This window comes from Pleurodeles waltl, chromosome 2_2, assembly GCF_031143425.1.
Source record: "Pleurodeles waltl isolate 20211129_DDA chromosome 2_2, aPleWal1.hap1.20221129, whole genome shotgun sequence".
NCBI lineage: Eukaryota > Metazoa > Chordata > Amphibia > Caudata > Salamandridae > Pleurodeles > Pleurodeles waltl.
In genome coordinates, this window is record NC_090439.1 from 668,218,177 (window position 1) to 669,371,609 (window position 1,153,433).

Below are 1,153,433 nucleotides of genomic sequence, written 5' to 3' on the forward strand. Positions count from 1 at the left end.
GTTTTAAGATGTCATAGGTAAAGTACAAAGATAGATGCGTTTGAGGTTTAGCTTTGATCCACAAGGATGGGGTTAAAAAGAAAACCTCCCTGACCTGCCCTCTTATAGGAAACCTCATGTTTACCTTAGAGATCAATGTTTCACAACTTGTGTTTCTTTTAAAGTACTGTGCTCCACATACTGTTGTGTTGCAAGCTGGTCCATTTCTAAAGGAACTGGTACCTTTTTATCTTGATATTGACAGAATGATGAGACCTCAGCCACTGGCGGGAGACTTCCTCTGTACCTGCAAATAAAGTTAAAAGATTGCCTAGATACTTTTGGACTAAAACTTATTACATCTTCTCCTACCCATCTAGCAGGACATCTACTAGTCACTATTTTCTCTAAATGGAACAACATAGAAATCAAAGAACCCAATCCAATAGCCTGACCAGACCAATCAGCAATCCCGTTCTTCTGTTCTGGACTTTCCTCTTCTCTGGTGAAAAATATGGAGCGTAATACTATTACCACCCACTCTTGGAAAGCATTTTGTCTCTGTACAATCAGCCAGATAATTACTTTTAACAATAGTCCTCTAGGGGCTTCATAGATGATGCCTGACACTTGAAAACCTGAACAGTAGTAAAAAAGGAACTATTTACTCCCACTAAAAAGATTAAACAAATGTAACCTTAAAGGAATCGATGATTCCTTATAGAGCTCACAAAGGGCCAAATGCAACTTCGCATGTTATACAGCTTTAGCCATAGTGTCTTTAATCTACAACCAACTCTTTTTACTCTTAATCGGGAAAGCAGCCCCCAGGTTTTACATTAGATATCTACTATGCTGAATATTTCCATCATCCGTTTATAAGCACACAAATAGGTCAAGCAATGGTAGGACCACTGATTAAAAACAACACTCACTGGACCCAACCACCGCAAGCAGCTTCCAGCCCATTGCCTTGATGCCTTTTCTCTCAAAGAACTTGCAAGAATAGTCTTCCTACAACTGCAATAGTATGTGAAACCAAATGCTCTCTTAGTCAAACCAACAGGTCGAGTTCCATCTAAGTCAGAGTACAGAGCTGGTTGAAGTTTCTGCCCTGGATGATGTCCATAGGATGATGGATGCCAGAGGCCCAGTTGCCTTAGTTCTCTTGGACTGCTCATCAGTATTCAATACCATAGATCATACAAACCTACCGAATAGGATATCTGATATAAGTATCACCAGTGTTCCACTATCCTCGCTGCTTTCGTTCCTCTCCAACTGGAAATAAAAAATATTCACAATACCTTACATTTCAATTCGAAAGGAGGTTGGGTTTGCTGTGCTGCAGGGAACTATGCTTTCACTGCTCCTGTTGAACATCTACATGCGGCCACCACCTCATCTGCTCAGAGTAATGGTGCAAAGCTGCTTATCTACGTTGTATCCACAAATCAAGGCTCAGATTCAGATCCCTAAGCAACCTCACTTTTATGTGACAGCGTAGCAGTCACTCGCTGATGGATCAGAAGATTATTTAAAACTGAACCCATATCTTCTGGTAAACTCCTCCAGCATAAATCTGCTAGATCTTCATTACCAGTCTCAAATGGGTCACACCTCCATGCCTGCTAAATCGATCTGCAATATAAGGATGTATGTTGATTCTAACCTTGGCATTGATACCTAGCAGTAAATGCTATCATTCAATCCAGGCTAGACTACGGCAATGCAATTGTCTTAGGAGCCCCAAAATAACTTACCATTCAAATACAGTTGATTCAGAAAGCAGAACTGTATCTTAACTGTGGTCTAAAAAGGTGACTAAGTCAAACATGGTAGAAAAGCCTTACATTGGCCCCAAGTTCATTCCAGATGTATTCTTGAAACTATGACTATAGCACATTAACACAGTGTATTTAGATTCTCCTGATTTCATGGCAAAACATATCCTGTCATACTATTCTAGGAACCTCAGATCTAATCAGTAATTCCTCTTAGAGACTTCCAAAACCTACTACTAGATCAAATGATATAGTCTTTTTGATGAGCACAGCAAAATATTGGAATCCTGTGCCCTTTGCTCACCACAGTCAACTCCCCATTGTCAAATTCAATAGGGTCTGAAAACCTTTCTTTTCAGCTAGCAGCAAATAGGCCCAATAATGTTTCTCTATTCTGCACCAAGCAACCTCTTTAGGTGAATGTGGAGCTATGCAAATATACTTGAACATGAACTTTGTAAAAAAAAGTGTGAACAAATAGGTGGGTAATGGTCAGGAGCCAGTTTGGGGAAATATGAAAACTGCTTCTCAGTCATGTGAGTAAAAGAATGAAGACCATCAAGTGACAAAGGCTGTGAGGGATTTCTGAAGGTGGACCACAAAGGGGGTTATGGGAACATTGCCACTGGGTTTTCAGGGAGGACAAAGGGAAACAGAATGGGAAAGAAGCAGATGTGAGGTGGCAAATGGAAGGCTGATGGAGGATGATGGTGGATGCAAGTTGAAGGGTATAGAGCAAAATGACAAATATCTCACAGACATTTTTGTCTTTGTGTTAATTTGGTGTGAGGTCACTGTGCTGGCCTCATTTTTCTGAGACTGGTTTGACACTAGACACTTGAAGGGGCTTAATTGATGCTGCAGGATTTGATAGTGCATGAATGGAAGGAGCTGATAACACAATGCATCAAGGTTTCTCACAAATAATAACTTTTCTAATGATCAAGATGCTCCACAATCTGTACTGACAGACCCTAAATTGGATAAATTTGAATCAGTACACAGTTGACAAGGAGGATGCTATTCATAGTGACACCACTGATAGAACATTAGGCAGCTCACCACAACAAAACATGCATAAGTCTGAACCACGGTTTAAGGGAAGTTCAGTTCATAAGGAGCGCCTTCTAATCACTAGTTCCAGAATTATATGCTTCAACACTGGCATTAAAGAAAAAAACATTACATAAAAAAGGCTTATGCTGTTTTAGTAGCAAGCATAATAACACAGGTGCACATCCTCGTCAATGCTTTATTCATAGTCTGATTTGTTTGGTAGCTGTGGGAGGGGCTTTTATAGTAGTAAGGTTCCAAGTTGAGATAAGTGTCTGGAAAATTGAGCACAAAATAATGGTGTTAGGCCTGGCATACTTGGAGTGGTCTCCCCTGTCTTTTTTGCCTCTGATTTCCATGTTTTGACTATGTGCTGGACTTTGTTTCTGCTGTTTTTGGTAATCTGGGTACTTTACCACTACTGATCAGTGCTAAGGTGCAAGTGGTCCTGTGTAAATTGTATGTGTAATTGGCTTTTCAATGATTGGTATATTTGATTTACTAGTAAGTCCCTAGTAAAGTGAACTAGAGGTGCCCAGGGCCTGTAAATCAAATGCTAGTAGTGGGCCTGCAACACCTATTGTGCCACCCACATGAGTAGAACTTTAAACATAGCTCAGACCTGCCACTGCAGTGTCTGTGTGTGCAGTTTAAACCTGCTAATTCAACCTGGCAAGTGTACCCATTTGGCAGGCACAACCCTTCCCTTGTTATACATGTAAGGCATCCCCAAGGTAGGCCCTAGGTATCCCCATGGGCAAGGTGCAGTATATGTTAAACGTGGGACATGTACTGATGTGTTTTACATGCCCTAACAGTGAAATCTTTCACTGTTGCAAGGCCTATCTCTCTCATAGGTTAACATAGGGGCTGCCTTTAAATATCCTTAAAGTGCACTTTCCCTTGGAGAACAGATAGAGAAATGGAGTTTGGGGTCTCTGAACTCACAATTTAAAAATACATCTTTTGATGAAGTTGGTTTTTGGATTACTAGTTTGAAAATGCCACTTTTAGAAAGTGGGAATTTTCTTCCTTAAGCAATTCTGTGATTCTGCCTGCTTGTTTAGTCCTGGGTCAGACTGTTAGTTGGGCTGTTTGTGAATCCCCTCTAGACAGTCACACAAAGGGAGATGGGGTGCAGCCTGCATATCCTGATGAGCCATCTGAGCTAGAGGGGAGGGAGGAAGTGTGACTTACACCAAAATGGGCTGTGCCTGCCCTCACACAATGCAGTCTCCAACCCCCTGGTGAGTGCCTGTTGCCAGGCCTGGGCAAGGCAGGATCTTGTTAACAACAGATACTTTCCTTTGAAGTTTGCCTACTTCAAAGGCAGAAAGGAGTATAAGTAGAGGACCCCAAACTCCAGATTTGTAGATCTATATCTGGAACCAAGAGGAACCTCTGCCAAGGAGAAGAGCTGAGAAGAAGTGCTGCCCCTGCCTGTGACTGTGCTTTGAAGGGCTATCCTACAGTTGATGCTTCTGCCTATGAAAGGGGACAAAGACTGGACTTTGTGATAAATTCCTACTTGAGAAGAATGTTCAAGGGTTTGGACAGAGCTTGCCTCCTGTTTTGAAGTCTCAGGGCCATCAAAGACTTCTTCTGCAGTACTTGGACTCTCTACTGAGGCTCCTGCCCTCCCAAGTGGTGCCCCATCCAGTCCCTGGGAGCTTGAGAGGTGAAGATGGCAGAACAAGGACTGAAATCCATGTACAGGACACTGTCCAGGGAACATTTTGAAGCCACTTGAAACGCAGCTGAAAAACAACGCGCCATCTGCTTTGCAGCTGAAATCGATGCACCACCTGCATCGCAGCTGGGAAATCACCTACATCACGGCTGGAGAAACAACGCAACAACCACTGGCGGCAGCAGATAACAACGCAAACCCCAGGCAGCATGGTTTTCCAACACCGTGTGGACAGATTTCTCACGCATCATCGCTGGGCATCAAAAATCAACGCAAGCCTGCTCGGATCCGATGTGCCCTGTCCAGAAATTGACACACCGCCCTCCTGGGGAGAGAAAAACTATGCATCGCATGCCCTTACTGAAGAAGAAACAACATACGGCCTCACTTGCGAGTAAGGAATTGACACATCGCTAACTTTTTCGATACACGCAGTGTGTATCTCTCTTGCTCTATCTAGAATAGGGGTTCCTGCTTGGACAGAGTGCAAACTGACCGCCAACCAGAGACGCCATTTCTAACAAATGGCATCCAAAGACTCCAACCTCTGGAAACAGACTTTCTGGACCTCAGTTGGATTGGTTATAACACTAACATTCTAAATAAATAAAATAAAAAATAAAATAAAACACTCTTTCTTTTGTTGGAAATTCAACACATTTGACATTCACTTGAAAGTTTAAGGAGCTACAAAATTTGAGGCCAATTATCCTAGAGCGCAGGGTGCTTATATGGGAGACTGTATGGTAGGAATGCTAAATCCAAACCTTGCTCTCCCACATTGGCAGGAGGCCCTTCTTGAATACAATGCATCAAATGTGAATGCCTCACCAGGAAGAAAGTTAACAATGCCTTTTATTGAACTATTTCAAAGAGTGCCAAATGTTTGTCTCTTAATTTGAAGATACGAGATTTAGTTCCACCCACTTCTGTTTGATATAGGTGTCCTGGCCATGTCCTGGATAGAGATCCCTGTAAACCGAGCTGTTTATATAGGTACTGAGGATCTTTTGGGCAGTAATTATTCTTGAGTGCTTAAGGGGTGGTTAAGGAAGGATAGAGGCTGGGTGCATACTCTTTGAACTTCCTTGTCCACAAAGATATGTAGAAAGTAGTGGGGCTTCAGGCATATAATACTTTTGGAGTGCCTGAACACTTTTGTAGAGATTTATTCACTTCAAAATGGACACCCTATGGCATATAATTTCCATGATCCTACTTAGGCCATTTAAGATATCTAAGTATCTGAAGAATGACATGCATATTTACACATTTATATGTACATCCAGAATGAGCATTAACAGTTTCCAGAACTTCCAGTTCTTTTCCCTGATGCCTAGCTGCAGATTATGAACTCTGGGCTAAAAGAAAACTCTGGCATTTGGGGTACTACACAAACACAGGATTGCAGTGTACCTTTACCTAAATATGTGAATGATGCATACCCCTCTAGGAAGAAGGTGGAGGCTTTCCCATATAGTTGACAAAATCACAGCTTTGTGGATGTCAGGACCTGCATAGAAGCCCAGTTGCAGACCAGTTGGGAACAGTCTACTTTCCTGTTATCTAAGAATTTGAACACTTTTAAAGAAACAGGCTCAGTCTTTCCAAGAGTTTGAACGCAATATGTGTCCCATCAATCACCCCAATAATATTGGGGATATGTCCGATTGCATAGAATCCAGCCTTCACAGTGGCCAAACCTTCCACCTGGGAGAAAGCTATGTAGCAGCACATGTGTTTTACCAGGGCAGACAACACTCTTGCCAGTACGATTGAGAACATTGGGTGTGACATTGCTGCTGCCAAGCCCACTGTCACTTGGAAAGAACCAGTTGCCACCAGGAAATGGAGAACTGATAGCACTTGCACAAGAGGGAGGATCTCAGTCGGATGACGGATAGATGAGATCAGGTCTGGCTCCAACGGGGCACATAGCTCTGTGATTGTGGCCCTGTCCAATCTATGGGTGAGGATAATGTGCCTGCCCTCCAGTGTAGCTAAGTCCACCAGTAGTCTGTACACAGGGGTATGTCTCCATCTCCTATTCATCCCTAGCGGTAGGTATCTAAGGGACACAAAAGTGAGTAGGCTGTCACAATTTGTAAAACTAAACCACAACAGCAATCCACATCGTGCACTTATGTATTGGGACAGTGTAAATTATGAAGTATGTGCCTATTTATCCAATGACGCAGCAATTCTCGATAGGCCTGTTCACCGCCCCCCCGAGATGGCGACTGCCTGTTCTGTGTGGATGAACAGGTGGAAGTGAGGTGATTCCGCAGACATTAGGCATCATGGCGGTAGGTGGTGTTGCACCGCCGTGCAATTGCTCATTGGATAATATTGGGCCCTATGGAGTACAGTGACCAATGGGGATGTACATCGGTGGTGATGATGTACATCGCTGCGGACGTGACTGCCATTTTCTATCTGATTCCTCATGTGTTTCCTGACCTTCAATAGGAGAAGACCTACACTGCATGTGTGACTTGTGTCTGGAACCTACCATTGCTAGTGTGACCGGGGAAAGGGCCCCAGCTTTCACTTCGGAGGAGCTGGAGTGACTGGTGGATGGGGTCCTACCCCAGTACGGACTGCTGTATGGGCCTCCAGACCAACAGGTGAGTACACTGTGGGCCCGATGCATGTGGCATGGATGCATGGAGATGTGTGTGAAGGCATAATTTAAGGGGAAGGGGTTATCTGTTGGCGGTGTACATGTTGTGAGCTGGGCTATGTATGTGCCAATGGTGATGGAAAGGGGTATGGTGGGCCATGTGTGTGACAGGCTGGACTGTTACTCTAATGGTGTTCTCCTATCTTTATTGCCTCTGCAGGTCAGGGACCATCAAAAGAAGGGGTTATGGTGTGCCATCGCTAAGGACATGCGGACCCTTGGGGACTGTGCAGACGGAGCACTCACTGTGAGAAACGGTGGGAGGACTTGAGATGCTGGGCACGGAAGACCGCAAAGGCTCAGCTGAGGATGGCCTCCCAATGAAAAAGGGGTCCTGTCGTAACCTGACTTCCCTGATGGCCCGCATACTGGCGGTGGCCTACCCTGATCTAGATGGGTGCTTGAGGGTATCACAGCAGCCACAAGGGTGTGAGTACAGTGGGTATAATATTTGGGCTGGTGGGGTGGTATCTGGGTGGTGGTTGTGTATTAGTGGGTGCCCCTAAGGCCAGGACAGACATTGCAGCGTGGGTCATCTCGAGGGCAATGGTTGCATGGCAAATACAGAAACCTAGCTTGTTAGTAGTCACTTTCAGGCAGGGCATTGTGGGTCCCAGGTGTGCTGCAGTTGGCAGTGTGTGCTCCTCACCGTGACTAGCCATATCACTGGTAGTGCAATGCATATTGCTTACGCCTGCTCCCTGTGTGTGAGGGTGCTGTGTACACAACAGTTGTGTTGGTGCAGTAATTTACCCAGTGTTTCCTTTGTCTCTCTCCCCCCATTTTTGTTCTGTCGTCCTGTCCTTGTGTGAATTAGCATCATCTGGCAGAGGAGCAGGGGCACCGGTGACAGAAGGAGCTGCATCCCACAGGACCCTGGAGGCAGAGTCCAACGATGCTAAGGGAACCAGTGGGATGGAGGGTGAGGGAAGCACGACGGCAGAGACCGGAGGAGACGACACAGACTCAGATACCTCCTCCAATGGGAGCTCCCTGGTGGTGGTGGACACCTCTGTGACCACCCCAGCTGCAGGTACAGCCACCACCCCTGTACCAGCACCGCCCTCCCAGTGGCCTCTCAGTGAGCTTCCCGTGCCTGCTCACCCATAAGGGTGGGCATCTACTTCGCCCCAGGCACCTCAGGCACTGCCCCAGTGAGCCCTGCTGCTCAGAGTGAGGAGACTATTGATCTCCTGATATCCATCTGTCTAGGGTAATCAACCATTGTGAATGCCATCCAGGGAGTCACCCAGATCCCAGATGCAGCAATGCAATGCATTCCTGGAGGGCATTCACGGTGGATTGGCGGCCTGACAGAGATTGATTCAGGCTCTTGCCTCCTCTCTGATGGCAGCCATTGTCCCTGTTTCTACCAATCCCCTTCCAACTCCCACTTCCCAGTCCCAGTCCCACTCCTCTCACCCCCAACCCATCCCAGGCACACTTACAGACGAGCATGCACACAAGGGAACACTCAAGAGTGGCACAGGTAAACACAAGCAGCACAATTCATCCCACAGGCACTCACACAAACACCATACAGTTGCAGACACGACAGCATCCACTGCCTCCACTGTCTCCCCCTCCTGTCCCTCCACCACCTCGCTCCCAGTCATGTCCACACTCAAACCTGCATGCACTACATCAGCATTCACTACCAGCATCACCACACCAAGCAGAACACACACCTCACTAGCAGACACCTCCATAACATCCAGGCACTCATCTCCTGTGTCCTCTCCAACCGTGTCTGTCCCCTCCTACTAAATGACACACATGCAAGCATTCACACACCCAACAGCCACCCACATCACATCAGCATACTGCCCATGCACCTGCACCCAAGTCCAGCAGACACACACCTCCAACAACCACTCCCTCTTCCTCCACTCCCATTACTCCTCTCACCCAAATGTCCCTAAGAAGCTTTTCCTTTCCCAAATTGACCTTTTCCCTACCCCTCCCCCCTTCCTACACGTATGGGCAGGGTAAAAGGACACAGCCCAGCTCCTCAGCCAAACAGTCCATGGGGACATTGGTAGCACAACATACTCGTGGTGGTAAGGATACCAGACCTCCATCACTGAAGGGGAAGAAGCTAGCACCACCAGGGAAGAGTGTGTAGGGGCCTACAGTACCAGGGAAGAGTGCGAAGGGGCCTGAACCACATGTGAAGAAGGGAAAAAGGGGCCTGCAACACCTGTGAAGAAAGGGAAGGAGCCTGCACCACCAGGCAGAGAGGGGAAGAGCCCATCCACACCTGTCAGGAAAGGTTAGGGATCCACCACCCATGTACAGGAGGAGACGAGGCACTCTACACCAGCGGAAGCTGTCAGGATGACACCACCACCAGCTGTCACAGGGCCCCCATTGCCAGCTGTCGAAGTGCAGTCATCAGTGAGTGCAGAGGCTGCCCGGGAGGCTCCTCCAACCTCCACCACAGTGCAGCCATCAGTGAGTGCAGAAGCTGCCTTGAAGGCTCCTCAAACTACCACCATAGTGCAGCCATTGGACAGTGCAGAGGCTGCCCAGGAGGCAACTCCAACCACTACCACAGTGCAGCCATCGGACAGTGCAGAGGCTGCCCAGGAGGCTCCTCCAACTACCACCATAGTGCAGCCATTGGACAGTGCAGAGGCTGCCCAGGAGGCAACTCCAACCACAACCACAGTGCTGCCATCAGACAGTGCAGAGGCTGTTCAGGAGGCTCCTCCAAACATCACCACAGTGCAGCCGTCAACGCCAGCGGACACCATGTAGGCCACCCTCCAAGGGCTGCTGTGTGGGCTGCCCCTCCAGAAACAGTGGCCAACTCACCCACTTCTGAAACTGTGGCCTTGCACTCCCCAGGGCAGATAAAAGGGCATGGAGTCCCCTCCATAACCAGTAGGAAAGTCACCCACTCCAGAAACTGTAGCCTTGCGCTCCTCAGGACAGAGAAATGGGCCTGGAGCCCCTTCCAGACCTAGTGTGAAAGTCACACAATTCAGAGACTGTGACCTTGCGATCCCCAGGACAGAGAAATGGGCATGGAGCCCCCTCCAGAACCAGTGGAAAAGTCACCTACTCCAGAGACTGTGGCCTTGCGCTCCCCAGGACAGAGAAATGGGCATGGAGCCCCCTCCAGAACCAGTGGGAAAGTCACCCACTCCAGAGACTGTGGCCTTGCACTCCTGGGGACAGAGATATGGGCATGGAGCCCCCTCCAGAACCAGTGGGAAAGTCTCCCAAGTAGGCAAGACACCCACATCAGGGACTGTGACCTTGCGCTCCCCAGGACAGAGAAATGGGCATGGAGCCCCATCCAGAACCAGTGGGAAAGTCACCTACTCCAGAGACTGTGGCCTCGCGCTCTCCAGGACAGAGAAATGGGCATGGAGCCCCCTCCAGAACCAGTGGGAAAGTCACCCACTCCAGAAACTGTAGCCTTGAGCTCCCCAGGACAGAGAAATGGGCCTGGAGACCCCTTCAGAACCAGTGGGAAAGTCTCCCACTCCAGAGACTGTAGCCTTGCACTCCCGGGGACAGAGAAATGGGCATGGAGCCCCCTCCAGAACCAGTGGGAAAGTCACCCAAGTGGGCAAGTCACCCACATCAGAGACTGTGGCCTTGCACTCTCCAGGACAAAGTATTAGGCATGGAGCCCCCTCCAGAACCAGTGGGGATGTTCCCGTATTTGGCTAAGGTGCCCCCATCCTCCTGAGGTGCCTTCCCACTTGCAAAATGATGCCCCTGCAGTGTTCTCTCCAGCTGTGTCAGGATACAGGTTGGGCCTTGGATTGTGCCCTGCGGCCTTGTTTGCCCTCATGACTTTGGGCTGGGTGTTGGCCCTTTATGGACATTTGTATATATTTGGTTTGTGTGGTGGATTTTGCTATGCTAATACATTGGTGTTACTCCAGCATTGTAGTCCGTGTTTTATTATGCCCTGTGTCGTGTGCCATTGGATTACATGTGCTCTGGTTGTGTGTATGGTGTGTGTGTGTGGTGTGTGTTGTGCGTGTCTCTGTTGTTTTCCTCCCTCCTTCCATTGTGTGCTAGGCGACTGTACTCACCGTCATCGTCTTCATTGGCGTTGTTGTTCCAAGTAGAGCATGACGTAGAAGATCATCGGAAAATTTTGCAGTTCGGGTTCCATAGCAGTGTGGTTCATCCCTGTGTCTCCAATGGTGAGTCCTTTCACTTCTGAGCTTCTGTCAGGCTTTTGTTGGCGTTTGTACCACCTCGGAAAAAGTGGCGGTTTTGTGTGTCATTATATGGTGGGCGGTACTTTGTCTCCCGCCTGGCTGTTGTTGACTACCGCCGTGGTGACTGTTGTTTCCGCCATGGCGGTTGGCATGTTACATTGGCTGTCTATGGGAGTTATCGCCAACATGATCTAATTTGGAGGAACTTACCTCCAGGCTGTTGGCGGTATTGCCGCCACTTTATCACTCACCACCAGGGTCATAATGAGGGCCATAGTCTAGGGAAACCTGGTGCCAGAGGAGGTGAATAGCATAAAGATGAAGCAACAAATATATGTATAAAATGTGAAGAATACATGTCATGAAAATACAGTAACCACAACACTGAAATTATTGAATGACTTCTCATAATTATCCTTTCTATTTGAGATTCAAGAACAGTGTTGTTTTGTCCTATCCAATGAATCATGGATCGCCCATTTTTACCTGAATCAAAATGAAGCATTAATGACAAATCTCTGCAAGAAAGAAGGCAGAGTTTCAGATGTATGTTTTTCACATTCTCAAAATACATTGATGTTTTTCTTTGTCATGCTCTGGAATGGCATGTCTGTCATGTCATGTCATGTGTGCACCACTTATTATAAGATTACATTATATTATTCCTTTTTCAATAAAGTTTGAGTGTGAGATTAATCTTTACACAAAGGTGAAATCTTACATAAATCAACATGGGGCATATGCTTTAGGTCATTTACAACGATCCCTGTTCAGTTCAGTCTTTGGATTTAGAAACATATTTTCCATCTTAGTAAATCATGCCAATGGGTAACAATTTGGTGAATTCAAAGTAAACCGTATTTTCCCCTCGTCTCACAGTCTTTTGCACCCAATTTGCACCAGAATTCTCTAGCTCGATATGCATATCGGTAGATGGTTAGTTTACATTTGGACAAATTTCCTCCCGTCCCAGTTATTCCACACATGTAGGATAGCACCCAGATGGAGAAGACTGTATTGATTGTGGAACTTTCCTTCTCAATGTGAATGCCATCGGTGTCTCTGGCATAAAACATGCCGATGTCACTAAGTTGACTATTTACAGCGGCTTGCTCTTTGATTCCTCAATTGTTTTAGACCTTGCATATGACACTGCACTTAGCAGAGCAGAAACTGAGAGGAAATTACTTCAATACAAAAGTTTTGCAGGGTTTGACTTTCTTGGAGGTGCTACTTTTTCACATCACACAATCAATTTGGATCATCCTTACTGTCAAGTCATGAATAAGAGTGTTCAGTTTTAGCATTCCTTGCCTTTCACCTATTGTATCCTTTTGGTTATTACATCTGCTAGGAGGCTCTTAAAGTTGAGTTGCTTTGTCTTTAGTGCTCTGTCTTAGCATTTATTAGACAGAAGATTACTTAGGCATTGTCTTGCTCCTTTGGTGTTCCAGTTCAGTTAAGTGTACCATTCTAAAGTCCCATAACAAGAAATAACAATCATCAAATTCTGAAATGTTGATTGGCGTAATACTCTCATCACACTTGATTCCAGTTTACACATTGCATTAAGTTTCATAATGAAACATACTAAAATCTCACTCAGCACAAGTTCCTAATCTTATGTCCACATTGACTACATATTATCTTTGGTTGCCAAATGGCCAAACAAATTAATGACCATACAATCTAGTTGTTCTCTCTCAACTTCTTTGGACCAGAAACTGAATATAATTATATGTGAGTACCAAAATATTATTTTATAAAGTTCTCTTCTCCCATATATCATCAGGGATCCCTCAATGCACATAAGAGAGCAGGAGTCTTAAAAAAAGGTTATACAAATAATTTGTACCTTCACAATGTAAATCATCATAGAACCATCTGCATGAGGAATCTGTGATACAATTCTATCAACTGCTTCAACCATGGCTGTGTTGTGTAACAAAGTCATTGTTGTTCCCCAGAGGCTATTATGCCCTCCTAAAAAAACACAGACTCTCTGTGTGATCTAACCTTCACCAATATACGTTTCACCAACAGGTCTATTGAAAAGCCACTGATATTTATCAGGCAGATCCCTTCAACATTTGTACGCCCCGAATATCAACTGACGATGTTACTAGGAGTTTATCCCCACCGACCTTGCCATTATAAATCCACAGATATGCCAATACTCGCATCAGTTCAGTACCCCTCAGGTTAAACAAGGGCTAAGGTGCCAGCATTAAGACATTTATTTTCCAAAAACTACCCCTAATCAATTCCGTCATTATATATTTTGGCAATTAAAAATTAAACTTTCATCATGTCACTAAAACTTGCCCACTACCAATGTGTTTAGGAGATGTTCATGCACAAAAACCTTGAAAAGGCACATCATGTATTCGTGCCCGCGTCATTATCAAACAGTTCTTCGCTTTTGTCCTTGCAATTAGAGACTCATAGATATAAGAACCCTCATATCCCCCCGATTGTTCCTCATACCTAGCAAAAGTGTCTATCGCAATTTATCTGTCTTTTCTTGGTGTCTTGCCACAAAATTTAAGTTTCTCATCCTGTTTATCGCTTTTCTTTTATTCCTGTTTTTCTCTCTCTGACATTATACTCTAAACTTGTCAATTTGCTCAATCACTCCTACAGGCTGTTACCCCACAGAAATGGATAGATGGGCCATTTTGACCATTTATATGCATGGTTAACCAGAACTATGATACAATAGGGGTATCACAAAACATTTTTGACTTCTGCTGTTTTGTGTGCTGTGTGGTAATTTTAGACAGCTTTTGACACAAACAAGTTTTACCACAATAATATGAAAGCAGGTTTCTGGAGGGAGTAATTTGTGACAAAAATGTTTGTGCACGTTTGTTGTGTGGTATTTTGTTGTGGTGGTGATGTGTTCCGTTTTGGTCTGTCTTTGCACTGCTATGTATGTTTTGTGCTGCCTTATTGCAATGTGATGTGTTAAAATGTGGTTGTGTTAGATTCCCGTTTAACTGGATCTGTTAAGCTCTGGTATGTTTTAATTGTATTGTTCTGTTGCTTTTTGCAAGTTATTGTGTTATTCTATTGTTTACTTTACATATGTCAACAAATGCTGCTAAATTTACAACCACAAAAAGCCCATGACTTTAACTTTACAATGATAGGCAACCATTTAGCCCTTTTGAGTGTTGTAGGATAGCAATGGTCCACCTCTTCATCTACTTAAGACATCTGTAAGCCCAAACAGTGGCAGAGATCATAGGACACATTTTTCAAGACTTTGCAATGCTGCAAAGTCACACAACGTGCTGCAAAGCAGTGCAAAGTTGTAATAGGATATTTATATTGAAGTGCAAAACCTTTCTTGCATTGTAAAGTTGCCCTTTTGTAGTGCATGTGGTGCTTTGTGCTAAATTGCTTCACAAAGGCATTTGTTTTGCTATACCTCAGACTAAGACAAGACAAAATTAAAAGAATGCCAATAATGCAGCACTCTTAGTCTAAGTAATAAATTAATTAAGGCACTTCTCAAGGTTAGTACAGAGAGAGCGTGCAGGTCAAATGCAGCAACACAAGTACACTTCTGAAAATAATCACAGCAGTAAAATAATAATGATCATAGAAACAAACAATGAAAATACACTACTTTAATCATGGATAATATATCTACAGAGATTACATACATTCACAACGCAAAGCTAAAAATAAGAAGTAAAAGTGCATCACCATGGGGCTTGACCGTGACATCGTCTCTTTGCCAACTTCAAGTCAGGAACCCAACCAACTGATGAAAGAGAGAAAATCACACTCAGTGGGAACAAGGCAAAGGTGTCCCCTTCCTGGAATGAGTTCTGTCTAACTCCAGTCATCAAGCTTCCCTCCTAAATACCTTAAACAAGCTGGAGAGGAGAATTCTAGAAACTTCCCCCTCCCATACTGTAAGTTGTTGTTCAAACTTCACTGTACCGGTCTGTGTTGAAAGAGCACATTTAGAGATTGGCCACATTCCAAGGTGCGCTCCCAAAACCGAATTGCTCCCTGCTGTACCTTACACTTTCTCTGGTACATCCTTATCTTCCCCTCAATCCTCTGAGCTATGTCCCTGCCTTGGTGAGAAAGAGAGTGAAAACATGTTGCAAAAGCTGTGCGCGGAAAAATACCTGATGATGTATGAAGCTAAGCTAAACACAAAATGGAGTCAGTGGTCAAGATGGAGCTGGTGGTTAAGTGCAAATAGCATTACAGTGTTCCATGGGTGGTATTCGAGGATTCCAATGCTACCATCAATGGCCAGATATAAAACGTTTGTCAGGCCTAGTTTTCAATCACAAAATAATGCCTCCTTGAGCCGGCCGCAAAGTCAGAGAAATGTCTTAATTTTCTATCATTGCACCATTTCAGGGTGCTGCACTGTGCTACTGTTTTGTAAATTTTCATCCTGTGCTACATTAGCACTTACAGTGCTCACTCAATGTAATATATTCCTAGAACTGTTATGATTTTCACATTAAATTGACATTTATTTTGCATTTGGTCCACTGAAAACATGTGGGAGCCTCTGCTGTTTATTCTGTAGATAACAAGCTTATCTATTGCATCTACCACACCATTTTCTTACTAATATGCCATATGATATAGTGGCCATCTTTATTAAGCTTTTGGTGTGACTTGCTTTAAGTGTTCAAAAATCCTTTGCATGTTTAGGTCATTGTTAAAGTTTGCTAAGCCCCTGTTCTCTTAATTATATGATTCTTCGCATATTCCAAAGATAAAGTACCCCTTGAAAACTCCTGAGGTTGACAGAACCTGTACAGGTTGGTGTACAACAGTTGACGATTTGAACCAATCACCAAATATAACAGCAGTGAGGTATTTTTCTTTTCAAAACACAGCTTTTTTATTTCAGATAAATCATTATTTCTGAGGAAGCACCAATTTACTTTTTAGTGCAATGCTTATCTTTCTACGCAATTGGTATTGGTACTACTTGAGCTACCTTGCATGCCTGTAAGAAAGTGGATTATTGTTTAGGGCATGCAACTGCCCCCTCAAGGAATAATAGCACTACTTGTCAGGGTGAACCCTCACAGTCACTTAATTAACCTGAGCGCAACCTACTGGTAGCTTTGGCATAGAGCAGATGGGTTTAACTTAAGGCAATGTAAACTATTTCTCTAATACCAAAACTGTAATAAAGTTAAGACAACAACCAATAGAGATCCTATACCAAATTAGTAAACTGGAATAGGACTAAATAAACAAAATGACACAAAACATCAACAATCCAATTAAGACAACCAGAGTTATTTGTTTTTACACTTTGAGGTGAGACTATATACATAAAATGCAAAGCAGTCAATAGTTAGTCAATAGGAAGTCAATTGTTGGGTAGACTGAGACCTAGGCATGATTGGAAGCCAACCGTGATGGAGTTCAAGTGGGATACACCAAGAGGATTGGTCCCAGTAAAAGTCTGGAAGTCACAAAAAGTTTATGAAAAGTTTCTACGTCCCACCTCAGAAAGGGACTTTGTCACTTATTGACAAAAAAATTATCTCTGCACAGGACATTGGTGAATCTACACCCACTGCTGTAATGGAAGTAGTTCTTGATTATCTTACTGCAAACAGGTCCAACATGCAACGTGTTAGGGCAATGTCAAGATGATCTCCAGCCATACTAAGCCTGGACGCTGAGACTCTGGATGTGGAATTGCTAGAAATTCCTAGTGCCCCCTCCCCCACATCTAACACTAAAATCTAGTTTGTAGCTCGTCCTGCCTCCACATCAAAAAATTAGATAGTCAGGTAGAACAAAACAGAGCAGTTCAGCATACAGGGGATGCACAAGAACTATAATCTGGTCCTTTTGATCCTGTTCACAGGTGCTAAACTTTTATATGTGTTTCTGACAGGCCTTTCAGTTGCAATTTGGCATTGTTGCACAAATAGGAATGTTATACAGTTATACCGAGATAACGGTCATTGATAACCAAGAAGAAAATGTTACAAATCCCGTCCACATAAGCAGAGCGAGTAATGAAATTATAATCCACAAATAGGACCATGGAAGGATCGGATAATTGTGTTTCAGCCAATGAAGAAAATAAGGTACACTATGAAGTGAAGTGTGGGAAAAAGCATTAGAGAAATGGTCAATGTCAACAAAATAACCAGAAAAAATCTGAGTGAAGACAGGAGTCTCAACAGTTGAAGTAGAACTGGTAGACACTTCCAAAGATGGTTCAATATAGCAACTCTGTTGCTTTGAATATCAGTAGAAAACTGTAGACCTACGTCTGATGTGTTTCTTAAATTTGCTAAGGTAAGAGTAATCAACAAACCTTCCTTCTTCGCCAATTCCCACAACAGGGGGAAATAATATTGGTGTTGGCTGCTCCTTCACTGCATCAGTGGCAGAACATCTGAGCTCATCTAAGACAGTGAAACAATAATTTATGTCAAAAGGTGTGTCTGCCGCCACTGTGCCAGGACCATTAAGATCTGGATAGTACATCTGGATTCCAAACAAGACCTCGTATAAGGTCTGTCTACTCAAGATCATGTAGGCAGAGTGTTTAAGGCTCTCAGGACATATAGGTGATGGATCCAACTAGGACTTAAACCCAATATTGTAGCTGTCATTAAGGATTGCTTTAAGTCTTGGATTTTCCTCTCCACAATTGAGTTTCCCTCAGGGTGATATGTTGAAGAATAATGTACAGCTACACCCAGGATTCCCAGAGTATCCCTTTAAGTCTTAGAGGCAAAAGCAGGAACCTGGTCCGAGTGGAATGCAGATACTACATATGTCCCGATGAGTTCTTGCAAATCTTTAATAGCAGTGCGAGCATCAGCTGATCACTGTAGCCACACCCAGAGGAATCTGGAGCACAAATCTACAGCAATTAGTATGTATTTAAATGCACCATCTGAATTTCAGGGGCTGCAATGGTATAGATACATTTGAGTGGTTTGTTTGAAACTAAGAGGGGTGTCTGTGGTGGGCGTACAATGGTGGGACCTTTAATTTGGAGATAAATGTCACAACTAAGGACATTTTGTTTTGTCTGCTTGTACAAACCATGCCACCAATAGCCCTTTTGTAACAGGGATATTGTCACGCCATAACAGCATAGGCATATGCTACATCCTCATGTGCAGCTTTAATTAATTTTAGCCTGCGGTTTAGGTTGGGTATCCCCACCCCTCGGAATGGTAGCAAAAGGAATCTTTTGGGCACTCAAGTGGTAGGAATATTTTGCTAGGTATGCTTTTGGTAAAGGGGTGCTGTTGCCTGAAGCACTAATGGCAGGCATGATATTTTCATCCACCCTCATATGAGTATGAGAAATTGCAGCTACAGTTGCAGTCTGAACTTCAGATTTGGCTTCTTCATAGGCATTGAATTCTCTTCAATGTGCATTCCAACAAGCTGATTTCTCGATGTGTGAATTACATGAGCACTTGACAGACTATCTTTAAGTTCTGCCACTTTTCCCTAAAGCAATTTATGCTTTATAGTATTCTCTTTTGAACCTCTGAATCGTTTTAGGTGCCAACAATGCAATTTTTTTTTGAAAGACTGGACACAGTAATACGAATCACACACTATCAGTATGGGGAATTCTGGTTCCGCCTATTCTAGTGCCAAAATCAAAGCTTTCAATTGAGCCAGCTATGCAGTGCAATCCCTTAAAGACTGTTTGAAAGTTTGTTGAGGCTGGGATTGTCCATCCCTCATTACTCCATATACAGCTGTGCAAGATGCAGAATATTGGTGTTTGGTGCAGATAGCAGGCTGGGCTGAACTCTCAGTATAAATTATATATGTATACTGGTCTCGAGGTGGCCGATGAAAGAGCCATCTCTACAAGTACAGAATCTATCAGAGTGTGCACCAACCCCAGAGACCTGCAGTTAAACTGCAAATTTATTAAATTCTACACAATGGCCCTTAGTCAATCAATCAATCAATCAGTTTTTGTAAAGTGTGGCTACTCACCCGTAAGGGTTTCAATGCACTGGGGGAGAGGGGCCTCATCCAAAGAGCCACATCTTTAGGTTCTTCCTGAAGATGGTGAGCGATGGACTTTGTCTGAGGTGCAGGCTGTGCCGGCTCTTTGCTTCGATGTAAGTGAAAGATCCTCCTCGGGGAGGTTTCACAAATGTGAGGGATGGTGGCCAGGACCAGCTGGGCAGGGCGGAGGGATCTGGCGGGGTGTGGAAGGAGACACGGTGGTTCAGGTAGGCTAGGCTATGTTGTGGTTGGGTCCTCAGGTGTTGGGAGATATGTTCTCGGCTGGGAGGTCCAGGATGTGTCTAGTAGTGGGGTTCTAGATAAATTGTAGTTTTGTGTTGTTTCTAGTCGAGGTGCCCACATGGAGGATGTTGCTGTAGTTGGGCTTGCTTGTGACTAAGATGTTAGTGACTGTCCTGCAGCAGTCTGCTGGGATCCATCTCAAGATCTTCCAGAACCTGCTGAGTGTGTGCCAGCAGGAGGAGGCAACTGAGTTTACCTGGCGGATCATGGATAGAGAGGAGTCGAGGATGATGCTTAGGTTGTGGGCGTGTTCAGTCAGTGTAGGGGGAGTCGTCCCAAGCTGAGGTGGCATTTCCAAAGATGATGAGCTCAGTCTTCTTGGAGTTGAGCTTGAGGTAGCTTTCTCTCATTCAGGTGGTAACGGCTTCCATTCCTGAGTGGAAGTTCTCATTGGCCCTGCCCGGGTCTTCTGTGAGAGAAATGATGAGTTGTGTGTCATCTGCATCGGCATATGACATGATGTTCATACCGTGGCTTCTGACGATGGCTGAGAGAGGGGCCATGTATACGTTGAACAGTGTGGGACTTAGTGAGGATCCTTGGGGGACCCTGCAGTTGACTCCTGTGGGTGTCAATGGGGTGAGAAGCCTGGGGTCAGTCAAATCCCATAAAACTGGCCTGGGTCATATCCATGGGGAAAAGAAGTTCCAAAGTGGTCCAGTTTATTTTGCCCCAAATTAGCAAATTGCTTGTGGTAACTCAAATTTTCTAAAACTGGCCTGGCTTGTATCCACGGCAAAAAGAAGTCCACAGTCGTCTGGATTATTTTGCACATACATTACTCCAGTTTCTTGAACTTGACCTAGCTCCTTGTACCTCTAATAGCTAATGACTAGGATGAGTGGCTGCCCAGCAATTACTGCCCATGAAGGCACCGTGTTAACCAATTTTAATTTCATGGTAGTCAGTTTCATCTGTAAATGTTTAAGTTTGAGAAGGGTCTATATATCCCTCCAGCACTAAATCTGTAATTTATTTTAAACTTAACGGCAGCAGGAAACATGTAAAGGTCAAAGTTGAATGATTTTTTGCATCCCCTTGGACGTACCATTTTAATGTCTGCCTACTTTGCAAACAAGGGCCACATTTTTAATTAATTAATTTACTCTAAGATGTATGTTAGCAGGAAACAAGCTGAGTGACCTGTTGAAATTTCTCTTTTGGATGCACCTTTGATGATGTTTATGAATTTTAATGATGTATAGTTCTAATCTGTGAAATTGTTATGGATTTAAATAACTGAAACAATAAAAAAAATGTAAGTTGATTATGAAGTGCTGGCCTAGAGGCATTATGAATGTGGGTATGGGATGTTCTTGTTCATACTGGAGAAATTCTTGTGTTTGTAAGGTAGGGTCAAAAACATAGTCTACATCAGTAGCCATCAAGGACGTCACTCATGTATGTATCTAGGTAGGAAGGCTTTTGCATGCTGGACCCTGGCCTTTGTGACACCCTCTGACACTGAGAGGGGAGTAACCACAATTATTTGCTTCCCTTGAGCCAGTGGTCTTTCCTTTATGAGAGCCATCTAAACTGCAGTCAGTAATTTTTTGGTGGATGTAAAACACATTTATGCATTGGAAAATAGATGTGTTTTATGTGCAATTGGCACTGTGCAACCTTCATTAAATGTGATGTAGGTGAACCTAAGGGTACCCGGTATTACACGTATGACAACATTTGTTTTGTTGACACGTGTATATAAGTGTCATGCTGTTGACATGTGCATGTAAGTGTCATGCTGCAAGCATGTCAGTCTGTAATGATCTTAGTATTTATGTTCTGATTTTTAATGTGTACTGGAAAAATATGGACAAATCAAATCGTATAAAGGTTTCACCCGTTGTGCTAATATGGTATGTATATTCCCCCAAAATTGAAAAATCTTAACAAACATTGCTAGATTTTTAACAGTGTTGGTGGTTGTTATAGGGCACAATTCTCTAAGAAGTGTGGTGCCAGGTTATTTCCCTCATTTGACAACTCATAACCTAAAAATAGGACACTGAGAAAAGCAATTTTGTATTTTTGAAATTTAATTTGTAGCTATTTTCAGCCAATCCCATACAATGCAATCTACTCTGGCTAGATGCGTGTTTAATTCATCATCCATGAGAAATATATCTGTTCTTATACTCTTGAGGTAGCCGACAAAAATGGAGTTGAGGGCAGAGCGTGGAAAAACTGGTTAAAATCCTGCTTTAAGGTGCTATGTTTTGGCAGAAAAACCTACTGGAAATATCCAGAGTCTTTATGGACAGTATTGTTCATTGATTCTGTACTGGTTAAATTTTGTATAACAAATGCGCATGTATGTCTGTTTAGTTGTCCATAATCTAAGACTAATCAATAGGTGTGATCTGGCTTAGCTACTCGAAACAAAGGGTTCTTTATAGCTGATTCACATGGTTCAAGTACTCCCTAGTTCTCGATCTGTGTGAAAATTTTGCTCACTGGAGCTTTTTACTTCATTTTTAAATGAATATTGTGGTTGTTCTTGCGGCTGGACCGTATGGGTATTACATGATAAGGTGAGTCCTTGTCCAAGCCTACACGGTAGTGGTATAATGCTGGGGCAAGAGCCCATTCTCCAGCATACACTTTTTTAACTTCGTCAGTAACAAGGAAAGAGAAAGACGGTATTATTACGTCTTGCACCTGTGGAAGTGTTCTAACAAACTCGGGTGGCCAATTTTTTTCAGCCTAGAGAATGTGATAGTTAAATGTTATGTTTTTCCAGAATATGTGACCCTCAATCTGTATGTTTAACTTGTACGGTCTGTATGCAGGGGTGACCCACTGATCTGGAGTTTTGACTTCTATAAAGTCATTAGTTTCTTCTGCATCCAGAAAATCTTGAAGATTCTGGTGAACTGTTGAGACCTCTGCTGCACTGTTCTGAAGGAAAGTTCTCAATAGGTGTGGCATATTTTGCTGCAAGTCCAAGAACACCTTCTTTTTGAATTGGGGTTTTTGTTGAGGAAGTGTCTCTTCCTTTTTCATGATGATGTCAGACGAGTGTTGTGAGTCCTTTTTTGGTTTCACATACTCTCATTGTCTGCACGCTGACCACACCAGCTCTTTCAGAGTGCTGAAAGTAAAAAGAAGGATGTGACTCAGTACACTGATACCTATAAGGGTGTTTTAATCTGGCACAGTTACGTATATCATAATGCTTGTCAGAGATCTCCGGCTGCAGAGATTCTCCCTGCAATTTTACTTTATCTTTTGTTTCGCCTATCCCAGCATTTGTTAGAAGACTCGGGTGCTTGCTAGGTATTGTCCTTACCAGAACTACCCTTAAGCTGTGGCTGTGGCTTATTTGGTCTGGCCCCAAAGTTATCTCAACCTATGAAAGAATAGGTATAGGTGTTCTCAACAATTTTTGGTAATTTTGCTCCTGGTCTTCTAGTGGAACCTGCTGGAGCCTCTGGAACATTGTCAATGCTGCTGATTCCCCTTTAATAATTTCCAAAATAATTGCAGATAATATGGCAATGTTTCCAGTTAGTTGTGTCCCCAAGTACAGGGCAGAGGCAGACCCATATTCCTTTTTAATCTGTTTTAGCACATCTGACAAAACAGCAAGTGATGGCCTATCTTGAGTTATGGTATATATTGCAGCAGAGACTGTATCCCATGTGGCACAGTCATCACCAGAGTGAACCCTCCCAAGAAGTAAGCACTTGGTGAGAATTTTATGTGTATCTTGGAGTCCCCTATTGGGAAATACTGCTTCAAGCTGATTTGTTTTTTGTTCTTTTTGAGCTATTCAGAATGGAATTCCTTCTTATCTGGTGGGTATCTTACCCATAAGATATTGATAGTTACTGGGTTAATCACAGGTGTAGCCAATTGTGGTTGGGCAGCTTTAACAGAGTGTGCTGGGCAGTTTTTATGGTGTTCAAAACAAACAGAGTTAAATGTCTATATAGTCTAACAAAATTATTATCTAAGGGGCGTAAATCCCCCACAGTTAATTGCTGCTAGTTAGGATATGGTGTGTAGCCACCTAGAACTGACCATGTGGCCCCATCAGTGCTCAAGGGACCCATTCTAACATTTTCTAAAACATGTGGCAAGTCACTTTGGAACCACCAATTCTGATGTTCCTGAAATGTTAATTGTAGTTCTAAGTCTTGACATGCTCTGTAGTGACCCAGTGCTTTAGCTTCAGTGTATGTGTAGAATGTGTTTGTACTTGCATCTACTGCCGGAAAAGTGACCCATGTGTAAAATATTTAATTTTTGTGTGCATTGTGAGCCTCAGCCACAAAGTTAACTTCTCCACCCCCCACTAAGTAGCCCACGTAAATGTGCTGTAACAGCAGGCCTGCAGTTTGCAGGAATTGCCATTGCATGCACCCATTTAATATTTGAAATTCAGAGAGGGAACTACTAGGGGTATCCTTTGAAATTTTCAAGCTTGAACAACCTACAGACAAATGTAGGTGCTTCCTATAATGCTGAGGAGGATTTAAAACCTACCTCCATAGATGTCTCCTTTTTAGGTGAATAGGGACCCTGGGCACACAAGAGAACTACTCAGGAGACTCATTAAGTAAGTACCTCACCTGTGAATGTTGGTGGCACCATGTTATACGGGTCCTACTAAAATATTAGGGCTACATATTAGGATGACAGACATTCAGAATGTGGGTACTGAGTCTGCCCACACCACCAGAAGCTGTCGTCCCTATTCCTGGTCAGCTCACAGTGCCTCACCAAACCCCTAACTTTTAGTTTCACCGGGAGTGGATGGTGATTATGGCAACCTGAACATGACACTCTGATCTCCAAGGGAATCTTGAAAACAGATCTTATACTTTTGTTGTCTTAGTCATGCATGCCCAGGGAAAACACAAGAGAGATACAAGATAACTGTTCAATGCATTTATCAATACAACCATAGTCTTGCATGGAGAGAATGAGCTGCGATAGTTAGGAAGATACAACAAAGCAATGAAATCAACATTACGAACATGGTGAAAAGAATGAAGATACCAACAATGATAAATGACTTCTACATATTCCTACCTATCACTAACCCTATACTGAGAGTGAATGTACCTTCGGCCTTTGCCCGATCTAAGAGGATAACCTTAGCCCCCATACCTGGAGAACTTAGTCAGGAATCTGCCTGTAGTGTAGATAGCACTCGTTCTATATGAACTGTAAGATCAGTGCCACCAGAGCTGCATGTGGAACACAGTATTTGCCCCCAAAAGGTTGCAGCTGGAGTGCTCCTCTGATACCCCTGGGTCAGTGCATCATTTATATAAGCAGAACCAGACTGTATTAGAGGCACAGCTCTCATGCAATGATATGTCTAGATGTTAGAAGCTGTCTCTGAATGGGCAACACAAGCACTAGTATTTCCTGTACTGTGCTCCTAGCCTTGAACCGAATGTACATATTACATGTCGATAAAGGCTAACTAAAAACAAACACCATTTACAATATATTCTTAGAACAATATTGTGCAAACCTAAATGTGTTAAATGTCACTGCTAATCGCGGTCAGCTAAAAAGTGTAAAATGTAACATATAAAATGAAGCTTGCATGGAGAACACAACGTGGGTCCAAGAGGGCCTCACTGCAGGAGGGGCAGCAGCCCTCACTCTGAATGTCTCTCGCACTCAGAGAAATTATCTCTGAACATTGTGGTCAACCTGTAAATTAAAGTGGTCTATTGTATGACTCCTAGAAGTAATTTCACTCCTCTTTCAAGGCTAAGAACATGCTGGGCAACTTCTGGAGAGCAAATGCAAATTAGCCTTCAAAAGAGTCAGGCATAGTAAAAGTAACTTTTCTAAAAGTTATTTTTCATTAATGCTTAATAAAAATCGAAATTCACCATTAAATTGGATTAAAAATAGATGTTTCATTATTTTAGTAGCTGGTCCGAAATCCGACACAGCAATATTATTGTTTTAGTCTGTACTCTGTCTTTTGATTAGGACAGCCAGGTCTGCTACAGTAAAAATCGTTTTGGGGGTATTTTCACTGTAGGGACATAGTGACATTGATTTTCTACATGCCCCTACCTTGTGGGCTGCAAGGCCCATATATAGGAGTGACATTAGTATTTAAAAGGGAAGTCTTTGCCTGTCAAGAATGTTTATTTTGACAGGTTGCACTGCATGTTTTACCTTGAATTGGCAAGTTACAATAGTAGACCTGAAGCCATGTTTTGTAGGCCCACCCTGTGGATGGCACAATAGGTGCTGCAGTTGAATCTCTAGGATTCCACAGTGCAAATGAGACAGCTCAAGGCAATAACAACACACCTGAAAACCTCCCAATGTCTTGCATATGGTGTAAGGGAGGAAGGCCTTCTGGAGTTCTGAACTAGTCCATCTAAGTGCAGGTCTCTGCTTTTTAAACTCCTCCTTTCAATTTTTACACCAATAATACCAACCTCTCTGGAATTGGGATCCAGAATTGAAAAGGAAAAGGGAGAAGAGGAATCCTTCAAGTAGCAACAGGGGACATGCATCTCAGAAGGGAGGGAACCATGATTTTCTGGACCAGATCAAACTACCAGAATGAAACTACTAGAGCTACTGGAATCTCCACTGTGTACTGTCTCTAAATATAGGCTAAGTATGGGAGAACTGATGCCAAATCAGTATTGAGGCATACACTTTGATGATCTTTCTGATGAGGTCCTCTACTAAAACTGATGAACGTGAACATACTCCTTGGTTGTATATAGCTCTATGGATGGGGTATCAAATCTCTTGTGCAGCTCTTGAAAGATTGATGAAGGCAAAACTAGATTCTGAGAAAAATGAAGCATCTTGCTCAACTGTCTCTGGTGCCCGCTCTGCCCCATATTGCCTGATCTTATGCACACATGATGATAATGTTTGAAATGTTTGAGTGCCCTGAACACCGCAGGTAACTCTCTCCAATTACAGGAGCAGCAAGCTTCCAGAACAGACAACTGACCCCTGAATTGATTCAACCTTCAACTTAGCCACCCATTCCAAGAATTTTACAAGAGTTGATATGGTTTTCAGATAACTGGGATGCAGAGGTTTTTGGCTTCAACCAAGCAGATTACCCTAAAATCTTCTAAGGTCTTGGATTTTTTTGCAACATACAAAAACAATCTTCTAAAAATAGAAAAACAGACCGGCCTCCAGATGAAGCTGAGCTACCAGAGGAAAACCATGAGAGCTGCCCGAAAACCAAGTTGCAATTCTTAAAATTGGTAATGTCTCACTTTTACACAAAACTTTAGGAACCATTGACGTCTCATTGCTATTGGTATATGAAAGTCCTTGCTCATAGAAAAGCTATTCTTTGTACAGTCTGCATATTCAAATGGGTCACTCTCAGTCACCGGTTGACTTCTTTTGGATCAGTCAGCCTTTTGTACCCCCCCCCCATGCCTCGAAATCTTGAGTACAAGAAAAATGATCACACATACCGCTTTCCTCTTTTCATCTTTAGGAACATAAGCAACTGCTTTTTCCAACTGGAGGTCATGAACTGCTTGGGAAAAGGCTTTTCTCTTCCCATACAGCAACGTCATAGGGTCTTTCTTGACTGCTGAGTCTGGGAGAAAGAGTTTAGTAACCGTCCCTAATTACCTAAAGAACGCAACCAATAGTAGTGGATTCCTCTAATATTTCCTTTATGAAATGGATCTGGCCTCCTACTGGCAACTCAGACACATCTTCAGCGTAGTTAGGACTTCAATGACTTCTCACTAGGGTTCTGGTATTACTTTTGAGAAGAGCTCCTTGAAAACCCTCTCCCAGAAGACATTGAGGAAGGGCATTGCTCCTGACCTTGTGAGCGTTGCCAAAAAGATTCCCCTACTTGTGAAAAAGTAGAAGTTGGACTACTTTGTTAGAGAACATTTACTCTCTTTGAATAACATACCCCATCTTTACCAAACAGATGTATTCCCTCAAAAGGCATACACAATGCAGAGGATTTTTGGGAAAATATCACACTAAACAAATACCCCTTCGCTGTTAACTACATTTCTTAAATAATTAAACAATCAAAAATATTTTCGGTTCCAAAAATGTTTTTTATAAAAAGAGAGCAATAGAAAATTCACAACTACTTGTTTAATTATTTACATATAAAAAGGGCATACAGATGCCCTTTATGTGTCCCCATGAGTCATAGTAATAGAACCCCATCAGACATTCCTACTAAAAGTACATAGACACACAACAGCTAGACAAAATAAAAGCCAAAGAACATATAGAAGTGAGCCTAAGGGCCAGAGGATAATCTATCCAGAGATTTCAAAATGAAGATCTATTGTGTTCTATAGTCCCGGGGTTTTGCTGCCCTGTTGAGTACTTAATCAGCTGATATTTCTTGGGGCCATCCTAAGGAGTAGATAGAGGTCCAAAGATTATAGAAAATGAAAAAAATATATATTAACACATCTACAAGCCTTCCAATAATGTCATCCTACGTGTTGGTAAATTGATGAAGTTGCAAAAAATCTAGTCCATGTACTTCTGTTCACAACACAATCTGCTGTTGTTAGAAATGGGGTCTTTGGTTGTCAGTTAGGTTACCCCCTGTCCAAGAAAGGACCCTCACTCTAGCCCGGGTAAAGGAGAATCACAGTCAGTTAACCACTACTCACCCCCTTGGTAGCTTGGCACGAGCAGGCAGGCTTAACTTCAGAAGCAATGTGTAAAGTATTTGTACCAACACACACAGTAATACAGTGAACCACTACAAAATGATACAACACAGGTTTAGAAAAATAGGTAATATTTATCTAAACAAAACGACCAAAATGACAAAAACCCAACATACATAAGTCAAGATATGAATTGTCAAAAGAAAAGAGTCTTATTCCTCAGAAAACAGTGAGAATGCTGTTGTTACACAAAGTACCTGGTTAGTGCCAAAAATAAAGCCGCACGGGCGAGCGTGCATCGGAAAAGTCAGTGATGCATCGACTCCTTACTCGCAAGTGAGGCCGTGCATTGTTTCCTTCTCCGGTTGGGTCAGCGATGCCCACGGACGATGTATGAAACATCTGGTCGCACAGTGTTAGAAATCCATGCTGTGTGGGGTTTGAGATGTTATCAGCCTCCGTAAGTAAGTGTTGCACATCGTTTCCCCAGCTGTGTTGCATCGGTCTCCCAGCCACGATGCAGGTGGAGCACCAATTTCAGCCGTGAAGCCAGCAGCACGTCATTTATCTGCTGCGTCATGGAAGGTGCGTTGTAAATTTCCCTGCATGGCGTTCTGTGCATGGATTTTCAGTTCTTGGCTGCCAGCTTCAACTCTCTAGGGCCCAGAGACTGGATAGGGCACCACTTAGCAGGGCAGGAGTCTCGGCAGAGAGTCTGGGTGCTGGCAGGGGAAGTCTTTGATGGCCCTGAGACTTCAACAACAGGAGGCAAGCTCAGTTCAAGCCCCTGGAGATTCTTCTCAAGCAGGAATGCAGAACAAAGTCCATCCTTTGTCCCCTTTCATAGGCAGAAGTAGCAACTGTAGGATAGCCCAACAAAGCACAGTTACAGGCAGGGGCAGCATTTTCTCCTTAGCTCTTCAGCTCTTCTCCTTGGCAGAGGTTCCTCTTGAATTCAGAAGTGATCTAATTTTCAGGGGTTTTGGGTCCACTACTTATATTCCTTTCTGCCTTTGAAGTAGGCAAACTTCAAAGGACAGTCTTTCTTGTTTGTAAGATCCTGCCTTGCCCAGGCCAGGCCCCAGACACACACCAGGCGGTTGGAGACTGCATTGTGTGAGGGCAGGCACAGCCCTTTCAGGTGTGAGTGACCACTCCTCCCTCCCTCCCAGCACAAATGGCTCATCAGGATATGCAGGCTACACTCAGCTCTCTTTGTGCCACTGTCTAGAGAGAAGTGCAAACAGCCCAACTATCAAACTGACCTAGAACGGGAATCCACAAACAGGTAGAGTCACAGAATGGTTTATGCAGGAAAATGCCTACTTTCTACAAGTGGCATTTCCAAACACACAATCTAAAAACAAACTTTACTAAAAGATGTATTTTTAACTTGTGAGTTCAAAGACCCTAAATTCCAAATTTCCATCTGCTCCCAAATGGAATCTACACTTTAATAATATTTAAAGGCAGCCCCAATGTTAACCTATGAGACAGATAGGCCTTCAACAGTGAAAACTGAATTTGGCTGTATTTCACTGTGAGGACATACAAAACACCTTAGTATATGTTGTACCTTAAACATTCACTCTACCCTGCCCATGGTGCTACCTAGGGCCTACCTTAGCGGGGCCTTACATGTAAGAAAAGGGAAGGTTTAGGCCTGGCAAGTGGGTAAACGTGCTAAGTCGAATTGGCAGTTTAAAACTGCACACACAGACACTACAGTGGCAGGTTTGAGCCATGTTTACAGGGATACTCATGTGGGTGGCACAACCAGTGCTGCAGGCCCACTAGTAGCATTTGATTTACAGGTCCTGGGTAACTCTAATGCACTGAACTAGGGACTTACTAGTAAATCAAATATGCCAATCATGGAATGCCAATTACACATACATTTTACATAGGAGCACTTCCACTTTAGCACTGAATAGCAGTGGTAATGTGCCCAGAGCGACAAAAACAGCAAACACAGAGTCCAGCATTACTTTGTTAGACCATGGTCCGAGGTTCAACAATGAAATAACACAAACAAAAACAGACTGAGACAATAATTATATAAGCAATTATTTAACAATGCACTGCCTTTCTCACACCAGTTCTTCTGAAATAGCTTGAACACAAGACAGATTAATGAAAAAACATATCGCCATATTTCCAATCCTGGTTGTGTCACTCTTGCATTAGGTAATGTGGTGCAAGAGCGAAGCAACTCCTAAGGCACAATTATGAAGCCACGTAAGGCCACCTTGTAGTGGCCTTGCGTGGCTTCATAAATCTGGAGTATCACAATGCAGCAAAAACACTGTGCTTTGTTACTCTGTCCTGGGAAGGCATTCATTGGGTGTTGCATTGGTATTCCCACACTCCTCCTGTTGATTTTGAGGCATTCCCAAATTTACAAGATGTTGTAGACTTGGAAATGTGACACAATGCTATGCACTTCTTGAGGAGGCATAACGAGGAGAAATGTCTTTATCTCCCCTTGTTACTTCATTGTATTCTGCAGCTTAGGCAGAGGAATATGCCTCTATTGATTGCTTTTGTCCAGGAAGGTGTCCCTTCCTGCACAGAAACAATCTTGTCTGTGACACAGGCTTCCTTGCACCATGGTGCGGGGTGCCTGCATCTGTGCTAGGCAGCCCCTTATGCATCAGTACATTGGGTGAGGACAGAAATGTGCCTTATCTTGCATATACAGTGCATTTCTGCCCTTTCTTTGAGGGGCAGAACAGTTCAGCAAGGTCACTTGCTGAGCTGCCCTGCGCCAGGAGGCTTACCCATAATGTAACTATGAATTGAGATGTACATTCCATTATCTGATATGTCTTCATACCCCCCACACAATCTTGATTACCTTACTTAACGGTCCAGTCATCTCATACAAATAACACACTTTACAAGGAACACCAACACTCATCTCAGTACACATGTATCCATAACCTAAATATTGCAAGGACATAACTGCAATCTTTTTTGGGAAGCATTAGTGTACTTAAGGTGTGGATTCTTCTGGATGCAACAGAACCACCACCTGTTAGGGTAGATATTCTGATGATGTCACTTTATATATCTGAAAGGAATTAAATGTTCTTCTCCATTCCTTCCAGCAATGCTGGACATTCTGCACTTTTGGACACAACTTTAAGCAATTTCCTAAAGTCATCTATTACTGACTAGGAAGAATATGCCCTATAGAGGCTTCCTTCAAGGTCAAAAGGATTCCCAAATATTCTTTCTTTAGAGCAAAGTCAATATTTTTATCTGCCACCTCCTTTTTTATTGCTTCGGCAGCCAAAGAAGTATTCCCTCCTAGGCAGCCCAAAGTCGAATCTAGCAGAACAGAATCCATGACTGTAAAGTTCATGTCAACCAGGGTATAAAGGTGTTGCATAAACTCCATAAGGCTATTTTTTTCTGCAATCTTCCTTTCCCTCGTCATATCTAAAACATGCAGATGAACCAGGGGACCAACTGATGGAGAACTTCTTCTAAACAGAGAAACACGTATTTTCCCTAATGTGGTTTACCATATCAAGACGTAAGTCCTTGCCAATGTATTTTCCCTCTGCTCCTCAGCAGTTACGTGTAATTGTTCACTTTCATCCTCAGAAGCATCTTTGAAAAAAAGCTGGCATCTTTCAAATGTTCCAAAAGTGTCTGACTGAATTTCTTCTTAAAATAGGCTGGGGTTTCAAAAACCATCTTTCTTACTGTCATCTCCTTAGGATCTTTTATACCAGTTTTTCATTTTTTTTTTTGTGAGAGGGAACAGGGACCTAGATCAGGAGCTGGATCAGAAAGACTGAAATACAGGCTTCCTTTTCTGTTGTGCTTCTCTTTGTTAATATCAGCTAGTCGGCTAACAACATTTAGATAAAAAATACTTTCCAATCAAGTATTTGTTACAATAGTTCTAGCTTGTGAATCCCAAGCCTTTATGGAAGAAAAATGATCCCATCTTCCATGGCTCAAAGTAAAAGTTTGCGAATTAGTGATAAACTCGTTCATAATAGTCTTTCGTCTAACATGACCAAAGAAATGCTACTTCAGAGGAAACTTTTCGGAATCTTTTAGAAGTGTGAAATTTCTCCATCTTATGCACACAATGAGAAGGCAGTAAGAATCAAATCTCCTAAAGACTTTAGTATATCACATCTGCTGTGGATCAGATCGCTTATTCTGCCCAGCAGTTAAATTTGATGAAACATTTTCTTCTCCTCCGATGCCAAGCAGGGAAGGAGCTTTGAAAGCGCAGATGGAAGTCAAAGCCCGGTAAGAAACTTTCACACACACTGCAGTCCTCATCAAGGTCAGCGGCGGAAAAAAACAAGAGGATGCCGGGAATGTATGTCTCCTCATTGCTTCCAGAGAGGGTGGGCGAGGCTTCCTTTTTAGTGTATCTTGGAGTTTGCTGCTAGTCACCTTATAAGTAATGACTGGGATGTGGGCAATAGACAAGGAAAAACAGACCAATTGGTTTTCTATTTTTACTTGTTAGACAATGCCAGACAAGGAGATACTGCCATTTGGTTTTCTATTTTTACTAGTCAGAAAATGGCAGCTAATTTTGTACTCCAAAAAGTCAGTCTGCTGGTGAGTTTCCTACTTTCAAATTAGAAAACATAGTATTTTTGTTTTGCTACTGCACATCATTTGATAGGCCTAGCATTACAAAATAAACATAGGTGGGCTTATTTATGATAGGCTTGTGCCACCGAGCATCACTTTTTCTGACACTTTGCTGGTGCAATCCTCTCAGCTATATATATATGAGGCCATGTAAAGCCACTTTGCATGGCTTTGAATGGCCTCATGGATATGCAGTAAGGCAAAGCGGCGCAGGTTGCTGCGTTGCCTTACTCTGCACCAGGGATATGTTCCATGTGTGTTGGGGTGGGTTTTCCCATGCATCAGCAAAAGATTTTGATGGTGCCCCAGATTTATTTAATCACGTAAACTGGGGAAGCACCAAAAACTTACCCCTCCCAGGGCAGATGTAAGAAAGACAAATATTTGTATTTCTACTCACACATAGAAAGAAGAAAGTGACTCTCAGAATTGTTTTTGTGCAGAAAGGTGCAACTTCCTGCACTAAAACAATTCTGCATACAACACAGACACCCTTGCACTATGGTGCAAAGGGGCCTGCGTTGGCGCTAGGAAGCCATTTGTGCGTCAGCACGGGGGGGAGAACAGGAATGCACCATATTGCATATAAATGGGGCATTTCTGTCCTTTCACATTGGCGTACATCAGCGCAACAAGAGGACCTGTGGCGTTGTCCTAAGCTAACTCCCCATAAATAAGCCTCAGGGGTTCTGTGGGCGGCCGTTCTCTCCTTTCTCTGTATAGTATCACTTCCTCACTAACTGATACCTTTTCCCTCTCCATTCCTGGGTAAATAGGGCAAGTGACTACCTTCAGGGCGCCCTAACATGCACTGAAACCTGCATAAAAACCTGAGTAAATAAATATTAAAGTATATACATTAGCAATTGGTACTTTAAAGGAACCTATTTTCTGTCTATGCACCACCTGGAACTGTGTTTCTATTTTCAAGAGCAATATCTGTTTTCATTTTGTTTTGTCATTGTACTAATTTAAACTCCATTTGTTCCAAGTACAAATATGACCAGAAAAGCAATTGCACTAACTGCAAAGTAATTCACAAAAATGGCTTTTTCCAGTGAATTCCTCTTTGTACAGTAAATTGGAAACCTTTTCTCTGGCAGAAAGTTATGTTCAGTGCGAAGGAAATCTCGAGCCCTTGTGTGAATTTCTTCTATATTTCAGCGCAGTGTTCTGGTGCTAATTTGAAAGCAAATGGCACACCTGTCACAAAAGACATAGCTTTCACATTTTCTGCAGCCTACCGAACAAGTGAATTGATGGACAGAAGAGTATATGTGGGCAGCATTATTCAATGTGAGGTGAAAGCTGATGACATGTTGCAGCTCAATCATGTTTTATCAATAGCAACTAGGAACAGATTCTTATAAACAAAGCAATTGAGATTGCTAGCTATCTACTCCCCTTCTTCTCTCCGCCCTCTCCCCTCCTAATTCTGCAGCTCAAGAACAACCACTCAAAGCAATTTATCCATATAAAAACCCGGGAATCTTCAAAGGGATACCTGATGCTTTATGAATGCAAATAAATAATATTTGATCTAATTAACATCATAGCACCGAAGTAGCAAGCAAGAAAATAGCCGAAATAGCTGCAAATCCATTCCATAAAGGGGACATATATGTGCGCCGGTTATAATGTGCAAACGCAGGAGTGGGGACCTCTGGGTTTATATATTTGCCCATTGGGGTGGATGGCCAGTGGGAATAGTGTGTGTATTATTAATTCATTAAAAGCCAATTAGGCGACGTTCACAAATGGCATCTGCCTGCTCAGAGAAACCAAATATAACCACTTGAATGCATCGAATGAACGTGGCAAGCCATTATTCCGTACGAATCTCTTTACTTGGGCAGGAAATGGAACAATTGCACTGTATCTAATGGGGCTTTTGTTAACTGTTTGTTGTCTGCACTGCACTGACGTGGAGGAAAGGGGACTGCAAACTTAAATAAAGGGATACATTATTAAAATGGTGAGGCATATAGCTTTTGAAAAATATATCTACTAATATGTGACGCAAATGATTTCATGCAATACAATAGATAATGGTACACTTGCTAGCTGAAATGCTCTGCTAGAACGTAGACATGGATGAGTAAGCCATTTTCCACATGAGATAAATGGGCCTGATTCAGCGTTTGGCGTATGAGTTTCTCCTTACAAACTATCCCATCTGCCTCATCACAAGTGCATTATATTCTACGGCACTTGAAATAAGGTGTACGTGGTATGCGTGTAGTTCGTGATCTACTAACCCTTCTACCAACTCTAAATCAGGCCCAGACGGGGAATAGTGAATTATGTTTGTTCCTGCACTATCATGTTATGGTATGGGATTTGTACCATTGTCATGACATGTGCTCATGGGACTTGTTAAAAAAGGTGTGGTATATTGTTTCAGCACCAAAGATTCATAGCTCTTTCTCAGTTTGGCAAGCTCCAGGAAGAGAAAGGGACAGAAAGAGTGTTTTTCTGTGTGTTGAGGCAATTCTTGGGTAACTGAATGTGGGATTGGTGGTTTAAATAATCTTCTTGTCATTTTATTGAGTATTATGTTGGACCTGGTGTTTCTTTGCTATTAGAGGTTTTTGTTACATGCACTAGATAAATTGGTACCCTAAGATCATGGAATAAAGGCATTGTGCTAAGCTTGGGTGTAGAGAAGTACATTAATGATAGAAGACAGGGGAGATTGGTTGTGTGATTACATGTTTTTTATTAATTGTGAATGACTGGCCGTTTTGATGAGCTGTTGTTAGCAGGACTTGTGACAGTATATAGATTCTCTGATCAAAGCTATATCTTTTTATAACATATTTTTATGCATTAAAGTAATGTACAGCTGTATGTTGATGGCAGCCAGAATTAGGATGTTTGCTAACCTGACTTTGACTTTAATCAATGTAACAAAGACTAATATCCTCTACAAAAAAAACCACTGTTATCAGAAGTGAGCATAGTCATAATTGTTGTCAACCACAAGTGTGTGAGGCTTTATTCTCTAGCTAACTCAACGTCATATCTGCCAACAACAACAATTTCATCCTAAATAGAGCACCTTGCCATTAATAGAATAAAATTACACAGAACCTGATTACGTGTCTGGTGGTCTCGCAGTGGTGGTCGGTCTGCGGCGGCTGTGGCGGTCTGACAGCCACATTATGACCCTGGCAGTCTGACCGCAAGGGGGCCCCCGTCTCCGCCAGAGTCTCTGATCCTGATGGGATGACAGATGTCTTGGTTATGATCAGCCAGGGCAGCAATGAAGTCAGCACCCCCCTACTGATTACAACTTTGTTGTCCGCCAGCCTTTTCTATGAGCCCTACATACAGGAGTCCACAGTTAAATACGTTTTTGAGTGCTATACTACCTATAAGATAAGACATCCTGCTACAACCCAAATGATACCTGTGCAGTCATAATGTTGGCAAATGCCTTTCCATCTCTGAACTGTCAGAGTATTTAAGAGCTCGTGACCCATGTGGAAAGGTACTTAGCCAACACACATGACAACAGTGACAGAACTGTACCAGCAGAAAGTAATATAACAATGACAAGCATTGCACAAATATGGGACTCAAAAGTGTGCCACTCCATGCTCAGGTGGGCAAGTGGGTAAAGCACAGACTATTAACATTTATTGTAGCACTCAGAACCATCCACTAACACCATGCTTGCACATTTTCCATATTCTCATGACTAACTACCACATTTGCTGTATGAAGTAATGGTTGTTAGTGCGCAGCTTGTACCTCATTCCCTGGAGGTTGTCTTTGTGACTGCAAAGAATATCAGCACATTACATGTCTTAAGCATGTACTAATTCTGTTGTCACACTGAGAAAAACAAAAATGTGATGGGTAGATAGCTTGAATTAATCTGTCACTAGTAATCAATCCGGTCCACAATCCAGTCCATCTTCTGTTTGCAAACTGTGCCTCCACAGACAGAAACCAGCCATGTGCAAATTAGCCTCAGTCCCTATGTCTGAACTGTCAGCATGAACTGTCAGATGAGGCCCCCACTAAATGTCAGCATAAGCAACCTCAGACTGGATTCAGCCTATTTGGGCCTTGCCAGTAGGGCACAACTTAAATTCCATTGCACAGTGAGAACTTGGCCCACATCTAGGCATATCCATTGTACTTAGGGCGGCGCACTGCAGAAAAACAAACAGTGATGTTTGGAACGATAGAATTGATCTCAAAAGCTGGAAATAATTCTGGATTGCAATCTGGTGTGTTGTTTTTGGAACCACAATGCCATCTTATACAGGAACCAGAAAAATGCAAATCACACATGGTCCTGCTTAAAACAGGAACAACCAAAGTCACAGTGCCAAGCAAGTTCCCCTCTAAATGGGAAGACAAGCATCTCCTGACTTGTCTTAGTTAACTAGGACCTTGCCAGATGGGTGCAACTTGAGTCCTATTACACTGTAAGCACAGCACCCACATCTGGGCATCACATTGAGGAAAGCAATACAGTGATGGATGGACTGACTGAATTAATCTCATCCACTGGTAATGACTCTAGGCTACAGTGCAGTCCCTTGTTTTTTTCTCACCATGGTATCTCAGACAAGACCAGCCATATGCAAATCAGCCTTGGTCCTGCTGCAATAGGAATAGTCTTCCCAGCACCGCCAGTCCAGGCTATATCTGAATAGGAACACAAGCAATTCAAGACCAGTTTCAGATCATTGGGCCTTGTCATTAGAGTGCAGCTTGAGTCCTTGTGCACAGGCAACCAACCATCCACGGCTGGACATACTCGTCTCACTTAGGGCACTGTTCTGAAAAAAAAATGATGCATGGACTGCTTGAATTAATCTCAGCCATTAATAATAACTCTGGGCTGCAATTCAGCCCATCCTTTTTTGGCTCACCTGGTTCACAAAATCCAGTGATAAAGATATCAGACAATTATGGATATGTTGGCTAGTGCTCATACTTCAGCAGATCTAACATTACCCCTAATGACTTAAATGTTATGAAGAAACGCACCTTTGGCTCCATGCCCTAAAGAAGAATAAGTAGTTACAGAATCAAACTCAGCATTTTTCATGTTGACTAAATGAGATTAGTAATGTCTTGCCATCTCTGATAATTGAAAGGGTAAGTATAGTATATCAGTGAGATATTGCCAGACTCTTGTATGCTAGGAATCACTTGTCAAAAGCATTGCAACCGACTACTGTGACACTAGGTGCAAAATGATCCTAGAGCCCCAGCTTCAGAAAATTGAATTAGATGATAAGCACAAAGGGAGATCATGCTGGATCATTTAGAAAACGCAGATACAAGGGAAGCTTAAGCATATGTAGCATATGATGTCCCTGTCGAATGCACCGAGACTGGCTTGGTTTCATTATCAGGTGAAGAGAGCAGACCTCACTTGAGTGACTCAAGTGCCCCTGCCACTACTGCTACTTCTCTGCATGATACACGTGGCATGAGTCCAGTGGGAGAGCCACTGACGTAATGTGAATTAAAGTGAGAACGGTGACCACTGCTCATCCGTGCAGCTTTGGAGGCTCTCAGTTCTTCACCGGGCAGTGCCTACTCAGTGTGAGTTTTCAGGCTGGCTGGTGACACAGACATGGACAAAGGAACACACCTGTCGCCCCGTGGCATGCAGAGGCTCACGTTTCTGGATCTATATCAGCACATTAACCCACAATCTAAGGACGTTTTCAACTTCAGCATCAGTTTTGACTGACACATTATTCAAATTGAGGCATGTGGATCAATCGCTTTCTATGAATGCACTCTAAGCCTAACAGTTTACTGACCCAGCTGCTGCAAGATTTCGTTATTTGTTATGTGCTGTGCACTACAGCGACGGAGTGCAGGGGCGCAGGAAACATTAGCTGGCGATGATTGTTCCACAGTGCAATGAATAGCAGACTAATGCACGTGTGTTTGTATTGTTGTGAATAATAGAAGAAGGCTTGGTATCTACCATCCAGATGTAATTATGAGACACATACATAGCTCTCTCTCTCTCTCTACATATATATATATATATAGATATATATATGTTGAGCAAACACCTTACCAAATTCTCAGAAATATATGCATAAAATGTGCACGATATTAGTAAATCTATTTCTATAGTAGTCCTGATTTGTCATTTCTTTCTTGGTGCTTCTAGACCATCCTAGGCATATGGTACTACATTAAAACTAAAGTATTCAAAAATAACATATGTAATAAGAGAGCATAATAGCTGCATGATATGGTGCATGCCCAGCATCAGGATAAATAATGAAATCAATGTCAGTGATGTCCACCGAGTTCACATGAAATGAATTTGAATATTAGTGACAATACATATGGATCCAATTAACTTTTCGTGGTTTATAATTCAGTACCATGCTCGTAATATGTGTCTGCTGTGCTAGTATGACGTTATAAACAATATATGAAAAGGCAATGTATTTTATAAATTCACCACCTTACATTAAACTATATACTCTTATAAATAAAACGGCTAACAAACTATGGCTTCTCTTTAGACGTGTAAGGTCTTTTATGGAAATTCTGTTTATGAGTGAAAGTACACCCACCATCAGTAATACACTACTGAGTATCATGTGACATCAGATAGCTCAAGTCACCATTAGCTCTATCAATGTAATGTCTTCTTAACCTTTTTCCCAGAGGTTAACACTGTTTTATTGAGACAGACTTTAAATCGGTACAAACACTGATAATTGGAAGTGCATTGTGCTTTTGTCCCTTTGTGATGGAGCCGTGGCTGCCATGGTTGCAGGGAACCAGCCCATTGCATGTTTGCACGAAAAGAAAGGGCAAGGGGCTGTGTAGTGTGCAAAGGTGTCACGATTTTGTTGGACAGAGTCACAGTTTTTAAAGCATTTACACTGGCAAATTTCAGATAATTAATCATTTGCTTGGGTTTTCAGAGAGGATCGTCACAGTACACAGGAAAGTACGTTTTCATATTTCCAGTGCAGAATTAGTCGGAAGCCCGTAGGAGAAAGTACGTTAGTTAATACAATCAATGCATGTAATTCCTCTTATTGCTTCATTGTCTTTGTTTTCTACGTTGGTATGCACTGTGAAGTTAAGTCATTCTGTTCCTCCTGGTTGATGAAGAATGTTAGACCGACTTCTATGTTTATAGAGTGTTCTAGTTTGCAATTTAATTTTCAAAATGTAGGTGACTAAGAGGGACAAGCTTCCTATTCTACAACCTGGTAACTTGAAACTTGCCTTCCACTATGCACACCACTCTGCTGCCTTGGGCAAGTTCTGCGCTTTTGAAAATGTATATACGCACGTGCATGCAGAAAGTGAAACCACCTCTCTGCATGTGAACATGTGCATTATGTTAGGATTTCTTTAAATGAGGGCTTTTCCCAAAGGCTATTAGTACCCATCATCCATCTATTCAAATTGAGATAGTGATGTGAATGCCTATATTAGGAAACATGGTCAATTTAAAGAAAGAGTCTCACACTGGAGATACTGGTTTAGAATGGCACCAACAGCATCTTAAGATCTTCACAGAGCCACTGCTCTGTAATCTTTTACTAAAAACAAAACAAGACAAAAAATTAGACCCAAAGCGGGACAGCCAAACTGGCTGGAAAGACGCCACCACCATGGATTCCAGCGGCCTGACTTGGCTGACCGGTGGAAACCTTGAAATGGAGAGTTCCTGCTGGTCTGACCAGCGGAAACAGTGGAACAAGACAGCACTCAGCTCCCTTACAGGAGCAGAGTGCTATCTCATAGCACAGAGGGGGCCCTCCAGCACCAGCAAAGCAGACAGTTTGCATTCCAGTGTTGCTGGGCAAGAGGGGCCCTGCATTGCCCCTCTGTTGCTCCCAGTACTTGTTCTCCACCAGCCTTTTCATGGTGGAGAACAAGGTTGTAGTCATGATGCCAGCACTGAGTTCAGCGCCGCACTGACTGATTGCAACCAAGACTGCCCTCACCCTGTCAGGATCTAGGATCCTGGAAGAGATTGCAGTTGGATGGTGGTCATAACTCACAATGTGGCAGTCGGACCGCCACAGCTACGGTGGTCTGACTGCCACCAGGAGGCTGGTATCTTGCCGCCGTCAGCCTCATAAAAAGGCCCAATGAGAAAGTAGACTAGAATACCAATCACACAGATAATAGAGAATTAATCTGTTAGTGTCACTGTTATAAACTGTTCTAAAGAACCGATTCCTTCAGAAGTGAACTGGGTCTGGAGTTTCTCTTCTTTGTGCTTGGCCTCTAATACAGAAGGATGAACATTGTAATGGGGAGGTATGCAAAAACAGCAAAAAGAGCAGGTTTACTAGGTAAGCACTCCTTGACCCGTATCATTATGGCAAGACATGTAATATAATTACCATCACATCTGAGGAGTCGGGACTAAAACATGTAGCAATCGGATACAGATACAAAGAAGGAAGTGTGCAGTATCAGCAAAATTTCTACTATACTTTAAAATCACCTCATTAATCAATATAAAATGTGTATCAACAGAATTGGGTATTCACCTACAACTCATGGTGGGATTTAGCAGGTGAAGGTGGCAGATAATGAAGGGACGAACTCCCACTTAATAAATGAACATGTCATAGGACACCTTAGCATAAAAAACGAGTCTGAGTTATGATAAATCATATAATGAGCTGGTCCAGCATGGCTACTGAAGTTATGTTCCAGGGAGTTGTTTGCCCTCTACGCAGGAATCACTGCACACGTCCAACAGATACTTCAGACCATACAGGATGCCACAACCAGAATCATCCTCAGCCTTCCCTGACAAACCCACATCGCAACCCACGTCAAACAACTTAATTGGCTCCCCGTACAGAAGAGATGCCAATTCAAGCTGCTGACCCATGCACAAAAGGCTCTACACAACCAAGGACTCGCACACATTAACCACTGCATGAACTTCTAGCAGCAATAGAGAAGACTACGCTCTGCCTCCCTTTCACTTGCCCATACTTCTTGTATCTACTGAAGCAGAAGTGGAGGACACTCCTTCTCTCACATCACAGCAAAAAACTGGAACAGCATCCCTGCGTGCTTCTGGACCATCACCTCACTTCTGAAATTCCGAATTGTCTTCAAGACCTGGCTGTTTGAATAAGTCTCTGGGACCTGCAAGTGCATGAATACCCTATCGGGTGACTAGTCACGCTCTATAATTTCCTAATTGATTGATTGACACAACCCATTTAATCAGACTCTAACACAAAGATACATATCCTGAGATACCTATATGTGTGAGGACCAGTAATTGACCATTATAGAGTATGTATCTACCATTTTTACTCCATGCATGCTTGATACTGCAGTAGGATTTGCAAAAAACCAATGCATATATAACTGCACTCCTAGGGACTTTTTACAAATGTGGAGGTCTAAAGACCACCACGCTAGGGGTGGGACCACCGCACTCCTTGTGGTCCCAGCACCACATTACAACCTGGTGGGTAGGACTGCCTAAAGACCACCGTCACCACAGTGCTGATTACAACTCAGCTTTCTGCCAGCCTTTCCATGGTGGTCAGCCTGCCATGGAAAATCTAGCGGAAAGCCTGTGCTGGTGGTCCCAGGGGGGCTACTGCACTTCCCATGAGCACGGCATTGGCAGTGCAGAGGGCCCCCTGCCCAGCACCCTCTGAATGTGCACTGTCTGCTATGGCAGACAGTGGGTATTCTGAGGATGCTGGTGTGCTATGGTATTGGCCTCTGCTCCCTTACGGAAGCTGAGGCCCATACCATACCACTGTTGCCATTGGTCAGCCCAGCAGGAACGTTGTAATACAATGTTTCCTTTGGTCAGCCTGTCAGGAACATGGTAATATAACTGGGGGGACGCTGCTGGCATGGCGGTGACGTCCTCCCTGTTGCCAATGTCGTAATGAGGGCCCTAGTTTACACACACACACACACGCACACACACACACACATGCACATAGACCCACATGCAGTGTCGCATAGTGATGCCATTCAACAAAAGCTGCTCTTCCATCCTCCACATGGAAATGAAACATGAAGTAGGGTGGAAACAACACCTTCCTATAGCCACAAAAACAGATCTATTAGACAAAACACATGCCTTTTTTACCTATGGCACAAAAATATGAATTCTAGGCAATGACGCAAACCTGGAAGAAAGAGGTCTGAGGATATTTTGGAAATGCTTCAAGCACTGCCTCAATTAATACCCTTCCTCCTGTTCGAAGCCAAATACAACCATTTCCTAAATCATGGAAGGCAGCAGGGAGTATGCACTAACATGGAATTGGTCCAGAGGCAGAAATCATATTGATATATGCTGGGCTGAAATGCTCTCAGTGAATCCCCCACATTCGCACCACAGAATGATAGAGCAGGAAGTGTCCAAACTAAGGGCCTCATTCCAAGTCTGGCAGTCTTCAGACCACCAGACTTGTGGGGGTGGTTGGACCGCCGCACACCAGGTGATCTGACCGCCATATTACAACCCTGACAATCAGACTGCCTCCACCGCCAGGAACATGGTTCCTGATGGGGTGGCAGCAGTCAGAGTGATGGTCAGCCATGGCGGTGCTGAGTTCAGCACCACTGTGCTGATCACAAGTCCCCTTTCTGCCAGCCTTTTCATGGTGGGGTCCCTGCCATGAAAAGGCTGGCAAAAAGGAAGTGCTGGGGGACACAGAAGGGCCCCTGGACTGCCTACAGCCAGCTATGGCAGACAGTGGCCCTCATTACAAATTTGGCGGGCGGCAAATTCAACATCCCCGCTGGGCCGGGTTCCGCCCACCGGACCAGCAGGGATGACGGCCGCAACATGGGAGCCGGCTCCAAATGGAGCCGGCGGTGTTGCAGCGGTGCGACGGTGCGACGGGTGCAGTTGCATGGGGCTCTGCCAGAGGCCAAAGGCATAGGCAGTGCAGGGGCCCCCTGGGTAATACACTAGTACCAACTATTTCTTCCAGCCATGAAAAGGCTGGCGGGAAGGGGACTCGTAATCCCCTCGGCAGCGCTGCAAGCAGCGCTGCCCTAGAGGATTAAATCCGCCAGAACCAACGTGGCGGAAAACCACCGGTCCCAGCGGTGCGACCGCAGCGCTTCCGCCGCAGTCGTAATTCCCAAGATTGCACCGCCAGCCTGTTGGTGGTCCAATCGACAAAACAGCCCTGGCGGTCTTTGACCGCCAGGGTTGTAATGAGGGCCAGTGTGTTTATTCTGAGGGGGCTGGTGGCACCCACTGGGCAATAGCAATGGGAGCGACTCCATGAAGAGCTGAGGGAGCTGAGACTAATGCCACCACGTGGTTTCCACTGGGCTGACAGCTGGAAACCTCCGATTTCTGAGATTTCTTCTGGCCAGCACAATGGAAACCTTGTAATAGGGCTGGGTGGGAGCCCACCAGCCTCACAGCTGTCTCCTCCCCACGTGTCTGGCGATCTGGGTTTCAGACTGCCAGACTCGCAATGAGACCCTAAAACTCTACTTTCACCTCTGCCATCTGATTGTGGTCTATGTACCAAAAAATATCTCAAATAACAAATTGATTCTGAGTTGTCTGTTTTCAGAGTTAAGGAGAAATATGGGTGAATGGTGAGGACAAAAACTCTTCCTTGGAGTGGAATATTGGAACCCACAGCAAAATTGAATGATTTTCTAATTACAACAAGAGTCTCAACTTCCTGGCTTTGTTTTACTGATGGAAACCTGCTGATTACAAGGCTCATGTGAAGAATATTTGAAGTAGAAATTGCCACTTCAGATTTGGACTTATCACTTCTGGCAGATCAATAGCCACACGTTTCAAAGTTACTTGCAATCTTTTTCTTTCGGAAGTCCTGGAGATCAGGGGCATTGGCAGTGCGAGTGAGCCAAGATGGCTGCTGCTCGATAAATTCCATCTGGTCTCCATTTTCAAAGGTATACAGATTATAAAAGAACCCCGTTTTTGGCAGTTTTTGTGGCTTTCCACAGCTGAGTTGATGAGTCCTTTTTTCTGACACAGCTGAGCTTTCCCTGGTTTAGCTATGGTGGTCTACATACAAACTGCAGCATCTGAGATAACAAGCTTGCCACCTCACTCAGCTAATATGTTTCAATAGAAAAGGCTGGCCTCAGCTAGCTTTACAGGTTCACTGACACAATACCAAAACCCTAAATATTGTGATATGAAAATATCATGTCAAAAATATTTAAACAAAAATATTGTTTTCAGATACATACAATGGAAAGCACAAAAATATCGAAAAAATATATTTTTACACTAATATCAAAAATATATACAAAATATTGTTTTTTAAAATATATATAGTTGAAAATAGTAAATATTAAATAGATCAACATGTAACAGTAATATAATGTACAATAAATATAGTTAAATAATATAAAAAATACAGTTAAATATATACTTATTCAAACAAACATGCACATACATGTATGTGCGTATGTTTATTTACATATATATAATGTAAAGATATTATTAAATTCATTGTAATGTATAGTATAATTTACTCATTTTAAAATAAATGTCATAATACCAACAAATATACATATATTATATATATACATATACACACATACACATATAAATATATAAAATTAAAAAAACATAACAAATAAACTAGAAAAAAATAAAAAATACCAATGTATTTACACTTATTTACACATAAAAAACTAAACAATATAAAAAATAAATTTTACTAAAACTATGTTATATATTGCAACCGTTGCTAATTAAAAACATAATTTAAAATACAGAGAAATATAATAATTACAAATTTTAAAACAATATAAACAAGACATTTAAACTTCTAGGAATCTTATATATACTAATCCCACTCCAGTCTCTGCAACAGTAGGGAAAGCGTTGGACACAGGAGGAATATCATTTACTATTCTTACTTCAGCCAGTGCAACAGTAGGAAAAGTGTTGGACTCAGGAGGAGTAAAATATACTATTCCCACTCCAGTCAGTGCAACAGTAGAGAAAGTACTTCACTTCAATCACATATCTTCTTTAAATACAAAAATTAATTTAATAAAATTATAAAACTATTGACATAAAATTAATTACATACATTAAAAATATTCAAACAATTACAAAATATATAATTTTCAAAATAATTAATATAAGAAAAAAGTTAAACATTTATAAAAATATTTTAAATAATTAATTCATTAAATTCCCACACTATAGTCACATAATTGACCAAATGTCTAAATTAAAAAATCCATAATAGTAATAAACTTGACATAATTAAATAACAATTAATTACTAATAAATACTGATTTATAATGAATCAATTATTGTTTAATTAATTTCACGCCCTATACCTCTACAAGCCCAACAACCTACACCTAAAATGTAAATTAAAATTTACAATAATTGCACAATTTATATAATAAATTAACAATTTATTGATAATAGTTTATCAATAATTAGTAATTAATAAATTATTATTTAATTATCTTCCTACCCTATACACCTACAAACCCAACAACCCACATCTAAAATATAACTTAAAAATATTATTTATGGAAATATATAATTTAATTATATTTAATTAACTACCTACTCTGTACCCTACAAACCTCACAACCTGCTAGAACACTATCATTTACTATTTTACAATTAAATTAAAAATATAAATAACTTAAAATTACAAACCATATTTAAAAACATCAACAACAATTGCACAAACAATATAAAACATATATAATTATTATATCAATACACAAAGGAACTTAAAAAAATAATATTTCTTACCTTTAAAAAAATCAATATTTTTATCAACGATATTTTTGTACACAATATTTCTGTGTCACAATATTAAAAGTAAATATTTCTTCAACTCAATATTTTTTTAATTTATTTTTTGGCTCAACACCAGCATTGCCAGCTGCACCAAATTTGCACCATGTTTGCATTTGCTAGGATTCCTTCAGAAAATGTTGTGGCTTGATAATATAAATGGCTAATAGGCTTCCTTCCATCTGAAATATTGAGATAGCCAATAAACTTTGCAAAAAACGCATGTTATCAGTCTTTAGGTTGGTATCAGACCTAAAAACAAAAGTTTTTTTTTACAGTAAAACACTTTTTTAATATCATTTCATTTGATACTAAAATCAGGCCATTCTGTCAATTTAAAACACTACAGAAACTCTGAGTACAATACTTCAAGATTAAGGGGCCAATAACGAGTTCAGAGGATAGAAGACCCTTCCGCCGAACTTCTGACAAGGAGGTTGCTGCTTTGCAGGTGTTCCCCCCACCGAACCCATTACTACTTTCCTGCTGGGCTGATGGGCGGAAGCCAAGTTTTCTGTCCATCAGCCCAGCTGGAAAGTGGACTGGGGACACCAGCACCCTCGTAAGGTGCATTGGGCATGGGCAGTGCCGTCCCCCCCCGTAGCACCCTACACCTGTTCTTCACCAGGCTAGCTGAGAACCAGGTTGTAATCAGCAGGGTGGCTCTGAGCTCAACATCACCCTGGCTAATTCTAACCCACACCGCTGTCAGCCCATTGGGAACATTGTTCTTAATTTGGCAGTCGGACCACCAAACCGGCAGCGGTCATGACCACAACCTCAAGTCTGGCGGTCTGTTAACTGCCAGACTCGTAATGAGGCCCTAAATATTTTTCCTACAATAGTGTCATTGTTTCATCTGGCATTGCAACTTGATATATTGACACAATAATGCCAAATAAAAGAAAGCTGGCTTCTTCTCCATCTCCTGTATAGTTGCTGAATTGTAAGAAGCTTCACTTTCAAACATTTTGGAAGAAATCAAGTCAATTCATACCAATTGAGACACTTTACATTTAAAGGTTTAAAATATACATCAAGAGCTAGCAGGACTCTCCATAAACATGCTTTATGATGAGATTAAAATGAAAGTCAATAGGAAAAGGCTTGACTATATTTTGTCCAATATCTACCAAGTTGCTTCCAATAAAAAAGTGTTAAAAAACAGGAATAGGCAATACAGTTTTTGTATTTTTAATCTACTTGAACATGCTGAACAGAAAAATTATAAATTGTACTTGGAAAACCTTCCAAAACTATCAAAGATTAACTACACTGAAATGTGAAGAACTCATTAAGTACCATCTCAATGTAAATTTTATTCTAAGGCTAAAAAAATGATATTTTAAGTATTATGCTATCATTACTTGGTTCTAATTTGGAAAGCAGCTAGGGAAAACCCTTCATTTATTGCAGAAGAAAGTGAAATAAACATTTATCAGAATTTTATGCCAGGAAACTGTGTCAATTCAGAAAGAAGTTTCTTCATTCTTTCGTAAATTAAAAGAGGGTAGTTATAAATATAGACTATTTGATCCTTCAACTAGGAGAATTTGTTAGGCATAATATCAAAATAATTTTCCTCACTGGCTGATTTGACTGCACATCTAGAAGCACATACTATCAATGGAATTTCAAGATGTTGAAGATAAGTGATTTTGCAACTTAATAATGTGAATTTATCCTGAATATATTCCCCATTAACTAATTATCACACATACAGTTTACTGCAGGTATTTCTTTAATGTCATTCTTGGTGCATTCCCCTGCATTTCTTTGTCCATTATTTTTGTGGTCCGTGGTTCCTTTATAGAACCATATATATATATATATATATATATATATATATATGTATATATATATATATAGTTGTTTTGGCTGTTCCTTTTTATGTGCATGTGTTATTTTATTGTTTCATTATTTTCGGACTGGCCCTTTCTCTTAATTTATTTAAAGCATTTTTTACAAAATCAAAATGGCCAGTTTTTGGGAATTTACATTTGAACACAAACAATATACATTTTATTCTACTTCACATGCTTCTTATTCAATAATTGATTATTTCTTTCTTGAATCTTTTATAAATCAAAACTTAACTAAAATTTAACATTTTGGGCCTCATTACAACTTTGGAGGTCTCACATTAAGACCATCACGAATCAGTTAACAAAAGACCGCCATGTTGGTTGTCATCCGACTGCCGTATTAAGAGATTCACAGCTCAGACTGCCCAAAAACAGCCAATTTTCCGATGCTGCCAGGACACATGCGGGCAGAAAAAAGTCGGTCAGACCACCAGCACTGCCAGCCCACCAAAAATCAACTGATCTAATTATGATTCACAAATCACAAGAACGGTTCCTCCATGACAGAAAACTATTGATGGTGAGAACCGTGGCGGTCTGAACTCACATCAGTTAGAACACCGCTCCACATTGGACAGTTCGAGTACCCCAAACCTGACACACGTTCACACACCCAACACATGACACAACCCACAATCATTTGCAACCAGAACACCACTCACACCCAGAGAATAGGATAAACCAAACGAACTAGCAAAACAAACAATAGGCACCACCATAGCAGTCAGCACACATCCTACATTTGCACAACAGACACAACACACAATTTACAAACCCACACAATATAAAAAAATTGTCACCCAATCACATCACAGCACCCACACCTCTTCAGAAACATCATTCATCCTTCTATTCACTACCTCACCCTCTTTAGCACCACTACCATGTCCCCACAAAAACACCCATATTTCACTGATGATGATTTGAGGGTCATGGTGGATGAAATCGTCAGGGTAGAGCCATATCTTTTCAGAGCTCAGGTCCAGCAAACATCAATAGCCAGGAAAATGGAGATGTGGTAAGGGATCGTCGATAGGGTGAATGCAGTTGGCAGTTACCCACGCACAAGGAAGGACATCAGATAGAGTTGGAACAACCTCAGGGGAAGGTATGTTCCACGGCATCCACACACCACCTGGCAGACCTCAAGATTGGTGGTGGGCTCCCACCTCCTCCCCCACAGTTCACATCATCGGAAGGTTCTTGGACATCCTGCATCCTGAGGGCCTGACAGGAATACCTGGGGGAGTGGAGTCGGGTAAGCAATACCAACATCCATGTCACCAAAGAGTTACGTCTTGCATGCCACTCATCACCTTTCCCCACTTCAATGATCAAACCACCCTCCACCCCGTCCAAATCTCCAAACTGTACTCAGAGAAAACATGCATAATAATGTGATATTCTCACCTGGAGGACACCTAAATGGCAAAGTGGACATACTTGCAGTACATCCAGGCAGAGGCCCAGGGCAAATTGTAACACCAATTTTGTGCGCTAGCTCTGACACCATTGTGCATTGTGGAGGGTATTTGCAGCCATTTAAACACAAGCATACTCCAAGAGGATGGAGCATGTTGCATGTAATTTCAAATCTCTGTGTCCAACATCGCACTAACCCAGATTAAGTAGAAGCTGTCATTGCCATGTTAGGGGATCATGTAAAGGCAGTGTGGGCATCTCATATACCATGTTTAGTTGTCTCACTGTGCCACTGGATTCAAGCTAGCCTGGCTGATGAGGGGTGAAACCCCGAAACCGGTCCCAGGATGCTTGTTTCCGGTCCAGGGAGAACCTGGCCTGGCAGTTCGGGCTGGACTGTTCCCATGAGGAACAGGGTCAAGACTGATTTGCATATGGCTGGGTTCAAACTGGGGTGGCATGGTGAGCAAAATAATGGATGGATTAAACCCAGATCTGTGACTGGGGGTGAATGTTTGATTGGTTCTGCATTGGCTCTGCATTCCGTCCATCCAGTTACGCTATCCCACAGCGTTTGTGTTTTGCTTTGCTAGTTGTCTAATCGATACATCACTTGTTGCATCACATAAACCAACTGTGTGTTCCACTTCTCCTACAGGTAACCTTGCCATCCCCAACATGTAGAGGATACAAGAGACAGACACTGCCCCTCTGGATGTAGGCCCCAGTGAGAAAAACAGCATTTGATGCTGGACACTGTCTGTCAACAACTGTCAACCTCACCCTGCCCACAACGGCTCCACCGAGACGTGTTGCAACTACATCACAAGCAACCATTCGCCCCCAAACCAGTTGCCACTCACCTATGTCAGTCTTCAGACACATGCACATTGGTCTGCACATTGGTCTGCAATGTGGGGACACACTGACAGCTACGCACAAGTTAGGTAACATACAACACAAAACATAATGATGGTGAAGAGTCTGGACACAGACATGCCACCATGTGAGCCGCCTCCAATCAAAACAGGTCTAGTTTGTGGAAAAGGACACTTTGAAACCACTGCCCTGACAGTCTGGGCATAGAATTCACACATCACACATCTAATGCAAAACAGTACCTGGTCTAATCCATGTCCACTGCTCATGTCAGTCTGCAAATCCCATCTGCCAGTGACACTGTCTGACAATGCCAAAGGAGGATGAGCTAAGCAGCCAATCTGCAAATCTGTTATTGACAAAGAGAAGGTATAGGCCAGAGTGGAACAAAAATATCACATTATCTATGCATAACCACAAAAGTTACTTTGATGCATTTGCTGAATGATAGACCATGTACATTATAATCTCTCAAAGGAGCATCCAGCATGCATATCTGAGTCATGTGCTTTGGAGCTACTTAAGACCACTCTTATGGTGGAAAGAAGCACATTATATGACATGCGTTACCTCAACGATGCCCTATGGAATCTCATTAGTAATGTCACATCACATACCTTGAGTCAGTTGAAGTACTGATTGATGACATCTACACTGATGTCTCCGGCTTCATCATCATCATTCTCATCCTCACTTGGCACATCTGAATTCCCACCCACAGGATCTGCAGGCTCCCCCTCATCTGGTATGAATGGTATCTGACGTGTCAGGGCAAGGTTGTGGAACATGCAGCAGGCAACAATTATTTGACATACACTGTAGGGTGAGTAGAGGAGAGCTCATCCAGATTTGTCTATGCAGCAAAATCTTGCCTTCAGGAGCCCAAAAGTCTGCTCCATGATATGCCTTGTCCTTCTGTGGGCCTTATTGAAGCCGACCTCCCCTGGCATGGTTAGGTACCTCACTGGTGTCAATAACCAAGGATGGTTTGGGTAGCCAGAGTCCCTGTAAGGTATAGTTACAACAATCCAAACTTTAATCTTGGGCATCCGCATATATGGTAGCAGGAAAAAAGAGACAGACACACAAGACATACATGACTTACCAACCAGCCAAGCCCTCTCTGTGTATAATCAGCAGTGGGATATTGCTGTTCTGCATGAGGAAGAAATCATGGACTGATCTTGGATACTTTGCACAAACCTATGAAATGTAGAGGTCTGCCAAACAGACCACTTGGACGCTTATGGAGTTGAAGTTTTACCTGTTCCTCTATACCTGTTCATTTTCATTTGGGGGAACCAAGGCTTCATGGGTTCCATCTATGGCTCCAACCACATGTGAAATGTGTCCCAAAGCATAGAAATCAGCCTTCACCTGGGCCAGATCTTCATGGTAGGGAAATCTGATGTAGCTGTCTAGGTGTTTTAACAATGCAGATAGTACAGCCTTCAAAACCAGACTGAACATGGGCTGAGACATCCCTGCAGTAAGGGTCACTGTATTCTGAAAGGACCCAGTCGCCAGGAATTGCATCACTGACATGACCAGAACGATGGGAAGTATGCTATTAGGATTGCAAATGGCAGGCATCAGATCTGGTTCCAACTGACGACATAGATCCATATTTGTATGCCTATCGAGGCGATGTATTTGGATTACATGTTGTGCCTCCATGGTCTGCAGGTCTGCTAGTGGACGATACTCTGGAGGTTGTCTTGCTATCCTCGGGCCTGGGTAACTAGGTGGGAAAAAAACGAAATGAATTATATTGGTAAGGGCAGGTAAGTACCTATGCTTAGCAACAGGCCACTAAACTCCATTTAGGTCCAGTTATGTCTCAATAAATAAAACCCAGCTCAACCCATAGTAGCTTGGCAACGAATGACAAGCGCATAGAAGCAACTCAAAGGGTAAAAAAAGGTCATACTGGAAATTAACAAAGTCCAGAGTTCAGGTCACTAACGAGGTAACACTGTTACACTTACTTTCAGAAGTGTTTCTTGATTCAGGAAAGTGGTCCACAGCACCAGCCAAGGGTTCAGAGGCTCTGGTTTGCCTCTTGGGGTCTGGGACTACAACTCCCACAATGCACCACTTTAACTTAAGGAGTTGCTCCAAACGTCTCAAAAATTCTGGATCTTCTTTCATAAGTCCTTTTTGGGTCCCTGAAGTGTCCATAACTTGGTCCAAGGTTCCAGAAGCTCTGAGTTGCTCCTTGGGAGTTGGGACTACAATTCCCAGAATGCCCTGGTCAGAATCCTCAAATGACCACTTGACACTGGTCAGCTGGGCTCTGCTTGCAGGACTCAATGCAGGGGACTCTGGGCAGCTCTTTTGTACCTGTAGCAAACAGGGAGTCCCTTCTCGAAGCAGTAGAAGACAGGCAAAGTCCTTTTAGTGGTGAAGCCCAAGTGTGCAGCTGGAGCAGTCCTTCAGGTGCAGGTCAGGGGTCCAGCAGGGCAGTCCTTCTTCTTCTGACATTCTTCCTTGTTGGAATCTGGTAGGGAACTGAGGTGTGGGTGCAGCTCTGCCAGTTTTATACTTGCTCCTGGGGTCCAGGTTCTCCAATCAGATGCAGGGCCCTCCCCCCGTGATGACCACTTCCTGGGAAGTGTGGCAAAAATTAATCCCAGGGAGCAACATTCCACAAAAATCCATCATGGCTGAAAGTGATTTTTGGAAGTTACAGCTGGTTGAGCCCACCCACTGGTGTGGCTAAAAATCTTAAACACACCCTTCTCCTGCCCTCTCCTAATCTAATCAGGGGGGCACCTAATTGCCTGGGTTTGCAGGATGTGAGGGAGTTGCTGGGCTACTCCAAATGTCCTTCCCTGCCTTTGAAGGCCAGTTTGGCAGCCCTCCCGCCTTCCTGCTTCCCCATCTGCTGAGGGGAGACCTCCTTCCACAGGCACATTCCTTTGTGTTGTTCAGCCCACAATACTTCACACCTCATCAAGGCCTGGCCAGGCTGCCAGATGCTGGCCAATCAGAGCAAAGCGCTACAGGGCTAAAATTGGCAACCTTTTAGGTCAAGTTTACAACTCTTTCACTGAACAAGTTATATTAAATCCAACAATTGTAAGTTGTGGAATTTATTATTGCAATTAATTTGATACCACACCTAAGGTATCTGACACTTAAGGAGACTTTATAAATTAAAATAAAGTCTCCCCATTCTAGCCTATGGAGGCCATTCATTAACATGAGTGAGGGAAAAACGAATTTGGCTGTTTTACCTCACCAGGTCCTATAAAACTACTTTTATAAGGTCCCTGCTTATAGTTACATGGCACCTAGCTCTGGGGCATATGGGGAACACCTTAGGGGTGACCGCTATGTAAAAATAAGGTAGTTTAAGACTTTGGAACTACTTTTAATCCCAAAGTCGAATTTGCATGTAACTTTAATTTAAAAGCAGCGCGCAAGGCAGACCTGCCTTTAAAATGACACTGGGCACCTCAGCAGTGCACCTACGGGTGCTCCACCTATGCTGGGGTCCCTAAACCTGCATGCCCTACTCTATACTTATAGGTAGGTTGACTTAGCCAATTATAATTAGCCTAATTTGCATACTCATTTTATACAGAGCAGAGGCCCTGGGACTGGTTAGTAGTGCCGAGGGCACCATCAGAGTCAGGAAAACAACAGCAAAAAGTGAATAATGGGGCCTAAGTTAGGGGACTTCTGCAATCAGCCCTGTTTTCTCCCAGTAGGTGTGCGATAGGTGGCTTAGCTGGTATGTGACATTGTTGTAATGTAGGGGTGTAGGTAGTATCTAGTTATGACATCATGTTGACACTGACCTGGTTCTATGTGGGGGTAAATTTCAAGTGGTTGTAATGTGATTGATGTGTACAGTGTGATGTAAGTGATTGAAAAGAATGTGATGACCCTAACTCTCTTTCTTTTTCCCTGCAACAACATTGGCAAGTGAAGGAGATGGTGCACAGCAGAGGGGGGAAGCTGCTGGCCACAGGACCTCAAGTCATGATACCACCAACACTGAGGGATCCAGTTGCCCAGACTTCAAGAGGAGTGCCATGGAGTAGACAGGACCCAGTTCATCATCTTCGGAATCCTCCTCCAGTGGAAACTCCCTGGCACTGGTGGACCAAAACGTGACCACTCCAGCACCATCTATGTCTACCACCTCTCTTTCTACAACTGCCCTCCCTGTAGCTCCCCATCCAGCTGGCCATGCCTGCTTACCCAAGAGGGTGGGCGTCTCCCTTGCCGCAGGTACCCCTGCCCCAGCCCTTGTTAGCCCTGCTGCCCTCAGTGAGGAGGCTATTGACCTCCTGAGGTTGATCTCTGTGTTTCAGTCGACAATGGTGAATGCATCCAGGGACTTGGAACTCAAGTCCAAAAGAGTAATGCATTCCTGGAGGGCATTCGTTTTGTACTGGTTAGCCTACAGAGATCCTTTCAGGCTCTGGCCTCCACACTGATGGCAGCCAGTGACCCATTGCCTACTGTCCCCCCTCCACCTTCCTCTTCCTCTTCCCAAACCCCTCTTTCCCGACCCAGCCAAAGCACACAGCAAGACAAGCATGTATCTACCTATACATCTAAGTGTAGCTCAGACAAACTTAGGCACCACAAGACACATCACCGGCATGAACACAAGCAACATACAGATGCAGACACAGTAAAGGTCACAACCTGCCCTGAAACCTCCACCACCCTCAGCATCACTGACACTACACCTGACACACCTGCAGACACCACACCAACATTCACAGATCCAGCCACTGCACCTATCCTGCCCATAGGCAGTAAAACATTAGACCCTCAGACATCAACCTCAGTCACCAGACCTGCAGACATCACAACCACTGACATTCCTACATGCAGCATATCCACCATACCAGCAGTCACCACCCCAACAGTCGCCAACCATCAAGGCATCCCCTAGCACCTCCACACCTCCTCAGTCCTGTACACATAAACACACTCACCCACCAACAGACACCCACCACCCACAAGCATGCCTCCCACAAACATGCACCCACAACACCCTCACATACATGTCAGAAAACCACTCCCTCACCCGCCACACCCAAGCCCCCTTCTGGTGACCATTCCCATGTGTCAAAAAAGCTTTCCTTTCATGTTTTGACCTCTTCCCTACTCCTCTTCTCCCTGTGAGACCCAGAAACTCTCCATTTCCCTCCCAGGCCTTTCCCTTCCACCTCCAAAGCCTACCCTACCTGCAAGTGCGCATGCTCCACCCCAACCAAGAAGTCTAGCCCTCCCAAGAGACTACAAACCTCCCCTGAGCCTAGACCTAAATACCCCCCTCCCAAGCCCAATCCCAAAGGACCCCTTTCAAATCCGTGGCTCAAACACTACCTCCATCCCCACCACCTCCAATAATCCTTGAGGTGCCTGCTTGCCTCCTTGATGCCCCTACCTGTCGAGGTTACATGGCAGTCAAGAGTCAAGTTCAGGGCACACAATTGTGCATTGAGGTCATGTTGCATATTTTCCAATTGAATTGGCCTATGGCCTTGGACATTTGAATAATATTTCAAATTTGTAATACATATTTGGATGTACCAGTTGTTGGTTTTGATGTTACATGTTTGTCCTGCATTTCTTTTCTTAGGGCAGATTTGTTCATGGCTGACATTGTTTGTGTGTGAGTATTTGTGTGTAAGTGTTGCTTGGGCTACCTGTTTTGTCTGGGCAGCATGTGAGTTGTGTGCAGTGATTTTGTCCCCCAGTGATGGGTGTGTGTTATGTGATGGGTATGTGGGGACATGTTGTTGTCATGGTATTGAGTGGTGTTTGTGTTGACATCTGTTTGTTGCAGTGTTGTGTGGCTCTGTGTGCATTGACTGTGTGCATGTGCATGTTTGGTGCATGGTATGTCAGATATGATGTGCTATGTGTTTGCTGTGTATGTCGATTGCTGCATTGTATGGTTGTGTGATTGTGTGCGTTCGTTCCCTGTTGGTGTTACATTGTGTTGTATATATGATTTGTCACTGGATAGTGTCTGTTTTAGGTGTTTGCCAATGCATTGATGGTGTTGTGGTATTGTTGTGACATGTTGTGTGTAACTGTGCCTCTGCAGTGTTTCTGGGAGTTGGTGTGTGTTTTTGACATGTGTGTGTGTGTGTAATGGCTGTAGTGTGTGTATTGTGTATGTGCAGGTGTGTATGTGGCTGTCTGTGAGTATGCATGTCAATGTGAGGTTACGTGTGTGTGTCACCCTTGGCCCCAATTCCCGGTTGTATGTTGCATGAGCGTACAAACTTTGGCAATATACAACGGTGACATTTAAGTGTGTGTGTACTGTTGTAATCTTCGTTGATGTTGATTCTGGAGTCTCTGGGTGAGTAGTAACAGCAGGATGATGTCTAGTTCTGGTTCCATAGCTGCATCGGATGAGTATGGCTCCCTGAAGGTGAGTGTCTCCTTTAATGCAGTATGTTTCCGCCTGCGTTTGCATTGTGGTGCGACCACGGCGGAAACCTTGGCAGTGTGCAACCTTTTAATGTGTCCTGCAGGTTCCTTCTGACATCCATGGCGATCTGACTGCAGTGCCGGTGCCGGCAGTTCATTGACTGTATTCTGTTGAGAGTAGCATCATGGTCATAATTTGGCGTCCTCGTGCCGCCAAACTCATGATGAGACCCATAGACATTTCTAACCACACTTTGATTTCATGTTGCATTTCTCTTAGTAACTTTCCAGTTTAATGTTTTTGATGGAGAATAAATGCAGATATTGGGCCTCATTATGGGGCTTGCAGTCTTAAGACCGCCAGCCTCAGGGTAGCGGTCAGGACCGCTGCTGCTGTGGTGGTTTGACTACCACATAAGGACCCTGGTAGTCAGACCGCCAGGGTACCGCCGTCTCCTCCGGAATCAATGATACTGACGGGCTGATGGTGGCAGGGGTCAGAATCACATCGCTTCCCTGCTGATTATGACCTGGTTTTCTGCCAGCTGGCAGAGAACAGTTGCAGGTGGCCACAGGGGGGGCAGTGCTGATGCCTCTTACAGCTGTGGCATTGCCACCAGCTCCATTATGAGCCAGCGACAATGCTGCCACCACTTTCTTACTGGGCTGATAGGCAGAAACCTTGGCTTATGCCCATCAGCCCAGCAGAAAAGTCATAATGGGACCAACGGGCAGGATGCCAGCATGGCAGCAACCTACCTGCCGGAAGTTCCGCGGATGGGTTTTCCCATTGTGCTGGATGCTGATAATACAGATGACTGTATGAATAACATTAATAATTAATTTATTTGCATTTCACACATATAAAATACTCCATTGAGTTCTTTTTAAAGCATTTATTTGTGGTGCATCAATATATTTTGGCATGAGGCAAGAAAGCAAACATTTTAATTCTCTGATCTGTCAATTTGAAACCAGATTGCTCACTATTAAATATTACATCAGATGACCGTACATATAAGTTTATTTGCAGAAATACGTATTTAACTCATTGTCATGGCGGACAGTTGGTTTACAATTATCTAGCAAAAAGGTAAAGTATTACTATAACTCTAATAGACCTGGCAAATGTCTGTCCAATTATCTGTACATCAAAAAAGATAAAAATCATGGTGATGCCATATGATCTTCTGAAGGCAATTTATTAACAAGCACTGCTGACATGTCTGAAGCATTTATGTCTTTTTATACAAAATCGTATGGGAAACCTGCACCTATCTGAAATAAGTTTATAGATGATTTTTTAATGCCATGTATTGTTCCATGTGTATCATCTCAGGATAAAACTTATTAGAATTACCAATGTCATTGGACAAAATTCCTGTGGTAATTAGGTCACTTACATTTGTAAAACACGTGGACCAGGTGATAGTCCAGTGAATTGCATAAAAATGTGCAGATTTCTTAACTCCATTTCTATTGTCTTTTATTCTGAATTTCAAAATATTATTGCTGTTAAAGGCTCGTAAGAGGTAACATATATTTTCAGCTATCAACTTTTTCTCTTTATTAAATCAAAATTCTAAACTTTTTCATGTTAGCATCTAGTAGACGTTCAAAAATAATACATGCTATTATTCACCAAGATCAAACTAGTTTAATGAAAAGTAGAAAATTATGACACAATACTAAAAATATTTACCCTGTTCTGTTGAATCACAAGTTGTATAATTCTACCATAGGTTTGCTGAAAAAGGATTTGACAAATTTATTGAAATTTTTTATTCAAAGTAATGCATTTCTTTCACTTTGGTGATAGATATATTAATAGGGGTAAAGCATTATATGTTAAGATCAGTGACAGAATATTTATTAATGAATCCATTTCAAATTACTTCAGTTTATTTGAACACACTAGGCAAGCATGTCCTTTATCTCCCTTACTCTTTCTGTTAGTAACTGAAACTCTATTATATTTGTTTCACAATTCTATGCTCAACTCCATTGGTGCCGGCGTCGGCCACCGGCCGATGCCCGCACTACCTCCCTAGTGCGGGTCACGACCAGTGGCTGACACCATAGAGGGGGTTAAAAAATCCACAGGAGGATTTACTTTTTTTCGTTACCCAGGGAGATGCGGAAAAGAGAATATTTAAAAGAAAAAAAAAAAGAAAATGTTGGGGTCAGCCCCTACGGGGCAATTTTTTTATGCATGTGTGCATTGCCATGGAGTCATGATCGGCCCCAGGGAGAAAGTTATGTAGAGAGTCAAATGACATCTCGTTGGATGACTACTGCTCAAGCCCTAACTCAGGTTATGAAGGATAGCTCCCAGGAAGGATCAGAGACTATGGCATAAAGCTGTACATGCTATGTGAGAGCTCGTCTGGCTATGGGTACAGCTTGAGAGTGTATACAAGGAAGGACTCTAACCTAAACCCTGTAGGTTGCCATCCAGCGTTAGGGGTCACAGATAGGTTTGTATGGGAACTTGCCCAGCCACTCCTTCACAAAGGTTATAACCTTTATGTGGACAATTTCCATACAGGAGTAGAGCTGATCAGTGAGCTCTACAAAGCTCGTACTGTGGCCTGCAGTACAGTTCATTTTAACCGCAAAGGATTCCCTCAGGAGCTTGTTTCCAAGAAGCTCCAGAAATCCCAGAGTACTGCGTTGCATTCCAACAAACTGCTAGCAGTCAAGTTCTTAGATAGGTGTGATGTTTTCATGCTCACTACAATTCATGATGAGAGCACTTCTCCCATCACGGTTTGGGGTCAGATGGCTGAAGTCCACAAGCCCATCTGCATACTTGATTACAACAAGTACATGAGCGGAGTGGATAAGAATGACCAGGTCTCAACCATACAATGCATGCCGTAAAACTCGCACTTGGTACAAGAAACTGTTTACCCACCTGATCCAGATAGCAACATAACATGCATTTGTTGTTTACCGTGAGACAACCACAGGAAGACTCATGACTTTTCTTGACTTCCAGTTGTCTGTAATTGAAAGCCTCACTGCTGTTACAGAAGCAGCAGCCTCCACCTCATATGTTCTGGGAGATTTGGAGAGGCTGCAGGAGCGACACTTTGCTGATCGCATTCCTAAAACACCCAAAAAGGATTGTCCTTGTTGTCGCTGTAAAGTGTGCTTGAAGCATGGAAAGTTAGTATTACTGTCCCCAGTGCCCATCTCAACCAAGCCTCTGTGTCCCTACTTGCTTTACATTGTATCATATTAAAGCAAAGTTCTGGGAAATCGAAGAGGTGGATCTGCCGCTGGGTAATCCTTTTAGTGTCTGTGTATGGATACCGAATTTCCAGGGGCCACTGCTTTGTTAGGCAAGCAGACACATAATTTTACTTCATCTACTTCAGAAAATCATGGACTTCCTCATGCTCTGCTTGACACCTATATCCACCGTCAGAACGTGGTAGGTGTTCTGTTCAATTAACATGCATTATAGTCTCCATACTGCACATACTAGTGGACAGAACAGATGCCATATTGTCAGGGAGTACTCTGTGTGGCAAAATGTTAAAGGCATGACTGCATTTTTAAGTACTGGTTAGGGAACTTATATATGCTACACAAGGACCACCATGATTGTCAACGATAACCAGAGTAAGTGTAATAAGTCAAACAAATGTCCTGTCGGGCAAATTCACCAACAATTCTACTTATTTGAAAGTGTGCAAACTCAATTTGTAGCTTCACTTTCAAAGCAAGAGTAGAAGTGTTGGTAAATGAATTCCACATGATATTTGTTCGACTTTTTACTTTAGAGACTTTAGGATTCCTTCACCAGCATGTCTGCCTTAGTTTCAACAGTAGATATGTTCTCTCAGTTCGAGCATCCACAAACTAGTATAGGTTCACTTGCCAATTATACAGGATTAGTCAGGACTATGATGAGGACAGACATGAATCGGTAAGGAAAGCTTATGATAGGTGTGCCTTCACAGGGATATTGTATAGGTAGAAGGCAGATAGTAAAGGTAGTACAGATGTACATAATCTACACCTATAGATTCAAACCCATTGGTGCCATCCCTGCATTAACGGAAAATGACATGTATGGGTCAGTGTTTGACCTGCTTTTCATGTTCATCCTTCATCAGAACTTAGTAGACGTTCAATTTGCAGTATGATAAGTGCATTACAGTCACAGCACTGCACATCATGTTGGCTGGTACATATGCTATGTTCTCACAGATTCCCCTGCATGCCAAACACTACCCTTTTTCATAGCCTATTACCTTCTCTTTAGGGAACACCGCGGGAATTCCTCAGCATGTCTGCCTTCGTTTCAAAGGTACATATGCTTGCTCAGTTCAAGGAATCGCTTTGTATGGCATACTCGGACACCCCCAACTTGCATCCACCAACTTGAAGGAGTTGGATTTAGCACAGTAAGTGCGCTAAAGGTGCATGAAAAACATATCTTCCTGAGCCTCAGGTGGCTGTCATGGGAGTCATTAGTAAAGGTTCACTACGCATGCCTTCGGTAATGTTCAGGAAGAAGGAGGCGGTTACTTGACAGGTGGTAAAATATAGTCAAATGTATTCCGTCCTGTGGCGTATGACTGTGATGGGCCCTTGTTTGGCAGTGGTTAGTTAATGTGAGTGCAGCGATTGGTTGGATTGGGCCCATGGCCGGAGGTATGAAAGGATTGTTTGTTGTGCGTGAATGGCGTGTGAATGGACCATAAAGAGGTTGGTGCCTGGACACGTCTTTATGGTCCACCTTCAAAAAGCTTGGTTTCAATATTCAGATTCTTTGATAAGTCTTAATGCTTTGAAACCATAATTTCTGGAGGTGCTAAAACCACCAGTGTGAGTGTTGGATAAACTTTAACATACTAGTGCCAGGGAAGTCCAAGGGTGCAGGACTTGCGTGGCTTTTACCAATTTTCCTTCACCCAGAATCCCCTTGAAAACACTAGGAATGTGCAGGGATCCACAAGATTCCTACCACCCAGTGTTTCTCCACTTGTCCTGATAAAAACACAACCCCACTTGTGTGCCTGTGCCTGCTGCCTGCGTCAGGAATGGATCACTCCAGTGTTAACAGTAGCCCTCATGCAAGGACTACCATTGACCATTGTGTGATCTATTCCTGTCGCAGACACTAGTCTACCCACACAAGTGAGGAACCATTTTTATCAGGAGACTTGGGGGAACGCTGAGTATATGTTTGCTAGGTTTCACTAGGTGCCGTCTGAACTAGAGGCCAAAATCCACAGATAGGCACATAGATTTAAATGTAAAAATGTGAAGTATCCATGTTGCTTTTTGGGCCATTTCCTGTCGTAGGCACTAGGCCTACCCACACAAGTGAAGTACCATTGTTATCGGGAGACATGAGGGAACACAGAATAGAAGAACAAGTGTTAGTGCCCATTGTCTTTGCCTACATTTTCTCCTTCCAAATGTAAGACAGTGTGTAATAAAGAAGTGAATTTGAGAAATGCCCCTTAATTGACATGCTAGCATGGTGACCCCCAATTTCAGAGATGTGCAAATAACCACTGCTTTTCAACACCTTATCTTGTGCCCATTTTGTAAATTCAAAAGTTTCCTTGATACCCATTTTTCACTCTTTATATTTCACCACATGAATTTCTGTCTACCCGGTATACAATGAAAACCCATTGGAAGGTGCAGCTCGCTTATTGATTCTTGGTACCTAGGGTTCTTGATGAACCTACAAGCCCTATATATCCCTGCAACCAGAAGATTCCATCTAATGTAATGGGGTATTGCATTTGAAATTCTGACCTCATAGGAAAAAGTTACAGAGTAAAACGTGGAGAGAAATGGCTGTTTTGTTCACCTGAATTTCAAAATTCTTTATTTCAGCTGTTATTTTCTGTAGGAAAACCTTGTAGGATCTAAACAAATGACCCCTTGCTGAAGCCAGAATTTTGTCTACTTTTCTGAAATGTTTAGCTGTCCAGGATCCAGCATTGGTTTCACACCCATTTCTGTCACAAGCTGGAAGGTGGCTAAAAGCCAAAAAAATAGTAAAAATGGGGCATGTCCCAGTGAAATGCCAAATTTGTGTTGAAAAATTTGGTTTTCTGATTCAAGTCTACCTGTTCTTGAAAGCTGGGGAGTTGGAGATTTTAGCACCGCAAAGCCTTTGTTGATGCCATTTTCAGGGAAACAACCACATGCTTTCTTCTGTAGCCCTTTTTTCCAATTTTTCTGAAAAAAATAAAATGTCAGCTGTATTTTGACAAATTTCTTGGTCTCCTCCAAGGGAACCCAGAAGCTCTGGGTACCTTTAGAATCCCTGGGATGTTGGGAAAAAAACAATGGAAATTTGGCGTGGATAGCTTCTATGGACGAAAAGGTATGAAGGCCTAAGCGCAAACTACCCCAAATAGCTAAAAAGGGTCTCATCACGGTGGGGGGGGGAGGGGTAGCAGCTAAGGGGTTAAAAAAACTATTAATGTAGTGTGTATAAATTCAAAATGTTTGCCTTATGCGGATGATATTCTTTTGTTCATTCATAATCCTGCTGATACTATACTGCATACACTGAAAACTATTGCTATGTATTCCAAGGTGTCTGAATATGGTCTGGGAGAAAAATGTATTATGTTGCAGTAATCGGAGTAATTTTGGTAACTTCACATTACTCTTTTGATGCAGTGATTACATTGTTTTGCATAATTATGAGTAATCTGGCACAGATCCAATTAACTTACCAAGCACAAGGGGCTGCTGGCTGCTGAGGTTCAAGTTTTGTCACATTCAGCAGTATTTTCTTAGTGCAAAATGCATTCACTGGTCCAATTTGGAAGATAATATAGGGCCTCATTACGACTTTGGCAGTCCTGTGACCTCCATGATGGCTTTGGCGGTCTGACGGCCAAGAGGTTGGCAGAGAAGGCCACCAAATTATGAGTTTGGCTGGATTTCATACAGAACACTGCCAAAGCACCGCCAGGCAGGACATACCGCTGTGGTCGAATGGAGGCACAAACAGTCCAGCGGAGAACATGTTTCCACCAGACACATTTTGAGGTTGCACACAGCTAACATAACTGCTGCGGTTGAACCACCATGGAACACCAGGCAGAAATGAACAGCATAAAAGGAGACACTCCCCTCCAGGAAGCCACACATGTCTGGTGCCACCATGGAACCACAACTCAACATCATCCCACTGCTCGCAGAAAGACAAAGGAATCATCACCGACGAAGATGACAACAACCGTAAGCACACACACTCACCTGTTACATTTGAAATTTGTCAAAATCTGTACAGTTATATAACATACCACAGGGAGCGGGTGCGAGGGCTGCACTCACATGTTACGGTACAGTGACACACACTCACATACTGCATCAAAGACACCCGCACACACACAGTACACACACTGCAGCCAGCACACACGCCGCACATCAATTAAACACAGTCACGCACGGCAAAACAGCACAGGCCCAGCCTCACACATTCCCATACAACGTACCAACACGCCACAACAACACTACAACCGCACATATAGAAACATATTTCACACACTCAGAACCAACACTGGCCAGGGACTCAACACACATACAACACGATGAACAACCATCTGTGATGGAACACACACAATTACAACATAATGCAACCTAGCAATCGACACACAAATCAGCACATCGAAACCATAATGCCATGTACAGTAAATCCAGACACAAACAGTCAAAACACACAAAGCCACACATCACAACAAAAACATATCAACACAAACACAACACAATAGCATGACAACAACATATTTCTCTACATATACATAACCCATCACACACCACACTCCCTATCCCCGGGAGACAAAAGCACTGCCCACAACCTCACCTACTACTCTAACAAAACATGAAGCACAAGCAGCACACACACACACGCACAAATACAAGCACACTACCAATGACAGCCAGGAGCAACTCAAACCTAGGAAAGGAAATATAGGACAAGTATATAACCAAAAGACCAACAACTGGTTGGCTTTAATATAAAAAAAAATGTCCATGAATAGGAATGTCGAAGATCATAGGCCAGTCCATAGTTATAAATATTGACACCAAAGGCACATAATGGTGCCCCTACTTGACACCTGACTGCCATGTGTCCTCCACAGTAAGGGGCATCAAGGGGGCATACAGGCACTTCAGGGATTCTCAGGGGGACATGGGGGAGGGGGTTTGAGCTTGGGTTTGAGAGGGGGGTTTAGGCTTTGGTTTGGGAGGGGGTGGGACCTTTTTGGGAGGGGTCCTGGCAGGGGGGGTAAGGGAGGCCTTGGAGGTGGAAGGGATGGCCTTGGGCAGGGAAACAGACCTTTTAGGGGTGTCACAGGGGGAAGTGTAGGGAAAAGGTTAAACTCAGAACGGATTTTCTTTTTTGATACACAGGGATGGTCATCAGAAGGGGGTTTGGGTGTGGAGGCTGATGGAGTCGTTGTTTGACATTTATATGTTGATGTCTTGGGTGCATGTTTGTGGGAGGTGTGCTTGTGGGTGGTGGGTTTCTGTTGGGTGGGTGAGTGAGGGAGTTTATGTGTTGTGAGCTGAGAGGGGTGGAGATGCTTGGGGAAACTTTGGTGGGTGGGTGGCTGTCTGGTGGGGTAGTGACTGCTGGTATGTTGGATGTGCTGCATGTGGGTGTGTCAGTGGTTGGGATGTCTGCAGGTGTGGTGACTGGAGTGGATATCTGAGGGTCTGCTGGGGTAATGTCTGTGGTTAGGATAGGTGTGGTGGCTAGATCAATGAATGTTGGTGTGGTGTCTGCAGGTGTGTCAGGTGTTGTGTCTGTGAAGCTGGGGGTGGTGAGGGTGTCAGGGCAGATTATGACTGTTGCTGTGTCTGCAGGTGGATATTGTCTATGTATGTGCCTTGTGTCTTGTGGTGCTTATGTTTGTCTGTGCTACCATTTGATGTTGAAGTAGATGCATGCCTGTCTGTTTGTGTGCTTTCACTGGGTCAGGGAATGGGGGATTGTAACTGGGAAGAGGAAGGTAGAGATGGGACGGTAGAAAAGGGGTGACTGGCTGCCGTCAGTGAGGAGGCCATAGCCTGAAATTATCTCTTTAGGTCAGAGATTGCACTGTGAATGCCCTCCAGTAAGGCATTGCTCTGTTGGATGTGGGTTGCCAGTCCCTGGATGGCATTCATGATGGCCATCTGACCCACAGAGATAGAACTCAGGAAGTCACTAGCCTCCTCATTTAGGGCAGCAGGGCTAACAGGCGCTGGGGCAGAGGCGCCTGTGGCAAAGGAGACTCCCACCCTCTTGGATGGGTGGGGACGGCCAACTGGGTGGGGAGCTACAGGAAGAATGGTGATAGAAAGGGTTGTAGTGGACAGGGAGGGTACTGGGGTGGTCCCAGACAGATCAGCCATCACTAGGGAGTGGCCACTGGAGGAGGAAGAAGATGTAGTGGATCTGGTCTCCTCTCCAGCACTCCCCTTGCCCTCCCAGCCACTGGGTTCCTCAGTGTCGATGGTGTCGTGACTGGTGGTCCAATAGCCAGCAGATTCCCCACTTGGCTGTGCCCCATCCCATTCACCTGTTAGTGCTGATGCTAAACATAGATTGTGAAGTAGGGTCATCACATTCACAACATAACACTTCCATCATATATTACACTTAAGTCCCATAACATCCTGTTCACTAAAACCCTCAGGAAGTGCCAGTATAGTGCCAAATTCATGTCACAACAAAATATGATATATGTCCCTCAAATTCTACATTGTGACACACCAGCATAGCTATCCAATAGACACCTACATTACCATGATTTAAGTTGACCAATCACTCTGACCATACCACGACAAGGTGACTATGCCACTAAATGCAGGTTCTCCATCCAGCACAACATAGTCAGGCACCCATCAAGCAAAAGTTCAGAAATCTGATATAGCTTTCCACAATTCCAACAGACATATTTAACACACAAATGCTTTACCCTGATGTTGTGTACCAGCCAATGACAGATGTTGTAAAGTTAAGGCAAGCAATCCTTGTGCAAACAAGCCATACATTCTTCATGTCACAAGGTACTATCATACACTATGGATAATTGCCAACATGTAACACCTCAAATTGACACACATGTCAAATTTAAGTCTAGGAATCAGAACACATGTCACACACACATGCACCAATTGAGATGTACATATAACAAGAGTGATAATACATTGTGGACTAAGTCATCTAGGACATTGGTCTCCAGAAAACAAACATTTTCAGTCATGTAAGGACCAAGTAAGCTCAGATCAATGTCGCACACACAATCACAAGTTGTCTATAAAGTTCATGTAACAAATAGAGTATTGTACTGTGCAGGAAGGTGAGAACCAGACCCGGGTAGCTAAGCAATTAGTTCATCAATAGGCCACTCACTGAGTGACAACATCACTACTGATGACGCAGAAATGAAGGTTTTACATTTATTAGCGCATAAACGTAGTGCTGCAATAATCAAGTGTGACTTTAACCGAACTAATAAAGATTGTACGGGGACAAATGTGCCCTCAGAGTAGTTTGCCAACATTTATAAGCGTGCTTTATATAACGTGATGTATTAAAATTGTACTAATCTGACATAACCGTAAACGTGTGCTATGATTTGCTTGTTTGAAATGTTTTAACTTAGCATAACTTTAGTGGAGGCTTCGGCCTAGTTGCCTTGTCTCACGGTTTAGATGCTCGTGTTTTTCTAATGTGCTAATAAAACGTGTATTCTTGCTTGAAGCTGTACTTTTCCAGTGAGATCGGTTCACATGCTTATCTTTAAGGTTTCGTGCCAGCCTGGCATCTTCTTCTTTGCTCCAAGGTCAATCTGCAGGTGCAGACAATGGACGCTCTGAAAGTGAGTTAATTGGTAAAATATGTTGCAACTTACGTTCCCGACTCCAAGGATAATGTATGCCTAGGTAGAAGCTTGTGAACTGTAGTTTTTGATTGGACAATTTGAAGCCAACCTATGAACTCTCCAATGGAAGACCCTACTGGATTTGAACTGTTGTCTATTTAAACCTGGTGCACAAGAGGAAATTAGCCTTTACGAGCCATTACCCGCCTTTTGCAGGACATTGCAGACATTATGGTCCATCTTGCCGACTTCGTCATTTTTGCCATCTTCTACGATGCCAATTGATGTTCGACGCCATTTTGAATGAGACTTTGATGCTTTCTCTAATCGAGAGAAAGAGACTTTAAGTAATTCTCGCCCTAGAGACTTTAACTTTGATTCGTCCCTTTGCATGAAGTAGTAGTTTTGTTCTTTTTGCCGCTGTGAGGCAATTGCCCCGTCCACCCTGCCCCTTTGCCCCGTTCCATGCTGATCGGAAACCGGTACCTGTGAGACGAAGACTTCCTTGAATGCTGATTGAATTTGGTAAATATGAAAGGAAAATGTACAATTGCATTGTGTTTCTTTTAGGTAACCAACTGCTGATTTTTGATAAGAGCCCTAGTTAGGAGTTTTCCAAATTAATGTTGCTAAATTGTTTTTGCATGAAGTCCCACATGCAGATGCTAATTTGAGGTTAGATGAGGATTCATTTGTTGCACGATGCAATTTGAGACCTTGTTATGCTGACTAATGTATGCAATTAGCTCATTACAGATTATAGTTTTAGTGGTTTGCATTGCTATTATCGAATGCATTGTTATTCAAATGCTGCATAGATTGCATCTGTTTCGTTGTTATGGACAGCTATTAATGTTCATTTACATATATCATTTGGTGTTGAGACACATTTATATTGTGCTAGCTTTGTTAATATAGGGAAATAAATTCATTAACTTTGAATAAACTGGTGTGGTTATTCATGGCCGAAAGGTCATGGTTCGCCGAAATGTTTTCTGGATTAATTGTGAAGTGTTATGTTGATCAGGGCATTGCTTATGTTCGTTATTGATTATTGATTGATTAATTGACTAATCTCGGGTGAAGAGAGCCCCACATGGTCAAAAGATTCATCGACCTAAGAGCGTCCAAATACAGGTAATTTATTAGTACGGAACGCTCTATCAGTAGATGGTAGCAGAGGACGGTTTGGCATTTTGGGACCCCACCCGAGAAGTATATGGTGTTGAATTCGATTTTTCTTGGGTAAAACAGATTGAGAGAATGATGATGGGCTAAGTCCCCCGCGACTTTCCCGGGATCTCAGAGCTTGCGAATGGAGAGAATGGAGGTGTGGAATCGGCGTTGGCGGTACTAGTGACGGTATGAGTGAAGTTAGGATTTTGCGCTTGCACAGCTTATTGCCGCAGATTGTTTGAAAAGGTTGCGAGGATTTTAGAGAATAGCGGAGGTGCGACTCCGAGTGTGAGAGTAGGGAAGTCGTCGAACTTCATGTGCATGTGGCGCTTTGTGCAGAAAAAGGTCCACGTGGTTGTTGTTGTTGAGACGGGCCCTGCGAGGTCAAGAGACTCCGGAGTATGTTGAAAAGTGTATGAGACACTTGTTTTATGTTGTGGTCTGGTCGGTTTAATAGGTTGACCGGGCGTGGTCAATGAGTCGGTACGTGTGTTAAGGGAGTGAAAGAAAACTTCGACTTCGGGCTTTGACAAATTCTAAGTGCACTAGAATAGATCATTGACAAGTTGAGAGCAGATCTGCGGGTCAGATTTGCTTGCGAAAGTGGGGACCGAGAAAGATGGAATAACTGCCGAGGCTAGTGAAAAATCCCTAAGGTCCTGAAGCGATTGTGTTACCCTTCCTGTAGTAAACCAACAGATCTGTTTTATTATTATTTGGTTGCTCGCGATATCTGCTAGAAGTTGTTACGAGAGGAGCTGAGTGAAGGAGGACTAGCCGCGAGGCTTTGTCAGCCGCAGTGTGTGTGACGTCACTAGGAGCCGCGCTGGGATAGGTTGGTTGCAGAGAAGGGTCGCGCACGGATTGGACGCAGTCCGTGGGGCTCGATTGGAAGGGGAAAGGCAAGCGAAGAGTATTCCAGGAATTAAAGTCACCTATTGATTACAAATTTTGTGAAATAAAAGACGAGAAAATGAAATTTTTTAAAGCATTAAAGAGTGCGATGAAGGGGGAGTCTTACATTAAAGCGAGCGTAGGAGAGGAGACGCCACCCGAAGGTACACCAGCTTACATTGTAATGGAGGAAAGGGGGGTAGCTCCGTGCCTTTGGCTAAAGCAATGGCACAAGCTGACAGAGAAACATGGGAGCGTAGCGTTCCCGATCCATGGGACATTCAATATAAGGATCCTAGAGAATTTGAGATTCGCGATGTACGACATGAAGGTACCTCCAAGGCCAGCACAGTTTGAGGCTCTAGCGATTTGGGAATTAATGGCTAGACAGCAACAGCAAAAGAAGTTCGAGACCAGGATAAGAAAGGCAGAAAAGACACTAGCGGACGCTAGGTGGGATAATGCACAGAAGGTGTGGAGGTCAGATATATTGCAGGGGATAAAATTGTTTCCCGCAATTGCTAAGGAAGAAGAGGCGACAGGCAAGAAAGCTACCTGTAAGACAAACAGGAGGTGTTCCAAAGATAGGGAAGACGAATCAGATGATGAGGAGTTCATCATGCAATTGCTGAACGACCGTCCACCACCTTATGTAGAGAGTGAACATGGTCCAAGTACCAGTTCTGCCCCTCCGGCACCGGTACAGAATAATGAAACTCCGAGTTCAGAAACGCCATCGGGATCTAAGGACCCGAGTTTACTGTTTACCCCGCAGATACCGCAGGTTAGGAGAATATATCCAGATGTGCCTATATTGAAAACAGCAGAAAATAATCAGCCGCAGGTCCCAAGGTACTACAGCAGTGACAACAGTACGGGAATGATTCTAGATCCAACCGTAATGAAAGTACAGAATGGTCGCAACCCAACATTGGCACAAGCTGAATCAACCCAGTTTTTGATGCCTCAAAAGCAGACACAGGGGGGAACAGCACATGCTCAGATGACGGGGAGTCAGACGGGCATGCCGGCAATGATGACCCATAGTGTGGGAATGAACATGCCTCAGAACTTAGGGAATGGACAGAACCCAGATGCGATATCCCTACCCATTACTGTAGGTCCACCGGTACCTTTGTACATTCAGCCTAACTCAGGTACGAGCGGTCAAGGGTCAATGGTGCAGAATGGGACGGAAAGGAGGTGCATAGAAAACACTCCAGAGACAACTCCGATAGTGGCTCTGCCAACTGGATCTGGGTCCTTGATGGAGTTTAGTCCCATATGTGCTCAGTCAACAGTGGTGAGGTCGAGTCCCCCACTGATGATACCGCTATCATCGAACACTGAAAAGTTGCCGCAACCATCAATGGCAGTCGATCTGAATGCTACACTGATGGGGTTGAATGCGCAACAGCTGACACAGTGGTTCAACAGTCTGAATTCCACACAAAGCTCAGCCAGTGGGAAGGGAGAAGACTATCTGAATAGGGTCAGGTTGAACATGGAAGCAGAAGAATTGGTGGAAGGGACTATGGGTGTGAATAGGTTAGAGTCCTACTCGGAAGAAGAGCTGAGGTATCTATGTCCCAGGATTACGAGAGAAGTGAACAAGGTACATAGAAGGTTGCAAGAAATAGCTGACAAAAACGGGGTTGAGATAGACAAGACAAAACACTTGAGCAGGACCTATAGATTGGATTTTGGGACCACAGACTTTGAACACATGAGGTCAGCAGGCATGAAAACACACCTTAGAGAATTGCTGCAGAGTGCACAAGTGTGGAGGTGCTTAGACAAATGGGAGAGCAGATGGGCAAGGAAAAAGGAAAAGAAGAAAGACAGTGTCCCAGAGCATAAGGAGAAAAGACCACAGAGTAGTGATGCAATAACTATGTTACCAATGAGGGAGACAGCAGGGGGAAAATTAATACATGCACCGTGGCACAGAAGCGACATTCAGTCTTTTACGGATGATTTTCCCAAACTGAGAGAGAAACCGATTGAATGGTATCAGCAGACTGATAGGTTTGTGAAGCTTGCAAAATGTCTTTGGGAAGACCTGAATACCCTCTTTGAGATTGTGGTTCCGGCAGATTTGTGGGAAGACTGCAAAAGGGCTGTAGGTTGGCCGACAAGTGAACCAGAGAGAGACAGGGATACGGGTGCACCATCACCTATGGTAATGAGCTTGTACTATAAGGTGATTGAGCACTTGAAGACGAAGGTCGCCGCGAAAAATGTGGATTGGCAGAAGATTGATCGAACTGCCCAAGAGGCTAAAGAATCGATTCACGGTTACTATGAGAGGTTGTTGAAGGCGTTCAAGAACTACAGTGGCACGGAAACAATAGAGGCGAAGGACATGCTTCATTTTGTGTTTAGATTTGTGGAAGGGCTGAGACCAGAGATAAGTCAGATGATAAAGACGCATTTGATTTGTTGGCAGTCGAAACCGATTGATGAGGTGTTGAATTATGCGAAATACTGTAGCGACGAAATTGAAGTGAAACAGAAAAGGTTGAAGGAGAAAGTGATGGTGATGCAACTTAAAGCAGCTCAGACGGGTCTGCAAGGGTTGCAAGGGTTCCAACAGCAGATACCGCAGCCGCAGGGAAATATGGTGTTTCAGCCACAGGCGAGAGGCAGAGGCAGAGGAGGTTTTGGGAGTAATGGTCCGGATTTGAACACTGTTGTGATTCCGAATGGTGTGCAGGCAATGAAAAGGGTGATGCCGTGTCACGTGTGCGGAATCGTCGGACATTGGAAACGCGAGTGCCCGATGGTGGTGCAGGAAGGTGCAGGTGTTGGTCACCAAAACAATGATGTCAATGCATTCCAGACAATGAGAGGACCGAAAATGAGAGGTCCAAACCCAAATTTTCAGACCATAAATCAGCTGCAGGGATTACAGCCCATGCAGCCGCAGCAGATGCAGATGCCCCGTATGCAGATGACGCAAATGCAGCCAATGCAACAGCAGTTACCCATGGTACCTAATCAGCAAATGCAAATACCTTTGGCACCAGTGAGTCAGCAGCAAGTGATGGTTCCTCCACAGGTCTCGGGTCAGGTGATGAATACAAATGGCACAGTACAACAGTTCCCATTACACAGTGAGAATGGAATAAACAATGTATGGGAGAGTGAAAGTTCAGATGAGGAGGGAAATTGTGTGCTTGCAGCATCCTTGGAAGTTGATCAAAAGGGTCCATATGTGGAGGGAAGAGTTATGGGTCATCGTGTTTCGTTCTTGGTTGACACAGGAGCCACACGTTCAACTGTTAGGAGCATTGAAGTACCAAATTTGCCACTCTCAGGGAGAACAGTTCAAGTAGTGGGAGTAGCAAACAGGCACCTGACGAACCCAATCACAGATCCAGTACCAGTCAGCATTGGTAACTATCAAGGGTTACATAATTTTGTGGTATGTGACTCAAGCCCGATAGCACTGTTAGGGAGAGATCTATTGTGCAAATTGGGATGCTCGATTATGTGTTCACACGATGGAATTAGAATTCAGACGAGCAGTGATGGGGAAGAAGAGGACAGTGTAGAAGGGGATGAGATGGAAACTGTCGATGAACAATATCCTCTGATTAACCTTTTCCCGATGATAACTGAAGAAGATATTCCAGCTAAATTACGGGAAACAGTCGGAAAGGAAGTGTGGGATATGACAGGAAAAGAGGTGGGATTGGTGAAAGGAGTGGAACCAGTGAAAGTGACCGTAAAACCCAATGTAACCTTTCCCCAGACCCCACAATACCACATGGCACAAGACACCCTCATGAAAGTCGCCCAGCTCATTGATGAGTTTGTAAAACAGGGAGTATTGAAAGAAGTGTTAAGCAGCCCATGTAATTCACCAATCATGGGACTAATAAAACCGAGTGGAAAGGTCCGAATTGTGCAGGACTTGAGGAAAATAAATGACATCATAATTAAATGCTGCCCTGTAGTACCGAATCCAGCTGTGATAATGTTTCAAATTCCTTGCGATGCCGAGTGGTTCTCAGTCATCGACTTATCACAAGCATTCTTTTCGGTGCCTCTTCATGAGGACAGCCAATTTCTCTTTTGTTTCAAATTCTTAGACAGAGTTTACAGTTGGTGTCGAATTCCTCAAGGGTTTTCGGAGTCACCGTCAATTTTCAATCAGATTCTAAAGAAAGACTTGGAAGCGTTAGAATTGCCATTCGAGTCAACCCTAGTACAGTACATTGATGAATTACTGATTGCATCCAAGACAGAAAGTGGCTGCACAGCCGACACCATTGCTCTACTGAACCATCTGGGAAGGAATGGACACAAGGTGTCTCCTTCAAAGTTGCAGTTCTGTCAGAAGAAAGTAAAATACTTGGGTCATCAAATAGAGAAAGGGTCACGGAGAATAATGAAGGAAAGAATAACAAGTGTACTTCAAATGAGTCCACCAAAGACGAGGAGGGAGTTGAGGAAGTTTTTGGGGATGGTGAGCTACTGTCGCCAGTGGATTCCCAACTTCTCAACTCTAGCAAAGCCTTTACTGAAACTGACCCAGAAGGATGCCTTGGATGAAATTGAGCTGAAAGGAGATGAGATGGATGCTTTTATTGAATTGAAAGAATGCATGTGCAGGGCTCCAGCTTTAGGTATGCCTGATTACACAAAGCCTTTCACATTGTTTTGTCATGAACGTGATGCATGTTCTTTGTCTGTCTTGACCCAAGCCCATGGTGGCATAAACAGACCAGTAGCATATTTTTCAGCTACTTTGGATCCGGTCGCAGCAGCACTTCCAGGGTGTTTGCGCGCCGTAGCAGCAGTTGGTATCAGCCTCACTCAGAGTGAAGGAATAGTGATGGGACATCCATTAACAGTCATGGTCCCTCACTCAGTTGAGATACTTTTGACCCGCTCCCGAACGCAACACATGACTGGAGCAAGACTCACAAGGTATGAAACAATAATTCTGGGCTCACCGAATGTGCAGCTGAAAAGGTGCACTACGTTGAATCCAGCAACCTTGCTTCCCGGTGAAAATGCTGAAATTGAGAACGCTGAAGACGTCGAGCATGACTGCCTTCAGGTGACTGAATTTTGCACAAAACCTCGACCTGACATTAAGGATACTAAGCTTGATGAAAATGACCAAATTGTTTTTGTTGATGGGTCATGTTTAAGAGATGCATTGGGAATTTTGAAAGCAGGATATGCTGTATGTACTGTAACAGGTGTCTTGGAAGCGTCCTGGCTTCAAGGAGTCTATTCCGCACAAGTAGCAGAACTTGTAGCCCTTACAAGAGCATGCCAACTGTCTACCTTGATGAAGGTTACCATTTACACTGATAGTCAGTACGGGTTTGGAATTGTGCACGACTTTGGGCAACTATGGTCACAGAGAGGTTTCTTGACCTCTTCAGGGTCCCCAGTGAAAAACGGGGAGAGAATAAGGGAATTGTTACACGCCATTCAAATGCCAGCCGAAATTGCAGTGGTAAAGTGTAGTGCTCATACAAAAGGACAGGACTATGTTTCCCTGGGAAATGCATATGCGGATCAAGTCGCAAGATTTTGTGCCTTGAACTGTATATTGCTCAGGGATGAATGGAATTTGATAAGTGAACCAGAACTCGAACCAGCTGAAGCATTTGCCTTGAAGGTCGTGGATACAATGGATGAACTAAAAGCATTACAGAATAGCGTCAGGGAGGATGAAAGAGTTTCCTGGATTAAGTCACAATGTACAAGGAGACCAGATGAGTTATGGGTTTCAAATGAGGGAAAAAATTTTTACCAAATAGTCTCTTATCGCAGCTAGCGCGGTTCTATCGTGGGCAGGCTCACCTAGGGAGAGATGCCATGATAAGATTGTTCAAAACTGATTGGTTTAACCCCAGATTCCGTCAAGTTGCAGAAGCAGTTTGCCATCGTTGTGTCATTTGTCAACAGATGAACCCAGGAAAGGGAACGGTTGTGAACGTGAGCCACATTGGTAGGGCGGGTGGCCCATTCAGCAGAATGCAGATGGACTTTATTGAGATGCCTGTGCATGGAGGTCTGAAGTATGTGTTGGTGATTGTGTGCATTTTTAGTCACTGGATTGAAGCATACCCCACACGTAGAAATGACAGCCTTACAGTTGCAAAACTATTGTTGAGGGAGTTGATACCACGTTTCGGATTCCCGATCTCTTTAGAATCAGATAGGGGAAGTCACTTCAATAACGAGGTGATAAAGTTACTTTGCGCAGCGCTGAACATTGAGCAAAAACTGCATTGTAGCTATCGCCCTGAAGCCTCAGGACTGGTGGAACAGATGAATGGTACACTGAAATCAAGAATGGCGAAAATATGTGCATCGACAAATTTGAAATGGCCTGACGCATTGCCTTTGGTGTTAATGTCAATGAGAAACACCCCTGACAGAAAGACTGGATTGTCCCCGCACGAAAATCTCATGGGCAGGGCCATGAGACTTCCTGCAGTTCCCGCAAACGCGCTTTTGAATATTACAGATGATATGGTGTTAGACTACTGCAAAGGTCTGGCTGACGTGGTTCGCTCTTTCTCTCACCAGGTGGAAGCAACCACCTTGCCACCGATCCAAGGTCCAGGACACACACTGAAAGCAGGTGACTGGGTCGTGGTAAAGAAGCACGTGAGGAAGTCGTGTCTGGAACCCCGTTGGAAAGGCCCTTTCCAAGTGATCCTGACGACCACTACCGCTGTGAAGTGTGCGGGAGTTCCCAACTGGATTCACGCCAGTCATACAAAGAAAGTGTTGTGTCCCACAGATGAGGAAGTTGAAGCGCTGAAACTGCCAGTTCCTGATAACAAAGCGCCGAGCGCTGAGACAGAGCAAAACAGAACTAGAAGCGAACAGGCAGAAATAGAGGAGAGAGAAATATTCTCTGAGGACGAAGCAACCGATTCACTTGGGGAAGACCAAGGAGAAACCTCAGACAGCGACGAAGCAGCTGAAGGTAACAAAGAGCCTGAAGCAGCTGAAGGTAACAAAGAGCCTGAAGCAGCTGAAGGTGACAAAGAGCCTGAAGCAGCTGAAAGTGACAAAGAGCCTGACGAAAGTAACGGTGACAAAGGGCTCGAAAGAGGTGAAGAAGCAGGAGAGCCTGATCAGAGGAGGGCTTTCCCAGAAGCAGACGGTACAGAAAAAGAAAAGGAACACCTGATTGACTCCCCAGAAGGAGGGGACAAGGCAGAACAGAACGAAACTGTTCAAACTTCTTCAGAAGAGATCGCAGGTCCATCAAGTGGACACAGTGCAAAGAGAAGACCAAGTATATCACCAGTAAAACTCAGAACTAGAGAAACGTTGAACGACAGTGAAGGGCCAAGAGTGAAAGAGAAAAGAAAGGAAGTGTCTGTCGTGGTACCAACATCAAGTAAAGAGAAAGACTTGGCCAAAGAGGAAAGTACCAGTGAGGCAGAATCAAAGAGAGATGCAAAATTGAAAAGGAAAAGGATACCAAACAGGAGATATTCCGGTCCAGAATGGGCATATGCAGTCAATGACGAGTGGACTGACGAATTTGTATCTCTTAGCCTCGAGAACGAAGAAGAAGAAATACCAATAGAAAAGAAAAGTTTTATGGACACTATTGACTGAAAAAAAAAAAAAGAGCTGATAAATGACATTGCTTGCTATAATCTAACGTGATACAACCAGCTGAGACATTGCTAAACCGGAAGAGACATTTGCTAACTTGATAAGACTTTGATAACTTGATTGACTCTTAAACCCGATTTGAGACAACGTTGCTAACTGAAAAAAAAAAAAAAAAAAAGGACTGAGTTATTGCCGAATTGAGACAAATGCTGCTAACCGATAAGTGACTGAGCTCCTGAAGAAAACTGTGTGGCAAGCCTGACATCCGTCTGTGGAGGAATCCTAGAGCCAAAGCATGTGTGATGCTAGCATGACTAATACACCAAACATGATGCAAGCCAACAGCCTGGACACAATTACCAACCTACTCAAAGGTGTATATAAACTACCACAAATGCACCAAATAGGTGCCATGGCAAACATGAGGTTCCAGTACTGCCTGGCCTCATTTGACATATCCTTCATAGCAACAGCAGGTACACATTACAAAAAAAAAGTTGAATCATGACTGAACCTTTCCATTGATACATGATGTTTACAAATAACTCTCGGGCCATAACTGTGAATAGGCTACCATTGCCAATATATCATACCTACAACAGTATGCCTATGGCCAAAGCTGTGTGGCCACTATCTACTATTAGAACATTAGCATGGTAGGCACATTCCTACCTCTGATACCTATATATGTGTACCAATAGAATATTTGCAACACCTCAATGGTATCCAACATGTATATTGTCTACTCTGAGGAGACATCAACATTGTCTATATACATCCCTCACTTACCAAGGGGATAACCTTGCAACAGGTGTAAAGATGTGAACCTTGTATGTCAAGTGACATGTCATATGGACATCACAGCCTCACATGATGCTGTCACTTCTCAGAAACCCTTAGATAAATAGAGATGACTTCAATAAGTCTGACTCTATGTTGCACATAGATATGAATCTTGCGACATTGCATGGGACAGGGAGCAAGGACCTGCACACGTTAGCATTGTGACTTTGGGAGGATTTACTTGTTGGATGGAAGTAACAATTACTAGGATAGAAGAAGCTGGATAGTGGTACACATATGGCACAGTCATGTGTCCACCATTATGTTCCATTATACTGAGGGGACAACATAGTAGTGTAACATGTCTTAAAATACATTTGTATGTGCACACCTGGCTACTGTACATCAATGTGTTCACAGGAGATCTGTGACACTTTGCACTTACCATCTTGAAAGAGCTAACTTTCTGTAACATCACTCAGTCACCTGCTAAAGGGGCTGTGCTGCCTTCAAATGGCCATCAAACTCAGATTAGGCCACCGCCAAAATGCAGGCCATTAGGGGGCTCAGGGTCTGACGGGCACCCCATCATCGTTAGGGATAAATCCCCAGCTGGGCCTCTGTGGTTTTCCGGGGCCAGTGTCTCAGGTCCTCCCATATGTTCTGACAGTAGGCACTCCGCCGTCTGTGGATCTCCAGGGTCCGCACTTTCTTGGAAATGGCACGTCAAATCCCCTTCTTCTGATGGGCGTTGACCTGCATGGATGACATAGACAATAAAGAATGTCACTTCCACATGTACCACACTAAAACAGCAGAGTTATGTACAACTTAGTACAGAAAGCCTAACACAGACTCCCTTGTACATCCTCTCCAGTGATAGCAAATCATATACATTGAGGACATATGTGAGCTCCAAACAGGCAGACAACATGCATTTACAACACCAGCAATCATGTTATCACATATGAACAGACACCATACTCATAAGAATATGGGATTTTCAGGTCGATTATGGCATTAAACTTCCAGTGAGCATGTGCTATAGTCACAAGGTGGGTCAGGGAACATACATGACACACTCCCAACAATGGCTCAGGAATCTAACTCTCTCACCAACCGTAAGTACATGCCCAGGAAATCACCAATTCTAGCACAACTTTAGTACCCAAAAGTCTTCAAAGACACAGTCAGGAGCATTGCCCATCACTCTTTGCTTAGCATATCAAAGAAAAGAAACGCTAATGAGACATATGTGCACATGGTTCACTTACCTGCTCTAGATCATGAAAAAAGGTTAAAAAAAAGGGGGACTGGGAGATTAACTGGTCCAGTGCACGTTCTCCCACTGTATGATATAAAAATAATGAGTGCACAGTTCCAAAAAGCTGGAGAGTATTCAAACCTCTCAACACAGGCACACACTCTTTCGGAAGCAATTGCCCTCATGCATCATCATCGGACTCTGCTCCATGTCAGACTGGTACTGCAATGTCTGACGGGATCCTACTTTGGACCATTTAGCCATGAAAAGTTTTTTATGTCTTAGTACCAACAAATCTTAGGTTACTAAGTAACAGCTGGAGAGATGGAAAATGAAAAATAAAATTGGCTCGGGTACCTCCTCAGTATAAAAATATTTAACAAATGAGCAAGGACCTGGTCAAGATGAAAAATATTGGAAGAGTGAAGGGGAATTGATGATCCCACAATTTACATCCTCTAAAAGTCAAGCACAGTAACTTTGACCACTACAAAAAGTCAACATGTTTCGCGCCTAAATAATTGTCCAAAAAGGATCCACTGGCGCTTCATCAGGACTACAACAATCTTTCTCCAGAACATCAAAAATACAAACACAATATGTTCATTCAAAAACGGAGAGTAAAAAGGATTTTTTACTCACTCCAGGTCTTTGTCAACTTGCACAAAACTACTGGTAACCTGTAGAAACAAAGACATGTATGCCAAAAGTAAATGTGAAGCACATCAGAAATGTGATATTATCAGAAGTCAAAAATGACATGGACATAATTGGAAGTGCAACACTACAACAACACTCAACTTGATATAAATGGCTCAATAAAATGAGTGCTTACCGGCCATTGTCAGAAGAAGAACCACTTTCCCTGGAGGCATGAACCAAAAATCATTCAGGATATCTATAGGGTGTTTAAAAACAAAGAGCTTATCCTCATAAAATATGTATGATACAAAACACTAGGAGATAGTATATCAGAGTACGTACTTATGCAGATGTTAATATTCTCATTGTCTAGTAACACAATTCATAGAAATGTACTACCTGGAATAGTGCAACTACATTGTAGAGAAGGACAAAAAGAGAAACAAAAGTGCAAATAGTGACATTGCACTATATCTAATCCATAAATAGGACCGTTTAAATCTCAGTCTGCACAATAGTCACAAAATATGAAGGAACTAGTGACATATTCTAATAGACCCCCATGACGAGCCACGATAAATAAACAGCCTCAATTAGGTAGAAACCTCGTTGTCACTGTGGGAAACTAATCAAAAAGGAAGTACCCAACCTGATTGTTGAAGATAAGGGATAAAACAAAACTAAACTTAGTCACGCGCCGTAAGAATCAACAAACGCTGTGTATACTGTGGCCGCGTTTTCTTATATTGAAGAATACCCGCGAGCCAAACGCAGTATAAGAGTGATAGGCTGTATAACAATCAGCCAATCAGGACGGACATCCAGGACTTCCTGGTTACGCATTTAGATATCGCATCTCACAAGAAAAGAAAGAGAAAACGGACACGATAATACATGTTTGTTTTCCTAACTTGAAACGCGTCTACAACATTATTGCAGAGAGGCGTCCTTCAATGATCAAATTAGAAGAGGGACCCTCAGTATCACATTAGAAGGTGGAACACATTGGGGGAATGCAGAATAAAGTATATTCATACTGAAAGTGAATACTGATGTGAATGATAAGACTTCTAAATCGGAAGCACTGATAAAACCAAAAATGAAAAAATCAACAGGCAAACTATTAAAAGATGAACTTGTTTTATAGATGATACGAATAATAGAGAGACCAGAGTGCAGGAAGCTCCAGAATTATATGCACAAAGTACATTCTCGATCCAATCGACCAAAAAATAAACAAATCAAGAATTAAAAATAGAGATAACATTAAAAATTGTAATAATAATTTTGTGAAAAATAAAAAATAAAATATAAAAATTATTTTTTATATATAAGGACTATGGTTAGACTCACCTCTAGCCCACAGTACAAAACAATTAGTGAAAACCAAAAACTGTTGATAAGAGGTGTGAAACACAACTGGATCTTCTGAAAAAGAAATATTTGTTCAAATATCATTCTAATAATGCATATTGTTAATTGGGATAAGATATGTCAACATAAAGTCACATCAGTGTTTCAAGTGATGAATGTCACAGCAGCCCTCGGTAAAGAATTGTAAAATAAAGGTCATCTTTGATGAGATGAGACATTCATCCAGGGTATATCATCGTTCAGTCCCTGGATATGGGTACCTAACTTGAAGACCCAACATTGTTCAACTTCAAATGAAGACTTGTTAGGAGATTTCAGGGTCTGTAGTACAATCCACCACATATCATTTGGGGTGTGTTGTACCTCTTGATAATGAATACTCAATTTCGTAGTCATCCGTCCACATCTTATATTGCTCCGATGTTCATTAATTCTGATTTTCACTGGTCTGGATGTCATACCTATATAACATAAGAGCAATAGTACCCATGCGTCTAGTAAGGGAGCATACATGACAGTTGCCAAATGCAAAATGTCCCTTCACTGGGGCAAGTCCCCAGTAGTGTGATCTGGTCAGGTACACTAGTGGGCATCGAACGCCTTTCAAAAAGGTGGATGACTGCGGAACAATAGGTTGTAAGAAACAATCACAAAAAGTTGAAAGGGGTTCCAATACTGAGCCTATACCTGAAACTATACGGTGTCCTGGTGGAGGTATGGTGCCTGTGTGAATTTTAGGTAAACAGTAGAAATAAGGGATACATGGATTGTTAGTATCCAACAATTCGGCCTCCTTCTGGGATATCCAAACATTAGATACCACTTCATGGATCAGTGGACGAATCTGCGCTTGTAACCTATTAATGGGGTCACGTGCAATCGGTTGATGATATGTGGGATCACTCAAAAGATGGAGACCTTCGGCTCTATACACTTCCGTATCTAAGCTCACAGTAGCCCCTCCTTTGTCAGCTGGTTGAATGACAATACTCTTGTCTTGTCACAATAGTTGTAAAGCGTTTCTTTCCCGTGTAGTAATGTTGGTAAAGACGAAGTTGTTGGACATCTTTCATAATTGCTTTTTCGAAGGTAAGTACTTCACTTGGCATCGAAGTTACAGGAGGTATAAAAGAGGATGGATTTCTCAGTCCTGTATCTGTTTGTTGCAATTCATTGGGATTATCTTAAAAGAAAAAGTATAATCGGATATTCCTCAAAAAACAGGACAGCTCACAATTGATCTGAAAAAAATCGTCTCTAGGGGTAGGGACAAAACCCAAACCATTTTTCAAAACAGAGTTCTCATCTGCAGTAAGTTGTCTTGAAGAGAGATTTACAACTAAATTCTCACGGGGGGTTCTTGCTGTTCCCAATGTACATGTCTTCCTCTTCCTCTCCGCCTGCCTCTTCCTCTGCCCTGGCCTCTGCCTAAAAAGGCACATATGGTACCATTGGACATGGCTGAAAAAAAGGAAAAGGAGATTGCCAAGCTGGAGGATGTTGTCAGTGTGTCAAATCATTGTGGCCTGCTGCATGCTCCACAACCTCGTCCTGAGATGGCAGATCCTATACATCCCAGATGAAGGGGAGCAAGCAGTTCCACCGGGCGAGAATGCAGAAACGCTAAGCTAGGATGACAGTGATGAGGATGAAAGTGGAGACATCCGGGCAGATCTCATCAATCAGTACTTCAACTAACTGTAAATATGTAAAATGATAGACTCCTTAGGGCATGGCTGGGTTAGGTATGTTTAAGAAGGGTTTTTGTATGATCATCAGACCGGTTATTTGCTTAGCAATACATTGCTCAGGTTTTCCAGCAAAATGGTGAATGAAGTTGTGACAAACCTGGTGATCTCTTTTGTTAGTGTTTGTCATAATGCACAATCAGAGTTTGGGACATGTATCTCTCGGTCATGATTACCATTACTTGCCTAAACATTTTGTTCTACATGCTTACTTTTCATATTTTCTCACAATGCCATCCTCACATGGAATTTTCTGAAGTGTGTCACTGGCAGGTGGGTTTAACAGGTCTGAAATGTGAAGTGGACATGAATTGATCCAGATACTGGATGACATTCTTTTGCTGGTGTCTGAGTGCACTGTCCAGGCTGTCAGGACAGTGGGATGGCGGTGTTCTATCTCATACAATAGACCTGTTTGCTTTGGTATGTGGTTTCAATGGTGTCATGTGTGTGGTATTGTGTCTATGACATGTCTTGCTTTGCAATCTATTCCCTCAACATTCTCATTGGTTTGATAATGATGACAACTTGCTCATATGTAGCTGTCACTGTGTTTCCACATTGCAGGTCACTGTGTGTGGAAGGCTCCCTGACTAGGGACAGTTGTACAGACCTCTGTCTGTATTATGTGGTATGTCCATTTGGTAGAGTATGGTATAGGTAAGTGATGAGGGTTTAGCTGATGACACATTGCATCAATCTGTTTGTCTATTTAGATAAAGTCTGCCATGCACCTTACTTCAGTGGTCTGTGGGTGGTTGGTTGACAACAGCTATGCTAAAGCACATATTTGTGAAGATGTACTTCACTGTGTGATCATTAGCATGTGGTCATCCTATGCGCAATACTGTGCTATAAATGTTGATTGATGATTGTCCACTTATATAATTGTGTATGTATTGAACCCAGAATCAATATTACATCTGACCTGTCACTTCCCACATTTGCTACATTTGTGTATATCATGTGTAAGCAACTAATTTCACAGTTAACATAGCTAAATAGATGAAATATGACTCTCAAACATATGTTGTGGTTTAGGTGTGTTTATTTACATGTGCACAGTAAATAATAAGAATGAGATCAAAGCAATAAAGTGCTAACGGTGAAGGGTTCAGTCCTAGTGGATGTAATCATCAGGGTAGCTTGTATAACATTTGGAGTCTCAAGCCCAGTGGCCTACTATCCTTTATACCTCAGCAGTGGTTGTAGAAAGGTCTACAGGGTGTATCAGTTGGGTACAAGGGTAACCAGTCTGTAGAGGATCACTTCCTGGCATTGGTTGTAGTCTTGGCATCTGCTCCGCCTGGTTGTTTGGGTGGACATCCACGTTTGCAAGGGGGTTCTTCAGCTACAGAGACAGGGGTGTCTGAGGCATGCCCTTCCCATGGCAGAGCCTCCATTCAACTGGCTGCCACAGAGGTAGAAGGGTCTGATGCTACATGGCTAATGGAAGGAGTCTGTTGCTGTGGACATACCCTGCTCAGGGTGGCGGTAATGTCTCTCAGCACCCCTGTTAGGGAGACTATATTGCCATTGAGGACCTCTCACTGTTGCATGACTTCCTGGTGGTTGTCCCTTTCCAGATGCTTAATGTCCCCCATCATGGCAAGTACCTGGCCCATCACGCCTTGGGACTGTTAGTAAGCTCCCACGACTTGGGAGATGGTGTTCTGGTCAGTTGTATCCTTAGCAGCCTCAAGCCACTGGCCCACACCATCTCTCCCACGCACCCTACCCCCACATGCCTGGGCACTTGCTCCAGTCTGCCCACTGCCACTGGTGAGAGGTCCTTTATTGTCAGGGTTTTCTAGTTGTAACTCCGGGACCTGTACTAGGGGGCACATGATGGTTGTAACAGTCCTTGGGACACAGGTTTGGGGATGATTGGTTGCTTGGGATGTAGATGCAACAGAGCTGTGAGGAGTCGATGTAGGCAGGGTGAGGCTGACAGTTGTAGACTGACCAAGTATCCCAGATGGACCAGAGTAGTCCTCATTGTTCACACATCCAGGAGTGTTCTCCTCACTGAGGCCTTCATCCAGGGGTGAACTGTCTGTCTCAGGTGTCCTCTACATGGTCACAATTGCAAGTAGACCTTTTTAAGAGTTGGAACAGACAGTTATTGAGTTATGTACATAAAGGCTTTGCCTGATCCCCTGGTATGACAGTGACACCTGCTTTCAATTCTGGGGAACGGCTGTATTTGGTACAGGGAATTCCTATCTCATACACCTTGCTACAGGATATTAGAGTATCTTGGCATTTGGATGTCTGGTTACAGACTCATATATTGTCTGCTGTGTAGTGTTCTAATGTTCATGTTACCTCCCAGTTAGAGGATTTCAGTACTGAGTCACCGGACAGCTGCACAATGTAAAGAGGATACTGACCTCTCTATCAATTTGGGAGCAAGCATTCCACCTATCCACATGAGTGAGGTTACACACACTGCACATATGTGTGTTCCTCCCAGGTGAGTATACTTCAATAGGTCATGGGAGGTAGTAGGGCCAGTTTAGGTGAGGACACAACTGTAGCTGTGTGTTGGTGTGTATGTACTGTAGTTGCCCATAGCATTGCTGTAATTGCCATAAAGTGTACAATTGTGGAGCATTTAGGTGGCTTTAGGTGATTGTTTAGTTGACATGCAAGGCAATTGTGATACACTGTTCTGGATTTCTTAATGGTGGAACAGTACCTGCTGGGAGTTGTAGTGCTGTCAGTCCCTGTACTGCCCCTGTCATACACAGACACTGTGGCCCCAGATGAATTAGGTTGACAATTGGGATGCCAGACAGGGGTATTGGGACAGTTGGACACAGGGGTGGTGAGAGGGTTGGCTGTTAAATTATCAAAAGGTGAACTTTTGGGTGCCATTTTTGCTGTTGTGCCTTAACTGGTGCCTGGTGGCCATGGAACGTACCTTCCCCTTGAAGTCATTCAACCTCTTCCTTATCTCCTCCATTGTGCATGGATAGTTGTCTATAGAATTGACTATTCTTTGCCACATCTCCATTTTCCTGGCGATAGAAGTTTGCTGGACTTGGGCTTCAAATAGGTGTGGCGCTATTCTGATGATTTCTTCCACTATGACCCTCAACTCATCATCAGTGAAACAGGGATGTTTTTGTGGGGAGGTAGTGGACTACACAGACCAATAAGAAAAATGGATGATGAGGTGTGGGTGCTGTGTTGTGAGGGGGTGACGGTTGGTGCCTGATGTGTAGGGTACTAATTTGTGTGTTATGTATGTTGTTCAGGTGTGGGATGAGTGGTATTTGAAGTGTTGGGGGGTGCCTAATCTATGGTTTGTAAGGTTTATGTGCGAGCTCTATCTTGCTGTGTCTGGTCTTCTGTCAACAAAGGATTGTGGTGTGTGAAGGTATGTGTTTTATAGTGCAGTTTGTCAATGTGTCCGGTGTGTGGGATTCAAACTATCCAATGTGGTGTGGCATATTACGTTGGTGACCTCCGACCGCCATGTACCTCACCGCCATTGTTTTCTTTCCATGGAAGAACCGCTATTGTGATTTGTGGGTCCTAATAGGCTTGATGGTTTTTTGACGGGCTGGTGGTGCTGGTGGTGGAATCGCCTCTTTCCTGCCCTCCAGAGTCCTAGCGATGTTGGAATTTTGGCTGTCTTTTGGCTGTCCTGGCTGTGTGACTCATAATAGGGCGGTCTTATGACTGCCAACATGGCAGTCTTTTGGCGGCTGCCACCATGGCGGTCTGGCTGTCAGACTGCCAAAATGGAAAGGAGGCTAGAGTGCTAAGTGCTGGGTTCTTCTAACCAAGATAGTGAATCTTTTGTCCTCAATCATACAAGTGATCTTCCCAGTCCCTCTATCAGGCTTTGCAAGCTCTACAGAGACTGAAGATTTGATGTCTAAACAAATGTCTTACTTCTAAGATATAGGTTAATTCAGTCCAGAGTAAATTAGGCATATGGTTAAAGGCTCAGAACATTTTCCATAATAAACAGCTATGTCCTTCAGTGTAAAAATTGTAATTTGTTTTGTCAATGATGCATCATATCTGTTAGCAATGCCAAGCAGAGACAGGATAGTTTATTAAAATGTATTCAACTGAAGAGAATTATCTATAGTATGAAAATGTATGCAAATTGGTTATCATTCTATATTATTTTCCTTAAAACTGTGGAGTTAACTATCAAGTGCACATATATTACTTTCTCACCAAAAACCTCCAAACCAGATTTCCCAAAGCCACTTAGTGGTTGATTACGATCTCTGCAGCATTACCGCCAAGACATTAATACAGAGAGAGGTGAGGCTACCAACAAGACCTTCCTGAGGCGCCCAGCACTGGCTTTCCGTGAGCCTTTCCATTGAGGTACAACTGCTGTGGAAAATCTAATGGAAAGTGAAGTCATGATCAGCACAGTGGTGCTGCCATGGGCATTGCTGCGGCTGACCACGACTTCGACTGCCGCCAACCCATCAGATCACAATCTGGTGGTTGGACTGCCAGGTGTGCGGCGGTCCGACCGCCACCACAAGTTAGGAGGCCTGTGGACCGTCAAACTTGTAATGAGGCCCTAACTGAAGAGGGAGGGAGGTGGGAAGTTACATTGGGGAACTTTGATATGTACTTTTCAGAAGTGTGGAATTACCGTGGGGATTGTTAATTCAACACCTGCTTCCCACACTAATTCCTGCATACTATGTTATTTCACCCTGAGACCTTAGACTTTGCACACTTGGAGAAGGTGGAGCCACTTCACAAAACAAACCAGACATGTGAGTCTCATTATTAAAACAGGGTTTATTGCAAAGGCACCAAAAGCAGTCCCTAAATAGCAGTTAAAGCAACACTTTAAATTACCTAACAAGAGCTAGTACTTATAATAAGATAAAAGGAAATGCTTTGATGATTTACTAGTAATCCACAATAAAATAGCACTATTTTCCTTGACAGAGGAAATGTGTTTTCTAACCAAAACAGATGCTAACACTGAAAATGGAAACCAAGGGGCATATTTGTACTCATTGTGTGCCGAATTTGCGTCATTTTTTTTTACACAAATTCAGTGCAAACCTAACTCCATATTTATACTTTGGCGCTAGACCTGTCTAGCGCTAAAGTTATGGAGTTAAAGTCATTTTTTGGACGTGGAAACCTACCTTGCATCAATGAGATGCAAGTCAGGTGTTCCCGTGCAAAAAATAACTCTATGGCCTCAACGCCATGTTTATCCCCCAGTGCTAAAATCACGCTTTGCCCCATTATTTAACGCCTGGGTCAGGGCAGGCATTAGGGGACCTGTGAGCCTATTTCCATGGTGGAATGCCATGGAATAAGCCCACAGGTGCCCTCCCCAGGCCCCAGGGGCACTAGCCCCCACACCAGAGGGACAGTGAAGGATGGGGGACTCCCATCCTAGGTAAGTATAGGTAAGTACAGGTAAGCATTTAATTGTATTTTTTAAAGTGCCATTGGGGGCCCTGAAATGCCCCCCCCCCTACATTGCACTGGGTGCAATGGCCACTCCCGGGGGACACTGGTCCCCTGTGCTGGCCATTGGGGTGGTGGGCATGACTCCTGTCTTTTCTAAGACAGGAGTCATGTGGTATGGGTGGTTTTGCGTCACAAAATGACACTAGGCTGGTTAGCGTAATTTTCTTTTACTCTAACCTGCCTAATGTCATTTTTTTGGTGCTAAACCCCCTTCTCCCACACCGCCACCCCCACTCGGCTAACATAAAAAAAAAAATCCGCTAGCCCACCCTTTGCACCGGCTTGCATCATTCAAGTATGGTGCCCGGCTGAACCTCAGGAATGGTGCAAGCCGCTGCAAAACGTTTTGATGCAAAACTGCATTAGTTCAGTTTTGCACCAAAAAGTATAAATATGTCCCCAAATCCCTCCCACTCATTTTGGTTGCCATAAGTGAAGCTTGCTTTCCTAGAATTGCCCTGGCCCTGCCATGTCTCCTGTGTGCTGATGGCCAGCCAATGGGATGATCATAAGGGGCTTAAGTTCGTTGGGGCTTCTTCCTGAAGGGATTCCAGTCAATCTTCAAAAGTAACTGAAAGATACAGACTGTATAGTTATTGGTTTACAATTTCTAATGCATTCTAGCTTATGATTTGGAAAAGCTGAATCCATCCATTTGATCATCATAGGGTTATAGGGTGTCCTGTTCTGAGGACCCTGACCTTCCAAACTAGACAACAAGGAATGCACTGGCATATTTTCCAGTACAGACTTGCTTAACTCCCAAAAGTCAAAGAAATTAAACATGCCACATGGCAAAGATATTTAAATCAGATCTCTTCACTTTCATAAACAATGCCATTTACACTTATGTGATGAAGGACAAACATGTGTATATCCTGCAGAAGGCCACAACACAGAACCAAAAATGTATCCACAACTTCTAGAGGCATAAATCATATACTAATAAGAGGTACATAAAATACACAAAAGGCGATGGAGGGGGGATCGTAATTCTACCCTGAACACTTGCCAGTGGTTAGAGAAATTGCAAGCATTCCTCCCATCACCTTTTGTGTATTTGATGTGCCGCCCTAAGGGGCAAGGGTGTGTCTAGGTGTGGTTCTTTGCCCACTGTGCCCCCTAGATCCAAGCTACCCCTGCTTAATCAGGGCAAAACCAGACCTGGGTTGGTTGTGTTCTGGCTTAGGGAGGACCTGCCCTGGTAGTTCAGGGTGGACTGTTCCTATTTGAACAGGGTCAAGACTGAGTTGCATATGGCTGAGTCCAAACTGAGGTGGCATGGTATGTAAAATAACAATGAACTGGAAATGCACCTGAGTAATTATCTGTGGCTGAGACTAATTAAAGAATCCCATCCATCACCTTTCTGTATACTTCTGAATGATCGTGGAGTCAACTACCACCAGTGCTCTGTAGATTCACTAGAGAGTTAAATAAGTCGAAGATGTAGACTTTCTTGAAAACTGCCAAATTCAAATCAAATCATGGATGTCTAAATTCAAACCGAGCCAAAACCCACCCACAGCAGAGTTCATACCAATAGCTCCATCCCTTAATAGATTCACAGCACTTTGCTTGCCTCCCTTGCTGCCCTTGGAATTACCCTGAGTCTAGTAATTAAGGTCAAATCTTTGGGATTCGTCGTAGGTAAGAGACTCCAGCAGGACAAACACATTCAACATATTGCTAGATGTACCCAACTCCAATTGAAGAAGATGACAGCATTGAAACCTTAAATTTCCAAGTAAGACACGGAGCAGGACGTACAGATCGTGCAAAAAAGAGCTCTTAACAAAGATAATCATAACACTGCCCTCTTGTTTGACCTTCCTAAATTCAGGCTAACCCTCATAAAAGCAATAGCCATGACACTGCTCATCCTGTGATGTGATGCCAGCCACAAAGGCCAAATCCACCCAGTGCTCACTGATTTCAAATGGCTGCTGCTTGAAGTAGTATGCTCCTACAAATTAGCATGCAGTCTGCTTAAACACAGATTATGCCTGGCACAAAACTCAAAATATCTGGAGGGAGCCATGCCCCCAAAAGTTAAAGAGGTCTGCTACCCAAAGTCAAGAACATTTTGAAATACGACTTGCAGATACGAAATGTAGGTTCTCCTTACCGCTCTCCCTCTAGCAAGTATCTACGATCAAACTTTCCATGCACAAGCTCAAAAACTATGTTAGAAACTAGTTTCTTCCTTCTATTGTTCTGAATGAACAATGCTTTCCTCAAGATACTGGACTGCCCGATCTCAGCAGTATATGTACTCATATCTTGATTTGTTTTTCTTCTAACCCTGACTGTAGAACTTATTTCAACTTTGTAATAAGACTCCAGAAGTGGGACTTGCCTCGTTCGATCCCTGTGAAGCGGTTCATTCTTTTTTCAAAACTCTTATGATGGCATCACTCTTTCCGGGCATGTACTGCATTTTCTTATTAGTAGAGCTCTGCTTTCATAGTTAAATTTTGTGTTCTTCGTTTCATGTATTAAGGTTATCAATCATAATTTGTAAATGTCTTTTTTTATTACAACACTCTGGTGTCCTGGAAGCTTTTTCCGCACTTAACTCATGTAAATAACACAAAAGCATGATCGTAATCATCCAAATTATTTCACATCGACATTTGGTGTCATCACATATTTGAGGGAGTGTGTCATTTGGGGGTGAAAAGCAGCCAAACATTATCATATTTTGCTTCTTGTATTGGGAAAATATTTCTTAAGCTGAAACGCACAAACAAAGGAAAATGTCTGGAAAGCTTACTTTTGTGAATTGTCCATTTGGTAGACCATCCTCACTTGTAAACATAGGGCAGTAGGAGTGTGTATAAAATCTACAATTGTGTAGGGATTGGTTTCAATCCCCTAAAAGCCAGAAGCCTACTCAGCATGCATAGGGCCAGATCTACAAGAAACTGATGCAACGCAGTGCTGTGCCAAAAATAGCAGCGCCGTGCTTTACCAGTTTTGAAAATCAGGGATGCGCCATATTTACACGAAAACGGCGCACCCTGCGTTTCTCCTGCACCAGCGCTAGACTAAGCAGCCTGTGCCAACGCAGGCATCCTTGCACCATAGTGCAAGGGTGTGTGCATTGAGGGGAGTGATTGTTTATGTGCATGAAGGTGTCCCTTCCGGCACATAAACAATCTAGAATGGCGATTTGGCACTTCTATGTGTGCTGCAGCAAAACGTAGGACATGTATGGGAGTGTTTTACATGCACTGATAGTTAAATACTACTAAATTCGTTTTTCATAATTGAAAGGCCTATCTTTCCCAAAGGTTGACATGGGGATTGTCTTGAAATATCTTTTAAGTGTAATTTCCCCTTGGGAACACATAGAGAAATGGAGTTTGGGGTCTCTGAACTCAAAAGTTTAAAAATACATCTTTTGGCATAAGTATTTTTTAAATTGTAAGTTTGAAAATACCACTTTGAGGAAGTGGCCATTTTTCTTGCTAAATCATTCTGTGCCTTTGCCTGGCTGTGGAATACATGTCTGGGTCAGAAAGACAGTTGGGCTGTTTGTGAATTCTTGACAGTCAAACAAAGGGAGCCGAGGTGTGCCCTGTATAATTCTGATGTGTCTTCCAGAGCTAGAGCAGAGGGAGGAGCTGACATTTGCAACTGAATAGAATTCTGCCTGTCCTCACACAAATCAGTCTCTAACCCCTTGGAGTGTGTCTGGGGCTAGGGCAGGAAAGGCAGGGCCTTGTGCACTACAAAGACTTTTGTTTGAAGTTTGCCTGCTTCAAAGGCAGAAAGGAGCATACGTTTTGGGCCTCTGAGACCACAACTTCAGAACACGGCTGGACTGAGGACATTCTGCCAGAAAGAAGAGCTAGTTACCATAGGAAGGACTGCTACTCTGCCTGTTACTTTACTGTGCTGGCTTGCTGCTTCTGTCCTGGGAGTAAAATGACTAAACTTTGCTTTCTACATTCTGTTTCCAAGGTTCTCCAAGGGCTTGCACTGAGCTTGCCTCTTGTTAGAAGTTTCAGGACATCAAAGATTTCATTTGCCAGTGCCTGGACTGTCCTGCTGAGAGTCCCGACTTGTCAAGTGGTGCCAAATCAAGTCCCTGGGCCCATGGAAGTGAAAATCCACTTATCGGAACACCGCGGCTGAAAGGCAATGCATCACTTGGCTTGCGCCTGAAGAACTGATGCAGCACCTGCCTTGTGACTGAAGAATCAACACAGTCTCTGCCTTGCAGTGGAAGGACCGACGCAGCGCCTGTAGGATCAATGCAGCACCTGTTCCACCACAGCTCTATTACCACTGTGCACCTGAATTTTCCCATGCATCGTCACTGGGTGCCATTTTCACAATGACACTGCAGCAAGGAACCAGGGTTGCCTGGCCAGAAACCGATGCATCATCTCTCCTGTGGGGAGAGAACTGACGCATCCACAGCCCCTGCCAGTAAGGAACCGACACATCACCTCCCCTGCCAGTAAGGAACCGATATATAATGCTCCTGCAAGGAGAGAATCAACACATCACCTCCCCTCTCAGTACGGAACCGACCCATCACCTCCTCTGCGCAGCAAGGAACTGCTGTTTTTTGGTGCCTCGCCTCCTCTGCACCCGCATCACCTTTGTTTTTGACGCATCCCATGTACTGTGTGTTAAAAAGAGACAACCATTGATTCCTCCGGATTAAGACCCTTTGGAACTTTTTAAAAGTGATATATTTGCTTGTGTATGTATGATTTTTGTCATTTTGGCCTAGTTTTATTCAGATAAATATTGGATATTTTTCTAAACTGGTGTGGAGTCCTTTTATTGTGTTTTCACTGTGTTACTGTGTGTGTGTATAAATACTTCAAACATTGCCTCTGAGATAGGCCTGACTGCTCGTGCCAAACTAACAAGGGATTGAGCAAGGATTATCTTAGCTGTGTGGCTCCCTCACCCTGTCTAGAGTGAGAGTCCCTACTTGGACGGGGTGCAAACCACTGCCAACTAGAGACCCCATTTTTAACACTCCTCTTACCTCTCTAGCAAATTTCTCTAAGCTTGTCTGCAGCCTAGACATTTGATGTTTGTCCTTTCAGCATCTAATGACTTGTGTTTGCTGTGTACGCTTGTGTGGGAGTGAGATGTCATATGTAGGCATGATAAATGTTTACATGTCTACTGAAATGCCAATAAGGACTACAGTTGTTATAAAGAGGCCCATCATCAAAACTACCACAGGGTCTGATTTTGTAGCTTTGCACACTTTTGTCACATGCACTGTGGGTATGACAGAGGTGCCATAGGTGTGACATGGAGATAGTTGTGCAGTTCAGCATGGTGATATCACTGCAGATTTTTACTGCAGCAACAGATTCCTGACACAGAGGTATTGCTGGTGGATGGCACAATATGGCAGAGGCAGCAGTGGTGGAGGCAGATGTTGTCCCCACAGTACTTACACCTGTAGCAAAATGGCTGCTGCTTTGCTGACAAAAGTGCACACTGTCTTGGGAACTTTGGCCCTTATTTATACTTTTTGGTGCAAAACTGCACTAACTTAGTTTTGCATTAAAAAGTTTTGCACCGGCTTGCACCATTTTTTAGCACCAACTGGGCACCATATTTATGGAATGGTGCAAGCTGGTGCAAAGGGTAGGCTGGCGTGCAAAAAAATGACGTTAGGCAGGCTATCGTCAAAATAAATGACTCTAACCAGATTTGCGTAATTTTTTTACGCTAAGGGGCATATACTCTGTTTGCACCGAATTAGCATCTTTTTTGTTTACTCTAATTTGGTGCAAAACTAACTCCATATTTATACTTTGGTGCTAGACCCGTCTAGCGCCACATTTATGGCTTTAAAGTCATTTTTTGGAAGTTGAAACCTACCTTGCCTTAATGAGATGCAAGGTAGGTGTTCCCGTGCAAAAAATGACTCCATGGCCTTAACGCCATATTTATACTCCTGTGCAAAAATGGTGCACAGGAGGGAGGAGGGGTCAAAAATGCTGCAAAGCTTGCTTTGCCCCGTTTTTTAACTCTTGGGTCAGGGCAGGCGTTAGGGGACCTTAGGGCCTATTTCCATGGAGGAACACCATGGAATAAGCCCACAGGTGCCCTCCCCAGGCCCCAGGGGCACCCCCACCCACACCAGAGGAACTCCGGAGGATGGGGGACCCCATCCCAGGTAAGTAAAGATAAGTACAGGTAAGTATTGCATTTTATTTTTTAAAGTGCGATAGGGGGCCCTGAAATGGGCCCCCATACATGGCATAGAGTGCAATGGCCATGCCCAGGGGACCCTTGTCCACTGTGCTGGCCATTGGGGTGGTGGGCACGACTCCTACCTTTTCTAAGGCAGGAGTCATGTGGCATGGTAGGTTTAGCACCATAAAATTACGCTAATCTGGTTACTCTAACCTGCCTAAAGTAATTTTTTGGTACTAAACCCCCTTCTTCTATGCCGCCAGCCCCACCCGACTAAAGTCATTTTTCTTTATTCTAGCCTACCCTTTGCACCAGCTTGCACCATTCCATAAATATGGTGACCGGCTAGTGCACCGAAATGGTGCAAGCCGGTGCTAAACTTTTTGGTGCAAAACTGAGTTAGTGCAGTTTTGCACCAAAAAGTATAAATAAGGGCCAATATTTTGTAGGTTTGCGCCAATTTTGTGTAAAAAAAATGATGTTAATGCGGCGCAAAAAAAGTCTAAATCAAGGCATTGGTGCTAGACGTGTCTAGCACCAAAGTATAAATATGGAGTTAGTTTTGCACTGAATTAGAGAAAACAAATGACGCTAATTCAGTGCAAACAGAGTATAAATGTGCCCCAGAGTGGAAATATGCCCCTAAATATGGTGTTAAGGCCATAGAGTCAATTTTTGCACGGGAATGCCTATTTTGCATCTCATTAAGGCAAGGTAGGTCTCCACTTCCAAAAAATGATTTATGAATGCTGGTACACATTGCCGTGCAATAATAATTTTGATGGACACAATTATGGGTCTTTATAATACATATATGACAAAAGACAGAGATTATATTGTTGACTATGGGTACTTACTGTTATCTTGGTTTTGTACTACATTATGTGACATTATTTCAATGTACAACATTTATTATGCTCAGATGGTACACTGATGCCTTGTCTTACACAACCCAACAATTTCCACATTGACCTCACATGTCCAGACTCTTTCCACCACACACAATGAATGATGCATGCAGTTCATTACCTCACACAGCCCATTCTATATTAGTCTCTCCATGTGTAAAGTAAACTATAGTCATGGCTGTAAATTCTTTGATGCCTCTATCCTCTACTCTTGTAGCAGGGCCCTCTATTCCTTCAAGTGGGTGCTGAGTACCTTTTCTTTGCAGAGCTTTTCATATATAGCTGGGCAGTTAGTCCTCTACCTGTGGCCAAGATCTCTTGTTTGTATTTCAATACAATATCCTGCATCCAACTTCTAAGTTGTTGTGTCTTTTTCATACATCCCCAACACCTCAGCATAAAGTTGCATTTTCAAGTAATAAAAAGACTATAGTACTGCCTAGAACAATTTAAGATTAGGCTGTTCTTGTTACTTCTTTAATCATCAAACAAATGAAACCTACACAACTGTTAAAGACCTTGTTGGAAATTGCCTTTTTGCAGGGTCACCCCCAATCTTTTTGCCTTCCTCCTTCTCTTTTTCTGACCTCATTTTTGCTGGCTATAGGACTCTGCACACCTTGCCATTGCTAATCAGTGCTAAAGTGCATATGCTCTCTTCCTAAAACATGGTGACTTTGGCTCATACCCAATTGGCATATTTAATTTACTTGTAAGTCCCTAGCAAAGTGTACTACACCTGCCCACAGCCTGTAAATTAAATACTAATAGTGGGCCTGCACCATTGGTTGTGCCACCCACATAAGAAGCCCCAACCATGTCTCAGGCCTGCCACTGCAAGGCCTGTGTGTGCAGTTTCACTGCCACTTCGACTTGGCATTTAAAAGTGATTGCCAATCCTTAAACTCCTCTTTTTCTACACCTACGTCACCCCTAAGGTAAGCCCTAGGTAGCCCATTGGGCAGGGGGCTCTATAGGTAAAAGATAAGATATGAGCATGTGTGTTCTATATGTCCTGGTAGTGTAAAACCCCTAAATTTGTTTTACACTGCTGTGAGGTCTGCTCTTTTCATAGGATAGCATTAGGGTTACCCTCACATACTGTTTGAGTGGTAGATTCTGATCTGAAAGGAGTAGCCAGGTCATGTTTAGTATGGCCAGAATGGTAATAGAAAATCCAGAATAATGGTGATGTTGGATTACTATTCTTGAAATGCCACTTTTAGAAAGTGAGCATTTCTCTCCATTTAAATCCTTCTGTGCCTTTCAGTCCACATCTGGCTGGGTTAGTTGACAGCTCCCTTGTGCATTTCAATCAGACAACCACAAACACAGGATGCTCAGTCACACCCTGCACACATCCGCATTCTGAATGGGTCTTCCTGGGATGGGAGGGTGGAAGGCCTGACACATATATGTCAAAGGACAGTGGCCTGCACTCCCACAATGGACTGCCAAACCCCCTACTAGGACCTTGGCAGACAGGATGGAACTGAAAGGGGACCTTGTGCACCTTCTAAGCCACTACTTGAAGTCTCCCCCACTTCAAAGGCACATTTGTGTATTTAAACCAGGTCTCTGACCCTACCAACTTAGACACTTCAGAGGAAGCTTCTGCAGACACTTCTTTACAAGATATTTACTCGGAAAGGAACTCAGAACCAGAACCTGCAACCTGCTAAGAGAAGCTGCCTGGCTTCCCAAAGGACTCACCTGACTGCTTTGCTGAAAAGGATTGCTGCCTTGCTGTTGCCCTGCTGTCTTGCTGCCCTCTGGCTCTGCTGAGAAGTGCTCTCCAAGGGCATGGATTGAGCTTGCCTCCTGTTTTCTGAAGTCTCAGGGCCAAAAAGACTTCATATCTTCCAAAACTCCTTGTGCGGCAAAAATCAACACACAGCCTGCCGGAATCGATGCACAGCCTGCATCGCAGTGAGAAAATCACCACACGCTGAACCGGAATGAACCAGCCTGGCTCCCCGAGTGGAGATCGACACAGTGCTAGCATTGATACTGGAACTTCGACGCACAGCCCACTGGATCGACACATAGGCCCTCATTCTGACCTTGGCGGGCGGCGGAGGCCGCCCGCCAAAGTCCCGCCGTCAGGTTACCGTTCCGCGGTCGAAAGACCGCGGCGGTAATTCTGACATTCCTGCTGGGCTGGCGGGCGGCCGCCTTCAGGCCGCCCGCCAGCCCAGCGGGAAAGAGGCTTCCACGATGAAGCCGGCTCGGAATCGAGCCGGCGGAGTGAAAGCTGTGCGACGGGTGCAGTTGCACCCGTCGCGTATTTCACTGTCTGCGCAGCAGACAGTGAAATACATTTAGGGGCCCTCTTACGGGGGCCCCTGCAGTGCCCATGCCAGTGGCATGGCATGGGCACTGCAGGGGCCCCCAGTGGCCCCGCGACCCCCCCCTACCGCCATCCGGTTCCCGGCGGGCGGACCGCCGGGAACTGGATGGCGGTAGGGGGGGGTCGGAATCCCCTCGGCGGCGCAGCTAGCTGCGCCGCCTTGGAGGATTCCAATGGGCGGCGGTACACTGGCGGGTGACCGCCAGTGTTGCCGGTCCGACCGCGGCTTTACCGCCGCGGTCGGAATGCCCATTGGAGCACCGCCGGCCTGTCGGCGGTGCTCCCGCGGTCCTCCAACCCGGCAGTCATGGACCGCCAGGGTTGGAATGACCACCATAGTCTAGCAGGAATGACACAGCCCGACTTCCTGCAAGAGGAATTGACTCAGCACCTGCCGTGTGACAAAACTTTCCCCACATTGCCCACCAGATCTACGCAGCTCCTGTGACTTCATCCTGCATGCCCAGGAATTCTCTGCATCATCCCTCGGGCATCCAAATACCCCGCAACTCGAAGAGGATTCAAGCCTGCGCGACAGAAATCGAGTAACATAAAAACTAGTGGATGAGAAACACCAGCTAGGATGTCAGGTGTACCATCTACTTATGGTGATCACACAGGAACAGCAAGGCAGTGACAGCAAGGGTGAAGAACTAAAATAACCATCCATGATAGACATGGAGCTAGAGAGGAATAGTCTTTAAATGAAATAAAGGGAGAAACAAAACACACTGGGAAACTGGAAGCTAAACAGCAGAGTTAGGAAGGTAGAATAGTGGATTGGCAATATCTCAGGAATCATGAACTATGGAAACAAAGGGAAATCAGAGGCTTAAAAATGGCTAATGATCACCTGTCAGAACCTGTGATCATACTAGCACCTGTCAGACAAAGATGTGCTGATTCCTTCACTTATCCTAATCCTTCAAGAGCAGTGATGAAGCTGTGAGCAGGGACTTCTAGAATTAGAGAGCCTTGCCAAGAAGAGCATACTGGCTGTCACAAAACCCAGCATAGATCTAGAATGTGAGTTTAAATGCAGAACCTTTTCCAGGAAGATGTTTATCAGTTCCGTTATAAATCACAAGGCCAAGAGTTCTGAAAAATGCAGTGTTTGTAAGGAAGAGCATACTGGCTTTCACAAAATCCAATATGTATCCAAAATGGGAATTTCAAAATATTTTCCACGTGGCAGGGAATTAGCATGCAGATATAGCAAAAAGTCAAGGCGTTTAGTTGAACCCTGGAAAGTCCAACAGATATGCTCCCTAGTGGTCGGCACAAAAGCACTGACAGCCAATCTTGACCCTGTTATTGTGAGGTAGGCTTGTGTAACCATTGCCTTGAGGGAAGTCATAGAAGGGAAAATGATTAGGTGTATGGTTGAAGTATTTTTTAAATATAATAGCCACTATTCACACGCCAACTTCTATCTATTAACTCTCAGAAGTGCATACTGCTCAGAATGAGATGGTGAAATTGCTGCAATATCAAATGTATGTAAATTAGTTAAAAAAAAGATCTATTGCATTTCCTCTGGCAGAGCTTTAATTTACCAATGCTCATCAGCAAGATACTCAAACACACATACATATCATTGCATCTCATTAGGGACTGCTAAGTATGTAATCAATGTTCATAGAAATAGCTAAAATGTGCACTAACCCAGTCAATTGTAACACCAGTGCAGGGACTCCAGCAAAATCCGAGGTTTTAACGTATTGTGAAGTAGGCGAAGCTGTCACCCACGAAGATCAGATTTTCATCTCACTGAAGTAGTCCTATGCTCATCAATTTATATCTTTAAGAAAAGGGCAAAATGTCAATGTTTTAATGACTCTTTTTGCTCACATTTGTTACAATATTCGTTGCATGTAGATTGATGGGCAATCAGTTAACTATGTGGCAAAGGCATGGTTGTACCTTTCTCTTTCTCACTGCACAAACTTCAAATTATATGAATGTAATGTTTTTCGCCATCATGATTTATTGGATAGGCGTACAGTAACAAAAAGTCATCCCATCACAAAGAATTCTGCATTTCAAACATCACATTGCAGCATTTTTATCTAAAAAGAGACACAAATAGATTATCAAATGTATTAAATATTGATTCCGAATTGTACAACAGCTGTCATTTGATAAACCAGCAACCCTCATATGTTAACAAAAAGCTTTTTACTCTGGTAAGCAATGAAGACTGTTTCAAGAAACGGCCAACCTTTAGGGCAAGATGAGAAGGAAATTGTGGAAAGACCACTAAATTGATCAGAGGAGTCAGTATAATCTTTTCAAGAAAGAAACATTTGGTTCTGTAACACCAAGGAACATTGTGAAATTTCTATTTTCACATTTCAGTAATACCTTTAAACTTATTTTCCATCAAATTGGTGTGAATACCCTGTCACAGACGGAGCTAAAATGAAAAATAATTATCCTTTGCATGTCCAATTTGACCCTTCCTTTCATCACAGCACTGAGGGAAGAGCAGAAACAGCAGACTACGCTAGAAAATCCAGAAATTCACAAGATAATGATAGGATAATTTAAAGAAAGTAAAATGGCTCTGGTAGCTTTTATTGCACATTCGACCGCTGTAGACAATTCAGTTATGTAAGAAAGAGACTGATTTTAATACAATTGGCAGCGCCGCGCTGTGTCACTTTAGAAACACAGGCATGAGCTGTATTTAATGAACTACAACGCACCACTGTGTTTCCCCCTCTGCTGGTGCTAAGTTTAGCTGCCAGCGCCAATGCAGGCATCATTGCACCCTCGTGCAAGGATATCTGTGTTGAGGGGTGTGATTGTTTATGAGCAGGAAGGTGTCCCTTCCTGCACAAGAACAATCACTAATGGTGCTTTGGCACTTCTGTGTGTGTTGCATAATGCAGCACACACAGAAGTGCCAAAGCGTCATTTTCAAATGATTGTTTATGTGCAGGAAGGGACACCTTCCCACAACAATCATTTCTGGCATTTTGCTTTTTCTATGCATGCAGCAGAATGCAGCACGCATAGAAAAAGCAAAAAACAAGGAGTAATACAAATATTTCTGCTCACTGCACCCTGCTAATGCCACCCCTAGGGGTGGCGTTAGATTTTGGCGGTACCTCACGTTTACCAAATTTCATAAATAGGAGGCTAAATGCAATGGGTGTTGCTGTGGCACGCCCACAGCAACACCCATTACACGCCCCTTCCACGCACAGTCCTGGGTGGGAAGGGGCCATATTTACAAGGTGGCGTTAAGCCACAAAAAGTGGCTTAACGCCACCTTGTAAATACAACGATGTGCTTAGCGCCACAGGAGCGTCACAAAAAGTGACGCTCCTGTGGCGCTAGCACCCTTTAAATACGGCCCTTGATTTCTCTTTTATATTCTAGTTGAAACCTCACGAATCACTTGAAACATGAACGTTACATTAGCATGCTGCAGTAATGATAACTTATACTTCCTTTGTGATGCCACAATGCCTTTTCCGGAGGCAGCTGACAGTTCTAAGGGCAAGACACTGTGGATGATTACAACTGTCACATAGACAACTGGACAGCAAGCTTTTCACCTGTCTTTTGCCCGAACTAGTTTGTCTTGGAAATTCAGGGCCAGATGTAGCAAAGGGTTTTTCCCATTCTGTGTCAATGGGACAATGTGTTCGTACATGTGGCCCTCAGTCTTTTGTTATTAAGGAAACAATACAACACTGATTACTAATTGATCCAAGAATGAAAGTCTCTGCTGATCTGCGCACCTATAAAATCCACACCATTTCATGATTTTACCCCTTTACCTCAAAGAAGTCCTGCTATGCTTGGATTTGATATCTTTCGGAGGAATCTGAACTTGAAAACCCACGAAACCTCAGATCTTGGTCCCCTTGGGGACACAATTGGATGTGCTCTCTATAACAGAGAATACTCGCAATGTAGTGGGGTGACATTCATACCTCTAGAAAAGATACCAGGGGGAATCAAAAGAGAAGACAGATTTAAGGACAAGATAATAAAAAATGGGAAAGACTTGAAAGAACAAGAAGAAGAAAGAAAAGAAAAAGGATGTAAAAAGTTTGACTGAAGAAGGGCAAAATGCTTTTAGCAGGAAGAAGGACCCCTATAGTTAGAGGAGGAACACTGGCTGCGACAGAAGGATATAATTATACAAAGGTGCCAAAACAGTCCTCCCACAACTTCTGCACCAGAGAAAGCCTTGGATGCTGATCCTTTCTTGGAAGCATGAGACTGACAGCCCATGAGTGAGGGCTGACCTGAAGTGAACAGGAGAAACTCGACGAAGACTAATGTAAGGAATGGTGGAATACCGAAGAGCCCATCAGCTTACACCAGTATTATCACCACAGCCCCGGGATAGGCTGTGGTATGACCTTGTACATAGAAGGGGTCTGAAGTTTTAGCTTAGCAGTAGGAGTGATTGAAATGGTAAAAATCTTAAAACATAGAATAATGCCAACTTAACATTTTTAAAATGGTTTTCTTTTCTTTCACAACGAATAAATTAAGCACTGCTTTACCTAACAGAAAAGAGGTGGGGATGGACTCAACCAGAAAGAAGCATATGGACCAGAGAAAGAGAGTGTTACATGAGACAGAGAAAAAACTAGGCAAACAATGAAATAAACAGAACAATGGAAAGAAAATCAATAAAGAATGCAAGATGCCAGTCCGTGAAAGAGAGACAGAATCAAAGACATGAGAAATCAAAACAGAGGTTGAAAGAAGAATGAAGCATCAACAGACATTTCTTAAGAGGGATAGCAAAAAATGGCAGACAAGCATAGAAGTCTAAAGCCAAAAGAGTCATATGAAGAGAATTGTTTACGTTCATAGTTTCTTTTTATTATTTATTTCTCGTATGTGCCTATTTTCTCGCAAGGATAATGCTGGTCCGAGAGGCGAAAGGGAATCTTAGGACCACCTGACGTTTGCTAGAACTTAAGAGTGAATTTGGACTTGTGTGAGGCAATTATCTTTTGGAAACTCATAAACTTTATACAGAACTACCCTGAGAGAACATAAGAACAATAAATACCCAGTTGTTCAACTGCATCCTCTGACTAGTATTGTATTAATTGAGAGTACCACGTCACAAAATCAAAAGGAAAGATAGGCATGGGTGAATTGCACCATTATAGGACTTGGGTACTGAGGATACACCATAAGTGAGGCCTACTGAGCCCCGCTTCTAAATTAAACCAAAGGACCAAGCAAAATGTGGGTCATGGCACATTTAGTTTTGATATCATTGAAAATATTTGCAAACATTATGTTGAGTGGTTTTGCAATAATGTTAGAGGCATGACTTTACCTTCACCCGTCACTTCAGGTATATTGATAAATTTGTTTTTTGTGAAAACAGGCAAAGGTTTACAACTTTGCAGATGGACTGTTTTTGGACTTGCTTTTTGCACAACTAAACAGTTTAACCAACGTTGAATGTCACAACTTTAAAGAGCATAACAAAGTAGATGTAGATCTAAAATTACAGTTGGTGAATGCGGCAGGAGGCGGAGCCTGGGGGTTGGCAGGGCATCTCTACTGGCCTGTTGCTGCATAGTACCCTGTACAGAGAAGTCTTCTTGCCGCTTGGCAATCATGTACTGTCCTCATAACCGGGCCTGACTCAGGCCATTTGCTGCGCAATATCCTCTTGCAGCCTTATAACCCTGTATTTTTACCGGATTCTTCTTCCTTGGCCTCCCCCCCCACACACACACACACACTCTTACCTAGGCTTGACAAGAGTAAGTTGTTATTTTCCTTTTTCAGTCATCGGGGTGAGCATGTATATTGGTTGCATGTTTTTCCTGGCTACCCTTCCTTTCAGGATGTCCCGATATCCTCACTAGCCCCAATGAGAACCTTTTACCCTATTTTGGGTCGAAATGTCATTGATAGCTAATTGCACTGACAAACGGACTGCTGTTCTATTTTTAAAACAAAACATTTACTAATCTATTCATTGGAGTTGTCATGTGCTAAACAAAAGCTTTGTACATTATCATTATTAATTAATATTTATTTTGTGGCCTTCCCACTAGGGACACATGACACATTGGCCCATATACATACTTTTTTAGCGCTGCATTTGCATCATGTTTTGACGCAAAAGCATCGACAACTTACAAAATACAATTATATTTTGTACGTTTGCGACGCTTTTGAGTCAAAAAATTCCGCAAATGCGGAGCTAAAAAAGTATACATATGGGCCATTGTCTTTGCTAGGTTAGGGTGCTATTAATTTTGTCGGGATGAGTTTGCGTGTTCACATAATTATGATGTAATATATTCTTTAATTTCTCCAGCCAGTGGTGCCTCGTTTTATTTTTGTCTCGTTGTTATGTTTAATGATCTTTGATAATATTTTGTTCACTTAATATACTGTTGTGTATATATCTATGTGAACCATTGTTGCACTCTTTAATTGTATACCCAGGTTCTCATGGATTTAAGGATTGCTCCTATGGCCTGACTATTGGGCTGGTGCTCCCGCACATTGTGTAGAAAGAGTAGGAATGTTGAGCTATAGCAACCTGGGAGGGGAGGCTAGAGCGATGTGGCAGGGGGACAATAGAGTGCCTGAGGTGGAGCAGAGGGCTGATGAATGACCACAGTCCATTTTCTGCCTCTCGCATGAGCATAATGTTCTCTTTCTTCCATAAAGTGCAGCTGAAATTGCTCCTCTCTTTTTAACATTGCGAGGGTTTGCACTAAGTGAAGCTTGGGAGCTCTAAAAAAGACATTTGTTATTTGTTTTTCGAGCCGACGAACTTTATACATTTGTACACCCCTAGAAAACGATAATGATCATTAGATTGGCAGCACATAGGAGATACCAATCACTGTTGATGCACCTGCCATATGAGTTATCTTTAGCTCATTGCAAACATATTTTTGTGAGAAAATTAAAGGTGGATGCTGATCTCAAAGACGTCCCATCCTCCACTTTTCAGTCGTCTCCTTTCATTTTGCCTTAAAGACCTGTCTTAGAAGAATAAGCAAACAGTTCAACCAAGGCAGGACAATGGAGGCTGTACATCACCAGCTGCCCCTAGGTTGTGGTCAGCACTATGCCATCTGGGAAGAGGGCATGAGATGTTCTTCCCAAAAGCCCTTTTTAGGAGGATAAGTCTGTGTCAATCAAGTTGGGTGGACTTTTGAACAGCAAAGAATGCACTGTACCTGATTGGCAGTAAGCTGCCCCCATTTGTTAGGGCTCCAAATCATTGATCTAGACCTATGTTTGACCCTGCTGTGGTGATTTCAAAATGTGGAGATGGGTGCTATCTATTTCCTCTTCATTCAGAAAAGTTAAACGGTCCTGCTGAATTTGTGTTGCCTACCCTGCTGCTAACCTTGCCTGTGTGGATGCCTCCAGGGAGTTCCGAGATGCAAACACAGTGCCCAGAAACCCTCTGCACCAATCAACAGAGTCCATAGGATATCTGCTTTAGACAATTATGTAGGTTGTGTTCCTAAGCCCAATTTTGAGAGGACATATGGTCACTTGATGCACATAGCTAAAAAGGAGCAAGATCCCTCACCCACCAATAGGTGGCATGCTTCATCATCGGGCATGCTCCTCGTTGGGCCAGCGGGCAGTGGTCGGCGGGCCCTACAATGGGGCTTTTTACTGTAAATCTTTTTGAATGGTACTAGCAGGAACAAAAGGAGTAAAGTGGACCCTAATGTGCTATATGGTGAGAGACCAGAAAGTGTGGGGCTGAAATTGAATAGGTACTATGGTTATCATTTACTATAAACAAGGGTGGCTATGTCAAGCTTAAAAACAAAAGTGGAAAAGGCTACAGAGGTAATGCTCCGACTTTCCCCTAAAAATATATGTGTATAGGATTGTAATACTACAGAATGCTGGACAACATGTTTCACCCCTCAAAATCCCATACAGATCAAGTGACATTTCTTCAGGACCAAAAGATCTAGCCCTCACTAAAAAAGAGTAAAGTTACTCTCAAAATAAAGTTTCTCTGCATACTAGTGTCACTTACACTAATATATGAATTCCTTATGTTAGGTAACCTGAAAAGCACCACAAAAAACATAATACTGTAATATGACAATTTAGGTGATTTGAACCATGTCCATTCACAAGTGGTATCCACATGCACACACACAGTGAGCCAATTAAAAGTAAATAAAATGCCAAAACCATGCCATCATTAGGAGAGTAATTATATGTTGTGTAATAGGGTGTATCATCACAAACACAGAGCAGTAGTCTGACCTTCATGAAGTAAGGAATTGGGCCCTTGGAAAATCGTGGGCCAAACAGGTTCTGCAAAATTGAAAAAATAATATAAATAAAGGAGATAAAACATACACAAATAGCATACTGAAAAATCAAAGGTGGCTTCCAAGATATATTGAAGCAGTAACTGAGTAAACAATGAGGGCTGATAACTGAATTGCAGCCCCAAGTATTAACCCTTTCGCTGCTAAGGCCTTGCACCCCCATGCAAAGCTTTTTTGGGCTATTTGGGGTAGTTTACTCTAAGGACCCCATTACGTTTTGTCCACATAAGCTATCCACGCCAAATTTGGGTTCTTTTTGTCCGACATCCTGGGAATTGTAAATGTACCCATGGTTTGTGGATTCCCCTGGAGGAGACCAAGAAAATGGTCAAAATATAGCTACATTTTGAGTTTTTGGGGGGGAATGGGACAAATGTGCTGCAGAAGAAAGTTTCTGGTTTATTTCTTGCAAATGGCATCAACAAAAGGTTTGCAGTGCTAAAATTATCATTTTCCCAGTTGTCAGTCCCAGGCAGACTTGACTCAGAAAGACACATCGTTCAACACAATTTTGGCATTTTACTGGAACAGAGTCAATTTTTCCTTTTTTTGTGCTTTCAGCCTTCTTACAGCTAGTGGCAGAAATGGTGGATCCCAGAAAGCTATAAGCTTCTGAAACATTGACAAAATTCTGAGTTCAACAATGGGTCATTTGTGTAGATTCATCAAAGTTTATGTATAGAAAGGACCAGTTGAAATAAAACATATTGAAATTGAGTTGAAAAAACAACAATTTTTGTCCACATTTTCATCTGTAACATTTTCTAACTATGTCAGATTTTCAAAAGCAATATAACGTTATGTCCACTGGACCCTTCTGGTTGCAAGGATATATAGGGCATATGGGTTCACCAAGAAACCGAGGTACCCAGAGCCAAAGACTAAGCTGCACCTTGACATGGCTTTACATCGTGTACCTGGTATACAGCAGTTCATATGGTAAAATATATATAGTAAAAATTAGTTATCAGGAAACCAAAGTATTTCTGAAATGGGCACAAGTAATGGAGTCTAGAAGCAGGGGCTATTGGTACATCCCTGAATTTGTGGGTACCTATACCTGCATGTGAATTAGAGAATATTTCTCAAAATGAATTCTTTCTTACACATTGGCTCTCAGGGGTTGCATTCGGACCGCAACATTACAACCCACGGCAGTAGAGCAGCAGGTCGACCACCAGTTATCCTCCACAGGATAATCTGGTGGTGCTGGCGATCCTAATCCATTAGGGCAGTGCTGCAAGCAGTGCCGCCCTGGGGATTACAACTCCCCTGTCTGCCAGCGGTTTCATGGCAGTAACCCTGCAATGAAAAGGCTGGTGGAGATGGGGTACAGGGTGTCCCAGGGGGACCCCTGCACTGCCCATGCACTTAGCATAGGCAGGAAGGGCCCCCTGGTCAGCCCCATTGCAAATTTCACTGTCTGCTTTGCTGACAGTGAACTTTGCGACAGGTGCTGATGCACCCGACGCACTACAGCGTTGCCGCTGGCTCTTTTACGAGCCAGCAACAATGCTGTAGACCATTTCCTGTTGCGCCAGCAGGTGGAAACAGTCTCCACCCGCTGACCCAGTGGGAAATTCGTAATGGGGAAGCAGAGAGGCAGCCGCACAGGCAGCAACCTACCCTTCAGGAATTCGACAGAGGGGCTTTGCTGTGCTCCAAAGTCGTATTGACCCCCATTTTTCACATTTGGAAGGCGCAAATGCAGAAAAATACAATTGGTAATGGCACTTGTTCTATTCTTCTGTGTTCCCCTAAGTTTCCCAATAAAAATGGTACCTCACTTTTGTGTGTATGCCTGGTGCCTACGACAGGAAACAGCCCAAAACACAACTTGGATACATACATTTTTTGCATGGAAAACTGACTCGTTTTTTGCAAAGTGGGTAGCTGCAGTTTTTAGGCCCTAACTCAGCCAACACCTAGGAAACCTAGCAAACCTAGCAAACCTAGCAAACCTGTAAATTATTTAAAACTAGACACCTGGAGAAATCCAGGGAGGGGTGACCTGCATGGATCCCATGAGTGTTTTGTTACCCACAATGCCCTGCAAACTTCAAACTTTGTCTAAAATCATACACTTTCCTTACATTTCTGCGATGGAAAATTCCGGAATCCAAGGAATCAACAAAATTCTTATCATCCAGGATTGACCTCCTTTTGCCGATACAAATGCTGCACCACTTGCGTGTTTGAATCTAGTGCCAGAGACAGAAACTTATCAAACCAAGGACATTCGGAGCCCTTTCGTGGGGACTCCTGTTGACATTGGCTGGACCCATTCCTGTAGGTGGCACCAGGCCCAACCACACAAGTGACACAGCATTTTCATCAGCAGAAGTGGGAAAATGCTGGGTGGTAGAATTTTGTGGATTCCTGGGGATTCCAGAAATTTCCATCACAGAAATATGAGAACAAAATGTATGCTTTTAGTCAACATTTGAGGTTTGCAGGACATTGTGGGTAAGAAAGTGGTGTGGGATGAATGTGAAGCACACCACTCTCAACTTCCTCAGTTGTCTAGTTTGCAGAACTGTCTGGGTCTGGTACGTTTTTCCAGGTGGTAGCCTGCCCAAGCCCAAAAAGTGCAGCAGTTCACCATTGCAAGTGGGATTATACTGGGAGTAACTCTCCTGTCCTAATTTGTAAAAACAGCATCCATCAAAATCACATCTCCTCTTGCCTGTCATTGGGGGGAAATACTTTAGTGAGCAGGGGAGCAGAAAAACTTTTTCCCCATATTTGATAGGGTGAGGACATGGTCATGCCCCTGCTGGGCACCTCCAACCCCTACAAAAAAAGCAATGCCTGGTGTCTAGCGGGTTTTCTGCCCCAGCTGGGGGGGGGGGAGGCAGATGGGGGTAATTGCTCCCGCCTGCCCCCTGAGGGAGCAGAAAGATGGTTCCAATTTTTGGGTGGGGGGCATGGACATGGCCATGTTGGGCAGCCCCAACCGTTATAAATAAATAAAAATACTACTGAGTGTCCAGTGGGGTTTCTACCTCCTTTGGGGCAGATGAGGTAATTGCCCCCTACTTTCCCCTGGGGGGGCAGGAAGACTGTTTCCTGTTTTTGGGGATGCATGGGCAAGCCTATGCTAGGCAGCCCCCACCAACACAAATGAAAAAAAGTAATCGCTGATGGCCAGTGGGCTTTCTACCACCCCACAGGGGGCTGATGGGTTAATTGTCCCCACCTACCCCCAAGGGGACAGAGAGACTGTTCCCATTTGTGTCTAGGAGGGGTGGGGGTATTGACATGCTCATTGTGGGCAACCCACTCCCCCTCTTTTATTAAAAAATAATACTCCCTGGTGTCTAGTGGGCTTTATGCCCATTCCAGGTGGAAGACCCATGGTAATAACCGCCATCTGTCTCCTGGGGGGGGTCACATTTTAGGCAGCCCCCTCCCTAGGTAATAAAAAAATAAACAATCCCTGGTGCCTAGTGGACTTTCTGACCCCCTGGGGAGGCATAAAGACTGAATAGGTTAGGAAATATGGGGCGGGAGGAGCAAACGCCCTTGCCCAAGGGGCCACTCCCCTTTTCCCGGTGCCTAGTGGGTGGATCTCCCTCCTGCGGTGATCCCGAAGCAGGGATCCACTAGGGAATGGCACCATGGGAAAGCAGATATTCTCCCCTTTCCAAAGAATATCTCACCCATCTGCCTCAGTGCTCAGGGGGCTGAAATAGCCTCTTGAGCACTAAGGCAGTGAAAGTGAAATGTGTTGACCAGATAATTTCACTTTTGCATTCAGTGAAATGATGTGATGCTCATCATTTCACTGAAAACCAAGAACAGCCTGGGGACCAGCGAAAGCTCTTTCCCAGCTCCTGAGGCTGTTTTTACAAAAAAACAAATCCATCTGCTGTAGACAGCAGAGGGATTTATTGCTCTTGTGATGAGGACAGAATGGTTCCGTCCTTCCACACGAGCACCGGTGCTCATGATGGAGCCGTTCCTTCATGCGCACCGAAGGGGTTAGAGAAGCTTTACTTGGAAACGTGATAGTGGTATGCAAAGGGTAACTGTCTATGTCTGTAACAAAATTGTCCATAGATCATACTTAATGAAAACTTATTTGGGAGAGGGAACAGCTGTCCCCAGGGAACACTTATGAGTGTCTCAACTAGTCATACAAGGTCAGCAAAATGATAATGCAGCATATGCCAAAAAATGAGCTAATGGTGGTCTTGTACCATTTGGAGTACTCTCAAAACTTATTGATATGAGCACAGGTTAACTTTGTCAAAGTACCCGTAGTAATAATGTTTTCTCCCACCTGGTGGCCTCTATTATCCATGTGAGCATTGGCGCGCATAATGACACCAGTACAGTGTTAATGGAAAACAAATATAAAAAAGTAAACATGCTCCCACCCTGGGATGACACAAGGACACAGTGAGGCTCCACTGTGCATGGTTACTGTATGCTTAGGAGCCCACGTCCATCTGGCATAAGTTGCCACATGAACTGTTGTCAGCATCAAGGCAGAGGTGAGAGCGTGCATGATGCCGCTAAAGAAAGTACCACAGACACTGCGTTGCTATAGTTAAATGACTGGATGCTCAGGTAGGAGTGTGCACCCATTGGGGTCAGTGCAGCTCAAACTAACACTCAGGAGCATCAGAAACATTCTCTAAAGAAAGGGACCGTGAAGTCCCACTTACTTGTTGCTTTGTGAGCTGAGATCCTTGGATCTACACGCCAGCCATGATCCTGGAAGTAACCCTGGACGTGGTGCGGTGTCTGTTAAGACCTCGGCGGTGGCAGGGTAGTAATTTGATTAAATGTCAAGCCAGATCATGTATTAGTCATCGCAAGGCTACCTAAAAGGGGCCCAGGGATTCATAATATATACTGGGATTAGTGACCACTATTTCACTATATGGTGTTCAACCAAATGCTCAATGAGGTCTTTAATCATGACTTATAAAAGCTCCTAATACTAATGAAAACTAGAAGGAATTTAATTGGGGAGTCACTGATAACCAAACAGGTATAGTATATGTATATTCCGAAATGAAAAACTAAAATGGAAATATAAAACCTGGCACTATATTGCAAGAAGCACTGTCAGAAAGAGTGTTGGGAGCAGCAAGGATAGGAAATGTGGCAAAGTGTACAATTGGTATCAAAAGTGTACAAAAGTGACACTCCTGTGGCCCTTGGTTTCTTTTTAATATTCTAATTGTAACCTCACTAATCACTTGAAACATGAATGTTACATTAGCATCCTGCAGCAATGATTTCTTACACTTCCTTTGTGATGCCACAATGCCTTTTCCAGAGGCGGCTGACAGTTCAAAGGGCAACATTCTGTGGATGATTACAACTGTCACATAGACAAATGGACAGCAAGCTTTTCACCTGTCTTTTGCCTGAACTAGTTTCTCTTGGAAATTCAGGGGCATATTTATACTCTGTCTGCACCGAATGTGCGTCAAAAATGTTGACGCACATTCAGCGCAAACCGTGCCCCATATTTAAGCTTTGATGCCCGAGCCCTCGGACGTCAAAATCCCGGCCTGTGCGGCATTTTTTGGATGCGGCAACCCGCCTTGCGGTAATCATATGCAAGGTAGGCTTTCCCGTCCCAAAAATGACTTAAACAGCCGTGCGTCGTATTTATGCTTTTGGGCAAAAAATCCGCACATCTGGGAGGCGGAGCCAGAAAATGACGCACAGCCCGATTTGCATCAAAATTTGACGCCTGGGTCAGGGCAGGCGTTAAAATGGGGCAAACACACCTGTATTTAATCAGAACACACAGAAGCAACAGCAGAGCAGCAGAGCAGCAAAAGGGAGACTTGGAGGTGCTTCTCATCCAGCATGCACGCAGACGCAGAGCCCAGCAACAACAACAGCAGCTACCACAACACCAGCAGGGACCCCAAAGGCAGCGCAGAAGGCAGAAGAGGATATTCAGCACCAGAACAACCCTTCATGGCCTCAGGGAACATGACATCATCCAGAGGTAAAGGTTGAACTGGCAGGCCATTCAGCAGCTGCTGCGCAACATTGAGCCACAGTTGGCACCCACCTTGCTGACACCCCTCACCATCCCAACAGAAACCAAGCTGCTTGCCCTACTTCACATGCTGGCAAGTGGCTCTTTTCAAACAACTGGTGCCCTGGTTGCCGGAATATCACAGCCATCATTCTCTGCCTTTTTGCCCAAACTACTGGATGCCATCATTGGTCTCACACCCCGCACATCTGCTTCCCTAACACACTGCAGAAGCAGCAGGAAACAAAACAGGGGTTTCCCACATGTCCTTGGTGCAATCGACTGCACACATGTACATCTTGTGCCACCTGCTGCAACTGAACACCTCTACTGCAACAGGAAGCACACACATTCCATCAATGTGCAGGCCATTGTCGATCACCAAGGATTGATCACCAACATCGTGGCAAAATATCCTGTGAGTGTCCATGACTCATTCATCTTCCATCACAGCACCATCAATCAACACTTCCAGGATGGACGGTATGGCAATGGACTACTTGTTGGTAAGTACAGAAACCTACCTATATACACACTGCACAGCAACCCTCTAGGACACACAACACATACACCACAACAGGAACATGTCGACAGGAACACACTGAGGTCGTGACATCGCTAGCCATGTTTCATAGGTCAGCATTGAACCTGTCACACATCTAAAATTAGTGTACAGTCTAATGTTAAGACGTCAATGATCACAACGTTTGGAGTGGTTTGCCTAATTGTCACCTTGCAAAATGTAAGCGCCTCAATGATGTTTAAATTAATCCTTTGCATAAGTCTAAAGGTATGGGATGTCCAGGATACATTGATATGAACGTGTTAACAACACTGTCAAATTGAACCTGTGTATGGAACTATCATCTCACCCTCAGTGAAGACACAGGGACACCTGTATCACAAGTCACAATGCTATGGAGTGCACACTGTACTACAAATCCCAAAACATACTGCTGACAACCGGTCAGCAGCCAAACACTTGTTCAACCAAGGAAACAACACAATGCAGATGGTACATCCTACAAGCCTAGGATGCAACACAATAACACAAAAGAGTCACAGACAACACAAGACAACTACTTCCATGCAAGGTGATATCAATGGGGCAAGCTACATCAACATGATCCCATTCATTTTCTCTTTCAGCTGATCAGGGGCATCGGATCCAGCCATGGATAATGAAACCATTTGGCAACCCAAGCACTGCAGCAGAGCGTGCCTACAATAATGCACAGAGGAGGACACGCACCATAGTGGAGAGGACCTTCGGTATCCTCAAGTCGAGATTCAGGTGCCTCGACATCACTGGTGGTAGCCTCCTATATTCCCCTGAAATGGTCTGTAAGATCATTCTAACATGTGCCATCCTGCACAACATTTGCATAAGAAGGAACATTCCCCTCTTGAAACCAGAGCCACACATGCCTGAAGAGGAGGAAGAGGAGGATGGTGGCCTGCAACATGAGGGGGAACAATAAAACACGGCTGCTGGATTGCGTAGGTGCCAACATATTGTGAACAATTTCTTTTAAAAATAATCACCATCACCACTGTATGAACTAATGTAAATAAACACCGATAATAATCACCATAGCATGGTCTGGCTAATCATTTTTGCTCACCTTTATCTCTAACTATCAGAATAAGAGTGTAGCCTCATGGAGCACTGCTGATATACCAATCAGGACACAGAAAATCCCATGGCAATTGTGATCAGTATCATACAACGGGCACAAACACAAACACTGTAAATGACACATATCCAGTACATTTCACCATTGAAGGGCAATAGCAGAGGACCACACCTATTTCAAACATACATGTTGGAAACATGGTTTATTGCAGCATATGGCACACAACTAAGACACCATCACTCAATAAGGGGAAAACAAGCCTTATTCATGAAGCAGTTGATGTGCTATTGCATTGACAGGAATGTATGACCAGACCCTTGACAGCAGTAAGTCCAACTGCATCCAATCTTTGCAAGGACTATCTGTGACTAGAGTTCCATATAAGCAGAACACAGACAGCACAAGTGCCACACATATGACAAGCATTGCGCACATGACATTCCATGTACATGTCAGCCCATTTCCTAACTCCTGACACACCCATGCTCCTGGTCACAACCCACCTGTCTGAAGAGGTCCCTGGAATAGTAATATGTGTACCCTGATATTCCCTCCTCTACACACACAGACAAACAATAGTAATCCAGTGTGCTACACTTTCCTATGGTATACCATTGTTATAGTACATCTGACTGCATGGACGTCAGGTCAATTAATACACTGGCTTGTAGTTACTAAGCCCTGTTAGCACCTGTAGATTGCTTCCCATGTGAAAGGTACTGTTGGCCATTTGAATGCAAATCTCACATACAGGACTTGTGAGAAACAGATGCAGCACACACCTGTGATCACCTCCATGCACACCACCCATCTGAACATGCACTGCCCCTGCTGATGCCTGGAACAGCATAGAAGTTGCCATTTTGTCAAATACACAGTTATGCATTGCTAGTAATTAGGCCGTGTAACACAGCCCTTGGGTTCATGTGTCACCTTCAAAAATACAGGACATACACAGTTTTCCATGTCAACTGTCTTGTTCTTCCTCCGACCAGTCTTAGTCAGACCACTGATTATGTAACTTGTGAAATTGCTGGATCCTGATTGACCCTGCATCCTTTAAACCTGACTGGCACCTGTCTGCGCGTTACCCTAAAGATTCCTTGTGGCTACATATGTACCAAACTTGCTTTACCAAACCTCTCATTCCTCAGAGGGTATTTTGTCATGTGCTTCATCAATGCATACCCAAATACATTGTATAGCATCATCTGCCTTTTAATTGTACCCTATTTGTTAAATTGTCTTTGAAAACCAAAATCTTGGCCCATCCCTTGTCTGGGTCTCATGTATGCATGAACGACAAAGAGTGACAGTGTACCAGGGCCGTATGCAGAGATTGGGTACGGTGCCTCCAGCAGAACCAGCTACCTCTGATAATGTCCATGAAAAGTCCACACATGTTAGGACCCTGACAGTTCACACGCTGAATCACATTGCTCACAACATATTGATGGGCCGTGCGTTGTGAAAAGCTGCAAGAATAATCAGCACAGAGGCTATGATGTTGCCAGATGCAGTGGGAATTTTAGAGGCCAACCTGTGTACAAATGTTGTCATGAATCCTGCTGGAAAATGACACCTGAGACAAAATCTCACTCAGCACACCAAGGTTGCACTGTTGACAGTCTCATAACACGTCTTCAGTGACAGGGTGGGACCATCCCCATGTAGGTTCTCATGTCCTCATTGACTTTACTCACATTGATCTCCGAAGGATACTCAGTAGGTACAGGAATAGCTGCCACTGACTCATGATGAGACCTGGACGTAAATGTGACAACATACACCCCTAAAAATATACAGGATCAACACTGGACCACACACATGAACAAGACACCTATGTGCAATTGATCACTGGACAAATGTGGACACGTGCTGCCTCGTCTGCTGGTCCACCACAGCCACTGGAGAGTTGTGGCTCAGTTATATGACCTCAACTGTGGCGTCATATTACAATTGTGGTTCACCTTTGGCTGTCTGGGTCAATTACATGGTACCCACTTCGTCTATGCATGTGCCTGACTCACTGTGGTATTCACCAAGTGCCTAGGAAGCAGTTACCAAAAATCTAGGACATGGGATGGCCAACTTGTGGACCATTGACATGAACAAGCGTCTGCCATCTATCTGGTGCATGCTTTGTCATTTGTGGTGTCTATGTTACCCAGAATCTTGGAAGTGCACACAACGGATGTTGCTACATGTATGATTAACACATGTCGTCTCTCATTTCCACAATGACTTGCATCTAAGGTTTGGACACATTGACTTCACATTCATACAAGCATATTTGCAATAATGCATCTTGTGATGCACATACACTGGGTCGACAAATACATTAGTAGCCACTGCACACACATTGAGCCATAGGCATTGAGGTATTGTACTCATGTGTGTCACCTTGCTCTCCTCTCCTGATGCCAAACATGCCCAAATTGCGCAATACATATATGTAGGCCACACATATGGCCATCTAGTGTGTCAGCCAAGCGTCAAAATCCTGTTAAGGAAGTAGCGGGTCATGGTCCGTTGCAGTATGATGTCTCACATGTGAACATACACCATCAACACCAAAGTGGGTGCAATCAGCCTATCTCAGTTGTGTCCCAAATGTAACATAACATAAAAATGGAAAAAATCCCCAAAACCAGTTCATGCCCTGAAATTTCGTCATTTTTATCGTTATGCGTAATATTTTTTCACGCATACAGATTGTGCGTCATATTTTTCGACACACAGGAGAGAAAATGAGGCCACATCCAAATAATTGTAAAGACTATTTACTATTATTTGGATGCAGCCTAATTTTCACTCCTGTGCGTCGAAAAATATGACGCACAATCTGTATGCGTGAAAAAATATGACGCATAACGATAAAACGGTGGCCATCTTATGCCGGAAGTGATGTAGTAGGATATCCTGTGTACGGAATATGTACAGTGGGTGCACTTTCACTTTCACTTTGCAGTCTGTGAATATTCTAGACTGTGTGGCTGTGTTCAGAGTGTTTTCCAGTGATTTTGTGCTTTTGTGTCCTGTGTGCTATCTTACTTGTGACTTTGTGAAATAAATATTGTTGTTGTATACTGTCTGAGGGTGTTTTGTTTACAATTGTCCGGTATTGTATTGTATTTGTTGTTTGTGGGAGTCTGTTGTGGGTGGTGCTAGTTTGGAGATAGTTGGTCTCTTTTAGTTGTTAAGTTTTCTTATTTTCTGTACTTCTACTTTCCCCCTTTTCTCCTTTCTTCTTCTTTATCCCCTATTCCCCTTTTCAGTGCTGAGATGTTGGGTAGGCCACGTCTTGGCAGGATGAGTGAGGGAGAGCTTGGGGGGTCTATATGGCTGGTGTGCCATTTCCTCCCACTCATGATCGAGGCAGGGTGATACAGGGGTATCACACTGAGGCGCGATGAATCCAGTGGGGAAAGGTGCTGCTTCACTTGCAGCGCGTGTATGGGAGCCAGAGGAATGACCACCAGCTGAAGCACCGCTGGGCTGACAACATCACCAGGGAGCAAGATCTGCTGGACCACTTGGGAATAGTGATTGGTGGCACTGTTGGTGAGTACAAATCATGTAAATCTGCACAATTAAAAACTCTGTAGTGACATCAGATGATTTGTACAATATCTGCCGGCTAAGTTTCTGACTGTGTAAATGCTGCGGAAACATACAGGGTCATTGATGGACTATGTGAAGGACCACAATTGCTAGCTGTAATTTGGTGCCGCCTTTGTGTCAGACAGCAACACAAAATAGGAGCCAGTCATCTCTATATAGGTCACATTTACAGTGAAGTATAGATTTACTAAAATATTGGAAACCTTTGTTGACACAATAGCTAGACTGACTTCAGAAACACTACATGATGCACAAAATGAGTGCTGGCTTCATGTCAATTGATGATAGCAATGTGGCCCAGACATATGTCACATGTGTGTCTGGTGAGTGTGTAAGGAAAGCGTTTTTGGAAGTTCTATGAATGTTAGGGATTATTTTGGTCCTTCATCTTTTTGGATACATGTCAGATCTGGATTAGAAAACATCGGGAAAAGGTGTAAGGTGTCCTCAGCTAACATCTTACACTGGTATTTGGAGCTTGTTGTGTGACATTCCAATTAGGGATGGCAGTCCAAAGGTATGCACATTGGTTCATATCTCTATGTTTGGTGCAAATCACCATTGCTGGGCCACATCAAATGAAGAAACTGTAACAACATGAGGGCTTACAAAAGTCCCTGCCCCTCTGTACATTGTACCTATGTGTCATTAATGTGTCATGGCCACATAGGCTGATTGACTGGTAATGCAGTCCTCAAGTAACCAGGCTTTGGATGTCTCTCTTGGATGCACATGATGAGACGATTACACACCATTATCATTTCTGCTCACTAATGAAGGAGCATGTTTGCCACCACATGATAGTTAGGGCCACTGCATGTGTGCAGATATGTGTGTAATTGTCACAGGAGACCCATGCTATGTACATGTTAGCTGTGCTATATCAGATGCAGTATCATCATGTCTGAATGGCTTTCATTACTTATGTCATCTTACACATTGTTTTTGTCTTTGGAATTGTTGGTCAGTGCACAGATTTTGAGCACATTTCTTCCTTCCATGCCTTACAGGTGGACTGGCACCGTACACTGTGGGAGAGGTGGCTTCATTTGAGGACCCCAACCACTCCAGTAAGTGTTGATATGTCTGTTATGTGTTGTGTTTGCTGGTGATGTGTGATGGACTCCTGTGTGTTGAACACATAGCAAGGTGTGATGTGCTGGCCAATCATTTGTCTTGTTCCATGAGTGAGATTTCAGTTTCTCACCATTTTTGAGTTAGCCAATACTTATCCTATTGTATTATCTAGGGGCTGTAGGTCATTCCTGTAGGCCCCGCAATGAGAACTGGGTTGGGTCATGTGGATAACACTTGTATCAACAAGAGTCGCACTGGAACTCATCTCAGATTTAGTCTGCCTGTCAGACCCACATTTTCCCAGATTGGGACTGCAAATCGCTTTCCAACGGACTTCTGCTTCCCTATTCACCAAAGTACTTATTAAAATGTAGGTTGAACTTCCTAGCAGCATGTAGTTCCACATGTAGTGCTACAAGTATGTGGCACTTGAGTGCAATGGCCTATGTGTCCATGGTGTTGGGAATTGTTCATTGTTTCTTAACCTCCCCCACCCTCACACACAGGCATGGGTTTGTGAATAGGGTACCTAGGACTTATGCTACCAGTATGTTACACAGACATGTGAATAAGTGAATGTTTGGTCGAAACCTAGTATACGCACTCAGGTATGGCACATGAGTACTATACTAGCAAGTCCAATTACAACTTGCAGATCATGTGGCTTTAGATTTCCATCCTGTACACTGACATCTGTAGCCCTGGCATTGGTGGAGGATGTGCAGCATGATTGTTAGCTGACAACTGGCAGAACTCAGATGCCAAAATCATGCCAGTTGTTACCCATCTTGTAGGGTTTGGATGTGCTGTGTGTGACATGACCAATGTAGGGTGCTCTGCCATGTACTTCCTCAGGGACATTCAATGATCTGTATGATGATATGAGCTGTTACTTCTTGTGCCATTTCACACAATGCAGTTCCTAATGTAAATTGTTTGCCTTTGTCTTCACAGCTGCGAACATGACACCCATCCAGGTCCGTGAGTTCCAGAGGTGGGCTATGAGGTACCAGCATATCCTGCTGGTAGAGTCGGGGTTCAGATGGATGGCCCGAAGATTCCGGAATTAACGGGGCTCCGGAGCATGGAGGGCTTTCCCACAGGGTGGACATACTTTGCCCACCACAGCCACCACCAGCACAACCACCACTTCCACCCAGGTGGCACCACCCCCAGCTGGGACGGTTGTCCCAACGTCTGCAGTTACTCCAGGCCCCAGCAGTGGAACACCTTCGGGCAGCCCACAGGCATTGACTCTACACGCCCACACACATCCTCCGCCGGTACCCAGACTGCCCCAGCTGCTACAGTTGACCCTGCAGCTTTTCAGGCAATGGAAAGAAAAATGGACCGTGTGCTACAGAAAATCAGTCATCTGCAGCGGGATGTTCGACATATGAACAGGCGTGTGCGGTCCATAAAGCGGACCCTCCGGAGGGCCAACTTCTAGACTTTTAATATGGACCTGATTTCCTCCCTCCTCTTTCCTTGTTCTTATACTTAGTGGGCTTATGGGGCTTAGTGTTAGGTTAGTATAGGCTGTTAGTTTAGTTAGTGTTAGTGGGTGGGAGGCTGGGGTCCTGATTCTTTCTATTTTTACTTTTTGAGTGTGTGGGTGGGTGGGTGGTGGGCTATGTTGGGGTTCTTGTGTGTTTACAAAAAAAAAATTAAAAAATTAAAAATATGAAAAAAAATACAAAAAAATATATATTTGTTAGTATCTGTTGTCCTCCATGTGTCCCGTCTCATAAGGGGTGTGGGGGGTTGATGTGTAGAACATTTCGTTACATGTGATAAGTAAGTTTAGGTTAGGTTAGTTAGGGACAGTTGTGGGTAATGAGTAGTTAGGGTAGATTAGGGTAGGTAAGACTTTTCCCCGAGTTTCCTCTTTACCGTTTAATAAATATATAGTGAACCCTTTACAGTATGTGTTAAATGCTTGTTAATCAGGGCCTTGGCATTAGTGTATATTAATTTTGTTCTATTACATTTGTGTCCTATGCTACGAACAAATCCCAACTGAGCTGTAAGATTGGCAGCTACCCCAGAGCTACCTTGCAAAGATTCCACCATTCATTGCAACCACCAATCACAGTTAATATGGATCCCAAAGTGTTTTTGTCAATAATATGTTTTCAAAGTCACAAACAGTGCTTCCAGATTTGGTATTGGGGGAACTGTTTTAGGTGTGACTGCAGTGTGATATTGAAGGACACCCTTATAAGGTGAATTGTCTTAAGCACTCTTGGAGTATGGTCTTTATGACTCACAGAAATCATTTGTGACACTGTTCAGCATGATTACTTATTTGGATGTAAACTCAGACACCTTCCTTCATGCAGTTTTTGTAGTGTTGCTTAGATCTGTGGGCACTGTTATATGTGTTAGTATTGCATGGTGACAACATTTTGCTGCCACTATTTGATGACTTAGATACCCCTTGAGGAAGCATTATTCTGTCCAACACAGCATAATGGTGTATGGTTTCTCACTTCATCAGATATTAACCTCAGGAAGGGCAGAGTATGATGCAATCCTGGCAAGTGTGCAAATTTATCTGACTACATAATTTCAGGACAGTTGTATTGTCAAGCTGTGTAATTTGACAGGAGTCACATTTCAGTTATCTACTGCACAGTTGATGTGTCACAATACACAGAGACAAAGTTGTTGTGCAAATGCTATTTATTGAAAAGTGCTGTAGTGCTATATGTACATTGTCCATGATTGTGAGTCCACTATAGTGACATCTTCCATTGTGATCCTACACAAGTGGTAAATGAAAATGCTTTTGACATGCTGGGGTGATGTGTCAGAAAGTGCAGAGGGACAGGATTTGCCAATGAGTAAGTGAGAGACAATCACTAGGCAGGATGACAAGATTAACAGTGGTTTGCAGAACAGTCATTGAGTACAGCTGTTGTAAGACTGGCATGTTAGAAAGTGCTGGACCTTGGTAATAGTTGGCCATGTGGCAGGGACTAGTGCTTTCGGGGTACTTTTCTGTGTGAAGGTGATCTGTTCCATGTCTTCTTCTTCTGATGTGTGTGTTGCCTCCTTTGTCCTTGGTGGTGGTGGTTGTGAAGGGGCAAGACACACCTCAGTGTTAGAAGACCTGGAGTCAGACATCCCGGTCACTGCTACCTGTGAAGGTCTTAAGGGCAGTACTGCTGCAAGGAGGATCTGCTGATTCTTAAAAATAGCAGCCACATCGCGAAGGTAGGCAGCCAGGTCGGCCCTGAGGGGGTCATGATTGCATTTGTGCATGCGTGGAAGGTTTGGGGTGCGAGGAGTTGTGGCAACTCCCTTACTGCAGTAGTGAATTCCTTGACAGTTTCTTGTAGACCTTTCAGGATGGATGTTAGGGCTTGCATAGCTGCTGTCTGATCTGCAGATGACATCATGCACGAACGCACCCCATCTAGGCTGGCTGCCATAGTTTGCATCCCCACACGCACCTCCTTGGCCAGCTCTCGCTCTACTCCAACTACAGTTCTCTCAAAGCTGGTGCCTGTGTCGCCTGAGTCCTCAGCTGCATTGGAGCTGGCTTAAAACTGGGGTGGTGGGTGGATCCTCTGCGATGGCTGCTTGTTCTTGTGACTGAAGGTGGGGTCTGGAGGGTTCCAAGGACATCTTGGATGGTCTGCTGGGGAATGTTTGTCAGCTCGTCATCCATGTCATCAGGGTATTCCGGGACAGGCATATCCACAGGAGATCCATCGTCCTCTGAAATGAAATGGGGTACAATTAGTGTGTGTGTGATATGGCATTAGTGATGTGACATGCCTGCCTTGTGATGATTTCACATTGTGATCTTGTTTCCTGTTCATTGCTCCAGTCTTTCAGATGGGCATTCTCCCAGGCCTATGGCCCACCTGCATGTCACATGTATTGTATTAAGTTATTGGACTTGTCAGCATCATCTCCTCTAGTGTTGTGTTAGGCCAAATAATGAATTGTCACCTTCTTGTCCTACTCAACCCTCTGTCTACATCCATTCTCATGGTGAGACCTTTCACTGGCTGTGGGTGCTCTGATGGCACTGGCACCACACTTAACAATCTGGACCTGCCCCAGTCTCTGATCTTTCACATCCACTTATATGTAGTTGACATGTAGCGTATCCTATGCATAGCAATGTTATGGCACGATATTGGTGTTGGCATTGGTAATGTGTACAGCTGATGCTAGGGAATGTGTGGTACATTGGATTGCCCTGATAGTCGTAGCAGTGTCCTATTTCCTCCTCTGACTGTGCAGGTGTATGTCAGTGACCAGTTACATGTGTCCTCCCCCTCAATGCTGTTGTCTGAACAATATGACATTTGGGATGTTGCATTGTGACCCAGGCACAGGATGGACCCTGACATATGCAGCATGGGTGTGACCTTAGTGCTGTGTAGCTCCTAATGTGGATGACATTGGCTGATGTTTGCGACAACTATGGGCATTCACATTTGACAGGGCTGGAGCCATTGTCTTGTTTCAGGGGATTATTGAAGTTGTCATCCTCAACCCTCTAATTTAGGTGTGTATGATCCATGGGGATGTTACTGCCATTGGCTACTTGAGCTGCACACAGAGCGGAGGTGGTAGTGGCAACTGTTGTCACTGTTACATTCCAGTTGTCGGTATGACTAGAGGTTGTTAATTGGGACCTAGTTATTGTAGGGGGTATAGTGGCTGATGTGTGCCAGGATGTCAGTTTGACGTTGTGCCCTTCCCTCCTGGTGTGGCTTTACCTTTGCTCCATCGTTGGCATGGCAGCATGCCCCATGTGAATGTTGTTGATGTAGTGTTATGGTGTGCCCCAGCTTCTCTCTGTGCAGGCCATGCCCTGATGCCATACCCCTTTACCCATGCCACTCCATGTATATAATGACTTCCATGCATTTTGTGGTCCGTATCCCCCCCTGCTTACAGTTGACATTAGTGCATTATAATTCCCCATGTGACTTACCCTGCATGTGTGTTGTCTCCTGGTAGTCTGCGCTGTCCTGTCCTTGAATCCCTGTGACGATCTCCTAAGGGATGACGGCTGCGACCATCTCCTCCATGTGGTCCAGGGCCTCCTGGTGTGCTGGACTGCCACCTCCAGTCTGCAGTGCTGCCTTCCTGTTCCTCGCCATCTTTTCCTTGGTCCTGCGCTTGCAGTCATGCCAGCGTTTCTTGCACTCGATGACTGTTCTGCGTACTTCTGCCACACTGTTAATCTTGTCAACAATTTGTTGCCATATTGCCTCTCTCCTACTGATTAGCAACTTGGAGGTGACGAAGAGTTGGTACTGGTGTTCTGTCACCTCTTTAACCAGAATTTCCTGCTCCTCTGCACTGAAGCAACACTTTCTTTTCTTCTTAAAAGTGTCCTGGTTCTTGTGTGGGTCCTCGTGACTGGTTCCTGGTCTGTTGTCATCTTCCTGGGGTCTGTACAGGCATCTGGGGTCCATTTTGGCTCTCCTCTGCTGAAATGGCTGTGTTCGCTGGGAATTTTGACGCTGTTGCGTCAAAAAATGCTGCATATCCAGTTTGCAGTGTCGTAAATCGACCCACATTCATTTCCGCCGCGTTAACGCCGTTTTGCTTTACGACTTTGCGCTGTGGTGTGCGTAAAAAAAAATGACTTACACCTGTGGATTGCGCCGCCGTGTTTCAAAGTATACATTTGACACCTGCACCGAAATGGCGTTAGCCGGCGGTAATATTTTTTACTCAAAACTGCGCCGGCGCAGTTTTGCCTCAAAAAGTATAAATATGGTCCTCAGTCTTTTGTTCTTAAGGAGACAATATGACACTGATTACTAATTGATCCAAGAATGAAAGTCTCTGCCGATCTACGCACCTATAAAATCCACACCATTTCATGATTTTCCCCCTTTACCTCAAAGCTGTCCTGCTATGCTTGGATTTAATATCTTTCGGAGGAATCTGAACTTGAAAACCCATGAAACCTAAGATCTTGGTCCCGTTGGGGACACAATTGGATGTGCCCTCTATAACAGAGAATACTCACATTGTAGTGGGGTGACATTCATACCTCTAAAAAAGATACCAGGGGGAATCAAAAGAGAAGACAGATTTAAGGACAAGATAATAAAAAATGGGGAAGACTTGAAAGAACAAGAAGAAGAAAGAAAAGAAAAACTGTACAGAAAAGAATAGGGAAAGGGTGTAAAAAGTGTGACTGAAGAAGGGCAAAATGTTTTTAGCAGGAAGAAGGACCCCTATAGTCAGAGGAGAAACACTGGCTGCGACAGAAGGAGATAATTATACAAAGGTGCCAACAGCAGTCCTCCCACAACTGCTGCACCAGAGAAAGCCTTGGATGCTGATCCTTTCTTGGAAGCATGAGACTGACAGCCCATGAGTGAGGGCTGACCTGAAGTGAGCAGGAGAAACTCGACGAAGACTAATGCAAGGAATGGTGGAATACCTAAGAGCCCATCAGCTTACACCAGTATTATCACCACAGCCCCGGGATAGGCTGTGGTATGACCTTGTACAAAGAAGGGGTCTGAAGTTTTAGCTTAGCAGTAGGAGTGATTGAAATGATGTTATGCTCAAGGGTATTTTTCTTGTGGATCACAAAGTATACAAATCTTCAAACATAGAATAATGCCAACTTAACATTTTTAAAATGGTTTTCTTTACTTTCACAACCAATAAATTAAGCACTGCTTTACCAACAGAAAAGAGGTGGGGATGGACTCAACCAGAAATAAGCATATGGACCAGAGAAAGAGAGTGTTACATGAGACAGAGAAAAAACATTACAAACAATGAAATATACAGAATAATGGAATGAAAATCAATAAAGAATGCAAGATGCCAGTCCATGAAAGAGAGACAGATTCAAAGACATGAGAAGTAAAAACAGAGGTTGAAAGAAGAATGAAGCATCAACAGACGTTTCTTAAGAGGGATAGCAAAAAATGGCAGACATGCATAGAAGTCTAAAGCCAGAAAGTCGAGGAGTCATATGAAGAGAATTGTTTTAGTTCATAGTTTCTTTTTATTATTTATTTCTCGTATATGCCTATTTTCTCGCAAGGATAATGCTGGTCTGAGAGGTGAAAGGGAATCTTAGGACCACCTGACGTTTGCTAGAACTCAAGAGAAAATTTGGACTTGTGTAAGGCAATTTTCTTTTGGAAACTCATAAACTTTATACAAAACTACCAAGAGAGAATATAAGAACAATAAATACTCAGTTGTTCAGCTGCATCATCTGACTAATATTGTATTAATTGAGAGTACCACGTCACAAAATCAGAAGGAAAAATAGGCATGGGTGAATAGCACTATTGTAGGACTTGGGTACTGAGGAAACACCATAAGTGAGGCCTACTGAGCCCCGCTTCTAAATTAAACCAAAGGACCAAGCAAAATGTAGGTCATGGCACATTTAGTTTTGATACCATTGTAAATATTTGCAAACATTATGTTGAGTGGTTTTGCAATAATGTTAGAGGCATGAATTTACCTTCACCCGTCACTTCAGGTATATTGATAAATTTGTTTTTTGTAAAAACAGGCAAAGGTTTACAACTTTGCAGATGGACTGTTTTTGGACTTGCCTTTTGCACAACTAAACAGTTTTACCAAGGTAGAATTTCACCCCTTTGAAGAGCATAACAAAATAGATGCAGAGCTAAAATTACAGTTGGTGAAAGAGGCAGGAGGCGGAGCCTAGGGGTTGGCAGGGCATCTCTACTGGTCTGTTGCTGCACAGTACCCTGTACGGAGAAGTCTCTTTGCCGCTTGGCAATCATGTACTGTCCTCATAACCGGGCCTGACACAGGCCATTTGCTGCGCAATATCCTCTTGCAACTTTATAACCCTGTATTTTTACCAGATTCTTCTTCCTTTACCCCCCCCCCCCACACACAAACACACACACACTTTTACCTTGGCTTGACAAGAGTAAGTTATTATTTTCCTTTTTCAATCATCGGGGTGAGCATGCATGTTTTTCCGGGCTACCCTTCCTTTCAGGATGTCCCGATATCCTCACTAGCCCCGATGAGACCCTTTTACCCTATTTTGGGTCAAAATGTAATTGATAGCTAATTGCACTGACAAACGGACTGCTGTTCTATTTTTAAAACAAAACATTTACTAATCTATTCATTGAAGTTGTCATGTGCTAAACAAAAGCTTTGTACATTATCGTTATTAATTAATATTTATTTTGTGGCCTTCCCACTAGGGACACATGACACATTGGCCCATATATATACTTTTTTAGCGCTGCATTTGCATCATGTTTTGACGCAAAAGCATTGACAACTTACAAAATACAATTATATTTTGTATGTTTGCGACGCTTTTGAGTCAAAAAATTATGCAAATGCGGCGCTAAAAAAGTATACATATGGGCCATTGTCTTTGCTAGGTTAGGGTGCTATTAATTTTGTCCGGATGAGTTTGCGTGTTCACATAATTATGATATAATATATTCTTTAATTTCTCCAGCCAGTGGTGCCTCGTTGTTATTTTTGTCTCGTTGTTATGTTTAATGATCTTTGATAATATTTTGTTCACTTAATATACTGTTGTGTATATATCTATGTGAACCATTGTTGCACTCTTTAATTGTATACCCAGGTTTTCATGGGTTTAAGGATTGCTCCTGTGGCCTGACTATTGGGCTGGTGCTCCCGCACATTGTGTAGAAAGAGTAGGAATGTTGAGCTATAGCAACCTGGGAGGGGAGGCTAGAGCGATGTGGCAGGGGGACAATAGAGTGCCTGAGGTGGAGCAGAGGGCTGATGAATGACCACAGTCCATTTTCTGCCTCTCGCATGAGCATAATGTTCTCTTTCTTCCATAAAGTGCAGCTGAAATTGCTCCTCTCTTTTTAACATTGCGAGGGTTTGCACTAAGTGAAGCTTGGGAGCTCTAAAAAAGACATTTGTTATTTGTTTTTCGAGCCGACGAACTTTATACATTTGTACACCCCTAGAAAACGATAATGATCATTAGATTGGCAGCACATAGGAGATTCCAATCACTGTTGATGCACCTGCCATATGAGTTATCTTTAGCTCATTGCAAACATATTTTTGTGAGAAAATTATAGGTGGATGCTGATCTCAAAGACGTCCCATCCTCCACTTTTCAGTCGTCTCCTTTCATTTTGCCTTAAAGACCTGTCTTAGAAGAATAAGCAAACAGTTCAACCAAGGCAGGACAATGGAGGCTGTACATCACCAGCTGCCCCTAGGTTGTGGTCAGCACTATGCCATCTGGGAAGAGGGCATGAGATGTTCTTCCCAAAAGGCCTTTTTAGGAGGAGAAGTCTGTGTCAATCAAGTTGGCTGGGCTTTTGAACTGCAAAGAATGCACTGTACCTGATTGGCAGTAGGCTACCCCCATTTGTTAGGGCTCCAAATCATTGATCTAGACCTATGTTTGACCCTGCTGTGGTGATTTCAAAATGTGGAGATGGGTGCTATCTATTTCCTCTTCATTCAGAAAAGTTAAAAGGTCCTGCTGAATTTGTGTTGCCTACCCTGCTGCTAACCTTGCCTGTGTGGATGCCTCCAGGGAGTTGCAAGATGCAAATACAGTGCCCAGACACCCTCTGCACCAATCAACAGAGTCCATAGGATATCTGCTTTAGACAATTACGTAGATTGTGTTCCTAAGTCCAATTTGGAGAGGACATATGGTCAGTTGAGGCACATAGCTAATTAGGAGCAAGATCCCTCACCCACCAATAGGTGGCATGCTTCATCATTGGGCATGCTCCTCATTGGGCCAGCGTGCAGTGGTCGACGGGCCCTACAAGGGGACTCTTTACTGTAAATCTTTTTGAATGGTACTAGCAGGAACAAAAGGCATAAAGTGGACCCTAATGTGCTATTTGGTGAGAGACCAGAAAGTGTGGGGCTGAAATTGACTATAGGTACTCTGGTCATCTTTTACTATAAACAAGGGTGGCTATGTCAAGCTTAAAAACAAAAGTGGAAAAGGCTACAGAGGTAATGCTCCGACTTTCCCCTAAAAAATATGTGTATAGGATTCCAATACTACAGAATGCTGGACAACATGTTTCACCCCTCAATAAACCATACAGATCAAGTGATATTTCTTCAGGACCAAAAGATCTAGCCCTTACTAAAAAAGAGTAAAATTACTCTCAAACTACAGTATCTCCGCATACTAGTGTCACTTACACTAATATATGAATTCCCTATGTCAGGTAACCTGAAAAGCACCACAAAAAACATAATACTGTAATATGACAATTTAGTGGATTTGAACCATGTCCATTCACAAGTGGTATCCACATGCACACACAGTGAGCCAATCGGAGGTGTCTAGTGGGCTTTCTGCCCTCTCTTGGGCAGAACAGGTGTATTGACCCACCATCTGCCCCCCAGGGGCTCAGAAAGGTTGTTCCTATTTATGCCTGGGTAGGTGGGGGCATTAGCATGTCCATTGTGAGAAGCCCTCACCACTTTTTTAAATAAAAAAAAACAAACTGGTTTCTAGTGGGCTTTATGCCCATTCCAGGTGGAAGATCTATGGTAATAACTTTCATCTGCCTCCTGGGGGTCGCATTTTGGGCAGCGCCCTCCCTAGGTAATAAAAAAAAAAAATCCCTGGTGCCTAGTGGAGTTTCTGACCCCCTGGGGAGGCAGGAAGACAGAATGGGTTAGGAAAAATGGGGGGGGGGGGGTGCAAACACCTTTGCCCAAGGGGTCACTTCCCTTTTCCTGGTGCCTAGTGGGTGGATCTCCCTCCTGCGGTGATCCCAAAGCAGGGATCCACTATGGAATGGCACCAGGGGAAAGCAGATATTCTCCTCTTTCCAATGAATACCTCTCCCATCTGCCTCAGTGCTCAGGGGGCTGAAATAGCCTCTTGAGCATTAAGGCAGTGAAAGTGAAATGATTTGATCAGATAATTTCACTTTTGCATTCAGTGAAATGATGTCAGTGCACCGTGCATGATGCTCATCATTTCACTGAAAACCAAGAACAGTCTGGGGAGCAGCAAAAGCTCTTTCCCAGCTCCTGAGGCTGTTTTTACAAAAAACAAATCCCTCTGCTGTAGACATCAGAGGGTTTATTGCTCTTGTGATGAGGACAGAATGATTCTGTCCTTCGCACAAGAGCACTGGTGCTCATGATGGAGCCGTTCCTTCATGCGCACCAAAAGGGTTAAAGAAGCTTTACTTGGAAACGTGATAGTGGTATGCAATGGGTAACTGTCTATGTCTGTAACAAAATTGTCCATTGATCATATCTAATGAAAACTTACTCGGGAGAGGGAACAGCTGTCCCAAGGGAACATTTATGAGTGTTTCAACCAGTCTTACAAGGTCAGCAAAAGGTTCATGCAGCATATGCCAAATAATTAGCTAATGGTGGTCTTGTACCATTTGGAGTACTCTTAAAACGTATTGCTATGAGCGTGGGTTAACTTTGTCAAAGGTCCCATACTAATAATGTTTTCTCCCACCTGGTGGCCTCTATTATCCATGTGAGCATTGTCGCGCATAATGACACCTGTACAGTATTAATGGCAAACAAATGTAAAAAAGTAAACATGCTCCCACCCCGGGATGACACAAGGACACGGTGAGGCTCCGCTGTGGCATGGTTACTGTATGCTAAGGACCCATGTCCATCTGGCATAAGTTGCCACATTTAAGTGTTGTCAGCACCAAGGCAGAGGTGAGAGAGTACATGATGCCACTAAAGAAAGTACCACGGACACTGCGTTGCTTTAGTTAAATGGCTGTATGCTCAGGGGGAGTGTGCGCCCATCGGGGTCAGTGCAGCTCAAATTAACATTCAGGAGCATCAGAAACATTCTCTAAATTATAAGAAAGGGATCGTGAAGTCCCACTTACTTGTTGACTTGTAAGCTGAGGTCCATGGACCTACCCGCCGACCATGATCCTGGAAGTAACCCAGGACGTGGTGCAGTGTCTGTTAAGACCTCAGCGGTGTGGCGGAGTAGTACTTTGATTAAATGTCAAGCCAGATCATGTATTAGTCACCGCAAGGCTGCCTTAAAGGGGTCCAGGGATTCATAATATGTACTGGGATTAGTGGCCACTATTTCACTATATGGTGTTCAACAAAATGCTTAATCGGGTCTTTAATCATGATCCTGATTGAACTTATAAAAGCTCCTAGTACTAATGAAGACTAGAAGGAATTTAATTGGGGAGTCACTGATAGCCAAGCAGGTATAGTATATGTATATTCCCAAAAGAAAAACTAAAATGGAAATATAAAACCTGGCACCATATTGCAAGAAGCACTGTCAAAAAGAGTGTTGGGAGCAGCAAGGATAGGAAATGTGCCAAAGTGTACAATTGGTATCTTATTTGCCAATAGGGAAACAGTCACAAGGGGCCAACGTGAGTTGGGGCAGAAATTTGAATACTAGCCCCAAACAGGGAATTACTAATAAGCTGGCTATGCCTTGATTTGAGTTGCCCCCTGTTAAGTAAATAAATTTCTCCAGGGTACATCATCATTCAGCCCTGTGATGTGATCTGAAGTCTGAAGACCCACCTTTGTTTGTCCTCCAACAGTTTGTGTGCCATATTGAAGTGATTTGTAATTGTTTCAAGAGTGACCCAGCACAAGTGATATGGGGTATGCTGTTTTTCAATAAAGTGTACACTTAACTAGGTAGCAGCATGTTGGCATCTAAAGGTGCTGAGGTGATCACTGATCTGGATCTTAACTGGTCTAGTTGTCATCCCTATATAATGGAGACCACATGGAGAGGTGATCTGATTTATGCAGTTCCTGGTGTTATAGTTGATGTGTTTTCGCAGATTTCAAATTCCTGCTGGCCCTAAGTCTACAGATGTAGTTGTGAAAGTAACAGCGCTGATATTACATTAGCCCCCAGGGTAATGTCCCTTGACTAGGGGTAACTGCCACATACTGGGACAAGTCAATGGTGGCCTTGGTGTATTATGTTGATGTCCTGTGTGTACCACAGTATTGTTGGTGTTTTAAATCCTCTTTAAGGCAAACAGTGACTTGTCAATAATGTCACCCCCACTCCTTAGAAATGCCCAATGTTTGTTGACAATTCTTTTTAACTCGTTAGAAAACCAGATAAATGTAGTTTCACAAGTTGTTCTTGACTGTTCAGCTTTAGTGTAGGTGGCTATCAAAGCCTCTCTATGATTGTTACAAACTCTCTTCTGCGCCATGTTGACAATGTGCAGGGGGTTCAGCTGCTTCTGTGTCAAATCACTCACCTGTTTGTCCAATGTCCTCAATATGCTGCAGTTGCGCCTGAGGCTTAGGAACTGAATCTTTGTTTGGTCCTGAATGAACACCACTTGATCCCTGTGGAATACTAAAGTGTGAAACATGTCGACCAGCACTCTGTAGTATTACAATCCCATACACAGATTTTTACTAGGAGAAGGTGAGAGCATTATTTCCGGACCCTTCTCCACTTTTGCTTTTAATCCTGACATATATGCCCTTGTTTATAGTAAAAGATTACTACAGTACCTATAATACATTTTAACCTTACACCTTCCAGTCTTTCACCATATCACACTTCAGGATTCACACTACTCCTTTTGTTCCTGCTACGAGCATTCTAAAGGATCTCAGACAAAGAGCCTTCCTGTGGGGCCCATCAGCCATTGCAGAGCCATCCCAACAAGGAGCATGCATATGTTCGATAATGCTGCCATTCACTAAAGTTGGTGCATAGACTGTTCAATGCAAAACTTACTACAAGCAGCTCTGCAGGTCCTGTACATTCATCAACCAGAAGGGTCTTGCACATTGTGATTAGACAGACAATGAAGCTTATTTTACCTTCATTGACTCCATAATAAATATGCATGTGTTCAACTTGCACTGTCTTCATTGGATGCATCTGTCCGGGGCAGTGACTTGTTGGTGATGGCACAATCAAGCCAGTGATCTTTAAAGGGCGAATCCCTATGAATTCACAGGAGTATAACATAATATCGGAATCAGCACACCACTGATGCTTATCCTAACTGAGAACCGGATAGTGCATTTGTGAATTTGTCACTGGTGCATTACTCAGCATTTTTAATTATTTGAAAACAACTGATTAGTAAGATGATAACATCACAAATGCGATTTACAAAATGGTCACATACAGTGATACTATCTTGTAGAGCATTGGTACTATAATGAAAGTTATTTGCCCCCCTAAGGATGTTTTTTTCTGGTTAGAAATTGGGTTTCTGGTTGGCAGAGGTATGCACCCTGTCCAAGCAGGAACCTCAATCCTAGTAGGGGTCAGTCAATTACACACCGTAAATTAACCTGTGCTAACTTTTTGGTAGCTTGGCACAGAACAAGCAGGCTTAGCTCAGGAGGCACTGTGCAAAGTATTTGTGCAACACTTAAAAGAGTAGAAAAGTGAAAACATCACACAAAATACTATCCACACCAGGTTAGACAAACAGAGCTTAATTCTTTAACTAAACAAGACCAAAATTATAAAAATCCAATGAGTAGAAGTTGAGATATTGATTTTAAAGAACATTTGCAGATGCATTGCCTAATAGTTTAAAGCACCAACCAGGGCTGTCGGGTTACGCTAGACCAGGATGAATCCAAAGTTAAGACTGATCGTGATGGAGCGCATTCCAGCTTGTCCCACTAAAGAGTACCTTGCATGGAGGGTTGCGCTGACGTCATCATCAGGGTGTGCAGTTGTGGGTCCTCTGAGCAGTTATGTGGCATCAACGCCTTTGTGATGAAGGTGAAGCACTGTCATTGAGCCTCGAACCTGCCAATGTGAAGACAATGCGTCTGGGCTGAGGATAATGTGCTGGTTCTGAGCTGCTAAGCTGGTGCTGCAATGTCAGTATTCAGGAGAGATGCGGCGGTTCCGATCAGTGCAGTGATGACAATGCATGACTTTCTGTAGAAAGCAGCCGCAGAACCCACTTTGAAGGGCCCAAGACTGGATTGGCACTAATTGGCAGAGAAGGACTCAGAGTTGGGAGAGTCCACCAGCTGTAGTGGGGGTGAGTGAACTCTCTGATGTCCCTGAGGCTTCAGAACAGGAGGCAAGCCAGCAAGCCCTTGGAGTCACTTTGGTTCTGGGGATGTAGAAATGGACCAGTGCTTTTCACTCCAAGGCAAGGAGGGCAGCTGGCAGCAGGGCAGGAACAGAAAAGTATGAGTCCAACAAAGTCCTATAGAGTAAAGCAGAGTGGCAGTCCCTTCAGCACAGCAGTAGTTCTTCCTGGCAGAATGTTCTCAGGTCCAGAAGTGTACTTATTTGGTGGTGTCTGAGTTCCAGTACTTATACCTAGTTGTGTCTTTGAAGTGGGAGAGACTTCAAAGACAGGCATTTGAAGTGCAAACAGTTCCTGCCCTTTCTACCTTGTTTCCAGATACACTGCAGGGGTTTATGTAGCCCATAGTGAGGGATCAGTACCTAGCCCATCCAGGTGTAAGTGTTAATTCCTCCCTCCCACCCTACCCAGGATGGCCCAACAAGATGTTAATGGCCCATCAGGATGTGGATGGCCCAAAATGCACACATAAGCTCCCTTTATGTGTAGCTGTCAAGAAGAAATGCACAAGAGTCCAGCTGTCACCTACCCAGTTGTGTATTCAGAGACAGTCAGAGGCACAGAATGTTTAAAGTAAAAAAATAGCAACTTTCTAAAAGTGGCATTTTCAGACTTGCCACTTACAATCCAACATTACCATAAGTTGTGATGTTAAATTGAGAGTTCAGAGACATCAAACTCAAAATATCCATCTTGTCCCAATTGAAAATTACACTTATAAAATATAATAAGGCAATCCCAATTTTTAACCTGAGGGAGAGATAGGCCTTGCAGAAGTGAAAAAATGTAAGAGTTGTTCACTACCTGGACATGTACAACTTAAAAGTGCATGTCCAACTTTTTGAATACACTGCCCCCTGCCTTTGGGCTGTTCAGGACCTACCTTAAGGGTGGCATATGTTTTAAAAAGGAAGGTTTGGGCCTTTAAAGTCAGCTAACTTGACAGGTCGACATGGCAGTTTAAAACTACACACACAGGCTCTGCCATGGTAGGCCTGGGACGTGTTTGAAGAGCTACTAAATGGGTGACACAATCAGTGCTGCAGGCCCACTAGTAGCATTGATTTTAATGGCCATGGGTATGTGTATTGCACTTTAAAGGGGACTTATAAGTACATTAAACATACCAATGTTACTATGTTTTAGGGAAGGAGCACAAGCACTTTAGCACTGGTCAGCAATGGTAAAGAGCCCAGAATCCTAAAGCCAGCAAAAACGAAGTCAGCAAAACAGGAGGTCAGAAGACATAAAGTCCAGGGAAAACTACACCAAGGACGCCAGGTCTAAGAGTTCTTAGTAAATTACTACATAGGAATAGGATTAAGAAGAAGAGAAAGGGACAGAAGTAGTATTTGAAAAGTGAATTGTTTAGCTGGTCAGAGCGGCATCAGTACACCGTGGATTCTGAAAGAGTTTAGAGGTACTAAAAGAGATGACCTATCACAGTGGAGCTCACATAGGAAAGTCATGAAGGATATAAGGCTTGAGGTTCATGTACCTTAGGTGGCTTGTAGGACACTTTCATAAAATAGAAAATAAGTGCAGGATGTTTGATGGTTGTTAGCTCAATTTCTTTGCTTTGAATGGTAACTCATGACACACAAATTAGCTGTCCTTTTGTTTGTGCATTGCACCAGGACTTTAGCGAAAACGTGTTGGTTAATTTGGTTTCTGTTATGGTACCTATATGAGAAACAGTATTACCTAGGAGACTCTTGGATCACGTTGCCCTTCTCACCTCCTGATTAGCCTCCAATCTCTCTGCACTGCACCCCTGTCCAAGAGATGCATTTAACTTTGTATTTAATTTATTCTGGACAAATTCATATTTTGTGTGTACTTCTCAGCAAGTTAAGTAAATGTAGGGGCATTTGTTTTCTGTGGTATTGCCAGTGTGGTGTGGTAAACGAAATTACCCCTAAGACTCTTGTATCAAATTTCTCTTCCCACCACCCAATCAGCCCCATCTCCAGCTGAAACCATCCTCTGACCTAGCTGTGATTTTAACCGTAGGAGCCCTTAAAGAGGGGTGTTCAATTTATCTTGAAGAGAACTCCATCTCGATGGCACATTGCATCAGTACTTTCTCAATAAGAAGGGTTTGTTTGGTTTAAGTGCTGTTGGCTAGGTGGGACTCTGCATTACCCGAGAGACACTTGCATCAAACTGCTCCTCCTAAAATCTGACTAGTCATCAACCCAACCTAAACGCTCTACTGACCTAGTGATTTGTATTTAGATTTGGGTGCTGATGTGCAGGGGTGTTGTATTTATCAGAAGCCAAAGACAGAGGCTTCAAAGGCTGTCATTTAACTCTCATGGCAAATGGATCAGGAAAGACTCTAGGGAGGTAATAGTTTCTACTCTGCGGCTTTTGTTACAGATTTGAGGGGAAGCCTGTTTTAATGAGGAGGTACATCAACGAAATTAATCTGTGCCTTTTATTCATTTTAGGTTTAATATTTGTATACGTTGCTTGTAACTTCACTGCTTGAATCAAACTGACTGCTTTAATCAGTTGTCAAAATAGTAAACATTAGAGTTAATTTAGTCTTTGGTAGGACACCAGCACCGCCATAAAATTGTGGTGTTGCCGCTATGTATTATTTAGTGTCAGGGGAATGGCAGGGTTTCCAGAGGTGAAGCCTCAGCTGGCTCTGCCTTAAGAAACCATTGACCTCACAGCCTATCTGCACTGCCATACCCAAGTCTGCCATGGAACTGTCACTTTACTCAGGTTTCTCCTCAAACAGGTATTGTACAGAACAAGGCTCGGGTATAGTGTTTTTTACATGAAGTACACAGTGGTGGTTGCAAGGTTAAAGTCTGTGGAGGCAACCAGCTTTACATTGACACACGGAAATTGACTATAGCCATGCTACACAAAACCACAGACAATTGTGTTTTTAGGGTCGAGCCTGCGTTGCATGCGCTTGCGCATGCGTTTCGCTAAGCGAGACGTTTTAGTAATTAAAAAGGGCTCAGAGCCCTGTCCACGTCATGTCAGTGTCTGTCATTGGCTTGTGGGATTGCCTGTTAGAATCTGCTTGATTTAATTAGTGGAAGGCATGCACATGTCATGCCTTTTCCGGTGCATAGCCCTCCTCGAGCTCATCGACCAAGTACAGAAAACATGTGAGGCTCGCTGTTTTCTGTCCGGCTCGTGGACTACTTTTTCTCTATTTTCCCAGCGCGATCTCGCTTGGCAGAAGTCGAGCGCTTTGCACAGTTAATTGCACTTTTTCGGGTTACGTACATAAATGCACTTTTGCTGATAGGTGAAAAGTCGGGTTAGGAGTTTACAATGCTATCAGCTCTAACACGAGCAAACGCGAGACCCGTTGCATTGTAAATGCTTGTTTTACATACCAACATGGCCACCACTGTTCGCAGCTATTAGTAGGGGCTATGACAGGCAACTTAATACAATTTACTGGAAATCACTTCTTCTAGTAAGGAGGAGGGGGTAGATCTCTATTGCTGTGCAGTTGGAGCTTGAAGACACTTTTGACAAAAAAAAAGGATATAATATCTCAGAGGTTTTATGCATTCAGCAAGATCAAAAGGGAACATGTCAATTGCTCAGTAACAAGTTCATCTTTGTGTATTATACATTTTTAACATTGATGTTTTACTGATATATAGGTCTTTAACATACACAAGAAAAGAAAATACAAAATTGCAACAATAAACATCAACACAAAAAGCAGAATGCAATTTGTGTCATATGATATGTGTGACCCGTCACCAATATCTCATATCTTTACATCAGCATAATCGAACAGTTGGAAAGGCTAGAATAATGCCAGACCAGCCTATACATGATTCTAGGTACTGGGAGGCAAGTGGATAGTCATTGTGGTTCCTCTTCTCCTACTAAAGACATTGAGGCATGCAGACCTGGGCAGGTAAAACTTGCAACAGCCCAAAATGCAGGTAGGCCATTGGAATTTGTAAAATTTCCCATGTGTCAGAACCAATGACAATGTAAATAAAAAACACATGCAGGCCTAAGAGTTCACCTAGCCATCACCTTTAGCTATGCACAAAGCTGGTCACACCACTGAACTAACATTAGCTTGCAGGCTTGAACCCTAGGGCATGACTGTAGAACCAAAACTGTCATCATCAGCAGCAGTAACAGCGGAATTTAGCAAGCGTATGGCTCCCCAACGGGCTTCCACGGGCTTACATGATCACCTTGTCAGTAAAGTTAAGCAGTGATCAATCACGGCTGAAGGTGCCCAATCAAGAGGAGCCTCTGTCACACACATCAAGAAGCCTTCACCCCAGTGCAATCCTAAGCAAACAGTTCCGGAGACATTACTCAAAATCTTGCCCAACATCACAGCTATACTTGAGTGCCTTGGCAGAGATCTTATGAGTGGACAAGACAGTCCAATTATTTGGAAAGGAAACACAAGAGAGAGATTAGATCATAACTGGATGGGTCGAGTTTTTGTCAGTTTGCAGAAAGTGACAACATCTGGCTGTGTCTCTTTGCGCTGAGATGAGTGGAGCACTGTTAGGCTAAAACCAATATGGATTGGCATCAGTTAGAAGGAAGCAATTGTACAGAAATATATTCTAATTAACGAGCAGTAAATCAGATTTCATTAGTGGTGGAAAATTATAATTCCACATCAATAAATGGCACATTTCGTGATTTTGCAATTTCATTAAAGTGAGGAATTGTGATTTTTATTTATAACTATTCCTCTCTCAAACGTATTACGGGTAAATTATTATTTCTGTCAATTTCTTCTCCTGTCCCATAATTCAGAGAAACGACAGTCATAGAATTTAAGGAAACAAAAGCTGGTTTAGCACATCAATTGGAGACATCAACTTCTTCAGACTAGCTGAAATGATGCCAAGTGCCTAAGGTATTACTGAAGAAAGAGAAAAAAGAGAATCATGAATGATTGGAGGCCCACAAAATAATGCGCAAGTTATTTGGGGTTCGGTCGCAAAATAGGTTAAATGATCAGAAGCCGAGGGAGCACATGAAAGTGAAGTCTCGAAGTGAGCTGGAAGAAGAGGAAGGCTAGGGTTAAACCAAGTGAGGGGTCAGCTGTTTGACTTTTATAGATTCAAGATTTTAAATACTGTTACAAAGCTTGTTCTAAGGGCAGTTCATGCTGTGGAGAACGACGTAGAGTAAATTGAGCACTGTGGCCAAATTCAGGCCAGTGTCCCTTGAGCTGGGCTGTATGAATAAGCGCAGAAGTGAGCCAAGCCTGGTGTGCTGGGTTTTGGTTTAAGATGTCCAGTGGTGTAGCGATGTGCCACGGGCCCTGGGGACAAGCAAGGAAAATAGTCACCTCACAACACTGGTTGCGCAGTAAAATTCCAGGATAATATGGGTTCAGTTATCCTCTCATGTTTCTAAGATTTGGTGCTACCGCACCTGCTTCACCATAGCTGCGCCCCTGATTAGAAGTGCACGAGAATAGATATAATGTAACGACGAGCACTTGGTATACGTGAGATATATTAATTGTTGTCTGAGGGTCTTAGAAACAAAGCCTCAATTCAAACTCAAGGGCATGGTAGGTCACTCTGACATGGCTGCCATATATTTAGACGTACACGACTAGGCCAGTGTTCATGCCTCACTGACACAATGTTTTCACTGTCAGTTTGTCATAGCCTCTAAAACCCTCCTTTTAATTACCACCTCTACTCTGTACACGCTCGTAGACATCTCTGCCAGAACAAAGGCTGTCGGGATTATATAAATGGAAACAAGAAAACAGAGTCGCGAATCTGAATAATGAGCATTTTAAGGGCCCACGAAGCAACGCAACAGCTTAAAATGTAATTCAACCATAGCAAGTGATCGTTAACATGATGTTTGACCGAAGAGCAGAAGCGTAATGCATTTGTTAATCTGCGGTCGGTAATGGGGTCATCTCGTCCCTTGCCTCCCCCTTTCTCCTGAAGGCTCTGATTGTTTTAAGTGGAGGCCTCATTCGGGCTAACTGCATTACTGGAAGAGGGAAAATACATAAAGATGCATAGCTTTCATAATATAGATGTTGTCTTTTTCAAAGCCCGGTTGATTACGATGTGAATAGGTCAGCCAGCGCGCTTGACATTTCTTCTCTGTTTCCTGTGACCTTTTAATAAAAATGCCTTGATTTTTTGGAGTAGGAAGGAGGCGTTAGCTGTTCAGTACAGGGACTCTCCCTCCCACAGTCACTAAATACAAAGAAAGGACTCGGCACCAAAACACACAAAATGTGCTGCACTGACATATTTCCCCATCAGTCAATTCTGCATATGTATGCTGAAGTCAAATTATAGACCTCTTTCTAGAAAAAGCAATTCCTATTAATTCCCTGCAGATTTTGAAAGAGATTGGTGTACAGTGAAACAAGAGCTCCTTTATATTTAAGACAGTAAATTAATATTGCTTTTACCGAGCACATCTGCCTTGTATAATGTAGGGTTAAGTCGCGTGCTAATCTTGGGATGAGCTGCACAAAGCCTAGTTCAGCAATTTGTTGTTGGTAATGAAGCACTGAATGTTTTATGGAAATCAACCCTTGAATACATGGCTCATTAAATTTATCAATGGGAAAAAACAAAGAAACAAGCAAAGTTAAACTTAGCTGCTGTTATAATACCATAATATATGTTTAAAAAACGGAGAAATTCACTGAAAAAACACAAAGTGAAGCCATTGTTACAAAACAAAAAACAAAAACATTGAAATGTGCCCTGTCAGTTGAAATAACTGAGTGCATTTCAAATGATATCACTGATTACATCACTGATGAAAACATCAATTGGTATGAATGCTCTAATTCCCTTTAAGAAATGTATTTTTAATATTTACTATGTGTAAGAATTTGGTTATTGGTAGACCGGGGAGTGAGTCCTGGTCAAGCAGCAACCACAATCCTAGCCAGAGTAGGGCAAAAGCAAATCCCAAATTAACCTGTGCCCAACCCCCTGGTAGCTTGTCCGGAGCAGTTATGCTTAACTTAGAGCAGTGTGTACTATCAAACTTACTTGCAAATCCCCTAGAAAGTCTTGAGGAGAACCCAATTATAGTCACAGAAAAGGAGTAGGCACGCATCCTGAAGTCATTCCGGAAGGCTCAAATGGCCTACCTGGGAGCATTTTCAAGGAGAGTCAGGCATTTTGGGCACCTTATATCGTAGATCGTAAAAAAGGGGCCCAAAACTCACAATTATGGGCTAATTGCTCTATCAGATGTAGATGGAAAAGCCTTTGTGAAGGTGCTTTTGCATAAGCTGGAGAACTTGGATTAGGTGAAATGTCTTAACGATGGACAATGTGATAGCTCTTTCCTACCTGGGAGACAAAGCCATTGAAAACTCCACAACCATGTTCCATATCTGCTTTACTGTTTACAGCGCTGCGTTCAACGGAATTGACTAGAACATACTTTGGGCCAAACTCGCGGAATGGGGAATACCAAGGCAACTCCTGGCTATCACAACACTGTACACAGACACCTAGGTCTGGATCAAGACAAGTGAAACCTACACCACTGCAAAATCATACACAAATAAAGGTCTTAAGCCGGGGTGCCTCACTGCACCTACCTTGTTCCATCTATATACATCTGACTTAGGTTTGGAATTGTTGAAAGACAATATCTTCCCACCAAAACTAGGCCACATAGTGCTATTGGACTCTACACAAATTGATATGAAGAGGCCCCTGGGCATCCTATATTTGTATAAAGCTAAGAACCTCCTGCTCGCAAATGCTGCGAAAATTAAAGTTTTGGTTTTCGGTCAAAGAACCAAGAAACAACAGCTGAAATCGCAGTTGGGCCCCCCTAAGCATAAGCATTATGTGCAAATACAATTATCTCAGAGTCTGGGTTTCAGACACTGGCAAACCTTTTTGGCATATAAAGGTCGTGGGAGGAAAAGCAGCCAAAACTGCATTCACCTTAACCAATCTCCATCATAATCTACAGAGTCACACGGCTAAGCAGATCTGAGCCAAATTGCTACCCACCATAAACTACGGCCATCTTGCATTTCCTGGCATGCTCACAAAGACACCTAAGTGCTGCCATACAGCTGCATACAGAAACATATTCATCTCCCCAAAACAACCAGGCACACATTGATTGGATTAGAGTTTGGATTAGTCAAAACAGATATTGAGTGCAAAAAGGATCTAATCAAATATTACATCAAGTGGTCAGGGCAGGCTCTGATTCAATAAAAGGTGCCTTGTGTGTACTTTTCCAGGACGAAAAGAGCAACTGGTCAAGGCATCTTGGCAGTGCAATAGACAAACTGAACTTGACCAAAGAGTGCCTAACTGGCCGATTCTGTCGCGGTTCTCAATGGTCTTACCCTCGCAGCGGAGAGGTGTAGGGGAACGGTCCTTGTTCCGACGGGTTCTGCTCTGGCCGAGGTAGGAGCGTGACTATCACCAAGGAGTGTTGCAATGCAATGAACAGGCAGTTGAAATCCCCTTATATACCCCTAGACAGGAAGTAAAAAACAGGAAGTAGAAATGCCACCATCTTGAATTGGGGAAAAGAAAACAATAGTGAATCAGAAACATGCGTCTGACAATGCATGCTGGGCAGAGAGGAAGAGGTCAGCATGCTGGGAAGAAAAAGGGGAAGTATAAAGTGCTCCTTGTGTAATGGTTCGGGTTTGTTCCCAGGATATCGGTAAGTGAACATGCAGTAAATAAATGGTTAAGCGCATAAAGCGCTGTACGTTACCAAGTAGCGTCTGCCTTTATGGCAGAGCTTAAAATAAGGTAGGCGGTGAGTGCCGCAACCCGTAAACCGGCTCCTAGGAGCCTCCACGGCTCCTGCCTGAGCCGCGGTATCCCCCGCGACCCAGGCATCAGCCGCGGTGTCCCCTGTGGACCGAGCGCCGGTCGCGGCGCTCTCCGTGACCCGGGTGTCGGCCGCGGAGATATTGAGGTGCCGCGCCGCGGCACCCTGAGCCCGCGGCCTCGGTGAGCGCCGCGGCGAGAGCCGCGGCGTAACAGTATGCCCCCTCCCCGAGGCCCCGGGTTTGTGAGGGAAAAGCCGAAAAAAGCGGCGGATCAAAAGAGGAGCATGAACTGAGGAGGCATCCTCCCAGGAACATTCACTCATAGGGTAGCCCTTCCAATGAATAAGATACTGGAGGTGCCCATGGAAAAACCGAGAGTCACAGATCTCTTGAACTTCGTACTCAGGCACGTTATCAACCAACAGAGGAGGGGGACAGGGCAACTGCCTATGAAAAAGATCAGGACGGTAAGGTTTCAGTTGCGAGACATGGAATACAGGGTGGATCTTCCACGTCCGAGGTAGGCGAAGACGCATAGATACTGGGTTGATTTTCTTGTGAATGAGAAAGGGACCATAAAAGCGGGGTTTGAATTTGTTTTGGGTGAGTCGGAGAGGTAGGAATCTAGAGGAGAGCCAGACTTTATCATGGACCTGATATAGAGGAGCTGCACAGCGTCTCCTATCTGCCATCTTCTTCATACGGGACTTGGTGGACACAAGGTTGGAATGGATAATTCGCTGTATACCCCGTAGCCGTCGAACGAAAGAGGAGATGGCGGGAAGATTGGAGATGTCCCTCAGGGGAGTTAGGAAGGCCCTGGGATGGAAACCATAAGAGCCATAGAAAGGAGAGTGTTTAGAGGCACTGTGTAGAGAGTTATTATAGGAGAATTCTGCAAGCGGTAAGTAGGGAGCCCAATTACTTTGTGTAGCGTTACAGAAGCTACGTAAGTACTGTTCGAGACCCTGATTGAGTCGTTCCGTTTGTCCATTGGTTTGAGGGTGGAACCCGGATGATAAGGCTACCTGGATCCCCAAGATCTTGCAGAATTGATTCCAGAAACGGGAGATATATTGAGGAACCCTGTCCGATATAATAACTTGGGGTAGCCCATGTAGCCTGAATATTTCTTGAGTAAAGACCTGACTTAATTCCTTTGCCGTAGGTAACTTTCTCAAGGCTGTGAAGTGGGCCATCTTGGTGAAGGAGTCCACAGTTACCATTATGACGTGGTTTCCCATTGAGGAAGGTAAAGCGCACATAAAATCGGTGGATATGGTATGCCATGGGCCTGGGGGAACAGGTAATGGGCGGAGTAACCCCACAGGTCTGGTTCGGGGTGTCTTGGCTTGAGCACATGTAGGACAGGATAACACATATGCCTCAGCGTCAGCCTTGAGAGTCGGCCACCAGAAAGAGCGAAGCAAAAGATCTTGAGTCGCTTTCATTCCTCGATGACCTGCAATGGGGGAATCATGGCACATGCGTAAAGCTTCGATTTGCACTGTTTTAGTGGGTAAAAACAGGGCCTTATCATGATAATAGTAGTCACGATCTATGTGCAACTGTGGACGTAACCGTTTTAGTTCTGTTTCGTGTAGACGGGCATATTCAGACTTGACTTGATCTAAAAAGGTCTGTGTTACCCCTATGATTTTATTGTTGTCAAATAAGTTTTGAACCGCAGAATCACCGCACCCAGGATAACGTCGGGACAGGGCATCCGCCAGAATGTTCTGAGAACCAGGGATGTAGGTGATATAGAAATCATATTGGCTGAAGAAGAAGGCCCATCGAGCCTGCCGGCTGTTTTGGCACTGGAAATTTCTTAAACACTGTAGATTTCTGTGATCGGTCCGGGCTTCGAAGGGCTCCTTGGATCCCATCAAAAAGTGTCTCCATTCGGTGCACGCGACCTTTAAGGCGAGTAATTCACGTTCTAGCACGGAATAGTTTTGCTCGGAATCAGATAGTATGTGTGACAGATAAAATACAGGGTGTTCTAGGTCATCATCGTCTTGTTTTTGTAACAAGGCAGCCCCAATGGCTCTTTCTGAGGCGTCTGTGACAACAATGAATTGTTTGCTGGTGTCTGGGTGTCGAAGAATAGGGGCTTGAATAAAGGCTTTCTTTAAGTCCTGAAAAGCTGACTCAGCGCCTGGTGTCCAACAAAAACCTTTCTTTAGGTGTTCTTTTTTGAGGGTTTGGGTAATGAAGCTGGTTCTCTGGGCAAAGTCTGCTATGAACTGTCGGTAGAAGTTGGCTAGTCCCAGAAAACATTGAGTCTCCTTAATGGAAGAAGGAGATGGCCAATCCAATATTGCCTGTACTTTGTCTGAGTCCATGGCAACTCCGGTTTGGTCTATACAGTATCCCAAATATTTTACTTCTATCTGATCAAATTCACATTTTTCAGGCTTACAGAACAAATTATGTTGTCGGAGTCTCTCTAAGACTTGGCGGACGTGCTTGGAATGTTCCTCTGGATGGACCGAATAAATTAGGATATCGTCAAGATACACTACCACTGTTTGTTGCAAAAGATCAGAAAAGATAGAATCCATGAATCTTTGAAAGATGGACGGGGCATTAGTGAGTCCGAAGGGCATTACTCTATATTCGAAGTGACCAAAAGGTGTTCTAAAGGCGGTCTTCCATTCATCACCTTCTCTGATTCTTAGTAGATGATAGGCTCCTCGGAGATCCAGCTTAGTGAGTCTCTTGGCTCCTCTGACTGCTTCTAAGATGTCTTTGATGAGGGGTAACGGATACCGGTCTTTGATAGTGATCCTGTTTAACCCTCTGAAATCGATACAGGGACGCAGATCTTTGGTTTTCTTTGGTACAAAGAAAAGAGGAGCCCCGGCGGGTGAAGAGGAGGGAGTTATTAACCCACTTTGTAGATTCTCATCTAGGTACTCCTTCAAAATTTGTTTCTCTGGTTCGGTGAGGGAGTACATCCGCCCAAAAGGAACTACAGTGTCTGGCTCTAAAGAAATGGCACAGTCGTATTCTCTGTGGGGTGGCAATTCAGGTCTTTCTGGCTTCTGGAATACATCGATATAGTCCTGATACTGTCTGGGAACTCCCTGTAGGACATTAATGGATCCTCCCACCTGAGAAGGTGTTGTTGAGAGATTTTTTGGGGACCAATAATCCCCGGCCGGATAGCAGTGGTGTTGACAAAAATGGGAGGATAACGAAATGGCTTTTGTTTCCCAGTTGATGTAAGGATTGTGCCGGGTAAGCCATGGAATTCCCAGGATCATGACATGGTGTGGTGACGAGATTAAGTCAAACGAGAGAATCTCCTGATGTTTACCGAACTGTAAACAGAAGGTAGGGGTGGTGTATTGTACAGGCCCAGAGGCCAAGAGCGATCCATCAACGGTATGTACCTGTTCTTGTATTTCTTTGGGTATTCGTGCTATCTGTCGTTCTTTGGCCCAGGTTTCATCTAAATAAAGGCCACTGGCTCCGCAGTCCAATAAAGCCAAAGTTCTTGCTTCACGTCCATCAGTTAAATGGAGGGTAACTGGTAAGAGAAAAAGAGCAGTTCCTCCCTCCCTGGAAGAGCAAATAGAAGGTATATCACGATATCCCGTCCTCGCCCTTCTTACCGGGGACGGGAGTTGGCGTTTCCCAAGGGCTTGGTTGGACGAATGGGGCAGGCGTGAATTAGGTGACCAGCTGCACCACAATATAGGCAAAGCCCCTTCCTTCGTCGATGTTCCCTTTCACTGGCGGATAACGGTCCGCGAGCTGTGTCAATCTGCATGGGCTCTTCCTCGGTATTCCCTTTGGATTCAGGGCGGACTTCCTCGGAACGATGGGCGAAGGGACGAGATGGTACTGAGTGAGAAGGCAACCGACTCTTCTTTTTCTCCATTCTTCATTCACTCAACCGATACTCTATCGTTAGTGCCTGGTCCATCAACCCTTTGAGGTTTTCTATCCTGGCAGAATGTACTAGTTCATCTTTGATGTCCTCTCTTAGACCTCTACGGAAGAGTGTCACCAAGGTACTTTCCACCCAGGTTGTTTCTGCAGCTAATTGTCTGAAATGGGTGATGTATTGTAATACATCTTGACTCCCTTGTTGAACTTCGCAAAGAGCCTCTTCTGCTGACGCCTCGAGTCCAGGGCGTTCGAACATCTGTTTAAAAGTAGTGATAAAGGTGGAATAATTAGATAGACAGGGATCGTTTCTGGTTACTAGAGGTGTGGCCCAGGCCAAGGCTGGTCCTGATAAGGCGCTAATCAAATACCCCACCTTGGTCTTATCTTGTACAAATTGCGAGGGACGAAAGGCAAAGTACACCGTTAAGGCATCCAGGAATTCTTTTAATGTGGTGGGATCCCCGGAAAATCGAGGTGTAGAGGCGGCTACTGCAGGGACATCTGTGGTCCGGGAGGCAAAGGCTTGCCGATAAACAGTATTCTCAGTACGTAGTTGCTGGAGTTCTTGAGCCTGTTGTTGTATCGTCGCCAGTAGGTCCTGGTTAGCAGGTTCTGTGCTTGCCACTGGGTTATCCATAGTTCCGGACTGCAACTGGAATTGTGGGCGTTGCAATCTGTCGCGGTTCTCAATGGTCTTACCCTCGCAGCGGAGAGGTGTAGGGGAACGGTCCTTGTTCCGACGGGTTCTGCTCTGGCCGAGGTAGGGGCGACCCCTTCCGGTAGCCACGGTGCTGTTTGGTATGAGCGAACCACTACAGTCCGTGCCCTCCAGAAGGAGTCCCAGAGGAAAAACCCCAGTAGGGTAAAAAACCTCCACGGGAACTCCCTGAAACGAAAAGGAGGACACCAGGGTATTAGGACCGCAGTTCAGGAAGGCAGGAAAACAAGGCAAATCAGGAACAGACAGGATTCGCAGAAGGATATCAAATAGGAGCGTGACTATCACCAAGGAGTGTTTCAACGCAATGAACAGGCAGTTGAAATCCCCTTATATACCCCTAGACAGGAAGTAAAAAACAGGAAGTAGAAATGCCACCATCTTGAATTGGGGAAAAGAAAACAATAGTGAATCAGAAACATGCGTCTGACAATGCATGCTGGGCAGAGAGGAAGAGGTCAGCATGCTGGGAAGAAAAAGGGGAAGTATAAAGTGCTCCTTGTGTAATGGTTCGGGTTTGTTCCCAGGATATCGGTAAGTGAACATGCAGTAAATAAATGGTTAAGCGCATAAAGCGCTGTACGTTGCCAAGTAGCGTCTGCCTTTATGGCAGAGCTTAAAATAAGGTAGGCGGCGAGTGCCGCAACCCGTAAACCGGCTCCTAGGAGCCTCCACGGCTCCTGCCTGAGCCGCGGTATCCCCCGCGACCCAGGCATCAGCCGCGGTGTCCCCTGTGGACCGAGCGCCGGTCGCGGCGCTCTCCGTGACCCGGGTGTCGGCCGCGGAGATATTGAGGTGCTGCGCCGCGGCACCCTGAGCCCGCGGCCTCGGTGAGCGCCAGGGCGAGAGCCGCGGCGTAACAGTTTCGTAACAGCACAGCATCTAAAGAGGACCTTAAAAGAACAGGGTAAGCTGTACTTCAGGGTAAGCTGTAACCTCATCCTAGGGTAAGAGGATATTAATGAAATTAAAAACATCTCAAGAGTGAAAGGGCTTGACAAATCACATGAAGGTACTGGTTGCCAGCCATATCTGAGAGCAGTTATGGGAAGACAAGCTCTAAGAACATTCTGCTGACTAGACTTGTGACACTGCCTGTATGGGAATACAGGACCCACTGGAAAATTATCCAGAGGGTCACAGGCAGTGCAGGGTGTGCTCATATCCCTCAGAATACGTTGCACACATAGGGGGTCATTCCGACCCCGGCGGTCAAGGACCGCCGGGACCGGGGTCGGCGGGAGCACCGCCAACAGGCTGGCTGTGCCCCGCAGGGCATTCTGACCGCGGCGGTTTGGCCGCGGTCAGAACAGGAAAACCGGCGGTCTCCCGCCGGTTTTCCGCTGCCCTCAGGGATCCTCCATGGCGGCGCAGCTTGCTGCGCCGCCATGGGGATTCCGACACCCCATACCGCCATCCTGTTCCTGGCGGTTCGCCCGCCAGGAACAGGATGGCGGTATGGGGTGTCGTGGGGCCCCTGGGGGCCCCTGCAGTGCCCATGCAAATGGCATGGGCACTGCAGGGGCCCCCGTAAGAGGGCCCCACAAAGAATTTCAGTGTCTGCTTAGCAGACACTGAAATTCGTGACGGGTGCAACTGCACCCGTCGCACCTTCCCACTCCGCCGGCTCCATTCGGAGCCGGCTTCCTCGTGGGAAGGGGTTTCCCGCTGGGCTGGCGGGCGGCCTTCTTGCGGTCGCCCGCCAGCCCAGCGGGAAAGCCAGAATGGCCTCCGCCGTCTTTCGACCGCGGAGCTGCATATGGCGGTTCCCGCCAGGCGGGCGGCTACTGCCGCCCGCCAGCCTCAGAATGAGGCCCATAGTATGTTGCTGCCCAGCATTGCTCTTTCAAAGTCATTTACCTTAGGCCAATTTTCTCGCAGCAGAGCATAAGAACATGCAAAGAGGCAGTGACACACATCTTTTAATCTGAGATCCCAATGGAACTAGCACGTATTGGCAAGTGTTTTGCCATAGCTGGAAGGCTACAACAAGACACCAACCCACCTCTGGGGGCATCCCAGAATAGCAACAAGGAGGAAATTACTCAAACTTAAGCACGGTGTTGCTAGCTCACAGGTGTGATACAGCTGGACAATATGGTACTTGAACTTTGCTGCTTCATTGGTTTAGTGTATTGCGCAAGGGCCCATTGTTTTGAGTTATTGCATATGGCTTAACTTGGCACCTTGCACCCTGAATTATTTGCCTATCGACAAACACCATAAATTCTGCATGTGGCACTTTAGATTATTTGTATCTTTGTCTCTCATGCAGTTGGTTTCTGTTTGGAGACCCCACTGTCTTGGACATGGCTTGACAACTTGGCACCTTGCATTTTGAAGATCATGCCTGTTTATTAACTTCACTGGAACAGTTCACTTCTGACTTGTTTCAAACCACCAGTGATGCATTGTGTTTCATGCAGCTTCCTTTGCCTGGAGACCCCATTCTACATGCTTGCAACGTTTTAATCTTTTCTTAACTGAAACATTTTGGGGCATATTTATACTCTGTTTGCCCCAAATGTGCGTCAAAAATTTTGACGCACATTCGGCGCAAACCTTGCCCCATATTTAAACTCTGACGCCAGACCCTGCGGATGTCAAAATTCCACTGTGTGTGTCATTTTTTGGAGGTGGGAAACTGCCTTGCGTTAATGATTTGCAAGGTAGGCGTTCCCGCCCAAAAAATGACTTTAAGACCTGTGCACGTTATTTATACTCCAGCATCGTTTTGACGCACAGGAGGGGGTGGGCCTTAAAAAACGGCGCACAGCCTGAATTTGCGCTGTTTTTTAACGCCTGGGTCAGGGCAGGCACTAAGGGACCTGTGGGCTTGTAAGGAGTCCAGAGGTGCCCTTCCCAGCCCCCAGGGACACCCCCTGCAACCCTCGCCCACCCCTGGAGGACACCCATGGATAGGGGGACCCATTTCAGGTCAGTACAGGTAAGTTGAGGTAAGTATTTTTTTTATTTTTTTAAAGTGGCATGGGGGGCCTAATTTGCCCCCCCCCCTACATGCCACTGTGCCCAATGACCATGTATCATGAGTTTGCAGGAAGCCAGAGAGATATTTCTTGACATGTTTTTCCAATAATATGCTATCTACCGGTAGTAGGGAAATATCAAGAAAGGATTTGCCATGGATTTTTTTTAGTAGTGGTTTTACTATAGCATGTTCACACGCTGGTTGAATATTGGCACTTTCCAGGGACAGATTGAGGATGCCCATAAGAATGAACAGGAGGGCCCTTTCCCTAAGATGTTGTGAGGAGCCGGATGAAGCAGCTTTCCTGATTTTATAGATTTTAAGGTTGACTCCATAGTTTCGAGGCTATGGGCGGGAGCGTAGCCAAATTGGGTCCTGTCCATGGCCTTGCCAGGAAGATTGGATTAGGAGCAATGACTGTAGGCAAGAGGCTCAGAATTTTATTGATTTTATTGAGAAAGAAGTTGGCAAACATATTGCAGTGTTCTTCTGATGTTTGGAGACTTGTGGAGTTTGAGGGTGATTTCATAAGGCTGTTTACCACCTTAAACAGTTCCTTAGATGAATTGAGGGCATTCTCAATTTTTTCCTTAAAGTATGGAATAGTAGCCTGCCTTATTGCTTTTTTATATTTTTTATGGATGTTCTATAGCTGTCTTTGCTGTGGTCGAGGTATGCCTCTCTTTATTTTCTTTCCCCTTTTTAGCTTCTCTTTTAAGTCTAGTCAACTCTCGAGTATACCATGGAGCCTTCCCTTTTGTCCGATTGGATTTGACTGTAGAATGCATCTGAGGCTGTCTTCATCCAGGACCAATAGAAGTGGACAAGCCTGGCAAAGGTCTTGTCTTGTCTAGATGTGCTGGTAGGGTATGTCATTAGCCAAATCCTGAAGAAAGGTCCTGTAACACTGGGGGACCACCAGCACATGGTCTGCCCCAGATCCAGGAGCCTTAGGATCACAATGTTGGAGGTCAATCTCCCAATACATCATGTAATACAGAAATGTAATCTGCTGCCTGGGCCTCAAATTGCTGCCTCAAGTCTTCTAGAGTGGGACACTTCTTCTGCGCCTTGTAGAATTCCGACCCTAGTGAGCCCACCCTCGACTTACCAACCAGGAAGCTCAGGCAGTTCACCTAGGGTGGCAGTGTCCTCCCCAGCTGACTTTTGGGCATCCTCCTCAGGTGTCCCATCAACCTTGGTTAAGGGAACGTTAGTGGCTGGTTTACAGTGCCCCTTGCCCCCATCCTTTTTGGCAGCTGCCTGGGCCATTGTTCCAGGCTCTAGGTGCCCTTGGCTCCCTGCCCGGTTAGTAATGGGCCTTGTGGTGATACAGATCCATTCAGGTAATTATAACATTTTTAAGTGTGACCTGAGATCTTACTCCCTCCAGATGGTGAGCTCCAGGTCATTGCCCAATAGACAATCTATAGGTCACCAGCTGACACTTTACAGTAGTCATGCTGTCTCCTGTGTCCCTCAGAGCCTCCACCTTTTGCTCATTGATGGTGACTCACTGATTGTATTTAGAAGTATTAGCAATCATATGGGCTTTTGGCACTATCTATGTATCAACCAGGGAAACTAGGGTTACAGATGTCTGTGTCCCAAAGCTAATTAGGACTACTTCCTCCCTGAGCTCTACACTCACCAACCCAGGTGTCTGCCCACCAGTGGGGGGCTGTGTCCTCTTGGGACATTTGGGGTCACCCCTGGAGTATTCATACTTATAGCACTCAGTTCATTGGGGCACATGCCTCCCTGTCTGTTTGTCAAGAACCACTCCTTTTTGGGCTCAGCCTGGGACTGAATATCACTACTCCTTTGGGAATTATTTTGGGAGCCTTTAGAGAACTCCTTATTTTTAAGTTTTTCTTCTGCCCTGTTTCTTCTGGTGGGGCCCCTGACTTATTTTTAGGACACTCGGGTTCTAGCCAAGACCCCCGTCTCCTCCGCAAATGTCTTGGAGTTAGTCAGTTTGCTGTCAGCTAGGCTGTCTGGAAAACAAATACTGAGCATGTGTTCTTTCATGATTATATAGAACCCATTGTAACTTTTCTGCCCTGCACCCAACAATTGAGTGTTATGCTGGACTAGTCCACAAAATCTACCCAGGACTGGTTCGGGAGCTTCTGACAGTCTCGGAAAGGTTGGCTGTACTTTTCAGGGGTCAGTCCAAACCTAGCAATCAAAATGGCTTGCATGAGAGTGTACATGGTTTAGTCCCAAACTTCTAAAGTGAGAAGTGTGTCCCACCCCACTGTAGGCCTGTGTTCACACAAATCACGCTCCCCCATGCTCTCCTGGGATCTTGTGAACCTTTAGCACCACCTTATAGGCAGAAAAACACTTGCCAGTGTCATCTCCAACCACATTATTAGGCACCAAAACCTTGAGGATGTGGACCTTCATGTCTCCTCTTGGTACTGCAGGCATGCTGCCATCGATGCTGCTGAAATCTCCCTGCCTTGCTTTCAGTTCCAGCTTCTTAAGGCTCTTTTCATGAGCCCATGGCTCCAAAGCTAGCTTCTCCTTCATAGCTAGCTTTATTCTCCCCCATTTTCATCTTGGCCATTTGCAGCTGAAACTCCCTCTCCACCTTCCTATATGGTCTGCCAGCTCCTCTGGGGAAAGGGGGAAAGGCCAGGCGATGAAACACTGCTTCCTACTCTGGCAGGGGGATCCAACTCAGGGGATGAGTCCTCCCTCTCCACTGAAGACTGCATTTCATGGCCGGTGTCCTGTTCTTGATCCTGATTCTCCATATTATCCTCATCTTTCTGCTCCTCTGTGGCTACCATCAACTGGTTGACGTCTGTCCTGGCTCTCCGACCTTTCTGAAACCCCAACTTTGTGGTTACTTTCTTCATTTGTAGTTCCCTTTCCTGACAGAATTGTTTAAACTCAGCCACTGTGTAGCCTTCCAGGTTGGCCAGCTCAAACTCCATTGCTCCAGGTATGGGTTCAGACAGTCCAGTTGTAGAGTGAGTGTAAATTTAGAAAAGGACAAAAAAACAAGAGAAAAACTTGGATTGGTTTCAGATGATTTATCTGGGGTGGTAGTGTAACACAAGAGCACTGAATGGCGCAGCACAAACTCAAGTTCAATCATCACCGCTGATAACCAATGTTAGAAATTGGGTTACTGGTTGACTGAGGTGTGGGGCCTGGTCAAAGCAGCAACCACAATTCTAGTCACAAGCAAACCCCAAATTAACCTGTGCTCAACCCAATGGGAGTTTGTCACAGAGCAGTTAGGTTTGAATTAGAGGCAATGCGTAAAGTATTTGTGCAACACTTATAATGGTAAACCATTGAAACCACCACAATAAAGATACCACATGAGGTTAGAACAATAGAGCTTACTGTAATATACAAAACAAGACCAAAATGACAAAATTAAAATCCGCAGAACAGGAGTTAAGAATTTCCAAAGAAAAAACTGCAATATAGCACCTAAAAGCATAAAGTGCCAACTATGGCTATCTTGTTGTGCTGGACCGGGTCTAATTCAAAAGTTCAAGCCAAATGCAATGGAACGCAGGTAGGATACAGTCCCAGATTAGTTCAGCTGAAGGTTTACCTTCTCAAGTTTTGTGCCAAGAGTCATGTTCGCCTGGGAGAAGATCATTGGGAGCAAGGAAAGCATCACTGGCAGTGGTTGCGTTGGTGGGAGGAGCAGGTCGGGTGTCATGGACAGGCAGGCTGGAGCCTTGCGTTGGCAGTCCATGCAGGCTGATATTGCTTGCTGTGCAAAGAGATAGGGTTAAGGCGGCTGGCACAGATTTTTCTTGTGAGCAGTACACTTCTGGTTAGAATGGGCTTGTTCGCTGTCGCGAAGAGCCCAACAGCTCTACTTTAAGCCACACCAAAGGCCCAGGACCCGAGAGGTGCCTCTTGGGGCTTAATAACTCATTGAAGATGGGTCCAGAAGCCTGTTATGTCCCTGTGGCTCAGATCAAGAGGCCAGCAGACTAGCACTGTGAATCACTGTGGGTTCCTGGGTTCAAGATGAAGGTACAGGACCAGTTCTTCCCAAGGCAAGATGGTAGCAGACAGCATGTGGCTGCCTCAGAGGAATACACAAAGCCCAACTGTAAACTACATCAAGTCATGTGACCAAAGACAGGCTGTAGGCAACAAATGGCTAAAACAAGAACATTCCAGCTTTCTAAAAGTATAGTACAAAAAATGGCAACTCAGTATTCCTGTGTGGGCTTGAGTAATTGTATTATAGTGGATAAAATTGCCAACAAGGTATTTGTTTAAATACACAGTAATAATGATCATACACTTATTCAGTGATCTTCAATAGCAACATCTTAATGTAATCGAGTGCACTGTATACAAAGAACATAACATTTTATGAGAATAGTGACTAGATCACATAGGCAGGTGTACATGTGTTTTGTACAATTGTATTGAAAACTAATGTAATACAAATTGAAGGGGTTCATAATGAATGAAAACAAGTTTTACCTTGACAATGTGTTGTCTACAGTACAATCAAAGTCAGAATTTTCCATGACATGTGGCAATGTACTTAAAGTCCACTTGCTCAGTGCAACAAAAGAATGTCCCTCTCAGTGTGGAGACAAGACTTGTTGCAGTGAAGTAAGTATTCCAGAAGAAAGATAAAGTGTGTGTTGACATTTTGGTCTCACGCGGAAGTGGTCCAAGAAACCATATTCAGAACTAAGATGTTTGTGCGTTTGTGGAAAAAGGGACCCCATTTAGTGAGAGTATGGCCCAATATATAGACGTCTATGGAGCCGGCTCGAGGCTTGATTAAAGAACAAAGAACTAGGAGCAAAGCAAACTGCTCCATACTACTCATTTCCAGGTAATGAAAAACAACTCATGTTATAGAAATGCTGCCAGTTGGGCATGTGAAGGGCTACTGCATACTGACCTAATTTAATTATTTTAAGGGTGATGAGGCCAGACAAACTCTGCAGACCAGAGAGTTGGACATAGGATGTCCTTCTATGGGAGACAGAACAGTCAATGTACCCATAAAGGTGGGGGCAGACTTTCAGTCAAACTTCAAACTTTAAACAAGCTGGAGAGAATGGCAAACAGCACTTCCCACATTGCATCCAGAAATTGTGCGACACACAGCAACTGTCATAAACCACTGTAAAAGAACCAGCAAAGATACCCATTTCTCAATACCACACATGCTTGATCACAATCTAAATCAACCACCATAGTGTACCACAAAAAATACTATAAAAAGTAAAACACCCAATATTATATTGCAACATACATTACATGGTTTACATTGCATAGTTTACATCACAACACACCTCACATGGTTTAGAAATGCTCCCATTATATATAAGCACTCTGCAAAATCTTCAAATGGATTCTCATCGAAACCAGGAAAACTGTCACCCACTCCTTGGTCAGCAGCCGATTGGACTACCGAAATGCCCTAAATGCAGGAATATCAACCAAACTTCTAACAAAGCTGCAAAGAACCCAGAACGCATCCGCCCGCCTCATTCTGGAAGTCCCATGCTGCGACCACATTTCCCCCCACCTCAGAGATCTACATTGGCTACCAGTGTCAAAGAGGATCATCTTCAAACTCCTCATCCACGCACACAAGGCCCTCCACGACACAGGCCCTGCCTACCTCAACGACAGACTCACCTTCCACACCCCCACCCGCAATCTTCACTCCGCCAGCCTCGCCCTCGCCTCCATCCCCTGCATCCGCCGCACCACTGCCGGAGGAAGATCCTTCTCTCACCTAGCCGCCAGGACCTGGAACTCCCTACCGATCCACCTTCGCCAGACCCAAGACCTCTTGACATTCAGGAAACGCCTCGAGACATGGCTCTACGACCAGTAGCTTCCCCCCAGCACCTGGAGACCCTAATGCGTGACTAGTGCGCTCTATAAATCCTTCATTGATTGATTGATTGACCAGTAGCATACTATGACACATACAGAATTTACAATGAAAATCCTAAATCTGACTAAGAGATGCATAAAAAGACATATAATTATACACTGCCACCATGTAACATACAGTACAATGTACATTACATATTAACCACCAAGAACAAGCCAACATAATCAGTAAAAAAAACTATACTATACTTTAAAAAATATAGGCTCTCATGATATTGGCAGTGAGTGATAAAGTGGCGGTAATACCGCCAACAGGCTGGTGGTAATTACTGCCAATATTATGACCATGTGGTGATAACTGCCATAGACAGCCAATGTACCACACAAACTGCCAGGGCGTTAACACCACTGATCACGGTAGCTGTAAACAGCCAGGCAGAAGACAAAGTACCGTCCACCATATTATGACCCTGCAATCCGCCAGGATTTCCGGGGCGGTACCAATGCCTTCAAAAGCCTGGCGGAAACAGAACACAGAAGATCAAAGACTCACCATCGGAGGCACAGGGAAGAACAATGCCGCCATGGAACCGGAACTGCAAGTCTTCCCGATGGTAATCTACTTCATGCTCCACCTGGAACACCAAAGCTGACAAAGACGATGACGATGAGTACAGCCGCCAAGCACACAAGGGAGCCAGGGAGGAAAACGAGAGTGACACACACACACTCACGACACACACCATTCACACACACACACCATACACAAAACCAGCTGCAGACTAAAAACAATGGCACACGACACACAGCAGAATAATGCAAGAACAACAAGAATGCAGTAAGGGGAATATATTGATTGTAAACAGTTACCAAAAGAACAAATTGTCCGAAAAACAGAAATGTACAAATATACACAAAGGGACAATGCCCAGTCCAAAGTACTAAGGGCCCACATGGCCACAGTGCACAGACCAAGGCCCAACTCGAATCCTCACTTCATCCGGACAAAACTCTGCAGGGGCATCAGTTTGCAGGTGGAAAGGCACCTGAGGGGTATGGAGAGTGGGGGGGAACCTCAGCCAGATATGGGAACAAGCCCACTGGTTCTGGATTGGGTTCTATGCCCATTTCTCTTTGCTGGGGAGTACAAGGCCACAGTCTCTGGAAACAATGACTTTACCCATTTTTCTTTACTTGGGCGTACAAGGCCACAGTCTCTGGAGTGGGTGACTCTCCCACTCGTCTGGAGGGGGCTCAATACCCATTTCTCTTTGCTGGGGAGTACAAGGCCACAGTCTCTGGAGTGGGTGACTTTCCCACTGCTTCTGGAGGGGGATTCATGCCCATTTCTCTTTTCTGGGGAGTACAAGGACACAGTCTCTGGAGTGGGTGACTTTCCCGCTGGTTCTGGAGGGGGCTCCATGCCCATTTCTCTTTGCTGGAGAGTACAAGGACACAGTCTCTGGAGTGGGTGACTTTCCCACTGGTTCTGGAGGGGGCTCCATGTCCATTTATCTTTGCTGGGGAGTACAAGGCCACAGTCTCTGGAGTGGGTGACTTTTCCACTGCTTCTGGAGGGGGCTCCATGCCCATTTCTCTTTGATAGGGAGTACAAGGCCACAGTCTCTGGAGTGGGTGACTCTCCCACTGGTTCTGGAGGGGGCTCCATGCCCATTTCTCTTCACTGGGGAGTACAAGGACACAGTCTCTGTTGTGGGTGACTTTCCCACTGCTTCAGGAAGGGGGCTCCATGCCCATTTCTCTTTGCTGGGGAGTGCAAGGTCACAGTCTCTCAGGTGGGGAACATGCCCACTGCTTCTGGAGGGGGCCCCTTTCACAGCAGTCCCTGGAGGGTGGCCTACATGGCTTCCGCTGGTGGTGATGGCTGCACTGTGTCATCTGGAGGTGAGGGCTGCACTGTGTAAGCAGGTGAAGGTGCCTCCTGGGCAGCCTCTACTGGAGGTGAGGGCTGCACTGTCTCAGCAGGTGAAGGTGTAGCCTCTGCAGGAGGAGTGGGCTGCACTGTCTCAGCTGGAGGTGAGGGCTCTGTGACCACTGGTGGGGTGGTGGTGGTGTCATCCTGCCAGCCCCTGCTGGAGGTGAGGGCTGCAGTGTGTTAGCAGGTTAATGTTCCGCCTGGGCAGCCTCTGCTGGAGGTGAGGGCTGCACTGACCCAGCAGGTGAAGGTGCCTCCTGGGCAGCCTCTGCAGGAGGAGTAGGCTGCACTTCCTCAGCTGGCGGTGAGTGCCCCGTGACGACTGGTAGTGGTGGTGGTGATGTCACCCTGACAGCCTCCGCTGGAGTCGAGGGCCTCTTCGCCTTCATGGCAGGAGTTGTTGGATCCTTACTCTTCTGGCAGGAGTCGAGGGCTTCTTCCCCTTCATGGCAGGAGGTGCAAGCTCCTTCCCCTTCATGGCAGGAGGTGTGGGATCCTTAACCTTCTTGGCTGGTGAAGTGGGATCCTTCACTGACTGGCCACCACGACTAGGTGGTGCCACCACTGTCCGCGTGGACTGTTTGGCTGAGGTGCTGGGCTGGGTCATTGGGACGCTGCTCTTATGGGCAGGACAGGAGGAGGGGGAGGGAAGAGGTCAAGTTGGGCAAGGAAAAGCTTCTTAGGGATGGTGGGGCAAGATGTGGGAGGAGGGATGGGAGTGGAGGTTGGGGCGTGGTTGTTGGAGGTGTATGTCTGCTGGACTTGTGTGCAGGTGCATGAGCAGTGTGATGATGTGAGGTGGATGGCTTTTGAGTGAGTGAGTGCTTGCATTTGTGTTCTTTAGGAGGGGGCAGACAGGGTGGGAGAGGACACAGGGGATGTATGCATGGATGTTATGGAGGTGTCTGCTAGTGAGGTGTGTGTGCTGCTTGGTGTGATGATGGTGGTGGTGGATGTTGAAGCAGTTCATGCACGTGTGAGTGTGGATGTGACTGGGAGAGAGGTGGAGAAGGAGGAGGGGGAGGCAATGGAAGCAGTGGATGTGGTTGTGGTTGTGTCTGCAACTATCTGGCGTTTGCTTGAGTGCTTGAGGGATGAAGTGTGGTGCCTGTGTTTGATTGTGCCCCTCTTGTGTGTTGTCTTGTGTGGTTGCTCATCTGCATGTGTGCATGGGATGGGTTGGGGTGGAGGAGACTGGGAAGTGGTAGTTGAAAGGGGGACAGTAGGGGCAGGGACAATGGCTGCTTTCAGAGAGGAGGCCAGAGCCTGAATCGATCACTGTGGGGCCACCAATCCACAGTGGATGCCCTCCTGGAATGCATTGCAATGCTGCATCTTTGATGCCAGCCCCTGGATCGCATTCACAATGGTTGACTGCCCTAATGAGATGGATCTCAGGAGGTCAGAGCCTCTTCACTCAGGGCAGCAGGGCTCACTGGGGCAGGGCCTGAGGTGCCTGGGGTGAAAGAGATGCCCACCCGCCTGGGTGAGGGGGCACGGGCAACTCACTGAGGGGCTACTAGGAGGGCGGTGCTAGTACAGAGTGGTAGCTGTAACTGTAACTGGGGTGGTCACAGAGGTGTCCACCACCACCAGGGAGTTTCCATCAGAGGTCTGTGTTGTCGCCTCCTGTCTCTGCCATGGTGCTCCCCTCACCCTCCGTCCCAGTGGTTCCCTCGGTGTCGGTGTACTCTGCCTCCAGGGTCCTGTGGGATGCAATTCCCTCACACTGGTGCCCCTGCTTCTCCGCAAAATTATGCAAATCACACATGGACAGGATAATAGAAGAAAAAAGGGGGGAGAGAGAGAAAGGAAAGAATGGGTCAATTACTGCACCATCACCACAGTTGGCACACACAGCACCCTCACACACAGGGATCAGGATTGAGCGCTATGCATTGTACTGCCAGTGACTTGGATAGATGTTACGGCAAGATGAGGGCCACACACCGCCAACTGCATCCCTGTTGGTACCCACAAAGCCCTGACTGACATGGAATGCTAACAAGCTAGATTACCTACGTTTGCCAAACACCCATTACCCTTGAGCTGGATCACGCAGCAATGTCTGACCTGGCATTAGGGGCACCCACTAACTCACACCTACCACCCGGATCACATGCCACCTAACAATTATTGTAGTAATGCCCATTGTACTCACCCACTTGTGACTGCTGTGATGCCCTCAAGTGCCCATCCAGCTCTGGGTAGGCCACCGCCAGTATGCGGGCCATCAGGGGGTGTCAGGTTCCGACGGGCACCCCTTCCTCGTTGGGAGGCCATCCCCAGCAGGGCCTCTGCGGTATTCCATGCCCAGCGTCTCAGGTCCTCCCACTGTTTCCAACAGCGGGTGCTCCGCCTGCATAGACCTTCAGGGTCTGCTCGTCCTTGGCGATGGCACGCCATAATCTCTTCTTTTGATGGACACTGACCTTTAGAGGTAATACAGATAGGAAGACAGCATTACACATACAATCCAGTCTGTCACACATATGGCCTACCAATCCCGTATTGGTCATCATTGGCACACACATTGACCCAGGCACACCATGTACACCACCACATTACATCCCCCCGATGACACGATGCTTGCACATACATCTCCGTGCATCCTTCCCACATGCATCGTGCCCAAGGTGTACTCATCTGATGCTCTGGAGGCCCATACTGCAGTCAGTACTGGGGTAGGACCCCATACACCAATCATTCCAACTCCTCCGAAGTGAAGGCAGGGGCCCTTTCCCCGGGCTTTTGTAGGTTCCAGACACAGGTCACAACAGCACACACAGTGTAGGTGTTCTCCTGTTGAAGGTCAGGAAACAAGTGAGGATCAGATAGAAAATGGCTGTCACATCCACAGCGGTGTACACCGTCACCTCTGGCACAGATCCGCATTGGCCACTGTACTCCATAGAGCCAAATATTATCCAATGAGAAATTGTATGGCGGTGCAAGACCTCCTCTTGCCACAACACCCAACTTCGGTGGAGTTACGTCACTTCCACCTGTACCTACATATAGGACAGGAGGTCGCCATTTCATGGTAGCAGACAACGGTCATATCAACCTTAATTGCGTTAGCCTAGTTTAACATATACCTCACCATTCCCACTGTCGCATCGCATAAATGCACTATGTACACTGACGTTGTGGTTCCATTGTTCAAATTGTGACAACCTACTCACTCTTTTGTTCCTTAGATACCTACCGCTGTAGATGAATAGGAGAAAGAGACAAACGCTGTTTACTGACCCCTTGTGGACTTGGCTACACCGGAGGACAGGCAAATCATACTCACCTATAGACTGGACAGGGCCACAATCACAGAACTGTGTGCCCAATTGGAGCCTGACCTGATATCTATTATCCGTCATCCGACTGGGATGCCCCCTCTTGTGGAAGTGATATCAGTGCTCCATTTCCTTGCAGCTGGTTCTTTCCAAGTGACAGTGGGCTTGGCAGCACGAATGTCACAGCCAATGTTTTCAATCATGCTGGCAAGAGTTTTGTCTGCCCTAGTGAAACACATGTGCAACTACATAGCTTTTCCCCCAGGTGGAAGATCTGGCCACTAAGAAGGCCTGATTCTATGCAATTTGACATATCCCCAATATTTTTGGGGTGATTGACGCAATATTTTGTTAGCCCCCCCCCCCCGCCAGAATGAACAGGTGTTCAGGAATCATAAGAGTCTCCACTCACTGAATGGGCAAATGGTGTGCCTGGTGGACTAGTATATCTCCCATGTCTCTGCCAAGTATTGCATGACGCCTTTGTTCTGAGGAATAGTAGCATCCCAAATGTGATGGCCCAACTATAGAGGCACAGGGTGTAGCTAATAGGTAAGGCATGGTCCCCACCCACTGTATGTTAGTGCATGCCTTCAGGTGTCATCCCCATAGCATTGTGTGAGGCTAAATGTTGTCCCTCAATACTTGCAGTTGACTCTGGCTACCCAAACCTTTTGTGGCTGCTGCCCCTGTGAGGAATGCCAGGACAGGGGCTGAGGAACGTTATAATGAGGCACATGGGCGAACCAGAAGGATAATCAAGAGGACCTTTGGTCTCCTGAAGGCCAGGTTCAGGTGCCTCCATCTAACAGGTGGATCCCTGCACTACTCATCCAGGAAGGTCTGCCAGATAGTAGTGGTATGCTGCATGTTGCAAAACCTGGCCCTCAGACGGCATGTACCTTTTCTGCAGGAGGAGGAGACTGGAGATGCCCCTGTGGCAGCAGTGGACCCTGAGGACAATGAGGATGAGAAGGCAGAGGATGAGGATGTGGTCAACAGAACATCACTCATATGTCAATACTTTCAATGACACACAGGTGAGACAGTGCAACAGACTATTCTTCTGACTATTGATGTTTTCTGTGTGGCTGTAGCACGATGGCATTAACTCCTTTGCATCTCAACTTACTGTCACCTATGGCTTGCCATTTTACAGATGTTGGTGAGATAACAATTGTGTACTGATGTGATGACTACAGACAGCTACAGGTCATTATTTCTATGCTCTCACAGTGTTCAGATCATTTGCACTAGATGTGACTGTTTCCATAAATGCACATTTTCAACACATAAAATACTTAGTAATCAAGTTGTGTTCAAGGGTGTTTATTGTAGTGCTATGAAATTGAGAAAGTGAGGGAAAATTGCAATGGAATGGGGTGATGATGGAGGAAAGTCCAGGGTATTGTTCCAGTCTGTTTGTAGAACAGGTCCAGTGTCCAAGGGGCCATAGGAAGGGGTGCAAAGGCAGTTCAAAGTGGACAAGGTGACAGTGTGGGACACAAGGGGTACAATCAGGAGAGTCTTATTTCCTGGCGGTGGTTTTGGCAAGTGTCTCTGGCTTCTGTCTGGGTTGCAGGGAACGTTTGCGGGGTGGTTCACCTTCTGCAGTGGGAGGGGTGCTGGTGGCCTGTGAGTCCTGTGGTGGAGCCTCCTGCCCACAAGCTACAATGGAAGTGGAGGGCTGGTCAATGGACTTGCTAGTGGTAAGGGCCTGCTGGTGTGCTGTTGCTTCCCTCATGATGTTGGCCATGTCTGCCAGCACCCCTGCTATGGAGATCAGGGTGGTATTGATGACCTGCAAATCCTCCCTGCTGTTGTTCCTCCTGCAGTCGCTTGTTCTCCTGCACGTTGTCAAGGATCTGCTCCATTGTGTCCTGGGAATGTTGGTAGGCTCCCAGGATCTCGGTGAGTGCCTCCTGGAGACTCGGTTCCCTGGACCTGTCCTCCACTTGGTGTACAGCGGTCCTCCCAGTGTCTCTGTTGCCCTGTGTCTCTGTCCCCTGAACGGTGTGCCCACTGCTACTGATCCCAGGTCCCTGATTGTCATGGGTATGAGATGCTGACTGGGATCCCTGTACAGGTGGGCACACTGCTGATTGACGTGTCCAGGGGACAGAGGTGTGGGTACGCTGGGTGGGTGCTGTGGTGTTGGATACTGATGGAGGAGGCTCTGTGGTGGACAGTGAGTTGGCTGGGGTGACCGACTGTCGAGTGGTCCCTGATGGGCCAGGTTGTTGGTCCAGATCCTGAAGTCCAGAGTTACTGTCATCGCTGGGGCCATCTTCTGTTGTGGGACTGGATAGTCGTGGCACCTCCTCTCCACTGGGATTGGCTGGGGCACCTGTGGGATGTAAGTGATGTATTATGCTTCATGTCTGGGACATATTGTACATCCCTGGCTTCCCCTCTATTGTTGATGTTGTCCTACCACCTTTGTTTGTGTATGGTGATGTATTGTGTGATTATTAGTTTCCCTATGCTCTGCATGCTTTAGTGATTGGTGTCCATGCAGGGCTGGGACGGTTGTCCATGCATTGGTATGGCATGCAGGATTTGGCATTGTGGTTAGTCATATGTGTAGGTGCAGTGTGTGGGATGGAGTAGAGTGATGGGAGTGAAGGTAAGGGGGTGTGATGGCATGTAGGTATGGGGGGTGATAAGTAGTAAATGTTGACTCACCAGTGTCCAGTCCTCTGGCTACTCCATCAAGTCCCTCAGGATGCACTAATGCCAAGAATTGCACCTCCCGTGCTATGAACTGTGGGGGAGGAGGTGGGGTCCACCGCTAGTCCTCCCTATGGTGAGCTGATGCCTTGTAGTCACAGAACGTAGCTTCCCACATAGGTTGTTGCACCTCTTCCTGATGTCATCCCTTGTTCTTGGGTACTGTCCCATGGCGTTTACCCTGTTCATAACTCTCCGCCAGAGCTCCATCTTCCTGGCAATGGAGATTTGCTGTACCTGTGCTCCAAACAGCTGTGGCGCTACCCTGACAATTTCCTCTACCATGACCCTTAACTCCTCATCAGTGAAACGCGGGTGCCTTTGTGGAGACATGGGTGTTGTGTGGTGCATGTTGGTGAGAGTGTGTTGAGTTATGTGGTGGGGTGTGCGATGTGGGGTGCATGAGGGATGCATGGGTATATGTGGTGTGTGTCTCTGCGGTTCGTGTCAATCTCCTGGCAGTAATTGTTGTTCGTAAAGGGTTGTGGGTAATGTGAGTGTGTGTTTTATGGTGTTTTGGGTGGGCGGGTGCTTTGTGGTGTGTGTACGAGAGTCAGGTGTGTGTATTTGGTATTGGCCAATGTAGTGTTGTTTTGTATGTGGGTGTCCATTCTGAGCACTGCGATATGCACCCCCAATGGTTTACTGCCATTGAATGTCCAGTGTGGTGATTCATGGGTCATTATGTGGTGGGCATTGTTTTGTTGGTGTAACGGTATGGTTGTTTGTACCAACTCTTTAGCACTGACTTTTGGGCTGGCGAATTTCTGTATGTGGCAGTATTCTGTCAGATTGGTGTGTGTGTCATATTATGGCGAACGGATATTCACCACTGCAGCAGTATGTTGGTGGCCGTCACAGTGACAGTAAGCAGGATTTACCATCAAAGTCATAATGAGGGCCATAGTCGTCAATGAAATGGATTCAAAACAATTCATTAAAAAAAAAATTCACTCATGATAAATTTCATCAATCACATCATTAGAAAAGTTAAATCTATGTAAATAGCAGCTTATAACCATAGCTAATTATAACTAGAATTTGAGTAATGGTGGAAGCCAGTGCAAAGGGTAGGCTGTCGTAAAACAATGACGTTAGCCGGGTGGAGCTGGCGGTATGGAGGAAAGGGGGTTTGCACCAAAAAATGAAGTTAGGCAGGTTAGAGTAAAAGAAATTACTCTAACCAGCCTAGCGTCATTTTCTGATGCAAAACCATCCATACTACATGACTCCCGTCTTAGAAAAGACAGGGGTCATGCCCACCACCCCAATGGCCAGCACAGGGGACAAGGGTCCCCTTGGCATGGCCATTGCACCCAGTACCATGTAGGTGGTCCATTTCAGGGACTCCAATGGCACTTTAGAAAACAAAAATACTTACCTGTACTTACCTATACTTTCCCAGGATGGGGTCCCCCATCCTCCGCTGTCCCTCTGGTGTGGTGGGGGTGTCTCTGGGGCCTGGGAAGGGCATCTGTGGGCTTATTCCATGGTGTTCCACCATGGAAATCAGCCCACAGGTTCCCTAACGCCTGACCTTACCCAGGTGTTAAATAATGGTGCAAAGCACGCTTTGCACCATTATTTGACCCCTCCTCCCCGTCTGTGATTTTAGCATGGGGGATGAATATGGCGCAAAGGCCATAGAGTATTGGGAATGCTCACTTTGCATCTCATTGACGCAAAGTAGGTTTCAATGTCCCAAAGAATATTTTAACTCCATAACTTTGGTGCTAGACAGGTCTATCGCCAAAGTAGAAATACAGAGTTAGTTTTGCACCTAACTTGCGTAAAAGAAAGATGCAAATTAGGTGCAAAACAAGTATAAATATCCCCTCGCTTTTTCTTTGATCATGTACCACATCCTTGTACTTTTGCTTGTACTTACCCTCTTATTTATGACCAACCACTACTGCAAAGCAGGGGTTTGGTTGAGGACTTGACCTTTGATCAGTCCCTTTGTGTGTGCTCTGTGGGTGGGCAAGCCTTGCTGTGCCAGCCTTTGGCTGTGAGCGGAAAATATTTGGCTGCTGGGCCTATCTCTCAGCCAATCCCTGTGCCCAACATTCCACAAGTGGGCAGCCCCCACCGTATATGGCCTTTGGCTATGTGCAGCAGTTGTTGGCCTCAGGGCCAGGGCCTGCAGTCAGCCCTAGGTCAGATTCTTTTCCCAACAGTTCTTGGACAACTGATCCCCACTGCACATGACCTTCGCCATTTTGTTTTGTTTTTAATTTTTAATTTATTTTTGTCTTTAATTGTTTTTAATTTGTTGGGTTCAAGAACCCTTGCCATAGGCTGTTATCCTAGACATGATCCTTATCCTTGTATTCCCTCCAGTGGGAAGCAGAATTTGTCAACCTACTTCAGGGTCATGAACACCCACAGAAGCTCCAACTAGGGACTAGGACCTTTTGCGACATTTTCACCATTTTGTGATTAGGTTCTTGCAGACCTCTTGGGCCACTATGGAATTCAAGAATCTAGCTGCTGGGTCTGTCAAACCCTAAATATGATATACATTTTTAAACAAAGTGTTCTTTGGATGAGTTCCTTTGTAACCATACCACTGAATCAAGGGTATTCCTTCCCCCTTTGACTCCTTTCAGTTTATTTTGCATTACTTGGGAGCAAGCCCTGAGTCCTTAAAAATTGCTATACTAGCTTTATTTCAGCTGCATCCAGAAAATAAAAGAACTGCAGATCTGGTAACCTAGCTTTGGGTTTGCAGACCTGAAATGGTCATTGAGAGAAAAATCTCCCTTGCCCAATGAAGTTTGATTATTTTTTTACTCTTGTGCTCATTGAAGGTTCTCAAACCCGGGATTGCAGATCTTTCTAGATTTACAGTTCAGTTATCTCTATACATTAGCCTCTTCAGTCCAAATTTGAATACTTTTTTAATGCTTTTATTTTTTTAATTACTGAAAACATTTACACCAAACTAAGGGAAAAGTACTTTCTTTGGCAAAGTTATAATTTAATTCTAAGTTTGGTGTAATTGTGTTAAGATAGTTTTTTTAGTGGTGGAGAGCATATATCACATCAGATTTAAAATGAAACATCTAGTTTATTGGACCACCTAATTAAGTGTTGTTCCCCTTGACAGATTTTCATGAAGCTCAAAATATTAGGAGTTACTAAAGACTGTGCCAACTCTTTAAAACTGTTAACATTATTAGTAATTGAATTATTGTTTTAACCCCTCTATTTAACGCTTGGCCCATCCCAATACTGTCTGACTGAAACCTGGGATTCCTGCACCGTGGGGAACTCTTTTCCCAGAATGCAGTCAATAGGCTTCTGAGGACTAGCTATGACATGGGCAACTTCCCCATCCCTTTCTAGGGTGACCAGAACCATGGGTGGGCAAAGTCCTGCCCAAAACCTGACCCATTTTACACACCTGCCTGGTGTACTAATCTAGAGAAACCATTCACTGTGGGGTCCCATTCACTGTGATTAGAATGAAATGACGACTCCCACCCCCAGGAATCACCAACCTACCATCTGAGTCTATCTCTCAGCTTAGGGAGATTAGGGATGCTCTACCACCTGCCTCTGGGGACTACATATAACTAAGGCCACATTGGACAGTGAGGTTGAGCTCAAATTAGTGGGTAGTTCTTGGTATAGAGCAGGTCCCCTTGCTTTACCTCAACTTGGAGAAAAAAAGCATCTGGGTTGGAAATGGGATGCCCCAGGCCACCGCCCACCAGAATCTCTCCGGTTATTCTTGGAAGGGGTACAGGAACACTTTCTTCCCCCATTATTCTGGGGCCTGTCGGGAGCACTGTAACTTCCTCCTCACTCTGCTGTGGGGAATCTGAACCACCCCATTGGGATCACTCCCAGCTACCTCCTCAAACACTAAGGCATTTATCCAGAGGTCTGCCTCCTTTTCAAGGACCCTGGGGTTAGCGAGCTTGCGGTTAATCAGATGTTAGCATAGTTCTGGAAAACAATGACTGAACATGTGCTTGATTGCATTTAAAACTATACAGCCCCTCTTACGTATTTGCCTTGCTACCCTTCACCCAACCATGCAGTAGGCTCTGGCAGAATTTTTTATTCTACTTGCAAAATTGGAGAAATGTGGCATCTCTGCCAATCGCTTTGAGGTGAACTTTTTTTCTTGCTAGAGTAACGTAATGACAATAGTAACAATGTGAGGTTCGAGCAAGTGAGCTGATGAGTGTGAAAGAGATCTGGCTTCCAAAGCAAGATTTCCAGTCACTAGGAATCCTTCTGTTGTGATTTTCTAATGAGGTGGTTGAGAACAATTGTGGTCGGAGGGCTGTTGCCCGAGTAGATTTTCTACTCAAGAAGCAGCAAAATCAACTTGAAAATATATGTTTATTCAAAAAGAAGGAAGTCCAAAGAGACTCCAACTTTCTCTTCTTGTCCACTAGACTCCCCCCTCTGTCATTGTGTATCCCTTTGTAATTTTTCATTTAAGAGGAAGGGATTACTCTCTTTGTCTACAGTTCCTGCTGCACATAAGTTTTTTTGTGCAAAATCAAGCAAGTTAAATAACTTTTGGATACGTTTGTTGTTTGAAGGAGGGCATGTGCCAGTATGTTTTATCTTTTTTTTCTTAACATTTTTGAATTTGATTGTAGTTGACCTGGATTTACAGCAGATGGCTATTTTGTATCCATGTTTTAGTTTCTTTTTAAGGGAAAAGGTTTGCACATTTTTGAGAGGGCTTTTCTCCATTTTCTTGTGTTTTGTTTGTGAATTTTGTGCTATTTTGCTCATTTTACTGCCTAGACTGCCCATGAGCCATGGCCAGCCAGCACTACGCAGTGGTTGTACATTAAAATCTTTTTCTGTGCTATATGTTTTTTTTTTATCTATTAATTTATGGATCCCTTGGATTACATGAAAATGTGTTTTATTGTATTTTATGTTTTCCTGTAAAGTTTTCAAGTGTAATTTTACTTGGGTAATTTTTGATGCCTTGAGATGTTTTTTGTTTGGGGAATTTTTAAAACTGACCTAGTTTTCGGTTTTGGCATCACTGAATTAGTGGTAGTGCTTTCTTCTTTGTTTTCCATGCCTCCTTCCTTTGCTGGCCAAGTAGCCAGTTTTGTGTGGCCAGTGTGTGGTTGTCACATATGGCAGGGTGGCCATTTACTGTAGCCAATGTTCTTTTGCCATAGGCCTCCTTGTCCATGCCTTCTTGTTTATTGTTGTGAACAAGTGGCTGGCGGACATTTTATATAGTCTAGTCAGTGTGCTTGTGTTATAAACCTGTATGAGTTCTTTGTTGTCTTCTTGCTTGTTGTTGTGAGCATGTGGCTGGTGGACATTTTGTGCAGTCAGTGTGCTTTTGCCATAGGTCTGAATGTGTCTCTTGGCTTTGCCCATGGTGGCCATATGGCAGAGAATCAATTTTGTGTAGCCAGCGTGCTTTGTTTCTGCTATATGCAAAAAGAACAGTTGATGGACGGAATGCAGAACAAATCAAACATTCAACCCCAGTCTCAGTTCTGGGTTTAATCCATCAGTTATTTTGCTCACAATGCCCTTCCAGTTTGGACCCAGCTAGATGCAAATCAGTCTTGACCCTGTTCCCGATGGGAACATTCTAGCCCGAACTGCCAGAAAAGGTCCTCCCTGCAAGCAAACTTCAAATGCTATATTTCACTGGTTTATTCCATATGTTTTTGCCTTTAGGTACACAAGAAACATCACTCACAATACTGCCTGATAGAAGGCCAGCAGCAACACCACCTGAGTCCTCCTCTGCTTCTGCAGCAAAGAGGCAACTGCCAGAACTAAGAACTTGACGATTGCCCCAAAGAAGTGTGTTCCTACAAGAAAGTGGCCAGTGAGGAGGAGAAGGAGATTGCCACCACTGGTGTGCCACCCTCCACCTTTTATAGGAAATGTGGTGTACCGGCTGCACCTTCCTCTGGGCAGCAGAAGGCTGGGAACAGACCTGTATCAACTGCACCACCGCAATGTTAGGCTAAACCCAAGCCCATGTGTCTCGTTGATGCAGCCCCCTCAATGAGCAGTGAGTCTGAACTGGAGTTCTTAACCCCAAAGTAGCCAATCGTCACAGGAAAATGGATAACATTTTTCCCTGAAGTAGGAGCAGAACAGGAGGTTGAGCTTCCTGCTGAGCAAGAGTTTCTCTTCAGCCACTAGCTTCACAAGCTTCACAGTCTTCAGCATGAAAAAGGAAGGCTGCTCTACCATCTTCTCGAACCCTCCATCTGATGATCTGGGAATGGATTGGATCGCAGCTGAGTCCAAGACCAGCCACGAGAGAAAAGGAAAAAGGAAAGTTCCTGAAAGCCTTAGAATTCTAAAAGTGACAATGATGGTGAGCCATTGATTGTCAGTATAGAGGACAGTTCAAAGGTCTCTGCCAAGACCTACATCCATCACTACAACAGTCAATGTACGCCCAACAGAGAGGGAAACAACATATCCACCAACCATCAGTTCTTGGCAGTGGCACATTAAAAAAGTTACCCTCTCCAGATTGGTACTTCTTTACTATCAGTAAGCAGGAGGATAACATTGCAATGTGCTCCAATTGCCATGCAAGTGTTTATCGAGGTAGAACAGGTTCACATAACTGTACTGGAGGCCAAACACCCCATCCGAAAAGCATCATGTACTCTGGTAGGAGGAGCACCTTAAAAAGATAGCTGCTGATGTTGGTGATGAGAGAAGGGAATCCGCTCAGTTCCCAGTGATAGATAAAAACAAGGTGGTCATAAGGAAGAAGAGGATGATGGCATTACACATAGCAGCCCTGCCCTCATATTGTGCCAGCATCAACTGCATCAGCGCCCTTCAAATGGTACAAGACTCAGAAGCAGACACCGCCGCACACAGTAATTTCCACAAGACCCTCATTGAGTAGATCACATCCTCCTTATTTCTGGTAGTCACCTGTGACAGAGGCACCACAAAAGAAAACAATCCCAGTTACTATTACAGGAATGTTTAGGCAGGATCAAAACTATGAAAACAACCAATGGCATGTCTATATGATAGGAAGCTAGCTAATATGTTTGCACTGGACCTCCTCCCTTTTTATTTTCTGGAAGGAGTGGCAGTCATCTGCCCAAAATAAAAGGTTCCCAGTTGACCTATTGTGCCAGAGTTACTGTTCCAGTGCTCTATTGTGGCATGCTGCAATTGCTTGGTCAAGCTATGCAACAGAGTGCTGTTCAGACTATCCACCTGATGACAGACATGTGGACCATTTGTCAAGCAACTGATCACATATGTATCATTGCACATTGAATCTTTTTTGTGCGTGTTAGGCAATAGCTTTCTGCTGGTCTCAACCCTGAAGAAAGTTTTAAGGGAGTTTGGTAAACTGCAACAGCAGCAATGTTTGTCATTGAGAAACATCTTAGAAGAGTTTAACTTTAACAGCAAGGTGTTTCAATGGCTTTGACCCTGAGGTTTCACAACTGGATTTGTTGCCACTGGTAATGGCAGTAATATACTGAAGGCCATGGCAGATGGTGGATATTTCAGGGTCCTGTAATTTGCACATTGCATCAGCCTGAATGTGTAGAACTTTCTAAAAAAAAGAAGACATAGGGGGTCATTATGACCCCAGCAGTGAGTGTAGATTTGGCGGTAGTACCACCAACAGGCTGGCAGTACATACTGCCACATTATAAGAATGGTGGGTTGGCTTCTCCACTCACATTGCCATGGCAGTATCAGCAGCCGGGCTGGAGATGTCAATCTCCAGCCTGGTGGCCAGCATAGTACCGCCGACGGCATTAAGAGCCTGCCTACCACCATGGTTTTCGGGTAGGCCCTACCTTCCCTTTCACCGGTAGGCAGCTCACCCACCTCAACACACAGATTACACTCCCCTACCCTTCTCATCCAAAACCACACCCCACCCCACCCACATACACACAATAACCCCCTCACCCCTACATTCACATACACTCCCAACCCCGATCCAAATAAACACCCCCACCCCCTCCGATCCACACACACACACACCCTCCTATCCAAACACACACCCCAGCCTCATCTGATCCAAACACCCCCCACCCCCTCCGATCCAAACACACACACCCCCAACCCCCATACACACACACACAGATACGCAGCACGCATACACCAAATTACTCCCACTGGCATACACACATTCATACACACACTGGCATGCATGCATTCATATACACACTAGCATACACGCATTCATACATGCATACTTCCAGACATGCTTGGGCACATTCTTACAATGATCACACTGACATGCAGACACGCACTCACTTCACAATTCTTACATGCATTCACTCACACACTTACAACCACGCAAACAACACAAGACACACAGACGCATTCACACACTCGCTCACACATTCATGCACATCCGACACCCCCACCCTCCCAACCCCCTCCCCTGTAGGAAGGCCGACTTACCTTTGTTGAGGAGGCTTCCATCAGGGAAGGGGAACTGCTACCCCCAGCAGCACCCCACTAGCAGAATACAGCCAGGCCGTGTTACTTGTCATAATACGGCTGGCGGCGTTCTACTGGCGTGCCAGTGCTGGTCGTAGCTGTGCCACCGTACCACTCTCCGCTGGCATGAACACTGCCGGATTTCCGCCCTTCTTGTGGCGGAAGTCCGGCAGTCATAATGCCGGATGGTTGCCGCGGTGGGGGTATTTTGGTAGCGGTCACCGTGGCGGTAGGCGGTTTTTACCGCCAAAGTCAAAGTCAAAACCATAGTCAGCAACATACTGGTCACTGGCTGAAGAATCTGCACTTATTTCAGTCGTTATTTTAAAGCCTTGAAGAAGTTAAGTATCATTCAGCTTGTTAATAGAGTACCAGTTAAAGTTCGCAGACAGGAGGTGACAACATATTGGAACTCAAACTGCTACATGCTGTAACATCTGTTTGAGTAGTATAGACTGATTACCTCAAAGAGGTGGGGATACAACTGGGAAAAGCATGCCAATGGATGTGGACAGATGAGGGCTAGTAAGATCCCTGACACAAATATTACTTATTTTTGAGGTTTTCCACAGAAGTCAAAAAGAAGGACAGTACGATGAGCCAAGTTATCCCATTGCCGCATCTGCTGTAGGATCAGCTGGAAAAAGGTGCCACAAAGATTTGTCGGTGCAAACAAAGAAGGATAACAGATTGTGTTCTTCAAACAATACATATGTGCCAGATTATTTGATCCACTGTACATAAAAATACTGGCTACTTTAATTCATTTTTCAGAAAGGGATGTTTCACTTCAAGTGAGAGACTTGGAAGAAGAACAGCTAGAAGTTAGAGACCTGGGCATAAGTTCTAGAAACTCCAGAGAGGGCAGTGGTGTTGCCTCAAGGAAAACACTTTCATCACCAGCAACAGAAGAATATGACCCAAATAATGCAAAGATTTGGTTTCAAGTAGCAGGGCTTAGGTCAAGTGCAGAGGCGGAGGCAACAGAGATTGAACAAGTGGCAGCATCAATCCCTTTCAGAGGATGGTCCAAGGCTATCTGGATGACCTGGTCCACCTAAATCAAAACCCACTTGTTTATTGATATGTGCAGATAGAACAAAAGCCAGAACTGGCAATAAAGTTTCTGACTAGTCCGGAAGCCAGTGTGTCTTCTGAGCTTGTGTTCAGTACAACTGGTGCAGTTGCCACAGTCAGAAGGACCAGTCTCTCACCTCACAATGTGGAGAGACTGCCCATGATTAAAATGAACAAACACTTTATTCCAGAAGATTACACTGCTCCTGAAACAGCACAGGAGGAGGGTGAGGGCAATTGGTATATCTGATGTCGGGATTAAGCTTCTCCATTTAGTCACATTTATGGAGTTGACCATTGTGCACATATGAAGCCTCCATTTGCGAACAGGACATGAAGACAATGCCTCCCATCTCTATCCTTCTTTTTTCATTCTCTAGCTGGGCTGTGAACAAATATTGTTAGTTATAAAAGACTGCCCTTAAGTGTATTGCTTCCATGGGAAAAGAGATACTATGGACCAATGGCCACCATGCTTGGAACACTATTTCACCAATAATTGATATGAGTGATATATTGAGTGACTGGTGAATTATGTATTGGCTGAGAGGACGTTGTAACAAATTGTTAAGCTTGATTTGTAATGTTTGGGTCCAGGGAGATGATTCTGCCTGAATGCTTGCCTTACTTTCACACTTTACTATAATTAATTATATGGTCCTTTTGTGTAGTTCTTTCTTTTAGGTTCTTCTGAGAGGAGTCAATTTAGTTACCAAAACAAATAAAAGTATTTTGCTTTTCTTGTTCATCAACACTACAGCTCTATCTCAGTTAGGTCGGGAGTCAGGATGGGACTACTACAACATTTAGAAGAAGATAGTAAGGAACAATCCTGTTGGAAAATGGGTTATTGGTAAGGGCAGGTAGGTACCTACACCTAGCAACAAGCCACTAACCTCCACTTAGGTCCAGTTAGGTCTCAGTAAATTAACCCCAGCTCAACCCTTGGTAGCTTGGCAACCAGCGTCAAGGCTTAACTTAGGAGACAGTGTGTAAAGCATTCAAATATCACAAAACAGTAATTAAATAAAACACAGGAAACAGTTTAAAAATCCAAAACCAATTTATCAAAATATTTTATATTTTTATCTTTAAAATGACACAAAAACGAATAAAATCGGATAAAGGGAACCGGAGATATGAATTTTTAAAGAATTATTATTTTTCTAGCGCTTAGAAACAAAAAGCGCCAATCGGGTCATCTGGTTGCACCTCGACCGGGGCAAAGTCAAAGTTTCAGGCCGACCGCGATAGAGCCCTGCTCGGCTACAGGTCGCGGGAGGCCTCGGTTAAAGGTTTACCTTCACACTTAGGGCCTGATTCTGACCTTGGCGGTAAAAACCGCCAGGGCCGTGGTCCGCGGGAGCACCGCCAACAGGCTGGCGGTGCTCCTTTGGGCATTCTGACCGCGGCGGTACAGCCGCGGCCAGAAACGGAAAGTCGGCGGTGTACCGCCGACTTTCCGCTGCCCAGGGGAATCCTCCATGGCGGCGCAGCATGCTGCGCCGCCATGGGGATTCTGACCCCCATACCGCCATCCTGTTCCTGGTGGTTTCGGCCGCCAGGAACAGGATGGCGGTATGGGGTGTCGTGGGGCCCCTGGGGGCCCCTGCAGTACCCATGCCAATGCAGTACACTGCATTGGCATGGGCACTGCACACTACAGTACATGCACAGTACACTGCATGCACAGTACACTGCATGCAGTACATGCACAGTACACTGCATGGCATGGGCACTGCAGGGGCCCCCGTAAGACAGCCCCACTTTGAATTTCAGTGTCTGCTTAGCAGACACTGAAATTCGCGACGGGTGCTACTGCACCCGTCGCACCCCTTCCACTCCGCCGGCTCCATTCGGAGCCGGCTTCCTCGTGGAAGGGTGTTTCCCGCTGGGCTGGCGGGCGGCCTTTTGGCGGTCGCCCGCCAGCCCAGCGGGAAACCCAGAATAACCGCAGCGGTCTTTTGACCGCGCAGCGGTATTCTGGCGGTCCCAGCCAGGCCGGCGGCGTCCGCCGCCGGCCGGGATCAGAATGACCCCCTTAGTCTTTATTTTGAAGATTTTCTTCAGCGGGACGAACCTGCCAGTCCTATCCGACCTCCTGGAGCCCTTCTCCGGATACGCGATGCTGGAATCCTCGGTGGAGATTTTTACCTTCGGACTTATTCGTTTTTTCGAGGTGAAAATCCTTCGACCGGGGTAAACCTGGATCTTGATCCAACGTCCATGGAGCCCTTCTCGGATACGATGGCTGGGAGGTCCCGGTCAACTTTTTACCTTTGGACTTAGTCTCTTTTTCAGAGATTTTTCTTTACCGGGACGAACCAGCAAATCAGGCCGGGTCGCGGTTGAGGCAAGCCGGCTAGAGTTGCCGCGGCGGGTCGGTCCCTCTATGGAGCCTTTTTACAAAAATTCTCCAAACTTCTCCAAACTTCTGGGGCTTCACCCAGATGTCCTTTTAAGGTTCTTTTGGGGTCCACAGCTCACCCCAAGGGTCCAGAAGTTCTGAGATGGTCCTTGGGGGGTGCGGACTACAACTCCCAGAATGCAATTGGCGCAAACTCCTTTTTGGCCACTGGGCAGTGGTCAGCTGGTCGCTTTCTTCAGGAGTTGGTGCAGGGGACTCTGGTTAGCAATTTTTTCACCTGTAGCAAACAGGGAGTCCCTCCTTGAACCAGTTGAAGCCAGGCAAAGTCCTTCTTGTGGTGAAGCCCAAGTGTGCAGCTGGTGCAGTCCTTCTGAGTGCAGGTTCCAGGTACAGGCCAGGGGTCCAGCAGGGCAGTCCTTCTTCTCCTTTAGTTCTTCCTTGTTGGAATCTGATGGGGATCTGAGGTGTGGGTGCAGGTCTGCCAGTTTTATCCTTGCTCCTGGGTGAAAAGCAGGGGGGTCCTGGTTCTCCAATCAGGGGCAGGGTCCTTCCCCCTGCAAAGACCACTTCCTAGGAAGTGTGGCAAAAATCCATCCCAGTGGGCAACATTCTCTAAAAATCCATCATGGCTGAATCTGATTTTTGGAGGTTACATCTGGCTGAGCCCACCCACTGGTGTGGCTAAAAATCATAAACACACCCCTCTCCTGCCCTCTCCTAATCTAATCAAGGGGGCACCTAGTTGTCTGGGGTTGCAGGATATGGGGGTGTTGCTGGTTGCTCCAAATGTCCTTCTCTGCCTTTGAAGACCAGTTTGGCAGCCCTCCCCCTTCCTGCCTCACCATCTGCTGAGGGGAGATTCTCTCCCACAGGCACATTCCTTTGTGTGAAGCCAGGCCACTTCACACCTCATCAAGGCAGCTTGGCTAAGCTGCTACAGGCTGGCCAATCAGAGCACAGCAGCAAAAACAATGCAGGGCTGAAATTGGCAACTTTTTAGGTAAAGTCTAAAACTCTTTACCTGAACAAGTTATATTAAATCCCACAACTGGAAGTTGTGGGATTTATTACAACAATTAATTTGATACCAAATTCTTGGTATGCATCATTTAAGGAGACTTTAAAATTTAAAACAAAGTCTCCCCATTCTAGCCTATGAAGGCCATTTACTACAATGAGGGAAAAACGAATTTGGCTGTTTTTATCTCACCAGGGCTTATAAAACTATTTTTATAAAGTCCCTGCTTATAGTTACATGGCACCCAGCCCTAGGGGCACATAGGGGACACCTTAGGGGTGACTTATATGTAAAAATAAGGTAGTTTAAGACTTTGGAACTACTTTTAATTCCAAAGTCGAATTTGCATATAACTTTAATTTAAAAGCAGCCAGCAAGGCAGGCCTGCCTTTAAAATGACACTGGGCACCTCAGCAGTGCACCTATGGGTGCACTACCTATCCTGTGGTCCCTAAACCTACATGCCTATCATATACTAGGGACTTATAGGTAGGTTAACTTAGCCAATTATAATTAGCCTAATTTGCATATTGATTTTACACAGAGGACAGGCCCTGGGACTGGTTAGCAGTACCCAGGGCACCATCAGAGTCAGGAAAACACCAGCATAAAGTGGAAACTGGGGGCAAAAAGTTAGGGGGCCTCTGCAATCAGCCCTGTTTTCTCACAAATTCCTACTTACTTTAATGGGAAACAACATGATTCAAGGAGGCCTACTCCTATGGACTGGAGAGAGGTGCATTGAGTAAAGAAGTGGCACCAATATCAAACTCCAATGAAATTGTGGTAGCCTTGGGGTGACTATCAACTAATGCATGTCACATGATGAACTCATACAGTTAACTGATGACATCTGGGAGATTTATCAGCCAGGTACCTGCAGCTACTCGTCTGGGATTGGTGCTAAGAGATTATTCTCAGTTAATTGGCTATGACTGCACTAGCCTATGCTCTGCTCTCTTGATCCCCATCTATGATAAGCTTACCATGAATCTACAATATTGGCATTTCCTTTTTTGAATTCCACAGGCCTTCTCTTCTGCACAAAAGTTTCATAACACTTATGTTTCCTGGATTGGTTCAACCTTGCACCCAAGACAGACACTTTGAGTAGAAAAATGCAGATGCACTGCCAATTTTTGGAATTTATATATAGTATAATTATTCTTTTCTTAACAATAATAACTTTTAGAGCTGTGGGGGCCCTCTCTATTTTGCATTTCTCAACCGTAGGTAACATAACAATTAGATAACGTGGTACTCTGGGGCTGAATGACTTTTTGTATTAAGTAACTTAACTGTCTTCTTCCATCCATAAGAGATGTGATGATGTGCTGCTCATTAGCTTGATCAATGTTCTGTTTGTTTTTGCCTCACCTTTCTTGATTTCCCCCCTTCATATCCATTCATGATTCCCTAGCTCTCTTCCCACAGATTGTATGAGCTATTAAAGTGTGACTTAATAATTTACACTATAAAATTAATCACACTTGACAGGGCGGATGTGGTTAAAGCTACACCAACTTTTATGGGATCTAAACAATGACCCACACCAGCCCTAATACCCATCCAAGCATGAAAGGGACATCATCATAGTCAAGAGTCTTAGACCAATGTCTGTCCAAGGATAGGTAGTGTTAGTGTCCACTAAGGCCTGATTCACAAAGGCAAAGAGAACCTTTTGGTACAAGTTTACTCTTGTATTTTCACAGTCCTACTAGTAACTTTACTAGTAGTAACTTTATGAGTAGTAACTAACTAGTAGTAACTCCTTATAAAATATTAGGAGTTACTTACTGCTTGTAAAGTTACTAGTCATAAAGTTACTTATGGAAAAGCTACTCGTCCTAAACTTACAATGCAAGAGTAAAGTAACATCAAAAGTCTAACTTTACCATTGTGAATAAGGCCTTGTGTTGCTTACAAAATCTACGCAACATGGAGTAACTTTCTCCTGAGTCCCGATTCAAGGATTCTGTAAGTTTATTATTTTTTTTAAATAAATTAAATACGAGCTCTCCAGATTGCTTCCCAGTTATTGTTTGTTTTACTTTTTTGTCATGGTAGTCTCAGCCTTCGGATTATCAACGATCTCTGTTTTCTTTCAGTCTAGTTTCCTGTGATGAATAATCCTTCTGAATAATCCTACGGTTGGAATTCACCTCAAAAGCATCAATTGGAATAGGTGGGACTTTGATTTATGATATCCCCCTGTTAACTGTAGCCCACTACCACCAACATTAAGAAGGCAGTTTGGGAAACCCTGTAAAGGGATTTGGGAAGATAGAGAGAGGTAGCAGACATTGCTTAATTTAGTCAGGTAAGAATTAGTTCGGAACTTAGGCCCATGTTTATGAGAAGTGATGCAATGCTGTGTTGCACCAGAGGTGTATAAAAAAAAACTTGCACTGCAGAGCGCTACTTCCTTGCACCATGGATGCACCAGATGTATGGAACGGTGCACCATGTCGTAAGTTCCAAAGGAGCGTTAAAAAATTTTATGCATGAAGAAAATTATGCAAAGTGGTGTAAGGCAATGGGCCCCTTCATGACACAAAGCTGATTTGTATGTCGTAAAGCAGTTTTAGGTGCTGCAAATCAGCATTGCGTCATTTAGGAGTACATTGCATTGCGGAATGCTGGAAAAAAAAAACACATTACAGAAATCCGAACAGCAGACCAATACAAATGCAGAAAATGGATGGAGCACCATTTACAAGTCAGGAGGGCAACAATTCCAACCGCAACCAAGATAACCAGACAGCAGGCCAGGGAAAGAGGAAGAGAAAGACCAATTTTCAGTGAGGAGGAAAACCAAATATTAATAGCTGAGGTGACAAAAAATTAACACCTTCTCTTTGTCACATACAAATTGCCAGAAGGGAAGAAGGATGCCATTTGGCAGTCTATAGTGGATAATGGATTAACAGTATAGGTCAAGCAAAAAAGGAAAGTGACAGATTTAAAGAAGAGGTGGCATGACTACAAGTGCAGGACCAAGGAGAAACTGGACAAGAATCTGAGGGTAGGCAGGCGGACGTCAGGAGGACCTGAGGACCAGGAGGAGTTGGAAGTCTTAGAGGAGCAGGTGGCATCAGTCATCCCAACAGAGCTGGTGGCAGGCGTGGAAGGACAGGACAGTGTTGTGGTGAAGGACCAGGAAGATCTTCAGGGTAAATGTCAACAAGGGACAATATGGTGAAAAATATCATGTAGTGCAGTGCAGCAAGACACTTTACTGTGCTGCACAGTGCTGCACTGTACTGTGTGCAAGGGAAAAGGAAGAATGTATAACATGTTAACTCATACATCACATAAATATAAGTTTCTTTTCCACTGACAATCTTTCCAGCCCGGCCAAGTTTCTCATGTCCATGCGTGACGTGCTGCTTCAGTCCAGGTTGTCCTTTGCAACTTGTCGTCTAAGGTTTAACATGAGTGACCAAGACTACAAGTCCCACAATACAAAGCAAAAATCCTGGACTGGAGCAACACCTCATGCATAGACCTTATAAACCTGCCCAACCTTACCGTAACAATACAGGCCCCCTTGCACCATGACGCAAATGTGTTTGTTTTGGGGCTACGCAGCCAAAAGTGGAGTGTAATGTTATGAAATGGAATGAGGTTCCCAGAGGATTAACCTCTCACCTGAGAGTGGATCCAGGTGTTGAATAAGTAGAGAACCTCCAAGTCAGGTCATATAAAGAGCCACATGTACAGTCACTAACATGAAACCACATTGCACCCAGCTGTCCTTATGTGCTGGGTCAAATCTCACAGGTATTGCCTGCCATGTTTGAGACCACACTACCTCCTGTCTTGTAAAATTAAAATTTGGGTTGGGGGCGAATGCAAGTGATGTACTTCAGAGGTTCATGAGTGTGCGTCTGAAGCATGGATCGTGTGTGAGTTTGGTGGGTCCTTTGTAGTGTAGTGCCATGTGGGTGTGGCTGAGGACATTGAACTGGCATTGTGTCTGAATGGAGAGACATTTCATTTCAAGGAGGTGATGATGTGTGATGTTTGTGTCGCAAGGTAGCCTGAGTAAAAGTCATGCATAGCTGTATTTGATAGTGTTACACTTATATAGCAGCTATAAATGGATGTTGTAGAAGAAGGGAATAGTGCACTATACTTGACATGTGATGGGAACCTGGCAGAAGATGTAGCAGATGTCAGGAGGGAGGAGCAAAAAGAAAGGCCAGACTATGCTACATATATCAAATCTGGAGGATATGAAACAGGGAATTGTGAAGTGGCAGGATGAGCCAGGTATCCAGGATGATGGGAAGGTTTTGGGATGGTTGGGGGATGTCTGGGCCTAGTCATGTGGGTGACCAAGGTAGGTACATGTTACAGAATATCATCACTACTTTCTTGTGAGGTCCAGCATGAGCCATAGCTCTCACATACAGGTAGGGATGCTGATCAATTGCACAATATAACAAATGTTGGAAGGTGTAGGTGTCTCCTAAGAGTCAATCTATCAACTGGGTGTCATCAGTGTGTGAGATTACACCCAGGCCCTTATCCCAAACAATGATTGACAGAGGAGTCATGTAAAGGTACAAATAAATGGGGCTGAGTGAAGAGATGTGTGATACTTTGCAGAGTACCAACTTGGGTTATGACTAAACGGGGTGAGCTTCACTGGTTGCATATTTTCAAGTGTGCCGGTGCTTATCCCCTTCAGAGATGGTTAACAGTGCCTATTGTTCTGGACTCTTTAGATGACTGTGTGTGCTAGGAAATTACAGTAGTACACACAAATAAGTAAACCATGGTAAGCACATGCCCTCACCCATTCCTGCAGTGTAGCAAGGCTGCTTGCTATGTAGCATTGTATGGATGTGTGCCAAATATGAGCCCTTTGCCACATGAATGCACAAATTGCATGCAATACAGCACTGCAAGGCAGATCTGTGTGGTATAGGGGGTCATTCTGACCCTGGCGGTAATTACTGCCATGGCGGAGGTCGGCGGTAGCACCGCCAACAGGCTGGCGGTGCACCGCTGGGCATTCTGACCGCGGCGGTTCAGCCGCGGCCAGAAACGGAAAGTCAGCGGTGTCCCGCCGACTTTCCGCTGCCCTTGAGAATCCTCCATGGTGGCGGAGCGTGCTCCGCCGCCATGGGGATTCTGACACCCCCTACCTCCATCCAGTTCCTGGCGGTTCTCCCGCCGGGAACAGGATGGCGGTAGGGGGTGCCGTGGGGCCCCTGGGGGCCCCTGCAGTGCCCATGCCAATGGCATGGGCACTGCAGGGGCCCCCGTAAGAGGACCCCAAAATGAATTTCAGTGTCTGCCCAGCAGACACTAAAATTTGCGGCGGGTGCAACTGCACCCGTCGCACCTTCCCACACCGCCGGCTCAATTCTGAGCCGGCGTCCTCGTGGGAAGGGTGTTTCCCGCTGGGCTGGCGGGCAGACTTTCGGCGGTCGCCCGCCAGCCCAGTGGGAAAGCCAGAATGACCGCCGCGGTCTTTTGACCGCGGAGCGGTCTTTCGGCGGGAACCGCGTGGCGGGCGGCGACCGCCGTCCGCCGCGGTCAGAATCACCCCCATAGTGTGTTAAAGACAGAGTGATTGACCAAAACTAATAGATGACCAAAAAGCATCACTTTGTCAGGAGCTGTGGGCTCAGAAATGGCTAGAGGGAATGCAGGCATCCTGGTGACATGGTGAAATGTTCTCAGTACTAGTGCCAATAAGTGAGGATTACATCAATATAGCTATGACATGAAAATAAGCACAGCAACATGGTAAATGAGGGCCCTAACCTGCACTTACCCTTTCAGCCAGGGTGGGCCAGCAAGCTGCGTAACTGTCTTGCAATGCATGGTATGACACAAACATGTACCCCTTGTCACACAGTGGTTGTGTGAGCAATGTATAGGTATTACCATGTGCAAGGGAAAAATACTGTAACTTGCCCTTATTTACTGTTAGCTACAGATGTTCAACACATCTATGTGCAACATAAAGTGAAGATAATAAAGTCTGTTTGTCACCAAAATTACTATTGTCAACATCTAACATTGATCATCATTAACGTAATACAGTTTCATTGCAGAGGGAAAAACAACCCTTCCTTTCAAGCAGCCTGTCCTGGATGACTAGCCTGTTGGTGATGACATCCTGTCTCCCCTATGGATGATGACACCTTCCACCAACACTGGACTCCATAGAATCTGCTTCTCAAGACATGGCAAGGGCTGGCAGTGTTGCAAGGTCTCCAGAGGAACCGCCACCCAGAGGACATACCCCAACTGCCAATCAAAGCCCAGCTGCGTACTCTGAGGACCCCCAAGTTGTCTTCCAATGGCAAGCGTTAGGTTTCCAGCAGCGGATGGTCTATGAGGTGTGGATGGAATAGAGACCATAAGGGGAACCATAGAAGGAGTCTGTAGGTACCTCATTCCTAATAAGGATACATCTACGGCAATTTAAAGGCATCTGTACTGGCCTACATATTATGATTGAGTCCCAAGCTGACATTGCTTGTGTCACGAGGCAGAGGCGAGAACAACAGGCATGACATCTGACACCAGTGTGTCGCTACTAAGTTAGAGAGCATAACTAACACCATGGCAGCTATGGAGTACAAGGTGGACTTCTAAATAGCAACAATGGATGCCCTCGATTGAGATTTTGTTGCATTGTTAAGAAGACATCAGATCCTTGTCAGAGCCAGCCTGCTTTCCTTGCTGGCACAGACAAATGTTGGCAGTGAAAGGGGCTCACATCCCTGATATGTGTGTAAATCAGATGCCTCCACACAAACACTACTAACTGCAGGGGAGGTGCAACACCCATCAGAGGAGTAAGTTGTGGACATCCCTAATTCCCACAGGAGAACTGCCAGGTAGCATTTGTCTGTGTACCCTGGCCAGTTACCCAGTGGTCCTGTGTCTAACACCATGCCACTCCTTCGTCACCCAGTACTGCACCTTTTTTTGTGTACCTGTAAATTGTATCCACTTGTGGACTGTTGAAGAGGCCTACCCTCCCTAATGGCAATTTAGGCCTTCTTATTGCAATTCACCTCACTTCTACATGTCACATGACATGTTTCCCAAATGGACTTTCTATGGATATCCTTTCCTCGCTATCAGTGTTGATATTGTTGTCCCAGACACTGCAAAAATGCTCATGCTGACTCAGCCACATTTGGAAATAAGTTCACTCCTGAAAACTAGAGTGCTGTTTGTCTGTTGTAGAAAGGACACCTTTTACCATGGTGGATATGTATTAACAAAACCCACTTCATAGCATCTCAAGGAGAGTAAGCTAAAATCACTATCACCTGCTCTCTTTGTATACATCAAGTACATTATGCGGAATGTATTGCCTCCCAATGGTATGTCACGATGTGACAATAAGCTCCAGTTACTTGACAGGCGCAGAGCAAAAAGCCCTCACTAAACATACAAATGCCTATCGAGTGAAAAATGGAGCCTGTGTGGTATGGGAGCCAATAACAGTGTCTCTCATCTAAATATATCTAGATCAGTGAACATGAGGACAATCAAACACATTTGAGAGCCTCAGTGTTCACAATGAAGAGACCTTACATCTTATAAATTAGCATGCTTGCAATGATAATCTGTAGATACTCATACCCAGACTCCTTCTGAATTTGCATCATACGTGTGCAACACTAGGATATACTAGGTCAGTCCTATACCTTGAATGTCAGTATGCAAGAAATGCAAGGGATCAATTTTGAGGTTCTGTGTCAACTCATAAATGGTGTTTAAAGGCACTCTGTGATAAACAGGGTAAATGTGTTCCCCTGCACCTGAGAAGACTCACATGTTTTGAATGTGAGTGAAACCACACATAACATCAATTCCACAATATATACCCATGTCACTACATAGGAACCAGAGCACAGAGCCACGAGCAAAGAAACACCTCCCCCGGATAAGAGGATATGGGAGACTTATGGTTTTCAAACTTTGCAAGTAGTTGCCCAAAGTTACATACATGTAGTGTCACACTTAGCAAGTACTCAATGGCAAGGATGATTGGGGTTCTCCAGGCAGGTGGGTGACACATTCATGCTTTGCAATCTCCTAGCAACAATGACCTACTTGCAGAATGATGCAAGGGTGTGTGTGCTAGTGACAAGCACCAATGTGTGTCCCAGCACTGCCAGAAATCTGTAACCTGTAGTGACAAAAACATCCAAAAATGCATGTTGTATCTCTTTCACACAGTGCTACAGTAGATGACTATGTGTGTTGGGCTGTGTGCCAAACCACACTAAGATGACCACTTACACTTCATAGAAAATGTTAAAGAGTCCTTAAGTGACTCAAATGTGAATTACACTAACTCTTGTCCATAGGCCTCTCACAAAACAACTTATACCTTCAAGACTGCAGGGCAGTAGCTACATCATGTACTCAACTCAACCTACTGGATGATATAAACTCTTAATGTGCAATGATCACGAGGTTGTGAAAGTAGAAAACATCTGAATTCTACTAAATCTATGTAAGCAAACTACAACTACCTATCCTACACTGACTAACCTAAACACTACCTTACACTTTCTAAACTTATCCTAAACTACCTTCATCTACCTATCCTGCATAACTAACCTTAACACTGCCTTAAGCTAACTTAACTTATCCTAACCTATCTTAAAAACTAAACACAAACATATTAAACATTGACCCTCACTCCCCTTAACACAAATAGATTTGCACAATACAAATAGCAACTACACCCATTTACTAGCTACACATGTAAACCTAAATAAATATATATATTTTTGGTATTTTCTAATTATTTTTTGAAAAGTGTTTATACAAATACTACACATCAACCTCCCACCCACTAAAAACCTCACAAGCAGAAAAATAGATATAAAAACAATTACATATAAAAATATGTAAAACCTAAAACCTAACTACACTAAATCTACCCTAACCATTAACTTACTCTGCGCCTAACTACTAAAAATCCAAGCAAGAAAGGTAACAAAAGAATTAAATTGTCCAAGGTAGAGTCTACAATAGTAGTGATACCTGAACCACGGCCTCCTCCATTGCCTCTTTGTAATTTAGCACAACTTTCATAGTATTCAGTATTTAAACACGGAGTTGCATAAGATTCAGTATTTAAACATAGAGTCCCAGCTCCATCTGCGTCTTACAGCCCATGTGGCTGGGGGCTGTGTAGCTCTAGGTATACCCACTGGTACCTGTGGTTGAGGTGGTTTCTGTTGGCTTGGGCATCCATGGTTTGGATTGTGGTCGATGTAGTAGAAGCAGAAGATTTTGGTTTTCATGGACATTCCAGGACCCCTAGACCTTGCGCGTATAGCTTGCCCATCTTCCTGTATGCCTTGGAGACATTTATGATGTAGCGGTAATGGTCCTGGTGCATCTCAAAGGTTTTGGTCTCTTCAGCTGTCATGTTTTCTATGGTGATAATGTAAAAACAGTTGTAGCTTAAGCTGTACTTATACAGGATGTGTGTGAAAATATGTTGACATAGCAACACAATCAAATGTAACTGATCAGACCAACTCTAGAAATAGAGATGGCTTTATGGACAATATAATGTCACTACATAGACATCCCCTGCTTGTAGCCAAAAACATGGTGCGTCTTACTTAAATATGTTTCTATGCACACATCATTCCAAGCAGCATTCGTCTGCACATTTGCATACAATGCATCACAGTAGTGTATGTATGCATGCTGGAGTACTCATCTGACCAAGAACTTTGTTGCAGATAATGTAGGGACCCTTGCACTATGACTCTGAGGGAGGCTCAAGTACCGCTGAGGCTGGATTACAATCGTCATAACTCATTGTAGGCTAAAAAATTGAAGATCTAGATGTTTGTATGATAATGAACAAACACACAAACAGACACACATGTAGCCATGTCTTTTGTTGTCTGTCATTGGACAAATCCATTAATTATGAAGAATTTGACCCATCACAAAAACGTATGCCGCCTCTATCATAATCAAAATTGGTTATATTGTGATGGCTACCCAGCTGACACTGCCATACATGTTTTCCGTCTTTGTCTTTTCATTTGGCATACTGATACAGGGACAGGTATGTTGTCTACAAACAAATGAAGTATAACACAGCCGGTATTTGTGGTCATGCTTATGGACAGTCACACTGAAAAAGTTTGCAGGAGAGCTCAAAAGCATGCAGCTTATCTGAGCAAAGTCTGCTGCATGTTGTTGGAACATATGTGACATAATCATACAGGGTGTGTGACTCTGATTCCATGATACCTATGTTTTCGAAGCATTTCCTATGACCTCCCCTATTGCATCACTCTTGACATGGCTAGAGACATCACTGATGACAGAATTGACAACACCTCAAATACCATCACTGATGACATCATCCAGTGAGTGTGTTTCGTAAAAGTTTCTGAGACTCAAAGATATATATATTAAGCTGTTGCATAAGTCAAAATACTATTTTATCTGCATTACTGATGAAAGCTACTGTTTGTAACATATGTCAGCTGATCTATAATCCCATATTTAAAGAGGGTATACTATTTATCAGTGAACTAGCCTCCACACTGACATATGGCCCCTGATGATGTACATGTACAGTAGTGCTTTGCAATAGTCTAAGCTGTACATTGAGACTTCACTCCACAGTGATGGCTGAGTATAGTTCTGTTTTATGACATCTTAACCAGTTTCTTTAGCCCTCTCTCCTTGTGATAAATGACTGTGATAGTAGATCGCAATAAATTAATCTGTAACTAAGACCTTTCTGTAGGATGATGGCTCAGTGTAGTAGACATTTACAACAGACTGACGTCTCTGGTCACACCTTTCGCCTGATGAAGAATAATTTTACTGATCTGTGACACAGTGGGCTTCCCACTAAGACCTCTCTACTGGTTTTTTGTTAATGTGGTTTGTGTAAATCCCACAGTTGCATTAAAACATCTTTCCACAAATGGTGGTGGTGTTTTTTCCAATAGACTAGGGCCCATATTTATACTTTTTTAGCGCTGCATTTGCGTAATTTTTTTATGCAAAAACGGCGCAAACTTGCAAAATACAATTGTATTTTGTAGGTTTGTGCCGTTTTTGCATCAAAAAGCGGCGCAAATGCGGCGCAAAAAAAGTATAAATATGGGCCTAGGTGTTTTACTTTGGTCATTAGTGCTAAGAGTAGTGGTTAAGAAGAGACAGGATTATCCATTGGGAACTACCTTTTAGGTGATTAGTGAATGTAGTGGTTGATAAGGTTACAGAGAGCTCTGTGCTGTACGTCTCTCACTTGCGTCTTCTTATTTTAAAAAAATTTAAATGGTATTTTATGAAGCATATTGAAGTTTACTTTGCTGGTTGACATCATCAGTGATGTCATTTGAAATGTCAAAAAGTGATGTCACTGACCATGTCATGAATGATTTAATATGTGAGGTCATAAGCAGTGCATTGCGGGGCCATAAGTTATAGTTTTTGTAACCTTTATTTTTCCATTTTATAAGCAGTGCACATTGCAGCTCAATAGATATCAGTCACCGAATACAGAAAGCAGACATAAAGGGCATCACCCCAACTTATAATAAACAAACACAGGTAAATCATATGAGCAGATCATTTGGTGATAAACACTCACCTGCATACCGCCCTGGGACCCCTCTCAGAGGCGAGCCATCACTCAGGGTCTTCACTCGCCTCACTATCCCCTCTGCTTTGTGCAGGATGAGGGGTAAGAGCTGATCTCTCAGCTCTCACCACACAATAATATCCTCCTCCACATTTTCATCCTTCCTACTAAGCTTCATGTGGAACTTTTCTGCTAACATCAGTTCAGCAGCATCCCAGTGCCAGAGGACTATCTACAGGGCCTGCTGTCCCATCCAGGTGACGGCCACCTTGCATCTGGCTAGAACCAGAGCCAACTGCAAGAAATAATAGGCAATCATGTGACATTTCAGCCTTTGTACATCCCCTAACAGAAACCACAGTGGGGAGCCCAACATCTGTATCATAGTTACCCTTATGCAGTCAGCCACCACCCAGTTCCAGAAATCATACACTGCACCACAGCCCCATGCAAAATGAAGAAAGTTAGCTCCCCTTGCCCCACATCTAAGGCAACCATCTGAACAAGTGTTATCTAATTTAGTGTTACAGGAGTCAGGTAAGTGCACTGCAAACATTTTTAATGGGCATTGCAGAACACTGTCTGTGTAAGTAAGCAGACACATGCTCAATCTTCATTCTCCAAAGGCACTCCAAGGTTCCCCTCTCAAACCACCAGAGCCTGCACCCGGCTGCCCAGAAAATCCTCTCTATGGCCTTTACACAACAAGGTAACCAAGTGCCTGTCTGTCCCGCAGGCCAGCCGGGCTCCCAAAGTGCCAGAGCTCCTGGTGATGCAAGGAAGATGATCCATGTCTGCTTGGCAATTTCCGCTAGGTCAGCATAGTGCAAAAATGATCCCAGTATCAGTGCAAATTCTTTCAGGGCATTTTCTAGGGAGATGAAGCATCTATTGGCATATAGGTCCCCTGGCTGTCTTCATCCCCCCACCCTAGAGCTGGAAAGACATACTTGCAGCTATTTGTCATACTGACGCCAGCATCCACACTCGCAATGCTCGATCGAAGGGGAAGAGCCTCAACACCATTTTGACTAACTTTTGCCAATTTTGAGCCATCTACTGCACCATGAATGGGAGGTCACACATGGCACCAGCCCAGTGCATTAAAATCAATGGTTGGTGGCCTACATCTACCATCCCAGCCAGCAGGTGTTTCTCCCAGTTGTCCCCAGGGTCCAGCCATCTTGCAGTGTGCTGCTTATGAATGGCATAGTGATACAGGTTTAAGCGAGGCACTTCCAAACCGTTAGCTTCATAGCATCGGTTCAGGGAAGACAAAGCCACTCTGCTATGTCTTCCGGCCCAGAGGAGAGAAACAAGACTCAAGTTCAGCTCTTTGAATACCCTGGCAGGCAAAGAGCAAGGGTAGTTCTCAATAACACAAAGACAGCGTGGCAGGAAAGCTGTGTTAGAGATGGCCAGCTGGCCTATCAGTGATAGCCGGAGCATGTTCCAAAAAAGTGACCGAGGCCTCAACGAGTCTAGCAAACCCTTCCCACATTAAGACTCCTTTGTTGCACCCTCCTGTGAGTAACCATGACACTTAAGTACCTAAAAAGTGATAACTTCCAGCACAGGCCAGTATACAGTAGTGTCTGCACTGTTGTCTCGACTAGTGCTGCCATGGGGAACAACAGAGACTTACCGCAATAAATCCACAGCCCTCATACAATACTGAAGACATCCAAGAGTCGCAGCAGGATTCTGAGGGTGTCCTGGGGTGAGGCTTGGTAAAACAGCGCATCATCTAATCAGTCTAGTGTTGCCCAGCTAATTATCCCAGTCGCACAGTTCCCTTCGCACCAGGGGATCCATTGCTGGTGAAAATAAATGCAGGGATAGTGGACAGCTCTGGCATGTCCACCTGACCTAAAGCCCAGTTTTCCGAGTGGCACTGTCCCACCTGCACTCCAGCAGTGGGCTCAGTGTGAAGACACCGGATCCAGCCCTTGAATTGAGAACCAAACCCCATGACCCTGTGCACCTCGAGCACATAACCCTAGATGACAGCGTCAAAGGCGTTCTCCAGGTTAATGGAGGCCAAAGCCATATCCCTCTCATCATTCTCAAGCTTGTGCATGACATGCAACAAACCCAGGAGGTTCATCCCAGTGTTGAAACCAGGGATAAACCCACATTAGTCTTCATGAACAGAGTGGTTATAAAAGGAGTCAAACAGGCAGCCAACAACTTATACAGGATCTTCAGATCACAGTTTATCATGGTAAGCAGTCTATATACCGAGGGATCCGTTTTATCACCACTAGGCTTAAGCAACATACAGATGTCCCATTTTCTCACAGATTGTGGCAACTTCTCTGTCTCTCTTGCTTCAAGGTACACCTCAAGTCAGCCCTCTGTGACCTGGAAAACAGGGAATCTGCGCACCCCAGGAGCCTCAGCCCACGGTAAACACTTGCAGAGCTTCCTGCAACTTCTCCAGTTCTTTAGTTAAGTCTAGGCCCTGAGCTGCCATTTCCTTGAGCCTGGGGAGACCCAATCCATCCAGGAAATCCTTGAGCCTATCCGGAGCAATCCAAGGGTCTTCTCTGTATATTCCCTCCAGATGACTTTGAAAAGCAGACACAGTGTCCACTCTGGTCATCATAATGATGCTGTCAAAGGTCACCAGACATGTTATTAGAGTCATTCTCTTGGTGCAGGATCTGACTTGTTACCTACCCTATAAAACCACTGTCTGTAGTGTTTCAAAGTGTACTTGTCTAGACTGTCCCAGATATTGGTTATACGCTGCTGCTGTGCTATTTCAGCTCTTCAAAAGTCAGAACTTGTCAGGTTCCATGCCTGCTGCATGACCACTTCCACCTCCCCTGCTGCAGGATCCACCTGGAGCTATTGCCACACCCCACACATCAGTCTTATACAGGCTCCACACAGGACAGCTTTAAGTGCTTCCCACCCTGTGGCTCTACAGGCCGTGCTGCCCTAGAAGGTATACAAGTAATCCTTAAGAGCCTGAGGTAGTGTCTCCCTCCCCACCAGGTCCTTGAGCACATTCGCAGGTAGTTGCCAAATTGTCCCTCTCACATAAGGTAAAGTTAGCTCAGTTAACTATAACTGCTGAATTTCTATGGTTTTGTGTGTCTAAAATTCAAACCAGCTATAACATCCCTGTAACCTTTGTTTTTTTCAGTGAATGTATATGTATATATATATATATATATATATATATATATATATATATATATATATATATATATATATACATTTATGTATATTCACTGAAAAAAACACATACAAATATAAGCTCATCATTTTGAAAGATATATACACAAACATATATATCTATGTATATATATATATATAGAGAGAGAGAGAGAGAAAACAAGAGAGAGAGAAACAGAGAGAGAGCAACATATATAGTTTGACTGATAAACACATAGAGAATAGAGTGATAAAGACTAGAGTAACTTTTTTCCTAGATTTTATCCTGTCTTTTCAATATTACAAATTGTGGATGTTAGGGGAATGGACACAGTACCTTGAGGTCTACTTGTCGGTGTACTGATGAGCTTATTACTCCTTTTCACTTTGTATTAATGCAAATGTATGTGACTATGTATACATTTTCATGTACATATATATTTCTGTTGTGTACAGGTATGTGCATGTTTCTGTTTGTGTATATATATATATATTTCTCTGTATATTCATATGTTTATATTCCTGGGTGTAGCTGTAGGTGTATTGTACCGTATTGAATTATACTGCAGCATTTGCATATCACGTACTACCTTTATGATGGGTGCTGAAGCTCTTGCTAGTTGGGTAGCACACTACACCATGTACGGTGTGTGGTTAGAAGGATGTTGTCTTTATTTTGATCCTATGTGGAAAATATGTCCATGTCATGTCTGAGTACCACCAAGTTGTGGTTATCGTGTTAAGTGATCGCTTACAACTGTGATGGATGAAGAAGTGTTAGAGACAGATTTACAGTTTATGGTTTTCAGTAAGCTAGTAGCTTTAAAAAGCTCTGCAGGTCCTTTCATGTATTCATTATGATCACAGTACAGTTAGCTGGTTACTGCAGCAGGTTGTCCAGTCTGAGATTTTTAATTTAAAGTGTATGGTCCCGAGCAGGCATAGGTTGGAGAAGAGATGGAGAGGAGATCTGCTGGATGGTACTTTGTTACTATCATCTCAAATATGATTGTCACTGTGAGCTGTCAGGAAGAAGTTATAAAATGTGGTTAGTTGGGACCTTCACTGGTGAACTAAATTAGAGTACTCTGTTGGGCCATCGGTATGTGGCAGATTGCCTTAAGTTATTCCATGTCGGCTTATTGGTGATGGATAGGTTATTGTTGTAGTCTTGGACAGTACCCGTCATGACCATTTAAGGGTTTTGCCATATGTGAGAACAAACAAGTTAAGCACTTAAAGGTAATTATTATGCCAACTGTTTGAACTATAATTGGCTGGTTGACCACTGGGTGTTATGGTATTGATATTACTGCAAGTGAGTAGGTTATATATGAATGGACATTGCAATATAATTCCCTAACAAGAAATAGGTCAGCCCTTCATAACTTACCTGGACATTGAAAGTTGTGTGCTGGTGTTGCATATTTGTGGACAGTAGACTGTAAGACTATGGATATTGAAGAAGTGATTATTATTTTGGGTTCCATCCCATGGTTGTTATCTTGAAAAAAGCCAAGTTTTTACCTGTTTTCTGAACTATTTTAATGCAGCTGTCTATCAGATCTTAGATGATAGAAGTAAGTTTTTTTTTTAGCTTTGTAAATACCTGTGATGATCACTGACTATATCCCTGTCTGTATATTCCTGTGTGTGGGCAACTATCTTTCTCTACCCATATCTGTTTGTCTGTGTTTACTTTACTGTCATCGATACCTCTCCACAGTGCTTTCAGAAGTCCTTTGTGTGGCATAAAGCACTATACAGATAATTTGAAAAAAACGATGTGAATATACTGTTGTTTATTTGTGTGTGCATGCTAACATCTGTCTTTGCATAAGTTACACCTTTTAACATGCATTTCCAGTTTTACTGCTGTAACAATTCAAGTGACTATATTGTGAGCTGAGCCCAGTAAGAGGAGGCAGAAGGACTTCATATGACACAGAGTGCTCTCTTTCCTTCAGGTTCCCTCTGAAACCTCTGTCTTCCCATCTCTTATACCCTGCCCCAACCCCAGCAGCCTGCCTTTCTCCATCCTACTGCTGCTCCTGCACCTACCCCCTCCTCTCATGAGGAACTATGTGGATGTGCCTGGCGGTAAGACACACTGAGCAGGAGCCTGTTCCATGAGGGAAGTGAGGGGTGAATAGGAAACAAGAGGGGGTGTGGGAGTGTCTCTTTCCAGAGCCTCTTTCATTCCTCCCATCTCCTTGGCTTGCTCCTAGACGTAAACTGCTGCTACGGTCGCTGCTGTGGTGCACCAGGGCTGCACTACCCTGCTGGGAGTGGAGCAGGTCAGACACCTTCCTATGTAGGTGCTCTTTGAATTTCTTTTTTTCAGTCCTTCTCCCCTGCAAGACTTGAAGACAGACACCATGGACACAGCTTCTGCCTGAGTCACGCTGGGAGATTATGGGGCAGCACAGCATGGGCTCACTCGGGCAGTTATTAATCAAGATATGTCTAACTCTAACTTGTTGTGGAGTGGATGGGGTGAAGAGGGTGGGTGACCATTGATACTAAAGTTAATCCGCTGTGTAGTCACAGCTGCTGGGGTGTTCCTACTCCTCCGCTAGGGTCCTTCTGTCCCTCATCATAGATACTTGGACCCACTTATCCTCAGTGTGTAGTGCTATCACAACCTCCCTTTAGTAGCAACGGCTAGGGTTTAATAGACACTAGTCTTAAATACTAGGGCCCTTTGCCCCTTTGTTACCATAGCTATTCTAGTCTCCCTCTAGTCAGAGAGAGGCTAGGGTCACTATTGATGTTTAGATATGATATGATATAATATGATATGATATGATATGATTTGATATGATATGATATGATATGATACGAACAGTATTTGTAAAGTGCAACAGTTGCCCACAGGCGTCAAGACGCTGTAATCTTGGTGTTACAAACAATCGGGGAACAAAAAATCTAGACTGCAGAAGGGAGCTAACAAGATATACCTGTAATGTGAAAAGTGAGGTCTTTAAGGCTTTCCTAAAGGGAAATTGCAATTTTACGCACCACAGATGACGGTGGAGAGAGTTCCATAATCTTATCACCGCAACAGAGAAAGCTCTGCCTCCCCATCTCTTCTTTGTGATTCTAGGCACTACAACCTCATTAAAATGGGCTGAGCGAAGATTTCTCCCTAGAACGTACCAGTGGAACATTGCCTTAATTCCATCTGGGCACGTCTGATAAAGGGCTTTGTGCCCTATGCATAGGGCCTTAAACATAATCCACTTTTTTATGGGGAGCCAGTGGAGATCAAGTAGTTAAGCAGGTTAAAAAGCTGTTTAGGAGACTTTGGGCCTCATTATGACTTTGGTGGTCCGACCGTCGTATGACCAAAGTCGTGGGATTGAGGCAGGCAGCAACCCGCCTGCCTCACCCCCGTCGCACTACAATGTTTCCACCAGGCTGACCATTGGAAATGTCGTATTACGATGTTCCTGCCAGTCAGCCTGGAGGAAACAGTGCATCGGTATTGGCCTTGACCCCCTTAAGGGAGCTGCGGCCAATGCTGTCGCAAACTAGCACACTCGGAATGCACGCTGTCTGCATAGGGTGCTGGCAGGGCAGCTCCTACACTACCCACAGCATGGTTGTGGGCAGTGCAGGGTCCTCCCTGTGGCCTCCAGCACTGGCTTTCTGCAAGCCTTTCTATGGCAGTGAAACAGTTGAATCATGGTGCTGCCATAGGCACCTCTGTGGCTGGCCATAACTTAGACCACCACCAACCTTTTGAGATCCACGATATGAGATATATCTATATATATATATATACATATATGTATGTTACCTACTGGCAGTCTCCGTAGGTAGTTATAGTTATTACCAAGGGGCATATGTAAACTATGTTTGTGCCAAATTTGCGTCATTATTTTTGACGCACATTTGGTGCAAACTTAACTTCATATTTATATTTTGAAGCTAGACACATCTAGCATCAAAATATTGAAGTTTGCACCATTTTTGCAATGTGTGCACCTACCTTGCGTCAATTAGGTACAAGGTAGGCATTCCCACCTAAAAAATGGTGCTATCCCCATAGCCCCATATTTATCCTCCATGCTAAAAAGATGCACACGTGGTAGTAGGGCCAGGGCCAGAAGATAGTCCTTTTTATCCAGCTCTGAGAGTTTTGCAAAATTATCCTCCTCAGCCTCTGTTTTCTCCTCCTCACCATCCACTACATCCTCCATATCATCTTTCCCCTATGCTGCAGCTTTCATTCTGCGAACCTCCTCCCTGATTCTAAGGGTTATCTGATGCTCAAACTTTGGAGAGCTCTTAGATGGTTTTTGCCCCCTCTCCCTGAACAACCTTTTCAAGTCAACCATATTGTAGCTTTCAATTATGTCAAGCTGTGACTCCGTCTTTGCAGGCAAGAGTCACAGGTGTGAGCAGGATTTACATTTAAGATGGCCAATCAAGGAGACTTGAAATAAAAGTTGAATATGGTATAAAATTATTTAGATTGTATTTTTCTGTTACACAATCAACATATGATACTGCACAAACACAAGTATTGGACCCCACAACTGAACATTAATGCAGGAAATTGGGTGGTTGGTTGAATGGAGGTGAATCCTGTTCAAGCAACAGCCACAATCCCTGTCACGGTGAATCACTAAATCACTAAATAGATGATCAAACTGGTCCCAGTCTCTGCTCAATACTGAGATCACTTTTACCACAAAATCTTTTAATTCTTAAACATTATCTTTTGGCTATCTGGGCACCTTTAGTACCACCACCAAGGGATAAGTACTGGAGAGGCACCACTTGGGGCGTATTGGGGCAGGGTAAGGACTCACCCAGGCTGGGCAAAGGTGTGGGCTCAAGGTAGTTGGAGCCTTTTCTGTTCCTAAGGCTCTGATCAGGATGCCAGCCAAATAACAGTTGGAGTTCATCTGGTAGTCCTGGGTTCAGCAGCTGAACAGGGCTCCCACAGCAGTGCAGGCCTCTGAGGGTTCAAGGCAGACTTCAGGCGGCAAAGTGATATCTACAGGTGCAGCAAGGCAGGCTTCTGAAGTACACAGCAGGCAATCCTCTGAGAGTCACTTTGCAGGTCCAGAAAGTGAACTGAAGAGTGGTCTGCATCTGGTGCCTTATTTGAAGTAGGAGAACGTTCTAGAGAATTCCCTTTAAACTGCTTAAAGTTTCCTGCCTCACCTGCTTTGGCTACCTGCTCTTTGAAGGAACAATGCAGGAGTGGCAAGTTATTTGTGTGAAGGTAGGACACAGCAAGTGGGGCTAAGCCTAGCTGTGCCCCCCTCATCCCATCCACACATGGCTAATCCCTCTATTGTGTGACTGTCTGAGAGGAATAAACAAAGTCCAGCTGCCAACTACAACCAGTCATATGACCCAAAAACAAGCTACAGGCACCAAAATAGTTAGGGCAGGAAAATGCCAACTTTCTAAAAGTACAATTTTCTCAGACACCAAACGTGAAATGTTTACCTGTTCTCAATCAAACATTAGTACTGATTAAATTCAATAAAGCACCCCATTGTTTTCTGGTGTGAGAGGTAGGCCTCACAGTAGTGTAAAAAGGAAAGTATGAGTTTTTCATTACCAGGACATGTAAAACCTAAAAGTATGTTAGTGTTGAAGAGCAAAAACATTGTAGTTAATGTACACAAGAAGGGTTTTGCAAGCAATAACTAAACATTGCATTTAAATGAGGCTTTGAATTTGAAGCTTGCACAGCAACGTTTATTCTGTTTATCTGCTGACAAATATTTTTATTTCCTTCTCTGTCTTCCTTTCTTCATTGTTAAAGAGGGACCTGTGTCATGATTATAAGTATATCAGTTCATAATGCAAATGTCCTATGGTAACAATACAATGAATAGAGAGATTGCTAACAACATAGCTTCCTAAACATTGGACCAATGAAAAGAGTTACTGAAATGTTAGATTCATCTTAAACATCTTCTTTATGAATAAGTACTGTTAGAAAATCGTATGGGCATCGAAGTGATATCATCTCAAAGTGTATCACACTTACTTTGAATTGTTTTTACTTTACATTATAAACTTTGAGAAGAACTTCAGAATGTTTCATATGGTTTCTGAGAATGGGTAAATGTATTTTGTGTTTAAAATGTTCTTTGGTAAAACTTGCAAGATTGACAGAAGCTATCCTGTTCACATGAAGACAATGCGCATTGATTAATGGAACCAGAAGTTAACTATGCACGACTTGTAATTTGTTATATTGTTGAATTGTATATAAATATGTCTTCCCAGGCTAAAATGGGGGGCTCTCTGGAGAATTAATGGTGTTCACATTCATACAGATTGTTTGCTAGAGAGACTCTTTGCTTGAGAAAAAGAGCCCTCTGACTCTTTCTGACTTATCCTCTTTGCTGATGTGTCTTGGATTCATTCTGAGACCAACTATTATCCTACTTTAACATTTCTGAGAGATTCTATAGAAATTCTCAGTCTCCTCTTTAAGAGAAACTCTATTGGAAGACTATGGGGGTCATTATGACCCCAGCGGTCAGTGATAATGTGGCGGTAGTACAGCCAACAGGCTGGTGGTACATATTGCCACATTATGACATTGGGGGGTTGGCTGCAGCCAACCTGCCAATTTACCATTGCCACCGCCATGGCGGTAGCAGCCGCCGGGCCGGAGATAAGAATCTCCAGCCCAGGGCCTCTATTGTCCCGCCGGCGGCATCATTACCCTGCCTACCACCATGTGAATGCCACAAAAACCTTCCCTGTCCCTGGTAGGCAGCACACCAACCCCCCAAAAACTCCCCAGATGCCCCCAAACACCCTCCATCCACGCCCCCCCTTCCGATCACCCACCCACCCATTCACGCACACTCGCAGATACGCACCACGCATACACACACTCACTCACACAGGCATTCATTCATGCATGCATCCATTCATTCTCACACACATCCGTACACACATTCAAACTGACACGCAGACACACATTCACATTTTGATTCATACACACATTCTCACACATGCACACACACTTGCAAACAACACTACACACGCATTCACACACACACTCATATTCATGCACACAACCCCACACACATGTGCACAACCCCTTCCAGCCCCATCCCCTGTCAGAAACCCAACTTACCTGAATCCAGGGGGTCTTCTGGCAGAGAACGGGATGGGGCACTGCTACACCGCAGAACACCGCCAGGACATATTATTTGTCATAATACGGCTGGACGTGGTTTACTGGTGGGGTGCTGCTGGTGGTAGCAGTGCCACCTTAACACCATCTGCCAGTATGGCCACAGCCGTATTTCCACTATTCTTGTGGTGGATATCCAGCTGTGGTCATAATTTGGCAGACAGCTGTTAGCTGCGGCGATGGTCTTATGGCAGCTGTCGCCGCGGCAGTAGGTGGCATTTACCGCCAATCTTAAAATGAGGGCCTATGTGCTTTCACATCTGAAATATACAGTAAATTAAATATGCCAATCAAGTGTAAGCTAAATTTACCATGTATTAGGGAGTGGGCACAAGCAAACTATCACTGGTTAGAAGTGTTATAGTGCACAGAATCCCAAGACCAATAAAAACTCATCAAAACAGGAGGATGTAGGCAAAAACAGTTTGTGGGCAACCCCGCAGAGAGGGCACATCGCCAGACGTTCTCAGCTTTTTTCAGCTTGCAAATGGCCTGATTTGCAGAACTGGGCTGTTTGCAACCATAAAAAAGCATTTTCCTATGTACCAAACCCTATTTTGCGATTCAGTACCCTATTACTGAATCATTAATTGGGTTAGCGATTCAGTTTTAGCGACTCGCAGTAGTATGTATGAATGTTTTGTGGCTGAACTTCGGTCACAAAACATTTGCTTTTTACCACCAGATTCAATTTGGTAGTAACCCATTTGCAAATGGGAAGGGGTCCCCAAGGTACTCCTTCCCCTTTGTGAATGGTCATAAACATGTTTTTTAAGAGCAGACAGTGGTCCCATGGACCACTGCCTAGACTTAAAAAATTAAAAGAAAACGTTTCATTTTTGCTTTTAAAATGCATCCCGTTTTCCTTTAAGGGAAACAGGCCGCATTTAAAAAAAATATGTTGCGTTATTTATTAGCAAACACAAACATGGTGGTCTGTTGTCCCCCACAGGCCACAATCCCTGTCCTATTAGCGATTCCCAATGGGTTGCAAAATGCGACCTGCCTAATGAATATTGATGAGGTAGGTCAATTGTGACCCACTGGGAATCGCAAACGGTGTAAAAGACACTGTTATACATAGCTGTTTGCGATTTCCTAATAGCGAATTGCAAACATTCGCTATTAGGAAAATGCAAACCCAAAGCTATGGACATCTGGCCCACTGTAAGCATAGCTTAGAACGGGCTACTCCAACGAGTAGCTCATGAGCTACTGATAGCTCTCCAGCTACCTGTAAGTAGCTCCACTGTGTGCAGCCACGCCTACTAAATTAGACTCTTTTGATTGGCTGAATTGTAAGATAACTAATGTAATCTTCTTTGATGTGGTCACTGTTACAACACTACAACACTCATTCTAATAGCTTGTGAAGCTTTTCACTGAAACTGGGTAGCTCTTATTGAAGAAAGGATTGGAGACCCCTGGGTTAGAGAGTCTTGGAATACTTTTAGATCATCAAAGTGTGTTTTGAAGCTGGCTAGGTTGAATACCACAGATTGTATCATGATTTTGATGTTAGTTTTACCCATGTGCAGTTCACATTCCGAAGAAGAATATAATGTGTCAGCAATTTTGTTGTTTTTAAACCTTTATTTTCATTTTTGTGTAGAAACAACAAAAGCTTCATACACGAAGAGTAAAATTCTGATTACAAAGCCAATATGACAACAGATAGCGGGATAAGGAGTGGAACAATGTGGCTGGTACTCATGGGCATCCATGGGAATTTGTGACTATTGTATGAACAAGTGGTGAGGAATAGGGGCATGGCAGCGTGCGGTGTATCCCACAGCAAAAACACGTAACAGATTCATGAGGGCATTACATAGGGGAATGTAGTTAAGTAAGTGATGTCTATGTCAGAGACATCCCCGTCAAGAATTACCAGGTAGGTACACAGACGTTGCCAAATATCCTTGGACCTTGAAGATGGGGGTTGCAATGTAGAATATACCTCACTGGTAGTATCGCAATAGATTATGGCCCTCATTACAACCCTGGCAGTCGGTGTTAAAGCAGCGGTAATACCACCAACAGGCCGGCGGAAAAAAAATTGGAATCACGACCATGGCGGAAACCGCCATCATAGACAGCCACTTTAACACTCCGACCACCACGGCGGTAGAAACAAACACCGCGGCGGTCACCGCCAACAGGCAGGCAGAAGACAAGGTTCCGCCCACTGTATTACAACACACCTATCCGCCACCTTTTCCGGGGCGGTACCAACGCCATCAAAAGCACGGCAGAAAAGTCTTTCAACACTTTACGAACAACCAGGATGCCATGGAGCCCGAGTTACAGGTCCTGCCCGTGCTGGTCTACCTCCTCTTGTATCAGGAGCAGCAAAGACGCCGGCGACGAACACAGTGAGTACTGCACCTAGCACACAGGGGGGGGGGGAGGGAAAAGTGAGTGAAACACACACGCAACACACAACATCCCCACCCGCATCTACAACACCATACACACAAATACATGCAGCAACATTACACATACACCCCGTCACCTCCTGGAAGAACGCAAGGACAAAATGAAATGATTGTAACAAGTGTAATCATTGAAATATCAGATAGGCCAAATTCAAATATCAGTATATACAAATATGTACACCAACTACACAAGTCCTGATATGAATGAAATCATTGTCCGTGGATCAGTGTCCCAAAATGCATGGGCGAAGCCCACACAAGATACCTGACTCGCAACGGAGAGAACACTGCAGGGGCATCAGATGGAAAATAAACAGGCACCTCAGGGGGAAGTAGAGGGGGGCACCTTAGCAGGATGAACGGACGATGCCACTGCTCCACGAGGGGGCTCCATGGCCACTGATTGGTCCTGGGGAGTGCAAAGCCACAGTCTCTAAAGTCTCTCCAGTGGGTGGTTTGCCCACTGCTTTTTCCTAAGGAGTGCAAAGCCACAGTCTCTCAAGTCTCTCCAGGGGGTGGTTTGCCCACTGCTTTATCCTGGGGAGTGCAAAGCCACAGTCTCTCAAGTGGATGTCAGTCTCCACTGGTTACGGAGGGGGCTTTGTGCCCAGAGTGCTTCATCCGTCTAAGGACTGGGGCAGTGGATGTGAATCTCCACTGGTTCTGGAGGGGGCTTTGTGCCCAGAGTGCTTCATCCTGCCAAGGACTGGGGTAGTGGATGTGAATCTCCACTGTTTCTGGAGGGGGCTTTGTGCCCAGAGTGCTTCATCCTGTCAAGAACTGGGGTAGTGATGTGAATCTCCACTGGTTCTGGAGGGGGCTTTGTTGCCAGAGTGCTTCATCCTGCCAAGGACTGGGGTAGTGGATTCCTTTCTCCACTAGTTCTGGAGGGAGCTTTGTGCCCAGAGTGCTTCACCCTGCTAAGGACTGGGGGTAGTCGATGTGAAGCTCCACTGGTTCTGGAGGGGGCTTTGTGCCCAGAGTGCTTTATCCCGCTAAGGACTGGGGTAGTGGATGTGAATTTCCACTGGTTCTAGAGGGGGCTCTTTGCCCAGAGTGCTTCATCCTGCCAAGGACAGGGGTAGTGGATGCCTTTTTCCACTGGTTCTGGAGGGGGCTTTGTGCCCAGAGTGCTTCATCCTGCCAAGGACTTGGGTAGTGGATGTGAATCTCCACTGGTTCTGGAGGGGGCTTTGTGCCCGGAGTGCTTCATCCTGCCAACGAGTGGGGTAGTGGATGCCTTTCTCCACTGGTTCTGGAGGGGGCTTTGGGCCCAGAGTGCTTCACATGCAGTGTGGCAGGTCCTATTCCCTCACCTGGGTGTGTGTGCCACGAGATTGCCTGGGAACAGGTAGCATGATACTCCATGGAGGCAGAGACACACTCCACCATGTTGCGACTTTGCCTGCCACATGCAGGTACAAACAGTGCTGGGAGTCATGCCTCATGTACTCTGGGCAGGGTCCAGGACGTCTCCTGCAGTCTTGGACGGCTGGCCACTGGGGATGATTGCCATGTCAGCTGTTGTGGCACTGTCTGAGCACGTCGCAGGGCTGGTGGCGGTCGTTGCGGCGGTGTCTGTGGCGGAGGTGCAGGCGGTGGTGAATGTGTCTGCACCTGTTGAGGGACACAGCAGGATGTCCCCTGCAGCCTCAGATGACTGCCCACTGGGGATGATGCTGGGGACTGTTGCTGAGGCAGCAGACCTGCAGGTTGCTGTGCAGGTGGCAGTGCAGGTGGCAGTGCAGGTGGCGGTGCAGGTAGCGGTGTCCACCGCCATACAGGTTCATGTTCTGGTTGACAGAAAGGGTGACTCTGGTCCCTCAGCCGGAGCCTCTGTGCCCTGTCCTGACCTGCTCTTCAGCTTGTTTCCCTTCCTCACCCTTCATGTCGCTGCTGCTGCCTTGCCACTGTCCCCTTGTGGCTTGGAGGAGCCCTTGCTTGGTGGTAGGTGTGTCTTCTCCCTCCGGCATGTGGACACCTTCTTCACCTTGGCAGGTGGCGGAATGGTCTGCTCCTTGGCCTCGCTAGGTGGCACACTGGCAGTCCTGATGGGTGCTGCCCGCGATGTGACCGGACTTGCTGAGACCACTGTGCTGGATGATTTGGTGGCTGAGCTGCTGGGCTGGGACCTGGACAGCCTGGTCCTAGGGGAAGGACGGGGCGGGGGAGGTGTAGGGAAGAGGTCAAAGTTAGCGAGGAAGAGTTTCTTAGACACACTGGGACGGGAAGATGGCGGGGGTTTGGGAGTGGAGGAAGAGGTAGTGGTTGTAGAAGGTGTACGTCTGCTGAATTTGGGTTAAGGTGCATGTGCCGGAGGCTGTTGTGAGGTGGATGGCTGTTGGGTGGGTGTGTGCGTGCGTTTCTGTACTTTGGGAGAAGGGCTCACAGACACACTGGGAGAGGATACAGGGAATGTGTGAATGGTAGTGGGGTGGTGATTGCACATGAGCGGTGTGTGTGATGGGCGTGCTTGTGATGGTGGTAGTGGATGAAGATGTAGTGCATGCAGGTGTGAGTGGAGATGGGACAGGGAGGGAGGAGGAGGACATGGATGAAGGGGGACACAGTGGAGGCAGTGGATGTTGGTGTGTCTGCATGGGGATGGTGCTTGTGTGAGTGCCTGTGGGATGTGTGGTACTTATGTTTGCCATGTCCACTCTTGCGTGTTGATGAGTGTGCGTGCTGGTCTGATGGTGTGCTTGGGATAGGCTAAGGTACAGGGGATTGGGTCTGGGTAGAGGAAGTTGGAGGGGGGAGGCTGGACACAGGGACAATGGCTGCCATCAGTGCTGAGGCCAGAGCCTGAAATGCGCTCTGTTGGGCCACCACGTCAGAATGAATGTCCTCCAGGTATGCATTTGTTTTCTGCAAATGCCTCTCAACACCCTGGATAGCATTCAAAATGGTTGATTGCCCAACAGTGAGGGATCTCAGGAGGGCAATAGCCTCCTCACTGAGGGCTGCAGGACTGACTGGGGCAGGGTCTGAGGTGCCTGGGGCGAAGGAGATGCCCACCCTCCTGGGTGAGTGGGCACGGCAAACTCGATGAGGGGCTGCTGGGAGGGTGGTGCAGGTAGGGGGGCTGGCGGCTGTACCTGTTGATGCGGTGGGCACAGAGGTGCCCGCCACCGCAAGAGAGCTCCCTTCAGAGGAGGAGTCGCTGTCGCTGGTGTCTGCTCGTGTCCCCGTTGTGGAGCTCCCGTCCCCCTCCATCCCACTGGTGCCATCTGACTCTGTTACTTCACCCTCCAGGGCCATGTGGGATGCAGCTCCCTCCTGCTCCAGTGCCACTGTTCCTCCACCAGATGATGCTAATGCACACATGGACAGGGTGACAAAACCAAAAGGGGGGGTAAGATGGAAGAGACACATGGTCAATGCCTGCAACACCACTACCGTTGGCATACACAACACACGGGGAGCAGCCCTATGCACTAAGCCATGCACTGACAGGGCAGGGGAAAAGCACATGCCCATAGGGGACTCTGTTGAGAACCATTTTATGCACAGCTGGAAGCCATTGGAGCCTGACTTGGTGTAGAGGGCAAATACTACCTTTGGGGTATGACTGGGAATGAGGCTGAAAATCAATGGATCTACCTTTGCATGTCTGTCCTGGCCTAGGGGAACCCATAGCCACCCCCTCCACCCAGACACCTCGTCAAGCATGCAGAGTCAGCTGAATGAGAGTGTACTCACCCCCTTGTGGCTGCTGTGATGCCCTCAAGCGCCTATCCAACTCAGGATATGCCACCGCCAGCATCCGGTACATCTGGGGGGTCATGGTGCAACGGGCACCCCTTCCGCATTGGGAGGCCATCCCCAGCTAGGCCTCTGCCGTCTTCTTGGTCCAGCGGCGCAAGTCCTCCCATCTTTTCTGGCAGTGGGTGCTCCATCTATGGTAGACCCCCAGGGTCCGCACTTCCTTGGTTATGGCATGCCAAATCCCTTTCTTCTGGTTGGCGCTGACCTAGAGAAAAAGTGAAGTAAGAATGGATGTTACTCTGCGTACATTTTTTCTCACACATTGGTCACAAACCTCCCTCCCTGGCCCAGAAATACATACACACACCATCCTCACATGCTGGCCTGTCCCTCCCCTGTCTCTTCCATCCACGACACTCCATACAATCATGTGCCATCCACCACGCACACAGTTTTCTCACCTGTTTGTCTGGAGGACCGTACAGTTGCGTGTACTGGGGGAGGACCCCATCCACCAGTTTCTCCAACTCCTCCGAAGTGAAGGCAATGGCCCTTTCCCCAGACACTGTAGCCATTGTTGTTTCCAGACACAGGTCACAGCAGCACTTGCAGTGTAGGTCCTCTCCTGTTGAAGATCAGGTATCAAGTGAGGGAACTGATAGAAAATGGCAGTCACATCCGCAGCAGTGCGTACCGTCACCGCCGGTGTACATCGTCATTGGCTCCTGGAACCCATAGGGCCCAATGATAACCAATGCTGAATTGCGCAGCGGTCTTCGACCGCCTACCGCTACGGTGTACAACGCCAGCGCAGTTACCTCATTTCCCCTTGTCTCACTTTACAGGTCAGGCAGCCTCCATTTCAAGGGGCTACATGGCAGGCCAACTAACTGCATCACACCTATTTAGACCAGGAATACGGACAGACAAAGGCACATAGAGAAAATTTAACGATTGTGCTTAACAGCCTTGTGAAACCTATGTGGTGTATGACCCTCTGCTCACCGTTCTCCTCCATAGGGCACGTCCGCTGGAGCAGGTGATGAGATGCCATCATCCTCCGGTGTACAGACCCCTGGTGAACCTCTCGACAATGGAAGACACTCACATCATTATCACTTACAGACTTGATCGTGCAACAATCCAGGAACTGTGTGCCCAGTTGGAGCCAGACCTGATGTCAGCTATCCCCCATCCCACAGGAATCTCACCTCTAGTGCAGGTCCTGTCAGTACTCCATTTCCTGGCAAGTGGGTCCTTTCAAACAACATTGGCCATGGCATCAGGGATGTCACAGCCAATGTTCTCTAACGTGTTGTCCAGAGTGTTATCTGCCCTGCTGAAACACATGCGCAACTACATCGTTTTCCCTCAGGTGGAGGATCTGCCCACAGTGAAAGGTGACTTTTATGCCCTGGGACATATCCCCAACATCATTGGTGCCATTGATGATACACATGTGGCATTTGTCCCCCCCACAGGAATGAAAAGGTATACAGAAACCGCAAAAGCTACCATTCCATGGATGTGCAGATGGTGTGTTTGGCAGACCAGTACATCTCCCATGTGAATGCCAAGTATTCTGGCTCAGTGCATGATGCTTACATTTTGAGGAACAGCAGCATCCCTTATGTGATGGGACAACTCCAGAGGCACCGTGTGTGGCTAATAGGTGAGCCTAAAGTCCCCACACAGTTTCATTTGCTGTCTGAGTATGGGAGATTCCCTAATGTTTGGAGGATGTCTAACAGTTGTCCCTCGATATTTGCAGGTGACTCTAGTTGCCCCAACCTGTCATGGTTACAGACCCCAGTGAGGAATCCCAGGACAAGGGCAGAGGAATGCTACAATGAGGCACATGGGCAAACTAGGAGAATATTAGAGCACACCTTCGGCCTCCTGCAGGCCAGGTTCTGGTGCCTCCATCTGACAGGTGGCTCCCTATAAAACATCAAAATGGCCATGCGCTGTGTGCCTTGTGGTGCCTTTCATGCTGATTTATCAGCACAGAGCACATTGCAGGTAATTAATCACAGTGGGGACAGTCCGATGTGCATTTTTGTGCCTCTAGACAGAACTTTGCGTAATCTTGCTGAGTTTTTTAGAATCATAGAATGCCACAAAGTTAATTTCCATGAGTTTACCTACCCTTTGCATCCAATGCTTTACAAAAGTAGTCCACAAAATTCATCCAAGACTGTTGAGACAGTTTCTGACTGTTCCTGAACTTCCTCCTATACATTTCTGCGGTGATTCTATATCTTTTGATAAGGGTGTCCCTCATAAGGAGGTACTTCATCCTGTCCTCTTTTTCCTAGGCCTAATAGCGCATCCCTCCCTTCACTGGGAATGTGTCTCTTGAGACTAGTTCCTCAATACTCCTCAGTGACCCTCAGTATCTCTTGGGCAATAGCTTAGGCCTCAAACCACTCATTATGTTGTCCATAACAAAGTTAGGCACCTGGTCTTTGGGTATGTGGACACCCCTGTCTCCATTGTACATAGTGCAGTCACTGCCACCATTTCTGCTGGACTCAGTCCTCTCCATGATTCTCCTACTCTCTTCTCATTCTGGGGCCAGGACCAGAAGATAGTCCTTTTTCTCCAGCTCTGAGGCTTTTGCAAAATTATCCTCCTCAGCCTCTGTTTTCTCCTCCTCACCATCTACTACATCCTCCATATCATCTTTCCCCTATGCTGCAGCTTGCATTCTGCGAACCTCCTCCCTGATTCTGAGGGTTATCTGATGCTCAAACTTTGGAGAGCTCTTAGATGGTTTTAGCCCCCTCTCCCTGCACGACTTTTTCAAGTCAACCATATTGTAGCTTTCAATTATATCAAGCTGTGACTCCGTCTTTGCAGGCAAGAGTCACAGGTGTGAGCAGCATTTACATTTAATATGGCCAGTCAAGGAGAATTGAAATAAAAGTTGAATATGGTACAAAATTATTTAGATGGGATTTTTCTGTTACACAATCAAGATATGATACTGCACAAACACAAGTATTGGACCCCACAACTGAACATTAATGCAGGAAATTGGGTTGTTGGTTGAATGGAGGTGAGTTCTGTTCAAGCAACAGCCACAATCCCTGTCACAGTGAATCACTAAATCACTAAATAGATGATCAAACTGGTCCCAGTCTCCGCTCAATACTGAGAGCACTTTTACCACAAAATCTTTTAATTATTAAACATTATCTTTTGTCTATCTGGGCACCTTTAGTACCACCTCCAAGGGAGAAGTACTGGAGGGGCACAACTTGGGGGGCATGGGGGCAGGGTAAGGACTCACCCAGGCTGGGCAAAGGTGTGGGCTCAAGGTAGTTGGAGCCTTTTCTGTTCCTGGGGCTCTGATCAGGATGCCAGCCAAATAGCAGTTGGATTTAATCTGGTAGTCCTGGGTTCAGCAGCTGAACAGGGCTCACACAGCAGTGCAGGCCTCTGACGGTTCAAGGCAGACTTCAGGTGGCAAAGTGATATCTACAGGTGCAGCATGGCACGCTTCTGAAGTACACAGCAGGCAATCCTCTGAGAGTCATTTTGCAGGTCCAGAAAGAGAACTGAAGGGTGGGTCTGAGCATCCTATTTTACATCTGGTGCCTTATTTGAAGTAGGAGAACGTTCTAGAGAATTCCCTTTAAACTGCTTAAAGTTTACTGCCTCACCTGCTTTGGCTACCTGCTCTTTGAAGGAACAAGCAGGAGTGGCAAGTTATTTGTGTGAAGGTAGGACACAGCAAGTGGGGCTATGCCTAGGTGTGTTCCCCTCATCCCATCCACACACGCCTAATCCCTCTATTGTGTGACTGTCTGAGAGGAATAAACAAAGTCCAGCTGCCAACTACAACCAGTCATATGACCCAAAAACAAGCTACAGGCACCAAAATAGTTAGGGCAGGAAAATGCCAACTTTCTAAAAGTACAATTTTCTCAGACACCAAACTTGAAATGTTGACCTGTTCTCAATCAAACATTAGTACTGATTCAATTCAATAAAGCACCCCATTTTTTTCTGGTGCCAGAGGTAGGCCTCACAGTAGTGTAAAAAGGAAAGTGTGAGTTTTTCATTACCAGGACATGTAAAACCTTAAAGTATGTTAGAGTGTTAAAGATCAAAAACATTGTAGTTAATGTACACAAGAAGGGTTTTGCAAGCAATAACTAAACATTGCATTTAAATGTGGCTTTGAATTTGAAGCTTGCACAGCAACGTGTATTCTGTTTATCTGCTGACAAATATTTGTATTTCCTTCTCTCTGTTTTCCTTTCTTCATTGTTAAAGATGGACCTGTGTCATGATCATATGTATATCAGTTCATAATGCAAATTTCCTATGGTAACAATACAATGAATAGAGAGATTGCTATCAACGTAGCTTCCTAACCATTGGACCAATGAAAAGAGTTACTGAAATGTTAGATTAATCTTAAACGTCTTCTTTATGATTAAGTACTGTTAGAAAATGGTATGGACATCGAAGCGATATCATCTCAAAGTGTATCACACTTACTTTGAATTGTTTTTGCCTTACATTATAAACTTTGAGAAGAACTTCAGAATGTTTCATATGGTTTCTGAAAATGGGTAAATGTATTTTGTGTTTAAAATGCTCTTTGGTAAAACTTGCAAGATTGACAGAAGCTATCCTGTTCACATGAAGACAATGCGCATTGATTAATGGAACCAGAAGTTAACTATGCACGACTTGTAATTTGTTATATTGTTGAATTGTATACAAATATGTCTTCCAAGGCTAAAATGGGGGGGCTCTCTGGAGAATTAATGGTGTTCCCATTCATACAGATTGTTTGCTAGAGAGACTCTTTGCTTGAGAAATAGAGCCCTCTGACTCTTTCTGACTTATCCTCTTTGCTGATGTGTCTTGGATTCATTCTGAGACCAACTATTATCCTACTTTAACATTTCTGAGAGATTCTACAGAAATTCTCAGTCTCCTCTTTAAGAGAAACTCTACTGGAAGACTATGGGGGTCATTATGACCCCAGCGGTCAGTGATAATGAGGCGGTAGTACCGCCAACAGGCTGGTGGTACATATCGCCACATTATGACATTGGGGGGTTGGATGCAGCCAACCTGCCAATTTACCATTCCCACCGCCATGGCGGTAGCAGCCGCCGGGCCGGAGATAAGAATCTCCAGCTCAGGGGCCGTTATTGTCCCGCCGGCGGCATCATGACCCTGCCTACCACCATGTGAATGCCACGAAAACCTTCCCTGTCACTGGTAGGCAGCACATCCACCCCCCAAATCCTCCCCAGATGCCCCCAAAACCCCTCCATCCACGCCCCCTTCCGGTCCCCCACCCACCCATTCACGCACACTCGCAGACACGCACCACGCATACACACACTCACTCATACAGGCATTCATTCATGCATGCATCCATTCATTCTCACACACATCCGTACACACATTCAAACTGACACGCAGGCACGCATTCACATTTCGATTCATACACACATTCTCACACATGCATACACACTTGCAAACAACACTACACATGCATTCACACACACACTCATATTTATGCACACAACCCCACACACATGTGCACAACCCCTTCCAGCCCCCTCCCCTGTCAGAAACCCAACTTACCTGAATCCAGGGGGTCTTCTGGCAGAGAACGGGATGGGGCACTGCTACACCGCAGAACACCACCAGGCCGTATTATTTGTCATGATACGGTTGGACGCGGTCTACTGGTAGGGTGCTGCTGGTGGTAGCAGTGCCACCTTAACACCATCTGCCAGTATGGCCACAGCCTTATTTCCACCATTCTTGTGGCAGAAATCCAGCTGTGGTCATAATTTGGCAGACGGCTGTTAGCTGCGGCGATGATCTTATGGCAGCTGTCACCACGGCAGTAGGCGTCATTTACCGCCAATCTTAAAATTAAGGCCTATATGCTTTCACATCTGAAATTTACGGTAAATTAAATATGCCAATCAAGTGTAAGCTAAATTTACCATGTATTAGGGAGTGGGCACAAGCAAACTATCACTGGTTAGAAGTGGTATAGTGCACAGAATCCCAAGACCAATAAAAACTCATCAAAACAGGAACAGTTTGTGGGCAACCATGAAGAGAGGGCACGTCGCCAGATGTGCTCAGCTTTTTTTCAGCTTGCAAATGGCCTGATTTGCAGAACTGGGCTGTTTGCAACCAGAAAAAAGCATTTTCCAATGTACCAAACCCTATTTTGGGATTCAGTATTCTATTATCAAATCATTAATTGGGTTAGCGATTCAGTTTTAGTAAGGGGAGTGTTAAGGGCCTCCCTTCCTAATAGCGACTCACAGTAGTATATATGAATGTTTTGTTGCTGAACTTCAGTCACAAAACATTTGCTTTTTACCACCAGATTCAATTTGGTGGTAACCCATTTGCAAATGGGAAGGGGTCCCCAAAGTACTCCTTCCCCTTAGTGAATGGTCATAAACATGTTTTTTAAGAGCAGAAAGTGGTCCCATGGACCACTGCCTAGACTAAAAAAATTAAAAGAAAACGTTTCATTTTTGCTTTTGAAATGCATCCCGTTTTCCTTTAAGGGAAACAGGCCGCATTTTAAAGAAAATGTTGCGTTATTTAATAGCAAACACAAACATGGTGGTCTGTTGTCCCCCACAGGCCACAATCCCTGTCTTATTAGCGATTCCCAATGGGTTGCAAAATGTGACCTACCTAATGAATATTGATGAGGTAGGTCAATTGCGAGGAATAGGGGCATGGCAGCGTGCCGGTGTATCCCACAGCAAAAACACGTAACAGATTCATGAGGGCACTACATAGGGGAATGTAGTTAAGTAAGTGATGTCTATGTCAGAGACATCCCCGTCAAGAATTACCAGGTAGGTACACAGACGTTGCCAAATATCCTTGGACCTTGAAGATGGGGGTTGCAATGTAGAATATACCTCGCTGGTAGTATTGCAATAGATTATGGCCCTTATTACAACCCTGGCAGTCGGTGTTAAAGCAGCAGTAACAGGCCAGCGAAAAACAAAATGGAATCACGACCATGGCGGAAACCGCCAACATAGCCAGCCACTTTAACACTCTGACCGGCACGGCAGTAGAAACAAACACTGTGGCGGTCACCGCCAACAGACAGGCGGAAGACAAGGTTCCGCCCACTGTATCACAACACACCTATCCGCCACCTTTTCCGAGCCGGTACCAACGCCATCAAAAGCATGGCAGAAAAGTCTTTCAACACTTTACGAACAACCAGGATGCCATGGAGCCCGAGTTACAGGTCCTGCCCGTGCTGGTCTACCTCCTCTTGTATCAGGAGCAGCAAAGATGCCGGCGACGACCACAGTGAGTCCTGCACCTAGCACACAGGGGAGGGGGGAGGGAAAAGAGAGTGAAACAAACACGCAACATGAAACACCCCCTCCCGCATCCACAACACCATACACACAAATACATGCAGCAGCATTACATATACACCCCGTCCCCCCCTGGAAGAACGCAAGGACAAAATGAAATGATTGTAACAAGTGTAATCATTGAAATATCAGATAGGCCAAATTCAAATATCAGTATATACAAATATGTACACCAACTACACAAGTCCGGATATGAATGAAATCATTGTCCGTGGATCAGTGTCCCAAAATGCATGGGCGAAGCCCACACAAGATACCTGACTCGCAAAGGAGAGAACACTACAGGGGCATCAGATGGAAATTAAACAGGCACCTCAGGAGGAGGTAGAGGGGGGGTACCTCAGCCGGATGAACGGACGATGCCACTGCTCCACGAGGGAGCTCCATGACCACTGATTGGTCATGGGGAGTGCAAAGCCACAGTCTCTCAAGTCTCTCCAGTGGGTGGTTTGCCCACTGCTTTATCCTAGGGAGTGCAAAGCCACAGTCTCCCAAGTGAATGTCAGTCTCCACTGGTTACGGAGGGGGCTTTGTGCCCAGAGTGCTTCATCCTGCTAAGGACTGGGGTAGTGGATGTGAATCTCCACTGGTTCTGGAGGGGGCTTTGTGCCCAGAGTGCTTCATCCTGCCAAGGACTGGGGTAGTGGATGTGAATCTCCACTGTTTTTGGAGGGGGCTTTGTGCCCAGAGTGCTTCATCCTGGTAAGGACTGGGGTAGAGGATGTGAATCTCAACTGGTTCTGGAGGGGGCTTTGTGCCCAGAGTGCTTCATCCTGGCAAGGACTGGGGTAGTGGATGTGAATCGCCACTGGTTCTGGAGGGGGCTTTGTGCACAGAGTGCTTCATCCTGCCAAGGACTGGGGTAGTGGATTCCTTTCTCCACTGGTTCTGGAGGGGGCTTTGTGCCCAGAGTGCTTCACCCTGCTAAGGACTGGGGTAGTCGATGTGAAGCTCCACTGGTTCTGGAGGGGGCTTTGTGCCCAAGGTGCTTTATCCCGCTAAGGACTGGGGTAGTGGATGTGAATCTACACTGGTTCTGGAGGGGGCTTTGTGTCCAGAGTGCTTCATCCTGCCAAGGACAGGTGTAGTGGATGCCTTTCTCCACTGGTTCTGGAGGGGGCTTTGTGCCCAGACTGCTTCATCCTGCCAAGGACTGGGGTAGTGGATGTGAATCTCCACTGGTTCTGGAGGGGAATTTGTGCCCGGAGTGCTTCATCCTGCCAAGGAGTAGGGTAGTAGATGCTTTTCTCCACTGGTTCTGGAGGGGGCTTTGTGCCCAGAGTGCTTCACATGCAGTGTGACAGGTACCATTCCCTCACCTGGGTGTGTGTGCTATGAGATTGCCTGGGAACAGGTAGCATGATACTCCATGGAGGCAGAGACACACTCCACCCTGCTGCGTCTTTGCCTGCCAAATGCAGGTACAAACAGTGCTGGGAGTCATGCCTCATGTACTCTGGGGAGGGTCCAGGACATCTCCCGCAGCCTCGGACGGCTGGCGACTGGGGATGATTGCCATGTCAGCTGTGGTGGCACTGTCTGAGCACGTTGCAGGGCTGGTGGCGGTTGTTGCGGCGGTGTCTGTGGTGGAGGTGCAGGCGGTGGTGCATGTGTCTGCACCTGTTGAGGGACACAGCAGGACATCTTCTGCAGCCTCGGACGACTGCCCCCTGGGGATGATGCTGGGGACTGTTGCTGAGGCAGCAGACCTGCAGGTGGCAGTGCAGGTGGCAGTGCAGATGGCGGTGCGGGTGGCGGTGTCCACTGCCGTACAGGTTGATGTTCTGGTTGACAGAAGGGGTGACTCTGGTCCCTCAGCCGGAGCCTCTGTGCCCTGTCCTGACCTGCTCTTCGGTTTGTGTCCCTTCCCCACCTTTGATGTCACTGCTGCTGCCTTGCCACTGTCCCCTTTTGGCTTGGAGGAGCCCTTGCTTGGTGGTAGGTGTGGCTTCTCCCTCCGGCATGTGGACACCTTCTTCACCTTGGCAGGTGGCGGAATGGTCTGCTCCTTGGCCCTGCTAGGTGGCACACTGGCAGCCCTGATGGGTGCCGCCTGCGATGTGACCAGACTTGCTGAGACCACTGTGCTGGGTAATTTGGTGGCTGAGGTGCTGGGCTGGGACGTGGACAGCCTGGTCCTAGGGGAAGGACGGGGCGGGGAAGGTGTAGGGAAGAGGTCAAAGTTAGCGAGGAAGAGTTTCTTAGACACACTGGTACGGGAAGATGGCGGGGGTTTGGGAGTGGAGGAAGAGGTAGTGGTTGTAGAAGGTGTACGTCTGCTGAATTTGGGTGAAGGTGCATGGGCCGGAGGGTGTTGTGAGGTGGATGGCTGTTGGGTGGGTGTGTGCGTGCGTTTGTGTACTTTGGGAGGAGGGCTCACAGACACACTGGGAGAGGATACAGGGGATGTGTCAAAGGTAGTGGGGTGGTGATTGCACATGAGCGGTGTGTGGTGATGGGCGTGCTGGTGATAGTGGTAGTGCATGAAAATGTAGTGCATGCAGGTGTGAGTGGAGATGGGACAGGGAGGGAGGAGGAGGACATGGAGGAGGGGGGCACAGTGGAGGCAGTGGATGTTGGTGTGTCTGCATGGGGATGGTGCTTGTGTGAGAGCCTGTGGGATGTGTGGTGCTTATGTTTGCCATGTCCACTCTTGTGTGTTGATGAGTGTGCATGCTGGTCTGATGGTATTCTTGGGATAGGCTGAGGTATAGGGGATTGGGTCTGGGTAGAGGAAGTTGGAGGGGGAGGCTTGACACAGGGACAATGGCTGCCATCAGTGCTGAGGCCAGAGCCTGAAATGCACTCTGTTGGGCCACCACACCAGAATGAATGCCCTCCAGGTATGCATTTGTTCGCTGCAAATGCCTCTCAACACCCTGGATGGTATTCAAAATGGTTGATTGCTCAAGAGTGAGGGATCTCAGTAGGTCAATAACCTCTGTGTATGGACACTGACATGTCACTTTGCATTTCCATTTCACAGATCTGGGTCCCACTTTGTGCCCTCTGCTATGTTTACTGCTTGCCTACAACTGTGTAACATTGGTATGTGAACAGTACATTGACATTGCTATATTTCAGAGATGTTGCAATTACACATTTATGAAAGCACAGACTGACTCCAGATTGATTTGTGATTCAAGTGTGTTTATTTCTGTGCCAATAAGTGGAGGGGGTGTGCAATGGGCTGGGGTGATGGTGGAGGAATGTCCATGGTAGAGTTCAGTCTCTTGGTCTCACAGGTGCATTGTCCAATGGGGCATAGGAAGGGGAGCAAAGGCAGTTTAAGGTGGACAGGGTGACAAAGTGGGACAGAAGGGTGACATTCAGGAGGGTCTTATTTCCTGGCAGGGTCTTGGCAATGTTCTCTATCTTGTTCCTGGATTGCGGGCTGGTTCTCCTTCTGATGGCGGTGGGTGCTGGTGGCCTGTTGGTCCTGTGGCGGTGCCTCCTGTCCACTAGCGCTGGCAGAGGTGGAGGGCTGTTCATCATCCATGCTAGTGTCAGGGGCCCGTTTGTGTGACACTGTGTCCCTCGTGGTGTTGACAAGGTCTGCCAGCACCCCTGCAATGGTGACCAGGGTGTTGTTGATGTACTTCAAGTCCTCCCTGATCCCAAGGTAGTGTTCCTCCTGCAGCCGCTGAGTCTCCTGAAATTTGGCCAGCACCGTGCCCATGGTCTCCTGGGAATGGTGGTATGCTCCCATGATGTTGGAGAGTGCCTTGTGGAGAGTGGGTTCCCTGGGCCTGTCCTCCCCCTGTTGCACTGCAGTCCTCCCAGGTCCCCTGTTATCCTGTGCCTCTGTCCCCTGAACTTGGTGCCCACTGCCACTGACCCCAGGTCCCTGATTTTCTTGGGTTGGTGGGTTTTCCTGGGTTCCCTATAGTGGTGGAAACACTGCTGATTGACGTGTCCTGGGGTCAGAGGGATGGGTCGGCTGGGTTAGTGCTGTGGTGGTGTTTCCTGAGGGGGGACGTTCTGTGGTGGCTTGTGACAGTGGCAGGGGAACCGACTGTCGAGAGGTCCCTGATGGGCCGGGCTGGTCATCTTGATCCAGGCGTGGAGAGCTGCTGTCATCACTGTGGGCCTCTTCTGTGGGGGGATGGGATATGTCTGGCCCCTCCTGTCCGGTGACGTTGAGTATGGGTCCTGTTGTGGTGTAAATGCATAGTTTTAGTATCTGTGTGTGCCATCTTGTGCATTGGGTGAGGTACCCTCTACTCCTGTACTTGCATCATTGTATTTGCCCTTTTGTGATAGTTGGTTTTGGGTCTGTGTAGGTATCTGTACTGAACATGCTTTGGTGATGGTGGTCCATGCATAGGTGTTGCATGCAGGGCCTTGGTATTGGGATGTGTGGGTTGTGATAGTGGGACATATGTGAGATGATGGAGTGATGGGGTAAAGGTGCGGGTATGTGATGGCATGCAGGTGGGGTGAGGGGGATATAGTAGTAAAGATATGACTTACCAGAGTCCAGTCCTCCTGCTACTCCTGCGAGACCCTCAGGATGCAGTTTTGCCAAGACTTGCTCCTCCCATGTTGATAGTTGTGGGGGAGGATATGGGGGTCTACCGCCAGTCCTCTGTACAGGAATCTGGTGTCTGGATACCACTGAATGCACTTTCCCCTGTAGGTCGTTCCACCTCTTCCTGATGTCATCCCGTGATCTTGGATGTTGTCCCACTGCATTGACCCTGTCCACGACTCTCCACCATAGCTCCATCTTCCTAGCAATGGAGGTGTGCTGCACCTGTGATCTGAAAAGCTGTGGCTCTACCCGGATGATTTCTGCCACCATGACCCTGAGCTCCCCCTCTGAAAACCTGGGGTGTCTTTGAGATGCCATGAGGTTGTGTGGGTGATGTGTGAGGTGCTGTTGATTGTGCTGTGTGAAGTGTTGTGTTGGTGTGCATTGTTTGAGGTGCGTCGATGTTGTATGAGTGATGGTGTTGTGCGCCTGTGGATGCTGGTGTTGTGTTTGCTATTCTCTCTCTCTCTGCTTTTTCAAAAACTTCATTGTAAGGGGTTGTGGGTAATGTGGGTGTGTGTTTTATAGTGTTGTGGGTGTGGTGTGTATGTGTATCAGGTGTGTGTATTTTAAATTGTCCAATTTGGTTGTGTTTTTTAAATGTGTGTGTATTTTGAGCGTGGCAGTGTGTACTGCCATTGGATTACCGCAGTTGTAAGACCGACACATTGATTTATGGGTCGTGATAGTGTGGGCGTATTCTTGTTGGCGTGACGGTGTAGGTTTTGGTATCGCCAGTTTATCACTGACCTTTGGTGTGGCGGACTTGTGTGGGTGTCTGTATTGTGGCAGATTCTGAAGTGTGGGTGTCTGCATTGTAGCGGAATTCTGCCGCCGCAACGGTATGTTGGCGGTCTTCAGCACAGCGGAAAGCAGGATTTACCGCCAGGGTTGTAATGAGGACCTATATCTTTTAGCCAGTCTTCTGTGGCGAGTGTCTTGTTGTTACCCCAGTACAGGGCTATCTGGTGCTTGGCTAGCAGTAGCACAGTTACAGTGAAGCACCTAATACTAGGTGGGAGGGGTTTGACATAGCCCAGGAGGGCCTGCAAGGAATCAGAGTTGATGGTGAGTTATGTCATTGTTGCTAGCATGGTGAGGATCTGCATCCGGTAGGCTTGAATAAAAGGGCAGGCCCATGCAAGGTGTATAAAATCTGCTTGGTATGTGCTGCACTTTGGGCAGTTTGAAATCATGTGGAATCAGTTTTTGCCAGGCTTAATGGGGTGGCGTATGCTCAGTGTAGGAATCTGTAGTGTCGTAGATTATGTCTGTGGTTGGGAAGATGAGCTGTGTTTACACTCATTTCAGGGATAGACAAGTCGAGTAGAGTCAAGATACTAGTCTCATTCTATGTCAATTGGGTGAATTTGTCTGGCTCCATTGGGTAGGATGGTATTCTATTCTGTAGTATATCCTGTATCCATCTAAGGATAAAGTGGTCCATGGGGGTGGCTTCTCCAGAGGTTTCTAGAGCATTATGTGTTATTATATGACCACCCTAGAAGAGATCTCCCATGTTTTGAATATGGTGATTACTTATGTACCTTGTACTACTCGCTCTTGAGTCAATTGCAACCAGAGGTTGTAGATAAGGGGCAGTACTGGGGTAGAGCAGCCCACCTGCCAAATACTCGCATAGTTTTATCCAGGCCCAGCTAGTCGTGTAGAGCATTTGGATGTCTGTGGGGCCTCGTGGTATTCCCAGCAGTAAAATTGCAGAGTGGGATGTGTTCCAACTGGTCCTGCTCTAGTTTGGTATGGTATTCTGGCATCCTGGTGGGACACGTAGGGGCATATTTATACTCTGTTTGCGCCAAATGTGCGTCAAAAGTTTTGACGCACAATCAGCGCAAACCCTGCCCCATATTTATACTTTGACGTCCGACCCAGCGGGCGTCAAAATTCCACCATGTGCGTCATTTTTTGGAAGGGGGAACCAGCCTTGCGTTAATTATATGCAAGGTAGGCGTTCCCTTCCAAAAAATGACTTTAAGGCCTGTGCCCCTTATTTATACTCTGATGTCATTTTGACGCACAGGAGGGGGCGGGCCTTAAAAAACGGCGCACAGCCTGATGGGCGCCGTTTTTTAACGCCTGGGTCAGGGCAGGCGTTAAGGGACCTGTGGGCTCGGAAGGAGCCCAGAGGTGCCCTCCCCTGCCCCCAGGGACACCCCCTGCCACCCTTGCCCACCCCAGGAGGACACCCAAGGATGGAGGGACCCATCCCAGGGAAGGGGTCTGATTTGGGGCCCCCTACATGCCACTATGCCCAATGACCATGCCCAGGGGACATAAGTCCCCTGGGCATGGCCATTGGGCAAGGGGGCATGACTCCTGTCTTTGCTAAGACAGGAGTCATGTCAATGGAGGTTGGGCGTCAAAAAAAAATGGCGCAAATCCGGTTTGAGGTCTGAATTTTGCCTCAGACCTGACTTGCCCCATTTTTTGACGCACAACCCCCATTTTACCATACGCCGGCGCTGCCTGGTGTGAGTCATTTTTTTTTACGCACACAAGTCCGCAGCGCTGGCTAACGTCATTCCATAAATAAGGCGTCCGCATGGCGCTTTGGAATGGTGTTAGCCGGCGGTAAACTTTTTGACGCACAACTGCGTTGGCGCAGTTGTGCGTCAAAAAGTATAAATATGGGCTGTAGTATGCAAAATGACAATGTACCACTAGGTGGCAGAAATAAAAATCTGGTACTCCAAAGCCACCTCTATCATACATTAGCCTGAGCATCTCCCACCTGATCCTGGGCCTTTGGCGGGAACTCAGACCTGGCGGATGAGCAGACCTCTGATCATGGAAAAAACGGTTAGTCAATGAGATCAGGAGGCCCACAATTTTGATAAGTGGAAGCTTGATCCAGTGTTTGACCTCAGTGGTGAGTTTATCAATTGCTGACCCATAGTTTAGTCAAATTAGCATGTCTTTCTGTCGGTGTAGGAAAATACTGAGATAATTAGGGGAGTCATTGCACCATCTCAGTGGATATTCCAATGTGCAAGGCGTTGTGACATCTGGGAATGGGAAGACTTCCTATTTGCACCAGTTGATGGTCGGCCTAGAGAGGCGGAACATTTTGTGGATGATGGGGGGAAGGTGCATGGCTGGGTCCCTAATAAAAAGCAGAATGTCATCTGTGTATAGGGAATTCAAGAGCGGGCTGCACCAAAACAATAGGTCGTGGTGCATAAAATGTTCTTGTAACTGACGGATCGGGGGATATGGTGCAATAATGAACAGCAACGGTGAAAGGGTGCAGCCCTGTCGGGTGCCCCTGGTGATCGTAAAAGTATCTTGATTAAAACCATTCACCCTGAGTCTAGCGGTTGGTTCAGAATAGAGACGCTTGGCAGCAATTTCTTTTTGCATCATCACAAGCTTAGAAATGTATCAGTCCAGGCTATGGGGATAGGGGTGTAGAAATAAGTATGATCTAGGCACTCATTGTTTTAGCACTACAATATCTGCCTGATATCAGTGATTCAGGAATTTAGAGTAAGGCTTAGGGTTGTTCATTTCCTACAATACTTGTTGTTAGGCCTAAATGTTGATCATCATCAGTACAATATTGGTTAAAAGAACATTATCTAAAATATGAGGCTGGCAGCTCTTAGAACTTGTACTATGTGTGATAACCTGGATTAATAACTGGGAGGAGATCAATATATGAATGCTCACAAATGTAATAGCCCACTTCCCTATCAGTTAAAAAAAGTTTCTGATAGAAATGGGGTGTCTAGTTTGCAGTGGCTTGCACCCAGTCCAGACAGGGACACTCACTCTAGTCAGAGTAAGGGAGTCACAGAGCTGAGATAACCCCTACTCACCCCCTTGGTAGCTTGGCACGAGTACTCAGGCTTGTCTCAGAGGCAATATGTAAAGGATTTATATACACACACACACAGAAACCCAGAGAAAACACCACAAAAGTACTCCACATCAGTTTAGAAAAGTAGTGAATATTCATCTGAGTAAAACAAGACCAAAACGACAAAAATCAAACACACACAAGCAAAGATACAAACTTTCAAGGATTAAATCTTAGTAAAGCACTTAGAACCACTATAACTCCAACTTGAGCTATCACGATGTCTTGATGGAGTCATTCCCGACAGTCCAATGCCACTCGCAAGGGAGTGCAGGCCGGTCATGGAGTCGCACATACCCCAGCTACAGTATCTTGGAAAACGAGAAAACAAAGATGTTGCATGGAGTTGGGTGTGTGGGGTGTCGCTGGAGCCGGTGCGGCATCCATTCCTTCTTCAGCATTGGTTCCCTGGGCAATGCGTCTCCTCCAACCATCCTCCATGTAGCCTCGAATCTACGCCTTCCGATCTGCAGGAAAAAGAAAAAGGGACAACAACCCAGTTGTAACAAATATGTGGACTCACATCGTGCGAGGTTTGATTAACAACTTCCCAGCATGAACACTGTATGACTTATTCGGTCCTTTTTAGGAAAAACCATCAACTGCATAACGGACAATAATGTTTTGGTGAAGTTCTTGCAAGAAAGACTAAGTAGTACCAGAAACCTTGAGCGCATCAAATTACTGTCTTGTGTTGTTTGCGAACAATTGACACTTGTTGGACTGTTTTGCTTATTCGGGGACATCCCCAATCTTTTTGCCTCCTGCCTCCTATTTTTTCTGACCTGTTGCTGTTGGCTTTTGAACTCTGAGCAATTTACCACTGCTAACCAGTGCTAAAGTGCATATGCTCCCTGTGTAAATTGTATGGTTGATTGGTTTATCCATGATTGGCATAATTGATTAACTAGTAAGTCCCTAGTCAAGTGAACTAGAGGTGCCAAGGGCCTGTAAATCAAATGCTACTAGTGGGCCTGCAGCACTGGTTGTGCCACCCACATAAGTGGCTCTGTAATCATGTCCCAGACCTGCCACTGCAGTGTCTGTGTGTGCAGTATTTAACTGTAAATTTGACTTGGCAAGTGTACCCACTTGCCAGGCCTAAACCTTCAGTTTTCTTACATGTAAGGCACCCCTAAGGTAGGCCCTAGGTAGCTGCAAGGCCAGGGTGCAGTGTATGGTTAAGGTAGGACATTGGCGGTAAGTGCCGCTTACCGCCATGCTGACTACGCGCCAACATACTGTGACTGCAGCGGTATACCGCTACCAGTAATATGACCCACACATAGAAATCGGCCAGTACACAGACACACACACAAGTCCGCCAGACCAAAGGTCAGTGATAAAATGGCGGTACCAAAACCCACACCGTTACGCCAACAGAAATACACCCACAGCATCATGACCCAAGAATCACCGCAGTGGTCATTCAACTGCGGTAAACCAATGGCGGTACAGACCGCCGCACTCAAAATACACACACACATACAAAACTACACCACATTGGACAATTCAAAATACACAGACATACACACACCACACCCACACACCCACACCAAATAAAACACACACACACACTACCCACAACCCTTTACAACCCAAAGATGTTGGCAAGTGAGAGAGAGACAAACCAGGAGCACCCACTGAATCTGAGTCACAAAACACCATCACCCATACAACATCCACGCACCTCACAATACACACCCCAACATATCATCCTCACACATACCACTCACAATACACCCATGGCACCACAAAGACACCCCAGGTTCTCAGAGGAGGAGCTAAGGGTCATGGTGGAGGAAATCATCCGAGTAGAACCACAGCTATTCGGATCACAGATGCAGCAGACATCTATTGCAAGGAAGATGGAGCTATGGCGGAGAGTCGTGGACAGGGTTAACGCCATGGGACAGCACCCAAGAACAAGGGACGACATCAGGAAGAGGTGGAACAACCTATGGGGGAAGGTACGTTCCGTGGTTGCAAGACACCAGATAGCAGTACAGAGGACTGGTGGTGGACCCCACCTCCTCCCACACAACTAACAACATGGGAGGAGCAAGTCTTGGCGATCATGCATCCTGAGGGCCTGGCAGGAGTAGCAGGAGGACTGGACTATGGTAAGTCAAATACTTACTACTTTATCCCCCACCCTACCCGCATGCCATCACAAACAACAACCCCTACCCTCACCCCATCACCCCACCACCTCACATATACCCCACATCACAACCCACCCCTCCCAATACCAAGCCCTGCATGTAACACCAATTCATGGACCCCCATCACAGACCTGCATGGACACCCATCACCACAGCATGCACACTAGTGACAATCACTTAGCCAAACCAATCACAACTCACACAAGCCAAACCTGCCTTGCTAATAACAACCATAGAGGGAAACATACCCATACACAGGATGGCACACACAGAAACAATAACACTGCATTTACATCCCCACAGGACCCCCACTCAACGTCAACAGAGAGGAGGTGCCAGCCACATCCAGCCCCCCCCAGAAGAGTCCCACAGTGATGACAGCAGCTCTGCATGCCTAGATCACGATGACCAACCTGGCCCATCAGGGTCCTCTGGACAGTCGGTTACCCAGGCACAGTCCCAACCCACCACAGAGCCTCCACTCTCAGGAAACACCACCTCAGCACCCACCCAGCAGGCCCATCCTTTTGTCCCCAGGACACGTCAATCAGCAGTGTGTCCACCACTACAGGGACCCCAGGCAACCCCACAAACACAGGACGATGAGGGACCTGGGGTCAGTGGCAGTGGGCACACAGTTCAGAGGACAGAAGCACAGGACAACAGGGAAGCTGGGAGGACTGCTGTGCGACAGGGGGAGGACAGGCCCATGGAACCGACTCTCCACGAGGCACTCACCAACATCCTGGGAGCATACCACCATTCCCAGGAGACCATGGGCCAGATACTGGCCAAGTTTTAGGAGACCCAGCGGCTGCAAGAGGGACAGTACCTGGGGCTCAGGGAGAACCTGAGGGACATCCATACCACCCTGGTCACCATTGTAGGGGTGCTGGCTGACATGGCCAACACCATGAGGGAGGCAGTGGCACACCAATGGGCTCCTGACACAAGCCACACTGAAGAACAGCCCTCCACCTCCGCCGACGCTAGTGGACAGGAGACCCCCCCACAGGAACAACAGGCCACCAGTACCCCACCCCCTGCAGAAGGAGAACCACCCTGCAAGCAGTCCCTGCAATCCAGGCAGAAGCCAGAGAACATTGCCAAGGCCCTCGCGAGGACATGGGACTCTCCTGATTGTCACCCTTGTGTCCCACTCTGTCACCCTGTCCACCTTGAACTGCCATTGCTCCACTTCCTATGCCCCCTTGGACAATGCACCTATGATACAAATAAACTGGACTCTACCCTGGACTTTCCTCCATCAGCAACCCAGCCCATTGCAATACCCCCTCCACTTATTAGAACCTAAATAAACACCCTTGGAACAAATTCAAATATGGCGTCTGTCAATTGTTTGAAATATGTATTAGTTTCACAAACTGTAAACATTGCAATTCAAATGTACTGTAATATGTACATAGGTATGACCTGTAGTTGGTAACAGTAAACACTAAACCGGGAGCCAGAGTGGGACACAGAGATCTGAAAATAGAGATGCCAAAGGGTACAGTAAGTGGCCATAGAAATAGGGAAATCAGGCTGCCATGTTCAATGTCAAACATAAAACTGCAATGGAAGTTGAAGTTACAGTGTCTTACCTGTTTGTCACTGGATGTACTGTTGAATTAGTGTAGTCGTGTGTCCACATCTTGTTCCTCTGCCTCCGCTTCGTTACTGTCCACAGGCTACACCGCTGCCACACGACCATCCCCAGGCTCATCCTTCTGCAGAAAAGGCACCTGGCATCTAAAGGCCAGGTTGTGCAACATGCAACATGCAACGGTGATCTGGCACACCTTCTTGGGTGAGTAGTACAGGGATCCACCTGTCAGATGGAGGCACCAGAATCTGGCCTTCAGGAGGCCAAAGGTTCACTCAATGATCCTCCTTGTGCGCCCATGTGCCTTATTGTAACGTTCCTCTGCCCTTGTCCTGGCATTCCTCACTGGGGTCAGTAGCCATGAGAGGTTGGGGTAACCAGAGTCACCTGAAAATATTGAGGGATACCTGTTAGCCACACACTCACCCTTAGGGCCAAACCCACACCCATATAATTACATCAACTAGGTGGGGACCATGGGCTCACCTATTAGCCACACCCGGTGCCTCCGGTGTTAATACATCACATATGGGATGCTGCTATTCCTCAAGATAATGGCATCATGCACAGAGCCAGGATACTTTGCATTGACATGGGGGATGTACTGGTCCGCCAAACACACCATCTGCACTTTCAGAGAGTGAAAGTTTTTTCTATTGCTGAACACTTGTTTATTTCTCAAGAGGGGGGACAAATGCAATATGTGTACCATCAATGGCACCACTGATGTTGGGGATCTGTACCAGTGCATAGAAGTCAGCATTCACTGTGGCCAAATCCTCCACCTGGGGAATACGATGTAGCTGCGCATGTGTTTCAGCAGGGCAGACAACACTCTGGTCAGCATGTTTGAGATTATAGGTTGTGACATCTCTTACGCCATGGCCATTGTCTCTTAGAAGGAGCCACTAGCCAAGAAATGGAGCACTGATAGGACCTGCACTAGAGGGGGGATCCAAGAGGGGTGATGGATAGCAGATATCAGGTCTGGCTCCGATTGGGCACACAGTTCTTGGATTGCGGCCCTATCAAGTCTGTAGGTCAGGATAATGTGCCTGTCCTCCATTGTCGCCAGGTCCACCAGGGGTCTGTACATGGGGAATGTCTCCACCTCCTATTCAACCTCATGGGTTGAACTCTAGAGTGAGCAGAAGGTCATATTCACACATATTTCAACATTATCATGCAATTTTTGCTTTACAGAAACAGTATGTAAACTCGTAAGTCACTTGATGTGCCAATTTCTGCTGTGACGCAGTTAGGTGCCATGGCCTGTGCCCACGTGAAATGGCGGCAGCCTGACCTGTGAGGAGAGACAAGTGGAAATTAGGTAATTCCGCTGATGTTGTGCACCGCTGCGGTCAGGGGTCGATGACCGCCATGCAACACCTAATTGGTTATCATTGGGGCCCATGGGTTCCAGGAGCCAATGGTGATGTATGCTGGCGGTGACGGTACGCACCCCCCCGGACATGACTGCCATTTTCTATCTGTTCACTCATTTTCTACCTGACCTTCAACAGGAGAGGACCTACACTGCAAGTGCTGCTGTGACCTGTGTCTGGAAGCGACAATGGCTCGAGTGTCTGGGGAAAAGGCCCCTGCCTTCCCTTCGGAGGAGTTGGAGAGACTGGTGGATGGGGTCCTACCCCAGTACCCTTTACTCTATGGACCTCCAGATAAACAGGTGAGTACACTGTGAGCATGATGAGTGGGGCATGAATGTATGGATTGCTGTGTGTGTAAGCCTTGTGTAGGGGGGGTCTGAGAGGTCCTGGGCAGAGTGCTGCATGTATGGTGGTCAATGTATGTTCATAAGGGGATGGGGGAATATGTTGGGCCATGAGTATAACAGTCCGGACGGTACGACTAATACCTTCTCTGCTGTATCTTTTTCTGCAGGTCAGCGCCCATCAGAAAAAGGATATTTGGTGTGCCATCGCCAAAGAGGTGTGGACCCTGGAGGTCTTTGACAGGTGGAGCACCCACTGCTGCAAACGATGGGAGGACCTGCACCACTGAGCAAGGAAGATGGCGGAGGCCCAGCTGGGGCTGGGGCTGGCCTCCCAACGAGGAAGGGATGCCCATCGTACCCTGACCCCTTGATGTTCTGCATCCTGGTGGTGGCCTATCCGGAGTTGGATGGGCGCTTGAAGGCATCACAGCAGCCACAAGGGGGTGAGTACAGATTTAGAATTATTACTTTGCGCGTGTTAACGTATTACCTGGGTGGGGCCCCTAAGGCAGGGCGAACATGGCAGGGTATGTTCAGTGATGGGCAAGCTCAGATGCACTCCAACCCCAATAATGTTTGTGGGCATCTACTACTGGGCAGGGTCCTGTGGGTTTCAGGTGTGAAGCTAATGGTGTCAGGCATTGTACCCCATGGGCTGGTGACTAGCATTGGAACTGGTTGTGCATGGCCTAGTACATAGGGCTGTTCCCTGTGAGTTGTGCACGCCAACTGTAGTGTTGTTGCTGGCATTGACAAAGTATATCCTCTGTCTCTCTCTCCCCCCCTTTTTGTTCTGTTACCCTGTCCTTGTGTGCATTAGCATCATCTGGCGGAGGAGCAGAGGCACCGGTGACGGAGGGAGCTGCATCCCACATGGGCCTGGGGGACGAATCCACAGATGGTGAGAGCATCAGTGGGACGGAGGGCGAGGGGAGCACCTCAACGGAGACAGGAGGGGACAGTACCGACAGCGACACTTCCTCCGATGGCAGCTCCCTGGTGGTGGCAGACACCTCTGTGCCTACCCCAACTACAGGTACAGCCTCCAGCCCCCGTACCAGCGCCACCCTCTCAGCAGCCCCTCAGTGTGTTTCCCGTGCCCGCTCACCGAGGAGGGAGGGCATCTCCTTTGCCCCAGGCACCTCTGCCCCTAACCCAGTCAGCCCTGCTGCCCTCAGTGAGGAGGCTATTGACCTCCTGAAATCCCTCTCCGTTGGGCAGTTAACCATACTGACTGCTATCCAGGGTGTCACAGGGAATTTGCAACAAACAAATACACACCTGGAGGGCATTCACTCTGGCGTGGCAGCCCAACAGAGAGCATTCCAAGCTCTGGCCAACTCACTGACGGCAGCCATTGTCCCTGTCTCCAGCCTACCCCCTCCAACTTCCTCTACCCAGTCCCAATCCCCTCAACCCCAGCCTATCCCAAGCACACCTTCAGACCAGCAATCACCCAAATCAATACACAGAAGTGGCTCAGGCAAACACAAGCACCACACCTCATCCCACAGGCACTCACACAAGCACCATCTACATGCAGACACACCAACATCCACTGCCTCCACTGTGTCCCCCTCCTCCTCCTCGTCCACCTCTCTCCCAGTTGCTTCTCCACTCACACCTGCATGCACTACATCCTCATCCACTACCTCCATCACCAGCATGCCTATCACTACACGCCCCTCACTGGCAGTCACCACCCCCCATCCATGCACACGTCCCCTGTGTCCTCTTCCACTGTGTCTGTGACCCCTCCTCCCAAAGTACACAAATGCAAGCACTCAGACACCCAACAGCCATCCACCTCACAACAGCATCCAGCCCATGCACCTGCACCCAAACACAGCAGTCAGACAACTCCTACCACCACTCCCTCTTCCTCCACTCCCAAACCTTCACCCTCTTCCTGCCCCAAGGTCCCTAAGAAGCTTTCCTCGCCGCCCTTGACCTATTTCCTGCCCCTCCCCCAGTCCTTCACTTCGGGCCAGGGTGGCCAGAACCCAGCCCAGCACCTCAGCCACCCAGTCCATGGCCACTGTGGTTTCTGCACCAACTACAGGTGTGAAAGGCTCCAAGGAGGCACCCACCTGCCAAGGCCAAGAAGAGGACACCAGCCAGCAAGGGGAAGGAGGCACCACCAGCCAGCAAGGGTAAGAAAAAAGACAATAGCTGGCAGAAGCAGGAGGCACCACCATCTGCCAAGGGCAGAAGGGGCACACAACACTAGCCATGGCACTTCAGCCATCCGAGGCTGCAGGTGAAGGCCTGGAGGCTACCACCACCACTGGCACCACCACCACCTGCACCGCGGCCAGCACCACCACCTGCACCACGGCCAGCACCGCCACATGCACCACCGCCAGAAGCACCACTGCCAGCAGCAGCAGCCCCAGTGAGCAGCAGTCCGAGGCTACCACCACCACTGCCAGCACCGCCACCTGCAGCGCAACTGGCATCCACTGAGCAGCCGTCCCCGCCGGCTAGCAGTGTGTAGTAGTGACTACATGGGCTGAAGTGTATCCTGGCCCCTGCAACACCTGTCGGTGTGACACGCAGGTGACAGACTATTACCTTGCCCCATCCATGATGAAGCACACTGGGCACCAGGCCCAGTCCAGAACCAGTGGAAGAAGGCATCCACTCAGCCCCTCCTTGCCAGGATGAAGCACACTGGGCACAAAGCCCCCTCCAGAACCAGTGGAAGAAGACATCCACTCAGCCCCTCCTTGCCAGGATGAATCACACTGGGCACAAGGCCCCCTCCAGAACCAGTGGAAGAAGGCATCCACTAGAGAGACTGTGGCTTTGCACTCCCCACAACCAAGCAGTGGGCAAACCACCCACTAGAGAGACTGTGGCTTTGCACTCCCCAGGACCAAGCAGTGGGAATGGATCCCCCTCCAGGCCAGTGGCGTTGAACCATCTTCTGGCTGAGGTGTCCCCCATTCCCTGTCCCCCTGAAGTGCCTGTGTGTTTTTGACCTGATGCCCCTGCAGTGTTCTCTCTGTATTGAGGCAGGAGTCAAGTGTGGTCTTGGCCTATGTGTTATGGCCCAGTGGGCCACGGACATTTAGGAGTGGGCATTGTCCCTCCTTTTGTATATATTGTACATACTGTTTATTGCTTTACGAACGTATTTTTCTAAATGTATAATATTACACTCAATTTAATCAATTCGTTTTGTCCTTGCATTATTCCTGAGGATTACGGGGTGTATATGTAATGTTGTTGCATGTGTTTGTGTGTATGGTGTTGGGGGTGGGGTGGGTGTGTTGCGTGTGTGTGTCACTTTTTTTTTCCTCCCCTCTCCCTTGTGTGCTAGATGCAGTACTCACAGTGGCCGTCTTCGCCAGCGTTCATTTTCCTGGTGTATGAGAAGGTACACCAGCATTGGAAAAAAGTGCAGCTTGGGCTCCATGGCGTCGTGGTTCTTCCTTGAGTGTCGAGAGGTGAGTCGTTTCCCTTCAGTGTTCTGTTTCCACCGTGCTTTTGATGGCGTTGGTACCAAACTGGAAAAGCCGGCGGATTGGCCTCTCATAATACAGTGGGCGGTACATTGTCTTCTGCCTGGCCATTGGCGGTTACCGCCGTGGTGCTTCTTGCTACCGCCGTGGCGGTCAGTGTGTTAAAATGGCTGTCTGTGTTGGCAGTTTCCGCCGTGGTCAAAATTCAATTTTTTTTACCGCCGGCCTGTTGGCGGTGTTACCGCCGCTTTATCACAGACCGCCAGGGTTGTAATGAGGGCCATAGTAATGTGTTTTATATGTCCTGGCAGTGAAATATTGCTAAATTCGTTTTTTACTGTTGCAAGGCCTGTCCCTCTCATCATTTAACATGGGGGCTACCTTCAAATATGATTAAAGTGTAGATTCCCTTTGGGAACGGATAGACATGTGGAGTTTGGGGTCTCCGAGCTCACAATTTAACAACACATCTTTTAGTAAAGTTGATTTTAAGATTGTGGGGGTCATTCCGACCCTGGCGGTCATGGACCGCCAGGGCTGGGGACGGAGGAAGCACCACCAACAGGCTGGCGGTGCTTCAGGGGCAATTCTGACCGCGGCGGTAAAGCTGCAGTCAGAAAAGGGAAACCAGCGGTTTCCCGCCGGTTTTGCCCTGCCCTAGGGAATCCTCCACGGGGGCACTGCAAGCAGCGCCGCCATGGGGATTCCGACCCCCTTCCCGCCAGCCTGTTCCTGGCGGTTTACACCGCCAGGAAGAGGCTGGCGGGAACGGGTGTCGTGGGGCCCCTGGGGGCCCCTGCAGTGCCCATGCCACTGACATGGGCACTGCAGGGGCCCCCTAACAGGGCCCCATTAAGATTTTCAGTGTCTGCAAAGCAGGCACTGAAAATCGTGACGGGTGCCACTGCACCCGTCGCACACCAGCAACTCCGCCGGCTCCATTCGGAGCCGGCTTCATCGTTGCTGGGGCTTTCCAGCTGGGCGGGCGGGCGGCCTTTTGGCGGTCACCCGCCTGCCCAGCGGGAAAGTCAAAATGACCGCCGCGGTCATTTGACCGCGGTACGGTCTTATGGCGGTCTCCGCCCGGCGAACGGCCCCCGCCGCCCGCCGGGGTCGGAATGACCCCAGTGTGTTTGAAAATGACACTTTTAGAAAGTGGGCATTTTCCTTGCTTAAACCATTTCTATGACTCTGCCTGTTTGTGGATTCCCTTTCTGGATCAGTTTGACAGTTGGGCTGGTTGCACCTCTCACTAGACAGTGACACAAAGGGAGCTGGTGTGTAGTCTGCATTTCCTGATGAGCCATCTGTGCTAGGAAGGAGGGGAGGAGTGGTCACTCACACCTGAAAGGGCTGTGCCGGCCCTCACACAATGCAGTCTCCAACCCCATGGTGTGTGTCTCCAGCCTGGCCTGGCCAAGGCAGGATTTCACAATCAAGAGAGACTTTCCTTTGAAGTAAGCCTACTTCAAAGAGCAAAATGGGTATAAGAAGGGCACTCAAAACCACAGACTTTAGAACACTGCTGGAAACTAAGAGGAACCTCTGCCTGGAGAAGAGCTGAAGAACTGAGGAAGAAGAGCTGCCCTACCTGTGACTGTGCTTTGGGGAGCCCTCCTGCAGTTGCTGCTTCTGCCTGTGCTAGAGGACAAAGCCTGGACTTTGTGTTGTCTTCCTTCTTGTGAAGATCTGCAAGGGCTAGATTTAGAGCTTGCCTCCTGTTGTTTGAAATCTCATGGACAGCAAAGACTTCTCTCTGCCAGCACATGGAGCCTCTGGAGAGACTCCTACTCTGCCAAGGGGTGCCCATCCAGTTCCTGGGGCCCTGAGAAGAGCAGCTGTCAGCCCAAGAGTGAGAAGTCCACGCACAGACTGCTGTGCGGGGAAAAGATCGACACAACTCTGATCTGTGGATGAAAAATTGACCTACCGCCAGCTTCGCAGCTGAAAATTGACACTCGCCTGCAACGCTACTGGAAGATCGACGTCCGCGGCTGGAGAAACAATGCACAGCATCACTGACAGAGGCTGGTGAGATCGCAACCCGCGCTGCGTGGTTTTCGGACCATTGTGCAGCTGAATTTCTGACACAAACACCACTGGGCATATAAAAACAACGCAAGGCCTGCCCGGACCTGAGAGTGCTGACCGGATCGACACATCGCTCTCCTGCGGAGAGAAGAAACATCGCACTCTAACCCGACTGAAAGAGAAACAACACAAGGTCTCGCTCATGAGTGAAATCAACGCATCACAAGCCCTTTTTGACGCACACACACCCGTGCAGGGTTATTTCTGATGCACCCAAGGTACAGTTTCACGCTAACAACATTAGCGTTGTGTTTAAAATTACAGGAAGACTCTTTTTGAATTCTTAGAGATAACTTGACTTGTGTACTGTGGATTTTTGTCATTTTGTTCTTGTTTTGTTTAGCTGAATATTTTCTATTTTTCTAAACCTGTGTTGTGTCATTTTGTAGTGTTTTCATTAAGTTAATGTGTGTGTTGGCACAAATATTTTACACCTAGCACTCTGAAGTTAAGCCTACTGCTTGTACCAAGCTACCAAGGGGTTAAGCAGAGGTTAGTTGAGGGTGATTCCCTTTTACCCTGAGTAAAGTGCGGGTCCTTGTTTGGACGGGGGTAACCTGACTGCCAACCTAAAACCCCATTTCTAACAACTCTTGAAAAATTCCTGATTTTACATGTTTCAAACAATAATTGATCCTCATTGCTAACCAAGACCAAGAAACAGGAGCCCAGATTTGGAGAAAGCCTAAAGTATATTGTCTTTGAGGACACTGTTCACTCTATGGGCTGTATAAGACAAAAGTCATTATATGCGATGAAAGCCTCTATTGATATTTTAGGTACTCGAACCTATATGTGCTTTGACATGTTATGTTTTGTGGCATAAAATCAAAACTATGTTCAGAGTAACCTATACGCTAGTAAACTAATTGTGTCTCTTTTTACAGACCTGTTCCCATTCTGGAGTCCTGCTAACCAAGGGGGCCTAATGCCTATTACCACACATCCTGTTCACTCCCCCCAGTCCTCGATAAGAAGAAGTACTTAGACCCGAGTGGTTTATTTTTTCTCTTTCTCCTCCAAACCCAATCCCCTTTGGGGCCTCATCTGGTGCAGCGCTTAGCTGAAAGAATCACTGCAATTGCACCCAGGCCGTAGCGGAGTTGAGACCACACTCACCCCATTGAAACAACCTGGGAAATTCAGGTGATTGACTTGTGAGAGTGATGTGGCTTCGGAGGCGAAGAGTCGTCTCGTTACGGTCCAGCGAGGTGAATGATTCCAGCATGTCAAGACGAGAGATGTCGACTTCGAGGTGTCGCAGGCACACCACAGAGCCACAGTGCTGCGGCAGAGTCAGAGTCTTGTGTCACGGACGTCGTTGACACGGCATTCAGGACTCATGCTGTGGCGGGACTTTGGAAGCACTGTGGCAGAGTCTGACCTGCAGCGCTGGTCCCAATCATTGCACTCAGCAAGGACAACGGCTCCAGTGCAGTCAGCTGCATGGAGTCGGACAGCGGTGCCGGTTCAAAAGTTGCTCTAGAATAGATGTGCTTTGTTTCCTCTTGTTTACACCAGTACTCACTCTCCAGGACCATAGGGATTGGATTTGGCACCACTTGGCGAGTCAGGACTCTTCGCAAGAAGCCCAGATGTTGGCAGATGAGGTCTTTGATGTCCCTGAGTTTTCCTAACAAGAGGCAAGCTCAGTCCAAGCCCTTGGAGAACCTTTGGAAGTGGGATGCAGAAAGCAAGGTCCAGATCCTCCATTCCCAGAACAAAAGCAGCAAGCAGCAGGTCAGTACAGGAAAGCAACAGGCAAAGTGGCAGTCCCTCCTACAACATCCAGCTCTTCTTCCTGGCAGAATGTCCTCAGTTCAGAAGGATTCTAACTTTGTGGGATCAGAGGTCCAGTACTTATACCCATTTCTGCCTTTGAAGTAGGCAAACTTCAAAGAAAAGTATTTGTAGTGCATAAGACCCTGCCTTCCCTGCACTGTCCCCAGGCACACTCCAGGGGGTTGAAGACTGCTTTGTGTGAGGATAGGCAGAGTACTATTAAGCTGCAAGTGTCAGCTCCTCCCACCACTCTAGCTCATCCGATCAGGATGTGTAGGGCACACCTAAGCTCCCTTTGTGTGACTGGCTTGAGTGAATACACAAACAGCCCAATTGTCATCCTGACCCAGATATGTATTCCACAGACAGAAGCACAGTATGGTTAAGCAGGAAAATGCTCACTTTCTAGAAGGGCCATTTTTAACCTTACAATTTAAAAAACAACTTCACCAAAATATGTATTTTTAAATTATGAGTTTAGAGACCCTAAACGTCATATCTCTTTCTGCTCCCAATTGTAAAATACACTTATAATATATTTCAAGGTAATCCCCATGTTACCCTATGTGAGAGATAGTCCTTGCAGTAGTGAAAACCAAATTATGCAATATTTTACTATCAGGACATGTAAAATACACCAGTATCTGTCCTAACCTTTAAATACATTGCACCAGCCCATGGGGCTGCCTTGGGCCTAGGGTTGGGTTATATGTAGTAAAAGGGATGGTTTGGGCCTGGCATGTTGGTGCACTTGCCAGGTCGAAATGGCTGGATGTTTACAGGGCTACTCATTTGGGTGGTACAATCAGTGCTGCAGGCCCACGAGTAACATTTGATTTACTGGACCTGGACACACATGATGCACCATACTCGGAGCTTACTAGTAAATCAAATATGCCAATCAAGGATAAATCAATCATCAAAACAAATTAGACAGAGAGCAGTTGCACTTTTTAACCAGTCAGCAGTGGTAAAGTTCCCAGAGCTGTAAAGCCAGCAAAAACTAAATTCACCACAGGATCAAAAAATGGAGGTCAGAAACAAAATGTTTGGGGATAACACTCCAAAAAGGGCCATTTCCAACAGTTTCAATGAAAACATTTAGATTCAATCCCGATAGTTAGGCCACAAAATAAAAGGGCAGATTTTTAAAAAGTGGTGCTGCACCTAGTACAATGCCACTTTTCTTGCGCCCCTTAGTGCCCCCCCCAACGCCAGCATGTGTGTGCTGTATTTAACATACGGTGCACCATGATGGTAGTCAGGGGTACTAGTCTCATAATTTTGGATGCTAGTCTGTCGCTTTGCAGGATTAGAGTCAAAAGTTTTGACGCTAATCCTGCAAAGCAACCAGAGGCCCATTGAAAACAATAGAATTCTCCCTTTAACACCTGCTCTTAGCAGGCGTTAAAAATGCTGATAAAAATAAGAAATCTCTTATATGTGCTGGGAGGTGTTTAGAAGCCTAACGGTGCCCAATGTCCATCATAACAGTACATACAGTTAGAAACCTTCTCTATCATACATTTAGGACCGCATGATGGGTAGCCATTCATTCCAATTAGTCTGGCCAAGCAATATACCGCAACTAATGGAATTACAAATTCAGCTGAAAAACCACAGGTAAGTGTTAGTTCAACCTAAGATTTTACCTGCTGCAAGTAGGCAAAATCTTTGGGCGAAACACCAGGGAAAAGCAAAAGCATGCAAAAATGGGCATGGTGAACCTGATTTCTACATGTTATTCCCCCAAAACGTATAGGGGGTCATTATGACCCCAGCAGTGAGTGTTAATGTGGTAGTAGAATCCAGCCCGGAGGATGGCACAATGCCGGCAGCAGCGTTATGAGCCTGCCTACCACCGTGGTTTTCGTGGTCTTAGCAAGGCCACGAAAACCCTGCGGTAGGCCCTACCGATGACAGGGAATTCCTTCCCTGTCACCGGTAGGCAGCTGCCCCACCGCCCCAACACACAGCAGATGTTCCCATCCTCCCACATCCAAAGCCACCCCACCACCATACACACACTAACCCCCCACCACCAACATTCAAATACACCCACCACCCCAATTCAAACACCCCCCCACCCCTTCCAATCCTCTCACTCTCCCCCCACCCACCATACATGCACACACCTGAAAACACGCACCACGCATACACCCAATAACTCAGACTGGCATAAACGCATTCATACACGTATGCTTCCAGACATGCTCGCACACATTCTTACACACAATCACACTGTCATGCAGACATGCACTCACTTCACCATTCTTACACACATTCACTCACACGAATACAACCATGCAAACAACACAACACACACAGATGCATTTACACACTCACTCAGACATTCATGCACACATTCAGACACACACAGACAATACCCCCCACCCTCCCACCCCTCTCCTCTGTCAGAAGCCTGACTTAGGGAACGGGAAGGGGTGCTGCTACTGTTAGCAGCACCCCACCAGCAGAACACCGCCAGGCCGTATTACTGGTCATAATACGGCTGGCGGCGTTCTACTGGTGTGGCGGTGCTGGTGGTAGCAGCACCACCTTACCAGCGCCTGCCACCATGAACACTGCCGGATTTCCCCTCTTCTTATCGCGGAGGTCTGGCAGTGCTCATAATATGGCGAACGGATGGTAGCCACAGTGGTGGTATTTTGGTGGCCATCACAGCGGTGGTTTTTACTGCCAGTATCAAAATGACCATCATAATCTCTATTATTTCCACCTCATAATTTACAGGATCCTGAGTAACTGTAATTCTTGCAGAGAGAAATAACAGAGATTTTTGAGGGCCTAGTTCTTTCATTTCTGGGCACAGATAGAGAGGAAAACATGGTCAAATGTACTGGACACATAAGTAACATGGGCTGGAAATAATTTACGAAATGGACACTGAAATAGAGCAATGCTAAAAACACATTTCAATTTTTTAAGTTGATCTTACCTCTCTGTAGACGGGGCATTTTTCTATACATTTAAACCTTACCAGAATGTTGTTAGAAAGAGCAAAATATGAGCATATGGTTATATAGCAAGAGTGTAAAATGTATAAAAATGTGTTAGAAATATAATGGGTGTCAGTATTTTTAATCAATGTATATCTTACAGGAATTAAAAGTGTTTTGTATAACCATACTTTCAGAGGAAACTTTTAAGCTTGAACACATTAGAAATGGAAAGGTACTTGCAGTGGCTAGATGCAATAAGCAGGATGGCTTTTCTAAAACATTGTGAGCAATTTATCATAGTTGGACGATAAAGAAAGATTGAGGGATGGCGTGGATCATGGCTCCTCCTCGACCAAGGGCTGGGTGGAGACATGCCTGTCTTAAGGTCTGGATCTTTCGATTATGTTTTAAATATACGTATATATAGGAGATTTCAACAATACCTCTTCATCCATTGGTCTGTTGTTGTGTAATTCACCAACTATAGCATATAGCAAGGGCAGGCAAGGTGATGACGTTCTACCCTTTCACAAGCTTCACGTCTACACACAACAACCTTCTTGAGTCCAAGGTCTATTAAGGCAAAGTTCCATCAATTCGTAATGATGTGCTAAGTACATAAATCATGTATTAACATGTGTCTCTGTCATATGTGCACACATTGTGCTTGCGGCGTGTCTGTGACCACATCTGTGGACATTAGTTGTTGTGAGGATGTTCCAGAGATGAAGATGCTGCTCAGACTCTCTATCTGCAACCTACTTTCGAAAGGGTCTTTTGAGCACATTGCAGATGAGGGATAGAGAAGCTATAGTTTGAGAGTGTCCCAAGGGGTTTCTGGCCAAACAAGTCTTGAATCAGATTCCTTGCTGGCCTCTAACTCTGCTGGATTGACCTGTTGTCAGGGTGCTCCCAGGCAGACAGGGAGCCTGTGCCTGCTCAAACATGTCTGAGATGGCTGGCCAAACACACGTGCTCTGTTCGTCACCTCGTGGCCCCTCCCCTGTACAAGAAAACGATAATAAACACGGTTTATTATCGTTTTCTTGTAAAGGTTTTACAGCTGCTGCTGGAGGGAGGAGGGGGGGGCGACGCTCCTCTGCCCTAACGGAGGAGCCACCCCTGCAGTATGTTCCATGTAGCATATACCTGGAGGCTTCTAATGCAGAAGAATGATGCTGTGGGAAAATAATCCATGCCCTTGCTTGTTAACACGCTCGGTTACGTTGCAGTTTTCAGTCATAATAACTTGTCCTATGACAGTTTGATTCGTCCCATGCTTACAATTTCCATTTCTGGCTTGTACATTTCTAATTGAAGGTTTGCTTCTTGGTTGTTTCTGCACAGGCGATTGCTTATTCTCTTCGTTGAGCACAGTAATCTTCTTCAGAGTGCAGGCCCAAATTTGACTGCATTTACCTCTTCGTTTCTTTTGCTGTTGATGATTTGCTCCTGATCACTCTCTCCTGACTTTCATTTAGCCTATGTGCTAATTACACGTTGATGTCGAGTATGTGGTGTCTGTTCAATACCTCATTTGTCAATTGATTTTGTGTTCACTTTGATGATTTCGCCATTGAGTGATCACACCCGTGTTAAAGTGATCACTTCATTTTCATTCAATGGTTCTATGTCCTGTATAAGAATCATTTATACTGATAAAACAACATGTTGACTCGTGCTGTTTTGTTTTAAATGTTCCTCCAACACACTGTTTTCTCCGCAAAGAATATCATATTTCCACTTACACTGCAGTTTTTTCCTTTCGTACTTCTTGCTATTTGTTTTATGAAGAATGTTCTAATAGAAACCATCCCCCCCCAATGGCAGCAAACTAATTTTAACCATTAGTAGCCAAAATCAATGGTAAAGCCAAAGAGTTTGGCTCAAAGCTACAACTATTACATTTACTAGGGGTTTGAGAGGGCAAGTCAGTGGGATACCCTCCACCTATGCTTATCCTAACAACATATACGCCTCACATTTACAGACACGTATTTGTCAAATGGCCAAACCTGGTACGTAATACCCCAACACAATAGCAGAGTCATTCTCAAATACATATCCAAGGAGGAAGCAGTGAGGTGTCGTCTTACAGCTGTGAGTGCTTGGAAGTGCACTTACTTTCTTATCATCCATGCACTCACTCATGCATCCTTGAACTCATGCACTTGTTCACTCAGCTGTAGACTCAGATTTGCATTAATCTACTGACCCACCGACAATATCACACACAAACACGAATTTATCAAGCATTTTCTGACATCGGTCAGACATATTTACTTTGCTGCTAGTTATTGGAGATTTGAGACTGATTTTAGTACAGCATGGCTACGTTTGAGAGGTGGGTAGCAGTGTTGTCAGTGATGCGTGACTGCTAGTCAGTGAGGGCTATGAGACTGCTGACGCTATTTAGGGTGCTTTTCTTTTCCTCAATAACGACTTCAACTTTTCCCCTCATGTTTTCTTAGGGCTTGCTGAAAACAATTTAACAATGGGCAATGCGTTGCAGTATTTGTTGCTAAACAGTCTTCTTCATCCACATGGGAGGCTTGACTGTCGATTGTCACTTATTAGACTGCTCAAAGATTCATGGGGTGGTGAAAGCTGATGATCCAGCCTGTTACATTTTTTGCTTTTTAAAACCATTACCCAGTAACCACCGGCAAGCCACCTATCCAGGAAGTCTCAACATGGATCACTGACACCAAATCACATGCACAACAACTTAAGTTGACTAGTATTACAAAGCACCAGATACATTATAGGACAGAAACCCAGCCCCATCCTCCCAGACTCCTTAGAGCTTGCAGACACTCACCCTCTGCTCTGGGACTCCAGGCTCACATGAACCGCTCTATAACTTTTTCTAGCAGATAGTCTGCCTGATTGACACTAGTCCCTGTGTAACTCAATAGACACTCCGGTTTCCCTGTGTATGCCACCTCAGATTGCGTGTGTGCAGCACACGTGCCCCATACAGGCCGGGCAAACACGTTTTATAGTGCTCATAATGGGAGCAGCTGGTTCACCACCAGGCAGGACGCCATACTGCTGATGTGCCGAAGAACACATGCTCATGCATTTTTGTTCTGGATCAGGAGGAAATAACTACAGTGTGGGACCTCGATCAAGAAGTATTTACCCTGCCAATAGAGGTTAGTTGGCTTCAGTTGTGATGACTGGAATACTTTATCTGTGGTGTGCCGGGACCTGCTTACTAATGGACTCAAACTAAGCACCAAGTACACGCACCCTTTATCACTTGATTCTCTACATAGATCACCATAAAAACAAAACTTACTAAAGGAGGTGGATTAGGTTAGAAACCCCCAAAAAACTGCAGAGCACATAAAAACCTTAATACACCAGTGTCCCAACGTCCATCTACCTTTGAAGAAAACTCAGTTAAGGTCACACACAACAAAATTCTAAACGTGAAATTATGAATGTACAAAAACAAATCCTGATCACTCTATCCCATTCTAAATGAGAAATCCTTCTGTGAAGGTCTTTCAGTGCTAAACAATTAAAGAACTTCCTATGCTGTTTAGTTTGGTGCTCACACCTTCCTGTTGTATTTGTCAGTGAGGTCACAATGTAAGGCTCCTTCCTTCTGTGTTGGTCTATAGGGCACACAACACAAAGTCCCTTCTTAATATATTTGCAGTGGAAGAGGTACTACTTAGTAGGTGAATTAACAAACCCGCTGCCCAATCAAATGCCTATACATAGATACGTAAAAGCAGCCTTATGGACACCTTTCTATTAGTCCCAACTGGGCACAATGTTCAAGCCTTACTCAGGGAAGTGTTGTGGGTTAAAAAGTCATACCTCTGCAAAATACATCATAACACTTAGGCACATATTTATGAAACGTTTGTGCTGCCTTTGCATCATCTTTGTTACACAAAAACGGTGCTAACCTACCGCCACATTTATATTTTGATGCTAGACCCGTCTGGTGTCAAAGTATCTGAGTCAGCGTCATTTTTTTGGAAGTGCAAACCCACCTTGCGGCGTTTTGCGACAATGATATGCAAGGTGGACATTCCCTTCCAAAAAATTACGCTAGCCCGCCAGTGCCATATTTACATCAGACCAGGTGTTAACATGAGCCCCACACCCTACTACTTAGGGAAAACATGCAGAAAGAGCATTGGCACCCTCCTGGACAGCATGGAACTGTTAATGCTCCAGCTTGGCACACTCCCCAGATGACAGCTACGACAACAGGTCCCTCCAGCACCACCACAGCAACCCCAAATACCCCCATAGCAGCCACAAAGGAAGTGCAGAAGGCAGGAGAGGATATTTCAACAGTGTACAACCATCGTTGGGCTCAGGGAGCAAGATGTCATCAGAACCTACTGTCTGAAGAGGGAGTCCATTATACACCTGCTGCACCACATAGCGCCAGAAATCACTGCAAGGGTGGAAACTCCAACAAATATTTCACCCATGGCCAAACTCCTTGCTGTCCTCCAAATGCTGGCGTCAGGATCATTTCAGACAATGAGCGCACAAGTGGCTCCCAGCCATCCTTCTCGGCCTTCCTACCAAAGGTACTGGATGCAATCATCCACCTCATATCTCACCACATCTGCTTCACCAACACCCAACTACTGCAGCAGGAGACCAAGCAAGGTTTCTACCTAATTGTGGGTTCCCGCATGTGCTGGGTGCAATGGACTGCACCTGTGTCCTATTTGTGCCACCTGCAGCAACAAAACACCTCTACAAGAACCGCAAACACACCCATTCGATAAATGTGCAGGCCATTGTGGACCACCGTGGGCTGTTCACAAACATCCTTGCCAAATATCTTGGCAGCATCCATAATGCCACATATTCCAGCATCCCACCATCAACAAAAGGTTCCAGTATGGGCAATATGGCAATGGGCTACTCGTAGGTAAACCACCATACCAATCAGGACACAGACAACACACCAACCTTGTATGACAAACAAGAAATACACCACACTAAACACACAAGGGCAGGGTAACACAGATGTATAGACAACACATATGCCACATGCCACACTAAACCACATTCATTGCACATCTCACACACACATGCACCCATATGTACATAATACAGCCAGAACCTGACTGGCACACCACATGAAGGACAGGTGGAGCTATGTCCCCTTTGCATACAGAAGCTTGGCCTAAACCACTACAAGTGTCCACTGGATGACAACTAAATACAGATCCCACACACATTACATCAAACAATGAATAGCTCAGCTGTGTGAAAGGGATAGGCCTTGTCAATGTAAAGTAAATCACACATAGGCACAGTCCCACATTTGAAATGGTGTTCAAGCTTCTTCTGGCATCAATATTGCATGCCTCCAGAGTGTTGCCATTACAAACTACATATCACCTACACATACCTGATGTACCTGTAGTGTGCACCTTCACCTTACTGCTGCATTGTGCTGCACACATAAAAATACAACATCACCAGCCATGAAGTACCATGGGGCAGATAAATGAGAAGTGGTGCAGCATGTAGTCTAGTGCTACTTCACATGCGCCCCTTAGTGACCCCTAACTCCACCCTGCGTGTACTGTATACAAGAAATGGCCCACCATGGCACAGAGTAGGTGCAATACTGTAAAGATAATCAATGCCATAGTAGGACTCTGTAGAAGTATTGAGAACATACCTGACCTTTCATGCACTGTACATAGGGTCCCATGCAAAAATATGGTGTGCCCCCTCCCAACGCCTGCACTGTGCATGTGTTGAAAATGTCTGTGATAAATCAGGTATGGGAAGATTTGAGATTCCACTGCACCTGCTTTGATACTTGGCCAATTGTGTGAATCACACCCTTGTACACACCATGGGTGACACAGCCTTCATCTGCCAGAAAGGGTCACTAAGTGTCGCACTGTATGCGTACTGCCACATGATAACAATGAGGCCTGAGTTTGACTTTGTAGGGCTGCCATGATGTCAATACAAATGACACCATTGTGGTGCAAGGAGGTAGTAGGTTCCTCTAACAATAGGACACAGCCTTAAATATGGACATCACAACACATGTTTGGTATAGTTGAACTGTCAGTTTGGATTTATTTTAGACAATCACCAGGTCCTTGAGCCATAACCCATGATAGTAATGTCCGACAAAAACAAACCAGTGCAACCATACCAAAAAACAGGAACACACACAATACCAGAAGCAAGTAGGAGTCACCATTCCTCCTAAAACTAACATCTACCACAGAACATATGAAACCACAAATATGCATTACCAACACATGTTCTCTCATTCCTTTGCAGCCGACCAAGGTTATGGCATTCAGCCATGGGTGATGACTCATTTTGGCAACCCGACAACTGTGAAAAAACATGCATACAATGAAGGCACATAAGGACACAAAGGGGGTCATTCCGCCTGGAGGGAACCGCTAGAATACCGCTGCGCGGTCAAAAGACCGGCGCGGGTATTCTGGGTTTCCCACTGGGCTGGCGGGCGACCGCCAAAAGGCCGCCCGCCAGCCCAGTGGGAAACACCCCTCCATGAGGATGCCGGCTCCGAATGGAGCCGGCGGAGTGGAGGCTGTGCGACGGGTGCAGTAGCACCCGTCGCGAATTTCAGTGTCTGCTAAGCAGACACTGAAATTCAGGGTGGGGCCCTCTTACGGGGGCCCCTGCAGTACCCATGCCATTGGCATGGGCACTGCAGGGGCCCCCAGGGGCCCCACGACACCCCATACCGCCATCCTGTTCCTGGCGGGCGAACCGCCAGGAACAGGATGGCGGTATGGGGTGTCGGAATCCCCATGGCGGATTCCTGAGGGCAGCGGAAAACCGGTGGGAGACCGCCGGTTTTCCTGTTCTGACCGCGGCCAAACCACCGCGGTCAGAATGCCCTGCGGGGCACCGCCAGCCTGTTGGCGGTGCTCCCGCCGACCCCGGCGGTCCTTGACCGCCGGGGTCGGAATGACACCCAAAATGTGTGGAGGACATTTGGGCACCTGATGTCAAGGTTCAGGTGCCTGGCTCTCACAGGCAGGAGCCTGTTGTATGCATCACCCCTGGTATGCAAGATGATATCTGTATGTGCTATCTTGCATAACATATGTATATGGAGCAATGTTCCTTGGGATGAACTGGTAGATGTCCCCAACGAGAAGGAGGATGACAATGGTGTAGCACAGTTGGAGGGTGAACTACAAAACACTGCTGCTGCAGTTTGCAGGAGACAACAAACTGTACAGAACGTCTACACCTAGACACTACAAATAATATCACTTTGTAAATATTACCAACAAATTAATTTGCACCATAATGTCCATGGTGTGCTTATTCTCCACTACAAATACTATTGGAATGTTGCTCATATCTCAGAGAGCAGGAAATAAACACAACAGTTACAAAGATGGTTGGAACATAGGTTGTGATGTAAGAGAGTCTAGTGCCTCCCTACCACACATCAGTGTCACATAACTCACAGCAATGTGGCTCTCAAAGACCCAGATCCACGCACCACAAAAATACGTGGTGTTAAGTGGGCATTGTGCAAATTCCTACCCCTTTCCCCACATCATTCCCATGGCTGGCAAGATGTATGCGAACATACAGTAGGGGCTGTTTCCAAATGGTAGGCAAATGTAGGCAGAGTCTGTCCCACTCCCTATGTACATTCTAACATACTTGTCACACAAATCAGTTATCTTGACACATGCCTGTAGCTAATCCGGAAACACATGTGAAGACTGATGTACGGGTGTATGGCCTAGGAATTAAAGGTTTGGCAATACCCTACAATGGTTGACGTGTCAGCAAGGTTATCTAGTATAGCCTGTATGATACCATCACACACCACATATTAAAATTCACATTTCATTGACACTTACATGCCTGACCAAGAGAAAGTTACCAACAGTGACATAATTCCCAAACATATGTAGGTCTCCAACATGCTACTCAGGTGTGGGATGTGCAAGTATGTCTTCCAATGTCCAAACATGTCAAAGACCCATCCTAAAATGTAAGGCTCAAGAAGGAGAAAGATATGTTGCATGTGACAAATAAATAATACAGGGCTAAGATGATTTCACACATTAATAAGATATACTCATGGTGACAGTGACATAGGTTGCGGAATGCAGAATTTAGTGCATACCCATGTACACCAAAGGATGTGGAAGGACAGCTGAGAGAATCCCACAGATACTTGGAGATACAACATGGGGTGGTCACTTGGAGAATTCACAAGTGCTGTGGCAGGTGTACTGTCATGTGTATGTGTGTGTGTGTGTGTGTGTGTGTGTGTAAGTCATGTAATCTTGCAAAACCTGGAAATGGGAGAAAACTATAATGTAGCCAGTAGTATATGTGTACATCTTCAAATAACAGAGTCACACGTTGCATCCTGTCCACGTATGACTGGACAATGTTGCAGTAGAAGTTGTGTACAAAGTGTAAGCAGCCTAAAGAATGCCTGTATTGTAGGACCTAATTTATTCTAAACAATGCATACTGTAAATGATGGAGAAGGTACACACACATAGAACAATACTGACTGTGCAACACAACAATGTCACGATGTGATCACCCAACATATGCTCAGAGAGGATGCCTAGGTCAGTATATAATCCACTCATGTTTGCTACAACAACAACGTTGTAGTTGCCCATCGCATACAATTCTGACAGAAGGCAGTGACAAATGATATCATTTGTCCCCTGACTCATACAAAAAATACAAGTTATACTAGAGATACAGAGATAAACCAAGCAGCAAATGGAAATTACTAAGAATGTATTACAGTGTCTGTCAGACCAAGCCAAATGATGAGACATGTCCTACACGTTCAAATAGCCAGTCCTCTGTACATGATAGGAAAAGCCTGACATCAGGTACCCCAAAGGAAGATGAAAATCCCAGGCCATTTGATCACAATTGTGCATGTGTCAGTCTGCAAGGGACTGCATGTTGCTCTGCTGAAGAACTATCATGAGGAGGCTAGACCCCCAACCCCAATGCTGAGGCTACATTGACTCTTGACACAGTCAGGGGCCTGATGCATATGCACAGTGGAATGAGCAGAGTGGAGCTCCATAAACCTGTGCTAAAACATGGAACCATGGGTCTGTATGGGCATAAAAAGTCACACAGTACTAATGATTACTAGGCTGCCACATTGCCTGACTGCAACACTTCTACACAGTTGTTTGCCATTGTATGTGACACTCATAACAAACATCTTGTGGTCGATTGTAAGTACCTAGTTTGTGGCATGCATACATATGTCTGATGTCTTTGCACACCACACATGTACCACATAAATGGCACGGGCCTCCACTAATGAAAATGTATTTGTATCACATGATCGTTGACAGACGTAAACGACCATCAGATGGGTTCCAACATACGGAAACATAGGTGGGACTGATATAACTACACAGCCATTTCACAAAGTCCACCATGTGTCCATGCAGCAAGATAGATATGTGAGGTTTTATTTCCCATGAACACACTGCTGTGGTAAATTTGACACATGACACTACACATGTCTTTCCACACACATGACACATACCAACCTTCATTGACGCATATAAGTACCCCATCTCCTGCATCATAGATGCATGGGGAACTGTTAGACCTGACAGCCTTAGGGTGGTCATCCCTAACTTTTTGCCTGCCTCCCTCCATTTTTTAGATACTGTTTTTGCTGGTTTTAAGACTGCACACTTTACCAATGCTAACCAGTGCTAAATTGCATATGCTCTCTACCTCTAAACATGGTAAAACTGGATGATACCCAACTGGATTATTTAATTTACTTATAAGTCCCTAGTAAAGAGCACTATATGTGCCCAGGGCCTGTAGATTAAATGCAACTAGTGGACCTGCAGCACTGATTGTGCCACCCAATTAAGTAGCTTGTTAACTTTCTCTCAGGTCTGCCATTGCAAGGCCTGTGTGTGCAGTTTTACTGCCAATTCGTCTTGCCATTTAAAAGTACTTGACAAGCCTAAAACTCCCCTTTTTCTACATATACGTCACCCTAAGGTATGCCCTAGGTGACCCATAGGGCAGGGTGCTATGTAGGCAAAAGGCAGGACATGTACCTGAGTAGTTTACATGTCCTGGTAGTGTAAAACACCTAAATTTGTTTTTACACTGCTGCGAGGCCTGCTCCCTTCATAGGCTAACATTGGAGCTACCCTCATATACTGTTTGAGTGGTAGCTGATGATCTGAAAGGAGTAGGAAGGTCATATTTAGTATGGCCACAATGGTGATACAAAATCTTGCTGACTGGTGAAGTTGGATTTAATATTACTAATTTGGAAATGCCACTTTTAGAAAGTGAGGATTTCTGTGCACTTAAATCCTTCTGTGCCTTACAATCCACATCTGGCTGGGTTCAGTTGACAGTTCACTTGTGCATTCACTCAGACACATCCTAAACACAGGATACTCAGCCTCACTTGCATATATATGCATTTTGAATGGGTCTTCCTGGGTGTGGAGGGTGGAGGGCCTGACAATTAAATGTCAATGGACAGTAGCCTGCCCTCACACAAAGGGCTACCACACCCCCTACTGGGACCCTGGCAGACAGGATTGAACTGAAAGGGGAACTTGTGCACTTCTAAGCCACTCTTTGAAGTCTCTCCCACTTCAAATGCACATTTGGGTATTTAAACAGGGCCTCTGCTCCTACCAACTCAGACACTTACTGGAGAAGAGAACCTGAACCAGAACCTGCATCCTGCCAAGAAGACCTGCCAGGCTGCTGAAAGGACTCACCTGTCAGCTTTCTGTGGAGGACTGCTGCCGTGCTGTTGCCCTGCTGCCTTGCTGCTCTCTGGCTGTGGTGAAGAAGTGCTCTCCAAGGGCTTGGACAGAGCTTGCCTCCTGTTCTCTGAAGTCTCAGGACCAAAAAGACTTCATCTCTACAAAAAGGACTTCTTGTGCAGCGAAATTTGCCGCACAGCCTGCCAGAAACGATGCACAGCCTGCACTGTGGTAAAAAGACCTGCCTGGCTGTCCAAAGGACTTACCTGACTGCTTTCTGTGAAGGATTGCTGCCTTGCTGTTGCCCTGCTGCCTTTCTGCTCTCTGGTTGTGGTGAGAAATGCTCTCCAAGGGCTTGAATAGAGCTTGCCTCCTGTTCCCTGTAGTCTCAGGACCAAAAGGACTTCATCTCTACAAGAAGGACTTCTTGTGCGGCGAAAATCGATGCACAGCCTGCCAGAAACAATGCACAGCCTACACCGTGGTGAAAAATTCACCGCACCGGAATGACGCAGCCCAGCTTCGAAACGAGAAGATCAATGCAGCGCAAGTGTAGCGACTGGAAATTCAACGCACGGCCCACTGGATCAGTGCACAGCCGAACCAGAACAACACAGCCGGACTTCCAGAGAGGAATCGATGCAGCGCCTGTCGTGTGGTAGAAATTTCCACGCAACGCCCACTGGATCGACGCAGCCCCTGTGACTTTGTCCTGTCAGTGCTAGAAATCCACGCATCATCCCCGGGGCCTCCGAAAACCCTGCAACTCGAAGAGGATCCACGCTCGAGTGCCGGAAATCGTCGCACAGAAGTCCCTGTGTGGAAACTAAATGACGTATCGCCGTGTGTAGCCCTAGAAATTGACGCACGCCTCCTTGTTTTCCACGTATCTCCTCATCTGTGGTTCCTTGCGGAGATTTTGACAGTGAACCTGGTACTTTGTGCTTGAAAGAGACATTTATTGCTTTTAAAAGACTAAAGACACTTTCTATCACTTTTACAGTGATATATTAACCTATACTTATTGCATCTTAATCGTTTTGACCTGCATTTTACCAGATAAACATTACATATTTTTCTAAACACTGTGTGGTGTATTTTTGTGGTGCTATATTGTGTTATTGCATGATTTATTGCACAAATACACATTGCCTTCTAAGTTAAGCCTGACTGCTCAGTGCCAAGCTACCAGAGTGTGGGGACAGGATAATTTGGATTGTGTGTGACTTACCCTGACTAGAGTGAGGTTCCTTGCTTGGACGGAGGTAACCTGACTGCCAATCAAAGACCCCATTTCTAACATTGGTGATCAGCTGTAGGATAGGACTTGTATTTATGCAGTAACATACAATAGCTAAGTGTACACTGCCTACCCACAGTTGAAGGTCAACTTGATTTTAACTTTTTTAACTTTTTTCTGCAATCTCGTTTTTTCTTTTTGACACTGTTTAACTAAAATCCTCACTCAACATGCCACTGGCTGGGTCTCAAGCAGGAGATGAAGATTTTGATCTGGCCATGCTGGAGACCTACACTATTAAGCAGCTGGAAGGGTTCTGCAAGGATATGGGAGTACCCACCCAAGGTGCCTCCAGAATGGAGGAATTTCAAATAGCACTTAGGGCCTGGTCAGAAGCCCAATCAGAGGAGGAGAGGGTAGAGAGGATAGCTCCTCAGAGGATTTTTTGCCATCAGTGTAGGATGTTACCACTGTAAATGTGCCCCCTACCTAACCAGTGAGCAGTGTCTCTGACTGTGGCCTGACCGTAGAGGAAAGGAGGGAGTAAAGAGAATTTTGGTTGTAATTGGCGAAGTTAAACATAGAAGCAGAAGAAAGGAAAGCTCAAAGAGCAGCAGAGGAAAGGAGAGCTGAGACTGCAGCTGAGAGAGCCTTAGCTGAGAAGAAACTTTGGTTGGCTCATGAACTGAGTCTTAAGGAACTGGATATCAAGGTAAGACAGTCCGAGTCCAGCAGTGATGGTGGCAACATACATGCAGGACATGTTGGGGAGAGGAAGTTCCGTATACCCAAAAATTTGGTGCCAAGTTATGTGGTGGTAGATGACATTGATAAGTGGTTGGCTGCCTATGAAGTTGGACTGGGACCTCTGAGGAACTATGGGGGAGCGGCCTTGTGGTTTTATGTACCAGTAGTGGGGAGGGTCACATGCCTTACATTAGATCCACATGATCAGAATGTCTATGCACCCATGAAAGCCGCTTTACTGGCCAAGTTTGGGCTGACCCCTGAAAAATACTGTCAGGGGTTTAGGGACAGCACCAAACTTTCCACACAGACTAGGGCAGACTGTTTTGATTTCTCCAACAAGGCACTGAATGGATGGGTGTGGGCCAGCAAAGTAAATGATTACAAAGGATTGTATGATTTGATTATGAGAGAGCATATGCTGAGTATTTCTTTTACAGAGTGTTAGAAATGGGGTCTCTGGTTGGCAGTCAGGTTACGCCCCGTCCAAACAAGGACCCTCACTCTAGTCAGGGTAAGTCACACACAATCCAGATCATCCTGTTCCCACCCTCTGGTAGCTTGGCACTGAGCAGTCAGGCTTAACTTAGAAGGCAATGTGTAAAGTATTTGTGCAATAAATCATACAATAACACAAATAGCACCTCAAAAATGCACCACACAGTGTTTAGATAAATATATCATATTTATCTGGTAAGATGCAGGTCACAACGATTAAAATGCAATAAGTATATGTGGAGATATCACTGAAAAGTGATATAAGGAGTCTTTTAAAAGCAAAACAAAGTCTCTTTCAAGCACAAAGTACCTGTTTTACATGAAAAATCTCCGCAAAGAACCGCAGAGGAGGAGATGCGTGGAAACAAAGGGGTGTGCGTCGATTTCTCGGGCCGCACACAGCGATGCGTCAAGTAGTTTTCACGCAGGGACGGCTGTCTATTGATTTCCGTCGGTCGGTCATGAGTCCTCTTCAGGTTACAGGGTTTTCAGTCACCCTTGGGACGATGCGTGGATTTCCAGCACTGCTAGGACAAAGTCACAGGGGCTGCGTAGATCCGGTAGGTGTTGAATTGAATTTTCTACTGCACGCCAGGCGCTGCATCGATTCCTCTCTGGAAGTCGGCGTGCGTCGTTCCGGCTCAGCTATGCGTCGATCCGGTGAGGCCGTGCGTAGAATTTCCGGTCGCTACGCTGGTGCTGCATCGATCTTCTCGTTGCGAAGTCGGGCTGCGTCGTTCCAGTTTGGTGTGCAGTGAAATTTTCACCGCAGTGCAGGCTGTTCATCATTTCTGGCAGGCTGTGTGGCAAATTTCGCTGCACAAGGAGTCCTTTTTGTAGAGATGAAGTCTTTTTGGTCCTGAGACTTCAGGGAACAGGAGGCAAACTCTGTCCAAGCCCTTGGAGAGCACTTCTTCACCACAGCCAGAGAGCAGCTAGGCAGCAGGGCAACAGCAAGGCAGCAGTCCTCCACAGAAAGCTGACAGGTGAGTCCTTTCAGTAGCCAGGCAGGTCTTCTTGGCAGGATGCAGGTTCTAGTTCAGGTTCTCTTCTCCTGGAAGTGTCTGAGTTGGGAGGGGCAGAGGCCCTGTTTAAATACCCAAATGTGCCTTTGAAGTGGGGGAGACTTCAAAGAGTGGCTTAGAAGTGCACAAGTTCCGCTTTCAGTTCAATCCTGTCTGCCAGGGCCCCAGTGGGGGGTGTGGCAGTCCTTTGTGTGAGGGCAGGCTACTGTCCTTGGACATACAAATGTCAGGCCCTCCACCTTCCCAGCCCAGGCAGACCCATTCAAAATGCAGATATATGCAAGTGAGGCTGAGCATCCTGTGTTTGGTATGTGGGTGGGTGAATGCACAAGGGAGCTGTCAGCTAAGCCCAGCCAGATGTGGATTGTGAGACACAGAAGGATTTAAGTGCAGAGAAATGCCCACTTTCTAAAAGTGGCATTTCTAAAATAGTAATATTAAATCCAACCTCAGCAGTTAGCAGGATTTTGTATCACCATTCTGGGCATACTAAATATGACCTTCCTACTCCTTTCAGATCAGCAGCTACCATTCAAACAATGTATGAGGGCAGCCCGAATGTTAGCCTATGAATGGAGCAGGCCTCACAGTAGTGTCAAAACAAATTTAGGAGTTTTACACTACCAGGACATGTAAACTACACACGTACACGTCCTGCCTTTTATCTACACAGCACCCTGCCCTATGGGTTACCTAGGGCATACCCTAGGGGTGTCTTATATGTAGGAAAATGGGAGTTGTAGACTTGGCAAGTACTTTTAAATGCCAAGTCGAAGTGGCAGTGTAACTGCACACACAGGCCTTGCAATGGCAGGCTTGAAGCATGGTTAAGGGACTACTTATGTGTGGTGGCACAATCGGTGCTGCAGACCCAATAGTAGCATTTAATCTACAGGCCCTGGCACATGTAGTGCACTTTACTGGGGATTTATAAGTAGATTAAATAAGCCAATTGGGTGTGAACCAATGTTATCATGTTTGAAGGGAGAGAGCATATGCACTTTAGCACTGGGTAGCGCTGGTAAAGTGCGCAGAGTCCTAAAACCAGCAAATCAGTGTCCAAAAAGTGGAGGGAGGCAGGCAAACAGTGAGGGGTGACCACCCTAAGGCTGTCAGGTCTAACATGTTTTCCCCCCCAGCTGAAAGTGGGAAGAGCTACCCAACCTCCTGGGAGCTGTCATCGCTAAGGTGGAAATATCTGGAGAGGCCATCAGCATTGGCGTGGTCAATCCCCGAGCAATGCTCCACCGTAAAGTCCATCCCCTGTAGGGAAACGGACTACCTCAATAGTTTAGGATTTTCACCCCTCATCTGCATGAGCCATCTGAGGGGCCTGTGGTCTGTCTGAACCCAGAAGTGAGTCCCAAACAGGTATGGTCTCAGCTTCCTCAGTGCCCAGACCACAGCTTCTCTTTCAATAGCACTCCACCTCTGTTCCCGTGGTAATAGTCTTCTGCTAATCAAGACTACTGATTGGTCTAGGCCCTCCTCATTTAGCTGTGCTAGGACCGCCCCTATGTCATGTTCTGAAGCGTCTGTCTGCACAAAAAGTTCCTTGGAGTAGTCAGGAGCCTTGAGCACGGGGGCCGTGCACATGGCTTCCTTCAGGGAGTCAAAGGCTTTCTGACAAGCCTCTGTCCAATTCACCAGCCTAGGTTGATTTTGGGTGTAAGTTCTGTCAAGGGTGTCACCATGGTTCCATAGCCCTTGACAAATCTGTGGTAATAACCAGTGAGGCCCAAGAAGGCCCTCACCTCAGTTTGTGTTCTAGGTGGTTGCCAGGCCTTGATAGTTTCAATCTTGGCTTGGAGGGGCTGCACCTTGCCACCACCTACTAGGTGTCCAAGTACACCACCGAACCCTGCCCAATCTGGCACTTACTGGCCTTGATGGTCAGGCCTGCCTAATGCAGGGCATGAAGCACCTCCTTGAGGTGGAGCAGGAGTTCCTCCCAGCTGTCACTGTAGATGTTAATGTCATCCAGGTAGGCTGCGCAGAAGACACCCTTGCCAGCTAGGACCCCGTTGACCAACCGTTGGAAGGTAGTGGGGGCATTTTTCAAACCAAAGGGCATTACCCGGAATTGGTAAGGGCCCTCAGGTGTAGATAATGCAGATCTCTCTTTAGCCCCCTCAGTCAAGGCAATCTGCCAGTACCCTGATGTGAGATCAAAAGTACTGAGGAATTTGGCAGCGCCTAGACTGTCTACGAGGTCATCAGCTCGGGGGATGGGGTGAGCCTCAGTCTGTGTGACTGAGTTGAGACCCCAGTAGTCCACGCAGAACCGGAGTTCTGGCTTGGCACCCGGTGCACCAGCCTTGGGTCCAGAACCACAGGGCTGGCCCAAGGACTACTAGATTTCTCAATAACCCCTAGAGCCAGCATCTTGGAGACTTCTTCCTTGATGCTGGCCTTCACCTTATCTGACAACCTGTACATTTTGTTCTTTACAGGGGGACTGTCTCTCATGTCAATATCATGCACACACAGGTGTGTGCGTCCAGGGGTGAGGGAAAACAGGGAGGAGTAATGTTCCAGTAACCGGTAGCAGTCCACTCTCTGGTCTAGGGTCAGTGAGTCAGAGAGAATGACACCCACCACTGACCCATCACCTTCCTTGGCAGAGAGGAGGTTGGGGAGAGGTTCACTCTCCTTCTCCATACCCTCACCTGTCACCAGAAGCATGTTGACCTTCGTCCTCTCAAAGTGAGGCTTCAGTTGGTTGACATGGAGCACCCTTAGGGGGCTCCTAGGGGATTGGAGGTCCACTAGGTAAGTGGCTTCCCCCTTTCTGCTCCTTTACTTCAAATGGGCCAGACCAGTGGTCCTGGAGAACTCTAGGCTCTACTGGCTCCATTACCCACACTTTGTCTCCAGGTTGAAACTTTACCAGGGTGGCCTTCTGGTCATACCAGCGTTTCATTACCTCTTGACTGTCCTCAGGGTTACTTTCGGCCTTTTTCCAGAAGCGGTGCATCTGGTTGTGAAGGGCCAGCATGTAGCTGACCACAAACTGAGGGGGTGCCTTGGGAGCTTACTCACACCCCTCCTTGACAATGCTTAAGGGTCCCCTGACTTGGTACCCATAAAGAAGCTCATAGGGACTGAACCCCACCCCCTTCTGGGGTACTTCTCTGTAAGCAAATAGAAGGCATGGTAAGAGGATATCCCACTTACTCCTCAGGGCCTCAGGGAGGCCTGTGATCATGCCTTTCAAGGTCTTGTTGAATCTCTCCACAATACCATTAGATTGGGGGGTGATAGGGTGTGGTGAATTTGTAGGTTACACCACATGCATCCCACACAGACTTCATGTAGGCAGACATGAAGTTAGTGCCTCTGTCAGACACAATCTCCTTTGGGAATCCCACGTGGGTAAATATCCCCATTAGAGTTCTGGTCACCACCGGTGCATTTACGGTCCTCAGAGGGATTGCCTCTGGGTAACGGGTGGCATGGTCCACCAAAACCACAATGAACATGTTGCCTACAGCAGTTTTGGGGTCCAGTGGACCAACAATGTCGATGCCCACCCTTTCAAAGGGGGTGCCAACGACAGGGAGTGGGATCAGGGGGGCTTTCAGCTTTTTCCCTGTTTTCCCACTGCCCTGGCAGGTAGGACAGGACCTACAGAACGCATCTGAGTTTGTCCTCATCCGGAGCCAATAGAAGTGGGTGACAAGCCTGGCAAAGGTCTTGTCTTGCCCCAAATGTCCTGCCAGGGGAATGTTGTGAGCCAGACCCACTAGGAAGGTCCGGTAGCATTGGGGGACCACCAGCGCACGAGCTGCCCCAGTGGCTGGAACCTTAGGCTCACTCTAAAGGAGATCATTCGCCCAATATATATGGTGATCGCCAGAGGCTTCAACTGCTGCGTGGGCTGAGGACTGTTGCCTCAGACTCTCAAGAGTGGGACACTCTTTGTGTGCCTCACAGAATTCCTCCCTGGAGGGCCCACCCTCAACTTGCCAGCCAGCAAGCTCATGTAGGTCACCTAGGGCAGCAATGTCTTCCCCAGTTGGCTCGGGACCTCCTTCTCGGGAACCCATTCAACCACCGTGGATACTTCTGGGACTGGTTTCCCGCACCTCTTGCCCCTCTTCTTGGCAGCTGTCTGGGCCATTGTTCTAGGCTCCAGACGCCCTTGACTTCCCTCCTGGGCAGCCATGGGCCATGTGGTCATGCAGACCCATTCAGGCAATGCTAACATCTCCAAGTGAGACCTTAGCTCTACCTCCCTCCAGGTAATGTGCTCAAGGTCGTTGCCTAACAGACAATCTACAGGCATGGCAGGACTCACAGCTACTTGTAGAGTACCAGAGTCCCCCCACACACTCAAAGGGAACCAGAGATACCAGTAGGTGGCTCTCACAATTGTCGGCAACTATGACTTGGTGGAATGTATTTGGGAGGACCTGCTCTGCTGACACCAGCTGACCCCTGACAGTGAATATGCTGACTCCTGTGTCACGCAGAGCCTTCACCCTTTGCCCATTAATGGTGACCCACTGCCTATACTTGGAAGTATTGGCAGGCATGTGGGCTTTTGGCACCATCTCTGCGTCTCCCAGGGACACTAGGGTTACCTCTATCTGTCCCCAAAACTACCTGGGACTACCTCCTCCACGAGTGCTACACTAGCCAGCCTAGGTGTCTGCCCTCCTTTGGGGGGCTGTGCCCTCTTGGGACACTCGGAGTTGCCCTCAGAGGGCCCATACTTACTGCACTCTGCACATTGGGGTACAAACCTCGCTGTCTTATGGTCAATGACCGTTTCCTTTTGAATTCAGACAGGGACTGGTTACCACTATTCCCTTGGGAACTGTTTTGGGGCCTTTTGAGAACTCCTTGTTTTTAACCCCCCCCCCCTTTCTTCTAATGGGAACCCTGACCACCTTTGTGGGTGTCCCCCCCAGATACCTTTCTGGACACCACGGTACAAGTCCAGAGGTCCGCCTCCTCAGCAAGCTTCCTGGGATCAGTCAGCTTACTGTCTACTAGGTGCCGGCACAACTCTGTAAAACAAGTACTGAGCAGATGCTCTCTCAGAATCAAAGCATACAATCCTGTGTAATCATTTACTTTGCAGCCCCGCACCCATCCATTCAGTGCCTTATTGGAAAAGTCAAAGAAATCTACCCATGTTTGTGTGGACTGTTTGGTGCTGTCCCTGAACCTCTGACAGTATTTTTCAGCGGTCAGCCCAAACTTGGCAAGTAAAATGGCTTTCATGTGTGAGTATGTGTTTTGATCCTTTGGGTCCAATGTGAGGAGTGTGTCCCTCCCAATTGCTGGCACATACCCCCACATAGCTGTACCCGATTGCTCTTCGGGAACCACTAGAAGCCCTTTGTACAACTTCATAAGCAGCTAGTCATTTATCAATGTCATCTCCCAACACAAAACTGGGCACCACATTTTTGGGTATACAAACCTTCTTTTCTCCAGCAGGTCATGTCTGTATGCTGCAACCATTACTGCTGGACTCAGACTGTTTTGCCTTAAGATCCAGCTCTTTGAGACTCAGTTCATGAGCCAACATAAGTTTCTTCTCAGCCAAGGCTCTCTCAGGTGCAGCCTCAGCTCTCCTCTCTTCTGCTACTTTTTGAGCTTTCCTTTCCTTTTCCTCCATGCTTAACTTTGCCATTTGCAGTTGAAAATTTCTCTCCTCCGTCCTTTCCTCTGCGATCAGGCCACGGTCAGAGACTCTGCTCCCTGGTTTATCAGGAGGCACAATTCCAGGGGAAACACCCTCACTATTGGCAAAAAATCCTCTGAGGGGCCATCCTCTATGTCAACATCCGCCTCTGAATGGGCTTCTGCCCAGGCCCTCAGTGCCTTTTGAAATTCCTCCTTTCTGGAGGTACCCTGAGTGGGCATTCCTATCTCCTTACAGAACCCCTTCGTTTGTTTGACCGTATATGTCTCCAGTTTGGCTAGGTCAAAATCTTCAGCTCCTGCTTGAGACCCAGCCAAAGACATGTTGAATGAGTATTTAGTTAAAACTCTGGCAGAACAACAAAATTGCAGAAAAATGAAAAAAATCAAGTTGACCTTCAACTGTGGGTAGGTAGTGAATACTTAGCTACTGTATGTCACTGCACAAATATAAGTCCTATCCTCACCGCTGATCACCAATTATAGAAATAAGGTCTTTGGATGGCAGTCAGGTTACCCCTGTCCAAGCATAGACCCTCACTCTAGTAAGGGTAAGTCACACACAATCCAAATTATCCTGTGCCCACCCTCTGGCAGCTTGGCACATAGCAATAAGGCTTAACTTAGAAGGCAATATGTAAAGTATTTGTGCAATAAATCATACAATAACACAATATAGCACCACAAAAATACACCACACAGTGTTTAGAAAAACATATAATATTTATCTGGTAAGATACAGGTCAAAACGATTAAAATGCAATAAGCATATGCTGAGATATCACTGAAAAGCGATATGAGGTATCTTAAGTCTTTTAAAAGCAAAACAAAGTCTCTTTCAAGCACAAAGTACCTGGTTCACGTGAAAAATCTCTGCAAAGAACCGCAGAGGAGGAGATGCATGGAATCAAAGAGGTGTGCGTCGATTTCTCGGGCCACACATGGCGATGCGTCCTGTAGTTTTCACGCAGGGATGCCTGTGCCTCGATTTCTGGCGCTCAGTCGTGGGTCCTCTTCGGGTTGCTGGGTTTTCAGACACCCTGGGGACGATGCGTGGATGTCCCACGCTGCTAGGACAAAGTCACAGGAGCTGCGTCGATTTGTGGTGAATTTTCTACCGCACTACAGGTGCTGAGTTGATTCCTCTCTGGATGTTGGGCTGTGTCATTCTGGCTCAGATGTGTGTTGATCCGGTGAAGCCGTGTGTCGAATTTCCGGTCACTACGCTGGTGCTGCGTTGATCTCCTCATTGCAAAGTCGGGCTGTTCCGTTCCGGTTTGGCGTGCAGTGAAATTTTTACCTTGGTGCAGGCTGTGGGTAGTTTCTGGCAGGCTGTGCGTTGAATTTCACTGCACAAGGAGTCCTTTTTGTAGAGATGAAGTCTTTTTGGTCCTGAAACTTCGGGGAACAGGAGGAAAGCTCTATCCAAGCCCTTGGAGAGCACTTCTTCACCACAGCCAGAGAGCAGCAAGGCAGCAGGGCAACAGCAAGGCAGCATTCCTTCACAGAAAGCAGACAGGTGAGTCCTTTGAGCAACCAGGCAGGTTTTCTTGGCATGATGCAGGTTCTGGTTCAGGTTCTCTTCTCCAGGAAGTGTCTGAGTTGGTAGGGGCAGAGGCCCTGTTTAAGTACCCAAATATGCCTTTGAAGTGTGGGAGACTTTAAAGAGTGGCTTAGAAGTGCACAAGGTCCTCTTTCAGTTCAATCCTGTCTGCCACCCTCCCAGCCTAGGAAGACCCATTCAAAATGCAGATGTATGCAAGTGAGGCTGAGTATCCTGTGTTTGGGGTTTGTCTGAGCGAATGCACAGGGGAGCTGTCAACTGAACCCAGCCAGACGTGGATTGTAAGGCACAGTAGGATTTAAGTGCAGTGAAATGTTCACTTTCTAAAAGTGGCATTTCTAAAATAGTAATATTAAATCCAACTTCACCAGTCAACAGGATTTTGTATCACCATTCTGGAAATACTAAATATAACATTCCTACTCCTTTCAGATCAGCAGCTACCACTCAAACAGTATATGAGGGTAGCCCCGATGTTAGCCTATGAAGGGAGCAGACCTCACAGTAGTGCAAAAATGAATTTAGGAGTTTTACACTACCAGGACATGTAAACTACACAGGTTCATGTCCTGCCTTTTGTTCTGACAGCACCCTGTCCTATGGGTTACCTAGGGCATATCTTAGGGGTGACTTATATGTAGAAAAAGGGGAGTTTTAGGCTTGGCAAGTACTTTTAAATACCAAGACGAATTGACAATGAAACCGCACACACATACTTTGTAATGGCAGGCCTGAGACAAGGTTAAGGATCTACTTAAGTGGGTGGCACAATCAGTGCTGCAGGTCCACTAGTAGCATTTAATCTACAGGCCCTGGGCACATATAGTGCACTTTACTAGGGACTTATAAGTAAATTAAATAATTGAAATTGGGTATGATCCAGTGTTACCATGTGTAGAGGGAGAGAGCATATGCACTTTAGCACTGGTTAGTAGTGGTAAAGTGCGCAGAGTCTTAAAACCAGCAAAAACAGTATCTAAAACATGGAGGGAGGTAGGCAAAAAGTTAGGGGTGACCACCCTAAGGCTGTCAGGTCTAATATGTGTTCCCCCCAGCTGAAAGTGGGAAGAGCTACCCAGCCTCCAGGGAGCTCTCATCGCTAAGGTGGAAGTACCTGGAGAGACCATCAGCATTGCCGTGGTCAATCCCCGGGCGATGTTCCACCGTAAATCCATCCCCTGTAGGGAAATGGACCACCTCAAGAGTTTAGGATTATCACCCCTCATCTGTATGAGCCATCCGAGGGGCCTGTGGTCTATCTGAGTGAGTCCCAAACAGGTATGGTCTCAGCTTATTCAGTGCCCTGACCACAGCAAATACTTGTCTCTCAATAGCACTCCACCTCTGTTCCTGTGGTAATAGTCTTCTGCTAATAAAGACTACTGGTTGATCTAGGCCCTCCTGATTCAGCTGTGCTAGAACAGCCCCTATGCCATGTTCTGAAGCATCTGTCTGCACAATAAATTCCTGGGAGTAGTCAGGGGCCTTGAGCACGGGGGTCATGCACATGGCTTCCTTCAGGGAGTCAAAGGCTTTTTGACAAGCCTCTGTCCAATTCACCAACCTAGGTTGCTTTTTGGAAGTAAGTTCTGTCAAGGGTGTCACAATGGATCCATAGCCCTTGACAAACCTTTGGTAGTATCCAGTGAGGCCTAAGAAGGCTCTCACTTCTGTCTGTGTTATAGGTGGTTGCCAGACCTTGATAGTTTCAATCTTGGCCTGGAGTGGCTGCACCGTGCCACCACCTACTAGGTGTCCCAAGTACTCCACGGAACCCTGCCCAATCTGGCATTTACTAGCCTTGATTGTCAGGCCTGCCTGTTGCAGAGCCTGAAGCACCTCCTTGAGGTAGAGCAGGTGTTCCTCCCAGCTGGAACTATAGACAGCTACGTCGTGCAGGTAGGCTGTGCAGAAGGCATCCTTGCCATCTAGGACCCCGTTAACCAACCACTGGAAGGTAGCGGAACTAGTAATGGCCCTCAGGTGTGGAAAATGTAGATCTCTCTTTAGCTCCCTCAGTCAAGGCGATCTGCCAGTACCCTGATGTGAGATCAAAAGTACTGAGGAATTTGGCAGCGCCTAGCCTGTCTACAAGCTCATCAGCTCGGGAGATGGGGTGAGCATCAGTCCGTGTGACTGAATTGAGACCCTACTAGTCCACACAGAACCGGAGTTTTGGCTTGGAACCGGGTGCAGCACACTTGGGTACTAGCACCACAGGGCTGGCTCATGGACTGCTGGACTTCTCAATAACCCCTTGAGCCAGCATCTTGGCAACTTCCTCCTTGATGCTGGCCCTCACCTTATCTGACAACCTGTAAATTTTGTTCTTTACAGTGGGACTGTCTCCCATGTCAATACCATGGACACACAAGTGGGTGAGTCCAGGAGTAAGGGAAAACAGGGAAGAGAACTGCTCCAACAACTCGTAGCAGTCTCCTCCCTGATCTAGAGTCAGAGAGTCAAAGAGATTGACACCCTCTAATGACCCATCACCTTCTTTGGCAGTGAGGAGTTCAGTGAGAGGTTCACTCTCCTCTTCCATGCCCTCGTCTGTCACAAGGAGCATACTGACCTCGGACCTCTCAAAATGAGGCTTGAGTCGGTTGTAATGGAGAACCCTTAGGGGGTGTCTAGGGGTCATGAGGTCCACTAGGTAAGGGGCCTCCCCCTTCTGCTCCTTGATTTCAAATGGGCCAGTCCCGCGGTCCTAGTGAGCTCTAGGCTCTACTGGCTCCATTACCCAAACCTTGTCTCCAGGTGGGAATTCGACCAGAGTGGCCTTTCGGTCATACCACTCCTTCATCACTTCTTGACTGGCCTCAAGATTACTTTTGGCCTGTTTCCAGAAGTGTTGGGTTTGGTTGCGGAGGGCCAGCATGTAGCTGACCACATCCTGGGGAGGTGTCCTGGCAGCTTTCTCCCAGCCTTCTTTCACTATGCTTAGCGGTCCCCTGACAGGGTGACCATAGAGAAGTTCAAAGGGGCTGAACCCCACCCCTTTCTGGAGCACCTCCCTCTAAGCAAAGAGCAGGCATGGCAAGAGGACGTCCCAATTACGCCTCATGGCCTCAGGGAGGCCAGTGATCATGCCTTTGAGGGTCTTGTTGAATCTCTCAACAAGCCCATTGGATTGAGGATAATAAGGGGTGGTAAATCGGTAGGTCACACCACATTCATCTCACATGGACTTTATGTACGCAGACATGAAGTTTGTGCCTCTGTCAGACACAACTTCCTTAGGGAATCCCACACAGGGAAATATTCCCATCAGGGCTCTAGTCACCACTGGTGCAGTCACTGTTCTCAGAGGGATTGACTCTGGATACCGGGTGGCATGGTTCACCAAAACCAGGATAAACCTGTTAACCAAGACAGTTTTGCGGTCCAAGGGACCAATGACGTCGATGCCCACCCTTTCAAAGGGGGCGCCAATGACGGGTAGTGGGATCAGGAGGGCCATAAGCCTTTTCCCTGTTTTCCCACTAGCCTGGCAGGTGGGGCAGCCCCTGCAGAAACTATCTGAGGCTACCCGCATTCTAAGCAAATGGAAGTGGGTGACAAGCCTGGCAAAGTTCTTGTCTTGGCCCAAATGTCCTGCCTGGGGGATGTCGTTAGCCAGCCCCAGTAAGAAGGCCCAGTAACACTGGGGGACCACAAGCACACATGCTGCCCCAATGGCCGGAGGCTTAGGCTCACTGTAAAGGAGATCATTTTCTCAGTAGATATAGTGATCACCAGAGTCTTTACCAGCAGCTTTGGCTGCAGCCTGTTGCCTCAGACCCTCAAGGGTGGGGCATTCTTTCTGCACCTTGCAGAATTCTGCCCTGGTTGGCCCACCCTCTACTTGCCAGCCAGCAAGTTCAGGCAGGTTGCCCAGGTTAGCAATATCCTCTCCAGTTGACTCAGGGGCCTCCTCCTCTGGGTCCCCTTCCACCACCGTGGAATATCTGAAGCGGGTTTCCCGCACCTCTTGCCCTTCCTCTGTGCAACTGTCTGGGCCATTGTTCCAGGCTCCAGACGCCCTTGACTCCCTTCCCGGGAAGCCATGGACCTTGTGGTCATGCAGACCCACTCAGGCAAACCTAACTTTGCCTAACAGACAATCTTCAGGCTTGCCAGGACTCACAGCTACTTTTAGAATACCAGAGACCCCCCCACTCAAAGGAAACCAGAGCCACCGGTAGGTGACTCTCACGATTGTCAGCGACTATGACCTGGTGGAATATATTAGGGACTATGGCCCTCATTCTGACCCTGGCGGTCGGTGATAAAGCGGCGGCCAAGCCGCCAACAGGCCGGCGGTCTAAAATATGCAATTCTGACCCTGGCGGGAACCGCCAACACAGCCCGCCGTATTAACACTCCGCCCGCCACGGCGGTACAAACAAACAGCGCGGCGGTCCCCGCCAACAGCCAGGCGGCAGACAATGTACCGCCCACCCTATCACGACCCACCAATCCGCCACCTTTTCCGGGGCGGGAGCACCGCCGATAAGAACACGGCGGAAACAGACTACGAACGGGAAAACGCTCACCTCTACGCACTCCACGCGAGATTCCGGCAGTATGGAACCAGAGTTGCAGGTCATCCCCGCACTCCTATACCTGCTCATATACCAGGAGCACGCCCGGCGGCACGGAAGACATCGGTGAGTACTGCACCTACGACACAGGGGAGGGAAAAGATTACCGGCACACACCCACCCACACCCACTACAACACACACATCAATGCATTCCCACAGATCACTGTCACAACCCACAAACCCCCCCCTCCGAAATAATGCAAAGACCAAAAGAAGAGATCATAAACGGGCAGATATATTGAAATATGTACACCAGTAATCCCAATAAATAAATAAACTATGTACAAAATATACACAGCTACTAAATGTAGTCCAACCACTGTCCGTGGATCACAGGGGTCCTGTGCAAAGGGGCAAGGCCCAGTCCCACGACAAGAACTCCACGGAGAGAACACTGCAGGGGCATCAGAAAGAAAATAGGACAGGCACCTCAGGGGGAAGGGAAGGGGGGGCACCTCAGCCACTTGAGTACACGACGCCAGATCCACGAGGGGACTCCATGACCACTGGGCCATCCTGGGGAGTGCAAAGCCACAGTCCAAACAGTCCATACAGTGGGTGGCCTGCCCACTGGGCCATTCTGGGGAGTGCAAAGCCACAGTCCATACAGTCCATACAGTGGGTGGCCTGCCCACTGGGCCATCCTGGGGAGTGCAAAGCCACTGTCCATACAGTCCATACAGTGGGTGGCCTGCCCACTGGGCCATCCTGGGGAGTGCAAAGCCACTGTCCATACAGTCCATACAGTGGGTGGCCTGCCCACTGGGCCATCCTGGGGAGTGCAAAGCCACTGTCCATACAGTCCATACAGTGGGTGGCCTGCCCACTGGGCCATCCTGGGGAGTGCAAAGCCACAGTCCAAACAGTCCATACAGTGGGTGGCCTGCCCACTGGGCCATCCTGGGGAGTGCAAAGCCACAGTCCATACAGTCCATACAGTGGGTGGCCTGCCCACTGGGCCATCCTGGGGAGTGCAAAGCCACAGTCCATACAGTCCATACAGTGGGTGGCCTGCCCACTGGGCCATCCTGGGGAGTGCAAAGCCACTGTCCATACAGTCCATACAGTGGGTGGCCTGCCCACTGGGCCATCCTGGGGAGTGCAAAGCCACTGTCCATACAGTCCATACAGTGGGTGGCCTGCCCACTGGGCCATCCTGGGGAGTGCAAAGCCACTGTCCATACAGTCCATACAGTGGGTGGCCTGCCCACTGGGCCATCCTGGGGAGTGCAAAGCCACAGTCCAAACAGTCCATACAGTGGGTGGCCTGCCCACTGGGCCATCCTGGGGAGTGCAAAGCCACGGTCCATACAGTCCATAACAGACCCCACTGCCACTGGAGGAGGCAAGTTGGCCAGAGGACATCCTGCAGCCCTGCCCGAGATAGATCCTGCCCTGCCACGTCTGCCAAAGGGCCAGCGGTTCTTGCCTTGAAGGGCCCAGTTCAGCGGTTCTTGAGACGGCGGGGCCCAGTTCAGCGGTCCTTGCCTTGAAGGGCCCAGTTCAGCGGTTCTTGAGACGGCGGGGCCCAGCGGAGCGGTGCTTGAGACGGCGGGGCCCAGTTCAGCGGTTCTTGAGACGGCGGGGCCCAGCGGAGCGGTTCTTGAGACGGCGGGGCCCAGCGGAGCGGTGCTTGAGACGGCGGGGCCCAGTTCAGCGGTCCTTGCCTTGAAGGGCCCAGTTCAGCGGTTCTTGAGACAGCGGGGCCCAGCGGAGCGGTGCTTGAAACGGCGGGGCCCAGTTCAGCGGTTCTTGAGACGGCGGGGCCCAGCGGAGCGGTTCTTGAGACGGCGGGGCCCAGCGGAGCGGTGCTTGAGACGGCGGGGCCCAGTTCAGCGGTCCTTGCCTTGAAGGGCCCAGTTCAGCGGTTCTTGAGACGGCGGGGCCCAGCGGAGCGGTTCTTGAGACGGCGGGGCCCAGCGGAGCGGTGCTTGAGACGGCGGGGCCCAGTTCAGCGGTCCTTGCCTTGAAGGGCCCAGTTCAGCGGTTCTTGAGATGGCGGGGCCCAGCGGAGCGGTGCTTGAGACGGCGGGGCCCAGTTCAGCGGTTCTTGAGACGGCGGGGCCCAGCGGAGCGGTTCTTGAGACGGCGGGGCCCAGCGGAGTGGTGCTTGAGACGGCGGGGCCCAGTTCAGCGGTCCTTGCCTTGAAGGGCCCAGTTCAGCGGTTCTTGAGACGGCGGGGCCCAGCGGAGCGGTGCTTGAGACGGCGGGGCCCAGTTCAGCGGTTCTTGAGACGGCGGGGCCCAGCGGAGAGGTTCTTGAGACGGCGGGGCCCAGCGGAGCGGTGCTTGAGACGGCGGGGCCCAGTTCAGCGGTCCTTGCCTTGAAGGGCCCAGTTCAGCGGTTCTTGAGACGGCGGGGCCCAGCGGAGCGGTTCTTGAGACGGCGGGGCCCAGCGGAGCGGTGCTTGAGACGGCGGGGCCCAGTTCAGCGGTCCTTGCCTTGAAGGGCCCAGTTCAGCGGTTCTTGAGACGGCGGGGCCCAGCGGAGCGGTGCTTGAGACGGCGGGGCCCAGTTCAGCGGTCCTTGCCTTGAAGGGCCCAGTTCAGCGGTTCTTGAGATGGCGGGGCCCAGCGGAGCGGTTCTTGAGACGGCGGGGCCCAGCGGAGCGGTGCTTGAGACGGCGGGGCCCAGTTCAGCGGTCCTTGCCTTGAAGGGCCCAGTTCAGCGGTTCTTGAGACGGCGGGGCCCAGCGGAGCGGTGCTTGAGACGGCGGGGCCCAGTTCAGCGGTTCTTGAGACGGCGGGGCCCAGCGGAGCGGTTCTTGAGACGGCGGGGCCCAGTTCAGCGGTTCTGGAGACGGCGGCCGGTCTATGGCCAACTGCTCATTGCCTGGTGGTGCCCTCCTGGGCAGCGGGGATGGTGCTCCTTCAATGCCCACCTGGGCTGTGGGTGGTGGGGCCCTCCTGGCCAGCTGGGCTGGGTCCTCCCTGGGCAGCGGCTATGGGGGTGGTGGGCTCTCCCGGGGCAGCTGTGCCGGTTCCTCCCAGGGCAGCGGCTATAGGGGTTGTGGGCTCCTCCTGGGCAGCAGGCCTGCTGCCTGACCTCTCCGACTTGCTGCCCTTGCCCTCCTTAGTCGTGGGCCTGTGGCCCTTTCCTCCCTTTGGAGCTGTGGCTGGTGACTGTCTCTGGGTGGTGTCCGGGGGGGATGTAGAAGGCGGGCTCCTGCGGCGCCCCTTCCGCCTTCTGCTCCTCTTCCCAGGGGGTGGGCTGGCTGTCCCCTTGCTGCTGGGCGAAGATCCAGACATGCGGGCTGGCGGGCTCCAATACCCCTGCACCCTTGTCAAGGGGGCTGCAGGGCTGGTGGTGGCTGAGGTGCTCTTCTTACCCCGACGAGAAGGAGGGGGGGGCTCAGGGTCAGGAAAGAAGTTAGTAGTGGCGAGGAAGAGTTTCTTGGGACAATGGAGAGTGGTAGGTACAGTGTGAATGGGAGTGGAAGGAGAGGATGTGGTTGTAGGTGAGTCACGTTTGCTGTCTTTGGGTGCAGGTGCAGGAGGGATAGGCTGTCGTGAGGTGGATGGCTGTTGGGTGGGTGGGTGGCTGCGTTTGTGTGGTGTGGAAGAGGGGGTGACAGACACAGTGGGAGAGGACACAGGGGACGTGTAAATGGCAGTGGGGGTGGTGACTGCACGTGTGCGGACTGGAGTGGAGGGTGTGCTGGTGATGGAAACACTGGCTGATGGTGAGGTGAATGGAGGTGTGAGTGTAGACGTCACAGGGAGGGAGGAGGGAGACGAAGAGGTGGGGGTCACAGAGGTGGTAGTGACTGTTGGCATGTCTGCATCGGAATGTTGCGTGTGTGAATGTCTGCGTGATCTGTGGTGCTTATGTTTGGATGAGCTTCTCTTGGGTGTTGAGGTGTGTGCAGGCTGGTCTGATGGTGTGGGTGGGACAGGCAGAGGAACAGGAGACTGGGAGGAGGGAGTTAGTAGAGGGAGGCAGGAGACAGGGACAATGGCTGCCGTCAGTGCTGAGGCCAGAGCCTGGAACGATCGCTGATGGGCAGCCTGACCCGAATGAATGCCCTCCAGGTACGCATTGCTGCGATGAACCTCCCTCTCCACCCCCTGGATGGCATTCAAAAGGGTAGTCTGCCCAACAATGAGCGTTCGGAGGAGGTCAATGACCTCCTCACTGAGGGCAGCGGGGGTAACAGGGGCAGGGCCTGAGGTGCCTGGGGCGAAGGAGATGCCCGGCTTCCTGGCAGAGCGGGCACGGGGCGAACGCTGAGGGGCTGCTGGGAGGGCGGAGATGGTGCGCTGGGTGGCGGCTGTACCTGTAATGGCGGGGGGCACGGATGGTGCCACCCCCGCAAGGGAGCCCCCTTCCGAGGACGTGTCCGTGTCACTGCAGGGTCCAGTCGTCCCCGTCGTGGAGCTCCCCTCGCCCTCCGTCTCACTGGTCCAGTCTGACTCTGTGGCATGGCCCTCCTGGGCCATGTGAGATGCAGCTCCCTCCTGCCCCGATGCCACTTCTCCTCCGCCTGATGATGCTGATGCACACAAGCACAGAAAGACAAACAAAAAGGGTGGGGGAGAGAGAAATAAAGGGATATTGAGTACATGGATCTCCGGTACAGTTAGCGGACATGACAGACACAGATGCCCCCTGCACTAAGTTGCGCACTTGGGGTCCGCTACGCATTCCGTGGAACATGCCCTACACGCCTAGAGTTGACAACTGCACCCATGGATGACACGGCCCAGGGATGGCTGTACTGACAAACTACTGAGGGTGGTGGCTGGGGACACAGGGGCTTACGGGGGTGCCCAGCCTACAGATATCGCCCTGGCCTAGGGGGACCCCCAGCCCTCCTCCCCCACCCAGGCACCTCCACTGCGCGACAACAGAGTAGATAATGCTTGTACTCACCCCCTTGTGTCTGCTGTGCTGCCCTCACGCGCCCATCCAAATCAGGGTAGGCCACCGCCAGGATCCGGAACATCAGGGGGCTCAGTTGACGGCAGGCACCCCGCCTACGTTGGGAGGCCATCCCCAGCAGAGACTCGGCGGTCTTCTTGGTCCCGCGGCGGATGTCCTCCCACCTCTTGCGGCAGTGGGTGCCCCGTCGATGGTGGACCCCCAGGGTCCGGACTTCCTTGGCGATGGCACGCCAAATCCCGATCTTCTCATGGGCGCGGACCTATGTGACACGTACAGGGAGGGAGAAATACCACGTTCAAGTTTTTCAGCATTTTCCTTGCCAGTGGCCCAACGCCCCCCATCCCCGCCAGGCCCCCCGCCATGCCCCCCGCCAGGCCCAACATGCCCCCCATCCCCGCCAGGCCCCCCACCATGCCCCCCGCCAGGCCCAACATGCCCCCCATCCCCGCCAGGCCCCCCGCCATGCCCCCCGCCAGGCCCAACATGCCCCCCATCCCCGCCATGCCCCCCACCATGCCCCCCGCCATGCCCCCCGCCAGGCCCAACATGCCCCCCATCCCCGCCAGGCCCCCCGCCATGCCCCCACCAGGCCCAACATGCCCCCCATCCCCGCCATGCCCCCCGCCATGCCCCCCGCCAGGCCCAACATGCCCCCCATCCCCGCCAGGCCCCCGCCATGCCCCCCGCCAGGCCCAACATGCCCCCCATCCCCGCCATGCCCCCGCCATGCCCCCCGCCAGGCCCAACATGCCCCCCATCCCCGCCAGGCCCCCCGCCATGCCCCCCGCCAGGCCCAACATGCCCCCCATCCCCGCCATGCCCCCCGCCAGGCCCAACATGCCCCCCATCCCCGCCAGGCCCCCCGCCATGCCCCCCGCCAGGCCCAACATGCCCCCCATCCCCACCAGGCCCCCTGCCAGGCCCCCAAGCCAGCCAGTGGCCCCAAATCCAGATTGAATTAAACTCACTTGTTGGTCTGGAGGACCGTAGAGTAGCGCATACTGGGGGAGGACCCCATCCACAAGTTTCTCCAACTCCTCTCCAGTGAAGGCAGGGGCCCTTTCCCCAGGTGCAGCAGCCATTGTCCCTTCCAGACCGAGGTCACAGCAACACTTGCAGTATAGGTCCTCTCCTGTGAAAGTTCAAGTCGCAAGTGGATAAGTAGATAGAAAATGGCGGTCACGTCCGCAGCGGTGCGTACCGCGGCGGTGCGTCCCGCCACCGCCGGCGCCCTTCGCCATTGGCTCCTGAAACCCATAGGCTTCAATGTTAACCAATGCGGCTTCGCGCCGCGGTCTTCGGCCGCCGCCCGCCGCGGTGTGCCACGCCAGCGCATTGACCTCACATCCCATTGTCACACTTCACAGGTCAGGCAGCCGCCATTTCCAGGGCCCACATGGCTCAATTTCAACTGCGTCACACAGGCCTAGGCCTTGCATAGCCACTCAGACACGCCATTCACTGCATAGAGAATCGTTTACTGTGCTAGCTGTGAGTACGTACCTGTGGGTTGCTTGACTGTGTGCTCCATGTTGTCCTTCCTAGGCACCGTCCTCTGGGTTGGGCGAGGAGACGGATGAATCCTCCCGTGTACCGACCGCTGGTGGACCTGTCGACAATGGAAGAACGCCACATTATCCTGACCTACCGTCTTAACCGTGCCACTATCCATGAACTGTGTGCCCAGCTGGAGCCCGACCTGATGTCCCCCATCCGCCAACCCACAGGGATTCCCCCTCTGGTGCAGGTCATGTCAGTACTCCATTTCTTGGCAAGTGGGTCATTTCAGACAACAGTGGGAATTGCTTCTGGGATGTCTCAGCCCATGTTTTCGAAGGTGTTATCCAGAGTGTTGTCTGCCCTGATGAAATCCGTGAGGAGCTACATCATTTTCCCTGAGGTGGGCGAATTGGCTACAGTGAAGGGTGATTTCTACGCCCTTGGACATATTCCCAACGTCATTGGTGCCATTGATGGGACCCATGTGGCTTTGGTTCCCCCAAGAGACAGGGAGCAGGTGTACAGGAACAGAAAAAGTTACCATTCAATGAACATCCAGGTGGTGTGTTTGGCTGACCAGTACATCTCGCATGTAAATGCCAAATTCCCAGGGTCAGTGCATGACGCCTACATCCTAAGGAATAGCAGCATCCCTTACGTGATGGAACAGCTAGAGAGACACCGTGTATGGCTATTGGGGGACTCTGGGTACCCCAACCTGTCGTGGCTACTGACCCCAGTAAGGAATCCCCGGACCAGGGCAGAGGAACGGTACAATGAGGCCCATGGGCGTACTAGGAGGGTGATCGAACGCACCTTTGGCCTCCTAAAGGCCAGGTTTAGGTGCCTGCATATGACAGGTGGATCCCTAATGTACTCACCTAAGAAGGTGTGTCACATCATCGTGGCCTGCTGCATGCTTCACAACCTGGCTTTGCGCCGCCAGGTGCCTTTCCTGCAGGAGGATGGTCGAGACGGTGGTGTTGTGGCAGCGGTGGAACCTGAGGAGAGTGACGAGGAGGAAGACGACGGGGCTGAAACAGACAACAGGGACAGAATCATTGAACAGTACTTCCAATAGGACACAGGTAACATTTCAAAGATAATTTAGTAAATGTGAACTACTCTCCTGCATCTCTGCTGCCTGTCTATTTGCCCCAGTGTATGATGACTGAGTTGTGGCTTTTCCCTCCCTATTTCAGATCTGGGGTACCCACTATGAGTCCTGTGCTTCGTTTCCCCATGGACTACAGCTTTGTGGCAGCTGTTTGTTGACTTCACCATGTACAAGGACATATTTGCACTGTCATGTCAATTACAATATTTTGAAATCACAGCCAGACTCCAGATAGTTTTGTGCAAAATAGGTGTTTATTTAAGTGCTCAAAATGGGATGGGTGGTTTCAAGTGGGTGGGGGCTATGGTGAAGGAATGTCCATGGCAGAGTCCAGAGTAACAGTCACACAGGTGCATTGTCCAGAGGCCTGTGGAGAGATGGAGCATGGGCAGTTCAAGGATGGACAGGGTGACAATGTGGGACAGTGGGATGACATCAGGTGGTATCCATTGCTGGCGGGGGTCTTGACATCCTACTCTGTCTTCTTGCGAGATCTCAGGGCCCTCTTGCGGGGTGGTTCTTCTCCTGCAGGAGGTGGGGGTCTGGTGGGCTGCTGCTGTGCGGGGGCCTCCTGTCCACTAGCGCCGGCGGAGGTGGTTGGCTGTTCTTGGTCCAGGCTAGTGGCAGGGGCCCTTGGGTGTTGTTGAGTGTCCGCCCTGGTGTTGACGAGGTCCTGCAGCAGCCCTACCATGGTAACCAGGGTGGTGTTGAGGGCTCTGATGTCCTCCCTGTACCCCCGATAGTGTTCCTCCTGCAGTACCTGGATCTCCTGGAACCGGGCCAGTACCGTCGCCATCGTCTCCTGGGAGCGGTTGTATGCTCCCATGATGGTGGTGAGGACCTCATGGAGAGTGGGTTCCCTGGGCCCGTCCCCCCCCTGTCGCACAGCTGCCCTCCGAGTTGCCCTGTTTCCCTGGGCCTCTGCCCCCTGGCCGGTGTGCCCACTACCACTGCCCCCAGGTCCCTGTTGTTGTTGGGGTGGTGGGATATCCTGGGTGCCCTGTAGTGGTAGACACACCGCAGATTGACGCGCCCTGGAGACAGAGGCATGGGCCCGCTGGGTGGGAGCTGTGCTGGTGTTCCCAGAGGGGTTTGGGTCTGTAGTGGCCTGGGCCTGTGTGAGGGGAACCGACTGTCCAGAGGTCCCCGATGGTCCGGGCTGGTCATCGGTGTCCAGGTCGACAGAGCTGCTGTCATCGCTGACGGCCTCTTGGGTGGGGGGTGTGGAGAATTCTGGCCCCTCCGCCGCGGTGTGTTGACGGTCGGGTCCTGCAGGGGTATAGAGGTATGGTTATAGTTTCAATGTGTGGCATATGGGTGTATCTATGGGTTCTCGTGTCCCCAAGTGCTGGCATTCGTGTGTGGGGGCTTTGGTGAGGGTGGCTTGTGGGGGGGATGTGTATATGCATTGGGCATGCTTTGGTGATGGGTGTCCATGCTTAGTGGACGCATGCAGGCCTAGGTTTTGGGATGTGTGGGTTGTGATGGTGAGACATTGGCGGGGAATAGGTGTGCTGGGGGTGGGGGTGAGGATGGTGGTGGGGGTGAGGATGGTGGTGGGGGTGGGGGTGAGGGTGGGGTTCGAGGATGGGGGTGAGGGTTGGGGTATGATTTGGCATGCAGGTGGGGGGGAAGCAGTAGTGAAGCTTCAACTTACCAGTATCCATTCCTCCGCCGACTCCTGCGAGGCCGTCAGGATGCAGGATGTTCAAGACTTCCTCCTCCCATGATGTGAATTGTGGGGGTTGAGGTGGGGGTCCTCCGCCAGTCTTCTGCACGGCGATGTTGTGCCTGGATACCATGGAACGCACCTTCCCCCGTAGGTCGTTCCATCGCTTCCTGATGTCTTCCCGATTTCTGGGGTGCTGTCCCACAGTGTTGACCCTGTCGACAATCCTCTGCCATAGCTCCGTCCTCCGGGCAATGCTGGTGTATTGTATCTGTGTGCCGAACAGCTGGGGCTCTACCCGAACGATTTCCTCCACCATGACCCTGAGTTCTTCGTCTGTGAAGCGGGGTTGTCTTTGGGGTGCCATGGGGTGGTGTGTATGATGTGTGGGGTGGAGTATGTGTAGTTAAGTGTGTTGAGTGTGGTGGTGTGTGTTGTTTTGTGTGTGGATAGTGTGTGGGTGATGGTGTTGAGTGGCTGTGGCTGTTAGTTTGTGGATGCTGGTGTCTCGCTCTGGCCTTCTTTCAGAATTTTTTTGCGTAGGGGTTTGTGGGTGATGTGGGTGGGTGTTTTATATTGTATTGTGTGTGTGGGAGTGGTGTGTGTATGTGTATCAGGTGTGTGGGATTCAAATCGTCCAATGTGGCTGAGTTTTGTTCGTTTGTGTGTATTCTGACCGCGGCGGTGTGTCCCGCCAATGGAATACCGCGTTTGAATGACCGCCGCGTGGATTCGTGGGTCGTAATGGCATGGGCGTATTTCTGTTGGCGTGGCGGTGGAGGTTTTGTCACCTCCACCTTTCCGCCGACCGCTGGTCTGGCGGTCGGTTGTGGCTGTCGGATTTTCGGAGGTTTGCCTTCTGCGGGTCAGAATGACCGTGGCGGGTTTCCGCGGCCGCGGCGGTGTTATGGCGGTCTTCTGACCGGCGGTAAGTGCATTTTACCGCCGGGGTCAGAATGACCACCTATCTGCTCTGCTGACACCAGGTGACTCTTGACAGTAGTCCTCATTACAACCCTGGCAGTCGGTGATAAAGTGGTGGTAAAACCACCAACAGGCTGGCGGTAAATACCTCCAAATGACCATGCCAGAAAGAGCTCAGATAGGCAGTGACTTTACCACACCAACCGCGAGGGCGGAAACAACAGCCACCACAGCGGTAGCCGCCTACAGCCAGGCGGAAGACAATGTTCCACCCAACGTATAATGACAATCTCATCTGCCACCTTTGGTACCAACGACATCAAAATCCTGGCGGAACACTGCACAGAAGGGAAACAACTCACCTTTGGAGACACAGGGAAGAACCACACCGCCATGGAGCCTGAGCTGCAAATCTTCCCAATGATAATTTATGTCCTGCTCCACCACGAACACCAACGACGGCGAAGACAACCACAGTGAGTACAGCCGCCTAGCACACAGGGGAGGGGAGGAGGAAAAAGAGAGTGACACACACACACACACGCAACACCCCCACCCGCAACACCATACACACAATCAGATGCAGTAAGAAAACATATTTACCCTGTACCCCTCAGGACTAATGCAAGGACAACACGAATAGATGAAAGTGAGTTGTAATAATATAATACATCAATAATACGTACATCCAATCTAAATTATTTACATATGTACAATTCAAGGGACACTGGCCAGTCCTCAATGGGCGTGGGCCAAAGGGCCACATGACAATGTTGAAGACCCCACTTGTCTCCTGCAACAACACAGAGAGAACACTGCAGGGCCATCAGTTTGAAAATAGGCAGGCACCTCAGGGGGGCAGGGAAGGAGGGGCACCTCAGCCGGCAGATGGAGCAACACCACTGGTCCTTGAGGGGGCAACATGCCCTGTGTTTGGTCTTGGGGAGTGCAAGGTCACAGTCTCTCAAGTGGGTGACTTGCCCACTGCCTCTGGAGGGGGCAACATGCCCATTTTTTTGTCCTGGGGAGTGCAAGGCCACAGTCTCTCATTGGGTGATTTGCCACTGCTTGGTCCTGGGGAATGCAAGGCCACAGTCACTCAAGTGGGTGACTTGTCCACTGGTCCTAGAGGGGGCATTGTGCCCTGTGCTTCAGATCCTGCTGAGGATGGGGTGAGTGAGTGCCATACCCACTGGTTCTGGGGGGGGGCATCGTGCCCCGTGATGCAGATCTTGGGGAGTGCAAGGTCACAGTCTCACAGCTGGGTGCCATACCCACAGGATTTGCAGGGTGCAGGCTGCACAACAGCATATGGATGCAGGACTACAGACTGTCCGCCGGCAGTGATGGCTGTTCAGTGGTGCTGCTGCTGCTGGCGGTGGTGGTGGGGAAGCACCTGCCCATCCCCTGCAGCCTCGGACGGCTGCCCACCGGTGCTGCTGCTGCTGGTGGTGGTGGTGGGGAGAAGCACCTGCCGATCCCCTGAAGCCTCAGACGGCTGCCCACTGGTGGCGATGCTGCTGCTTGTGGTGGCGGTGGGGGGAAGCACCTGCCCATTCCCTGCAGCCTCGGACGGCTGCCCACTGGTGCTGCTGCTGGTGGTGGTGGGGGGAAGCTCCAACCCATCCCCTGCAGTCTCGGACAGCTGCACAACCATGGTTGGTAGTGGGGGCTCCGACTGAGTCCCTGAACCAGACCCATTGTCCTTCCTGCCTGCTCGTGCAGGCCTCTTGCCCTTACTGGCAGCAGCTGGGGATGGCTCCTTGCTCTTCAGGGCAGCAGCTGGTGCAGGCTCCTTGCTCTTCAGGGCAGCAGATGGTGCAGACTCCTTGCTCTTCAGGTCAGCAGATGGTGCAGGCTCCTTGCTCTTCAGGGCAGCAGATGGTGCAGGCTCCTTGCTCTTCAGGGCAGCAGATGGTGCAGGCCCCTTGCCCTTTCTGGCAGCAGCTGGGGATGGCTCCTTGCCCTTAAGGGCAGCAGCTGGGAATAGCTCCTTGCCTTTCCCGGCAGCATCTGGGGATGCCTCCTTGCCCTTCTGGGCAGCACTTGGGGCAGGCATCCTTTCCGTCAGGCCGCCTGGTGCCCTGGATCCTTTCACACCACGAGTTGCTGTGGACACTACTGGGCCCGTGGACTGGGTGGCTGAGGTGCTTGCCTGGGTTTTAGCCACCCCGGCCAGACGTGAAGGACGGAGGGGGTGAGGGGTAGTGAAGAGGTCAATGGTGGAGAGGAAAAGCTGCATAGGGACATTGGGACAGGAAGAGGGTGAATGTTTGAGAGTGGAGGAAGAGGGAGTGGGTGTAGAAGGTGTCTGTCTGCTGTGTTTGGGTGCAGGTGCATGGGCTGGATGCTGTTGTGAGGTGGATGGCTGTTGGGTGTCTGAGTGCTTGCATTTGTGTACCTTGGGAGGGGGGCACAGACACAGTGGGAGAAGACACACGGGACGTGTGCATTGCTGTTGGGGTGGTGTCTGCCAGTGAGGTGTGTGTTCTGATAGTTGTGCTGGTGATGGCGGTAGTGGATGAGGATGCAGTGCAAGCAGTTGTGAGTGTAGATGCAAATGGGAGGGTGGTGCAGGGGGAGGAGGAGGGTGACACAGTGGAGGCAGTAGCTGTTGGTATGTCTGCATCTGGATAGTGTTTGTGTGAATGCCTGTGGGATGAAATGTGGTGCTTGTATTTGCCTGAACCAGTCTTGTGTGTTGTTTTGTGTGCATGCTGGTCTGCCTGTGTGCTTGGGATAAGTTGGGGTTGAGGGGAATGGGAGTGGGAAGAGGATGTTGGAGGGGGAGAGTGGAAACAGGGATAATGACTGCCATCAGAGAGGAGGCCAGAGCCTGGATTGATCTTGTTGTGCCGCCAAGGCAGTGTGAATGCCCTCCAGAAATGCATTGATTTGTTGCATTTGGGATGCCAGCCCCTGGATGGCATTCACAATGGTTGACTGCCCAATGGAGATGGATCTCAGGAGGTCAATAGCCTCCTCACTCAGGGCAGCAGGGCTCATTGGGGCAGGGCCTGAGGTGCGAAGGAGATACCCACCCTCCTGGGTGAGTGGGCACGGGCAACTCATTGAGGGGCTGCTGGGAGGGCGGTGCTGGTACAGGGGTGGCAGCTGCAACTATAGCTTGGGTGGGCACAGAGGTTTCCACCACCACCCGGGAGCTTCCATCGGAGGAGGTGTCTGTGTCCGAACTGTCCCCTCCAGTCTCCGCTATGGTGCTCCCCTCGCCCTCCATCCCACTGGTGCCCTTATCATCAGTGGACTCTGCCTCCTGGGTCCTGTGAGATGCAGCTCCCTCCGTCACTGGTGCCTCTGCTCCACTGCCAGATGATGATAATGCACAAAAGGACAGGATGACAAAACAAAAAGGGGGGGAAGAGACAAAGGAAACACTTGGTCAATAGCTGCACCAACACCACCGTTGGCGTACACAGCACCCTCTCACACAGGGAACAGCCCTACGCACTGTGCAGTATACTACCAGTTTCAATGCTAGTCACCAGGGCATGGGGAGGGATACATACCGCCAACTGCAGCATACCTGGGACCCACACAGCTCTGTCCAGTAGTGGATGCCTACTAGCTAGGAATATCACATCAGAACCCTGCCCAACATGGGACCTACTCTGCGATGTCAGGCCTGGCCTAGGGGCACCCACAGACACATGCCCCCCACCCAGATACCACCCTACCATCCGTAAGTTGTAATGATGGGCTCTGTACTCACCCCCTTGTGGCTGCTGTGATGCCCTCAAGTTCCCATCCAGCTACGGATAGGCCACCGCCAGTATGCGGGCCATCAGGGGGGGTCAGGGTTCGATGGGCACCCCTTCCTCGTTCGGAGGTCATCCCCAGCTGGGCCTCCACCCTCTTCCGTGCCCAGCGTCTCAGGTCTTCCTACCGGTTCCGACAGTGGTTGCTCCGCCTGCCGTAGACCCACACTTCCTTGGCGATGGCTCGCAATATACCATTCTTTTGATGGGCGCTGACCTGCAGAGAAAATACACACAGGGAAAGGTATTTGTCAAACCGTCCTGCCTGTTAAACTCATGACCCACAATACCACTTCCCATCCAAATTTGCACAAACATGGTCCAGCAAACAAGTTGCACGTCGCCCAGGAGACATCCACTAACCCCCAACACAAGGCCTTCACACACACCCTCCTTGCATTCATGCCCCATGCATTGTGCTCACGGTGTACTCACCTGTTGGTCTGGAGGCCCATACAGCAGACAGTACTGGGGTAGGACCCCATCCACCAGTTGCTCCAACTCCGCTGAGGTGAAGGCAGGGGCCCTTTTCCCCGTCACACGAGCCATGGTGGGTTCCAGACACAGGTCACAAAAAGTACATATGTAGGTCCTCTCCTGTTGAAGGTCAGGTAGCAAGTGAGTGAACAGATAGAACATTCTGGTGACGTCCGTGGCAGAGCATACAGTCACCGCAGGCGTAAATCACCATTGGCCACTGTACCCCACAGGGCCCAATATTATCCAATGAGGCGTTGTACGGCGGTTTCCGACCACCTCCCGCAACGGCGCACAATGTCAGCGTAATTACCTCACTTCCACCTGTCCCTCCTCACAGGACAAGCGGAAACCATTTCAGGAGGGGGGGGCAGGCCCTGGATTATAACTGCATCACAGTTCACAATTGTACATACAGAGAAAATGCCACATATACATTTCAAAATAACATCTAGCGTTGTACTGTTGTGGTTAAAATGTACAGTTTATGACCGCCTCCTCACTCTTTTGCTCCATAGATTGCAACCGCTGTGGATGAATAGTAGATGGAGACATAGCCCCGTGTACAGACCCCTGGTAGACTTGGCATCAATGGAGGACAGACACATAATACTCACCTACAGACTTGACAGGACCACAATCACGGAGCTGTGTGCCCAACTGGAGCCTGACCTAATATCTGCTATCCATCACCCCACTGGGATCCTCCCTCTTGTGCAAGTGCTATCTGTGCTGCATTTCTTGGCAACTCGTTCTTTCCAAGTGACAGTGGGCTTTTCAGCAGGAATGTCACACCCAATGTTCTCAATAGTGCTAATCAGAGTATTGTCTGTCCTGATAAAACACATGTGCAGCTATTGTATTTCTCCAGGTGGAAGATTTGGCCACAGTGTAGGCTGACTTCTATGCAATGGGACATATCTCCAACATAATTGGGTCGATTGATGGAACACATATTGCATTTGCCCCCCGCAAAATGAACAGGTATTCAGAAATCGAAAGAGTTTTCACTCAATGAATGTCCAGATGGTGTGCCTGGTGGACCAGTACATCTCCCACGTCAATGCGAAGTATCCTGGTTCAGTGCATGATGCCTTTATCCTGAGGAATAGCAGCATCCCAAATGTGATGGCCCAACTACAGAGGCACAGGGTGTGGCTAATAGGTGAGCACTGGTTCCCACCCAGTGGATGTTGGTGCATGGGTATGGTGTGGACCATGTGGAATGGTGTGTGGCTAAATGTTGTCCCTCAATATTTGCAGGTGACTCTGGTTACCCCAACCTATCATGGCTACTGACCCTTGTGAGGAATCCCAGGACCAGGGCAGAGGAACATTACAATGAGGCACATGGGCGAACAAGAAGGATAATTGAACGTACCTTTGGCCTCCTGAATCCCAGGTTTCAGTGCCTCTATCTAACAGGTGGATCCCTGTGCCACTCACCCAAGAAGGTCTGCCAGATAATTGTTGCATGCTGCATGTTGCATAACCTTGCCTTGAGACGCCATGTGCCTTTTCTGCAGGAGGCGGAGGCTGGAGATGGCCGTTTGGCAACAGTGGACCCTGTGGACAGTGAAGATGAGGAGGCAGAGGATGAAGACAACGGAACTTCAGTGATTCAACAATATTTCCAATGACACACAGGTAAGACAGTGGTAATTCACATTTCATTGTCATTTTTTTGTTTAACTTTGTCACTGGCAGGATGTTATTTTCCACATCTGTGCCCACTCACTGTACCGTTTGGGAACTCTTTTTGCAGATGTTGGTGCCCCACTATCACTCCTGGTGTGTTCATTGCAGCCAACTACAGGTCTATCCTATGTGCACATTAGTGTACAGTTGATTTGCAATGTTTCTTCTTATATGAATACATACTAAAACCATTAGGCATACTCCATACTTGTATTTTTTCAAATTGTGTTTATTGCAGTGCTAACAATAAAAAGGGGAAGTGCAATGGGCTGATGGAGGAAAGTCGAGGGTATTGTTTCAGTCTACTTTAGCACAGGTGCATTGTCCAATGGGGGCATAGGAAGGGGAGCAATGGCAGTTCAAGGTGGACAGGGTGACAGAGTGGGACACAAGGGTGGCAATCAGGAGAGTCTTATTTCCTGGTGGGGTCTTGGCAATAGTCTCTGGCTTCTGTCTAGATCGCAGGGAACGTTTGCGGGGTGGTTCTCCTTCTGCAGGGGGAGGGGTACTGGTGGCCAGTGACTCCTGTGGTGGGGCCTGCTGTCCACTAGCGGCAGCGGAGGTGGAAGGTTGTTCAGATGTCTGGCTAGTGGCAGGGGCCTGCTGTTGTAAGACTGCCTCCCTCATAATGTTTGCCATGTCTGCCAGCACCCCTGCAATGGAGACCAGGGTGGTGGTAATAGCCTTCAAGTCCTTCCTGATCTCCTGGTACTGTCCCTCCTGCATCCGCCTGTTCTCCTGCACGTTGTCCAGGATCTGGCCCAGCGTATCCTGGGAATGTTGGTATGCTCCCAGGATCTCTGTGAGTGCCTCCTGAAAAGTCGGTTCCCTGGGCCTGTACTCCCCCTGGAGCACAACAGTCCTCCCAACTTTCCTGTTGTCCTGTGCCTCTGTCCCCTGAACCGTATGCCCACTGACACTGACCCCAGGTCCCTGATTGTCTTGGGTATGAGGTGTGCCCTGGGGTCCCTGTAGTGGAGGACACACTGCTGATTGATGTTTCCTGGGGACAGAGGTATGGGTACACTGGGTAGGTGCTGTGGTGGTGTTTCCTGATGGGTGACGCTCTGTGGTGGTGTGCGACTGCGGCTGGGTAACTGACTGTCCGGAGGTCCCTGATGGGCCAGGTTGGTCATCCAGATCCAGGCGAGCAGAGTCGCTGTCATCACTGTGGGCCTCTTCTGTGGAGGGACTGGATAGTGCTGGTACCTCTTCTCTGGTAACATTGGTTGGGATACCTGTGGGGATGTAAATTGCTATTGTTTCTGTGTGTGACATATTGTGCATGGGTGGGTTGCCCTTTTTGGTTGTATTTGCCCTGGCAGCTGTCGCTTGTGTGAGTTGGTATGTGGTAGGCTAGCTGATTCTCTCCAGTGTGCATGCTTTAGTGATTGGTATCCATGCAGGGCTGTGAGTGGTGTCCATGCATTGGTATAGCATGCAGGGCTTGGCATTGGGATGGGTGATATGTGATAGTTGGGTGTGTGAGAGGTGGTGGAGTGATGGGAGTGAGGGTGGGGGTATGTGATGGCATCCAGGTAGGGAGTGATAATAGTATAGAGTTGACTTACCAGAGTCCAGTCCTCCTTCTACTCCTGCCAGGCCCTCAGGATTCATGATTGCCAAGACTTCTCCCATGTTGTTAGTTGTGGGGGAGGAGGTGGGGGTCCACCGCCAGTCCTCTGTACAACCAGTTGGTGTCTTGCTGCAATAGAACGTACCTTCCCCACAGGTCGTTTCACCTTGTCCTGATGTCATCCCGGGTTCTTGGGTGCTGTCCCACGGCGTTGACCCTGTCCACGATCCTCCGCCATAGCTCCATTTTCCTAGCAATGGATATCTGCTGCACCTGTGCTCCAAATAGCTGTGGCTCTACCTCAGAGAATCTGGGCTGTTGTTGTGGTACCATGGGTGTTGTGTGAGTAGTGTGGGTGAGGGTGTGTAGGGTGATTTGTTGGGGGGGGTGTTGTGAGGTGCCAGGGTGCTGTATAGTTGATGGTGGTGTGTGGCTCTGGTCTTGTCTGTGGTCGTGGTGTCTATTTTGTGGCAGTTGTTTGTAGTTGTAAAGGGTTGTGGGTAGTGTGGTTGTATGTTTTATAGTGTTGTGGGTGTGGTGTGTGTATGGGTGTCAGGTGTTATTCAAATTGACCAATGTAGTGTAGTTTTGTTGGTGTATGTGTATTTTGAGCGCGGCGGTGTGTACCGCCAATGGTTTACTGCCATTGAATGTCCGCTGTGGTGATTCGTGGGTCATAATGTGGTGGGCGTTGTTCTGTTGGTGTAACGGTGTGGGTTTTGATACCGCCACTTTATCACTGACCTTTGGTATGGCGGAGTTGTGTCTGTATAGTGACAGATTGGTGTGTGTGTGTGTCATGATATGGTGAACATGGTGGAAAGTCGTATTTACCAATGATGTCATAATGAGGGCCTTCATCTCTACAAGAAGGACTTCTTGTGTGTCAAAAATCAACGCACAGCCTGACAGAAACGACGCACAGCCTGCACCGCAGTGAAAAATTCACACACGCAGAACTGGAACGACACAGCCTGACTTCGCAACGAGAAGATCGATGCAGCGCCAGCGTAGCGACAGGAAATTCTACGCACTGCCCACTGGATCGACGCACAGCCGAGCCGGAACAACACAGCCCGACTTCCAGAGAGGAATCCAAGCAGCGCCTGGCATGCAGTAGAAATTTCCACGCAATGCCCGCCGGTTCGACGCAGCCCCTGTGACTTCGTCCTGTCAGCGCCGGAAATCCACGCATCGAACCTGGGGCGTCTGAAAACCCCGGCACCCAAAGAGGATCCACGACCTAGCGCCAGAAATCTACATGTAGCCATCCCTGCGTGTAAATTAAACGACGCATCGCCGTGTGTGGTCCTAGAAATCGATGCACACCTCCTTGTTTTCCACGCATTTCCTCCTTTGCATTTCTTTGCAGAGATCTTGAACATGTACCAGGTACTTTGTGCTTGAAAGAGACATTTATTGCTTTTAAAAGACTAAAGATGCTTTTATATGACTTTTACAGTGATATCTCAACATATACTTATTACATCTTAATCATTTTGACCTGCATTTTACCAGATAAACATTATCTATTTTTCTAAACACTGTGTGGTGTATTTTTGTGGTGCTATACTGTGTAGTTGCATGATTTATTGCACAAATACTTTACACATTGACTGCTAAGTTAAGCCTGACTGCTCAGTTCCAAACTACCAGAGAGTGGGCACTGGATAATTTGGATTGTGTGTGACTTACCCTGACTAGAGTGAGGGTCCTTGCTTGGCCAGGGGGTAACCTGACTGCTAACCAAAGACCCCATTTCTAACAGGAATTATATGGCACACATGTAGCAGAGCATCATTAAGCCTGAATCTAACAACATCCCTCATAGTGGACACACATGCACTCACATTGCCAGACGTAATGTGAAATCAACCCAGCCGTTGTCTACTGCATCCTCTGAGTGCAATTTTCCATGAGAATCACATGCATTTCCATGTATTGGACATAACCCATCATATCTACTGTGTTGTTGTTAAATGTACATTTGGAAATCAGACATTACAATGTGGTAGACCCACAAATATGTGTTAGATCGCATATGTACGTTCCTTGTACACATATGGCAACATGTCTGTGTATAAAGCCTAGCAACACATGCACATAGTCAAATGGTATCAGTCATTGCAGGCATCACACACACATACAAACATAATGGTAAGACATACGATGCTACAGTTAAGATATGAATGAACATGCACACACAGGTAGCCACACCATTCTTACTTCATACATGCATAGTCCCTGTGACATTGTATGTGAATCTTGGTGCACTGTCAGCCTTCCCAACAAAATCCATGCATTCCTGTTCTGCGTCAAATATTTTGACTTAAACGGCAATATTCCATACTCCATACTATGCCAAAAATATGACTCCTGGCTCTTGTGCATCAATCGCAAGTCCACAGGCCTTGTCAGGCTTCATGGGAAGGAATACCACGCATGACCGGCATGCATCAATTTCTTTGACGCAAATGCCAATACTTCATACTATGCTAAGCAAAAAAATTATGCCTGGCCCCTGCGCGTCAATCACAAGTCTTGAGGCCTTGTCAGCCTCAATGGGAAAAAAAGGTGACTCATGACTGTCATACGATGCGTATCAGAAAACGTGACGTACAGGCCAAGGAAGTGATGAAACAGGACTTCCCAACTGCATACATGGTATAGTGCATTCACTTTCACTTCACAATCTTTATGTCTGTGACTGTGTGAGTATGTGTGCAGCTGGTGCTGTTGGAGGATGGGTATTGTTGGAGAGTTTTGTGCTGTGTCCTGTTGCTGTTGTGTGCTTTTTGTCTTTTTCCTCAGTCTTTTGTAGTGTTTTAGTTCTGTATTTGTCATTGTATTGTAGGGTGTTTGTCTAGGGGTAGCATAGTTTGTTGGGGTATTTGGGTTAGGTGGGGTTGTTAATTATGTTTCTATTTTTTGGGCTCTTACATTTGCAGTTTGCTCATACTGCATAATGTCCGGGAAAGGGAGGGCAATGAAGATGGTAGCAGATGAACTGGGAGAGTTAATTTGGCTTGTGCAGCATTACCTTCCTATGATGCTAGTTTTGGGTAGCGTGCAATACCAAATGCATGCATAGCACCACTTTGTTAAGCCTTCCACAACAGGATGGCTGCACCAGGCATCATGTTCAGGAGGGAGGGTTACCCTTGTAAGGGTGGCAATATAAATTGGGCAGGGAATAATTTTATTTATCTGTTAGACCTGACAGCCAGGGTGGTCAGCCCCAACTTTTTTGCTTGCCTCCCTCCACTCTGAATGAGGAGGGCCTAGACCAACCGGTAGTCTTTAATTAGAAGGGGTGGACTTTAAGGTTGGGCATCGCCTGGGACTGACCACGTCAATGCTAATGGTCTCTCCAGATACTTCCACCTTAGTGATGAGAGCTCCCAAGGGGTTGGGTAGCTCTCCCCACTTTCAGATGGGGGGGACACATGTTAGACCTGACAGCCTTAGGGTGGTCACCCCCAAGTGTTTTGCCTGCCTCCCTTCACTTTTTGACACTGTTTTTGTTTGTTTTGGGACTCTGCACACTTTACCACTGCTAACCAGTGCTAAAGTGCGTGTGCTCTCTCCCTTAAGACATGCTAAATGGCTCATACCCAATTGGCATATTTAATTTACTTGTAAGTCCCTAGTAAAGTACACTGCATGTGCCCAGGCCCTGTAAATAAATGCTACTTGTGGGCCTGCAGCACTGATTGTGCCACCTGCATAGGTAGCCCCTTAACCATGTCTCAGGTCTGCCATTGCAGTGCCTGTGTGTGCAGTTTCACTGCCACTTTGACTTACCATTTAAAAGTACTTGCCAAGCCTTAAACTCCCCTTTTTCTACACGTCACCCCTAAGGCAGGCCCTAGGTAACCTATAGGGAAGGGTGCTGTGTAGGCAAAAGGCAGGACTTATACTTGTGTGTTTTATATATTCTGGTAGTGGAAAACCCCTAAAAACAAAGCCCACTGCTGTGAGGACTGCTCGTTTCATAGGCTAACATTAGTGCTATCCTCAATACTGTTTGAGTGGTAGATTCTAATCAGAAAGGAGTAAAGAGGTCATAATTAACATGGCCATAATGATAAAAAAAAAATCCTGCTGACTGGTGAGGTTGGATTTTATATTACTATTTTAGAAATGCCACTTTTAGAAAGTAAGCATATCTCTCATTTAAAATCCATCTGTGCTTTACAGCCTGTCTCCAATCCATGTCTGAAATGGGCTGGTTCATAGCTCCCTTGTGCATTTCTCCCAGACAACCACAAACACAGGATGCTCAGTCACACTTGCACACATCTACATACTGAATTGGTCTTCCTGGGATGGAAGGGTAGAGGGGCTTGACACTTACATTTCAAAGGCTAGTGGCCTGCCCTCACACAAAGGACTGCCACACCCCGTACTGGGACCCTGGCAGACAGACATGTACTGAAAGGGGACCTTGTGCACTTCAAAACCACTCTTTGAAGTCTCCCCCACTTCGAACAAACTTTTGGATAATAAATGAGGTCCCTGACCCTACCAAATCAGACACTTCCTGGGACAGATACTCTGAACCAGACCCTGCAACCTGCCAAGATGAGCTGTCTGGCTGACCAAAGGACTCACCTGGACTGCTTTGCAGTCAAGGGCTGCTGCCTTGCTGTTGTCCTGCTGCCTTGCTGGGCTCTGGATCTGCTGAGAAGTGCTCTCGAAGGGCTTCGATTGAGCTTGCCTTCTGTTCCTCAAGTCTCAGGGCCAAAATGACTTCTCTGCAAGGAAACTCCTTGTGCGGCGAAAATCAAAGCACAGCCTGCTGGAATCGACGCACAGCCTGCCCAGCGGTGAAAGAATCACTACATCCCGATCCGGAATGACGCATCCCGGCTTTCTGAGTGGAGATCGATGCAGCACCAGCATTGTGACCGGAACTTCAACGCACAGCCCACCAGATCGATGCATTGCCGAGCTGGAACGATGCAGCTTGACTTCCTGTGTGAGGAATCAACACAGCACCTGCTGTGCAACAGAAACTCTGATGAATCCCCCACTGGATCGACGCAGCACCTGTGACTTCATCCTACACACCCAGGATTTCCACGCATCGCCCATGGGTGTCAAAAGACTCCGCATCGCAAAGAGGATTCAAACCTGCACACTGGAATTTGACGCAAAGTCCTTGCTGCATGAAAATGAATCCATGCATCGTCTGTGTGCATCCAGAAATCCCACGCATGCCTTTTGTTTTACCCACATAACCTCCACTGCAGTCTCTGTGCGTGTAATTTTGATGCATACCAGGTACTTTGTTCTTGCAAGAGACAATTGTTGCTTTTAAAGACTTAAGAATCTTCTTATCATTGCAAAAGTGGTATTCCTACTTGTACTTATCAAATCTTGATTGTTTTGACCTTAATCTACTCAGATAAATACATTATATTTTTCTAACCCTGTGTGGTGTATTTTTGTGGTGTTCTCATTGTGTTATTGCATGATTTATTGCACAAATACTTTACAGATTGCCTTCTAAGTTAAGCCTGACTGCTCAGTGCCAAGCAACCAGAGGGTGGGCACAGGATAATTGGGATTGTGTGTGACTTGCCCTGACAATTTATTTACAGGTGCAAGCGCATTTTCCAATGCAATACAATGTCCAGTTCATAGACCCCAGGAAAGATCATGAACCATTTGTTATACAATCAGAGTCCAGGGCTGAGGGACATGTCATGACATGGTTAGGAGAAGTGTGCATTAGTGAGAAGGTGTCCAAATTTCCTATAAGTATGATTTGAGACAAATACAGTACATAGCAGAAAAGTTCAACAGTGATTGTGTGAAGAGGGTACATTGCCAGCTGTCACAACACTGACATGATCTTATGCGCAGAACTAAGGAGATGCTGCCTATGTGGCACAGACTGATGTTACCGACTGATTTTTCGGATGAATGTTGTTTCTTCCACATCTTCATTCTCAGATGTGCGTAGTGCCTCCTGTGCCATATGCAGTGCTGTTGTTGAGGTTGAGGGGGGCACACACATATCAGGGGATAGAGATGTGGAGTCAAAGGTTCCAGCGGCTGTCATTTGTAGGAACACATAAGGCATCACTGCAGCAAGAAGGAACTGTTGATTTCTCAACACCGCAGCAACATCACAGTGGTAGGTAGCCGTGTTTTCCCGTAGGGAGGCCACTTCCCACTAAATGGACTCCTAGGTAATCTGCATAGCCCCCAGCCTGTTGTCTATCATGCTTCTGCAACTTTGGGAGGTCAATTGTTGAAGCCTCTGCCTCATGACAGCTGCTATGTCAGTGAGGGACTGCTGGAGTCTATGTAGCGGGAGTAGGTGCATCTGATGGCAGCTGAGTTGTCCTTATTTTAACTGAGGCACCTCTGCACTTTCTCTAGGCTGCCTGACATGGTCTCTATCCCCACCCTCACCTGCTTGGCCAGCTCCTGCTGGACTCCTGAAAGCTGATGTCTGGGCCCTCGGAATCCAGGGCTGTGTCATGACTGGCTGGTGCTGTGTGTTGGTAGCTGAGTAGTTCATGTGGAGACCCCGCACTGCTCTGTGTCCTCCCTGTGACTGGAGGTGGCATCAGGAGGGAACCTAGGACATCCTGGAGAGTCTCTTCATTGATGGTTAGCAGCTGGTCATCCATATAATCTGTAAAATCCAGGACAGGCAGGTCGGCAGGAGGTAAGACATCTTCCTCTGCAATGAGATAGTAATATGCCAATCTTTGACTTTGGTGGCTGTTGACATGGCAATCATTTAGTTGCTACTGGAGGCTCAGTGTCATGTTGCAGACCCCAGGTTGTAGTTGTAAACTATGTGCAGCATTGTGCATCACACTTGGAGCAAACTTTCAAGGTATTTAGTGCTTTGATCCCACACCACCAACTTCGTTGCAAGCTCCATGTCCCTGCCACTAACACCATGGTGGCATGTGATTCGCCTTCCTATTTACCATGGTGGACATTCTCACAGTAGTGTAATGTGTGCTGTCACTCTTTTGGTTCTATACTGCATGACGAATGATGGCACAAGTGCACTAGTGCAGCAAAGCAGAGGTCCATTGCTTACAATGCTTGTGTCACATTCTCACCTGCCTCTATTAGGCCCCACACATGTGCTAATTGGAAGGGACAGTCCAACCACTAGGGATTGTCTTCCCCATTAGTTTGTCTCTCCCTACATTTGGGACATTTCCATGTATACAGCATATCTGCTACATGCATATGTTGGGCTGAGAATGTAGAATGTGGATCAATGCATGCGTTTGGAGACCTTGTTGATTTGGCACAAAGGGAATGTGCAGCTTCGATCCATATGGGCAACTATTTGTATGATGGTACTAGGGCTAGTGACATTGTGCTGGTAGTGCAACTTTGATGCATTTGTGCGAGTTCTTCTGCATGTAGATGTCCCATTAAGCAGTACGCCAACTATTCACACAACACACTCAATCTTGTTACATTGTGAGATTGCAGCTAATTGTACAGCTGCACAAATGATGTTCACAGGCATGCCCCATGTGTTGCATGAGTTCACCTTTGTGTCCATTCCAAAATGGTGCATGGAGGTGTGTGAAGTTGTTGTTGGTCCACCCTGTGTGGTTTGTGTTCCACAGGTTGCACACTTAGGGCCTTTTTCTTAAGTGGCACAGCTCAGTGCAGCACCAATACATGATGCATGGTGCTGCACCAGTTTTGAACTGCAGGGATGCTCCATGTATACTGGAACATGGCATACCCCTGTGATTTCCCCTGCACCTGCCCACATTTGTCCTCCCTGCACCAACGCAGTCATCGTTGCACCATTCTGAAGGGGTGCCTGCGTAGAAGGGATAGATTGTTTATATGCGTGGAAGTGTCCCTTCTTGCACATGTACAAGTAATTAAGGCAAGATGGGATTTCAATGTGTGCTGCAGGATGCAGCACACATGAGAAGGGCAATGATGCGAGGAGGAAGGAAATCACTGGGGTGGTATTGACTTCAGTCCCAGTCTCTGATGAACATGTTGTGTTGAATCTGGGGCAATGACAATATGCACTGGGCGTTGTGGCACAGCCACAGCCTCACTAATTGCATGTCCCTTCCAGGCAACGTGCTGCATATTTACATGGTGGTGTAAAGCCATAGTAAGCGGCTTATGTCCACGTTGTGTGTATGTCAGAGTGCATTGTACAACCACAACGTCACTACAAATGTGGTTTTGGTGCCAATGGGGCATTTTGATTCAGGGCTTATGTTTCCCGATACAACCCTTTAGCTTCCATTGAGTGTGTCCTATGTGCCTCCCCCTTCTGCCATTTGTGACATTCTAGTTAGTTCCCCCTGCAACTTACCCTGCATTTGTGGTAGTGCTTGGTAGTCTGCGCCGTCCTGCGATTCCAGTGACCAGATCCTCTGGGATGACTGCTGCGACCATCTACTTTCCTTCCTGCACATAAACAATCTATAATGGCGATTTGGCACTTTGGCAGGGTGCTGCAAAATGGTGGCATTAGGGCCTCTTAAATCTGTCCCGTAATTTACACACAACTAAACAATAAACATGAAATCACAAATGCACACAATAAAAACAAGACTTCTCTGGGTCCTCCTAAAGAAGAAATCTGTGTAAGAAAGTCTTCCCATGTTAAAAAATGCAAAGGCCTTTCTTGAGTAGTTTTTCAGAGACTCCATGAAGTATCAGCGTTCACACTATCACGTGACTACTGACTGTATTTTCATGTCATTGACATTGTAAAGCCTATTAGTTTCTAATTTGCCATTTCACAATGTGAAATGACTTCCTATTGTATTTGTCAGAGAGTTCACAATGTAAAACCCTTGCTAATGTAATTGACAAAGGGTATGGCTTAATAATGGTTAGATAAGAGCAAATTAATTACTTGATCAGCAGCCTAACTTAACTGCTGCCACATCAAATGCCCATAAAAAGATATACCAAGTGGCATTCCTACAGCTCTGTGCCACTTTACTAATGGGCCCCTGCTGTGCGCCAAGTATACCCCCTCAGCAAGTGCCACTTAGCCTTGTAATGCATAACAGTCCAAGCTTTACTCAAAGAGGTGGTGTGGTTTTGAAGCTCAGGACTTCACAAAGCACACTGTTACACCTGATAAATAAATCAATGTCCAGTCTGCTTTTACTTTTACAAAGAGAAAGAACTGTGCTTTCATTTACGCACAAACTTTACAAATGTATTGAAAGAAAACTAGATCTCTCTAGCCCTCCTAAATATGTTCTTGGAAAAAGTCTCCCAGTGCCAAACGACATTGTTAGAAATGGGGTCTCTAGCTGACAGTCAGTCTGCACTCTGTCCAAGCAGTGACACGCACTCAAGTCAGGGTAATGAAGATACACACTTAAGATAACCCCTGCTCACCCCCTTGGCAGCTTGGCACAAGCAGTGAGGTTTATCTCAAAAGCAATGTGTAAAGTATTTGTACCAACACACACAATAACACAGTGACAGTGAAACACTACAAAATGGACACCATACCAGTTTAGAAAAATAGGCAATATTTATTTAAATCAAACAAGACCAAAAAGACAAAAATCCAACATACACAAGTCAAGATAAGAATTTTTAAAATAATAAGGCCCAGATTCATACTTTTTGCCGCAAAACTGCGCAAACCCAGTTTTGCTGCAAAAAGTATAGTGCTGGCTTGAGCCATTCCACAGCGCAAGTTGGGCACCATATTAAAGGAATGGCGCAAGCTGGTGCTTACCTTGGGCTAGCGTCTTAAAGCTAAACGGGTGGGGGTGGCAGTAGAGAAGGAGGGGGTTGTGCGCTAAAACATTACGCTAGCCTGGTTAGAGGCAAAAAAATGCCTCTAACCAGACTAGCACCATTTCCTGGTGCACAACCACCAAAAACATAACTCCTGTCTTAGGAAAGACAGGAGTCATGCCCACCACCCCAATGGCCAACACAGGTCCACAGGTCTCCCAACGCCTACTCTGACCCAGGCATTAAATAATGGTGCAAAACAAGCTTTGCACTATTATTTAGCCCCTCCTCACACCCGTGCATCATTTTAGCACGGGGGATAAATATGGGGATATGGGGATAGCACCATTTTTTAGATGGGAACGCCTACTTTGTATCTCATTGACGCAAGGTAGGTGCATGCATCCAAAAAATGGTGCAAACTCCTATATTTTGACGTTAGATGTGTCTAACGTCAAAATATAAATATGGAGTTAGGTTTGCGCCAAATTTGCGAGAAAGAAAAAAATGATACAATTTGGCATAAACAGAGTACAAATGTGCCCCAAAGAGTCTTACTCCATAGAAAAAAAGGGAAAAGTTGTTACACAAAGTACTTGGTTTGCGTCAAACATAAAGCTGCACGGGACAGTGTGAGTCACAAAACTCAGTGATGCGTCGATTCCTTACTCGCAAGTGAGGCCGTGCATTGTTTCTTCTCAGGTCGGGTAGGAAATGCGTCATTTATCTCTCCCGCAAGACAGCGATGCGTCAGTTTCTGGATGGGGCACCTTGAATCTGCGCAGGTTCATGATGACTTTGACACCCAGCAACGATGTTTGAGAAATCCATCCACACAGTGAAGGAAAACTGTGCTAAGCGGGGTTTGCAGCGCTTTCAGCAGTGGCAAGCTGGTATTGCGCCATTTCTCCATCCGCAATGAAGGTGATGCATCGAATTCCCAGCCACGATACAGGTGGTTCATAGATTTCAGGTGTGAGGCAGGTGGTGCATCATTTTCACAGTTGCGTTGCGGTGTTGCATCAAAATTATTCCCACATAGTTTTTTGTGCATGTATATCAGTCCTTGTTCTTCCAGCTTCACCTTTCAAGGGCCCACGGACTAGATAGGGCGCCACTTGGCAAGGTCGGAGTCTCAGCAGAGAGTCCAGGTGCTGGCAGAGGAAGTCTGAGACTTCAAAACAGAAGGCAAGGTCAGTCCAAGCCCTTGGAGATTCTTCGCACACAGGAATTTATGACAAAGTCTAGTCTATGTCCTCTTTCAGGCAGAAGCAGCAACTGCAGACCAACCCAGCAAAGCACAGTCACAGGCAAAGGGGCAGAACTCCTCCTCTAGCTCTACAGCTATTTACCTTGGCAGAGGTTCATCTTGGTTCTAAAAGTAATCTGAAAATCTGGAGTTCTGGGTCCACTACTTACAAAGGCTTTCTGCCTTTGAAGTAGGTAAACTTCAAAGGAAAGTCTCTGTTGTTCACAAAATCTGGCCTTGTCCTGGCCTGGCTCCAGCTCATGGTATTGAGGATTTCTTCCTCAGCTAAGTAGGGAGTGCCTAACTAATGCTGTAGGTTGTTCAAACTTGAACTCTAAAAGGATAATCCCCATTTGGTGTGCCTATCTCTGAACAAAAGTTACCATTCATTATGGCGAATCCACAACAGGTAGCAATTGCCGTCAATATGCGACCACCACTTACTGCTCATTTACTGACACTTGGCCTAATGGCCCATGGGGGTCCAGTCACATTTGTTGTTGAGGCTCGCTCAGCCTATAGAACAGAACTTTTTTATTCTTGGGTCACATTTCCAGTGGTTGATGGGAACACCAATACATTTCATCACTATACACCTGCAAATATACCTGCACAATACAAAGCATATGCATATCTAGAAATACCTCTATCTTATCAATAACATAATAATTGGCTTGATGGCGCCCTACCACACACAATTTTACATGTTAGGTTAGGTGCTCTAAGTAATGATGGCCCTACCTGGCCTTTATTGGCCACTTATACTCCTCACCCTGCTGTAGCGAACCTAACGCTAGCTGAAGTCCATCACTTATATATTGATCTGACGGCAATATACAGATGATTAGTACAGTTTGTTATGCAAACATTAAACACAAACCCAGCACGTGCTGCTCTGGTGCAACTACATGCAGTAAACCCAGGTATTAATCCTGTGACTGTACACTCGATCATGGGTAAAGTACCCACCAAACGATAAGGTATTCCGTTTTGGTTAACTCAAAAAAGAAATGCACTGGAAGCAGTATTTCCCTATACGGGACCTCAGGATAAACTGAATATTAACTATGTGTTTGCCATTTGGGATGGTTCCCACTATAGATAACTGTAATACATGGGGCACGGTATTTGCCACACTCTATACTAACGCACATGGTATACCGACACTTGCCAATTTACCGGAAGTGTTGAAACAAATTCAAGATGAATACGGGGCTGACGCTACCCTGGACTTGGGGATGCAACTAATTTGCAACTTTGCCACAATATCATCAATTATATTAAGTAACCTTTAAGGGGAAGGGGAACTATCGATGCGCATGCGGCTCCGGGATGTCCCTCCACAGGATCAAGAACGTGAGCTGCCAAAGATTATCGTGGAGACGTACTCTAGCATTGGTCGAGATAGTCTGGGGGCCTACCAACAAAACCACAATTTCAAGGTAAATCTAATAAACATTCTACAAAGCAAGCTCCTGAGGGTACTAAGAAACGCTGGGATAAAAAACAACAAACACCTAAAACAGAAAGGAAAAATCTCTGTATACGGAGAAACCACAGAATAGATATAGGCCCTCATTACAACATTAGCGGGCAGCAACTGCCGCTCGCCAAGTTGTATCTGCTGCGCGGCCGCCAATGCGGCCGCACTCCAGAGGTCGCCATTTCAAGATCCCCGCTGGCCCAGCGGGGAAGTTGGGTGCAACACGGGAGCCGGCTCCAAATAGAGCCGGCGGTGTTGCGGCGGTGCTGCGGCGGTGCTACGGGTACAGTTGCACACGTCACGCTTTTCACTGTCTGCTATGCAGACAGTGAAAAGCTCCATGGGGCTGTGGCAGGGGGCCCGCGACTTCCCTTTCTGCCAGCCTTTTCATGGTGGATCATACCGCCATGAAAAGGCTGGCGGGAGGGGGACTCGTAATCCTCTGGGCAGCGCTGCCCTGGGGGATTACAACCGCCGGGACCAACGTGGCGGGAAACCGCCGGTCCCGGCTGTGCGACCGCGGCGCTTCCACCACAGTCGACATTCCAAAGGAAGCACCGCCAGCCTGTTGGCGGTGCTTCCGACGAAACAGCCCTGGCGGTCTTTGACCGCCAGGGTTGTAATGAGGGACAAAATCTCAGAAATAGAGATAATATAAAAACGCCTGACAGATATCAATATACTGATACACGCCAATCTAGTTCATTTCAGGACTCACCGGAATAAGCAGTGAGAGAATTGGGCAGTCAGAACGAAGAAATTAGTTTGTGAAACCGAGACAAGAATCACAACGCTCAAAAGAAGTTTTGGTTAAAAAAGAAGAGAAACTTACCCAACAAAAATCCCAATTCAAAAAGAAAAAGGTGGCAGCAGTTGCAGTTTGACATGCCACTCAAGAAGAGGACTCTATTGAAGAACAGGCAGTGGGCATTAGCGCTATTAGACAGAGCAGCAGAGGTCACAATAGATTGCCAGAATCTTCTAGAGCATCTGGAGGTGAAAGCAACTGATGATTTCATACAAGTAGAGACTGCTGACGTGCATGTCTCCACGCCTGATAGGGTGTACAAAGTAACAATACAGTTAGAAGGAGACATTGAACGCACAATCGACGCAATCGTTTGGGACTGTGTCGTAAACATATATGATATTCTATTGGCTGAAAGGGATTGCCCTCCCGAATTTGTCCGTACCTGCCCATATGGGGAAGATGTTATCACACCTTCTTTCTCAGCTCTTGTTCACGAGGAGCTCGCATAACCCTAAACCATCGATTGGGCATTGGCGCAGGCACACGTGTTATATCGCAACCACGTAGGATGGGACAAAGATTCCCCCTATCATGTAATCCCTATTAAAAATCAACCCCAGCCACAACCCCAATATCCAATAAAACATGATACAAAAGCACCTGTGAGGGAAATCCTCACACAACTGGAGTACCAGGGCGTAATTGAACCCTGTGTTTTGCCAATGAATAATCCCCTATTCCCAGTAGCTAAACCGGACCATTTGTACAGAATTGTCTTAGATTACACACATTTAAACAGTCACACACGCACATACGCTCTACAAAACTCACGTAGCACAGAACTCATGAACAACGTAGTGTGCAAAAAATACAAAACAACACTGGACATTTCCAATGGTTTCTTCTGCCAAAATATAGCTCCTGAGAGTAGAGACTTAGGGGGTCATTACAACATTGGTGGTAAAAGCCACTTACCGCCATGCAGAAGACCGCCAACACACCACCGCTGCCGTGGAATTCCACCACAGTAATTACGACCCACTGCTCCGAATCCGCCAAAATTGAGACACCCACAGAAGTCCGCCACACCAAAGGTCAGTGATAAACTGGCGAAAACAAAACCTCCACCGTCACGCCAACAGAAATACGCCCAAACTATAACGACACACGAATCAATGCGGCGGTCTTTCAACCGCGGTATTCCATTGGCGGTACACACCACCGCGTTCAAAATACACACACACATACAAAACACAGCCACATTGGACAATTCAAAATACACACACCTGATACACATACACACACCCCTCCCACACACCCAATACAATACAAAACACACACCCACATCACCCACAAACCCCTACGACCAAAATACCGAAAGAAGGCCACAGAGAGACACTACAAACTACTACCAAGCATCCACAGGCACACAATACCATCATCCACATTACTTCCACGCACCTCACACAACACACCACTAAATATCACCCCACTTATCACAACACCCACCACCCCACACATCACCCACACCACCCCATGGCACGGCAAAGACACCCCAGGTTCACTGAGGAGGAGCTCAGGGTCATGGTGGAGGAAATCGTCCGGGTAGAGCCACAGCTAGTCGGAGCACAGGTGCAGCACACCTCCATAGCTAGGAAGGTGGAGCTATGGCGAAGAATAGTGGACAGGGTCAACGCAGTGGGACAGCACCCAAGTCATAGGGATGACATCAGGAAGAGGTGGAACGACCTATGGGGGAAGGTGCGTTCCGTGGTATCAAGACACCACCTTGCGGTTCAGCGGACTGGCGGCAGACCCCATCTGCTCCCCCACAACTAACAACATGGAAGGAGCAAGTCTTGGCGATTCTGCATCCTGAGGGCCTCGCAGGAGTAGATGGAGGAATGGACTCTGGTAAGTCAATATTTAACTAGTACATCCCCCACCCTACCTGCGTGCTATTACATACCCCCACCGTCGTCCTCACCCCATCACTCCAACTCCTCACAAATGTCCCAGTATCACAAACCACACATCCCAACACCAAGCCCTGCATGCAACAACAAAGCATGGACACCCATCACCAATGCATGGCCACTGCCCATACCCATACACCCCCCTAAAACACCATCACACAAGGTCCAACACAGGAATGCAAGCACTGGGGTACACGGTCACCCACCCATTGCACACCATGGCACACACAGATGCAATAAACATCCTTTTGTACCCCTGCAGGACCCCTACCCAACGTCACCGGACAGGAGGGTCCACACATGTCCACACCACCAACAGAAGAGGCCCACAGTGATGACAGCAGCTATGTCCAACTGGATCTAGATGACCAGCCCGACCCAGCTGGGACCTCGGGACAGTCGGTTCCCCTCACACTGGCACAGGCCACCACAGAGCCTCCCCCCTCTGGAAACACCAGCACAGCACCCACCCAGCGGGCCCATACCTATGTCCCCAGGACACGTCAATCAGCAGTGTGTCCACCACTACAGGGAACCCAGGCTCAACCACCACCCCAACAACAACAGGGACCTGGGGGCAGTGGGCACACGGTCCAGGGGACAGAGGCCCAGGAACACAGAGGAACTGGGAGGGCTGCTGTGCGACAGGGGGAGGACCGGCCCAGGGAACCCACTCTCCAGGAGGCCCTCTCCAACATCATGGGAGCCTACCACCATTTCCAGGAGACGATGGCAACTGTACTGGCCAAGTTTCAGGAGACCCAGCGGCTGCAGGAGGAACAGTATTTGGGCTTCAGGGAGGAACTCAGATCCATCAATTTCACCCTGGGCACCATCATAGGGGTGCTGAAGGAAGTCCTCAACACCAGGAGGGACACTGTGGCACAACAAGGGGCCCCTGACACTAGCCTGGATGATGAACTGCCCACCACCATCGCCGGCGCTAGTGGACAGGAGGCACCACCACAGGACCACCACACCAGCACCACCCCGCAAACGGTCCCTGAGATCCAGGACAAAGACAGAGAACGATGCCAAGACCCCCGCCAAGAAATGAGACCGCCCTGATTGTCATCCTTCGGTCCCACCTTGTCACCCTGTCCATCCTTAAACTGCCCCAGCTCCACTTCCTATTCCCATTTGGGCAATGCACCTGTGAGACTAATAGACTGGACTCTGCCATGGACATTCCTCCACCATCACCCCTCACCATTTTACAGCACCCTCTAATATTGAGCACTTAAATAAACACCCTTAAAGCACAAAACAATCTGGAGTCTGTCGGTGATTTCGAATTAGTGTATTAGCAATTACAGTGTCAAAATGCTCTTTCAATTGTAATGTCAACATTCCTATGTCACACAGCTCTAGTCCTTGCGTAAACAAAGCAGATGTCAAACAGTGGGACCCACATCTGTGACATCGTAAGGTAAAGTGACAACTCAGTGACCATACACTGGGTGAAAACGACAGTAGAGAGGTAGTAGTGTTAAAGTACATGTAGTAGGCAGGTGTGTATTCTTACCTGTGTCTCACTGGAAGTATTGCAGGATCACCGAGTTCCTGTTGTCGATGTCCTCTTCTTCTGTTTCCTCGTCTTCACTGTCCACAGGCTCCACAGCTGCCACAACACCTCCATCTGGACCATCCTCCTGCAGAAAAGGCACCTGTCGTTGCAAAGCTAAGTTGTGAAGCATACAGCAGGCCACGATGATCTGGCACACCTTCTTTGGTGAGTAGAATAGGGATCCACCTGTCATATGGAGGCACCTGAACCTGGCCTTCAGGAGGCTGAAGGTCCGCTCTATAATCCGCCGAGTTCGCTCATGGGCCTCATTGTAGCGTTCCTCTGCCCTTGTCCTGGGATTCCTCAATGGGGTCAGTAGCTATGACAGGTTGGGGTAACCAGAGTCACCTGCAAATGGTGAGGGACAACTTTTAGACACACACTAACCTGTAGGGATATCCTCAGACCCACACAAACATTCCCACTGACTTGCTTCCAGGTGCTCACCTAATAGCCACACACGGTGCCTCTGGAGTTGACCCATCACATAAGGGATGCTGCTATTCCGCAGGATGTAAGCGTCATGCACTGAGCCAGGGAATTTGGCATTCACATAGGAGATGTACTGGTCGGCCAAACACACCATCTGCACATTCATGGAATGGTAACTCTTCCGGATTCTGCACACCTGTTCACTCCTGCGGGAGGGTACCAAAGCCACATGTGTGTCAAAGCCCAGCTCACCTGAGTCCTTGTTCAGTTCTGATGGAGGTTGAAGACAATCCGACCCCACCCTAAAACTGCTTGTTCCAGCACACTAGTTTTTAAAACAGTGCACTAAGAACAGAAGCTCAAGGGAAGGGGGGAAGTGGATAAAATAAAATAAAGAGACAACACCGTTCTTGCGTTTCCACTGTTGAAGTGCTGCACAAATCTGCGGCCCTCTCTGACTTTTGTAGAAACTGGTGCCTAATGAAACATAAACAAAGAACAGATAAGTACAACCTATTCCTAACTGGGTTCCTGACTATCCCTTTATTTATTAGAAATTTTCTTCTAAAAGTACCTCTTGGATCCTGGTCTCTAGTTTCCAGGTTTGGAATGTGTTACTGCTCTGGGATGTGCTTTCTATTACTCTAAAGCTTCTAAAACATTAAACAAATACCGTTATCAGAATTACCAATATCAAACATTCATCTTAATATAACTAAAGCCTAAATTCCCAATAACAGACTCACTTTTCCCATATTTCCAGAATCTTTTAAAAAACAAATACTGTACTTTTACGTCAAAATACAGCATGTAATTTGTGCAAGTCCTTGATTTACTGTTTGCCTTGCTGTTAATGGTTTCCACGGTTCGATTCTTAAAAGTTCCATAAAAAAAAATAAAAAAATGTTTGCTTCACAAAGTTCCGCAAAGTATTCTTGTAACAAAGAGTTTGAAACACAATGTTCGTGGAAGGTATCTTGTCTCAAATTGTCTATACACGAATCCAGAAATTGATGTCAAAGTTCTTTCAGGTAATAAAAGTTTTGCACTTACTTGTTGCTGGCAAGAGATACTGATCAGTCTAACCTTGTCTTCTTTCTCTTTTGCAGGTTGCTTGTAGGAGAGAGGCTAAGGCAAGGAGGAACGGGAAACCGGAAGAAGGAAGAGCCAGCAGCTGCGCCCATTGAAGCCAATGAAAGTCTGTAGAGAGCAGGAGTGCCAGCGCCGAGGGATCTGTCCTCAGGTAAGCGGGAGGTAGACGAGCACAAGCACTGGGTGAGGCTCGGGGCTGCCTTTTATAGACAGGGCTGGGTGTGGTCCTCACATGCTGCACATGTTCTTGAAAGGTGTGCAGAGCTGGGTGTGGTTTGAAGAGCTGGGTGTGGTCCTCACATGCTGCACATGTTCTTGAAAGGTGTGCAGAGTTTCAGTTATTATGCAAATGAGTTAAATTAACACATGGCCTAGAGAGGAGTGTTTTAAAGAAGCCTTGGTAAAAGCAAGGCCCAATGTGTAAACAAAACAGCACATTAAACAACATACACAGAAGCCTAGGGGGGGGGGGAAGGTGAGATAACAAGAAAGGCTTTCAATAGTAAGTTTAAAAGGGAGTTATTACAGAACCCACTAGTGCAGTGAGAGGGGACATGCTCTTTGCTGTGCACAAACCCTAACAATGTGTCCCATCAATGGCACCTATGATGTTGGGGATATGTCCCAGGGCATAGAAATCACCTTTTACTGCAGGCAAATCCTCCACCTGAGGAAAAATGATGTAGCTCCGCATGTGTTTCAGCAGGGCAGACAACATTCTGGACAACACGTTGGAAAACATAGACTGGGACATCCCTGATGCTATGGCCACTGTTGTTTGAAATGACCCACTTGCAAGGAAATGGAGTACTGAAAGCACCTGCACTAGAGGGGGGATTCCTGTGGGATGGCGGATAGCTGACATCAGGTCTGGCTCCAACTGGGCACACAGTTCCAGGATTGTGGCACAATCAAGCCTGTAGGTGATGATCACATGTCTTTCCTCCATTGTCGACAGGTCCACCAGCGGTCTGTACACCGGAGGATGCCGCCATCTCCTCACATGTCCCAGTGGACAGTGTCTATGAAGGACAACAGCGAGCACAGAGTCAACCAACTCAGAGGTACGTACACACAGCTTACACAGAACACGAATCATCATCATCATCATTTAACTTTATTTCGGTAAGTAAAAACATACCATAAAAGTACAATACAAGCATCATAAATTGTTAATTTTTGAAATTGGTAGAACACTAAAAAATATAAGCACAGTAAAAATATAAAAGAGATAAGAAAGAGTTAAAATTCGAACAGAATGATCACAATATATATCTCCTAGATTTAGAGTGTACCACACAACAAGGACCCTATTCCCTATGCCCATAGGTGTTCAATAATGCAATAAAACAGTGTCTTTATATTAAAAGTTAAATACTAAAATCAGACATCAAAAAGTTAATTAAAGTGCATACATAGATCTAAAAATTAGCAACCCAGTCTTATTCTTTAAAATTGCTAGTCTGAGGCGCCAGATTGATTCGAGGAATTTTGCCACTGGTAAAACTACCCCGGCAGATGGATCAGATTTAAAAATTCTCTCAGCATACAAATGAGACCTGGCGCCTATAGATTTGCAAAGCGGGATAATCCAACAAACTCTTTGTTTGTGACATGCATGACAATAAAAGAGAACATGTGAAATAGACTCTTCACGTTGGAAGCCCATCGGGCAGAGCTTGGAACTATTAGTGGAACAATGCCAATTGTACGTTAGGGAACACAGAGGGAGGGACCCTATTCTGAATCTAACAAAAAGAGCTCGCGCAAATGGAGATAATGCTATATCCATATAAGGCTCAAATTCATAGTGGCATTTAAGTAATAAATAATTATCAGACATTGACAGCAGAACAATCTTAGTAAATTGCACAGTCTGAGCGTTGTGCCAAAAAGCATCCTTCAGTAGCTGCACAGCATTTTTAGGAATGGAAGAAGGGTCCAACCAATAGGACCCAAAACCTAGATAGAATAAGGATTCTTTGACATAGGTACACCATTTCGTTTTGCTGATAGTGTTACTGCCCACCAATTTGAGAAGCCCACAACGAAATGGAGAAAGTGTATCTGTTATCCAGAGCCGGATCCAATATAGCAAGGGCCTTAAAGCAGCAATCTGCGAAATAGAAAAAAGATTTAAATCCATACGGATGGGCAGAGATGGAGTGCTAGAAGGAACTTTTAAAAATGATTTCAAAAATTGATTTTCCGCCCTTTTCAAATCCACCAGGTTACAATGGCCCCAAAGTTCAGCACCATATAAGGCCCCCCCCGGGCTTGGGATTTATATATTTCAAGGGCGGGAGACATTGCAAACTTGGGAGATCTAGAAGCAAATCTTACAATGCCACCCGCCCTTTGCTTCAGGCACAATAAGGATTTCTGGCGGTGTGCATGCCAAAGGTGTGAGTCTTCCAGTTTGATACCTAAATAGTCAAAAGTGCCCACTCTTTCCAAGGGAGCACCATCTAGGTATACTGGTCTCTTCATTTTGCACCTACTGTCCCCGAAGACCATATACTTTGTTTTTGCTGAGTTGATTTCCAACCCATGGTCTTTGCAAAACTCCAAAAATCTTGATAGCAATCTGGAAAGGCCCATGGCAGTTCGCAAGAGTAACAGGGTGTCGTCTGCGAACAGTAAACAGGGGAACTTCTGGTCACCCAAATTCGGGGCATCACCATAACAATCTAAGAGGTATGGGATGCAAGCGTTAATAAACAATAGGAATAGGGAGGGCGCAAGGACGCACCCCTGCCTCACACCTCGCGTTGTAGAAAAAGCTGGGGTCAAGTCACCAGCGAGCCCCAGCGCACTCTGGCGTAATTGTCAGAGTAAAGATATTGGATAACATTAATCAAAGAACCCGGAACTCCAATATTGCTCAAGACCTCCCAGAGCTTAGCACGCGGGACAAGGTCAAACGCAGATTTCAAATCGACAAAGGCCACAAATAAATGGCCCTTGTCTGCATCTACAGTCTTCCACTTGATGGTAGTAAATCGGAAGACCTGATCGATGGTACTGACCTTGTCCCGGAAACTAGCCTGGAGATGGCTTAAAACCTGATTTTTTGTTATCCAGTGTTTTAATCTGGATAACAACTGGAAAGAGAATATTTTTTGCAGGTTATCTAATAGACTAATTGGTCTGTAGTTCCCAGGGGAGCTCTTATCTCCTTTTTTATGTATGGGGACGATAATAGCCACCTTCCACGTATCTGGGTAAGAACGAGTTATCAGAACAGTATTCGATAGCCTATTAATGTACTGGGTCCAAACAGATAAATCTGATTTATACAGGTCCGATGGGACACTGTCTAAGCCAGGAGCCTTCCCTGTTCTTTGAGCACGGATTGGCAGCTCAGTTTCTTTTAGGGTAAAGGGTGACACAGGGGAAAAGCACAGTGAAGAATCAATAGGAGAGTTGTTCGGATTGGGGCAAGACCCATAAAGTTCCCGAAAATGGGAGAGCCAGGATTCTGCATCAATGTGACATTCAGGAGTAGATGAAAGGGCGGGGTCTCTGCGTGAGACCAGGGTCCAAAAAAGTTTAAGATCACAGGCACTAGCTGCCTTCAGCAGCCGCTCCCACAATTTTTCTTCGTATTTAAGTTTAGATGACTTACAAGTAGAAGCATAGTTCCTTCTTGCATGTATGATAGCATCCTGTCTCTTTAACTTTAGAGCTTTGGACAAAAGGCTCTTAGCCTCCCGACACTCCTTATCAAACCACTTACAATTGGGCAAGGAGGAATTGTTTTGGGTTGAGGGGGGTTTAGTAAAAAGCTCCTTGAGATCCATAAAAAGGGTCGCATGAGAGGACATAACTTCTGAGGGAGATAAGACAATAGAGTCATCAAAAAGCTGGTGGCAAGAGACTAGGTCATGAAGCTTATCATTAAGCAGTTTAGATTTCAAGAACGAAGACCATCTCACCACACGCCTATTGCTGGATAATTCCAGCCAATCATTGGGAGCATCCAGAACATAAGGTGGAGTGAGCCCTGAAAAAAGAGTTGCATTATAATAAATTTGTAAGGGGGCATGGTCGCTAGTGTGCCGAGAACCAACCTGAACATTGATTATAAAGTGCCAGACTCGCAGATCAAAAATAACGTAATCCAGAGTGCTGCTATAGTGGCCTCTGTAGAAGGTGGGTCTAGAGTTGTCATTTAAAAAACAGCCATTTCCAAAACGCAGGCCATAAGTTACTACAAGGTCTATTATCTGCATGACCCTAAGGGGAGGAGTACATGGCACTGGTTGGATTGAAAGCGGGGGAAGATTCCATACTTCATCTTCGGCCTGGATAGACTCGACAAAAGCTGAATCGAATTCAATTTGGGCATTGAGGTCACTTGCAATGATAACACAATATTTAGAATAAAGATCGGATAAAAATTTGTGTAACAGATGAATAGTACCAGACTGACGGTTAGATGGACCTGGCCTATTATAAATATTAATACATAACACCGGAGTGCCTGTAATAGGCCATATTGCTATTGCAAGGATATCACAAGAGTCAACAGTGATTTCCTTTACCCTGCCCACTTCAGTCAACTTGACCCAAGTGCATAGACCCCCAATCGCCCTTCCCCTAGTGGACGGAGTCGCCTTTTTTGTAAAACAACAATAGCCTTGCCTATACGCTCAATCCATAGCCCAAGTTTCCTGGAACATACATATGGAAAAAGATTCAACATAAGCCCCCCAGTCCGGATCAGATAATTTGCTCTTGATGCCAGCCACATTCCAAGACAAAATTTTCCTTTTTGTAATGCTACAAGCTGGCATACAAGAGTCGGCATCGGGAGCAGATTTGTAAGTCCCATTAGTGGTGCAGGGTAAAGCCCTTATAGTATTGTCACCCAAACCGAGTGAAGATCTTGTAAGTGTCGTTGCCCAGACATGTGGAACATTATGTTTGCCAGAATTAGAATGAGATAGTCAATCCACATCAGATGTATCCCCTGAGGTGACGGGGTCTTGTATGAAGGTACCTTTATTGTTGCAAACCAAAGCAGCCCCGTCGCCTGGAAAAGGCAACAAGCCAGGGGAGACAGTTGAAACAGAGACATTTCGAGGAATTGGGTTGGCTCCGGGTGGACGCAAGGACGTGATCTTGTGACCCATAGCAGGCAGACTTTCTCTAAAAAAAATGTCAGCGTCAGATCTTGATAAATTACGAGCTTCCATCTGCAAGATCCCTTTAACTAAAGCGGGGCTGACAAGATGAAGTTTGATAGTGTCCCGCCCACCAGGGCCTCGCACACGAGAAGCAAATGCAATATCCGCATGGATGATAGAGCCACAACCCCTAGTGTGGCGAATCCAGTACGACAACTTGTTAATAAGAGAGGAAGTGTCTTCCCTCGTATGAGATGGGAGTCGAGGGGCGTTACACATGTCGATGCAATTTCGTTTGGGCACATGAGTAGAATGGGCCACCAATTGGCCCGGATAAAAAGGAAAGAGTGGCGAATTCGCTTGAGCAGCAGTCGAGTGATTTCCATGATGATGACTATAACTAGAACCCTTGAACGTTTCCTGTGGCAGTGGGGAATCTACTGGCAGAGCAACAGGAGCCAATGGCCGAGAAGCTTGTGCAGTGGCTGAGTTCGGGATAAGCTGAGGAGTTAGGTCAGGTTTTTGAGTAATTTAAGGACCTCAAATAAAAGACTCTTCAATTCCCCGACTTCACGCTTTAGACTAGATACCAGAGCTAAGACATCATCACTAGGAGGATCAAAAATGGGTTTAAAAGGCACAGGCACAGGGAGCGAAGGCTGTATGGCACTTGCTAATTCTGGTTGGTCCAAGACAGAAAACCGATTTGTACATGGAATCCCATTGACAATAGAAACAGAACGGATTATGTCCAAATTAGAACTAGTGCCAGGCGAAAGCAAGGAATTAGCCAGACCAGTCGAGCTGGGAGGGACAGCAACCTGGGCTAAAGTTTTCTGAGGCTGAATGGCAATAGGTTTAGTGGAGCTAGTCGTTAGAAATGGAAGTAAAGATCCTGATTTCAGTTTCTTACAGGCATTGTCCTCTTTTTCCTTGAGGATGGATTCCACTTCCTCAATTAAGTTATCAATTTCTCTAGAGATGCAATTAGAGTGAAATTGCGTTGCTCTGTTGGATTTAGAGCTTTTGGATTTGGCTATAGCCAAGTCAGGACTAGAGCGAACTTTGCGCTTTCCCATGCTGAATAGAGAATGGGGAAGAGAAAAAAGAAGGAAACTTATTCAACACCACAGGTCACCGCTGGTCGACGCAGCACAAAGACCGAAAGATTAAGGGGTATGGCCCAGCCCAGCCTCTTCCGGGCGCTGACGGGCGAAGGACGGGCCCGCCCTTGGCCCGGGCTCCGCCCGGGTGCCGCCCACGCGCGTCCTGCGACGGCGAGATTTTTAAAGGGCTCCTGCCCTGTTGGAAGTGGCTCCGCCCCCGGCACCAGCAATGCGCGTCCCGCGACGGCGGGAGTGCGAGGAGATTTTTAAAGGGCTCCTGCCCTGTTGGAAGAGGCTCCGCCCCCGGCACCAGCAATGCGCGTCCCGCAACGGCGGAAGCGCGACAAGATTTTTAAAGGGCTCCTGCCCTGTTGGAAGTTGCTCCGCCCCCGGGACCAGCAATGCGCGTCCCGCAACAGCTTACACAGGACACGAATCATAAATCAAAATTTGCATGTATAAGTGTTGCGGCAAGGCCTAGGTATGTGTGATGCAGTTAAAAATTAAGCCATGTGGGCCCCTGAAATGGCGGCTGTCTGACCTGTAAAGTGGGACAATGGAATGTGAGGTAACTGCGCTGGCATTGTTCACCGTCGCGGTAGGCGGTCGAAGACCGCGGTGCAATTCTGCATTGGTTAACATTGGACCCTATGGGTCCCAGGAGCCAATGAAGATGTACGCCGGCGGTGACGGTACGCACCGCCGCAGATGTGACCGCCATTTTCTTTCTGTTCAATTCCTCGATACCTGATCTTCGACAGGAGAGGACCTACACTGCAAGTGCTGCTGTGACCTCAGTCTGGAAGAGATAATGGCTCGTGCGTCTGGGGAAAGGGCCCCTGCCTTCACATCAGAGGAGTTGGAGAAACTCGTGGATGGGGTCCTCCCCCAGTACACGCTACTCTACGGTCCTCCAGACAAACAGGTAAGTACACTGGGAGTATGCTGTATGGGCTATGCCTGTGTGGAGTGGGGTGGATCAAAGATGGCGGTGGGGAGATTGAGGCGTGCATGAAACAACGGTGAGTGCATGTGCCACATGGCAAGGGTAGGGATGGGGGCCAATGACTGTGACGGTGCAGTTGGTAAGAACTTTTCTTTTTCCCATGTACAATTCATGTAGGTCAGCGCCCACCAGAAGAAGGATGTTTGGCGTGCCATCACCAAGGACGTCCGGACCCTGGGGGTCTATCACAGACGGAGGACCCACTGCTGTAAGAGATGGGAGGACATTCACCGCTGGAGCAAGAAGACAGCGGAGGCCCAGCTGGGGATGGCCTCCCAACGTGGGAGGGGTGCCCGTCACACCATGACCCCCCTGATGTTCTGGGTCCTGGCGGTGGCGTACCAGGAGTTGGATGGGCGCTTGAGGGCATCACAGCAGCCACAAGGGGGTGAGTACACTCCCATTCAGCTGATTCAGCGCGCAGTGGAGGTGTCTGGGTGGGGGAGGTGGGCTGTGGGTTTCCCTAGGCCAGGGCGAGTGTGCTAGTTAGATCCCCTTCTTCTGGCAGACCCTGTGGCACCCCACCCAACCTGTGTACAGTGCCAACTACGCCCAGTCAGGCTCCTGTGACATCCATGTGTGCAGATGTCGGCCATAGCCTTGTAGGCCATGTCCCAGGGATTGAACAGTGGACCCCAAGTGCACGGCGTAGTGCAGGGGGCTTCTGTGTCTGTTGTGTCCGCCAACGGTAGCGGTAATGCATGCACTCAACATGTCTTTCTTCTGTCGTCCCCCCTCTTTCTGTGGTCTCCCTGTTCTTGTGTGCATTAGCATCATCAGGTGGAGGAGCAGTGGCACTGGAGCAGGAGGGAGCTGCATCCCACATGGCCCTGGAGGGCGAGACTACGGACTCGGAATTGACCAGTGGGACAGAGGGAGAGGGGAGCTCCATGGCGGGGACAGGAGCTGAGGCCAGTGATACGGACTCGTCCTCTGATGGAAGCTCCCTTGTGGTGGTGGCCACATCTGTGCCCCCCGCATCTACAGGTACAGCCACCACCCCCCCCTATCAGCACCGCCCTCCCAGCAGCCCCTCAGCCTTTGCCCTGTGCCCGCTCACCCAGGAGGGTGGGCATCACCTTCGCCCCAGGCACCTCAGGCCCTGCCCCAGTCACCCCTGCTGCCCTCAGTGAGGAGGCCATTGACCTCCGCAGGTCCCTCACTGTTGGGAAGTCTACCATTTTGAATGCCATCCAGGGTGTAGAGAGGCAGTTGGCACAAACATTTGCATTCCTGGAGGGCATTCATTCTGGTCAGGCAGCTCTTCAGCGAGCTTTTCAGACTCTGGCCTCAGCACTCATGGCAGCTATTGTCCCTGTCTCTAGCCTCCCCCCTCCAACTACCTCCACCCAGACCCACACCCCTGTACCTCAGCCTACCCCAAGCACACCATCAGACCAGCATGCACACACGTCAACACACAAGGGAAGCTCTGGCAAACATAAGCACCACACATCCCACAGGCACTCACGCAAGCATCACACACATGCAGACACACCAACATCCACTGCCTCCACTGTGTCCCCCTCCTCCTCGTCTCTCTCCTCCCTCCCAGTCTCGTCTCCACTCACATCTGCATGCACTACATCTACAGCCACTACTTCCATCACCAGCACACACACCACCACATCCCGCTCACGTGCAGTCACCACCCCCACTACCATTCACACGTCCCCTGTGTCCTCTCCCGTGTGTCTGTGACGCCCCCTCCCAAGATACACAAACGCAGGCACACACCCACCCAACAGCCATCCACCTCACAGCAGCCTCCAGCGCATGCACCTTCACCCAAAGTCACCAAACGAACACCTCCTACAACCACAACCTCTTCCTCCACTCCCAAACCCCCTTCAGCTACCCGTCCCAGTGTTCCCAAGAAACTTTTCCTGTCCACCCTTGACCTCTTTCCCTCACCTCCCCCACCTGGTCAGTCTCCTAGGGCCCGACTCTCCAGGTCCCAACCTAGCACCTCAGCCACAACATCTCCGGGACCAATGGTGCCAGTAGTCACTGGATTCTGGAGTGCACCAGGCAGCAGGGCAGCCAGTGTGGCAAGGAGCCACAGCACTGACAGTCCCCCACCTGTCAAGCATCAAAAGTTGGCCAGTGCCTGGCGGGAGAGGGTGAAGACTCCAGCCACCAAAGTCGCTCCCGGGGTACAGGTGGGAGTGTGGAGTCAGCTGCGACACCTTCCAAGGTGGGGAAGGGGTACAAGAAACTCAGCAAGTCTGGGAAGAGCAGCACGGCGGAGAAGACCTCCATCAGCCCCGCTGCCCAGGAGGCAACGGCCATCATCCCCGCTGCCCAGGAGGCCACCGCCATCATGCTTGCTGCCGAGGAGGTAACCGCCATCATCCCCGCTGCCCAGGAGCCCACCGCCATCATCCCCACTGCCCAGGAGGCCACCGCCATCATCCCTGCTGCCCAGGAGGCCCCCGCCATCATCCCCGCTGCCCAGGAGGCCACTGCCAACATCACCGCTGGGCCAGACAGGACTGCCATCAGCCCCGCTGGGCCAGTCAGGACTGCCAGCATCAGCCCCGCTGGGCCAGACAGGACCGCCATCACCTGCCCCGCTGGGCCAGAAAGGACCGCCAGCACTGCTGGGCCACACAGGACCGCCATCAGCCCCGCTGGGCCAGACAGGACCGCCAGCACCGCTGGGCCAGACAGGACCGCCATCATCAGCCCCGCTGGACCAGAAAGGAACGCCAGCACCAGCACCGCTGGGCCAGACAAGACGGCCATCAGCCCCGCTGGGCCAGACAGGACCACCAGCACCAGCCCCGCTGGGCCAGACAGGACCGCCATCAGCCCCGCTGAACAGGACACCGCTGCCACAAGCACCACTGCCAAGGACACCGCCGCCACAAGCACCGCTGAACAGGACACCGTCGCCACAAGCACCGCTGGCAAGAACACCACCACCACAAGCACCGCTGGCCCATGAGCGCCAAGGGCACTGACGCTACTGTGTCCGCCACGAGCAGGATGAAGCACTCTGGGCACAAAGCCCCCTCCAGAACCAGTGGAGATTTACATCCACTACCTCTGTCCTTGGCAGGATGAAGCACTCTGGGCACAAAGCCCCCTCCAGAACCAGTGGAGGAAGGCATCCACTACCTCTGTCCTTGGCAGGATGAAGCACTCTGGGCACAAAGCGCCGTACAGAACCAGTGGAGAAAGGCATCCACTACCTCAGTCCTTGGCAGGATGAAGCACTCTGGGCACAAAGCCCCCTCCAGAACCAGTGGAGAAAGGCATCCACTACCTCTGTCCTTGGCAGGATGAAGCACTCTGGGCCCAAAGCCCCCTCCAGAACCAGTGGAGACTGTTATCCACTTGAGAGACAGTGGCTTTGCACTACCCATGATTGAACAGTGGGCAAACCACCCGCTGTAGAGACTTGAGAGACTGTGGCTTTGTTCTCCCCAGGATTGAACAGTGGGCAACCCAGCCACTGTAGAGACTTGAGAGACTGTGGCTTTGCACTCCCCAGGATTGAACAGTGGGCAAACCACCCACTGTAGAGACTTGAGAGACTGTGGCTTTGCACTCCCCAGGATTGAACAGTGGGCAACCCACCCACTGTAGAGACTTGAGAGACTGTGGCTTTGCACTCCCCAGGATTGAACAGTGGGCAAACCACCCACTGTAGAGACTTGAGAGACTGTGGCTTTGCACTCCCCAGGACTGAACAGTGGGCATGGGGCCCCCTCGTGGATTTGGCGTCGGGCACTCAACCGGATGAGGTGCCCCCCCTTTCCCTTCCCCCTGAGGTACCTGTTTTATTGCTATCTGATGCCCCTGCAGTGTTCTCTCCATCATGTTCGGGTATTGAGTGTGGGCCTCGCCCATGCCGTGTGACCCAGTGTTCCACGGACTTCAATGGAGTAATACCTGGATTCTTGGTGTATATATTTGTTAATAGTGTGCGTACTGGATTTTTAATATATTACAATGGTTACACTCATTTCCTTTTGTCTTTGCATTCTTCTGGGAGATTTGGGGGTGTAACTGTAATATATCATGCTGTATTAGTGTGTGTGTTGTAGTGGGTGAGGGTGCGGGTGGGGGTGTTGCGTGTTGCGTGTGTGTGTCACTTTCTTTTCCCTCCCCCCTCCCCTGTGTCGTAGGTGCAGTACTCACCGTGGTCTTCGCCACTGGCGTTCATGTTTCTGGTAGAGGAGCAAGAAGATAAGGGCAGGGAAAATGTGCAGCTCTGGTTCCATGGCGTCCTGGTTCCTCGTGGGGTGTGTAGAGGTGAGCGTTTTCCCTTCGAGGTCCTGTTTCTGCCGTGTTTTTGATAGGTGGCGGATTGGTAGGTTGTGATACTGTGGGCGGTACATTGTCCTCCGCCTGTCTGTTGGCGGTGACCGCCATGGCGGTCGGAGTGTTAAAGTGGCTGTCTTTGTTGGCGGTTTCAGCCACTGTCGTAATTCCATTGTTTTTCCGCTGGCCTGTTGGCGGTCTTACTGCCGCTTTAATACCGACTGTCAGGGTTGTAGTGACCACCTTAATAAGTTTCAGGGCACTAGGCTCCCAGAAACAATTCTGTTGTTTACCTCAGGGGTACAAGAACAGTCCAGGACTGTTAGCATCTCTTGTGACATCAATATTGCACGACATTGACCCTGAAACATTGTCCTATGTAGATGATATCTATCTCATGGATGATGAATTGCTGCAACATTTAAAATGGGTAGCCCGCATTGTTGTGGAATTTGCCGAATTTGGCTACAAATTCCATTTCAAAAAAGCAAAAATCGTCTTCCTTAGCATCCTGTTCTGGGATATTAACTATCAAGTGAAGGAAAGAGCCTAGCACCACAATTCTTGGAAAGATTCGTGCAGTTACAACCTCCAAATGCCATAAAAAACTCCAATTCCTATTGGGTTTCTTAAATTTTGACAGAACTTACATTCCTGATTATGCATCACGCATAAAACCTTTATATGACTTAATATGTCCATACTTCTCACGTAAATTTTGGACCGTGGAACACACATGTATTCTCAGAGCTTTGCAAACAGCCATGCTTGCAGCACAACACTTATGCACAAGGGACAACAAAAAACATCTGGTCATAAGAGTATTTCCTGGTGCCATTGGTTTCACCTATGTAACTTTCAATGAGGATGAGACAGTCCCAATTGCACACAAATCACATCTGTATTCAGCAGCAGAACCATGCTTTGCTCCCACTGAGAAAGTTCTCACTGCTATTCAGACGGCTGTCATTAAAGAAAGACCACTAGCCCAAGGCAAATGCATTATTGTCATCTCTCGAATCCCAGCCCTTGAGGCTGTTACCAAAGCCAGCGTTCCTAGCGCTAAAGCATTACATCCACGTTGGATTCAATAGGCAACATATTTGACAGCCACTGATGTTTACTACATTTTTGACCCAAAATTACAAACTCAAGAATTTTTGCAATATAAACTAGAACACCCAGTTCCAGCAAATACCCTGCCTATTGGTCAATATCAAAGAGTCATGTACACCGATAGCTCAGCACAACCTGCAATTGGCACAAAGCATCAATATTCCTCTGCTTGCGCAGTCGTGAGTGGCTACATGGAGGATAATACATTTTGTCCCCAACATACTTACAGGCAAACCCAAGGCAATTGCACACCACAATTAGCAGAGCTAAAGACTTTGGTGATGGCACTGGAACATACGGATCCTGCACAGTTAACACTCATTGTTTGTGATTCCTACTACTGTGTACACTCCTTAAATGAATACATGCATTACTGGCGCCAGAATGGGTTCAGAGATTCTAAAAGCAACATGATCAAACACAGACTTCTGTGGGGAAAAGTAGCAGATCTAAAGGAAATGCTGCCAAACGTCCATGTTGTACATACGCTTGGACACCAGCATGTTGGAATACACTTTGCTGGAAATACACTGGCTGATGAAGCCGCCAAATCAGCAGTAGCTACGGCTACCGTTGCTGCAGTAACCCATTCTGGAATGAAACCGGACAACGACATATGGGCTGCTGTGAAAGCCACGACTGAAGGCACGCCCTATCCAAAAGCATTTTCTGTTAAATATTCCTACCGAATGGGAGGCTGCCTAGACATCGAAGTAAAGATACCAGGCATGGGGGTTCGATTCATTCCCAACAAAGATATAAGATCAGAGTTGATTAACGCAGCGCCTGAGGGGATAGCATCTGCCCATACTGGTGTGGCGGCTACAATATCATTATTGCAAGCACGTTATTGGTGGCCAGGTCTATACAAACATGCCAAGCAGTATGTCCTTTGTTGTGACATCTTCCAACAAATTAAGGGTACCACCGTCAAACGCCCAACGCAGACACCCCTCCTAATTTCCAACACACCATTACAATCAGTGTACTTGGACCATTGTGGTCCCCTAACACTGGATAGTGCATACAAATAAATTTTAGTCGCTGTTGACTCCTGCTCAAGATTTCTATGAGTGTGGCCACAACGCTCAGCTGACGCTCAGACTGCTATTAAAGATTTGCGAGTCTTTATCGGTACGTATGCAGTTGCGGCTTTCTACTCAGACCAGGCCCCGCTTTGGCCTCAAGGGCATTCAGGGATGCCATGGCTTCATTAGGGGTCCGACTCCATTACTCATCTCCATTTCATCCTTGTGGAGTGACAAAACCATGATTTAAAGCAGTCCTTAACAGCCAGAGTCTTAGGTACGGGTCGTAGCTGGCTTAATCACCTGTATGGAGTCCAGAGAGCACTTAACAATCTGCTTAAAAGGTCCCTGGGACCAGTCTGGGGGGGTCATACTTCATACAAGTGCCTGTTCGGAACTCGAACATATGTTCCAGATCTTGATGGTCCTGGTGTGGAGGCGGCAGAAGACACCTTTGACATAAAAGAACGTGTCACTGTCTTACAGCAATTGCAACAGTTCCGTGACGACAACGCTTCTGCCAGTGCTGCTTCTACAGGAATTAAGGATGTACAAGTAACACCTACCAGCTGGATTCCCAAAGTTGGGGATTTAGGGGGTCACTCAGACCTTGGCGGACGGTGGAGGCCGTCCGCCAAGGTACCGCCGACAAATGACCGCACCGCGGTCAAAAGACCGCGGCGGCCATTCAAACATTTCCGCTGGGCCGGCGGGCGCTCTCAAAAAGAGCGCCCGCCGGCCCAGCGGAAATGCCCCTGCAATGAGGACGCCGGCTCAGAATTGAGCCGGCGTAGTTGCAGGGGTGCGACGGGTGCAGTTGCACCCGTTGCGTATTTCAGTGTCTGCAAAGCAGACACTGAAATACTTTGTGGGGCCCTCTTACGGGGGCCCCTGCAGTGCCCATGCCATTGGCATGGGCACTGCAGGGGCCCCCAGGGGCCCAGCGGCACCCCCTACCGCCATCCTGTTCATGGCGGGTTTCCCGCCATGAACAGGATGGCGGTAGGGGGTGTCTGAATCCCCATGGCGGCGGAGCGCGCTCCGCCGCCATGGAGGATTCAATGGGGCAGCGGTAAACCGGCGGGAGACCGCCGGTTTACCCTTTCTGAGCGCGGCTGAACCGCCGCGGTCAGAATGCCCTTGGGAGCACCGCCAGCCTGTTGGCGGTGCTCCCATGGTCGGTGACCCTGGCGGTCACCGGCCGCCAGGGTCAGAATGACCCCCTTAGTATGTGAAAAAGTTGCTATGAAAAAGGGCTTCGGTCCTTCTTATCATGCACCGGCCCCAGTCTTGGGAATGCACAGAACCAGAACTGTCATTCTACCACCGTTGGCTGGTGCTCAAGTAAATCATTTTGTATCTATCAACAATGTCAAGTTACACCATGTGGCCAATCCTACACAGCAGACCAAGAGGAACGGACAGTATTTCCCAAATCCCTCTCACTACTAGTCAATAAATCCCTCTACAGGTTTTGAGCAGCAACGCAGACACCCCTCCGAGCTTGGGGAGATTGGAAAATGATCTTGCATTAGTTCCACTAACATTGTTTACAACAAGCAATACTGAAAGCACAGATTGATTTGACACAACTTCAACACAGATTGATGGCGTCATTTACTATGAACCTCCACAGAAGACCCCTCCCAGTTCTCCACCTACAAATCCGGCTCCAGCTTGTGCACAAACTGCTTCTGGGTACTTCGCCGATGTCAACGACACTTTTTCAGTCTTATTTGCCTCTTCTTCATCTAAATTGTCAAAAACACGTAAGCTGATAAACTGGCTTAAAAAAAATTACTTTATTTTTCAATGGAACCTTCCTTAACTGTACTAGCTTTCCTTCTTTTGTCATAACATTCTTTCTATTGATACATGGTCATTTTCTTCCTGAGAGATCAACAGTTGAACTGGTGGATGAGGTCCTAAAATCCAATTTTTCTTCTCACAAGGTCCACAGAGACTTGTCTTTCCTGAACATTTCCGCTATACCAATTCCTAATGAGATTGTTTGGGATAAAGTTACATTTGATATATACGGCCCTACGGAGGTCATTCAAATACCATATGTGTTTAAACTTTCAATGAACGATGTAATTATACCCGGAGTTGTTTCTGATGACTGGGATGTGAAAACAGTTCATTCCATGATGACTGAATTGCAGTATTTTACTGTATTTGAAAGTGAGGATGTTTATCAATCCAAAGAGAATTATGGTGATTTGTTTTGCTATAATTATTATGAGCACCATTTCGTTCACAGAGCAAGTACCCCCAAAACTAAATCACACACAACAGGAACATTGTCAAACTCCACCACAGGGGAGTTCTAAAACATATTCGGAAAAGTTTGCATATTTTTCTGGGTACGATGTTAAAAATGTTGAGTAATATTATTTTAAATTGACATTGATGGAAAATTTACATATATTATTGACAGATACAAAGTTCATTTATTTGGATTCCTTTGTTTCCCGGTTGGCTATAGAAGGCTATGAATATTGGCTGAAGTCGATTGACTTACAAAGTGTGTGGGGAACAAAAAATTGGCAAATAAGGGGGAAGGAAGCTTTATTCAGAGCATGCCTGATACCTGTTGAAATGATATTTTAAATGAAACTGTACATTAAATTAGTTGTTTAGACTTAGCAAAGATGAAGGATTTGAATGTGCCCAGTATCCTTGCCCCTTCAAAATTTTACAAATGGCAAAAGTTTATAAATGTAACAGAAGATCAGCTTGATGAATGGGTCTAGAATGGCACGTTTAATGCTTCACTGTCATGTCCTGGTGGATGGTTATTGTGACCAATAGATACCAATGGGTGTCATAAATGTTTTATAAACTCCACGGCGGGGGGTTTAGAACTAGTAGGCCGGACCCTCGCTATGTGTCATCTGAACATGCGGGCACAGTAACAACATACAGTGTATGCCAGCAATGGTTGAAGTATTCCTCACTAGATGCTGTTAGAGAACACCTCAGTCTCCTGTCTAGTAACACTGATTTACAGGACTCCCTGTTAGGCCCCAGGAAACAATGCAGAAAGTGCTTCTTATATGCAGTATATCATGAAATTTGGAAGCTTTCCCAACAAGAAGCTGCTGCCCGGTTAAGGTAAATAGACAAGGAAATCTTACAGAAGGCATTGGCTGTTGTAGATAATGGGATTAATATCTTGTCCAACCGGACATACACCTTAAACAACATTGTTTCTTCTGTAATAGACATCATACAAAGTGATATGTCTTTGTTACACCATGGAAAGAGTCAACTAAGGCCCATTATATAGTTGGGTTGGAGACTTCAAACATTGAAGGCAGGTCGCGTTCCCTTGCAACACGTTAACACAAGGAACATATTTTCTATAGTTAATTTAATGTGACAACAACAACAACTAATAGCTAAGAAAGAAGCGACTTATGTCATGTTAAATATCGAAAAGTTAGAAAAGTTGCCTTTTATTGCAGCTGAAATCTGCTGAAAATCTGCTGAGTAGTTAAAACACAGGGTCATTAATCTGCCTATTTAAACACTCCAATCCAAGTCCTGTTTAAAATACATTCCAATAGGCAGATATGAAAGGCTGGGAGATAGTTACATCCATGAGGTGTGGGAGCTGCCCTTTTCGTACAAATGTCTCAGTGGCATCAAAGAGGTCTTTCTTAGTGGTAGTGAATGTAAGACTTCTGTCAACCATTCAATTGTTTGTAAACAGCTGTCCTTGCACGGGACGTGTAACGCTTCAGCAGTGAGCCTGGCTTGTTTTCTGAAGGGAGTTCCAGTCCACTTAATTAGACCTGCGTTCTAGGTGGTTTCAAATGGCAGCTATGTCCTCCGCAATAGTGAAAACTGTTGTGGGATGTGAGTTGGAATAGTTTATGTTGTTTCGGTCTCTAAGATTGTTACATGCTGCGGGAACGTACTTTTTCTTCTCACAAGACACAAGACAGAGGGAAGTAGCTGAGATTTGGCCCCATATTGTTACTTCTAATGTGAATTTTGACAAGTTGGACAGACTCAAGGCTTTATTGTTCCAAAAACATGTGACGCTCACATCTGCACGCAAGACCTACGCACTTCAGGTGGCAAGGTCATCAGCAGAGATACAGTCCCTTTTAAGTACTAACTTTCCAAAACACCTTGGTGAGCTAGTGGGACGAATATTTAATGCGTCCAGTACTACTGGAATCGCAAATTTCTTTAAGGCTGTTGGTTCTGGTTTCATCCACACCTTCTCCTCTATATTCGATTCAATACCATCAGCCATCCACTCAATATTCTCTAGCATTTTCGGGGGGTTTCTGATAACTTTGGCTATAACAGGTGGTATTTTGCTATTGCTACTTTTTCTGCGCAATGACTGTCCCGCCACAAAAAGGAGGAATGAAAGCGGTCCCACCAGCGCAGCTGTGTCGAGAACGCATAATGCAGTACTTTGGAGCAACACTCCTGGAGCAATAGGAGTGTGACTGGTCTCTGTCATTCAGACTGGTTTTGCATTGTGTGAAACCCATATTTCGGTGCCTGTGATGCTCGTTCTAACATGCACTGATAGTTTGTCTTTCTACGCAGCGCTTGCTTTCATTGGACACTGATCTGTTGATGTTCTCACTGAGGGTTCATTACTGGACACGCGCGTTGAGGGTGAGTTTGCTTCGGGAAGTTGCTTATGAGTTGCCCTTCATGGAAGATGCAGCTCTAAACTCATTATTGGGTACACCACGGAATGCTGCAGCCTTGGCTGATTCTAAAGCTTTGGAACACGAATGCTCCTCGGTTCTTCTTGGCGATTACCTTCTTGCTGCACCACCTGCCAAAGTGGAAGATTTCCTGTCTTCAATTATCCCAGATTCTATTGTCAATTTCCAAAATGACACTGGCTCTTGAAATTCGACCTTGTTTACGCCACAAGTTAACATTTTTAAATTGTCCTTTTGTTTATGCTCATGTGTCTTTTAACTTGTCATGATTGACATTCTTAAATATATGTCTTAGTGTGAATTTTAGCAGCTTTTATATAGTACTAGGCTTTGAACCACCTTTAAACTGGCAAGGGGAGGGTGTTGTGTAACCATTTTAGTTATAGCTCAGTGCACGTTATTTTAGCAAAACCAGGCCCACAGCTGTGCACTTTAACCTAGATATATTTTATTATTATTTTAACAATGGCCACATTTGCGGTGTTGCTTTATTTCTCTCGATCCAGCTGTTCTTTGCCTAGGCCAGCGCTGCATTCTTAAACAAGACATTTCTTTCACTCTGTGCTTCTCTCAAGGCTGCAGTGAGATAGGTTGCCGGTAAATGTGGTAACACTTTGTCTCTGGTATTTATAGAAATATACACATCCTTGCATAGGGACATTTTCTTGGAACACCAGCTGTTTTATTATAAAAACACTTCACTGTCCCGTGCACGCTAGAGGGAGATTCCAGCCAGATGACCACGACTGTAGGATGATTGCTGAACGCTTTGCTATAGCTGGTTATGCAGACTTCAGGCCTCTTGCTCAGTTATGGGGGATGATGTCTTCCCAGGGGAACCTGAAAGGCAGAACTAGAGCTTAAAATGCTGTGCTCTAATATAGCCTAGGTAGGAATTAGTTTAATGATTCTAGTGACAACATGGTAGCATTATTTTTATGCTTTAGTCTCTTCGTCAGTATTTTAGTCCTGTCGTGCTTCATCGTCCTAGTTATTGCAGTACATGCTTTATTATCTAAGATGCAGTTGATTCATTAAAACCTTATTGAAACATATACTGCCTCTGACTGTCCTTGTATATGTGAGACCAATGTAACTGAGAGAAACGGTTGTGATCTGAGTGACTACGATTTCCCTGAGGAGTCAATTGTGTCATGCGCTCGGCTGCCCAATCATCCCTGCTCTTCGGTAGAGATGAGGCACTACTAGTTAGCCGGAGCAAAACCTGGATTAGGCAGACAAGTGTCACCTGTAGTGGGTAAGGCTCAGTCCCCCACTCCGCAGGCGATTCTGCTGCTCAAATCCAGTAGTCTAATGAGAGCCTACATGACAAGGGGATTCACGCAGCCGGTCGTCAATGCAGGAAGTGCCTACTGAAGCAGAGGAGTGACTCCTTCACTCCAAGGGACATTCCTTCCTTCTTCTGGTAGAGGCTGAAGACAGGCTGTTCTCTGAGGATGCATGACTGGGAAAATGTGCAGTTGCTGGCAGGAACTGAAGATACAATGGTGCAGAAGTTGTTTTTGCTTCTTTGTTGCAGTTTGTAGAGTACCTGGAGAGTCCAGATACAGTTTCTTCAGTGAGAAGGTGAAGTAAAGAATGCAGAGGATTCCTGCTAGAGTCTTGCAATCCAAATCTGAAGAACCACAAAGAGAGAGACCCTAAATAGCCCTGAAAGGGGGATTGGTCAGCTAAACAGGTAAGTACCTATCAGTGGAGGGCTCTGACGTCAGCTGCTGGCACTGGCCACTCAGATGCTCCTAGAGTTTCCTGCCAACTTGGAATCCAAGATGGCAAGTCCCAGGGACCCTCTGGAGGAGCTCTCAGCACCACCACTGGCGTGTTGATGGACAAGGGAGTGGCTACTCCCCTTTCCTTTGTCCAGTTTCGCGCCAGAGCAGGGACTGGGGGTCCCTGAACCGGTGTAGACTGGATTATGCAAGGAGGGCACCAAATGTGCCCTACAAAGCATTTCCAGTGGATGGGAGAGGCTACCCCTCCCATGCCTGTAACACCTATTTTCAAAAGGAGAGGGTGTAACACCCCTCTCCCAAAAGAAATCCTTTATTCTGCCTTTCTGGGCTTGAGCTGCTCAAGCAACAGGAGGGCAGAAACCTGTCTGAGAGGTGGCACAAGCTGGGGCTGCCTGGAGAACCTCAGAAGGCTTGAATGGCAATACTGGGGGTTCTCTAAGGAGCCCCCCGAGTGCATGGAATCATACAACCAATGCTTGCAAAAGCATTGGGGTATGATTCCAACATGTTTGATACCAAACATGCCTATGTTCGGAGTTACTAGTATGTAGCTGGACGTAGGTAGTGACCTATGTCCAGTACACACGTAAAATGGCATCCCTGCATTCATGAAGTCTGGGAAAATGGTCCTGGTGGTTGTGGAGGCACCTCTGCTAGTGCAGGGGTACCCTCACACACAGGTGTTCTGCACGCTGCCCTCAGGGTTGGAGGGCCTGCTATAGGGGTGACTTATAAGTGACCTTGTGCAGTGCAAATGACAGTGAAAGGGTGCATGCACCTTTACACACAGGCTGCAATGGCAGTCCTGTAGAAGCCTTTGCATGGGATCCCTATGGGTGGCAAAATATATGTTGCAGCCCATGGGAATCCCCTGGAACCCCAATGACCTGGGTACCTAAGTATGGATACTAGGGACTTATAAGGGGGCACCAGTATGCCAATTTGGGGTACAATACTGGGTTACAAGTATGCAACAATAACATTTAGAGGAGAGAGAGCAGAATCACTGGGGTCCTGATTAGCAGGGTCCCAGTAAACACAGTCAAACACACTGCCATCAGGCAGAAAATGGGTGTAACCATGGCGAAAAGAGGGTACTTTCTTACATGTGGCCAACCTGGGGTGGCATGGTGAGCAAAAGAATGATGGATTAAACCCAGATCTATGACTGGGGGTGAGTGTTTGAAAAGTTTCAACATTCCGTCCATCATCCTTTTGTGTTGCTAACATTCTAAAAGTGGCATTTTCAAACTGACAATCTAAAAACCAACTTTACCAAAATATGTATTTTTAGATTGTGAGTTCTGAGACCCCAAACTCCAGATTTCTAACTGCTCCCAAAGGGAAACTGATCTTAAAAGATATTTAAACGACAGCTCCCATGTTAACCTATGAGAGGGATAGACCTTGCAACAGTGAAAACTGTATTTGGCAGTATTTCACTGTTAGGGCATGTAAAGCACACTAGTACATGTCCACCCTTTAACATGCACTCCACCCTGCTCATGGAGCTACCTAGGACCTACCATAAGGGTGCCTTATATGTATAAAAAGGGAAGGTTTGGGCCTAGTAAATGGGTATACAGTGGGAAGCAGAGGGAAAAAAAGACAGGGGAGACCACACCAAGTATGCCAGGTTAAATAGACGTAAACCTCTTCCATGATACTATATAGAACCCTTTTCTACTTTATTTGTCAAAGAGGTTAAGATGTAAACCCCTTTAATCTTCCGTGTTTTTGATAGGTGATCACATTGTGACACAAAGGGGGCAGTGGGGCGTTGAATGTTTGGGTATGGGGTTTTGGAGAGTGGAATGCCTACAACTAGGCACCAAGGTGATATTGAGAGGATAGGCAGAACTCATGGAATTTGACTCTGCTGAATTAGAAAAAAACTTCACAAGATTCCACAGAGTTCCATCAAGAGGCGGAAATAGGCACATTGCACTACTCACACTGTGATTTAGGACTGGAAGCTCATTCCTCGCTGAAAAAATAACACAAATGGCACCAGGTAGCCCACCAAAGGGCATAGCTACTCAAATTGATTTTGCTGCTGCTCGATCATAATTTCAACACAAGTGGTAGCCATCTGTCCATGAACAGTTGTGACTGGCCGTGACTGCCTGCGTTGGAAAAATGTTGCTGGATGTCCTCCCTGCAACAAAAAATTGTGCTAGGGGGCACCAAATCTGACTCATGCCCACCAACTTACTCTTTTGGCATGTACACGAGAAAAATTCTGCCGATTGGAGGGATTTGGCTAGAACTCTGTGTTACAAGATGTAGGAAGTTGGCTCTGTATGTACTATTTCAAAGTAAGAAATAATGTGCACAGAGTCCAAGGGGGTGATTCTGACCCCGGCGGTCCTTGACCGCCGGGGCCAGGGTCGGCGGGAGCACCGCCAACAGGCTGGTCAGAATGCCCTTGGGAGCACCGCCAGCCTGTTGGCGGTGCTCCCGTGGTCGGTGACCCTGGCGGTCACCGGCCACCAGGGTCAGAATGACCCCCTTAGTATGTGAAAAAGTTGCTATGAAAAAGGGCTTCGGTCCTTCTTATCATGCACCGGCCCCAGTCTTGGGAATGCACAGAACCAGAACTGTCATTCTACCACCGTTGGCTGGTGCTCAAGAAAATCATTTTGTATCTATCAAAAATGTCAAGTTACACCATGTGGCCAATCCTACACAACAGACCAAGAGGAACGGCCAGTATTTCCCAAATCCCTCTCACTACTAGTCAATAAATCCCTCTACAGGTTTTGAGCAGCAACGCAGACACCCCTCCGAGCTTGGGGAGATTGGAAAATGATCTTGCATTAGTTCCACTAACATTGTTTACAACAAGCAATACTGAAAGCACAGATTGATTTGACACAACTTCAACACAGATTGATGGCGTCATTTACTATGAACCTCCACAGAAGACCCCTCCCAGTTCTCCACCTACAAATCCGGCTCCAGCTTGTGCACAAACTGCTTCTGGGTACTTCGCCGATGTCAACGACACTTTTTCAGTCTTATTTGCCTCTTCTTCATCTAAATTGTCAAAAACACGTAAGCTGATAAACTGGCTTAAAAAAAATTACTTTATTTTTCAATGGAACCTTCCTTAACTGTACTAGCTTTCCTTCTTTTGTCATAACATTCTTTCTATTGATACATGGTCATTTTCTTCCTGAGAGATCAACAGTTGAACTGGTGGATGAGGTCCTAAAATCCAATTTTTCTTCTCACAAGGTCCACAGAGACTTGTCTTTCCTGAACATTTCCGCTATACCAATTCCTAATGAGATTGTTTGGGATAAAGTTACATTTGATATATACGGCCCTACGGAGGTCATTCAAATACCATATGTGTTTAAACTTTCAATGAACGATGTAATTATACCCGGAGTTGTTTCTGATGACTGGGATGTGAAAACAGTTCATTCCATGATGACTGAATTGCAGTATTTTACTGTATTTGAAAGTGAGGATGTTTATCAATCCAAAGAGAATTATGGTGATTTGTTTTGCTATAATTATTATGAGCACCATTTCGTTCACAGAGCAAGTACCCCCAAAACTAAATCACACACAACAGGAACATTGTCAAACTCCACCACAGGGGAGTTCTAAAACATATTCGGAAAAGTTTGCATATTTTTCTGGGTACGATGTTAAAAATGTTGAGTAATATTATTTTAAATTGACATTGATGGAAAATTTACATATATTATTGACAGATACAAAGTTCATTTATTTGGATTCCTTTGTTTCCCGGTTGGCTATAGAAGGCTATGAATATTGGCTGAAGTCGATTGACTTACAAAGTGTGTGGGGAACAAAAAATTGGCAAATAAGGGGGAAGGAAGCTTTATTCAGAGCATGCCTGATACCTGTTGAAATGATATTTTAAATGAAACTGTACATTAAATTAGTTGTTTAGACTTAGCAAAGATTAAGGATTTGAATGTGCCCAGTATCCTTGCCCCTTCAAAATTTTACAAATGGCAAAAGTTTATAAATGTAACAGAAGATCAGCTTGATGAATGGGTCTAGAATGGCACGTTTAATGCTTCACTGTCATGTCCTGGTGGATGGTTATTGTGACCAATAGATACCAATGGGTGTCATAAATGTTTTATAAACTCCACGGCGGGGGGTTTAGAACTAGTAGGCCGGACCCTCGCTATGTGTCATCTGAACATGCGGGCACAGTAACAACATACAGTGTATGCCAGCAATGGTTGAAGTATTCCTCACTAGATGCTGTTAGAGAACACCTCAGTCTCCTGCCTAGTAACACTGATTTACAGGACTCCCTGTTAGGCCCCAGGAAACAATGCAGAAAGTGCTTCTTATATGCAGTATATCATGAAATTTGGAAGCTTTCCCAACAAGAAGCTGCTGCCCGGTTAAGGTAAATAGACAAGGAAATCTTACAGAAGGCATTGGCTGTTGTAGATAATGGGATTAATATCCTGTCCAACCGGACATACACCTTAAACAACATTGTTTCTTCTGTAATAGACATCATACAAAGTGATATGTCTTTGTTACACCATGGAAAGAGTCAACTAAGGCCCATTATACAGTTGGGTTGGAGACTTCAAACATTGAAGGCAGGTCGCGTTCCCTTGCAACACGTTAACACAAGGAACATATTTTCTATAGTTAATTTAATGTGACAACAACAACAACTAATAGCTAAGAAAGAAGCGACTTATGTCATGTTAAATATCGAAAAGTTAGAAAAGTTGCCTTTTATTGCAGCTGAAATCTGCTGAAAATCTGCTGAGTAGTTAAAACACAGGGTCATTAATCTGCCTATTTAAACACTCCAATCCAAGTCCTGTTTAAAATACATTCCAATAGGCAGATATGAAAGGTTGGGAGATAGTTACATCCATGAGGTGTGGGAGCTGCCCTTTTTGTACAAATGTCTCAGTGGCATCAAAGAGGTCTTTCTTAGTGGTAGTGAATGTAAGACTTCTGTCAACCATTCAATGGTTTGTAAACAGCTGTCCTTGCACGGGACGTGTAACGCTTCAGCAGTGAGCCTGGCTTGTTTTCTGAAGGGAGTTCCAGTCCACTTAATTAGACCTGCGTTCTAGGTGGTTTCAAATGGCAGCTATGTCCTCCGCAATAGTGAAAACTGTTGTGGGATGTGAGTTGGAATAGTTTATGTTGTTTCGGTCTCTAAGATTGTTACATGCTGCGGGAACGTACTTTTTCTTCTCACAAGACACAAGACAGAGGGAAGTAGCTGAGATTTGGCCCCATATTGTTACTTCTAATGTGAATTTTGACAAGTTGGACAGACTCAAGGCTTTATTGTTCCAAAAACATGTGACGCTCACATCTGCACGCAAGACCTACGCACTTCAGGTGGCAAGGTCATCAGCAGAGATACAGTCCCTTTTAAGTACTAACTTTCCAAAACACCTTGGTGAGCTAGTGGGACGAATATTTAATGCGTCCAGTACTACTGGAATCGCAAATTTCTTTAAGGCTGTTGGTTCTGGTTTCATCCACACCTTCTCCTCTATATTCGATTCAATACCATCAGCCATCCACTCAATATTCTCTAGCATTTTCGGGGGGTTTCTGATAACTTTGGCTATAATAGGTGGTATTTTGCTATTGCTACTTTTTCTGCGCAATGACTGTCCTGCCACAAAAAGGAGGAATGAAAGCGGTCCCACCAGCGCAGCTGTGTCGAGAACGCATAATGCAGTACTTTGGAGCAACACTCCTGGAGCAATAGGAGTGTGACTGGTCTCTGTCATTCAGACTGGTTTTGCATTGTGTGAAACCCATATTTCGGTGCCTGTGATGCTCGTTCTAACATGCACTGATAGTTTCTCTTTCTACGCAGCACTTGCTTTCATTGGACACTGATCTGTTGATGTTCTCACTGAGGGTTCATTACTGGACACGCGCGTTGAGGGTGAGTTTGCTTCGGGAAGTTGCTTATGAGTTGCCCTTCATGGAGGATGCAGCTCTAAACTCATTTTTGGGTACACCACGGAATGCTGCAGCCTTGGCTGATTCTAAAGCTTTGGAACACGAATGCTCCTCGGTTCTTCTTGGCGATTACCTTCTTGCTGCACCACCTGCCAAAGTGGAAGATTTCCTGTCTTCAATTATCCCAGATTCTATTGTCAATTTCCAAAATGACACTGGCTCTTGAAATTCGACCTTGTTTACGCCACAAGTTAACATTTTTAAATTGTCCTTTTGTTTATGCTCATGTGTCTTTTAACTTGTCATGATTGACATTCTTAAATATATGTCTTAGTGTGAATTTTAGCAGCTTTTATATAGTACTAGGCTTTGAACCACCTTTAAACTGGCAAGGGGAGGGTGTTGTGTAACCATTTTAGTTATAGCTCAGTGCACGTTATTTTAGCAAAACCAGGCCCACAGCTGTGCACTTTAACCTAGATATATTTTATTATTATTTTAACAATGGCCACATTTGCGGTGTTGCTTTATTTCTCTCGATCCAGCTGTTCTTTGCCTAGGCCAGCGCTGCATTCTTAAACAAGACATTTCTTTCACTCTGTGCTTCTCTCAAGGCTGCAGTGAGATAGGTTGCCGGTAAATGTGGTAACACTTTGTCTCTGGTATTTATAGAAATATACACATCCTTGCATAGGGACATTTTCTTGGAACACCAGCTGTTTTATTATAAAAACACTTCACTGTCCCATGCACGCTAGAGGGAGATTCCAGCCAGATGACCACGACTGTAGGATGATTGCTGAACGCTTTGCTATAGCTGGTTATGCAGACTTCAGGCCTCTTGCTCAGTTATGGGGGATGATGTCTTCCCAGGGGAACCTGAAAGGCAGAACTAGAGCTTAAAATGCTGTGCTCTAATATAGCCTAGGTAGGAATTAGTTTAATGATTCTAGTGACAACATGGTAGCATTATTTTTATGCTTTAGTCTCTTCGTCAGTATTTTAGTCCTGTCGTGCTTCATCGTCCTAGTTATTGCAGTACATGCTTTATTATCTAAGATGCAGTTGCTTCATTAAAACCTTATTGAAACATATACTGCCTCTGACTGTCCTTGTATATGTGAGACCAATGTAACTGAGAGAAACAGTTGTGATCTGAGTGACTACGATTTCCCTGAGGAGTCAATTGTGTCATGCGCTCGGCTGCCCAATCATCCCTGCTCTTCGGTAGAGATGAGGCACTACTAGTTAGCCGGAGCAAAACCTGGATTAGGCAGACAAGTGTCACCTGTAGTGGGTAAGGCTCAGTCCCCCACTCCGCAGGCGATTCTGCTGCTCAAATCCAGTAGTCTAATGAGAGCCTACATGACAAGGGGATTCACGCAGCCGGTCGTCAATGCAGGAAGTGCCTACTGAAGCAGAGGAGTGACTCCTTCACTCCAAGGGACATTCCTTCCTTCTTCTGGTAGAGGCTGAAGACAGGCTGTTCTCTGAGGATGCATGACTGGGAAAATGTGCAGTTGCTGGCAGGAACTGAAGATACAATGGTGCAGAAGTTGTTTTTGCTTCTTTGTTGCAGTTTGTAGAGTACCTGGAGAGTCCAGATACAGTTTCTTCAGTGAGAAGGTGAAGTAAAGAATGCAGAGGATTCCTGCTAGAGTCTTGCAATCCAAATCTGAAGAACCACAAAGAGAGAGACCCTAAATAGCCCTGAAAGGGGGATTGGTCAGCTAAACAGGTAAGTACCTATCAGTGGAGGGCTCTGACGTCACCTGCTGGCACTGGCCACTCAGATGCTCCTAGAGTTTCCTGCCAACTTGGAATCCAAGATGGCAAATCCCAGGGACCCTCTGGAGGAGCTCTCAGCACCACCACTGGCGTGTTGATGGACAAGGTAGTGGCTGCTCCCCTTTCCTTTGTCCAGTTTCGCGCCAGAGCAGGGACTGGGGGTCCCTGAACCGGTGTAGACTGGATTATGCAAGGAGGGCACCAAATGTGCCCTACAAAGCATTTCCAGTGGATGGGAGAGGCTACCCCTCCCATGCCTGTAACACCTATTTTCAAAAGGAGAGGGTGTAACACCCCTCTCCCAAAAGAAATCCTTTATTCTGCCTTTCTGGGCTTGAGCTGCTCAAGCAACAGGAGGGCAGAAACCTGTCTGAGAGGTGGCACAAGCTGGGGCTGCCTGGAGAACCTCAGAAGGCTTGAATGGCAATACTGGGGGTTCTCTAAGGAGCCCCCCGAGTGCATGGAATCATACAACCAATGCTTGCAAAAGCATTGGGGTATGATTCCAACATGTTTGATACCAAACATGCCTATGTTCGGAGTTACTAGTATGTAGCTGGACGAAGGTAGTGACCTATGTCCAGTACACACGTAAAATGGCATCCCTGCATTCATGAAGTCTGGGAAAATGGTCCTGGTGGTTGTGGAGGCACCTCTGCTAGTGCAGGGGTACCCTCACACACAGGTGCTCTGCACGCTACCCTCAGGGTTGGAGGGCCTGCTATAGGGGTGACTTATAAGTGACCTTGTGCAGTGTAATTGACAGTGAAAGGGTGCATACACCTTTACACACAGGCTGCAATGGCAGTCCTGTAGAAGCCTTTGCATGGGATCCCTATGGGTGGCAAAATATATGTTGCAGCCCATGGGAATCCCCTGGAACCCCAATGACCTGGGTACCTAAGTATGGATACTAGGGACTTATAAGGGGGCACCAGTATGCCAATTTGGGGTACAATACTGGGTTACAAGTATGCAACAATAACATTTAGAGGAGAGAGAGCAGAATCACTGGGGTCCTGATTAGCAGGGTCCCAGTAAACACAGTCAAACACACTGCCATCAGGCAGAAAATGGGTGTAACCATGGCGAAAAGAGGGTACTTTCTTACATGTGGCCAACCTGGGGTGGCATGGTGAGCAAAAGAATGATGGATTAAACCCAGATCTATGACTGGGGGTGAGTGTTTGAAAAGTTTCAACATTCCGTCCATCATCCTTTTGTGTTGCTAACATTCTAAAAGTGGCATTTTCAAACTGACAATCTAAAAACCAACTTTACCAAAATATGTATTTTTAGATTGTGAGTTCTGAGACCCCAAACTCCAGATTTCTAACTGCTCCCAAAGGGAAACTGATCTTAAAAGATATTCAAACGACAGCTCCCATGTTAACCTATGAGAGGGATAGACCTTGCAACAGTGAAAACTGTATTTGGCAGTATTTCACTGTTAGGGCATGTAAAACACACTAGTACATGTCCACCCTTTAACATGCACTCCACCCTGCTCATGGAGCTACCTAGGACCTACCATAAGGGTGCCTTATATGTATAAAAAGGGAAGGTTTGGGCCTAGTAAATGGTTATACAGTGGGAAGCAGAGGGAAAAAAAGACAGGGGAGACCACACCAAGTATGCCAGGTTAAATAGACGTAAACCTCTTCCATGATAGTATATAGAACCCTTTTCTACTTTATTTGTCAAAGAGGTTAAGATGTAAACCCCTTTAATCTTCCGTGTTTTTGATAGGTGATCACATTGTGACACAAAGGGGGCAGTGGGGCGTTGAATGTTTGGGTATGGGGTTTTGGAGAGTGGAATGCCTACAACTAGGCACCAAGGTGATATTGAGAGGATAGGCAGAAGTCATGGAATTTGACTCTGCTGAATTAGAAAAAAACTTCACAAGATTCCACGGAGTTCCATCAAGAGGCGGAAATAGGCACATTGCACGGCTCACACTGTGATTTAGGACTGGAAGCTCATTCCTCGCTGAAAAAATAACACAAATGGCACCAGGTAGCCCACCAAAGGGCATAGCTACTCAAATTGATTTTGCTGCTGCTCGATCATAATTTCAACACAAGTGGTAGCCATCTGTCCATGAACAGTTGTGACTGGCCGTGACTGCCTGTGTTGGAAAAATGTTGCTGGATGTCCTCCCTGCAACAAAAAATCGTGCTAGGGGGCACCAAATCTGACTCATGCCCACCAACTTACTCTTTTGGCATGTACACGAGAAAAATTCTGCTGATTGGAGGGATTTGGCTAGAACTCTGTGTTACAAGATGTAGGAAGTTGGCTCTGTATGTACTATTTCAAAGTAAGAAATAATGTGCACAGAGTCCAAGGGGGTGATTCTGACCCCGGCGGTCCTTGACCGCCGGGGCCAGGGTCGGCGGGAGCACCGCCAACAGGCTGGTCAGAATGCCCTTGGGAGCACCGCCAGCCTGTTGGCGGTGCTCCCGTGGTCGGTGACCCTGGCGGTCACCGGCCGCCAGGGTCAGAATGACCCCCTTAGTATGTGAAAAAGTTGCTATGAAAAAGGGCTTCGGTCCTTCTTATCATGCACCGGCCCCAGTCTTGGGAATGCACAGAACCAGAACTGTCATTCTACCACCGTTGGCTGGTGCTCAAGAAAATCATTTTGTATCTATCAACAATGTCAAGTTACACCATGTGGCCAATCCTACACAGCAGACCAAGAGGAACGGCCAGTATTTCCCAAATCCCTCTCACTACTAGTCAATAAATCCCTCTACAGGTTTTGAGCAGCAACGCAGACACCCCTCCGAGCTTGGGGAGATTGGAAAATGATCTTGCATTAGTTCCGCTAACATTGTTTACAACAAGCAATACTGAAAGCACAGATTGATTTGACACAACTTCAACACAGATTGATGGCGTCATTTACTATGAACCTCCACAGAAGACCCCTCCCAGTTCTCCACCTACAAATCCGGCTCCAGCTTGTGCACAAACTGCTTCTGGGTACTTCGCCGATGTCAACGACACTTTTTCAGTCTTATTTGCCTCTTCTTCATCTAAATTGTCAAAAACACGTAAGCTGATAAACTGGCTTAAAAAAAATTACTTTATTTTTCAATGGAATCTTCCTTTACTGTACTAGCTTTCCTTCTTTTGTCATAACATTCTTTCTATTGATACATGGTCATTTTCTTCCTGAGAGATCAACAGTTGAACTGGTGGATGAGGTCCTAAAATCCAATTTTTCTTCTCACAAGGTCCACAGAGACTTGTCTTTCCTGAACATTTCCGCTATACCAATTCCTAATGAGATTGTTTGGGATAAAATATACATTTGATATATACGGCCCTACGGAGGTCATTCAAATACCATATGTGTTTAAACTTTCAATGAACGATGTAATTATACCCGGAGTTGTTTCTGATGACTGGGATGTGAAAACAGTTCATTCCATGATGACTGAATTGCAGTATTTTACTGTATTTGAAAGTGAGGATGTTTATCAATCCAAAGAGAATTATGGTGATTTGTTTTGCTATAATTATTATGAGCACCATTTCGTTCACAGAGCAAGTACCCCCAAAACTAAATCACACACAACAGGAACATTGTCAAACTCCACCACAGGGGAGTTCTAAAACATATTCGGAAAAGTTTGCATATTTTTCTGGGTACGATGTTAAAAATGTTGAGTAATATTATTTTAAATTGACATTGATGGAAAATTTACATATATTATTGACAGATACAAAGTTCATTTATTTGGATTCCTTTGTTTCCCGGTTGGCTATAGAAGGCTATGAATATTGGCTGAAGTCGATTGACTTACAAAGTGTGTGGGGAACAAAAAATTGGCAAATAAGGGGGAAGGAAGCTTTATTCAGAGCATGCCTGATACCTGTTGAAATGATATTTTAAATGAAACTGTACATTAAATTAGTTGTTTAGACTTAGCAAAGATTAAGGATTTGAAGGTGCCCAGTATCCTTGCCCCTTCAAAATTTTACAAATGGCAAAAGTTTATAAATGTAACAGAAGATCAGCTTGATGAATGGGTCTAGAATGGCACGTTTAATGCTTCACTGTCATGTCCTGGTGGATGGTTATTGTGACCAATAGATACCAATGGGTGTCATAAATGTTTTATAAACTCCACGGCGGGTGGTTTAGAACTAGTAGGCCGGACCCTCGCTATGTGTCATCTGAACATGCGGGCACAGTAACAACATACAGTGTATGCCAGCAATGGTTGAAGTATTCCTCACTAGATGCTGTTAGAGAACACCTCAGTCTCCTGTCTAGTAACACTGATTTACAGGACTCCCTGTTAGGCCCCAGGAAACAATGCAGAAAGTGCTTCTTATATGCAGTATATCATGAAATTTGGAAGCTTTCCCAACAAGAAGCTGCTGCCCGGTTAAGGTAAATAGACAAGGAAATCTTACAGAAGGCATTGGCTGTTGTAGATAATGGGATTAATATCCTGTCCAACCGGACATACACCTTAAACAACATTGTTTCTTCTGTAATAGACATCATACAAAGTGATATGTCTTTGTTACACCATGGAAAGAGTCAACTAAGGCCCATTATACAGTTGGGTTGGAGACTTCAAACATTGAAGGCAGGTCGCGTTCCCTTGCAACACGTTAACACAAGGAACATATTTTCTATAGTTAATTTAATGTGACAACAACAACAACTAATAGCTAAGAAAGAAGCGACTTATGTCATGTTAAATATCGAAAAGTTAGAAAAGTTGCCTTTTATTGCAGCTGAAATCTGCTGAAAATCTGCTGAGTAGTTAAAACACAGGGTCATTAATCTGCCTATTTAAACACTCCAATCCAAGTCCTGTTTAAAATACATTCCAATAGGCAGATATGAAAGGCTGGGAGATAGTTACATCCATGAGGTGTGGGAGCTGCCCTTTTCGTACAAATGTCTCAGTGGCATCAAAGAGGTCTTTCTTAGTGGTAGTGAATGTAAGACTTCTGTCAACCATTCAATGGTTTGTAAACAGCTGTCCTTGCACGGGACGTGTAACGCTTCAGCAGTGAGCCTGGCTTGTTTTCTGAAGGGAGTTCCAGTCCACTTAATTAGACCTGCGTTTTAGGTGGTTTCAAATGGCAGCTATGTCCTCCGCAATAGTGAAAACTGTTGTGGGATGTGAGTTGGAATAGTTTATGTTGTTTCGGTCTCTAAGATTGTTACATGCTGCGGGAACGTACTTTTTCTTCTCACAAGACACAAGACAGAGGGAAGTAGCTGAGATTTGGCCCCATATTGTTACTTCTAATGTGAATTTTGACAAGTTGGACAGACTCAAGGCTTTATTCTTCCAAAAACATGTGACGCTCACATCTGCACGCAAGACCTACGCACTTCAGGTGGCAAGGTCATCAGCAGAGATACAGTCCCTTTTAAGTACTAACTTTCCAAAACACCTTGGTGAGCTAGTGGGACGAATATTTAATGCGTCCAGTACTACTGGAATCGCAAATTTCTTTAAGGCTGTTGGTTCTGGTTTCATCCACACCTTCTCCTCTATATTCGATTCAATACCATCAGCCATCCACTCAATATTCTCTAGCATTTTCGGGGGGTTTCTGATAACTTTGGCTATAATAAGTGGTATTTTGCTATTGCTACTTTTTCTGCGCAATGACTGTCCCGCCACAAAAAGGAGGAATGAAAGCGGTCCCACCAGCGCAGCTGTGTCGAGAACGCATAATGCAGTACTTTGGAGCAACACTCCTGGAGCAATAGGAGTGTGACTGGTCTCTGTCATTCAGACTGGTTTTGCATTGTGTGAAACCCATATTTCGGTGCCTGTGGTGCTCGTTCTAACATGCACTGATAGTTTGTCTTTCTACGCAGTGCTTGCTTTCATTGGACACTGATCTGTTGATGTTCTCACTGAGGGTTCATTACTGGACACGCGCGTTGAGGGTGAGTTTGCTTCGGGAAGTTGCTTATGAGTTGCCCTTCATGGAGGATGCAGCTCTAAACTCATTATTGGGTACACCACGGAATGCTGCAGCCTTGGCTGATTCTAAAGCTTTGGAACACGAATGCTCCTCGGTTCTTCTTGGCGATTACCTTCTTGCTGCACCACCTGCCAAAGTGGAAGATTTCCTGTCTTCAATTATCCCAGATTCTATTGTCAATTTCCAAAATGACACTGGCTCTTGAAATTCGACCTTGTTTACGCCACAAGTTAACATTTTTAAATTGTCCTTTTGTTTATGCTCATGTGTCTTTTAACTTGTCATGATTGACATTCTTAAATATATGTCTTAGTGTGAATTTTAGCAGCTTTTATATAGTACTAGGCTTTGAACCACCTTTAAACTGGCAAGGGGAGGGTGTTGTGTAACCATTTTAGTTATAGCTCAGTGCACGTTATTTTAGCAAAACCAGGCCCACAGCTGTGCACTTTAACCTAGATATATTTTATTATTATTTTAACAATGGCCACATTTGCGGTGTTGCTTTATTTCTCTCGATCCAGCTGTTCTTTGCCTAGGCCAGCGCTGCATTCTTAAACAAGACATTTCTTTCACTCTGTGCTTCTCTCAAGGCTGCAGTGAGATAGGTTGCCGGTAAATGTGGTAACACTTTGTCTCTGGTATTTATAGAAATATACACATCCTTGCATAGGGACATTTTCTTGGAACACCAGCTGTTTTATTATAAAAACACTTCACTGTCCCATGCACGCTAGAGGGAGATTCCAGCCAGATGACCACGACTGTAGGATGATTGCTGAACGCTTTGCTATAGCTGGTTATGCAGACTTCAGGCCTCTTGCTCAGTTATGGGGGATGATGTCTTCCCAGGGGAACCTGAAAGGCAGAACTAGAGCTTAAAATGCTGTGCTCTAATATAGCCTAGGTAGGAATTAGTTTAATGATTCTAGTGACAACATGGTAGCATTATTTTTATGCTTTAGTCTCTTCGTCAGTATTTTAGTCCTGTCGTGCTTCATCGTCCTAGTTATTGCAGTACATGCTTTATTATCTAAGATGCAGTTGATTCATTAAAACCTTATTGAAACATATACTGCCTCTGACTGTCCTTGTATATGTGAGACCAATGTAACTGAGAGAAACGGTTGTGATCTGAGTGACTACGATTTCCCTGAGGAGTCAATTGTGTCATGCGCTCGGCTGCCCAATCATCCCTGCTCTTCGGTAGAGATGAGGCACTACTAGTTAGCCGGAGCAAAACCTGGATTAGGCAGACAAGTGTCACCTGTAGTGGGTACGGCTCAGTCCCCCACTCCGCAGGCGATTCTGCTGCTCAAATCCAGTAGTCTAATGAGAGCCTACATGACAAGGGGATTCACGCAGCCGGTCGTCAATGCAGGAAGTGCCTACTGAAGCAGAGGAGTGACTCCTTCACTCCAAGGGACATTCCTTCCTTCTTCTGGTAGAGGCTGAAGACAGGCTGTTCTCTGAGGATGCATGACTGGGAAAATGTGCAGTTGCTGGCAGGAACTGAAGATACAATGGTGCAGAAGTTGTTTTTGCTTCTTTGTTGCAGTTTGTAGAGTACCTGGAGAGTCCAGATACAGTTTCTTCAGTGAGAAGGTGAAGTAAAGAATGCAGAGGATTCCTGCTAGAGTCTTGCAATCCAAATCTGAAGAACCACAAAGAGAGAGACCCTAAATAGCCCTGAAAGGGGGATTGGTCAGCTAAACAGGTAAGTACCTATCAGTGGAGGGCTCTGACGTCACCTGCTGGCACTGGCCACTCAGATGCTCCTAGAGTTTCCTGCCAACTTGGAATCCAAGATGGCAAATCCCAGGGACCCTCTGGAGGAGCTCTCAGCACCACCACTGGCGTGTTGATGGACAAGGGAGTGGCTACTCCCCTTTCCTTTGTCCAGTTTCGCGCCAGAGCAGGGACTGGGGGTCCCTGAACCGGTGTAGACTGGATTATGCAAGGAGGGCACCAAATGTGCCCTACAAAGCATTTCCAGTGGATGGGAGAGGCTACCCCTCCCATGCCTGTAACACCTATTTTCAAAAGGAGAGGGTGTAACACCCCTCTCCCAAAAGAAATCCTTTATTCTGCCTTTCTGGGCTTGAGCTGCTCAAGCAACAGGAGGGCAGAAACCTGTCTGAGAGGTGGCACAAGCTGGGGCTGCCTGGAGAACCTCAGAAGGCTTGAATGACAATACTGGGGGTTCTCTAAGGAGCCCCCCGAGTGCATGGAATCATACAACCAATGCTTGCAAAAGCATTGGGGTATGATTCCAACATGTTTGATACCACACATGCCTATGTTCGGAGTTACTAGTATGTAGCTGGACGTAGGTAGTGACCTATGTCCAGTACACACGTAAAATGGCATCCCTGCATTCATGAAGTCTGGGAAAATGGTCCTGGTGGTTGTGGAGGCACCTCTGCTAGTGCAGGGGTACCCTCACACACAGGTGCTCTGCACGCTGCCCTCAGGGCTGGAGGGCCTGCTATAGGGGTGACTTATAAGTGACCTTGTGCAGTGTAAATGACAGTGAAAGGGTGCATGCACCTTTACACACAGGCTGCAATGGCAGTCCTGTAGAAGCCTTTGCATGGGATCCCTATGGGTGGCAAAATATATGTTGCAGCCCATGGGAATCCCCTGGAACCCCAATGACCTGGGTACCTAAGTATGGATACTAGGGACTTATAAGGGGGCACCAGTATGCCAATTTGGGGTACAATTACTGGGTTACAAGTATGCAACAATAACATTTAGAGGAGAGAGAGCAGAATCACTGGGGTCCTGATTGGCAGGGTCCCAGTAAACACAGTCAAGCACACTGCCATCAGGCAGAAAATGGGTGTAACCATGGCGAAAAGAGGGTACTTTCTTACATGTGGCCAACCTGGGGTGGCATGGTGAGCAAAAGAATGATGGATTAAACCCAGATCTATGACTGGGGGTGAGTGTTTGAAAAGTTTCAACATTCCGTCCATCATCCTTTTGTGTTGCTAACATTCTAAAAGTGGCATTTTCAAACTGACAATCTAAAAACCAACTTTACCAAAATATGTATTTTTAGATTGTGAGTTCTGAGACCCCAAACTCCAGATTTCTAACTGCTCCCAAAGGGAAACTGATCTTAAAAGATATTTAAACAACAGCTCCCATGTTAACCTATGAGAGGGATAGACCTTGCAACAGTGAAAACTGTATTTGGCAGTATTTCACTGTTAGGGCATGTAAAACACACTAGTACATGTCCACCCTTTAACATGCACTCCACCCTGCTCATGGAGCTACCTAGGACCTACCATAAGGGTGCCTTATATGTATAAAAAGGGAAGGTTTGGGCCTAGTAAATGGGTATACAGTGGAAGCAGAGGGAAAAAAAGACAGGGGAGACCACACCAAGTATGCCAGGTTAAATAGACGTAAACCTCTTCCATGATAGTATATAGAACCCTTTTCTACTTTATTTGTCAAATAGGTTAAGATGAAACCCCTTTAATCTTCCGTGTTTTTGATAGTTGATCACATTGTGACACAAAGGGGGCAGTGGGGCGTTGAATGTTTGGGTATGGGGTTTTGGAGAGTGGAATGCCTACAACTAGGCACAAGGTGATATTGAGAGGATAGGCAGAACTCATGGAATTTGACTCTGCTGAATTAGAAAAAAACTTCACAAGATTCCACAGAGTTCCATCAAGAGGCGGAAATAGGCACATTGCACGGCTCACACTGTGATTTAGGACTGGAAGCTCATTCCTCGCTGAAAAAATAACACAAATGGCACCAGGTAGCCCACCAAAGGGCATAGCTACTCAAATTGATTTTGCTGCTGCTCGATCATAATTTCAACACAAGTGGTAGCCATCTGTCCATGAACAGTTGTGACTGGCCGTGACTGCCTGCGTTGGAAAAATGTTGCTGGATGTCCTCCCTGCAACAAAAAATCGTGCTAGGGGGCACCAAATCTCACTCATGCCCACCAACTTACTCTTTTGGCATGTACACGAGAAAAATTCTGCCGATTGGAGGGATTTGGCTAGAACTCTGTGTTACAAGATGTAGGAAGTTGGCTCTGTATGTACTATTTCAAAGTAAGAAATAATGTGCACAGAGTCCAAGGGGGTGATTCTGACCCCGGCGGTCTTTGACCGCCGGGGCCAGGGTCGGCGGGAGCACCGCCAACAGGCTGGCGGTGCCCCGCAGTGCATTCTGACCGCGGCGGTTTGGCCGCGGTCAGAAGAGGAAAACCGGCGGTCTCCCGCCGGTTTTCCGCTGCCCTGCTGAATCCTCCATGGCGGCACAGCTTGCTGCGCCGCCATGGGGATTCAGACACCCCATACCGCCATCCTGTTCCTGGCGGTTCGCCCGCCAGGAACAGGATGGCGGTATGGGGTGTCGTGGGGCCCCTGGCGGCCCCTGCAGTGCCCATGCCAATGGCATGGGCACTGCAGGGGCCCCCGTAAGAGGGCCCCACAAAGAATTTCAGTGTCTGCTCAGCAGACACTGAAATTCGCGACGGGTGCAACTGCACCCGTCGCACCTTCCCACTCCGCCGGCTCCATTCGGGGGGAGCCTCTGGATTCCCTCTACAGGCGTTTCTGTGGGGGCTCAGGGAGGTCAACTCTGGCTACTCACGGGCTTGCAGTCGCCAGGGAGTCCTCCCTGTGGAGTTAGTGTTCTGCAGGTTGAGCCAGTGGTGTCAGGTGCAGAGTGGAAAGTCTCACGCTTCTGGAGGGAAACGTGTGGTCTTTAAAAGTTGCTTCTTTGTTGCAAAGTTGCAGTCTTTGTGGAATAGGGCCGCTGTCCTCAGGAGTTTCTTGGTCCTTTTAGATGCAGGGTAGTCCTCTGAGGCTTCAGAGGTCGCTGGACCCTGGGGGACGCGTCGCTGTTGCAGTTTTTCTCGAAGTGGGGAGACAGGCCGGTAGGGCTGGGGCCAAAGCAGTTGGTGTCTCCGTCCATTCGGAGCCGGCTTCCTCGTGGGAAGGGGGTTTCCCGCTGGGCTGGCGGGCGGCCTTCTGGCCAGCCCAGCGGGAAACACAGAATAACCGCAGCGGTCTTCTGACCGCGGTGCGGTATTCTGGAGGGGGGAACTCTGGCGGGCGGCCTCCGCCGCCCGCCAGAGTTGAAATGACCCCACAAGGGTTCCCCTTAGAGGTAAGATAGTGGCAAAAAAAGAGATCATTCTAATGCTCTATTTTGTGGTAGTGTGGTCGAGCAGTAGGCTTATCAGAGGGTAGCGTTAAGCATTTGTGGTACACAAACAGGCAATAAATGATGAACACACACTCAAAGACAATTCCAGGCCAATAGGTTTTTATATAGAAAAATATATTTTCTTAGTTTATTTTAAGAACCACAGGTTCAAGATTTACAAATAATACTTTAAATGTAAGGTATTTCACTCAGGTATCTTAGGAACTTTGAATCATCACAATAGCATGTACAGTTTTGGCAAAAATGGCATTAAGCTATTTTAAAATTGGACACAGTGCAAAAATCAACAGTTCCTGGAGGAGGTAAGTATTTGTTAGTTTCACAGGTAAGTAAAGCACTTACAAGGTTCAAAGTTGGGTCTAAGGTAGCCCACCGTTGGGGGTTCAGGGCAACCCCAAAGTTACCACACCAGCAGCTCAGGGCTGGTCAGGTGCAGAAGTCAAAGTGGTGCCCAAAACACATAGGCTTCCATGGAAATAGGGGTGCCCTGGTTCCAGTCTGCCAGCAGGTAAGTACCCGCGACTTCGGAGGGCAGAACAGGGGGGTTTTGTAGAGCACTGGGGTGGAAGCAAGCAGGCACAGAAAGTACACCCTCAGTGGCACAGGGGCGGCCGGGTGCAGAGTGTAAACAGGCGTCGGGTTCGCAATAGGATTCAATGGGAGACCCGGGGGTCTCTTCAGCGACGCAGGCAGGCAAGGGGGGGGGGCTCCTCGGGGTAGCCACCACCTGGGCTAGGAAGAGGGCCGCCTGGGGGTCGCTCTTGCACTGGAGTTCGGATCCTTCAGGTCCTGGGGGCTGCGGGTGCAGTGTGTTTCCCAGGCGTTGGGTTCTTTGAAGCAGACAGTCGCGGTCAGGGGGAGCCTCTGGATTCCCTCTACAGGCGTTTCTGTGGGGGCTCAGGGAGGTCAACTCTGGCTACTCACGGGCTTGCAGTCGCCAGGGAGTCCTCCCTGTGGAGTTAGTGTTCTGCAGGTCGAGCCAGTGGTGTCAGGTGCAGAGTGGAAAGTCTCACGCTTCTGGAGGGAAACGTGTGGTCTTTAAAAGTTGCTTCTTTGTTGCAAAGTTTCAGTCTTTGTGGAATAGGGCCGCTGTCCTCAGGAGTTTCTTGGTCCTTTTAGATGCAGGGTAGTCCTCTGAGGCTTCAGAGGTCGCTGGACCCTGGGGGACGCGTCGCTGTTGCAGTTTTTCTCGAAGTGGGGAGACAGGCCGGTAGGGCTGGGGCCAAAGCAGTTGGTGTCTCCGTCTTCTCTGCAGGGCTTCAGGTCAGCAGTCCTTCTTCATCTTCAGGTTGCAGGAATCTATCATGCTAGGTTCTGGGAGCCCCTAAATACTCAATTTACGGGTGTGTTTAGGTCTGGGGGTTTAGTAGCCAATGGCTACTAGCCCTGAGGGTGGCTACACCCTCTTTGTGCCTCCTCCTTGAGGGGAGGGGGGCACATCCCTAATCCTATTGGGGGAATCCTCCATCTGCAAGATGGAGGATTTCTAAAAGTCAGAGTCACCTCAGCTCAGGACACCTTAGGGGCTGTCCTGACTGGCCAGTGACTCCTCCTTGTTTTTCTCATTATCTCCTCCGGCCTTGCCGCCAAAATTGGGGCCATGGCCGGAGGGGGCGGGCATCTCCAGTAGCTGGAGTGCCCTGGGGCACTGTAACAAAGGGGGTGATCCTTTGAGGCTCACCGCCAGGTGTTACAGTTCCTGCAGGGGGAGGTGAGAAGCACCTCCACCCAGTACAGGCTTTCTTACTAGCCACAGAGTGACAAAGGCACTCTCCCCATGTGGCCAGCAACATGTCTGGTGTGTGGCAGGCTGGTAAAACAAGTCAGCCCACACTGGAAGTCGGGTATGTTTTCAGGGGGCATCTCTAAGATGCCCTCTGGGGTGTATTTCACAATAAAATGTACACTGACATCAGTGTGCATTTATTGTGCTGAGAAGTTTGATACCAAACTTCCCAGTTTTCAGTGTAGCCATTATGGTGCTGTGGAGTTCGTGTTTGACAGACTCCCAGACCATATACTCTTATGGCTACCCTGCACTTACAACGTCTAAGGTTTTGCTTAGACACTGTGGGGGCATGGTGCTCATGCACCTATGCCCTCACCTATGGTATGGTGCACCCTGCCTTAGGGCTGTAAGGCCTGCTAGAGGGGTGACTTATCTATGCCGTAGGCAGTGTGAGGTTGGCATGGCACCCTGAGGGGAGTGCCATGTCGACTTAGTCATTTTCTCCCCACCAGCACACACAAGCTGGCAAGCAGTGTGTCTGTGCTGAGTGAGGGGTCCCCAGGGTGGCATAAGACATGCTGCAGCCCTTAGAGACCCTCCCTGGCATCAGGGCCCTTGGTACCAGGGGGTACCAGTTACAAGGGACTTACCTGGATGGCAGGGTGTGCCAATTGCGGAAACAAAGGTACAGGGTAGGAAAAGAACACTGGTGCTGGGGCCTGGTTAGCAGGCCTCAGCACACTTTCAAATCATAACTTGGCATCAGCAAAGGCAAAAAGTCAGGGGGTAACCATGCCAAGGAGGCATTTCCTTACACAAGAGTAATGTGGAGTTGCCAGAATTCCACCAATCCTGCTGGCAGAACACAATATTTCACCCACCCCTAGCATTAGACTGGTGTACAGTTATTAGGAGTTCAGTAATGGAATATGATGCTTTCCGATGTTTGGGGTATTACACAGACACAGCCCCTGAAAGAAAACCCTTCATACTGTATTTGTCTCAAAGATACAACATAAAAGACCCCTTTCTGTATTTGACAAGTGGTCTGTCCTAACAGTACTTCTGTTGGTTACAAGCAATAGGAATACTTAATAGGTGGGCTAATATACTGCTGCTAAATCAAATACTCTTAAAGAAGAAGTCAACATTTGGGCAGAACACACCTCGCTCGCTATATTGCTGTTTAATTATTATGTGACTACCTGAGCTCATGCAAATAGCTAAAGATAAGTTATATCTTGGCCAAAATAGCATCTGATGTTAAAACTTTAGAAACATTATAAAAAGGCAAGCAACGATATGTATAAGTGCACAGTTATCTCCCTAAGAAAGCATTTTACAGCAGACCAACAGACAGCTATGGCTAGAAAGTCAAGTGTTCACCTCACAGTGTAATGTGGTGACTTAAAAAGTGGATTGACATGCATGCTTAGATAAAAGTATGTATTTCTTCTACAGGGTAGGGGGCAGATATGCACAGCTCTTTTGTGGCCACAAATTGGCAATTGGCAAAACCACGGAATTTGCAACAGCAAAATGTCTCTTCCTCTCAGTCTCCCAATAAAAATGATACCTCACTTGTGTGGATGGGCCATGTGCCTGTGGCAGGCAAGGGCCAAAAACATGCAGTGGTTGATGGGGAACCAAAGAGGGTCCAAAATAGTAGATTTTTTATATGTTTTAAGGCTGACTCCCTTGGGCACCCACACAAGGGAGGTGTCAATTTTTTTGGGAGACCGAGGGGAATGCCCGTGTGGTGATCCCACATTGAAATGTGAGGAAAATGTGTTTTGTTAGCTAAATTGAGATTTGCAGGGGATTTGGGGTATGAAAGCTTTGGGGGATCCAAGCAAGCCACACCTTCCTCCTAAATGTCTGAATTTGATAGGTTTCCTTAGATGGCCGCTGACCCCAGGACCAAAAACACAGGTGCCCCCGCAAAACCAGGTCTTTTTGTGATAGATAAACCTTTTGGGCCCTTCCCTGTCGTGGGCACTTGGTCTACCTACACAAGTGAGGTAGCATTGTTTTCGGAAGACTAAGGGAATGCTTAGTGGTAGGACATTTGTAGTTTATTTCTGTTTCTGGAAGAATACGGCACAGAAATGCAAGGAAAATGTGTAAGTATAGTCACATTTTGAGGTTTACAAGGCGTTGTGGGTAAGAAAACTTGTTGTGATCCACAAGAGGCACACTGTCCTGTACTCCCCTGGGTGTCCAGTTTTCAAACATATTTAGAGTTGGTAGATTTTTTCTAGAGGCAATGTACACTTTGACAGAGTAAAACAAAAAAGACAAATATAACTGCACAGCCATCTACTCCTCAATTACACACTCATACTGGTTGTATTTGACACGAGGGTCAGTGAAAGGTTCAAAATGTAGATTTTATTAACAAGATATTTCACAAAAAAGAAATGCACTTTTAATAATTGAAAGTTTAACAAAATGAACCATTGACTCACAACTTGTGAACTGTAAAGCCACGACAAGGCATCAAATGTTTTACAGGCCATTCACACACCTTTCATACGTGACACACACAAAACCTTTCACACCGCCTGTTGCAAGCCCAGCACATTACAACATTCACATCAACAGACAATGTAGAGACAATGTACACCCTGGCAGAGAAAGACAGAAAAGACAAATATTACTTCACAACCATGTTTTCCTTAAGTACACAAACATACTGGTTGGATTTGGCACGAAGGTGAGTAAAGGTTCAGAACATAAAATTTTATTAGCAAGAGATTTCACTAAAGTAAGATGCACTGTTAATAACTGAAAGGTCAAAAAACTGAACCAAAGATTCACAGCTCGTGAGCTGTAAAGCTGCGACAAGGCACCAAGGGCTACATGTACGTAGCATTTTGCACATCGCAAACAGCGAATCAGGCCGTTTGTGACGTGCAAAATGCACTTTGGAATGTTCAAACCCATTTTTGCGATTCGGTAAACTATTTACTGAATTGCAAAAAGGGATTGCAAGTCGCAATTAGGAAGGGGTGTTCCCTTCCTAATTTTGAGTTGCAGTCCCATGTATGATTGTTTTGTGACCGCGAATGCGGTCGCAAAACAATCGCAGTTAGCACCAGTGTGACACTGGTGCTAACCCATTCGCTAACGGGAATGGGTCCCCATGGGACCCCTTCCCCTTTGTGAATGGCAGTAAAAACATTTTTTCAGAGCAGGCAGTGGTCGTATGGACCACTGCCTGCTCTGAAAAAAATGAAACAAAAATGTTTCATTTTTAGTTTTTGAAATGCATCTCGTTTTCCTTTAAGGCTGCATTTAAAAAAAAGAAAAACTGCTTTATTTAAAAGCAGTCATAGACATGGTGGTCTGCTGTCTCCAGCAGGCCACCATCCCTGTGAGAACGGGCATTCCCAAGGAGGTCGCAAATTGCGACCTCCCTCATGAATATTCATGAGGTAGGGCATTTGCAACCCCCTTGTGAATCGCAAACAGTGTCATTGACACTGTTCAACATAAGGTTTTGTGACTCGCAAATTGCGAGTCACAAATCCAATCTTTAGTACATGTAGCCCCAACTGCTTTACAGGCCATTCACACACCTTTCACACTTGGCAAACACAAGACCATTCATACCTCCAGGCATGGGCCCAGCACATTACAACACTCACATCAACAGACAGCGCCATTCAAGGGCACATCATTTTCATACACCCACATGCCTGACACAACAATCACACTGGCTAACCGAGTATGTAGACTGGTATTTGGCCACCAGTGTGTGTAGTGACCAGCAGCAAGTCACTCCTCACACATTGGCAGCCAAGGGCCAGTCCACGCACACCGCCATGAAGTACCAGTTTACACACACTGCCAAGCAAGTGCCAATTCACACACAACCAGTCAAGCACCAGTCAATGCATGCTGCCACCCAAGCACCAGTTCACGCACACGGCCAGCCAAGCGCCAGTCCACACACCATCACATTTTGTTTTAACAAAAAAAAGAAAACACAAACCAATTGTAATTAGATGCAAAACTAGAACTCCAACCACAACAGCTCTAAGTAAACATAGGACATATGGGGGTGCACCACTCCAAGTTATCCAATTAGAAGGAAGTCAAAGTAGGAAGTTCAATAGTATTCGGTAAGTAACCATGCGAGGCTCTTGTGGATTTCTTCCCAAAGATTTTTTATTTAGTGTAGGAAACTTGATACAGCAAAGGAACAGCCAACACGTGTCGCCCGACACAAAAAGGGCTTCTTCAGGGCTGTAAAGTAACATATAACCACAACAACGTGTAAAGAAACAACATAAATACGGTGACAAGAAAAAGAAGATACTCTAAAATAGAGAAAGCTATCTTGTATATATTTAACAAACAGAAGATTACTTTTATAGGTATAATAAAAACAGAAAGACAAAATTCAAGCAATCAAAATGTCCCGACCAACGTCAGGTCATGCATAATTAATTTACCAGAACTTGCAAGGATAGGTGCATACAGTTGGAAATAAAAATGAAATAAAATAAAAAATAAATAAAATAAAAATAAGATGAAGTACAACGTAAGAAATTTGTATGTGCAAAGATAATAGAGTAATTCTTCCCATAAGGAAAGAAACAAGCATTGTGTTTGTATAGATGTAAGACGAAAGATCCCACTACCGATAGATCCAGATTTCCAAAAATTGCCAAAGAAGCAGAAAGTGAAAAAGCCAGAGGTGTTTTCAAGTTACAAAAGACATACCAGAGTCGTCCTCCTAATGGAGCAGGAAAAGGTTTGATTCGCAAAGAGCAAGTGCACAGGGGCATAAATTAATCCTAGTGAAAATAAGGAGAACAGAGAATAAAAGGACCATAGCAAGGTCTATAAAAGAGCCTATAGCAATATATGTAAAAAGAAAAGAAGAACAGGGAGGGGAGAAGTCATTTACAAAACCGAAGGAATAATATATGTAGTATTATTCTCCCCACAGAGGAAACCATTTTTGTTAATTTATTATATAATAAGGAGGGCAAAGAGACGGACATTAGATAGATCCATAAGTACCAATGATAAGTAAAGGGTTGTTCATTATAGTTACCATATTTGAGACACATAATTAGGGTAAAGGCAAATTGGGCCTTACCTGCGTAAAAAATTCTACAGTGTGTTGCTGCGCGGCAGAAATGTAGTGTTTGTAACTGGTAATTGGAAGCACAAATGGGCCAAGTCCTAGGCCGCCTGTCCCACCGTTTGGGAAAAAGACGCGGTAATGAAACGGCACGCAGCGCTTTGAATAGTATCCAAGGCCGGGATTCACAGTGCAAGCAGGCCCGGCCGTATGCCACCGGTTCCGCTGAAAGTTTCGGAGTTCGGCGTATCGTGCAGGTAAATTATAGAAAGGACGCCGATAGTTTAAAGGTCCCGCCCGGGCCAGGGAGAAGTTTGGAAATAGAAGATGGACTATCAAAAGATGGTCGTCATGTTTGATCGAAATGCAGCGGCCAAATTGGAATATTGGAAACGTGCCCAGAAATAATAAACCGAAAGTGTGGACAATTGAGGAAAGAAAAAAATATACAAAAAAGAGTATAAGTGAAAAAGAAATTAGAGAATCTACGGTGAGAGAATACATAATGAAATTAGTAAAGGATAAAAGTGAAAAAAGTGAAAAAATGGTGGGAAACGATAAAGAACCCAGAATAGAAAGGAGCACCACGTTAAAAGTATGAGAGCCAATGTTGGTCTCAGCAAAACAACAACATTATCATAACAATTGTGTCTTTAAATCCATAGAAAAGTGCAAAATTACAGAACAAATAGCAATACAATGCGAAGTTGTATCTAGAGAGAACCTATTAATATGATAACAAGAAGAAGGATTAAATGAATAATTCTTTGAGCAATCCCCCAAGGAAAAAAGGGGGAGAAATTATTTAAAGAGCTCCAAATTCCATTAACATAAAGAATAATTGTAACAACTTAAAAATATATTTCTTGTGAAGGATACATAGAGGGAGGTCATTAGGGACACATGGTCAATCAAAAGAGTTGAATACAGGAAACTCCAACATACAATAATCAGATAGAAGTAGGGGGGAGAATATATGTTATAGTCATCAGATAACACAAGATTTTGAAATATTCAAATATAAAGAGAACCAAAAAAACCACACTTATAAGTAATAATGGAGTTCATGATCTGTATTATGTCCCAGCTCAGCTGCTCGTAAGCGGCATATCCAAGCTGCCTCGCTCCTTCGTAATTGTAATTCTCTATTTCCTCCTCTGGGGTTTGGTGGAATATGGTCAATCCCTTGAAACCAAATTGTATTATCTTGAGAGTGGACCAGTGCCATATGTGAAGATAGTGGGTACCTAGTATCATTGTTCTTAATGGCACGTACATGTTCCTGTATCCTATGTTTAAGAGGTCTTATGGTGCTACCCACATATATTTTATTACATGCACACCCTACAATGCAGATCACAAATTTGGTGTTACAATTGATAAAGCTTTTGATGGTGTAAGTCCCAGTGTTGTTATAGCAAAAAGTAGAGGTTTTGTCAAAACCAAAAGCACAGACATTACATTTGTGGCATGTGTAAAAACCAGAGGGCTTGGCAGGAAGCCATGTAGTAACATTGGGTACAGAAATTTAACTAGGGCACAGATAGTCCCTCAATGTTTCACCTCTACGGTAGGTGATCTTAGGTGTTCTGTGAAGGGACCCTTTAAGTCCTGGCAAATCGACGAGCAATTGCCAATGTCGTTTAAGTATTTTGTAAATGCCTTGACAATGGACTGTGTACCTAGTCACAAAAGATAAGTGTTCAGTGTGATGAATATCATTTCCCCTATTCTTCACGACCAGGGTGTCCTTTCTAGATTTGTTCATAATACGTTGTTCTGCTTTAGAAAGGATCCTGGGATTGTAGCCTCTGTTACTAAATCTCTATTTAACTAGTCCAATTTGTTTGCGAAAATGGTCATCGGTGCTGCAATTACGTTGCACACGTATCATCTCACCAAAAGGAATATTGTTAATTACAGAAGATGGATGTGCTCTGGTCGCATGTAAGAGACTGTTACAGGAAGTGGACTTCCTGCAAAGAACACTTTGAATAGAGTTGTGGAGTATAAAAAATCTTATGTCAAAAAAGTCAATAGTGTCCTTACTATAGTGAAGACTAAGTTTTACATTATAGGGATTGTCGTTGAGAAAGGCATGATAAGAGGTAATTTGTTCTATGGACCCATTCCAAATCAAAATGATATCATCAATATACCTCCCCCAGAATACAATAAATTCCGTCCAGGGGGAGGCGTGTTTACCAGATGCATGAATTTTTTCATACCAGCCCATAAAGAGACAGCCATATGATGGTACAAATTTCGAACCTATCGCCGTCCCTTGTATTTGCTGGAACCACCTGGTATTATGCATGAAATAGTTTCTAGACAGAATAATGTCAATCAATTCAAGGAGCATCTGGTTATAGGCATAGTGATCAGCAGAGCTGGTGTTTAAGTAGGAGGTAACAGCTAGCAGTCCAAAAGATTTTTGGATACAAGTATAAAGACTGCTGACATCCATTGTAACGAATAAAAGGTCATCAGACCACGGAAAGTCCTCAGACTTATTGAGGATGTCTTTACTGTCCTGTATAAATGAAGGTAAGTTGCAGACAAACCCCTGTAAAAAAAAGGTCCACGAACTCAGATAGCTTCTCAGTAGGTGAATGAATCCCCGATATGATAGGTCTACCTGGCGGGAAGTTACCTTCTTTGTGTATTTTAGGGAGGATATATATGCACGGATATCTTGGATACTTCACGAGAAGGTATTTGTATTCATAGTCGGAGGGTAGGCCCCGTTCATACCACCCCCACAGTTTGTTATTGATGTATTCTGTTAATCCAAAGATTGGATCGGTGGTGAGGCATTTGTAACAGGCAGTGTCAACCAGTTGCCTATCTATTTCCTGAATATAATCGCTTTTATTCATATTGACTACGTTGCCGCCTTTATCTGCCTCACGAATTACAATCGATTGATCTTTTTTTAGGGCAGTGAGGGCCTTACGTTCTAATGTCGATAGGTTGTCTTTTTGCCGCCACTTAGTTTTGAGCGTGCTCACATATTTAAAGAGGTCAGATGACACCTTTTTCGCAAATAAGTCAATATTGCTATGTGTATTAATGGGTGTAAACTTGGACCGTAGTTTGAGACCACTGGTAATATTGAGATCCTCCTTAATGCCTAAGTCCATTCTGATGTCCTCAATAGGAATTTCTCCATCATCCTGTAAAGACATTAGTAATTGTATGTCATGTAAATCAGATATAGATTCCGTTACTAAATGAGTGTCGTCGCCAGTACGATCCACTGTCTGGGATGTAGGGACTGTACCACTTTGATGTTCACCAAAACGAGAGGAAAAGTAATTCTTTAGTTTCAATTGGTGGGTAAATTTGAAAAGATCAACAAAAATTTCCACCTGGTCGTTGGTCTGTGTGGGACAGAAACCCAAACCTTTCATCAGTAAATTACATTCCATTTCGCTCAGTAGACGGTCAGATAAGTTGACAATAGTCAGATCGCACTCTGGTTCACTTGCCTTGGGGGGAGTAGTTTCTAATCCTTCTTGGAGCGCGTGCGAACCCCCTGCTTTTCTGAACCTTTTTCTCCATTGTTTGCCACCCCTTCTAGTCTTGTATCTCTCCGGTTGGTTTTTGTGCCAGGACATAGTCGTTCCATTTCGACTAAAAAATTTATGGTATTTTGAGACTTTAACCTAGAAGAACTACTTTCTTTGGAAGCACCACTATCCAGTGACGACATGGAGCCACCACTACTAGAAAGATCCATATCACTTGAATGTGTGCCCCTATTATTCGCAGGTTGAGTAACTTTAACGTTATCATATTTTCGAGCAAAAGTATAAATTCTGCCTAATTTATAGTCAAGGTCATCCCATTTGACTTTACGTAATTTTTTGTCACGAAGATAGATTTGATAGTCATCTACTATTTTATTCAAAATCTCATAGTTCTTTTTAATAGAGTCTTTTTGGGGAAGTTAATCAATCTCTTTTTCTAATATCTCTATGTCATCCTGTAGTTTAGAGACTTTTTTGTCATTATGTTTAATTAGAATACGCATCATATTAAATGATGCATTTTGCAAATTATCTTCCCAGTCCTTGAGTACTTCCTCATCTAGGTCCTCATAGGTCGGAAATATCAAAATTCTAAGACCTCTGGGTACTTTGTGATTATCTAAATATTTTTGTAAAGTGATTGCATCCCACCATCTTGCTAGCTCTTGTTTTTTTTAATTTTTCTAGTCTTTGAAATTTTACCTTTAGACTGTCAGTCTGGCGTGAAAATATACTAGTTGAAACTGAACTGGTTGCGTGAGTGAATAGATCCCTTGCCAGTTCTTCACGATTATCCTTGAACCGTGACATATTGGGTGTGGGTAGGGAGTGCGTAGGGGCCTCAACAAGAGTTAAAAAAGAAGAACAGAATGCAGCAGGCCTAGCAAGAACGCAGCAATCCCTATTTTTACCCAGTAAATCACAATACGTGTAACAGTAGTAACGATATAGTCCTATGGTGTGCAGCTCCACCAAGGCCCCTGCTGCAAAAAAGGGGACCTAAGAGGCAAAAAAAGCCCCAACAATGTAGGACATATGGGGGTGCACCACTCCAAGTTATCCAATCAGAAGCAAGTCAAAGTAGGAAGTTCAATAGTATTTGGTAAGTAACCATGCGAGGCTCTTGTGGATTTCTTCCCGAAAATGTTTTATTTAGTGTAGGAAACTTGCTACAGCAAAGGAACAGCCAACGCGTTTCGCCCAACACAAAAAGGGCTTCTTCAGGGCTGTAAAGTAACATATAACCACAACAACGTGTAAAGAAACAACATAAATACGGTGACAAGAAAAAGAAGATACTCTAACATAGAGAAAGCTATCTTGTATATATTTAACAAACAGAAGATTACTTTTATAGGTATAATAAAAACAGAAAGACAAAATTTAAGCAATCAAAATGTCCCGACCAACGTCAGGTCATGCATAATTAATTTACCAGAACTAGCAAGGATAGGTGCATACAGTTAGAAATAAAAATGAAATAAAATAAAAAATAAATAAAATAAAAATAAGATGAAGTACAACGTAAGAAATTTGTATGTGCAAAGATAGAGTAATTCTTCCCATAAGGAAAGAAACAAGCATTGTGTTTGTATAGATGCAAGACGAAAATCCCACTACTGATAGATCCAGATTTCCCAAAATTGCCAAAGAAGCAGAAAGTGAAAAAGCCAGAGGTGTTTTCAAGTTACAAAAGACATACCAGAGTCGTCCTCCTAATGGAACAGGAAAAGGTTTGATTCGCAAAGAGCAAGTGCACAGGGGCATAAATTAATCCTAGTGAAAATAAGGAGAAAAGAGAATAAAAGGACCATAGCAAGGTCTATAAAAGAGCCTATAGCAATATATGTAAAAAGAAAAGAAGAACAGGGAGGGGAGAAGTCATTTACAAAACCGAAGGAATAATATATGTAGTATTATTCTCCCCACAGAGGAAACCATTTTTGTTAATTTATTATATAATAAGGAGGGCAAAGAGACGGATATTAGATAGATCCATCAGTACCAATGATAAGTAAAGGGTCGTTCATTATAGTTACCATATTTGAGACACATAATTAGGGTAAAGGCAAATTGGGCCTTACCTGCGTAAACAATTCTGCAGTGTGTTGCTGCGCGGCAGAAAGGTAGTGTTTGTAACTGGTAATTGGAAGGATAGACGGGCCTAGTCCTAGGCCGCCTGTCCCACCGTTTGGGAAGAAGACGCGGTAAAGAAACGCCGCGCAGCGCTTTCAATAGTATTCAAGGCCGGGATTCATAGTGCAAGCGGGCCCGGCCGTATGCCACCGGTCCCGCTGAAAGTGTTGGAGTTCGGCGTATCGTGCAGGTAAATTTTAGAAAGTACGCTGATAGTTTAAAGGTCCCGCCCGGGCCAGGGAGAAGTTTGGAAATAGAAGATGGACTATCAAAAGATGGTCGTCATGTTTGATCGAAATGCAGCGGCCATATTGGAATATTGGAAACGTGCCCAGAAATAATAAACCGAAAGTGTGGACAATTGAGGAAAGAAAATATATACAAAAAAGAGTATAAGTGAAAAAGAAATTAGAGAATCTACGGTGAGAGAATACATAATGAAATTAGTAAAGGATAAAAGTGAAAAAAGTGAAAAAATTGTGGGAAACGATAAAGAACCCAGAATAGAAAGGAGCACCAAGTTAAAAGTATGAGAGCCAATGTTGGTCTCAGCAAAACAAAAACGTTATCATAACAATTGTGTCATTCAAATCCATAGAAAAGTGCAAAATTACAGAACAAATAGCAATACAATGCGAAGTTGTATCTAGAGAGAACCTATTATTATGATAACAAGAAGAAGGATTAAATGAATAATTCTTTGAGCAATCCCCCAAGGAAAAAAGGGGGAGGAATTATTTAAAGAGCTCCAAATTCCATTAACATAAAGAATAATTGTAACAACTTAAAAATATATTTCTTGTGAAGTATACATAGAGGGAGGTCATAAGGGACACATGGTCAATCAAAAGAGTTGAATACAGGAAACTCCAACATACAATAATCAGATAGAAGTAGGGGGGAGAACATATGTTATAGTCATCAGATAACACAAGATTTTGTAAATATTCAAATATAAAGAGAACCAAAAAAACACACTTATAAGTAATAATGGAGTTCATGATCTGTATTATGTCCCAGCTCAACTGCTCATAAGCGGCATATCCAAGCTGCCTCCCTCCTTCGTAATTGTAATTCTCTATTTCCTCCTCTGGGGTTTGGTGGAATATGGTCAATCCCTTGAAACCAAATCGTATTATCTTGAGAGTGGACCAGTGCCATATGTGAAGATAGTGGGTACCTAGTATCATTGTTCTTAATGGCACGTACATGTTCCTGTATCCTATGTTTAAGAGGTCTTATGGTGCTACCCACATATATTTTATTACATGCACACCCTACAATGTAGATCACAAATTTGGTGTTACAATTGATAAAGCTTTTGATGGTGTAAGTCCCAGTGCTGTTGTAGCAAAAAGTAGAGGTTTTGTCAAAACCAAAAGCACAGATATTACATTTGTGGCATGTGTAAAAACCAGAGGGCTTGGCAGGAAGCCATGTAGTAACATTGGGTACAGAAATGTAACTAGGGCACAGATAGTCCCTCAATGTTTTACCTCTACGGTAGGTGATCTTAGGTGTTCTGTGAAGGGACCCTTTAAGTCCTGGCAAATCGATGAGCAATTGCCAATGTCTTTTAAGTATTTTGTAAATGCCTTGACAATGGACTGTGTACCTAATCACAAAAGATAAGTGTTCAGTGTGATGAATATCAGTTCCCCTATTCTTCATGACCAGGGTGTCCTTTCTAGATGTGTTCATAATACGTTGTTCTGCTTTAGAAAGGATCCTGGGATTGTAGCCTCTGTTACTAAATCTCTGTTTCACTAGTCCAATTTGTTTGCAAAAATGGTAATCGGTGCTGCAATTACGTCGCACAAGTATCATCTCACCAAAAGGAATATTGTTAATTACAGAAGATGGATGTGCGCTGGTCACATGTAAGAGACTGTTACAGGAAGTGGACTTCCTGTAAAGAACACTTTGAATAGAGTTGTGTTGTATAAAAAATCTTATGTCCAAAAAGTCAATAGTGTCCTTACTGTAGTGAAGACTAAGTTTTACATTATAGGGATTGTCGTTGAGAAAGGCATGATAAGAGGTAATTTGTTCTATGGACCCATTCCAAATCAAAATGATATCATCAATATACCTCCCCAGAATACAATAAATTCCATCCAGGGGGAGGCGTGTTTACCCCATGCATGAATATTTTCATACCAGCCCATAAAGAGACAGGCATATGATGGTGCAAATTTCGAACCCATCGCCGTCCCTTGTATTTTCTGGAACCACCTGGTGTTATGCATTAAATAGTTTCTAGACAGAATAATGTCAATCATTTCAAGGAGCATCTGGTTATGGGCATAGTGATCAGCAGAGCGGGTGTTTAAGTTTAAGTAGGAGGTAACAGCCAGCAGTCCAAAAGATTTTTGGATACAAGTATAAAGACTGCTGACATCCATTGTAACAAATAAAAGGTCATCAGACCACGGAAAGTCCTCGAACTTATTGAGGATGTCTTTACTGTCCTGTATAAATGAAGGTAAGTTGCAGACAAACCCCTGTAAAGAAAGGTCCACGAACTCAGATAGCTTCTCAGTAGGAGAATTAATCCCCGATATGATAGGTCTACCTGGCGGTAAGTTTCCTTCTTTGTGTATTTTAGGGAGGATATATATGCACAGATTGTGATTTACTGGGTAAAAATAGGGATTGCTGCGTTCTTGCTAGGCCTGATGCATTATGTTCTTCCTTTTTAGCTCTAAGGATATACATCACACTAATGTCAACCGTGAGATCTGAACAAAAAATATAAAACAACACAAACCAGTCAGTTTTACTTTTACGCTCATTCTTGCTACCAAAACTCTGTTGTGTGTGGTACAATTTACAACATGTGGGCACACATAGCCCAGGTTTAGAAGGACACTTGGGGCCGTACATACGACTCTCCTTCCACTCACCTCTTCGCATACAGACTCAACATTTCCTACTGGGAAAGTCTTTTTTGGGCATGGGAGGAATGTGACCAGCAAAGTGGCAATCTTTCAATCTAGCCAAATCCTCTACCACTCTAGGAACACTTACCTGTTCCACTTCAACAAGGCTGCCTATCACAGACTGCTGAAACTGAACAATTGTCATCTTGGACTCTGGAGAACAATCCTTGAATACAACAAAAGTATTAAACGTTGCTATATGGAATAAATGGATAGCCAACTTTTCATACCAAATACAAGCCTTACGAGCAGCAGTGTAAAGCTCCAACCTCTGGTCTACTCTATCTACACCACCCATGTGCTTATTGTAGTCTAAAATGCACACAGGTTTGTGCACTTCAGTAACTTGACTCCAAACAGGTGAAGGACTTTCATTATGGATGGTTGTAAGCATGTAGACATCTATACAGTCTAAAACTTTCACAGCTGGACGTTTAGCACTACAAAAAGCATCACACTGTCCCCTCTCAAGTTTTTTACAAACAAGCTATTTTGCGTAATCCTTACGGTTAGAGCAGATTGGGCCACTAGCACCAGTGTCCACTTTGAACAATGCCCTGAACAATTGCACAACAGTGTACAAGTTATCTACATATAAATGGTGACCTTTGTTAAAAAGTCCTCTACCAAGTTCCCACATAATTTTCTCACTAACTCCAAAAGTGGACAGACAACCAGTGGGGTCAATACTGGAATCCAATCAGTGTACACCCTGATAATATAGACATATCCAGCACTATTCTCAGAAAGCATATACATCTTATTTCAGTAGCATGCCCTCCTTCTAAGAATGTACTGCCTTAACAACAAAAGGCCCTAGAACAGGACCAAAGACTCATCCACAGCTATTTCTTTCCCTGGAACATAGATCTCTGAAAATCGATCCACGAAGTGATCAAGGACAGGCTAAATCTTAAAAAACACTCACAATCAGGGTGATCTCATGGCAATATTGAAGATTATCAATAAAATGCAGCATCCGAACAAGAAGCAAATACTGGTCACGACCCATGTTTGCATGAAATATAGCCGCTACCATCAAAGGACTAGTAGACCAATATGAAGATAGCGACTGCTTCCTTAACAAGCCCATCGAAAAAATTCAGACTCAAGATCTTTTTCAACTCATCTACATTTGTGGGAGTCCACAGGCTAGCTCTGCAGTGGGGCTTAAGCCTGGCACTGTTGTCCCTCAAATACTGTTCAGCATACAAAATAGACAAGTCAACAAACTCATCCAAAAATACATAGTTCATAAACAACTGAAAGAAATGTATAGGCAATAGGTTTTCAGTATTTCCTCTACACCCTGAAACAACACAAAAAGGCAGGCAACGCCAGCTGTACCATCTTTGGGGAAATCCAGTGTTTAGCTCTTCCAATGGGAAGCTTTTCAGCCCCAGGCTGCAATCCAGATGCCTCTTGCTGCACTATCAGCACATCAGTGTCTTCCTCTAAACTAGGCACTTCCTCCACAGTTAGAGTGGCTTCATCATCAGATGATTCCTCTTGGACAGAAAATTAATTGCTAGAATCCTGCACTTCCTCCTCTGCCTGAGATGCAGAGTAAGCCTCCTAATCATGGTCAGAGTAACATTAAAAAAACATATCAACAACCTGCTGAGCGGTGATCCAGCTGCTATCCATAACTCTTACTTATAAAAGTAACTTGACAAATGAGTCAACAATAACCACCACTGTGCAAAATAAGTAATAAACAAAGTGTGGCTTTATTACAAAGACCTACGTACTCAAAAACAATACCACCCACTTGCCAGAGACAGCTAGACTCACCAGCATCGACTTTGCACAGACACAGCAAGTACCAACAATATCCCACTAGAAAGGAACAGCAAAAGTAAATTACACACAAGCCACAGAATACACATCATTCACAAATCCAAGGAGACTTTCACACACAATAAAGCAAAAGCTAAATATGCTGCTAATATTACACCATTCACAGAAACTCATACATAGAGTAAGGCCAATCTGCCCTGGATGGAATGGCAAAACGTATACCAATTCATTTCCCTACTAGATGACCCAATGGAACCACCCCCAACATATCAAAAAGAAAATCCCTGGTGTCCAGTGGGCTTGCCCAAGAGGTCGCTCCCCACAAATGTATCAAATAAAATACCTAGTGGTCTAGTAGGTTTCGAACCCCCGGGGTCAGATTGGGTGAAAAAGCAGCTGATCTAGCCCTGAGGGAGATCAAAACACAGAAAAACATTTTCTCCCATGTAAGCAACCATCACCCAAGGGGTTTGCTCCATTATTTTGACTAAATAAAAAAATCCTGGTGGCCTAGTGGGTTTTGCCCCCCCAGGGGGTCCCAAAACATTGGAAAAACATTGACTCCCAGGGAGTGACCCTTGCCTCAGGGATCGCTCCCTTATTTTGCACAAATAAATAATCCTAAACTGCCTACTGGGTTTCGACCCCCCTAAGCGGCATATCAGCAGAAAAAACAGCCAATCTGCCCATGGGGGGGTGAAACACAGGGAAATGTCCTCCCAGGGAGTGACCCTTGCTAAAGGGGTCACTCCCCTAAAACACAAAATAAACCTCTGGTGAGCTAGTGCATTGATTCCTGCTATACGATCGTGGGCCTCAACCGCGATTGTCATTCAGGAATCAATTCAAAATAAGCACTGGAGGAAAGGAACAACTCCTGTCTTTTTTGAAAATCCAACCTCCGAGGCCTAGAGAAAGACTTATCAGATCCTACTCTTCACTGTGCTGTAAGCACAAATGGCTTCCAGCACGGTCATCTGCAGGTGATGATGTCGATGTGCCCACAGATCGTCAAAAGGTTGTGGGGGTGAGGGGTGGCAGTGGAAGAGCTTAAGCTGCCATCCCTGGTGGGGGTGGTGGAAATGGGCTGTTCAGTCCTCAGCACATAGTCACCACTGCTGAGGATAGACCGTTCCATCCTCACCATGCAAGGGGTTAAAGAAAATATTTCCTGTTTGTGATGGATGAAGGTCTGCTGTTCCTTGCAGGACATGCATTCGGAGCCCTTCATGGCAGGTCACAAACTGCAAACTGCTTACTTAATTCTTATTAGGCAGGTCGTTTTGTGACCCCCACTGAATGGGAAATTTGAGATGCAACCTATTAGGACATTAGCCAAATTGCAAATTACATTTCCATCTGCAAAACAGTTGGGGCCATATGTACAAACACTTTTGGCAATAGACACAGAATGGGTAAAAACCTTTGATACATCTGGCCATTGGTGTGCAAGTTGCACTTCCTTGCTTTGCAAATGAGAATAATACAATAGGTCTAAATGTTTTATTTTCACCATAACAATAATTTTAGAATCAACTTCAACATGATGTCTTATTATTAGACGTATTCATCTAGACTGTTATCCATTATAAATGCCATGTAACAGGCAAAATCTAGCTGAAGGTTTAGCACGCAAAATTAAACTTAAGGCATGCTAACACTGCAGCAAATAAAAGAGATGGCCATGATATGTAAGATTCATGTTGTGTCAATAGGGATGTTCTGCCCTGAAATGTACACTTTCCAATTAGGATAGGTGACACACTATGCCAGACATCTCCTATGCTTGCACATTTCATCAGGTCTTGTCTGCTTACATGCTATTGTGCATCAATTAACCACCAACACTTGGAGAGTGAACTGAAGCCCTGGCAAGGGAGTGCAGTGATAGGCACCTGCTTATCTCAATGGGAGCATAAAACAACATTTCACGGAATGCCCCAATAAGCCTCTTCATGCTCCCGCCCCCTTCTCAGAAGCTTGCTTCTTGTAGGCACCTGAGAGTTGTTCAGTCAGCATTGCTTAAGGGAGGTTTTCAGGCCCTTGTGCATGTACTATAACTGCACATATGTTAGAGCATATTGGATTTTGCTTCAATCACAATAGTAATGATTGCGGTGTAGGTATTTTATATAGTGGTATAACGAGTGGAATCCATAAAGTACAGTGCTTCAAAAAGCAAACAGACCTAGGTACATTGACCTAGAACTCTCACGGCAATAAAGTATTGCGTGGATGAAGGCGCCAGTGTGATCAAATGGGGCTGGTTGATCAAATTGGTAATAGGTAAAGAGATCAATGATGCCAATGATAGTACAAATGATGATGTGGCAAACTGGTGAGAAAAGTGGGGTTTTAGCTGGTTCAGGACTACATGTGAATGTGTTGTGTTGTGGGTGTAGCGGGAAAAAGAATGGCAGAAAGCATTTACTGAATGAACCCTCTCTGAGGCACGTTAGTTAGCAATTTGCTGTTGTCTTTAAGCATATCAGTTCTCTGCATTTGTTGCATACATTGATGTATAACCTAAATCATTGGATCCCTTTTTGTTTTATGCAGCTGTAGCTCAACCAGCAAAAGATACAATGTATAGCATGGAGTTGAATAGCATTATTATTTGTCATTGTGTACGTAATACTTAGAACCACCTGAGTTAAAGTTCAGAAACTTAGAGACATCACGTAGACCTCAACTGGGGGATAGGTACAAATCCTATTTGGCACTTTGGTGCCCATGGCACACCCCGTTGACGTTCACCTCAAGGGTCATTAAGTAATGTGCTGGAAAAGAAAGGCAAAAAAGGCTCAATAATCCAACAATGTTTACTTTCAACAGATACCATTTCCAAGACTCCCAGTAGCAGATAGGAACTGATAGTAGGGTGAAGAGTGCAATAGGCAGTCAACCATTTGATGTCAGCAGTGAAGGGGCGTATAACAGCACATTGGCTATTCCTGGAATCTTGGTGAATCTACATTCATGCTGAAGGTAAATAATAATGAGCTTCTTTCCAGTTCATTATAACTCAGCTGAATCATGTTGAAGTACTAGATAATGTGCTTTGGAGTGAAATGAAAAGAGCAGAAAACCTTGCACAGGCACTGTGAGAAATTGGGTTGTGTGTTGAAGGATGGTGTGAGTGCCCCTCAAGCATCAGCCACAATCCTTCTCAAGGTGAACCACAAACAAATCACTAAATTAACCTTCTGGTAGCTTGGCACAAAAGCAGTCGCACATAACTCAGAAGCAATGTGTAAAGTATGAATGTAGCACACAAAAAGTAATACAGTGAAAACACAACACAAGAAAAATCCCACAACAATTTAGAAGAGTAGAGTAAAATGTTATAAATGATTTGACACTAAAATGACCAAAACACAGTCAGTACAACTAGAGACTTTTTAAAGGTTTCAGGTAAGTATAGCACCTAAAAGCACAAAGTGAGACTCACTGTCAACTGGTTGTGCGGGACATGGTGAAAGCTGCAGGTTAAGGCTGACAGCGATGGAGTGAAGGCTAGGTAAAGGGATCATGTTAGTCCTGCTCTGAAAAAAGCTACCTTCTAAGGTTTAGCACAAAGAGTTCCATTCGAGGCGGAGGAGGCTGCGAGGAGCAGCAAGAGTGTTGTTTATGGTCATCACTGTAGCGTGAAGAGCAGGCTCGGCATCTTGGACTGTCATTGCTGTAGTTCGAAGATCCTGTCAAGCAGTATGAAAAGTCATATTTACCAGAGCTTCGTGCTGGTAGTCACAGCAGGCAGCAGGATCTTACGAAGAACCCAAAACTTTAGGATTTCTTCTGTTTGTTGAGGAGTTGAGGAGGAGCAAAACTGATGCCACACCAATGGTTCAGGATCTAGGGGGAGGCACTTCTTGGAGATCAGGAACTCACCCAGCAGATGACAGCAGAGCTCAGGCAGTTTCAGGGAGCTCCCGATGCGGCAGGTCAGCTGGGCAGTTGCAGAGAGGCCTCTGGAATATGTTGTGTCCCAGTAGCTCGGAAAAGGAGATCAGTCAGATTACCCTTGGAGTTACTTCAGCCTGGGATGAAGGGAGCAGATCCAGTCTTCCATCCCGGCAAGCAGGGTAGGCCTCAAGCAGCAAGGAATCCTTCTTCAATAGTATCCAAAGGTCCAGCAGTGCAACGGATAATGAGTCTCAGGGTCCCCCTTTTTATACCGGGTGCCTACACTGAAGTGGGAGAAGCTTCTGAATTTTTCCCCTTCAAAGGTGTATGGCATTCCCTGCCCTGGTCTCAGTCTGTCTGTAGGCATAATAGTCTGCAGTGAGGTTATTTGTGTGTGAGCTGGGCCAGTGCCTTTGAAATAAAAGTGTGGTAGGTGACAGCTCCATCTCCCTCTATCCTGCCAGAGATAGCCCATCCTGCCAAGCCCTAGACCCTCCATTGTGAAGCTGTTTTGGGGAATACACAAAGGTGGTCATTCCGACTTCAGCGGTCTTTACCGAAGACCTCCAAGGTGCCAAAAGACCTCCAGTGATGGCGGTCTGAAGACCGCCGTATTAAGAGTCATCAACACAACACCGCCAAAAAATGACACAGTCGGCCTAAAATAATGGGTAAATTTGTCCCTACCTGTTGACCATTTGTGTTGTTGGCGATGGCATGAAAGAGGCATCTGCACCACCAGCATCGCCACGCTGAGAACATCCCATCCGCCAAATCACAAATCACAAATCAGCACTGCGGTCTTAGCATGGCAGCAATCCATTGCCGGTCCGAACCACCTCAGGAAAAAAGCACCTCCACCAGAACACTGCACCACATTGGACAATATCAATACCACACACCTGATACACATACACACACCACACAAACACCTGACAACAGCACTACAAAGCACCCTGTTGTGATGTTCTTGTTACTAGCTTGAGCTAGGCCTGGAACCTCCCATTCTCCTGAGTTCCAGGATCAATGTTCTGGAGCCTGGAGACGTGAAGGTTCCAGGTGAGGGACGGTTGAGCTGGAGATCGGTTGAGGACAGAGACGGAGCACGGATCGATTTATGGGTTGGATAATCTTATGACAATAAATCTCCCTTTATATTGCCTTCCTTGCATCGGTGTTTCATTACAACACTGGCGACGAGTCACCAACCAACCCTGAACCCACGAACTTACCTTCTGCGTGGAAGCTTCTAGTAATTCTGGATTCGCGCTACCGTCAGCTGTCTTCTTTTCTTGTGGACCTGAAGACTGAGGTTGTCAGTTCAAGTTTCGTCTGGTCCTGTCGTGTGAGTGCCTCCGGGGCTTTGTTTTATTTCTGGAACATCGGACTGCCGTTATTCTTGGTGAGGCTCGCGCTTTCCCTCGCGCACCCTCGCGCTCTCCTCTGTGTGCGGAGAGCACAGAGAACACGCTTATTCTCGCATCACAACCGCAATCTAGAAGCTAGACCGCTTCTTTTTGTTCCGGTTTCGGCAGGAAGTGAAGAGTAGGGAAGGAAAAAAAAAAAAAAAAAAAAGAAAAAACAACTTGACTGCAACTTTTACGCCACAGTTTTACCAGGAAGTTGCAAAGTGTTCCCCAGGAGGAAATTGGATTGTAATAATTTTGTTTTTCTGCTTACAGTGGTGGATTATTATACGCCTCCGTTTGAGATGAACATATATACTTTCTCTGGTGGTTTTGATTATCTACTGGGCTGTATCTAACTTTTGTTATTTGTCTTTTTCAAGCCTGACCATTGTTTTACCATGGCTACACCTACAATGTCACAACCACCTCCCTTCTTATCGGACAAAGGTGACCCCATTCTTCCATGGAAACGATGGAAAAATCTTTTTGATTCATATATAATAGCCATTGGTGGGGAAAAGTTCTCTCCAGCCAGGAAACAAGCAGTTCTTCTACATAATCTGGGAATTGAAGGCAGAAATATATATGACAGCCTGGAACCTTTGTCTATTGGTGGGGCGGATGGTGAACCCAGAGACGTTTATGAGATGTCGGTGGTTATCCTAGCTGCACATTTTGAGTCCAAACTCAATGTGGTGTTAGAAAGACATAAATTTTTCGCCAGGTCTCAGGGTAATACTGAAAGCGTAGGGAATTTTGTAGCAGCCCTACGCGCATTAGCACGCACATGTGATTTTGGTGAAATTACAGACTCTCTTATTCGTGACCAACTTGTGCGTTGCACCAATAACAAAAAGGTTCAAGAGAAACTTTTGACAAAGAACCCTGACTTGAGAGAGGCGATTGCCATTGTAGAAGGAATGGAGAGTACTAGCAACTGGATCAAAGAAATGAATCATACGGAAGGGGACAGTCTCTCTACTGTGCATGTACCTAGGACCCAGGAAGAAGTCCTTAGGGTTAACAGTAGTAGTAAAGCACAAGCATCCATCCAAGAAAAGAAGAGAGACATTAAATGTTTGCGTTGTTACCGCTGTGGCAATGCAGGTCATGCAGCAAATAGTCCTAATTGTTTTGCACGAAATTCATTGTGTAGGAAGTGCGGGAAGAAGGGACATTATGCTAGAGTTTGCAACAATGATAGTAGCAATATAGATTGTATCACTGAAGATGTCAGCAAGATGGTATTATACGTGGGGCAGGAGATTGACTGTATTGAGCACAATACTGGCATAGTAGATGAGGGTCCTGTGATCATGCCTAAATGTACTATTAAACTGGATAATAGAACGGTTACAGTTTTAGCAGACTCGGGATCTCCCTACACCATGGTTGGTGATAAGAACTGGCAGGATATTTTCGGGGCATCTATAGGCTCCCTTGTCAAACCTGACATCAATCCAGTCAGTTATGGAGGTACCAGAATAGAGGTGATTGGGTATAGGGTCATGAAGATTCAGTTCCAAGATAAAGTTACCATGGGAAAGGTCTATGTAGCTAAACGTGGTAACAATTTGTTAGGATGGCGACACCAACGGGACATGGGTATTAAATTAGATCCCAATTCTGATAACCAAGTTATGGTGGTAAGCAATGGGGACGATTTGATGGAGATTTGGAAGGAATTCCCTAGTGTGTTTAGTGAGAAGTTAGGTTGCCTGTCAAATTTTGAACACAAGATTATTTTTAAAAAAAATGCAGTGCCGGTTGTTCATAAAGTCAGAAGAGTACCTAGGTTGATGTTGGAACCTCTCAAAATGGAACTAGACAGATTACTTAATGCCGGAGTAATTGAGGAGATAGAATCTTCGGAGTGGTTGGCCCCGGTTGTATTGGCACCCAAAGATAATGGGAAAAGTATCCGCATGTGTGTGGACCTCAGAGATCTTAATAAGCACATATGGATAGATCGTCAACCTTTACCCAATATAACAGAAGAGTTGTCGTGCCTAGGTGGGTCGAGGGTGTTTAGTGTTCTGGACTTATCCTCAGCTTATCATCAGATTATTTTGCACCCTGAGTCCAGACATCTCACCTCTTTTATTACACCTTTAGGGGCTTACCAATTTCTGAGGATGCCTTTTGGCCTGGCTTCTGCAGCCGCGTGTTTCCAACGAGTCATGAAAAAAATGTTGGAAGGGATATCTGGAACGTTGTGTTTCCAGGATGATATATTGGTTCATGGTAAAACAGTAGTTGATCACGACAAGGTATTAAGGAAAGTTTTGTGCAGTTTAGCAGAGGCTGGTCTTACTGTTAAGAGGGAAAAATGTAAGTTTGGAGTTACTTCGGTGACATACCTGGGGCATACTACTTCTGGCGATGGGATCAGACCGAAGTTGGAACTTGTTGAATCTATAACTCATGCACCTGAACCCAGAGACAAAGATGATGTAAGGTCATTCCTGGGGTTGGCAGAGTACTACTCTAAATTTATCCCCAACTTTTCTAGCGTGACGCAACCTTTGAGAGCACTTTTGAAAAAGGGTTATGAGTTCGGTTGGGAGAATGACTGCATGACTGCTTTCTCTTTTGTAAAGAACTGTATTGGGACGATGCCCACCTTAGGGCATTTTAATGTGTGTGCAAAAACGTACTTGTACACTGATGCTAGCATCAAAGGCTTGGGGGCTGTTCTTGTCCAGAGGGTAGGTCAAGAGGAGAGAGTAATAGCTTTTGCGTCACGATCTCTCAAGGAGGCTGAACAACACTATTCGGTCATAGAGAGAGAGGCTCTTGCCTGCATGTGGGCTGTCAAGCATTTTAAATTTTACTTGTGGGGTTTACCTTTTGTGGTGAGGACAGATCACAGACCTCTTGTCCAAATTTTCTCTCCTAGGAAAAATGAAGGGCTGACCCCGAAAATACGAAGGTGGACAGAGGGGTTGTTAGAATATAACTTTGTTGTAGAATATGTGCCTGGGCCGAAAAATATTGTGGCTGATTATTTGTCACGTTCTTCGGTGGATAGTTGCGAGGAGGTTGAAGATGAGGTTACTATTAATTGGGTTAGAGAGATGTCCCTCAGTGAAGAGGAGTGGAAATTGGCAGTGGAGAGAGACTTGGAAAGGCAAAAACTTGGAGAGTTCATTGTTAAAGGGTGGCCTGAGGTTAGGGACATGCCTGACTCTTTGAGAGGCTATTGGAATGTGAGAGATGAACTTTCCTTAAATAGTAATGAGTTATTTAGGGGAAGCAAATCTATACCTCCTAAAGGGGTGAGGAACAAAATTTTGAATCTGGCTCATGAAGGGCATTTGGGCAGAAGTTTAACCAAATCCAGACTTAGAGCCATTTATTGGTGGCCAGGGTTGGACAGTGAGGTTGAGGCTGTTGTAAAAGATTGCATGAGTTGTGCACAAAATGACAAAAGCAAGGTTGTGGTGAGAGCGCCGCTTTCCCCTGTTGAGATTCCGGAAAAACCCTGGGTGAAATTAGGACTAGATTTTATGGGTCCTTTCCATCTTTTACCACCAAATGAAAGTTATGTTATACTTATGGTGGATTATGCGTCTAAATGGGTGGTGACCAAATGTGTGAACTCAATTGATACCCGTACGGTAATTGAGTTTCTGGAGGAAGAGTTCTCTAAAGAGGGTATACCTAGTCATTTAGTTACGGATAATGGAGTACAATTGACATCACATGACATGAAGCATTTCCAGGATTCCCTTGCCATTGTACACTTGAGGACAGCATTGTATCTGCCACAAGCCAATGGTTTAGCAGAGCGTATGAATAGAATGGTGAAAGCTTGTGTGCAAGAAGCTATTGGAAGCAGGACTCCCTTAGCTAATCTTCTGAGAGATTTGTGGTGGGCACATCGTAACACTCCAAATAGTATTACAAAAATAACTCCTTTTGAGTACATGAGGGGAAGGTTGGGTTGTACTAAATTGTTCCCAGCATGGTTCAGTAACACTTTAGCTCGGGTTGATCTGGATCAGGAAAAAATTGATAAAGCACCCGGTCTCCGAGAGGAGTACCAACGTAATTACAAGTTGCGTTTTGATGCTAAGCATTGTGTTGCTAAAACGATGTGGAGGGTAGGTGACCTGGTGTGGGTGAAGAACCCGTGTTTTAAAGCCAAAGGTAAAACATCGTTCAAAGGTCCTTTCCGTATCAGAACAGTAAAGAAAAATATTGTGATTCTCGATAATGGGGATGCATGGAGCATGTCCAGAATTACGAGATGGACGGGTACAGAGGGTTCCTCTACCTTGAAAGATTTGAAAGAAAATCGTTTCTTGGGGATATCTAAAGAGTTACCACGTACCAATGTTTCATCCAGATTACATTCCAAACCAGTCTGGATGAAAGACTATATATCTTGACTTTCTGTTGTTGTATTTCTGTTTTAACACTGTATTTTTCCTCCTTTGGCATTCTTGTATTGGCATAGAGTTATTAATGTAAGGGAAGGGGATGTGTTGTGATGTTCTTGTTACTAGCTTGAGCTAGGCCTGGAACCTCGCATTCTCCTGAGTTCCAGGATCAATGTTCTGGAGCCTGGCGACGTGAAGGTTCCAGGTGAGGGACGGTTGAGCTGGAGATCGGTTGAGGAGAGAGACGGAGCACGGATCGATTTATGGGTTGGATAATCTTATGACAATAAATCTCCCTTTATATTGCCTTCCTTGCATCGGTGTTTCATTACAACACCCCCCCCCACCCTTTGCACCCAAAAACTTTGGCAGAGTGAGGCAAGAGCACACTGACAGAAAGAACTGCACCTAGATATCACAGGCACCTTCACACTGAACACACTCCACACAACACACAAAATCAAAAGAAACACAACGTGCAGATAAACACCACAAACCACATGCACCTTCTATCACCCCAGCTCACACTGATAAACAGCACATCCAGCATCCCTGCACAACACACACCCCACCACCCACAACACAACCACCATAGCACCAAATTAAAAAAACACGATTCACAGACGAGCTGAGGGTCATGGTCGATGGACTTGTCAAAGTGGAGCAGCAACTGTTTGGAGCAGAGGTCCAGCAGACATCCATAGCCTGGAAAAACGACTTATGGGAAAGAACCTTTGTCAGGGTGAACGCTGTGGGAAACCATCCACGCACAAGGGAGGATATTAGGAAGAGGTGGAATGACCTACGGGGAAAGGTATGGGCCATGGCTTCCAGGCACCAAATAGCCATCATGAGGACTGGTGGTGGGTCCCCACTACCTCCCCCAAAATTATCATCGTGGAAGGAGAAGGTCTTGGCCATCCTACACCGAGAGGGGCTGACGGGAATACATAGTGGACTGGACACTAGTAAGTCAACTACACTCCCCATGTACCCTTGCACAACATGTACCCCCACAACCCTTTCACAGCACCCTAACATGCACAAACCCATCATGGACCCAATACCCACCCTTGCATGCCACAGCTTCCTACTACACCATTCCCTCACAGGCCCTCCTAGTGCATGGATACCCCACACTGTAGCAAGTACTACAACTACCACAATGCAACACTCCCTACCCTTGCATGACTGATAAATCCATTTCACATCTCTGCACCTGCACGCTAAACCATGTCACCCCCTCTTCACCAACAAGTAATTGGAATGCACATCAGTACACGTCAATCACAGTAGCAAGACCAATGCCAACTATTGCCTAAAATAGAACCATTGCAACATTCCACTGATAGAAACACAAGCAGTAGTCTGGTAACTGTCAATGCCATTACTGCCCTGCAAATCTAGTCAGTGATGGCTTACAACCATGTGTATCACTTGTACAATACCATCATGTGACACAATACCTCTCGTTCCACAGGTCTCCCAAGTACTGCCATACAGCATAGGATACCAGTGACAGAAAGCCCAGTCCTGGAAGCAGGTCCAATAGAGGAGGAATCCCCTGACTGTCTGAATAGGTATGATGTACCTGTCCCATCAGGCATGGGTGGTCAATCCACCACCACCACCACCACAAGCCTCACTCTGACCACAACTGAAACCATCTCTCCTGTGGCGTCCATTGCACAGCAGAGTCTACCTTCCCAAACCTGTGTCCCAAGATCACATCAAACATTAGTCAACAGTACAATCCCAAGACAATGATGGTCCCGGTGTCAGTTTGAGGAGGCACACTGCACCAGGGGCACAGGCACAGGGGGCAAGAGCCAGTGGAAGAGCAACCATGGACCAAAGGACAAGGCAGCAACAGGACATGACTAGCCAGGAGCCCATCTCCAGACTCCTGGGAGCCTGGCAGAAATCCCAGGACAAGATGGGCCAGATACTCACCACCTTGAAGGAGACCAAAAGGCTGCTGATGGAATACCACCAGGAGGCCATGCAGTAGTGGCAGGTACTCAATGCCACCATGGCCTCCATGTTAGGGGAGTTCAAGGAACTCAACACCATCCTGCTTACATCCTCCACCCAACAGCAGGCCCCATCCAGTAGTCATACAACACCACTGCCTTCTACATCAGCACCTGCTATTGGAATCGAAGCCCAGCAGGAGGACCGACAGGCCACCAGCACCCCTACTCCTGCCGCTGAGTGACCCTCCCCTTAAAAGAGGTCGGCCATCCAGACATCCTGCAGGACCTGAGGCAAAGAGCAATCGCTGTTGGCTGTCCAATGCCAAGTCCTCATCATCCCAAAGCTAGTGGATACAGGACCTGTGAAACATACAGCTGGACCACCCACTCTGATCTTCACCTAAACCAAGTCCCCACTCCTCTGGACTGTGATGTAAAATACTCAATAAATACCAATTTGAACAAGTCATGGTGCATATGTTTTCATTTTTTAAAGTGGCATTTCTGTTTACAAGCAACAATCAGATACCCATAACAGCACTACAAGAATGTCAAACTGACAGATGTAGTAGGAATCTACAGCAGGTGTGTAAGTACACCCATATTGCAGTAACATCCAGTGTCAAGGATGCCAACAAGCATATCAGTAATCAGCTTGCAAACAGACATGTGACCTGAAGAGGGAAAATTGTGTTGTATTGTATTGTAATCGTATTTATATAGCGCTTACTACCCCTGACGAGGCGTCAAAGTGCTTTTTGGTGAGTAGCACGCTACTCTGGAACCCAACAAGAATTAGTGATGGATTAGTATCGGGAAATAATGAGTACAGTTTTAGTATTATTATGAGTTAATTTGAGCCGCGGATATAAGAGTTTGTTAGTTAGATTGTCTGGAGGGGTGGAGGAGGAAAGAAATCCAGAAGTGTTAATTGGGAGTATATCCTTAATTTACTCAACCCAAAGGCTTGGGATGAGTAAAGGGGGTGGAGGAGGGAAAAGTATGTGGAAGGGTTAAGGAGAGCATAGTAGCAGGGTGAGATAAATGCGGGAGAATTTAGTAGGGTTGTGTGGGAGGCCATGGTAGTAGAGTGAGGTTTGGTGAGTTAGATGTGGAAGCGGAGGGAAGAGCTTAGGCAGAGTTATTTAGGAGATGAAAGTAGTAGAAAGGATTTGGGATGAGTCAGAGTGAGAATGGAGGATAGTTTGAAAGAGACATGACATATGATGATGGGTGGATAAGTGTGATAAGATGAGAGCAGGAATTCACAGATATCTAGTTTAAGAACCCACCCAGGAGCCATGCAATGACCCATGAACATGCCAAGCACAGAAACAACATATACACATACATACATATATATACATACACACACACACATGAATACACACACATATGCACATACAATACATAATTAGAACAATGGGTAAAATATACTTATTCAAACAGGTTTAAAGAGTGTGTGTGTATTTTATTGTTATGACATAGTAGCAATACATATTTTCTAAAGAAACTGTAAATAACTAGAAATATACACATAATCTGAAAAAAATATTTATCAACATATGCATATGCAGTTCATAGTTGTTTGAATATTGTGGTTATGAAGGAAAGAGCCAACTCTTGAGTAGTTTTCTGAAGACAGGAAAGTTATCTGTGGCTCTTATAGTTGGGGGTAATGAATTCCATAGTTTGGCTGCTTGAACGGAGAAGAATGTACGACCTATAGTCTTTTTCCTTGTATGGTGGTGTTCTAAGGCGGGGTGCCAAAAAATGACATAGAATTTGGCACAATGTTGTGAGGCATGTACTCCATATTCATACATCAACAGTTGAACACAAACACAGGATGACTGCCCCAGCAGCTATGATACCACATATGTAAGGGTCTGCATTGTCACTCACACACATGTTTAGGAAAGTAAAGATTTCACATAGGTGACATCCTCTACCGATCACCTCCTTGAGTAGTCAGAAACAGGTAGTTGCCAAACAGCAGCTGACAATGCAGCATGATAGGCCTACATAGCAGTACAAGACTGATAAGTTCCCCTTATATTTACCCAAACAGTCAGACTGAGGATCCATGACCATTAATTTACGTATTTTGTGTGTGTGTATATGTGTGTGCTGGTACAGTAGTTTATATGCATGTGTGTGTGGCCTTCGCTGTCCGTGGCGAGAGTGTGTGTTATGTGTGGGCGTATATCACTGCCATTTCCTCCACTATCTGCCAGGCGTACTTACGGTAGTCGTCTTCGTCGTTGCAGCTGGCCCTGAAGGTGTATGGTGATACACCACTGGGAGGACTTGCAGCTCATTTGCCATGGTGGCCGTGTCTGTATACCTGGAGGTGAATATCTCCTTTTGTACTTTCCGTTTCTGCCAAGATTTCGTCACAGTCATCCCCCACCCTCCCGATATCCTGGCGGTCTGGTGATTTATAATATAGTGGGCAGGACATTGGTTTCTGACAGCCTGAAGTTGGCTACCGCTGCCGGCTGCTGCTCGTCGGCAGTGGCGGTTCTGGCGGTAAGTGGTCTGTGTTGAGTTGGGATCACTGCCTTATTCATTATATTCTGCACTGCCACCCTGGTGGCGGTCTCATCCCCACCACCGGCATGGCGGTCCGGTTACAGCCAAACTTGGAATGACCACCAAAATCTGACAACTATGCTTACTCATGTGACCCAAGAACATGCCAACTAAAAGTAGCATTTTCAAAATGACTTAAAATCTGGCTTTAACATTAAAAGGTGTTTTAAATTACAATTCCTCAGACACAAAATATGACTTTCCTACTGGCTCCCAATCAAAACTTATCAAGTATTAAATATAATAATAATAATCTAATGTTATCTTACGAGAGAGATAGGCCTTGCAATAGTGAAAAAGAAGTTGAAGCTTAAAACTACATGTCCAACTTTAAATACAATGCACCCAGTACTATAAGCTGTTTAGGGCCTACCCTAGGGGTGACATATGTTTTAAAAAGGAAGTTTTAGGACTAGCAGAGGGATTATTTTGCCAGGTCAAAATGGAAGTTTAAAACTGCACCCACAGGCTGCAGTGACAAGTCTAGGGCATGTTTTTAAAAGGCTAGTTAAGTGGGGGGCACAATTAGTGCTAGGGGCCCACTAGTAGCATTTTATTTACAGGCCCTGGGTACCTTTAATATATCTTTACTAGAGACTTACAAGTAAATTAGTTGTGTCAATTGGGTGTTCACCATGATTAAAGGAGAAAGTGCATTCGCTTTAGCACTGGTTAGCAGTCAATGAATAAATGAATGAATGTATTGTATATAATTAATTGAAATCTTTACAATACCCACACTAGAAAAATCATTCTAAAATCTTTACAAAATCCACACTAGAAAAATCATTCCACAAGCAATAGTTACAAATCCATTTTTCAATAGTCGAAAATTCATTTAAAAAAACAGTCCTTCAGCTGTTAGTGTCAATTTTAAGTACCGGTCTCTTAGAGTCAGCTTGTGATTTTTTGTGAAAAGTAAATAAATATTAACATTGGCAATCGGGACCATCCGGACCATCCTTAGTCTCTGAATAATCACGGCTTTGAAAAGGGTATGTCTTTCCAGAGTTTGTGCAATTTTAAGAAAGTTACAACAGACAGTAGAACTGTCAAGTCTGGGTTAGTTCTACATTTGAGCCAACGTAATTTTTTTAAAATGTCTGCATCAAACCAAGACCATACTGTCATCTGATTTAAAATAAAATATTAGAGCTTACTTACCAGTGCATATTATGTACAGCAAATATATGGATTTCAACAGGGGTTGGCGAGCAGCCCTGAATCATGGGCAGCGGAGAAGCAGAGGAGCAAAGGTTTCTTTGTTGTAATTACAGAATCTGCATGTTGGATTGGTAATGAAACTATCTCTCCAGTTTGATTCAAAGACATTTATTGGGAGAAACAGGGACCTAGCAAGTATAATTATCTGCCTACAAGCCTGACTTGCTGATTCTTTCAAGTAGTATTTTAAATGTAAATATACATATTATGGCACTGGTTTGAACTGTTCCAGTGACTCTAAGGTTTCTAGATCTGCATCTCTTGATTTTGCCTCTACCTGTTTTTTATCATCTGTTTCAGGGCAGCGTAAAAGAGACTGTTTGATCTAAGTTATCTAGACTCAAATCAAGGTTGGAACTTGCCATTTTTAAAGACACAGTCCATGTGTTTTCTGGTCCATGGAAAATGTCTTGTCTGTTTTCAGTGACTTGGGCTTGGCATGGATTATCTGTTGGCAGTATTTCAAAAATTAGAAAATGCATTCTAGATCTTGCTTTGATGATCCAAATTCCAGTCGAATATGAGCATGTCTTGTGTAACCTGGGAGTTGGAATATGCGTCTGTAGGTTATACATTGTAACTTGTCAAAAATGGAGTCCATTTTAGTTGGGAAGGCTTGTTGACCATGCAATATTGTAGGAACTAGTTTGACCCTCATTACTCATATGAAGGGTTCTGTTGATGGGATGTATAACATAGCATTTAGCCTGCATAGTGCAAATATTAAGGGGCATATTTATACTCCGTTTGCGCCGGAATTGCGTCGTTTTTTTTTAACGCAATTTCGACGCAAAACTAACTCCATATTTATACTTTGGCGTTAGACGCGTCTAGCGCCAAAGTCCATGGAGTTTGCGTCATTTTTTAGCGTGGACACCTACTTTGCGTTAATGAGATGCAAGGTAGGCGTTCACGTCTAAAAAATCGACTCCGAGGCATGTGTGACGGATTTATACTCCCGGGCAAAATTCATGCCCGGGAGTGGGTGGGTCAAAAAAAATTACGTACGGCCGCTTTTGCGCCGTTTTATAGCACCTGCAAAAGGCAGGTGTTAAGGGACCTGTGGGCTCTGAAGGAGCCCAGAGGTGCCCTCCCATGCCCCCAGGGACACCCCCTGTCACCCTTGCCCACCCCAGGAGGACACCCAAGGCTGGAGGGACCCATCCCAGGGACATTAAGGTAAGTTCAGGTAAGTGTTTTTTTTTTTTTTTTTTGTGGCATAGGGGGGCCTGATTTGTGCCCCCCTACATGCCACTATGCCCAATGACCATGCCCAGGGGACAGAGTCATTTCATTGGGGTTTGGGAGTGAAACAAAATGGCGCAAATCGGGTTGAGGCGAAAAAATTGCCTCAACCTGACTTGCCCCATTTCTTGACGCCCAAGCTCCATTTTCCCCTACGCCGGCGCTGCCTGGTGTACGTCGTTTTTTTTAACGCACACCAGACGGCGCCGGCGGCTAACGCCGGCTAACGTCATTCAATAAATACGGCGCCCGCATGGTGCTTCAGAATGGCGTTAGCCGGTGCTAATTTTTTTGACCCAAAACTGCGTTAGCGCAGTTTTGCGTCAAAAAGTATAAATATGGGCCTAAGTCCCATGCTTTTTTCTTCATTGATATTAAATGAGTTAGTGCTCTACTCATGTCTGATAGCCCTATCCCCAGATACTTATATGTTGCTGAGTAATCAATCTTGTCTTCAACCAGTTTTCAGACTGATTTCCACATAACTTGTCTTAGTGCCACTACTTTTGTTTTGTTACCATTTACCACCTGTTTGTTATCTAGGTTGTATTTATAGAGCTCATCCAACAATCTTTGTAGCTCAATTTTTGTTTGGTCCAAAATGACTAGGTCATCTGTGTATTCTAAGATTGGAATTTTGTGCTGCCCTATCCTCGAAAGGAATGATTTTACCTTTGTTATTGCAATCCACAAAACGTCAGTGTACAGTTTTAAAAACTGCGGGCCAATACATGACCTTGTTTAATGCCATTATTTTCAAGTATTTTCTCTGACACCTTATCTCCATAAACTCATTTGGCCATATCTGAATAAAGTGAAATTATTGCTTTCAGTAGTTTTGAGGTGTGTCTCAATTAGCTGATTTCTGCCATAGTATTTGCTGGTCTACACTTTGAAAGTCACAGAGTAGTAGGACAAGATTTGTGCCTTGAAAGGACAGTTCACTGTTGGGCCAGGTATAAAAATACAACAGTGTTGTCTATGGTTCAGGCTTTATGTCTGAATCCAGCCTGATAGTAAGGTATTAATTTTTTTTTCTGCTGCAATTTTCTAAGTCCTTTAAGAGAATTCAGCCGATAGTTTGACAGATCATATGTTACCTTTTTTGTGTATCAGTTGTTGTATGGATTCATGCCATGATTGTGGGTCCTCTCCATACATAAAGCATGCTTGGTGCAATGGTGTAAGGATATGGGTCTATAACTCCATATCAAATTTAATTTACAGTGCCTGGAGGACCATTTAGGCCTGGTGCCCCATTGTCCCATATCATTTCTGTTTTTTTTAAAGAATTTAGGGCCCTATTATGAGTCTGGTGGTCACGGCTGTGGTGGTCTGACTGCCACATTAAGACCCTGGCAGTTGGATCGCCAAAAGACCACTGTCTTCACCAGGATCTTTGACCCGGACAAGATGACAGTGGAAATGGTTGTAATCAGCCACAGCAGAACTAAAGTCAGTGCTGCTGTGCCAATTACAATCATGTTCTCCGCCAGCCTTTTTATGGCAGTTCAACCGGCATGAAAAGGCTGGCAAAGAACAAGAGCAGGGGACCACAGGGAGGTCAGGGGACCCCTGCCCAGCACCATCAGAATGTGCACAGTCTGCTGTGCAGACAGTGCGCATCCCGAGGGTGCTAAGGAGGTCCCCTGTCAGCTCCATGTAAAGCAGAATCCAATGCTGCCACTTGTTTTCTACTGTGCTGATCAGCAGAAAACTTGGTTTCCACCGGTCAGTCCAGTGGAAAACCTGTAATGGGGTCGGTAGGGAGACAGCCAGCACTGTGGCGGTCTCCTCATCTGGAGTTTGGCAGTCAGGTGTTTCTGACCGCCACACTTGTAATCAGCCTCATAGTCTGTTTTTCTGTTGCTTTATGCTTCACTTTCCTATTTCAAATGTTGCATTTATACATTTTGTTAGCTTTCTTTAGATCTACTTTGCATTTTTTGAGGGTTCTGTTGTACCACAGCTTAGGGGTTCCTAAGACCAAGCCTGGAAGTTTGATTGCCCCCAATGGAACATGGAGTTCCTACTAGCCAATTGTTTATTGAAGCAATTGTACCAGACCATCTTGTTATTATGTCCATACATTTTTCTAGGTTTGGTGGTGACTGTATTAGTACTGACTCCATTTGCCTCCTTTTGAGTCACGTATTGACTGTTTTGCACCATCTTATCACACCACAAATTCTGAACCGACTCAATACCAACTGTTTTTTACTTTATTCCTTCATCACACTTGAGGTTAAAACTGGCAACCAGTTTCACTTTTCTGGGGCATTACCAGTTGTCTGCAGAGCCCCAAGAAGAGTTTTGATTACCGAAATGGAGCCCAGTGTTCACCAGTTCATATGTGTGCTGTAACTGCTTGTTCTTGAGTTGAGTCCCACATAGCTGTCCTGAAGGGAGAAATGGCTGTATGACTGTAGAATCTGCTGTAATGTACCTCCACTTTTGTATGGACCGTTATGATTGGGATTCGTTTGCACAAAATTGTTCTTGTTAAAGTTGCCTAGGAGAGAATCTCACTGATTGGGGAACTGCAAAGTAGTTCTTCGTGCAAATCACAGACATTTCCTAGTGTTTTGTTTCATAAGTTCTATTGAACGATTTCAGGTGAGTGTTTATAAGTAATGTTTTACTTAGTGTGCCCAAGCTATATCTAGTAAAATGTATAGCCTGGAATGTTGAATTTTGTTCCACAATGTTTACATCTGCGTTTATGGCTGTAGAAACATAGAGCCTCATTATGAGTTTGGTGGTCAGACAAGTCGACTGCCAAACCCACAGGAAGCATGCCTCTGTCATTACCAGTGCGTCCCTCCCAGCGTATTACAATGCTCGCACTGGTCTGACCAACCGGGACATTGTATTACAGGTTTCCGTCAGGCTGACTGGCAGAAACAGTGCTACAATATTTGACTCGCCTCCTTTAAGGGAGCCGAGGCCAATACCGTAGCACACTAGCACCACTGGAATGCAAAACAGACAGTGTGCATTACAATGGTGCTGACCCCTGGCTTCCCACCAGCCTTTCAATGATGGGGACGCCACCATGGTAAGGCTGGCAGAAAGATGAGTTGTACTCAATATGGTGGCACTGAGTTCAGTGCTGCCTTGGTTGAGTACAACTCAGACCGCCTTCAACCCATCAGAAACAATGTTCCTGGCGGGTCTGCCTACCAGAGTTGTAATGTGGTGGTCGGACTGTCTGGAGTTCGGCGTCCCGGCCGTCACTGCAAGTGTGGCAGCCCTTGGAATGCCACACTCGGAATGAGGCCATAGGTTGCTAGCCCACCCGATGGTCTACAATGAGAGGTTTACTTTTTTCATGCTGGATAGTATGCTACCTAATATCTATCAATTGGTAGTGAATGCATCCTCTATGTTTCTGGTCCGCAAATGATGGGCCCTCATTACAACCCTGGTGGTAAATCCCACTTACCGCCGTGCAGAAGACCGCCAACATACCGCTGCGGCCGCGGAATTCCGCTACAGGTATTTCGACCCACAGCTCGGAATCCGCCACAATACAGACATCCACACAAGTCTGCCACACGAAAGGTCAGTGATAAACTGGCGATACCAAAACCGACACTGTCACGCCAACAAGAATACCCCCACACTATCACAACCCACGAATCAACGCGGCGGTCTTTCAACCGCGGTAAACCATTGGTGGTACACACCGCCGCACTCAAAATACACACACATTTACAAAACACAACCACATTGGACAATTCAAAATACACACACCTGATACACATACACACACCACCCCCACACACTCACACCACTATAAAACACCCCCCCACATTACCCACAAACTCTTACTACCAGACATTTGAAAGCAGGCCAGAGAGAGACACTACCTAAAACAACACCAGCATTCACAGACACACAAAACCATCACTTATACAACATCCACGCACCTCAAACAACACACACCAACACATCCCCTCACACATCACAACAGACACCACCTCACACATCACCCACACCACATCATGGCACCTCAAAGACACCCCAGATTCTCTGAGGAGGAGCTCAGGGTCAGGGTACAGCCACAGCTATTCAGATCACAGGTGCAGCAGACATCCATTGCAAGGAAGATGGAGCTATGGTGAATAATTGTCGACAGGGTAAACGCAGTGGGACAGCATCCAAGATCACAGGATGACATCAGGAAGAGGTGGAACGACCTATGGGGAAGGTGTGTTCGTGATATCCAGACACCAGATTGCTGGACAGAGGACTGGCGGTGGACCCCCACCTCCTCCCTCACAACTAACAACATGGGAGGAGCAGGTCTTGGAAATACTGCATCCTGAGGGCCTCGCAGGAGTAGCAGGAGGACTGGACTCTGGCAAGGCAAATCTTTACTACCTTATCCCCCCACCCCACCTGCATGCCATCACATACTCCCACCATTACCCTCACACCCATCACCCCAACAACCCACAGATACCCCACCAACTCAACCCACACATCCCAAAACCAAGCCCTGCATGTAACACCAATGCATGGACACCCATCATCCAAGCATGTCCAGTACAGAGGCTCACTCATGCCCCAAAATCACCAACCACACAAGGACCACGCCAATAATGCAAGCACTGGAGTACAGGGTCACTCACCCATTGCACACGATGGCACACACAGATACAATAACTATGCATTTACACCCCAACAGGACCCCTACCCAACGTCACCGGACAGGAGGTGCCAGACATATCCAGTCCTCCCACGGAAGAGGTCCACAGTGATGACAGCAGCTCTGCATGCCTGGATCAAGATGACCAGCCCGGCAAATTTGGGACCACGGGACAGTTGGTTCCCCTGCCACTGTCACATGCCACCACAGAGCCTCCCCCCTCAGGAAACACCAGCACATCACCCACCCAGCGGGCCCATCCCTCTGTCTCCAGGACACGTCAATCAGCAGTGTGTCTACCACTACAGGGAACCCAGGCATGCCCACTAAAACAGGACGATCAGGGACCTGGGGGCAGTGGCAGTGGGCACAGGGGTTCAGGGGACAGAGGCACAGGATAACAGGGAAACTGGGAGGACTGCTGTGCAACGGGGGACAGGCCCAGGGAAACCGACACTCCACGAGGCACTTTCCAACATCATGGGAGCTTATCATCATTCCCAGGAGACCATGGCAATGGTACTGGCCAAGTTTCAGGAGACCCAGCGGCTGCAGGAGGAACACTACCTTGGGATCAGGGAGGACTTGAAGTCCATTAACACCACCCTGGTCACCATTGCAGGGGTGCTGGCAGACCTTCTCAACACCAGGAGGGACACAGTGGCACAACAAGGGGCCCCTGACACTAGCCTGGACGATGAACACCCCTTCAACTCCGCCGGCTCTAGTGGACAGGAGGCACCGCCACAGGAACAACAGGACACCAGCACCCCACCCCCTGCAGATGGAGAACCACCCCACAAACGGTCCCTGAGATCCAGGAACAAGACAGAGAACATTGCCAAGACCCCGCCAGGAAATTAGACCCCCCTGAATGTCACCCCTCTGTCCCACTATGTCACCCTGTACATCCTTAAACTGCCATTGCTCCACTTCCTATGCCCCTTTGGACAATGCACCTGTGAAACAAATAGACTGGACTCTGCCATGGACATTCCAAAACCATCACCCCAGCCCATTTTACAACCCCCTCCACTTGTTTGCACAGGAATAAACACACTTCAGTCACAAAACAATCTGGAGTTAGTCTGTGCTTTCACAAATGTGTAATTGCAATAACTATGGAATATAGCAATGTCAATTTACTTTTGCACATACCGATGTAACACAGCTGTAGGCCAGGAGTAAACAGAGCAGAGGGCACAAAGTGGGACCCAGATCTGTGAAATGGATAGTCAAAGTGACAAGTCAGGGTCCATACACTGAGTGAAAATGACAGACTTATGCTAGCTCAAACAATAGTAAGAGATGTCCAAAGCAGTGACATCTTCTTACCTGTGTCTCACTGGAAGCATTGCATGATGATGTTGTTTCGGTTGTCGATATCCTCTTCTTCTGCCTCCTCTTCTTCACTGTCCACAGCCTCTGAATGTCACTCTTCTGTCCCACTTGTCACCCTGTCCATCCTTCAACTGCCATTGCTCCACTTCATATGCCCCTTTGGACAATGCACCTGTGATACAAATAGACTGGACTCTGCCATGGACATTCCTCCACCTCCCTCCAACCCATTTTATAACCCCCTCCGCTTGTTTGCACAGAAATAAACACACTTCAATCATAAAACAATCTGGAGCCTGTCTGTGCTTTCACAAATGTGTAATTGAAATAACCATGGAATATAGCAACGTCAATTGACTTTTGCACATACCGATGTAACACAGCTGTAGGCCAGAAGTAAACAGAGCAGAGGGCACAAAGTGGGACCCAGATCTGTGAAATGGAAAGTCAAAGTGACAAGTCAGGGTCCATACACTGAGTGAAAATGACAGACTTATGCTAGCTCAAACAATAGTAAGAGATGTCCAAAACAGTGACATCTTCTTACCTGTGTCTCACTGGAAGCATTGCATGATGATGTTGTTTCGGTTGTCGATATCCTCTTCTTCTGCCTCCTCTTCTTCACTGTCCACAGGCTCCACAGCTGCCACAAGACCACCATCTGGCCCATCCCCCTGCAGAAAAGGCACCTGTCATCGCAAAGCCAGGTTGTGCAGCATACAGCAGGCCACGATTATCTGGCACACCTTCTTCGGTGAGTATTATAGGGAGCCACCTGTCAGATAGAGGCACCGGAATCTGGCCTTCAGGAGGCCGAAGGTGCGTTCGATCACCCTCCAAGTTCGCCCATGTGCCTCATTGGAGCGTTCCTCTGCCCTTGTCCTGGGATTCCTCACTGGGGTCAGTAGCCATGACAGGTTGGGGTAACCAGAGTCACCTGCAAATGTCGAGGGATCTCTGTTAGACACACACTAACCCTTAGGGACAGCCCCATACCCAGACACCTATGACAACTGTATTGGGACTTTGCCCTCACCTATTAGCCACACACTGTGCCTCCGGAGTTGCCCCATCACATAAGGGATGCTGCTATTTCTCAAAATGTAAGCGCCATGCACAGAGCCAGGATACTTGGCATTGGCATGGGAGATGTACTGGTCTGCCAAACACACCATCTACACACTCATCGAATGGTAGCTCTACCGGTTTCTATACACCTGTTCATTCCTGCAGGGTGGTACTAATGCCACATGTGTCCCATCAATGGCACCAATGATGTTGGGGATATATCCCAGGGCATAGAGGTCACCTTTCACTGTGGGAAAATCCTCCACCTGAGGGAAAACGATGTAGCTGCGCATGTGTTTCGGCAGGGCAGACAACACTCTGGACAACACGTTAGAGAACATTGGCTGGGACATCCCTGATGCCATGGCCACTGTTGTTTGAAAAGACCCAATGGCCAGGAAATGGAGTACAGACAGGACCTGCACTAGAGGGGGGATTCCTGTGGGATGGCGGATAGATGAAATCAGGTCTGGGTCCAACTGGGCACACAGTTCCTGGATTGTGGCACGATCAAGTCTGTATGTGACTAGGATGTGTCTCTCTTCCATTGTTGACAGGTCCACCAGGGGTCTGTACAACGGAGGATGCCGCCATCTCATCACCTGCCCCAGCAGACGTGCCCTATGGAGGAGAACAGCAAGCAGAGTCATCCAACACTGAGGTATCAGAATTTGTTATTTGCAGAAACGTTATTAATCCACAATGTGCCGGTATCTGTCTATATTCCCGGCCTAGATAGGTGGGACACAGTTAACATTCATCCCATGTGGCCTCCTGAAATGGCGGCTGCCTGACCTGTAAGGTGGGACAAGGGGATATGAGGTAACTGCGCTGGCGTTGTACACCGTCGCGGTGGGCGGTCGAAGACCACAGCGCAATTCTGCATTGGTTAACATTGGGCCCTATCGGTCCCAGGAGCCAATGACGATGTACGCTGGCGGTGACGGTACGCACAAGCGTGGACGTGACCGCCATTTTCTGTCTGTTCCCTCACTTGATACCTGACCTTCAACAGGAGAGGACCTACACTGCAAGTGCTGCTGTGACCTGTGTCTGGAAGCGACGATGGCTACAGTGTCTGGGGAAAGGGCCCCTGCCTTCACTTCGGAGGAGTTGGAGAAACTAGTGGATGGGGTCCTCCCCCAGTACACACAACTGTACGGTCCTCCAGACAAACAGGTGAGTACACTGTGAGCATGCTGCATGGGCAATGTCTGTTTTGAGTGGTGTGGATGGAAGATACATGGGGGTCTGAGGCTTGCATGTGCGTCAGGGCATGGGTGGGAACTGGTGGGCAATGAGTATGACGGTCCGGACGGGTAAGTAATTTCCTTTCCCCCTGTACCATTCCTCTAGGTCAGTGCCCAGCAGAAGAAGGGTATTTGGCGTGCCATCGCCAACGACGTCTCGACCCTGGGGGTCTACCACAGACGAAGCACCCACTGCCATAAAAGATGGGAGGACCTGCGCCGCTGGAGCAAGAAGACGGCGGAGGCCCAGCTGGGGATGGCCTCCCAACTTGGGGGGGGTGCCCGTCGCACAATGACCCGCCTGATATTCCGGATCCTGGCAGTGGCCTATCCCGAGTTAGATGGGCACTTGAGGGCATCACAGCTGCCACAAGGGGGTGAGTACATTCTCATTCACCTGACTCTGCGTGCATTACAAGGTGTCTGGGTGGGGGAGGTGGGCAGTGGGTTCCCCTAGGCAAGGGCGAACTTGGTAGGCAAGGCCCCTTGTGAGGCAGGCTAGGTGACACCCCAACCCCACCAGTGGTAAGAGCCATCTACTCCTAGTGAGGCTCCTGTGACTTCTAGGTGTGCAGCAATTGGTCTTAGGCCTTGTACCCCATGGCCAGCTGAAAGTTCAAAGAACTGTCAGTGCATGGCGTAGTGCAGAGGGCTGCTCCCTGTGTGTTGTGTCCGCCAACGGTAGTGGTGTTGCATGCACTGAACATGTCTTTCTTCTGTCTCCCCCCCTTTTTGTGGTCTCCCTGTTCTTGTGTGCAATAGCATCATCAGGTGGAGGAGCATTGGCACCGGAGCAGGAGGGAGCCGCAACCCACTTGGCCCTGGTGGGTGAAACAACGGAGTCTGAAGCCACCGGTGGGACAGAGGGCGATGGGAGCTCCACAGCGGGGACAGGAGCAGACAGCAGTGACAGCGACTCCTCCTCTGATGGGAGCTCCCTTGCAGTGGCGGGCACCTCTGTGCCCACCACATCAACAGGTACAGCCACCACCCCCCCTACCAGCACCACCCTCCCAGCAGCCCCTCAGCGTCTGCCCCGTGCCCGCTCACCCAGGAGGGTGGCATCTCCTTCACCCCAGGCACCTCAGGCCCTGCCCCAGTCAGCTTTGCTGCCCTCAGTGAGGAGGCTATTGACCTCCGGAGATCCCTCACTGTTGGGCAATCTACCATTGCGAATGTCATCCAGGGTGTAGAGAGGCATTTGCAACAAGCAAATGCATAAGTGGAGGGCATTCATTCTGGGCAGGCAGCCCAACAGAGAGCATTTCAGGCTCTGGCCTCAACACTGATGGCAGCCATTGTCCCTGTGGCCAGCCTCCCCCCTCCAACTTCCTCCATCCAGACCCAATCCCCTGTACCTCAGCCTATCCCAAGCACACCATCAGACCAGCATGCACACACATCAACACACAAGAGTGGACATGGCAAACATAAGCACCACACATCCCACAGGCACTCACACAAGCACCATCCCCATGCAGACACACCAATATCCACTGCCTCCACTGTGTCCCCCTCCTCCACGTCCTCCTCCTCCCTCCCTGTCTCGTCTCCACTCACACCTGCATGCACTATATCCTCAGCCACTACCTCCATCACCAGCACGCCCATCTCCACACACCGCTCACGTGCACTCACCACCCCGACTACCATTCACACATCCCCAGTGTCCTCTCCCAGTGTGTCAGTGAGCCCCCCTCCCAAACTACACAAACGCAGGCACACACCCACCCAATAGCCATCCATCTCACAACAGCCTCCGGTCCATGCACCTTCCCCAAAATTCAGCAGACGTACACGTCCTACAACCACTACCTATACCTCCACTCCCAAACCCCCTCCATCTTCCCGTCCCAGTGTGTCTAAAAAACTCTTCCTGTCTAACATTGACCTCTTCCCTACACCTCCCCCCCGTCCTTCACCTAGTGCCAGGCTTTCCAGGTCCCAGCCCAGCACCTCAGCCACCACATCCCCAGGCACAGCGGTGCCACCAACTGCGGGGTCATCGAGTGCGCCACCCATCAGGGCTGCCAGTGTGCCAGGTAGTGAGGGCAAGGACATTCCACCACCTGCCAAGGTGAAAACGGTGCCCACATCCCAGAGGGAGAAGCCGAAACTACCAGCCACCAAGGGCTCAGCAAAAATAAAAGGGGATAGCGGCAAGACAACTGCGGCACCATCAAAAGTGGGGAAGGGCCAAAAGCAGAAGAGCAGGTCAGGAGAGGGCATGGTGGCACTGACTGAGGGACCAGTGTCACACCTTCTGTCCACGGCCACGCCAACCTGTACGGCGGCGAACACCGCTAGCTGACCCGCCACCAGAACCGCCACCTGCACGCCACCTCCACCGCCACCTGCACTGCCACCTGCACCGCTCCCGGCATGTCTACAGCCTCAGCAACTGTCCCCAGCCTCTTCCCCAGTGGGCAGCCGTCCGAGGCTGCAGGAGACGTCCTGCTTTGTCCCTCAGCAGGTGCTGACTCATTCACCGCCGCCAGCACCGCCGCCACAGACACTGCCGCAAGTATCGCTGCCACATACACCGCTGCCACAGACACCGCCGCAAGCACTGTCATTGGCCCCGTGGCATCCTCGGACACTGGCACCACCGCTGACATGGCTATCATCCCCAGTGGTCAGTCATCTGAGGCTGGAGGAGAGTTCCTGGACCCTGGGCAGCTTCCATGAGGCATGACTTCCAGCACTGTTTGCACCTTCAGGTGGAATGCGAATCCGCAGCAGTGTGGGGTATGTCGCTGCCTCCATGTCGTATCATGCTTCCTGAACCTCACCAATCTCGTGGCACGCACACCCAGGTGTACCAGCCACACTGCATGTGGAGCACTCTGGGCACCATGCCCCCTCCAGCACCAGTGGAGTATCACATCCACTACCTCAGTCCTTGGCAGGATGAAGCACTCTGGGTACCAGGCCCCCTCCAGAACCAGTGGAGTATCACATCCACTACCTCAGTCCTTGACAGGATGAAGCACTCTGGGCACCAGGCCACCTCCAGAACCAGTGGACACTGTTATCCACTTGAGAGACTGTGGCTTTGCACTCCCCAGGATGAAGCAGTGGGCAAACCACCTACTGGAGAGACTTGAGAGACTGTGGCTTTGCACTCCCCAGGATAGAGCAGTGGGCAAACCACCCACTGGAGAGACTTAAGAGACTGTGGCTTTGCACTCCCCAGGATACTGCAGTGGGCAAACCACCCACTGGAGAGACTTGAGAGACTGCGGCTTTGCACTCCCCAGGATAGAGCAGTGGGCAAACCACCCACTGGAGAGACTTTGGCTTTGCACTCCCCAGGATACAGCAATGGGCATGGACCCCCTTGTGCAGCAGTGGCGTTGTGCATTCATCAGGCTGAGGTGCCCCCCTCCGCCTGAGGTGCCTGTGTATTTTCGATCTGATGCCCCAGCAGTGTTCTCTCCATTTCCAGTCAGGTATTATGTGTGGGCTTCGCCCATGAATTTTGGGCCCAGTGGTCCACGGACAATAATTGGTACACTATCGGGACTTGTGTAGTTGGTGTACATATTTGTATATACTGAATTTTTGACTTTGGATTTTTCATGATTACAATCGTTACAATCGTTACAATCATTTTCTTTTGTCCTTGCGTTCTTCCAGGGGGTGGGGGGGGCGTATATGTAATGTTGATGCATGTATTTGTGTGTATGTTGTTGGGTGTGAGGGTGGGAGTGTTGCATGTGTGTGTCACTCTCTTTCCTCCCCCCTCCCCTGTGTTGTAGGTGCAGTACTCACCATAGTCGCCCCTGCCGCCGTTCGTAGTCCTGGTAGAAGAGGAGGTAAACCAACATAGGTAACACCTGAAGTTCGGGCTCCATGGCGTCCTGGTTCCTCGTTGGGTGTCGAGAGGTGAGTAGTTTCCCTTCTGCGTACTGTTTCCGATGTGCTTTTGATAGCGTTGGTTCCGCCCCGGAAAAGGTGGCAGAAAGGCGTCATGAAATACGGTTGGCAGTACTTTGTCTTCCACCTGTCTGTTGGCAGTTACCGCCGCAGTGTTTGTTTCTACCGCCGTGGCAGACGGGGTGTTAAAGTGGCTGTCGATGTTGGCGGTTTCCGCCACGGTCAAAATCCCATTTTTTTCCCCACCGCCTGTTTGCGGTATTACCGCTGCTTTAACACCGACCGCCAGGGTTGTAATGAGGGCCTATGTCCCCTGTCGTAAGGCATTCTGAGGTGTTTTTTTGCTGAATGCTACATTTTAGCCTCATCACATTCCATGATATTAGTGTAATATGTTTCATAAATGTTCTATTTTCCCTGTTCTTGCATGCACCATTGTTAGCTATGCAGTTGACACAAATTTAGATGCCAACCAGCTTAAGTCTGCCTTCCTTCTTAATTTGTGTGTATCAACTTCACACGTTTTCTTTTATTATTTGAGTTGAGGTAAATTCATACTTGAGCATTTTTACTTTGTAGTGAAGAGGAAGGACATTTTGCACCTTTGACAATACTGTTCTCTTCCACACTGCTGCTCTCTGTCCTTCTTAGCCTGTGAAGTACTGATGGACATCTCTCTACCTCCCCAGGCTTCATCACTATTTCTCATTCTCTACTTCCAGTGATGCCCTTTCAAATGGGCAGTAGTCTATGTCTTGTTCATATGTTTGGGTGTGCGTCCTGTATTCGCTGTGACTTATGAGATCCCTAGACACTCCTGAGATATTAAGTAATTTTTCTAGGTGGGAAGGGGTATTTTCATCTATAGTTCTGTGGGCAAGACAACAAATCATTAAAAAAATCCTGACTTTGGTAGGTAGCCAGGAAAGGTTGACAAGTATAGGGCTGATATGGTTGTGTAATAGCTTTGTAGCATGTTGCATCCCCTAAGGCAATAGAGCAGTGAAGTATAGAAATAAATGATATAAAATCTCCCAATAATTACATTAACAAATTTGTAATGGTATAAGCTAAATAATCATCAACATTTTTCTCTGTACTATTTTCATGGGAACCAACAGCAGGATTCAGAAAGCTAGCGACAACAATACAGAATGATCCAAAACACAAAACTTAGTCAATAAAATTATCTAAAACACACAATCAGGTAGATAAAGAATGATAGGATGTTCCCCCAAACAGCAAAATGTCAAACCAAAGCAATTTTCAGAATTATAGTTTGAACCGTCTAGCAATAAGTGAAGCCTGAATATAATGCATCCCATAATTATATTCAATAGTGATCTGTAACATAAAAAGAAAAGGAAAACAGAAGTGAAAATCTTAGAATCTTGGCAATCATCAGATTGATGATTTTATAAAATATTAAATAAGCCATTCTGTGATACATAAATATTGTGCCATGGATAGCAAAAGTATCAGCAAGCAGGAGTGTCAATGGTAGGAATATCATTGTGTGGTTTATATTATTGTTGTAAAGAATATTGTTTGCGAAACTATTTTTATGCAATGTGTGTTTGTAAAGTATGCTATCACAAGCTTGTTTTTATAGGTTAATTTATTAAAATTGTTTGCAATGTGTTTTATATTTGTTATATGTTAATTTTAGTTAGTATGTTTTTAAACATTTTCTAGTTATATGAACAAACTTGAAAAAATATTTTATTCAAAATGTTAAATTTGTTTTTGAGTGTCCCAAATTAGGTAATTGTGAATATAATTTACATATTTATGTGTGTGATCATAAATGATCATGTTATATATTAAAATGTATACATGATATAGGAATAATATATTTTAAATATTGTTTATAGTACAATAATCTGATTATAATTTTATTGTGATTTAATATAATATTTGTTTAATTATTTAGCTATACTATTAAAAAGAATGTATTATTACTTAACGTTATATATTAGAAACACATATTTAATATTATAATTTGTAATGTTAAATATATAGGCATATTCGACAAGAGTGTGTTAATAGTAATATTTGTATTTATTTGAAAACAATTTTATAAATGTTTTACTATGCAGTATGGTTAGTAAATGTAACCACTTTTGTGTCCAACACCTTCCCCAAAATAGTTTAGATGTGAATGGGAATGGTAAATTTAACCCTTCTATGGTCCTTCGTCTTCCCCAAAATGGGTTATGGCCATCGGCTTTGTGGTCAGACCACTGTATTATGATGTTGGCGGTCCAATAGAGCAAAGACTGCTCCTGTCCTGCCGGCATCACCGGACACCGCCGACAGCCTTTGTAACAAGGCAGAACAAACAGGCCAGCGAAGCCAGTGTTTCTGCCGGCCATATTATGATGTTGCACACTGCCTTTCTGACCATGGTAGTCCAGCCCCCACATCCCAGCAGGCGGAAACAGTGAGTATAAAGGGAACAACTCACCCACAGGCAGCGTTACAAATCCTGTGCAGCAAATCAGCCCATCACACAAGTATTTTGCTGCTCATCGAAGGTGCCCAAAATCCACACCACCGTGGATGCAACCGAAGGTAAGAACGAACACCTACCTGTGTCATGAAACTCATTAACAGATGTTATCCACATGGCATGGGGATCACGCTAAGGGCATCAAGGACATGTGTCATTGTGTCCACAGTGGGAGTCATCCACAATGAAGGACACATTCACAGTCATTAAACACCCCTTTTAAGCTGGCCACACTCCACAAAAACACATGTCTGCCCATCTCAGGCACAGGGGCAGTGAAGTGTACAGAACATTGTGTCACACAACAGCAAACCACAGCAACAACACACATATTTCAAATGACACCCACACATTGATCATAAGCCATGGACTGTTATTAGATTGAAAACACATATGTATAGATGTGTCATTTAACACAAACACGCCTCCCATGAAACAGCCCTGCAATGGACCCACACATCACCCACACTGCAAAACAATAGAAGGTCAATGGGATGCATAATTGTTGTCCAAATCTCACAATGCAAACAATACCGACACAATAGAGATGGGGGCATCAGGAACACTTATGGTAGGATACTGTCCTGGGACACATTAGACTTTGCACATGCCCGTAAAACAAAAATTGCTTAGGAACTGGCCCTTCATGTACCTGAGGAACAAACAGTAGTAGAGGCAAGCTACATGCCTACCTTCATAACATGTAAGTGCAAGTCAAGGAAGCTCATGCAACAACAACAGCATGGGCCTTACATCTAGATGAGGTAGCTGCAAGGTACACACATCAAAACGGACACATGCTCAGTCTAATGGAAAGGAAGTTAGCACAACTGAACACCCTCCATGTATGGACAAACAAAACTTAAGCTTCCACACATGAGACAAATGTACAATCCATATCAGGGGGACAAATCTAACACCATACATGCTGACATTGGACAACATAAGATGGAATACTTACCATACCAAAAATCACACAATGCAATGACACCCAAATTGGATTAACCCCCACACATCCATCCAGTCAACTTCTACTTTTGTCTTGGGTGACACCAAAACTGTCCACAAAGTCAGAAAGTTCAAAAAACAGCAAATGGATCAGCAATCAAGGTGAAACACACACAACTCTAAGCATATACCACAGGTTACTCAGGAACAACATAAATGTAGAAAAGTAATTGCAGGACAAATGTGTACCTAAAAAAACAACAACTTGAGTTTATTCAATCCAAAGGATTTAGAACAAAGGCCATTGGCCAGTCCATAGTGTCAATGCACATTAATGTGCCTACACTTGACTCCAATCACTGCCAGGAAGCCTGCACACGAAGGGGCATCAAGTAGTCAGGCAGGCATTTCAGGGATCATCCTTTGATGGGGTGGAGTCGGATTTGGGATGGATGGGTTCGGGTTTGCGAGATGGTCTTTTACTTTGGAGGAGTCAGCTTCTTTTTGGAGGGGAGAGGTATGAGTGCTTTTAGGGGGCAGGTGTGACAGGATGTGGAAGTGATGGGTTGGGATGTCAGTGGGGGCCTCTTTGGTTTGGGAGGGGGTTTGGAGGTAACAGGGGAAAGAGCAAAGTCAAAAAGGAAGATCTCTTTGGGAAAATGGGTAGAGTCATCAGAAGGGGTTAGAGATTTGGACGGTGAGGGAGTAGTCATCTTGTGTTTGGGTGTAGATAACTTGGCTGTGTGAGGTATGCTTCTGTTTGGGTGGTGTCTGTTGTATGTATGAGTGTGGCCATTTGCGTGTCTTGGGGGGCTGGGAGGCAGAGGTGCTGGCTGATGTGGGAGTGGTGGATGTGTGTGTCTGTTGGGGTAGTGTCTGTGGGTGTGCTGGATGTGGTGGATGTGCCTGTGTCTGTTGAGGTGGTATCTGCTGATATGGATGATGTGGTGGATGTGTCTGTGTGTGTTGGGGTAGAGTCTGCAGGTATGGCTGTTTTGATGGATATGTCTGTGAGTGTTGTGCTCGCGTTTGGGGATATGGAGCCTGAGGTGTGTGGGTCTGTGGGTTCTGAGCTATTGTCTGGCTGTATAGTGGGTGTGGTAGAAGTGTCAGTGGCTGTTGGGGTGGTGTCTGTGGGCATGATGCTGGATGTGGTGTGTGGGTTGGTGGGGGTGGTGAGGGTGTCTGCTGAAGTGGTAGATGATGTGGTGTTTGTGGGTGAATTTTGAGTGCCTGCATGCCGTTGTGTATTGTGGTGTTTGTGTAGATGTGTGCTCCTTGTGTGTGTTGAGTGACAACATGCAGTTGTGTCTGTGTGCTTCGGACAGGTACAGGAATAGTGGATTTGGATTAGGAAGAGGGAGGTGGAAGGGGAAGCATGTGGGGGGTGACTAGCTGCTATCAGTGACGAGGCCAGAGCCTGAAAAGATATCTGTAGGCCAGACATGGCACTATGAATGCCTTCCAGGAAGTTGGCTGAGCAATCCCTGGATGGCATTCGCAATGGCAGCTTACCCCACAGAGATGCTCCTCAGGAAGTCAATCGCCTCTTCACAAAGGGCAGCAGGGGTAACAGGGACTAGTGCTGAGGTGCCTGAAGCAAAGTAGACACCAACTCTCTTAGGTGAGCGGGAATGGTCAAATGGGTGGGGAGCAACAGGGAGGGTGGTGATATAACTGGGGGTGGTGGACAAAGATGGAACAGGAGCAGGTCTTGATGGGTCTGCCACCACTAGGGAGTGGCCACTGGGGGTAGAGTCCGATGATGATGACATTGATCCTGTCTTCTCCATGGCACTCCCCTCACCCTTTGGGCCTCTGGGTCCCTCTGTGTTGGTAGTGTGATGAATGGAGGTACCATGGACAGATGCTTCCGCACTTGGTTGTGCCCTGTCTCCCTCACTTGCCTTGGCCGATGCTGAAAATATAAAGAGGAAAAGAGCCACCACATGCTCCTGATCATATTTGAACAACAGCTGTGATTAGCAAACATTACCAATGTCAAGTAGGCCCCAGCAACAAACTATATCAATGTCCCTCCTACGTGTACCATACCATATGCATGCATGCATGCCATCTGAACTGTCAACAGTTGCCCACCGGAAAATCAGGATCTCAGACAACTACATTTGCATGGCGAAAGTTGTGCAATCACAGTAACCATTGAACACGTAGGAAACCACATCACCTTCAATGTTTTGCCTCATGCAGCATACCTCAGTTACCTGTTGTCATACAATAGTAGGCAAATACCAAGTTAATTCCCACAGATCCCACACAAGGTCAGACAGACATCTACTTGTCACATACACAATAACACAATGAGAAATGATGCTCCAAAACCTGACATGATGCTGACAGCTGTACAATAGCCTGAAGAAGGCAACAAGGAAATTCTCATGTCACACTGGAAACATATCAACAATGCACACTTCACCATGTGAGTCATGGAGGTAGTACTAATGTCGCTCAGATATGCTACATATTTGGCATGGAAATGTACACTGTAGACAAAATGTACAAATTGCCAGGGGGATAAGTCTCTAAAATCCACAACACAATAAATCAGCAAGCCCTAGGCACTAATATCTGGCACCCTCAACAATGACATACTCTGATTGCATCAGTAGATGCCATTAGTCCTTTCTATTTTGTAGCGGCCCAGAGATTTCAAGTACTTCTTGAAGGCCCTCAACATGTTGCCCAATGGGAAGCTACAGCACTGTCTGCATTTTGGTCCTGCAAACCCAGATGTCCATAGATGAATGGTTGTACCCAACCACATGTGAGTCTACCATAACTGCAAGTCATTCCATGTTGCTTGCAAACAGTCAGGTAATGAACCTTCCCCATAACACATGTGCAGTGCACTTTTCCACATCATACAACATCAATGGCATGGAAATGCAAATTGTGTGTAAAAACTCTAATCATATATGTCATGTCCCTCATTGCTACTGCAGTTATATATGCCTAATGACATTCTATGACAGGTGAGGGTATGTGTGAGCCAACAACCAATGGTGACACACTCCTGTCTGTGGTGCCACACGAAATGTAGCCCCATTGCAAATGTCCTCTTCCAAACACAGTTTGGGATGCACCTATATGTGAGGGAATACCAAAATCATCTCATGAACACAGGCAGACCGTGCATGAAACACAGTGTACACATTTTGCCAAAATAGAAAGGGACACATGCTAACATGTTGGCACAAGGAATGTTGGCAATGGTAATGGCACAAAAATCATTTCAATGGGTATTTCACACTTACCAAGGGAAAGTTTTGATCTGTAGTTGCATGCAAAGAACAATGTATGCTCTGTCAAATGTATGATGGCCAGCTTTACATAATAGCCAGTAGTGAGGCACCAGCACTCACCACACACTGAAGACAAGTGGCCTTGGGAGGCAGATGCCCAATTTACTCATTTGACCAGACACATGGCTGAGCACAGTGATCCATCACTTCTTTTTCTTTGGCCTGTAACACTGAGGAGTAGTGGTCTGTAGCATAGAATTTACAACCACTACAACAACAAACATTAAATGATTAATCAATGTGCACAGTCAGTTGTTGCCACTGGAGAGCAAATTGTTTGTCGATTGTACCCAGTTGTGTCCCTGGACCAATAGGCAAGTCACATCAGTATGCAGCACATCACAAATCTACACAAACAGTTGTTCATCTCCTGTATCATACATGGCCTATCCTTAATCGTCAGGGAGAACTGGCAGAACCTAACACGTCAACTTGACAATGTGACAGGCAGAATTATGTCCTGTGCTCACTCCCTTGTGGCTGCTGTGCTCCCCTCAAACGCCCATCAAGTTCTAGGCATGCCACCACCAGGATGCAGGACATTAGAGGGGTTGTGGTCTGATGTGCGCCAAACCCACATTGGGAGAACAGCCCCACTAGACACTTTTGTATCCATCTATAGACCAACCCACTACCCTGTTCATGGCCTACAATGACTAAGCAAGCACTATCCACCAATGTGGCTACCGAAGGGTAAACTTCTTAAGCCTGACTGGACCAACACATTTACATTCTGTAATACTGCATACAGTCCCTACAGGCAACTTCCATAGTACAGACTTCACCCTTACACTTGAGTGACAATGAAGGAGCTGGCATGGTGTGTACAGAAAGTGTCTTCCTTGCGCTTGTGTGGACATGTGGCCTACCAGATGCAGACCTGTGCCTCTTCATGGTGGGTTTCTGTAGTATGTACCTGCACCACAAAACACTCCTTTGGAAATATGTGTCTAAACTACAGAGATGGCATCCAATACACAAAGGTATGTATCGTACAATGTCTGCTATGTAACCAAGCTACTGAGTCACAGGCCATGGCTTCCCAGGAAACTACACACTGTCTGTACTGTGGTCTGTCATTTGTGCAATATGCCTGTACAGGACAGATATGAATTCTGTGAAAGTGGCAACAAAGCTGTGGGAACAAGGGACGTGCCATGAGTCAAAGACACATATTTACAATGATGCAAAATGTACGTATGGACTAGTTCTGGGATTTACCTCTGTACCCATTCCTAATCTAGTCAATGGACTGAGACATTCAGGGCAAGTGTTGCAACTAGCTAGAGCCTAATGTTGTCCACATGGCAGGATCTGCTGGTGCATGGGAAATGGACCCAGTTACACAGTTGCATAACCACAGTGACTCTTCCACAGACTGGACTATGTCTCATACTAGGAGATACATTTGTCAGGCCCTGGTCTCTGTAGGCTGAGCATACAGAACTTACATGACACTCACATTTCCAGCATTTCCATGCATGACAGTACATCATGTGACCATCAACAATGTGGCTTATGGCTTTTGTGGCAACCTGAAGGGCACAGTGAGTCATGGTATGCCTTCCAGACAACAGTTTGGCAAGGCAAAATGTGGGATGGAAGATCTGTGGCATATACACATTGTTTTGAAGATCGTCAAATGACTTAGACAATATGGATACACAGCTCATGCTATCATGCACATACATTTACAACCATCATAAAAAAAATGTCATTGCATGGCAGTAAAGTTTCCTTGCCGAGTTATGTGCATCCAACACAAGGAAGATATAGGACCCCAAAAAACACCACACAACACAATGTGAAAGAACACAACATACAGTACTGGTCACCAATAACTGCACCATGTACATTCCATTGATACCACACAGACTGCAACAACAGGCACACAGGCAGTCTGACTGGCACACAGGGTCACATTGAAGCCTGTGAGGAAGAAAAGGATAGAGTTGAACTGAGTCAATTGTGCCAATGAGGTACTTACATGCTCCTCTGATGAGCCTTAGAGCTGTCCATTCAGAGGAAGGACCTCTCACAAGCCTCTCCAGAGGCAAGGTAAGGGACCTTTCACCTGCTAAACACGACATGATTGCTCCCAGGGGCAGCACACAGCAGCTGAAGTGTTGTAGGTGTTGCTGGCAGCAGTCAGGAGTTGTGACTGATGTAACACAACATGTCAGACATGTACGTCATGTACATGGCCATCACTGCCGACAGACACAGCCATTGGGCCACGACCACCACAGGCACCAATGTTAGTCTATGGCTATGTCCGCCATGGTTGGAACTGCCTACCATGTGGCCAACTTCCACCAGTAGATGCTTGTGGTTCCTGATGTCTTATAGAGTAGGTCAGGCATCTGCCATTTTGGAGACTTTCAGTGCTGTATTTGACTCTGCAAAATGTGTTACAACAATAATATAAGTTTCATATAATTAGAACCATCTTACATCTGTCTTGTTGTGTAAGTCCATCTACACAACCACCAGTATGGTGTGTTGCAGGGCACTGATGGCTTATGTTGGTGGTGCACGGTACACCACCACCTAGGGTATTTTTGACAGTCGGAAAATACGGTCACTTTTCGAGGGGCAAATGTGCAACAGATAGTTGTATCAAGTGTACAGTGTGACTATTGCACTTCCTGGCCACAGGGTCCTTTCAACATATAGTGGCCCTATCTGCAGGTATGTCCCAATCTGTGTTCAGCCTGGTGTTGAAGGATTTTCTTTCTGGAATGTTGAGACACATTGACAGCTATATCAGGTTCCCCCGGCTTGGAGATTTAGCCAATCTGAAGGTTGACTTTTGTGGTTTTGCCCACATGTGATAGGGGATATTGATGGCACACATGTTAGCTTGGTGCAACTGAAGACCACTGTCTAGGTCTATAACAACAGAAAGAACTTCAATTCCATCAAAGTGCAAGTTGTCTCTTTGGTGGATCACTGCATCTGAAATGTGGTGCTCATTATCCAGGATCAGCACATGATTCCTTCATAATGCGAAACAGCACCACACCGCAGCTGATGTTACACTTCCCCCAGAGAGAGCCTGGCTGGTTGGTAACTCAGGTTTGGCCTGATTTTGTGTGAGCAATGTCAGGTGCTACAATCATGAATCAAGTGACTCATTCTTTCACTTAGGTCCCAAGTTTGTCACATCACTGTGGCATGCTGCATGCTGCATGCTCCACAACATTGCCCTGCAGAGGAATATCCCATACATCCCAGAGGAAGAGGAGCCTGCAGTGCCACCGGTTGAGAATACTGCCATGCCCACTTAGGATGACAGTGGTGAAGAGGAAGGAACTGACTTGTGAGAAGATCTCATCCACAGCTACTTCTCATGAGTGTAAGTATGTCATGTGATGTTCTGACTGTGACTATAGAATGAACTGTAGTTGTGAGGGTTTGTGAAGTAGAGTGTTTAGGAAACAGCTAGGGAGCTTAGGGCCAGATGTATCATAGGTTTTTGCATTCGCAAATGGTTCAAACTGGTAAATTTCACAGTTTGCGAATGCAAAATTGCCTTTCACGATGCATGAAAGGCATTTGCAGTGCAAATATAAGGAATCGCAAAAATAGCGATTCCGTGCAACTGCGACATGACTTTGCAGGTTGCATTCTGCGTATCACAAATAGCGACATGAATATGTAAATCACATTCTGCAAATTGCAAATTGCAACCTGGATTTGCAAATCGCAGAATGCGAATCACAAAATCATGTCGCTATTTGTGTTATGCAGAATGCAATTCGCAAATTCATTCTCGCAATGCAATGCATCAACAATTCGCAAATAGCGAATATTCACTGAATGGCCTTTTGCATCTGCAATTTACCATGAAGTGAAATCAGGTAGTGAACAGGTGCAACCTATATAAAGAGGCCCAGAATGACTCAGGGGGTCATTCTGACCCTAGCGGTCATGGACCGCCAGGGCCAACGACCGCGGAAGCACCGCCAACAGGCTGGCGGTGCTTCCTGGCCAATTCTGACCGCGGCGGTAAAGGCACGGTCAGAAAAGCGAAACCGGCGGTTTCCCGCCGGTTTTCCCCTGGCCATAGGAATCCTCAATGGCGGCACTGCAAGCAGCGCCACCATGGGGATTCCGACCCCCTTCCCGCCATCCTGTTCCTGGCGGTTCTTACCGCCAGGAACAGGATGGCGGGAACGGGTGTCGTGGGGCCCCCTCACAGGGCCCCATAATGATTTTCAGTGTCTGCTTAGCAGACACTGAAAATCGCGACGGGTGCCACTGCACCCGTCGCACCCCAGCAACTCCGCCGGCTCCATTCGGAGCCGGCTTCATCGTTGCTGGGTCTTTCCCGCTGGGCGGGCGGGCGGCCTTTTGGCGGTCGCCCACCCGCCCAGCGGGAAAGTCAAAATGACCGCCGCGGTCCTTTGACCGCGGTGCGGTCTTCTGGTGGGGGAACTTTGGCGGGCGGCCTCCGCCGCCCGCCGAAGTTGGAATGACCCCCTCAGTCTCTTTTCCACAATGGCTGCAGTCTACGTCATGGCGAGGAGGATGAGGATCCTGGCAGGTTTGAGGAGAGGGAGGAGGAGACAGGAGCTCATTTTTAGAGTGCGCATTACCCTATTTGACCAGACAGAGGAGGAGATATATGATAAGTACAGGTTAAGCTCAGCCATGATACTTGACCTGCTAGCTGATCTAAAACCCATATTACAGCGCAACACCCCTAGGACCAATAGTATACCCACCCATGTGTAGGTATTATGCTCCTTGCACCTATTAGCCTCAGGGAGCTATCAAGGGGTCATAGCAGCAGCTGGAGGGGTCTCACAGAGTGCACTCTCACAATTTTTCTGTGCATTTCACAATGCCATGCTTAGCAAAATTCAACAGCACATAAGATTCCCCAACACCTCACAGGAATTACTACAAACAAAATTCGATTTCTACCAGATTGCCCAATTCCCACATGTAATAGGCGCCATCGATGGGACACATGTAGCTATCTGTCCACCATCGGCCACAGAGTATGTTTATCGGAACCGTAAAACTGCACATTCCATGAACATACAAGTAATTGGCAATGCCTCCAACATTATAACTGATCTCGTGGCCAGATACCCAGGAAGCACACATGTCTCCTACATCTTTCAGCACAGTGGAATATTCACAAGACTATTTGCTGGGGAGTTTGGTGAAGGATACCTACTGGGTAATGTGATAGTTGACAATGTCACATTAATATATATCTGATGTCACGGATATCAATTACTCATTTTACTCTTCTGTCATTCCAGGAGACAGTGCCTACGCCATGCGGTCATTCATACAAACGCCCTACCTGAGTCCTGCAACGCCAGCCGAAAGGTGGCATAATGCTGCTCACAGGACAATCCACAGCATTGTTGAGAGGACCTTTGGCCTGCTGAAGAGCCACTTCAGATGCATACCCTAGAGTAGTGGTGCACTACAATACAGCCAGAAACAACATGCTAAATTGTAGCTACATGTGCTATGTTGCACAACATTGCTACAACAAGACACATACCTGTAGAACCCACTGAGCCGGACTCAGATGAGGATGAAGATCCCTTGGCACCCTTTCACCCAGCAGACAGAAGCAGTGCAGCAGAGGGAAGACAAAGATGTGCTGAGATCATGCGCAACTATTTCAGATGTAAGTAATGACAATACCACATCTATCTTATGTATTGCTGTAGGTAGCATCTTTATTGCCTTGACTTCAGGTAATATATGTGTAATTAGGACATAGCTATGCACTATAGAAACACAGGTGCGAGTAACAGTGTCACATTATTAGCATCATAGTATAACTGTTTTGCTACATGTTAAGCTAGTCCCCTGTACCCCTCAACATTACTTCCTACGTCCACGCACTCCACTTGAGTGCTCAGTTGGCTCAGTGGCACGTCTTGTAGCGGGTTCAAAGACAGTACTTTGTCTGGTACTGCGACACCTAGGATCCATCACAGGGGCTGTGAGACTGCTGAGGCTAGAGAGCTCCTCACTACCCCCACTACTGTTTGTAGCACTCCGTGCTGTCTGCATTGTCTCCAAAACATTGGTTAATTGCACCAATCCTTACGCAACATCCTGACTGCAATGTGCCATCTCCACTTGTAGGCCCACAGCATGTCGTGATATCAAGGCATTTGTGGTACTGGGCCGATTGACAGATCAGCAGAACCCATCCAACCTGTCCATCAATTGGTGATTGCGCTTATGGTGGCTGACATGCTCCTGCTGCATCACAGTGCAGTGTTCCCTAATGGCCGATGTCATCTCCTTTGCGTTTTTTGCTGCTGTTTGCTCTCCGTCATGCAGCTTGCACATGTAATCATTAAGAGACTCGAACTGCTTGTGCATTACTCCCATGTTTTCATTGAGAGACTCAAACTGCTTGTGCATTGCTCCCATGTTTTCTTGAGTGCATTCACCTGATAGTGCATCGTTCCCATGTTGTCTTGGTGAGACTCAAACTGCCTGTGCATTGCACCCATGTTATGAGTGATTGACACCAACTGCCTGTGCATTGACCTTATGTGTTTACATTGCAGGCACTGCACTTTCAGCATGGAAGCCTCAAGGCCGCCAAAGAGTGATGGGCCCTCCACTTCCTCTGTGCGTTCGCCACAGCCCCTGAGGGGAGTGGACTGACGCTGGGGCAGGGACTGCTGTCTTACTGTGCTTCTAGCCTCTGGGGGTGGTGTGGGTTCTTCATCTGCCATTTCATCAGAGTCCAGGTTATTCTCAGGGAGTACCTTTGATTCACACCCTCCACCGTATCTAATTACTACGCTCCATGGCCTCTTTTTCTACAGACTCTATCACCTTTTGCTTTGTTACATCTAACATCTGTGCAATGCTTCGTAACTTCTCATTGTTTATTTGTACTATTGCCCTTGTACCATGTCAGAGATCGACTCATCTGATGTCATATGCGTCCGTGGCAAATATCCGTGAAAACTTATATGTATATACCTCACTCTTCACGGGCTATGATATACCTGTATTTTAACATGTTTCTTTCTTTTTTCTTTTTTGTGTTTATTTGTACTATTGCCCTTGTATCATGTTAAACTAATACTTGTATTATGAACCCGTTTGTGTACTTACCATAACCATGTATCAGTACATTCCTTTAATAACCTGTACTATTAGTTGCCACTAATATCATATTTTCGTTACCTACCTCGGTTTTTACTCACACTCATTGCACCGACTCACTCCTCACCTATTGGCATGCTACCATTCGGACTGTTTATCTACCCCACCCTTCAGCTACTATATTCATTCAACCGATCTTTTACTCTACCCATGTTTTTTCCTCATCTATTCATGTGTCGTCTTATCTTTAATCTCCACATCTTATTATTTTTCTTTTGTTACAAGAATATTTTATTGCAAGCCCATTCTTCTCTCCTGCTTTCCTCCACCTTACAAGATGAACGCCTCTTCGACATTGCTTAGATCCACTTTTCTCCCTTATTCCTAGGCGCTAGTTCTTTCAATTTTCACTTCCAACATGGCCGCCACTAGGACCAGCTTTCCTAATTTAAGTCCTTTGTTTATTTTTACCACACTTCCTTCCGCGTTTTTTAAACGAAGATCTCACGTCCTCACGGACAAACACAACGCTCCGAATACTTGGTGCCACACTCCATACTCTTCAGGTAAGCCTTCCTCTTCTGTCCGTTTGCCTCTTTGTCCTATGCAATTGTCGCTCTTTTGCAAGTCTGTTTGGCGGTTCACTCACTTTTTCATCGCCTCAGTGCCAGCTTGCACTGTGCACTAAGGCGATTCTACGCTTACTAGTCATTAAGTTATACGCACACAACTCTCTGCTCCATCCCTAATTTACGGTTTTGAATGGGCAACATACGGCGCGGTTTGGTTTTCATATCTCACCACTTTTTCTCGTTTGGTTACTACGCGCTTTTTGCCGCCGACGCAGCCCTATACACACGGGCTGCTTTCCACTGATTTTCCTTCGCTCAACCCGCCTTGACTTTTCTGTACGTTTTGCCTGGTCATTAGGTTAACTTATCTCAGTTTTCATTACTGCGCTTATTTTTCACCTCACTTCCCTTTAACTTATTAAATATCCGCGCTGCTTGGTCATAACTGATTACGCCAGGACCAATTTTACCTTTATAGCAAGATCTCAGTGCTCACATCTCTATTTTCAAATCTCGCACTCCACACCGCTATAGCTGGACCTGCTTTTAAACCATTTGCTTATGTTCATGGTCTCCTACTGTAGTTTTATTGGCTCATTCCTCATTCCCTCTCCCCTCTTTTTTCTCTCCGCTACTGTTTTAGGCTCTCGACCACAGGCTTATCAGGGCCTTCCATCACTGTCCTTTCCTTACGGTTTCATTACCATACTCAGACACATTACCGCTAGGTCCATTACTACAAGGTATGTTTTGTTGTGACCTATTCCTCTTACTTTCTTACTTTCTCCCTCTCTCTTTACACACCGCTCGCTTAGACTTCTTCCTTCCCCCTGCTTGTTTTACTCTGTGCTTCTACTCCTATACTTTTACTCTCACTGTGCATTCTCTCATTTTCTCTTCCCTTCCCATGTTATCTTTCCTACCAGCTACAATTGACTTTCTGGAGCCCAGCTAACTGATCACGGGGCTCCCTCGCCACTCACCCATGTCACGTACCATTCTGGCCATTCGGCCCAGGTATGTTCTATGTACTTAATGCCTGCCAGGTTTCTATCTTTTGCTCCACTCACTTGATTTACTTATGTGCCCAAACTTATCTGTTTGTCGGTTCTCTCTCTCAGCCCTTCGCTTCTCTTATACTTGTTCTTTTCTCAGTCTATAGGCTCGTAGATACCACTCCAGAACACTCGTGTAGTTTTCTACCCTCAAACTTTGGATATACCACGCTTGTTACTTTAGTTCTAGGTTACACAACTTCCAGCCTTTGTTATTTACTTCCTTACTCACTGTCTGCACCTAGGGTCCCTTTCATGTACTTTTACTTGCAGCACTTTTCCATTATTCACCTACTTATCTTGTTAGTCCACTTAGTTCACAGATACATCACTGGATTTGGATTTCCAACCACTGTGAGTCTCTTTCACATGCTCACGCTCAATATGAGCTCACGCTTCACACCACACACTTATGTTTGCCGTAACATTAGCTTTTCTCTTTTTTGTTTTTCATTACTGTTTTGCAGCCTTGATGAAGTCACTTGTGTGACGAAACACGTGTTGGCTGTATCTCGTTGATGACACTATGGTCTATAGCATCTACTATTAAAGACAACATCTGCAAAACAAGAACTTGGACTCCAGTCTACCTTTCACTTCATTAATATAATATCAGGGTTGTTTCTCCCTGTCACACCATTGGTCTTTATATTCTGTGTGCTGTGGCCATCTTTTTCAAGATATTCTCAGGGAGAGGTTGCACTCTTGCCCTGCGTTTAGTTGGTGCATGAATAAAGGACTCACTGGTGTTAGAGTCGGACTGTGACTGAGTTTCGCTATCCCACACATTTCCACCTTCTGCTGCGTTGGTGCCCGGAACATCTGCAACAACAATGTGCAGCATGTCATTTTTGAATAGTACTCAAATAGTTGCGTAATAGTATTAAATGTACACTGGCATAGTATCACTGAGAGTCTTTTGTGTTGTTTCTCTTTTTGGTTTTACACTATCTTGCTATTTATGTGGTAGTTGCACTTTATGAGTGTGGACTACCACTCACATAAAGCATTGTTGTGTTTTATGTAAGATGTGGCATGAACCTCTTATCGCACTACATAGTGCCAATAGCTATTTTCTAAGGGGCATTTGTACATGCACTTTTGTGGAAACACATCATTACTGCCCTTACCTTTGCTGGTGCTGGGTGTGCCTGAGGTGTCAATGTCAGTGACACCACTGACAGCTTCAGGAAGCAGTGTTGACTCCACCATGTCTTCCATTTGTGTAGACGGTGTCTGGGTGGGTGGTCCTCCTCTGGTGCTCCTTGCCTTCTTTAGCCTGCTGGCTACCCTCTCTCTGGCATGTGAACGCAGGTCGTACCATCGCCTGCGTATCTCCTCAATGGAGAGCTGCGCAACACCCACTGTGCATATTTTGGTCTGATTGTCTGACCAGTTTCCTCTTCTCACTTTCAGGTACCTGTAGTGAGTTTTTCCCAAAGAGTTTGTCGCGGCTCCTGACCACCTCCTCAGTGAGCACCTCCAATTCCTGCTCACTGAATTTGAGCTTGCGCTTCCTGTCTCCTTTCTCCTTCACATTCCCATCAGTGGCCATGATCCTGTTTGGTCCTGGCTAGCTCTCAAGGCTGCCTCCCTGGTGCTTGGCTGGGTCTTTCTGCCTGCTCCTATGGGTGGGCCTTCTGGAAACAGCATGGGCTGACTCACTTCCTGGTTGTGATGTCATCAGGCTGTTCTGGGTTGCTGTTTTTTCAATTTGCGATTTGCAAATACCGATTCGCAATTTTTAGCGATTCGGTATTTGCAACTCACAAATAGCGATTGCGAATTTTAAGAAATCGCTATTACCGACTCTCAATTTTTATACATCCCATTTTGCATTTCTAAAATAGCGATTTCTTAAAATTCGCTAATTAAGAAATGCAAACCGGGAGCTTGATACATTTTACACTCTACAATAATCAGCTGAAGGCTAATTTATTAGATAGCTTTTGACTCATCCCCACCTGAATGATGTTGCTTTTTTGTGTCAGTTCCCTTGCAATGCTCTTTGTTTTCCAGATGTTTGCTATGTGACTTGTGTCATATGTATGGTTTCAAGCATATACTCCCTGTTTTGCTTATTGTACAAGTACCTTCACCATGACATCTTCATGTGGAGACATTGACAGTTATGTGATGCTCTCCTCACATACAAAGTGGACAGACATTGTTCCAGGTAATGTAGGTCACTGAGTTTTGGTGAATGAGACTTGCGCCGAGACAGCTTGCACAGTTTTTGGGTAGAAGATCAGAAGTGCCCATTGGACTTCTTTTGTGTGTTGCAGTGAGCCTGATGTCTCATGTGTGTTACCATGTGGCCATAAAATATATAGTCATAGATGGTGACCAAGTCATGTTCTCTTCACATTGGCTAACCACTCTTTTTGCATGACCTGTATATAGGTGTAGATGTGTTTCTTCATTGTACGTCAGAGTGCATGTGCCACAAGACTGACATATATTTGTGACATACCACCAGATGCATGATCATTGGATTATGATGGTCCTCTGATCAGGGACTGCTGTACTGTCATCTGTCTGTATCTTGGATTATGTGACGTTGAATTACTTTGGTGTGGTATGTGATAAGACTCAAGCTGGTGACATCAATCACTTCAATATTTGCCTATTCTAGAGGGCAATATCTGACAAACTCCTTCCTTCTGTAGTTTGCAGGACTGTACCTGTAAATATGTTCATTTACTTAGTATGAGGCAATCATTTTAAATATTTCAGACATGTTGGCAGGCTAAGTGCTGAACACTGTAATCATTTTTTTACTTCAATCAGACAGTTGTATGTATGTGTTTGTGTGGGATGCTTGTAATCCTGAGCTGGACACTGTGTACATGCATATATGCCATCTTGAGCAAGTACTTTGGATCACCATTGTATGGTTTACGTGGTCTGACATATCTTCATGGCTAAATATGAAATCAAAATCACCTGGGAAGATATCATTTGCATAGTGTGTGTAATGGAGTACTCTCACTGCAAAGCACAATAAGCAGCCTGTATCAGTGACTCCAAACACCAGTCCAGTGGTACCTTGTCCACATACTCTTGTTTGGGATCTCTCAATTGAAGTGTACTCACCTGGGAGGATATAATTTGTATAGTGTGTGTAGTAGAGGGAGTGATCTGACTGCACAGCACAATAGGCCCTGTTTCAGTAACTCCAACCACCAGACTAGTGTTCTCTTGTCCAAAGACCCTTGTTGGTCAATTCCCAGATGAAGTTTACTCACCTGGGAGAACAACATTTGTATATTGTGTGTAGTAGTGAGAGCGACCTGGTTGCAACTCCCAGCAGGCCCTGTTTCAGGAACTCCAACCACCAGCCTAGTGTTGTCTTGTCTAAAGACCCCTGTTTGTTAACTCCTAAATGACACTCACACACATGGGAGATAGCATTTTTTAAGTGTTGGGGAGTAGAGAGAGTGACATAACTGCAACTCCCATGAGGCACTGTTTCAGTAACTCCAACCACCAGCCCAGTGCACTCTTGTCAAAAGACTCATCTTTGTCAGCTCTCAAATGAAGTTTACTCACCTGGGGGGATACAATTTTTCATGTGTTGGAACGCAGAGTGAGTGATTTGACTGCAACTCCCAGGAGTCCCTGTTTCTGTAACTCCAACCACCAGTCCAGAGGTCACCTGCCCAAATACACCTGTTTGGGAGCTCTCAAATGAAGTGTACTAACCCGGGAGGATACCATTTGTCAATTGTTTGGAAGTAGAGGGAGTAAACTGACCACAAAGCACAATAGGCCATGTTTCCCTAACTCGAAATACCAGCCCAGTGTGCACTGCCTAAATATATCTGATAGTGAATGTGAAGAGACCCTCTCCCAAACTCCCTCCAACTCCCTCCTTACCTGGTAATCCAGCCATGATCCCCCATCTCCCGTCCTCTGCGGTGCAGTGCGCAGCCAGGAGCAGCTGAAAGGGAAGAAGGACAAAGTATTAGGGAACAGGAAGACAACTCAGGGAAGGTCATTGATACTAATGAGAGACTTGCCCTTTCAGGAAACAGGGGGTGGGGTTGAGTGCCTAAAATGAGGAACAGGTCAGCTGGGGAAAGAAACCACATGCTGGGATCATTGTAGGTGAAGCCGTGCAGAGAAACAGATGCTGGAAGAAGACACCAGAAAGACTCAGAGGAGCCTGGTGGGGAATGACGTATATAAGCCAAGTCCAGATCTGGCTGCGAGCAGGATGAAGAAGAAATAAGTTACCCTCACTACGCCCAGGACAAGGAAACCAAGTCTGGGACAAAGAACATGGAGGTGCCCCAAATCTTATGCAAGGACTGGTGGACACCGCCAGTGGAAGCCTCAGAGCCCGCCACAATTCTGGAGAGTTGTGGCTAGTGCAGTGAGTGGGGAAAGGATGGGAGCCAGAGAGTTTTATAAAGTAAAGAAATATAAGAGGAGGGACCTAAACTTAAGGAAATTTCAGTTAACTGGGCACTCTCATATACAAAGTAGGAGTACCCTTTTGCTTATTTGTATTTTTTTTTTCTGTGCAACCCTGAGTGCCTTTGAAGCACACTGGTGGTGACACTGAATGGGGAAAAGCCTGAAAAAAGAAAGAAACAGGGAAATTACTTTATCACTGCAGATTGAATAAGGAGAGGAACAGAGACATTAGACGCATATCAATAGAGGAACCCCCCCCCCCCCGGAACTTGGGCCACAGTTTATGCTGTATCTCAATAAAGAAACCAAGATTCAAATATCAACCAAGCCTCCAGAGCCATATTTACAGCCATCCCTCCTACAGTGAACTTTCCAATTAAGCTTACTGACCTAGGAGTGTGCAATATATAGTTCGTGCTCAACTCAGAGATGTGTCTGTCTACCGAGCTCAATTTTGACCTGGTATCCCAGGATTAAACTATTGAGAACAGGAATGACACCTTACCAAGCGTGTACACCAAGTATTCCTAAGACCAGAAGCTGCATCAGCAGATTGGTAGCATCAGCAAACGCATTGACACAGCACTGCACACATGATTACTGCAGATACAGATGCAAGAAAGGTGTGTGTTTTCCTGTCTCACACTGAATAGACAAAGGCACATGTTGCCGCTCCCCTATGTTGACTTTACTGTTGGCAAGATGTCATTTTCATTTTCTCATAAAAAATTGCAACCGATCAGCACATCTAATGAGCTGCTTGAATCTAATAGTTTAGGCAAGCTTCACAGGTCATGTCAAATACTCCTAAACCACAGTAACATGGCACAGAAGGCTAACCTCTTATGAATGTCCCATGTCTCTAATTAATATAACATAAAACCTTTGGAGGTAGATGTTAAACTACAACAAATAACAATGTACCCTTATACTCAAAAGGTCGAGCTGACACAGCCCCTGGGGAGGCCTCATCCACCGACCAGACCCAAACTCCACCCCCGGATTAAGCCCTTAGTGATGACGCAACTCCTGGACTTGTGGACATGCAGGACGGTCCTCGCACACCTAGACAACCTGATCAGACTGCAGCAGTGAGTCTCACTGTGCCTACAACAACACCTCTCAGCCCTGTTGCATCAACATCGCAGGCAACAACGCACAGCCCAACCTATGTACAGAGCACCATTTCAACCATCTTTTGTCCCCAGACCTGGATCTTGAGGTGCAACCCAACACTCCTGACACTGAGGGTCCAGGACCCTGTTAGAGAGGACACCCTGTACCAAGGGTACAGGCTTGGCGTAGGGTGCCTGGGAGGGATGCCATGAGCCAGTGGAATGAGACAACTGAGGCTGCTGTCGATCAGAATACTATCAGCCACGTCTTGGGGTCAATCAGGAGTTCCAAGGCATGATGAGTTATGTGTTAACTGAACTACAGTAAATGTAGCATCTGCAGAGGGACATGATCCAAAAAATGAATGACCGCAATTCAAACATAGGTACCCTAACAGGGGTGCTGATGGACATTTACACAACCCTGAGCAGTGCTTTTGAACCACCATCCACCCCTTCCTGTGGACTAAATAACTCAAGGCCAAATACATATGTAGAAGCCACAGGAAGGGAGGGCCTGCCAGAGGCACAACCACCCTTCGACACCCCTGCCTCTGCAGCAGCTGACCCTCCTTCACAAGCAGGAGCACCAATGCAAGAATCCTTGAGGTGCGGATGGCAAGACACTCACCACTGCCGGCAAGAAACCTCAACCTTAATGTCTTCCTTTGTGTGTCACACATACACTCTGTGCACTGATCCTGAACCACATTCTAGTTCAAATGAGGGGGGTACTCTGGACTTTGGGCTTCCAATGGGGTGGCATCTACTCCAATGATTTAATTCAACATGATACATTCAATGTACCTTTTTGTTTTTTTATGTCCCAAATTATTTTTCTGTATTAGCATTGTAATAAATTCACCAGGCACAGATTTATTGTCTGCTGTCTTAAAATTCACAATTAGCTAGTTAGATATGTATGGGAACCATGGGAACCACACAATGAAAATACATGCTACTTGTGCAAGCAGGGATATGTTGCATGTACAATGGGGCTTCTTTGTAATACCCTAGTGCCACCTTGCACCACATTAACGCCATTATTTTTCACATTAATGTGGCCCAACAAGGCTGGAATCCCAGTGCTATATTTACAGAGTGGCACAATGCATGCATTACGCCACTGTGTAACCCTTTGCGCTACATTATGCCTCTGCCAGGCAAAATGTATGCAAAGGGGGTGCTTCCTCATTAGGGGAGCCAAATAAAATGGCGCAAGGAAATCCCTGAGATTTTCTTGCACCATTCTTTACTCCACTTTTAACACCTGCTCAGAGTAGATGTTAAAAGGAGGCTTCCATTCTTTAGAACGGGCCCCTATGTACTCTGCAGGAGTAACGCCAACAGTTTGGCGCTACTCCTGCAGAGTACATCAATAACGTCATATTGAATGACGCTATTGCCCCCTACTCTGCACCATGGTGGGCTGTATTTTAAATACAAGGCACACATGGTGTGGGTAGGAGGGCACTAAGGGGTGCAGAGAAAGTGACACTGCACTCGACACAAACACAACAAATGTCAGTGATGGGCCACAGGCACTTTAGCCCACAATGGTGAAACACATTAACATCTGCAAACAGTTCAGACAAAAAGAGTGTTTAGCCAATATGTAGGGGAACTGAAATTATTTTGGTAAAAAACAACATTTTTACTGACCATATGATGACACACATGAAGCATCATGGGCACCAAACAACAACAAACAAGTTGAACTGAGTCTTCTGCACTTCTATCCTATCACTGTGTAAGCTGTCTTGGCACAGGTCTTCTAAACCTGAAGACTGTGAGATACATTCCCAGGAACAATCCAGGTCGACTTTGTAAGCCCCAGCAACACCATACATCTGCCAAGGTCACAATTCTGAAATGGCCAAATTAGGATCTCATTGTGAAGTATGTGAACAAAGAACAAAACAAGAAGTATAGTTAGGAAACCATATATATGACACAAGCCACATAACAAACGTCTGGACAACAAAGTCCATTTGGGAAATCTGATACAAACAGGGCAATATCATCAAAATGTGAATGTGTCAAAAGCCCTCCCATCAAACACCCTTTGCCAGATTTTCCCTGAGAATCAGCTCCCTATCTATTTCCAAAAATATACTCCACACATTATCACAAATACAGTTCATTGTGCAATCAAAGTAGTGACATCCTATTACATACTTATACTCATGAGAAGAAGCTGTCAATGAGATCTTGTCACAAATCGCCTCCTTCCTCTTCACCACAATTTTCTTCATTTGGCATTTCTAGATTCTCACTTGGTGGCACAGCAGGCCCCCCTCCTCTGGGATGTAAGGGATATTCCTCCACAGGGGTGATGTTATAATGCATGCAATGGTGCTCTGACACACCATCCCTGGTGAATAGAAGAGGGCTCCCCCAGTTTTGTCCTGTCAGCGAAATCTGGCCTTCAGGAGCCCAAAAGCTCCCACAACTGCCCGCCCTGTTCTTCCATGGGCCTTATTGAAGTGGAGATCCCCTGGTGTAGTTGGATTCCTCATTGGTGTGAACAACCAAGGATGGTTGGGATATGCTAAGTTTCTTTTTTGGAATGAGACAAAAGTGCCACAATGTGTCACTCACTTCATGATTATAGCACCTGACATTGCGTAGACAAAATCAGGACAGATGTGACTTACCAACCAGACAGACCCTCTCTGGTTGCAGCTGTGACATCAGCTGGGGTACGGTGCTGTTCCACATGAGAAAGGAATCATGGGTTGAACCTGGAAACAGGGCACACGCATTTGAGATGTAGAAATCTGACAAGCAGACAACGTGCTGGTTTATAGAAGGAAAGTGCTTCTCGTTGCAATAGACTTGGTCACTGGCCTGCAGAGGTACAAATGCAATATGACTGCCATCAATGCATCCCACAACAAGTGGGAGTCGACCAGAACCATAGGAGTCAGCCTTCACATTGGCTAAATCCTCATGCCTGGGAACATGATTTAGCTGTCAATGTGTTTCATCATTGCTGATAGCATGTCTCTTAACACACCACTGAACATGGGTTGGGGCATACCACCAGATATAGCCACTGCATATTGGAAGGAGCCTGTGGCCAGGATGTGCAATACTGGCATGAGTTTAACAACAGGTGGTATGCATGTTGGTTTGGTGTTTTTAGGCATCAGGGCCCATATTTATACTTTTTGATGCAAAACTGTGCCAACGCAGTTTTGCGTCAAAAAAATTTGCGCCGGCTAACGCCATTCTGAAGCGCCATGCGGGCGCCGTATTTATTGAATGACGTTAGCTGGCGTTAGCCGCCGGCGCTGTCTGGTGTGCGTTAAAAAAAAACACGTACACCAGGCAGCGCCGGCGTAGGGGGAAAATGGCGTATGGGCGTCCACAAATGGTGCAAGTCAGGCTGAGGCAAAAAAATCGCCTCAACCCGATTTGCGCCATTTCTTTTTCACTCCCAACCCCCATTGAAATGACTCCTGTCTTAGCAAAGACAGGAGTCATGCCCCCTTGCCCAATGGCCATGCCCAGGGGACTTCTGTCCCCTGGGCATGGTCATTGGGCATAGTGGCATGTAGGGGGCACAAATCAGGCCCCCCTATGCCACAATTTTTTTTTACAAAAAAATACTTACCTGAACTTACCTTAATGTCCCTGGGATGGGTCCCTCCTCCCTTGGGTGTCCTCCTGGGGTGGGCATGGGTAACAGGGGGTGTCCCTGGGGGCATGGGGGGGCACCTCTGGGCTCATTCTGAGCCCACAGGTCCCTTAACGCCTGCCCTGACCCAGGCGTTAAAATCCGGCGCTAATGCGGGTTTTTTAGACCCGCCCACTCCCGGGCGTGATTTTTGCCCAGGAGTATAAATCCCACGCATATGCATCAGAGTCATTTTTTAAGACGGGAACGCCTACCTTGCATATCATTAACGCAAGGAAGGTGTTCACGCCAAAAAATGACGCTAACTCCATGAACTTTGGCGCTAGACGCGTCTAACGCCAAAGTATAAATATGGAGTTAGTTTTGCGTCAAATTTGCGTCGAAGAAAACGACGCAAATTCGGCGCAAACGGAGTATAAATATGCCCCCAGATCTGGCTCTAACTGACAACATAAATCTACAATAGTTTGTCTATAGAGATTAAACTGTTTGATGATGTGACGTTCTTCCATTGTTTGAAGGTCTGGCAATGGATGGTATACTAGTGCTTGTCGCCTCCTCCCCCTTCCAGGGTATCTATTTGTGGAAGAAATGTTATTAGAGCATTAGTCACTGTATCCACACCAACATACATCATGAATAAGACCAAGATCATGTGAGAATGCATTACTGACTGGAAATACATTGCGCCCATTGTACATCAAAGCTGCCTACTATGCAAGGGCTAAATGTGAGTCCCATGGTTCTGTACACATGTGTCAAGAACATGGACTTGGACATCACCCACTACCAGCTCCTCATGCGCTCCTCGAAATTTAGCAGTCTGTTCAGGCTGCCAAAAATACTATTACAGCTGGCGGATAGTGCACCTTCATAATATGCCATCTGGGACCAGCAACACACTACACAGGTGACTGTGTAGGAGAACCTGCACAAAAAGACTGCTTTAGGTTATTTGTGATGATCAGACACATATATTGATGTTGTGATACATTTAACAGGGCCCAATACTGTATTTACAACTGCCAAAATGGCGGCTGCCTGACCTAGTTCAATGGACATTAGGAACCGCCAGCAACCGCCGGCAGAAGTTGACCGCATGGTGGGCAGTCTCAACTGGGATGGACACAGCCATAGGCTAATGTTGGTGACTGTGGCAGTTGCAGAACAATGGTTATGGCTGTCGGCGGCGATGACCACGTGTGTTGTGTACATGAACATCACATTTTGCTGAATCACTCACTTGACTCCGGACACTGCTGCCATCAACACCTCCTTCCAGAGGCAGCACAGTTGCTGTGTGCTGCCTCTGGGAGGAATCATGCCACACCAAACAGGTGAAAGGGCACTTTCCTTCTCTAATGAGGAGATGGAGAGGCTTGATGAGGAGATCATTACCCTAAATGGTCAGCTCCATGGCTCACCAGTGGAGAAGGTCAGAACCTCATAGGCATATTTGACTCTGGTCAACAACATCCTTTCCTTCTTCATAGGCTACAATATGCCTCTGAGTATCAGTGAGACGTTTAGGTGCCTGTTGTGCATTTTTTAGTCCATACATGGGATGTACAGGGTGCTGGTAGTAGAGACAAATAATCTATGTATTATTTCACATTACCATTGTGTTATGTGATAAGCCCTTCATCCTCCTTCTGTTGCATTCATATATCTAGGCAAGGATAATTTACAACTATACAATGACATATCTTTGGATATGATGTTTGTAAATGTAAAACAACATGTATGTGCATTACAACATGAGCTTTTTATGTATACTGTTTTAGTCATTTGAGGATCATGTTAGCAATGTATACAGTCCCACAGATCATTCAGCCCTTGCCAAACTGTTGTATGATTCCTGTAGAATGATATGAATATGCAATACTTCTGGAATAAATTCAAGATAATTACATCTACAGGTAATAATTGCAGATACATGTAAATATAAAAGAGTCTACACTTACAACTCCCTAAGTGCATGGACTTAATGAGCATAGATGATCAAACATCAGTTTTTTACAGAATCAAGGTTCAACTCAAAGGTTCCTAGGCTAAGTCAGCTTTCATCTTCCTGCATTCATAAACATACAGTATTGTATTAATCTAGCTCTGCAATGAGTAAGTCTGTACATGCACTAACAGCTACCTTAATATGAGTCCTGATTATATTTACGCAAACACTGCTGGAAACAACAATAAATATATTTTTCTTTTTTTTTACGAAATAACAACAAAAATAAATGGTTGACTTCACCATTTCTTGCAAAAGGATCCTATCAGATAAGTAATTATTTATTGTCTTTTAGAACAATTCGTAAATGTTAACAATGTACTAGTTGCCTGCTTGAAATTATGGCCCTCATTACAACCCTGGCGGTCGGTGGTAAAGCGGCGGTAATACGGCAAACAGGCCGGTGGAAAAAAAAATGGGATTACGACCGTGGCGGAAACCACCAACATAGACAGACACTTTAACACTCCGACCGCCACGGCAGTACAAACAAACAGCGCAGCGGACACGGCCAACAGACAGGTGGAAGACAATGTACCGCCCACCCTATCACAACAGGCCTATCCGCCACCTGGCAGAACCAACGCGAACAAAAACATGGCGGAAACAGTACACAGAAGGGAAAACACTCACCTCTCCACACCCCACGAGGAACCATGGAGCCCGAATTGCAAATATTGCAGATGATGGTCTTCCTCCTCTTCTATCAGGAGCACCAACGACGGCGGCGACGACCACAGTGAGTACTGCACCTACAACACAGGGGAGGGGGAGGGAAAAGAGAGTGACACACACACGCAACACGCAACACCCCCACCCACAACACCATACACACAAATACATGCAGCAACAGTACACAAATCCCCCCCCACCCCCTGGAAGAACGCAAGGACAAAAGGAATTGATTTGAAAGAATGTAATCATGTGGAATATCATTATCAAAGTTCAAAATCCAGTAAACGCAATTATGTACACCAACTACACAAGTCCGGATAATGCACCAATCTTTGTCCATGGACCACTGGGCCCAAAATGCATGGGCGAAGCCCACACATGCCACCTGACTGGAAACGGAGAGAACACTGCAGGGGCATCAGATCGAAATGAAACAGGCACCTCTGGGGGAGGGGGGTACCTCAGCCAGATGAATGCACGATGCCACTGCTGCACGAGGGGGCTCCATGCCCACTGCTGTATCCTGGGGAGTGCAAAGCCACAGTCTCTCAAGTCTCTCCAGTGGGTGGTTTGCCCACTGCTGTATCCTGGGGAGTGCAAAGCCACAGTCTCTCAAGTCTCTCCAGTGGGTGGGTTGCCCACTGCTTTATCCTGGGGAGTGCAAAGCTACAGTCTCTCAAGTGGATAACAGTCTCCACTGGTTCTGGAGGGGGCTTGGTGCCCAGAGTGCTTCATCCTGCCAAGGACTGAGGTAGTGGATGCCTTTCTCCACTGGTTCTGGAGGGGGCTTTGTGCCCAGAGTGCTTCATCCTGCCAAGGACTGAGGTAGTGGATGCCTTTCTCCACTGGTTCTGGAGGGGGCTTTGTGCCCAGAGTGCTCCACCTACAGTGTGGCCGGTACAATTCCCTCACCAGGGTGTGTGCGCCACGAGATTGCCGAGATACAGGTAGCATGATATGCCATGGAGGCTCCGACATACCCCACACTGCTGCGGCTTCACATTCCACCTGCAGGTGACAACTGTGATGTCAGTAATGCTTCATGGAAGCTGCCCAGGGTCCTGGAACTCACCACCAGCCTCGGATGACTGACCACTGGGGATGGTAGGCATGTCTGCGGTGGGGCCACTGTCTGAGGACGTCGCGGGGCCACTGGCGGTGCTTGCGGCAGTGTCAGTCGTGGTAGTGCTGGCTGTGGGGTCTGTGGTGGCAGTGCTGGCTGCGGGGTCTGTGGCGGCGGTGCTGGCGGCGGGGTCTGTGGTGGCGGTGCTGGCGGCGGGGTCTGTGGCGGCGGTGCTGGCGGCGGGGTCTGTGGTGGCGGTGATGGGGGTGGGGTCTGTGGCGGCGGTGCTGGCTGCGTGGTCTGTGGAGGTGGTTCTGGGGGCGGGGTCCGTGGCGGCGGGGCATGTGTGAGCACCTGCTGAGGGAGAAAGCTGGATGTCTTCTGCAGCCTCAGATGGCTGCCCACCGGGGAAGAGGCTAGGGACTGTCACAGCGGCTGTAGACGTGCCGGAGGCGGTGCAGGTGGCGGTGCAGCTGGCGGTGCAGGTGGCGGTGTTTGCCGCCGTACAGGTTGGCGTAGACGTGGACAGAAGGTGTGACACTGGTCCCTCAGTCGGTGCCACCATGCCCTCTCCTGACCTGCCCTTCAGTATTTGGCCCTTCCCCACCTTTGATGGTGGCGCAGTGAAAGTGCATGGGCTGGAGGCTGTTGTGAGGTGGATGGCTATTGGGTGGGTGTGTGCTTGCATTTGTTTACTTTGAGAGGAGGGCTCACAGACACTGGGAGAGGACACTGGGGATGTGTGAATGGTATTGGGGGTGGTGAGTGCATGTGAGCGGTGTGTGGTGATGGGCGTGCTGGTGATGGAGTGGTGGCTGAGGATGTAATGCATGCAGGAGTGAGTGGAGACGAGACTGGGAGGGAGGAGGGAGACGTGGAGGAGGGGGACTGTAGGAAAGTACCATCTTGCCTGGCATGTTACCCCCATTTTTCACTGTATATATGTTGTTTTAGTTGTATGTGTCACTGGGACCCTGTCATCCAGGGCCCCAGTGCTCATAAGTGTGCCTGAATGTGTTACCTGTGTAGTGACTAACTGTCTCACTGAGGCTCTGCTAATCAGAACCTCAGTGGTTATGCTCTCTCATTTCTTTCCAAATTGTCACTAACAGGCTAGTGACCAATTTCACCAATTTACATTGGCTTACTGGAACACCCTTATAATTCCCTAGTATATGGTACTGAGGTACCCAGGGTATTGGGGTTCCAGGAGATCCCTATGGGCTGCAGCATTTCTTTTGCCACCCATAGGGAGCTCTGACAATTCTTACACAGGCCTGCCACAGCAGCCTGAGTGAAATAACGTCCACGTTATTTCACAGCCATTTTACACTGCACTTAAGTAACTTATAAGTCACCTATATGTCTAACCTTTACCTGGTAAAGGTTGGGTGCTAAGTTACTTAGTGTGTGGGCACCCTGGCACTAGCCAAGGTGCCCCCACATTGTTCAGGGCCAATTCCCCGGACTTTGTGAGTGCGGGGACACCATTACACGCGTGCACTACATATAGGTCACTACCTATATGTAGCTTCACAATGGTAACTCCGAATATGGCCATGTAATATGTCTATGATCATGGAATTGCCCCCTCTATACCATCCTGGCATAGTTGGCACAATCCCATGATCCCAGTGGCCTGTAGCACAGACTCTGGTACTGCCAAACTGCCTTTCCCGGGGTTTCACTGCAGCTGCTGCTGCTGCCAACCCCTCAGACAGGAATCTGCCCTCCTGGGGTCCAGCCAGGCCTGGCCCAGGATGGCAGAACAAAGGACTTCCTCTGAGAGAGGGTGTTACACCCTCTCCCTTCGGAAAATGGTGTGAAGGCAGGGGAGGAGTAGCCTCCCCCAGCCTCTGGAAATGCTTTCATGGGCACATTTGGTGCCCATTTCTGCATAAGCCAGTCTACAACGGTTCAGGGACCCCTTAGCCCTGCTCTGGCGCGAAACTGGACAAAGGAAAGGGGAGTGACCACTCCCCTGACCTGTACCTCCCCTGGGAGGTGCCCAAAGCTCCTCCAGTGTGCTCCAGACCTCTGCCATCTTGGAAACAGAGGTGCTGCTGGCACACTGGACTGCTCTGAGTGGCCAGTGCCACCAGGTGACGTCAGAGACTCCTCCTGATAGGCTCCTTCAGGTGTTGCTAGCCTATCCTCTCTCCTAGGTAGCCAAACCCTCTTTTCTGGCTATTTAGGGTCTCTGTCTCTTGGGATTCCTTAGATAACGAATGCAAGAGCTCATCCGAGTTCCTCTGCATCTCTCTCTTCACCTTCTGCCAAGGAATCGACTGCTGACCGCGCTGGAAGCCTGCAAACCTGCAACATAGTAGCAAAGACGACTACTGCAACTCTGTAACGCTGATCCTGCTGCCTTCTCGACTGTTTTCCTGGTGGTGCATGCTGTGGGGGTAGTCTGCCTCCTCTCTGCACTAGAAGCTTCGAAGAAATCTCCCGTGGGTCGACGGAATCTTCCCCCTGCAACCGCAGGCACCAAAAAGCTGCATTACCGGTCCCTTGGGTCTCCTCTCAGCACGACGAGCGAGGTCCCTCGAATCCAGCAACTCTGTCCAAGTGACTCCCACAGTCCAGTGACTCTTCAGTCCAAGTTTGGTGGAGGTAAGTCCTTGCCTCCCCACGCCAGACTGCATTGCTGGGAACTGCGACTTTTGCAGCTACTCCGGCCTCCGTGCACTTCCAGCGGAAATCCTTTGTGCACAGTCCAGCCTGGGTCCACGGCACTCTAACCTGCATTGCATGACCTCCTAAGTTGTTCTCCGGCGACGTGGGACTTCTTTGTGCGACTTCGGGTGAGCACCATTTCACGCATCCTCGTAGTGCCTGTTTCTGGCACTTCTCCGGGATCTACCTGCTGCTGAGAGGGCACCTTGTCTTGCTCGATGTCCCCTCTCTCTCCTGACGCAATTTGAGACATCCTGGTCCCTCCTGGGCCACAGCAGCATCCAAAAACGCATACCGCACGATTTGCAGCTAGCAAGGCTTGTTGGCAGTCTTTCGGCGGGAAATTACTTCTGCACGACTTTCCACGGCGTGAAGGATCCGTCCTCCAAAGGGGAAGTCTCTAGCCCTTGTCGTTCCTGCAGAAACCTAAGCTTCTACAATCCAGTAGCAGCTTCTTTGCACCCGCAGCTGCCATTTCCTGGGCATCTGCCCATCTCCGACTTGCTTGTGACTTTTGGACTTGGTCCCCTTGTTCCACAGGCACCCTCGACTGGAAATCCATCGTTGTTGCATTGCTGGTTTGTGTCTTTCCTGCAGTATTCCCCTATCACGACTTCTTTGTCCTTTGGGGAACTTTAGTGCATTTTGCACTCACTTTTCAGGGTCTTGGGGTGGGCTATTTTTCTAACCCTCACTATTTTCTAATAGTCCCAGCGACCCTCTACAAGGTCACATAGGTTTGGGGTCCATTCGTGGTTCGCATTCCACTTTTGGAGTATATCGTTTGTGTTGCCCCTATCCCTATGTGTCCCCATTGCATCCTATTGTAACTATACATTGTTTGCACTGTTTTCTAAGACTATTACTTCATATTTTGGTATTGTGTATATATATCTTGTATATATTTCCTATCCTCTCACTGAGGGTACACTCTGAGATACTTTGGCATATTGTCATAAAAATAAGGGACCGTATTTATACTCCGTTTGCGCCGAATTAGCGTCGTTTTTTTCGGCGCAAATTCGGCGCAAAACTAACGCCATATTTATACTTTGGCGTTAGACGCGTCTAGCGCCAAAGTATGGGCAAATAGCGTCATTTTTTTGCGTGAACGTCTTCCTTGCGTTAATGAGATGCAAGGAAGGCGTTCCCGTCTAAAAAAAATGACGGCGACGCAAATGCGTCGTATTTATACTCCCGGGCAAAAATCACGCCCGGGAGGTGGCGGGTCAAAAAACCCCGCATTTGCGCCACTATTTAACGCCTGGGTCAGGGTAGGCGTTAAGGGGCCTGTGGGCTCAAAATGAGCCCACAGGTGCCCTCCCCTGCCCCCAGGGACCCCCCCTGCCACCCCTGCCCACCCCAGGAGGACACCCAAGGATGGAGGGACCCACCCCAGGGACATTCAGGTAAGTTCAGGTAAGTATAATTTTTTATATTTTTAATTTTTTTTTGGGTGGCATAGGGGGGCCTTATTTGTGCCCCCCTACATGCCACTATGCCCAATGACCATGCCCAGGGGACATAAGTCCCCTGGGCATGGCCATTGGGCAAGGGGGCATGACTCCTGTCTTTACTAAGACAGGAGTCATTTAAATGGCGTCTGGGCGTCGAAAATAATGGCGCAAATCGGGTTGAGGCGATTTTTTTGCCTCAACCTGACTTGCCCCATTTTAAGACGCCCTAACGCCATTTTCCCCCTACGCCGGCGCTGCCTGGTCTACGTGGTTTTTTTCCACGCACACCAGGCAGCACCGGTCTGCTAGCGCCGGCTAACGCCATTCCATAAATACGGCGCCCGCATGGCGCTTCAGAATGGCGTTAGACGGCGCTAAATTTTTTGACGCTAAACTGCGTTAGCGCAGTTTAGCGTCAAAAAGTATAAATATGGGCCAAAGTACCTTTATTTTTAGTATAACTGTGTATTGTGTTTTCTTATGATATTGTGCATATGACACTAAGTGGTACTGTAGGAGCTTCACTCGTCTCCTAGTTCAGCCTAAGCTGCTCTGCTAAGCTACCATTATCTATCAGCCTATGCTGCTAGACACCCTATACACTAATAAGGGATAACTGGGCCTGGTGCAAGGTGCAAGTACCCCTTGGTACTCACTACAAGCCAGTCCAGCCTCCTACAGGGACACAGTGGAGGAAGTGGATGTTGGTATGTGTGCATGGGTATGATGCTTGTGTGAGTGCTTGTGGGTTGTATGTTGCTTATGTTTGCCTGAGCCACTCTTGTGTGTTGATGTGTGTGCATGCTGGTCTGATGGTGTGCTTGGGATAGGCTGAGGTACAGGGGATTGGGTGTAGGAAAGTGCCATCTTGCCTGGCATGTTACCCTCATATTTCACTGTATGTATGTTGTTTTAGTTGTATGTGTCACTGGGACCCTGCCAGCCAGGGCCCCAGTGCTCATAAATGTGCCCAGTATGTGTTACCTTTGTTATGACTGTCTCACTGAGGCTCTGCTAATCAGAACCTCAGTGGTTATGCTCTCTCACTTCTTTCAAATTGTCACTAACAGGCTAGTGACCAATTTTACCAATTTACATTGGCATACTGGAACACCCTTATAATTCCCTAGTATATGGTACTGAGGTACCCAGGGTATTGGGGTTCCAGAAGATCCCTATGGGCTGCAGCATTTCTTTTGCCACCCATAGGGAGCTCTGACAATTCTTACACAGGCCTGCCACTGCAGCCTGAGCGAAATAACGTCCACATTATTTCACAGCCATTTTACACTGCACTTAAGTAACTTATAAGTCACCTACATGTCTAACCTTTACCTGGTAAAGGTTGGGTGCTAAGTTAATTAGTGTGTGGGCACCCTGGCACTAGCCAAGGTGCCCCCACATTGTTCAGGGCCCATTCCCCGCAGTTTGTGAGTGCGGGGACACCATTACACGCGTGCACTACATATAGGTCACTACCAATGTGTAGCTTCACAATTGTAACTCCGAATATGGCCATGTAACATGTCTATGATCATGGAATTGCCCCCTCTATGCCATCCTGGCATTGTTGGTACAATCCCATGATCCCACGGGTCTGTAGCACATACCCGGGTACTGCCAAACTGCCTTTTCAGGGGTTTCACTGCAGCTGCTGCTGCTGCCAACCCCTCAGACAGGTTTCTGCCCTCCTGGGGTCCAGCCAGGCTTGGCCCAGGAAGGCAGAACAAAGGACTTCCTCAGAGAGAGGGTGTTACACCCTCTCCCTTTGGAAAATGGTGTGAAGGCAGGGGAGGAGTAGCCTCCCCCAGCCTCTGGAAATGCTTTCATGGGCACACATGGTGCCCATTTCTGCATAAGCCAGTCTACACCGGTTGAGGGACCCCTCAGCCCTGCTCTGGCGCGAAACTGGACAAAGGAAAGGGGAGTGACCACTCCCCTGACCTGCACCTCCCCTGGGAGGTGCCCAGAGCTCCCCCAGTGTGCTCCAGACCTCTGCCATCTTGGAAACAGAGGTGCTGCTGGCACACTGGACTGCTCTGAGTGGCCAGTGCCAGCAGGTGTCGTCAGAGACTCCTTCTGATAGGCTCCTTCAGGTGTTGCTAGCCTATCTTCTCTCCTAAGTAGCCAAACCCTCTTTTCTGGCTATTTAGGGTCTCTGCTTTGGGGATTTCCTTAGATAACGAATGCAAGAGCTCATCAGAGTTCCTCTGCATCTCTCTCTTCACCTTCTGCCAAGGAATCGACTGCTGACCGCGCTGGAAGCCTGCAAAACTGCAACAAAGTAGCGAAGACGACTACTGCAACTCTGTAACGCTGATCCGGCCGCCTTCTCGACTGCTTTCCTGGTGGTGCATGCTGTGGGGGTAGTCTGCCTCCTCTCTGCACTAGAAGCTCCGAAGAAATCTCCCGTGGGTCGACGGAATCGTCCCCCTGCAACCGCAGGCACCAAAGAACTGCATCACAGGTACCCTGGTTCTCCTCTCAGCACGGCGAGCGAGGTCCCTTGAATCCAGCAACTCTGTCCAAGTGACTCCCACAGTCCAGTGACTCTTCAGTCCAAGTTTGGTGGAGGTAAGTCCTTGCCTCCCCACGCCAGACTGCATTGCTGGGAACCGTGACTTTTGCAGCTACTCCGGCCTCTGTGCACTTCCAGCGGAAATCCTTTGTGCACAGCCAAGCTTGGGTCCACAGCACTCTAACCTGCATTTCACGACCTCCTGAGTTGTCCTCCGGCGACGTGGGACTCCTTTGTGTAACTTCGGGTGAGCACCATTTCACTCCTCTTTGTAGTGCCTGTTCTGGCACTTCTGCGGGTGCTGCCTGCTTCTGAGAGGTCTCCTTGCCTTGCTGGCCCCCCCCCTGTCCCCTGACACAATTGGCGACATCCTGGTCCCTCCTGGGCACAGCAGCATCCAAAAACCCTAACCGCATGACTTGCAGCTAGCAAGGCTTGTTTGCAGTCTTTATTCAGGAAAACACTTTTGCACGACTCTCCACAGCGTGGGGCATCCATCCTCCAAAGAGGAAGTCTCTAGTCCTTGTCGTTCCCACAGAAACTTCAGCTTCTACTGTCCAGTAGCAGCTTCTTTGCACCCACAGCTGGCATTTCCTGGGCATCTGCCCATCTCCGACTTGCTTGTGACTTTTGGGCTTGGTCCCCTTCTTCCACAGGTACCCTCATTTGGAAATCCATCGTTGTTGCATTGCTGATTTGTGTCTTTCCTGCAGAATTCCCCTATCACGACTTCTGTGCTCTTTGGGGAACTTTAGTGCACTTTGCACTCACTTTTCAGGGTCTTGGGGTGGGCTATTTTTCTAACCCTAACTGTTTTCTTACAGTCCCAGCGACCCTCTACGAGGTCACATAGGTTTGGGGTCCATTCGTGGTTCGCATTCCACTTTTGGAGTATATGGTTTGTGTTGCCCCTATCCCTATGTGTCCCCATTGCATCCTATTGTAACTATACATTGTTTGCACTGTTTTCTAATACTATACTGCATCTTTTTGGTATTGTGTACATATATCTTGTGTATATTTGCTATCCTCATACTGAGGGTACTCACTGAGATACTTTTGGCATATTGTCATAAAAATAAAGTACCTTTATTTTTAGTATATCTGTGTATTGTGTTTTCTTATGATATTGTGCATATGACACTAGTGGTACTGTAGGAGCTTCACTCGTCTCCTAGTTCAGCCTATGCTGCTCTGCTAAGCTACCATTATCTATCAGCCTAAGCTGCTAGACACCCTATACACTAATAAGGGATAACTGGGCCTGGTGCAAGGTGTAAGTACCCCTTGGTACTTACTACAAGCCAGTCCAGCCTCTTACATTGGTTGTGCAGTGGTGGGATAAGTGCTTTGTAACTACTTACCACTTTTGTCATTGTACTTTTCATAAGAGAAAAATATACAAAACAAGTTCAGTGTATGTACACCTAACCAAAAAGTTTTGCATTTCTTTTCTCACTTCTTTTCTAAAGTTTTTTTTCTGTCTTTCTAAAAGTTCTGAAAAACGTTTTCTTCCTTTTTCTATCACTTCAACACTTTCTAAAATGTCTGGCACAGGCCAAACTGTTTATCTGTCCAAACTTGCTTATGATAACCTTAGCTGGAAAGATGCAAGGAGTCTCTGCATAGAAAGAGGTTTAAGTGTAAGGAAGAATCCCTCTAGAGAACTGTTGGTAAATATGCTTGTTGAACAGGATAAGGCCAGAGCTGGCACTCCTGTGGAAAAGTTAGCTGATGGTTCCCACTCTGATTCTGGGGCACCCCTAGCAAAAGATGTGGGAGGGAAACTTCCAAGCCTGCCCCCTAGCAAACCACCTAGCATAGCTGGTACTGATGAAGAGTCACACCATACTGATAGTGTTGTCTCACATCACAGTAAGAGTATCCCTTCTCATCATAGTAGAAGTGCTGTTTCTGTTAGTCAAGCTATTAGGGTGCCATCTGTTAGGGCCAGGTCTCCTTCTGTTCTATCTCAGCATACTTCTGTCTCTAGACATGCCTCACCCACCCACCCTGATGACAGAGTGTTAGAAAGGGAGCTCAATAGATTGAGAGTGGAACAAACCAGACTGAAGCTCAAGAAGCAACAGCTGGATTTGGATAGGCAGTCCTTAGAGGTGGAAAGGGAAAGACAGAAATTGGGTTTAGAAACCCAAGGTGGCAGCAGCAGTATTCCCCATAGTCATCCTGCAAAAGAGAATGATTCCAGGAATCTGCACAAGATAGCTCCCCCTTATAAGGAGGGGGATGACATTAACAAGTGGTTTGCTGCACTTGAGAGGGCCTGTGTTGTACAAGATGTCCCTCAAAGGCAGTGGGCTGCTATCCTATGGCTATCATTTAGTGGAAAGGGTAGGGATAGGCTCCTTACTGTGAAAGAAAGTGATGCCAATAATTTTTCAGTTCTTAAGAATGCACTCCTAGATGGGTATGGCTTAACCACTGAACAGTACAGGATGAAGTTAAGAGAAACCAAAAAGGAGTCTTCACAAGACTGGGTAGACTTTGTTGACCATTCAGTGAAGGCCTTGGATGGGTGGTTACATGGCAGTAAAGTTACTGATTATGAAAGCCTGTATAACTTAATCCTGAGAGAGCATATACTTAATAACTGTGTGTCTGATTTGTTGCACCAGTACCTGGTGGACTCTGATCTGACCTCTCCCCAAGAATTGGGAAAGAAGGCAGACAAATGGGTCAGAACAAGGGTGAACAGAAAAGTTCATACAGGGGGTGACAAAGATGGCAACAAGAAGAAGGATGGTAAGTCTTCTGACAAGGGTGGGGACAAATCTAAAAATGAGTCTTCATCAGGCCCACAAAAACACTCTGGTGGGGGTGGTGGGTCCAAATCCTCTTCAAATCAAAACAAAGAAAAGAAACCATGGTGCTATTTATGTAAAATAAAAGATCCCAGTTGTCCAAAGAAAAGCACCAAGCCTCCTACCACTACAACCCCTACTGCTACACCTAGTGTCCCTACTAATAGCAGTGGTGGTGGGAGCAAACCTACTAATAGCCAATCCAAGGGAGTAGCTGGGCTCACTTTTGGTAATTTAGTTGGGGTTGGTCTTGTTAGGGAGACCACAGAGGCTGTGTTAGTCTCTGAGGGGGCTATTGATTTAGCCACCTTAGTTGCTTGTCCCCTTAACATGGATAAGTACAAGCAACTACCCCTAATAAGTGGTGTTGAGGTTCAGGCCTACAGGGACACTGGTGCCAGTGTTACAATGGTAATAGAGAAACTTGTCCACCCTGAACAACAGCTACTTGGTGACCAGTACCAAGTAACCGATGCTCACAACAACACACTTAGCCACCCCATGGCTGTTGTAAATCTCAACTGGGGGGGGGGTTACTGGTCCAAAGAAAGAAAGTTGTGGTTGCCTCAGATTTACCAGTAGACTGTCTACTTGGGAATGATTTAGAGACATCAGCTTGGTCAGATGTGGAGTTGGAGGCCCATGCATCAATGCTGGGCATCCCAGGGCATATTTTTGCTTTAACCAGGGCTCAGGCCAAAAAGCAAAAAGGACAGGGTGACTTGGATCCTGGAAGAATGGAGCAAGTGCTCCCTAAAGCTAGGGCTAGTAGAAGTAAAGCACTACCTACTATCCCTCCCTCTACAGTGGATTCTTCTTCTGAGGAAGAAGAATTTCCACCCTGTGCAGAACCTACGCCAGAGGAGCTGGAAGCAGACACTGTTGAGCTTTTGGGAGAAGGGGGGCCTGCCAGGGAGGAGCTGAGTGTGGCACAGCAAACCTCTCCCACACTAGAGGGTCTAAGGCAGCAAGCTGTCAAACAAGCTAATGGGGATGTCAGTGACTCTCACAGACTTTACTGGGAGGACAACCTCTTGTACACTGAAGCAAGGGATCCAAAACCTGGAGCTGCCAGGAGATTGGTGATTCCTCAGGAGTACAGAAAGTTCCTCCTAACTCTAGCCCACGACATTCCCCTAGCTGGACAATTGGGGCAAATGAAAACTTGGGACAGGCTTGTTCCCTTGTTTCATTGGCCTAGAATGTCAGAGGACACAAAGGAATTTTGTAAGTCCGGTGAAACCTGTCAAGCCAGTGGCAAGACAGGTGGCACTCCAAAGGCACCCCTTATTCCACTGCCTGTGGTTGGGGTTCCCTTTGAAAGGGTAGGGGTTGACATAGTTGGCCCCCTTGACCCTCCTACTGCTTCAGGCAATAGGTTTATCTTGGTGGTAGTGTACCATGCCACCAGATATCCTGAAGCAATTCCTCTAAGGACCACTACAGCTCCTGCAGTGGCAAAGGCCCTCCTGGGAATCTTTTCCAGGGTGGGCTTCCCAAAAGAGGTGGTATCAGACAGGGGAAGCAATTTCATGTCTGCTTACTTAAAGGCCATGTGGAAGGAGTGTGGTGTGACATACAAGTTCACTAAACCCTATCATCCACAAACAAATGGAATGGTGGAGAGATTTAACAAAACTCTCAAAGGCATGATTATGGGACTCCCTGAAAAACTCCGCAGGAGATGGGATATCCTTTTACCATGCCTCCTTTTTGCTTACAGGGAGGTACCCCAGAAAGGAGTGGGCTTCAGCCCCTTTGAACTCCTATTTGGACACCCTGTGAGAGGTCCTCTAACCCTTTTTAAGGAGGGTTGGGAACAACCTTTAAAAGCTCCAAAGCAAGACATAGTGGACTATGTACTTGGCCTCAGATCAAGGATGGCTAAGTACATGAAAAAGGCCAGTAAAAACCTTCAAGCCAGCCAAGAGCTCCAAAAGCAATGGCATGACCAGAAGGCTGTTTTGGTTCAGTACCAACCAGGGCAGAAAGTGTGGGTCTTGGAGCCTGTGGCTCCAAGAGCACTCCAAGATAAATGGAGTGGACCCCACACAATTGTTGAGAAAAAGGGTGAAGTCACCTACTTAGTTGACTTAGGCACTGCCTGGAGTCCCCTTAGGGTGCTCCATGTCAATCACCTGAAACCCTACTATGACAGGGCTGATCTCACCCTGCTCATGGCAACAGATGAGGGACAGGAAGAAGAGAGTGACCCTCTCCCTGATCTCTTCTCTTCCACAGAACAAGATGCTCTGGTGGAAGGGGTTGTACTGGCAGATTGTCTTACTGCTGAGCAGAAAGACCACTGCATAAATCTCATGGGTCAGTTTTCTGAACTGTTTTCTACTGTGCCAGGCACCACTTCTTGGTGAGAGCACACTATAGATACTGGAGACAGCTTGCCTGTCAAAAGTAAGATCTATAGGCAGCCTGACCATGTCAGAGACTGCATAAAACAAGAGGTGCAGAAAATGTTAGAACTGGGAGTGGTTGAGCACTCTGAAAATCCATGGGCCTCTCCTGTGGTACTTGTACCAAAACCTCATTCCAAAGATGGAAAGAAGGAAATGCGGTTTTGTGTAGACTATAGAGGTCTCAACCAAGTAACCAAAACTGATGCTCACCCTATACCCAGGGCAGATGAGCTCATAGGTACACTGGCATCTGCCAAGTATCTAAGCACTTTTGACTTGACTGCAGGGTATTGGCAGATCAAAATATCAGAAGATGCAAAAGCAAAAACTGCCTTTTCAACCATTGGAGGCCAATACCAATTAACAGTAATGCCTTTTGGATTGAAAAATGCACCTACCACTTTTCAAAGGTTGGTGAATACAGTCCTGCAAGGGCTGGAGGCTTTTAGTGCAGCATATCTGGACGTTATAGCTGTTTTTAGCTCCAGTTGGGATGATCACCTGGTCCACCTATGGAAAGTTTTGGAGGCCCTGCAAAAGCAGGCCTCCCTATCAAGGCTTCAAAGTGCCAGATAGGGCAGGGGAAGGTGGTTTATCTGGGACACCTGGTAGGTGGAGAACAGATTGCACCACTTCAGGGGAAAATCCAAACTATTATAGATTGGGTTCCCCCTACTACTCAGACCCAGGTGAGAGCCTTCTTAGGCCTCACTGGGTATTACAGGAGGTTCATTAAGAACTATGGCTCCATTGCAGCCCCTCTTAATGACCTCACATCCAAGAAAATGCCTAAAAAGGTATTGTGGACAGCTAGCTGTCAGAAAGCTTTTGAGGAGCTGAAGCAGGCCATGTGCTCTGCACCTGTCCTGAAAAGCCCCTGTTACTCCAAGAAATTCAGTGTCCAAACTGATGCATCTGAATTAGGGGTAGGGGAAGTCCTTTCACAACTTAATTCTGAGGGCCAGGATCAACCTGTTGCTTTTATCAGCAAGAGGTTGACCCCTAGAGAAAAGTGTTGGTCTGCCATAGAGAGGGAGGCCTTTGCTGTAGTCTGGGCACTGAAGAAGTTGAGGCCATACCTGTTTGGCACTCACTTCATTGTTCAGACAGACCACAAACCTCTACTTTGGCTAAAACAAATGAAAGGTGAAAATCCTAAATTGTTAAGGTGGTCTATATCCCTACAGGGAATGGACTATACAGTGGAACATAGACCTGGGAGTACCCCCTCCAATGCAGATGGACTCTCCAGATATTTCCACTTAGACAAAGAAGACTCATCAGGTCATGGCTAGTCTTATTGTCCTTCGTTTGGGGGGGGGGTTGTGTAGGAAAGTACCATCTTGCCTGGCATGTTACCCCTATATTTCACTGTATGTATGTTGTTTTAGTTGTATGTGTCACTGGGACCCTGCCAGCCAGGGCCCCAGTGCTCATAAGTGTGCCCTGTATGTGTTACCTGTGTTATGACTAACTGTCTCACTGAGGATCTGCTAATCAGAACCTCAGTGGTTATGCTCTCTCACTTCTTTCAAATTGTCACTAACAGGCTAGTGACCAATTTTACCAATTTACATTGGCATACTGGAACACCCTTATAATTCCCTAGTATATGGTACTGAGGTACCCAGGGTATTGGGGTTCCAGGAGATCCCTATGGGCAGCAGCATTTCTTTTGCCACCCATAGGGAGCTCTGACAATTCTTACACAGGCCTGCCACTGCAGCCTGAGTGAAATACGTCCATGTTATTTCACAGCCATTTTACACTGCACTTAAGTAACTTATAAGTCACCTATATGTCTAACCTTTACCTGGTAAAGGTTGGGTGCTAAGTTACTTAGTGTGTGGGCACCCTGGCACTAGCCAAGGTGCCCCCACATTGTTCAGGGCCCATTCCCCGGAGTTTGTGAGTGCCGGGACACCATTACACGCGTGCACTACATATAGGTCACTACCTATGTGTAGCTTCACAATGGTAACTCCGAATATGGCCATGTAACATGTCTATGATCATGGAATTGCCCCCTCTATGCCATCCTGGCATTGTTGGTACAATCCCATGATCCCACGGGTCTGTAGCACAGACCCGGGTACTGCCAAACTGCCTTTTCAGGGGTTTCACTGCAGCTGCTGCTGCTGCCAACCCCTCAGACAGGTTTTTGCCCTCCTGGGGTCCAGCCAGGCTTGGCCCAGGAAGGCAGAACAAAGGACTTCCTCAGAGAGAGGGTGTTACACCCTCTCCCTTTGGAAAATGGTGTGAAGGCAGGGGAGGAGTAGCCTCCACCAGCCTCTGGAAATGCTTTCATGGGCACACATGGTGCCCATTTCTGCATAAGCCAGTCTACACCGGTTCAGGGACCCCTCATCCCTGCTCTGGCGCAAAACTGGACAAAGAAAAGGGGAGTGACCACTCCCCTGACCTGCACCTCCCCTGGGAGGTGCCCAGAGCTCCTCCAGTGTGCTCCAGACCTCTGCCATCTTGGAAACAGAGGTGCTGCTGGCACACTGGACTGCTCTGAGTGGCCAGTGCCAGCAGGTGACGTCAGAGACTCCTTCTGATAGGCCCCATCAGGTGTTGCTAGCCTATCTTCTCTCCTAAGTAGCCAAACCCTCTTTTCTGGCTATTTAGGGTCTCTGTTTGGGGATTTCCTTAGATAACGAATGCAAGAGCTTATCAGAGTTCCTCTGCATCTCTCTCTTCACCTTCTGCCAAGGAATCGACTGCTGACCGCGCTGGAAGCCTGCAAAACTGCAACAAAGTAGCGAAGACGACTACTGCAACTCTGTAACGCTGATCCGGCCACCTTCTCGACTGCTTTCCTGGTGGTGCATGCTGTGGGGGTAGTCTGCCTCCTCTCTGCACTAGAAGCTCCGAAGAAATCTCCCGTGGGTCGACGGAATCGTCCCCCTGCAACTGCAGGCACCAAAGAACTGCATCACCGGTACCCTGGGTCTCCTCTCAGCACAACGAGCGAGGTCCCTTGAATCCAGCAACTCTGTCCAAGTGACTCGCACAGTCCAGTGACTCTTCAGTCCAAGTTTGGTGGAGGTAAGTCCTTGCCTCCCCACGCCAGACTGCATTGCTGGGAACCGCGACTTTTGCAGCTACTCCGGCCTCTGTGCACTTCCGGCAGAAATCCTTTGTGCACAGCCAAGCCTGGGTCCATGGCACTCTAACCTGCATTGCACGACCTCCTGAGTTGTCCTCCGTCGACGTGGGACTACTTTGTGTAACTTTGGGAGAGCACCATTTAACTCCTCTTTGTAGTGCCTGTTCCGGCACTTCTGTGTGTGCTGCCTGCTTCTGAGAGGGCTCCTTGCCTTGCTGGGCGACCCTCTATCCTCTGACGCAATTGGCGACATCCTGGTCTCTCCTGGGCCACAGCAGCATCCAAAAACCCTAACCGCACGACTTGCAGCTAGCAAGGCTTGTTTGTGGTCTTTCTTCAGGAAAACACTTCTGCACGACTCTCCACAGCGTGGGGAATCCATCCTCCATAGGGGAAGTCTCTAGCCCTTGTCGTTCCTGCAGAATCTTCAGCTTCTACTGTCCAGTAGCAGCTTCTTTGCACCCACAGCTGGCTTTTCCTGGGCATCTGCCAATCTCCCACTTGCTTGTGACTTTTGGACTCGGTCCCCTTGTTCCACAGGTACCCTCGTTTGGAAATCCATTGTTGTTGCATTGCTGATTTGTGTCTTTCCTGCAGAATTCCCCTATCACGACTTCTGTGCTCTTTGGGGAACTTTAGTGCACTTTGCACTCACTTTTCAGGGTCTTGGGGTGGGCTATTTTTCTAACCCTAACTGTTTTCTTACAGTCCCAGCGACCCTCTATGAGGTCACATAGGTTTGGGGTCCATTCGTGGTTCGCATTCCACTTTTGGAGTATATGGTTTGTGTTGCCCCTATCCCTATGTGTCCCCATTGCATCCTATTGTAACTATACATTGTTTGCACTGTTTTCTAATACTATACTGCATCTTTTTGGTATTGTGTACATATATCTTGTGTATATTTGCTATCCTCATACTGAGGGTACTCACTGAGATACTTTTGGCATATTGTCATAAAAATAAAGTACCTTTATTTTCAGTATATCTGTGTATTGTGTTTTCTTATAATATTGTGCATATGACACTAGTGGTACTGTAGGAGCTTCACTCGTCTCCTAGTTCAGCCTAAGCTGCTCTGCTAAGCTTCCATTATCTATCAGCCTAAGCTGCTAGAAACCCTATACACTAATAAGGGATAACTGGGCCTGGTGCAAGGTGTAAGTACCCCTTGGTACTCACTACAAGCCAGTCCAGCCTCCTACATTGGGTCTGGGTGGAGGAGGTTGGAGGGGGGAGGCTGGACACAGGGACAATGGCTGCCATTAGTGCTGGGGCCAGAGCCTGAAATGCTCTCTGTTGGGCTGCCTGGCCAGAATGAATGCCCTCCAGGTATGCATTTGTTTGTTGCAAATGCTTCTCAACACCCTGGATGGCATTCAGAATGGTAGACTGCCCAACAGTGATGAATCTCAGGAGGTCAATAGCCTCCTCACTGAGAGCAGCAGGGCTGACTGGGGCAGGGCCTGAGGTGCCTGGGGCGAAGGAGATGCCACCCTCCTGGGTGAGCGGGCACGAGACAGATGCTGAGGGGCTGCTGGGAGGGCGGTGCTGGTAAGGGGGGTAGCGGCTGTACCTGTTGATGCGGTGGGCACAGAGGGGACTCCCACCGTAAGGGGGCTCCCATTAGAGGAGGAGTCACTGTCGCTGGTCTCTGCTCCTGTGCCCACCGTGGAGCTCCCCCCGCGCTCTGTCCCACTGGTGGCTTCAGACTCCGTTGCTTCACCCTCCAGGGCCAAGTGGGATGCAGCTCCCTCCTGCTCCGGTGCCAATGCTCCTCCGTCTGATGATGCTATTGCACACAAGAACAGGGAGACCACAAAAAGCGGGGGAAAGACATGTTCAGTGCATGCAACACCACTACCGTTGGCGGACACAACAGACAATGAGCAGCCCTCTGCACTACGCCATGCACTTATAGTTCCTAGATTAATCACATGCCCATGGGGTACGAGGCCTAAGCCCAATTGCTACACCCCTGGAAGTCACAGGAGCCTGACTAGCTGTAGATTGCTCTAACCACTAGTGGGGTTGGGGTGACACATAGCCTGCCTCACAAGGGATCTTGCCTACCAAGATCGCCCTGGCCTAGGGGAACCCACTGCCCACCTCCCCCACCCAGACACCTCGTAATGCATGCAAAGTCAGCTGAATGAGAGTGTACTCACCATTGTAGCTGCTGTGCTGCCCTCAAGCGCCCATCCAACTCCAGATACGCCACAGCCAGGAACCAGAACATCAGGGGGGTCATGGTGCGACGGGCACCCCTCCCAGGTTGGGAGGCCATCCCCAGCTGGGCCTCCGCCGTCTTCTTGCTCCAGCGGCGCAGGTCCTCCCATCTTTTCTGGCAGTGGGTGCTCCGCCTGTGGTGGACCCCCAGGGTCCGGACGTCCTTCGCGATGGCACGACAAATACCCTTCTTCTGGTGGGTGCTGACCTAGAGGTATGGTACAGGGGGAAAGGACATTACTTACCCGTCCGGACCGTCATACTCATTGCCCCCCGTTCCCACCCTTGCCCTGACGCACATACACTCCCCATCCGCACATGCAGGCCTCAGCCCCCCCCATGTATCTTCCATCCACACCACTGAAAACAGGCATTGCCCATGCAGCATGCTCATAGTGTACTCACCTGTTTGTCTGGAGGACCGTACAGTTGCGTGTACTGCAGGAGGACCCCATCCACTAGTCTCTCCAACTCCTCTGAAGTGAAGGCAGGGGCCCTTTCGCCAGACATGTGAGCCATCGTCGCTTCCAGACACAGGTCACAGCAGCACTTGCAGTGTAGGTCCTCTCCTGTTGAAGGTCAGGCATCAAGTGAGTGAACAGACAGAAAATGTCGGTCACGTCCACGGCGGTGCGTACCGTCACCACCGACGTACATCGTCATTGGCTCCTCGGACCCATAGGGCCCAATGTTAACCAATGCAGAATAGCCCGCGGTCTTCGACCGCCCACCGCGACGGTGTAGAACGCCAGCGCAGTTACATCATATCCCCTTGTCCCACCTTACAGGTCAGGCAGCCACCATTTCAGGGGGCCACATGGCATTAATAATAACTGCGTCACACCTATGTAGGCCTGGAATACTCACAGTTACAGGCACATTGCGGATTAATAAATTTGTGCAAATGACATTTTGGGATACCTCAGTGTTGGCTGACACTCTGCTCGCTGTTCTCCTCCATAGGGCACGTCTTCTGGGGCAGGTGATGGGATGGCGGCATCCTCCGGTGTACAGACCCCTGGTGGACCTGTCCACAATGGAAGAGAGACACATAATTATCACATACAGACTTGATTGTGCAACAATCCAGGAATTGTGTGCCCAGTTGGAGCCAGACCTGATGTCAGCTATCCGCCAGCCCCCAGGGATATCCCCTCTAGTGCAGGTCCTGTCAGTACTCCATTTCCTGGCAAGTGGTTCCTTTCAAACAACAGTGGCCATTGCATCAAGGATGTCCCGGCCAATGTTCTCTAACGTGTTGTCCAGAGTGTTGTCTGCCCTGGGACATATCCCCAACATCATTGGTGCCATTGATGGGACACATGTGGCATTGGTACCCCCCGCAGGAGTGAACAGGTGTACAGAAACCAGAAGAGCTACCATTCTATGAATGTGCAGATGGCGTGTTTGGCAGACAAGTACATCTCCCATGTGAATGCCAAGTTTCCTGGCTCAGTGCATGACGCCTACATTTTGAGGCATAGCAGCATCCCTTATGTGATGGGGCAACTCCAGAAGCACTGGGGGTGGCTAATAGGTGAGGCCAAGGACCCAATACAGTGTGAATAGGTGTCTGGGTATGGGGTTGTCCCTAAGGGATAGTGTGTGTCTAACAGTTGTCCTTCGATATTTGCAGGTGACTCTGGTTACCCTAACCTGTCATGGCTACTGACCCCAGTGAAGAATCCCAGGACAAAGGCAGAGGAACGCTACAATGAGGCACATGGGTGAACTAGGAGGGCGATCGAACGAACCTTCGGCCTCCTGAAGGCCAGATTCCGGTGCCTCCATATTACAGGTGGTTCCCTCTACTACTCACCGAAGAAGGTGTGCCAGATCATTGTGGCCTGCTTTCTGCTGCACAACCTGGCTTTGCGACGCCAGGTGCCTTTTCTGCAGGAGGATGGGCCAGCTGGTGGTCTTGTGGCAGCTGTGGAGCCTGTGGACAGTGAAGAAGAGGAGGCAGAAGAAGAGGATATCGACAACCAAAACAACATAATCATGCAATACTTTCAGTGAGACACAGGTAAGAAGATGTCACTGCCTCCCACATCTCATACAATTTCTGGAGCTCGCATAAGTCTGTCATTTTCACTCAGTGTATGGACCCTGACTTGTCACTTTGCCTTTCCATTTCACAGATGTGGGTCCCACTTTGTGTCCTCTGCTATGTTTCCACCAGGCCTACAGCTGTGTTACATCGGTATGTGCAAAAGTCAATTGACGTTGCTATATTCCATGGTTATTTCAATTACACATTTGTGAAAGCACAGACTGGCTCCAGATTGTTTTGTGATTGAAGTGTGTTAATTTCTGTGCAAACAAGCGGAGGGGGTTATAAAATGGGTTGGAGGGAGGTGGAGGAATGTCCATGGCAGAGTCCAGTCTATTTGTATCACAGGTGCATTGTCCAAAGGGGCATATGAAGTGGAGCAATGGCAGTTGAAGGATGGACAGGGTGACAAGTGGGACAGAAGAGTGACATTCAGAGGGGTCTCATTTCCTGGCGGGGGTCTTGGCAATGTTCTCTGTCTTGTTCCTGGATCTCGGGGACCATTTGCGGGGTGGTTGTCCATCTGCAGGGGGTGGGGTGCTGGTGTTGTGTTCCTGTGGCGGTGCCTCCTGTCCACTAGCGCCAGCAGAGGTGGAGGGCTGTTCGTCGTCCAGGCTAGTGTCAGGGGCCCCTTGTTGTGCCACTGTCTCCCTCCTGGTGCTGGAAAGGTCTTGCAGCACCCCTGCAATGGTGACCAGGGTGTTGTTAATGGACTTCAAGTCCTCCCTAATCCCAAGGTAGTGTTCCTCCTGCAGGCGCTGGGTCTCCTGAAACTTGTCCAGTACCGTTGCCATTGTCTCCCGGGAATGATGGTAAGCTCCCATGATGTTGGAGAGTGCCTCGTGGAGAGTGGGTTCCCTGGGCCTGTCCTCCCCCTGTCGCACTGCAGTCCTCCCAGCTTCTCTGTTTTCCTGTGCCTCTGTCCTGTGAACTGTGTGCCCACTGCCACCAGGTCCCTGATTTTCTTGGGTTTGTGTGGTTGCCTGGGTTCCCTGTAGTGGTGGACACACTGCTGATTGACGTGTCCTGGGGACAGAGGGATGGGCCCGCTGGGTGGGTGCTGTGCTGGTGTTTCCTGTGGGGGGAGGTTCAGTGGTGGTTTGTGACTGTGTCAGGGGAACCGACTGTCCCGAGGTCCCTGATGGGCCGGGCTGGTCATATTGATCCAGTTGTGCAGAGCTGCTGTCATCACTGTGGGCCTCTTCTGTGCAAGGACTGGCTATGTCTGGCACCTCCTGTCCACTGACGTTGGGTAGGGGTCCTTTAGGGGTTTAAAGGCATGATTATTGCATCTGTGTGTGCCATTGTGTGCAATGGGTGAGTGACCCTGTACTCCAGTGCTTGCATTCTTGGCTTGGTCCTTGTGTGATAGTTGGTTTGGTGTCTGTGTGGGTATCTGTAGTGGACATGCTTTGGTAATGGGTGTCCATGCTTTGGTGTTGCATGCAGGGCTTGGTATTGGGATGGCTGGGTTGTGATCGTGGGGCATATGTGAGGTATTGGAGTGATGGGGGTGAGGGTGGGGGTATGTGATGGCATGCAGGTGGGGTAGGGGATATGGTAATAAAGATATGTCTTACCAGAGTACTGTCCTCCTGCTACTCCTGCGAGGCCCTCAGGATGCAGTATTGCCAAGACTTGCTCCTCCCATGTTATTAGTTGTGGGAGAGGAGGTGGGGGTCCACCGCCAGTCCTCTGTACAGCAATCTGGTGTCTGGAGACCATGGAATGCACCTTCCCCCGTAGGTCGTTCCACCTCTTCCTGATGTCATCTGTGTTCTTGGATGCTGTCCCACTGCATTGACCCTGTCGACAATTCTGCACCATAGCTCCATCTTCCTTGCAATGGAGGTGTGCTGCACCTGTGATCCGAATAGCCGTAGGCTAAAGTGCCCAACAGCAGGCCTAGTTTGCTAAAGTAACGTGTATAAAATATGGCTAAAATAGCTATACAACAACCACACCCCCATTCCCACTGACCCACACACCACACCCACCATACCCACAGATACCACCCCAACATCCACAGACCCACACACCATACCTACCATACCCCCACACACAACTCCCAGCCCCACAGACCCACACTCCACACACACCATACCCCCAGACACTACCCTAAAACCCCCAGACACACACAGCATACACCATACCCCCAGACACCACCTAAACACTCATGGACTAACACAGCACACACACCATACCCCAGATATCACCCCAACATCCACAGACCCACACAACACACACATCATACCCCCAGGTACCACCCTAGCACCCACAGACACAGCCACCACTCCTACCTTAGCCATCCCCTCCACCTCACAGCCCCCAAGAAATGCAAATGCTCACAGTCACACATGAAACATATACCACCAAAACCCAACCATACCTATGACACACACACCAACAGCAACAACATCCATAGCCAAGACAAACATTTCCTCAACCGCCCAATCCCTAATCTGTTCTGCAGCCCCTACCTATTTTCCCAAAGAAGGTTTCCTGTTTGACCTTTCCCTTAGCCCTATGAATCCCCCTTTCTAAAGCCAAAAGGACCCCATCCACATCCCAACCCATCCCTTCCATGTCCAAGTCCTCCCCGTCACACCGCCCCACCCACCCTGAAACTAGCCATACCCCTCCCACAAAAGAAGAAGCTCACCCCTCCCAAAGTTAAGGCCACCCCTCCCAAAGTTAAGCCCACTGCTCCTAAAACCAAACCTACTCATTTGAAATCCGACCCCAACCTACCCAAAGGGGATCATTAAAATGCCTTGTATGCCCACTTGATGCCCCTTCTTGTGGAGGTTCCTATGCCAGTGGTCAGTTAGTCAAATTGTGGTGCACAGCAGTGCACAAGAACTTATATTTGTGGACTGGCCATTAGCCTTAACCCATATTCAAAGCTAATTTACTAAACCTAAGGTGTTTTTTTGGTACCCAGTTGTCCTCCCATTACTTTTCTACCTTTTTGCTTTTCCTGGGTAATTTGTGATGTATGCCTAGAGTTGTGGTTGATTCACCCAGAATGCTGGTTCTTTTGCAGTGGTTGGCAAGATCTGACTTTGGGAGCCAATATTGGTGTCACCCAGGACAAGGGAATGTGTTCAATTGAAGTATATGTGGATGGTAATCCAATTGGGGTGTCACTGCATTGTGTGTTGCTTAATACGATAAGTATTTCATCTTGGCTTGGCCATTGTCAACATCTATTGGGTTACATTTGCTCCCCTGATCTAGATTGTAAATCTGTATCATGTGTGCAAGCTAGAGTTGTGTTTGTCCACACATGAAGGGTGTCAATTGTGCTACTTTCCTATGTATTTGACTGACCATGTGTCCATTTTCATGTGTGTAGCTTCCAGCTACTTAAACTACATGTATGACCCATGCTGTTGCATTTGTTTTCTTGACTTGCACTTACACAATTGGCAGATAAGCATGTCACTTGGTTATACTATTGGTTGAACCTGAGATACATGAAGGCCCAGCTCCTGTACAAAAAGTATTTTTATGTATGTGCAAAGTAAAATGTGTCCCAGGGCATCATCCTTCCTGGGGTCCCCTAATGCTGCCATGCCTAATCTGCAGGTGTTGTTTACATTGTAAGCTTTGTATATTTATCTCTCAAAAGATTGTACATCCCATTCACCGTCCATTGTCTTGCAATGTGGTGAGACGTAAAGGCCCAATGCAGGGATTTTGAATAGAAAGTGTTGTTTGGGTTACATGACACATCCATATTTATGTGTCTTCAATACCATGACAGGCCATGGCATGTGAGAAATGTGAGGGCATCCGTTCATTTAGTAAATGTGACGTTGATGTGGTCTTGTTATTGTGTACAATGTTATATACAACTCATTGTCTCTGGAACTGGGATGTGCAGACATGTGTGGTTTTGGGGAGTGTGGCAGTGTAGTGTCAGTGACATGCCGAACAGGGGCATCATGGGTCATGATTGGGTCATAAATATTGTACATCTCCGACCCAGGACACACGAGAATATACTTGGTCCATGGAACACATCCCCCATACCTGGTCAATGTCAGCGTGTTGATTTATTGTGGTGATTGGGAAAAGGGTAGGTATTTTGTCTTACCTTTGGTTGGGTCCATGGCAGTGTTGATTTTGGGCTCTATCTGTCAGCAGCGGCAGGACATAAATGATCAACTCCATGTCAGCACAGGATGTGTGATGCTGCCTAGAGGTGTGTTCCTGTCTTTTATGCCTCCTTTTGCTCCAGCTGGAGCGTGGTGATTGGACCACCACAGTCATGTTGGCAGAAGGCAACATCATAATCTGTCCTGTGGAAACAGTGGCTCCGACTTCCTCATGTGCCTATTTCATGGCTGCAGAAGTCTGTGCTGCCTGGCAGTGGCAGCGGGACCACAGTAATCTTTGGCCTGTGGAACCGCATGCATCGTAATACGTTGAACCAACCACCAACCTGAAGGCGGTCCGGCCACCGTCATTGCATTTCATAGACAATCAATGGACTGTTGGTAGAAATCACTTTCTATAAGTAAGGTGTAGTGGTTAGCTACCTCTGTGAATGGGACATAGGCTAGTACAATCATATTTTAAATTGCAAAGACAAATTGGCTGTTTGTTGCACATTTTATACGCAGTGCAAATTGTTGGAGGAGTTTTCAAATGTTTGGTTACAATGGTAGTAACAGCCATGTATGGCTGTGTGTGGGTGAACATTTGGGATAATTGGTTTCATGATTTGTCAAAAGTGTTGCATGATTTTATGTTGAGAGCAGTTTTTTTTTTTGTGGTATAGAAGTTCGTTGTAAGTGCATCTTTATTAAGTACTAGGGTATACATGAATGGAATATTAGTGTTTTGATATTCACCATGTCTGGTGCATATCAAAATGAATAGTTTGGGCCACATGTTGAATGTTCCATCCATCATCCATGTTTGACAGTGGTTTAGTTGTAATACATTATCTGTTATAGAACATGTGACAATGTGTTTATCATTGTTAAGGCTATCATGTAAGAGAAAGGGTTCCTCATTATGTGCGGTGGTTAAATGTTCAGGAATTTTGATATCATTAGGGGCAGAAGGGTTTCCTTTGTGCTATTAAGCGGTTTGAGGTGGTTATAGCTGTTAGTTGGCCTGTGATGTCTTTGGTGACTTTAGGTAGTATATCATTCAGTATTTTAGTTGTGGGCTCTTGGGAGCTATTGCTTGCCTCTCTTAGATTTCGTAGTCAATGCTTACTTCAATGATGTTTGAGGTCGATGTGTTTCCTTACATTAGTAACAACGTCATCTTTTGTAGTGACCCTACCATAGCAAACATCTGAGTAATATTTAATATATTTCCAGTTGATCATTTCTGTGATTGTACGTTCTTTAATGTAAGTGGAGCCCAACTGAGAGTAATTGTTTCCCTGTCTGTGATATGATGCATCATGCTTTTTTCTGTCATGTCTGAAAATAATGTAACAATACAAATAATTAAATGTATAAAATTGATAATACATTGATTATTGACATACAAAATATGGTACTTGTTCCCTATTTTATACTTGCATATCTGTTATTGCTGGAAATTTCAGTCTTTATTTTCAGGTATCCTGTTGGTGGTTTTGTGATATGGGTCAGGTGACTCCTTTTCTGTTGGGGACATTTTTTTTTTAACATTTGTTTGTTGATGGGTAATGAGAGCTGAGGATGTTTAATTTTATTTTTACTGTTTTAGGGAGAGTTGGTGTTTAGTATTTTTTTTTTAAATAAGTTACTTTTTGAGTACCCTTTTCCAGGTATGTGACTGATGTAATTTTTGGGCCAAATAGTATTTTCTCGATGTAGTAATTTATTTGTAATATCTAAAGTTAAAGACATAAAAGCATAACAATGTTTTGTTAGATATTTGTTATTTTGCATTTTCATTAATTGATTTGTAAGTTGGCATACTTAAATGTTTTACATACTTTGGAAGGTAGTTGTATATATCTTTCCAATTCTGTTTTCAGATTGTGTTTGTAAAATCTGACTGTGTCCTGTTCTTGCAACTTTTGTAGTCATATTTTGTGTGCCTCATATATTGTTAGTTTCATTGCTTGTATAATTCTGTTGGTTAATTTGTTTTACATTTGTTTTTATTGGTTGGTGTTCTGTTAGTTAGAATTTTTTTCAATTATTGCCTTTCATGGTGAATGCTAATTAATGCTTATTTTATAATGATGGGTATGTATTGTGATGTTTTTGTTTTAATTTGGACGTATTACTGATGGATATATTTATCATTCTTTTTGTTTAATTTTTAAATGTTAGTGCTTGTTGAAAATAGTTTTTATTAACATGTTGATGTATTGAAGTGTATACTTTTTTGGGGGTGTTTTAGGCATGTTTTAGTAAGGGAAAAGTGTTATACTGTTGTTAGAATGTTTACATTCTTTAAATGTTACTTTCAAATTTAGTTTAATGTAAAATGTTGTTATGTTTATGCTTTGTAAATAAATGTATTAATTTATGGCAAAATTAATGTAGTTGATATTGTGTGTTACAATATTTTGGACTATTCATACATTTATTTAAAGGTAACAATATTTTTGTCTCAGATATTTTTGTTATCGTTGTAAGTGAAAATCTATATTTTTAGAAGCAATATTTTGATTATTGATATTTGTGTTTTCATTAGTTAGACACAGGACGGTGATAATGTTGTGATTAATATTATTTGCATCAATATTATGTCACTGATCCCATCAGAGGTCATTTCAGATTTTTCAAATCCTTTGCATAATATTCAAGCTCTGAAAATAAACACCACCATGAGTCTTGTCCCAAAAATGTCCTTTAATACTGTATTTTCAATATTTTCAGAACTAGTAATATACACTAGACCAAGCTTAAAGTGTTGATCTTTGGCGGGTTCAGTTTTAGTATTTTCATTCCAACACAAGCAACAGTAAGAAAACAGATAGATTTTGGAGTGTTCTGGGCTACTATTCCTACTCCAGCATTAGCAACAGTAGGGAACATGTTAAACTTTAGAAAGCTCAGATTTAATTTCGCCTATTAAATATTAATCCAAAACTGATTACATGTATATAAAAAATAAATAAGCATAAAATATATTTCCATTAACACATTCAAAAAAGTATTTCTTAACATTATATAAGTTATATAACTTATTAAAAACCAAAAACACAAAAATATCATACACAATTATGCATAGAGTATACCAAAAATTAACTCAAATTGACTGTGGCTTCTGAGTATCCATGACTTACAAAATGGTAACCACATTCATAAAATGAGGAACAAAAAGGACCTGATGTAGGAAAATTACATTTTGTGGTCTGTGATTTGTGACTAATACCGAATCTCAAATTCACACAATCGCAAAGGATGATTTACGTTCATCAACTTTCTCAAAGTAACAATTTATTACTGTTAGAAACTGGGTTTCTGGTTGGCAGAGGTATGTACCCTGTCCAAGCAGGAAACACAATCCTAGCCAGGGTAAGTCACCATACCCCCTAAATTAACCTGTGCTTCAACCCTGTTAGCTTGGCATGGAGCAGGCAGGCCTAACGTAGGAGCCAATTTGTGAAGTATTTGTGCAACACTGAGAACAATAAAACATTAAAAACACCAGACACAAAATAACACAGCTGGTTAGAAAAATAGAGCTTACTTTAATGAACAAAATAAGACCAAAATGACATCTATCTGGTTGCGCTAGACTGCGTCACATCAGAAAAGTCAGGCCAACTGCAAAGGAGCCCAGGACAGGTACATGGGCCAGACTTTGGCCTGCTGAAGCAGTACCTTGGTTCGGAGTTGTGATGATGTCAAGAACAAGATGCGAGTAACAAAGGAGGTGATGCATTGGTGTCAATCAGGATGATGTAGGCAATGTGTCAGCACCAGGCTGCACAAAGCTGCAGGATGCATCAAGAATGAAGATAATACATGGCGCAGTTGGCAATGCAGTGTTCCTGGGCCTGGCAGCAACAGTGATTAGCCGGGGTTGACAGCAATGCTATGTTCTCAATCCTTGCAGCAGCTGTTATTCATCGATGTTGATGTTGATGGAGATGCACCAGTTCCAAATTTTGCAACAGCATTGATGCATGGATTTTGGACTAGAGCAGCACTTTATGCCAACATCCGAGGGACCAGGACTGGATTGGCACCACTTCGCAGGGCAAGACCTCAGATGACAGTCCAGATTCTGTAGGTAATGAGATGTAAGTCTTCTGGGTCCCTCAGGCTTCAGAAGAACGGGAGGCAAGCCAGCAAGCCCTTGGAATCACTTTAGTTCTGGGTAGGAGAGGTTCAGGTCTAGTCCTTTATACTACCAGGCAAGGAGGGCAGCAGCTAGCAGGTCAACAGAGCAGAAGTCCAGCAGAGTCCAGGAGAGTAACAGTCTTTTCAGCAGCACCCAGGCCTTTTTCCTAGCAGAGTATCAACAGGTCTAGAAGTGTACTGAGTTGGTGGTGTCTGAGCTCCAGTATTTATACCCAGGTATACCTTTGAAGTAGGGGAGACTTTAAAGAGAGGCCTTTTAAGCACGCAAAGTCCCTGCCCTTCCTGGCCTGGCTCCGGACTCACTACAGGAGGGTATGCAGTGTGGGATCAGGACACTTCGTATTCAGATATGTGTCAGCCCCTCCCTCCCATCCTGACCAGGATGTCCCATTAGGCTGTTGATGGCCTATCAGTCTCACCTAAGCTTCCTTTGTGTGTGGCTGTCTGGAAGTAATGCACAAGCCCAGCTGTCACCCCAGCCCAGGCATATATTTGACACAGGCAGCAGGCACAAAATGGCTAATGTAAGAAAATGTAAACTTTCTAAAAGTGGCATTTTCAGAAATACAATTTAAAATCTAACTTCATTGTCAGTTGTGATTTTAAAATGTGTTTCCAGAGACACCACATTTGGGAGGCATATTTCTTCCCAGTCTTACTAATTGTAAATTAAACTTATAAAATGTAATAAGACAATCACAATGTTATCCTATAGGAGAGATAAGCCTTGTAGTAGTGAAAAACTAATTTAAGAGTTTTTCACTACTAGGACATGTAAAACTTAAACGTACATGTCCTACCTTTTAAATATACTGCACTGTGCCTTTGGGCAGTTTAGGGCCTACCTTAGGGGTGACTTACATATATTCAATAGGAAGGTTTGGACCTGGCAAGAGGGTTAACTTGTCAAGTCGACATGGCACACAGGCTCTATAATGGCATGGCCTTTGTTCTTGTGTTAAAGAAAAGCCAGCAACAAGCAGACAAGAGGCTGCAGCCACAGGTGAGGGACAAAGTACAGAGTCATCACAAACCCCTGTGGAAGAATTAAATAAGACCACCTTTCAGCCTGAAACCATCTCTTTGGGTTACACTATTGACCCATCAGCCCCTGTTTCTGATGCCCCAGGTAAGTTGTTGAAAATATCGTTATGTTAACATGTAATATTCAAACGTTATAAAATGTGAAATTAATTTAATATAATAAAAAAGGGTTGCAATGGTGTTTTCACGTTGTGCACATAGTGCACAAAATGTAAAGATTTTTTTTTAGAAAATACCATTTAATGTTGTAAAGTAATCCATATCAGGTCTTCACATTGAATAATTCGATGTGTGATGGGTAATGTAGTCCATGTGTCTCATACCAAAGCTTGTATTTATTTCTTTAGGGACTTCACAATAACCCAAAAATATATCTAAATCCAAAATAATTTTTAATAAGGGTGTTTCTTATCTGAAGGAGTTTTACAATAAAAGTAAACATAATGGTGGTCATTATGACATTGGCGGTCAGGTGACCGTCACGCCGGCGATGGCAGTAGTACTGCTGCCAGGCCAGCGGTAATGACCAACAAATTATGACCATGGCGGCGATCCCTACCATAGACAGCAAATGTACTACCCCAACCGCCAGTGCGGTATGACCACTCTTGTGCCCTTAGTGGCAGCTGAAGTCTTAGGGGGAGAACAGGGTGTGTTTTGGTGCTGGAGGTACTGGGCTGGGGGGGAGGGGGCTTTTCTCTTACGAGCAGGATGGGGGGAGGAAGAGGGAAGAAGTCAAGGTGGGAAAGGAAAAGTTTCTTATGACCAATGGGGTGGGGTGTGGGAGGAGGAATGGGAGTGGAAGAAGGAGGTGTGCTGGACTTGGTTGCAGGTGCATGGATAGTGTGTGAGGTAGATGGCTATTGGGGGTCTGAGTGGGAGAGTTTGTGTGTCAATGGGGGAGGAGACAGGGTGGGAGGTCAAACAGGACTGGTGGATGGATGTTGTGGTGTCTCTGCAGGTGAGGTGGTTGTGCTGCATGAGGTGGTGATGGTGGTAACTGCACATGTGGTGTGTGGGGTGGATGTCTGTGGGTGTGCTGTTGTGGTGACTGTGTGTAAGGCTGTGCATGTGGCAGGATCTGGGACTGTTGATGCTGTGCATGCAGGTGTGAGTGCTGATGTGACTGTGAAGGAGGAGGAGGAGGGGGAGACAGTAGAGACAGTGACTAATGTTGTGTATGCATCTGTGTGATGGCTGTGTGTGTGCTTTTGGACTGAAGTGTGCTGCCTGTGTTTGTCTGTGCGAGTGTTGTCTGTTGTTTTGGGTGCATGCATGTCAGGATGTGTGCATGGGATGGGTTTGGGAAGAGGAGACTGGGACTGGGAAGAGGTAGTTGGAGTGTGGACGGAAGGAACAGGGACACTGGTTGCAGTCAGAGAAGAGGCCAGAGCCTGAAACGATCTCTGTAGGGCCACCAAGCCACCATGAATGCCGTCCAGGAAGGCACTGTATTGCTGCATCTGGGATGCCAGCCCCTGGATGACATTCACTATGGTTGACTGCCCTACGGAGATGGATCTCAGGAGATCAATAGCCTCCTCACTGAGGGCTGCAGGGCTGACTGGGGCAGGACCTGAGGTGCCTGGGGCGAAGGACACACTCATCCCCCTGGGTGAGCGGGCAAGGCAACTGGGTGGGGGGCTACTGGGATGGCGGTGCTGGTACAGGTGTGGCATAAGATCCTGTAGCTGAGGTGGTCCCAGAGGGGTCTGCCACCACCAGGAGCTCCCATCGGAGGAGGAATCAGAGTCAGTTATATCAGCTCCGGTCCCCCCCTGGTGCTCCTCTCACCCTCCGTCCCAATGGTCCCCTCGGCGTTAGTGGACTCTGCCTCCTGGGTCCTGTGGTCTGCACCTCCATCACTCGTTGGTGCCCCTGCTCCTTTGCCAGATGATGCTAATGCACACATGGACAGGATGATAAAGGAGAGGGGGGAGAAGGAAAGGGAGCACATGGTCAATCACAAACAGCACAGGTGACATACACATCACTATCACTCACTAGGACTAAGAATGGGCAGTATGGAACTCACTGGCATACCATTAGCTAGGTACAACAGTAGGTAGGACCCAAACACTGCCATCTGCACACCTATTGGGACCAACTAAGAGCTGCCTGCCATGAATAGCCAGCTACCTTGCTATTAAAAACAAGCATAACACCCAAAATACCTGAGCTGGACCACGCAGCAATGTCCACACTGACATATTGGGGCATCCACTGACTAGAACCCTACACCCAAATCTCTTGGCAGGCAACAAATGATGAATGTCACACACACTGTACTCACCCCCTTGTGACTGCTGTGCTGCCCTCAAGCGCCCATCCAGCTCTGGGAGGCCACCGCCAGTATAAGGGCCATTAGGGGGCTCAGCCTCCGATGGGCAGTGCTCCCTCATTGGGAGGCCATCCCCATCAGGGCCTCTTCTGTCTGCTGTCTGCTGGGCCCAGCGTCTCAGGTCCTCCCACCATTTCCTGCAGTGGGTGCTCTGCTGGCTATAGACCCCCCAGGGTCCACACGTCCTTGTAGATGGCGCGCCACAACCCCTTCTTCTTATGGGCGCTGACAGAAGGACACTACGAACCATACAATCCAGCTTGTCACACATATAGCCTACATACTGCATTTACACCTCATCAAGCACACACATGACCCCTACCTCTTCATTCACACTGCCACCGGCCATACCCCCCCAAATGACACACTGCCAGCACACACACACCTCTACATGCAGCCATGTAGTATGCAACTTACCCATGATGTACTCACCTGTTGGTCTTGAAGCCCATGAAACTGCCCATACAGGAGTAAAACCCCATCCACAAGCCTCTCCTACTCCTCCGGCGTGAAGGCTGGGGCCATTTCCCCTGTAGCATGGGCCATGGCAGGTATCACACACAGATCACAACAGCACACGCACTGGAGATGTAGTCCAGTGGAAAGTCAGCAATCAAGTGAAGCAGTAGGAAGAAAATGTCAGTCATGTCCGCGGGGGTGAGCATCGTCACCGCCGGCGTTGATCTTCATTGGTTCCTGTACTTCATAGAGCCCCATGTTAGCCAATGAGGAATTGCACAGTGGTGCAGACCGCCTTCCGCCATCACGCCTAATGCTGGCAGAGTGTGGTCACTTCCACCTGTCCCAGCATACAGGACAGGTGGTTGCCATTTCCTACTGCTAGTACACATGTATTGATTTAAAAGTGCATCATTGGTGTCGACTGTACACACCTAGATAATTCTAGTGTCCAACATACATACATGCTCTGTGTAATCTGATGTTTTGTGTCCATAGTTCCTGTTGTCACTCCCTTCTTACCTTTGGGTCACTCAAGTACCAACCACTGTGGAGAATTAGAACAGACCCCTTGTGGACTTGACTACACTGGAGGACAGGAACATCATACTCACCTATTATCTCGACAGGGCCACAATCACAGAGCTGTGTGCACAATTGGAGCCTGATCTGCTACTTGCCATCCGTTGCACCACAGTAATACCCCCTCTTGTGCAGGTACTATTAGTGGTCCATTTGCTGGCAACAGGCTCTTTCCAGGTGACAGTGGGCTTAGCTGCAGGAATGTTACAGCCAATGTTCCTGAATGTGCTTGCAAGGGTTTTGGCTGCCTTGCTCAAACACGTGTGCAGCTACATTGTATTCCCTCAGGTTGATGATTTGTCCAATGTGAAGGCTGGATTCTATGCAATGGGACACAAACCTCATGTTATTGGGACCATTGACACACCCATATTGCCTCTGTCCTCCCCCAGGGCAAATGAACAGGTGTACAGGAATAGGAAGAGGTTCCACTCACTCAATGTCCAGAGGGTGTGCCTTGCTGACCAGTACATCTCCCACGTCACTACCAAGTATCCCTGGTCAGTGCATGATGCCTTTGTCCTGAGGAACAGCAGCGTCCACAGCTGATGGCACAACTGCAGAGGCACAGTGTGGCTCATAGGTGAGCCTGAGTCCCCACCCAATGTATGTCAGTGTATGCCTTCAGGAGTCATACCCCATGCCATTGTGCAAGGCTAATGTGTTTCCCTAACTTCTTCCATGTGACTCCGGCTACCCAAACCTGTCCTGGCTTTTGACCCCTGTTAGAAATCCAAGCACAGGGGCTGAAAATAGGTACAGTGATGCTTATGGCTGTACCAGGAGGATTGTTGAATGGATCTTCAGTCTCCTGAAGGCCAGGCTCAGGTGCCTCCATCTGACAGGTGGATCCCTATGCTACTCCCCAGAGAAGGTCTGCAAGATTATTGTTGTGTGCTGCATACTGCACAATTTGGCCCTCAGACACCATGTGCCCTACCTGCAGGAGCAGGGGGGTGACAATGCACCAGTGGCAAGAGAGGACACTGAGGACAGTGAGGAAGAGGAAGAGGAGGAGGATGTGGATAACAGGACACATATCATACAGCAGTACTTCCAATGACACTCAGGTAATACTGTTGAACTATACATTTCTCATTTACGTGTTGTGCTGTGTGGCTGTAGCATAATGCCAGTCACTACCTTTACATCCCAACTGACTGCCACCTATGCCTTTCCTTATTGCAGATGTTGGTGTGGTTACAAAAGTTTAGTGCTGTGATGTGTACAGACTGCTGAGACACATATATAGGATGGTTCAACACCTTACTGGGCATTTGCACAGGATCATGCAGTTCAATACAGTTCAATACATTGTACATTTCCTTCAGATAAAGCACTATTACTCAAGTTGTGTCCAAAGGTGTTTATTAATGAATTAGGTATACAATGCAAAGTGCAATAGAGTGGGGTGATGGTTGGGAAAATTCCAGTGTAGTGGGCCAGTCTGTTTGTAGCTTAGGTCTAGTGTCCAAGGGACCATGGGAAGAGGAGCAATGGCAGTTCAAAGTGGACATGGTGACACAGTGGAACACAAGGGGGATATTGTGGAGGGGCTCATTTCCAGGCAGTGGTCTTGATCTTGGCAACTGTCTCTTGTGTCTGTCTGGGTTGCAGGGAACGTTTGCAGGGTAGTTCACCTTCTGCAGGGGGAGGGGTGCTGGTGGCCTGTGGGTCCTGTGGCAGAGCCTCCTGTCCACTAGCTGCAGCAGATGTGGAGGGCTCGTCATTACACTGGCTAGTGGTAAGGGCCTGCTGGTGTGCTGTGTACGCCTGCATGATGTTGCCAATGTCACCCAGCACCCCTGCAATGGAGGCCATGGTTGTATTCAAGGCCTGCAATTGTTGCATGACCTCCTGGTGGTGTTCCCCCTGCAGCCGCTGGTTCTCCTGCATGATGTTGAGCACCTGACCAATCCTGTCCTGGGATTGTTGGTATGCCCCCAGCACATTTGTGAGTGCCTCCTGGGCAGTCAGTTCCCTGGTCCTATCTTCGCCCTGGCGCACAGCTGTCCTCTGACTGTGCCTGACCCCCTGTGCCTGTGTCCCCTGAATGGTGTGCCCACTCCCACTGACACTAGGACCCTCATTGTCACCCCTATGTGGTGTCTACTCCAGTCCTTTGTCCAGTGGGCATACTATGATTGACGTGTCCTAGGATCAGAGGTCTTGGGGTGTTGGTTAGCTGCCGTGGTGTTAGATTCTGAGGGGGGGCTCTGTGGTGGACTGGCTGTGGGATGGTGTAGCCGACTGACCAGTGGTCCCTGATAGGCCACGGAGTTTATCCAGATCCAGACCTCCTGAGTTGCTGTCATCGCTGGGGGCATCTTCTGGTGGGGGACTGGGTAGCCGTGGCACCTCCTCGATGCTGACACTGGCTGGGGCATCTGTGGGGATGTAAGTGATGTGTTAGGGTATTTGTCTGTGACATATTCTGCATTCCTAGCTTTCCCAATGATATTGATGTTGTCCTCCCACCTTTGGTAGTGTGTGGTGATGGATTGAGGGATTGGTAGTTCTACGTGCTGTGCATGCATTGGTGGTGGGTGTGCATGCAGAGCTGGAAGGGATATGCATGCAGTGGGTATGGCATGCAGGGCTTGGACATTAAGTTTGTTAATTTAGGTGGTGTACTGTGTGAGATGGAGTGAGGTGAAAGGAGTCAGGGTGAGGGGTCAAGATTGCATGCAGGTAGTCGGGGGTGATAGGTTATAAATGGTGACTCACCTGTGTCTGGTCCTCCACCTACTCCACTGAGTCCCTCAGGATGCAATATTGCCAAGACTTGCTCCTCCCATGCTGTCAGCTGTGGGGGTCCACCACCATTTCTCCTGATGGCGAGCTGGTGTCTTGCTGCAATGGAACGCACCTTCCCCACCTCTTCCTTATGTCGTCCCTTGTGCGTGGATGTTGTCCTATGGCGTTCACCCTGTCCACAATTCTCTGTCATAGCTCCATCTTCCTGGCAATGGAGATCTGCTGTACCTGTGCTCCTAACAGCTGTGACTCCACCCTGACTATTTCCTCCACCATGACCTGCAACTCCTCATCAGTGAACTGGGGGTGCCTTTGTGGAGACATGAGTGTTGTGTGGTGTGTGTGTTGTGCAGAGGGCACTGTGTGATGTGGCAGGGTGTGTGGTGCGTGATGGATGAATGGGTTTTTGTGGTATGTGTGTGCGGTTCTCTCTGGGATTGGCGTAGCAAGGTGTAGCAGTCTTGTCATGTTGGAAAAGGTTTGTGGCTGATGTGGGGGTGTGTTGGTGAGTGTGCGGAGTGTGTTGTATTTGTGTCAGGTGTGGGTTTTTGGTTCTGGCCAATGTTGGCTTATTATGTTTTTGGGAGGCCATATCCCCTGCGGCTGTGTGCACACCAATGGTTTACCGCCGTTGACTGTCTGCTGAGGTGATTTGTGGGTCATTATCTGGAGGTGTTATTTTGTAGGCTTAACAGTATGGGTGGTAGTTCTGACAGTTTATTGCGTTCAGTGGGTCTGGCGGATTTGTGGTTGTGGCTGGTTTCTGTCGGTTTTGTGTGTATGTGTCACAATATGGCAAACTGATGTTCGCCTCCTCGGAGGTATGTTGACGGCAGTCACCGCAATGGTTTTCGGTATTTACTGCCAATGTCATAATGAGGGCCTATACATTTTAACTTTGACAGCTCAAATTACTCAGATGACCACAACAGAAGCTAAGGATAATGCTGTATCCACCTATCAAAAGTAGAAACAACAGATAAAATTGCACTAATTGATTCACAGTAGTCAAACAACAATCCATGAAGAGACAGAACCATCAACAACTTTAAATTGTCCTCCATCACTATAGATTGGCAGTAAAATGACTTTGCCACTACAGAGAAGAAGTATGCTTACTGCCAATAAAATTGTCCGCCCACTGAATTGATATGCGGGAGGACCATAGTCTGGCTAGGGCAGAGGCTACTTTATCTCCATACCACAAACAGGACAAGACACAGCAGTGGATCTTCCTACCACAGCAGAGTAGACTCTACCACACATCAGGCACAGCTCAGCTATTAAAATTTGGCCTCACCCACTGTTCGTGTCATGCTTCATCATAGAGCATTTGCTTCCACATCCCCGTGCTAACCAACATCAGGGATGGAACAATGGGGGAGGGGAAACAGTACAATACAAAACAAAACAAACGGGGATCAATCATACAGAATACCACTGGACAGGTATCAAATCTATCTCATGGGTGCCCACACCTAATCTTTATTCCGGGACCACCTGGATAGGGTTAGAAAGATACATTCATAGCGATGATATTAGAATGCAATCACCCTTTGACCCCAAGTCTCTGCTATTAAGTCAACATGTTTTGGCCATTTCCATTGTTCAGATGGATCAGTCAGACTTCATCAGGACCATCGATCCCCTTTCAATTAAATCCCCTACCTGTCGTCAAAAAAGCTTCGATCAACAGGAGTGCCTGGGCTCAATTGTCTCTTATTAGTACACAGACTCTGGGATGTCAAGGTTTTATTATGTAACTCCTAAACTGGAGATCGGTGAGAGCACCTCCCTGTAGCCATACACTCGTCAAGGGACCGGTGCCTCTTATTAGTCACTCAGAGCTCCATGGAGACTTTATCTCTGCTATGGCCAAACGTCTCGACAGCTCAATGGAGTAAGGGTTCTGACCAAACTTTCCTGACAGCCCAATGGAGTAAGGCCATCAGAAAATTGGCTAGATGTTATCTCATTCAATTTAGATGGGCGGACATATCGCTGTTTTCTTTACTACCTGTCACCACCAGGCAAACCTTGGTGGTAAGAGGCAGTGAGAAACTTAAAATTCCACTCACCATGGGAGATGACTCTCATGACAAGAGGGCATTACTTTGTTTTTTCTTTTGAAAAAAAAACACTTTGATGTTTTGTTTTTGAAAATATACTACATGGTTCCGTCATGTTTGATGGAGCCATATGGTAAAGATCCAATACATTCACAAGAACCACATTGACAGCAGTTCCTGTAAATGGTAGAAATGTCTTTTGAGCTAATGGACATTTCGCATTTTGACATGCGGTTACTCTGTCAGGGCAATGAAGTAATTACTACAACTTAAAAATCAGCTTTTTCGTTCAGCCAGGGACTGTACTGTTACTCCACCTCAAATCTATGCATTGGAAAAATCAGTGTAAAAATAGCACCACATGGTTACTGCAGCACTGAGCACAAGTGTGGCACATTAAAGGAAATGCTGCCATTAGACCTGGCTTTAAAAATGAATGCTGGATGTGACGAATATGTGCAAACAAGTGTCTGAAGACTCTATAGCACACACACAACAACAGAGACACACGAGCAAATGCCTCCAAATATTTGGACATTCTCTTAAGAGGTTAGATAAAACTACTGCAACTATGTGTGTAAGAACTGAAAACATGCATTTAGAGCTAGTTCTTTGGAGTGGTGATTGATGATGAAGCCAAGCTTCAATTACAAACACTTTAAAAGAAATGCACATTTCTATTGCAGAAATTAGGATGCAAAGAAACACTAAAGAAGGCAGTATGTGTGAGCAGCATTTCTGGTGGAGCGTCAGCTACTTCAGGGTACATTGGAAGTCAGAGAAGAGAAGGATAAGGGAGTGCCACACATCATTACACGTAAAGACCAACTACTGGATAGCAATGATGTAAATTAAGTTAAAAACATATTTTTGGCAATTTATTCACATTTTAATAAGCAAACATTTGAGATATAAAGAATGTTTTCCAATCCACAATTGTATGTTCAGATTTACAGTATTCATCTTCTTAATTTAAAATGGGAATAAACAGAATACCTTTAATTTAATAATGAATATGTTTTTTGTATTTTAGATATCCTTCCAAACCAAGGGCAGCCTTACTCCAATGGTAACTTGGGTATACACTATCTTCAAAAGACAGTGGCTGTCATTGGCATTATTGTATTATAGAATCGTGTAAATTTGGTCAACAACAATAGCTATAAACAATTAATTTACTTTATAAATGATAAGGCCATGGCTCAAATGTATATGTCTCATAGAATTTTTTTAGCAATTTCTGCAACATATATAGCAAATGGCATACATACAAATAAACTTAGTAAAGCATAATTCATAAACAGGCTCTGGTGCATTTACACCCTTGGACTTATTTATTTGATGTGGTTTTTCTTTTTTCACAGTGGACACAATGCACTTGTTTCTTCTGGTTTGCTATGTATTTTGAAGAAAATGCTATAAAATATAATTGGACTTATGAATCTGAGTGATGGCCTTAGTGTTAGTAGATATGGCACATTTCTGCTTTCTTCATTTGATGTGGTGTAGAGCAACAAGTTGTCTTACTTCTTTGTGTTGTGCCAAATAGTTGTAAATCTGGGTCCTGGCACTTACCTGACATTGGGCCTGATTTAAATATTGGTGGAAGGGTTACTCCATCGCAATGATGACGGATATCCCATCCACAGAAATCTAAATCCCATTATTTCATATGGGATTTAGATTTTGGTGGACAGGATATCTGTTACAGTTGTGATGGAGTAAGTCTACCAAAATTTAACAGGAACAAAAATGAGCAGTCAACCTCCAGATATCCAGCTTTTAGGGGTGATAAGCACCACAATCTGCATGTTATTTCTATCTGTATGAAATAGGACTCAGAAATCATTGTTTGAATGAATAAATGCTGATCCCTAGTGTATTAGTATTGCTCAGTGCAGTCATTATTTCTTCTGTGAATCAGCCCAACATGTTAAAAGGAATGCAAAGAAAGCAGTGATTAACTTCCACTCAGGTAATTGGTATTTCCTGCATGCAGGAACATTTTGAAACCTATCAGGGTTTATATGACTGGTGTTCGGGTTTTTTTCTCTCAGAATTTCTCTGTCTTAGGGATTTTTGGAATTGGAATGTTATTGTACTTAACATAGTTTGTGCTTTTGACAAGGTAAGACATTTGAAGTACAATATGAGCCTTCAATCTTGCCAAAAATGAACTTGCTAAATTCCTTGTTGCAAGAAAAAAAGTATTTTTGTATGTTCACCCGTCCCACTTTTTGCCCCCATTTGGACTACCAGCTGCTGGTTTAGGACTCTGAAAGTGCACTGGAGCCTGCTAACCAGGCCCCAGTGCCAGTGCTCTCTCCCTAAGTTAGTATATGTGAATTGGTACCCCTAATTGGCAAATACATTAACCCTCTTATAAGTCCCTACTATATGGTACCAGTAGTTCTCGGGGAATAGATGTTAAAAACGTCACTAGGGCCTTAAGCACTGTTTGTGCCACCTTGAGTGAACCAAGCAAAACTACTGACAGAAGGCCTGCCATTGCAGACTGCAGGAGCAGTGCATGGTGCTTGAACTTCACTGTACCAACATCACGTGTGGCACAGCCACAGAACTGTCTTTGATATATGTCAGTCACCCCTAAGGTAGGTCTCCTGAAACCAGAAGGCAGGGTGCATTATATTAAAGATATGGATATATAAGTGCAAGCATATATATGTCCCTTTTGTGACCTTTTCTATTAAAGGCTACCATAAGTGAACGATGGTCCATAGGATAAAATACCCTGGGACCCGAAGTCACCAACTCCATTATGATACTACACTAGAGGGTCATGCTTGGTATCAAACAACATGCCTTCCTACCCCTGACTTGAATCTTGTGTTGAGGACAATGTGGCATGGACCCAGAAAACAATCTTAGAAGTTTCTCACTGAGTTACCCCTATTTTCCCTTGACAGAGGTGGAAACACTCCAAGGAGTCAGAGCAATGGCCTGAATGGGAAGGAGGTCTTACCTCCATTCCTCCCTCCCTCCCTCCTTCCCTCCTTCCCAGGAAGGCTTGTGAAGTTATATATCAAGGCTGTCTCCCAGTAGAGGACAAAGCTGCCCCTTGCTCCCAGGCACATTTGCACCCAGGCAGGTGGGATAATTAGTTAGCAGGAGGCGTACACCCCCAGAAAGTCAGCCACACCTCTAGGGTTGGCAGTCTGGTCTGTACAGCTAAAAAAGATTTCTGCCATCTTGAAAAGTTGAAGAGTAGAAAAAGTGCCACAGCCTACCAGATATGGTCATCTCAGGGGCGGATTAAACTATAGGGCTATTAGCCCATTGGCTACTTGCATTCACACCCCTAGTCCCCATAAATCTAGGAGTTGAGGGTCTCTCCTGGCACCAGAACCTCAGATCTGCAACAGCTTGTGACAAGAGGAAACAAGAAGACCCGCATTGACAACAATAAGAACCTGCACTAACAAAAGGCGTGATACCTTGGACCTGTGGCAACCTCCTGGAACTGCCCATCTGCACCTCGTCCTGAACCAAAGACTGTTTCCTCCAGCAAGAGAGAACCCTTTTTGAGCCAAAAGCAAGAACAGATTCTCCTGGACTACTAGTGCCACACTTCCCTTACCCACCGCAGGTAGAAAGTAGTCACTGGATCTGAAGAAGTGCTGGTCATTGAGTCCTAGGAGGGATCACCCAAAGACAGGTGATCCAGTGGATTGCTGGAAGCATAGTCCAGCTCCCTGCAAGATACAGTCAGCTATGGTTTCCACGTGACTGCCGGAAGATAGCTTCTCCTCTACCTTTCCACTGCCAAGGTTTTTTGATTGCCAGTCCAGCCATCAACACCTTCAGCTGACATTGCCTGTGGCACCTTTGTCAATTTTTTGCATTCCCTTGCACACATCTCAGTAATAACACCAGCAGCTACAGCTCTTGTTTAGTACCAAGGATAGGCAAGTACTCCTCTGCACACGAGATACAGAAACTAGGTGGAGTTCTGCCTGGTGAATCCTGGTACAGGGGCCCACACAAGCTTTGACTCCAGTGGACCCCACAAACTCGACCAGCAAGTGGCCACAAGTACTATTTTTCAGCACCCGTGGCTCTGGCACTCAGCATCAAGGACAGCTAGGACACCCCTGCACCCGGGCCCCATGAGCCAGGTAAAATTGGGAGCCGCACACCCTTTAACCAGAAGTGGGTTACTTCAAACTCACCTCACAAGTGACTGAGTGCCGCTAGCAACTATTCCCATTGACCGCAATGGGGAGATTTAACAGCTTATGAATGATTGTATTCATATTTTAAAATCTATAACTCTGTTTGTACATAACTGATATGCTTTGTCTAAAATATATGAACAATTGGTTTCAGATTTCTTTCAAATTGTGTCAATTACTTACTGCCCATGCTGGTGCCCTGAAATGCTTAACACATGTTCCGCTTGTAAAGCCTAACTGCTCTTTGCCACACTACCAGGACTGAGCTAAAGGTTTATTATTGTGAATCTGAGGTGCCATATTTAGTGTATTGTGTGAATATTACGAAGTGAAGCCTAACCAGCATTACTACATAATACTCCATTTTACCACACTTGTAAAGTAGAAAAAATAAAGATACTGTATTGAATTTGCACTATTTGTTGCCCCAGTACATAAACATTTATGTAGTGTCAATATCCTTTTATGAAAACGGAACTGCTGCAAAAAGCATCTGCTCTGTGTTTGCACTGCTGACAATTTTAATCAATCAAGTCCTACACATGTTTGAGTAGCACACAAGGTCCCTAGAAGGACCTAACAGAAAAGAATGCCTCATTTTCCTGATGAACAAATCATTAGTACTGCCCTCATGGCAGGTGATGAACTGCACCCAATTATTGTCTTAATCTAATGTGTGACTAACTGATACAACCTCGGGTACTTTTTGCTAAAGTAGTGCAGATACAAGATGCTATGTGATCAAATTATAATTTTTTTTTCTTATAAATTAAAGTATATGCTTCTATGACTAGAATTAATGCAGAACAATATAAAACAAAGGTAAATGCAGGATATTAAATATACATTAATACAGTTATACTCTGATCGAAGGGACTGACATGGAGATCAGTCTAATAGTGTGACTCAAAGCGTCATTCTATCTATGTAGAGAATCCATTTTTAGTGAGGAGAGAGTTCTCAGATGCGGTATTTTTATACTCTTACAGATACTCGCTTTCTGCTAAAATATCTGAACTGATTGGTAGAAATGCCTATAGTGACTGTTTAAACGTTTAAACAAAGGTGTATGGTGTGACTATAACACATGCTTAAATGTCATCTACGTTAGTTCATAGGTTAGCATATTAAGGGTTGTAGCTACCAACGGGCATTTTATATAAATTGCTGATATCTAATGTTTTTGTGATTGGATGTTCTTTCTTCGCCTGATTCTTCTGACCAATAGAAATTATATTTTAATTTTAATTTAATGAACTATTCACTGAAAGCTGGGGTTCATTGTTCGCTCTCTTTAGGACATTGATGCACGCTGACCGATTCTCATGGTGATTTGTCACTCTGACATTTCATGCTTTACCAGTCAGTCTACTGACGTCCTGGTACTTTATTATTTTCTAAGTTCATTATGCCTATTCAAATACTGAACTAATGCTCTGATGGTTTAATGATCTTACAGTCCAAATTCTAAACCATCCCCCTAACTCTGTTGTATTCTGAAGCTGACACTCCTGTCCCCCTGATGAAGCTGTAGCTGTACTGCTGACATTCCTTGGGGATAGGTAATTATGATTGATCTGTGCATTGATATTTGTCTTCTGTTTTTCAGGTACCAACTGATACTGTTTTAATACTGCTGATGTTTTCATAGTACCATAGTTAGATGTTTTCCAAATTAGTGTTACTAAATCTTTTGCATGAACCCCAACATGCTAATGCAAATCTGAGGCTAGTGAGGTGTTTATTTATGCCTATGAACTGATGTTAATTTGTCGGCTGATCAAATGTATTATATATCTCTTTCTCAAATATTTCTTCTATTAATGAGTGTTTTCGCTATTGAGATTATCGTTTTTGTTGCCTTATTCAAGTTAAGATTCTTAAGGCGATATGAACAGCCTGTGATGTTTCTTTATCTTTATCATTTGATGTTCAGACTGATTTTCGTGACCTTAGCATTGTTAATATATGGAAATAAACTTCCTAATTGATACCAATAGTGTGGTTGTTTGTGGCCAAATTGGTCATCAATCAATCAATCAGTAATTTGTTAAGCACGCTACTCACCCGGTAGGGTCTCAAGGTGCTCGGGGGGGGGTTCGGGGGTTCTACTGCCCATACGGAGGATCGTGTGCATTGTTTCAAAAGATTCTTCAAGGTATTATTTATGGGTTTTAAATACCTTGGAAATGCGGTTTGAAAAGTTTATTGTAGCGTTCCTCTCTGCGCATAGTTTGTTTAAAAGTTGTGTTTCTTTGCAGTTTTGACATTTTTGGTTCTTGAACCCGCTTTCTATGTGGTAGTCCTTGTCGTGTTTGATCTACTACGTTCAGGTAACTACAGTAATTCCCTGTTTGTGATTTCTCCAACCGCCTACGCATGTATGGGCTGAAGTTCTCTGTTCTTTTGATTGACAGCACATGGATTGGTATGGCTTTTTGGTATTATTTACCACACCTGCACTTAGCGTGTGTGTTTTTTGTTTGGTTCCCACACTCACACAACTGGGTCTCCACGCATGAGGTTTGATGCAATTGATGTACTTATATTATTTAATATTTTTGATATACGGGTAATTATGTCTGTAACTTACATATAGATTTAAAAAGATGATTGGATCCAGTGCCCTGATGAAGGTGGCCTATGAGGATTATGAACATTTTTAAAGGCATAAGTCCACTGAAACGCACGTCAGCAGTTTTGGCAATATTTGATGGCTCACTAAGGCAATCAAGATTATCTATCATCTGGCAGTAAGGAAGATTCACGAATTGATGATGAAATTTTGTTTATGAGACCTAGTATTCAAAGACTTACCAGATTGAATCTTCACGTATCTAAATGACGAAGAAATCTTGCGGATGAGAAGTTACCTCTAGAGACTAATTGAATTTACCCATAAGAGTTAGAATTTCTATCCTGACCACGAGTATTGACTCTTGCGATACGAATTTTATATTCACGCTATGGAATGATTTAAAGTTCATTATTGGAAAATAATTATGATTTATATATACATGAGTGTGATGTCCTAATTTCAACAGTTTTTTTACATTTAAATTTGAGATTATCAGTTTTCTTTTGTTGGAAAATATTATGGTGTTTGTAATGGTTTGTCTTTTCGGTGTTTGGTCATCATTTTTATGTTGATATTATATGTAGCTAAGTGCTTGTTGGTTTATGTGTGGTGAGTCAAATATGGATGAGTGAATGCCTTCTGTGTGAGAGTTACTGAGTGGATAGGGGGTGATTTTTCATTGTATAAAATGTATAGCTCTAAATAATGATGTATATATACACATGTATTTGTGTTTAGATTAATAAATATTTGAACTTCACTAAGGCTTTGTTTGAAAAAGGTTAGCTTGACTGAATGTATTGGAGAGTGATGCATTTTTTACTTAATGCTACTGCTCGAAGAGCCAGGTTTTGAGACGCTTCCTGAAGGTCAGGAGGTCCTGGGTCAGACGTAAGTTGGTGGGGAGGGAGTTCCAGGTTTTGGCGGCAAGGTGGGAGAAGGATCTGCCACCAGCTGTGGTCCGGTGGATGCGGGGGACGGTGGCGAGGTTGGCGGCACGCGGCTGGTGTTTCGGGATGTGGAAGTTGAGACGCTCGTTGAGGTAGGCGGGTCCGGTGTCGTGGAGAGCCTTGTGAGCGTGGATCAGGAGTTTGAAGATGATCCTTTTGTTGACCGGGAGCCAGTGGAGATCTCTGAGGTGGGCTGAGATGTGTTTGTGGCACGGGAGGTTGAGGATGAGTCGTGCTGAGGCATTCTGAATGCACTGAAGTTTTCTCTGTAGCTTGGCAGTTGTTCCCATGTAGAGTGCGTTGCCGTAGTCCAGTCTACTGCTGACGAGGGCGTGGGTGATCGTTCTTCTGGTTTCAATGGGAATCCATCTGAAGGTCTTGCGAAGCATGCGGAGGGTGTGAAACATGAGGATGTGATGGCGTTGACCTGCTGGGTCATAGTGAGCAATGAGTCCGTTATGAAGCCGAGGTTGTGTGCGTGGGTGGTGGTCATTGGGGTGGCTCCTAGAGTGGCAAGCCACCAGGAGTTGTCCCATGCTGATTTGTTGAAGCCGAAAATGATGATCTCAGTCTTCTCTGAGTTCAGTTTGAGGTGGCTTGCCTCCATCCAGTTGGCAATGTTGTGAGGTTCGGTGTGAAGGTTTGGTTTTGGCGGTTGCGGGGTCCTTCATGAGAGAGAGGATCAGCTGAGTGTCGTCCACGTAGGAGACGATGTTGGGGCCGTGGGATCAGACGATGTTGGGGAGTGGTGCCATGTAGACATTGAAGAGGGTGGGGCTGAGAGTGGATCCCTGGGGGACTCCGCAGATGGTCTTGGTGGCTTTTGATAGGAACGGGGGAGGGAGACTCTTTGGGTTCTGCCGGTTAGGAAGGATGTGAGCCAATCCAGGGCTCTCTGGCGGATTCCAGCGTCGTGGAGGTGTGTGCGAAGTCTGCGGTGACAGACGGTGTTGAAAGCTGCAGAAAGGTCAAGGAGGATGAGGGCAACGGTTTCACCTTTGTCGAGCCTGCTTCTGATGTCGTCGGTAGCAGCGATGAGAGCAGTCACACTACTGTAGTTCATGCGGAAGCCGGACTAGGAGATGTTGAGTAGGCTGTTGTCCTCCTAGAAGCGAGATAGTTGGCTGTTGACTAGCTTCTCGATGACCTTCGCAGGGGAGTAGGGAGATGGGTCAGTTGTTTTTGAGGATTTCGGGGTTGGCTTTGGGTTTTTTGAGTAGGGCATTGACTTCGGCGTGTTTCCAGCTCTCTGGGAAGATGGCGGTCTCGAAGGAGCAGTTGATGATGGTCCGGAGCTGGGGAGAGATGATTTGGCTGGCTTTATTGAAGACGTGGTGAGGGCAGGGGTCAGCGGGTGAACCGTAGTGGATGGTGCTCATGGTCTTGGTGGTTTCTTCGTCGTTGGTGTGGATCCAGGCACTTAGAATGTTGGTGTGGATGGGTTGCATTGGGGTCGGCATTGGCAGTGGTGGTGGTGGTCAGTGGTGTGAAGCTGCTTTGGATGTCTGTGATCTTGCGGTGAAAGAAGGTGACAAGGGAGTCACAGACGTCTTGCGAGTGTGGGGGGGTCGTCCGAGCAGGACTTGGGGTTAGAGAGTTCCTTGATGATGTTGAAGAGCTCCTTGCTGTTGTGTGCGTTGTTGTCAATTCTTTCTTTGTAGAAAGATCTTTTGGTGGTCCGGATGAGCTGGTGATGTTTGTGGATGGCAGTTTTGAGGGCGGCATGGTTGCTTTCTGATTGTTCTTGGTTCCAGATTTTCTCGGCTTCCCGACATTCCCGCTTGGAGGCCTGAAGGTCGGTGGTGAACCAGGGGGCTTTCTTGCTAATGCGGATGTTTGTGGTTATCCTGAGTGGGGCGAGGGTGTTGGCGTAGTTTTCGAGCCATTGCTTGAGGTTGATGGCGGCGGTGTTGGAGTCGCTGGTGTTGGGTGGCGGGGCGTGGGCGAGGGTGGAGATCAGTTGGTCCTTGGAGATCTTGTTCCACTTGCGGTGAGGGTAGACCTACTAATGGGGTGAATTATTAGGGTTATGTAGGCGCTCAGGATCCAAAATGGCAGAAACTTTTCACAACAAAGATGGGGTGCCAACACAAGGGAACTCACCCAACCCTCACAGGTTCAAATAGACCCCAACAAACAACGCAACAGTGTGCGGTACCCCATTTGCCAGCAGCAACAGTGAGTATTATCACAAGTAAATATATTTAAAGAAACAAAGCAATCAATTTAGATATAACTCAAAATTTTCAATCCAGTCCAAAGATTTATTGTAGCCCGTTCGTGGTAATATAATTCAAGCCAACACGTGTTTCGTCAAGGGAAGATTCTTTTTTACATCCCAAACCACTTCTTCAGGGCTAAAAATTAAAAACAGATAAATTGAGTTAAAAACCAGAATGCTCAAACTTCATGAAATGATTTGCAAAGATCCCAGAAAGAAACAAAAGTATGTAAGCACTTATCCCATGAGAGGAAAGCAATAGCAAGTCAATAGAAATTCAATTTTTCTCAAAAGAAACTAAACCTCCTGAGGGGATCACACTGAGATATCCACCAAACACCAAGAAAACTTATTATCCTGCCAAGCTTCACCAAAATTGGTATATATACGTGATAATATAATTCAAGCCTTGAATAATACACAACAAAAATTAAAAACTTCAAAAACATGCACACACACCCCTCTGTGCCACCACATTAATAACCTCTGTGTTACATATGCAACAGAAAGTAAAAGAAAGTAAATTTGAAATAAATATCGTGAGCCACCAACCAGTGTCCAAATAACTCCCATAATCCAGAGTGATACCTCGTAATTAAACAAGCCTAAATAATCCGATAATAATTTACCTTAATTAAGGAGTTGCTTATTACTCACCACTTTAATCAAAATCATCCAACTCTAAATAAAAAGACAAAAACCAAATCTACATGAAATAGCCTTACAACAAATGAAAACCGAACCAACAACCATATGATAGAACCTCGTTATAGACATGTAATCCCATGTAGAATACCTTGAATATAGAGTCCAAAAATAATATTGTCGAGGATTCAGAGTTCATAGAGCTTCATTCGCGTGCTATAACGCAAAACAAGATACAAATCCACATGAAGATATTGCTTAATTTATAAGCGCTCCTGTTAAGTAATTTTTCTGAGCAAGTGCAACGTGATAAAGGGGGATAACCCATTCTCAAGTGCTCACCTGGTTTAGACGAACAATTTCAGAGACGGCGTTAACAATCAAAAACGTCGAGCTGCGAGTACGCACAGCGCGTTACTATACACGGAAGCTAAATAGACTTCCGAGTTCAACCCTGAGCTAATGTCACAGAAAAAGAAAACGGACTAACGTCCGCTGCCAATAAATCGGCACTGAGCGTGACTGTGTTGAATAAACAAGCCTGCAGTGAACAAACGGATACCATTAACCTGCATGCCGGTATAACGTGCAAGTTATCGTGGCAGACCAAAAACACATCGGGGGTCATTCTGACCTCGGCGGTAAAAGGCGCTTAACGCCGGTCAGCAGACCGCCATAACACCACCGCGGTCGCGGTAAACCACCACGGTCATTCTGACCCGCAACTGGCAAACCGCCAAAAACCCGACACCAACAAAAGTCAGCCACACCAAAGGTCAGCGGGAAACTGGCGACGACCAAACCTCCACCGTCACGCCAACAGAAATACGCCCATACCATTCCGACCCACAAATCCCCGCAGCAGTCTTTCAACAGCAGTATTCCATTGGCGGTACACACTGCCGCGCTCAAAATACACACACCTTTACAAAACACTACCACATTGGACAAATCAAAATATACACACCTGAGACACATACACACACCACTCCCACACACCCAATTAAATATAAAACACACACCCACATCACCCACAAACCCTTACGACCACAATTGCGACTGAAGGACAGAGAGAGACAGCACAGCATAGAGTAGACCATCACACAGGGGCAAATCACAACATCACCCACACAATTTCCACGCACAAAACGCCATACACCACCACACTCACCACACTCTACAACATATACACCACCCCTCACCTCATCCACACCACCCCATGGCACCCGAAAGACACCCCAGGTTCTCTGACGCAGAACTCAGGGTCATGGTGGAGGAAATAGTTCGTATAGAGCCCCAGCTCTTCGGGGCACAGGTGCAGCACACCACCATTGCCAGGAAGATGGAGCTATGGCGAAGAATAGTGGACAGGGTCAACGCTGTGGGACAGCATCCACGCAATCGGGACGACATCAGGAAGCGGTGGAACGACCTACGGGGGAAGGTGCGTTCCATGGTATCAAGGCACAACATCGCGGTACAGAGAACTGGCGGCGGACCCCCACCTACTCCCCCAGAATTCACAGCATGGGAGGAGGAAGTCTTGCACATCCTGCATCCTGAGGGCCTCGCAGGAGTAGGCGGAGGAATGGACTCTGGTAAGGCAAATCTCCACTACTTCATTCCCCCACCCCGCCTGCATGCCAAATCATACCCCCACCCTCACCCTCACCCCCACCCCATCACACCAACTCCTTGCAAATGGCTCACCATCACATCCCACCCATCCCAAAACATAGCCCTGCATGCGTCCCCAAAGCATGGACACTCCTCCCCAAAGCATGCCCACTGCACACACCCATCACCCCCACAAGCCACCGTCACAAAAGCCCCCACAAGGGAATGCCAGCACTGGGGTACACGGCCACCCACCCATTACACGAAATGGCACACACAGAAGCAATAACCATACTCTTATACCCCTGCAGGACCCGAACGCCACCACACCACCACGGAGGGTCCAGAGATGTCCATCCCACCCCCAGAAGAGGCCCCCAGTGATGACAGCAGCTCTGTCTCCCTGGACCCAGATGACCAGCCCGGCCCATCGGGGACCTCGGGACAGTCGGTTCCCCACAGACAGCCACAGGCTACACCTGACCTAACCCCCTCTGGGAACACCAGCACAGCTCCCACCCAGCGGGCCCATACCTCTGTCTCCAGGACACGTCAATCAGTGGTGTGTCCACCACTACAGGGCACCCAGGTTGACCCACCACCCCAACAACAACAGGGACCTGGGGGCAGTGGTAGTGGGCACACCGTCCAGGGGACAGAGGCCCAGGGAAACAGGGGAACTGGGAGGGCTACTGTGCGACAGGGGGGGGACAGGCCCAGGGAACCGACTCTCCAAGAGGCCCTCTCCTCCATCATGGGAGCATACCACCACTCCCAGGAGACGATGGCTACGGTACAGGAGATCCAGGTACTGCAGGAGGAACAGTACATGGGGTTCAGAGAGGAACTGAGGAACATTAGTTCCGCAATGGGGACCATCATCGTGGCCCTTAACCAGATAGTCACCACATTGTGGGACCATGTGGCACCACAAAGGGCCCCTGTCACTAGCCTGGACCAGGAACAGCCTACCACCTCCGCCGGCGCTAGTGGACAGGAGGCCCCCACACAACGACAGGCCACCAGAACCCCACCTCCTGCAGAAGAAGAACCACCCCGCAAGCGGAACCTGAGATCTCACAAGAAGACAGAGTAGGATGCCAAGACCCCCGCCAGCAAACGATACCCCCTGATGTCATCCCACTGTCCCACATTGTCACCCTGTCCAACCTTGAACTGCGGGTTTCTTTCAAGAAAATAGTTCAGCAAGTCAATGAAAAGCGAACTTTATCGAAGCAAGAGCCCTCACTCACCATCCGGTGACATGCTTCATCATAGGGCCAGCTCCTCGTCAGGCCGGCACTGCAATGCCTGACGGGCCCCGCAAGGGGGCTCTTTGCCGGAGATCTTTTAAGAATCGATTGTGGCCGGTCGAGAAAGAAGTGAAGTGAAGGATTGGTAAACAGGAAAAAATTAAAAATGTCTAGAGGTAAAAATTAATAATTTTAATACTCATGACTCTACCTCTGACAAGATTAAAATCAAATAAAGCTGGGAATTAGTGGAATAATGTCCATAATTCCCATGAAAGCTAGGTAGGTATAAACGTCAAAAGATGGAGCACACAGGGTCCCCTGTGTCACTCTATATAGTTGGTCAACATGTTTCTCGCTTATTACCAAGGAATTACCTTATGCGATTCGTCAGGACCTAGTAACATACCTAATCCTTTAAATTGTGAAATTGTCACATATGAAAGTCAAAAAACCTAAAGAAATGTAGAAGGAAAGAAACCACAATTAGCACTGCATATGCTTAAACAGATAACAATACAAATGGTGTGCAACCCCAAATTGAAGTGCAAATTCACTCTAGTGCCAAGTGGTATATGAGTGATTAAGAGAAATACAAGTGCACAAGCCAATTTAGGCAGAGAAACATTCAAAAGGCTTACCCTCCAAAAATTAATGGTAGGGCCACGTCGGAGGAGGCCAGGCTAGGAAAATCAATTCTGATCTACATATACGCAGATAAGGGGACATAAAAAATACTTTCATTGAGAGAATCAGTAATTCATAAGATTGTTAGTGTAACACTTATAGAAATAATTAAAGTAATTTATTCGATTGAGAACCTATGATATCCCAGCAGGACATTAAGCCTGCAGAGGCAGGGGACTAACTTTGACATGGCCAGCAAAAATAAAATAAATGGCTTAAAATTAGTAGGTTAATGTTAGAGTAGGCATGGGCACAATCATTAATACATCTAGACTCTTAGCAAGGGGCAATGTGACCGCTGGACCCAGCACATGTATAAAAATAGAGATAGAAATACGCGTGTAAAAGTCAAAACGCGTGTCAATGTGCTGCCGAAATGAAGGAAGCGCGCGGCTGCTACGTGTCGCTCCTTCAAGTGTCTACGAGCGCGGAATGAAGAAATCATTAAAGGTCAAAACAGAGGGGCGCGTATAAATTAGGAACGCGTATCAATTTCGGCAAAAATATGCCGAAATGAAGGAAGCGCGCGGCTGTGACGCGTCGCTCCTAAATGTGTCAGCGTGCGCGGGCTGAGGAAAAAAAGATAACCTCAGGGCCTGGCGTCACGGATATCTGTACTAATGTATAGGTTAACGGTTTAGGGAAAACCGGCAATAACGACTTGGTGCTAAAAAAGCCGAGATCGCGGTGATGCCGGTTACTAAGACACAAAACTAGCACTCTTCGAAGATGGCACTTACTTTCAATGTACACGGGCACTGCTGGTAAACCTGCGCCAGGTTCTGCACCCCGGAATCATGGAGTCTCTGTCACCACGGGGTTTAAGAACAGTAAGGGAGAGCAGGGAAAAGAGAAAAGGGACTAAACAAGGGCAGAAAGGTGGCAGCCATCTTAGTATGTAAATACATGAACTAGAAGGCTAAAGGTGTCGGCCATTATTGAAGTATGCCAATAATCAAGTGAACAAATCTAAGCCCTATCATGAAAGTCAAAAAATAAAAATTTAAAGATGTAAATATATATATATCTATATATATATATAGCGAACAATGTCGCAGTTAAGTGTAGGGAAGCAATATTCAGTATTATTAAAGGAACTCCTAAGTAATGGATCATGTCCTGAACAACTCGAGGTTTGGTCATGGTGAGGAAAAGGAGTAAGGTGGTTAATGGATAAAGTTAGTCCACTGAATATCATCATTTAGACCAGCTATATGTGTCTTAAGTCTGAAGACCCACCGTTGTTCCTTTTCAAAGAGCTTCTTTGTGCTGTCAATGTTGTCTCTCATAGTTTCCAGAACAAACCATTTAATATCGTTAGGGGTGTGCTTTTTTTCGATAAAATGGTTGTTCAGTTTTGTGGATGATCTCTTACACCTAATGGTGCTCCGGTGTTCGTTAATACGAATTTTCACCATTCTCGTCGTCATGCCGATGTATTTCAGATTACACGGACAGGTAATCATATAAATACAGTTCTTAGTCCGACAGTTGGTATGGGATCTTAGTTGCCAAGTTTTTAGTTCCCCTATGTCCACTTCTTGAATGTTATAAGTCAGAGGGCATACATTACAAGAGCCGCAGGGATAATGTCCCTTTACTCTCAGCCATTGACTGGGGCCCAGGTGGTCAGGGGGCCGAACCACTGCGGGTCTTGTGTGTACCACCGAGTCCTTAATATTGGGAGTTCTTTTGAAGGCGAATAAGGGACGTTCTAGTGTAGCACCCGCACTGGTGAGAATGGGCCAAAGCCTACGGACAATACCCTTTATTTGGTTACTGAGGGGAGTGAATGTAGTAACACAGGTTAATCTAGTTTGTTGGGAACGAGTGTTATTAATCAATAATGTATCTCTGGGGATATTACCAGCCCTCTTTCTTGCTCATCGAATATTTAGTGGGGGGTAGTTCCGGTCACTCAGTTTACGACATAGAGTATTGGCTTGTGTATGAAAGTCATTCTTATCAGAGCAATTACGTCGTATCATCAAAAATTGGCCAAAGGGTAAATTATCTCGTAGGGCTTTTGGATGGTGGCTGTTGTAAAGTAAAAAACTATTGCGGTCCGTAGGCTTTTGGTATATAGATGAATTGAGGAGGCCATCCTTAAGTGTGATTCGTAAGTCCATAAAGGAGACTTCCTTGTTGGAGACAGTAGAGCTAAAACGCAGATGGGTATCCAAGGTATTAACCCAATGGGTGAAGGCTATTGCATGGTCCATCTCGCCCTTCCAAATTACCAAGATATCATCTATATATCGGCGCCACAGTTTAATGTTGGAAAAGAATGGTTGATCAGGAATCAAGATGTGGCGTTGTTCAAAGGTAAACATGTAAAGGCAAGCCAAACTTGGCGCAAAAGTGCTACCCATCGATGTACCTTGTATCTGATGGAAGAGACTATTCTCAAATTGGAAGAAGTTCTCTTGAAGGGCCACACCAGCACATTGCATGATGAAGCTCACTGGAGTGTTGTAAGTCCAATTGTCTGTCAGAAGCATTTCCTCTACAGCGGCAAGGGTAGCCTCTTGTGGAATGTTGGTGTAGAGAGCCTCTACATCTAGACATATCAGTATATCAGTGGTGCCTGCCTCATTTATGTCGTTCAATAGAACCAGAGTATCTTTTGTGTCCTTTAAAAAGGTGGATTTTCTCCGAACGATAGGTTGAAGGAAGAAATCACAAAATTTGGACAGAGGCTCCAGTAACGAGCCAATGCCAGACACTATAGGACGTCCAGGAGGAGGGAGACCTTTATGGATTTTTGGAAGACAGTAAAAGTATGGAATTCTTGGACTCTTAGTATCAAGAAATTCCACTTCTTGTTGAGTGATCCAACCGGATGCTTCTGCTTCCACAATCATGCCACGAATTTTACGTTGTAAACGTGAGGTAGGATCAGTGGAAATAGGATGATAGTAAGATGTATCACTAAGTAATCTTCTGCATTCCTGTTGGTAGTAGGTAGTGTCCATAACCACAATGGCACCACCTTCATCTGCTGGTTTCAGCACGATATCTGGATTGGAAGACAGAGAGTTAATAGCCACCCGTTCTGATTTAGAGATGTTCTGAAAAACTTTAGGGGAGTTAAGCTGTTGAATTTCATGCCGAACCGCCTTTTCGAAGGTAAGTACTTCCAGTGGGACCAAGGTGGTGGGGGGCATGAAAGTGGATGGATTCCTTAAATTGGTGTCGCCCCTTGTCTCCACACTTGGACGGTCTTTAAAGAAGAAATGCAGTCTGACTTTACGGAACAAGGCTGCCATCTCACAATGTAGTCTGAATTGATCCTCCCTTGGAGTGGGAACGAAGCCTAAACCTTTCTCCAGGACTGCCAGTTCCGATGAGGTCAGGACGGAACTTGAAAGGTTGACCACTAGGGTCTCTTTTGGCTTGTCGCACTGCGGCTTCTGGTGATCATCTGGGGCTCTTCCTGTGCCCAATGAACATTTCTGCCTCTCCTTCTGTTTCTTCCTCTGCCTCTGCCCCGGCCTCTTCCTAAAAAAGGATTGAAGTTATATTGGGGCTGTGGTTGAAAGTACGGCATAGGCATAGGTTGCCAATGTGGTATTGGCTGGTAAGGGAAAGGAGAGTTGAACTGGGCAGGTGGAGCATAACGATTCCGATTCGGTCTCTGTCCCTCATCTCCGCTCCAGTCATCCGAGCTGGAGCTGTTCTGTGGAAAGCGGGGTCTCCGTTGTGAGGTATCTGAATCATCTGAAGTCTCAGAAGAACCCTCACATTGATAGTCGTCTTTAGTATAAGGATATACTCTCTCTCTGCTAAACCGTTTGATGTCTTTCTGTAATTTGTTAATTTTCTGGCGTGTAAGGTATTCCTTGGACTCATTAAGTTCCAAGTTAATCTCGGCTAAGCGAGACTTAAATTGCGCAAGTTGAACCGTCATTTTCATGGCTGCTTCAGTAATGGAGATCTGAATGGTAATAGAGTCCGCCAAACGTTTAGAGGTATTGATGATAAGAATCAACCAGTCACGCGTGCATTTCCACGATATCTGTGACCAGTCAAGGCGGAATTGAAGATCTTGAAGGAAGATCCTAGGCACATTGGTGACAATAAGGCCATTTGGAGATATATTGGCCCTGAGATATTCAGTCATAATGGTGCCGTGTAAAATGGTCTTAATGAGTTCCTTTTTAAGAGCTGATAATTTACTCCAGTCCTCTTTGGTACCGCTCGTGGGACCACTGCTGTCATCCCCTAGGATAGAGGGGGTTTGTAGGATAGCCTGGACCATGCTATCGTCAAAGCTAAGACCCTGAAGGTCCGACATATTCCACCACCAGATATAGTTTATCGGGGTGTTGAGGAAAAAGAAAAGAAGGAATGGAGACGCCCCGTAGTCAAAGGCTACTCTAAATCATCAAAAAGCAACAAAGGAGGGGCATGAAAAATGGGATATTCGGAGAGTGACTCCTGGTCCCGTGTGTAAGGTTCCCAATAGACAAGAAATCAAAAAAGATTACACACGGTTCCACCTAATACTGAGGGTTTCTTTCAAGAAAATAGTTCAGCAAGTCAATGAAAAGCGAACTTTATCGAAGCAAGAGCCCTCACTCACCATCCGGTGACATGCTTCATCATAGGGCCAGCTCCTCGTCAGGCCGGCACTGCAATGCCTGACGGGCCCCGCAAGGGGGCTCTTTGCCGGAGATCTTTTAAGAATCGATTGTGGCCGGTCGAGAAAGAAGTGAAGTGAAGGATTGGTAAACAGGAAAAAATTAAAAATGTCTAGAGGTAAAAATTAATAATTTTCCTCATGACATTGGCTTGCCTTTACATGTTTACCTTTGAACAACGCCACATCTTGACTCCTGATCAACCATTCTTTTCCAACATTAAACTGTGGCGCCGATATATAGATGATATCTTGGTAATTTGGAAGGGCGAGATGGACCATGCAATAGCCTTCACCCATTGGGTTAATACCTTGGATACCCATCTGCGTTTTAGCTCTACTGTCTCCAACAAGGAAGTCTCCTTTTTGGACTTACGAATCACACTTAAGGATGGCCTCCTCAATTCATCTATATACCAAAAGCCTACGGACCGCAATAGTCTTTTATTTTACAACAGCCACCATCCAAAAGCCCTAAGAGATAATTTACCCTTTGGCCAATTTTTGAGGATACAACGTAATTGCTCTGATAAGAATGACTTTCATACACAAGCCAATACTCTATGTCGTAAACTGAGTGACCGGAACTACCCCCCACTAAATATTCGACGAGCAAGAAAGAGGGCTGGTAATATCCCCAGCGATACATTATTGATTAATAACACTCGTTCCCAACAAACTAGATTAACCTGTGTTACTACATTCACTCCCCTCAGTAACCAAAGAAAGGGTATTGTCCGTAGGCTTTGGCCCATTCTCACCAGTGCGGGTGCTACACTAGAACGTCCCTTATTCGCCTTCAAAAGAACTCCCAATATTAAGGACTTGGTGGTACACACAAGACCCGCAGTGGTTCGGCCCCCTGACCACCTGGGCCCCAGTCAATGGCTGAGAGTAAAGGGACATTATCCTTGCGGCTCTTGTAATGTATGCCCTCTGACTTATAACATTCAAGAAGTGGACATAGGGGAACTAAAAACTTGGCAACTAAGATCCCATACCAACTGTCGGACTAAGAACTGTATTTATATGATTACCTGTCCGTGTAATCTGAAATACATCGGCATGACGACGAGAATGGTGAAAATTCGTATTAACGAACACCGGAGCACCATTAGGTGTAAGAGATCATCCACAAAACTGACCAACCATTTTATTGAAAAAAAGCACACCCCTAACGATATTAAATGGTTTGTTCTGGAAACTATGAGAGACAACATTGACAGCACAAAGAAGCTCTTTGAAAAGGAACAACGGTGGGTCTTCAGACTTAAGACACATATAGTTGGTCTAAATGATGATATTCAATGGACTAACTTTATCCTCCTTTTCCTCACCATGACCAAACCTCGAGTTGTTCAGGACATGATCCATTACTTAGGAGTTCCTTTAATAATACTGAATATTGCTTCCCTACACTTAACTGCGACATTGTTCGCTATATATATATAGATATATATATATTTACATCTTTAAATTTTTTTTTTTTGACTTTCATGATAGGGCTTAGATTTGTTCACTTGATTATTGGCATACTTCAATAATGGCCGACACCTTTAGCCTTCTAGTTCATGTATTTACATACTAAGATGGCTGCCACCTTTCTGCCCTTGTTTAGTCCCTTTTCTCTTTTCCCTGCTCTCCCTTACTGTTCTTAAACCCCGTGGTGACAGAGACTCCATGATTCCGGGGTGCAGAACCTGGCGCAGGTTTACCGGCAGTGCCCGTGTACATTGAAAGTAAGTGCCATCTTCGAAGAGTGCTAGTTTTGTGTCTTAGTAACCGGCATCACCGCGAACTCGGCTTTTTCAGCACCAAGTCGTTATTGCCGGTTTTCCCTAAACCGTTAACCTATACATTAGTACAGATATCCGTGACGCCAGGCCCTGAGGTTATCTTTTTTTCCTCAGCCCGCGCACGCTGACACATTTAGGAGCGACGCGTCACAGCCGCGCGCTTCCTTCATTTCGGCATATTTTTGCCGAAATTGATACGCGTTCATAATTTATACGCGCCCCTCTGTTTTGACCTTTAATGATTTCTTCATTCCGCGCTCGTAGACACTTGAACGAGCGACACGTAGCAGCCGCGCGCTTCCTTCATTTCGGCAGCACATTGACACACGTTTTGACTTTTACACGCGTATTTCTATCTCTATTTTTATACATGTGCTGGGTCCAGCGGTCACATTGCCCCTTGCTAAGAGTCTAGATGTATTAATGATTGTGCCCATGCCTACTCTAACATTAACCTACTAATTTTAAGCCATTTATTTTATTTTTGCTGGCCATGTCAAAGTTAGTCCCCTGCCTCTGCAGGCTTAATGTCCTGCTGGGATATCATAGGTTCTCAATCGAATAAATTACTTTAATTATTTCTATAAGTGTTACACTAACAATCTTATGAATTACTGATTCTCTCAATGAAAGTATTTTTTATGTCCCCTTATCTGCGTATATGTAGATCAGAATTGATTTTCCTAGCCTGGCCTCCTCCGACGTGGCCCTACCATTAATTTTTGGAGGGTAAGCCTTTTGAATGTTTCTCTGCCTAAATTGGCTTGTGCACTTGTATTTCTCTTAATCACTCATATACCACTTGGCACTAGAGTGAATTTGCACTTCAATTTGGGGTTGCACACCATTTGTATTGTTATCTGTTTAAGCATATGCAGTGCTAATTGTGGTTTCTTTCCTTCTACATTTCTTTAGGTTTTTTGACTTTCATATGTGACAATTTCACAATTTAAAGGATTAGGTATGTTACTAGGTCCTGACGAATCGCATAAGGTAATTCCTTGGTAATAAGCGAGAAACATGTTGACCAACTATATAGAGTGACACAGGGGACCCTGTGTGCTCCGTCTTTTGACGTTTATACCTACCTAGCTTTCATGGGAATTATGGACATTATTCCACTAATTCCCAGCTTTATTTGATTTTAATCTTGTCAGAGGTAGAGTCATGAGTATTAAAATTATTAATTTTTACCTCTAGACATTTTTAATTTTTTCCTGTTTACCAATCCTTCACTTCACTTCTTTCTCGACCGGCCACAATCGATTCTTAAAAGATCTCCGGCAAAGAGCCCCCTTGCGGGGCCCGTCAGGCATTGCAGTGCCGGCCTGACGAGGAGCTGGCCCTATGATGAAGCATGTCACTGGATGGTGAGTGAGGGCTCTTGCTTCGATAAAGTTCGCTTTTCATTGACTTGCTGAACTATTTTCTTGAAAGAAACCCTCAGTATTAGGTGGAACCGTGTGTAATCTTTTTTGATTTCTTGTCTATTGGGAACCTTACACACGGGACCAGGAGTCACTCTCAAATATACCATTTTTCATGCCCCTCCTTTGTTGCTTTTTTGACAACCTTGAACTGCCCCTGCTCCATCCTTCCACAGGCATATGGACAATGCACCTGTGAGACTGAGAACTGGACTCTGCCATGGACATTACTCCACCATCACCCATCATCGTTTTACAATCATGTTCCTAAATGTAGCACTTTAATTAAATCACTTATTGCACTTAAAAAATCTGGGGTCTGCTTGTATTTTGAACAAATGTATTAGACATAACGGTGCAAAAATGTTCAGTTACATTGTGATGACAACATACCACTGTCACACAGCTGTAGTCCATGGGCAAACAAAGCAGAGGTCACGCAGTGGGGCCCACAGCTCTGAAAACGGAAGGGAAAGTCACAACTCAGTTAACAGGAACTGGGGGGGAACTCAGACAGTAGAGAGACAGGAGACTTTAAGTAAATGTAAAATGGCGTGGTTGATTCGTACCTGTGTGCTACTGAAAATACTGTTGTATCACTGTGTCCCTGTTGTCTGTGTCGTCCCCGTCGTCTTCCTCCTCTTCACTCTCCACAGGCTCCACAGCTGCTACAACACCACCATCTGGACCATCCTCCTGCAGGAAAGGCACCTGGCGTCGCAAAGCCAGGTTGTGAAGCATACAGCAGGCCACGATGATATGGCACACCTTCTTTGGTGAGTACATTAGGAATCCACCTGTCATATGCAGGCACCTAAACCTGGCCTTCAGGTTCTTTCTATAATCCTCCTAGTTCGCGCATGGGCCTCATTGTAGCGTTCCTCTGCCCTTGTCCTGGGATTCCTCACTGGGGTAAGTAGCCACGACAGGTTGGGGTAACCAGAGTCACCTATTAGCCACACACGGTGTCTCTGTAGCTGTTCCATCACATAAGGGATGCTGCTATTTCGCATGATGTACGCGTCATGCACTGACCCAGGGAACTTGGCATTTACATGGGAGATGTACTGGTCAGCCAAACAGACCACCTGGACATTCATTGAATGATAACTTTTTCTGTTCCTGTACACCTGCTCACTTCCACTGGGGGGAACCAAAGCCACATGGGTCCCATCAATGGCACCAATGATGTTGGGGATATGTCCAAGGGCATAGAAATCACCCTTCACTGTAGCCAAATCGCCCACCTCAGGGAAAACAATGTAGCTCCGCATGTATTTCATCAGGGCAGACAACACTCTGGACAAAACCTTAGAAAACATAGGCTGAGACATCCCAGATGATATGGCCACTGTTGTTTGGAATGATCCACTTGCCAAAAAATGGAGTACTGACAGAACCTGCACCAGAGGGAGAATCCCTGTGGGTTGGCAAATGGGGGACATCAGGTCTGGCTCCAGCTGGGCACACAGTTCCTGTATAGTGGCTCGGTCAAGTCTGTATGTCAGTATGACATGTCTTTCTTCGATTGTCGACAGGTCCACCAGCGGTCTGTACACGGGAGGATTCCTCCATCTCCTCGCAAGTCCCAGCGGACGGTGCCTAGGAAGGACAACATAGAGCACAGAGTCAAGCAACCCACAGGTATGTAACCACAGCTTGCACAGTACACGATTCCCTATGCATTGAATGGCTTGTATGAGTGGCAATGCAAGGCCTAGGCCTGTGTGACGCAGTAGAAATTAAGCCATGTGGGCCCTTGAAATGGCGGCTGCCTGACCTGTAAAGTGTGACAATGGGATGTGAGGTCAATGCGATGGCGTGGCACACTGTGGCGGTAGGCGGTCGAAGACCGCGGCGCAAAGCAGCATTGGTTAACATTGAACCCTATGGGTCTCAGGAGCCAATGACGATGTGCGCCGGCGGTCGTGGTACGCACCGCCGCGGGCGTGACCGCCATTTTCTAACTGCTTAATCACTCGAGACCTGATCATCCACAGGAGAGGACCTATACTGCAAGTGCTGCTGTGACCTCGGTCTGGAAGATACAATGGCTGCTGCGACTGGGGAAAGGGCCCCTGCCTTCACATCTGAGGAATTGGAGAAACTTGTTGATGGGTCCTCCCCCAGTATGCGCTACTCTACGGTCCTCCAGACCAACAGGTAAGTACACAGGGAGCAGGTAGTATGGGCTATGCCTGTGTTGAGTGGGGTGGATGTAAGATGGTGGGGAGGGGAGCGAATGAGGAGTGCAACGCACGACAGATGAGAGCATGTGCCACATGGCAAGGTTGGGGAGGGGGGGCCACTCACATCGACCATGCAGAAAAGTGATGATATTTCTTTTTCCACCCTGTACATGTCACATAGGTCAGCGCCCATCAGAAGATCGACATTTGGCGTGCCATCGCCAAGGACGTCCGGGCCCTGGGGGTCCACAACAGACGGGGCACCCACTGACTCAAGAGGTGGGAGGACATCCGCCGCGGGAGCAGAAAGACCGCCGAGGCTCTGCTGGGGATGGCCTCCCAACCTAGGAGGGGTGCCACACGGCAATTGACCCCCCTGATGTCCCGGATCCTGGCGGTGGCCTACCCCGATTTGGATGGGCGCGTGAGGACATCACAGCAGACACAAGGGGGTGAGTATCAGCACATTCTGCTATATTAGCGCACAGTGGAGGTGTCTGGGTGGGGGAGGAGGGCTGTGGCTATCTCTAGGCCAGGGCGGTTTCTGTAGGCTAGGTCCCTCCGTTTGGCATGGCCCTGTGCCCCCGCCCCCCACCTCTGTAGGGTGCTAAGTACAGCTATCCATGGTCGGGGCTCACCTATGTGTGCATTTGTCGTCCATAGACTTGTAGGCCAAGTCACAATAATTGAGTAGTGTACCCCGAGTGCGCGGCGTAGTGCAGGGGGCTTCTGTGTCTGTCCTCTCCACCAACGGTGCCGCCAATGCATGCACTCAACATGTCTTTCTTTCTTCTCCCCCCCCTTTTTTTTGGTTTTCCTGTTCATGTGTGCATTAGCATCATCAGGCGGAGGAGAAGTGGCATCAGCGCACGAGGGAGCTGCATCTCACATGGCCCCGGAGGGCCATGCAACCGACTCCGAGTACACCAGTGAGACGGAGGGTGAGTGGAGCTCCACAACGGGGACCCGTGGAGACGTCAGCGACACCGACACGTCCTCGGAAGGGAGCTCCCTTGTGGTGGCGGCAACATCCGTGCCCACCGCAACAACAGGTACAGCCGCCACCCAGCGCACCAGCTCTGCCCTCCCAGCAGCCCCTCAGCTTTCACCCCGTGCCCGCTCGGCCAGGAAGCCGGGCATCTCCTTCGCCCCTGGCACCTCAGGTCCTGCCCCAGTTACCCCTGCTGCCCTCAGTGCGGAGATCATTGACCTCCTCCAGACGCTCATTGTTGGGCAGTCTACCCTTTTGAATGCCATCCAGGGGGTAGAAAGGGAGGTGCATCGGAGCAATGCATACCTGGAGGGCATTCATTCGGGTCAGGCTGCCCATCAGCGATCGTTCAAAGCTCTGGCCTCAGCACTGACGGCAGCAATTGTCCCTGTGTCTAGCCTCCCCCTCCAACTTCCTCAACCCAGTCCCACTCCCCTGTTCCTCTGCCTATCCCTGACACACCTACAGACCAGCCTGCACACACCTCAACACCCAAGGGCAGCTCATCCAGACATAAGCACCACAGATCACACAAGCATTTACCCAAGCAACATCCACATGCAGACATGCCAACAGCCACTGCCTCCTCGTCTCCCTTCTCCCTCCCTGTGACGTCTCCACTCACACCTGCATGCACACCACCATCAGCCAGTACGTCCATCACCACCACACCCACCAGAACAGTCCGCACACGTGCAGTCACCACCCCCACTGCCATTTACACGTCCCCTGTGTCCTCTCCCAGTGTGTCTGTCACCCCCTCTTCGAAACCACACAAACGCAGGCAGCCACCCACCCAACAGCCATCCACCTCACGACAGCCTCCAGCACAAGCACCTGCACCCAAAGACACCAGACTTCACTCTCCTACAACCACATCCTCCACTCCCATACCCACTACAACTACCCGTCCCTGTCTTTCTAAATTGATTTTCCTTTCCAACCTTGACCTCTTTCCAACAACTGACCCACCCCCTCCATCTCATAAGACTCCAATCAGCACCTCAGCCACCACAAGCCCTGCACCTACTAGGACCATCGTTCAGGGTTATTGGAGTCCACCAGCTCCTAGGGCAGGAACATCGGCCAGCAGCAAGGGGACAGCCAGCCCACCCCCTGGGAAAAGAACCAAAAAAGGGAAGGGCCGGCGCGACAGGCCTGAGACGGCTGCCCACAAGGACACCACCCTTGCACCGTCACCTGGCCCATCCACAAAGGGAGGCAAGGGCCCCAGAGTTTCTGCCAAGGAGGGAAAGGGCAGCAGGGCGGACAAGTCCGGCAGCTGGCGAGCTGCCCAGGAAGGCCCCACCTGCCCCATTTGGGGTGTGACGGAGGACACCCACGGGCCCAAGACTCCAGCACAGGAGGGCCCCGCAAGCGAAAGGTCGGATGGCGACTGAGCGGGAATTATTGGCCAGATCTGGTTCCCTAGGAACACAAGACAAGCACCGCTGAACTGGGCCCCGCCAAGACAAGCACCGCTAAACAGGGCCCCGCCAAGACAAGCACCGCTGAACAGGGCCCCGCTGTGAGAAGCACCGCTGAACAGGGCCCCGCCGTGAGAAGCACCACTGAACAGGGCCCCGCCGTGAGAAGCACCGCTGAACAGGGCCCCGCCGTGAGAAGCACCGCTGAACAGGGCCCCGCCAAGACAAGCACCGCTGAACAGGGCCCCGCCGTGAGAAGCACCGCTGAACAGGGCCCCGCCAAGACAAGCACCGCTGAACAGTGCCCCGCCGTGAGAAGCACCGCTCCGCTGGGCCCTTCCTGTCAAGCACCGCTCCGCTGGACCCTTCCTGTCAAGCACCGCTCCGCTGGGCACCGCCGTCTCTGAACTGCTCCGCTGGGCCCTTCCTGTCAAGCACCGCTCCGCTGGGCACCGCCATCTCTGAACTGCTCCGCTGGGCCCTTCATCTCAAGCACCGCTCCGCTGGGCCCTTCCTGTCAAGCACCGCTCCGCTGGGCACCGCCGTCTCTGAACTGCTCCGCTGGGCCCTTCATCTCAAGCACCGCTCCGCTGGGCACCGCCGTATCTGAACTGCTCCGCTGGGCCCTTCATCTCAAGTACCGCTCCGCTGGGCCCTTCCTGTCAAGCACCGCTCTGCTGGGCACCGCCGTCTCTGAACTGCTCCGCTGGGCCCTTCATCTCAAGCACCGCTCCGCTGGGCACCGCCGTCTCTGAACTGCTCCGCTGGGCCCTTCCTGTCAAGCACCGCTCCGCTGGGCACCGCCGTCTCTGAACTGCTCCGCTGGGCCCTTCATCTCAAGCACCGCTCCGCTGGGACCTTCCTGTCAAGCACCGCTCCGCTGGGCACCACCGTCTCTGAACTGCTCCGCTGGGCCCTTCCTGTCAAGCACCGCTCCGCTGGGCACCGCCGTCTCTGAACTGCTCCGCTGGGCCCTTCATCTCAAGCACCGCTCCGCTGGGCACCGCCGTCTCTGAACTGCTCCGCTGGGCCCTTCCTGTCAAGCACCGCTCCACTGGGCACCGCCGTCTCTGAAGTGCTCCGCTGGGCCCTTCATCTCAAGCACCGCTCCGCTGGGCACCACCGTCTCTGGACTGCTCCGCTGGGCCCTTCATCTCATGCACCGCTCCGCTGGGCACCGCCGTCTCTGAACTGCTCCGCTGGGCCCTTCATCTCAAGCACCGCTCCGCTGGGCACCGCCGTCTCTGAACTGCTCCGCTGGGCCCTTCATCTCAAGCACCGCTCCGCTGGGCACCGCCGTCTCTGAACTGCTCCGCTGGGCCCTTCCTGTTAAGCACCGCTCCGCTGGGCACCGCCGTCTCTGAACTGCTCCGCTGGGCCCTTCCTGTCAAGCACCGCTCCGCTGGGCACCGCCGTCTCTGAACTGCTCCGCTGGGCCCTTCATGTCAAGCACCGCTCCGCTGGGCACCGCCGTCTCTGAACTGCTCCGCTGGGCCCTTCATGTCAAGCACCGCTCCGCTGGGCACCGCCGTCTCTGAACTGCTCCGCTTGGCCCTTCCTGTCAAGCACCGCTCCGCTGGACACCGCCGTCTCTGAACTGCTCTGCTGGGCACTTCCTGTCAAGCACCGCACCGCTGGGCACCGCCGTCTCTGAACTGCTCGGCTGGGCACTTCATCTCAAGCACCGCTGGCCCATTGGCAGGGCCGGATCTGTGTCGGGCAGGGCTTCACGAAGCAATCTGGCCAACATGCCTCCTCCATAACCAGTAGAGTCTGTAATCCACCTGATGGACTGTGGCTTTGCACTCCCCCGGATGGTACAGTGGGCAATCCACCCACTGTAGAGACTTGGAAAACTGTGGCTTTGCACTCCCCAGGATGATACAATGGGCAATCCACCCACTGCAGAGACTTGAGAGACTGTGTGCACTCCCCAGGATGGTACAGTGGGCATGGAGGCCCCTCGTGGATCTGGCGTCGTGGACTCATGTGGCTGAGGTGCCCCCCCTTCCCTTCCCCCTGAGGTGCCTGTGGTTTTATTATCTGATGCCCCAGCAGTGTTCTCTCCAATGGAATCGGGTCTCGTGTGTGGGTTTGCCCATGTGTTTATGCACATTGGCCCACGAACAATGGAATGTAGCCAATATGTGCCGGACTTTTGGACTATGTATATATTGTTCATGTTGTAATATATTTATTTGATAAATTTCATATTTCACTTAAGTTCAAATATGCTTTAATATACTTCAATTTTAATGAACATTTTATTTTGTCTTTGCATTATTCCGGGGGGTTTGGGGGCTGTCACTCTGACTTGTTGCTCTGCATTGGTGTGTAGGGATTTGGGGGGTTGGGGGGAGGTGTGTCGCGTATGTGTGTGCCCGTAACCTTTTCTCCTCCACCCTCCCCTGTGTCGTAGGTGCAGTACTCACCGTTGTCTTCTGCGCCGGCGTTCGTGCTCCTGGTAGAGGAGCAGGAAGACAATGGCTGGTAGGGTATTTAATTTGGGTTCCATACTGTCCAGATTCCTCGTGGAGTGTGTATAGGTGAGCGTTTTCCCGTTCGTAGTCTGTTTCCGCCGTGTTTTTATCGGCGGGGCGCCCGCCCCGGAAAAGGTGGCGGATTGGTGGGTCGTGATAGTGTGGGCGGTACATTGTCTGCTGCCTGTCTGTTGGAAGTGACCGCTGCGCTGTTTGTTTGTCCCGCCGTGGCGGTCGGAGAGTTAAAGTGGTGGCCTGTGTTGGCGGTTCCCGCCAGGGTCAGAATTCCATTTTTATTACCGCCTGCCTGTTGGCAGGTTGGCCGCCGCTTTAACACCGACCGCCAGGGTTGGAATGACCCCCATAATGTCAACAAGTAGCAACCTCTTATTAAAAATCTATCTTCACTTGAACCAGTTGATATTTTTTAATGATCATAAAAAACACACAATAATCCCCCTTGATGACTAAATCGTCTAAAAAAATTGGCAACATTCGGTATTAAACCCATCACTCCAAATGAGATAAACCTCAAATCCCAAATAGTAAAAGGAAAAGAAACCAAAACTGAAATATGATAATGGACGAGAGTCAGTGAAAGATTATAAGCTAGATTATTCACCATCCACATGACAGATACATCAAATATAGCCCCACACCAATGTCAGATTTACATACGTTGGAGAATTTTGGTTATTTAACTCTACCACATGTCCCACATAGCATCTAGTGTATTGACATATATTGTAATTGTATCATATACATATAAAGTGTAACAAAATTAACATAGAAAGATACCATAAATCACAGTTAATTTTCAGTCTCCCAAGAAGAACTCCAACTCCCTATCAGAGTTGAGACCTGATTTTACGACCCTTAGTCTCATGATCCATAATGCTTCTTTTTTACGTAAAGCTAATTCTCTGTTACCACCCCTTGGGTCTCTAAAGACATGTTCGAGTCCAAAAAATTCACGGAAATGTCGCGGAATTGTGGGTGGGGGCCCAGGGGTCTGTAGACAAGGGTTCCTCTCAGGGTGGTGTTGGCATTGACGTGGATCTGGAAGTGCAGGTGTTCTGGGTGCTGGTTGAGATCCTGATGGTGCTCCTGTGGACTATGGTGATTCCTTCTACTGGTTTGTTGGTGTGGTCTCTACGGATGATTTTGTAGCCCTCAGGGATGGCTATGGTGACGTTGGGTTCCGAGGAGGGGTTCATCCAGTTTTCGGTGAGGAAGGCGATGTCTGGGGAAGTTGATGTGAGCAGGTCCCAGAGTTCTATGGCGTGCTTGTGGATGGAGCGGGATTTGAGGAGGATGCAGCTTAGGTGGTTGCTGTGGGTGGTGTTGTTGTGGTGCTTGGTGGCTTGAGCGCAGGTGAAGTTGCACGTCCGGCACGAGAAGGGTCCATGGGTGTGCCTAGGGGAGGTCTGGATGCAGGCGATGGGGCGGCCAGGGATGCGCGTGTGGAGTTCCTTGGTGGTGTAGCGGAATCTGGGGGGGTGCCTGGGATAGGGGGACTGACGCTCGGCGCGGTCCAGGCGCGGACGGGAGCAGAAGGGCACAGCGGCCACCATTAAGAAGGGTAGGTGGGAGGGAGGGGCAGCTGGGAGGTGGGTGGCTTGGAGCGGTGGCAAATGGGTGCGCGCGGGGCCACAGGAAACGCAGCGGCGGGAACAGGAAAGAGGGAAAATCGGTGAAGACAGTGAACAAAAACAAGAAAGGCACTAAACAGAGTCAAACACAGGAAAGGCAACTAAGACAGAGTCAGAATAACCGAAAAAGGCACAGAATGTAGAAAAACAGCACAGATAACACAAAGGCAAATAACAGGACAAACAGACAATACCTACGGCAACCAATAGACACCAGGGATAAGGGGCAGGCGGGTGCCTGCAGGTGTTGGAGCGCCTCGAACTCGCAGCAGCAGCGAGTGCGGGGCATGGAGGCAGACAGGTGGAGCTGCGCAGCGTGTTGAGTGAAACCTGGCCTTAAGACAGGTCAGGGGTCATGGTGCGTTCCTTACTGACTCTCTATTATTATTGAATTGTTTTTATTGGTGTGCGTCACAACACCTAACAATAAATATTTAAACGAGTCAAAAGATTAATCGACCTTAAGCAAGGCTGAATGCTTACTATTTTGACACAAAATAGATAGGTCAAGCCCACGCTAAGGGATTGAAGACTGAAGATTGAGAAATTGAAAATCTTTACATTTTTTGTTTTTTATTTTGTTTTACAGCTCTGATTTTTGTTGCATAGTCATATTTCTATATTTGTTTCTACTTCTGACTCTTTACAGACCATGGATAACCAAAACCAGCAGAACATTAAGAATAGATACTGTAAATACATGAGTATTGGATTGGTGATTGTGCATTTGTATGTTTGATATTGATTGTAAGTGTAATTGTTTTTGATAAGAATGGAACCAACCATACCGTAGCTATAGTAGCTATGGAAACTGCATCTTCAGAACTAGTACCTACTCTTTCAGCAACAGATAGATTTAAAAAAGATGAGAAAGACTTGCATGTACAGGGAGAACTTTCTGCTAATATCTTCTATCACTTATTGCGTGGGTATGTCGATATAATGGATGTGAGAGATTGTTAAGTTTGCACACAGATTCCAGCCTCTGTTGAGGAGGGAATTGCCTCTCAGAGCCTGCCACTTACTTACTGCATAAGTTGTAGTCTTTTTCTAACACAGGTAGCTAAGGATAATGACATAGTAATAAGAAAGAGTTTCTTTGAACCTACTTTAACCTTTGGGACTGCATACACCTATAGGAATAAGCTAATCTGTTTACTTTCACCCTTAGAAAAGAGTTTTTTAGGTTATACAGAACATAGAAGAATAGAAATTATGGCTAAGATTAATAAGGTATTAGTTTCACATAGTCCTGAGATTGACTATGCATTTACTGACATTGCTAAACAAGGGAGACTAACTTTAGATGCACAACACGTAGGAAAGCTTGTATACATAGGCCACAATCTAGAGTTGATAAAATATTTGTGGGAACGAGTGAAAGTAGGCATGTGTTTTTTTCTGAGCCTAAGTGGACACTTATGTTGAATGGTCAGGATCTGCCAGTGCCCGGAATCTATAACATCTGTGTCATATTACCGCCTTCTTAGAGGATGGTATGGCACATGTTATTTGGGAATAGTCTTCCCGAAAATGTACCAACTTGATGACTTGAGTACATTTCCTAAAATGACTGAACTACAACCAAAGAGACAAAAGCGAGAATCATTTTCTAGCATTGTTGGAGGCATATTTGGGGCAATAATTCCTTCAGTGGGAGTAGCTCTGAATTCTATCAAAATTCAACAGTTGTCTTCGGTTGTGGATAACATGCTAACAAGTTATTCAGGAGCCATTGTCCTTTTGGATACTGAGATGGGTGCGGTAAGAGTTTTGACTCTTCAGAACCGCCTTGGGTTAGAAATTCTCTTGGCAAAAGAGGGCAGAGTTTGTAAATTGCCAGGTCTGCATCATTGTTGTTCCTATATACCAGTAAATAGTAAAGCAGTTAGAAGGTTGATTAACAATTTAACAAAGTATGTGACTGAATTAAAAGAACTAACTGAACCCACTATTTGGGAAAACGCTGGAAAAGGGATGACAGTTGTGGGAAACTGGATTGGCAACTTGGGAAAAGGGATGATAATGAAAACAATACAAAGAGTTTTAATTACTGTGACTTGTCCAATTGGAATATGGGGTATGTGTAAATTGTGCAACGTTATCAAAAGGAAAACATTATCCTGGAACTGACATTCCTGTACCCCTGATGAAGCTGTAGCCATACTGCTGACATTCCTTAGGGATAGGTACTTATGATTGATCTTTGCATTGTTATTTGTCTTTTGTTTTTCAAGTACCAACTGCTACTGTGTTAATACTGCTGATGTTTTGATAGCGCCATAGTTAGATGTGTTCCAAATTAGTTTTACTAAAACTTTTCTATGAAGTCCAACATGCTAATGCTAATCCGAGGCTAGTGAGGTGTTTCTTTGGGACATATGTACGAACACATTTTCCCATAGACACAGAATGGGTAAAACTCTTTGATACATCTGGCCCTTATGTCAATGATCAGATGTTAATTTGTTTGCTGAATAAGTGTATTATATGTCTCTTGCTCAAATAGTGTTTTCGCTATTGAGATTATCGTTCTTATTGCCTTGTTCAAGTTAAGATTCTTTAGGCGATATGGACAGCCTGTGATGTTTCTTTAACTTTCTAATTGATACTAATGGTGTGGATATTTGTGGCCAAATTGGTCATGGTGCGTTCCTTACGGACACTCTATTATTATTTAAATGTTTATTATTGATGTGCGTGACACCTAAGAATAATTATTTAAACAAGTCAAAAGGTTCATTGACCTTAAGCAAGGCCGAATGCTTACTATTTTACCTCAAAATAGATAGGCCAAGGCCGCGCTAACACCACCAAGGCCTGGGTTGACTGCCTGGTCCTTTGTGACAACAGCAACAAATGTTATGTCACACTCCAGCCCCCTACCTCATGGTCTAAGAACATCTGGCAGCTCCTCCTTAGTTTTCTCTCAATGGCTGGGCATTCTAGTCAGTCTCCAGCTTCACCCTCCTCCCATTCCTCTCTCTCCATTGCTTCCTCCCTTTGAAATCCTCTCTTCACTGCTTATTGATATTGTGACTGTGATTTTATTTCATTTTAGGTGTACTTCTAACTGAGATTTGCCCTACTTGTTTCTCTGATATGAATCACTGTACCCAAATGAACCAGTACTGTAATACTCATATATGCACCTTGTTTTATTTCTCTTTCTACATAATGTCACTGATATTATGTTCCTAAGTTTAAAAAGTAATAAATAAAGCTTCACAAAACCCATATATATTTTTTTACCACATAAACTATATATATGTACACATAACTCCACAAAATCTTCTTCTCACATGGGAAGAAATGTGTTTCACAAAAGTACTGCCAGATTTTACAAGACGATTTTAGATGTGGGCACCCATCTACTGCACTTCCATTGCTTTTTGGAAACTGGGTGCAAATAAAAAGTATAGTAAAACCTTTACACTATAAGGTCTATAAGCTAATAGAAGAATAAAAAAAAACTAACACAAATGTATCAAAAATCATATTAATAAAAGTGACCATAGAGAGCGAGAGAGCCTTATTGAAAGTTACAATGATGCTTTATATAGTCCAATATTGTGTCTTTAGCCCTCTAGACTCCCCTTCTTAATAATACAGGGCTCTTAAAGGTGCACCCTTTGTGGTTTATGGCACATGCTGATTATGCCATATGGAGTATGTTCACTGTTAGAAGATGGGCTTCTGGTTGGCACAGGTATGCACCCTGTCCAAGTAAAAACCACAGTCCTAATTCAGGGTAGGTTACAAACACACCCTAAATTAATCTGTGTTCACCCCCTGACATATTGGCACTAAATAGTCAGGCTTAACTTAAGAGGCATTCATTTACGTATCTGTGCAGCACCTCAAAAAGTAAAGCAGTAGAAGCACCACACACAAAGTTACCATGCACAGTTAGAAAAATAGAGCAGAACCTAATGAACAAAACGAGACCAAAATGGCATGATTCCTATAAGCAGAACCAAGGGTGTGAATTTTAATGAATAAATGAACTGTTTTGAAATAAAAGCATTAAGCACCAACTGGGACAATCTGAGTGCACTAGACCCTGTCAAATAGGAAAGCTTAGGCCGACCACAATGGACCATGGGTTGAATAGAGGGTCCAGGCTTGTTCCGCTAAAACAATACCAATACCTTGTTTGCATTGTCAGTGACGATGCAAGGTGCAGGAGAGGCAACGTATCATTTCGATCCTTGAGATGGAGGCGTTGCATCGGCCCCGAGCAGTGCAAAGTCAGAGATGCATCAGAAATGGAGGAGAAGCACCACACAGTCGGTGATGCACTGTGGTCGATCCTTGCAGCAGCAGCGGTGTGTTGGCATCAATGGAGATAAGTGGATTCCAAGTGGTGCAATGGCATCAATGTGGGATTTTTGTTTGAAGCAGCCCTTTATATGCACTTCCAGGGGCCCAAGACTGGATTGACACCACTTGCCAGGACAAGAATCACAGATAGTAGATGTTGGGTGCTGTGTCAGAAAAGTCAGAATTAATTTGTGTCCCTGAGACTTCAGAAAACATGAGACCAGTCAGCTGGCCCTTGTAGTCAATCTTGGTGTTGGGTTCAAGTAATGTGGTTCCAATCCTCCTCACGCAGGCAAGGAGGGCAGCAGGACAGCACAGCACAGCAAAGCAGGAGTCCAGCAGAGTAGCAGTCCAACAGAGTGGCAGTCCTTATAGCAGCACAGCAGTCCTTGTTGCTTGCAGAGTATCCACAGGTCCAGAAGTGTACTGAAGTGGTGGTGTCCGAGGTCCAGTATTTGTATGTTGGTGCCCAGGTTCTACAAGATGGGAGAAGGTTTAAAACCATGGCTTTGAAGTGCAAGGAATTCTCTTCCTCCCCTGCCCTGGCTTCAAGCTGGCTGGAGTGACAATGCAGGGTTTTTAAGCCATATGTGTGTTGTCAGGGCTTCTTAAGTGGGTGGAACAATCAATTCTGAAGGCCCACTAGTAGCATTTGTTTTACAGAACTCTGGGAACATGTAGTACACTTTAATAGAGACTTATAAGTAAATTGAACATGCTCATTTTGGATAAGCTAATATTTCCATGTTTCAAGGACTGAGCATGTGCACTTTTGCATGGGTTACCAGTGGTAAAGTGCTCAGAGTCCAAAAGCTACCAAGAATATGCCCAGCAAAAATGGAGGAGAGGCAAAAGTCTGGGGAAAGACCACTCTAAGGCTAACAGGTGTGACATTCACAATGCAAGAGATAGGGGGTCATTCCACGTTTGGCGGGCGGCGGTTGCCGCCCGCCAAACTTCCCCCGTCAAAAGACCGCTCCGCGGTCAGAAGACCGCGGGGGCCATTTCGACTTTCCCGCTGGGCCGGCGGGCGCCCGCCGGCCCAGTGGGAAAGGCCCTGCAACACAGGAGCCGGCTCTGAATGGAGCCGGCGGTGTTGCAGGGGTGCGACGGGTGCAGTTGCACCCGTCGTGATTTTCACTGTCTGCTAAGCAGACAGTGAAAATCATGCTGGGGCCCTGTTAGGGGGCCCCTGCACTGCCCATGCCAATGCCCCAGGGGCCCCACAACACCCGTTCCCGCCATCCTGTTCCTGGCGGTAAAAACCGCCAGAAACAGGATGGCAGGAAGTGGGTCAGAATTTCCATGGCGGCGCTGCATGCAGCGCCGCCATGGAGATTCAGCCCAGCCAGGGGTAATCCGGAGGGAAACCGCCGGATCCCCTTTTCTGACCGCGGCTTTACCGCCGCGGTCAGAATGGGCAGGAAAGCACCGCCAGCCTGTTGACGGTGCGTTCCGTCGGTCACGGCCCTGGCGGTTTTTACCGCCAGGGTCGGAATGACCCCCATAATGTTATGTTGGCAGCCAGCTGCATTCATTTCTGTAATTATTTAATTATGCTACTACATGAAAGAATGTCTGTAGTACCTCATGCTGCACTCTTTCTATATTCTTTCCAGGGTATTATGTATGAATCATTTCATAGTAGAACTCTTAGGACAGATAAGCATTAGTTTTTATTTAAAACATTTTCTTAAAGCGAACCTCCTTTTAGGTTGACCACTAAGGAGCTTTCAGAGCATGCAGGCCTCTGCCCATTGTTTAATGATATTTAAATGTTCTAGAATAATAAACAATTCTTCAAGCTACTGACCAATATTTCTCATTATTCACCTTGCAAGCAGAACTCTAGTCCATGTCCAACAATTCTATTAGGAAAAACTTTATTATTTATCAAGTGGACTTCTACTCGTATTCAAACTCTCTAATGGAAATATTTCTTATTGTTCAGCTTACAAGTTAATGTTTACCCAGTGAACAACAAAATATTAGCTTTTAATATAAACTGTCTTCTGTTCATTATGCAATGAATTACTTGTTTGTTAACCTGTAGGCACTTGGCTGTTACTTATGTCATGTCAATTAAGCAGCAGGATATATAAACAAGTGTCCTCTCTAGGGCGTAGACAGACACAAGGCACACACTGAAAAGGGAGGGATAACCCTTAGATCAGGGAAGCAGCATTAGGCTCCATAGATGAGTAACGTCGGTTATGGGGCATGCCTTGATAAGACCAGTATTCATTGCCAAAACTGATTTGTAGTTATTAGCAGATACATACTATGAGATAAGGTGCAAAGATGAGGAGGAGGGAGTTTGCTAAGTGAGAATGCTAGACTGCATCTGTTTCAGGACAGAAATGTAATTCTTGCTGCAGTAAAGGCAATACATAAAAAAACATGTGCACAATATTCTATATATTTTCACATATTTACTTTACAATATAATGCCTATACACTTGTATCTCTGTTTATAACTAATGGGCATATTTATTGACATTTAACGCAAAGTAGCACAGCAAGTGAAGTTGCTGCCCTGTGTTGTGTGAAAGAGAGAGGAGAGTAGCACCACATTTCATAAAATATGGGACAGTTCTGCTCTCTCATAGCACTGGCACATTTGTGGGTGCCTAGCACCAATGCAGGCTCCCTTGCATCGTTGCACCAGGATGCCTGCATTGTGGCCATGCCATTTTTGTGCAGGAATGAAAGCCTTCCTGCACAAAACTACAATTTAAGGCTTATTCCTCTTTGTATGAGCACTGCTGAATGATACACACATGCAGAGAGGAATTAACAAGGATAAAAATCAAACTATTTTCCCTCATTATGACAGCCTCGGGTAGGTGAACCATTTGTAGTAGATCAGCCAGGACAGCGTTGACTTTAAATGTATTTATTGAAGAAAGAGCAGAGAGCATAAAACCAGCGTGTGTCATGGAAAAGGGGCACAGAGCTCTCTGGCCCCAACTGTCACAATCAAACATGGAACATCATGACATCATGGTAATGATGTCAAGATGTTCCATGCCTGCCTACTCAGATCACCACATTATTTCCCCCTTTTTTTTTAAACTGAAAAATTGTAGGCTAAAATAAAACAACATTATAACCAACAAAAAAAACTTACTACTACATTACTGTAACTTGTCATAGTCCACATATGTAGATAGATCCAACTATACATAAAAATTTCATATCAATACACAACAAAATATTGAAATTTCTTAGGTTTGTGACAATTTCTGCTACTTATTCAATTTTTATGGTAACCACTACCTGGATTACTTGTTTTTCTGAGATGAGTATTCTCAAGCTGTTTCCAAGCAGCCGGGTCCAAAGCAACACGTGAAGTACTCCACCAACTCCCATCAGATAGTCTTACTGCATTCTTGCGTATTTCACAAATTTGTTGTGAGTCTTTAAATTTGGATAAGCCCTTTTTAACTAATATAGGATTCTTTACTCTTACCCAATCACCCACTTTCAACTCCTTAATCTTAAATTTGTTATTCTCTTCTAACCTTTGTAAACTGCTCAAATTAGAATCGTGTTCTGCAGCTTCCCAGACTTTTTTTAGGTCGCTACCATCATGAAATAACTTTATCATCCAAAAAGGACATATTTCTGTAGAAGCTAATCTCCCTCTCATCAGTTCAAAAGGAGTTTTTCCTGTGGCAACATGAGGTGTGGTTCGATAAGACCACACTAACTCCTTTATAGCTTGATCTACTGATGAGTGATTCCTGTAAGAAGCTTGGATACCGTCTACTAAGACATGATTAAATCGCTCTACCATGCCATTACTTTGTGGATGATAAAGTGGAGTTCTTATGTGCTTGATACCACATCTACCTAAAAATTGGAGCATCTCTGATGGTACAAATTGAACCCCATTGTCAGTTAATATTTGCTCCGGGAAACCTTCACGACTGAAGATTTTCTTAAGGCAGTTAATCACAGCTTGAGTAGTGGGAAACCTTACCTGTTCAACTTCTACCCATCTTGATAGATGATCAATTATAACCACAAAATATCTCATATCAGGAGGGAGAATGTGATAAGGGCCAAGAAAATCTAGCCCAAGCTTTTGCCAAGCTCTTGCAGGTGATGGAACAAATGCACTAGTCACGCCTTCAGTAGTTAACACCTTATCACTGGTGCAACATCTCGTACAGTTTCTCATAAAATCATCAATCTCTCTGTCCATCCCTGGCCACCAAAAATCTGACCTTAACCTTCTTTTGGTAATCGTGGCCCCCAGATGACCAGCATGTGATGCAGTAATAAAATTCCCCCTCAGACATAAAGGTGAAACAAGTTTCTTGCCTCTAACTAATTTGTCAACTTCGATGGACAATTCATCAGAGATCTTCCAAAATGGTTGTAGCTCAGGAGGTAAACACTTTTCCTTAGGCCAGCCTACTCTTACCATGTGCATTACTTCACACAATATTTTGTCATTCAACACCGCCTTTGACCATTCTTTTTCATCCAAAGGCATGTCACTTTCAGTTACACAAGCAAGAAAACATTCCTCTATTTCCGTTTCCCATTCCTGTTCCTCACTATCTTCTACAGGTAACCTAGATAAACAGTCTGCCCTCTTGTTTTTCGCACCGGGAATGTATTCGATTGTGAAAGTAAACTCCAGTAACTTGGCAGACAATCTAGCAATTTGTGCTGTTGAACGTTTCATTTTCCTTCAGGATAGTATTTCCACCAGAGGCCTGTGATCTGTTTTCAACGTGAAGGGTCTACCCCACAGATACTGCTTAAATTTCTCACTGCTCCACACGCAAGCTAAAAGTTATTTTTCGATAACAGAATATTTGCGTTCAACTTGTCTTAGTGTTGTTGAAGCAAAGACCACTGTACTTTCTCTCCCATCGTCAGATTATTGAGAAAGAACAGCCCCAAGATCACATTCGCATGCATCAATGGTTACCACAGTACTTTTTTTCTCGGAAAACGGTTCTAGAACAGGAACATCAACAATTTCACGTTTGATCTGTTCAAACATTCTGTTGCATTCATCAGACCACTTGAAAACAGAGTTCTTCAAAGCTACTCTAAAACATTCCGTGTTTTTTGCAAAATTTTTTCGAAATTTAGCATAAAATTTGCATAAACCAAGAAAAGATAAAAGTTGGTCTCTGGATTTTGGAGCTGGTGCTTCTAAAATGCTTTTAACCAAACTTGGTTTAGGCTTTACACCTCCTTCTGAAAATACATGACCAAGATACGCAATCTCCCTGGATTTGAATACACATTTGTCTCCTCTTAATGTCACACCTCTATTTTCTAAGGTACATAGAACCTCCTCTAGAGCCTTATCATGTATCAATTCATCACATGAAAACACCAAAATGTCATCTTGAAAGATTGCAACATTAGGATTATTAAAAAACATATCCGACATTAATCTTTGAAATACTGCGGCCGCCAAAGCTAAGCCAAAGGGTAATCTGCAGAATTGAAAAGTTCCATCGGGAGTAATGAACGCTGTTAGATGTCTAGAATCCGCATCTAAATCTACTTGGTGGTAGGCCGACTTTAAGTCCAATTTGGTGAACCACCTGGCCGAACCAATCTTAGTTATTAAATCATCAATTCTGGGCAGAGGATAACTGTCCACCCACATGGCCTCATTTACACTCCTCAAGTCCACACACATTCTTAAATCACCAGTTTTTTTCTTGGCTAAGACTATAGGAGATAACCATAACTTTGCTTCAACTTTTTCGATCACCCCTTGTTGACACATTTCTTTTAATAAATTAGACAACTCAGATCTGACACTCAGAGGAACATTTCTTAGTTTATGTTTGACAGGAACAGCATCATGCTTGAGTTTTATCCTATGTGTGTAATTGGTGATTTTACCTAGCCGTTCACAAAATAACTTTTTACATTTCTGTTGCCAATCATGCACCTGACTAGAGGCAACTTTGATAGAATTCGAGTTTTCCTTTTCCATTACAACAGGTTTATCTCGACCTGGCTTGATGATAAGATTGAATTCTGCTTGATGAAGCAGCCCTAAAACATTGATACCTATCTTGGCAACATAAATTTTACCTGGCAAAGTCTTATTCAGGATAGTCAATGATGCCCAAAAGTAACCTAATAAGTCAATTTTGCTGCCCTCAAATGCAACTGTGGCCACATCAGGAGGATAAATAATATTGGAGGCCCAACTTTCCTTGTACTTGTCTTGTGCTATTATAGTTAAACAGGCTCCTGTATATACTAATAATTTAATTTTAGTCCCTTCAATAATTACATCAACATCCGGATCAATGATAACCTTGTTGATACCAGTAACATCCTTGACAACTAAAACATACTCATTCATTCGTTCTCCCAGAACACTCTCAGCTTTATTACTCAATACACAGCGAATGTTGTTCTTTCTTGCACTCCTGCACACTCTCGCAAAATGCCCAGTTTTGTTGCAATTTCTGCACTATTGGTGAATCGCCTGGCAGTTCTTCAAAGATTAAACATGCATGGAAGAACCACATCTATAACAAATTGGTCTCTGATTAAGCTTATTCTTGACTGAAGTATTGTCCGTTTTTTTCTCAAAATGATCTTGTTTTTTGTTGTTACTGTTCTGCACATTAACAGTTGTTGCAAAGATAGTTGTATTGGACATAGAAGCTTCCAGTTGTTTGGTGTCTTCCATCGAACACTCAATACTTTTAGCAATGTCAATCGGTTTGTCTAACGAAGGATCCTTGCAGGTTAATAATTTCTCTTGAATCCTCTTTGAATGACATCTGGCAATTAACTGATCTCTGATGAGTTGCGAAGTGAAATTCTCAAATTCACACTTAGCTGCTAACACCTTCAATGCAGTAATGAAGGAGTCAATGCTTTCACTGGAGCTCTGTGATTTCGTAAAAAACTTGTAACGGTGCACAACAATGTTCTTTGTTTTAATAAAATATTTATCTTACTGTGCAATGGCCATTTCAAACTCATCCAGCTCTTCCTCTTCAGCCAATTCATAAGCCGGCAGGTGATCAAAAATGTTCTGACCTTCAACCCTTAAACGATAATATAATAAACTTTTCTTTCTTTCTGGTCTAAATTTGTGGCCATCTATGGCACCAAGATATGCCTTAAACGAGCGTTGCCACAATTTCCATTCAAGGGGTGGATCACCAGGATCTTGTAGAAAAGGTGCTGGTGGTAAAACGTTTTGCATATTTTTTCTTTATCTTAATATATTTGTATTGCTTCTTGCTGCTTATTATTATGATATGCTTGTTTATTTCTTCAAAATGTAAAGGCAAAGTCACCAACTAAAAGATGGCCGAAAAATGGATGATGAACAACATGTAAAAGTCCTTCTTCTATTGTAATGCTAAGGTTAAAAACTGAAACCCTTTTCCATGTTCATTACAAAACTTCCTTCCTTTTGTTTTTTTGTGTGTGAAAGCAGTGAACCGTGAAAATCTGGATGAGCGATCGCCGATCTCAGGTGAGTGTTTGTTTTAATTATTTCTCCTTCATCATACATGCTCGTAAAGAGGCGCATGTAGAAAGTTGAAATGTAGGCTGCTCGCGCTCAAACAGACGCGCGAGAGAAAGCAGCCAAGGTCTCCACGAGAAGCTGTCGGTTGTGCTCGAGCCCACACAATCCTGCTTGATACCACTAGCGCTCGTGCTGAGACACGAGCAAGTACGCGCAACGTAGTATGAAAGTCAAACTTTCCTGTGGAAACAGTGCACTGCGCCGCCCACATGCTCTGTGCCCCTTGCAGAATGAGGTAGTAATAAAAAGTAGCTTACATAAATATCGATGTTCAAGCTCACGTAAGCGTTGAAGAAAGCTTTGTGGAGACCGAGTTTCCGAGTACTAGAAAGAAGCTTTAAGCGATGACTTCTCAGAGGTTAAAAGTCCATTGTGACCTGCGCGCCATTGTAGTAGATCAGCCAGGACAGCGTTGACTTTAAATGTATTTATTGAAGAAAGAGCAGAGAGCATAAAACCAGCGTGTGTCATGGAAAAGGGGCACACAGCTCTCTAGCCCCAACTGTCACAATCGAAAATGGAACATCATGACATCATGGTAATGATGTCAAGATGTTCCATGCTTGCCTACACAGATCACCACACCATTCTGGAGCAAATCCATCTTTACAAGTCTCTGTAAATATGAGTATGTGTCAAAGTACTTGGGTGCATGCATGGGAATGCACATGCTCATATAACATCCCAAATGAAACAAGTTAACATTACATTAATTCTTTTTTTACAAAGTCACATAAAACGGGCTTTGTGTTGGTGTTGCAAATCACAAAAATAGATGTGCGATGGGGTTGTGCCAAAAAATTAATGCAACCCTGATGCAAAATCTTACCAAATCTGGACTATAAATGTATTGTTGCTATATTGAAGGTGTAAAGAGCATTACTAATGTGGTGATAAATGTATCCCATCATATTGTTCCACAACACAATTACTAGGAGCCTCTGTATGCATTTTATTACTGGGAGATGTATTTATGTATTGTATTTATGTGTTAAAGTGGATCTGATAAATGCTTTTCTACACTTGCTGGGCATTCCACACACAAGCAAGGTCACTTGAACTGTGTGGAAGTGTTTTGTGTTGGTAAGCTGAGTAACGATTTCGACCTTGACAGGTACAGCAGCTACACCAACCAGTGTTCCTTTAATTGTGCATTTGCATATTCTATATGTTTGAAATATCTCAAATGTTATAGGTTAGGTATTCAAATTTTGATCCCAAACGTAAAGAATTTTCAGATTGCTGAGCAATTGTTAATGGCAGCATTAGAGGAGGAATGTAAGCCAATACCAGTAATGCAGTAATGCAAGACGCACAGTGGTTATCCCAATGAACATGGAGACACAAGGACTGACCAGACACTCAGTACGGACATGCCCACATAATGAAAACAAAAAACAATATAACTGTAAAACCGTAATGTCTACTTCTACATGTATGTAATAAGACAAAGACTAATATTTAACCTGCATAATTTGCACTACCACAGAATTTGGACAAGTGTGCTATTATATATCAACATTTACTGCAATGACTCTAGCCATGTGAATTAGGAGGGAATCAGGTCGGGTGTGGCTATCTGCCCAAGATGGCAGAAGTGTAGTGGAGGGGCTCCCGGACTGGCCCCGGTTAATCTATATTAATCCGTCAGCCTCAGTGAAAGGCCGTCTGTAACAATAGTGGAACAGAACAACCCACTTCGAGAGCGCTGAAAAAAATAGCCGCTCTGGGGCTGGGCAGCAAGGAAAACCGGCTAGGCCGCCTGATGCTTGGCGCGGTCGCGTGGCCCTTCACTGACAGTTGCAGCTGTCCGGCTGCCTGAGCGAGGCCGGGTTGACCTGACCCGTAGTGGTCAAAGCTTGTGGTGGCTGGAGCCTGAAGATTTAGCGGGGATGAGTGGGAGTGGGTAGGCCCTCCAAGTCACGGCGCCCGCCGGTCTGCTCCTCACCTCGGCATAAGAGGGGGTGCCGGAGCTGCAGTTTGTTCAGTAATTGCAGTGCCTCCTGGTAGCGGAGGGGTGGAAGAGCCATCTGAAGCATGGCGGGAAGAAGGTGAGTGGGAGCGGAAGGGCCACTGGTCTTAATGGGCCCCAGGCAGCATTCCTCATCCCTCGCCGGCTGTGGCGAGGTCACCTGGGTGCCGGGCTGGCCTGCGGACCGTGAGGGTCTGACGGCCCGAGTGTGGTGCTCTAGGTTGCTACGTACTGCTGCTGTGAGACCCCGCTGTGGATAGGACCCGTTCTGGCACCTCCTTGCAAGCCCAGAGGTGAGTGGGAGTGGGCAGACTATTAGAGTCGACCGGCGGCCGCTCCTCGCCTCTGATGGACTCCGTGTGGCCGCCAGCTGTAGACTTCAACGTTGCTTTGTGATTTCCCCGACTCTCAGAGAGGCCTGGTTAGAGAGCAGTGGCTCTGTCAGCAGAGCGGAGCAGGACATGGGTACTAAGCCAGCCGCATTACTGAGGCGCAGGGCCCTTGTAGGCCAAGACATGGTTGCGAAGCGGGGCAGGATGACGCGCATGATCTGTACAGTATTCCTCAGGCCAGTGTTCTGATGGAGGAAACTGCACTGAGGGCACACATGCCAGTATTTATAACTGTAGAAATACGATGTGAGTGGTGATCGTTGAATAAAGCCACCTCTTCGGAATTGTGCAGGCTGATGGGCAGTTGGCGGCCGAGACGAGTGGGAGTTCACGTGCCAGTTTCTCAGTTTCATCGCACTCCTGTGGGTGGGGACCGGTGCCCACTGTTGGCGGTGACACTACTCACTGATAAATAATTTATATCATCTAGGCAGTAGCGGAATGGAGAAGTCTAAAGCGAATCCGGATGTCAGGGGTTCCCAGGTTCCTTCCTGCTCGTCGCCTTCTGCTGATTCCATGGCTCAGAATTCCCTGTCCTGTGCCCCCCCATGGCTCCGGAGCCGTCCCAGGACAAATTGGACCTGATTCTTTGGGAGATTTGGGAGTCCCGACTGGCCATCGAACAGAAAATAGGGGCTCTGACCACAGAAGTATTCTTGATTAAAGATGAACATCGCAAGTTAGTGGACAGCGTCAAAAGTAGCGAGGTCAAACTTGCCATCTTGGAACTGGCCAGCAGGTCCAGGGATGTGGAACTCAAAAAGATAACACAACAGATGGAGCTCCTGCGGGAGAGGGCCGAGGACTCTGAAGGACAGTCCTGCCGGAACAATTTCCGCATCCAGGGGCTCCCGGAGGGAGCAGAGGGACAGGCACCAACACAATAAATTAAGAACTGTCTCCCGACGGACTCTCAGATATATTTGTAGTGGAAAGAGCCCACATAGTACGGACAGAAAAAACAGGTCCTGGCACCCCGCCACGACCCATTTTCACAAAAATCTTAAATGATTGTGACCGAGATGCGCTGCTCTCGGCCTCCCGAGTAAAGTCACCAATTCAGTTAAATAATGCAAAAACGTTATTGTCTCCAGATTATACAGCCACAGTACAGAGGAGACGAGCCACCTTCCAAGCCATCAAAGGTGACTTGAGAATGGTCGGAGTTACTTATGCATTCATGTTCCCAACCAGACTACGCGTTCAGCATGACAAGAAAGTAATCTTTTTTGAGTCACCAAACATGGCGAGTACATGGCTCGATACCACCTTTCCGGGCTTCAACAAACCCAGTGGCGAGGCCTGGGAGCATCTGAGACCCAGAGGAGAAGGTGCTGGCTGCAGCCCCGACAGACTAGAACTCCCTAGAGGGCTGGTGGATGTCTGCCCTCCTCACAAGAGGCTCTGATGGGCCGCTTGGAGGCGCTTCGATCAGCTTCGCAACTGTGCGATGGTGTGACTCAGGATAGTGCAGATAAGTCGCTGGGGGGTGGCTCTGACTAGGACTCAGTGGGGAGTATGCCTTGTTTCTCTCTGTGACTCCACAGTTGGCACATGATCTTTAATTGTATCTATTTGGGTGACCGAACTGCTCTGATTTACTAACAATGGGAGTGGCCTTCATGTCTCATGAGTAGCAAGGGCTGTGGGTAATATACAGCGGGTGGATCATTGTTCATGTATTGTATTTGAATATTTACTGGTGCACACTTCAGCACATTAAATATATAAGATTGACCGGGTCTAGGTTGCTCTCCGCAGCAAATGAACAGAAACTACATTTAATAGCTTCTGTTCCCCACACAAGCAAAGGCACATGGGGTTTGGGGTACATTTGATTTTTGTTCCCTAAAAAGTTTGGTCGAACGAATACATGGTGCTGGACCGAGTAGTTCGTTTTTCAAAGTTTATAGCAAGTAGCAGGTTTCCTTGTCACAGCATGTCAGCGAGTACTATTGTATAAATTGTTTCACAACATTGCGTTGCCAAACACAACATAGCACAGGTGGAAATGGCTTCTTACACAATCCTGACCTGGAACGTCAGAGGCCTAGGCTTATTACATAAGAGGCATAAAGTACCAGCCCAATTACATAGAAGACAGGCACAGATAGTATTCCTCCAAGAAACTCATTTACTTACGTCAGAGACGCTTAGATTGCAGAGTAGATGGAGGTGGCAGTTTTTAATGCATCATACTCAGGATATGCTAGATGTGCTGCTATTTGGATCAGGGCTGGGGTTCCCTTCAAGGCCCAAGTCACAGATATTGATACTCAGGGTAGATATGTATTAGTCAAGAGCAGGCTGGACGGGGACCTCGTGGTCATGGGTTGTATTTATGCCCCAAATACGGACCAAGATGCCTTTTGGGAATGCTTAACAGTGATACTTAGCGACTGGGAACATTTCCCATGGCTACTGGAGGTGATTTGAATACAGTACTGGATAAGACCCTGGATCGATCCCATTCCCCGCTGCCTGGTGCGACAATGTCGCGACAGGTGGCTTCCCTACAACAGTAGGCATCAGGTTGGTCCCTCGTAGATGCCTGGTGAGCCAGAAATATAGGACTACGTGAATACTCTTTTTACTCGTATCCCCACAAGTTACATACGCGAATAGACACCTATCTTGCCAAGACCTTATCAGACCACAATCCCCTAAAATTGAAGTTGCAGTGGGGTAGATCCCCAACGGTCATACCCACCTGGAGATTACAACCAACGTATTTGGAAGATGCACCCTTTCAGAAAATGCTATCACAGGCAATACGTAATTATTTTTTAGAAAATATAGGAACAGCCACCTCATTAACACATGAGTGGGAAGCTTTTAAGGTGGTGATCCGGGGGGGCACTATTCGGAAGTTAATAGGGGTGCGTAATGAAATAATATGAGCCCTGACAGAAGTAGAAACATCAATGGTTCAGGCTGAATGAGTGGAGGCCAGGGGGGAGACAGAACCGGTGACCTTACAGGAGACTAGGGTGGCTCATGCAGAACACCTAAGCGCTTACGATTACAGGGCATATATCCAAAGGCCATCACAGAAGCAGACAAATCAGGTGCACTGCTGGTGCGATTAATACGCCCCACTCCTCCCTCAACCACAATTCTTGCTATTCATTCTGAAACGCAAGGAGTGGTAAGTACGCAACTGGGTATAAATACGGTGTTTTGAGACTTTTACGCTTACCTGTACACAGACCCCACATCTTCTCATGACACACTCCTGATAGAATACCTGAATAGGGCTTGCCTACCACAGATAACACCACAGGTCCGTGAGGAGTTGGGAGCTGCCTTTACAGTGGAAGAAATTAAGGGTGCAGTACGAGATATGTCACGTAATAAGACACCGGGATCTGATGGATTGCCCTTTGAATTTTATAGTACTTATATACACAAACTAGCTCCATAGCTGTTGAACTTATAATCACTCACTACAGGTGGGCACTTGCCTCCCACAACGTGGCAAGCAGTGGTTACACCTTTACTGAAACAAACTAAATCGCCACTGGAGTTGACCTCATATAGACCTCTGTCTTTTTTTAATACAGAATACAAAATTTAGAGCAAAATCCTAGCAAGGTGACTTCTTCCACACCTACCACAAATACTGCATACCGATCAAAACGGCTTTGTACCAAACCGTAACACTTTGTTAAACATACGCTGCTTATTCCATGTCATGCACAGTTCATGGGAAAAACACCCACATGCAGGCTTCCTTTCCTTTGATATAAGTCATGCCTTTGACACGTTGAGCTGGAAGTTCCTATTATCCCACTACGGAGTGCCGGCGTCATACATTGAATGGGTGCGTCTGCTATATTCTCTACCTACAGCAAGGGCAAAAACAGGGAGATGCATCTCAGAACTGTTTAACATCTCCAGAGGCAAGCATCAGGGCTGCCCCTTATCGCAATTGAACCCCTAGCACAATTACTAAGACAGAGCGCACCGCATTGGGGCATTCCGGTGAGAGGTGAGGTACAGGCTACTTCTCGCTATACAGATGACATGATAGTATATGTCAGAGATATGTGTCACAATATGTCCAAAATAGCAGGTGAACTGAGTACATTCGACAGACTCTCAGGACTGAAAATAAATGCGCTTTTGCATTTCAGCTGCTTTTAGATCAGCAGACAATAGCGTCGGGAGACAGCCGGATCCCAGTGGCAGCCCAGATGTTTCATTATATGGGGATCAATATATAGAGAGATCTGCAGGATCTCCTAGACAGTAATTTGCAATGTGTGATTAACTCCATTAGAGCACAAATAGCCTTCTGGATTACATTGCCCCTTTCATGGCGGGTGGACTGGCACTGGCGAAAATGGTCCTCCTCCTGAAACTATTGTATTATTTTGCTAATTTGCCGATGGTGGTTCCGGCCACAGTGTTTGCCGCTTTAAATGCATTATTGATCAGGTTTCTGTGAGGGGCAGGGCGTCGCAGAATAAGTTTGAAAAAGTTGCAGCTGCCAGTGTTGGACGGGGCAATGAGTGCCCCAGACCGCAAAGCGTATTGCATAGCAGCGCAATTGCAGTGGTTGGTGTATTGGTTAGCAGGTTAAAATGTACATGAAATGGGGTATACAACAGCACAGATACAAAATGGGCAACTACAGAAGCTGTTATGCCCTAATGCGGCCATACCGAACCGGGTCCCTATTCTGCTGCGGGTGGCCATGGTGTACTGGCGGATGTCCCTTAGATACGCACAGAGTGCAACTCCTGACGCTCCGCACATACCATTAGGAGGGATCCTACTAGCAATGGGAACCTTATCATCACAGAGGTTACAGCCTTGGGAGCGATCATAGAGTATGACTGTTTTCAAGCTATTCACGAACGGAGCACTGATGCTGCATTTGGACTTTGTACAGACACATGGCTTACCAGACACACTGTTCTTAATCCATGCAGGCTTAATTCGATATGTCCGCCACCACTGGACACCAGAAGGTATGGAACCTACGACATTTGAGTTCCTCAATGCATTGCATTGGGTGGGCCAGGGTACACACCTAATTCGGTGGCTGTATAGAGGCCTAAGAGCACACTTAGGAATATCGTTACAAACACTCTGTCAAATATGGGGCACAGATCTCAACCGTATGTTACAGGAGGCAGAATGGAAGAGATTGCTAGCAACCCCCAAAATTATACACAGAAATTCCAGGTTTAAATTTATACAATTCTCTATCCTTCACAGGGCAAACCTTACCCCACATAATATCAATAAAATATACCCAGGTGCAGGAGCGAGTTGCCCCTTCTGCCAGCAACTGGACGCAGATCTATTACACATGCTTTGGAGTTGCACACGGTCACACACATATTGGTCGGAAATAGAACAGATACTCAAAGGGGTAACAAAACATGACTTTGGCCCACACCTGACACTTGTATCCCACGTTTATACTCTAGAACAAGAAAGACAGAAGTATCTATGCGTTTTGCTGACTTGGCGCTCATATTGGCGTGCCGGGCCATCACACATTGCTGGAAGTCGCCTGTTCCCCCCCAGGTAGCACAGTGGAAACTGGAAGTGGTGGAACGGGGTCAGGCTGAGAGCAAGGCACTGCGCAGGGAGGAATATAGAGGTTTACGCAAATCCTGTATCTCTGTGGAGTGGGATATGCTCTTTGAAGACTTTAGATCATGGACACAGGGCGATACAGAGATATACTCTTGAAGTCACATACAGATGTACTATAATTCATGTACCCAACGACACAGGATATTCTGGACACAAGTGTGATACATAGCCTAACCAAGTTTGACTTATATCTCCTAAAAGACACTGCGGAAGATGTGTTGCCCGTTAGAGTGATGAGAAAGAGAATATAAGGAAACCGGAACCACTTTTGCTTGTTTGGGAAGTTAATGGGAGGGGATGGGAGTTTCAGACAGTAGAGCTCCAGGATACCAAAGAGTATTTGTTATGTGCATTGCGTATGACATCGGATCAATATGAGTCACTGTACTGTTATCATGGTTATAAAAAAATGCAATAAAATTATTTGTGTGAAAAAAAGGAGGGAATCAAGTCTCCGTGGCAGACCAAACAAATTTCATAATTTTCACAAAGGATCGTTGTGTCTTTCTGTTTCCCTTACAATGTCCCATGAGATCGCACTTGTAGACCATGCTGACAAACTGAAGAGAATCTCCACCAACACATTTTAAGTGCCAACCACCATTGACGTTTCAACATGCACCTAATGTGGCCACATTGTAACAAAATGATCCATTACTTCTCAACAATGCATTATCTGTTAGTAATATTTGTCTGAAAAATGGGCCACTATTTCTGCTCTAGAATAAAAACATTTTGTAGCCATGACACTGGGGCCCATATTATACTTTTTCAGTGCCTCATTTGCAGCATTTTTTGACGCAAAAGCGGCGCAAACTTACAAGATACAATTGGCCCATATTTATACTTTTTGACGCACAACTGCAGCAACGCAGTTGTGCGTCAAAAATTTTACCGCCGGCTAACGCCATTCCAACACGCCATGCGGGCGCCTTATTTATGGAATGACGTTAGCCGGCGCTGCGGACTGGTGTGCGTCAAAAAAAATGACTCACACCAGGCAGCGCTGACGTATGGGAAAATGGGGGTTGTGCGTCAAAAAATGGGGCAAGTCAGGTCTGAGGCAAAATTCAGGCCTCAAACCGGATTTGCGCCATTTTTTTTTACGCCCAACCTCCATTGACATGACTCCTGTCTTAGCAAAGACAGGAGTCATGCCCCTTTGCCCAATGGCCATGCCCAGGGGACTAATGTCGCCTGGGCATGGTCATTGGGCATAGTGGCATGTAGGGGGGCCCAAATCTGGCCCCCCTATGACACTTAAAAAAAATGAAAAAAATTCTTACCCCAACATACCTCAACTTCCCTGGGATGGGTCCCTCCATCCTTGGGTGTCCTCCTGGGGTGGGCAAGGGTGGCAGGGGGTGTCCCTGGGGGCAGGGGAGGGCACCTCTGGGCTCCTTCCAAGCCCACAGGTCCCTTAACGCCTGCCCTGAACCAGGCGTTAAAAAACGGCGCCCATCAGGCTGTGCAACGTTTTTTAAGGCCCACCCCCTCCTGTGCGTCAAAATGACATCAGAGTATAAATATGGGGCACAGGCCTTAAAGTCATTTTTTGGAAGGGAACGCCTACCTTGCATATAATTAACGCAAGGCTGGTTCCCCCTTCCAAAAAATGACGCACATGGTGGAATTCTGACGCCCGCGGGGTCGGACGTCAAAGTATAAATAAGGGGGAGGGTTTGCGCCGATTGTGCGTCAAAATTTTTTGGCGCACATTCGGCGCAAACAGAGTATAAATATGCCCCAATTGTATTTTGTAAGTTTGGGCCGTTTTTGCTCAAAAAGCGGCACAAATGCGCCGCTAAAAAAGTATAAATATGGGCCTGGGACTCATAATGCTATACGTGCTTCCTTCAGTTTTTCATAGACAATTACCACCGCCTTTTAGTTATTACCGGTGCAAAAGGGTAGCAAAGCAAAACAATATATGTAGTGCCAGTGAAAAAAAAATGTTCATGTTATTCCACATAATCTTGGCAAAACGACCTCAATTATGTGTTTTTGCATGTGTAACTACCTGACGGGTCTAAATAGCGCTTTGAGACAGACATTTGGTGTTTTGAAATAGATGAACAGTAGCACGGTAAGAATTGAATCGGTACATCCTCAGGAGCGTCGTACTTTATTTTAAAGATTCACAAAATTGAAACTTATATCTAAAAAGGTCACTTTGTTGCGCATCACTGCTGTTAAATACACAATTATATTAGATTTCCTGTAGGGCTGTGGTTAACATTTGCAAAAAAGGTTTCCTGAAATTAGTGGTTTGCTAATAGAATAATCATGTTTTACGGTTACGAAAAACACGATTCGTGTGAAATGAAACCATCTTAGTGTTCTGCCACAAGAATGTCAGAAGAGAAGTTCTTGAAAGTATCTTTAATTTAGCAGAGATGTAAATCTTAAAATGAACCCATACTCTAGTTTTCATGTGATTCATGACCACAAGTCACTATATCCAATGCATTTAGGGAGTGAATATATTTTCTATATAGTTTTATTTTCTAATGCATTTTGATCTTCATTTTTCTCACTGTAGTAATGATTCTGTAATCGAAACTTATGACTGATGAAAAATATGACCTTTAATTTCATGAAATGAGGCACATTCAGAAAACGGTGAAATTACAGAGTATGCTCTTGAAAAACATGTTTCTCTGCTCTCCCCAAAAAAAATTACATAAACCCTCATTTTAATTTAAGCAGTCATTTTACCTTTTTAGTTTTGCTCCAGAAAATTACCATAACAAGAGTTCGGGAGAATGAAGAATTACAAGTGAACCTGTTACTACTGTTTCTGAAGGATATAGAGGTGAACAATAATGGGCCGCTCAGCACTACATGTAAAGGCAATATTGTGAAAGCTCCAAGTGGTTTCGCCCATAAATCTTATACTCAGAACTAGATAACATTGATACATATTAACCTTCAATCACTCCAAGAAGTACGGGGTTCACTCATATACACTCATGATGTCTGTTTGGTGTGGTTAAAAACAAAAAATGGGACCCCTCCATGAGAAAACGGACTCACAGGGACACCTATCTAAAAGTCGGTTGCCAACATGTTTCTGCCCTCTGTAATGAGCCAAGGGAGGTCTCGGGGCATTCGACAGGGCCTCGGGTCCCTAATTCTCAACTTAGTGAGAGAGAGAGAGCACCTGCTCCAAAACTATGGAGAGTGAAGGAAAAATAAAATAAAAGGCCTACCTTACACAAGGAAATACCTTGAGGGGGCCCAATCCCTAAAGGCTATTGGCCTCTGGTATCCAGGAGGGGGAGTGTCCCCTTATTGTCAAACATGCTTCAAAGGGAGCGCTCGCTGTGCGCCTACACCGTCCTCTCCCTGGACCGCTTGCTTCACTCTTTCCTTGGCTCATTACAGAGGGAAGAAACATGTTGGCAACCGACTTTTAGATAGGTAACCCTGTGAGTCCTTGTTCTCATGGAGGTGTCCCATTTTTTGTTTTTAACCACACCAAACCGACACCATTATTAAAATTGTAACTTTACATAGGTGACTGGTTAGGTGTTTTTATTTATCCCCTAGGTTAGCTGGATCCAACATTTTTCCAGACCAGAATAAATTTACGCACTCCCTCCTGTTCTTTTAACAGTGAGGTCGAGTCCGCCCAGGTGGCACTGTCCTACCTGGGTGGGACTAGGTGGTCAAATGATGAAGCATGACACTATATAGTGTGTGAGACCACCTAGTCCGTAAAGGAAATTCCCCCACCTCTTTCCAATTCTACACAGCATCTCATCATCCGCATTCATAAGGACTAAAAGCAGCAGGGGGCCTAAGTGTATTTCTCCTGTGAGCACTCCTCTATATATGAATGAACCCCGTACTTCTTGGTGTGATTTTTGGTTATGTACAAAGGGAGATAAGTATGGTTACGTTCCCCCAGTTATCCTTCTCTCCCTTACTCTCTCCATGTGTTAAGACATATTAAACTTCACCACTCAAGGTGGAAAGAGGTACTGAAAAAGGTGTGAGAAATGATCTAACTCCGGGGACCTAGATGGTGACAATTGTGTGTGTAGATGAAGCACTGTTTGCCCAGTATATGGTCCCCTCTCTGATCAAGCACGTTGATGTCAAAGCAAAGTGTAAGTCAGAAGACAGAAGAACATGTACCGACCTGGAGTAACTCATGATAAAAATGTTATACATTGCAGGACCTGTGTGCAATGGTGTTATTAAAATATGTTATTATGGTAGTGAGTCAGACTTTGGGCCTCATTACACGTTTAGCAGTCCAGTGACCACCAACAGTCTGGCAGAGCGCACTGCCATATCACGAGTTTGTGGGTCGCAGAAAAAGATGACCCCCAGTGGTCTGCCAGCACCGCAAGACAGCACAGGCCACTAGGGTTCAGAGGAAACATAAACAGGCCGGCAGAGACAGTGTTTCTGCAAGACCCGAAACGAGGTTGCACACCGCCAATGTGACCATGGCAATCCAACCACCATGTACAAGCTGGGAGAAATGGACAGTATAAAGGGAGACGCTCAACTGCAGGCAGCTTTACATGTCTGAGGCCGCCATGGAGCCATTCAGAAACATCATGCAGCTGCTGCTGCTTGTCGAAACACCATGAAATCACCATCGATGTGGATGCCAGCAACTTTAATTACACACACCTACCTGTATCATCAACAATTAAAAACAGCTTGTAGCTCTGGCTAACACATCGTAGGAGGGAGATGCCACAAGCAGTAGGCACATGCTTCATACAATACACACCCACTGACATACAGCAACACGGACATGTACACACACACAATATTCACACTTTGGCCAGCACACTCATACTGCACTGCAACACTACACAAATGCGTTGGGCCACAGCCAAGGAACAGGGACACTGAAAGCTACACAACAATGTCACACACAGCAACAACAACACACCTACAGAATATATACAATTACAGATCAATCAACCACATTACACACTGGCCAGGGGCTGCCTACACATACAACACACATACCTATTGATGTGGCATGCAACACAAACACCACCAGTAAACAACCCTGCAGTGGACACACACATCACAGCACAATGGCATGCATAAAACACAGAGACACAAATACACCAAGAACAGCATAACAACCATACCTACACAATTTGGATGGGGTAATCTGGGACACACATGGAAGGAGACTGCACTGGGACATATAACACTTTCAACAGGACCCTCAAACAACATCTCCACAGGAAATGGCCCTACATGGGTCTATGGGACAAACAATGCCAAAGCCAATTGCGAGGCACATCTAAAAATGGGGCAGGCAAAGTCAACAAAGCACATACAACTCCCACTGCATGGGGCATACCTCTACAACAACCATTTGTAAGGAACACACACCTAAATGTACACATGCACAGGCAAATGAAAACAAAGGCAGCAAATATCAACACTCCACGTCTGCACATACACAACTCAAGATAACACACATCTCATGAATACATAAACCAGATCAGCGGGACAAGTCTCACATCATGCATGCTTACATTGGACATCACAGCAAGAAATACTTACCACACCCGTCAGTGCACAATGCCATTACACCACCATTGCATTCACATACACACCCACACACACTCATATACACACAACAAATACCCTTCGCCTGGGGGACAACAGCACTGCACACAAACTCACATACTACTGACAAAAGCAACTGGAGCAGCAAGCAGGCTCAAACACACACACACTCAGGAACAACAGAAAGCTAGAAAAGAAATTGCAGGACAAAAGTGTACCCAAAACAAAACAACTGTTGGGTTTATTGTTGAAAACTCTCAATATTGTCCAAAGGCCATGTGCTAGTCCATGACACATGCCAATAATGGCACACTGTAGTGCCCCAACTTGAATCCTGACGGCCATGTAACCCCCACAGGAAGGTGCATCAAGCGGGCAGGCAGGCACCTCAGGGATTATTCGGGGATGGATCAGATTTGGGAGTGGGGGTGGGTTATGGCTTGGGCATGGTGAGGGGGCTTCTTTCTGGGAGGGGTGGCCTTTTTTGGTGGGAGAAATGGCTACTTGCAGGGAGACAGGGGAGGCCTTGGAGGTGGAAGGGATGGACTTGGACCTGGGTGGGGTCCTTCTGGGTGTGGTTCTGGGAGGAACACAGGAAAGGCCAAGGTCACACAGGAAGAGTTGTTTGGAAACACTGAGGCTGTCATCAGGGGATGGGATTTGGAGGTTGAGGGAGTGGTTGTAGGCTGTGTAGGCATTGATGTCTTGGCTGTGTGCTTACCGAGGTATGCTTGTGTCTGGTAGGTGTCTGTTGGGTGGGCGAGTGAGGGTATTTATGTTTCTTGGGTTTGGGGAGTGGAGGTGCTGGGGATGCCATGGTGGATGGGTGGGTGTCTGTGGGGGTGGTGACTGCAGGTATGGTAGATGTGGTGGATGTAGGTGTGTCTGTAGTTGTGGTGTCTGCAGGTGTGTTTCTTGTGGTGGATGTCTGTGGGTCTGCTGGGGTGGTGTCTGCAGGTAGGTTGGGTGTGGTTGCTGTGTCAGTGATTGTTGCAGTGGTGTCTGCAGGTGGACTTTATGTCATGTGTGTGATGCTGAGGGTGGTGGGGGTGTCAGAGGCAGATGTGAGTGTTGCTGTGTCTGTGGGTGGATGTTATTTGTGTGTGGCGATGTGTCTTGTGGTGCTTGTGTTTGTGTGCACTACCTTTGTCTGTTGATGTGGATGCATGAGGAGCTGTTTGTGTGTCTTTGGTATGCAGAGGAAGGGGGATTTGGATTAGGAAGAGGGAGGTGGAGGGGGGACGGAAGCTGGGGGTGAATGGCTGCAATCAGTGTGGAGGCCAGAACCTAAAAAGATTTCTGTAGGCCAGACATTGCACCAGTAATGCCTTCTAGGAATGCATTAGTTTCTTGAAGCTGGCTTGCCAATCCCTTGATGGCATTCACAATGGCAGTCTGACCCACACAGATCATTCTCAGGAGGTCAATAGCCTACTTACTGAGGGCAGCAGGGGAAATAGGGGCTGTGGCAGAGATGCCTGCATCAAAGGAGATGCCCACCTTCTTGGGTAAGCGGGCACAGGCAACTGGGTGGGGAGCAACAGGAGGGTGGTGATGGAAAGGGGGTGGTGGACAAGGTTGGTTCTGGGGGATTCCCAATGGGTCCGCAGCCACTAGGGAGTGGCCACTGGAGGAGGAATTCGATGATGAGGATGTCGATCTCGTCTCCCCCTTAGGACTCCCCTTCCCTCCCCCTCCATGCCACTGGGTCCCTCTATGTAGAGTGGAATCTTGACCCATGGCCATATGCTTTCCCACTTGGCTGTGCTCCATGTCCTTCAACTGCCTGTGTGATGCTGCAAAATAATTCAATGTAGGGTCATAACAAATACATGATAACACCTCAATCAGAGCTCTGATTAACAAACAATACCATCATGTCAAGTAGGCTCAATAAAATCATTACATCCAGGTGGCATTTTCAGGTGCCATACCATATGCATGCATGCCATCTGGACTTACCAAAGTTACCCACAGGCCAAACAGGATATCAGACAACTACAAGTGAATGGCTGAAGTCTTGCAACCACAATGACCATACAACAACTATGTGAGCTCTCCACCCTCACAGCTGTGCCACATCCAGCAGACCTCAGTTCACGTGTAGCCAACCAATCCCTTGGTAAAGTAACTTCCCATGTTTCACACACAAGTTCATGCACACCTCTATGTGGCACATATATGTGGAACTAACATTTTGAGCCGATGCCAATGAAATCCAGCAATTGCAGATACAAAAGTGAAACATCCTGGAGTAGTTGACATAGAAATACCCATGTAACAATGGACACATTTCAAAAGTGTACAACACAAAAAGTGACACCTCTCCCAAAAGAGTCAAGGAGGCACTATCAATGTCACTCTGTTAGGTCCCACATGGGTCATTGAAAGGAACAACATTGATGTCATGTCTAACATGTCAGGGAGACTTGTCTCCAGAATACACACACCAATGAATCAGTCAACCTCAGGATAATCACCTCTAATGTCTAGATACATTACAAGGACATCATTTGATCGTGTCTGTGGTACACATCTGTACCTTGCATGTTGGAGAGACACAGAACTGTCATGGAAAAATAGAAGGACCCCAACCTGTTGTCCAATGAGAAGCAACATCACTATCCACATCTAAGACATGCCAAACCTGGTATTTGTGTGTGGACGAATGCCTGAACCAATACACATGTGATGTCAAAATCACTGTAAGTCACTCCATGATGCATGACAACAGTCAGGGAACAATCCTCAATCATTTGACATGTGCAGTACACTTTTCAACATTATTCCACATCAAGGACATAGTCAAACACAGAGTAGTTCCACAATGTGGGCCTACATATCATGTTCCTCATTGCTATTGCAGTCTTACATGACAAATGACATACTACGATGCATGAAGGTATCTGTTAGACAATAAACAATGTTGACACACTCCTTACTGTGACACGACATGAAATGGATCAGCATTGTAAATGAGATATTTCACAGTTTTCCATGCACATATATGTGAGGGAATACAGACATCATTGCATCAACATGAGTAGAACATGCATGAAATTTCAGTTTAAGGATGCTGACATGAGAGAAAACAACACTTGCTGACATGTAGGCACACGGAATGTTGGCTACAGTCATGGGACATGATTCTACTCAATGGACATTCCCTACTTACGAAGGAAAAGCACTTTGCTACAGCTGCAAACCATTAACCATTTAAACCATGTGACATCTATGCTGGGCACAAAGGCATCACAGACTGCAGTAAGGCACCAGCACACATCATATACTAAAGATAACTTGCTTTTGGGTGAGAGATGTCTAAATACACATATGAAGAGACACATGGAAGAGGACAGTTATCCATAATCTACTTATCTTTTGTCTGTGACTTTCAAGGGAAGTGACCTGTGGGTCAGAAATTACACCCACTACAACAACAATGAGTACATGAAGGGTCACTGTACACAGGCAGTTATGGTCCCTATAGAGAAAGTTGTGTGAGGATTGCCCCAGGTGTGGACATGATTCCTGGTTGAGAAGGCAAGGTAGACCAGTTTGATACGCATGACATTTCAACACAAACAATCTTCCATCTACTGACTGACACTTGGCTCATCTCTAATTGTCAGGTGGTGCACTCAGGTGCACACTTCTGACAAAGGGACAGGCAGGAATTTGAATCCTACTCACCCCCTTGTGACTGCTGTACTGCCCTCAAATGCCCATCCAGCTCTGGGTAGGCCACTGCCAGAATGCAGGCTGTTAAGGTGGTCTTTGTTCCATGGGTACCCCCCTCACATTGGGAGGACAGTCCCAGCTGGATCTTCTCAATCTTCGCAGCCCCACGTCTTAGGTCCTCCCACCTCTTTCTGCAGTGGGTACTCTGCCAGCTGTGGATCCCCAGGGTCCGCTCGTTGTTGGCAATGGCTCTCCAAATCCCTTTTTTCTGATGGGCTTTGACCTGCATTGGTGCAAAAGAGAAAACAAGAAATGCCTACAGGTCCCATCGAAAAAGTCACACACATGTCAGTACACAAAGTTATGAACATCCTTTTTGAAGCCAAACTTCTCAAGTGTGCCACATAGCAGCCACTGAGTACAGGCACATGACTACAAATACTTCTTAATCTGCAGACCTATCTACCACCCTGCTAAGACACTCCACTGACTAGGTAGGCCAACTGCTATCTTGTGGGACATATTCCAGCAATCTGAGAGCTGAGGAACCATGGGACACATCAAACCTCTACTGCTTCTGAATGTAGACTCCTTGGGCATGAAGGCATTAAAACACTCACACCCTGTGAGAACGATTCCTTGTATACAGTTCCGACTACTGTCAGACTACAAACTCACACATTGCATTGGGTGACAATGAAGGGACTGGCATGGTGGGTATAAAAGGTGTCCACCCTGCCCATATGTGGGTATTGAATTGACAAATAAATACTCATACCAGCTAAGGTGGTGGGGTTCTATATCATGTACATGTGCCACAGAGTATGCTTCTGGACATGTGTGTCCATCCTAGATAGATGACATCGAACTAACAAAGGCATGCATTGTCCATTATCTGCTCTTTGAGCATACCAATGAGGCACATGTCATGAGTTCCCAGGATCCCTCACACTGTCTGCATTATGGGACTATCTTATGTGTGATGGGTCAACAGAGCTGAGGGTCAGAGACACACATTGACAGTGATGCAAAGTGCACATAATACATTGATCCTTCTCTTTTCTATTTTGTATTTCTACATTTCTGGTTGGGGGGCTCCTTCTGTGGAGGAGCAAAAAGTGTCTTGATTCCATCAAAAATGTATTACTGTACTACTACATGTTTCTTTTTCTATATATTTGTTTTACAGCCTTGAGGAAGTCTTTTAGATGAAACATGTGTCAGCTGTTTGGCTGTTTTTTCATTGGACTCACTGTTGCTTTGATTTGAATCTCATGCCAGCGGATAAATAAAATCCTCATGATGCACCAAGCACAGTAAAGATTGGACTTCTTGGACTTTTCGGTGTGGCCCGGTACATATTCTCTTCAGAACCTACATGATGCTCCATTCCCTTCTTGTTCATTCATGACAGTACATCATGTAGCCAACAACATATTGGCATGTGGTGTGTATATGGTAACCTTAAGGACAGAGTGAGTCATGATATGCCTTCAGAATAACAGTCTATTAGGATCAGATGTGGTTTGAAATCTCACAGGCAACACACACATAGCTCATTTGACACACACTTGACACATACAACATGCATATACAGCTCAACCTGTCATGCAAATACACTTTGTCTCACATTGACAATATCCATGTGACAAGTGATGTCACCTCACCTAGTTTTGTGCATCCAACATCAGGTACACCCGGGTACACTCTAAACAGATACACACCAATGTCTAAGGACCCAACACCTGACACTGAACACAGTTACATGAACATTGACTCTCCCGTTGATGCCACACCGACTCAAACTCCATGGCCTTGACTTTTGCTACTGCACACATGGTCACAATCTAGCCTGTGAGGAGGGAAAATATGGTGAAGTACATTGTTAAGAAGTGGACATAAGGTAATAACCTGCTCCTCTGGTGCATCATAGAGCTGTCCATACAGAGGCAGGACCTCCTCCACTAGTTTCTCAAGCTTCTCTGCAGAGAAGGGAAGGGCACTACCACCTGTTGGATTTGGCATGATTGCTCCCAGAGGCGGTACACAGCGCTTAGGTCATGGAGGTCTTGCTGGCAGCAGTGTGATGAGTCAAGTAATATTCCAGAACATGGTAAGTAAGGGATATTCCAGAACATGGTGCTCAAGTCTGTCACGTACGCGGCCTTCACCACCGGCAGACACAGCCATTGGCCTGCAACCACCACTGGCAGCAACGTTACCCTATGGCTGGGTCTGCCGTGGTAGCAACCGCCTATCGCCATGACCACTTCCAACGGTGATTGTGGGTGGTTGATAATGTCCAGTGGAGTAGGTCATGCATCCGTCATTTTAGAGACATGAAATGCATTATTTGGCTAATTAAAATGTGTTACAACTCTGAAAATGTTGTTAATACCAATGATACGTGCTTGTCCTATCCTGTAATGTGAGATCTCGATTTGGATACCATTTTTGTACAGTGCCTGACACATGTGGCAACTTGCTTTGTGACACAGCCCCGCCTCCCAGGAAGTCATGTTTTGGGACATCAAGTCACAACCCAAGTAGCAATTATTATGCACACATCCTTGATGTCAATATAGTTCATGTGTACACATTTGTGGCAAAGCAAAGGGGAGACCTGTTGATTTTATGTCATTGGCAGTGTTGATGTATACTGTGTATCATGTCCTCAACTTATGACATGCCTTGTCACAGTTTGTCATTGACATGCCTAATGTATGTTGCAAGGGACAAATAGAGTGATAGATAAACTCTTTGCTTGTCCTATACAGTTACCCAGAGAGGGAAAGGATTAGACAGCCTCCTGTCTACCGTCCACTGCCAGACGGGCAGGCCATGGAAGAAAGGCACAATATCCAGATCTACCATATGATTTGGCAAGCAATCGTGTACCTCTGTCATCAGTTGGAGTCAGATCTGATGCCTGCCATTCGTCATCCATACAGCATACCACCTATTGCAGAAGTCATGGCAGTGTTGCATTTACTGGCCACATGATCCTTTGAAAATACAGTGGCTTTATCTGCTAGGATGTCCCAGCCTATGTTCAGTCTATTACTGAATGATGTACTCTAAGCAATGTTGAAACATCTGGTATCCACAATATGAGGATTTTGTCCATGTGAAGGCTGAGTTCTATGGTTTGCCACATATCCCACATGCTCCGGGAGCCATTGATGATACATTTGTTGCCTTAGTTCCACCGCAAGGCAATGAACAAGCCTATAATAACAGGAAGAACTTCCATTCCATCAATGTCCAAGTTGTCTGGTGGACCTCTACATTTCACAGGTCTGTGGCCGTTATCCAGGTTCAGTCCATGATGCCTTCATCATACGGAACAGCGCAATACCACAGCTGATGTCACGACTGTACGCAAAGAGGGTCTGGCAGGTTGGTAAGTCACATATGCCCTGTTTGTTTGTATGCAATGTCTGACCTACAATTCAGATGAGAGGGACTCATAGGTGCACATATGTCCCTTTCCATTACAGGGGACTCTGCATACCCAAACCGTCCAAGGTTGTTGACACCAGTGAGGAACCCAACTACACCAGGGTAAGTCCACCTCAACGATGCCCATGGAAGAACACGGCCTGTTGAGGAGCGCTCTTTTGGGCTCCTGAAAGCCAGATTTTGCAGTATGGGCAAGACAGGTGGAGCCCTCCTCTACTCACCCAAAAACATGTGTAAGATCATTGTGGCCTGCTGCATGCTCCACAACATTGCCCAGAGAAGAGATATCACATATTTTCTGGATGAGGGGGAGCTAGTAGTAATACCGGGTGAGAATCATGAAATGCCAAGTGAGGATGACAGTGATGAAGAGGAAGGTGAAAACTTGCGGGAAGATCTCATCACTCACTATTTCACTTGAGTGTAAGTATGTAATGTTATGTGATTCCTGTGACTGTATGATGAACTGTTGAGTAGGTGATTTGTTTCCTATTGACATGGGATGTGAAGCTAAGCAGTATGCAGCCAAGTTTTGTTTGCTGAGTCAGTCTTGAAAATATTGCAACCTTGATGATGTACTTTATTTGTGTCAATCTCCTTGCAATGTGAGTGGATCTGCTAAAGTTTGTAATGCGGTATGTGTCATATGTGTGATTTTTCATGCTTAGACTCTTTGGTTTGTGTTTTTTCCAGGTATCTTTACCATGACATCCTCATGTGGGCATTTCAGATTTGTGACATTGGCAGGTAGCTGTTACTGTCTGACATATGAAGTGGCCATGGATTGATCCAAGTAATGTTGGTCACAGATATGGGGTGTATGAGTCATGCACCAAAGCAGCTTGGACAGTAGGTGGATAGAATTCTGGAGTGCACAATACACTTGTTTGATGTGGTGAGTTGGTCCAATTTTCTCCTGTGTGTGATCATGTTCCCTTGAAACATACCATCCAGTGTGGTACCTGCATTCTCCCTTCATATTGTGTTGACAATCGTCCTGTATTAACCTTGTGTAGCTGTCGATGTGTTTCCTCATTGCAGGCCACGGTAGCTATGCCACAACACTGACATAGGTTTGTTTCATGCCACCAGATGCTTGCTCTTTGTAATAGAATGGGCCTATACCACGTACTGTTGTTCTGCCCTTCGTCTATGCCATGGCGTATGTTAAGTTGGCAGACATGGTTTGGGTATGTGATAAGGCGAAAGCTAGTGACAATATACACTGATCTGTTAGCCTATTCTTCGGGAGAAGGTCTGACAAAGCCATTTCTTCTATGATCTGAGGGACAGTACCTTTGGGATATCTGGCCTGTGTCAAGATGGTTCTGCCACTCTTGGGTATTACAGTCCGGACATGTTAACATCCGAGGTGCTATACTGTGCAATAAAATTAGTGTTGTGACCAGACACTTGTGTCCTTGTGTTACTAATTCTCCTCAGCATGACACTACCTGAGACATATCCCTCTATCTATTACCATTTTTTTTTTATTCCTTCTGTTTTTTAAATAAATGTACATCACATGGGTTTGCTCTTCAACCCGTTCAATATGTAGAACAATGGTAGTAGGCAGTGATTTTGTGATAGGTGAGGCTCTTTACATATATACAGGAAATAATTGTGGGACTCAACAAAAAAAGAAGTAAAGTGATGGAATCAGTCAAGGTAAATCAAATCAAATTATTAGATACAACATCATTTGTAGTTCAAAGCCAGTGTCCTACTATCATTGGAAAGTAGAATTGTTGTAATTTAGTAGCGATTAGATTAAGCATTAGCAGAAGACATCTTGTATTTAGCAACTATTGTGAACATTTCACGGAATCCATTTTGTATTCATGGCAGGCATTATCTCTGCCACATGCTGCCATGTGCTTGCCATGTGCTCTGTCCTACCTTCCTGTTAACTACTCTTGAAAATCTATCTAGTGACAAGTTATATTTAGCATCTCCCACTTTCGCACATGCCCAGTAAGATCTGCAGCTGTTAGAAATTAGTAACAGACAGTAATGTGTCAACTAGTCCTTGAAAACTGTTAGCCCCTCCTACCTGTTGACTGTGCATTTTCATATGACCTTATATGTATATAAGTCTTGCTTCTATAACTGTACCACCTTCTTTTTAGCCCCTGCATGGGTATAAAAGGACCTTGCTCTCTTTGTTCAGTGTGCTACTTCAAACATCGCCGAAGGGTGCCGTTTGAACTGTAGTACCACCTCTTGAGGTTTAATAAACTTTGGGCCTGATTACAACTTTGGAGGAGGTGTTAATCCGTCCCAAATGTGACGGATATACCACTAGCCGTATTACGAGTTCCATAGGATATAATGGACTCGTAATACGGCTGGTGGTATATCCGTCACTTTTGGGACGGATTAACACCTTCCTCCAAAGTTGTAATTAAGCCCTTTGTCTCTTATTTCAGTTTCTGTGCCAACTTCTTCCTATATGGTCTGAGGACTTTGTGCAGAGAAGGGCGAACCCCTTGCACTAGTAGGCCTTGCTTAGGCTTACTTCGACAAATTGGCGCCCGACCAGGGACTCATCAGTGACTCGGACGCCCGACGAATTGGTCGCAACGAAGGATTGGGATCTCGCTGCGGACGATCAATGCCTGAGGAGACCCGAGTCTTGGCAACCATGGCGTTTTTCCCTTCTTTCTGATTTGACCATCCAGGTGGCGCCGGTCCTTGACTGAGATCCTTTTTGTTCATTCGTCGTGCAGTGACCATTTGGTCGATTTTAGAACTTGGCAGTTGGAACCTGGACGCCCTGTGATTGGTAAGAGCCGTTTTACGGCACTTGCTGTGGGTTTTGATACCTTTGTTTCACCACTTACTGTGGCTCTCGTGTTTTTGGTGACTAGTCAATTTGTGTCCTTTGAATTGATATATAAATTGCAATTTTTATAGGCAGGTAATGAGGAGAATTTTCTCCAATTTAATTTTGATTTGAACGGCACCTTAAGTGCTACTTTGATTACAATACTGCATATTCTGTACTGTTTTTGGCATGCCTGTTTTTAGGGCACTTCGTAGGATGTGTTGCTTTTGTAATGGTACCAATTTGAGACTGGAATAATCGCAACCGGCACCCACAGAGGGGACTCCCAATAGAGATATGTATGTTAAACATGGTCTTTCTTCTATAATGTACGCACATTATGGAATAAATACACTCGTGCGGATCCTGAGTTACGTTGGCCCATGCATGGGTCATTTGATTTGCGAAAGATTGAGTATGTGGAACAATGTATGTGTAAGCGAAGGTCTAGGCAAGATACGTTTGACTGTGTACGAATGTGGGAGAAAGAAGTGCGTGGAGGAGTGAAGCGTGAGCAAGCCTTGCTTGAGAAAGAGCAGCGGAAGAATGTATATGTGAAAGCACTGGAAATGAGAAAGAAAGAAACAAATGACTTAAAGGAGATACAAGAGAAAGAACGTAAATTACAGGTAACTGGCCAATACACTGTTCAGCAACCTCTCTACCCTATCCTTAATAAACCGCACAATGATTTTTTGTTACTAGATCGCCCTCCACCTCCGTGTGTCGTTAGCTCATGAGTTAGCTGAGGTCTCCGGTATGGAGCAACAGAAGATACGAGACAGTTGCTCTATGTTGCCTGCTGACCGTGCCGTCTGAGCTTAGATCCATTGCTCGTAAAGCAATTCGTGGCGTTGTCTCTGCTTCTGAACTTTTAGACAACATGAAAGGGTGGACGGAAAAGGAGCAGCTATATTTTACTGAGGGATTTGGCACAGAAGTTATTGAACTATGTCGGAAATATTCTGATGAGTTAGAGCCTGATGATGTAGCAGCTGATCGTAAGCAAATGCGCAATGGTCTTTTTGTTTTCTCCCAGATAGCTGATGCAATCAGGCATTTGGTGAAATTATGTGTTTATTCAGACCGTTTGCGAGAGGAGAAAAGGGCCGTGGACGTAGTTGCACAGACATCTCAGACAGGCGGGGTGCAAGCTTGATAGTTCACGCGAAACCAATGCGGGAGGCCGCACCTTTCTATGTTCCTCCTAAAGGATCGGGTACAAGTGATGATAAAACTTCTGTTGATGCTAAGGGTTATTTTATTTATAATTGGGTGTATACTCCTTGGAATAGGGCAGATGTAATGGCACTCAAAACAGCATTACCTGACCCGCGGAAAAATCCAGCAGCCTTTTATGAGGAAGTTGAGGGAGCAATTAGCTCTTGTACTATGACTTTGGCTGACATTGATTTATTTTTCGGATTGATATTACCGCCAGACATATGGGGAACTGTTCGTAAAGTTGATAATCGTGTAGTTTTTGGGGTGTCATGGAAAGAATAAGAACAGATGGATGGGGATAGGGAACCTGCGAAAAAACTGTATCAGTTAATTCTAGATCTTCCCGCAGCCATATTAGTTAAGTTAAAAACGATTATTCCCCCTAAAAAAGATAGATTGGACTGTTTTAGCGTCTTGTAAGCAAAAGGCAGATGAATCGGTCTCTGATTTCTTTACACGCTTTGAAGAAGCATTTCATGATTTTAGCGGCCAGTTATTGTCAGATGATATGGGCAGACATTTGTTTGTCGATAAATATGTCGCAAATCTGTTACCTGGAATAGCTAGTCGTCTAAAAGCTAGTGAAAGTTCATGGACTACCTCTATTCCGGTTTCTCTTTTGACTATGGCTCAGTATTATGAACGTCAGGAATTAGAAGCAAAAGGTAGCGAGGATAAAAAGATTAAAGAATTAAAGACGAAGGTTATGTTGGCTCAAGCTTATGGTCCGCCTTTTAGAGGTAGTGATAGAGGTGGATGTGGGTCTTATGGTTCTTCTTACACTTCTTTCGAATTTGTCTGTTGATCAGTGTGCCTATTGTAAGAAATTTGGGCATTGGGCTGCCGATTGTACAGCACTACGTGTTCAGCAGTGTTCACGTGGTCGGGGACAAATGAGAAATTGCTCAGGATATTCAGGGCCTAGAAGAAGCACGAATGATCATGCTAGGTTTGATGCTAATGTACGAAGGCAGGATGGGTTTAACACTTTTGATAGACGGAACCAATACCAGATGTCTAACTATGTGCAGCCTGATTTCCAAGATTCTGCTTATGCATAGGATTGCCTAGGATGGGGTAAGGAATCAGTTGAAATTCCAGTAGATCAGAGGGGTCCCTATGTTACAGCACATGTTTTGGGTTCTACTGATCAGTTTCTGGTTGATACAGGAGCTACTCGTAGCGCTTGTCTAAACAATTGATTCCAAGGGCTCCCTTGTCTGGCTTAACCATTACATCAATAGGTTTCGATGGAACACCTTCCCCTAGCCCATTGTCATAACCACTTGCATTCCATGTTGATAAATTTACTGCTCCATGTCCATTTTTGCTTTCTCCAAATACACCAGACAATATTGTGGGTCTTGATATTCTCAAGTATTTCAGGGCTACAATACGATGCTCTCCTGAAGGGGTGCGTGTTATTTTGAATGACAATCATCCTGTGATGGAAAGAGTTTGTCTTGTTAAAGGAGATATTGCATTAGCTTCACTCCCTAGTACTTTGTGGGCTACTTCAGATACTGATGTGGGACAAATGATTATTCCACCTGTACATATTAGTGTCAAGGAGGGAGCTGTATTGCCACGTTTGCCTCAATACAAAATTTCACTGGAGGGCGAAGAAGCACTCACACAAATTGTGCATGATCTTATTGCAGTTGGAGTTGTTGAGGAAGTTCCGTATAATGTTTGTAACAGTCCGATTCTTCTTATTCTGAAAAAGGATACTGATACTAGGATTTACCGATTAATTATTGATTTACGAGAAGTGAATAAGATTGTGGTACCACAATATCCTGTGGTATCTGACATCACAACACTTCTTACTTTGGTTCCCCCGACAGCAACTATGTTCTCTGTGATAGACTTGAAGAATGCTTTCTTTTCGATCCCTATTCATCCTGACAGCCGATATTTGTTTGGTTTTACTTTGAATAAATGATCATTAAGATTTTGCAGAGTTCCTCAAGGCTATACTGAGAGTCCTAGTATTTATAGTCAAGCGTTAAAACAACAACTTGATTCTTTTGTTTTGCCTGAAGGTGTGGCTCTCATACAATATGTTGATGATATTTTGTTGGCAGCTGATACCCCTGAGCAATGTGAAAAGTGCACTTTGTCTTTACTTTCTTTTCTTGCTTCACACCATCATAAAGTATCACGAAAGAAATTGCAATATTGTAGACCAAAGGTAACCTATTTAGGTCACCTTTTGTCTAAGGAGGGCCGTGCACTTACATCAGATCGTATTCAAGCAATTTCAGACACACCAGTACCCTCTACTCAGAAAGATGTTTGTGCATTCCTTGGTCTTACTTCTTTTTGTAGGCAATGGATATTAGGGTTTTCACACATTGTCAAACCTTTGCTAGCACTTTTGACTAAAGATACTCCAATGCCCCTCCCATGGACAGATGAATGTGAGACTGCTTTCCAGCAGCTACAACAAGCCCTTTGTTCAGCACCAGTGTTATGTACTCCAGATTACATGAAGCCTTTTGCACTTTACGTACATGAGAAAGATGGATGTGCATTGTCAGTTTTAGTACAGACACATGGCGATAAGCAGCGTACCTGTGCATATTTTTCAGCAGTACTTGATCCTGTCACTCGAGCGTTGTCTGGGTGTTTTTGTTCAGTTGCAGCAACAGCTGTGTCAATACGTCAGACTGAAGGGATAGTTTTGTCACATAAGCTGTTGGTGTTAGTACCCCATGCGGTTGATGCTCTTTTAAATCAAATAAAGACGCAACATTTAACTAGCGCTCGCCTGACAGAATATGAATTGACATTGCTGGCTCCTCACATTACACTGAAGAGATGTGTAATACTAAATCCAGCCACTTTGTTGCCATATCCGGTGACTTAGCCTCAGTCACAAGAAACACATGATTGTATATTCCTTACCGAAGAACAGACAAAGGCGGTCATTCCGACCCTGGCGGTCATGGACCGCCATGGCCGGGGACCGCGGGAGCACCGCCAACAGGCTGGTGGTGCTCCCAAGGGCATTCTGACCGCGGCGGTACAGCCGCGGTCAGAAACGGAAAACCGGTGGTGTACCGCCGGTTTTCCGCTGCCCTGGGGAATCCTCCATGGCAGCGCAGCTTGCTGCGCCGCCATGGGGATTCCGACCCCCATACCGCCATCCTGTTCCTGGCGGTTTTGGCCGCCAGGAACAGGATGGCGGTATGGGGTGTCGTGGGGCATGGGCCCCCGTAACAGGGCCATGCAGACACTGAAAATCGCGACGGGTGCAACTGCACCCGTCGCACCCCTTCCACTCCGCCGGCTCCATTTGGAGCCGGCATCCTTGTGGAAGGGTGTTTCCCGCTGGGCTGGCGGGCAGCCTTCTGGCGGTCGCCCGCCAGCCCAGCGGGAAACCCAGAATACCCGCGGCGGTCTTGTGACCGCGCAGCGGTATTCTGGCGGCTCCCGCCGGCCCTGCGGATACCGCGGCCGGCAGGAGTCAGAATGACCCCCAAAGTGTTGTATTGATTTGCAAGATACGCCCCTTCCAGATGTAGATGGGGAATTGTGGGTTGATGGGTCTTGTTTGAAGTTGCCAGATGGTACGACCTCAGATGCATTTGCAATCACCACAATACACACGGTAGTGGAGACAGCTCGTATACCACAGAAGTCAGCTCAAGCAGCTGAACTAATAGCTTTGACACGACCATGTGAGCTTAGTACTGACTTATGTGTGAACATTTATACAGACAGCCGCTATGCTTTTGGAGTGGCTCATGATTTTGGTTTGCTTTGGAAGGAGAGAGGCTTTCTCACATCCCACGGGATGCAGATAAAGCACGGATAATTTGTGCATAACCTCTTGACTGCATTGACATATCCAAAGAAAATAGCTACTGTGAAATGTAGTGCACACAAGAAAGTGACCGATAAGATAGGGCAAGGTAATGCCCTTGCGGACCGTGTAGCACGTGAGACTGCGATGCAGAGAAGTGCTACTTCTATGTATGTAGTGAAGTCACAAGCTGAACGTTGGCATAATGCTAGACAAGACATATTAGATATACAGAAATCTGCTTCTGTGAAAGAACGTGAGCAATGGTCTGAAGAAGGAGAATTGGATGAGGAGGGCTGTTGGCGGAATAAGCAGATGGATAAATGGAAGTTGCCTATAGCTTTTGTACAACCTATGGTTCTGATGGCACATGGGCTGGCACATGTTGGAGCTTCAACAATAACGAAGTTGCTTACGCAAGTTTGGGAGCATCCAGAAATTTCCAGTACAGCTAAGAGAGTAGTGCAGTCTTGTTTGATCTGTTTACAATACAGTCCTGGAAAAGGGACACGAACTCCTGCGGGAGGGTTTGCTACACCAACTGCACCTTTCAAAGTTCTACAAATGGATTATATTCAGCTTGAACGCTGCAAGAATTTAAAGTATGTCTTGGTGGTGGTATGTGCCTTCAGTAAACGGATAGAGGCGTACCCCACAAAGGATAATACTGCCATTACCACAGCGAAGGTGCTTTTAAAATAATTTTTCCCTAAGTTTGGTTTTTGCAGACATTTATGGAATGATAACGGACCTCATTTTGTTGGGGAAGTTATTAAGTGTGTCCTGAAAGGATTAGGGATCAAACAGAAGTTCCATGCGGTTTTCCACCCACAATCAGCAGGGTTAGTGGAAAGGTATACTGCTACTTTGAAGCTGAAGTTAGCGAAGATACAGGCTTCCACATCTTTAACTTGGCCGGATGCATTACCGTTGGCATTATTGTCTATTAGGTCAGTGCTACACTCTCGAACTGGCCTTACCCCCTATGAAATAGTATTTGGAAGGCCAATGAACATTTGGGGAGTTCCTAAGCCAAATTCTGTATATGATGTACCTTGTGTCCTGATGAATGATTATTTGGCACAGTTAACCGACAATTTGGTTTCTATTCATCAACAGGTTCGAGAAGCACTTCCTGACAGATCTACAGGTGAAGGCCATGAACTCTGCCCTGGTGACCAGGTGATGATTAAGTCCTTTGAAAGATCAAGCAGCTTGGAACCAAGGTGGCGAGGCCCAGAGCAGGTGCTCCTTGCGACAAGGACAGCAGTTCGAGTGATGAACCGAAAGAATTGGGTCCATAGTACTCACTGCAAGAGAGTGCTACCCACTTTGGTGGAACCTGCTGTGCTGACCGATCATCAAGAGATTTTGACTACAGAGAAAGGCCGTGCTATATCACCTGACGAATCTGCAGAGTTCTTCCTGGACCATACGATTTCTGGAGTGTCGCGATGTAATTTGAGACGGAGGAAAGAATCTGTAGTGCTGGTAAAAACTGGTTGAGCTACCGTCCTGGGTTAGTGAAACGGAGAGCCAATGTGGCAAGGGGGGGGATCAGCCATGCGTTACAGTAGTGACACCCGTCTTGGCCCGTGGTGAAGAAATCAGCGGCGGCCCAGGGATTAGAGCTCCAACGATTGTTTTTAATTAATTTCTGAAAGGGTCGATTATCACTGTTGCTAAAATGAATAACAAAGTGATCATTAGTACTATGGGGTTTGTTGTTGTTTTGGTGGTTATAGCAATAATCACCTGGTTTGTTGAAAAGATGGCTCCTGCTCGTGAGTTTTTTGTTGCCACTACTCCAGTACCAGAGGATCACTATTACTTTACGCTTTCCTATCAGGAGCAGAAGCACCGTCAATCGTACTTCAATAATACTTTCATTCAGATGTTGAATCATACTCATAATGCTACAAGTACTACTAACTGTTGGGTATGTGGAATGATACCTGTGCATCAAAAGAAAGGAGGAACACCTTTCATTCCTCTTCCTTTTTCACACAATGGTTCTTGTCAAGCTTGGTATATGCTTTTGTTTGCATCTGGAAAATGTACAGAGGGCGGACTTCTTTTTCGCCTTAATGAAGTATGCTACCAGGACAAAGATGGGTATCCCCAAGTCAAAGGAGCTAAATGGGAATGGGAAGAGTATCAACCGGACAATGTTTCAATACCATATGTCTTCACAAATATAAGAGACTCTGACAAGAAAGAACAATTTGTGATTTCTGTTACAAAAACTAAAGCAGATTTATGTATATGTAGCATTGGGCGAATTCCAGTGGGGATAAGCGATTGTACCTTGATTTTAACTATTGAGGGGGTAAATAATAGTAGTTTTACAGCTTCACATAATACATATTTTGTTTGTGGTAACTATGGATATTACCAACTACCTGTTGGGTGGTCAAGTGTGTGTTAAGTATCTTTTCTATTACCCCCTGTGTTTTTGGCACCTGCATCATATCACCGAGATTTTAAACTGTTCAATGACATCATTAAAAATAGATATAAAAGGACAATGAGTACAAATGAGGTAGAACAAATGGACACTAGCCTGCAACAATATGTTGATTTTTATTTAGGGTTGTTCTCCTTTGTGGGTGCTGCATTAAACAGTAGGAAAGTGTGACGATTGACTAGGGTTGTGGAAGCTGTTACCAATCAGGCAGCTCTGGCACTTGGGAATATTATCGAGGAGCTCCAAATTGCGAGGATTGTAGCGCTCCAAAATCGTATGGTACTAGATGTGATATTAGCTGATCGAGGTGGTACATGTTGTATCATCGGTAGTAGTTGCTGCGTTTTCATTCCAGATCATTCACCTTCAGTATATGATGCAATATCTAAATTGCATAAAATTGCTGCAGAAATTCACACAGAGACTGGTACTTGGACTTTTTCTGGATGGTTTTGGGCTCTTGTTTCCGCCTGTGGCTGGAAACTACTGACTATCCTGTGTGTAATGATTGCAATATTTTTCACATGCTGAATCTGTATTGAGTGTGGTCCAATGTTCTGCTCCATGTGTATTACTGCTTGTATGCCCACCAAAAGAGATATTACAGAAATGAAAGCACAACACATGTTAGATAAGGAAATAGCTGAAATGATGTGCATAAATATACAAGATGAATATTTAGATTATCCCAGAAAGACGAATGTCTTCAGCTAATGCTGAAAGGGTCGTCTGTTGTAATTTAGTAGTATGAAGTGGCCATGGATTGATCCAAGTAATGTTGGTCACAGATATGGGGTGTATGAGTCATGCACCAAAGCAGCTTGGACAGTAGGTGGATAGAATTCTGGAGTGCACAATACACTTGTTTGATGTGGTGAGTTGGTCCAATTTTCTCCTGTGTGTGATCATGTTCCCTTGAAACATACCATCCAGTGTGGTACCTGCATTCTCCCTTCATATTGTGTTGACAATCGTCCTGTATTAACCTTGTGTAGCTGTCGATGTGTTTCCTCATTGCAGGCCACGGTAGCTATGCCACAACACTGACATAGGTTTGTTTCATGCCACCAGATGCTTGCTCTTTGTAATAGAATGGGCCTATACCACGTACTGTTGTTCTGCCCTTCGTCTATGCCATGGCGTATGTTAAGTTGGCAGACATGGTTTGGGTATGTGATAAGGCGAAAGCTAGTGACAATATACACTGATCTGTTAGCCTATTCTTCGGGAGAAGGTCTGACAAAGCCATTTCTTCTATGATCTGAGGGACAGTACCTTTGGGATATCTGGCCTGTGTCAAGATGGTTCTGCCACTCTTGGGTATTACAGTCCGGACATGTTAACATCCGAGGTGCTATACTGTGCAATAAAATTAGTGTTGTGACCAGACACTTGTGTCCTTGTGTTACTAATTCTCCTCAGCATGACACTACCTGAGACATATCCCTCTATCTATTACCATTTTTTTTTTATTCCTTCTGTTTTTTAAATAAATGTACATCACATGGGTTTGCTCTTCAACCCGTTCAATATGTAGAACAATGGTAGTAGGCAGTGATTTTGTGATAGGTGAGGCTCTTTACATATATACAGGAAATAATTGTGGGACTCAACAAAAAAAGAAGTAAAGTGATGGAATCAGTCAAGGTAAATCAAATCAAATTATTAGATACAACATCATTTGTAGTTCAAAGCCAGTGTCCTACTATCATTGGAAAGTAGAATTGTTGTAATTTAGTAGCGATTAGATTAAGCATTAGCAGAAGACATCTTGTATTTAGCAACTATTGTGAACATTTCACGGAATCCATTTTGTATTCATGGCAGGCATTATCTCTGCCACATGCTGCCATGTGCTTGCCATGTGCTCTGTCCTACCTTCCTGTTAACTACTCTTGAAAATCTATCTAGTGACAAGTTATATTTAGCATCTCCCACTTTCGCACATGCCCAGTAAGATCTGCAGCTGTTAGAAATTAGTAACAGACAGTAATGTGTCAACTAGTCCTTGAAAACTGTTAACCCCTCCTACCTGTTGACTGTGCATTTTCATATGACCTTATATGTATATAAGTCTTGCTTCTATAACTGTACCACCTTCTTTTTAGCCCCTGCATGGGTATAAAAGGACCTTGCTCTCTTTGTTCAGTGTGCTACTTCAAACATCGCCGAAGGGTGCAGTTTGAACTGTTGTACCACCTCTTGAGGTTTAATAAACTTTGGGCCTGATTACAACTTTGGAGGAGGTGTTAATCCGTCCCAAATGTGACGGATATACCACTAGCCGTATTACGAGTTCCATAGGATATAATGGACTCGTAATACGGCTGGTGGTATATCCGTCACTTTTGGGACGGATTAACACCTTCCTCCAAAGTTGTAATTAAGCCCTTTGTCTCTTATTTCAGTTTCTGTGCCAACTTCTTCCTATATGGTCTGAGGACTTTGTGCAGAGAAGGGCGAACCCCTTGCACTAGTAGGCCTTGCTTAGGCTTACTTCGACAAATTGGCGCCCGACCAGGGACTCATCAGTGACTCGGACGCCCGACGAATTGGTCGCAACGAAGGATTGGGATCTCGCTGCGGACGATCAATGCCTGAGGAGACCCGAGTCTTGGCAACCATGGCGTTTTTCCCTTCTTTCTGATTTGACCATCCAGGTGGCGCCGGTCCTTGACTGAGATCCTTTTTGTTCATTCGTCGTGCAGTGACCATTTGGTCGATTTTAGAACTTGGCAGTTGGAACCTGGACGCCCTGTGATTGGTAAGAGCCGTTTTACGGCACTTGCTGTGGGTTTTGATACCTTTGTTTCACCACTTACTGTGGCTCTCGTGTTTTTGGTGACTAGTCAATTTGTGTCCTTTGAATTGATATATAAATTGCAATTTTTATAGGCAGGTAATGAGGAGAATTTTCTCCAATTTAATTTTGATTTGAACGGCACCTTAAGTGCTACTTTGATTACAATACTGCATATTCTGTACTGTTTTTGGCATGCCTGTTTTTAGGGCACTTCGTAGGATGTGTTGCTTTTGTAATGGTACCAATTTGAGACTGGAATAATCGCAACCGGCACCCACAGAGGGGACTCCCAATAGAGATATGTATGTTAAACATGGTCTTTCTTCTATAATGTACGCACATTATGGAATAAATACACTCGTGCGGATCCTGAGTTACGTTGGCCCATGCATGGGTCATTTGATTTGCGAAAGATTGAGTATGTGGAACAATGTATGTGTAAGCGAAGGTCTAGGCAAGATACGTTTGACTGTGTACGAATGTGGGAGAAAGAAGTGCGTGGAGGAGTGAAGCGTGAGCAAGCCTTGCTTGAGAAAGAGCAGCGGAAGAATGTATATGTGAAAGCACTGGAAATGAGAAAGAAAGAAACAAATGACTTAAAGGAGATACAAGAGAAAGAACGTAAATTACAGGTAACTGGCCAATACACTGTTCAGCAACCTCTCTACCCTATCCTTAATAAACCGCACAATGATTTTTTGTTACTAGATCGCCCTCCACCTCCGTGTGTCGTTAGCTCATGAGTTAGCTGAGGTCTCCGGTATGGAGCAACAGAAGATACGAGACAGTTGCTCTATGTTGCCTGCTGACCGTGCCGTCTGAGCTTAGATCCATTGCTCGTAAAGCAATTCGTGGCGTTGTCTCTGCTTCTGAACTTTTAGACAACATGAAAGGGTGGACGGAAAAGGAGCAGCTATATTTTACTGAGGGATTTGGCGCAGAAGTTATTGAACTATGTCGGAAATATTCTGATGAGTTAGAGCCTGATGATGTAGCAGCTGATCGTAAGCAAATGCGCAATGGTCTTTTTGTTTTCTCCCAGATAGCTGATGCAATCAGGCATTTGGTGAAATTATGTGTTTATTCAGACCGTTTGCGAGAGGAGAAAAGGGCCGTGGACGTAGTTGCACAGACATCTCAGACCGGCGGGGTGCAAGCTTGATAGTTCACGCGAAACCAATGCGGGAGGCCGCACCTTTCTATGTTCCTCCTAAAGGATCGGGTACAAGTGATGATAAAACTTCTGTTGATGCTAAGGGTTATTTTATTTATAATTGGGTGTATACTCCTTGGAATAGGGCAGATGTAATGGCACTCAAAACAGCATTACCTGACCCGCGGAAAAATCCAGCAGCCTTTTATGAGGAAGTTGAGGGAGCAATTAGCTCTTGTACTATGACTTTGGCTGACATTGATTTATTTTTCGGATTGATATTACCGCCAGACATATGGGGAACTGTTCGTAAAGTTGATAATCGTGTAGTTTTTGGGGTGTCATGGAAAGAATAAGAACAGATGGATGGGGATAGGGAACCTGCGAAAAAACTGTATCAGTTAATTCTAGATCTTCCCGCAGCCATATTAGTTAAGTTAAAAACGATTATTCCCCCTAAAAAAGATAGATTGGACTGTTTTAGCGTCTTGTAAGCAAAAGGCAGATGAATCGGTCTCTGATTTCTTTACACGCTTTGAAGAAGCATTTCATGATTTTAGCGGCCAGTTATTGTCAGATGATATGGGCAGACATTTGTTTGTCGATAAATATGTCGCAAATCTGTTACCTGGAATAGCTAGTCGTCTAAAAGCTAGTGAAAGTTCATGGACTACCTCTATTCCGGTTTCTCTTTTGACTATGGCTCAGTATTATGAACGTCAGGAATTAGAAGCAAAAGGTAGCGAGGATAAAAAGATTAAAGAATTAAAGACGAAGGTTATGTTGGCTCAAGCTTATGGTCCGCCTTTTAGAGGTAGTGATAGAGGTGGATGTGGTTCTTATGGTTCTTCTTACACTTCTTTCGAATTTGTCTGTTGATCAGTGTGCCTATTGTAAGAAATTTGGGCATTGGGCTGCCGATTGTACAGCACTACGTGTTCAGCAGTGTTCACGTGGTCGGGGACAAATGAGAAATTGCTCAGGATATTCAGGGCCTAGAAGAAGCACGAATTATCATGCTAGGTTTGATGCTAATGTACGAAGGCAGGATGGGTTTAACACTTTTGATAGACGGAACCAATACCAGATGTCTAACTATGTGCAGCCTGATTTCCAAGATTCTGCTTATGCATAGGATTGCCTAGGATGGGGTAAGGAATCAGTTGAAATTCCAGTAGATCAGAGGGGTCCCTATGTTACAGCACATGTTTTGGGTTCTACTGATCAGTTTCTGGTTGATACAGGAGCTACTCGTAGCGCTTGTCTAAACAATTGATTCCAAGGGCTCCCTTGTCTGGCTTAACCATTACATCAATAGGTTTCGATGGAACACCTTCCCCTAGCCCATTGTCATAACCACTTGCATTCCATGTTGATAAATTTACTGCTCCATGTCCATTTTTGCTTTCTCCAAATACACCAGACAATATTGTGGGTCTTGATATTCTCAAGTATTTCAGGGCTACAATACGATGCTCTCCTGAAGGGGTGCGTGTTATTTTGAATGACAATCATCCTGTGATGGAAAGAGTTTGTCTTGTTAAAGGAGATATTGCATTAGCTTCACTCCCTAGTACTTTGTGGGCTACTTCAGATACTGATGTGGGACAAATGATTATTCCACCTGTACATATTAGTGTCAAGGAGGGAGCTGTATTGCCACGTTTGCCTCAATACAAAATTTCACTGGAGGGCGAAGAAGCACTCACACAAATTGTGCATGATCTTATTGCAGTTGGAGTTGTTGAGGAAGTTCCGTATAATGTTTGTAACAGTCCGATTCTTCTTATTCTGAAAAAGGATACTGATACTAGGATTTACCGATTAATTATTGATTTACGAGAAGTGAATAAGATTGTGGTACCACAATATCCTGTGGTATCTGACATCACAACACTTCTTACTTTGGTTCCCCCGACAGCAACTATGTTCTCTGTGATAGACTTGAAGAATGCTTTCTTTTCGATCCCTATTCATCCTGACAGCCGATATTTGTTTGGTTTTACTTTGAATAAATGATCATTAAGATTTTGCAGAGTTCCTCAAGGCTATACTGAGAGTCCTAGTATTTATAGTCAAGCGTTAAAACAACAACTTGATTATTTTGTTTTGCCTGAAGGTGTGGCTCTCATACAATATGTTGATGATATTTTGTTGGCAGCTGATACCCCTGAGCAATGTGAAAAGTGCACTTTGTCTTTACTTTCTTTTCTTGCTTCACACCATCATAAAGTATCACGAAAGAAATTGCAATATTGTAGACCAAAGGTAACCTATTTAGGTCACCTTTTGTCTAAGGAGGGCCGTGCACTTACATCAGATCGTATTCAAGCAATTTCAGACACACCAGTACCCTCTACTCAGAAAGATGTTTGTGCATTCCTTGGTCTTACTTCTTTTTGTAGGCAATGGATATTAGGGTGTTCACACATTGTCAAACCTTTGCTAGCACTTTTGACTAAAGATACTCCAATGCCCCTCCCATGGACAGATGAATGTGAGACTGCTTTCCAGCAGCTACAACAAGCCCTTTGTTCAGCACCAGTGTTATGTACTCCAGATTACATGAAGCCTTTTGCACTTTACGTACATGAGAAAGATGGATGTGCATTGTCAGTTTTAGTACAGACACATGGCGATAAGCAGCGTACCTGTGCATATTTTTCAGCAGTACTTGATCCTGTCACTCGAGCGTTGTCTGGGTGTTTTTGTTCAGTTGCAGCAACAGCTGTGTCAATACGTCAGACTGAAGGGATAGTTTTGTCACATAAGCTGTTGGTGTTAGTACCCCATGCGGTTGATGCTCTTTTAAATCAAATAAAGACGCAACATTTAACTAGCGCTCGCCTGACAGAATATGAATTGACATTGCTGGCTCCTCACATTACACTGAAGAGATGTGTAATACTAAATCCAGCCACTTTGTTGCCATATCCGGTGACTTAGCCTCAGTCACAAGAAACACATGATTGTATATTCCTTACCGAAGAACAGACAAAGGCGGTCATTCCGACCCTGGCGGTCATGGACCGCCATGGCCGGGGACCGCGGGAGCACCGCCAACAGGCTGGTGGTGCTCCCAAGGGCATTCTGACCGCGGCGGTACAGCCGCGGTCAGAAACGGAAAACCGGTGGTGTACCGCCGGTTTTCCGCTGCCCTGGGGAATCCTCCATGGCAGCGCAGCTTGCTGCGCCGCCATGGGGATTCCGACCCCCATACCGCCATCCTGTTCCTGGCGGTTTTGGCCGCCAGGAACAGGATGGCGGTATGGGGTGTCGTGGGGCATGGGCCCCCGTAACAGGGCCATGCAGACACTGAAAATCGCGACGGGTGCAACTGCACCCGTCGCACCCCTTCCACTCCGCCGGCTCCATTTGGAGCCGGCATCCTTGTGGAAGGGTGTTTCCCGCTGGGCTGGCGGGCAGCCTTCTGGCGGTCGCCCGCCAGCCCAGCGGGAAACCCAGAATACCCGCGGCGGTCTTGTGACCGCGCAGCGGTATTCTGGCGGCTCCCGCCGGCCCTGCGGATACCGCGGCCGGCAGGAGTCAGAATGACCCCCAAAGTGTTGTATTGATTTGCAAGATACGCCCCTTCCAGATGTAGATGGGGAATTGTGGGTTGATGGGTCTTGTTTGAAGTTGCCAGATGGTACGACCTCAGATGCATTTGCAATCACCACAATACACACGGTAGTGGAGACAGCTCGTATACCACAGAAGTCAGCTCAAGCAGCTGAACTAATAGCTTTGACACGACCATGTGAGCTTAGTACTGACTTATGTGTGAACATTTATACAGACAGCCGCTATGCTTTTGGAGTGGCTCATGATTTTGGTTTGCTTTGGAAGGAGAGAGGCTTTCTCACATCCCACGGGATGCAGATAAAGCACGGATAATTTGTGCATAACCTCTTGACTGCATTGACATATCCAAAGAAAATAGCTACTGTGAAATGTAGTGCACACAAGAAAGTGACCGATAAGATAGGGCAAGGTAATGCCCTTGCGGACCGTGTAGCACGTGAGACTGCGATGCAGAGAAGTGCTACTTCTATGTATGTAGTGAAGTCACAAGCTGAACGTTGGCATAATGCTAGACAAGACATATTAGATATACAGAAATCTGCTTCTGTGAAAGAACGTGAGCAATGGTCTGAAGAAGGAGAATTGGATGAGGAGGGCTGTTGGCGGAATAAGCAGATGGATAAATGGAAGTTGCCTATAGCTTTTGTACAACCTATGGTTCTGATGGCACATGGGCTGGCACATGTTGGAGCTTCAACAATAACGAAGTTGCTTACGCAAGTTTGGGAGCATCCAGAAATTTCCAGTACAGCTAAGAGAGTAGTGCAGTCTTGTTTGATCTGTTTACAATACAGTCCTGGAAAAGGGACACGAACTCCTGCGGGAGGGTTTGCTACACCAACTGCACCTTTCAAAGTTCTACAAATGGATTATATTCAGCTTGAACGCTGCAAGAATTTAAAGTATGTCTTGGTGGTGGTATGTGCCTTCAGTAAACGGATAGAGGCGTACCCCACAAAGGATAATACTGCCATTACCACAGCGAAGGTGCTTTTAAAATAATTTTTCCCTAAGTTTGGTTTTTGCAGACATTTATGGAATGATAACGGACCTCATTTTGTTGGGGAAGTTATTAAGTGTGTCCTGAAAGGATTAGGGATCAAACAGAAGTTCCATGCGGTTTTCCACCCACAATCAGCAGGGTTAGTGGAAAGGTATACTGCTACTTTGAAGCTGAAGTTAGCGAAGATACAGGCTTCCACATCTTTAACTTGGCCGGATGCATTACCGTTGGCATTATTGTCTATTAGGTCAGTGCTACACTCTCGAACTGGCCTTACCCCCTATGAAATAGTATTTGGAAGGCCAATGAACATTTGGGGAGTTCCTAAGCCAAATTCTGTATATGATGTACCTTGTGTCCTGATGAATGATTATTTGGCACAGTTAACCGACAATTTGGTTTCTATTCATCAACAGGTTCGAGAAGCACTTCCTGACAGATCTACAGGTGAAGGCCATGAACTCTGCCCTGGTGACCAGGTGATGATTAAGTCCTTTGAAAGATCAAGCAGCTTGGAACCAAGGTGGCGAGGCCCAGAGCAGGTGCTCCTTGCGACAAGGACAGCAGTTCGAGTGATGAACCGAAAGAATTGGGTCCATAGTACTCACTGCAAGAGAGTGCTACCCACTTTGGTGGAACCTGCTGTGCTGACCGATCATCAAGAGATTTTGACTACAGAGAAAGGCCGTGCTATATCACCTGACGAATCTGCAGAGTTCTTCCTGGACCATACGATTTCTGGAGTGTCGCGATGTAATTTGAGACGGAGGAAAGAATCTGTAGTGCTGGTAAAAACTGGTTGAGCTACCGTCCTGGGTTAGTGAAACGGAGAGCCAATGTGGCAAGGGGGGGGATCAGCCATGCGTTACAGTAGTGACACCCGTCTTGGCCCGTGGTGAAGAAATCAGCGGCGGCCCAGGGATTAGAGCTCCAACGATTGTTTTTAATTAATTTCTGAAAGGGTCGATTATCACTGTTGCTAAAATGAATAACAAAGTGATCATTAGTACTATGGGGTTTGTTGTTGTTTTGGTGGTTATAGCAATAATCACCTGGTTTGTTGAAAAGATGGCTCCTGCTCGTGAGTTTTTTGTTGCCACTACTCCAGTACCAGAGGATCACTATTACTTTACGCTTTCCTATCAGGAGCAGAAGCACCGTCAATCGTACTTCAATAATACTTTCATTCAGATGTTGAATCATACTCATAATGCTACAAGTACTACTAACTGTTGGGTATGTGGAATGATACCTGTGCATCAAAAGAAAGGAGGAACACCTTTCATTCCTCTTCCTTTTTCACACAATGGTTCTTGTCAAGCTTGGTATATGCTTTTGTTTGCATCTGGAAAATGTACAGAGGGCGGACTTCTTTTTCGCCTTAATGAAGTATGCTACCAGGACAAAGATGGGTATCCCCAAGTCAAAGGAGCTAAATGGGAATGGGAAGAGTATCAACCGGACAATGTTTCAATACCATATGTCTTCACAAATATAAGAGACTCTGACAAGAAAGAACAATTTGTGATTTCTGTTACAAAAACTAAAGCAGATTTATGTATATGTAGCATTGGGCGAATTCCAGTGGGGATAAGCGATTGTACCTTGATTTTAACTATTGAGGGGGTAAATAATAGTAGTTTTACAGCTTCACATAATACATATTTTGTTTGTGGTAACTATGGATATTACCAACTACCTGTTGGGTGGTCAAGTGTGTGTTAAGTATCTTTTCTATTACCCCCTGTGTTTTTGGCACCTGCATCATATCACCGAGATTTTAAACTGTTCAATGACATCATTAAAAATAGATATAAAAGGACAATGAGTACAAATGAGGTAGAACAAATGGACACTAGCCTGCAACAATATGTTGATTTTTATTTAGGGTTGTTCTCCTTTGTGGGTGCTGCATTAAACAGTAGGAAAGTGTGACGATTGACTAGGGTTGTGGAAGCTGTTACCAATCAGGCAGCTCTGGCACTTGGGAATATTATCGAGGAGCTCCAAATTGCGAGGATTGTAGCGCTCCAAAATCGTATGGTACTAGATGTGATATTAGCTGATCGAGGTGGTACATGTTGTATCATCGGTAGTAGTTGCTGCGTTTTCATTCCAGATCATTCACCTTCAGTATATGATGCAATATCTAAATTGCATAAAATTGCTGCAGAAATTCACACAGAGACTGGTACTTGGACTTTTTCTGGATGGTTTTGGGCTCTTGTTTCCGCCTGTGGCTGGAAACTACTGACTATCCTGTGTGTAATGATTGCAATATTTTTCACATGCTGAATCTGTATTGAGTGTGGTCCAATGTTCTGCTCCATGTGTATTACTGCTTGTATGCCCACCAAAAGAGATATTACAGAAATGAAAGCACAACACATGTTAGATAAGGAAATAGCTGAAATGATGTGCATAAATATACAAGATGAATATTTAGATTATCCCAGAAAGACGAATGTCTTCAGCTAATGCTGAAAGGGTCGTCTGTTGTAATTTAGTAGTATGAAGTGGCCATGGATTGATCCAAGTAATGTTGGTCACAGATATGGGGTGTATGAGTCATGCACCAAAGCAGCTTGGACAGTAGGTGGATAGAATTCTGGAGTGCACAATACACTTGTTTGATGTGGTGAGTTGGTCCAATTTTCTCCTGTGTGTGATCATGTTCCCTTGAAACATACCATCCAGTGTGGTACCTGCATTCTCCCTTCATATTGTGTTGACAATCGTCCTGTATTAACCTTGTGTAGCTGTCGATGTGTTTCCTCATTGCAGGCCACAGTAGCTATGCCACAACACTGACATAGGTTTGTTTCATGCCACCAGATGCTTGCTCTTTGTAATAGAATGGGCCTATACCACGTACTGTTGTTCTGCCCTTCGTCTATGCCATGGCGTATGTTAAGTTGGCAGACATGGTTTGGGTATGTGATAAGGCGAAAGCTAGTGACAATATACACTGATCTGTTAGCCTATTCTTCGGGAGAAGGTCTGACAAAGCCATTTCTTCTATGATCTGAGGGACAGTACCTTTGGGATATCTGGCCTGTGTCAAGATGGTTCTGCCACTCTTGGGTATTACAGTCCGGACATGTTAACATCCGAGGTGCTATACTGTGCAATAAAATTAGTGTTGTGACCAGACACTTGTGTCCTTGTGTTACTAATTCTCCTCAGCATGACACTACCTGAGACATATCCCTCTATCTATTACCATTTTTTTTTTATTCCTTCTGTTTTTTAAATAAATGTACATCACATGGGTTTGCTCTTCAACCCGTTCAATATGTAGAACAATGGTAGTAGGCAGTGATTTTGTGATAGGTGAGGCTCTTTACATATATACAGGAAATAATTGTGGGACTCAACAAAAAAAGAAGTAAAGTGATGGAATCAGTCAAGGTAAATCAAATCAAATTATTAGATACAACATCATTTGTAGTTCAAAGCCAGTGTCCTACTATCATTGGAAAGTAGAATTGTTGTAATTTAGTAGCGATTAGATTAAGCATTAGCAGAAGACATCTTGTATTTAGCAACTATTGTGAACATTTCACGGAATCCATTTTGTATTCATGGCAGGCATTATCTCTGCCACATGCTGCCATGTGCTTGCCATGTGCTCTGTCCTACCTTCCTGTTAACTACTCTTGAAAATCTATCTAGTGACAAGTTATATTTAGCATCTCCCACTTTCGCACATGCCCAGTAAGATCTGCAGCTGTTAGAAATTAGTAACAGACAGTAATGTGTCAACTAGTCCTTGAAAACTGTTAGCCCCTCCTACCTGTTGACTGTGCATTTTCATATGACCTTATATGTATATAAGTCTTGCTTCTATAACTGTACCACCTTCTTTTTAGCCCCTGCATGGGTATAAAAGGACCTTGCTCTCTTTGTTCAGTGTGCTACTTCAAACATCGCCGAAGGGTGCCGTTTGAACTGTAGTACCACCTCTTGAGGTTTAATAAACTTTGGGCCTGATTACAACTTTGGAGGAGGTGTTAATCCGTCCCAAATGTGACGGATATACCACTAGCCGTATTACGAGTTCCATAGGATATAATGGACTCGTAATACGGCTGGTGGTATATCCGTCACTTTTGGGACGGATTAACACCTTCCTCCAAAGTTGTAATTAAGCCCTTTGTCTCTTATTTCAGTTTCTGTGCCAACTTCTTCCTATATGGTCTGAGGACTTTGTGCAGAGAAGGGCGAACCCCTTGCACTAGTAGGCCTTGCTTAGGCTTACTTCGACAAATTGGCGCCCGACCAGGGACTCATCAGTGACTCGGACGCCCGACGAATTGGTCGCAACGAAGGATTGGGATCTCGCTGCGGACGATCAATGCCTGAGGAGACCCGAGTCTTGGCAACCATGGCGTTTTTCCCTTCTTTCTGATTTGACCATCCAGGTGGCGCCGGTCCTTGACTGAGATCCTTTTTGTTCATTCGTCGTGCAGTGACCATTTGGTCGATTTTAGAACTTGGCAGTTGGAACCTGGACGCCCTGTGATTGGTAAGAGCCGTTTTACGGCACTTGCTGTGGGTTTTGATACCTTTGTTTCACCACTTACTGTGGCTCTCGTGTTTTTGGTGACTAGTCAATTTGTGTCCTTTGAATTGATATATAAATTGCAATTTTTATAGGCAGGTAATGAGGAGAATTTTCTCCAATTTAATTTTGATTTGAACGGCACCTTAAGTGCTACTTTGATTACAATACTGCATATTCTGTACTGTTTTTGGCATGCCTGTTTTTAGGGCACTTCGTAGGATGTGTTGCTTTTGTAATGGTACCAATTTGAGACTGGAATAATCGCAACCGGCACCCACAGAGGGGACTCCCAATAGAGATATGTATGTTAAACATGGTCTTTCTTCTATAATGTACGCACATTATGGAATAAATACACTCGTGCGGATCCTGAGTTACGTTGGCCCATGCATGGGTCATTTGATTTGCGAAAGATTGAGTATGTGGAACAATGTATGTGTAAGCGAAGGTCTAGGCAAGATACGTTTGACTGTGTACGAATGTGGGAGAAAGAAGTGCGTGGAGGAGTGAAGCGTGAGCAAGCCTTGCTTGAGAAAGAGCAGCGGAAGAATGTATATGTGAAAGCACTGGAAATGAGAAAGAAAGAAACAAATGACTTAAAGGAGATACAAGAGAAAGAACGTAAATTACAGGTAACTGGCCAATACACTGTTCAGCAACCTCTCTACCCTATCCTTAATAAACCGCACAATGATTTTTTGTTACTAGATCGCCCTCCACCTCCGTGTGTCGTTAGCTCATGAGTTAGCTGAGGTCTCCGGTATGGAGCAACAGAAGATACGAGACAGTTGCTCTATGTTGCCTGCTGACCGTGCCGTCTGAGCTTAGATCCATTGCTCGTAAAGCAATTCGTGGCGTTGTCTCTGCTTCTGAACTTTTAGACAACATGAAAGGGTGGACGGAAAAGGAGCAGCTATATTTTACTGAGGGATTTGGCACAGAAGTTATTGAACTATGTCGGAAATATTCTGATGAGTTAGAGCCTGATGATGTAGCAGCTGATCGTAAGCAAATGCGCAATGGTCTTTTTGTTTTCTCCCAGATAGCTGATGCAATCAGGCATTTGGTGAAATTATGTGTTTATTCAGACCATTTGCGAGAGGAGAAAAGGGCTGTGGACGTAGTTGCACAGACATCTCAGACCGGCGGGGTGCAAGCTTGATAGTTCACGCGAAACCAATGCGGGAGGCCGCACCTTTCTATGTTCCTCCTAAAGGATCGGGTACAAGTGATGATAAAACTTCTGTTGATGCTAAGGGTTATTTTATTTATAATTGGGTGTATACTCCTTGGAATAGGGCAGATGTAATGGCACTCAAAACAGCATTACCTGACCCGCGGAAAAATCCAGCAGCCTTTTATGAGGAAGTTGAGGGAGCAATTAGCTCTTGTACTATGACTTTGGCTGACATTGATTTATTTTTCGGATTGATATTATCGCCAGACATATGGGGAACTGTTCGTAAAGTTGATAATCGTGTAGTTTTTGGGGTGTCATGGAAAGAATAAGAACAGATGGATGGGGATAGGGAACCTGCGAAAAAACTGTATCAGTTAATTCTAGATCTTCCCGCAGCCATATTAGTTAAGTTAAAAACGATTATTCCCCCTAAAAAAGATAGATTGGACTGTTTTAGCGTCTTGTAAGCAAAAGGCAGATGAATCGGTCTCTGATTTCTTTACACGCTTTGAAGAAGCATTTCATGATTTTAGCGGCCAGTTATTGTCAGATGATATGGGCAGACATTTGTTTGTCGATAAATATGTCGCAAATCTGTTACCTGGAATAGCTAGTCGTCTAAAAGCTAGTGAAAGTTCATGGACTACCTCTATTCCGGTTTCTCTTTTGACTATGGCTCAGTATTATGAACGTCAGGAATTAGAAGCAAAAGGTAGCGAGGATAAAAAGATTAAAGAATTAAAGACGAAGGTTATGTTGGCTCAAGCTTATGGTCCGCCTTTTAGAGGTAGTGATAGAGGTGGATGTGGGTCTTATGGTTCTTCTTACACTTCTTTCGAATTTGTCTGTTGATCAGTGTGCCTATTGTAAGAAATTTGGGCATTGGGCTGCCGATTGTACAGCACTACGTGTTCAGCAGTGTTCACGTGGTCGGGGACAAATGAGAAATTGCTCAGGATATTCAGGGCCTAGAAGAAGCACGAATGATCATGCTAGGTTTGATGCTAATGTACGAAGGCAGGATGGGTTTAACACTTTTGATAGACGGAACCAATACCAGATGTCTAACTATGTGCAGCCTGATTTCCAAGATTCTGCTTATGCATAGGATTGCCTAGGATGGGGTAAGGAATCAGTTGAAATTCCAGTAGATCAGAGGGGTCCCTATGTTACAGCACATGTTTTGGGTTCTACTGATCAGTTTCTGGTTGATACAGGAGCTACTCGTAGCGCTTGTCTAAACAATTGATTCCAAGGGCTCCCTTGTCTGGCTTAACCATTACATCAATAGGTTTCGATGGAACACCTTCCCCTAGCCCATTGTCATAACCACTTGCATTCCATGTTGATAAATTTACTGCTCCATGTCCATTTTTGCTTTCTCCAAATACACCAGACAATATTGTGGGTCTTGATATTCTCAAGTATTTCAGGGCTACAATACGATGCTCTCCTGAAGGGGTGCGTGTTATTTTGAATGACAATCATCCTGTGATGGAAAGAGTTTGTCTTGTTAAAGGAGATATTGCATTAGCTTCACTCCCTAGTACTTTGTGGGCTACTTCAGATACTGATGTGGGACAAATGATTATTCCACCTGTACATATTAGTGTCAAGGAGGGAGCTGTATTGCCACGTTTGCCTCAATACAAAATTTCACTGGAGGGCGAAGAAGCACTCACACAAATTGTGCATGATCTTATTGCAGTTGGAGTTGTTGAGGAAGTTCCGTATAATGTTTGTAACAGTCCGATTCTTCTTATTCTGAAAAAGGATACTGATACTAGGATTTACCGATTAATTATTGATTTACGAGAAGTGAATAAGATTGTGGTACCACAATATCCTGTGGTATCTGACATCACAACACTTCTTACTTTGGTTCCCCCGACAGCAACTATGTTCTCTGTGATAGACTTGAAGAATGCTTTCTTTTCGATCCCTATTCATCCTGACAGCCGATATTTGTTTGGTTTTACTTTGAATAAATGATCATTAAGATTTTGCAGAGTTCCTCAAGGCTATACTGAGAGTCCTAGTATTTATAGTCAAGCGTTAAAACAACAACTTGATTCTTTTGTTTTGCCTGAAGGTGTGGCTCTCATACAATATGTTGATGATATTTTGTTGGCAGCTGATACCCCTGAGCAATGTGAAAAGTGCACTTTGTCTTTACTTTCTTTTCTTGCTTCACACCATCATAAAGTATCACGAAAGAAATTGCAATATTGTAGACCAAAGGTAACCTATTTAGGTCACCTTTTGTCTAAGGAGGGCCGTGCACTTACATCAGATCGTATTCAAGCAATTTCAGACACACCAGTACCCTCTACTCAGAAAGATGTTTGTGCATTCCTTGGTCTTACTTCTTTTTGTAGGCAATGGATATTAGGGTTTTCACACATTGTCAAACCTTTGCTAGCACTTTTGACTAAAGATACTCCAATGCCCCTCCCATGGACAGATGAATGTGAGACTGCTTTCCAGCAGCTACAACAAGCCCTTTGTTCAGCACCAGTGTTATGTACTCCAGATTACATGAAGCCTTTTGCACTTTACGTACATGAGAAAGATGGATGTGCATTGTCAGTTTTAGTACAGACACATGGCGATAAGCAGCGTACCTGTGCATATTTTTCAGCAGTACTTGATCCTGTCACTCGAGCGTTGTCTGGGTGTTTTCGTTCAGTTGCAGCAACAGCTGTGTCAATACGTCAGACTGAAGGGATAGTTTTGTCACATAAGCTGTTGGTGTTAGTACCCCATGCGGTTGATGCTCTTTTAAATCAAATAAAGACGCAACATTTAACTAGCGCTCGCCTGACAGAATATGAATTGACATTGCTGGCTCCTCACATTACACTGAAGAGATGTGTAATACTAAATCCAGCCACTTTGTTGCCATATCCGGTGACTTAGCCTCAGTCACAAGAAACACATGATTGTATATTCCTTACCGAAGAACAGACAAAGGCGGTCATTCCGACCCTGGCGGTCATGGACCGCCATGGCCGGGGACCGCGGGAGCACCGCCAACAGGCTGGTGGTGCTCCCAAGGGCATTCTGACCGCGGCGGTACAGCCGCGGTCAGAAACGGAAAACCGGTGGTGTACCGCCGGTTTTCCGCTGCCCTGGGGAATCCTCCATGGCAGCGCAGCTTGCTGCGCCGCCATGGGGATTCCGACCCCCATACCGCCATCCTGTTCCTGGCGGTTTTGGCCGCCAGGAACAGGATGGCGGTATGGGGTGTCGTGGGGCATGGGCCCCCGTAACAGGGCCATGCAGACACTGAAAATCGCGACGGGTGCAACTGCACCCGTCGCACCCCTTCCACTCCGCCGGCTCCATTTGGAGCCGGCATCCTTGTGGAAGGGTGTTTCCCGCTGGGCTGGCGGGCAGCCTTCTGGCGGTCGCCCGCCAGCCCAGCGGGAAACCCAGAATACCCGCGGCGGTCTTGTGACCGCGCAGCGGTATTCTGGCGGCTCCCGCCGGCCCTGCGGATACCGCGGCCGGCAGGAGTCAGAATGACCCCCAAAGTGTTGTATTGATTTGCAAGATACGCCCCTTCCAGATGTAGATGGGGAATTGTGGGTTGATGGGTCTTGTTTGAAGTTGCCAGATGGTACGACCTCAGATGCATTTGCAATCACCACAATACACACGGTAGTGGAGACAGCTCGTATACCACAGAAGTCAGCTCAAGCAGCTGAACTAATAGCTTTGACACGACCATGTGAGCTTAGTACTGACTTATGTGTGAACATTTATACAGACAGCCGCTATGCTTTTGGAGTGGCTCATGATTTTGGTTTGCTTTGGAAGGAGAGAGGCTTTCTCACATCCCACGGGATGCAGATAAAGCACGGATAATTTGTGCATAACCTCTTGACTGCATTGACATATCCAAAGAAAATAGCTACTGTGAAATGTAGTGCACACAAGAAAGTGACCGATAAGATAGGGCAAGGTAATGCCCTTGCGGACCGTGTAGCACGTGAGACTGCGATGCAGAGAAGTGCTACTTCTATGTATGTAGTGAAGTCACAAGCTGAACGTTGGCATAATGCTAGACAAGACATATTAGATATACAGAAATCTGCTTCTGTGAAAGAACGTGAGCAATGGTCTGAAGAAGGAGAATTGGATGAGGAGGGCTGTTGGCGGAATAAGCAGATGGATAAATGGAAGTTGCCTATAGCTTTTGTACAACCTATGGTTCTGATGGCACATGGGCTGGCACATGTTGGAGCTTCAACAATAACGAAGTTGCTTACGCAAGTTTGGGAGCATCCAGAAATTTCCAGTACAGCTAAGAGAGTAGTGCAGTCTTGTTTGATCTGTTTACAATACAGTCCTGGAAAAGGGACACGAACTCCTGCGGGAGGGTTTGCTACACCAACTGCACCTTTCAAAGTTCTACAAATGGATTATATTCAGCTTGAACGCTGCAAGAATTTAAAGTATGTCTTGGTGGTGGTATGTGCCTTCAGTAAACGGATAGAGGCGTACCCCACAAAGGATAATACTGCCATTACCACAGCGAAGGTGCTTTTAAAATAATTTTTCCCTAAGTTTGGTTTTTGCAGACATTTATGGAATGATAACGGACCTCATTTTGTTGGGGAAGTTATTAAGTGTGTCCTGAAAGGATTAGGGATCAAACAGAAGTTCCATGCGGTTTTCCACCCACAATCAGCAGGGTTAGTGGAAAGGTATACTGCTACTTTGAAGCTGAAGTTAGCGAAGATACAGGCTTCCACATCTTTAACTTGGCCGGATGCATTACCGTTGGCATTATTGTCTATTAGGTCAGTGCTACACTCTCGAACTGGCCTTACCCCCTATGAAATAGTATTTGGAAGGCCAATGAACATTTGGGGAGTTCCTAAGCCAAATTCTGTATATGATGTACCTTGTGTCCTGATGAATGATTATTTGGCACAGTTAACCGACAATTTGGTTTCTATTCATCAACAGGTTCGAGAAGCACTTCCTGACAGATCTACAGGTGAAGGCCATGAACTCTGCCCTGGTGACCAGGTGATGATTAAGTACTTTGAAAGATCAAGCAGCTTGGAACCAAGGTGGCGAGGCCCAGAGCAGGTGCTCCTTGCGACAAGGACAGCAGTTCGAGTGATGAACCGAAAGAATTGGGTCCATAGTACTCACTGCAAGAGAGTGCTACCCACTTTGGTGGAACCTGCTGTGCTGACCGATCATCAAGAGATTTTGACTACAGAGAAAGGCCGTGCTATATCACCTGACGAATCTGCAGAGTTCTTCCTGGACCATACGATTTCTGGAGTGTCGCGATGTAATTTGAGACGGAGGAAAGAATCTGTAGTGCTGGTAAAAACTGGTTGAGCTACCGTCCTGGGTTAGTGAAACGGAGAGCCAATGTGGCAAGGGGGGGGATCAGCCATGCGTTACAGTAGTGACACCCGTCTTGGCCCGTGGTGAAGAAATCAGCGGCGGCCCAGGGATTAGAGCTCCAACGATTGTTTTTAATTAATTTCTGAAAGGGTCGATTATCACTGTTGCTAAAATGAATAACAAAGTGATCATTAGTACTATGGGGTTTGTTGTTGTTTTGGTGGTTATAGCAATAATCACCTGGTTTGTTGAAAAGATGGCTCCTGCTCGTGAGTTTTTTGTTGCCACTACTCCAGTACCAGAGGATCACTATTACTTTACGCTTTCCTATCAGGAGCAGAAGCACCGTCAATCGTACTTCAATAATACTTTCATTCAGATGTTGAATCATACTCATAATGCTACAAGTACTACTAACTGTTGGGTATGTGGAATGATACCTGTGCATCAAAAGAAAGGAGGAACACCTTTCATTCCTCTTCCTTTTTCACACAATGGTTCTTGTCAAGCTTGGTATATGCTTTTGTTTGCATCTGGAAAATGTACAGAGGGCGGACTTCTTTTTCGCCTTAATGAAGTATGCTACCAGGACAAAGATGGGTATCCCCAAGTCAAAGGAGCTAAATGGGAATGGGAAGAGTATCAACCGGACAATGTTTCAATACCATATGTCTTCACAAATATAAGAGACTCTGACAAGAAAGAACAATTTGTGATTTCTGTTACAAAAACTAAAGCAGATTTATGTATATGTAGCATTGGGCGAATTCCAGTGGGGATAAGCGATTGTACCTTGATTTTAACTATTGAGGGGGTAAATAATAGTAGTTTTACAGCTTCACATAATACATATTTTGTTTGTGGTAACTATGGATATTACCAACTACCTGTTGGGTGGTCAAGTGTGTGTTAAGTATCTTTTCTATTACCCCCTGTGTTTTTGGCACCTGCATCATATCACCGAGATTTTAAACTGTTCAATGACATCATTAAAAATAGATATAAAAGGACAATGAGTACAAATGAGGTAGAACAAATGGACACTAGCCTGCAACAATATGTTGATTTTTATTTAGGGTTGTTCTCCTTTGTGGGTGCTGCATTAAACAGTAGGAAAGTGTGACGATTGACTAGGGTTGTGGAAGCTGTTACCAATCAGGCAGCTCTGGCACTTGGGAATATTATCGAGGAGCTCCAAATTGCGAGGATTGTAGCGCTCCAAAATCGTATGGTACTAGATGTGATATTAGCTGATCGAGGTGGTACATGTTGTATCATCGGTAGTAGTTGCTGCGTTTTCATTCCAGATCATTCACCTTCAGTATATGATGCAATATCTAAATTGCATAAAATTGCTGCAGAAATTCACACAGAGACTGGTACTTGGACTTTTTCTGGATGGTTTTGGGCTCTTGTTTCCGCCTGTGGCTGGAAACTACTGACTATCCTGTGTGTAATGATTGCAATATTTTTCACATGCTGAATCTGTATTGAGTGTGGTCCAATGTTCTGCTCCATGTGTATTACTGTTTGTATGCCCACCAAAAGAGATATTACAGAAATGAAAGCACAACACATGTTAGATAAGGAAATAGCTGAAATGATGTGCATAAATATACAAGATGAATATTTAGATTATCCCAGAAAGACGAATGTCTTCAGCTAATGCTGAAAGGGTCGTCTGTTGTAATTTAGTAGCAATTAGATTAAGCACCAGCAGAAGACATCTTGTATTTAGCAACTATTGTGAACATTTTGCGGAATCCATTTTGTGTTCATGGCAGCCATTATCTCTGCCACATGCTGCCATGTGCTCGCCATGTGCTCTGTCCTACCTTCCTGTTGACAACTCTTGAAAATCTGTCTAGTGACAAGTTATATTTAGCATCTCCCACTTTCGCACATGCCCAGTAAGATCTGCAGCTGTTAGTAATTAGTAACAGACAGTAATGTGTCAACTAGTCCTTGAAAACTATTAGCCCCTCCTACCTGTTGGCTGTGCATTTCCAGATGACCTTATATGTATATAAGTCTTGCTTCTATAATGGTACCACCTACTGTTTAGCCCTGCGTGGGTATAAAAGGACCATGCTCTCTTAGTTCAGTGTGCTACTTCAAACATTGCCGAAGGGTGCTGTTTGAACTGTAGTACCACCTCTTGAGGTTTAATAAACTTTGGTGGTCATTACAACCCTGGCGGACGGTGTTAAAGCGGCGGTAAGACCGCCAACAGGCCGGCAGTAAAAAATCTGCAATTACGACAGTGGCGGAAACCGCCAACAAAGACAGCCACTTTAACACTCAGACCGCCACGGCGGTACAAACAAACAGCGCAGCAGTCACCGCCAACAGACAGACGGAGGACAATGTACCGCCCACACTACTGTATTATGACAGGCCAATCTGCCACCTTTTCCGGGGCGGATTCACCGCGGATAAAAACACAGCGGAAACAGGCATTTCGAAGGGAAAACGGTCACCTCTACACACTCCACGAGGAACGATGACACCATGGAGCCGGAACTCCATATTCTTCCTGCACTAGTCTTCCTGCTCCTGTACCAGGAGCACCAACGCTGGCGGCGAAGACCACGCTGAGTACTACACCTACGACATAGGGGAGGGGGGATGCAAAAAACAGGAACACACACACGCAACACCCCAACCCCCACCCCCACCCTCACCCACTTCAACATACACACCAATGCATATCCAAACATTACAGTAACATCCCCCAACCCCCCCGGAAGAATGCAAAGACAAAAGGAAATGAGTAGAACCATTGTAATATATCAAAATTCCAGTTAGCAAATATATACATATATACACTAGTAACAAAATATACATCATGAATAGTAGTCCAGGTATTGCACCATTCATAGTCCGTGGACCACTGGGCCCAAAATGCATGGGCGAGGCCCACACAAGATACCCGAACATGACGGAGAGAACACTGCAGGGACATCAGATAGAAATACAACAGGCACCTCAGGGGGAAGGGAAGAGGGGGCACCTCAGCCGGATGAGTGCACGACGCCAGATCCACAAGGGGGCTCCATGCCCACTGCTGTATCTTGGGGAGTGCAAAGCCACAGTCTCTCAAGTCTCTCCAGTGGGTGGCTTGCCCACTGTACCATCCTGGGGAATGCAAAGCCACAGTCTCTCAAGTCTCTCCAGTGGGTGGGTTGCCCACTGTACCATCCTGGGGAGTGCAAAGCCACAGTCTCTCAAATCTCTACAGTGGGTGGGTTGCCCACTGTACCATCCTGGGGAGTGCAAAGCCACAGTCCCTCAAGTCTCTACAGTGGGTGGGTTGCCCACTGTACCATCCTGGGGAGTGCAAAGCCACAGTCCCTCAAGTCTCTACAGTGGGTGGGTTGCCCACTGTACCATCCTGGGGAGTGCAAAGCCACAGTCCCTCAAGTCTCTACAGTGGGTGGGTTGCCCACTGTACCATCCTGGGGAGTGCAAAGCCATAGTCTCTCAACTCTCTACAGTGGGTGGTTTGCCCACTGTACCATACTGGGGAGTGCAAAGCCACAGTCTCTCAACTCTCGCCCACTGTACCATCCTGGGGAGTGCAAAGCCACAGTCTCTCAAGTCTCTACAGTGGGTGGTTTTCCCACTGTACCATCCTGGGGAGTGCAAAGCCACAGTCTCTCAAGTCTCTACAGTGGGTGGGTTGCCCACTGCTGTATCCTGGGGAGTGCAAAGCCACAGTCTCTCAAGTGGATAACAGTCTCCACTGGTTCTGGAGGGGGACTGGGACCCAGAGTGCTATCATCCTGTGCAGGACAGATGGAGTGGATGCAGGTCTCCACTGGTTCTGGAGGGGGACTGGTGCCCAGAGTGCTTCATCCTGTGCAGGACAGACGGAGTGGATGCAGGTCTCCACTGGTTCTGGAGGGAGACTGGTGCCCAGAGTGCATCACTCACCACGTGAGGGTCCCTGTCGCGTCACTGCCCCTGCCGCTCATGGGCTAGCGGTGCTTGACTTGGCGGTGCTTGCCCTGTTCAGCGGTGCTTGACTTGGCGGTGCTTGCCCTGTTCAGCGGTGCTTGCCCTGTTCAGCAGTGCTTGAGTTGGCGGTCCTTGCCCTGTTCAGCGGTCCTTGCCCTGTTCAGCGGTGCTTGTCCTGTTCAGCGGTGCTTGCCTTGGCGGTCCTTGCCCTGTTCAGCGGTGCTTGCCTTGGCGGTCCTTGCCCTGTTCAGTGGTCCTTGCCCTGTTCAGCGGTGCTTGCCTTGGCGGTCCTTGCCCTGTTCAGCGGTGCTTGCCTTGGCAGTCCTTGCCATGTTCAGCGGTGCTTGAGTTGGCGGTCCTTCATTGCCCAGCTGGGCTGTGGCTGGCGGTCCTTCATTGCCCAGCTGGGCTCTGGCTGGCGGGGCCCTCCTGGGCAGCTGGGCTGTGGCTGGCGGGGCCCTCCTGGGCAGCTGGGCTGTGGCTGGCGGGGCCCTCCTGGGCAGCTGGGCTGTGGCTGGCGGGGCCCTCCTGGGCGGCTGGGCTGGAGCTGACGGGGCCCTCCTGGGCAGCGACGATGGGGCTGGCGGTGGCATCCTGGGCTGCGACAATGGGGCTGGCGGTGGCGTCCTGGGCAGCAACGATGGGGCTGGCGGTGGCGTCCTGGGCAGCCACGATGGGGCTGGCAGTGCCCTCCTGCCCAGCGGGGATGATGGCGGTCTTCTCCGCCGTGCTGCTCCTCCCAGACTTTGCGGGTTTCTTTTGCCCCTTTCCCACCTTGGGAGGAGTCACAGCTGAGTCCACACTCCCCCCGGGACCCCTGGGAGCGGCTTGGGTGGCTGGAGTCTTCCCACTCTCCTGCCGGGCACTGGCCAACTTCTGGTGCTTCACAGGGGGGGACTGGCTGTGCTCTGGCTCCGTGATACACTGGCTGGCCTGGTGGCCGGTGCACTCCACATACCTGTGTCAACAGGCACAACTGGTCCCGGTGATTTTGTGGCTGAGGTGCTAGTACGGGACCTATGAGTTTGACGGGTGGGGTGGTGGGAAATAGGTTAAGGGCGGACAGGAAAAGTTGTTTGGAGACACTGGGACGGGTAGCTGGAGGGGGTTTGTGAGTGGAGGAAGAGGAGGTAGTTGTAGGAGGTGTAACTTTTGTGTCTTTGGGTACAGGTGCATGCGCTGGAGGCTGTCGTGAGGTGGATGTATGTTGGGTGGGTGTGTGCCTGCGTTTGTGTATCTTGGGAGGGGGCGTCACAGACACACTGGGAGAGGACACAAGGGACGTGTGGATGGTAGTGGGAGTGGTGACTGCACGTGGGCGAGGTGTGCTGGTGGGTGTGCTGGTGCGGGACGTAGTGGCTGTAGTGGTAGTGCATGCCGGTGTGACTGTAGACGAGACTGGGAGGGAGGAGGGAGACGAGGAGGTGGGGGACACAGTGGAGGCAGTGGATGTTGGTGTGTCTGTATGTGTGTGATGCTTGCGTGAGTGCCTGTGGGATGTGTGGTGCTTATGTTTGCCTGAGCTTCCCTTGTGTGGTGAGGTGTGTGCAGGCTGGTCTGATGGTGTGCTTGGGATAGGCAGAGGTAGAGGGGATTGGGTCTGGGTGGAGGAAGTTGGAGGGGGAGGCTAGACACAGGGACAATGGCTGCCATCAGTGCTGAGGCCAGAGTTTGAACGGTTCGATGAAGGGCAGCCTGACCAGAATGAATGCCCTCCAGGAATGCATTTGTGTGTTGCAACTCCCTTTCTACACCCTGGAAGGCATTCAAAATGGTAGACTGCCCAACAGTGAGGGACCTGAGGAGGTCAATGGCCTCCTCACTGAGGGCAGCAGAGGTGACAGGGGCAGGGGCTGAGGTGCTTGGGGCGAAGGTGATGCCCACCCTCCTGGGTGAGCGGAAACGGGGCGAAGGCTGAGGGGCTGCTGGGAGGGCAGAGCTGGTAGGGGGGGTGGTGGCTGTACCTGTTGAAGTGGGGGGCACAGATTTTGCCGCCACCACAAGGGAGCTCCCATTGGAGGACGAGTCCGTGTCGCTGGTTGCAGATCCTGTGACCGCCGTGGTGCTCCCCTCGCCCTCCGTCCCACTGGTGTATTCAGAGTCCGTAGTGTGGGCCTTTATGCCCATGTGAGATGCAGCTCCCTCGTGCTCCGGGGCCACTGCACCTTCGCCTGATGATGCTAATGCACACAAGAACAGGGAGACCACAAAAAAAGGGGGGGGGGAAACAGAAGAAAGACATGTTGAGTGCATGCATTACCGCTAGCGTTGGCGGACAAGACAGACACAGCAGCCCCCTGCACTACGTCACACTGTTGGGCTCTACAGTGCAATTCCTGGGAAATGGCCTACAATGCTATGGACGACATCTGCACACATAGATGACACAGGTGCATGAATAGCTGCACTTGGCACTCTACAGAGGTCGGGTTGGGGGCCACAGAGCCATGCCTTATGAAGGGGCCTAGCCTACGGAACTCGCCCTGGCCTAGGGAAACCCACAGCCCTCCTCCCCCATCCAGACCCCTCCACTGCGCGCAAAGTCAGCTGAATGAGAGTGTACTCACCCCCTTGTGTCTGCTGTGATGCCCTCAAGTGCCCATCCAACTCGGGGTAGGCCAGGATCCGGAACATCAGGGGGGTCATGGTTCGACAGGCACCCCTCCCACGTTGGGAGGCCATTCCCAGCTGAGCCTCCGCCGTCTTCTTGCTCCAGCGGCGAATGTCCTCCCATCTCTTCCGGCAGTGGGTGCTCCGTCTGTGGTGGACCCCCAGGGTCCGGACGTCCTTAGCGATGGCACGCCAAATATCCTTCTTCTGGTGGGTGCTGACCTACATGAAATGTACAGGGGAAGAAGAGAAGTCATTACCAACTGCGCCGTCAAAGTGAGTGGCCCCCATCCCTACCCTTGCCATGTGGCACATGCACCCACCGTCTTTCATGCACGCAGAACTCTGCCCCCTTCCTTCTTACAACCAGCCCTCTCCACACAGGCATAGCCCATTCAACATGCTTCTTGTGTACTTACCTGTTGGTCTGGAGGACCGTAGAGTAGCGTGTACTGGGGGAGGACTCCGTCGACGAGCTTCTCCAACTCCTCCACAGTGAAGGCAGGGGCCCTTTCGCCAGACGCATGAGCCATTGTCTCTTCCAGACCGAGGTCACATCAGCACTTGCAGTGTGGGTCCTCTCCTGTCGAAGATCAGGTATCGAGTGATTCAACAGATAGAAAATGGCGGTCACGTCTGCGGCGGTCACGTCCGCGGCGGTGCGTACCATCACCATGGCGTACATCGTCATTGGCTCCTGGGACCCATAGAGTCCAATGTTAACCAATACAGCATTGCGCCGCGGTCTCCGACCGCCTACCGCGACGGTGTCCAACGCCAGCGCAGTTAACTCACATCCCATTGTCCCGCTTTCGAGGTAAGGCAGCCGCCATTTCAGGGGCCCACATGGCCTAATTACCAACTGCGTCACACATACCTAGGCCTACTCTCAACACACATACAGGCCGGATTTTGTGTATGAATCGTGTTCTGTCTAGGCTGTGGGTACATACCTCTGACTTGTTTGACTCTGTGGTCGCTGTTGTCCTTCATAGGCACCGTCCGCTGGGACATGTGAGGAGATGGCGGAATCCTCCGTGTACCGACCGCTGGTGGACCTGTCGACAATGGAGGAAAGAAATTTGATCATCACCTACAGGTTTGACCGTGCAACAATCCAGGAACTGTGTACCCAGTTGGAGCCAGACCTGATGTCAGCAATCCGCCATCCCACAGGAATCCCCCCTCAAGTGCAGGTGCTATCAGTGCTCCATTTCCTTGCAAGTGGGTCTTTTCAAACAACTGGGGCCATGGCATCAGGGATGTCCCAGCCTATGTTTTCCAACGTATTGTCCAGAGTGTTGTATGCCCTGCTGAAACACATGCGGAGCTACATCGTTTTCCCTCAGGTGGAGGACTTGCCTACAGTGAAAGGTGACTTCCATGCCCTTAGACATATCCCCAACATCATAGGTGCCATTGATGGGACCCATGTGGCTTTGGTCCCCCCCCACAGGAGTGAACAGGTGTACAGGAACCGGAAGAGTTATCAGTCCATGAATGTACAGATGGCATGTTTGGCAGACCAGTACATCTCCCATGTGAATGCCATGTTCCCTGGCTCAGTGCATGACGCCTACATCATGCGGAATAGCAGCATCCCTTATGTGATGGGTCAACTCCAGAGGCACAGTGTGTGGCTATTAGGTGACTCTGGTTACCACAACCTGTCATGGCTACTGACCCCAGTGAGGAATCCCAGGACCAGGGCAGAGGAACGCTACAATGAGGCCCATGGACGCACTAGGAGGGTGATCGAACGCACCTTCGGCCTCCTGAAGGCCAGGTTTAGGTGCCTCCATATGACAGGTGGATCCCTATTCTACTCACCAAAGAAGGTGTGCCAGATCATCGTGGCCTGCTGTATGCTTCATAACTTGCCTTTGCGACGACAGGTGCCTTTTCTGCAGGAGGATGGTCCAGATGGCAGCGTTGTGGCAGCTGTGGAGCCTGTGGACAGTGATGAGGAGGAAGCAGAGGAAGAAGACATTGACAACAGGGACTCAATCATCAAGCACTATTTCCAGTGAAACACAGGTGAGAATACATTCCTGCCTACTACAAGTATTTTTACACTTCTACCTCTCTTCTGTCTGTCGATTTCACCCAGTGTATGGTCACTGAGTTGTCACTTTCCCTTACGGTTTCACAGGTGTGGGTCCCAACGTGTGTCATCTGCTTAGATTCCTCATGGACTAGAGCTGTGTGACATAGGTATGTTGACATTACTATTTCCTGGAAATTTTGTCACTGAAATTGCAAATACACTATTTCAAATTCACAGACAGACTCCAGATCTTTTGGTGTTTTAGGTGTGTTTATTTACATACAAAATATTGGAGGGGGAAGTTAAATGATGAGGGGTGATGGCGGAGGAGTGTCCATGGCAGAGTCCAGTCTATTTGTCTCATAGGTGCATTGCCCATATGGGCATAGGAAGTGGAGCTGGGGCAGTTCCAATATGGACAGGGTGACAAAGTGGGACAGTGGGTTGACAATCAGGGTCGTCTCATTTCTTGGCGGGGGTCTTGGCATTGTGCTCTGTCTTGTTCCTGGATCTCAGGGACCCCTTGTGGGGTGGTTCTCCATCTGCAGGGGGTGGGGTGCTGGTGTGGTGGTCCTGTGGCGGTGCCTCCTGTCCACTAGCGCCGGCGGAGGTGGTGGGCAGTTCATCGTCCATGCCAGTGTCAGGGGCCCCTTGGAGTGCCACAGTGTCCCTCCTGGTGTTGAGTATTTCCTTTAGCTCCCCTACGATGGTCCCCAGGGTGGAGCTGATGGTTCTGAGTTCCTCCCTGAACCCCAAATACTGTTCCTCCTGCATGCGCTGGGTCTCCTGAAACTTGGCCAGGACCGTTGCCATCGTCTCCTGGGAGTGGTGGTATGCTCCCATGATGGAGGATAGGGCCTCGTGGAGAGTGGGTTCCCTTGGCCTGTCCGCCCCCTGTCGCACAGCAGCCCTCCCAGTTCCCCTGTGTTCCTGGGCCTCCGTCCCCTGGACCGTGTGCCCACTGCCACTGCCCCCAGGTCCCTGTTGTTGTTGGGGTGGTGGGTTATCCTGGGTTCCCTGTAGTGGTGGACACACAGCTGATTGACATGTCCTGGGGACAGAGGTATGGGCCAGCTGGGTGGGTGCTGTGCTGGTGTTACCAGAGGGTGGAAGGTCTGTGGTGGCCTGTGCCTGTGTGAGGGGAACCGACTGTCCCGAGGCCCATGATGGTCCGGGCTGGTCATCTAGATCCAGTTGGACAGAGCTGCTGTCGTCACTGTGGGCCTCTTCTGTGGGTGGGGTGGAGATGTCTGGACCCTCCTGTCTGGTGACGTTGGGTAGTGGTCCTGCAGGGTTGGAAAAGCATAATTATTGCATCTGTGTGTGTCATGGTGTGCAATGGGCGGGTGACCCTGTACCCCAGTGCTGGCATTCCTCTGTGGGGGCTTGTGTGATGATGGTTTAGGGGGGGGTATGGGTATGTGCAGTGGGCAGTCTTTAGTGATGGGTGTCCATGCTTTGGTGTTGCATGCAGGGCTTGGTGTTGGGATGGGTCGTCTGTGATATTGGGACATTTGTGAGGAGTTGGAGTGATGGGGGTGAGGGTGAGGGTGGGGGTATGTGATGGCATGCAGGTAGGGTGGGGGATGTAATAGTTAAGATTTGTCTTACCAGAGTCCATTCTTCCACCGACTCCTGCGAGGCCCTCAGGACGCAGAATCGCCAAGACCTGCTCCTCCCATGTTGTTGGTTGTGGGTGAGGAGGTGGGGGTCCGCCGCCAGTCCTCTGAACCGCCTGGTGGTGTCTTGAGACCACGGAATGCACCTTCCCCCATAGGTCGTTCCACCTCTTCCTGATGTCGTCCCGATTTCTTGGGTGTTGTCCCACTGCGTTGACCATGTCAACTATTCTTCGCCATAGCTCCATCTTCCTTGCAATTGATGTGTGCTGCACCTGTGCTCCAAATAGCTGTGGCTCTACCCGGACGATTTTCTCCACCATGACCCTTAGCTCCTCCTCAGAAATCTTGGGGTGTCTTTGCCGTGCCATGGGGTGGTGTAGGTGATGTGTGGGGTGGGGTGTGTGGTGATATGTAGTGGTGTGTGGTGTTTTGTGCTTGGAAGTTGTGTGGGTGATGGTGTTGAGTGCCTGTGGATGCTAGTTTATGGATGGTGGTGTCTCTCTCTGGCCTTCTTTCTCAATTTTTGATCGTAGGGGTTTGTGGGTGATGTGGGTGTGTGTTTTATATTGTATTGGGTGTGTGGGAGTGGTGTGTGCATGTGTATCAGGTGTGTGTATTTCGAATTGTCCAATGTGACGGTGTTTTGTAGAAGTGTGTGTATTTGTGTACCGCCAGTGGAATACCGCGGTTGAGAGACCACCGCGTGGATTCATGTGTCGTGATAGTGTGGGCATATTTCTGTTGGCGTGTCGGTGGAGGTTTTGTTTTCGCCAGTTTATCACTGACCTTTGGTGTGGCCGACTTGTTTGGGTGTCTGAATTTTGTCGGATTACCAGGTGTGGGTCATAATAGCTGTGGCGGAATTCCGCGGCGGTGTGTTGGCGGTCTTCTGCACGGCGGTAAGCGCCTTTTACCGCCAATGTTGTAATGACTCCCTTTGTCTCTTCTTTCAGTTTCTGTGCCAACTTCTTCCTATATGGTCTGAGGACTTTGTGCAGAGAAGGGCGAACCCCTTGCACTAGTAGGCCTTGCTGAGGCTTACTTCAACAGAATGTGGTTCAAAACAGTCAACAGAGTAGTAAACTCAGGAAGAGATCACTTGCTAGCAGGGGCTGATGTCTTGCCATCTACCCGTCCTGGAGTCTTGGGCCGCCGATCCCATTTGCGGAGGGCATCTGCTGCTACAGAGGCAGGGTTGTTTGAGGTGGGTGCTTCCCCTGACAGGGCCTCCCTTCCAGTAACTGACCCAGATGTTAAAGGGGCTAGTGTTGCTTGGCCAAAGGAAGGGTGGTAGTATTGCTCACGGTCCCTGATCAGGGTACTATTGATCCCTGTAAACTCCTGTTATGTAGGCCATCATGGTGTTGGTGGCCTCCTACTTTTCTAGGGACTCATGATGGATGTCGCTCTGCAGCTGCTTCATCTCTCTTAGTTTGGCAAGTACCTGGCCCATCATGCCTTAGGATGTTGGTTGGCTCCCAAGACCTGGCTGGTGGTGTTGTGACCAGCACAATCCCCACCAGCCTCATGCTGCAGGCCCACACCATCCCTCCCATGCACCCTAACTCCATGTGCCTGAGCCCTTAGCACAGTGTGCCCTCTTCCACTTGTTCCAGGACCATCATTGGCAGAGGTGTGTTGCTGTGACTCAGGATCCTGGACTGGGGGGGCACAAGATGGTAGTCACAGTCCACAGGACACAGGTTTGGGGTCGACTGGCTGCCTGAGATGTTGAAGCAACAGGGCTGACAGGATATAATGTGGTCACTGTGAGGCTAATTAGTGTTGTCTGACAAGATTTCCTGGATGGGCCTGAACTGGCCTAAATGTCCAGATTCCCAGGAGTGGTGTCCACACCGAGGGCTTCATCCATGTGGGTAGTGACAGTCTCTTCAGTGGGCTCAGTATTTGCAGTGACAGTCAGACTTGTTGATTTGAGAGATACAATGTTAGAGGTTGTATTGTGACATCTACCTCCAATAGAAAACAGTGACATTTGCCTAAGTCATTGTACACATTATATTTCCAGATTCCCCATTTGTGACAGGTGCACATGCTATCAGTTGTATTGCCCTGAACATTTGGGTGACATACCAATTCCATTTCAGTCAACTAGTTTCAGAATGTGTGAGTTCATTAACACTTGGCTGGATGGTCATAGACTAATTTATTGCCAGCAGTGCAGGTGGAACAGTGACTGAGTAGGGTGTGGTGTAGGTTTTTTTAAATATCAAGTTGACTGTGATACAGGTAGACCCAGATGCATGTTGTATATCTGATATGTGTGGTAATTTGGTCAGTGCACTGTGAATGTGTCTGCTGCCAATACCATTCATTTGATTCATCTTGAGGCCTTTGATCTGTCTCAGAATTCTTTTGGCACTTAGGTTGAGCTGTTCTTCCTATCCACAGTATTTTCATCTTGGCATAGCTGCTAAAGATGGCTCTAGATGTTTAGCCACGTCATAGAGTGTACCCTGATCTGTATTTTGGTCCCTCACAGGTGGGTAAACTTAATTTGTGGGTAGAGAGACAGATGCACAATGTCATATAGACACGGGCCTGGTGATAGGAGTTACAGGGACTGACCCTCCTGGGATCTACAGTCAGATTACCCCAATTGCTACACATAGTGAACAGATGTGATCCTCTTAGGCGGGTATAGTTAAAAGGCTTAGTAGAGGGAGCAAGGTCGTTGGAGAGGAGACACTGTGGTGGCTGAGTGGAGTGAGAGTAGCAGTGCCTTCTGGCCTTAGTATTCCTGTCAGTGCCTGCCCTACCCACACAGTGAACAGATGTCATCCTCTCAGGTGGTTACAATTCAAAGGCTGAGCAGAGGGAGCAGGTTCATTGGAGCAGGGGGCACTGTGTGGCTGAGTGGAGTGGGAGTATCAGTGCCTCCTGATCTTAGCATTCCTGTCAGTGCCTGTCCTAGCCACACAGTGGACAGATGGTATCCTCACAGGTGGGTACAGTTCAAAGACTGAGTAGAGGGAGCAGGGTCATTGCATCAGGGGACTCTGTGTTGGCTGAGCGGAGTTGATAGTAGCAGAGCCTCCTGGCCCTAAAATTCCTGTAATTGCCTGTCCTACCCACACAGTATACAGATGTCATCCTCTCAGGTGTGCAAATTCCAATGTGGAGGTGACAATCAATGTAATTTCAGGTAGGTTACACAGTTCACGTTTTTGTAATGGTGAGAAAGTGCTCGCTGAGACTTGTAGTGCTATCAATCCTTGTACTACACACACCACACACTATACAGAGTTGTTGTTGCCCTAGGTGAGACTAGGTCAGATGTTAGAGGCCAGACAGAGGTTTATGGGCAGGTGGACACTGAGCTGGTGAGTGGTTTGACAGTGAAGTTGTCAAAAGGTGAGCAGTGGGCGTGCTTGACAATACATTTTGATGACTATGTATTGTTGTGACTTACCCACCTCACTCCCCCAGGTATTCCTATCAAGGCCTTCGGACGCAGGATGACCAAGACCTTCTTCTCCCAGGATATGAGTTATAAGGGAGGAGGTGGGGTCCCACCGCCAGTCTTCTGGACATGCAGCTGGTGCCTGGATACCATGGAATGTACTCTCCCCCTGAGGTCGTTCTACCTCTTCCCGATGTAGTCCCTTGTGCAAGGGGTGAGGCCTACAGCATTCGTTCTGTTGACTATCCTTAGCCACATTTCCATTTTCCTGGCAATAGTAGTGTGCTGGACCTGGGCTCCAAAGAGGTATGGCTCTACTCTAATGATTTCATCCACCATGACTCTCATTTTCTCTTTACTGAAACAGGGATTTTTCTGGGGTGACAAAGTAGGGATTAAAGAAATTAAGTGGTGGGAAATGAACAGGTGATGGTGAGTTGATAGGTTTGGCTACTGCAAATGGATGTCATTAGAAATGGGCATGTGTTGAGGATGTGGAATATCTGCTTAGGAAAAGTTGTTGGTATGCCTAATCTATTGTTCAGTGATTTTTTTATGTGCTCTGGCTTGGGTATTTGGTGTTGTAGATGCAAAGGATTACGGTTTATGAAGGGGTGTTTTATAGTATGCTTTGCAGGTGTTTGGGGTGCGGCAATGTGTGTCAGCTGTGTTGTTTTCAAATTCATCCAATGTGGTGTTTTGTATTACTTTGTTGACCATGAACCACTGTGGTTCGGACCGACAATGACAGACCACCATGGCTGACCACCACTGTGACTTTGTACTTGCAATAGTTTTGGTGGTTGGTTGATGGGTTGTTGGTGCTGGTGGTCAGACTGCCTATTTCCATCCTCAAAAGTACTGGCGGTGTTGGATTTTTTGCAGACTTTTGTTGGTCCTGCCTTTATGACTCGTAATACTGTGGTCTGTATGACTGCCAACATGGCGGTCTTTTGGTGGCAACCACAGTGGCGTTCTGGCAGTCCGACCCCCAAACTCACAATCAGGCCCTTTATCTGTTTCATGGATGATCCCACTTCAAATACTCAATTAGTTTCTGCGCATAAAAAACCTGCACAGTTTAGGGCATTCATCAGGATGTGTTCTGTGAAGTAGTTCCAAAACAAGGCTAAAATCTGGCCTAAAAAACACGATAAATTGTTAAAGATTTTATCCCCCTTTGTCAGAACCTCAGAACACCAAAATATGCTGCTTCTTAGTAATTTAAAGTAATTGGAGTAACAAGCCTTACTTATACACATCCTCCTCAAAGAAGGTGAGGTACCAGTGTCCTATAAAATAATTATTCTACAAGACGTTCCCTTGTGTACAAGAGCACTATGCAGATTAAATATCCATAGCCTTCACAACACAAGATCGTTATTAGGTCTGTGTCCTCCTCACTTACCCCTTACCCAGTGCTTTATATGGGCAGGCTCTGAGTACCTGCACTTCTTTAATTTGAAAGGGAGAGCACCTACACTTCTCAACATAGCAGCAATGCAATGAACAAGAGAGTCCTGGCACTTCTCAACAGCAAACAGGTACTGTGAATAATGAGTACCTTCACTTCTATATTTTCACTGAAAGCGCTGCTCTTACCGCTTAACAGCTAAGACCAATATGCCCTTTAACAAAGTGTGTTTTGTAGTAGGCTTAGTAGTACTAAAATAGAACTACTCATGTACTACAAAATGCTATTTATGAACCTAGGTGTATATTTCTACACTTCTGCCTCTCCTATTGTTTCTATGTGGAGATATCTGCCTTGACTGCAGCACAACCCCATAGACTTTCATGGAGGTAAACTTATTCAATTTGTTTGACTTTTTAAAATTATTTATATATTTAATGTTAAAAAATACATAAAGACACATTTTATTATCAAATATTTTAAAAAACTTTTTAAATTTAAAAATAAATGCAACTTTAATTTAAAAGTAAATTAATTGAAATATATTTTATTCATAATATTTTGTAATTTTTGTCACATAACAAATAAAAATAAACATTTCACTTTAGGTGGGATTTAGTTTTTTTTAATTAATAATTAATTTGAATATATAATTAAATATTTATTTCCAATTTAATGGTGCTGTAGCATTTTTATTTTGATGCACATTAAAAAATATATATACAATAAGTAACATTTTTATTTAGTACATTATATTTAATATTGTATTTCAAATTTGAACAAACTTTTTCACTTTTTCCTATTCTTGTTCTTAAGGCGATCTCCACCTTGACTTTGGAGATCACCTCCTACATGTGAAAATTTACTAGTAGTAACTTTACACTCATAAATTAAGTTCCACTTCTAAATACAGTAGTTGGAGGCATGTAAGTCTTCACTTAGTAGTAAACTTACACTCACAAATGGTTAATAGCTAAAGGTAATACATTTACTACAAAGTGTAAGAGGAAATTCACACATGGAAATTTGCTTACATGTACATTTACCTTTGTGAATAGCCACACAAGTGCAAAGAAAGTCATCATGGAGTGAACTTATAAAGAGAATAGGGAAATTTTCCAAGCCAATTAACTTATGTAAGAGGGGCATTTACATAATCACATTGATGGTTAATATTGTGCTTCTACAAAAAAAAGGGATGGTAAAAAGAATAGATTTTTTTGTGGACTCTAGATTTGTGGAAATCAAATAATTGAGACAGAAAACGTCAACCAATAGTGGGGTCATCAATATCAAATATGTGCTCTGCCACTTCTTAGTCCCACTGCATAATATGAGGTCATGCGGAGGAATAAAGGAGCATGATGCATGTCCTACAAATAGATGTTATATACTTATATGTAGCATTTCAAGATACAATATTCAGGAAACAACCTGGGCAGGGTTATTTGAGTACAACAAAAGGAGATTGGGAGCTATTGTTATGGTGCATAAGCAGTTCATGAGCTACACAAAAGCACATTGGCTGTAGCTGTGTCACAGTGATAATAACTCCCTGTAATTCCTAGGAATACAAAAACGTTGGTACTTGAAACAGATGATTGTTAAATGTTTATAACATTGTTTTAGCAGTAAGTCATGAACAATACAAAGCGCTCACAGATGCCTTAATACAAAAGTAAGGGGACCTCCATTTAGATAGTCTATAAGGAAGTTGTGTGTAACTGGGCTAATTGCTAATCGAGCTAAATAGCACCTGAGTTGAGAAAACATCAGAAGAACAGGATGCCAATGTGAGATATTGGGTTTTTGGTTAGGCGGAGTAAAATCCTTCTCAAGCAACAACCACAATCCTTGCCAGGGTGAACTACAAAAAAGTTACTAAATTGACCTGTGCATAACCCTTTAGTGTCTTGGCACAAATCAGGCAACATGTAAAGTATGTTTGCAGCATGTAAAATTAAACAGTAATTAAGTGACAACACAACACAAGAAAAAACCCACACCATGTTAGTTTTTAGGCAATTCTTTGGGCAAAGGCAGTTGGGTTCTACTATCTGTATTTGTAATAAATAAATGTGTGTCCCTAACATCGAGCTATAGTGCATTTTGTCTATTTTCCCTTTTTGATATCAGGCATGTTGGTATCATTTTTCTTGATAAATTGTTCTCTGTTTTAAAAAAATGGTTGTGTGATTTTAATGTGTTTTGTTTTGATGTTTTATTTGCTTTGGTAATACTAAACATTTACCACATTTTCATTAAGAGAAAGCTGTCTGCTGCATGCCATAGCTACCAAGGGATGAGCCCAGCTTTATCTACCTGACATTTTGCTTGGGAATGACTTATGTCCTCCCCAAGTAATAACCCATTTTCCTACAGTAAGGTACTGAAGAAACTTTAGAAAGATTTTCTAAAGTGCCAAAGAGAAGTCACTGTTCATGCTTGACTTGTACGTATGCATAATTTCAGGCCAACTGCAATTGAGTGGAGAGTAGCTACCTCAAATGGGTTGTCCTATATACAGATTTTACATTATGGCTTAGCTTCTGAAATGCAAAAGCTCCAAGCAGGACAGTACACATTTTCAGAGCTGCTGAAGTCCTCACATGGGTCATTGCTTTCTGCTTTTGCCCAATCTTTGGCTTTGACTTTGCCCAGCTTTCCACTGCCTTTGCACAGGCCCAGCTCTCCACCTACCTCTTTTGGCTCTTGGCCAGCTCCAGGAACCACATTCTTCAAGCCCTCTCTCCTCTATTGCATTCATCTTCTTCTTCCTGCTTCTGCACAGCTCCCTTCTTGAGCCTCTTTCTGCTCTCTTGCCCTCCCTTTTTGCTGCTTCTGCTCCATTTCCCACCCTTTTCTTAGCTGCTCGCACCTGATTTCTGCCCGTTTTTCTTACTCTCAACTTCAGTCCTTTGCCTACTGCTTCATTCTCACCTTATTCCTTCACTCTTTTTTGCTCTCTTTCGCTTTTCTGCCATCTTCTTTGGCCCTTTTAGTTCACTTTTTCTGCTGTCCTTTTTTCCCTTTTCCTGCTCTTTTATCCCTTCTCCTCCTGCCTCGCCCTCCTTCCCGCCTTTTTGTCAGCCCCAACCATCACCCCATATTGCCCCACCCTCCTCCCAGGACCTCCTTAATGGTGGGAGCAGCGCATCCCCACTGAGCAGGTACACATGCCCAGCTCTCCGCATACTTCTGTTGGCCTTCGACCAGCTACAGAATCAGAGTTTGTTAAGCCCCTCTCTCCCCTGCTGTATTCTTGTTCCTCTTCCTGCTTCTGCACCACTGTCTTCTTGAGCCTCTTCTTGCTCACTTTTCTGCCATTTTTGCTGCTCATGCTCTCTTTCTCACACTTTTTGCTGCTGCTCCCGCCCGTTACCCACCCATTTTTCTTACTCTCCACTTCAGTTTATATCCTATTGATTTGTTCTCATCACATTCCTTCATTAATGTTTGCTTTTTTCTGCCCTCTTTGGGCCCTTTTAGTATGCTTTTGGTGCAGCCTCTTTATTGCCCATTTCCTACTCCTTTCTCTCTGCTCCCGCCTCCTCCCATCCCTCCCTTACCTCCCTGCCTTTTTGACAGTCCTGCCCTCCACCTCCTAGTACCCCTCAAACACTTCAGCGGAGCCCCAAAAACTCAGCAACTACAGACCCATCTCCCTGCTCCCTTTCCCAGTCAAAGCCATTGAAAAAGCCATCATCCACCAACTCACCATCTACCTGAAACACAATCACCCTCTGGATGACTCCAAATCCAGATTCCATCACAAACACAGCACAGAGACAGCCCTGAATGTGGCCAGAAATGACATCCGGGCCAACCTCGAAAAACAAGAGGCAGACGGCTTTACCATTCTTGATCTCTCAGCAGCCTTCTCCCATCATTCACTCATTGCAGACTTCACAACATAGGCATCCAAGGAGCAGCCGTCAAATGGATTGCCTCCCTCCTCACACAGAATACAGTGAGTCCACCTTCCACCCTTCACCTCCAAATCCAAACCAATCATCTGCGGAGTCCCTCAAGGCTCATCACTCAACCCCACCATCTTCAATGTCTACATTTCCGCCCTTGCCAACTTAGTCAGAACCCATGGACTCAACATTATATCATATGCCAGTGACACACAACTCATCCTCTTCCTCTCCGTAAACTCCACCAATGCATGACCAGTGTAGCCAATTGGATGAGGAATAACTGCCTCTAGTTTAACACAGACAAGATGGAAGTCTTGATCTTGGGCAGTGACAAATCCCCTGGGACGCGTCCTGGTGGCCCTCAGAACTGGGGCCAACTCCAACCCCAGCTAAGCTTGTCAGGAATCCTGGCATCTTCTTGGACAGCAAACTCACCATGCGATCCCAAGTCAACGCAATGTCATCCTCTTGCTTCTTCATCCTGAACATGTTATGTAAGATTTTCAAGTGGCTTCCTCAAAATGCGAGACACACCATCACCCAGGCCCTAATCACTAGTCCAGTGAACTATGGAACACCCTTGGGAATCGAGGCCCATCTAGATCAAGACTACAGACCATTTAGAACGCTTCAGGAAGACATCCTGGATCTCCCTCATCATACCCACATCTCCCCACCTCAAAAAACTCTACTGGCTCCTGGTTCAGAAGAGAAGCCTTTTCAAACTCCTCACCCTTGCATTCAAGGCTCTGCACGACTCCCAACTCGCCTATATCAAACAACGCCTGAGATTCCACAAATGCTCTGGACACATCCATTCTGCCTCTCTCACCCTGGCCCATCCCCTACCTGAAAAAAGGCAGAGCAGGAGGACACTCCTTCTCCTACCTCACAACTAAAACCTGGGACAGCCTCCCCTGCACATCAGGACCTCCCCTACTCTGCAGGTATTTAGTAGGATGATAAAAACCTGGTTCTTCGAGTGAGACCCTGGACCCTGCCAGAACCTGTATACCATCATGGGTGACAAGTCACGTTTTACAAGTTGTCTGATTGATTGATCAAGATTTCTATCTTTGGATTTTGAGTTCAGTGGATGGATTATTCCATCACAAACATGATGGATATTGTATTCATCTTATTACATTAGATTTTAAAGCACTTGTAATATGCTGGACAGGATAGTCTTTTTTTAAAGCAAGTCATGACTAAAACTATATCTGACAAAATCACCTTGAAATCAGGCACCTTTGATACGATGTCCTGCAAAAACTCCAGGACTGCAGTTAAGATGGTCATGCCACAAACAAGTCATACTGAGCTTGTTGGGCTCCTGTGGCCATACAAGAGATCAGCAAACTTACCCTAAGAATTAATTTCTTAGTTCTGGATTGCAAGTGGGAGCTGGTCCACCCTTTAGGTCTCCAATCAGGTAACAGACAACAGTTCCATTCCTCTTGAGTTCTTTGACAGGTCCAAGTATGTTCTGAGGAGCTGAGTAAAATCCAACATGGCAGCATCTTTCTGCCCTCGGAGGTTACTGGTGTGCCAATCAGTGGTATGTCCAGGGAAAGGGACAGGTTCCTCTTCCACTGATCTCCCAGTACACTTAATAATGAATTATCAGGCCTCACCCTGGGCCCTTTTGACATAAGGTAGTTCATTAAGCCTCCCCAGTTGGCCTTCCAAAGTTGAGAAAAGTCACTTCCTTTACACCTGGTCTTCCTACAAATAGTCCTAAACTATTGCTTCTCCTCTGGGAGAGGTAAGTTGTCATTCCTCGTTAAGGGAAAGCGCTTGACAGGGGCCAATTGCTGGCATGCTAATTTTAGTTATTGTACTGGAGGTTCTGGCAGACAAACTACAACTTTTTGAAAGTTTATTTTCCTAAAAATGTATAACAATCTAACTTTCTCATTGAATTTGATATTAATGAAAATTAAAAACAGGTTTGGAGTCACCCACCCAAAGATAAAAAACGAATATGTTCTTCAAACTTAATTTTTCTCATGCTAACAAATACAGCAGTTTATATAGAAAACATAATTTTCTATATACAATGCAATTAACATAATCTCTGTAGGTATGTGCAACACTAAATTACTGGTTTCCCTGCAGGTTTAAAACCTGCACAATCAGGCTACACATGAAGGCATTGATCAATGTTTTCTTTGGTAGCTTAGTAGGTGGTGCAACATGTGCAGCAGTCCCCGTAGCTTTTGATTCCATTGGTACATTTTCCTGCATCATATATTATGGACCTTACAGGAAAGTAAATACGACAATTAGGAGTTTGCCAAATCTATCATGTTTTAGAGGTCCAACCTCATACACTGGTGACTGGACAGCAGTACCCACTGTGCAGACTGAAATACAACAATACCAGTTAGCAAAAAATAAATAAAGGGGACTAGGAAAAAGTTTTTTTTTATCACTGAACCCTTTCAAAGGGAACATTACTATCTGTAAAAGATACAGCAACAACATTTTTGTTATTTGAAAAATGGCAAAAATGTTGGTGATATAGCTGTTACATGTAGTAATGTTCCCTTTGAAAAGACTCCTCTCTGAAAACATATATTTATGTCATGAACAGAGAGAATGGCTAGAAGAGGGTCACATGCTGAACCCAATGATGAACATTTGTTTCATTGGTAGTATGCCTCCTCAAATTGAACAAAGGACCTTAGTTAGATGGATAGTCTGTCTGCCGCATTACAATCTCCATAGGATATAATGGGATTGTAATATGGGGGATGGGATAGCTGCCATGTTTGTGACAAAGTAACCCCCCTTCGTCAAACTCTAAATCAGGCCCAATGTTTGTTAATAGACCACTTCGAGACAGTCAATCATAAATTAAATGGGAACCCTGTGTATCCATTTTGAGTGCTGTAACATTTTAATTACTGTTATGGTCTCATTTTGTATGCTGCTGATAAACAATGCCTCATGGTCTATTATCAACAATATCTGGGTATCTGGATTGAAGGGAAGTGCCTTCTACAGACTGGGTATTACAGTTGTGTCTTGGAGAACAGTAAAGGTATCCTGTACAGAGGTTTTAAGAAAAAGATCAATTAATTTTGTATTGTGGCCGTGCAACTCATATTACTGCCCAAATAAGAAATTCTGAGAAACTTGGAATGAACGCCATGATATATTACAACAGATGTCCACTGCATCCACCCTGACATTGTCAAATGATATTTATGAAGCATCACACTTACATAAAACACAGCTTCTACGTAGCCCCTATTAAGGTTCAATAGTCAGCTATGTAGCCATTTAAATACTCTCTATGCAGTCAGAAATCTGCTTCCATGTACATTCACATTATTATTAAACAGCATGCCATGCAAGTAGAATTCAGCAGTTATATGTATTTCTAACACATTTGTTAGACCTGACTTTTTGCCTGCCTCCCTCCACTAGTTTTATGACTTTGTGCACTTTACCACTGCTATCCAGTGCTAGAGTGCATATGCTCTCTCCCTTAAAACATTTTGACATTGGTTCCTACCCAATTGGCTTATTTAATCTACTTGTAAGACCCCAGTAAAGTGCACTACATGTCCCCAGGGCCTGTAGATTAAATGCTACTAGTGGGCCTGCAGCACTGATTGTGCCACCCACATACGTAGCCTCTTAACCATGCCTCAGGTCTGCCATTGCAAGGCCTGTGTGTGAAGTTTCACTGCCACTTCGACTTGGCATTTAAAGGTATTTGCCAAGCCTTAAACTCCCCTTTTTCTACATATAGGTCACCCCTAAGGTAGGCTTTAGGTAAACCACAGGGTAAGGTGTGATGTAGATAAAAGGCGGTGCATGTACCTGTGCAGTTTATATGTCCTGGCAGTGTAAAACTCCTACATTTGTTTTTACACTGCAGTGAGGCCTCCTCCTTTCATAGACTAACATTAGGGCTACCCTCATATACTGTTTGAGTGGTAGATTCTGATCTGAAAGGAGTAACAAGGTCATATTTAGTATGGCCAGAATGGTAATACAAAATCCCGCTGACTGGTGAAGTTGGATTTAATATTACTATTTTAGAAATGCCACCTTAAGAAAGTGAGCATTTCTCTGCACTAAATAATTCTGTGCCTTACAATCCATGTCTGGCTGGGTTAATTGACAGCTCCCTTGTGCATTCCACTCAGACAAACCCCAAACACAGGATGCTCAGTCACACTGGCACACATCTGCATTTTGAATGGGTCTTCCTGGGCTGGGAGGGTGGAGGGCCTGACACTTACATGTCAAAAGACAGTAGCCTGCCCTCTCACAAAGGACTACCACACCCCCTACTGGGACCCTGGCAGACAGGATGTAACTGAAAGGGGACCTTGTGCACTTCTAAGCCACTCTTTGAAGTCCCCCCACTTCAAAGGCACATTTGGGTATATAAGCAGGGTCTCTGACCCTACCAACTCAGACACTTCTGGACAAGATACCATTGGTGAAGAATCCCTGAACCAGAACCTGCAACCTGCCAAGAAGAAATGCCTGGCTGCCCAAAGGACTCACCTGGACTGCTTTTCTGAAAAGGACTGCTGTCTTGCTGTTGCCCTGCTGCCTTGCTGCTCTCTGGCTGTGCCGAGAGGCGCTCGACAAGGGATTGGATAGAGTTTGCCTCATGTTCCCTGAAGTCTCAGGACCAACAAAGACTTCATTCCTGCAAAAGAACTCCTTGTGTGGCAAAAATCGATGCACAGCCTGCAAGAAATGACGCATAGTCTGCATCACCGTGAGAAAATCACTGTACGCCGAACAGGATCGACGCAGTCTGACTTCCTGAAGAGGAAATCAATGCAGCGCCAGGGTTGCAGCTGGTAATTTGACGCAAGGCCCACTGGATCGACGCAAAGCTGAGCCGAACGATGCAGCCCTACTTCCTGAGAGGAATCAATGCAGCGCCTGCTGTATGGCACAGCCCCTGTGACTTCGTCCTGCATGTCCAGGATTTCAATGCATCATCCCCAGGGTGTCCGAAAACCCCGCAACTCGAAGAGGATCCCAGTCTCCGTGCTGGAAATCGACGCAAAGCCTGCCCTGCGTGAAAACTCAATGACGCATCGTCTCTGTGCAAGAAAAATCTAAGCACACCTCCTCTGCGGTCCCTTCCGGAGAATTTGAACACAAACCAGGTACTTTGTGTTTGCAAGAGACACTGGCTGATTTTTAAAAGACTAAAGACACTTTGGCCCTCATTTTGACATTGGCAGTAAATCCCACTTACTGCTATGCTGACTCCTGCCAACCAATCGCCGCATCCGCGGACATCCGCTCACCATATTATGACACACACACACCAATCCGTCACTATTCAGCCACACACACAATTCCGCCACACCAAACATCAGTGATAAACTGGTGGTATCAAAACCCATACTATTATGCCAACAGAACAATGCCCACCACATTATGACCAACGAATCACCCTGGCAGACATTCAATGGTGGTAAACCATTGGCGGTACACACAGCTGCGCTCAAAATACACACACACATACAAAACAACACCACATTGGACAATTCAAACTACACACACCTGACACCCATACACCCACCACACCCACACCTCTATAAAATACACACCCACAGTACCCACGACCCTTTACGAATACAAACCATTGGAACGAGACAGACACCACGACCACAGACAAGACCAGAGCCGCACACCACCATCACCTATACACCACCCACGCACCTTACATCACACACCACAACACATTACCCTACACACCCTCAGCCACACTACTCACACAACACCCATGGCACCACAAAGACACCTACAATTCTCAGAGGAGCTACGGGTCATGGTGGACGAAATCATCTGGGTAGAGCCACAGCTATTTGGAGCACAGGTGCAGCATATGTCCATTGCTAGGAAGATGGAGCTATGGCGGAGGATCGTGGACAGGGTCAACACCGTGGGAAATCACCCAAGAACCAGGGATGACATCATGAAGAGGTGGAATGACCTATGGGGGAAGGTACGTTCCATTGCAGCAAGCCGCCAACTTGCTGTACAGAGGACTGCTGGTGGACCCCCACCTTCTCCCCCACAACTAACAACATGGGAGGAGCAAGTCTTGGCAGTCATGCATCATGAGGGCCTGGCAGGAGTAGCAGGAGGACTGGACTCTGGTAAGTCAACTCACTATTTATATCACCCCCCTACCTGCATGCTATCACATACCCTCACCCTCACTCCCATCACTCCACCACCTCCCACACACCCTACCATCACATATCACTCATTCCAATGCCAAGCCCTGCATGCACCACCAATGCATGGACACCATTCACAGACCTGCATGGACACCTATCACTAAAGCATGCACACTAGAGAGAATCATCTATCCCACCATGTACCAACTCACATAAGTGAAAGCTTCCAGGGCAAATACAACCAAAGAGGGCAACCCACAGATGCACAATATGTCACACACAGAAACAATAACACTGCATTCACATCCCCACAGATACCCCAGCCAACGTCAGTGGAGAAGATGTGCCAGCACTATCCAGTCCCCCCACAGAAGAGGCCTACAGAGATAACAGTGACTCTGGTCGCCTGGATCTGGATAACCAACCTGGCCCATCAGGGACCTCTGGACAGTCGATAACCCAGGCACAGTCACACACCACCACAGAGCCTCCCCCCTCAGGAAACACTACCACAGCACCTGCCCAGCATACCCATACCTCTGTCCCCAGGACACGTCAATCAGCAGTGTATCCACCACTACAGAGACCCCAGGGCACACCTCGCCCCCCAAGACAGTCAGGGAGCTGGGGTCAGTGGCAGTGGGCACACGGTTCAGCTGACAGAAGCACAGGACCACAGGGACACTGGGAGGAGTGCTGTGAGCCAGGGGGAGGACAGGCCCAGAGAACTGACTCTCCAGGAAGGAGGCACTCACCGAGATCCTGGGAGCATACCAACATTCCCAGGATACGCTGGGCCAGATACTGGCCAACGTGCAGGAGAACAGGTGGCTGCAGGAGGGACTTGCAGGCCATTAACATTACCCTGGTCTCCATTGCAGGGGTGCTGGCAGACATGGCCAACATTATGAGGGAGGCAGTCTCATAACAGTGGGCCGTGCCACTAGCCAGACATCTGAATTGCCGTCCACCTCCGCTGCTGCTAGTGGATGGGACGCCCCGCCACAGGACCAACATGCCACCAGCACCCCTCCCCCTGCAGAAGGTGAACCACCCCACAAACGTTCCCTGCGATCCAGAGGCTTTTGCAAAGACCCCCACCACGAAATGAGACTCTCCTGATTGCCACCCTTGTGTCTCACTCTGTCGCCCTGTCCACCTTGAACTACCATTGCTCCCCTTCTTATGTCCACTTGCAGAATGCACCTGTGCTACCAATAGACTGGAATTGTACCCTGGACTTTCCTCCATCTTCACCGCAGCCCAATGCACTTGCCCCTCTACTTCTTAGCACTTAAATAAACACCCTTTGGAAAAATGCAAGTATGGAGTATGTCAAATGATTTAAGTATGTATTTGTTTCACAAGGTTCAAACATTGCAATTCAAATGTCCAGTAATGCTCACATTGGAAATACCTGTAGTTGGCTGCAGTGATCACACCAGGAGCGATAGTGGGGCACCAACATCTTCAAAATGAGTTACCAAAGGGTACAGTGAGTGGGCATAGAAGTGGGAAATAACAGCTTGCCAGTGACAAAGATAAACAAAAAAATGCATTGTATGATGAATTAACACTGTCCTACCTGTGTGTCATTGAAAGTATTGTCTGATCACCGCAGTTCTGTTGTCCTCATCCTCATCCTCTGCGTCCTCATCCTCATTGTCAACAGGAGCCACTGCTGCCACACGGCCATCTCCAGCCTCCTCCTCCTGCAGAAAAGGCACATGGTGTCCCAAGGCAAGGTTGTGCAGCATACAGAATGCCACTATTATCTGGCAGGCTTTCTTGGGTGAGTAGCACAGGGATCCACCTGTTAGATGGAGGCACCGAAACTGGCCATTAGGAGGCCAAAGGTTCGTTCTGTTATCCTTCTTGTACGCCCATGTGCCTCATTGTAACGTTCTTCTGCCCTTGTCCTAGCATTCCTCACAGAGGTCAGTAGCCATGATAGTTGGGGTATCCTGAGTCACCTGAAAATATCGAGGGACAACATTTAGCCGCACACTATCCCATATGGCCTACACCATACCCATACACCAACATCCGCTGGGTGGGAACCAGGGCTCACCTATTACTTACACCCTGTGCCTCTGTAGCTGGGCCATCACATTTGAGATGCTGCTATTCCTCAGGATAAAGGCATCATGCACAGACCCAGGATAATTAGCATTGACATGGGAGGTGTACTGGTCCACCAGGCACACCATCTGGACATTCATGGAATGAAAACTCTTTTGATTTCGGAATACCTGTTCATTTTGCCGGGTGGGGAACAAATGCAATATGTGTTCCATCAATTGCCCCAATTATGTTTTCGGATATATCCCATTGCATAGAAGTGAGCCTTCACTGTGGCCAAATCCACCACCTGGGGGAATACAATGTAGCTGCACATGTGTTTAGTCAGGGCAGATAACATCCTGGTCAGCACTATTGAGAACATTGGCTGTGCCATTCCTGCTGTCAAGCCCACTGTCACTTGGAAAGAACCAGTTGCCAGGAAATGTTGCACTGATAGAACTTGCACAAAAGGGGGATCTCAGTGGGGTGCCGGATAGCAGATATCAGGTCAGGCGCCAGTTGGTCACACAGCTCCGTGATTGTGGCCCTGTCAAGTCTGTAGGTGAGGATAATGTGCCTGACCTCCATTGTTGCCAAGTCCACCAGGGGTCGGTACACAGGGGTATGTCTCCATCTCCTATTCCTCCGCAGCGGTAGCAATCTATAGGGCAAAAGAGTGAGGAGCCAGTCACAAACTGAATATGTTAGCCACAACAGTACAATGCATGATGTTAATTTGAAATGTATAAGTGGCATTTGTCCTGTATGTACAATTGTGAACTGTGGCGCAGTTATAATCCAGGGCCTGCCCCCCCCGAAATGGCGTCCGCCTGTCCTGTGTGGAGGGACAGATGGAAGTGAGGTAATTCTGCGGACGTTGTCTGCGGTTGCAGGAGGCGGTCGGGAACCGCCGTGCAACGCCTCATTGGATAATATTGGCCCCTATGGGGTACAGTGGCTAATGGTGATATATGCCGGCGGTGACGGTATGCACCGCCGTGGACATCACCCCATTTTCTATCTGTTCTCTCACTTGCTGCCTGACCTTCAACAGGAGAGGATCTACACTGCATGTGCTGCTGTGACCTGTGTCTGGAACCTCCCATGGCGCGTGTGACTGAGGAAAGGGCCCCTGCCTTCACCTCGGAGGAGTTGGAGAGACTGGTGGATGGGGTCCTACCCTAGTACGGACTTCTGTATGGGCCTCCAGAGCAACAGGTGAGTACACTGTGAGCACGATGCATGGGGCATAAATGCATGGAGTGGTGTGTGTGAAGGCCTCGTGTACGGGGGGCATTGGTGGATGTCCTCTGAGGGGCATGCAGCTTGTGTGCTGGGCCCTGTGTGTGCAAATGCCAATGTGAAGCGGTATGGTGGGCCATAAGTCTAACAGGCAGGACGGTCTGACTAATACCTTCCCCTGTGTGTATTTCTCTGCAGGTCAGCGCCCATTAAAAGAAGGGTATATGGCGTGCCATCGCCAAGGATGTGAGAGCCCTGGAGGTCTACGGCAGGTGGAACAACCACTATCGGAAACGGTGGGAGGACCTGAGATGCTGGGCACGGAAGACCATGGAGGCCCAGCTGGGGATGACCTCCCAACGAGGAAGGGGTGCCGTCGAACCCTGAACCCCTTGATGGCCCGCATACTGGTGGTGGCCTATGCAGAGCTGGATTGGCACTTGAGGGCATCACAGCAGACACAAGGGGTGAGTACAGTGCCCATCATTACAACTTACGCCTGGTGAGGTGGTATCTGGGTGGGGGATGTGTGTCTGTTGGTGCCCATAGGCCTTGCCTGACATTGCAGAGTAGGTCCTATGTTGGGCAGGGTTCTGATGTGATATTCCTCCTACCTAGATTGTAGGCATCCACTACTGGGCAGGGCTGTGTGTGTCCCTCCTCATGCCCTGGTGGCTAGCATTGTTACTGGTAGTGCATTGTATAGTTCGTGGGAGGGTGTGTGTGTGTGAGAGTGGTATGTACGCCAACGGTGGTGTTGATGCGGAGACTGGAGGGGACAGTTCGGACACAGATACCTCCTCCGATGGAAGCTCTCTGGTGGTGGTGGACACCTCTGTGACCACCCCAGCTACAGGTACAGCCGCCACCCCCGTCCCAGCACCGCTTCCCAGCAGCCCCTCATCGAGTTGCCTGTGCCCGCTCACCCAGGAGGGTGGGCATCTCCTTCGCCCCAGGCACCTCAGGCCCTGCCCCTGTGAGCCCTGCTGCCCTGAGTGATGAGGCTATTGACCTACTGAGATCCTTCTCTGTTGGAAGCCGTTATCCCTGTTTCCACCCTACCCCCTCCAACTTCCTCTTCCCAATCCTATTCCCCTTAACCCCAACCTCTCCCAAGCACACCGGCAGATGAACATGCACACAGGACTACACACAAGAGTGGCACAGGCAAACACAAGCACCACACATCATCCCACAGACACTCACTCAAACACCATCCAGATGCAGACATACCAACATTCACTGCCTCCACTGTCACCCCCTCCTCTTCCTCCACCTACCTCCCAGTTGCGTCTACACTCACACCTGCATGCACTACATCCTCATCCACTACTACCATCACCAGCACACCTAGGAGAACAGATACCTCACTGGCAGACACCACTACAACAGCCATGCACACATCCCCTGTGTCCTCTCCCACTGTGTCTGTCCCCCTCCTCCCAAGGTACACAAACGCAAACACTCAGACACCCAACAGCCATCCACCTCACAACAGCATCCAGCCCATGCACCTGTACCCAAACACAGCAGACAGACACCTCACACAAGCACTCCCTCTTCCTCCACTCCCAAACCTTCTTCCTCTTTCTGCCCCAGTGTCCCTAAGCAGCTTTTCCTCTCCACCATTGTCCTCTTCCCTACCCCTCCCCCCATTCTTCATGTCAGGCCAGGGTGGCTAAAACTCAGGCAAGCACCTCAGCCACCCAGTCCACGGGCCCAGTAGTGTCCACACCCACTCGTGGTGGTAAAGGATCCAGAGCATCAGGCAGCCTCAAGGAAAGGGTACCTGCCCCAAGGGTTGCCCAGAAGTGCAAGTGCAAAGAGCCCTCCCCAGCTTCTGCCCTGATGGGCAAGGTGCCAACCCCAGCTGCTGCCAGGTAGGACAAAGAGCCTTCCCCAAGTGCTGCCAAGAAGAGCAAGGATCCATCCCCAGCTGTTGCCAGGAAGGGCAAGGGGCCTGCACCAGCAGGCAGGAAGGACAAGGGGCATGGTGCTAGGACTCAGTCGGAGCCCCCAACAACAACCATGGTTGTGCAGCCGACCGAGGCAGCAGGGGATGGGCAGGAGCTTCCACCCACAACCACCACCACCAGCAGCACCACCAACACCACCAGCAGCGGGCAGAAGTCTGAGCCCCCAGGGGATGGGCAGGAGGGTCCCCCCACAACCACCACCAGCAGCAGCACCACCACCACCAGCAGTGGGCAGCCGTCCAAGGCTGCAGGGGATGGGCTGGAGCCCCCCTCCCCACCACCACCAGCAGCTGCTCCACTACAACCACTGAGCAGCTGTCAACGTCGGCGGACAGTGTGTGGATCTGCCTTCATGGGCTGTTGTGCGGCCTGCCCTCTGCAAATCCTGTGGGTATGACACCCAGCTGAGAGACTGTGACCTTGCACTCCCCAGGATCTGAAGCACAGGGCACAATGCCCCCTCCAGAAACAGTGGGTTTGACACCCACTCACCCCATCCTCCCCAGGATCTGAAGCATGGGGCACGATGCCCCCTCCAGAACCAGTGGGTATGACACCCACTCACCCCATCCTCCCCAGGATCAGAAGCACAGGGCACGATGCCCCCTCCAGAACCAGTGGGTATAGACACCCACGCACCCCATCCTCCCCAGGATCTGAAGCACAGGGCACAATGCCCCCTCCAGAACCAGTGGCTATGACACCTACTCACCCCATCCTTCCCAGGATCTGATGCATAGGGCATGTTGCCCCCTCCAGAGCATGTGGGCAAGTCACCCACTTGAGAGACTGTAGCCTTGTACTCCCAGGACCAAGCACAGGGCATGTTGCCCCCTCCCGAGCCTGTGGACAAGTCACCCACTTGAGAGACTGTGGCCTTGCACTCCCCAGGACCAAGCACAGGGCATGTTGCCCCCTCCAGAGCATGTGAGCAAGTCACCCACTTGAGAGACTGTGGCCTTGCACTCCACAGGACCAAGCACAGGGCATGTTGCCCCCTCTAGAACCAGTGGTGTTGTTCCATCCGACAGCTGACGTGCCTCTCGTTCCCCGTCCCCCTGAGCTGCCTGTCTATTTTCCAACTGATGCCCCTGCAGTGTTCTCCCCGTGATGAGATAAGGCAACAGTGACTTCTGTTTAGCTGCACATTCCTATTATTTGAGCTAGTGGAAAAGATGGTGCTCTAAACACTATACATGTACCTGCTGCCAAAGTACATATACTGGCAAGAAGATAAACTTCAACCAGTTGTTCACAAAATAAAAGATAAATAGTGGAGCACACCTATATCATAATTACACCAAAACAGTATCAATGCAAACATATATCAATATTAACTTTTTTTTTTTTAAATATCACAGTGATTTGTATATTAACAATAAAAATGGGCATGTGGTAAGCAAGTTCAAAACAAACATTTTATTAGACAAAAAGAAACACAATTCATATCCAAAAAAAACAAATCACCCAACCAAAACCAAAATAATATCACAAATTACATGACTCCATACCAAGTTCAAAGGATTTGATCACTTCTATAGACCATTCAATAAAAAGTCCAACTGAAAACAATCTTTGCCAATTTTAACAGGATTTAGCCAATAATTTGAAGTTTGCAGGATTCAACCGACACGTGTTTCTTCCTGTTACAGGACTTTTTCAAGGCTGATTAAATACCAACATAAGAGAAAGAAAAAGAAAATTTAAACAAATTAACAGCAGTATACAACTATATATATATATACTGATACTTGGGAACAACTAACCTAGGTACCAAACTTCAAAATCACATACCCATAGAAAACGCACCCTGATTGGTTAAAAGCCATTTGAACACCAAACATCACATATCTAAGACCCAATTTAGACCAAAATACACAAATGAAATACAATACAAATAGTGTAACAAACAATTAAAATGAGGAACATGCTAACTCCCGATCATCCATATTAGTCATATGGTGAGTTAGTACAGTTTGTGTGACATGCCTGTATTTTATTGACTGATATTGTCTCCTGTATTCCAAAGAGTAATTCATTGAATATTTTATAAAATGTACCTCTTAATGTAACAGATAATCCAATTTCCTCACTGGTCTCATAACTAGTAAAGGAGAACAAAAAGCTCCATATCTTATAGCCACCTATGATGTCAATATGTCTTACCCATAGATAAAAAGTTAATTACTTACACCAACCTTTCAGATAATCATCTATCAAGTAAGTATGATCCAAGTTTTGTAATGCAAGTTAATTCCAAGAACATCATATTAACTGGAAAATTCCATCGAAAATATGGCCATGTCTCATATTCAAAGCAACACACCAATAGCCCTTAGTAAATACAAAGAAAGGGAAAATGAGCATACAACAATTCTGAATAAAGAGATAAAAAATGTGATTCAACAATTACACCTACCCTAAAAACAGAGAAACAGCAAAACAAATATAATCAAATACTCTACTAATATATGTATTGAGCTTTCCACTAATAAACCTCTTGAGCCAAACATTTAATTTTGAAAGAGCTGAAAAACAAACACCTAATAATGTTCTTAAGAACACCATTTAACAATCTCACGATACCAATTAATTTACCTTAATTTTTCGCTCGACATTACTCGCACAATGGATGTGTCGTATCAGGTTACATTGTATCCTTCAAGACGCCGAAGAATCAGAACAGCATATGTTCTGTCTTAAAATAGTTTCAGCCAGTAACGCCGTACGCGTCCGCTGATGTCGTTACAAAAAGGTCCAATTAAGCTTCAGTGAATATGTTTGCCATACTAGAATGGCCCGTATTCAATATGTAAAGGTCCGATGAAGATGAAAACTAATAACTCCAGACACATACACCGCCCACTGGCATCAATGCAATTGCCTATAGCAATCCTAAAACAGCACATGTTTTGTCTACAACTATATTTCAGCCAGTAACGCCTTATGCGTCTGCTGACGTTAATACAAACAGGTCCACTTAAACTTCGGTAAAATTGGTCGCCATATTGGAATGGCCCGTACTAAGTGTGTAAAAGTCCATTGGAAATGACAACTAGTAACTCCAAAAATAATATAACGCCCCCTAAGAATCACTGCAAGTTCCTGCAGCAACACTAAAATATAAATCTCAGCATTTCATAAACATCTGTTAACAGAATTACTGGTTACATAATGTTCTCTTCCACTACAAATTTCCATATATCCATTGCCCATAGAACTATCTTGTCGAACAATATATATGTTTGAATATTAATTTAAGATCTAAACAGATTTAAATGTAACTCCAAGAGACAATATGTCAATGGAAAGTCAAATAGTGTGTTAATATAAAAGCAAGTATTTTTTAAATCATAACTCGTCTCAGATTTTTGTTAAATATGTGATACGGTTAATAGTGCAAATCAAGCACTCTAAAAAAGAAAGAAAGAGATGAAGTGGACAGAACAGTTGAATATCAAAAAGAAAGAGAGAAAGATGGTCCTATAAAAAGTACCAATGACCACCATCTGTATTTATATTTAATACACTAAAAGTCTTATCCTGCAATTTCTATTACAATAAATAGCTGATGTCATCCATTAATTCTTTAATTCAAAATGATATGTGGTAATTATGCATTTACAAAAAATGATGCATTTCATGGTCCAGATTCATGCCAAATTCAATACTTTTATGTCTAATAATCCACCTGGCCTCATTTCTCCTAAATTCATTCTCTCGATTTCCCCCTCTGGGATGTAAGGGTGTTTGACAAACCCCCTTATATTTGATTGTAGGAATCTCTGATGTCGTATGTTCACAATTCATATGTCTGACAACTGGTGATGATGGATCATTGGTCCTCAGGGATCGCATATGTTCTGGTATTCCTATAATCAAATATATTCTGTCCACTTCATCTCTTTCTTTCTTTTTTAGAGTGCTTGATTTGATTCTTGTTGGATTTTCTGCGAGTGCAGCTGCATGGCCTTTACTACAAATTGTGGCACACACGGACAAAATCTAGCCTGGGAGGAGGGAATATATATTGTAGTATAGCGAAAACAGTGGACATGAGGCACCTACCTTCTCCTCTGGTGCACCATAGAGCTGTTCATACAGGGATAGGACCTCCTCCAGCAGCTTCTCCAGCTCCTCTGGGAGAAGGCAGGGTCCCTATCACCTGTTTAATGTGGCATGATTGCTCCCAGAGGCAGTGCACATCTGTTCTGGCCATGGAGGTCTTGCTGGCAGCAGTGTCAGGATTCTAGTGTGAGATTATTCAGAACATGGTGGTCATGTCCGCCACATATGCAGCTGTCACTGCCGACGGACACATCCATTGCCCCAAGACTGCCGCTCTCAACAACGTTAGCATATGGCTGTCTCCACCATGGTTGCAACCACCTATTGCCATGGCGGCTTCTGCCGCAGACATGGGTGGTTCCTAATGTCTAGAAAGAGTAGGTCAGGCACCAGCCACTTTAAAAGCATGCTATGTATTATTTAGCTGATAATATAAAATGTGTTACAACTCCGAGTAATGGTCTAAACAACTGATAAGTGCAGGTCTTGTCCTGTCATGTATGTCATTCTACTTTGACAGCATTGTTATACATTGCCAGGCACAAAGGGCAAGTTAATTTTTGCCACAAACACCAGCCCCAGTCATTTAAAATTCTGGAACTTATGTCAGAATTAGCATGTTTCATGGAAAAATGTGTTGTCCAGAGAGACGATGTATAGATATTCGTGGTAAAGGAATGGAGAAACAAGTTACTTTTGTTGAATTGACATTGGTAACTTGTACTGAGTATCATGTCATCAAACTATGATTTGCCATGTCATAGTACGTCATTAACATTCATTACATATGTTGCTAGAAAAATATTGGATGATGGCTATACTAGTTTCATTTCTTACATAGGTACCCAGGGATGGGAAGGATGAGGTATCCTCCTGTCTACCATCCACTGCTAGACCCTCAGGTCATGGAAGACAAATACATCATCCAGATGTACCGTCTGAATAGGCAAACAATTGTGGATCTCTGTTGTCCGTCGGAGCCAGATCTACTGCCTGCCATTTCTCATCCAAAAAATTGCATACCATACATTGTACAAGTTATGGCAGTGTTGCACTTCCTGGCCACAGGATCCTTCAAAAATACAGTGGCCCTATCTGCTGAGATGTCCCAGCCTATCTTCAGTCTCATATTGAAGGATGTACTCTCAGCAATGTTAAAACCCCTGGACAGCTATATCCAGTTTCCTCAACATAAGGATTTTGTACATGTGAAGGCTGGCTTCTGTGGTTTGGCATACATCCCACATGTGGTGGGAGCCATCGATGGTATTCATGTTGCCTTGGTTGTTTGTTTGGCAGACTACTACATTTCACAGGTCTTTCCCCGTTATCCAGGTTCAGTCCATGATGCCTTCATGATGCGGAACAGCGCAATTCCAAGCTGATGTCACAACTGTACCCAGAGAGGGCCTGGCTGGTTGGTAAGTCACATGTCATTTGTGTTTGCATCAAATGTGTGCTGCAGAAGAAACAATGAGAGGAACTAATTAATGCACATATGTCCCATTCCATTACAGGGACTCTACGTCCATGGATCTTGACACTGGTGAATAACCGAACTATGTCAGGGGAAGTCTGCTTCAACAATGCACATGGAAGAACACGTTGTGTTGTGAAGCAGGCTTTTGGGCCCCTTAAAGCCAGACTTAGGAGTATAGACAAGACTGGTGGAGCCCTCCTCTACGCACCCAAAAAAGTATGTATGATCATTGTGGCTTGCTGCATGCTCCACAACAGTGACCTGAGGAGGAACATCCCATATTTAAGCAGGTTCAGAAAGTGCATGGCCCATCACACCTTGGTATGCTCCCAAAACCTGGGTGATGGTGTCCTGGCCAGAACCATCCCTGGCAGCCACATGCTGCTGGCCCACATTATCCCTTCCACACACCCTACCCCACGTGCCTGCACCCTTCGTGTAGCTTGCCCCCTACTGCTGGTTCCAGGACCATCATTGTCAGAGGTGTTTTACTGTGACTTAGGATCCTGGACTGGGGGGGGCACAAGATTGTTGTCACTGTCCTTGGGACATAGGTTTGGGGGTGGCTGGTTGCTACAGTTGTTGAAGCAACCAGGCTGTGAGGAGTAGATATGGTCACAGTGAGGCTGACAGGTGTCGTCTGACCAGGTTGCCCGGATGGGCCAGAACCGTCCTCAATGTCCACATGTCCAGGAGTGTTGTCCTCACTGAAGGCTTCATCCCTGGGGGTAGTGGCAGTCTCTTGAGTGGTCTCTGTGTTCCAAGTGGTAAGTAGACCTGTTGATGTGAGAGACAGAATATTACAGGTTGTATTGTTACATCTACCTCCATTAGTTAACAGTAATATTTCACTAAGGCCATGTACTCATTGGATTTGCCTATTTGCCTTATGTTGCAGGCACCATGCGATCAACTGTGTGGAGCTGACATTTGGGTAACATACCAATTACATTTCAGACAACTAGCTTCAAGATGTCTAAGTTTATTAGCACTTGGAGGGATAGTCATAGACTTATATCTTGCCAGCAGTGCCGTGGAAACAGTGACTGGGCAGGATGTGGTTCAGGTCAGCTTAAGACCTAGTTGACTCTCATGCAGGCAGATCGGTGAATATGTGATAGTTGTCATAATGCGGTCAGTGCTTTGGGAACATGGCTGCTGTCAATACTATTTAGATGATGCATTTTGGTGCCTTTGATCTGTCTTGAATGTTTTTGGCACACAGTTTGAGCTGTCCTTCATGCCCACATTTTTGACACCTTGGCATAGCTGCTCAAGATGGATCTAGGTGTTTAGCCACATCACAGAGTGTACCATGATCTGTATCTTGTTCCCTCCCAGGAGGATAAACTACATCTGTGAGTTCACAAGCAGATGCACATTGTAATATGGACACTGGCCTGGTTCTTGGAGTTACAGGGACAGTCCCTCCTTGGATATACAGCTATGTTACTTCAAGATGTACACACAATATATATAGGTCATTCTTAGAAATTGAGTCTCTAGTTGGCAGATGTATACTCCCCTGTCCAAATAGGGACCACAATCCTAGTCAGGGTAAGTCACAACACAGTCCAAATTATCCTGTGCCTGCCCTCTGGTAGCTTGGAACTGAGCAGTCAGGCTTAACTTAGAAGGCAATGTGTAAGGTATTTGTGCCATAAATCATACAGTAATACAGTGACAACACCATAAAAATACACCACACAGGTTTAGAAAAATAGAAAATATTTATCTGAATAAAATAAGGTAATACAACAAAGATTCAATCAGCACAAGTTGAAATATTACTTTTAAAAGGTTTATAAGAGTTTCAATACTTACAAATAAACAGTTGTCTCTTTGTTACACACAGTACTTGGGATGCATAAAAAATAATGACGCACGGAGAGCGCAGAAGAGGAGATGCATGGAAAAATAAGGTGTTGCATTGAATTTCCGACCGCAGCACAGACAATCCATTGTTTCTTTCCACGCTGCAAGGGGTTTGGTCATTTTTCCACATGCAGTCTTGGTTCCTCACTTCGATGTGGAGATATTTCGATGCCCAGGGACAATGTGCTGTAAATCCTTGACGCGCTGGAAGAAGGCAAAGATGCTGCATCGATCCGGTAGGTAATGCCTGAAATTGTCTGTCACAAGGTTTTGGGGGAGGCAGATTCCTTCTAGCAAAGTCAGAGGCCAGCAGGGCAGCATGGCAACAGCAGAGCAGCAGGCCTTCTCAGCAAAGCAGTCCAGATGAGTTCTTTGGGCAGCCATGCAGCTCCTCTGACAGGGTACAGGTGTAGGTCCAGAAGTGTCTGGGTTGGTGGAGTCAGAGACCCAGTTTACATACTTAAACATTTCTTTGAAGTGGTAAAGACTTTAAAGAGTGATTTTCAAGTGCACAAGTTCCCCTTTCAGCCCAGTCCTTTCTGCCAGGGTCCCATTTGGGGGGGTAATCATCCATTGTGTGAGGACAGGCCACTGGCCTTTGAAATGCAAGTGTCAGGCCCACCACCATTCCAGCCCAGCAAGACCCATTCTGTACATAGATGAACACAGAAGTGACTGAGTGTCCTGTGTTTGTGGTTGTCTGGGTGAAATGCACAAGGGAGTTGTCAACCAGCATAGACCAGACGTTGATTGGAGACAGCCTGTAAGGCACAAATGGTTTTAAGTGCAGAGAAATGCTCACTTTCTAAAAGTGGCATTTCTAAAATAGTACTATTAAATCCAACCTCACCAATAAGCAGGAATTTCTATTACCACTCTGGCCATTCCTAATTATGACCTTACCCCTTTCGGATCAGAATCTACCACTCAAAAAGTATATGAGGACAGTCCTAATACTAGTCTATGAAACGAGCAGGCCTCACAATAGAGGAAAATTAATTTAGGGGGTTTTTCACTACCAGGACATATAAACACATATGTACATATCTTGCCTTTTACCTACACAGCATCCTGCCCTATGGGTTACCTAGGGCCTACCTTGGTGGTGACTCATATGTGAAAGAAGAGGAGTTTAAGGTTTGGCAAGTAGTTTTCAATGACAAGTCAAAGTGACAGTGAAACTGCACACACAGGCCTTGCAATGGCAGGCCTAAGAAATGGTTAAGGGGCTACTTATGTGGGTGGCACAATCAGTGCTGCAGGCCCCTTAGTAGCATTAACTGTATAGGCCCTGGGCACATGTAGTGCACTTTACTAGGGACAACCCTATGGCTTTCAGGTCTAACAGTCATTCTCTCAGGTGAGTACAGTTTCAGTGCAAGTTCACCTACAGGGAGGGATACTTGAACAGAGGCACAGTGGGCTGATGTTTGGCATTGAATATACACAGTGCCTCCTGGCCTTAGCATTGTTGTCAATGCCTGTCCTACACTCAGACTATACAGATGCCATCCACTCAGGTGAGTACAGCTTAATATTTGAGTAGAGGGAGAAGGTTCATAGAGGCAGAGGACAGTGTTGTGGCTGAGTAGAGTGAGTGTAGAAGTGCCTACTGGCCTTAGCATTGCTGTCAGTGCCTGTCCTACACACAGACTATACAGATGCCATCCTCTCTGGTGAGTACTGTTTAATGGTTGAGTAGAGGGAGATGGGTCATAGTGGCAGAGGTCAGTGTTATGGCTGAGTAGAGTGAGAGTAGCAGTGCCTCCTGGCCTTAGCATTGCTGTCAGTGCCTGTCCCACACACAGACTATGCAGATGCCATCCTTTCAGGTGAGTACACTCCAATGTGAGGTTTGTACTAAATGTTACATTTGAGAAGACTACACTGTTATAGTTTTAGTAATATTGGAACAGTGCCTGCTGGGATTTGTAGTGGTGTCAATTCCTGTACTACACCCACTATGTAAAGATATAGTTTGACCAGGTGAGTCTAGTTCACATGTTGGAGGCCAGACTGGGATCTGTGAACAGGTGTACACTGGACTGTTGAGTGGGGAAACATTGAGGGTGGCAAAAGGTGACCAATGAGCATGCATGCAAATACATTTTGGTGCCTCTTTGATTGCTGTGACTTACCCGTCTCCACTCCCCCAGGTATTCCTGTTAAGCCCTCAGGATTCAGGTTGACTAAGACTTTCTCCTATCAGGATGTAAGTTGAAAGGGAGGAGGTGGGGGTCCATTGCCAGTCTTCTAGACATGAAGCTGGTGCCTGGAGGCCATAAAACAGACCTTCACCCTGAAGTCGTTCCCACTCTTCCTTATGTCATTCGTAGTGCACAGGGTGGGGCCTACAGAATTCACTCTGTCGACTATACTTTGCCACATTTCCATTTTCCTTGTGATAGTAGTGTGTTGGGCTTGGGCTCCAAATAGATGTAACTCTACTCTAATGATTTCATCCACCATGACTCTTAACTCATCTTCAGTGAAATGGTGATTTTTCTGCGGTGACATGGTGGTGAAATGCAATAATCAATGATAAAGATAGGTGCTGGAAATGAGAAGGTGACTGGTAGTAATTGGAGTGGAGGGGTGCAAGTGGATGTGATGTTGATGTGTTGAGGGTGTGAAATTTTCTTTTTTGGGGTGCTCTGTATGGTATATTTTGTGTGGGAGTTGCAAAGGATTGTGGTGTGTGAAGGGGTGTCTTATAGTGTGGTTTGTAGGTGTGTGGGGGTGTGAATGAGTGCTAGTTGTGTTGTTTTTACAATCATCCAATGTGGTGTGGTGTATTACTGTGGTGGCTCCGAACAGCCGTGATTTGGACCGCCATTTGAGGACTGCCCTGGCATGACCTCAACTGCAATTTTTAACTTGTAAAAGGTTTGTTGGTTGGTTGATGGGCGGTTGGTGCTGGTGGTCAGAACACCTACGATGCCGTACTATGTACTGGCAGTGTTTTTTTTTTTACGGTCCTGGCTGTGTGACTCGTAATACGGCTGTCTGTATGACCGCCAACATGGCAGTCTTTTGGTGCCCTCAACTATGGCAGTCTGGAGTTCCGACACCAAAGTTGTAATGAGGAGCTAAGTCCTTTCAACTAATTTGGCATACTGCACATAGTTGAGGGATTTGGTCACTATACTAACTCCAACCCAACAAGCATTGGGAAAAATGTATATTGTTATGGGGGTCAGGGTACATTTCTGATTCCAAAGCAACTAACACTGGGAGAAATGCAAATAGCAGGGGGACACATATAAAGTTTTAAGTATGACCCAGGTACCAATAGGGACAATGCTTAAAGTTGGGAGGTTAGTTTTACTTTTCTAACCCAACTAACCCATCTAAAATCTTTCCAAATGCACATAGTAATGGAGTCAGATTTGCTATTCTAAATCCAACCCAAATAACAATGGATAAAATGCATATAGTAGGTGTTCAGATTTGCTATTCTCACTCCAACACTACTAACATTGGGGAGAATGCATATAGGTGGGGTATCAGAATTACTATTTTAATTCCAACACTACTAACATTGGGAAAATGCAAATATTGTGAAGAGTGCATATTTGCCATTCTTATTCCAACCAAACTAATATCGGGGAAGTGTATATAGTTGGGAGGTGAATATTGCATATTCTAACAGAGTCAAACTTATTATTCTAACTCAAACCCAACCGGCATAGGGAAAAATGCATGTAGTTGCATTGTTAGCTTTAATATACTAACTATAAACCAACTAAATATGTGGGAAATGCTTCTAGTTGGGAGGTTAATATTAATGTCGTATTTCCAACCCAACTAAAACTGGGATAAATAACTAACATTGGAGAAACAAAATATAATTGCAGGGGGATTAGGGCAGGTTTAATAATCTAACTTCAACCACAAATAATATTAGAGAAATGCATTTATATGAGTGGTCAGATTCACTATTCTAATTTTAGCCCAACTAACACTGGGGTAAATGTATTCAATTAGTGGAGGATTTACAATTGGTAGTCTAACTTCAACCTAGCAAACATGCATGGAATTGCAGGTTTAAAGCTATTATCCTGCCTTTAACCCCACTACCAGTCGAAAAATGTATACATATGAGAATTCAAATTTACTATTTTAACTCCAGTTCCACTAACATTGGGGGAGATAGATATACAGGGGGCAGATTTATTATTTAAATTGAAGCCAACTAACAATGGAGGAAATACACATATTTGTGGGATCAGATTTACTATTCTAACTCTAACCCTATTGAATTGAAGAAAACACATATAGTGGGCAGTGCTTCAGATTTACCATTCTAACTTTAACTCAAATAAAAATTGGAAAAATGCATATTGAGTGATATCAGATTTACAAATCTAGCTCTAACATGTCATCAGTGATGTCATTTGAGATGTCATTTGAGATGTCATCAGTGATGTAATAAATGATGTTATAGAACATGTCATGAGTGATGACATATGTGAGGTCATAAGTGGTGCATGAGTGCAAGTTATAGTTAGTGCTGCTAACTGTAACTGCCGAATCACTGTGTTTTTTTCAGTTCAAAAGATTGCAGTTGTCACTGAGAAATTAACCTATATATAACGTCACTTTAACCTTTGGATTTTTTCAGTGAATTTCTAGGATTGTTTTTAAAGATCCTTTAATCACACCTAACTATAATACTACTTTAACCTTTAATTTATTTAGAGAATTTCTAGGGTTTTTTAACATAAAGTAGTACTTAATTACCATTCGTAAATGGAACCCCCTGCCATGCATGTCTTCAGCCATGGGGGGTTGGCTGCAGGGTCTGGCCTGCAGTCAACCCCTGTCATATTGCCATAGCTACAGCGAGACTATAAAGAGATGAATCTTCACAAAACACGGGTACTTCCTCTCAGTATATGATGTTCTCATACTCCCCTGCATCAAGTATGCGTAACCAAAATGAGCGGAAAAGATGCTAGTGGGGGTTTTGGTATGCTATCAACCTGGAAAAAGGCGGTAAATCTGTTGCATACCACTAATGTATACAATGGATTCTGATCTCCCCAGGAGAAGACAAAAAAGAACCAACTCATCACAGTCACTACAGAATACATTGTGCTCCAATTGAGCAATGACGAATTCACCTCCATCAAGCATTTCAGATAATTTAACAATGTGGAATTGCAAACAAAGCACGCTTGCTTTGCTTGACCAAGTGCAACGATGATGTGTCCTTTACAGAAGCGGTGCTTCAATTGGGGCACCTGCTATATTTATATTTGTAAATGCTTCCCATTTGAGGTTTAATTTCTGTGGAACAAGCTTTGGTGCAAGAATGGATCCATACCGGCTTATTTATCCAACAAGAGTCCACAGTTTTGCACCAAATAGCAACCAAATTGGAGTACTTTCACTGGCTAGTTATTATGTGCTACCTCGTTGGGTAAATGTATAGTGAATATTCCATACTACAGCAGCATAAAGCACTACAGTGATCTGTCCCCAGTAATCTTATGTTTATGTGATTTTGGCAATTTGATTGTTCCTCACGAGCATTTATACACAAATCTTTGATAACAGTAATCTTCGTATAGAAAGATGGCAAGAGCAGAAAGAGTTACATCTCAACCAAACAGCAGGTCTTCCTCTTAATTATATGAAGTAAGTGCTTCTTTGCTTGCTGGAGATTTGCTTATATTCCTCTGCATCAAGGACGCCTCACCAAAATAGGTGGAAAATGAACTCAGGGGCCTTTAGGAAAGTTGTCCATCAACCTGGAAAAAGGCAGAGAAAAAAATTGCATACCATTAATGTATATGGGACGGGCCTAACTGTTGGAGCCTCTAGGACATGTTGTGCCTTTGCATGGGCATAGTAATTAAAAGGCAGAATGATGGACTTGGCCCTCGCCAGGAGACAACAATAAAGAAACCACTCATCATAGTCACTGCAGAAGAGATTGTGATAGAGCAACAATGCATTCACCTCCATCACGGATTTCAGATCATTTTTCAATGTGGAATTGCATAGAAAATGCCCTTGCATTCCCTTGGCCATGCACAATAAGTTATGATGAGCCTCAAATGGGGCACCTTCTCAGTTTGTATTTGTAATTACTTCCCAGTTGGGGCCATGACGGGGACCCTCAAGAGCCCCCTGCATCCACTGGGAGCCAGAATTGCTCCTGGCCACGGGGACCAGCTAATAACGCTGCTCCCCATGGGCAGGAGTAATATTTATATCTCTTTCCCCGCCTGCATCACTGGGGGAGGGTAAAGAGATCCAAAGTCACCTCTCAATGAGCAAGAGCATTGTTGAAGCTCCCGCCACCTGGGAGTGAACATCATAATTGCTCCCACTTGAAGGGAGATTTAAAAATGCTCCTGCCAAGCAAGAGCAAATGGAGGCCTACCTTTCTACACCTCTGCAGACAGGGAAACTGGTATGTTCCAGGGGTCTGCACCCAGGGACATAGCCTGTGAGCTGGTCCCGGGGCTGGGCTCCATGGGGCCCCTCCCCATAATTATCAAAGCTCCCTCAGGCCCATTGAGGCCTGGGGTGGGGGGCCCATGTGGTTCCCCCTTCCCAGAATAATAAATGTCGGCCCTCAGGGTAGGCTGCCCATGGTCCCTTTTGGCTCAAGAAGAGGGGCATGCAGCCCCCTTCTCAAAGAAATGAAGATCTGCCCCAGCGTGGGCTCCAGAGGGCCTGTAATGGCTAAGGGGGGGGTCCACGTGTCACCCCCACACCATAAATTGTTTTTGGCCCTGGAGGCAGGCTCCCTGGGGCTTATGGTGTCATTTTGTTTTTTTGGCTATTGCAAGAGACTTGTGGGATTACAGTCTTTTTTTGCTGTTTTTTTTCTTTTTTGGCCTGGGTGTCCTGCTGGGTCCCTTTTTTAAACATCTTTAGAACAGGGGACCAAGGGCCTCATTATGAGTGGAGGTCTGAGTACAGCCATGCAGTGTTGGCGGTCCAACCGCCTTCAGGATGGCGGTCGGACCACCATACTGCGAGTCATGTGGGCCTATGGAACAAAGAACGCTGTGATTCCACCTGCACCACCAGGCTGCTCAGACCTCAGTGGTTATAAGGCTGCACAATTCGGCCGTCAGAGTCATTGTTTTCCCCAGACACATTATGAGATTGCATACAGTCAATGTGACTATGGTAGTCGAAGCACCACTTTTCAGCAGGTGGAAATGGGGAGTATAAAGTGGTTCCTTAGGAATATCTGGGACAAACAATAGTACAGCCAAATGACATGCTTATTTGCACAATGTGGAAGTGCAATTCAAGAAAGCACATAGAACTCCAACTGCATGGGGCATACATCTACATGAAGTAGCAGCAAGGTACACTTATCTAAATGGACACATGCACAGTCAAATGCAAACAAAGGTAGCACAACTGAACACCCTCCACGTCTGCAAAAACAGTATTCAAGCTGCCACACATGATCCATATCAGCGGGACAAGTCTAACACCATGCATGCTAGCATTGGACAACACCAGATGAAATAATGACCTTACCAAACAGAACACAATGCTAAGACCGCAAATTTGCATTTATCCTCACATATCCATACAGTCAACATACACCCTTGTCTTGGGGGACACCTGCATTGCCCACAAAGTCAGATACTGCAAGCAACAGCAAATGGATCAGCAAGCAGGCTGAAAGATACACAGCTGTAGGCAGACAACTCAAGTTACTCATGAACAACATGAAGGTGGAAAAGGAATTACAGGCCGTGTACCCCAAAAAAACAACTGTTTGGGTTCATTTTCAACCAAATTTGAAAAGTCCAAGGCCATTGGCCAGTCCATATGGAATTGTTCAGGCACATCATTGTGCTCTCACTTGACTCCTTTACCGCCACAGAACCTCCTCAGGATGGGGCATCAAGTGGGCAGGCAGGCACCTCAGGGATCATCCTTGGGGGAGGGGGCAGATTTGGGATGGGTGAGTTTGGTTTTTGGTTTAGGAGGGGTGGACTGCTTCTTAGGAGCGGTGGCCTTCTTCCTGGGGGCAGGATTATGGGTGCTTGCAGAGGAAGCAGGTGCGACAGGGGAGCTTGAAGGTGTAAGGGATGTCTTGGGAAGTTGATTAGGGCCTCTTGGGTGTAGGACGAGGTTGTAGGGAACATGGGAAAGGACAAGCTCAAACAAAAAATCTGACTTAGGAACACGGGGAAGGTCAACAGAAGGAGGTAGGGTTTTGGAGGTCAAGGGAGTCGTTGTCTGCTGTGTCAGTGTGGGTGTCTTGGGTGCATGTGTGCTTGTGTTTGGGTGATGTCTGTTGCATCTGTGGGTGTGTGTTTGCGTGTCTTGGGGGCTGGGAGATGGAGGTGCTAGGGGATGTGGGAGTGGTGGGTGTGTATATGTCTGTTGGGGTGGTATCACCTGGTATGCTTGTAGAGGTGGATGTCTGTGTGTCTGTTGGGGTGGTGTCTTCAGGTATGGTGGATGTGCTGGATTTTTGTGTGTCTGTTGGGGTGGTATGTGGGTGTATGGTGGGTGTGGCCGGTATTTCACTGACTGTTGTGGTAGACCCTGTGGGTATGCTTGATGTCGTGTGTGGTATGGTGGGGGTGACGGGGGTGTCTGGGGAAGTGGTGATGGATGCTGTTTGTGTGGGTGTCTGTTGAGTGCTTGCGTCCTAGTATGTTTTGTGGTGTATGTGCCTATGGGGGTCATTCCGACCCCGGCGGGCGATCAGGAAGATCGCCCGCCGGCCCAGCGTGAAAGCCCCTGCAAAGAGGAAGCCGGCTCCGAATGGAGCCGGCGGATTTGCAGGGTTGCGACGGGTGCAGTTGCACCCGTCGCGATTTTCAGTGTCTGCAAAGCAGACACTGAAAATCATTATGGGGCCCTGTTGGGGGGCCCCTGCACTGCCATTGCCAGTGGCATGGGCAGTGCAGGGGCCCCCAGGGGCCCCACGACACCCGTTCCCGCCAGCCTCTTCCTGGCGGTGTAAAGCGCCAGGAACAGGCTGGCGGGATGGGGGTCGGAATCCCCATGGCGGAGGATTCCCTGGGCCAGGGGTAAACCGGCGGGAAACCGCCGGTTGCCCTTTTCTGACCGCGGCTTTACCGCCGCGGTCAGAATTGCCCATGAAGCACCGCCACGGTGATTCTAACTTTCCCGCTGGGCCGGCGGGCGATCTCAGGAAGATCGCCCGCCGGCCCAGCGGGAAAGCCCCTGCAAAGAGGAAGCCAGCTCCGAATGGAGCCGGCGGATTTGCAGGGTTGCGACGGGTGCAGTTTGCACCCGTCGCGATTTTCAGTGTCTGCAAAGCAGACACTGAAAATCATTATGGGGCCCTGTTGGGGGGCCCCTGCACTGCCATTGCCAGTGGCATGGGCAGTGCAGGGGCCCCCAGGGGCCCCACGACACCCGTTCCCGCCAGCCTCTTCCTGGCGGTGTAAACCGCCAGGAACAGGCTGGCGGGATGGGGGTCGGAATCCCCATGGCGGAGGATTCCCTGGGCCAGGGGTAAACCGGCGGGAAACCGCCGGTTGCCCTTTTCTGACCGCGGCTTTACCGCCGCGGTCAGAATTGCCCATGAAGCACCGCCAGCCTGTTGGCGGTGCTTCCGCGGCCCTCTGCCCTGGCGGTTTCAAACCACCAGGGTCAGAATGAGGGCCTATGTGTGCTGCTCTTGTGTGTTGAGGTGGGTGTGTGCGGATCGGTGTGTGTGCTTGAGGTAGGTAGGGGAATTGGGGATTTGGATTGGGAAGATGACTGGCTGCCTTCAGTGTGGAGGGCAGGACCTGAAAAGATCTCTGTAGACCAGACATTGGACTATGAATGCCTTCCAGAAATGCATTTGCCAGCTGCAGGTGGCTTGCCAGTCCCAGGATCGCATTCACAATGGCTGTCTGGCCCACAGAGATACTCCTAATGAGGTCAGTAGCCTCCTCACTGAGAGCAGCAGGGGTGGCAGGGGCTGAGGTAGAGGTGCCTGTGGCAAGGAAGACACCCACTGTCTTGGGTGAGCGGGCACGGCCAACTGAGTTGGGAGCAAAAGGGAGGGTGGTTATAAAACTGGGGGTGGCAGACAAAAATGGTACAGGGGTACATCTCAACATGTCTGCCAACACTAGGGAGTGGTGACTGGAAGAATAATCCAATGATGGAGAAGATATAGATCCGGTCTCCCCCATGGCACCCCCCCTCACCCTCTGGGCCACTGGTTCCATCTGTGTCAGTGATGTCTTGACCCAAGGTCCAGTGGCCAGATAGTTCCCCACTCAGCTGTGCCCTGTCTCCTTTACTTCCCTGGGCTGATGCTACAAATACAAAGAGAAATAGGGTCAAAATATGTCCATGATCACACTTAAATAGCTGCGATTAGCAAACATTACTGTGATGTCAAGTAGACCCTAGCAACAAACTCCACCTAAGCTGCTCATACATGTACCATACCATATGCATGCATGCCCATGCCCATACATGTACCATACCATATGCATGCATGTCAACAATTTCCCACAGTAAAATAAGGATCTCAGAAAGCTACAATTGAATGGCTGAAACTGTGCAATCACAGCAACTATTGAACAAGTAGGAGAACTCATCACCGTTAATGCTTTGACCCATGGAGCATACCTCAGTTCCCTCTTGTCTTACAATAGTAGGCAAATGCCAAAGCTATTTCCACAGATTCCATACAATGTCATGCATCTATTTGTCACATACATAATGATCCAGCAATAAGAAATGATGCTCCAACACCCTGCCATGTTGCTGACAAAAGTATAATAGCCTGGACAAGGTGACATGGAAATACTCTTGTCACACTGGAAGCAGTTCCACAATGCACACTTCATCAAGTGCTATTTGTCCCAGTGGAGTCATGGAGGTAGTACTCATGTTGCTCAGATAGACCACACATTTGGCATGGAAATGGACAGTAGACATCATGTGAAATATGTCAGGGAGATCTCTCTCTAAACTGTACAACACAATCAATCAATCAATTACTATTTATAAAGCACGGCTACTCACCCGTGAGGGTCTCAAGGCGCTCAGGGGAGGGGGGCCTCATCCGAAGAGCCACATCTTGAGGTTCTCCCTGAAGATGTTGAGCAACAGGCTTTGTCTGAGGTGCCGGGGGAGGTTGTTCCAGCTCTTCGCTGCACTGTAGGTAAAAGATCGTCCTCGGGCATTAGTTTTGGGGATGTGTTGGTCGGTGGCCAAGAACATCTGGGTGGAGCGTAGGGATCTGGCGTGGGTGTGGAAGGAGACGCAGTGGTTCAAGTAGGCTGGTCCTGCGTTGTGTATGGCCTTGTACGTGTGGGTAAGAAGCTTGAAGGTGATTCGCTTCTCGACCGGTAGCCAGTGGAGGGTCCTCAGGTGTTGGGAAATGTGCCCAGAATGAGTCTGGCAGTGGTGTTCTGGATGAATTGAAGTTTTTTGTGGTTCCTAGTTGAGGTGCTGGCATAGAGGGCATTGCCGTAATCAGGCTTGCTTATGACTAAGGCTTGGGTGACTGTCCTGTGACAGTCTGCTGGGATCCATCTGAAGATCTTCCGCAGTTTGCAGAGTATGTGCCAGCAGGAGGAGGTGACAGAGTTTACCTAGCGGGCCATGGATTGGGAGGAGTCGAGGATGATTTCTAGATACCGGGCATGCTCAGTTAGCACAGGGGGGCACTGAGGGATGTGGGCCACCATGAGTCATCCCAAGCTGAGGTGTCATTTCTAAAAATGATGAGCTCCGTCTTGTCAGATTTGAGCTTGAGGCAGCTTTTTCTCATCCAGGTGGTGACGGCTTCCATTCCTGCGTGAAAGTTCCTTTTGGCCGCGTCTGGGTCTTTGTGGTGAGGGAAATGATGAGTTGTGTGTCATCGGCATATGACACGATGTTCATACTGTGGCTTCTGATGATGGCAGCAAAAGGGGCCATGTATACGGTGATCAGCGTGGGACTCAGTGAGGATCCTTGGGGGACTCTGCTGTTGACTCCTGTGGGTCTGGAGGTGTAGTGTGGGAGTCTGGCCCGCTGCTTCCTCCCGGAGAGGAAAGAGTGAATCCATTCCAGGGCTCTTCCGTGGATTCCTATGTCGTGGAGTCTGATTCGCAGAGTGTTATGGGAGACCGTGTCGAAATCTGCTGAGAGGTCAAGGAGTATGAGTGCTGTGGTGTGGCCGCAGTCTAGGAGTAATCAGATGTCATCAGTGGCTGTCAGGAGTGCTGTCTCCATGCTGTGATTGCTGCTAAAGCCAGACTGGGAGCTGTCCAGGTAGTTGTTGGCCTCAATGAAATTCCGTAGTTGTATGTTGATTGCTTTCTCTAGTACTTTGGCGGGTTAGGGTAGCAGCGAAGTGGGCCAGAAATTCTTTAGTTCTGATGGGTCGGCCTAAGGTTTCTTCAATAGAGGGCATAATTTGGCTTGTTTCCAGTCCTCAGGGAAGGTGCCCGTGCTGATGGAACAGTTGATAGTGTTACGCAGCTCGGGCGATGGATGCGCTGGCTCTGATGTATATGTGGTGCAGCTGGGGGTTCGATGGGGCTCCAGAGGGGGTGCTGTTCATGATGTTGACTGTTTCCTCTGTGGTGAGGGTGGACCAGTCGTGAATGGTCTGGGCAGAGGGTGGGTCGGTCACAGGTTCCGGTGTCAGGTGACAGAAAGCTGTTGTAGATGTCCTGGATCTGGTGGTGGAAAAAGGAAGTAAGTTTGTCACAGAGGCCCTATGACGGGGGATGCTGGTGGCTTTGGAGGGGGGATCTGTAAACTCGATGATGACTTAGAAGAGTTCCTTTGAGTTGTGTGCAGAGGAGTTGATGCCCTCCCGGAGGGCATCGTTCTTTGCATTCTTGATTTTTTGTCAGTGGGCAGCAGTTGCGGCCCTTAAGGAGGCGAGGCCTTCGCTGGACAATGAATCAGCAACCCTCAGGTAAATCACCACTAATGTCTGGCACCCCTTACAATGACATGACATGAGTGCATCAGTGGATGCCTTTAGTCCATTGGATTGGAAAGGCCCAGAGATTTGCAAGTACTTGTTGAAGGCCCTCAACATGTTGCCCAATTGGAAGCTACATCATCTCCATTTTGGTCATGCAAACCCAGATGCATGTGGATGAATGCTTATACTCAAACACATGTGATTTCAACATAAAATCAAGTCACTCCATGATGCATTCCGTAAGTCAGGTTACAAAGCTTCCCCATTTCACATGTGCAAAGCACTTAACTACATGATTCTACATCAATGACATGGAAATGCACATTGTGGCTAAAACCTCTAGGCGTAACTGTCATGCCCTTCATTGCTACTATAGTTGTATATGCCAAATTACATGCTATGGCGGGTGAGGGCATGTGTCAGCCAATAATCAATGGTGAGACACTGCTGTCTGTGGCACAAACATGAAATGTATACCCATTGTAAATGTCTTATTCCACACACTGGTTGGCTGCACCTATATATGAGGGAATACATAAATAATCCAAGCAACATAGGTAGACCAGGCATGCAACAGCAGCTTTAAAATGTTTTTCTAAATAGAAAGGGACACATGCTGGCAGGCACAAGGAATGTTGGCAACAGTAAGGGCACATAAATCATGCCAATGGACATTCCCCATTTACCAAGGGAAAGTATTGATCTGTAGCTACAGCTAAACATAAAATGTATGCTCTGTTAAGTGTATAATGGCCAGCTTCATATTACAGACAGTAGTGAGGCACCAGCACCCACCATATGTTGAAGAGAACTAATCTCTGGGTGGCAGATGCCAAAATACTTATTTCACCAGACACATGGCAGAGGACAGTGATCCACCATTTCCTTACCTTTGGCCTGTAACACTGAGGAGTAGTAATCTGTTTCATCGAATTTACACACACTACAATAACAAACAGTACTTTATTTACCTATGTACACAGCCATATGTTGGCTCTGAAGAGCAAATTGTTTGTAGTTGGTACACAGTTGTGTCCTAGGCCAATAGGCAAGGTACATCAGTATACAACACCTGACATGTCTACACAAACAATCACTCATCTACTGTGTTATACATGACTCATCCCTAATCATCAGGGGGAGCTATGTGAACCTAATACATTCACTTGGCAATGTGACAGGCAAAAATATGCCCTGTACTCACCTCCTTGTGGCTGCTGTGGTGTCCTCAAACACCCTTTGAGGTCTGGGTAGGCCACCACCAGAATAAGGGCTATTAGGTGGGTTATGGTCTGACAGGTACCCCGCCCTCATTGAGAGGACAGCCCCAGCTGGACTTCTGTGATTTTTTTCCGGGCCCAGCATCTCAGGTCCTCACAAATTTTCCTGCAGTGGGCGCTACACCGGCTATGGACACCCATGGTCCGCACCTTCTTGGCAATGTCTCTCCATAGTTCCTTTTTTTGATGGGTGTTGACCTGAATGGATGCAAAAGACAAATCAAGAGATTATAATCACAAGTTTCTTCACAAAGGGTTGAGCCACATGCATGTCAGTAACATCAAGCTAGAACCTTTTTATTTGTCAATACTCCCCAAGTGTGAAACACACAAACCAATAAGTACAGGGATATGATTACAGACATATATATGTGGATAGCTGCAGACTAACCCACTACCCTGCTCATGCCCTACAATGACTAAGCAAGCTTATTGACATTTGGTAGCCCATGCTCTAGCAACCTGTACTGTGATTTGAGCTACAATGAAACACTACATACCTATCTGGCTTCTGAAGGGTAAACTTTGTAGGCCTGTATGGACCAACACATTCACACTCTGTGAGAATGACCTTCTGCATACAGTCCCTACAGGCAACTGCCATCGTTTGCGCGTCTCCGTTACCCATGAGTAACAATCAAGGGGCTAGCATGGTGGGGACAGAACGTGGCTTCCTTGTCCACATGTTTAACAACAAATGCAGACTCATGCCACTTCAGGGGGTGGGTTCTGAGGTATGTACCTGCACCACAGAACACTCCTTTGGACATATGTATCTATCCTACAGAGATAGCATCCAACATACAAAGACATGCATTTTATAGTTTCTGCTATGTGGCCAAGCTATTGAGCCATATATCATGGCCTCCAAGGAATCAACACACGGTCTGCACTGTGGGACTGTCATTTATGCAATAAGCTTGTACAGGACAAATATGACATGTGTGAAGGTGACAACAGAGCTGTGGGAGTAAGGGACCTGTCATGAGTCAACAACACATATTGACAATGATGCAAAATGCACACATAGAATAGATGAATGATTTACCTCTGTACCCAATCCTAATCCAGTCAAAGGAATGAGGCATTCAGGGCAGGTTTTACCACTAGAGATTCATATTGGCCACATGCCAGGATCTGCGGGGGTACAGGGAGTAGGCACTGGCCCACAGTTGCATAGCCACAATGACTCTCCCACTGCCTAGACTAGGGCCCTTACTGGGAGATACATTTGACAGGCCCTGGTCTCTGCATGCTGAGCAGACAGAACAAAATGATACTCCATTCCCATCAGTTCAATGCATGACAGTACATCATGTTGCCAACAGCAAATTGGCATGTTTTGTGTCTGGCAACCTGAAGGGCAGAGTGAGTCATGATATGCCTTCCACACAACAGTTTAGCAACGCCAGATGTGGTTTGAAAGATGTGGTACTATACACATTGCTCACATGATACTCAAAAAACTCATACCAAATGCATACACAGCTCATGCTGTCATGCACATACATGTTGTCTGACCTTTGCAACGATCATGAGGAATGAGATGTTAGTGGATGGCAGTAATGTCTCCTTACCTAGTTACGTGTATCCAACACAAGGATGATCTAGGACCGCAAAAACCTCACACAGCAAAATATGACTGAAATTAACACATGGCACTGGCCACCAATACCTTTACATTGTCCATCCCATTGATGCCACACAAACTGCAACAACAGGCACACAAGAAAGTATAACTGGCACACAGGGGAACTTTCTAGACTGTGAGGAGGGAAAGGATACTGAAGTACAGAGAAAATTGTGCACGTAAGGTACTTGCCTGCTCCTCTTGTGAGCCATAGAGCTGTTCATACAGGGGTAAGACCTCAGTCACAAGCCTCCTGGATGTGGCATGATTGTTCCCTGAGGTGACACACAGCAGCTCAGGTTGTGGAGGTGTTACTGACAGCAGTGTCAGTAGTCAAGTGAATGAATCTACAGAATGTGGAGGTCATGTTTGCCATGTATGCGGTTGTCACTGCCGGCAGGCCCAGCCATTGGGCCGCAACCGCCCCTGGAAACAACGTTAACCTATGACTGTGTCCATCACAGTTGCAACCGCCTATCTCCATGACGACTTCTGCCGGTCGTCATGCATGGTTCCTAATGTCCAGTGGAGTAGGTCAGGCTTCCGCCATTTTGGTGGCCTGAAATGCTGTATTGAGCTTTGTTTACTGTGTCATGCTTACAAAAAATGTTTTTTCACCTCACAAAAATTCTTATCCTGTCTTGTCATGTTGGTCCGTCCTACTATTCAAACACACACCATTGTAGGTTGTTGCAGGGCACAGGTGGCATTTAACTGTGTCATTTTCGTGGTTGTGATATGCAGACTAATTTTGAGGTGCAATTGTTTTGTACATCTTTGATTTTGGGCCAAATCCATGTTGTGGCCACATGTGTTGAAAACCATGGGGTCATATGTGGTCCTTGTGAGGTTGGCAGCTCTGATGTGCACTGGTTGCCATATCTATACAATCAGAAAGTACTTGGTCACATGATATCATTGGCATGCATCATGTATGTTGCTGTGGACACACTGACTAATGTTAGAAATCATGTCTTTTCACACATAGGTACGCAGAGAGACGGAGGATGCGACAACCTCTTATCTACTGTTCACTGTCAGAGCTTCCTTCAGAGCATGGAGCAATGCCACATAATAATGTATTACCACCTGGATAGGAAAACAATAGTGGAATTATGTCATCAGTTGGCGCCACATCTGATGCCAGCTATTAGTTATCCAACCAGCATACTACCCATTGTACAAGACATGCCAGTATTGCACTTTCTAGCCACAGGATTCTTCCAACATACAGTGGCCCTATCTGCTGGTATGTCCCAACCTATATTCAGTCTGGTGTTGAAGGATTTCCTCTCAGCAATGTTGAAACACCTTGACAGCTATATCCGGTTTCTCCGACATGAGGATTTAGTCCATGTGAATGCTGACTTTTATGGCTTTGCATGCATACCATTTGGTGTGGGGGTAATTGATGCCACACTTAGTGGTTTGGTGCCACCGCAGGCCAATGAACAAGTTTATGGTAACAGAAAGAAGTTTCATTCCATCAACGTGCAAGTTGTCTGGTGGATCTCGACATCTTGACATTTGACATGTCTGAGCCCGTTATTCAGGTTTAGCTCATGATTCCTTCATAATGAAGAACAGCACCATACCCCAGTTGATGTCACAACTGCACCCAGAGAAGGCCTGGCTGGTTGGTAAGTCACATCTGTCCTGATTATGTGTGTACAATGTCAGGTGCTTCAATCATGAACTGTGTGACTCATTCTTGCATATATGTCCCATTCCTTCAAAGCAGACTCTGCATATCCGAACCGTCCTTGGTTGTTGACGGCACTAAGGAATCCAACTATGTCAGGGTAAGTCCGCTTCAATGAGGCCCATTGACGAATTCGATGGGTAGTGAAGCGGGCTTTTGGGCTCCTGAAGGCCAGATTTAGGTGTCGTTACAGGACTGGTGGAGCTCTTCTCTACTCGCCCAGAAAAGTGTGTCAGATCACTGCTGCATGCTGCATGCTCCACAGCATTTCCCTGTGGAGGAATATCCCGTACCCCAGAGGAGGGGGAGCCTGCAGTGCCAACGGGTAAGACTCCTGAAATGCCAAGTGAGTGTGACAGTGGTGAAGAGGAGGCAGTTAGCATGAAGGGCGATCCCATAAACAGTTACTTTTCATGAGTGTAAGTATGTCATGTGATGTCATGACTGTGACTGTAAAATGAACTGTAGTTGTGAAAATGTGTGGAGGTGATTGTTTTAGAAACAACTAGGGAGTGGACACTCTGCAATATTCAGCAAAAGCCTGCTTGATGAGTTAGCTTTTGACATATCCCCACCTTGATGATGTTGCTTTGTGTGTGTCAGTTTCCTTGCAATCTAATTTTATTTCCAGATGCTTCCTATGTGATTTTTATAATAGGACAAGGTGGGCCAGAACCATCCTCCACTTCCAGACATCCAGGATGTCTTCACCCAGGTGGGTAGTGGCAGTCTCGCCTGTGGCCTCTGTGATCCCAGTGGCAGCGTGACCTGGTGATGTGAAAGATACAATGTTACTGGTTGTATTGTGACATCTACCTCCAACAGTTTAATGTTACATTATAAGATATGGCTTTGGCCATTTTGACGCCTAGTTGACTGTGATTCAGACAGACCCAGGAGTGTGTTGTGTATGTGGCTGGATTCTTCATGTGGTCAGTGCAGTGTGAATGTGTCTGATGCCAATACCATTCTGGTGATGCATCTTGAGGCCTTTGGGATCATTGTTTTGCATACTGGGTAAACTGGCGTTCCTGTCCTCAATAGTTTCATCTTGGGTTACTGGTCAAGATGGAGCTAGGTTGTCAGACACATCACAAAGCTGAGCATGATCTGTGTCTTGGTCCCTCCCAGGTGAGTCAACTTAAATTGAGAGTTAGGAAGCAAGGGTGTTTGGACAAGTGAACACTGGTCTGTTGTTTGGAGATATAGAAACAGTGCCTCTAGGGATTTGCAGTCATGACATTCTCCATATTACACACACTTGCCAAATGTTATCCTTCCAGGTGAGTAAACTTCATTTGAGAGTTCACAAACAGATGGATTTGTGCAAGTGAAAACTGGTTTTGTGGTTGAAGTTAGAGAAACAGGGCCTATTGGGCTTTGTATTCCGGTCACTGCCTCTACTTTCCACCACTAAACAAATGGTATCCTTCCAGGTGAGTAAACGTCAATTGTGAGTTAAAAGACATGGATATTTGGGCATGTCAACACTGGACTTATGTTTGGAGTTAGAGAATACCTCCACTTCATACACTTGATCAATGTCATATCCTCAGATGAGTACACTTTATTTGTGAGTTACCAAACCAGGATATTTGGAGAAGAAAACACTGGACTAGTAGTTGGAGTGATAGTGACAAAGCCTCCTGGGAGTTGCAGTCATTGCGGTGTCTGCACTACACACAGTATACACATAATATCCTCCCAGGTCGGTACACTTCATGTGTGAGTTACCAAACAGGAATCTTTGGAGAAGAGGACCCTGGGCTGGTGAGTGAAGTAACGGTGACAGAGCCTCCTGGCCTTAGCAGTCATGTCACTCCCTCTACTACACACACTATACACATGGTATTCCCAGCTGAGTAAACCTACAGTGAGAGTTGCCAAACAGAAGTCTTTCGACAAATGAAATACGTACTTGTGTTTGTAGTCAGAGAAACAGTGATCTTGTGAGTTCCAGTCTGGTTATTCCATCTACTTCATACACTTGACCAATGTTATCCCCTCAGGTGAGTAAACGTCATTTGGGAGTTGATTCACAGGGGTCTTTAGACAAGGAAACAATGGGCTAGTGTTTGGGGTTATATAAATAGTGCCTGCTGGGAGTTGCAGTCATGTCACTCTCTCTACTAGACCAATGTTATCCCACCAGGTGAGTACACTGCAATTGATAATTGTGAAACAGATGTATTGGGGCATGTGACCACTGTGCTTGTGGTTGGAGTTAGAGGAACAGGCCCTCCTAGGAGTTGCAGTCGAGTCACTCTCTCTACTACAAACAGTTGACCAGTGTTCTCCCCCAGGTGAGTACACTGCAATTGAGAGTTCACTAACAAATGTATTCTAGCATGTGACCACTTTGCTGGTGCTTGTGATTACAGGAATAGTGCCTGCTGGGAGTTGCAGTCATCACTCCTTGTATTCACTTGCCTAATGTTATCTCCTCAGGTGTGTACTCTTAACTTCATATTTAACAAACTGGAGTATTTGGACAAGTGAATACTGGTCTGGTGTTTGAAGTTATAGGAACAGTGCTTGCTGGTAGATGTAGTCATGTCAGTCTCTGTGCTACACACATTATACCAATGCCATTTCCCCAGGTGAGTACACTTCAATTGTGAGTTGTCCAATAGAGGTTTTTAGAAAGGTGAACACTGGGCTGGTAAGTGGAGTAACAGTAAATGAGGCAAAAGGTGAGCTGTGAGATTGCATGACATAGCTTTTTGGTGACATTTCTTGAGTTGTGACTTTCCAGACTCCACTACCCCAGGCATTCCTGTCAAGCCATCAGGATGCAGAATGGCCAAAACCTTCTCCTACCATGGAAAGAGATGCAATGGAGCAATGGGAGGGCCACCACCAGACTTCTTGGCCTGCAGCTGGTGCCTGGAGACTGGAAAACCGACCTTGTCCCTGAGTTCATTCCACCTCTTTCTGATGTCCTTCCTTGTGTGCAGGGTGATGCCTACAGCATTCACTCTGTCAACGATCCTGTCCCAGATTTCCATTTTCCTACTGATAGGAGTATGCTGGACTTGCACTAGAAACAACTGTGGGTCTACTCATGATTTAATCTGCCATGACTCTTAACTCATCTTCAGAAAAACGGGGATTTTTGGAATGTGAGATGGTGGAACAAAAAAAAAAAGTGACAGTGACTTACTAAACAGGAGAAGTGCAATAGGGTCTGAATGGACAAAGGTTTGTGCAGGATATTCAATGGGATGGTGAAAAAAGGGGTGCCTAATCTACTTACTCTACAAAATAAGGTACTCAGGCTTTTTTGTCTTGCTGTGTAAATGCATAGGATTGTGGTCTGTGAAGGGATATGTTTTATATTGTCCTTTGTAGGTGTATCTAGTTGGGCAATGTGTGTCAGCTGTGTTGTTTTCAAATTCATCCAATGTGCTGTTGTGTATTACTTTGCTGACTGTGGACCACCGTGGTTCGCATTGCCATTGGCTGACCATCACAGAGGTGACTATGTGCTTGTAATAAGGTCTGTGTTTGGTAGAAGTTCTGTCAACATTAGAGGTTGGACCACCTATTTCTAGGCTGCTGCAACACTGGCGGTCTGCCTTTTTTGGTTGGCGTTATCATAGTAATTGGGCGGTCTAAAAGACCACCAAGATGGCAGCCTTTTCAGAACCACCATGGCGGTGAGCTGGTCCGATTGTCAAACTCGTAATGAGGCCCTAATTGATTTGCACAGAATCACATCATGTTGAGCCATATGCCAAGGCCAGGATTTGAACATGGGTACCCACATTCCAAAGTCAGCAGCTTTTGCCATTAAAATGCATAGGACAGAGTCAGATTTACTATTCTATATCTAACCCACCTAACATTGTGTGCACTGCATATAGGTTGTGTGGTCAGATTAGTATTCTAACTCCAACCCAAATAAAATTCAGGGAAATGCATATAGTAAAGGGTCAAATTCACTATTCCAATTCCAACCCAACTCACATTAAGGAAAATGTATTTAGTTGTGGATCAGATTTACAAATCCAATTCCAAACCAACCAGAATTATAGAAAATTCTTTAAGTTGTGGTCACATTCCAAGTCCAAACCAAAGTACATAGAAGAACATGCATTTTGTTAGACAGTTAGATGTACTATTGTAGCTCCAATCCCACGAACATTGTGAAAAATAAAAATAAAAGCAGTTAGAGATTCAGATTTACTATTCTATCTCCAATCCAACTAAGGTACAAGTCATATAAAAATGCATTCATAAAATGAAAACTACAAACATAAAAGCACTAAAATAACACCAGCTACACATATTCCATCCATAATATCAAAGAGACATACATAGTAATATTAAAAATACCATAAAATAATTAATTTAAATATCCTAAAATACTATAATACTATCCCAAAAACTTTTAAAAATACAAAAAAGAATGACAATGATAGCTACAAAATAAAACACAAAATTAAATAGTAGAATAGTTTTATATTTTAAAAATATACTAACTTAATTGAATAGAAATATAAAATGTAATATAAATAAAATACGTATATTTTTTTAAATATCATTTTTAATACTGAAATTATCGAAAACCAATAACTTAAAATATTTGAAATATAAAAATATAAAGGCCCTCCTTATGAAATTGGTAGTAAATTCTGATGAACGCTGTGGTGACGGCCGCCAACATACCACCACGGAGACGAACATCCGTCTGCCAGATTATGACATACACACACCAAAGTGACAGAATACTGCCACAAACACAAATCCGTCAGACCAAAGGTTAGTGTTAAACTGTCGGTACGATCACCCATACCGTTACACCAATGAAAAAACGCCCTCCAAATTATGACCCATGAGTCACCACAGTGGACATTCAACGGCAGTAGACCATTGGCGGTACACACCGCCAAGGCGGTTATGGCCATCTAAAAACAAAACAAGACAAAATTGGCCAGAATCTGACACAAATACACACACCCCACACACCCACCAACAGCACTATAAAACACACACCCACATCCAGAATCTGACACAAATACACACCCCACACACCCACCAACAGCACTATAAAGCACACACCCACAATCCTTTGCAAACACGACAAGACCGTTACCCTTAACCACGACAATCCAAGAGACAACTGCACACACATATGATGACTACCCATTCATCCATCACGCACCACATACCACACACTCTACCACTTCACACATCACCTTCTGCACAACACACTCCACACAACACCCATGTCCCCACAAGGCACCCCTGTTTCACTGATAAGGAGTTGCGGGTCATGGTGGAGAAAATAGTCAGGGTAGAGCCACAGCTGTTTAGAGCACAGATCCAGCAGATCTTAATTTCCAGGAAGATGGAGCTATGGTGGAGAATTGTGGACCGGGTGAAAGCCGTGCGACAGCATCCACGAACAAGGGACGACATCAGGAAGAGGTGGAACGACCTACAAGGCAACAGCTCGCTATCCAAAGGACTGGCGGTGGACACCCACCTCCTCCCCCACAGCTGACAGCATGGGAGGAGCAAGTCTTGGCAATCCTGCATCCTGAGGGACTCACTAGAGTAGCCGGAGGACTGAACACTGGTGATTCAATATTTACTACCTATCCCCCATACCTGCATGCCAATACCACCCGTCACCCTGACACTCATTACTCCACTACATCCCACACAGTGTACCACCACAATTAACTAACCTAAATGCCAAGCCCTGCATGCCATGCTCACTGCATGCACATCCCTCTTAGGCCTGCATGTGCACCCACCACAATACATGCACAGCGTGGAGAATTAACAATCCCACAAAACATCACCATTCAAAAACAAAGGTGGCAGGGCAACAGCAATAGTATAGGGGAAGCTAGGGATGCAGAATATGTCACAAACATGTAGCCTAATACACCACTTACATCCCCACATGTGCCCTAGCCAATCTCAGAGGCGAGGAGGTGCACGGCTACACAGTCCCCCACCAGAAGATGCCCCCAGTAATGACAGCAGTTCTGGATCTTTGATGAACTCTCTGGCCCATCAGGGACCTCTGGTCTGACGGATACACCAGCCCACACCAGTCCACCACTGAGCCTTTCCCCTCAGTATCCAATACCACAGCAGCCACCCAATGTTCCCAGACCTCTGTCCCCAGGACATGTCAATCAGCAGTGTGCGCACCTGTACAGGGACCCTAGTCCACACCTCACAGGCAAGACAATGAGGGTTCTGGGATCAGTGGCAGTGGGCACAGGCACAGGGGACCAGGGACACTCGGAGGACAGCTGTGCACCAGGGGTAGGACAGGCCAAGGGAACCGGCTGGCTAGGAGGCACTCACTAATGTCATGGGGGTTACCAACAATCCCAGGACAACATGGGTCGGGCGATAGACATCAAGCAGGAGTCCAGCAGCTGCAGGAGGAACACCACCAGGAGATCAAGAAAGAATTGCAGGCCCTCAACACCATGATGTCTAAACGCCATATGTGTGACAGGTTGGAAATTCGGATGCATGGTGTCCCTCTGTTTGTGTTTCCCTGCAAGTAAGCGCCCATCAACAGAAAAACTGGTGGTTGCCTATCCAGAGCTGGATGGACGCTTGAGGGCATCACAGCAGCCAGAAGGGGGTAAGTCTAGTGTGTGACAACCATCTTTGTTGCCTGGCATAGGATTCTTGTGGTGGATTTTAGTCAGTGGATGCCCCCTAATGCCAGCTCATACATTGCTGCATGGTCCAGCTGAGGGTTACTGGGTGAATAGCAAAAATCTGGATAGCTAGCTAGGTGGCTTTCCATGTCAGACAGGGCTTAGTAGGTCCCAGGAGGGATGCAGATAGCAGTGTTTGGCTCTTATCCTGCTGTGGTACATAGTCAATGGTATGCCAGTGCGGTGCATACTGCTCATTCTTGGTCCCTGTGTGTGATGTGATGTGTATGCCATCTGTGATTTTGGTGCTGTAAGTGACCCAGTGCTCCCTTTCTTTCTCCCCTCCCTATTTTCTTCTGTCATTCTGTCTATTTGTGCATTAGCATCCTCTGGCGAAGTAGCAGGGGCACTGGCGAGTGAGGGAGCTGCAGCCCATTGTACCTAGGAGGCAGAGTCCACCGAGGGGACCAGTGGGACGGAGGGTCGGGGGAGCACCACAGCGGGGACAGGAGGTGAGAACACTAACTCTGAATCCACCTCCGATGGGAGTGCCCTGGTGGTGGTGGACACCTCTGGAACCACCCCAGATACAGGTACAGCCACCACCCCGTATCACCACCACCCTCCCAGTAGCCCCCCACTGAGTTGCCTGTGAGTAGGAGGCTGGCCTGGTTTGTAGTGGGTACTTTGGGTACTTACACCTTACACCAGGTCCAGTTATCCCTTGTTAGTGAATGTAGTAGTGTTCTAGCAGCTTAGGCTGATAGAGGTAGCTATAGCAGAGCAGCTTAGGCTGAACTAGGAGACATGCAAAGCTCATGCAATACCACTTATAGACACACAGTACTTATACACAAGTAAAGACAATACTCAGTGTTGCCAAAAATAAAGGTATTTATTTGGGTGACACAGTACCAAAAATATCTTAGAGACAATACTTCTGGAGGTAAGTATTATACACAATATATACACTAGACACCACAATTAGACAAGTAAATAGTCATAGAACAATGCAAACAGTAGGAAATCCTATAGAATGCAAAGGGAGAAAATAGGTCTAGGGGCAACACAAACCATATAGTAAAAAAGTGGAATGTGAATCACAAATTCCCCCCTCGACAGGTGTAGTGTGTGCAGACTTGCTGGGAGAGTAAGAATACAGTAAAGGTAAGTAAATTACCCCACCCCAGAGCCCAGAAAAGCAGGAGTAAAGTACTGCAAATTTTCTTAGGACACACTACACCCCGTTTTTGGGATTTTGCATCAGCCAACCAAGTCTGCAAAGAACAACTGCTGGATTAATGGACCTGAAGACCTGCAAAGGAATGGGACCAAGTCCAGAAGTCGAAAGAAGTTCCAGGAAGGACAGGAGCCCCTGCCAACCCAGAAGACAGTGCAAAAGAAGAGTCCCCGGTTAGTAGAAGACTGCAGAAATGCTCCCTAGGAAGATGCCAGCAGGTTCCTGCATGATGCAAAAGATGTTCCACGGCGTGAAGATTGTTGCAGATGAGATTTCGTGTTGGAAGGTGCCAACAAGCCTTGGCTACAGTGAAAGTGCGTTTTAAATCAAAATGGCGCTGGATTGACATAGGGGGGACCTTGGGGCCTCAACTCTGTGTGAGGAGGAAGAGGGGCTCTCAGTGAGTTGAGCGTCTCAGGTTGGAATGCTGGGGACCTGGGCCAGACTGGGCATGAAGGAATTTTGCAAAGAGTGCACAGAGGCCTCAGGAGGCAAAGAAGACACAAAACACAGGGGTACCGTTGTTCTGGGGGAAGGCAAGGTCTTACCTCCTCCAAATTGCATCAGCAGGACATCAGGACAGTCTAAGTCGATGATGTCCACCCTCTGTGTCCCTAGGAGCAAGCTCTTCACCGTGAGAGGAGCCCCAGCATGCCGGGTGTCGTCTTGGAAGGTGCCTGCTTGGAGCATGGGAGTGATTCCGTCACTCCACGGGAGATTTCTTCTGTTCTTCTGCTGCAGAATGAAGACAGGGAGTCCCCAGAGCGTGCACACCGTGGAAACTGTTGCAGTTGCTGACTTGGAGTTGAGGTTGCTGAAGAAAAGTGTCTCTTGTAGACACTTTGTTGCAGCTAAAGCATTTCTTGGATCCGAGGTCAGAATCTGAAGAGAACCCACAGGAGAGACCCTAAATAGCCCTGAGAAGGGGTTTGGCTAACTTATCATGGACCTATCAGTAGGGGTCTCTGACGTCATCTGCTGGCACTGGCCACTCAGAGCCCTCCAGAGTGCCCCCACACCTTGCAAAGCAAGATGGCTGAAGTCTGGGACACACTGGAGGAGCTCTGGGCACCACCCCTGGGGTGGTGATGGACAGGGGAGTGGTCACTCCCCTTTCCTTTGTCCAGTTTCCCACCAGAGCAGGGGAGAAGGGGTCCCTGAACTGGTGTAGACTGGTTTATGCAAGGAGGGCACCATCTGTGCCCTTCAAAGCATTTTCAGAGGCTGGGGGAGGCTACCCCTCACCAGCCTGTAACACCTATTTCCAAAGGGAGAGGGTGTAACACCCTGATCTCAGAGGAAATGCTTTGTTCTGCCTTCCTGGGACGGGGCTGCCCAGACCCCAGGAGGGTAGAACCCTGTCTGTGAGGTGGCAGCAGCTGTAGCTGCAGTGCAAGCCTCAGATAGCTGGTTTGGCAGTACTGGGGGTCCATGGTGGAGCCCCCAGGATGCATGGAATTGACTCCCCAATACCAGATTTGGAATGGGGGGACAATTCCATGATCTGAGACATTTTACATGGCCATATTCGGAGTTACCATTGTGAAGCTACATATAGGTATTGACCTATATTTAGTGCACGCATGTAATGGCGTCCCTGCACTCACAAAGTCCGGGGAAATGGCCCTGAACTATGTGGGGGCACCTTTGCTGGTGCAAGGGTGCCCTCACACCTAGTAACTTTGCACCTAACCTTCAGCAAGTGAGGGTTAGACATATAGGTGACTTATAAGTTCCTTAAGTGCAGTGAAAATGGCTGTGAAATAGTGTGTGCAATATTTCACGCATGCTGCAGTGGCAGTCCTATGTAAAGGTTGACTGAGCTCCCTATGGGTGACAAAAAAAATGCTGCAGCCCATATAGTTCTCCTGGAACCCCAATGCCCTGGGTACTTAGGTACCATATACTAGGGACTTATAAGGGGGGGGGGTCCAGTGTGCCAATTGAAATTGGTAAATTAAGTCACTGGCCTACAGTGACAAATTTAAAAGCAGAGAGAGCATAAGCACTGAGGTTCTGATTAGCAGAGCCTCAGTGACACAGTTAGGCACTACACAGGCATACACATTAGGCCACAAACTATGAGCACTGGAGTCCTGGCTAGCAGGATCCCAGTGAGACAGGCAAAACACACTGACATATAGGTTTTTATCTATGAGCACTGGCATACACTCGCAAACAGGCCAAAAGTGGGGGTAACCATGCTAGAAAGAGACTACTTTCCTACACTGTGCCAACTCACCCAGGAGGGTGGAGGTCTCCTTCACCCCAGGCACCTCAGGCCCTGCCCCAGTCAGCCCTGCTGCCCTCACTGAGGGACTATTAACCTCTTGAGATCCGTCTCTGTAGGACAGTCAACCATAGTGAATGCCATCCAGGGGCCAGCATCCCAGACACAGCAATGTAATGCCTACCTGTAGGGCATTCACGTGGCTTTGCTGCCCTACAGAGATTGTTTCAGGCTCTGTCCTCCTCTTTGATGGCAGCCAGTGTCCCTGGTTCTTCCGTCCCTCCTCCAAATACCTCTTCCGAGTCCCAAAACCCTCTCCCCCAACTCATCCCACGCACACAATCTGACAAGCATGCACCCAGAACAACAGACAGGACTCGCATAGACAAACACAGGTACCACACTTCACTTGGCAAGCACACACACAGCCAACACACAGAAACACACACAACAACATCCACTGCCTTCACTGTCTCCCGCTCCGCCTCCTCCTCCCTCACAGTCACATCCACATCTGCATGCACCTCATCAACAGTCCAAGACCCTGCCACCTGTATACCCTTGCCCACAGACACCACAAGATCAGACCTTCAGAAATGCACCCCACACACCACATGCACAGTCACCACCACCTCCACCTTCACCACCTCATTCAGCACACCCACGTCACTTGCAGACACCACAACAACATTCATCCACAAGTCCTGTTTGTCCTCTCTCACCCTATCTGCCCCTCCCAAAAAAACACAAAGGCTCGCAATCAGACCCCCTACAGCTATTCACCTCACACACGCACACTGTCCATACACCTACACCCAAGTACAGCACACCTATCCCTCCTTCTACCTCTACCTCCACTCCCATCCCTCCTCCCACATCCTGCCCCAATGTCCCTAAGAAGGTTTTACTTGCCCATCTTGACCTCTTCCCTACCCCCCCATCCTGCCCGTAGGTGCAAGGTCCCAACTATCCAGCCAGACACCTCAGTCTGCCACTGCTCCCACCCAAAAATCTGCTACTGGCACTAAGGGGCCCCTGAGTGGGACGGCAGCCACTCTAAGCAAGGACACACCTCTGCCTCATAAAGGGAGGTCTAGGGTGGCAGAAACTAAGAGACGGGCGACGGGGTCAGTGGAGGCACCTCCTAAACCTGGAGGTAAGGACACAAGTCACATGACAAAGGCCAAGGGGTCTCCTCAGAGGAATGAACCCAAGGATCCCCATCCACCACCAGAGGGCAAGGATCCCCATCCACCACCTGAGGACAAGGATTCCCCTCCACCACCAGAAGCCATGTAGCTCCCCTCCAGAGACTGTGGCCTAAGACTCCCCTCCAGGGACAGTGGCCAAGGAGGCCCCACCAGAACCAGTAGGCAAGGAGTCCCCCCACCCCCCAACCAGTGGGCATGATACCCACTCCAGAGACTGTGTCCTAAGACTCCCCTCCAGCATCAGTGGGCAAGGAGCCCCCTCTAGAAACAGTGGCAAGGAGCTCCCTCCAGAACCAGTAGGCATGATACCCACTCCAACTGAGGTGCCCTCCCAACCCCCCTCCCCCCTGAGATACCTGCCCATTTCCAACATGATGCCCCTGAACAGTGGAGTCCGGATGATGTCAGGAGTCATGTTGGGTCTTGGTTGATGCCCTGTAGCCATGTGGGCCTTTAGTACTTTGGACTGGCCATTGGCCCAATCTGTACATTGACGTGTATATAGATTTTTATTTATTCATTTTGGTAGCTGTTGGCAGGAAATTACAGTGGTTGTACTACATGTATGTGTCCTTGCATTATTTGCTCCTGGATCCTGTAACTGTCGATGTACTCTGCAGCTGGCTGTGTGTGTGTGTGTATGGTGTGTTGTGCATGTGTGTGCCACTCTCCTTTTCCTCCCTCCCTCTCTTGCGTGCTAGGCGGCTGTGCTCACCGTCGTCGCCTTCGTCGGCGTTGGTGCTCTAGGACGGCCATGGAGTAGTAGAGCATCGGGAAGACTTGGAGTTCCAGTTCCATTGCATCTACGGAATCCTCTGTGTCCCTGAAGGTAAGTCTTTCCTTTTCTGTAATGTGTTTCCGCCAGGCTTTTGATGGCGTTCCTAATGCCCCAGAAATCCTGGCAGTTTTTTATGTCATAATATGGTGGGTGGTACTTTGGCTTCCACCTGGCTATAGGTGGCTACTGCCGTGGTCAGTGGCGTTAATGCCCTGGCGGTTGGTGTGGTACATTGGCTGTCTATGGGAGGTCTCACTGCCATGGTCATAATTTGGCAGTAATTACCGCCAGCCTGTTGGGGCTATTACCGCCACTTTAACAGTGGCGGTCAGTACACTGCCAATGTCATAATGAGGGCCAAAATATTTAAAACATGTTCATAGAAAACACTACCGACCCTACATTCTAATAACACCAAAAAAAACAAGATGTGACAACTCTAAATGATTTACAAAAAAAGAAATAAATAACACAATTGAAAATCAAAATTAAAAATATATACTTTTTTAATACTGTACCCCCATGCCACCGAAATGCCTAACATTTGAAAACCAAAAATAGAAAGGAACATTTATGTATTAAAAATAATAAGTATCATATTAAAAATAGAAAAAGAAATAACAATGATTAATTTGTTTTTACATATTTTAAACATTATCTTACGAATACCCTATCCTCACAATATCACACTGGAAACCACCATCCTGAAATAACCTAACACCTATACATAACCATCAGCTTCAAAATTAAAAACGTAATTTAAAAATAACTTACATTTAAAGCACTTTTAACATTGTTTAAAAAAACACAAATATACTTTTAAAGCACTACCAGCCCAATACTCCCTTAAAGCCAAACGCTCAAAACATATAAAACTATAATTATTTAAAAAAAGTTTAGAAGTGAGCAAAACATAAAATAGTAAGCAGTACCCACCCTACAAACCTAAATAGCCCCTAACAAGAAAAAATATTAGATAATGCTTATTTAAATATCACTTTGAAAACAATAGGAAATACTTAACATTTTATCAAATGAAACAAAATGAATGCAATTGCTAAATAAATGTTCAATATTAATGTTAAAATATATATACAATCCTAATTCTATGATATCCAGGCTAGTAAGTCATTGATATTAAGTACCAATGTAATGTTGAGATTGATATTCAGGATCTGCAGATTATTTTCATTTTATGTGTGGGGTACCAGTCAATCTACTGTGCCCCTTGATCTTTAGGTGACAAAAATGCCACTGTGATATCTGCTGAAGTCTAACCTCCAGGGATCTACTATGGGTGATTTCTCTGTAGTGGCATCTACATCCCTGAATTTTTTCATATTTACTTTTTGGTACCAGTTCTTTGGCACCCAGTATTCTCAGCCTTTGGACATTACGATTACCAATACATTTTTGAATGGTTAGGTTTCGGGTCTTGAAACAATTTTGAGGTTTGAAACCTTCATGTAAAATATCAGACACCTGGAGGTCAATCACTTTGAGATGTTTCTCTTTTGAACCTGGACTGAGAAAGTAGGACAAAGGATACACATAGCAAAGGATACTTGTCTCAATTTTAGTATCCTGTCTGTTACCTGTGTCAATCGACAAGCACTAAAATAGAAAAAGAATAGAGATCCAGATGCTTTTGAACACATGCAGAATATATACTCTTTTCCAATACACCCATTGCAAAAAAAAACTAATGGAAAATCTAATTACAAACCTATCTCTGATTTGCATGCATTATCATATTGTCTGTAGTCCCCAGAGCCATAGAGATTATAGCATCTTATCGATAAGTATTATAAATAAAGATTTTGGGTTTATCTCAGGCCCTAAAGATGCTTAAGCCATGTGGCAGTTATTATTATGACTGCCTTAAAAATTATGTAAAGCAACAGCTTCTGCGAGATATTGTGTTATATTGCCGCACCAAATTGAATCTTGGGGTCTGATTACAAGTTTGGCGGTCAGAAAACCCAACCGCCAGACCCGTGGTAAGGAGACCACTGTGGAGCTGGCGGTCTCTCCACTGGCCCCATTACGAGTTTTGGAGGCTTAGGAGGGGGACCCCTGTATTGACCATGTCATTGGCATGGGCTGTGCAGGGGCCCCCCTGTGACACCCTGCACTTGTTCTCCACCAGCCTTTTCATGGGGGGTGAGTGAAGTAATCAGCAGGGTAGCATTGAGTTCAGCTCCGCCCTGGCTGATAACAACCACCTGCCAAAGTCGGAATGTATCTGTCGGACCACCAAAGCTGCGGTGCTTGAACACACAATTGTCCATCAAACAACCCACACACTTTAACTTTCAGACAAATTCACTGCACACAACCTCACACAGTGCTTGTATGTGTGCCCCAAACTTGACTATTGACATCCAGTCTAGTTTTGAAGGATGTACTGGTAAGTCACATTTGACATGTGTGTTTGCTAAGTTTTTATCTTCCTATCACAAATGTACATGTCCTAGATATATGTTTATGTTGTTACACCAGAGAGGTACCCAGCCATGCCAGGGGAAGTGTGCTACAATGAGGCACACAGAAGGACAAGGTGTGTTGCTGAGTGGACCTTTGGGTTCCTGAAATAAAGATTTCCCTGCCTGGACATATCTGGAAGATCTCTCCTCGACTCACCCAACAAGGTATGTAAAATAATTGTTGCCTGCTACATTCTCCACAACCTTGCCCTGAGATGTCAGATACAATTCAACCCAGAAGAGGGGGAGGCAGCAGAACCTGTTGGTGGAAAATTGTTATTTGCCCAGTGTCAATGAACCAGATGAAGATGAAGATCGAGACTACAGGGCAGATCCCATCAATCGGTACTTCATCTGACTCAAGGTTTGAGAAGTCTTCTAAATGGTGACATTTCATTTGGTAACATAGATTTTATGGCTGACATGTCACCTCCTATTTACCATCATCCATGAGGTTTTAGGTAGCTCCAATGCCAATGAGTCAGTTGTGCATGCAGTTTGTAAATAGGTATTGTGTACAGAACAGAGTGGTATACAGTGTCCTGATTTGTTACTAAACATGCAAAGTCATACTTGCGAAAGTAACTTGTCAGAATTGATGTATGTTTACAGCTGTGTCCTATCATTAACCCTGTCAATCACAGATTTGCTGAGTTTCTGTTAGGCTTTTCATCACTGGCAAGTCACAGACAGTCTCAGAGGCAGATGGGAATTTCAGGCAGACATGAGAAGTGGACATGGATGGAACCAGGTACTGATTGCCATGAGTATGTGGAGTGTAAGTAATATGGCCAGACTGTGAGGACACTGGGTTGAAAGTGTGTTTTCCCACCAAGAAGACCTGTTTGGAACTGGAAGTGGACAAATTGTGTCATGTGTGTGTCCATATGTGTCTGACACATGTGAAATTGTTGAATCAGAGCCGCTATCTTCATAATGGCTTCTGTTGTATGTGACCTACCTGTAACATAGCTGTCTCTGCGTTCCTACTTCGCAGACCAAGGTGCATGTCTCTGTGGCCTACAGGTACGTGATGAATATACGTGAAAGGTCCCTTGACTGGGGATATCAGTACTGATCTCTGTCTGTATTGTGGGGTATGATTATTAGGACGGTAAGGTATGGGTGTGTGATAAGGCTTTACCTGGTATTTCAAAGGATCAATATGTATTCTTCCTGGCTTGTAGGAAGATTGACATGTCCCTGACCTCTCTAGCCTGTGGGTGGGTGAGTAGTGTAGGACACCTAAGCTGACAATCATAAGTCACTAGCAGTACTAATGTATCTGCTGTTTGTAAATCTAGAAATAAATGTGTGGAGATGTAAAATACACCTGTATTGGCTTCTGTCTATGCTACAATCCCAATGTAATGAGTCTCCTGGTGATAGAGTACACATGTGATGCACATGCATCAAAGGTTGCACAATAAAAAGGGACATATTGATACTATAGTTGGCATACATGAAAGTTGTTCATGGTTGATAAATGACACTTACACAGGACCTGTGTTGTAGTGTTATTTATCGAGGAATGCAAAACAATATGTGTGAATAGTAACCAAAAAAAATCAAAGTAAACAGTGAAGGGTTCAGTCATGGTGGCTGAAATCATCAGGGTAGTTGCTACAGTTTCAGGAAACACAACCTCAGTGTCCTTGCACCATGGGAAATGGAGTTAGGTTTCAGAACAGTCAACAGGGTGTATCTGTGGCACACAAGGGGAACCAGGCATGAGAGGTTCACTTCTTGGCAGTGGGTTTGGTCTCGGAATCTGCTCCTTCTGGATGTCTGGGTGGATGTCCACTTTTGCGGGGGGTTCCTCAGCTAGGGGGAGATGTCTGAGACATGTCCTTCCCCTGGCAGTGCCTACATTCACTAGCAGCCGTTGATGTTGAAGGGCCTAGACAGTCATTACTAGTGAAAGAGGCCTGATGTTGTGGGGCAGATCTACTCAGGGTACTATTAATGCCCCTCAGCACCATAACCTCCTGGTGGTTGGCCCTATGCAGCTGTTGGATTTCCCCCACCATGGTGACTACCTGGCCCATCCTGCCTTTGAAATGTTGGTAGGTTCCCAAGACTTAGGAGATGGTTTCTTTGTCGGTATTGTCCCTTGGAGCCCCTATCCTCTGGCCGTCACCATCCCTCCCATTTACCCTACCCCTACATGCCTGTGCTCCAACTACAGTGTGCCCAATCCCAGTGGTGGCAGGACCATCATTGGCAGGGGTGACAAGGTCAGAATCAGGTATCTGTAATGGGGGGCACACAATGGATGAAACAATCCTTGGGACACAGATTTGGGGACAAATGTTTGCCTGTGATGTTGATGCAACAGGGTGGGGAGGAGTCGCTTTGGGCAGGGTGAGGCTGACAGTTGTTGACTGACCAGATGTTCCTGATGGGCCAGCTTCATCCTCAGTGTGCACACATCCAGGTGTATTGTCCTCACTGGGGCCTTCATCCAGAGGGGTGGTGGCAGTCTCTGGTATCCTCTTCATGGTGGCAATAGCAAGGTTACCTGTGGGAGAAGTGGAACAGAGAGTTGCAATAAGTGATACAAAAAGTGATGTTTCATTTAGACTATTAGTGATGTTATGTAAGATGCACACAGTTCCTTAACATGATCCTCAGAGATGACAATGACAGCGTCTGAAATATCCGACTTAGTACAACAGGAAACTTTGTAATTTCAATACTGTACACCATACTTACAGATGTTAAACTATGATGGTAACCATTAGACTGCTGATACCATCTTATGTTGTCTGACTATTGACATGGGTTGTGCCCAGTGAAGTGTCTGGCATGATATATGGCACAAAAAAGCAGGACAATGCACAATAGTGTCAAAGTAGGGACACAATATGGGAGTAAGCAATAGACATTGACCACTATCTGAATAGACTGCATGTGCATCCACTTTGGTATCTAGATTTCCAGCCCAGGGGAGTGAATTTCAATCTTAAGTATCTTTTTTCTAAGGGCAGTTAGATAGTACACTCAGCTTTGTTTTGCCTTTAATGATAGTGTGAGTGGGCCTTGGCATTTCTGTCATTGCCATAAACCAGTGGTTCCAAACCTGTGGTCCGGGGACCCCTGGGGGTCCGCAAAGCCACCTCAGGGGGTCCACGACTGCATAGAAAAGTACATAATATTACCTGATTAGGTCCCCAGCTTCTAGTAATGACTCTTTGGGGGGTCCCGGATGCCAATAATGATTCAGTGGGGGTACCTGGGTTCCAGTAATGGTCCACAGAAGTCAAATGGTTGGGAACCACTGCCATAAACTGTTTCACAGTTGGACATTCATGATGGGTTAGATTAGTAGTTAGTTTCACATGCATGACATATCACTTTTGGTGCACTGTTCAGGTTTTCATAATGGTGGGATATTGCCTTCTGGGAGTTGTAGTGCTATCAGTTCCTAGTAATTCACATGCCATTCCCAAGGGCTGTGCTAGATGAGTTTAATGGACATGGGGAATGACATTGAGGGTTATTAGGGCATTTCTACAGAGGGGTGGTGGATGGTTTGTTAATTGAGATGGGGTAAGGTGGTGAGGGTTCATGCAGAACAAAACAATTGGGTGACATGAATGTTGTGAGGATTTATCAGACTTCGCTCCCCCAGGTATTCCTGTCAGGTCCTCAGGATGCAGTATGTCCAAGACCTTCTCCTTCCAAGATGTGAAAGTAGGGGGAGGAGGTGGAGGCCCATTGCCAGTCTTCAGTACTTCCATCTGGTGCCTGGATGCCATGCAATGCACCATTCCCTGGAGGTTGTTCCACCTCTTTCTGATGTCCTATCTTGAGCATGGATAGGTGCCCACAGCATCGATCCTGTCGACTATTTCCCACAACTCCATTTTCCTGGCTATTGATGTTTGCGGGACCTGTGCTGTGAACAGGTGTGGCTCTACCCTGACAATTTCGTCCACCATGACCCTCAACTCATCATCGGTGAAATGTGGTTGTTTTTGTGGGGACATGCTAGTGGTGGTAAAGATGGTGAGGTAGTGTTAAACGAAAAAGGCTGAATAAAACGTAAGTGACTAGGTGTAAGTGCTGTGATAAGTGGGTGACGGTTGTTGTGTGTATGAGTAAATTGTCTGTTGTGCAGGTATGTGATGTATGTGTGGTGAAATATATATAGGCGCTAGAAGTTGTTTTAGGGAATCTGCAGTGGTTCTTGCTCCTCTGTGGCTGCATGTGGTATTTTGTTTACAAAGAATTGTGGGTTGTGTAGGTGTGTGTTATATAGTGGAGAGTGTAGGTGTGTCAAGTGTGTGGATGGGTGTCAGGTGTGGGGTTTTCAAACTATCCAAGGTGGTGGTGTGTTCAGTGAGATGCGAATTGAGACCGCCACAGTTCACACTGCCAATGGTTTTCTGCTATAGAAGAACAGCTGTTGTGATTTGTGGATCGTAATCTGATGGGAGGATTTTTGTCAGGCTGGTGGTGGTGGAACTGCCCCTTTTCTGTTCTCCAGTGTCCTGGCAGTTTCTAAAAATGGGCTGTTTTTGACAGACTTCACAGTGTAACTCTTAATATCGTGGTAAGATTACCTCCACCACGGCAGTCTTCCCAAAAGACCGCCAAACTCGTAATGACCCACTCTGTGTTCTTCTGGTGCGAAAGGACCTGATTCATTACAGTGCTTCATTGCAGATGTTGGCGTCATGGAGTCTAGTGCAGAGGGTGGAGTGGGAGATGTTGTTGAATGCGGCAGAGAGGTCGAGGAGGGTGAGTGAGGTCGTGTCTCTGTGGTCTCGTATGGCATGCATGTCGGCGGGTAATGCTAGAAATGCTGTTTCGTTGCTGTGGTTGCTCCTGATTGGGAAGGGTCCAGGATTTGGCATGTCTCGAGGAACTCGGTGAGTTGCTGGTTGACAACTATTTCCGTTACTTTAGCTGGGAAAGGGAGCAGAGAGATGGGTCTGTACTTTTTCAGCTCCCATGGGTCGACGGTGGGTTTCTTGAGTAGTGGGTTCATCTCAGTGTGCTTCCAGTCTGATGGGAAGGTGGCGGTCTCGAAGGATTGGTTAAGAGTTTGGCAGAACTCAGGAGCTACGGTGCCGCTGCTGCTGGCCAGGATGAAGATTTGATGGGTCATGGATCTGAGTGGTCACCCGAGTGGATGGAGTTCATGGGTCTTTGGGGGTCCTCTTTGGTGATGGGGGTCCAGGAGTTCAGGATCTAGTGTGGTGCTGGGTCCGTGGTGGTATTTGTGGGCAGTGCAGGTGAGTTTTGGTTCTTGAAGCCTTTGTAAATGTCCTGGATTTTTTGGGGGAAGAAGTTGGTGAGGTCGTTGCAGAGGTCTTGGGAGGGAGGAAGGGATGGATGGATGAGGTGTCTGTCCCGGGGCTCATGAACTCTTTGATGATAGCAAAGAGCTCTTTGCTTTTGTGAGCACTGGTGCTGAGGTGTTCTTGAATGGAGGCTTTTATGGCAGCTCTGATGTCCCATCAGGCTATCACTGTCACTCACAGGTTTATCAGTAGGGGCTATAAAAGTGGCTCTGCTGGAATGAAAATGGAAATCCTATTTATAGGTCCTGTCAGTTTAGCCTCATTTCATATAACATGGCCTTTGGATTTGGGACCACCCCAAATGTCAGTGAATGAATTTTGCAACCTGAGAGGGCTGTTTGTTAGTAAAGCAGTCTTTACTCTTCAAACAAATGTATTCTTAAAAACATAATTCCATCTCTTATCCCTCCTTAAAGAAGTTTTCTCACTACTCAATCTGTACCAGAAAATTTCCTTCATTCTTACTTTGGTCCCAGCTGCAATGCTGCAAAATCTGCAAATACTGATCTCTGCAGGAAATCACCCCTAAAACTCCATAGAGTCCAGAACTACGAGACCTGTCTCACATTTGTGTTCAAAACCATGATTATATATTACAATTTCTGATGTCCTTTTATTGGCTTTGAGTAAAAAACAATAATCTTTTAAAGCCTTTCTCCCACAACAAGGTGCTATGTGAGTGCTCATTGAAATATGTTGGTAAGGTATTTATTCTATATCTGCCAAGCAAAAGCTTTAGATCAGCCAACCACCATCTCCTGAGTTCTCGACCATTTCAACAGAAATGTGGAGGATAGTCCTTAAATGCACAGAGCTTCTCCCTGAGAAACTGGACCTCAATACAAGTTTGGCAGTTGGACCACCATACCATCATGTTGGTGGTCCTGAAAAGACCTCCATGTTGGTGGTCTTTCAGAGAGCCCGATTATTAGCCATACAGGCAGGACTGCCGACCGCCAAGCAAAAAGAAACAGGCCGCCAGCGGTGGGCAGCCTGGAAATAGGCGGTCCGCGCCGCCAGCACTGTGGTCAATCATCGAGCATATTACAAGCACACAGTCGCCATGACAGACCCTTCATGGCAGTCAGCCAATGACGGTCCAAACCACGGCTGTTCTCAGTCAGCAAAGTAATAAACAACTGCACATTGGATGAATTTGAAAACAATACAGCGGACACACATTGCCACAGTGGACACACCTGCAAAGGACACTATAAAACACACCCCTTCACAGACCACAATCCTTTGCATTATCAACGACAAACACTGAAGCCAGAATACATTATTTCCCATACAATACATAGTTTAGGCATCCTTTTTTCACCATACGATAAAACACCAAGCAAACATTTTTGTCTATTCACACCTTTTTGCGGTTCCCCTGTTAAGTAAGTCACTGTCACCCTTTTTTTTGTTCCACCATGTCACAGTCCAAAAATCCACATTTTTCAGAAGATGAGTTAAGAGTCATGGGGGATGAAATCATAAGAGTAGAGCCACAAATGTTTGGAGCACAAGTCCAGCACATTCCTCTAAGTAGGACGTTGGATATGTGGGACCCGATAGTCGACAGAGTGAATGCTGTAGGCACCACTCTGTGTACAAAGGAGGGCATTAGGAAGAAGTGGCATGATATCTGGGGCATGGTCCATTCCTCAGTCTCCAGGCACCAGCTGCAAACCCCATTACATCTCTCTCCCTGGGAGGAGAAGGTCTTGGCCATCCTGCATCCTGAGGGCTTGACAGGAGTACCTGGGAGAGTGGAGTCTAGTAAGTCACAACACAAACAATGTCTCCAAAATGCCATGTCATGCATGCTCACATGATAACAGGACTCCTGGTATGTTTCAAAAGGTAAATGTATGCCCAAACCCAAATGCAGTCTGCATACAGATATATATTACACAACATATGTATAGTGTCTTTAGTATAGAGAGTAATAGTGTCTTTAGTATAGAGAGTAACCTGACTGCAGCTCCCAGGAGGTACTGTATCAGCAACTCCAAACACCAGGACCGTCTTCTCTTGTCCAAATACCCCTCTGTCTTAACTCTCAATTGAATTGTACTTACCTGGGAGTATACCATCTGTATAGTGTGTGTAGTAGAGGAAGTGGCATGTCTGCAACTCCCAGCAGGCCCTGTTTCACGAACTCCAAACACCAGACCAGCAGTCATTTGCCCAAATATCCCTGTTTGGCAACTCCCAATTGAAGTGTACTCACCTGGGAGGATACCATTTGCATACTGTGTGTAGTAGAGAGAGTGACATGATTGCAACACCCAGCAGACACTGTTTCACTAACTCCAAACCGCAGACCAGTGTGCACTTGTTAATAGAACCCTGTTTGTTGACTCTCAAATGAAGTGTATTCACCTGTGAGGATACCATTTGTATGGTGTGGGGAGTAGAGGGAGTGACATGACTGCTAAAGCCAGGAAGGCCCTGTGCCTGTAAATACAACCACCAGCCTAGTGTTCACTTGTCCAAATACCCCTGTTTGGAAACTCTCAATTGTAGTGTACTCACCTGGGAGGATACTATTTACCAAGTGTGGGAAGTATAGGGAGTGATGTGACTGCTAAGGCCAGGAAGGCTCTGTTTCTTTAAATCCAACCACAAGCTTAGTGTTCACTTGCCAATATACCCCTGCTTAGTAACTCTCAATTGACATGCACACACTTAGAAGGATACCATTTGCCAGTGTGGGAAGTAGAGGGAGTGCCATGGCTGCTAAAGCAAAGAAGGCCCCTTATAAATCCAACCGCAAGCCCAGTGTTCACCAGCCAAAATACCCCTGTTTGGTAACTCTCCATTAAAGTACACAAACCTGGGAGGAAAATGTTTGGCAAGTGTTGTAAGTAGAGGGAGGGACAGGACTGCTTAGGCCAGGAAGACATTGGACCTCATTATGACATAGGCGGTAAATGCCGCCTACCTCCTATTACCACGGTGATGGCCGCCACAAGACTGTCGCCATAGATTCGTGGCGTCTGCCATATTATGACCATAGCTGGAATTCTGCCATCCTTATGGCACAATTCCGGCCACGGTCACGGCAGCGGACGGCGGTAAGGTGGCGCGACAGGCCAGTAGACCGCCGACGACCGTATCATGATCCATGATACGGCCTGGTGGTGTTCTGCTGACGGACGCTGCTGCTGACAGCAGAGCCGTGTCCAGTCTCCTGCCGGAGGACCCCCTGCAAGCAGGAAAGTCAGGTGCTCCGATAGGGGAGGGGGCTAGGGAGTGTGTTGTGTGTGTGTCAGGGTGTGGGGGTGTATGTTTCTGTGTGCGTGCATGCGGGTGTTGTGTGTTTGGAATGCGGGTGTGCATGAATGGATGTGAGTGTGCTTGAATGTTGTGATGTGTGATGTGTGAATGCGTGTGTGCATGTATGTATGTCAGCATGTGTGGATGTGTGTGTGCATGGATGTGTGCATGCATGGGTGAATATAGGTATGTGTGTGTGTATGCATGTGTATGTCTGTGCATGTAGGTATGTGTATGTTGGGAGGTCAGGAGGGGGAGGGGGGCAGGGCAGACCCCTCTCAGTGTCAAGGAAGGAATTCCCTGGCACTGACAGGGCCTACTGCCATGGTTTTCATGGCGGTGAGATTGCCACAAAAACCATGGTGGTAGGCGGGGTCATTATCCCGTGGGTGGGACAGTGACGGCCGCCTGGCGGGGGACTGGAGTCTCCAGCTCGGCGGCTCTTACCGCCCTGGCGGACGGAGTGGTACATTGGTGGTTTGACTTGAGCCAAGCCGCCAATGTCATATTTTGGGGAAAGGTACCGACAGCCTGTTGGCAGTACCTTTCTTCAAAATACCACCGTCCGCCACGGTCATAATGACCCTCATAGTGTTTGTAAATCCATTAACCAGTCCAGTGTTCACTTGTTCAAATACCATTGTTTGGCAAATCACAAATGATGTGTATTTACCTGGGGAGATCACATTTTTATAATATATGTAGTACAGGGAGTGACATGACTGTTGAGGCCAGGATGCTCTGTCACTGTTACTCCACTCACCAGCCTAGTGATCTCCTGCCCAAATACCATTTTTTGGGAAACCACAAATGAATTATCCTCACCTGGGAGGATACTATTTGTCAAGTGTGTGAAGTAGAGGGAATAACCTGACTACAAATTCCAGAAGGCACTGTTTCAGTAACTTCAAACACCAGCCCAGTGTTCTTCTGTCCACATACCATTATTTGGTAAACCACAAAAGAACTATACTCACCTGGGGGGATCACATTTGTTTAGTGTGTATAGTACAGGGAGTGACGTGACTGCTGAGGCCAGGATGCTCTGTCACTGTTACTCCACTCACCAACCCAGTGTTCTCCTGTCCAAATACCATTGTTTGGTAAACCAGAAATAAAGTGTACTCACCTGGGAGGATACTATTTGTGAAGTGTGTCAAGTATAGGGAATAACCTGACTGCAACTTCCAGGAGGCACTGTTTCGGGAACTCTGAACACCAGACCAGTGTTCTCTTGTCTACAGACCCCAGTTTGGCAATGCTCAACTGAAGTGTACTCACCATGGGGATGCCATTTGCTAAGTGTTTGGAATTAGAGGGCGTGAGATGACTGCAAAGCCCAATAGGCCTTGTAACTATAACTCCAAACAATAGCACAGTGGCCACTTGTCCAAATACCCTTGTTTGTCAACTATCAAATGAAGTATACTCACCTGGGAATGATCAAGCACAGATCATGCCCATATCACAGACGCATCTGTCAATATAGCTCCATCTTGACCTACTAACACAAGATGACATATTGGAGGACAGGAATGACAACTTACCCAATGTGTATAACAAGTATTCATAAGGCCTCAAAATGCATCACCAGATTGGTATTGGAAGTAGACATATTCACATTGCACTAGGCACATGATGACTCCCATCACATATACAACAACGTCTTGGGTCTGCCTGCATCACACTCAACTAGGCCTCCAAATGGGCAAAGGCAAATCTTGCCTAGCCACTATTTTGCCTACACTGGTGGCAAGGTGGCAATTCAAGCCATCCTCCCTAGTGCTAATGATCTGCACTTTTCAGGATCAGCTTGAATCTAAATTAATTTGCATGCTTCACACATGGTATGTTGATACACCCAATACCATGGTTACTTGCCACAATAGGATTAACTGCACCTTAACTACATACAAGGTCTCTGCTTACTGTAACTCTAAACCGTTGGAGGTATATGTCACAATAAACCCAGTAACATTGTGCGTTTCACATCAATAGGTCGAGCTGCGGCTGGGCACACAGACGTCACTAAAGAGACTGCCACAACCCCTCTGGATGAAGCCCTCAGAAAAGAAGAAGACATCCCTGGACATCTGGATGTGGAGGACGGTTCTGGCCCATCTGGGCAACCTGGTCAGATTGTAACAGTGAGTCTCACTGTGGTCACTAAGAGCCAGATGTAGGTAGGTTAACAATTGCGACTTGCAATTTGCGAGTCATAGCGACTCGCAAATTGCAACTCGCAATCCGAGATGCATAAATGTGTCTCAGACACCTTCTGCGACTCGCTATGGGGTTGCAAAGACCCACCTCATGAATATTTATGAGGTGGGTCGCAGTTTGCGACCCCATAGCGAGTCTAGGTACTCACAGGGATGGTGGCCTGCTGGAGACAGCAGACCACCATGTCTGTGACTGCTTTTAAATAAAGCAGTTTTTTCTTTTTTCTTTTTGCAGCCCGTTTTCCTTAAAGGAAAATGAGCTGCAAAAAGAAAAAATACCGAAACCATTTAGTTTCGTTTTTTTCAGAGTAGGCAGTGGTCCATTGGACCACTGCCTGCTCTGAAAAATACTTTTTTGTGGCATTCACAAAGGGGAAGGGGTCCCATGGGGACCCCTTCCCTTTTGCGAATGAGTTACCATCCACTCCAAGTGGATGGTAACTGCGAGTTGGTTTGCGACCGCTTTCGCGGTCACAAAGCAACTCTACATCACGATGCGGTCGCAAATGGGAAGGGAACACCCCTTACTATTTGCGAGTCGGAATCACATTTTGCGAGTCGGTACCGAATCGCAAAACATGACTCTGCATCGCGTAAGGCCTTTTGCGCCTCGCAAACTGCGTTTTTCGCCCTTTGCGAGGCGCAAGAGGCTTCCCACATCTGGCCCTAAATCAACTCCGAGCCCGGTTGCCTCAACATCACAGGTAGATATTCGCCTCACAACCTGTGTACCAAACACAGGGCCTGATTCTGACCCCGGCGGTCACGGACCGCCGGGGCCAGGGTCGGCGGGAGCACCGCCAACAGGCTGGCAGTGCTCCTCAGGACATTCTGACCGCGGCGGTTCAGCCGTGGTCAGAACAGGAAAACCGGCGGTCTCCCGCCGGTTTTCCGCTGTCCTGCAGAATCCTCCATGCCGCCATGGGGATTCTGACACCCCATACCCCCATCATGTTCCTGACGGGTCGCCCGCAAGGAACAGAATGGCGGTATGGGGTGTCGTGGGGCCCCTGGGGGCCCCTGAAGTGCCCATGCCAATGGCATGGGCACTGCAGGGGCCCCCGTAAGAGGGCCCCACAAAGAATTTCAGTGTCTGCTGAGAAGACACTGAAATTCGCGACGGGTGCAACTGCACCCGTCGCACATCCTCCACTCCGCCGGCTCCATTCGGAGCCGGCATCCTCATGGAGGGGTGTTTCCCACTGGGCTGGCGGGCGGCCTTTTGGCGGTCGCCCTCCAGCCCAGTGGGAAACCCAGAATCACTGCAGCGGTCTTATGACCGCGGAGCGATGTTCTGGAGGGGGGAACTCTGGCGGGCGGCCTCCGCCGCCCGTCAGAGTTAGAATGACCCCCACAATGTCTACCAACTGGTGCCCCCCAGTCCTGGATCCTGAGTTCCAGTGTAACACTTTAAACATTGTGGGGCTAGGACCACGTTGGAGAGGGCACCCTGTGGCAAGGGCATAGGCCAGTGGGGTTAGGGTACATGGGAGAGATGCTATGGACCAGTGGGGTGAAGCCACTGGGGTTGATCTTGGCCAGGACACCATCAGTCACGTCTTGGGGGTTTATAAGGAGTGTTCAGGGATATTCACACCACCAGCAGCAGGGCTTTCAAACGGCAGTCTAACCCTTCCTATGGCCCATCAAAACCAGGCTCATCAACATAGGTGCCAGGCACTGGAAGGGAGGCCCTGCAAGAGGAAGAACCCACCCTAGACACCCCTGCCTCTGTAGCAGCATATTCCCCTGCAAGCGGGGACATCCAGCAAAGATTCCAGGAAGTGGAGATGGCAAGACATCCACTACTGCCATCAAGTGACCTCTTCCTAAAGGACCATCTTTGTGTGCCACACAGTCACTCTGTTGACTGATCCTGAGCCACCTACTAGTTCCAATGGGAGGAGTACTCTGGACTTTGGACTCGCAACAGTGTGGCATCTACTCCAATGATTTCATTCACAATGGCTGACCCCTTCTCTTTACATTTTTGTTAATTTATGTCCAAAATGTATTTTCAGAATTACCATTGTGATAAATTCTCCCATCACAAACTCATAATCTACTTGCTTAATTTTATATTTCTCTATGTAGCTATTTAAGACCGTGAGGACCATATGATGAATACTCAATCTACTTGTGCAAGCTGGTATATGTTACAGGTGCATAGTGTCTAGCTCAGGATTACATATATTACACACCAACACATCTGTACAAGTGTATGGTCAAATCAAATGTTTAATTCCAGTGTACAGCACATAGGCAGTCAACATGTCTGGACTCTTAGGAACAAGAATGTGTGACTCATACTGAGTCAAAGTACTTATTTCAAGGTACAGTCCCCAAGACCACGGAAGAAAGGGATTTGTCAGACACTGTCCTGTAGAATAGGCAAACATTGACGTGGCTGAAGTCAGCAGCTTGATCCTTATCATTTGCCATAACAAAGTAATTCAACATCACACAATCTGAGATACAGACAGATGGTAGTACAACAGTCCCTGATCACAGGCCCATCACAATCCAATTCCCATGCATCTGGTTGTATGATACAAACATATGTCAGTGTTGTGGCACATGCAGTGTGTTCTACAATGAAGAAACATATGTACAATTCTAGATAGGTCATGTGAAAGTAGTGTTTAGCCAATGTGAAGGGAAAATGACTTGATCCATATATAGAACTACATATTTTCAGACCACATGATGACACCAATAAGGCATCTGGACCACTAAAAAACACGAAACAAGTGCAATGTACACTTTACCTCCACCCAAGCACTTTGCCACTTGTCTTGGTACAGGTCTTATTCATCCAAGATATGCAACCTACATTACCTGGAAGAGTCCATGCCTACTTTGTATGTCAGAACAGCATCAGATACCTGCCAAAGGCACAACTCTGAAATGCCCATATGAAGATGCCATGGTGAAGATTTTTGTCCAAAGAACAAAACATGGAGTATAGGCTTGAAGCCATACCCAATACACAAGTCAAATAGCAAGCAAATGGAAAATAATGAACATTGCAAAGAGACTGACACACACAAAGCAACATCATTAAGGTGGGGATGTGTCAAAAGCTATCTTATCAAGCAGCCTTTGGCTGAATATTGCAGAATATCAGCTCCCTAGCTGTTTCCAAAGCACTCCACTGCACACATCCTCACAACTACAGTTCATCGTACAGTTACAGTCATGACAGCACATGGCATACTTACACTCATAAAATGTAGCTGGTGATAAGATCTTCCCGTAAGTCAGTTGCTTCCTTTTCACCACTGTCATTTCAAGAGTCCCACCCAGTGGCACTGCAGGCTCCCACTCTTCTGGGATGTATGGGATATTCCTCTGCAGAGCAATGTTGTGGAGCATGCAGCATGCCACAGTGATCAGACACACTTTTCTGGGTGAGTAGTGGGGGGCTCCACCAATCCAGTCCATACAGCGGAACGTGGCCTTCATGAGCCCAAAAACACGCTCCACTGGCAGATGTGTTCTTTCACGAACCTCATTGAAGCAGATTTCCCCTGGCCTAGTTGGATTCTTTACTGGGGTCAACAACCAAGGACGGTTTGGATATGCTGAGTCTTCTGTCAAGAAATGGGACATAAGTGTAAAAATGAGTCACTAACTCCATGATTGTAGCACCTGACATTGCACACACACAATCAGAATGGATGTGACATATCAACCTGACAGGCCCTCTCTGGGTGCAGTTGTGACATCAGCTGGGGTATGGTTCTGTTCCGCATTATGAAGGAATCATGGGCTGAACCTGGATGATGGGCACAGACATGAGATATGTACAGATCTGCCAAACAGACAACTTGCACTTTGATTGAATGGGAGTTCTATCTGTGCAGTATACTTATTCAGTGGCCTGCGGTGACACCAAACCAACAGGTGTGCCATCAATGGGGCCCTCTGCATGTGGAAGGTGGCCAAAACTATAAAAGTCAGACTACACATTGGCTAAATCTTCACGTTCGTGGAACCTGATATAGCTGTCAATGAGTTTCACTATTGCTGAAAGAAAATCCTTCAATACCAGTCTGAACATAACTTAAGATATACCAGCAGATAGGGCCCCTGTATTTTGGAAGGTCCCTGTGGCCAGGAAGTTCAATACCAAAATGACTTGTACAATGGGTGTTATGCTGGTTGGATAACTAATAGCTGACATCAGGTCTTGCTCCAACTGATGGCATACGTCCACTATTGTTTGCCTATTCAGATGGTAGAGAAGGATGACGTGGCCTTCTTCCATGGTCTGAAGGTCTGACAGTGGGCGGTAGACAGGAGGATGTTGCATCTTCCCTCTTCATGGGTACCGATGTGTGTCAAGACTTGATTTGTAATATTAGTCAGTGTGTCCCCAGTACCATACATGATGCATGCCAACAAAACCATGTGACAAAGCATTTCTGACTGGATAGACATAACACCCAGTACACACCACAGCTGGTAACTACACAAAGGCCACATGTGACCCACATGGTTTTTAAAACATGCACCCACAACCTGGATTTAGATTGAACTCAAAGATTTACTACACAATAGCCTCTCGAAATGTGACTGTATATTCTGACTGCCAAAAAGACCGTCGGCGGTGGTGTCCCATGTACTGTTGTTAAATGTCCTATGTCCTTAAACAAACTACAATGGTGGTTGAGTCGAAGGTCCTACTTGACAAGACAAAATAAGGCTGCTTGTGATGCATATAAACATGTAATGTAGGTGTGACAAACTTTATAAAGGCAAACACAATATTTCAGGCCACCAAAATGGCAGATGCCTGACCTAATCCACTGGACATCAGGTACCCTCACCGACCACTGGTGGAATTTGTCAGGGCAATAGGCAGTTCCAATCTTGGCAGACACAGTCATTGGCTAACGTTGTTGCCTATGGCGGTCACGGGCCAGTGGCTGTGTCTGCCGGTGGTAACGACTGCATACATGTTGGATATGACCTCCATGTTGTGCAGATTCAGTCACTTGACTCCTGTCACTGCTGCCAGCATCATCTCCACAACCTGAGCTGCTGTGTGCCACCGCTGGGAGCAATCATGCCACATCCAGCAGGTGATAGGACCCCTGACTTCTCTCCAGAGGAGCTGCAGAGTCTAGTTGATGAGGTCCTATCGCTGTTTGGACCAATCTGTGGCTCACCAGAGGAGCAGGTACGAATCTCACAGGCACAACTGATACTGTTACACGCCATCCTTTCCCTTCTCATAGACTACAATGTGTCCCTGTGTGCCAGTTAGACTTCTTGTGTGCCTATTGTTACAGTCTGTGTGACATCAATGGGGTGTACATGGTGCAAGTATTGGTGACCAATAACATATGTTACATTTAGTCACATTGGGGGTCATTACGACCCTGGCGGATGGCGGTAATTTGGGGAAAGGTACTTCCAAAAATCTGGCGGTACCTTTTCCCAAATTATGATATTGGCGATTTGGCCAAGCCAAACCGCAAATGAACCATTCCGCCCACCAGGGTGGTAACAGCTTCTGGGCTGGAGACTTCGGTCTCCAGCCAGGCGGCAGTCACATTCCCACCCTCGTGATTATGACCCTGCCCACCGCCATAGTTTTCGTGGCAAATCTACCGCCCTGAAAACAATGGCTGTAGGCACTATCAGTGCCAGGAAATTCCTCCCTTGGCACTGATAGGGTTCTCCCCCTCTCCCTCCCCAGAGTTCTCTCCCACCCTCCCCCTCCCACTCCAGACCCCCGACATCCACACACCCACATGAGCACATATAGACACTCATACACACACACACCCACATCCACCCAAGCACACACACATACATACCCACACCCGCAACACACATTAACATACATTGTAGCACACACGCATTCACAACACACAACATACATGTACACTCACATTCATTCATTCATGCACGCATTCCAAGCGACTCACACCCGCATGCACGCATACAAAAACAGACACTCACCCTCCCACACACAACACCCCCTACACACGCACACAACATCCTCCACCCCCTCTCCTGTCATAGAACCCGACTTACCTGCTTGCAGGCGGCCCTCCAGCAGGAGACGGGACTCGTGCTGCTGCCAGCAGTAGCGACTGCCAGCAAAACACCGCCAGGCCGTATACTGGCTCATGATACGGTAGGTAGTGTTTTGCTGGCGTGGAGCTGCTGCTGGCAGCAGCGCCACCTTACTTCCATCCACCGACATGCCGTTGACGGAATTCCATCTACAGTCATAATGCGGTTGGCAGCTGGTAGCCACGGCAATGGTATGTTGGCAGCGGTCGAAGTGGGCGGTAGGCGGCATTTACCACCAATGTCATAATGAGGCCCATTGTGTTGTATGAGGTGTTTTGGGGTGCCAGCTCCTCCTTGTGTTGGAAACACATAACTAGGTAAAGAGACCTCACTGCCATCCACTGCCATCTTTTTCTTTACAGTGTTTGTAAATGCTGTACACGTCAAGAATAGAGGGATTTGGAGGATTCGAGGTCCAGTGTATGTCCTCCTATATAAGTTACTAATAAAGTGATACACTGTTCCTGAAAGAAAACATATCAGGGGACTGTAAGGCACGTGTTATGGGGTCCTATTAGTTAGGAGCACGAGTCCTCACACACCCAGTTGGGTGTCATGCTTCATCATCGGACAGGCTCCTCGTCAGACTGGCGCTGCAATGTCTGACGGGCACCACCCAACGGGGGGCTCTTTGCCGGAGATCTTTTCTCGATGATGCCACACTCACCCTAAGGAGATCAAGGGGAAGACACTGAGGAGGGTTGAAAAAAGAAACTAAAATTGGTTCAGAACCCTAGCTATATATTTCACTTTATTCGATTTGTATAGGGTGGAGACCAAGATTAAAATATTAGTTACGAGAGTTGGACAGAAATAATGACCAGCCACTCTCTGACTAACTGTCTTATTATGGGGGTCAAGAAACTACAAGACCCACCTCAACAATCGGGTCGACATGTTTCGCGTCTTAGCGGTCCACACGGATCCAATGACGCTTCCTCAGGACCTAGTATAAAGAAACTCCTCCTACTAAAAGCTGAGTAAGCTATTAACATATCAAATTTGACAGTCAAAAAACAGGTAAGTAACGTCAGTCACTTACATCAGTCCATTATGACCATTGGTTTGCTGCCTAATCGTCACCCTGAAAAATACCAGTACATCAATAATTAATTGACATTAAAAGCATAATGTGAGATAAACTGTGTGGTAAATGGTGAGAGTGTTGGTGATTGCAAACCCACACCATATCAAAACAATAAAGTTATATCTGCTTACCCTTCTAATTCAAGTAAGGGCTTCCTGGGATCACGCAAGCCTATAGCCAGGTTCATATAGCAAGCTAGTTGATAGTTGTTTGCAAAGAAAACGAAGTTATAAGGTAAATAACAGTGCTTGTAATAGTGTCATAAAATCACTCTGTTCCATCAGCTTTTCGACGAGTAAGTTGATTAACCCCATGGATAAATTACAGAAAGTCTTGCAGACGTTGTGCAACATGCCGTCTCAGTGCACTAAAACTCGTTCAAAATTAGAATCATGCACAGTAATAGCAGTAATACCTCTAGTCCAGTGTCAGTCATCACAATCAAGACACATCGTAAGCAAGTGGATTAGAGGCACTCTTAAGTATGGAGTTAAAAGTTAAAACCCGTGGTCCCCACAAATCACAGCCCAGATGGTGCATACCGATCTGGTTACGTCTAACAAGATTCGGAAAATGCCGAGAATCTTACAGACGGGGTGCGGAGAGCATGCTGACTCCATATTGGCGTTATATGCTAGAGTCAAAAAAGAGAGACATGCCGCAGTCATTCACACGCCATAATAATGTGCACTTACTTGAAGCTCTCCGGCTGGGGGTGGATTACACCTACCCGTGGTCGCGCTCCCGAAAGTGAATGGGAGACGCGAACCGGGCAATATAAACCCAGTGAGGCCGGAAACGGGGATCGAGGACCGGTGTGTGCGTTGCTAAGTGACGCAGGAGCGTCCTACGCAAGGTCTTCGTTGTAACTAGACATCAAAGGTGGACTATAAAAATTGCAGGCACACACTCAGGGTATATAATGGTGGCCATCTTTGAATGGATCATCTAAAAAGTCAATCAGTACACGAAATACTCATAACGGCTGGCACTGCAGGCTCCACTATAACCAAATGGCAAAGAATGTTATGTGTTAATATAACGCCAATATGGAGTCAGCATGCTCTCCGCACCCCGTCTGTAAGATTCTCGGCATTTTCCGAATCTTGTTAGACGTAACCAGATCGGTATGCACCATCTGGGCTGTGATTTGTGGGGACCACGGGTTTTAACTTTTAACTCCATACTTACGAGTGCCTCTAATCCACTTGCTTACGATGTGTCTTGATTGTGATGACTGACACTGGACTAGAGGTATTACTGCTATTACTGTGCATGATTCTAATTTTGAACGAGTTTTAGTGCACTGAGACGGCATGTTGCACAACGTCTGCAAGACTTTCTGTAATTTATCCATGGGGTTAATCACCTTACTCGTCGAAAAGCTGATGGAACAGAGTGATTTTATGACACTATTACAAGCACTGTTATTTACCTTATAACTTCGTTTTCTTTGCAAACAACTATCAACTAGCTTGCTATATGAACCTGGCTATAGGCTTGCGTGATCCCAGGAAGCCCTTACTTGAATTAGAAGGGTAAGCAGATATAACTTTATTGTTTTGATATTGTGTGGGTTTGCAATCACCAACACTCTCACCATTTACCACACAGTTTATCTCACATTATGCTTTTAATGTCAATTAATTATTGATGTACTGGTATTTTTCAGGGTGACGATTAGGCAGCAAACCAATGGTCATAATGGACTGATGTAAGTGACTGACGTTACTTACCTGTTTTTTGACTGTCAAATTTGATATGTTAATAGCTTACTCAGCTTTTAGTAGGAGGAGTTTCTTTATACTAGGTCCTGAGGAAGCGTCATTGGATCCGTGTGGACCGCTAAGACGCGAAACATGTCGACCCGATTGTTGAGGTGGGTCTTGTAGTTTCTTGACCCCCATAATAAGACAGTTAGTCAGAGAGTGGCTGGTCATTATTTCTGTCCAACTCTCGTAACTAATATTTTAATCTTGGTCTCCACCCTATACAAATCGAATAAAGTGAAATATATAGCTAGGGTTCTGAACCAATTTTAGTTTCTTTTTTTAACCCTCCTCAGTGTCTTCCCCTTGATCTCCTTAGGGTGAGTGTGGCATCATCGAGAAAAGATCTCCGGCAAAGAGCCCCCCGTTGGGTGGTGCCCGTCAGACATTGCAGCGCCAGTCTGACGAGGAGCCTGTCCGATGATGAAGCATGACACCCAACTGGGTGTGTGAGGACTCGTGCTCCTAACTAATAGGACCCCATAACACGTGCCTTACAGTCCCCTGATATGTTTTCTTTCAGGAACAGTGTATCACTTTATTAGTAACTTATATAGGAGGACATACACTGGACCTCGAATCCTCCAAATCCCTCTATTCTTGACGTGTTCAGTACAGCAGCTCTGCTGCGGGATTATATTTAAGTCTTCTCTAGACTTCCCGAATGATGGATAATTTCCAAGGGCTAAGTTTTGACGATGACATTGTGTCAGCAATTTTACAGACCCCTTCCATCCTGGGAAATGAGGGTGCTGGACCCTCGGGTCCCACAAAAGCAGAATGGGATAAACTGTCCTCGCTGAAGCGAGACCTTATTAAGACAGTACTCCACGGGACTATTATGACAGACTACCTGAGAGCCAATATAGCCCCCAATGGACTACTTGTGTCCAATATGCCACGGATCTTTCTGCAGGACTTGGTCTTTAGAAAGGACTGGGCACAAATAGCCTGGAAATGCACCCGCGACTGGTTGGTGCTTATTATCAACACCTCCAGGCGATTAGCAGAATCCATGGCTGTACAGATTACCTTTATGGAGAATACACTGAAAACCTCAGTCTCCATCACAACATTCAAGAGTCGATTAGCAGAAATCAATGCGGATCTGAATGAGTCAAAAGAGTTTTTGACTCAACAAAAAATCACTAAATTACAGAAAGACATCAGCAAGTTCAGCAGAGAAAAAGTCTATCCCTACACCAAGGAAGACTACTCTGCTGATGCTCAGTCCGTCTCGTCAGATGAATCTACTACGTCTCTCAGAAGACCTCGTAAATTCAGTCATAGCTCCTCATCTGACGGGTGGAGCACTGATGATGAGAGACCCCAACCTTATTTTAACTACCCCAATTATCATCCGGGTCAACCACTGGGATGGCAACAACCTTTCCCCTTTTATCAACCCCGCCACATGTTACCTTACATGCCTTTTTTAGGCCAAGGCAGGGGCAGGGGAAGAGGCAGAAGGCGAGGAAGAGGCAGGAGAGTACACTGGGCACAGGAGGAACCCCAGATGGTCACACGGAGTCAGGGCAAAGCGCAACAACCAAGGACTTAGTCGTCAACCTGTCTGATAGACCCCTCTCCCCAGATGAAACCAAGGTTCTCAACAGGGGGTTGGGATTTGTACCCACCCCCAGAGAAGATTTTTTCCGCCTCCAATGTGAAGTGGCACAATTTTTCAGGAAAATCAGATTACAGGCTTTTTTTAAAGACAAGCCCAATGATACTGCACCTATAGATTCAGGTCTCAAAAAACAATCCAAATTTACGCCACCTACAACGGCCACACCTTGTGAGATCCTGGCATTTGAAAAGGCGGTAAATACTGACCTTAACAAATTACGACCTAAGCATAATTTTGTTAACTTACCCAAAATTGAGAATGACGCCCTCAAGAGGTTGGCAGCCGACAGCAGCATTACCATTAAACCAGCAGACAAAGGCGGAGCTACAGTCATATTGAATTCAGTTGACTATAGACAGGAATGCCTTCGTCTCCTTAGTGATTCCATGTACTATGCACAGATCCCCAATGATCCAACGACTAGAATTCAAGCTGAAATTAGAGGAATGATAAATGAGGCTGCCGGTAATTCATGGATCTCCCGAAAAGAAGCTGAATTTCTAGATACACAGAACCCTAGAATTCCTTACTTCTACTGCCTCCCCAAGATCCACAAAGGGAAGGTCCCTCCACCCGGTCGCCCTATAGTCTCAGGAATAGGTTCGATTCTTGAACCCCTATCTACATTCTGTGATCATTTTTTGCAACCTCTTGTACAACAATCCTCCACATATTTGAGAGACACTAAAGATGTCCTGAACCTTATAGAATCTATTAATGCCACCTGCTCGGTTCAAGCATTAATCACTTTAGATGTTGAAGCACTTTACACTAATATTCCACAACAGACTACTTTGACAGTAGTAGAGGCAGCCCTTCTCTCAGCTTCACTCGATTCTGCCACTCCTGTGCATTTTATCATGCATTGCGCTTCCTTAGCCATGACAGAGAACTTCTTTCAATTTGAAGACCAACTCTTTCATCAAATCCGAGGGACGTCAATGGGTAGCACTTTCGCTCCCAGTCTAGCATGTCTCTACATGTATGATTTTGAAAAACGATTCATACTGCCTGACTCCAACCCCTACTTTGACAATATTAAAGTATGGCGCCGTTATATTGACGACATCCTGGTAATCTGGCAGGGCCCCATTGACGAGATAACAGCCTTCACCACTTGGGTCAATAATTTGGATCCTTTCTTGCACTTTACCTCTTCGGTCTCAACCACCACGATCCCCTTCTTGGATCTGATGATTAGCATTGAAGGAGGCATACTGAAGACTTGTACATATCACAAAACCACAGACCGTAACAGTTTGTTACTATATGACAGCTACCATCCCAAAGCACTTAGAGATAATTTACCCTATGGCCAGTTCTTACGGCTACGCCGCAATTGCAGCAACATCCGTTCTTTTGACATACAAGCTGTAGAATTAAAACACAAACTAGGTGACCGCCACTATCCTACTAGAGTGGTCAATACCGCTTATAAACGAGCCAAGTATAGTGACAGAGAGTCACTACTTCAGACGGCCCCTAGAGATCCGACAAGTAAATTAACATGTGTTACTACCTTCACACCATTGTCCAATACCATTAAGAAAATCATCAACAAAAGATGGGACATTCTCTGTAGTGGCGGGGAGAACTTCTCTAAGCCTTTATTTGCTTTCAAAAGGACTACTAACTTGAAAGATATCTTGATCCATACACGACCTAGACCCAGGTCACTACCAACCAGACAGGGGACCCTCTGGGACCTACCACCGGTTAGTGGTCATTACCCTTGTGGCAACTGCAATGTTTGTGCACTCACTAAGCGAATAGATGCCTTGGATCTAGCACCTATTGGTAATTGGCGATTACTCAAACATACCAACTGTAACACTAAGAATTGTGTGTACTTGATTACGTGCCCGTGTGGCTTACAATATGTAGGGATGACCACCAGAGCGGTCAAAACAAGAATCAATGAGCACCGTAGCAATATCCGCTGTGGTCGAACTTCGACGAAACTAAGTATTCATTTTATTGAAGCACAGCATAACCCTGATGACATATGGTGGGTCGTACTACAAACATGCACCCAAAGTAGTACAGAATCCCTCTTTGAACTAGAGCAGCGCTGGGTATTCAAACTAGGGACTCATCGCAAGGGACTGAATGACGACATCCCATGGTCAAGCTTCTCCCAATGATTCAGTTATCTACACTTAATCTGTCACGAGGGACCCAATAGCATTTGCCAAGGGCCATTTGTCCACTATTTATTATTAAAAAACAACCCCGCGAGCTCCATTACCAATGATAGGATCAACTGACTCCTTAAATTACACATGAGTTAACATTCTTTGCCATTTGGTTATAGTGGAGCCTGCAGTGCCAGCCGTTATGAGTATTTCGTGTACTGATTGACTTTTTAGATGATCCATTCAAAGATGGCCACCATTATATACCCTGAGTGTGTGCCTGCAATTTTTATAGTCCACCTTTGATGTCTAGTTACAACGAAGACGTTGCGTAGGACGCTCCTGCGTCACTTAGCAACGCACACACCGGTCCTCGATCCCCGTTTCCGGCCTCACTGGGTTTATATCGCCCGGTTCGCGTCTCCCATTCACTTTCGGGAGCGCAACCACGGGTAGGTGTAATCCACCCCCAGCCGGAGAGCTTCAAGTAAGTGCACATTATTATGGCGTGTGAATGACTGCGGCATGTCTCTCTTTTTTGACTCTAGCATATAACGCCAATATGGAGTCAGCATGCTCTCCGCACCCCGTCTGTAAGATTCTCGGCATTTTCCGAATCTTGTTAGACGTAACCAGATCGGTATGCACCATCTGGGCTGTGATTTGTGGGGACCACGGGTTTTAACTTTTAACTCCATACTTACGAGTGCCTCTAATCCACTTGCTTACGATGTGTCTTGATTGTGATGACTGACACTGGACTAGAGGTATTACTGCTATTACTGTGCATGATTCTAATTTTGAACGAGTTTTAGTGCACTGAGACGGCATGTTGCACAACGTCTGCAAGACTTTCTGTAATTTATCCATGGGGTTAATCACCGTACTCGTCGAAAAGCTGATGGAACAGAGTGATTTTATGACACTATTACAAGCACTGTTATTTACCTTATAACTTCGTTTTCTTTGCAAACAACTATCAACTAGCTTGCTATATGAACCTGGCTATAGGCTTGCGTGATCCCAGGAAGCCCTTACTTGAATTAGAAGGGTAAGCAGATATAACTTTATTGTTTTGATATGGTGTGGGTTTGCAATCACCAACACTCTCACCATTTACCACACAGTTTATCTCACATTATGCTTTTAATGTCAATTAATTATTGATGTACTGGTATTTTTCAGGGTGACGATTAGGCAGCAAACCAATGGTCATAATGGACTGATGTAAGTGACTGACGTTACTTACCTGTTTTTTGACTGTCAAATTTGATATGTTAATAGCTTACTCAGCTTTTAGTAGGAGGAGTTTCTTTATACTAGGTCCTGAGGAAGCGTCATTGGATCCGTGTGGACCGCTAAGACGCGAAACATGTCGACCCGATTGTTGAGGTGGGTCTTGTAGTTTCTTGACCCCCATAATAAGACAGTTAGTCAGAGAGTGGCTGGTCATTATTTCTGTCCAACTCTCGTAACTAATATTTTAATCTTGGTCTCCACCCTATACAAATCGAATAAAGTGAAATATATAGCTAGGGTTCTGAACCAATTTTAGTTTCTTTTTTCAACCCTCCTCAGTGTCTTCCCCTTGATCTCCTTAGGGTGAGTGTGGCATCATCGAGAAAAGATCTCCGGCAAAGAGCCCCCCGTTGGGTGGTGCCCGTCAGACATTGCAGCGCCAGTCTGACGAGGAGCCTGTCCGATGATGAAGCATGACACCCAACTGGGTGTGTGAGGACTCGTGCTCCTAACTAATAGGACCCCATAACACGTGCCTTACAGTCCCCTGATATGTTTTCTTTCAGGAACAGTGTATCACTTTATTAGTAACTTATATAGGAGGACATACACTGGACCTCGAATCCTCCAAATCCCTCTATTCTTGACGTGTTCAGTACAGCAGCTCTGCTGCGGGATTATATTTAAGTCTTCTCTAGACTTCCCGAATTATGGATAATTTCCAAGGGCTAAGTTTTGACGATGACATTGTGTCAGCAATTTTACAGACCCCTTCCATCCTGGGAAATGAGGGTGCTGGACCCTCGGGTCCCACAAAAGCAGAATGGGATAAACTGTCCTCGCTGAAGCGAGACCTTATTAAGACAGTACTCCACGGGACTATTATGACAGACTACCTGAGAGCCAATATAGCCCCCAATGGACTACTTGTGTCCAATATGCCACGGATCTTTCTGCAGGACTTGGTCTTTAGAAAGGACTGGGCACAAATAGCCTGGAAATGCACCCGCGACTGGTTGGTGCTTATTATCAACACCTCCAGGCGATTAGCAGAATCCATGGCTGTACAGATTACCTTTATGGAGAATACACTGAAAACGTCAGTCTCCATCACAACATTCAAGAGTCGATTAGCAGAAATCAATGCGGATCTGAATGAGTCAAAAGAGTTTTTGACTCAACAAAAAATCACTAAATTACAGAAAGACATCAGCAAGTTCAGCAGAGAAAAAGTCTATCCCTACACCAAGGAAGACTACTCTGCTGATGCTCAGTCCGTCTCGTCAGATGAATCTACTACGTCTCTCAGAAGACCTCGTAAATTCAGTCATAGCTCCTCATCTGACGGGTGGAGCACTGATGATGAGAGACCCCAACCTTATTTTAACTACCCCAATTATCATCCGGGTCAACCACTGGGATGGCAACAACCTTTCCCCTTTTATCAACCCCGCCACATGTTACCTTACATGCCTTTTTTAGGCCAAGGCAGGGGCAGGGGAAGAGGCAGAAGGCGAGGAAGAGGCAGGAGAGTACACTGGGCTCAGGAGGAACCCCAGATGGTCACACGGAGTCAGGGCAAAGCGCAACAACCAAGGACTTAGTCGTCAACCTGTCTGATAGACCCCTCTCCCCAGATGAAACCAAGGTTCTCAACAGGGGGTTGGGATTTGTACCCACCCCCAGAGAAGATTTTTTCCGCCTCCAATGTGAAGTGGCACAATTTTTCAGGAAAATCAGATTACAGGCTTTTTTTAAAGACAAGCCCAATGATACTGCACCTATAGATTCAGGTCTCAAAAAACAATCCAAATTTACGCCACCTACAACGGCCACACCTTGTGAGATCCTGGCATTTGAAAAGGCGGTAAATACTGACCTTAACAAATTACGACCTAAGCATAATTTTGTTAACTTACCCAAAATTGAGAATGACGCCCTCAAGAGGTTGGCAGCCGACAGCAGCATTACCATTAAACCAGCAGACAAAGGCGGAGCTACAGTCATATTGAATTCAGTTGACTATAGACAGGAATGCCTTCGTCTCCTTAGTGATTCCATGTACTATGCACAGATCCCCAATGATCCAACGACTAGAATTCAAGCTGAAATTAGAGGAATGATAAATGAGGCTGCCGGTAATTCATGGATCTCCCGAAAAGAAGCTGAATTTCTAGATACACAGAACCCTAGAATTCCTTACTTCTACTGCCTCCCCAAGATCCACAAAGGGAAGGTCCCTCCACCCGGTCGCCCTATAGTCTCAGGAATAGGTTCGATTCTTGAACCCCTATCTACATTCTGTGATAATTTTTTGCAACCTCTTGTACAACAATCCTCCACATATTTGAGAGACACTAAAGATGTCCTGAACCTTATAGAATCTATTAATGCCACCTGCTCGGTTCAAGCATTAATCACTTTAGATGTTGAAGCACTTTACACTAATATTCCACAACAGACTACTTTGACAGTAGTAGAGGCAGCCCTTCTCTCAGCTTCACTCGATTCTGCCACTCCTGTGCATTTTATCATGCATTGCGCTTCCTTAGCCATGACAGAGAACTTCTTTCAATTTGAAGACCAACTCTTTCATCAAATCCGAGGGACGTCAATGGGTAGCACTTTCGCTCCCAGTCTAGCATGTCTCTACATGTATGATTTTGAAAAACGATTCATACTGCCTGACTCCAACCCCTACTTTGACAATATTAAAGTATGGCGCCGTTATATTGACGACATCCTGGTAATCTGGCAGGGCCCCATTGACGAGATAACAGCCTTCACCACTTGGGTCAATAATTTGGATCCTTTCTTGCACTTTACCTCTTCGGTCTCAACCACCACGATCCCCTTCTTGGATCTGATGATTAGCATTGAAGGAGGCATACTGAAGACTTGTACATATCACAAAACCACAGACCGTAACAGTTTGTTACTATATGACAGCTACCATCCCAAAGCACTTAGAGATAATTTACCCTATGGCCAGTTCTTACGGCTACGCCGCAATTGCAGCAACATCCGTTCTTTTGACATACAAGCTGTAGAATTAAAACACAAACTAGGTGACCGCCACTATCCTACTAGAGTGGTCAATACCGCTTATAAACGAGCCAAGTATAGTGACAGAGAGTCACTACTTCAGACGGCCCCTAGAGATCCGACAAGTAAATTAACATGTGTTACTACCTTCACACCATTGTCCAATACCATTAAGAAAATCATCAACAAAAGATGGGACATTCTCTGTAGTGGCGGGGAGAACTTCTCTAAGCCTTTATTTGCTTTCAAAAGGACTACTAACTTGAAAGATATCTTGATCCATACACGACCTAGACCCAGGTCACTACCAACCAGACAGGGGACCCTCTGGGACCTACCACCGGTTAGTGGTCATTACCCTTGTGGCAACTGCAATGTTTGTGCACTCACTAAGCGAATAGATGCCTTGGATCTAGCACCTATTGGTAATTGGCGATTACTCAAACATACCAACTGTAACACTAAGAATTGTGTGTACTTGATTACGTGCCCGTGTGGCTTACAATATGTAGGGATGACCACCAGAGCGGTCAAAACAAGAATCAATGAGCACCGTAGCAATATCCGCTGTGGTCGAACTTCGACGAAACTAAGTATTCATTTTATTGAAGCACAACATAACCCTGATGACATATGGTGGGTCGTACTACAAACATGCACCCAAAGTAGTACAGAATCCCTCTTTGAACTAGAGCAGCGCTGGGTATTCAAACTAGGGACTCATCGCAAGGGACTGAATGACGACATCCCATGGTCAAGCTTCTCCCAATGATTCAGTTATCTACACTTAATCTGTCACGAGGGACCCAATAGCATTTGCCAAGGGCCATTTGTCCACTATTTATTATTAAAAAACAACCCCCACGAGCTCCATTACCAATGATAGGATCAACTGACTCCTTAAATTACACATGAGTTAACATTCTTTGCCATTTGGTTATAGTGGAGCCTGCAGTGCCAGACGTTATGAGTATTTCGTGTACTGATTGACTTTTTAGATGATCCATTCAAAGATGGCCACCATTATATACCCTGAGGTGTGCCTGCAATTTTTATAGTCCACCTTTGATGTCTAGTTACAACGAAGACCTTGCGTAGGACGCTCCTGCGTCACTTAGCAACGCACACACCGGTCCTCGATCCCCGTTTCCGGCCTCACTGGGTTTATATCGCCCGGTTCGCGTCTCCCATTCACTTTCGGGAGCGCGACCATGGGTAGGTGTAATCCACCCCCAGCCGGAGAGCTTCAAGTAAGTGCACATTATTATGGCGTGTGAATGACTGCGGCATGTCTCTCTTTTTTTACTCTAGCATATAACGCCAATATGGAGTCAGCATGCTCTCCGCACCCCGTCTGTAAGATTCTCAGCATTTTCCGAATCTTGTTAGACGTAACCAGATCGGTATGCACCATCTGGGCTGTGATTTGTGGGGACCACGGGTTTTAACTTTTAACTCCATACTTACGAGTGCCTCTAATCCACTTGCTTACGATGTGTCTTGATTGTGATGACTGACACTGGACTAGAGGTATTACTGCTATTACTGTGCATGATTCTAATTTTGAACGAGTTTTAGTGCACTGAGACGGCATGTTGCACAACGTCTGCAAGACTTTCTGTAATTTATCCATGGGGTTAATCACCTTACTCGTCGAAAAGCTGATGGAACAGAGTGATTTTATGACACTATTACAAGCACTGTTATTTACCTTATAACTTCGTTTTCTTTGCAAACAACTATCAACTAGCTTGCTATATGAACCTGGCTATAGGCTTGCGTGATCCCAGGAAGCCCTTACTTGAATTAGAAGGGTAAGCAGATATAACTTTATTGTTTTGATATGGTGTGGGTTTGCAATCACCAACACTCTCACCATTTACCACACAGTTTATCTCACATTATGCTTTTAATGTCAATTAATTATTGATGTACTGGTATTTTTCAGGGTGACGATTAGGCAGCAAACCAATGGTCATAATGGACTGATGTAAGTGACTGACGTTACTTACCTGTTTTTTGACTGTCAAATTTGATATGTTAATAGCTTACTCAGCTTTTAGTAGGAGGAGTTTCTTTATACTAGGTCCTGAGGAAGCGTCATTGGATCCGTGTGGACCGCTAAGACGCGAAACATGTCGACCCGATTGTTGAGGTGGGTCTTGTAGTTTCTTGACCCCCATAATAAGACAGTTAGTCAGAGAGTGGCTGGTCATTATTTCTGTCCAACTCTCGTAACTAATATTTTAATCTTGGTCTCCACCCTATACAAATCGAATAAAGTGAAATATATAGCTAGGGTTCTGAACCAATTTTAGTTTCTTTTTTCAACCCTCCTCAGTGTCTTCCCCTTGATCTCCTTAGGGTGAGTGTGGCATCATCGAGAAAAGATCTCCGGCAAAGAGCCCCCCGTTGGGTGGTGCCCGTCAGACATTGCAGCGCCAGTCTGACGAGGAGCCTGTCCGATGATGAAGCATGACACCCAACTGGGTGTGTGAGGACTCGTGCTCCTAACTAATAGGACCCCATAACACGTGCCTTACAGTCCCCTGATATGTTTTCTTTCAGGAACAGTGTATCACTTTATTTGTAAATGCTGTACAACATGTATGTGCATGACAGCAAGAGCTGTGTTTTCATTTTGTATGAGTCACTTGAGGATCTTGTAAACAATGTGTATAGTACAACAAATCTTTCAGCACACATTTGGCCTTGCCAATCTGTAGTCTTGAAGGCATATCCTGACTCACTCTCACCTTCAGCTTGCCACTCACACACATGCCAAATTTCTGATGGCCCCATGATGTACTGTCATGCATGGAAGTGATGGAAATGGAGTATAATTATAGGCTCTGTGTGCTCAGCCAGCACAGAGCAGGGCCTGTCAAATGTATCTGTCATCATGGCACATAGTCCAGGTTGGGGTGGAATCACTGTGGCTATGCAACTGTGGCATTGTGCCCACTCCCTGTACAGCAGCAGATTATGTTGTGTGGCCAGTATGAGGCTCTAGTGGCAAAACCTACCCCCAATGCCTCAGTACTTTGACTAAATTTGGAATGGGTACTGAGGTTCATCTCTGAACTAGTCCATATATACATTTAGCATCATTGTCAAAGTGTGTCTTTGACTCTCAACAGGTCTCTAACTCCCCCAGCTCTGTTGTCACCTTCACATAAGTCATAATTGTCCTCCACCACCCGCAGGCACCCGCCTGCCCCTCATCCCTGGTGTCTAGTGGTTTGCCATAAGTAGAATTGTGTGTCTTGTTCTCTGTTTTATTGCTGTCTGTGCCATTCTTCTGTGCCTTTTGATTTTATTGTCTTTTTCTTTGTTTCTGCCCGTTTCACTGTTACTGTTTGCTCTTGCCTGTTTTTCCTCCCTGGTCCCACCGCTGCGTCCCCTGTGGCCCGCCCCCCTCGCACACCCATTCGTCACCACCTCCCTTCTCTCAGCTGCTCCTCCCTCCCACCTCCTGTTGTTAATTGCGGCCGCTGTGCAGCTGCCACAGCGGGCACGCCGCTGGCGCGCCAGAGGCATGCCAGAGGCAAGCGTGTCTACGCCCATCCACGTCTGGACCTTTGCACAACGCCAGTCCCCCTGTCCCTCGCACCTCCCACGCCACCAGATGCCACTAGGCCTCCTCATAGCTCCTCGCGCTCAACCCCAGGCACCCCACTGCCTGCGTCCAGGCCTCCCCAGGCACACCCACGGACCTTTTGCCTGCCAGTCGTGCCGCTTCACCTGCAATTAAGCCACCAACCACCACAACAACACCAGCCACCCCAACCATCTCACCTGCATCCTCCTCAACACTCACTCCGTCCACAAACATGCCATCGAGCTCTGGGACCCTCTCATGTCAGCCTCCCCTGGCATCGCCTTCCTCACCTAAACATGGATGAACCCCTCATAAGAACCAGACATCGCCATAGCCATCCCTGAGGGCTACAAGATCACCCAAAGAGACTGTATCAACAAACCAGGAGGAAGAATCGCCATAGTCCGCAGAAGCTCCATCAGGATCTCCACCGACACCCACGACACCCTGGATGCCGCAGAACACCTGCACTTTCAGATACAAATCAACGCCCCCAAGTCTGCAACGCCAACACCAACACGATCAGCTCCCACACCCTCACCTCCACAGACTACTTGCTCCTCGGTGACCTAATTTCCACCTGGAGAACACCAGCGACTGCAACTCCACTGCCCTACTAGACAACCTCACCAACTTCGGCCTCATGCAACTGGTCACCTCGCCCACCCACTCAGACGGGCACACACTCAACACCATCTTCTCCTCCAGCAGCCACATCACCTTCCCTCACACCTCCATTGGATCGACCACCATTGCGTTTATTTTTTCTTCCTGAAGCCCACCACATACCACCACCAACAGCACCTGATCCCTCACCGCAAGTGGAACAAGATCTCCAAGGACCAATTGATCTCCAACCTCGCCCAGTCCCTACCAACCAAAACCAACGACCCCAACACCGCTGCCCTCAACCTCAAACAATGGCTCGATGACTGCGCCAACACCCTCGCTCCACTCAAGAAAACCAGCAACACCCACGTCAACAAGAGAGCTCCCTAGTTCACCACAGACCTTCAGGCCTCCAAACAAGAATGCCGGAAAGCTGAGAAAACATGGCGCCAAGAACAATCAGAGAGCAACTTCACCACCCTCAAATCATCCATGCGCAAACACCACCAGCTCATCTGGACCATCAAAATATCTTTCTACAAAGAACAAATTGACAACAATGCACACAACAGCAAGGAGCTATTCAACATCATCAAGGAACTCACCAACCCCAAGTCCTGCTCCACTGACCCTCCCCACTCACAAGACCTCTGCGACTCCTTCACCACCTTCTTCCACTGGAAGATCACAGACAAACAAGGAAGCTTCAGAATGCCGTCGTCCACCACAACCACCACTGACATGGTCAACCCCATTGCACCCTTCTGCACCAACGTACTGAGCACCTGGACCCCCACCAACGATGAGGAAACCACCAACACCATGAGCACCATCCACTCTGGCTCTCCCGCTGACCCCTGCCCTCGCCACGTCTTCAATAAGGCCAGCCAAATCATTGCTCCCCAGCTCCAGACCATCATCAACAGCTCCTTCAAGATCGCCATCTTCCCGGAAATCTGGAAACACACCGAAGTCAAAGCCTTGCTCAAAAAGCCCAAAGCCGACTCCGAAGACCTAAAAAACTACTGACCTATCTCCCTACTCCCCTTCCCTGCGAAGATTATCAAGAAGATAGTCAACAACCAACTGTCCCGCTTCCTGGAGGACAACAGCCTACTCAACATCTACCAGTCTGGATTCTGCAAAAAATACAGCACGAGAAAGCCCTCATCACCTGCACCGACGACATCAGGACCAGGCTTGACAAAGGTGAAACTGTTGCCCTCATCCTCCTCGACCTTTCCGCAGCCTTCGACACTGTATGTCACCACACCCTTCGCACATGCCTCTTCGATGCTGGAATTCGCCACAAAGCCCTGGACTGGCTCACCTCCTTCCTCTCCGGAAGAACACAAAGAGTTCGCCTCCCCCGTTCTGGTCAAAGGCCACCAAGACCATCTGCGGAGTCCCCCAGGGATCCTCACTCAGCCCCACCCTCTTCAATATCTACATGGCTCTGCTCGCCAACATCGTCCGATCCCACGGCCTCAACATCGTCTCCTACGTAGACGACACTCAGCTCATCCTCTCTCTCACGAAGAACCCTGCAACCGCCAAGAACGACCTCCACACTGGACTCCACGCTTTCGCCAACTGGATGAAAGCAAGCCACCTCAAGCTGAATGCAGAAAAGACCGAGATCATCATCTTCGGCCCAACAGGTCAGCATGGGACGACTCCAGGTGGACGGCTACCCTGGGGTCACCCCCAACGCCCACCACCCACGCACACAGCCTCAGCTTCATACTAGACTCTTCACTCTCCATGACCTAGCAAGTCAACGCCATCTCGTCCTCATGCTTCAACACCCTTCGAATGCTCCGCAAGATCTTTAGGTGGATTCTCGTGGAAACCAGAAGAAGGGACACCCAGGCCCTCGTTAGCAGCAGACTGGACCACGGCAACGCCCTCTACGTGGGAACAACGGCTAAGCTAAAGAAAAAACTCAAGCGCATCCAGAACGCCTCAGAACGTCTCATCCTCAACCTCCCCCGCCACAAACACATCTCAGTCCACCTCAGGGACCTCCACTGGCTACCCGTCAACAAAAGGATAATCTTCAAAATCCTAATTCACGCTCACAAAGCTCTCAATGACACCGGTCTGGCCTACTTCAACAATCGACTCAACTTCCATAACCCGACACACCAGCTCCGCTCCGCCAACCTCACCATCGCAACAGACCCCTGCATTCACTGTACCACAACCAGTGGCAAATCCTTCTCCCACCTCGCCGCCAAAACCTGGACTCCCTCACTGCCAACCTACGTATGACCCAGGACCTCCTGACCTTCAGGAAGTGCCTCAAGACCTGGCTCTTCGAACAGTAGCCCCTTCCCCAAGTGCCTTGAGACCCTTCCGGGTAAGTAGCGCGCTCAACAAATTTACTGATTGATTGATTGACTGTACAGGCTAATTGCACTGATTATAGTCCCACAGTGCAGACAGGGTGCAGATTCCTGGGAGGCTATGGCAAATGACTCAGTAGCTTGGTCACAGCAGAAATTGTACAATGCATACCTGTGGATGTTGGTTAGCATCTCTTTGGGATATACACATATGTCCAAAGGAGTGTTCTGTGGTACAGGTGAATACCATAGGGCCCACCCCCTGAAGTGGCATGAGCCTGCATTTGGTAGGTCACATGTCCACACATGCATAAGGAATACACTTTCTGTACCCACCATGTCAGATCCCTTCATTGACACTAAAGTGTACTATGGGACTGGAGGGACTGTATGCAGTGAGTCAATCAAACTGAGGGTGAATATGTTGGTCCAGTCAGGCCTCAGGAGTTTACCCTTCAGAAGTCAAATAAGTGTGTAGTGTTTCATTGTGGCTCACATCACAATACATGTTGCTGGAGCATGGGCTACCTGATGGAGTAGGCTTGCTTAGCCATTGTAGGCCATGAGCAGGGTATTGGGTTAGTCTGCAGATGGATACAAAAGTGTGTAGTCATGAACCTGTACTTATTGGCTTGGATGCTTTACACTTGTGGTGTGATACTGAATTGAAAATCTCTAGCTTGGTTTTTCTGACATGTGGAACAACCATTTTTGTGAAAACATTTGATTGTAATCTCTCGATTTGTCTTTTGCATCCATGCAGGTCAATGCCCATCAGAAAAAGGAGATATGGAGAGCCATTGCTCACTGTCACAAGACGTAGGAGGACCTGAGATGCTGGGCCTGGAAGATCACAGAGTTCTAGCTAGGGCTGTCTTCCCATTGTGGGCGGGGCACACATTGGACCATGAACCCCCTAATGTCACGCATTCTGGCGGTGGCATACCCAGACCTTGATGGGCATTTGAAGGGAGGATAGCAGCCACAAGGGGGTGAGTACAGGGCCTATTCCTGCCTGTCACATTGCCATGTTATTGATTTGGGTGTTGACATCTCCCTCTGATAATCAGAAATGTGCCAAGTGTTTTTTTGTTTTTTTGGGGGGGGGGTGGGGGAGGGGGGTTTTGTCACTCCCTCGCTGTGCTAGCGTCCTAGCTGGGAGGGATCTGCTCCTTGACTTCAGCCGTGACCCGCTCCAACTCTCCCTGCCTCTCCCACATACCTTCGTCTGTTGCGTCTAGTGCACAGTATGTGTGCTATGAGCTCGGGGCAGGTCGTGGCCCTTTCCGCAGGCTTTTCATAGGTCCTTGACAGATTCAAGGCGGCCTCCTTACCAATCCCCGCTCAACTTGCACAGCGCATCTGCACCTCTGAATCACACTTTCCTCTCTGTGTGACCGATGAAGCAGCCACAGAGCATGATGGGAGCTCCTACGAGGCCAAAAAAAACAAAAAAATAGAGCTCAGTTCAATAATTATAACAGGACAGGAAGAGAGACCGCTGTGTGCCACATTGGAAACAGGCTAAGCGATGGGGGGAGGTAGAGGTGGTCTTCAGCAGCTGTGCCCCTGGGGGCTACATGAGATAAACAGGAACCCCCCAACCTTCAAACAATTAATAAAATAAAGAGCTGTAGGCACAGCAGTCATGGCAAATCACGTCGCCGAAAACCTCTCCTAGCAGGGGAGGACTCTAGGCCCCCTGCTCAGCTGCAGACACAAGACAAGCTAGGCAGCTTTGATTCAGGCAATCAATGTCAATTTTTATTAATCAGTTAATTAAAAACATTACATTGAAAAGGTAAAATGAATAATATATACATTAAAAGTTAATGATAAGGAAAACGAAACAAAAAGCAATTAAGATAGGCAAAGTGTTGTGTCCATCTGCAGTGCGGGGCACTTGTGTGCGTTTGGCCTCTTGTGTGCCATGCTGTTTGCTCCCACAGACTGAGCTAACAGCCACCTGAGAACCTCCACATACTTTGCACATCTTGCCAAGGCCCAGGCAGTCAAGTGTGGAAAACAACGATTGGATGTCTCCATGCAAGACCGTGCCCCCAGAGCCAAAGCTACTGGAATTATTAACTGTCTTCTTTTGTCTGCTGGTTTGGGACAGCAGCATAGTAGGTGTAGCCAACTTTCTTGTTGGTAAGAGCAGAGCATCCTAGCGCTTTTATACCTATGTGCAGGCCAGGAAGGATTGAAGTCCTCAATTGGGAGGACTAATGTTCGCATATGCAGGATCTGGTGCGGAGTTTGTGCGTTTATTGCTCCTAGATAGTGTGGTTGAGGGGCTCCGATCAAATAGGAATCGTTTAGCACTGGCACTGTTGATGGGTAATTTAACAGACTGTCTGTTAAGATCCCTTGAGAGTTCCATTGCTCTTCTATTGAGTGATGGTTTCCAAGCACTAGATGTCACCTTGTTTGCGATCTGAATGGAGTCACCCATTTCAAAGGTCTTCTGTGCTTTGCTTAAATGTGTGTACCACGGGTTACCGGGTGTTTCAAAAATTGTTCTCAGGTGGTGTTTAAGAATGAGCAAATTGGCCTTCCTGAGGCAGATGTAATATTTCAGGATGGCGGCTTGGCAGTCTATCTACTGTGACGTTAGGCCAATTTCCAGTCTGAGCCTGGCGCGACGGGTGTACCTTGCTTGTTGCAGGATTTTTAAGTATGCTCTGCAGTGAGCTTGCTCCATGGTGGATTCTAAAGACCCTGGAAATGCCAGAAAGCCATATTGCAGAGCAGGAAGTAGGGTCGCCTTTGTCACCCTCAGTATTGGGGCAGCCGAAGCACTTCTGAGTTAGTTATTCAATTGGGCAATTCCATGTGTGATGGCAGCAGCTTTATGTCTGGTTGCGCTTTTTTGTGCTCCTACCACGTTGTTTTCTGTGAACCACACCCCCAGGTAGTTATATTTCCTGGCTGTGCGAATAATCTGGCTTCCCAGTTGCCAGGTTCTGATTTTTTGTGCTTGTACCTTCCAAATATAAGGACTTTTGTTTTTTTCTGGCTATCCTGCAGCTGGTTAGCCTTGTTGAAAGTGTTCAGGGCATTTAGGGCTTGCTGTAGTCTGGTTTTTATGCAGTCCATTATTACAATGTCATCAGCATATTGGATGATTTTGAGTTTTGTAGGGCCAATCTTGGGTAGAACCAGACTTCTGGCCTTCAGATATTTCTCCAAGTCTGCAGTGTACAAATTAAACAGTAGTGGGGCCAAGACGCAGCCCTGCTTTAGGCCTCTATTAGTTTCAATTTTCCCTGATAGTGATCCTGGCCCTGTGAGAAACTGGACCCAAGTGTGGGAATAAAATGAGATGATTGTTTTTAAGAGATGTATGGGAATGTCCCATGACGACAACTTCTTCCACAGTGTTTCATAGTCTACCCTGTCGAAAGCCGCACTGTAATCAACAAAGCAGCACAAAAGCGGCCGGTGGTCGATGTTGGCTGCTTGGTGCTGCAAGTATGTTAGTGCGACGATGTTGTCCACTGTTGAAGACCTTAGTCTAAAGCCAGATTGGAAAAATGGCTGGACTTGATGCTCCTGTGGCCAGGCTTCCAGTTGATCCAACAGCAGTCGTGTGTACATTTTTGCCTCCACATCCAGGAGGGCAATTAGACGATAGTTAGAAGCTGCTGAACGGTCCCCCATTTTTTATAAATTGGGCACAGTATAGACCCTCTCCAGGATTCTTGGACAGTGGTCAGGTCATACGCGGTGTTGAATATCTGTTACAGCCTCACCACCCATTCTGATGTGGAGCATTTGAACAGAGAAGCAGGTAAGCCTTTAGGCACTGGGGTGCCGTCCTTCCTAATCCTCTTTATGGTGTTCTCTGTCATACTAATGGAGAAAGATTTTTGCGTCATGCGGTGCGGCTGACTGATCTCCTTCAGTCTCTTGTTGTTTCTTGGCCAGTAAAGGGGGCTTATCGCTGTAGGGCCTATTACTAGTACTATTACTATTACTAGTACTGTTTCGGTGGTCGTGTATAAGAGTGTGAAAAACCCATTGTGACTCTGATACACCATTCTCTCTTGATTTATGACCATTTCTTAGCTTGTTTACATGGTCCCAAAATCTGGCTTGATTTGGGTCCTTTAAGGGCTGGAATAAGGTGACTCATTCTTTCCTATCTTTTTGCCCCTTGAGCTCCCATATCTGTTTCTTAAGGAATCTTCTTCTAAATGTAACCTGTGCCGCTATATCCTGTGTGGGGTTTTGTTTGTACATACATAAGGCTCTGCGAAGTGCCTCCCTTGCCTTGAACACATTTTTGTCCAGTTGTAATGTCATATTTCTTCAGACTCGCCCTGTACTAGTATGAATAGATCCCCCACCAACTTCATCCACCATTTGAGATTCTAGTTTGATTCCCGAGGCTGAGTTTTTAACCATAATGTTATTTTGAATGTATACTCAGGTCTCCATTTGAGTCTGCTCACCAAGTGTACCTGCTCTGTGCTCATTGAGTCCCTTACCACTGCATACTGCTCTGCTGCCTGAGCTTGTAGTTCAATGATACATTTCAGGGGATTATCATAGCTCTCTGCCCTCTCAGAGATTTTGAAGTGGCTAAGTCTGTGCTTGAGCTTTTCGTATACGTAGTCAATAATTGAGCCTTCCTTGAACGATGAAGGGAATGGGCGACCATTCTGATTATTCATGTACTGTCAGGTTGAAGATAATCTAAAGGCTGTAAAGAAGTTTTGAAGTAATTGCTGGGGTCTGTCATAGGGGGAATCCTCTGTTTGTGCATCAAACCCATTTACAATAAAGTCACCCAGCATAACTATTTCATGGCCAGGATGGCTGAAAATGACTATTTCCAAGTGCTCCAGGAGTTCGAGGATTGTTACTACCTTTGATTTCCTTGGAGCGTTTACATAGCAGTTGATTAATATCAGATCTACATTTTGGCGAACAATGTTCACACCGCTAATGGTGATTACTTGGGCCATTTTATTGTTGATGATGAGCTCTGTGGTTGCCAAATGGACTGCATGTTTGATGAAGATGGATAATCCACCTGAAGGCCAACGAAAAATACTAGGGTGAGTGGCTGGCAGAAGAAATGGAGCACATTCCCAGGTTTCTTGCATACAGATGAGTTTAAATAGACATGGCCTTGCTAGATCTGCAGATGCTCCTGAGGCCTGCCACGTTCCATGACAAGAATGACAGGAATATGGATGATCGCAAAGGGTAGAGCTCTATAGTCGACTTAATGCTAGGACTGGTACCTTAATTCTTCCAATTCCTCTGTGTATGGGTCCCATGGTTCATCCCCCCACCTGAGCCTCTTAGGACAGTTTTCAGCCTTTGAGCAGGGACATTATTTAAAAGGATGAATAGGTATTTGTCAAGCATGGGGATGTATAGTTCAATGCCCCAGGCAATCAGCTAAAAACCAGATGCAAGCCAAATATTGGACAGGGGCAATCTCCCGGAGCGTGGCGGCATTGGTCTTAAGCAGCTATACCCGTTATTTGGTGGGGCTGGCAGGGGACCAAAGGAGATCTGAACGGGACCCCAGTCCTCCAGCCATACTACACTCCCTGTGGAAGATAATCTCTCTCCCTCTGATTTACACAGCTCAGACATAAGTTCCATTAGGGAGGCAAGTGCCACTAGCCCCCCAATGAACCCTGGGAGCCACGTGGAAACCAGGATCGGCCAGCAGGGGCAGGAAAGACAGCAGGAAAGACAGCAGGCAGGCCCATAGCCGCAGGAGTCCCTACTTCTCCAAATATTGAACAAGCTTAAGTCCTTAACAATTTCACAAATGGAAGCGAATCACAAAACAGAGGCACAGCTAAACCTGATAAATACTAACACCCAGCAACTTAACTCTCGTATAGTGGAGGTAGAACAGCGAGTCTCAGATTTAGAGGACGGCCGAGCACACATTGGGGGTCATTTTGACCTTGGTGGTCTTTTATCAAGACCGCCGATGGACCGCCGTGCTGAAGACCAACAGTGGTGGCGGTTTTCCGCTCGGCGTATTATGACTGTTGGCAGCTCTCCGTCCTTTTTCGGACGGAGAGCCACCAACAGCCATACTGGCAGTCGGCGGGGAAATGGAGGTTGCTCCACCTCCACCCCCACGTCAACAGAACACCGCCCCCCGAATCACGTCCTGTGATTCGGCGTGGCGGTGTTCTGTTGACGGTGTGGTGTCGGCGGAGCAGCCCCCATGGATCCCGTCCCCTCCCAGAGGATCGACGGACCAGGTAAGTCGATCGTCCGTTAGGGGAGGGGGTGGGGGTTGTTGTGTGCGTGCATGGGGGTGTGCGTGTGTGTATGTAGAGGGGGGTGTGAGTGCGTGTATGCTTGCAGGGTGTTGTGTGTTGGGGAATGAGTGCGTCTATGTCTGTAGGTATGTCTGTATGGATGTGTGCATGTATGTTTGAATGTGGGTGTGCATGTCTGACTGTGTGTGTGGATGTTGGCATGTATGTCGGTGTGTGTGCGTGTATGAGTGTTGGTGGTGCCTGCGTGCATGTCGTGTGTGTATGAGTGATGTGATGTTGGGGGTCGGGGTGGGGAGGGGGGTCCTGCCACCTTTGGGGGGTAGCAGGGGTGGTGGGGGGTGTAGGGGAGGGAGTCGGGGTTGGGGTGGGGGAGACCCCTATCAGTGCCAGGGAAGGAATTCCCTGGCACAGATAGTGCTTACCGCCATGGATTTCATGGCGGTTCCAAACCGCATGAAATCCATATCGGTCAGCCGGGTCCAAATACCGCCGGCGGTATAGTGACGACCGCCGGGCTGCTGGAGACCCAGGTCTCCAGCCCGGCGGTCGTCTCCGCCATGGCGGGCGGAACGGAGAAGCGGCGGATGACCATGGCGGTAACGGCCATGGTCATAATTAAAAAAATTAGACCGCCAGCCTGTTGGCGGTCTTACCGACGCTTCTCCGCCATCCGCCAGGGTCGTAATGACCCCCATAGTGCCTGCAATCTCTAAATGTCAAGCGATCTGCTGGAACTGCAGATCCAGTTGGACGACAAGAGAACCACTCACGTAGATCACATTTAAGGTTCACAGGGGGTGCAGGAAGGGCACGAGAATGGACAGACTATCACAGAACTGCTCACAGATCTTATTAAACAACATGTACTCCCGGATTCAGGGGTCAGTCACCCGGATCTCTCCATTATGTGAGCTCATCACAATCCGGCTGTGCAGCTACCTAAAGCTAAATACTCTCGAACAATACTGGTGAACTTTGGTGATTATCGTATCAAAGAACGTATTTTATCTCAGGTGGTTTAGTGCAGAGTACACCAGATCCCTGGTGTCTATTACTTCAAATTTATTTTCCAACATGTCAGCTGCTGCTGCACAAAGGAGAAGGGAACTGAGAGAAATTATTCCAGCATTTCAAAAAGCAGGTGCTCCGGCTGGGTTTTTTCAGCAATCAAAGCTAAAAGTTTTTTTTAAGGGACGGTCAAATGTAATTCACACACTGGATGCGGCTAAAACTCTGTTGCGCTCTATATGTAATGATGAGGGGGTTGGTTGAGGTGGATAGTATTCAGGAGGATGTGTTCCATTGAACATTTTTGATAATTGTTGGGATATCACACTGAGCACAGCACACGTAGTTACTATATGCCATTAAAATCCTCTGCTGCTTTCGGAGACCCAGTGCCATGCCAAGGCACGCAAGTGGGAGAATAAGGGATGGGATGGGTAGTGGTCCCGGATTGCCCAGATGGGAGGGCACCAGGTGTTGGCCACATGGGGGGGGAGCAGGTAGAACAGGGGGTGGGGGATAGTGGTGGGGTGGTGGGGGAAATAAAGGGAACAAGATCCTTCTATACCACACAAGAATTTAGTAATGTACAACCAGGAGGGTCAAAGTCTATAATGCAGATAATAGTACTTAACGCATGCCAAGGCCAAAGCTTTCTGGCAGGTCTAGTCCATCTATTTCTCAGGCAATTTATAAAAAGAATCCAATGGGAGAGCCAAAACCTTTACTAAGAATCATCTCTTGGAATGTCAAGGGGTTAAATAATAGGAGGAAGAAGGGTGCAATTGAAGAACAGATAAATGCATTGAATCCCTCTGTAATTCCATTGCAAGAAACCCATATTCCGGCTAAAAAAATCAGGGGCTTTATTATGTTAACAAATCTGTAGAGTTTAAGGTGGTTGCTGTAGCCCCAGCCACTCATAGAGGAGCTGCAGTTTTTCTAGCCAGAGACTTAGGGGCTCGAGTTCTTGATTTTCTTACTTATCCAGATGGATGGTGGTTCTGGGCTCACTGTCAAGTTTCTAAGGAAAGATTTACCTTTGTGAGATTTTCCGCCCCTCTGACAGATGATCCCGGTCCGCATGTGGAACTTTTTCAATACCTTTTATAGCTCCCAGACAAAATTATTATCAGCGGGGATTATAACTTTCTTCAGGATCCATATATGGATACTTCAGTAAAGGGTAGAAAACAACATAAACCTAAGGTTGCCAAAATCTTTAAAGATTATGGCAGAGTTTTGTTGCAATGTGACCCTTGGAGAGTTAATGCCCCAAATAAGAGAGAGTATACGTGTGTCTCTAGCCGATTCAAAAGCACGTCCCGAATTGATTTCTTTTTTTAATCTAAAACAATGCATTTTAAGAACCAATCTGTATTGCATTCAGGTCTCTCAGACCACGCTACTCTTATTTTGGAAACTTCTTTTCAGCTGAACGTTGCACGCTTCAATCTAGGAGGTGGGTTTTCACTCAGCAGCTTCTCCAAGAGGAGGGTTGGGTGCAGGCCTCTAGACTTAAAATTAGGGAATTTAAAAAAAGTAATCTGGCTTCTTCAACTCTATCTAAGGTTTGGGACGCGTTTAAGGCCTTTTATAGGGGCGTTGTAATTGCTTATGGGGCGGCAAACAAACTGTGAGAAACAACAAAGTTGGGCTCTGGAAGAAGCAGCTCAGAGGAGTCTTGATTTTTACCTGCGATCTCCTACGGACAATAATAGAAAATCCTTTGAGCTCGCCAAGCAGGCACTGTCCGATGGTTTTGTGAAAAAGGTCGATATAGGATACCAGACCCATAGACCGAAGGTATATGAGGAAAGCAACTTCACAGGCAGATTCCTGGCCTGGCAAATCCAGGACCAAGTTGCTAGTAACATGATACATGCACTAAGATGCCCTATCACGAGGGAAAGATATACAGAGGCTAGCGCCATGGGTAAAGTCATGTTAGAACATTACAGGTGTATCTATAGCCAAACCCAGGATATTGATCTCAAGATTATTAGGGATTTGCTGGGGAAGTTAGATATCCCCACTCTGTCAAAAGAAGATGGTGATGCTGTTTCGCAGCCATTTACGAAGTCAGAACTTCTCGAAGTGGTCAAAAACCTCCCTAATGGGAAAGCTTCTCAAAGGTTTCCCAGCTGAATTTTACAAAGCCTTTATTAATGTATTTGAAGGCAATTTTTTTGTCTCTAATTAATGGTTTGTTAAAGGGTGGGCAGATTCCTCATTCTTGGCATATGGGGAATGTTGGCAGCTTTCCCCCCAAAAAAAGAAAAAGGATAAAGAAGACCCTAATGCATATCGTCCAATTTCACTTCTAAATACGGACTATAAAATCATTATGAAACTCCTGGCCAATTGGCTTAATGGGGTTGTTGCTAATTTGGTAAATCCCAATCAAAATGGTTTATTTGCTGCCCGAGAGCTCACAACTAACGCATATTTTCTAGCCGAGGCTTTGGACTATTTTGCTTCTAATAAAAACCCCGCCATTATTATTTTTTTCGATGCGGAAAAAGCTTTTGATCTAGCAGTTTGGGATACACTGTTTGAAATATTATCTAGATTCAGGGTGCCCCCCCACATTTCTGCTTTAATTTAAAGGTTGTGTCAAAACTCCAAAGCCAATATTATAATTAATTCTGTGAGTGTCGGTCAGCTCTAAATTCGGTGTGGGACCCGTCAAGGATACCCCCCTTTCGCCAATTCTCTTTGCTCTCTTTATTGAACCGTTAGCTATTACAATTAGACAGAAAAACCAGATTCACCCCCCTTGAAGCCAATGGGGAAGATTAAACTCTATGCAGATGATATTATTATGTTTCTGGATGAGGAGCAGGCTGCCAGGAGGAGGTTTTTAAGGTTTTGTTTCGGAATTCGAGCAAATCGGTGGCTTTAAGGTTAACATGAGTAAAACCGATATTATTCTCTGTGGCACTGCTCCCAATAGATTGCTTCCTAAATTATCGCTCTGTTTGAATACTAGGCCTAAGAGATACCTTGGGATCAGGTTTTCATCCGATATAGGAGATCTGTATGATCTCAACTACGCTCCCTTGCTCTTGAAAACCCAGGTGCTGCTTGCACGCTGGGGATCACTTCCCCTCTCTATTCTTTGTAGAATCGTGCTGATCACAATGTCTCTATTACCATTATTTAATAAAAAAATTCTGCCACCCCTTGTGTATTAACGTCTGTATTTTTTAAGAAATTAGATTCTATATTTGGCTAATTTATTTGGCACAACCAAAAGGTGCGTATTGCATTAAGTACGTTATACCTTGATAGAGAAAAGGGTGGGTTGGCATTACCGAATTTTTAAGATTATTACTTTGCTTTTTTTGCATATTATTTGACCAATTTTAAAGCAATACAGCCCACAGACTGTCGGTACATTCAGGATTTTTTGTGAATTAATCTGTAGGGAGCATGATTTAAGGAGCCCTGCACTATTGGTGAAATCTAAAAAAAAAGTACGATATAAGGCTCTGAAATGGTTTTTCAGAAAAAAGTCTGATCTTTATAGAAGATATTCAATTCCATATTTGAACCATCTCACCCTTTCCACAGCTGATGTTGCAGTTTGGTTCCCAGCTTGACTCAGAGATAGCGAGGAAATCAGAAAATGGAGGATTTAGTAAAAGTGGTGACTTTCGTGTCAACAACAGCTCGGAAACGCCCTCAAACATCCAGACTGCGGTCCAAAATGATTTTTTATTGATGGGATCATACAGTATCATGCTCCAACGTCTCAGCGACCTGGACATTGATCTAATCTATGATACACAGACACTAGTTAAAGAACTGGCAGATCCATCTGGGGCAAGGCGAGCAGGTGCGTGGAGAAGGTTACTCACGTAGGGGAAAAAAGTTGACCTCTGAGTAAAAGCAGCGAGAAATGGGATCAGCTAGAGGGTTTGGAATTGACAAGGGATTGCTGGGAGAGAATTAATCAATTAAATTTGAGAGTACTCAGAGGCGCGAACTGGCATAGCATAAAATTTTTCAGTAAAAGGTTGTTGTATCGCACACCGCAAGCCTTGTCCCGGATTATCTCAAGCTGCCCCGATGTCTGTTTTCGCTGTCAAGCAGTAGTAGGGCAAATTGGACGCATGTGATTGGCACATGCCGGCTTATCCAAGATTACTGGGACAGGGTATTTAAGTTATTAACATCTACAGTCCACATTTCCATAACTCTCAGTATTTGGCTTTTAGTCTTGGGTTATGATCCCGCTGTAAGGGTTTTACCTAGGTGGGCAAAACTAGTTTTTATTGCCACTGCAATCGCAAGATCTCTTTTACTGAAAAACTGGTGCTCCACTCAAATTCCCACTTCTGTAGAATGGCTGAACAAAATGGTGTTGGTAAGAAATCAGCAAATTAGGTACACAAGGAGAGTGAGTGGTCTTAAGAAGTTTTCCCAAATCTGGGGTGAATTTTTTCAAGACACCCACGCGTAACTATATTTAGGTCTGATAATAAAACTTGTGTTGTTAGCTAGATTGATTGCATTAAGTGTGCTATCTCTTTGGAAATGTTATATATGATAAACTATGTACATGAAACTGGTTTTGTTATTCTCCTGGATCTTGGTAAAAGCAATAAAAAAAAGGGGGAAAAAAAGAAATGTGCCAAGTGTGACACAGTAGATTAGTGACTGTTTGTGTAGATATGCAATGTGTTGCATGCTGATGTGTGTTGCCTATCTGCCCAGGGACCTAGGACACAACTTGGTACAATCCACAAACAATTTGCTCTCCAGATACAACATACAGTTGTGTACATTGATCAGTCAAGTACTGTTTGTTGTTGTAGTGGTTGTAAATTCTATGCAACAGACCACTCTTCCTCAGTGTTACAGGCCAAAGTAAAGGAAGTGATGGATCACTGTCCTCAGCCATGTGTGTGGTTAAATGAGTATAAGCATACATTGTTATTTGGGTCAATTACAGATCAATACTTTTCTAGGTGAGTGGGGCATGCCCATAGACATGATTTGTGTGCCATCACTGTTGCCAACATTCCTTGTGCCTACATGTTAGCATGTATCCCTTTCTCTTTTGACAGAATATGTACACTGCTGTTTCATGCATGCTGTACCTATGCTTATGGAATGATTACGGCATTCCATACCATTTATCTGCATGCCAACCTGTGTTTCGAACAGGACATTTGAAATGGGAGTACATTTCATGTGGTGCTACAGAGAGAAGTGTGTCACCATTGATTGTCGGCTGACACATGCCCTCGACCATCATTGCATGTTATTTGGCATGTACATCTGCAATAGTAATGAGGGACAAGACATGTATGACTATCTTTTTAGCCACGATGTGCATTTCCAGGATATTGATGTGACATCAATTAGCAAAGTGCAGTACACATGTGTAATAGGTAAGGTTTTGTTACCTCACTGTTAGCATGCATCATGCACTGTCTTGAAGTTATGTTGAAATCACATGTGTTTGGGTACAACCATTCATTCACATCTTCTGGGTTTGAGGGACCAAAATAGAGACAGTGATGTAGCTTCCCATTTGGCAACATGCTGAGGGCCTTCTACAGGTATTTGCAAATCTCGATGTCTCTCCCACATAGAAAGGACTAATGGCTTCTATTGATGCAATCAGAATATGTAATTCAAAGGGTGGTAGACATTAGTGGTGAGTTCCCTAAGGATTGCTGATTGATTGTGTTGTGGATTTTAGGGGCAAATCTCCCTGTCAATTTGCGCATGATGTCTACAATGTACATTTCCATGCCAAATGTGTGGCCTATCAGAGCAACATTGTTACTACCTCCATGACTCCACTGGGAAAAATTTCACTTGGTCAAGTGTGCATTGTGGATCTGTTTCCAATGTAACATGAGTATTTCCATGTCACCTTCTCCAGGCTATTTTACTGTTGTCAGCAACATGGCATGTTCTGGGAGCATCAATTCTCATTGTTGTGTTATAGTGTATTAGACAAGTAGATGTCTGAATGACCTTGTGTGGGAACTTTGGGAATGCAGTTGGCATTGGGCTACTATTGTATGACAACAAGTAAATGATGTATGCTACATGAGGCAAAACATTTAAGGTAATGTGGTCTCCTATTTGTTCAGTGGTTACTGTGATTGCACATCTTCAGCCATGCAATTATAGTTGTCTGAGCTCCCGATTTTCCTGTGGCCAACTTTTGATAGTTATGGCATGCATGCGTATGGTATGGTACATGTAGGGGCCACTTAGGTGGAGTTTGTTGCTGGGGCCTACTTAAAATCATGGTAATGTTTGCTAATCACAGCTGTTGTTCAAGTGTGATCATGGACATGTGATCACCCTATTTCTCTTTGTATTTGCAGCATCAGCCCAGGCAAGCAAAGGAAACAAGGCACAGCTGAGTTGTAAAGCATCTGGCCATGGGACCTCAGGTGAAGACACCACCAACACAGAGGGACCAAGTGGCCAAGAGGGTGAGGGGAGTGCCAAGTAGGAGACCAGATCTACATCATCATCATCATCATCATCAGATTCTTTCTCCAGTTGTCACTCTCTAGTGGTGGCAGACCCAAGGGACATACTCCAGTACCATCCCTGTCCACTACCCCTAGTTCTATTGACACCCTACCTGTTGCTCCCCACCCAGTTGGTCGTGCCTGCTCACCCAAGAGAGTTGGTGTTTTGTTTGCTGCAGGCACCTCTGCCCCAGTCCCTGTTACCCTTGCTGCTCTGAGTAAGAAGGCTATTGACCTCCTGAGGAGTATCTCTGTGGGTCAGACTGCCATTGTGAATGCCATTCAGAGATTGGCCTGCCAACTTCAGCAGACCAATTCTTTCCTGGAATGCATTCATAGTGCCATGTCTGGCCTACAGAGATCTTTTAAGGCTCTGGCCTCCTCACCGATGGCAGCAAGTCACCCCCTAACTTCCGTCCCCCTCCACTTCCCTCTCCCCAATCCAAATCCCCCACCCCTTCCCTTTCCCAAGCACACAGACAGATCTGCACACACCCACCTCAACACACAAAAGCAGCACACATAAATATAAATACAAACACCACAAAACACACCGGCATGCAAGAACTCAACATACACCCACACACACATCAACCACTACTTCCCCAGGCAACACCACCACCCCCACCAGCACACATACCACATCCAGCATACCCACAGGCACCACCACAACAGTCAGAGACATTCCCACCACAACCACAATACCCGCAGACATCAGCTCAACAAACACTCAGACATCCACCACATGCACCATACCAAAAACTACACCCCAACAGACACACAGACATCACCACATCCACCATACCTGCAGACACCACCCCATACACATAAACCCCCACCACTCCCACATCACCTCCACCTCCCAGCCCCCAAGACACGCAAACACCCACACTCACATGCACAACAGACACCACCCAAACGTAAGCATACCTCACAAACACACACAGACACACACCCAAGACATCCACACAGACACACCAGACAACCACTACCTCAGCCTCCAATTTTCACTCCCTTCTTAGGACCATCCCCGTGTTCACAAGGAAAGTTTTTTGTTGACCTTGCTCTTTCCTCTGTACCGTCCACTATCTTCCTAAACCCAAGAGGTCTGACCAACATTCCAAGCCATCCCTTCTACCTCCAAGTCCTCCCGCATCAAACCTGCCCCCATGCAAGCCCCCATGCCCCTCCCCCCAGAAGAAGCTCCCCAAAGAAACAGTCAACCCCTCCCAATCCCACCCATCCAAAATCTGCCCCCCCCTGGATGATCCCTGAGGAGCTTGCCTGCCCACTTGATGACCCTTTCTGTGGAGGTTCCATGGCAGTAATAGGAGTCAAGTGTGGGCATTCACTCCCCCCATATGTCCTCAAATCTGCGCAAGGCTCCCACCCGTTGAGCATATAGCTTTTCTCTTTCCCGTACCATTTCCTTCTTTGCTTCTCATGCTGAATAGGCAGGAGGTATTGGGGATTTCCAAGCCTGAAGAATCAGTGACTTAGCAATTAAAGTAGCAACAAATAAAAGTTGCTTGGAACAAGTAGGTAAACCTGAATGTTGCAAGATACCACATAATGCCTTTAGTGGACTTGGAGCCAGTTTATAGGACATAAAAACTCTAATCCTCTGAAATATTTTCTCCCAAAATGTTGTCAGGCATTTACATGTAAAACATATATGAAGCTAATCCCTCTGAAGTGCCTGACAGCGTGGACAAGAGCCTGATACCTCAGGTTACATTTCCTTTAATCTAGCTGGAGTGTAATAGAGCAACCATTTGGAGTAAAATGCAATTTTATTTAAATTTGCCCCCCTGAGTGCTTTATATGTTAGGTTATTGTGAGTTTTCCATTGCTGTGTTTCTATTTAGCATCTAGTGAGGGTTTCCATTTTAATTAAATATTGAACGATTATGTCAGATGTGTGCCCTGTACAGAGTCTCCTATACCAGTTAACTATGCCCCGTAAGTTCCCAAAATAGGCCTTACCAATGGTAAAGCTAGAGCTTTCAATTGTTCTCTCCATTGCTATCAGAAAATGCTGGACTTGATAATAAGAAAACCTAAGATCGTCCAAAAGAGTGTTTCTCTCAGCAAGACACTGCATCCATGTTTTAATAAGATCCCCTATTAAAAAATCAGCAAAGCTCTTGACCCTCGCCTCTTCCCATTTCTGTACATATCCTTGATTGAGCTCTAGACCTAGCATCCATGAATCCCGAATTCTAATTGATGGGTCGACCCTACAGATGTGGTATTTTACCTGTATCAACAACATACTGGCCTGAATCATTCCCGGAAGTTTGTAACTCACACGTTTCGGAAGGTGAGGCTGTTTAAGAAATCGAGGAAGCTGTAAGCCCCTGCTGTCTAACATACGGTTAGATAAGAACTATTAGTTGGCAATAGTGTGGTCCTTGAAGCCCAGTCGAAGAAGGATGCCTCATAGTAAGTTTTAATATTAGGGAGTGCTAACTCCCTATCATCCACTGAAAGAGCTACCTTCTCTAGCTGCAGATGAGGTTTCTTATTTGCCCATACAAACTGTGTAATCAGCAAATCAATTTCCCATAAGACTTTTTAAGGAACTCTCAAGATTATGCTTGTGAAAAAAAATAGCACCAAATGGAGAATCATCATTTTGACAAGTGCCACCCGCCCTATAATTCCAGAGGAGATGCTTGCAATTTCTGTAATAGACCTTGCATTTTCTTAAGAATGCGTATGTAGTTTAGCCAAAAAAGATCAGAAAAAGCGTTGGACCTAAATATCTGAAATATCTAATGGGACTAATGGTTGAGGAGTAGACCCAAATGTCCATTGGTAGAACTATTTTCTCAGCATTATACAAAAGAGGTTCTGACTTAGAGAGGTTAGTTCTATCTCCAGAACTAGATGACCACAGCACACAGAAGTGTATAGTCCAATTGTGTAGCAAGGATAAGTATCCCTGATGGTGCATTTGAGGTCGGAGAAAGCAAAAAGTTGTAAAAGTCCCAAATCTTGTTTGTAGAAAGTGTCTTTATTTGTAGGTACTATTGGTCAAAGGATTGTGCCTTCGTCGAGATACAGCCAACACGTGTTTCGTCACTCAGGTGACTTCATCAAGGCTTCAAAACAATAATGATAGCACAATTGCATATAATCGTGCTTGGACTTGAGTGCGGCCTAGTGAGTGACCGTGTAGCAATAGTACCAAAGCCAATAACCAGGGACCAGTGAACACTGTGAAGGCTTGAGTGGGTGAGAATGAATGAACATGGCAAGCAAAGTGAACAAATGGGACCATAGCTGCAAACAATGGAGGAGAAAGCAGCTCACCATGACCATGTGAGTCACAAAAAAAAACAAATGTGGGAAAGTGTACATTAAGAGTATCTAATAAGTGGAGAGAGTGCTACTGAGGAGTCAATGAGCAAAGACTCCATATCAAAGTGTAAAACATAAGTGGGTGGTACAGGACTGAGAAAAACCTGAAAAGAAGACCGGTAAGTAAGAACCCATAGGGAAAGAAACGCACAGAGTAGAACATAAAACGGGATGCGTTCCTTCAATGGACGTAGTGAGCTTCCAATGTAGATCAAACCACATACACAAATCAAACAGTAAACAGTGTATCTGGTGTTACAGTTCATAAAAGCTTTGATGTGGTACGTAGTCCCGGTATTGTAGGTGAAGGATACAGTTTTGTTAAGGGCTAGTTGGCAGGATATGCAGCAGCCACATTTGTAAAAGCCATTGGGTTTTTCTGGAATCCAACCAGGTGGGTGTGTCTGTGGGGAGGGACCAAGAAAACTGGGGCACAAAATGTTCCTAAGAGTGCGGCCCCTGCTGTGTTCTTTTAGACACGAGTCCAACATTAACAGGTGCCAGTGTTTTTTAAGAATGCGAAGCACTGTCTTACTGGCTGTATTGGGTGATGAAGGAGACCGGTCTCTTGTTGGTGGACCCATTAGCACAAGGTTTCTTGGGGCTTTTGATCAGTAGAGAATGTTGGTCTTTAGTGGATATGCGTCTACTAGCCGCCGAGATGGGTTTACTAGTGTAACCCCTAGCTCGGAAGCGGTAAGTCAGGTTTCTGAGTTCCTGCTTGAAAACATCAGTATTTGTGCAGTTACATCGAATCCTAACCATTTCCCCGTAGGGAATGGCCCTGATTTGTGTAAGGGGATAAGCGATCAACGCATGGAGAATGGAATTGCAGGCAGTGGGTTTCCTGTATAGTCTCGACGTGATCTTGTTGTCAGTGATGTACAGAAGCAGATCCAAGAACTCAATTTGGGCAACATCATCCTTGTGAGTGAACACTAAGTTAAACTCATTAGTGTTTAAGTGTTTTATGAGTGTGTTGAGTTCAAGGGTGTTGCCAGTCCAGATAGCAAGAATATCATCGATATACCTCCCCCAATATAGGATATATTGGGTGATGTGTGTTGGGCAATTGGACCATAGGTGCAATTTCTCAAATTGGCCCATGTAGAGATTGGCATATGACGGAAAGAATTTAGCTCCCATAGCTACCCCCTAACACTGGCGGTACCACCTTCCATCATGTAGGAATACATTGTTATCTAGCACTAATCGTGTAAGGTCAAGGAGCATAAGCGTGTGCTCATATAGTGTGGCATCACGAGCACTGAGCGTTAACTGGAGCATTTCAAGACCCCTTTCCAGGGGAATGGAAGTGTAGAGAGAGCTAACGTAGAGGCTGACAAACATACATTCTTCTGTCCATTCGATGTCTTCAAGTTGGCATAGCAGATCTCTGGTGTCCTGTATGTACGAGGGTAAGTTGTGTACCATGGGTTGGAGGAAAGAGTCAATGTACTCCGAGATATGTTCTGTTGGAGAACCAATACCCGAAATAATGGGTCTCCCAGGTGGGAAACTCCCTGATTTGTGGACTTTGGGTAGAATGTATATTCAGGGTGCGCGGGGTGCCTCAATGTATAGGTATCTGTATTCTAAATCGGTTAAGATGCAGAGATTCTTCCAATGTGTCAGTTTCTTTCTGATCAAACTGGTGATGCCAGGAAGGGGGTTGGTCTGAAGAGAAGAGTAAGCCTGTGTGTCATTGAGTTGTCTGTTGACTTCTGAAATATAGTCAACCCTGTTCATAACAACAATGTTGCCCCTTTGTCCGCCTCCCTAATGACTATGTCTGTGCAAGTTGAAAGTTTTTGCAGCGCCCGGAGTTCATTTGGATTGAGATTTTTGTTAGGTCTATAAGTGCAGGTCCTTGTTTTGTCCTCTAAACGGTACAGTTCCGTACTGACGGCTTTATAAAAGACGTCGATGTGGTTGTCAGGTGGAAAAATAGATCTGGGTTTGAGCCCACTGTTAATGTCTAAGTTTGATGAAATGTCGAGTTGAGTCAGTAGTTCGTCAAAGCTAAGCGTTAATGAAGAGGTGTCGTCAAGGGAAAGAACCATATGGATGTCCTGTAAATCCTTAATAGATTGATTGCAAGCCGGTGTGGGAGTACGGGCAATCTTGTTCATGTCTGGTTTGTCATGGATTTTTTTATTTTATTTGAGATTACGTATGAACTTGAAGAGATTAATCCATTAATTAGATACTCTTAATGTACACTTTCCCACATTTGTTTTTTTTTGTGACTCACATGGTCATGGTGAGCTGCTTTCTCCTCCATTGTTTGCAGCTAGGGTCCCATTTGTTCACTTTGCTTGCCATGTTCATTCATTCTCACCCACTCAAGCCTTCACAGTGTTCACTGGTCTCTGGTTATTGGCTTTGGTACTATTGCTACACGGTCACTCACTAGGCCGCACTCAAGTCCAAGCACGATTATATGCAATCTTTGCTCTCATTATTGTTTTGCAGCCTTGATGAAGTCACCTGAGTGACGAAACAAGTGTTGGCTGTATCTCGACGAAGGCACAATCCTTTGACCAATAGTACCTACAAATAAAGACACTTTCTACGAACAAGATTTGGGACTTTTACAACTTTTTGCTTTCTCCGACCTCAAATATACCATCAGGGATACTTATCCTTGCTATACAATTGGACTATACACTTCTGTGTGCTGTGGTCATCTTGTTCTGTTTGTCTCTGGGTATTCTGGTACCCTATTTGGTGCCTACCGGGTAGTAAGGCACTTGGCCAGTTTGCACCAGACTCTGTTTACATCTACGTCTGTCAAATATATTGTGTTACTGCCTAGATGTGCAGCACCTTTTCACCCATACTACCCTTGTGTTTGCTCTAGGCCTTGTTCTGTCTTAGTTCTATATCCGCCTAGGTCCGAAAAGATCGCAGTTTTTGAGAATGCTCTGGCAATATTACCTGAATCTGCACGAAGATATAAAATCATATAATCTGCGAATAATTTAAGTTCAGGTGATTGAGGAAGTGGGGGTATGTATGTTTGTCTTGTCGGATTGCCGCTGCCAATGGCTCGATGGAAAGTGCAAAAAGTACCAGGGGAAAGAGGGCAGCCTTGTCACATGCCTCATGAAATAGGTACTAACCTTGCTATTTGTGCGTTTATTAGGACCTTAGCTTGAGCTCCCAAATAGAGATTACATAATGCCTGAATAATCTCCCCTGGAAACCCAAACCTTTCTAAAGTCATAAACAAAACTTCCCATTGAACCAAATCAAATGCCTTCTTGGCATCAAGCATTATGATTGCCGCCCGATGCTTATTTTGGGAGTAATAGTCAATTGCCTGTACCAAGAAATTAGTATTCGTGGACAATAGCCTTCCTGGGAGAAAGCTGCATTGGTCCTCATGTAAAAGTCCCTGTGCCACTTAGGCTGTGCGTATTACTAGAATCTTTGTAAATAATTTGTAATCCTAGATGAGAAGACTAATGGGGTGATATGAGCCTTGGTTTTCCGGTGCCTTATCTTTGTTTTTTAAACTAACCACTGTGGCTGTGGAAAATAAAAGTGGAACCTTTCCCCCTTCTAATATTTAATTGAATAAATTCACAAAAAGTTTAGCTATTTGGCCCTCCAAAATTGTATAGACTTCCACCGGAAGACCATTCTCACCAGGTGCCTTTCCATTAGGTGCTGCCAGAATTGCCCCCCTCACTTCCTCTAGAGTAATGGGAGCCACAAGAACAGCTTGTAGTTCTTGATCTATCCCTGGCAATATGACTGCGTCTAGGTACAGTTGAATTTGCAATGAATTTGCTTAATATAGAGGTTTGTGTGATGGGAGAGAAAGACTCTCTCTGTCTCTTAGGGCTGAATTACAATTATTCCCTCTTCCACGTCAAAAATGTTTTTTATCATATTAGAATTCGTTTGTTTGACTAACCAAGCCAGCAATCTCCCTGCTTGCACATTCTCTTCGTGCTGCTTCTGAAAGCTTGTGTGCCTATTAAGAATTTCTCGAGATGTGTAAAAATCTCTTAATCTAGTCTGGGACCTTTTAAGCAAAGAGGTTGTCTCCTTATTACATATTAGTTGGTGCCACCTTGTCATATGTTCGAGATCTTGTTGAAGTGTAGTGTTTTTTCCCTAGCTATCTTCCCTAAATGAGCTTTAAATGAAACTGCCTCACCTCGCATGTGGGCTTTGGTGGCTTCCCATATATTAAAAAGGGAAGCAGAGCCTTTATTCATATAAAAAAAATCTATGACGGATGCTTTGAGGGATCTAACCCAGCCTTCCTCTGTTAAAAGAGATTTATCCAAACTCCAGTGCAGATGGCTTGTCTGACTATTAGGTCCCATTACGCTGGCCCAGGGGATGGAGTGATACGAAAAGGGATTGGCCAGTATGCCTGACCCCTGTCTTACCAAAGCATATGAAATTAGGATGTAATCGATCCTGGATGTAATCGATCCTTGAGGCAGTATTGTATGTTTTGGAAAAGCAGGTAAATTCCCTTTCCTGAGGATGTTCAGCCCGCCAAACATCTACTAGCGCTAGGTCCCGAGCTAACTTGGTGAGCATTTGAGATGCTCTTGGTTTATTCTGTGTTTTATTCTTACATGATGTATCTATCTGAATATTTGGTATGATATTGAAATCCCCTCCTATGATGTAATAGCCCGGGAGTAAAGATAAATATGCATATATTAGGCCCGTATGGACCGTACATCATCCTCGATGGGTCCATAAAAACACACAAAGTGAATCTCCTTATTTGCTTCTATTGTGGTCAATACTATCCATCTTGCCAGTGGATCCCTAAAGACCTCATTCACCACCCCAGGAAAGTCACAAGAAATTAAAACGGCCACTCCCCTCACTGCAGCATTGGCCAACGCAAAAAATGAATGCATAATAAAGTTGAGGAGTTTAGGGAGTTTTGCATGGAGTTTCAAATGGGTTTCTTGCAAGATAAATATCTGCACATGTGATGCTTTTAACCACTTAGGTATTGCTTGTAATTTTACATTGTTATTGCCACCTTTCAAATTACATGAAGCGATTTTTACCCTATTCTCATCCATCCCTTGTCTTCCTATCTAGCTCCCAAAACAAATGCCATACTCCCACCACCTGCTCTGTCCCCACCAGACAAATATGACCAAATCCAATTCTCCTGCATGTTTTCCTGTACATCGACAGCTGTGCTTTTCTGCATTTTTTACTACATCCCCATCAAATACTCTGACCCCAAGTAACCAATATAGTTGGCTATATTCCACCTGCATTTTGTCCCCTATCTCCACCCAGTGCTCCCCTCCTTTGTCTATCAACAAGGGCCTTACCTGTCCGGGCCCCACCCTGCCATTGCTCCCTAGTGACCCACCCACACCCTCCCGTAGCCCGCCCTACCTCTCCTATCCTCTACCGGACCCGAACATTGAGTGCATTTGGTATGGCACTCTAGGGCCTAAGCATTGGCAGGCGGCAGTGATATATTGACTACCTATCCAAACCACACAATTTGGTCATAGCCACTATGATTGTTGCCTTAATGTGTCCAAAAGGTATTTCGCCTGCTGCACATTTTGAAATATATGAGTCTGCCCCTTGTGAAACACCTTAAGTTTGGCTAATTGCACAATGCCTGCCGGGGGCCCCCAGTTTCTTAAAGTCATCAATCAATCCTACAAATTTGCATCGTCATTGTGCGGCTGAAACTGACATGTCAGAAAAGACCCGGAAACTAAAATTGTTGTTGAAATTGAAAGCTTTCACTCTAATGGCCTTAGGCAGTATTTGCTCTTTGATCTTATAATCACCAAAATTAACCAATATAGTATGTGGATATTTGAAATTTCGGGTACGCTTTGCAGGCACTTGATGAGCCCGCATGATGGAAAGATCGTCTTTAGTGCCAGCCCTCTCAGGAAGAATACATTTATATATTAAGTCAGAGATCACTTTAGTCACAGACAATGCTGTTTCTGTCTCTTCCAGGCCTCCTATAAACCTTAAATTAGATCTTTGAGATCTGTTTTCCTCCTCATCGAGTTTGAGCTGAAGTTCTTCAAGTTCAACCTGGATTTGTGATCTTGCTGTCACTGGTCGATTTTTCACATCCTCGAGGTCTGACAGCCTTTGTTCCACTTGAAAGACCCATGTGGAAAGAAGGGTTAGATTGGCATTGAACTGCTTCAACTGCTCAGGATCTTCTTTACATGCCTCCTCCTGTGAGACTTTAATTGCACATAATTCTTCAAGAACTTGACCAAGCATGGCCTCCACTACAGTTGTGCTTTCTGATTCTTTTGTTAACTCTGAGGTAGGTACGAAAGCCTAAGACGCCCGAGAGGGTTTGTGCCAAAAGATACCAAGACAGGTGAAGTTGGGGATGGACCAACTGACATAGAGTCCAAAAGCATATTGGGAGCTGTTGATCCACCCTGTGTGCTCCCTTTAATCATGTTTGTCTTGTTTATCATGCTTGTCCCTTTGTCTTTCTCATTTATTGTTCTCTTTGCACTTGAGCTGCTGGATGACAACAAAGGGTAGGCCGGTCTGTCTTTGTGCTGCCCCTCGCTTGAAGGTAGTTCAAAAAGTGAGTTGGTGCCCACCCTTGCACTTGAGGGGCTCACTTGATTTTTTTAATGCTTGAGCTATCAGTATTCAAGCTGGCAGATGCTACAACAGGGTTAGTAGACTGGGGGGACTACAATGTCTCTGATTGTTGGCTGATTGGGGACCTGGTTCCAGGGACAGCTGAGGGAGTGATTCCCGGACCTAAAGGCCCTTCAGAGTCTTGGAAGGTACTATTCAAATGTTCTTGCATACTGGTGACCTGTCTTTGATTTCTGATGGCGGCTGTCAATTTTGTAGACTTTTGGGGACTTTTTCCCCACCGTACGTGATTTGAAAGCTGTTTCACGTGTCATACGTTTCATTATAGAAATAGTGTCCAAAGCAGACGGAGTCTTTCTTTTTTCTAAACAGAAGGGAAAAAGAGGGGTCCTTAACTCCTCCTCCCTCTGCCACAATACTCTAGGAAGTCGTGATACGAAAGCTAGAGAAGTTAAAGAACTGCAAACTGCATCCAGATACCTCAAGTGACTTTCTTCCAACCTATAGCGCTGTCTGAAGCCTAAAACGTAGTTTCCTGTTGGCATCTGGTTGTTATGCTTCTAGAAGGAAAAGCACTCAGTCCACCCAATGCACAGTCAGGCACAATCAGGCATACATCCAATCCTACCCCACACTTGCGATGTTAGTTGCTTCAGTACTTATCTTGAGTCTTCAGTTTCTTTTTTTTTTTTTTTTGCACCGGTCTTTCATCCATTTAACGAAGTGTGGAAAATGCAGAGCCCCAAAACCATGGCAGAGCGATGAGCCTCCTGCCAAGTCTGACTGCCGGATGGGCCCCAGATGATCTTTCCGACTCTCGCTCCTGCCCGAAAACATCGATATCCTGTGTCCCTGGACGTTAGCTGCGCTACGTTCCACACTGTGCAGCTGAGTCTCACCGCAAGTTCATCGCTGTTTCAGCTTGTCTTCTGACACGCAGAGCTCCGCCATCCTGCCACCTCCGGAAAGCTCAGTCACAGAGCATGACGGGAGCGCAACGTGACATCACTTAACATATTTTATGATACCATATTAGGTGCTATTTCTTTAGAATGTTAATATTAACTGAAAAGATTGAGGGCATAATTGCTATGTGTGTATTTTAATTTACTCTGTACTGTGTAACTGATGTATTCAAATGCCTGTTTTCAGGTTCCTCTGAGACAAGCGAGTGAGATGCTGGCAACACTTTGAGGGGCCATCAGGAGGGCCACCAGGAAACAAAAGGTGGAGCCACCAACATGGAAGGATCCAGTGGCACTGAGAATTAGGGGGCTGTCCAGAGGGCCTTGTCTTCATCTGACTCTGAGTCCTCCAACTCTGGCAAGGCCCTCATGATGGCAGCTGAAACACCAGAGACTACAACATTCTGCTCCTGTGGCCACCATCACAATCCTCACTTCTGCTCCCTGATCTCAAGCCAGCACCCAGTCTGAAGACAGGCTGGGGTCTCCTTCGCACTGATCACCTTTCCCTCAGCTCCCATCCTACAACCACTGGTGTCACAGGGGGTACTGGAGGTCCTTACGTACCTTTATGTGGATCTGATGGCATTGTTACATGTCATCTATGCTGTCAAGCAGCAAGAAGCTCAAGTGACTGACATCCTGGATAACATGAACTCTGCCACGTCAGCCGCAAAGAGAGGTCCTGTCTGTTGGAGTGTCTTCTCTGAAACCAGTGTTATAGGCACACATACCCCTTTTCCTATTTCAGCACCTCACCAAATTCCAAAACCTGACCCCATTTCAACACTTGGCCCGATTCCTAAACCCACTCCAATTTATCTTTGAGGACTGAGGACCTCACATATCTGTTGGAAGAGAGGGAACTCAGTCGCAATGAGAACAGTGCCCCCCCCAGCCAACATAGTAGTCCACTGTGAGAAATAGGGTTGTTGGTTGACTGGGGTGTGACCCCTGGTCAATGAACAGCTACAGTCCCTTGCAGGGTGAACCACAAAAATTAATTGCATTAACCTGGGCTTAACCCTGGGTATCCGGACTCAAAAAGCAGACAAGCTTAACTTACAGGCAATGCAAAGTATTTATGCAGCACACAAACAGTAATAATGTAAAAACACAACATAAAAAAATCCACAGCAATTTAGAAAATGAAGTACATTGTAATGCATTATTTGACACCAAAATGACAAAAAAACAATCAGTAGAGCTGGAGTTATTCATTTTTATAGTTTTTATTGAAAACTAGTGTAGGAGGCTGGACTGGCTTGTAGTGAGTACCAAGGGGTACTTGCACCTTGCACCAGGCCCAGTTATCCCTTATTAGTGTATAGGGTGTCTAGCAGCTTAGGCTGATAGATAATGGTAGCTTAGCAGAGCAGCTTAGGCTGAACTAGGAGACGTGTGAAGCTACTACAGTACCACTTAGTGTCATATGCACAATATCATAAGAAAACACAATACACAGTTATACTAAAAATAAAGGTACTTTATTTTTATGACAATATGCCAAAGTATCTTAGAGTGTACCCTCAGTGAGAGGATAGGAAATATACACAAGATATATATACACAATAGCAAAAATATGCAGTATAGTCTTAGAAAACAGTGCAAACAATGTATAGTTACAATAGGATGCAATGGGGAAACATAGGGATAGGGGCAACACAAACCATATACTCCAAAAGTGGAATGCGAACCACGAATGGACCCCAAACCTATGTGACCTTGTAGAGGGTCGCTGGGACTATTAGAAAATAGTGAGAGTTAGAAAAATAACCCTCCCCAAGACCCTGAAAAGTGAGTGCAAAGTGCACTAAAGTTCCCCTAAGGACAAAGAAGTCGTGTTAGAGGAATAATGCAGGAAAGACACAAACCAGCAATGCAACAACTGTGGATTTCCAATCTAGGGTACCTGTGGAACAAGGGGACCAAGTCCAAAAGTCACAAGCAAGTTGGAGATGGGCAGATGCCCAGGAAATGCCAGCTGTGGGTGCAAAGAAGCTTCTACTGGACAGAAGAAGCTGAGGTTTCTGCAGAAACGAAAAGGGCTAGAGACTTCCCCTTTGGAGGAAGGATCTCTCTCGCCATGGAGAGTCGTGCAGAAGTGTTTTCCCGCCAAAGGAATGCCAACAAGCCTTGCTAGTCGCAAATCGTGCGTTTGGCGTTTTTGGACGCTGCTGGGGCCCAGGAGGGACCAGGAGGTCGCAAATTGGACCTGAAGAGAGAGGGGACGTCGAGCAAGACAAAGAGTCCTCACTGAAGCAGGTAGCACTCGGAGAAGTGCCAGAAACAGGCACTATGAGGATGCGTGAAACGGTGCTCGCCGAAGTTGCACAAAGGAGTCCCACGTCGCCGGAGACCAACTTAGAAAGTCGTGCAATGCAGGTTAGAGTGCCGTGGACCCAGGCTTGGCTGTGCACAAAGGATTTCTGCCGGAAGTGCACAGGGGCCGGAATAGCTGCAAAGTCACGGTTCCCAGCAATGCAGCCCAGCGAGGTGAGGCAAGGACTTACCTCCACCAAACTTGGACTGAAGAGTCACTGGACTGTGGGGGTAACTTGGACAGAGTCGCTGGCTTCGAGGGACCTCGCTCGTCATGCTGAGAGGAGACCCAAGGGACCGGTAATGCAGCTTTTTGGTGCCTGCGGTTGCAGGGGGAAGATTCCGTCGACCCACGGGAGATTTCTTCGGAGCTTCTGGTGCAGAGAGGAGGCAGACTACCCCCACAGCATGCACAAGCAGGAAAACAGTCGAGAAGGCGGCAGGATCAGCGTTACAGAGTTGCAGTAGTCGTCTTTGCTACTATGTTGCAGGTTTGCAGGCTTCCAGCGCGGTCAGCAGTCGATTCCTTATCAGAAGGTGAAGAGAGAGATGCAGAGGAACTCGGATGAGCTCTTGCATTCGTTATCTGAAGTTTCCCCAGAGACAGAGACCCTAAATAGCCAGAAAAGAGGGTTTGGCTACCTAGGAGAGAGGATAGGCTACTAACACCTGAAGGAGCCTATCAGCAGGAGTCTCTGACGTCACCTGGTGGCACTGGCCACTCAGAGCAGTCCAGTGTGCCAGGAGCACCTCTGTTTCCAAGATGGCAGAGGTCTGGAGCACACTGGAGGAGCTCTGGACACCTCCCAGGGGAGGTGCAGGTCAGGGGAGTGGTCACTCCCCTTTCCTTTGTCCAGTTTCGCGCCAGAGCAGGGCTAAGGGGTCCCCTGAACCGGTGTAGACTGGCTTATGCAGAATTGGGCACCTTTGTGCCCAACAAAGCATTTCCAGAGGCTGGGGGAGGCTACTCCTCCCCTGCCTTCACACCATTTTCCAAAGGGAGAGGGTGTCACACCCTCTCTCAGAGGAAGTTCTTTGTTCTGCCATCCTGGGCCAGGCCTGGCTGGACCCCAGGAGGGCAGATGCCTGTCTGAGGGGTTGGCAGCAGCAGCAGCTGCAGTGAAACCCCAGGAAGGGCAGTTTGGCAGTACCAGGGTCTGTGCTACAGACCACTGGGATCATGGGATTGTGCCAACTATGCCAGGATGGTATAGAGGGGGCAATTCCATGATCATAGACATGTTACATGGCCATATTCGGAGTTACCATTGTGAAGCTACATATAGGTAGTGACCTATATGTAGTGCACGCGTGTAATGGTGTCCCCGCACTCACAAAGTTCAGGGAATTGGCTCTGAACAATGTGGGGGCACCTTGGCTAGTGCCAGGGTGCCCTCCCACTAAGTAACTTTGCACCTAACCTTTACCAGGTAAAGGTTAGACATATAGGTGACTTATAAGTTACTTAAGTGCAGTGTAAAATGGCTGTGAAATAACGTGGACGTTATTTCACTCAGGCTGCAGTGGCAGGCCTGTGTAAGAATTGTCAGAGCTCCCTATGGGTGGCAAAAGAAATGCTGCAGCCCATAGGGATCTCCTGGAACCCCAATACCCTGGGTACCTCAGTACCATATACTAGGGAATTATAAGGGTGTTCCAGTAAGCCAATGTAAATTGGTAAAATTGGTCACTAGCCTGTTAGTGACAATTTGAATGAAATGAGAGAGCATAACCACTGAGGTTCTGGTTAGCAGAGCCTCAGTGAGACAGTTAGGCACCACACAGGGAACACATACATATAGGCCACAACCTTATGAGCACTGGGGTCCTGACTAGCAGGGTCCCAGTGACACATAACAAACATACTGAAAAAATAGGGTTTTCACTATGAGCACTGGGCCCTGGCTAGCAGGATCCCAGTGAGACAGTGAAAACACCCTGACATACACTCACAAACAGGCCAAAAGTGAGGGTAACAAGGCTAGAAAGAGGCTACTTTCTCACACAACCCCCCCCCCCCAAATGAAGGACAATAAGGCTAACCTTGGCCAGTTGAGACTTTATTGTCTAAGTGGTGATAAGTAGAGAGTAGCTCTGCAGTAGACTGGTTACTCCCTTTATCATCCACTATATGGTTACTTCCCTGTGGGGATGTAAACCACCCTGTTTGACGTTTTTTAGCTAAGCAACAATGTGAAGATGTATTTTCAGAGTTTCTATCAGTAAGTTTTAGTTTAGAGCAGTGGGAATTATCCACTGAACCTATTTGTAGTGATGGAAATGCCAGACAGGGATGCTGTCTCAGAAAAGCCATAGCTGGGCAAAAACTTTGTCCATATGGCTGGAAGAGAGAACAGGGATGCTGTTTCTCTTGGGTTGGAGCAGGGCATGGATGCTGTCCTATGAGCTCCACACTAGGGCAGGGATGCTGTCCTAAGTGTTGTAAGGCAGTGCAGAGTTTCTGCACTAAAGTTTCTCTGGGAGGGTTGGAGGGATGCTCCATGTTAACTAAAATGGTGCTCTTTTTCTCACCAATGTTAGTTATCCCACAGAGAGGTACTTCTACCCCAGGGAGTCCAGCTTTGCCAGCTGATGATTCCCTTGGAACAGGTGCCACCCCAGGAGAGGTTTCTCCCACCACAGGAATGGTATCCTGAATGGTAGGGTGGTTAGGGGATACTGTGATACCCTTTTTACCTGTTGTTGGAGAGGGATCCTGAGTTTTCAGGCCTTCTCTCCTTTGCTTTTTCATTTCAGTAGAAATGAGAGGGAACAATTCCTCAGGGATGCCCAGCATGGCTGCATGGGCATAAAACTCTACATCAGCCCAACCTGAGGCCTCTAGGTCATTACCTAGGAGACAATCTACAGGTAAGCTAGGTGATACCACCACCTGCTTAGGGCCAGTAACTCCACCCCAACTAAACTGAATTATAGCTAAGGGAAGGAACTTAGTGGAGTTATGGACATCAATAATCTTATACTGTTGTCCAATGATGTGTTGATCAGGATGCACTAGGTTTTCAGTCACCAAAGTGATACTGGCACCTGTGTCCCTGTAGGCCAAGGCCTCAACATCATTTATTGAAACTGTCTGCCTGTACTTATCCATTGTAAGGGGACAAGCAGCCAGTGTGGCAAGGCCAATGCCACTAGGTGTGACAGAAACTGTCTTGGGAGTGACTACCCCAGTTTCTACTATGGACCCAAAAGTGAACCCAACTACACCCTTAACTTGACTGTTGCCAGCAGTCCCACCACTAGTACCACTACTGCTAGGGGCACTAGAGCTTGATGTATTAGTGGTGGTAGGCTCAGGGGGTTTACCTGGACAGGACTTATCCCCTGGCCTATGGTCTCTGTTTTTACACACAAAGCACCAAGGCTTTTTAATGTGTGCAGGTTGAGAAGAAGAGGAATAATTAGTTTTATCCCCACCCTCTGAAGAGTGTTTAAGATTTGAAGTGGGATCTTTGGTTTTACCCTTATCCCCATGCTTATCTTGAGATTTTTCACCATCTTTCTTCTTATTGCCATCTTTGTCACCCCCTGTATGAACTTTTCTGTTCACCATTGTTCTGACCCATTTGTCTGCCTTCTTTCCCAATTCTTGGGGAGAGGTCAGATCAGAGTCTACCAGGTACTGGTGCAACAAATCAGACACACAATTATTAAGTATATGCTCTCTCAGGATTGTGTTATAGAGGCTTTCATAATCAGTAACTTTACTGCCATGTAACCACCCCTCCAAGGCCTTCACTGAATGGTCAATGAAATCAACCCAGTCTTGTGAAGACTCCTTTTTGGTCTCTCTGAACTTTATCCTGTATTGTTCAGTGGTTAAGCCATAACCATCCAGGAGTGCATTCTTAAGAACTGTAAAATTATTGGCATCACTTTCTTTCACAGTAAGGAGCCTATCCCTACCTTTTCCACTAAATGATAGCCATAGGATAGCAGCCCACTGCCTTTGAGGGACATCCTGTACAACACAGGCCCTCTCAAGTGCAGCAAACCACTTGTTAATGTCATCCCCCTCCTTATAAGGGGGAACTATCTTGTGCAGATTCCTGGAATCATGCTCTTTTGCAGGATGACTATGGGGAATACTGCTGCTGCCACCATGGGTTTCTAAACCCAACTTCTGTCTTTCCTTCTCTAATTCTAAAGACTGTCTATCCAAATCCAGCTGTTGCTTCTTGAGCTTCAGTCTGGTTTGTTCCACTCTCAATCTATTGAGCTCCCTTTCTAACAATCTGTCATCAGGGTGGGTGGGAGGGACATGCCTTGAAACAGAAGTATGGTGAGAATGGACAGAAGGAGACCTGTCCCTTACAGAAGCCACCCTAACAGCTTGGCTAACAGAAACATCACTACCAGTATGGTGAGAATAAATGCTTTTGCTATGATGTGAGACAACACTATTTATATGGTGTGGCTCATCATCATTACCAACTATGCTAGACTGTCTAGTAATGGGCAGGCTAGGAAGTTTCTTTCCTGAATCTTTTCCTGGGGGAGTCCCTGGATCAGATTGAGAACCATTAGCTACTTTTTCACCAGATTGGGCACTTATGGCCTTATCCTGTACTCTAAGCATGTTAATTAACAGTTCTAAGGAAGGATTCTTCCCTACACTCAAACCTCTCTCTATGCAGAGATTCCTTGCTCCTTTCCAGCTAAGGTGATCATATGCAAGTTTGGACAGATCAACATTTTGGCCTGTGCCAGACATTTTTTAGAGAGAGTTAAAGTGATAGTAAAAGATAAAAAGTTTGTCAGAGCTTTTAGAAAGACAAAAAAAACTTTTAAAACTTTTTAGAACTTTTTAGAAAGTTAGAAGTACTTTTCAGCACTTAGAAAAGAGTGAAAAGAGGAAATGCAAAACTTTTTGGCTATGTGTATATACACTGACCTTGTTTTGTATATTTTTCTCTTATGAAAAGTACAATGACAAGAGTGGTAAGTAGTCTCAAAGCACTTATCCCACCACTGCACAACCAATGTAGGAGGCTGGACTGGCTTGTAGTGAGTACCAAGGGGTACTTGCACCTTGCACCAGGCCCAGTTATCCCTTATTAGTGTATAGGGTGTCTAGCAGCTTAGGCTGATAGATAATGGTAGCTTAGCAGAGCAGCTTAGGCTGAACTAGGAGACGTGTGAAGCTACTACAGTACCACTTAGTGTCATATGCACAATATCATAAGAAAACACAATACACAGTTATACTAAAAATAAAGGTACTTTATTTTTATGACAATATGCCAAAGTATCTTAGAGTGTACCCTCAGTGAGAGGATAGGAAATATACACAAGATATATATACACAATAGCAAAAATATGCAGTATAGTCTTAGAAAACAGTGCAAACAATGTATAGTTACAATAGGATGCAATGGGGAAACATAGGGATAGGGGCAACACAAACCATATACTCCAAAAGTGGAATGCGAACCACGAATGGACCCCAAACCTATGTGACCTTGTAGAGGGTCGCTGGGACTATTAGAAAATAGTGAGAGTTAGAAAAATAACCCTCCCCAAGACCCTGAAAAGTGAGTGCAAAGTGCACTAAAGTTCCCCTAAGGACAAAGAAGTCGTGTTAGAGGAATAATGCAGGAAAGACACAAACCAGCAATGCAACAACTGTGGATTTCCAATCTAGGGTACCTGTGGAACAAGGGGACCAAGTCCAAAAGTCACAAGCAAGTCGGAGATGGGCAGATGCCCAGGAAATGCCAGCTGCGGGTGCAAAGAAGCTTCTACTGGACAGAAGAAGCTGAGGTTTCTGCAGGAACAAAAAGGGCTAGAGACTTCCCCTTTGGTGGACGGATCCCTCTTGCCTTGGAGAGTTGTGCAGAAGTGTTTTTCCGCCAAAAGGACGCCAACAAGCCTTGCTAGTCGCAAATCGTGCGTTTGGCGTTTTTGGACGCTGCTGGGGCCCAGGAGGGACCCAGGCTTGGCTGTGCACAAAGGATTTCCGCCGGAAGTGCACAGGGGCCGGAGTAGCTGCAAAGTCGCGGTTCCCAGCAATGCAGCCCAGCGAGGTGAAGCAAGGACTTACCTCCACCAAACTTGGACTGAAGAGTCACTGGACTGTGGGGGTCACTTGGACAGAGTCGCTGGATTCGAGGGACCTCGCTCGTCGTGCTGAGAGGAGACCCAAGGGACTGGTAATTCAGCTTTTTGGTGCCTGCGGTTGCAGGGGGAAGATTCCGTCGACCCACGGGAGATTTCTTCGGAGCTTCTGGTGCAGAGAGGAGGCAGACTACCCCCACAGCATGCACAAGCAGGAAAACAGTCGAGAAGGCGGCAGGATCAGCGTTACAGAGTTGCAGTAGTCGTCTTTGCTACTATGTTGCAGGTTTGCAGGCTTCCAGCGCGGTCAGCAGTCGATTCCTTATCAGAAGGTGAAGAGAGAGATGCAGAGGAACTCGGATGAGCTCTTGCATTCGTTATCTGAAGTTTCCCCAGAGACAGAGACCCTAAATAGCCAGAAAAGAGGGTTTGGCTACCTAGGAGAGAGGATAGGCTACTAACACCTGAAGGAGCCTATCAGCAGGAGTCTCTGACGTCACCTGGTGGCACTGGCCACTCAGAGCAGTCCAGTGTGCCAGCAGCACCTCTGTTTCCAAGATGGCAGAGGTCTGGAGCACACTGGAGGAGCTCTGGACACCTCCCAGGGGAGGTGCAGGTCAGGGGAGTGGTCACTCCCCTTTCCTTTGTCCAGTTTCACGCCAGAGCAGGGCTAAGGGGTCCCCTGAACCGGTGTAGACTGGCTTATGCAGAATTGGGCACCTTTGTGCCCAACAAAGCATTTCCAGAGGCTGGGGGAGGCTACTCCTCCCCTGCCTTCACACCATTTTCCAAAGGGAGAGGGTGTCACACCCTCTCTCAGAGGAAGTTCTTTGTTCTGCCATCCTGGGCCAGGCCTGGCTGGACCCCAGGAGGGCAGATGCCTGTCTGAGGGGTTGGCAGCAGCAGCAGCTGCAGTGAAACCCCAGGAAGGGCAGTTTGGCAGTACCAGGGTCTGTGCTACAGACCACTGGGATCATGGGATTGTGCCAACTATGCCAGGATGGTATAGAGGGGGCAATTCCATGATCATAGACATGTTACATGGCCATATTCGGAGTTACCATTGTGAAGCTACATATAGGTAGTGACCTATATGTAGTGCACGCGTGTAATGGTGTCCCCGCACTCACAAAGTTCAGGGAATTGGCTCTGAACAATGTGGGGGCACCTTGGCTAGTGCCAGGGTGCCCTCACACTAAGTAACTTTGCACCTAACCTTTACCAGGTAAAGGTTAGACATATAGGTGACTTATAAGTTACTTAAGTGCAGTGTAAAATGGCTGTGAAATAACGTGGACGTTATTTCACTCAGGCTGCAGTGGCAGGCCTGTGTAAGAATTGTCAGAGCTCCCTATGGGTGGCAAAAGAAATGCTGCAGCCCATAGGGATCTCCTGGAACCCCAATACCCTGGGTACCTCAGTACCATATACTAGGGAATTATAAGGGTGTTCCAGTAAGCCAATGTAAATTGGTAAAATTGGTCACTAGCCTGTTAGTGACAATTTGAATGAAATGAGAGAGCATAACCACTGAGGTTCTGGTTAGCAGAGCCTCAGTGAGACAGTTAGGCACCACACAGGGAACACATACATATAGGCCACAACCTTATGAGCACTGGGGTCCTGACTAGCAGGGTCCCAGTGACACATAACAAACATACTGAAAACATAGGGTTTTCACTATGAGCACTGGGCCCTGGCTAGCAGGATCCCAGTGAGACAGTGAAAACACCCTGACATACACTCACAAACAGGCCAAAAGTGGGGGTAACAAGGCTAGAAAGAGGCTACTTTCTCACAACTAGCACCTAAAAGAAAAAAATACCAACTGTGAACATCAAGCCGGGCAAGACCAGGTCAAAGTAGAAAATATGTCTGACCTCAATGAAGCTCAGTTCCAATACAAGAAGTGGATTGGGCCCGGTCAGTGCTTCCCTTCGGATAATGAGAAAGTAAAGTTCTGTTGGGCAAGGCTACAGGCAGTGTCCACAGAGGGAGCTTTTTCGCCAGATAACCTTTGGTTGAATTCTTGGTGAAGATTTCTACATTTGGACTTTGGTCCTGATTTAGAACTTAGCAGAGGGAGTTACTCCGTCACAAATGTGAGGGATATCCCTTCTGCCATATTACAACTCCATTATACCCTATGGAAGTTGTAAAACTGCGGACATGATACCCATCACGTTTTTGTGACAGAGTACCCCTCCACCAAACTCTAAATCAGGCCTAAGTCTTTGTTTTGGAAGTCAAAAATCTCCAGAGGGACGAGGCAGAGGGCTGTAGCAGAAGACAGTTATACAAGGCCGGATACCCCTTTGGTGAAGTACAGCTGAACAGGATTTGCTGCAGTGAAGAAGAGCGTAGCAGGAGAAGCCACAAAGTCAATCCAACTGGAGATGCATCTCGGGCGGATAGGTGAGCAGGTTGGTCCTGTCTTCTCCTGGTTCTCACAGCAGTTTTTGGCCAGAAACCTTCTAATTCTTCTTGGCCATCTGGGTGCCTTTAGCACAACATCCAAGTGTCCAGGACTGGTGGGACACCACTTGGGGGTTCAGGACTCACTCAGGCTGGATCTAGGTGTGGGCTCAAGATGGTGGGATCCTTTTGTGTCTCTGAACAGGAGGATAGAAAACTAGCCCTTGGGGCCGATCTGGTAGTCCTGGGTGCATGTGAAGATGCAAGGCTCAACAGCAGTGCTGGCCTCTGGGGGTTCAAAGCAGGCTCCAGGCAGCAAAGTAGTTCTTCCAGGTACAGCAAAGCAGTATTGCAGTATGCACAGGAGGACACAATAGTAGACAGTCCTCTGAGAGTCCTTCAGCAGGTCCAGGACTGAGCCGAAGAGTTGGTGTCTGAGGTCCTATTATAATATACCCTGGTACCCTCCACTCTATAAGAGACTTATAAGTAAATATGCCAATTGGGTATGAGACAATTTGACCATGTTTTAGGGGTGTGAGCACAGCACTTTAGCTCTGGTTAGAAGTGGTAAAGTGCACAGAATCATAAGGCGAACAAAAATAAGTCTACTAAAATAGAAGAAGAGAAGCAAAAGGTTTGGGGGAAGACCACCCTAGGCTGACAGTTCTGACATCTGCCCCTCAATGTTTTCTTAAAAAAAATAAAGAAATCAGTCTGGAGCAAGGCTCTGTCATGTTGATGGAGCTCTGAAGCTTACTGGAAATAGCACTGACGGGAACCATTGTAATGGCAGGTTACTGACAATGCTTTAAAAATCACTTCCACCTTGGTGATCATTTCTAAATCAGGTGGCCAGCAACTCTGTCAGGGCAAAGTAGTAATTTACTCCATCTCTATAGCGAAGAAATAGACCACTTGGCTAAATTTAAATTGGGCCTTAAATTCCTCCACCTATCCCCACTACTTCACCCGCCCCAAACCTACCCAATGCCCCTAAGCAATTTAATACCACTAGACATTACAATGCCCCTAAACATTCCTCCCCAGAAACCTCAAGTCCTGCTCTACCTAATTAACTCATTAAGGGCCAGATGTAGGTAGGTTTCATTTTGCGAGTTGCAAATTGCGAGTACTAGCGACTCGCAATTTGCAACTCGCAAAATGAAATGCAGAAAGGTGTCTCAGACACCTTCAGCGACTCGCTATGGGGTCGCAAAGACCCACCTCATGAATATTAATGAGGTGGGTCGCAGTTTGCGACCCCATAGCGAGTCTAGGCACTCACAGGGATGGTGGCCTTCTGGAGACAGCAGACCACCATGTCTGTGACTGCTTTTAAATAAAGCATTTTTTTTTTTCTTTTTGCAGCCCGTTTTCCTTAAAGGAAAACGAGCTGCAAAAAGAAAAAATACCGAAACCATTTAGTTTCGGTTTTTTCAGAGTAGGCAGTGGTCCTTGCTCTTAAAAATACTTTTTTGTGGCATTCCCTTTTGCGAATGAGTTACCATCCACTCCAAGTGGATGGTAACTGCGAGTTGGTTTGCGACCGCTTTCGCGGTCACAAAGCAACTCAACATCGCGATGCGGTCGCAAATAGGAAGGGAACACCTCTTGCTATTTGCGAGTCGGAATCACATTTTGCGAGTCGGTACCGACTCGCAAAATGTGACTCTGCAACGCGTAAGGCCTTTTGCGCCTCGCAAACTGCGTTTTTCGCTGTTTGCGAGGTGCAAAAGGCTTCCTACATCTGTCCCAAAACCCCTTAAAACCTCAAGAATAGGTGTCCACATTACCATTTTCTCCAGGAGGAAGCAGAGGCCCCTAATGGACTTATTACATGGATTGTTGGGAGGCAAGCACCACGACTAGAGATGTTAGATTAAACAACTGTAAAATGACACAATATTTATCCTCCCCAGAATTTTATTTAGTCATTTTTCCAGACATTATTTTTTGGCAAAAATAAATATAATCAGAGTTAGAAGATTGTCGGTTCCCTTGTTAGATTTAATTATTAGAAAGTTAGTTATTCTACCTTTTGTGTCTATTTTTTTTAATGTAGATGTTGGTTGTTGTTGAAAAAGATATAGGGCCTGATTTGGATCTTGACCGAGGGGTTACTCCATGGCAACGTTGATGAATATCCCATTTGCTGAAATCTGTATACAATAGAAAACAATGGGATTTAGATTTCGGCAGATGGAATATGTGTCACCGTTGCAACAGGGTAACAGCTCCGCTAAGCTCTGAATCAAGCCCATAATGTTCGCACTATGTGATTGCATGTTTCAGTCTGGTGAATATTTTAAACATTTATTTCAGTTTCGAGGTCTTTTGATATTATGGGGCATATTTATACTCCGTTTGCGCCGAATTTGCGTCGTTTTTTTCGACGCAAATTCGACGCAAAACTAACTCCATATTTATACTTTGGCATTAGACGCGTCTAGCGCCAAAGTTCATGGAGTTTGCGTAATTTTTTGGCGTGAACACCTTCCTTGCGTTAATGAGATGCAAGGTAGGCGTTCCCGTCTTAAAAAATGACTCCCAGGCATGTGCGTGGTATTTATACTCCCGGGCAAAAATGACGCCCGGGAGTGGGCGGGGCAAAAAACCCCGCATTTGTGCCTCTTTTTAACGCCTGGGTCAGGGCAGGCGTTAAGGGACCTGTGGGTTCAGAATGAGCCCAGAGGTGCCCTCCCCTGCCCCCAGGGACACCCCCTGCCACCCTTGCCCACCCCAGGAGGACACCCAAGGATGGAGGGACCCATCCCAGGGAAGAAAAGGTAAGTTGTGGTAAGTATTTGTTTTAAATGTTTTTTGTGGCATAGGGGGGCCTGATTTGTGCCCCCCTACATGCCACTATGCCCAATGACGATGCCCAGGGGACATAAGTCCCCTGGGCATGGCCATTGGGCAAGGGGGCATGACTCCTGTCTTTGCTAAGACAGGAGTCATGTTAATGGCGTCTGGGCACCAAAAAAAATGGCGCAAATCGGGTTAAGACGATTTTTTTTGCCTCAGCCTGACTTGCCCCATTTTTGGACGCCCAAACGCCATTTTTCCCTACGCCGGCGCTGCCTGGTGTACGTCGTTTTTTTTCACGCACACCAGGCAGCGCCGGTCGGCTAACGCCGGCTAACGCCATTCAATAAATACGGCGTCCGCATGGTGCTTCAGAATGGCGTTAGCCGGCGCTAATTTTTTTGGCGCAAAACTGCGTTAGCGCAGTTTTGCGTCAAAAAGTATAAATATGGCCCTAAATGTGTTGCATTGTATATAGTTTGCTCCATTTTCCATGTGTGTTGAAGGAACTGGGAGGTGTGGTGTAAGTGGCTAGTATATATGGCATTCCGAGTGGGATTGTGTGTGACAACATTTTACTTTATTGTTATTGGTGATTAAATGTAAGTATACCTTGAGGTGTTGGGGGTTTACATAAAGTATATTCCATACATTAAGTGTGCATATATCTACATTGCCGCTATGATTTTCTGGCATGTGGGTAAGTGTTCTGCCCTTGATATCATTTACAATGTTTGAAAACATAACATAGCAGTGAGTGAGTTTTGTTAATATCTACTTGCAGTACGTGGTTGACACCTAGGATTGTGAAGTGTGAGATAAGTGGATAAAGAGGGATCAAGGGTACACTCATAATAGGTATGTTATTAAAACAAACCACGTCTACATGCATTTTACTTAAAAATATAACAAAGATTGTTTGTTTGACCATAGGCATTTCTAAAAATGTGCAGTACAGTTCTGCAGTACTACTCCTGCTGAAGTGATGGATAGTAAAATTGTCTTGAGATTGTATTATATTTAGTTTGGTAGTGTGAAGCACATGGATAGACCAGGCAACAGATTAAAGTGTTGCTAGGTACGCTGTGATGTAGATACAGTTAAGTTATGTTACACTGGTAGTTAACATAGTGCTTGTAAAAAAGTTTAAACCCTTTTACTTAGCTTTTAATTTGTTGTGCATTGTGCTGTCTTTCCCCCACCACTGCAAGAGAGAGTGCAAGAGCTTGAAGTAGCAAGGTAATTTTGATGAAGTAGGTTGTGTAGGGACTGTGGACAGGGTTCAGCTATTTATGCTTTCTTTCCTCCAACATAGGTGTGGAAGAAGAACTGCTATGTTTTTTTTAATGGAAATTATACCCTAGATACAGAAGATGGAGTATTTACTTTCTATCAGCCTCTTTGCTATAATAAATAGAGTAAGGCAAATATGACAATGACAGACTTTCTTAAATAAACTGCCATCTTCTAAATAGGATGAAAAGATGTCCATGGATGTGGACAGTTAAACAGATGGTTTTTGACGGCCTGTATCTGACCGCAAACATTTTGATCAGGCCCGAAGTCTGATGGTAAAAGTCTAGACCAGGTGAAGGAGCAAAAAGTATTAAATTGATTAGAGGATACGGGCAGGCACAAAAGCTGAATTTTCCTCATCATAGCTTTCCCCACCAAAATGGCTCCAGCAGGGTCTCATCCAATGCCTATGCAACTATAAGAGGACTTCAGCAGAAACAGCCTGCAGCCGTGCCCCACTGGATGATTTCATCTGCGATTTCAGAGACTAATAAAAAAGTGAATTCTTTGACAGGGATGACCCTATCCAGGTATCCAACTTCAGCTCCTCATAGTTGGCCAGAACTCACTTGTCGGTCCTGGTCAGCAACAAACATTTACTTCTGATTGGTGATTTAAGGTTTCTTGGTACTTTTTGCTCCAAAAGTTTAAATATTCAAACCTCTGATTCCCCTTATTGAATTTTAATCAATTTGGGTCATTGTTCTAATTACATTTGTCTTTAATGTCAGAAGTTTGTAGCAACATTTTTATTGTGTTTTTGACATTTTAATTGTTTTGTTACTGCTAAATACTTTACACACTTTTCCTTACATCAAGTCTGTCTAGTCTGTGTGGGCATAATTGGATTTTGAAATTATTGCTTGGGAAAGATGTGCGTCCTCCTCAACCAATAACCCATTTTCCTACATCATCTAAATAAGTTGTTTACTTGAAGGACAAATGATCAAAAACATTGTCTTACCTTGCAATTGTGGACTGAAGTCAATTTAGGAATGGTTGAAACAAGTGTATCTCTGAAAATGTGTTTTATCCTGAGCAGTGTTTAGTTGCCGCTGACCAAAGCTCTGCTTGGACGCCCGCAGCGTGCACCAGCACGCTGAATACCAAGCCTGCGTAGTCTGCATAGTCTGGTATACATAGTCTGGTATACATCTCAGACCTCTTTAATCGAATAAAAGACACTCACTGTCCCTTTACCTAACTCTTGCAGGTTCCTGCTTTCTCTCTCTGTGACAATGTTTCTCTTTCTTCTTCTGTTTCCTTTGAAGTTTTCCATTGCTTTCTTTTGGGAAATCCTGAGCTTGTTATGCAAAATTGTCAAAATGACATCAGTACTCCACTTTTCATAATTACACCCCACTCACATTAAAACATTACTCCAAATGCTCTATTCATTGTCAAATTTTACTGCAAGTGCACATGCACAACAGAATGCAAGTGGCTGTTTGGGGTGCTTTTGTATTTTCTTCTATTGTTTTAGCGCAAAGTGCATATTCCATTAAAAGTTGATATGAGGATGCATAGTACAATTATACCACAAAATTACAGATTTGCATTATGCATAATTGCACATAATTTCATTCATTTTGCTGAAATGTCATACAATTAAACAAAGCAAACTACATACATTTACCAGTTCCCTAAATGTATTCACAGAAAATATGTAGGCAATTGTAAGGCAAGAAACAAAGCATTGCTACAAGAAGTTTGTAGTTGACATGATATGGTGCATAGCAAGGTTGTGAGTGAATATTTTTATTTATTTGTGGGGATGATAGGTCTTGTATCATAGTGGTACTCAATATTTATCTTCGGATTTAAGTCTGCTCTAATCAGAAAGCAATATTACATATCTTGTGGGTATGGGTTAACATAATTAAGGTAAGCTCTGACACAATTAAACCTTCTTGAATTGTAAATGGGTGGTTGAAATTTTGAAATGTGTTATACCTCTGTGATTTATTGCTGTAGGAAGAAGGCACTTGGGGCCAGATGTAGGTAGGTTCCGATTTGCGACTTGCAAATTGCGAGTCAGAGCGACTCGCAATTTGCGAGTCGCAAATCGGAATGTAGGATGCTGTCCCTGACACCATCTGCGACTCGCAAGGGGATCGCAAAGGCCCATCTCGTGTATATTCATGAGGTGGGTCGCAATTTGCAACCCCCTTGAGACTTGCGGCACTCACGGGGATGGTGGCCTGCTGGAGACAGCAGACCACCATGTCTGTGACTGCTTTTAAATAAAGCAGTTTTTTTTTGTAATGCAGCCCGTTTTCCTTAAAGGAAAACGAGATGCATTACAAAACAAAAAAATGAAACAATTTTGTTTAATTTTTTCAGAGCAGGCAGTGGTTCATAGGACCACTGCCTGCTCTGGAAACATGTTTGTAATGCCATTCACAAAGGGGAAGGGGTCGCATGGGGACCCCTTCCCTTTTGCGAATGGGTTAGCACCCATTTGAAATGGGTGCTAACTGCGATTGTTTTGCGACCGCGTTCGCGGTCACAAAACAATACAACATTGCGCTGCGACTCGCAATTATGAAGGGAACACCCCTTCCTAATTGCAACTCGCAATCCCGTTTTGCGATTCGGTAACCAGGTTACCGAATGGCAAAACGGGGTTTGGGCATCGCGATGTGCTTTTTGCATGTCGCAAACAGCAAAATTAGCTGTTTGCAACGTGCAAAAAGTTTAGTACATCTGGCCCTAAGTTCTGACTTTACAGAAAACTGTACTGGAAGAAGACAAAATGGTCCTTGTAGTGAATGGAAGACTCATCAGGAAAATCACCTTGCCTGAAAGAGTATTTATTCAGCAAACGGAGGTGATTTCTCAGAGATTGACAGTTTATAACAGGAAATCCCTCCTAGGTTGAACTTTGGTAAAAGCATTGCCACTCTAAGGCAGCATGTTTAAAGACATTTATTAACTGAGATTTCTAAATGACATTACAATTATGGAAGCAATGCCATGTGGGGTATGCATTCCACTCAATGGTTTGAGGTATAAATTAGAACACATAATTCAGTCCAATGTGAATATTTCATATGGCATATTTTTTATATCCTGAAGGGTAATTGTCCATTATTTAGAATATTATGTTCCATATCTACAGATATTATGCTGAAGCTTCAAGTCATGCCAGTCAGTGGCACCAAGACCGAGAGAACTTATAATGATGGGTATTTTATGTTTTATGTTTTAAGGTGAGACATACTATACATATCAGCTGATATGAGTGGTATTGAGTAAGAGTGTCTACGATAAAATGGATTACCAATTCTAATGACTGTATTCCAGACTGGTTTATCAACATGATATATCGGAATGAAATGTGTGGTGTTAAAGTGAAACAGAATCTTATTAACTCCAGGTAGCAGGATTATGTTAGTGATCAATTTGACTTTGGTCATGTCATTTCTGGGATCGGAAGTGTTTAATGAACAATCATGAAAAATCGAGGACAGAGGTATGATAATATTTGATAAGACTCAAATGAAGCCCCGTTTAGGAGATATATATATATATATGATAATTTATATTTCTGCATTCAGTGTGAATTTCATGAACATCCTACCTGTCAGTACAACATTTATGAACAGAAATAGAAATGAAAGTGAGGAAAGCAACAAATGCAATTATATATTAATAAAAAACATTCTGTTTCAATGAGTCTTATAAAGTTCAAGAGATCAAATCAATTGATGTGGACTAATAATTCCCCACCCTTGTTCATTCCCCCAAGGCATTTGGTACCCATTTAGATGCTATATTTAGATTCCATTTTTTCTCAGTGTTTTTTCTCTGACCCCTCCATGCTTGTGCAGTAGGATCCTGTCAATGTCGAAATTCATACGTACGTGAGGATCTGAATGATATTTTTCTGTAAAATGTCTGTTTAATGATATGTGGAGTCATGTTTTTTAACTGTTCTTTAATTTCCCAAAACTCTTTACTTCACTAGGAAGATGGTACTCCCAATATATTTCAAGATATAAGGAGATTCAAGAGCATACATACAGAAATCAGACGTTCAAGTTAAATGTTTAACAATCGTGAGTATAAGTTCTAAACACATAGGCCCTCATCATGACATTGGCAGTAAATGCCGCCTACCGCTAGGCTGACGGCCGCCAACATACCGCCATGGTGGCGAATATCCGTTCACCATATTATGACACACACACCAATCCGACAGTATACAGCCATATACACAAATCTGGCAGACAAAAGGTCAGTGCTAAACTGGCGGTCCCAAAACCCATACTCTTATGCCAACAAACCAACTCCCATCACATCATGACCCATAATCACCACGGCGGACATTCAACGGCAGTAAACCATTGGCGGTATAACCTGCCGCGCTCAGAATGGACACCTACATGCAAAACAACACTACATTGGCCAATAAGAAAAACACACACCTGACACTCATACACCCACCACACCCACACCACTATAAAACACACACTCACATTACCCACAACCCTCCACCAACAACAATTACTGTCAGGAGTTTGACACGAACAGCACGAGACAACGAGACACACACACCACTCACACCCATACATCCCTCACGCACTCCACATCACACACCCCACCACATTACTTAACACACTCTCACCAACATACAACACCCATGTCACCACAAAGGCACCCCCGTTTTACTTAGAAGGAGTTAAGGGTCATGGTGGAAGAAATTGTCAGGGTAGAGCCGCAGCTTTTTGGAGCACAGGTACAGCAGATTTCCATTGTCCAGAAGATGGAGCTATGGTGGAGAATCATGGACAGCACCCAAGAACAAGAGACAACATCAGGAGGAGGGGGAACGACCTATCGGGGAAGGTACATTCCATAGCAGCAAGGCACCAGCTTGCATGCAGAGGATTTGCTTTGGACCCATACCTCCTCCCCAACAGCTCACAGCATGGGAGGAGCAGGTACTGGCAAAACTGCATCCTGAGGGACTCACTGGAGTAGCCAGAGGACTGAATACTTGTAAGTCAACATTTAACACTTATCACCCCCATGCCTGCATGCCATGACACAACCTCAACCTCACTCCCATCACTCCACTCCATCCCACACACTGCATCTACACATTTCACTAACCACAATGCCAGGCCCTGCATTCTATTCAAATGCATGGACACCCCTCCCAGTCCTGCATGGACACCCATCACTAAAGCATGCACATCATAGTGAAACTAACATTCCCACAATACATCACCATACACAAGCAAAAGATGGCAGGGCAACACCAACAATAGAGGGGAAGCCAGGGATGTACAATATGTCTCACACATGAAGCATAATACATCACTTACATCCTCACAGGTGCCCTGCCAATGTCAGTGGAGAGGAGGTGCCAGGACTATCCATTCTCCAACAGAAGATGCCCCCAGTGATGACAGTAACTCTGGACTTCAGGATCTGGATGACCTACCTGGCCCATCAAGGACCACTGGACAGCCAGTTACCCAAGTCCACTCACAGACCACCAACGAGCCTCACCCATCAGATTCCAACACCACAGCACCGACTCAGCGCACCCACATCTCTGTCCCCAGGACCCGTGAATCAGCAGTGTGCCCACCTGTACAGGGACCCCAAGCCACACCACATACCCAAGACGGGGTCTACTGCTGGCAGAAGGGCATCTCCAGTCTCCTCCTCCTTCAGAAAAGGTACATGGCGTCTGAGGGCCAGGTTGTGCAACATGCAGCATGCCACGACTATCTGACAGATCTTCTCGGATAAGTAGCACAGGGATCCACCTGTCAGATGGAGGCACCTAAACCTGGCCATCAGGAGGCCGAAGGTTCTCTCGATGATCCTTCTGGTTCGCCCATGTGCCTCATTATAACGTTCTTCAGCCCCTGTCCTGGCATTCCTCACAGGGCTCAGCGGGTACGATTGGTTTGGGTAGCCAGAGTCACCTGCAAGTATTGAGGGACAACATTTACCCACACACTATCCTATGAGGTTAACAGCAGAGGCATACACTAACATACACTGGGTGGGGACCAAGGCTCACCTATTAGCCACACCCTGTGCCTCTGTAGTTGGGCCATCACATTTTGGATGCTGCGATTCCTCAGGAGAAAAGCATCATGCACTGACCCAGGATACTTAGCATTGACGTGGGAGATGTACTGGTCCACCAGGCACACCATCAGCACATTCATGGAGTGGAAACTCTTATGATTCCTGTACACCTGTTCATTCTGGCGGGAGGGGGGACAAATGGAATATGTGTACCGTCAATCGCTCCAATAATATTGGGGATATGTCCCATTGCATAGAATCTGGCCTTCGCAGTGGCCAAATCTTTCACCTGGGGGAAAGTTATGTAGCTGCACATGTTTTTTTTACCAGGGCAGACAACACTCTTGCTAGCATAATCGAGAACATTGGCTGTGATATTCCTGCTGCCAAGCCCATTGTCACTTGGAAAGAACCTGTCACCAGGAAGTGGAGCACTGATAGCACTTGCACAAGAGGGGGGATCCCAGTCGGATGACCGATAGATGAGATCAGGTCAGGCTCCAACTGAGCACACAGCTCTGTGATTGTGGCCTTGTCCAGTCTATAGGTGAGTATAATGTGCCTGTCCTTCACTGTAGCTAAGTCCACCAGGGGTCTGTACACGGGGGTTTGTCTCCACCTCCTATTCATCCACAGCGGTAGGTATCTAAGGGACACAAGAGTGAGTGGGCTGTCACAATTTGAACAACTAAACCACAACATCAGTCCACATGGTGCATTTATGTATTGGGGCAGTGTAAATGTCGAAGTATGTGCCTATTTAACCTGTGACGCAGTAATTGTCGGTAGGCCTGTTTACCCCCCACCCCCGAAATGGCAACCGCCTGTCCTGTATGGACAGACAGGTGTAAGTGAGGTAATTCCGCCGACGTTAGGCATCGTGGTGGTAGGCAGGCTTGCACCGACGTGCAATTCCTAATTTGAAAATATTGGGCCCTGTGGAGTACAGTGGCCAATGGGGATGTACGCCGGCGGTGACTGTGTACACCACTGTGGAAGTGACCGCCATTTTATAACTAATTCCTCACATGTTTCCTGACCATCAACAGGAGAAGACCTACACTGCGTGTGCTGCTGTGACCTGTGTCTGGAACCTACCATGGCCCATGTGACCGGAAAAAGGGCCCCAGCCTTCACTTCGGAGGAGTTGGAGTGACTGGTGGATTGGGTCCTACCCCAGTGCAGACAGCTGTATGGGCCTCCAGACCAACAGGTGAATACACTTTGGGCACAATGCATGTGGCATGGATGCATGCCGATGTGTGTGAAGGCATCATGTATGGGTGGGTGGGGGTGGGAGGATTGTTTTTTGGCAGTGTACACGTTATGATGTGGCCTGTGTGTGTGCCAATGGTGATGGAATTGGGTATGGTGGGTAATGTGTGTGACAGGCTGGACTGTTTGTTTAATGGAGTTCTCCTGTCTGTCTTACCTCTGCAGGTAAGTGCCCATCAAAAGAATGGATTATGGGGTGCCATCGCCAAGGACGTGCTGAACCCTGTGGGTCTATGGCAGGCAGAGCACCCACTGTCGGAAACGGTGGGAGAACCTAAGATGTTGGGCACGGAAGACTGCAGAGGCCCAGCTGGGGATGGCCTCCCAATGAGGAAGGGGTGCCCACCAGACCCTATCCCTCCTAATGGCCTGCATACTGGCGGTGGCCCACCCTGAGCTGGATAAGAGCTTGAGAGAATCACAGCAGCCACAAGGGGGTGAGTACAGTGGGTTTCATTACATATTTTGGCTGGTGGGGTGGTATCCGGGTGGCGGATATGTTTTAGTGGGTGCCCCCAAGGCCAGGCCAGATATTGCAGCGTGGGTCAACTGAAGGGAAATGGCTGCATGACAAATACAGGTAACCTAGCTTTTTAGTAGTCCATTTCAGGCAGGGCATTGTGGGTCCCAGGTGTGCTGCAGTGGGCGGTGTGTGGTCCTCATCTTGCCTTAGTGACTAGCCTTATCACTGGCAGTGCAATGTATAGTGCTTAAGCCTGTTCCCTGTGTGTGAAGGTGGTGTGCATGTCACTGGTGGTGTTGGTGCAATCATTGACCAAGTATATCCTTTGTCTACCTCCCTTTCTTGTTTTGTCATTGTGTCCTTGTGTGCATTAGCATCATCTAGCAGAGGAGCAGGGGCACCGGTGACAGAGGGAGCTGCATCCCACAGGACCCTCGAGGCAGAGTCCACTGATGCCGAGGGAACCAGTGGAACGGAGGGTGAGGGGAGCACCATGGCGGAGACTGGAAGAGGCAACACAGACTCTGATACCTCCTCCGATGGGAGCTCCCTGGTGGTGGTGGACACCTCTGTGACCACCCCAGCTGCAGGTACAGCCACCACACCCCGTACCAGCACCACCCTCCCAGTAGCCCCTCCGCGAGTTTCTCGTGCCCGTTTACCCAGGAGGGTGGGCATCTCCTTCGCCCCAGGCACCTCAGGCCCTGCCCAGTGAGCCCTGCTGCCCTGAGTGAGGAGGCTATTGATCTCCTGACATCCATCTCTGTAGGGCAATCAACCATTGTGAATCCCATCCAGGGCCTGGCATCCCAGATGCAGCAATGCAATGCATTCCTGGAGGGCATTCACAGTGGATTGGCAGCCCAACAGAGATTGATTCAGGCTCTGGCCTCCTCTCTGATGGCAGCCATTGTCCCTGTTTCTACTGTCCCCCCTCCAACTACCACTTCCCAGTCCCATTCTTCTCAACCCCAGCCCATCCTGGGCACACATACAGATGAGCATACACACACGACAACACCCATGAGTGGCACAGGCAAGCATAAGCACCACACTTCATCTCACAAGCATTCACGCAAACACCATACAGTTGCAGACACAATAACATCCACTGCCTCTACTGTCTGCCCATCCTCCTCCTCCACCACCTCCCTCCCAGTCACATCCACACTCATACCTGCATGCACTACATCAACATCCACTACCAGCATCACCACACCAAGCAGAACACACACAACTGACTGGCAGACACCTCCACAACAGCCATGCACGTGTCCCATTTGTCCTCTCCCACCCTGTCTGTCCCCCCTCCTAAAGGATACAAATACAAGCATTCACACACCCAACAGTCATCTACCTCACATCAGCATACTGCCCATGCACCTGCACCCAGGTCCAGCAGACATACACCTCAAACAACCACTCTCTCATCCTCTACTCTCATTACTCCTCCCTCCTCACGCTCCACTGTGCCTAAAAAGCTTTTCCTTTCCCAATTTGACCTCTTCCCTACCCCCTGTCCTGCCCATATGGGCAGGGTACCAGGGACACAGCCCAGCACCTCAGCCAAACAGTCCATGGGGACAGTGGTAGCACCACCTATTCGTGGTGGTAAGGATACCAAACCTTCATTGAAGAAGGGGTAGGAGCTAGTACCACCAGGAAAGAGGGGGAAGGGGCCTGCACCACCTTGAAAGAAGGGGAAGGAGCCAGCACCACCAGGAAAGAAGGGGACGGAGCCTGCCCTACCTGGAAGGAAGGGGAAGGAGCCAGAAGCACTAGGAAAGAAGAGGAAGGAGCCTACACCACCAGGCAGAGAGGGGAAGAGCCCATCCACCCTTGCCAGGAAGGGATCCACGTACCTTGTAGTTGAGGAGACGAAGCACTCTACGCCAGCGGAGGCTGTCAGGCTGACACCTACACCACCACCAGCTGTCACGGGCCCCCACCACCAGCTGAGGACGTGCAGCCATCAGAAAGTGCAGAAGCTGCCCAGGAGGCTCCTCCATCCACCACTACAGTGCAGCCATCAGACAGTGCAGATGCTGCCCAGGAGGTTCCTCCATCCACCACCACACTGCAGCCGTCACCGCCAGCGGTCGCCATGTAGGCCACACTCAAGGGGCTGAAATGCGAGTTGCTCACTCCAGAACCAGTGGGGAAGTCACCCACCTGAGAGACTGTGGCCTTGCACTCCCCAGGACAGAGCAATGGCCATGGTACCCCCTCCAAGACCAGTGAGGAAGTCAGCCACCTGGGAGACTGCGGCCTTGCACTCCCCAGGACATAGCAATGGGCATGTTGTCCCCGTCAGAACCAGTGGGGAAGTCACCCACTCCAGAGACTGTGGCCTTGCACTTCCCAGGACAGAGCAATGGTCATGTTGTTCCCGTCAGAACCAGTGGGGAAGTCACCCAATCCAGAGACTGTGGCCTTGCACTCCCCAGGACACAGCATGTTGCCCCTTCCAGAACCATTGGAGAAGTCACCCACCTGAGAGACTATAGCCTTGCACTCCCCAGGACAGAGCAATGGGCATGTGGCCCCCTCCAGAACCAGTGGGGACGTCACCCACCTGAGAGACTGTGGCCTTGCACTCCCCAGGACAGAGCAATGGCCATGTTGCCTCCTCCAGAACCAGTGGGAAGTCACCCACCTGAGAGAGTGTGGCCTTGCACTCTCCAGGACAGATCAAGTCACTCACTCCAGAGACTGTGGCCTTGCATTCCCCAGGACAGAGCAATGGGCATGTTGCCCCCTCCAGAACCAGTGGGGAAGTTCCCATATTCAGCTGAGGCGCCCCCCACCCCATCCCCCGAGGTGCCTTCCCACTTGCAAAATTATGCCCCTGCAGTGTTCTCTCCAGATGTGTCATGATACAGGTTGGGCCTTGGACTTTACCCTGTGGCCTTGTGTGCGCTTATGACTTTGGACTGGGCATTGGCCCTTTATGAACATCTGTAAATATTATTGGTTTGTGTGGCGTGTTTTGTATTGCTAATACATTGTCAGTACTTCAGCAATCTGGTCCGTGTTTTATTATGCCGTGTGTCGTGTGCCAATGGTTTACGTGTGCAGCTGGTTGTGTGTATGGTGTGTGTATGTCAGGTGTGTATTGTGCGTGTGTGTGTGTGTCACTGTCGTTTTCCTCCCTCCCTCCCTTGTGTGCTAGGCGGCTGTACTCACCGTCGTCGTCTTCATCTGCTTTGGTGTTCCAGGTGGAGCATTACGTAGAAGATCATCGGGAAGGCTTGCAGTTTGGTTTCCATGGCAGCGTAGTTCTTCCCTGTGTCTCCAATGGTGAGTGCTTTCACTTCTGAGCTCTGTTTTTGCCAGGCTTTTGTTGGCATTGGTACCGCCCTAGAAAAGGTGGACGTTTGCAGTGTCTTAAAGTGGTGAGCAGCACTTTGTCTTCCGCCTGGCTATTGGCGGCTACCGCCGTGGTGAGTGTTGTTTCCGCCCTGGCGGATGGTGTGGTACATTGGCTGTCTATGGGAGTTATCACCGCCATGGTCATAATTTGGCGGTACTTACCGCCAGCCTGTTGGCAGTATTACTGCCACTTTATCACTCACCGCCAGGGTCATAATGAGGGCCATAATGTACTCTTTAACATGTTTAGTGTTTTTGCACGTTTTACATTTCCCACAGATCTTGTGTGACTTCTAAGCAACTGATTGTGGGGTTGTGTATCAGATCACTATGTACAAATAAGTCCAGTAATGGCTGATGTTTATGTTATGTTAACCTCTACGCTGCCAGGCCTATTCCCTCTCAGGTGCCAGGCCTTTTTTTTTGCTATTTGGGGAAGTTCGCGCTTAGGTCCTCATAACCTTTTGTCCACATAAGCTACCCACTCCAACTTTGCGTCCTTTTTTTCCACATCCTAGGGATTCTAGAGGTATCCAGAGTTTGTGGGTTCCCCTGAAGGAGACCAAGAAATTAGTCAAAATACAGCAAATATTTCGTTTTTTTTTAAGAAATGGGAAAAAAGGGCTGCAGAAGAAGGCTTGTGTTTTTATCCCTGTAAATGGCATCATCAAAGGGTTTGTGATGCTAAAATCACGAGCTTTCCAGCTTTCAGGAACAGGCAGACTTCAATCATAAAACTACATTTTTCAACACAATTGTGGCATTTTACTGGGACATACCCCATTTTTACTATTTATTGTGCTTTTAGCCTCCTTCCAGTTAGTGACAGAAATGGGTGTTAAACCAATCCTGGATCCTGGAAAGCTAAACATTTCTGAAATGTATAAAAAATTCTGAATTCAGAAAGGGATCATTGTGTAGAGCCTACAGGGTTTTACTACAGAAAATAACAGGTGAAATAAACAAATATTGAAATTGAGGTGAAAAGAACAGCCATTTTTCTTCACGTTTTACTCTGTAACTTTTTAATGAGATGTCAGATTTTTTAAAGCAATATACCGTTATGTCTCCTGGACTCTTTTAGTTGTGAGGATATACAGGGCTTGTATGTTCATCAAGAACTCTAGGTACCCAGAGCCAATAAATGAGCTGCACTGTACAATGGGTTTTCATTATATACCGGGTATAAAGCATATCATTTTGTGAAATATTAAGAGTGAAAAATAGGTATCAAGAAAAATTTGTATTTACAAAATAGGCACAAGATAGAGTGTTGATAAACAGTGATTATTTGCACATCTCTGAATTCTGGGGTCCCATACTAGCATGGGAATTACAGGACCTTTCCAAATAGATGTCTTTTTTACATACTGTCTGACATTTGGAAGGAAACAATGTAGAGAAAGACAAGGGGCAATAACACTTCTTCTGCTAATCTGTGTTCCCCCAAGTCTCCAGATAAAAAGGTACCTCACTTGTGGGGGTAGGACTAATGCCTGCAACAGGAAACGCAACATGGACACATCAAATTTTTACATTGAAAACGGATGTGTTTTTTGGAAAGTGCCTCCCTGTGGATTTCTAGCTTAGTCGTCACCTAGGGAAACCTACCAAACCTGTTCATTTTTTAGAACTACACACTAAGGGGAATCCAATATGGGGTGACTTGTGGGGTTCTCACGAGGTTCTGTTATGCAAACCTCAAAATGTGGCCAAAAAAACACTTTTTACTCACATTTCGGTGACTGAAAGTTCTGGAATCTGAGAGGAGTCACAGATTTCCTTCCACCTAGCATTTCCCCAAGTCTCCCGATAAAAATGGTACCTCACTTCTGTGCGTAGATCCTGTGCCCGCGACAGGAAATGCCCCATAACACAACGTGGACACATAGGGGTCATTCTGACCTTGGCAGTCTTTTCGCAAGACCGCCGAGTTACCGCCGCGGCAAAGACCGCCGACCGCGGCGGTATGCCGCTGCACGTATTCCGACCGCTGGGAGCGTTCCGCCGGAATACCGCCAGCAGCCACACTGGCGGTCAGCGGGAAAGTGGAGACTGGTCAACCTCCACCGCCACGCCAGCAGAACACCGCCCCCAGAATTACGGCCCACATTTCTGTGTGGCGGTCTTCTGTTGCCGGTCTTCTGTTGGCGGTCTTCTGTTGGCGGTCACGTCCCTATGGCTCCCGTCGCCTCCCGGAGGACCAACGCACAAGGTAAGTTGATCGTCCGTGAGGGGAGGGGGTGGGGGGGTGTTGTGTGATGTGTGCGTGCATGGGGGTGTGTAGAGGGGGTGTGTGAGTGCGTGCATGCGGGCGGGGGGTGCTGCTGTGCCTTTGGGCAATGTGTGTAGTTCGGCAGGTGCGCATGTCGGCATGTATGTGTGCGGGTATGTGCCCCCGTTGTGTATGTGTGTGTGTAGGGGGTGTGCATATGTGCATGTTGGGGGTGCGTGCATGTCGGGGTGCGTGTATGTGCATGTCGGGGTGGGGGGGCAGGGGGTTCGTACCACCTCTGGGGGGTGGCAGGGGGGTGGAGGGTGTGGGGGGAGGACTCGTGGGGGGCAGTGGGGGGTGGGGGAGACCCCTATCAGTGCCAGGGAAGGAATTCCCTGGCCCCGATAGTGCCTACCGCCATGGTTCGCATGGCGGTTCCCGACCGCCAAAAACCGCGGCGGTAAGCAGGGTCATGATACGGTTGGCGGTCTTGGGTCGACCGCCGGGCCGGAGTGTGCGAACTCCAGCCCGTCGGTCATGACCGCCGTGGCGGTCGGAGTGGGGAAGTGGCGGTCGATCGCGGCGGTGACCGCCGCGGTCAGAATGCCATTTTTTGGACCGCCGGTCTGTTCGCGCTCCAACCGCCGCCTCTCCGCCGACCGCCAAGGTTAGAATCAGGCCCATAATGTTTTGCAAAGTGCCTACCTGTGGATTTTGGCCTCTAGCTCAGCCGGCACTGAGGGAAACCTACCAAACCTGTGCATTTTTTAAAAGTAGAGACCAAGGAGAATCCAAGATTGGGTGACTTGTGGGGCTCACACCAGGTTCTGTTACCCAGAATCCTATGCAAACCTCAAAATTTGGCTGAAAAAACACTTTTCCCCTCACATTTCGGTGACAGAAAGTTCTGGAATTTGAGAGGTTCCACCCAGTGTTCTCCCAAGTCTTCCGATAAAAATGATACCTCACTTGTGTGGGTAGGCCTAGTGCCCGCGACAGGAAATGCCCCAAAACACAACGTGGACACATCACATTTTTCCAAAGAAAACAGAGTTGTTTTTTTCAAAGTGGCTACTAGTGGATTTTAGCCTCTAGCTCAGCCAGCACCTAGGGAAGTCTACCAAACCTGTATATTTTTTTAAACTAGAGTCCAAGGGGAATCCAAGATGGGGAGACTTGTGGGGCTCTCACCAGGTTCTGTTACACAGAATCCTTTGCAAACCTCAAAATTTGGCCCCAAAACTCTTTCTCCTTATATTTCGGTGACAGAAAGTTCTGGAATTTGAGAGCAGCAACAAATTTCCTTCCACCCAGCGTTCAACCAAGTTTCCGGATACAAATGGTACCTCACTTGTGTGGGAAGGCCTAGCGCCAGCGACAGGAAATGCCCCAAAACACAACATGGACACATCACATTTTCCCAAAGAAAACAGACCTGTTTTTTGCAAAGTGCCTAGCTGTGGGTTTTGGCCTCTAGCTCAGCCAGCACCTAGGGAAACCAACCAAAGCTGTGCATTTTTGAAAACTAGACACCTAGGGGAATCCAAGATGCTGTGATTTGTGGGGCTCTCACCAGGTTCTGTTACCCAGAATCCTTTCAAACCTCAAAATTTGGCCAAAAAAAGCACTTTTTTCTCACATTTCGGTGACAGAAAGTTCTGGAATCTGAGAGGACCCACAAATTTCATTCCACCCAGTGTTCCTCCAAGTCTCCCGATAAAAATGGTAGATCACATGTGTGGGTAGGCCTAGAGCCCGCGACAGGCAATGCCCCAAAACACAACGTGGACACATCGCATTTTTCCAAAGAAAACAGACCTGTTTTTTACAAAGTGCCTAGCTCTGGATTTTGGCCCCTAGCTCAGCCGGGACCTAGGGAAACCTACCAAATCTGTGCATTTCTAAAATCTAGACAACCAGGGGAATCCAAGATGGGGTGACTTGTGGGGCTCTCACCAGGTTCTGTTACCCAGAATCCCTTGCAAATCTCAAACTTTGGCCAAAAAAACACTTTTTCCTCACATTTAAGAGACAGAAAGTTCTGGAATCTGAGTGCAGCAACAAATTTCCTTCCATCCAGCATTCCCCCAAGTCTCCCAATAAAAATGGTACATCACTTTTGTGGGTAGGCCTAGCGCCCGCGACAGGCAATGCCCCAAAACACAACATGGACATATCACAGTTTTCCAAAAACAACAGACCTGTTTTTTATAAAGTGCCTAGCTGTGGATTTTGGCCTTTAGCTCAGCCGGCACCTAGGGAAACCTACCAAACCTTCAAATTTTTTAAAACTAGACACCTAGGGGAATCCAAGATGTGGATGACTGGTTGGGCTGTCACCAGGTTCTGTTACCCAGGATCCTTTGTAAACCTCAAAATTTGGCCCAAATAACACTTTTTCCTCACAATCCTGTGACAGAAAGTTCTGGAATCTGAGATGAGCCACAAATTACCTTCCACCCAGCGCTCCCTCAGTCTCCTGATCAAAATTGGTGCCTCACTTGTGTGGGTAGGCATAGCGCCTGCAACAGTAAATGCCCCAAAGCACAACGTGGACACATCACATTTTCCCAAAGAAAACAGACCTGCTTTTTACAAAGTGCCTTGCTGTGGATTTTGGCCTCTAGCTCAGCCGGCACCTAGGGAAACCTACCAAACCTGTGCATTTTTGAAAACTAGACACCTAGGACCTAGGAGAATCCAAAATGGGGACTTGTGGGGCTCTCACCAGATTCTGTTACCCAGAATCCTTTGCAGACCTCAAAATTTGGCCCCAAAACTCTTTTTCACACATTTGGATGACAGAAAGTTCTGGAATCTGAGAGGAGACACAAATTTCCTTCCACCCGGTGTTCCCCCAAGTCTCCGAATACAAATTGTACCTCACTTGTGTGGGAAGGCCTAGCGCCAGTGACAGGAAATGCCCCAAACCACAATGTGAACACATCACATTTTCCCGAAGAAAACAGACTAGTTTTTTGCAAAGTGGCTAGCTGTGGGTTTTGGCCCCTAGCTCAGCCAGCACCTAGGGAAACCTACCAAAGCTGTGCATTTTTTTAAACTAGACACCTAGGGGAATCCAAGATGGTGTGATTTGTGGGGCTCTCACCAGGTTCTGTTACTCGGAATCCTTTCAAACCTCAAAATTTGGCCAAAAAAAACACTTTTTCCTCACATTTCGGTGACAGAAAGTTCTGGAATCTGAGAGGAGCCACAAATTTCATTCCACCCAGCGTTCCTCCAAGTCTTCCGATAAAAATGGTAGATCATTTGTGTGGGAAGGCCTGGCGCCTGCAACAGGCAATGCCCCAAAACACAACGTGGACACATCACATTTTTCCAAAGAAAACAGACCTGTTTTTAACAAAGTGCCTAGCTGTGGATTTTGGCCTCTAGCTCAGCCGGCACCTAGGGAAACCTACCAAACCTGTGCATTTTTTAAAACTAGACACCTGGGGGAATCCAATATGGTGTGATTTGTGGGGCTCTCACCAGGTTCTGTTACCCAGAATCCTTTCAAAACTCAAAATTTGGCCAAAAAAAACACTTTTTCCTCACATTTCGGTGACAGAAAGTTCTGGAATCTGAGAGGAGCCACAAATTTCATTCCACCCAGCGTTCCTCCAAGTCTCCCGATAAAAATGGTACCTCACTTGTGTGGGTAGAACTTGTGCCCGCGACAGGAAATGCCCCAAAACACAACATGGACACATCATTTTTTTCCAAAGAAAACAGAACTGTTTTTTGCAAAGTGCCTACCTGTGGATTTTGGCCTCTAGCTCAGCCAGCACCTAGGGAAACCTACCAAAGCTGTGCATTTTTGAAAACTAGACACCTAGGGGAATCCAAGATGGTGTGATTTGTGGGGCTCTCACCAGGTTCTGTTACTCGGAATCCTTTCAAACCTCAAAATTTGGCCAAAAAAAACACTTTTTCCTCACATTTCGGTGACAGAAAGTTCTGGAATCTGAGAGGAGCCACAAATTTCATTCCACCCAGCGTTCCTCCAAGTCTTCCGATAAAAATGGTAGATCATTTGTGTGGGAAGGCCTAGCGCCTGCAACAGGCAATGCCCCAAAACACAACGTGGACACATCACATTTTTCCAAAGAAAACAAACCTGTTTTTAACAAAGTGCCTAGCTGTGGATTTTGGCCTCTAGCTCAGCCGGGACCTAGGGAAACTTACCAAACCTGTGCATTTCTAAAACTTAGACACCCAGGGAAATCCAAGATGTGGTGACTTGTGGGGCTCTCACCATGTTTTGTAACCTAGAATCCCTTGCAAACCTCAAAATGTGGCCAAAAAACACTTTTTCCTCACATTTCAGTGGCAGAAAGTTCAGGAATTTGAGAGCAGCAACACATTTCCTTCCACCCAGCATTCCCCCAAGTCTCCCGATAAAAATGGTACATCACTTGTGTGGGAAGGCCTAGTGCCCGCAAAAGGAAATGCCCCAAAACACTATGTGGACACATCAAAATTATCAAATACTAAACCACCTGTTTGTGCGACGGGGACCTGCGTTTATGGTCTTGGGCTCAGCAGCCATATAGGAAAACCTACCAAACCCAAACATTTCTGAAAACTAGACACCTGAGGGAATCCATGGAGGTGTGACTTGCATGGATCCACCAATGTTCTCTTACCCAGAATCCTCAGCAAACTTCAAATTTAGCTAAAAGTCACATTTTTCCCACATTTCTGTTTGGGATCACTGCACTGGCACAAATTTCCTACCACCCAACGTTCCCCTCAGTCTCCCGGTAAAAATTATACCTCACTCGTGTAGGTGGGCCCTGTGCCTGTGAGAGGGAAGAGCCAAAAACATGTTGAATTTGAGGGGGAACTAAAACGGGTCCAAAAGTGCAGTTTGGAAAAAAACTTTTTTAGGCTGACAAGTGAGGCAGAATTTTTATCGGTATAGATGAGACAATGCTGGGTGGTAGGAATTTTGTGGATTCCTGTAGATTCCGGAACATTCTATCACAAAAATGTAGGAAAAATTTGTATTTCCAGCAAAGTTGGAGGTTTGCAGGGCATTATGGGTAAGAGAATGGTGCGGGGTGCATGTGAAGCACACCACCCCGGATTCACCCAGATGTTTAGTTTTCAGATGTGTCTAGGTCTTGTGGATTTTTCTACATGACAATGTCCCAAAGTCCAAAAGTGCAGCCCTCACCATTCCAAGTGGGACGATTTTGAGAGTTAGCCAAGCTCTCATGGCCCAAACGTAACACCAATACCCAAAATAATCAAATGTCCTCTTGCTTGCCATAGGATAAAAAGTTTTAGTGTGTTGGGGGAGAGGTGAAAGACTGTTACCCCCTTCAGTTGGGGTGGGGGCATATCCAGGCCCATACTGATTGGTAGCCACACCCCACTAATTTTCTTTTATTTATTTCCTGGCATCTAGTAGACTTTCTGCCCCAGGCTGTGTATTGGGGGTAATTGCCCCATCTGCGCACTGGTGGGCAGAACAACTTTGGCCCCTTTTTTTTGGGGTGGGGGTATGGCCATACCCCCACCTTCTTATTTTGAAAAATACAATTTTCCTGGTCTCTGGTGGTCTTTCTGCCCCCCGGGGGGCAGATGGGCCTTCCAAAAATAGCCCGATCTGCCCCAAAGGAAGCAGATATGTCCAACAGTAATGTGCTGCCCTGGGGAGTGATCCTTGCCAAAGAGGCTGCCCCCCAGACAAAACACACACATACACACACACCAATCCCTGGTGCCTAAGTGGTTTCTGCCCCACCTGGGGGCAGATTGGCCTAATAGAAATAGGCCGATCTACTCCCAAGAGGAGCAGAAATGGCCTAAAATAACTTTGACCCCCAGAGGAGCAACCCTTGCCTAAGGGATCGCACCCCTTGCATGAAATTGGTGCAAAAGAAAAAATCCCGGGGACTAGTTGTTTCTGCCCTCCTTGGGGGCAGATTGACCTAATAAAAATAGACTGATCTGGCAGAAATGGCCTAAAATAAATTTGCCCCTCAGGGGAATGACCCTTGCCTAAGGGGTCGCTCCCCTTGCATGAAATTGATGCAAAAAAAAAAAAATCCCTGGTGTCTAGTGGTTTCTGCCCCCTTGGGAGCAGATTGGCATAATAAAAATAGGCAGATCTGCCCCTAAGAGGGGCAGAAATGCCGTAAAGACAATTTCCCCCCAGGGGCGCGACCCTTGCCTATGGGGTTGCTCTCAACATATAAAAAAATAATGCCAGAAATGCTTGTAGAGACATGAAAGGAAAGGCCATTCCTTTCCTTTCATGCCTCTCCCTGTCCCCTCCTCCCGAGCGGAAGAGAAATGCTTAGCATTTCTCTTCCGTATCGTGCTGGAAGCATGCTTACAACGCGATGAGAGGTGACTTCTGGTGAGGTCAGCACGCAATTGCGTGCTGACGTCATCAGACGTCACTAGGGGGGAACTGTGGGGGTGGAAGGGGAAGCGATTCCACTTCCATCCCTGACAGGGGATGTGGGCCGGGTGCAGGATGAGCTGGGCTTGTCTTCGGCACACGGCAACCATGGCAGAGGGCGAGCCCAGCTCGTCCAAGGCACCCGAGGGGTTAAAGGAACATGTCTAGACAAAATCTTTATAACTTCCTATGATCTACTACTCAAGTGGTAATGAGTTAACTATTGTTCACAGACTGTTGCCTCTGGGCCTAGACTCAAACAGTATTGTTTTCCTGCTTCTCAATCGTGCTTTCTTTATATCCTGCTTTAAATCAGTGTGAGGATACTCTCTTGGTTTGCATCAGGAGACAGCTCATTTTTCTTTAGTCTTATACCATGCTACAATGGCACAACTTCATTTTGCTTGTATTAATGCCCTTAAAGTCATTGATGTAGTGAATCCACATCATTATGTGTTTAGTGAATTCCACATTCATTTATGACAAGACCACTTACTCCTCCTATTAGCCCATGAACACATTTGCATAGGCGGGGGCATAACAGGTACCCATTGTGGGGCCAGACATTTGTCTATATTAGTTCTCTTCCAAAATAAAGATGTCTAGTGAACAGAATCTGATCATATACATCAGCGATATAGTGTTGTCATACATGCTTAATGGTCTGTTTCTAAGAAAAATCTGCAAGCTGAGAGTCTGTCATTATGTTAAATGCATGTGTATAATGAGCAAACTTGAAGTGTGATAAATAATTAAGAAGATTCTCAATTAATATAAGCTATCTTTTTCAAGAAGTCCCCCCATCCTGATAATGGGAGCTAAGATGTATTACCATATGTGCCATGAATTGATTTAAATAAATGGCTTTATTCTCCAGTACACTGCCATTAGAGGTAGCATTGGGTCTCCCAGGGAAGTTTGGTGAGATTCTTGTGGGCTTTGAGAAGCAAATAAAAACATGGTTCAATAGGTTTGTCTTGTTTCAAAAAGCAGTACTCGTCATGGTCTTTTGTTTCTGGTCCTGTAGTGAATAAATGATAAATGCTAAGCAGATGTTTTATGTCCCTATTGGAATCTGCTTAAAACAACCCAGAGTTATCTAATTTTTTATTTGTTTCCTCTTTGTAATAATCCAAATCTAGATGCATCACATTGGTCCCCCTTCTCTGAGGCCTTTATGATAATTCTGTAGTAAATCTGTATTTCTTTTTATTGCTGCCCTTTGTGCGCTGGAACAATTTCTAATCCTAACCTGTGTCTTACATCTATCAAGATTATACATATTGATGACCATAACATATTATTGACAATGTTATGGTGTGATAATATGGTATTGCATCTAGATTTAATTTTGGATCTGCTAACATTGTGCTTGTCAACAAGGAGTCCAATATCTTTTAAACTATTGGTCTTCTTTTTGTCCCTTGTCCTGACATCCCTCATTCCCCAATGTGTGTAATATGGTCAAACTTTAACTGAAACTTTAACAACAGATAAGACTACAGATTTCCTGAAAGACGTTTTATGAGTCTTCATGAGTTTTAACTTATTGAGTTACTTTAATCAAAATCTGTATCTGGGCAGAAGGACAGACACAATTCCAGCACTGACAATTTGGTTCAAGTAAAAATTATAGAAAAAAGGTTAATAGTGGTTTTATTAATCTCACTGTTTTGTTTAATTCTTTGTCCCTTTTGGTGTGCATCTTCCTTTTCCAATAAGGAGTTGTTGTTGTCTTGCCATATTCCTGGTTTTCTAGCTTTCTCTTTAGAACACCCTCTGTTTCTCTCCTAATAAAGCAGTTAGGATGCTTTGCTTGGTGTGGTGTGGTGGGAGGGTATCAATTATTAAGCTGGGAAGTTGTTTCACAGGTATTATCTGTATGCCACTATTATAAAACTTAATAAAACCATGGAAACATAAAAAGGTTCCTTGGTTGCCTTTATTGATATTCTCTCCTGTGCATCAGAATCTGAACTGGCCACTGAACTTGTTACTGCTGACTCTGTGGTGAGACCATACTCGAGCAATTTCTGATGACATTGTTTCCTCTTATTGGTTGAATCTCTGCTCTACGTTCTTGAGAAAATTATAGATTGTTTCACTGTCAGAAATGTTTTATAATTCTTCTTTTAATTTCTGTAACTTTCAGCATGTAATTTCCAAGTCTGATTTTGCATAATTAATTAACGACTGCATCATTGATTTGCAAGTTCCCATGAACACTGCAGTCTATTCTTCCAGGAGTTGGGGATGGGGTTTTCATAAGTTGAAACAATGAATATTCTTATTCACTTATTTATAATTTTCAAGGAAGGATACCTCCCTCAAACAGGAATAGTTTCTGTTTCTGTTTCTGTCTAAGGTTCAAACTCTTGTTGCCAGTTCTTTAATCCTCACTGTATTATATTAAACCAAAATCGTACAGCTGTACCTCAACCCACCTTTGAGCACCAACACTTTATATATTGCCTACTGGAAGTCACCAATAGGTAGGTATAGTTATAATTAGGACCTAGTTTCATTAGGAAAAACGTTTTTTGACGTGCCTATATCTGTTGCACCGTTTGATGAATCCTCATGAACTTTTCCAAAACAAGCGTGCTCAAGACACTTGTTGTGCATGGAATGTATTGAGGTGATCTGTCAAGAGGCGGGGGGTGCGAAAAAAAGATGGGGGTCAAAAAAGTGCATTTCCCATGTTCATTCCCAAAGAAGCTTTGAACACAACTACAGCCTGAACCACTGGACCGTCCAATACCAAATTTGTCAGAAAGGTAGCTATCCGTATGCAAACTATGCTTTTTGTTATTTGGTGTGAAGCCATTCAGTAAGTTAAAAGAGAATAAAGGAAAACTAAATTTGGACATCCAGAGGCACAAAGTCTCTGCTAATCCTTCCGATCTCCTGCAGAAATTTGATTGGCTGCCGAAACTTGTTGAAAGCCATTTTGAGATTCTACTTTAGCTGTGTCTAGAAAGCAAAAAAAATAAAAAAATTAAAATGTGACCAAGTATTGTTCCCTACCCTCTTATTCTTTTGTGGTCCCTTAGGAACCTTCTAGAGACTCCTCAAGGACTAAATGGCATTTTTTTTAAATCGCAGTGAAAATCACAGTTATTTGTGAATTTTGCCATGAATTTAAAAAAAAGTAAGTGTGGTCTCCTGCGTTTGCTTTTAATTGTGCCCCCAGGAGGGCAAGGTCATGGGGGCATTGCGGACAAATTAGGAAGAGGAGCACGGACACTCTCCTAGGGCTTAGAAAAACCCTGGTGACCACCACCTCCATGGGAACACTATACTGAAAGTATGGGGGGGCACACAGCACCCACACGCCAACGCGAACACCACCTCCCTAGGTCTTATTATTTATATATATAAAAAGGGGTTCTGTGGACTCCCTGGGGACCACCTCCACCCAAGGGCTAACGTTTCAGATTATGTGGGGGCAGAACGGCCTATAATACCCTGGGGAACACCAACTCCCCTGGGTTGTGGGGGCCATGCAAAAGGCTCTCATGGTCTGCATGTCTGCTGCCTGTCTGTCCCTCCTTTCCATTGCTTTCCCTGGGCTCTCAGCCCTGTGTTTTAAGTGCCTGCTGCCAGTCTGTCCCTCCATCTTACCTCTTTCTCCTTCCTCTCAAACCCATTTTCAGCATGCCTGCTGCCTACCTACTACCTTCTCACTGCTTTCTCCATCGTCTCTGCTCTGTGGTCTGGGTGCCTGCTTGTCCCTACTTCTCACTGCTTTCTCTGGCCTCTCAGCCCCGTGGTCTGAGTGTCTGCTACCTGCCTGTTCCTTCTATTATCAGTAGAGTAGGGTTAACACAAATTTGAAAAACAGACGTGGAGGCATTTCTGATGCCTGTGTTTAATTTTATTTTGAACTCACACCAGATACACCTAAACAAAATTGCAGATTTTCTTTTGAACCCAAAGTAACCCTAATGCTCTCTATATAACATCCAATAGTGATTAAACACTTTTTAAGCCCGCAAAATGAAAAAAATCAGACATTATCTTTGACTTTTACACATAGTCAAAATGTTATGTTTTGTCCCATTGAGAGCATGGGTCTGACCCTTCACATCATTATTATGCTCTAAAGCTGATGGACCCACAAGCTTCTAATTCGCTTCAAATACAGATTTTTGTGCAAAAGGCAATCTTGTGCTGCAAAACATGGTTTAATTTAACCAGGTCAAAGGTTAGCAAAATTAGCTTATTTTTACTCTCATAGTAATGATCTTCTTTCTCCTCCGTTTCTGCCCATGGTCTGGTGACTATTGCCTGCCTCTCCCTTCTTCTCACCGCTTTCTCCTTCCTCTCAGCCACATGGTTTGCATGCCTTCTCCCTGACCTGTCCCTCCTTTTCAATGCTTTTTCCTCCCTCTCAGCCCTGTGGCCTGCCCCGTAGTCTGCTGTACGGATACCTGCTGTGCCTGTCCTGTGTTCTCACCACCTCCTCTGGGCTCTAAGCCCCATGGTCTATATGCCTGCTGCCTACCTGTACCTTCTTCTCACAGTTTCCTCCTGGCTCTGAGCCCCTTGGTCTGTCTGCCTGCTGCATGCCTCTTCTTTTTTCTCACTCTCAGCCCCATAGTCTGCATGTTTGCTGCCTGCCTGTCCATCATTCTCGTCTATATCTCCAGGCTCTCATCCTCGAGGTCTGCATGCCTTCTGCCTACCTGTCCCTTCTTCTCATCGTTTTCTTCTTGCTCTCAGCCCCATCGTCTGGTGCCTGCCTGTCCCTCCTTATCACCGCTTTCTCCTCCCTCTCAGCCCCATGGTCTATGTTCCTGCTGCCTGCATGTCCCTCCTTCTCATCACTTTCTCTTCCCTCTCAGCCCCATGGTCTGTGTGTCTGCTGCCTACCTGTCCCTCCTTCTCACAGTTTTCTCTAGGATCTCAACCCTGTGGTCTGTGTACCTTGTGCCTGCCTCTCCCTCTTTCTTGACACTTTCTCCTCCCTCTCAGTCTTGTGGTCTGCATGCCTGCTGCCTGCCTGTCATCCTTCTAACTGCTTTGGCCTTCCTCTCTGCCCACTGGTCTGCATGCCTGCTGCTTGCCTATTCCTCCTTCTTACGGCTTTCCCTGGGCTTTCAGCCCCATGAGCTGCATGCCTGCTGCCTGCCTCTCCCACCTTCTCACCACTTTCACCTTCCTCTCAGACCTGTGATCTGCATGCCTGCTGCCTTCCTGTGCTTCCTGTGTCTCACCGCTTTATCCTTCCCTTCAGATCTGTTGTTTGCATGACTGCTGCCTGTCTGTCCCTCCTTCTCACAGCTTTCATCTTCCTCTCAGCCCTGTGGTCTGTGTGCCTGCTGCCTGCCTGTCCCTCTTTCTCACTGATTTCTCCTTCCTCTCAGCCCCATTGTCTGCGTACCTGCTCCCTGCCTCTTCCACCTTGCCACCACTTTCTCCATCCTGTCAACCTTGTGGTTTGGGTGCCTGCTGCCGGCCTGCCCGTATTTCTCACCGCTATCTCCTTTCTCACAGTCTAATAGTCTGCATGCTTGCAGCCTGCCTGTCACTCCATCTCATAGCTATCTCTGTGCTGTTAGGCCAGTGATCTGCAAGCACTTTCTCTGGGCTCTCAGTCCTGTGATCTGTGTGTCTGCTGCCTCCCTCGCCCTCCTTCTCACCACTTTCTCCTCCCTCTCACCCCCATGGTCTGCTTGTCTGTTGCCTGCCTGTCCCTCCTTCTCACCACTTACTCTTTCCTTTCAGCCCCATTGTCTGTGTGCCCACCTGTCCCTCCTTCACACCGTTTTCTATTTCTTTACAGCCTTGTTATGTCTGTTCCTGCTGCCTGGCTGTCCCTCCTTCTCACCAATTTCTACAGGCTCTCAGCCCAGTGGTCTGCATGCCTGCTGCTTGTCTGTCCCTCCTTCTCACCGCTTTCTCCTTCCTCTCAACCCCAAGGTCTGGATGCCTGCTGCCGGCTTGGCCCTACTTTTCACAGCTTTCTCCAGACTCCCAACTCCATGGACTGCTTGCCTGTTCTCCATCCTTCTCACTGCTTTCTCCAGGCTCTCAGCCCAGCAGTCTGGGTACCTGCTGCTTGCCTGTATGTTCTTCTCACTGCTTTTTCCAGGCTCTCAGCCCCATGGTGTGCATGTCTGCTGCCTGCCTGTCTCTCCTTCTCATCACTATCTCATTCCTCTCTGCCCCATTTGTTGCATGCCTGCTGCTTGTCTGTCCCACTTTCCCACTGCTTTCTCCTTACTCCCAGCCCCATGGTCTGCATGCCTGCTGCCTGCTTGTCCATCCTTCTCACTGCTTTCTCCTTCTTCTCAGCCATGTGGTCCGTGTGCCTGCTGCCTGCCTGTCCCACCTTCTCACTGCTTTCATCTCCCTCTCAGCCCTGTAGTCAACATGCCTGCTGCCTGCCTGTCCCTCCTTCTCAATTGTTTCTCCTTCCTAGCAAACCTGTTGTCTGTGTGTCTGCTGCCTACCTGTCCCTCCCTCTCACTGCTTTTGCTGGGCTCTCAGCCCTATAGTATGCATGCCTGATGCCTGCCTGTCCCTACTTCTCACTAATTTCTCCTCCCTCGCAGCCCTGTGATCTGTGTACCGGGTGCCTGACTGTCCCTTCTTCTCACAGCTTTCTTCAGGCTCTGTACCCCATGGTCTGCGTGCCTGTGCCTGACTGTCCATCCTTTCTCCACTTTCTCTGGGCTCTCAGTCCCATTGTCTGCATGCCTTCTGCCAGCCTGTCCCTCCTTCTCACTGCTTTCTCCTTCCTCTCAGTCAGGTGGACTGTGTGCCTACTGCCTCTCTGTCCCTTCTTCCCACCACTTTCTCTGGGCCCTCGGCATCGTGGTCTGCATTCCTGCTGCCTGCTCTTCCCTCCTTCTCACTGCTTTCTCTGGCCTCTCAGCCCTGTGGTCTGAGTGTCTGCTGTCTGCCTGTCCCTTCTATTATCAGCATAGTAGGTTTAATGAGAATTTGAAAAATATACATCGAGGTATTTCTGATGCCAGTGTTTGATTTTATTTTGAACTCACACCAGATACACCTGAACAACATTGCACATTTTCTCTTGAACTTAAAGTAACCATAATGTTGTCCACATCAGATTCCGCGGTGAATAAATACTTTTTAAGCCCCCAAAATGAAAAAATAGGTAATTATCCTTTATTTTTACACATACTCAAAATGTTATATTTTGTCTCAATGAGAGCATGTAACTGCCCCTTAATTTCATTATTAATTCTAAAGCTGATGAACCAACAAGCTTCTAATACCCTTTAAATACTGATTTTTGTGTAGAAGGCAATCTTGTGCTTCAAAACATGATTTAGTTAAATCAGGTGAGAAGTCAGTGAAATTAGCTTGTTTTTGCTTTCATAATAGTGATCTGGTTTCTCCTCCCTCTCAGCCCATTGTCTGGTGACTGTTGCCTTCCTCTCCCTCTTTCTCACTGCTTTTTCCCTCCTGTCAGCCCCAGGGTTTGCATGCCTTCTGCCTGCCTGTTCCTCCTTCTCAATGTTTTATCCTCCATCTCAGCCCCATGGTCTGTTCTCCTGCAGCCTACATGTCCCTCCTTCTCACCACTTTCTCCTCCCTCTCAGCCCATGGTCTGTGTGTCTGCTGCCTGCCTGTCCCTCCTTCTCACAGTTTTCTCCAGACTCTCAACCTCGTGGTCTGTGTGCCTGCAGCCTTCCACCCCCTCTTTCTTGAAACTTTCTCCTCCCTCTCAGTCCTGTGGTCTGCATGCCTGCTGCCTGCCTGTCTGTTCTTCTAACTGTTTTCACATTCCTCTCAGTCCAGTGGTCTGCATGCCTGCTGCTTGCCTATCCCTCCTTCTCACCACGTTCTGCTTTCCCTCAGTCCAGTAATCTGCATTCCAGCTGCCTGCCTGTTCTTCCTTGTCACTGCTTTACCCCGGCTTTCCCCATGGTCTGAATGACTCCTGCCTGCCTCTCCCACCTTCTCATCACTTTCTCCTCCCTCTCAGCCCTGTTATCTGCATTTTTGCTGCCTTCCTGTGCTTCTTCTGACTCTCTGCTTTATCCTTCCTCTCAGATCTGTTGTCTGCATGTGTGTTCCCTGCCTGTCCCTCCTTCTTTCAACTTTCACCTTCCTCTTTGCCCTGTTGTCTGCTTGCCTGCTGCCTGCCTGTACCTTTTTCTCAATGTTTTCTCCAGGCTCTTTGCCCTGTGGTTTGATAGCCTGCTGCCTACCTCTCCATCCTTCTCACCTCTTTCTCCTTCCTCTCAGCCCTGTGGTCTGTGTGCCTGCTGCCTGCTGTCCCTCTTTCTTACTGATTTCTCCTTCCTCTCAGCCCCATGGTCTGGGTGCCTGCTGCCTGCCTGGCCCTCCTTCTCACTGATTTTTCCAGACTCCGAACTCCATGGACTGCCTGCCTGCTTCTCAGTCCTTCTCACTGCTTTCTCTGCACTCCTCAGCCCTGCAGTCTGGGTACCTGCTGCCTGCCTGTCTGTCCTTCTCACTGCTTTTTCCAGGCTCTCAGCCCCATGGTGTGCATGCCTGCTGCCTGGCTGACCCTCCTTCTAATCACTATCTCCTTCCTCTCTGCCTCATTTGCTGCATGCCTGCTGCCTGTCTGTCCCTCTTTCCCACAGCTTTCTCCTTACTCTCAGCCCCATGGTCTGCATGCCTGCTGCCTGATTGTCCATCCTTCTCACTGCTTATTCTCAGTACTGTGGTCTGTGTGCCTGTCGCCTGCCTGTTCCGCCTTCTCACTGCTTTCATCTCCCTCTCATCCCTGTGGTCCACATGCCTGCTGACTGCCTGTCCCTTCTTCTCAACGGTTTCTCCTTCCTGCAAACCTGTTGTCTGCTTCGTGTCAAAAGGCTACATTTACAATAAATCTTCTTTGTAAATGTACATGAAGCTCCTCCTCATAGTTCAAACCTAAGAGGGCCTTATTTCTTAACTGAATGATGCATCTGGATTCTAACTGTTGCAATTTTTTGTCCTATCTCCACCTCTCTCATGCTCTGGAATATGATCTATCCCGTAGTATCTTAATGTTCTCCAACTATTCATTTAATGTGTTCTCAAATGTTTAGCTACTGCATAAGTATCATTGTGCATAGTTGCTCTTATATGTTCCAAAATTCTCTTTTTGAGCATACAAATAGTATTTTAAACCACGACATTCATGTGCATTTCGTATCACAAGTTATCTTATGCTTAATATGAATTTCAGTATTATTATGCATCAAAAATGTCTTCGTAGATCTTCCAATTTTACAAGCTTTGCAGATGTTACATTTTGTGTATCCTTTTTGTTGTTCAACTAAGTAGTTTTTGCCAGATTTTTGTGAGAAATGACTCCTCACCAAGATGTCTCGAATAGAATGTGCCTCACGATATGTTATTAAAGGTGTGGAGCCCACTTTTGGACCCAGATCTGAATCTTTAGAAATCACATTCCAATGTTTACGTAAAATATTTTAATTGTCCCACTTTCTTTACTGTAATTCATTATCATCCTCAAATGGTTCTGTTCCTCTATCTTTTCTTTCTTAGATATTTTTGGAAACAACACATCATTACGATTAATGGTACTCATTTTCTCCAAATGTTGAAGTAAGATACCTTGTCCATAACCTCTCGGTTTGAATCTTTGGATTGTATCTTTACATTTGGATTGTATCTTTACATTTGATTTGTACTTCTTCATCATTTGAACTATTTCTCTGCATTCTTATAAGTTCTCCATATGGTATACTTTCAACAATGACTTAGGATGTAAACTTTCTCCATGTAATATACTATTTGTTGATTTTCTTTGCAATACAGTGTTGTTTCTATTCTATCATTTTCAATGTAAATTGTCAAATCCAAAAAATTTACAGAATTTTAGCTTGTTTCACACGTAAATTGCAATCCAACGTTGTTAGAATTTAAAGTTTAAAAATACGTCATGAATTCTTTCTGTGACCCATGCCAAATAAAGAATAGATCGTCAATAAATCTCACCCACAATGCATTTTTCTCTATGGAATGGCCAATAAAAAGTACTTCAGCGGACAGGGAAGGAGATGAAAATTCCGCTTTGAGCAAGCGGGAGCATTTTTTAAACTCCGCTTGCTGAAATTAGAGTGTTTGCTTTTGCTAGGCAGGAGCTTTTACAGGTCTCGATAAGCAAAATCAAATAGCTACCTTCTGAGTGTGGCTACCTCAGGAGGTAGCAGCAGCCAGATGGTGGTCCCCAGGGCTAAGCATGGCTCCAGGAGGTGGGGTGCGCAGCCCCCTTCTATCTTTTCTATTTGGCCCCAGGGAGGTGGTGGTCCCCGAGGCCGGGTTTCCATGTGGACCCCATTCATAAATCTTATTGTAGCCCTGGGGAGGTCGTGGTCCCTGGGGTCCTAGGGTGTCCACTTTTACAAATTTTAGCACCAGGGTAGTGGGGCATATGACTCTATTATATTTGTAATATGTAGCCCACAGAAGGTGGTGGTCATTTTATTTTGTAGCCCTGAGGAGGTGGTGGTCCCCGGGGCCCAGGGGAGTGCACAGCCCCCCACATTTCTGGTTTTGTTCTGATGATGGTCTCCTGGGCCTGGGGAAGTCCACGAGCCCCTAGGGGGGGTGGTTGTCCCCTGGGCTTTTGAAAGCTCTAGAGGGTGAGGTCATGAGCCCCCCTCAGTAATTTAAATAAGCTTTCCACAGGGACCTGGTTTACCCAGGGGCAACATTAAAAACCAGCACATGAATCCGCACTTGTCTTTTAAAAAAATTCACTACAACATTTGCAAATATGTTTACATTTCAGAGTGAATTTTAAAAAAATTGCTTTTTTGTTCAATAGCACAAGCTTTATTCGGTTATAAACCATTAAAGCAAAAAAACATAGGCCCTCATTCTGACCCTGGCAGTTTGAAACCGCCAGGGCAGAGGGCCGCGGAAGCACCGCCAACAGGCTGGCGGTGCTTCATGGGCAATTCTGACTGCGGCTGTAAAGCTGCGATCAGAAAAGGGCAACCAGCGGTTTCCCGCCGGTTTACCCCTGGCCCAGGGAATCCTCCATGGCGGCGCTGCTTGCAGCGCCGCCATGGGGATTCCGACCCCCTTCCCGCCAGCCTGTTTTCACCGCCAGGAAGAGGCTGGCGGGAACGGGTGTCGTGGGGCCCCTGGGGGCCCCTGCACTGCCCATGCCACTGGCATGGGCAGTGCAGGGGCCCCCTAACAGGGCCCCATAATGATTTTCAGTGTCTGCTTTGCAGACACTGAAAATTGCGACGGGTGCAACTGCACCCGTCGCACCCCTGCAAATCCGCCGGCTCCATTCGGAGCCGGCTTCCTCTTTGCAGGGGCTTTCCCGCTGGGCCGGCGGGCGATCTTCTTGAGATCGCCCGCCGGCCCAGCGGGGAAGTTAGAATCACCGCGGCGGTCATTTGACCGCGGTGCGGTGTTTGGGCGGTTTCCGCCCGGCGGGCGGTGCCCGCCGCCCGCCGGGGTCGGAATGACCCCCATTGTTCTTATAATTACAAATACTGGATGAATCCACAATGCTTTTTTGTCCTGGCAGGACCCAAGGAGGACCACTGAACCAAGGCTAGGGGCTGACTGTATTTCCCCTAATTTTTTTATTAATATTTTTTGGGGACTCAGCTGAATCTGAGTCTCAAAATGGTTGCCAACACTTCCTTCAACACTGAGGTTGAGTCCATCCAGGTGGTACTATCCTACATGTATGGGGCTAGGTGGTCAAATGATGAAGCATGACACTATATAGTGTGTGAGACCACCTAGTCTGAAAGGAGAAATTCCCCTCCGGACAGCTACCCGCAGCACGCAAACAAACCTCGTAGTTCAAGATATACAAAGGTTCCAGGGCAACTCCTTTGCACTTGGTACCCTAAACACCCCATACTCCTTGTGTACATTGATTAATCAAACAGCACCAAAGTTATTGGCAAATAAAAAATGCTCCTTCCATGGAAAAAAGGTCCTAAGTATAACTACCTAGTGGCGACTGCCACTAGCTAATATGTATATGCATATATATTTATATATTTATATATGTGTGTGTAAAAAGAGAGTATTATAAATCCAATTTGAAATACAAAGCACATTATAAGGACATTCAAAACATGAATTCCAAAATGTGCTTTTCTTAAATAGCACATTGACAACACTGAGTAGATTTAACAAGACATATATAAATAAAGAAAATTACGGGACAGTTTAATTTATTTTCTGACAGGGTTCTACATTTAAATTGTTTAGTTTGACACACTTGGGATGAATCATCGGTAGATGTTTGCATTAAGGATGGACCTGCAAAAGTGAACTCGTCCAGTGTGATGATTGATGGTCAAGTTGTGAAAGTGTACTATGAGCAGCACTGAAAGAATGACAAAATAGTGTGCTTAACTTTATTTATTTGTCTGGGGAAAGTAAACATCCTGCAAATGAATTCAGCAGAGCCAATTGCGAAAAATAATTTATAGTTATACCTCTTTTCTGTAAATACAAGCTTTGTCTTGCATGTAGTGCTCTATTTTTGTTAAAACAGAATGCAACCAGGAGGTTATGCATAGCACTCCGATAAAACATATTTACAAACTAAACGTAAGGCATTCCTTTCATTGTTTAGAGTAATTCAGCAGCAGTAAGAATCACAGTTGTACAGAACCTGCTTTGCCTATTTGTGTCTGACTGAACAAAGTTTCAATCAACTGTGAAAATTAAAACCCTGGATAGGAAATACGTTAATTACACTGTTTTCTGTTATTTACTGTCACAATAATAAGATCAGCCTGACAGAGGGGAGGGGAAATGAAGTTGTGCAGTGCGGCAGTATTTTTTGTGCAGCCTACAGTTAATTCTAATTACAGTAATGTAGTTCTCCCATGAGTATTACTCAGAGGATTGAAGGGTGCTTATGAGGAACCACCATATAATTTCAGACCAAGAGGCATAGTTACAAGAAAGTAGTGCATCATAGATGATGCGCCACTTTTCTTGTGCCCCCTGATGACTCCATGTGTTAGCTGTATTTACAATATGGCGCACCATGGCTCAGGGTAGACAAATAGCATCAAAAATATTGATGCTATTGTGGTGCTTTGGTGTATTAGGGCCAAAAATGATGGCGCTAATCCACCAAAATCAAGGGAGGCCCATTGAATACAATGGGAGCGTCACTTTAACGCCTGCAAATATGAAGCTAAAATGGCGTGGTGAAATATTGTAGATTTCACTGCCCCATTTTTCTGGGCCTCCTAAAGGAGGAATGCCCCCCTTGCATACATTATGCCTGGTGCAGGCCTAATGTGGTGCAAAGGGTTACAAAGTGGTGCAATGCTTGCATTGCGCCACATTATAAATGTGGCGCAATGAAAATGCCTCCTTAATGCCACATTAGCGTCAAAAGAAATAACGCTAATGTGGTGCAAGGAGGTGCAAGGGGCTTTTAAATAGGCCCCCCAAGTATCGTGTCATGCGAGATTGCAGTGAGACGTCTACATTCATGTGGAAAAATGCACTGGCCACTTAACTACGGAATCCATTGACTCCCACCACCACAAATTCAGCTGTGAATTCAGCCTCAATGCAGCTAAACCACCTACTTTCCATTTCCCTCTCTCACATGGTGCTTAAAAGATAATGGCCTCGCACCACATTACTTTAAAAACCAAGGATAGGAAACTTTGGATGGCATGATCACCACGAAACATAGAATGTTTGCCTAGATCTAAAAATAGACCCAGCGGTTCGACCACTTCCTCATGCCCTTTCCCAGTAACCACTGCACCGGTCTCGATGAGCGAACAGAAAGTCAACGAGAATGATAAATGTATTAAAAACATAGATACAATCACTTTTTTAAACTATGTCAGTTAGTATAACAGAGAGATTCTTTACATAGCAGAATAACTTCAAAGGCTCTGTTGAACATGTTTGACTTAAAAACAATGCGGCTACTATTTGTTCTATAAAGTTATAATACATTTTCTAAACTCTTCCTAAGAGGTCGTGAAAAAGCGTGATTCATGCAGTTTTGAACACATCAAATCTCAGATGTATGGCTCTGCTGTTGCGATAATCTAGCTGTGATAGTGATAATTATGCAAAACACTTAACTTCTATGTTAAATCAACATTGCAAAACATTTCTTGACATTTAGAGGGTTTACACATCAATAAATGTTCCAAACCAAATCATGTGAATATTGATTATATATATGACCCAGGTCAGTTAAGCTCTCAAAAAACATGTCCCTGGTCTTTTTCAACATAAATACATATGTAAGTACATGGAAAGCTTTGACTTTTGGTTATCACTTTACATTAGGTGAACAGTGGCAACTTTTGCTAAAGCTAAAAATGTTATTTATAACTTTTACCGAACAATTTCAATGTTGATTAAAAAAATACAAATGTTCTTGTAAACTATAAATATTAAGTCTTCTTATTACAAATATACTGTATATACAGCCTTGCAACTTTCTAGTAATCCCAAGTATGAAACAAAATTATATTTTGAAAAAAGCATTATTTTTAAAACAGTCCTATTACTTTCACAACTTTTCACAGGCTGGCATTGTATTGGCAGATTCGTAACAACTTTTATAACTTTTTCAGACAGAAAAGCAAACCATTTGCTGAAGTGAAAAATATTAATAACTCTGTGTTAACTAATTCGCAAGCACAAATAGCTAGTCTATAAATCGTTCTTAATATTGATAATGCTAGAGCAACACCCAGCACTAAACAAAGAGGTTGGTATGTAACAAATCACTAATCCCTAAGAGCACAAGAAAGATGTAGAGCATATGTTCAGGAGGAGAGTGAGGGAGCTCTTAGGTTTGATGTAAGCAATGCATCAAACAGGACTCACTCACAATCTGACCTCTCCTGCTATGAAGACACTTTTAAGACCAGGGTTGGTCTCCCCTTGTTTTAGCTTGTTTTTACTGCTTATGATTTTCTTCATATTTTAAACACATTTTATTCGTACTAGCAAGACTACTTTTAGGAAAGACTTTTACACATTTTATCAGTTTGCTTTTATTCTAGGGACACAAGGAACATGCTGCTCATTTATCTTAGCCTTTGCTCCATATATATAATCAGTGCTTTCTGTCAAAGGCTAACGAACATGGTACACAACATGCTAGTCTATGCTGCCATAAGGAAACAGCTTCTATTACTAAGAGATAGCATTACACAAGAACTGTAGTCCGAATATGGGATGAGTTTATTATATAAACTGCACACTGACCCAAGGAGGATGCAGGGCATCCCTGCCTTGATGATCCTGGGACACATGCCATGTGACACGCTACTCAAATGGTGCTGATCTGCCAACTTCCCAAAAGGATTGTCATCCACACCACAGGCTGATTCCTGACACTCTATCCAGGTATGGAGCTGGGGCCTATCCATTAGATTGGGCAAGGCAGAGGTTTACAACCACTGTGCTCTCAGAGATAGACATATGGTTAAGTAGGAACCTCTAGAACCACTAGAAGTTCTAGAACCACATATATCATGGTTGGATTATTCATCTTCTTTAACCTGATCACAATGGTGATCATCGTGCTTTATTTTATCTGCCTAATTGCCTTAGCTCACTCTGTATATGCTGGATTGTGATTGTTTTAATACACTTATTGAAAACGTATCTCACATCTTTTTGTCTTGCTACAGCATGCATGAGTAACTGAACTAAAGGGGTATGCTCTGTTTCCACAACTTCCCTGGGGAATCAGAGTGTCATGTTTAGGCTGCTCTAATCATCTTTTACCCCAGTGGGTTTGGAGGTTGGGTGAGGCACTGTGAACTAGCCAGGAGTTACGCCGACAGTTACTAAATGTGTGGATTGCACTTAGTCTTCCACACTTTGCAGTTCTGCCATCTTAAACATGCAGTTCTATTATCAAAGTAGGAACTGCATCACACTCCTTATACAAGAGGTGTTTCAGAAAGCAAAGGGATTCAATGTATGATTTTACTCGAGAGGTCTGTTAACCTGTTCTGTGCCTTGGACGAGATGATCTCGTCCAAGGCTACAGTTCCCCTGTGCCTTGGACGAGATCATCTCGTCCATGGCACAGGGGAACTTGGGGGCGCGCTAGCGCGCCCCCCGTGCACACCCCTTCCCCCCCCAGGCGGGGATGGAAGGGGAAGACCTTCCCCTTCCACCCCCGCCCCCCCCACGGCAATCCGATGACGTCAGCGCGCGCTCAGCGCGCTGACGTCATCGAGTGTTGCCGGCGCGCTGGAAGCCATTTGCTTCCAGCGCGTCTTCGGAGCAGGAGCTCTAAGGTGAGTCCTCTCCGTTTTTGGGGGGCGGGGGGTTTGAGAAAACAGACATGGGGGGAAAGGAAAGGGTTTTTCCTTTCCCCCTGTGTCTGTTTTCTCAAGATTCCTGCTCCACGATCGCGGGCAGGGCCCGCGATCGTGGAGCAGGAATCTCCACTAGCCACCAGGGATTTTCTGTTTGACTAAATTTGGGGGCGACCCCTTGGGCAAGGGTCGCCCCCCCCGGGGGCAATTTTTATTTGGATTTCGCCCCCCCCCCTGGGGGCAGATCGGCCGTTTTTTCGGCGGATCTGCTCCCAGGGGGGGGGCGAAAACCACTAGACACCAGGGATGTATTGTTTTATGTTTGTTTTTGGGGGCGACCCCTTGGGCAAGGGTCGCCCCCCCCGGGGGCAATTTTTATTTGTATTTCGCCCCCCCCTGGGGGCAGATCGGCCGTTTTTTCGGCGGATCTGCCCCCAGGGGGGGGCGAAAACCACTAGACACCAGGGATATCGTTTTTTGTGTGTGTTTTTGGGGGCGACCCCTTGGGCAAGGGTCGCCCCCCCCCCGGGGGCAATTTTTATTTGTATTTCGCCCCCCCCCTGGGGGCAGATTCGCCGATTTTTCGGCGGATCTGCCCCCAGGGGGGGGCGAAAACCACTAGACACCAGGGATATATTTTTTTATGTTTGTTTTTGGGGGCGACCCCTTGGGCAAGGGTCGCCCCCCCCCCCCCCCGGGGCAATTTTTATTTGTATTTCGCCCCCCCCTGGGGGCAGATCGGCCGTTTTTTCGGCGGATCTGCCCCCAGGGGGGGGCGAAAACCACTAGACACCAGGGATATCGTTTTTTGTGTGTGTTTTTGGGGGCGACCCCTTGGGGAAGGGTCGCCCCCTGAAAGGGGGCACAGAGGTGTTGCCCATTTCTGCCCCCCTTGGGGTCCGATTGGCCAATTCTTTTACGCCCATCTACCCCGAGGGGGGCAGGATCCACTTAGGTACCAGGGACAACTTCTAAGTTCTTGGTGGTGGGGTGTTTGTCAACTGGCAAAGTATTTGTATTTGTGATTATAACAATTTATTTCTTCTTTTTCTTCTAGTTCAACGCTTTTGCTTCCTTTGCTGTGGATCTTTGAGGTTTTGGCAGTAGTTGTCCAGTGGTTTGCATAGTTGCATGTTTTAGGTAAGTGAACGCAATTTACTCCAAAGGAGTATTGTTGACATGTTTGTAGGTGGTGTACTAAATGCAGTATTGTGTGTTTGACATTGTCCTTAGATTTGAGCACAGTGGTGTTTGTGTTGTCATATGTCTAAATTGCTTTTTTCTTTTTTCTTTTTAGTGGGATATCATTGGTGATTGCAGAGTAGTTGCTTGGTGAGTAGCTATTTCAGGCAACTGTGTGGTATAGTTTTTTGTAGTACATAACTCTTTGTGATAAAGCTACACTTTGTTCATTACTTATTTTAGTGCTAGTTGTTGTTGGCAATCCATTTGTTGTTAGGATCATGGCTAGCCGCAAAGTGACCGCTCAGCAGGTTGTTCGCATGCTCTTTGAGTCGTCTTCAGACCATGATTACGACACTGACTCTGCATCTGAGGCAGAGGAGGAAGCAGGAGATTCTGGAAGTGAGTTTTCTGTCCAAGAGCATTCTTCTGATGAGGAAGCTACTCTCAGTGCAGATGAAGGGCCTGTGTTAGAGGAGGACATTGATGTGCCAAGAGTGCAGCAGCCTGGGGCTGCAGGGTTTCCCATTGGAAGACCTGACACCTGGATTGCCCCAAACATGGAGCAGCCACAGTTACCTGCATTTACTGGTCTCCCAGGGTGTAGAGTTAATACAGAAAACTTTCTGCCTGTCCAATTCTTTCACTTGTTTATGGACGATGTATTTTTGGAAGAGATTGTGGAGCAGACAAATGTGTATGCAGAGCAATATTTGCGGGACAACGCTGCCAGACTTAAGCCTCAGTCTAGAGCTACTCATTGGGTTCCCACATATCTGGAAGAGATTAAAAGGTTTTTAGGTTTGACTTTTTTGATGGGGTTGATCAGGAAGCCGTCACTGGCTTCTTATTGGTCTACTAGTCCCTTGATGGCAACTGCTATATTTCCTGCAACTATGACACGTAATCGGTATTTGCTTCTTCTTCGTATGCTGCATTTTGTAGACAATGCTTTAGCCTTGCCACGAGATCACCCTGATTGTGACCGCCTTTTTAAGATTAGGCCTGTCCTTGATCATTTTGTGGATCGGTTTTCAGAGGTCTATGTTCCAGGCAAAGAGATAAGTGTGGACGAGTCTTTGGTCCTTTTCAAGGGGCGTTTAGTTTTTAAGCAGTACATCCCTAGTAAGAGGGCACGGTATGGGATTAAATTGTATCTGCTGTCAGAAAGCAGTACAGGGTATGTTTATAATTTCCGGGTCTACACTGGTAGGGATTCCAGTATTGACCCTCCTGGTTGTCCGGCCACTTTTGGAGTTAGCGGAAAAATTGTGTGGGAACTTGCTAGACGGCTGTTTAACAAAGGTCACCATTTGTACGTAGATAATTTCTACACTGGAGTGCAGTTGTTCAAGGAGTTGTTTAGGGTGGACACTGTTGCTTGTGGCACAATCCGTTCTAACCGCAAAGGCAATCCAAGGGAGCTTGTCTGTAAAAAACTTGAGAGGGGACAGTGCAGTGCCTTGCGGAATAATGAGCTGTTAGCTATGAAATTTTCAGACAGGAGGGATGTGTACATGCTATCGACCATCCACGATGAGAGTACTTCCCCTGTGGCTGTTTGGGGTCAGGTTGCGGAAGTGCGCAAACCTGCGTGCATTTTGGACTACAATAGGCACATGGGTGGTGTTGATAGAGTAGATCAGAGGTTGGAACCTTACACTGCTCTTCGTAAGTCGTATGTGTGGTATAAAAAGTTGGCCCTACATTTATTTCATTTGGCAACTTTTAATGCCTTTATTGTATACAAGGATTGTTCACCTGAGTCAAGGATGACTTTTGTTAAATTTCAGGAGTCGGTGATAGAAAGCCTTATTGTGGTGGAACCGGCAAGAGTTCCTAGAGTAGAAGTGGTGGAGGATGTGGCTAGATTGAAAGATCGGCACTTTCCAGATCACATTCCTCCCACTCCCAAAAAAGACATGCCCACAAAGAAATGTAGAGTATGTGCCCGGAGATCAATCCGGAGGGAGAGCCGGATGTACTGCCCCGAATGCCCTTCAAAGCCTGGGCTGTGTGTGCCCAGCTGTTTTAGAAGTTACCACACAAGGAAAAACTTTTGGGAAATACCGTGAGCGTAAGCTGTCTGTTTTATATTTTCATATGTTTCACGGTTGGCATCTGTCGTGTATTTAGTTTGAGGTTTTGTGTTTGTAGTTTAGTGCCTATTTTATAATTAGTAGTTTATTTGTTGTTTATAAATTAAAAAAAGTGATTGCGGTGTGCGTGGGGTGGCGCTTGGCTGGCGGTGTGCGTGGGGTGGCGCTTGGCTGGCGGTGTGCGTGGGGTGGCGCTTGGCTGGCGGTGCCAGCCAAACGGCAGTCCACTCTCCCATCAGCTGGTGTGATTCTTGTATCAGGCATGTGGGCGTATGTAAGTGATGGGCCCTTGAGTGGCGCGGTCTGTCGATGTGAGTGTTGTAATGTGCTGGGCCCGTGGCTGGCGGTGTGAATGGTCTTGTGCGTGTCATGTATGAAAGGTGTGTGAATGGACTGTAAAGCGGTTGGTGCCTTGTCGCGGCTTTACAGCTCACGAGCTGTGAGTCATTGGTTCACTTTTTTGCCTTTCAGTTATTAGCAGTGCATTTCATTTTTGTGAAATCTCTTGTTAATAAAATTTGATCCACTGAACCATCACTCACCCTCGTGCCAAATCCAACCAGTATGTGTTGTAAAAAATGACAAAACCTGCTCCGCTGTAATCAGGCGTCGCAGCACACCTGTGACACGCTAGGTGCCTCGGGTGGGACCCCGATGATGAAGCATGCCACCAACTTGGTTGGTGGGTGAGGGGTCTTCTTCACATAACCTAAGTGTGTTTCTTTTCACTATTTTAGTGTTTGGCACATCACGGACGTATGTGCACACATCAAAATGATATATTGCAAAAATACCTCTCCCTTCTATCTCTTCAGGTTTTGGGCCTTATTCTGTTGCAGGCACCTGGCCCACCCACACAAGTGAGGTATCATTTTTATCGGGAGACTTGGGGGAATGGTGGGTGGAAGGAAATTTGTGGCTCCTCTCAGATTCCAGAACTTTCTGCCACAGAAATGAGAGGAAAAAGTGTTTTTTTGGCCAAATTTTGAGGTTTGCAAAGGATTCTGGGTAACAAAACCTGGTCCGAGCCCCGCAAGTCACCCCTCCTTGGATTCCCCTAGGTCTCTAGTTTTCAGAAATGCACAGGTTTGGTAGGTTTCCCTAGGTGCCGGCTGAGCTACAGGCCAAAATCCACAGGTAGGCACTGTTTTCTTCAAAAATTTTGGTTGTGTCCACGTTGCGCTTTGGGGCGTTTCCTGTCGCGGGCGCTAGGCCTACCCACGCAAGTGAGGTATCATTTTTATCGGGAGACGTGGGGGAACGCTGGGTGGAAGGAAATTTGTGGCTCCTCTCAGATTCCAGAACTTTCTGCCACAGAAATGTGAGGAACATGTGTTTTTTTAGCCAATTTTTTAGGTTTGCAAAGGATTCTGGGTAACAGAACCAGGTCCGAGCCCCGCCAGTCACCCCTCCTTGGATTCCCCTAGGTCTCTAGTTTTCAGAAATGTACAGGTTTGGTAGGTTTCCCTAGGTGGCGGCTGAGCTAGAGGCCAAAATCTACAGGTAGTCACTTTGCTAAAAACAGCTCTGTTTTCTGTGATATGTCCACGTTGTGTTTTGGGGCATATCCTGTCGCGGGCGCTAGGCCTACCCACGCAAGTGAGGTATCATTTTTATCGGGAGACGTGGGGGAACGCTGGGTGGAAGGAAATTTGTGGCTCCTCTCAGATTCCAGAACTTTCTGCCACAGAAATGTGAGGAACATGTGTTTTTTTAGCCAATTTTTGAGGTTTGCAAAGGATTCTGGGTAACAGAACCAGGTCCGAGCCCCGCCAGTCACCCCTCCTTGGATTCCCCTAGGTCTCTAGTTTTCAGAAATGTACAGGTTTGGTAGGTTTCCCTAGGTGGCGGCTGAGCTAGAGGCCAAAATCTACAGGTAGTCACTTTGCTAAAAACAGCTCTGTTTTCTGTGATATGTCCACGTTGTGTTTTGGGGCATATCTTGTCGCGGGCGCTAGGCCTACCCACGCAAGTGAGGTATCATTTTTATCGGGAGACGTGGGGGAACGCTGGGTGGAAGGAAATTTGTGGCTCCTCTCAGATTCCAGAACTTTCTGCAACAGAAATGTGAGGAACATGTGTTTTTTTAGCCAATTTTTTAGGTTTGCAAAGGATTCTGGGTAACAGAACCAGGTCCGAGCCCCGCCAGTCACCCCACCTTGGATTCCCCATGGTCTCTAGTTTTCAGAAATGTACAGGTTTGGTAGGTTTCCCTAGGTGGCGGCTGAGCTAGAGGCCAAAATCTACAGGTAGTCACTTTGCTAAAAACAGCTCTGTTTTCTGTGATATGTCCACGTTGTGTTTTGGGGCATATCCTGTCGCGGGCGCTAGGCCTACCCATGCAAGTGAGGTATCATTTTTATCGGGAGACGTGGGGGAACGCTGGGTGGAAGGAAATTTGTGGCTCCTCTCAGATTCCAGAACTTTCTGCCACAGAAATGTGAGGAACATGTGTTTTTTTAGCCAATTTTTTAGGTTTGCAAAGGATTCTGGGTAACAGAACCAGGTCCGAGCCCCGCCAGTCACCCCTCCTTGGATTCCCCTAGGTCTCTAGTTTTCAGAAATGTACAGGTTTGGTAGGTTTCCCTAGGTGGCGGCTGAGCTAGAGGCCAAAATCTACAGGTAGTCACTTTGCTAAAAACAGCTCTGTTTTCTGTGATATGTCCACGTTGTGTTTTGGGGCATATCCTGTCGCGGGCGCTAGGCCTACCCACGCAAGTGAGGTATCATTTTTATCGGGAGACGTGGGGGAACGCTGGGTGGAAGGAAATTTGTGGCTCCTCTCAGATTCCAGAACTTTCTGCCACAGAAATGTGAGGAACATGTGTTTTTTTAGCCAATTTTTTAGGTTTGCAAAGGATTCTGGGTAACAGAACCAGGTCCGAGCCCCGCCAGTCACCCCTCCTTGGATTCCCCTAGGTCTCTAGTTTTCAGAAATGTACAGGTTTGGTAGGTTTCCCTAGGTGGCGGCTGAGCTAGAGGCCAAAATCTACAGGTAGTCACTTTGCTAAAAACAGCTCTGTTTTCTGTGATATGTCCACGTTGTGTTTTGGGGCATATCTTGTCGCGGGCGCTAGGCCTACCCACGCAAGTGAGGTATCATTTTTATCGGGAGACGTGGGGGAACGCTGGGTGGAAGGAAATTTGTGGCTCCTCTCAGATTCCAGAACTTTCTGCAACAGAAATGTGAGGAACATGTGTTTTTTTAGCCAATTTTTTAGGTTTGCAAAGGATTCTGGGTAACAGAACCAGGTCCGAGCCCCGCCAGTCACCCCACCTTGGATTCCCCTAGGTCTCTAGTTTTCAGAAATGTACAGGTTTGGTAGGTTTCCCTAGGTGGCGGCTGAGCTAGAGGCCAAAATCTACAGGTAGTCACTTTGCTAAAAACAGCTCTGTTTTCTGTGATATGTCCACGTTGTGTTTTGGGGCATATCCTGTCGCGGGCGCTAGGCCTACCCACGCAAGTGAGGTATCATTTTTATCGGGAGACGTGGGGGAACGCTGGGTGGAAGGAAATTTGTGGCTCCTCTCAGATTCCAGAACTTTCTGCCACAGAAATGTGAGGAACATGTGTTTTTTTAGCCAATTTTTTAGGTTTGCAAAGGATTCTGGGTAACAGAACCAGGTCCGAGCCCCGCCAGTCACCCCACCTTGGATTCCCCTAGGTCTCTAGTTTTCAGAAATGTACAGGTTTGGTAGGTTTCCCTAGGTGGCGGCTGAGCTAGAGGCCAAAATCTACAGGTAGTCACTTTGCTAAAAACAGCTCTGTTTTCTGTGATATGTCCACGTTGTGTTTTGGGGCATATCCTGTCGCGGGCGCTAGGCCTACCCACGCAAGTGAGGTATCATTTTTATCGGGAGACGTGGGGGAACGCTGGGTGGAAGGAAATTTGTGGCTCCTCTCAGATTCCAGAACTTTCTGCCACAGAAATGTGAGGAACATGTGTTTTTTTAGCCAATTTTTTAGGTTTGCAAAGGATTCTGGGTAACAGAACCAGGTCCGAGCCCCGCCAGTCACCCCTCCTTGGATTCCCCTAGGTCTCTAGTTTTCAGAAATGTACAGGTTTGGTAGGTTTCCCTAGGTGGCGGCTGAGCTAGAGGCCAAAATCTACAGGTAGTCACTTTGCTAAAAACAGCTCTGTTTTCTGTGATATGTCCACGTTGTGTTTTGGGGCATATCCTGTCGCGGGCGCTAGGCCTACCCACACAAGTGAGGTATCGTTTTTATCGGGAGACGTGGGGGAACGCTGGGTGGAAGGAAATTTGTGGCTCCTCTCAGATTCCAGAACTTTCTGCCACAGAAATGTGTGGAACATGTGTTTTTTTAGCTAAATTTTGAGGTTTGCAAAGGATTCTGGGTAACAGAACCTGGTCCGAGCTACACAAGTCACCCCTCCTTGGATTCCCCTAGGTCTCTAGTTTTCAGAAATGCACAGGTTTGGTAGGTTTCCCTAGGTGGCGGCTGAGCTAGAGGCCAAAATCTACAGGTAGTCACTTTGCTAAAAACAGCTCTGTTTTCTGTGATGTGTCCACGTTGTGTTTTGGGGCATATCCTGTCGCGGGCGCTAGGCCTACCCACACAAGTGAGGTACCATTTTTATCAGGAGACTTGGGGGAACATAGATTAGCAAAACAAGTACTATTGCCCCTTGTCTTTCTCTACATTTTTTCCTTCCAAATATAGGAGTGTGTGTAAAAAAGACATCTATTTGAGAAATTCCCTGTAATTCACGTGCTACTATGGTCACCCCGGAATTCAGAGATGTGCAAATAACCACTGCTCCTCAACACCTTATCTTGTGCCCTTTTTGGAAATGCAAAGGTTTTCTTGATAGCAATTTTTTACTCCTTATATTTCAGCAAATGAATTGCTGTATACCCGGTATAGAATGAAAACGCACTGCAGGGTGCAGCTCATTTATTGGCTCTGGGTTCCTCGGGTTCTTGATGAACCTACAAACCCTATATATCCCCGCAACCAGAGGAGTCCAGCAGACGTAACGGTATATTGCTTTCGATAATCTGACATTGCAGGGAAAAGTTACAGAGTAAAACGTAGAGAAAAATTTATGTTTTTTTCACCTCAATTTCAATATTTTTCTTTTTCAGCTGTTATTTTCTGTAGGAAACCCTTGTAGGATCTACACAAATGACCCCTTGCTGAATTCAGAATTTTGTCTACTTTTCAGAAATGTTTAGGTTTCTGGGATCCAGCATTGGTTTCATGACCATTCCTGTCACTGACTGGAAGGAGGCTGAAAGCACAAAAAATTGCACAAATGGGGTATGCCCCAGTAAAATGCCACAATTGTGTTGAAAAATTGGGTTTTCTGATTCAAGTCTGCCTGTTCCTGAAAGCTGGGAAGCTGCTGAGTTTAGCACCACAAACCCTTTGTTGATGCCATTTTCAGGGGAAAAACCACAAGCCTCCTTCTGCAGCCACTTTTTCCAATTTTTTTGAAAAAAACGAAAATTTCACTGTATTTTGGCCAATTTCTTGGCCTCCTTCAGGGGAACCCACAAAGTCTGGGTACCTTTAGAATCCCTAGGATGTTGGAAAAAAAGGACGCAAATTTGGCTTGGTTAGCTTATGTGGACAAAAAGTTATGAGGGCCTAAGCGCGAACTGCCCCGAATAGGCAAAAAAAGGCCTGGCACAGGAGGGGGAAAAGGCCTGGCAGCGAAGGGGTTAATAATAGCAAATATTCTTGAATATTACCTGCTTTTAAATTTCAGCCATTCATGACAATGCTGCTCACTCATATCAGAAACATGTCACCAGTGACATGGAAATGGGAGGATAGGGGGGTTAAATCCCTTGCAAATGGCTGTTGACCTGGGGTGTTATGTGTGGTAACTGATGGCCTGATTCACAAAGAGCCTCCTTAGTTGTGGCACAGGCTCCGCAGCCATGGTGCAGTCTCTGCACTCATGACAGAATCTCTTCAATGAGAAACTTCAGTGCAAAGATTCTGCCACGGGTGCTGAGACTCAACCACAACTGCTGGGCCTCCGCCATGAGTGAATGGGACCCAATGTGAGTAGTGCCTGATGCATGCCAGTGGTAGTAGCTGTTATGCACTTGGAATACATAAAACATGGGTGTCATGCAGTGAACTAAGCATATTTAGCAACTGATGGCTAAGAGCATGCTTTAGACCCCATATGTGCAAAGTTGATCTTTTTAGTCAATATTAGCAGTGAAACACACTTTATTTTATAAACATTGTCAAACTGCCATAAATAATGTGGTGGTATTTCCTTTGAATTTTCCATTCGATGTTATCAAAACATATGCCAAAAAACGTTCATAGTTTGACTCATCTCTCAGCTTTCCACTTGTGACATCATTATTATTTACATTCATTTCAAAACTGTGGACCAAAATGTCAGTTAAAAAAAAACACCAGTTGAAGAGAACTGGAAAGTAGAATCTGAAATGAAACTTAGGATTTTGAGAGTAGCAGAAACACACCTCTCAGATGCTGTCTTCTCACAGCAAGCAATGAAAAGTAATAACTTTTATTATAACTTTTGCTTTATATTACTGTTTTGGGGATATTTATAAAACTTTGCACTGTCAAAGGTACACCCCTGTTTATAGCAGAAAAATACAGTTAATAAAACTTGCCAGAAAAATGTTTACATTGAAAAATATTTAACAGTAAAGTCCATGTCTATTAATTTCTTCTGATTAGGCAGTGTGTTCTCTAACAGAGGAAATGTGACTTCAATAATTATACACCAGCTGAAGCGGAACACTCTTCAAGACAATCAAGCACTGCATCAACCCTCTGCCGGACCCTCCTATGCCGCATTTCATTGACAAATCGAATGACATCAACCTTTTCTTTAGTGAAACATCCAGACAATCCAACAGCACATCAACACCATCATTCCTCTTTCCCCTCTATTTGTAGAATCCTGAAATTGTCATCCTCACAAGCCCTGTATCTCATACATCTCACTGACATACTCAACTCCCTCAAAACCACAGCCAGCTAAAATGATGTGTTAACTTGTGCTTCATCAAAGCTCTCTCCAGGCAAGCTATTTCACCCATACGCACCACTGTCAAAGCCTAGCTTACACATAGCATTTTCCCAGAAGCTCACAAGACAGGCCAGATCCTTCCACTTCTAACTAAACTAACACTAGAGCCTGATGACCTCACCAACTACAGGCCGATCACTAACGTACCCTTCAGTGGCAACGAGGAAGCTGTCCATGCTAACCATCTTGTGCATGACTACCAATCTGGCTTCAGATCATGCTGCAGCACAAGGACCACTATTTTAAACATCGTGGAAGCGTCTGCCTCCTGATACTGATGGATCTCAGCTACCTTCAACACAGTCGACCATCCCACTTGCATCCACACCCTGGAATCTTGAATGGGATTCGCTGGCAATTTCCTTCACTTGTTTTCCCCCTACCTTTTCAACTGGACCCTTTAGATTCCAAAAGATCTCTCTCACAGATAAAGTCTTCCAGGCTTTCATACTATCCTTTCTCATCTTTAACCACTACATGGATAACCTAGAGGCTCTACTCACAGATAATAGAATCACAGCATCAGAATTCCCCAATTTCTTGATGATATTCAACTCTGTTCAAGATAGAATTCCAGGTATTTGCCGAGAATAGCAAGCAGGAAATGGTACAAACGTAGCTTAATGACACAAAACTTAATGGATTTGTATTGCAACTTTCACTGAATGCCAAGTCACTTGCTTTCAGCCTGGACACCATTTTAACCCTCAAGGAACACAAAGACAGTCTTGCACCACCTGCTGTCTCTTTTAGACAAAGTGATACAATTTCTTCCAAAAGTGACTTCAGAACTGCTGTTGAAGTCTCGGTATATGTACCCATATAATCCTGGGCATGAAGAAATCCGATCACAACACCTCCATTCTAATGGAATTTCATTTGTTCCCCTTGTTGGCCCACACAATGTTTGAAACCAGCAGCATCACTTACTAAGCCATCTGAAATAGCACTCCTGTTCACATTGCAGATATGGTCACCAACTCTGGTTTCTCTCTGCACACCCACAACCAGGACACCATGGGACTGGAGGAAAGGATGCGTAAAGATTTAAAAAACAAGGCAGCAGACATTTTCCATCTGTGCACCCAGAATCTGGACAAAATACCTATTTGCCTATTTGCACCAGGCTACACCAACACTGCTCTAATTTATGAAAATAGGACACACTGTTTTAAAGAACAGTACATCATAATAATTGTGTTCTGCTTCCAGAACACAGCAACCTTCCCTATCACTTGTTGAATGTATGGTTATCTTTAAACATGCACAGCACTCCACAGATTTTGGCTAGGTTTGACCTATATAAATTCCATAAACCTACATACATGCATATCTTTAAGAATTAACTGTATTACACTCAGTGATTTGCTATTGGAATAAACATTCTAATAATGATATGTGAAAAGCTTTCAATTCTGCTTCATCAGGTTGTCCACTATTTTATAATGAAGTACAATTAAGATATTTAAAAAGAAAAAAAATAATTGGTAAAAGTGAAGAGTTTTATATTGAAATTAGAGTAATTTGATAATGTATTATTATTTCTCCATCTTCCTATGAATCCTATATAACCCCACCCCAGTATTAGTAACATTTTGCTCATAAATAAATAATCACTTATACATTGGTACTTATGTAACAGAGTCTCCAAAAGGAATCCAGTCATCTCACAGAAATTATGAAAGCGTTGAATCTATATGAATGTTTCTACAGGGCAAACTCAGCCAAAAGGCAGCATAGTGCTATACAGTGTCTAATATTCAAAATATGCTATTATTTAAAGTTTTGTATCTAAAAATGAATATCTAAGACTATGACTGACGTCTCCAGCTGCAATTAGATTATCTTTGAGCGACCGCCTCAATCAGGCTTTAATTTCCTTCCAAAAACTTGGATTATTGTGAACTTGTCCATAAATGTAAAATATTACCAGCTGCACATTATAAACAATCATGTTTAATAAAGTCAATCTACTTTCCCCATCCTCCTCTGGTGCTTTAATTTAATTAAGGGATCATGACACAAAATTGCAACTCCTGTTATACAAAAACTTTGTAGATGAATAAAACATTACCCATGCATTGATTTTTGTATTTTTGGAATTATATTTGAGAGCAGTTCAGTAGATTTCTTAATATTAAATTATTTTTAGACGAGTTCTTAAATTATAACCTATTATGTAGTTCTCAAAACTAGGCAGGACAATGAAATGCAACTGAAGAATGTCTTAAGTTTGTAACATTCGTAGATGGGATTCCCAATAACAGGTTCTTAAATCAATTACAGTGGATAAAAAAGGGTGTATCCTACACCATACATAACAGTGGATAAAAAGGGTTTAACCTACACCATAGATAGGACACACCAGTGGCACAAATAATTATTAAGAAATTGAGAAAGATCACAACAAGTACATATTTTGCATCCCAAAAGACCTTCGACCAAAAACCTTCTCTTGCAAGCCTGCTATGTAAAAATGGCTTTTATTAAAATTCCTTCACACGTGGCCACCCATGCTTACTTCACCAATTTGCACTTAAGACTGTCTAGGGTGATCAAATACGTGTTGCAAAATCTTTGTGAATTTCCTTAGAGGTAAAGATTTGGGGAAGCAGGTTGGGTGTTTTCAATATTCAAGTAACAACAACGATCCACTCACATCCCACAACCATAATTCCACCATGTGCCTGACATGAATAGTGGGTATGGGTATGATGAGTTTAACCATGACAGATGAAACCCATGATAATCCAGCACATATTATGCACAAATTTGTAAAATACACATACATCAAGTGCATATTCTGCAAATGCATGTGTTTTTCACATATACAAACATCAGATAGTTTCCCCTGCATTGTTGGTGTCAGTGTCAGATGTTTCATAGTGTGCCAAATACATGAGTGCTTGTTCGGCATGGAATTACCTCTCACGCTTTCTAATGAATGTACATGTGTGGACAATGTTGTTTTGACTCAGGTGTTAATTTGTGGCTGCTATTATGTGTTCTTGCGTATGTATAACTAGATATGATTAGCATGCATTCTTGAAAACTTGATGTGGCATATGAATTGGCCTTGAATGTTGCCCGAATGGTGACACCAGCTGTAAAATATCTGTTGCACTACCCACATCATATGTGACATTATTGTCATTGCATTGTCTTGGTTATTTTATAATAGTTTTTCTGTTATGCAGATTTATGAAAGTGCCCCTTACGTAAACGGGGGCGACGTCTCATTTTCATTTAAACAATTGCCCAACACATAGCAAAAAACAGGAAAATAAATAGGATAGGGTTTTTTCAGACATACGACAATGGTAGTACGGTGGATCTTGTTCGGAAATCGGTCACAGTGGATTTTTTCATAGGGGAGCAATAGAGACACCTATTTTGTATAACTATTGATACACATCTTCCCTTTAGAGGATTCCAAAGCATCAAACATTACATGAAATAGCATTGGACATTGGAGTTTAGAAAAAATATATAGTTAACCTTTCAAGAGACGCATTATTATCATTTAAAATCAGGTACTTGTTCAAATTTACTGTTCAGGAAATAAAGTGGGTACCAGAAATTTGATATAAAGAATAAAGGATAAGAAGGAAAGGGAAAACCTACAGGAGTGACTACAACGACGACTGAAGGGTCAGAGGTAACCACACTTAAAAAATGAGAAATAGGTAGAGAAAAAAGAAAAACAATTTGTAATTGTTTCTAATTAAAATGTGATAATATATCAGTATGCAGAGCTCCAGGCAAATTGGTGGCAAATAATGTGAAAACACATACATGTGGAAGAGACACCAGAGGAACAAAACTGATATTAATACGTTTATAAATAGATTCAAATTAACAGACATCCTGAATACATATACAGCGTTTGAAAGGAACCACTGGAAGCAAACAGTGATTGAATTAGGTGTAATTTGCTATATCATCAATAAAGAGATCAATAAAGCGATACATTTTTAAAACATCAGATATTATCACCATGTGAATTTTCCCTGTTGTCCGTGGTACTTGTTCGTCTAAATGACATAGCTTTTTTAGCGTCCTGAAAAAGTAGATTTGACCATTTTGGGTTTTTAAGAACCAGAAGGCAGGATGAATAAACCTTTCACCTAATGTTTAGTTGTTTATGCGTTGGTCGTAAAGAAACTCTTACTTCCTTGCTGCTGTACCACTGATGATGTATTAGATATTAATAGCAGGTCAAATCATCTGCTTCTTTCCATCAAAAACGTACATGAAGAATATTCAGAAGAATATTTTATGACACCTTTTGGTTTAACATTTTTGTTGCTGTTTTTTTCTGTTTGCTTGGGCACTGATTCAAGTTTGATATTTTTGACAAATCCAGGTGTTTAGGGAATATTTGTATGTGTAATTTACTCTTCCAATTTGTGTTACATATTGGGACTCACTGGATCTCCTCTCAACTCATTTATGTCCTTTTCCCATAGAAATCATTATTTATTTTTAATGTTGTAGTAATAGCAAGCATAAACGCTTCAAGCCTGGCACCATTAATCAAAATATTGTCAATGAGTGTTCTTAGTTTATTATTGCTTAGATCGCAGAACTTCAGGTGATAAACCTTATGAAGTTTAAGAATTATTCAACCCCATTTCAAGTGTGCTGAGTTCTAGATCTCCCAATCCAGGGGAAATGGAGACACTATCTAAAGACAATTAGATGAAATATAATGTAAAGTGTTCAAGACCAATGCCCGAAATATTTGCCTGGCAGTATACAGCCACTGGTACTCTAACTCTCTCACATTATTTACTGAGCAGATGTATGCCAGAAATACAAGTGCGACGTTTGCGATTTGTATATCCAATTTAGAGTGTACAATAAGATAGTTGTGCGTCCAGGATTCATTGCACAAAGAGCACCCTGACAGACAATAGAAGACGTATAAAACCACCCACCCTCCTATTGAATCAACTAATGAAATCAGAGAGGAAGGTAGCAGAGTCATAAGCAGAAACTCAAAAAGAGCTTTTTGTACAAGTGTTGAGTTATCTGGAGCTTTTAACTGAACAGCTGTCGGGCATTTCACTCACTGGGAATAACAACCTCGTCGTAGCTATTAGTTGCCACAAATGTGAAATTAAAATAATTAATGCATGAATAAGTAGACTTTAAATAAGGCACTGTAAACCTTCATATTAGTAGAGAAAATGTAAGTAAGTACAAGCAAGGCTATACTAATATGCTTTCTTCATTATAAATAGCATACCAGAAATACATAGCCATTCATATAATAACATTCAAGTTATAAATCTACACGTGTACACCTCTCCCTGGGGTGTAAAATTGCAATAGGGGACTAGCCCGGTGGGATTCTTTGAAAGTTGCCAAGATGATATTACTTGAGAGAGGGGACACCTCTTCAGGCAACTACAGGTGTCCCGGTGTTTCTCTACCAGGATTACCAGACCCACAAATTGCAGGTCCAGTAATCTTGTGTCTGGAAAAACCAGGCCCGGTTTCACCAGGTGAGTATCCCCTCTTCGAGAAATTGCATGTAGGGGCTGTGAGCAGAGGCACAGCCTTGTCCGTGGTCAGCCTCTCCAGCAGGTAGTGTATAGCAACCGAAAACAGTGTGTGATTCAACCAGAGAGTGTGGCAGATCATTGACAAGAAATGACTGAATGAGTCGCTATGGCTAGATTCCAGAGTTACCCCATATTTATGTGAAAGAAGAATGCATGTTAGATAAATATGTTTTTTGTTATATTCTGAAAGATGATGGGCCCGGATCCTGTGCCAGTTATTACATTGTGTTTTAGATATATTTCAGTGTTCAAAAATTATTTTTGTGCCCGATTTAGATCTTGGTGGATGGGTTACTCTGTCACAAACGTGACAGGTATTTTGTGTACCCTATTACAATTTCTATAGGATGTAATGGAATCTTAATACGGTGGACAGGATATCCGTCACATTTGTGACAGAGCAACCCCGTCCACTAAGAGCTAAATCAGGCTATTTATATTAAATACCCTGTACTATCAATAATGATGAATGTTTAATTAAAAAAGTGGCACATTTTTGCTGTAAGAGTTTAGAGCACTAGTCTATAATTTTGCATTGTATGAATGATTGTACACTAGAGTTTTCGAAACTGCGTGCTATGTATACACTTGAGCTATACATTTCTTTACAACATATGTGCAATTTTAATGAGGGAAGAATGTAATCTTTGCTTATGCATTTTCTGCACAGGTTTACTGAAGGATCTTGTCAGTGGTGCACTTATAGTGTGTATTATAATGCTAAATGAATGAAGTACTTCATAGCCCCCAGCAGCAGGCAAGTACTAGTAGAATGTTATCATGAGTGAGTGTGTAATCATAAGTGAGAGTGTCTGCAATATACTTATCACTACCACTATCTGACCCTGAAGTCTGTAAGATTGTTGGAACAAGTCTGCTACATTCATAAATGCACCCATTAATCTGTCAACCCACTAGCATATTCAACCATTCATCTATCCAGTCATGCACTCATTCATGCAGTAAATAAACTATCAGCCAGCCACTTATTCATCCAATCTTGCTGGCTCCTTTAGTTGAAATTGATGACCTAATGGCTTAACCACCTCCGGGCCACTGTGTAATAATAACAGTCTCCCCACCTCATTTAAGTCTAAGTAACTATCATTAGATTCCCCTGCTGATTCTCCAAGCAAATTCCTTTCAAGACTGGTTTTTCATCTCATGACATGAACAAATCTTGTCTCCCACTCAGCTCAGGGGGGACATGTCCCTTACAGTCTTTCTTGGCCTGACACCAGCAAATGCATGGCTCTCTGACACAGATACATACATGGTACTTAGACCTGGAAAAATTGTGACAGACTCCCCTTAGGGCAACCTTTGAAGTCTTTCTTAATTCCTATTATTCCTGAACAAAAGGAGTAGCATTCTGTGTTTACTTTCATTTTGTTTGCTGGGTCAGTGCTTAATTTGAACTTGTGGTTGCTGGTGTGGGTCACTGGATCTCATGTTTGGGGACTGGTAATGATGTTTACTCATTAGAGGCAGAGAGAGTTTGAAATATAGTGATAACGGGGAAAGCAGAGAATAGAAAGATCCAGCAAGAGTTAGATTATCGGAGTGCCTGATGGTGAATAAAGGAGGCATGGAGCAGAATCAAGACTATGCAGCCTTGACATGCAGCACCTCCAATGTTCGTGGCACTGGCCATGTGACTTTGAGCCCTGGGAAGTATTGCTTTACAAATTAAACATTGTGCTGGGTATTATAGTTTTTATCTGCTACTGACCCAGGACTACAGGCACTGGTTCATGGTAACTCTTCCTGAACTTATGATGCCCTCATGGTGTCCTTAACACCAGAGAAGCCAAAAACTTCTTGAAATTTTCTTTGGTTTGGCACTTATGAGAAGAAAAAATACACAGTAATTTTAGATGCTTCTGTCCTTGACTGTATCCAAATACAATCGAAAGCTATTATAATTTTCACAATTAAACCTCAACATTGTTTGCCTTTTTTTAATACTGTCAGGACATATTCAGTTCCCACAACCAAGCAAGAGGGTGAAAATAATAGCAGCTAAAGATGTGGGAGGGAAGGGTAGGTAAGCAGTGGAGTAGTCATTGGAGCTGGAGGGCGCAAGTTATAGTTACGTGAAAGAACTCTAACTGCTGAATTTCTATGGGTTTGCACATGTAAATTCAGAGCTCTACTATAAGTTCCTTGTAACCTTTGGGTACAGATTTATGAGGCCCTTGCACCATAATATCGCCATTTTAGCGTCATGTTTTAGATGCCAGTGTGGCAATATTATGGTAAAAATGCTGCAGCAGATTTACAAAGTGGCACAATGCATTCATTGCGCCACTTTGCCACGCCTTGCACCATGTTATGCCTGCACCAGGCATAATGTATGCAAGGGGGCGTTCTCCCTTTTGAGGGGGGCAAAAAACAGCACAAAGAAATCTAAAAGTTTTTTGGGTCATTTTTTGAGCATTTTTAACACCTGCTCAGAGCAGGCATTAAAAGGGGGCACTCCGTTATTTATAATGGGCCCCTATATACTGTTCAGGTTCAGCGCCAACATTTTGGCGCTAATCCTGAACAGTACATCAATAGTGTCAAAAATTCTGATGCTATTGCACCTTACCCTGTGTCATGGCGCACCATATTTTAAATACAGCGCACACATGGTGGCGGTAGTGAAGCGCAATAGGGCACAAGGAAGGTGGCGCTGCACTGGGTGTAGCGCCACTTTTCTTCAATCTCCCCCTTGGTTTTTTAAGTGTATTTACCGGGTGTTTTAATTCTATTTCCTAAGTATATTGTCCCCGCAAGCTTTGTTTTTTTCAGTGAAGTTCCATGTTTTTCAATGTAAAGTAATTTTCATTTCTATATGTTATTCGAAACACTGCAGCCATGGCCTATGGCCAGGCCCGAGCTAGCCAACCCCTATAACCACCAAACCTGGTGCTGCGCACAGCCAGTTTGTCTCTCTTTCTGTGAGAATAGGTGTGAGAGGGTGTCTCTGGGTGTGAGAGTGTCTGTCTGGGTGTGAAAGTGAGTGCGGGAGGGTCTGAGTGGGTCTATGAGTGACTGTGTGAGGGCATGAGTGGGTCAGTGAGTGGTTGCGTCAGTGTCTGAGTGGGTCCGTGAGTGGTTGCGTCAGTGTCTGAGTGGGTCTGTGACTGAGTGCATGAGGCTCTGAATGGTCTGTGAGTGGATGTATCCGTGTCTCAATGGATCTGTGTGTGGATGCATCAGTGTCTCACTGGGCCTGTGAGTTGATGCATCAGTGTCTGAGAGGGTCTTGAGTGGGTGCATGTGACTCTCAGCGGGTCTGTAAGTGGGCACATCACTGTCTGAGTGGATTACTGTATTTTTTGTCATCACCAATACTCTCAAAGATGTCTTGATGTTGCACAGTGGGGCTTAGCTAAGCAATGCGATTTATTTGCGATTATTACAACACTTGCCGAAAAAATATTTTAAGTTTTAATTAGATCACTATCGCCTCCTACATAACAGCCCTGGGGTCAGGGTAGCTCCACCCTTACCCCTTATGCCGCTTTCTTTGTCAAATTTCAGCCCCGGGGATGCAATCCGTTCCCTGAGATGGCGGTTGCAACATTCTCGACAGCTCAACCCCAATCACAGCATCTCTGTTGTCGTGTGCATTTGCAAATACGTCACGATAATCATGAACTTGTCACAAGCACAGATATACAAATTTGTTTTCCCTTTAATATCACCTAAAGTACTGTACAGATTTTCACCAAATAAGCGAAAGCGTAATTTGTATACCGAAACCTAGCTTTCTGAAAAATGTAATGTAATTCCATCCAGTAGTTTGGGCTGTAGTTGTGTCTAAAGGTCCTATGGGAATTAACATGGGAAACACAACTTTTTAGCCCCCCCTGTTTCTTGACCCCCACTGGACTGGTCACCCAGAAACTTTCCATGAGCAACAAGAATGACCAGGGCACTCCTTTTGAAAGCTTTCTTGAAGATTTGTCAAACCGTGCCAAAGATATAGGGAGGTCAAAAAACACTTTTTCTGTGGAAACTAGTTCCTAAATATAACTACCTACTATATATATTTATTTATCTGTGATCAAGCCGTCCATGTGACCCTGAGTGAGCGTCTTACCTGTGTTTTATGCCGAACAAAAAAAAAAAATATATATATGTATATATATATATATATGTGTCTATATATATAAACTAAAACTGGAACAAACAATAAAATAAAACTATAATCAACTCAACCAATAAAATCAACCAAACAATAAAATCAACAATATAAAAGGCACTCTAACTTCAACAACTAAACTGCAAGACGAGGAAATTCTTCCAGGTTTTCTCACCAGACCGTTGTAGAAAACAATATACATTGAAACAATAAGCTAACCAAGTGAATAAAATGTGTATTTAAATGAAAGTGTAAATGTTAATAAACATAAAATCAAAAAATAGCAAATAAATGTTAAAACAATCTCCATTTCCTATCTCTTTACATAGAGTACCTGAAAGAAAACACTACAACATGAAGAAATGATTAACTGCCAGAAAATAACAACTAACACAACCCATTAAAAAGATATAAGAAAACAAGTATAGATGATTTAATAGAAAACCATAAGCTAACCCGAAGAGCAAGCAAAAATAAACCTAACAACTACAAACTCTAGAAACTACCAACAAATTGAAATTTAAAATGAAACATAATTTTTTTAACCTATATGATTGAAAGCACCTGCTTTACACTAGAACACCCCCAAAGGAAAAACTGCAAAACCATGAGAAACATCTAAACTAAACATGCATGTAAGTATATGTAGGAAACATCACGTCTTTGCAGATGCCTCTCTCCCCCACTGTTTACCCTCTTTTAGAACTAATGGATGCTAGTTTTCATTTTGACAGTGCAGTGAGGCCTGCTAATCAGACCTCAGTGCCAGTGCTCTTTCCTTAAAACAAAGTATGTCTAATTGTTTCTTTTGGGCAAAGGACTTTAGCAGCCCTGTAAGTCCCTAGTAAATGGCGTGACCTGGCACATAGGGCATGGGTACTAAAGAGGGTCCCTATGGGCTGCAGCATAGCATGCCACCCTAAGGGACCCACACACATATTGCACTCAGCCTGTCATCCCAGACTGTGTGTCAGGGAGCAGACTCTGAGTGAAAACACGACATAGCATACCCGTGTGCCACGCCAAAGTCAGTGCATGCATTATATGTAAGTCACCCCTATTGCAGACTTTGAGGGCCCTAGAGCTGGGTGCATTAAAATACATGTGAAGACATATCTTCATGAGCAGATATGTCCTGTGATGTCTAGTTCTATTCCCAATCATTGTAGGTGAGTGAGCAGCTATCTTAAAGCATGTACTGAACACTGATCAGCATGAGTGACTTAGCTACATGATGGCTGCATGGAAAATAGTGGTGTTTTGTATCAAACACCTCATCTTAATAAATCCATACTGATGCCAGTATTGGATTTATTATGACATTTATCCAGAGGGCACCTTAGAGATCCCCTATGAAACCTACTAGTCTTCTGGTGTGCTTGCTGACTTGTATTGACCAGCCTACCACCACAGAGAAGTTTCCGACCCCCTGCAGGTGAGAGCCTCTGCTTTCCGAGGACAGAAACAATGCCTGCTCTGTCAGAAGGTGTTACACCTCTGCCAACAGAATGGCTAGTACATTTGCACACCAAGCCCAGGGACTTTAAAGGTAACCCCCTGCCCTGAGGCTCATTTGGCACCAGGACAGACAGGAAAAGAAAATTAGCTATGCAGGGGACGTGTTGCACTGCCAGCTTGGACACACCTCTAAGGTTGTCAACCTGAAGTCAACACAAAATTAGGAATTCCACCATCTTGTTTGTGGTGGAATTAAAGGTTCTGGGTCTGGGCTATGCCCACTCCCCACAGGAAGTACCATTGAGTTGGGTAACAAGAAACATCTGTTATTCAGCGCCAAGATGCGTGCGGGTGAACGTGCGCTTTACAAATACACATGTTATGTTATGTTATGTTATCTAGGGGGTGTACTGACCCCAGGAATAAGTATACCATTGGCTTACTGCCCTCCATTCCCCTTAACACCCATCAATTGAGAATTTAGCGGACCCCTTGATACCAGGACCTCAGATACTGCCAACCTCAAGGAAGAAGACAGACACTGAAGAGTCACAAAAGCAAGAACAGAAGACCAGCAACTTACTTGGCGCCAACCCTAATGGCCTGCCTCCTGTCCTTGACAATTGAACCAATGACAACTCGTCCTGCAGCAGCCCATGCCTTGATAAGCCTGGGAAGAGTACCTGCCTTTACTCAAGACCCAGGAACTCATGTGGCGTAGCAGAGCTGCTCTCCTGCATCCTGCAGACACCTCAGAAGATCCATGAGGACTCCAGACCTCCAATTACCTGACACCAGAAAGCACTACTGCACCTGTGCCCACTAGCCCAAGTTGAAGTGGGCCAATGGTGCTAGTGTCGTCTTTAGACCCTCCAGATCCAAAGCCCACCTTAGGTTTGCTAACTGTGGACTTCCCAACACTGCCTGTTGCCTCTTTGTGCAGGCATTTACTGTGAGTTCTCCCGGTGACAAAAACCCAAATCCTCAGAACACCTCTGCACCAGGCCACCCCCGTCAGTGGAGAACAGAGTGAAAAAGAGGACTAACGATGTCCCTACATCCACGAGCATTATGAGACCTGACCCCCATTGTTGGTTCACATAGTGTTGTGTAGCCATTTTAGCTATAGCTCCATGCACGTTAGTTTAATACACGAGGCCGCTGTGCACTTTGACCTAGATATATTTTATTTGGCTTCGCATTGTTATTTTTACAATAACCAGTTTTACGGTCTTTTTTTAACTTCATCTATCTAACTGTTTTGCTTAGCCCAGCACTGTGTTCTCAAACAAGACATTCTTGATCACTTTGTGCTTCAGTCAAGGCTACAGTTTGGTACATTGTCGGTGAACGTGGTAGAAGTTTAGTCTCCAACATTCGTAGAAAATACACATCCTTATGTAGGGACATTTTCTTAGAACATTAGGGGGCATATTTATACTCTGTTTGCGCCGAATTTGCGTCGTTTTTTTAGACGAAAATTCGACGCAAAACTAACTCCGTATTTATACTTTGGCGTTAGACGTGTCTAGCGCCAAAGTTCATGGAGTTAGCGTCATTTTTTTGCGTGAACACCTTCCTTGCGTTAATGAGATGCAAGGTAGGCGTTCCCGTCTTAAAAAATGACTCCGATGCTATTGCGTCAGATTTATACTCCCGGGCAAAAATGACGCCCAGGAGTGGGTGGGACTAAAAAACCCGCATTTGCGCCGGATTTTAGCGCCTAGGTCAGGGCAGGCGTTAAGGGACCTGTGGGCTCAGAATGAGCCCAGAGGTGCCCTCTCAGGCCCCCAGGGACACCCCCTGCCACCCTTGCCCACCCCAGGAGGACACCCAAGGCTGGAGGGACCCATCCCAGGGAAGAAAAGGTAAGTTGTGGTAAGTTTTTTTTGATTTTTTTTTTTGTGGCATAGGGGGGCCTGATTTGTGCCCCCCTACATGCCACTATGCCCAATGACCATGCCCAGGGGACAGAAGTCCCCTGGGCATGGCCATTGGGCAAGGGGGCATGACTCCTGTCTTTGCTAAGACAGGAGTCATGTTAATGGCGTCTGGGCGGCAAAAATAAATGGTGCAAATCGGGTTAAGACGATTTTTTTGCCTCAGCCTGACTTGCCCCATTTTTGGACGCCCAAACGCCATTTTTCCCTACGCCGGCGCTGCCTGGTGTACGTGTTTTTATTTCACGCACAACAGGCAGCGCCGGTCGACTAACGCCGGCTAACGCCATTCAATAAATATGGCGCCCGCATGGCGCTTCAGAATGGCGTTAGCCGGCGCAAATTTGTTTGGCGCAAAACTGCGTTAGCGCAGTTTTGCGTCAAAAAGTATAAATATGGCCCTTGCTGTGTTATAAAAACACTGCCTAGTCACATTACACGTTAAGAGGGAGATTCCAGCCAGGGAACCACGGCTGTATGCCGATTGCTGAATGCTTCGCTGCAGATACTAACGCAGACTACATGCCTTTGCTCAGGTATGAGGGTCAATACCCTCCCGGGGGAACCTGAAAGGCAGAATTAGAGCTTAACATTCTGTGCTCAAATTATGACTCAGATAGAAAATAGTCCATCGATTCTAGTGGCAATATAATAGCTTTATTCTTATGCTTCACTCTCATCGTTACCATTTTAATATTGTCATGTTGTGTCGTTCTGGTTAATGCAGCTCACGTTTTGCTATCTAAAATGCAGTTGTTTTATTAAACCAGTCTTTAAAACTCATACTGCTGTTATTGTCATTTATATATGAGACTGGATTGCGAATGAGAGAACCGGATGCGACCTGAGTGACCACGACTTCCCTGAGAAGTATGATATGTCATGCGCTCAGCTGCCCAATCATCTCTACCTTTTGGGAGAGACGAGGCACTGCTAGTTAGCCGGAGCAAAACCCGGATTTGGAGTGACAGGTGTCATCCACTATGGGTCAGACTCAGTCTCCCACACCGTGGACGATCTTGCTGCTCAAAATCCAGTAGTCTAATTAGAATAATGAGAGCCTACGCGACATGGTGCCGCGAACGTTTGGTCAGGCTCTTATTTTTGTGTCCTCCAAAGTATCTCTGTCTCATTATATATAATGACACCTCAAAGCTGTATGCGGAGACGTCCAAGGTACTGAGGATTTCCACCACAGCGGTGTAGGTAATCCTACTACAACTGGCTGTTGTTCAAGCTTGAACTTTAAAAGGTAACCCCATTTTGGTGTGCCTTCTCTGAACTAATAGTGTTACTATCATGGCGAATCCCCAACATGTACAAATAGCTGTTAACATGAGACAACCTCTCACAGCACACTTACTAGCAAATGGCCTAACGGCCCAGGGAGGTCCAGTCACATTTGTGGTGGATGGCCATGCAGCTTATAGAACAGAACTTTTTTACTCTTGTGTCACATTTCCAGCAGTTGATGGGAACACTAGTACATTTCATCAAAATACACCTGCAAACGCGCCTGGACAATGCAGAGCGTACGCATATTTAGAGATAACTCTATCTTATCAATAACATAATAATTGGCTTAATGGCACCCAACCCCATACAATATTAGCAGTAAGGTTAGGTCCACTAAGTAATGACGGTCCTACCTGGCCTTTATTGGCCACCTATACACCACAACCTGCGGTTGGAAATTTAGCGGTAGCTGAGATTCGTCGCTTATACATTGAATTAACAGCAATATACAGACGATTAGTACAATTTGTGATGCAAACATTAAATACAAACCCACCACGTGCTGCTCCAGCACATCCACATGCAGTAATGCCAGGTATAAATCCTGTGACTGTACATTCGATTATGGGTAAAGTACCCGCCAAACGAGAGGAAACTCTGTTTTCGTTAGCACAGAAAATTAATACGCTGGAGGCAGTATTTCCCCATACGGGACCGCAGGATAAACATAGAATATTAACGATGTGCTTGCCTTTCGGGATGGTCTCTACAGTAGAAAACTGTAATACCTGGGGCACGGTATTTGCCACGCTCTACACAACTGCACACGGTACACCGACACTTGCCAATTTACCGGAAGTGCTGAAACAAATTCAAGATGAATATGGGGCTGCCCCAGCCCTAGATTTGGGGATGCAATTGATGGGCAATTTTGCCACAGTGTCCTCAATCATTTTAAGTAACCTTAAAGGGGAAGCAGTCGCACTTGCAATGCGCATGCAGCTTTGTGACGTCCCGCAAAAAGATCAAGAATGAGAGCTGCCTAAAATAATAGCAGAGACATATTCAAGTATCGGTCGAGATAGCCTAGAGGCCAGACCACAAAAACCTAAATTTCAGGGTAAATCAAATAAAGATACCCCCAAACAAACACCTGAGGGTAATAAGAAACACTGGGATAAAAAGCAACAAACACCTAAAAAAGAAAGGGGAGAATCTCCGCGTACGGAGACCCCACAGAATAGGTATAATCTCAGAAATAGAGATAATATCAAAACGCTTGCTAGATATCAATAAACTAACGCCAATCTCGTTCCTTTCAGGACTCATCGGAAAAGAGAAATGAGAGAGGTGGGCGATCAGAGCGAAGAACAGAGTTCGTGAAACCGAGACAGGAATCACAACGCTCTTCGGAGGTTTCTGTTAAAAAGGAAGAGAAACCCTCCCAACAAAAACAACAATTTAAAAAGAAAAAAGTGGCAGCAGTCGCAGTCCGACATGCCACACAGGAAGAGGGTTCTCTTGAAGAACAAGAATTGGGCTCTAGCCTTGCTAGACAGCGCTGCTGAGGTCACAATAGTTTGCCTGAATCTTGTAGAGCATCTGGAGGTGAAAGCAACTGATAACTTTATACAAGTAGAAACAGCGAACATGCGTGTCTCCAAGCCTGATAGGGTGTACAAGGTAACGCTACAGTTAGATGGAGACATTGAATGCACAGTAGACACAATCTTTTGGGATTGCATAGTAAAAGTGTATGATGTCTTGTTGGCCGAACAAGATTGGCCGCCTGACTTTGTCCGTACCTGACCATATGGAGAAGATGTCATTATGCCTTCCTTCTCGCCCCTTTTTCCAGAGGAACTAGCTGAATCCTATTCCATTAAATGGGCTCGAGCAAAAGCTCCTGCATTATACAGAAATCACGTAGGATGGGATAAGGAATCTCCCTACCATGTCATTCCAATTAAAAATGAACCTCAGCCAGAACCGCAGTATCCTATAAAACATGAAGCAAAAGCACCAGTGAGAGAAATACTCACGCAACTAGAGTACCAGGGTGTGATTGAACCCTGTGTCTCACCAATGAATAACCCTTTATTCCCCGTAGCTAAACCAGACCATTCATACAGAATAGTCTTAGACTACAGACATCTAAACAGTCATACACGTACCTATGCTATTCAAAACTCACATAGCACTGCACTAATGAGCAACATAGTGCATAAAAAATACAAAACAACACTAGACATTTCCAATGGGTTTTTCTGCCAGAATATAGCACCTGAAAGTAGAGACTTAACAAGCTTTAGCGCACTAGGCTCTCAGAAAAAATTCAGTTGTTTACCTCGGAGTTATAAGAAGAGCCCAGGACTGTTTGCGGCTCGTGTCACTGCTATTTTGCACGGGATTGACCCTGAAGCATTGTCCTAGTGAGATTATATATATATCACACATATGATGAACTACTACAACATTTAAGACGGGTAGGCCGCATTGTTTAACTTAAAAAAAACAAAAATAGCCTTCATCAGTGTCCTGTTTCTAGGATATGAGCTGTCAATTGAAGGGAAGAGCCTAGCGCCACAATTGTTAGAAAAGTGCGCACAGTTACAACCACTGAATACGATTAAAAAACTCCAATCATTATTGGGTTTCTTAAATTTTGTCAGAACCTACATTCCAGATTATGTTACGCGCATAAAACCTTTATATGACCTAATATGTCCTGATTTTTCAAGTAAATTCTGGACAATTGAACATACATGTATTCTTAGAGAATTGCAGACAGACATGCTTGCAGCACAACATTTACACACAAGGGACAATAAAACATATTTGGTCATCAGAGTGATAGCTGGGGCCATCGGTTTTACCTATGTGACATTTAATGAAGGTGAGACAGTCCCGATTGCATACAAATCACATTTGTGTTCAGTAGCTGAACAACGCTTTGCTCCCACAGAGAAAATTCTCACTGCTGTACAGATGGCTGTCATTAAAGAAAGACCTCTTGCCCAAGGAAAACATATTATTGTTGTTTCTCCAATCCTAGCCCTAGAGGCTGTTACAAAGCTAGCGTTCCAAACGCAAAAGCACTACATCCACGCTGGATACAATGGGCTACGTCTCTTACAGCCACTGATGTAGACTACATTTTCGACCCAAAGCTACAAACTCAGGAATTCATACAATATGAAGTAGAATATCCGGTTTCAGCAAATACTTTGCCTATTGATCAGTATCATAGAGTCATGTACACCGATGGCTTTGCACAACCTGCAGTTGGAACTAAACATCAATATTCTGCTGCTTGTGCAGTCATCAGTGGCTATATGGAAGGGGATACATTTTGTCCTCTACATACCTTTACACAGACCCTAGGGGATTGTACAGCACAATTGGCTGAGCTAAAAGCTCTGCTGATGGCACTGGAACACACGGATCCGGCACAGCCTACGTTGATTGTTTGTGATTCACATTACTGTGTCCAGTCCTTTAATGAATACCTGCATTATTGGCACCAGAATGGGTTCAGAGACTCCAAAGGCAACACCATTAAACACAGACTACTGTGAGGGAAAGTAGCTGACCTGAAAGAGACGCTACCGAATGTCCATGTTGTACATACACTTGTACACCAGCACATTGGAATACATGTTGCTGGAAACACATTGGCTTAAGAAGCCGCAAAGTCAGCAGTGGCAGTGACCACTGTAGCTGCAGTGACTCCCTCAAGTTCAAAACCAGACGCAGACATTTGGGCTGCGGTGAAAGCTACGGCTGATGCTACGCCCCACCCTAAAGGATTTCCTAACAAATATCATTATCATATGGGAAGTATGCTGAACGCTGAAGTTAAGATACCAGGCGTAGGTGTACGAGACATCCCTAACAAAGATATAAGACCACAATTGATTAAAGCATCGCATGAGGGGGCAGCATATGCACATGCTGGTGTGGCGGCTACAATTTCGATCTTACAGACTCGTTATTGGTGGCCAGGTCTCTACAAAGAGACTAAGCAGTATGTCCTTTGTTGTGACATCTGTCAACAAATCAAAGTTTCCACTGCCAAATGCCCGCCGCATACACCCCTCTTAATTTCAAACAAACCGTTACAATATGTGTACTTGGACCACTGTGGTCCCCTAACACCTGATAGTGCATACAAATATATATTAGTTGCTGTTGGTTCATGCTCCAGATTTGTATGGTTGTGGCCACAACGCTCGGCTGACGCTCGGACTGTTATTAAAGATTTGCGAGTCTTTATCGGTACATATGCATTTGCGGCTTTCCATTCGGACCAGGGCCCTGCTTTTTCCTCAAGGGCATTTAGGGGCACCATGGCTTCGTTGGGGGTCCAACTCCAGTACTCGTCTCCATTTCATCCCAAGGGAAATAATGTTGTGGAGCGATTAAACCGTGATTTAAAGCAATCCTTAACAGCCAGAGTCTTAGGTACGGGTCGTAGTTGGCTTAATCACCTGTATGGAGTCCAGAGAGCACTAAATAACCTGCCTAGAAGGTCCCTGGGGGCTCGTACTTAATATGAGTGCCTGATTGGAACTCAAATGTATGTTCCGGATCTTGATGGTCCTGGCGTGGAGGCAGCAGAAACACCTATTGACATAAATTAACGTGTCACTCTCTTACAGGAATTGCAACAGTTCCGAGATGATAATTTTTCCAAAAGTGCCGCCTCCACAGGAATTAAGGATGTGCCAGTAACATCTACCGGCTGGATTCCCAGAGTTGGGGATCTTGTACGTGAAAAAGTTGCAGTGAAAAAGGAATTTGGCCCTTCTTATAGAGCACCAGTCCCTGTACTAGGGATACATGGTACCAGAACTGTTATTCTACCACCATTGGCAGGTGCCAAAGAAAATCGTTTTGTCTCTATTCACAATGTCAAATTACACCATGTCGCCGATCCTGCACAGCTGAACAAGAGAAACATCCAGTAGTTCCTGAATCCCTCTCACTACTGGCGAAGAAGTTCCACTACAAGTTGTTTAAACCAACACCGACACCTCTCCGAGCTTGGGGAGGGTGGAAGATGATCTTGCATTAGTTCCACTAACGTCAACTAGCTTAGAAACATTTGACCAAGTCAATTCGACTTCAAGCCAAATGGATGGTGCTGTCTATAGTGTACCACCGTAAGAAACACCAACTCCACCGCTAACAACGGCTCTGCCATTTGCATGAACTGCCTCTGGTTATGTTGCCAACTTCAACGATGATTTCTTAGACTCATTTGCCTCTTCGACAGCTGATTTGTTAAGTGAACGTAAGATCACAAACTGGCTTAAAGAACATATTTCATTTTTCCATGGAACTATCTATGGTTTTTCTGACTGTCCTAGCCTTTCTACTTTGGATTGGTTTTGTTATTACCTTTTTCTTATTGATACATGGTCATTTTCTTCCTGAAAGGTCAACAGTTTAACAGGTGGAGGAGGTTTTGAAACCACATTTTTCGTCACACAAAGTCCAAAGAGATTTATCCTTTGTGAACATTTCCGAAGTGCCAATTCCTGATGGGATTGTTTGTGACAAAGTAATGTTTGATAAATATAGTCCCACGGAAATTATTCAAATACCGTATGTGTTCAAATTATCAATGAATGATATAGTGATACCAGGCATTGTATCTGATGATTGGGATGTGAAAACAGTTGATTCTATGATGACAGAATTGCAATATTATACTGTCTTTGAAAACAAAGATGTTTACCTATTCAAAGAAAATTATGGTGATATGTTTTGCTATAATTATTATGGGCACCACTTCATACATAGAGCAAGCAGTCCCAAAACGGTATTTAATTACACGCAATGGGAACATTGTCCAACTCCACCGCAAGGAAGTTCTAAAACATATTCTGAAAAGTTTGCATATTATTCTGGGCACAATCAAAAGAATGCTGAGTCATATTATATTAAGGTACCACCTACTAAGGATATACACATGTTATTGACCAATACAAAATTTATATATTCGGAATCCTTTGTTTCCCGGCTATCGATAGAAGGCTATGAACATTGGTCCAAATCAATTGATCTGAAAACTGTCTGGGGAACTAAAAATTGGTAAATTAAGGGTAAAGAAACATTGTTTAGAGCATGTCTAATTCCTGTTCAAATGATCTTCTTAAATGAAACAGTGCAACAAACGAGTTGTTTAGGCTTAGCAACAATCAGGGAATTAAACATGCCCAGTATACCTGCCCCTGCAAAATTTTACAAATGGCAAAAATACACGAATGCAGCTAAAGATGAGCTCGATGAGTGGGTCCAGAATGGTACATTTAATGCTTCACTGAAACGTCCATGCGGGTGGTTATTGTGGCCAATAGATACCAATTGGTGTCATTAACGTTTTATTATCTCCTCAGGGGATTTTAGGACGAGTAGGACCCTTGCCATATATCTCCAGAGCATGCAGATATCATTACAACATATAGTGTAGGAAAATTATGCCAACAGTGGCTAAAATCATCCTCACTGAACACGGTTAGAGAACACTTCAATCTCCTGTCTAACTCCACTGACTTACAAGATTTCTTGTCAGGCCCCAGAACACCACGTAGGAAGCGTTTCTTATATGCAGTATACAATGATATATGGAAACTTTCCCAACATGATGCTGCTGCCCGGTTAAGGCAAGTAGATCAGGAAAATCTAAAAAAGGCATTAGCTGTTGTGGATAATGGGATTAACACCTTGTCCGACCGGATATAGACAATTAACAACATTGTCTCTTCTGCTATAGACATTATACAATCTGATATGTCTTCTTTATACCATGGACAGAGTCAGATCAGGTCTATTATGCAGTTGGGTTGGACGCTTCAAACATTGAAGGCAAGTCGCGTTCCATGGCAGCACATCAGTGCAAGGAAAAAAAAATTCTTCTTTTAATCTAACGCAACAGCAACAACTAATGGCTAAGAAAGAAGCAACTTATGTCATGCTTAACATTGAGAAATTAGAAAAGTTGCCTTTTACCGTGGCCTAAATACCATCGGCTGAGTGGTTAATACATGGGGTTATTAATCTGCCTATTTCAATACTACAATTCACCTCCTGTTTAAAACACATTCCAGTAGGCAGATATGAAAAGCTGGGAGATAGTTACATCCATGAGGTGTGGGAGCTTCCCTTCTCGTACAAATGCTTCAATGGCCTGAAAGAGGTCTTTCTTAGCGGCAGTGAATGCAAGACTTCAGTCAGCCATTCGATGATTTGTAAACAGCTGTCCTTAAATGGGGCGTGTAACGCCTCAGCTGCAAACTTGGCTTGTTATCTTAAGGAAGTTCCAGTCCCCTTGATTAGACCTACGTTCCAAGTTCTTTCAAACAGCAGCTACGTCCTTCTCAATAGTGAAGAATGTTGTGGCATGTGGGCCGGAATACGTTGTTTCGGTCTCAAAGGTCGTTACATGCTGCGGGAACGTACTGTTTCCCCCCACTAAATTTAAGGAAGTAGCTGATACCTGGCATTACATTGCTACTTCAAATGTGAATTTTGACAAGTTAAGTAGACTCAAGACTTTATTGTTTCAAAACCATATGGCCCTTACATCTGCACGCGAGACCTACGCACTTCAAGTGGCAAGGTCATCAGCAGAAATACAGTCCCTATTAAATACGAACTTTCCGAGATACTTTGGTGAACTTGTGGGACGAATATTTAATGTGTCCAGCACAACTGGAATAGCACATGTTTTGAAAGCTGTTGGTTCTGGTTTTGTTCACACCTTTTCCTCCATATTCGGTTTGAAACCTTCAGCTATTCACTCAATTTTCAGTAGTATTTTTGGTGGATTTCCAATAACTTTGGCTTTATTAACTGGCATTCTGCTGTTGCTGTGGTTTATGCACAATGGCTGTCCTGCCGCAATGAGGACAAATGATGGCGCTCCCATCAGCGCAGCTGTGTCGTGAACGTATGATGCAGCATTTTGGAGCAACACTCCTGGAGCATTTGGAGTGTGACTGGTCTTTGTCATTCAGACCGGTTCTGTATTGTGTGCAGCCCCTGTTCTGGTGCCTCTGGTGCTCTTTCGAACATGCACTGGAAGTTTGTCTTTCACAGCTGCGCCCCCAGCAATAGATGCTGATCTGTTGATGTTCTCACTGAGGGTTCATTACCAGACATGTGCACTGAGGATGCGTTTGCTACGTGAAGCTAATTATGAGTCACACTTCCTGGAGGAAGTTGCCAACAACTCATCAATGGGCACTCCACAGGATGCCGCCTTTGTTGACACTGGGGCTATGGAACACACTTGCTCCTTGATCATTTTTGGCACGGACTTTCCGGTTCTGTCACCTGCCGTAGTGGAAGATCTCCTGTTCTCCATGGCTCGTACTTAATTTGGAACTTTTCTAGATTGACATTACCACTGAATTCGGTTATAAGCCGCATGTTCATGTTTTAAATTGCCAAGTAGTATGCTTGTGTGTCCTTTTAACTTGTCAAAATTGTTCTGGTTTTTATATATATCTTAGGTTGAATTTTTTTTTTTAAGCAATGACATTTTAGTTTTGGCTTTCAACCACTTTAACCGACAAGAGTAGGGTGTTGTATAGCCATTTTAGCTATAGCTCCTTGCACGTTAGTTTAATACGCTAGGCCGCTGTGCACATTGACCTAGATATATTTTATTCGGCTTCGCATTGTTATTTTTACAATAACCAGTTTTACGGTCTTGCTTTAATTTCATCTATCTGTTTTGCTTAGCCCAGCCCAGCTTCTCAAACAAGACATTCTTGATCACTTTGTGCTTCAGTCAAGGCTACAGTTTGGTACATTGCCGGTGAACTTGGTAGAAGTTTAGTCTCCAACATTAGTAAAAAATACACATCCTTACGTAGGGAGATTTTCTCAGAACATTAGCTGTGTTATTATAAAAACACTGCCTAGTCCCATTACATGTTAAGAGGGAGATTCCAGCCAGGGAACCACGACTGTATGCCGATTGCTGAATGCTTCGCTGCACATGCTAACACAGACTATAGGCCTTTGCTCAGGTATGAGGGTCGATGTCCTCCCAGGGGAACCTGAAAGGCAGAATTAGAACTTAACATGCTGTGCTCAAATTATGACTCAGATAGAAAATAGTCCATCGATTCTAGTGGCAATATGATAGCGTTCTTCTTATGCTTCACTCTCAGTGTCGCTATTTTAATATTGTCATGTTGTGTTGTTCTGGTTATTACAGCTCACGTTGTGCTATCTAAAATGCAGTTGTTTTATTAAACCAGTCTTTAAAACTCATACTGCTGTTATTGTTATTTATATATGAGACTGGATTGCGAATGAGAGAACCAGATGCAACCTGAGTGACTATGACTTCCCTAAAGAATATGATATGTCATGCGCTCAGCTGCCCAATCATCTCTACCTTTTGGGAGAGAAAAGGCACTGCTAGTTAGCCGAAGCAAAACCCGGATTTGGAGTGACAGGTGTCACCCACTGTGGATCAGACTCAGTCTCCCACACCGTGGACAATCTTGCTGCTCAAAATCCAGTAGTCTCATTAGAATAATGAGAGCCTACGCAACAATAGGACTGGTCCTCCAGGCCCTGCATGCAGCATTTTTCTGACCGGGCCGATCTCTATTCAAGGGAAAGGGACTCTCAACACCGTAACACACCTCTGCACCCAGACGCCCCAGAGCCCCTCAAGGTAACCTGTTGGCAGGGTCTTGGACCTTGCCCCATACTCACCTAAAGTCCAGAAGAAATGTTCTGTAAGTCATTGCCATGTACCCAAATGCAGCATCTGTTTCTTTCCCTTAGGATAAGATTGGGGCACCCAATGCTGAAAAGCACCTCTATACCCAGGCACCTTAGTATCTCCCAAAGTGACCTGTTGATGCTGCCTTGAACCTTGCCCCATACTTACCTTAACTCCAGAAGATTGGTCTTGTAAGTCACTGCTAAGTACCTGTATGCAGTATATGTTTCTTCCCTACAGGATACCATTACCGCTCCAGAAATTGCACTGTCAACCTTTGAAACGTGTAAAATTCCATATCTTGAAAAGTACTTACCTGATTCTGATGATCTTGGTACCTTAATGCATAAAAAAATATGTGTTATTTTATATGAATTTTTCTTGAGTGTTTGTCTCGGCTACTGACTCTGTGTGTGCACTGAATGCTCAACACTGTCATCTAATAAGCCTAACTACTCACTCACACTACCACAAAGGAGAGCTTTTAGGGTTATTATTCTAACCCCTGTCAGCCAATAAGGGTCACCCTGGACTATCTGCATAGTATCCCCTTACATTGGTATGCCACACAAATAGCCAGCTTCCTGCAGTATACAAAATAGAAGCAGTAGCACATTTCTACATTTAAATACCAAATAGACAAACTCATATATATATATATATATATATATATATATATATATATATATATATAATATATTTGTATAGTATTACACTACTTTCAGATACAATGATAGAAGCTGCAAAATATATCAATTCAGAGATAGGAAGGCACTTACCTAATTACCTGGGGAACACCTACAACCAAGAAAGTGACTCATCCGAAATTATAAACTGGAAATGTACTAAATATTATACTAATGTATGCTATGGGAGGGCAACTTCAAAAGGTGATGTTGTAATTCATGTCAGAGAGCACAACCACACCCAAATGTGACAGGAATAGAAGTAAGGGAGATACTGCAGGATCTAAGAGAGGCAAGCACCAGCTCCCAGAAATCTACAACCAAAATCCTTAAAGATATGCTACCTAAAGCCCCGAACACATTACAAGGCAACTATCACATATCCCCACTTTAAAATGTTTAGTTGCACAAACTAAAAAAAACACCAAAACCCCATCTGCCCCTAGAAATTGCCAAGATATACACATACCTTAATATTTACCAATTACACTTAATGAGGAACATTTCCTTTTATATGACAATTTGAACAATGAGAAATGAATCCTAATCTTCTCTACAGCAGATAACTAAGTAAAACGTAACCTATGTTAAACATGAATGATGTTTGGGACCTTCAATATGTCTCACAAACCATTCATTCAGATATACACCATACATGGTGAATCTCAAATCAAAAATATCCCTTATATATATTTCTTCCTACCAAATAAACAAATCAGTACTTACTAGGATATATTAGACCATATAAAACACAAAACAAATAACTACTACCCCCAGAAAATAAACATAGACTTTGAGCACACAATGATTCAAACCATTCTAAAAGTTTGTCCCCACAGATCCATAAAACACTTTTGCTATCATTTCAATAAACATATATGGAGACACCTCCAAAAAACTGTAGAAAGTTTAGAATTTTTTACAAATAGCACTTTTGCCTTTGAAATTAAGAAAAGTATAGCATTAGCCTATGTCTGTGTCACAGAGGTAGCCAACCACTACAATTCATTAATAGAAAGCCCTTTCTATCAACAAAATAGTCCTCCAGTGGACTATTTTGAAGACACCTGTGTTGGCAAACTGCATTGCTACGGACCCAGATGCCACCCCACCTTCAAAATATAATGGTGGAATGTCCATGGCACCACCTTGGCACAGGAAACCAAAACAAACAATGCAGTGGCACAACACCTTCTAATTCACACTAGGCAGAACCCAACCTATACTCCACAAAATTATAGAAGCATCACAAAAAAATCAAAGCTAACAACAAATAAGAATAGAACAATCTGTTAGCCAAATTGACTCTAAACTTAGCAAACAAACGAAAAGAATTTACAAGGTGTTACAATTAAAAGGTAAAATTCTTCATAAGTAAAACGGAGCAGGTTACTTAGAAATCATAGCCAAAACCTAATTATAAAATAAATAGTAACCTCTCAAAGCCCTAAAAAATGTGGACAATTTCAAAAACAAACACACCAAACATTTGTATTTAAAATACTAAGGCCCATATTTATACTTTATGACGCACACCAGCGTTAAAAATTTTACCGCCGGCTAACGCCATTCCTACACGCCATGCGGGTGCCTTATTTAAGGAATGACGTTAGCCGGCGCTGCGGACCGGTCAGAGTAAAAAAAATTACTCAAACCAGGCAGCGACGGCGTAGGGGAAAATGGGGGTTGTGCATAAAAAAATGGTGCAAGTCAGGTTTGAGGCAAAAATCATGCCTCAAACCGGACTTGCGCCATTTTTTGATTCCACAACCCCGTTGAAATTACTCCTGTCTGTGCAAAGACAGGAGTCATGCCCCCTTGCCCAATTGCCATGCCCAGGGGACTTCTGTCCCCTGGTCATGGTCATTGGGCACAGTGGCATGTAGGGGGGCCCCCTATGCCACTTAAAAAATATTTTTAAAAATACTTACCTCAACTTACCTGTACTTACCTGGGATGGGTCCCCCCATCCATGGGTGTCCTCCAGGGGTGGGCAAGGGTGGCAGGGGGTGTCCTTGGGGGCAGGGAAGGACACCTCTGGACTACCTTCATGGTCAGAGACCATGGAAGTGAGCCCATAGTTCCCTTAACACCTGCCCTTATCCAGGCGTTAAAAAACAGCGCACATCAGGCTGTGCCCCATTTTTTAAGGCCCACCCCCTCCTGTGTGTCAAAATGACGAATGTGCGTCAAAAAATCTGACGCACATTCGGCACAAACGGAGTATAACTATGCCCCTAAATATAGTACTTTATTTTATTAGGTCATTAAAAAAAAGTATTTAAATTACAAAGTTATTGAAGAGTGGTATGATACAATTATATGTAAATTATTTTTAAAAACTTTAACTGCCACCAACCATAGAAGCGAGAAACAAATTAAGGGGGTCATTACAACCCTGGCGGACGGTGTTAAAGCTGCGGTAATACCGCAAACAGGCCGGCGGAAATTAAAAGGGAATTATGACTGTGGCGGAAACCGCCAAAATAGACAGCCACTTTAACACTCCGGTACAGACAAGCAGCGCGGCGGTCACTGCCAACAGACAGGCGGAAGACAATGTACCGCCCACAGTATCACAACCCGCCAATCCACCACCTTTTCTGGGGCGTATTCACCGTGGATAAAAACACGGCGGAAACAGCTTTTGCAATGGGAAAACGGTCACCTTAACACACTCCACGAGGAAGGAGGCCACCATGGAGCCCGAACTACAAATACTCCCTGCGCTTGTCTTCCTGCTCCTCTACGATCACCATCTACGTAGGCGCCGAAGACAACGGTGAGTACTGCACCTATGACATATGGGAGGCAAAAGTCAGGGGGACACACACGCAACACCCCCACCCCCACCCCCAACCCGACCCTCACCCACTTCAACACACAAACCAATGCATGTCCAAACAGCACAGTAACAACCCACCCCTCCCCCCGGAAGAATGCAAAGACCAAAGGAAATCAGTTCAAACATTGTAATGTATCAAAATACAGTAACCAAATATATACAGATATATATTCACATTCCAGAATGGATACATTACGATTAGTAGTGCAGATATGCACATATCAATGTCCGTGCATCACTGGGCCCAAAATGCATGGGCGAGGCCCACACTAGCTACCTGTCCACAAACGGAGAGAACACTGCAGGGGCATCAGATAGAAATACAACAGGCACCTCAGGAGGAAGGGAAGGGGGGGCACCTCAGCCGGATTACAGCACCACGCCAGATCCACGACGGTGCTCCATGCCCATTGATGTATCCTGGGGAGTGCAAAGCCACAGTCTCTCAAGTCTCTACAGTGGGTGGGTTGCCCACTGCATTATCCTGGGGAGTGCAAAGGCACAGTCTCTCAAGGCTCTACAGTGGGTGGGTTTGCCCACTGTACCATCCTGGGGAGTGCAAAGCCACAGTCTCTCAAGTGGATAACAGTCTCCACTGGTTCTGGAGGGGGACTGGTGCCCAGACTGCATCAGGCTCCCTGTGACGGTTCCTGTTCCGTCACTGTCCCAGCTGCACATGGGCTAACGATGCTTGATTTGGCAGTCTTTTCTCCGTCCAGCAGTGCTTTGCCATGTCGGTCTTTGTCCTGTTCAGCGGTGCTTTGCCCTGTTCAGCGGTGCTTTGCCATGGCGGTCTGTGCCCTGTTCAGCGGTGCTTGACTTTGCAGTTCCTGACCTGCTCAGTGGTGCTTTGCCCTGTTCAGCGGTCTTCACCATGGTGGTCATTTCCCTGTTCAGCGGTGCATTGCCATGGTGGTCTGTGCCCTGTTCAGCGGTGCTTGACTTTGCAGTTTCTGACCTGTTCAGCGGTACTTTGCCCTGTTCAGCGGTCTTCACCATGGTGGTAATTTCCCTGTTCAGCGGTGCATTGCCATGGCGGTCTGTGCCCTGTTCAGCGGTGCTTGACTTTGCAGTTTCTTACCTGTTCAGCGGTGCTTTGCCCTGTTCAGCGGTCTTCACCATGGCGGTCTTTTCCCTGTTCAGCGGTGCATTGCCATGGCGGTCTGTGCCCTGTTCAGCGGTGCTTGACTTTGCTGTCTGACCTGTGCATTGGTGTGTGGCATGACGGTCCCTCATTGCCCAGCGGGGCTGTGGCTGCCGGGGCCCTCCAGGGCACTGACGCTGGCAGTGCTCTCCGGACCAGTGACTACAGTGCTGCCCTCCAGGGCAATGACTCTGGCGGTGGTCTCCGGACCAGTGATGATTGTGCTGCCCTCCTGGGCAATGACTCTGGCGGTGGTGTCCGGACCAGTGACGATTGTGCTGCCCTCCTGGGCAATGACTCTGGCGGTGGTCTCAGGACCTGTGAAGATAGTGCTAGCGGTGGTGTCCTGGCCGCCGGGGAGGATGGCGCCCTTCTACGCCGTGCTGCTTCTCCCAGACTGTGCAGACTTCTTCTGGCCCTTCACCACCTTTGGAGGAGTCACAGCTGACTCGGCACTCCCCCTGGGACCCTTGTGAGCAGTTTTGCCGCCAGGAGTCTTCACCATGTCCCGTCGGCCACTTTGCAACTTAAGGTGCTTTACAGGGGGTGGACTGGCAGTGCTTTGGCTCCGTGTCACACTGGATGCCCTGGTGGCCGGTGCACTCCACACACCTTTAACACGCACCACTGGTACTGGACTTTTTTTGGCTGAGGTGCTACTACGGGACCTATGAATTGGAGGGGTGGGGGTGGTGGCAAAGAGGTCAACGTTGCTGAGGAAGAGTTGCTGACGACTGGGATGGGTAGCTGGAGGGGGTCTGGGAGTGGAGGAAGAGGAGGTGGTTGTAGGAGGTGTAACTTTAGGTGATTTGGGTGCAGGTGCAGGTACTGGAGGCTGTTGTGAGGTGGATGGATGTTGGATGTGTGGGTGCCCGCGTTTGTGTACTTTGGGAGGGGGCGTCACAGACACACAGGGAGTGGACACAGGGGACGTGTAAATGGTAGTGGGGGTGGTGAGTGCAGATGAGCGGGGTGTGGTGCTGGGTGTTCTGGTGCGAGTCCTAGTGCCTGTAGATGTAGTGCATGCAGGTGAGAGTGTAGACAACACTAGGAGGGAGGAGGGAGACGACGAGGAGGGGGACACAGTGGAGGCAGTGGATGTTGTTGTGTCTGTATGTGGGTGATGCTTGTTTGAGTGCCTGTGGGTTGTGTGGTGCTTATGTATGCCTGAGCTACTTTTGTGTGTTGAGGTGTATGCATGCTTGTCTGATGGTGTGGTTGGGATAGGCTGGGGTACAGGGGACTGGGTCTGGGTGGAGGAAGTTGGAGGGGGGAGGCTAGACACAGGGACAATTGCTGCCATCAGTGCTGAGGCCAGAGATTGCAGGGTTTGATGAAGGGCAGCCTGACCAGAATGAATGCCCTCCAGGAATGCATTACTGTGTTGCAACTCCCTTTCTACACCCTGGATGGCATTCACAATGGTAGACTGCCCAACAGTGAGTGACCTGAGGAGGTCAATGGCCTCCTCACTGAGGGCAGCAGGGGTGACAGGGGCAGGGGCTGAGGTTGCTGGGGCGAAGGTGATGCCCACCCTCCTGGGTGAGCGGGCACGGGGCGAAGGCTGAGGGGCTGCTGGGAGGGCGGTGCTGGAAGGGGAGGTGGTGGCTGTACCTGTAGAAGTGGGGGGCACAGATGGTGCTGCCACCACAAGGAAGCTCCCATCGGCTGACGAGTCCGTGTCACTGTTTGGAGATCCGGTGACTGCCGTGAAGCTCCCCTCGCCCTCCGTCCCTCTGGTGTATTCAGAGTCTGTGGTGTGGCCCTCCATGGCCATGTGGGATGCAGCTCCCTCGTGCTCTGGTGCCACTGTACCTCTGCCTGATGATGCTGATGCACACAAGAACAGGGAGATCACAAAAAGGGGTAGGGACGACAGAAGAAAGACAGGTTGAGTACATGGCTTACCGCTACCGTTGGCGTACAATACAGACACAGCAGCACCCTGCACTACGCCGTGCTCTTGGCCTCTACAGATGCAATTCCTGGGATCTGCCCTACATGGCTATGGTGGTCATCTGCACACATAGATGACACAGGGGCATGTATACCTGTACTTGGCACTCTACAGAGGTGGGGTGGAGTGGCACATGGCCTGCATTACTGAGGGGACTAGCCTACGGAACTCGCCCTGGCCTAGGGAAACCCACAGCCCTCCTCCCCCACCCAGACCCCTCCACTGCACGCAAAGTCCACAGAATGAGAGTGTACTCACCCCCTTGTGTCTGCTGTGATGCCCTCAAGCGCCCATCCAACTCAGGGTAGGCCACCGCCAGGATCCAGAACATCAGGGGGGTCATGGTTCAACGGGCACCCCTCCCACGTTGGGAGGCCATCCCCAGCTGAGCCTCCGCCGTCTTCTTGCTCCAGCGGCGAATGTCCTCCTGTCTTTTCCAGCAGTGGGCGCCCCGTCTCTGGTGGACCCCCAGGGTCCGGACCTCCTTGGCGATGGCACACCAAATGTCCTTCTTCTGGTGGGCGCTGACCTACATGACATGTACAGGGGAAGAAGAGAAGTAATTAACAACAGCACCGTCGAAGTGGGTGGCCCCCATCCCTACCCTTGCCATGTGGCACATGCATTCACAGTCCTCCATGTTCCCTGAACTCTGACCCCTTCCTACTGACATCCAGCCCTCTCCACCCAGGCATAGCCCATACAACGTGCTCCCTGTGTACTTACCTGTTTGTCTGGAGGACCGTAGAGTAGCATGTACTGGGGGAGGACCCCGTCTACAAGCTTCTCCAACTCCTGAGCAGTGAAGGCAGGGGCCCTTTCCCCAGACGCAGCAGCCATTGTCTCTTCCAGACCGAGGTCACAGAGGCACTTGCAGTGTAGGTCCTCTCCTGTCAAAGATCAGGTATCGAGTGATTGAACAGATAGAAAATGGCGGTCAAGTCCGCGGCGGCACTTCATCATTGGCTCCTGGGACCCTTAGGGTCCAATGTTAACCAATGCAGCATTGCGCCGCGGTCTACAACCGCCTACTGCGACGGTGTACAACGCCAGCGCAGATACCTCACATCCCATTGTCCCACTTTAGAGGTCAGGCAACCGTCATTTCAGGGGCCCACATGGCTTCATTTACTACTGCGTCACACATACCTAGGCCTACACTCAACACACATACAGGAAGAGTTTTGTATTTGGTGTCGTGTTCTGTGTAGCTGTGGGTACATACCTGGGAATTTGTTGACTCTGTGGTCGCTGTTGTCCTTCCTAGGCACCGTCAGCTGGGACATGTGAGGAGATGGCGGAATCCTCCGATGTACCGACCGCTGGTGTACCTGTTGACAATGGAGGTGCAACATTTAATCATCACCTACAGGTTTGACCGTGCCACAATCCAGGAACTGTGTACCCAGTTGGAGCCAGACCTGATCTCACCAATCCGCCATCCCATAGGAATCCTCCCTGACGTGCAGGTGCTATCAGTGCTCCATTTCCTTGCAAGTGGGTCTTTTCAGACAACAGTGGCCATGGAATCAGGGATGTCCCAGCCTATGTTTTTCAACGTGTTGTCCAGAGTGTTGTCTGCCCTGCTGAAACACGTAAGGAGCTACATCGTTTTCCCACAGGTGGATGATTTGGCTACAGTGCAAGGTGACTTCTATGCCCTTGGACATATCCCCAACATCATAGGTGCTATTGATGGGACCCATGTACCTCTGGTCCCCCTCCGCAGGAGTGAACAGGTGTACAGGAACCGGAAGAGTTATCATTCCATGAATGTACAGATGGTATGTTTGGCAGACCAGTACATCTCGCAGGTAAATGCTATGTTCCCTGGCTCAGTGCATGACGCCTACATCCTGCGGAATAGCAGCATCCCGTATGTGATGGGTCAACTCCAGAGGCACCGTGTGTGGCTATTAGGGGACTCTGGTTACCCCAACCTGTCATGGCTATTGACCCCAGTGAGGAATCCCAGGACCAGGGCAGAGGAACGCTACAATGAGGCCCATGGGCGGATTAGGAGGGTGATCGAACGCACCTTCGGCCTCCTGAAGGCCAGGTTCAGGTGCCTCCATAAGACAGGTGGTTCCCTATTCTACTCACCAAAGTAGGTGTGCCAAATCATCATCGCCTGCTCAATGCTTCACAATCTTGCTTTGCAACGCCAGGTGCCTTTTCTGCAGGAGGATGGTCCAGATGGTGGTGTTGTGGCAGCTGTGGAGCCTGTGGACAGTGATGAGGAGGAAGCTGAGGAAGAAGACATTGACAACAGGGAGTCAGTCATACAGCAATATTTCCAGTGACACACAGGTGAGAATATTTTGTTTTACTATTACATTCACTTTCACACTTCTACCTCTATCCTGTCTGTCATTTAGTAGCAGTATTTGGTAACTGAGTTATACCTTTCCATTACGGTTTCACAGGTGTGGTCACCAATGTGTCTCATCTGCTTGCATCCTTCATGGACTTGTGATGTGTGACATAGGTATGTTGGCATTACAATTGAAAACTCATTTTGACACTGTCTTTGATAATACAAATTTACCAAATCACAGACTGACTCCAGATTGTTTTGTGCTTCAAGGGTGTTTATTTAAGTGCTCACAAATGGAGGGGGGTTGTAAAATGGTGATGGGGGATGGTGGAGGAATGTCCATGGCAGAGTCCAGTCTATTAGTCTCACAGGTGCTTTGCCCATATGGGCATAGGAAGTGGAGCTGGGGCAGTTCCAATCTGGACAGGGTAACAAAGTGGGACAGTGGGAGGACAATCAGGGTGGTCTCATTTCCTGGCGGGGGTCTTGCCATCTTGCTCTGTCCTGTTCCTGGATCTCAGGGACCGCTTGCGGGGTGGTTCTCCGTCTGCAGGGGGTGGGGTGCTGGTGTGGTGGTCCTGTGGCGGGGCGTCCTGTCCACTAGCGCCGGCGGAGGTGGTGGGCAGTTCATCATTCATGCTAGTGTCAGGGGCCCCTTGGAGTGCCACGGTGTCCCTCATGGTCTTTTGTATGTCCTTCAGCACCCCTACGATGGTGCCCAGGGCGGAGCTGATGGTTCTGAGCTCCTCCCTGAACCCCAAATACTGCTCCTCCTGCAGGCGCTGTGTCTCCTGAAACTTGGCCAGGACCGTCGCCATCGTCTCCTGGGAGTGGTGGTATGCTCCCATGATGGAGGAGAGGGCCTTGTGGAGAGTGGGTTCCCTTGGCCTGCCCCCCCCTGTCACACAGCAGCCCTCCCAGTTCCCCTGTGTTCCTGTGCCTCCGTCCCCTGGACCGTGTGCCCACTAACACTGCCCCCAGGTCCCTGTTGTTGCTGGGGTGGTGGGTTATCCTGGGTTCCCTGTAGTGGTGGACACACCGCTGATTGACGTGTCCTGGGTACGGAGGTATGGGCCCGCTGGGTGGGTGCTTTGCTGGTGTTACCAGAGGGTGGAAGGTCAGTGTTGGGCTGTGCCTGTGCGAGGGGAACCGACTGTCCCGAGGCCCACGATGGTCCGGGCTGGTCATCTAGATCCAGTTGGCCAGAGCTGCTGTCGTCACTTTAGGCCTCTTCTGTGGGTGGAGTGGAGATGTCTGGACCCTCCTGTGTGGTGACGTTCCGTAGTGGTCCTGCAGGGGTATAAGAGCATGATTATTGCATGTGTGTGTGTCATGGTGTGCAATGGGTGGGTGTGCGTGTACCCCAGTGCAAGCAGTCCTGTGTGGGGGTTTGTGGGATGATGGTTAGGGGGTTTTTATGGGTATGTGCAGTGAGCATGCTTTAGTGAGGGGTGACCATGCTTAGCTGTGTCATGCAGGGCTTGGTGTTGGGATGGGTGATTTGTGTTATTAGTACATTAGTGAGGAGTTGGAGTGATAGAGGAGGGGGTGAGGGGTGTGATAGCATGCAGGTATGGTGGGGGATATGATAGTTAAGATTTGACTTACCAGTGTCCATTCCTCCACCGACTCCTCCGAGGCCCTCTGGATGCATGATGTTCAAGACTTGCTCCTCCCATGTTGTTAGTTGTGGGCGAGGAGGTGGGGGTCCGCCGCCAGTCTGCTGTACCGCGATGATGTGCCTGGAGACCACAGAACGCACCTTTCCCCGTAGGTCGTTCCACCTCTTCCTGATGTCCTCCCGATTTCTTGGATGCTGTCCCACAGTGTTGACCCTGTCCACGATTCTGCGCCATAGCTCCATCTTCCTGGCTATGTAGGTGTGCTGCACCTGTGAGCCAAATAGCTGTGGCTCTACCTGGAGGATTTCCTCCACCATGACCCTCCTCGGAAAACCTGGGGTGTCTTTGGCTTGACATGGGGTGGTGTGGGTGATGTGTGGGGTGGTGTATGTGTTGATGTGTGTGGTGATGTGTAGTGGTGTGTGGTGTTTTCTGCGTGGAATGTTGTATGGGTGATGGTGTTGTGTGCCTCTGTGTGGTGGGGTTCTCAATTGCTGTGCTCTCTGTCTCTCGGCTTCCTCAAGATTTCTGGTTGTAGGGGTTTGTGGGTGATGTGGGTGTGTGTTTTATATTGTGTTGGGTGTGTGGGAGTGGTGTTTGTATGTGCATCAGGTGTATGTATTTCGAATTGTCCAGTGTTTTGGAGATGTGTGTGTATTTTGAGCACGGTGGTGTGTACCGCCAATGGAATACCGCGGTTGAAAGACCACCGCGTGGATTCGTGGGTCGTGATAGCATGGGCGTGTTTCTATTGGCGTGACGGTGCAGGAATTGTTTTCGCCAGTTTAACACTGACCTTTGGTGTGACGGACTTGTGTGGGTGTCTGAATTTCATTGGATTCCGAGATGTGTGTCATAATAGCTGTGGCGGAATTCCACGGCCGCGGCAGTGTCTTGGCAGTCTTCTGCAAGGCGGTAAGCGGCTTTTACCGCCAATGTTGTAATGACCCCCTAAATCTATCCTATAAAATAAGAACGCCATGTAAACCAAAGAATTCCAAATAACAATCACATAAAGTTTACACAAGCAATATAATAAATATAATATCCACATCTCCCACCCAAAATAAAATAAATTAAGCTTACACTTTTGTAGCTGCAGATCTTTCTTCGCAACCATATTAAAAAAATAAAAATCCGCCTAAAAAGTGGAAAAATATTCTACAAAAAAGTCCCCCAAAAAAGCAAAAATAAATGAATCCAATAGAAATCACTTAAAGCAATCCAAAGTATCTAGTCACCATAAAAAAACTGAAAAAATATTTCAACAACAGAAACACTCCAGGACTCCAGAAAAAGGAAATCAAAGACTAAAGCACTGATTTATGAAAAGCCAAAAATGAATTCCATAAAAAAACATAAACCTCCATTGCCCATAGGACATGATTGTAGACAAAACACATAGCATTTCCAAAATTGCATACAGTATACATAAAAGTTTACCATCAAAATATATATAATATTGCACAAATTAACATACCATAGAGATACATTTTTAAATAGTGCACACAAAGCCAAAATGACAAACTAGTGAAAAACAGTAACACTAATACATCTAGATATACAAAAAAATACAAACAATACCACAATTAACTTGAAGACCTACCACCAAAACATCCTACCTGCAAAAACCTTAAAATGTTCTGTAAAAAAGGACCTGCCTGTTCTAACAAACAGCAGCATCTTACCGTGACCTGGTTCATGGAAATTAGTCTAAAATAACACAAATAGGTTCCAAAATAGAACACAGTGATAAAAAAATGGTGATAAATACAACTAAAAAAAGACTATTTCCCCATAGAAATGAATGAGAAATATTGCAAAAATGTTGAATAAATGGTTTAAAAAAATGTAAAAAAGTAATAACCATGGACATGTCCAAAATGTTGCAATAAAATATGAAAAACAAAAAAGTAAATTATAAATTGAAGATAAGAAACTGAAACATTGCATGTTAAAAAAAAGTTACAAATGTATATAAACTAGTTGAGAGATGATAAAAATGTGTTAATCAATGTCAATCAATCGATCAATCAGGGTTCTCGCAAAGCGCAGCTAATCGCCCGTAAGGGTCTCAAGGTGCTGGGGGGTGGGTAGTGTGAGTTCAGTCAAAGAGCCAGGTCTTGAGGTCCTTCTGGAATTGAGGTAGTGAGGGTAATAGCCTGAGGAGTAGCCGAACAGCGCTCCAAGTCTTTGTAGCGAGGTAAGAGATGGATCTTCCCCAAGCTGAGTTCTTGCATATGCATGGGGTTGTGGTGAGGGCCAGTTGGATGGGGCAGAAGTGTCTGGTTGGCGTGTGGAAGGTCAGACGGTGGTTGAGGTATGCTGGTCCGATGTTGTGGAAGGCCTTGTAGGTGTGTATGAGGAGCTTGAAAGTTAATATTTGTTGATTGGAAGCCAGTGAAGGTCTCTCAGGTGACTGGAGATGTGGTTGCTGTGAAGTGTGTCCAGGATGGTCTGGTTGAGGCGTTCTGGATTCTGTGCAGTTTCTTCTGTAGTGTTAGTGTGGTGCTGGCATAGAGTTTTTTGCCATATTCTAACTTGCTGCTGATGAGTGCCTGGGTGACTGATCTCCTGGACTTGATTGGTATCCATTTTAAGATCTTTCAGAGCAGGCAGAGTGAGTAAAAGCATGTGTGTGGCGGCATGAGGGTGAGACTACCTTGCCTTGGTAGCTCATTCAGAGTGAGGTGTCTAGGATGATGCTGAAGCTGCATGGGTGGTTGGTGAGAGTGGGGGAGGTTCTGAGCATTGGGGACCACCAGGAGTTGCCTCAGGCAGAGGGGGTGGAACCCAGATGAGGATCTCAGTCTTGTTCGAGTTTAGTTACAGGCAGCTGTCCTTCATCCAGGTTGGGACTGCCTTGCTTTTTGCAGTTGCAGGCTTGTTGGTGAGGGAAAGAATCAGCTGGTTATCATTAGTGTAGGAGACGATGTTGAGTCCATGGTTTGCGAAGATGTTAGTGAGCGGGGCCATGTACATGCTGAAGAGAGTGAGCGTCAGAGAGGAGCCCTGAGGAACTCCACAGATGATCTCTGTCGGTTTTGAGGAGAACAGTGGGAACTTGACTCTCTAGGTTTGGCCAGTGAGGAAGGAGCGGATCCATTCTAGTACAGAGGGTGTGGTGGGAAACGGTGTCAAAGCCAATGGAGCTGTACTGGAGGATGAGGGCTCTGGGTTCACCACAGTTGAGGAGAGTATGTATGTCATCCATTGCTGCAAGGAGTGCAGTCTCAGTGCTGTGGTTGATTTTGAAATTGGATTGGGAGAGGTCCAGGGTGTAGTTGGTTTAGATGGATTTGGTGAGTTAGGCGTTGATGTTCCTTTCAATGACCTTGGCTGGGAATGGGAACAGAGAGATGGGTCTGTAGTTCTTGAGGTTCATCGGGTCGGCAGAGGGTGTCTTCAGCAGTGAGCTGATTTCTGCATCCTGTAAGATAAAAGTTACAACAACAGACAATAAAGTATACCTGATACAAAATGTAAAAATAATATACAACAAACTTTTGTATTATCTTTCTAATCACAAACAATACCACTAAAATAACATTAACTATGTCTACTACATACAAACAAAAGTAAAATAATGTATTTCAGAACAAAATCAAAACTTAAATAATCCCACTCCAAAATAAATCACTTAAAAATGATAGACACTAAAGAGGTGACATTTCCTATTTCCACTCAAATCCAAACCGATTTAAGAAAGATATTGGTCACTAAAGTGGTGGCATTTACTACTCCCACTCCAATATAAAACAATTTGGGGGAAGTATTATGCACTAAACGAGTGAGGTTTACTATTCCATCTCCAATCTAAAGCATGTTTTGGGTAAAGCGTTGGACACTAAAGGGTTAAAGTGACAGTATCCACTTCAAAGTATACTATTTAACACAAGATAATACACAATAGCATTTAAAATACATAGTTAATAATCCATACTAGTTTATTTTTCTTACTATAAAATTTGTAAAAGTATTTAAAAACCCAGTAACCAAAACTACCAACCTATGCATGCATATTTAATTATTAAAATGTTAAACATATTTTATTTCCTTTTAATTATTAATCTAATCTTCGAAATATTTATAACGTGTAAACCATAAAATGACAAATATAATCGTAACATGAAATTAGCAGTCATAAAAGAACCACATTTTTAAAGTTTATAATTAAAAGTATAGTTTTAAATAAAATTAAAATTTCGAAACCAAAAACATTAAAAATATTTAGACAATTGTAAAATAATGTTACAAAATATTTTGCATTTAAAAATTAACTTAAAAATATTTCTAAATATTTAATTGTATTAAACATTTTGTTATATATTTTGAATTGTATGCTGTTTATTTTTTACAAACATATTTAATATCATTGATATATATCTTCATTAATATGAATATAAACTTGCTTAAAAATATTAAAATAACAAAATAATTTAAAAATTTCTAATTTATTAATTTGCATATCTTTGTAACTATTACCTTAAAATATATTTATTTTTAAAAATCTCCCCATCATTATCCACTAAAAACACAACCTCCTGCTACAAAAAAAAACTAAACAATTATTTATATACATTAATTCAACTTCAAATTCAAATTTCAACAATTTCAAAACTAAAAAATGAATGTACTAAAACACACATAAATAAAATTAATAAACACATAAATCACACATTAAAAATAGCACTAAAAACAATATTTTCATCTTTGATATCCCTGTCAACAATATTTTTGATATCCCAATAATCTGGAGATGGTATTTTTATATCAAGATGTTTTTCTGATATTTTGTCTAAATACTCCATCCTAAATCCAGAAGTGGCTGATCCTTGCTAGATTTTTAACAATATCTACCTTAAATAAATTTGCACAAAATGTACTTGGATGGAATGTTTTACATTGTTAATGGTAGTCCTGAACTCCAGGCATGAATCCCTACCTCCTGGCCCTACATTTTAAAGTTTGCTCTGTACAAACACAATATACCTACTAATCTTTCGTTTTTTTGGTAACACTGGTAATTTCTTTTCTTGCTGGCTAATTTGTGGATTTTCAGACTTCTGCAGAAAAGTTTCATGTACATTTTTTAGATCAGCTCCAATGCCAAAACTACATGCACCTAGCTAATGCATTGTGGGTAATAAAACATTCCTCTCTAGCTTAAACTTGATCATTGTATAAAATCCTGCTCCTGGTCGGTTATGATGCACTCTCATTGACCACACGTGTCTCAGATGGGATCATGTGGAATATTACAAAAACATCTTCCTTCGCCTGCTTAGGTGTGGACATATGCCTGTCTGTGGAAAGCAGAGCATTTTAACAAGGACCATGGTCTTGAATGTGCCAGTCTGTTTTTTACTGTAGGAAAACTGGCCTGATTTTGAAAGGTGGTTTCAGTGTGATTGCATTGATTTGTTTGGGATTGCCTGTGGGGTCTCTGCAACCTTACTTCTCCTTTTCAAAGAAGTGCTCCCAGGGGTGCACTAACTAAATGGAAAATGAGTGGCCTTGATATTGTTGTTTCAGAAGAGGCAAATGTGTGCAGCCCTTTCTGTAAAACAGAAGTGCTCTGTGGTGCAAAAAGTGGATGTAAATCACCATTGTGCTCCTGAAACACTTTTGTAACAGAACCCCAGCATTTTACCATCTCTAGTCCCAAAACAATTACATAAATTCCATCCTCAATCTCATGTGTATCAGCAGAGTAGCAGCTAATAATGCTTATGTTTTTAAATATTTCTTTATTGACATTTTCATTGTGATACCACAGATATCAAAAGCATCAGCAGATAAGCACTTATATGTTGGTATGCAATTCAGCAATGATAACCAGAGGAATAGTCTCTTCACAAGATGGCAGAAAGATAGAAAATGTGACAAAGCGTCTCCATGAGCGGGCATTACCCAACATGCTGAAACTCAAAGCACAACCCTAGCACATGGAGGTGGATCAGGACAACACAGCCCCACAGTGGATGCTTCATGAATGAAACCTGCCCTGTAAGCATGATCAGCCAATGCACAACCTCAACCCTCTGGGAAACTGTAGACCTGAGGGAGACTGAGGAGGCACATTGTCATAATCTATGCTTGTGCAGATGAAAAGCAAAAGTAAGTGGCAAGATATATGGCGGGAGCGTGGGAGTGCCTCTTTGAGCATATTAAGAATGTAAAGATTCCCTCCGTATTGCCTGTTTCTAGGATGTCTAGGGGAAATGTCAGTCCCATGTGTGCAAGAGGTACTAATTAGGATTGTGGTCTAGTTTAAGCATCTACTACATCCTTTAGATTGAGAACGTAAGTGTCCCATAAGGTGGCCACACCGCATCTTCCATTGTGTGCAAATCTCACATCAGCTCATAGGCCTCAGCCGTTGTCCACTTTAGAACCACCCACACCAGCTATCAGTCAAGGGTGATTGTGCAGCCTTCCATGACATGGTTATAAGACACTTGAAAAGGACCACAGTCAGATCAGCTAATATTAGGTAATGCTTAGTGTGTTTCGTACACATAGTTAGCAGGGCTACGGCTTCCTGCCTTACAACTGAGGTGTTCCTAATCTCCAGTACTAGAGCTTTGTAGGTTAGGAATTGACCAGCTCCTAGGTCATGTTCATCCTCCAATTCCTGAGAGGAACACAGTTCCCCTTCTGTGTAGAGGTCACCCACACAGGTACCCTGGTCTGCCACCAGGGCACTGGGTCATGTGTCTCCAGTAGTGCCCTCATCCCAGGCATACTACAAAGTGGCAGTTGTGGGCATAAGGTTGCATCCCACAACTTGGTTCGATGTATCTATTCCAGCATTGTTTAAAAATTTGCCTGTTCCCCGGGCAGATCCACCAGGTGTCCACACTCAGTCCAGTAACTCTACTCCTTCAAGTCACTCTTTGATTAGTCTGCCCACGCTCAGTATGGCCCCTGCCAGCCAGCGCATAAGCCATTGCAATTGGGTGGCTGTGAAGTACAACTCAAGATCGGGTACACCCAAGCCTCCTTCCATCACTGGGCACTTGAGTATCTGACTGGCCACTAACATACGTGCACCTCCCAGATTAAATTGGAGATGAGCCTCCTTGATTCAGTACATCACAGGTATTGCAACAATGTAATAAAGTAGCTGCTGGAGAATCTGAATTGTTGCATTGGGCAAGGGCAGGTGAGTCCAAAAGCCCAAAGTGTGCCACAGGGATTTCAGAGCTCTACCATGGTTACCGTCCAGGAGGTCCCTGTCTGAGTGATAGGCATTCAACTGCAGATATCTAAATATCTCGAATCACCAAGGCAGCCCGGGGAAATGTGGTTCTGCCACATCCACACATTCCACCCTCATAGGGGAAAGACACAAGACTTACCACAGTTTACTCGGAGCCCCACGATATCACGGAAACGATCCAAGAGATCAAAAAGAGCAGGCAGTCTCTGCCACACCCAAGACAGGGCCCTTCACTCACAGCAGGGCAGTCAGGGGTTATATGGCCAAGCTGAAGATAACACAGGAAGGGAAGAGGCCTGACAGGTGTTCCTGCTACGGGAACTCATGCCCCAATCCCATCCATTCCAAGACCAGCAGTAGGTATTACCACCGCAGGGTATCGAAAGCTTTCTCAAAATCCTGGGAGACTGCAACTGGGAGATGTCTGGCCTCTTCCACATACATAATAAGACACAGCCAGCATGTATTAGGCAAGGTGGCTCTTTGAAGGATGAAGCCACACTGGTCAGGTTTAACCAGTGTCTGGAGGAGCGGGAGCAAACAATTTAAGATTGATAAAGAAAAATATGAACTCACTGGCAGGGGGTCCATGCCTGGGAAGCACCACTATGAGAGCTTTGATGTGGCTCCTAACACATTATCAGCAGTTTGGGTGCCAATGTGCCTCTATACAGTGTGCACAATTCCACCAGAAACCCAACTGTATCAGGAACCTTATTAAGCACCATCTGGCATATCACCACCTGTATCTCTGCAAGCTGCAGAGGTAGTTTACATTCCTACAACTTCAGGGGATTAAGCCAGGGAGGAGCAGCCTCAGCAATGAAATTTGTAGGTGGTCCTGGGACGTATTGGGTGGGGGGGAATATAATGCTTCATAGTACTGGGCAAAGACTTCACTGATCGTTGCCTGGGTTTTCACAACCTCGTCCATTGAAGTGCAGATCACCTCTATGATAGCCTTAGGCACCTCAGACTGCAACAGCCAGGCCAGTGTGCAGCCTGGCTTGTCCCCATATCCATCCTCCCGAGTTAGATATGCCTAATCATCAAAATGCTGCAGGTGGTGTGCCTCCTTCATATATTGACAGCACAAGTCTCTCAACGACATCCATGCCTCGATTGAAGTCACTGCCTCCAGTTGCATGGCTCAGAGTCGCGTTTCTAGTGACAATATGCTGCAAAGAAGGGACTCCACCTCACACAACAAAATCTTAATGCAATGTCCCCTTATTACCACTTTCATGGCATCCCATTCATTGCCCTTGGATCCCATGGAGACCTTGCTTTCCTCAAAATAATGGAGCAAGTGGGCATTAATAGTCTCTCTATACTCTGTATCCAGAAGAGCCTCAGTCTGCAAGTGCCAGGTTAGCATCAGTGCTCTATCCTCCTGCCAGCGAATGGACACCTTGAGCTGGCTATGGTCCTAAAGAGTCCTCTCCAAACACACTGATCTCTGAACTTGGGGGCCAGAGTTCTGCATTGCAGAAGATATAGGGTATCATTATGAGTTTGGTGGTCTGTGGACCGCCATCTTGGTGGTGGTGGTCCAGCCACCGCATCTCTGATGGTCCGACCGCCGTATTACAAGTTTGGCTATGGGACCACCAAAAGACTGCCAGCAGCTCACCAGCTCCTGCATACTGTCAGTCATTATGGCATGGACCGCAGTGGTGCTTCACTATGGCAGTCAATGTTTGAGATCCCGGCACCAGGACCGGCATGGATATTATGACCTGCTGAACCACCAGATTTTCATTGAAAATTCCACAGCCATGGAAAGCTTGGCAGTCAGGCAGATAAGGGTCCCAAAACAGGAGGCCCAAAAGGGTACAGCCACAAGGAGGGGGAGGCGGGAGTTTGGGGATCAATCAATCAAAAGAATTTATAGAGCGCGCTACTCACCCGTGAGGGTCTCAAGGCGCTTGAGAAAAGAGGGGGGTAGGGGAGTGGAGGGTTACTGTTCGAACAGCCAGGTCTTGAGGCCCTTTCTAAGGAGCAGGAGGTCTTTGGTTTTGCGGGTTTGTGGGTAGGGAGTTCCAGGTTTTGGGGGAGAGGTAAGAGAATGCCCTGCCTCTAGTGGTGGTTCGTTGGATACGGGGAGCTGTAGCTAGTGTGAGGTCGGCTGAATGGAGGTTGCGGGTGGGAGTGTGGAAGTTCACTCTTTCGTTGAGGTAGGTCGGGCCGGTGTTGTGGAGGGATTTGTGTGCGTGGATGAGGATCTTGAAAGTGATTCACTTGTCTATGGGGAGCCAGTGAAGGGTTTTGAGGAGTGGAGAGATATGTTCGTGGCAGGGGAGGTCCAGGACGAGGCGTGCGGCCGTGTTTTGGATTCTCTGGAGTTTGCGTCTGAGTTTAAGTGTGGTGCCGGTGTAGAGGGCGTTGCCGTAGTCTAGCCTGCTGCTGATGAGTGCATGGGTGACTGTCTTCCTGGTCTCGTAGAGGATCCATTTGAAGGATTTTTTCAGTATGTGGAGTGTGTGGAAGCAGGAGGAGGTGACTGCATTGACTTGCTGCGTCATGGAGAGGGAGGGGTCCAGGATGATGCGGAGGTTGCGTGCGTGGTTTGCGGGGCCTAGGATGATGGGCCATCAGGAGTCGTCCCATATGGCTTTGTTGGGGCCGAAGATGATGATTTCGGTTTTGTCGGAGTTAAGCTTGAGGTGGTTTGTCGTCATCCAGTTGGCGGTGTCGAGGAGAGCGGCGTGTAGGTTGGTTTTGGCAGTGGTGGGGTTGCGGGTGAGGGAGAGGATGAGTTGGGTGTCGTCTGCGTAGGAGAGGATGGTGATTCCGTGTGGTTGGAGAATGTTGGCGAGGGGGATCATGTAAATGTTGAAGAGTGTGGGGCTGAGGGAGGACCCTTGGGGGACTCCACAGATGATATTGGTGGCGGTGGAGTGGAAGGGTGGGAGGCGGACTTTTTGGGTCCGGTCGGTGAGGAAGGAGGTGAGCCAGTCTAAGGGTTAGTGATGAATTCCTATGTTGTGGAGGCATGTGCAGAGTGTGTGGTGACAGACAGTGTCAAAGGCTGCGGAGAGATCTAGGAGGATGAGTGCGACAGTTGTTGACTCTGGTCCTGATGTTGTCAGTGCATGCGATGAGGGCGGTTTCCATGCTGTGATTCTTGCAGAATCTGGATTGTGAGGGGTCGAGAGTGTCATTTTCCTCGAGAAAGTGGCATAGGCGGGCGTTGACTAGTTTCTCTGCGACTTTGGTGGGGAAAGGGAGGAGGGAGATGGGGCGGTAGTTGGAGAGGACTTCCGGGTCGGCTTTGTTTTTTTTTAGGAGAGCAGTGATTTCTGCATGCTTCCAGGGGTCTGGGTAGGTGGCGGAGTTGAAGGAGGAGTTGATTATGTCACGGAGTATGGGGGCGATGGTTGGGCTGGCTTTGTTGTAGATGCGATGTGGACATGGGTCGGAGGGGTATCCGGAGTGGATGGAATTCATGGCTTTTTCGGTTTCTTCGTGTGTGGTAGGGGCCCAGGTGGTAAGAGTGGTGAGGGGGTCGGAGTGGGTGTGGAGTTGGGCAAGTGAGGGGTGTGTGTGGTGGGTGTGAGTGGTAGGAAGGTGTTGTGAATGTCGAGGATTTTGTGGTGGAAGTGATTGGAGATGGCGTCACAAAGGGGTTGTGTGTGTGTGGGGTCTATGTTGCTGGCTTTGGGTTTGGATAGCTCTTGAATGATGGTGAAGAGTTCTTTGCTGTTTTGAGAGTTGTTGTCCAGGCGTGTCTTGTAGTGAGCTCTTTTGGTGATGCGTATGAGTTGGTGGTGGGTGCGGGTGGAAGTTTTGAGAGTGGAGAAGTTGGTTGTAGAGGGTTCTTGTCGCCAGATTTTCTCCGCTTGGCAGCATTTGCGCTTGGAGTTCAGGAGTGAACATGGGAGCGTTCTTAATGTTGCGGGTAGCGGTGGGTTTTCTGAGGGGGGCTAGTGTGTCTGCGCAGGTAGTGATCCATTTAGAGAGGTTGTGCGCTCCAATATTGGGGTCGTTGGTGTGGAGGGGGGGTTGTGAGCCAGTTGGGAGTTGAGGCGTTCTGTGGGGATCTTGTCCCACATGCGGTAGGGTGTGGTGTGTTGTCGATGGTGTGTGGGGGGTTTGGTGAAGGAGAAGTGGTGGTCAGTCCAGTGGAGTTTGGTGGTGTGTGTGTAGGTTATGTGTTGGCTTGAGGTGAGGGCGTGCGAGCTGATGGTGTCGGCGATGGTGTCGCAGAAGGTGGGGCGTGGTCCAGGTGGTCTGTAGATTAGTGTGCCTCTGAGGGTGGAGTTGTTGTTAATGTGGATTAGGAAGTGCATGTGTTTTGTGCTGTTGATAGCGTCTTGGGAGTTGGTGGTGACTTTAATGGTGTCTTTGTGTAGGATGGTGATGCCACCTCCTGGCTTGTTAAGGCGGTCTTTGCGTTGGAGTTTGTATCCTATGGGGGTGGCAGTGGCTATGTCGGGTTCTGAGGAGGGGTTGGTCCAGGTTTCTGTCAGAAAGACGATGTCAGCTAAATGTGATGTGATGAGATCCCAGAGTTCTATGGCATGTTTGTGAAGGGAGCGGTGGTTTCCATTTCTTTTGGTGCCATCAGTGCGCTGCCGCTGTGCCATCCCTCTTGGCTCCCCTGTTTTTTTTACCCACTCCCTCTGCTGCTTTCTGGTGCTTCCCCATCCACCCTCTCTCTTTTATGTGTTTTTTTAATGTGTTTTATTTTATACGTGTGGGCATGGCAGTGGCACAACCTAGCAAACAATTGTCTCCCTTATTTTTGTTATTATTAAAGAAAAAATGGCCACCAATATGTTCTGGCGTGTATGCATACGTTTGCAATATTACAATTTAAGTGCATGCACTGGTGGCCATCTTGGAATACGTTTTACTTTAGGAAAACAATTTCAAAATGAGCACCATGTAGGAGCATGGGTCATGACCCGCTAGCAGTCATTTTGAAACTGTATTAACGGAACCAGGAGCATTAAACACAACACACCTTTCAGTATCCATGCAAAGACAAACATTTATAGGGGCACCCATGTACACAGGAGACATAAGTGCAGACACAGATGCAAACACAGATTATAGCCAAAAACCACTCCAGCTCCTACACTTTCAAATATGCCTGCCATAAAAACTGTGATGATCCCATCATTCGCCAAATTCGTATATCAGTGCTTTAGATGCTTCATAACTGGACTACCTTTTACTTTTCAGGATTAATCTCAATGTCGTAATGCAATCCTGTGCACCATCTGAGGCGTAGGGGTGCCTCACCCATCAGGGGTTCCCCTTCAGCCCCAGGCCAATGAATGTCCCTGTGACATCAGAGCCTAAGGGACGCTCCACTGCCTTCCAGGGGGACCCCATGATTTTGCTTTACACCATTGATTCATCTCCTACCCAAACCGATTCCTGTCTATAGCTACAAGGTAAATGTGAGATCACATTTGAAACAATTCCTTGTGCATTAAAAGAATGGCCATCTCTGCAGAATAGTTGGTTACTTCATTTTTGGGATATTTATGAAGGCACACGACTTCATAACTCACTGCTAGGCAATTTTCCCAGATTATCTGGTGACTTTAAAATATGTATCTTTCGCCAGGCATCAATTATGTAATTCAGTTGTGCACTCAACTGACAAGGTTGGGTACCATGCTAAAGCATGCCTCAGAAGTGTCTGTGCACAGGATACTTCATGTGTGTTTTTGCTTACGCCATGCATTCTGCTACCTAATGAGCATGTCAACGATGTGTGCCTTGTTTTTAAGAACTTTTTGTGGGTATGCACGTAAGGACATTTTAAGTAACTTAACAGGTAAATAATGTGTATACACATGCTATCCTGCCAGGTACCCCGGGGTCACTTAGAAAGACGAGACTTTGCTCCCCTAGAGTTATTTTTCTGTTGGAGCACATTTTTGACTGGTTAAAATTCTTACAGCATTGAAGGTGTAGTGGTGAACCCATTTGCGATGCCCGCGTGAATCTACTGTTAGGCAATTAGAAGTCAAATTTCTAACTGCACTGTAAACATTAGTGCAAACTGTTTATAACATTCTGTTTTGATTAGGAAACTCACATGTCGCATTTCATTAAAGGTTCGCAAGTTTGCTCACCTGCAAAGCTTGGAGAAGTTCCCAATTTCCCCCATTTGTGCAGATGTCTACATTTCCTAGTTTCCCATTGTCTTCAACGGCCTCCTCATAGCACGATCATTTTATTTATAACAGAACGCATCAGGTCTAACATGGAGATTCGTGCTTCTTCCGCCTTTGCATCATAATGTCATGTTTGAAGATGACGGCTAAGTGTCTACACGTCTACATGTTGCAGTGCTACGCACAAGGACATTACACCGGGGAACAGCATCAAAGGGGGTCTTTTGGATCTGGGCAGTAACAGGACATCCATGAAATATTGATAACTGTCCTGTCTGCCCTGCTGCTGGTCTCCCTGCCTGTAAGCACGTGTTTCTAACAGTGGAGAGACAACCAGCTGCGCTGTTTGAAACTCTCTCAGTGAGACAACCCCAGTTCACATGGCACTAAAAGACCATCCCTATTATGGGCAAGCCTGCTGACAGCATATCACACATCTTTTCTGTCCAGAACTGTCACTGGGAGAATGGTAGTACCAGACAGGAAAAACTAAACAAGGCCTTCCATATGCTAAGATACAACTTTCAGCACACTAGGGCCACAGTTTTTTTCTAATTTTCAGAAACAAACTCCTAGTTTGGAGGACCGTCCGTAGAAAAACTGTAAAAGCTGTAAGTTCACCATGATGCCATTGCATCGTGGGTTGGCTGGCCTTTTTTGTTTTCATTGTACTTCTCGCCATGTTAGCAGGAGTATCCTGCCGACATGGCATCCAATGTGCAGCTGGTGGGTAGAATGCGGCAGGTCCAGGGGAAGTAGTGCTTCTATGCTCAGCTGATTGGCAGCTGACCAAAGTTTACATCAGCTGCAACCCTTTATTCTGCAGAGAAATTGGACCACAAGCATAAGGTAACTGCAAATTCACAAAAAGTTCCAAAGCCATTTTGACTGTCGAAAATGAAACTGCAAAACACTAAGGCGCTGCAAAGTGTCAAAAGCAGCCAATGCTAGTATGGACTTGAGCAGCAAATGAATTACCAACATTCAAAAATGACATTTGTAGAATTTGAGGCACAGCATTTCGCAAGACAGATGGCGCTATGTAATCGTGATGCACAGGAAATGCAGTTATAGGGTTAATAAAAAACAAGAAAAACTGTAGACTTTGAAGAAGCCCAAAGAAGGCACATAAATGCACTAATTACAAACGTAGGCATAAAACCTACCACAAGGGAAAAACACAACCTAGTGGTAATGCGGCATTTAGTTAGAGCCTCCTTAGAATGAACTATCACAGAGGGATGTCCACGTTTATTTATTGCACCACTAGCTCAGACCCATGCCACAGATTTAAAGAAACTGCCACTTTATTGAGTCTGAAGGAAGGCTTCTACAATGGAGCACACTTTCAGAATTTGACTGAAGCCATACATGGTACACATACTTTAACCCCTTCGCTGCCAGGCCTTTTCCCCCTCAGGTGCCAAGCCTTTTTTTGCCTATTTGGGGCAGTTCACGCTTAGGCCCTCATAACGTTTTGTCCACATGAGCTACCCACACCAAATTTGCGTCCTTTTTTCCCAACATCCTAGGGATTCTAGAGGTACCCAGACTTTGTGGGGTCCCCTGAAGGAGACCAAGAAACTAGCCAAAATACAGTGAAAAGTTTGTTTTTATTTTTCAAACAAATGAGAAAAAAGGTCTGCAGACGAAGGCTTGTGGTTTTTTCCCTGAAAATGGCATCAACAAAAGTTTTGTGGTGCTAAAATCACCAACTTCCCAGCTTTCAGGAACAGGCAGACTTGAATCAGAAAACCCAATTTTTCAACACAATTTCGACATTTTACTGGGACATACCACATTTTTACTTTTTTTTTTGCTTTCAGCCTCCTTCCAGTTAGTGACAGAAATGGGTGAGAAACCAATACTGGGTCCCAGAAAGCTAAACGTTTCTGAAAAGTACACAACATTCAGAATTCAGCAAGGGGTCATTCGTGTAGATCCTACAAGTGTTTCCTGCAGAAAATAACAGCTGAATTAAAAGAATATTGAAATTGAGGTGAAAAAAACAGCAATTTTTCTCCAAGTTTTACTCTGTAACTTTTTCCAGCAATGTCAGATTTTTGAATGCAATATACTGTTACATCTGCTGGAATCTTCTGGTTGCGGGGATATATAGGGCTTGTAGGTTCATCAAGAACCCTAGGTACCCAGAGCCAATAAATGAGCGGCACCTTGCAATGGGTTTTCATTCTATACCAGGTATACAGCCATTAATTTGCTGAAATATAAAAAGTGAAAAATAGGTATCAAGAAAACCTTTGTATTTCCAAAATGGGCACAAGATAAGGTGTTGAGAAGCAGTGGTTATTTGTACATCTCTGAATTCCGGGGTGCCCATACTACCAGGTGAATTACAGGGCATTTCTCAAATAGACGTATTTTTTTACATACTGTCTTACATTTGGAAGGAAAAAATGTAGAGAAATACAAGGGGCAATAACACTTGTTTTGCTATTCTGTGTTCCCCAAAGTCTCCCGATACAAATGGTACCTCACTTGCATGGTTAGGCCTACTGCCTGCGACAGGAAACACAAAATGGACACATCACTTTTTTACATTGAAATCTGACATGTTTTTTGGAAAGTGCCTAGCTGTAGATTTTGGCCTCTAGCTCAGCCGGCACCTAGGGAAACCTACCAAACCTGCGCATTTTTGAAAACTAGACACCTGGGGAATCCAAGACGGGGTGACTTGTGGGGCACTGACCAGGTTCTGTTACCCAGAATCCTTTGCAAAACTCAAAATTTGCCCAAAAAACACCTTTTCCTCTCATTTCAGTGACAGAAAGTTCTGGAATCTGAGAGGAGCCACACAAAGTGCCTAGCTGTGGATTTTGGTCTCTATCTCAGCTGGCACCTAGGGAAACCTACTAAACCTGTGCATTTTATAAAACTAGACGCCTAGGGGAATCCAAGATGGGGTGACTTGTGGGGCTCTGACCAGGTTCTGTTACCCAGAATCCTTTGCAAACCTCAAAATGTGGCCAAAAACACATTTTCCTCTCATTTCGGTGACAGAAAGTTCTGGAATCTGAGAGGAGCCACAAATTTTCTTCCACCCAGCATTCCCCCAAGGATCCCGATAAAAATGGTACTCACTTGTGTGAGTAGGCCCAGCGCCCGCGAAAGGAAATGCCCCAAAACACAACATGGACACATCACATTTTCACAACGAAAACAGAGCTGTTTTTTACAAAGTGCCTAGCTTTGGATTTTGGCATCTAGCTCAGCCGGCACCTGGGGAAGCCTAGCAAACTAGCCCATTTTTGAAAACTAGACACCTAGGGGAATCCAAGATGGGGTGACCTGTGGGGCTCTGACCAGGTTCTGTTACCCAGAATCCTTTGCAAACCTCAAAATTTGGCCAAAAAAATACTTTTTCCTCTCTTTTCGGTGACAGAAAGTTCTGGAATCTGAGAGGAGCCACTAATTTCCTTCCATCCAGTGTTCCCCCCAGTCCCCTGATAAAAATGGTACCTCACTTGTGTGGGTGGCCCAGGTGCCTGCAACAGAAAAATGCCAAAAAGCTGTAGAGATTGAGGGGATAGTACAGCGACTTGATAAGTACATATTTTTCTTTTATACATCTTTTAGGCTGACTCTGCTTTGGGGACCCACACAAGTGAGGTATCATTTTACTTGGGAGACTGAGGGGAACTCTGGGTGGTAGGAAATTTGTGCCGCAGCGGTGATCCTACAAAGAAAAGTGAGGAAAATATGTTTTTTTAAGCAAATGTTGAGGTTTGCAGAGGAGTCTGGGTAAGAAAGTGTTGATACAGCAAGCACAGCAGTGGATGAGTGTGTGGACTGGCATTTGGCTGGCACCGCCAGCCAAGTGCCACCCCACTCACACCGCCACCCACACACAGACCAGGCTTTGAAGGACAATCAGGGCAATACATCCTAGTCTCCTTCCTGATACCTCTTCGAGCACAGACTCTACATCTCTTAGCAGGAAAGTTTTTTTTGGCCGTGGGAGGAATGTGCTCAACTAAGTGACGATCTTTTAATCTAGCCACATCCTCCACCACTGCTTCTCTAGGAACTCATGCCTGTTCCAGCACAACAAGGCTAGCTATGATAGACTCCTGAAATTTCACAAATATCATCCTGGACTCTGGAGAACTATCCTTGAACACAACAAAAGCATTAAAAGTTGCCAAGTGGAACAAGTGAACCGCTAATTTCTTATACCAAACATAAGACTTAGGAGCAGCAGTGTAAGGTTCCAACCTCTGACCTACTCTATCAACACCACCCATGCTTATTATACCCTAAAATGCACACAGGTTTGCGCACTTCGGCAACCTGACCCCAAACAGCCACAGGTGAAGTACTCTCATCATGGATGGTACTTAGCATATACACATCCCTCTTGTCTACAAATTTCAGAGCTAGCAGCTCATCATTCCGCAAGGCACTGAACTATCCCTTCTCAAGGTTTTTACAGACAAGCTCTCTTAGATAGCCTTTCCGATTAGAGTGGATTGTTCCACAAGCAACAGTGTCCACTCTGAACAACTCCTTGAACTACTGAACTCCAGTGTAGAAGTTATCTACATATAAATGGTGATCTTTGTTAAATAGTCATCTACCAAGTTCCCACACAATTTTCTCACTAACTCCAAAAGTGGGTGGACAACCAGGGGGGTCAATATTGGAATCCCTACCAGTGTAGACCCGGAAATTATAAACATACCCTGTACTACTTTCAGGCAGCATATACATCTTAATTTCATACCGTGCCCTCTTGCTAGGAATGTACTGCCTAAAAACCAAACGACCCTTGAACAAGACCAAAGACTCATCTACAGATATTTCTTTGCCTGGAACATAGATATCTGAAAAACGATCTACCAAATGATCAAGGACAGGTCTAATCTTAAAAAGACGGTCAGAATCAGGGTGATCTCGCAGCAAGGCTAAAGCATTATCCACAAAATGCAACATCTGAAGAAGAAGATCACACCGGTTACAACTCATGATGGCAGGAAATATAGCAGTTGCCATCAAGGGACTAGTAGACCAATATGAAGACAGTGATGGCTTCCTTATCAGTCCCATCAAAAGAGTTAAACCCAAGAACTTGTTCATCTTTTCCAGATTTGTGGGAATCCACCGGCTAGCTCTAGAGTGTGGCCTAAGTCTAGCAGCGTTGTCCCTCAAAAGCTGCTCTGCATACAAATTAGTCTGCTCAACAATCTCTTCCAAAAATATGTTGTCCATAAACAACTCCAAAAAGTTGATGGGCAAAAAGTTTTCCATATTAACTCAACACCATGGGAAACCAGGAAACGCAGGCAACTGTGGCTGCTCCATGTTTGGTGCAACCCAGCCTCTGGCTCCTGCACCATCTGCACATCAGTGTCCTCCTCTAAAACAGCCCCTTCATCAGCACTGAGAGTGGCTTCATCATCAAATGATTCCTCTCTGACAGAAAATTCACTTCCAGAATCTTGCACTTCCTCCTCTGCCTCAGATGCAGAGTCAGTCTCATGATCATGGTCAGAAAATGACTCAAAAAGCACACCAACAACCTGCTGAGTGGTCATCCTACGGCCATCCATGATCCTTCCTACAAAAATTAACTGGACAAATGCACCACCAACAACCAGCACTGTGTAAGATAAGTAACAAACAAAGTGTAGCTTTATCACTAAGAGTTATAAACTCAAAAACTATACCACTCACTTGCCTGAAAAAGCTTGACTCACCAGCAACTACTCTGCACAGCCACAGCAATCACCAAAGATATCCCACTGAAAAGAGAAAAAAAAGCAAATTAGACATAAAACAACACAATAATCATTGTGCATAAATCTAAAGACAATTTCACACACAATCCCGCATTCAGTACACCACCTACAAACATGTCATTCATGCATGGCACAATACTCCTTTGGAGTAAATGTATTTACTTACCTAAAACATGCAACTACGCATACCGCAGGACAACCATTGCCACAACTGCAACAAGCCACAGCAAAGGAAGCAAAAGCTTTGAACTAGAGCAAAAAGAAGAAATAAACTGTTATCATAAATGCAAATACTTCGCCATTTGACAAAGCCCCGCCACCAACCATTTTTAAATGTTCCCTTGTGTCTAGTGTTCTCTGACTGCGGGCAGATGGGCCTGAAAAAATAGACCAATCTGCCCCAAAGGGGGGCAGAAATGCCATAGAATATATTGCCCCCTTTGGAGAGTGACCCTTGCCCAAGGGGCCACCCCCCACACAAAACACACACATGATCCCTTGCGCAAAGTGGATTCTGCCCCCCTTGAGATCAGATGGGCCTGGAAAAAAAAAAAAAGGCCGATCTGCCCCCAAGACAAGGGGGGGGGGGGGGCAGAACTGCCCAATAGTGCTTTTTGCCTCCTGGGGGCGACCCTTGCCCAAGAGGGCACACCCCCAACACAAAAAAAAAGTCTTCATTATATTGCCAAAACAAAAAGGAGGGGAGGGACCGGGAGGATGATGGTCCAGTGTACAGTCTCCCAACTTAGTAATAGACACATCAAGGGTACACTGTTCCAAGTACACGCAAAAAGGTCTAGGGAACCTAATAATTCAGGAGCAAATGCCCTCAGACATCACAATGGATGACTGGCATCATCATCGGGAAATGCTCCACGCCAGACCAGCACTGCAATGCCTGGCGGGCTCCCCAAATGGGGGCTCTAAGCCGTGTTGTTCTTATGGTGACTAATAGATGCGGACTAGACCGACCGCCAGTACAAATAGGAGAGCAAAAAGATTTTTTTTTAAATTGGTTATTCATCTCTAAATCACATCATAAATTTAATCAGTATAGAAGAAATGAAGACCAAGGTTAAAAGCAAAAATGAAAGTAAAGAATGAGTACAACGCTCAACAACTTTCAAACAACAACAAGAAGACCACAAACTCTGTGGTCCCTCTAATGTGGGGTCGACATGTTTCGCGTCTAGCGGTCCATCTGGATCCAATGACGCTTCATCAGGACCAAAAGATAAGCTTCTCCGATTAACAATAATGAAAAAACAGTCACTTACATTTAGTCAACTGATAATATCACGAAAAAGGTCGCCCTAGAAGACAATAATAAGAAAAAACGTTGCACCAAATCAAGTGAAAGTCAATTGTGCGAATTAATACAGTGAGTAGTCAAGTGAAACCATATGAAAAAATGTGCTTACCATCCCCAATTAAGAGATGTAGCTCCATGGAAAGCGCAAACCCAGGACTAGAAAGGACACTGAACATAGTAGTCAAAAACAAGTATCAACACAAAGCTATATGTAGTGAGCTCAACCACAAGCATAAAGTCAGGCTGCAATGATGGTGGAGTGAATAAAGAAACTGAGGAAAATTTACTCAGGTATCATCAAAAAAAGGATAACAGCAGAAAGGTAGTCAGTAGTTCCCAAGCCATTCATTAAACACACACCCGGTAATACCCAGGCAAAGGAATGCCAAATATACATTCACAAATTGTAAAGACAATATTAGCGCGTACTCACTATTCAGCCCTTGGTCCTAAATGGTGGACCTACTCTCCGGTATGCGTTCCGGTCAAATGACAGGGAAACGCTATTGGAGACGCGGTATATACGCTTTTCGAAATATGGAAGCGAGTCGTCTTCCGTTGTGCGCGTCTAGTTCCTGCTAGTAAAAAGCAAGGAAGGACACAAATCCACGGCTCACAGGGAAATGCCTGGAGTCGCTAATGGAAACAAAAAGAGGAGACAGTAGAAAAAACGCTAATAGGCCAGAAAGCAAGCCTGAAATGAATGATATTGTACTGCAAATGTTGAGCACTGTGAATATTATTTTTAATAAAAATGCCCACAAAATAAATAAACAATAAAAATAAAAAGTTATTGTGGATGTGAATGTGAAATACACAGGAAAAATGGCTATATATTCAGTCAATATTCAACAGATTATGCAAATGAGACCAGTGCAAAAAATGTAAGGGTTAACCTATGTTGAGGTAGAGTAAATGGTCAATGAAGAGGAAGTCATGACAACAGTGTCCAGGGTATCTCATCATTTAGACCCCGTATATTGGTCCCTAATTTAAAGACCCATCTTTGTTCAGTCCTAAATAAAAACGTGGGGTCATTAGACTGAACACTAGGGGCCTTATTTATACTTTTTGGTGCAGAACTGCACTAAGGCAGTTTTGCCCCAAAAGGTTTTGCACCGGCTTGCACCATTTTTTAGCACCAGCTGGGCACCATATTTATGGAATGGTGCAAGCCGGTGCAAAGGGTAGGCTAGCTTAAAATAAAATGATGTTAGGCAGTTTTGAGTCAAAATAAATGATTCTGACCAGATTAGCATCATTTTTTGATGCTAAGGGGCATATTTATACTCTGTTTGCACTGAATCAGCGTAATTTGTTTTTTACTCTAATTCAGTGCAAAACTAACTCCATATTTATACTTTGGTGCTAGACCCGTCTAGCACCAAATTTATGGAGTTAAAGTCATTTTTGGAAGTGGAAACCTACCTTGCCTTAATGAGATGCAAGGTAGGCGTTCCCGTGCAAAAAAATTACTCTATGGCCTTAACACTTATTTATACTCCCATGTAAAAATGGTGCAAGGGAGGGAGGAGGGGTCAAACAATGGGGCATTGTCCCATTTTTTAAGACCAGGCTCAGGGCAGGCGTTAGGGTACCTGTGGCCCTATTTCCATGGTGGAACACCATGGAATAAGCCCAGAGGTGCCCTCCCTAGGCCCTAGGGGCACCCCCACCCACACTAGAGGGACTGCAAGGATGGGGGACCCCATCCCAGGTAAGTACAGGTAAGTGCATTTTATTTTTTAAAGTGCCATAGGGGGCCCTGAAATGGGCCCCCATACATGGCACAGGGTGCAATGGCCATGCCCAGGGGACCCCTGTCCTCTGTGCTGGCCACTGGGGTGGGGGCATGACTCCTGCCTTTTCTAAGGCAGAAGTCATGTGGCATGGTAGCTTTAGCACCATAAAATGACGCTAATCTGGTTAGAGTCATTTTTTTTTACTCTAACCTGCCTAAAGCCATTTGTTGGTGCTAAACCTTCTTCTTCTATACTGCCAGCCCCACCAGACTAAAGTCATTTTTTTAAACTCTAGCCTACCCTTTGCACCGGCTTGCACCATTCCATAAATATGGTGCCCGGCTGGTGCACAGAAATGGTGCAAGCCGGTGCTAATCTTTTTGGTGCAAAACTGAGTTAGTGCAGTTTTGCAGCAAAAAGTATAAATAAGGGCCAATATTTTGTAAGTTTGCGCCACTTTTGCATCATAAAATGACGTTAATGCGGTGCAAAAAAAGTTTAAATCCTATGGAGTTAGTGTTGCGCCGAATTAGAGTAAAAAAAATGACACTAATTCGGTGCAAACAGAGTATAAATATGCCGCAGAGTATAAATATGCCCCTAAATATGGCGTTAAGGCCATAGAGTCATTATTTGCACGGGAACGCCTACCTTGCATCTCATTAAGGCAAAGTAGGTCTCCACTTTCAAACAATGACTTTAACTCCATAAATTTGGTGCTAGAGGGGTCTAGCACCAAAGTATAAATATGGAGTTAGTTTTGCACCGAATTAGAGTAAAAAAAAATGACACTAATTTGGTGCAAACAGAGTATAAATATGCCCCTAGGTGCTTCCAAAATCATCCCCCAGCCAACCAACCCCCCCAAAGGAGAGCAACCCTTGCCCAAAGGGGTGCTCTCCAAAATAAAGAAACACATACATGCATTGCGATCGGGCAGCAGGAATGCTCAAGGAGACATCAACGGAAAGGAAAAACCTTTCCTTTCCCTCGATGCTTCTTTTACAGGCATTCCCTCCCACCCGGAGATAAAAACCTACCTCCTTGCTGGAAGACGCGCTGGAAGCAAATGGCTTCCACACGTCTTTCCTCCCTTTCATGATATCAGTGTGCACGTCATATTGGGGTTGTGCGCGGGGAAGCGATTACCCTTCCAGCCCTGGCCTGGGGGGGAGGGGGCGGGTGGCCCTCAGGAGGAACGCTAGCGCTTCTTCTGAGGGCTGTGCAATGGACGTAATGGTTACGTCCATGGCGCCTCACAGGCGCAGCCATGGACATAACCATTACTTCCATGGCAATCAAGGGGTTAATATGGTCAGCATCTGTCACATAGAAAAATAGAAAAGATTTAATGCAATGTACATCGCAATGGACGTGGTGGCAAATAACTGAGCAGCACTCATGATGTCTACATATTCTGTCACAATGCAGTACACCAGTTCTTTGATATGACTACACTGAGATATAGCCCTAAATGCCAGTACGCAGTAGCGTGTTCTCCTTTCTTGTTGACAATGCCTATGGAACACTCATATGGCTACTCAGACCTGATCTGTATATGTATACCAGTTGGAAGAGTGCACACAGAAGGGCAATATTGTGATGTCCATTGTTATAAACATAAATGCAAGATTTAGATACATGCTCAAATCAGGTTGGTAACTAAAATCTGACTCTCTCCTGCTGTAAACTCATAGCTATGTGTGCTCAGTTGAAATGTAAATTCATTGACAGGGACACTGATGCTCAGATGGAGGACTGTCATGAGATGGAGGAAGATGATGGTGACGCAGCAGCACCCGACCAGAGTTTTGACAGAGACCTGGAAAGATATTATAGGAAAAACGAAAAGACACAAAATTACCTGTGAAGTAAGGGAAGCCCATCTTAATGACAGAGACTGTGACACATCTCAGATATGCTGCATGTTTTGATCATACTCCAGAGGATATGGAAATGGAAAACTGAAACATCAGTCAAACTAACATGCACTTAACAAGGAGTGGACTGAAGCCACAACATTCAGAAGTAAAATATGAATGAACATGAAACCAAGCATAAAAGTAACACCTCATTTGGGAATCGGTAGGTAAGCTTACATCACTCCTATTGCTCTTTCTACTGAGTGCTCTGTGGTTCCTGGTGACAGGGCATGAAGAATGTGGCACACTTGCAATGCTGGTTCCCCTACTTTCGGTTAGATACGGCGGAGATGTGCATGTGTTCATTGTTGCTGTTGTGAATTGGGCCCTTGCAGATGTTTATGTCCCCTTACCTGAGGATCATAGAGGCTGCCTACTAACATTGGCCATGACTTTGGCAAAGTAGTGCACTAAAGTTTTGTTGGATCTGCCTGTGCTGCTATGATGACATGTTGACCAACAAGGCTGAAACAGGCACAGGATTCAAAGTGTTTCTGTTCATAGGGGAAGTGGCTGTAGGTTATTGGAACCGGACCAACACTGATTTGCATGAAACACTTCCCTGTGTGGACTGGTGTAGTAGGGCAAAAATAGTGAAGTGAATGTAACCCAAATGATTGCTGTTAGACCTGGCATCCTTGGTGTGGTTTCCCCTGAATTTTTGCCTTCTGACCTAAGGTTTTAATGACTTAATTTTTTGTTGGCTTTAGGATTCTGTGCACTTTACCACTGCTAATCAGGGATAAGGTGGAGGTGCTCTTTATTCTAAACATGGTAACATTGGCCTTTCCGCAATTGCCATATTTAATTTACTTCCTAGTAAAGTGCAGTATATGTGCAGAGGGCCCGTAAATTAGATGCTACTAGTGGGCCTGCAGTGCTGATTACACCACCCACTACAGTAGCCCTTTAAACATGTCTAAGGCCTGCCACTGTGGAGCCTGTGCATGCAGTTTTTAACTGCCATTTCGACCTGGCAAATTCACCTCCTTGCCACACCCAAACCTTTTTACTGCTTGTAAGTCACCGCTAAGGCAGGCCCTAGCTTACCCCAGGGTGCAGTGTATTTAAAATATCGGACATGTACCTTTGAGTTTAATATGTCCTGGCAGTAAACAACTGTTAAATTTGTTTTTCACGACTCCAAGGCATATCTCTCGCATTGGATAGCATTGGGAATACCTTGATACAGTTTGTAAGTGTACTTTCCTGTTGTGAAAAGATAGAAAGTTGGAGTTTGGTGCCTCTGTATTCATAATTTAAAATTACAACGTATGGTGAAGTTAAGTTTAAAATTGTAAGACTGTAAATGTCACTTTTAGAAAGTTGGCTTTTCCTTTCCTTAACCATTCTGTGCCTCTGCCTGTCTCTAAATACATGTCTGAGGTGGGCAACTGCTGGGTTTTGTGCATTCCCTGTAAATAATCACACACAAAGAGAACCGGGGTGTGACATTCACATTCTGATAGCCCATCACAGGCTGATGAGCCTTCCTGAGCTAAATTGGAGAGAGGATCTGACACTTGCATTTGAATAGAGCTGTGCCTCTCCACACACAAAGAGCTGTAGAACCCCCTGTAAAGTCTCTGGAGCTAGGGAAGGAGAGGCACCCCACCAAAGCTGGATCTGAGGACATTCTGCCAGGAAAAAGGACTGCTGTGCTGCCAGAACAGACTGCCACTCTGAACTGCTTTGCTGTGTTGGCCTGCTGAATCTTGCCTTGGAGTGAGAAGGACTGGACTTGCAACTCTACATCCTCCAAACACCTAAGTGACTCCAAGAGCATGCTGGCAGGTCTCCTTTTTTGATGTCTCAGGGCCATCAAAGACCTCCTTCAACCTTGTTTCAGCTGCTGGACTGTACCAACTCTGCCAAGAGGTGTGAATGCGGTCCTGGACCTTGAAAGTGGGCTTTGCAGCTGCTTTTCTGCACAGGTCAATGCATTGCCTCCGTTGTGCTGATCAGAAGTGCTGCATCCCTCCACAACACCAATGCATCGCCGCTGCTGCAGAGAATGAGGACTTTGCATCACTGACTGCGCAGTTCATGATCAATGCATCGCCACCAGACTTGGAGAATTCCCTTTACATTGCTGGCTGTGCAACACAATGAGAACGTATCACCGCTTCACAAAGGGTTCCACACCGCATCTCGAGGACATTACATCGACTACTGCACGGATCGACAATGACACAATCCCTGTCAGCGAGGATCAGAACAGACACATTGCAATTACTTCGACATCAAAACGACACTCCATCCAAGGTACTTTACAGTGAGCCCTATGTAGGCCTTGAAGCTGGCCTGCCCTCTATTGTGGTCAGCCTGTACTTTGAATATACCCCAGTCTAGTGCAACCTCAACTAACCTTTAAGAGCTGTTGATTCCTAAGCACTGAATTGCAGTTTCTTCTTAAAAAATCATATCTTAAGTTCTAACTGTTGAATTTTTGTTGGTTTTATATTGTTTTAATCATAAAAACATTCCTTATTTTTCTAAACTAGTGGGTGGTCTTTTTGTGGTGTGTTCTGTGTGTTTTTGTAACTTAAGTGTTGCACAAATACTTTTCACATTGCCTCTTAATTTAAGCCTGATTGCTCTGCACCAAGATACCAGAGGGTGAGCATAGGTTAATTTAGGGTGTGTATCTGCCTTATCCTGTCTAGGAGTGTGGTGCCCACTTGGATAGGGTACATACCTCTGCCAACTAGAGACCCAATTTCTTCAATTGCCAGTGGCAGAGACTTTTGCAGTGAAAAAGGGTGTTGAAAGTATTCTTTTTACAACTGCTTGTTGTTTTAATGTTGTGCACTAAGTGGCACATGAATCTCCTAACACCGGTCCCTTATTCAATGCACCACAGAATTCAAGCTGCATCCAACCTGCATCACACTTGATGATACCCTGTGTCTACAAAACATCTACAATATATGTTTTGAAGTACAAATACCTTGGATAATTATCTATTCTTCACAGTTTTGGTGGGTTTTTTGGTCAAGGCCCTTATTTAGAGATTCAGCTTCTCAAATCCCACACTTCCGCCATTGCAACTTGGAGGTGGAGAACTACTGTTTGATCACCAGTGGTCAATTAATGGTGAAGTTCACTCTGCCACAAGTCTTTCAATCATCAGTAGGGCAGCTCTATTTAGTGCAGTCCCCCTGATTAATATATTTCCTACCATAGTCATCCATGCCTTGCATGACAGCCATATGCAGGGAAAGTGACCAACCCCTAAGTGTGTGTAAGAAACTCCATGCACATGAATGCCATTAAAGGTTTGTTTCTAAAAAAAAGTGTTTGCTATCACACATTCTCCCTATAATCATGGTGGAAAGGCTAACTAGTCAATCTGCAGATCTTGCCTCAGTAAATCAGCAGCAGTTTTATTACACTTTTGTACATACAAATCCCTACCTCCCAATACTTTCTCTCACTTTAAAGACTGATTTCTACATGCATATCAGTGAACTGAATTTCACAAATGTCCATATTAACTCATACCTGATATATAAGTTACAGTTACTAAGCCTATACTAAGGGACCTCTTCACAAAGGTAAATTTGGTTGCAATCTTAAGTTTATGTTCAAGTTTGCCTGTTCTATACTCTTGGTAGGCATTCCACAATGTACAGAGGATGAGATCTCAGTCACTCGTGAGGAGATGTCTGCAGCCATAAACCCACTGAAGAGGCGGGAAATGGACTTTTAAAGGCATTGTTTGATTTGAAGTAGTTTGAATACCCACAAACATGGACGTTTGATGGGTTGGCCGAACTATGATCTTTTCCACCCATGAAACGGTGGTCAAGCTACTCCAGCACAGAGCTTGCATAGCTATATGTCCAGGGTGAGAAGGAGAAAGGATCACCCCACTTTTATTAGGTATGTAGAGGAAGGACTTTCTATTTGGTGAACAATATTTTCTTACGGAGGAAAAAACATATCACTTCTTTTCCAGTGGGATTTGCATTGCAACCTGCGCCTGTCGTGTATGCCATTGAAACCTGCACCAGTCGAGTATTCCATTCAGATTTTGTGAATTCCAAAACTTAGTAAATCTTCACCCACATTAACTTGCTTTGTGGGTCCACATTTACCAAATTGTTATGAATTGGGTTCTTTGTCTCTTCGAATATGGTGCACATATTTGCTAAATTAAATTCTTTAAATTCATTCTCTGCTACAACAGTTCCAGGCTTTTGGATACAAACATCTAATGCGCCTATGTGAATCTTCTTTACCCTGAATGCTTACTTCATATCTATGACACTATAGAACAGTCCTATCAGTATAAATAGATTATGGTTGAATGACTAATAATAGAGAACGAAATATCTTGGTACACAGCTATCTCAACCAAAATATTGTGAACAAAAATCCCAATCCTATATTTAATATATTTCAAACATTAAAGCTTTAAATATTATTATGATTAAAAATAAATATAAAAACACATTTAACACGATTAATGAGAAATAGAAATAAATAATATACTTTAACAATTTAAAACAATGTGTAAAATAATAAATCATAAATATGAAAAACTAACAAACATACATATAAAACAAAAGTTATAATAATAAAATAAAATTAGTACAAACCCCCAAATATTAAATATATACAAACTATTGCAAATTATTTATTGTTATAAATAAAGAATACATTATTAACAAAAAACTATATATTAACAATCCTATCTAAACAATAGTAGGGAAAGTGTTGTACTTTTGAAGGGTCAGATTAACTATTTCTGCCCCAATATAAAAAAGTGTTGGACTGTGGAGAGGTTGGATTATTTCTGTACCAATTTGTGATGCAGTAGAAACAGTGTTGGCCTATAGAGGAGTTACATTTACTATCCCCACTCCAACATAGGCAAAGGTAGAAAAAGTGTCGGACTTTAGAGGGGTTACTTTTGCTGTTCTCTCTCCTATCAGAGGAACAGTATGGAAAGTGCTGGACTTTGGAGGAGCTGGATATACTATTGACACTGCAACCCGAAAAATAGTATGGAGAGTTTTGGAATTTGAGGGGCCACACTTACTATTCCCACTCTAATTTGATTTAAAAAAACAGAAAGTGGTGGAACATGGGGGTTACATTTACAATTCCCACTCCAGTCAGAACAGGAATAGGGGAAGTGTTGGTCTATGGAGTGGTCAAATGTACTATTCTGGCTCTCATATAAGTAAAAACAGGGAAAGTGGTGGACTTTGGAATGGTGACCTTTACTATTACAATTTCTCAACATTTGTTAATTTAAATATAAAAGAAATAAAAAATATTTAAACATATTTAAAATAAATTTCCTTAATGATAAATAAAAGTAAATTGAGGTAAAAAAAAAAATATTTTTGTATTGCAAATAAAATGTAAACAATATAAATAATTATGGGCCTCATTATGAGTGGGGCAGTCTGCGGGCCTCCACACTCCCATTGACCATCAGACCGCTGCAATCCGGGCGGTCTGATTGCCCAATTACATCACAGGCGGGCGGGCGGACTGCCATCCATGGCTCCCAATGGCATAACAGTGGTCAGAGTTGACCTCAGCCAGGGCGGCGGTGAACTCAGCACCACCTAACTGATTACAACTCCCCTCACCACCTGTCTTTCCTTGGCACTTTTTGCTGACATAGAAAGCCTGGCGATGAGGGTGTGCTTGGGGTCAGAGGGTGTCCCTGCTCTGCCCATGCTCATAACATGATTGTCATAAAAAATGAGGCAAACCCATATAACCCTTAGACCTGGGTAATTAAATATACATGTACAAATTAGGTCAATTCGGGGGAAGAATATGCCTAAACTCCCATGGCATTTTACAATACTTTTTAATCAAATTTAATCTAAAAACATTTTTATAATACTCTCAAACAATTTATATCATAATTTAATGATTACTGAAATGAAACAATATATGTATCTCCTTTGATTATAAAAAACTTTTTAATAAAAAGTAGGTGCTCCCATTATAAAGCGCAGTGAAAGTGCAAAGTGATGTACGTGCAAAAGTGTTATGTACAATATATACAAATGTGGTTAAAAGCAATAAAGAAAATAGCAAACTTCAATAAAACCCCTTCAGTCCAGGTGTCTTGAAGTTACTCGTATTTAATCCACATATAATATAGTCAACGTTTCGACCCCGTAGCAGGACATCAATCATTAGTGGGTCATCCTCAGGACTGAAAAGCTCTTTTCATAGGGAACACCTAAACAAAAAATTAAAATAAAACCTGTATAATACTCTGATTGATGATTTCTTATATTATCAAAGTCCTAAATTCAAATCCAGACTCACCTAGTATTTCAAATATCCTATTTAAACAATTCCCATTAGTTCATAGAATACAACTCCTTTTCTGTTTCTGTAATAAATAAATAAAACGTTTTGCTAGAATTATCTAATTCATGTTTTATTTTTATTTTTGTATATTCTTCAATAAGATTTCTCTTATTATATTGTCACCATCTTTTTAGTAAAAATCTTTTCTTACTTACATACTTCCAGGTGAAAATAATTTATCAACGCCTTCCGAGTGGCAAAAATCTTCCAATATTTTGTTATAAATGTGCAGGCATTTCTTTATTTTGCCCTATAGAAAATAAAAAATGTTTTAACTTATATTTATACTTCTTGTAAAAAGATTAACAATTTATCAGTTTATATTCGCTCATTTTATAGAAAATGCAGACAAACCACATATAGTGGTTGTTCATCTGATATATAAAGATAAAAAGGCATGCTATTTATTCACCTCAATCATCATACTGAACCACGTTATTCTCCCTGGGATGCCAGCCGGCAGCCCCCAGGAGTTTCAAACAGTTAACTTCATCATATTTCTTTTTGGGGAAAGGTATCAACTAGTAGCCTCCCCGTCATATAAAAACATCAAAAGAACCAGCCCATCATCAATGCTATGTTATGAGGACTTACTTATTACGCTTGTATGTTTAGGAACAACGAAAGAGAAACACCATCCGTGTTGTAGCCGCGAGCGGCACAACCGACTAAGTTTAAATAAGTTCCAGTCTCCGGCGCTTGCGCTATTGATTTATCCCAACAAGCCCCAAGGCGAGAGTTATGTCAAAATCGAAATTCACACGAATTCCACCTAGCACAGACAGGTTGAACCAAGCGTCTGTGTGTGATCGTACAAAAATGCCTGAAAACTTCATTTTAATTCCTCACATTTAAACCAGTCACCAGTTGACCTCTTTTGGGAATTAATGAAGAGTTATATAGCTACAATCATAAACAATGCCCTACTTTAAACAGATGTCCTAAGATGCTACTGGGAATCTGTATGCTCCAGTTGAACAGTAACATTTACATATTATTATTTACTTAATTTACCAATATGATTATGTATTTTTAGAAAGGAATATATTTGATACTATCACCCATTTTTAAGTGCCAGTACTTTAGAAACAGTAGCAATTACAATATATTAAGTTACATTTCTTTAGCTAACTTTACTTGATAACATCTTTCCTATATTGTGTAATCTCATACATAACTGTTAGTAAAATGTCTATCCATAACATTGGTTCTGAAATTAGAACTTGATTCCAATCTTCTAAACTGTTCAGTCCATTATTGATTGTATCACATTTTTCCATACAATATAGTTCACACTCAAATACCTACAATACCTAATATCACTAAAGCGGTTATTTAATTCAGCCATGGTCTGTAAAGAATCAGAAAGTAGAAATAACTCTTAGATAAAGTATAACAGAAAACAAATCAAAAATGAAGAAAAATATTTCTTCCTAACAATTCAGTTTCACACGTAGGAACTCTTTTCTCCTTTGTCAAAAAATCAGTTAGCAGCTTGTCACATCTAGGTTTCCAAATGTCATATCAGGTTATCAATGTCTTTTCCGGGTTTATTTCAACATTCTCTTTTCAGATTTCTTCAGATTAGGTCAACAACTCAGTCTATTGATCCCCTTCAGATTGCATGAAAGTACTGATTCAGAACTTCTCTGTCAAAACAAAAGGACATCAACTTGTTTTGCTAATGACTTGTTGCCGCATATGCCCACTGAGGACCTACATATCTTCGACTTGCAACTCTTTTTCTTTTTAACCTTCATTCTCCACTTAATTCTCCTTCACTCAGTTCCTCTTTCCTTGTAGTATCCACTTCTTTCTCTATTGGTTCATTTATGACCAGCTCCTTCTTCTTCCTAATTCGTGGCTCAGGCCAATTGGCTCCTTTTCTCGTTCCTTCAGTCAATATTCTTCTCAGAATTGGACTCTTCTCTTTTCCTCCTTCTATGGTGTTTTCTCTTGATGCACCTGCAATGGGTTCAGGAGGAGTCGGACCACTTTGATTTTGATCCGCCTCCACTCTTTCACCCTCTGGATCTGGCACTTGCTCTGCTTGTCTTTCAGCACTATCTGCTTCTGGGAGAACCCCTGCTGTACTTGGTTCTCCTGCTGTATCCGTTGAGTTAGACTCTTGCTCACCCTCCTGTAATTCTGCACTTTTGTCTCTTAAAGCGGTGAATGACCCAACTTCCACCAGCTCGGGATCAATCTCAGGTTCAACTTGTTCTTGTTCCGGCTCAGGTACAGCCACCTGCTTCACTGCTGTTGGTGCTCTCAACAACACTTCTTCATGTTCTTGTGGACTCACCACTCTCTTTGTATAGCTTGCATGTATCCAATTTGGCAGTCCTGCACACTTCACGACTGTCGTGGTTGTTAGCACCACCTGACATGGACCTTTCCAACGAAGTTCTAAACAAGTCTTTCGAACATGATTTTTGATGACGACCCAATCTCCAGCTCTCATATTGTGACCTGGGTCATGGATGGATGGCAGAGTAACAGCCTGCACCTGCTGAGAGAAAGAGCGAACCACATCAGCCAGACCTTTGCAGTAGTCCAACACCATATTATCTGTTATATTGACAACAGCATTGGCTGGAATTGCTGGCAACTTCATTGCTCTGCCCATGAGAATCTCATGGGTGACAGTCCTGTCTTCCTGTCTTTCTGTCAGGAATATTTTGCATTGACATCAATACCAATGGTAATGCATCTGGCCATTTCAGATTAGTTGTGACACACATCTTGGCAATTCTTAATTTCAATGTACCATTCATTTGCTCCACTAGCCCTGATGCTTCAGGACGATAACTGCAATGCAACTTCTGCTCAATGTTTAATGCTGCACACAAGAGTTTGATCACTTCGTTATTAAAGTGAGTTCCCCTATCTGATTCTAAAGAGATCAGAAATCCAAACTGTGGTATCAACTCTCTAAGCAACAGCTTTGCTACTGTGAGACTGTCATTTCTTCGTGTGGGGTATGCTTCCATCCAATGACTAAACACACACACGATCACCAACACATACTTCAAACCACCACACGCAGGCATCTCAATGAAATCCAACTGCTTTCTGCTGAATGGTCCTCCTGCTCTTCCAATGTGGCTCAAATTCACCACTGTACCTTTTCCCACATTTAGTTGCTGACAGATTACACATGGATGACATACTGCCTCTGCGGCTTGTCTGAATTTCAGATTGAACCAATCAGCCTTACCATGGCATCTCTTCCAATATGTGCTTGGCCATGGTAATACCTGGCCATCTGAGTTAACAGACTGTTTGGCAACACCATCTGACCCTCCTCAGAAACCCACATTTCATCAGATCTTTGAATGCACTTTAATCTGACCCAAAGTCGTTTCTCTTCCTTATCTGCATTTTCTTGCAATGTTTTCAATTCTTCCAATGTGTCAATTACTGTTAAAGCAAAACTTGCACAATTATTTTCTTCTTCAGGCATTAATTCCCACTTGTCTTTAAACAATATGCAGTTCAATGTGCAAAACCTTCCGACTTGATCTGCTTATCCATTTCCCAAAGAAATGTAATCCTGTGTCTTTTGATGTGCACTGCCTTTTACCACAGCAATTTCTTCAGGCAACTGTATTGCGTACAACAACTCTATTATTCGGTCGCCATTTCTCACTGGTGTTCCATTAGAGGTCATAAAACCTTGCTGTGACCATAACTGGCCAAAATAATGAACAATTCCAAATCCAGATCGACTATCTGTATAGATTGTGACTCTTAATCTTGCAGAAACATAGCATGCTCTAGTAAGAGCTACTGATTCTGCCACTTGTGCAGAGTATACTGCTGGAAGCCATGAAGCTTCTAATGCGCCTGTAATTGTGCACATGGCATATCCTGCTCTCAGTGTGCCTGTTCCATCTCTGAGACACGAACCATCAACAAAAACAATGTGGTCATTTTCTTCTAAACGCGTGTCTCTAATATCAGGCCTTGGATTTGTACACAGTTAAGTTACCTCGAGACATTCATGCTCAACATCTTCTTCTTTCTCAATTTAAAACAGTATCACTTGGAAGCAATGTCGCTGGATTCATCGCTGTACATCTTTTCAGTATTTGGAGCACCCAATATGCTCGTCTCATACCTTGTCAGTCTTGCACCCATCAAATATTGCGTTTTCATCCTGGTCAGTAAAATCTCAACAGAGTGTGCTACCATTACCGTCAAAGGGTATCCCATGACTACTCCCTCACATTGGGAAAGACTTTGACCAACTGCGGCTACTGCGCACAGGCAACCTGGTAAAGCTGCTGCGACCGGGTCCAAGGTAGCTGAAAAATAAGCTACTGGGCGATAAGCACCTCCATCGACCTGTGTCAAAACAGACAAAGAACAAGCATCACGTTCATCACAAAACAATGTGAAAGGCTTTGTGTAATCAGGCATTCCCAACGCTGAAGCCCTGCACAAACTCTCTCTCAATTCAGTGAATGCTTTCATCTGATCTTCATCTAGGGAAATGGGATCTGTAACTTCCTTATGTGTCAACTGCGGCAAAGGTTTAGCAATCTCAGCAAAATTTGGAATCCTCTGTCTGCAGTACCCCCACCATTCCCAGAAACATCCTGACATCTCTCTGTGAATTTGGGGACTTATCTGTAGAATCATGATAATTCTCTCCGTAGAGATTCTCCTTAATCCTTTCTCAATCTAATGTCCCAGATATTTTACAGATTTTTGGCAATGCTGAAGTGACACAGGTGAAACTTTATGTCTGAATTCTCCCAAATGATTCAACAGGGCAATCAAGTCATATTTGCACTCTTCCCTTGTTCCGGATGCGATCAACAAATCATCAATGTACTGCGCTAGAGTCGATTGGTATGGCAATTCCAATGACTCCAGGTTCTATTTCAAAATCTAAATAAACAGGGACGGTGACTCCGTATACCCTTGTGGAAGCCTGCACCAGCTGTAGACTCTGTCTAGGAATTTGAAACTAAAAAGAAACTACTATCCTTGTGAAGTGGCACAGAAAAGAAAGCTTGTGACAGATCTACCACTGTGAACCACTCTGCATCGCCAGGAATCTGAAACAGTATCACTGCTGGATTTGGCACCACTGGACAACATTTAACCACCAAATCATTCACTTTTCGCAAGTCCTGCACCACACGCACTTTCCCACATGGCTTTTTCAAGCCCATTATTGGTGAATTGCATGGGCTGCTCAACACTTCCTTCAAAACTCCTTGTTTTAAAAAGACTTCAATTATTTGTGCCACCTTCATCACAACATCTTGTGGCATGTTATACTGTGGAAGCTGCGGAAATACTGCATTGGGCTTCAGAGTGATTTTGATCGGCTCTACTCCCTTAATCAGACCTACTTCTTTCCCTGTCAGGTCCCAGACCTCTTCCTTCACAGTTCCCTGCAAGTCTGCATGCAATGCTTTCACAGTAAACATCGGGAAAAATTAAATCAACGGGTATTCTTCGTAGGCATTGTTAGCCATCATTTCAGTCACCTGTTCTTCCTCATCATCACTATTTGTTTGAACTTCTATTCCAGTGTCCAAACAATTTATGGAGCATTTTCTCTTACACAATAGGGGCCACATGTAGCAAAATTCTGATTTGAGACTCGCAAATTGCGAGTTCGAGCGACTCGCAATTTGTGAGTTGCAAATCCGAATGTAGGGTAGTGTCCTTGACACTAATTGCGACTCGCAAGGGGGTCGCAAATGCCCACCTCATGAATATTCATGACGTAGGTCACAATTTGCGACACCCTTGGGAATGGCGGCCCTCACAGGGATAGTGGCCTGCTGGAGACAGCAGACCACCATGTCTGTGACTGCTTTTCAATAAAGCAGTTTTTTTTATATAATGCAGCCTATTTTCCTTAAAAGAAAACGAGATGCATTACAAAAACAAAAAATGAAACGTTTTTGTTTCATTTTTTCAGAGAATGCATTGGACCCCTTTCCTTTTGCGAATGTGTTACCATCATTGTGACACTGGTGGTAACTGCGATTGCTTTGCGACCGCGTTCGCGGTCACAAAACAATCCTACATCGCACTGCGAGTTGCAATTAGGAAGGGAACACCCCTTCCTAATTGCGAGTCGCAAACTCGTTTTAGGATCCGGTAACAATGTTAGCAAATCACAAATTTGGGTTTGTGCATCGGGATGTGCTTTTTGCATGTCGCAAACAGCCAGATTTGCTGTTTGCGAGGTGCAAAAAGCATGGTATATGAGGCCCTAAGTCTCTTCCCAGTAGGGATACGGAACTCAAATCACGCACCACAAATCTATGCAGTCCCTGGTAATTTCCAATTTCAACTTTCACTGGTTCTGTGATTGGGTTTGTCATCTGTCTATTCTTCACTCCCACAACTTGAACTGTCCTGCCTGATAGAGGTAAATTCGGAACTTCTATACTCCTCACTGTAGAGTGTGTAGCTCCTGTATCCACTAAGAATGAGACTTTGTAACCCATCACTTTTCCCTTCACGAAAGGTCCTCTCTGATCTACTTCTAGGGCAGCGGCAAGCATACAAGCTCCTTCGTCCGAACTGTCACTCATCTATTCTTCGTTTATTTCATCCTCACTATAAAATGGAAACTGATGCACTGGGTTATTATTCTGTCCTTGATTCTGAACATTAAGAATAAATCCTTTCATTCTTGGGACTTTCACAGTTTGAAATGTACTGACATCACCTTGCTGAACAACACCATCCTGCGCCATCAACGGACACTCCTGCTTCCAGTGTCCCATGTTTCCGCACAAATGACACAACAACATCTTTTTCATCCTCTGCATGTCATTCTGAACAACTACAGTCCCTAACTCCGGACTACGCATCATGTCAGCTCCACGTCCTCTACCTCTCACTTGAGGCTGAAACATAACAGCTCTCTGTTGCGACGACATAGGTGGTACTATAGCTCCTTGCACTCCTGATCGAGCTACCTTTATTTGCATCACCATCACTTTCTCCTTCAGCTTTTTCTGTTTTAATTCAATCTCGTCTTTACAGTATTTTGCATTTTGCAATACTTCATCAATCAGCTTTGCCTGCCAGCAAATCAAATGACTCTTAATCATTTGCCCTACTTCTGGTCTCAATCCTTCAATGAACTGGAACAGAAAATACAACATGTCTTCCTTGACAGTGTACTCCGTGAACGCTTTTAACAATCTTTCATAATAAGTATGTATTTACTCTTTAGACTCCTGAACCGTTCTATCAATCCTCTGCCAATCAATATTTTTGGGAGAAATTCTAGGCCTTTAGTTTAGCTATCTTAGTAATGCGAAACAGAGGTTACGCTTCTCATTGTGACATATTACTACATTTTTCTCATATATTTTCATTATTTTGCTCATTTTCATCCATTTTAGTACACATGGTGACCACTCACCAAAGGGCACATTTTCAAACATGCACACTATTTTTCTACAATTGATTTATGCATGCATTTCTCATTAGTAAACATACATATATCATCCTTAATATTCTTAATTAGCATTTCTGCTTCAACATTACTGAATTAAAAACATCTATCTACATCAAATACACTTAAATTTCATGTTACAACTTACAAACTGCACTAAAAACTTGAATACAAATATTATTATAATAGTAATACCTCATAATGATACAATACCTATTATATATAAAATGAATTGGGAAATTTTATTTTATACATGGAAAATATATTCTTACCTTTTAAAGTTTGTCCCTTGCCTATATTTTGTACATGATATTTGTGTATCATGATATTTTTTCCACAATATTTTTATAATTCACTTATATTATTCCTCACAGTGTACCGGTCACTGTCTTTCATCTTTTCTTTTCAGTACAGCAACCATTAATCAGCACTCTGACAACGTTTTCTCTTGAAACTAAGGGAAACCAGACAGATGTGTTCTCACAATGCAACAAATTTATTTCAATCCATATTATTGCTCTACTGACTGATTTGTGTCCTTGTAGGTTAGTGACTGGATGACTTGCATCACTCTACTGTTCGAAATAATTCCTTCTGATATGGCTCTTTTAGGTATTTATGTGTCATCAGCAATGTATGCCTTGCAGTTTTGTAAATAATGTTTTGCTGAAAGCTGACTGTTAAAATATTTGGCATTGCTGTTCAGGTGTGCAAAGATTGCTTTAATCACAGTTCCTGATGTTGTCTAGCTCCTTTATGTTAAAGACCAAAAGTTTGTGGAAATCTGAAAAAATATCTGCATGGTAATGGGTGCCATCAATAATCCTTACTACAAATACCCAACCATTTGTACATTTCTGTATTTAATATTTGAAATAGAAACTGTATGGAAGATTTACAAATATGTTGTGCAACACAGCGCAGCAACCACATTTTCTGTGCTGCATTGGTGATAGGGGAGAGTAGGAAAGCACTATATGTACAGAGAAATTGTGGTATTTTTCTTTCCCTCTACACTGGCACTCTTAGAGCCTGCCTTGCACTACACACACTCTTGCACTACAGTCCAAGGACATGAGCGTTAGATTTAGCACAGATGTTGTTTTGCAAGGGTGCCCTTTTGCAACAAAATCCCTTGTTTACAATAACAACATTTCTGATCCTCCCATAGAAGCCACAAAAATCCTTGTTTGCTTCAAAATCTGGAACTGCAAGGGAAGGGAGTCCCTTGCAGTTGAGATTGCTTTTTTTTCCATTTCTGTGATCAGCATTGTGAAATATTCACCACTTCAGGGAGGCGGAAAGCCCACTAGAAGTTAGTTTCTCAAAAAAGAAAGTGGGATGGGTCCATTCTGCTGCAGGCATTAGGTCATAACACCACCCATAAATGCCTCAGCAGTATTTCTGCCCTCCTAGGGGCAGAAGAAGGGGGGTTACACTAAGTTGCCCCTCCCCGGGGCGTGGACAGAATGCCCACTGGACATCAGGGCTTTTATTGTTATAAAAAATAAATTGGGTTGAAACCGGACTGTCCAGGCATTGGGCCTTACCTGCGTCCCTAAAGCCCCAACAGGAAAGGCAGATTGGGGGTAATGCATCAAGGCTAAGAGAAGTCTGGGATTAAAACACTAGTGTGATGGAGCTATCCCATCTGACATTGAGATGTAACCCTACCCCTGAAGTCCCCAACAATGTTTCTTCCCTTCCCAAGGGCAGATTGCCAGTTTCATCAAATCTGAACCCAGGGGGGAAGAAATTCTTCTAAGGTTTTTATAGATATAAAAGCAATGAGATGATGGTTGGCCCATCCAAACATTGGACCTTATCCCCACCCCTGAAGCCCCTAATAGCCTTTCAACTCCCTCGGGCAGAAGGCGAACTAGAACCAATTAATGTATTTAAAAAAAAGAATAAGGTGGATTCTGGCCTGTCTAGGCATTGGGCTGTATGCAATTTGTGTAATTTGTTTTCACATAATTCTGTGTAATTTCGGAAAAATTAGGCAAAATTACCTGGAACGAAATATAATACAAAACCATAATCCAGTGCTTAATGTTATAATTTAGTGTGAAATGAGTCCCCACGTCAATTTTTGATGTAAGGACATATTTCACACTGAAAAAGGACAAAAACGCAATTGCCAGAAACAGCCACTTTTGTTCATATTGTTCCTGCGCTATTTGGCATAGTGGAGAATTTTCTGGAATGTCAAAAACAAGAGTTCCAAGTTAAAAAACTCACATGGATTTCATTTAAATTTTGCCTTGGCCGCATTTTTCATCAGAAGTGTGGGGATACTACAAGGCAAGATATTGGTGGATCCCTGCAGATTTCTGAATTTTACTTCAAATGAATGGGAGGGAAAAAAATTATTTTAGCCAAAAGTTGATGTTAGCATGCCATTTAACTTAGCGGAATACATGCAAGTCACATCAGACTGGACTCCACTGACTGTCTAGTTTTAAAAAATGGATGAGGTTTGGTAGGTTTGTCTGAGTCCCAGACAATCCTGGGCCCAAACACTGCAGTTTTCCACAATAGCAGCATGAGTTACATTTGTAAGGAACACTCTTTACATTTCCTTGTTGTGTTTTGGTGCCTTTCATGTTGAGGGCAATCTCATTCACACAAGTAGGGTGATGTTTTCATGTGGAGGAATGTGGGAATAATCAAATATTTGTTTTTATCAAATGAGCTTCTCTAAATTTTTGGCCTGTAAATGTCAGTCAGTATGCAAGAAAGAACACATTTTGTCAAATTAATTCTGAATCACATGATATCATGAGTTATCTCAAATTCAGAGTTGTTCCAAGCTATTCCTAAGCCCTTTTTCATGGGCACATTTCCAAAATGCAGAGCTTTCCTCCACACCCATTTTTAATTTATCAGATTTTACCAAATGCTTTAATGCATGGTGAGTAAACAATTAAAAATCACTGCAAACTGCAGCTCAGCTGAAGGTTCTGGACACAGCTTGTTTGTGAACAACTAATCAACTCTATTTAGCCTTCCAAAAGAAAGAGACTGACTGACTGATAAAACAGTATATTATTTTTGTTAATTAGGCATTGGGACAAAATAATTACAGATCAACCATAGACCCTCCTCCTGCAGCCCTTACCAGGAATCACACTTACACTCTCTTCACCCTGCAAATCCTTACAGTCATCTAGCACTCACATCACCTTGTATATCTTCACTGGTGAGCTAAGACCTACAGCTATTTCATCATACTTTCTATTCTTAGAACACATTCCATTGTGCTTTATCTTTTGTATTATATGTCTCCAAGAAAGTAAAACACAAAAATGTAATTTTCATTACTCATATGATCTAATGTAGCTGTTTACAACAGTTGAAATAATACCCACAAAAACATGTAATTGTGCATGCTTATGAGATGATGTGTATATATAAATAGATAAAGCATATGAAGATACACAATTGCTTGCACACAATCCATTAATGCCATTCAGCCCCACTAAATTACTCGTCACTTTATTGCTTGTGAGCAAATTTCATTATCCAAACTCCTGTTCTCCATAAGCCATATGAATATTCCAAATTTTAAAAAATCCATGGAATATCATGTTTTAGTAAAGGTAAGCAAAATTAAAACATCACCAGCGAAGTTGAGTAAATCCAGGAAACTTCACCTTTCACTAATGAATGCAAAATATCCTTACTTTGCCCGACTGCACCTCACACACAGTATAGCGTCACCTAAATCTGTATCCCTGCAGCCTGGTATCTGGACCAATACTCATATGTCCTTACTCTGCAGGAAGCAGGCTCCTGAGCTGAGGGGGTTCTTCCACTGTCACTCAGGGCCGATGTTAAAAACAATAATTGACAACAGCATACATCCTATTCTCTGGTACCAGACGTTCTGCCCTCTAGGGTGAGGTGAGACTGGCAGCAGCAGGGAATAGAATGCAAGCAGCACAGAAGTTCAGAAGTAAGCGGCTGTTGGAGCGTTTTGTACCCCACATTAATTTCCAGGTTCTCCTCATGACACAGAAATGATGGACAATTTGTTTTGACTCAACCTAAAATGACGGATCCATTTATGCATCAATGGAAATGACTTGAAAGTGCTGTCAGGTCGGTAAAGACCTGATGGGGCTTTCAGGTTTCCTAAAGTCATCCAACAGCAAAACTATTTCCACTATTTAACGTTAATACACTTTTGCCACAAGGTCAAAGGCATATGAATGGGCGATCTTTATTTAACAAAATGGCTCACATGGGCTTTACGTTATCAAATTTACCCAAAGTACAGATGCTCACCACCATTGATGCATAATTGGATCAGTCAATTTAGGTTTTGTCAAAACATATTTTTTCAAAATTATAATCTAAAATTTGGCTTTACCATTCCATAGGTTTTTAAATTACAATTCATTTGAGTGTGAACATCATAGCTCTATCTGTTCCCAATGTGAAGTTATCACTTATTAAGTGAAATAAGGTAACCCAGTGTTAGTCTATGGATGAGATAGGCCTTACAAATGTAAAAGTAACATTACAAGTTCTTCATTGCCAGAACATGTAAAACAAAAACCCACATGATCTACTTTTTTAAATACCAGGCACCTTCAACTAACGGCCTTTGGGGCCTACAATAAAGGTGACTTATAGGTCTTAAAAAGGAAGGTTAGGCCTTGTAAAATGTTTATTTTGTCAGGTCGAAATGAGTGTTTAAAACTGCACTACAGGCTGCAGTAGCAGATCTGAGACATGTTTTGCGGTGCTACTTTAGTAGGTGGCATAATGAGTGCTGCTGCTCACTAGAAGCTTTAAATGTACCGGCCCTGAGTGCGAGTAGTACCATTTACTAGAGAGTGACCGGTAAATAAATATGCCAATAAGTTGTATGCCATTTCTACCATATTTTAAGGAGAAAGCATAAACACTGTGGCACTGGTTAACAGTGGTAAAGTACACAGAGTCCTGACAGAGCTCAACAGAAACAAGTTCAGCAATAGAAGGCAAATATTTTGTGTGGCCTTGTCGAAAGTGCCAGGTCCAACACCCTTTTGCTATATTTATAGCAGTATTTAGTTATCATCTTATAAACCAGTGTTGCGTTTTATGGCTACTTCTCTGTTACCCTTTAACAATTAATTGTTAACATTGTAGTGTTAGGGTCTCATTTGCAAGGCTGTTGATGTGTGAAGATGTAACCAGTACTCCTGATTTACTACTGAATTCAAGGAGCAGGGTTTGAGTACATCAGGGTAAGTCTAGATAAATGTTTTGAGAATTGGGCTTCCAGTCTCCTAATTTCATTTGGGATTTTAAAACAAGTTGATCAGTTGTGTACATTGTCCCCTCTGTTTTCATCCACTCTCTAGCACTGAGTGCACAGTGGCACATACGTTTGTGGCATATGCTAGCATGTTTTTGTCAAGCCCATTGTGACCTGCACACCTACCACCACAGAGCTTCCATTTCCACCAGATTTATCCCAGCCAGTCTCAGTGAGATGTAACTCTTTAAGGATCAAGTGGTGTGAGATACCTACATGGGATGGAAAACGTCGGGTGGTGGCAGTAGCGGGTTACAAACGTGCACACGTAGAGTTCAGTAGAACTAGGCCATAGGGATGCTATCTTTGTGATAGAACATATTGTTTGGTCAGCCAGCTAGTAATTTGTTGTGATTCATACCCTACCAAAGATATGCTTTTTCGAGAAATCAAGCACACAGAGTAGAAATGGAAGAGCCAGCGGTTTAACCTGAAAGCAACCTCTCTGGTTTACATATTATAGTTTCTGGGACTGAATCATCCAGGAAATGGAACATATTCATAATTCTAAAACATACTTATTGTTTTCAAGAGCTCCCTTTACAATGTGGAGGGCAAAAGGCAAGCCGCATTATGCCAATAATTCGGAAATATCCCAAAATAAAAGTGGCAGGTTTTAATATTTTAATTTTCACAAGGAAAGGCGTCCCTTAACTTCGAATAAAGGCGTCAAAATAATGAGGACCAATTTGAATGCAAGCCTTTGCCAGCTTGAGGCAAGTTGAAGGAAAGCAGGTTATGGAATCATAAATTCCCAACCTCTGGGGCTGATTTGTGCAGCCGCTTAATAAGTCGAAGTGCAGCTGCAAGGAGGAGGCAATGTAACCATGCTGACAAAGACAGTTTGCAAATGAACTGAGGCAAACGCGAAAGAAAGGAAAATGCAGAGGCAAAAACTAAAAACTATCATTTGAATACTGTATGCTGAAAGTAAATAAAAACGAGAAAAGGTAGTTACCGTAATGAATCAAAAGAATCGCCGTGATGCCATGTTATGACTCTAAAGCAGCAGGGCTTGTTATCACTGTAATTAGCGATAACGAGGGAAAATAATGAATCACATCTCAGAGGCTGTTATTAGAGCCAGCGTCTGTGGCATGCGACATTTCTTTAACTACCTAAAATAATAATGTACAGCAATAATAACTGCTAAGTGAGTCACTACTGACATGTAATATGGGGCTGCTAGTTGACACCCCCGCAGACCGTAAAATAGTAGGTGCCAAATCTCCCTCAACTAGAGAAAGATCTGCCACTGATTGAGAGTGGCTTGAACAAGTGTGAAGGACACGAGTGAATAGGACGGTATTGTTTAGCACTTCGAAAGAATGACTACGATTTTGTGACAGCTTGAGAGAAAACCAATGCCCAGGAATAGTATAATGTGCTCCCTGATTTGATTCTGGCAAAAAAGCGCGAGCCACTTGAGCCAAAATGGACACGCGTCGAACGCGTTCCAGGAGATCAAATGAACATTGGAGATTCATTGTTGGCACTGTTGCATCTTCTGAAGTACTTTATGTATTGCCAATTTCCCTATTGTATTTGATGCCATCATTGGAAGCCTGTTCGCATATTTTCTGGCACCACCACCAACGCACTATATTTCACATTCCCAAAATATATTTTAGATTCCTGTTACCACTTTATCTTGCTTTTAGCTTCTTCCTTTAAAAAGAAATGGAACAGAGACCACTGATGGGATTAAACTGCACCAAAGTATGATAAAAACAAGACAAACAATAAGGATCTCATTTATTCTTTAAAAAACAATTCTCCGTGCGCAAGAATTAATGTTGAACCCTCCCATGAATATATTTATGTGCAATGATGCAAAACATTAAGAATTAGTGCTTTTTCGTGTGAAATAAAACGTGTTTTCCTCTTTAAAATGTAAAAACGGATTGTATCAAGTTGCACATGGTTGGTTTTATAGGAGATAAAAATCACAAACGAATAATGTGCAGTTCCTTGTTACATATTCTTCCCATTACAGATGACAGGTTCATTAATCATATAGAGTATTTCACAATAAAACATTGTAAAAGAGATCCAATCTGTTGTAATTTTTCTTCTCTTTCAATTGATGTGTGATGTTTCGGTGTGCAGATAAAATGTTGTGTCAATAACAGAGAGTCCCTAGAGACGGTTCACCTCTCAAGATGCAAAATTCCTTCTAATTCCCAAACTCAACTCAATTTCAAAATGCACAAGTTGTTTTTTACTTGGCCATTGCTGAAGCGTACTTAACATAATACAATATTTGCTGCAGTGCATGAGTGAGAAGAATTGAAGAATTCAACAAAGGGCTGAGAATACTTTTTTGTAAAAGAATATTCGACAGCCCTATAAAAAAAAGTGTAACGAAAGCTGACAACATTTTCCACTTGCCTAAAAGAAATGAGGCACATTTTAAAATAAGCCACAAACTGCTAACACCTCAGATATATCAAAAGAAATGTTATCGCTTGTCTTGGTGGAAATTTGATTCTCAGATGTTAACCTCTTAGGAGAATGACTAATGGAAAAACGTGCCTCGATACAGGAAGCAGAGACCAACATTTAAACAAAGCAGAAAAGAAAAAAGAAAATTGTATTCACTTTCATATATTCTATAAATATAACAACATGAAGGGTAATCTGGAGAAAAGACACATGAACCGTTTTTCCTAAAAGTAAAGAAGAAAGAGGACAATATGATATTTTAAAGTTTATAGTGTTCAGCACCTTTATAAAATTTTTACCATTTGCGCACTGCATTTATTGTATGCAGGTTTGATGAAAGTTATATAGAAATACCGAATAGTAAAAATGTAAAATCTTACTTTTGTAAGACTGTATACTGCACCTTATTTATTTCTGTTTCTTTTTGTTTTATATATAGCTAATACAAAACCCGCAGCCACCTTTAAAAAAAATATAAAAAAAGACTAGATAATACCTCGAACCACAGGTAAGAGCAAACAGACAAGCAACAGTATAGAGTGTATATTACTTAGAATAGTAGTTTAATACGTTTACACAGTTTATGAGCATACATATTAACATGACTGGAAATTTAAACAAATCCCTTTTGGTCACAAAACATCGTGGAACTATTAAACACATTTGAAAGTGTCTCTAGAAAATAGGAAATCATTACGTTTTGAAAGTTTAAAATTAGGTATTTGTTCAGATCAGGTAGGAACGAAGGCTGTTTGTGTTTTAAAAACTGCTATTTTTAGGGGAAGACACCCACAGCTACGAGTGGTTTGCACTTCAAACAATTTTAGATCCATGGGTTTGGGGCACTATGCTGCAGGAACCTCAGTAAAATGTGAGTAACATAGGCAAGTTTGAAAGTATTCATTGCCTCAGTAGGGATGCAATTCAGGGTGATGATGACAGCTATGATGCGTTCTAAAAGTGTTAGCTTAGATAGCAACAAGATTGCAGTGTGAAGGGTTACCTCAGAAAGGTCAACTTGAATTATTAGTATATCTGTGAGGAGAGCAGTGCCGTAGTTCAGTCTCAACAGTCTAGAGATTGTACCACATTTAAAACTTTGTTTCAGAGTTGAAGGGTCCAATCCATGTGGACTCCTTGGTTGCTAATGGTTGAGTTAATATATACATGTAAATTCATATTTTTTTCTGTGGAAACTTAAAGGTTTGGTGAAGTCAATAATGGAAGGTTAACAATACAGTGACCTGTGTTTTTATAACCATGATTATATAGAGATAGATGTCTGTGGGGTAGGGTTGGGAAAAGGTAGGAACTCTGTTTTGAGGGACATTAATTTAAGGTACTTAAGGATGCCCAAGACTGATGGGGTAGGGTTGGGAATAGGTAGGAACTCTGTTTTGAGGGACATTAATTTAAGGTACTTAAGGATGCCCAAGACTGATGGGGTAGGGTTGGGAATAGGTAGGAACTCTGTTTTGAGGGACATTAATTTAAGATACTTAAGGATGCCCAAGACTGATCGGGTAGGGTTGGGAAAAGGTAGGAACTCTGTTTTGAGGGACATTAATTTAAGGTACTTAAGGATGCCCAAGACTGAGGGTTTGATTTACTAAAAGCTCACAAAACACAGAGCAGAAACCAAAGTTGATGCACTGCATTGCTAGCAGGAGAGAGCCGGGCAGCACCATACCTACTAAGATAGTGCACTTTTCTGCTCTTTCTCTCTCTAGCGCTGGTGTACCATCACACTACCTAGCTCCTTGCATACACCTTTGCACCATAGTGCAAGGGTGTAAACATCATGTCTGGCATAGGTTTTGTACGGAATGGTTACCCTTCCAGTATGCTATACCATGCCTAAACAAACTTTAAAACTTTTCCCACTTTAGATGTATGTTGTATATTGCGGCACGCACGCAGAGTTGGAAAGGTTAATGAAACAAAAACATTTCTCCTTTTAAAAGCCTTCGTCATGGAGGCACCGTTTTTTGACTCAATGCATTGTGTACTATTTTTAGAAGATAGGGGTTTTGATACAAAAAAATATGTGGCTGCATGAGAAAGCCTATGTTCCAACCTTGGAAAGACACCCTTGCTGCAAAATAATGCAAGGCAGTGTGTTGTGCTGATTTACATAATTTTCAGGCAACCTTCCACCTCGAAGCAGTTTTGCACTCAAAAGTAGATCCTAAGTAAACATTTTTCACTCGTTGTGTCACTTTTGTGACACAAACACACTGCATTATGTTAGTAAATCGGTCCCCGTGAATTTAGGAGGTTTGTGGGAAGGGTGACAGTATAATCAGATATATAAAGAATAATTTCACCCCTGTCACAAATTATAAGGATATTGCAAGCCATCTCGGAACTCCATGACAGTAAAAAGGATCTCGACCTTTGGCCTCGGTCCTCTACATGTCACGGAACTCCTCTTAGAAATTAAATACCAAAGAAACATTTTGAGCCTGATGCACAAAGGTAGACTTACAATATTGTGTAAGTTTACGATTCTTTGCACAAAGCAATTTTACCAGTATTATATGTATGACTGTAGAGTCTCCACTGCACTCGTGATGGAGAGTCAGCACATAAAAAGATAGTCAGAGGTAAAGACACTACTTGTAAAATTCCTCTGTGGATTCCAAAAAATGGTAACCTTAAACAAAAGTATAAATTTACCTATGTGATTGGGCCCTTTGTGTCAGTTTGCATCACTTTTGGCACATGTTAGTAAATCTGCTCCTGAATGTCTTTTAAAACTGTTTAGAGAAGTGAGATATCTTCCAGGCAGGAAATTTATAGATAAAGCTGTTGTTATCAGTGTATAGGTGATCAGTAATGGTTTAGTGTGTAAAAAGTGATAACAGGCTCCAAATAGAAAATAAAAAAGATTTGACAAATAAATAGAGTGTTACATCCTCATGTCGATTGAGTGTTTGGCTAGGATGTTGCTCTATTATTTCATTAAAGGATTCAGGAATGAGGATAGAGGTACAGTAACTATAAATTAAGCTTTGTATTACTGTATTCTCTTAATTATGTGGGGGCGAGTGCTATGGCAGACAACATCAAATGCTGAAGATGGGTCAGGGAGGATCAGTAAGCAAGAGTCATCCTTGCCCTGGATCGACAGCACAGTGTTAACAGTGTATTGAAATAGGTTTTTGGTGCTGCATTGTGGTCCGAATCCAGATTGAGTGCCTTCAAAAGGTCAAATTTTGCAATAAATGATGATAGATGATCGACTAATGAGGTTTCTAAGACTTTAAATAAAAGGCAAAGGTTTGTCACTGGGCCAATGTTATTTATATCTTCTGGATCAGCTTCAGATTGTCTTAGAAGCATAGGTACCAGTAATATTTTGATACAGTCAAGAACCTCTCTCTGGAACAGTACATTTTGACTAGATTGTTCGAAAAAGGGGCTAGAGATGGGCTGATCTATTTTAGTATTGCAATAGGAATACCACCATTAAACCTTTGGGATGTTTGTGACTGGCCCTGTTAATTCATTTTAGCAGGCTTTTTATTTTTGTAGTTTGCATTCAACACTTGGCTTTTGCATCAAATGAAAAAGATTAAAGAATAGTCTCACAAGCCCATATGTTCTCAGAGCTGATAAGAATCATAGATTTTCACTTCATTGAGTGGAAAGTGAAAGGTCTAATGCTGTTTCCCTTTACAGCAGAAAGCGTCTTTGTTTATTGTTTGAGCATATCACAGCGCTTGAACTCACTAGCTCTGAGAATTTTGGAGTAACTGTAAAAATATGCTTTTTATACAATGTCTGCTGAATTCAAAGTTTGATGAGGTTTTGCACTTAAGTTTCATGCCATAAGCATTCTAGCACTCTGAGGCATTTCCTTACTTTAGACAATTACTTGAGGTATTTTGAGTTTATATTTTATCCAATTTTAATTTGGAGTTGATGGTTTGGACACTGATACCTATAGCGCCATGTAAGGAGACACCCCTTCTTTTGCATGATCACCTCCTAATTTTTGGACTGGTGATGTTGATTTTTCAAATCTGCTGCATCCAGGTCCTAACAATCTGAGCCTTGAACTGTGTACAGCTGGCTATTCCCTGTGTACCCAGGTCTGTAAGTTAAATATCTCTAGGGGACTGCAGCACCTATTATACAACCACTAAAGTGGCACCGGAAATCATAGCTGCAGACCTGTCTCTGCAGCCTGACTATGCAGTTTACACCTGTAAATTTGACCTCGGAAAACAGAATACAGGAGCCCACATGGCCACTGTCGTGGACACGTTGATTTACCCAGAACAAATCATCCTAGATGTCCTGCACAAAATAGTCAATGATGACAATGAAATGAGGTTCCATCCTATAGCAATGGTCACCTATGAATGGGGAGGGGTTACTGGCCTGAAGAAGGTAGCTGTGTCCACTGCCAACCCAATGGAGTGTCTGCTAGGAAATTATCTTGAAACATCTGCTTCTTTTGAGGTAAAGATGAGGACACATGCAGAGATCCTGACTTTACCTCATTTTGTGTGAATGGCCGCCAGGACCCAAATAGCACACCAGGGTAGTCCAGGGATTCTGTAACCTGTCATAATGGCCAAGGCCCCCACAGGCAAAAGAAAGTGCAAAATGTCTGGGGAATCTAGATCCCCAACTTCCCAATACCCAGAAGGAGTCTCACCATCAAGGGAGGACCTGAGACCTAAATTGAATTTTGCCCTCTAGGAGACCTGCCAAAGCTTGCTGAGCTGAAAGGGGCAATAGAACCCTCTAAAGAGGAGTTTTGCCAAGGGCAGAGGACCTGCTCTAATCTGAGGGCCTTCAGCATTCAACTTACGTCCAGGAACAGGGAGATATGAGTAGACCCCATAAGGTCTACTGGGAGGATAGTGTTCTGTATATCAGGAAAGGGACCTAAAACCTTGAGCAGTCAGGAGATTGGCTGTTCCCCAACAAATAAAGAATCTTGCTCTTGAATGTGACCCATGATATCCTCTGGGCTTGGCATCTTGGGCAGGTCAAGACCAGGGACAGGTTGGTCAGCCACTTTTGCTGGCCCCAGATGTCAGAGATGGTAAAGGAGTTTTGTCGACCCTGCACTACTTGTCAAGCCAGAGGCAGGACAGGAGGGAAAGAAAAGTCTTTAATAATACCATTGCCCTAGGTTGGGACATACTTTGAGAAGTTAAGGATTGACATTTTTGGTCTCCGAGATCCCCCACCTGCTTCCACGTATAGGTTAATTCTTGTAGTGTCATAATGTACACGAAGCAACATGTCAGGGGACTGTGACTGTACCCTCAGTGGCCACGGCCCTGTTTAATATTTTCACCATGATAGGGTTTCCCAAGGAGGTAATATCCGACAGGGGCAAAAACCTCATATCTGCATACTTGAACGCTATGGAGGATGAGTGTGAGGTGACTTGCAAGTTCATTATCCCCAAACCATTTGTATAGTTGAATGGTTCAACAAGATCCTGATCAAAGGTTTGACTGACAAATTCAGGGGAAAGTGGGATGACTTACTGCCATGCCTTCTGTTTGCCTACGGGGAGATTCCACGGAAGGGAGCGGGCTTCAGCTGCTTTCACCCTTCAGCCTGGTCTGAGAGGGGTGGGATAAACCTCTCAAAGAGCCCAAGCAGGATATAGTGAACTATGTACTGGGCGTCCATTCCTGCATAGCAGAGTATGTGAAGCAGACACACAAGAATTTTGAGGCCAAACAGATGCTTGCTAAGAACTGGTGTCATCTAAAAGCTTCCTTGTTTGAGTATCAGCTAGGTCAGAAGGTGTGGGTTGGTACAAATGTGCTTGGATGGTAATGAAAAGAAAGGGAATCTCACCCGCTTTTCTGTGCAAGCCACTCACCTGAATTCCAGACGTTCTGATGGGGTGATGATAATTTCCCAACTGTGGGGAGGACTAATGTGACCGCTGTTAGAAACTGGGTCTCTATTTGGCAGAGGTATACACCCTTCTCCAAGTAGGGACCACAATCCTAGTCAGGGTAAGTCACACACAATTCAAATTATCCTGTGCCTGCCCTCTCGTAACTTGTCACTGAGCAGTCAGCCTTAACTTAGAAGGCAATGTGTAAAATATTTGTTCAATACATCATACAGTAACACCATGAAAACACCATAGAGCTTTAGAAAAATAGATATTTATCTGAATAAAATACTGTTGAAACAATGAAAATCCAATGGACACAAGCAAAGTTTAGATTTTTGAAAGATTAAATCCAATTAAAGTGCCTAGAAAACACAATAGCTCCAACTGGGGCTATCAAGGTGTCATTGATAGAATTGTTCCCAATAATCCAACACACCAGTGTCGGACACGGAGTCACACGGAACCTCAGGTACAGTACCTTTTGAAATCAAAGAACAAGGACGTCGCAAGGAGTCAGAAAGGGGCATTGCTGGGTCGGTGCGGCATCAGTCCCTTATGGGGTCTGAGGAGAGAAGCGATGGTTCTGCGCTTCGAAGCAGATGGAGGTGTGGCGTCGGTCCCGTCTGGAAACAGGGGGAGATGATGCAGCTTCGTCCACGATGCGTAGATTCCTTATGACACGACGGGGTCACTGGTTCTGGTCTGTCAGGACATGATGTGTGATGTCAGCTGAGTCGCGGCAATGTCGGACTTGCATTGCAGCTCGAAGTTGTTGCGTGCAGTGAGGTCCACTAAGCGGGAACATGCTGTGGAACGTAAGCAGGCACTGCTGATGTCGTTCCAAAGTCGATTAAGACAATGTACTAGCACAAAGCTAGCAGTGGAGGTCTTTGTAGTCCCTGAGACCCCAGAACAGGAGGCAAGCTCAATCCAAACACTTGGAGAGCACTTTCGGGGGAAGGCAGAATCCTTCCAGCACAATCAGAGGTTAGCAGGCTGCAGGGCCACAGCAGGGCAGCATTCCTTCTCAGCAAACCAGCCCAGAGAGTCCTTTAGACACCAGGCAGGTCTTCTGACAGAGTTTAGGTGCAGGCCCAGAAGTGTCTGTGTTGGTGGGGTCGAAGACCCAGTTTATATACTCAAACATCCCTTTGAAGTGGGGGAGATTTCAAAGAGTGGTTTTGAAGTGCACAGGTTCCCCTTTCAGTATGGTCCTGCCTGCCAGGGTTCCAGTAGGGGGTTTGGCAGTCCATTGTGTGAGGGCAGGCCACTAGCCTTTCAAATACAAGTGTCAGGTCCTCCACCCTTCCAGCCCAGGAAGACCCATTCAATATGCAGATGACTGCAGGTGTGGCTGAGTGTCCTGTGTTTGGGGATGTCTGGGTGAAATACACAAGGGATCTGTCAACCAGCTCAGCCCAGATGTTGATTGGAGTCAGGCTGTAAGGCGCAGGTGGTTTTAAGTACAGAGAAATGCTCACTTTCTAAAAGTGGGATTTCTAAAATAGTAATATAAAATCCAACCTCACCAATAAGCAGGATTTTCTATTACCATTCTGGCCATACTAAATATGACCTGGTTACCCCTTTCAGATCATAATCTACCACTTAAAAACTATGTGAGGGCAGCCCTAATCCTAGTATATTACAGAAGGCCTCACAGCAGGGGAGCACAACTCTAGGAGTTTTTCACTACCATGACATATAAAACACATAAGTACATGTCTTGCCTTTTACCTACATAGTACCCTGCAATATGGGTTACCTAGGCCCTATCTTAGGGGTGACATATGTAGAAAGAGGGGGGTTTAAAACCTGGCAAGAACTTTTAAATGGCAAGTCGAAGTGGCAGTGAAACTGCACACACAGGCTTTGCAATGGCAGCCCTAAGACATGGTTAAGGGGCTACTTGTGTGGAGGCACAGTCAGTGCTGCAGGTCCACTAGTAGCATTTAATATATAAACCCTGGGCACATGTAGTTCACTTTACTAGGGACTTACAAACAAATTAAATATGTCAATTGGCTATGAGTCAGTGTTACCATGTTTTTAGGGCTAGAGCACATGCACTTTAGCACTGGTTAGCATTAGTAAAGTGTTCAGAGTACAAAAGCCAGCAAAAATGAGGTCAGAAAAAGAGGAAGGAAAAAGCTTTTGGGATGACACTTCAGAGAGGCCATTTCCAACAACCGTGATGAAGAGTACATTGCCCTCTCGCAAGTCCTCAAGGGGAAGGAGGTTTTGGGAAGAAAGAAAAAGAAAATACCAGCTTCTGCTTCGTGGATTGCAGAATCGGACTGCTGGACCCCGGACTACGTGTCGTGTTGGGTGTCAAAACTTTTGATTTCTCAAAATACTGGGTTCCTGTTTTCTGAAATTTTGGGCTGCAAAAGAATTACTTCATAAAAACATTGAACTTCCATAAACCATTGTACATTGCATGTCAGTTATTATTGACACTCTGTACATAAGTTTCTATAACACTGAACAAGTCTTTTCCTCTTTTTTACAATACTTTCAGAGTCTCTGAAGCAATGTCCAAACTCAAAAACAATCAACTTGACTAAAGGACTTCTTTGTGTTCTGGTGTAATCTCTTTCCAATAATAGTTCTGATAAACTTGCTCTATTACCAATTTCCTTATTCTCAGGGGAATGCTTGTTACTGGAAATACATCTTTCCTGAAGGTCCGTTTAGCGGTATCTTGGATTCCTACCAAAACGATAAATCACACCAGTCCTTATTGTCATAATTTTTTTCACAGACAGATATCTGTTTTGTTTCATTTAAGCCATTAATCTTTCTTTGCCTTGAAATGAAGTTACTTGCTTGAAACTCTCAGAAGAACCCAAACTGAGTTTTTTCACCTTTCTTATTTTCTCTCTTTTACATGAAATATGGGATCATCAGCAGAAGATGGAAGAGGAGAGCTGGGACTTTCCAGGAAGCGGCCTAGAGGGTGAGGATTGCCGGAAGTCGACTAGAGGCTGGACGGAGAATGAGAAATGTTGGAACTTGAATGGAAGTTGGTCGGAGAACAAGGAACACTCAAACTCGACTGAAGGCAGGTTGGGGAATAAGGAACATGCACTAGAACTTGACTGGAGGTAGGCTGGAGGGTAAGGAACTCAACTTGACCGGAGACAGGTGAGAAGAGTAATAGGTACAAAGTAAAGCAAGGCCTCAGACTCACAAGCATCCTCAAATAATAAAATGTGCACATGTGCCTTTTGGCAGTTGATTGCTTGTTAAGGAAATGAGCAATTATCCTCCTGGTTGTGGCACATGTTGAGTACAGATCACGATATGAAGATAACATGTTTTTACAGTTACAGTTGGAGCAGGTGGAAAGGCAGTTGGTTGCTTGTTAAGGAAATGAACAATTATCCTCCTGATTGTGGCACATGTTCACTACAGCAAAGCAAAACACAAACGCTGTGGGATAGCGTAACTGGATGGACGGAATGCGGAGCCAATCAAACATTCACCCCCAGTCACAGATCTGGGTTTAATCCATCCATTATTTTGCTTACCATGCCACCCCAGTTTGAACTCAGCCATATGCAAATCAGTCTTGACTATGTTCCTTATGGGAACAGTCCAGCCCGAACTGCCAGGCCAGGTTCTCCCTAGACCGCAAACAAGCATCCTGGGACCAGTTTCAGGGTTTCACCCCTCATCAGCCAGGCTAGCTTGAATCCAGTGGCACAGTGAGCCCGGGACCCACGTCTGGGCATACCCGGCGCACTTAGAGTGGCAAAAGCAAAGCAAAACACAAACGCTGTGGGATAGCGTAACTGGATGGACGGAATGCGGAACCAATCAAACATTCACCCCCAGTCACAGATCTGGGTTTAATCCATCCATTATTTTGCTCACCATGCCACCCCAGTTTGAACCCAGCCATATGCAAATCAGTCTTGACCCTGTTCCTCATGGGAACAGTCCAGCCCGAACTGCCAGGCCAGGTTCTTCCTGGACCGGAAACAAGCATCCTGGGACCGGTTTCAGGGTTTCACCCCTCATCAGCCAGGCTAGCTTGAATCCAGTGGCACAGTGAGCCCGGGACCCACGTCTGGGCATACCCGGCGCACTTAGGGCGGCAAAAGCAAAGTAAAACACAAACGCTGTGGGATAGCGTAACTGGATGGACAGAATGCAGAACCAATCAAACATTCACCCCCAGTCACAGATCTGGGTTTAATCCATCCATTATTTTGCTCACCATGCCACCCCAGTTTGAACACATGTTTTAGCAGTTACACATGTTTTAGCAGTTACAGTTGGGGCAATGTGCATAATCAATAAGCATTGATTATAATAAATGAGACATTTAACAAGCATTGGTTTTTGCAAACATGATATTCAAGGACTTAATGAATATACTCAAATAAGTCAGAACGTTGCAAGCAACGGCATCTTACTGTAATCGAGTTTTTGGAGGTGCTAGTGTACCCATAACACCTGCCTGGTAGACTTAAGCACCCCCAGAAACCCTCACAGGGTGATACATGTGAACAAACTAAAATCCCACTTTGACAGTGCTGACATGGCCATACTCATGGTGAGAGATGAGGGAGAGGAAGCGGAAAGGGATCGTCTTCCAGACCTCTTGTCACACAATGCCAAGGATGGTTTGGTGGAGGGAGTATTGCTCTCACCTACGAAAGAACAACACAAGAAGGGTTGTAACCTGATTTGGGCAGTTTGCTGACTTGTTTTCCTTGAGACCTGGTCAGCCCTAGTGGTGTAGCCATGATGTGGACACTAATGAAAATGTATATCAAAAGTGAGATCTACTGATTGTCAGACCAGGTGAAGGGTAGTATCAAAGCTGAGGTTGGTAAGATGGTGGAACTGGAGCTGACTGAGTCCTCCAACAGTTCTTGGGTCAGCCAGCTCTATGATGCTGTTGCTCAAACCTAGTCCATAAAGTGGGAAGCCAGAGCTCAGTTTTTGTGTGGAGTGCAGGGTCTCAATACAGTCACTAAGACTGATGTCAACTCCATTCTAAGAGCGATGAACTCATTGATTACAATCCGTGTCAGGGTGAACAACAAAAGTCACTAAATTAACATGTGCTTAACCGTCTGCTAGCAAAAGCAGTGTGGCTTATCTTAGCAGCACTGTGTTAAGTATTTATGCACCACATGAACAGTAGCAAAGTAAAAAAAAGGACACAAGAAAATTTCCAAACTAATTTAGAAAAATAGAGAACATTTTAATAAATGAAATGAGTAAAAAAACTACAATAATTCAATCAGGTGACCGGAGAGGTGCAATTTTAAACCCTAAGGGAAAATAGCGCCAAGAAGCAAAAGTCCCTAACTGTGGATATTTGGAGGGGCTAGACTGGGACAAAGTCACAAGTTCAGGCCAACTGCAAAGAAATTCTGGCAAAATATAGAGACAAGGTTAGTCCTGCTGAAAAAGCTATCTTCTCAAAGTCTGGCATGCAGAGTTCAAAACTTCAGGATTTCACAGGAGGAGCCCAATTGATGCCAGCCAGGAGGCCAGGGCCTGGGGAGGCACATCTTGAGGATCAGGAACTCACTTCAGCTGAGGCCAGCAGGGCTCAGGCAGGTCCATTTGCAGATCAAGGCAGGCCCAGGTGCAGATCCAGGCAGGGCCAGTTGCGAAGATTGGTTGGACAGTTGCTGGGAGGCCTCTGTAGCTTTTTGTGTCCCTCTAGCTCAGAACAGAACCTTGGAGTCACTCAGGTCAGCCTGGATGAAGGGGACAGTGTTTCTTCCCAGAGAGCAGGGTAAACCTAAAGTAGCAGGGGAATCCTCTGAAGACAAAGGCAGGCCTCAAGCAGCAGGCCAGTCCTCTGGGAAACAAGGCAAGCCTTAAGCAGCAGGGTTGTGCTCTGGTAGCAGCAGGGCAGTCCTCTGAAAAAAGATAGCCCTCAAGCAGAAGGACACACCTCTGGAAAACAAATTAGGTCTTGAGCACAAAGAAAGTTATCTAGGGAACAAGACAGTCCCTCTTCTGTAATGTCCACAGGTCCAGGGGTGTACTGAAGAGTTGCTCTGAAGGTCAAATATTTATATCTAGTGCAAAATCAGAAGTGGGGGAAATGTCTAAGCTACCCCCTACCTGGTTCTGTAAATGTGCTTCCTCTGCTCAGGCTTCATGTGCTCTAGGGTGACAATAAGCCAGTGTCAAGTTCCTTTGAGAGTGTGCTAGCGCGAGCCTTTTGAAATGTATGTGGGACAGGGAACAGCTCTGCCCTTCCGATTCTGGCAAGATGGCCTTCTCCCCCAGCTACACCTAAGTCCTATTGTTCACTGTCTGGGCCCAACATACATTCTTTAAGGCTGAGCAAGTCATAGGCCCAAGAAGCTGGAAAATCATCAAATGTATCAGAAACTTTAGGGCAGGACATTTTCAACTTTCTAAGAGTGGCATTTTTAAAATTTGCATCTAAAATCTGGCTTTATCATTAAAGAGGATTTTACACTACAATTAATTAGAATACAAACATGACTTTATACAAGCTCCCAAGCAAAAAGTATCACTTCTTAAATGTAATAAGGTTCCCGCATTATATCCTATGTGAGAGGTAGGCCTTAAAACAAATTCGGTATTTTTTCACTACTGGGACACGTAAAACTTAAAACCAAATGCCATTTCTTTTAAATACAATGCACCGTGCTGTATGGGCTCTTTAGGGCTTACCATAGGGGTGAAATAAGTATTAAAAGGGAGGTTTAGGCCTGGCAAAAGTTTATTTTGCCAGATTGAATTGACAATTTAAAATAGTGCAAAGGCTACAATGGCAGGGCTGAGATGCTTTGAAGGACTACTGAAGTGAGTGGAACAGTAAATGCTGCAGACCAACTAGTAGCACTTAATTTACAGGCCCTGGGTATATGTAGTACCATTTTAGTACAGATTTATAAGTAAATTAAATGTGCCAATTGGGTGTAAGCCAACTTTACCAGGAGAGAGCACGAGCATGTTGGCACTGGCTAGCAGTGCTAAAGTGCACAGAGTCCTAATGCCAACAAAAACTAATTTCAGAAAAGAGAATAGGAGAAAGAAAAATATTTAAGAGTGACCCTGAAGTCCAATATGCTCATTGACAGTTTAGAGGCTGACAAGTACCTGAACACATTTGATTTCACTTCTGGTTTTGGAAGACTGTCAAAGAGAGGTTGACTCTGCTGCATTGTGGACTGGTAATCAAACCCCAGTGCATGTATTATGAGCCATTAAACATGTTCAATTGGCTAATCCCCGATTTGCATATTTAACCTACCTTTTAGTTCTTATTATTTAGTACTTTATATTCCCAGGGCCTCTAAGTTAAATGCCGCTAGTGGACTGCAGCACTTTAAATGACAAGACAAGGCCTGTATTCAGGCCCGCCCATGCAGCCTGAGTTTGCAGTATAAAACTAAAAATTCAAACTGGCAAAATAAACTTTTTGTTAGATCTGCTCCTTTTTGAACGCAAATAAGACACCCATAAGGTAGGTCCTAACTGCCCATACGACAAGGTGCATTGTATGTAAAAAGTAGGACATGTGTACTGAAGTTTTACATGTCATAGCAGTGAAAAGTGTCTAAAGTAATTTTTCACTGGGACAAGACTCTTTCTCCCATTGAACCACACTGGGTTATATTATAGCACCTTATAATGCATAACTTCAGTTTGGCACTTTGGGAATGGCTAGAACAATGGTTCGATGTCTCACATTAATAAGAATTTAAAATCCAGTCTGAGGGGTCAGATGGATTTTAAATTACTATTTAAAAATGCCACTTTTAGAAATATGGCCTTTTCCTGCCTAGAGCCTCCAGTAGTATTTTCAGATTTAATCCCCAGCTGTCACCTGGCAGCCTGGTATGAGGTATTAATGGCTCCCAGGAAAGGGAATTTAAGGCTCTTAAGATGTGGGAGGTGTGACTTTCACCTGATAGGGTGGCCAGTTGATGTGCCCACCAACTGCACAAGTTTCAGAGGGACATCCCCTGTCACAGCAGTTGTAACTCACCCCTAGGAGTGCACTTGCCATTGTCCTAATAGCCAGAGTCACAGCCATCCCAGTGGACAAAAACCTATTTCAAAATTGGTTAGCAGAAGGGATTCCTCATTTCTTTAGACAAAGCTCAAGGGTGTTCCCAGAGCTTTGGCCATGGGAAGGAAGTTTCTGCCATGTTGGATTTGGGCAGAGCAGGGCACTGTGTGGTTGTTTACAGCCAAACCCCAGGAAATTGTGTCAAAGTGGATAAGGTTAACATTGGGAACTTTTACCTAAGGTCATGGAGTCTCCACCACCCACAAGCTATGCAGGGAAGAAAAGTAGTGCTCCTGGGTACCTTCTTTAGAACACAGCTGGATCTGAGGAAGGCAAGAGAATGACGGCAGCTGCTGAACCCTTTTGATTTCAGAAAGTGTAATGCACCTACTGTAACCTGTGGCGAGAACCCCACAAGGGCTGGACCTGCTCCCACTTGAACCCAAGACACAGAAGTAGATCCCAAGGGCTAGCCTCCCGTTGAGATCCAGGAACATAAAGCTGCAAGAAGCCTGCAACCTCAAGAACCCAGCTGACCAGTTCCGACTAGACTTACCCTGGACCATGCTGTCGGCTTATGGGTGGTTGAGTTCTAACCCTCCACGTGGTGCCCATAAGGTCCTGGAAACTTGATGGGAGTTGAAGTGTACTCGGCTCCTGCAAGAACTGCAAAACTGGACTCTTCAAAAAATGTTCAAAACTTTTTAAAGAAAAAAACAGAGGCTACCACTGGACTGCCACTGTCGTGGCATTAACTGTCGGTTTCAACTTGCTCATTTGTCCTACTGAAAGAAGTTTGAATTCCAGAACATTTTCTGTGGGCCTGATTCACAAAGGTAAACTTACACATTTGTGTTAGTTTCTAATTATTTTCTATTCACAAAGGTACTTGATTAGTATCATCTTTATGACTACGTAGTCTCAGCACATATAAAGAAAGAACAGTCCTAACTTTTTATGTGCGGAGACTCTGCAGTCATAAAGATACTACTAGTAAAATACATTGGTGAATAGCAAACAGTTGTAAACTTACACAAAAGTGTAAGTTTAACCTTTGGGAATCATAGATTCAGAGAGGTCCAGTCCTTTTTTTGTCTTGGGTTCTTCTTCTGGAGCTTTTTACCACAGGATACAAAGCACTTCTCCTCATTGCGCTGTTTGAAAAGGCTCACAAGATACAGTTCCCTTGCAAAAATATAAATAAAATTATACAATTTAAAAAAACATTCCTCTTTCTGTCGCTGCCGCCTTCTACATCCTCTCTTATGCCTCCTCTTCTTCTGGTGTCCCAGAAATCACTGGGACAGCGGCACAGGCTCCCCAGCAATCCTGGCACTGCTTTCATGCTAAAGCTAACATGAAAGCAGCATCAGGATTGGTCTGAGCAAGTGGTCTTGCACTGCCGCTCCGACACACCTATAAGGTCTGTGCAGTTTCTCCAGCCCAGCTGTCCATGAGACGGCCGGCCTAACACACATGTGCACTTAGATGCTCACTCTCTCCTCCTCCCCCTCCCCTTTCCTCCCTCCTGTGGCCCAGCTCTTCCCCCTCCCTGAACATGCTGCTGGGTGAGCCAGAAGCTGAGAGATAAAACGATAATTAAATATTGTTTTATCTTTCAGCTCCTGGCTTAGCCGGGGAGAGGGGGGGCAACGCTCCTTCGCCATTGCAAAGAAGCTGCCCCTGTTAATATATACTTACACTCCTCATCAATAACATTAATTTGCATCTTTCTGCACTTTTATGTTTGAAAGATGTTATATTTCCCTTCTCTACTTCTTATATTTTAATTAGTCTTGCTTGTGAATCTTGTTTCTAGCTTTATAGTGTGAGCCAGAGCATGATGCACGTCAATTCACTTTCAAGTACCAAAGTTAAATTGTGCACAGTGTTTTGTTAATTAGTATCTGTAGAGTGCATCTGGCTTGGGTCGTATTCCAAAGTGAAGCACAAGAGTATAATTCCTAGTGCTTAGAAGTATCCATTTTAGCTGTCACATTTCATAAAATTAAAAATTATATGACCTATTACATCGCTAGAATTTTATGCGATGATCTCAGGATAAATTTGTATGCTATGTTCATAACGCAATATCTTTCTAACTCTTAGAAGCTTTTCCATATGTTCTGTGCAGCATTCATTATTTATTGCTGGAAAACCTTCTTGCCCCTTGCAGGACTGCCTTCATATTGTGCAGGCATAATGTGACGCAAAGGGTTACAGAGTGGCACAATGCATGCATTGCACAACTCTGTAAATACGGCTTAGGGATTTTGGCTTCATTGAGCCACAATAATGTCAAAATAAATGATGTTAATGTGGCGCAAGGTGGCACTAGGGGCCTCTAAATATGGCCCTTAGTGTCCATACATTGTAAAAAAAGTCTATATTGATTTGACAAAAGGTACAAAAGAAGAGCACTGATACCAAGGTCAATGAAACTTGGAATTATTAAAATACAATATAATGGTTGCCTTCACATGTGTTGCATGTCCTCACAGTCCCAGTCTGTGATTTAGTGATGTTCTTGCAAGGAGTGTAAGACCTGAGACTCCCCAATTCAAACTGCTATCAAAGGAGAAAGTAATAGTGAGTCAAGGTGGTGGGAGAGGGGAGTGTAAGGTTTGATAAAAGATTGATTACAACCCTGTGCTGTGCGAGCCACACATGTCAGATCAAAGGTCTCCTTACTTGTGTGGGCAGGTCCTTTCCCATAGGAAATGTAATCTCACCATAACCTGTCATTACCCCATGGGAGCTAAACAAAACTGGAATAGAGATTGATACCTAGTCCCACTGCACAGCACCTGGAAACACTTGCGTCTCTCCTATATGTTTCCAGAGTTTGTCACAGGCATCACCAGCAGGAGTCACCATTATATACGCCGAACTTTCTTAAACTTGATGTGCCCAGTGCCAACTATTCAATACTTTAAAGCTTTTAGATGGGATTTTCTAAAGAGTTTGTCATGCTTAATGAATGTGGGTCCATATTTACAAAGCCTGTGGCGCAGGGCGGCGCAGCAAATGCTGGCTGTGCTGCCCTGCACGACCGGGAAAGGACAGAAATGCACCATATCTACAAGATAAGGTGCATTTCTGTCCTCTCTCCCTGCGCTGGTGCACAAATTGCTGCTATGCGCCAGCACAGGTACCCTCGCACCATGGTGCAGATTTAAGATGATTTCCTTTGATCAAGTGCTTTAACCTATTGATGTCAGCTGTCTCCCATTCCTGCAAATGCACTGAGTTGCCTACGATGAGAATCCCTGAATTGTTCCAGAAAGGAATGTACAATTCTGCTGAATTTTTCATGGGGGGTCCACATTGTTTGCATGGTGTAGTTCATTGACTCAGTGGATTGCTGGTTGGAACGACTTCAGTAGAGCATCTACATTACATTATATCATCTCAAGCTCTTCTTTTTCATTCATGGCCATTTTCTGCCTCCTTACCCGTGGAGGCATGCATGAGGACAATAACAAAAGTTGTGAGATTTGTGAGAGCTGGATCACCAAGCAATACATCTTAATGTTGAGTCAGCACAGACCACAGGCATTGGACCTGCATGTAACCATTCTGGTTTGAGTTGGGCCACTGTCCAGTCTGTACAAATTACTTAGGGCCTGATTTATAGTTTGGCAGATGGGTTACTCCATCACAAATGTGATGTTTACCCTGTCCTCCGTATTAGAATGTTTATAGGGTAAAATGGAATTGTGATACAACGGGTAGAATATGCACCACGTTTGTGATGGAGTAACCCCATCCGCCAAACTCTGAATCAGGCCCTTGATGTTTTTGTCAATGAACAAGGATGTATGTGAAATCTCTGAATGTGAACCCTCCTCGAATAAAATAGAATCTTTTTTATCATTGGTAGGTTAGCTCACCTAGACACATGAGACAATCGACGGAAATTATTGCTTAATTGTGATGTTTGGTTTAACAAGTAGCATTTCTAACCACCGGAATTCGTATTCACCCATGACAGCAAAAGTGGTGGATCTCAACAGTGAGAGCATCTCTTATTTGTTCCAAAGAATCATGAATCTCTCGTAGTTAGACAAGTCTTCAATCAGTTACATGATTTGCAAGATGGAGGACATTGTATATGATAAAGTAACACAAATATTATTTACCAATATAATGGCTTTGATTTCCTGGTGGCTTTATACATTTGATTTAATATGTGCATATAATGCCAATGTGTCAATGAGGTGGGCATGCATTTGTTTTACAGTATGTAATTTGCACTACAATGATGTACTATTGGTGAACTTTGTTTTTGCTCTTATATGGGATTTATTCTCTTTCCCTATTTATATGACTTGCTGTGTCATTTTGTCAACATAACACATAAGCGAGAAGGACATTTTATAGTGTAGATAATATAGCTACTCGTGCATGCAAAGCAGTCATGAATTTTAATAGAGATTTATTAATATTGCTGTTCAGTACAATGCACTTATTATAATTTACACACATTAGTCAAAGACTCTGGCGATTGTCTTAGAAAATGAATTAAAAAATATCTTGTCTAAGACCACATATTTAATTATATTTTCAGCCTTGAAAAAGTAAAATTTCAGTGACAAAAAACATGTTGGCTGATTTTCTTCTCGTTTGGGAACACACTCGGAGTGTATCAACATTGAAGCTGTATTACTTGTCCTCTGGAAATGTACTTTGGACTGCTTCAACACTGAATAAAGTTTGTTATGGATATTATTGTACTAATCGACTTTACTGGTGCAAATGTCGCATTGCATGGATCTGCCTATCAAGGGCTGTGGTACTGTTCTTGTCTTCATTGCATATAGGGTTTTTTGGGTAGTAGGAAATCTGTACAATTTCAGCACCTGTTTATGGACTTTTTGCTACTTTCACCTTGCCCCTGGATACGGCTTGCTCTGGGATGTGGGTTCTCTTTTACTACTACTACCGTTTTCCTTATATAAATAGATTGTAGTGTTATGAACTTCCTTTTCTCTGATACAGGGCACTGTTACGTTGTGGTTACTATGGCACTTTATGACGACAATAAAGATAAATTACTACAATAATTATTTGCTGAGACAGGAAATAGTATGGAACAAATAAGGGCTCCCAGTATGAAACAGGAGGGTTTAAAGCAGAAATTTGTGACACTTGAACGTCTCAGGAAACAGGAATTTTCAAGCTGGTGGGATGCCACAATATTGAGGAAATACATAGACTTAAAACAGGTCCCACGGAGTCTTCGTGTTATCATTTTCTTCTCTTTTGAAGATTTGGACACAGACTTGTTACAGGAATGGGAACACCTTTTACTATCATAATCATATGGCATGATGAGCCTCTTGATCAAATATGCTGAAAGGAGAAGGGAAACACTATTATTAGAGATTGAGAAATTGGGGATGAGCTAAAAGAAATTATTTACCAGAAATGACAGAGAAAAACTATAAAATTCTGTAGGAAGTCCAGGATTCACACCAATTATATATCAGAGAGAAAAAAAACTGAAAATTGAAAAGAACTGATAATGATTGCAGAAATGGCAGAATCTTTACTTTTGCAATTAAATTTGATGGCATGAAACCAGGTCCCATACAGATTAGGGAGAGGATTGGGTTAAGTGGAGGGATAGCATAAACTAGTGAATCGGATGTGTCCAGCAACACAAGTGAGAACAGTGCAGTATCAGAGCATAATGGGAACTCTAAACTTACCACAAACAATGCGGCCTCCTCTTCCTCTTTTTTAGCAGAACTCGAAAGGTACAGGGTTGGCACCAAATTGGACTTAAAGAAACAAGGCCGTAGAAAGTCAGACGAGTGAAACACAAATATAAATAGGGCACAAGACAGGATGACAACAAAGTCTGTGTCTCGAAATCAAAGGAAATTAGTGTGGTACAAGGAACACATGCTGTATATGATGTTACTTTGAACTTAGAAAATGTTGCTATTGTTAATCTTTCGGATTACAAATTGTCTGAAGAACAAATTACTGTGTACAATAAGTTGGAGGATATTGAATGGTTCAATTCTTTCCATATTGTCACTATGGGTGTGGCATCAATATACGCCTGCATTCCTATGGAGAAGGGTCTAGCTGTTTCAGTTAAGACTCTGTCATCCAGATACACTAGTTTATTTGAAAAGACAGACATGATTATTGATTTAACCCGACTGGTGTTAGGATATAATGTATTCCTCCACAATGGCACTTGGTACAGGCAGGCACAGGGGGTGGCTATGTGAGCCAAATTCTCCCAATCATATGCAAACATTTATATGGGGGACTTTAAAAAGAAGCATCTGTGGGCACATATCCCCCCCACATTTTATTGAACATATCATTTATTGGGGACGCTGCATAGATGATACATTCATCATCTGGAAAGGTGATATTCCTTGTCTTAATGAGTTGTTTTCACACTTCAGCAATAATTACTATAACTTGAGTTTTACTATGCATACCAACCCCAGGGAGATTATGTTTCTGAATCTTAAACTCTATGTGGAAGACAATAGAATAGCATCTAGAATTTATAGGAAGCCTACGGCTTGCAATGCTATCTTACATGCTCACAGCACACACTCACAAATTAATGGAATACCATTTGGAGAAATTAATAGATTGAGAGGAAATTGTAGTAATGATGCAGTCTTTTTGACAGAGCTTGCTAATCTTGACAATATCTTCAGAAGTAGAGGATATACTGAGGAAGGGCTCACAAAAGCTAGAGATACGATTATGACCAGGACCAGATCCTCTCTATTTTTGCAATAAAAAATCATGAAAGGATCACAGATGGGGGACTATCGTTAATAGCAACTTATACAGTACAGAGCCACATGGTATATAAAACTCTTAGACACCATTGGCATCTCCTAAAATTGGATAAGACATTTTCTCAACATTTGCCTGAATATCCACACATTACACGTAGTAGGAGCAGGGCCTCAAGGAACTTATTGTGTTCATCGCATATATCCACTGGTTTATTGAGCAATAACTGGTTATCTCCACGTCCTAAAGGTTTCTACCAATGTGAGAAATGTTGTGCTTGTAAATTTTCAAGCACACTACTACATTCCGGTACAACTCTGACCATGATTATAGGATACAATGCTTTATGAACTGTGACACAAAGGGCCTGATTACAACTTTGGCGGAGGGGGTTAATCCGTCCCAAATGTGACAGATATCCAGCCCACTGTATTACGAGCCCATTATATCCTATGGAGCTCGTAATACGGTGGGCGGGATATCCGTCACATTTGGGACGGATTAACCCCCTCCGCAAAGTTGTAATCAGGCCCAATGTTTGTTGTATACTGTATTATATGCCGCCAATGCAACAAAATATATGTGGGCAGCACCATCAGGCTACTGAAGGAATGAAGGAATGTATACAAGAACCTATGCAGGTTATAAAAAATAACAATGTGAATTTTCCTGTGGCTTTACATTATGACACACAACATCCATTATCGGAACATATGGCATTGGTTTTCATGGTATTACGATAGCAGAGGCTGGACCACGAGGAGGCAATTGTACCCTGAGGAAATTGGAAACTAGATAGATCATAAAGTTACAAACAGTAGACATGGGTTTGAATACAGACAGGAAATTACATGTTTTCCTTAAAGAATGATATACTGCTTATGTTCAATTGGATGTAATTGGATCATGTTATAGTTCTGTTGAACATGAAGGTTTTTTAAATACTTTTGGATACCTCCTCATGAACTTTCCTTTTGCATGTTTTGGCTCCCTCTTTTTCTTTCTTCAGCACAGTATAAAGGTCGGACCGGTTATTTCAGTCGAAAGAGGTGTTTCCCTTGCACTGATCAGTTTGCAATAATTAGATTGAACCTCACACTTGAGGTTTTTGCACATGAACTGGGCTGCGATGTTTCCACACCTTTGTACCATAGTGCCAGCTCTGCTGAATCTGATGGTTTGGAGTCCTCAATTGTTTGATTACTATTTTTCTGACTTTTCTTAGTCTAGACTTGTTTGGCTTATTTTGTCTTCTATTTTTTGTCCATGCATTACTTATGAACTGACCAATTGTTGTCATAATGATTTTACCTTTAGTGGACTGATTTCAGATACTCAGGTCAGTATAGCAACTGTGGTGCTCCACCATAGTTCACTTTTAAGAATATAGCAACTGTGATCATGTAACATAACTTGCTTTGAACTTTGATTTTGTGGGAACTCATATTCCGCTTAATTTGAATTGACACGTTGCTTGCCCTTGATTAAAAATTATATTTAAAAAAAATGGTATGCTTCGTGCTTTACTTTCATGTTAGGTTAAACCGAGCATCATAACAAAGGTTTTGATACCTAGCGGACTTGTTGGAAATGCAATAGCTAACTGTAAGCTTCACCCTCTTTCTGCACCTTCACCCGTTCCAGTATGGCAGCTAGGTATGTTTAATCTCAGTCCCCTTTTGATTTCCATGATTGCTTTAGATAGCAGCAACATGGCGGGCACTTTGAACTGCATAGACTTTACACACAGCTATTTTCTTTATGACACATTTTCCCCTTTCTAGATACATATTGGTTTCAGACTGTTTTTGTGTGCAACTGGCTATTGCCTTGTATTACAGAAAGGGCATATCACGGCCCGGAGTGTTCTCAGATAACTAGACCCTTATTTACAATCAAAGGTAACTTTCCTTATGTTTACTTTTAATGTGTGAGGCAGTAGGTCTCACGGTCGTTAGAATTACACTTTTATGTTTTAGCTGCTTATATTCTTATTCCTTGGTTTATATTTTAGTAATTTTTGGGGCAGCGTACAATTTTAACATTTATTTAGGTAAACACATATGTATGATGTGTTATGAACGGGTATCTTTTGATATAAAAAAGGACCCCTTGGACAGCCAGATGCATGGGTGCTTTGGCGACTTCCACGCTGGTTTTACCTTTATAATTTCTGAAACTGTCCCAATTGGTCACTAATTGTGCATGTATATTGTGGTTCCCGGTTTTTCACTAACTATACATATTATAAAAATGGGCAGTCAGGCGTATTACAGCGTATGTTAATCTCATCTCCCCCTTGTTTACTTCTTTTCCCTTTGCATTATGTGGTTTAAAGTTATAGATGGGCAAAGAGTGATGCTTACTGTTGGACTTTTTGCATTACGCAGGGTCATCCCCAGTCTTTTTGCCTCCTTCCTCCTGGTTTTTCTGACCTCTCGCTGTTGACTCTAGGACTCTGAGCACTTTATCACTGCTGACCAGTGCTAAAGTGCAGGTGCTCTCCCATCTAAAGTTGGTATGATTGGCTTATACCTAATTGGCATATTTAATTTACCTATAAGTCCCTTGTACAGTGGTATCTCTATACCCAGGGCCTGTAAATTAAATACTACTAGTGGGCCTGCAGCGCTGCTTGCGCCACCCACTGAAGTAGACTTTCAAACCTGTCTCAGCCCTGCTAGCGCAGGGCCTGTGTGCGCAGTTTTCTGCCACAGGGACCTGGCATCTAAACTTACTTGCCAGGCCCAGAACGCCCCTTTTACTACATGTAAGTTACCCCTAAGGTACACCCTAGCTAGCCCTATGGGCAGGGTGCCATGTATGTAGAAAGGCAGGACATGTGCCATATTGCATGGCCTGTCCTGGTAGTGACAAACAGCCTAACTTGGTGTCTCACTGCTGTGAGTGCTACCTTCTCATAGGATTGCATTAGAAATGCCCTGCCTTATGTGTAAAGGGTATTGTCTGCTTTAAGAGGGGTAGCGTAGGCGTGTTTGGTATGGTTGTGATGGTGATAATAAATACTGCTTACTGGTGTGGGTGTATTTTTTATTACTATCACAGAAATGCCACTTCTAGAAAGTGCGCATTTATCTGTGCTTATGACTCTGGTGTTTTGCAGCTTGATTCCAATCCACGTCTGGGCAGAGTGACAGTTGGGGCTTTGTGCATACTTTTCAGACAGCCTGTACACAGGAAGGGTGGAGGTGTCACATTGGTGAATCTGCATTCTGAATAGTCTTCCTGGGCTGAGAGAAGGGAGAGGCGGGGCACACCTACATTTGTAAAGGCTGTGCCCTGGTCTCACACAATAGGGTCGTTAACCCCCCACTGATGTTTATAGCCTGTGCTGAAAGGAGAGAGGGGGCACTCCCAGAACCAGTTGTAACTGGCTGGAACCTCCTCTCCCTGCCATTGTAAAACACTTTAAGAACTGGCTATAAGTACAGGGGAATTTTCCCCACAATTTGAACACTCTTGGAAATTGAACCTGGACACAAGACGCTGCTGAATGGACTCACCAGGAAACCGCCTTGGACTGCTGCTGCTGTGCTAACCTGTGACCTGCCTGGTCACTAGGAGGAACTGCCATCATCTGCACCCCTTGTGCTGGCCTGTAGCTGGACCCACCAGCCTTGTGCTCCTTCCTGCTTCATTGTTCCCAGGGGCAGGGTGCCGTGGCCCCTGACCCTGTAACTTTTCCCGGCACGAGGAGTGCTGCCTTGATATCCCCTTTGCGCTGAGAGAGCGCTCTTCTTTCATGCTGGAATCACTGCCACAACCTGGGCTATAAGTATGGCCATAGCGCTTTGAAAAGCGCTTCCTGGATGCCCCAGATCACCGCTGCAGCCCGGGCGCCCTTTATTTACAAAGCGCGAGACTTGCGCACCTTCTAGTGCCCCTGGGGCACGAAGAAAACCTCCTTGCCGTCAGCTGGAGCAAGTGTGCTCCTATTGGTGCCCCCGGGGCGAGGACCGCTCCGTGGAGCACCCCTGGGGCACCGGCAGGCCCTGCCTTGGGCCAGGACGAATTCAGGAAGAGAAGGGAGCCCTGCGGGAGCCCCGGAGGGCTCTCCTTTCATTGCGTGCGGGGTGGAAGCCTCATCGGAGGCTCCCCGCACCGCTAGGCTCCTTTGTTGGCCCCCCTCATGGGCCAGTGGCATTTCTGAGGTCTCCCCTCCCAGAGGAGGGAAGGTGGAGGCCCGGGGAGACCCCAGGAAATCGCGGGTCCCTAAAAGGGGCCTTTTGTAACACGGAGAGGGTGTGTGGCGCCCCCCTCCCTTCAAAAGCAGATTTGGCTGACGTGGGCCCCCCTCGTGAGGACCGGTGGAGGCCTAGGGGGGCCCCCAGTGTTTACGGTCCCCAGAGGGGCCCGTTCATGGACAATAGGAGGTGCATGTCGCCCTCCTCAGACCCCAGGAGATCAGGGAGGCCCCCGTTTTGTGCAGAGGAGCGCCCGGGGCCCAATTGTTCGTTCTAGGCACTGGAAGTGCCTCTTCATCTCTCACAGGTATTCCCTAAAGGACCAGTATATAGAACCTAAGTTCTTACTATAGACTTTGCGCATTTATATATTGCCTACCTGCGTTTGATGTTTTTACATATGTGTATGCAAATGTTCCTGTTATGGGCATGACATGCTAATATGTTTTTCTAACTTGTGATATGTTTTCTAATGTTCCTACTATGGGCGTTTTATGATGTTCCTATGACAAGTGCTTTAGTGTAAAAACGTGTTTCCTGACTACTGCTTATGTTGCAGAATATTGAGTAACCTGTGTGTTATTTGTGACTACTGCTAGTTTGCAGAGTAACTAATGTGTAACGTTCTGACAACTGCTAAAGTAGCAGGATACTACTGTTATGTGATGTTGGTCTAATAATTACGTTGTGTACAATACAGTATATTTTCATATAATCTGGTGTTGTGTTTCCTTTGTGGTGGGGATATTGCGTCACATGTGTTCTGTGTGTTGTGCAAACGCTTTACACATTGCCTCCGGGTTAAGCCTGACTGCTCGAGCCAAGCTACTAAGGGGGTGAGCAGGGATTATTTTGGACGTGTAACTCCCTTGCCCTGACTAGAGTGGGTGGGTTCTGCCTGGCTGCGTTTGCACAACACACACAACACACGTGACGCAATATCCCCACCACAAAGGAAACACAACACCAGATTATATGAAAATATACTGTATTGTATACAAGGCAATTATCAGACCAAACATCACATATCAGTACTATCCTGCTACCTTAGCAGTTGTCAGAACGTTACACCTTAGTTACTCTGCAAATTAGCAGTAGTCACACATAACACACAGGGTACTCAGTATTCTGCAACATAAGCAGTAGTCAGAACGTTATCACAATAGAACACTTGTCATAAGAATATCATAAAACGCCCATAGTAGGAACATTAGAAAACATATGGCAAGTTAGGGAAACATATTAGCAAGTCATGCCCATAAAAGGAACATTTGTATATGTACACAACAACATCATAAAACAGGTAGGCAATATATCAATCAGCCAAAGTCTGTAGGAAGAACTTGAGATTATATATATGGACCCCTTTTAGGGAGTACCTGTTTTGATGGTAAAGGCACCTCCAGTGCCTGAGGAACAAAGAAGGTGAAAAATGGGGCCCACGGCGCTCCTATGCGCAAAACGGGGGCCTACCTTATACTTTGGGGTCAGAGGAGGGCGACATGCACCTCCTCTCTTTTATAGACATGCCCCTCTGGGGACCGTGATTACTGGGGGCCCCCCAGGGCCTCAACCGGCCTTCACGAGGGGGGCCAAAGCCAGCAAAAACAACTTAGGGCAGGAGGGGGGCACCACGCACTCCCTCCGGTTTAATGACAGGCCCCTCCCGGGACCCGTGATCTCTGGGGGCCCCCCCGGGCCTCAACTGGCCCTTCCACCAAGCTGGGGGGGGCACAATAATGCCCGTTTTACCTAACAGCAGAAAATGAGCGTCCTGCTCCTAACGCAGAGACCAGGGGGAAGGGGGCACTCCCCGCGCCTTCCCCTGGTCCTGCCGTGAAGCCACAAGAAGATCAGACCCCTCCTGGGGCCCGAGCAGACACTCGCCTGCACCCGATGCGGTGCGCGAGTGTTCTTCCAGCTTCCCGGGCTGCTGCAGTGATCTTATTTAAAGGGGTACAATGCAGCAAGGAGCCTACGAGCTCCCAAGGCTCCATAAGCGCGCTGCAATCAGCGCTATGGCAGCCACAACCACGGAGAAGCACCCCTCGTGAAGAAATGGATGCAGGGGTCAGGGGCCACAGCACCCTGCCCCTGGGGAGCAGAATCTTAAGACAAGGTCCTCACGTGGAGGGCCCAGCTACAGGCCAGCACAAGGGAAAGGCAGCAAGTGGCAAGTCCTTCACAGTGACCAGGCAGGTCACAGGTCAGCACAGCAGCAGCAGTCCATGGCGGTTCCTGGTGAGTCCTTTCAGCCTTTGGTGTCCAGTTCCAAGATGATTCCAAGAGTCTCCAAATTGTGGGGAAAATTCCCCTGTACTTATAGTAAGTTCTTACAGTGTTTTACAATGGTAGGGAGAGGAGGTTCCAGCAAGTTACAACTGGTTCTGGGAGTGCCACCTCTCTCCTTTCAGCACAGGCTTCAAACATCAGTAGGGGGTTAACAACCCTATTGTGTGAGGCCAGGGCACAGCCTTTACAAATGCAGGTGTGCCCCGCCTCTCCCTTCTCTCATCCAGGAAGACTATTCAGTATGCAGATGCACCTCTGTGACATCTCCACCCTCCCTGTGTACAGGCTGTCTGAAAAGTATGCACAAAGCCCCAACTGTCACTCTGCCCAGACGTGGATTGGAGTCAAGCTGAAAAACACCAGAGTCATAAGCACAGATAAATGCGCACTTTCTAGAAGTGGCATTTCTGTGATAGTAATAAAAAATACACCCACACCAGTAAGCAGCATTTATTATCACCATCACAACCATACCAAACACGCCTACGCTACCCCTCATAAATCAGACAATACCCCTTACACATAAGGCAGGGCATTTCTAATGCAATCCTATGAGAAGGCAGCAGTCACAGCAGTGAGACACCAAGTTAGGCTGTTTGTCACTACCAGGACAGGCCATGCAATATGGCACATGTCCTGCCTTTCTACATACATGGCACCCTATCCATAGGACTAGCTAAGGCGTACCTTAGGGGTGACTTACATGTAGTAAAAGGGGAGTTCTGGGCCTGGCAAGTAAATTTAGATGCCAGGTCCCTGTGACAGAAAACTGTGCACACAGGCCCTGCGCTAGCAGGCCTGAGACAGGTTTGAAAGTCTACTTCAGTGGGTGGCACAAGCAGCGCTGCAGGCCCACTAGTAGTATTTAATTTACAGGCCCTGGGTATAGAGATACCACTGTACAAGGGACTTATAGGTAAATTAAATATGCCAATTAGGTATAAGCCAATCATACCAACTTTAGATGGGAGAGCACCTGCAATTTAGCACTGGTCAGCAGTGATAAAGTGCTCAGAGTCCTAGAGCCAACAGCGAGAGGTCAGAAAAACCATGAGGAAGGAGGCAAAAAGACTGGGGATGACCCTGCGTAAGGCAAAAAGTCCAACAACTATGAAGATAGTAGAACAGCAGACAGGATTTCCATCACTTTTATGACAGAGTAACCCATTTGTCAAACTCTAAATGAGGCCCTGTTGGTTTGACACATCCAAGGAAGTCACAGCTACACAAGAGGCAGAATACTTGGCCAGGGGTGTCTTGGACCAATCACCTCTTCAAATAATAATCAGTAAAACACCAAAGAAACGTAACACTTGCATGTGGAGACTACTCGCCTGGGAGTTACAACATAAGGAGGTGATTAGGGGTAATACAGGTGGATTCCAAGCTTGAGGAAATCGAGGAATTGATAGACACACAGATGATGCTATGGGAGGCCTCTGAAACCATGCTGAAGCATAAGGTGAGAAATTTGGTGGCTCTGGAAAATGAGCTCAAAGCTAGAGAAGCACTATATCTTGAGACAGACTTGCAAGAGACAAGAAAGCAATTACAGAATATATAAATGCTACCAATAATGCCACAAAACAAAATTATCTGGTGTAACAAAGTTGGATAGATGGTTGGCTTGGGAGTGTGGAGTGTGGTCTGCACAGACTGAGGCGTAGTGAGGGAATTGCCGAGCTCCTATCAATTGCTGTTCGCACCTACACCTGTGGCTGAGAAGCAGGAAATGGTGCATTTCCTAGATGAGCTGTGCATGCTAGTTGTCTGGTGAGGGCAGAAGCAATCCTGGAGGGGAACTTTCCTTAGAGGAACTTACTTAGGCCCTGACAAGAATGCCCGATGGAAAACACTAGGACCCAATGAATTTCAAGAGGAAATGTATAAGAAGCTTTCCACTATATTAGGGACCCACACGCTAAACATGCTTAAGGTGGCTGGAGAGGAAGAGGCATTCACTCCAGACTTCTATCAATTGGCAACAGAAGATATACCTAATCTGGGTAAGCCCAGAAATTTCTGCAAAACCTACAGACCCATTTCACTTCTTAGTTTATTGTTATAGGTGATAGCCAAAATTCTGGCTACCCACCTGGCCAGAGAAAAAGGCAAACTAATACACAGAGATCAAACTGAGTTTATGCCACTGAGGGCACCTAGACTGAATCTTAAAAGACTGTACAACTGGTTAGAAGAGATGAGTTGCACACAAGAACCACTGGCCATTGTTTCTCTAGTCGCCAAAAAAGTTTGATTCTCTCATTTGGGTCTGTTGTCATCAAATGTTAAAAGCATTTAGATATGACCCAAATTTGAATAAGTGGGTATCGTTGTTATGCACAAAATCAACAGCTTCTGTTAGAGTGAATGGAGTGCTATCAGACTCTTTCCCACTGATACGTAGAACTAGGCAGGTATACCTTCTCAAACCCCTGTGTTTTACTCTCTGTGTATAGTCCTAGAGGGTAGATTTACAAACATTTTGCTCTAGTTTTGTGTCACAAAAGTGCTGCAACACTTTTTGTTTCTAATTTACTTTCCAGCGCAAAACTTAGTTTGCATTGGAAAGCTGGCTATAAGTAACACAAAGCAGTGTGAACACTGCTTTGGGTTACTTAGTGCCAAGTGGGTGTTACATGTGCACTCTGATGCAACCACCCATGTTTTGTGTTGCAAAGTCCAATATACTAACAATAGTATACATGGTTTTGCACCAAAAATTAAACCCATTTGAAAGGAGGCATTAAAAGGAGAAATTATTTTATTCCTCATTTCTTTTCCGACTTTGCATGTGTGCTGCACAGTGCAGCACACATTCAAAGTAGTAAAAATGTTTAAAATTAAACATAGTATTTTGTACTGGATGGGTAGCCTTCCAGTAGATGATCCATGCTACACTCATGCACAAACCCTTGCACTATGATGCAAAGGTATGTGCATGGCTCTCTGCAGGAATATTCGGCACAGGAGCTGGGGAAGGGGAGAAGATTGCCATAACGTTCCTGCTTTCTCAACATAGCATTTGTGGCTGCTACGATGCGTTGCCTGACAGTTTTGTAAATCTGGGATTGGGTGTGATGGGTCATACTGAGGGCAGATGCTCTAGGTCTACTAGGCATTGTGGAACAACCAGAGTAAATCTCACTTTACGCACATGATGTTCTCCTCTACCTCACCTCACAGACCTAGAAATGGGTTCAAATGGTCCTTTCTATTTTCCACAATTTTGAGAAATATTCAGGTTATCAGATAAACAGGACTATTGTGGAATTGTATGCACTGGGCCCGGGAACAAGTAGGAGAATTTTACCATAATCTTCAGATGTCAAAGGATGGGCTCCAATATTTGAGACTAGAAATATTGCAAAATAAGTCACAGTTTCTGTTCAAAAATGTATACACAGTCCTCATAGCATTCTAGTCTGACATAAAGAGGCTGAGGCTCCTGTTGTCCTTATTGTGGAGAGCAGAGCCATTTAATAGTGCCACACTAACAGAGCTGCTGCATGTGGTGCAGAACAATACCCAGATTCCTATTTTTTATAGAATCAATAGGCTTATTAGAACGGTTATTTGGAATGGATGAACACCTCAGAATGTGTTCAATTCACTGAAAGAATGGTGAACAATTAAGGAATTGCAATTCCAGATGTTGGGGCATACTGGTCAGCCTCTAGGCTTCAAACTAAAGGGATGACCCAGCAACAAGACTTGAGAAATTGACATTAGCATAAGGCACATGCATTCACTAAGAGTATAAGCATCATAGGGGCCAGCTTCTGAAACCCAGGCAGGTGGGCTTAGACTCCTGGGATAAAGCCACAAAATGCATAGGATAGTATGTACTAGTAACCAAGTACATTCCACTGTGGAAGGGTAGTGAAAGTAACAGTGAAAGCATTGTCAGGGTTTTGGCATTAGGGCAATATTGGCAATTGCACATTAAGGGAAGTGGTAAATTCTGAGAGGCTTAAATCTTTTGCGTGAGTATGTGAGTAGAAACTTCTACCCACTGAGAGAAATAAACACATGCAAATATAGCATGCTGTAAGAGCAGAAGAGGTAGGTTAGGATAAGTTCCTGGGTAGCAGCCCTCTAGAAGGTCACAGTCAATAAGTGCATCATAGTTAATAATAAATCAGATACGCTTAAAACACTTCAGCTGAAGTAGGAACTCAATATTGGCCTCATGGAAGACATAGGGCCTCATTGCGAGGCTGGAGGTCTCAGGTGGTCTGACTGCTACATTAAGACCCTGGCAGTCAGACCCCCAGGGGACCGCCACCACCACCAGAAACAAGGGCCTTGACGGAGTGATGGCGGTCAGAATCATGCTCAGCCATGGCGGCCCTGAGTTCAGCAGCACTGTGTTGATCAAGGGGACCTGCCATGAAAAGGTTGGTGGAAATCCACTGCTGGAGGACACAGGAGGGCCCCTGCACTAATCACAATGATTTTGTGAGCAGTTCATCCCCCCCCGCCCAGGACCCTCAGAATGCACACTGTCTGCCACGACAGACAGCATGTATTCTGAGGGTGCTGGGGGCACCCTCTGTGCAACAACATTGGCCGTGGCTCCAAGAGGAGCAGAGGCCAGTGCCGCCGCACAGTTTCCACTGGGCTGACTGGCAGAAACCTCTGAAACCAGAGGTTTCTGCTAGTCAGTCCAGGGGAAACCCTGTAATTGTCCTGGGGGAAAGACCACAAGCTCCACGGCGGTCTTCTCTCCATGGGGCTGGTGAGCTGACGGTCGGCTCACCAACCTCGTAATGAGGCCCATAATGTGGTAAGGGTCTCTGATAGCCCTAGAGAGGTGGTTATTATTTCTAGCCTAAGACTAATGTAACTGAAAATCCTCCACAGAATTTATATTAGGAAAAGTCAGCTCTTTAAGATGGGTAGAGTCCCAGATTAAATCTGCCCAAATGTAACATAGCCAAGGGTAGTTTCTTGTACACAATCTGGGAATGGACAGTGATTGACCAATACTGGTATAGCATAACCAGGGAACAAGAGGCAATAGTAGAAACAAGTATTCCACTGACATCTCAATACATTTAATTAGCAAATCAAGTGATGTTGATCTGAATCAGGCCAAAGTAATATTTTGAAAATTGGCTTTCATGGTAGCCAAATGGGACATTGTCAGAATGTGGGGAAGGCAGCTGGCCCCAACTAAACAGCTGTGGGTTTCTAGTACGACTTGCACATAGAGGTGGAAAGAGTTATCCATGCCTGGAGTGCATGTTAATGGAAGTTTAGCAACATTTGGTGTGGATGGAGGCCATATCATGGACTGATGTGAGAAAGGCAGTTAACGCCATACACTTCCTTGAATGAATCAGGGAACTGCATGATTAAAGAGGATCACAGAGAAACATGATCCCATCGATTTGGTGGGTTGAGGAGAGGGGAAGAGATTGCCCCCTGATATGGGGCTAGTGTGTAATGTCAAAATTCATACTCTGGTGTGCCTTTACTGTAGCACTGGGTAAGTCATCATTTTTTTCTTTTTTGTTTAAAAAATTAAACAAATAGAGTCTTTATAAAAAAACATAAATATATTTTTAAAGAAGGAGGTCGGACCCCAGTACACCTTACCACAACAGTAGGTCATAAAACCAATTTTTATGGTGGAGTAAAATATGTAAGTATTCTGCTATTTTGATAAAAAATGTGATAAACAATGATAAAGAGTAATTCTCAATGAAGAACTTTGAAATGTATTAAAGACATATGCCAATTAATTACCTATTAATCTTTCCTGTCATCTGCTTTGTGATGATTTTGAAAGTTTACAATGACATTCACTTGAGGCACTTTGGAGATATGAATTAAAAACTTTGTGAAATTTCTACGGCTCTCAGAGCAAATTTTTTCAAAATTCCTTCTTAAATCGTTTTAAATAGAAGACTTATGAAAACCTTGTAGTTGATCGTTTGGTCCAGTGCAAGGGGCAGAATCGTCATAGACATATTTATAAACACTGTAGTATGCTGCTGTTTAAAAAGAATTAAGACATGTTGACAATTGATAAGTGGCTTGGGAGAACTGAGGATTGCATGGTGGAATTGGGGACAGACTCTGAGAGCCCAGTATTCAGTGTGCTTCTCTTATAAAAGTGCAAGATGAAGGATAACTTTCATTGTGGATAGGAATATGTATGGTGGATGTAAGGATTTAATTAATCGTGTATGTTGTATTTGTAGTTTCATGTATATGTCCATTCGGCAACTCATCTTACAGGAACAGTATTATAAGCCCTGTTTTGCTTTTTTAGCATTGATCTTTATTCAGTTCTCATTTTATTCAATTTGCATACCAATCAACACAAAAATGCATGTGTTATACATTTTGGCCTCAAGTGCACATCATATGACCTCCTTTCTACAGAATAAATAATAATATACACCACCAATTGTGGACTCATGAATAATTAAACTGATGAAGAACTTGAAGCCAACATATGTACACTTGTGGGTAAGGATGAGCCAAGGTTCCAGTGTGTGGTACTAGTGTGTGGTTCTTTCAGATCTGGGGACAGCCTGCAGGTGGCAGCATGATTACCATAAGGCATAATTAACATAAATGCAAGTTTATTTTCTGTAAAAAAGTACCAATTCACATACTTACTTCCACTCCCTTCTCCAAATGCTTTAAATGCTAAATATTTGATGACATGGCTGGGCTAGTCTACAGCTTACATCTATTACTTAGATGAATCTACTGTCCAACTACTTATAAAAGTTCCTTTGCTCCACAGTGTTCTCAGATTTGAGCAGTGCAGCTATTGTTTTGTGTGATAGGATGAGTGACCAAGGGCCAGATGTAGCAAAATGCAAATTTGCGACTTGCAAATTGCGAGTCCCTGCGACTCGCAATTTGCAAGTCGCAAATTGGTATGCAGTACGGTGTCTCAGACACCGACTGCAACTCGCTATGGGGTCGCAATGACCCACCTCATCAATATTCATGGGGTGGGTCGCAAATTGCGGCCCCATAGCGAGTATAGGCACTCGCAAACATGGAGGCCTGCTGTCGTCAGCAGACCTCCATGTTCGTCACTGCTTTCAATAAAGCAGTTTTTTTTTTTTAAGTGTAGCCCGTTTTCCTTAAAGGAAAACGAGCTGCACTTAAAAAAAAAAACGAAACCTTTAGTTTGGGTATTTTTTCAGGGCAGGCAGTGGTCACTTGGACCACTCCCTGCCCTGAAAAAATATTTGTGGGTCCAGTCACAAACTGGAAGGGGTCCCATGGGGACCCCTTCCCATTTGCGAGTCGGTTACCATCCACTTGAAGTGGATGGTAACTGCGATGCCATTTGCGACCGCGTACGAGGTCGCAAATGGTATTGCATCCCACTGCGAGTCGCAAATAGGAAGGGAACACCCCTTCCTATTTGCGAGTCGGAAATGCATTCTGCGAGTCGGTTCCGACTCGCAAAATGCATTTTTGCATAGGAAACTGCGTTTTGCGACTCGCAAATGGCAAATTTTGCCGTTTGCGAGTCGCAAACAGTTTCCTACATCTGGCCCCAAATCTCATTCACCAAACACAGCTGCACTTCTCCCAGAGTTACCAATGGATGTTTTACCTCAGCATGTCCCTTCTGACTCTGTGAAGATGTTCATTAGTTATGTCTCAGTATTGGACTTGTTTTTACAATGTTCCTTTATTTTAGTTTCAACAAAATCAATAGATTAGCTAACTTTGTTTTTTTTCTCCTCTTTTGTCAGTAAAATACTACTACTACTTACTTTAATTTATTTCAGCTCTTTGGCCATAAAAGCACATAAAAGAAATACAATCAGTAAAACTGTGGCAATAAGAGGATGCAAATCAGTAAAAATAATTCTGAAGGAAAATTCATTCAAAGTCCTAAAATAAAGTTAAAATATATACAATTTAAAAAGAAAACAATCAATTAAACACAAGAAATCCCTAGCAATTCATAATTGTAATCCCCTCCTTCAATATGATATACACAGGACTGGCCACCCTAGCCACAAATCAATCCTATAAATACCCTACTGTTTGGTAATAATGAACAACTCTTAATGAAGTGATGGTGCTTTCCTTTAGAGCCTAGCAATAAGGATACGCTGAGGAAACTTTCACCCTCCTTACTCCGATGTATTGCATCTTCAGCAATTAAATCATAATAAGAGCAAGATTTAATCTAGGTTCCTCTTTCCATCTCTACTTACAATATCACATGGAGGATTACAATTTAAAATGTTTCAAATTATTTTCATGACCTGAGCTTAAGGTTGAGAGCTTGAACCCAACTGATAGTATTACATTTCCAAAAATTGGCTTTAGAAACTTCTTGCATACATCTAAAAATCACAGACAGTCCAATAGGCTGTGTTTGGCACTACATTTTAGCTTTAAGCCACATGTACATAAGCCCAGATCATCTCTATTTTTTTATTTTTTTTATCCTTATAGCAAGGGTTTAGACAAACCTAAATTTTAACACCACATTCCCTTTATTTATGGTTGGGTAAGGACTCTATGAAGGGGAAATTTTCCTCATTTCTCTAGCTATGCAGCATAAACTGGGGGGATATTTTCCCCTCTAGATACCCAAGATCTCCTTCTCTAGCTGTGTTATTTACCAGTTATTTTCCAGTTTTGGAATCTGTTCTCTTTGCCACTGTGTAGGCGCTAAACCTAGAGAGGCACAGTTCTTTTTATAGCCGTTCTCTCACTTGGGCTGCCCGGTTCAGTTCACTTGCCTGTATTTCTCTTTTACATAATTTTGTATTATTTTGAGAATCTTTGCATCAGACAGACTCAACCAATATTTCAATGCTTGCATTTCCTGGTAGCTCTACCCCGCCATTTAGCATTCCATCTTTATAGCCTGAATCATACATGTGAGGGGGAGCGAGAGCAATTGTTTTACACATCTGCTTTCTTCCAAGTCCCAATTCAGCTTCCCAGCAAGGGATAGAATTTTCACCCCATATTGAAATCGAGGGCGCACCATAGCATTAAAGGCAGAAAGTATAGAGACAGTCCGCCATACTTTAGACTAAATTGATTTAATCCCTAGGCTGCTGTTACTGCCGTGGTTTTTAGTGTCGCAATATGGCCCTTCCATATTAGTTTAGAATCAAACCATTTTCCTAAATATTTATATTTATCAACTAATTCTACTTTGTCAACTCCCAGGAACCAGGAGAACTCAGTCTTTCTTTTCCCTAACACCATTATTTTAGTTTTGTCCAAATTTCCTGTAAGTTTTTTATTTTGACAATAGGAGTAAAAGGTGTCCAATTTTCTTTGCAGCCCCAGTTCTGTCATATCAACTATCACCAAGTCATCAGCGTATAATAAGCAGGAGATATGAGTGCTATCCATTTTTGCGGAAGGCCTTTAACTGCCTTCAATACCCCTGGAAAATCAGACAGAAATATGTCAAACAGTAGCGGGCCAGGACACAGCCTTGTTGCAAGCCATTCTTCATAGGGATCTTCTTAGAAAGTGCTCCATCAGTATCTAAAATCACCTGAGCCCAGTTTTGTGAGTGCAGTCCCTGAAGTAGGAAAAGTAAGTTGGAATCGACCCTGAGCCACTTCAACATATCCCATAAGGTCCACCAGATCAAAAGCGGCAAGAAAGTCCTCAAAACAACAGAACAGGCATCCTCGTACCTCTATTGACTTTTTTGCTAGTGCCCACAGACTAAAGCAATGGTCTATTGTTGAGCGGCCTTCTTTAAAGCCCCCTTGCTCTACTGGGATCAAATTATTTAACTTCAGCCATACTTTCATTTGCCCCAGTAATAACTTTGCAAAACATTTTTCATCCACGTCAAACAAGCTAATTAGGCGGTAATTCTTTGGATGTATTGGATCATCTTTTTGTGGATTGGTCTTATTATTGCACCCTTCCAGTTCTCCGGAATGCAGCCAGAGTCAAGGATTTTATGAAAGGTGACATAGAAAAGATTTGCCCACCAATCGCTGTTATTTTTTATTTTTATTGCTGGCAGGTTGTCTGGACCTACTGCTTTAGTTAGCTTAAGAGCAGTAATTACGTCTTTTATCTTTTGCAGGGAGAAAGATGATCTTAGGGCCCCACATACCTCAATGTTATTTCCTCATTTGGCTCCCACACCCTTCCCTCCATATAGTTTACACAAATGCTGATTCCAATCTTCTTCTCCAACTAAACACCTCATGTACCCCATAGCTTTCCCTTCCTTAAACAACTGCCAGAACCTCCTAATATTCCAGGTTTCCATCACATCTAACATTAATTCCCAGTTTCTGTTTATATATTCCAATTTCCTCTTCCTCAGGATTTTCTCATATTCATGCTTAGCCGGGCCTAACTTCTGTTCTATTCCCTTGGTGCAATTCTTCGTGAATTCCCTTTCCAATTTACGCACTTTCAGCTTCTGGATCCTACACTCTTTATTATACCAGGCATTCTTACTGTCCCTTCTGACTTAACCCTCAACTTTATTTTTTCTATTTCTTTTTACCTTCAGACAATTTACTACTTGTTCAATTGCCCTATTATATCCCTTAACTATATCATTAGTATCCTCCACTACTCGAAGATCTATAAAATGTATCATCAGCTCATTAAGTACTTTTAAACCATTTTCTGTAATTCAGGTAGTTAAATGATGTGCCACCACTCTTTCTCTTTCTTTTAGGTAATTTTTCCCTTTCCTGATTGTTAGCTGTAGGGACCAATGGTCACTACCCTCTAGGTGCACAACTTCAAAACTCGCCACTTCGCCGAAGTGCCAGGCATTTACAAAGTCATAGTCAATATGGCAAACCTGGGTGCCTATTCGAAAAGTCTGCTTTGCTGGGCGGTCTGTTTTCAATCAGCTATTAATATAGAACAGACCTAGGGAACCTAAGAATCTAACTAAGGCCCTATCCCGAGCCGTACCCTCTGTTTTATGGAAGATGGCTTACGGTATATGTACAGCTATCATCAGCTCTTTATACCATGTACTACTACTTGTTGGGTCTAGTTTATTAATAAAATCTCCCAAAATCAGGACTAGCCACTTTATATTACCTACGCAAATTGCTTCCAAATCCTCCTCCAATAGACCCTGCAGGATATGATAGTCTGCTGTCATCCCCGGCTGGATGTATACATTAGCTATGATCAGCTGTCTAGTCCCTCCGATGATGTCATAAAGGTCTACCTCACCTGCTAGTAACCAGCGAGTTTTTGTTTTTATCTCTGCAAGTCTATTAGCTATTTTAGTCGAGGTCAGCGTGATTAGGCCACCTGAAGGATGGCCAGGGCTTACCTAATAGCTTTCTTAATGAGCATCAGAAAGCCATCTACTGGCTCTGGTTCTTCACACAATCACGTTTCCTGGAAACACAGTATATCATTTTCCTGACCTTTCATTAACTAAATCCTGTTTTTCATGGTTCTTGTAACCTCCTAAATTCCAGGAGAAAACCAAATGACTATGTGAAGAAGCTGGTTCCTAAACCAGCTCACTCACTTCCCCCTCACTATAGTCATCAAGAGGGTTTTGAAAGGGCTCAAAACGATTCCTCCATAGTGGACCTTTAGGGTGTGCCACTATTGTTACACTTAATCTGACCTTGTTCCCATCTACGCATGTTCGTAATTTTTTAGGACTTACATGACTGTACTATACTTGTTAAGGAAGCAGCCCTGCATGGCAATTGAGGGCTCTATGATTTACCTCTCCTTTGTCCAATTCCCTCAGAGGGACCGAAACTATGCCATCCTTCTCTAGTTCTTTCACTCCCTTCAGTACTAATTGTCTGGCACATCCAGAATAAAAAAGGGCCTTTGTCACCTCATTTCCCTCACAATTTGTAGTGAATCCTATTTGCTTTATGTCTTCTGACTCAATCTAACATAGGCTAGGGTATTTACTCATAATGTCTAATAGGTGCAAGCCATTCAAGGGCTTAAGCTTCCTCTGCCATTTTCTCCCAATCTCCCTTCCCCACGTCTCCAGATACACACACATACTCTTGCTTCGTTAACACACTCCAACTTCCCCATCGGCCATGGTTCCATTGGTGGTAAGTTCTCCTGGTGTTCTAACCTTTCCTCCGCTCTAGCTTTCCCACTTGTTACCTTCCTTTTGATAACCCTAGCTTCCTTATCTTCCTTATTTCCCTTCATTATAATCCTTTGGGAGCACCTCTTCTCTTTCAGTAGCTGAATATCATCTACTATCCTAGAATCCCATTGAGATACATTTTCACTTTTAGAAATAAGCCCTTCTTGATTCTGTCACTGGGTTGTTATAGACTTTATCTTCTGAACTCTCCTCCCCCTTCTATTCGTGGGCCTTTTCCTTTTAATATTCCTCTGTTTGCTTCTTAATATATCAAGGTATGGCATATAACCCCTTCTCCTCCACCCTTGGCCTCTTTTTATCACCAGCAATGGTTGCTTTTGAGATATATTCTGTTGGGATCATCATTGGCTTTATTACATCTCTTAACCCTCTTCCAACTGGTGTACTCGTCTCCTGATCCCTTTTCTCTATCACTAGCCAAACCACATCTGGCATACAACTGTTTAGTTCTCTCAACTCTCCCATAATCCCTTGTAGTTGGTTTTTATGCGACTTGCCTAGGCCGTTATTTACTGTCATCACTTCTAAAATTGCCTGGAAGGTTTTCTGCATTAAAAATATAACTTCGAACAGGGATGCTGTACGGACTGCTGTTGTTTCAAAGCCAGTAACTAGCTGCTTATTCATGGGAGAGGATATATCCGCTTTATCTTTCTCTTCAAGCCCTTCCTTCTCCAATAAAGAATAACACAAATATCTCTCCTCCAACTTAGGGCTGATCCTTGCTTATGGGGGCAGGCAGGGCAATGAGGTTAACCTTGGCTCTGATTCCAGCAAATGCAACCCTCTGCTCCCTTCCCCTAAGAACAGCTCCTCGACCTGTAAATAAAAAGAGTCACTTGTTGTGAGCCGTTCAGCATTGGACTGATTTGATTTTGATAAATTTTTATTTTCCGTAACCCAGTGTACATTAAGTGCCTTTCTAAAGTATTTTCCTACAAATTCTTTAATGGATGCACCTAATGGTGTTATGGCTGTTCCTTCCCTGCTGTTGTTCTGGACATCCTCATGCTGTGATATCAATGTAACTGACGGAAGCACCTCTCCCTCCTCCTTCAGGACTAATAACAGTATTTCCCAAAAGCCAGCATTCCTTTGGCATTCCCTTTGTCATGGTGATTCCCTTCGTGCCCTTCTTTGGGTCCACACCCTTCACGTGTCTGCCTTTTGCTTAAGGGCATGCTACGTCCCCTAGTTCCTCTATGAACAGGTAAAGCCTATTAAGGAGTTTCCTTTCCAACTTTTCAAGTTTTCCAATTCTCAACTTCTCATCTTTCCTAGTTCTAATACTGCTACTGCCACCTTCAGACAACATATGTCTTGACTCCAACTGCCCACAGCTCTCGATGCTCAGTGCTGTGCGGCAAGCACAGCAGGGTACAGCGGAGTACGATACAATTCAATAGCTCCAATACTCCAGCAAACACTCCAATTCTGTACAGAAGTGGGCAGTCACACACAAGAGCTCATAGTATACAGCAAGGTGTGCCCCTCCCCTCTGCTTATTTCATTCGAAGGCGCACCAGGCACACTCACATTCAATACAAATGGCTCAGTGCAGATAGTTTTTCCCAAGAAAAGGTTTCCAGGAGGTACCTCCTTCCGAATTTCCGTCCTCACTTGACACTGCCTGGTGTGGTCTTTAAGCTTCCTTACAATTTCCTTGAGATGGTTTAAATTTGGGGCAGATCACAGGGTACAACCACGTATAGACGGACATCATCCAATAAAATCTGTTACCATAACTGACTGACTCGAGTGTGCACACCGTGGAAGCACATAAGGTACAACACTATTGTTCCACTGCTCCCCACTTCATACAGGAATGCAATTGTCCATGCACCCTGTGCCCCCTGTGCACAAGCACTGTATACCTTATACCTGTGGGACCTTCAATTTCACCATCACCGCTCCTCCTCTCTGGCAACCGGGCTCATCAAAATCCCTTTTTATGGCAAAATCCACCTGACTCCTGATGCCCATTACAGGCTGACCTTCACAGTCTTGTCTGCTCCTCCGGCGATAGACTTATCCCGTCTCTGCCGCTGGTACTGTCACGCTTCCTCCTATGCATCCGACTAAGCTTTTAGGGGACAATGAGAGCCTGGAGAGCCTCGTGAGGCATCCGGGAGATGCTGTCCAAGCGGAGTGGAAGTGGGTAGGTGCTGCTGCTGCTGTCCTGAGCATGCGGCAGAGGGGCCGGTGGGGATGCAGCTAGGGCAGCCGGGGGATGCTGTCCAGGAAGGCTGGAGGAGGTGGGGTGGCACTAGGCCCACCTCCACTGCTCCGCTACTCATGCCTGCACGCGGCTCTGATGTCAGCCTGTAAAATGGACTCTTGATATTCCAGTTTAAAATTCTTGTTAAAGTTAATCTTAAAAGTAATGAACTGCACTGCACGCCTGTTGTTAACTATTTTTGTCAGAAAAACTGACATTTTATTCACCTGAAACGTTCAGTAGGTAAATTAAATCAGAGGATAGACACATTTACTATATGTTTTGTAGAATCATAAAAAGAGAGCAGCAGCTAGAACAGGAACATTGGCAATATTTTCCTTCAAACTAAATCTATTTTTTGGAATACTTTTTTAAGTATTTTTTTTTTTTTTATTTAAACCCCACATATAGTTACAATGTCTGTGTTATGTTTAATATTGCTTGTGACTTTTTGGAGTACAATTTATGACTACTATAAAAACTAAGAATTTATTGTTTCGTGAAATACATTTAGTTTTCTTTGAGAAATGGTTGCTTTGTACATTTTACATCTAGTTTAGATTTTTTTCAGAAATTCTAATAGAAGACTATGGGCCAGATGTCCAGAGCTTTCTATCAGTCGCAAAAATGTCTGATTTATAGAATAAGGCTGTTTGCAACAACTAAAAAGTGTTGTGGTATGTACCAATACAAAATTGTGATTTGGTAACCTGTTACCGAATCGCAATTTGACTTTGTGATTTGGTATTAGGAAGGGGGTATTAAGGGTGTCCCTTCCCAATAACAAATCACAGTGGTATGTTTGAATGTTTTGGAACATTTCCATCACAAAGCGTTCAAACTTAGCACTGCAATTTGTTATGATACCAAATCACAAAGTCAGGTTACCACCCATTTCAAATAGGTGGTAACCCATTTACAAATGGGAAGCGGTCCCCAAGGGACTCTTTTCACTTTGTGAATGTTTGTCAAATCATTTTTTAAGAGCAGGAAGTGGTTCTGTGGACAACACTTTTCATTTTGTTTTTTAAATTCATCCCATTTTGATTTAAGGACAGCGGACTGCATTAAAACAAACTTGCTTTCTTGAAAAGCAACCACAGACATGGTGGCCTGCTGACCCCAGCAAGCCATCGCCCCAGTGATTTTTGTGATTCCCAGTGTGTTGCAAAGCGAGAACTACCTCATGAATATTAATGAGATAGATCTATTTGGGACTCACTGAGAATTGCAAATGAAACTCAATAGAGTTTTGTGAATTTGAAATTGTGATTTCCTAATTGTGATTTGAATGGAATCCCAATTAGGAACTCACAATGTCTAAAGTATATACATGTGGCCCTATAGTACATGAAGAAACCAGTAATCAAAAGTAATGTTTATAGTATGTATTACAAATTACCATTTCTTTTTCATTGCAATATAGTTTGCACAGAGGTAAAATGAATTATAACATTTGTGGTGGAGAATGATAAGGTCACAATTACATTGAAAGGTATGCAGGGTTTTCAAAGTCAGCATTTGTTTCTAATTAATTCTAAATAATTCAAAAAGAAAAGAAGAAAGAAAAGTTTCTCTTGTTGTGTAGTGTTAGAAATGGAGTCTTTGGTTGGCAGTCAGGTTACCCCCTGTCCAAGCAAGGACCCTCACTCTAGTCAGGGTAAAGGAGAATCACCCTCAGCTAACCCACACTCACCCCCTTGGTAGCTTGGCACAAGCAGGCAGGCTTAACTTCAGAGTCTAAGTGTAAAGTATTTGTACCAACACACAAAGGGGGTCATTCTGACCCTGGCGGTCTTGGACGGCCAGGGCAAGAATGACGGAAGCACCGCCAACAGGCTGGCGGCGGTAAAGCCGCGGTCGCACCGCCGGGGCCGGCGGTATCCCTGCCGATTTTCCCCAGGCGGTGATAATCCACCAGGGCAGCGCTGCAAGCAGCGCTGCCCTGGGGATTATGACCCCCTTACCGCCAGCCTGTTTCTGGCGGTTTACACCGCCAGGAAGAGGCTGGCGGTAAGGGGTGTCCTGGGGCCACTGGCATGGGCAGTGCAGGGGCCCCCTAACAGGGCCCCGGCCTGCTTTTCACTGTCTGCATGGCAGACAGTGAAAAGCGCGACGGGTGCAAGTGCACCCGTCGCACGGCGGCAACACCGCCGGCTCCATTTGGAGCCGGCTCCTGTGTTGCGGCCTCATTCCCGCTGGGCCGGCGGGCGCTAACATGGTTAGCGCCCGCCGGCCCAGCGGGAATGTTACAATGTGGGCCGCGTTATTGTGGCCGCATGGCGGCTGCTTGGCGGTTCCCGCCTGGCGGGCGGTAAGGTCAGAATGACTGCCAAAGTAACTTAATGAAAACACTACTAAATGACACAACACAGGTTTAGAAAAATAGGAAATAATTATCTAAACAAAACAAGACCAAAACGACAAAAATCCAACATACACAAGTCAAGTTATTAATTTTAAAAGCAAAAGAGTCTTAAATCCTTTTGTAAACTGTAAAAACACTATGGGGGTTATTACAACTTTGGAGGAGGTGTTAATCCATCCCAAAAGTGAAGGTAAAGTAACGGATATACCACCAGCCGTATTACGAGTCCATTATATCCTATGGAACTCGTAATACGGCTGGTGGTATATCCGTCACATTTGGGACGGATTAACACTTCCTCCAAAGTTGTAATAACCCCCTATGTGTGGGTTGCGATGTTACCAGCCTCCGTTAACGGTGGTGCGTCGTTTCTCCAGCCACCTGCATCAATCTTCCAGCTGCGCTGCAGGCGGTGCATTGATTTCAGCCACAGAGCCAGTGACGTGTCATTTCTTCAGTCGCGTCTTGGAGGCTACGTCAGAAATGTCCCCGCATGGCAGTCGGTGTGTAGATTTTCAATCTTGGTATGCCAGCTGCACCTGTCAAGACCCCAGGAACTGGATAGGACAACACTTGGCAGAGAGTCCAGGTGCTGGCAGGGGAAGTCTGATGGCCCTGAGACTTCAACTGCAGGATAGCTCCACAAAGCACAGTCACATGCAGAGCAGCACTTCTCCTCAGTTCTTCAGCTCTTCTCCAGGCAGAGGTTCCTCTTGATGTTCAGAAGTGATCTAAAGTCTGTGGTTTTGTGTGCCCTTCTTATACCCATTTTGGCCTTCGAAGTAGGCTTACTTCAAAGGAAAATCTCTCTTGTTTGTGAACTCCTGCCGTGCCCAGGCCAGGCCTCAGACACACACACCAGGAGGTTGGAGACTGCATTGTGTGAGGGCAGGCAGAGTCCTTTCAGGTGTGAGAAACTTATTCCCCCTCTCTCTTAGCACAGATGGCTCATCAGGATATGCAGGCTACACCCCAGCTCCCTTTGTGTCACTGTCTAGAGAGAGGTGCAAACAGCCCAACTGTCAAACTGACCCAGACAGGGAATCCACAAAAAGGCAGAGTAACAGAATGGTTTAAGCAAGAAAATGCTCACTTTCTAAAAGTGGCATTTTCAATCACACAATCTTAAAATCAACTTTACTACAATATGTATTGTTAAACTGTGAGCTCAGAGACCCCAAACTCCACATCTCTATCCACTCCCAAGGGGAATCTATGCTTTAATCATCTTTAAAGTCAACACCCATGTTAACCTATGAGAGGGATAGGCCTTGCATCAGTGAAAACTGAATTTTACAGTATTTCACTGTTAGGACATATAAAACACATTAGTATATGTCCTACCTTAAACATACACTGCATCCTACCAATGGGGCTTCCTTAGGGTGTCTTACATGTAAGAAAAGGTAAGGTTTAGTCCTGGCTAGTGGACACACATGCAAAGTCGAATTGGCAGTTGAAAACTGCACACACAAATACTGCAGTGGCAGGTCTGAGACATGATTACAGGGCTACTAATGTGGGTGGCACAACCAGTGCTGCAGTCCCACTAGTGGCATTTGATTTACGGGCCCTGGGCATCTCTAGTGCACTGTACTAGGGACTTACCAGTAAATCAAATATGCCCATCATAGATATCCAATTACATTCACATTTTATATAGGAGCAATTGCACTTTAGCACTGGTTAGCAGTGGTAAAGTGCCCAGAGTAACAAAAGCAGCAACAACAGAGTCCAGCACACATCAACAACCTGGGAAACAGAGACAAAAAGTTAGGGGAGACCACGCCAAGGATGCAAAGTCTAACATGTAGCAATATGTCACTCAATCCACAAATGAATATGCTTAAAACAATCTGTTTTCTAACTTTGAAAAACCTTCCCTCTGACCTTCTCAAGACCATTGTAGTGGCTATTATAGTGCCCCAACTGTATTAAGGCAATTCCCTTCATCTGGGACTGAGTAAATGTATGATGAGCAAATGTGGTAATCCAAAATTGAGAAAGGAATGTTGACTTGTATGAAAATGGAATGAGCAAGTCATGAGAACAATTGTGGCCTCCAGTAGAAACTTCTGTAGACTTCCTACCTGTGGATTACTCTTTGTTAGGAAATTACCACTTGCTAATCTAGCACAATAATGAATGAGGTGACCTTTGAGTAAAGAAATCTTTCTGACATAAGACTGCTGAACATTAGCATAATCGGCATCGTCTGGATTGCATCATAACCAGTTGATATCTCGCCAGGAGATTCAAACATGGGACCTGACTGGTTTAATCTCACAAAAAATATCTATCATATATTCATACCACTTTACAATATCAACAAACACATTATTGGAAATTGGCCCTTTTTATTAGGTCCCCTTGGATTTTTTCTTTTTGCTGTACCATATTTCTGCTGGCTATTGATCGCTCTGTGCTCTCCCCCTACTAACCAGTGGTAAAGTATTTTTCCTCCTCCATTTAACATAGTAAAAGTGGTATACAGCTTATTACTTTATTTTATTTGCCTTTAAGTCCATACTATAGGGTGACAAGGGTGCCCAGGGCCTGCAAATGAAATGCTGCCAGTGGACTGGAGCACTCATTTTACCACCTACCGCAGTTGCATAGTAAAACCTGTCTCTATATCTACCATTGTAGCATAGCTGTGTAATTGAAAACAACAAATTCATCCTCTTAAAGTAACCCCTTTTGACAGGTCTGAACCTTCCTTTCAAATATTAACTAATCACACCTAATTAGAGTTAACTGCAGATAATACAATAAAAATTCATATGTCTGATTCTACCTATTGGATTTTTTTTATTTTTATATCATTTTATTAAATTGTAAACTATTTTTCTAACTCATTTTATGAATTGTATTGTTATGCATTTCAACGTTATTACTGTTTAAATACTTTACATATTGCTTCTAAGTTAAGAATGTCAGCTCTATGCAATTGCCTCAAGGTGGTTGAAATCAGGTCTTATTTATTATTTAGTGCCTTTAGTGGTTCATCTGACAAGGATTGGTTTTATTACATGAGCTGGATATGCATACACTCTCAACTGCTCACCCAATTTCTTCAACATATCACTGCACCTTCTTCCCCTAACAGCTACCCACGAAATTCAGAGTTCCAATAAAAACTATTGAGTTAACCCAGCTTATGAAATATGCCTCCACTGGATTACAATATGGGCCTCATTATGATGCTGGAGGTCTGAAGACCACCATACTCGTGATTGCGTCCGGACTGCGCTGACAGGTCAGTTCGAACGCCCAATTATAATTGTGGCAGAGTCGCCATGGTCAAACCTCTGACGCCACCAGGCTGCAGCCAACCTGCAGCCTGGTGGTCCCAGCAGTTGTAATCCGCCAGGGCAGCGCTGCACGCAGCGCTGCACGCAGCGCTGCACTGGGGATTATGATTCCCCATCCACCAGCCTTTCCATGGTGGTAAACACTGCCATGGGAAGGCTGGGGGAATGGGGGCATTTGGGGCCCCCTTGCAGAGCTCCATCACGCATTTTCATTGCTCGAATTATGGGCAGTGAAATGCGCGACGGGTGCTATTGCACCTAATGCACCACAATATTGCCACAGGCTCAATTACGAGTCGGCGTCAATGTTGTGGTGAGTGTTCCTCTGGCGCAGTGGAACACTTCTAATATGGCGGGCAAAAGACCTCCATTACTGGCAGTCTTTTGCCTGCAGCGACTTCAGCGGTCCTGTGAAAGGACCGCCGAAGTACTAATGAGGCCCTATGTTGGATAACACTTTTGGGGCCAGATGTATGACCACTTTGTTTTGTTACTCGCTTTTTGTGAGTTTATGTGACTGTGGACCTGATTTAGATCTTGGCAGAGGGGTTACTCTGTCACAATGGTGATGGCTGTCCCGTCCACCAAAATCCAAAAAACATATAAAATAGTGGTATTTAGATTTTGGATAATGGGATATCCAGAGGAAAGCCACCACTGTTGCGATGCAGTAACCCCTCCTCCAAGATCTAAATCAGGCCCTAGGTCTACTAAAACTTTACTATTTAAAAATTAAGGCACTATTAAGTGATAGGATGGATAGTCTGAGGAAACCGATGAGCAAAGGCAATGCTGGAAATAGGTAGTGTTTAACTTCTCACTCTTTGCAGGGTCACCCCCAAAATTGTTTACTTTGCCCCTACTATTTTGTGCTGAATTCAATTTTGCTGGCCTTAGGACTCTGCTAAACAGTGCTACAATGCTTGTGCACTCACCCTAAAACATGATCAAATTGGCGTATTGGCTTACAAGTAATTGATATAATTAATGTACTTATAAGTCTCTAGTAAAGTGGTAAACCATATACCCAGGGCCTGTAAAATAAATGCTACTAGTGCACCTGCAGTATCTTTGTGCCACCCACTTAATTAGTCCCTTATAACATATCCCAGGTCTACCATTGCAGCTTGACTGTGGTTTTAAACTGTGAGTTGAAATTTGCAATGAAACCCCTCTACCAATAACAAAACTCCTGTTTTATTGTATGTGTCACCCTTAAAGTAGGCCCTAGGTTGTCCCTATGACAGGGTGCATAGTAATTAAAATGTTGGGCATGTACATTTTTACTTTCCCTATTAGTAAACAAATACCCTAATTAATTGTTTACTACTGTGAGTCTTACCTCTCCCATGGGATAACATTGGGATGTCTTATTATATTTAATATGTGCTAACTTTTGTTTGAGAATAGGTAAACATTTAATGTTTGGTGTCTGGTGAATTGTTATAATTTTGAAAATGCTACTTTCAGAAAGTTGGTATTTCCTTGCCTTAACTATTTCAAGCCTGTAGCCTGTTGCTGGTCACATGTCTGAGTGTAGTTGGCAGTTTGACTTTGTATAATTCTCCCAGACAACCACACAATAGAAGGAATAAGTGTGCAAGGATGGGCTATCACTGGCAGGATGAAGGTGATTAGCTGAACACAGCCCCACTTACAACTGAATAGGCTGAATAGGCTGTGTTCTGCCTTCACACAAAGGACATATCAACCCTGCATTGTTCATGCAGAAAATGAGGAGCCAGGGAATAGGAAGCAAGAAACCTCAAGCATTTCAAAGGGAATTCTCTAGAAACTTTTCCTACTTCAAAGAAGGCACCAGGTATAAATATAGGATCCTCCGACTCCTCAGTTCACTTCATGCACCTCTCAGAAGACTGCTTGCTACTGTGGCCTGCTGTGAACTTCAGAAGACAGGTTTACTGCACCTGGAAGCACTAGTCTGCTGCCTGAAGCCTACCATGAATCATCAGATGCCTGCCCTGCTGCTTGAGCAGCCCTGTTCTACTGCTAAAGCCAGGAGTTCCTGAGTGACTCCGAGGGCTAGCTGATTAATGTTCGGATCAGAGCCTCAGGGACTCCAACCATCTTGAACCTGCACCTGGACTCAGTCTGAATGAGTCGTATCATGCCCAAGAATACATTGCTGGTCGGCCTTACTTCACAGGCTCTCCAGTTACGATCTTCTCCGCAGCAGCAATCCAGTTCAGCTGGCCTTCACCAAAATGATAGCAAGCCTTGTGAAACTCTTGTTGGCTACAGCCTCCAGGTTTGCCCTGATGAAGATTTTCAACTTTAAAAAAAGAGATTAAGTCAGAATGTAGAAACCTTCACTTCATCCAGCACCTTTTCAGAGATGGCACCTTCCCATTGGACACCGCCTCCAGCCTTGCCCTACTGAACTTTACCTTCTCAAGCAACTTTTTTCTGTAATGTCTTCTAAGTCTGATGGTAAGTGCTGACTGGGCCCAATCCACTTTCGTATCTGACTGCTCTCATTGCATCATCTTTTGCCTGCGGAAAACTACCTTGCGTCAATGAGATGCATGGTAGGTGTTCCTGGGTAAAAATGACTCTAAGGCCCTAGTGCCTTATTTACCTTCCCGTGCATAAAACATGCACGGGGGGTGGAGGGGATCAAAAAATGGTGCAAAGCTTGCTTTGCACAATTTTTTAACACCTGGGTTAGGGCAGGAGTTAAGGGACCTGTGGGCCTATTTGCATGGTGGAACACCATGGAATAAGCCCACAGGTGCCCTCCCCAGGCCCCAGGGACAGCCCCACCCACACCAGAGGGACAGCGGAGGATGGGGGACCCCATCCCAGGTAAGGATAGGTAAGTGCAGGTAAGTATTTTTTTTAAGGTGCCATTGAGGGCCCCGAAATGGGGGCCCCTACATGGCACTGGGTGCAATGGCCTTGCCAAGGGGACAGTGATCCCCTGTGCTGGCCATTGGAGTGGTGGGCATGACTCCTGTCTTTTCTAAGTCATGTGGTATGGATGGTTTTGCGTCAGACACCCCCTTCTTCCATACTGCCAGCCCCACCTGACTAACGTAATTTTTTTTTACGCTAGCCTACCCTTTGCACCATAAATATGGTGCCCGGCTAGTGCACAGAAATGGTGCAAGCCGGTGCTAAACGTTTTGGTGCAAAACTGCATTTTGCACCAAAAAGTATAAATCAGGGCCAAAGTGTCTTGCTGCTCCTTCCTATCTATATTCATATAACTGCAAGAATCCATCTGTGTTGGGATTACTTGAATTGGCAAAAAGCTGTAATGGGGTATGTGTTTCAAAAAAGTTCCTTCAGTATTCTGCTGCAGAGCCCAAAACACCTGGCTGGTGCAGCATCAATGGGCGGTGCAAACAGTAAGCCAACCAACAGTGCTCTACTAGTGAAATCTAATTGATTATTGCGTCAACAGTATGCTTCCTTTAACCTAAATGGTACCACCAAAAGGAACCCCATTGAGCACTTTTGTGAACTTGTAAGGTTCTGATTCATAGTAGCAATATTACCAAAGGAGCAATGCAAACCCTCAGACCCTCTCAGTACGTCCTGGTCAATAACTGCCTGGCAGTGTCCTTTACCTTCTATAATATTGCCTAGTTAAAATATGAATTATATATTTGCTCCACCACCTTGGGAAAGGTGGAAGCTACTGAGAGGTTGGGTGGATGAAATGATGAGTTGTCAATCTTAGATCAAAGATTTTCTTTTAGGCTTTGTACAGCAACACCAGTTCTACACAGTGTTGGTAGCACTATTTGTTTTTGGCTTTAGTGAGCACTGTAATAAGCTACATTATATGAGCCTTATGTGAGTACTTATCAGTTTTACTGGAAAAAGTGTAGGTGGGAGTTTTTGAGTTGCCTCTTGTGATTTTTTTATGTCAACAGCCTGTCTTAGGGGACGTGAAAGGATCATTCTGAAGTGAAAAGGTATTGTGCAAGTTACAAGTTACGCAGATAATTTAATGTTCTTTTGTGCATCATATTCTGGGAGAGAGTCTGAACGCCCCATGTACTATGCTGTTTAAATTGCTGCTGGAGGAAGAGAGCTGGAAGGTCTCAAGGGAGAGAAAAAGGACCAAGTTGAAGCATTTGCAGAACCAACATTGCACCATTTTTAAAACGTTATATTTAATTTGAAAAGAAACACTGCAACCCTGTAGTGCCCAGGTGAATTTTAGGATGTGGGAGTAGGATTATCTTTGAAGGGAAGGTGGTGAAAGGTGTTCCTTTAGTATATAAAACTATAACTCGGACACTGTTAGCTGACAGCCATGCCAAAGACTTCCTGAGATGTATACTCTACAAGTTATTTTAGTAGGATAAGTGTCCTACTCAAGAAATGCAAAACCACAGGCATACAAACGAGACCTCAAAAACACTAAGGGCCTGATTTAAAAAAAGTAGCACTGCACCCACTGCAGCAACACTTTTATTGCGTCCCTTAGCGCCCCCCCTAATGCCACCATGTGTGTGCTGTATCTAAGACATGGTGTATTATGGCGGTAGTTATGGAGCTAGCACCCAAATTTTTGAAGCTAGTTCGAAGCTTTGCAGGATTAGCATAAAAAATGTTGATGCTAACCCTAAAAAACCTATGGTAAACAATGGTGTGCCTCCTTTTAACGCCTGCTCTGAGAAGGTGTTAAAAGTGTAGAAACAAATGACCCAAAGGAATCTCTTAATGGGGAATGCCCCCTTTGCATAAATTATGCCTTGCACAGGCATAATGTAGGGCAAAGGGTTACAAGGTGGCGCAATGCATGCATTGCGCCACTTTGTAAACTTGGCACAGTGATTTTGGCTTCACTGGCCTTTATTAGCTTTTAAAAAATGATGCTTATGTGGCACAAGGAGGCACTAGGGGCTCTTAAATCCGCCCCTAACATTTTTGTGGCACAACTGAAAGAATTATGTATAAACAATAAACATACCTGTGGCATATAGATGTCATATTGTCAATGTGAACTAAGAGGGGATAACTGCTGAAGCAATTTCTGATATTTCCCAATAATGTAAATCATGTATCTATCAATTAATTCATTTATTTATATATGTTTTCTGAAATTAATCTGCATCAGTGGTATATCAATGTTATTTACATGGAAGCAGAAAACATATACCTAAAAAAAATAAGCAAATAGCATTCTATTGGAGCAAAATGTATGGTTAGTGTAGGTCCCAGAACTGTAAGAGGGGACATTAGTCTAGATGCATACAGATACAATTTATTTATCATAATGTTTAGAACACAGGCGATAGTGCTGAGTTGATGGTAAAAACTTCAGAATCTATTTGTTCATATACATGCAAAAAAGATATGTTTCGAGTTGTTTCCTCAAAAAATCTTGAAGGGTGCCTTCAGTTTTCAGCTGTATGAGATGCTTCAGTGAAGAATGTTCTTGACCTCAGAGGTCTTAAATTGGAGAGTCTTTGCTCCTTGAACTCCATTTTCTACTTGAGATAGTCAGGGGCATATTTATACTCTGTTTGCGCCGGAATTGCGTCGTTTTTTTTTACGCAATTCCGACACAAAACTAACTCCATATTTATACTTTGGCGTTAGACGCGTCTAGCGCCAAAGTCCATGGAGTTTGCGTAATTTTTTAGCGTGGACACCTACTTTGCGTTAATGATATGCAAGGTAGGCGTTCCCATCTAAAAAATAGACTCCGAGGCATGTGCGCCGTATTTACACTCCCGGGCAAAATTCACGCCCGTGAGTGGGCGGGTCAAAAAAAATGACGTACGGCCGCTTTTGCGCCGTTTTTTAGCGCCTGGTCAGGGCAGGCGTTAAGGGACCTGTGGGCTCGGAAGGAGCCCAGAGGTGCCCTCCCATGCCCCCAGGGACCCCCCCCTGTCACCCTTGCCCACCCCAGGAGGACGCCTAAGGATGGAGGGACCCATCCCAGGGACATTAAGGTAAGTTCAGGTAAGTGTTTTTATTTTTATTTTTTTGTGGCATAGGGGGGCCTGATTTGTGCCCCACTACATGCCACTATGCCCAATGACCATGCCCAGGGGACAGAAGTCCCCTGGGCATGGCCATTGGGCAAGGGGGCATGACTCCTGTCTTTGCTAAGACAGGAGTAATTTCTATGGGGGTTCGGAGTCGAAAAAAATGGCGCAAATCGGGTTGAGGTGAAAAATTTGCCTCAGCCTGACTTGCCCCATTTTTTGGCGCCCAAGCTCCATATCCCCCTACGCCGGCGCTGCCTGGTGTACGTCGTTTTTTTTCACGCACACCAGGCAGCGCCGGCGGCTAACGCCGACTAACGTCATTGAATAAATACGGCGCCCGCATGGCGCTTCAGAATGGCGTTAGCCGGCGCAAATTTTTTTGACGCAAAACTGCGTTAGCGCAGTTTTGCGTCAAAAAGTATAAATATGGCCCTAAGTACATTGGTCAAGTATGCATATATTTTTCAGATGGTCAGTCTTATATACATGACATCTGATTTAAAATTTGGTCCTTGGATCTAAAGGCAACTAGTAAACGCCTTTTATAATTGTGGAAATGAGGTTAAAGTTTGTCACGGATGAGGTGAGGCTAGTCCTAGTATGAAAGGTTGTTTTTGGTGTAACATGTGAATATGGTGAAGACCAGGTTGGTGTTTCCAAAATCCAAGTGACAGAAATAAAAGGGGCATGTGCTGACATTTCATGTGGCTTCGACATAAAAGGTTCTTTGTTTTCCTTTGAGTGGAGATGTGAAATAAATGACTAAGCAAGTTTCTTTAGTGGGCCTATTGAGTGTATTTTAAAGCATGAAGAGCAGTGACTTTTATTCTATTTCCAGATTTATAAAGCGCATGGCTACCGAAACCGTCCTCCCAGCGCTAAAGAAAGCCAGTAAGATGTACGCAGCTTTCTTAGGAAAAATATATCTTTTTAGTTGCTTATGAAAGCGCAATAAATTATTTTCACTTCTCAAGTACATCGGGAGAGAGTTCCACAACTTAAGGTCCAAATAGGGGAAGGAACGGCCGTCACATCTAGATCTTTTTATCCTTGGTATGGCAAGAAGATCCAAGGAGCTCAATCTCATATCAATACTAGGGAGATGTAAGGCAATTAAATTATGGAGAATTTTGGGGCCCTGTTTATATTTGGCATGATGTGCCAAACAGAGAGCCTTAAACTGAATTCTGCAACTTATGGGTAGCCAGTGCTGCAATCTGAGGGCATCCCTAGCTGACTGATATTTTGGAATTTCTAGGAGAATCCGTGTCGCCGCATTTTGTATTATTTGAAGCTTCCTGATAACCATTTTCAGACTACTCAGATAAATTGCGTTCCCAAAGTCCACGCTAGACAATATCAGCCCCTGGACCAGAATTTTTCTCGCTTCAAAAGGGAGTCATTTAAAAATGTTGTGAAGGGATCTTAGAAGACCAAAACAAGTGCCAGAGATCCTATATGCCTGTGAGGCAATGGAGAGCTTATGACATAAAATGACGGCCAGGCTTTTCACTTAATTTTTTGGTACAGGGCGTTCACCCAATTCCCCAGGCCAACCTATTTGCTGCCAAAGTGATGGCTGATTGCCCAATATCATTACCTCATTTTTTTCTCCGTTCAACTTGAGGCAGCTCAACCCCATCCATTTTACAACTTTAGACAAACAGCTTTTGAGAATGATGGAGGTACCTGCAGTGTCCTGAAATAGGTGACAATAGATTGCATGTTGTCAGCAAAAGATACCATGGAAAGTCCACACACTCCAATGATATCTGACAGTGGCTGCACATAAATATAAACAGTGTAGGGCTTAACGGAGAGCCCTGTGGCACTGTACATTTCAACTGATGAACTGAGGAGTAACAGGACCCCTCACAAACTTGAAAGCTCTCCCATTAAGAAAGGAAGACAGCCAACTTAAAGCCAGACCTGAGAACCCTGTGCCTTCTAAGCGCTGCAAAAGTACCTCATGCGAAAACGTGTCAAAGGCAGCACTCAAATCAAGAAGAATGAGAGCTGTCAAACCCCATACATCCAGAATTTGTTTAAGGTCTTCTGTCACTCTTCGAAACCTGTCTGGGTCGAGTGAAGGCTCTGACTTCACCTAAAGACACAAAAAGTGGAGAAGATTACCAGGGTGAATATTTCTGGAAGCCCTTGGTACAATTTGCTTTTAAGTTTACTGGTGGTCGTGTGGGCTCAGCATCAAGCAGTTGTCAGTCCTCTACCATTGTAGTTTTATGAAACAGACCTGAAGAGAGATGATTCCCCAAATGATGCATCTTTTTAGTTATAGTCGTATGTAATCCAACTATTGATCGATGGTGAAATGAGATTGTAGCTAAAGTTTAAACAATTTCAGAGAAAATATAGATCCTGGAAGGGCAACATGCCATTTGTGCTTTCCTTGATGTGTACTTGACAGTGTTTACTATCAGATCATGAAGAGAGAGCTGGTTTGAGAAGTCCATTCTGGGTTACAGCAATGTCAACAGTCCATGGTTATAGACATTGTTTGAATGCCGGCAACCTCTCAAAAGAGGGTAAGTAAATACCTGTTTCTCTCAGCTGTCATGTGACAAATGTCATGCATAACTTTAAAAGTAGCTGTTTTGGTACTGAAGAAAGATTCAGAAAGTGGAGTCTTCGGTTTGAGGCTTCAGGCATTGAGGCACAGTCCGGCATGGGTCAGCCCATGGTGGACTCGGACACAGAATCTTTGGGAAACCTTCACAGGACTGGTGACTCTCTTGGACCTGGGCGGTGGGCGTCTGTTGCAGAGGTGGATCCGGAGGCGAGTTTGCAGTTCCTCAGGGCAGAGTTTTTTTTCTTTTAATGTTTTCTAGTTGAACAGGTCTGCTTTTCTTGGGAGATCTTGATCTTCCACTCAAAGCTTTAAAGGTCGCTGGGCTGCAGGACAGGTTGTCGTTTGGTGCAGGATTGTCAAGAGCTGCAAACAGGCCGGTAAGGCTGGGGCCAATTCAGTTGGTGCCTGTAGTCTTCGCTGCTGGTGCAAATCAGTACTGTCCGGCTCTTCATAGGTCGTCACGAATCTGATTTCTAGGGTTGAGTGGTGCCACCTAAATACTGAACTTAGGGGCATTACAGGGAGTGGCAGGTAGTAGCCAAATGACTACTCACATTTGGGGTGACTAAATGCTTTTTATGACCACTTCCTAGGAAAATTGGCATAACCCTAGCCCTACTGGTCTAATTCCTTCCAAACAAGATGGAGGAATTTAAAAAGTAGTGTCCATTTCAGCCCGTCCACCTTAGGGGTGGAACTGGCCTAAAGTGGGCACTCCTCTTAATTTAACTAATTTTCCCACCTGTGCTGCCTGCCAAAAGTGGTGTTAGGACGGGGTGGGGGGGGGGTTGGTCAGCTCAACCATCTGGAAAGACCTGGGTCGCAGTACAAAGGCGGCAAGGCCTTTGGAGCTCCCCACCCTAGAATGTCCATCCTGCCTGGGAGAGGAGGTCACACCTCCACCTAGAGCAGGTCATTGTTCTGACTTCACAAGAATGTTGTCTTTCAACTCAGAGGGGCAGAACTCTGTCTAAGATGCCTGTGCTGGTTTTGATCAGTCAGTGTCCATGCTAGGAGTAGGTAGGTTTTCAAGGGGCACCTCTAAGGTGCCCTCTGACTGCATGTATTAATAACTCCAACACTGGATTCAGAGAGGATTTATTAATACGAGATGTTTGATACCTAACATCCCTATATTAAGTGACGCCATTGTGTAGCTTGGGAACTCGTAATGACCAGTGTCTAGCACATGTACTTAAAATGGCTTCCATGTTCACTTACTATGTCTGGGAATCAACAAAGACTTAGCAGAGGCATATCTTCTCATGCAAGCATGCCCTCACATGTAATACAACACACCCTGCATTTAGGGCTAGAAGGCTTGCTAAACCAGTCACTTACATATATTGTATGCAGTGTAAAGGGGACAGGGCACACAGGCTGTGTGCCATGTTGTGTTTTCACTTTAGTTCTGCAACAAGACACACAGCCTGCGAAAGCAGCAACGTGTGCACTAAGTGAGAGTGTCCCTGTGGGTGTCACAATTCATGATGCCGCCCTCAGGGGCCTTCATTTAGTACCCTGTGCCCTAGGAATCAGGGATATAATTTACTAGGGACTCATAGTGGTAGCTAAAGGTTTTGCTAATTGGGAAAAACAACTGAATTTTTGGGTGAAAGAAATCTAGCACTGAGGAACTGTTTAGCTGGGATCCAGTGAACTTTCAGTCAAAATTGCACCAGAAACCAGGTAAATCATGTGTGCGGCAGACCATGTCAAATGACACGCTTTCCTACCATGCTATTTTAAGTACTTTTGTTAAGTATATTGGATATTTATGTGAGTCTAAGTTGCCTCATACACAAGAGCAAATTGGACAATATTTAATAGATACTGAGTTAGCATGGATTAGGGGGATCATACCAGACTACATGTTAGAACCATTATCTGTCAGTGAGATTAAATGTGCAATTGAAAGTTTTGCAAGGAACGAATTCCCTGGCACAGACAAGTGTTTCACCTTTAAAACTTTTAAGACCTTTTAGGACCACGTTTCTTAGATCTCTTTCAGGGTTCTCTGGACCTGGTGTTCTCACCTTTTACTGGAGAAGCTCTAATTCCAGCCATTCTAAGGGCCTGATTTAGATATTGGCGAATGGGTTAATCTTTCACAACAATGATGGATTTCCCATCTCCCGAAATCTAAATCCCATATTTGCTATGGGATTTTGATTTCAGTAGGCTTGATATCCGTTTATCCAATATCTAAATCAAGCCCTAAACCCTAGCAGGGATATCAATGATCGCTGTTCCTACAAAGCACTCTCAGTATTAAATATGAATAATAAAGTACTTGCAAAAGTGATCGCGAACAGGTGGAATCTGTTAATGGGGATACTAGTTTTTCTTCTTAGCAGGACACCCTCAAGTAACCTGTGCACTCTGTTTGCAGTAATGCACAGGATTCGTCCTGTGATCCAAGCTGTAGTAGCCTCATTTTGGAAGCCAAAAAATAATTTGACTCCCTTAAATGGGTGGTTGTCTGGGCAATGGGTCTGGGTGGATAATTCTCCAGGTTTGTTGGATTTTTAGACTGCAGCCCAAGTGCCAGAGTTCACATTTTTCTGCTTCTTCATTATTAGGGACAGGAAACAATGAAGCTCCTTATTGCCTGTCTTATTTTCCCTAGCCATTGAATCCTCTGCTTCCTTACTGTGAGAAAATCACCTAGAGAAAAGTATAGCATTCCCCACAAAGCAACTCTATTACTATATACATACGACATTCTTCTATCCATCAAAATCGCAGGCAAGAATTTTACACTCATCCTACAGGATGTAATCCGATTTGGGGGTGATTCTGGCATCTAGAGTAATTAGAACAAATCTAAAATGTACTTGTTGACAGATTTTACTGCCAGGCCCATGCTGGGTTTCCCTTTGGCATGAAGGAAATACTCGTTGAGATTTCTGAGGATACTGATTATCAGAGATCAAGAAATGGTCCTCAGAGATAAATTTAGAACAGTAATCAACATGCTTACCACACAAGTCAACAGATGGATTTACCTTTCTCTTTCCCTGTCTGGGAGAATAGCACTAGCTAAAATATTTGCATTACCTCAACTCCTGTATCTGTTCACCAATATACCAATCCTGCATGGGAAACATATGTTCACGAGGCTTCAACAGCATGGACAAGGCTGGTTTGATGGGCCAGAATCCCCAGAAATGGCTAGTATATAACTCACTCAGCAATACAAGGCTGGTGGTTTTAACATGACTGACCCTGAGTGTTACTTCCTAGCTGATCAATCACACTTTGCTGTACACTGGGTAGAACCTGATAGAACAGCACTACATTTGCCTATTGAAAAAGATTAGGTGGCAATCAGAATGGTAATCACTTTATTGGCATCTAAGCCATCTAGGTCCTGTAACCTTATAGAGACTGTTAAATGTTCACAGTGGGACTGTCACTTGTAGGGTGGGAAGGGTGACAGTTTATTCCATTGACCTGCCATTTGCTGGTTCACTTGTGCTTTCCCCATGTGCTGGCACATCTGTTAAGGCTACACTTACTAAACTGAAAGTATTCCCTGACAAGAGGTTCCTTTCAATTCAACAACTTTGCAATAGTGACCCATCCAATGCCCTTGATATAACTGCTTAAGTTCAACTTCAGCATGCTGCAATGACCTGCTGAGATTCCCAACCTCTCACTCAAATGTATCAACTGGTTTCCATTAATGATACACACCCATTTACACTCTACAATTTTTCAATAGACTTTAGTACACCCTGGCTTTGCTACACAGATGTGACCATACCAGGCCATCTCAGATCCCTAGATGCTTTGTTGCAATGGCTGATGTCGTCCATTTAGACGGGCAGTGCCCTCCTGTTTATTGTTTCTCTGTGGAGGTTATCCACACCATTGAAGTTAATATCTCCTACTCACTAGATTGAATTCCATTGGCCATGCCATTAGGATACGTTACAGCTCTACTAAACACTGTGAGAAGATTGACCGCCCTCCTGTTAGGCCTGGCGAAATGCAAGATTGCTGGGGCTTGGACAAGAGTCCCATCATCCCAAATAAAGAACTGACTTAAAGATGTTGCGGTTTGTCGTGAACTCTCCGAGGCCTATGTATCACTTCAACCCATAACAGCCCGACCAAACGACATTTGGGGACAATTCAAGGAACATCTAGAATGTTTAGACACGGCTGCTTGTTATTCATACATCTGATGCATGTGTGTCTAGCTTACTATTGGTGTTTTATAATGTGCTTATGTATGCATGGAGAAGTGAGACAGGCTGGATACAACCTGAGTCGTAGTGTCTTCATTAGGTGCTCAAACTTTCAATCCTTGATGCAGTTTTATTAACAATGGAGGTGCTGCTCTTCTTGGCTTTTGGCTTTTGGCTGATTAAAACTAAAAGTGCTCCACAGCTCCAGATAAAATCTTTGTGCAAGTGAAGCAGGTTAAACTCTCTTGAAGAACAACTTATTGTAAGTGGGTCTGTGAAAAATTGTGTGCCTTTACTTATTGTTTTGTATTCCTTTATTCAATGTTATGCCACTCTGCCGCGTGCATGTTAAACCCCTTAAACAAGAGATCGTAAAAACATTATAACAATTACAAAGGGTAAACTTACATGTAGGGGCAGCCCAGAGGAAATTTCAAAATATTTTGAAGTATTCTAATTACACCATTAGAATGCCAGTGATGAATGTTTACATAGCTTTCCTGTAGCAGCTAATTTTAAAATCTAGGACAAGATTTAAACGATCCCACCGAGGTTTTGAAAGATTCATTAGTTTTCCTTTTGCCTGAGTACTGGCCTAGGACTACATGCACCTGCCTACTGCCCACCAAAGTTGGGATCAGTATTTTGTCAAACGATTGACACTTGCGAAATAGGCCTGATCAACTCTACCTTTAAATGTAACTTTACTGGAACTCGTGGTTTAAACTTGGATAACGTAATATAATCTTCTGGAACGTCAGCCAATGTTTCCAAATGTGTGGCAACAGTGGTCAGAGAATGGGAAAGTCCTAACAGTGTCCTCAAAAATGGTTTGTCTTCAGTCTGTAGATGTCAATTTCTTTAAACATCTGCAGCATACATCACTGATCGGATGATCTTTGCTTTGTAGATCGTAAGCATTGTTTCAATTTTTTGTCCCTATCATAACTTGAAAAATTAAATATTTCGCCATTATCTCGTGCCAACTGTACCTTTCTCTCTGATAACAAAGGACACTCAATCCTAGTATCATCAAGCAAAATACCTAATTTCATTTGTTGAAAAATAAGTAGAATCTATTAATATTAGTATTTTGGTTGCAGACCAATTGTAGAAGCAGAGGGTCATAATTCCTTATTTTATTATGGCCACAGTGATGCTGTCTGCAGCAAACAATGTATGTGCACATGTGGCATCTAAACTTTTAAAGCCCTTCAATAATTAAACTCACTGTTGAGCAGCCAAGGCACTATTCTATTCACAATTCTCAATGGAATTATTATTCACTTCAGCCTATTGTGATGGTAAAAGTGTGTGTGATAATTCGGTTGCTGGAACATGTTACCCCGAACACAAAAAACGTTTCTTCTTATTATCTGAAAATCAAACATATGCATTAGCCTAACAATACTGTAAGTCCTACAGGAATATATGTTAATTGTTTATACGATAACATGTTATCTACTTATCTTCAAATGCTTGCTGAATACAACATAAGGAGCCTTTCCACCTTCTCAGCTATTACGAGCTTGTCAATCATAATTCAAGGTCTGCTGCAGTAGGATGATTTACATTTCACTCACCTTCTCTTGCATTTAATTGTTCTCAATGACAACTGAAAGCGATAGTCCCAAATAAACAGTTTTCTCTTGCTATTTTTAACAAACTTACATTTCCCGACCACACACTATAAAAGGCAACGGGTTCCTTTTTGAGCTACAGGAGAGAAGTCTTTCAGTTGAACTTTAAGTCCCTGAGAAAGGGATCTATACATTCTAGAAAGCACCCAACCATAATTAGTGAAAATTTGATAAAGTGTCATCCCCAAAAGAGTACAACAAACTAAAAAAACAAACGTAATAGTCTCAGTAAGGACAACTGTAATATCACTATCCATTGCTGGTAATCCAGCTTTGAAATTGTATCAGTCACAAGCGAAAAACAGATTCCTGGATCTCTTAGAAAGCATGAAGGGGCTGTGAAATCAAATTAACATTTACAGGTGGAACTTATATTGACACAGAAATGATTCAGAACATTAGATATTCTGGAGTAGTGTTTATGAGTTAGGCTTTTAACACGGGTGTCCCAAGTGGAGGGTCCAGGGAATCGTATGGGAAGCTAGGGCACAACCACAAGGTTTTATCTTTCCAGTGTTTTCATCCCATTCACCCAAGTAAGCTACTCCGCAATAGGTTGGAGGAATTGTATAAATGTGATGGGGATGCTTACTAAATGTTCCTATATTTTATGCAAAGACTTGAAACGGGTTGTCTCTACAAATAAATGCATTTCAGTGGAAGAAAAAAGTGAAAGTGATTTAAGTAGTTAATGTCTTAATGACAGTCCTGCTACATGGGTGGAGTAATGGCGAACTTGTTTATCCACACATGGATTTCACACAATTCAAGATTTACAAAGGTTTCTCAAGCTGCATTGGATGAAATAGGTATGCCTACCAAAGAGAGACATAAAAAGGAGAAAAATCATTTGTTCTCCTCATTATCTCTTCTTTTATATGCATGATGCATTCAGCATCACACATAGAAAGAGGAAATGCCTCCTTTGATTGTTTTGTACTGAAAGGTATCCCTTCATGAAAAAAAAAAAAACAATCCTGCTTGTAACACAGGCACCCTTGCACCACTGTGCAAGGGTGAAATGCAGGTATCCTTGCGTTATAGACATCCAGAGGTGCACCAGTGCAGGGAAAGAGCTCAGGAGGGCCACATGTTATTAGATATGATGCGTTTCAACTCTCTCCATTCACACAATGTAGCACAGCAACTTGTCTTGCTGTGTGACTTCTTAACAAATCTGACCCTGAATGGTTTGAAACATTGGGAGGAACAGGGTGAGTGAAATGAGGAGGTCTTGAGAAGGAGGCTAACATAAAATAGGGATGCATACATTAAAAGGAAAGGACATCAATGTAGCTTAATGTCAAACATCTCATCTGTTTAACAAAAGGAGAAACTCACAATATTAACAAAAAGATGGGGTACGGGAAATTCTTCATGAGTGTATGTTCGCCATGATCTTTTATTTTTAACACAAACTTTATTGCATTTTATAGGTTTACAATAGACAGAGTCAATTAGTATTCATGTTCAGTATTAAATCACGAAAAACAGTCATACATACTGGCATATTAAGAGACAAGTCAATAAGCTCATCAAGAGCCCATCCATATAGTATACACTAACACAGAAGGTGGGGCCTGTCAAATCTGTTAGTGCTATGAAGTCCCCCAATAGATGGACAGGAATGGGCAGGACCACAACATGTGCTAGAAGCCTGAATCTTGTGTATGACATTGTGTGCACATCAAGTGGAACATCCTATTGATGCTATGTTGGGTCAAATATGCCCTTGTAATGTGGAAAATGTAATAAATTTAAATCTAGCATTACATGAGACTATTTTAGTGTACTCTAGCAGGCACACCCACTTCTTTTCCAACAAGTTCCTACTTAGGTCTGCCTCCCATTTGTTTTTAAGTATAGTAAGTGGAGCCATGAGATGCTCAAGGAGTCCCCGACAGCGAGCAGGTAAGATGCCATCCATGTCCCATAGTATGTAGTGCCCAAAGTAGTTCATGTGTTTTGGATTCCTTCCCATCTGGCGCCCGGTGGATTCTGACATATTGTAGGATATTCACATGCATCAAAAACAGGGTCGCCAGCAGCCCATGCTCATGTACAAAATCTGTGTGGGTCATTAACATGCCGTCTCCATAGAGGGCACTCACAGTTTTCACACCCAGCTGTTCCTATGGAGCCTGCCTACATGATGTCAACGTGCCTGACGGTGTGGGCAAGCTGCATAATGGAATATTAGGGGTGTGAGGAGGCTGCAAGTTTGAGTATTTCTTTGCCATTCCCCAGTAGTCTAGAGCTGTGGGCAGCAAGAGGGCACCCATGTTCTGTGATATGGTCCGAGAACAAAGCAATTTATGTAGCAGCCCCCGGTTAAGTTGAACTGCTGTGTAGCCTATCTCTCAGAGATTACGTCTGGCTAGACAGTAAACTAGCCACTGAAGCTGGACTGCTATGCAATATGCCTTAAAATCTGGGGCCCGCATACCGTCTCTGATTGTTGGCAATAGGAGCCTATCTCCCTTGCCCCATGGTAGATCTATCAATTTAGCTTGCAGTTGTTTGAATACCTGAGGCAGTATGACAACAGGTAAATTCACAAAATGATACAATAACTGCAGCAACATTACAATCTTTGCTAGGGCCAGCCGACCCACCACTGATCGAGGTAGTGTGTTCCAGGAACTCACTTATGATTTAAGCACTGTAATCAAATGTATAAGGTTACCATCTAGCAAGTCTTGTGGTTCCCAGTACACCTGTAGCTCCAGATAACGACATATGTAGGATGCCATCTGGATCCAGGCATCTCCAAAGATCAGTGATTGTTCTATATAAGAAAAGGAGCATGCACAGGATTTATCTACATTGATTTGAGGCTGGATAATTACCAAACTCTGAGCACAAGTGAGCTACGCCCTCAGGCCTTTCCCAGAGGTCTCTCAGATAAGTGATCATATCATCTGCGTATAGTGATATGATAAGTGTTGTATGGACTATGAGACTCTCCATGCCCTCAGCTTAAAGACGTATCCTCTGTGCTATTGGCTCATTAGCTAGGACAAAGAGGAGTGGGGGGGGAGAGGGCAATCCTGTCATGTACCATGCTATATCTGGTACGAGTTTGAGATGAGAGGCCTGTTGCAGGATATAGTGGTGGGTGATGGGTGATGTATACAATAACCACACCCACTAGATATACACTGGGGGTAATTCCAACCAATCGTATCAAAGGCCAGCCAAATGGCTAGGGACAATACAGCAATCACAATATCCAATAGGGATAAATATATAACCAAATATCTAAGCGAAAACCTCATTTTTTAACTGAAACGTAATTTCTTTATTACAGTTAAATCAATTAAATCATAGTGCCAACAAATTACCTATTCACCTAAAGAACTAATACACAAAATATATAACAAAAAAATCTAATTATATACAGGTCTAGCACATATATAAAACAAATCAACCAACGATTCCATTAGGGCACCATAGTACATAGAACAATAGGCTGCTTAGCCATCCAGTGGCAAGCAGTCACAGAAGAAGGTAGTAGCAGTTGTCCATTTCAAAGGGAAAACACTCACCTCTACACACTCCACGAGGAATGACGCCACCATGGAGCCGGAACTCCATATTCTGCCAGTGATAGTCTTCCTGCTCCTATACGAGGATCATCAACGCCGGCGGCGAAGAGCACAGTGAGTACTGCATCTACGACATAGGGGAGGGGGGAGGCAAAAAACAGGGACACACACAACCAACATCCCAACCCCCACCCGACCCTCACCCACTACAACACACACACCAATGCATATCTATACATTACAGTAACACCCCCCGGAAGAATTCAAAGACAAAAGGAAATGAGTTGAACCATTGTAATATATCAAAATACAGGAAGCAAATATATACATACTATCAACAAAATATACACCACGATTAGTAGTGCAGGTGATGCACCATTCATTGTCCGTGGACCACTGGGCCCAAAATGCATGGACGAGGCCCACACAAGATACCTGATCAAAACGGAGAGAACACTGCTGGGGCATCAGATAGAAATACAACAGGCACCTCAGGGGGAAGGGAAGGGGGAGCACCTCAGCCGGATGAGTGCACCACGCCAGATCCTCGAGGGGGCTCCATGCCCATTGATGTCTCCTGGGGAGTGCAAAGCCACAGTCTCTCAAGTCTCTGCAGTGGGTAGGTTGCCCACTGTAGCATCCTGGGAAGTGCAAAGCCACAGTCTCTCAAGTCTCTGCAGTGGGTGGGTTGCCCACTGTACCATCCTGGGGAGTGCAAAGCCACAGTCTCTCAAGTCTCTGCAGTGAGTGGGTTGCCCACTGTAGCATCCTGGGGAGTGCAAAGCCACAGTCTCTCAAGTCTCTGCAGTGGGTGGGTTGCCCACTGTACCATCCTGGGGAGTGCAAAGCCACAGTCTCTCAAGTCTCTGCAGTGGGTGGGTTGCCCACTGTACCATCCTGGGGAGTGCAAAGCCACAGTCTCTCAAGTCTCTACAGTGGGTGGGTTGCCCACTGTACCATCCTGGGGAGTGCAAAGCCACAGTCTCTCAAGTGGATGACAGTCTCCACTGGTTCTGGAGGGGGCATTGTGCCCAGAGTGCAGTACACACCCCGTGGCGGTCCAAGTTGCGTCACTGCCCCTGCCGCAAATGGGCTAGCGGTGCATTCCATGGTGTCTTTGCCCTGTTCAGTGGTCCCTGGCCTGTTCCGCGGTGCTTGCGTTGCCAGTGTCAGACCTGTTCAGCGGTGCATTCCATGGCGGTCTTTGCCCTGTTCAGCGGTCCCTGGCCTGTTCAGCGGTGCTTGCGTTGCCAGTGTCAGACCTGTTCAGCGGTGCATTCCATGGCGGTCTTTTCCCTGTTCAGCGGTCCATGGCCTGTTCAGCGGTGCTTGCCAAGGCGGTCCTTCATTGCCCAGCAGGGCTGTGGCTGGCGGTCCTTCATGGGTCAGCTGGGCTGTGGCTTGCGGGCCCTCCTGGCCAAGTGGGCTGTGGCTGGGGTTGGCCTCCTGGCCAGTGACTCTGGGGCTGGCGGTGGCCTCCTGGCCAGTGACTCTGCGGCTGGCGGTGGACTCCTGGCCAGCTGGGCTGTGGCTGGCGGTGGCCTCCTGGGCAGTGACTCTGGGGCCGGCGATTTTTTGGATGAGGTGCTAGTACGGGACCTATGAGTTGGACGGGGGGTGGTGGGAAATAGGTTAAGGGGGGCCAGGAAACGTTTTTGGGAGACACTGGGACGGGTAGATGGAGCTGGTTTGGGAGTGGAGGAAGAGGTGGTGGTTGTAGGAGGTGTAACTTTTGTGGATTTGGGTGCAGGTGCATGGACGGGAGGCTGTCGTGAGGTGGATGGCTGTTGGGTGGGTGTGTGCCTGCGTTTGTATATCTTCGGAGGGGGCGTCACAGACACACTGGGAGAGGACACAGGGGACGTGTAAATGGGAGTGGGGGTGGTGAGTGCACGTGAGCGGGGTGTGGTGGTGGGTGTGCTGGTGCGGGACGTAGTGGCTGTAGTGGTAGTGCATGCAGGTGTGAGTGTAGGCGAGACTGGGAGGGAGGAGGGAGACGAGGAGGAGGGGGACACAGTGGAGGCAGTGGATGTTGGTGTGTCTGTATGTGTGTGATGCTTGCGTGAGTGCCTGTGGGATGTGTGGTGCTTATGTTTGCCTGAGCTTCCCTTGTGTGTTGACGTGTGTGCATGCTGGTCTGTAGGTGTGCTTGGGATAGGCTGAGGTACAGGGGATTGGGTCGGGGTGGAGGAAGTTGGAGGGGGGAGGCTAGACACAGGGACAATGGCTGCCATCAGTGCTGAGGCCAGAGTTTGCAGGGTTCGATGAAGGGCAGCCTGACCAGAATGGATGGCCTCCAGGAATGCATTTGTGTGTTGCAATTCCCTTTCTACACCCTGGATGGCATTCAAAATGGTAGACTGCCCAACAGTGAGGGACCTGAGGAGGTCAATGGCCTCCTCACTGGGGGCAGCAGAGATGACTGGGGCAGGGGCTGAGGTGCCTGGGGCGAAGGTGATGCCCATCCTCCTGGGTGAGCGGGCACGGGGCGAAGGATGAGGGGCTGCTGGGAGGGCGGTAATGGTAGGGGTGGTGGTGGTTGTACCTGTAGAAGTGGGGGACACAGATTTTGCCGCCACCACAAGGGAGCTCCCATCGGAGGACGAGTCCGTGTCGCTGGTTACACATCCTGTGACCGCTGTGGTGCTCCCCTCGCCCTCCGTCCCACTGGTCCATTCTGAGTCCGTGGTGTGGGCCTCCATGGCCATGTGGGATGCAGCTCCCTCGTGCTCCGGTGCCACTGTACCTCCGCCTGATGATGCTGATGCACACAAGAACAAGGAGACCAAAAAAGGGGGGGGACGACAGAAGAAAGACAGGTTGAGTGCATGGCTTACCGCTACCGTTGGCGGACAATACAGACACAGCAGCCCCCTGAACTACGTCGCGCTGTTGGGCTCTACAGATGCAATTCCTGGGATATGGCCTACATGGCTATGGTCGACATCTGCACACATAGATGTCACAGGGGCATGAATACCTGTACTTGGCACTCTACAGAGGTGGGGTGGGGTGCCACATGGCCTGCATTATGGGGGGGCCTAGCCTACGGAACTCGCCCTGGCCTAGGGAAACCCACAGCCCTCCTCCCCCATCCAGACACCTTCACTGCGCGCAAAGTCCGCTGAATGATAGTGTACTCACCCCCTTGTGTCTGCTGTGATGCCCTCAAGCGCCCATCCAACTCAGGGTAGGCCACTGCCAGGATTCTGAACATCAGGGGGTTCATGGTTCGACGGGCACCCCTCCCACGTTCGGAGGCCATCCCAAGCTGAGCCTCCGACGTCTTCTTGCTCCAGCGGCGAATGTCCTCCCATCTTTTATGGCAGTGGGTGCTTCATCTGTGTTGGACCCCCAGGGTCCGGACGTCCTTGGCGATGGCACGCCAAATATCCTTCTTCTGGTGGGCACTGACCTACATGACATGTACAGGGGAAGAAGAGAAGTCATTAACAACTGCACCGTCTAAGTGATTGGCCCCCATCCCTACCCTTGCCATGTGGCACATGTATTCACAGTCCTTCATGCATGCAGAACTGTGCCCCCTTCCTTCTTACAACCAGCCCTCTCCACACAGGCGTAGCCCATACAACATGCTCCCTGTGTACTTACCTGTTGGTCTGGAGGACCGTAGAGTAGCGTGTACTGGGGGAGGACCCCGTCCACGAGCTTCTCCAACTCCTCTGCAGTGAAGGCAGGGGCCCTTTCCCCAGACGCACAAGCCATTGTCTCTTCCAGACCGAGGTCACAGCAGCACGTGCAGTGTAGGTCCTCTCCTGTCGAAGATCAGGTATCGAGTGAGTGAACAGATAGAAAATGGCGGTCACGTCCACGGCAGTGCGTACCATCACCGCCGACGTACATCGTCATTGGCTCCTGGGACCCATAGGGACCAATGTTAACCAATGCAGCATTGCGCCGCGGTCTTCGACCGCCTACCGCGACGGTGTACAACGCCAGCGCAGTTACCTCACATCCCATTGTCCCATTTTAGAGGTCAGGCAGCCGCCATTTCAGGGGCCCACATGCCCTAATTATCAACTGCGTCACTCAGACCTAGGCCTTGTCGCACAACACAAATACAAGCCACATTTTGTGTATGAATGCTGTTCTGTGTAGACTGTGGGTACATACCTCTGAGTTGTTTGACTCTGTGGTCGCTGTTGTCATTCCTAGGCACTGTCTGCTGGGACATGTGAGGAGATGGCGGAATCCTTCGGTGTACCGACCGCTGGTGGACCTGTCGACAATGGAGGAAAGACATTTGATCATCACCTACAGGTTTGACCGTGCCACAATCCAGGAACTGTGTACCCAGTTGGAGCCAGACCTGATGTCAGCAATCCGCCATCCCACAGGGATCCCCCCTCAAGTGCAGGTGCTATCAGTGCTCCATTTCCTTGCAAGTGGGTCATTTCAGACTACAGTGGCCATGGCATCAGGGATGTCCCAGCCTATGTTTTCAAACATGTTGTCCAGAGTGTTGTCTGCCCTGCTGAAACACATGCGGAGCTACATCGTTTTCACTCGGGTGGAGGATTTGCCTCCGGTGAAAGGTGACTTCTATGCCCTTGGACATATCCCTAATATCATAGGTGCCATTGATGGGACCCATGTAGCTCTGGTCCCCCCCCACAGGAGTGAACAGGTGTACAGGAACCGGAAGAGTTATCATTCGATGAATGTACAGATGGTATGTTTGGCAGACCAGTACATCTCCCAGGTAAATGCTACGTTCCCTGGCTCTGTGCATGACACCTACATCCTGCGGAATAGCAGCATCCCTTATGTGATGGGCAAACTCCAGAGGCACTGGGTGTGGCTATTAGGGGACTGTGGTTACCCCAACCTGTCATGGCTACTAACCCCAGTGAGGAATCCCAGGACCAGGGCAGAGGAACGCTACAATGAGGCATATGGGCGGACTAGGAGGGTGATCGAACGTGCCTTCGGCCTCCTGAAGGCCAGGTTCAGGTGCCTGCATATGACAGGTGGATCCCTATTCTACTCACCAAAGAAGGTGTGCCAAATCATCTTGGCCTGCTGTATGCTTCACAACTTGGCTTTGCGACGACAGGTGCCTTTTCTGCAGGAGGATGGTCCAGATGACGGTGTTGTGGCAGCTGTGGAGCCTGTGGACAGTGATGAGGAGGAAGCAGAGGAAGAAGACATTGGCAACAGGGACTCAGTTATCCAGCAATATTTCCAGTGATACACAGGTGAGAACACATTCCTGTCTACTTTCACACTTCTACCTCTATCCTGTCTGTCGATTTCAATCAGTATATGGTAATTGAGTTGTACATTTCCCTTACGGTTTCACAGGTGTGGTTTACAACGTGTGTCATCTGCTTAGATTCCTCATGGACTTGAGATGTGTGACATAGGTATGTTGACAATACATTTGAAAACGCATTTTGTCACTGTCATTGCTAATACACATTTTCTAAATCACAGACTGACTCCAGATTGTGTTGTGCTTCAAGGGTGTTTATTTAAGTGCTAAATATTGGAGGGGGGTTGTAACATGGTGAGGGGTGATGGTGGAGGAATGTCCATGGCAGAGTCCAGTCTATTAGTCTCACAGGTGCATTGCCCATATGGGCATAGGAAGTGGAGCTGGGGCAGTTTCAATATGGATTGGTTTACAAAGTGGGACAGTGGGATGACAATCAGGGTGGTCTCATTTCTTGGCGGGGGTCTTGGCATCGTGCTCCGTCTTGTTCCTGGATCTCAGGGGGTGGGGTGCCGGTGTGGTGGTCCTGTGGCGGTGCCTCCTGTCCACTAGCGCTGGCGGAGGTGGTGGGCAGTTCATCGTCCATGCTAGTGTCAGGGGCCCCTTGGAGTGCCACAGTGTCCCTCCTGGTGTTCAGTATTTCCTTCAGCACCCCTACGATGGTGCCCAGGGCGGAGCTGATGGTTCTGAGTTCCTCCCTGAACCCCAAATACTGTTCCTCCTGCTTTCGCTGGGTCTCCTGAAACTTGGCCAGGACCGTTGCCATCGTCTCCTGGGAGTGGTGGTATGCTCCCATGATGGAGGAGAGGGCCTCGTGGAGAGTGGGTTCCCTAGGCCTGTCCGCCCCCTGTCGCACAGCAGCCCTCCCAGTTCCCCTGTGTTCCTGGGCCTCCGTCGCCTGGACCGTGTGGCCACTACCACTGCCCCCAGCTCCCTGTTGTTGTTGGGATGGTGGGTTATCCAGGGTTCCCTGTAGTGGTGGACACACTACTGATTGACGTGTCCTGGGGACGGAGATATGGGCCCGCTGGGTGGGTGCTGTGCTGGTGTTTCCAGAGGGTGGAAAGTTTGTGGTGGCCTGTGATTGGGTGTGGGGAACCGACTGTCCCAAGGCCCACGATGGTCCGGGCTGGTCATCTGGATCCAGTTGGACAGAGCTGCTGTCATCACTGTGGGCCTCTTCTGTGGGTGAGGTGGAGATGTCTGGACCCTCCTGTCTGGTGACGTTGGGTAGTGGTCCTGCAGGGGTGTAAAAGCATGATTATTGCATCTGTGTGTGTCATGGTGTGCAATGGGTGGGTGACCCTGTACCCCAGTGCTAGCATTCCTGTGTGGGGGCTTGTGTGATGATGGTTGAGGGGGGTGTTATGGGTATGTGCAGTGGGCATGCTTTAGTGATGGGTGTCCATGCTTTGGTGTTGCATGCAGGTCTTGGTGTTGGGATGTGTGGTTTGTGTTATTAGTACATTAGTTACATTAGTGAGGAGTTGGAGTGATAGGGGAGGAGGCGAGGGTGGGGGTCTGTGATAGCATGCAGGTAGGGTAGGGTGGGGGATGAAGTAGTTAAAGGTTTGACTTACCAGAGTCCATTCCTCCACCTACTCCAGCGAGGCCCTCAGGATGCAGAATCTCCAAGACCTGCTCCTCCCATGTTGTTAGTTGTGGAGGAGGAGGTGGGGGTCCGCCGCCAGTCCGCTGTACCGCAATGTGGTATCTTGAGACCACGGAACGCACCTTCCCCCGTAGGTCGTTCCACCTCTTCCTGATGTCGTCCCGATTTCTTGGGTGTTGTCCCACTGCGTTGACCCTGTCGACTATTCTTCGCCATAGCTCCATCTTCCTTGCAATTGAGGTGTGCTGCACCTGTGTTCCAAATAGCTGTGGCTCTACCCTGGACGATTTCCTCCACCATGACCCTGAGCTCCTCCTCCGAGAACCTGGGGTGTCTTTGCCGTGCCATGGGGTGGTGTAGGTGATGTGTGGGGCGGTGTATGTGGTGATTACTGTGGTGAAATGTAGTGGTGTGTGGTGTTTTGTGCGTGGAAGTAGTGTGGGTGATGGTCTGGTGTGCCTGTGGATGCTTGGTAGTAGTTTGTAGTGTCTCTCTCTGGCCTTCTCTCTGTAATTGTGGTCGTAGGGGTTTGTGGGTGATGTGGGTGTGTGTTTTATATTGTATTGGGTGTGTGGGAGTGGTGTGTGTATGTGTATCAGGTGTGTGTATTTCGAATTGTCCAATGTGGCAGTGTTTTGTAGAAGTGTGTGTATTTTGAGCGCGTGGATTCGTGGGTTGTGATAGTGTAGGCGAATTTCTGTTGGCGTGACGGTGTCGGTTTTGTTTTCGCCAGTTTATCACTGACCTTTGGTGTGGCGGACTTTTGTGGGTGTCTGAATTTTGTCGGATTCCGAGATGTGGGTCATAATAGCTGTGGCAGAATTCTGCGGCGGTGTGTTGGCGGTCTTCTGCACAGCGGTTAGTGGCTTTTACCGCCAATGTTGTAATGAGGGCCTATATCCTCCAACAAGGTGGTTTGTAACCACTATCTTGGGATCGAGGCTGGAAGCTGGCCCCATGAGAGTGTGATTTCTAGGGGATTGCAGTCAGAAATAGTCTTTCCTAAGTATGTGGCCTGGGTAATGCTGGACTGGAGGTGTGACAGACAGAGGGATCTGTCCATTTAGGAATTAAGTGCATGAGGAGGCGAATGGAAGGAGTTCGCCAGATATCTTGGAGACCCCACCCACCCACCTACTGCCTCATCATCATAGCCTGGTGTTCAGAACTCGTACCTGGCAGAGGGGTGTGTGATCGATCTAGTGTCGTATCCAGCACAGTGTTGAAATCCCCCCCAATAACCTTCAACAGGAAGCCCAGTCCATCAGCACTGTTGATAGGTGCGAGAAGACCTCCAGCCGAGTATTGGGACTGTATATACATCCCAGCAAGGCTATTTTCAATTTTAGTAAGTTTCTGATGGACTTCCCTCATAGCCTCAACCACAGTGGTAATAGATGTGCCGTGAACCACCACCTTGAAGGTCTCCCAGTCCACCAAGGGGCTAGGGTCTCCCTAAATACTACATCCTCCAACAAAGTGGGCTGTAACCTCCATGTCGGGATCAAGGCTGGAAGCCGGCCCCAGGAGAGTGTGAGTTCTAGAGGATTGTGATCAGAAATTGTCTTTCCTAAGCATGTGACCTGGGTAATGGTGGGCAGGAGTTGTGACTGACAGAGGAAATTAAGTGCATGAGAAGGCAAATAGAAGGAGGTCGCCAGATATCCTTTAAGTCCCCAACCATCTACCTACTGCCTCATCATCATAGCCTGCTGTTCAGAACTCGTACCTGGCAGAGGGGGGTTGTGATCGGTCTAGTGTTGTATCCAGCACTGCTTTGAAGTCCCACCCAATAACCATGGACAGGAAGCCCACTCCATCTGCACTGTTGATATGTGCAATAAGAAGACCTCCGGCTCAGTATTAGGAGTGTATATACATCCCAGTACCAGCAACTCACCATTTAAATCGTCCCTCAGCAACACATAATGACCCTGCACATCTATCTCTAAGTCCAAAACCTTGAAGTTGACCGCAGTCTGTAGCCAAAACTCTGCACCCCTCGAGAAAGCAGAGTAGGATGTATAATAAAACTGACCCCAGTATCTACAATGTTGTTTTTGAGCCTCGGAGGTCATAAGGTGGGTCTCCTGCAAGAAGGTGATCTGAGCATATCGCATATGCAAGTGTGGTAGGATTCTATGCCTGTTGTGCACTGAACCCATACCCCGAAAATTCCAAGTGACAATATTATATGTATTTACCACAGTCAACATATCTTATATAGTCAATTAGGAGTGTAAACTTTGCCCCGCTCGGTCCCGCCAACATTTCCATCAATAAACAAGGAAGCAGTATCAAATTATACAAAATAACCCCCAAATACTCAGTCCAGCAAAGCTCAGTCGTTCACCCAAACTTGAAAAAGAGCAACAGTGAAGTAAACATTGTAAACCATGGGCCTACCCCTACGGAGCACTGGGCCTCAATTTCACTTAGGGAGTGGTTTCTACGTAATGTACACATTTCAGCATTTATGGGCCGATCTGACCCAGGGCCCGTAAATCGAGGGAGAGAGGAAAACCCACATTCTACCATTTGCCCAGTTGCATCAAGAGGAGACACAAACAGCAAAGCTGCACACTATTACAAGCATTATCATAAATACTGTAATGTTGGGAACATTTTTGTGCACACAAAACCACTAGATCTTTTAATATACAATGATCCCCTCATATGTCCTGTAGCATCGCAGTGTTACCTGTATAGTAGGGCCCATGGCCCCACACCTTACCCGTTGTTGCCAGCCTTATAAGTCATTAGCAGTTTGCCGTGAGATTGTGGGAAACAGAGCCATACTGCCATTAGAATCCAATTTGGATGCACTGTCCTCGGAGGGGCTGGAACCAACAAGTGTTTTAGTGGCATGCAAAACTGTTGCTGAACGGAGCACTTCCAATTGCCCCTCCATGGCTTGTTGTGGAGAGGGGATTCCCCCGGTGCTGTTATGGCTGTTATGGCGCTGCTGCCATGGGACACACTGTGCCTTAAGAGATAAATGGTCATCTGATCTCCAATTTTGGCAGTCAGGGACATGTTGTTCCACCCAGTCCTAAGCCAGGTCCTGTGTCTCAAAAAAGTGGGAACATTGGTCATGAAGTACCTTTGGTTTTGCTGGAAATATCAGAGCTTGTCTGTGCACAAGTGCTGCTTAATGTTCTGGAACAAAGCTCAGCACCACTGTTCAGTAAGGGTGTAGTCTGGAAACAGGGAGACATGCTTGTTGTCAATTTGGATCAATCCTCTTTCACGAGCCACCTGTTACAATATGTCTCGGTCTCTGAAGTTGAGTAATCTGGCCGCTAGGGGCCGTGGTGGGGCACTGGGCGCAGATTTCCTACTGGGGACGTGGTGCACCCTTTCGACAGCATAGAGGACAGACAAATCATTGGGGGTCCACATTCTGCAGAGCCAGTCCTCCACATACTGGATAGCATTGGAGCCTTCCATGCCCTCCGGGAGCCCAACGATCTGCACATTGTTCCTACAGTCTCTCCTCTCTGCATCTTCTGCTCGGCCCTGCAGTTGGTCCACCTGCCTTCTCAGTTGAGCTATTTGTGACTATGGTCTCTTTTTATCCCTGTCTGCCAATTTGGGCAGATTACCTTTTAGCAAACTAATATCAGTGGTTATCGTTCCTATTTGCTTTTTGATGGCCAATCTACAGTCTCAAATTTCTTGAAGAATTGGGTCCACTTTTTCCAAAGGAGGGCTTACTACAGTGAGTGGAATACAGTTCTTTGTTGTTAAGGTCAACAAGCCCTCAGAGGGTGGGGAGAGGGTCTACAATGCTTCCTGTGGCATCAAATGATGGTAGGGAAAGACCTTGCATTAGGGCCCAAAAGAGACTACGGTCTTGTTCTCTCCAATCCAACCTAAGAATGGCCAATCTCATAACTCAAGGGATCAACCTGGCGTCTCCCATTCTCACAGTACATTCCCAGCTGGCTGGTGCGAGGAAAAGTAGGGAGGCTGGTCAATACAATAAGTCATGGGGGTTAAGACAGGTCAGAGCTGGACAAAAAATGGCAAGGCATGCCATCCATCCAGTGACAGCAGCAGTCCCAGGCAGATTGTAAGGTCAAATTGGTCCAAGGATACAGCACACAGTCACTAATAGGGGCAGTTTCATCCCAACTGTCAGCCCAGTCCAGTTGTAAAAGCGTACAACTCAGGTTAACGCATATTGTGCCAGGTTAGTCAACGCCTGTCATCAGCACCTTCAGCAAACCTTAGGTAAGAATCCACTCCAGGGAAGTCGAACAAGGTACTTTCATTCACACAGGCGGCAGCAGCTCACATGGACTAATTTCAGCAGTCATGAGGGCCCCTCATGTCTCACAACTTGTCCCCAAAGCGCGAGCAATCAGGCAGGGCAGGGGCAGCCGGTCCCCATGGTCACAGGAACAATCTCTGGCACTAGCGGGTGGATACTTGCTACACCATGCCGCAGCGGCCTCTAGGGGTGCAAAGATAGGCCACATACATCGTTCTAAATCTTCCCAGTCCCACAACCACAGCGAGATCCGGAGCAGCCATTGCCTGGCTTCACACACACTTCCTCACTCTTCACCTCCTTGTGCCTATTTCTTGTCCTCTAGTTCAGTCCCGACAGGCCTCTGGTTGTTCCTCCTGCGCATAGCCGCCCAATATTTTTGCCAGTGCTCATACTGCACCTGCTGCAGGGGCTCACATTATCACTGGCTGACACGGACTGCCGGGTCAGCCAGGCCCCATGCTGTCCCACTTGGATGGGGGCACTGCCAAAGCATGTCCGGCCTCACCCAGTAACTTAATCCCATCCAGTCTCCACGTGTGAGCTCCCTTAGGTTTGATAACGTTCCAGCCATTTCCGGGTCTCAGCCCTAGCTGTTCAAGACTCATCAGAGAATTGCACAGCCCTCAGGATGCTCATCTTCAGCTGCCATCTTGGGCACATGGCTCAGGGGAGAACAAGCCGATGTTAATTATCACTGCCGCTCAGCAGGCAAGCTCAGCAATAAGGGCCTTGTCCGATTGTCTGGACCTGCCTAGAGGTAGTTTGAGAGGCTGACAATGCAGTTGGGGCAATGATTTCCTGCAGATGCTGGGCCCCGGGTCCAGGAGCTCAAAAACTATACATCCACCATCTTGAACCATTAGCCACACCCCCATGTTTGCCATGATCATAGAATTAGTTTCTCATTAAACAACCCATCCAAGAGCATGCCACAATGTGTGAGTTAGGTTTCACATTCTTTTTATAGTATATCCATTGTCACAATAATTCAGCTAAGATCTTACGTGATGACATAACTGGTGATAGGGAGAAACATGAACAAATTGTGCATGATTTACCAGTTCTGGACGTTTAATTTGTAATAAGGTGCACATCGCATGGTCCCTACTTTGCACACTTGCACAAATGCAAATTATCAGTGCATATTTTGCACCCACTTTTTGTAGTCTAACCATGATTGGGTCAGTATGTCTTTGTATTTTGGATTTGAAGACAGGAACCCCAATAATCTTTTGGGATTTCAGTTCATATAAGCATGTACACAATTATGGGGCATAAATTTCAAGAAAGTGGTCCACTTTCCTTGTGTCGCCCTTGCCCCACCAGCACCATGGTTGTGCCATATTTACAATACATTGCACCATGGTGGTCGTTAGGAAAATAGTGTCAACATTTTTTATGTTATTGTGACGCTCTTGCTGCACCAGGATCAAAAACATTGACACTAGTGCAGCAAAGCACAGGGAGGACCATTGATCAAAAAAAGGGTGCATCATTTTAAAGCCTGCTCTGAGCAGGTGTTAAAAATTATTAAAAAAATTGTGCAGTGAAATGATGTAAATTTCACCAAGCCATTTTTTCTGACCTCCCTGCTTTGGAACACCCCTCCCCCGCATACATTATGCCTGACACAGGGATAATGTGGCGCAAAGGGTTCCAAAGTGGTGCAATGCAAGCATTGCAGCACTTTGTGAATACGGCACAGGGGAAATGCCACCATAGCACCGCCTAATGATAAGAAAAATGACGCTATGACAGAGCAAGGTGGCACTAGGGACTTGTATATAAGCCCCAATGTTTCCTAGATTTTGTGCAATCTAACTGTACACAAACCATCTAGTGTGTTATATATATGTGTATGTTTTAATGTGCTTTTACATAATCAATTGACTTGAAAATTCCTGATCAATTAAAATGTGCATCAGTTTAAGAAAACCTTAGACGGAAGAAAGAATAAAGGAAGATATAGAAAGGAATATTTCTTTAAATAAATTACTAATGGTGATTTTACGATTGTAACTTCTGATGTCGGGCACTTCACAACCTCCTTTGAGGAGGTGGAGAATCGTTAAATTCTTCTACTATGTAATGATTTCCGCCCTGGCTTGGAGAATACTATCAGGACTGGGCATAGACAGAAATGTATGAGTGAGGATGTCACGTAGGCTATCATTATTCTAATGAGACTACTGGATTTGAGCGGCAGAATCGCCTGTGGTGTGGGAGACTGAGTCCTAACCGACTACAGGTGACACCTGTCGCCCCAATCCGGGGTTTGCTCTGGCTAACTAGCAGTGCCTCATCTCTACCCAAGAGCAGGAATGATTGGGCAGCTGAGCGCATGACACTATTGACTACCCAAGGAAATTGTGGTTGCTCAGATCTCATCCATTTCTCTCAGTTACATTGGTCTCACATATACAATGACAAGCAGAGGCAGTATATGTTTCAATAAGGTTTTAATAAAGTGACTGCATCTTTGACAATAAAGCATGTACTGCAATAACCAGGACGATAAGGATTAAAATTGTGACAAGGAGAGTAAAGCATAGAAAGAACACTACCATATTGTCACTAGAGTCAATAGACTAATTCCTTCCTAGGCTAAGTTAGAGCACAGCATGTTAAGCTCTAGTTCTGCCCTTCAGGTTCCCCTGGGAAGACATCATCCCCCATACCTGAGCAAAGGCCTGAAGTTTGCATAAGCAAATGTAGCGGAGCGTTCAGCAATCAGCATACAGTTGTGGTCATCTGGCTGGAATCTCCCCCTAATGTGTATTGGGCAGGGACGTGTTTTTTATAATAAAACAACTGATGTTCTGAGAAAATGTCCCTACGTAAGGATGTGCATGTTTCTGTGAATACCAGAGACAACATGTTTACCACGTTTACCGGCAACCTATCTCACTGTAGCCTTGAGAGAAGCAAAGAGTGAAAGAAATGTTTTGTTTAAGAACACAGTGCTGACCTGGGCAAAGAACAGCTAGAGAGAGAGATAAAACAAGACAGCAAATGTGGCTATTGTTAAAATAATAAATGAAGCTGAATAAAATATATCTAGGTTAAAGTGCACAGCGGCAGGCCTAGCATGCTAAAATAAAGCTATAACAAAAATGGCTGCACAACAAGGAGAACTCCACAAATGCATTTCCTTCAGTGAGTCATGCCTTCAATGTTTCAACATTTTTCAACCCTTTGCAAGTTTTGGGTAAATCATAGTGTAAATTTACAAATCCTGGTGACTCTGCTTCACTCACTATTTGGTCCTGTTGCTATCATACCACCATATCATGTAAAGGTTGAATGAGAATATACACAACAGTACTGTTATGGGAATGACTTAATTGAAAAATAAGGCAGTGGAACAACTACAAAAAGTCCTCCATTCGGGACATGACCAACAGAAAATGGCACACGGCTGTTTCTGTTTGTTTTTTTTCTCTATTGAGATAGCAAGTATTTGCTCACTCTCACCACTTCTGTAGATGTTAGGTTGTTTCAATATGGGTGTATACTGTGGATGGAGGTGCACTTTGCGCTACAAAAATGTCTGACTACTTTTGCAAAATCACCACGCGTAGTCCTGCGATACTTTCCCCCTATGGATATGTTGACTTCTGACCTAACAGCGCTGTATCCGCATGCTGACCTCTGAATCGCAGCACACATCAGCGCCTTTCTCTCACTGCGGAGTCCAAGGCCATTAGTGGCTTCTTGGTCATAATTTGTGTTTTCAGTCATTTAACATGTCTACTCCATATTTGTGACTCTTTAATTTCCTGTTTTTGTTACACAGTGAATATGCTTGTGTGTGTTTATGCGCCATTCATCTTGTGGGTGATTTCAGAAATGATTTGGTAATGTCATTCGTGAGTTTTTGAATTATGTGATGTTTTGTATGTCAGGAGACCAGCAATGGAAAGTAGGGTAGATTATATTATATAGCAACACTAAATGGTCAATTTGGAATTTCTGTGGTTTTATGGTGTAAAACTAAAATAGCTGCACCTGGGGTTACTTTTTATAATATGTAAACGTTTGCACTATCTTACCTTCTGCTAGTTAGGAGATATTAGCTTTGAGTGTCGTTTATTTTTTTGTAAATTTCTTTGTGTCAAATTTCTCAGTGTGGTAAAGCCAAGGGTCCTGTGTCACAACAGCAACAACAAAAACATTGTGACACAAAATTAATTATTGCACAGACTACACAAATATTGACTTATTTGAGGTATGAATGATTACTCACAAAGGCACTTTTTGTAAAGTAGTAGTACTCCAGGAGCACTACCTTTTTAAAGAAATAATTTTATTCATATAAAAATAATTAACATGTTTAAGAGTATAACAAGGTTAAGACAGTTACAACGGTCTTTTGGCAAGTAATGTACACATGAATATTAAAGTTGAGCATACAGTACAGCTGAAAACATTATCACTCTTGTGTTCTGCCTGCTCAAGGGGAAACAGAAGTGGCATATGTAGGTCACTGGAAATCTTGTTGGATGAACTGAGGTGGGGTACAGAGGCGAAAACTGTGAGTAGAACTGGGTATGGGGGTTGCGGTCAGGTACGAAACGGCTTCTGTGATAGTGCGGAAACTAGTGATTGCACAGGTAGCCATGTGCGCCCTAAGTGAGGAACAGGGAAAAGAGAAAAAGAAAAAAAAGGAAAAAGGGGTGGTGGTGGGTGGGCAAATTGAATGTTCGATATATTAACCCTCGGAGTTTGGAGTGTGCTGTATGAATTGCGATAGGAATGTGGTCCACTGCTGGGAGATGGGCCGTTTATGGAGGCCTCGTATTTCCTCATAGTGGAGGGAGCTATCCTCTACAGCTCCCCACTTCTCAACTGCTCCATGCCAGATGGGTAGTGAGGGGATCTCGGAACGTCAATACATAATGAGTGTGCGTTTAGCGAGGAGGAGTACTAGTGATGCAAACCGAGTGTGTATCTTATGTTGCTGGAGATGTTTGAAGATCCCCAGTGGACAAGCCACATCAGTGAGTTTTGTGAGGTGCCACAGCGTATTATGAAGCGTCTTCCAATAAGATTGGAGAACTGGGCAGGGCCATAGTGTTAGACCTAACAGCCTTAAGGTGGTCACCCCAAACTTTTTGCCTGCCTCCCTCCACTATTTGATACTGTTTTTGCTGGTTTTAGTACTCTGCGCACTTTTCCATTGCTAACCAGTGCGAAAGTGCATATGCTCTCGAGCTTAAATCATGGTAACATTGGTTCACACCCAGTTAGCATATTTGATCTACTGGTAAGTTCTTAGTAAAGTGCACTACATGTGCCCAGAGTCGGTAGATGGAATGCTACTAGTGGGCCTGCAGCACTGGTTGCGCCACCCACATAAGTAGCCCCTTAACCATGTCTCAGGCCTGCCATTGCAAAACCTGTGTGTGCAGTTTCAGTGCCACCTCTACTTGCCATTTAAAAGTACTTGCCTAGCCTTAAACTCCCCTTTTTTACATATAAGTCACCCCTAAGGTAGGCCCTCTGTAACCCCGAGGGCAGGGTGCTCTGTTGGTAAAAGACAGGACATATATCTATGTGTTTTACATGTCCTGGTAGTGGAAAAATCCTACATTCATTTTTCCACTGCTGTGAGGCCTGCTCCTTTCATAGGCTAACATTAAGGCTACCCTCATAAACTATTTGAGTGGTAGATTCTGATTAGAAAGGGACAAACAGGTCATATTTAGTATGGCCAGAATGGTAATACAAAATCCTGCTGACCCATGAAATTGGATTTTATATTACTATTTTAGAAATGCCACTTTTAGAAAGTGAGCATTTGTCTGCACTTAAATCCTTCTGTATTTTACAAATCACATCTGGGCTAGGCTGGTACCCTGGCAGACAGGGTTGTACTAAAAGGGGACCTTGTGCACTTCAAAACCACTCTTTGAAGTCTCCCCCACTTCAAAGGCACTTTTGGGTTTATAAACTAGGTCCCTGACTCCAATAATCCAGACACTTCCTGGGAAAGAAACTCTGAACCAGAACCTTCAACCTGCCAAGAGAAACTGCCTGGCTGCCCAAAGGACTCACCTGGACTGCTTTGATGTAATGCACGGCTGCCTTCCTGTTGCCCTGCTGCCCTCCTGGCATCTGGCTCTGCTGAGAAGTGCTCTCCAAGGGCTTGGATTGAGCTGCATCCTGTTTCCTGAAGTCTCAGGGCCAAAAGACTTAGGGCCTGATTCTAAGCTTAGCGGGCGGCGGGAGCCGCCGGCCAAGCGGGAACCGCCAGAAGACCGTCCCGCGGTCAAAAGACAGCGGCGGTCATTCTGGGTTTCCCACTGGGCTGGCGGGCGACCGCCAAAAGTCCGCCCGCCAGCCCAGCGGGAAACACCCTTCCCACGAGGAAGCCGGCTCCGAATGGAGCCGGCGGAGTGGGAAGGTGCGACGGGTGCAGTTGCACCCGTCGCGAATTTCAGTGTCTACAAAGCAGACACTGAAATTCTTTGTGGGGCCCTCTTACGGGGGCCCCACGACACCCCATACCGCCATCCTGTTCCTGGCGGGCGACCCGCCAGGAACAGGATGGTGGTATGGGGTGTCAGAATCCCCATGGCGGCGCAGCAAGCTGCGCGGCCATGGCGGATTCCCATGGGCAGCGGAAAGTCGGCGGTACACCGCCGGCTTTCCGCTTCTTGCCGCGGCTGTACCGCCGCGGTCAGAATGCCCGGCGGAGCACCGCCAGCCTGTTGGCGGTGCTACCGCCAACCCCCGCCCTGGCGGTATTTACCGCCAGGGTCAGAATGACCCCCTTAATCTCTGCAAAGAACTCCTTGTGCGGCAAAAAATTGACACACAACCTGCCAGAAACAATGCACAACCTGCTTCGCGGGGAAAGAATCCCCACATCACTGACCTGGAACGATGCAGCCTGGCTCCCCGACTGGAGATTGACCCAGCACCAGCATTGCGACAGGAATTTCGACGCACAGCCCACCGGATCTATGCAATGCTGAACCAGAACGACGCAGCCCGACTTCCTGTGTGAGGAATCGATGCAGCGCCTGCCATGTGACAGAAACTCCAACGCATCACCCACCGGATCGAAGCAGTCCCTGTGACTTCGTCCTGCATGTCCAGGATTTTTCTGCATCCCCCTGGGTGTCAACAGACAGCGCATCGCAAAGAGGATTCCAGCCAGCGTGCTGGAACTCGATGCAAAGCCCTTGCCCCGTAGAAAGTAATCAACGCATCGCCTGTGTGTGCCGGAAATATGATGCACTCCTACCTTTCTCAACGCATTTCCTCCTCTGCAGTCTTTCTGCATGTAATTTTGATGCCAACCAGGTACTTTGTGCTTACAAGAGACATTTGTTGCTTTTAAGAATTTAAAACTCATCTTATCATTACAAACGTGATATTTCAACTTGTATTTATCAAATCTTGATCATTTTGACCATAATGTACTCAAATAAATCTTTGTTGTTTCACCTTATTTTATTCAGATAATTATTATATATTTTTCTAAACCTGTGTGGTGTATTTTTATGGTGTTTTCACTGTGTTATTGCACGATTCGTTGCACAAATACTTTACACATTGCCTTCTAAATTACACCTGACTGCTCAGTGCCAAGCTACCAGGGGGTGAGCACAGGATAATTTGGATTTTGTGTGACTTACCCTGACTACTGTGAGGGTCCTTGCTTGAACAGCGGGTAACCTGAGTGCCAACCAAAGACCCCATTTCTAACACATATTATGTGTTAGAAATCTGGTTTGAGAGTCTGCAGCACGGACATTGCATGCCCGCAAGAGGAAAAATGTGGTTAATCTTGGCTGGAGGTACGCTTGGTGTAGCATGCAGAACAGAAGGTTTTTGAATTGTGGGACACCAGTTGTGGCAATTCTAGGTCAATGGACCACTCTTTATCATAACGGCACCCAAAATCCACCCCCCAGGTACGTCGTAGCAGGTCTAAGGATGGTGCTGCTAGTGTGTGAATGGCTTTATAAATCCAAGTGAGAAGGTGCTGGCAGGGGCCCATCATTAGGATTGTCTGAAGCATGGGGTGAGACATGGGCTCCAATGTAGACACATTACAGAGAGTGTGGAACATGCAAATGAGTTGCTAATGGGTGAGCAACTGTCAGGGGGATTCCATAATTGATTGTTCGCTGGGTGAAGTAGAGGAGTTGATTATTTTGGAAAACGTCGCCAGCTGTAGTGATATGATGGGCCGCCCAGGGGGTCAGCTCACGGTGTGTGTAGTAGCCTGGAAACCTAGGGAGACCTACGAGTGGGAGCACAGGCATGTATGTTAGTGTATCAGGAGCAATACAGTGGATTCTGGAAATGCAAGTGCTCGCCAAAGTCACCTGTATGGGCTGTGAGGGGAGGGCAGGGGTTTTCATGAGAAGTAGGCATTGGATCGTGGAGGGGACATTATGCTGTTTATGCTGCAAATCTACCCAACATGTCTGCCAACAGTCCATCAAGATAGCCATTGCAGCTGTGCCACTAAATAATAAGCTTCAAAGGATGGGGCTCTCAGTCCCCCTTGGCCTGGTAGGAGTTGGAGCTTATGGAGGGCCACGCGGCGCCTCCCAGGGCCTCAAATGAAGTCACCTAGAAATGAGTATGGTTCTTTGAAGAAGGAGTGAGCAGTGGATATGGGGAGGTTAGTAAAGTAGTAGGGCAGGCGGGGCCATGGGGAGTGAGCAGCAGAAATCCATTTGCTTTTTGATGCCTGCTAAAGCGAGCCATAAGTTGCCTTCGAACATGTCTGTCTGGGTATGATGTAGCCGAATGCCAAAGTAGGGGGTAGCCAGCTCCTGCCAATGGAGCGGAATGGTGCCTAGATGTTCTAGGAGTGGTGGTTGATTAGAGTGTAGCGGATAGATTTTGGATTTAGCCCAGCTAGCCCAGCTCACCCAGAGCCCGGTGGCCCTGGCAAATTCCTTCAAGATTGTGCGGATTTGAGTGAGGTCCTAGGTTATGTCTCACACATATATGAGAAGATCATCTGCATATAATGACACTGTGTGGGTCCTATCCTCCAATGGTATCCCCCAGTATCAGAGGCCTCCGGTAATTCTACTTTGCACACTCACAAGTGCTATTCACAAATTTCTGGCCGGAGACTTCTGCTTCGATCTGTCCTATCTCTTATGAGTGGAGATCTCCACCATCTTGAATAACAGCTGCATCATTTACAAAGCTCTAATGACCAGCACCCCAACTTACCTTAAAAACAAGCTCACTGCTTCTGTGTGGATTGTTAAACACCTGTAGCCAGGACACCATCAGACTGCAGACTAAAACTGTAAAAAATAAAAACGAGACAGCAGGTCTTTTCCCTCGATGCACCCAGGACCTTTAAGAAATTCTCGTATGCATGAAGCCCACTTCAAACCTCCTCCAGTTTAGGAAAGAGTTGTAGAGTCGCCTCTTTTAAGAACACTACATCACAAGGCATTAACCATCCTCAAGCCAGCTGCATCTCCTCTTAATTACAGACTTTATGCTTGTATTTGACTAAGTATAGCATTTAGCCGCATTTTGTCTACAAATACCATATAGATAAATACATACAAGTGCTGAGTAGTATACAATTGTATAATAAATATGGGGAAGACAAGAAATAGTTGGCAGAAAGCAGAACTTTAGGCAGAGTTTTGGGGAATAATATAAAATACCATCACACATCTACAAAAGAACAAGACAATTGCTAATCAGAAACGGTATACCTAAATCTACTACAATAGTAGTACTAACAACATAGTTCCAAATTTACTACAGCCACACATTCTCATAGAATACAATGGGGGTAAGGAATAAAACTAATTATTCTTAAAACAAAATGGGACAAAATGGAAACTCATTTTGGATGTCCATTATTTTAATTTCATAATGTTGTATATATATATATATATATATATATTCAATTCATTAAAAAGAAAAATAACAACAACAACAGAGACACCCAGAAGAGCAACTGTGACATACCATCTGAGTTTCTGAGACAGACCTAATATCTAGATTAGACCTTAATGGCAGATTTATGAAAAGTGGTGCTGCACCTAGTGCGTCAGAATCTTTTATGCTAGTTCAGCGCTGTGCAGGAGTAGCATCAAAAATGCTGACGCTAATACTGCAAAGCACTCAGAGGCCCATTGAAACCAATGGGAGCCTCTTTTTAACCTCTGCTCTGAGCAGGCATTAAAAGTGCTGATATAAATTATGCAAAGAAATCTCTTAGATTACATTGCGCCATGTTTTTGCACCCCCACCACCAAACAGGGGAATGCCCCCTTTGCAGACATTATGCCTGGCACAAACATAATGTAGCGCGAAAGGTTACAAAGTGGTGCAATGCATGCATTATGCCACTTTGTAAGTTTGACATAGCAATTTTGGCCTCGTTGGGCCACATTATCTTAAAAAAAATAAGCTAATGTGGCGCGAGTAGGTGCTAGGGGCTCTGAAATCTGCCCCTAAATTTGTGTTTTTAAATATTGACTATTATTTAAACTGAGGGCCAGGTTTACAAGGCCCCTGCACCTCCTTGCGTAACACTAGAGTTTTTTTTTTTACACTACTGTGACGTTTTGGAGGCCATTCCTCAGTGCCATATTTACAAAGTGGTGCAATGCTTGCATTACGCCAGTTTGTAACCCCTTGCGCCACATTATGCCTGAGCCAGGCATAATGTATGCAAGGGGGCCGTTCCCCTATTAGAAGGCCCTGAAAAATGGCGCTGTGAAATCTACAAGATTTTACTGCGTCATTTTTTCCTTCATTTTTCAACGCCCGCACAGGGCAGGCGTTAAAGTGACAGACCCTAGTAACCTATGAGCCTCTCTGGTGCTTTTCTGCACTAGTGTCATAATTTATGGAGCTAATGCTGCAAAGCGCCACAATATCATCATAAATTATGACGCTATTGCGGAAACGACTGCCATGGTGCACCATATTGTAAATACGGTGCAACCATAGTGTCGGTAGGCGGGCAGGGGCGACGCAAGATAAGTGGCACGTCGGGACCAATGCGCCACTTTCTTGTCAATCTGGCCATACCTGTGTTGGGCATTTTGTACTTTTATTCTTCACTTCCCTTTGAGAATAGTCTTGTACCTTAAAGTTCTTGACATGTTTTTGCCTGTTGTACACTCAAGCCCAGCATTAATTTTCTCCTTGAAGCTAAGCATTATTTAACAAACTGCAAAAGTATTTGGTCAAAGAAATTTTATAAAATATTTAACCTTTAATTTGATATGTTGTTAATCTTTCCTGAATGTGTGGGTATGTATGCTGTTGTATGTAAGTGTATTACAATATTTGAAAAAGTAAGACAATACAGAATTTGAAGATATTACTTTAACATTTTTCACTTATGTCTTTATTAACCCCTTCTGTGCCGCGGACGTAGTGGTTACGTCCTGCGGTACAGTGCTGCTGTGCCGAGGACGTAACCACTACGTCCTCGGCACACAGCCCAGAGGGAGCGCTCTCGCTCCCTCTGTGTGCTTCCCCCCACCTCCGCAAAGTCAGGGATGGAAGGGGAAGCCCTTCCCCTTCCACCCCGACCCCCCCACCCCAGGAATGCCCACTAGACACCAGGGATTTCTTTTTTTTGTTTACTTTCCTGTTTCTTGTTGGCGGGGAGCGGCCCCTTGGGCAAGGGTCGCTCCCCTTGGGGGGGCAATTAGTTACGGCCATTTCTGCCCCCCTTGGGGGCAGATTGGCTACTTTTTAGCCCCAAGGGGGGCAGAAAACACTAGATCACCAGGGATTTATATTTTTATGTGCATTTATGTGTGGGGGGGTGCCCCCTTGGGCAAGGGGCGCCCCCCCCAAGGGGGCAGAGAACTGTTGGCCTTTTCTGCCCCCCTTGGGGGCAGATCGGCCTATTTTTTTTAGGTCCATCTGCCCCCAAGGGGGGCAGAAGCCACTTAGGCACCAGGGATTGTGTGTGTAGTGGATGGGGGGGCGCCCCCTTGGGCAAGGGTCACTCCCCTTTGGGGGGCATGTCTTTTAGGGCCATTTCTGCCCCCCTTGAGGGCAGATCAGCCTATTATTTTTAGGCTGATCTGCCCCAAGGGGGGCAGAAACCACTAGAACGCCAGGGATTTTTTTTTATGTGTTTATTTTTGTGGGGGGGTGTCCCCTTGGGCACGGGGCGCCCCCCCAAGGGGGGCATTGACCTGTTGGCCATTTCTGCCCCCCCTGGGGGCAGATGGGCCTATTTTTGTAGGCCCACCTGCCCCCAAGGGGGGCAGAAGCCACTAAGACACCAGGGATAGTGTGTGTGTGTGTGTGTTAGTGGATGGGGGGGGGCCTTGGGCAAGGGTCGCCCCCCACTTTGGGGGCACATGTACCCAGGCCATTTCTGCACCCCTTGGAGACAGATCAGCCTATTATTTTTAGGCTGGTCTGCCCCTAAGGGGGGCACAAACCACTAGAACGCCAGGGATTTTTTTTATTTGTTTATTTTTGTGGGGGGGGGCGTCCCCTTGGTCACGGGGCGCCCCCCCAAGGGGGGCATTGACCTGTTGGCCATTTCTACACCCCCTGGGGGCAGATGGGCCTATTTTGTTAGGCCCACCTGCCCCCAAGGGGGGCAGAAGCCACTTAGACACCAGGGATAGTGTGTGTGTGTTAGTGGATGGGGGGGCCTTGGGCAAGGGTCGCCCCCCACTTTGGGGGCACATGTACCCAGGCCATTTCTGCACCCCTTGGAGACAGATCAGCCTATTATTTTTCGGCTGGTCTGCCCCCAAGGGGGGCAGAAACCACCAGAACGCCAGGTTTTTTTTTTTATTTGTTTTTTTTTGTGGGGGTGGTCCCCTTGGTCACGGGGCGCCCCTCCAAGGGGGGCATTGACCTGTTGGCCATTTCTACACCCCCTGGGGGCAGATGGGCCTATTTTGTTAGGCCCACCTGCCCCCAAGGGGGGCAGAAGCCACTTGGACACCAGGGATAGTGTGTGTGTGTGTGTGTGTGTGTGTGTGTTAGTGGATGGGGGGGGGGCCTTGGGAAGGGTCACCCCCCACTTTGGGGGCACATGTACCCAGGCCATTTCTGCACCCCTTGGAGACAGATCAGCCTATTATTTTTAGGCTGGTCTGCCCCCAAGGGGGGCAGAAACCACTAGAACGCCAGTGATTTTTTTTTATTTGTTTATTTTTGTGGGGGGGCGTCCCCTTGGTCATGGGGCGCCCCCCCAAGGTGGGGCATTGACCTGTTGGCCATTTCTACACCCCCTGGGGGCAGATGGGCCTATTTTGTTAGGCCCACCTGCCCCCGAGGGGGGCAGAAGCCACTTAGACACCAGGGATAGTGTGTGTGTGTGTGTGTGTTAGTGGATGGGGGGGGCCTTGGGCAAGGATCGCCCCCCACTTTGGGGGCACATGTACCCAGGCCATTTCTGCACCCCTTGGAGACAGATCAGCCTATTATTTTTAGGCTGGTCTGCCCCCAAGGGGGGCAGAAACCACTAGAACGCCAGTGATTTGTTTTTATTTGTTTATTTTTGTGGGGGGGCGTCCCCTTGGTCATGGGGCACCCCCCCAAGGTGGGGCATTGACCTGTTGGCCATTTCTACACCCCCTGGGGGCAGATAGGCCTATTTTGTTAGGCCCACCTGCCCCCAAGGGGGGCAGAAGCCACTTAGACACCAGGGATAGTGTGTGTGTGTGCGTGTTAGTGGATGGGGGGGGCCTTGGGCAAGGGTCGCCCCCCACTTTGGGGGCACATGTACCCAGGCCATTTCTGCACCCCTTGGAGACAGATCAGCCTATTATTTTTAGGCTGGTCTGCCCCCAAGGGGGGCAGAAACCACTAGAACGCCAGTTTTTTTTTTGTGGGGGGGCGTCCCCTTGGTCTCGGGGCGCCCCCCCAAGGGGGGCATTGACCTGTTGGCCATTTCTACACCCCCTGGGGGCAGATGGGCCTATTTTCTTAGGCCCACCTGCCCCCAAGGGGGGCAGAAGCCACTTAGACACCAGGGATAGTGTCTGTGTGTGTGTGTGTGTGTGTTAGTGGATGGGGGGGCCTTGGGCATGGGTCACCCCCCACTTTGGGGGCACATGTATCCAGGCCATTTCTGCACCCCTTGGAGACAGATCAGCCTATTATTTTTAGGGGGGCAGAAACCACTAGAACGCCAGTGATTTTTTTTTATTTGTTTATTTTTGTGGGGGGGCGACCCCTTGGTCATGGGGCGCCCCCCCCCCCAAGGTGGGGCATTGACCTGTTGGCCATTTATACACCCCCTGGGGGCAGATGGGCCTATTTTGTTAGGCCCACCTGCCCCCAATGGGGGCAGAAGCCACTTAGACACCAGGGATAGTGTGTGTGTGTGTGTGTGTTAGTGGATGGCGGGGGCCTTGGGCAAGGGTCGCCCCCCACTTTGGGGGCACATGTACCCAGGCCATTTCTGCACCCCTTGGAGACAGATCAGCCTATTATTTTTAGGCTGGTCTGCCCCCAAGGGGGGCAGAAACCACTAGAAGGCCAGGTTTTTTTTTTATTTGGTTTTTTTTGGTGGGGGGCCGTTCCCTTGGTCACGGGGCGCCCCTCCAAGGGGGGCATTGACCTGTTGGCCATTTCTACACCCCCTGGGGGCAGATGGGCCTATTTTGTTAGGCCCACCTTCCCCCAAGGGGGGCAGAAGCCACTTAGACACCAGGGATACTGTGTGTGTGTGTGTGTGTGTGTGTGTGTGTGTGTGTGTGTGTGTGTGTTAGTGGATGGGGGGGGGCTTGGGAAGGGTCGCCCCCCACTTTGGGGCCACATGTACCCAGGCCATTTCTGCACCCCTTGGAGACAGATCAGCCTATTATTTTTAGGCTGGTCTGCCCCCAAGGGGGGCAGAAACCACCAGAACGCCAGTGATTTTTTTTTATTTGTTTATTTTTGTGGGGGGGCGTCCCCTTGGTCATTGGGCGCCCCCCCAAGGTGGGGCATTGACCTGTTGGCCATTTCTACACCCCCTGGGGGCAGATGGGCCTATTTTGTTAGGCCCACCTGCCCCCAAGGGGGGCAGAAGCCACTTAGACACCAGGGATAGTGTGTGTGTGTGTGTGTGTGTGTTAGTGGATGGGGGGGGCCTTGGGCAAGGATCGCCCCCCACTTTGGGGGCACATGTACCCAGGCCATTTCTGCACCCCATGGAGACAGATCAGCCTATTATTTTTAGGCTGGTCTGCCCCCAAGGGGGGCAGAAACCACTAGAACGCCAGTGATTTTTTTTTATTTGTTTATTTTTGTGGGGGGTGTCCCCTTGGTCATGGGGCGCCCCCCCCAAGGTGGGGCATTGACCTGTTGGCCATTTCTACACCCCCTGGGGGCAGATGGGCCTATTTTTGTAGGCCCACCTGCCCCCAAGGGGGGCAGAAGCCACTAAGACACCAGGGATAGTGTGTGTGTGTGTGTGTTAGTGGATGGGGGGGGGGCCTTGGGCAAGGGTCGCCCCCCACTTTGGGGGCACATGTACCCAGGACATTTCTGCACCCCTTGGAGACAGATCAGCCTATTATTTTTAGGCTGGTCTGCCCCTAAGGGGGGCACAAACCACTAGAACGCCAGGGATTTTTTTTATTTGTTTATTTTTGTGGGGGGGGGCGTCCCCTTGGTCACGGGGCGCCCCCCCAAGGGGGGCATTGACCTGTTGGCCATTTCTACACCCCCTGGGGGCAGATGGGCCTATTTTGTTAGGCCCACCTGCCCCCAAGGGGGGCAGAAGCCACTTAGACACCAGGGATAGTGTGTGTGTTAGTGGATGGGGGGGCCTTGGGCAAGGGTCGCCCCCCACTTTGGGGGCACATGTACCCAGGCCATTTCTGCACCCCTTGGAGACAGATCAGCCTATTATTTTTCGGCTGGTCTGCCCCCAAGGGGGGCAGAAACCACCAGAACGCCAGTTTTTTTTTTTATTTGTTTTTTTTTGGGGGGGTGGTCCCCTTGGTCACGGGGCGCCCCTCCAAGGGGGGCATTGACCTGTTGGCCATTTCTACACCCACTGGGGGCAGATGGGCCTATTTTGTTAGGCCCACCTGCCCCCAAGGGGGGCAGAAGCCACTTGGACACCAGGGATAGTGTGTGTGTGTGTGTGTGTGTGTGTGTGTTAGTGGATGGGGGGGGACTTGGGAAGGGTCGCCCCCCACTTTGGGGGCACATGTACCCAGGCCATTTCTGCACCCCTTGGAGACAGATCAGCCTATTATTTTTAGGCTGGTCTGCCCCTAAGGGGGGCAGAAACCACTAGAACGCCAGTGATTTGTTTTTATTTGTTTATTTTTGTGGGGGGGCGTCCCCTTGGTCATGGGGCGCCCCCCCAAGGTGGGGCATTGACCTGTTGGCCATTTCTACACCCCCTGGGGGCAGATGGGCCTATTTTGTTAGGCCCACCTGCCCCCAAGGGGGGCAGAAGCCACTTAGACACCAGGGATAGTGTGTGTGTGTGTGTGTGTGTGTGTTAGTGGATGGGGGGGGCCTTGGGCAAGGATCGCCCCCCACTTTGGGGGCACATGTACCCAGGCCATTTCTGCACCCCTTGGAGACAGATCAGCCTATTATTTTTAGGCTGGTCTGCCCCCAAGGGGGGCAGAAACCACTAGAACGCCAGTGATTTGTTTTTATTTGTTTATTTTTGTGGGGGGGCGTCCCCTTGGTCATGGGGCACCCCCCCCAAGGTGGGGCATTGACCTGTTGGCCATTTCTACACCCCCTGGGGGCAGATGGGCCTATTTTGTTAGGCCCACCTGCCCCCAAGGGGGGCAGAAGCCACTTAGACACCAGGGATAGTGTGTGTGTGTGCGTGTTAGTGGATGGGGGGGGCCTTGGGCAAGGGTCGCCCCCTACTTTGGGGGCACATGTACCCAGGCCATTTCTGCACCCCTTGGAGACAGATCAGCCTATTATTTTTAGGCTGGTCTGCCCCCAAGGGGGGCAGAAACCACTAGAACGCCAGTTTTTTATTTTTTTGTGGGGGGGCGTCCCCTTGGTCTCGGGGCGCCCCCCCAAGGGGGGCATTGACCTGTTGGCCATTTCTACACCCCCTGGGGGCAGATGGGCATATTTTCTTAGGCCCACCTGCCCCCAAGGGGGGCAGAAGCCACTTAGACACCAGGGATATTGTCTGTGTGTGTGTGTGTGTGTGTTAGTGGATGGGGGGGCCTTGGGCATGGGTCGCCCCCCACTTTGGGGGCACATGTATCCAGGCCATTTCTGCACCCCTTGGAGACAGATCAGCCTATTATTTTTAGGGGGGCAGAAACCACTAGAACGCCAGTGATTTTTTTTTATTTGTTTAATTTTTGTGGGGGGGCGTCCCCTTGGTCATGGGGCGCCCCCCCCAAGGTGGGGCATTGACCTGTTGGCCATTTATACACCCCCTGGGGGCAGATGGGCCTATTTTGTTAGGCCCACCTGCCCCCAATGGGGGCAGAAGCCACTTAGACACCAGGTATAGTGTGTGTGTGTGTGTGTGTTAGTGGATGGGGGGGGCCTTGGGCAAGGGTCGCCCCCCACTTTGGGGGCACATGTACCCAGGCCATTTCTGCACCCCTTGGAGACAGATCAGCCTATTATTTTTAGGCTGGTCTGCCCCCAAGGGGGGCAGAAACCACTAGAACGCCAGGGTTTTTTTTTATTTTTATTTTTTGTGGGGGGGCGTTCCCTTGGTCATGGGGTGCCCCCCCAAGGGGGGCTTTGACCTGTTGGCCATTTCTACACCCCCTGGGGGCAGATGGGCCTATTTTGTTAGGCCCACCTGCCCCCGAGGGGGGCAGAAGCCACTTAGACACCAGGGATAGTGTGTGTGTGTGTGTGTGTGTTAGTGGATGGGGGGGGCCTTGGGCAAGGGTCGCCCCCCACTTTGGGGGCACATGTACCCAGGCCATTTCTGCACCCCTTGGAGACAGATCAGCCTATTATTTTTAGGCTGGTCTGCCCCCAAGGGGGGCAGAAACCACTAGAACGCCATTTTTTTTTTTTTTTTTTTGTGGGGGGGCGTCCCCTTGGTCACGGGGCGCCCCTCCAAGGGGGGCATTGACCTGTTGGCCATTTCTACACCCCCTGGGGGCAGATGGGCCTATTTTGTTAGGCCCACCTGCCCCCAAGGGGGGCAGAAGCCACTTAGACACCAGGGATAGTGTGTGTGTGTGTGTGTGTGTGTGTGTGTGTGTGTGTGTGTGTGTTAGTGGATGGGGGGGGCCTTGGGAAGGGTCGCCCCCCACTTTGGGGCCACATGTACCCAGGCCATTTCTGCACCCCTTGGAGACAGATCAGCCTATTATTTTTAGGCTGGTCTGCCCCCAAGGGGGGCAGAAACCACTAGAACGCCAGTGATTTTTTTTTATTTGTTTATTTTTGTGGGGGGGCGTCCCCTTGGTCATGGGGCGCCCCCCCAAGGTGGGGCATTGACCTGTTGGCCATTTCTACACCCCCTGGGGGCAGATGGGCCTATTTTGTTAGGCCCACCTGCCCCCAAGGGGGGCAGAAGCCACTTAGACACCAGGGATAGTGTGTGTGTGTGTGTGTGTGTGTGTGTGTGTGTTAGTGGATGGGGGGGGCCTTGGGCAAGGATCGCCCCCCACTTTGGGGGCACATGTACCCAGGCCATTTCTGCACCCCTTGGAGACAGATCAGCCTATTATTTTTAGGCTGGTCTGCCCCCAAGGGGGGCAGAAACCACTAGAACGCCAGTGATTTTTTTTTATTTGTTTATTTTTGTGGGGGGGCGTCCCCTTGGTCATGGGGCGCCCCCCCCCCAAGGTGGGGCATTGACCTGTTGGCCATTTCTACACCCCCTGGGGGCAGATGGGCCTATTATGTTAGGCCCACCTGCCCCCAAGGGGGGCAGAAGCCACTTAGACACCAGGGATAGTGTGTGTGTCTGTGTGTTAATAGATGGGGGGGGGCCATGGGCAAGGGTCGCCCCCCACTTTGGGGGCACATGTATCCAGGCCATTTCTGCACCCCTTGGAGACAGATCAGCCTATTATTTTTAGGCTGGTCTGCCCCCAAGGGGGGCAGAAACCACTAGAACGCCAGGGTTTTTTTTTTATTTGTTTTTTTGTGTGGGGGGGCGTCCCCTTGGTATCGGGGCGCACCCCCAAGGGGGGCATTGACCTGTTGGCCATTTCTACACCCCCTGGGGGCAGATGGGCCTATTTTGTTAGGCCCACCTGCCCCCAAGGGGGGCAGAAGCCACTTAGACACCAGGGATAGTGTGTGTGTGTGTGTGTGTGTGTGTGTGTTAGTGGATGGGGGGGGCCTTGGGCAAGGGTCTCCCCCCACTTTGGGGGCACATGTACCCAGGCCATTTCTGCACTCCTTGGAGACAGATCAGCCTATTATTTTTAGGCTGGTCTGCCCCCAAGGGGGGGGCAGAAACCACTAGAACGCCAGGTTTTTTTTAAAATTTGTTTATTTTTGTGGGGGGGCGTCCCCTTGGTCACGGGGCGCCCCCCCAAGGGGTCATTGACCTGTCAGCCATTTCTACACCCCCTGGGGGCAAATGGGCCTATTTTCTTAGGCCTACCTGCCCCCAAGGGGGGCAGAAGCCACTTAGACACCAGGGATAGTGTGTGTGTGTGTTAGTGGATGGGGGGGGCCTTGGGCAAGGGTCGCCCCCCACTTTGGGGGCACATGTACCCAGGCCATTTCTGCACCCCTTGGAGACAGATCAGCCTATTATTTTTAGGCTGGTCTGCCCCCAAGGGGGGCAGAAACCACTAGAACGCCAGTTTTGATTTTTTATTTTATTTTTTTTGTAGGGGGGCGTCCCCTTGGTCACGGGGCGCCCCCCCAAGGTGGGCATTGACCTGTTCGCAATTTCTACACCCCCTGGGGGCAGATGGGCCTATTTTGTTAGGCCCACCTGCCCCCAAGGGGGGCAGAAGCCACTTAGACACCAGGGATAGTGTGTGTGTGTTAGTGGATGGGGGGGGGGGCCTTGGGCAAGGGTCGCCCCCCACTTTGGGGGCACATGTACCCAGGCCATTTCTGCACCCCTTGGAGACAGATCAGCCTATTATTTTTAGGCTGGTCTGCCCCCAAGGGGGGCATAAACCACTAGAACGCCAGGGATTTTTTTAAATTTGTTTATTTTTGTGGGGGGGCGTCCCCTTGGTCACGGGGCACCCCCCCAAGGGGGGCATTGACCTGTTGGCCATTTCTACACCCCCTGGGGGCAGATGGGCCTATTTTCTTAGGCCCACCTGCCCCCAAGGGGGGCAGAAGCCACTTAGGCACCAGAGATAGTGTTGTGTGTGTTTTTTTGTTTGTGTGAGGGCTGTCCCCTTTGGCAAGGGTCGCTCTCCATGGGGACACACTACTAAAGGTATTTTCTGGCTTCCTTGGGGCAGACAGGCCTATTTTTTTAGTAGGCCCATCTGCCCCTATGGCAGAATCCACTTAGGCACCAATTTCTAAATGTTTGATGGTGGGGTGTTTGTCAACTGAAGAAGTCTTTGCATTTGTGATAAAAAATGTTTTCCTCCTTTTTGTTCTAGTTCAAAGCTTTTGCTTTATTTGCTGTGGCTCCTTGCGGTTTTGGCGGTGGTTGACCTGCAGTTTGCACAGTTGCATGTTTTTTGTAAGTAAAAACAATTTACTCCAAAGGAGTATTGTTGCCATGCATGAATGACATGTTTGTAAGGGGTGTACTAAATGCAGGATTGTGTGTGAAATTGTCCTTAGGTTTGTGCACAATGATATTTGTTTTGTCTTATTTCTAATTTGCCTTTCTTTATTTATTTTTAGTGGGATATCATTGGTGATTGCTGTGTAGTTGCTGGTGAATCAAGCTTTTTCAGGCAAGTGAGCGGTATAGTTTTTGAGTTTATAACTCTTACTAACAAAGCTACACTTTGTTACTTGTCTTACACAGTGCTGGTTGTTGGTGGTGAATTTGTCCAGTTAATTTTAGCAGGAGAGATCATGGCTAGCTGCAGGATGACCGCTCAGCAGGTGGTTGGTATGCTTTTTGAGTCACAGTCTGATCATGACTATGAGACGGACTCTGCATCTGAGGCAGAGGAGGAAGTCAGAGATTCTGGCAGTGATGTTTCTGTTGGAGGGGAATCTTCTGATGATGAAGCCACACTCAGTGCAGATGAAGGGCCTGTGTTAGAGGAGGACATTGATGTGCCAATAGTGCAGCAACCTGGGGCCGAAAGGTTTCCCGTTATAAGACCTGATGTCTGGGTTGCCCCAAACATGGAGCAGCCAGAGTTGCCTGCCTTTACTGGTCTCCCGGGGTGTAACGCTAATACAGAGAACTTTATGCCTATCAATTTCTTTGAGTTATTCATGGATGATATGTTTTTGGAAGAGATTGTTGAGCAGACTAATTTGTATGCGGAGCAGCATTTGAGGGACAACGCTGCTAGACTTAGGCCACACTCTAGAGCTGCCCAGTGGATTCCCACAAATTTGGAGGAGTTAAAAAAGTTTTTGGGTTTGACTTTTTTGATGGGGTTGATAAGGAAGCCGTCACTGGCTTCTTATTGGTCTACTAGTCCCTTGATGGCAACAGCTATATTTCCAGCGACCATGAGTCGTAATCGGTATTTGCTTCTTCTTAGGATGCTGCATTTTGTTGACAATGCATTAGCCTTGCCACGAGATCACCCAGATTCTGACCGTCTTTTTAAGATTAGGCCTGTCCTTGATCATTTTGTAGATCGGTTTTCGGAGGTCTATGTTCCAGGCAAAGAGTTAAGTGTGGACGAATCTTTGGTCCTCTTCAAGGGTCGTTTGGTTTTTAGGCAGTACATTCCTAGCAAAAGGGCACGATATGGAATTAAATTGTATATGCTGTCTGAAAGTAGGACAGGATATGTGTATAGTTTCCGTGTGTACACTGGTAGGGATTCCAATATAGACCCCCCTGGTTGTCCTCCCACTTTTGGAGTTACTGAGAAAATTGTGTGGGATCTTGGTAGACGACTGTTCAATAAAGGTCACCATTTGTATGTAGATAACTTCTACACTGGTGTGCAATTGTTCAAGGAATTGTTTAGAGTGGACACAGTTGCTTGTGGCACAATCCGTTTTAACCGGAAAGGCTATCCAAGGGAGCTTGTCTGTAAAAAACTTGAGAGAGGACAGTGCTGTGCCTTGCGGAACGAGGAGCTGCTAGCTTTGAAATTTTCAGACAAGAGGGATGTCTACATGCTAAGTACCATCCATGATGAGAGTACTTCCCCTGTGACTGTTTGGGGCCAGGTTGCTGAAGTGCGCAAACCTGTGTGCATTTTAGATTATAATAAGCACATGGGAGGTGTAGATAGAGTTGACCAGAGTTTGGAACCTTATACTGCTATTCGTAAGTCTTACGTTTGGTATAAGAAACCTCTTCCACTTAGCAACCTTCAATGCTTTTATTGTGTTTAGGGAAAGGTCTCCAGAGTCAAAGATGACATTTGTGAAATTTCAGGAGTCAGTGATAGAGAGCCTTATTGTGGTGGAACAGGCCAGAGTTCCTAGAGAAGCAGTGGTGGAGGATGTGGCTAGATTGAAAGATCGCCACTTTGCTGAGCACATTCTTCCCACACCCAAAAAAGACTTTCCAGCTAAGAAATGTAGAGTGTGTTTTCGAAGAGGTATCCGGAGGGAGACTCGAATGTACTGCCCAGATTGTCCTTCAAAGCCTGGGCTGTGTGTTGGTGCTTGTTTTAAGAATTACCACACCCAGAAGAATTTCTGGGAACAACCATGAGTGTAAACTCATGTCTGTTTTGTATTTTCATGTGTTTAGTTTCATGGTTAGCATTTCTGTCATGTTCTTAGTTAGAGCTTTTGTGTTTGTAGTTTTGTAATTCTTTCTACTTAGTTAGGGGTTCCTCTGTTAAAAAAAAAAAAAAAAAAAAAAAAAATGATGCCATTGTGTGTGGAGTGGGGCTTGGCTGAGAGTGTACATATTGACTTGCTGTTGGCTACTGCAACACACTGCCAGCCAAACACCAGTCCACACACTCCCATCAGCTGGTGTGATTGTTGTATCAGGCATGTGGGCGTATGTAAGTGATGGGCCCTTGAGTGGCGCTGTCTGTTGATGTGAGTGTTGTAATGTGCTGGGCCCGTGGCTGGCGGTGTGAATGGCCTTGTGTGTGTCATGTATGAAAGTTGTGTGAATGGACTGTAAAGCGGTTGGTGCCTTGTCGCGGCTTTACAGCTCACAAGCTGTGAGTCATTGGTTCAGTTTTTTGCCTTTCAGTTACTAACAGTGCATTTCATTTTTGTGAAAGCTCTTGTTAGTAAAATTTGATCCACTGAACCATCACTCACCCTCGTGCCAAATCCAACCAGTATGTGTGGTAAAAATGACAAAACCTGCTCCGCTGTAATCAGGCGTCGCAGCACACCTGTGACACGCTAGGTGCCTCAGGTGGGACCCCGATGATGAAGCATGCCACCAACTTGGTTGGTGGGTGAGGGGTCTTTTTCACATAACCTAAGTGTGTTTCTTTTCAAAATTTTAGTGTTTGGCACATCACGGACGTATGTGGGCACATCAAAACGATATATTACAAAACTACCTGTGTTTGTGGGGGAGAGAGCACCTATGTTTTTGGTCCTGTGTGCGGCCTTCATCTAGGGAAACCTACCAAACCCAGACATTTTTTAAAACTAGACACCCCAAGGAGTCCAGGGAGGTGTGGCTTGCGTGGATCCCCCAACATTTTCTTACCCAGACTCCTCTGTAAACCTCAAAATGTGCTTAAAAAAGCATATTTTCCTTACTTTTCTTCGTAGGATCACCACTCCAGCACAAAATTCCTACTCCCCAGTGTTCCCCTCAGTCTCCGAAGTAAAATGACACCTCACTTATGTGGGTCCCCAAAGCAGAGTCAGTCTAAAGATGTATAAAAGAATATGTCCTTATAAACTTGCTGTGCTATCCCCTCTATCTCTACAAGTTTTGGGCCTTATTCTGTTGCAGGCACCTGGCCCACCCACACAAGTGAGGTATCATTTTTATCGGGAGACTTGGGGGAACGCTGGGTGGAAGGAAATTTGTGGCTCCACCCAGATTCCAGAACTTTCTGTCACCGAAATGTGTGGAAAATGTGTTTTTTTAGACAGAATTTGAGGTTTGCAAAGGATTCTGGGTAACAGAACCTGGTCAGAGCCCCACAAGTCACCCCATCTTGGATTCCCCTAGGTCTCTAGTTTTAAAAAATGCACAGGTTTGGTAGGTTTCCCTAGGTGCCGGCTGAGCTAGAGGCCAAAATCTACAGGTAGGCACTGTTTTCAATGAAAAAATGTGATGTGTCCACGTTGCGTTTTGGGGTGTCTCCTGTCGCGGGCGCTAGGCCTACCCACACAAGTGAGGTATCATTTTTATCGGGAGACGTGGAGGAACGCTGGGTGGAAGGAAATTTGTGGCTCCACTCAGATTCCAGAACTTTCTGTCACCGAAATGTGTGGAAAATGCGTTTTTTTAGACAGAATTTGAGGTTTGCAAAGGATTCTGGGTAACAGAACCTGGTCCGAGCCACACAAGTCACCCCATCTTGGATTCCCCTAGGTCTCTAGTTTTCAGAAAGGCACAGGTTTGGTAGGTTTCCCGAGGTGGCGGCTGAGCTACAGGCCAAAATCTACAGGTAGGCACTTTGCAAAAAACACCTCTGTTTTCCTTCAAAAATTTGGATGTGTCCACGTTGCGCTTTGGGGCGTTTCCTGTCGCGGGCGCTAGGCCTACCCACACAAGTGAGGTATCATTTTTATCGGGAGACGTGGGGGAACGCTGGGTGGAAGGACATTTGTGGCTCCTCTCAGATTCCAGAACTTTCTGCCACAGAAATGTTAGGAACATGTGTTTTTTTAGCCAAATTTTGAGGTTTGCAAAGGATTCTGGGTAACAGAACCTGGTCCGAGCCACACAAGTCACCCAATCTTGGATTCCCCTAGGTCTCTAGTTTTCAGAAATGGACAGGTTTGGTAGGTTTCCCTAGGTGGCGGCTGAACTACAAGCCAAAATCTACAGGTAGGCACTTTGCAAAAAGCACCTCTGTTTTCCTTCTCAAATTTGGATGTGTCCACGTTTCGCTTTGGGGCGTTTCCTGTCACGGGCGCTAGGCCTACCCACACAAGTGAGGTATCATTTTTATCGGGAGACGTGGGGGAACGCTGGGTGGAAGGAAATTTGTGGCTCCTCTCAGATTCCAGAACTTTCTGCCACAGAAATGTTAGGAACATGTGTTCTTTTACCCAAATTTTGAGGTTTGCAAAGGATTCTGGATAACAGAACCTGGTTCGAGCCACACAAGTCACCCCATCTTGGATTCCCCTAGGTCTCTAGTTTTCAGAAATGCACAGGTTTGGTAGGTTTCCCTAGGTGGCGGCTGAGCTACAAGCCAAAATCTACAGGTAGGCACTTTGCAAAAAACACCTCTGTTTTCCTTCACAAATTTGGATGTGTCCACGTTGCGCTTTGGGGCGTTTCCTGTCACGGGCGCTAGGCCTACCCACACAAGTGAGGTATCATTTTTATCGGGAGACGTGGGGGAACGCTGGGTGGAAGGAAATTTGTGGCTCCTCTCAGATTCCAGAACTTTCTGCCACAGAAATGTTAGGAACATGTGTTTTTTTAGCCAAATTTTGAGGTTTGCAAAGGATTCTGGGCAACAGAACCTGGTCCGAGCCACACAAGTCACCCCATCTTAGATTCCCCTAGGTCTCTAGTTTTCAGAAATGCACAGGTTTGGTAGGTTTCCCTAGGTGGCGGCTGAGCTACAGGCCAAAATCTACAGGTAGGCACTTTGCAAAAAACACCTCTGTTTTCCTTCAAAAATTTGGCTGTGTCCACGTTGCGCTTTGGGGCATTTCCTGTCACGGGCGCTAGGCCTACCCACACAAGTGAGGTATCATTTTTATCGGGAGACGTGGGGGAACGCTGGGTGGAAGGAAATTTGTGGCTCCTCTCAGATTCCAGAACTTTCTGCCACAGAAATGTGAGGAACATGTGTTTTTTTCACCAAATTTTGAGGTTTGCAAAGGATTCTGGGTAACAGAACCTGGTCCGAGCCACACAAGTCACCCCATCTTGGATTCCCCTAGGTCTCTAGTTTTCAGAAATGCACAGGTTTGGTAGGTTTCCCTAGGTGGCGGCTGAGCTACAAGCCAAAATCTACAGGTAGGCACTTTGCAAAAAACACCTCTGTTTTCCTTCACAAATTTGGATGTGTCCACGTTTCGCTTTGGGGCGTTTTCTGTCGCGGGCGCTAGGCCTACCCACACAAGTGAGGTATAATTTTTATCGGGAGACGTGGGGGAACGCTGGGTGGAAGGAAATTTGTGGCTCCTCTCAGATTTCAGAACTTTCTGCCACAGAAATGTGAGGAACATGTGTTTTTTTAGCTAAATTTTGAGGTTTGCAAAGGATTCTGGGTAACAGAACCTGGTCTGAGCCACACAAGTCACCCCATCTTGGATTCCCCTAGGTCTCTAGTTTTCAGAAATGCACAGGTTTGGTAGGTTTCCCTAGGTGGCGGCTGAGCTACAAGCCAAAATCTTCAGGTAGGCACTTTGCAAAACACACCTCTGTTTTCCTTCACAAATTTGGATGTGTCCACGTTGCGCTTTGGGGCGTTTTCTGTCGCGGGCGCTAGGCCTACCCACACAAGTGAAGTATCATTTTTATCGGGAGACGTGGGGGAACGCTGGGTGGAAGGAAATTTGTGGCTCCTCTCAGATTCCAGAACTTTCTGCCACAGAAATATGAGGAACATGTGTTTTTTTAGCCAAATTTTGAGGTTTGCAAAGGATTCTGGGTAACAGAACCTGGTCCGAGCCACACAAGTCACCCCATCTTGGATTCCCCTAGGTCTCTAGTTTTCAGAAATTCACAGGTTTGGTAGGTTTCCCTAGGTGGCGGCTGAGCTAGAGGCCAAAATCTACAGGTAGGCACTTTGCTAAAAACAGCTCTGTTTTCTGTGATGTGTCCACGTTGTGTTTTGGGGCATATCCTGTCGCGGGCGCTAGGCCTACCCACACAAGTGAGGTATCATTTTTATCGGGAGACGTGGGGGAACATAGAATAGCAAAACAAGTGTTATTGCCCCTTGTCTTTCTCTACATTTTTACCTTCCAAATGTAAGACAGTGTGTAAAAAAGACATCTATTTGAGAAATGCCCTGTAATTCACATGCTAGTATGGGCATCCCGGAATTCAGAGATGTGCAAATAACCACTGCTTCTCAACACCTTATCTTGTGCCCATTTTGGAAATACAAAGGTTTTCTTGATAGCTATTTTTTACTCTTTATATTTCAGCAAATGAATTGCTGTATACCCGGCATAGATTGAAAACCCACTGCAGGGTGCAGGTCATTTATTGGCTCTGGGTACCTAGAGTTCTTTATGAACCTATAAGCCCTATATATCCCCGCAACCAGAAGAGTCCAGCAGACGTAACGGTATATTGCTTTCGAAAATCTGACATTGCTGGAAAAAGTTACAGAGTAAAACGTAGAGAAAAATTGATGTTTTTTTCACCTCAATTTCAATATTTTTCTTTTTCAGTTGTTATTTTCTGTAGGAAACCCTTGTAGGATCTACACAAATTACCCCTTGCTGAATTCAGATTTTTGTCTACTTTTCAAAAATGTTGCGGTTTCTGGGATCCAGCGTTGGTTTCATGCCCATTTCTGTCACTGACTGGAAGGAGGCTGAAAGCACAAAAAATCGTAAAAATGGGGTATGTCCCAGTAAAATGCCAAAATTGTGTTAAAACATTGGGTTTTCTGATTCAAGTCTGCCTGTTCCTGAAAGCTGGGAAGCTGGTGATTTTATCACCGCAAACCCTTTGTTGATGCCCTTTTCAGGGAAAAAACCACAAGCCTTCTTCTGCAGCCCATTTTTCCAATTTTTTTGAAAAAAATGAAATTTTCACTGTTTTTTGGCTAATTTCTTGGCCTCCTTCTGGGGAACCCACAAAGTCTGGGTACCTCTAGAATCCCTAGGATGTTGGAAAAAAAAGGACGCAAATTTGGCGTGGGTAGCTTATGTGAACAAAAAGTTATGAGGGCCTAAGCGCGAACTGCTCCAAATAGCCAAAAAAAGGCTCGGCACAGGAGGGGGAAAAGGCCTGGCAGCGAAGGGGTTAATTGAACAGGAACACATGTAAACACAACAATTAATGGTAGATAAACAAGACATTTATTTACAATTGTAAAATAATAATGAACTATGCACTCAAAGGATTGTAATAAGTAGATACAAAATTTGTTTTTGTTTTGTGATGATGAGTCAATGAGTTATTGGGTGGAGTGTTTATGGTTTTGGTGGTTGTTGGGCTAGTTCAAGGGATGGGATATTGTCCACATATTTGGCTGCACAATGTTGGACACACTAGAGACTGCTTTCAGGCTGGTGGACTTGAAGGTGGTGGGTTTATTGATGGTGCAGGTAGACTTGTTATTCTTTAGTGGGTGTTTTTTGCAGGCTGGTTGAGGCATATGCATTGATCCTGGAGATCGGCACAGGTACCTGCATATTATAGCATGCATTATTTGCTTGGCAAAGGCATGTTTTGAATGGCTGTTTTCATCACATTCAAGACACCAGTCACTCTCTTCAACAACTCTGATACAGTTTCCTAGAGATGTTTCATTTTGGATAGTAATGTGCCAACAGCCACACAGAAGACTGTTGCTGGTAAAATCATTCTTCCCTTAAAACAGCATTAGACATTGCAAATCCTTCTCACCACCACATGAATGGCTTCTTACAATGTCAAAGGTTTGCTCAGTACATTCAGGGTTGAGACCAGAGAGGGTTGTGGAGGGAGAGTGGTGCATGGGATAGTAGATTTTCCCATCAGAGACTTTTAGTGGAGTTGCACCTGTATTGGAGGAAAAAGAAGAGTACCTCAACTGGGGAAACTGTAGGTTGAGATGTACACTGAGGAGAGTCCTGAAAAGCTGGTGCATGGTTACAAGAATGCACACTATAGAAGCTGTTGCCTCGGATCTTGCAATCCCTAAATGTTGCCTTTGAGGTAGACTGCTAGCGATCCTAGAGGCTATTTTTTAAGATGTGGTAAAGCATAATCATAAGACTCCTCGTCAGCAGGATCTAAAATGACTAGGTCAATATAAAACATTAACATGTGTCTAATCATAGCACTGACATACTGAAACTCATTCATGATTATGAGATGACACTGTACTGTTAATAATGATTACATAATCATATTGAATATGATTGCAATGGATGTTTGTTTGTGGACAGTCCCTTTGCGACAGCAGCTGCTGAACCTTGGTCCTGGAAGTTGGTGGTTGACATGTGTTTCTAGATCAAGCAGCTGTCAAAAAACATAATGAAAATGTACATTTACAGTAGAATTAATTACATAAAATTGACATGTGCAATATTGTCATATAAGCAATAGCTCAATATACATAGATTTATTTTAAATTCCGAAACTTCTGGCCACCGCCATGCCGGCTCGTTGGTGGAGTGAGCACTCTCCGCAGTTACATTCATCTCCTTCCTTACAGATTATGTCAAAGTACACGGACAACAAAAGCGTATTGCTCGATCAGGATTTATTATCATGTGCTCAAATGTAACCGCTTTGATGCATTTTGACTGCCTTGCAGCCTTGCTCACAAACAGAGGTGCATTTTAAAGTGGACACAAACTACGTCATCATGGACATGGAAGACAGACCACATTATGCAATATCGTAACAGTTGATGCACATTCTTCAGTCAGAAGGTGAACAATTCCAATTCGTATGTATTAATACACTCATTAAACAAAGATGTGTTAACTATTTTTAAAACTATATGAAACCTCCAATTTAGCTTCAGTGGGCATAGTTCTTAATAGCTTAAGAGGTTATTCAAAGTACACATAAAATGTCCCATCATTACTTACAATATATTGCACAATATTATATGATGAAATCATATATAATAAATCATAAGAAAACCTCAATTAAGCATCAGTGGGCATAGTTCTTAATTGTCAGAAGCCTACTCACAGATACTTGCATTAACCTGGATTCCCTGGGCCAGCAGGGGCGATGCTCCCCTTAGCAATCTGCCAGGGTAACAGGATGCTATTCACCAGCGAGTTCACCAAAGGGAATGGGGGTGTGGAGAGAATCATAAATCTGCCTACTGGTTCTCTGTGATCAGTGTTCGTCCCAGAGGTGTGCCTGATGTTGTCTCGGGGTGGTACTATGGGTAAAGCGGTGCAATCTAGAAGGGCAGGGAAGGTACAGTACATACACTATTAACATAAGTTAACCAGTGACCTCTTCATTCATTCTGTATGCTCATTCTTTCACTATCATCACTTGTGTGTCAAGCCACTTACATTGCCTCCACTGTGCTTTCACTCACATGTATGCTTAGGCTCTGTGGTGGCTTGATCACAGAAACATCAACAAGGACTGTAGTGCCACTCCTGTTAAATACTCAAGGGGGTTAATGCACTGCTCGTTAACCCACTGCTGAGTGAACTCTTCTGTAGAGAATTGTTGAATTAGCTTACTCTGCATTGCACCAATAATGACCAAGTTCATAAGATTCGAATCACTTATTCTCTTTGTGTGATCAAGTGCATTGCAGGCGTGTTATTCTCTTTCTGAAAGCTAGCGCATTATCAGATGTGTTAATAGTACTTTGAGTCTTTGCTTTATCTGAATCAAGTGTTAGCAACCTTTGAATTCCACTGATTCTCAAGAGCTCACTTACTCAATCACAATGTTAGTAAATCAGTTTCAGCAATGCACACATGCAAGGCACTTAGCTTAGTCGTTGCGGCTTAGACGGAGAAGGTGCATTTGCGTCTTGTGTTGATTTGAGTCTTGAGGATGTATTCACATGTCTGACTACAGTGGTTTAGGTGCTTGATAAGCTCACAAGTGCAGTCGGCATTTGGGAGTCTTCAGCAGCAAAGAACAGGAATGAAGGGCCATCATCAGGAAGAGCTGGATTGCCAAGGAAGGGTGTGGCAACAAGTGCATGGTTCTTATCTCCTTGAAGCAAGATGAACTCACAAAGTGTTTCTGGGAAATCTAGTTTATAAGGTAGATCAGCTGCATTCAGCCATCTAGTGTGCTGCAAGTGCTTCTACAGTGTCAGTCACTTGTGTACCTATCTACTACTACACATACATGCCTACTACTGCACATTCAGGCTATGCTTTCATGGTTTCTGGTGGATTGGTAAGGGGTAAGTATATTAGCTCTGGTAAGCTGATGAGTGGTGCGACTTCAGCAGAGACATCCATCATGAGAGTGGCCAAAGAGTGGTGGAATTTGTTTTCTAGGAACTAGACCCATGAGATTTTAAAAGCACACTAAAATGCTTCTCACTATGATCAGTGGGTGCCTTGAAAATAATTATTTTCTATTCAACAATGAACTGTTTCTCCAGAGTAGAGGGACCACAATGGGTACCGGCATCACCCCCAGGTAAGCTAATCTGCATATGGGAGGATCAGGTGCTGCAGAATGGGTTCTGACTAGAATGGTCACAATTGGTGTTTTTTGGTGCTGGTTCATTGACAACATATTTGTAATCTGGCGAGTTACTACTGGGAGTTCAAGGTGATTTGCAGAAAAAATAAATGAGAATACCCTGAACCTACATTTCATATGTACAGTCAGCAAAACAGAAGGTAATTTTCTGGACCTAACTGTGTATGTCAAAAATGAAAAGCTAGAGTCTAAATTAATCAGAAAACTGAAGGCTGGCCATATTATGTTGTATCCGAAGAACCTTCTGAAGAACACCCAATATGGAGAGACTTTGAGCGCTACAACACTTCCTTTGGTGGGGATCACGCTCCGGTCATTTTCTTATGATTTCAGCCTTTTCCCGCCTTGTTCCAGTTTCCCTCCAGTTATTTTTCTTAATAGGAATTCTGACATTTTTCTTGTGTTTTTTCTTCTGTTCCAGAGAGTTCCTGTCATAGAAGTTTTTTCCCTTTGGGGTTTTTCCTCTGGGACTCCTTCTGGAGGGCACGGACTGCCTTTTGACATACCATTGTCAGGAGCAGCATGGCTACCAGAAAGGGCTGCCCTTACCTTGGCCAGAGCAAGACCTACAAGAATCAAGATCATCCTTCAGTTCCAGCTGACCAAGACGGTAAGTGGCAGGTGGACCGTGACATTGAGGGCCATGAGAAACTGTAGTGGGAAGCAAAGTTAGGACAAAGCTTTAGTAGCCATGACTCAGATATTTCAGAAGAGGGGTAATCTCATATCAATATTTATATTCTGCATTACTAACAACCTACTAACTTTGACACAATATATATTTGCATAATGGATGCCAAGTACATACATTCCATGAAAAGTGCCACAATAATAATATACCATTAGCACTTGTCCTCCTTTCTAACAAAGTAACTCAATAAATTCCATCATGAATTAATATCTATAACACAACATAAAATAAACAAATGCACTCCTACAGAAAACATAATTGGTTTTGAATGTGCACTGATTTACTCATCTGCCCAAGGTTAGCCTAGAGGTGGCGTTTAACCAATATGACCCTGGTATTTATTTAATTAGGAGTGGATCTCAGAATGGCACCTATACATCCTCAATATTATTTGGGACTTGGAATACAGCTCGAGTTGGAAATAGAAATCTAGAGTACTAGAGTGATGTTGCCTTATTGGCTTACCTCAGTAAAAATGTTTGATATCATTTTGTTTCAGAAAACATGGGAGACCCTACCCTTAGTTATTGATGGGTATGCCTGGTTTTCCAACTCTGTGTTTCCCTCTCAGTCAGGCTGAGTGAGTCAATGGAAGCGTCTCCATTTGATTATATTGGGGGTCATTCTGACCCTGACGGGCGGCGGAGGCCGCCCGCCAGAGTTCCCCCCTCCGAAATACCGCTCCGCGGTCGAAAGACCGCGGAGGGTATTCTAAGTTTTTCCCTGGGCTGGCGGGCGGTCGCCAAAAGACCGCCCGCCAGCCCAGGGAAAAACTCCCTTCCCACGAGGATGTCGGCTCGTAATCGAGCCGGCGGAGTGGGAAGGTGCGACGGGTGCTGTTGCACCCGTCGCGTATTTCACTGTCTGCCAAGCAGACAGTGAAATACTTGTAGGGGCCCTCTTACGGGGGCCCCTGCAGTGCCCATGCCAGTGGGATGGGCACTGCAGGGGCCCCCAGGGGCCCCGCGACCCCCCCTACCGCCATCCGGTTCCCGGCGGGCGGACCGCCGGGAACTGGATGGCGGTAGGGGGGGTCGGAATCCCCTCGGCGGCGCAGCAAGCTGCACCGCCTTGGAGGATTCCAACGGGCAGTGGTAAACCGGCGGGAGACCGCCGGTTTACCCTTTCTGACCGCGGCTGAACCGCCACGGTCAGAATGCCCTCGGGAGCACCGCCAGCCTGTTGGCGGTGCTCCCGTGGTCGGTGGCCCAGGCGGCCACCGGCCGCCAGGGTCAGAATGACCCCCATTGTCTCTTAAACTGGAGATTGAGGAAATGAAAGCAGGAAGCCCAGTGATTCTATTAGTTTGAGTCACAAAACAGCACAATTTCAGTTCTTCTTTATTTGATTTTTTTCAACAGTTATTTGGTAAATGTGACTAATGTGAATTCTATTAATTTATTTGGTATATCTGACAATACTGTATAAAACGTAGTCCTAAGAGCCCCAAGAAACAACCCAACATTATTCTATGCTGAGATTTTAATAGTATAATTACCATCAGCACAGGAGACAATGGCTTGGGCATTGCCTATTTGCTGAAATGGCCCATGACCGTAGGGGTACTAAGTTTACTGGCTATATTTTAGATCATGATTTTGTAAATGTGCCAGAGTTTGTGAACACAGGTGATAAAATTATACCTACTTTGTATGGATTTTCATTTGATTTCATTGAATGTATATTTTCGACACAATGCTTATTGATATATGTGTTCTAAGAATAAATAAAAAATTAAGGAATGGTAATCACAATCTCCTCACGGCTCTTAGAATTTCCCACTGGCCCCGGTTGCTTTCTTTCTTTTTTAGTTTTTTCTTCTGTTCCAGAGAGTTCCTGTCATAGAAGTTTTTTCCCTTTGGGGTTTTTCCTCTGGGACTCCTTCTGGAGGGCACGGACTGCCTTTTGACATACCATTGTCAGGAGCAGCATGGCTACCAGAAAGGGCTGCCCTTACCTTGGCCAGAGCAAGACCTACAAGAATCAAGATCATCCTTCAGTTCCAGCTGACCAAGACGGTAAGTGGCAGGTGGACCGTGACATTGAGGGCCATGAGAAACTGTAATGGGAAGCAAAGTTAGGACAAAGCTTTAGTAGCCATGACTCAGATATTTCAGAAGAGGGGTAATCTCATATCAATATTTATATTCTGCATTACTAACAACCTACTAACTTTGACACAATATCTATTTGCATAATGGATGCCAAGTACATAGTGAGTCAATGGAAGCCTCTCCATTTGATTATATTGTCTCTTAAACTGGAGAGTGAGGAAATGAAAGCAGGAAGCCCAGTGATTCAATTAGTTTGAGTCACAAAACAGCACAATTTCAGTTCTTCTTTATTTGATTTTTTTCAACAGTTATTTGGTAAATGTGACTAATGTGAATTCTATTAATTTATTTGGTATATCTGACAATATAAAACGTAGTCCTAAGAGCCCCAAGAAACAACCCAACATTATTCTATGCTGAGATTTTAATAGTATAATTACCATCAGCACAGGAGACAATGGCTTGGGCATTGCCTATTTGCTGAAATGGCCCATGACCGTAGGGGTACTAAATTTACTGGCTATATTTTAGAACATGATTTTGTAAATGTGCCAGAGTTTGTGAACACAGGTGATAAAATTATGCCTACTTTTTATGGATTTTCATTTGATTTCATTGAATGTATATTTTCGACACAATCCTTATTGATATATGTGTTCTAAGAATAAATAAAAAATTAAGGAATGGTAATCACAATCTCCTCACGGCTCTTAGAATTTCCCACTGGCCCCGGTTGCTTTCTTAACTGGGGCCCCAGCTCAGCCTCATACATGTCAAATGGTATCTGAATAATCAGCTTCAGATTATACGGAATGCAGCCGTAAGATTGATTCTAAATGCGCCTCTTCAGCAATCAATCTCTCTACATTTGAAATGCCTGCACTGACTGCCAGTGGTCAAACATTCAGTTCAAATCTCTAACTTTTGTATTCAGAGTACTATCCCTGAAAGATCCCATCTACATAAGGAAAAGACTCAAACCATATGATCAGTCTAGATCTCTTAGATTTACCTATCTCAGGATGATGCACGTTCCAAAAGTTCTCAGATCCAAAAGAGTGGCTAAATCATTCTCATTCCATACAACTTAACCTCTGAAACACTTGCCCTGCTTGTTTGTGCATGGCCCCCTCTAAGTCCATCTTTAAAACAATGCTGCACCCCTTTCTTTTTAATTAATATTTGTTTATTTGATCCTTTTTCTGTGTCTGCAGATCTTCTCTACCATTGATGCTGGGAGCCTCCTTTGAAGCAGCTGTGCGCTGTACAGAGGTGCTATTTTTCTGCCTCCCCGACAGTATCCACTCAGGTTTTGGCAGGATGGGCCATCCTCAGTATATGGGAGGGATGGAGCTGTCACTTAACATAAATGCATTTCAAAGGCACTGCCACCCAAGCACACTCACGAAGAACTTCACTCTAGTCTATTGTCACCGCAGACCCCTTTGAGCCAGGTGGGGGGAAGGAAGGAAATTCCAGAACCAGATGGGAGGGAAGTCTAGAAACTTTTCCCAGTATAAAGCTAGGACCAGGTATAAATATTGGACCCTCAGACAAATTCTTTTGTACAATCCTGGACCTGCAAATACTATAGACTACTCCAGGATACTTCAGGCCCTGTTGACAGAGGACTACCCTGCTGATTGAGACCTGCCCTGCTGTTTGAGGAGGAAGACTGGACCTGCTGCCTTCATCCCAGGTTGAGTGGCTTCAAAAGTCAGCTGACTGACCTCTTATTTTGTGCTACAGGGACACAACAAGCTTCAGAGGCCTCCCTGCAACTTACCAGCTGAACTGCATCACTGGACTTAACCGGACCTGTCTGAGCCCTGCTGGCCTCTGCTGGAGTGAGTTCCTGATCCCCAAGTGGTGCCTCCCCAGGTCATGGGCCCTAGGCTGGTATCAGAAAAAGCTCCTCCTGGCTTAACTGAAGGTTCCACCAAAGCCAACATGAAGTGATGTATATCCCTACAAAGCTTCATTACATAGATGCAAGCTCCATTAAATTGATGTGAAGCCCTGCAAGGCCTCACATCACAGATGCAAACTTCATTTGAACAAACGCACGCTAACCAATGCCCACCAACCAATGCAAAGTGATGCAAAGCCTCACAAAGCCTCACCACACAACTTCATTGGAACCAATGCCAAATGATGCAAAGCCTCACAAAGTTAAGCTACACAGATCATGTACCAAGGACGTAAGGCACAATCCTCAGTGGGCCAAACTTCACCATGTGTCTGTCATGCGCTCCATTGTGATTGGGCTGAACTTGTGACTTTGTCCCATCTAGCATGATCAGATATCCCCAGTTGGTGCTTTTTGTGTTTTGGTGCAGCTTTTCTCTAAACCTTTAAAGGTTATTGTCTACAGTTTGACTGATTTAATTTTTGTTGTTTTGGTTGGAAAAAAGTCAGCAATATTCCTTACCTTTTGGTATTTTTTTACTCTTTGGGGTCTTGGGTGGCAAATACATCAAACTGTCACATAAATCTGTGGCTGCACTTTTTAACATACCCTGCCCTACTGACCTCAAGGAAATTACACCCCTCCTTGACGTTTATAAGACCCACTGCATACCCGTAGCTACATATGGAGAAGGGGATCGGAGCTTTATAATTGATCAGCAAGACAGGTTAAGAAGAATCATTTCTGCAGGTGCCGCCTTTCATTCCCCCCTTCAGCATCACACTTTGTTTGCCATAAAGAACTAGGGCTCCCTTATTTAGAAGTCTGTATTAAATTGGACACCTTGTCCATGTGACCAGTATGCCTTCAATGAGGAAAACAGTCTTAAGCACTCTACTGTTAGAGACTGTAGTTATTGTGATAGGGCACTCAATGTTTTTTGGCTTGGAACTAGGCTAAATCTTGCTTTTTGAAAATTTGACCTCCATTGATATGAAGGACAAAACAATAATACAATTTTTATTTTTTAATAAAAGGCTGCTACTAGGGCTAAAGCAGAATCTAGTAAATCTATGGTAAAGGCCTGTTCCAGTATGAAGCTGAGCAGAACTATATCTATTGTCATCCCCTGTGAACTAGTAAACACCTTTTTTGTTTAACTTCAGCATTTAGGACAGTCAAATGCTTGCTATGTATTCCCTTGGGCCATTTTTATGACCCACTGCACGATGGAGTCTCAGCTCAGCCACTACTTCTCTTTTCTTGTTTTTGTAAATTTTATGCTATGTATACCAAAAAGTTTTTAATCCTGCTCCTAAAGAAGTATCAATGTATGCAATGTAGAATAGCTCTTTGGTCTGTTGAATCAGTAGGTGTGTTTTATGATAGGGTCCTTTATAAAATTAGCTATTTACTCACGGAAATCAATGAAATGGTAATTGTTTGTGAACAGAAGAGACTTCCAATCCACCTGCATCTGCACCTGGACTCTGCTGTTTGTGGGTATGCTCTGCAAAGTGGTGCCACCTCAGTCCTGGACCTTCGAAGTGGGCCTAGTGTGTTTGCTCCAGCAGGACTGGTGCATCCTTTACCGAACCGATGCGTCAACACACCAGCTCGGCTGAGGGGTGTGTCTTTGAAAAAAAAGTGAGGTACCACTGCTGCTGCGTCGATTGGACCCGATCATCACCTTTGAAACTGCTACTGTGTGGCACTTTTTTCCGGTACAAGGTCCTTGTATCTCTGTTGACAGCAGCCTAGATGATGATACCAAAACTCTGCATTGTAACCCCACCGATCATTGGAGCTGACACATCGCCTTGACTGCGCAAAGCATCCTTGACACAGGTCTTCGCATCGCAAGCTCTGTCATCAGGATCCTCAACATCGATGCATCAGGATCTCACAACGCATCCTCATATCATCCCAAAACAGACACAACACCTCTGCTGTGCGACACATCTTCAACCTGAATCAACGCAACACTCCTCAACCTTGGATTATGGTACCTTTCTTCAGCTAGTCAAACTGGGTCCCTGTAGCTGGCCCACGCTCCATCATAGTCTGCTTGAACTTTTTGAATCTGTCCAGGTCCGGTGCAACCAGATAATCACTTTTAGTGTTTTATGTTTCTTAGCCTTATTTTATGTAAAACCTCCATAAACAATTTCTCAAATTCTACTTATTGGATCTGTTTGTTCAGTCTTGTTTTATTTATTTAAGTCTGATCTATTTTACTAACTTGCTGTGGGAACTTTTTCTGTGGTGCTTTTACTGTTTCACTGTTTGAAGCATTGCCTGACTGTTCTCTGCCAAGCAAACAGAGGGTGAGCATAGGTTAATTTAGGGCTTGCCTGACACTTACACTGTCTAGGATTGTGGTTGCAGCTTTATCTGGACTCATTTCACAGTGAATCAACAGCCCAATTTCTAACATGAGGCACTGATGAGGTAGTCACTCCTGTCTTCAACAAATGTTTCTCTGCTTTTGGGACTGAATACTCCCATCTATCAGAAGGAGGTTAAGTTCACCCTGCAAATTGAGAGATTAGGACACTGTTGGTGATGTGGTATAAAATATTAAAACAAATGTAAAATATATTGAAAAGGAATATTTGCAAAATGTTTGAGTTAACATGGAAATTCTGGGTCCTCAAGTGACAATAATTTCATCTACAACAAACACCATACCAGCTGATTACTAGTTTGTCTTTTTATCAGTTAATTCAATGGGCATCCTTTCTAATTGGAAGGATTCTGACAGCTGACTATTTCTTCCCAATTCAGTGAAGAATTTTGGAATGCATTTCACCTTGATTTCCTTTTATGCATTTTCACATGCAAAATTTAAGTGGCTACAGGATGTTGTGTTCTCTTTTTGATGCCATGAAACCTGGAAACCTCATGCAAGAAGACACAGGGAGCTTCGACCATGTCTCTCCAAGTTGAGAAGGTACACATCCTACATGTGCCAGTTCCTCATGAGAGAATTCCAAGCTTTGATCTCTGTTTTAGACAAAGCCTGTGATTGTGAGAAAACCCTTTACATTATGGATTTATTCTTTTAAAGAAGCAGATAGAAGCTCCTTGGTCTCAGTTAGGAGGAACTAGTAAATCAGATGGCTGAGGATGGGATTCTAGTAGCCACATTCTAACCCAAATATCCCTTCCACCATTGCATGTGATAACAATATCAGTTAAAGGTCCAAAGTTATGTCTGATGATTGTGCCCAAGGCCAGGGCTTCTCTGCCCTTTTCAGATGCTATTTGTCTATCTCATTTAAACAACCTCCTTCAGATTGTTACTGATCATTCCTCAAATTGCCTCCAAAATCACTGTGCACCTTCAAAGAGGTCGGGAGGAAGGCCACAAACCTCACTTCCCACATGTGTGGAAAACAGATTAAAGAGCAGAGTGTCATTGCATCAAAATGACATGTAGTGCAATATGTTATTGTTCTACCAGATACTAGCGTAAACATGACTAAGGGCCTGATTTAGATCTGGCTGTAGGGAATACTCTGTCACAAACATGACAGATATCCTGTCTGCTGTGTTATGATTGCATAAAAGATAATGGGATCGTCATACGGCGGACGGGATATCCATCATGTTTGTGATTGAGTATTTGTCTCCATCCAGACCTAAATCAGGCCCTAGGTGGCTCAAAAGTACAGTGAAATTGCAGGCCATCAAGAGAGGCACCTGATTCCTCTCAAAGACAATGACCAGTGCACTTATTCTGCCAACTAAATGAGAAACCAGTATCCTCTCCATTATTTACCTGGTCCTCAAGCTTCTGTAGAAGTACAGAGCCCCAAATAAAGAGAACAAATTTGTCCTTGGCCTTCCAAATGATGCTTCTCCAGATGATATTCTCTCTTCGTCCATTGTTACCCTAGTTGGTAGCCTGCTGCACTACGTGGAGGGAAATATCAACCATTATAAAGCCTTTCCTCTCTTCAGCCCTGCACAGAGAAGAACCCTTATCATCAGAGCTGATAATATTGTGACAAAGACATAGATAAGCAGCCAAGGAGAGACGAAGAAGCCCTCTGTGGTACAGGTGACAAAAGGTTTAATGCACTGTTGGGAGATTCATCCGCGGTCAGTCTCAAACACATACTTTCAGGGATTGTGGAAAGAGTAGAATGTTGTTGTTGATACCCTTATCAGAGTTTTCCATAGTTTGCAGACTCTGGAGATACTTATGATGAAGTGCAGCGCTATTTGGGACACTGGAACTGTTGTCATGCAGGAGGGATACATTTCTATCTGTCTTTTTCTTCAGGATCCCAGACCACCAAGAGAGGAAAGGGTGGATGCTCATTCTGTATCTTGGATTGGGGTTCTTTTTTGCTTACCCTAAATTTTCAGGGAGTCTTATATAACATAATATGGGGGATACAAATTACCTGATTGCTCACACAGTGGATGATGAAATGTTGGTTTTCTAGGGCCATATGTTCAAACAATTTTTGCAGTTGAAAATGGCCCAATTAACAGATTTGAGCCACTTTTGACCACAAAAATGCTTTTATATATTTACAAAGCACCAATTGCTATTCAGTAACATGTTACCAAATTACAATTCACGTTTGTGATTATTTGCGAGTATTTGGAAGGAGTCTCTTTAGGGCGTCCCTTCCACATACCAAGTCAGAATGGTAATTATTCATGTCTTGAGAACGAATTCTGGTTAGAAAACATTAAGGCCCTCTTTACAACCCTGGCGGTCGGTGTTAAAGCGGCGGTAATACCGCCAACAGCCCGGCTGTAAAAAAATTGGAGTCACAACCACAGCGAAACCGCCAACACATACAGCCACTTTAACAATTCGACCGCCACAGTGGTAGCAACAAACACCACGGCGGTAACCGCCAATAGACAGGCGGAAGTCAATGTACAGCCCACCCCATTACAACCCGCCCATCTGCCAGCTTTTCCGGGGCGGTACCAACGCCATCAAAAGCACTGCAGAAACAGTACTCAGAAGTGAAACCACTCACCTCTCGACACTCAACAAAGAACCAGGATGCCATGGAGCACAAGCTGCACGTCCTGCCCATGCTGGTGTATCTTCTGATCTACCAGGAGTACGAACGGCGGTGGTGATGACCACAGTGAGTACTGCACCTAGCACACAGGGGAGGGGTTAGGAAAAAGAGAATGACACACACACCCAACACGCAACACCCCCACCCTCACACACAACACCATACACACAAACACATGCATCAACATTACATTTACACCCTGTAACACTCTGGAAGAATGCAAAGACAAAAGGAATTGAGGCATATTAGTGATATATTAGAATTAGTCAGCTATACGTTATAACTTGAAAAACAGTATTTACAAAAATATACAATATGTACATAAGGCAGTACATTGTCCACTCAAAATGTCCGTGGGCCAAAACTCATAGGCCAACCCCACACTTGACTCCTGCCTCAATACGGAGAGAACACTGCAGGGGCATCAGGTTGAAAACACACAGGCACCTCAGGGGGATGGGGAATGGGGGGGGTACCTCAGCCGGAAGATGGTACAACGCCACTGCTCTGTGAGGGGACTCAATGCCCACAGCAATGTCCTGGGCAGTGCAAAGCCACAGTCTCTCAAGTCTCCCAAGTTGGTGGTTTGCCCACTGCTTGGTCCTGGGGAGTGCAAAGCCACAGTCTCTCAAGTCTCCCAAGTGGGTGGTTTGCCCACTGCTTGGTCCTGGGGAGTGCAAAGCCACAGTCTCTCAAGTCTCTCAGGTGGTTGGTTTGCCCACTGCTTGGTCCTGGGGAGTGCAAAGTCACAGTCTCTCAAGTCTCTCAAGTGGGTGGTTTGCCCACTGCTTGGTCCTGGGGAGTGCAAAGCCACAGTCTCTCTAGTGGGTGGTCTGCCCACTGCATGGTCCTGGAGAGTGCAAAGCCATAGTCTCTCTAGTGGATGCCTTCTTCCGCTGATTCTGGAGCGGGCTTTGTGCCCAGTGTGCTTCATCCTGGCAAGGAGGCGCTGAGTGGATGCATTTCTCCACTGGTTCTGGAGGGGGCTTTGTGCCCAGTTTGCTTCATCCTGCCAAGGATAGGGTGAGTGGATGCATGTCTCTACTGGTTCTGGAGAGGGCTTTGTGCCCAGTGTGCTTCATCCTGGCAGGGAGGGGCTGAGTGTATGCATTTCTCCACTGGTTCTGGAGTGGGCTTTGTGCCCAGTGTGCTTCATCCTGGCAAGGAGGGGCTGAGTGGATGCATTTCTCCACTGGTTCTGGAGGAGGCTTTGTGCCCAGTGTGCTCTCCACTGGTTCTGGAAGGGGCTTTGTGCCCAGTGTGCTTCATCCTGCCAAGGATAGGGTGAGTGGATGCATTTCTCCACTGGTTCTGGAGGGGGCTTTGTGCCCAGTGATGCAACATTTCACAGTCCATCACCTGGGTGTCTGAGGCACGAGATTTGCATGGACCAGGATGCATGATAGTGCATGGAGGCAGGGCAGGTCTAGAGTCCATCAGGCGGCGGCTACGGCTGCAAACTGGTGGTAGTGCCGGTGCAGGTGCCGGTGCTGTCAATGGTGGGGGGAGGCTCCAGCCCTTCTCCTGCAGCCTCGGATGGCTGCCCACTGGGGCTGCTGCTGCTGACAGTAGTGGTGCTACCAGCGGTGCAGGTGGCAGTGCTTACGGCGGTGCTAAAGGCGATGCTGGTGGTGATGCTAGCGGCGGTGCTGGTGGTGGTGCTAGCCGCGGTACAGGTGGCGGTGCTGGTAGTTGTGCTGGTAGCCACCAGGCCTTCCCCTGCAGCTTGGGACAGCTGAAGTGCCTTGCCTGGTGTTTTGTGCCCCTTCCTCACCTTGGAAGATAGTGGTGTCACCTAGGGGCAGATTTATGAAAAGTGATGCTGCACCTAGTGCGTCAGAATTTTTTTTGCTAGTTCAGCGCTGTGCAGGAGTAGCATCAAAAATGCTGATGCTAATACTGCAAAGCACTCAGAGGCCCATTGAAACCAATGGGAGCCTCTTTTTAACCTCTGCTCTGAGCAGGCATTAAAAGTGCTGATATAAATTATGCAAAGAAATCTCTTAGATTACTTTGCGCCATATTTTGGCCCCCCACCACTAAACAGGGGAATGCCCCCTTTGCAGACATTATGCCTGGCACAAACATAATGTAGCGCAAAAGGTTACAAAGTGGTGCAATGCATGCATTATGCCACTTTGTAAGTTTGACATAGAAATTTTGGCCTCGTTGGGCCACATTATCTTAAAAAAAATAAGCTAATGTGGCGCAAGTAGGTGCTAGGGGCTCTTAAATCTGCCCCTAAATTTGTGTATTTAAATACTGACTATTATTTAAACTGAGGGCCAGGTTTACAAGGCCCCTGCACCTCCTTGCGTAACACTAGAGTTTTTTTTTACACTACTGTGACGTTATGGAGGCCATTCCTCAGTGCCATATATACAAAGTGGTGCAATGCTTGCATTACGCCAGTTTGTAACCCCTTGCGCCACATTATGCCTGAGCCAGGCATAATGTATGCAAGGGGGCCGTTCCCCTATTAGAAGGCCCTGAAAAATGGCGCTGTGAAATCTACAAGATTTTACTGCGTCATTATTTCCTTCATTTTTCAACGCCCGCACAGGGCAGGCGTTAAAGTGACAGACCCTAGTAACCTATGGGCCTCTCTAGTGCTTTTCTACACTAGTGTCATAATTTATGGAGCTAATGCTGCAGAGCGCCACAATATCATCATAAATTATGACGCTATTGCGGAAACGACTGCCATGGTGCACCATATTGTAAATACGGTGCAACCATAGTGTCGGTGTGCGGGCAGGGGCGACGCAAGATAAGTGGCACATTGGGACCAATGCGCCACTTTCTTGTCAATCTGGCCAAACCTCTGTTGGGCATTTTGTACGTTTATTCTTCGCTTCCCTTTGAGAATAGACTTGTACCTTAAAGTTCCTGACATGTTTTTGCCTGTTGTACACTCAAGCCCAGCATACATTTTCTCCTTGAAGCTAAGCATTATTTAACAAACTGCAAAAGTATTTGGTCAAAGAAATGTTATAAAATATTTAACCTTTTATTTGATATGTTGTTAATCTTTCCTGAATGTGTGGGTATGTATGCTGTTGTATGTAAGTGTATTACAATATTTGAAAAAGTAAGACAATACAGAATTTGAAGATATTACCTTAACATTTTTCACTTATGTCTTTATTAATTGAACAGGAACACATATAAACACAACAATTAATGGTAGATAAACAAGACATTTATTTACAATTGTAAAATAATAATGAACTATGCACTCAAAGGATTGTAATAAGTAGATACAAAATTTGTTTTTCTTTTGTGATGATGAGTCAATGAGTTATTGGGTGGAATGTTTATGATTTTGGTGGTTGTTGGGCTAGTTCAAGGGATGGGATATTGTCCACATATTTGGCTGCACAATGTTGGGCACACTAGAGACTGCTTTCAGGCTGGTGGACTGGAAGGTGGTGGGTTTATGGATGGTGCAGGTAGACTTGTTATTCTTTAGTGGGTGTTTTTTGCAGGCTGGTTGAGGCATATGCATTGATCCTGGAGATCGGCACAGGTACCTGCATAATATGGCATGCATTATTTGCTGGGCAAAGGCATGTTTTGAATGGCTGTTTTCATCACATTCAAGACACCAGTCACTCTCTTCAACAACTCTGATACAGTTTCCTAGAGATGTTTCATTTTGGATAGTAATGTGCCAACAGCCACACAGAAGACTGTTGCTGGTAAAATCATTCTTCCCTTAAAACAGCATTAGACATTGCAAATCCTTCTCACCACCACATGCATGGCTTCTTACAATGTCAAAGGTTTGCTCAGTACATTCAGGGTTGAGACCAGAGAGGGTTGTGGAGGGAGAGTGGTGCATGGGATAGTAGATTTTCCCATCAGAGACTTTTAGTGGAGTTGCACCTGTATTGGAGGAAAAAGAAGAGTACCTCAACTGGGGAAACTGTAGGTTGAGATGTACACTGAGGAGAGTCCTGAAAAGCCAGTGCATGGTTACAAGAATGCACACTATAGAAGCTGTTGCCTCGGAACTTGCAATCCCTAAATGTTGCCTTTGAGGTAGACTGCTAGCGATCCTAGAGGCTATTTTTTAAGATGTGGTAAAGCATAATCATAAGACTCCTCGTCAGCAGGATCTAAAATGACTAGGTCAATATAAAACATTAACATGTGTCTAATCATAACACTGACATACTGAAACTCATTCAGGATTATGAGATGACACTGTACTGTTAATAATGATTACATAATCATATTGAATATGATTGCAATGGATGTTTGTTTGTGGACAGTCCCTTTGCGACAGCAGCTGGTGAACCTTGGTCCTGGAAGTTGGTGGTTGACATGTGTTTCTAGATCAAGCAGCTGTCAAAAAACATAATGAAAATGTACATTTACAGTAGTATTAATTACATAAAATTGACATGTGCAATATTGTCATATAAGCAATAGGTCAATATACATAGATTTATTTTAAATTCCGAAACTGCTGGCCACCGCCATGCCGGCTCGTTGGTGGAATGAGCACTCTCCGCAGTTACATTCATCTCCTTCCTTACAGATTATGTCAAAGTACACGGACAACAAAAGCGTATTGCTCGATCAGGATTTATTATCACGTGCTCAAATGTAACCGCTTTGATGCATTTTGACTGCCTTGCAGTCTTGCTCACAAACAGAGGTGCATTTTAAAGTGGACACAAACTACGTCATCATGGACATGGAAGACAGACCACATTATGCAATATCGTAACTGTTGATGCACATTCTTCAGTCAGAAGGTGAACAATTCCAATTCATATGTATTAATACACTCATTAAACAAAGATGTGTTAACTATTTTTAAAACTATATGAAACCTCAATTAAGCATCAGTGGGCATAGTTCTTAATTGTCACATGCCTACTCACAGATACGTGCATTAACCTGCATTCCCTGGGCCAGCGGGGACGATGCTCCCCTTAGCAATCTGCCAGGGTAACAGGATACTATTCACCAGCGAGTTCACCAAAGGGAATGGGGGTCTGGAGAGAATCATAAATCTGCCTACTGGTTCTCTGTGATCAGTGTTCGTCCCAGAGGTGTGCCTGATGTTGTCTCTGGGTGGTGCTATGGGTAAAGCGCTGCAATCTAGAAGGACAGGGAAGGTACGGTACATACACTATTAACATAAGTTAACCAGTGACCTCTTCATTCATTCTGTATGCTCATTCATTCACTATCATCACTTGTGTGTCAAGCCACTTACATTGCCTCCACTGTGCTTTCACTCACATGTATGTTTATGCTCTGTGGTCGCTTGATCACAGAAACAACAACAAGGACTGTAGTGCCACTCCTGTTAAATAATCAAGTAGGTTAATGCACTGCTCGTTAACCCACTGCTGAGTGAACTCTTCTGTAGAGAATCGTTGAATGAGTCTGTTAGCTTACTCTGCATTGTACCAATAATGACCAAGTTCATAAGATTCGAATCACTTATTCTCTTTGTGTGATCAAGTGCATTGCAGGAGTGTTATTCTCTTTCTGAAAGCTAGCACATTATCAGGTGTGTTAATAGTACTTTGGGTCTTTGCTTTATCTGAATCAAGTGTTAGCAACCTTTGAATTCCACTGATTCTCAAGAGCTCACTTACTCAATCACAATGTTAGTAAATCAGTTTCAGCAATGCACGCATGCAAGGCACTTAGCTTAGTCGTTGCGGCTTAGACGGAGAAGGTGCATTTGCGTCTTGTGTTGATTTGAGTCTTGAGGATGTATTCACATGTCTGACTACAGTGGTTTAGGTGCTTGATAAGCTCACAAGTGCAGTCGGCATTTGGGAGTCTTCAGCAGCAAAGAACAGGAATGAAGGGCTATCATCAGGAAGAGCTGGATTGCCAAGGAAGGGTGTGGCAACAAGTGCATGGTTCTTATCTCCTTGAAGCAAGATGAACTCACAAAGTGTTGCTGGGAAATCTAGTTTATAGGGTAGATCAGCTGCATTCAGCCATCTAGTGCGCTGCAAGTGCTTATACAGTGTCAGTCACTTGTGTACCTATCTACTACTACACATACATGCCTACTACTGCACATTCAGGCTATGCTTTTGTGGTTTCTGGTGGATTGGTAAAGGGTAAGTAAATTAGCTATGGTAAGCTGATGAGGGGTGCGACTTCAGCAGAGACATCCATCATGAGAGTGGCCAAAGAGTGGTGGAATTAGTTTTCTAGGAACTAGACCCTTGAGATTTTAAAAGCACAATAAAATGCTTCTCGTTATGATCAGTGGATGCCTTGAAAATAATTATTTTCTATTCAACAATGAACTGTTTCTCCAGAGTAGAGGGACCACAATGGGTACCTGCCTCACCCCCAGGTAAGCTAATCTGCATATGTGAGGATCAGGTGCTGCAGAATGGGTTCTGACTAGAATGGTCACAATTGGTGTTTTTTGGTGCTGGTTCATTGACAAAATATTTGTAATCTGGCGAGTTACTACTGGGAGTTCAAGGTGATTTGCAGAAAAAATACATGAGAATACCCTGGACCTACATATCATAAGTACAGTCAGCGAAACAGAAGGTAATTTTCTGGACCTAACTGTGTATGTCAAAAATGAAAAGCTAGAGTCTAAATTAATCATCAAACTGAAGGCTGGCCATATTATGTTGTATCCGAAGAACCTTGTGAAGAACACCCCATATGGAGAGACTTTGAGTGTTACACCGCGGGCCTCCATTTTCCCGGCGGGGGGGCTCGCTGCAGCCCATTTTTTCAGCCTCATGTCGCCAGAGGCCCTGGATTAGACATTGGGCCTCGGAGAGTTCGGGCGCGGCGTGCCCTCTGGTTTATGAGTGGGTGCCCCCTCACTTTCCTGTATGTCACTTCCTGTTCAGGGGTATTTAAGGAGTTGGATTTTTGCTCTCCTTGCGCTACAACACTTCCTTTGGTGGGGATCACGCTCCAGTCATTTTCTTATGATTTCAGCCTTTTTCACTCCTTGTTTCAGTTTCCCTCCAGTTATTTTTCTTAATAGGAAGTCTGACATTTTTCTTGTGTTTTTTCTTCTGTTCCAGAGAGTTCCTATCATAGAGGTTTTTTCCCTTTGGGGTTTTTCCTCTGGGACTCCTTCTGGAGGGCACGGACTGCCTTTTGACATACCATTGTCAGGAGCAGCATGGCTACCAGAAAGGGCTGCCCTTACCTTGGCCAGAGCAGGACCTACAAGAATCAAGATCATCCTTCAGTTCCAGCTGACCAAGACCGTAAGTGGCAGGTGGACCTTGACATTGAGGGCCATGAGAAACTGCAGTGGGAAGCAAAGGTAGGACAAAGCTTTAGTAGCCATGACTCAGATATTTCAGAAGAGGGGTAATCTCATATCAATATTTATATTCTGCATTACTAACAACCTACTAACTTTGACACAATACTCTATTTGCATAATGGATGCCAAGTACATACATTCCATGAAAAGTGCCACAATAATAACATACCTTTTAGCATTTGTCCCCCTTTCTAACAAAGTAACTCAATAAATTCCATCATGAATTAATATCTATAACACAACATAAAATAAACAAATGCGCTCCTACAGAAAACATGATTGGTTTTGAATGTGCACTGATTTACTCATCTGCCCAAGGTTAGCCTAGAGGTGGCGTTTAACCAATATGACCCTGGTATTTGTTTAATTAGGAGTGGATCTCAGAATGGCACCTATACATCCTCAATATTATTTTGGACTTGGAATACAGCTCGAGTTGGAAATAGAAATCTAGAGTACTAGAATGATGTTGCCTTATTGGCTTACCTCAGTAAAAAATTTGATATCATCTTGTTTCAGAAAACATGGGAGACCCTACCCTAAGTTATTGATGGGTATGCCTGGTTTTCCAACTCTGTGTTTCCCTCTCAGTCAGGCTGAGTGAGTTACTGGAAGCCTCTCCATTTGATTATATTGTCTCTTAAACTGAAGATTGAGGAAATGAAAGCAGGGAGCCCAGTGATTCAATTAGTTTGAGTCACAAAACAGCACAATTTCAGTTCTTCTTTATTTGATTTTTTTCAACAGTTATTTGGTAAATGCGACTAATGTGAATTCTATTAATTTATTTGGTATATATGACAATATAAAACGTAGTCCTAAGAGCCCCAAGAAACAACCCAACATTATTCTATGCTGAGATTTTAATAGTATAATGACCATCAGCACAGGAGACAATGGCTTGGGTATTGCCTATTTGCTGAAATGGACCATGACCGTAGGGGTACTAAGTTTACTGGCTATATTTTAGATCATGATTTTGTAAATGTGCCAGAGTTTGTGAACACAGGTGATAAAAGTATACCTACTTTTTATGGATTTTGATTTGATTTCATTGAATGTATATTTTCGACACAAGGCTTATTGATATATGTGTTCCAAGAATAAATAAAAAATTAAGGAATGGTAATCACAATCTCCTCACGGCTCTTAGAATTTCCCACTGGCCTAGGTTGCTTTCTTAACTGGGGCCCTAGCTCAGCCTCATACATGTCAAATGGTATCTGAATAATCAGCTTCAGATTATACGGAATGCAGCCGTAAGATTGATTCTAAATGTGCCTCTTCAGAAATCAATCTCTCTATATTTGAAATGCCTGCACTGACTGCCAGTGGTCAAACATTCAGTTCAAATCTCTAACTTTTGTATTCAGAGCACTATCCATGAAAGACCCCATCTACATAAGGATAAGACTCAAACCATATGATTAGTCTAGATCTGTTAGAGTTACCTATCTCAGGATGATGCACGTTCCAGAAATTCTCAGATCCAAAAGAGTGGCCAAATCATTCTCATTCCATACAACTTAACCTCTGAAACACTTGTCCTGCTTGTTCATGCATGGCCCCCTCTAAGTCCATCTTTAAAACGATGCTGCACCCCTTTCTTTTTAATTAATATTTGTTTATTTGATCCTTTTTCTGTGTCTACAGATCTTCTCTACCATTGGCACTGGAAGCCTCCTTTGAAGCAGCTGTACGCTGTACAGAGATGCTATTTTTCTGCCTCCCCGACAGTATCCACTCAGGTTTTGGCAGGATGGGCCATCCTCAGTATATGGGAGGGATGGAGCTGTCACTTAACATAAATGCATTTCAAAGGCACTGCCACCCAAGCACACTCACAAAGAACTTCACTCTAGTCTATTGTCACCGCAGACCCCTTTGAGCCAGGTGAGGGGAAGGAAGGAAATTCCAGAACCAGATGGGAGGGAAGTCTAGAAACTTTTCCCACTATAAAGCTAGGACCAGGTATAAATACTGGACACTCAGACAAATTATTTTGTACAATCCTGGACCTGCAAATACTATAGACTACTCCAGGATACTTCAGGCCCTGTTGACAGAGGACTACCCTGCTGATTGAGACCTTCCCTGCTGTTTGAGGAGGAAGACTGGACCTGCTGCCTTCATCCCAGGTTGAGTGGCTTCAAACGTCAGCTGACTGACCTCTTATTTTGTGCTACAGGGACACAACAAGCTTCAGAGGCCTCCCTGCAACTTCCCAGCTGACCTGCATCACTGGACTTAACCGGACCTGTCTGAGCCCTGCTGGCCTCTGCTGGAGTGAGTTCCTGTTCCCCAAGTGGTGCCTCCCCAGGTCATGGGCCCTAGGCTGGTATCAGAGAAAGCTCCTCCTGGCTTAACTGAAGGTTCCACCAAAGCCAACATGAAGGGATGTGTATCCCTACGAAGCTTCACTACATAGATGCAAGCTCCATTAAATTGATGTGAAGCCCTGCAAGGCCTCACAGCACAGATGCAAACTTCATTTGAACAAACGCCCGCTAACCAATGCCCACCAACCAATGCAAAGTGTTGCAAAGCCTCACAAAGCCTCACCACACAGCTTCATTGGAACCAATGCCAGATGATGCAAAGCCTCACAAAGTTAAGCTGCACAGATCATGTACCAAGGACTTAAGGCACAATCCTCAGTGGGCCAAACTTCACCATGTGTCTGTCATGCGCTCCATTGTGATTGGGCTGAACTTGTGACTTTGTCCCATCTAGCATGATCAGATATCCCCAGTTGGTGCTTTTTGTGTTTTGGTGCAGCTTTTCTCTAAATCTTTAAAGGTTATTGTCTACAGTTTGACTGATTTAATTTTTGTTGTTTTGGTTGGAAAAAAGTCAGCAATATTCCTTACCTTTTGTTATTTTTTGACTCTTTGGGGTCTTGGGTGGCAAATACATCAAACTGTCACATAAATCTGTGGCTGCACTTTTTAACATACCCTGCCCTACTGACCTCAAGGAAATTACACCCCTCCTTGACGTTTATAAGACCCACTGCATACATGTAACTACATATGGCGAATGGGATCGGAGCTTTATAATTGATCAGCAAGACAGGTTAAGATGAATCATTTCTGCAGGTGCCTCCTTTCATTCCCCCCTTCAGCATCACACTTTGTTTGCCATAAAGAACTAGAGCTCCCTTATTTAGAAGTCTGTATTAAATTGGACACCTTGTCCATGTGACCAGTATGCCTTCAATGAGGAAAACAATCTGAAGCACTTGTTAGAGACTGTAGTTATTGTGATAGGGCACTCAATTTTTTTTGGCTTGGAACTGGGCTAAATCTTGCTTTTTGAAAATTTGACCTCCATTGATATGAAGGACAAAACAATAATACCATTTTAATTTTTTAATAAAAGGCTGCTACTAGGGCTAAAGCAGAATCTAGTAAATCTATGGTAAAGGCCTGTTCCAGTATGAAGCTGAGCAGAACTATATCTATTGTCATCCCCTGTGAACTAGTAAACACCTTTTTAGTTTAGCTTCAGCATTTAGGACAGTCAAGTGCTTGCTATGTATTCCCTTGGGCCATTTTTATGACCCACTGCCCAATGGAGTCTCAGCTCAGCCACTACTTCTCTTTTCTTGTTTTTGTAAATGTTATGCTATGTATACCAAAATGTTTTTAATCCTGCTCCTAAAGAAGTATACATTTATGCAATGCAGAATAGCTCTTTGGTCTGTTGAATCAGTAGGTGTGTTTTATGATAGGGTCCTTTATAAAATTAGCTATTTACTCACGGAAATCAATGAAATGGTAATTGTTTGTGAACAGAAGAGACTTCCAATCAAACCTGCATCTGCACCTGGACTCTGCTGTTTGTGGGTATGCTCTGCAAAGTGGTGCCACCTCAGTCCTGGACCTTCGAAGTGGGCCTAGTGTGTTTGCTCCAGCAGGACTGGTGCATCCTTTACCGAACCGATGCATCAACACACCAGCTCGGCTGAGGGGTGCGTCTTTGAAAAAAAAGTGAGGTACCACTGCTGCTGCGTGGATTGGACCCGATCATCACCTTTGAAACTGCTACTGTGTGGCACTTTTTTCCGCTACAAGGTCCTTGTATCTCTGTCGACAGCAGCCTAGATGATGCCACCAAAACTCTGCATTGTAACCCCACCGATCATTGGAGCTGACACATCGCCTCAACTGCGCAACGCATCATTGACACAGGTCTTCGCATCGCAAGCTCTGTCATCATGATCCTCAACATCGATGCATCAGGATCTCACACCGCATCCTCATGGCATCCCAAAACCGACACAGAACCTCTGCTGTGCGACACATCTTCAACCCGAATCAACGCAACACTCCTCATCCTTGGATTATGGTACCTTTCTTCAGCTAGTCAAACTGGGTCCCTGTAGCTGGCCCACGCTCCATCATAGTCTGCTTGAACTTTTTGAATCTGTCCAGGTCCGGTGCAACCAGATAATCACTTTTAGTGTTTTATGTTTCTTAGCCCTATTTTATGTAAAACCTCCACAAACAATTTCTCAAGTTCTACTTATTGGATCTGTTTGTTCAGTCTTGCTTTACAAGACTGAACAAACACTTGCTGTGGGAACTTTTTCTGTGGTGCTTTTACTGTTTCACTGTTTGAAGCATTGCCTGACTGTTCTCTGCCAAGCAAACAGAGGGTGAGCACAGGTTAATTTAGGGCTTGCCTGACACTTTCACGGTCTAGGATTGTGATTGCAGCTTTATCTGGACTCATTTCACAGTGAATCAACAGCCCAATTTCTAACAGGAGGCACTGATGAGGTAGTCACTGCTGTCTTCAACAAATGTTTCTCTGCTTTTGGGACTGAATACTCCCATCTATCAGAAGGAGGTTAAGTTCACCCTGCAAATTGAGAGATTAGGACACTGTTGGTGATGTGGTATAAAATATTAAAACAAATGTAAAATATATCGAAATGGAATATTTGCAAAATGTTTGAGTTAACATGGAAATTCTGGGTCCTCAAGTGACAATAATTTCATCTACAACAAACACCATACCAGCTGATTACTAGTTTGTCTTTTTATCAGTTAATTCAATGGGCATCCTTTCTAATTGGAAGGATTCTGACAGCTGACTATTTCTTCCCAATTCAGTGAAGAATTTTGGAATGCATTTCACATTGATTTCCTTTTATGCATTTTCACATGCAAAGTTTAAGTGGCTACAGGATGTTGTGTTCTCTTTTTGATGCCATGAAACCTGGAAACCTCATGTAAGAAGACACAGGGAGCTTCAACCATGTCTCTCCAAGTTGAGAAGGTACACATCCTACATGTTCCAGTTCCTCATGAGAGAATTCCAAGCTTTGATCTCTGTTTTAGACAAAGCCTGTGATTGTGAGAAAATCCTTGACATTTTGGATTTATTCTTTTAAAGAAGCAGATAGAAGCTCCTTGGTCTCAGTTAGGAGGAACTAGTAAATCAGATGGCTGAGGATGGAATTCTAGTAGCCACATTCTAACCCAAATATCCCTTCCACCATTGCATGTGATAACAATATCAGTCATAGGTCCAAATTTCTGTCTGATGATTGTGCCCAAGGCCAGGGCATCCCTGCCCTTTTCAGATGCTATTTGTCTATCTCATTTAAACAACCTCCTTCAGATTGTTATTGATCATTCCTCAAATTGCCTCCAAAATCACTGTGCACCTTCAAAGAGGTCGGGAGGAAGGCCACAAACCTCACTTCCCACATGTGTGGAAAAAAGATTAAAGAGCAGGATGTCATTGCATCAAAATGACATGTAGTGCAATATGTTATTGTTCTATCAGATACTAGCGTAAACATGACTAAGGGCCTGATTTAGATCTGGCCGGAGGGAATACTCTGTCACAAACATGACAGATATCTTGTCTGCTGTGTTACGATCGCATAGAAGATAATGGGATCGTCATACGGCGGACGGGATATCCATCATGTTTGTGATTGAGTATTTGTCTCCATCCAGACCTAAATCAGGCCCTAGGTGGCTCAAAAGTACAGTGAAATTGCAGGCCATCAAGAGAGGCACCTGATTCCTCTCAAAGACAATGACCAGTGCACTTATTCTGCCAACTAAATGAGAAACCAGTATCCTCTCCATTATTTACCTGGTCCTCAAGCTTCTGTAGAAGTACAGAGCCCCCAATAAAGAGAACAAATGTGTCCTTGACCTTCCAAATGATGCTTCTCCAGATGATATTCTCTCTTCGTCCATTGTTACCCTAGTTGGTAGCCTGCTGCACTACGTGGAGGGAAATATCAACCATTATAAAGCCTTTCCCCTCTTCAGCCCTGCACAGGAAGAACCCTTATCATCAGAGCTGATAATATTGTGACAAAGACATAGATAAGCAGCCAAGGAGAGACGAAGTAACCCTCTGTGGTACAGGTGACAAAAGGTTTAATGCACTGTTGGGAGATTCATCCGCGGTCAGTCTCAAACACATACTTTCAGGGATTGTGGAAAGAGTAGAATGTTGTTGTTGATACCCTTATCAGAGTTTTCCATAGTTTGCAGACTCTGGAGATACTTATGATGAAGTGCAGCGCTATTTGGGACACTGGAACTGTTGTCATGCAGGAGGGATACCTTTCTATCTGTCTTTTTCCCCAGGATCCCAGGCCACCAAGAGAGGAAAGGGTGGATGCTCATTCTGTATCCTGGATTGGGGTTCTTTTTTGCTTACCCTAAATTTTCAGGGAGTCTTATATAACATAATATGGGGGATACAAATTACCTGATTGCTCACACAGTGGATGATGAAATGTTGGTTTTCTAGGGCCATATGTTCAAAAATTTTTGCAGTTGAAAATGGCCCAATTAACAGATTTGAGCCACTTTTGACCACAAAAATGCTTTTATATATTTACAAAGCACCAATTGCTATTCAGTAACATGTTACCAAATTACAATTCGCGTTTTGGATTATTTGCGAGTATTTTGAAGGAGTCTGTTTAGGGCGTCCCTTCCAAATACCAAGTCAGAATGGTAATTATTCATGTTTTGAGAACGAATTCTGGTTAGAAAACATTAAGGCCCTCATTACAACCCTGGCGGTCGGTGTTAAAGTGGCGGTAATACCGCCAGCAGCCCGGCGGTAACAAAATTGGAATCACAACCACGGCCGAAACCGCCAACACATACAGCCACTTTAACACTCCTGCCGCCAGAGCGGTAGCAACAAACACCACAGCCGTAACCGCCAACAGACAGGCGGAAGACAATGTACAGCCCACCCCATTACAACCCGCCCATCTGCCAGCTTTTTCGGGGCGGTACCAACGCCATCAAAAGCACAGCAGAAACAGTACACAGAAGTGAAACCACTCACCTCTCGACACTCAACGAAGAACCAGGACTCCATGGAGCACAAGCTGCACGTCCTGCCCATGCTGGTGTATCTTCTGATCTACCAGGAGTACGAACGGCGGCGGTGACGACCACGGTGAGTACTGCACCTAGCACACAGTGGAGGGGGGAGGAAAAAGAGAATGACACACACACCCATCACGCAACACCCCCACCCTCACCCACAACACCATACACACAACCACATGCTTCAACATTACATTTACACCCTGTAACACTCTGGAAGAATGCAAAGAAAAAAGGAATTGAGGCATATTAGTGATATATTAGAAATAGTCAGCTATACGTTATAACTTGAAAAACAGTATTTACAAAAATATACAATATGTACATAGGGCAGTACATTGTCCACTCAAAATGTCCGTGGGCCAAAACTCATAGGCCAAGCCCACACTTGACTCCTGCCTCAATACGGAGAGAACACTGCAGGGGCATCAGGTTGAAAACACAGAGGCACCTCAGGGGTATGGGGAATGGGGGGGTACCTCAGCCGGAAGATGGTACACCGCCACTGCTCTGTGAGGGGACTCAATGCCCACAGCAATGTCCTGGGGAGTGCAAAGCCACAGTCTCTCAAGTCTCCCAAATTGGTGGTTTGCCCACTGCTTGGTCCTGGGGAGTGCAAAGCCACAGTCTCTCAAGTCTCCCAAATTGGTGGTTTGCCCACTGCTTGGTCCTGGGGAGTGCAAGGCCACAGTCTCTCAAGTCTCCCAAGTGGGTGGTTTGCCCACTGCTTGGTCCTGGGGAGTGCAAAGCCACAGTCTCTCAAGGGCCTGATTACAACTTTGGAGGAGGTGTTAATCCGTCCCAAATGTGACGGATATACCACCAGCCGTATTACGAGTTCCATAGGATATAATGGACTCGTAATACGGCTGGTGGTAAATCCGTCACTTTACCATCACTTTTGGGACGGATTAACACCTCCTCCAAAGTTGTAATCAGGCCCTATGTCTCTCAGGTGGGTGGTTTGCCCACTGCTTGGTACTGGGGAGTGCAAAGTCACAGTCTCTCAAGTCTCTCAAGTGGGTGGTTTGTCCACTGCTGGGTCCTGGGGAGTGCAAAGCCACAGTCTCTCTAGTGGGTGGTCTGCCCACTGCATGGTCCTGGAGAGTGCAAAGCCACAGTCTCTTTAGTGGATGCCTTCTTCCGCTGATTCTGGAGCGGGCTTTGTGCCCAGTGTGCTTCATCCTGGCAAGGAGGCGCTGAGTGGATGCATTTCTCCACTGGTTCTGGAGGGGGCTTTGTGCCCAGTTTGCTTCATCCTGCCAAGGATAGGGTGAGTGGATGCATGTCTCTACTGGTTCTGGGGAGGGCTTTGTGCCCAGTGTGCTTCATCCTGGCAGGGAGGGGCTGAGTGGATGCATTTCTCCACTGGTTCTGGAGGGGACTTTGTGCCCAGTGTGCTTCATCCTGGCAAGGAGGGGCTGAGTGGATGCATTTCTCCACTGGTTCTGGAGGAGGCTTTGTGCCCAGTGTGCTTCATCCTGGCAAGGATAGGGTGAGTGGATGCATTTCTCCACAGGTTCTGGAGGGGGCTTTGTGCCCAGTGTGCTTCATCCTGCCAAGGATAGGGTGAGTGGATGCATTTCCCCACTGGTTCTTGGGGGGCTTTGTGCCCAGTGTGCTTCATCCTGTCAAGGAGGGGCTGAGTTCATGCATTTCTCCACTGGTTCTGGATGGGGCTTTGTGCCCAGTGTGCATCATTCTGGCAAGGAGGGGCTGAGTGGATTCATTTCTCCACCAGTTCTGGAGGGGAATTTGTGCCCAGTGTGCTTCATCCTGGCAGGGAGGGGCTGAGTGGATGCATTTCTCCACTGGTTCTGGAGGGGGCTTTGTGCCCAGTGTGCTTCATCCTGGCAAGGAGGGGCTGAGTGGATGCATTTCTCCACTGGTTCTGGAGGAGGCTTCGTGCCCAGTGTGATCTCCACTGGTTTTGGAGGGTGCTTTGTGCCCAGTGTGCTTCATCCTGCCAAGGATAGGGTGAGTGGATGCATTTCTCCACTGGTTCTGGAGCGGGCTTTGTGCCCAGTGATGCAACACTTCACAGTCCATCACCTGGGTGTCTGAGGCACGAGATTTGCATGGACCAGGATGCATGATAGTGCATGGAGGAAGGGCAGGGCTAGAGTCCATCAGGCGGCGGCTACGGCTGCAAACTGGTGGGAGTGCCGGTGCTGGTGGCGGTGCTGCCAGTGGTGGAGGCAGGCTCCAGCCTCTCTTCTGCAGCCCCAGACGGCTGCCCACTGGGGCTGCTGCTGCTGGTAGTGGTGCTACTCTCAGCGGTGCAGGTGGTGGTGCTTGCGGCAGTGGCTGCGGCGGTGCTAGCAGCAGTGCAGGTGCCGGTGCTGGCCGTGGTGCAGGTGCTGCCAGTGGTGGGGGGAGGCTCCAGCCCTTCTCCTGCAGCCTCGGACGGCTGCCCACTGGGGCTGCTGCTGCTGACAGTAGTGGTGCTACCAGCGGTGCAGGTGGCGGTGCAGGTGGCGGTGCTTCGCTGCGGTGCTAATGGCGATGCTGGTGGTGGTGCTAGCGGCAGTGCTGGTGGTGGTGCTGGCCGCGGTACAGGTGGCGGTGCTGGTAGCCACCAGGCCTTCACCTGCAGCTTGGGACAGCTGAAGTGCCTTGCCTGGTGTTTTGTGCCCCTTCCTCACCTTGGAAGATGGTGGTGTCACCTTGGGTCTGGTAGCTCGAGTCTTTGATGTGGTCTTGCAGGGTGGTTGTGGCTCCTTCCCCTTGCTGGATGCTGTCCCTCTCTTCACCTTGCCAGGTGGCACAATGGTTTTGACCTTGGCAGGGTTTGGTGGCACACTGGCTGGCCTGATGGGTGCCCCCTTTGAGCCTCTGACAGCTGCAGGAACCACAGCGGACGTGGACTTGGTGGTTGAGGTGCTGGGCTGGGTTTTGGCCACCCTTTCCTGAGGGTGGTGAGGGGGAGGGAAGAGGTCAAATTTTGCCAGGAAAATCTTCTTAGGGAGACTGGGGTGGGAAGAGGGAGAAGATTTGGGATTAGAGGAAGAGGGAGTGGTTGTAGGAGGTGTCTGTCTGCTGAGTTTGGGTGCAGGTGCCTTTGCCTGGATGCTGTTGTGAGGTGGTTGGCTGTTGGATGGGTGGGTGCTTGCGTTTGTGTACTTTGGGAGGAGGGGTCACAGACACAGTGGGAAAGTACACAGTGGACGTATGCATGGATGTGGGGATGGTGACTGCCAGTGAGGGGTGTGTAGTGATGGGCGTGCTGGTGATGGAGGTAGTGGATGAGGATGTAGTGCATGCAGGTGTGAGTGGAGACGCTACTGGGAGGGAGGTGGACGAGGAGGAGGAGGGGGACACAGTGGAGGCAGTGGATGTTGGTGTGTCTGCATGGGGATGGTGTTTGTGTGAGTGCCTGTGAGATAAAGTGTGGTTCTTGTGTTTGCCTGAGCCACTTCTGTATGTTGATTTGGGTGAATGCTGGTCTGAAGGTGTGCTTAGGATAGGCTGGGGTTGAGGGGATTGGGTCTGGGTAGAGGAAGTTGGAGGAGGGAGGCTAGAGACAGGGACAATGGCTGCCATCAGTGCGGAGGCCAGAGCCTGAAATGCTCTCTGTTGGTCCGCCACGCCAGAGTGAATGCCCTCCAGGTATGCATTTGTTTGTTGCAAATGCCTTTCGACACCCTGGTTGGCATTCAGAATGGTTGACTGCTCAACAGTGAGGGATCTCAGGAGGTCAATAGCCTCTTCATTGAGGGCAGCAGGGCTGACTGGGGCAGGGCCTGAGGTGCCTGGGGTGAAGGAGATGCCCTCCTGGGTGAGCGGGCACGGGAAACACGCTGAGGGGCTGCTGGGAGGGTGGTGCTGGTAGGGGGGTGGTGGCTGTACCTGTTGTTGGGGTGGGCACAGAGGTGTCCGCCACTACCAGGGAGCTTCCATCAGAGGAGGAGTTGCTGTCTGTAATGTCCCCTTCTGTCCCCCTAGTGGTGCTCCCCTCTCCCTCCGTCCCACTGGTGCCCTCACCGTCGGTGGATTCGGCCTCCAGGCCCATGTCAGATGCAGCTCCCTCCGTCACCGGCGCCTCTGCTCCTCCGCCAGATGATGCTAATGCACACAAGGACAGGGTGACAAAACAAAAAGGGGGGGAGAGACAGAGGATACACTTGGTCAATTCCAGCAACAACACTACCGTTGGCGTACACAACTCACAGAGAACAGCCCGATGTACTAGGCCATGCGCTACCATTTAGAATGCTAGTCACCAGCCCATGGGGTACAGTGCCTAACGCCATCAGCTGCACACGTGAAACAAACAGGGCCCTGACCAGTAGTAGATGCCCACTAACACTATTGGAGTTGGAGTGCTTCAGAGCCTGCCCAACAAGGGACCTACCCTGCCAGGTTCGCCCTGGCCTAGGGGCACCCACAGTCCACATCCCCACCCAGGTCAACCCTTAACACGCGCAAAATAATGAATCAGAATTTGTACTCACCCCCTTGTGGCTGCTATGATGCCCTAAAGCACCCATCCAACTCCGGATAGGCCACCGCCAGGATGTGGAACATCAGGGGGGTCAGGGTACAATGAGCACCCCTTACTCGTTGGGAGGCCAGCCCCAGCTGGGCCTCCTCCGTATTCCTTGCCCAGTGGCGCAGGTCCTCCCACCGTTTGCAGCAGTGGGTGCTCTGCCTGTGAAAAGCCCCCAGGGTCCGCACCTCCTTGGCGATAGCACGCCAAATACCCATTTTCTGATGGGCATTGACCTGCATGGGAAATACACCAGAAAAGGGAATTAGTTAACCGTCCGGACTGTCACAATCATGGCCCACCAGATCCCTCCCATCCCCTGACGCACATACATTGACCACCATACATGCAGCACTCTGGCCAGGACGCCTCAGCACCCCCCCTGCATGTGGCTTACACATACAGCAATCCATACATTCATGGCCCACGCATCATGCTCAGTGTACTCACCTGTTTGTCTGGAGGACCGTAGAGTAACTTGTACTGGGGTAGGACCCCATCCACCAGTTTCTCCAACTCCTCCGCAGTGAAGGCAGGGGCCCTTTCCCCAGACACATGAGCCATTGTCACTTCCAGACACAGGTCACAGCAGCATTTGCAGTGTAGGTCCTCTTCTGTTGAAGGTCAGGTAGCAAGCGAGTGAATAGATAGAAAATGGCGGTCACGTCCACAGCGGTGCGTACCGTCACGGTCGTAGTACATCGGCATTGGCTCCTGGAACCAATGATAACCAATGCGACGTAGCGTGGCGGTCGTCGACTGCCTACCGCAACGGCGCACAACACCAGTGGAATTAACTCATTTACACTTGTCCCTCCTCAGAGGTCAGGCAGCCGCCATTTCACGGGGGCACAGGGTATGACATCTAACTTTGTGACAGCAGACATTGGCACACCAACTGACTCTCGGATTCACATACTGGTTCTGTAAAGGAAAAGATGCATCATTATTTCAATTAATGTGTGAACATGACCCTCTGCTCACCGTTTTCCTCCATAGGCTTCCACAGCTGAGAGGATGAATATGAGATGGCGACATCCTCTAGTGTACACACCCCTGGTGGACCTTGCGACGAGAGAGGAGAGACACATTATCCTAACCTACAGACTTGATCGGGCCACAATCCAAGAACTGTGTGCCCAATGGGAGCCAGACCTGATGTCAGCTATCCACCAGCCCCCCTCCAGTGCAGGTCCTGTCAGTGCTCCATTCCATGGCAAGTGGTTCCTTCCAAACAACAGTGGCCATGGCATCAGAGATATCTGAGCCAATGTTCTCCAACGTGTTGACCAGAGTGTTGTCAGCCCTGCTGAAACACATGTGCAGCTACATTGTATTCCCCCATGTGGAGGATTTGGCCACAGCGAAAGCTGACTTTTATGCCCTGGGACATATCCCCAACATCATTGGTGCCACTGATGGTACAAATGTAGCATTTGTCCCCCCCCTGAGAAATGAACAAGTGTTCAGGAATAGAAAAAGCTTTCACTCTCTGGATGTGCAGATGGTGTGTTTGTTTGGCGGACCAGTACATCTCCCATGTGAATGCCAAGTATCCTGGCTCTGTGAATGATGCCTTTATCTTGAGGAATAGCAGCATCCCAAATGTGATGGACCAAATCCAGAGGCACCGGGTGTGGCTAATAGGTGAGCCCAAGGTCCCCACCCAGTATACGTTTGTGTCTGGGTATGGGGTTGTCCATAAGGGTTAGTGTGTGTCTAATAGGTATCCTTTGATCTTTGCAGGTGACTCTGGTTACCCCAACCTCTCGTGGCTACTGACCCCAGTGAGGAATGCCAGGACAAGGGCAGAGGAATGTTACAATGAAGCACATGGTCGAACAAGGAGGATAATTGAGAGAATGTTTGGCCTCCTTAAGGCCAGGTTCCGGAGCCTCCATCTGACAGGTGGATCCCTGTACCACTCACCCAAGAAAGTGTGCCAGATTATCGTTGCATGATGCATGTTGCATGTTGCACAATCTGGCCTTGAGACGCCAGGTGCCTTTTCTGCACGAGGATGACCCTGGAGCTGGTCTTGTGGCAGCAGTGCAGCCTATGGACATTGAGGAAGAGGAGGCAGAGGAAGAAGATGTGGACAGCAGAAGTAACATTATACAGAAGTACTTCCAGTGATACACAGGTAAGACACTGTAACTTCACTCAACTTTTCAGTTTTCTGTTGGACATTGTACATGGCAGCCTGATTTCCCTATGTTTATGGCCACTTCCTGTACCATTTGGCATCTCTATTTTCAGATCTCTGTGGCCCACTCTGGCTTCTGGTATGTTTACTGCTGCTCACTAAAGGTAATTCAAATGTAAATATGACTGTACATATGACTTGCAATGCTTTCATAATGTTGTACTAATACATATTTGAATCATTTGACAGACTCCAGATTCTTATTTGTTTCAAGTGTGTTTATTTAAGTGCTCATAAGTAGAGGGGGATGTGCAATGGGCTGGGGTGATGGTGGAGGAATGTCCAGTTAGAGTCCAGTCTCTTGGTATCACAGGTGCATTGTCCAATGGGGCATAGGAAGGGGAGTAATGGCAGTTCAAGGTGGACAGGGTGACAGAGTGGGACAGAAGGGTGACAATCAGGAGAGCCTTACTTCCTGGCGGGGGTCTTGGCAATGTTCTCTGGCTTCTGCCTGGATTGCAGGGACTGTTTGCGGGGTGGTTCTCTTTCTGCAGGGGGTGGGGTGATGGTGGGCTGTTGGTCCTGTGGCGGGGCCTCTTGTCCACTAGCACCGGCGGAGGTGGAGAGCTGTTCTTCAGTGTGGCTAATGTCAAGGGCCCGTTGGTGTGCCACTGCCTCCCTCATGGTGTTGGCCGTGTCAGCCAGCATCCCTGCAATGGTGACCAGGATGGTGTAGATGTGTTTGAGGTCCTCCCTGATCCCCAGTTACTGTCTCTCCTGCAGCCACTGGGTCTCCTGCAACTTGGCCAGTATCTGGCCCATCGTCTCCTGGGAATGGTGGTATGCTCCCAGGATGTTGGTGAGGGCCTCCTGGAGAGTGGGTACTGGGCTTGTTCTCCCCATCACACAGCAGTCCTCCCAGCTTCCCTGTTGTCCTGTGCCTCTGTCCCCTGAACCGTGTGCCCACTGCCACTGACCCCAGGTCCCTGATCGTCCTGGTGATTGACATGTCCTGGGGACAGTGGCATGGGCCCACTGGGTGGGTGCTGTGGTGGGGTTTCCTGAGGGGGGAGGCTCTGTGGTGGGTTGGGACTGTGGCAGGGTAACCAACTGTCCAGAGGTCCCTGATGGGCCAGGTTGGTCATTGTGATCCAGGCGTGAAGAGCTGCTGTCCTCACTGTGGGCCTCTTCTAGGGGGGACTGGTTGTTGCTGGCAACTCATCTCCGGTGACGTTGAATAGAGGTCCTGTGGAGATGCAAAAGCAGTGTTATTGTATCTGTGTGTGCCATCTTGTGCTTCGGTGTGTTTCCCTGTGTGGTTGTGATTGCCTTGTCAGCTTTGCCTTGTGTGCATGGTGATTTTGTGGGCTAGGTGATTCTTTCTAATGGACATGCTGTAGTGATGGGTGTCCATGCAGGTCTGTGATGGGGGTCCATGGATTGTTGTGGCATGCAGGGCTTGGTATTGGGATGGGTGGGTTGTGATAGTGGGGTATGTGTGAGGTGGTGGAGTGATGGAAGCGAGGGTGAGGGTGTGGGTATGTGATGGCATGCAAGTTGGGGGGTGATAGTAGTAAAGATTTGACTTATCAGAGTCCAGTCCTCCTGCTACTCCTGCGAGGCCCTCAGGATGCATGATCACCAAGACTTGCTCCTCCCATGTTGTTAGTTGTGGGGGAGGAGGTGGGGGTCCACCGCCAGTCCTCTGTACGGCTACCTGGTGTCTTGCAACCACCGAACGCACCTTCCCCCGTAGGTCGTTCTACCTCTTCCTGATGTCATATGTTGTTCTGGGGTGCTGTTACACGGCATTGACCCTGTCTATGACTCTCCGCCATAGCTCCATCTTCCTAGCAATGGACCTCTGCTGCACCTGTGATCCGAATAGCTGTGGCTCTACCCAGATGATATCCTCCACTATGACCCTTAGCTCCTCCTCTGAAAACCTGGGGTGTCTTTGGGGTGCCATGGATGTGGTGTGTGTGGTATGTGTAAGGGTGTGTGGGGTGATGTGTTGGGGTGTGTGGTGTGAGGTGCGTGGATGGTGTATGGATGATGGTGTTCTGTGGCTCAGATTGAGTGGGTGCTCCTGGCTTGTGTTTCGCTCTGTTGGCAATCCTTTTTTTTCATAGAAAGGGTTGTGGGTAATGTGGGTGTGTGTTTTATAGTGGTGTGGGTGTTGTGTGTATATGTGTGTCAGGTGTGTGTAGTTTGAATTGTCCAATGTGGTGTAGTATTGTTAGTGTGCGTGTATTTTGAGCGCAGCGGTGTTTACCACCAATGGTTTACCGCGGTTGAAAGACCACTTTGGTGATTCGTGGATCCTGATACTGTGGGCGTATTCCTGTTGGTGGGAAAGGGTGGGTTTTGGTACCGCCAATTTATCACTGACCTTTGGTCTGGCGGACTTGTGTGGGTGTCTGTATAGTGACGGATTTCACTGTGTGGGTCATAATACCCGTAGCGGAATACCGCCGCGGTCACGGTATGTTGCCAGACGTCAGCACGGCAGTAGGTGGCATTTACCGCCAGGGTTGTAATGAGGGCCTAAGACTTTGCCAACTCCTTGAAGGAGGAGGTAACCCACTAGCAAATGTGAAGGGGTCCAACTGGGACCCTTTTCCTTTTAAGAATAACCTGGATCACCATGGAGCACCTGCCTATTTCTAGACTATTCCTAGACCATGAAACTTTAAAGATTCATACTTTTTATTCTTTCATAAACCCTGTTTTCTTTTATGGAAAATGGGCTACATTTGTTTATAAAAAAGGATTGTTTTAAAAAAAAAGTAATCACAGACATGGAGGCCTGCTAACCTCAGCAGGCCACCATCACTGTGATAGCTGAAATTCCTAATGGGTCGCAAATTGTGACTTACCTCAATAATATTCATATGATAGTTTGACTTACATCCCACTAGGAATTGCTACTAACTCTCCATTCAGACATCCCTTTGTGAGACTGAAGATAGGTGGGACAGCCTAGACAGAGTGATAGTTGATCCTCATGCAGGGAGACAGTGGAACAGCAATAGTTCTAAATCTTGTGGATCCTAGTGCAATTACCATAATGGCACAATCAAATATTTCCTTTAGCACAAAACCCAACACAACCTCAGGGTCATGTATGTCCCTAATAAGCTGAAACATTGCAGGGATTCATTTGAAATTAGAAAATGATGATTGGTCATTTATAGAAAAAATGAACATCTGTTTGTTCCAAGAGACTTACCTATCCTGTAGTAAAAAAAGAATTCTCTCAAAAGTAGATATTCACTCAGAAGCTACTATTTTATGGGTTATATGGGTTTATATTAGGCCTGGGCGGAGTTTGAGGAGTTCTGATATGTGGAACTCTGCAAAGTGCTGAAAAAACTCCACCATGCTACGAGAAGTTCTGTAAACAGCGAAGTTTGGGTAAGTCACACTGTTTGTGCTGATTGTCAGCACCAGGAGTTTCTCCCGCACTGAAAAATCAACACAAATGGCATCACGCAGAGCACCAGAGGGCGCTAGCTACTTTCTGCCACTGGAGTAGATTTTCTACTCGAGCTGCAGCTTTCTCAATGTGAGCAGAAGCTTTCTCAATGTTAACGGCAGGACTTGCCATGACCGCCCGCGTTCAGAAATCTACCTTACGCTCGCCAACTTAGCGATTTCACTTACTCGCGCTCACCAATGTAGTTTATAGAGTACGTTGGAACTCTGTTCTCTGCACGGATCATGGAGTGGGTAAAACTCTGTGAACTCTTCTGGTGGAGCAGAATTCTTCACCCACCCATACCCCTAGTTCATATATTCCTTGTTTGCCACGTTAAGGAAATTAAGACTGACTCCCCAGATCTTCTGGTGCTAAGATTATCCCCCATGTATGGGACACCCTAACTTGTGATAGACATCCTTAATACATCTAGGTCCTTCAACAAAACATCTCAGACTATTACTATTTTCAACAATAAAAGGGGCTTGGTGAAAGCCTTAAAGAATAAGCAGAGAAAAACTATGCAGCAACTGTCAAGATTAGTAAAGCTCAGTGGGAGGCTGGTATCTGGGAAGACCTATTAGATATGGCAAAATAAAAGGATACTAGGTGCTTTTGGCAATTAGTTACCCAGGATAGCTGCAGAAGCCATGTGCACCCTGAATGTCGTATCGCAGCTGGGGAATGGGAGGAGAACTTTGCTACCTTTTATATAGAAACTCCTGTCTGCAATTATGAATCGAGTGTTGTGCCACCCCCTAACAACAAAACACAGCCAGAAGACTGAGGTGGTCATTACAACCCTTGCGGTCGGTGTAAATGGGACGGTAAGACCACCAACAGGCCGGCGGTAAAAAAATTGCAATTACGACTGTGGCGGAAAGCACCAATAAAGACAGCCACTTTAACACTCCGACCGCCACGGCGGTACAAACAAACAGCGCGGCGGTCACCGCCAACAGACAGGCGGGAGACAATGTACCGCCCCCACTATTATGACAGGCCAATCCGCCACCTTTTCCGGGGCGGATTCACCGTGGATAAAAACACGGCAGAAACAGGAATTCCGAAGGTTAAACGCACACACCACAAGGAACGAGGAACGAGGACACCATGGACCCGGAACTCCAAATTCTACCTGCAATAGTCTTCCTGCTCCTGGTAGAGGAGGCGAAGACCACGGTAAGTACTGCACCTACGACACAGGGGAGGGAAAAAACATGGACATACACACGCAACACCCTCACCCACTACAACACACACAAATGCATATCAATACATCACAGTTACACCCCGAAACCCCCCGGAAGAATGCAAAGACAATAGAAAATGAGTGTAACCATTGTAATATATTAGAAACAAGTAGGCAGAAATATATATATACACCATGTACAAAATATATACCAAGCATAGTAGTCCAGGTAGTGCACTAAGAAAGTCCGTGGAACACTGGGACCACACGGTATGGGCGAGGCCCACACAAGATCCCCGACAACGACGGAGAGAACACTGCAGGGGCATCAGAGAGCAAGAATACAGGCACCTCAGGGGGAGGTAAAGGGGGTGCACCTCAGCCGCTTGAGTGCACAACGCCAAATCCACGAGGGGGCCACATGCCCACTGTTCCATCCTGGGGAGTGCAAAACCACAGTCTCTCAAGTCTCTACAGTGGGTGGCTTGCCCACTGTTCCATCCTGGGGAGTGCAAAGCCACAGCCTCTCAAGTCTCTACAGTGGGTGGCTTGCCCACTGTTCCATCCTGGGGAGTGCAAAGCCACAGCCTCTCAAGTCTCTACAGTGGGTGGGTTGCCCACTGTTCCATCCTGGGGAGTGCAAAGCCACAGCCTCTCAAGTCTCTACAGTGGGTGGGATGCCCACTGTTCCATCCTGGGGAGTGCAAAGCCACAGTCTCTCAAGTCTCTGCAGTGGGTGGCTTGCCCACTGTTCCATCCTGGGGAGTGCAAAGCCACAGTCTCACAAGTGGATGACAGTCTCCACTGGTTCTGGAGGGGGCTTTGTGCCCAGAGTGCTTCATCATGTTAAGGACAGAGGTAGTGGATGACAGTCTCCACTGGTTCTGGAGGGGGCATGGTGCCCAGAGTGCTTCCTCCTGTTAAGGACAGAGGTAGTGGATGACAGTCTCCACTGGTTCTGGAGGGGGCTTTGTGCCCAGAGTGCTTCATCCTGTTAAGGACAGAGGTAGTGGATGACAGTCTCCACTGGTTCTGGAGGGGCATGGTACCCAGAGTGCTTCATCCTGTTAAGGACAGAGGTAGTGGATGACAGTCTCCACTGGTTCTGGAGGGGGCTTTGTGCCCAGAGTGCTTCATCCTGTTAAGGGCAGTGGTAGTGGATGACAGTCTCCACTGGTCTGGAGGGGGCTTTGTGCCCAGAGTGCTTCATCCTGTTAAGGCCAGAGGTAGTGGATGACAGTCTCCACTGGTTCTGGAGGGGGCATGGTGCCCAGAGTGCATCATTCACCCCGTGACGGACTCAGTTGCGTCAGTGCCCCTGCTGCTCATGGGCTAGCGGTGCTTGAGATGGCGGTGCCCTGTTCAGCGGTGTTTGAGATGGCGGTGCCCTATGCAGCGGTGCTTGAGATGGCGGTGCCCTGTTCAGCGGTGCCTGAGATGGCGGTGCCCTGTTCAGCAGTGTTTGAGATGGCGGTGGAATGTTCAGCCATGTTTGAGATGGCGGTGCCCTGTGCCCTGTGCAGCGGTGCTTGAGATGGCGGTGCCCTGTTCAGAGGTGTTTGAGATGGCGGTGCCCTGTTCAGCGGTGCTTGAGATGGCGGTGCCCTGTTCAGCGGTGCTTGAGATGGCGGTGCCCTGTTCAGCGGTGCTTGAGATGCCGGTGCCCTGTACAGCGGTGCTTGAGATGGCGGTCTCCATTGCAGGGTCTCAGCTGCTGGCGGTCCTTCATGGCCCAGCGGAGCTGGTGCTGGCGGTCCTTCATGGCCCAGCGGGGCTGGTGCTGGCGGTGGCCTCCTGGGCAGCTGGGCTGGTGCTGGCGGTGGCCTCCTGGGCAGCTGGGCTGCTGCTGGAGGTGGCCTCCTGGGCAGCTGGGCTGCTGCTGGCGGTGGCCTCCTGGGCAGCTGGGCTGCTGCTGGCGGTGGCCTCCTCGGCAGCTGGGCTGGTGTTGGCAGTGGGCTCCTGGGCAGCTGGGCTGGTGCTGGCCTCCTGGGCAGCGGGGATGATGGCGGTCTTCTCCGCCGTGCTGCTCTTCCCAAACTTGCCCGGTTTCTTGTGGCCCTTCCCCACCTTGGAAAGTGTCACAGCTGACTCCACACTCCTAATGGGACCCCTGGGAGCAGCTTTGGTGGCTGGAGTCTTCCCCCTCTGCCGCCGGGCACTGGCCAACTTCTGATGCTTCACAGGTGGGGGACTGTCTGTGTTGTGGCTCCGTGCCACACTGGCTGCCCTGGTGGCCGGTGCACTCCAGATTCCGGTGACTACAGGCACCACTGGTCCCGGAGATGTTGTGGCTGAGGTGCTAGTTCGGGACCTATGAGACGGACGGGGTGGGGGAGGTGTGGGAAAGAGGTCAAGGTTGGACAGGAAAAGGTTTTGGGACACACTGGGCCGGGTAGCTGGAGGGGGTTTGGAAGTGGAGGAAGAGGTGGTGGTTGTAGGAGGTGTACGTTTGGTGACTTTGGGTGAAGGTGCATGTGCTGGAGGCTGTCGTGAGGTGGATGACTGTTGGGTGGGTGTATCTTGGGAGGGGGCGTCACAGACACACTGGGAGAGGACACAGGGGATATGTGAATGGTAGTGGGGGTGGTGACTGCACGTGAGCGGGGTGTGGTGGTGGGTGTGCTGGAGAGGGACATAGTGGCTGTAGAGGTAGTGCTTGCAGGTGTGAGTGTAGACGAGACTGGGAGGGAGGAGGGAGATGAGGAGGAGGGGTACACAGTGGAGGCAGTGGATGTTGGTGTGTCTGCATGTGTGTGATGCTTGCGTGAGTGCCTGTGGGATGTGTGGTGCTTATGTTTGCCTGAGCTTCCCTTGGGTGTTGACGTGTGTGCATGTTGATCTGTATGTGTGCTTGGGATAGGCTGAGGTAGAGGGGATTGGGTCGGGTGGAGGAAGTTGGAGGGGGGAGGCTAGAGACAGGGACAATGGCTGCCATCAGTGCTGAGGCCAGAGTCTGAAAAGCTCGCTGAAGGGCCACTTGACCAGAATTAATGCCCTCCAGGAATGCAATGGTTTGTTGCAACAGCCTCTCTACACCCTGGATAGCATTTAAAATGGTAGACTGCCCAACAGTGAGGGACCTGAGGAGGTCAATGGCCTCCTCACTGAGGGCAGCAGGGGTGACTGGGGCAGGGCCTGAGGTGCCTGGGGCGAAGGTGATGGCCACCCTCGTGGGTGAGCGGGCACGGGGCAAAGGCTGAGGGGCTGCTGGGAGGGCGGTGCTGGTAGGGGGGTGGCGGCTGTACCTGTAGATGCGGGGGGCACAGATGTTGCCACCACCACAAGGGAGCTCCCATCAGAGGACAAGTTCGGGTCGCTGGTGTCAGCTCCTGTCCCCACCGTGGAGCTCCCCTCGCCCTCCGTCCCACTGGTCAATTCAGACTCCGTAGTGTAGCCCTCCAGGGCCATGTGGGATGCAGCTCCCTCGTGCTCCGGTGCCACTGCTCCTCCGCCTGATGATTTTAATGCACACAAGAACAGGGAGACCACAAAAAAGGGGGGGAAGACAGAAGAAAGACATGTTGAGTGCATGCATTACCACTACCACTACCGTTGGCGGACACGACAGACACAGAAGCCCCCTGCACTACGCCGCGCTCTTGGGCTCCACTGTTCAATTTCTGGGAAATGGCCTACAAGGCTATGGACGACATCTACACACATAGATGACACAGGGGCATGACTAGGTGTACTTGGCACTCTACAGAGGTGGGCTGGGGTGCCACATGGCCTGCCTTACGGAGGGGCCTTGCCTACGGAACTCGCGCTGGCCTAGGGAAACCCACAGCCCACCTCCCCCACCCAGACACCTCCACTGCGCGCAAAGTCAGCAGAAAGAGAGTGTACTCACCCCCTTGTGGCTGCTGTGATGCCCTCAAGCACCCATCGAACTCCGGGTAGGCCACCACCAGGATCCTGAACATCAGGGGGGTCATGGTGCGACGGGCACCCCTCCCACGTTGGGAGGCCATCCCCAGCTGAGCCTCCACTGTCTTCTTGCTCCAGCGGCGAATGTCCTCCCATCTTTTCAAGCAGTGGGTGCTACGTCTGTGGTAGACCCCCAGGGTCCGGACGTCCTTGGCGATGGCACGCCAAATATCTTTCTTCTGGTGGGCGCTGACCTACATGAAATGTACAGGGGAAAAAGAGAAGTTATTACCAACTGCACCGTCAAAGTGATTGGCCCCCATCCCTACCCTTGCCATGTGGCACATGCATTCACCGTCTTTCATGCACGCAGCACTCTCCCCCCTTCCTTCTTACATCCAGCCCTCTCCACACAGGCATAGCCCATATAACATGCTCCCTGTGTACTTACCTGTTTGTCTGGAGGACCGTAGAGTAGCGTGTACTGGGGGAGGACCCCATCCACGAGCTTCTCCAACTCCTCCGATGTGAAGGCAGGGTCCCTTTCCCCAGACACTCGAGCCATTGTCTCTTCCAGACCGAGGTCACAGCAGCACTTGCAGTGTAGGTCCTCTCCTGTCGAAGATCAGGTATCGAGTGATTGAACAGTTAGAAAATGGCGGTCACGTCCGCAGTGGTACGTACCGTCACCGCCGGCGTACATCGCCATTGGCTCCTGGGACCCATAGGGTCCAATGTTAACCAATGCAGCATTGCGCCGCGGTCTTCGACCGCCTACCGCGATGGTGTACAACGCCAGCGCAGTTACCTCACATCCCATTGTCCCACTTTACAGGTCAGGCAGCCGCCATTTCAGGGGCCCACATGGCTTCATTTCCAACTGCGTCACACATACCTAGGCCTAGACTCAACACACATACAGGCCACCTCTTGTGTATGATTGGTGTTCTGTGTAAACTGTGGGTACGTACCTCTGAGTTGTTTGACTCTGTGCTCGCTGTTGTCCTTCATAGGCACCGTCCGCTGGGACATGTGGGGAGATGGCGGCATCCTCCGGTGTACCGACCATTAGTGGACCTGTCGACAATGGAGGAGCGACATTTGATTATCACCTACAGGCTTGACCGTGCCACAATCCAGGAACTGTGTACCCAGTTGGAGCCAGACCTGATGTCAGCAATCCGCCATCCCACAGGAATCCCTGCTCAAGTGCAGGTGCTGTCAGTGCTCCATTTCCTTGCAAGTGGGTCATTTCAAACAACTGTCGCCATAGCATCAGGGATGTCCCAACCTATGTTTTCCAACGTATTGTCCAGAGTGTTGTCTGCCCTTCTGAAACACATGCGGAGCTACATCGTTTTCCCTCAGGTGGAGGATTTGCCTGCATTGAAAGGGGATTTCTATGGCCTGGGACACATCCCCAACATCATAGGTGCCATTGATGGGACCCATGTGGCTTTGGTCCCCCCCCACAGGAGTGAACAGGTGTACAGAAACCGGAAGAGTTATTATTCTATGAATGTACAGATGGTATGTTTGGCAGACCAGTACATCTCCCATGTGAATGCCAAGTTCCCTGGCTCAGTGCATGACGCCTACATCCTGCGGAATAGCAGCATCCCTTATGTGATAGGTCAACTCGAGAGGCACCGTGTGTGGCTATTAGGTGAGCACCTGGAAGCAAGTCAGTGGGAATGGTTGTCTGGGTCTGGGGATATCCCTCCAGGTTAGTGCATGTCTAACAGTTGTCCCTCACCATTTGCAGGTGACTCTGGTTACCCCAACCTGTCATGGCTACTAACCACAGTGAGGAATCCCAGGACAAGGGCAGAGGAACGCTACAATGAGGCCCATGGGCGAACTAGGAGGGTGATCGAGCGGACTTTCGGCCTCCTGAAGGCCAGATTCAGGTGCCTCCATATGACAGGTGGATCCCTATTCTACTCACCAAAGAAGGTGTGCAAGATCATCGTGGCCTGCTGTATGCTTCATAACTTGGCTTTGCGACGACAGGGGCCTTTTCTGCAGGAGGATGGTCCAGATGGCAGTGTTGTTGCAGCTGTGGAGCCTGTGGACAGTGAAGACGAGGAAGCAGAGGAAGAAGACATGCACAACAGGGACTCAGTGATCCAGCAATATTTCCAATGAGACACAGGTAAGAGTACAGACCTGCCTACTACATGTACTTTAACACTACTACCTCTTTACTGTGTGTCGTTTTCACCCAGTGTATGGTCACTGAGTTGTCACTTTCCATTACGATTTCACAGATGTGGGACCCACTGTGTGACATCTGCTTAGATTCCTCATTGTCTAGAGCTGTGTGACATAGGTATGTTGACATTACAATTGAAAGAGCATTTTGTCACTGTAATTGCTTATACACTATTTTGAAATCACAGACTCCAGATTGTTTTGTGCTTTAAGGGTGTTTATTTAAGTGCTCAATATTGGAGGGGGTAGTGAAATGGTGAGGGGTGACGGTGGAGGAATGTCCATGGCAGAGTCCAGTCTATTAGTCTCACAGGTGCATTGCCCAAATGGGCATAGGAAGTGGAGCTGGGGCAGTTAAAGTATGGACAGGGTGACATACAGTTTACAGTTTTACAAAGTGGGACAGTAGGATGACAATTAGGGTGGGCTCATTTCTTGGCGGGGGTCTTGGCATCGTGCTTTGTCTTTGTCCTGGATCTCAGGGACCGTTTGCGGGGTGGTTCTCCCTCTGCAGGGGGTGGGGTGCTGGTGTGGTGGTCCTGTGGCAGGGCGTCCTGTCCACTAGCGCCGGCGGAGGTGGTGGGCAGTTCATCGTCCATGCTAGTGTCAGGGGTCCCTTGTAGTGCCACAGTGTCCCTCCTGGTGTTGAGTACTTCCTTCAGCACACCTACGATGTTGCCCAGGGTGGAGCTGATGGTTCTGAGTTCCTCCCTGAAGCCCATATACTGTTCCTCCTGCAGGCGTTGGGTCTCCTGAAACTTGGTCAGTACCGTTGCCAACGTCTCCTGGGAGTGGTGGTATGCTCCCAGGATGGAGGAGAGGGCCTCGTGGAGAGTGGGTTCCCTTGGCCTGTCCACCCCCTGTCACACAGCAGCCCTCCCAGTTCCCATGTGTTCCTGGGCCTCCGTCCCCTGGACCGTGTGCCCACTACCACTGCCCCCAGGTCCCTGTTGTTGTTGGGGTCCTGGGTTATCCTGGGTTCCCTGTAGTGGTGGACACACTGCTGATTGATGTTTCCTGGGTACGTAGGTATGGGCCCGCTGGGTGGGTGCTGTGCTGGTGTTTCCAGAGGGTGGAAGCTCTGTAGTGGCCTGTGACTGGGTGATGGGAACCGACTGTCCCGAGGTCCCCGATGGTCCAGCCTGGTCATCTAGATCCAGTTGGACAGTGCTGCTGTCATCACTGTGGGCCTCTTCTGTTGGTGGTGTGTCCATGTGTGGACTCTCCTGTCCGGTGACGTTGGGCCGGGGTCCTGCAGGGGTATAAAAGGATGGTTATTACATCTGTGTGTGTCATGGTGTGCAATGGGTGGGTGACCGTGTACCCCAGTGTTTGCGTTCCTGTGTGGGACCTTGTGTGAGGATGGTTTAGGGGGTTGTATGGGTATGTGCAGTGGGCATGCTTTAGTGATGAGTGTCCATGCTTTGTTGTTGCATGCAGGGCTTGGTGTTGGGATGGGTGGTTTGTGATGTTGGTACATATGTGAGGGGTTGGGGTGCTGGGGGTGAGGGTGAGGGTGGGGGTATGTGATAGCATGCAGGTAGGGTGGGGGTTGTAATAGTTGAGATTTGTCTTACCAGAGTCCATTCCTCCACCTACTCCTGCAAGGCCCTCAGGATGCAGAATCGCCTAGACCTGCTCCTCCCATGTTGTTAGTTGTGGGGGAGGAGGTGGGGTCCGCCGCCAATCCTCTGAACCGCCAGGTGGTGTCTTGAGACCACGAAACGCACCTTCCCCTGTAGGTCGTTCCACTGCTTCCTGATGTCCTCCCGATTTCTTGGGTGCTGTCCCACTGCGTTGACCCTGTCCACTATTCTTCGCCATAGCTCCATCATCCTTGCTATGGAGGTGTGCTGCACCTGTACTCCGAATAGCTGTGGCTCTACCCGGACGATTTCCTCCACCATGACCCTGAGCTCCTCCTCTGAGAACCTGGGGTGTCTTTGCTGTGCCATGGGGTGGTGTAGGTGATGTGTGGGGTGGAGTGTGAGGTGATATGTGGGGTGATATGTAGTGGTGTGTTGTGTGAGGTGCGTGGAAGTTCTGTGGGTGATCGTGTTGTGTGCCTGTGGATGCTGTTGTTCTTGCTGGTGCTGTCTCTCTCTGGCCTTCTTTCGGAATTTTTTGTTGTGGGGGTTTGTGGGTGATGTGGGTGTGTGTTTTATATTGTAATGGATGTGTGGGAGTGGTGTGTGTATGTGTATCAGGTGTGTGTATTTGTAATTGTCCAATGTGGCTGTGTTTTGTAAGAGTGTGTGTATTTTGAGCGCAGCGGTGTGTACCGCCAATGGAATACTGCGGTTGAAAGACCGCCGCGTGGATACATGTGTCATGATAGTGTGGGCGTATTTCTGTTGGCGTGACGGTGGAGGTTTTGTTTTCGCCAGTTTATCACTGACCTTTGGTGTGGCGGACTTGTGTGGGTGTCTGAATTTTGGCGGTTTCCGACATGTGGGTCATAATAGCTGTGGCGGTATTCCGCGGCCGCGGCGGTGTGTTGGCGGTCTTCTGCACAGCGGTAAGCGGCTTTTACCGCCAATGTTGTAATGAGGGCCTCAGTCTTCTTCACCCTTGATGAAACTATGGCTGCAATGCAGGTCTGAAAAAAAAGGGAAAGCCCCCTGTTGGATAGAATTCCCTGAGAATTGTTCTGGTCCAAACCTAGGTTCTGGGGCCCATACATTAATTATATCTAATGCATTAGCTGCAGGCACTCTGATTCCATGGTCTTTGAAAGGCACAGTAATTATTCAAATAAAAAAAAAAGGTGATAAACTCGCCCTGGGGAATTATCGGCCCATAAGTCTAATAGACAACATACAAAAGATATGTAGTATGCAAATGTCAATAAGGCCTTGAGACTGGAAATCTTCAAAAAAGTGTTAAGTCATTTAGACAAGGTTTAGGCGCAATATATGTACAATTGACCAATTCCTATTTTTCCTTTCCATTAAATGGAAAACAGTGGATGTTGATTATGGGAGGTTGCTTGTAGCATTTGTGGACCTCTGCACTACATTTGTCCTGGTCCCGAGAGCAAAACTTTGGGAGGTTTTAGACAAACTTGGGGTCCCAGCTGGATTATTGTCCTTAATACAGACCCTGTATGTGGAAGGTTTTGCACGAGTCAGGTTAGGGCTGAGTGGGGAGTTGATAAAAGGCATCCCCATTAGAAAAGGCGTCCAACAAGGTTGTGTGTTGGCCCCTACTCTTTTTTTCCTATAAATAAATGGATGTATTCACTACCTGTTAGAATGTGAAAATTACTGGCCCAACATGTCTGGCCAAAAAATACTGGGCTTGCTTCTCTAAGATGATATTCTGCTGCTCTCTGCCGAGGGTCTATCAATCCTTCTGGGAAAATTCAAAGCATTTTGCAAAGACCATGGCCTAGACACTAATGGCAATAAAACAAGGTTTATGGTATTAAGCCCCTGAAAGAAGGCCAGTGTGAAGGTCATTCTAGAAGGAAAGGTGATAGGGAGAGTTTCTCAACTTGATTATTTAGGAGTCAGGGTAAGCGAGTCCCCTAAATGGATGCCCCATGGTTTATGATATTAAGCTCCTGAAAGAAGGCCAGTGTGAAGGTCATTCCAGAAGGAAAGGTACTAGGGAGAGTTTCTCAACTTGATTATTTAGGAGTCAGGGTAAGCGAGTCCCATAAATGGATGCCCCATTCAGAGGAAATTATGCTAGCACTAAAATATAAATCAGAGTTAATAACAAAGGCCCATATTTATACTTTTTTGTGCCACATTTGAGTCATTTTTTGATGCAAAAGTGACACAAACCTACAAAATATAACTGTATTTTGTAAGTTTGCACTGCTTTAGCGACAAAAAGTGATGCACATGTGGCGCAAAAAAAGTGTAAATATGGGCCACAGTTTGCAAAAGTTCCCCCTCTTTTGCTATTATACCCACTTTAGAAATACATAAAATGCAAGCTTGTGGGGCCTCTGTATGGTTCGGATTTGTGGGGCCACTGGAATCTCACAGCATTTGAAGTTGAAAACTCTTTTATAAAATCCTTTCCAAAACTCCCCACCAGCACTCCAACACACCCATTGAAATTTGATCTTAATCTCAGGCCAGTATCAGATGTAGGGCGCTTTGAAACCTTTTTTGTATTGGCTCAGGCTATGGGCCACGGAAGATCGGGCTCTATTCCAGGAATGTCCTAGAGAGCTACCAGATGGCCGAGCACCTACTCCAATTCCTTGGTTCTCCTACATAAAAAACTGATTGATAAAACTAGGTATGAGCAAGTACAGGCTAAACCCAAAAGGGGCATGTGACAGTTTAAAAACACATTACTGGATTGCACCATGGAAACTAAAATATCTGTTGTAAGCCCAAGTAGCCTCACAGATCATTATTTGTCTTTTACTTGTACACCAGAATGTTAACCTTTAACCCCTTGGGTGCCTGTGGCGAGCTGGTCTCGTCCTCGGCCACGGTTGCCATGTGCCAAGGACGAGACCAGATCGCCTGCACCTGGCCCAAGGGGGGAGCACTAGTGCTCCCCGTGGGCCTCCCACCCACACCCCCAAGTTAGGGATGGAAGGGGAATCGCTTCCCCTTCTACCTCTGACCCCCCTGCCAGTCTGATGGTGTCAGCGCGCTCACAGTGCACCAACATCATCAAATGCTACTGGGGACGTGGTGGAAGCCATTTGCTTCCAGCGCATAAGGAGAGAGGACTTGGTAACAGTGGGGGAGGAAAACATATACAGGGTGAAAGGAAAGAGTTTTTCCTTTCCCTCGTGCCTGTTTTCAATGGGTTCATGCTCCACAATCGCGGAGCAGGAATCCACACACTGGGCAGCAGGGATGCTTTTTTTTGTTGATTTTGGGGAGCAAACCCTTAGGCAAGGGTCGCTCCATGTGGGACACTTTTTCCATGTTTCAGCCCCTCCTGGGGCTAGATTTCCTATTTTTTTGAGCCAATCTGCCCCGGGGGGGGACCCACTAGGCCCAGGGATTGTTGTGTGTGTTTGTGTTTTTTTGTTTCTTGGGGGCACCCTGTGAGCAAAGGTCACCCCCCCTAAAAGGGGCATATGACTGATGGCCATTTCTGCCGCCCTTGGGGGCAGATCGGCCTATTTTTTTTAACCCCATCCGCCCCCAAGGTGGCCATAAGCCATCAAAATGCCAGGGATTTTTTTCTTTTTTTTTGTGTGGGGGGGTGCTTCCTTTGGCAGGGGTTGTCCCTTAAAGGGGGCACAGAACTGTTGGCCATTTCTGCCTCCCTTGGGGGCAGATCGGCCTATTTTTTTTAGGCCCACCTGCCCCCAAGGGGGGCAGAATCCACTCACACTCACACACTAGGGGGGTCATTCTGACCTTGGCGGTAAAATGGCCATACCGCCGGTCAGAACTCCGCCATACTACCGCCGCGTCCGCGGTAAACCGCCGCGGTCATTCTGACCACCAACTGTGAATCCGCCAAAAACCCGACATCCAAGGAAGGCCGCCGCATCAGCGGGCCGCGGAAAACTGGAGATGACCAAACCTTTACCGCCACGCCAACACAAACACGCCCATGCCATTCTGACCCACCAATCCACGCAGCGGTCTTTCAACCGCGGTATTCCATTGGTGGTACACACCGCCGCGGTCAAAATACACACACAGCTCCAAAACACTGCCACATTGGGCAATTTGAAATACACACACCTGACACACATACAAACAACACTCCCACACATCCATACAAGTATAAAACACACACCCACATCACCCACAAACCCCTACGACCGAAGATCAGAGACGAAGGAGAGAGAGACACATCACAGAATAGAGAGCTACATCACACAGAGGCACACTACACCATCACACACACCACATAGAAGCACAAAGCACCACACACCAACACACTCATCACCATATATACCACCCCACACCTCATCCACACCACCCCATGGCACCCCAAAGGCACCCACGCTTTTCGGACCAAGAACTCCGGGTCATGGTGGAGGAAATCATAAGAGTTGAACCGCAGCTCTTCGGCTCACAGGTGCAGCACACCACCATAGCCAGGAAGGCGGAGCTATGGCAGCGGATCGTGGACAGGGTCAACGCAGTGGGACAGCATCCCAGAAATCGAGACGACATCCGCAAACGCTGGAACGACTTAAGGGGAAAGGTGCGCTCGATGGTCTCGCAACACAACATCGCAGTGCAGAAGACTGGCGGGGGACCCCCACCCACTCCTCCCGAATTCACAGCATGGGAGCAAGAGGTACTAAACATCCTGCATCCTGATGGCCTCGCTGGAGTACACGGAGGAATGGACTCTGGTAAGTACAATCTCAACTACTTCCCCCCCCCCTCAGCATGCTAACCCCCACCACCACCCTCACCCCCAACCCCCCATCACACATCCTCCCTGAGAATGTCTCTCCAGCACAACCCACCCAACACCAACCCCTGCATGCCCCCACAAACTATGGACACCCATCACCCAAGCATGACCACTGCACATACCCCCCCCCCAACACCCCCACAACACCTCCCCCAAGGGAATGGCAGCACTGGGGGACAAGGGCACCAATCAATGGCACGCAATAGCACACACAGAAACAATAACCATACTCTCTTACCCCATGCAGGACCCGAACGCCAACACACCGGCCAGGAGGGTCCAGAAATGTCCATCCCCCCCCCGGAAGAGGCCCCCAGTGATGACAGCAGCTCTGTCGACCTGGAACCTGATGACCAGCCCGGACCATCGGGGACCTCTGGACAGTGGGTTCCCCACACACAGGCCACAGCAGACCCAACCCCCTCTGGGACCAACAGCACAGCTCCCACCCAGCGGGCACATGCCTCTGTCTCTAGGACAGGTCAATCAGCGGTGTGTCTGCCACTACAGGGCACCCAGGCTAACCCACCACCCCAACAACAACAGGGACCTGGGGGCAGTGGTAGTGGGCACACCGTCCAGGGGACAGAGGCCCAGGGAAACAGGGCAACTCGAAGGGCTGCTGTGCGACAGGGGGGGGGAGGAGAGGCCCAGGGAACCCACTCTCCAAGAGGCCCTCACCACCATCATGGCAGCCTACCACCACTCCCAAGAGACGATGGCGACGGTACTGGCCAGGTTCCAGGAGATCCAGGCACAGCAGGAGGAACGCTACCTGGGGTTCACCAATCAACTCACCAACATCTCTACCGCTATGGGGAGCATAGTCCAGGCCCTCAACCGTATAGAAGACACGTTGCGGGACCGTGTGGCACCACACAGGGCCCCTGTCCCTAGCCAGGAACAGCCTACCATCTCCGCCGGCGCTAGTGGACAGGAGGCCCCACCACAACGACAGGCCACCAGAACCCCACCTCCTGCTGAAGAACCACCACCCCGCAAGAGGAGCCTGAGATCAAAGAAATCGACAGAGTAGGATGACAAGACCCCCGCCAGCATGAGACCCCCCCTGAAGTCATCCCACTGTCCCACATTGCTACCCTGTCCAACCTTGAACTGCCCCTGCTCCATCCTTCCACGGGCATATGGACAATGCACCTGTGAGACTGAGAACTGGACTCTGCCATGGCCATTACTCCACCCCCACCCATCACCGTGTGTATATCATGTAACATTATCTAGCACAAAAAATAAATCACTCAATGCACTTAAATCAAACAGGAGTCAGGCTGTATTATTTACAAATGTATAACACATTACTGATCAATTATGTTCTGTTAACTTTGTGCTGAACACATACCGAGATCAATAAGCATTAGTCCATGGGCTAACCAAGCAGTAGTCACGGAGTGGGTCATACAGCACTGAAAAGGGAAGGGAAAATCAAAGATCAGTTTTAAAGAACTGGGGGATCATAGACAAAGCTGAGAAGCAGGAGGCTTGCAGGAAAAGTAAAATGGCGTGCTTGATTCTTACCTGTGTGCTACTGAAAATACTGTTGGATAACTCTGTCCCTGTTGTCTGTGTCGTCCTCTGAGTCTTCCTCCTCTTCACTCTCCGCAGGCTCCACAGCTGCTTCAACACCACCATCTGGACCATCCTCCTGCAGGAAAGGCACCTGACGTCGCAATGCCAGATTGTGAAGCATACAGCAGGCCACGATGATCTGGCACACCTTCTTTGGTGAGTACATCAGGGATCCCCCTGTCATATGCAGACACCTAAACCTGGCCTTCAGAACCCCAAAGGTCCTTTCTATGATCCTCCTAGTTCGCCCATGGGCCTCATTGTACCGTTCCTCAGCCCTGGTCCGGGGATTCCTCACTGGGGTCAATAGCCAAGGCAGGTTGGGGTAACCAGAGTCACCTATTAGCCACACACGGTGTCTCTGTAGCTGTTCCATCACATAAGGGATGCTGCTGTTACGCATCACATACGCGTCATGCACTGAACCAGGGAACATTGCATTCACATGGGAGATGTAATGGTCAGCCAAACAGACCACCTGGACGTTCATAGAATGGTAACTCTTCCTGTTTCTGTACACCTGCTCATCGTCTTTTGGGGGGACTAAGGCTACATGGGTCCCATCAATGGCACCAATTATGTTGGGAATATGTCCAAGGGCATAAAAATCACCCTTCACAGTGGGCAAATCAACCTCCTCTGGGAATATGATGTATCTCCGCATGTGTTTCGTCAGGGCAGACAACACTCTAGACAAAACCTTAGAAAACATTGGCTGAGACATTCCAGATGACATGGCCACTGTTGTCTGGAATGAGCCACTTGCAAGAAAATGGAGGACTGAGAGCACCTGCACCAGAGGGGGAATTCCTGTGGGTTGGCGGATGGGGGACATCAGGGCTGGCTCCAGCTGGGCACACAGTTCATGGATAGTGGCACGGTCAAGTCGGTATCGTAGTATGATGTGGCGTTCTTCCATTGTCGACAGGTCCACCAGCGGTCGGTACACGCGAGGATTCATCCTTCTCCTCGCAAATCCCAGCGGACGGTGCCTAGGAAGGACAACATGGAGCACAGAGTCAAGATAATCACTGGTACGTTCACCACTGCTTGCATGGCACACGGTTATCTAGGTATTGAAAGGCATGTATGTGTGGCAATGCCAGGCCTAGGCCTGTGTGTCGCAGTAGAGATTATGCCATGTGGGCCCTTGAAATGGCGGCTGCCTGACCTGTGAAGTGGGACAATGGGATGTGAGGTCACTGCGCTGGCGGAGCACACCGTGGCGGTAGGCGGTCGAAGACCGCTATACGGAGCCGCATTGGACAACATTGAAGCCTATGGGTTTCAGGAGCCAATGACGATGTGCACCGGCGGTCGCGGTACGCACCGCCGCGGTACGCACCGCCGCGGGCGTGACCGCCATTTTCTATCTGCTTAATCACTCGAGACCTGATCATCCACAGGAGAGGACCTATACTGCAAGTGCTGCTGTGAACTCGGTCTGGAAGTGACAATGGCTGCTGCGACTGGGGAAAGGGCCCCTGCCTTCACGTCTGAAGAGTTGGAGAAGCTCGTGGATGGGGTCCTCCCCCAGTATGCCTTACTCTACGGTCCTCCAGACCAACAGGTGAGTACACCGGGTGCACATGGAATGGCCAATGCCTGTGTGGAGTGGGGTGGATGTAAGTTGGTGGGGTGGGGGGCGAATGAGGAGTGCAACGCACGACAGATGAGAGCATGTGCTATATTGCAAGGTTGGGGAGGGGGGGCCAATCACGTCTAACATGCAGTAAGTTGATGAATGTTTCCTTCCCACCCTGTACATGTCACATAGGTCAGCCCCCATCAGAAAGTCGAGATTTGGCGTTCCATCGCCAAGGAAGTCCGGGCCCTGGGGGTCCACGTCAGACGGGGCACCCACTGCCGCAAGAGTTGGGAGGACATCCGCCGCGGAACCAGGAAGACCGCCGAGTCACTGCTGGGGATGGCCTCCCAACCTAGGAGGGGTGCCAGTCGTACCCTGACGCCCCTGATGTCCCGGATCCTGGCAGTGGCCTACCCTGATTTGGATGGGCGCTTGAGAGCATCACAGCAGACACAAGGGGGTGAGTATCAGCACATTCAGCTATCTTTCTGCGCAGTGGAGGCGTCTGGGTGGGGAGGAGGGTTGGGGGTGACATTAGGCCAGGGCGCTTTCTGTAGTGTAGTCCTCTCCCTTAGGCATGGCCCTGTGCTCCCGGCCCCCACCTCCGTAGGGTTACAAGTCCAGCTATTGATGGTCCAGCCTCACACATGTGCGCGTTTGTCGTCTCCTGACCTGTTGTCCGAGTCAGAAGTACTGAGTAGTGTGCCCCGAATGCGCGGCTTAGTGCATGCGGCTCCTGTGTCTGTCCTCTCCGCCAACGGTGTTGACATTGCATGCACTCAACCAGGTCTTCTCTTTCTCCCCCCACCCTTCTTCTTCATCTTCTTGTGCATGTGTGCATTAGCATCATCAGGCGGAGGAGATTTGGCATCGGAGCACGAGGGAGCTGCAAGCCACAAGGCCCCGGTGGGCACAGGAACAGACACTGAGGGCCCAAGTGAGCCGGAGGGCGAGGGGAGCACCACGACGGGGACCGCTGGTGAGAGCAGCGACAGCGACACGTCCTCGGATTGGAGCTCCCTAGCGGTGGCGGCAACATCCGGGCCCCCCGCCTCTACAGGTACAGCCGCCACCCAGCGCACCAGCCCCGCCCTCCCAGCAGCCCCTCAGCCTACGCTCCGTGCCCGCTCACCCAGGAAGGCAGGCGTCTCCTTCGCCCCAGGCACCTCAGCCCCTGCCCCTGTTACCCCTGCTGCCCTCAGTGAGGAGGTCATTGATCTCCTCAGGACACTCATTGTTGGGCAGACTACCCTTTTGAATGCCATCCAGGGGGTAGAAAGGGAGGTGCATCGGAGCAATGCCTACCTGGAGGGCATTCATTCGGGTCAGGCTGCCCATCAACGATCGTTCAATGCTCTGGCCTCAGCACTGACGGCAGCCATTGTCCCTGTTTCCAGCCTCCCTCTTCTGACTGCCTCCACCCTGTCTCTGTCTCCTGTTCCTCAGCCTATCCCATCCACACCATCTGACCAGCCTGCACACACCTCAACATCCAAGGGCAGCTCATCCAGACACAAGCACCACAGATCCCACAAACAATCACCCAAGCAACACACAGATGCAGACATCCCAACAGTCACTACCACCCCTGTGTCCCCCTCCTCCTCGTCTCCCTCCTCCCTCCCTGTGACATCTCCACTCACACCTGCATGCACACCAACATCAGCCAGTGCTTCCATCACCACCACACCCTCCTGTACAGTCCGCACGCGTGCAGTCACCACCCCCACTGCCATTTACACGTCCCCTGTGTCCTGTCCCACTGTGTCTGTCACCACCCCTTCCAAGACACACAAACGCAGGCAGACACCCACCCAACAGACATCCACCTCACAACAGCCTACAGCACCTGCACCTTCACCCAATGACAGCACACCTGACTCTCCTACAACCACATCCTCTTCCTCCACTTCCATCTCCACTTCTCCTACCTTTTACCTTGGCCCTAAAAAGGTTTTCCTGGCTAATCTTGACCTCTTCCCCTCCGATGACCTACCCCCTCCATCTGCAAAGAGTCCCAAGAGCACCACAGCCACCACCAGCCCAACTTCGGGTGTCACTGTTGTGCATGGGGTCTGGAGCCCACCCTTTGCCAGCAGTGACACCTCCATCAGCAGCAAGGACACATCCAGCCCCCCCCCCGGCAAGAGGACCAGGAAACACAAGGGCCGCCGTGCGAAGACTGACACGGCTGCCCCCAAGGAGCAGAGTTCGCCCACTTCACCAGCCACAACGTCTAGGGGAGGCAAGGGCCCGAGAGCCCCATCTAAGGAGCGTAATGGCAGCAGGGCGGAGACGTCAGCCAGCAGGAGCGCGGAGCAGGTGGGCCCCACATGCCACATCCCAGCTGTAAAGGAGGACACCAAAGGGCCCAGGACTCCGTCACCGAAGGGCCCAGGAACATCACGGCCGGAGGGCATCTGAGCACGGAGTCCAGGCCAGGTCTGGCTCCCTTGAACCTACTGGATGTGCACCGCCTAACAGGGCCCGCCGTGCAGAAGAGCACCGCTGAACAGGGCCCCGCCGTGAAGACAGGCACCGCTGAACAGGGCCCTGCCGTGAAGACAGGCACCGCTGAACAGGGCCCGCCGTGCAGAAGAGCACCGCTGAACAGGGCCCCGCCGTGAAGACAGGCACCGCTGAACAGGGCCCGCCGTGCAGAAGAGCACCGCTGAACAGGGCCGGCCGTGCAGAAGAGCACCGCTGAACAGGGCCCGCCGTGCAGAAGAGCACCGCTGAACAGGGCCCGCCGTGCAGAAGAGCACCGCTGAACAGGGCCCGCCGTGCAGAAGAGCACCGCTGAACAGGGCCCCGCCGTGAAGACAGGCACCGCTGAACAGGGCCCGCCGTGCAGAAGAGCACCGCTGAACAGGGCCCCGCCGTGAAGATAGGCACCGCTCAACAGGGCCCGCCGTGCAGAAGAGCACCGCTGAACAGGGCCCCGCCGTGAAGACAGGCACCGCTGAACAGGGCCCGCCGTGCAGAAGAGCACCGCTGAACAGGGCCCGCCGTGCAGAAGAGCACCGCTGAACAGGGCCCCCGTGCAGAAGAGCACCGCTGAACAGGGCCCCGCCGTGAAGACAGGCACCGCTCCGCTGGGCCCCGCCGTCTCAAGCACCGCTCCGCTGGGCCCCTTCATCTCAAGCACCGCTCCGCTGGGCCCCTTCCTGTCAAGCACCGCTCCGCTGGGCCCTGCCGTCTCAAGCACCGCTCCGCTGGGCCCCTTCATCTCAAGCACCGCTCCGCTGGGCCCCTTCCTGTCAAGCACCGCTCCGCTGGGCCCCGCCGTCTCAAGCACCGCTCCGCTGGGCCCCTTCCTGTCAAGCACCGCTCTGCTGGGCCCCGCCGTCTCAAGCACCGCTCCGCTGGGCCCCTTCATCTCAAGCACCGCTCCGCTGGGCCCCGCCGTCTCAAGCACCGCTCCGCTGGGCCCCTTCCTGTCAAGCACCGCTCCGCTGGGCCCCGCCGTCTCAAGCACCGCTCCGCTGGGCCCCGCCGTCTCAAGCACCGCTCCGCTGGGCCCCTTCCTGTCAAGCACCGCTCCGCTGGGCCCCGCCGTCTCAAGCACCGCTCCGCTGGGCCCCTTCATCTCAAGCACTGCTCTGCTGGGCCCCGCCGTCGCAAGCACCGCTCCGCTGGGCCCCTTCCTGTCAAGCACCGCTCCGCTGGGCCCCGCCGTCTCAAGCACCGCTCCGCTGGGCCCCTTCCTCTCAAGCACCGCTCTGCTGGGCCCCGCCGTCTCAAGCACCGCTCCGCTGGGCCCCTTCATCTCAAGCACCGCTCCACTGGGCCCCGCTGTCTCAAGCACCGCTCTGCTGGGCCCCGCCGTCTCAAGCACCGCTCCGCTTGGCCCCTTCATCTCATGCACCGCTCCGCTGGGCCCCGCCGTCTCAAGCACCGCTCCGCTGGGCCCCTTCCTGTCAAGCACCGCTCCGCTGGGCCCCGCCGTCTCAAGCACCGCTCCGCTGGGCCCCTTCATCTCAAGCACCGCTCCGCTAGGCCCCGCCGTCTCAAGCACCGCTCCGCTGGGCCCCTTCCTGTCAAGCACCGCTCCGCTGGGCCCCGCCGTCTCAAGCACCGCTCCGCTGGGCCCCGCCGTCTCAAGCACCGCTCCACTGGGCCCCTTCCTGTCAAGCACCGCTCCGCTGGGCCCCGCCGTCTCAAGCACCGCTCCGCTGGGCCCCGCCGTCTCAAGCACCGCTCCGCTGGGCCCCTTCATCTTAAGCACCGCTCCGCTGGGCCCCGCCGTCTCAAGCACCGCTCCGCTGGGCCCCTTCATCTCAAGCACCGCTCCGCTGGGCCCCGCCGTCTCAAGCACTGTTTATGGTTCACTGTGCCCACCATGCCTCCTCCTTGACCAGTGGAGACTTTTATCCACTTGAGAGACTGTGGCTTTGCACTCCCCAGGATGGCAGAGTGGGCAAGCCACCCACTGTAGAGACTTGAGAGACTGTGGCTTTGCAGTCCCCAGGATGGCAGAGTGGGCAACCCACCCACTGTGGAGACTTGAGAGACTGTGGCTTTGCACTCCCCAGGATGGCACAGTGGGCAACCCACCCACTGTAGAGACTTGAGAGACTGTGGCTTTGCACTCCCCAGGATGGCACAGTGGGCATGGTGGCCCCTTCGTGGATCTTGCGTCGTGGACTCATGTGGCTGTGGTGCCCCCCCTTCCCCTCCCCCTGAGGTGCCTGTAGTATTTTCATCAGATGCCCCTGCAGTGTTCTCTCCAAAGGACTCAGGTCTCCTGTGTGGGCTTTGCCCTTGTGTCGCTACACTGTAGCCCACGGACTGTTCCATTTGACTTTGATGTAGCGGACTAATTGCCTCGGTTCTCCATGGCAGTGTGTATAGTATTATTTTGTTATGGATATTTTGCATAGTTGCCGATACATCTCAGAGTCTATTTTTTATTTAAAATTTTGGTTCACAATTTAATTATGTCTTTGCATTTTTCAGGGGGGTTTGGGTGGTGTCACTGTGCATTGTTGCTCTGCATTGGTGTGTACATAGTTTGGGGGTGTGGGGGTCGCATATGTGTGTGCCCGTAAGCTTTCCTCCTCCCCCCTCCCGTGTGTCGTAGGTGCAGTACTCACCGTTGTCGTCTGCGCCGGAGTTCGTACTCGTGGTAGATGAGCAGGTAGACGAGTGCAGGTAGGATGTTTAATTCGGGTTCCATGCTGTCCTCCGTACTCGTGGAGTGTGTTTTGGTGCGCGTTTTCCCGTCCGTAGTCTGTTTCCGGCGTGTTTTTATCGGCGGTGCTCCCGCCCCGGAAAAGGTGGTAGATTGGTGAGTTGTGATAGTGTGGGCGGTACATTGTCTGCCGCCTGCCTATTGGCGGTGACCGCCGCGCTGTTTGTCTGTACCGCGGTGGCGGTCGGAGTGTTAATGTGGAGGGCTGTGTTGGCGGTTGCCGCCAGGGTCAGAATTCCATTTTTTGGACCGCCGGCCTGTTGGCGGGTTGGCCGCCGCTTTATCACCGACCGCCAGGGTTAGAATCACCCCCATGGTATCTTGTGTGTGTGTGTGTGTTTTGTGTGGTGTGATGGCCCCTTTGGCAAGGGTCGCCCCAAAAGGGGCACATTCCTGACGGCCATTTCTGCCCCCCTTTCTGCCCCCCTTTTGAATCCACCAAGACACCAGGGAAAATTGTTAAATGCTTGGTGACCGGGTATTTGTCAACTCGCTAAGTATTTGCATTTGTGATTATAAAAGTTTATTTATCCTTTTAGTTCTATTTCAAAGCTTTTGCTTCCTTTGGTGTGGCTCCTTGTTGTTTTTGCAGTTGTTGATCTGCAGTTTGCGTAGTTGCGTATTTTAGGTAAGAAAAAAAAATCACTCCAAAAGAGTATTGTTGCCATGCATGAATGACATTTTTGTAGGTGGTGTACTAAATACAGGATTGTGTGTGAAATTATCCTTAGATTTGTGAACAATAATATGTGTGTTGTCTTATGTCTAATTTTCTTTCTTTTTCTTTTTAGTGGGATATCATTGGTGATTGAGGGGTCTGTGCAGAGTAGTTGCTGGTGAGTCTAGCTTTTCAGGCAAGTGAGTGGTATAGTTTTTGAGTACAAAACTGTGATGAAACCACACTTTGTTTATTACTTATTTTAGACTGTGCTGGTTGGTACTGGTGCATTTGTCAAGTTATGCTTCTTAGAAAGGATCATGGCTAGATGAAAAGTGATCACTCAGCAGGTTGTTGGTATGCTTTTTGAGCCGTCTTCTGCTCATGATTATGAGACTGACTCTGCATCTGAGGCAGAGGAGGAAGTGATAGATTCTGGCAGTGAATTTTCTGTCCGAGAGGAATCTTCCGATGAGGAAGCCACTCTCAGTGCAGATGAAGGGCCAATTTTAGAGGAGGACACTGATGTGCCAATAGTGCAGCAGCCCGGGGCTGAAAGGTTTCCCACTGGAAGACCTGAACTCTGGGTTGCCACAAACATGCAGCAGCCACAGTTGCCTGCCTTTACTGGTCTCCCACGGTGTGGAGTGAATACAGAAAACATTTTGCCTGTCAATTTTTGAGTTGTTTATGGATGATGTATTTTTGGAAGAGATTGTTGAGCAGACTAATTTGTATGCAGAGCAGTATTGAAGGACAACGCTGACAGACTTAGGCCTCAGTCTAGAGATAACCAGCGGATTCCCACAAATCTGGAAGGGTTGAAAAAGTTCTCAGGTTTGCCTTTTTGGATGGGATTGATAAGGAAGCTGTCACTGGCTTCTTATTGGTCTACTTGTCCCTTGATGGCAACGACTATATTTCCTGCAACTATGACTCGTAATCGGTGTTTGCTTCTTCTTCGGATGCTGAATTTTTTTGACAATACCTTAGCCTTACCATGAGATCACCCTGATTATGACCGTCTTTTTAAGATTAGGCCTCTCTTTTATCAATTTGTAGATCATTTTTCAGAGGTCTATTTTCCAGGGAAAGAAATATCTGTAGATGAGTCTTTGGTCCTGTTCAAGGGGTGTTGGGTTTTTAAGTAGTACATTCCTAGCAAGAGGGCACGGTATGGAATTAAGATATATATGCTGTCTGAAAGTAGTACAGGATATGTGTATAATTTCGGGGTCTACACTGGTAGGGATTCCAGTATTGACCTGCCCAGTTTTGGAGTTAGTGGACACTGTTGCTTGTGGCACAATCTGTTCTAACCGAAAAGGCTATCCAAGGAGGCGTGTCTGTTAAAATCTTGAGAGGGGACAGTGCAATGCCTTGTGTAATAATGAGCTGCTAGCTCTGAAATTTGCAGAAAGGAGGGATGTGTACATGCTAACTACTATCAATGATGAGAGTTCTTCCCCTGTAACTGTTTGTGGTTATGTTGCGGAAGTGCACAAACCTGTGTGCATTTTGGACTACAATAAGCATATGGGTGGTGTTAATAGAGTAGATAAGAGGTTGGAACATTATACTGATGTTCGTAAGCCTTGTGTATGGTATAAAACGTTGACCATCCATTTGTATAATTTAGCAAATTTTAATGCTTTTATTGTGTTCAAGGATTGTTCCCCTGAGTCAAGGATGACATTTGTTAAATTTCAAGAGTCAGTGATAGAGAACCTTATTGTCGTGGAACATGCAAGAGTTCCTAGAGAAGCAGTCTTGGCTAGTTTGAAAATTTTCCTGATCACATTCCTCCCACTCCCAAAAAAGACTTTCCCACTAAGAAATGTAGAGTCCGTGACAAAAGAGGTATCCGGAGGGAGAGTCGGATGTACTCCCCAGATTGTCCTTCAAAGCCTAGTCTGTGTGTGGCTCGCTGTTTTAGGCGTCACCACACCAAAAAGAATTACTGGGAACTACTGTGAGCGTAAACTGCCTGTTTTACATTGTCATATGTTCAGTTTCACAGTTGGCCTTACTGTCATGTATTTAGTTATAGCTTTTGTGTAGAATTGTACTTATGTATAATTAGTTAGTGGTTTCTTTGTTGTTTAAAAAGAAGTGATGGCGGTTTGCATGGAGTGGCACGTGGCGCTTAGCTGGCGGTGTGCATGGAGTGGTGCTTGGCTGGTGGAGTGTGTGGAGTGGCGCTTGGCTGGTGGTGTGTGTGGAGTGGCACTTGGCTGACGCTGTGCGTTGAGTGGTGCTTGGCTGGTGGTGTAAGTAGTGACTTTTTGTTGGCCACTGCAACACACTGCTAGCCAAAACAGCAGTCCACATACTCGCATCAGCTGGTGTGATTGCTGTATAAGGCATGTGGGCTTATGAAAGTGATGGGCCCTTGAATGGTGCTGTCTATTGATACGAGTGTTGTAATGTGCTGGGCCCGCGGCTGGCGGAGTGAATGGTCTTGTGCATGTCATGTGTGAAAAGTGAGTGAATGGACAGTAAAGCATTTGGTGGCTTGACGCAGCTTTACAGCTCACGAGCTGTGAGTTATTGGTTCATTTTTTTGGCTTTTCAGTTATTAACAGTGCATTTCATTTTTGTGAAATCTCTTGTTAATAAAATTTGATCTACTAAGCCATCACTCACCCTGATGGCAAACCCAACCAGTATGTGTGGTAAAAATGACAAAACCTGCTCCGCAGTAACCAGGCCTCGAAGCACACCCCTGACATGCTGGTCTCGGGTGGGACCCCGATGATGAAACATGCCACCAACTTGGTTGGTGGGTGAGGGGTCTTTTTAACATAACCTAAGTGCATTTCTTTTCACAATTTTAGTGTTTAGAACAGTGGTCCTAACCTGTGGTCCGGAAATCCCTGGGGGTAAGTGAAGCCTCCTCAGGGGGTCCGCGACTGTTTCATTAATGTCTCATTGGGGGTACCCGGATTCCAATAAGGATTCACTGGGGGTCCCCGGGTTTCAGTAATGATAAAGTAGGGGTCCACAGAAGTCAAAATGTTGGGAACCGCTGGTTTAGAACATCACAGAAGGATGTAGATACATCAAAGTGATCTATTACAAAAGTATGTATTTTCCGGGGGGGCACCTGCGTTTTGATCCAAGGTGCGGCATTCATTTAGGAAAACCTACCAAGCCAAGACATTTTTTAATACTAGACATCCGGTGGAATCCAGAGAGGTGTGGCTTGCGTGGATCCACCAACATTTTCTTATCCATAATCCCTGCAAACTTTAAAATGTGCTTAAAAAAGCATTTTTCATCACTTATCTTTGTAGGATCACTGTGCTGGCACAACTTTCCTATGACCCAGTGTTCCATAAAGTCTCCCAAGTGAAATGACACCTCACTTGTGTGGGTCCCCAAAGCAGAGTCAGCCTAAAAATGTATTTAAAAAAATTGTGCTTACAACTTGCTGTTCTATCCCCGCAATCTTTACACGTGTTTGGCCTTTTCCTGTTGCAGGCACCTGGGCCACCCACACAAGTGACGTATCATGTTTATCGGCAGACCGAGAGAAGTACCGGCACAGTGATCCTACAAAGAAAACTGTGGAAAATGTGTTCTTTTTTTTTAGCTATATTTGAGGTTTGCAGGGGAACAGGGGAATGTTGTGTTTTGAGGCATTTCCTGTCATGGGCACTAAGGCCTACCCACACAAGTGAAGTATAATTTTTACCGGGAGATGTGGGGAACGCTGGTTAGAAGGAAGTTTGTGGCTCCCTTCAAACTCTAGAACTTTCCATCAATGGAATGTGAGGAAAAAGTGTTTTTTGCTTTGAGGTCTGCAAAGAATTATGGGTGACAGAACCTAGTGAGAGCCCCACAAGTCACTCCATTCTGAATTCCCCTGGGTGTTTAGTTTTCAGAAATGTCCAGGTTTGCTAGGTTTTCCTAGGTACCGGCTGAGCTAAAGGCCAAGGGCCAGATGTACGAAATTCCGGGTTTGCGACTCGCAATTTGCGAGTCACAAACCCGGATGCAGGATGGTGTCCCTGACACCATCTGCGAGTCGCAAGTGGGTCGCAAAGGCCCACCTCATTAATATTAATGAGGTGGGTCGCAATTTGCGACCCCCTTGTGAGTTGCAGCACTCACAGGGATGGTGGCCTGCTGGAGATAGCAGACCACCATGTCTGTGACTGCTTCTCTATAAAGCAGTTTTTGTTTTGTAATGCAGCCCGTTTTCCTCAAGGAAAACGAGTTGCAATACAAACGAAAAAAATGAAACGTCTTTGTTTCATTTTTTCAGAGCAGGCAGTGGTCCAAATGACCACTGCCTGCTCTGAATTTTTTTTTTCAGGGCCATTCACAAAGGGGAAGGGGTCCCCTGGGGACCCCTTCCCTTTTGCGAATGGGTTACCACCAGTGTGACACTGGTGGTAACTGCGAATTGCTTTGCGACCGCATTCGCGGTCACAAAGCAATTCTGCATCGCGATGCGAATCGCAAATAGGAAGGAGAGCACCCCTTCCTATTTGCGACTTGCATTCCCATTTTACCAACTCGCAAAATGGGAATGGGCATCGCAATGTGCTTTTTACATGTCGCAAACAGCAAAATCCGCTGTTTGCGCCATTCAAAAAGTTTCCTTCATCTGGCCCCAAAATCCACAGCTAGGCACTTGCAAAAACAAGTCAGTTTTCCTTGGGAAAATGTGATGTGTCAACGTTGTGTTTTGGTGAGTTTCCTGTCACGGGCACAAGGCCTACCCACACAAGTGAGGTACCATTTTTATAGGGAGATGTGGGGGAGTGCTGGGTAGAAGGAGGTTTGCGGCTCCCCTCAGATTCCAGAACTCTGCAGCACCAAAATGAGAGGAAAAAGTGTTTTTTTGCCACATTTTGAGGTTTGCAAAGGTTTCTGGTTAACAGAACCTGGTGAGAACCCCACAAGTCACACCATCCTGGATTTCACGAGGTGTCTAGTATTAAACAATGTGGAGGTTTGGTAGATTGCCCTAGGTGCCGGCTGAGCTAGAAGCCAAAATCAATAGCTAGGCACTGTGCAAAAAACAGGTCAGTTTTCTTTGGGAAAATGTAATCTCTCCACATTCTGTTTTGGGGCATTTCCTGTCGCCGGCACTAGGCCTGCCCACACAAGTGAGGTCCCACTTTTATCAGGAAACATGGGGGAACACTGGGTAGAAGGACATTTGTGGCTCCCCTCAGATTTCAGAACTTTCCATGACTGAAATGTGATGAAAAAGGTTTTTTTGCCAAATGTTGAGGTTTGCCAAGGATTCTGGGTAACAGAACCTAGTGAGAGCCCCACAAGTCACCCCATCCTGGATTCCCCTAGGTGTCTAGTTTTTAAAAATGCACAGGTTTTGTAGGTTTCCATGGGTGGTGGCTGAGGTAGACGGCAAAATCCACAGCTAGTCACTTTCCAAAAAGCATGTCAGATTTCAATGTAAAAATGTGATGTGTCCATGTTGGGTTTCCTGTTGCAGGCATTAGGCCTACCCACACAAGTGAGGTACCATTTGTATAGGGGGATCTGGGGTAGCACAGAATAGAAGAACAAACATTAATGCCCCTTGTCTATTGCTACATTTTTTTCCTACCAAATGTAAGACAGTGTGTAAAAAAGATGTCTGTTTGAGAAATGCCCTGTAATTCACATGCTAGTATGGGGACCTCGGAATTCAGAGATGTGCAAATAACCACTGCTTCTCAACACCTTATCTTGTGCCCATTTTGGAAATACAAAGGTTTCCTTGTTACCTATTTTTTACTCTTCATATTTTACCAAATAATATGCTGTATACCCAGTACACAATGAAAAGCCATTGCAAGTTGCACCTCATTGATCGGCTCTGGGTACCTTGGGTTCCTAATGAACCTACAAGCCTTATATATCCCCTCAACCAGAAGAGTCCAGCAAACATATTGCTTTTGAAAATCTGACATCACAGGAAAAAGTTACAGAGTAAAAAGTGGAGATAAATGGCTGTTTTTTTCACCTCAATTTCAATATTTTGTTTCAGCTGTTATTTTCTGTAGGGAAACCTTGCAGGATATACACAAATGACCACTTGCTGACTTCAGAATGTTGTTTACATTTCAGAAATGGTTAGCTGTCCAGGATCCAACACTAGTTTTACACCCATTTCTGTCACTAACTGGAAGGAGGCTGAAAGCACAAAAAATAGTAAAAAAGGGGTATGTTCCAGTAAAATGCCAAAATTGTGTTAAAATATGTGGTTTTCTGATTCAAGTCTGCCTGTTCCTGAAAGCTAGGAAAATGGTGCTTTTAGCACTGCAAACCCTTCGTTGATGCCATTTTCAGGGAAAAAAGACAAGCTTTCTTCTGCAGCCCTTTTATCCCATTTCTTTTTTAAAAGGAAATGTTCACTGTACGTTGGCTAATTTCTTGGTCACCTTCAGGGGAACCCACAAACTCTGGGTACCACTCAAATCCCTAGGATATTGGAAAACCAGGACGTAAATTTGGCATGGGTAGCTTATATGGACAACAAGTTATGAGGGCCTAAGAATGAACTGCCCAAAATAGCCACAAAAAAAACGGCACCTGATCGGGAAAAGGCCTGACAGCGAAGGGCTTAATGGACTATATTAGGAACCAGTCTGAATGAGCAATTTACAGAAAGTTTAGATTAGGTATTTTACCATTATATTTTACCATTAGCTTTTTTACTTGCACTTGGCAAAAAGAAAGTAATGGTACCAAAATGTGCTGGAGGGGTTGTGCGGTAGCATAAAATAATGAACATATATTTTTTTTGCAATGCCTATCAGAAACAATAAACTTACTGGATTACCCGCTCTGCTGTCTTTTTGGATTAAATAATCAGCACAATGACTTAAGGATGTGTAAGACAGATACTAGTGATTGTGTTGTCTTCTCGATTGCAAGCTACCTGCTCACAATCTGGTCTGCAAGGATGAAAACTGTAGGGCTGAAGGACAATGAGCACCCATAGTTCCTGTATTTAGAAATCAGGTTGCGATGAACAATAAGGATGTGGCCCCTCTGATCCCTTTTAAGGAAAGTTTTTATCCTTTTTGTTGGAAAATGTGTTATTGGTCATGGCAAGTAAGTACCTGCACTTGGCAATAGGCCACTAACCTCCACTTAGGTCCAGTTATGTCTCAATAAACTAAACCCTGCTCAACCCTTGGTAGCTTGGCAATGAGCGACAAGACTTAGGGGGTCATTCTGACCTCGGCGGTAAAAGGCGTTTACTGCCGGTCAGAAGACCGCCATAAAACTGCCGTGGGAAACCGCCACGGTCATTCTGACCCGCAACAGGCAAACTGCCAAAAACCCGACATCCACAAAAGTCCGCCACACCAAAGGTCAGCGATAAACTGGCGATGACCAAACCTCCACCGTCACGCCAACAGAAATACGCCCATTCCATTCCGACCCATGAATCCACGCGGCGGTCTTTCAACCGTGGTATTCCATTGGCGGTACACACCGCCGCAGTCAAAATACACACACAGCTCCAAAACACTGCCACATTGGTCATTTTGAAACACACACACCTGATACACATACTAACACCACTCCCACACACCCAACACAATATAAAACACACACCCACATCACCCACAAACCCCTACGACCACCATTTATTGACTAAGGCCAGAGAGAGACACCACCAGCTAGTACAGAGCATTCACAGGCACATAACACCATCACTCACACAACATCCACGCACAAAACACCACACACCACCACACTCACCACACTCATCACCACAAACGCCACCCCACACCTCATCCACACCACCCCATGGCACCCCAAAGACACCCCAGGTTTTCAGACGCTGAACTCAGGGTCATGGTGGAGGAAATAGTTCGGGTAGAGCCCCAGCTCTTCGGGCACAGGTGCACCACACCACCATTGCCAGGAAGATGGAGCTATGGCAAAGAATAGTGGACAGGGTCAACGCTGTGGGACAGCATCCACGAAATCGGGACGACATCAGGAAGAGGTGGAACGACCTACGGGGGAAGGTGCGTTCCATGGTATCCAGACACAACATCGCGGTGCAGAAGACTGGCGGCGGACCCCCACCTCAACCCCCAGAATTCACAACATGGGAGGAACAGGTCTTGGCGATCCTGCATCCTGAGGGCCTCGCTGGAGTAGGCGGAGGAATGGACTCTGGTAAGTTTAATCTCAACTACTTCATCCCCCCCACCCACCGGCATGCCAAATCATACCCCCACCCTCCCCCCCACCCCCATCACACATCCTCCTTGCTAATGTCTCACCATCACAATCCACCCATCCCAACACCAAGCCCTGCATGCAACCACAAACCATGGACACCCCTCACCTAAGCATGCCCACTGCACATACCCATCCCCCCCCAAATCACCGTCACAACAGCCCCCACAAGGGAATGCCAGCACTGGGGTACACGGGCACCCACCCATTGCACGCTATGGCACACACAGAAGCAATAACCATACTCTTATACCCCTGCAGGACCCAAACGCCACGACACCGCCCAGGAGGGTCCAGAAATGTCCCTTCCACCCCCAGAAGAGGCCCACAGTGATGACAGCAGCTCTGTCTCCCTGGACCAAGATGACCAGCCCGGCCCATCGGGGACCTCGGGACAGTCGGTTCCCCTCAGACAGCCACAGGCCACAGCAGACCTACCCCCCTCTGGGAACACCAGCACAGCACCCACCCAGCGGGCCCATGCCTCTGTTTCCAGGACACGTCAATCAGCGGTGTGTCCACCACTACAGGGCACCCAGGTTAACCCACCACCCCAACAACAACAGGGACCTGGGGGCAGTGGTAGTGGGCACACGGTCCAGGGGACAGAGGCCCAGGGAAACAGGGCAACTGGGAGGGCTACTGTGCAACAGGGGGAGGACAGGCCAAGGGAACCCACTCTCCACGAGGTCCTATCCTCCATCATGGGAGCATACCACCTCTCCCAGGAGACGATGGCGACAGTCCTGGCCAGGTTCCAGGAGATCCAGGTACTGCAGGAGGAACAGTTTATGGGGTTCAGGGAAGAACTCAGAAATATCGGTTCCGCAATGGGCACCATAGTTGTGGCTCTCAATCAGATTGTCAGCACATTGCGGGACCATGTGGCACCACAAAGGGCCCCTGTCACTAGCATGGACCAAGAACAGGCTACCACCTCCGCCGGCGCTAGTGGACAGGAGGCCCCGACACAAGGACAACAGGCCACCAGAACCCCACCCCCTGCAGAAGGAGAACCACCCCGCAAGCGACTGCCCCTGCTCCACCTTCCACAGGCATATGGACAATGCACCTGTGAGACTCAAAATCTGGACTCTGCCATGGACATTCCTCCACCATCACCCATCACCGAATTGCAACCATTACCCAAATTTGAGCACTTTAATAAACACACTTATTGCACAAAACTATTCTGGAGTCTGCCTGTATTTTTGAACAAATGTATTACACAGAACCGTGCCAAAATGTCCAGTTACATTGTGATGACAACATACCACTGTCACACAGCTGTAGTCCATGGGGAAACAAAGCAGAGGTCACGGAGTGGGGCCCACATCTCTGAAATTGGAAGGGAAAGACACAACTCAGTGAACATACACTGGGTGGAAACTCAGACAGTAGAGAGGCAGGAGACTTTAAGTAAATGTAAATTCCGGTGTTGATTCTTACCTGTATGTTATTGAAAATACTGCTGTATTACTCTGTCCCTGTTGTCTGTGTCGTCCTCTTCGTCTTCCTCCTCTTCACTCTCCGCAGGCTCCACAGCTGCCACAACACCACCATCTGGACCATCCTCCTGCAAGAAAGGCACCTAGCGGCGCAAAGCCAGGTTGTGAAGCATACAGCAGGCCACGATGATATGGCACGCCTTCTTTGGTGAGTACATTAGGGATCCACCTGTCATGTGGAGTCACCTAAACCTGGCCTTCAGGAGGCCGAAGGTCCGCTCGATCACACTCCTAGTACACCAATGGGCCTCATTGTACCGTTCCTCTGCCCTTGTCCTGGGATTCCTCACTGGGGTCAGTAGCCATGACAGGTTAGGGTAACCAGAGTCACCAATTAGCCACACAAGGTGTCTCTGAAGTAGTTCCATCAGGTAAGGGATGCTGCTATTTCGCATGATGTACGCGTCATGCACTGACCCAGGGAACTTGGCATTTACATGGGAGATGTACTGGTCAGCCAAACAGACCACCTGGACATTCATGGAATGATAACTTTTTCTGTTCCTGTACACCTGTTCACTCGTGCTGGGGGGGGACCAAAGCAACATGTGTCCCATCTATTGCACCAATGATGTTGGGAATATGTCCAAGCGCATAGAAATCACCCTTCACCGTAGCCAAATCGCCCACCTCAGGGAAAACAATGTAGCTCCGCATGTATTTCAACAGGGCAGACAACACTCTGGACAACACCTTGGAAAACATAGGCTGTGACATCCCTGATGAAATGGCCACTGTAGTTTGGAATGACCCACTTGCCAAGAAATGGAGTACTGACAGAACCTGCACTAGAGGGGGAATCCCTGTGGGTTGGCGGATGGGTGACATCAGGTCTGGCTCCAGTTGGGCACACAGTTCCTGTATAGTGGCTCTGTCAAGCCTGTATGTCAGTATGACATGTCTTTCTTCCATTGTCGACAGGTCCACCAGCGGTCTGTACACAGGAAGATTCCTCCATCTCCTCGCAAGTCCCAGCGGACGGTGCCTAGGAAGGACAACATGGAGCACAGAGTCAATCAACCCACAGGTACGTTCCCACAGCTTGCACAGTACACGATTCTCAATGCATTGAATGGCTTGTATGAGTGTTCATGCAAGGCCTAGGTATGTGTGACGCAGTAGATTTTAAGCCATGTGGGCCCTTGAAATGGCGGCTGCCTGACCTGTGAAGTGCGACAGTGGGATGTGAGGTCAATGCGCTGGCGTGGCACACCGTGGCGGGAGGCGGTCGAAGACCGCGGCACAAAGCCGCATTGGTTAACATTGAACCCTATGAGTCTCAGGAGCCAATGACGATGTGCGCCGGCGGTCGCGGTACGCACCGCCGTGGGCGTGACCGCCATTTTCTATCTGCTTAATCACTCGATACCTGATCATCCACAGGAGAGGACCTATGATGCAAGTGCTGCTGTGACCTCGGTTTGGAAGAGACAATGGCTGCTGCGACTGGGGAAAGGGCCCCTGCCTTCACTTCTGAAGAATTGGAGAAACTTGTGGATGGGGTCCTCCCCCAGTATGCGCTACTCTATGGTCCTCCAGACCAACAGGTAAGTACACGGGGACCATGCTTTGTGGCCAATGCCTGGGTTGAGTGGGGTGAATGAATGATGGTGGGGAGGAGAGCGAATGAGGCATGCATCAAACGACAGATGAGATCATGTGCCACATGGCAAGGGTGGGGATGGGGGGGCCACTCACATCGAGCATGCAGAAAATGATTGTTTATTTTTCTCCCCCTGTACATGTCACATAGGTCAGCGCCCATCAGAAAATCGACATTTGGCGTGCCATCGCCAAGGACGTCTGGACCCTGGGGGTCCACAACAGACGGGGCACCCACTGCCGCAAGAGGTGGGAGGACATCCGCCGCAGGAGCAGGAAGACCGCGGAGGCTCTGCTGGGGATGGCCTCCCAACGTAGGAGGGGTGGCACTCGTCAATTGACCCCCCTGATGTCACGGATCCTGGCGGTGGCCTACCCCAATTTGGATGGGCGCGTGAGGACATCACAGCAGACACAAGGGGGTGAGTACAAATACATTCTGCTGACTTTGCGCGCAGTGGAGGTGTCTGGGTGGGGGAGGAGGGCTGTGGCTAACCCTAGGCCAGGGCGATTTCTGTAGGCTAGGCCCCTCCGTTAGGCATGGCCCTGTGCCCCCACCCCCCACCTCTGTAGGTTGCCTAGTACAGCTAATCATGGCCCTGTGACACCTATGTGTGGATTTGTCGTCCATAGGCTTGTAGGCCATGTCCCACGGATTGAGTAGTGTACCCCAAGTGCGCAGCGTAGTGCAGGGGCCTTCTGTGTCTGTCCTCTCTGCCAACTGTGTCGCCAATGCATGCACTCAACATGTCTTTATTTCTCCCCCCCCTTTTTGGTGGTCTTCCTGTTCATGTGTGCATTAGCATCATCAGGCGGAGGAGAAGTGGCATCGGAGCACGAGGGAGCTGCATCTCACATGCCCATGGAGGGCCATACAACCGACTCGGAGTTCACCAGTGAGACAGAGGGCGAGGGGAGCTCCACAGCGGGGACACGTGGTGACACCAACGACACAGACAGGTCCTCGGAAGGGAGCTCCCTTGTGGTGGCGGCAACATCCCTGCCCACCGCAACAACCTGTACAGCTGCCACCCAGCGCACCAGCTCCGCCCTCCGAGCAGCCCCTCAGCCTTCGCCCTGTGCCCGCTCACCCAGGAAGGTGGGCATCTCCTTCGCCCCAGGCACCTCAGGCCCTGCCCCAGTTACCCCTGCTGCCCTCAGTGAGGAGGTCATTGACCTCCTGAGGACGCTCATTGTTGGGCAGTCTACCCTTTTGAATGCCATCCAGGGTGTAGAAAGGGAGGTGCACCGGAGTAATGCATACCTGGAGGGCATTCATTCGGGTCAGGCTGCCCATCAGCGATCATTCAATGCTCTGGCCTCAGCACTGACTGCAGCCATTGTCCCTGTCTCCTGCCTCCTTCCTCCAACTTCCTCAACCCAGTCCCACTCCCCTGTACCTCTGCCTATCCCAGAAACACCTACAGACCAGCCTGCACACACCTCAACACCCAAGGGAAGCTCATCCAGACATAAGCACCACACATCACACAAGCATTCACCCAAGCAACAGCCACATGCAGACATGCCAACAGTCACTGCCTCCTCTGTGTCCCCCTCCTCCTCGTCTCCCTCCTCCCTCCTTGTGACGTCTCCACTCACACTTGCATGCACAACATCATCAGCCACTACGTCCATCACCAGCACACCCACCAGAACACTCCACACACGTGCAGTCACCACCCCCACTACCATTTACACGTCCCCTGTGTCCTCTCCCAGTGTGTCTGTCACCCCCTCTTCCAAACCACACAAACGCAGGCAGCCACCCACCCAACAGCCATCCACCTCACGACAGCCTCCAGCACAAGCACCTGCACCCAAAGACACCAGACTTGACTCACCTACAACCACATCCTCTTCCTCCACTCCCATACCCACTACACCTACCCTTCCCACTGCTTCAAAAAAGTTTTTCCTGTCCAAAATTAACCTCTTTCCATCACCTGACCCACCCCCTCCATCTCATAAGACTCCAACCAGCACCTCAGCCACCACAAAACCTGGACCTACAAGGACAATAGTCCAAGGATTTTGGAGTCCAACACCTTCAAGGCCAGCTACTTCGGCTAGCAGTAAAGATACAGCCAGCCCACCCCCTGGAAAGAAAGCCAAAAAAGCCAGTGCCCGGCACGAGAGGCCAGAGACAGCAGGCTCCAAGGGCACTACCCTGGCACCGTCAGGAAGTGGGGTGCCACCTGGCACACCGACAAAGGGAGGAAGGGGCCACAGAGGAGCAGGGAAGGGTGGCAAGGGCAGCACGCCCGACAAGTCCGGCAGCAGGCGAGCTGCCCAGGAGGGCCCCACCAGCCCCATTCCAGGGGTGAAGGAGGACACCCACGGGCCCGGACGGTAGCACAGGAGGGCCCCGCAAGCGAGAAGACAGATGTGCACGAAGGGCACGGCAGCCACATGTCGGGTGGCGAGTGAGATCCATGTCATGGCCGGATCTGGTGCCCTGGAGACACATGTCAAGCACCGCTGAACAGGGCCCTTCAAGTCAAGCACCGCTGAACAGGGCACCGCCGTCTCAAGAACCGCTGAACAGGGCCCTTCAAGACAAGCACCGCTGAACAGGGCACCGCCGTCTCAAGAACCGCTGAACAGGGCCCTTCAAGACAAGCACCGCTGAACAGGGCACCGCGTCTCAAGAACCGCTGAACAGGGCCCTTCAAGACAAGCACCGCTGAACATGGCACCGCCGTCTCAAGAACCGCTGAACATGACCCTTCAAGACAAGCACCGCTGAACAGGGCACCGCCGTCTCAAGAACCGCTGAACAGGGCCCTTCAAGTCAAGCACCGCTCCGCTGGGCCCTTCAAGTCAAGCACCGCTCCGCTGGTCACCGCCGTCTCTGCACCACTCCGCTGGGCCCTTCAAGTCAAGCACCGCTCCGCTGGGCACCGCCGTCTCTGCACCGCTCCGCTGGGCCCTTCAAGTCAAGCACCGCTCCGCTGGGCCCTTCAAGTCAAGCACCGCTCCGCTGGGCCCTTCAAGTCAAGTACCGCTCCGCTGGGCACCGCCGTCTCTGCACCGCTCCGCTGGGCCCTTCAAGTCAAGCATCGCTGGACAGGGCACCGCAGTCTCATGCACCGCTGGCCCATTGGCAGAAGGGGCAGGGCCGGATCTGTGTCGGGCAGGGCTGCACGAAGCACTCTGGGCACCATGCCTCCTCCAGAACCAGTGGAGTCTGTAATCCACTCGATTGACTGTGGCTTTGCACTCCCAGGATGGCACAGTGGGCAATCCACCCACTGTAGAGACTTGTGAGACTGTGGCTTTGCAATCCCCAGGATGGCACAGTGGGCAATCCACCCACTGAAAAGACTTGTGAGACTGTGGCTTTGCACTCCCCAGGATGGTACAGTTGGCAAACAACCCACTGAAAAGACTTGTGAGACTGTGGCTTTGCACTCCCCAGGATGGCACAGTGGGCAATCTACCCACTGTAGAGACTTGTGAGACTGTGGCTTTGCACTCCCCAGGATGGCACAGTGGGCAATCCACCCACTGTAGAGACTTGTGAGACTGTGGCTTTGCACTCCCCAGGATGGCACAGTGGGCAATCCACCCACTGTCTGGACTTGTGAGACTGTGGCTTTGCACTCCCCAGGATGGCACAGTGGGCAATCCACCCACTGTAGAGACTTGTGAGACTGTGGCTTTGCACTCCCCAGGATGGCACAGTGGGCAATCCACCCACTGTCTGGACTTGTGAGACTGTGGCTTTGCACTCCCCAGGATGGCACAGTGGGCAATCCACCCACTGTAGAGACTTGTGAGACTGTGGCTTTGCACTCCCCAGGATTGAACAGTGGGCATGGAGGCCCCTCGTGGATCTGGCGTCGTGGACTCATCTGGCTGAGGTGCCCCCCCTTCCCTTCTCCCTGAGGTGCCTGTAATTTTGCTATCTGATGCCCCTGCAGTGTTCTCTCCAATGGATTCAAGAATCGTGTGTGGGCTTTGCCCATGTGTTTAGGCCCATTGGCCCACGAACAATGGCTGAAACCCAATTTGCACAGGACAATTTACATTTGTATATATAGTTATGGATGTTGGATATATTTTTTTACTTAGCCGTTCAATATACTTCAAAATTCATGAACATTTTATTTTGTCTTTGCATTCTTCCGGGGGGTTTCGGGGGTGTCACTCTGAGTTGTTGCTCTGCATTGACGTGTATGTAGTTGTGGGTGAGGGTGAGGGTGGGTGTGTCGCGTATGTGTGTCCCCGTAATATTTTGCCTCCCCTGTGTCGTAGGTGCAGTACTCACCGGTGTCTTCTGCGCCGGCGTTCGTGCTCCTGGTAGAGGAGCAGGAAGACAATAGCTGGTAGGATGTGTAGTTCGGTTTCCATGCTGTCCAGATTCCTCGTGGAGTGTGTAGAGGTGAGCGTTTTCCGTTCGTAATGTCTGTTTCCACCGTGTTTTTATCGGCGGGGCTACCACCCCGGAAAAGGTGGCGGATTGGTGGGTTGTGAAAGGGTGGGCGGTACATTGGCTCCCGCCTGTCTGTTGGCGGTGACCGCCGCGCTGTTTGTTTGTTCCGCCGTGGCGGTCGGAGTGTTAAAGTGGCGGTCTCTGTTGGCGGTCAGAATTACATTTTTTTTACCGGCTGCCTGTTGGCAGGTTGGCCGCCGCATTAACACCGACCGCCAGGGTTGGAATGACCCCCTTAATTTAGGAGAAAAATGTGTAAAGCATTTAAAAATCACAAAACAGTAAATAAGTAAAACACAAAACATAATATAACCAATTTATAAAAATAGATTATATTTTTATCTTTAAAAAGACACCAAAACAATTAAATCGGATAAGGGGAACCGGAGGCATGAATTTTTAAAGACGTATTGCTTTTTAGCGCTTAGAAACGAATAGCGCCAATCTGGTCATCTCGTAACACCTCGATTGGGGCTAAGTCAAAGTTGAAGGCCTACCGCAATGAAGCCCTGCTTGGCTACTGCTCATGGGAGGCCTCGGTCAAAAGTTTACTTTAGGACTTAGTCGTTTTCTTGAAGATTTTCTTCAGCGGGACCAAGTCGCCAGTCTAATCCGACCTCCTGGAACTCTTCCTCAGATACGCATCGTGGTAGCCCTCGTGGAGATTTTTACCTTTGGACTTAGTCATTTTTTCAAGATGAAAATCCTTAGACCGGGGCAAACCTGAATCTTTATCCGAAGTCCCTGGAACCCTCTTTGGATACACTGTCTGGGAGATCCCGGTCAACTTCCTATGTTCAGACTTAGTCACTTTTTCAGCTATTTTCTTCACCAGGACGAACCTGCAAGTCAGGCCTGGTCGCGGTTGAGGCAAGCCGGCTAGAGTTGCAGCGCCGGATCGGTAACCCTTGTGGAGCTTTTTTACAAAAGTTCTTCAAACTTCTCCAAACTTCTGGATCTTCTTCCAGATGTTCCTTTAAAGTTCTCTTGAGGTCCATAGCTCACCCAAGGTTCCAGAAGCTCTGAGAGGCTCCTTAAAACGTACGGACTACAACTCCCAGAATGCACCTGGGCAAAACTCCTTTTTGGCTACTGGACAGTGGTCAGCTGGTCAGCTGCTTCAGGAGCTGGTGCAGGGGACTCTGGTTAGCATGTTTTCACCTGTAGCAAACATGGAGTCCCTCCTTGAACCAGTTGAAGCCAGGCAAAGTGGTAAAGCTCAAGTGTGCAGCTGGTGCAGTACCCTAGAGTGAAGTGTCCAGGTACAGGTTCTGGGTCCAGCAGGGCAGTCCTTCTTGTTCTGAAGTTCTTCCTTGTTGGAATCTGGTAGGGATCTGAAATGTGGGTGCAGGTCTGCCAATTGTATCCTTGCTCCTGGGTGAAAAACAGGGGGGGCTGGTTTTCCAATCAGGTGCAGGGTCCTCCCACCTGTGATGACCACTTCCTGGGAATTGTGGCAAAAATCAATCCCAGGGAGCAACATTCCTAAAAAAATCCATCATCGCTGAAAGTGATTTTTGGAGTGATTTTTAGCCCACGCAATGATGTGGCTAAAAATCTTAAACACACCCCTCTCCTGCCCTCTCCTAATCTAATCAGCAGGGCACCTAATTGTCTGGGTTTGCAGGATGTGAGGGAGGTGCTGGGTTCCTCAACATTTCCTTCCCTGCCTTTGAAGACCGGTTTGGCAGCCCTCCCGCTTCCTGCCTCCCCATCTGCAGAGGGAAGATCTCCTCCCCCATGCACATCTCTTTGTGTTGAGCCAGGCCACGTCACACCTCATCACGGCAGCCTGGGCACACTGCCAGAAGCTGGCCAATCAGGTCAAAGCAGCAAAACACTGCAGGGCTGAAGATAGCAACTTTTTAGGTAAGGTTTAAAACTCTTTACCTGAACAAATTATATTGAATTCAACAATTGTAGGTTGTTGGATTTATTATAACAATTAATTTGATACCAGACTTGAGGAATCTGGCATGTAAGGGGACTTTATAAATTAAAATAAAGTCTCCCCATTCTTGCCTATGGAGGCTATTCACTACAATGAGGGAAAACGAATTTGGCTGTTTTACCCCACCAGGGCTTTTAAAACTATTATTATAAGATACCTGCTTATAGTTACATGGCACCCAGCCCTAGGGGCACACAGGGCACACCTTAGGGGTGTAATATATATAACAATAAGGTAGTTTAAGACTTTGGAACTACTTTTAATTCCAAAGTCGAATTTGCATGTAACTTTAATTTAAAAGCAGCCAGCAAGGCAGGCCTGCCTTTAAAATGCCACTGGGTACCTCCGCAGTGTACCTATGGGTGCACCACCTATGCTGGGGTTCCTAAACCTACATGCCCTATTATATACTAGGGACCTGTAGGTAGGTTGACATAGCCAATTTTAATTAGCCTAATTTATACTGATTTTACACAGAGCACAGGCCTTGGAACTGGTTAGCAGTACCCAGGCCACCATCAGAGTCAGGAAAACACCAGCAAAAAGTGAAATATGGGGGCAAAACATCTGGGGGCATCTGCAATCAGCCCTGTTTTCTTACACTTTTATTCCAAAATACAAATCTGAACGTTGTGTTTATATTATAAGAACATAACTCAAGTGAGCCATGAAGATGTTGAAGCTAGTGGAAATACTGTTTTTTTTTAATACTATAACTGTGATTTATTTTTTATGTAAAAATTTGTTTTTTCTCGCTTTTTCCTTTTATTCTCTTTATGGAGCAGGAATAAAAGTATTATGATGATGAATTGCTCTTTAAAAGATGTCCTTTTTTTAATTCAGACATTGCTGATCCTAATTGGGATTCGGTAACAATAGCAATTAGGAAATCACAATTCTAGATTTGTGTACATCAGGCCCCAAACTACTAAGATTCAACAACAAGAGAGTGAACCCTCTAGCACTAAGGAAAGAGGGTCCAATACAGTCAATTAAAAAAAGGCCCCCTCAAGAATAAAAGTAAGTTTTGCAACACATGATGTCTAATGATCAACAATTTACTGTTAAGGATCAGATAAAAAAGGAAGATCAAAATATCCCTGCTGTGCGCTATCCTTTATAGCATAATTAGGTTCATCATACTTTTTTTCATAACACATCACATTTATTATATCGTAATCTCTGAAAACAATACACAATTGTGAGACAACAACAATAATATATGACTATTTTATCTTCAACCATAAAACAAATAATGTGCTAAAGGTCAAATACATACTTGCTTTATGGCTGAAGATATTATGGTGATACATTCTACACCTAACTTTTTCCCCAGCATCACTCTGGAGTTTCACCTGATCCGGGATATTTTCCCTTCTAATCTTCAGTCGATTGTTTGCTGGATATAGATGAAGCCATAAAAGTCAACACACAAAATATCTTTTGTTTTTCATCTTGCAGACTCCTTCTTGTAATTTTATGCATGGTTTCTAAACAGGTTACTTGAGGTGGATAGCAAGTAGTAATCTTTCTCCTACACCTCGAAGTATTTGGTAACCACTCTCAGAGCTTTCAAGGGACCCCTTCCCCTTTGAGAATGTAAAAAAAGTTCAGTGCAGGCAGAGGTCCCACAAATCACTCTCTACTCTTAAAAAACTAAACTTCGTTTCATTGGGATTTTCTAACTGCGATTCAATAGGATTCGCAATTAGGAAATCGCAATTCCTACTTTTTCCCCATATGCCCCTCACTGCTCTAATCATCCAAAACTTTGAAAGGTAAATAGGACAGAAGACCACAGGCCAGATGTATCAAAATGTATTGCAATCGCAAACATTCCAAAGGGCCATTTGCGATCACAAAAACTGCATTTTGGTACGTAACAAATCCAATTTGTGATTCGTTAACTAGTTACCGAATCTCAAATTGGAATTGTGTCTACATACCGATTCGGCATTAGGAAGGGGCGTGTCAAGGGCGTCCCTTCCTAATACCGAATCACAGAGGTATGTATGATTGTTTTGTGACCGCGAATGCAGTTGCAAAACAATTGCAGTTACCACCAATTTTAAATTGGTGGTAACCCATTCGTAAAGAGGAAGGGGTCCCTAAGGAATCCCTTACCCTTTGTGAATACAGGTGAAAACATTTTTAAGAGCGGGCAGTGGTCCTACGGACCTTTGCCTACCCTTAAAAAATGAAAAGAAAACTTTTCATTTTTCATTTTTAAACACATCCCATTTGCCTTTAAGGAAAACGGGCTGCCTTTTTTAAAAAAAAGATTGCTTTATTGAAACGCAATCACAGACATGGTGGTCTGCTGAGCCCAGCAGGCCACCATCCCTGTGATTGTACCCATTTGCAGTGGCTCGCAAATTGCGACCTACCTCATAAATATTAATGAGGTAGGTCCATTTGCGAGCCATAGCAAATAGCAGTATGAAACTCCTGGAGTTTCATACTTTCCAATAGCGATTACTTAATTGCGATTCACAAAAAAATCGCACTTAGGTAAACGCTACTGGATAAAATGATACATCTGGCCCCACATGCCAACACTTGACAAAACTCAACAAATAAACACATGAATTAACAAAATAAACCTATTACACTAACAAAGTCAAAATCATGAAAGGGTAATGACAGGGGACAATGCCAACATCTTCACAGAAGAGTGCACATCCCTCCATGTGTCAGAACAATGTAGAGGAGCACATGCACAAACTCAAAAAACTATTTTATTTGTTGGAGAATAAGGATGCAGCACAAACCTACGACGATCTGTCAAATTAGCTATTTCACCAAGAGGATTGTGTGGCTTTTACATAATGGTGTACATAAGCGCACCTTAATGCTTGATTCATCAAAAGAACCACGTAACAATTAATACTTAAAACACAGTGGAATAGTACACACACTAATAGGTGTATTATGTGTGTACCAGGGGCGACTCCTCCATTAGGGCAGAGGAGTGTTGCCCTCGCTCACCAGCAGTACAGCTACAAAACCTTTTTTAAGAAAACAATAATAATCTGTATTTATCATTTTTTTCTTCAAAAGGGGTGGGGCATTGGCAGTGCCGAGCACTTGAGAGGGGTGCACAGAGCACTCCCCTCAGAGCGCATGTGTATTTGACCGGCCGCTCGGGCCGCCCAACCACACATTCACAGTAGGCTCTCTCCAGCCCAGCAACACTGGGCTGGAGAGAGCCTGCACAGGCTCCCAGTCTGCCTGAGAGCATCCAATCCTGACGCTGCTTTGAACAGCATCAGGATTGGCTGCAGGGCAGGCTTGGAGCTTGGGCCTGCAGCGAGGAGACGGAGGAGCGACGCTCGGTGGAGGAGGTAAGTGTTTTTTTTAATTTTTTTATATTAATTGTTATTAATCCAATCCTCCACCCCCTCCCCTGCTCCCCTACCTCCCCCCGCACACAGCCCTGCCCCTTCTGGTTGTTGCCAGCCACGACTGGTGTGTACTAATCCCACATTGCAATAATTATTGAGCATTAAAAAGCAATCCTTTGTGAATTATTGTCGCACTGCTCTCAGGATCTGTTCCATTGTCCAATTATTTTAACTTCACCTCCAAGATTAACGCCTACTTTTGGAGCACACTCACAGATCACTCCTGAGCTACATGTAAGGTCGCCAAGACTAATTAATCATCACAGCAAATGATTGTTCATGCACTAGTTTCTGAACCGGGTCTAACTGGCTTCTGCCGCTTTTGTGCAGCAGCATCACATTCGGTGAATAGGGCGGATTGCTATTTTAAGATTTTAATTCTGCAGTTGCTCCCATGGCCTTTTGAACAGAAGTGCCTAAAATGTCAGTGTTGAATTTAATCTAGTCATTTATCTTCCTGCCGGAGACTATTTCGGTCACATTACAATTTCTGTGAGGTTAGTTGTGTTAAGTGACATGAGCAGTGCAGGAGTGATGATGCCCGATTCTTTGAGTTCTTAAAATTCCTGGTCATTACTGGACATTAGCCAGACAGTCAGCCTGCCAATGACAGATATGGCATGCTGAACTAGTTTAGAACAAGCCTGCTACATAGTGCACATAATCCCTGGCGGTATACTAGTTAGAAGAATATGACATGTAAACGTGCATTTGGCAAACGAACAGTAAAAAGAAAAGAAGTGTATAATAACTTATAAAAAAGACGGTTTATACACTTACTCCAAGTGTGTCAAAATCGTGGGTATTTAGAAACACATTAAGTATCATGTATTAGCTAAAATAATACAGTTCGTCCTCTATTATGTGTTTGTGATGGGCTGTTTGGGCATAATTGTAAATAAACATTGGCAAAGGCATTAGGCAAAGACAATAGGTCTGTTTTTTTATTAGTAGGGGCGCATGGTATTTGATGGGTGAGTTTCTATGTGTTTGCATAGGCTTGTACGGATGATGAGTCGCTGAATTGTTGGCTATGTGATTGGGTGAATGTTTGAGTCACTGGACAATGGATGGAGGAATGGATAAGTGCTTTGGGATGAGAGAAACTGCAGTGGTGATGGCGAAAAACCACCAACATGACTGCATCCACCCATGCACTCATTTTACTCACTCACCCATGCGTCCAGGCATTTACTCATGCAGACAATATACGATATGTTATCTTGTTGTGAATAATCATTATCCTTATTCGCCTTACCTAATGTAATAATATTCCTTTGTTCAAGTTCGGAAGGATAAAAGGCTTGGCCTACACTACTAGAATTCAAACATTAATGTAAAAAGAGCCCTTTGTCATCACTCAACCCAATGAGCTTCTGTGTTATGAAACATAGTATATTTTAATATGTACCTGGATTCAAAGAAATAAAGTAATACTCTAGTTTCAGTTTATAGGACACCTTCCATGTAAATGTTATAGCCATCCATTTCCTCAAAGAGAAACAGTATGGTCCAGATTCACAAGGATTTTGATAGTGGTTCTTGTGACCTTCTCTTAAGTTATTCCTACATTACTCCGGAAATTTGGCAGAAAGCCAATACTACAACTGGTTTTCTCCTGGCTTACTTTTTACTCCAAAGCAAAACCATTGTGAATGGGTACCCATCTCTTACTTCAGCATTAGTCAAAGAGTAATATATCAAAACATGATCTAAAGACAGATGCATTCTGTTACAGTCTTAACCGCATCAAAACAAACCTGAAAGTTATTTTTGATTTTAAAGGGTCCAATATCAGATAGTATTAGTGTGGTGGAAGAGATTGAGACTCCTGCAGTAATTGCTAATTGCCTAGAGTGAAATGGTAACACTGGAGGGATCTCAGATATCATCGACGATTCTGTGATACAGAAACATGTTGTACCAATCCATATGGGCAAGACTACAAAGATCATGAGTAACAGAAAGGCGTAAACTGGGAGTACGATTGCTTCTGGGACAGACCATGCAAAGAAGAGGCTGAAGGGGGATGCTATGATGGACAGTGTCTCTCTTCTGCAGATTATCTTGTGGGAGTACAGTTGAATGACACTGTAGGGGGCAGCTCCATCTCTCTTCCACACACCGCGCCTTTTCTTCAACGCCACTCTACCCCTGCTAGCAAGCAATTGGTCTCAGCATAGCACTGATCCCGGACATTGGAGTGCTAGAGAAACAGCCTTTGCTTTTGCTTCCCTAGCTCCATGGTGGGCACCCCAACTGACACTAGATCAACTTCATGCATTTCTAAGCCTATGTTGGTTCTCCTGTTTTGTTAATCTGTTGGCACAGTAGCACGTACATTACTCTTCGTGAGTCACATGTTTATAACACCTGGTCATAACTCTTTCATAGGCTGAACCGTCTACTTTGTTGAAAAAATAACTCAACCTATCAACTGCCCCTAAACACCCAGTTTTCACAGACCTTAGTTACCCTAAGCTGACAGCACCCTTTTCTGGTTTTCCCCTCATTACATGGCATTTTCACAATATGTGCCTTTACCCCTTCATCATCACTACTGTTCCCACTCCTTGAATAGTTAATTTTTGATGTCTAGTAATTAAACAGATACATTTCTGATCCATCACTGTGATGGAGTGAATCAGGTGACCAATCAGAAATCCATTGGTGTGTGTCTGTGCAGACTTTGGGCCTGATTTAGATGTGGGTGGTAGCAGCCTCGTCTTTGACTTTTTGACAGGAAAGCTGCCTGCCAACATGATGGCCTGCCAGCCCAATTTCAATGCTAGTGGGAACAGAGGCGAAAGACCTTCCTTTGCTTTTGGGCCAGGTCCAGGATGGAAATCAAACCTGTCACAGCCGGAACAAAAGGTAAGTCATGGGCATTCCTGTTACCCACAGGGTAACATGTAGATTGCCTTGAAATATCTTTTAAGTGCAGTTTCCCATTGGGAGCAGATGGAGATGTGGAGTTTGAGATCTCTGAACTCACAATTTAAAAATACATCTTTTGGTAAAGTTGTTTATTAGATTGTAAATGTGAAAATGCCACTTTTAGAAAGTGGGAATTTTCTTGCTTAACCATTCTATCCCCCAGTCTAGCTGCTATAAACACATCTGGCTCTGACTGGCAGTTGGTGTGTTTGTGAATTCACTCCAGACAGTCACACAAAGGGAGCTGAGGTGTGTCTTATATATCCTGATGGGCATTCTTGGCTAGAGTGGAGGGAGGAGCTGACACTTGCACGTGAACAGGGCTGTGCCTGTCCTTACACAAAGCAGCCTCCAATCCCTTGGAACGTGCCTGGGGCCAGGACAAGGAGATGCAGGGTCTTGTGTGCTACAAAGAATTTCCTTTGAGAAGAGCTGGATGCTTGACGAGGACCTGCGATTCTGCCTGTTGCTTTGCTGTGCTGGCCTGCTGTTGCTCCTTCTGCCCTGGAAGTGAAAAGACTGAACTTTGCTTTCTACATCCTGCTTTCCAAGGCTCCCTAAGGGCTTGAACTGAGCTTGCCTCCCATTGGAAGTATCAGAGACATCAAAGACTTCATCTGCCAGCACCTGGGCTTTCTTGCTGAGAGTCCTGACTTGCCAAGTGGTGCAAAATCCAGTTCCACTTGCCTCATAAAGTCACTGCCGGAACAAACCTCCTCTGGAAGGGACATCCATGGGGCAGAGAGCAGGCACCTCAATTATCTCACGGGGGTGCAAGGGTTTAGAAGGGGTGGGCTAGCGAGGGTTGAGTTTGAATTTCAGAGGCGTTGGTTGGGATTTCTGAGGGGTGGGATAGGATTTGGCAGGGGTCCAGGCCGGCAAATCGGTAGAGTATTCAGGAGGGAGTTGGGTTTGGGAGGTATGAGTGGCCGTGTCTGTTGTGCATGAGTCTGTTGAAGGTGGGGGTGCATGAAGATCTGATGTATGTGCTACATCTTTAGGTATGTGCTTTTTACTGATTGTCTGGTGGGTGAGTTTAGGCATTTGGGTCAAGTATGTGTGTGTTGATGTGTCTGCTGTTGTTGTGTTGTGTGCTGCTGGGGTTGTGTTGGTGCATGCATGTGTGAATACTGGCGGTGTGTGTGTGTGTGTGTGTGTTGGGGTTGTGGTGGGTGGTGGTGGGTGCGATGGCTAAGGGTGTGCTAATGGTATCTGTGGGTGTGGCTGCAGTGGTGGGTGTCATATCTGTAGGGTGTGTCCATGTGGTTATGTAGTGGTGGGTGTACTGACTGAGGCATGACTGTGGTGGTTGTGGTGTTGTGCTGGTGTGTGGTGTTTGCATGTGTGTGTCTGTGCTTATGTTTCTTGCTGAATTTGTGTTGGGATGTGCTGCTTGTGGCTGATGTTGTGGGTGTGTGCATATGTTTGTGTGTGCTTGGACAGGGCTGGGTTGAGGGAGTTGGCATTGGGAATGGGTGAGAATCAGGGCATGAGGTCAAGGTTGGTTTGAAGCTGCGGCCAATGAGGAGGCCAGACCATGGAATGATCACTGTAGGCCAGACAGGGACCGTGAATGCCATCCACATTAGCCAGCACCTGGGTGTTCTGGCCAGCCAGCCCCTGGATGAAATTTAATAGTATAGCCTGGCCTACAGCAATCATTCTTAATAGATAACAGTCTCCTCAGTGAGTGCAGCTTGGGACTCTGGGGCAGGGGCAGAGGTGCCTGTGTGAGAAAGTAGCCTCTGTCCAACATGGTGATCCCCATTTTTAGCCTGTTTGTCAGTGTGTTTGACTGTGTCACTGAGATTCTGCTAGCAGGGACCCCAGGCTTATGGTTTGTGGCCTATCTGTCAGTATGTTTGACGGTTTTGTCAGTATGCATGACTGTGTCATTGGGATCCTGCTAACCAGGACCCCAGTGCTTATGCTCTCTCTGTTCCCAGATACCTATATCCAGCTTCACAATGGTAACTCTGAATATGGCCATATAAGGTCTATAACAACTGGGAATTGTACCCCAATACTGATGCTAGTATTGGTTGTACAGTCCTATGCGTTCTGGGTCCTCCACAGTGGACCCCCAGTACTGCCATACCAGCCTTCTGAGGTTTTCCAGGCAGCCCCAGCTGCTACCACCTCACAGACAGGTTTCTGCCCTTCTGTTGCTTGAGCAGCTAAAGACCAGGAAGGCAGAACAAAGGATTTTGTTTGGGAGAGGGGTGTTACACCGCCTCCCCTTGGAAATAGGTGTTACAGGCATGGGTAGCCTCCCAGAGCCTCTGGAAATGCTTTGAAGGGCACAGATGGTGCCCTCCTTGCATAATGCAGTGTACACCAGTTCAGGGACCCCCCAGTCCCTGTTCTGGTGCAAAACTGTACAAAGGAAAGGGGAGTGACAACTCCCCTGTCCATCACCACCCCAGGGGTGGTGCCCAGAGCTCCTCCAGAGTGTCCCTAGGTTTTGCTATCTTGGATTGCAAGGTAGTGGGGCACTCTGGGAGCATCTGAGTGGCCAGTGCCAGCAGGTGACGTCATAGACCTCCCCTGATAGGTGCTTACCTTGTTAGGTGACCAATCCTCCTTTCAGGGCTATTTAGGGTATCTCTCTTGGGTGGTTCTTCAGATTCAGATTGCAAGACTCCAGCAGAAATCTTCTGCATCCTTTACCTCATCTTCTATCAACAGAACCACAGCTGAACCCTCCAGGAACTCTACAAACTGTAACAAAGAAGCAAAGACTACTTCTGCAACATTGTATCTTCAGCTCCTGCCAGCAACTGCAACAGTTTCCAGGCCGTGCATCCCCTGAGGTCTGCCTGTCTTTAGCCTGCACCAGGAGAACCAAAGGAATCTCCTGTGGAGTGACGGAATCACTTCCCTGCTTCACCAGGCATCTCTCTGCAGTGATGCCCTACAGCGTGGGTCCGCTATCCAGATGACGAGCATGGATCCAGCAACCCGGGTGGTGGACTAAAGTGACCTCAACAGTCCCAAGGTCCAGCTGTCCAACTTTGGTGAAGGTAAGAGCTTGCCTCCCACGCAAGACAGTACCCCCATGTACCATGTGACTTGCAGTTGCCAACGCTTGTGTGCAATCTTCCAAGACGTTCTTTATGCACAGTACAGCTTAGGCTCCCAGCACTCTATTCTGTGACACACAGCTTCCTGAGTGGTTCTCAGGTAGCGTGGGATCCCTTTGTGTGGTGCTGCATGGGCCTCCATTTGCACCTTCTTTGTCCCCGTGCTGTGGGACTCCTGCGTGCACTGCCTGGTCTTCTGAAGGCTCTCCGCATTGCTGAGAGCCCCCTCTGTCCCCCTCTCCTGGGTAGAGGCCACCAAGGCCCATATTTATACTTTTTGACGCTAAACTGCGCTAACGCAGTTTAGCGTCAAAAAGTTTTGCGCCGGCTAACGCCATTCTGAAGCGCCATGCGGGCGCCGTATTTATTGAATGGCGTTAGCCGGCGCAAGCAGACCGGCGCTGACTGGTGTGCGCGAGAAAAACCACGTACACCAGGCAGCGCCGGCGTAGGGGGAAAATGGCGCATGGCGTCTTAAAATGGGGCAAGTCAGGTTACGTCGAAAAAATCATCGTAACCCGACTTGCGCCATTTATTTTCGACGCCCATCCCCCATCAACATGACTCCTATCATTGTAAAGATAGGAGTCATGCCCCCTTGCCCAATGGCCATGCCCAGGGGACTTCTGTCCCCTGGGCATGGTCATTGGGCATAGTGGCATGTAGGGGGGCACAAATCAGGCCCCCCTATGCCAAAAAAAATTATAAAAAAAAAATAAAAAAATACTTACCTGAACTTACCTGAATGTCCCTGGGGTGGGTCCCTCCAGCCTTGGGTGTCCTCCTGGGGTGGGCAAGGGTGGCAGGGGGGGTCCCTGGGGGCAGGGGAGGGCACTCTGGGCTCATTTTGAGCCCACTTGTCCCTTAACGCCATGCCTGACCCAGGCGTTAAAAAGCGGCGCAAATGCGCCGTTTTTACCCACGCCCACTCCCGGGCGTCTCTTTTGCCCGGGAGTATAAATACCACGTAAAGGCCTGGGAGTCATTTTTTAGACGGGAACGCCTCCCTTGCATATCATTAACGCAAGGAAGGGGTTCACGCTAAAAAATGACGCACATTCCGGGAACTTTGGCGCTATACGCCTCTAACGCCATAGTATAAATATGGCGTTAGTTGGCGTTAGTTTAGCGTCGAATTTGCGTCGAAAAAAACTACGCAAATTCGGCGCAAACGGAGTATAAATACGGCCCCAAGTCCCTCCGGGTCCTGGGAAGAGCCATTTTCTGCTAACCATGAGCTTTGCATGTGCCAAGGCTTGTTGGCTGAATCCAGTGATGCAAACCAGACTGCAATCATCCATCTGATGTGGAACATCTTCGGCACCAACCAGGAACCTGCATCTGTCTTCTTGGGTGCATAACTGACTTTGTCTTGTCACCGGTGGTTCTTCTTTTGCACCTTAATCTGGGTTAGCAGGGGCTCATGTTCTCCTTGGACTCTTCAGTGCTTCTTGGACTTGGTCCCCTTCTTCCACAGGTCTTCAGGTCCAGGAATCCATCTTTGGTGTCTTTCAGTCTCTTCCAGTTCTTGCATATTCTTCTATCATTACTTCTTGTGTGTTTCAGGAAACTTACTGTGATTTACTCCTATTTTCCTGGGCCATGGTGTTTTCTTACACTCCCAGCACCCCTCTGCACTCTACACTTGCCTAGGTGGGAAACCGACTTTCGCATGCCACTATTTTAGTATTTGCTTTGTGCTCCCCCAACCCCATTGCAACCTATTGTGATTTTCACTATTTGCACTGCTTTCTAACTGTTTACTTACGTGTTTTTGGATACTAGTGTATATATTGTGTATATTACTTACCTCCTAAGGGAGTATAGTCTCTAAGGTATTTTTGGCATTTGTGTCACCAAAGTACCTTTATTTTTTGTAACACTTTTATTTCTGTGTGTTAGTACTGTGTGACTACAGTGGTATTGCAAGAGCTTTGCATGTCTCCTATTTCAGCCTTGGCTGCTCAGCTACAGCTACCCATAAACAGCCTGGCTTCTAGACACTGACTACATTTCACTAATAAGGGATAACTGGACCTGGTATAAGGTGTAAGTACCTTTGGTACGCACTACAAACCAGGCAGGCCTCCTATAGCCTGCAGCAAAGGTGACACCACCCATTTTAGGGGGGCAGCTACAGCCAACTGGGGGGAGCAACAGGGAGGGTGGAGCTGGGAATGCAGGGGGAGGACAAAGATGCTAGTGTCACAGTCTTTCCAGGATCCACCCCCGCAAGTGACTGGTCGTCATTAGATGCTTCCGAGGAAGATGCTGAGTCATTTGTGGCCTCCTAGCCAGTCCCCTCACCCTCTGTGCCACAGGGTCCCTCAGTGTAGGTGGTATCAATACCCATCCCCACTGACCAGCTTCACCCCCACCTATGTGGCTGCTGTCACCTTCACCTTGCCCTGTTGATGCTGAAATTATTATACAACAGTTATAGGGGGTGATTCTAACCCTGGCGGTCGGTGATAAAGCGGCGGCCAACCCGCCAACAGGCTGGCGGTCAAAAAAATGGAATTCTGACCCTGGCGGGAACCGCCAACACAGACAGCCACTTTAACACTCCGACCGCCACGGCGGTACAAACAAACAGCGCAGCGGTCACCGCCAACAGGCAGGCGCCAGACAATGTACCGCCCACCCTATCACAACTCACCAATCCGCCACCTTTTCCGGGGCGGGAGCCCCGCAGATAAAAACACGGTGGAAACAGACTACGAACGGGAAAACGCTCACCACTACGCACTCTACGAGGAAGGAGGACAGCATGGAACCCGAATTGAACATCGTACCTGCTCTCGTCTACCTTCTCATCTACCACGAGTACGAACTCCGGCGCAGACGACAACGGTGAGTACTGCACCTACGACACACGGGAGGGGGAGGACGAAAGGTTACGGCCACACACATATGCGACCCCCCCCCCCAACTATGTACACACCAATGCAGAGCAACAAGTCACAGTGACACCACCCAAACACCCCTGAAAAATGCTATGACATAATCAAATTTGGAATAAATATTTATGTACCAAAAAGCTCCTGAAAGTTATCGTACAACCATGAAAAATATTTACAGTAAAAAAAAATATATACACATCAGTGTATACTGTAACTGAAGTAACAAGTCCTGCACATCCTACGAATTAATTATGTCCGTGGGCCAAAGTTTTGCGAAACAAGGGCAAAGCCCACACAGGAGACCTGAGTCCTTTGGAGAGAACACTGCAGGGGCATCTGATGTAAAAACTACAGGCACCTCAGGGGGAAGGGAAGGGGGGGGCCCCACAGCCACATGAGTCCACGACGCCAGATCCACGAGGAGCCACCATGCCCACTGTACCATCCTGGGGAGTGCAAAGCCACAGTCTCTCAATGTCTCTACAGTGGGTGGGCTACCCACTGCACCATCCTGGGGAGTGCAAAGCCACAGTCTCTCAATGTCTCTACAGTGGGTGGGCTGCCCACTGCACCATCCTGGGGAGTGCAAAGCCACAGTCCATCAGGTGGATGACAGTCTCCACTGGTCAAGGAGGAGGCATGGTGGGCACAGTGAACCATAAACAGTGCTTGACAGGATGGGCCCAGCGGAGCGGTGCTTGAGATGAAGGGCCCAGCGGAGCGGTGCTTGAGATGAAGGGCCCAGAGGAGCGGTGCTTGAGACGGCGGGGCCCTGTTCAGCGGTGCTTGAGACGGCTGTGCCCAGCGGAGCGGTGCTTGAGATGAAGGGCCCAGCGGAGCGGTGCTTGAGACGGCGGGGCCCTGTTCAGCGGTGCTTGAGACGGCGGTGCCCAGCGGAGCGGTGCTTGAGACGGCGGTGCCCAGCGGAGCGGTGCATGAGATGAAGGGCCCAGCGGAGCCGTGCCTGAGATGAAGGGTCCAGCGGAGCGGTGCTTGAGACGGCGGTGCCCAGCGGAGCGGTGCTTGAGATGAAGGGCCCAGCGGAGCGGTGCTTGAGACGGCGGGCCCTGTTCAGCGGTGCTTGAGACGGCGGTGCCCAGTGGAGCGGTGCTTGAGACGGCGGTGCCCAGCGGAGCAGTGCATGAGATGAAGGGCCCAGCGGAGCGGTGCTTGAGATGAAGGGCCCAGCGGAGCGGTGCTTGAGACGGCGGTGCCCAGCGGAGCGGTGCTTGAGATGAAGGGCCCAGCGGAGCGGTGCTTGAGATGAAGGGCCCAGCGGAGCGGGGCTTGAGATGAAGGGCCCAGTTCAGCAGTGCTTGAGACGGCGGGGCCCAGGGGAGCGGTGCTTGAGATGAAGGGCCCAGCGGAGCGGTGCTTGAGATGAAGGGCCCAGGGAACGGTGCTTGAGATGAAGGGCCCAGTTCAGCGGTGCTTGAGACGGCGGGGCCCAGGGGAGCGGTGCTTGAGATGAAGGGCCCAGCGGAGCGGTGGTTGAGATGAAGGGCCCAGTTCAGCGGTGCTTGAGACGGCAGGACCCAGCGGAGCGGTGCTTGAGATGAAGGGCCCAGCGGAGCGGTGCTTGACAGGAAGGGCCCAGCGGAGCGGTGCTTGAGATGAAGGGCCCAGTTCAGCGGTGCTTGAGACGGCGGGGCCCAGCGGAGCGGTGCTTGAGATGAAGGGCCCAGTTCAGCGGTGCTTGAGACGCCGGGGCCCAGCGGAGCGGTGCTTGAGATGAAGGGCCCAGCGGAGCGGTGCTTGACAGGAAGGGCCCAGCGGAGCGGTGCTTGAGATGAAGGGCCCAGCGGAGCGGTGCTTGAGACGGCGGGGCCCTGTTCAGCGGTGCTTGACACGGCGGTGCCCAGCGGAGCGGTGCTTGAGACGGCGGTGCCCAGCGGAGCGGTGCATGAGATGAAGGGCCCAGCGGAGCGGTGCTTGAGATGAAGGGCCCAGCGGAGCGGTGCTTGAGATGAAGGGCCCAGCGGAGCGGTGCTTGACAGGAAGGGCCCAGCGGAGTGGTGCTTGAGACGGCGGGGCCCGTCGGGGCCCAGCGGAGCGGTGCTTGAGACGGCGGGGCCCAGCGGAGCGGTGCATGAGATGAAGGGCCCAGCGGAGCGGTGCTTGAGATGAAGGGCCCAGCGGAGCGGTGCTTGAGATGAAGGGCCCAGCGGAGCGGTGCTTGACAGGAAGGGCCCAGCGGAGCGGTGCTTGAGACGGCGGGGCCCAGCGGAGCGGTGCTTGAGATGAAGGGCCCTGTTCAGCGGTGCCTATCTTCACGGCGGGGCACTGTTCAGCGGTGCTCCTCTGCATGGCGGGCCCTGTTCAGCGGTGCCTATCTTCACTGCGGGGCCCTGTTCAGCGGTGCTCCTCTGCACGGCGGGCCCTGTTCAGCGGTGCTCTTCTGCATGGCGGGCCCTGTTCAGCGGTGCCTATCTTCACGGCGGGCCCTGTTCAGCGGTGCCTATCTTCACGGCGGGCCCTGTTCAGCGGTGCTCTTCTGCACGGCGGGCCCTGTTCAGCGGTGCCTATCTTCACGGCGGGCCCTGTTCAGCGGTGCCTATCTTCACGGCGGGGCCCTGTTCAGCGGTGCTCCTCTGCACGGCGGGCCCTGTTCAGCGGTGCCTATCTTCACGGCGGGGCCCTGTTCAGCGGTGCTCTTCTGCACGGCGGGCCCTGTTCAGCGGTGCCTATCTTCACGGCGGGCCCTGTTCAGCGGTGCCTATCTTCACGGCGGGCCCTGTTCAGCGGTGCTCTTCTGCACGGCGGGCCCTGTTCAGCGGTGCCTATCTTCACGGCGGGCCCTGTTCAGCGGTGCCTATCTTCACGGCGGGGCCCTGTTCAGCGGTGCTCCTCTGCACGGAGGGGCCCTGTTCAGCGGTGCTCTTCTGCACGGCGGGCCCTGTTCAGTGGTGCCTATCTTCACGGCGGGCCCTGTTCAGCGGTGCCTATCTTCACGGCGGGGCCCTGTTCAGCGGTGCTCCTCTGCACGGCGGGCCCTGTTCAGCGGTGCCTATCTTCACGGCGGGGCCCTGTTCAGCGGTGCTCTTCTGCACGGCGGGCCCTGTTCAGCGGTGCCTATCTTCACGGCGGGCCCTGTTCAGCGGTGCCTATCTTCACGGCGGGCCCTGTTCAGCGGTGCTCTTCTGCACGGCGGGCCCTGTTCAGCGGTGCCTATCTTCACGGCGGGCCCTGTTCAGCGGTGCTCCTCTGCACGGAGGGGCCCTGTTCAGCGGTGCTCCTCTGCACGGAGGGGCCCTGTTCAGCGGTGCTCTTCTGCACGGCGGGCCCTGTTCAGTGGTGCCTATCTTCACGGCGGGGCCCTGTTCAGCGGTGCTCTTCTGCACGGCGGGCCCTGTTCAGCGGTGCCTATCTTCACGGCGGGCCCTGTTCAGCGGTGCCTATCTTCACGGCGGGGCCCTGTTTAGCGGTGCTCTTCTGCACGGCGGGCCCTGTTCAGCGGTGCCTATCTTCACGGCGGGCCCTGTTCAGCGGTGCCTATCTTCACGGCGGGCCCTGTTCAGCGGTGCTCATCCAGTAGGTCAAGGGAGCCAGACCTGTGCTGGACTCCCTGCTCAGTCGCCCTCGGACCGTGACGTTTCTGGACCCTTCGGGGACAGACTCCTGGGCTCTTTAGTGTCCTCCTTCACAGCTGGGATGTGACATGTGGGGTCCACCTGCTCCGCGCTCCTGCTGCCCTTCCGCTCCTTTGATGGGGCTCTCGGGCCCTTGCCTCCCCTAGATGTTGTGGCTGGTGAAGTGGACGCACATTGCTCCTTGGGGGCAGCCGTGTCAGTCCTCGCACGGCGGCCCTTGTGTTTGCGGGTCCTCTTGCCGGGGGGGGGGGCTGGACGTGTCCTTGCTGCTGATCAAAGTGTCACTGCTGGCAAAGGGTGGACTCCAGTACCCATGCACAACAGTGACACTCGAAGCTGGGCTGGTGGTGGCTGCGGTGCTCTTGGGACTCTTTGCAGATGGAGGGGGTAGGTCATCGGAGGGAAAGAGGTTAAGATTAGCCAGGAAAAGTTTTTTAGGTCCAAGGTAAAGGGTAGGAGAAGTGGTGATGGGAGTGGAGGAAGAGGATGTGGTTGTAGGAGAGTCAGGTGTGCTGTCATTGGGTGAAGGTGCTGGTGCTGTAGGCTGTCGTGAGGTGGATGTCTGTTGGGTGGGATGGCTGCCTGCGTTTGTGTGTCTTGGAAGAGGGGGTGACAGACACAGTGGGAGAGGACACAGGGGACGTGTAAATGGCAGTGGGGGTGGTGACTGCACGAGTGTGGACTGTACTGGAGGGTGAGGTGGTGATGGAAGCACTGGCTGATGTTGGGGTGCATGCAGGTGTGAGTGTAGACGTCACAGGGAGGGAGGAGGGAGACGAGGAGGAGGGGGACACAGAGGTGGTAGTGACTATTGGAATGTCTGCATCTGGGTGTTGCTTGGGTGAGTGTTTGTGGGATCTGTGGTGCTTGTGTCTGGATGAGCTGCCCTTGGGTGTTGAGGTGTGTGCAGGCTGGTCTGATGGTGTGGATGGGATAGGCTGAGGAACAGGAGACAGAGACAGGCTGGAGGCAGTCAGAAGAGGGAGGCTGGAAACAGGGACAATGGCTGCCGTCAGTGCTGAGGCCAGAGCAGTGAACGCTCGTTGATGGGCAGCCTGACCCGAATGAATGCCCTCCAGGTACGCATTGCTCTGTTGCACCTCCCTATGCACACCCTGGATGGCATTCAAAAGGGTAGTCTGCCCAACAATGAGCGTCCTCACGAGGTCAATGAGCTCCGCACTGAGGGCAGCAGGGGTAACAGAGGCAGGGGCTGAGGTGCCTGAGGCGAAGGAGACGCGCGCCTTCCTGGGCGAACGGGCACGGAGCAAAGGCTGAGGGGCTGCTGGGAGGGCGGTGCTGGTGCGCTGGGTGGCGGCTGTACCTGTAGAGGCGGGGGCACGGATGTTGCCGCCACCGCTAGGGAGCACCCATCCGAGGACGTGTCTGTGTCGCTTGTCTCTCCACCGGTCCCCATTGTGGTGCTCCCCTCGCCCTCCGGATCACTGGTGCCCTCGGTGTCTGTTCCTGGGCCCACCGGGGCCTTGTGACCTGCAGCTCCCTCGTGCTCCGATGCCAAATCTCCTCCGCCTGATGATGCTAATGCACACATGCACAAGAAGATGAAGAAAAAGGGTGGGGTGAGAAAAAAGAAGACCAGGTTGAGTGCATGCAATGTCAACACCGTTGGCGGAGAGGACAGACACAGGAGCCTCATGCACTAAGCCGCACATTCGGGGTACACTACTCAGTACTACTGACTAGGACAACAGGTCAAGAGACGTCAAACGCGCACATGGGTGATGCTGGACCATCAATGGCTGCACTTGTCACCCTACAGAAGTGGGGGCCGGGGGCACAGGGCCATGCCTAAGGGAGAGGACTACACTACAGAAAGCGCCCTGGCCTAATGTCACCCACAGCCCTCCTCCCCCACCCAGACGCCTCCACTGCGCAGAAAGATAGGAGAATGTGCTGATACTCACCCCCTTGTGTCTGCTGTGATGTCTTGAAGCGCCCATCCAATTCAGGGTAGGCCACCGCCAGGATCCGGGACATCAGGGGGGTCATGGTGCGACTGGCACCCCTCCTAGGTTGGGAGGCCATCCCCAGCAGTGATTCTGCGGTCTTCCTTGTTCCGCGGCAGATGTCCTCCCACCTCTTGCGGCAGTGGGTGCCCCGTCTGTTGTGGACCCCCAAGTTCCGGACTTCCTTGGCGATGGCACACCAAATGTCGACTTTCTGATGGGCGCTGACCTATTTGATATGTACAGGGTGGAAAGGAAACAATCATCAATGACCTGCATGTTAGATGTGATTGCCCCCCCCCCCACCAACTATGCTATATGGCACATGCTCTCATCTGTCGTGCGTTGCACTCCTCATTCACCCCCCACCGCACCAACTTACATCCACCCCAATCCACACAGGCATAGCCCATTCCATGTGCACCCGGTGTACTCACCTGTTGGTCTGGAGGACCGTAGAGTAGCGCATACTGGGGGAGGACCCCATCCACGAGCTTCTCCAACTCTTCAGACGTGAAGGCAGGGGCCCTTTCCCCAGTCGCAGCAGCCATTGTCACTTCCAGACCGAGGTCACAGCAGCACTTGCAGTATAGGTCCTCTCCTGTGGATGATCAGGTCTCGAGTGATTAATCAGGTAGAAAATGGCGGTCACGCCCGCGGCGGTGCGTACCGCGGCGGGGCGTACCGCGACCGCCGGCGCACATCGTCATTGGCTCCTGAAACCCATAGGCTTCAATGTTAACCAATGCGGCTTCGTATAGCGGTCCTCGACCGCCTACCGCCACGGTGTGCCCCGCCAGCACATTGACCTCACATCCCATTGTCCCACTTCTCAGGTCAGGCAGCCGCCATTTCAAGGGCCCTCATGGCTTAATTTTGACTGCGTCACACAGGCCTAGGCCTTGCATTGCCACACATACACGCCTTTCAACCCATTGCGATTCTTTAACTGTGCAAGCTGTCTGAACGTACCTGTGGTTTGCCTGACTCTGTGCTCCATGTTGTCCTTCCTAGGCACCGTCCGCTGGGACTTGCGAGGAGAAGGACGAATCCTCGCGTGTACCGTCCGCTGGTGGACCTGTCGACAATGGAAGAACGCCATATAATACTACGCTACAGACTTGACCGTGCCACTATACATGAACTGTGTGCCCAGCTGGAGCCAGCCCTGATGTCCCCCATCCGCCAACCCACAGGGATTCCCCCTCTGGTGCAGGTTCTGTCAGTCCTCCATTTTTTGGCAAGTGGGTCATTCCAGACAACAGTGGCCATGTCATCTGGAATGTCTCAGCCTATGTTTTCAAAGATTTTGACCAGAGTGTTGTCTGCCCTGATGAAACGCATGCGGAGCTACATCATTTTCCCAGAGGAGGGTGATTTGCCTACAGTGAAGGGTGATTTCTATACCCTTGGACATATCCCCAACATCATTGGTGCCATTGATGGGACACATGTGGCTTTGGTACCCCCAAAAGACGATGAGCAGGTGTACAGAAACAGGAAGAATTACCATTCAATGAATGTTCAGGTGGTCTGTTTGGCTGACCAGTACATCTCCCATGTAAATACCAAGTTCCCTGGGTCAGTGCATGACGCGCATGTCATGCGTAATAGCAGCATCCCCTATGTGATGGAGCAGCTACAGAGACAACGTGTGTGGCTAATAGGTGACTCTGGTTACCCCCACCTGCCTTGGCTACTGACCCCAGTGAGGAATCCCCGGACCAGGGCAGAGGAACGGTACAATGAGGCCCATGGGCGAACTAGGAGGATCATAGAAAGGACCTTTGGCCTCCTGAAGGCCAGGTTTAGGTGCCTGCATATGACAGGGGGATCCCTGATGTACTCACCAAAGAAGGTGTGCCATATCATCGTGGCCTGCTGTATGCTTCACAATCTGGCATTGCGACGTCAGGTTCCTTTCCTGCAGGAGGATGGTGCAGATGGTGGTGTTGAAGCAGCTGTGGAGCCTGCGGAGAGTGAAGAGGAGGAAGACTCAGAGGACGACACAGACAACAGGGACAGAGTAATAGAACAGTATTTTCAGTAGCACACAGGTAAGAATCAGCCATGCCATTTTACATTTCCTGAAAGCCTCCTGCATCTCAACTTTGTCTATTTCCCCCCAGAACTTTTAACATGATGTTTGATTTCCCCTTCCCTTTTCAGTGCTGTATGAGCCACTGCGTGACTTCTGCTTGGTTAGCCCATGGACTAATGCTAAGTGACCTCGGTATGTGTTCATCACAAAGTTAACAGAACGTAATTGATATGTAATGTGTTATACATTTGTAAATAAGACAGGCTGAGTCCTGATTGATTTCAGTGCAATGAGTGATTTATTTTTAGTGCATAGATATTGGTACATGATAGTAAAACAGTGATGGGTGGGGGTGGAGTAATGTCCATGGCAGAGTCCAGTTCTCAGTCTGACAGGTGCATTGTCCATATGCCTGTGGCAGGATGGAGCAGGGGCAGTTCAAGGTTTGACAGGGTGGCAATGTGGAACAGTGTGAGGACTTCAGGGGGTATGTGATGCTGGCGGGGGTCTTGACATCCTACTCTGTCGATTTTTTTCCTCTCAGGCTCCTCTTGCGGGGTGGTTGTTGTTCAGCAGGAGGTGGGGTTCTGGTGGCCTGTCGTTGTGGTGGGGCCTCCTGTCCACTAGCGCCGGCGGAGGTGGTAGGCTGTTCCTGTTCCTGGCTAGTGACAGGGGCCCTGTGTGATGCCACATGGTCCCGAAACGTGTCCTCTATACGGTTCAGGGCCTGGACTATGCTCCCCATTGCGGTAGAGATGTTGGTTAGTTGGTCGCTGAACCCCATGTAGCGTTCCTCCTGCTGTGCCTGGATCTCCTGGAACCTGGCCAGTACCGTCGCCATCGTCTCTTGTGAGTGGTGGTAGGCTGCCATGATGGTGGTGAGGGCCTCTTGGAGAGTGGGTTCCCTGGGCCTCTCCTCCCCCCCCCTGTCGCACAGCAGCCCTCCGAGTTGCCCGGTTTCCCTGGGCCTCTGTCCCCTGGACGGTATGCCCACTACCACTGCCCCCAGGTCCCTGTTGTTGTTGGGGTGGTGGGTTAGCCTGGGTGCCCTGTAGTGGCAGACACACCGCTGCTTGACCTGTCCTAGAGACTGAGGCATGGGCCCGCTGGGTGGGAGCTGTGCTGTTGTTCCCAGAGGGGGTTGGATCTGCAGTGGCCTGTGTCTGGGTGAGGGGAACCGACTGACCAGAGGTCCCCGATGGTCCGGGCTGGTCATCAGGGTCCAGGTCGACAGAGCTGCTGTCATCACTAGGGGCCTGTTCCGGGGGTGGGATGGACATTTCTGGTCCCTCCTGACCGGTGTGTTGTCGTTCGGGTCCTGCATGGGGGTAAGAGGGTATGGTTATTGTTTCTGTGTGTGCATTAGCTTGTGTTTTATGGGTGCCCTTGTCCCCCAGTGCTGGCATTCCCTTGGGGGAGGTGTTGTGAGGGTGTTTTGGGGGGGGGGGATGGGTATGTGCAGTGGTCATGCTTAGGTGATGGGTGTCCATAGTTTGGGGATGGCATGCAGGGGTTGGTGTTGGGTGGGTTGCGCTGGAGAGACATTCTCAGGGAGGATGTGTGATGGGGGTTGGGGGGTGAGGGTGGGGGTGGGGGTTAGCATGCTGGGGGGGGGAAGTAGTTGGGCTTGTACTTACCAGAGTCCATTCCTCCGGATACTCCAGCGAGGCCATCAGGATGCAGGATGTTTAGTACCTCTTGTTCCCATGCTGTGAATTCGGGTGGTGTGGGTGGTGGTCCCCTGCCAGTCTTCTGCACTGCGATGTTGTGTCGCGAGACCATCGATCGCACCTTCCCCCGTAGGTCGTTCCATCGTTTGCGGATGTCGTCCCTATTTCTGGGATGCTGTCCCACCGCGTTGACCCTGTCCACGATCCGCTGCCATAGCTCTGCCTTCCTGGCTATCGTGGTGTGCTGCACCTGTGAGCCGAAGAGCTGGGGTTCAACTCTTATAATTTCCTCCACCATGACCAGGAGTTCTTGGTCCGAAAAGCGTGGGTGCCTTTGGGGTACCATGGGGTGGTGTGTATGAGGTGTGGGGTGGTGTATGTGGTGATGTGTGTGTTGGTGTGTGGTGCTTTGTGCTTCTATGTGGTGTGTGTGATGGTGTAGTGTGCCTCTGTGTGTTGTAGCTCTATTTTCTCTGATGTGTCTCTCTCTCCTTCGTCTCTGATTTTTGGTAGTAGGGGTTTGTGGGTGATGTGGGTGTGTGTTTTATATTGTAATGGTTGTGTGGGAGTGGTGTGTGTATGTGTTTCAGGTGTGTGCCTTTCAAATTGTCCAATGTGGTAGGGGTTTGTAAAGGTGTGTGTATTTTGACCGCGGCGGTGTGTACCGCCAATGGACTACTGCGGTTGAATGACCGCCGCGTGGATTTGCGGGTCATAATGGCATGGGCGTATTTCTGTTGGCGTGGCGGTGGAGGTTTGGTCATCTCCAGTTTACCACTGGCCGGTGATGTTGCGGACTGCAGTGGAGGTCGGATATTTGGAGGTTTTGCAGTTGTGGGTCAGAATGTCCGTAGCGGCTGACCGCGGCCGCGGCGGTATTGTGGCGGCCTTCTGACCGGCGGTAAGCGGCTTTTACCGCCGAGGTCAGAATGACCCCCATAGTGTCTATGTAAGACTACAATTGGACATCCATGTATGCTTTTATCACTCATAGACTTGTAGCGCACTCCATAACAAAGGGTTCCAACAGCATGAGTAAACACATAGGCCAGGCTGCATCGCTGAACCAGTGCAGTACAGAGCTAAAATTGGTTCCCTTCTCCCAAAGGTTAAGATTTTTAGATGTAAATTGTATGGCCAATATGGGACACCACAACATCTATATGATGTTACCTTCCACATGCAAATGTCCCTTTCAAGATCACATTGCTCGCCATCATCAACTTTCCCTCTGTGCAGAACTAAGAATACCAAAACTTTGTCTGCGGGACACTCGAAACTCTCACCTATGTGGACACATTCCTGTCCGTTGCTTACAATACATTTTGGCATAGAAATTCATGTTGCCAATCACAGACTGGCTTACATGTACATTTGTATTGGGATAAGAACTCAGGTCCACCAGTTACTGTCAACATAAAGTATCATAAGGCTGCTGGAGAAGCTGCTTTCAAACATGTGTCAGATAAGGAATGATGTCACTGTACACAGAATATGCAAACTTTCAGTGCAAATACACATTCTCATATTGTCATAACACCAACTTAGCAATGTCAAGTCTTATATATCAGCTGCTTCACAATTGTGCAGTTTGCCACAGTCACCAGTAAGGAAGCCTACATTCACAACACGCATTAGTGACATACCATCACATGTAACCCAATCATGAGGCATGTTTTTAGAAACTGTCCCATATGTCATTATGAAAATGCTGCAATCTCTTTCTTTGCATGCAGCCACATGTCTGCCCACAACAGTTATTGCCTTAGGAGGAGGAATCAAGTGGCATGATACAGCACAGAGCAAACCACCACACAAGCATCAGACACAGTCTGACCAACTTTTATCTCCAGAAAACATCATGGGCTTTGGATGTGTGTCTTCTTCGCAGTTGTTGGCATAAAACATAACTGGAAAGTAAAGAGGTGAAACCACAGCAACATCTTGAAAACATAACTTATCCCCTTGTTGCTGCTGTTGGGCCTCAACTGTCAATCAAACTGTGGGTAAGCCACCACAAGGATGCAGGGTTTTAGGGGGGTCAGGGTGCGGTACACCAACCTGGATCACTGGGAGGACTGCCCGACTTGGTTTTCAGCTGATTTTCTGGAAGCACGTCGCTGGTACTCCCACCTCTTCTGACAGTGCACACTACGCCCCTTGTGGACCCTCAGGATCCATACCTTCTGTGTGATGGCCTTCCATAGCTTATGCTTTTGATGGGCATTGACCTGCATAGCTGACATACAAGAACAGGACAAGGCAATTCAGTGTCACCGTTGAGCATTTACAAAACAGTTACGATTTCTTTTTCGAAAAAAGCAGTCATAGGTAGAGTGAGAATACTAATTTGCAGTGATCTCATGTGCACCATCAACACTTGTTGGATCCTCATGTTGCCTACTCAGGCCAACAACATCATCTTTGTCAGAACTATGCAACCAATTCTGTTGTAGGAACCACCCCTGATCACTCACAATCATTGTGAGCTACTGAAGGCCAAACCACTTGTACAATCCTTACACATACTTGTACCTACATTAGCGTCCTGCTTAAACTCCCTAGAGTCAAACCCTGGTCTACAACACATATAGTGACTGAGGGCAACAGAGGAGGGTTGCTATGTGTCAATGAGGGCAGGTATTTGTGGATTAATTGTACAGGTGTGAATTTTAATGGGACTGCCTGGGATGAATGATGATGAGCCACTGTCATCTGAACTTGCTGCATCTTAAATATGTCTACCAATATTTAGTTCCATGACAAGTTGAAATTACACTAAGCTAAATGATGCACAATATGTGCCTGACTCCCATGTGACAGTATAGTATCAGAGACCCTCTACATTTTCCAAACAACATCACTGTCATTTCAACATTGGCTGTATGTTATGACATGTGGATAGATATATTAGTTTTATGTAGCATGAATGAATCATGTACTGACTCAGAGAAGAGGGCATACACACTTGAGATGTATATGTCTGGTAAGCAGGCTACTTGCATATTGATGGAATAGAAGTTCTTCTGATTGTGGTGGCACCAAGGGAATATTGTGCCATCTAGTGCTCCAACCGCATGTGGTATTCTACTCAAAACATAAAATTCTCCCTTCACAGTGGCCAAATCCTGTGGACGTGGGGTTTGGTTGTAGCTGTTGATGTTCTTAAACAGGGAAGCAAGAACGTCGTGTAGCACACCACTATAAGTTGGTTGGGACATGTCTCCAGATACTGCCACAGTGCATTAAAATGTGCCAGTGGCTACAAAATGTAATACTGCCATGATTTTTACTACTGGGGTTATGCTTGTTGGATTCATGTTGTAAGGCAGGAGATCAGGCTCCAACTGATAATACAAATCCAGGATAGTTTGCCTATTTAGACAATATTGCTTGGTGACATCCCTTTCCTCCATGGTGACAAGGTCTGGAAAGGGTAGAACACCTGGGGCTGTCACCTCCTACCCGTGGCTGGGTTCAGCCGTCTGTAAGTATGGAAAAGAAAATGTCAGATTTAAAAGTCATACCATACTTCTAATATCAAAGCGCATCTGACTTCTGGGTAACAGTAGTAATCTTATTGGGTAATACATGTACACACATTGATATCAAATATGTGCCTAGCTTGTTGGTAAGTACCACATGACTTGTAGAATTTTTGCCTGATTCCTAATTTAGGAAGGGACAATGATTTGATTTGATAAAAATCTATTGATGTGTTGTTTTTGTGTAGGAGATGCCGTGTAACCTAACCGGCTATGAAGATGTGATTGTCCATTTCTTCAGCTGGGTGTAAGTTTACCTTTACAAATTTAATGCTACAATGTCAGTACACCTTGTGCCCAAGGGTACATATCTGTTTGATATTGTATATTTTGTAGGTATGGTCAGTGCAGGAAAGTTTAAGGCAAAGATGGTAGGGGATCAGGGTTTCCCTACATTGGGTTATGTGGTTATTGATTAAAGTGCTTCTACTAAGTATGTGTGCCCTCATGACTTGTGAATTGACTTTCTATGTGGTAAAAATGATTTTCCCTTGTTATTCTGTTTCAGGGTCATCTTCATTTGGACATTTCAGCGTTATGACATTTGCTGTGATATGTTGCTGTTTGGAAGTACAAAGTGAACATGTGTTGATCCTGGGAGACACTTGAGATCAACAAACCTTTTCCAAAGACAGCTAGCACTGTCAGTTCATGGAAGTTCTGAATATTGTATCTAACCTTCTTCCTGTGTGACGGTGCCGTCAAGGCAATATATATGCCACTTGAGTTCCTCAACCCACATGTGTAAGTGAAGCCCTAGCATACCGAGCTCTCTTCACATTGGCTACATCCTCAGTTTGTTGACAGTTGAGGTGGCTGTTGATATGTTTCATCGTTGGTGAGAGGACTTTTTGTTAGCACAACACTGAATGTTGAATGTGTTGTTGTACCATATCTTGCCATAGTATTCTGCACTGGTCACATGTCCTCAAATGTTGTTGCTACCATGATATAGACTATTGGTGTCATTGATCTAGGATTACTGTTGAGAGAGCATGATGTATGGCTCCAACTGAGGTCATGAATCATGAATCAGTGATAGTTTGCCTATTTAATCTGTTCCCATTGCATATGTTCTTTCCTCCATGGTATCAAGGCAGAGGAGCATATAAGACTGAATGGCACAGATATTGAGGATAGGACTGGTTTTTGTTGCCCACACTCTATTATTATATAGACTTGTTTTCAAAATTGGTGTGTTCCACATATATTCTCAGTAGAGTTTGTTAGCTTTGAAGACATTTGTTGACACTTTTTCTGCTCATAATTGCAACTTTGGAAATGGCATAAATAATCATACAAGAGTCTTGTACTCAGTGTCCATAACATTTATTGTGAAGAAACAAAGTGTGATGTAAAGCAAATAATATGAATTGCACAAAAAAGAGTCTATCATGGTGGACAGAAACATGGTAGTAGAGGCCAAAACAGTCCAAAATACTTAAGTCCTCAGAAAAGGTACATGTGTCCATGGAACAGTACACAAGGAGAAGATTAGATTTGGTGTCTCTTGGAGGTGGTGGTATTGGTCTTGCCATCCTCTGCTGCTGGTCCAAATGACCGTCCTCTCTGGGGAGGAGAGGGGCACTGGTGCAGATACTAGGGTGGTAGAAGCAGGCTCCTTCTGTGGCAGGGCCTCCCTGGCTGTGGCTGGCAGAGTTGTAGTTTATCCAGATGGTGAGGATAAGTAAAGGGGCAGATGGATCGGGAAATGCCTTGTGCATGATCTGGTAGATAACATACATCACCCGAGCCAAGGATCCCAAAGTGGAACGACTGTTTTGCATCTCATCCTTGTTCTCCCTCTGCACCTGCTTAATGTCCTGGAGCTCCGTTAGGACCTGGCCCATCACATCTTGTGTCTGTTTCCAAGACTTTGTCAAGGATGGTCTTGCTCACAAAATACCCAGTAACCATGTAAAAAGCAGTCATAGGTAGAGTGAGAATACTAATTTGCAGTGATCTCATGTGCACCATCAACACTTGTTGGATCCTCATGTTGCCTACTCAGGCCAACAACATCATCTTTGTCAGAACTATGCAACCAATTCTGTTGTAGGAACCACCCCTGATCACTCACAATCATTGTGAGCTACTGAAGGCCAAACCACTTGTACAATCCTTACACATACTTGTACCTACATTAGCGTCCTGCTTAAACTCCCTAGAGTCAAACCCTGGTCTACAACACATATAGTGACTGAGGGCAACAGAGGAGGGTTGCTATGTGTCAATGAGGGCAGGTATTTGTGGATTAATTGTACAGGTGTGAATTTTAATGGGACTGCCTGGGATGAATGATGATGAGCCACTGTCATCTGAACTTGCTGCATCTTAAATATGTCTACCAATATTTAGTTCCATGACAAGTTGAAATTACACTAAGCTAAATGATGCACAATATGTGCCTGACTCCCATGTGACAGTATAGTATCAGAGACCCTCTACATTTTCCAAACAACATCACTGTCATTTCAACATTGGCTGTATGTTATGACATGTGGATAGATATATTAGTTTTATGTAGCATGAATGAATCATATACTGACTCAGAGAAGAGGGCATACACACTTGAGATGTATATGTCTGGTAAGCAGGCTACTTGCATATTGATGGAATAGAAGTTCTTCTGATTGTGGTGGCATCAAGGGAATATTGTGCCATCTAGTGCTCCAACCACATGTGGTATTCTACTCAAAGCATAAAATTCTCCCTTCACAGTGGCCAAATCCTGGGGACGTGGGGTTTGGTTGTAGCTGTTGATGTTCTTAAACAGGGAAGCAAGAACGTCGTGTAGCACACCACTATAAGTTGGTTGGGACATATCTCCAGATACTGCCACAGTGCATTAAAATGTGCCAGTGGCTACAAAATGTAATACTGCCATGATTTTTACTACTGGGGTTATGCTTGTTGGATTCATGTTGTAAGGCAGGAGATCAGGCTCAAACTGATAATACAAATCCAGGATAGTTTGCCTATTTAGACAATATTGCTTGGTGACATCCCTTTCCTCCATGGTGACAAGGTCTGGAAAGGGTAGAACACCTGGGGCTGTCACCTCCTACCCGTGGCTGGGATCAGCCGTCTGTAAGTATGGAAAAGAAAATGTCAGATTTAAAAGTCATACCATACTTCTAATATCAAAGCGCATCTGACTTCTGGGTAACAGTAGTAATCTTATTGGGTAATACATGTACACACATTGATATCAAATATGTGCCTAGCTTGTTGGTAAGTACCACATGACTTGTAGAATTTTTGCCTGATTCCTAATTTAGGAAGGGACAATGATTTGATTTGATAAAAATCTATTGATGTGTTGTTTTTGTGTAGGAGATGCCGTGTAACCTAACCGGCTATGAAGATGTGATTGTCCACTTCTTCACCTGGGTGTAAGTTTACCTTTACAAATTTAATGCTACAATGTCAGTACACCTTGTGCCCAAGGGTACATATCTGTTTGATACTGTATATTTTGTAGGTATGGTCAGTGCAGGAAAGTTTAAGGCAAAGATGGTAGGGGATCAGGGTTTCCCTACATTGGGTTATTTGGTTATTTATTAAGGTGCTTCTACTAAGTATGTGTGCCCTCATGACTTGTGAATTGACTTTCTATGTGGTAAAAATTATTTTCCCTTGTTATTCTGTTTCAGGGTCATCTTCATTTGGACATTTCAGCGTTATGACATTTGCTGTGATATGTTGCTGTTTGGAAGTACAAAGTGAACATGTGTTGATCCTGGGAGACACTTGAGATCAACAAACCTTTTCCAAAGACAGCTAGCACTCTCAGTTCATGGAAGTTCTGAATATTGTATCTAACCTTCTTCCTGTGTGACGGTGCCGTCAAGGCAATATATATGCCTCTTGAGTTCCTCAACCCACATGTGTAAGTGAAGCCCTAGCATACCGAGCTCTCTTCACATTGGCTACATCCTCAGTTTGTTGACAGTTGAGGTGGCTGTTGATATGTTTCATCGTTGGTGAGAGGACTTTTTGTTAGCACAACACTGAATGTTGAATGTGTTGTTGTACCATATCTTGCCATAGTATTCTGCACTGGTCACATGTCCTCAAATGTTGTTGCTACCATGATATAGACTATTGGTGTCATTGATCTAGGATTACTGTTGAGAGAGCATGATGTATGGCTCCAACTGAGGTCATGAATCATGAATCAGTGATAGTTTGCCTATTTAATCTGTTCCCATTGCATATGTTCTTTCCTCAATGGTATCAAGGCAGAGGAGCATATAAGACTGAATGGCACAGATATTGAGGATAGAACTGGTTTTTGTTGCCCACACTCTATTATTATATAGACTTGTTTTCAAAATTGGTGTGTTCCACATATATTCTCAGTAGAGTTTGTTAGCTTTGAAGACATTTGTTGACACTTTTTCTGCTCATAATTGCAACTTTGGAAATGGCATAAATAATCATACAAGAGTCTTGTACTCAGTGTCCATAACATTTATTGTGAAGAAACAAAGTGTGATGTAAAGCAAATAATATGAATTGCACAAAAAAGTGTCTATCATGGTGGACAGAAACATGGTAGTAGAGGCCAAAACAGTCCAAAATACTTAAGTCCTCAGAAAAGGTACATGTGTCCATGGAACAGTACACAAGGAGAAGATTAGATTTGGTGTCTCTTGGAGGTGGTGGTATTGGTCTTGCCATCCTCTGCTGCTGGTCCAAATGACCGTCCTCTCTGGGGAGGAGAGGGGCACTGGTGCAGATACTAGGGTGGTAGAAGCAGGCTCCTTCTGTGGCAGGGCCTCCCTGGCTGTGGCTGGCAGAGTTGTAGTTTATCCAGATGGTGAGGATAAGTAAAGGGGCAGATGGATCGGGAAATGCCTTGTGCATGATCTGGTAGATAACATACATCACCCGAGCCAAGGATCCCAAAGTGGAACGACTGTTTTGCATCTCATCCTTGTTCTCCCTCTGCACCTGCTTAATGTCCTGGAGCTCCGTTAGGACCTGGCCCATCACATCTTGTGTCTGTTTCCAAGACTTTGTCAAGGATGGTCTTGCTCACAAAATACCCAGTAACCTCACTTGGCTGGCCCACAGATTCCCTCCCATGATCCCTACACCCACTAACCTGTGCCCTTGAAGTGTGCCCAAAACTACTTTATCCTGGCAGAACTGGAGACTAGGTTGTTGGTGGCTCAACAGTAGCCAGGACTGGGGGGGGCACAGGATAGGAGTGCTGACTCTCAGTACACAGGAAGTGGAGGGGTCCTCACACTGAGGTCTTGCTGCAGATATGGTGGGAGGTGTAGCTGTAGCCTGGGTTTGACTCACTGGAGCTGCGTGGACAGACAGACCAGATTGGCCAGCTTCCTCCACATCACCTGGACTTGCAGCATTGGGGTCTTTACTGAAGGCTTGCTCCTGGGATGGAGTGGGGGTCTCTTGGCTGCCAGATGGTGGTGAACTGGTTGGACCTGTGAAGGATACAGAAGAAATGTGATACATGAAGACCAACATAAAACCTCGAAAGGGAGAGATTGACTGATTAGTCCTTTGTGTGATTTTCATTTAACCCCTGCAGCCTAATATGCACAGATGAAAATTCCAGTCCTGGCCTTGTAAAAATGTCCTGAAATGCAAAAGTACAAGTTAAGATTTGTATGTTATGTGTAACAGACATTGAGGCCAACACAATGGTGGGTATATTGGAGTCCTGAACCCTCACAAGGCCTAGCAGGCAGCAAGACATTGGCTACACAATGGTTCATAATGCACATGATACTGTAATTGATCATTATATGGATAGTCAAATTTCACTTGTGTGTGGCTACTAATTCTGTTCAGTATGCCACAAAAATCTTTTGATGTTTTGGATTCAACAGACAATGACTAATGTAAGCATTTTCATCAATTCAATGAGCAGGTGTCAACATGGTTGAGATGAACAAGAGGTGATTTTCTATTCCTAAACCATACACGGTGACTACAAATGCATTAGTTTTTGAGATGTGTGTATATGGATGTCACAACATTACGCTCCTCTTTTGATTGTCAGATCCAGAAACAGAGCATCATGGTAGTTGTAGCCATCTGTTGACACCATAGACAATACTTGTTTGAAAAATAGCTTCCACGTATCACTTTCAATGACTGTATTGGAGATTAAAACACGTTTGCAACTGGTACACACTATGGATGTGACTAGTTGAAAATATAACTTAGGGACACCATACTCTCCAGCAACATACATTGAGGGGCAGTCATGGGCAGAGCCCATGCAAGGGATGGTCCATGGGGAACTACACACAATCTGATTATCCATGTAGCATTCTGTAATGAGGAGAGCTACACCCATGCTGCTAGTAATTTGTATGACACAACATATTATGTTCAGTCAAAATTAGCTTTGTCTGTGTTGCTAAGGTTTTTGCATCAATCTAAAAGTCTACCTTAAGGGCAGGACTCCATTGGTGATTAGTGAGACATACATAGGTCTTATTTACCACTCTGAAGTCCACTAGGGATTCCAGTCAAGACTTCAGGAAAGAGTTGTAATGGGGAGAAGAGGAGAACCACCAGTCCTTTAGTTCTCCCGGTGATGCTTCCTCCACAGGGGGCTCCACCTTTTCCTAATCTCCTCCTGTGTGTGCGCAGGTTGTTGGCTACTGCATTCACCCAATCAACTATTCTAGATCACATTTGCCTTTTCTATGAAATAGTAGTATTTTGGACTTTTTGCTCCACACAATTGTGGCTCTGCGCTAATGATTTCATCCACCATGACAGACAACTGTCCCTCTGTGAAATGGAGATTTCTTCTCCCAGCCATTGTGATTAATTATGGAAAAAGAGTGCCCAAAAAAATAATAGGGGGGAAACGACAAAAAACATAATAGTAACAAGAAATCAGAGGGAGAATGACACAGAAAATTAAAAAAAACTGCCTCCTGTATGAAAATACCTGCATCCAAATCTTTTGTTGGAGTGTACTGGCAAGGAATCATGGTCTGAAATGGAATGTGTTTATAGTGTGTTTTGCAGGTATTCACAATTATCCAATTTCCAACAGGTGTGGGCTACTAGCGTTCAACCAATGGCCACAGCCATGGTACTATACTGAACGGGACCTGACATGGACTCCCGCCATCATGGGCCCGCTGCTCACGCACCACCAGCACAACTGTGAGATCTAAATAGGCCTGGTGGGATGCCACTGTCAAGACAGCAACGGAGTGCTAATCGTCGACATTGGAGTCCTATGCATTGGCTACGGGATGCAGCTGACACAATGGAGCACACTCTGTTGTGGAAGTCTTTGGCTCAGCCGCAATATATCTAACTACGGCGGATGGGAGACCTCTGACATGACAGTCTTTTTGGCCCAGCTGCTGACGCAGCTTGGCGGTAATACCATCAGGATTTAAATCAGGCCCTTTATCTTTCTGACTATGGCATATGTTTACGTATATCATGTTAAGCAGTTTGGAACTATTCTGATATTCTTATTGAAAGGATTCTCTCTTTGAAAAACTGGTTTGTGGTATATTTATAATGAACTGATAAGCACTAGCACCTAGAATTTAGAAGCTGTATTGATTAGAGATCAGAGATGTGAACCACAAGATTCCAGGACTCCTCTGCAACCTCCACTTTGACTTCTGGCCTCCGGAACTGCCACGGAAACCTGCAAGCTGCATCCAAGAAGAAGAACTCTTCTGCAACATTGTTTCCAGTGCTCCTGCCAGGAATTGCAACATTTCCACTTGCTGTGCATCCACTGAGGGTGGTGTGTCTTCAGTCTGCACTAGAAAGAAATAAGGGCTCTTCCTTGGAGTGAAGGAGTCAGTCCCCTGCATCCGCATACACCTGCTGCAATGACAACCCATTGTGTGAATCTCCTCTCATCCTGAGCTGCATGGATCCTGCATCCTGGGTATTGGTCTGGAAAAGTCCTCTTGGTCCTCTCGGCCAGCTGTCCATCTTTGGTGGAGGTAAGCCCTTGTCTTTCCACACAGGATAGTACCCATGTGCAGGCGGTCTCTTGCAGCTGCCAAGGCTTGTTTGCATCTCCTCCAAGGGACCTTCAGGCGACATGTAGCTCCAGTCCCCAGCACTCCTTCCTGCGAAGCATAGGCCTCTGCGTGGTTCTCCTGCAGTGTGGGATCCCTTTCTGTAATGCTGCATGGGCTCCTTCTGCGACTTCTGTGTCCCTGTCCTGTGGGTGCTGCCTCTGCTCCTGTGGGCTCTCTCTGTTGCTGAGGGTCCCTTCCAATTCCATCCCCTAGGTTGAGTCCTCCTGGGCCTTGCTGGTCCCCAGCAGCACCACTTTTCCACTAACCACAAATTTGCCTTTGCCAAGGCTTGTTGGTGGGTTCCTGCACCGACACCGGTCTGCAATCATCAAACCAGCGTCGGACACCTTCAGCATCTATCATGAACTCTTCTCCAGCTCCAGGGCTGCAGTGCTGACCTGTTCTGCTGGGTCGGTAAAAGCTCCTACTCTTCCTGGACTCCACTGTGACTTTTGGACTTGGTCCCCTCTCTCTACAGGTCTTCTTCTCCAGGAATCTACTGCTGGTTTCTTGCAGTCTTGTCTGGGTGGCTTCTTTTCTTCCTTTTCCTCCTTTTGGGTGGTTGGGGAACTTCCAGTGATTTACACCTGATTTCCTGGTCGCTGGGGGGGGGTACTGTGTTACTTACCTCTGTGGTTTTCTAGTACTTCCAGCTTCCCTCTACACATTCCACTTACCTAGGTGAGGGTCCTGTGTTCGCATTCCATTTTTTTGCCTAGGGTTGGGCTCCCCCTACGGTCACTATTGGTTAATGTTCTTTGCACTGTTTGCTAACCCTTTCTATGCCTATTATTGTTTACTAGTGTATATATTTAGTGTATTACCTAACCTCCTATTGGAGAGTTGCCTTTCTAGTACTTAGCGGTATTGTGTTCCAAAAATAAAGTACCTTTATTTTTGTACAACTGAGTGTTTTCTTTCATGTGTGTAAGTGTTGTGTGACTACAGTGGTATTGCATGAGCTTTTCATGTCTCCTACATAAGCCTTGGCTGCTCATCCACAGCTACCTCCAGAGAGCCTGGCTTCTAGACACGGCCAACACTTCACTAATAGGGCATACCTGGACCTGGTATAAGGTATAACGTATAAAGTACAAGGTATAAGGGCCCTGATTTATGCGTTAGTGCAGGTTTGCGTTAAAACATTTACCGCCAGGTAGCACCATTCCTGGACACCAGCCGGGCATCATATTTAAGGAATTACGCTAACTGGCGGTAAGGCCCGGTTAGCGTCAAAATAAATGACAATAACCAGGTGGGGGGAGGAGTAGGGGAAACAGGAGGTTGTGCGTCGAAGACTGGCGTAGTCAGGTTAGAGTCAGAAAAATGACTCTAAGCTGACTAGCAATTTTTTTTGATGCACAACCCCCATGGACATGACTACTGTCTTAGTAAAGGCAGGATTCATGCCCCCCTGTCCAATGGCCATGCCCAGGGGACTTTTGTCATTGGGCACAGTGCCATGTAGGGGGGTCCAAGTTAGGCCCCCTATGGCACTTAAAAAAAAACTTACCTGGACTTACCTAGGATGGGTCCCCCATCCTTAGGTATCCTCCAGGTTTCGGGAGGGTGCATCCCTGGGGGCTGGGAAGGGCACCTGTGGGCTGCTTTCATGATCTCCGACCATGGAAATGAGCCTTGCGTAAAATATAAATGATGCGAATCTGGCGCAAATAGAGTATAAATATGCCCTAAGGTACCTTAGGTACCACCACACACCAGGCAAGCTTCCTACACCAAGTGAGGCATCTTCAAAGAACACAATTTCCTCCTTGTCCCCTGAAGAAGACGAGCCCATGGTATTGGCTGATGTTCATGTGGTATCACCGTCATTCAGTAAGCTAACTGCCCCGCATAACTTCAACCACCTCTGAGTCATTATCATTGGAGGTACGCCTGCCTTGCTATTTGGAAGACAGGAACAACTTAGGCCGCAGAGGGTGCTGAAGGATCAGAGACTTTGATGTGTACACAGGAGCTGTACTCATCGAGAATGAAAGGAGACTGACATTGCTCCTTATGCCTTGCATTATACCTGATGCATGTGATATCATATATCACTTTGAAGACTATCAACATCTTTCATATGATGTTCTGAAACAATTGCTTACTTTCTTCCAAATTCAGTGTTAATAATGAAAGATATGTTTTCCATTTCATGAGGCAGAAGCAAAGTGAGGCCTTAGATGCTTTTATGATACAATTAAAAGATTGAGGCAGCATGCTAACCTCTACAGGTACAACAATAAAGAGGTGCTGAGATCACAAATCATTGATGGCTGTGAATATGACCTCTTCAGACCGAAAGGGCTGCGCAAACCAAGGAAACAAAAAAAATCTTTCCATGGCAAGGACATTCTCCAGTGCTGAATATCAAGCACAGAATATTGGCGGCCACAGGTCAAGCAGGAAGCTATGCTGTCAGTGTGCAAGGTTGGAGAAACACCCTCAGTGACAAGCAATGTCAAATGTAACTGTTTTAGATGTGGCTGTCACCACCCACACTCAGGTGTGTGCCCTGTGGCACAGATCACATGGCACTACTGTGGTAAGAAGGGTCATTATGTCGAAGCAAAAAGGAGAAATGACTAAATACGTGGACATGCACTACCCTAACCAAGCCATTCAGAGAGAGAGAGAGACCTCTTGCTCCATGAAAACAACACATGATACACCAACTGAATGGTGCCCATGTGTTATCTATCCTTAATCTGAACAAAGGCTACCAGCAACTGAAATTAGCAGAAGAATCAAGCTATATACCCATTTTCATCACTCACTGCAGTTCAAAAGAAAATAGAAAAAGTAATCAGTGGTATACAAAACTGCTTCAACTAGAGTGCTGATATATTAGGGTATGAAAAGAGTGAAAAGAACATGATGGTGCCCTTCTTAACGTATGTCAGGCATTGAAAGACATCAATTTGACATGTAATAAAAACAAATGAACCCTTGAAACAAATTCCCTTAAATTCTTTTGGAAAATTTTCCCGGCTGATGGAATAAGGCTACACCCCAGTAAGGTCACGGTTTTGTCATCAACATAACCCCTAGATAATGCTTCACCTTATCACTCCCTTCAAAAGGGGGTATGGCCTGAATGGTTAAGATGGCGGACGTGTGACAGCGTGGCTCTGCTAGGGCCTATACTTTCTGAGCTGGAGGTGGCCTACGAAGGTGTGGGGACGATGGGGGCCCCTTGAGCAGGTGACGGAGGCTGTTTTCGGGCTCTCTGGTGGCCGGCTGTGTGCGGCGCATGGCACAAAAGAAGTTTACGGGGCCGGGAGGCTGATTGCAGGTGATAAGGGGGCCGGGGGCCTAGTGAGCAGTGTGGCGGTGGCAGGAGCACCCTGGCCACTGAGAAGGCGCGGTGCCCCGTGAGGAGAAAATAACGTGCAGGACACTGCAGGAACCAGCCAGTGGAGGAAGGGCCCGGAAGCCGAAAGAGCCTGAATCAGCTGCAGCCCGCAGGCGAAGTGTTCCGGAGGCTTAGAGTGAGCCTTGAGAGAACCGACAACGATGTACGAAGTGGCTGATTCCCCAGTGACGGGGGAGTGGGCGGCTGGGTGAGCGACAAGCCTTTTGGGTGGCAGCATAGAGGAGAGAGCCGGCAGCAAGTTGAAAGGCCTGATAGAGGAGACTGGAGCTGGCGGATTTTGGTGGCATTTAACAGGAGGCGCCCCAGGGATAGGAGCCAGGGTGAGCCAGACAGCGGAAGAGATGGCAGCGGAGGTGGTGGCTTGGAGACGGGGTACTGGTACAGAACGGAGCCCACAGAACCTCTTTTGAGGAGCCAGACATCAGGGACTCATGTGCTGCCTATACGAATAAGATGGAGAAAAAGACGACAGGTGTCTGGGAGCCCAGGTGAGCGCTGTGGGACGGAGCTCTGAATAGGTGGCCAATTGTGTTGATTCAGAGAGAAGAGAGGGGCAGAGTGCACGGCCTAGAGGATAACTGGCTGAACTGTAAGTCCAGAACATACCTATAAAAGCGTGGGCGTCATTCATTAGCCACCCCAAAATACCGGATGACTTCCAAAGGCATGAAAAGAAGTAAAGTGCAAGTCCTAAGTGCATGGGAGACTCGACTGGAGGAGCCATGGTAGACACGGTGGCGCCACACCTGCAGGCAACGCTGGACAAGATCCTGGGGGCCATAGAGGACACCAAAGTGACGCTCCAGTGGGACATTAGCCAGGTCTCGGTGGAGGTGAGCTTGGTCAGGGCAGACCACCAGAAATTGGCTGACAGGGTCCAGGAGGCTGCGGCGGCACTAGCAGAGCTCTCGCCGGCACAGCAGGAGCTTGGGGGCCACAGTTCTCCAGCTCATGGAACGTATACAGCAGCTGGAACGCAGAGCAGAGGACGGCGAAGGTCGCAATCGCAGGAACAATGTGCGAATCATAGGCCTTGCGAAAGGCGCTGAGGGTGCGGACATGGTGGCTTTTTTGGAGGATGGCTAAGGACAGGCGTGGCCCCGGAGCTACTTACCCCTTTTTTGCATTGGAGCATGCGCACCGAGCGCTGGCAAGGGCATTGGCCCCAGAAAGACCCCCTCGGGTGGTTGTGGCCAAGTTACTGCATTACCGGGATAGGGATGTGCTTCTGCGGAGAGTGAGAGAGGCCGGACCTTTCCGGGTTGCAAATGGAACGATAACATTATTCACGGATTTTACAGTGGAGGTACAAAGTAAACAAGCATCTTACATAGCAGTGACAAAGGTATCCAATACTCCCTCCTGTTTCCAGCTAGGCTAAGGGTGGTCACTGAGGATCGCACCACCTTTTTTCAGTCTCCAGATGAGGCGTGGCAATGGTTGGAGATGCATAAGGCTGGGGGGAGTACCACTGACAGAGAGGAACGAGCAGGGCGCCGGGGCCACAGGGGGCCGAGGAGACAGCGAAGCAAGCCCCGATTGAGAGTGGGGCCAACCCAGACTCAAAAGGAATCAGCCAAGAAGGCAGCGCTAGAGGCAGTGGCTTTGTTACAGTGCAGAGATTCTTCAGTGGAGGCCAGTGGAAGGGATTCCGACCGAGCATCAGAAACATCAAAGGAGGAATCTAGCAGCCCTGATTGGGCTCCCAAGCTGACCCCCCAAACTGGCAATGAATTGGGCTGATTTTGTTTAGGCTACTTCAGCCCCGTGATAGGGACCTTGGATTGAATTTGGGCCCTGTTGGCTGCAGAACCCCCCCCCTTCTGGATTCTCAGCTGCGGAGGCGTGAACGGCGAGAACGCAGATTGACATTGTTTTAGTTGTGCATTTCCACTGTTAACTGGGCAGCCTACTGTTGGAGCAGCGCCCGGGGGAAGGGGAGTTGGCATTTGTAGTTTCATGTTATGGGTTGAGCACGGGAGACTGAACAGTTTTGTCCTGAAGCAGATGCTGGTGACTAGGGAGGAGGAGACAGGAGCCTGTGGTAGCGGAACCATGGAGGGGTGGGCGACCTTTCCTAACACAATCCATATAAACTGGCTGACTACAATCTGTTAACATGGAACATCAGGGGGATGAGGACGCTGACCAGAAGGCATAGAGTCTTGACATATTTGAAGACGAGAGTAGTGCATATTGCACTACTACAAGAGACCCATCTTAACTCCAGTGACAAATTGCGAAGTAGATGGAAGGGACAGGTATTTGCCACTACGTACTCAACCTCTGCACGAGGCGCGCTAGTGTGGATAAGAGCAGGGGTTCCGTTTGAGGCTATGTCTATTGACATTGACCAAGAGGGTAGGTTTGTGATAGTTGAAGGTAGATTACATGGTAAACAGGTGGTACTAAGCTGTATATATGTCCTTAATCAGGACCAGGTACTCTTTTTGCAGTGCCTCTCGGGCCGACTCACCAGGCAGCTGGGGGGGACGATCAGTAGTTGGAAGGGATTTTAATTGTGTCCTTCACACTGAACGAGACCGGTCTCTTCCTCCACTATCCGGGGCACTAACATATAATCTGGCTTGGGGGTTGAGGGACTGGATGATTCACTGGGGTCTTGAGGATGTGTGGCGAAACTAGCACCCAGGGGAGAGGGATTACTCCTACTTCTCAGGTTTGCATCAGGTGCATACCAGAATAGATAGAGTGGTGTGCACTGATGATTTAGTACGCGAAATAACGCACTCTGAGTACCTGGGATGCACCCTCTCAGACCACAGCGCGATACTTCTTACCTGTCGATTTGTGGCGCTTAGATCACCTATCCCAATGTGGAGACTTATAAAAGGGGGCTTCAGAGGATCCACCCTATAGGGAAGCTCGTAGAGCTCACCTACTGGAACACATTTGTTTCAATAAGGGATCCACTGCTACCAGGCGTGTGGAATGGGAAGCCCTTAAAGTAGTGACCCAGGGGCATTGCATAGGGCAAAATGAGGGGCTCACACGGACTCTGGAGCGTGAGCTTGTCAGTCTAGAAAGGATAATACACGAACTTGAGAACATGGAGGGCAGGGACCAGACAGCATGGAATAGGATCCTCAAAGCGAGAGCATCATACAATTTAGCCGAAAATCGGTTGAGACATCACAGTTACCAGAGGTATCAGGCAGCCATGCATGCAGAAGAGGGCAGATCGGGTAAGATGCTGGCGTGGCTGGTGAAGCCTCAGGAGGGAGGTGCACCAATAACAAGCATATGTGACACAGCAGGGGTCCGTGTGCATGGGCCAGATGAAATTAATAATGCATTTATGGATTACTACATGACCCTATACAGAAAACCAGGGACGGACCGGCCTGAGGCATTGGGAGCCCACTTAGGCTCATTGCCCCTGTGCACCCTGGCACTGGAGGACAGGATTCCATTGGGGATCCCAGTGACACTAGAGGAAGTGAAGACAGCCATCACTCAGCGGGCAGCAGGAAAGATGCCAGGCACGGGCGGACTCCCTATGGAGTTTTATGAGACGTACTCGGATATACTGTCGCCCATGTTAGTTGAGCTCTACGCAGAGGCGCTACGGTTGGGTACACTCCTTGATACAATGAGAGAGGCGCTGGTGGTTCCCCTGCCCAAGACAGAGGCACGTGAGGTGCCAGTGACTGCCTTTAGACCACTTTCTATGCTGAATTATGACTTTAAGATACTAAGTAAGATTCTGGCTAGTAGACTGATACAACATATCCCTTCCCTAGTCCATGAGGACCAAAATGGTTTTATACCGGCACGATCCACATCCCTCAATCTTAGGCTTTTGTTTGCCCTCCTACATATGCCGAGCACCGGGAGACCGCCCGGAGTGGTGTGTTTCTCTGTGGACTTGGAGAAGGCGTTTGATTTGGTACGATGGAACTACCTTAGGGCGATGCTTCGGATGGGCCTGGGTGAGGGGTGGGTGCAGTGGGTTGACCTACTGTACGTTGGACCAATGGCACGGGTGAGGACAGGCTGAAGGGTGTCAGCCGCCTATCCTATATTCAGAGGTACCAGACAGAGCTGTCCGTTGTCTCCTCTGCCTTTTGCACTGGCTGTCGAGCCCTTAGCAGCTAGGTTTCGGGCGGAGGGTCTGGGCAGAGAGGTGATATGGGGTCATATGGCATAACATTTCACTCTGTGTGGATGACATATTAATATACCTGAGGGAGGGTGACTCTGGGATCCCATGGGCACTTGCGTTGCTGGAGGAGTTTGGCGGTCACTCGGGTCTTAGACTCAATAGAAATAAGACGCACGTCTTCCAGTGGGAGGCGGGTGAGCCGCAGCCACTATCCTGCCCGGAGGATATTGAATGGGCGCCCAGTACTTTTAAATATCTGGGGGTACACGTGTTCCATGACTTAGAGGACCTTCGGGACGGTAACCTGGGCAGGGCTCTGTGATCCCTGAGGTCCTCAGTGGCATTTTGGCGCTCTCTCAATTGTCCACAATGGCACGGATATCCCTCTCAAAAATGATCATGTTGCCCCGTCTTCTATACTATTTTTCCAATATCGTGGGAATGATCCCGGTGAGTTGATTCAGAGAATTGAATACATTGCTTCAAGAGCTTATATGGGATGAGGGCCGTAGGCAAACCGCCTTGTCTGTCTTATGTCGACCTGTGGAAGAGGGCGGACTTGGGGTTCCGGACTTCGAGCTTTATTATTTATCGTGCCAACTACAATGGATGGCTAGATGGTTCACAGTGGAATGACGACCGGGTAACTTCCGGTGGAAAGATTAGGGGAGACCTGACATTGGTGCAAATGCTTAATAACCAGGTACCATTGCCAGTGGGGAATGTTCTGTTTCCGGTGGCCTTCTCCTGCTGGAGGAGGTGTCTGAGACGCATGGGAACGACGTCAGCTTATTCACCAGAGTTCCCATTGGTGGCGCTGCCCCGGGGCACCCCATAGAAGGTATTACCAAGAACTCAAATTGGGGCCTGGACACTGGTGGGAGTAGAGACATTGGGAGACCTCTTCCGGGACGAGTTGATGCGGTCCTTTACCAGCATGGAGGAGGAGAGTGGAGTCCCGAGAGGTCAATTTCTCCTATACCAAGCACTGACACATTCCATAAGGGAACATTGACACACAGTGAATGCGGAGCCGGAGGTCCATACAATTCTTTACCTCTTACTGACCATGGGGGGAAACTCTCGCCTCATCACTAAGCTGTATAGAGCCCCTAGTGAGGGAACACTTGGATCTCTTCAAGGACTTAGGGCAAAGATGGGAGACGACATTGGGCAGAAGCATGGCTGACGCAGAGTGGCGGAGGGTGCTGGCGCATCTCCATAGGATATCACGTAACACCCGCCTTTGGTACCTCCAGTACAATTATGTACATAGAACATACATTACACCGCACAGGATACAGGTGATATACAGGGGGGGATTCCGGGCATGTCCCGGATGAGGGGCTGCGGATGCGGACCTAGATCACATGTTGTGGCACTGTTCTGAGATACAGAAAGGCTGGCGGCGTGCCTTGGGTGACATGGAAGGGGTGTTGGGAGTGAGTTTGCAGATGGACCTCTCTGTTTGTCTGCTAGGTCTGAGCCCAGGATCGGCCTCCTGGAAGATTGGCGGTAGATTCCTGGATCTGGCACTTGCGCTATTTAAACGCCAAATTGCTATGCATTGGAAGTCCCCTGGCTGCCCTTCAATGGTGGTCTGAAGACGTGATGTGTCAAACTGGGCGCAAGCGGATTTGCAGACCCTGCGGCGAGAGGAGGCCCGGGCAGTCTGTCAACGCCCAGTCACCCCACTCTGAGCTGAATTACTGATATTAGAGGGAGGAAATGGCTCAGAGAATAGAGAGGAAGCGGTAGACGTGACCCACATGGGACCCACTACAGACAATATATAGGGCTGAAGTGGAATATGGGAAAAAGAGACGATGGTCACTGTAAGAGAGGACTCTAAAAGAGAATAATGTGACACTAAGTAGAGAGCACCTTGAACCCACTGTATGACATACTGGAAAACCAGCTGTTGCATATTGTGATGAAATCCCAGTGAAGGCGTCTGGGGAAGGGGCAGTGATGGATGGGAGCCTACTCCTGGGCAGGGGCCCTGTTTACCCTTGACCCCTTGTCAGAATCAGAACTGTCTTACCAGCACAAAGTTACATTTACTAGTTACGATGATATATCAGACGTTGATACAGTGTTGCAGAGTGGGGAGACTCATAGAGGGGGAATATGATGAGAACTGTTGCAGCAGAGGCCAGAAGAGTTAACATGATGTGTAAATTAAGCATACTAACATATTAATAGATGACCTGTACTGCATATCTAATGTAGTGAATTTTGATATAATTGTATTGAGATCTGAATGCTCTGCAACATACCTTGTTAATCCTAAGAAGACTTCATTTACTAGAAAACTGTCAAAAAAGATATCTTAAAAAAAATATATCACTCCTTTCAAGGGCTTCGCAGCTAATGTTCTTGGTACTGACCTGTTAGCCCTGGCATCCTTGGTGTGGTATTCCCCCAAGCATTTTGCCTTCACTTCTCCCATTTTTCTGAAATTATTTTTTTGGCTTTAGAAGTGTGTGCACTGTACTACTGTTAACAGTGCTGAAATGTGTGTGCTCTGTCCTTCAAACATGGTAATATCTGCCAACACCTAATTGTCACGTTTAATTTACTTGTAAGTCCCTAGTAAATGGTACTAAATGTGCCCAGCGGCTGTAAATTAAAATATACTAGTGGGCGTGCAGCACTTATTGTGCCATCCAATAAAGTACCCTTTTGAAACATCTATCAGGACTGCCACTGCCACTGCTGCCTGTAGTCCAGCTTTTTTAAATTGCCGTTTCCACCTGGCATAATAAACATTTTTCCAGGTGTAAACCTTCATTTTTAATACTTATAAGTCTCCACTAAGGTAAGCTTAAAGGCCCAAAGGGCACTGTAAATTGTGTATAAAAGTAGGACATATGCGTGTAAGTTTTACATGCTCTGGCAGTGAAAAAATACAAAAGTTGTTTTTCACAGTTGTAAGTCCCAGCTCTCCCACTGACTAACACTGGTTACCCTAATTAATTTAATAAGTAATACTGTTGGACTGGAGCAAGTAGAGATATGCTGTTTTATGCTCTTGGTCCCACCAAATCTGATGCCGCACAATACAGCTTGAGAATTTTGCATCACAGCCCCTCATAGCACCTGATCGGTGGCCTCAATAGAAATGACTCAGCATGACACAACTCAATGCAGTACCTGGCATTCCAAACCTCCAAGCTCCTGATCAGAACTAATGTAGTGCAACACAATTTGACTCCAAACCTCCCATCACAGCCCACACAGCTCCTGATTAAAACTTAGGCCAAGCGATGCAAGGATCAAAGTACAACTCTCCGCAGGACCAACCTTGTCCCTGTATCCAGATTGTGTTCCATCGCAGTCGGCCTAAACGCCGTCCAGTATGGCCAGATAGCAACAGTGGATAAGAATGGATATCTTTGATTCTGCGGACTGATTTTATTTACTAAAATTACTCCACATTTATAAATTGGTTTAGGATTTTTCTTGTGATGTGTTTTCACTTTATTACTGTTTATATGCTGCATAAATACTTTTATATTACCTTTAAGTTGAGCACAACTGCTTTGTGCCAAGCTAATAGAAGGTTAATTTAGTAACTTTTTGAAAGATTGTGGCTGTTGCCTGAGTGGGGATTCAACCACCCTCAACCCAATAACCCATTTTCTTACATTTACCTTTGTCAAAATAGGCAGCCTTTGAGGAAGCTTACACAAATGAGAACTGTTTTCAAGTGGTACTTACATTTCCAGTGTGTGTTTTAGGACGTTAAAGACAAAATAGCAGCAGCTGATAACCTTGCATACTACAATGCTTCATTACACACTAAACTGACGGTTGATGCGACCCCCAAGGCTTGGATCTATCCTGGCTCTGAGAGATACTGACTTTGAAGAACCAGGATGTGTGATTGCATGTGCCAACTGTATGGAAAATCATTCACTATTGTTATCAACCACCAAACTTTTTATCAATATTTTGTAACCCACATTGAGATGGGGGGTTTACATATGCAAGACTACTGATTTAAAATAATTCACAGACCTAGAAAAGACAAGTGTCCTGTGGAATTCATATGCAATTTTTCGGTGGAAAGCTCAGCAACTTATCTTTTCATTGCTGAAGAATACCAGAAATATGTCATTCGATAGTCATGTCCCAGTGCTCTAAATCATCAAGAATGAATAAATGCATCCAGACAAGATCCCACTATGTGTTCAGGGAAGACTCTGATTGAGACTCAGAGATGGAATGAATTGGTGAAGATTCACAAGTCTCATGAAGGATAGATTGGAATTAAAAAATGTAAGGGAGAATTGACCTAACATCTAAAACTAATGCTCTTGTGGGCCAACACACTGGTCATCACCAGTCACTGAGAAGTCATGTCATAGATGTTGCAAAGAAGCACATCAGGAAGTGGTGACCGCAAAAAGACTCTTAAGGCAGAAGGTGTGATTTCCGTATCTAGATTGACGTGTTGACAAGAAAGTCAGTACTTGCAATAACAGCCATGCATTGGGCAAAGGTGGAACTCCAGAGCCACTGCAGATGTCCAATACCCAAACACAAGCATGGTGAGAAGTTGCTATTGACTTCTTTGGAACCCTCCCACTGGTGAATTTCTGTTGATAGTCATTGATGAATGTTCCAGGTTTCCTGAAGTAATGTTTGTACACAACATGTTGTCACATCGAATGATCTGCATGACCATTCCACGTCATGCGAAAGATACAAAGTATCACAGATTACAAGAATTGAGACACAGAGATGCTTTGGCCAAGAGTAAAATAGGTAATGTGCAGATAACCAACAAGTGGCCCAGGTCTACCACCTACAGCAAGGTGATTTAGTACTTACCAAGTCAAGAAGTCAATGGAAAAAACACCTATGCCCATCAGTTGTGAGGATTATTGATATAAATGGTTCCATAATTACCACCTGGAGGGATAGTGTAGTATCTTGAGTTCCATTGCGCACACGTGTAAACATTCTTGTTTTACTGCACGCGCAATGGAGCGGAAAGCCTAGCTCGCACTAGGCTTTTCTTCCGAATTTCGGTATTCTGCCACGCATGTTTGCGCAATGAGAAAATCGAACATCTGGGATGAGTGGCGGTTGAGGCGGGGAAGCGACAGGCCTCACTGAGCTACGCTGGGGTGATTTACTGTGATTTTATTTAATTAATAAAACCATCCTGGATCGGAACCTGCATTCTTGACGATTTAATATCACCTCATTTTGGTGGCGAGCTGTGGAGCTACATCAGCCCAAGCGCTCACCTTTATAAAGATATGCCCACACTCTGTTGAGGGTGGCTGTCATCACCAATCTCTAGGAGCCTCTGGACGACCTGAATCACAGTGAGGCAAAACTGAAGTTTTTCTGGCTCTCTGCTGTCTTTCCCATGAGGAACTTGTCAGAGGGTGTGTCTACAAAAGACTTTGTTCTTAGGGAAAAGTGGTGCCCATCTTTAAACAGTAAGCCTATTTAAGGTTTCAATGGCTATTTACAGGAAAATGCTTACTCTGAGCTTCATGTGTTGGTAAAGACATTGAAAATGATATATTTGTTGTATTTCTAAGTGACATTTTTACTCATCCAAGCTGTCATACAATCTGTTAACCCCCTAACACCATTTTTGGAAACATCTGGGGAGCCAGCTATACCATGGAAACAGTGGTATGATGCCTTTGAAACGTATTTGGGTGCTATTGGTGCATCAAGGTTTAGACATGAAAGGAAAAAATGCTTGTTGTTGCATTCCTTAGGATTCGAAGGAAGATCTGTTTTTAAACATTTACCTGATATTCAGTTGGAGGACGGCGAAGAACTTGACGAATCTGAAGAAGCTCTTAAGAAATTAGTTACCAGATTTGATGCCCCACCTAGTTTGGTTGTAGCGAGACACAAGTTTTTTAGGAGGGAACAGAAAAGCAGAGAAAATGTCAATACTTACATATCTGCTTTAAGGAAACTTTCTTCAGAGTGTCGCTTTGAAGCATTTGTTGATCAGTTAATACGTGATCAATTCATATGTCACTGTTCGGATAAATCCATCAAACAAAAGTTATTGTCCCTGGGAGATCCATCTTTATCGGATTCGATCAGCTTTGCCAAAAGTATTGATACAGCGATTAAATCAGCTAAAGAGTTGGAACATCCACAGGTAGAACAAATTAATGTGCTTCAGAGATCAGACGACGGACGTAAAATGAACAATTATTCATCCAGCAAAGGAAATGGTGCCACACATAAAAGTTTTTTCAAACAAACAAACATATGTTTCCGGTGTGGTTATCCACTACAACTGAAAGAAGGGAAGAGTTGTCAAGCAAAGAATGTTTACACATGCGCGCAATGGAACTCAAGATACTACAGATAGACACACCATCACCCAAAACTCCTCACATTTCAAGACCATGCATGAGGATCAGGAAGAAGGCCTTGACTCAGTCTGGGGTGATGCTAGATGCGAAACATCTGATAACGACTCCAGACCATCTGCTGAACATTTCAGTGACAAGTCTTCCTGCTTCCGGAACATATTCCAAGACATTTCACCCATTCCTGTTCATATGTTGCAATCTGCATTCAATCATGATACTTCTTTGGCAACCAATATGGCCGCTCCCCAATGGTGGGACCTCAACAACATATTCATCCACCATTGTTATGAACTAATGTGAACTATACATTTGTGTGGGAAATGTGGTGTAATATTATGAGTATTCTAGCTCTAGGATTAGGACAAAAGCCCAGAGCTGGCAACAAGGTGTCCAGAGAACATAAACTAGATGTGAATTCTGCTTATAGTCCCTTTTCAATTTCATCCTGTGAATCTAGTTACCCTGAAGTGGACTTTTGGTGATTAAGGTGGCCAGCAGCTTGAATCCTATAAGCAGGAGACCCTATCTCTTTGGTGACAGGCACACGTAGACCATGCCCTACCCAAGGCCATCTGTTAACTTCTTTGGGCCTATCACATTTTACCAATTAGATCTGTTATTTTGAATTCTACATGAAGCACAGATTATTAGAACATCCTTCCCCATAGGAAAGGGGCCTACTTAAGTGAATGGCCAGTGGCTTCTAGGGGTTCTCTGAATACTTGCAATTTTGAGTAGATTTGAAAGGATTTAATTTAAGGATTATGTGAAGACAATAAAGCTTTTGTGCCAAAACCTAATTAATAGACCATAGATGATGAAAAGAGCAATTGATGACTGATAGCGCGTCCAGTCTTTATAAATTACCTCTACTTGGACACGCTGGAGGTCGGTGAACCTTTTAACCGAGTTGGGTTCTCCTCATCCAAGAATAGTCGAATCACTCGAATCAATAATCAATAACCCTTTATAATCAATAACCAATACCCTGTTAGTGATCAAACAACACATTAGGAATCAATAACAATTTGTATTTTGACACGCCATGACCTTTCAGTCATGAATAACCACACCGGTTTATTAAAAGTTAATGAGTTTATTTCCCTATATTAACAAAGCAAGCACGATATAAGTAAGTCTCAAAATCAAATGATATACTTATACGAACATTACTAGCTGTCCATAGCGACGGAAGAAACGCAATCTATGCAAAATCTGGATTATAATGCATTCGGTTATGGCAATACAAATCACTAGTGTAAGCAATTGAATTTGACTAATTTCATACATCGGTCAGTATAACAAGATTTCAATTCAACATGGTGCATCACGTGAATATCTCAACTAACCTCTAATTAGCATTGGCATGTGGGGTTTCATGCAAAACGAATTTAGTCAACACAAATTTAGAAAACTTCTAGTTTGGGCCCTATCAAAATAGCAGTTGGTACCTAGGAAGGAAAACACAATGCATAATACAATTATCCTTTCATATTTACCAAATACAATCAGCATTCAAGAAAAGTCTTCGTCCTTCAGGTATCGGTTCGATCAGCATGGGGCAGATTTCAAGGGGGGGGCACAGTTAAGGGCAAGTTTCCTTGCGGCAGCAAGGAGGATGGGGTAAAAGTTACTGCATGGACAGGACGGGGCAAAATTAAAGTTAAAGTCTCTAGGGTGAGAATTCTTTAAAGTCTCTTTCTCTGCGACAGAGAAAAGGCATCGGAGGGTCGTTCAAGATGGCTTCTTGAATCAGGCTTCAAAATGGCATGAAAGAAAATGGCTGACTTCTCTTTGTCCGGTGGGTTTAAGTAAGAAACATTCCAAATTCTTCAGGGTCTTCCATTGGAGGGTTCATAGGGTGGCTTCAATTCGACCAATGAATTGTATCTTTCTCCTAGTACTCATTTTTACATACATTGTCCTTGGAAGGAACACAAGTTGCAACAAAGTTTGGCAATTAATTTTATCTTAGTGCCTTTATTGTCTGCACCTGCAGGAGCTGACCTTGCATCAAAGAGGATGAAACCAGCCTAGCACGAAACTTTGAGATAAGTGTATTAGTCATCTCTACTGGAAAAATACAGCCTTAAAATAAAATAATGTCTTTGTTAATGCAAGAAAAACCACGCAGTTAAAATTTGAGACCAGGCAACTAGGCCAAAGCCTCTGCTAAATTTAAGCTAAGCATATAACAGTTTCAACAAGAAAATCATGGAATACATTTGCAATTATGACGGATTACTACATTTGTCAATTTTTCATGATTAATTAAGCCCGTTTATAATAATGGCGAACTACCCCGTGGGCACAATTTCCCACGCATATTATTTTTCTTTGCTAAAATAACACTACCTTATACGATTTTGGTTACTTGATATATGAATATTTGTTAGTCCTTCTTTTTCTGCGTCATCAATGACCACCAATACATAGGAAAACAAGATATCGAAATGCAGCAATTGCCCTTATAGTTTTTGGCAGCAGACACTGAGTATATAATCAAATAATGAGAACTTCAGTAAGATCCTGCTCATTGGGTCTTCATCAAATTACGATTCCTGAGCCAACATCTGTTAGTGCAGGGATCGCAGTTGTACACTGTGTGATGTTTATTTCACTAGAAAAGGGGGACTCAAAGGCTACGCCTTCAGATTTTTCTCCTGTTTAAAAGGTATGTGAAAGGTATGAAAATCACTGTAATGCCCTATTTTTGATGCCATAACTCGTCGTAGGGGCTATTTACCAAAACTGTTAAATCTCGTGCACTCGTAATAAAGGCCTAAGGGGCATATTTATACTCTGTTTGCACTGAATTAGTGTCATTTCTTTTTACTCTAATTCGGTGCAAAACTAACTCCATATTTATACTTTGGTGCTAGACCCCTCTAGCACCAAATTTATGGAGTTAAAGTCATTTTTTGAAAGTGGAGACCTACTTTGCCTTAATGAGATGCAAGGTAGGCGTTCCCGTGCAAAAAATGACTCTATGGCCTTAACGCCATATTTAGGGGCATATTTATACTCTGCGGCATATTTATACTCTGTTTGCACCGAATTAGTGTCATTTTTTTTTTACTCTAATTCGGTGCAAAACTAACTCCATATTTATACTTTGGTGCTAGACCCATCTAGCATCAATGCCCTGATTTAAACTTTTTTTGCACTGCATTAACGTCATTTTATGGCACAAAAGTGGCGCAAACTTACAAAATATTGGCCCTTATTTATACCTTTTGCTGCAAAACTGCACTAACTCAGTTTTGCACCAAAAAGTTTAGCACCGGCTTGCACCATTTCTGTGCACCAGCTGGGCACCATATTTATTGAATGGTGCAAGCCGGTGCAAAGGGTAGGCTAGAGTTTTAAAAAATGACTTTAGTCAGGGGGGCTGGCAGTATAGAAGAAGAGGGCTTAGCACCAACAAATGGCTTTAGGCAGGTTAGAGTAAAAAAAAATTACTCTAACCAGATTAGCGTAATTTTATGGTGCTAAACCTACCATGCCACAAGACTCCTGCCTTAGAAAAGGCAGATGTAATGCCCACCACCCCAGTGGCCAGCACAGAGGACAGGGGTCCCCTGGGCATGGCCATTGCACCCAGTGCCATGTATGGGGACCCATTTCAGGGCCCCCTATGGCACTTTAAAAAATAAAGGCCCATATTTATACTTTTTGATGCAAAACTGCGCTAACGCAGTTTTGCGCCAAAAAAATTAGCGCCGGCTAACGCCATTCTGAAGCGCCATGCGGGCGCTGTATTTAATCAATGACGTTAGCCGGAGTTAGCCGCCAGCGTTAGCCGCCAGCGTTAGCCGCCGGCGCTGCCTGGTGTGCGTGGAAAAAAACGACGTACACCAGGCAGCGCCGGCGTAGGGGGATATGGGGCTTGGGCGTCAAGAAATGGGGCAAGTCAGGTTGAGGCAAATTTTTCACCTCAACCCGATTTGCGCCATTTCTTTTTCACTCCCAACCCCCATAGAAATGACTCCTGTCTTAGCAAAGACAGGAGTCATGCCCCCTTGCCCAATGGCCATGCCCAGGGGACTTCTGTCCCCTGGGCATGGTCATTGGGCATAGTGGCATGTAGGGGGGCACAAATCAGGCCCCCCTATGCCACAAAAAAAAAAAAAAAAAATGACTTACCTGAACTTACCTAAATGTCCCTGGGATGGGTCCCTCCAGCCTTGGGTGTCCTCCTGGGGTGGGCAAGGGTGACAGGGGTGTCCCTGAGGGCATGGGAGGGCACCTCTGGGCTCCTTCAGAGCCCACAGGTCCCTTAACGCCTGCCTTTTGCAGGCGCTAAAAAACGGCGCAAAAGCGGCCGTACGTCATTTTTTTTGACCCGCCCACTCCCGGGCGTGAATTTTGCCCGGGAGTATAAATACGACGCACATGCCTCGGAGTCAATTTTTTAGACGGGAACGCCTACCTTGCATCTCATTAACGCAAAGTAGGTGTCCACGCTAAAAAATGACGCAAACTCCATGGACTTTGGCGCTAGACGTGGGGATGGCATGCAGAGCATCCACCACTGAAAACATAAAATGGAAAACAGTGGTATAGACAGCTCTTGGCAAAATTCACATATAGCAATGCAATTCTAACATAAATCTGTTGTTGGAATGGTAAAGAGACAATGTTTGGTGCGAATTGGTGAGAGACAGGGAAAGAGGTTTGTCATAGGTGCTTTTACTTCCATTTAATTAGAGTGGAGTTCATGTTTATGGTGGTAACAGTGCTATCATTTCAGTTTGATTTCTGTATTTTTGGGCACTTTGTAACGGGAGCTCTTTTCAACAGCTCCAAAGTACTAAATTGCTTTCAACGTGAGTGGTTTACTACAATTTAGATTTCATATTTTTGGGGCAAAAATGCGTTTTAGTGAACGTAAGATTGAAGTATGGAGACTGTTATCATTGTCAGCCCTCATTGTAACCTTGTTGGAAACATTTTCGATTTGTTTTTTTTATTCTTTTTTTAAAGTTCAATTGTGTGCACAGCCTGCAGCACGGAGGGGTTGCCAGATGAGTCCGTGTCTCCAGGCACATCATGTTCTAGTACTCAGCTTTCATTTTGCAAACCATTGTAATATGGCTCTTGAGTTAATTAGTTCGATTAAAGCGAGCCAACACTATAGCTCCCAGAATGCATCCGACGTGCAACCTGATGTATCCGGTGACATTAAATCATCAGCCAGGTCACACTCGAATCTTTTCCACTCTAGTTTCCCTTTGCTAACCTGCAGATCCCCCTCCCACATTTGCTACTTACATAAGTGCGCTAATAAAATAGGAAACGCAAAAAAGCTCAATAGCCCTGAAAGAGATTGTCCGAAGATTAAAACAATCAACATCGAAATATTGCTTCTTGAGTCCTGAGTTCCTTGGAAGGGATGCGAAGTCTCATGCACATTTATATGCGCATTAGTAACCGGTAGATTCCACTAGCTGTGTGTAGAGTTGTACAGTTGGGAGCCGTACAACTTCACGCTTTTTTTTTTTAAAGTCACATGGTTCACAAAGTGCAAACCTTGTGAAGTATAAGTATACAAAAGTGCTAGGAAAGCCAAAAGGTCTAGACCTGCTGGCTTTGGTAATGCACTACGCTTTGCAATCATATTATGCTTACCTTTCTCGCCTGACCATCAGCTACGTAGAAATAGTTAAGTAAAAAAACACACAGGTGCATTACAAAACATGCATGCGCTTCACATATATATATATATATATATATATATAAATATATAAGCATTCATTGAGAAGCAGGTTTCACACATATGTGCACAGGAAGCGGGGTCGGTGGAGGGGTGTTTTGAAACACCCACTAGTAGCATTCAGTTCACAGGCCCTGGGAACAGTTAGGGGGTGATTCTAACCCTGGCGGTCGGTGATAAAGCGGCGGCCACCCCGCCAACAGGCTGGCGGTCAAAAAAATGGAATTCTGACCCTGGCGGGAACCGCCAACACAGCCCGCCACTTTAACACTCCGACCGCCACGGCGGTACAAACAAACAGCGCGGCGGTCACCGCCAACAGGCAGGCGGCAGACAATGTACCGCCCACACTATCACAACTCACCAATCCGCCACCTTTTCCGGGGCGGGAGCACCGCCGATAAAAACACGGCGGAAACAGACTACGAACGGGAAAACGCACACCACTACGCACTCCAGGAGGAAGGAGGACAGCATGGAACCCGAATTAAACATCCTACCTGCTCTCGTCTACCTTTTCATCTACCACGAGTACGAAGTCCGGCGCAGACGACAACGGTGAGTACTGCACCTACGACACACGGGAGGGGGAGGACGAAAGGTTACGGCCACACACATATGCGACCCCCCCCACCCCCAACTATGTACACACCAATGCAGAGCAAAAAGTCACAGTGACACCACCCAAACACCCCTGAAAAATGCTATGACATAATCAAATTTGGAATAAATATTTATGTACAAAAAAGCTCCTGAAAATTATCGTACAACCATGAAAGATATTTACAAGCAAACAAATGATATACACATCAGTGTATAACTGAAGTAACAAGTCCTGCACATCCTACGAATTCATCATGTCCGTGGGCCAAAGTTCTGAGAAACAAGGGCAAAGCCCACACAGGAGACCTGAGTCCTTTGGAGAGAACACTGCAGGGGCATCAGATGTAAAAACTACAGGCACCTCAGGGGGAAGGGAAGGGGGGGCACCACAGCCACATGAGTCCACGACGCCAGATCCACGAGGAGCCACCATGCCCCTACAGTGGGTGGGCTGCCCACTGGACCATCCTGGGGAGTGCAAAGCCACAGTCTCTCAATGTCTCTACAGTGGGTGGGTTGCCCACTGGACCATCCTGGGGAGTGCAAAGCCACAGTCTCTCAATGTCTCTACAGTGGGTGGGCTGCCCACTGGACCATCCTGGGGAGTGCAAAGCCACAGTCTCTCAATGTCTCTGCAGTGGGTGGGCTGCCCACTGGACCATCCTGGGGAGTGCAAAGCCACAGTCTCTCAATGTCTCTACAGTGGGTGGGCTGCCCACTGGACCATCCTGGGGAGTGCAAAGCCACAGTCCATCAGGTGGATGACAGTCTCCACTGGTCAAGGAGGAGGCATGGTGGGCACAGTGAACCATAAACAGTGCTTGAGACGGCGGTGCCCAGCGGAGCGGTGCTTGAGATGAAGGGCCCAGCGGAGCGGTGCTTGAGAAGAAGGGCCCAGCGGAGCGGTGCTTGAGAAGAAGGGCCCAGCGGAGCAGTGCTTGAGACGGCGGTGCCCAGCGGAGCGGTGCTTGAGACGGCGGGGCCCAGCGGAGCGGTGCTTGAGAAGAAGGGCCCAGCGGAGCGGTGCTTGAGAAGAAGGGCCCAGCGGAGCGGTGCTTGAGACGGCGGTGCCCAGCGGAGCGGTGCTTGAGATGAAGGGCCCAGCGGAGCGGTGCTTGAGAAGAAGGGCCCAGCGGAGCGGTGCTTGAGACGGCGGTGCCCAGCGGAGCGGTGCTTGAGAAGAAGGGCCCAGCGGAGCGGTGCTTGAGAAGAAGGGCCCAGCGGAGCGGTGCTTGAGACGGCGGTGCCCAGCGGAGCGGTGCTTGAGATGAAGGGCCCAGCGGAGCGGTGCTTGAGAAGAAGGGCCCAGCGGAACGGTGCTTGAGACGGCGGTGCCCAGCGGAGCGGTGCTTGAGATGAAGGGCCCAGCGGAGCGGTGCTTGAGAAGAAGGGCCCAGCGGAGCGGTGCTTGAGAAGAAGGGCCCAGCGGAGCAGTGCTTGAGATGGCGGTGCCCAGCGGAGCGGTGCTTGAGACGGCGGGGCCCAGCGGAGCGGTGCTTGAGAAGAAGGGCCCAGCGGAGCGGTGCTTGAGAAGAAGGGCCCAGCGGAGCGGTGCTTGAGACGGCGGTGCCCAGCGGAGCGGTGCTTGAGATGAAGGGCCCAGCGGAGCGGTGCTTGAGAAGAAGGGCCCAGCGGAGCGGTGCTTGAGACGGCGGTGCCCAGCGGAGCGGTGCTTGAGAAGAAGGGCCCAGCGGAGCGGTGCTTGAGAAGAAGGGCCCAGCGGAGCGGTGCTTGAGACGGCGGTGCCCAGCGGAGCGGTGCTTGAGATGAAGGGCCCAGCGGAGCGGTGCTTGAGAAGAAGGGCCCAGCGGAACGGTGCTTGAGACGGCGGTGCCCAGCGGAGCGGTGCTTGAGATGAAGGGCCCAGCGGAGCGGTGCTTGAGAAGAAGGGCCCAGCGGAGCGGTGCTTGAGACGGCGGGGCCCAGCGGAGCGGTGCTTGAGAAGAAGGGCCCAGCGGAGCGGTGCTTGAGAAGAAGGGCCCAGCGGAGCGGTGCTTGAGACGGCGGTGCCCAGCGGAGCGGTGCTTGAGATGAGGGCCCAGCGGAGCGGTGCTTGAGAAGAAGGGCCCAGCGGAGCGGTGCTTGAGACGGCGGGGCCCAGCGGAGCGGTGCTTGAGAAGAAGGGCCCAGCGGAGCGGTGCCTGAGAAGAAGGGCCCAGCGGAGCGGTGCTTGAGATGAAGGGCCCAGCGGAGCGGTGCCTATCTTCACGGCGGGGCCCTCTTCAGCGGTGCTCTTCTGCACGGCGGGCCCTGTTCAGCGGTGCTCTTCTGCACGGCGGGCCCTCTTCAGCGGTGCCTATCTTCACGGCGGGGCCCTCTTCAGCGGTGCTCTTCTGCACGGCGGGCCCTGTTCAGCGGTGCTCTTCTGCACGGCGGGCCCTCTTCAGCGGTGCCTATCTTCACGGCGGGGCCCTGTTCAGCGGTGCTCTTCTGCACGGCGGCCCTGTTCAGCGGTGCTCTTCTGCACGGCGGGCCCTCTTCAGCGGTGCCTATCTTCACGGCGGGGCCCTCTTCAGCGGTGCTCTTCTGCACGGCGGGCCCTGTTCAGCGGTGCTCTTCTGCACCGCGGGCCCTCTTCAGCGGTGCTCATCCAGCAGGTCAAGGGAGCCAGACCTGTGCTGCACTCCCTGCTCAGTCGCCCTCGGACCGTGACGTTTCTGGACCCTTCGGGGACGAACTCCTGGCCTCTTTAGTGTCCTCCTTCCCAGCTGGGATGTGACATGTGGGGTCCACCTTCTCCGTGCTCCTGCTGCCCTTCCGCTCCTTTGATGGGGCTCTCGGGCCCTTGCCTCCCCTAGATGGTGTGGCTGGTGAAGTGGCCGCACATTGCTCCTTGGGGGCAGCCCTGTCAGTCCTCGCACGGCGGCCCTTGTTTTTGCGGGTCCTCTTGCCGGGGGGGGGGGGGCTGGACGTGTCCTTGCTGCTGATCGATGTGTCACTGCTGGCAAAGGGTGGACTCCAGAACCCATGCACAACAGTGACACTCGAAGCTGGGCTGGTGGTGGCTGCGGTGCTCTTGGGACTCTTTGCAGATGGAGGGGGTAGGTCATCGGAGGGAAAGAGGTTAAGATTAGCCAGGAAAAGTTTTTTAGGTCCAAGGTAAAGGGTGGGAGTAGTGGTGATGGGAGTGGAGGAAGAGGATGTGGTTGTAGGAGAGTCAGGTGTGCTGTCATTGGGTGAAGGTGCTGGTGCTGTAGGCTGACGTGAGGTGGATGGCTGTTGGGTGGGTGACTGCCTGCATTTGTGTGTCTTGGAAGAGGGGGTGACAGACACAGTGGGAGAGGACACAGGGGACGTGTAAATGGCAGTGGGGGTGGTGACTGCACGAGTGTGGACTGTACTGGAGGGTGAGGTGGTGATGGAAGCACTGGCTGATGTTGGGGTGCATGCAGGTGTGAGTGTAGACGTCACAGGGAGGGAGACGAGGAGGAGGGGGACACAGAGGTGGTTGTGACTGCTGGAATGTCTGCATCTGTGTGTTGCTTGGGTGAGTGTTTGTGGGATCTGTGGTGCTTGTGTCTGGATGAGCTGCTCTTGGGTTTTTAGGTGTGTGCAGGCTGGTCTGATGGTGTGGATGGGATAGGCTGAGGAACAGGAGACAGAGACAGGCTGGAGGCAGTCAGAAGAGGGAGGCTGGAAACAGGGACAATGGCTGCCGTCAGTGCTAAGGCCAGAGCAGTGAACGCTCGTTGATGGGCAGCCTGACCCGAATGAATGCCCTCCAGGTACGCATTGCTCTGTTGCACCTCCCTTTGCACACCCTGGATGGCATTCAAAAGGGTAGTCTGCCCAACAATGAGCGTCCTCACCAGGTCAATGAGCTCCGCACTGAGGGCAGCAGGGGCAACAGGGGCAGGGCCTGAGGTGCCTGGGGCGAAGGAGACGCGCGCCTTCCTGGGCGAGCGGGCACGGAGCGTAGGCTGAGGGGCTGCTGGGAGGGCGGGGCTGGTGCGCTGATTGGCGGCTGTACCTGTAGAGGCGGGGGTCCCGGATGTTTCCGCCACCGCTAGGGAGCACCCATCCGAGGACGTGTCTGAGTCGCTGGTCTCACCACCGGTCCCCGTTGTGGTGCTCCCCTCGCCCTCCGGATCACTGGTGCCCTCGGTGTCTGTTCCTGGGCCCACCGGGGCCTTGTGTCCTACAGCTCCCTCGTGCTCCGATGACAAATCTCCTCCGCCTGATGATGCTAATGCACACATGCACAAGAAGATGAAGAGAAAGGGTGGGGGGAGAAAAAAGAAGACCAGGTTGAGTGCATGCAATGTCAACACTGTTGGCGGAGAGGACAGACACAGGAGCCTCATGCACTAAGCCGCGCATTCGGGGTACACTACTCAGTACTACTGACTAGGACAACAGGCCAAGAGACGTCAAACGCGCACATGGGTGATGCTGGACCATCAATGGCTGTACCTGTCACCCTACAGAGGTGGGGGCCGGGGGCACAGGGCCATGCCTAAGGGAGAGGACTACACTACAGAAAGCGCCCTGGCCTAATGTCACCCACAGCCCTCCTCCCCCACCCAGACGCCTCCACTGCGCAGAAAGATATGAGAATGTGCTGATACTCACCCCCTTGTGTCTACTGTGATGTCTTAAAGCGCCCATCCAATTCAGGGTAGGCCACCGCCAGGATCCGGGACATCAGGGGGTCATGGTGCGACTGGCACCCCTCCTAGGTTGGGAGGCCATCCCCAGCAGTGTTTCTGCGGTCTTCCTTGTTCAGCGGCGGATGTCCATGGCAGAGTCCAGTTCTCAGTCTCACAGGTGCATTGTCCATATGCCTGTGGCAGGATGGAGCAGGGGCAGTTCAAGGTTTGACAGGGTGGCAATGTTGAACAGTGGGAGGACTTCAGGGGGTATGTGATGCTGGCGGGGGTCTTGACATCCTACTCTGTCGGTTTTTTGGATCTCAGGCTCCTTTTGCGGGGTGGTTGTTGTTCAGCAGGAGGTGGGGTTCTGGTGGGCTGTCGTTGGGGTGGGGCCTCCTGTCCACTAGCGCCGGCGGAGGTGGTAGGCTGTTCCTGTTCCTGGCTAGTGACAGGGGCCCTGTGTGATGCCACATGGTCCCGAAACGTGTCCTCTATACGGTTCAGGGCCTGGACTATGCTCCCCATAGCGGTTGAGATGTTGGTGAGTTGGTCGCTGAACCCCATGTAGCGTTGCTCCTGCTGTGCCTGGATGTCCTGGAACCTGGCCAGTACCGTCGCCATTGTCTCTTGTGAGTGGTGGTAGGCTGCCATGATGGTGGTGAGGGCCTCTTGGAGAGTGGGTTCCCTGGGCCTCTCCTCCCCCCCCTGTCGCACAGCAGCCCTCCGAGTTGCCCTGTTTCCCTGGGCCTCTGTCCCCTGGACGGTGTGCCCACTCCCACTGCCCCCAGGTCCCTGTTGTTGTTGGGTTGGTGGGTTACCCTGGGTGCCCTGTAGTGGTAGACACACCGCTGCTTGACCTGTCCTAGAGACAGAGGCATGGGCCCGCTGGGTGGGAGCTGTGCTGTTGTTCCCAGAGGGGGTTGGGTCTGCAGTGGCCTGTGTCTGGGTGAGGGGAACCGACTGCCCAGAGGTCCCCGATGGTCCGGGCTGGTCATCAGGGTCCAGGTCGACAGAGCTGCTGTCATCACTAGGGGCCTGTTCCGGGGGTGGGATGGACATTTCTGGTCCCTCCTGACCGGTGTGTTGTCGTTCGGGTCCTGCATGGGGTAAGAGGGTATGGTTATTGTTTCTGTGTGTGCATTAGCTTGCGTTTTATGGGTGCCCTTGTCCCCCAGTGCTGGCATTCCCTTGGGGGAGGTGTTGTGAGGGTGTTTTGTGGGGGGGTGGATGGGTATGTGCAGTGGTCATGCTTAGGTGATGGGTGTCCATAGTTTGGGGATGGCATGCAGGGGTTGGTGTTGGGTGGGTTGTGCTGGAGAGACATTCTCAGGGAGGATGTGTGCTGGGGGTTTGGGGGTGAGGGTGGGGGTTAGCATGCTGGGGGGGGGTGAAGTGGTTGGGCTTGTACTTACCAGAGTCCATTCCTCCGTGTACTCCAGCAAGGCCATCAGGATGCAGGATGTTTAGTACCTCTTGCTCCCATGCTGTGAATTCGGGTGGAGTGGGTGGGGGTCCCCCGCCAGTCTTCTGCACTGCGATGTTGTGTCGCGAGACCATCGATCGCACCTTCCCCCGTAGGTCGTTCCATCGTTTGCGGATGTCGTCCCTATTTCGGGGATGCTGTCCCACCGCGTTGACCGTGTCCACGATCCGCTGCCAGAGCTCCGCCTTCCTTGCTATGGTGGTGTGCTGAACCTGTGAGCCGAAGAGCTGGGGTTCCACTCTTATGATTTCCTCCACCATGACCCGGAGTTCTTGGTCCGAAAAGCGTGGGTGCCTTTGTGGTGCCATGGGGTGGTGTGTATGAGGTGTGGGGTGGTGTATGTGATGATGTGTGTGTTGGTGTGTGGTGCTTTGTGCTTCTATGTGGTGTGTGTGATGTTGTGGTGTGCCTCTGTGTGTCTGGCTCTCTATTCTCTGATGTGTCTCTCTCTCCTTCGTCTCTGGTTTTTGTTGGTAGGGGTTTGTGGGTGATGTGGGTGTGTGTTTTATATGGTATTGGATGTGTGGGAGTGGTGTGTGTATGTGTTTCAGGTGTGTGCCTTTCAAATTGTCCAATGTGGTAGTGTTTTGTAAAGGTGTGTGTATTTTGACCGCGGCAGTGTGTACCGCCAATGGAATACCGCGGTTGAATGACCGCCGCGTGGATTTGCGGGTCATAATGGGATGGGCGTATTTCTGTTGGCGTGGCGGTGGAGCTTTGGTCTTCTCCAGTTTACCGCTGGCCGCTGATGTGGTGGACTGCAGTGGAGGGCGGATTTTTGGAGGTTTTGCAGTTGTGGGTCAGAATGTCCGTGGCGGCTGACCGCGGCCGTGGCGGTATTGTGGCGGCCTTCTGACCGGCGGTAAGCGGCTTTTACCGCCGAGGTCAGAATGACCCCCTTAGTGTCACTTTACTAGGGACTTACAAGTAAATTAAATAATGGTAAAAGCCAATGCTACCCTGTGTTAATTGGAGATCACAAGCACTTTAGCACTGGTTAGCAGGGGTAATGTGTTCAGATTCCAGCAAACAGGAGAGTTGAAGGCAAATATTTAGGAGGTAAATCACACAAGGAATGCCAGGTCTTAAAGTGTCCAATTGTTTTTTTTTAATTGGACAAATTCTGTATTAGATGGTGAGACACCTGTATCATCATGCATGGTCGAGAGTTGTGGTCAAAATGGTAAGAATATTTGCCTCCTAAGTAAATGGGACATACAGTTCTAGAAGCGGTGGCTGCTTGTCTTCTTGGAGCCACTTTTTTTTAAGACACTGGAGTTGTAGGTATAATCTCCATTGGTGTAAGCAGATTGTTGACAGTATTGTCTTGATCTACTACTTCATCCATATTCTGATCATCATGGCCCTCTGTAATGTTTGCATCGATATCTGTATATAAAGGGACAGATTTAAGAAAAGTTGTGCTGCAGCCAGTGCAGTGCCAATTTTCTTGCACCCCTTAGCGCCCCCTAATGCTATCATGTGTGCGCCATATCTGAGATACGGTGCACCATGGTGTTAGTTAGGGAATTAGCATCAGAATTTTTTACGCTAGTTTGGAGCTTTACAGGATTACAGTAAACATTTTTTACACTAATCCTGCAAAATTCATTGAGGCCCATTGAAAACAATGGTGTGGGACTGTTAACGCTTCCTTCTATGTTAATTTATACACATTAGGACTCGTTTTAGGCCAATGAATCTTTGGACCCAGTGGTGAGACACCGTAGGACGAGGTAACTGATCAATATGTCAATCAATATATCAATAATGTCATCAACATATATCACCACAATATATTTCACTTTAGACATTAGTTAAGACCGTTAACGCAACCATGACCTTTCAGTCATGAATAACCACACCTTATTGAGTTTTTTTTGTGAATTTTATTCCCTATTGATTACAATCTAATAGCAGATGTATTAATCTCAAAACCAAGAAGCAAAAAGAGCATAATCACGATGCGGCAACTATGATAAGTTTTCAACAATGTAAAGATCACAAACATAAGATAGTAATATGAAGATAAACAAATCAAAATGCATAGAACCTAATAAATGTCTTAGTTCAGCATAGCATCATGTCAGTCACGTCAGTGTCGTCAGTTGAAGTGAATGCCTCATCTAGCCACTAATTAGCATCAGCATATTGGGCTTCATGCAAACAATTTAGAACATCAATTTGGAAAACGTCTAACTAAGGTCTCTAATCAAAAATACACAGCAGTTGGTACCTAGAAAGAAAAGGCAAATAGATGAATTTTCAATAGCAGCAGCATAATTACCCTCCTCCTAACAGGTCAGCATACAGGATCAGTCTTCGTCTTCAGGACATCAGTGGAATCACCGTCAGTATATCTAGTCTAAGGGCAGGGGACACTTCCCTCATAAAGAAGAAAGTGTATTGGGGCGACTAAGGGTGAGGATGGTTTTGTCTAAGTCTCAAATCACCAAATAGAGTGACAGAGTTTCTGGATGCAATCAATATCATTCCCTACCTAATGCTCTCGAGTCTCCTGTGTCATGGGTTTTTATCCCTTTTTCATAATACATTCCCCCAAAATTCTATTGGATAGTCACTACACCCCACTATCTGTAACCTATCAAATTATACATTAAGTAATGCACTTGTCATTTTACTATAAATCATAAAATTTTGATTGGTCTTCATAATTGACGTTTTTCGTAGGTTGCACATCCGGGGTTACTTCATTCTCTGGCACGTTCTTCGGGTCAAGAGTTCTCTTTTCCGTGGTTGAATGTCTTTGAAAGTGTCCATATTTTGTTGCAAAGCGTATATCTCTATACTAATAAGCAGCTAGCATGCGGATGGGAATATAACTGTTAATGATACAATAAGCGGAGAAAAGAACAATTGCTGGGTCATGGACTTTTTCAAGTCAGCACACTGAAGAAACAGAAAAATATGCTTTAATATGAGAGTTACACAGCTAGTTTTTGACTCACGCTAACTTAAGGCTTATGGATTCTAATAAATGCAATCTTCGTAGGTGTTAACATATTCAATTAATCATAATCATTTCTTACGGTCAACATTAATTCATGCATATAGTAATTCTTCACGTTTATAGGTATGTTAAAATACATTTCAAATGAATAATATTTCATAACTATTAATGCAGCTTTGTTAATCGTAAGCATTTCACATCTAGATATATATAATATTTAAACTACGCTCTCTCACCTCCTTTTAACCCTTTGTACGCCACAGACGTAATGTTTACATCTGTGGATGCGCCTCTCAGGTGCTATGGACGTAACCATTATGTCTGTGTACCAGCCCTCGGGAGAAGCGCTAGCCCTCCCCCTGAGGGCCAGCCCCCCACCCTCCCAGGTCAGGGTTGGAAGAGAATCGTTTCCCCTTCCACCCCTGACTCCCCCCACCCCCCAAGACACCAGGGATATTTTTTTTTGTTTATTTCTTTTTTTATATGTGGGGAGCGACCCCTTGGGCAAGGGCCGCTCCCCAAGCTGAGAAAAATATTTTTAGGACATTTCTGCCCCCCCTCCCAGGGGCTGATCGGCCTAATATAGTTAGACCGATCTTCCCCCGAGGGGGGCAGAAAACCCCTAGACACCAGGGATTTATAAAAATAAAAAAAATTATACTTACGCATTAGGGGAGCGGCCCTCTAGATGAGGGCCGCTCTCCATGTGGGGCAAAATATTTATAGGCCTTTTCTGCCCCCCCCCGGGGGCAGATCGGCCTAATATAATTAGACTGATCTGCCTCTGGGGGGGGCAGAAACCTCTAGACACCAGGGATATATATATATTTGTTATTTACTTTATGTTTTTATGTATGGGGAGCGACCCCTTAGGCAAGGGTCGCTCCCCTGGGGGGCAAATTGTATATAGGCCATTTCTGTCCCCCTTGGGGGTAGATCAGCCTATTTTTGTTATGCCAATCTGCCCCCAAGGGGGGGCAGAAACCACGAGACATGAGGGATTGGTGTGTGAGTATGTGTGTGTTTTGTTTGGGGGGGGCAGCCCATTGGGCAAGGGTCGCTCCCCATGGGGGCACATTACTGTTGGCCATATCTGCCGCCCTTGGGGGCAGATTGGCTTATTTAGCCCCGAAGGGGGCAGAAAGCCCACCAGAGACCAGGGAAGATTTTTTTTTCTAAATAGGAGGGTGAGGGTTGTCTCATACCCCCACCCCAAATAAATGGGGCCAAAGTTGTTCTGCCCACCAGTGGGCATATGGGGCAATTACCCCCAATCCACACCCCGGGGTACAGAAAGTCTACTAGATGCTAGGGAATTTAAAAAAAGAATGGGGTGGTGGCTCCCAACCAGTATGGGGATTGGTTATGCCCCTACCCCAACTGAAGGGGGTAACAGTCTTTCAGCTCTCCCCCCACATACTAAAACATCTTATCCCCTGGCAAGCAAGAGGACGTTTGATTATTTTGGGTTTTGGTTTTACATTTGGGCCATGAGAGCTTGGTAACTCTCAAAATCGTCCCACTTGAAATGGTGATGGCTGCACATTTTTGACTTTGGGATGCTGCCATGTAGAAAAATCCACAAGACCTAGACCCATCTGAAAACTAAACATTTGGTTGATTCCAGGGTGGTGTGTTTCACATCCACCCTGCACTATTTTCTTACCCACAATGCCCTGCAAACCTCATCTTTGCCGGAAATCACACATTTTTCCCACATTTTTGTGATGGAACCTTCCGGAATCTGCAGGAATCCACAAAATTCCTACCACCCAACATTGTTTCATCTATACCGATAAAAATTCTGCTGCACTTGTCAGGTAACATTTTTACTGGGAGACTGAGGGGAACATTGGGTGGTAGGAAATTTGTTCCGGTGCGGTGATCCCACACAGAAATGTGGGGAAAATATGATTTTTTAGCTAAAGTTGAGGTTTGCTGAGGATTCTGGGTAAGAAAACATTGGGAGATCCATGCAAGTCACACCTCCATGGACTACCTCGGTGGTCTAGTATTCAGAAATGTCTGGGTTTGGTAAGTTTCCCTAGATGGCTGCTGAGCCCAGGACCAAAAATGCAGGTGCCCCCCTCAAAAACAGGTAGTTTTGTATTTGATAATTTTGATGTGTCCAGATAGTGTTTTGGGGCATTTCCTGTCAAGAGCACTAGGCCTACCCACACAAGTGAGATATCATTTTTATCTGGAGACTTCGGGGAATGCTGGGTGGAAGGAAATTTGTGGCTCCTCTCATATTCCAGAACTTTCTGTCACCGAAATGTGTGGGAAAAGTGTTTTTATTGGCCAAATATTTCGGTTTGCAACCTGGTGAGAGCTCAACAAGTCACCCCATCTTGGATTCCCCTAGGTGTCTAGTTTAAAAAAAATTGCAGGTTTGGTAGGTTTCCCTAGGTGTCAGCTGAGCTAGAGGCCAAAATCCACAGGTAGGCACTTTGCAAAAAACAGCTTTGTTTTCTTCGGGAAAATGTGGTGTGTCCACGTTGTGTTTTGTGGCATCTCCTGTCGTGGGCGCTAGGCCTACCCACACATGTGAGGTACCATTTTTATCGGGAGACTTGGGGAAATGCTGGGTGGAAGGAAATTTGTGGCTGCCCTCAGATATCAGACCTTTCTGTCACCAAAATGTGAGGGAAAAGTGTTTTTTTCTCCAAATTTGTTAGGTCTGCAAAGGATTCTGGGTAACAGAACCTGGTGAGAGCTCAAAAAGTCACCCCATCTTGGATTCCCCTAGGTGTCTAGTTTAATAAAAAGCACAGGTTTGGTAGGTTTCCCTAGGCTGAGCTAGAGGCCAAAATCTACAACTAGGCACTTTGCAAAAAACATGTCAGATTTCAATTTTAAAATGTCATGTGTCCATGTTGCATTTCCTGTTGCTAGCATTAGGCCTACCCTTGCAAGTGAGGTACCATTTTTATCGGGAGACTTGGGGAACCACAGAATAGTGTTATTGCCCCTTGTCTTTCTCTAAAAATTTTCCTTCCAAATGTAAGACAATGTGTAAAAAAGACGTCTATCTGAGAAATGCCCTGTAATTCACATGCTAGTATGAGCACCCCAGAATGCAGAGATGTGCAAATAACCACTGCTTCTCAAGACCTTATTTATTGGCTCTGGGTACCTAGGGTTCTTGATTAATGTTGGACCTGACAGCCTTAGGGTGGTCGCCCCTAACTTTTTGCCTGCCTCCCTCAACTTTTGAGATACTGTTTTTGCTGGTTTTTTGACTCTGCGCACTTTACCACTGCTAACCAGTGCTAAAGTGCATATGCTCTCTCCCTTTAAACATGGTAACATTGGATCACACCTAATTGGGCTATTTAATTTACTTATAAGTCCCTAGTAGAGTGCACTATATGTGCCCAGGGCCTGTGGATTAAAAGCTACTAGTGGGCCTGCAGCACTGATTGTGCCACCCATTTTTAGTAGCCCCTTTAGTAGCCCCTTAACCTTGTCTCAGGCCTGCCATTGCAAGGCCTGTGTGTGCAGTTTGAAACTCTCCTTTTTCTACATATAAGTCACCCCTAAGGTGTGCCCTAGGTTACCCCTAGGGCGGGGTGATGTGTAGGTAAAAGGCAGGACATGTACCTGTGTAGTTTACATGTCCCAGCAGTGTAAGACTCCTAAATTAGTTTTTACACCACTGTGAGGCCTGCTCCCTTCATAGGCTAACATTGGTGCTGCCCTCATACATTGTTTAAGTGGTAGTGGCTGACCTGAAAGGAGTAGGAAGGTCATATTTAGTATGGCCAGAATGGTAATACAGAATCCTGCTGACTGGTGAAGTTGGATTTAATATTACTAATTTAGAAAAGCCACTCTGCACTTAAATCTTTCTGTGCCTTTCAATCCACGTCTGGCTGGGTTTAGTTGACAGCTCCTTGTGCATTCACTCAGACACACCCCAAACACAGGATACTCAGCCTCATTTGCATACATCTGCATTTTTGAATGTGTCTACCTTGGCTGGGACGGTGGAGGGCCTGCTCTCAGACAAAGGAATGCCACACCCCCTACTGCGACCCTGGCAGACAGGATTGAACTGAAAGGGGACCTGGTGCACTTCTAAGCCACTCTTTGAAGTCTCCCCAACTTCAAAGGCACATTTGGGTATAAAACCAGGGCCTCTGCCCTACCACCTCAGACACTTCCTGGAGAAGAAACCTGAACCAGAACCTGCACCCTGACAGGAAGAACTGCCTGGCTGCCTAAAGGACTCACCTGACTGCTTTCTGAAGAGGACTGCTGCCTTGCTGTTGCCCTGCTGTCTTGCTGCTCTCTTGCTTTGCTGCAGAAGCGCTCTCCAAGGGCTTGGATAGAGCTTGCCTCCTGTTCCCTGAAGTCTTAGGACCAAAAAGACTTCTCTCCTGCAGCTGAAATCCCTGTGCAGTGAAAATTCGACGCAACGCCTGTCAAGAACGACACACAGTCTGCTCGCAGTGACAAATTCACTGCACGCAGAGTCCGGAACAACTCAGCGCCAGCGACGTGACCGGAACTTCAACGCATAGCCCTACAGGAAATGACGCAGAGCCTGCCGTGTGGAAGAAAATTCCACACCTCATCTACCAGAATCGCCGCAGCCGCTGTGTCTTCGCTCCACAAGCCATGGATTCCACGCATCATCCCCGGGGTGTCTGAAAACCCCGCAACCCAAAGAGGATCCAAGTCCTCGCGCCGGAAAATGATGCAACGTCTTCCCCATGTGGAAAATGACGATGGAAGTCCATGTGCGAAGGGGCGAAACCAACGCACACTCACTGTTTTCTACGCATCTCCTCCTCTGCGGTCCCTCGCGAGGATTTTTGAAAGCAAACCAGGTACTTTGCCCCACAAGAGACACTTGTTGTTTCTAGGAGAACCTAAGACACTTTTTATTGCTTTACAGTAATACTTTGACTCTAAAGACACTTGATATCACTTTCAGTGATATCCTTACATTTGCGTATTTTATCTTTTATAATTTTGACCTGCATTTATCCAGATTAATATTATATATAGTGTGTATTGTCGTGTATTTTTGTGGTGTTATATTGTGGTATTGTATGGTTTATTGCAAAAATACTTTACACATTGCCTTCTAAGTTAAGCCTGACTGCTCAGTGCCAAGCTACCAGAGGGTGGGTGTAGGAAAGTAGCCTCTTTCTAGCCTTGCTACCCCCACTTTTTGTCAGAGTCACCAGATCCTCAGTGTCTGCGCAAGTTCCCAACACGTCCACCACTGAACAGCTCCAAGACTCTGATAGATAAATCACAGAGGCTAAGAGAGTTCAAGAGGGGAAGAGGGGATTAGGAAGGGAAACAGCTGGGAAGGAGACCTGTTGTAAGAAAAAGGTTAGAACACACAATATGAAAATTATATCTCCTGAAATCAATACTAGACTATGATTCTAAGCATAGTCATTCTGAAAACATGAACAATCTAAGAATTAAGTTTAAAATGACTAAGTTTCAAGATGGCCGGATACCTGTAAGGCAATCAAGATGGATTGAATGAAAACTTTCTTATTCAAGTACTTTCCTTTACATGAGAATCAGAAAAACATTCTGACTAAATTTTAAACCAGTCATATAAATCCTTTTTTGAGAATGCATACTAGGACCATACAATATTGCATCTAGAAACTCTGATCTTCTGTGTACTCTTAAAATGTTTCAACACAATTTGCGCATATTGTAGATTTATATATATATATATATATATATATATATATATATATATATATATATATGTATAGTAAACACCATAAAAGGATTGTGCACCATGAATAACACAATATGGATTCAGGAAAATAAATCACATAACTTGTCAACTCGAATATTACATGATAAATATCTTAGAATAGTGGCACACAATAAACAACATGAATTAAACTCGAGGAGAGAATCGTGCATCTTGCCGATTTGAGTGTCACCATGTAAAATCCCAAGAAATAGTAGTACGCAATGAATATCAAAGTCAAATCATCATTAAACGAATCGCGCGTCTTGCCGATTCGTAAACCACGATGTAAATGCCAAGAAATAACAGCTCACAATGAATAACAAGATCAATGAAACGAATCGCGCGTCTTTTGCCGATTCTTAAGCCACCATGTAAATGTCAACAAATGGTAGTGCGCAATGAACAACAAATTTAAAACACCATAAAACGAATTGCGCGTCTTGCCGATTCTTAAGCCACCATGCAAACGTCAAGAAATGGTAGCGTGCAATGAATAACAAGATTAAATTATCATGAAACGAATCGCGCATCTTGCCGATTCGCAAGTCACCCTGCAAATGACACAAACACTCAAGCGCATATTTCATACGCGCAAAGTACTCTGTCAAATCATAAAAGAATTAGGCCCAAGAACATGAGAGTTCTCGATAACAGCGTCGGGAGGCCAGCCTAACCACCTTCTTACCACCCAAAACAAGGATCTCCAAAAAAGTCAGATGCCTGGAAGATCAAATAGGCCACCGGGACAGGAGCTCAGGAAGTAGCTGCTGCTCTGCACTGGGACCTATGAATAGTGAGCACTTGGAGCTGGGCTGGCTCCTTTTTATAGAGTCTTGGCCCAGCCCACAACCACACCCAGGCATGTTGCAGGGAAAGTCTCTCGAAGGGACCACACCCTAACACACTCAGAAAGCCTGCAAGAATACATTGCAAATGAACAGCATTTGTAAGCACATTAAAAATAAGTCTTCAGGATTGAACTCAGCAATGCAAAAGGTTAAACAACAACATATCAGCACAATGCATAAATTACATTGTTTTGAGAGTGCTGGGTTTTTGCATTCTAGTCGCCAATGGAGCGCGCACTGCCCTGGTGTTGACACTTTTGGCCTGTTTGTGAGTATATGTCAGGGTGTTTTCACTGTCTCAGTGGGATCCTGCTAGCCAGGGCCCAGTGCTCATAGTGAAAACCCTATGTTGTCAGTGTGTTTGTTATGTGTCATTGGGATCCTGCTAAGCAGAACCTCAGTGGTTATGCTCTCTCTGCTTTCTAAGTTTGTCACTACAGGCTAGTGACTAAATTTACCAATTCACATTGGCATACTGATACACCCATATAATTCCCTTGTATATGCTACTGAGGTACCCAGGGTATTGGGGTTCCAGGAGATCCATATGGGCTGCAGCATTTCTTTTGCCACCCATAGGGAGCTCTGACAATTCTTACACAGGCCTGCCACTGCAGCCTGCGTGAAATAATGTCCACGTTATTTCACAGCCATTTACCACTGCACATAAGTAACTTATAAGTCACCTATATGTCTAACCTTCACCTGGTGAAGGTTGGGTGCAAAGTTACTTAGTGTGTGGCACCCTGGCACTACCCAAGGTGCTCCCACATTGTTCAGGGCAAATTCCCCAGACTTTGTGAGTGCGGGGACACCATTACACACGTGCCCTATAGATAGGTCACAACCTATGTATAGCGTCACAATGGTAACTCCGAACATGGCCATGTAACATGTCTTAGATCATGGAATTGTCACCCCAATACCATTCTGGTATTGGGGGGACAATTCCATGATCCCCCGGGTCTCTAGCACAGAACCCGTGTACTGCCAAACTGCCTTTCCGGGGCCTCCACTGCAGCTGCTGCTGCCAACCCCTCAAACAGGTTTCTCCCCTCCTGGGGTCCAGGCAGCCCTGGCCCAGGAAGGCAGAACAAAGGATTTTGTTACACCCTCTCCCTTTGGAAATAGTTGAGAAGGGCTGGGGAGGAGTAGCCTCCCCCAGCCTCTGGAAATGCTTTGGAAATGCTTTGATGGGCACAGATGGTGCCCATCTCTGCATAAGCCGGTCTACACCGGTTCAGGGATCCCCCAGCCCTGCTCTGGTGTGAAACTGGACAAAGGAAATGGGAGTGACCACTCCCCTGACCAGTACCTCCCAGGGGAGGTGCCCAGAGCTCCTCCAGTGTGTCCCAGACCTCTGCCATCTTGGAAACAGAGGTGTTGGGGGCACACTGGACTGCTCTGAGTGGCCAGTGCCAGCAGGTGATGTCAGAGGCTCCTTCTGATAGGCTCTTACCTCTCTTGGTAGCCAATCCTCCTTCCTTAGTAGCCAAACCTCCTTTTCTGGCTATTTAGGGTCTCTGCTTTGGGGAAATCTTTAGATAACGAATGCAAGAGCTCACCAGAGTTCATCTGCATCTCCCTCTTCACCTTCTACCAAAGGATCGACCGCTGACTGCTCCAGGATGCCTGCAAAACCGCAACAAAGTAGCAAGACGACTACCAGCAACATTGTAGCGCCTAATCCTGCTGGCTTTCTCTACTGTTTCCAGGTGGTGCATGCCTTCACCCTGCACCAGAAGCTCCAAAGAAATCTCCTGTGGGTCGACGGAATCTTCCCCCTGCTAACGCAGGCACCAAAAGACTGCATCACTGGTCCTCTGGGTCCCCTTTCATGATGACGAGCGTGGTCCCTGGAACACAGCAACTCTGTCCAAGTGACTCCCACAGTCCAGTGACTCTTCAGTCCAAGTTTGGCGGAGGTAAGTCCTTGCCTCCCCACGCTAGACTGCAAATCTGTGTACCTCGTGATTTGCAGCTGCTCCGGCTCCTGTGCACTCTTCCAGGATTTCCTTCATGCACAGCCAAGCCTGGGTCCCCAGCACTCCGTCCTGCAGTGCACAACCTTCTGAGTTGTCCTCCGGCGTCGTGGGACTCCTTTTTGTGACTTTGCATGGACTCTGGTTCACTTTACTTCTAAGTGCCTGTTGGGTCACTTCTGCGGGTGCTGCCTTCTTCTGTGAGGGCTCTCTGAGTTGCTGAGCGCCCCTCTGACTCCTCCTCCAAGTGGCGAAATCCTGGTCCCTCCTGGGCCCCTCCAGCACACAAATACCTCTACTGCAACCCTTGCAGCTAGCAAGGCTTGTTTGCAGTCTTTCTGCATGGGAACACCTCTGCAAGCTTCATCGTGACGTGGTACATCCGTCTTCCAAAGGAGAAGTTCTTAGTCCTCTTCTTTCTTGCAGAACTCTAAGCTTCTTCCAACCAGTGGCAGCTTCCTTGCACCTTCAGCTGACATTTTCTGGGCTCCTGCCCCCTCTTGACACTGTCGTGACTATTGGACTTGGTCCCCTTGTACTCAGGTCCAGAAATCCGCTGTCAGTGCACTGCTGGTGTGTGTTCTTCCTGCAGAATCCCCCTATCACGACTTCTGTGCTCTCTGGGGGTAGTAGGTGCACTTTACTCATACTTTTCAGGGTCTTGGGGTGGGGTATTTTTCTAACCCTCACTGTTTTCTTACAGTCCCAGCGACCCTCTACAAGCTCACATAGGTCTGGGGTCCATTCGTGGTTCGCATTCCACTTTTGCAGTATATGGTTTGTGTTGCCCCTATACCTATGTGTTCCTATTGCAACCTATTGTGATTCTACACTGTTTGCATTACTTTTCTTGCTATTACTTACCTAATTTTGGTTTGTGTACATATAACTTGTGTATATATGTATTACTTTCTTACTGAGGGTAGTCACTGAGATACTTTTGGCATATTGTCATAAAAATAAAGTACCTTTATTTTTAGTTAATCTGTGTATTGTGTTTTCTTATGATACTGTGCATATGATATAAGTGGTATAGTAGGAGCTTTACATGTCTCCTAGTTCAGCCTAAGCTGCTTTTCCATAGCTACCTTCTATCAGCCTAAGCTGCTAGAAACACCTCTTCTACACTAATAAGGGATAATTGGACCTGGCACAAGGTGTAAGTACCTCTGGGACCCACTACAAGCCAGGCCAGCCTCCTAGAGTGGGCACATGATAATTTGGATTGTGTGTGATTTACTCTGACTAGAGTGAGGGACCTTGCTTGAACAGGGGGTAACCTGACTGCCAAACAAAGACCTCATTTCTAACCTATGAGCCCTATATATCCCCACAACCAGAAGAGTCCAGCAGACGTAACGGTATATATTGCTTTAAAAAATCTGACATCGCAGAAAAAGTTACAGAGTAAAACGTGGAGAAAAATGACAGTTTTTTTCACCTCAATTTCAATATTGTTTTTATTTCAGCTGTTATTTTCTGTAGGAAAACCTTGTAGGATCTAAATAACTGACCCCTTGCTAAATTCAGACTTTTGTCTACTTTTCAGACATGATTTGCTTTCCAGGATCCAGCATTGGTTTCACACCCATTTCTCTCACTAACTGGGGTATGTCCCAGTAAAATGCCAAAATTGTGTTGAAAAATTGGGTTTTCTGATTCACGTCTGCCTGTTCCTGAAAGCTGGGAAGATGGTGATTTTAGCACTGCAAACCCTTTGTTGATGCCATTTTCAAGGAAAGAACCACAAGTCTTCTTCTGCTGCCCTTTTTTCCTTTTTGTTTGAAAAAAACGAAATGTTCACTGCATTTTGGCTAGCTTCTTGGTCTCCTTCAGGGGAACCCACGAAGTATGGTTACATCTAGAATCCCTAGGAAGTTGAAAAAAAGGACACACATTTGGTGTGGCTAGCTTATATGGACAAAAAGTTATGAGGGCCTATGGGCAAACTGCTCTAAACAGGCAAAACAAGGCTTGACACCTGAGGGGGAAAAGGCCTGGCATCGAAGGAGTTAATGCCTGCTCTGAGCAAGCATTAAAAGTGCCGAAAAAGCCTAAGAGATTTCTTTGTGCCATTTTTTCAGCCTCCCCAATGGGCGAACTTCCCCTTTCCATACATTATGCCTGGCCAGGCATAATCTAGCACAAAGGGTTACAAAGTGGTACAATGCATGCATTGCACCACTTTGTAAATTTGGTGAAGCGATTTTGGCCTCCTTGGGCTACATTAGCATAAAAAAAATGGTGCTAATGTCGCACAAGGAGGCGCTAGGGGCTCTGAAATCTGCCCCAATATATATATATATTGTATTAAAAACTGTATTTTGTATATGACTTTTACTACAGCATGATAAATATATCATTCAATTATTAATGATTTTAATCTATTTTCTGTAGGATTATGAAACATGAGATTAATGTTATATTTTTGGAAGTCATAGTTTCATTAGGAAATCATATATTAAGTTTCCTTTTTTGGGACTGAAACTTGACTTGTATTACAAAAAAATGCATTTTTAATTAACATAGGAAATTAAAATGCATTTTTGTGTGAAATTTCCAGAATTCAAACAAAACCTGTTTACACTTAATGATGATATGGTTATGATAGACGTCATTATAGAAAAGGATTTTTTTTTTTCTTTTTGTGTTTTGCTGAGGTGGTTTTGATGTGTCTATATTTAAGCCCAGATATAACCTCAGTAGAGAAGGGGCTTTTGTTGGCCTCATTTAAAACTGCAGGTGATGGCTTTGCGAAGGACCCTACCTGGTGCCATCAGCTTCCCTCCTCCTACTTGACAGCTTCTCCTTGCTCCTGGAGCAAAGATCATATCACCTTTTACAAACCTCCGCCACGCTCCATGTCATAACCCCTACAACACTAATCTGTTCCTGGATCCAGCTCCAGATACCCTTCTTTGTGGCTCTAGCGATGGTTAAGGAGGCTGTGCCAAGTAGTTTGTCATTATTGGCTACCTTTTCTCCAATTAGGATTGGTATCTCATCATCAGACAATTTCAGCTTCCTTTTTGTAACAGAGTCCTTCTGCTTCCCTTCCTGGCCTCACAATGTTAAGAAATTGGGTTACTGGTTGAGGGGGTGAAATCCTTTTCAAGCAGCAACTACAATACCTTTCAGAGTGAAGGCACACACAAACCCAAAATTAACCTGTACTCAACCGTCTGGTAGCTTGGCACAGAGGAGTCAGGCTTAATTCAGAGGTAATATGTAAATTATATATGCAACACTTCAAACAGTACCACAGTGAAAACACACCACAATAGGAGCAGGTTTAGAAAAATAGAGTACGTTTGATACATAAAACAAGACCAAAACAACAAAGTCTAATCAATAGAACCAGAGATATTCAATTTTAAAGATTTTAGTAAAGGTTGCACAAAAGACATCGGACGCCAACTGTGGATAGCTGGTCTCACCAGACCTGGACAAAGTCACAACTTCAGGCCAACCACAATGGAGTGTGTGCCTGCTAAATGGACCCAATTTGGTCCTCTGAACAGAGTACCTTAAATCTTGGTTTGTGGAGCATTGGCAGTATCCACGTCGAAGATGAGCAGCCCAGCTGAAGCGATGCATCAGTTCTGAAATGCAGAGAGGCTGCAATACAAGTTCATGCACCATCGCTGAGGATCTCATCATTCAGGGCTTTCAAAGTTTGGAGTCGAGGATGCGCTGCTCATTTGCTGTGATGCATTAGTTTCAAAGAGCTGCAAGGCTGCAATGCAGAGTCCGATGTTGCCGTCGAGGCTGCCATCGATAAGGGATGTGAAGGATTACACCAAGGATGTATCACACTGCGGTGGTTCTGATGCAGTGACAGACTGTAATGCAAGTCTTTGCAGTGGTTCCTGTTCATGCAGCAGCAGCGATACATCAGTTCTGCTCTGGGTTGTGCCACACAGTGAAGGAAGTACTTTGGTTCCTCTGGCAGAGCAACTTAGGCCAACTTCCCAGTGACCAGGACTGGGGTGACACCACTTGAAAGGGTAGACTCACAGATGGCAGAGTCCAGGTGCTGGGTTACGTTTGTTAGAACCTTCTGTCCCTGAGGCTCAAGTCAGGAGGCCAGCCACCTAGCCCTTGGGGTCACTGGGATTGTGTGTTTAAGAGGTGCAGGTCCAGTCCTTTCCACCCAGGCAAGAGGGCAGCAGTCAGAAAATTGGCACAGAAAGGCAGCAGAACAACATGGCAGCAGTCCAGCAGAGTGGCAGTCCTTCAGCAGGACAGCAGTCCTTTTCCTGGCATAGTGTCCCAAGGTACAGAAGAGTACTAAAGTATTTTGTGTCTGAGGTCCAGTATTTATAGCCATTCTGCCTTTGAAGCTTCTAGAGGTTTCCCTTTGAAGTCCATAAGCATCTTGACTTCCCAGTCCTTGCTCCATACTAACTACAGGGAGTATGCAGCCCTTTTGTGTGAGGCAAGACACAGTCCGATCAAGTATAAGTGGTGCTGCGCCCAGCTCCTCACTCCTATACTGCCAGTGATGGCCTATCCAGGCACACATAAGCTCCCTTTTAGTAAACTGCCAACTTTCTCAAAGTATAATTTTCAACATTATAATTTAAAATCTGACTTCACCATAAGTTAGGATTTTTCATTATAATTCCAAAGACGCCAAACATGAACTGTTTACCTGTTTCCATTTGGAAATTACAGCTTATTAAATCTAATAAGGTAACTCCAATGTATCCTGTGGGAGAGGTATGCCTTGCTTTAGTGAAAAACAAATGTAAGGGTTTTATAAAAAGCACTTATACAACTTGACAGTTTAAAATACACTGCACCCTGCCCTATAGGCTGTCCAGGGCATACCCTAGGGGTAATTTATATTTATTACAAAGTAAGGTTTGGGCCTGGCCAAAGGTTTACTTTGCCAGGTCACTATGGCAGTTGAAACTACTGCACACATGGGCTGCAATGGAAGGCCGGAGACATGTTTAAGGGACTACTTAAGAGAGTGGCACAATCAGTGTTGCAGGCCCACTAGTAGTATTTAAATACATGCCCTGGGCACATGTAGTGCCAGTTTACTATGGACTTACAAGTAAATTGACTATGCCACTTGGGGATAAGCCATTGTTACCATTTTTAAGGACTGAGCATATGCACTTTAGCAACGGTTAGTAGTGGTAAAGTGTGCGAAGTCCTAAGGCCAGAAAAATGGTATCAGCAACAATGGAACAGGAAGACAAAAAGTATGGGGAAGACCACCCTAAGCCTGACAGGTCTAACATGTGTCCTCCCCCAAGCTAAAAGTAGGGAGAACTAACCAAACCCTTGGGAGTTGTCATCACTAATGTGGAAGAACTTGGATAAACCATTAGTCCATTCCCTGTAAAGAGATGGACTATCTCAACAGTTTGCAATTTTGACCCCTCATGTGCATGAGCAATCTAGGGGGTCTGTGGTGTGTGACTCCAGAAGTGAGTCCCAAACAGATATGGTCTCATCTTCAGTGCCCAAACAACAGCATAGGCCTCCCTTTCAATCACACCCCACCTCTGTTCCAGTGGAGGTAACCTCCTGCTAATGAAGTCTACTGGTTGGTCTAAGCCCTCCTCATTTAACTGTGGTAAGACAGCCCCTATGCCTATAGATACTGATGGAACAAACAATTTCAATTGGGCACAAAGTTTGTACACAGTTCTTGATCCTGAAGAGAACCAAACATTATGGGGTTGTAAATGCAACAGCAAACTAGCACTGGTGAGGTGTAGAAATTAGTACTGGATACATGGAAAAACTTTGTGAATAAGGGTGCCGGACTTTGGTCCAGAAAAATAGGGTGCCTCCCCACCCCCATGCCGCTTCATTTTAGGAGTATGCACAATTGAGACTAATAGGTTACTCGTTATGTTGTTAAAGTAGAAGGTTTACGTGGTGGCTTTGAACCATAACTGTAAAGCCACTGTCCTACCCCTGTCATACTTTCAGCAAGGCAAATCTCCCCCTACAGTCATTGAACCAATCAGCAAGTTCCACTAGGATACCAACTACCTCCTAGGTGGAACATGCACCATTTGTGCAATTTGTTCATTCTTTAATATTTTCAAAGCATGGCACAATCTCTCGATGGATATCCTCAAATTAGTCAGGGTCAAGTATACTCCCATAGATGTAGAAGGAATGTGGCTTCATTCCTTGTTCCTTTCACTGGTATATACATTTGGTTCTGGAAGAGGAAAATAATCCATTAGTGTAATCTCCTCACAATTAGGAAACATCATGCACAGCTCAAGTGGCCCTGCTAAAATTACTGAATTTACTTCTAAGAGGTGTCATGGTCTGATTCAAATTCCAGCTCTTAACCTTAAACCTCATGTTAACTATCCCACACTACTTTCACTTTTTTCTCTATTGACTGCTTGTTTTGTCACGTTGTAAATGTGCCTTTCCTTTGTGTCATCCTCCGTACTCTCTCTTACTATTATTTTGATTTGTAAACTTCTACTAATAATGTGGCTTCATATTAATAGTGCTGGAGGGTACAATATAGGGTGGTACTCCAAAATGTGTTTAAAATAAATGTGGAGGAGACTGAGGGGCGCATCAAATTGTGAGAAAATAATGAATAATTGGGCTTTGAACACGGATAGGTGTAAAGAGGAAAGGAAACTTACTTGCTGTTCCTTTGTCTTCATCATTACCAAATTCTTAAACAGAACAATGATGCCAAGAAAGAGATCAACAACCATGTGAGAGAAGTGGAAACATTAAAAAGCATAATGTATGGTATATCATTGTAGCAAAATATTCATTCTAAAATCTAATGCTCACTGTTGGTACCCTAATGGGATTTTCTATCCTTCTTTAGATGGAGATTAACAAATGCAAGAATTGTAGCACCATTATCAGGTTGCTAAATGTGGGCAAAAAGTAGTACCGGACAACTGATAATCAGCACCAGCACAGCACCAAGAAAGGGGTCTGGCTGTAGAGTCCCAATGGTAGGAAAATGTGAAAACAATTAGGACCTCATTCAGGATGCTGTTGGAAGTAGTGGAGAGAAACCAGCAGCAAAACAATACCCACCACCAGCAATTGCAAACTCAGCTGAAAGAGGACCTGTCCATGATTGCATTTGTTGTGTTGATTGAAACTTCTGTCCTAGTTGATGTAACTACCTTAATAAACTATCATGACAGACACCACTATCATAGCCACACATTGGGGAAATCTATGAAATTACACCAGCAGAAGAGGAATGCTATGGGTCCTCAGATTTTTCAGGGGAATCTGTTTCCTCCTGGTTTCCCTAGCAGTTTCATCCACCTACTATACTCAGAGGTAGTACGTGGACCAGAGCCCCATGCCTTAGAGAGGTGTATCCACAGAATCCGATTCAGTTTAAATGTATGGTGCCCCATCACCTCATATAGGTGTTCTGTATTTGTCCATGTCCTAAAAAACTGACTTTCTCTCTCCAGTCCTCTTCCCTGTTCAGAGGTGTTTAAGTGGTGTAGAATGTTGCTAAAGATAAACACTTCTGTCCAGTCTTAGGATGCCACCCCATCAACCGCAGCCCAACTCTCCTGCACAGCTTTTTGGGGAATTTCAACATTGTGACATGAAGTGGTCTGTTGAAAGTCTCTCTGAGAGCCTCAAACAACTCCATAACTGCCACAACTGCCTGGTTCCTTCTCAGCAAAACGTCAAAGGAAATCCATCATGAGATAGGCTCTAGACCTGGCCTTATCGTCTGTGTTCTCCATGGGATGAGCCTTCCCAGGCCAGCTGCAGTGTAAAAAGAAATTATCACATGCAGTTTCTGCTCCACTCTTTTTTTCTCCCAGAAGCTGGCAAATGACCCCATTGTATGGCGAGGCCTTTGATCCTCCAGCTGACCAGAAGAGTAATTACCTTGGTCTAGCAGGATGACCAAAAGCCAGAAATATAATAAGAAGGTGAGCCATGTAAGTATGATAAAGCTTTAGGTTCAGATATGACAAAAGTAGCATTAAATCAGCACTCAGAATCCATGTTTACCATCAGACTAGTGCATCACCAAAGCCTCCAAAACCTACATATGGTAACACCGTACTGGTGTGCTGATTTTTACCCTTTTCAGTCAAGCTGTACAGGCTAACACTATAAAGGCCGACTCTCATTATAGGGCCTGAAGCAGGTCTGCACCAATCCATGAAGGGTTCCTTCTGCGATAAGCTACATGGCTAAGCAGAATGAGAGTCCACTCAGTGTTCATATGCAGACATAACTGAGCAGCTTACCACAGCTATTCAGCAGTGGAACCTGTTTTAGAAGGCAGACTTTGGTGGCTAGCCCTTCCAATCCATTTTGATATTGCAGTGTGTGAGATTCAGCTAGGGAACCCACTCACAACAAAAGACCAGGTAGTCTAAAAAGCAAAATATTTAATGGGTTGAATGGGTTGGAACCAATTTTCCAACCTTCATCCAGTGAAAAAGTTTATTTACTGACTTCCCCCATCTAACCTAATGCTCAATAAACTGAACTGTTTGAGATTGAAACACCTAAAGTCAGTGTACTGTGAGGAGAATCCAACAAATTAAATTGTCCATATTCTATACGTGGGTCTGTTGAGATCTAATCCTCCTCAGAGCGCTACATCCTGATTTCTGCCACCCAAAGGTGCAGTGAAAGTAACCAAAGGAGGGTATTGAATCCTGAAGGCTGCAGGTTGCTGCCGTTGATGACCCTTGGTTGAGGAAAACACTAAACACCTGGCAGGGGACTGGTCCTGTCAACCGACATAATTGGCTGAAGTCAGTCCTTGAGCTCTACCTCACCAGAAGATGGTTAGTTGACAAAATTCAACTCATAATGAAAATAACACTTTAGAGGGCAGAAGCCCTAGAGAGAACTTGTCTAGTGGCTGGAGCATACCACCAGGACCAAAACCACCTTCCTCCATTAAACAGCCTAACAGGCCTGTGAAAACCAAGGCCCATATTTATACTTTTTTGCGCCACATTTGTGCCGCTTTTTGATGCAAAAACTGCGCAAATGTACAAAATACAATTGCATTTTGTAAGTTTGTGCCGTTTTGGCATAAAAAAGCGGCGTAAATGCGGCGCTAAAAAAGTATAAATATGGGCCCAAGTGTGGTCCTCTGGGCAGACCAAATTCAGCTGGAACATGAGAAGTATACCCCTAATGAAGTACTAAAGATCCCCACATAGGGCCATGCCCCCAGGGGAGAGATGATTGCCATGGGGAGGGAGCATGGCCATCCATCATTATTGGAGTCCTCCCAGGAGGCCTCATCTCCCTAGGGACTAATGCAGACAACAAACTGAAAAAGAAAAGCCACAAGTGCAGCTGAGCTCATGCCTTGGGGCTCCTATCTACCTTTAGACAGGAGAACTTGCAAGTGGTGTCAGGCACTTCTCTTGCACTCCGTGTCCAGGGGGCCAGGCTAGCACAACACAGAGCCTCCCACTTGTGTTAACTGTGGGTTAGAAGAATGTTGAGTTCTTGCTATCGCCCTTGCTTGTTATAGGCTGATGAAGGAGCAGAAAATGAAGCTAGCTTCAGAGTGGCATACAAGAACTGTGCTAAGCATGCAGGGAGCAGACAATGGCTACTAGGATCCCCCCATCCCACTGCTGTCTATGTGACTAGACTGCAGATAAGAAGGTGAAAAAGAAAAGCAACAAATGCTGTTTAGCTCAGGCCCTGCAAGTGTCCATGGGGCTCAAATCTCCCTTTGGACCGGAGACCTTGAGAGTACTTTTGGGCACTTCTCTTGCCACCCATGTCCACCCATGTCCATGGAGCCAGCAAAGCTCAACACCGAGCCTCCCCATTGTGTCAACTGTGGATAAGAAGAATGTAGAGTTCTTGCTCTCATCCTTGCTTGTTATAGGTGGGCAGAGAAGCAGAAAAGAAAGCTAGCTCTAGCGTGGCACACAAGTTCTTTGTTGGGCATGCAGAAAGAGGGCAGTGCCTGCTGGGTTTTCCCCTGATGCTGTCTACATGACTGGACTTTGGAGCCCAATGGAATAAAAAAACAGCAAGTAACAGATACAGACCATGGCTGACCAATGGCAGTGCCATCAGCAGTACCTCTAAATGAGAGCTAGCCCCTTAAGACAATGGATTGACCTAGAAATCAACATAATGTACCAAAACAAGGGAAATCATGTGTAGGGGGAATTCCAGGAGTTGAGCATTCTACAGAGGCCTTTAACTGTGAATCTTATATAACACCCTAAGGGCCTCACAAGGCCCTAGCGGCACACTGCACCACTGGAGCGTCATTTTTTTTAAAGCTCCTGTGGTGCAGTGTGCCAGCCCATAGTTATAAGGCCATGCATCGCCACCTTGTGTGGCTTTTCATGGTATTGTAAATTCTGATGCCTTTCACGCAGAGCACTGCGTGAAATGGGTGTTCAGTGGGTGCTGCTTGGGGTGTTCCCACAAAAGACCTATGGAACTGGAAGGAATCTGACACATTCCCAGAGTTACAAGTCTGGGAATGCGTCAGATTCCCATGCCACTTCAGGAGTGGTGTAAAAATGACACAACGGGAAGAAATATCTTTATTTCTCCTAGTTTTTTCCTCTTTGTGTGTGTGCTGCAAAATGCAGCACACATACAAAGAGGAAAGCATCTTATGCAATTGTTTTTGTGCAGGAAGGTGCCCCTTCCTGCACATAAACAATCATCCTCGCAATGTGGCACCTTGTACCATGGTACAAGGATGCCTGTGTTGGCACTTCACAGCAATTTGGGCAGCAGCTGAGGGGGAGGGGACAGAAATGTGCTGAATCTTCTAGATATGTCACATTTCTGCCCTTTCCTGGTGGCACAGGGCAGTGCAGCAAGGCACTTCTGCATCGCCCTGTGCCACGGGCCTCGTAAATGAAGCCATAAGTTCCCTAGGTCCTTTACATATAGGACCTGTGGAGGTTTTCCCATCAGTTTAAAGAGCTTCTTGAATTGGTGATTTTAGTTTGATGGCTTTTTAGTGCTGGGACCTTAATAAGTAGTTTCTAAGTCTGCTTTGCAGCAGGTATTATAGTAGGATATACTATATGCATATAGTTCATGGAAATGTTTAATTGACAATGTCAAGGTTGATAATAAATCATTACATGTATTAATGATTGTCACTGAAGTGATGTATTGATAATCACAAAGTTAACAGTGAATCATTACTTGTAAATTCTTTATTTATTAATGACAAATTGTACAATAAACTAGTCCATGTTTACTTTAATGGCTGTCAGATAAGATGATTTCATCTTTAGTCATTTTAGTCATGTTGCATTGGTTTATCACTGATGTGCTTCTGCTTTAATTAGGGTGGTGACACCATGACAAAGTCAGTAGGCTTGAAGTTTGATAGCTACTCCCCCTTATTTGATGTCTGGTACATAAGTGATATACTGTTTTTCAGGGTTTGGGGTTCACTAGGGATGTAAACTGTTAAGAGGGTGTCACCATAGGTATTTTCATCTGCCATCATTTATTTGCAAATTAATGCATAGTATTGAAAAGTGTGTGAATAATTAAGTACTTTTCCTTTTTACAAGTAAAGGCACTGACTAGATATTGATTTACTGGTGTTGTTTGTTACTTGCCTGCGGTCTAGGGTACTAGCCAAGACCATGTCTGCTAAGAGGACCTTGAATGATCTGACCAAAGAGAGTCAAGAACAACAAAGGATTACTTGGTGCCCAGTAGATAAAAGGTTGTGACTTATTACTTGTGGAGAACTCACATCCTTTCCAGTGAATAACATACAATGTTCATCAACCTCTGATTCCAAATTTTCTTTGTCCAGTCTTCCTCCCTCCGTTAAGGGTGTGTTGAAGTTAGTAGGGGCAGAGGGTAGGGGAACACCTGTGCTTTCTCATTAGTATGTAGACATTTGGGAGGGAATATGAGTATAATGCAGCTGAGGTGTGATATGTGGAGCCAGTATGAGCCGCTAGGTTTCTTTTTTAGCATACATTATAGAAGGACAGGAGAAGGGTGACAGCTGGGAAGTCAAATAATGTAGTAATAAAGCAATCCTACTGCTGGATTTAAAAAGATGTAGAGTTAAGTTGAGAAGATGCTGACTGAATACCAAGAGAGGTAGCATGGCCTGCCTGGTAACTATGAGGGTCTGTTGAAGGTCTTTGAACGAGGCAACACATATTTTATATTTTTTCATTTTTTTAGAACATGTATTTTCTAAAATAACTCTTGCATGGGTTGAATGTACAATCTGATATTCAAAGTTCACCAACTACAGCTTATTTAAGTTGCTGTTCGGCAAATGACTAATGACAAACATACTTTTTTAAGTTTGTATGAAAATATTGTCCAAACTGCTCATTGTAGTTATCCTCTTGATCATTATACCGACCGATTGCTAAATTAATAAATGGGGATGAGCTTTATTATTCACTGTAAGCAGTAACATTATATTTTCAGTTTGCCTGCTTATTATCATGTAACCTGAAGGAACTAAAGTAGTTAGGCTAATTTACAGTCCTGATACTGTTTCCTTTGCTTAAGATAACAGAAATTAAGATCTATTGTCGAACTGAGTAATTCAGTGGATGTGTCTGGGTGCATTTTACTCCTTGCTAACTGTGAGATGTGTTGATGGTAAACATAGAATTCACAGCATACAAAAATCTCACAGTTAGAGAAGAGGGTTAGCAATTAAAAGTAATTAGATGGAGAAGCATGAATTAAGGAAGCCTTTGGGTTTGTCGTAGTTTGACTCTTGCTCTAGGCAAGACTGCTGGTTTAAGGATGTCAGTACTTTTGTTTGTAGGCAACTATGCCAGTCCTACAAGTCGCAACTGTCATCCCAACCCTCCCAGCTCACAAGCAGCACCTCACCAAAAACCCAAAGAGTAAAAGGTGATTTGTGACAGGTTTTACGCATGGACTCAAGAGTGTGACATCTCAGGGGGTGTCATGGTTAAACGGAGATTACCCCTTTCTCACATGAACAACATGTCTCAATCAAACACAGGCAATGAAGGAGATGCAGTGAAGTTTTCAATAGGTTTTATTAACAAAACTGCAATCTACAAAAAGTTGCATGGACTGCAATGATAAGGATAATGAATAATGTAAGGAACAGACTGTGAATAAACGAGTCTTTAATACAAAGACCCCCACCATCTTGCAATAACATAAAATGACATGAGATATGAAATATGTCCTAGTACCCTAGCATGATGAACCTAATCTCTAAACTAAAAGAAAGCTAGGTGTGGTAAACCTAATCTGCCAATGCCATATCCATGAGAAGAGCCCCCCAACCCTTGTTACCTTGGAATAAGGTCTCTAGCTCAGACTCCGTAGTGACACGAAGACTGGGTCAGCGACAAGGCAACGTGCAGCATTGATAGCACTGATGGCATCTGGTAGGAATCCCTCTGACTATATGTCTATTTGAGGTACATTTATACAGATCTGCTCGGACCCCTGACGTAGGTTTGTTCCCAAACAATAGATAACAAGATATTCTTTGGGCGGCAATTACATAAACAATTCCCTTTAAAGCACAAAGTGTGAAAGTACCTAATGTGAATACCTACATCTTATCTATCTCTGGCACTGATAGTGACGCCTTAGCAGAGTAGCACTGACAGCACAAAACTAAAACATTGACCTAACTAAAAACAATGCAACCATTTTGGAAAGATATAATTAAATAATTGCTCAAAAACAGAGCAAGCTAAGTAGGGTAAAAGTCACTGGGTGAGGGGCTCTGGTCTGCAATCAAGAAGGCTAAACCATCTCCTGCTGCCCATTAAAACAAGATAGGATTCACTTCACCTTCCCCATTGCCGGAACAAGTATGACACCATAGGAATACGCCATTGAAAGCAAATGAACCGAAGCTAAAAATGCTCAGGACTAAAACAAGCTAAAATTGTATCTAAAAACATTTTAAAAAACAGCTAGAAACACACAAAGAGGCACAATGTCGACCATGACAAGCAGCAGACCAAAGTAAGGGCAATGAATGCAAATTTTGAATTTGGTAAAATAAGCCAATCATCAAATCTATTTAACAGTAGTTGTGATCTTGAAGAGCATCTTCGAAGCCATTGAATGGAAAGGACCTCAGGAAAGAAGCTACATCATCAGATGTTAGATCGATGACAGGATAGGCAGATGGATTCATGGAGCAGTAGTGGGTAGTAGTCTCTTGTGCAGGTCCACCTGCAGAAGTGGAACTCTCCAGAGTGCCAAAGAGAGCCAGATCATTCACCAAGGGTGCCTCATAAGTGTTCTCGTGAATCAGCCATAGTCTCCAGGGGCATGACCGTGAATGAACCAACATAAGGGACATCAACAGTTCTTGGACTACAGGAGGCACTGGCGGAACAGCAAGACACACTGTAGGCAAGTGTTCGAAGAGGCACCTCACACAGCAAAAGACTGGCTGCACACACCATAGGATTGGAATGACAATGACCAGTCACGGTCCAACTCTTCCAGCAACGGAGTATTAAAGTACTGACCCATGCATCCAAGACACAGTTGAGTTAGTAGCAGGGGCTCCATTACTCCGTGTAGCTGGAAAGGCGCAACCACTGCGAATCAGAATCAATTAACACCAAAATAACAGGAAAGCCACTAAACACACTTGAAAAAGAGTGAATCTATGGCCAAAGAAATGACTCTGAAGACAGTCTGGAAGATGGACACAAATCCACACCCAACAGCCTTAAAGAAATGGACAATACCCGTAATGCTTGAAGTGATATAAATTCTGGATACTAGTTCTCCAAAGTGATTGGGGAAGTTGATATTTAATAGGGATTATATCTTGACTGATGATCTTGCTATCTGGAGAGCATACGTCTCTCCAGCCGATGTCAATGCAACTTGTTTTTGGAACAGTAGCACCTTTAGTCTGCTCAGCTTGTCATAATTTACATTAGCAGTATCAATGTGAGACCACATTTCTGATACTCTTATCTCTCGTGTGGGGGGAAATAAAACATGTCCGCAACACGTCACAACCTTAGAGACTGAAATTGCATAGGCAATTCCTGGTTGCATACTGCAACAACTTTTGTCACTCAGCATCACATAACTTCCATTCGAAAGTAGATGAAATGCTGGTTGAATCACGGGGATGGGAGTACCATTCAGAAAAGAGGCCAAGTTTCCAACCCCTACATTGCAAAGGCCACTTCCGCTGAGAAAGACCTCAGTTTTGCCATTCAGATACTTGTATTCAAAGGGCAACTCCCACTCTTCTCTAATGTAGCTATTGCCTAGCCGCTCGCATCTGCCCACGGGAAGATGTTTCAGGCATTTTGAAAAACAAAAAGTGGAAATGGGCAAGTTAATAATCCCATGTAAAAGCCATACAGTTGATGTACTTTCAGCAACAGTAAAAGGCAACTTCTCTAACTTTTCTATGTGAAGCCTGGTGAAACTAATTTCCCTTTTAACCATTGTCCGTTGTTCCATGCATAAATTAAAAGCAGCATACAAGTTACTACTGGTAATATACTTCCATGGAACTCGGGCGTTTTTCAAAGTCTGTAATGTCCAACCTAACGGCATGATGGAAAGCAGCTGACTTTCTCCATGATATACAAGGGACATGTCATTCTGAATGATGCCAATCGCAGATGACACTATGTTATTAAGGGAATAAATCCTGGTGGACAGAGTATTCATGCCGTTGTCGACAACAGCTAAAGCCTTTTCTAAGTCTTCCTTGTATATCTGCCTTAAACGTGCAGCAGCTTCTATCTGAGAAAGCTTCCAGATCTATCTGGCCCATACTCTTTTAAGTTTGTATAAAAATATTATTCAAACTGCTCATTGTATTTAGCCTCCTGATCATTATACCTACCAATTGCTAAATTGATAAATGGGGATGAGCTTTTCTATTCACTTTAAGCAGTAGCATTATATTTTCAGTTTGCCTGCTTATTATCATGTAACCTGAAGGAACTGAAAGAGTTAGGCTAATTTACAGTCCTGATACTGTTTCCTTTGCTTAAGATAACAGAAATTAAGACCTGTTGTCGAACGGAGTCATTCAGTGGATGTGTCTGGGTGCATTTTACTCCTTGCTAACTGTGAGATGTGTTGATGGTAAACATGGAATTCACAGCATACAAAAATCTCACAGTTAGGGAAGAGGGTTAGGAATTAAAAGCAATTAGATGGAGAGGCATGAATTAAGGAATCCTTTGGGTCTGTCATAGTTTGACTCTTGCTCTAGGCAAGACTGCTGGTTTAAGGATGACAGTACTTTTGTTTGTAGGCAACTAAGCCAGTCCTACAAGTCACAACTTTCATCCCAACCCTCCTGGCTCACAAGCAGCACCTCACCAAAAACCCAAAGAGTTGGGGTGTGTGCTGTGAGGTGTGTGGATGGTGTATGGGTGATGGTGTTATGTGGCTCAGATTGAGTGGGTGCTTCTGGCTTCTCTCTCTCTCAGTTGGCAATATTTTTTTTCGTTGTAAGGGATTGTGGGTATTGTGGGGGGTGTTTTATAGTGGAATGGGTGTGTGGGTGTGGTGTGTGTATGTGTGTCAGGTGTGTGTAGTTTGAATTGTCCAATGTGGTGTAGTTTTGTTAGTGTGTGTGTGTATTTTGAGCACGGCGGTGTGTACCGCCAATGGTTTACCGCGGTTGAATGTCTGCCACAGTGATTCGTGGGCCCTGATGCTGTGGGCGTATTTCTGTTGGCGTAACGGTGTGGGTTTTGGTACTGCCAGTTTATCACTGACTTTTGGGCTGGCTGACTTGTGTGGGTGTCTGTATAGTGGTGGATTTCTATGTGTGGGTCATAATACCCGTAACGGTATACCACCACGGTCACGGTATGTTGGCGGCCGTCAGCATGGCGGTCGGCGGCATTTACCGCCAGGGTTGTAATGAGGGCCATAGTAAAGTGTTTTATATGTCCTGACAGTGAAATATTGCTAAATTCGTTTTCCACTTTTGCAAGGCCTGTCCCTCTCATCGGTTAACATGGGGGCTACCTTTAAATATGACTAAAGTGTAGATTCTCTTTGGGAGTGGATGGACATGTGTAGTTTGGGGTCTCTGAGCTCACAATTTAAAAATACATCTTTCAGTAAAGTTGATTTTAAGACTGTGTGTTTGAAAATGCCACTTTTAGAAAGTGAGCATTTTCTTGCTTATACCATTTCTGTGACTCTGCCTGTTTGTGGATTCCCTGTCTGGGTCAGTTTGACAGTTGGGCTGGCTGCACCTCACATAGACTGTGACACAAAGGGAACTGCGGTGTAACCTGCATATCCTGATTAGCCGTCTGTGCTAGGAGGGGGGGAGTGGCTCACTCACACCTGAAAGGGCTGTGCCTGCCATTACACAATGCAGTCTCCAACCCCCTGGTGAGTGTCTAGGGCCTGGCCTGGGCAAGGCAGGATTTCACATTCAAAAGAGACTTTACTTTGAAGTAGGCCTACTTCAAAGGAGAAGTTGGGTATAAGAAGGGCACCAGAAACCACAGACTTTAAAACACTTCTGGAAACAAGAGGAACCTCTGCCTGGAGAAGAGCTGAAGAGCTGAGCAATAAGAGCTGCCCTGCCTGTGACTGTGCTCTGTGGAGCTATCCTGCAGTTGCTGCTTCTGCCAGAGTAAGTGGGCAAAGACTGGATGTTGTGTGCCTTCCATCTTGGGAAGAAATCTCCAAGGGCTTGATTTAGAGCTTGCCTCCTGTTCTTTGAAGTCTCAGGGACAGCAAACACTTCTCTCTGCCAGCTCCTGGAGTCTCTGGAGAGACTCCTACTCTGCCCTGTAGTGCCCATCCAATTCCTGGGACCCTGAAAGGAGAAGCTGGCAGTCTAATAGGAGGAAATCCACGCTCAGAGCACCATGCGGGGAAAAGATTGACGCAACTTTGATCTGCGGCTGAAGAAACGACGCGCCCCCAGCTCTGCGGCTGAAAATCGCCACTCGCCGGAAACGCGACTGAAGAATTGATACATGGAGCTGGAGAAACGACGTGCAGCATCACTGACGGAAAAATGGAGATCGAAACCCGTGCTGCCTGGTGTTTGAATCATCGTGCAGCTGGATTTCCGACGCAAGTACTGCTGGGTGTGTAAAAACAATGCAAGGCCTGCCAGGACCCGAGAGTGCTGACCAGATCGAGGCATCGCTCTCCTGCAGATAGAAGAAATGTTGCACCCGACCCGATTAAAGGAGAAACAACGCATGGTCTCGCTCGTGAGTCAAATCGACGCATCGCAAGCCCGTTTTGAAGCACACTCCCCCGTGCGGGGTTATTTTTGATGCTCCCAAGGTACAATTTCATGCTAGCAGTGTCAGTGTGTGTTTTTAAACTTCATGAGGACTCTTTTTGCTTTTTAATTGATGACTTGTGTATTGTGGATTTTTGTCATTTTGGTCTCGTTTTGTTTATATAAATATTTTCTATTTTTCTAAACCTGTGTTTTGTCATTTTGTAATGTTTTCATTGAGTTACTGTGTGTGTTGGTACAAATACTTTCCACCTAGCACTCTGAAATTAAGCCTACTGCTCTGCCAAGCCACCAAGGGGGTAAACAAGGGTTAGCTGAGGGTGATTCTCTTTTACCCTGACTAGAGTGAGGGTCCTTGCTTGAACAGGAGGTAACCTGACTGTCAACCAAAGACCCCATTTCTAAGATGGACGCATTTATTTATTTCATTTTTGCTAACCCCAGTGTCATGACCACACAAACTTGCCTAGTCAAATCAAAGAAGTGCATGGGAAAAGCAAAGAGATATCCTCAGTGGAGACAGCAAACCCCAAACTGGAAGAAGGTTTGCAGAGTAATCTTGCGCTTATTTCAAAGGAAGAATCAAGAAGAGAAGATCCAAGATGGCCGCTGTGAGTCCTAAAGGTTAGTTACAGTTCTAGTCTTGCAATAGGTTGGGTGCTAGGTTACGAGCTCTCCAGCTGGAAGCCTTGCACTTCAACTGAGGTCTGACAGGAATCAGCTGTGTGGAGAGAGAGCGCGCTTCAGAACAGAAACTCCTGTGAGGTAAAATTACATTTGAAGATTATATTACAGAAAACGGATATATTTTGTCAAGGTTTATTCGAAGAGTTTGATAGTAGACTGTTCCCGTGGAAGTTGGCAAGGCTACAGAGTTAATGTATGAATTAACCTTATGTTTACAAGGTTCTTGTTTAAGATATTAAAGTCAAAGAAAAAAAAAATTGAACTTTAAAAGAGCAAGTATCTACAAATGTCAAGGTTATAAACAAAGGCCAAGTTTAAAGGAGAAACGAACTGTTAACAAATAAGCATTTACAAATTCAATGGTAATAAACCAAAATAGAGTTTAAAAGAGAAACGAACTTAAATAAACAAGCATTTACAACTACAAGTTATCGACAGATGTCGAAGTAAGGAAGGAGAAACTAACTGTAATAAACAAGCATTTACAAATACAAGTTATCAACAAATGTCGAAGTAAGAAAGGAGAAACGAACTTTAATAAACAAGCATTTACAAATACAAGTATTGACAGAAGTCACAATAAGACAGGAGAAATTAAATAACATCAGCTGATTTGAAGAACGCATTATCACCAACTATATATATACTGTATATATAGCAACATAAAACCAATCTCTAACAAAGGTTGAGAAGTTCTTCCAGAATCAGTAATAAGCATTTTTTTAAGAAGAGCTATCATTTATAGAGAGAAGCAAGGCTACAGAGAACTCAGGGTGAGTGAAGAAATAATAGAATTAAAGAGAATTAAGTGTTGAGAGTAGAAAGTGAAAAACTGATGTTGTATGTCCCTAGTAATTGCGACTGTGACTCTTGCAGGTGCTGTATCCAATCTTAGATGTGAAGAGGCTGACTGAGTACTGGCGTTCATCATCTCTGTGGCAGTCTCTCTACCATCCCATTCCCCTTTCCCCCTCCGGGGTACTCAGCACAAAGGATTAATATTCGTTGTGAGTAGCTCGGGTCGGGACTGAGGAGTTATCTTCTGCTTCTGAGGAAATCGAATTGAAGTATCCTGACACCCAGACGGGATGTCTGTTGAATGGTATCATTTAAAAAGATAATTTGCACAGGAATAAGGCACGCTCTAAATAAAGCTTCCCTACCCTGTATTTGCCAACCTTGTGTACCCCATACACTCTCTAAATCAATAGTGTTCCTCTAGTATTCGTAACCTTCAACTGCAAGACCAGAAAAAAGAAAACTGAATAAATCAGTTTGCAAAATGTTCCTAATTTTTGAAGGAGGTAACTTGAAATAATATGACTCTGGATTTTCTGTGTTGTGCCCGGAAAAATAAGTACATTTTTCCACAGAATGATTTGGGCTCCCCACAGGTGGATTTGAACAGTGTTCCCAGTTAAATATTGATCTATGTCTAGCTGCACGGTGCGGGTAGTAATGTCCCCAGTTTTTATAGCAGAACATTTCCCTATAATTCTTTGTATTGGTGTATACATCAGCTCAGACTCTATATGCACACGAAGACTGGGTCAGCGTCAAGGCGACGTGCAGCATTGTTAGCAGCGATGGCATTTGGTAGGAATCCCCCTGACTATCTGTCTGTGTGAGGTGCATTTATACAGATCTGCTTGGGCCCCTGATGTAGATCTGTTCCCAAACAGTAGATAATAAGACATGCTTGGGGTGCCAGTTACATAAACAATTCCCTCAAAAGCACAACTTGGGAAAGCACCTAATGTGAATTCCTACATCTTATCTATCTTTGGCCCTTATACTGATGCCTTAGCAGAGTGGCACTGATAGCACGAAACTAAAACATTGTCCTAACTAAAAACAATGCAACCATATTGTAAAGATATAATTAAATAATTGCACTAAAACAGAGCAAGCTAAGTAGGTTAAAAGTCACTGGGTGATGGGGGCACAGGTCTGCAAGCCAGAAGAATATGCTAACTCCTGCTTCCTGCTGGAATTAACGTAGATAGCAATAATCCACTTTCTCCCAAAATGATAGCTTCCTACCAAAAAAATAAAATCCAAATAGTGCAGCAAGGTCCATGCTTTCAAATAGGCACAACAATTTTTGACAAATAGTTTCTATACTGAGACAGGTAAAGGTAGCGTTAAGTGGTATGGTTCCAATTTGCAAAAGTATGTTGTACTAGCCTCTATGGTGACATTTGTGAACAAACCATCCTCATCATTGAAACTGTACCTACATATTTAACAATAATAATTGACACACATCTGGTGTAGTTTGTGGCACTGCATAGTTCTTTGTAAGCAAATACCTGTTCAATTACATCATGATCAGTCTTTAAACCGTTTAACCAGACAAACTCTGTGTAATTATGGATTGCCCCAGCTACAATAAAATCGTGTTAGACTAATGGTCTTGTGGATACATGTATATTTGATTGCCAGGCTGCTTAGTCCAGGCATGACCATACCTTCACATACCCAGACTGCAGCGGGTGTTATTCCTGTGGTAAAGTAGCACTTCATCCATTTATATCCATTGCCAGTTTATTTGCAATCATTTTTAGGTCGAGCATAGCAGTGCACAAGTGCTGCTTTTCCTATGTGTTGGTATGGATCTGGGCTTTTAACCACGCCCATCTTTCTCACATGTTCATCGGCTTGCCTTTCAAAAATCCTTTGTTTTCGTTGGTAACTGCTTTACGTTTGTTCCTCCTTAGGGCTGTTTTGTTACCGCCTTGGCCATCAACCTTGTTACATAGATAATTGCACTTTTGTCTATAACTTTGACTGCCAGCAAACAACTTTTTTCTTTTGTCTCTCTATTTGAGCTCACAGTGGGGCTTTACTTTTTATTTTCAGTTTGTGTGGCAAAACAAAGTCCAGTTAGGAATCTACAACACTGATAGCTCTACCTTGAGCAAAAGCGAGACCCATTGTGTTGCTTTTTTTTTTTTTTTTACATTGGAAAATAGCTTGCAGATGAAGTGAATACAGTGAGGGAGGGGTAGATGGATCATCTACAAAAGTCAGAGAAAAAGACACAGCCCCTCTTCTCTAAGGGATAAAGAAAGGAGCTATGTAAGCGTCCTTTCCACAGACCGACACAGCCACGTCCATTCCATCCTTGGCCTCTCTCTGATGACTGGGATCTCATGCTGCCCATGTTTCTTTCTGATAGTTATTTGTACGGGACTATGTGCCACCCTATTAACCAATCTGCCAGGAACGTTTTAGGATGTTATGCATCATAAGGGCCAATTGGCAGCCATGCATCTAGCCCCGGTATCTTCATCTCTACCCACATGAGGCACAAGTACTCATGCACAAGTTCTAGACCTCAGTTCACAATGGCAAGAACAAAACTCCAAGTAGCAGACTGGAAACATATTTGAGGAAGTAAGCCCAGAATGTGTGAGCATCTTACACCTGTCCTGTTAAAGTCGGAGAGCTCCTACGAAGGTTTACTATGGCCTAAGACCGTATTAAGTACGCCTTTAACCGGAACATACCGTTTTAACATTGCCTTATGCTGGGGAGGACATTGTTAATAATATGTGAAGTCAGATAAACTGTTATTCAGTCCGTGATTCAAGCCAATAACTACATGTGTATATACCAGAGGGGACACCCAGAGAGGTTGGGCATGATGGACACATCATGTGCTGCCTTCTGACTGAGTGAGTAATGCCCAGGAAACTGCCAAACCTTCTGCTATCATCTCCTTTCTTAGAAACCGAGGATCCGACCTTAAAATAATTTTAGCTAAATATTACCAAAAGATGACCAAATCTCGAATACAAACAAAATCAAAAAATAGGCTGCGGCTAAAAAATGATGCCAAACAATACCCAAATGGAGCAGATCTATGCTAGAAAACATATTAAAAAGATGCAACCTTGCTGAAAGAAAAGAAAATATGACGATCCTGGAAAAATTACAAAACAGTATGTTCTGCAAATGGTGTACCATTAGCATGCACATACCTTCACGAAAACACCACATACATGGTGTTTTGCCATCAACATGTTGACATAGATGTATCAATGCCAATCATATAGTGGTGTAAAAATGTTAGGTAATTTATCACTCACCATGTAAATGTACCCAACTGCATGCAGTTAATGTTACCCATGTAGCCATCGAATCCCACGTAAATAGTGATGTGTAATGTTACTATTCCACCTCTGATGGTGGGATGATGAAAGTGGTATTCTATTGGAATTAGCATGGCAGGTTTAAAGTAGGATGCTAATAGGAACATTTTCATTTTTGGCTGCAGATAAAGGAAGAAAATTCATGGAAGTGCTTTAGTTATCTGCAAGGCCACTGGAGTTATATGGCAGGAACATACGAATTTATAAAGGAGGGGTGACCATTTTATGTGGTAAAAAAGTCCATTTATGAATTTACAATGCTAATAACTCTAACTCAAATGCTAGGCCTACTGCATTGCAAATGCTTGTTTATATAATTCCCAAGTGAGATTTTGTCCTGCAAACAGTACTGAATAATCACCGCAGAAATGGGGTTACAGATGCTCATGGGGAGGCCTGGACGTTTGATAGTGTAATACTGCCCCATTGGACAGATGCATGGACTGGTGGTGGTCGCTGTTGTGCTAGCGCTATGGGATCGGGCCCCATATCCCCCCATAAAGGTTGATGAAAAGAGAACACTCTTTTGGTTTTTAGTCATGAAGCTGCAGGCATTTCTGATTTATATATCAACCTTCGACATGATCCACAGCTAGCACAAAGAGCCATTCTTTCTAAAATGTCCAAAAGTAGAGAGTACATGTCTGTAATGAATTACTCCTTTGAGACCACTATTTCAGTCACATTCAGATTTCATTTTCAGAGTGAGAATAGCATGCTAACCGAACCTTCGATTTTATTATTGTTATTTGTGTCTCTTTTCACCTAATGTATCCGGGCTGCTTGCGTTTGGATCAGCAGGATACATCACTTTAGGTAGCTTTGTCTCAGCACACTGTCTTTGTGAGGTATTCAAAAGTGAAAGCATTGGAATGATCAACTGTTTTTTTCACAAACCTTTTTTATCACAAAGCCATTAAGCCTTTGCATTGTTCCACCTGGCTGCTGAGGTTTGCAGATTGCGGAAGGTTAGTCTCACAAAGCCTACCTTACAATGTACAAGAGTGAGAAATTCATCCTACACAAACCGTACCTTTCTCTTGTGACATACGCTCAGAGCGCAGCTTGCACATACTCGGCAGCTCAAGATTCATGGGCAGTGCCCATTATAAAGAGTATCTCCGTTTAACAACCTCATTCTGTCCGCAGCTGACCAAAGCTGTTTGTACTGTTGCACTCTTGCACAATAGAAAAACGTGTTAAGAAAGGCCTTGCTTTTGAACGTGTTCAGCCATTAGTTGTGGAGATTACAGGTGCGTGAAAACATGCACGAGAGAGGTAAACATGTATATGGAATAGCCATGATAAGAAATCATTTTTATTAATAGGCCTATACATTTTGTCAGTGCACAAGCACGAATAAACGAATATGTGAAAACAAATGTGCAAAAGTCTCACGTGACAATTGATAGCAAGGTTAAACTATGTTAGGCTATTAGGCTTCTATAGCAAGGGATAAAACCAGATTTGATAAATTAGGGGTTACGGTTTATAGCTGATATATAGCGTGGTAAATACCACAGAGAGGCTTGGGGCTGCAATACGGGTGAAGAAGAAAACTACACAGTGAGAGATAAGCGCGAGAAAAGTAGGTGGATGAAGAGAAGGGGGGAGTGATCATCACACACACAAGACTTAAAGGCGGTAGAGGGTGGTGGATGGTGTCGTGGTTTCCCTACATAATAGAGAAATAAAAGGAATCTATGTGATCTTTGGAAAAATGACTTTCACTAGGATTGCTGGGCATAAGAGCAATTTATTTTGAGAAAAATAGAAGAATTGGTTTATGGGATATGTGTCTCTTGTACCTGTTACCTTTAGTCACTTTTTTCAATTACATAACATACAATTGGGAAAATTGTTGCCTTTGGGATTAAGAATAATAGTGATTAATGGCATTTCAAATGGAAATAACAGTGGCATACCAGAGTTCCAGGAATGATTTTGATTATAAAGAATAAAGAAACGGAATTCATTATTCCCTTATAACAACTCACAATGATTGGTGCTCTAAACCTGACATATCTGCCAGGCTGATTTTCTTGAATTTCTACCGCTGTCAAATTGTGTTGACATGTTTTATTGTAACACATTGCAGTGATATAATTATACTAAGTAAGACACTACTTGCAGTAGGCAACATGTGTTTAGAAATGGAAATTGCATTTCTCTAAACAAAATTGATATTTTCCCTCCCAATTCATTATTTTAAAGTATGTCATGCTCCACAGCCTAAATATTATACTGGCACATTTCTATTGGAATTCATCACAGTGATATAAATGTAACACATCAGACATTGTAAGCAGTGAAACATGTTTCTGTCATATGGATATTTTCAAGGAGAACATTTGATGAGACTGTCAAACGGACAAAATACAAGACACGAGGTTCAAGAGTACAAATCAGGATGGTGAAACGGACAACAGAGCTGTGGTGCAATAGTAGTGAATTTGGTGGTAGTTTATTGCTTAGTGATCCACAATGCAGGGTCGGACTGGCCTGGTGGGCTGAACTAACAGATCTGTGTTTGAGCTGTTTTATGGCAGTTGTGGGCCAGTTTTATGGCAGATGGGCCAGTTTTTACTTTTGATTTACATGATATTACTACTTTTTAGTTGTCTGCTTTGCTAATTGTGGACACTTTTATTTTGGTTCCCGGGCCTGTTTTTTTGTCCCAGTCTGACTCTGCCCCACCAAAGGAGATCTTGTTGGAATGTAAGTTATGTTTCAAAGAATTGGTTTAATAACATTTGTTTTGCCACTTTAACATACAATGAAACTACCTTGTCATGGTATGCCATAAGGCTTTTGTGGTCTAAATCTCATCTGACATAAATGTTGTGCCCTAAGTATAATTTACAAACCTACCTACACCCAATGGAGCATTATTTTTGTATACCATACTCAGGCCACAATAATTGTGTCAAGTGATATTTTTGGTATTGATATTTTGCTGTCCAATTTGTTTGCATAGTAATGCACTGCTACAACTGATTGCTTAGGTGGGTGGATCAATACTGGCCTATCTTGGTGGATGATGGTTGTACAAAGGTAGAAATAGTGATGTAGCAGCGGCCTGGTGTGGTGTGTCTGTCGTCACTGTGGAAGTTATGTTGTATTATAAAGAATGGCCTGTATCTAACTTTGAATGGAACCTCAGGAGTAAATGAAAATAACTTACTATGGGAAAATATATTGAACCCCTGGAGTAAATGAAAACTACATCCCCTGTTTTAGGAACCTTTGGCTGTGACTTGGTGATACAGCTACTTGGGAAACAAAATTAACCTTCCCACTCAATTAAACAGCTGTTCATTTTTTGTAATTATGAATCCTTTTTTAAAATCAGCTGTTGAGAACAATTGGTGTTGCTGCATAAGCAGAGCAAAATAAAATCAACGATAATGAATTACCCAAGGCCCACATTCATAGTTTTATTTTACAGTGCTTACACTTAAGCCATATCCCAAGCAAGCAGATCTTAATGGTTTTCACCACAGAGGAGCTCGCCTTTGGGACGGAAGTTCTGGTGAAGATATCTGACTACCAAAAGAATAAACCACCTTGAGAAAAGTGTGAGTGCAGTCATGGGGAAATAGTGTCTTGGATCCCTAGGCGGAGATTGTGATACCTGCTTTGCTGATACAAGTTTGAGATTTATGTGTGCAATGTATGATTGTACAATGAATGTATTAAAAAACAACTTTGAAAAAAAACCGAGAGAGTGGCTATTCACCTTATACAGCCTTTAGCTTTCATGTATTTTGTATTAGTTTGCCATTGCTTGTGCAAACGCATTTTAAAAGCCAAGAAAAATAATGCAATATTGTGCAGAACTAATCAGTAGGCTTTAAAAGAAAATAAATGCTTCTAAATGCCAAAATTGTAACAGGCAACCAATTTTACATGTACAAGGCTTGAATAGCTGAAGCCGCATTTCCTGGCAAGCTGGCCTGGTTTAAGAATGTGAAATGTTATTTTTCCTGACCTTCCCATAGGCATATTTTTCATAATGAATAATAGTTACATATAATGTTTTCATTTAACTCTACACATGTTTCTACTTACACACAGAACAATGTTAACTAATAAATAAGAAACTAATCTTTTCGTGAGGTAATGTAGAAGCTTAAACATGAAGATGCCTTTTTCTAAATGCAAATGAATGGTGTGAACTGGCAGAAGCATAAACTTTGTATTTTATAAAAATGTTTCGCTCAGTATTGCTGTCTGTGGACAATTGTATTCCTGGTGAGAAGACAAAGAGTGATCCTGTTCTCATGAGGGCAGCAGAAAAATGACTGGCTGAATGAAGAAAGAAGAAACAACATGTAATAACAGTTTAGATTATAATATCTATAATAATGTAGAGTAGGCCACCACTTGCACCATTCCTTCACTTTCTCCTTTATATGCACAGAGCACACTCGTCATGCTGAGACTCTACTGAGTTTCATGAACCTCTCTTTATGAGAAGGTCTGCTTTAATTACATATTGAATTTGAGCTGATATTGGATGCTGAAGCTTTATACTTTTTGTTTTTTCTCTAATCAGAACTCTTAATGGGTTACTCATACTGACATCTTTTAACCATCCTCATTACCAAAATAAGGATTCTTTCCTTTATGGAACACGCTTAATGAACGTATTATGATTTATTAATTTGTCATATTTGATCACTGACAAAACTAATGATTGATATTGATGAATTTATATGCAGACTCAACTAAACTGAAATACTAAAAAGATTTAATGAATACAACTTTTAATCTCACATCAACTCTCTTTATACACTGATAATATAATTGAGATTGTGATGACAACTTGATGTAAAGTACAGCTCCTGGTTAATCTCAACTAACAAGAAAGACCCATTGGTCCATATTAAACTGCAGGGATTTCTCTCCTGATGAATGGTACAATCTTTCTTGTAAACTGATAATTTAGATCCCCAATCCAGCACTTGGAAGGGTTGTCCCTCAAAGTCATGACATTTTGTGGAAGGGGAAATGGCATATACAGTAACTGATGAATGTGCAGAGAAATAGGTAACAGGGGGATAGCTTATGCTGTATAAAATATATCAAATACCTTTCTACTCATAGGAACAAAATTACTACTACTGTAGATCGAACACACAAATATTTCCAAGCAATGAATTTGAGTTACACATGTGTTTTTTTCCTAATCCTGAATTCCAAGAGTAAGACAGGAGTACTCTTAGCTTACATCTGAATGTTATTGTTTTTAGTTTTCACCTACAGCATGCATGCATGTCTGTGACTCTGTTAATCTTAATAAAAAATACATGTAAATACATGTAAAGCCCACCCGTAACTTACCATTGGTTGGCATCAACTTCCCTCTCATTTATTTGCTTTTCATAGGTCAGCATGTCCTGGGTTCACTTACTCTTTTTGTCCTTCAATGTGGAGCATAGACCATGTACTGACTGATATATTTATGTGGGTCCTTCTGCTGTGCATGCTCGATCTGGCGTACTTTTGGGTAGGTTTCTTGTCATCACCACCACCTCATTGTTTCCCCCTTGTATCCCATGCAAACCATATTTATAAAACATTATATTTTGATTAAATTGTTCATCGGTCAGTAGTGCTGAAAAATGTGAATAAAGTTGCAGACATATTTACAAATATGCTAGTTAACCTCAATTGTGACAGTCCAAGCTTGCACAGAGAAATAACTTAAGAGAAACCGTGATAGTCAATATGTCTTTTAGCACCCTTTAACTGCAGGAATTCTCAGAGTGAGACACTTTATTCTGACATGGCCACCACATTTATGTGAACATTTGAAGTGTAGTGAAATGCCTCACTTGGCATGGTTACCCCCCTAACTTTTTGCCTTTTGTTGATGCCATTTATGATTGAAAGTGTGCTGGGATCCTGCTAACCAGGCCTCAGCACTAGTGTTCTTTTACTAAACTGTACCTTTGTTCCCACAATTGGCACAGTCCTGGCAGACAGATAAGTCCCTGGTAACTGGTACCCCAGGTACCAAGGGCCCTGTGGCCAGGGAAGGTCTCTAACGGCTGCAGCATGTATTATGCCACCCTGGGGACCCCTCACTCAGCACATGAACACTGCCTCACAGCTTGTGTGTGCTGCTGGGAAGAAAATGACTACGTCGACATGGCACTCCCCGCAGGGTGCCATGCCCTCAACCCACTGCCTGTGGCACAGGTAAGTCATCCCTCTAGCAGGCCTTACAACCCTAAGGCAGGGTGCACTATACCACAGGCGAGGGCATAGTTGCATGAGCACTATGCCCCTACAGTGTCTAAGGCAAACCTTAGACATTGTAAGTGCAGGGTAGCCATAAAGAGTATATGGTCTGGGAGTCTGTCAATTACGAACTCCACAGTTCCATAATGACTACACTGAAATATGGGAAGTTTGGTATCAAACTTTTCAGCACAATAAATGCACACTGATGCCAGTGTGGAATTTATTGAACAATGCATGGAGAGGGCATCTTAGAGATGCCCCTTGTATACCAGTCCAATTTTTAGTGTTAGGCAGACCAGTTCCTGCCAGCCTGCCACAACCAGACGAGTTTCTGGCCACATGGGGTGAGTGCCTTTGTCACTCTGTGGCCAAGAACAAAGCCTGCACTGGGTGGAGGGGCTTCTCACCTCCCCCTGCTGGAACTGTAACACCTGGCGGTGAGCCTCAAAGGCTCATGCCTGTTGTTACAGGGCCCCAGGGCATCCCAGCTAGTGGAGATGCCCGCCCCTCCGGACACCGCCCCCACTTTTGGTGGCAAGTCCAGAGGAGATAATGAAAAAAACAAGGAGGAGTCACCCACCAGTCAGGACAGCCCCTAAGGTGCCCTGAGCTGAGGTGACCCCTGCCTTAAGAAATTCTCCATCTTGGTTTTGGATGATTCCCCAAATAGGAATAGGGATGTCCCCCCTCCCCTCAGGGAGGAGGCACAAAGAGGGTGTAGCCACACTCCAGAACAGTAGCCATTGGCTACTGCCCCCCAGACCTGAATACACCCCTAAATTCAGTATTTAGGGGCGACCCTGAACCCAGGAAATCAGATTCCTGCAACTTGAAGAAAGAAGAAGGACTGCTGACCTGAAAGCCCTGCAGAGATGACAGAGGCAACAACTGACTTGGTCCCACCCCTACCAGCCTGTCTCCAAACTCAAAGAACCTGCACAGCGACGCAACCAGTGGGACCAGCGACCTCTGAGGACTCAGAGGACTCAGAGGACTGACCTGCACCCAAAGGACCAAGAACCTCCCGAGGACAGCGGCCAAGTCCAGAAACAGCAACAAAATTGCGACAAAGAGGCAACTTTAAAGAGACTCTCACTTTTGCCAGAAGCGTTTGTCTTCTCACTCTGCACCCGATGTCCCCCGGCTCGAGTTCAGGACAACAAACACTGCAGAGAGGTCTCCCAGGCGACTCCAGTGACGTGGACACCTTGAGTCGACCCCCCTGTACCCCAACAGCGACTCCTGCAGAGAGGATCCAGAGGCACCCCCTGATCGCGACTGCCTGGTAACAAAGGAACCGGATGCCTGGACCAAGCACTCCACCCGCAGCCCCCAGGATCGAGAGAAACCACCTACCAGTGCAGGAGTTACCAGCCCAGTCAGTGGCGGGTCCGAAAAGCCCGCCTGTGCCCTGCCTGCATCGCCAGAGTGACCCCCCAGGTCCCTCCATTGATTTCTACAGCAAACCCGACACTTACTTTGCACACTGCACCCGGCAGCCCCTCTGCCGCTGAGGGTGTGTTTTGTGTGCTTGTGTGTGTCCCCCCCAGTGCTCTACAAATGCCCCCTGGTCTGCTTCCCGAGGGCACAGATACTTACCTGCTAGCAGACTGGAACCGGAGCACTCCCTATTCGCCATAGGAGCCTATGGGGGTCATTCTGACCCCGGCGGGCGGCGGGAGCCGCCCGCCTGGAGGGAGCCGCCATATGGCCGCTCCGTGGTCGAAAGACCGCGGAGGCCATTCTAGCTTTCCCGCTGGGCTGGCGGGCGACCGCCAGAAGGCCGCCCGCCAGCCCAGCGGGAAACCCCTCCCCACGAGGAAGCCGGCTCCGAATGGAGCCGGCGGAGTGGAGGATGTGCGACGGGTGCAGTGGCACCCGTCGCGAATTCCAGTGTCTGCAAAGCAGACACTGGAATTCAAAGTGGGGCCCTCTTACGGGGGCCCCTGCAGTGCCCATGCCATTGGCATGGGCACTGCAGGGGCCCCCAGGGGCCCCACGACACCCCTCACCGCCATCCTGTTCCTGGCGGAACAGGATGGCGGTGAGGGGGTCGGAATCCCCCATGGCGGCGCAGCAAGTAGCGCCGCCATGGGGGATTCCCAGGGCAGCGGAAAACCGGCGGGAGACCGCCGGTTTTCCTGGTCTGACCGCGGCCAAACCGCCGCGGTCAGAATGCCCTGCGGGGCACCGCCAGCCTGTTGGCGGTGCTCCTGCATCCCCGGCCGTCGGAATGACCCCCTATGTGTTTTGGGCCCTCCTTTGACCTCTGCACCTGACCCGTGCTGTGTTGCTGGTGCTGTGGATTTGGGGTTGCCTTGAACCCCCAACGGTGGGCTGCCTATGCCCAGGAGACTGACTGTGTAAGTGCTTTACTTACCTGAGAACCTAATGTTAACTGACCTCCCCCAAGAATTGTTGATTTTTGCACTGTCCACTTTTAAAATAGCTATTTGCCATTTTAACCAAAACTGTGTGTACTACTGTTTTAAATCAAAGTTCTATACTTACCTGTGTGAAGGACCTTGCATTTTATGTATTTACCTCAAATTTGAATCTTGTGGTTCTAAAAATAAATTAAGAAAATATATTTTTCTATATAAAAACCTATTGGCATGGAGTTAAGTCTTTGAGTGTGTGTGCCTCATTTATTGCCTGTGTGTGTACAACAAATGCTTAACACTACCCTCTGATAAGCCTACTGCTTAACCACACTACCACAAAATAGAGCATTAGAATTATCTAATTTTGCCACTATTAACCTCTAAGGGGAACCCTTGGACTCTGTGCACACTATCTCTCACTTTGAGATAGTATATACAGAGCCAACTTCCAACATGAAGGGACAGGCACCATGGCAGAAGGGAAAAAAAAAGAAAGAGCTGTCACGCAGTCAGCCCTAGCCACATCATAGCACTTTTTTCAGTAGTCTATGCCAGGGATGTGTTGTAATGTCATTGCGCCTTGTGCACGCCTTAGTAATGGAATCTGACATCCGTCAAATTCCATGGGCTTTGTTTGAATGAAGGAACGTTCATTATAACTTAGGCCCCAGGCTTTCCAGCATGGGAGTAAGATTCCTGCCTTCACCAGATTTTTTAAATGTTATCTAAGGGTTAAATGATCAGTGTGGATTTTACATTTTTTTCCCCACATATACAATCAGCTGCAAATAGTTCCTTCTCAATAACCAAGTAATTATCCTCAGTTTGCGACAATGTGTGGGAAGCACACTGCATTCATCATACTTATTCTTTGCGCAAGAACCACACCAATTCCATAACTTCCAGCATCCACTCTGCACCCAAAACCATGGATTTTAAACATGTGCCTGAGAAATGTCTTTCTTAATCATATAGGGCCCGATTATGGCTATTATGCCATGGCTGTGGTGGTCCAACAGCCACATTACGAGGTTGGTGGGCAAACATGCCAACATACCGCCATCCCCATCAGGATCAGTGAACCTGATAGAGTGACGGCAGTCCTGGTTGTAATCAGCCAGGGTGGCACTGAACTCAGCGCGCCCTGCTGATTACAACCTTTTTCTCCGCCAGTCTCTTGGTGGCAATCTGACCTCCATGAAAAGGCTGTCAGAGAACAAGTGCAGGGGGCCAGTGCTGATATTGCAGCTGCGTTTGTTCATGTTTATCTTACCCTCATTTTCTTGATCACCATGCACACTCAACACAACATCTTGCACACTTGCTCCTTCCTCCTCAACGTCACCCAAAACTACAGCCATGATTTAAGAAAAGTGGCGCAGAACCCAGCGCCACTTTTCCTGTGCCCCTTAGCACTCCCCTAATGCCACCATGTGTGCGCTGTATCTATGATACGGCGCACAATGGAGGAAGTTAGGAGAAGTAGCGTAAAAAACATTTTGACACTAATCCTGCAAAGCCCATTGAGGCCCAATGAAAACAATGGCATGCCTCCTTTCAATGCCTACTCTGAGCAGGCGTTAAAAGTGCCAAAATAAATGATGCAAAGAAATCTTGTAGATTTCTTTGCACCATTTTTTTGGCCCCTCCAATGGGGGAACGCCGCCTTTGCATACAAATGTATCACAAAGGGTTACAAAGTGGTGCAATGCATGCATTGCGCCATTTTGTAAATTTGGCATGGTGATTTAGGCATGTTAACGTTAAAAACAAATAACACTAATGTGCCGCAAGGAGGCGCTAGGGGCTCTTAAATCAGCCCCTAAATTTACCTTTGTACTCATACTCTTACCCACCCTACTGAAATGACCCTTCTTTCTACATGTACTGCAAACTTTGTTTAAAGCCAGTCAATTTTTGTAATTAGCTAGATGGCTACATGAGCCACATCTAAAACATAGCAAACCTTTGTGAGGATTTTGCAAATCATTACTCTTAGATTCCAATATCTTCCCTTTGATTTTGGAATCTTTCCCTCCAGCAACTGCACATACAGCACTAACATTTGCACTCTCATTTCTTACAGTTTGTATGCATGTTTCTGACACGTCTATACTTCCAGCTACATCCACAGCTGCCTTCAATGACATTTCCCCACAGGACCACAACTTCCCTTGAATTTTTTAGATTTGGTTTTAAAAGCAACTGGTCTCTTAGCACCTGATCATAAGTCATATGTTCAAAACCACATGTTACGGCCAATCCCCTCAAGCCAGCAACAAACTGATGAATAGTTTCATGCTCTTTCTATGCCCTTGAATAAAATTTAAAACACTCCATGGCCACATTTATTTTCCTGCCAAAACTTTAATGTATCGGTTTAATTGTATACTGATACACATCTAAATTATTAACATTCACAAAAGGAGTTAAATTCTTAAATTCCCTCAATCCAATGGCACCCAATCTATGTCTTAGTAAAGATAAATGCTTTTCATGTGAACATTCATCCTCTTCTGAAACATCCACATATCCCTCAAATAAATCCAGCCACAAATCCCATTGCACTGGTGGTTCTGCCAGCTCTGCTAGTAAAAAAGTGGAGGTTGAATGCTCTAAATATTAACCACACCAATTATATGAAATGGTCTAATGTGTTACCCTTGTTACCCTGTGGAATGGATGTGTTAATAATAGTGCTAATTACCTCACAATCACTGTATAAATAGATGTGCTAATCACCATATTGAAATCATCCAATCACCGTATGTGTACCAATCAGCGCACAGAATCACCCACAGTGGAGCTCTGTATGATGGACAACAGTGTGACACAGTATAAATAAGTGTGCCAGTCACCTTAAAATATAATTTGTAATCACTAAATAACACAAGTGTGCTTATTACCATCAGACCGACATCAATTACCATCATAACAATCACCAGCTAAAGCTTCCTTCCTTGAGTCGCACCAAATTAGGACTGAGATCTGCATTATGTCAGGCCTTCACATCACACTGCAAGCTGCATCCAATAACCGCTGAAGACGTCAGGTCTACCAGTGGAACCATCGGCCCACGTCGACTACTACATAGAATACACCTGACAGATGATGCAAAAAACAACTGGTCCAACAACTAACATCCAATATTGCTGCTGAATGTCATAATTCTCCACAACGAAACTGTACAAGGCCAGCATTAAATGGCAGTTGATACATGATTTACCACCAAGGAGAATTTCACAGAAACAAAATCATCCACAATATCACAGAAACAAGAGCCTCCACTATGTCCCAGGTGAACTCAACAAAACTAGGCGCTGCAGCAAAACCAGCATCTCACAGGACTGCAGAATGGGTACTATGCAATAACAGCTAACATCCAATTGCTGTATCAGACCACCAGCACCCCTCCATACCATCCTTGTCGCCATTGTCGGTATGAAAGACTGCACACCGATAAGTAGATGTAAGATCATTCATCCAGTTATACTTTATAGAGCAGAGCTGGCAACAGAACAGGGTCGACCACCTAGCTCCAACTCCCTCTCCAAAGCTGCAACAAAAACATTTAGAAACTTCAAAGCTAATAATAGTCTTTGTTCTCTGAAGTGAATGGAAATAGTTTTATGGATTTTTTATATATTTATGTGTAAAAATCAATTAGTAGTAAGTCTTTAATAATAGATAAAGCCATTCAGAAACAGGCATGAAGTGTGTCCTGAATCTGTCCCTATTCTGCTTGTCTCTACTCTTTAGAATGAAAGAACATTTCTAGAAACAAACTCCCATAGTCAGCTCAGACTAGGAACAAAAAGGTTAAAAAGTATTCTCTTTCCTTCTCTGTCACAGTTTCCTTTGTCTATCAGCCACAAGTTATTACTGTTTTCATTCTACTCTGTAACACTTTATCGAGTCCTTTCTGCTTCAGTACAATACTAAAGTCTACTCTGCAGAAGAATGAATAACTATCTCATACTCAAATAACTCAAGAACCAGGCAGCTTACTCGGTGAAGGCAGTAGTCAATATTGGTGTCTCAGGAGTCTCAGAGGAACATGTCCTGGGTCCCTGTTCCCATATTCGCATAGTAATAACAAAAATCTCTCTCGTGCAAATGCTAAGGTTAATTATGATGATGTCACTTCTAACTTTTCATCCAACAGCTTGTATACATTGTCAGCTATAACAATCATTAACATTTGTAAACATTTTCTTTAAAGGTTACAGATTCGTACAATAAAAGTATTTGATGGACGGAAGTGTTTGATACATGTGTCTCCCTTCCCATATGCTCCTAAGTTCTGCAAGAACAATATTGCATACATAAGTATAATTTTGATACCCTTCATAAGTTTAGGTCATAAATACAAAACATTGTTATTTTCTATGCACTCAGCACATTCCAAAGCATGTTAGTAAGTGAAAAGGATAATTAATACTGGTTCCATTGTTTTGGACAATGTTTTGTTGAATCTTAGAAATCAAGGAAAAGTTATGAAAGAAACATTTACCTTTAGGAATTTGCCGGCCTAAGGGGTTTAGAGATTCAAGTTACAAGGGTGATGTAAAGTTCAGAGCATGTTTTTAAACAGTGAAAGCTATCGCAGTTTTCGGTTTAAGGACTCACACTTGTTAGTAATAATTATTAGATTTAAATTTTTCTTTTGGAAGGCTCAGCACTAGAAAAAACATTGACAAAGCCAATAACTCTTTGACAATGCTTGTTTTACACATGTAGCAATAATCTGTCTTCAAAGAATCTCATATGAAAACAGTTTTACTTTATATAAAACAGAGTTTATTAAAAAAATATGTTGCATAGTCTGGAAGGCAACACGAACCACATGGCCTCATTTTGTTACCAAACTGCTAGAATATTAAAAACTCACTGACTTACAGCTGATGGGGCGCAAACCCCACATCTGGTAACCTGGCATGATAATGTATGCATTGCTATTTTACTTCGACCATACGTCATGGTGAACTTTAAAATGACTGTGTGCTGGGACCCTGAACAAAAAAACAAAAATAGACTCACGGTCCGTGATGTAAGGACTATTTTGCTGTCCAAAGAAGGCAGTATAGCCACTACCTGGTTGCCGGTGCTCACTATATAATAACCGAAAGAAGAAAGGCAATCTGTTTGAATGCACTGTCAGACCAAATGGCCGCACAACAACATAACAAATGGGACCCAATATTCATTTTTATATGAATGCCCCTTTTTTTAATTGTGTTCTTATTTTAGTAAAAATTACCTATTTTGTTGTGTTTTTCTCAAATGTGCAGTGGCTTATACAATAAATCATGTAAAATCGTTCATAATCCAGGTTCTGGCTTGTTCAAACGTTTACATGATATTTGAAAATGAAATGAGTGAAAACATTTTCCATTCTTGCATGCGTACTTTCTCCTCTCTTCACAGCCTTACATTAAAAAATGACGCAAATGTAAATAGCTGCCCTGGTGCTGTTCCATTCTAACTTTTGCTCATAAAATGCACACATTAAAACATGAACAAAAGGCTAACCATGCTTTTCCCATCACTGCTTGAAATATCAAAATCATTTTTAGACGTACAATTTGGAAACAGGAGCATGTTAGACTTTGGGGGGGCATGTTCTAGACTACTTCATATTCCTTTGGCTGCAGTCTGAGAGCGAGTTATACACTTGCAACCTGAAATGTCACAATAAACTTTTACAATTGCTCTGTTTTCCGCATTGCACAGATTACTTGTCAGTAAATAATAACACAGCAGTCAGCATAAAAATGGTCAGAAACTATTCAAGCATTTTGAGTGATGACATTTTGCTGCTCTTGCACTTCCTTTCATCCACACTCCTGGACTAATCATGCAAAAAGTACCCATTTCAAAAAAGATACAGTGTAAAAATGTTTTGACAATAAATGTAACTACTGTCAGACTGCTATACATTCGATAAATAAATAGTTGATCAGGTGAGAATGTGCTTGAGACGTGGGTCTGCTTGATAATGTGTAGTCTGTAGACTGTTGTATATTTCTTGGCTCATGCTGTAAATCTTATTTTAAATTACCTTCTGTGCCATGTACGTCTAAATTTTACTTCAGTGAATCTCTGTTGAAACATGAATATCCATCTGCATGGGCGCTAATATCTCAGGTTATATAATAAATCGAGTGGCCTCATTTTTGTCGAATGAATGAAGCCAGTTAGAAAAAGCTACCCATGCTTTAGGTAAGGTGAATGAATATTACAATTCATAAAAAGCTTAAACCGGTCACCTGTTCAAGAACGTTATACCTTACTTTAGAAGGTGTTTTTGACTTTAAGGGTTATTTTTTATTTTATTGTGGTGTTTGATAAAGTCTGGGCCCAGAGAATAGCAATGTGCCTTGTATCGAACATAGAATAATATGACGTCATGTGCTAGTTCAGAAGGAAGAGGAACGTTTACTAAAGTTCGCTTATACAAGATAACTGTAAAGATCCGATCATTGTTATCTATGCAGAAAGCATTTGTAGATGAGGTTAGAGGCGGCTTTGCCAGACTACATGATGGTTTTTTTGCAGGAAGGTGACCCTTCCTGCAGAAAAACAATTGTGTCAGGAACACAGGCACCCTTGCACCGCTGCATAAGGGGGTCTGCAATGGTGCTAGGTAGGAAAGTACAGGGATGCCCAATATAATGTTAAATACAACGCATTCCTGCCCTTTCCCTTTCACACAGGATGGCAGAGTGGCCTGCTGCGCTGCATGAAAGCTTGATAAATGTGGCCTAAAGTGTCCGGCAGCTCAGCACTATCCGTCGGCCAATCTGTTACTTCTCACTTTCCATCAGGTGTCAGTGCTGCCCCCCCCCCCCTACTCCCGGTTTGATATCTGGACCCTCTGCTTCTACTTCCCAAAATGTCCTGAGTTACAGAATGAGGACACAAATGTTTCCCAGTTCCCGGGTGCTGTATGATGTTATAATGAAAAAGTAAGACAAGTATTAGTAACCCGCCACTGCTGTCTGAGCGGTGTTGCATCCTGGCAGGATATGTAACACACTCCTGCTCAGCTTCTGCAGCTTACCTGCGGCTGGCACCTACTAAAGCTGGGCTGCATAGTGTGGCTGGAACTAGAACACCGGGCGAAGAGCAGCCAGGCAGTTTGGTGACAGTTAATCTGCAGCCCAAATACCCTGTCAAAAACAGTGACACTTTTAAATATCTTCTACAACTCTCCTACACCACTCGAAACTGTCCTCTTCTATGTCGGCTGAAGCAACATGATGGATACCAATCCCACAGTGGACCATGTGGCAGCTATGACAAAGGTGTGAGCTGTGCTAATCTATAACTATCCAGATAATCAGTCTGAGGTCCAATATTTCACAGCAACCTAATTAGCGGGAAGGATCAGTGAGTCAAATGTTTGACAGTGAAAAGCCAAGTCAGTGTGCTTGCTGTCTGTAAGGAACTGTAAAAACTGTGTTCTGAAGAGATATAATAACATTTTATCATTAGAGATATACTATGCCAGAAGATGCCTATGTTGTTTGCTAACACTGCATATCAGGCTGCCAGTTAAAGGTTGATTTCATTCCCCTTCTCACGCTGTGCACACCTCAGAGCTTACCTTATAGTCTCAAGCCTGCACAATACATAATAATAAGCGGATCACATCCTACCTTTCGAGACCTAGGGAACACTTGTCTAAGAAGACAGGCCTATGGGGATCTCTCTGACTGCCCACCTCTCTGTGTAGCAAGCCTCATTCCTTCATTAGGTTTGACAGGGGGCCATGTGACTGATATTACATCAGTCCCACCATAGCAGAACCATCTGGAAAAGCTGCCAGGATCACCTGGGGCAGCTGTGGTGAGAGCTGCCCAAACTATCCTGTTTAGTAGCAGTGGTTTCTAAAAAAGCACTATGCTTTGTTACATCAGCAGTCAGTCCAGGCACTACATTAGCAGATGTCTCAAAGTTGCTCACACACACAGCACTGCCCTCTGGCTCAACAGCAGTCAGTGCCTGGCATAGCATCTGTGTGAAGAACTGTCTCTCACACTTGTGTGCTCTGATGCAAAGGCAGCTGTAACTAGGTGCAATGGTAGAGAAAACAGGAGAATCCTAGAACATAAGAAGTTGTTTATTCTCTACATGGAAAGGTCCCGTGCAGCTACTCCAGCTGCTGTCAAGATCTGCCCAATACAAGTTCCTCCCAGCCTGCCAAATTCTATTACATTATATCTCACTACATTCGAACAATGTGAGCCTAGGATGTCCAGATACTGTTAGGTCTGGGCGAAAATATATTTCCACTTGTGGAGTTGGCAGAATTCGGGAACTCCGCACTACACATGTAACCCAGAGTTCCTGCTAAATTCCACCATCTGGCATGTGGTGGAATTATTTTTCTGTTGGCTTGTGCAAGACTTTTTTTGACACATGCTCTGAACGCGGCAAAATTTACTTTCCTCTAGCGAGCACACACAAGATTTGCTGGCTGCTCACGTAGCTTCTGATCAAAGAGCCTTCTGGTGCCATTTTCATGACACTGGTGAGCATGAGCAGTCGCAGCTGCTTCTCAAGCAGATATTATACTCAAGAAGCAGCTAAATCTACTCAAAAAGAGGTTTTTGAGTGAATTTCCTACTCCAATAGACAGTTCAAGTTGTTTTTTTTCTGAGAAGAGCATTTCTCATTTTCTTTTTTTTCAGCAGGAAGGAAGTGCCCTAGGGTCTTCAATGTCATCTTCCTGTCCGGCAGGCTCCTCCCAGTGCTTTGTCCATCTCCTGATCACCTTTCATTTGGATTTCAAGGTGGAAGGATCACACTGTCCAATTCATACTGCATATATGCCATTGCATTTTAAGGACTTTGTTTTTGTGATATCACAAGTAAGTTGAAACCCTTTTGTGTAAGGGTGTTGTTTGTTTGAAATATGACGTGCACCAATATTTATTTGTACATTTATTTGATTTTTAAATTTGACTGTGATTGTGGTGGGTGGCCTGGAGTTTCATCTGGGGCCTAGTTATTTTGCATTTAATGTTTTATCTTCTATAGGGGAAAAAGATTGCACAGCTCAGTACATTTTGTCCATGTTTGTTAAAATTGCACTTTTAATTTATTTTACTACGGCCTAGTCTGACCACGGACATCCATCCAGTATTAGTCATAGGTACATGAAACAACTGTTTCTGTGGTATATGTTGTTTTAAAACTTCATTTAGGCCAGGGATGCCATAGGATTCAATTATAAATATGTTTTTGCATTTCACATTTTTATCTGCAAAAAGTGTATTTGGGTGGGGTTAATATTCGCTACCTTGGAACGATATATTGTGAATGTTTCATAGCTCACTTAATTTTCATTTTTGAAATTTGTGAATTAATGGTAGTGTTTTCTTCATTGTTACTGTGTCTCCTTTGTAGCCAGTGTGTGTGTGTGTTTGCCATAGGCCACCATTTGTCTTTGTTCTCCCTGCCATGTGGTTGGGGGCCATTTCGTGTAGTCCGTGTTCATAGGCCTGCATGTGTTCTTTGCTGTCCCTGCCTCCTTGCTTGTTGTTTGACCATGTTGTTGGTGGGCATTTTGTGAAGCCAGCATGTTATTTGTTGTCTATGCCTCCCTGCTTGTTGTTATTGGTTGACCATTAGGCCAATGGCTATTTTGTGTAGGCAGTCAGTGTGATTTTGAAATAGGCCTATTTGTGCTCCAGTGCCTCATTGCTTGCTGTTGTCAGACCATGTGGCTGGTCACCATTTTGTGCAGCCAGTCACTCTGTTTTTCCCATAGACATCCATGTGTTCCTTGTTTTTCCGATTTCTCCTTGCTTGCTATTGCTGTTGTTTGAAAATGTGTCTGGCGACCATTTTGTGCAGCCAGGCACTGTGCTCTTGTCATAGGCCTGCATGGGTTCTTTGTTCCCCAATGCTTCCTTCTCTGCTGTTATTTTTGTTTGACCATGTGGCTGGCGGCCATTATGTCATGCGTGCAGCCATCCAGTGTGCTTTTGCCTGCATGTGTTTTTTGTTGATCATGCCTTGCTTGTTGGTTGACCATGTTGTCACTTTATATAGCAAGCCAGTGTCCTTTTTCCATAGGCCTGCATGTGTTCTTTGTTGTCTGTGCCTCCTCCCTTGAGTTGGTTGAGAGCTTAATCCTTCGCTTAACTATATATTGAAGGCTACAAAGAGACACTGTGTCATCCAAAGAGTACATATGTGCCACAATACTTGACCCATGGTACAAAGAAATACAGGCACTTTCATTCCTTTTTCAGGAGGGGATGTTTCACTATACATGATGTGGTTTGTTTATCAAGCGAGAGACCTGGAAGAAGAGCGGCTGGAATTAGAGTCCTGGGTAGAAGTTGTGGTGTGCAGCCTTCAACCTCAAGAAAGGGAAGTGCTGTTGTCTCACAAGAGCCAACATCAGCAACAAGAACAACAACAACAACAGGAACTGAAGAATCGGACCCAGCCTCTGCATCACTGTGGTTTCAAGTGGCATGGCTTAAGTCAAGTGCAGAGGCAAAGGCAAAAGAGGTCAAGCGAGTGACAGCACCAAAGACCATTCAGAGGATGTTCCAGGATTATGTGGGTGACCCAAAAGAGATCTACATGGTTCGAAACCCATTGGATTATTGGTATGGGAAGATGTGCCAATGGCCTGAGCTCAGAAGGCTGGCAGTAAGGTATCTGGCTTGTCTGGTAGCCAGTGTGTCTACTGAACACATGTTCAGTGAACTTGGCACAGTTGTTACAGTGAAAAGGAACAGTCTCTCACCTCAAAACGTGGAGAGATTGACCATAATCAAAATGTGCCAACACTTCTTGCCACACACTTTCACTGATCCTTAAATACCATAGGAGGTGGGGGATAAGGATGATTGGTCAGACTCAAGTGTCTTAGCTGACCAACGTTTGGGAGAACCACCCAAGTTTGAGAATTAACTCTACTTCCCTGACTGAGTAGGCCACCATAGAATTTTTTGAATATTTATTTTTTAACTTTTGCAAAAACAAAAGTGGATACAGCTAGAGGAACATTGTACATTTTGTTTCTTTCTGACTTAAATAGCCGAACCATTTTTAGGCACATGTATGGACGGACTGGAGTTGGACCAGTGTGCAGTGAAGAATCCTCCCCAGTACCTTCAAAGACCTTTGAGACCACGCCTGCCTCCATCCCATGTCTGTTCTTCTCTTTTCCACCCCCTAGCTGCTGCCCCATTAAAGATGATTTGATTTAGAAGATTGCCAATTCAGTGCTTCCATCAAAGAGGAGATACAATTGTGTACCACCGAGCTTGGATTGGAACAGGTAACTATTGCCCTAATGAGTGACATATTATTGAGTGATTGTGAGTGATGGTTGATGATTCATGTGGTGGCAGACAATGAGGTAGGGTGTTTAGCTACTTTGTTAACTTGATTTCAGTAATTTCAAATGTTTGAGGATTGATGGGTAATTGTTCCTGAAGGTGATTGGCCCTTTCACACCTAGCAAGGTTTACTTGCAAAGTCCACTCCTTGCTGTACTTTTTTTCTAGTTCTTCAAAGACCATGTCAGCCAGTTTAGGTAACAAACACAAATCTATACAAAATACTCACATAATTTTTTTCTCTTCTTGTTCATCAACAGCAGTGCACTGCTGGTCTATTTCTCACATTTGGGTCAGGATGGAGTTGGACTGATTGATTACTCAAGTGAGGATAGAAGGACTTAGGGTGGGACCACCTCAACAGCCAGAAGGAGGAAGTTATTGAACTCCATTTCAAAGGAAAACCATCATGATGATGACTATAAGAGGCCTCTGTGGACTGGAGAGATGTGCATTGATTTGCATTGATTTGGGAAATGCCGCTGAGTATGTGTGCAGGTTTAAACGTGAAATTCCTCTAATAGGTGGTTGTGGACGGAGGGCTTGTTGTAACTGGAGATGCACACACTCTGCTAAATGTTATGATGACCATTGTGAGATTGATCAGCCTGGTACATGCAGCATCTTCTCTGTTGGTTGTAAAATTGCTTGCATCACCTCTTGGTACACTCCTGATGTCTTTCTCTTTGACTCTACAATATTGTTTCTATTTTAAAATATGTAGGCCTTCCCTTTTCCTGCACAAAAGACAAAAGTTCCATAATGCTCATGCTTACTTTACCAGACTAGTTCAGCCAGGCACCCAAGACAGACATTTTTAAACAAAATGCAGATGCACCATGCAGTACAGTATTATTTTTCTTTTAACAGTCATAATTTTTGAGAACAATGTGGGTTTATTTTTTAAACCTCGATAACAGACCATTTAGATATATAATAACTTGGGTCTCTGGGTTCCAATTAGGAAGCAAATCATTTTCAAGGCGCCATGTTTGACTCACAAGGCCCTTCATTCTCAGGGTATCTACAAATAGCGATCAATTGGTACATTCCGAGTCGCCCATTAAGATCATCAGATCTCAAGATGGCATGGACTCTGAGGAGCAAAAGAGCAAAAGAGTAAAATGGGGAAACAGGGCTTTCTCAGTGGCAGCTGTCAAGTTATGGAACTCGCTCCCAGTCAAAATAAGAGGTATTTCATCCCTTCTTCCATTCCGCAAGCAACTAAAGACTTGGTTGTTCTCACTTTAGATCTTAGAATCATATCAGCCTCTCTTACCTGCTCAGCACTTTGATGCCATTGGTCTGAAAGCACTCTATAAGAAACGCAAATACAAATTCATAAATTGATCACACACTTGGTGGGGAGGATGTGGTGAAAGTGACACCAACTCACTGCAGGATCTTCTATTGTCTAAGCAATGCCCTACATCAGCCCCATGTGCCCAACCATGCACAAAAGGGATCCATCATTTGGATATATCACATAATTAATCAACATCATCATTCCAGTCCTGTGTTGCATAAGCGCCTAACCTTGTCCACTCCTAAGTCCACTCCAAAGTCCAATTCTCCAGACTCGAGGATTTCATGAGTTGTGTTTCAACTAAATACTAGCTCCCCATTGCTCAGAAGAAGTTACTATTGCTGGTTTTTGTAAATAATATTAGGTCTTTGTTTCAAGTTGGTTGTCTGGTCTCAGTTATGATATAAATAAATAAACCACTAACAATGTGTTTTTTAAATTTAGTTGCCTGTGGTGACCCCCTGACCTACCTTAAGGCCAGGAGACACTCGACACGGCAGAGAGCTCCACCAGCCTGCCTCTGTGCCCCAGACCCCCCTCTTGCTGCTGAAGGAAGTTCAAGGCCTCCCTGGTGCCTAATGGCAGGAGTATCTAGTGTACATTGTATTTTGTATTGTATTTTGTATTCCATATTTGTATTTCATTTTCCCTGTACTGTTGACTTTTGTGCCTATTTTTCTGCCTGCTTTGTTTTTCTGCCCATTTGGGCCTGCTTTTAGCTTTCTGGCTCTTGCCGGTTTCCCCATCCGTGCCGCTGTGTCCCCTGCGGCCCGCCCCCTTGCGCCCCCATTGGACACTCCCTCCCACCTCCCAGCTGCTCCTCCCTCCCACCTCCCCCTTTTAATGGCGGCCGCTGCGTGGGCGTGCCACTGGCGCGCCAGAGACAAGCCTGTCTGCGCCTGTCAGCGCCTGGACCGCGCCCAGCGCCTGTCCCCCTGGTCCACGCACCTCCTGCATCTCCAAGTGCCCCTACTCCTCCACAGAGCTCCTTGCTCTCAACTCCCAGCTGCTCCTCCCTCCCTCCTCCCCCTCCTAATGGCAGCCACTGCGCGGTGCCGAGTGTGACCCCTGACCTGCCTTAAGGCCAGGAGACACTCGACATGGCAGACAGCTCCACCAGCCTGCCTCCGTGCCCCAGACCCATCCTTTGCTGCTGAAGGAAGTTTGAGGCCTCCCTGGTGCCTAATGGCAGGAGTATCTAGTGTACATTGTATTTTGTATTGTATTTGGTATTCCGGTTTTGTATTTAGTTTTCCCTGTACTGTTGCTGACTTTTGTGCCCATTTTTCTGCCCCGCTTTGTTTTTCTGCCCGTTTGTGCCTGCTTTTAGCTTTCCGGCTCTTGCCGGTTTCCCCGTCCCTGCTGCTGCGTCCCCTGTGGCCCGCCCCCCCTTGCACCCCATTGGACACTTCCTCCCGCCTCCCAGCTGCTCCTCCCTCCCACCTCCCCCTCTTAATGGCGGCCGCTGCGTGGGCGCGCCACTGGCACGCCAGAGACAAGCCTGTCTGCGCCCGTCAGCACCTGGACCGTACCCAGCGCCCGTCCCCCTGGTCCACGCAACTCCTGCGTCTCCAAGCGCCCCTACTCCTCCACAGAGCTCCTTGCTCTCAACTCCCACCTCCCAGCTGCTCCTCCCTCCCACCTCCCCTCCTAATGGCAGCCACTGCGCGGTGCCAAGTGTGACCCCCTGACCTGCCTTAAGGCCAGGAGACACTCAACACGGCAGACAGCTCCACCAGCCTGCCTCCGTGCCCCATACCCCACCCTTGCTGCTGAAGGAAGTTTGAAGCCTCCCTGGTGCCTAGTGGTAGGAGTATCTAGTGTACAATGTATTTTGTATTGTATTTTGTATTCAGGTTTTGTATTTAGTTTTCCCTGTACTGTTGCTGACTTTTGTGCCCATTTTTGTGCCCGCTTTGTTTTGGAGCCCGTTTGTGCCTGCTTTTAGCTTTCCGGCTCTTGCCGGTTTCCCCGTCCCTGCTGCTGCGTCCCCTGTGGCCCCGCCCCCCTCGCACCCCCATTGGACACTCCCTCCCGCCTCCCAGCTGCTCCTCCCTCCCACCTCCCCCTCTTAATGGCGACCGCTGCGTGGGTGCGCCACTGGTGAGCCAGAGGCAAGCCTGTCTGCGCCTGTCAGCGCCTGGACTGCGCCCAGCGCCCGCCCGCCTGGTCCATGCACCACCTCCGTCTCCAAGCACCCCTACTCGTCCACAGAGCTCCTTTCTCTCAACCCCTGCTGACACACCGCCTGCACCCAGGCTGACCCCAGACACACCCACGGATCTTTTACATGTCACTCATGCCACTTCTCCTGCACTCACACCAACAAGCACCACAGCATCACCAAACACCTCAATCACCTCAGCTGCATCCTCCTCAACACCCGCTCCATCCACAAGCATGCCATTGAGCTTTGGGACCTACTCACCACAACCTCTCCCGACATCGCCTTCCTCACTGAAACATGGATGAACCCCTCATCGGAACCCGACATTGCCATAGCCATCCCGGAGGGATATAAAATCACCCAAAGAGACCGCATCAACAAACCAAGAGGAGGAATCTCCATAATACACAGAAATTCCATCAGGATTTCCACCAACACCAACAACACCCTGAATGCCGCAGAGCACCTACACTTTCAGATACACACCAATGCCAACACCACCTTGAGAGGAACCCTTGTCTACAGACCACCAGGATCCCGTCCCCCATTCTATGACACCATCACCGATGCTATCAGCTCCCACGCCCTCGCCTCCACGGACTACCTACTCCTCGATGACCTTAACTTCCACCTAGAGAGCACTAACAACTGCAACTCCACTTCCCTGCTGGACAACCTCGCAAACCTCGACCTCAAGCAACTGGTCACCTCACCCACCCACTCAGCCGGTCACACACTTGACACCATTTTCTCCTCCAGCAACCACATCGCCTTCACTCACACCACCGAACTCCATTGGACTGACCACCACTGCGTCCACTTCTCCTTCCTGAAGCCCACCACCAACAACATCCTATCCCCTACCGCAAGTGGAACAAGAGCTCCAAGAAACAACTGATCTCCAACCTCACCCAAGCTCCACCACCCATTACCAACGACCCCAACGCCGCCGCCCTAAACCTCACGCGATGGCTCGATGTATGCGCTAACTCCCTCGCCACTCTCAAAAAACCCAACAACACTCACACAAACAAGACAGCTCCCTAGTTCACTGCGGAACTTCAGACTTCCAAACGAGGATGCCGGAAAACTGAGAAAGCCTGGCGACAAGAACCAACAGCGAGCAACTTCTTCGGCCTCAATTCAACCATATGCAAACACCACCAGCTCATCTGGACCACCAAACACTCCTTCTACAAAGAACGCATAGACAACAACGCACACAACAGCAAGGAACTTTTCACCATCATTAAAGAACTCACCAAACCCAAAACCTAAACCATCGACCCTCTGCACTCCCAAAACCTCTGCGACTCCCTCTCCAGCTACTTCCACTGCAAGATCACAGACATACACGAAAGCTTCATACCATCGCCACCCACCACCTCCACCACCGACGCAGCCACCCCCACAGCACCCTGCCGCACCATCTTGCTGAACACCTGGACCCCCACCAACGATGAAGAAACCAGCAAAACCATGAGCTCCATCCACTCAGGCTCCCCAACAGACCCCTGCCCCCACCACGTCTTCAACAAGGCTAGCTAAATCATCGCTCCCCAGCTCCGGGCCGTCATCAAGTGTTCCTTCGAGACTGCAACCTTCCCAGATATTTGGAAACACAGCGAAGTCAACCCCCTGCTCAAAAAACCCAAAGCAGACCCCAAAGACCTCACAAAATACCGGCCTATCTTCCTACTCCCCTTCCCTTCGAAGGTCATAGAGAAGATAGTAAACAAACAACTGTCCCGCTTCCTGGTGGACAACAACATATTCTACGTTTCCCAGTCTGGATTCCGCACTAACCACAGCACCAAGAACGCCATCATCGCCTGCACAGACGACATCAGGACCAGACTGGACAAGGGTGAATCCATCGCCCTCATCCTTCTAGACCTCTCTGTAGCATTCGACACCTTATGCCACCAAACCCTTCGTACACGCCTTTTTGATGCCGGACTTTGCCACAAAGCCCTGGACTGGCTCACCTCCTTCCTCTCCGATAGAACCCAAAGAGTTCGCCTCCCCATTCTGGTCCAAAGCCACCAAGACCGTTTGTGAGGTCCCCCAAGGATCCTCACTCAGCCCCACACTCTTCAATATCTACATGGCTCCGCTCGTCAGCATTGTCCTCCCCCACAGGCTCAACATCATTTCATACGCCAACGACACCCAGCTCATCCTCTCCCTCACGAGAAACCCATCTACCGCCAAGAACAACCTACACGCCGGACTCCTCGCCATCGCTAGCTGGATGACAGCAAGCCACCTCAAATTGAACTCAGGAAAAACCGAGATCATCATCTTTGGACCCCACAAGACAGCATGATACGACTCCTGGTGGCCTACCACCCTAAGACCACCCGGACACCCACCACCCATGCACGCAATCTCGGCATCATACTTGACTCGTCTCTCTCCATGACTCAGCAAATCAATGCCATATCATCCTCCTGCTTCAACACCCTCTGCATGCTATGCAAGACCTTCAAGTGGATTCCAATAGAAACCAAAAGAACGGACACCCACGCCCTCATCAGCAGCAGACTGGACTACGACAATGCCCTCTATGCATGGACCACAGCCAAGCTTCAGAAAATACTCCAGCGCATCCAGAACGCCCCCGCACACCTCATCCTCACCCTCCCTTGACACGAGCAAATCTCTGCCCACCCCAGATCCCTACACTGGCTGCCCATCAACAAAAGGATCATCTTCAAAATCCTAATCCCCATGCACAAATTCCTCCATGACACGGGTCCGGCCTACCTCAATGAACAAATCAACTTCCACATCCCAACTCGCCAGCTACGCTCCGCCGACCTAGCCCTCGCTACAGTCCTGCGCATCCAACATACCACCTCCGGCAGCAGATCCTTCTCCCACCTCGCCGCAAAAACCTGGAATTCCCTCCCCACCAACCTACTCAAGACCCAGGACCTCCTAACTTTCAGAAAGCGCCTCAAAACATGGCTCTTCGAGCAGTAACACCCACCCCCACCCCAGTGCCTTGAGACCCTGCCAGGTGAGTAGCGCACTTAAGAAACTTTTTGATTGATTGATTGATTGTAATGGATAATCCTTCTGATGATTCCTACAGTTAAAGTTCAGCTAGGTGGAAGTGAGACCTCGCTTGTGATGCCTTCCCTGTTAGCACTCTAGCTTGCTACTACTACTACCAGCTTTACAAAGGCATCTTAGAAAATCCATGCAGTATGGTTTTGGAAGATTGAGAGAGGTAACAGTCATCAATTCATCTATTCTGTTAAATGAAATATGGAGTAAAGCAAACCGGTTTAGTTAGTAACTAACTTCTACTGAAAATTAAAATGCTGTTTGTATAGGTTGTTGCAAGCAATATAGGGAATGGCAAACCCCTTAGTGGTGAATATAGTTACAGAGGGACAATGGTATAGCTAGCTTGCATACACTTTGATAAGCCGATTAAAAATAACAAGCTGTGCTAAAAGGCAACAGTGCACAGTAAAACATCAACAAATATTTCAAGCATAAAGTTGTTGTTTGAATGTGAGTTTACCTTAAAAAACTAAAGACAAGAGGTGGTTAGCAACACAGGAATAGTTAATTTAATTAAACATTATAGCCGGAAGAACACTTACAGAACTGGGGTCCAAAGACAGTCTCAAAGTACAATGCTTTTGATTGGTGTTTTATACATTTCTCTGGGTACAATGAAACAAAGGCAACATTCCTTGTTGGGTAAAAAATGCAAGCAGTTGCCTTGGAGTCATAAATAAAGCCCTGATAACAAATGCAGGTGGGCCTCGACCTTGTGTGGACACAGTTTGAGCCAGTGAGTATGTGCCTAGATGTCAAGCCTGAAGGGTGCGTGGTCACTGCATTTTGCTGTGTGTGCTGGGTTCTGATTGGCTAAGTGTTCCTAACTTCATGTGGCATCTGACTTTTACGGAGTGTTGGGGAATGTGTGCAACCCTCAGGGCATGTGTGTTTTATTGGGGCCAATTTCCTGCGCCTACCTGTGGGACTGATATAAGATTAGATGCACAACCCCCATGGACATGACTCCTGTCTAAGTAAGGCCAGGAGTCATGCCTCCCAGCCCAATGGCCATGACTGGTGTAAGATTCATGTTTGGGTGTTCGTGTGCTGGCTACACACCACCCCACCTGTGATCTGTCAATCTCTAACCTCTGACCTAGGTCTCAGAGCCTGCTTGACCACATACCCTTGTGCCAGGGTTGATGAGCAGTTCATGAGGGATGAATTTAATAGTGGCGATGCAACTTCGTTCTTCATATGAATGTATAATTGTGTGTATCAACATTGAATATTCGACATTAACAAAGTAATAGAATAATTTCCCTTTTATTTTTCTTAACAATAATAAAATCCCACCCTCTCCACCCACAACAGCCCCCCTCTCCCCAAACAAATATCACCTGTCCCGAAACAGTGTCCAGAAGAATGTCTAAATCAAGGTTGAATGTCCTGTTCTCATCCTAATTCCCCTCCTCAACCCACAACAAAGCCCCTCGCACCAAAGCAAATATAAAAAAATGGCTTCAACGGGCATCATCAATGTGGGTGCCAATACTTTACCACTTTTCAATGAAGCAGCACAGACTTGTGCAACATGCAGTGATGGAAGTGGTCTGGGTAGCAGTAGTGAAACTGGAAGGGACTAAGGCCCATATTTATACTTTTTGACGCAAACCTGCATTAGCGCAGATTTGAGTAAAAAAGTATAGCGCTGGCTAGCGCCATTCCAAGATGCCAGGCTGGTGTCATATTTAAGGAATGGCGCAACCTGGCATTAAGGCCCGGTTAGTGTCAAAATACATGACACTAACCTGGTAGGGGAGGCGTAGGGACAACTGTAGGTTGTGCGTGAAAGAATGGCGCTAGTCAGGGAAGAGTCAAAATAATGACTCTAACCTGACTAGCGCCATTGTTAGACGCACAACCCCCATGGACATGACTCCTGTCTAAGTAAAGACAGAAGTCATGCCCCCCAGCCCAATGGCCATGAATTAGAGTCATTTTTTCCCCGGGACCACCTACCTTGCATCTCATTGATGCAAGGTAGTTTTCTGCAGGCAAAAAAATGACTGTAACTCCACCCAAAAAATGACGCAAATCCATCACAAACAGAGTATAAATATGCCCCTTAGTGCCAGTGGTGCTGCTGATGTTGTGGCTGGGATGGAGGCTCTGCTGGCTGGCGGTAGCCCTAGGCAGTGGCAGATGCCTCTGCCTCCTCCTCCAGAGCACCAGCCAACAATATTCTGTCTGAATGACCTCTATCCAGTGCCACCACACCCGGGCTGCTATCCCCTGCCTAGATGGTGAACTACCAGGAGTAGCTATATCAAGAAAGGAAAATCAAAGACACATTTTAAACAATGCTCTGTGCAAACACTTGTTTATGTGGTGGCACACTGGCAGTACATTGCTGGTCCCCTAGGGTCATTGGAATTGTTGATGTGATTAGTCACAGGACCAAGTTTTCCCCACACATGCCTCATATAAAAGGACTGCCTTGTTGCAAGGAATTAAGTCAGAATAACACCAGATTAAAACAATGTGATCTTTCTATTTTAAAGGATTTCCTAGTACAAAAACTAAATAAGCACTTTGTTGCTGAGAAGAAAAATACATTACCTCTCATTCATGAATAAGGCATAACACAATTGATAATATTCTTGTTGCGCTAAATTAATGGAGGCATGCTAGCACATCAGGTGCTTTGCTACTCTCTTCAGTCTGCAGCTGGGGGAGCTGTAATGGACAATTAATTATCTTACTATAATTCCAATGGCTCTGCTCTTCTTCAGCTGGCTTTCAGTTCTACTCTGACTCCAAAAAGACAGATCATTAATAATAATACTATGTCACATGCACACATCATGTATAAACTGCAGATATCCTGTCTGCCGTGAGCAGACAGTGGTGGAAATGGTACAATGCATTACAGAGAAAAGGAACATGATATAGATTTTATTTGGCACATTTGCCACAGATAATTCCAACCGACATAATCTAAATCAGGCACTTAGTCCCACTTTAGTCCCTGACCTCACCCTCCACCACAAAATATTTTCAACAATGCCCTTTGCTTGGCAATAAGGAAACTTACTCTACTGCAGGGTACGTTAGAGGGATGAGGGAAGGTAGAGGTTTTGCTACAGAATAGGGGGGTATCACTGATGATCATGTGCTAAGCTTTGGCTTAGTCAATCACTGTAGTTGACAAATGATGAAAGGGAAATGTTTGAGCAGGTGTAAATTGGTTAAGGAAGAAGCCATGAAACATGTATGCATAAATCACTTGGCCAGAAAATGTGGCACAGGCCAAGAATAGATTTTTCAGTTATTTTGGTAGGCTGGGAGAGAGCTTAGGATAGACTAGAGGAGTGAATTACTAGTAGGAGGTGACTGAGTGGGCACTGGGAAACTCACCTGGTTTTTAGTTTGTAATGAATTGAAAAATTCATGAATGCTGCATTAACTGAAGCAGACGCACATTGCACAGCCAACACTGCAGGGCTGCATTGAACCATACTGCAGTTAGGTCACAGGTGGTTAAATGCCATGGGCAGGAAGATGATTAATGATGACGGGTGGGATATAATCTGCCTTGCTTAACAAATACTTAGGGGCAAGTTTACAAAGGAACTGGTGCATTGGCTCCATTCATCAGTTTCCTTGCATCACCTTGCGCTCCCCCAACAACACCATGTTAGTGCTGTATTTACAATACAGGGCACCATGGCGCATGTTAGCACAAAAGAGTCAAAATGTTTGAATCTATTGTGGCGCGTTGCTGGACTAGAACCAAAAAAAGTGGCAACATTTTATTTATGTTAGTCTAGCAAACCTCTGGGAGGCCCATAGGAAATAGCACTAGTATAACTTTAACGCATGCAGTGGGCAGGCATTAAAAAATTACACTAGAATGGTGCACTGAAATCTTGTAAATTTCCTTGTGCCATTTGTTTGGTCCTCCCTGTAGAGGAATGCCCCCTTTGCATACATTATACCTGGAATAGGTATAATGTGGTGCAAAGGGTTTACAAAGTGGTGCAGTGCTAGCATTGCACCACTTTGCAAATACGGAGCAGAGTGAGGGCCTGTTTAGCATTGCCGTAACGTAAAACAAATGACAATACAGCAGCACTAGTGGGTGCAAGGGGTTTGTAAACATGGCCCTTAATTTGTCAATAAGCAATCAATGTGACTTACCACCAACCATCCTTGCCACAGCTGGGAGTTCCACTCTAACCACCTCCTCTGCTCCATCCACACACTGGAGCTTCCCCTGGCCCTGACACTGGTGGTCTGTGCGGCCAGAATAAAATATTCACATTTTTGATGCCCGAAATACCTCCCCTTATTATTATTTCCAAACAAAATACAACCACAATACCTCACTACAGTTCAGTTAGCAATATCTTCTATCAAAACTATCACTTTGGGCAGAATGTTGCCATTGTTTGACATTGTTAGAAAACCAGTTAGTTGATCCAATCAAAAACTTTTCAGAATTGAGGGGCAGAGCTATGATGACTGAGTCATTGAAGAGCAATGAAGGGGAGGAATTCTCCTTGATTTTGCGGAGTGCCGCCCTCCCTAAGTTATTTCTGACAATGAACTATATCTGCCCCGTTGTCCCAGAGAGGGAAGTCTGTGATCGAGGTACACTCCGTGGATTGATGACACCTGCTGCCAGCCAACCAGGCAGGTTACACACAGCCTGGTGATCAAGCGGATACCATCAGAGTGCTACAGAGATAGGTAATGTATTGCACAATAAAAGACTTGCAGATAGTGTACAGCAACAGTAATATAAAAGCAATATAAATGCCAGTACAACACAAAGCCTGTGATTTACAGGAAGACGACTACAAAAGGCATGCAGGACAAAGCCCTGCAGTTAATAAAAATATCTCCCATAGATTGGAGCAGATTGTGTTTACAGGTAGGGGACATTTCATGGATGTATATAGCAGTTGCTCTATTGATTTTGCAGCTTCAAAGCTCCACTGTCATAGGGCATAGTGGGAAGTTGGGAAGACTCTTCACATTGAGGTACCCCTGTACCTGGTAAAATAAAATGAAACAGGCAAACTAAACTAGTAATGGGGAGCTGGAACATATGTTCAAAGGAGTTGTGAAACCATAACGTTGTGAGTAACATAAAACTGCTCATGAGTTAAGACATGCACATTAGTAGCCTATGCCATTCGAGCCAGGGAGATTGGCGACACCAATGTCCAAGTGAGTCTCCTTATTGGTTTGCATCAATTATCCCACCTTTTCCCTACTGGGGATGCAAGTCGCTCTTCTTGAGCCTCCGGGACACACATTTCCTTAGTGGTTGCAGAGATTCTCTCAATCAGTAGTCGATAAATGCAAACCTACACAAAATGACACCATTGGCCCTTGCCAGGGCCGCGCTCAGTTAGACTACTAACCAGAGTAAAACACATGCAAGCCTATTTGGGGGGACAGCAAAAAGAGCCTCACCTGACATCTATTATTTACTTTATGTATGACAAATATAGAACTGTTTGTGAGTTGCAGGGCTGCACAGTCAGTGGGCAGTTGTGTTGTGAAACCATTATATTTCCCTCACAAAATGGAGCCCCGGTGAGTACTGAGCTGCCTTGTGTACATGTTTGCATTTACACTTCATTCATTTGGCAGGTATGCTGAGATATGCTCCCTACTTCATGAAATGAATACTAAAGGCAAGTAACCCATTCCTTTGTGTGAGAGAGGCAACTGGCCCTCTCAGCAGTCACCATGGTCTGGGGTCACCTGGCCCCACATGATCTTCCAGCAGTCACACAAAGACCAACATGGAGAAGACAGTAAGATGGAGCTCCAATCACAACAATACCCAGAGAGGACCAGGGTACATTGGTAGAAATTAATATTCACCCATTTCTTGCCTTCACAGCACTGACAGCACACCTCCCTCTCACATAGACACAATCACCACAGACAAACACTTACTTCAGATGAACGGGTGGGCACAGCCAGCAGTCATTGGCTGAATTCAGGCACAAAACTCTCTGCGGACCTGGTCAGTTTCCTCCTCATTTTGGCTGTTTGGTTGGACAGAAAATGGCTGTGAAGGAGCCAGTCCCAGCGAGGAGCAGCTCTTCTGGATGCCGCCACTCCTCCCGTTGTGCATGCAGACTAGCTTACTGTTCCTGAGACGGTCATCCCTCTGCAACTTAGCTCTAGGCTGAAACTGTGAGCCATTTGTAGCCTCTTAAGTTTTAAGGAACTAGTGGTGAATGATTAGTTACGCGACGAAGTGAGGCATCGGAATTTATTAGTAATTCTATGTTACAAGAGTTATGCGGGATCACTAAATGCCTCCAAATTCACCAGTGCTGCGTGTCATGAAAACTGCTGGTATACTGTATAAATGAATAATAACAAAACATTGGGGGGGGGGGTCCACCACGGCAAAGGCCACTCTCTCGCTTTAACTGTTTGAGCATGAGCAAGAAATAGAAAGTCTTCTCAACAAACTTGTGGTGACACAGACAGTACAGACAGGAGGATATTAGCTACAGAAGCATGGAAACTAGAAAAAAGGGATAATACAAGGATACAAAGAATTTAACAAACATTAGATAGAGGATTGACAAAAAAAGACAGTATAAAAAAGGCAAAGTTAAATTTATTCTAATAGTGGGGAGAGGTAAAAGTTAGAGAAATAATCTAACTGGGGTCAGCAGAATCATCTGCCACAGTGGCGGTGATCATTCCACCAACTGTGGCACTGATGGTGGCAGCCCCTCCTTCAATATCCTTAGATGCCTTCTTGCCTTTCCGCGCAGATGTAAGAAATAAGGAAGATACAAAAATACATTTGTGGTGTAGTTAGGCAAACGAAGTAGCATTGTACTTTTCTAGATTAGATCATCTATAGTACTACTAGGATTGGGTTGACCTGTGCCTAATTTCCTAAACCCAAGCCCTATCCATAATCTCCTAAACCTAAACTACATTTGGAACTACTAATGCATTACAATGAATGATATTTGCTTCTCAACCCCTTTGGATGGGTCAACTCATTCTCCCTTTTCAATTCGTAGATACATGCTGCACATCTCTAAGCGATTGGGACTATAGGGGTCATTCTGACCCCGGCGGGCGGCGGGAGCAGCCCGCCTGGAGGGAGCCGCCATATGGCCGAATATGGTCGAAAGACCGCGGAGGCCATTCTGGCTTTCCCGCTGGGCTGGCGGGCGACCGCCAGAAGGCCGCCCGCCAGCCCAGCGGGAAACCCCCCCCCACGAGGAAGCCGGCTCCGAATGGAGCCGGCGGAGTGGAGGATGTGCGACGGGTGCAGTGGCACCCGTCGCGAATTCCAGTGTCTGCAAAGCAGACACTGGAATTCAAAGTGGGGCCCTCTTACGGGGGCCCCTGCAGTGCCCATGCCAATGGCATGGGCACTGCAGGGGCCCCCAGGGGCCCCACGACACCCCTCACCGCCATCCTGTTCCTGGCGGTCGGAACCGCCAGGAACAGGATGGCGGTGAGGGCGTCGGAATCCCTCATGGCGGCGCAGCAAGCTGTGCCTCCATGGGGGATTCCCAGGGCAGCAGAAAACCGGCTGGAGACCGCCGGTTTTCCAGGTCTGACCGCGGCCAAACCGCCGCGGTCAGAATGCCCTGCGGGGCACCGCCAGCCTGTTGGCGGTGCTCCCGCATCCCCGGCCCCGGCGGTCCTTGACCGGCGGGGTCGGAATGTCCCCCTATATGTGCAACATAAAAAAGGCACAGTGAACACTAACTCACTGATATTACTATCACTATCTTAGTGACAGGACAGAGGAGTCTGTATGACTTCTCAAATAATAAGTCCAAGTGAGTCTCAACAATATGATTAAATAGCACAGAGCACCTGGCTAGCTCAAACTGGATCACATAATATTAATAACATAAACTTAACTTACCTCTGAGTGCGAGCAGCATGCTATTGAAAGAAAAGATAGCATTTTAGAAAACAAAAAATAAATGATTACTCACAGAGCCCCCCAACCGGTTGATCAGGTCCTGTACCTTGTCCAGCAGTTCAGCCCAGTGAAGAGCTAGCTGCTGCATCTTGCTTTAAATCCCAGGGTCCGGCACATACACTGGCACACTCTCCTGCACATCAGCCAATGCTCCTGCAGGGTGTACCCCCTCCATGGCCTGCTGCCTCTGAAAAAATGGGGAGGGGCTGCACCCCTTATCATCGCCAGTGGCAATAAGGTGTGTGGCCTGTAGCAGCCACACTGGTACCACCAATTGATGCCTGTTGCACCTCTGACATGGCGCTGTGGTGGAAAAAAGTAGGCAGTAAGAAAAAGAATCAGAAAGGAAAAGCTACAGGAAGTAGAAAGGGAATAAAAAAATCTACAAAAAGTCATGGAAAAAGTAAAAAAAGGATACAAATGTAAAATACACAAACATAAATACACACACTGATAACAAAAAAAAGATAAATAAGGGGTGAATGAGTGTGCTAGTAGCAGGATTGGAAGAGAATAAAGTAGATTGAAAAAGCAGCCCCAGCACCAAGCACAGAGAACAGAAAGCAGGTAAAACAAAATGACCACACTCATGCAATAGCGAGGTCCTGTTCCTGCTGCTATTTCAGAACAGAATGTGTTACTAGCCTGAAAAAGCAGTGCTAACGGCCAGATGAGCACTCTTCTGCCCATTCTCGGAGTTCCACAGAAACTTGCTGAGTTTTTTGGGAACTCCACGAACTTCAGTGGATCAAAACTCTGCGAGCTCTGCCCAGGCCTACATAGTACACACCTCACTTTTTCGTCAAAGCAAAACATGAGATTAAGATAAAAAACAATAAAGTTAAATATGAACACAAATGTAACAACTAAAACATAGTATTTCATCTATCAACTATATGGTATGAAATATAAATACATCTTTAAAAAATAAGGCAAATAAACAGTGTGCCTTCAGTACAAAATATAACACACACACAATTATTATGCGACAAGTCATCTTATATAATCCTTCAGGTAGGCAGGAGCTTTAATGTCTCTGCGAGACTCTACTCTGGTATTAACCTGTTTCTTGATTTCTTGACTACCTGAGACTCCTTCCTAAAGCACTCTCCCTTTGTACAGGGCTACCCTGATCAAGTTCCAAATGCGAATATCTGTCTTTATTCCATTAGTGAACATGTTTGCAACCCTTAAAGGAGAGTTTACAATTCCTTTTTTACCCAATGGTTTTCTCATCATGACCAAATCACCAGCACTCACTTTCATTTCCTTAACAGATTTCCTCTTATCATAATTTTCCTTGCATGCTTGCACTTTCTTTTCCTCTATGAATTTGCACTCTTCACTCTCCCCATATGCACTCTTCACTCTCCCCATCACTTGTTTTTTTCCCTCCAAATCAGTGACCCACCTTGGTGCCATCCGAGTACTTGGTTGCATACTTTGAAACACTTCAAATGAGGTCTTCCCCACAGAACAGTGTGGAATGACCATATTTGCCCCAACTCTCTTTAGAACTTCCACCTTCCATTCCATACCATTATCCTTCGGGATATGTATAGTTTCCCTCATTATCAGTTAAAGTGTTCCAGCATTCCATTTGTCCTGGGATGGAACAGCACACATCTTGTATGTTTTATATTGCACTCTGCCAAAAATATTTCAGTTTCTCTAGATTTTAACGGTACCCCACTTTCTGTAAGCAATACTTAGATTTGCCTTCCCTCTCAAACATGTCCTTCAGAAACTTCACCACATGCTTGGTTTTAACACCTTGCGTGAAGAAAACCTCGGGCTATCTCGAGTGTGTCTATCAAAACTACCAAAAAGGTTTCACTCCTTCACCATGCACCGGCCCAAGAATGTCCAGTATAACTTCCTCCTATGGATCAGTGGGACCTTCTCTAATTATCATGAGTTACCCTCTTGGCTTCATAGACTTTTCACTTAAAGCACACTGCATGCCCTCTATAATCATTCTTTTCATATGGAGAATTATCCCTGACCACTAGTAAGTATTTCTCAGTCTCTATTTAGTTTTTGACATTTCTTGGTGACCAGAATGAGCTAGGGACGCGCATTGGAGGAGCCGGGTGCCGGGAGGAGGTGCTGCAGGGCAAGGAAGGAGCCCTTTAAATCTACGTTGCGCTCCCGCCGTCGCGGGACGCGCATTGGAGGAGCCGGGTGCCGGGAGGAGGTGCTGCAGGGCAAGGAAGGAGCCCTTTAAATCTACGTTGCGCTCCCGCCGTCGCGGGACGCGCGCGGGCGGCGCCCGGGGGAAGCCCGGGCCAAGGGCAGGCCCGTCCTTAGCCCGTCAGAGACCGGAGGAGGCTGGGCTGGGCCCCCTCTCTTTCACCTGCAGTAAGAGATGTACTTGTTATTCAAGAGAGTATAGATTATAGCACTATTCTACATTTCCTAAATTGAGAAGCCTATTTTTTACTCAGCCCTTCCTTCATTAGTCCCTCCTCTAAGTTCTCCCACTGCAACTGCAATTTGGTGATAATTCGGAGGGTCCCACTAAACAAGTACATAGAAGCGCGTCATTCGAGGGGAGGAGCAGTCAGGGCAGGAGCCCTTAAACTTTGCTCTGCGCCCGTCCTGAGGCCGGAGGCAGGGCCAGTTACTCCAGTGACAGGACACTGAACTCAAAAGAAAGGGAGCTGTTTTCCCTTTCTTTTTTCTTTCATCACTGTACTTGTGTTTATTTTATTTAACTGGCATCTTCCCAATATGGGGAAAAGGAAGGCTATAGATCTACCAGCGCAATCCAAGGGCACTAAAATTGCAAAAAAACGCCCAAGTAGACCCTTGAATCTAGGCATACCCAATGGGTCCAACCCATTGGATGAAATAGACCTCCTAGTTAAAGAAGTTGAATCTATGTTAGGTGCACAAACAACTATAAGGGCAAATAATTCAAAGAGAGGCCCCCCTAAGGATAGGAAAATCCCAGATATATTTAAAAAGAAGGGGTCAAGGGATTCTATAGACACCATAACAGGGGCTGATGGAGATGGAGGCCCGCATAACTGTAGGGGCTCCTTCCCAAAACCCCCTAATAACATAGCGAGTCCTCCAGTATCCCAGTGGGGTCTCCTACATGTACCACATACACCAACTCTCCCACCACTGACACCGGTGATCAAGGTGGTCCCTAGTTTATTCTGTACTAACCGCTTTGAACCTCTATCAGCAATAGAGGATTCGCCCGTGCCCACGAGTGTGCCTAAGTGCAAGCCAGTAGTTGGCATACCCAATCCTAGTGTTATCCCACCGATCCCCCAGTTCGAGTCGGAAGGTAAAGAACCTGCAGCTAGTAGAGACAACCTGGCTACAGTCCTTCAGAGAGTCGATGAAGTTAAGGGACTGGTTTTAGTACTAATAGATCTTATGAAGAGCAACCGTGTTTGTGCAGGGTTTTGTAAAGTTTGTGGGGAGGTTAGGGGGGAAGAAGCCTTCCCATTATCTGCCCCAACAAAGGGGATGGAGTCAAGGGAGTCAAGGGATAATTTTTGTCTCCCCAATAGAGGGGGGACAGCTCCTCAAGGGAGGGAAGATTATCGCTGTGATCCCAATATTGACAATATGAGGCCCAGAAGGAGGTCTACAAATGCACCTAGACACGGAGACCGCCAAGGTAACTGGTCAAGTAATTTAACCAGTGACAGAGCTAGAGGTGGGACCAGTAGACCCGACCCTCCGGGAATAGTGCAAGATTCCAGTTTTACACAAACCCTCAACAGGCCACACAAGATCCCCTATAATACCACCACTCTCTCTTGCCACAATATTGAGAGTACAGTTAATAAAGAACAGGACCTGCTTACAAGTCAGGGAACAAACAAAATCTATTTGACTAATGTTCCAAAACTATCGTCAGGGTCAGCTGAGAACCAAGCTTCCTTGATTAACAAAGTCATACACTGGATACGCTCCCGACGAAGCTGTCTTTCTGATATTCGTTCTGACATAATATCGGTCAAGAGAAGCAGCATCACAGGGACCAAATTTGACACAATAACTATCTATTTTGAAGATAAGTATATGGTGACACAACTAATGGACTTTGATTCTCGTACCCACTTGGATAACGCAACAACCAGGGGGGGAATAAGACCCATGTTACACCCACATAATTCTGGACCAGCCATGGGACCGGCAGGATTCGATGGTTTAATTAATTCCCGTGGAGGTGCTGCACGGAAGGAAGCTAATCCCAGGCCGCTGCCTAATCCTGTATGACTGACTACTGAACTAGTAACTAATGTGATGACCCGCTCCAAGGCCTCACATTTGATGGGGGATGATAAAGCATCATCATTAAATATTTGCAGTAATGACTCGAGCGCGGTAGATGCTGGATGCACAACCGTGGCGATAAACCAAGATAAATGTACGTTAGAACTTATGTCATGGAACGTTGCCGGCCTGGCAAAGAAACTAGATGATGGTGAATGGGCCTCTTTTATGAAAAAAATAGACATATGTTTGTTTGAGGAAACTTGGGCGGAGGATGCTATTTATATAGATGGATTTCTCTCATTTAGTGCACCTGCTATACCTCCAGAGAAGGGGAGGGGCCGGGCAAAAGGTGGGCTCTTATTACTTGTTAACAAGAATCTGCAGTGTGACTATAAGCCCCTGGAAATTGATTCCGTAGATCTAAAAGCCATGTGTATTACGTTCAACAGAAGATTATCAATTGTTATTGTTAATGCTTATATACGATCGGTCCCATACGGCTCCGAGTCCCACACCCTGGCTATTCTGTCCGAATTTGTGGGAAGCCTCCACCCCTCAACTATTTTAATCATAGCTGGAGATTTTAACTGTACCTTCGAGCCTTCTATTCTCATAAGTGGTTTAACCGATGAAGAAGTTGAGCAGTGGGGGATCCCACAATTATCTATTACCCGGCCTTGCAAAAAATCTCGGGTGGCCATGCAACTAGCCACATTATGTTTAAACCATGGCCTTAGGGCCTGTAATGGTAGAACTCCATCCGATATGAACAGCGCACCTACTTTTAAAAGGGGCATGTCGATAAGCACTATTGATTACTTCTTGGTCGATGTTAGGTTGTGGCCCCATTTGGTAGACATGAAAGTAGAAGTTAGATGTGATAGTGACCATTTCCCCTTGCTCCTTACCCTTTCTGGAGAAATGTTCAGGAGAACACTTAACAACTATGCTACAACAATTCCGCCACCTTGCTGGAACAATAAATTCACCAAGATTACTTGGCCAAAAGTGATGTCCAACCCTCACCATATTAGGGCAATATATCAGATTTTCTTAAATAGTTTGGCTGAGTATGAAGATCAGGCAGTGGGGAATATTCCGATTCTCGAAATACACGACAGCATGACTACTCAGCTACGGGGGTTCTTTTATAAAACAAGGTGGTCAAAGTCTCATGAAGGGAAAGGGGCACGCAAGGGATGGTTTGACGAGAGGTGCTCAAAGGCTAAGTCTGGGTTAAGAGTAGCAGTAATGTCTGGCTCCCAGGGGGAAATTAAACAAGCTAGGTCCCTTTACAAAGTAACTTTGTCTAACGCAAAAAAGCGGTGGGAGGATTCCCTGTGGCAGGAATTATTAGACGCTTCCAGAGAGAAGAATAACAAGAGTTTCTGGGAACTCCTGTCTAAAAGAGAAAATGGAGGTAGGAGTTGTCCCAGCAACCACATTCAACCAGAAAGCTGGGTAGAGCATTTTACTACTCTTTACGCCCTACCAGAGGGCCCAATGGACACCAATGTGGTCCACTCTCCAACAAAATTGTTGGAATCAAATTCCAGCATGGCCCTCCAAGTGGAGGCCCAGTGTGTTCCTGAGGGTTGCCTCATCTTTAAAGTAGAAGAGACCCTTGAGGCTATAAATAGCCTAAAACCTGGTAAAGCACCTGGACCAGACAAGCTTCCTGGAGATCTTTATAGATCGGAACCATACATCTGGTCCTGGTATATTAATGCCATTTCAAATAGCATAGCTGCAGGGGGGCAAATTCCAGGTACATGGAAGGGGGCAGAGATCATACCCATTTATAAAAAAGGAAATGCTAATTGTTGGAAAATGGGTTATTGGTAGGGCAGGTAGGTACCTACACCTAGCAACAAGCCACAAACCTCCACAAAAGTACAGTTAGGTCTCAGTAAATTAATCCCAGCTCTACCCTTGGTAGCTTGGCATCGAGCGTCAAGGCTTAACTTAGGAGACAAAGTGTAAAGCATTCAAATATCACACAACAGTAATCAAATAAAACACAGGAAACAGTTTAAAAATCCAAGACCAATTTATAAAAATAGCTTATATTTTTATCTTTAAAATGACACAAAAACGATTAAAATCGGTTCAGGGGAACCGGAGATATGAATTTTTAAAGTATTATTATTTTCTAGCGCATAGAAACAAAAAGCGCCAATCGGGTCATCTGGTTGCACCAGGACCGGGACAAAGTCAAACTTTCAGGCCGACCGCGATGGAGCCCTGCTCGGATACAGGTCGCGGGAAGCCTCGGTTAAAAAGTTACCTTCTGACTTAGTCTTTATTTTGAAGTTTTTCTTCACCGGGACGAACCTGCCAGTTGGATCCGACCTCCTGGAGCCCTTGTCCGGATACGCGAAGTCGGTTTCCTCGGTGGTGATTTCTACCTTCGGACTTAGTCGTTTTTTCGAGATGAAAATCCTTCGACCGGGGTAAACCTGGATCTTGATCCGACGTCCGTGGAGCCCTTCTCGGATACGATGGCTGGAAGGTCCCGGTCAACTTTTTACGTTCGGACTTAGTCTTTTTTTCGGATGTTTTTCTTGACCGGGACGAACCACGAAGTCAGGCCGGGTCGCGGTTGAGGCAAGCCGGCTAGAATTTCCGCGTCGAGTCGGTCACTTTATGGAGCTTTTTTCTAAAATTTCTCCAATCTTTTCCAAACTTCTGGGGCTTCACCCAGATGTTCTTTTAAGGTTCTTTTGGGGTCCACAGCTCACCCCAAGGCTCCAGAAGTTCTGTGATGGTCCTTGGGAAGTGCGGACTTCAACTCCCAGAATACACCTGGCGCAAACTCCTTTTTGGCCACTGGACAGTGGTCAGCTGGTCACTTTTTCAGGAGTTGGTGCAGGGGACTCTGGTTAGCAATTTTTCACCTGTAGCAAACAGGGAGTCCCTCCTTGAACCAGTGGAAGCCAGGCAAAGTCCTTCTTGTGGTGAAGCCCAAGTGTGCAGCTGGTGCAGTCTTTCTGAGTGCAGGGTCCAGGTGCAGGCCAGGGGTCCAGCAGGGCAGTCCTTCTTCTCCTTGTAGTTCTTTCTTCTTGAAATTTGGTGGGGATCTGAGGCGTGGGTGCAGGTCTGCCAGTTTTATCCTTGCTCCTGGGTGAAAAGCAGGGGGGCCCTGGTCCTCCAATCAGGGACAGGGTCGTCCCCCTGTGATGACCACTTCCTGGGAAGTGTGGCAAAAATCCATCCCAGAAGGCAACAGTCTCTAAAAATCCAAAATGGATGAATCTGATTTTTAGAGGAGAGATCTGGCTGAGCCCACCCACTGGTGTGGCTAAAAATCATAAACACACCCCTCTCCTGCCCTCTCCTAATCTAATCAAGGGGGCACCTAGCTGTCTGGGGTTGCAGGATGTGGGGGTGTTGCTGGGTGCTCCAGATGTCCTTCTCTGCCTTTGAAGACCAGTTTGGCAGCCCTCCCCCTTCCTGCTTCCCCATCTGCTGAGGGGAGATTCTCTCCCCCAAGCACATTCCTTTGTGTAAAGCCAGGCCACTTCACACCTCATTAAAGTGGCCTGGCAGAAGCTGCTGCAGGCTGGCCAATCAGAGCACAGCAGCAAAAACAATGCAGAGCTGAAATTGGCAACTTTTTAGGTAAAGTCTAAACTTTTTACCTGCACTAGTTATATTAAATCCCACAACTGGAAGTTGTGGGATTTATTATAACAATCAATTTGATACCAAATTCTTGGTATGTAACATTTAAGGAGACTTTAAACTTTAAAATAAAGTCTGCCCATTCTAGCCTATGAAGGCCATTTACTTCAATGAGGGAAAAACGAATTTGGCTGTTTTTACCTCACCAGGGCTTATAAATCTATTTTTATAAAGTCCCTGCTTATAGTTACATGGCACCCAGCCCTAGGGGCACATAGGGCACACCTTAGGGGTGACTTATATGTAAAAATAAGGTAGTTTAAAACTTTGGAAGTACCTTTAATTCCAAAGTCGAATTTGCATATAACTTTAATTTAAAAGCAGCCAGCAAGGCAGGCTTGCTTTTAAAATGACACTGGGCACCTCAGCAATGCACCTAGGTGTGCACCACCTATGCTGTGGTCCCTAAACCTACATGCCCTACCATATACTAGGGACTTATAGGTAGGTTAACTTAGCCAATTATAATTAGCCTAATTTGCATATCCATTTTACACAGAGCACTGGCCCTGGAACTGGTAAGCAGTACCCAGGGCACAGCCAAGAGTCAGTAACCACCAGTACCTATCCAGAAAGAGTGGGGGTGATCAGGCAAAAAAAAGGACTTTCCTACACTAATCTTCCAGCTAACTATAGGCCAATTAGCCTTATAGACAACCTACAAAAGATCTTTGCTAAACAAATTTTGCATTGGCTAATCAATTGGGTTGAGGAGTATCAAATCCTTTCCCATTTCCAGGCAGGGTTTCGTGCAAAAACTAGCACGATAGACCAGGTCTTCCGATTGGCCATATTGCATTGGAAATATGTTCTTGTGGCCAAGCAATGCCTGTATGTGGTATTTATAGACCTGCGATCGGTTTTTGATCTGGTCCCGAGAGCCAAACTGTGGGAATTGCTGGGTAGATTGGGAGTCCCAGAGGATCTATTACTCCTGTTAAAACGACTACATGAGAACACTTATGCCCAAGTGAGGTGGGGTGAACAAGGCGAACTGACAGAGCGGATCCCAATCAGAAGGGGAGTTCGCCAAGGTTGTGTGCTAGCCCCCCTACTGTTTACCATATTTATCAACGAAGTAGTAAAGGCTGTGTCCATAGGCCAGAATGATGCCCCTTCCCTGAATACACAAAAAATCCCCATCCTGCTCTTTGCTGATGATTCACTCCTCATTTCTAAGACACCAATGGGGTTGCAAACCCTTGTTGACCGGTTTAACCAATTTTGTAGCGATCATGGGTTGGAGGTTAATATTAACAAAACAAAACTGATGGTGTTATCCAAGGGACCTAGGAAAAAATGTTCCATTCATATTGAGGGAGTACCGTTGAAGGAAGTAAGCTCTATAGATTACCTGGGAGTTAGGCTAACCAGCAAACTTTTATGGGAAGAGCAGATTACAAAAAGTGCAGGGCTCCTACAACACAGAGCCTCATCTATATTGCGTTTCTATCAAAGCACCTCTACCAAAGTTGTTTCCCCAGCAATAAAAATGTATACAGCTAAGGCTCAAAGTGCAGCCCTGTACGGAGCGGAGGTATGGGGTTGCGCTAACTGTAACAAGATCAGTGTGGGGGAAAACAACTTTGCAGGGGCCTTAACTGCATGTCCACGCACTACACCGTTGCTTCCATTATTTCTAGATCTGGGGTTAAGCCGAGTAGCAGATCTAGCTACTCTAAGACCCCTCCTCTATTGGATCAGGTTATGGATAACCCCCGAACTAGATATATATAAAACCGCATTACTCGATCTATTGATATGCCAGAACGCTAATACTCTACCCTGGATTCGCCACGTGGCCCATTGGCTCCGGCTATTGGGTCTGGGTGATTATTGGGAAAATCCCCATAAATTAGAGAGACGGCATAAAAACGTTTTAAAGTTAACCTATTGGTCTTATGTTAAGGACAACTATATAACCCACAAATCCCACGGCCGCTTAACTAATTCCTTCATTGATATTAAATGGTCCCCAAAGTTTGAATCCTATTTGGATGTTATACCGGATTTGCAGGGCAAGAGCTTATATGCAAGGTTTCGTTTTGGCTCTCTGCCCCTGATGTCATTGATTCATAGGTGGGGGTCGATTAATCCTCCCGATATATGCCCTGCCTGTGGCAGTACTTTCGAAACCATTGAGCATTTCATGTTCTTTTGCCCAGCCTATGCGATTCCGCGACTAAAATGGATCCGCAATATTTGCAGGGACATGGGATTCAAGAACTGCTCTTTGGCTCTACGGGTTCTAAAAAGCCACAATTCAACCGACGTAATTCTTTCAGTAAGCAAGTATTTAGCAACAGCTTGGCGCATACGATGCCATCTCCAAAAAGTAATTTAAGGTCTCATCTCTTCTATAGATAAGTTTTAGAGTCATATGTGCAATTTAAGTTATTGTTCTAATGTTTCTACACCAATTTATAGATGTGTATTTATTTATTTGCCTAAGAATTATTTATTATCTTGTTTTATGTGTTTTATGGTCATTGATCGAACAAAGTTGATGATGATGATGATGATAAATTATTGACCATGTATAGATTTTTCTCAGACAAATATGTGGGTAATCATCCTGTGTTTCTGCTATTTTTTCTTACTAGTGTTAGCCGCAAAGAGTGATTTTTATGCACCTGTCTGGTATTCGTGCCATCTTAACATGAATTCGATATCCATTTTAAGCTATTATATAAGATTTTTATTTCATTGTGCTTGTGTTTCTAATAGCTTGGCAGTGCCTAAATTTGCCTATATGATGATTGTGCCGGGAGCAGGCTTTTCATGTCAAAGTATGCTATCTAAACTATCAAGGAACTGTATCACTATGTAATATCAACCTAGCACTTTAAATTTTTAAATCTTGGTCGGATTTTGAAGGTTTTAGAGAAGCTATTTTTATCCTAAAATTTATTTTAAGCCAGTGTGAAAGCATAATGGAACAAACGCACCCTTTTTGTACGATTTAATGTGTAACTTTTATGACCTATGGTCGAATAAAGTAGTCATCTCTTGTGAGCTAGGGACATACGTTCTTCTCTCATGGTACTTGGTAGAACAAATCTAGTTAGTCTGAACAACAATCCTTGATTTTTTGACAATTTATTTTTTAACTGTCCAGAAATTCTTACTTTCCTCCCTTCCTTTACTTCTTGCACTCCAACCATTTCTCAATAATGACATGACCTTCTGTAAAGTTCTGTCAGATTCAAGTTCCACATGCCATCTTTTTTCTGATGCAATGACATTACCAATTGCACAAACCATCTCCTGATTAAGTTCTTCGTCACCATCATCACTGTACTCACTTTGTTCTTCCACATCAGGTGACTCCAATCTAGAAAGGGAATCTGCTATGCTGTTCTCAACTCCTGGGATATAAGTTATTTCAAAATCATACTCTTGAAGTGCAAACACCAATTTAGTTTTTCTACTAAAGACTGCATCTATTCCCTTCTTCTTAAATATTTCACATAAATGTTTATGATCTGTCCTGACTTCAAACTTACTACCCCTAAAAACCTTTGCAGCTTCCTCATAGCCCAGAACACTGCAAGTGGCCCTTTCAAACTTCCTGACCAAAACAAAATTGTCTTCTTGGACCTTGAGCCACCCTGCTGCAAGACATCTCCTAATCCCTTAAGACTCGCACCTGTCATAAGAATGGTTAAAGTTCTTCAATTTAGGATGTACGCACAATTTTTCCTTTACTTCTTTAAATTCTGCTTCACACACACCATCTCATGCAAACTCTGCACCCTTTTAAAACAGATTTCTCATATCTATGCATGGCTCTGCCAAACCTTTCACAAATTCATTATTGTATTCCGCCATTCCTAGGAACTGCATTAGCTGTTCTTTATTGGACGGCGATTTTGGATTGCAAATAGAGTTGACCAAGTCTTCTTTTGGAGTTATACCCTCACCAGTGATGGTGTGACTCAAGTAATCAATGGAACCTTTCCTGAAATTACGTTTCCCTATTTTGACAGCGAGATTTTCATCTGAGTCTTCCCAGCAACTGTCTGACCCTTCGAATATGCTCATTCATAACTTTCCCAAGCTTTCTAAAATGTCTTGATGTATACTTACTCCATCTAAACCTTTTAGTACTTTCTCTAGGGCACTCTGAAAGACCAATGCGGTGGATACCAACCTAAACGGTAACCTGGCATACATGAAAGTCTCAAATGGAGTATTGAATGCTGTAAAGTTTTGTGACTCCTCATCAAGATTGAGCTGATGATAAGCTCATGTAAGGTCTACAGTTCAAAACACTCTTGTACCATCCAACAAAGTAGGCATGTCTGTGATATTGGAAAAGGGATATTTGTCTATGACCACACATTTGTTAAGTTCTCTGAGGTCAACACACAAAAACACAAACTCCGATTAGCTTTTCTAGCTGTCACCACAGTCGATAACAATTCTGCCCCTTGAACTTCTTTATTCCCGCATTTTTGAGTTTCTCTAACTCCAATTACATATCTTCTCCCACAGCTATTGGAACATTATGAGCCTTCCCACACAGCGGCGAGCATCACCAACCAAATGGACCCTGTACTCAAATTCTTCATGCACCATAGTTTCCAGAAACACCTGTGAAAATTCTGATTTCACATTCCTAAGAAATTGATACTCAGAAGTCAGTCAGTCAGTCACCAAATCTTGAGTGGCCATAAAAGCACATAACGTGACACAAAACTTCATTGTACAATAAAAACAATACATCGATAAAACATCACTTACGTTTCCCAGAGGATGCAAAACACCCAATGCTGTCTACCTGAATTGCAGCTGTTAGCCGTTATTCTTCCTGACTGAAAGTGCACATCTTGTGAAACTTAGCTTGGTAATTTCAGGGGAATCAAGAGATAATAAGAACCTAAAACCTCTTTGATGCAAGCCAAAGTAAAAAGGTTGATCTTGTGGTTTTATAAAGTGCACCAAAAAAAGAAGAAAGTGCAATGTGCATTGTAGAGAAGTATTATCGCAAGAGCATGGGGGAATGTTCTCCAGCCATCCACCTTGAACTGGGAACACATCTAAAAAATGTACAGTGCCCATACGAAGCCTGGTTAAATTAAATCTGTTTTGCAAATCAGAAGTCTCATGTATATCAACACTATGCATTTCAAACATTTTGTTCAACAAAATTGGGGGAATATTATTTTGATCAAGGTTCAGTCCCACATCTTTCTGATGAAATTAACTCAGAATGGGGTCGCCTTTTTGAGATACATACATTTTGCATCGACTGAACATTGCTTATAATCTATTAACCCCTATAAATAGCTGTGCAGATCTGATAGTTTGATGCCTGGTTTCAATGATTCAACTTTTATTTTGAGTTTGTCAGTGTAAAATGTCTTTGAAACTATTGTAATTTTCAAACCAAAGTTAAAGAATACTTTGTTTTTTACTCCATTTACATATATGTCATCAACCAGACTGGTGCATCCTTCACTACAGACCTGCTGAACAATTTGTTTGCACTCAAAATCTGAATCATTGTTTCCATCTACTTTTTCATCATCGATCTAAACAGATTTTCCCTTTCGACTTCTTCCTTTTGCATATGGCAACAAAATGCAATTTTTCTTACAAAAGTTGCAAGTTGACTGAACTCTATGGCGGTCATTCTGACCGCGGCGGGCGGCGGTAGCCGCCCGCCATGCGGTTACCGCCATATGGCCGCTCCGCAGTCAAAAGACCGCGGCGGCCATTCTGGCTTTCCCGCTGGGCCGGCGGGCGACCGCCAAAAGAGCTCCCGCCGGCCCAGCGGGAAAGGCCCTGCAACAAGGAAGCCGGCTCCGAATGGAGCCGGCGGAGTTGCAGGGGTGCGACGGGTGCAGTTGCACCCGTCGCGATTTTCACTGTCTGCTAAGCAGACAGTGAAAATCTTTATGGGGCCCTGTTAGGGGGCCCCTGCACTGCCCATGCCAGTGGCATGGGCAGTGCAGGGGCCCCCAGGGGCCCCACGACACCCGTTCCTGCCATCCTGTTCCTGGCGGTAAAAACCGCCAGAAACAGGATGGCGGGAAGGGGGTCGGAATCTCCAAATCCGGCGGGAAACCGCCGGATCCCCTTTTCTGACCGCGGCTTTACCGCCGCGGTCAGAATGGGCTGGGAAGCACCGCCAGCCTGTTGGCGGTGCTTCTGTGGTCCCCGGCCCTGGCGGTCTTGGACCGCCAGGGTCGGAATGACCCCCTATATGTCACTAGTCATATGTCCCCCTCTTCCCACCCTAAAGCATTTTCCTAGAAACTTACTTCTTTTTTCAACTTCTGACAGCTTCCATTGACTTGTTTCTTGACCGTGTTACCTCCAACCAAAATTGCACTCTTCTTCCATCTTTATCACATCTACTCCTGTGATAGAATGTTCAATCTTTTTTGCTACTGGTAAAACTTCATTAAGGCTGGGGTCATTATTTTGCCACATTTCCCCCCTTACTCTTTCAATATTGCTTCCAGGCATGAATTGATCTCTAATTCTTTCTTCTAAAAGTACTATAAACTTTCATGAATAAGAAAATCACCTTAAATTTGCTTTGTAGTTCTCCAATGATTCCCTTTTTTTATTTCTTTTACCAAAATGGTATATTTCTAAATAGTGCTAACTGTTAGCAAATAGTGCTTATCTAGTTGTAATATTCATTTAGTATGGCTTTCAGCGTGATTAGAGGAGAAACTGATTATTTTCTCCTCTGTACGGGGACAGGGGATGTCAGGGAGGCATGAAAGGAAAGCCATGTCTCCCTGAGCATTCCTGCAGCACGATCGCATATCGATCGTGCTGCAGGAATGCCACTAGACACAAGGGATTAGTGTTTACATTTAGTAAACACATGAGGGAAGCGGCCGCTTGGGCAAGCGCCACTCCCCAAGGGGGGCACTTTTTTTTACTAGGCAATTTGTTAATTAGGCCCATCTGCCCCCGGGGGGGGGGGGGGAGCAGAGACCTCTAGGCACCATATTTTTTTTTTATGTTTTAACAGGTGGGGAGGGACCCCTTAGGCAAGGGTCGCTCTCCTGGGGGGCAAATATATTAAGGGCCATTTCTGCTCCCCTTGGGGGCTGATCAGCCTATTTTTAATTAGGCCAATCTGCCCCAAAGGGGGGCAGAAACCACTAGGCACCAGGGTTTTTGCCACAATTTCATGCAAGGGGCGCAACTCCTTAGGCAAGGGTCACTTCCCCGGGTGGGAAAATTTATTTTAGGCCATTTCAGCCCCCTTTGGGGTCAGATCGGCCTATTTCTAATAAGCCCATCTGTCCCTGGGGGGGGGGCAGAAACCACTTAGGCACCAGGGATTGGTGTGTGTGTATTTTGTTTGGGGGGGCAGCCCCTTGGGAAAGAGTCGCTCCTCATGGTGGCACATTACTGTTGGCCATTTCTGCCCCCTCTGGGGGCAGATCGGCCTATTTTTGTAAGGCCCTTCTGCCCCCAAGGGGGTCAGAAAGCCCACTAGACACCAGGGAAGATTTTTTTTCAAAAAAAGAAGGTGGGGTTATGGCCATACCCCCACCCCAAATAAAGGAGGACAAAGTTGTTCTGCCAACCAGTGGGCAGATGTAGCAATTACCCCTGATCCCCTCCCAGGGGGGGCAGAAAGCCTGCTAGATGCCAGGGAATTAAAAATAATTGTGAGGTGGTGGCTACCAACCAGAATGGGCATGGTTATGCCCTCACCCTAAAAGAAGGGGGTAACAGTCTTTCAGCTCTCTCCTCCCGCACACTAAAATATCTTATCCCAACAGATTTTACCTTTGGGCCATGAGATCGTGGCTAACTCTCAAAATCCTTCCACTTGGAATGGTGAAGGCTGCACCTTTTGGACTTTGGGACGCTGTCATCTAGAAAAATCTATGAGACCTAGACACATCAGAAAACTAAACATCTGGGTGAGTCCAGGGTGGTGTACTTCACATGCACCCGCACCATCTTCTTACCCACACTGCCCTGCAAGCCTCCAACTTTGCTTGTAATCACACATTTTCCTCACTTTTTTGTGATGGAACCATCTGGAATCTGCAAGAGTCCACAAAATTCCTACCACCCACCATTGTCACATCCATACCGATAGAAATGCTGCCTCAATTGTCAGCCTAAAAAGTTTTTTTTCCAAACTGCCCATTTCGACCTGCTTTGGTTCCCCTTCAATTTTGACATGTTTTTAGGCTCTTCCCTGTCACAGGCACTTTGCCCACCTACACAAATGAGGTATCATTTTTATCGGGAGACTGAGGAGAATGTTGGATGGTAGGAAATTTGTGCAGATGCAGTGATCCCACACAGAAATGTGGGGAAAATTTGATTGTTTAGTTAAATTTGAGGTTTGCTGAGGATTCTGGGTAAGAAAACACTGCAGGATCCACACATGTCACACCTCCCTGGAATACATCAGGTGCCTAGTTGTCTGAAGTATCTGGGTTTGGTTGGTTTCCCTAGATGGCTCCTGAGCCCAGGACCAAAAACGCAGGTCCCCCCCTGCAAATACAGCTTGTTTTGTAATTGCTAAATTTGATGTGTCCACGCAGTGTTTTGGGGTATTTCCTGTCGCGGGCACTAGGCTTACTCATACAAGTGAGGTACCATTTTTATTGCGAAATGTGGGGGAATGCTGGGTAGAAGAAAGTTTGCGGCTTCCCTCAGATTCCAGAACTTGCAGCACTGAAATGTGAGGAAAAAGTTTTTTTTGCCATATTTTGAGGTTTGCAAAGGATTCTGGTTAACAGAACCTGGTGAGAGCCCCACAAGTCACCCCATCCTGGAATTCCCCAGGTGTCTAGTTTCCAAGAACGCACATGTTTGCTACAATTCCCCAGGTGCCGGCTGAGCTAGAGGCCAAAATCCACAGCTAGGCACTTTTCAAAAAACACGCCAGATTTCAATGTAAAAATGTGATGTGTCCATGTTGCGTTTTCGGTCATGGGCACTAGGCCGACCCATACAAGTGAGGTACCATTTTTATCGGGAAACCTTGGGGAACACAGAATAGAAGAACAGGTGTTATTGCCCCTTGTCTTTCTCTACATGTTTTCCTTCCAAATGTAAGACAGTGTGTAAAAACAAAGTTTATCTGAGAAATGCCCTGTAATTCACATGCTAGTGTGGGGACCCCGGAATTCAGAGATGTGCAAATAACCACTTCTTCTCATTACCTTATCTTGTGCCCATTTTGTAAATTCAAAGGTTTCATTGATACTATTTTTCACTCTTTATATTTCACCAAATGAATTGCTGTATACCGGGTATACAATGAAAACCCATTGCTATGTGCAGCTCATTTATTAGCTCTTGGTACCTAGGGTTCTTGATGAACCTACAAGCCCTATATATCCCAGCAACCAGAAGAGTCTAGCAGACATAATGGTATATTGAAGTTATAGAAGAAAACGTGGACAGAAATGGCTCTTTTTTTCACCTCAATTTCATTTTTTGTTTTATTTTAGCTGTTACTTTCTGTAGGAAACCCTTGAAGGATCTACAAAATGACCCCTTGCTAAAATCAAAATGTTGTCTACTTTTTAGAACTGTTTAGCTCTCTGTGATCCAGCATTGGTTTCACACCCATTTCTGTCACTAACTGGAAGGAGGATGAAAGCACCAAAGATAGTAAAAATGGGGTATGTCCTCAATAAAATGGCAAAATTGGGTTGAAAAATGTGGTCTGCCTGTTCCCGAATGCTGGGAAGATGATGATTTTAGCACCTCAAACCCTTTGTTGATGCATTTTCAGGGAAAACAACACATCCTTTCTTCTGCAGCCCTTTTTTCCCATTTTTCTAAAATAACAAATGTTTGCTGTGTTTTGGCTAATTTCTTGGTCTCCTCCAGGGGAACCCACAAACTCTGGGTACCTTTAGAATCCATAGGATGGTGGAAAAAAGGATGCAAATTTGGCATGGATAGCTTATGTGGACAAAAAGCTATGAGGGCATATGTGCAAACTACCCCAAATAGCCAAAACAAGGCTTGGCACAGAAAGGTGTAAAGGCCTGGCAGCGAAGGGGTTAATCCACTCCACACTGAGTTTGGTGCACCATGGAGGTTCTGCATGAGTGGGTCCTCATGCCCTGCTCTAGCATGGCTCAAAGATCCTGTGCATGCTGTGTCTTGCACAGGAGCTCCCCACGGGACAAATGCAGCAGTATCTTTTGAACGCCAAACTGTAGTAAAGAGCATTATAATTTAAAAAAACACTCAGTCTACAAGGTATTCAATAAACACCACAGCTCACAAGTACTCCCAGACAATATCGTTATTAGCATCAAATATAAGTATGAAGTAGGTCACTCAGTCCCACCAGGCTCATGGCTTAATTTGTGCTAGTTCTTTTCATCTCTTTAAAAATACAGTTTAAGTTAAGCTTAACTGCTAGCTTTACTTCCTGCTCACAAAGCAGAAAACAAACAGGAATCTTCCTACCACCTGTTCAGCTGGAACAAACTCGTCAAGGACCTTTGAATCAAATATGTCTTCAGGAAATATAAAAAAAAATGAGTCCTTTCCTCCTGGTCTCATCCTTATTTTCAGTGTAACATGCTGTGTTGGTAGAGAAAACAGGAAAATCCTGGAAGATTAGAAGTTGTTTACTCTGTACATGAAAAGATCCCATCTAGCTACCAAGCTGCTGTCAAATTCTGCTCACTCCACCCACCTGCCCCCTCCCACATTCCATTAAATCATGGCTCACTAACATTCCAACAATGTAAGCCTAAGGAGCCCCTATATTACAATGGTCAGTCCTTAGCAGCTGTCTCTAGCATAACGGCAGAATTATCTGGTGCAAGATGTTTCTCTCACAGAGCCAGTGCAATAGCAAGAGTTCTATTGGCTCTCAAACAAATAAAGGAACCCCCTATTCCATCATTTGATCAAAAAATACATCCATAAATGAGGATAGAGGGGGCCAGGGTGCTTCTGGGCCACTGCACTTGCTGCATTATTGAAAACTACTGCTCACAGGTTAATTTGTTCTCTGGTAGAAATGCAGTCTGTCCCTGGAAGAGCAGATCTCTCAGCAGCTGTCTTTCACACAGTGGTACTCAGAGATGTAGCTTTTAAGGGAGTGTTTAACGTGTTACACTCCGCTAATGCATTTATTTCTTGTAGATAGCTGGGTAGAGGTGCTTTCTGTTGGGTATGCTGAGATGTCTGGCAGATTTCTCCAGGAATTTTCACATACACACAGACACAAATGCACACACTCTCTCCATCTATCTGTTTTGAAAGTCTGTAGTGTATGGTGTTGTATTTTTCCTCACATAGAACCTCTATCATTTTGCATTCCTCTCCTTTTCCACTCCCCCTTAAGACCCTCTCATGTACCTGTGGTGGGTTACTCGAGAGGCCCTTAACCCCACCTCTTTTTGAAGACCTCAGAAAATCAGATGTTTGTTCTTAAGATGGCACTTTTCTTTATTTCTGTTTACTGTTACCCTCCTTAAGTGGTTCTATTAATTGTTGCTCTCTTTGTTTTTCTCCTTTTTAGTTTCTTGGAGTTCTTCTTCTGGTCTCTTTTCTTTCTCTTTTTCTTCTATTTTCTCCCCTTTTTTCTCCCATGGAGTTCTGTCTTTTAATATTCTCTGGTTTGTCTTTTTTAGGTGTGGCTCAGGGTCCCTTGGTCACCGTTCCAGAATATGAGGGAAAAACAGAGGACAGAATAACAGGAGGTAAGTGTTTAGGTATCTTTATCCTCTAGTGCATATTAGGGAGGGGGGTAAGGGAGGAGTGGTGGCTATATGTGAACATTCTGTGATGATTTTATCTAGGTTTGGTGCTCCTTTATGGTGCAATTGTGAGGAGTGATTCAAAATGATGACATCATAATAATAAGAATTGTCAACATGCTTTAGTTTATGCGAGTGAAGCTTGTTAGGGTTGTCCCTTCCTTTGCACTGGGACTTACAGTAGGGGTTTCCCCTCTCCCTCCCTCTCTTTTCTCCCCACCTCCCCTTTCCCGTGTCCTCCTTAATAACATTGTGGCCGAGCCCTGTATACAGGCACATACCTGCGCTAGCCATGTCCCTCCAGGGACGTGGCAGGCTGTTGTGTCCCAAGACTGGGAATTGCCACTTTTGTCAGCGTCCACTTCTCTCAGGGCTCCCTTGTAAACGCTTTCCTCTCCGTCTCCAACCGCTGAACTGCTCCTCTCGTGGATGTCGAGAGCGTTGTCTTCCCATCTTCGGTGTTCACGCTCCTCTGCTCGTCCCGCAGCATCTTCCGTCTCTCTTTCCACCTGTCCGCGCGTCTCCTCTTCTTCCAGTTTCTCGTCGCTGACGTAAGCACGGAATACTCTCCACCGTACCCCCGGAACACTTTCCTATCGGCCCTAATACCGCTTGAGACTTTTGGATACCGGGAACCCTGTATGCTCCCCCATGCAAAGGGCTGATTGAGTCTTGTCTCCATGGGATGTCTTGAGAGGTAATCCGCAATTACCAACTGTGAACCTGGTAAATGCTGTATCTGAAACACAAAAGGTTGGAGTGCCATGAACCAGTGTAATATCCTGGAGTAGGTGTCTTTATGGCAGGCTAACCATGTGAGAGGGACATGGTCTGTGATCAGTGTAAAAGGATGTCCCAATAGGTAGTATTGCAAAATTCTTATTCCCCACTTTACAGCCAAGCATTCTTTTTCTATAACAGGATGGTGTCTTTCGCTTGGTAGCAATTTCCTACTAATATATACTATTGGATGTGCTATCTCGTCTTCATCTTTTTGGGAAAGTACCGCCCTCAGACCCACAGCTGATGCATACGTTTGTAAGAAAAAAGGTTTCTCAAAGTCCGGACAGTGCAGAACGGGCTTGGTTGTCAGAAAGTTTTTGAGGGTTTGATAACTCATGATTTGCGAAGCTGTTAATTCACCAAACTTGTTTGATTGCTCTTTTCTTAGGAGATTAATCAAAGGGGCCGCGAGGGTGGAATAATTTGGAATAATTTGGAATGAAATAGCGATAATATCCAACCATTCCCAAAAAATGACAGTACTTCTTTTTTTGTTTTTGGGGGGGACATATTAGTGATGGCATCAACTTTGTCAACTTGAGGTCATTTCTCTGGGTTAGCTGTTAACCCTGCCTCGAGTAGAGTATGGAATATCTTAGATAAATGAAGTAAATGCTGTTTCCAAATCTCACTATAAGTGACTATGTCATCTAGATAAGCTGCAGGGGATCCATGTAGGCCAAACAGCAGTACGGTAAACTGATATAATCCTGACGGTGTGGAGAAAGCTTTCTTCTCTTTATCTTGTGGGTTTAGAGGTATTCGCCAATACCCTTTTGTGAGATCTAATGTGAACAGGTATCGTGCTTTTCCTAATTGTTCAATTAGTTTGTCTACAAATACAGTAGGTGTCAAAATATGAAATAGAATTGAGTTGTCGAAAGTCTATACAAAAATGGATTGTTACATTGGGTTTTGGGACTAAAACTACTGGGGAACACCATGGACTTGTAGAAGGTTCAATTATCCCGCTATTTAGCATGTTCTTTACTTCCTGTTCAACCAGTTTCCTACGAGCCTCTGGTATGCGGTAGGGTTTTAAACGGACTACACTCCCTTTTTTCGTAACAATCTTGTTTTGGATCAAAGGGGTCTTTCGAGAGTTATTGAAAAGAGTTTTCTATGTTGTTGTAATATCTCTATAAGTTGAATTCTGTTCTTACTGGGAGGTCTGGATTAATGTGGGGTATTCATTCTTGCAAGTCTTCCGGCTGAGGGCATAAATTTATCTCAAGGGGCTTTATGCTATTCACGAATGAGACAGAGTCCACAGTCGGGGTCTGCGGGTCTCCTTCTTCCCATTTCTTTAGAAGATGGATGTGGTATATTCTGGTTTTCTTTGGTGACTCCGATATCTGCAGTCAGTAGGTAACAGGGTTTACTCTCTATAATACTTCATAGGGACCTTGCCATTTAGCCAACGATTTATTCTTGGAGCTGGGTAAAAGAACTAACACTTAGGCCTTCATTACAACTGTGACGGTAAATGCTGTCTACCGCCGTCCTGACGGGCACCAACATACTGTGACCATGGCGGTATTCCGCTATGGGTAATGACCCAAATCGAGAAATCCGCCACTATACAGACACCCACACAAGACACCCAGACCAAAGGTCAGTGATAAAATGGAGATAGCAAAACCCACACCGTTACGCCAACAGGAATACGCCCACATTATCACGACCCACGAATCACCGCGGCGGTCTTTCAACTGCGGTAAACCATTGGCGGTACACACCACCACGCTCAAAATACACACACACTTACAAAACTACACCACATTGGACAATTCAAACTACACACACCTGACACACATACACACATCACACCCACACACCCACACCACTATAAAACACACACCCACATTACCCACAACCCCTTACAGTGAAAAAAAGATAGCAAGCAGAGAGAGACAAGCCAGGAGCACCCACTCAATCAGAAGCACAATACATTATCACCCATACACCATCCACGCACCTCACAACACAACACCCCACACATCGCCCCACATATCCTCACACATACCACTCACACCACATCCATGGCACCCCAAAGACACCCCAGGTTATCAGAGGAGGAGCTAAGGGTCATGGTGGAGGAAATCATCCAGGTAGAGCCACAGCTATTCGGATCACAGGTGCAGCAGACGTCCATTGCTAGGAAGATGGAGCTATGGCAGAGGATCGTGGACAGCGTCAATGCCTTGGGACAGCACCCAAGAACTAGGGATGACATCAGGAAGAGGTGGAACGACCTATGGGTGAAGGTGCGTTCTGTGGTTGCAAGACACCAGGTAGCCGTACAGAGGACTGGCGGTGGACCTCCTCCTCCACAATTAACAACATGGGAGGAGCAAGTCTTGCCAATAATGTATCCTGAGGGCCTCGCAGGAGTAGCAGGAGGACGGGACTATGGTAAGTCACATATTTACTGCCCACTTGCATGCCACCACAAACCCCTACCCCTACCCTCACCCCATCAGTCCACCACCTCACACATACCCCACTATCACAACCCACCCATCCCAATACCAAGCCCTGCATGTAACACCAATGCATGGGCACCCATCACAGACCTGCATGGATACCCATCACCACAGCATGCCCAGTAGAGAGACTCACCCAGCGCACAAAATCACCACGAACACAAGGCAAAGCTGACAGGGAAATCACAATCATACAGGGAAACAAACCCATGCACAAGATGGCACAAGCAGCTACACGAACACGGCATTTGCATCCCCCTGGACCCCTACTCAATATCACCGGAGAGGAGGTGCCAGCTACATCCAGTCCCCCCCCCAGAAGAGGCCCACAGTGATGATAGCAGCTCTGCACGCCTTGATCAGGATGACCAACCTGGCCCATCAGGGACCTCTGGACAGTCGGTTCCCCTGCCACAGTCCCAACCCACCACAGAACCTCCCGCCTCAGGAAACACCAGCACAGCACCCACCCAGCAGGCCCATGCCACTGTCCCCAGGACACGTCACCCAGCAGTGTGTCCACCACTACAGCGACCCCAGGCAACCCCACAAACCCAGGATGATCAGGGACCTGGGGTCAGTGTCAGTGGGCACACGGTTCAGGGGACAGAGGCACAGGACAACAGGTAAGCAGGGAGGACTGCTGTGTACCAAGGGGAGGACAGGCCCAGGGAACCCACTTACCAGGAGGCACTCACCAACATCATGGGTGCATACCACCATTCCCAGGAGACCAGGGGCCAGATACTGGCCAAGTTGCAGGAGACCCAGCGGCTACAGGAGGGACAGTACCTGGGGATCAGGGAGGACCACAAACACATCTACACAATCCTGGTCACTATTGAAGGGGTGCTGGCTGACATTGCTAACCCTATGAGAGACGCAGTGGCACACCAACGGGCCCCTGACACTAGCCAAACCGATGAACAGCCTTCCACTTCTGCCGGCGCTAGTGGACAGGAGGCCCCGTCACAGGAACAACAGACCACCAGCACCCCACCCCCGCAGAAGGAGAACCACCCCGCAAACAGTCCCTGCGATCCAGGTAGAAGCCAGAGAACATTGCCAAAACCCCCGCCAGGAACTAAGATTCTCCTGATTGTCACCCTTCTGTCCCACTCTGTCGCCCTGTCCACCTTGAACTGCCATTGCTCCCCTTCCAATGCCCCATTGGACAATGCACTTGTGATACCAAGAGACTGGACTTTACCCTGGACTTTCCTCCACCATCACCCCAGCCCATTGCACATCCTCCTCTACTTATGAGCACTCAAATAAACACCCTTCAAACAAATACACATCTGGAGTCTGTCAAATGATTCGAATATGTATTAGTTCAACATTATCAAAGCAGTGCAAGTCAAATGTACAGTCAAATATACTTTGGAATGACCTTTGGTGGGCAGAAGTACACAAAGCAGGAGCCAGAGGTTGCCACAGAGATCTGAAAATAGAGATGCCAAAGGGTACAGTAAGTGGCCATAGACATTGGGAAATCAGGCTGCCATGTACAATGTCCAACAGAAAGCTGATAATTTGGGGTGTGGTCTGGCCGCCGACGTGAATGGCCACCTGAGCAAGGAGCTCCGTGCGCCGGATCAGAGGCCACGGAGGGGGTACCGGTTGAAAGCTGAGCCCCCTCACTGCCCGGGAATGCACGCACGACAGAGGGGCTCCAAAATACATGATCTCCGGATGGGGGCCAGCTCCTTTTGCCCACCGGAGCACTGCAGACTGATGCGGCCTGGCATGGTGCACTGGGCCGCGACCTTTCTTTTCCTCGAGGGAGGAGGGCCCTCAGACAGAGCTGGGCGGCCGGGAGAGTTTCTCCCTGGATGCCCGGAGCAGATCAGATTGGATGCCCGGGATGGGGTGCCCATTGGAATAAGAGCCTTCTTGCTGCCCAGAAACACACATACGGCAGCGGGGCTCTCACATTTAAGTCCTCCGGAGGAGGGCCGGCTCCTCCATCACACCAGGACATCGCAACCGGATGCGGCCTGGTGCGGCGCGCTAGGCCGAGACCTTTATTTTCCCTGAGGGCCCTAAGGCAGAGCTGGGCGACCGGGAGAGTTTCTCCCGAGCTGCGCGGAACGGATTGGGAGGTAATCCCAGATTTAATACCTGGACTTTCAGGAATGTGAGGCGAGAGGAGATCGCCCTCCCCCCGTCGCTGATGGGCAGGAGGGCCAGCAACTCATTTCATCACAACGCACCACGGCATTGCAGGAGACACAGCAGACATCCCGGGGGAGACGGACGGGGGAGGGGGACCGCGACAGGGGCCAGGCGCTGTTCCAAGTTCTGCCCAGGCTTGAGGGACCGTGGATACCTGGGTGCAGAAACCCCCCATTGTTCTGTGAGTGGCCAGAGAGTCCAACAAAACTGAGATCATCATCTTTGGCCCCAACAAAACCATATGGGACGACTCCTGGTGACCCACCACCCTAGGCCCCGCACCCACCCCCGCAAACCACGCACGCAACCTCTGCATCATCCTGGACCCCTCCCTCTCCATGACACAGCAAATCAATGCACTAACCTCCTCCTGCTTCCACACACTCCACACTCAAAAATCCTTCAAATGGAATCCCCCAGAGACCAGGAAGACAGTCACCCATGCACTCATCAGCAGCAGTCTAGACTACGGTAACGCCCTCTACGCTGGCACCACACTCAAACTCAAACGCAAACTCCAGAGAATCCAGAAAACAGCTGCACACCTCGTCCTTGGCCTCCTCCACCACGAACGAATCTCACCACACCTCAAATCCCTTCACTGGCCCCCCATAGACAAGAGAATCACTTTCAAAATCCTCATCCACGCACACAAATCCCTCCACAACACCGGCCCGACCTACCTCAACGAAAGAGTGAACTTCCACACTCCCACCCGCAACATCCGATCAGCCGACCTCACACTAGCTACAGTCCCCCGCATCCAACGAACTACCACAGGAGGCAGGGCCTTCTCTTACCTCGCACCCACAACCTGGAACTCCCTCCCCTCCAACCTCCACAAAACCAAAGACCTCCTACTCTCAGAAAAAACCTCAAGACATGGTTGTTCGAACAGTAACCCCCCCTCACCCCCCACAAGCGCCTTGAGACCCTCACGGGTGAGTAGCGCGCTCTATAAATGTTTTGATTGATTGATTGATTGATTGATTGATTGATTGGGGACTGAGCTGGTAGAAATTGCATCTGATTGCCCCGGGTACCCCATATCGGAGTGGATGCTGGATTCGTTGGACCCGGCAGGGAAAAGCCTACCACAGAGATATATTGGATGTTCCTGGCGTGGTATCGTGGAAGGTAAGGGATCCAGTGGTTGGCTGTTTCAGTGATGTGACAAGGATTCTGAGAGGGCATATCATCCTGGGGCTCCAGTAACCCGCTCCTCTAGTTGTCATCAGCGCCGCCCTTCCGATCCCTTCCCTCTTGCACCAGACCAGGCATGGAACACGGCCTGGGGGCCAGAAATAACAAGAGCTGACTCCAGGAGATCTCCGAGAGGGGATGCTTCCATCCTGGTTGAAGGAAACCTTTGGGATGAGCCTAGTCTCTCATTTTGGAATACCCTAACAGCCACAAGCCCCCTGCACCGTATGTGAAATCTCTCTTGAGGTCCCTCTTGAGATCTAGTTTGTCTAACTGGCCTTCTTACCGAGGCTATCGTCCTGGTGACCTTGACGGTCAGTACGCAATCCTCGCTGCCATTCCGGCAGGAATGAGGTTCCACGGCTCCAATATATTCAGCAAACCTTCCAATTCCTCCGCCTCCCCCGGGCCAATGCCAAACGGGAAACATTCAGGCAAGAACTCCCGTCAACTACTATTCTCTGAGGCCATTGCACAACCGAAAACCATGGTGGCACTGGCGGCCCCTACATGCTCCCTGGCCTCGCCAAGTGACCCCTGCACAGTAGAGGCAACGGACTCCATTCTACAAGAGATTACCGCAGTGGGGCGTCACCTGGAGACAATGGACTTGAAGATATCGGACCTGTCCGTGGCCTCCACCTTCATCTGGGCTGATTCTGAGTCACTGATCTGGATCACCGCCTCACGACTGTGGAGGACCAAGTTGCGACGTTACCGGACCGGGATGGTGAGCCAGAACATAAAGAAGGCTCCGACATCTCGACTTTTCTCAAAAACCTTATACCTGAATTCTCTGGCCTGGATTTCTCCCCACCATTGGAGTTCCAAAGAGGACACAGGATTCGACCAATGCATAAAGTGGACTCTGGACAACCTTGCCCCATTATTGCATGCTTTCTGCACCACGATCAGGCTCGTCAGCTTATCTCCATGGCCAGATAACGAGGTACTTATTCCCTTGAGGGTCACGAGATCAGGGTGACGGTGGACTTTTCCAAGGCAACAAATGAGAAACGGAAGGCTTTCTTAGCCCTTTGACCACAACTCAGAAACCTCGACATCAAATTTGGCCTTTTTGAGGCAGCTCGTACATGGATAATGCATAATGGAAAATCCAGAGACATCACAGAACCTGCGGTCCTCGGCTTCCTCCTGGACGGTCTCGCTCACCATCCTATGGAATATTCCTTAACGCCTCCGGATCCTGACGCCCTCACATCTGGAGATCCTTCTTCCGCTACTACCTCCTTGTCGCAACATCACCGTTCTGCAACGCAGAAGAGGGGCAGAGTCTATGACCGCTCGCCTAAATCACAGGATGGCAGAGATCATGCTCTCCAAGTGGTGACTGCCCACACACAGGACCAAGGCAGAGACAAATCCTGATCTCCTCTGAAGCCAGCTCTGGAGGAACAACCATAATGCTGGTCTTGATAACTTTCAGAGGACTCTCTACCAGGCAACCAACAATGCTCACCCCCGAACTGGGCAACTAAGTGTCATTGTAACCTATTTCTATTATTGCAGTCTCTTGTGGTGGGGGAGGGTGGGGTTGGGGGTGGGGACAGCGAAGTATCACTGCTTTTGGTGTTGTTGCCAGTGTTATTCATCTCCATCAATGGGCTTGTTTCATTGTAAGCTTATACAGGAGTCCTGAGGATCCCCCTTTGGGTGGGACAGCCGAACAGGCAACATGTTTATTGGATTTATTCAAGTTTATTCACCTATGTTTTAAATTGCAATACACACAGGTTAGCTTGCTCATCAATAGCGTTATTTGTATTATGCACCCCATCCTGTCCATCCCCCACGCTTTATCCCCAGCTGCAGGACACAATCTGGCCCTCAGGTGCTTTTGGTATCCTCTGTTGTGTCCTCCCACCTTGTGCCATTTCTGTCATCTACCCTGTGGGCCCGCGTCAACTGTGGATTACCAAGGGACCAGCATTAAAGGGAGATTCTGATACTCTGCCCATGTCAGACAGCAGTGGGGTTTGCCTCCCTCCCCCTCGCCCACCCTGTTCGCTGGTCGTCCTGGAGTTGTACTCAGGTGGCGCGCATAGTGAGATCCCTGAATCTAAATCGTTTTCCTCCCGGATGACTGTGTTCCTTCATGGCACTCCTTATGGCATTCTGACTACGCACTCCCTGATCCGAACTATGG